Source organism: Helicoverpa zea, chromosome 22, assembly GCF_022581195.2.
Source record: "Helicoverpa zea isolate HzStark_Cry1AcR chromosome 22, ilHelZeax1.1, whole genome shotgun sequence".
NCBI classification, from domain to species: domain Eukaryota; kingdom Metazoa; phylum Arthropoda; class Insecta; order Lepidoptera; family Noctuidae; genus Helicoverpa; species Helicoverpa zea.
The window spans coordinates 2,616,591-3,573,391 of NC_061473.1; the positions used below are offsets into that span (position 1 = coordinate 2,616,591).

Below are 956,801 nucleotides of genomic sequence, written 5' to 3' on the forward strand. Positions count from 1 at the left end.
CTTTTTACCTTCTTCATATTAAATCTTTTTTATCGTCTGAATCTGAAATATATCGTTAGTCAGTATGTACCTATTTCGTTAGCCAGCATGCATGCTTAATATAAAATTATTTAAAAATAAAACTTATTTGATGGAACTCGAAGTTAATAATATTGAATACTGGTTTATTACAAAATATCTAAAAGTAGGTGTATAAAAAAAATATTATATAGAAAAAATACTTCCGTAAACAAGCTAAAGGTGCTGTTAGAGGTCAAGAACAAATAGTTTCGAACAGGCTGTCGTATGATAAATAGGTGTACCTAAACATTTTTAATTGTTAATTTTAATCAACCAGATGAACCAGATAACCGCATATATATCAGAAAAGCAACCTAAATTCTTGTTTATCTATCATTTTTACCTTTTTACCTGTAAGGATTTACAACGAAAGCATTTTTGAGCTTGCAATCTTTCCCCAATGTCAAATAGACGTCTGTCATGTCACTGGTCACGCCTGCTCGAGTCTGTCACTGTCAAATTTTAAACGTCAACCAAACGGCAGTGTCGTGGGACGCCTTTATTTTTTTAGTTTTATTAATCACATTTAGACCGAAAATGTATTACGTGAAGTGCAAATATTTAATTTGTAATAATTAGTTACCATTTATTTAATATTTCTGTAGTGTAGATTAAGTGTAAACAGTGAAAATGTTGAATTACAAGTACCTAAGTCGCGAGCACCTCGAAGGGTTCGATAATTATAAGGTAATGGGTGTTCCTTTATTGAATTAGTATTGTAGTCTATAAATAGTGGTTTTGCATGTAACAGACATATGATAGTTGGTTCAGAAGTGCAGTAATGCTGTGATATAACCTAAAATGATATCGATTTCTTATGCGGCGCATAAACTAGGAAGTAGGCAGTTATTGCCGCATTATGATGATAGCTCTAACATAAATTAAGTCGTAGTAATTTTTTTTAATGTTTTTTTTTATTATGACTGGCATAACTATGTTAGCTACGAAACTTTTTTGATCATGCGTGACGCGAACTACTGAATGTAATTTATTACGAAATGCGTTCCACTTTTGTGTGCAGTTTTCCTGAAATAAATGCACGAAACGAAAACAATGTCGGTTATATTGATCAATATAAATAGGTCCATATTACAACACAGTAAGGTTTATTTATAGCCAGTAATTTGCATTTTAATGTTTGTCTGGGGACATTAAAACTAAGTTGGAATTAAAATAATAAATTAGTTTCCTATAAGAACATAAACAACATTTTCATTCTTCATTAATTGAGGAAGAAGAGTTAACTAAGTTTGTAATTATTTTTAATAACATACTATGTTAGTATTTATGAAATAATTAAATTGTTTTATAATGCACACACAGTTATTTTAAAAAGTCAAGTAAATTCTCTTACAGAAACAAACTCAAAATGACAGCAGAATTGATAATCCATACAGGAAATATCATCACTCAATATTTTTTATCAAAAAATAAGGTACATGAATGTTTTTTTTTTTCAGTACATGGCCATAGACACCAGTCCGCTGAGTGTGTATGTTATGCATCCTTTTTGGAACAAAGTTGTTGAGGTGAGTATCACACTGAAAAATATGAATATTTTATTTAACACTAGCTGTATTCCTGCCGTTTTACCTGCATTCTATGGTAACTACTGCGCATACAGGGATGAAATGTAGCCTATGGTACTAGGGAAGAGTGTATCTTTGCAATAGTGAAATAATTTTTTAAATTGATTAGGTAAGCTTTTAGGTTAAAAACAAAAAAAAATCCTCTTTATTATACTTATTATTGTACATGACATCATTCATTTGTTATGGTCTCTCTGGACTAAATACTGGCAATAATGATGATTACTATAAAATACTGTTACAACTAATAATAATGTACATACCTAAGGGAAGTAAAACAACATATTATTACGTTCAAGGATAGACAATATGAATAAACAATTCTCGTAACATTATAAATAATTTATTTTTATGAAGCTTGTAGTTGGAAAATAATGTTAAAATAATGAATTTATAATCTTGCCATCTTGCAAGTTATTTGCATACAGTTGTCTTATCTTAACTGCTAGATTAAACTAGTACACAACATTTTATCGAAAACTATTTTTTTTACATGACTAACTTCCGCGCGCGGTTTCACCCGAGTCCCGAGATAACTGCTTCCCGTAGCCGGATGGTATCAAAAACTATCCTGTGTCCTTCTGTTGGGTCTAAGCTACCCCACCTCTAATTTTCAGCTTAATCGCTACAGCCGTTCACGTGTTATGGCGTGACCAAGTGATATAGGGATCCATTTTTATATATCTTCTTTTTCCTACCTTGTTCCCAATTTTATTTGAGGTTGGCGCAATATGTCTTACATTTCCATTCCTCCCTGTCACTCGTCATACTGACACTCACTCCCTTCTTATTGATGAGGTCTTATTGATAATAGTATGATTTTCTATTAGCTTTTTTGGAGAAAATAATAATACTGTAGTCCTAGCAGGTACACCTTGTTTGTGTTGTACAGCTACAACATAACCATCTGCGCATGTGGGTGGGCACGCCGATTTTATGCTTATGTTAAAAATACATTTTTATTTCAGTAACAGGAGGCTTTAGATACAGTTAATAGACTATAGGTAATGCTTGAGTGCTTAGTATTTATGGGTGTAAATCTGTGTGCTAGCCTACTTGTGTTAAGTTTGTATTGTTTTTTCTTTCCTAATTTTATATAATGGTTATCATGTGATAATGATATTTTTATTTGACTTGTTTTGTATACATTCTGGTTCTTCAAACCTTACAGACAGACATGTGTTGCTGGGGAGTTTGTTGCGCCACTTCTTCTTCCCAGCAAAAACACATAGAAAGTGGTGAAGGGCGGGCGTTTTGGGGGCTGTCTTTTGTTTTTGACGTTCGAAAAGTGCTGATTTATCAGCCTAATTTGAATAAACGATTTTGAGTTTGAGTTTGAGTTTCAGGCAATCCAACTATCTTTACTTAAGTCTTTCTCTCCTTCTCTATCTATTTACGTAGATTTAAAAATGGAACTACATACAATGTTTGAATATTATGTGCCAGTATGAAAACTGCCAAATAGAATGATGTGGCATGATACTGCAGGACCAGCTTTTGAATTCTGCTTAGTAATCATTTCATTCTGTTACACAATACTGCAGATTAGTTACAGTTTTATTATACTTAGAATTTAATTGCCACACCTAGTTAACAATATGATAATAAAAACAGATATTAAACTATGCATGTGTGTCCTCAATTAATAAATGAAATTATAATTAGGTACATAAAACTAAATTGCAGAAATGTGTGCAATTAAGTTATATGTTAATTGCACTCATTTCTGCAATTTAGTTTTTATTCACTTTATAGAGATTTTTTAAAATAAAAAATCCTATAAATAGCACCTCTTATATAACTAAATTAATTGTGCGTAATTTTATTCAAATGTCGCATTGACATTCAAGATAGACAGAATTAAGGCATCTTCAAGGCCATAAACAGGTTATGCTAAAAGACTAACAACGAGTATCTAAGGAGAAATTCAAACCCAGTAAAATTTTATTCATACTAATATTAGGAAAAATTTAAATAAAACTACTTTTCTGGATTTTATTGCTGTCATATTAATATTATTTAGTCACGACGTTTCGGATCCTTTACAGCATCCATGGTGACCATATCTATGTATGATAATATATTTAACCGCGATAAAATCGAAGAGTAGTTTTTTTTAAATAAATGTCTATTATTTGCGTACATGTCAGAAATAACAATGTTGTTTGTTTGTCTGTGATAGATGTATTTTTTTTGGTAAACGTAAAAAGTTGTAATGTAATGTAGGAAGTAAATAAAGGCTATTTTTTTTTAATAGATATATTAAAAAACTACTGGACCAATTTTAAAATTCTCTCACAGTTTGAAAGGTACGCTTTTCCTAACATAAGCTATATTTTATCCCGGTAAGGGCAGTAATTCCCACGGGGCGCGGGAAAACGGCTAGTGATAAATATAGAAAAATATCGACAAAATGAAACGTCTGTCAGTACAATATCCGCTTTTCCAATACATACAATAAACACTTATAAAGCAATAAAATTCACTTTCCAGTCATAAAACTGGGAAATAAATGATAATATACTCTTTCATATTTGCTAATACTGAACAATGAGGAATATCGTACGATTCTTTATCAAAACATCTTAAGGTTATCAGTAAAATTCACTTTTAATGCAATTTTCAACCTTAAGCCTTAACTTTAAGTTCTATTTTACTACGGCATGCAAATAAAATGTATATTGTTAAACAAAATATTATTATCAATACCTCTTGTTTATTTTATCATGTGGGACACTGTTGATAATTGTCTATTGTCTTAATATTTTAGTGTCATGACATGGTCTTGGCCTTGGTAACTTATCAGGCTTATTAATAACTTGTAATTATAATCATTCGATTATGATTTTCTAATATTGCTTATCTTTACGGCCTGTACTGATTTATTTCCTAGTCTATAATTATTATCGTTATAAAATTATTTATTTTGTCTACATAATAATATCAAGAACGGTTAAATTAGTGAATTATTTAGATACTGAGTAGCTGCTCCCGGCGAGGTTGCCAGAATCCTATAGAAACTAATTCGCGCATTTGGATGAAAAGTTGTCTACAGCTTGTTATGTTTAAAGAACAACTTTATTTCTCATAAAGAATTTTACATAATTCACTTACTGAGAAACAATTTTCTAAAATCCCATTGGGTTTTAGAAACTTTCACAAAGCTGCCTGTAGTCTGGAAGTTGGTGATTCATTCACCCGTGCATCGGAGAGCACGTTAATGTCGGTCTTGCACCTGATATGTCTCCGGTCGTGTCGCATCCCGTCCCATCGGACTATGAGAGTGAGAGAATAGCTAGTGCACCTGTGTCTGCGCAGCTGGCTTATCTCCTTATATGAGAACAGCCGCCGTGACCAAAATCGGCCTTGGACGCCATTATTATTATAATTAAATAAAAATCTTTTGTGTTTTTGCAGTTTGTACCAAAATGGGTGGCTCCCAACGTGTTGACATTCGGTGGTTTTCTTCTCATCGTGTTGAACTTTTTACTCCTGTCGTATTACGACTACGACTACTACGCGGCCAGTACGCCTTTGTACAACGAAACTGTGGGGGAATCCCCCCTTAATGGACATATGGAGGTCATACCGCAAACTCTATGGTATTTCATCGGGATCTTCTTGTTTTTGGCTTATACTTTAGGTAAGTTTTTTATTGAAATCTTTTTTTTATCATTAGTTTTGATAGCTTAGATATTATCCCAGTTATACCTCTCGCCAAACTTCAAGGCGGCTTGGAAAATCGCGTAAGTCTTCTGCGCAGAAACCAGTCTTATGTAGCAATGGGTCGGGATGAGTGTCAATAGTATGGTACCTACAACATGCGTAGTGACGTGGTGTGCCTATGCTCGGAAGTTAGCTGCGAGCCGTCATTGAGTTTGGCGAAAGCTATAAAATACATGACGTATACATAGGATTTAGGATAGATCAATACAATGGCATGCACCAGATTTAGGTCAGGAAAAAAACTGCCGTACACATGAAAGTTTATCTTTCATAAATAAATAGGCATTTTAACATTTCAAATGTGTATTTAATATTTATATTGTGATAATCGTAACCTACTTCATTCAGTAGTTATTAAGATTGTACCTGAATTCAAAATATTTATATTAACTTGTCATAATATGTCGTAATATTGAAGATAGTAAGACTTGTAACTGACCTCAGATTGATTTATTTATTGTGTCAATGTATCAAAATGTGAACATACAAACTACCTTGTCATCTTCAGTGAGATAGTGAAATAGACTTTTTTTCATAATTTTGGAACCAGATAACACCCTGTTTTCATACCTTACTAGCAGCGTTTGTTAATGATATTTATAATATCGTCTAAAGTATATAATAGCCTCTTCCCTTATACATAGAAAAAACATAAGTAACCCAATAAAATCAACTGTCGAAGCTGGTAAATTTTGTATAGGTATGTGTTTACTTCGAAAAATTACTTTTTTATTTTTCCTGAATTTAAAACGCTCGTAAAGCTTTCCACGGTTGTGAGACATTGTGATCTATTGACTCTAGCCAACAGTTACAAATTGCAAGCGATAATTTTTAGAATGAACCTGCTACAACCTTTGTGCACTAACGATTTTGGTGGGATCTGAGATTAACATTAAAACAACATGTCTTTAAATTAACAAAAATGGCCCTAACATAAGTTCTTTTCTTCTAGATGGCATAGACGGCAAGCAAGCGCGGCGAACACAAACTTCAGGACCTTTGGGAGAACTATTCGACCACGGGTTGGATTCTTACACGGTGTTCTTTATACCAGCCTGTCTGTATTCTATATTTGGACGACTGGATTACTCTATACCGCCTATAAGGTATGTCATCTACCTAGGTCGACTTTTCCCAAATATGTAGGGTTCGACTTCCAGTCTAATGGACAAGTCAGATGCTAAAACTGGACCTCTAAAGTGGTCGGCTTCCAGTCTTACTAGATGCTAAAATTGGATCTTCAAGTTCCTACAATTTTAGTCAACAAACGCCGCTTTTTTGCCCATTACTCCATCATTTGCCAGCCGATTTGAACAGTTTTTTTTTTATTATTTTGAAAGTGGACTTCCCAAATTTTCCCATTGTCCTGGATCTGATGATGGAAACCCTTAGAAATCGAGGGCAACTCTTTGTAGGCACGCTTTAGGCAAAAACGAGGATCGATCAATTACCAGATCAATTGTGCAATATGTGCCAAATTGCAAAATTGACAGTGAAATTAATATTGAAGATTGCACAATTATTTTAAGCGAATATAATTTTTATTGTAATATTACACAATATTATTGTAGGGACCGCCTATAACGACCGTCAATTGTTTCAGAATATATTATGTAATGTGGAATCTACTGCTGAATTTCTACATCAGCCATTGGGAGAAATACAATACCGGTGTATTATTTCTACCTTGGGGATATGATTTCAGTATGTGGGTAAGTAAAAGTATACATTTTTTCATGTTTGCAAGTGAAATAAAATGATATGAAATAATTTTTATGGCAATAATGTGGTCTCTTGTAAATAAAAAAAACTAACCGTCTTACCACAAAAACTTTTAAACGTCAGTTTATGCCTTGTCTAAAAAAATGTCAAATTATGACGTTGACATATGGTTCATTTTGCAACCACATTTTTTTTAGACAAGTGTAAAACAGGCGTTTAAGTTTTTGTAGTAAGGCCATTAGTGTTTGAGAAGTCTTTTGAGAAATGACTGATACTACTTTTTACCAGGTTGCGGGATATTGTTGTCCCGGGATCTGGGTCAAATCGTGATCAACATTTAAACTCTTGAAACTTATAACTGTTGCTTCAAATGATGATTCAATTAATAAAGTAATGATTATTATTAAGTATTTACATTATTTTCAAACCTACTTTTTAAATAAAATGTCATATCAAAATGGTTTATCTTCAGTTAAGTGCCTTCCCAAATGGAGTATATTTAGAAATAGACTAAAGTTTGATCTAAAAAATAATATTATTTATTTTGCAGGCATCCACAGCATTTTTCCTATGGACGGGTGTAAAAGGCACGAGTTTCTACAAGAAGTATATATTCGCTGGATACACATTAGCCAACCTGTTTGAAGTGCTCATATACGCTACGGGAGTCGTCACTAACTTGCCTGTCGCGCTTTATAATATTCATCAGTAAGTAAAGTTTACTTTCTAACGGCCAGTTTCTTCATCAAAAGTAAAAGTCAAAGTAATGTCTAAAGTAAAAGTAACGGTCAAATTCGTTTTTTCAAGGCTAAAGTGACAGCAAAACTAATAGAAAAAATGAATTTGACCGTTACTTTTACTTTAGACATTACTTTGACTTTTACTTTTGACTTTTACTTTGGCTTTTACTTTTGATGAAGAAACTGGCTGTAAGTGTATCTTGGACGCTTTAGGTGAAGGTTATTATGGTATGGTACAAGGTGGACAGACGACCTTATAAATTTCGCCGGAAGACGCTGGATGCAGGTCGCCTCCAAAAGGTATCTGTGGAGATCTAGGGGAGGCCTATGTTCAGCAGTGGACGTCCTATGGTTGAGATGATGATGATGAAACATTACCTACTTTCTTACAATCGGTTTTTTTTTTCAGATCGTACAAACTACGCACAGGCAAGATGCGGTCCCCTAGCGAAGCGCTGCGGCCGCTGTGGTCGTTCCTCACAGTGTTCGCAGTGTGCTCGGTGTGGGTGCACAAGTCCCCGCGCCTGCCCGACACAGACCTGCGCCCGCTGTTCCTGCTCATTGGCACTCTCTTCAGTAATGTCGCTGTGAGTCCACTCGTTTATAATCTAGCTGATTTTTGACAAGGTTAAGCTGTGTTAGTCGCGGTTAATTTATAGATGGGTGACCATTTTTTTGACACATCAGCACACCTACACCAACAGTGGAAAATGCTCCTATGCATTTTTCGTCACTGCCATGCAATTTTCGTCACTATCCTCATTTAAATAAATTTAAATAGAGTGTAAAGTCCCGTGAGCATGCTTGAAGTGGGCACCAGGCAAGATGCGGTCGATTGCGGTTTTCTTTGTCGGCGTTGTCTTTTGTCTTTAGTAACAGTGGATGTTCAAGGGATTGTCGAATAGGCATGATGACAGTAATCAAAAATCATTAAAATAATATATTTATTAAATTAAACTTGAAGCTTGGAATATAAAACGCGCATTGTTTTCTTTATTCATAATGTGATTAATATGTATTTTTATCAAATAAAATTACGAAATAAGGCAATCCGCCATGATATCTTGAACACCAATCAGAGCTCGTGACGTCATCTCTCAAAACAACTCGCGCGAAAGCGCGCGAACGTCACATTTCGTTATTGTGAACTTCCACTGCGATCTTTGTTTTTAATTAATTAATTGTTTATAACACGAGTTATGGAGCCCGGATTTATCAAGGCAAACAGCGCTAATTTGCCTAGAATTGATATCATAATGCTGGGAAAGTTTTTGGCATCAAATAAAGATTTTTGTTCAGCTGAATTTAGAAATCTTAAAACTTCCATGTAAGTATACTAGTTTAATTAAAAAACAATGAGAGATGAAACCTAACCTCGAAATAGTTATTTACATTATAAACTATGCTCGAATCTAGAGAACTATGTAATAACTTACATCAAAGTGATCTTCACAAAAATAAAGTTGTGCCCTGGGCAATATTGCTTTTGAATCTCGCCTTGCAAGTTTAAGCCACTTGTTTCGTATTTTTTTATTGTGAGGAACGTACACAAATAACTTATCAGGAATTGTTTTGGATGTGTTCTTACACTGGGGGACCCCACAACACCTATGCCCTTTCGAATTCATATTTAATAACACAAAAAACTTAATTATTGCACGAGCGTTGTTTACTTGCGTCTTGTAATTTCAGTCGTGACGTCACAAGTGACGACATGACACTGACAAGCGTTTTCGCGCCGGATTCAAAGGGGACAGAGAAAAATGCAATTATTTGATAAAAAAACTTCGCATTTTCTTAAAATTAATAATTTTTCATATAAAATAGACGTATACCTACATCATACAAAGGAATTTAAAAATTTGTCATCATGCCTATTCTATTTTACGTTATGGTGTCACTTTTCCATCGTGCCCCCTATGTTTCCAGCATCGACTTTTAAACCATCGATAACTTCGGGCGCTTCGGGAACTACGAGATAGTTGCCTTTTATGCAATGACTATGACACTGTGTTCTTATACCAACTAAATCTACAGGAAAGGGATTAGAAAAAGATTTTTTTATTAGGTTTTTGGAAACTTCAGCATTTTTTTATTTTATTTTTGATTGCTTTTTGTCACCAGTGTCGTCTAATAGTGAGTCCGATGAGCAACCAGCGCTGCGACGCCGTCAACTGGTTGCTGTGGCCGCTGACTGCAGCCGCTTCTATCTCGCTGCTGTTGCAGATGAGATACTCGCCTTCTATGTTGTTATACCAAATCTAGGGTAAACGCGATGTGAAATGTCTTTCTAGGTTTTTGGGAGGAGAATCCGCCATTTTTGTCACACGAAACGTCATTTATGCTAAGATTTATCAATTGCAGCGTTCCGCCATTATGACGTCACATGTCGATCTTGCCCTCTCTCTCTTTCATCGACTTTTAAAACGGTCATAACTTCGGCAGTTTTGAAGATATTTTATTTATTCTTACACCATTGTTTATGGCTATAATTACTGTCGGATTTCTATAGAAAAAAATCTCCTTTTTGTCACCAGTGTCGTCTAATAGTGAGTCAGATGAGCAACCAGCGCTGCGACGCCGTCAACTGGTTGCTGTGGCCGCTGACTGCAGCCGCTTCCGTCTCGCTGCTGTTGCCGCACTATGAGATTGTCGCCTTCTATGCCATGACGATACTGACTGTGCTGGCTCATATACATTATGGGACTTGTGTTGTGAGTATACTTCTCAATTATTTTTTAACAAATTTCTGCCCTCGGCTTTACCGGATTTTAAGGGTATAAAATAAGCTACCTCTCCACCAATTTTTTGACATATCGGTTCAGCCGTGCTTCAGTAATGTAACCACTAGTAATTCTGAAACAGTTTTTTTTTTTTTTTTCAAATTTCGTTTTTCCGACCTTCCAAATCTTTTAGTGATTTTAAGTAACCCAAAAATGAAAAAGTTGCTCAGAATTTCATCAGAACTTGTGACTTACCCCAATCCATTTAGAATATAGCGTATGTTTTACCTAGTGTAGCTTTCAAAAATTTAATGAAACTCAAATCGGTACAGCAGTTTCGGAATCAATAGGGCACAAACAGAACACAAAAATCCTCAGTATAATATTTATCTAAGTTCTGATAATATGTTTTCACAACAGGTACGTCAAATGTGCGACCACTTCAGAATAAGCTGTTTCTACATAAAGCAGAGGTCAGATTGACTCTTAGATGACAATGCGTGTTAGTAACATAACACCCTGTATGTAATTACAGGTTCTAAATAAACAACATCATGTACATGCAGCCGTTGATGAAACATATCCATCTTTTGTTTGTGGTACTAGATTATTTAAAAACAAATTGTGTCATAGGAAAGTCACATTATAAAGCCTGCCTAGCCTTTTCCCAACTATGTTAGGGTCGTCTTCCAGTCTAACCGGAGGCAGCTGAGTACCAGTGTTTTACAAGGAGCCACTGCCTATATACTCTCAACCCAGTTACCCGGGCAACCCAATACCCCTTGGTAAAACTGGTTGTCAGACTGACTGGATTCTGACTACCCGTAACGACTGCCAAAGATGTTCAAACGACAGAAGATGAATGATGTTAATGGGAAAATGGTTTATTTAAAATAATCTAGTGCCTTAATATTTCACATACATAAAGGGTGTTTATTTCATAGTAAAAATGCAATTTAATTTCATTACTTACCAGTGATTATGAAAATTAACCACTATTAATTTGATTTCTATGAAAAATATTTTTTACTATGAAATAAACAATAAAATAAAAATACAGCTTACTAGACAGAAGTACACCGTTCCTTAAATAGAATAAAAAACTAGATTTAATACGAAACAGAAAGTACATTTTGTTGTTATTATTTTTAAATGTTATGTTATATTTTATAAAGATTGTACACACAGCAGAAGATATATTTTCTGAAATATGCAATTTTGAATTTCGAAATAGTTAAGGGTTTTGTCATAGTTACGACGTTCTTTTTTTATTTTATTTTTTTATCTACATACACACATATACATCATGTTAAACCTTTTTAGCAAATCTTTTTTGATTTTTTTTTAAATTATTTTTATTTTGTATTTCTACTGTGTACGTCTTTATTTCGAGGGTTCATAATACGCATTGTCTAAATCCAGTACCAATCGAAAAGGTATTTATTAATTTTTAAGTGTATTTTTTACAAAATGATTTCGCAAATATTAAGATTAGCCGAATTATCTGAGTTTCGATATAAAGTCTACTTAATATTTGCTGTTTTAGCCGGTTATTCTTGATAAAAAGTTAATTGCTTTTGGCTAATTTAATTTTCTGCAAATTGAGGAATCTATCTTTGATATACAGGTGGTTGTTTTGTAGACTTTTTTTGTTAGGTTATAATCTCTATAGATCTGTAGATTTTAACCTCTTAACTTATTTTTTAGTTAATAGAGAATAAAAGTTATTATAGCTCGTCATTTTTTATCGTAAAACGATAATGTTTATCATATAACGGTAAAATTTTATTTATTTTAGTTTTTTTTACTGTATTAAGTTTGGTTGTGACAACATTACGAGATTGTGAAAAGTTTTAAATTCCTCAATTTGTATTTTCTTTTTAATCATTTGATATTAATTTTAATCAAATTATTATTTTAAATATTTTTATTCAAATCGAAGATAAATAATATTTAAAATAATAATTTTGGAAGCCTTAGTTTTAAGTTTAAAATGAGATTTAATTCAAAATTTCGCTTGTAATCGCAATTATTTTTAAGCACTGTCTATGTATAATTGGTGTCTATGACAGTCTGTATATTTCGTGTTCTAGCCCGCCTAAAATAATTAAACAAATAAAAAGAAGATTACTAACATTTAATTATATTATTTTAGACAACAGAATGCTTCATTGACCAAAAAACTTTTACTTTCCAAAAATAATGACGTTTTATATAGAAAAAATCGTTTTGGCAAAAAAATAATTGTTAGCTAAGACACTATACTACTAACAGTATAATTTTACTCTAAAATAAATACTAACAAAATATGCTGGTTCGCCTCAGTATTATTTGCGTGAAATGTGAACCCACCTTTATTTCAGCATGTTTTTTAACATTTTTATTTTGTATACCCTTATCAATCACTTGATCGTTTTTTTACTACATTTTATTTTTTTACCTTTATGTCAAATTAATCGCAATAAATAAATACTGCTGGATAGTACTCGATTTTTTTTTCTTTGCGATCTATTTTGATGGACGCTCGGCATCAGATTGACTGGTGTAAAACATTTTTAATATTGTAAAATGGGGTCATATTTGAGTACTATTCAGCCGTATTGAAATATGATAATTATAACGCATTACAAAATAAAAGTGCCTCATGTTAGTAAAAAAAATAGTATTCCATAGATCGCTATGTAACATTTAAGCTCTGATATAATAACTTAATATTCATTTGTTTTGAAAAAAAAATGTACCACTAAAATCTCCTTTATTTAAAGCAAAATTTCATGTTCTGGATCTTAGACTATTCCATTTTGTGTAATTTTCGAAAATTCGCTTTATGTATCTGTACTGCTTGAAATTAATTTGTATTTTGAGGATTTATCCTAAATTAGAGTATTCGAAGACCTAGGTTAAATACTGTTGTATGATGACCGTCATATAATGTTATTTCGGGTGTAGTTTGTGGCAAACTTAATGACGGCTCGGAACTTAATGCGATTTGCTGCGCAGAAACCCATTTTTCGGTATAGCCCACGGAGTAAAAAAAATGAGCGGAGATGCCATAAATTTGTCTTCTTCTAGGGCAAATACGGACGGGGTGGGCGTGATTAAAACGCTCAGTTAAGAGTGAACTAACAAGGCGTTCGGGGACACATGTCGACGATTCTCGTTTTTACAAAAAAAAAAATGTTCCAAAGTGCTATTTTCTTATGAGGTTTTCGTTATGCCACCTCCGCTCATCATTGTTTTCTCTATGTCATGGCCACATGCGCATACCTGTTCTCTGAAGTTAGTTGCGAACCACCATTAAGTTTACCGACAACAATATCGCTCTGCGTTATATAACTGATAATTCGGACTGAAGTGTAAGTCAGGGTAACCCTAACATTGATGGAAATAAAACTGCGTACATTTGAGCATAATAAATATCGTATTGTGTATAATTAAATATAAAATTAAACTTTAATGTATAAATTTCAAGAGAGATTGTAAGGGACCGTTGTAAGAAGGCATATCGTGAGACTTAAAGTTTATGCAAAAAAATCATGATAATATTTTTGGTCTAGTTTAATATTATGCTTGGATTGTCGAACTACGACAGTTCTCTATTTTTTGTTTCCAGTGCATATTAATATTTATTTATGTGATAACTGAAAATCCAAAAAAGTCGTCTCATACTGGATTCTGCATCCCTTTTAAGATGTCTGACCAACAAATATACAAAAATGCTGATGAAAACGTATTTATTACAATTATGTATTGTACTGACTGGTATGTATTATGGTCTAGAAAAAGTATGTAAAAACAGCGACCACGACTCGGCAATCAAAGTTCGTACCTATTTAGTACCATTTCTTATCACCAGAGGGCACCATAAAGGAGGCCAGAAAGGGATAGTCTTATATAACCTGCATAAGTCCAATTAATTCGAACTTTTTAGTACTCGGTGGTACTGTTTTTTTTTTTTTAAATATAAATAGATGAGTAAGAAAAGCTGTGTAAATATATTTCTTTTGTACAGATGCACGCAGTTAGATAAATACCTAGCCTGTTCCTCTGGCTGCCTAGATATGTCAGTAACTTAGTTCAGATGATTATACAATATTATTTGTAAACTAATGAATGACAGAAGAAATGTCTACATAGTGTTGAGAATTAACAACTCCATTTATAATTTAATCTGTGTCATTGAACTCGTCATGCAACCACAAAATACCATGAAGTCTGCTTAAAACGAGTTCTTATTAGCTTGAAATTAAGGAAAAGTAAATGGCTTTTACTGTAGTGTGATAATAGAATGAAAAGGTTTATATAGTTCCTTTTACGCATTGACGTGTCCAGGTGACAAATGTCGAGATTCTTCATATAAGGATACCGAATGTTCTGTGCAGTTGACAGCTGTCAGTTTTCAAGGGAAAATACCATTGTTTGTACGGATAGCAACAGTGAATTGCACTTAAAAACGGTCAGATCACTCCATTTACTCCTAATCCATGACGCATAATTATCTGAACTAAGTTTTAACTATGAATAATGAACAAGTTCTTCCTTGCTGCCTTGCCGGTGCCGGTCTAAAGTCTAGTACGATATATTTGTAGCTAGCTAGTGGCTTTTTACACTATGACACACAGTCATTGCTTCTCCACTGTTGTATGTGTCACAATAAAATGTTTCGATGATATTTTGTGGTTTTATTTTTGAGAATTCTTCATTTTAGTGCAATTTACTTAAAATTTCTCATGCTTTCAGAAAATCAGGTTTAAACAAGCAGTTTTTCGACAAGTATACACAGATGAATAAAAAGAATATATTCCAAGGAATATACTCTGGTAAACGTGAAGACAATAAGAATGCGTGTAACCACTCTTGTGGTAAAACTCATCACATAAATTCAACTTAGGTAAAGTTAATTTAGTAAAAATATAATTTACTACTACATGATATTCACACTTCAGTTTTTATAAAATAAAACAAAAGTTAAACTGTGTCTGTAAAATATATTACTTCTCATTATTTTACACCTGATTCAGGTTGTATAGTATTATAATTAACAAGTAAAAGAAAAACTCTTTCTTAGCATTTGGAAGAACTTCGTTACAAATGCAGAAAAAGAAAAATGAAAGAAAACCTATTTCTGTCAACATTATTGAATGTGTTATCGCCATTTTCTGTACTGGTCAATTCTATTGTATTTTGAAGCTGGTAACACGGTTAACTGTCATTTTTCATGAAGGAGTTTCTTATTCTTAAATACTTGATACCTGCTTTAAAAAATGCTTTACCTGGCCTAGCAGTATTATAGTTCGGCCATTCAGAGAATGCGTTCCTGACACGTCGCGATTGAACTGACGACGTAACTACATTCATTGATTATTGATATAATAATGTTGTTTTAATGCTCCTCAATTGTTAAAACGGTAAACAACCAGCAAAAATATTTTTATCGTAACTGCAACGCCATTGCAAAGTTACGTCGTCAGTTCAATCGCGACGTGTCAGGAACGCATTCTCTGAATGGCCGAACTATAACAACTATGGTTGGTTACAAGAATAAAATGCAAAGTTGTCAAGCATTATAAAATAACCATGGAGTTGTATTGCTGGCTCTTCTCCATGAGATCAACTTTTTGGAACCCTGCGAGTAGAGTGATGTTTCATAAGAGCCTGTAAAGGCATATTTGAAATAAAAACATTTGAACATTTCAATTGGTTGTTATAACTATCTTGTTATAGTATCTTAATTTTTAAACTTCATGGTCGATTAGAATTCAATTCAGAATATCAGTGACTTTCTTTGTATTACTATTTACACGATCTTGGCTAGCCTGTTTAACTTTTTATTAAAATTGAAATAAATACTAATTATTTTTAACAGATTGGAAATACTGGTCCTTTATTTTTGCTCTGTCTTCCACTTCTGGTAAGTAGGGGTACAATCCTTTAGCTTTTCTGTCCTTATATACTTTGCCCTGTAAAACAAGTAAACAACAATTCTATTATAAAGTTATTGCAAATGACAAGTTCAAAATATTCATAACTATTATTTCTATCATGTTGAATACAAGTTAAAAAATGCTGAACTAATAGGGATGAAATTAGGCATGGATATAGGTGATACCTGACAGACTAATATTAGTACACAGTATAAATCACTTTTATATGAATTTTCTCAATAAATTAACCCCAAATCAGATCAGTTGTTATTCTTACCCAAAACTTTTTGCAAGTGTTGTAGTTGTCAAAATAGGCTTCGCATTTCGATTGATCAAATCCATTCTTGTTCAAACATTGGTAAGACATTTCTTGTTCCTAAAAAACACTTGTTATATAATGTAAATATTAAAAACGTTACAATTTTACGGAGAAAATATTATACAGCCGGTACCTTAAGACAAGGATTTAAGCGTTCCGCATCTTTGTTATTAAGTTTAGTCATCTTATTTCTTAATGAAATGAAATTGCTTGGCTTTTTTATTATATTTTCTTGTTTTTCGTAAATTTTTTGGATGTTTTTATTTTTTGAGTGGATTGCCAGAAGGCATTATCTCATTGACAGATTACAGCTAGCTGGATTGACAGTTGAGTTGTTTAGAGATTTACATTCGGTTTAGTTTTCAGCATGTTTTCAGCAATTACGAACTTGAATATTTACAGTATATTTACAACCTTAAACTAATTTACTAAATAAAAATAGTATATACAATACTAAAAATAAAATACTATATACAAAACATGAAGACATATACAAAAGAACATTGATTAGGAGTCGAACATCACTGTCCTCCGAAAACGTGCCCAGAAGACTAGCTGCATTGTCACGTTGAATCATCTTCAAAAAATGTTGAATAGCAATGCAAATTTTTTGTCCTAAGCATAAGCTAGCCCTCTGATCACGCGAAGCGTCGGCAAGCCTTTTCGCGATGTCCTTGTAAAGCAACCGTGAATTCGGGCCCCATGGTCCGAGCGTTTCGACCCAAAAGTTTCGTTTCGAGAAACTCCGATGTTACTGGAGACAACATTTATATGAGCTCCCTTGTCGATCTTTTATTTTTTAATCGAAAATTAAAACAGAAACTGGCCATTAGTTGGTTGAGAAACAGATCGAACAAGTACGAAATTTTGTAAGCCCACGCAGGAGATATATACATGTATGATCAAAAACGAATGCGTGAGGCGACAAAAGTCTAACTTACTAAAATTCTCTAAAATAATCACAGAGATTTGGCGCTGAACGGGAACTGAACAAATTTCTTTCTGAAAATTATTATTTTTGATTATTTTTGCGGGGAGAAATTTATTAGTAAAAGAACACCAATAGGTTCTGTGTACAAGTTATAAAAAATAGGAGGATGTAAGAAAAATATGTTAATTTTAACGTTTTATCACTACTCAGATTATTTCCATCCTGAGAGTCTACTGCGTGAAAAGAATTCTATTGACAACTGTCGTTATCCGTTTTATACCTGTCTAATATAGTGGCCAATCATAATTCACTGCTTTAAATTATGCGTTTTAAAACACGCCTGTCATTGGCCAAATATGTGTCAGGTATTACTAATGCATGAAAAATGTGGTAAATGAGAACAGCCTCACTGAAATCTGCTATGTTCTCTTAGAACATTGCAGGCTGCTTGAAACTTTTGTACGGAAACTAACTCCATCTATCCCTCATAGTGAAAACTATTTACTCGTTTTACCCGTTGGGTTACCACTTTATAACAGTGATATGATTTAATCAAAAATAATAATATTATGTAGATAAATATTTATATTGCTAAATAGTATTTATTTAATTTACACTAGTCTAATGCAGTAGATAGAAAAAATAAAATAACGAATTCAATCAACAATCCAAAAATCGTTTTTTGTCCTAATATGGTTACACCAAGTAGGTAAATGACGTAAGACGTCACCCAAAAAATGCGTTACTTTGATTTCGAGTTTCAGGTGGAATTGGTTGTTTGAAACACTTTGTTTGAAACACTTTTTGCCCTGGATTTCGACTTCGAGTTGAGCTGATGCTCCTCCGTTTACGCGTGACGATTTCACAGTCGAGTGCTCTTGTTTTGTGAGATAGGACTCTGTGTGAGAAATTGACTCTTGTTTGGTTTGAGACAGGACTCGTAGTTAGTGATAAGTGTGGGAGAAATTGACTCTTGTTTGAGATAGGACTCATTGTTAGTGTTGTGAGAAATTGACTCTTCTGGTGTTCAACTTAACACATACAATGTCTTTCATGTCTTGTTGTGTTCCTGGCTGTACGATCACTACAGAAGACGGTTGGTATACATCATATTACATATATTATTTTGTTGCTTGTTATTTTACATGAATTAAGCTCAGTCAAAACAATATTCCAGGTGTGCTGCATAAATTTCCAAACCCAAATATTGAAAGAGAACGCTTCAAGAGATGGGTTCAAGCTGTTGGAGATACCGTCAAAGAGTTTGATGAAATCTTCATTTATAACAACCGAAGAGTATGCCGAAGACATTTTGCTCCGGTCTTCCACTACCCTAAGAACAGATTAAGTAAATTAGCAATACCCACATTGTTCATTGAAGGTAATTAATACATTTGCTTGCACACTATACATGGTCAATTTTCCAACCGGACATAGCTATATTTGAAACTATGAAAAATATCAAAACATACTGAATGGAATTACTTATTTCATGATAGTTTAAATCAATATACTGAATGGAGTCTCATTCGAGGCTCATTTTGACAAAAACTATAACTGAGACAACGGTTCAAAATCATTGATCCTGTCCAGGAATCGTACCTGTTTTTATATATTGGATTACATTTTGGAAAGTAATAATAAACTTAAGATAAATGTAAAATAATTAATTTCCTTTTCAGGTGGGCACTTGAATAAAGAAGCACCTGTTCAAATGTTAAGAGATGAGCATTCAACAACTTCAGCTCTATTAGACATAACTAACATCAGCCTATCAGGTATGTTGAATTTCATTTTGCTTACCGTAATGGACCCTGTTAAGCAGAAAAGATCCAACCAACACTTTTTCTAAAATCATCAAGTTTCATATATGCACGAAAAATCCAGACATTTTGACCACATAAACCTAACAAAAGTTAAACTGTGTCAAAGATACCATCTCCTAATCATGAAAATGTTGAAATAAAACGAACTAATATAATTAATTGAGCTTATAATTAATACTTGGATACAGCAAGAGAAACGAGCGCGAACAGAGTGAACGAGAATAGTTTTGCAAGTTAATTTGTAGTATGAAGGCGGGAAATTTAAATACTTTTGACACACCCACCAAATTAAAGCCTTCTCATTACTAACATACAAATGTAGAAATACAGAAATTATGAGAAATCACACAGATGGTTAATAATAGTATGCTGATATGTTATCCAATTATATTGATAAAAAGAACTATTTATTTAAAGTTATACCAATTTTATCTCTAAGATATTGAAATCTCACTCGAGCAAGAGCTTTTGTAAACATGTCAGCACACTGTTCTGTAGTACATAAGTAAAAAAAAAAGGTTTTTATTGTGGGCTTTTTGTGTTCCCGAATCAAACTAAAAATCGCGTTCTTATATTAGTACATATTAATTTCCTTCTTCTAAAAGGAACCACACATTAAACCGATACTTATATGTATTGTATTTTATGGCACAATATTTGTTTGATTTTCTAGGTTCTAGAATGAAGATTAATATTATTGATGAGAAACCATCCACTTCAAGGTCATCCAAAGAAAACATGGAAATTGTCCCTTCAGAACCAACAATGCCTTTGGATAATCCTAAGAAAATCCTGAAAAAGCAAGGTACTTACTTGAATCAGTTTGCCATCGTATTATTTATAATTATACTCTGCACTGTAGCATGGTGCAGGTGACAGTTTCAGCACACTGTTCTGTAGTACATAAGTAAAAAAAAAGGTTTTTATTGTGGGCTATTTGTGTTCCCGAATCAAACTAAAAATCGCGTTCTTATATTAGTACATATTAATTTCCTTCTTCTTCTAAAAGGAACCACACATTAAACCGATACTTATATGTATTGTATTTTATGGCACAATATTTGTTTGATTTTCTAGGTTCTGGAATGAAGATTAATATTACTGATGAGAAACCATCCACTTCAAGGTCATCCAAAGAAAACATGGAAATTGACCCCCCAGAACCAACAATGCCTTTGGATAATCCTAACAAAATCCTGAAAAAGCAAGGTACCTACTTACTTGAATCAGTTTTTCATTGTATTATTTATAATATACTCCGTGCACTATAGAATGCTGCGGGTGACAGTTTCAGTGACATTTTGTTTCACTCTTGAAAGGAGATTGTCCTTTGCCGCGATTTACAAATGTAATTATGATTAAGTATTTCACCTGTACCAACCACATTCTTCTTAATATAATAAATTAAAGTAAATCATTAATAACTGCAAAAAAATAAATTGAACTCAACCAGAATATTCTAGTCTAAAAATAAAATCAAATTGAATAAAAAAATTAAGGAAGTGTTATCTGTAGATCACTGCAGTAGATCACAAAAGAGGGCACGGAGGACTTTTTGTAGCATGGGGAATCATCTGATTGTTTTATTTTGCTCAAAGACATTATAAAAGTACTACAGATATACACAAATATACCGTCAATTACCCCTCAAAAATATAATGTTTGTAGGGATACAAGCTTATATTTTTTCAACTTCACTTTAAAAATAAACGGAGGACTGTAAAATCTTATTTAATGATTTAAAAAATCAGAATAATTACGCTCTTTTAATCTATATAGGTCAGCATGCTGTTCAAATTACTAACCCAAGCATTAGTATGCTATACATTTGGTGACTGTCTCCTTTGCTTTCTTGCTTTTTGTATCTGTTTGTCTGCTAAGTTCTAAGCAATAGATTTTAATGAGGTTTTTACCATCTTTGGAGAATTTGTTAATAGAGGTTTAGGAATAGAGGTTTTAGGAATATTTAAATTGTCCCAAAGAGTGTTTATTACTTTGATTAAATAGCTTTAATAATTTTTTTCAGAAAACGAACATTTGTTATCTTTAAAGATACGTGCCAGAAAGGAAATGGATTTAAGAAAAACAGTACTCCAATTAAAATCAAATTTAAGAAAAGCCAAAGTACAAAAACTTGTCTTCAAAGAGAGGCTGTCAATAGCAACAAAAACAGTCAATACAAAGGCATTTGAGGTCCTTACCCGAAATATGTCCAAAGCCACCAAAACTTTTTTAAATATGCAGGTTACCCAACTCGGTAAAAAACTAAAGGGAAGACGTTTCACTTTTGATCAAAAAGTTTTGGCTCTGTCTTTGTTTAAAGCCAGTCCAAAGGCATATAGATATTTAAGTGAGCTCTTCATTTTACCCAAAAGAAAAACCATACAAGGTGTGCTTCAAAATTTAACACTGCAACCTGGAATAAATCCAGTTATGATGAAGCAGTTGAAAAAAAGGGTGCTAAAGATGCCGAAAAGACACAAATTCTGCACTATAATTTTTGATGAGATGGCAATTGCTCCCAGCTTGAAATACGATGTGAAAAACGACGAAATTATTGGTTTTGTGAATGATGGACACAAAAAAACTGCTGAATTTGCAGACCATGTTTTAGTTTTTATGGTGAGAGGAGTGGTAAAAAAATATAAACAGCCAATAGCTTATAGCTTCTGTGCCGGGTCCACAAAAACGTCGGATTTAAAAAGATTGATCAAAACTGTGGTTCAAGCTGTGGAGGAAACAACCCTGCAAGTTGTGGCAACTATATGTGACCAAGGCGCTACAAATGTGGCTGCAATAAACGCCTTATTAAGGGAAACTAAAGAAAAATATCTTAAGAGGAATGAAGAATGGCGAGGGGGGTTTTTTGAAATAAATAACACAAGCATTATTCCACTGTATGACCCCCCACATTTGCTGAAAGGTGTAAGGAATAATTTACTTACAAAAAAACTACACTACAAATATGAGGGCAAGCAGTGTGTGGCGAAATGGGACGACATAGTAAATTTGTACCAACGTGCTTCAGGCTTCATGGGAGTGACTACAGTTCCCAAATTAACCTTACTACATGTGATACCAAGCATGATACCCAAGATGAGAGTAAAACACTGCACTCAAGTTTTTAGCAGTACTGTCGCTGTTGCGATGGGATTGAGGGCAGGTAATTTTGACGACAATAGTTTATTATGAAACTATTTTGCTATGAAATAGAAATCATTTATTTGCTAAAATGTATGTTAGATATTTGGTGATATATAAATTTATATTGTCTGAATACATTTCGCCTTACGGCATGCAAAGTATAGTATTTTGTACTTGTTGATGACAACTACATTCTTCCTTATTTTTTTTTTAAATAGCGGTTTTATCACAACTATCTAAAATTTATCAGGGTACACACCTGCGCTAATACAAGTATTAAGTATATTACTTAAGGGTTTGGCCAAAATATCAGAAACATACTTTATTACGACTGTATGAATACCGTCATAGCCATAACTATTTTTATTTTTTAAGTTTTTAATCACTCGTATAATATATAGGTCTATTACCGGACGCATAAATAAAGACTGTATTATTAGGAATATCGCATTTAATTTCTGAATCATAACTAGGGATATCTTGCACTTGGTCTATGAAATAGTTGTTAAATGATTCGGCAAACTGTTTAGGATTACTGATTAATTCATCCCCCTTACTGCTTTGTAGTATTGGTTCAATTAGTCTATTTTTATTAGCATTAATTATTTGCCATGAAGCTTTGTTTTTTAATGAAGTATTTTGTATTTAATTTCAGAAGAAGGTAAACTGGAACCCACGGCGAAAGAAACTGCCACAATTCTTATGATTTTCGACAGATTATTTGACTCTGTCAATGGAAGCTTTAATGAAATAAATAACGGGAAGATATACAGAGCAGCTGTAACGCCAAGATCGCCACATCATAAGTTATGGAATGATAGCCTACCAATTCTTAAATCCATGAAATTTTTCAAAAATGATGGAAAATCGGCAATAGTTCCCTCCCTCTCCAGTTGGGTAAAAACAATAGAAGGTTTTCAGAAAATTGTTAAAACAATGAGCACTAAGGGTGTGAATTCACTACTATTAAGAAATTTCAATCAAGACCCCTTAGAAAACTTTTTTGGGGCCATTCGAGCACACGGAGCTAGCAATATTATGCCAACCGCTGTAGGCTTTCAAGCAGCATATAAAACTCTAATAGTAAATAATCTGACGTCGGCTCACTCAGTTGGTTCCAATTGCGAAAAAGACGAAAATACATGTCTAAATTCATTAAAAAATTTGTTTAAAAAAAACCACACTGAGGAGCCGCGACATGAAAATATAGAAATTGCTGAGGAGCATTTATTTATGCAACTGAAGGACATAAACAAAATAATCGTCAGTAAATCCCCAGTGGATCGGGAGAAATGTGCAGCAATTGGCTATTGCAGCGGCTGGCTGATAAAAATGGCGAAAAAGAATATATGTAAATCGTGTGCAAATTGTAAACACAACTTGGAGAGTGACGAAACAGAGGATTTTCACAAATTTATTAAAGCCAAGGAATATGAAAATAAGCGTTGGTTGTGCTATCCCAAACGGGAATTATTTGAAAATTTTGCCCACATCGAATTCATAACTTATGAAATATTAAAAAAAAGTAAGAAAAATACAAGAATATTAGAATATATAAAAACAATTGTTAGTATTCATATACAGTGGGACTTTATATCATGCCAAACCCACAAAGAAAAACTTATAGAATATTTATTAAATAAAAATGTTTTATTTTGTATAAATAACTGGTGCAAAGAGGTAAATGAAATATTGTGTGGAAAGGCACCATTATGTGATCCAACAGATCTTATAAAAGTTCAGGCCTGGAACCATCATCAAAAATATAAATTGAGGAAGAGAATGAGGCAAACTGGTATAGAGATAAATGTTTGAAGTGTACACGGAGGACTAAAGACTAGCGGAGGTGCCCTAACGTAAAATCTCCTAACAAAGCAGCGCGCCAAAATTCGGGTGAGCGGGGGACGAGGAACGTTACTGTCTCCACCCGTGCTCCACCCTTATACGCCTTTTATGGGAAGCCGCCCATTTTTTGTAAATCCATCTAGCGTGGAATAGGATAATTAAAATCTAACCCTAAACTAACATCGACCACTAGTGACATACTATATAAAAAGTAAAGTAAATACTCAAACTTATTAATTCTTTAAAAATAGTAATTGAATTGGAAAGTTTGAACAAGCATTCATTTGAAATGAACGAAGAAAAAGAGAGAGATAAAAAAGATAGAAAAATTGTACTTATATAAGTATTATTTTTCGAAAAAATTGCCCCACAACAATTTCTTTACACCCTCAAAAATGAAATAGGTAGGTATAATTCTACTAGGAATCAATAAATGGAGACTCGATTAAAAATCATTTTTATTCACCACCGGTCTAAAATACCCCCATTGTGTAATTTAAGTATCAACTTATGTCATTGTGTTAGTTCGTCTACTAGCCACTACGGCGTCACAAGCACGAAAATTTGTTCTATTTGTTCTAGAACCGTGCTGATGATGACTGTTGTTATTTTCAATGTTGCCATGTTATGAAATTCACCAAGAAAAATGGGAATTAAAATTATAGGGTCAGTGTTTATCAGAGTTTTCACAACTATATAATAACGGCGCATCCACTAAATAGCAGACTTTATGTGTGTAGTATGTTGCTCTGAGTAAAGGTACATTCAAAAAGTATGTACGGGAAGAGAGATATACCTATGTAAAACATTGCTGATGATGAATATAAATAAATCTACACCAATTTTCGTCTCATCTTATATAACACAGTACCTACCTATAATTTTTAACTGAAAAATATTCCTTCTACATAGACAGGAAAATCCTTGTTCATCCACCCTAACATAGAAATTCATATTCACATATATCGAGAAATCTTCTTACAAAAGTACTTTTTACCTTTATGTTTTTTTTTAGATAAAACAAAAAAAATACATAGAGGTATGATTTTAAATACGACCTTTTAAAAGAATGGGTGAGTGAATTTTCTATGCCTGGTAGCATTTAATTTTGTAACGGGTCTCTTTGTCTTGATGAACACAATTTTACTTCAAATACTAAGTCGACTACTTACCGAAAGATGGTGTTTTTATAATTTTAAATTTTCATGGTATCATATATTTTGGTTTGTAAATAAAAAAGCTTGTACGATGCAAGGAAAAATTAAGCTATTTTTAAGGCAAAAAATTGATACCAATAATATACATTGATAAAAGATTGATACGAAAATAATACAAATTCACTTAGAAGTTCTAGAAATGCAGCTATTCGACGACAGATGTCTCTAGCAAAAAATATGTTTTAAAGCTAAAATATTACCTACACGTGAAATATTATCCTATCGGTATGATTGACTTTGGATCCTGAGCAATTTCTACAATTAATGATAGCGCATTTAATCGTTTTAATCGAGTAACAAATAAAATCTGTTGAAATTGTTGTAATAATACAACTATGACAAGATGTCAGTTTGATGTGAAGGACGGTATATGGGCGGTGTCCAGCCACGCCTGCCGTGACGTAGTCGTGACGTATTTGACCTACCTGAAGGCGCGTGACCTACCTGCTTTAGGGCATCTCCGCTAGTCTTTAGTCCTCCGTGGAAGTGTAATTGTAGTTTGCCAGTGTGCGTCAGAATGGCTGGTTGTCTGTGGCTTTGGTCTTTGAGAGTTGATTCGAAAATTGCTACATTATTGCTTATATTTGCTATATTCCATTTACAATAACATTAGAAATTTAAATAATCCATTTTTACTGTCCGTTCAACCGATTTTGACTTCTATTGCGTTAGTAGTATGATTAATGGCGGCTGCAGTAAATACTTGGTGTTGTAACCACTATTTTGCTTTCAATTCCGTTCTTTTGTCTACGGAATAGAAGTCAAAATCGGTTGAACAAACAGTAAAAAAGGTTTACTTAAATTTCTAATGTTATTTTAAATGGAGTATACATATAATAAATAATTGCTACATAGGATATATATTTAGAAATGAAATATTTTTTTCGACCAGCTACCACTACTACCAGCTACACTACCACTTCAAACATATGTTAAATAAAGGATGTAGCAATTATTTAAATTATCCCAAAGAAAAGTAGCTGATAAAATATACATGCCTTATTTAACATATGTTTGAAGTGGCAGTGTAGCTGGTAGTAGTGGTAGCTGGTCGAAAAAAATATTTCATTTCTAAATATATATCCTATGTAGCAATTATTTATTATATGTAGCAAGTATAAGCAATAATGTAGCAATTTTCGAATCAACTCTCAAAGACCAACGCTACAGACAACCAGCCATTCTGACGCACACGTTTGCCAACATATGCCAACATACTAAATCCAAACAGCAAAAAGTTTACATAACATTCAAAATGAAAAATTCTTATGGCCTTACTACAAAAACTTTAACACCTGTTTTACACTTGTCTAAAAAATTTGTGGTTGCAAAATGAACCATATGTAAACGTCATAATTTGACATTTTTTTAGACAAGTCTTAAACTGACGTTTAAAAGTTTTTGTGGTAAGACGGTTTATGTTCAAAAAATGATCTAAATAGTATTTTCGATGCTTTCCCGTGGATTTTAGCTGTTTTTTTTTGCGTAGTAGAAATGTTTTTAACATATTATGTTTTCAATAAAATAATTTTGGGTACTAATTAAACTGAGTTCTTTTTAATAGCTTTTTTGCCTCTGAAAATGTAAGTTGCCTTCTAAATTACTAAGTTAGCCATAATCAACGCGCCTCTGAATAATATTATAAAATATTAGCCAATAGTAATCTTCAATGTAAGCCACTTCAAATATATAACTTAGCATGGTGATAAATTTCAGACATAGGTACAGTATTATTTATGCATGATAAGTTATAATACTTATAATGTATTTAATACATAGTACAGTTAATACATTTAATACATAGTATTGTAATGTATTAAATACATTATAAGTATTATAACTTAGCATTTATGATGTGGTCTACTGAAGCAGACAATAATGTACTTTCAACTTGTGAGAATAATAAAAGTTATTTTATGTTTTTGTATTTGGCCCAGGCCTGCAAAATTAAGGATATTATTAGGATTAATTGAATACCTAGCTACGACTTATGTATTGAATTAGACAATTCATTGTAAACTTATTGTTATCTATATTCGAAAATAAACATAAGTGTGTAAGTAATTTTCGTTTTTTATTATATACATTTGAATCGTCTTTTTCCAAGTCAAAATCAGCAACCATAGCTATATGTATACGTAGCTAGTTATGGATTTAGTTTAACACCACCGCGGATAGATGGCACTGCTTGTATGATGACGGAATCACGGTCGAGAGTACCGTCTATCTCTAAGTGTATATTGTAGTCTTTGACTGAAATTACGACGCGAGTGGAATGGACACCGTCATATCAATAATTTAATAAAACTTTTGATATTTTACAATGTTGTGTTTGAAATTAAGTGCCTAAATGTTTTGAGAATAGTTTTATAGTGTTAGTGCTTTATATTAAATGCTTTAGAGATGTCGAAGAACAAAATAGCTGCTCGTGTTGACAGTCAAACTGTGGAAGTCAAAACTAAAGTAAGTGTGAAGGAATTTCTAATTTCTTGACCACACTTGAGGAGGTAGGGTAACTTTCGCACGTATTACGAGATGTCAGATTATTGTAGATTAATTTGTGATATTATTTCATTAGATTTCTCAGGAGAATTCTCCTAAGAGGCTACAGTCATGCCATGTTGAGTTCGTCGAAAAAAAATACTCGCCCCAGAACTATTATCTAAAAGGAAGCAATAGCTCAGAAAGTGTTATTACAATGTTTTCCATTTAAGTTTTAACTGGTTGACAGATTAATTGTGGAACTTCCTCACTTAAATTCAAACCTTGGAATGAAGCAATTAAATAATTGTAACACCCACAAATTAATAGATTGTAGTAATAGTAAATAAAATGTTTTGAGCAGATATGTTAAATAGAATTCAGTTTTGAGCCAATCACAAATTAAAATCAACATTTTACTCTCATTTATAAACATTTTATGTAATCATGCATACCTTAATACTACTCTGGTAAACATTTTAGTTAAGTATTCATACATGAATTTTACATTATTTTTAAGTGTCATTAAAAGTTATAAGTAATAAAATGGCTAACAAGGCTATTTGATGCAATCTGTCTGAATTTACCAATACCTAATACTTTATTTCATTCCCTAATGTAGAGTAGGTAAAGCAGTTGGTATGTTTAAAAAAATAATAAAAACAATCATAGACCCTGTCACGCACAGCAAAGTTACTTTGAGTCGTACATAGAATACCTTCATAAAGTTTAAGAAACACAGTTTGACAATAAAGTTCACTTTTATTAAACATCTTGACCAAAGTTGCCCTACTAGGCGTTATAAAAAAATGCAAGTTTAAAAATTCTGCATATTAATTCAGTAACTTAGGACCAATTCAGTCAATCGGCACTCTACTGTATTTAAAATATTGTATTTAATGATTGTCATTGTATTCAACAATTGCTATTTCATAAATTGGATTGGTAACGTTATTATCAGCCCAAATTTTTTTTTCTTGACTCTGACGTGGAAAGCCATATAAAAATATAAATAAAAGCCAATCAATTTTCTTCTATTCCAGTTTGATGCAGAATTCCGAAGATTTTCGCTCAGTCGTACTGAGAAGCTCAAGTATGAAGACTTCAAGGCGCTGATAGAGAAACTGCACAGGCTTCATGATGTGGCCTTCCTCATATCTTATACGGACCCTAGAGACGGAGACCTGTTGCCGATCAATAATGATGATAACTTGGCCAGAGCGCTGCTCACCGCACGGCCGTTACTCAGGGTTATTATACAGAGGAAAGGTAAGCATAGAAATATAATAACAAATATGCCACTGTATTTAAAACGCTGATATCCATCTGTGTCTGGTTGGATTGGAATCCAACTGCAATATTCAGGAAACAATGATGCAGATAAACAAGTCACCATTGACTCAGAAATTTAATGTATCACAAAAAATATTTTTGTGGCCTAATTTTTACTTAGTTGATGGTTGGAAGAATTTTCATCAGAGGGGTCAAAAGAACTTAACGACATTTGCAGGCAAATATTACTTTGAACATGTTGACTACCAACCCAAGTGTCTGACAAACAATCGTTATTCTATTGTGATAGCAGTTAAAGGCCTATTAAATGATGCAAGCCAATAAAATGAGCTAGGTGACCACCCACTTACAAACAGATACTGGCAAAAGTAGCTTTACCTTCAATATTCCTTAGCTATGAGGCTGCGTTCAAACCGTCAGCTGCCGAATGTCAGTTTCTATGCATATTATGAATAACGTATCTTTGGCTAGATGTGAACGAAAAACTGAATATTTATGGAATACAATAAACTGCATAACGTTTGCTCACATTCGGTGGCTGACAGTCAGTTTGGTTTGAACGCAGCCTTATGTAGCCACTTGCACCAAGTTTAACTCTAACCATTAATTATGAAAACTCATCAGATTTACCATGACCTCTATAGAAAGACTTACAAAGTACCAACACCCATTGTGCTGATAAAAGACAGCTAATTAGCATATAATGTGACACTATGGCCATGCACTCCCATGGCACAACAGTACTTAACCCAAGGCCGTAAGGTTCACAATTGTACAACGCACATTGTTTGTACATAGCTTTTAGGGCTCCATAATGCGTCATGGTGTTCTTATTTACTTTTGTCATGTATTGTGTACATAACCAAATTAGTACTGAGAATGTTTGATTATATTTAAGCCATAATTTGGTGTGGCATACCCATAATGGTGTAGCAAATAGATATGTTAGCAGGTTAGATAATAAGATAATAAACGGGCTAAAAAGGTTAGATAAAGGTATACATTTTATTGAGTCACCATAATTTCGCCAATTATGTTTCCTAGTGATTTTAGCGGCGTCTGTCATTTTTCAAAAACAAACAAATAAAATCCAAGATTAGCTTCCAATGGTTTGATCAGCTGTTTATCACAGTCTTGCTTACATTCTAAAGCAATTATTCCAAGCACATCCAGCTAGGGTAACATTCGTCTTTCATCAATTTCATCAGACATCATCCAAACCAGAGTTCATCTAAATCAGTACAGCGGTTAACCCTCAATCCGCTTAACCCTATCCATAGAGACTCATAGCTATTAGGTACATAGATATGGCGGTAATACTTCCGTGTACGAACCCTTTCAAGGAGCCCTAGGAACTATTATGGCTTCTTCGTAAAGCCTGCACTAGTCTAGACTTTTATGGTCTTACTACAAAAACTTTAAACCCTGTTTTACAGTTGTCTAATAAAATTTTGGCTGCAAAATGAACCATATGTCAACGTCATAATTTGACATTTTTTTAGACAAGGCATAAACTGACGTTTAAAAGTTTTTGTGGTAAGACGGTTATGGTATAATTATGCAGCTATTTTACCATCGTTTTTACAATAATATTGGATTACTCACTTTGACTGGAGGCGTTCGCTTTTTACAAACCGTAGCATAACCTTCGCTTTCTATACATAAATGAATGAACAGCATCATCCTCCTGCCCATATCCCGATTTTGTTTGGGGTTGGCGCAACATATTTTCACTTTCATAAGTGCTTGTAAAGGCCTAATTTAATGAAATAAATGATTTGACTTGGACATGTTTTCTCTATCTATACTCTTCTTATCTGCAATTATCTCACATGAAACATTTTTACAGCCATATAGTAGGCTGAAAAACAGCACTTTTCGAACGTGAAGATTACGAGGCAGCCCCCAAAACGCCCGCCCTCCACCACTTCCTATGTGTTATTACTGGGAAGAAGAAATGGCGCAACAAACTCCCCAGCAACACATGCCTCTCTTTCTCATAAAAGAAAATCTTAGTGATAATTTCAATACTATTTTTATGCGTATGTGATACTTTGAATTATATTATATCGCTCGCAATGTTCTGATCCACCATAAACATTGTCGAGTATCATCTCCTCTTTTACACAGTCTGGAAGTCTAACCAGCATTTTATAACTAAAAATAGATATAAATAGCCAGTTTATTAATGAAGTCGCAGTCACGGTGCAACGCATACAGTAAGATGGTCACCGGTGCGTGACTGCCCGCGGTTTTAACGCTAATTGAAGACAGAATTATCTCGTTATGTTTCACACTTTGTATCTAACCAGCTCTATAGAATCTTGGCTAGACTTGTATAGGTGTATTTTGATGAAATTTAGTCGCATTAGCTGTTTAAAATGCATCAAAATGTATGAAAGTCGGGTGTAAATTTTTACCCGACTGCCAAAAAAGGTTTTTTGTTTGCCAATGGGTCATTATTGGCTGTATTTAGCAATGTCGGATAAGCCGGGAAAGTATTTAGCAGTAATCATTTTAGTAATAAGAATTGAGAAGTGTTAGGTAACTGATTTTACCAGAGTCGGAAGAAAGGATAGGATCGGAATCGAAATAAAATAATTTTCTAATCCAAAAACTGCTTCTTGTTTTTTGACAAAAATCGTCCCCGTAAATAGGACCTTCTTTGCTCCCAATCAGCAATACCGTTGACAATCTTAGCAGTAAAGGCAATTCTAAATATGCCGACCAAAATTTTCTCACACTGACTCATCAAACAACACAATCTAACACAGAACATTCGCTCAGTTCCGTCCAACCTAACCTGTCGTATTCCGACATTTCCGCTGTTTACAAAGCAACCGGCAACATTGTGACGATTCACAATACGACCCATGACCGTGACACGTTACTGCGGAAAGGAAAACCGGTTCAAATGTCATCTTTCAAGCGGATTTTTAAACATCGGCGATTTTTACCGACGTGCGCTTTTGGGGGGTTAGTTTCTATTGTCATTTTTCGCACAATACTTGGGATGTATTGTCCTGTTAAGATGGTCTTCCGTGTTCGAGACAGGACTTTTTGATCGGCTCACGGCTGTCAAATGATTGACATAGATTTCAAGTTCTCATACTCGTAGTTGAAGATCTTTGTTTAAAAATGTTTCTAGGAGAGGACCGGTTTTAAATATGGCATCTTAAAATTCTTCTGTATTATGTATTTGCAGCAGATGTATTTATGCTAATATTCTCATAGATCATAGTTGCTCTTCTTCGCTTGAATTCCTCTCGCGAGTTCTATAGTCGAAATCTGGCCGGGTGCACTAAATACTGTGATAGTTAGGTACAGATTACTCAGCTTCCTTCGAATTCTAATCGGACTAGCAAGCGTAGGTCATCCACCAACAAGGTGGACAGACGACCTTATAACGGTCGCCGGAAGACGCTGGATGCAGGTCGCTTCCAACAGGTATCTGTGGAGATCTAAGCGGGAGGCCTATGTTCAGCAGTGGACGTCCTATGGCTGAGATGATGATGATGATTCTAATTTACTGCATAGTCGGCCCTTAGAAGAAAAAGTATGCCTGAGACCATGCCACACACTTCTTTGTTAAGGACATCATTAAATGAACTCTCCTGCTGTGGTAGCAACATGAGGAAGAATCAGACTCTAACAACTCTACTTCCTAAAACCCACCATGTTCCTTCTGAAGCCCTTTATGTACCGTGCCGCAGTAACTCTGTCTCACAATCCCGCAGCCCCGGCCACACGCTCTCCGCTTGAAACTTGGCGTGTAGGTAGTCACGCGCGCACTGATGCATCGCGCGCGGATTTGTGGCAATGATCTCGTTAGAATAAATATGTTCTACATTATTTATGTTGTTATATTGTATGAGCCTTGTTCAGTGCGTTATTTATAGAAAAAGTAGGAACTGTATTTTTAATACGTATCTGCCGACGCTAAAAGAGGGGTGTTATCAAGACTTCTATGTGTTGGTTTGTGACATTGCAGCTTTTGAAACATATTTGAATGAGGTTATTTTAGGACCATATTTCGGACCTCATGATGTCTTGTGATTTTGACAGTAGTCTTATATTTCTTCTTGGATGTACCCAAAGCGCAGGCACCTACGAAATTTATTTTTATAACTAAGTTTGTCCCCTACAACAACTTTGTCCTCTAATCTTCAAAGTATCAAACCATTTAGTTCAATTCTCCAGTCACAAAACTTAACCCCGTTCCAAAAATAGTCATAACTCCAATACCTATGAGCATGAGTAAGTTAACTATTTCATTGTCTGCACGCCTGGTACTTCTTATTAGGAAACTTGCAAACATACCAACAGACACGCGATCGTGGAGAATAAAATTACTAGCAGAGATGCTAATAACGGAAAATCGCCTAAGAACGTAGCGCCAAAATGCGAGTGAGCCCGAGGAACGTTACTATTTTAGTCTTTAGACACGACATTTTTTTATACCAAAAACCCGTTTGTTGCCCGTGGTACTACCAATAGTACTACCAGTAGTACCACGGGCAAATTTTTCTTCCCGTAGTACTACGAAGCGGTCTGGTAGTACCACGGGCAAGAAAAAACTACCCGTGGTACTACTGTCAATATTTTAGTTTTTTTTCAACCCTTTTGTTGTCACAGTTGATATTGACATCCTAGAAAGAGAATTGAAATATATATTTTTTTAATGTGGATATATTTTGGTACTATTTCGTAAATAGATCTGGTAGTTGTGAAATTTTTCATTGCTCAAAATCGACAAGAGTCAAAAACACTTAGTTTTTTTTTTCACAAATCAGAATTAAAATCTACTTACGTTTTTCGTTTTATTTATATTAAGTAGATAAGTATTATATTAAGTAGGTAATGTTATTCATTAAAATTATCGACCGCATTGAGTAGGTATTGATATGAACATGTAAGTTATGCTGTCCTAGTACTTTATTTTTTTGGTTCGGCCGTCTTCTGTAAATTATAAAATTTAAAACGTACTTTGCGTTCAGCGCAGATAGTGTAGCTTCCTAACAGTGAAAGAATCATAGGGTTTGACGCATTAGGTGCACTTCTCAAATTATACATCATGCTCAAATGGTGCACTTCGCAACTGGTGCTCTTCTCAAATAAATTTCTTTGTTATAATTTATTTTGGAGTAGGTGACTCTTTCTTACATATTTTTTTTTTTGTTATTTTTGTATGACTTTTTATATTACTTTTAAAATTTTTCGATTTTTTAATTTTGAAAAATCATGAGCCTAAAATAAATATTTGTATGGGATAAGGGCAGGGGGATGATGATGTATATAAAAATATTTGAAATAAGTTCGGACTTTGACTGTTTGCCTACTCGCTACAGCAGCGTAGCGAGTGTTTCAAAACTTAGAATCCTGAGCGATAGCGAAAGAATCAAAAGAGCACAAGGTGAAAAATCTTTGCACTCGAGTGCAACACGTAACTTTTTATCAATCACCGGAGTTAAAAAGTAAACCTACCAATCTCGGAATTTCGATGCAACTGCTCTCCCCGTGTACCAAGACAGCATAACTTACCTGAGTATTCCAATGTCCAGACGGAAATGCTGACCAAGTACCAGGATAGCATAAAATACATCAAGTAAATCCCACGAGATCAAGGTATTCAATTCTGATTTGTGAAAAAAAAAACTAAGTGTTTTTGACTCTTGTCGATTTTGAGCAATGAAAAATTTCACAACTACCAGATCTATTTACGAAATAGTACCAAAATATATCCACATTAAAAAAATATATATTTCAATTCTCTTTCTAGGATGACAATATCAACTGTGACAACAAAAGGGTTGAAAAAAACCTAAAATATTGACAGTAGTACCACGGGTAGTTTTTTCTTGCCCGTGGTACTACCAGACCGCTTGGTAGTACTACGGGAAGAAAAATTTGCCCGTGGTACTACTGGTAGTACTATTGGTAGTACCACGGGCAACAAACGCAAAAACCATTGACAGATGTCTCAAAGAACCGTCTCTAAGATCGTTTTGGTCATGCCCACAGTACGAATTTGACCCAAAAGAAGGCGCCTGACCTACCTGCATTATGATATCTCCGCTCATCTTACTCCGTACACACGATCGTGAGATAAATATGACATTTGATTGAGTAACAAATTGTATGTGTATGTTTGTTTACGTTTTTATTGTAGCCTATTATGATTATTATGAATTCTCTAAGATATGTATCATACGAAAGTGTCAATAGCTAGCTAGTCTTCACATAATCGATCGATACGTTACAGGAAGACGTCGCCTCTGACAGACGGTCGAATCTAATAGACTTTCTGTATCATGGTAGGGAACTCCAAAATCTTTGTTGAGAATGGCCTAAAGACTAATTTGGTGGACATGAGCGACTATGGCAGTTATTCTATCGGTCGTGGAGATTGTGCAAACCTGATTGAAGTAGTTTGGGTCTTTCAAAACGACTTAAAATAGTGAATAGTGGTTACGCCCGTGATCCCGCCCATGATACATCTTCAGTCAGTGTTATTTCAAATCCGTCTGACAGCCTCTGACGTGGGATTCTAACAACGACTGTCATTGAGTAGCATTCGAATACGTTTTATGTTTTTATTCGAATACGGTTTACGTGCCCTCCTAATCGCAGAGGTGTAACACTCCCATCTTCCAGACTCTTTGTAAAACTTCTAAAACCCACAAAGCATTGCATAAAGTTATTAATTAAATGTTGTTCGTTTGTTTCAGGAGACAGTTTGGAAGAACTAAACGGGTATGGTACGATGCGGCCTAGGAACATAATCTCCTCAATACTGAGTGGAACGCCTGCTAAGAACAAGGGACTCGCTATATCGAACCCACATGATTTTAGAATGGTGAGTTTTTATCGTCAATCCTTCTTTCCTTGGTGTTTGTAGAATTAAGATCGACTGGGCTGAGTGGGTTAGCGTTTTAGTATGGTAGTGGTAATTAAAACGTATGGAAAATTATCTGTTTGCCGTGAGTTAAAATGTTTATGTGTGCAATAAAGAATAGTGATAAAAAAGTACTAGGTCCATCTACGTTCATGCCCTCACCGCCTAAATCCAAACGGTTTATATTGCGGCCCGGCACGGTTCGATCGTTCTGAATCATACTCAGGCCCCTCTTCTCCACTGGGCACTATGGGCAAGTGCCCAGGGCCCCGCGATCGAATGGGGCCCCCTAGTTCCTGCCAGATTACCAAATGATAACCGATATTTAGGTATTACCGAAAAACATTAATTTTGAGAAATCTGATGATAATGACCAATTAAAAGAATACTTTAAAAATGTTCAAGCGCCTAACAGTGTACAGGAACTATATAATCTATTAAAAAAAAAACAAAATTGAAGACACATTTCCTAACGTAGAAATTGCATTGAGAATATTTTTAAGCATGATGATAACTAACTGCAGCGGAAAACGCTCAAGTTTCTTAGCATTTCTCCAAAATTCAAATTTAGAATACACTCTCACGCATGCTTGGCTAACTCTTTTGATGCTAGTAACATACTACAGTCATTAAAACCCTTTGAAATACACGTGAAGTCCTTAAAACCAAGATTTCGAGTAGGCGCCCGCTTTTTTTGCAAAAGAGTGTAGTTAGCAACTAAATAAAAATAAATTTAGAACCTTGTTTGTCTACTTTCTTTATATATTATAACTAAATAGTGTTTTCTCAAGGTCACAGGAGCCCCATGATCCTAATGTGCCCAGGGCCTCAAATAGTTTAAAGACGGCCCTGATCATACTTTGAAATTCCCACGACAAATATGAAAGCCGTTGTGAAGGTTAGGTTACATATACTTTTTTACTAAAACTCTTTGTAAAATTTTCAGGTATCGGCAATCATAGATGTAGATATAGTTCCAGAAACGTGCAGAAGGGTTAAACTGCTGAAGCACGGGTCGGATCGACCGCTAGGATTCTTCATCAGGTAAGGAATTCACCATTTTCTCATACATTACACTAATGTTATAAAAGCAAAAGATTGTTCATATTGCGCCGACCCCAAATTAAATTGGGAACAGGGCAGGAGGAAGAAAAAGACCGCATGTACCGCCTCCCAACTGTCATCTGTTTTGTATAAATCTGTGCTCACTCTCTACTTCCTGGAATATAACGATATCGTGCTTCAAATTTTAATAAGTATAATAAAATAAAATACAAGAACATCAATATCCCAATATGTTTATTGGATCATCTTTCACACAAACAATTTAATAATATATTAAATTGTTGTTTTCTCATCAAATTGGACCATTGTAACGCCTTTCATACCATGTTTTTGTTCAAATAAATATTCTTATTCTTTATTTTCCCAGGGACGGCACCTCAGTCCGGGTAACACCGAACGGCGTAGAACGTTCTCCGGGTATCTTCATATCGCGTCTCGTGCCCGGAGGGTTGGCGGAGTCTACTGGACTCCTGGGTGTTAACGACGAGGTGTTAGAAGTTAACGGCATTGATGTGTCTAATAAGACGCTAGATCAGGTAAGATTAGTGAACATTTAAATGCCAGAATATAAATATTTTTGCACAGGAACTACATTCGAATTAAAAGCGCAATAAACTATCGAATGTGCGTATCGTTCCACTGCTGAGCACAGGCCTTACACAAAGAAGGATTGAACTATAATCACCTCGGTTGCTCACTGCGGGCTGGTGATTTTTGCTTGACCTGGAACTTGAATCCGCACACTTACACTTGAGATGCTTTAACCTGACCAACTAGGCCAACATGACTAGCTGCTTACCATTTAAGGAAAATCTAAATAAAATACTAAAGAATTTATAACTGTTTTTTAATTCGTGACTTATAATCCCCAGGTGACGGACATGATGGTGGCGAACTCGTCGAACCTGATCATCACGGTCCGCCCCGCCAACCAGCGAGCCGGGCCGCCGCCCGCAGAGACCGCCTCCAGGCACTCGCAGCCCAACAGCGAACCTGATGAAGATAGGTATACTACTCACCTATAGTCTGTTTTTTAATCTCGTAGACTAAATTGACACTTGCAAAATGTCAAACTTACAAATAATGTTGCTAGCTTTTTTGTACAGTGTTGTACTTACGATACCGGTTTGTTGAATCGTAACTTTTTATCTATAATAGACGAATTTAAGACTCATTCAAAGTTTTATATTTACAATTCACGTACGTTACACGGCTGCACGACGTGCTACAAACTGCCAGGGATATCTGACCACGCAACGCCATGCGTAATCATGAATAATTATTTCAGGCCCATTATTTCAGGATGGCTTATTGTAAAAAAACGATACTTGATTAGTGCCACATCACTATTTAAGAATTTGCAATAGACTGACAACACTCGTAATGTCAGTTTAGTCTACGAGATTAAAAAAAACAGACTATAAGTGTTATACCGTTAGGAATCCGAATTTGCAAAATGTTAATACTTTAATCGATATCCGTATCGATACCATAATAGTATGACATCAGAAGTTTCGATATCATAAAAGTATCTCCAGAAAGTCTGACGGCCAGTCTTAGCAGGAACTGGGTGAAGGAGGTCAGATAGGCACTCTGTCCATGAAAACACTGGTGCCTCCTTCAGTAAATGGGTTAACTTACACAAAGATTTTTTCAAATCGGACCAGTGATTCCTGAGCGCGGTCAAGCAAACAAACCTTTTGACTTTATATCAATATATACAATTATATCAGTATATATTTCTATGTCAGCAAAATGTGTTACTATCATTCCAATAAAAATATCTAAATACAGTTGCTTTTTTCATTTTCGACACTAAACATAAAATTTCCTTCCAGATTCGACCAAGACGAACAAGATGAAATAGTGGACCTTACCGCAGTGACACTGGAAGAGTCAGAACCTCCCTTCCCCCTCACGTCCAAGGACGACGGACAAGTGTTGCACCTCTAGTACATACTAGAGCGGTACCGCTGCGCTAGAGGACGTTATACTTGAGTGATATGGTGCGAATAGTGAGAAGGTGCTGGTTGGATAGTGGTGTGCCGCTGTTAAATATCGATATGTCGATAAAAGTGTTCTTGTTAAGTGAAGATCGTGATAGGACTCAAAAATAAAAAGGTAACGCTTATCAAATATCGATATAATATTTGAGATTTAAATGCTGATTATACTGCAACAAATTAATTATAAAAATTACAAACAGAAGTGCTTACTCTAAATCGTAAATTAATATTCAATTTTATCGATTTGGCATAGGAAAACATCGATTTAAGTAAAAGCCTTTAAAATTCGAATAAGATCTATTATAGTACACCACATCACACCAACCAACACGACATAAAAGGCTCGAACATTAGTACTTACATATAAACATTCCATTATATGCCTTATATATTCTGCAATAAGTGTCAAAATAACTAAATTAGGCGTCACAATAGTTTAGGAAGTACCTAGTAGTGTATAAAAAATACATATCGCGATTTATTCTCAAGTATTTAAATGTCTTTTATATGCAAAATATACTTCTTACTTTTCTCGTCACATAAATTTGCTGCTCTGAAGTTCGAAAATTACACCTCTACGCATGCGCGGGTCATTAGGCTAACTTCAGATATATTTTTATTCATTTCCATCAGAAATGGGATAAATTCATATTTTTATCCCATGATTTTAACCTGAAAAGTTAAAGTAGATATATTTTGCATATGAAAACATTAACTAGTAAAAATACTTAATTATTGTGCCTAAATATAATTATGTCTATAGTATTTTTTACGTATTCCAAATCTTGATAAAAAAATAAAATCATTCCATTTAGACTAATTCTAAACTAAATCTTTTGAATATATTATCAACTTCCTCGATGTTAGCTCAATTTTTCATATCAAAAGTTCTTCAAAACATCAGAAAATCATTCACTCATTCCTTCAGTTCACTCTTTAGATAGTTTATCAGTCTCAATCAATTCTACCTAAGTTAATTTATAACCATCACATTTCCCAAAATAATTAATATTTCTTCAACAATTGCAAGTTGTCAGTAAATATATTTTGAATAAAAAGGTAAACAATAAAAGTAGGCATTATAAATCATTTGTAAAATTGTTACTTTATCGACAATAAATAAAATTAGTTGTAAAATATTGTAAGTGTCAAAATCCATCCATTTTTGTTTCATAGTGTTAAAGATGACATACATTTACAATTTCAAAATTATATCTATCATCGTTTAGTTTAAAAAAGCTTGTTTTTTCTATGAATTATGGTATTATTATTCAATATAATCATGTATTCCATTTGTATTATTAATAATGCGAAATTGTGTTAACATATTGCCCAGCTGTCATTTGAACATAGGCAGTCGTATGGGTAGTCGGAAGCCAGAAATTCTCACCTAGGGGTATTGGTTGCCCGGGTAACTGGTTAGACTGGAAACCAACCTCATCATAGTTGGGAAATGGCTCGGGAGATGATGATGATGAATACATTGATTGGTCCGCATACTTTAATTCACAATAAAATATATGTCGTCTCTAACACAGTGTAGTATGAAATATCTTAATCAACTTAGATAGTTTATCTCACTTCCTATGGAAGGTGCTATAAAATCAAAAAAATCACGTTTACATTGTTATTCAAAAACGTTAGATATTATAAAATTGTCAATTTTTTATGAATTATTTTTAGATTAGTTAGGTGGAGCCGGTAATAGCAATTCATTTGTTTCACGTAGTTTCTATAACCGCCGCCGTATTAATAATGGCGCTAGTGGATTCGATCCAATGAGGTTTTAAACTAAAAAGGTTTCCTAACAATAGTGAAAATTAAAGTTCTAGAGATGTAATCCTAATCTTGGCGTATGCTTATGAAATAATTGAGAGCATTTTAGAATATTTTTATTAGCAGAGTTTTGCAATAGGCTATATAATGACCAATCGCTATATTATGTACTTAATCGTAAAATCATATACTTAAATTAATGCATGCATTCCACAATTTTCAACTTACACTATGATTGTTAAAACATTCCATTTTTTAAAAGACAACGTGCCTTGAATCTCTTGTAGCTTAATTTTAATTTAAAATTGACAAGCAAGCTATTAAAAACTCCTTTGAAATTTACCAGCTTAAAAAATCGTTCGCTTGAAATTAACTGGGATGTAACAATATTTTATGAAGTTAAAGAAAAATAAATGCCTTTTGAATGTTGTCAAGGTTCACCAATAGCTTGAAATTCGATAAACAGTTCATAATGTAATCAAAAACTTTTTGGACTTATTGCTTTTTTGGTAGCAAACGGTAGTGTGGCAACACTATGTGATTCAGTATACTTAATAAAAATAAGGCCTAAAATCGTGCCTTGAGCGCATTTTTATATCGCTTATTTCAGTCTACAGTAAATAATAATTATAAATGCTGGCTGTTTGAATGTTTATGTATGTTTTCTTAAATTCGATTTTTGAATGAAATTAATAATGAGATAAATCGTTAAATTAAATGGTGTTGTGTTGATGTCATAGATATAGAAAATGGATTTATTAACATCATGAAATATTATTAGCTTTTTAGAAAGAGGTTAACCACCCTTTGACCATTTCAATTTGTCTATAGGACAGTAAAGAATACCAAAATTTCTAGAAAAAAAAAAACATATCGAAATTGAGATCCTCCTCCTTTTTTGGGAAGTAGGTTGAAAAACGACATTGTACGACCGTTTTCTCTTAATATAAATGTATTTTTAATTCATTTTCTATGTCTAAGGCAAAACAAACACAAATGAGCTTATTATGTTAGAAAATGTTTTAGATACAAAATTTAATTCATAGTTTTTTTTTTATATGGGGTAAGTGCGTTATATGAATGACGTTGATATGAAATTATGTCGAGCAAAGTTATTGGTCCATCGCTATGAGACGTCTTGATCAAAAATCATATTATATTAAGTTGCAAAGACTTTTGTAATTAATCGATAAATATGTGAACGCAGTTTCTAATCAGTATGAAGTTTAACTAAAATAATTTTAGGTTATATCCAATATTTAATGTATTATTTAGATATAGATTTTTTTTTAATTATTAAGTTTTCTTTTTCATGATTTGTAAAGCCTTTTTTTATGTTTTTCAATATTTTGTCTGCCACTTACATTGTTACAGGAAAGCGCTACTTATTGTTTTTTTTTATTGTCCTTAAAACATTCCTTTAGAATTTCTTTATGAAAATTTTGTCCATTTCTTATGATTTTGCTTTGCAAAGGCCGAATCTAAGTATCCTTTGATTTTTAAGTTTAAACTATAAATAAATGGCATTTTCATTCCATTAGTATTTAAAAAATGTATTTATGAACAGTATTCTTTTATCTATTGACTTTTTTGTACAACCTGTGATCACTGAATCAGTTTAAATGTACTTAAAATACCGTATAAAGTATCAAGATTTTTATAAAATTGAAGATGACAACCTTTTTCCAATAATTTTGCTGATTGGCTCAAAACTATGTCCAAAATGTTATAGTCAAGCGATTATACATAGTTGATATTTACACATGTAAGCTAGTATACTTGTGTTATTATAAAATATATTATATTTAATTTACACTTTTAGTTTTTTTTTTTTTACCTACAAGTATCTTACACCAATCCTGATATAAAAGCTAATGTTAGTTAACGCGTTAAGGTACGTTTTGAAAGCCAGCTGAAGACTGCACGTGCTGCAACTGCGATACTGGTTTTTCAGTAGGTATTAATATGAAACCGTATATGAGCCTTTGGGAAAAGGCTCGGAGGATGATTAATATGAAACCGTTTGTAATCGAAGCGGCAGCAGCACGTGTAGTCGCCCTTAGAAATCGACCGATTCATGACGGTGCTGCAAGCGCGGTTGGCAGCCAGATTTCAAAACGCACCTTTACACGAGTTCGGGATGAAGTTTCCTTAAAGTCAGGGGTCAGTCTAAAGTAAATCTATACTAATATTATAAAGCTGAAGAGTTTGTTTGTTTGTTTGAACGCGCTAATCTCAGGAACTACTGGTCCGATTTGAAAATTTCTTTCAGTGTTAGATAGCCCATTTATCGAGGAAGGTTATAGGCTACTTTTTATCCCGGTACGGGAAGTAGTTCCCACGGGATGCGGGTGAAACCGCTGGCAGAAGCTAGTAAATACATACAACATTTCAAAGTCAAATCATTTATTTCATTTAGGCCTTTACAAGCAAATTTTATGAATGTCAAAAATATAACTAAGTTTGATTCTATATAGTTGCCCATTCCAAAAGTAGCTTCATGGAGAAGAACGGGCAAGAAACTCCATCGTTACTCTTTTTGAAAATAGTATGGTAGTAAAGTTTGTATGTATTGATACATACCTACAACAAACATTATTAGTATCATCTTGATATTTTATCATCTCTATATTAAACAATTACATCTCCCTCAAGATACAACACGATTTTGTCATCACGACTAATATACTAATACAAAGTGCCGTCGTAAATCAACGATACTATGTTTTGACAACTAAATAAATTGGCCGAAAACAACTGCGTCTTAAGTTGTTAAAAAGCTGTCGTAAAAGCACAAAAAAATAGAACACACTGAAAGGAGCAAAATAAAACTTCTGACTCTCGGTGTCTGAAAAATGTATTTGACGGCGCCACCGTTGACGTGTCAGCGGTGGACCTTATGCAGGGCGCGCGCACTTATATACTGCCTTATGTACTCCCTTATATACTGCCTTATGTACTCTCTTATGTACACCTTTATGTACTCTCTTATGTACACCCTTATGTACTCCCTTACGTACTCCCTCATGTTCACCCTTATATACACCCTTATGTTCACCCTTTTGTACTCTCTTATGAATACCCTTATATACTCCCTTATGTACTCCCTTATGTTCACCCTTATATACACCCTTATGTACTCTCTTATGTACACCCTTATGTAACCCCTTATGTAGGTACTCCCGTAGGTACTCCCTTATGTACTCCCGTATGTACTTCCTTATGTACACCCTTATGTACCTACTCCCTTATGTACACCCTTATGTACTCTCTTATGTTCACCCTTATGTACTCCCTTATGTACACCCTTATGTACTCCCTTATGTACTCCCTTATGTACTCCCTTATGTACACCCTTATGTACACCCTTATGTACTCCCTTATGTACACCCTTATGTACTCCAGTTGTTTATAATCATGTGTTCAAGTATCGGTCACTAATTACCAGTCACTCTGGTTGAAAAGATATTTAGCCCTCGCTCAACAAGAAGTAGATTATACTTACGTTGAATCTTTCATTCATCACTTCCATATATTTTTGTTTAGATATTGTACATGTTGGTTTAGTGTCATTGTACTTATCAACTAGACATTGTGGGTGTTTGGAATGAGTTAGGTACGTTTCGGTCATGAACGTGTGAAAACTACGATATTTGAGTTCGAAGAAAGAAAGGCAATTGAACTTGGTTATAAAAGCGATAACTGGAGCGTTGAGCTATGAAAGGGGAAAAGTAGAAAACAAAAAGAAAATAAAACTTTGACAAGGCTCTAGAAGTCGGTGGCAGAATAAGCTTTTATATTTTTAACGACGTCAAAAATCATCAAATAACCCCTCCCGCTGTGGGTTAGTAGCGGTAAGGGAGTGTCAGACACTTACTGACTAAAAACCGTCGTGTTCTGTCGTACTTAGGCCTTTTATGTACCAGGGCCGCGGTAACTCTTTCGAACTATCCCGCAACCCCGACCGGGATGGCAGAATAAGCTCAGTCTGACTTGCAGACACTGACTTTGAAAAATTTATGATCTGTGAAAAACTGCAGGCCGAACGAAAATATTATTAAAACCGTGGCGTAGATTGGTACCGGTTTGCCCCGGGTTGTAGAGGTCATATTGGCAGTCATTACTCATAAAACTATTGCTGCATCCGCATAGGCTAAAAGCCGACCCCAACATAGTTGGGAAAAGGTTAGACAGACGACGATCATTTTCGATATTCTTAGACAGATTCGAAATTCGAAGAACTAAAAGCATAAATTCAACTTTCGAACAATCTTTCGCTTGTTTGACTAATCTTATAATCTCGCTGTAAGAATTACGTCATGAGAAAGTGTCAGGAATATTAATAAACGCCTACACTGTAATCTTGTACATTATCAAAAGTGTTTCAAGTTCGACGCGGACTGAAAACTCTAAATCTAATTTTGTTCACGATTGCGTCAGGTACAAAACATATAGGCCATCCCTGTGTATATAGAAATTCAACCTTATGTCTAACGGTTTAAAGTTGAAAATCGGTTGTCAAATTTTTGTCACGTCTTACTTCCTAGTGTCTTTAGCGTTTGTACAAGCAATAATTTCTTCAATAGCCTTGATTTTTACAGAAAAATAATTATTAGGAAATTCTAGTTACCCGTGCTCTTCTACAATATTAGATTCTGTTAATTCTTGTTTTTTTCCAGCCATTTCAGCCCCAAAAATGTAAATGATAAATCAAGTAGGACCTACCTACCTCATCATCTGCCTAGCCTTTTCTCAGCTCTGGTCGGCTTCTAGTTAGACTAGACCGCATGCAGCTGAGTACCAGTTTACAAGCAGCGACTGCCTATCTTACCTCCTCAACCCAGTAACCCGGGCAACCCAATACCACTTGGTAAGGCTGGTTGGCAGACTGACTAGCTTCTGACTACCTGTAACGACTGCGAAAGATGTTCAAATGACAGCCGGGACCTGCAGTTTATCATGGTTTCCAAAACACAGACGATAAATCAAGTGGTATCCATATTTATCATCATTCATCATAATTTAGGACCGCCAAGAACTTTTGAATGAAAACGGAACCTGGTTAGTCAAAATAAAGTCAAGGCTTCATGACCGCGTCTCCTTCAGTGACAGCCAATTTCGAAATCAACTGGACCAAAATAATTATGACCTGGAATGGTGGCAATTGCCAGATGATTGCTGTGATCTTAGTTTTATTCCAAAATGATGTATTAATCTCAAATGTGAGTCGAAAATATAATATTAAATGCGAGAATAACTCTCTTTAACGTTTAGGCGGAACCACTGAGAAGTGGATTAGGCAAGTTACATTATTTTGAAAATATGTATAAGAAATCCAACGCTCGCTGGGTATAGTTTTGAGCATCTTTGGCAGTCGTAACGGGCAGTCGGAATCCAGGAAAGGGCTCGGGAGATGATGATGATGATGTTCATAACACGGGAAAATCATAGGTTAGTAAATAGCTAACCGTATCAGCGGGCTACGGTAACTAGGAACTAGGAAGTCCCCATCAATTGCAGGCTCTGGTTACGACACCAGTTGCCCGCAGTGCCCAGTAGAAAAAGGGATAGATGGAAGCCTGGAAACCCCATTATATATTATAGAATTTATTCGGATGCAACCCCTAGAAAACATTTATTTATACTTTTGTTTTTCTTTCAACAAACATTAGCGTAGCAATAAAAACACCAAATTAATATAATTTATTATCACTTTTGGCACAAGTTGTCACCAAACGTCAACATGTCTGCCAGTTTGAAGACACTCCTTGAACTACCAAGGGTTCAACGATCATACAGGCCTAATCATTGTCTTTACAACCTAAAATCATCCCTAAATTTAATACCTTAAAGTCTAAATTCCCCTGAACAGCAGGCATGATTTTTTCTCCCAATATTTTTAAGGGATTTCCAACATTATGTGCAACGAGTAGAGTTGGTAATTGATTGGCTTTAGTTTCTTATTTCTAAGTATGACAGATTGACACTTGCATTGGTATCCATATTCGGATTTCGATCTATTTGGCGTGGATCAGTCTTAGTTTTGATAGCGTGATAATAGCAAGACCTAGTATAATGTAAGTGCTGTTTTTAATTATTTATTTAATGAATGTACTAAGTGCTTGACTTTATGTGAGTTCCACCCAATAAATCTGTAGAAGACTCAAGGCCCGACGGCCCAATGATAATATGCAACTTTGTACCAATCAGGTGAAGGTTTATGTCTTTTAGTATCTAAACTCCCAAAAATAAAACGTCAAGTTTGCAATAACGTTATTCTAATGCAAAACAAATCTCAAAGTTCCTATGAAATTCAGACTTTTTGGGAAATCGTCAACTGAGCTTTCCATTGTGACTGTAGCGTAAAGGAATATCAGACACTCAAGTACCTATTGACTTTTGAGCATTATACTCCTGTCCTTACCTAGGTACCTCTATTTATTTTTTGCAGTGGGCCCAGCATGCCCTCTCCTTCCATGCCTTCCTATCTGACATCTTTTCGTTAGTCTTTTGGCAGTCATGTCGTCTTCTACAGAATCCAACAATCATTTCTGTGGTCGTCCTCTTCTCAACACCTTCTTCACAATAGGGGCTGCGCAAACAACTTTCGCAAAAGTACCTAGGTAGGCACAAGTCACTAAATTGGCAAAAGCTAAATCGAGTGAACGTCTCGCTTGACTGATAATGATGCTTTATCCACAAATAAATAGTTTATGACAGTATCAACATTCAACGTTTTACGCTCCCATAGATAATTTGTTATAGTCTGTAAACAATTCCAATATAAGATCCGTGTTTACAGAATCTTTACGTCATCTACAACAATAATATCTAACCACGTCAGAAGTAAATAAAATGACATTTGCAAATTGCACGCGGCTAATGTTCGAACGATCTTTCATCAACGGAAAACTTAACCTCAAACATTAAAATCATCTATTTTTAATGTCTATTGTGACGAAACAAGGTTGAGAATCGTGAAAAATAAATTCAACGCTAGAAATTGATCGTTGTAAACATAAGACTCCAGAAATAAATGTTACATCCTCTCCAGTGAGCTAGTGCCAACTTTTCCCGCCCTTTCTAGTCAGTTAATACGCAAAAACCGCGCTAGATGGTCAACCGGAAAAATAAAACTGGTTGAAAATTTTATCTGTGCCTTCAAAAAATAAATAAAAAGTTATTTGATTTACATTTTCGCGCTAAATAAACTTTTTTTTTCGTGCAGTGACAACAAAAACAGCCATGGGTGACGATTACGAGTACCAAGTTATATCGAGGATAGAAAATATCACGGAACAAGACGACAAAAACTTGGCGGGAGCCACGAAGGAAATAAGGAATGAACTAACAGTTATTATACCAGAAAACCCGTTCCCGGACATCGAAGTTGATGCTTACCCACCTTTAAAATTCTCTTGGGTGATTCCCAAAAAAATTGCAGCTATGGCTTTTCCTAGGAATAAAGAGAATTTGAAATTCTTAGTAAATCAAGGTATCACGCACCTGGTAACACTGACAGCCGGTAAGAAACCTCCTGTGGACGATATTGCGAGGTTGAGATGGACAGAAATACCCGTAGAAGAATTTGAAGCACCCAACGTAGAACAAATTAAGAAGTTTATAGAAGTGTGTAAGAGAGCTGACAAAAATGGCGAGGTGAGTGTTACAAACATTTCTATCATCACAATAAATAAATGCCAGGAGTATATAGTCATCTTCATCTGCCTAGTCTTTTCCCAAACACTATTTGGGCTCTGCTTTACATGGAGCGACTACCTTTGTGAAACCCTAAACCCGGACAACTGGTTGTAAAACTTCCTGGCTTTTGACTACCCACTCGTATCGACCGACAAAGATGTTCAAATGATAACCTACCCGTTTAACGTGCCCTCAAATCGATTAAGATCTCAATTACTATTATACTTAGGTAGGCCACATACAAAATTAAATATATAGTCTGAACTTTCTGTCATAGATACACCTACTATTAATCAAACATAAAATTATCATATCATTTCGTTATTAATTCGCCACACCTGTTTGGCTGGGCAAAGATGCTCACTTTGCTAAAATAAAGATCGGACAGTCACCCCATTCATCATAGCCGAAATTCTAATTTTAAATTAGTGAAATGTCAAACTACCGGTATAAAGTTTTTCTTGCCACGCTGAAAGATGTTGCATGCAAATGAGAAGTTTCGGCTTAAATACTTAGGTACCTAACTAGCATGTATATTCAATCGAATCGAATTCGATCGAATGCCCAAAAGCCTATGTGTCTCCATTGTTTATTCACTAAGCCCTTCGTGTTGGTGAGTCTGGTCTATTGGTATGACGATGATGTCTTCCAATCGTGGTGCCACCCTGGCATATTTCGTAAGCTTGATTTCGCTCTTGTTGGCTGGTATCTACTAGGATGTATGCGACAATGTCCTCCTAACTGTTTTTTTTTATTTTGAACACAAAATTATTTAATGAAAAATTGCGAGACGCCTCTTAACAAAAACTCAAAAAGTCTTTTCTCTGTAGTTAAAGAGTGAGGTAATTAACGATCAACAACTAATAAATAAATACATCTTATAAGCAACTGAAAATGCTATAAAATCAACCTCAATTACGGTCAAACATAAATAAACAAAGTCTATTTTAGACTTTCTACGAATTCGTATTTACCTGAGTGAGTAAATCTTGAGTGAGCCAAATGAACAGCAGGGGTCATTAAAATTGTGGCTCAATGCCATGGTTTTAGTGCTGGACATATGAAGACGTTTGTCATAGTCTGACTTCATCCTGGATATAATCCTACGTAAAGTGAGGTCGGAAAGACCGCCAATAGGATCGTTAACGCATCATTATACAGCTTCCATAATGTAGATCAGTGGTTCCCAAACTTATTTTGTCTAATGCCCACTTTGAGAATAAATATTTTTTTAGCGCCCCCATTTTTTAGGGTTCCTTATCCAAGGAGTAAAACGGGACCCTATTGTTTTCGCTCCTCTGTCCCTCCGTGCGTCCGTCCGTCTGTCACCAGGCGGTATCTCAGGAACCGTGGTAGTTAGAGAGTTGAAATTTTCACAGATGATGGATTCAGTGCCTTTTTTAACTCTACCAGCGCCCTGGGCAAGATTTCTATGGCGCCCTCTAACTGCAATTCAAACCCATACGAAAAACAGACACATTATGTAGTTACCGAAAGCGCGAGCGAAGCGAGCGCAATTTTTTTTTTTATAGATAACAAGTCTTAAAAAATTACGTAAAATGTAGCTCAATCGTACATAAGTTATTGCTGGTTGGTGAATGCAAAAACACGGGAACATAGCTTCTGATAGCGCGAGCGAAGCGAGCGTGAAATTTTTTGTTATATTTTAGAATTCAAAACCAAAATTAATTAAAATGTAGCCCAAACGTACATAACTCTTTGTTGGTGTTGGCTCCTATGTATTCAAATTTTGGGACTTAATAGTACCGTTTTGGGACTAAGTTCATATGGAAACTAGAAGTTACTTTCTTATTAATAAAAGGACTTAAAAACGACGCTACCTTTTTGCTAAAATTTAAAAAAATAAAAACAACTGTAAAGTGAAGCAAAACCCGAAAATTTTTGAGTTTTGTATCACTAAAAGTCCTAAACATATAAAATAAAAGGTATTTGTGAAATGAAGAAGCCGCGAGCGAAGGGAGCGCGAATTTTTTAGTTTTGGGACATAAAAGTAGTGTTTGTTCGAGAATTTCTCAAATTTAACGCGGAATTAAACACAAATTAAAAGAAACCCTGACGGGATCGACAGTTAGCTGTATGTCTTTGTTTCTTCGGCGCTCCAATTTTCCGAGTTTGAGCAATCTTTGAATTCATATTAGTTGATGTTCACAAGTTGTTGTTGAGAGTAAATAAAATTACAAATGACCCGCCAGGCCGCTACACAACGCCCCCATTTTCTTTCTGGGTCTCTTACCCCCTTGAGACCTGCAGCGCCCACAAGGGGGCGTTATCGCCCACTTTGGGAAAGACTGATGTAGATGCTCAACTTTTTGATGAGTATTAGTCAATCTCGAAACAGACTGTATTCTCTTAATGTCTTCAGGGCCCGATGAGAATATTAGTACCTATTCGAAAGAAAACAGTAACGTGCATATCAACCAGTTACCATTACGTTAAATTATAGGCCCCGCTTGGTCATCTTTGGTGTTTCTTATGGCTAATAAATTCATGTAGTTTCGAGAAGTTCTGACACAGGTCAACAGCGGGGAACAGCTATGTTATTCTGCTACGGGAAATATTTCCCACGGGACGGTACAGTACACGTAGGTCCAGTCACACAGTCAATTCAAACGACTGATGACCAAAGAAAGATTGTACAAGGAAAAGGAACTAGGTATACCTAACTGGATCAATTTCCTTCCAAATCTAATCATTGAATTTCTTTCTCCGCAGGTGATGGGCATCCACTGCCGTCAGGGTCGGAGTAGATCCGGCGTGATGCTGGCGTGCTACCTCATACACTTCCACAGGTTCGGGCCCGACCAGGCCATGAACTCCATCAGGATGATCAGGCCAGGTAGGCACGGCATATAGCAAGGATTAACTTCAAATAACCACTAAATAAATCACCAACCCGCATTGAACAAGTGTGGTGATTAACGCTCCGTGTGTTATTTTTTTCTTTATGCTAATCGACGTATTTAATTTAATGTGAATAGGTACGACACACTCTGTATACAAATGTTAAATTTACTTACCTACTAGTCAGGAGAAACGGCGGAAAATAAAACTTTTATATCTTCATCAATGTGTAGTTTTTATAAAAATAAAAAATAAAACTGTAGGTAGATTAAAAATATAAGTAAATATCACAATAATAGGTATCATTTGGCAATTTAACAGAAAAGAGAGTGTCTGCTAGTGTAACAACCTGTCTAAAGAAATTGATATACCTAATCATAATATAACAATTTTTCAAGAATAACATTGACTTCCGGTCTTATTTACGTCACGGACGCAACATTGTGTAAATTATTACTGGAGCGCAACGTGACGAAGATTTTGTGTTTATCTGTTTCCCGAGAACGGTCCATTTTGAATTCAATATCCATTCGAAGTGGTGAAAAAATGATTTATACTTATGTTTATTCTCGTCTGTACTTTTAAATTCTATCCGACTCAGGGGCGGATCTAGCCCTTACATAAGATATGCGCGATCATAAATCATCATCCTCCGAGCCTTTTTCCCAAATTATGTTGGGGTCGGCTTCCAGTCTAACCGGATTCAGCTGAGTACCAGTGCTTTACAAGAAGCGACTACCTATCTGACCTATGCGCGATCATAAATAACCCTCTAATATGGATGATTTGATCTGAGTGGATGATACCTATAAAAAAAAATATTCCTCTTTATCACACCTAGAAGATTAAATTATATTATTAGAAGATATAAAAAAATAATCGAAAATTCATTCTTTTACAGGCTCATTAGACGCGGAGGAACACGAAGAGGCAGTGGGGAGGTACTTCGAATACCTCACGGAGGACAATCCCCTCAAGTTTGGAGTAAGCGGAGACGCTATGGAGGAGTTCGTACAAACCGCCAAGGAGTTCACGAAGAAAGTGCTGGATTGAAAACTGTGATCTGTTATATTGTGTACCTGATATTAAATGTAATTTGTTTTGTTTTTTATGGCGTTGTTTTATTTATTTTTTTGGTGGAGTGTGGGAGAGAGAGAATGAGAGAGTGATTTTGAGACACAAAAAACGAGTTTGAAGTCAAAATGAAAACAATTTTTTGAAATATATCACGATAGGCTAATTAAATTTCACGTCAATAATTACAAAAAATTAAAATAATTGAAACAGAAAGATAACTAGAGTGAGAGGGCAAAAATGAGTTTGAGAGGGTGCTTTTGAGTGAGAGATATAGAGAGAAAAGATGGAACAAAGCAAGAGGTAAAAGAGAGGAAGACATGGTAGATACGATCATCGGTCGGTAGATATTCGTCTGATGACCTTTAAGAATTCTATTTAGTTATCAGTGGTGTCAAAATGTATCTCGATCAATACATATTGTAGACAGGACAGGATTCATAATTGATATGATTGGTGAAGTGGCATGTGTCCCCTAGTCTTATAAAAGCCATTGTCCAGTATGAAGTTGATCACAATTTACTGCATCTAAATTAAGCCTAATTATTTCTAATTGACATTTCACTATAAATATACGTAACATTAGCAAATCTATTCGTGCCAATCTGGCTGCCAATACCCTCTGGCTTCTTACCAAGTGCGGCGTTCGCTGGTAAAAATAAACTTTTACCAAATCCTTTAGTTTGTGAAGTTCGTAAAGTTAGTGTGAAATGAGTAGAGTGCCTAACCGACCCAACGTGAAGTTGGCTAAACTTTGGTACAAATACAGGACGGAACCTAAAGAGAAAGTTGAGGAAAAACCTGAAGAAGAGGTTCCTCAAGAAACAAAGGAATATGAATCGTATCCTCCATACAATTTCTCGTGGTTCATTGAAAACAAGATCGCGGCTATGGGTTTCCCCCAAACGGTGGAAAATCTGAACTATCTCGCGGACGTAGGAGTCAATCACCTGATCACGCTGTCACCAGAGAGAATCCCGCCAATTCTGGAGTGCGAGAAAAAAATGAAATGGTCAGAGATTAGGATAAAGGAGTTCGGTGTTCCAAGTTTGAAGCAGATTCTGAAATTTATTGAAATATGCGAACGAGCTGAAATGAGGGGAGAGGTCAGTTTTTTACTTTTATTATCATTAATTTCTATTAAAACAATATTAAACTGATAAACAAGGCTATTTCCTAATTTCCACTGCGTTACATACATTTAAAGGTACCTACAGAGAACTATGTACAATAATAATTTCACTAAATGTTCATGATTAATGTCAGTGTCGACAACTAGATGGCGTTAGTTGGCACACTAGTTTATTTTGGTTTATCCCCGCAAACTTCAGTGTTTACCTGGGATAATTTATGAACCGTAACATTGGTTTGCGTCATCAGAATACAGCTGACCGTTTCATTAATAATTATAGTAACGTTTATTATGCGTAAAGTCGTCACTTCTCACCTTGCCTTGATTAAACAAATGATTAATGATCCTACCTTCTCGTCGATGCAAACAAGGGCTTTTCGTTGGGGTTATCATGAAATATGATTTTTTAGCTTATCAAATCAAACCCTAGTCGAGTCTGCCTGGTAGGTTAGTGATAATCAGGCACCCACCGTTAGACTTTTTCTAAAGCCACAGGAAATACTATACATAACTATTATAACACTGAGTTATAATTACATATAAAACAACTTAAATAGGTAAAACTAATGCACACGAAGTGCGCCCTCTGTGCTTTATCACCCCAACTACATTCTAATGTTCATTTCTTTAAAATATTAGTCTTTAGGTGCAATTTATAACTTCCATACAGGGGCCCGATTCTCCTAAGTTAATAATGTCAAAATCGAGTAGAAATCGAATCGCAATATAATCGCAATAGCAGTTTTAACCATATCGGGCATTCTGCTACTAATAAAAGACCAATCGTATTCGATTGACATTTGATTTTGGTGTGCGATTGGTCTGCTATTTTGGTGATTTTGGTCCATACGGTAGTTTGCTGTACAATCATTTTGCAATCGTAAATCATTTGCAGACAAAATGATTCATTATTGAATAACAGAAAAGGATAAAAACGTTTATTTCAAAGAAAAAATAGCGGAATGCCACATACCCTTCAATCGTAATCGAGTCGGGATCGGATCTCAGTCGAATCGAGTCGAACGTGAATCGTATGACGCTTAAGTAAAATTAGGAGAATCGCGGCCCAGTTTGACCTGACTGTTACAGGTAATAGGCGTCCATTGCCGCCAGGGGCGAGGACGTACGGGCACCATGCTGGCCTGCTATCTGGTGCACTTCAAGGGAATGGCTCCGGAGAGAGCTGTGCTTACCGTCAGGGTGCAGAGACCAGGTTTGTAATACAGACTAGTCGGCTTAGAGGACATTATAGGGTTCCAAGTGTAAAACGATAGTCTAATAGTAAAATTTTACTGTCCGTCTGTCACCTGGCGGTATATCATCAACAGTGATAGTTCGAAGCGCGTATAATAGCGTATGATCCGAAATATAAAGGTACGTTTTGGAAGTTGCACGAGCAGTCGCAGTCAGATCAAAGGAGTTTATGCAGTCGCTGCACGTGCTGTCGGCAGTTGCAGTCTGCAGCTCGCTTCCAAAACGTACCTTTACTCGGCGTACTGGCCAGTAGGTACTCGTGACGTCATTAATCAACGCCTACCTACTGTCGATATACTACGAAATATACTGGCTAAGGCATAATCACAGATAGCGATTGTATAAACAGTCTAAAATGGTGATATAGGTGATACTTGTATAGAAATATTGGTAATATATACTATAATTATTTTTTCAGGATCCTGCGAAACCTACGAGCAAGAAAAAGTAGTATGCCACTACCACGACTGCCTTCGAGGAACCATAGACAAACCCGACTACAGACTAGTAGACGACAAAGTTTACTTCAATTTCTCTATGAAATACTTATACACCGACGAAGATTTTCGTAAGAAAAAAGAAGAAATGGAGACGCCAGAAAATGATGAAGAAGCTGGTGACCTTAAAATTGTCAAACTCGGAGACCCTAAAGAAGAGAAACACGTTAAAATAAAAATTCCACGAAAAAAAACAAATGCAATGGTGATCAATCATAAGATTTATTTTTGAATTTTAGTATTTACAATTTTTTTTCGTAATTAAAATATATTGCAGGTTTTTGTTTGGTTCACATGTATATTTTTGTAAAAAGTGGATATTAAAATTATGTTTCGCAATTGATTTTTCCAATGAAAAGAGTCCTACTTCCAGACGTGTTCTGAGTATTTCGTGAACCTAATTGTGAAATGCTTATGTACCTTATATTCCAAAAAGTCGTTCTCGTCAAATTCAATAATGATATACTCTCTGCAAATTCACTATCTGCGAATCTTATCGCCATGAAGTTTGTCAAAAACGGAATTTATACTGCTATAGTATATAATAGAAATTATGGTGTTATACCAAGCTACACAGTTATTATGCGTATTTAAAAGAAGTTAATAAATAACATAAATTGTTCTCCAATAAAACAAATATATAATAATGAAAACTGTATTTCTTGATTAGTTGGTGCAGCATCAGCCAGTAAGCGTATGATACGATTCTACACCAATTAGGTACTTTTATGCTCCATAGAAATAAAAACATATACCACATTATTATAAAACTTGGTTTTAAAAAGTACCCGCTTTAGTAACAGGTTTAGTCCACTAATTTTGTTCGGGACGGTAGTTTAAAGGTGGTACAAAAGCTGGTACGTTTTTAAAACCACATTTTATGCGTGGTTAATGTTTCTAAACATTGATATCGCACCAACTAATTACCTAACAAGGTCTTATTTTCAACAATTTTTCTTGCTCCCATAAAACTAAATTCACTCTCCAAATAAATGTACCAATTTACGATTTTCTCTGTATATGGCAACCCAAAAGTCCCGGTTGTTGCCATGGCCGGGGCAAAACTGTCAAATTGTATACGTTATTGCCTCTTTTCACTTTGATATTCACTCTTTGTCCAACAGAGTGAGCCACAATGTTATTAATTTGAGTCATATCTTGAAAGTTTTGGTGGTTTACTGAACCAAATTGGAGAATTTCATCATGTTCTTGTAGACCCTGAAAAAGATGGTAAACATAATTATTATCATAAGCAATATGTATCTTAAAGAAAAAAAAATTGCTTGTTGGCTTGCTTGTAAAAGTTCCGAAACTACTGGGCCAATTTGAAAAATTATCTCTGCTGGGAAGCTTCACTATTCTCAAGTAACATAGGCTATGTTTTTTATTCAGGTATGGGAAAGAGTTGACCCGGGACCCAGTGAAACCAGCTAGTTATTAATATGTTGACTTAATTTAGGATGTTCACATTTACTTGAACAGTTTTTGAATAAATGAGGTCATTGTTGTAACTAGTGACTCATCTTTGGGGTCTTTTCCCACATTGTATACTCAGAAACAAAATAATTCAACATTGTCTATTTATTATTAAAAATAAAAAAGATCAAATTGAATCCAAAATCATACTCACAGCTATATCAGCAGGTGATCCGTCATGAACAAAACCAACAACGGCGAAGACTTTATCATCCTCAACAGCTGCGGCAGCTGCTGCAGCCGTATCTCCACTGCTTGTACCGTTACCATGGCCGTTGCTTGAAGACGCACCGTTCACTGCCCGACCCTCACCGTTGGAACCAAGCAGATCTTTGTGCACTTCTGCTAAACCTTTTTCTATTAACTTCATCAGGCTTTTGTGGTCATTTTGTAGGCCTGTAGAAATGTCATGGAATTTATATAGTTGATGCTGTTTCTAAGTAGATTTTGGCTTAAGTTTGTTTTCTATCATTTATTTAAAGGTTCTAAGGTTCTAAAGTAGAGTCTATGCAGAAGAGATGACTATTATGAGTTTGGTCTAAATCTAAGTGGTCATACTTAAACATGACTTGGATTTTAGTAAAGTGAACAACTTTTATTGGTACAGACATGGTAAATATAAATATAAAGGGTGGTAAACAATGTAAAAGTAAACTAGGGCCTGTTCAGGTTGACTTTTTGGATTCTGACTGAATAGCTTTAGAACCAGAAAATTATCACTTGTTCAAAATTGCTTAGTCACTCCATGTGTGATCTGATAAATGATTTATATGAAGAAGAGCCGCATAACATAACGTACTTACAAATGATGCGGTGTCTTGCATGTCGGACTTTATAAACATCTATATCATTGCGAGGAAATCCTTCAGAGTCCACCAATGGGTCATCCATACCAACATTGTTAGTCTCCAATACCGCAGTGTGTTCCCTTATTTCACTTTCTATTTTATCTTTATCTTCTATTAATTTCATCACTCTATCCCTAGCGGGGCCGTTCATGTTTATTCCGACCATAATATTACAATTTGTTGTAAGTTTTTTTGTTGTTTATTTTGCAGTAATCACAAAATTGTTTTCGATTTTTGATGACAATTGGATGACAGATATTATTTTTTTGACGATGGGATAGAATGTTGCCAACATAAAATATGAGACAGTTTTGTAACGGGTTACGTTAACGTTAAACCGTTTTTTGTAACCGTTAACGCTAACGTTAAACCGTTATTTTATCAATAACAAAATGTTACAGGTTTTGTGAACCTGGTTTTTACCTTATCTAAATACATATTATTTACATTTTAAATAATAAATAATAAAAAAAAACATTTAAAAATATAAAAAATAGGTGATCACTGATATTGGGCACCAGGGTCCAAGGTACCGTGTAAACCTTGGACCTGGTTATTTCATTAAGGGCCTTCAGATTTTGGACCTCATGCTGCTTATGACTCAAGAGCTGGTATTTTTGAGTAGATTATTTAAATACACTAATCACCGGACCAAACTTGTCCTAGATCTCGATTATTTATTTATTTATTTAATGCTTCTGCACATTTTGTACAAGGGCGGACTTAACGCCTTAGGCGTTTTCTACCAGTCTACCTTTGGGTGGTGGAGAAATAGCAGTGGTAGGTGCAAAGGTTATATTATGATATTTAGTGTAAAATAAAATAAAATACTAATATATATTATAAATAAACATACTATACATACATACTTAATACATACATATTACAATTGCCAGGAGAGACAAGATAATTAAAAAAGAAAAATAATAATCTACGGTAGCGACTCTGCCAATTTCCTGTGGATGTGGTCGCGTAATTTATTTTTGAATGTATAACGACTGTTAACCATCCTGATCTCAAGAGGTAACTCATTCCAGAGAAGAATAGATTTCACAAAGAAGGAAGAGTGAACAATATCTGAACGGTGAGCAGGGCAATGAAGAAGACGATTATTAGAGGAGCGGAGATTTTTGTTGTGCTGTGAACACACATACTGAAAGTGGGAGGTTAAGTATGAAGGTGAAGACGGGGTATATAGTATAGATAAAAGAGTAGTTAATGCCCTCATCACACGTCGTTGTCTTATCGGTAGCCATTTAAGTTGCGCTCGATAGGCTAACACATGATCGTACTTGCGGAGATTAAAAACGAATCGAATGCAATTGTTGAGAAGCCGGTCAAGTTTATTGAGCAGATCTGCATTCAGGCCCGCCGTAAGCGGGCGTGCAGCGCGTGCACAGCACGCGGGCGGCACGTCCTAGGGGGCGGCAAATCTAGCGAGTTATCACGTAATATTTAAAAAATACAATATCTTTTTACTAATGATTTGATTTCAATATTTCCGAACACAGCAATAGCGCTAAGAATATTACTTACATTGCCGGTTTCAGTTAGGTACATCTGTTGAAAGGACATTTTCAAAATTAAAGGTTCTTAAAAACGATTTAAGATCAACCAGTGGCGTAGCGTGGAGCAAATGCTATTTAGGGGGCGGCAAAATTAAACCAATAAAATTTCAGAAAAAGCCGCCCTAGCTTTGGTCGTCTCCTATTAATTTTGACTGTTTCACCCTTTGCATCCCCAAAAAAATTCGCGCTCGCTGCGCTCGCGGCTCCATGTCAGATGTCGCATTTTATCTTTGTTTAATTGTTGAGGCATTCAATTCCGGAAAAAACATTTTTCGCGCACGTCCGTTATGGCTTTTTATGATAATATGTTTACTTCATGAAAACTCTAAGGAAAAAAAATCGCGCTCGCTTCGCTCGCGGCTTTTGCACTTCACTTCCGTGCATATCTTACTTTTTGACTTTGCTTTGTTAATTTAAAGTGGTTTTTATTTGTTTTGTGTCCTTAGACTAAAAAATTTTCGCGCTCGCTCCGCTCGCGCTTCCTTACATATGACATGTGCCTTATAAGTTTTCAACGGGAAACCCACCAAATAACATATTTTACTGACTTTAAACATTGTTATAGATATTTAAGTGCGTTAGTTTAAGTTAATCACAATCCTTCAATACATAGGGGCCACTTGGGTAATGATTGCACTGCATTGATGCCCTAAGCAATTGCTTAGTTTGCTTATGGGCTAACCCAGGACTGCTTAGGTTACTCTGAACATTTCAAGTAAATAAAAAGTTATGTGTAATGTATGTTATGTATTGCAATAGTTATTTATCCAAAAGTAGGTGGGTTTTCTGCAACCAGAGCGGTGCATGTACATATTTTTTTCTGTTGGACAAGTAAAATGGATATGAATGGGCGGGGGGGTCCGGACCCCCTGGATCCCCCCCCCCCCCCTTATATATTTTTTGTCAAAACGTATGTAGTCGTAGGGCGGCATAATCAGTTTTGCACGCGGGCGAACAAACAGCTAGCGGCGGGCCTGTCTGCATTCAGGTCATAGTAGCAAACATCACCATAGTCGATTATGGGAAAGATTAAGGTTTGCATAAGCGTCGCCTTCACGTTAACCGGGAGAAAATTTTTCAAGCGATAGAGGAACCGCAACGTACCGGTCACTTTCTGACTGACAGCTGCAACCTGTGATTGCCAATTCAGCGTGGAGTCAAGGTGTAGGCCAAGATTTTTCACAGTGCAGCTGTACGGAATGTTGATACCATTAAAAACTAACGGTGGTAAGACAAGACCATCAACTTTGCTCATAGCTCTCGAGCCTCCGATGATAATGGATTATATTTTGTTAGTAAAACTGAGTCTCAAACTGCTGTTTATTTGATAATTTAAAAAAAAACCTCTACTCGTTACGTTCTAACTTTGTACTCCCCTTATATACTGTCTACGTATTCCCGCTATGTACTTCTTTATGTTCTCTCTTATATACTCCCACTAAGTCACCAAGTACTCCGTTATTTAAAATCCCTCCATGCTCTCTTTTATACTACCGCTACGTGTTTGAGGGTTAGATCGGCCCCTAGATGGCATGACTCACCTCTTTTTTTTCTAGAGCAAGAGAAATATAGTAGAACGACGTGATTTTTACAACCAACTTTGTCTGTATAATAATATTATGGTAGATTAAGAGACGTGGGATTAGGAGTCAGAAAATTAAAAACATTTCATAATTGTTACTTTTCATTTATTTGATAGGTATTTTGTTATGAGATTTTAAACAGTTGTAATGCAACGATATCCTTTTATACAAAAAATATCATAAGCCTTTTAGTAGATTTGCCACGATTTTACATAACAAATATAACAATGATTTAAATAAAAATGACCAGATTAATAATTTTTCGTAATAATAATAATTAAGCTTAATAACAGGGACAGATTTATATTAAAAACTTACAAATAAATGGTGAGCGATGGTTAACATTTTGAAAGAGGTTACATTTTAAAGCATTATTTCAATAAATATCAAAATATTCTTAGCGCTTTAATAAACAACGTCTTTTACGACACTGTACTTGATTTACTTATAAATATTTCGGTCATCATGATCAGATTTTTGATTCCTTTATAAACACGTAGGACACTCCCGACCCTGGCGAAAGCCAGGAGTACTGTTTTATCAAACGAAATATCTGTTTCTTTTCTCGATTTGAGATTGTGATAAATACATAAATTATATACAGAAAGTGTATAAAACAGAAGAATAATTATCAAATCAAAAATCAGGTCTTATGACAAATAAGACTTAAAAATATGAAGGGAAACACATAATTGTGCATTACAAAAGAAAAAGTATTCTATTATCACCTTAACAGATTGCGGATGATAGCTTTGAAACCATCTGTCTGAACGCATATCTGGCGAAATACGCGCAAGAGTGCGACAGTCTCAAAGCCATAGTCAACAATCACCTATCTTCATTAATCCGTTAAACCAAATGGTCCCTAAAGAAAACAATATTAAAATCGTCATCACACTTTACCAGCCTCTGTATAGAGACATTAATACGCATTTTACATACAAAAACATAGGTACACTAACAATTATGGCAACGTTGACAATAAATAAGAGAAAGTATTTTATTCACATCGACTCATGAACAAACATGTCCTGTAAATCTCGACAGCACAAATAAATAAAACAAGAAATTACGAAGTGCAAAAACTGGCGCGGATTTTAGAAAAAAATACAAGGCAACAAGTGCAGACTTTAAGTTTTACTAATACCATTATCTATAAATTGTTCTCACTTAAATTAAAAGCCATATTGGCGTATTTTTTTATTAAGCTTGGCTTAATTCGCGCGTTGGTTAATTTATGTTAGTTATTAAATGTTATGTCGGCACTTGCCCACGTCCATGCGAGCCGCTCTCTCGTGGTAAAAATTTTAAAGGTGGGGTATATAATAATTTTGGCAATTGATTAAACATGATTTTAAATTGAATAGCTTAACGTCAGAGCGACTTGCATAGCGTAGGTGATATCCCCAACTTCATAATTTTGATAAGTTCACAATTACAAAGTGTGTGGGGTTGGCGTTATTTTTATCGTCTAAAGTCGGAATGGTTCGCGTTTCTCCGTAGTTCGAGATGATGCAGGAGTACCGCGTCGTGAGGCAGGCGTGGTAGGCGTGCCCGCGTCGGACGAGTCTGACGGCTTCCTCATCAGCCGAGTCACCGCGGTCTGCTGACCTGATCGCACTGGCGTTGTGCTCCCAGAGGGCGTCCTTTGCCTGTTATCAAATGACATAAATTAGTTACATTCCCTCTAAATACCCTGAACATGCAAAGCTCTAAACAACTCTAAATAAAAATAGGAAAAAAGAAACTAAAACCCATGTATACCGCCAATTGTTCTACATTCAACAAATACCTAAAATAATTTTGACAACGAAGAAAAAAAAACAAAATTAAAAGCACACTACATAAGTTTAGTAGTTACCTATTCGTATTACTGTTAGTATGGTGATCCTTTAGTACTGGGATGCGACTTCGGCCGGGCGTTTGTCCTTCAGTAGAGGCAAACGACCCACTCCTACGTTGATGTTAGCGAGCACACAGACAGACATACAGAAGATTAGTCAGGACAACAGAAAAGAAAACTTGTTAGTGTCTCTGCACATGTATTTCGACATTAGCCTTTAAAATTAAGAAGTTTTTTTATTGTATGTTTCAATACATGTGCAAAGACGAAAAAAAGAAATAGAACATAAGATACGATATAAATAGATCGTAATTATATAAATATCAATAAGGTAGTGTTAAAATATTGCAATACGTTAGAACAAAACTTAAAACAACACTCAATAAAATGGTAAATTCGTTAAAATCGTTCATTTTGAAATCAATTTAACGTTATTGCAATATTCGTATGTTTAAGACATGACAACATGAAGGCAAATTGCACAGAGTGCAAATATTTACATAGAAGCATGTCAAATGTTTACTGGGATGGTGTGCGATAAAGATTCCAAATCAGTCGATAGCAAGTGTCGACTTCTCCGGTCCCTTCATAAGTGCAAAGCTATCGTTAACCGTTATGTGCTTCAGGCAATGTTAGTATTGTTTGATGCAAAGAGTGATATTATCAACAGGTGACGTGTTTATAGTGCGAAACGATCTGAGATGAGCGGATTCAAGATTCGCCAAGCGGATGATCTGACAGATGTGAGCATGAAATTTTGTGACGATGACAAGTACGAATGAAAACATAAATTCCAAAATTCAAAGAGCATCAATCAAAATAATCGGGCAAAAACCGAAGCTAGCATTCTACAAGCTTGTACCCTTTAACGTCGCGCTGGGTCGGCTTAGACGCTTCGCCGCTCGACTCGCTTATATTACTCTCATATTCATTGTCGCTCGTCATTCCCGATATGCTGAATAGTGAGGAGTCGTCTTCGGGACTTCTCTGCTCTGACTTCCTCGAGGGGCCTTGGGAAGTGGGACTGGGTTCTTGGGAAGTTTCTCGAGAGTGAGATTTTCTGGATATTTTCAATCGCCTCTCAACGGACGGGGAGCGGTGAGAGCGGTTGCCAACGTAAACTGGAATTTTTGTGGAACCTTGTGTTTGGAATGCTGGATGAGTATGGGATAAGGATTTGGGATGTTCGGACGCCATTGAGGATGGCTGGGAATGTGTCGAGCTGTTTTATTGGTTTTCCATTTTCGTAATTGCATGCGGGAAGGAAAAAAATAATAACAATTTAGTTTAACGCTCTTGATAATTCTGTCGTTTTTGTTAGTAAAACCACACCGTGTGAAGCTTTAGCTGCCTACTTAACATGCATTTTGAACTTCTTCGATGCCAAACCTTTAATGGAGTTTTCCCACCACCTTCTTTACATACTCTTACATACATATTTCATAGAGACATAACAATGAACAATTTTGTGATCTGGCCCAATACAGGTGCACCCAACATGTCTAGACGTACCCTTGACATCACTACACCTAAAAACCCTCAATAAGCTGTACGTGCTCAACACTCGTGTATCTTTGACAAACTCTCTTCGAACTCAATCTGATCTTAAATTGTTAATTTACAACAAAACCTGATTACAAAAAGGTCTAGTAGAATGTCACCAATTAAAAATGTTATTTTAATTATAAATGTTACTAATGTCCTAATGAGGGACAAGAACCAGTGAATATAAGAAGGACTATAGAAATATTGATAAAATTGCGTCCGAAAACCAAGATACACGTTGGACAAACAAGTCAAGGGCGAACTCTGAGTGTGTACCTCACTAACGCCGGCACCGGTGACAGTGTCGGTATACTTGACGTGCGGTACATCCCGCCGGTAGCATACCTGTCCGTGCGTATCAATACACCGGTTATTTTACAATCTGTTGGCTACATGTTGGTAGAAAATGTCTGATTTTGGGGACAAGTTATTGTGTAGATCTTGATACCTACTTTAGAGGGGATTCAAGTGTGGAGTAAGATGTTGTGTTCGAGTTCATCCTTCATTCCTTCAATAAAAATGGATGTAACTAGCTGTAGTAAATCTACATGTTTCTTATGGTTGTCTAAAATGTCGACACCGTTTGCAATAAAAAACGGTTTTTCTGAACTCCAATATCTACAAACACGAGAACAGTAATTTTTAATCAAGTAGTTAAGCTACACACCTTCCGCTAGCTGGGGTCAGGAAGCCGGTTGGTGTGCGCGGTCGAGATCCTCCATTGGGTGTCGTGACGCCAAGCTTGCTGGCGTTGGCGGCCGCGCGAGCTATCGACGTCTTGGTATTCGTCACCCTACGCATCGGGATGCGAGATGGTGTCGATACGTCATCTGCAAATATTTAAAATTAAAACATGTTATATATTGCTTGGAAATTAATTAAAAACTGTTTATTACATTTGTAAAGCATTAATATCTGTTGAACTGACCTGTACTATCTAGAGAGAGATTTGATCCGTGCCTTGAAGGTGGTTTTGATCCGGCTCGTGAACCTGGTCTTGAGCCTGGTCGAGATCCTCCGGGCGTTAATGTTGACCTGTTATAATTAAATTTAAATAAATATAAACAGCTTAGTAATTATATAAACACAACTTCTTTAAGGTACATTTAAGTCATAATTATTTCATTTTAATTAAGATGATTTTCTGTACTATGTATTTTCAATCAATAGCTCACCTTGGCACGCTGGGTTTCCTGTACCTCGCTCCAAGTCCACTTGCTGCTTCATTGTCACTCAAGGAGTCAGGTGTACCAGCGCTCAGGGAAGACCTCGACGCTCTGCCAGCCACTACTCCCGCGGACATTGGTACGGAACGAGCAGTACGCTCCCTTACCTATATTAAATACTTTACTGTTAATCTGCACTATACATCAAGATAATCAAGTCTTCAAAAAACGCTGAGCAATACTACTTCATAATATTTCGTGTTCATGGAAAAGTGACTATTCAAAGCAAACATGATAATCATATAGATACACAATTAACTATAACCATGCCACTCTAGCGGACTTGACGGTGTCTACATTACGAACATTTGCGATGGGACTTCCACAATGGACAAATAATAAAATAAAACCTTAAATGATTCGAGAGTGCAATAACCGCGCCACTTTCACACTGCCTATATAGCATTACCCAATGATATCCTGGAGAGGGCTGGTAGCCATGGTGGTGGCTATAATGATGCGCGCCCGGCGTGGTGGAACCTTGAGATCTTGAGTGGCCGTATATGAACGCCTGCTTAGTGCCATGTGTTGAACCGACGTGCAGAGGATAGGAACACGGAAGCTCCTCGCGCTGCCGTAGAGCCTCAAATATAGGCCTCAGCTGCTCCATAAACTCCTCAGCTAAACGTACCAATACAAAACCGGGGGGCTTATTAAGGAAGGAACCGTTAACGATTTATTCGTTTCTGTCTTCATAGTGCCAATCGTTTTTTTTTCCGGATCGCGTTTGTTTACGACGAATTTTCACGTTGTTACTATTAGTCCACACGTTTAGTCGAACGCGAGTGAATTTTGCTGATGCGGGTATGATTGGGGACGAGCGGGATGGGTGAACGAAAATACATTACCAAAACATCCATAGGCGTAGACGTGCCACCTCTCCAATGCAGTGGATCCAATGAAATACACTAACAAACAACGCCAAAACACTACACGAGCCTGTGCGTCAATGCATAGCTTGAACACTAATGCAGTAAGACCAATCTCTACGAGCTCAATACATGCTGCACTCACGACACTGCACCTTGCATATGGATGTACACCAATCCATGTGCAAAGTTCAATAAGAAAAACAAAGCAAAATTGAGTCCCAAACCGATTGCTCCCTCCAACAACTACTGTGCGCTTTTTTACTTGTGCGAAATTAAAACTAAGTTCTATCCTGTAGGAGAGAAGACATATTTACGTATAGCGGTTTGAGTACTTACCTTTGTAATAGGTCCAGTGGACGGTGGCGTGTTTGTGTTAGAGCGAGGCGTACGCGGCCTAAACGCTGCCATGCTCTGTGATACTCCATCGGCCAGAATGAATTGCTCTCGCAGTTCGATGTTGGTGCGTCCCTTGGCTGCATGCGGGCGGCGTCCGGTGCGCGGGATCACAAACGGAACGGGAGAGGACAGGGCCAAAGAAAACCGTTTGGTAAAAGGTAAGGTGGAAAAAAAATAACACCAAAGTGTTTTTAAAAAAACGGGACAGCGTGCATTGGAAGTGAGGAAAAGAAAAAAAAAACAACAAACAAATCAGAACATGTCAAACATAAACAAACAAAACAGTCGTAAAAAAATTAAAGGGATTTTTGTAATTTTGTGCAGTTAGGAATAGGAATAGTAAAATACGATTAGTATATTCTCTCACCAAATGTTATGCAAATGTATAAGCCAAGGGCAAGATTAATTCAATTTATATTGTAATATCATGTAATTTAAAATCTATTTGATAATTATAAAAAATGTGATATGTAATTAACTATATCTAAAATGAAGTCACGAAATATATTTACACTGGCGAGTGACTAGCATTTTATTAAATGACCGCCTAATCTTGCACTTGATTTACACCCAAATAATAACTAACTACTAAATAAAATAAATTCCATAATAAAAATACTTAATGCAAATAAAGAACCAGTTTCATGCCATTACGTATATTAAGCAATATTTCATTAATATTCACCACATATAACCACTACATCATAGTTAATTATTTAATAAAAACACCCAAACTACTGTAGCATTTTACACATTTGATGGATAGAAGCTGGATAACAATAAAAGCACCAAACGTGTATAATGTATTTATAGAGCCAAATAATTCTACAACATTGCAAAAATTATAATTGAAGCCACACCAACTAGCCGGACTTGCGATGGAACCGAATTTATTTTACAATTATTGTGATGTAAATAAAAAGCCAAAAAGTGGTTGAAAAAATTTTGAAAGGTTCCAAGGCATGTCTAAAAATCTTACCGAGCGGGCAACAAGCTTCATGCTGCTCCGGCTTGCTCGGATCAGGCAGCGGTAGCACTAATGATACTACTTATGTAAAGGGATTCATAGGGATTCAAAACAAAATATAAAAAAAGTAAAAAAAAAACATTTTTATTCAGGACCACGGGAGGTGGATTGGGCAAAGCGAATACGAATTAGTAAATTAGTAGCAACATCAAAATTGTATGTGGACATATTTAATGCTTACTTTAGCAATAAAACATTTGCTGATACTAGTTAGCTCATTGTTGATAAATGCTTCACAATGGGAGTGAAGTGAATATGTTTGCGGTGTAAGGACTCATTTACAACTTAATTTAAATTATCGAAAATATAATATTCGAAATTTTTCAATTGTTTATATTTTAATTAATTCGTATATTAAACGTTAAACAATTTTGGCGTTAATATTTATAACCGTTATTGTATAGTTACGTTATTTTGTTAAACGTTATTTAGCGTTACGCGTTTCGTTCGCTGGCAACATCGGTACTGCGCATGTCAAATACATCGCGTCGAAAAAGAAAACAAGAACAATGGAAATTACCACCGGTCGATTTTAACTCGCAACTAGCGTTGAATCAGTTTATATCCGTGGATTATATGTGTAAAACATGACGGGGACTATAATTGAAAACTTAAGTGGGCGTAAACTCGCCATTTTAGTGAGTTTTCTTTTGTTTTGTCAAGTAACATGTTTCTTAATCGGTGGGTTGGTCGCACCCATGCCCGCAAACACTCAAAATATACTTGGAACCGTGTGCCGTGATATGTCCATTGTGAAAAATGACACGACTAAGTGGTATTACAACCGTGGGAAGGGCTCTTGCAAGACCGTCGACCTTGGTGAAACGCATCACGATTTATCGGAGACCGACATAGTTTTCGCTTTTCAAATGCCGGTTCCCCGAGAGAGCAAGATTCTAGACTATTCGCGGTGGCAACAAAACCTGATCGGAGTGCTGCAGGTGGATATAAAGTACCACTCGCAGATCGAGGTGCAGCCACGCAGCACGATTACAATCGACGCCCGCTTGGCGTACCGAAATAAAGGCGACCCCGAAGATCAATGGAAGTTGTACACACAATCTGTCGAAAAGCGTCATTTGGACTGTGATATTGATGTGAAAAGTGAGGAATATCTGTACAACTGCTCGGCAATACCATTGTTTGAGTTAGGTTCTTTGTTCCATGACTATTATCTGCTCAATGTTAGACTGCCTGTGGAGACGCCGACAATGAACTCGCATATAGGGCACATACAAGACATGTGGTTGACTGTGATCAACCAAAACGGGGGTTTTACTAAAGTATGGCTGTCTTTAAAAACTGTATTTTTCCCTTGCATCATAGGTATACTTGTATGGTTCTGGAGGCGCATTCATATGCTGCAACGGAAGCCTGTGTTATTGGAGAAAATGCTGCTAGCTTTGGGATTAGCTCTCTGTCTTCTAAACATGCCTATTGAGTACCTGACTCTGCATTTTGACTTGCCATTTATGTTATTGTTAGGAGATATCCGTCAAGGGTTGTTCTATGCTACACTATTTTCATTCTGGCTCATATTTGCTGGGGAGCATATGTTGATTCAAGATGCCTCAGCACAAAGCTCTGTGAAGCAGTACTGGAGGCATCTGAGTGCTGTCGCTATGGGATGCATCTCTCTATTCATATTTGACATGTGCGAGAGAGGTGTACAACTCCGTAACCCATTCTATTCTATCTGGGTGACAGATATAGGCACTAATCTGGCTCTGACTTTCATTATACTGGCTGGAATATCAACTGGAGTCTATTTTCTATTCCTATGCTACATGATCTGGCAGGTGTTTATAAACATTTCGCAGAAGAGGCAGTCTTTGCCTACAATGTGCTCAGTCCGTCGCCTACACTATGAGGGAATCATCTATCGCTTCAAGTTTCTCATGTTGGCTACCCTGCTCTGTGCTGCATTGACTGTAATTGGTTTCATACTCGGACAAGTTGCTGAAGGCCAGTGGAAGTGGGATGAGAACATTGAGCTTGAATACACTTCAGCATTCTTCACTGGAGTGTATGGTATGTGGAATATCTACATCTTTGCACTTTTGGTGCTGTATGCCCCGAGTCACAAACGTTGGCCAGTCGTTGAGAACACTTCGGACACACAGAATTTGAGCGAGGAGATGGAATTCAGCCCTCTTCCTAGCGAGAGGGGAAGTAGTGAGATTTCTTCTCTTACATCCTTCATTAGGAAGACTACCATTGACTAAATGTGCCAATTCTTAATTAACATGACATAGTTTTAAGGTCTGTTCTTCCATCTTTTTGATGAATTTTAGATTCCATGTGTTGGAAATAAAACTTGGCCCAATCTTGGCCATAAACTGTTCTAAATCTTGCCTAAACTTTTATATTTGGGCCAAATGTTTGCCCCAAGAGATTAGAAGGCTCGCAAGACGCGGTTACGTAATCGCTCGTTGAAGTTGGCTTATAAAATACAGATTTACGATAATTATGGTCATAAATTGTCATATTAGTCAGTCCGGCGATCGTAAAATGGGCAGTCAGGTTTCCCGTAGGCGTTAATTAGACATAGGTTGAGAGATCCTCTCAATATAGGCAACAGACATACTTATGGACCGGGCTTAGTCTCGCCGAACAATTTTTTACTCGAATATTTAACCGGAAGTGTAGTCGGTATTTATTTAGTCTTATCGCTCGCACGTAGGCGTCTAGTTGAGCAGTAACCATTAGAATTAAGAAATATTTAAAGACTTAATACTTGTTCTCACTGATATTTTTAGTTTTAAGATGAATTTACTTATTTTTGAATTTTTGCATGAATTTTTTTGAACTGATTATATTATTTTTCTTCTACATTCTTTCAAATTGTAACGATATGTATGAGTTATGTGTTTCTTAGAATCTACTAAGGCAGCTTAAGATTGTATCGAGTCACTCTAAAAATATATTTTTTGACCATAAAACAGGTAGTTTGACCTTGATTCTTTCCTGTTTCATTTTGACCTTCCAAAAAGTATTTTTTAGTATGTAACTTAAATTCTGTGATTTTTATTTTGCATTTTAAAACAGTATTGCTAGTTTATAATAGTTTTTTAACGATATTGCCAGCTACTTAATAATTTAATCTAATGTAAGTGTTAATGTGAAATCAATTTTGTAATCTGTAGTTAATATTTGTACCCGTATAATAAATTGTATTAAAAATATGTGTTATTTTGTTATTTTAAACACACTATTGAACAAATATTTCCTTTAAACCCATAAGTATTAGGCCGAAATATTTTTATGGTGTCTTTTATAACCAAAAAGGTTGTACAATTACAAAGATGTATCTTTCCTTAGAAATAAGAAAAAATACACCATTCTATTCGAGACAAAGACATCTTAAAAATATTTTTGCCTTGTACGAAAGGACCAAAAAATACTTGTCCACAAAGTTAGGACGTCACATATTAGTCAATATATTATCCCTTATTGGGGTGTTAACACATTATCTAAACGAAGAACCGACACGTTTGATTGACACTTTGAATAATACCATACCTAATTAATACATAATATAAAAATATATTCGACTAAAATGCACGAGACACCACATTTTTAACCGACTTCAAAAAAGGATGAGGTTCTCAATTCGTCGGAATCTTACCTCATTGAAATTCCAAAATATGACATCATAGTTTTAAGTGGTGTGATAGTGCATAATAATCGGGCCAACTCTTACAGTGCTTTCTTATTAAAACTTTAAAAGCATTGTAGAAGTTGTAAAATCATTACCTAGTCAGTTTATGAAGCCATAAATATTGATAATAATATGTAGTTATTTTGGTCTTTGAAAAACAGGCTGTAAATTGGCTTCATAATATAAAAATGCAATGTGCGTTTAGTATCAATTTAATTCGAACAACATAATCTTTAGTTTTCCAAAGTATCTGAGGTACCTTTTCCTAATTGGTAATTAAGCCCACACACATTACATTTTGGATAAAATTACACAGTTCAGTACTTAAAACATCATTTTTGTAATTCAGGACAACAAGTTATTTTATATTAGAGTAAAATGATGTTTTATTGAGAGTTTTCAGTGAAAACACAAAATAGAGAAAAGCAAGATTAAAAGTATATGAAGAATTCGAGTAATATTAGTTCTCACTTCACGTTTGTGTATTTCATAGAAAAATCTCGACGATGTTCGTTCTTACTGCACTTCATTTTATAGATAACTTTGTCTACAGAATTTTTAAGTGTAGGAATAATTTATTTCAGAAACGGACCATAAAAAAAATTGATCCTTCTGTACGGAATTGGTCCTTTTTCAATACTTAAAGATTATTTTTGCAGTAAGATCGATTTCTTAAGAACACGTTTAGATTACCGTGGGAATTCAAATAGAACACATTTGAAAATGAGAAAGATTAAAAAAAAATCGTTGTTTTAAATGTAAGAAAACTAAATTGATAAAAACAAAAAAATCTACATAACATATAAGAAGTACCTAATGTTCTTTCTTTAAAATGTAAATGTTCTATTCTTTAAAATAACAAGGGTGGTCCCCTATACACACAAAAAACCTGACATTCCCTCCGGTAATCTAACAATTAATTTTTTACCCTAAACTCAATACGCCACTTTTGTCACACCTTCAATGCGCTTCAAAAGACGTTGAAAGGACTAAAAGTGATTTATTGACCGTGTTAAAATTGGCTTTACATTTCAATACTGTGACAAAAGAAGTATCATGTTTTTATCTTGAATAGGTGGTAGTCGGTCAAGCCCACTTGCTACTCTGCGCACCCAGATGAAAAATTGCCTTTTTACCATAGAGCTTGAGCTCTAGACTAACTGTCTTTGTACGCTCTCGGGGTCTAGACTAGCAGGGTATCAATATTCATTTGAATCAGTTCGGTAGTTTTGGTGTGAAAGCTGGACAAACAGATTTAGTTTCGGATTTAGAGTATTAGTATCTTTAACTAGGTACCAGATAAAAAAAACCTCATCCTTCAACTTTCTCCTGTTACTAAATCTCCTAAATGCACTATACCCCAGACCCAACATCTCTAAATGTTATTAAAACCTCCCGAACAAGACAAAACTAAACATTTTTCCATTCCTATCAACCCAAATGACAAACAGAAATATAATTAGATACTATTAGAAATATAATTTAGAACCTTCTTTTAAGAAAGCCTTCATCATCCTATCACATTCCCGCCAACTTCAAAAAAACCTGATACATCCCTATCACAGTATTGACCGTAAAGCCCTCCCTTCATCCCCTATCCTTAGCAAAAGGGTACATACCTCTGCAGGGATCGTTCTTGACCAAGAACTCGTCGAGGGCGACCCAACCGCCTCCGACTCGGACCATGACGGTCGACCGGAGGATTCGGACCAGGCGAAGTTTTTGCGAATCACCGAACTGTGAAAGAATAGCTGGATAGTTCTGGGGTCTGATATTGGGAGCTATGTTTTTGTGGAACCTATTATAAGGCTCAGGGAAACTGGTGACTAAGTGATCTATTATTACAAGGCGAGTGAAGCTAAAATATTCTGTAGTCCTAAAGATTGACTTAAGGTGTTGTAAAAATAGAGTATATCTATAACCCGTGCCGATAAAGAATGGGATTAGAAATCGCGACAGCTGTATTCAACTCTCGCTCATGTGCTATAGTGTATGAGCGAGAGGTAAATACAGCTGTCGCGATTTCCAATCCCATTCTTTATCGGCACGGGTTATACTGTACTTGAGTTCTAGTAATATTGTTGGATACAAAATTTTCTTTAGGACTGTGGACTTTTTTTTATAGAGGTAATTATCTCATCATTATGAATTTTATGAAAAACAAGAATGTCCCGATCAAATTGTGATTTTAAGCGGTTAACTCTAAAATCGGTAATTAATGACAAAAATACTGAAAACCTAAGCAATAAATTGCCTCTTTGAATAGACCCTGTAAACATTTAAGAACAACTAATCAAACACCTAACCAACTGCGTACATCCTGGAATACAGCAAAAAACTTCACAACAGTACAATACTCACCCTGTATTTGCCCTCTCCGACTTGGAACACCCTGAACTTCTGCCGGCAAGTGCAGAGCATGACGAGGCGTTTCACTTCATCGTGGATCTTATCCGCGTCGGTCGGAGGACCACGGCGTTCAACCTAATGACAATTGTGAACATTATAATTTGTAACAAAGGGTATGTTAGTATATCTATTGAATGGTATAGTTTTAATAATTTTGTAGCCTGTAGAAAGAAGTAAATAAGTTATAACTTTTAGGTACTACTCGCGTCCAGTTGGACCTACGTCCCACACAGGATAAAATAATAGTCTATGTCATAGATAGAGTAGCATCGCAATAGTGAAAGAATCTTTTGAATCCAATCTGAAGTTTCGGAGCCTTAGATACTACTCAAACAAACAATAATTTCGTTGTTTCAAATAAAGATTATTTATGTATAACATTTTCATTACCACTGCACCTACACTTTATGAAACAAACTTGGAAAGGTGGCCGAAACTGGTTGATATTAAGAGGCCAGGAAAATGATATATCTTGCAAAAAAACACTTGCCTTACAAAGTCGTTCAATACTATTTGTTAGCTATACAAAATAACTGCGCTCACTAACAGCACTTTCTCCATTCCATGTAAAATGTCATATCATCTTGTATCGATAAGATAATCTGTGCATTGTCGATATGAGATGACATGACACAGATATGCAAACAACGCATTACTAAGGTACCTAAATTACAATTTAGTTATTTGGGAGCTATTGTGGCCTAAATTACAATGAAGGCGCGGATAATTTCATCTGAAGATTGTAAGATAGGTATAACATAAGCTACGGATGTCTTCACTTATGTTTTTGAACTCATAGAGGCCAAACAACACTTATTTTCATAGACTAGCTTCCGCCAGCAGTTTCAGGAGCCTCCCATAAGACCTTGCACGATAAAAAGTAGCCTATAACCTTCTTTGATAAATGGGCTATCTAACACTGAAAAGAATTTCGCCAAATCGGACTAGTATTTCCTAAAAATACACTACTCTTCCTTCAGCAAAATATTAGTATAGATTTTCGCTAAAACAAAGATCTTACCCAGTCAGGTCTGAGCGCTGCGATAAACTCTTCCCAGTCGATGAGGCCGCCACCGTTCCTGTCGAACAGGTCGGCAACGGCGCCCATCTCCAAGCGGGATGTGTCGAATTCTGATAAAAGAAATAAGGTTTTAGTCAAACAGTAAAGGAAAGGGAATTATGACGATGATGATGTTTTTTCAGGTAGAAAATAGAAGCCATGGTACACACAAAAGGGCTTCAAAAGAAACATAATATGTAGGTGTTGGATTCCTACGCCAGGCAAGTAATAATGTAAATTTTCTAAGTCATTATGTTATGTACTTTCTAGGTAGGTATATCTTGACAGGCTAAAGGTGAAGGAAAACATCTTAAAGAAGCCTGGAATTTTAATTCTGAAATTGCCCATCCAAGAACAAGCGTGATGATTATCGCTCATATTTTCTTCTCTGTAAACACATGCATAAGAAGTGAAGGATGGTGTCTTGGGACCTGCCTTTTATAAGTGCCGTTTTGTAGCCAATTTTGAATAAATGAGTTTTGACCTGAGTTTGTATGAGAATGAGTCTGTGCCCTGCAGTGCACAATATAAAGGCAGATACTCACTGGTGTTGATAATTCCGTCGATGAACTCGTGTCGCGGTATGAGACCGTTGTTGTCCTTGTCCATCTTGCGGAACAGGTCCGTCAGACGGGACTTCTTGTGGTTCATGAACTTCAGGAACTAGACAATGATAGAAATATGTTAGTTGATCTGTTTATGAAAACCTTTACATCGAAGTTGTAGGGCTACTTTTTGAAAGTTCCAAAAAATTGTCCTTTTTTCCTTTAGCCCTTAAAAGGACTGCTCGACAGATTTGAATTCTATATTTTATTTATTATACTTTTTGCACACATTTTACAAAAATAAAAACAATGTACAAAGGCGGACTTAACTTAGGCGTTCTACCAGTCAACCACAGGTGCAGGTGCACTAAATGAATATCTGACATTAATTCAGAAACAAGTAATCTCAGCTATGAAGTTAATGACCAATTCTCATCCGGGACATTTTGGAAGCGATTCCCATTCTCCTATTTAATTACTTCTTCTTTCCGAGGTTTTCTCTCTAAGAATTCGAGACTAGCCACTTACCCTCTTCCTCCAGTCATCCCAACTGAAGTTAGACACTCGCTGCAGCTCCTTCAGATGCATGAGACGTTCATGCAGCCTCCTCTGTCTCTCCCACGCGAGAAGCCACACAGTACGCCACTTGTCCCATAGTTGCTTGACGCGAGGAGACCTGAACTCAGGCTCGGCGCCTTTGCTGCTGCGAGAAATGAGGTTGTGTCATTGAGGAGTGAAAAAGGAGGTTCGTATATGGATAATTTTATAAAAAAAGTATTTTTAAAATTGGAATTAATTTGAAAAACAATGCAAAAAAATGTATTAAGAATATTAACTGGAATTGACTTAAAAAAGAGAAGCTTTCTTTATTTACTACATTTATTTACTGAAAGTTGTTTTTGTTTATGAATACGAAATGGAATTATAAAAATAGATAACTTGCAATAGGTGATTTCAAAAAAAGGGAAGGTTTTTCTTTACTAAAAGCATCTTTACTTCTACGAGTATATGATTCTGAATATTTATAACTGAACTACCTTGACCTATATTACAGGATATTTAATATTTATAGACTACATAAATAAACATTTGCATGCCAGATACAAGACATGCTGAAATCTAAACCTAAGCAAATAAAAACATAGCAAGGGCTGTCACACACAAAACCCAGCAAAAATTAAAATATTTTTTAGCAAAAAAATCCGAAGCAATATTGAAAAACACCCTCTACCAATGATTGACATGATTCAAGTGAATGATTCATGAAAACCTTTGTAAGCAATCCATGTTTTTTTTTATTACCTAAAATTCTGTAATTTGCTCCTTTGAGCACTTAACGCGGAATTCAATAACTTATCTATCCTGTAATTATCTTACTAGAGATTAAATGTTGACAGCAGATACATATAAGGACTGTCAACCGCCTATCTCTAGTAGGTAAATAAACAAATAGATAGGATATTGAAATCCACTCAATTTTTTTTTATATGTTTAAAGACTTTTTTTGCAAACGACCGTAGCTTTATGGTATTTACGGTCGTGTAATTTTATTTTTATATTTTGAATTTAGAACCTTCATAGACGCGTTCCATTCACCTACCGTGACATTAAAAAGTTCGAAGTCGTTTCTAACGCGGTCATTTCTGGAATATTCGATAGCCTTACCTTCCCTTAGCCGGGAACCTGGGGCCGTAGTGCGGTAGGTTTCGATCAGGCGTCTCTCGTCCAGGGCTCACGCGACTAAAGCACACGCAACATTATAGTCACAGGTAGACACACTCACACCGTTAGTACCTACGTACCTTTGTGATGTTAGTATAATCACCCGACAACCCTGTTAATTGGTGCAGCGAACAAATGTGAACCTTATTTCTAAGGTGGTTAAGTGCGTTTTTGATAAACTGGTGCAGGTTTTTTTGAATTTTGTGCTTTTTGGTAAGAGGTATATGGCCTTACTACAAAAACTTTAGCAACTGTTTTACACTTGTCTAAAAAAAATGTGGCTCCAAAATGAACCATATGTCAACGTCATAATTTGACATTTTTTTAGACAAGTCTTAAACTGACGTTAAAAGTTTTTGTGGTAAGACGGATAGAGTTTATTTTTGTTTGTAAACCTATCCGTATGTTTCGAGTCTGAATGATTTTGTTTAGTCTGTTTTAGATCTGGTTAATGTAATGTGCTAGACAACCCTAGGTCATGCTACTGTTAAATATCTTCAAACAAGCAAAAGTACAAATATAACTATTGCAAAAGAAATATATATATATACTTTTGCTTATAAAATGAAGAACAAAAAACTACAAATCCATACGCATGCAATCTACAAAGTATATATATCTAACGCCAAAGAAATAACAAAATTACACGGTAGTCATAAGACTGAAATTTCATTAATTTTGGCGTCAGATATTTCTCGTTTTCTACGGTAGGTAACTATATACAAAATGTACCATTGTTTACCTAAAGTAAATTCCGAACCGACTGCGTTCCAAGGATGCAAGTAACATTAAATACATTTAAACATTCATTTTACATTCCATGCGTGAATAGAGAAAATGTGTTTCTAGTAAATTGGGGGAAATAGGACCAAAAAAATTGGTCCTTTTATATTCAGACTACAGTAGTGCAAAAGTCGTGGTGGCCTAGTGGGTAAAGGACCAACCTCTCAAGTATGAGGGCGCGGGTTCGATCCCAGGTCAGGCAAGTACCAATGCAACTTTTCTAAGTTTGTATGTACTTTCTAAGTATATCTTAGACACCACTGACTGTGTTTCGGATGGCACGTTAAACTGTAGGTCCCGGCTTTCATTGAATATCCTTGGTAGTCGTTACGGGTAGTCAGAAGCCAGTAAGTCTGACACCAGTCTAACCAAGGGGTATCGGGTTGCCCGGGTAACTGGGTTGAGGAGGTCAGATAGGCAGTCGCTTCTTGTAAAGCACTGGTACTCGGCTGAATCCGGTTAGACTGGAAACCGACCCCAACATGATTGGGAAAAAGGCTCGGAGGATGAGTAGTGCAAAATTCTAAGATAATTTATGATAACTGTATATACCATTATTATATTTAGAAAAAACTTAATAAACATTCATGCCTATTAAGTGCCTAAAAATTCAATAAAAAAAAGTCGAAGATGCAGATGAGAGGACCAAAAATGGAATCATCATAATATCTTGACACTTGGACACACAAAAAGGTATTCGTTCAAATTTCGAGCATTAAAATCTGGCCAGTAACTACACGAAAAATTTATAAAGTATAAAAAAAATCCACACAAAACAAAACTACTTGTAAAAAACATTTACAGGCACTAATCTACTACACATATTTAAATAAATGATAGTCTTTCAAACCTTCCTCTCCTATATCGAGTGTGAATCCGGGACCTGCCGTGTCGAAGCGTGCCAGAGCGAGACGGAAAGCAACGTTTACAATGTGTTAGAGCGGGACGAAGCAAGTGTATGGTGTTTTGACAGAAAATTATAATTTTAAGGTTTTTACAGGGGGTTTAAATAATATTAATTTTGAGTGTTATTCTTAATATAAAACGCTTTTTTAACAAGATGCATATTTGAGGCCAAAATTAAATTGCCTACCTACCTAAAAGGTTTTGCTAAAACTAAACCAATATAAAATTTCTTTCTTCTTTTCAGGAATTTATTCTACATATGACTCTAAAATGAAATGAGTATTTTCTGACAAAACGCCATACAATCACAAATGACAAAGACATTAAGCACATGAAAGTAAGTAATAACCACCATTTTGAACAATCTTTATAGGGCCCAATCTTAGTATTGTGAACTTTATTCCTAGATCGATAAGGTTTTATTTTGATTATTTATTATTTAAAATATTTCTTTCAAAGAACTTGAACGTTAAACAGTTTACAAAATTGCATATTCAGTATCTTTTTTACATTTTAATATGGGCCTTATAAAGATTTATATAAACGTGACTTAGATTTTTATTTGTATATTGAGTTGTGTCACATTTATATACATTTGGGATAAGTTATGTTTAAATAAATTGTTCTTAATAAGAGTATTTTAGCCATGTTTGTGCACTTGTAATTTGCAAAAATCTAGAATAATCTTAGCTTAGTAACTTAAAAGAGGTTTTATACATTGACATCAGATTTTTACTATATCCTTTTTTCAAACACGGCTAAAACACTCTTATCAACCATTATAACAATTTCAAAAAAGAAAAAACATTAAACAAAAAGTTTTTAACATAAAACGAAACACACCTGAACCGCCTAGATCCGTAATAATCAGGCGAAACCGATCTCTCCCTATTGAGGTCGTGCTGAGAACCGCGACTATATTTTTTGTGTTGGCAACACATTTCAAGCAGGCAACACCATGCAATGACATCACAAGATGGCGGCGACGTGTCGACGTGCATGATCGTGAAGGGGAGAGACAAACAAACGAACATAAAATAAAAGTATGGAAAATGGGCACAAAACATAAAGTTACAAAAAAACTTTTGTGATTGAAAATTAAGAACAATATTGGCCAGTTTCACTAGTTACTCATTTATCTGACAAATAAACTGTAACAGAGTTACTATAAACACTTAAACATCTGTTGAAAAGTTGTCTAAAAAAATGTGGCTGCAAAACGACATAATTTTAACGTCATAATCTGTCATTTTTTTAGACAAGTGTTCAAAAGAAGTTTAAAAGTTTTTGTGGTACGACGCCGGTTACTTTCTGTACCAAATGTGGATAACAATATCTGACAGAAATTATTAGCAGAATTTATCTGGCAGATACCATTACAATCAGATAACTAACTGACACTTTATCAGTAACCAGTGAAACCGGGCCTTCAGATTTTTTTGCAAATTAAAAGAAAAGGCTAAGAAATGATTTACAGGGACAACACAAAAGTGGGAATGACAACAAAACGGATAAAAATAGTTTGTATATAAATTGTTACGTACCCAGGTGCTCCCTTAGTGGCGGTCTTGGCGGAAACCTTCCTTGGTGTGCTCTCCCGACCTTGGCTTTGACTCTTGACCTGGAAAGATAGTTTTTTTAAGAACCCACGGATTTAAAGTTCTGAATTCCTGTAAATATTGCTGCATTGAGGTCAGGTCAGTGACTGCCTTCACTCCATGTAAAACACTGGTGCTCAACTGCCTTTGGTGAGACTGGAAGCCGACCCCAACATGGCTTTTGAAAAGGCTCGGCAGATGATATTAATATAATACAAGTATTCTCCATTAGTTTACATCTACATTACTTTTTATTATTTCTTGGAAAGTAATAATAATTTAATTAATTAAAGCAAGTAATGCAAACATAATCTATTGAGAACATATGTATTTAGAAATGGCAATATTTTCATTTGTTTTTAGGTAAAGAAGTTCTATATTTTACTTAAAAACTCCTGTCATCATACCTGGTAAGCCTTGCAGACTCGGTCTACCTCGTTCTGTCTCTTCTGTGTATGCTCCATCAGTTCCTTGTGGTCCTCAATGAGACCTTCGAGTAGCTCAATCGATTCCGGTAACGGTTCCGATTCGAGTGCTAAATGTATTGAGAAATAATCGATTAATTTTTATTTCAATGTAAAGTCGAAGAAAGAATTATAAAACTTGTACTTCTGGTATCGATAAAATTAAATCAAGGTCTTGCAAAAATGATTGATTATATTATTATCCTGCACTTAATCAGCTGAATACATTCATTTACCAACAATGGACAACTTGATACTAAGACTGATTTTAGTCTAATATGACATAACAATACATTTTATCACAATAAAGGTAAAGTTAACAATTATTTAACGCCATTGTGCCTATATTTCCCAACGTACATGTATAATTCTATTACCCAACTTCCAAAAAAAGAAGGACGTTCTCAATACGAACACGTATATATTTTTTACATTTTTTTTTTATAAATATGTTTTATAGGAGGCATCTCTATTGCTTTCTATCATACTCACACCCTGATACCCATACTATCAAAGTTTAAATAAATAATCTACTTGTACTTACATAGCAGTGTGTTCTCCAACCCGATGAGCCATTGCAGCAGTTCTTCGAGCACCAGGTCCAAGTCCTTCAGGCTCTGCATGTGCGTCTCCAACTTGCTGCCACGCTGCATCGCCCATTGCCATACCTGGGACAATGATATTTAGATATAGTACAAGGTAAGCAATAGCACAATGATATGCGTAAGATACAGGGTAAAGTATCAAGATTTTTGGACGGGAATATAGTGTAGTGCTTTTGGATATAAATAAAATATCCAAAAGCACTACACACAAAGCACACACACGAAAAATCTACTTGTGGACGGTCTGTTTTGGATTGATAAATATGTGTTGTGATGTGTTGAAGGTATGCAATAAGTGAAATGATTATTTCTTAAGATTATTTAAAAGTAGACACACGTTTATTTATTTATCTTTATAAGCACACCAACGGTGAAAATCTAAAAAAAAAAAATAATAACAAATGGTGGTTTCATAAATGGCAATCTTAAGACTGATTTAAATTAAGTATTCTTATTTGATTCAGAAACTGATTCGAGGTTCCACATATAGCCATTTTAAAGCCATTAACATATTCATAAAACATTTTTTTAATATAGAAGAAATGAATATAAATGAATACCTGTCCCGGAGTAACTTTCCTAAATATCTGTATCACAGGCAACATGGTTGCCACTAAATGTCTCTTATCCTTACTCATAACAATCACAAACCACTCAAGTGTATAAAAACCAAAATTCTTTCAAAAAAATCGCAAAAACGCTACAAATTTTCACACTTTAAACGCAAAAACATTGCAAGGACATTATGTAACTGATTAAAAGTATAATAATTTGCGTGTTTTATTAAAAAAATATTTTTTAATCATGTTTATCGATTTTATTTGATAAGGTTATTGATTATTTTGGTTAACGCTACTTGTTTTTAAAAGGTGCAATCTGATTGGTGCAATGTCATATGTGGGAAAAGATATGCTATCTTTGCATATCTATAATTTGGCTTATTTTGCTTATCTTTTAGACATGTGGGCATTTCCTGTGTTCTTATTAGTGTTCATTTCCATGTTTTATAACTATGATGATACATCGATTACCATCACATAAAAATACAATTATCTCTGTATTTTTGATTGATAGATTTATAGTTTATAGCTGAACAAAATAGGTAAGGCTGAATTTCAGATTGATACTCATATAGTAAAAATTAAATTAAATCCTATTTTTTGTGTTAATCAAGTTTTTTGTGTTAGGCCTACTTTGCGTGGTAACTGGGTTGAGGATGTCAGATAGGCAGTCGCTCCATGTAAAACACTTGTATAAATACACATCTGCATCCGTTTAGACTGGAAGCCAACTCCAATATAATTGGGAAAAGGTCCAACAGATGAAATGCAACACCACACAAGAAAAAAAGATTTTTATATAAAGTAAAATAAAAAAAAATCTTACCTCATCCCACCGACTCTGAATAATAGTAATCCAGTGTTTGATCACAGTAACAGCATCTGGGTGTGCCTTACTCAAGATAGAGTGAGCAAGAGTGATAGTATCATCCTTGTCTCTCTGCTTTTCGTTAAGTTCGCGAACGAATCGTTCGTGTTCGCGGATCTGTTGTTGGGTTTCCTGGTCGCCTTCGGGTAGCTGGCCGGAGAATCGAAGCTTGGTTTCGGCGTCGGAGAGCCATTCGAGAAGCATGTTCACTGAACGGTGAAGTTTTTCGGCCTGGATGAAAAAGAGGGGGTTAGAATGTGGTGGGGAGTTTTAGGGTGAAATAATTGTACATACCTCCTAAAACTGGCTTTAGATTTTATTGGCTTTTATTGTGAAAATTCACAGATTAATTTGTACTTTGAAAATCTAACTTAGCCATTACCTTCTTTAATTCAATGAGAAATGCATGTAAAAAAAATATTTTGAGAGACTAGAAACAATTTCATCTGGGTTTTATCTGAATTATAATTGACGCAAAATTAATAATACTAATGAGGTCACTTTGGTTCCCCAGCATTTTACAAATCACAACCTAAAATTCTTATTTTAATAGGTTTCTCAGTTTAGAACTCTCTTAGTTAAGAAACCCGATAAATAGATTAAACATTTATATAATTATTCTTACCTCTTTAAGCGCAGTCTCAAGCTTATGAGCCTTCTTCTCGCTGAGAGACTGAACAGCCTCCCAAGCGGTCTTCAGCTCACTGCACTGTTGCCGAATACTTGCTGCGTCTTCACGAGGCACCTGTGGGGGAATATCAACCTTAATGTTATATCTATAGAGTTTAATATTGATTGGAGGACATTAGATAAACAAATGATATCACGTGTTTATAATGGAATGTCAACCTTATTGTTATAAGTCTAGAGTTGAAATTTGACCTATATCATGTTCCTTTTAATAAATACTGCACTCCATACGTCGCGTTTTGTAATGTCAAGAAGTGCGAATATCAGTATGGAGCTTAGAAATAGAATGAATTTAAAGAAAGCTTAAAATTGTTTGAATTTTCTTTTGTTTGATAGATAAAGATAATAAACCTGATGTGTATAGTGCTAAGGTATAAAATTATTGAATACGTACCGTTGCTTCTAGATCTTTACCGGTCTTCATGACGGAATGCATTTGTTGTTCGCGTGAGTGAAGATCCTCCTCGAATTGCTGTAAAACAAATATTTATTTAGTATATGTATGGTTTTCATAATTTATTTCTTCAAAAAAACCTGCAAATCGGATACTTGTATGTAAATTTTGAAATTAAGGCAACAAAAACATGTTCTTGGTATAAAAATGCATTGTTCAGCCACTCCAGTTCATCAACATACTTCAGTCTGTCGAGAAAACTCGCTAGAGCTTATGTAAAGTAGACTCTAGGCCATTAGAATAAGACCTAATTTCCTACCTCATATCCTTTACCAACCAGTGAAGATGACCCAAAAGTGTTCAGTGCAAAAAAGACCTAAAAGTTACAGTAAGGTCTAATTTCCTACCTTATGCTGTTCAATAAGAGCCATCACGGTATCTAGATCACCATGAACTGGTGAGTCATGACCCAGTTCCTTCTGTTGTTTCTTCAACCAGTCCAGCGGAGCATACATGGCGTCCAAAGTAGACTTAATGGCTATCATAATAAGAGCTAATTTCCTACCGAATATCCTTTAACAGCCCGTGAAGATGACACGAAACTTGAGACGAACTGTTCGGTGTAAAATAGACCTTATATCAATAAGAATAGGGTTTAATTTCCTACCTTATGCTGCTCAATAAGTGCCATTACTGTATCCAGATCACCATGTACAGGTGAATCCTGACCCAGTTCTTTCTGTTGTTTCTTCAACCAGTCCAGCAGAGCCGACATGGCGTCTTTGAACTGTCCTGAGTAGAGTAACGCTTCTTCTAGCTTGCGTTGTCTGTGAGAGAAGAAAGAGGTATTTGTATTATTTTTGAAGATACTGAATTATTATTAGTTTTTTTTCTGAAGTATAAATTATGCTTTAAAAGTCGATAGTTTTGCATAAGATGTGTCACAAAAGTATTTTTTTCATATACAAACTTTTTTTATTGCGAGGTGTATTTTTTTGACAAAGTAGGTAAATGTGTACTTGTTTTTACTACGTAAGAAGTAAGGCACATTGATACCCAAACTATAGATAAATTCGTGGACATCGCCCACCTCTAGAGCCTTATCTACTCCTAGTAACATCATTTTGGCTGTTACAGTACCTCAATGCATACGTACTTAATAATTAGTGGAAAAACAGATCTAATTCTCTTTAAAATAAGACACTTGAGCACCTTCAAAATCTTTTACCTGATATGAAAAAAATTACCTTATTTCTATAGAGATAAGACTCTTTATCGAACGTACCTGTCAACAGCCTTCGAGCAGACAGTAGTCCTTAGGTGCCTTATCCTTCAATTGTTTACCGGGAAAGCTACTAAAGCTTTCTAAAATCGACCTTATTTCTATAGAGCTAAGACTTATAATCGAACAAACCTGTTAACAACCTTGGAGCAGACGGTTGTGCACATCTAAAAATCAACCTTATTTCTATAGGAATAAGACTCATTTTCGAACATACCTGTCAACAGCCTTGGAGCAGACAGTAGTCCACTTGGTCTTCATATCAGACATCATGGTCTTCAGAGTATTCTCGTCGCCCTTAGGAGCTTTGTCCTTCAGCTGTTTACCAGTCTTCATTGTCTGGTCGTAGACTGGCTGTTTGGCGGCTAGAGCCTTTTGGAACTCGCGGTGTTTTGTTAACCTATGGGGAAAATTATAATAATTTGTTTTTTAAAGGGCTTGCAAAAAATAAGGTTTTAAAAAGGTAAATGTAAAGGTATTTCTTTTTGGAAGGTGTTAATCATTTTTAAAGGAGACATCTAAAGTTTGGGATGCTGTTCTCACTGAAATCTTTGATCGTACAAAGCTTGGGGTTAAATTACATATTCTTGTGCAAAGATTTTTAGTTACAGTTCGACTTAGACACATAAATGACTTTTTACTCGTCGTTTAAGTAATAAAATAGGACTTCCTTTTAGGTTATTCGCAACTTTTACCCTCCAATTTCACCAAATTTTTAAGTCAGTACTGAAAATGCACAATCTTTAGACAAAATAAATTATCTTTATTTTTGATAAAGGAAGTCTAGATATTACCTCTGTTTGATCTTCTCCGGGTCGTTGACAGTGGCCTCAGCATTGAACGTATCCAGTTGTTGTTCTGTGTCGTTCAACCAGTTCATAAGGTTGTGCCTAATGGAAGAAACACAAATTTATTAACAAAATGCACTATTAAGTATATAATGTTAAATAAAAAGTCGTGATTTTTAGTGTATTTTAGATTTGAGGAACTAAAATAATAAAATTTGTTGCATGCACTTAAAAATTATAATCAATTTGCAGATCCCGACTTCCGATGATCTATACTATCTATACCTGCTAATACATAAAGAGGAAAGGTTTGATTCTATGTAAAGAAACTAAAAAAAACGAAACTAGTTATTAGGGTAAAAGTTTTACAAACAAAAAATAACTGCGTCAAATTTTTTACTACAGAACTTTGACAGTACTTTTTTTCTTTTTCCTAAAAAACACAAATTGCCTAGAAAAATATTTTTTTTCTGCTCTCTCTACTCACCACATATCATTATACTCCTTAGCTTCCTTAAACCCATGATCCAAAGCCCTGGTTCTCTCCGCGGCTTTAGACACGACTCTCTCCCAGCGATGCTGTACGGAAACCAGCAAGTTCTTGATCAGTATGACATCTTGCTTCTGACTGAAGTACTTGAGATGAGTTCCCTTCTTGTCGAGGTGTAGCATGGTCTCGCGGTGGGTAGCTACTTCCTTTTGGAAGGATTTGTGCTCTTCGATTTGGGCTGTGGGGAGAAAGAAGATTTAGTTTGTCGCAGTGGTTACAACTATTGATAGAAAGTAAAGTTTGTTCAAATGAACTTTTAATTTATTTATTTAACAGAGTGTTTAACTGGTGGCAAAAGTATTTTCCATATGAAAGAATAATTTTAATGATTACGGAATAACTGCATTTTTCTTCTATTTAAAACATCTCTCTCTCTCTCTTCATTTTGTCTCGTGATGTTTAAATACGATGTCGGTACATTGGTAAAGTCAAGTATTATGAGGCTAAGCAATTCCATATAGACAACCTAGTTATTTTTTCAATTCAAGAATTCTAGCTTTATAGTCCATGTGAAAAAATACCCTATTTCAGAGGAAAGAGGAAAGTCCACAAAAAATTGCTCAAATGCTGGGAAAAATGATCTAAAAGTTTTTTCATTTGATATATGAACAATATAACACTAAATACTTACTAAGCAGCGTCTCCATGACTCTAGACACGGGTTTGGCAGATGTCAAAGTCTTCTCAGCGCTGGTGAGCCAGTCCACGAAGGCTTGCAGCGCGTCGTGGAACTCTGTCGCTTCCTTCAGAGCTATCTCTAGCTTTATCTTCTTGTCTGACGCCCTGGGGAGAGAGGTGAAGATTTATTAATTACTTATGGTGATTTTTTTAAAGGCAAGTACTTTGGAAAGAGGGAAAATATGAAAATAAAGTTACACGTGAGGATAATGAAGATTTGTTGGTTAAAAGTAGATGGACACATCTGCATACTTGTGTCGGAATTAAATTGAAACTGCTATTGAGAGTTTTGCGAGACCTAAACTGATTTTAGAATGGCGCTATGAAAAACATTTTATTTAGAATGAAAATAGCTCTAAGACTATAATTTGGAATTTATATGGATAACGACTTTATCTTTTTAATGCATTACGACTTTCCAACGCAAATATCTTTAGTTTCCTTTTCTGATTTTTCCACTGTTTTTTTTAGATAACTATCAGCTAAGATAGATTTTCATGACTTTATAGACTTATTCTAGAAAGTAGACAATACTTTCATAAATACTTTTAAAAGTGTATCCTTACCTAGCAGTAACATTATCCCATCGTGACTTCAAGTTCTTGAGGTTATGATGCAGCTGCGAGGTGGGGTTGGGGCGCTCCTGCTTCTTGAGGTACTCCTGTCCTTGCTGCAGGACTGCCTCCACCTTCGGGCGGTTCGCTTCGATCTCGTTGTATACCTCCTGTGATGGTAGAAGAATTGTTTAGTAAGTTTTATAGTTTATTGTAGGTATTTTTTAAATTAAGAGAACTGGAGAAGTTTTATTTATTTATTTATCACAAAATACAACTATCATTACAGGAGAACCTAATGCAATAGTGTATTGACAATTTTACAGATACTAAACTACTCTACACACTTAAAATTAAACATTAATTACATTAAAGCACTTATATTAGTGCAGGTTGTTTTAAAACTCATGTTGAGTGTGTGTGTCTATATTTTAAGGGTCGTCGAATTTTGGATATTTAAAAGTATGTGATACTACACTAATATTATAAAAGCTAAAGTTAAGTGTGTGTATATTTATCACTTCTTCAAGCCCCAAAGACAGAATGGATTTCGAAGAAACTTAGTAGTAATAAAGAATATACACCTGCTATTATTATCAATTCGGCGGTATTACACATATTGGTATGTACGAGTATATCCCGATTATATCAACTTCATATTAGAATGACTCGATTCACAACCTCCAATAAACCTGCTCAATTACGGATAGGGATGTATATAAACATTTTTAATCGATATTTAAACAAAACAGTGATCTTACCATGAACCGCTCGAGTTGTTCAGAGGCAGTCTCGGGCAGGCCGCCGACGGGCTTAGAAGCGGCGATCACGCTGTCCACTTCAGATAACCAGCTAAGCAGGTCTCCGATTTCCGCGTTGAAGCTAGGGGGAATAATGTATTGTTACGGCAGTTCATTTAGAGAAAATATTGACTTTAAATTGTATTAGTTTTTGAATGTTTTCGATGATAAAAAATATACGTGGTCAATTTCGATTTCCTTGGAAAGACGGTTTTGTTTATTTTTGTTCTTATTGATACATTATGTATCTCCAGTACGTAACAGGCTCCTTTTTTGGGAGTGATTACATAATTAGGAATAAATAATAATTTATAGTTATCTAATTAAGTTACACTTGTGGTTCATTATTTTATTATCATGAAAATGATGTTACTTTTAAGTTACCTACGCAAAAAGTCAGACATTGTTATTTGATTCATAAAAAAAATATTATTCAACCACTAATTCTAAACACAAAACAATCCTACCGTGGATTATAATTTGCGAAATGTTATTATTTATTGTGTCAAATGTTATAATAAAATACCAGACAACATTCTGGAATTGAATGACTTGCGGTTTAAAACTCATATAAAAGCCACACTTTGTAAGCAAGCATATTATAAATTAGAAGATTACATTCAAGATAAAAATGCTTGGAAACATGCTGGTCCTGCTCCATAGGACATACTGACAATATCTAATTAATTAACAAATTAAAACTACACCAGCAAATAAAATTGTATTCATCTTTTGATTATTAAAATTTGTTTGTAACTTTGTACCAAAATATAAACCAATTTGTAAATGTGAACACCATGTAGCATTTTAATTGTCACTTTATCCTCATTTGTCTTTGCGATTCTACATGATCTTCGCATGCTTTTACTGTATGTATCAATACATACAAACTGTAATACTATATTATTTTTAAAAAGAGTAACCATGGAGTTTCTTGCCCGTTCTTCTCCATAGGAAGCTACTTTTGGAATGGGCAACTAGAATCAAACTTAGTTATAATTTTGACGTTCATAAGTGCTTGTAAAGGCCTAAATGAAATAAATGATTTGACTTTGACTTTGCGAAGAAAAAACTCGCATTTTCCATTGCCTCAACTTCAAGATCCAACCTAAAACAATATCTAGATCTAACACAATAAAATGCATTTTCAAACAGCACTCACCTCTGAGCCTCTCTAAGCGCATCTTCAAGCTCAGTCTGCCTATCTCTGGCCTTCTGTTGTAATTCGCGCCATTTTCTGTTGAGTGTTGCAAGCTTCTCAGCGGTCTCGCCAGCCTCGTCCGTACCTATTGTTTGTGGTAGAATTAGAGCATGCGATTTGGTTGTTTTTGAAAAAATAATGGGTGTTTTGAATTCTTATTTTCGAAATTGCAAGTGAATTTTTAACTACATACAATTTATACATGTTTCTGAATGAGATAAAACAAGATTGATGATTTTGGTAGTATTTTTAGTATCAAATCCTTGATACTATATAAATAGGACGGCTAGGTTTTGTATGTAATATTTTGAATCCATGCAATTTATTCAGAGTCAAAGAGATTTCATAAATTACTTTGATTTATAAAACTCGCTCGGGTAACTGGGTTGAGGAGGTCAGATAGGCAGTCGCTTCTTGTAAAGCACTGGTACTCAGCTGAATCCGGTTAGACTGGAAGCCGACCCCAACATAGTTTGGGAAAAGGCTCGGAGGATGACTTTGATTTATAAAAGTAACATGCTTCTGACAAAGAGTATAATGGATGATTATTTTTATTCAATCTAGTTTTATTATTAATACTTAGTTAATAACACAGTTGACGTTCACATTTAAAGCTTAAAGCATTAGTGCTTTTTGCACGATTTTGGTTCATTATATAGAAATGTAAATGTTTTTGTATTAGTTAAGAAAAATCAATTAACTTTGATAAAAACATTCTATTTATAATTAACTAGGACTTGATGCTGTTAGTTATCTGTGACTAGGGGTAGTTATATTTTTATCGACATTTAGGAATTATTTAATTGTTAAATGTTAAACTCATTGAAAAAATATTTCTTAAGGTTCAATTCAGTACTGTTAAAATATTCAAATGTTACAATTATTATTGGACTTTTACATGCGATTCATAAATCATAGGCGATAGTCAGGATACATTACAAAAAAACACAAAAGTAAAAGTTTACCATTGCGACATCTTTAGTTTTTTACCACGGCCCTGGTACACTATTAAAGGATCCAAAAGGAACATGATGTTTTAGTCTGTAAGAGTCTGACACTACCTCACGCTGCACTCACAGCGGAAAGCGCCATTTTATGAATTATCCACCATAAACGTGTTTAAAAATAATACTTCCTATGACTGACATATCATAAAAAAAAACTACAGATTATCCTGACTAACACCTTAAAATGGACATAAAAAATGGACAGTTAAACAACAAAAGCGTAAGCGCCGGCACATACCCGTACCCTGCTGCACGATCTGTGCGCCGGCGTCGTTCAGCGTGTCCACGCTCGCTTGGTGGGCCGCGATGTCGTTTACTAGCACTTTGAGTTTGGCTAGCTCCACTTCGAGGATTTGTGGGTCGCCGGCAACCTGGTGGAAAAAGTGTCTTGGATGAATAAGACGGTAAAATAAGTAGTAAATTAAGGGTATCTTTTGTGCTTAGATGGTTTTTAGACTTTAATAATTAGAAGGGAAGTTACAATGATCTGCTTATACAAGTGTCCAAGTTTAAAGAGGCAGATTTTGATTGACTTAAAAAGTATTTTATTGATACTTATATTAATCTACACCAATATTTTTTTTTTGTTTGAAAGAGCAAAATATAGAAACTGCAGATCCAATTTGAAAAAGATCTTTCATAGCTAGGAAGACTATTTATCGAACTATCCCTATATAGCTACTATATCTATAGGCTATTTTTTATTATCCAAGTGCGCCAAGTACTTCCCACAGGACACGGTGGAAACCACTAACAAAAGTTATATACTAACTACATTTTAAACCTTGATTTGCACAATTTACATACCGGTTTCAAAGTATCCAACGTAGCCGAAGTATTCTCAATCCAGGACAACAACTCTTGCAAGGCATGTTGTAACTGCCCAAGTCTCAGTAAGGCTCGTTCTAACTGCTGCTGCCTCTCCACCATGCCTCGGAGCAAGGCCGACCAGCGAGAGTTGACCTCGGTTAGAGGCGCCTTGATCGCGGCGGCTTGTTCGGAAGATGTTCGTTCAGTGAGCTCTTGTGCTTGCCTGTGGTGAGGGTAGGTTTAGTAATGGGTTGGTTGTGGGGTGAATCAATAGTGGCATTTGGAGACTTTTGGAGTTTTTTGTAGGTTTTACAAAAGTTGAAGGATGATATTGCTGCGTATAAGATAGTTTTTTCTATCAATTATAGTGTGAATCTTGAATTGCTCAATAATTATTATAAGAATGAAAATTGCTCACGTTGTGACAAACGTATGACCCATTTATGTATTAATGATGTTAGTGTTATTTACTAACAACACTAAACCATTGCTTATTTTGATATTTTAACAATTCATTATAAAAACTTGTTTTAAGAAAACTGACATGTATGTTGTCGGTGAAGTTGGACCTTAACAAAATATCTAAAGTAAATCTGGTACTGTAAATTATTACTTAATTCTTTTTTTCGGAATTTTACGTATGTATATTATGGAGTTTTTAAAGCCACTATTGATTCTATAAAATAACATAAAAAAATCCACATTGCATACAAAACAGACAGCTGGAAAATTTTAGTAACGAAAGAGACAGGACAACACACTCTTCTAGAAGACATGTAGACAGACAAACAGACAAACAAGAAGAATATGAAGTTGCTTCTGTTGTAACAAATTATATGGTGTATGCAAAATACATATGCAACGTGTATTAATTTTGCCCCTTTTAGCCTAAGATATATACATAAAAAGAAACTTTGCTTTTGCCAAAATAATTTACATGAATATTAAGATATATAAAAAATATTATTTAAAGTTTTATCCATCATCATTAATATTATTTTTTTGGATATTGCAGCATGCTTAAATGAGATTATTATTATTAAATTAGGCTTCAGGACAATCTCATTAAAGTTAATACAACTTTCTAAAAAGCTTCTTTCACACTTTTAACAAAAAATAAATATATAAAAGCAGTACAGACACACGACAAACGAAGGGACTAAACTACGTTGCAGGATACAAAACAGAAGCGCACACAAGATTAATCGTTATTTCTTGCCTCATAAGACTCCTTTTTCAATGTCGGGTCAATCCGGGGAACGCATAGAAAAATTATCACGATTAGTATTATTGGAAAATATACGCTAGGGTGTAGTGTGGTAAGGTAATAAGTGGGGATGAAAATTTACTTTCTATTAGGTAGTTGATGTTCTACTAAGAAAGCTTGGGGTATCTTTGAAAAGGGTGCTAAACGGTGATTTAGATAGATAAGATAAAAAGTGTGGGGTGGAAAAACTAAAACTATTCTAAGTTTTGTGTTTCTATTTACTTTAGATTTAAGAAGATGATTGAGTTCTGATGTTATTATAACAAAATGTGACAAAATAGAGTATAAGGATGACATTTATGAAAAAGAAACTAGAGGAGGTAAAGTATAGTTATGTCACTAAGACCATCACCAATTTAAAGAGAAAAAGAAATTAAAAAATTGAAACAATCCCTATTTTGACATCTTCAAGCGGTCATCTTGAAACAATGCTTGTGAAAATCATTTCATTCACTTATAATGCTTTATTATGTTTTTTTTTCTTTCCTGAACCCTGAACAATCATGCAAACCTCAAAATTAACACAACCCAAAAATAATGAAATTTTCAAACCCAGTTCCAAATAGTGAAGTCCCATTTCAATAAACAAAATTTCGTTGGAAACCAATTATTCTTTTCAAAATTACATTCTTTTGAAAATTCCTAAGGTTTATTAATCGATAAGTAAAGTACTTGATATGGCCGTACCTATTAAGTGCCTCAACCTTCACCATATGAGGGTCGACTTCCTGCTTGAAGGAGGCTAGTTGTGCGATCTGACGCTTGACGGCATCGATGTCTGAGCCGAGGGGTCCCATGCGGGAGAACTTGTCTTCCGCAGAGTCGAGGAACTCTTGGAGATTCTGTGGGGGAAAATTAGGGTAAGTAATGGGTAGATATTCTTTACTATGTACACCAATTTACATTACAGTAATATTAAAAAGTTTTGGTTAGGCAGTCTTAACTGTAAAAGCGATCTCTCACAGACCACCTCACAAAAGCAATATTCAAATGATATTGGTTGGAAAGGTTCTATATATCGAATTTAGGTTCGAAGACCAGTTTGAATCTTTTAAAATATATTTCACAAATGTTTTTAACATATTTGAGCAAAAGTTGTGCCTTCTCTCTATAAACCTTTACCTATTTTAAAATAAGCACATTTTTTTTATAATCACTTTCAAATTTGGAAAAAAGCTACCTAAATATCACCATACTAATCGATATTTAAAGATTCATTGACAGGCGTTAAACACATCGCTCGATATATTTTCTTACAGCCACTATTTTTACAAACCTGTAGCGTATCATGGAACTCCATAGCCTTCTCCATAGCATCGATAAGGTTCTCCTCCCTCCTCGCATACAGCGCGGTGATGTTATCCCACGCGCTGTCCAGGTCTTCCATATGTTTCTTCACTTCTGGCTTGTCCGGTTCTCCGCAGAGAGACATGAGAGTTGATCCGGTCTTGCGGACTTTCTCAACCTGGGGGGGTAAGAGAATATTGAGTGAGGAAATATTGGCAGATCTGATATGGGAAGCTGCTTTTTTTGAAGTCGGTTGAAAAGGGTAGATATGATTTGAATTTTCTGTTTTTGATGTTTGAAGTTAACTGACCATGAGCTAGGAGAGGGTGCATAGTTGCTTAAATTGTAATAAAAACTTTGAACTAACTAACTTTTTCATGTTAGGGATACTATTATATTTTAATAAACAACTATGATGTATTTGATGATGAGAAATAAATAATAACTGATTGATTGATTAGATAGGATCTCAGAAGGACAACCTTTCTCTAAAGGTACTAAGAATAAGTTCAAATTGGTCACAGTCTTGTCATTTGATAAAGCTTTCTAAAAATCATTTAAATTAATGAATAAGTGAAAAAAACAAACATACCTCAGGCTTAGTATGATCAATTTCGTGCCTAATCTCCTGCAAGGCAACTTGCTGCGCCTGAATAGCCCGCGGCTGCGCGGCGGGCGGCGCTTGCGCACACAGCGTGTCTTCCAGCTCGCCGAGCTGCGCCATGACGGCGTGTAGAGCCGCCCAGAAGCGACGGGACACCTCTAGTGTGGCGTCTAACGAGTTGCCTCGTTCCGAACTGGCTTTTTGTACGTCGCCCCATAGTCTGAGTGGGAGAGTTAGTCGTTTAGGTGTTTGTATTAAAAATTATAGTAATTTTTTAATACATTTCTATTTTGAAGACTATGATAATGCTATTTTGATTCTTGATTGAGTTAATAACGGGTTTGAAGAGAGCACCACTGGGCATTATTATTTATACCCGTACGTTTGGGCACATGTACAAAATCAGCTAAAAATTAAAGATAGGTGTAACTGTATTTCATAGTGGCGAACGTTTTAACACAATTTTTTAAATGAATCTATGAAAATAATTGTCCGTCGCATTTTATGGCCAAATATCTTCGCATGATGTGTTCGAAAAGCCTAAGTTTCACCAATACTACTAATACTATAAACGGGAAATTTCATTTCGCAATAAATAATACAAAAAAAAATGTAATTATAACTTACTTATTAAGCTTATCAAGCTTATTCCTAATATCCCTCACAGCTGGATCGCTCTTGTTGGCCTTGCTGATGACGTCAGACGCCGCGCGTTGTACCGCGTTGTAAGCTTCCGTTCTCTTCTCTAGATCTTCTACTAGAGCGTTGTTCTCATCGATTTGGTCTCTGTGAGGGGAAAGGGGGTTAGTTTTAAATTGAAGATGACATACAATGATTGAGATACAATGGGTTGAGAAATTACGATATTCATATATACTTTCTGTCCTCCATTCTAGAAAAAAAATATGATGTGTCTTAGGTAAAAAAACAGTGGATTTAGATGATTACACTCTTAGATGTGGTGAAAAACTTAAAATATAAATTTAAATGTTTTAAGTAGTTGTTCAAAAATGTAAATTTAAAAAATTTGCATGGAAAGTTTGTTGACTTTATAAATGACTACACCAATAGTAAAAAGAGGATTTTCTCCAAATTAGGAACTTCTCGGGACACTGTCGGGAAACTTAACTATTCCTAGATAATTTGCGGTATTTTGACCAGAGACGGAAAGCAGTTTCCACACACCTGTATGTTAACATGTGTACATATATCTATTTTTTTGTGATCGATTTATTGCAAAACATAACCAATGAACTATTCAACAGTATCTTGTTTCAACGAACGTTTTATTTTGTTCATACGAAGGTCTTTACACCTTCGTATGAACAAAATAAAACAAGTTACTCACTCAATCTTGGGCGGGTGTGCGGACACGGGCTCGGCGCGGTGCAGCTGGTCCGCGGCGCCCGACAGAGCGCGTAACATGCCTTCCAGCTTGTCAGAGAACTGAGACGATTCTTGTAATGCCTGGGGGAGATTGTGTTTTATTAGCATAGGGATAAGGTTGGTTTTTGTTTGTGGGACGATTCCGGCAGCGTCTGCGGGATATTGTGTCTTATTAACATGGGGTTAAGGTTGGATTTTGTTTGGAGCTTAAGATAATCAGAAGTTTCTTTATAGACGGACAGCGCGCGTAACATGCCTTCTAGCTTGTCAGAGAACTGAGACGACTCTTGTAGCGCCTGGGGGAAGATTGTGTCTTATTAGTATGGGGTTAAGGTTGGGTTTGTTTGCATAATTGATATAAATACATGGTGTACTTAAACAGGAAATTCATAAGTACTTTTCTAAATTAGACAAAGACTGTTGTCACCATATTTATACCTTTAAAAAAAATCCAAATGCAAAGCAAATATGTTTTCCTTGTCGCAACTAAGCAGTAGAAAACGTCGTATAAATAACTGAGAATATAATTGAATCCACGAATCTATAAAAAAAAAATCCTCATGAACTAAGAGTCCTGAGTATTACTGTCGACGATGTCCTATATTCGTCATCCCCGCAGAGCTTCGGCAGCGCTTCGCCCGTCTTCACCAGTTTGTATATAACCAACCTGCTCGAGTTCCTGTTGCCTCTGCCTGAGTTCGGCTCTAAGCGCGTTGTATCTCTCGCAGTCGCCGTCGACGATGTCCTGTACTTTAGCGGCGTCGTCGTCTCCGCAGAGCTTCGACAGCGCTTCGCCCGTCTTCACCAGTTTGTCTACTAGTGGTTTGTGGTTGTTGATCGATTGTTGCAGCATCTGGGAAGAAACAGTAAGTTTTAGTATTGATGGGACTGATAGATTTTGCTGACTTAAGTGCAAAAAAAAATCTAATCGTACATTAACAATTCAATTTATTTATATCCAACACTTCTATTTCTATAAATATCTCATAGCATTTTAGCCTGCGAAAAATTGATAACCTAGATACAGCCTTGCCTATTTTGGGGCTAATTATTAATCTTCAAGTACATTTGGAAAATATACGATTTAAATTATGTTGCTTTTAGTATCAGGCACTCTGTCTGTCGGTCTGACTGTTTTTAATGGTCTTTATATTTACAACAGAGTAATAAACAATAGTTTACTATCTTAACATTATAATGATAATACTCACTTCATTCTTGTCTTGCTGCTGAACGATTTGTTCGGGTCGAAGCGCCGGCATCGCCAGCATCTGAATCTGTTTCTCCATGTCGTCCAGCCATGATGACAAACTGAGGGGGGAAATATTATATTGTAGACAATTGCTAAAGGGTTACAAAGTAGGGTGATGGTGATAAGGGGTAAAAATTTGATAATTTACTACAGTTCGGACACATACGTCCAAGTCGCGTATATAAAACAAAACATTGTGTTTTACAGCTAGGAAATGAATATTCTTATACATAGAAAATGAGTTTTGAATAAGGTGGGTTACGCTAGTTTGAACAAGGTATTTCGAACAATCTAAACTTAAAACCTTTCAAAGGAGTTTGATGCACAATACTGCATCTACACTATAGTTCGGCCATTCAGAGAATGCGTTCCTGACACGTCGCGATTGAACTGACGACGTAACTTTGCAATGGCGTTGCAGTTACGATAAAAATATTTTTGCTGGTTGTTTACCGTTTTAACAATTGAGGAGCATTAAAACAACATTATTATATCAATAATCAATGAATGTTATAATTTTGTGCCAAACTGAGTGTCAAATAACTTGGTAAACAATATTTTTCTAAATCTATACTGCGCTATTACAAGGTTATGGTTTATATTTTGTAGTGCTGTGCTAAAAATAACAGGCAAGTATCGTAATCTGTTCTTATACAGTTATAATATAAAATAATACGTTTTGATTTTCTTTTTAAGAATTGGAAAATAATGGACTATAAGACTTAATTATAACGTTTATGAAATATAAAAATAAAACTATGACCAAACCGCATTTTTATACTTAGATTAAAAATGGTAACCCCAAATGGCGTTATGGGCCGCCATTTTGTGACGCTAAAACAGTCGTCCGTTGTCGTTTCGTGCGCATAGACCACGTTTTTCAAGTGTTTTCGATCTGTTTTTATTTGATTACCCGGCTTTTGTTAGACCGAGATATCAGGATTGATTCTGTTATTGATAATAATATAATTATACATGTAGGCGAAGATGATGATGAAGACACCACCTCCTCAAGCAAATCGGAGTCTGATTAATATTCTGTTCGCACATTCAATTCAATGTACTTGTAACAAAGAATAAATAAAACAATTTTATTATATGAATATTACCTTTTTTTGGTTTCCACTTAAATAACTAAAATATAAAACAAATGATTCCGCCAATTTAAAACGAAAATAATCTTAAAATAATGCGGCGGTTCATTTTGAAGGAACGGTAACGAACTCAGTGTTATGTTGTGCCCATCACTAGTCGTGACTAACTGATAGGTGTCAGGAACGCATTCTCTGAACGGCCGAAGTATAAATAGTATAAAACAAAGTCGCTTTTTCTGTCCCTATGTCCCTTTGTACGCTTAAATCTTAAAAACTACGCACCCGATTTTCATGCGGTTTTTTTTTATAGATAGAGTGATTAAAGAGGAAGGTTTATATGTATAATAACATACATTAAATAGTAGGGAAATATTGTTATCCCGTGCGAAGCCGGAGCGGGTCGCTAGTAAAACATAAAGGGCATTTCAATCGTATCAAATTCAATAATATCTTATAACCTAATCTGTTGACAGATTTCCACCTTTTAAGTATTTATGCATTTTAGCATGTATGCTTACCCATGATGTGTATCAGCGAAGTGCTCAGCAAGCGGCAACGCTTGCTCAAGCGCGGCGAGTCGCTCCGCGCTGAGATGCCCCACTTCCTCCATCATCTCCTTTAGCTCCTCGCTGCGGTCGCGGATGACGGCTGTCTCTTCTGATGACTGACATTCGCGGAGGACCTGAGAAGAACGACATAGGAGATGAAAGACTGTCATTTTTGAACTTGAAAATCGCGAATAAAGTGTGATTTTCGCTTTTTTTAAATTATTTATACGAAAACTGGTAGTTTGAAAAATTAAGAAGTTATAAATGTAGTCACTAAAATGTCATACTACAGGTCCAAAAATTTTCTTAGACCAGGATATTTGGTTGATTATTATTAATAAACCAGTTCAATTTTTGATGTTACACAGTGATCTTATAAATCAGATTCTTACTTGCAAATACACATTTTACATTTTGTTTATAGAATTCTTAGAACAAACAAACCCTATCAAATTATTTCTACTTATACATATATCCTACCTTTTTTTACATTTGAATATCAAATTAAGTCATGGTTGTATGATATATCTTGCTTTTTTACATTTGCCTTCAGAAAGCTCATAAAAAATATCCAAATCTTAATATTTATGGTATCCTTACCTTCTTAGCCTGACTAAGCAGGTCCCTGACCCTAACTCTCTGCGCCGCTACGTCATCACTCAACGGCCTCTGTTCCTTGAGCTGAGCGCGAACTGTCGGCGCGTCGCAGGACGGCGGCTCGGCGGCTCGTAGCGCGGAGTCTACGCCGCGTAGCCATTCTAGGACTTCTTCCATGTCGCCTACCACTTCCAGGGAACGCTGCGGGGAGAAAAAATACATTGTGAATCACGTAACATAGTTTATTCACGATGGTCTTTAAAAAAAATGTTGTGTCTGCTTAGTAAGTAGCTGAAATTAGAAATACGCCTGAAATCTGACTTTTGCTTACTTTTGAGTCTTTGATGATTATTCATAGCGAGTGTATTTTAAGCCATGGATCAGACTTGTTGACACTTTAGTGATGTGTCTCACCACGGTGTTTTTAAGAAATATTTATATTTATTTAGGAAAAGCTTTCCAAAATGGCTTTTTTAGCACTAATCTTGGAATAATATATGCTCCAAAAAACATATAACATCTACTTTCCTTCTTATTTTGAATAGTTGAAAATGTTCTGTTGTCCCTTCTAAAAACTGGTAATTATTTAGTTAAGTTAATAATTCCCTAAAAGAAGCTAGTATAATGCATTACCTTCTTGCTAAGCAACAGTCTCTCAGCCTTGCGCTGCACTTGTTCTGCGATGGCGTCGAAGCGTCGGTTGTCGCGCGTCACTATGCTCTCAATGTGTGTCGCGCCTTCTCCGGGGGAAATCTGTGCAGAAAACAATAGTTTTTGAATAAGAAAATATACAAACATGCGAATTGGGAACCATCTCCTTTTGGGAAGTTGGTTAAAAAAATGGATACATATTATATAAGGCGGTTTTTATTATCTTTGCATATTTTGAAAAGGAGAGAACTTTTCAAGAATTAAAATGGAATACTTTAAATTATGTTCTCGGTTTTGGAATTCTACATTTTTTTTGGATTTTGCAAAAGCATGCTGATTTTATATTGTATTTTAAATATTTTAAACACAATGTATTGCAAAGAATTGATAATCTTGTCTTGCAACCTTATTCCTTTAAACATTGTTTGTAATAATAATAATGCCTAACTTTTCTAAAACTTTGACTTCTTACCTGGCACAGCTGTGGCCCAATCTGGTTGATGTTCTCCAACACGGGTCTGTACTCTTGCAGCTCAGCTTCAAGGCGGAGAATATCTTCCTCACGAGGCTCCACTGATTGTAGGCACGATTCCGCTCCAGCCATCCAGTCGGTTAGTCTATGGGGAGAAATTGTGGTATGAGAAAATGTTTTTCTGATTCTTGCAGAAATCATTTTTTTTTCTAACATAACTGATAAGTAAAACTTATTTCTTCAGTGATGTACTTTTAGAATAATAATTCCAAAATGTGTTTTTGTTTGATATAAAATATATTTCAGGGCTTTCTAGCAGGGTTTATAGACAGTTAACTGCGTTTTACATATTTTCGCAGTTTCTTTTGAGCATTGTTTTTCTAAAGTTTTATTGTTTCAGTCAGTCAGAAAATACTACACATAAAAACAGCTACTACATGTTTTAAATGCTTAAAAAAACTACTAGGTATATTAATATGCATCATCATCATCATCATCAGCCTATCGCAGTCCACTGCTGGACATAGGCCTCTCCAAGTGCACGCCACTGAAATCGATTTTCGGCTTCTATTAATATGCATAGATTTAACTAAATCGACTCAGATGAATTCTATCAAATTTTATCAGCTCTTACACCAAAAAAGAGACAAGACCTATTTCCCAAATTAACAGTCAAAAACCCTTCGTCAACTAACCTGCCATGACTATTATAAAGCTGCTGCACCAGCGGCAAGGTTTCCGAAGCCACCCTCAACAACTCAGCGCCCCGGCTAGTCAGATCGTTGTATCTCCTCTGTAGAGCATCCAGCTTGTCTTTCAGCTGTAGAGCCTCGTCACCAGATATGTGCTTCATGAGTTCCAGGCCGGATTCCACTGTGCTGTCTACCGCTTCTTGTTTGGATGCTATCTCTTCGGTTTTTTCCTGTTAGAGAAGGAAATTTTAGAATTTATTTTTCATATATTTCAGGTCAAAATAATAGTTTCAGGTTAGGTTAGGTATTGTAATGTAGAATTTATTTTCTACAGATGTCCTCAAAAATCTTTAGAATTGTTGAGTACATATTTTAGATACAAAATAAGTATAGGGGACAAAATAGTTTTGTTGTTTGCTTGTAGTTTTTAGGATATAGCACATGAACCCAAAATCTTATATTTAAATGTATTTGTTTGAATGTACATACTACAAAAGTTTTCAAACAAAAATTATTTCTATGAATTTTCCCATTTCAGAAAATGTTTCATTCACTTCCATACATACATATTCCTCTCACAAAACATTCAATTTCCAACCTTATACCCAAACAATAAAGTTCAAAATATACACACAGCGAGCTCATCCATTTGCCTCAACAGTTTCTCCATATGGACGGGCAGAATCTTCCTCTTAGCCAGGTATTGTTCCATAGAGTCCATCCAGGCAGACAAGTCCTGGTAGGTCAGCACTAGGTGACGGAGACCCTTGCGGGATGCTTCCAGAAGGTCCCCGATGTTGAGACTGTGGTCTACTAGGGCTTGGTATCTGTGGGATGAAAATGGGTGGTGAAAATATTGATCAATAATATATTTTGAACGGAAAAGTAAGTAAAGTTCAGTGCATTAAATTCTGGTCACATTCACATTTAATTTGGACAGATGTTACTTTATTTAGTTTTAAATAATATGTTATGACAGCTTCACAGGAATTGAGATGGATCTTCCATTAAATACCATATCTACCTTAGCATCATTTTATATCAACGAACAATTATCGAGAAATTTTAATCGATTCTCACAATCGATCAACATTAAAGTAAAATTCAAATGATGTCAAAAATATAAATATGGTTGATATTATGTAGTTGCTCATTCTAAAAGTAGCTTCCTACGGAAAGAACATTCAAGCCATTTCATAGATTTGATTTTTTGGTCATAAAGGAAATACCGTCTTTATCTCTTTTTTTAATGAAAACGTGTAAAAGTGTTATTTTCAACCTATGTATTTGCAAAATCATCTAGCTTAGCTTCTCACCTGTCAGTAGCGGCTTGCAGCCTGTCAGCCAAGGCTGTGGCTTCATCGTCACCGACCAGTCCCATCAGAGTGGAGGCAGTTTCCGTTAGTTGCTTGAACGCGGGCTGCTTCGAGATTATGTCCTCGTGTAAGTTCTGCAAAATGAAGGGTAAGGTTAACACAAGAAATAGGTAAAAATGGTCTGGTAATCCTAATGAAGTATCAGCGGTTTCACCCACGTCCCGAGTGAATTACTTGACGCAGATGGATAAAAAGTAGCTTATATTCTAATATGACACAATATGTATAAGCTACTGCCGAACTCCATCAAAATCGATTTTCCATCCTCGATTACTTTTAGCGTAGGAGTATAAAAAGAGAATAATCATAACCAGATCCATACAAACATTCCAACGAACTTTCTCTTCTATCTTAACCTATACTATATGTACTAATCCTACTAATATTATAAACGCGAAAGTTTGTATGTATGGATGTATGGATGTTTGTTACTCTTTCACGCAAAAACTACTGAATGGATTTTAATGAAACTTTACAATAATATAGCTTATACATCAGAATAACACATAGGCTACAATTTGTAAACATATTGTTCGAAATACTAAACCTGCGCAGACGAAGTCGCGGGCACCAGCTAGTAAAATCATATTTTGTCTGTTTGTGTGCCGTAAAGACTTCGAAAGTTCTGAATCGAAAATAATGTTAGGAATCTATGATCCCTACGAAAATATGCTATAGTATACCCAATTACGGGAAAAATCCGCGGGAAAAAGTTACTTTATAATATAGTTAGGATTACAATACCTTATGCTCCCTGATCTTATGCTGTATCTTCTCCTCGTCAGTGGGCACGAGTTGCAGCGACTTCACCTTGCGTTCTGTAGTGCCGAGCCATTCTACCAGCGGCTGCAGTTCTTCCTGGAATTGCTTCGCGACCTGGAGGGGGAAGAAGGGGTAAAATTTGAGTTAAAAGATAAAGAAATAAAAGAAAGGGTAGTAGAGAAATTATGCTCGTCAAAGTGAAGAAGTACGTGAATCAAGTAATATTAGTTCAATTACATGCTTCGAAATACGTATTCGTTATTTCTGTAGATACAAACACAAGGTTTCGTATAATTTTTTACGTATACGACGTCTGATGATGATTTTCATAGCAAGATTTATAAAAGTTTGAAGGCTCATTTTTTTTAAAATGTCTGTTATATCTTTTCTTTTTATATAATAATAATCTTGTTCTTCTTGCACAAAAGTATTTCATTATAACCTTAAAGTGAGACCAAGGAAAACAAACGTAATTCATTCTATTGTTTTTTTTATTCTAAACAAGAGTAATTTGAGTCAATTTGAAACAAAAGAGTAAGTTGAAGACTCAATTTTATTTTTAAACGTATCTCAAATTCCAAATCCAATAAGTCCAAACTTACCATCATAGCCTGCTCAAGATCCAGCATCCTCTGCTGAGCACCATTAGTGAGAGCATCGAACCTCTGCATCAGGCCCTTCAGTTGTTTCTCTATGGCCTTACGTTCGGCAGCCTCGCAGCCGCCCGCCACCTCGTTACCCATCGCGAATAGCGAGGACATCGAGTTCTGACGGTCCATTAGCATTTTCTTGAGGAACTGGTGGACAAAAATACATGGGAATTAGAATTAAATTTAAAATAGGTAATTTTTTTACGGTCACAGAAAGAGAAATGTAGTAGAAGTCTGAATGTGACATCGTAGGTAATTCAAATCGAACAAAAATGAAATAAATAAAAGTCAATATTTTTCAGACATCAATATAAATAAAAGTTACGTTTTACGATCTTTTACGATCGTATCGAAGTGGACACAAAAGACTTGTCAAAAATATATTGATGGTTTTATTATATATCTGCTACAAAATTGTATCGACTCACAAATCTTAAGTATCGACAAAAAATATAGTAGCTTTGTGCCCCACACTCTTGTATCAGCAAAACAGTGACAGTAAAACATAGAGGAATGAAAAAAATAGTTCCCATTTTCGACAATATCCTAACCAACTCCATATCATGAAATAAATGATTTGATGTGATTTGACTAAAACCAGCCTTAACCCCCTTAACATAAAGTTCAACTCACCTTCTGTTCCTGCAGCTGAGCTTTAACCACCTTATAATCAGCGGAGGGTGGTTTCTGGTTGTTCACCATATCTTCGGTATCAGCGAGCCATTTCTCTAAGCCAGCGAGAGCTTCGGCGAACTTGCCCGATTGTAGGAGACCTACGTCGAGGCGACGTTCGCGCTCGTTCATCTGTGGGTTTTAGAAGACGGTGTGAATAAAATATACCTATTTTTTGTGGAAATGTTTCAACTTTGTGGTAAAGAAGAAGTCTAACAGGTGGTACGAAAGAATCATAAAAATATATATTTTTTTTATAATTTAAAGAGATAAAGATAGTACCCGATATTAACTAAAATTGCAAATTCTTATTTTTGTTGTAAATACTAAAGAAGCATTATTTTTTAACTTATCTAAATGGCGATAAAAAATTTCAAATATTCTTATTCCAAACATAATTACAGCGAGAGATTAAAAAAGAAACTCGTGAATTGAGAACCTCCTTCTTTTTCTTGGAAATCAGTAAAAAATGTGTAATCAACAAAAACTGAAACCCACCTTCTCCTTCAAAGCGTTCCACTTGTCATTCATTTTCTCCAGATCCTTCTCTAGCACCTGGGTATTAACTCCCTGCAAAGCCGACCGGACCAACCCCTGGCCGATCTTGTTGCAATGAGCCACGTTCTGACCGAGAGGCTCCAGGGTTCGGCGCTTCAGTTCTGCGAAGTCTTTCTGTTGGGATCTGATCTGTTCGACTTCTGAGGAGACAGGTTTGAGGCTTCTGACTTGTTCTGCGGCCTGGAGGGAGGAAAATTAGTTAGAAAATACAACTTAAATAGATAGTCTAGTGAGTCCTACAGCCAGTTTCTTCATCAAAAGTAAAAGCCAAAGTAAAAGTCAAAGTAATGTCTAAAGTAAAAGTTACGGTCAAATTCGTTTTTTCTATTAGTTTTGCTGTCACTTTAGCCTTGAAAAAATAAATTCGACCGTTACTTTTACTTTAGACATTACTTTGACTTTTACTTTTGATGAAGAAACTGGCCGTAAGTAAGAAAAATAAATCTTTCAATTGAAAAGCTGCAATATTTTTCTCAGATTAGATACTACTTTAGACATAACATTTCGTTGTGTTACTTCAGTAATATACCTTGAATTTACCACCAACAATCTTATCTAATTTCAATCTTATCTTCTGAGACATAACGTTTAATGTCGTCCAACTATTTCTTCAGCAGCTACTATTATTTTATTCAGCTATGGATTGTGTACTTTATCTTAACAAGAATAAGGTTTAAAATTGTACAACTACTCTGGCACTTACCTCGCTAACATCATCCATGACGGAATCGTAAGCTTTGTAGAATGCCTCCAGTTTGCTGAGCGTATCGTCCAGATCTTGTTCCTTGGAGCGAGCGCGTTCGTCCAACTTCGCTAGCTGTTTGCGAAGTCCTTCCACCTGGAGAATGAAAATAAATTAGTATTTAATCCTAAAATATTGGTTTAAATAGTATATAATTCAGTGTAGAGGTTTAAAATGGTGGAATACATTCTTAGTCGTTACAATGATTTTTACATAGAATCAAAATGCAAGAAAATAAAACCTTAAAATATACTCTATTGAATAACACCAACAACGTTCAGAAAACAAGAAAAGAATATACATACTTTTTGCTTTCGGTAAAATATTTAGAACTTAAGAATCACTCGACCTCTTTAGGATCGATACTCGATGAAGATCAGTTTGTACCTATCTACTCTCAATATACATAAAACAGAAATAGTTCATATAAGCCAAAAAATCTTTTTTCAACATACCTGATCCCTAGTCTTAGCACTATCAACAGTGTACCCACTGTCGACCAACGTCTCGGCCGCGCGTTCAGTATCTCCGACGAGGTCATCGGCCTTCTCCAATCGCTTGTAGAATCGACCGATGTCGTCCAACTGTTGGCGGACGGTCTTTATGTCTCGTCCGGGGGGCTTCATGCCGTCTAGTTCCTTTTCTAAGTCCGATAGGTCGTGGGAGAGGTTCTTTACTTTGTCCTGTAAAAAAGGTTTGGTTTTAGTGGTGATTTTTGCATTGTTGGGTGTAGTTTTTGAGTACGTTTTAGTTGCAAAACAATCCAGAAGAGAATTTGTTTGTGGAAATATATTGTAATTGCAATAAAAGTGAGTAATGACATCTTAAAGATTCTTCATATTTTGTTTAAAATCTTCTATTTCCGAAATAAGTGTTCCCAAAGGCAGTCTCAAGTCACATGCAACAATTATGATTATAACATTTATTTTCTCTTGTGACTTTTTTTTCCAGCTAACACAAATTGAAGTTGTCTTTTGAAAAATTTGACGTCCAAAAAGTGCTGTTTTGCAGCCAAGTTAAAAAAAATAATTCGAGTTTTTACTGCTATATTAAGGTCTGTATTCTTAACACAAGTTTCCTACGCAACAAAATCGATTTCTTCTCAATAATCCTCACCTGGAAAAGCGTCATAGCAGCAGCAGCACCAGCCATCTTGCCCTTAGCATCTCCAGCCCTAGCTTCCAGGTCTTCCAGCCTATCAGCCAGAGCCTGAGCCTGTTCTTCCAGCACTTCCCGAGCGCGGGACGCCGCATCACGGCCGGAACATTCCAGAGCTAGGGACACTATGTCGTCCGCTGCTGAGTTGATGCTCTGTGAAAGAATTGAAAATTATTTATTTGTCAGAAATAATTATGGTAGGTGCAGTTTTGGCGGTGAGCCTCAAATAAGGTTTTGGAGATAATTTGGCTGTGTAAAAAGTAAGAAATGGGTTTCCTGTGTTTCAGAGGGCACGATAAACTATAAGACTCGTTTGTCATTGAACATCTTTGGCAGTGGTTATGGCTAGTCAGAAGCCAGTAGGTCCGACAACCAGTCTCAATTGGGGTATTGGGTTGCCCGGGGTTGAGGAGATTAGATAGGCAGTCGCTACTTTGGTACTCAGCTGCATCTGCTAGACTGGAAGCCGTCCCCAACATAGTTGAGGAAAGGCTCGGAAGATGAAGATCAAGTTAAGTTAAGGACAAGTTTATGCAAGATTTGCTCGTGCCTATGCACCATGCCTTTTTCCTTTTGCCTTTTTCTTGCTTTTTATGATATACAATACCTGTAGTGGCGCTCTAAGCGCATGTATCTGGTCGGCGAGCCTGGCGACGGCCTCGGCGGCCTGCGCGGGCGGCGCGGCGAGAGCCTCCTGCAGTCGCTCCTCGCAGCGCTGCAGCGGAGTGTCGACCGCTCGGACGCGTTCGGCGAACTCGCCGAGCTTGCGAGCTGTTGTTTCTAGGAATTCTACTTGTTGAAGCACTTCTGTTGAGGGAAAAGAAGGTTTTTATTAAGTATGGTGACGAAAGTTCAAACAGAGGTGAAAATTGTCGTTTCGATGTAAAATACAGGCTTGGTAATTAATCAAAATTAAATTATATAAACCTCAAAACTAAAATCCAATTATTCTTAAACAGAATTTGGGGGTCTAAAACAAACTTTAAATAAAAAAGGAATTATATCATTTAAAGCATTACAACCAGACACTGACACAAACTTGTGTCGTGTTAAGTTATATTTCAATTATATACCACTGTAATGATAAATACCAAGTAAAACTTCTGTAAGCCTTCTTTAAAATGTAATAAATAAACGTACAAATAAAACTCACCGTTGTTAATCCTATCCCATCTCTCCTTCATGCTATCCAACAGCTTCCTGACCACATCCTGATCTACATCGCACGCCGAGATGAACGTCTCACCAAGCGTCTTGTTGTTCTCATATTCACCAGACCTATAGTAAACATACAAATAAGTTTTATTTAAAAATAAAAATGACTAAATCTTCTCCTAATGCTGACAAATACTATACTGAACACTTTAAAAGAGTGTCTATGGAGTCTTGCCGGCTCTTCTCCATGAGACCAACTTTTTGAAACCGTGCAAGTAGTATGACGTTACACGACATAGGAGCCTGCAAAGGCCTGTTTGAAATAAAAAAGGTGTTTTTTTTTTTACTGAAAACCGCACCAAAATCGATTCTGTCAAACGTAAGATAATCGCGCACAATCATATACACTGGTCAAACTGAGAATCTCCTTTTTTGTCGGTTTACAATCAATTTTTCGTTTTTTAACTGTATATACGAAGGTAACGATAAGCAACCGTTTCTAAATATCTATATTAGATACTTTAGAACCAAAGTATTAATAAGTTTTTTTACTTAATATGCCAAGTTGCTTGATTTTTTGAGTTATCCTTTTTCTTACACCACGCGAAGCACCGTTTACATTTAAACGTTAAAATTGGCATGACTGATGTACAAAGTTCGAAGAAGGAATGTTTATTTTATATAATTTTAACTTTATCTTGTGTATTCATCATCTTATCGATTTGATAACGTCAATCATCTAGATCAGTAAGCCGGAAGCTATTTAAGAATTTAATACTACATAAATAGGTATTTACTAAAGCAAAAATCTTACTTCTACTCTGAGATAATACAAGGAAACATTTACTTATTTCTTTGTACCTATACTTTTTCAGTAAATAAATATTTTTTCATTTTCACCTAAATGGTTTCGGAACTGTATTATCCTTGAGTAACATAGGCTATATTTGAATACGGTCGGGCAGTAGTTGCCACGGGACGTATTTGAAATAGCATCGTATTTGATTATCACGTTAATGTTGGTCCTGCTTGTGATCTCTCTCTGGTGGTGTCAGATTGTCGTGTCATCGGGTTATGAGAGTGAAGGAATAGTGAGTGCACCTGTGTCTGCGCAAATGCTCGTGCACTATAATATGTCCTGCACAGTTGGCTAATCTCCTTACATGAGAATAGCCGCCGTAGCCGATAATCGGCTAGGGGGACATCATCATTTGAAATTGCAGGTTATATGTAACTTAAGATTTTATTTGCTGGAACGCGTCCATCTCGGGAACCACTGGTCCAATTTACAAAATTCTTTCAGTGATAGATAGCCTATTTATCAGAGAAGGCTATTGATTATTTGGGTACCTGAAGAAGTCTTCTGACGGCAAATTAATACGGCTGGGAAAATGGCTAAGAAAAAGATTATTTTCTAACTCACCTCTTCCAGATATCATTTCTGATCTGCTGCAGTTCTCGCAGCTGCTTTTCAACCTCCTTCTTCGTGAAAGCGGTGGCTGGCAGCTTAGCGAGCCTGTCTTCCAGGTCTGAGAGCCAGGGTACGAAGGATTCTTGTGCCTTGTGGAATTTGCGGCAGTGCTCCTGTGGGGGAAAAAGGGGGATTAAGTATATTTTCAGGGTTTTATATTTAGTATATTAAGGTGATACATTATATAGGTTTTATATTAAGCATATTTGTTTTTCAAACTTTTCAGGTTTTATCTAAATTGAAAACTTGAAACTCAACATTGGAGATCTTTAGTCGATCATTTGCTGTTTTATTTTTTAATATGTAGTTATATTGATCTTTTCTGAATACGCAGATTTTACGTTTTAGAGAACACATTTGAGTTACTTTAAATGATATGAAGACAAGGTTTGAAATTGGCTTAAGGTATAATAAAAATAAAGTTGTCCACATAGACAGCAAGAGAGGATTTCATCAGATTCTGACATTATCTAAAAAGTGTCTAACTTCTATACGATACACCTATTGTTACCAGTTCAAATCCAATAAGGTATTACATCGCAAAATGATCTATAACAGTCTACACATAAAGTTCAAATTCAAATGTATACTAATATCATTACTTACCATAGCAGTCTGCAACCTAGTGTGTCTATCGACAGTCTCGCGTTTGAGTTTGTCCCATTGCGTCTGAATCCTGTCGAGATCCTTGCGCAAGTTCTGATGCGCTGGCTTCTTCTCCATCTCGCGGCCTGGGGAAAATATTCAATCATCAGTTTATGACATTTTATATAGGCATGAGAATTAAATACATCAAACTCTACCAAAAAGGGCGGAGAGGAGAAGTTTTTAAAGAAAATTACTCCGCTCAGTGATACACATAATTAATTCAGAAGATCATAGAATAAAAACGTGGCATTACCAATAGAATATTGCAAAATTATTATTATGTCATTCTTAGGCAAAGATAGCTTTTACTAATTTTCTGAGGGAAATTCTGTCATGGATTTGGTAATTCATTGAAATATATTAAAGCTCAAATAAACCATTAACTAAGAAGAACATTGATGACAAGCTGTGCCATTATATCGACAATAACAATAGGCAAAATGTGTTTTATACCTTAGTTCATAAGGTCCATTTTAAATTAATTTTCTCTCACCTTTATCCAACAACATAATAAGCTCATGTTCCCTCTGAGTCAGCTCTCTATATAACGGCTCATGTCGTTCCAATTGCTGCTGCAGCTTAGTGGCATCGGCTGATACTTGCAGCCGCGAGGGTAGGGAGTTCAGCTCCGATTGCAGCCAGCCTAGGGTGCGGGCTACGTTCTCTTCTAGGTTGCGGCCGTCCCTGGGAGAAATAGGTTTTCGTTAAAAGTGGGGTTGTTTTTGTTTTGAGAAATGTGCATTTTTTAGTGTAATTGGGACACGTGGAAACCCAAATAACAGGGCATTTAACAGGGTTTACATTCTTGCTGAGATCTCATTTTTTTTTTTGTAAAATTACGCGTTTCTCAACCATTTCATTCATTTAACCTTTTGCATATAAAAAAGATATACTTATTTATCCTCTACTAGGAGATCAAAATTGTGGTACAAAATATGGCATATTTCGAGAGAATGTGAATGCTAATAATACATTTTATTTTATTTTATTTTTCAACCAACCTAAGCGATACGTCACTAATCCTGACCGTCTTTTTAATCAGAACCAACGTTTTTTTTAGACGTCGCCACCGCATACCTATTATAAAAAATCACATGAACATCACACACAATACATAAACAACGACAAAACCCAACTCACTTCAAAGCAGCCTCTATTTCCGCCTTCCTATGGTCCAGTTTCCTCTGCAGGTTATCATACTGTCTGGCCACAGCTGCCAACTTGCTCTGTATGTCCTGCCTGGAGGACGGGTCGGAGAGCACTTGAGCTAGCGCTGCTCCGGCGCCTTCGAGGTCTGCGAGGAGAGGTCGCTGACCTTCTAGTTGGCGTTCTAGGTTCTGTGGGTAAAGGTAAGTATTAAAATATGAATTTGAAAGGACCAATATAAAAGTTATGTTATAAAAACGGGACAAGAGTTTATTTTTTTATGTTGTTTTTAAAAATAAAACATTTTATATCATATGTTTTGCGCAAAATGTCGCTTTCTTTGCGCATTTGTGTCATTAGTTGCGTTTATATTGCTCAAGTTATGCGCAAAACATTAAAGATTAATTTCTTTAAAATAAACGTTTATTGAACACGTTATAATTTCAAGGAATATAATTCCTTTTTTCTTCATCCAGACATTGCTATTTAGCTTTTAGCGATAAGACCGCCTATGTGTAAACTTTTCTGACAATTTTGTAATGCAATGGCATACATAGTAGAGAACATATATTTCTATCTATTTATAGGGTAAGTACTCAAGTAACATTTATGTAGGTAAAAATACATAGTTTTTTACACATTAAATATTGTATCAATTGATATATTACCTCAATCTTCCTCAACAGTTCATCAGGCTCAGTCTCAGTGGCCGTGTCGTCGAGTTTGTCGGCGATGGCATGCAGAGCGTCGCGTAAACGCGCGAGTCCCGCGTCGAATTCGCGCGACGTGTCCGCCATCGCGCCCAGACTGTCTGCGCGTTGTTCCAGTCTATAGGATGAAAAAATAATTTGTAGGTGGTTTGTGATATAGGAAATGTATTAAAATAATGTATAGAAGTTCTAATAGTCAAGGCAAAACCGAAGAATGTCCTCAAATCCACTGTTTTTTAAAGAGGTGTTATTTAATTTGCATTGAATGTTTGTCAAATCTGCAGATCGAAAGAGTTAAATCGTATATTTTGTATATACATTATGCTGCTTATCTATAGTATATCATATATTAAATTGGCCTGTTGATTTATGTCCAAAAATTACTTCATAGACTTTAATTACAAATTAAGATATATTGCAACACATCCTGTAAAAATCAGCTATTCAACCTCGCAATAAGAAAGAGAAAATAGTGGCAAATATGTTAGGTTAGTGTTTTATATGCATATTGATACTTATTACCATAAATGATTAACTTTCTGCAAAAACATTTTAAAATTCTCGCAAAAAATGAGTACTCACTTGTTCAACAAATCGTTCCACCTATCCTGAACATCAGTGACCTTCTGCCTCAGCTTGTTGGCGTCGGGAGACGAGGGTTCGAGGCGGTCCAGTACCGCAGCACCCACTTCCTCGAGATGAGCCAGCTGCGGCTGCTGGCCACGGAACTCTTCGCGGAGGACTTGCACCTGAGGAAGAAAAGGATGTTTAAGTAGATGCTACAATATGTCTAATAACCTTTCTTGGCATTATCGAAAGGACCATTCGATCGGTGGATAATATCATTTTTATAGCAGTTTCCATTTTTTTGGATTTTAGGTTATACATATTATTATGTACATAGATCCGAACCTCTAGTTATTTTGCACAAGCAATCATACTGGCTGTATTAACATTGATCAAACTTTCTGGTCTAATCTCAATTCTAGGAAAAGTGTGATCACGAAAATGTAAGTCTATAGTCAATAAAAATATATTATCATTAGACATCTGTAAAATAAAAAGCTCTAAAAAAATATGCCAAATTGATGTAAAATATGAAAAAAAAAATGAACTGTCTGTACAATTCGATAGGTTGCTGTGAAGCTTGAGTGTCGTGGAAGTCCTTCATCTCTTCCATCAGGCGGATCCTGACAGACAAGTGTTGGAACACCTACCTGCTGCACTTGCGTCTGCACCATCCTGGAGTCTGAGGAGATGGGCCCGAGCGCGGCCATCATGCGGTCCTTAGCCAGCAGCCACTGCGACAGGTTGCTGTGAGTGTCGTGGAAGTCCTTCATCTCTTCCATCAGGCGGATCCTGGGGGAATAAGAGTAGTAATGTATCGATACCGAGTCGAAGGAAGTTGTATCGATGTTTAAAATCGATTTTATCGTCTCTATGGTGGTGCTATTGCCGCGCAATGGGCCATTTTCCTAATAAAAGCATGAACATTTATCTCGCTGCTATAAAAACAGGTCAGTTATTTTTCATTGGTTTTGATACCATACATTGACATGCATATTAAATCTTCTGAATCGATTTCCAGTTTTTTCAACCTTGAGTGAAACACCAAAGTTATACTCAGGCGACTCATCAACCTAAAGATATTGCATGTCAAACCAATTTCTATATAATATTTCACCATGACCAATCTAAAGAGCACTTTCCTCAAAAATAAAATTTAATCGACGTTCAACAACTGGTCTATATAAAAAATACTTACTTGTCCTTAAAGGCGTCGTGCAGCGCCTTCCATCTGGACGCGACATCTTCCATCTCGTCGTGCAGTCTGTCAGCGCCCAGTACGCTTTGTTTGCGCTTAAGAAGCTCGCGAACCTGTGGCAATAATGTGGATTGTTCATATTATATTTTTAGAGCTGGAAATGTCTTTTTAACTTGGTTTGTCAGTTTCACAGATATGTGTGTTCGATAAGACCGAACATTTGTACACAGTTCATCGGAGACTATTACAAGTTACGGTGTAATAAGAATAGGAAAGAAAGAAAAACTATTCAGTAACGCAAAATGATGAGGCATCAAAGCACTTTGTATTAATCCGGAATTTATCAAGTACATTTGCGTACCTACATATATGTGAAGGACTTATCATGTTAGAGACATGTAATTTTAACAAAGATACATAAATTGAAGATATCAAAATATGAACATCAATACATTTGGCATAACCTATGACAGTTGTCATCCACAAAACCAATATTGAAATTGCAACCAGATTATTAAAAATATTATCATTATAATGTGAACCTTACCTGAGTCTTAGTAGAGTCGAGAATGCTTTGCTTCTCGTACATCTCTTCGAGCACGGCGCGAGCTTGCTTAATGGTCTTATCGGCTTCCTCCTTCGTGTTGGGAACAGACTCCTTGGGCAGCTGGCGTTGAACCTTTATAAACAGACAATGGTTAGCTTAGATTTTGCATTATATATCTTATATGTATAGGGGAAAAAAGTAAATTTTCAAATGACGAAAGGTTTTTCACTGGATATAAAACTTTAAAGCGGTAAGAAAAAACAAAATTGTATGTTTTAGCGGAAACAAACTGATGCTTAGAATGCACGCATTTCATATAGGGCAAGTTTTATTCAGAAAATACATCATCACTGGTTCAATTCCTGTTGTTTCTTTTATCTATATCTCACCTTCAATAGGTAGCAGAAAATTTTCCCCTAGTTCAACAAGTTCTAAAGTTCTTTTAGGTCTTTAAAAAAGAGTTGCATAGTTAAGAAAACTGGCCTTACCTTGTCTAAGAAAGTGTTAAGCGCCCTCAGACTGTCGAGATGCTTTCTGAGCTCTTCTCTCACGGCGTCCAGCTCAGCAGTCCTGTCTGAAAGCTTGGTGCCGAGCAGACTGTAGCGGTTGTTGATCTCCGATAGTTGCTGCTGGACTGGGGATAGCTCTGTGGGGAGAAATTATTGTTTAACTACTTTTACCCACTAAAGCAACCCCTTAGTGGGTAAAAGTGGTAATTAAATTGATGGGGTAAAAACTGTATTTTATATCGATGAATTTGTTGTTGGACTTTTAAGTGGCAAGAAAATGTTGCGCTTTGGAAAAAAATATCGATATTTTTTGTTCATGATTTTGTCGTATATGATTTGAATTATGTTTTTTTGCGCTAAGGGACTGGTGGCTTCAATCCACATAAATAATTATATTAGTTTTGAAATCACGCATATCGTGTGTAAGCAATATTGCAGCAAATCTTACAAGAAAACAAAGGCCCAGTTTAATTACTCAGGCTAATTAAGTGTGTTATTCACCATATATTACAATATTATTTATTACAAAAATATATAATTTTTCTCACCTTCAAGATGGAATCCATCCTGGCTGGAGCGTCTTGAAGAGAATCCGCTAGACGTAGAGTGTGTGGAGCCAGGACTGACAAGACCGTGGCCCTTGCTGGGTGATGGGGAACGACCGTCCAATGTGCGGCCTGCAAATATTAAAGTAAATTAATATCTATGTATAATACTATTGTAGCGTTTATATTCTCAAATGGGCTATATGTAATGTTTACTGTTTGCAGACAATTAAGGATCTAGTCTTTGTGTATAGCATATCTTTTTAGTCTTTGATAAATAGTATTTTAATTTCTTGTCAAATAATTTATGCCTTATGTACTATCAACTGATGACATGTATGACATTATTTAAATCTGTTTGAAACTGCCAAAACCACAAGAATACTCCTTTACAGTGTCTTTCTTTACATTGTCTCTACGATAACTTGTATAAAGAGGATCACGTCATGTTGGGTCAGAGTACCAAAGCTTACGAAACAAATCATACATTTAGTCAGAACATCCTACACAATATATAGTGTACTTACTAGGCGTCTGTCGTTTAGTAGGGCTGTAGATCTGTCGCTTTCTATGCGGACTGTCCGCGCGGTCGCCGCGGGTCAACGCCTCGTAAACCGCACCGGCTTCATTCACCTGATAGACAAACATACATTAGTACTTTTACAAGAGTTAGAAGTAATAGGGATGGCGTCCATATTTATTAAGCTTTTCATTTTGATACCGCAAATAAAATCAGTTTTTCAAGTTTTCAGTTTGGAGGGGATGCGCGTACGTATTTTATCTACTCGTATGTAGATGTATGAATGCTTTTAGTAAATCATAGGTAACTTAATAGTCAATCTACACTAAACTATAAAGAAGAAAGATTTGATTGTCTCTTTGACATAAATAGGCTCCGAAACTACTAGACCGATTTAAAAAATTCTTTCACGGTTGGAATGCCACGTTATCCCCGGTAAACATAGGCTTTTATCTGAGCGCGGGAATTTCAGGAAGAGTTCCAATCGGAAAATGGCTAGTAAATAATAAAAAAACTTAACTTGAAAATTAATAAAGCTTTTCCTGGACAGGTTTAATTAATTCTTCATCGATATAAATAGTGTTGTTACCTTATCGATAGTAATAGAGAAGTCCCTGTACTCCTTAGCCAGGGGTCTGAGCTCGTCCTGCTGTTGTTTGATAACGTCGAGGTCCACTGCTACCGGTTGTAACCGGGTTACCCGGTTCTCCATGGATTGCAGCCAGTCTAGGACCTGGGGAGAGGAAGGTTAAGTTAATATCAGATACATTATAAATATAGAGAGAAAGAAAGTTTTATAACTTTAAAACAGCAGCACCGATGATGATGAGCGATATCTAAGAACGCACAAGCTTTCATCTTAAAAAATCGCATCCAAATAGATTTCGTTGTTTAAGAGATTCAGTACCACAGACAAACAAACACATAGCTTAATAATGGTGTAATTAAACCACAATTACAGCACTATATTTTTACGATAAGTTTCACATTAATATTAATTTTATTTTAAAAAGAGTTAATCAGTAATCAGAAATTTTATTTGCTACGTACTTTATAAAACTTTAGACAGTCAGCTAAATATGACACACAAAAAAATATTTAGAACATTTCACAGTCGATTAAGACACAACTAATATTCTATATAAACTTACTTGTATCTTAAGGCTCTCGTACTGGTTGAGTTGGTCGGCTCTCTGCTTGGACAGCTTCTGTTTCTCTTCTAGAGTAGCGTTGAAATCACGCCACTGGTTCTCTAGAGCCTGGATAAATTATAAACATTATTATATACAAGTTTGTATTAAAATGCAGTTTCAAACGACAGGCAATTAACTTACTATAAAAAAAAAGATTCCTACAAATTGAGCACCTACTTCTTCTAAGGAATTTGGTTAAAATTGAGGTAATATTTTTTATACTCAAAATCGATTTTTTTAGTTGCAAGATTTCAACATCATTCTTATAATTTTTTGAGCTAACATTTTGAAGAACCATTTTGTATATTGATTCGTGAATACACTGCATAATACCAATATTGTTAGTGGAATATTATAACGTTACAGTGGGTTTTACACAGACAAATTCTCTAATACGAGTATCTTACCTTCATCCTATCACGGATGACATGTGTGTCGGTAACATCCTTCTTAGAGATGAGTTGTTTGCCGTTGCGTAGGCATTCCTCCAATAGTGGCATTTGTTTGTCCCTGTTACATATAAAACAATTATTTAAGTTAAAAATAACCCTCACATTAGCTAAAAAACTTTGTCAAACTAAATATAAAAGTTAAAGCAACTTGATAATTATTATAGAGAGTAAATGCGATATAATTAAAAGCAATTTGTAATCGACTTTTTTCATAACCATCATCATGTAAAAATATAATAGTTAGTAGCATTTATCGATAATATTTTTAATGAATTATGTAAGAGATGATTGGTCTCATACAACTCTGGTCAACTGAACATGACATTTATGTCGTGCCACTAGACGTTTATAATGTGCAACAAGAACCTACAAAGGCCTATTTGGAATAAAAACCTTTGAAATTGAACTTTATTTTCATATTGCTTTTTATCGACTATAAAACTCTTCACACTCTCACCTGAACTGAGCCAACTGCGTCAACCTGCCCCCTATCTCCTCAGCAGGCATCCTAGCCAGCTCCCTGGTATCAGCTTGTTCGATCAGCTGGGAGTACGCAGCGTCGAGCGTCGAGGCCTGAGCGGTGAACTGGGCCAACTCTGATGATACTTCTTCGAGGAACTCGCCGCGTTTGCTCGAACGTTCCAGTAGTTTCTCGTATCTGTGAAGAGGATAGTGTTAAATATCTTGCAGAAATGTTGGTTTAAACTTTTTTTGTGACTATAACAATTGTGAATCAAGGAGAAACTTGTAGGTATAGTATACTAGTAATTAATGGTGGTTAAAAAAAATTGGTTTGTCTCTTTTATATAAACAAACCAACATAAGATTTTGCATGACATGCTATGTTTTCATTTTAATTTTTCTTTGATAAAAAAGGCCTATTTTCATCGACAACATAAAAGTCAGCTTTTCATAAAAAATGTTTCTTTGAAAATTTAATGTGCAAATTCATAGCAAAAATTTGTCTTAAGAAACCCGACAAAGTTGTCGATGAAATACGGCTTAAGTATTCTAGTTTAGCGTCTAGACAAAAAACATTTTTGATCCTGAATTTAAACTAATATCTAAACTTACCTTGCATAAATATCATCAGCTCTCTGCTCTAATTTCTTAGCGATTCTCGCGTTTGAAGGCGTGAGCGCAGCTTGGCGGGCGCTGGCCAACAGTTTGGCCAACGTTGGCCGTCTGGCTTCCAACTCGCCAATGGCGATGCGTTGTTCGCGCATCTGTTCGTCTAGGCGTTCCCGGATAAGGGAGGCTGGTTTTTGTTGGCTCCTGGAGAACAAAAATTATCAAATTATATCATACATACTAAAAATTAAATTCAACGAGTAATACACATACAACAATAACTTTTATTTATTTTAGTCTGAGGCAATCAGCCTTACATAAAATATAGGGCTACAATGTCCGAAATCGAATTATGTGTTTCGATAAAAATATGAACAAAACTGATGCTATCAAGCATTATTGAACCTTAAATGTGGCAAACTTTACTATCCGACTTGTGTCCAATGTCCAATCATTTTCAAAATGTCAGATCTAACCAAAATCTACCCTTTTAATACCAGTTATCCACAATGTCCTGTAAGGTCTACTCACTTGAACAAGCTCTCAGCCTGTCCGACCCAGTGTGCCTGAGTCTCTGCAGCATCCTGCAGACCCTGGCACTGCAGTAAGGCAGCTTCAAGCTCCGAGCACCGTGACCCTATACCCTCGACTATGTCCTTGTAACGGGCAGTCAGGTCTAGAACGGGCACTTCGAGTTGGCGGATCTCAGATGGGGTGAGATTGCCTTCTAGGGATTTTACTAGGTTCTCGCAAGCCTGGAAGAGATGGGGGAAATTAGAAAACGGTTTAGAACAGTTCCATTTGAAAAGTGATCGAGAGGTATCTCGAGTAAGGGCCTTATTCCTCTGCTTAAATTCAGACGTCCTAAATGATTGATCTAGGACTAATTTTGCCATTTGAAATAGCAGTAAGATTAAATTCTAGTTAGAATCCTAGAACAGAAGTTTTATCTTCTGACTGACAAAATACTAATTAGAAAGCGATTTAGGCAGGGTAAGTGGATTAGCGCCTTCAAAAAGAGAAATTAATTATACTTGCTAGAATATAGGAACTTTGCCCTCAAAGAGTCGCTATTATAGCGACTACTCATGTCATTTTAAAGTCGTATTTGCAAAAATAAAACTTATACATACTCCTTTTGGAATTATATTTACAAGTAAACGAACTATGTTCCTTTTCTATACTTACATCCTTAGCATTATCAATGAGCCGTCCCTGCGAGATGATCTCGTTGTGCAAAGCTTTGGCCTTCGACAGTTGCGACTCCACCGCTCGCGGCTCTCCGCCCACTGGCTCGGATAGCGCTGAGTTCACTTGTGGTTCCACCTGGAGGAGAAATACATGAGATTTAGTAAATTATTGTAAGTGGTGTGTAGTGAATATGGAATGCTACACAATTTGAAGAGTTCTATTAAACAAATCGCGAAATGGACCACATATTATTTCGAAGTTCAAAACTGACGTCGAAGTATATATCTGACATATGTAAGGTGTGTATGTATTTGCTTTCAGTTAAATTAATCCTATAAAGGTTACACTGCAAATAAAACGCGATAAAAACATTCCGCCTTTATGATGCATGAATAGACATAACGTTGTCACCATAATAGGTCGGAATTTAGAAGAGTTATTTACGAACTTGCATCTCCCTGAGATTTTTAATATTTAGTACCATTTATTTATTGGCAAGTGCCAAAATTTATTTTCTCTTTTCACACATACAAGCTGACCTGAGCGAACTTCAAATGAGGAATTTTTATCCGATAACCATTAACACTTACCTCACTAATCCACCTGCCAGCCCTCTGCAGAGCATCATGATAATGTCGGGTAACATCAGCGGCTCCTCTCAGCCTGTCCTGCAGCCTCTGCGCCCGCGCACACAGGTCCGCGTGTCGGCGCCGCGCCGAGCCCGCGCCCTCCCGCACCGCGCTGTCGCCGCGCGGAGCGATGTGGGAGAGGCGGGAGGGAAGGGACGTGCGGTACTCGTTGAGGATTGAGAGGAATTCCTGAGGGAGAAAATGTGTGTATTAGAAAATTATTTTAAAAATATAATTGAGGAGAAATTGGGGAATTTATAAAGTTTTTTATATAGTGTCCGTTATAGTAATGGCTTAATTATACTGAAAGCTAAAATTAAGTTGTCAAAAATTTATGAAAGTGTATTAAGCAAAATGATGCCCCAAATGCATCTACAACTTGAAATTCTTTTAGATATTAAACGAACATTTTATCAGCACTATTGTGCGTGTATATGTATGCTGTGGTTAAACCTAATAAATAAATACAAATATTCTTTATTGTGTATTAATAATTGTCTAGTTACCACATTAAATTACGATTTCTACTTCTCAATCTTGAAAACCAGTCTCAAAAAGACTCGTCACTTTATTGGAAAGTCAAAGTTTTACCTACTAAAAATGTTATATATAGAACCAATTTTCTTCCTAAAAAAATCAAACCAGAATAAGTTAACCCACCTTGCTCTCATCGACGAACTTCTGCGCCGACATAGTAATGAACCTCAAATCAGCCTGATGCGCGATGACATCCGACACGAACTCGCGCACATCCTCGCTCTGGTCGGGGAGGCTGTTGAGCTTGGAGAGAGCTGCCTCTTTGTCTTCTAGAGTACGGTACGCGCTCTCCATCCAGGTGTTGAAGGCATTTAGTTCGTTGCTGCGGAGGATGTTTTAAAGTTAGATGTGGTTGTGTGTGGCTGAGATGATAGATAGTATAGCTAGAGGAACATAGACCAAAAACAAAGCACTGTTCGAATGAATGAATGCATAACTTTGCTTATCTGAAGTTAGTCATTTGACGCTTCTGCATGGGTAGTCGTGTTTTGTTTATATTTTTTGACTGGATGTGCATTATGCTCAAGGAGTTAAATAGGAACACAAAGTTATTTGACGCTCGATCTTTAATCCCGAGGTTATTACTTTTAAAACAAAAAATGTTGTGTAGTTATGTTATGATTTAAGCCCATGTTCTCAAAACAATACTTAAAAGAGACTAGAAATAAAAGAGCTGATAAAGCTGTTCAAGTAGCTTCTACTATGGGTACTACAATGGGCAGTATCACTTTTAATATTTTTTAATGTGTCTTCTATATAAAAATACAATACCAACCTGAATTTGCCCAGCTCGTCCCTAGCTGCGGCCAAACGGCGCAGCATCTTGTCACATTTATCTGTGCACTTGTCACAACGCTGCTTCAGCTGTCTCACGCCACGCTCCAGTGCTGCCACCTGTGACCAAGGTAAATAAGTAAAACAATGTAGCTATATGCAGGTGTATCTATTAGGTTGTGAGGCAATGTAACTAGTTGCAGGTGAATTTGTTTGTGGGACAATAATACAACCTGTCCGGAATTTGTTTAGTGGAGTGTGAAGTTAAGACAATAGGTGTACTAGCATCATCTCGAAAATCAATCTGGCAAGACGGTTACGCTCAATTGACACTAGGGTGAACATTGTAATGTGGCATGTATTTTAAAGTGTCATATTAATCTTAAATAGTACTTTCTACGTATATCTTTGACACCAATGTATGATTAAATGTGAATGAAAATATCTGGAAGAAATCATAAAGTCCGAGATCACACATGGAGCAAGAATGCTGATTAACGCTCATTCCTTCTCTGTATGAGACGAGACCTGTGCCCAGCAGTGGGACGATAAAAGGAGATTTACCATTTAATATTTTATTTCTTTTGCACACACACGCACTTATTTAATAAATATTCTTCTGCTCAGCCTACTCCAAACATCCAGTCTCAGTACCTCACACTAAAGACCAAAAGGCTGTTAACAATAAATTCCAAAGTATACCTCATGAGGAGCCAGCACGTCGCCTCCGGAGACGAGCAGCTGCTTGGCCTGGTCTGCGCAGGCTGACACCTGGCGCTGGTGGCTCTCCAGGTCGTCCTTGATCAGCTGGAAACAGGATTCATCATTATTGCAAGTGATATAGATTACTGGTATATTTCGTCTCGTTGCTTTATATTGGCGATTGTTTTGCTGCCAAAAAAATCTACTATATTAGTAGTATAGTTTTGATGTGGTTAGCCAGTAGGCACTCTTGTCTAAAGACCCATTTGCACCTACTACATAAAAGTCTGTTTTTCTTAAAACATCTATTTATTTACAGTGACTATTGAACGTTAAAATTCATAGTGAATAGTTGTTTTAAAGAAAGTGACATTCATGTTGTCGGTTTAGTAGGGTCTTAAGAGTTAGGCTGAGGTTTACATTAACATTTCTATCAGTTGAAGTCATTCTAACGTTCGCCTCAGTCTAAAACTTTAAATGAATCATACATATAAAAACTGAACCCACCTTAAGAATATTAATTTGATTCCTCAGTTCATCCATATCTTCCTTAACGGCCTCCTGGTTAGCCAGTCTCTCTTCCACCACAGCGATCCATTCCAGTAACTTAGACAAGGTCTCATCGCAAAGCCTGTATTTCTCCTCAACTGCTTGCTATACACAAAACACACACATCAGTATATGTTTGGAAATAACACGCACACATATGTACATTGCTCTCAGAGCGTAATAGTGCATCTCTATACTACAGCGGTTGTACAATGCGTCTATCTACTCTGTGACGTCACAAACAAGTGACGATTGTAAATAGCTCAGAAACTGTACATATATATTTTCTTGTGTACTTTTTTTACTGTGAACGTTTTGCAATATTGTGACAAACTAACCAATTAGAATTACTATTAATTTTTGCATTAAACATACGACTAAGTAATGAATAGCTGCAGTAATTGTCGTATATTTAATGAAAAATTATCAAATCATTTAATAATAATAATTTTGATAATTGCAAAACGTCAAAAACATGCCCCATGAGATAAAATAGCTCATGCAGCCATATTTGAACCTGAAAAAGAAGCAAGATTGAACAATATCTACGCAGACAGAAAGCGAAGTCGAGAAATATCTTCGATCGAGACGACAACAGACAGAACAGAGTATGAGAATGACAATTATTCACAAAAACCGAAGTTTGCGAACGAAGACACAGGCAAAGCTTAGCATGCAAGCAGTGGAAACATTGTTGCTAGTATCAAAAATACTTTTAAAGTGGCAACACTAAATAAAAAAAAAAAATGAAAAAAATGTTGCCACAAAAAATATTTCTGATAAAAACGCCTTATGGTATCAACATCTTCCGACATTATCTTAAAATTAATGTTTGTATTAGAGTTATTTGTTAAAATAGGAATAAAATAATATAAGTTAAAGAATACCTTCTTGGAAATCTGAAACTTTGAAAGAGTATTTTTGAACAGTAAAAGTAAGAAAAAAATTAAAATTATAAAAGTATTGTGTAAAGTTAACGAAGTATAAAAGTCGAAGAATTTACACGTTATACGTCGAACATTTTTACATTAAAATAAAATAAAAAATATGTGATTTCATTTTGTTTAACCTTTCAAATATCAGTGCATTGAAAATGTACTTACTTTTACAAAGGCTTCTAACCACAATATTTACAGAAACCGCATTTGTAAAAGTGTACTACGAAAACACCGACTATTAAAGGGTCAAACATTAATTGTTTCAAATAATTGAAATGAAGTCACATTGAAGCCATCAACAGTCTAGCTTACGTTAAACAAAGTATAGACATGCCAACCACATGACTGTCAGTTGTTAAACATTTCATATTAAAAAACACTCCGAAAGCACTACACTCACATAGCAGGAATGCACCTATTTCATGTGAAAAATGTATTGCTAAAGTCTAGCAACATAAAACATTCGACAACTAACGACACTGGACTAGCACGTCACATACATCGGGTAACGTAAGCTAAGTACATCACTGGCTTAGAATCTCTCAAATAAAGACGATAATGAATAAATACTACCTTCCGTGTTTGTGTGTTGAAAATGTTTTACCATTTCGATAGTTTTGTGAATGTTTGCGATAATCCGCCTTATATCAACGTCACAAGAGCATAGCTTTGTTCATGCATTCCAAAACGTGAGCACGGGTCCAAGGAATGAGTATATCGTTCGGAATCGAACTTTAGGAAAATCTAAAACGGAACGGACCAGCAGTCATAGTACACTGGTTTTTAATGGAAGCGAACATAATAAAGCTGATTGGTCGAATGGGCCCCTCGAACCCACCATCGCGACCTCAAATTCTTAGCACAATGTGAATGGGAGGTTAGGTATTTGGCGAAACGGTGATGGTTCTTTATATCGTCGTTAATATGATCCCTCACAGGCAAGCATTCACGATTTAGCTCAAAAGGGTTCTTTAGCATCGCAGGCAACGGCTGGAAATAAAAAACAACATACATCGAGCCTTAGTACAATGGGTGGTAAGCACACATCGCAATCGCTAGTTCTTCAGAGAAAAACCAGCGATTGACGAGCGCTCTAACCTAATATAAGCGTTTAAGGACAACACAAGGCACTGAAGTTTTACACTACGTCTTAAGCTGAATTTCTCGTCTAAGAAGTGGAAAGCTAACCTTACTGGAATCAAAAATGTAAGTGAATAATATAGTATGTATAAGTGCTGTCACTACTCTCAAAGAAAAATATCTATTTATTTAAACATCTATCATGTTGTCTGTTTGACAATATGTGTGGGCCACAATATACATAAAAACTGTGACTAGTTTTGCTCAACAACCCCGAAAGTCGACACTAAAAGTCCGGTGGTCGTGCCATGCCATGGTTTAAGCCAAACGCTTAGATAGAGATCACCTTCTAAGAATGGAAATAGGAAGATGTAAAGCAACACCTCTGCTCGATAGAAGCACAAAGACAAAAGCGAAATGAAAGTAACTCACCCTTGTTTCTGCTGGCAGCAAGTAGCCCTTCTTCAGAGCTTTGACTAAGTCCAGACTGATAGATTTAACTGGATCTATGGTGAGCCTGCCTTCGACGGGATCAACTAGTTTCTGTTCCATCGCCTGTACCAATGGCATTATCTTTCCTGTCTCGGGTTCTTTAACGACAGTGCTTGACGGGTCTACGATTCCTTGAGCGATCGCTTCGCCTAAGTTCAACCTCTTCCTGTCCATCACGCTGGTCGTAATGAATGGATCATTGAGAGCTCCGGTGGTAGGATTGTATATACCGAAGTTCAAGGTTTCAATTAAGCTGAAGCTCTTCTTAGGAGTCATGAGGAGCCCACTTTCAATGGCGGCCGTTAAGGTGTTCAGTTTAGAGGTCTCTGTGTCTAGTATGTTGCCCTTTTCGGCGTCCATAAGGCCTTTACGGAATGCCTCAGGGAGTTTGACTAGCCTTTTCTTGAGATTATCTTTTATGAGCGCTGTGTCTGGGTCTATGTAGCCTAAAGCGGCCGCGTCTCGAATTGTAAGCACTTCGTTGGAATGTGGATCCGTAAAGCGAGCGGTAGCGATGTTCAAGTGACCTTCTTCGATCGCTTGCTCAAACGTTAGAGGTTCGCGGACGTACACAATCAAACCGTTTTCAAAGACGAAACAAAGTGTACGGGACCTATTCTGTGTATCGAATGAGCCCTTCGCGTTTTTATCGATAATGCCCTCAGTGATGCCTAATTTTAATGGAATGTATTTATTCTTATGAGGGTCTTTAATGACAGCTGTTTCGGGATCGATAAATTCGTATTTTATAGCTTCGTCTAATGTGAATTCTCTAAGAGTCGGCTCTTTAGAGGCTAACGACTCTGTGACATGTTTCTTAGCTGTCTGAGACGTGATAGGTTGGATAACGGTCACGAGAAGACCTTTGTCAAAAGCGATATCTAAACTATACGTTTTCTTCGCCTTTGTATCAATAACTCTGCCCTTACTGACGTCTACATCGCCTTGTTGAATGGCATTTGGAAGGGGCTTGAATTTGTTGGTGAAGTTATCTTTAACTACGGTAAGATCAGGGTTGAGTAGGTTAATTTCAATAGCTTTGTTTATATCGATAAATTCGTTGGTGCTAGGATCAACAATCTTACCGTTATCAGCTCTGAAGAGACCGTTTCTAATAATCTCTTCGAGGCTCAGATTCTTCTTAGTTGTTACTATCAGGCCGCGATGCTTAGCGTCAAGAAGATTAATTTGATTGCCGTTTGGTAAGATATAAATGCTGTTCTCGTCATCAATAATGCCACTTTCAATAGCTTCGGTTAGTTTGATATATTTACTGCTTGGAATATGTTTTACAAGTGAGGTCTCAGGGTTAATGAGTTCCTCAGCTATAGCCGTCTTAAGAGTGATTGGTCTTTCGGAAACGGGATGTATAAATGCAAGTTCGTTGATACTGTACATATTCATAGCTAAAGCTTCATATAGAGTGAATCCTGCGCTTTCAATATCTACAATAAGACCTAAGCTCATTGCTTCAGACAGTGAGATGGCGACATCGGAACCTGGCTCATGGAATTTGCCACTTCTCCTGTCGATTATCTCGCTGCGACAACAATCACCTAGCGACAAAGGTTTTTCAGATTTCTTGTCGAAATAGCAAAGATATTTTGGACTGATGATAGATCTCCTAATAGCCTCATGCAAGGTAATCTTACGATTCGTTGCGGGATCGATGATTTTACCGGTACTGTCATCGTAAAGGCCTTGGTGTAAGGCACGTTGAAGACTGATAGGCGCCTTGCTATCTACTAACAAACCTATTTCGAATGCTTTACGGAGACTGATCTCTTCGTTGTCGCTGTTAATATTTCTAATCTTACCAGTCTGATCATCAATAACCCCGGTTTCTAAAGATTCTGGTAAAGTAATCTTATCCCATTTGCCTAGCCTGTTGTCTAAGATGTGAACAGAATGAGCATCGACTAAGCCCATTTTGATGGCTTCCACTAAAGTATATTTTTTGCCACTCTGCGGGTCCATGAAAAGTCCGGTAATTTCATTGTAAACACCCTTTTCAAGTGCTTCTATGAGAGACATTGGTTTGCGTACCTCAACAAGTATTCCCCTTTCGAAGGCTTCGCGGAAATCAATATTCTCGTCACCTAACCTGATGGTGCCGGTCCTACTATCAACGATACCTCTATCCACTGCAAATTCGAATGGAATTACTTTACCAGCAGCGTGAACTAATGTAGACTGCGGATCAATCAAACGTTTCTTAATAGCCCTATCGGTAGGTATTTTTTCTTTGCTTAGAGGGTTCGAGAATTTGCCGGTTTTAGGATCGTAAAAGCCTTTAAAGACTGCTTCTGGTAAGCTAAGTTTACGTTTAGCAGGCACAATCAAACCTCGCTCTGAAGCGTCCGTGAGGGAAATCTTGTCACCGTAAATGGGATCTCTAACTTTACCTTCTTTAGAGTCAACAATACCTACTTTAATGGCATCCGCTAATGATATAATTTCTCCAGTAACAGAGTTCCTTACAGTCAGAGCTTCGGGGTTGATGTTACCAATCTTAATTGCGTCTTCAAGAGTCATGGTAACGTCATTTATAGTGAGAAGACCTGTTTCTGGGTCGTAGAAGCCTTGCACAAGACCTTCTTGTAGTGACCAAGGCTTTTTGTCACTGAGCAAGTATCCTTTATCGCAAGCATCTTTGAGATTACATAGTGGGGAAGTAATAACACCCTTTTCTAAATCAATAAGACCCGACTTGACTGCTTTATCAAATGGCACAACTGCTTCAGATTTATCATCTTTGATCTTAACCTCAGAAGGATCTACAAGTTTATCTTGTATGGCGTCCTTCAATGTAATAAATTGGCCAGTTCTAGGGTTCATAACTTTTCCGGTTTCGGGTGAATAATATCCTAATTCTATAATATCAAACAGAGAGAAGGTCACCGCTTTGGTGGCAACTAATCCCTTCTTTAATGCATCGTCTAATGGAATGTCTTTACCAGTCTTTTTGTCCTTGATTTTGCCTGTTTCAGGATCAATTAATTTAGTATCAAGAGCTTCAGAAAGAGGAACGAATTTCTCTAAAGCAGTATCTTTAATTTCTGAAATGGTTGGATGTACGATATTCCTATCTACTGCATCCCCGACACTAACTAATTGTTCAGTTACTTTGTCCTTAATTTTACCTGTTTTAGGTTCATACATATCATTCTCAATGACCGCTTCGATGGAAATGGGTCTACGAATAACAGTGATAAAACCGCGCTGTATAGCAACAGATATTTCGATAATTTCACGTGTTTCCACGATGGTTATAACACCCTCGTGAATTTCAATGATGTTACGTTCAATAGCGTCTGACAGAGAAATTATTTCATTAGTACGGGGTACCTTAATGAGTAGAGATTCCTGGTCGACTAATCCCTTTTCAATGGCTTGTCCTATCGGCACTAATGCTCCGGTATTGACGTCCTTAATCTCACCCGTTTTCGCGTTGTACAGACCTTGTTCTAATGCTGATTCAATGGTAACCTGTTCTGGAATAGAGACGTCCTCTGGTTTTTCAACTATCCACCCTAATTGTACGCATTCTAGGAAAGGTACGCGTTTACCAGTCTTAGGATTAACCATATGCCCTGTTGTTTTATCGATAATGGGTCTAGCAATAGCTTCATCAAAGGAGATGTAATCGTCAGATTTAGAACCTAAATCTTTTACTAAGAGAGTTTCTGGGTCGAAAATCTGTAAACCGTAAACAAGTTCTTCGAAAGTAATTTTAGCACCAGTTTCTGGATTCAAGAATACCTGTTTTTCTATGTCATATACTCCCATTTCAGACAGCTCTTCCGGAGTCAGTCTTTGAGAAATAGCTACAGAGTAACTAGGTTTAAGCTCTTTGACTACTACGCAGTTTTTAGATATTACATCAACTGGAGCGAACCTACTAATTTGTTCCTGTTCTAAAGAGTCCTGTACTGTGAGTGGCGACTCAACACCGTTAATGATAATTCTGCAAACTTTAGGTTCAATTTTACCTTGTGCAATAGCGTCAATTAGTTGTATGTTTTCGTAAAGGGGTTTGATAGGTTCAGATTTTTCTTTTGTTACATTTTGTTCCGTGATCTCTTCAATTACTCTCAGAGGCTGTCGTTCAGCATCGATAAGCATAGCAGAAACAGATTTACCATCATTAACAGTAATGATTGGTGTTGTTTTACCTACTCCAATCATTTTCTGTTCAGGGACGGTAGAAGTTGTAATTTCAGAGATGACTGTTGTGGGAGACTCAGTTGTTTGACTGCTAAGTTCTTGAATAGTATGTGTCGTGGTGACAGTACCATGTTGAATGATAGTCTCTGTGTAAGTAACTTCTGTTGGCCCTTGAGTAGTAGTCACATCATAGCTTACAGTTGTTATTTCTTCAGGAGTAGTTGTCTTGATCAATTGCTCATACTTCTTATAAGTATCAGGATCGACAAGACCTTTCTCACGTGCTTCATCTAATGGAAGCTTTTCGCCTGTTTTAGGATCAACTACGACAGCGTTCTTTACTACTTGGACTACTTTAGCAGCAGCTAATATAGGTGCACCGACTACGGCTATCAAACCTATCTTAGCTGCATCGCCAATACTAATCTTTTTACCAGATTTATCTTTAATCTCTCCGGTTTTGCTGTCAACAACACCCTTTTTAATAGCTTCTTTTAAAGTAATTTCTTTACCCGTCTTTGGTTCAACAACCTTAACAGTATCTGCGGGTACTATTCCCTTATTTACAGCTTCCAGTAAATTATCAGCGACCCCTTCCTTGGCAGAAATAACAACTGAAGTGTTGGGGTCGTAAATTACACCCGGAGCGACTTCTACAGGCTTCTCAGGTTCAAGATCTTTCTGTATCTTAGCAGGTTTTTCTTTAGGTTCTGTAACTTCTTTGACTTTGTCAGTTGGTAATACACCTTTGGGAAGTGCACTGTCTTTGTCAGTTCCTTCCTCTTTTTCACTAGGTGGTGACACTTTGTATTGTCTTGTTGCTTGAACATCATCAGGTTCATCTGGCGCTTCCGTGACCTGATATTCTTGTATAACGGTTTCTGTGTAGTCCTGAGGTCCACTTGTTTCTTCAGTAACTACTTGGTATGAAGATGATTCATTTTGTGTTATTTCGACGGTGGTAAATGTGGAGGATGAGGAAGTTATCACAGTACTACTATGTTCAGTAATAAACTCAGTAGGCTCTGACTTGGATACCGTTGTTTTAACTATTCTGGTAATTTCTTTTCCATCGGGAGTTACCTCATGGATTTCTTCGATGGTCGGGCCATCATCGAATTTCGTAAAGCTGTAACCAGGCTTTGAACTCAAGTCTTCTGGTCGTTGTGATGGTAATATTTGTGTATCGGCGGGTTTAACTGTAGTTTGCTCAGGAGCGCTAGTCACAACAGTGGTCTTTTCTTGGACAACAGTTTTACTTTCACTAGTTGGTGTTCTTTCTTTGCCTGGCTGAGGCAAGCTGGTAGGTGATTGATCTTGCTTATCACTTGGTACAGCTTCTTCTGCTGTATCATAAATGGTTTTAGTTACAGTAGTTTTTGTCACAGTAACTACTTCTTCACCTTCAGCAGTGCGTTCTGTGAATTCTTGAATCACTGGTTTCTCTTCAAACACTACGTGTTCCATATCCACTGTCGGACTAGGCTTTTCAGCAATATGTTTACCCTTCGTAGTATCGACATCTTTAGGAACGAGTTCTTTAGGTTTTTTAAGAACCTCAGTTACAGTTGTCTGCTCGGTGACAAGATCGGTGCTCGGCTGGTCGGGTTTAGCTTCTTTAATCGATTTTGGTTTTTGTTTCAAGCGTTCATCTTCAGGCTTTTCATCTTTACTGGTAACAATGGTAGTTTTTTCGATAACCACATTTTCAGTTACGGTAGTATCCTGACTTGCAACTAATTCTTCTTGAATGTCGTATGCATCAGGTTTTTTTGTGACAGTTACAGTCTTACTAACAGTTATCGGTGTTTGTTCTGCTGCTGTTGGTGTTTGTGGTGATGATTTTTGTGGTTTATCATCCACTTTTCCAGGTTTGTGAACATCAGAAACAATTGGTCTCTTATCCTTATCCGATGATTTCTTGTCTTTGTCATGTCCAACTGGTTCATATACTGTGGTCTTTTCTGAGGTAACAATACGACTGGAAGACTCAACAGCTTGTTCTTGTTTAGGCTGCATTATCTTGCTGGTAACTGACTTAGCTCCTTGTACAACAGCCATTCCAGCTAATACTGGAGCCGCGACAACAGCAATTAATCCCATCTTTGCAGCGTTTTTAATATCAAGGGACTTGCCTGTTTTAGGTTCTTTCAATTTTCCTGTCTTCTTGTCAATTAATCCCGAATTAAGCGCTTCTTTCAAAGTTACTGGCTTTCCAGCTTCAACATTGTAAATAACAGAATCAGGGTTAATAATTTTCTTGTCAAGTGCTTCTTTAAATGTGAGCACTTTGTTTGGTGACTTTGGATCTCTAAACTTCTGCGTTTTCTCATCAAAGAGGAGCTCAAATGCCTCATTTAGGTCCAACATTTCTAAAACTTGCTTCTTTGGACTTGATTTTCCTGATTCTGATGGAACTTCAGTATTTAATAGCCCAGTGGTAACGGCTTCAGAAATCGTTACCGTTTCACCAGTCTTAGGGTGTGTAAATGTACCTGTTTCGATGTTAATGTATCCGAGATTAAGTGCATCTTCAAAACTGAAGTTCGTATCATTAGTCGTAAATTGTTCCTTGCTTGTTTGTTCATCTCGAATAATACCTTGGCGGCGAGCCTCATCAATAGATATTATTTCTCCAGTCTTGGTATTTTGAACCTCGTTTGAGCTCACGAGAACGTAATCAGCAAGAAGTTCGATCATTTTAGTCGTGACTGTGTGCTGAGACGTAAACGTTTCAGTAGTAGTGGTTATAATACCAGTTGCTTGCATATCTGTCATAGGTTTGACAGCTAGAAGACCTTTTTCTAAAGCCTTATCCAATGGAATGACTTCTTTAGACTTGGGATCAGTAAATGTAGCTTGTTTGAGGTTTACAGCTCCTTTATCAAGAGCTTCCTCCAGCGTTATGGTCTCTGATGTTTGAGGGTAAGGAATGGCCATGATCAGGTCTTTCTTAACAGCATCGCCCACAGGCGTCATTTCTCCTGTTAGAGGATGTTTCATCTCTCCTGTATGTGGATTTATAAGGTTCTTCTTGATCGCAATATTTAGTGTCATGGCTGCTGGCGGAATATCAATGATGGGCTTGATTTCAGAATCAGAGAACACCTGCGCGTTTACTGCTGATACGAAATCGAGTGGTCCATCACTTGTTTTAACGACATTCTTGTCATTATCTATAATATTCCTTTCAACGGCTTCCGCCAATGTGATCTTCTTTCCAGGCGCAAGAGTAATGCTAGATAAAGGATCTACAATGTCGCAAATGATAGCTTCCCTTAAAGTTAAGAGGCTTCCAGTTTCAGGATGAACTATTTTGCCCGTTACTGGATCAAGAAGTCCCTGCTCCAGAACTTCTGGAATAGTTAGACTCCTAGCTAACGGGATCAATACTTCATCCTGACCCTCAATATCCAAAATACCTCTCTTTATGGCCTCCTTTATGGTAAGAACATCACCTCGAACTGGATCCACAATTTTGCCTTTGTTTTCATCAATAATACCTTTCTCTATTGCTATTTCAAGTGTAATAGGTGAACCACTTTCATCCTTGTACACTCTTACAGATTCTAGAATTTTAGCTGTTTCTTTATCTACCAATCCCTGTTCGACAGCCTCGAGAGGAGTAACGACATGTTTCCTAAGTTTTTGTAACACTACTGGTTTTTCTAAGACCTGAGCTTCAGGCGTTTGCTCCCTGCCAATGTTAACTTTATACTTAGGCTTAGTACTAATTGTAGACTTGATGATTTGGACCACATCAGTTGGTTTTGTTTTCGTTTTATCAGTGGTTGTAGGAGATTCAATAACTCTTCTATTATCTGCAGAAAGACTATTTTGAATTGATTCCACAGTAATGAATCCCTCAGAAACTGCCGCACCGACGGATACGGGCTTGCTTACTTGAGAGATTGTAACTGTGCTTGTACCCGGAACAGTTTTACCTGTTACAGGTTGGACTTCTTGCTGTTTAATAGCAACAGCATCTTGGTATATTTTGTATGTAATAGGATCTAGAATTCCCTTTTCATATGCAACTTCAATAGGAAGCTGCTCACCCGTTTTGGGGTCAACAACCATAGTGACCATTTTGTCTGGGGTAGTAACACTGGATACTTGTGTGAACGTAACGCCACTAGAGCTTGGTGAACTAATTAATCTTTGTTCAAAATCAGGAGATTTTTCTTTTATCGACAGTTCATATTTTTTGTATGATACTGGGTCAATGAGGCCTCTTTCGTACGCTACGTCAATGGGTAGCTTCTCCCCAGTTTTTGGATCTACTACAACTGTTATGGTAGTTTCAGATGGTAATGTTTTTGTCGTGGTAACTTGTGAATAGGTCACAATACTGGTACTAGAAGTCTTAACTTCTTCAGTTACCTCCATGTCAGGAGTTCTATCCCTAATTGATTCCTCGTATTTTTTGTATGTTATTGGATCTACTAAACCTCTTTCATAAGCGACTTCCATTGGCAGATTTTCACCTGTTTGAGGGTCCACAACCATCGTACTTTTAACCACTTGAATAACTTTAGATGCTGCAACTAAAGGTGCTCCAACCACAGCTACCAGACCTATTTTAGCTGCATCAACTAGAGTTATTCTCTTCCCTGTCTTGTCCGTATATTCACCTGTTTTTGGATTGACAATACCTTTATCAACGGCTTGTTTTAGTGATATTGGCCTACCCGATTGAGGTTCAATTACTTTGACACTATTTGCTGGCAGTATTCCGCGGTCTACTGCTTCTAAAACGTTTTCAGATACACCTGACGAGGTGGAAATAACTAAAGCAGTGGCGGGATCAAAGATGACTCCAGGTGTAACCTGAACAGGTTCTAAGGCAGATTGATCTTCGGAAATAGTTTCATGAGACGGAGTATCATACATTTCAGATATTTCCATCTTGTCAGGCATGCCCGCTACTGACGTTATAGTAATAACTTTTTGTGAATGTGTTGTTGAAGTTAATTGAATGAAAGTAATGAACCTACGTTCGATTGCCTCTTTCATTGTGATAATTTCAGTTTTATGTTTGTAATGACCTGTACTATCGATTATACGTGACTCTAAAGCTCGGTAAAGTGGAACTTCTTTTCTAGATTTGGGATCTACTACATTTGCAGAGTCACCGTTGACAATATTAATCTTAATAGCCTCCTCCAGATCTAAAACTCTGTCTGTGCCAGGAATAATAAACATACCGGTAGTTGGGTCAAACAGATTTTGTTGAATAGCTTCCTTTAATGTCCAACCACCGCGTGGTAACTCTATTGTGTTCTTTTTAATAGTCATAGAAGTAACCGTAGGTTCACTAACGACCGATTTTGAAGTAACTGTCCTAATTTCTTGTACCATACCCTCGCGCGGTTGCATTTCGTGAATGGCAAAGTCAGGGCTTTTAACAGTTTCTGGCCTACTACTATCTCTTTGCACTTTACCTTCAGGACTTGGTGGTAAATCTTTGATATACGACTTTTTCGTAATTTTAAGTTCGACTACTTGGCCGGGTACCAAATCCTTCTTGCTAACACGATCAGATATATGGACAACGCGTGGTTCGTTCTTTTCGACTCCTAGCAAGCCTTCGTCTAAGGCTTGTTGTATTGGGAACACTGTTCCAGTGGTAGGATCAGTAAAGGTTTGTGTATTTTCATCAATAAGTCCACGTCTTATCGCCTCTGCGAACGTGATTATTGTTTCAGATCTCTGCGTAGCACTTGTATTAGTTACTGTTACATAGCGCTTAACTGTCTTGGTAACAGTTTGTAAAGTAAGTGTAATATTAAGAAGCGAATTTAGTAAAGCCGCGCCTTCGGGAGTAATCATATTTATTTCTACAGCTTTGTTGAAAGGAATAGGCCTTTTGGTTGTTGAGTCTAACAAATGACCAGTCTTTGGATCTAGAACATTTTTGAAAACTGCATCTAAAACTGACAATTCCTTACCATTCTCATACACGCCTATCTTACGATTAAACATTTCTAAAACTTCAGCCCTAACTAAAGACACCTTAGTGCAGTCTTCTAAGAATACCCAGTCTCCAGTTTCAGATTTAAGGAAAGTCTCACCGTTTACGTATTTGAGATTGCCTTTGCTTAGAGCAATGTTGAAGGATACGAATTCTCCTGTTTTTGGATCTTTGAAACCGTCTATATCGAAAATGGATCTTTGAGAAACAGAAGTTATGAGCCCACGGTCTACTGCCTCAGGAATAGTACATATTTCTCCTGTAAGGTTATCGCGGAATTTATTGTCATGTAAAATTATTTTTGCGCCTAAAGCCTCCGACAGCGTTAAGAGACCGCCTGTCGTTGTATTTGTGATGCATTTTACGTTATCGCTATCTAGAACGCCTGCTGAAATAGCTTCAAGGATGTTCAAAGGAGCCCGATTAGCAGGAGATAGAATCTTACCATCGTTGGTCATAAGATTGTTGTCACAGACGTCTTTGAGTGTCATGGGTTTGCAAATATACCGCTTGATTGCCGCGTCTTTGAAAGTAAGTTTTTCTTTAGTTACTGTATGAATGTATTTAGAATGTTTAGTATTGATAATATTCTTCTCTATCGCTTCAGCAAGCGTTACTTTAGTATCATTTTTAGGATCAACTACTTCCCTAATATTAGGATTAATAAGTTCATTTTGAATAGCAATGTCAATTTGGTATCTATCGCCCGAATTCCTATCCAAAATCCAACCGCTATTATCAACTAAATCTTGACTAATTGCGTCAGACAGACACAAAGCACTCGATTTTATTTTGATAATCTCGTTATAAATGAGGTATCCTCTTTGATAGGCTTCGGCAATAGTTATGTAGCTTCCATTTGGTAGTCTGTATAGACCTCTTTGTAAATCAACTTGTCCTCGATTCAATGCATCCGAGATACTCATTCCTTGTGATGACTGTTCGCCTTCAACAGTTACCTTGATTCTCTTCTCTGCAGGATCTGATAGTCCTTGTTCCGCATCATATAATTCTCTCTGTATAGCTTCTAATAATGTGACTTCGTTTCCGTCTTCTGTCATACCGCACGGTCCTGTTAACCGTGCAGCCAGTTTAGGGTCTATGAGACCTTCTTGGGCTGCTTGTTCAATAGTCATTGTCTGTCTTGTGTCGGGGGCTGATAGCAATCTTCCCGTTCGAACATCAAGTATTCTCATACTGATTGCTTGACCGACTGTGAGTATTTCTCTAGTCTCGGGATGCAATATACCTTTAGATTCAATAATGTTTGGTCCTTCATACATTCTGTGGACTCGTTTTAGTTTTCTTACGTCAGGTCTGTCATCTTCTGTTATGATTGTTTTCGTTGTGTAATTAGGTGAATTTAATTTGCCATTGGTCATGGATTTTATAACTGGTTGACCGTCTAGCTCGGTTGAGTGTGACGTTCTGACGTATCTGGTTTTAGGAGGAAAGCTTGATTAGTCTTTATTATTACTAATTAATACATCTTGTCATCTCAATGACGTTTATCTAACGAAAAAATAAATGTTTTGAACAGGAAATGCTAACTAACAGTATCTTATCAAATTGTGCTAATTTATAGCAATAAATGTCACATAATATCTACCAATTTATTGCTGCATTCAAAAATTCGAAAAATCTACCGTTAGTTATAAACTGAATCACATACGAACTAGTTATATACATAGATTACTTACTTTTCTGTGGTATAATGCGAAGTATAAGTATGTTCAGTGGTCAAGTCTTGCATATTGAACTCCTGGCGGAATGACCGCGCCGATCGAGGCGCCATCGCCTCAACGAGACGCTGAAAATTAAAAAATTAAACGTCAAATTAACTGTCAAACGTCAAATGTATATCTATAGGTTTGTAGTTATTTCTTCATGACCTAAGATAATAATGGTGATTTTATAATGACAAATGAACATAAACTTTATTTTATATTTGCACATAAAATATTAATGACTGATATTTGTTTGAAACGATCTATCGTATAACAGATCTATTCACATAACAATAGACGATTAGTCTTATAAATAAGCAAGCGGTTTTGTCATTTAAGTCGTTCATAATTTTACACTTGTCATAACTCATAATAAAATTAGTTTAACATGACAAATAGACAAAAACACTACTCTTGCGAGAGATATTTAGTCGAAAAAAAATTGATGATATCTAAACGATGACAGATAAACCAATTGGCCGTTCATAATGAGAATTGATAATGTCTCATTCAGTTTATTAATATATTTTCTCGATCTAATGATTACGTTTATGTAAACTGTTATAAAAATAACATTGCTTTATTATTTCTTATACTTTATTTAGTCCTTTATGACGTCTATTTGAAAGTGGTCCTTTGATCCGAAAAAGGAAAACTTTTGTCTTAAGTAGGATTAAGATTTACGAAAGATATATAGAGATTACTAAATTATACATATAGCTTCGAATTATTGTAATCTTTACAAAATAAATGATAAATAGTATCGATGCATTTAAACAATTTTATTCTATAGTCACTGAAATAGAGCCGGCGAGACATTTTGCTGCAAAAACTGGCTGCGAAACACCGATGGTTCGACCGGGGTCATTGACCTCACAAAAGTAAGTTAGTGTTGCAAAACATCGAGTTTTTCATATAAGGCATCGACGATTTAACTGGTATTATTTGTAGGACGGGCCAATACAGTCGAAAAATTCTGTCGAAAAGACCAAAATTATTGGTGAATGTGTAAAATGTAGCGACCCACTTTTTCACCAGTTTAATTGGCTGATAAATGGTTTTACCGTTTCAGAATGTATTGGCAACTTGTTTTAATTTGCGACTCATATGTTGTTGATTTTTCAGCTATTAGTTGTGCTGTTATGTCAAAAGTATCAAGGCAGGTCAGTCATACATGTTTGTATAAGTATTCGAAGATGCGCAGTCACGTGCGTTTAATGCATTGTCCGCATTGGATCAAACATTGGTCCAAATCACAAATATTCGACGCAATAAACCAACATAGTAGGATACCAACCCGGCACTCGTACGCGAAGTCATACTCGTAGTCCTCCTCCATTTTAACACAATTTACAACACAACACTATAGTATATTATTTATAAGGTTCACTTAGCACATACATGTCTTACAATGTACACTGCACTTCATATTATAACATTTACATAAACTATTATCATGACTAACGAAATTAACCTACAATATACCTAAAGAAAATAGCACAAGTTTTATAAACAATATTTCTGTTTCAACAACAAAAGAGTTTTTATAATTTAACAATCGCAAGCCAATTTAAAAATACAGCTATCCGCGAACCCGGCTGGCTGGAAACTGAATGAAAGCCAAGAAAACCGTAAATTGAAAAAAAATATCGCCGAATTCTAAATTTGAACCATTTCGTAATGGCATCCGAAGCGTCTAGACGTCCCGTGTGATTGTCCGTGCGGTAATTTTCATTAATTACGTGTGTTGTTTCATAAGGAATTACGAAACAGCTGTTTGGGTCGATTTTGAGGTTAGGAAAAGTGACTGGACGATTCAATACTACGGAGGAAAATTTGAGGTCGATGCGCGCGCAGCCGACCGCGCCGGTGCGACGCCCGGGTAATCTTGACACTATGACACGTATTTTGGAAACAATGTGGTGTATTTAGTAATTGTTACTGATATTACATTGTCTGTTTACGTTAACAGCTAATATTTATTGGCATTATGTCAGCGATAATGTGTATATATTTGTATCTATTTAACATCAAATGGATCACAACATATTACGCCGATTCGGGTCATGCTCCGTTTCAAGGAGACAAAATTTCGTCCCCTCTCAAGCGTAGTGTACACGGTTGCTTCCCGTAGTACAGTAAACTGCACATTAGTTGTAACTGTCATGTACCTTAACTCAATAGTAATAAGTACGATTTTCCTATAAAACTGTTACCACTGACCTGAAGTTGACTGTACAAATTGTGCACATATGTACGTACATAAACAGTACATACTGACCGGATTATGTATGCGATAGTAAATAAAATACTGCAGTCTTGTTTAATAGTGCATAACGCATACCAACACTTTCGCGTTGCAGCGTGTGAACAGATGTTTCTTCGAGGAAACAACTAAATACATACGGATTACATGAAAACGTATATCTACAATATCGTTTCAGTAGAAGAATAACTTGATCTTTTTTGAAAATAATTAAACATTTATACATTTAATTACAAATTCAGTTCTACATAAATAAATGCAATGTAATGATGACAGTTAAGTATCTTATCAAGCCTCCAAAGTAATAAAGATGAAATCATCGATATAGAACAAGAAACAACCAGTGTCAGTAAAGAAAATGATCAGGACGAGACTATTCCACATAGAAGTGCAAGAAAGAGATAATACCATACATTCAGTATAACTCCATCTCTGTCTCACGATCGAAACTGAATCACTTGAACACTTCATAATACAACTACAGGATTTGAAAAGCGATGTAACAGAGGTACTGAGTGTAGGCGACGTTGAACATAATAAAGATTTAAAACTACGTGGTATTGTAGTTTGTTCACCCACACACGATGGCAAAATGTCGATACAATACGATATAAAAGCTATAGATACTCGTATAAAAACAAGTCTAGCTAGGGATTGTGTAGACGTCTACATCAATGGTTTTCATGTGTGTGAGTTATGTATCAGTCCTAATACACCACGGAACATTTATCGATAGTTTTCAGGTGGGATGTCTCTAGTCCTAACATACTACGGACATAAAGAACAGCTGTGAGTCATTTTGGATGTCAAGTTCAGTTATTATTTGCTAATTGAACTGTCATGTAAATGTCAATCTTTGGAACAATGGTACCTAATGGCTATTATTATGAAAGTTGAAGAATCTTTCTTTGTAAGGATTTGGATGAAACCTTGCATGTGAATACAGTATTAACAGGATTAATAAGTTAATTGAGATTTTTTTTACTAACACAAAATTCAATATCCTCCTTTTAAGTAAAATCTTCTTGTTCCCGATGAACTATTTACTAGAATTGCATAAATTCAATATGTAGGAAGTTCATAATCTACAAAGGAAGTCTCTGAAGTAATTTTAGTTTTCACATTAGGGCCAACTGGACCAGGTAAAGTTACGGAAGATCCTGTTAGGAGAGATTGCAAGAATTTAAAACTAGATGAACTTCTACAGTGTTGCAATCTACGCGTACTCAACTTCATAGACATGTCTGACTTTATATCGAGTATTTGAACTTCAGAATGAAATAAAGAATGACGCGATTCAAATCCAAATATGAATAGGCATATATTTCCAGAAAAATCTACAAAAACCATTTTCAATTTTGGCAGCTATCCACAATAAGAGATCATCAATCAAAGCTGACTAAAACGTTATAAAAAAAAAGATTACTAAAAATCCATCATCTTACACAGCATATAAACATATTGATAGTTTATTTTAACTCATAGATTAGTACTAAAGTAAATATTTATTGAGACGAGCGGTATCCACTTTAGTAAGTTCTATATTTATAGTTGCATGAGTATATGACTGAGGTGTATCGTAAGAAGTAAAAATAAACTGGTGTTAAGTAATGACACATTACACTGTTCTGATGAACGGCGTTAGGAAAGAGAGGACAATGCCAAGACTACTTCTTTACGAAGAACATAAGAAGTATTTATAAACTAAGATCTCAACATGGACGGTACCATAAAAATAATGTCTATTCCAAAGAGAATCGACTATGAAATACACTAAGAGACGTATAGCAGTTCGCAAAAGGTGTATCATAACTTTAAATGACCAAATTAACATTGCAAAACTTTGCTTATAAATCTGATCAAACTAAAATAAGAACTCCAAAACGATTAAAACCAAAAGTATCAAAACTATTCAATCCGGCTGTCGAAATACACGACGACAGTAATAAAATATTCTGACACATGATTGACAGCTCATTCGTCAAAGTTGGTTCAGTAAGTATGACGTATACCATACTCGTACTGGTAATAAAAAGTAAGACTAGAAATGCATCACCCACGGCTATTCCCATTTGCTATCTAGAGATAGAATTTTGACATTGACCCTTTACAAGCAACGTCAAGTTCCTAACTCTAGTAGCCCAAACAGTAGATAGATTGAATATTGGAAACAGCCGTGAAGGAGTAATAAAGATCAGTGGAAAGTACGGACGTTATGAGGAGCGGAAGCAATGTATCTATTTTGAGACCTATAGTTGGACATAACAAAACATGGAGGATTACATGTGGGCAGTAGTGATAAAGGACATTGCACTTTGAAACGTCTTAATCTTTATTATGAATAGCAATTTCAGGATTACAAATGATTATCTAACATACGTTAATGATGATGTTATAGAAGATAATCGCATATGTAGAATACCGTAAATAACATTTTGAAAGGTTAAAGAAGTCAGTTCAGGATTGACCTTTTGGGGCCTTGTATGACGGATAAAAATATACATACATACATACAAAAAACGTACGACTCCAAAAAGAGAGATCTTTCATACAACAACGCAAATTCGTAGAGAAATTGGTAAAACTTATGTAAACGCGACTTTGGAAGAAAATCCAAGCAACAGTGGTTTGAGATTTCGCATTTCTATAAATATTTCGCGTATCGATCGGGATACACTTCGTCTATTTATATTATCCGTTCTGTTTGAATGAATGGACAGTGTATTCTGTGTTTACGTTAGTTTTAATCAATGGCAGTGGAACATCAGTATTCTGCTACAGATCCTAGTGCATTGATAATTTTAGATACTTCGTTTCTATAGTTATTTTCCTCGAATCGATCAGGTACATTGATTAATTTCATGCTTATATACGAACTTGCTAAACCAGATTTTCTTTTAAAATTTATTGCTTTAATTAAAATTAACTCTGGCCAAGATACACGTCATTCGAGTATTAATTAGTGAATAATGATTATTATTGAGGAGTAAATTGGTTATCGTGATAATCAAGTTCCTGACAATAACAGCTTAATTACTAACTGTTGAACCAGCCATTACAATAATTATTTGTCTTGCATACTGACAGGTGCGTATAAAGTACTTCCTTCCTTCCCTTCCATTATAAATATTAATAAGTTCGTGTCGAAGTTTCCAAAACACTGCTCATTTTCTCAACTTAATCACTATTGATCCAGAAATCAATTGATGTATAAAATTGTGTATAAAAATAAACATTTTCTTCGTAAACAGAGCGTGAAGAAGAAAGCGCTATCTGTTTATTAGATTCTTACACGTAAACATTGTTAAGATAGGCCGATGTATACTTAATGACACAACTAACGCTTCTACACTTTATAATTTACTACATATTTCCAGAATGTGAAAGAAATAACAAAAAAAAATACTCGTAGAAGAATCAATCGCATTTTCGAAAATACCTATTTAGTGGCCCCAAAATAGCGCCTTGCGGAATTCTATCCTACATGTTAACCAAATCTATCGACATGTTAAAAAAACACACTAAATATTTGCTAGCAATAAATCACATAATACCACACTACTAACATAATTAGCGCTTCCCAACTAAAAAATGATGTTTACCTTGTCAGGAGATTAGCAACACAATCGAACGCCTACCTTAGTTCAACAGTTTTTATTTTAAACTTTAACACGTTGGTACAAGTGCGATTTTAGAATAGACAGCAGAATCCTAACGTCTGTTTGAGACAAATATGTTACATCAGTAACATTGATTTGTTACCCATTCATGTTGTTGCAGATTTTAAGAGGATGTTACTGACAACATCTTAATAATTCATGTGAAAAAGCTACTCGTGTTCTGTAACAGTTGAGTGTCAAAATTAGAACATCATGTAGTATTTGGTGAGACATTTGAACTGATCTTCATTATTAAGCTTGACTATGAATTCCAAAATGCATTTAACGAAACCAAAGTTTTGGTACAACAAGATTAACATTTTACCAACAGCATGGCGGGACGTAGTAAAGAGGATAGATGTGCCTTAGCTTCATGATCAATAAACTCGAAATACCACTAAATCAAACAATATTAATTAAAAGAAAGTAAACTAAATACTGGAACAGTTACTCACTGAATTACTCATAATTCATTTCGGTTGTAATTTAAAAGTTGCGTGTACTAAACGTAATGAAGCTTCAAATTTTATGTACTCAGCTAGCCCAGTTCATTGACCTATATTAGTTTGAAGAGCAGCTATAAATTCAAATGTTTCTACAAACAATAAATATAAATCTTCCATTATATCGTTACTTTACGCAATAACGGTTGAAAAGTCAGAATTTCGCGTGGGAGTAGAAAAATTGTATTCAATTTTTATTGAGCAGACGAAGTTATTGTAGTGAAATATTTAGAGTATTTGTGTAAATATATACTTGCAATCATAGACCACCCATTTATTGTACTTATTAATATTATGTTCCGATATGTTACAGAAATATTTTCAGACGTCCCAAAAATACATATAGCTACAACAATGTCCACAGGTGAATCGATTATTCCATCAGACAGTGTTTGACCATTAAAATAAAAAACTAGTCTAGCAATAATATCACAGGTACTCACAACAATTGAAACAATAACACGCGACAACCTTGGGGAACCAGAAAATAATTTCAGTACTAGCAATAGAAATGCCCAAACTAACCTTGAATTCGAAACGGTCCGTTAACGATTATACATGTTACATGCATTTGTATTGAAAGGTGATGATGGAATGGAGATTAGTCATAATAATTATGGGGTCGACCTTGCGGATTAAAGAATTAAGGTTAAAAATTTCGATGTTTCTCTCACAGTAAATTAATTACTATAATAGTAAGTCTATCGCATTGATCTTGACTGTGTTATATTGAAGTTCAGAAAAAATAATCAACAATAAATAAAAACATACACAATCATAAAGGACGATAAAGATAACGCTGTAAGCAAAACTATCACAGAATTCAAAGCACGCGTGAAACCCATTAAGAAAGCTGAGAGGCGTCAACAAAATAGTATAAGACACAAACTTCGCCAACATCTCAACATCAAGTACACAGATAATAAACAAACAAATAACAAAACTCACATAGAAGAAGCAAAAATAATCCATATTTCACAAGCAGAAACGACGATAGTCGCGCGAATACTATCTGAGCAACAAACTGGATTTACAGATAAGAAAATAATTATCAATTTATCGAAGAGCGAATATCATTTAAATGGTTTTGGAGCGACAAATGTCGTAGTGTAAAAATAGTGGTTTTGGCACGTGTTCTGAACCAAATCCGTTTGCGAGGTGGGTGCCAAATGGCATCATGAATGACTTTCGAAGTACGGGCGAGCAGGCATTGTCATATGCAACAGGGATTAGTTTGGGAATTATTTTGGGGGAACTGTATAATGGGGTCAGGGTTTCCGCGTTGTCATCTGTTGAAAGAGACAGTATTTACAAACAGAGAGAACTTGTAGTATAGAATACGAATAGTATTTAGATAATACTACTGCTGGACTTGAAGACTAGTAAGGATTTTTTATTAATCATACTCTAAGCTGACTAATGTCTCACTATAAGTTGACTGTTATATTCCAAGTTACCATATAAATTATTTTTGCTGCACTACTGACTTTAATACTAAGAATTGTCCTGTTTAGCACGTACTAAAGCGATTTATTCACCGCATAATAGTCGGCCCCCTTCAGTGCTTATTGTGTCACCTTCATTAATTCAATGACCTACCTCTTGAACGCTGAGGCAACTCCATTTGGATACAAATAAACACTAGCTATGTTAGTATATTTATAGGTCTTTTTCCTTAAAAGTGGTTCAATAAAAACTAGTTCAACGCAGTCTGCATTTGTAACAATCAACGGGAAAATTTAACTACCATTAACGATTATTCGATTTTATACATTGTGCGTGCCGCGTATTACAATAACTCCGGGAGCAATTCTAAGAGTTGATGATGCGATAATCGAACTCCATAATCGATTGAATAAAATCGATCTTCAACATAAAGATACGACTAAATTGCTTAAAGAAATCGACGAGTAGAATGTAAAAGATGTTAATACTGAACGGTCACATCACAACAATTGAGGAAACAAACCCGTAATTGACCAAACACGTTTAGCAGATGGAAAAAAGGACAACAAAACTATAAATAACATTACGAATAAGGACAAGGGGACAATGACGTAATGATTCAACTACTATTCCAATAGATAAATGTACAAGGTGAACTGATTGCAAATTGTTTTGCATATTAATGAAGTTCAGTGAGATAATGATGAGAGAATAAGAAATAACTAAAAATAGGCAGGTCAAAAAGGAGAAAGAGGTATCGGGTTGCTTTAGTAACTTGGTTGAGGAGGTCAAATAAGCTGTCGCTCCTTTTAAAACACTGGTATTGAGTTGCATCTGGGTAGACTGGAAGCCAACCCCAACATAGTTGAGAAAACGCTGAGCAGATGAGGTTGATTTATTTGTATGTGGATCCAATAGTAGATATAGACCTCTGAGTTCTGGTTTTTAAGTCTCAAACAACAATTCCAAAAGAAAATATTGCAAAAATATAGGGGCATCCCCGGAAGATACATTAAGATAAGACATATTCTAGAATAACACTTGTAAGATAATGACATCAAAGAAAATTACTAACGACGATCAAAAGGGGACCCTTGTACACAGTCTTACGTATGTTAGCAATAAATGTCAAGGCATTGGCGCCTATGAGTAAGCTGTCCTTTGACATTGAATATAAATGCTTATATAGTTACGTTAGAATGTTTTGGAGGCTACAAAGTTTTATACTGATGGTGATGGAGTGTTTTGAAAATTGGTGAGGAGGTCAAATAGGCAGTCGTTTTCTCAACGAGGGTGGGAAAAGTCTAGGCACATAATGATGTTGTATGTATACGGAACATTTTCTATTAGGTTAGAGATCTTATTATCCCTTGGCATAGTCACCATATTTGTCATTTTATGACAATACTTCTACCTAATATGTTAGTTCAATTGAACAATAAAATATTTCTTACTAAACAAATTGTTCGTTCACTAAAAAAGTGTCCTTAATTCAACATTGAAGCTCAAAAATATTGTACACGAAGTAATAAATTTTGACAAAGACTTGATAGATATAAAAGAAACCTAAAACGTAGCATGTCTAGACCAATTTATAGAAAAAATAAAATTGATACAAATATGGTGAACTGTTATAAATTATTTAAAACGATGTCTGTAACAAATTTATTTAAAGTTTTGTTAATTTTATATTCTGAATGCATTTTCCTTAACGAATTTTGGATATAAACAAATGTAGAAGATGCAAAATAAACTAGATTTACACAGGAAGCTATTGATAAATTAGATTGGTATATATACATCTTTTTGTATATAAATTAGTAATAATTTCCCGAAAGATGTCAATTTATAATTTACGAGCTGAATTTTAAATGTGTTAATTTTGTTTTTAAAGAACCAGTTTACATTTTTAATCGATATTGATGAATCCAATTGCAAGAAATAAACAAGTATTGATAATACCAAGTGCATTATCTTAATTTCAGTATTACATACTTCTGATATGTTTGATAGTACTATCTTTGTATTATGTCCATGTTATGTGGGATTTTATGCACTATAAAGTAAAGAATAAGCATGTTTTCAGTTACCGAATCTGTTTTCATATTTGTTTATTATAATTCGATTTTTCCCTTACTACCCGTTGCTGAAAATACGACAGAGCATTCTGGTATAGTGTAACTACTAAAATATTGTTATTAGGTACAAACAAAGTTACAAAATGTATAGCAAAAGAGATCGTTAAAATTCCTGAATTCGATACTGAGTAATTCAAATGTCGAATTCATTCGAGTTGTCGAGTGCAAAGAACAGCTGTTTATCTTTATATAAAAAAATCAATAGGCCAGTCACTTTTCCCTATACTATTCCACGAAATATTTGCTCTTAAAACCTATTTAGCAACTAGGGACGGCCGTTTGAACGTTGGAACTATGAAAGCGTTGCGTTTTTCGTTTACAAAAGGAAACCCAAAACAAACGAAAAAACAGTTTTTTGTTTCAGACAACCTTGAGTACCTGGCTTGTAAACAAAACAAAAATACTCTATGACTTGTAGCAGTAATTACACGACTACATTTTTATTCCATTTCATGAAGTTTTTCCAATATGTCAACGCAACTAGTAAGGCTATGCTTTCGAACTGGTTTCTGTAATTTTTTCTCGTTTACATTAATCATAAAAAGTCGGTTAAGGGCGTCTGTTAACTCCTTAACTTCCATTCTTAGTGCGAATATCTCGACTAGTAATCTTAGTTGTAAATGTTTCATAATCTGTAAACATAAATACAGATAAGGCTAAACCGGCGTTGTAAAATGGCAGATAAAGTTGGAAAGCGATATTTTTAAAGAAAAATTATAAAACCCATAAAAACTCTTTACACAATAAAAAAAACACAAGCACAAACTTTTCACAGTTCAAACACTGGCACACAATAATCGCACTCCGAATTTAAAATTCGAAACTGAAAAATCGTATTCCAAAATTCGTTCGGTTTAATTGAGCGCGGCGTGCGTCGATCGCCGGTCGTCGTTCGCGCGCTACTAAAAAACGGACGTTGTACAGTCATCGTATCAAATTATTGTTATCACGAATAGGTATTCGTTGCAACGTTCCGACTGACAGCACATCTGTACGATCACTTTGTATTTTTGCTAAGGTTTCATCCGATCAAGGAGGTGTAGACAGTCTAATCCTATCATTGTTGAAGTTAAGCATTTACATAGCAATAAGTTACAGGTTACAGTTCATTGCTTTCTAACAAAATAATTTAATAAGGAAATAACTTATACACAGTCTAGACTACAAAATTACGTTACTTTTTGACTATGAATACATTTCAAAATCAATAACCTATCTTCAGTTTTGGGTAGCGACATTATTTAAAGAATCGTCTATACCTATATCGGACTACAATGACCTATTGCCAATTCTAGAAACTTTCTTATCACCATTAACATTGCAGGCAAGCAGTTTGTTTTCAAACGTTATCGTTCTAATGAAATCGACCTTGGGGTTTATTGCGGCGACCTCTATAAACCCAACCCTGGTTAAAATATTAAGTCGCGGATCTGAGGAATCAATAGGTTTTGTTTCGTTGTAATTCAAAGTGATAAACTTTTATGGATCAAATAGGGGCTTGAGCACGATTCGTGTACGAGGTGAATATTGATTTCGCATTAAAAGTTGGTAATAGAATTTAGTTATAAAAGTCTTATAAAACTTCACTTAAATATGTGGACATAATAAAGAGGAAACATTTTTTTGTTTGTACCCTAAAAGCTGCAAAACTACTCAACCGATTAAAAATTATTTCACTGATGGAAAGCAACACTTTTCCTGAATAACGTAGGCTATATTTTGTCCCAGTAAGAAGTTTTCCCTACGGGACGCGGGCGAATCCGAGAAAAAACGGCTAGTGAGTAATAAAAATCATGTCTGAAAACTTGTAGTTTTCTATGAAAAATATTGTTCACAATTTTCATTTTTTTTCTGGACTTTAAAAAATTATATCCAACGTGTGACAAATCTCCATAAAACTGCATGCTACCTATTAAAAACAAAAAGATAAATAAAATCGCCAGACCTTGACACTGTGACTTTACTGAGCACATTACGTCACCCAGATGTAATAATTATGAATTCCTCACGCGACCAGGCTTTGATAACACTAAATATATTTTTATAGTTTACATTAAACACATATGTGCTTGGTAGGCCGTTTAAACCCGAACAATATGTTAAGTGAAATTACCAGAATCCATTTGAATGGGTTCCTATTGTAATGGAGTACAAATATGCGCTTTGATTTTGGTTCTATGAAACTGGGAGAGCAAGAAATGTTATACAAATATTATAAAGCTGGAGAGTCTGCTTAAAAGCGTCAATCTCGGTAACTAAGTCCCGATTTGAAAACATCTTTCAGAGTTAGATAGCATAACCTATTTATCGAAGTAGGCTGTCAAGACGCGTGTGAAACTACTGCAGAAGCTAGTCATTTATTATAATCATTTTTACATCATAATTTAGCTCTAACTAATCTTCAGACCAAAGGACCAATATTCAAACACCTAACTTTCGCACACGCGTATCACCCAATGTATATCCCAGCCAAAAAGCCGTTGCATTCGTCCAGCAAAGCCTTAGCCACGTGGGTGGCTACATGCAATAAGTGGCTAACGGTCTTGGCACACCATGTTGGTACCGCTAAGAGCCTTACCCCGTGCGAAGCGTGGGCGCACATCGTTAACTTGACGAGAAAGCATTGGGGACTATTTATCATTGATAGTGCAGCATTAATTATTGTAGATATTAGATAACGTTAAAGAAAATAAGTTAAATGTTGGTATTATCTATTTAAGAGATGTATTTGATGGAAGCTTTTTATTTGGCGTGGTGAAGACGCCATTTCTTTGTGACAAAATACAAGAACGCGAACTAGCTTTTGAATCTTTGTGGACTGCAGAATATTCGTTGTACTAAAAGTAATTCAACAAAAAAATACTATATCCATATACTATGTGCTAAAATAATTAAAAAACAGGCAAATAAGAATTCAGAGATTTCCCAGTTCTTAGTAAACAGCATTAATTGCTGAGCATTACATCATCGCTATAAGAATTATAAGAACATTCTATAATTAACGGCTTAAAGAAAGGTGATTCAGAACAAATTGTTGGATTGTTCAGAAGCAAATCCTTTGTCTGTATTTAGTTTTTTTTTGTGTGACCCTACAGATAGGTTTCATAGGTAAAACTTTCTTTTATACCTACTACTACCTTATAAAGGTCGTCGGAAAACGCTGCATGCACGTCGCCTCCAACAGGTATCTGTGGAGATCTAAGGGGGAGGTCTATGTTCAGCAGTGGACGTCCTATGGCTGAGATGATGACGATGATGATGATACCTACTAAGCTGCAAGGAACAGTTTCCATGACCATCATTACCATTTTAAGACTGCTCAAGTGTGAAACGCATACATTTTGAATTTAATGTTCAGCTACATTTTCTTTTCGAAATCGTTAACCACAGATTAATTCATTGCATTAAAAAGTTCTAACAAATATTAGCATCAGTGCTTACGTGAGCGATTCAACGTAACTTTTTTGCATATTAGTCTGTGAGTAACTACTGACGTCATTTGCAAATTAGATTTTTCATTTTAATATTAGTACAATGATGTTTGTAACAATATGTTTATTATTGGAAATACATATTCGGTCTGCCAGAAGTAAAAATTTAAAATTTTTATGGAACATTAGGACCATTAATTTTAATTTTTGGATTGGAGAAAGAAGTACTATGTATCCCGAAAAATATAAGACCTATAATGTCCTCATCACACCTAGAAATACAAGCTATATCCTCCCCCGGTACTAGTGGTAAGCGGTTTAATAAATTCCGTAACAGCTATAAATAGCAGTTATCGCTCCAACGTACGCAGGAGTTTATTGTAACGTCAACTTGGTCTGATTGCGGTGATAGCCTAAAGAAGTGCAGGATATACGCTAATGAATGTCGAAAACTTGTCGTAGTAAGGTTACAGTTGGTTTTATAATAAGACTACCAACCTGCCTGTACGAGAGGAGGTACATATAAACTGAATAAATACTTTTTTCCTAAACCTCTCTTCTATATTTGAGAAAACCGCTAGATAATCCGTTTTATTGAAATATTCTGTTTAAAATACGAGTAAGTAGTCTCATCATCTGCCTAGGCAAAATAGGTAGGTAGTAGGTATAATAATATATTTTGAGACGCTATTGTTGTTTTCTCGGAAATTCGGTTAACGCAAATCTTCGGCTGCATTTGGAGGTCCAAACTGAACTGATTTAATATCTAGGTTTTCCTTAACTGCAAATAAATATGATATGATTGTTAACACGTTTCTCATTTTTATATTCTTATATTGTAGGTATCGAATCGTACCTAAATAAGCGAATTTCTTCTTAAATTTTTTCCTCAATAACTTCACGTAGACTGCAGAATCTGCGACATCATAGTCTCAAGTTTGTAAACAAGGCAGAAAAAACAGTGTTTTTGTTCAAAAATTACGTCACGCTGCCTATTTTTATTAACAAAAACCCTATGACTAAAAGCATGGCATTACCATTTTTGTTTAGTGTTTGGACAAAATGTATAAAATATTTGCAATATTTTAGTCATCCATTTAATCTTTAATTTGTTTTTATATCGATGTTATCGCTAAAGGGCATCCCGTCGAAGTTAGTCATAAGCTGTGTACTGATTTATGTCATTTTAGCCTAGAAACATCTACTGCTGGGCTGCTGCCTACCCCAAGCTAGAGAGATTTGCTCATACTCATCGCGCTGGGCATGCACGTTGATTGCAATATGGTATATTTTAGGGTTCCGTACCTCGAAAGGAAAAAACGGAACCCTTATAGGATCACTTTGTTGTCCGTCTGTCTGTCTGTCTGTCTGTCTGTCTGTCTGTCTGTCTGTCTGTCAAGACCCTTTATCTTAAGAACGCGTGGACGTATCAAGCTGAAATTCACATGAAATACTCGGGTCTATTGTCCCTTTAGGCTGTGAAAATATCAAGCTTCTAAGCCAAGCCAATCAAAAGATACAACCGATTATGTCGATATTTTCAACAAATTCTCGACACTCGCAAAGGAATCAAAACCTACAGGGTACTTCCCGTAAACTCAGAATCTTGAAATTTGGCATGAAGCATTGTTATATAATGCAAATATAGGAAAAATTGCGAAAATCTCATTTTTTTTGTTATATAATATAATAAAAATATTTTAATAAAATGAAACTTACTACCTTATTTCTCACGAACGAATAAAGGTACCAAATTGAAATTTATACCAAATACCTAGGTCTATTGTCTCTTTAAGCAATGAAAAAATCAAACTTCTAAGTTAACGCGATCAAAAGATACAGCAGTTTTACCGACACCTTAGACGAATTTCCGTCACACGCTAGGGAATCAAAACCTACAAGGTACTTCCCGTGAACTCAGAATCTTAAAATTCGGCACGAAGCAACGTTATATAGTACAGATAAAGGAAAAATTGCGAAAATGATAAATTTGAAGTTACATAAAATATAAAAATATTATTTTTGCTTACATGACATAAAATATTTTTTTAATAATTATAAACTTACTACCTACCCTTTTTCACATGAACGCGTAGAGATATTAAAGTTTTGAATAAAAAGTGAAATTCATATCAAACACTTCTTAAATATAATGGCCTCTAAACTGTGAAAAATTTTAAATCATTCAAAGGTCATTGGGCACCTTAGTATGAAAACCATACCCACGGTGGATACGAACGAAATATAGCACAGTATAATGATAAAGGCTCTGATTTACTATGGCATTATATAGTCGCATCAATGTGAACCATGGGAATCTAGAGAAAATCAGGTGTAAACATCAAATATTTTCCTCATTTCAATGGGGAATTTAAACGACCAAGTTTGACGGATTTGAGAAATCATTTCTTTGTAGTGAAAGAGTATACTCACCGTTTATTTCCATTGTCATCAGGTCAGGATCTGATGATGGAAATCCTGAGAAATCGAGGGCAACTATCAGAAATTGAAGGCATGCACAGGATTAAAACTTGATTCTCAGATGTATGTCTGGTGATACTATCAAACAGTGAAGGTTTAGAGCTTATCTGATGATGGAGACGTGAGAAAGTCGAGAGAACTCGGTATGTTTTAGTTACGTCGTGTTTGGGCTTATATTATTCGTATTGACGAGAACTTTTCACAAAAGTTAAAAATAAAAACTTTTTACAAAAAAAAAAAACTACTTCTAAAACAACAAGAAAACTGTTTATATGCATCGGTCTAGATCTCGGTGGTAAAATAAATATAGATGCATCCTCTAGACACCGACTTCTAGACCGATGCACCTAACATCTTTTTAATTTCTTTCTTGCTTTTGTTTTCTTGTTGCTTTTTTATGTTTGAAGTTGGATTTGTTTGTAAAATGCTACAAAATAAAATAATGCCGACTTTATAAAACAAAGAAAGGGACAGAATTACACTTTTGTCAAGGCTCTATATAGAAACGTAAAGCCAGCAGCCCCGAATCCTACTCTCTAGAAGTCGTTGTTACAATTCGACAGCTACAAGTCGTCAGGCGGTTTCGAAAAAAACCTGAAACTGGGGCTCTTTGGGTGATTAATCCCTCAAAAATAAAAGATCCCATTCCTGCAATGGCTGCTTTAACCCAAGTTAGTAGTGAATTCTCATCACCTAAAATAAAATAAGTTCCAACACAAGGTTACGTTATAAATTGTAAAGGAGTTCCCATAACTATATCTGATCTTAGCTGTCGATCCCACAATGGCAGTCAAACCTATCTTTGTGGAAAGTCTTCGCCAATACGAATAAAATAAGCCCAAACACGTGGTAGTTGCAACATACCGTTCGGGAGTTCCCTTGACTCTCTGTAGTTTCCATAATCAAATCAGCTCCAAACCTTCACTGTTTACCAGTACCCTCAAAAATACACTCACATGTCTGGTTATGACTCGATGCGTGCCTACAATATTCAAGAGTTGCCCTCGATTTCTCAGGGTTTCTAGATCCTCATCAGATCCTGGTCATCCGGATTGGCACCTTCCTTCTTTATGAAATGTCTTTAACAATAAAAACTAGCATTGCAACCTGTACAATCCTCTGAAACTGCTTGTCTTTTATATTTTTCAAACGATCCTGGACATTCGTCTCCATGGAATTTTAATAAAATATTTATATTCAAAGAAACGTCATACCATTCTCCACGATTTAAAACTACTTTGATTCATGTCCGCCACTTTTTACAAAGCGGGTCAGATATGCCCCATGACCTTTAAGACATAATTAGTTATTTTCAATCAGATTTCTGAATGATGACTATAAAATGTTGTATATAAATAACTTCAATAAAATAACTTTTACAAGGTACTGGCCTACTATTTTAGTTATATTATAAAATAAAAAATATTAACTATTTTGACTCTCACGAAATTGCCATAACTATGATTGTTCTAAACTGAACGGTTGGCGCGAAACTCACTTTTTATCTATACAGCATTTGTACGGAACCCTCGGTGCGCGAGTCCGACTCGCACTTGGCCGGTTTATTTTTATCTTTATCGCTTATACTTCCAGGAAGATTTATATATTTAGTATTAATAATACCCCCGAAGCCACGGACAAGGCTGGTCTCCGACCCCATTGTGTAACAGCCACGGGTAGCGATGTATGCATCTGTTTTTTGCGAAACTTTGGGTTCAACGAACTACGGTTTAACTGGATGGTTTTATTGCTGGTTTTTTACGGTTTGTACAAAGTTTGTTGCCAAACTTTTTGATGGAATACTTCGTGATAGCAAGATTTATGTGATAGTGCTGAATTTTTAAAAGTTAGCGTAGATTAGGACCATAATGTCTTCTAGTGGATAATACCTACTACAAAAAAAAATTACGGACTTTTAAGGGTGAAAAGTTTGTTTGCTGGCTTGCTTGAACTACAAGCTTGATTTGAAAAAATATTTCAGTGTTAGATGGGCCATTTAATGAGGAATGCTGAAGGTCCCTTTTTATCCTGGTGCACGAAGAAGTTTTTACGAGCGACGGGTTTCTGGCGCCCTGTTGGATGCTAGTATTTAGTGTATAATATACTAAAGCTTAGTATTTCAAAGCATCCGTATTTGTCTTCGAATAGTGGGTATAGCTTTAACTAGCTAAGTCGCGCTGCACTTTCTTCCTCCCACATTTCCCGAACAATATTTAAGATACTTGTACGATAGTGGGCGAAACCTGTAAGCGGATTTATCTCCGTGTATCGGAAAGCTTCAAACGAAAGCTATAACTAAGGACTTTCTAACTGAAAACACCAATTACACTTTGCCCGACCCGAGAATCGAACCTCAAGACCTCTGAAGCGATAACGTCTTGTTAAATGACTTTAGGTTAATGAAGTTTGAGAAGTAATCAACAGTTTCCATTTCTAAAGGAATCTATTTGAGGATAATCTTTTAATTAAAGCTTCGCGAAAGTTACACCTATTTGATGCCACGATGTAAGCAAAATGATGATGATGATGTCCTCCTAGCCGATTATCGGCTACGGCGGCTGTTCTCATATAAGGAGATTAGCCAATTGCGCACTATTCCTTCATTCTCATAGCCCGATGGGACAGCAATGCGACTCGATCTGAGAGAGATCAGGCGCAGGACCGACATTTACGTGCTTTCCGATGCGAGTAAAATAAATTGGTTTTGTATAACTTTTTTTAAATACTCTACTATAAACAAACCATATAAACCACTGACCATGACTACAATCCGATATAAAACATGCCTACAATGAAATCATCGTAATAAAGTCTAGGACCAATCAAGCTATTTCCATTTAAGACTGATCCTTAAGCCCACACATTGTACATATAAGAGCGTATAGTGGGCAGATAATAAATGGTACTCCGCTAATTATATTAAATGCAATTCGAAGATATACGCAATTGTTTTGGCAATATTTGGCCATGTGGGTGTGCCGGAAGCGGGAATATAAAAATATTTGTCAAGGTAAATTCTTGAGGTTAATTTATTTAATATAATTGAATAATTTATTGGATATCAGAGTCATGATTTGGAAGCAATTAGTCATTCAAACAAGCTAGATCTGAGATGAGAATTCAGACCAAATATGTATTTATTTAATTAATTCATTAAACATCCTGTTTACATAGAATTTGTTGTAATTTTTACGTAAAATCGGCAAATTCTTTTACGGTTACAAATAGCTCTATTTTTGACATTAAACCTTCTTATTTCCCTTAAAAAATTTAACGGTTCCCAGAACCATAGAGTTTAACAGAAAAAACAAATACGTTAAAATTCAATTTAAGAATCCTAAACGTCAAAATTTAAATAGTGAACGGCCTTGAGCGTCGATGACCTAAAGGTGACATCACTACGCATAAGTGAATTAGGTAAACGTTTGATGCCAATGCTTGGTTTTCCAACTACGTTACACGGGTACACCGTGTCTTGAATATGTATAGATGATAGAAAGCGCCGGCGCTTGGTAGAATGAATATATACGTTAATGTGTTTTGTTGTGTTATTTTTAGATCGAAAGATCGAGAAGCTTTGGTAGAAAGGGTTTGGTAGAAAAGGACCAAGATTTTTTATGTAGATTAATTATTTCGTTCTTTAGTAAAGTAGCCAGAACATTATTTAGATCATAATTAAATCAATATAGGCAGTTAAGGCCAAAAATGTTGTCAAAAAAAGTAAATAATGTTGTTTTCCTCAATTTTCAAGAGGCCAAATGAAAACAGCAAACAGAAACCTCAAAGTTATGACCATAACTCAAGTGTGAAGCAATTTGTGTTTTTTCCATCTAATGACATGTCTATGAGGTCAAACTCTATGACTGACATTGCTCAGAAAACATTAGAAGGACACGTTTATGTAACAAGCTAGTTTTGTGCCATTTTTATTAGAACGAACCCGCGAATACGCGTTATTATTAAAGAGTTGGTTTAAAAAAAATGTGATATACCTTATGGTATACACATGTTTAGATTTTACATGTTGGATATTCGTTACCATGCCTCCTTTGAACATTTTAATACGACCATAAGTTACCTATAGGAAAACCGTCTTTGGAACCAAAAGAAACAAATAAAAATTATATCTGGTCACAAATTGTGTTATAGTTGTATTTTTTATCAACCTAATAGGTACCTATTACGTTTTACTATCTACCTACTAAGTAACTATATAATATACTATATAAACTGTAATATACCTACTATGACACGTGACAACGTTCGTAATTTAAAATGCATTATGGACCATTCTCATTACCAGAGTCATCAGAGTTTGTATTAATTCTGCTAATAAACCTCTTTGGCACGTTCAATTGGTTTATTTTTCATCTTTTGTTGTTGTGATTTTATGCGCAATTCTGAATTATATGTTTATGAAGTCATACTTATAATTTATGTTCAAATGCCAATTTGTAATAAATCTATGGTGTCATTACTGCATGCTCTATGACATAATTTGGTAGACTATAAAATAAATCATATCATCATTGGGCTTGGGTTACACTAAGAGGATTATTAGATCATATTATTAGAAATGTTAATAAACTTTCAAAAATATTCTTGAGTTCTTCCCAATAGCTAAAGATTTCCATTATACAAGGTGTTGATTTGCATTTGTGCCATAGTTCAGGAGGAGGACATACAATACGTAAATAATCGATTGGAATTACAGTAGATTGGAAATAACTAATATGCACTGCTTTTTTATGTCATTGTAATGTCGTGGTATTTCCGAAGTAATCCAATTTTATGAATGAAATTTATGAGTGATCGTTGCGTATGCTTTGTGTTTGCGTTTGTGTGAGGGTGCAGCACGGTTTTAACGCCAGTAACATACGCGCCAAGTTTAAATAAGGCTGGATGACATTTACGGAATTCCGAAAAAAAATTGAAAGAAAAAAAATTACGTACCAATTTTTTTATTGATTTGGGTCGAGAATCATTAGCATAATTACCTCCTTGAATATGGCACGGATGCAAATCAACAGCTTGTATAAAGCCGAAAATCGATCTCAGTGACGGGCACTTGGAGAGGCCTATGTCCAGCAGTGGACTGCGATAGGCTGATGATGATGAAAGATTTCCATTATATTGGACTGATTGAGGGGAAAATAGAGAAAACCTAGAGTCTTCTTTAGTTTCCTTTTTGAAGAGTTCCAATAAAATTCAGTCGCGTGGTTTTCATATATTTCACCATGTTTTAATCCTACAAGTCTAACCCAAGTAACTATAACAAGAAAATTCTCAAACTCCACTTACCAAAGTGACGATGTCTCCCGGATTAGCGGCGGCGATCCTTCGAAGCCTCTCATACAGCATATCCATGAGTCTCTGGTAGTTCGCGTTCAGATCATCCAGTTCCCTCGCCACAGCCTCGGATCCACTCGGGATCCGTTCGGGATCACTTCGGCCCCTCGCTCGGAAGCGCTCGGCCAGCTCGATGTCGGCTTGACGACGAAGTTGGCGCATGTCGAGGGATGGGTGGACCTCATCGCATAGCCATTCGGCGTATCGTTGGCAGCGGGACGAGTAAATCTATGTGGGGTTAGGGTCAAGCGGGTTATAGGGGGCTGTTAGTTTTATTAGCAGACTGCTTTTTCTTTACACCTTTAAGCTTCAGATAAAAAAAATCGCGGTTGAAATGAGAATCTCCTTAATTTTGGGGAGGAAAAAGTTTACTCCGTGGGTGTGAAAAAAACAATCTGCCATCTTTAAATAAAGCATTCATTAGAATTTAATTTGTATCCTTTCATAGTAGCTTACACACTTGAACATAATTCAATGGTACTTATAAAATATGTGAGATTCACAATCATAACATCACATTCATAGATCATCGACTAGAAAGACCAGTAAATAGTATCTTAAAAAAAAACCTATTTCAATACAATTACTAAAAACAAATATTGATCCAGTTACTGATCTTAACCATCCATACAGCCTTTCATAATATTTTTTCACTGGCAACACTAGTCCAGCTCACAGCGGGATGATCATGCTGGATGGAACAGATAGGCCTGTACAGTAAACAGGTATTTTTGAAGCGTGCAACACCAAAAGTGCGGTCACACTAGACTAGTACCCAAGTCGTGCACATTTAAGCAAAAGAAACTGTGTATGTATATTGAAAAAAAAGAAACCCACAAAAAGTGTTGCTAGTTTACTGGAAAAAATGGTAGATATATTGGTCTGGCAACATTGAGACACCATAAACAATGCATGCAAAGCCACATTTGAAAAAAGAACAACGAAGTCATTTGTTTTCGGAAGCTATTTACAAGAAATTAATTTGAATTTCAAATTCGCGTTCTAAATATGATCTCATAGGTTTGAATTCCACCGAAACGGAAACATTTTTTTGACCATTCTATTTTTACTATATGAAGAAGAATTGTAAGAAATTGGGTGCCGAATGTTTTGTGCCGTTGACGACTGACAGTTTTGAAAGGAAAATAGCGTTGTTTGTACTTACTGGCTATGCACCAAAAAACGGTAAATATAGGCACACATAGATGACCGAAAGTATAGGATTTTTTTATGGCTGACGAATGACGTGACATACAAAAGCACGCACAAAATGGACCCTTATAGAGTCCACTAAACATTTAGTCACACAACAATGCAGTATCGAGCAGTAATAAATTGCTTTTCACATTTTAGTCGATCACACACACATCTCGCATTCACATGATTACGATTAGTCGAAAGCAATCAATTCAAATCGATTAGAATTAAATCGCAAAGCTTTGTTTAGTGAAATCGGCAAGCGTTATGTTTTAAGGGCGAAAGCTTTCGTGCGTTTGTGTCGAGTTTGCGCCAAAATCACCTCTGATATACGAAGAGTCTTGAAAGAAGAGAACGAAGCAGAACATAGCAGGAACGAAACGCTGGACCGAACTCACATCACTCAGAACCTCTCATCAAAATAATCCTGAACATTTTTATACGTATTTTTGTGGAATTTTCTAGAAGAAAACTGGCTAAAACAATCGACTATCGATGTGAAATGGTTCCATTGCGTATAGAATTACTTAAAAAATCCCAATGAAACCAGTCCAAATCGAGATTAAACAAAACACAATCTAGAATTCTAGAAAGTTCCACATAACGCCACAGCCTGATCGAAAGTCTAACAGCCGAACACTGAAACGGCACTTAACTTTAAGAACTGCTCACACTGTTCCGTCAAAACTTACATAAAATTTTGCGACAAAAGTTGAGTAACGTTTCAGCATTTGGAGGTAAGACTTTAGTGTTTTTATATTTACCTTAGCCTCCCTTATGTATCTGCCACCATCAACGTTAACCTTTTCAATCTTAGGTGTCCTCTCCACGACGGTAGTAAGTAGATTCTGTGAATAACCACGTAACACCCGGTAACATTAGAATTAGTTCAGTGCAATGAATATATTGGAGTGACATTAAATTTTTTCGTTAGTCCAAAATATTATTTTTAATTTAAATAAATGAGTAACATAATATAGTGCGAAAATCCGTCTTCCTTTTATGGTGACATAAATTCTTATAACAATAATAATTAACGGTATTCCCAAAAATAATCATAGTAACATGCTTTCTTAAATTACAAAATTCGTCCCAAAAGACCAATATCCAGAAACCGTCTTATCATTAAGTTTAACGTTAATAAATTACATGCAATCATGTAATATTATACAGTGTAATTGAGACCAAATTAGTTACTCTTTCCACATGAGGTTATAAACCTTTAAACTGAGATTAATGGTCTCTGCACACAGCGGGCGCGGCGCGGCGGGACGGGACGGCGACGCGACACAATGTACCAGATCGTCCGGTCACGTCGCGTCGAGCGGGACGGCTCTGTGTGGCGTCATCCGTAATATCTAGTACATTACAATTGCTCAGTGTCGCGTCGCCGTCCCGTCCCGCCGCGCCGCGCCCGCTGTGTGCAGAGACCTTAAAACTCTTAAGTTAACCGACAACCCATTGACAAGTCAACCCGATTCCTGATGAATCTTAACTTTAGGACTGTCTGTTGTCAAAATCCTGGTACGATCCAACTTCTATCTCGGTAAAAAGTAAATCCTTCTGACAGGGCTTATATGGCTGGATGTTCTAAAATTCTTTGATGAATAAAAAGTATAAAAAACAATCGTTGAAAAGTTATCCAGAGTGTCTACTGTGAGTTTTGCAAGCTTAAGTTCTCGATAAGTAATCATAATTCGGCGAATTAAGCGTGTGTTTACATCACATGATTTAAATATTACCCTGTCATTCATTTTGCCGGTTAATATCTCCTGAGTAACCACATTTATAACACGAACGAAAAGCCGATGACAGATTTATTAACTACCAGCTCAAAAAGTAAAATCTACGTACGATTGTATAAGGGTACCGAATGCTTTTTTTCAATGGAAATTACCCTTGTTTGTACTTTCAGACTCCATGTTAATTTACGTATCGTGAACATTAACTTGCAAAACCTTTATACAGGCATTCTAGAGTTAACTAATACTAGTATTCTCACCCTGGTTGGTTCGAAGTGTTCCCTGGGCTTGACTTCGATGGGAGGCTGAGCCTGCAACTTGCTGTATGCATCGTCGATCCATTCAGCCTCTTTCTCTAGGCCGGCGCTGTAGTTGCGCAGGAGTTGGTAGGCCGCTTCGCAGCTACGGAGTCTGTGGAGAAAAAATCTGTGGTTATAATGCAAGTAGATTTTAAGCTTTAATATGTAGTAATTCTATCCAAGCATTGAGCTGTCTGACTGTGTGGAAAACTGACTCGAAAATGTCAAAATTAAACTCAAAATCTTTTGTTCTAACTCAGCTGCAAAACAGCACTTTTTGAACACCAATCTTGAATAAAAAATAGTTTTCTTTTCTCTGCTGCTAGAAACACGAATTATTTAGAAATCGAAATAAAAATTTTGACTTTCTCGTGATGTAACTTAGGCAAAACTGTACAAACTGCAAACATGGACAAAGCTGGACTGTAAAGTATCTTAAATAGAACTCGATCATTCATAACACCCGTTAAATAACCAAAACTCACCTCTCAGCCAACTGACTGCACACATTATTCCACCTATTATTCAGCTGAGAGACTTCCTTATCCAGTCTCTCCAGGTCGATGTGTTTCCCTGCTCTCGGCAGTGAGGAGTGCGGGAGACCAGCTCGAGAGGTTTCTACCAGACGGCGGCAGTTCTCCGCGTCATCATTCATTTGGTCTACTTGGATCTGTTGCTTGCTTACTGCTACTTGCATGCGGAGAAGATCTTCGTGCATCTGGTGAGGGAAATAAAAGTTAGGAGAGGAGTAAATTATATTGGAAACATTATAAATGTAATCCGGCTTTTGAAGTGTGTACTACGTTTAATGGTCCTATTGTATAAGAAGGACCAAAATGCTTTGCTCATCCTTTCTAATATTATAAACGCTGAAGCTTGTATTTATAGATAAGTTTGTGGGTATGGATGTTTGTTCCTCTTTTGCACAAAAAACACAAAATTGATTTTGAATGAAACTTGGAAGTAGGTAATGTAACTTAGAATTAATTTAAAGACTGCTGTTAATCCTACTGTTGGAAGCAGTTCTAAACTTGATTTGATGAATTTCTCATCCAAGTAAAATTTTAATATAAATGATGTAATAAGGTCTTGGTTCTATTTTAGCATGTTAATGGCAAGTAACAAGTACTTACATCCTTCAACAGTTCAACATCATTCGGCAGGTCGTTGAACTGAGCGAGTTTGATCTCGAACTCTGATATCGTCTGGTGATTCTCCTCCATGCTGTTCACTACGATCTCCACGAACTTCAGCCTGGAACACAAATATTATGTCATAAATCATAGGTACATGAAGCCGACCCCAACGTATTTGGGAAAAGGTTCGGGAGATGAAATCATAGGTAAATCATATTTTTTTTTATGTTCTTAGATTTACAAGAACACCTTATCACGTTAATAAATATTTATACCATTAAAAGTGTCTCAAAAGGGCTTCAGCGTATTGGTTTTAGCCCTACGTTAGACTTCCAAATATCTGAGACTTAATAGTCCCGAGAAACGCGTCTCAAAGGACCCAACATTGTCAATGACCTTAAATTACTTCACTCCACATATCAGAAGATAATACAAATAGATCAAAACACTATAATATATGGACTGTTAATAATAACATTGTTTGTTTACCTTTCGACAAAGAGTTGGCTCTTGGTCTGCATGTCGTTCCACTTGCCCATCACCTTGTCGAGGCTCTTCTTCATAGCGGGAGTCTTGAGAGCAATGCCTGTCAAACGAAAACAATTTTATAATTATTACTACTAATAACAAGCTTAAATACTGAATGAATTCTATCTGATATTTGATCAATCTTTATACAACTTAGAGTTAGAAAAAGTACATAGTTAGGTAGGTACTGCCAAATGAACTAACAATATAAAAATATGTAGTTACAATATTCAAAAAGATTTAAGTATTTGTAAAACACTCAAAAAGTAAACAGTATCACCAGACCCCAATAAATGGTCCGTTACTAATTGAGAAAAATGCATCATTTATGTATATGTTTCATTTTACATAAGAGCCTCCAGAGCCATATTTACATTTACCCTTCGAGTACTGGTGCTGGAATATAAGTACCCACCACCCAAGTATACACCTTGATCATTTAATAAATCTTAAAAACACCCCTCACCTCTAAACGTAGCCTGTACTTCCTCCACATCGCTGTTCAGCGCATGTACACTGGTCTCCCAATCCTTATGCTGCAGCACCAGGTGTTCCAACGTGTCGAGATCGCGAGGGATGTGGCTCGCGATCCTCTCGTGCAGCTGTCGTTCCAGCACATCCAGGCGTTCTAGAAGGTTCGATGACTGCTCTGTGAATATGCGGGCGGCGTTCTTCGATTCCTCTGTGAAAGACGATTTTTTTTGTTAATAAGCGGAAACATATTTTATGAGACTAAGGTCAGTGTCTTTACGATTGATAATAAGATAATAGCAAGAAGAAGTCTTATGAAAGTTGTATGTAATCGAACCTGATTAGCATGCAACTAAGAGAAGAATTGTAAGGTACAGACATACTTAAAAATGCTTTGTACTGGGGCCCAGAATCAGTGTACAATGCAGAATTCTAAAATCAATTAAAATAATCACATCATTCTCTTTTCGTAATATCTTTAAAAAGACCAGAAGACTAAACGATGACCGAGATAATTCACTATGCAAACCTTTATATTACAGTAATTCTTTCACTATAGTTCGGCCATTCAGAGAATGCGTTCCTGACACGTCGCGATTGAACTGACGACGTAACTTTGCAATGGCGTTGCAGTTACGATAAAAATATTTTTGCTGGTTGTTTACCGTTTTAACAATTGAGGAGCATTAAAACAACATTATTATATCAATAATCAATGAATGTAGTTACGTCGTCAGTTCAATCGCGACGTGTCAGGAACGCATTCTCTGAATGGCCGAACTATAATTGAATGTAAACAAGTCTACAGTTGTTTCTAAGATCAAATCGCTATTTACAGACTATCATTAGATGTAGTTATGAACTGACATTGTTTCTTGACCTATCCATAATGTACAATTAATGAAATGAAGTTTGTCGTTGTAGAAATAATCATTAATAAAAAGTACCTAAAGATATCTCCCAAACAATCCACCTAAATCTTAAGGTTTCGCTATTTTGTAATTATCTCCAAAACAGCATAATTATAAACTACTCATAGTTTTATAACCTAAGAGACAAGAGATTAGGCTTGTAATTTCACAGATTGCACTTATTATTTCAACAAAACAATTTTTAAACAACGCAACAGCGTAACCGATATAAAAATCTCGCGAAGCTCCATTGCGAAACACTATTGCAAGAACAGACGAACAAAAAACAACCGTTCTGATTTTAAACTGTATACAAACACCATAAACAAAGTCTATGACTTTCCGAACCTTACTAACTTCATGCTTAACCTCTGAAGTAAGCATGGCGCACTTAACAACACCACACTGATTCACAAAATCACGCCCCATTCCAATTCGTATGAAAAAAACAATTTTACGCTTCACTAGGCACCTGGTTCCCGCCGCCTCCGCTCCACTCGTTCCACGGTCCTCTCAACATACACAATATAGATCCTCAAATACATTTAACTAATATTAAAAGTACAGAAAATATTGAATAGTTGGCCGCGATCGCGTTACTGAAACTTGGTGAGCTAGACTGACGGTGTGACACAATACGGTATGACCGAAACGGCGCGACGACAGATTTCAGACCAAAATTACGCAGAGAACTAAGATTCGAAAACGCTTTGTCTATACTCGTGGGCTATTATTATAGAAGTGAAACTAGAAGTTTAGCTCAGACTGTAATAATCATATAATCTTGTAATCTAATTATTTCTTCTAGCAGAGGGAAAAGTGTAAGACGCATTGAGTTTTTTGCACGGCGAGCTCCACCGATGAATCACTAGTTGTTCAGAATAACGGCTTAATGAAATCAATAGGTTTCTATCGACACGTATAAATAGAGCGTCTATCTAGTCTAGAATTTACGAAAAACTGATACATGACTACGAGAATTCAAGTACTCCTATTAAATGCCTTTTAAAACGTGTGAGACTGACCACATTGATCGAATTATGTAAGTACGAAATACTATATTGGAAGTTAAGAATTTCTATCTCAACCATTGACAATAGCATTCAATAGTAACTGAACCTACTGTCACGTTGTAAACTGTACATTGTACATACGTCCCACTCTATTGAGAATTGCATAGATAACTGTCACAACCTGTATTTCAGCACGCGAGGTCAATCAAATTGAACGGAGTGTTCAAAAATATGACATCAGACACCAGAACAGTAGAACTAATTGCCGACACTTTTGTGGTTCCTAGTTTGTGATGATTTGAAGGTCAGGGGGTCAAAGCATGTGACTTCAATCGGGCTAATTTCTTTGAAATCATTCTAACGTTGCCTGGAGCGTCGAGCTTTGAAATTAAAAGCGCGTGTGAATCATTTGGTAAGAAAAAGATTTCTGAGAATAGCTTTGTGGATTACTCAACCATTTTGCTAAATCATTAAGGTGGCTATATTGAATATCTCAAACATATTCAGTTCTAACTTCTGACCAATATAGTGCAGGTTAAAAATAATTCTCCAAAACACTTAAGGTACCTAAATGGCTCAAATCAGAGCAAAGCCCACTACGCTAAATAGGCCTAAACAGCCGGCAATAACGCCCATCATTACACAAGTAAGTACATCAATTTAAAACAAATGACATCAGACCACAATGGGCCTTTTAAAAACAAAACATGGTCGTTACTCCTAGAATTATAAAAAGTGGGTGTTCTTTGATTCGTTTGTGAAATATCTCATAGACAAGGTCGACACCTCACGTTTACAATTGGTTGGTAAGTATAGCGTGAGTGATATCATCATAAATTGGGAGTAGGCGAAATGCCGACCTGTCGGTGTGGGTATTTTTGACAGGATGTGTCAAGGGACTTATGGGAGTTGGTCCTTTGAGACGATTGTTATTTTTAGAATGATCCCATTCAATGTTTGTTCCAAGGATTCGTGGCCTGAAACTATTCTAAACAAAAATCGTAGTTTTTGTATTGAATATAGCTAAGGAGTTAAGTTAAAAATTAGATAACATATATGTCGATTTATAACAGACTATTTATGTCAGGAATCAAGTTTTTAATCTTAAAATAATTAACTTATAATTTATATACTTTACCTCCTTTCCCGAAGGAGAATATTCGCTTGATTCTCTTCATTGTTAACAAAACACTAAAATTGTCACTCAAATCACCTCACTAAAGTTATAAGATACAACATTTTCACTTGCATATATCTTAGTCTATAAACAATGAAACTGTGTATAAATATCACCCAAACATTGAACTAAAACAAAACACTCCCACGTATTAAATAAATATTGGTCCTTTTTACGCTCATAAGGACAAAAATATTATCAACAGAAGTAGGCCGAAAACCTTAAGACCAACTTCAAAATCTAACAAAGTCTATGAGAAACAAATAATACACTTATATGTAACATTAACATCAAAAGTGAACGTTACGCACCAAGGATGAATCGCATATGATTTGCGTATGAAAAAACTGAACTAATTATAGAATTTGATATCATATAATTTGGGCAATTAACGACAGTCTGTTCATTGTAATAGTTATTTGAATAATTAAAATAATGGGGACAATTTAGGCAAAAAAATATTATGTGTATTTTGGGACACTGGTGAAAGAAAGACTATCAGTAAAGACAGATCGATAGGCATTATCGATCGAAAATGAAATCTTCGCCAAAATCAATAAAATGCGCGCCAAATAATGCCAGCTACAATTAGAATATCTGAAGTACTTAGCTACTTTTATTTTTATATGCTAATTTTATACATAATTTATTTCTTATTAAAACTACAGTAATATATGTATTTGTGAGAGTAAACTGGTCCTTTTAATAAAATATCGTATCGAAGGACCAATTTTTAAGATAATTAAAAAAAAAGTTGTTCTGCTTTATACCAAAACTTCATGTACTCTTACGGCCAGTTTCTTTATCAAAAGTTAAAGTAATGTCTAAAGTAAAAGTAACGGTCAAATACGTTTTTTTCAAGGCTAAAGTGACAGCAAAACTAATAGAAAAATTGAATTTGACCGTTACTTTTACTTTAGACATTACTTTGACTTTTACTTTGGCTTTAACTTTTGATGAAGAAACTGGCTGTAAAACATCAAAACAGCACTGAAATGATTATCGTAAACATTGCAGAACTGTACTACATTATATCAGGTTAAGCTAACATAAGCATTGCTTTACTTGCAGAGATAAGGCAAGATGCACTAATTTTTTTATAAGATTAGGACCAAGACTAAAGTGCCGAATGAGTTCAACTTGCGTTTCAGATGAAAAAGGAACTTTAAGAAATTGGTGCTGCAAGTGAAAAGTTTTGAAAAAACTGAAATTGCCAAATCGATAGCACAACTAACTTCATGGACATGCGGGTACTGTTTTTGCATTTTTTGACAATGAAGTATCTATTTAAATTAAGAGAAAAATTTTCAGGTGAAATAAATAACAAGTCCACACTGATGAGACTATTTTGAGCTACAGGGGCAATATATTTTAATTTATAAATTAACGACTTCACTACTCATGAGACAACAACAAATAAATATCGATAAATTACTATGTATCATCACCACTTAGGTGCAACATAAATGCAAATACCCATTCAAAATAAAAATATACCAAAAACATCACACTAAAACAAATAGTAAACTCATATTATATTAACAAATCTAATAAAAAACAACCCTTAAAATGTCATCACAAAGTATCGATATTTAAAACAAAATCACCACACTACATGTTCACTCGTTACTTAGTAGAAACAATGATGACTACAGAGGCGTACGATTCACTAATTGCGACTGACTAGAGCCCGTAGGACCGGCACGATTCGTCCTTTGTCGTGAGACGTCGAAGTTTATTGAAGTGTAGTGCGAACGACAGTTTTGATACTTTGAATATATTTGTAAAATCTTTGTTTTGGGACTATATACTTTAATATCATAAAATAACTGGGGCGATTATCAAAGTACCCCAGTAAGCTAATAAAAAAATTTATTCAAAATCCGATTCCAAAATATCGATATTTAAAACGAAATCACAACACTACATATTCACTCGGTACTTAGTACAAACAATGATGATCACCACAGAGGCGTACGATTCACTAATTGCGACTGACTAGAGCCCGTAGGACCGGCACGATTCGTCCTTTGTCGTGAGACGTCGAAGTTTATTGAAGTGTAGTGCGAACGACAGTTTTGATACTTTGGAAGAAGTTTTATGATGTTTTATTTTGGGACTACACAATATGTACAGAATATTTATTCTAAAAGCCCCTTAAATATATTATAATGACTGATTTTCTATTTTTGATCTATTCTAATACAGAGGAAACATTTTTTTTGTTTGTGCCCCTAAAAGCTCCGACTTCGAAAGTACTGACACAATTTGAAAAATTATTTTATTGTTGGAAAGCTAAACTATCCCCGGATGCTGCAGCCTATATTTTATATGATACGGGAAGTAGTTTCCAAGGGAGGCGGGAAACAGTGAATTTCAAAATATTTTGAATAGTTGTAATAAAAAGTATCAAAATCACCACCACAGTATAATGTCAAGGTGCAAATAAATTACTCTAGTTATCGCAATGTTAGCGAGAGTTACTTACTATCACTTATTATAGATATAGTAAATGTCCTCTTATTCATTAAGTAAAGTACTATTTATAGATGCTCGCGTAATTGTGATAAGCAATATGTTAAAGAACTTAGTGCATTAATGACAACTATGTGTGTATATGTAGTTTTATCTTTTCTAAACATAACGATCCACTGCCCATACTTATACTTTTCTTAAACTTAATTATTAATTTAAGACAAAAATGAAATATTATTTTTGTACTACAGACTTCAGCTTCATTTTCAATTTTTCAGCTCAATCTTAAGCAATCAATTTTTTAGCTTCAGCCAAAGCTAAAAAAATTTGCTTTTATAAAAAATTTACACCTAAAAAGATAAAGAAACAAAAAAAATATGACCAAAGTATCAAGACTGTTCGTTCACTAATAGTCAAGGTGCAAGTACGGTATAAATTACGTTATCTGCGGCACTCGGGCCATCGAGCCACCGTTTAGTAGCCACGCGACTATTGTAAACAACCTGGATACATACTAGGTTTGACTACTGACTATGTTCAGAAAAAACATTTTTTTTTTATAATTGGTGTTTTCTGGAAATGTTTCCCCTTTTTTATATTATTGAAATAAAGAGGAAATATTTTTGTAGGTCCCCTAAACGATTCGAAACTAATGGACTAAATTTTAAACGTTTACAGGCAGATGTTCCCACGGTAAGCGGGTAAAACCACGGGTAATCGTTAGTAAGAATTAATCTCTTTCTGCTCCAGATAAGTCTACTTTCATTCATTTGAATTAAAATAATACATATTAAACTGCTTAATCTATTGGAAACCATACTTTAACCCTTAACTATCCAGAATGCTTTTGTGACGTAACTGACCTGTAGTGTCCAACAGACACTTTATAAATGTAGGTACAGGCCCGCCGTAAGCGGGCGTGCAGCGCGTGCACAGCACGCGGGCGGCACGTCCTAGGGGGCGGCAAATCTAGCGAGTTATCACGTAATATTTAAAAAATACAATATCTTTTTACTAATGATTTGATTTCAATATTTCCGAACACAGCAATAGCGCTAAGAATATTACTTACACTGCCGGTTTCAGTTAGGTACATCTGTTGAAAGGACATTTTCAAAATTAAAGATTCTTAAAAACGATTTAAGATCAACCAGTGGCGTAACGTGGGGCAAATGCTATTTAGGGGGCGGCAAAACTAAACCAATAAAATTTCGGAAAAAGCCGCCCTAGCTTTGGTCGTCTCCTATCAATTTTGACTGTTTCACCCTTTGCATCCCCAAAAAAATTCGCGCTCGCTGCGCTCGCGGCTCCATGTCAGATATCGCATTTTATCTTTGTTTAATAAAATTGTTGAGGCATTCAATTCCGAATAAACATTTTTCGCGCACGTCCGTTATGGCTTGGCTTTTTATGATATGTTCACTTCATGAAAACTCTGGAAAAAATCGCGCTCGCTTCGCTCGCGGCTTTTGCACTTCACTTCTGTGCATATCTTACTTTTTGACTTTGCTTTGTTAATTTACAGTGATTTTTATTTGTTTTGTGTCCTTTAAAAATAAAAATTTCGCGCTCGCTCCGCTCGCGCTTGCTTACATATGGAAAGTGTCTTATAATTTTTCAACGGGAAACCCACCAAATAACGTATTTTACTGACTTTAAACATTGTTATAGATATTTAAGTGCGTTAGTTTAAGTTAATCACAATCTTTCAATACATAGGGGCCACTTGGGTAATGATTGCACTGCATTGATGCCCTAAGCAATTGCTTAGTTTGCTTATGGGCTAACCTAGGACTGCTTAGGGCTTAGGTTACTCTGAACATTTCAAGTAAATAAAAAGTTATGTGTAATGTATGTTATGTATTGCAATAGTTATTTATCCAAAAGTAGGTGGGTTTTCTGCAATCAGAGCGGTGCATGTACATATTTTTTTCTGTTGGACAAGTAAGATGGATATGAATGGGCGGGGGGGGTCCGGACCACCTGGATTCGCCCCCCCCCCCTTATATATTTTTTGACAAAACGTATGTAGTCGTAGGGCGGCATAATCAGTTTTGCACGCGGGCGAACAAACAGCTAGCGGCGGGCCTGTGTAGGTAAGGTATGACAAAGCAAACGAAAGTTATTTTGAATTAAAAAGACAGTATAATGTATTTCAGTAATGTTTTGTTACACTTATTCATTTACAGATATTTCAATATTTTTTTTTCTAAATTTTCAGAGCAGACATTGTGATTGCATTTATCACAACAATGTTTAGAAGCCCCTTGATAATTTCGAAGGGCAAATATAACACGCTTCTTTCTTTTCGCAGCAGGTTCAGATGATTGAGTAGCCTCCCGATTTTACCCTGCCACATCTTGCATGGCACTCGACACCATAAGATTATTATAAGTAAATGTAAATAAAACACAATCTACCTTCACACTCGAATAAAACAAAATATTACTGTGTCTGTTGGACACTTGTGGGTTGATGAAGTACTATTTTCGTTTATTAACCAAAAATAATAAACTATTCATTTTACAAATATTTTCATTACACATTTAGATTCGTTACACATTGGAGATAAATTAGATAAACGGCCGATTCGTAAAAATAAATACTTTCGTTTTTATGAAAACATAAACGCAAAAATGTGTCCGCGAGACACTTGTGGGTTGTTGAGGGTTAAGTAAGGTATGCTTAAGATAATGATAGAGCTACCCAACCCCCACGTCAAATATGACATAAGCCGTCTATTTTAAGGTCACCCTAACCTCATAGACTGATAACAAACTAAAATATCGTTACGATATAAATCTCAATTCCCACGGCTAGTGTTCCGAACTACCATTATTCAATTAGACCAATAAAAATAAGTTTTTTTCCTAACTGATTAATTGCGTTACCGTTAACGTTTACGCTGTGCAATATTATAGTATTTTCCGAATGCATAAAACGATAAATATCAATTGAATTGTTCTCAAGGCCTGTGACAGAAGATTGTAGTAATAATAATATGTTTGCACGACCTATTTCGTTTCTGATGTGTATGAGAGTGACAATTTATTGAGAAACCTAAAGAGAGAAATAAAGGAGCTGATATTTTTGGGATATCCAAAACAGTTGTAAACAAAATCGATCTCAGTGGCGTGCACTTGGAGAGGCCTATGTCCGGCAGTGGACTGCGATAGGCTGATGATGATGATGATGATGAAACAGTTATAGATTTTTGTGACCCTTACCATATCAACGAACAGATATAGAAAATTTCGGAGGAATTATTTCCAGAATTCGGAAGTCGATAATATGCGAAAACTAGAAATTTTCTTAGCATATCATGTTAGAATGATTCTAAATACCACTGGACTACAAACACCAAGATTCCTGTATACACCAAGTAAACTGGTATTCCATTAGCCTAGACAAGAGCACCTATATCCAAAATAAATCCAGATGGATGACACAAATCGTAATTTCCGAATCCATTACGACAAAGTCGTATTAATGTCAATTTATTGTCATATTAGCTAATTGGAAGACCGCGTAAGTTACTGCCTACATATTTATCTAACTAAATAAATAATTTAGGTAATAAGGGAAATACCATACCATTTAGGGTATTTATATTTAGGGCATGTAGCAAAAAGAGCATACCCTTAATTATTTACCATATATAAAAAAAAAAACCTATATTATTTGTACATACCTTCAGCCCTAGCCCTTCGCTCGAACTCGTCGAACAGTCGGTTGACGTCATCGATCTCTCGGCGCAGTCTCCTCAGCTGAGGGTCAGCAGGGTCACCTTCCGCGAGGAGTTTCTCTGCATCCTCGTTCAGCGCGCGTCTGATGGCTTGGCGTTGTTCCGCGCCCATGGCTACGAACTGGGGAGTGAAGGGATTTATTTAATATTGCAGATCTTCATATGAAGTTAAGAGTAACTTAGTTTTCTTGATCACTTTTTTTAAATTCCTAATGTTATCTACCTATGATTATTTATCAATTATTGAAGATCGTTAATGTTATAAATCATAAAATAATGTCCTACATGGTTACATATTTATTATCAGGAACATAAGCTTTTCCATGTATGAGTTTCCTGCGATTTCGCTAGCTTTTCGATAAAAAGTACCTATTCTTTTCCCAGGACCCACATTCATGGAGAAAATCATTACAATTTATAAAACCGTTTAGTCATTTTGTAATAGCCAATGTTTTCAAAATGGACAAAAACCTACTTATGGAATTACTAGCACCATCATATTTGAACAATGACTTTTGTTTTTCGAAAAAGATCAATCAAGCATCAATAATATAATCAGGTTCAGGTAAAATTTTCCACTATTTCAACACTACTATGTACTTTAAATCCACTTACTTGTGGGAAATCCCATCCTTTCACCACCTTGATGGTAGCAAAGATCATGTTCTGACGCATCCTCAGCTGTTTCCTCTGCCATAGTTGAATTACCTTCACAAACACATACAAAACTATTACACACACACCGTAAACCAAATACTGTAACACATTTATAAAAGGCATCACAGTTTTATTAAGATTTATATTTCTAACTAGTTATACCACACTTTTAATTATTAAAATTTAAATTGACTAATTTTAATGTCTTAAAACACAGCTATGCTTGAGTTTACGAATAAGGAATGTATATTTATATACATATGTATAATCAGTTGTTGATCATTCATTAACCGTAATAGTACTGATTGGTTGGTTCACAGATAAAGTGAGTGTCACATTGGTGTTTTGTTTTTGTTTATTTATGTAGTGGTTGTGTCACTGTCTTTAAATATATTGTTGCGTTAATATTATGCAGTTTCCTGATAATATGGAGAGCAAAATTATACTAGAGATTATAAAAAAATTGATTTGATAATAAATAATTTTTGTGAATTACAATTTTTGTGTATCACCCTCACTATGTAGTCTGCATATTAGTGGCATTTAAATTAAAGTAACATCGAAAAAACTCATTTTCTGTGTATGTACATACTTACATATATGGTTATTTTTGTAGCCTGTACCACATTTGTGTATTTTTTAAATAGTACCTGTACCACAAAATTACTTTACCTGTACCATAAAATTGCTTTATCTGTACCACAAAATTGCTTTACCTGTACCAGAAAAATTGCTCTATTTATTTACTGCCCCAGTTGTGTAACACTTACTTCTGTCATTGAACATCCTTGGCAGTCATTACGGGTAGTCAGAAGCCAGTAGGTCTGACACCAGTCTAACCAAGGGGTATTGGGTTGCCCGGGTAACTGGGTTAAAGGGGTCAGATAGGGCAGTCGCTCCTTGTAACGCACTGGCACTCAGCTACATTCGGTTAGACTGGAAGCCAACCCCAAGATAGTTGGGGAAAAGGCTCGAAGGATGATTGTGTAAGACTTACCCTATCGTAAGCGCTGCGCAGCCTGGCGGCGGCGTCGACGGCGTCGTGGCAGGGTGGCGGCAGTGCCAGCACGGCGCCCGGCAGCTGCACGTCGGTGCCGGCTCCGCCTAGCCGCACGCGCCATCTACTGCGGCCACTGTTGTCCACTACTGTCACTGCTGAGCCTTTCTCGATACTCATCTATGAAGTAAATAGAATAATAAATAAAAAAATTACGTCATAAATAATGAAAAATAAAATGTTATATTTTTTTAGGTGGCAACATTAACTATAATTTAAATTCTGGCAATATTCGAATACGACAAGTAAAATTCTGATCTATTTAAGCCACGTTAAAGAAAGAATATACCCAAGAAAAATGTTATAATGCATAAAGAATAGCATCAACTTCGACTAAATGTAATAATAACTAAACCATCACATTAAATCAAATGGCAAACCCACTATCAATTAAAAATAACCCTAAAGTTATACACGTACAACTAAAACTCCAAACTACCATACTCACATTAGCATGCTTATAAGCGCAAACAGTTTCGGCCCTAATAGGCCTCGTAATAGGGGCCCTCCTCTGCTTCACAGGGCGGATCTCCTGCGCGTCCTCTACGAGGCGCGACACGAGGCCTCCGTGAGAGTTCAGCTCCTCGCGAAGTTCCTGCATGCCTTTGAGAAGTCGTTCACCTTGGTCCAGGGTGAATTCGGACTGCGAGAATGTTGTGTTTAGGGCTTCTTCGCGTCTGTAAAGAAATGTTTATTAGTAATGTAATTAATGTTTACTATGATGAGCAATCTGATGAAATTAGGTGGTATGATTAAAGCGGTTTCTTTGCGAAATCTTCTGCGCAAACTCTGCGCAATCTTATGCGCTAACTTTGCGCAATGGTCGTTTTATTCTATACTAATCCCAGTCAATGTTTAGAAGGCTTAAAGCTAGTTATACTGGGTGTAAAAGTTGGGCAAAATGTGTACACGTATAATTTTATGTTTTGAACCTTATTTCAAAAACTTTAAAGTTTAAATTACTTACTTCTGTATCCATTTCTCGGCCTCCTTGACCTCTTCGAAGAAGTTGTGGTACTGTGTGGTATGCTTGAGATGCGTCTCAAGACATAAAGTCAGTTGTAGCACCCACGCCCATTGCGACTGCATCACCTAGGAGAAGAAAATAAATATTAGAAAAGAATTATGAAGTATTTTCTATAGTTACCCGGCAAATGGGATTTCGAAAATAGTTTAAGTTAAAGTTATCGAATTACTCTTTAAAGCTTTTAGATCAAAACTCATTTCATGTCTAAAAATTACTACATGTTGTACTACACATTATATATACAGTTTGTATTCATGATAATTATGAGAATGCTGACAATTACTGTATGTATATGAAGCCATATATGTATATTGAGCCGTTCATTTTGTCCTGAAGAGAAAACTTGATCGATGTCAAAATTGTCCTATAACACATTCAAAAAGAAAACAAATTTGAACCATACGGCTATACATTTAAGGTACAATTTCCAACAAACCTGCAGATGAGACTCGATAGTTTTGGTAGCGGGGTGGTGTTGAGCGATGAGCGCTTCTCCACGGTCGATGACGTTGCTGAACTGTAGTTCTCGCTTCTCTAGCGATGACATCAGTTGCTGGGGGAAAATGAGTTTTATTAGTTAGGATATAAAGACTATTTTTCATTAATAAAGATTGACTCTGAAGGATTAAAGCTCGGTGATACTTTGTGAATGTTTTTATATTTTTTGGAAAAAAAATGAATGAAAATGACTGTTTGACTCGTGTGACCTACTCAATCAGTACAATAAAAAACACTTTAGTTTAACAAATAAAAGGTTCTAGTTATCGATGTTTGAAACTCAATGACTCAGTATAATAATTGAGCCTTCTCCATACGAGAAGGCATTCTCTTAATGGAGAAAGCAAGGTAACCAAGGTGATGGGTTTGCAAGAATACAACCTACTTAGAATCTAAACAGCAAACATGCACTTATCTTAACAAAAAGCACATTGAAAACTAAAAATCGCAACAAAAACGAAATTAATATTTTTTAACTTAAACGTGTAAAACCAACCTCTCTATCGTCCCCAAACGAATGCTTGTAAACAAACAAATTGTGTAAATAATTGTAAAAACAACGGTTTATGGTACGTGACAATGGCGGCTCAAGGGTGGAGGTGAAAAGGTAATTTAAAAGTGTATGATGATCTTTAAGGAAAAAATATGTACAGGATTTTTCGGAGGACTTTTTTACAGTCGATAGAGTTGATTTAGGTATCGATAAAATCATTTTAGTCGATTAAAATTATGTGATGATTTGGTAATTAAATTGTGATTGACGAGTATATTTAACAGGAATTTACAGTTTACAGTCTGAATCATTATTCAATGTAAAAATTATTTGCAGTTGTAGAACAACTCAATTTCATATCTCGATATAGGGATGGGATTACAATATATCGATACTTTAGGACGCGCTATAACTTTTAAGCATCATACAGCCTCAGTTGTCATCATAATAAAACTATACAAGTACTCACAACATTTATATATGTATAAATAACAATACATAAACTATATACTCCTTACCTCATAATAATGTTGTACAGCAGGCAGATTAATGTGTGGGTCTGCCCAATCGCGTGAGAGTTCCACTTGCTCCTTCTCGTTCAACCAGTTGAGTTCAGCTGTCGCTGATTGTAAGAAGTCTTGGAGAGCGTCTAGGTCTGACATGCTGTGGGGGGAAGTTACTTCATTAATACTAAGTTTTGTCGCAAATTAAATTATTTTGGAGAGAAGATGAAGGTTGTATAATAAAGGTAAACGAAAACAAAATGAAATGTTTTCAGTTAAAATATGTAAACTGCATATACAACACACGTAATAAAAATACTTTATAAGTTTATCAAACTGAAACAAAGTAATCATTTCACCCCTTATAGGGGGTAGCAAATTTACAATTATTGACTAGACTACAATAACGAGTAGCTGTGTCAATTTTTTTTTTTGTATAATATTATGAAATTGAAAAAGGGTTTTTAAATAAGGTACTGGCACAAAGTCACTTGATTTATCGCTTCTGTATCGCAAAAGAAAATTGTGTAAAGTGTCCAAAATGAATGCAACCTTATGTCTATCAAAATAAAGTTCAAATTCACAAAGTTACCGTTTAGTACTGGTAGACAGCAGTTCAGCATACAACTTCTGCAGCTGACTGAGATGTTGATTGTACAAGTTCAGCTCTTCTCCGCTGAAGTTCGAGCGGTTGTGCACGCATTGTTCCACCTGAAAGAATAAAGGAACTTCAACCTTACGCCAATAGAAATAGAGCTTCTATTACTAGCACACGTCAGTGGCTACTACCCACGGAAGAAAACATGAGCGGAGATGCCATAAGGCAGTTAGGTCAGGCGCCTTCTTGTAGGTCAATGTGATGTACGTTAGGCGTGATCATAATGCTCAGTACTATTATCGAGGTGTTCGGGGTCCCTGTCAAAAAATAATCCGTCAAAGATTGGTCTTAAATGAATGGATTTTTTTTCAAGAAGATTTATGAGGGCGGAGCTAGTAACGTTCCTCGTCCCCCGAAACGCATTTTGGAGCGCTACTTTCTTAGAAGATTTTGCGTTATAACATCTCCATTAGTCATTTTGTTCTCCATGTTACTACCACTTTGACATATAATTTTGAATCTTATGTCGAAAGCAATAAGGTTGTAATCTGAACGTACCTTAGAATGGAACTGGTCGATCTGTTTGTGCTCTCTCTGATGTTTGTCCAGCTCGTGCTGAACTGACGGCAAATCAGAACCGTAGTCCGATTCGTGGAGTTTTTTCTGTGAAAGAAAAGAGTATTATTAGGTGTAGTTTCTACATAAAAGCCTCTAACACTGGAACTGACATTTTGCTTAGAACTTATACCTTATATGGTTTCTAGAGATCGGAAGAAAATCTAATCCTTTGTCATTTTGAATGAACATTATTGCAAATTGTTGCGCAAAGTACAAACCTTTGAGCAAAGTACAAATTTTTGCGCAAAGTACAAATGTTTTGCGCAAATCAAACATTTAATTGTTGTCCTATAGGTAAAAGGTTGACCATAGCTAAAATATAGAAGATTTATTATTTAACCTCATATTCTACTTTTTATTATATCCAATTTTAGTAGGTTTCCATTACTTACCAATCTCTCCTTACACCATCTCGTAGCCTCACTGAGCTGCTGGAACTTCGGGTCAGCGTCATGGACTCTGGTCTCCAACACGGTGCGGGTCTCACGGCGGACCGTGGTCTGTTGGACCGGCATGCGCACGGATGAGAGGCGCGGGACCAGACGCCCGGTGAAGGATTGGCGGGCGTTCAGCCAACGATCGTGGACTTGTTGGACGCTGGAAGGATCAAAATACATTTTAGATTACATAAGCATGAATAAACTATGTTTTTTTTTTGTGACGAATGGTAGAATTTAAGTGGATGACTAGATTTTTCCACCAGTTCATTATTAAAAGTTTACCTATTTACGATATTTTTTAGCAATGTCTAAAAATACCATAGGAACTTTTGAAGATCTTCCTCACTTCGATTGATTTTATTGACTAGTCGATTCCCGCTCTTTCACAATTCCAAACACTTTATCTGTCTCCAGGGTTAATTATCTCCGTACAAAAAATTTACCTCAACCGGTTCAGACATTCCATTTAACAAACAAACAAATCTTTACAATTTTAATACCACGCAAATATTTCCATCCAACTCACCGTCGATGCAAATCAGCAGCTTGAGGATATCTCCCGTCCCTCAAGGCATGGGAGTCCTGGAACATTTCCTGTATAGTATGCTCCATAGCTCTGAGTTCTTGTTCGATTTGTTCGGCAGCGAGCTTCGCGTCCGCGGGGTGAACGCCGCGCTCTACGCGTCGGATCTCGCTCTCGATGTGGCGTTCTACGCTGTCAAGACCGCCTTCGGTTTGTTTTATGTCCCTGTTGAGAAGATTTTGTGATTAGATTTAGAAATTAGTGTTTAGAGTTTTTCTTTGAGGGAGAGATTTTAATAAGAATAAAAAGAAGACTTGGCTACACACTTAAATTTAACCTGGAAATTGTTATTTAAATAAAACCACTTTTACGGATTTTATCGCGGTTATATTAATATGATTTAATCCCGACGTTTCGGATCTTTTACACCGTCTATGGCCACAGGCAGACTAAACTTTAAATTGGTAGTTAGAAGATCATTCATCATCAATTACATAAGACTGAAACACAGGGGAGTTACATAAGAGAGTAAATAAACGGAGGAAATAAGGTAGTATATAAGAGAAGTATGAAAGAGTACATACGGCACGCTTATGAGGGGTACTCCCTTATATATTTCCTTATATACACTGACTGAAGGGGGGACAAAGGCTTCCCCCAAGCTGATCATATGTCTAACGTAGATAGCTGATCTCCTTATATGAGAACCACCTTCGCCGACAATCGGCTAGGATCATCACATTACCTGTGCAATTTCTCAGCAAGTCGCTGCAGCCGCTCGAGGCGTCGGATCTCGTCAGTGAGGTCTCGCTCCCTCTCTTGCTGCGCCATGAGGAGACGTGACCACGCCTGCTCTAACGCGTCGGGTCGCAGCGTCGGCTCGATGTCGCACTCGCCTACTGATTCGAAGTATTTCTGGAGACAGATAGAAGATCAATTAAGTACAAAAAATGCTTATGATGTTGCGAAAGAAATCTACTTATAATATTTGTAACTAGTTATTAAGTAGAGTAAGTGGTTTCCTAATTGGGGGAACACAGTAATCAGTTTCTATGTATTTTGTGTTTAATGTAAGTGATCTGTGTATCCCCTGTTGAAAATCCAAATCCGAATAAATAAATACAGCGAAACTGATATTTCTGACTACATAAAACAACGTTTAAGAAAGAATATGAATAATAAAAGGTGCAGTTCTTAATCAGTCATAGGGGTTAAAAAGGAAAAGGATGAAGGGCGTCTAGAGAATGCAAATTCCATTTAAGAAAAACTGGGCTTTTCATTTTATTCATAACCCCTTTGACCCAAAAGAGACCACATGATTCAGGGTGGTATATGTCACCTTTTACCAAAGAACCTGCTATATTAATCCAGAAGTAATGTCCCTCACCTCTAATTCCCTGTAGTGATGGAAGAGCTTTTGTTTCTCGCGCTGCCTGAGCGGCACCTCTTCTTGGCGGAACCGCGTGCTCTCGCTGAGCAGCTTCTTCATTTCGATCAAAGTTGACGGGAAAGCACGGTCCTGGAAGAGAAAGCAAGGGTTATAATATTTGGAAAAAATACATGCTTTCGTATGTTGTTAAACAGTAGTGAAACTTTAATGGCCTTACTACAAAAACTTTAAGCCCTGTTTTACACTTGTCTAATAAAATTTTGGCTGCAAAATGAACCATATGTCAACGTCATAATTTGACATTTTTTTAGACAAGGCATAAACTAACGTTTAAAAGTTTTTGTGGTAAGACGGTAACAGGTTATGCAGCAGTTTTCATCATCATTTACCAAGCCTTTTCTCTAACTATGTTGAGATCGGATTGTAGTTTAACCAGACGCATCTGAGGACCAGTATTTTACATGGAGCGACCGCCTATCTGATACCCAATATCCCTGAGTAACCGTTGTCAGACTTTGTTATAACAACTGCCAAAGATGTTCAAATGACAGTCGCAATTTTTTAGCTAGTGCCTTTCCCACCGGTGGCTCTGGGAACGTCTCGTACAGGGACGAGACGTACGTGATCAGAGACTCCTCACCTGCATAAGTGCGCACTTCTCGTGCAACCAGGCGCGATGCTGTGCGGCCTGCTCGGTGTAGGCGGCGGCGCGCCGCTGCGACTCCGCGTCGAACAGCGGGTGAACCGCGGGCGGCTCCGGGAACGTCTCGTACAGGGACGAGATGTACGTGATCAGAGACTTCTCGTCGGGCTCGTGGGTGTCCACATCTGAGGAGAAATGTGTTAGTTTTAACGACATTTGTTCTAAAAAATTACAAAGCTATTTGTTCTTCTAAAGTCATCATCGTTACAGCCTAAATACATCCAGTGATGGATGAAGGTCTCTCCCAAATTGAGGGGATCTGATTAGTAAGCGCCATGTGGGATGTATTTAGCTTCGAAAGTATCGACCATAAGATACATACAAATGTGCAGACCTGGTCTAAAAAATGATGAATGGGCTGTTGTTTAACAGATTGCCGTTTAACGTTGGACGAATACAACTAAAACAATTCATTTGCTTGCAATTGGCTATCATGATTATATTGGTATTGGTTGTATTGACCACTGGTCCCGAAAACATAAACTTACCTACTAACAATCACGTTCTTAATAAAACTCAACTAAACACACAAATAAATAGTTTTACAAAATTAAACAAAATGATAGCAATTAGTCGCCAAACGACGCGACAATCGCGCAATAAAATCGCACAGTCGAGGTTGCACCGATTATTCACGCCAAGTTGCACCGACTTTGAAATGTAATTATTCTTTTGTTTGTCTCTGTTTTACTTCAGAAGTACGTTCGTTATTATTGTTGTTATTAAAATGATATTTCTCCACAATCAGTTGAGATAATAAGCAGAACGGCCTAGGCCTCGTGTGGTACATGCGATTGACTCATATGTAACGAGCGGTATAGTTGAAAATGCATTTTTATATCGAATCTTAAAATAATACCTACTGATTATACTAAAACTGGAGCTGCTTTTTATTGTTTCGTATAAGGCCCAGACTCGTACAAGTAAAGCAAAGTGGAGAAGTTTTTAACAATCTTATTTGGGATTTGTTTATTAAGATATCTAAGACTAAAATTCTAACGATTGTTTAAAAATTTCTACTACTGTCCGCTTCATAACTTAACGTTATTTTCTTTTATCTATTTACTTACATAAAAATATACTTACGTTTTATGAAAACTGTAATAAGTCTAACAAATCGTGTTTGACCTTATAAACAGAACTTCACTCGCACACCTTTAAAAAAATCATTAACCATTTTCCACACGATCTTTAACCATCTGTAAAGCCATACACACACTTGACTACAAAAGTCACTGCTCACCTACACTTGTCCAGCCAAATCGTTAACAATACATCGTAAACCATGAATCAACTACGACCACAGAGTGGAGAAAGAGCGGAGATGCCATAATACAGGTAGGTCAGGCGTCTACTTCTATGTCAAATTCGTACGGTGGACCAAAAGCATCAGTTACGAGTGAATGAACGAGGCGTTCGGGTTCTTTGAGACATCTGTCAACGATTTTTGGTATCACAAAGGTCCAAAAACGGCGTACAAGAACGAAAACAGTAACGTATCTCGTCCCCCGCTCACCCGCATTTTGGCGCGCTAGTTTCTTAGGCGATTTTCCGTCATGACACCTCCGCTAGTCCTTTTGTTCTCCATGAACTACGACCGACCAATTGTGTGTATCAGCCAATAATTTAATATTGTCTAGACTCGTTCAATTCGTGAATACAATCTATTTGGAACAATCAGCTTTAAATAATAGGAAGAAAAATGTTACAATTGAATAATGAATTCAAATTAATGGGCTCGTGATTTTAGAAGATTATATTGGTGCTTTTTTGCATTGTCATTGTAAATCAGTATTAGGGAGGTAGGTCTATACCTTTTCTTAGTTACAACCGACATTATAAAATCGTGGTAAATACCGTTTAAAAAATAAGCTCAACTGAATACAGTGCATGCATACTTATCTACATTATAAAGCCGAAGAATTTGTTTCTTTATTTGACTGCTTGAACTTACTAATCCTAGGAACTACGAGACCGATTTCAAAAAATATTTCAGTGTGAAATAGCCCATTTATCAAGGAAGACTAGGATATTTCTTTACCGGGTAAGCTTAGTAGTTCTTACAGGACACGGGTGAAAACGCTGTCAAAAGCTACTGATCTATAAAAATCAACAAAAAACTACTGATGTAGTTCACAATTTCTTCTTGTTGATAATCCCCATCATAAATCCAAACAAGAAAACCGTAACACATCAGGAAGATTACACCTACATATCCACCACGCCAGTCTACCAGTCAGTCACGCCGTATAAAGTAGCCAGCTTCGTATCGTTACGCATTGGCGCGAACCATTCGATCTACAAACATTATAGAAATTTATTAGCCGTGACCGCACTTTGCATGAGATGGCGACGCGTAAAAAATGAGCCAAGTTTGTGAGCAAAGGGTCTGGTTTTCCCATAAGATTTTATCGAGAATTTTAATTATAAAACTTCTTTGTCATCATCAACGGAGAAGTTACTGAATGTAGGATTCTCCTATTGATTTTCAAAAGGATACCTTGGGATCAGCAGCCTTTATTCAAGGCGTTTATAAAACGTGTGTTGAGGAAAATTGTTTTGGAGTCAATATTTGAATGAACAATTAAATCTAAACTATTAATTTATATTGATGAAACTACATCACAAAAACATAATTGCTGATTGGAAGAACTTAGTTTTATTCAATAGTTTTACAAAATGATCTTATTATAGGGAAACTAAGTATCAAAATATTCATCCGCATCGCTGTCAGCTGGGATCGTGCCCAAAAGGCTGGCTGCATTGCCACGCTGGATGGCAATGCATATCCTTTGACCGAAGTATAGGCCAGCCCTTTGGTCACGATCATTGCTGATTGATTTTTATTATTAATGTTTTTGTGATCATCTACCCGAATGTCTCTCTAGCTCTAGTTCATTCTTTCCTCTTTATTCTAAAATAAGTCTGAAATCAGCTGAGCTTACCCTAAAGGTACAACTTAATTTACCTGTCACAGACAATTATTTAATTGACCCCACAATGACAATTAAATTATCTTATACATGGATCGGATTACGTCGTTTCAATACTGTAACACTTACCGTAAATAATTATATCATTCTTAGAGTCATAATTATGACACTATTGAGTCTGAATACGTCAGAAACCTTCTGATTAATGAACTATTCTTCTTTGTAAGGCAATCAGATTACATTAGAAATAGTTTATAGGCTATTATATTTTTTATTGTATGATTGACACTGACCTTCGGGGTCCAGTAACCTGGTTACTCCGTACTCCTTCTCGACCACATGGAAGGCTGTCTCCAAGCGCTCACGGACTTGTCTTGATCTGCGAAAGAATATGTTATTTAGTCAATTAATGTGTAAATATATATTTTAAATTAAATGATGCTTTGTCTGAAAAAAATAGTCAATTTGAAAACAATTTTTCGACTACATGTTGCAACACAAGGAAAATTAAGTTGAATTAATGCAGCTACTAGACTACTGCTCTAAATGCATGCGAACATTGAATAAAATACTGACTACATAACTATGTTTTAATAGTAATGAAGTCTAATTTCAAAATAAAATAATAGTTATTTAGCACATAAAAACGCACTCTCTGATCTACAAAATAAAGTCGCCAATTACCTGATATTACGCCAGTCTATCAGATCAGGGCGGTTCCTGTGTATGAGCGCGTTGAAGGCCAGTCCATCTCGCCATGATGACGTGAAGTCTGCTACCCTCACGCCAGGGTACTTGGCAGTGGAGCGCCGAGCCCAGCTCAGCAGTGCTTCGCGGGCTGTCACGTTCGCTTCCTGACCGATTACGATGTCGGATATCTGGGGAAGAAGAAAAAAACTATAAGTATAATAGAAGAAAAAAAACGTAGGATTCAAAACCGCTTTCTATTTTGAAACACACCAAAAATATAAATTGAATAATTAGAAAATCATTGAACTTGGCCAGATTTTTTGTGTTGGTAAAGGCTAGTTTGATTTGCAACAAGCTTTGTAACTAAGGCACGTTTTTAATTAACAATTTCTGTGTAATTTTATTTCGATTAATTAGAGTTGTAGAAAATAATCGTACATTTCGATATCAATAACGGCGCTTTCAGATTTCGGAAACTTATTTACTCCTTTCAACGCAACGCTTTCATTAAAGGTATTAAAAATATATAATTTGACATATAAAAAGCCCTGATATCTGTCTACAGGAATGTAGGTATAAGTTAAATTATGAAAGACCATAAAACAACAGAAACTATCTACATCGATGATATCGCGAAAATTTTACAAGACGTGAGAATAAACCCAATTAATCCATTACCAACAATGGCCAGTTCCAACTGAAACATTTCCAATATAATTTCAGTCTTATTAGAAAGAGATAGAGTCTATAATTGATCGGTAGAATATAGAACTATGATAGAACAGTCGATGTTTCAAGATCATTATCTAGATAAAGATTTAAATATTGTGTTGTTGTCCATCTTGTAGATTGAAAATAAGTTAGCTTTCATACGAAGTCTGAATAGAGAAATTATATTCAACGTTACATTATCTGTAGCGGAATTTCTCTTCTCAGTTTTTAATTAAAAGCGACTGCTAAGATCATCAATTGTTAGGAATGACAACCTATCTGTAGGAACTTTCAAACGACACGACGATACATTTCATAAAATTGTAGAAGCAAATAAACCAATAGAAGATGATAAAACTGCAATACAATTTTTGCTAAAACAAGTCTTAATTTCTATAGAAGAAGATTGCGTTACATTAGCTCAAACACCACATGAAAACATTTTAAACAATCCTGCACAAGATCACATTACGGTTACAATGAACAAATTAACACAGAGAACTAAACACCTCTTCGTAAACATGATAATCGCAAAGATATAGAGTTTCAGTGAAAGTTAGACCAGTTCAACGCTCAGTCTGGCTCACATCCAGGCCCAATAATAGACTGGAACTATGAGGAAATGTGTCTAGCGGTGTATTAGTGTCACTATGTTTATTGATGACTGGACCAGTTAATAACGTACTGAGTAATATGTTTAATGAAGATTTTAAAATTAGATGTTTCCTGCAATTTCTAGATAAACCAGTAAAAGGAAGAGAGTCAATCTATCTTGGTGCTAACAATCCCAATAGGTTCAGGTAAACTGTAAATGAAATTACGGAAAGAAGTTAAGGATCCCAAGCATATTGCTTTCGTGAAACTCCCCCTTTCAAAATTATTTCATCAATCCGAGTTCTTATTTAACGAAGTGTCTAAAGATATCGTCAAACTGAAACACATTTAACAGTAATTTGTTTCAAGTAAAAAACTACAATTTGCACCAGAATTGAGCGGTGAGCCGATTCATAAGTCAGCGTAAGAAACTTGCGATATAATTTCATTTAGATCAAAAATTGCCGTTATTTAGAAAACTTTATTCAAAGACTAAAACAGAAATACAGAAGGTCTATAAGCTACAAGCATAGCTGCATTTATACATTCAAAAAGAAAACAAAAGTCAATACAATTCTTAAATTGTTTGTGTTTAAAATAATGTAAGGCACTGAACAAAACATTATTGAAATATGAAAACTTTTAGAATATTGCAAATTCTGCAATAACTATGATCATGGTTAACTGACTACTAAGCCTTCTGCCAATAAACTTAGAAGTCAATATCAATACTGCAGGTTCAACGACCCGTTTGACGTCGAAACGATTCGATGACCAACTGAATGCAACTGTGACGGAATGGGACCAAACGGCCTTATTTCAGACAATCAGCTATTAATAATGGGAACTAATCGGTAATGCGAAGCGACCATACAATCGTGTTCATTAGGAAGGAGCGGAAAATGTTGCTGAAGAAAGAGTTAGTCATTGTAGTTTTGCAAAGGAAAAAACATGCAATGCAACCTTCTTCTTCGAAATTGATGAAGATACTTTGATAGTCAAGAAAGAAATAAAAACAAATAATTATGATGCTGACGAGTGTAAAAAGCAGGAATCTCATGCATAAATCGGCACTAATATAAGATTAAAAATTCAATATCATGCACGTCATTTTATACCGTAAGACAATGGATGCCATAAACCCATTCCAATAGTTCAAACATCAAACAACGAATAGAAGCAACAAACATGGGAATAAAAAATATTGTTTTTGTAAACGTAGCTGTGAATAAAAGAAAACTTTTTTGTGTACGTGACAAAATTCGCGACGGTCACCATTGTGTGGCTGTGAATGGGAGTCCATGAGCATTTAAATTCACGATCTATCATAACAACAATAATATCGGTTTGTTGTGAAAATATGGCCAATAGGGCTGTTGAAACTAAAACAGATGATGTTTATCTAAGGAATAATGAAGAGAATACCAACGACTCTACGCATGGTGACTGCCGACATTTTATGAGATTACTAAATATACATGTCGCAAAACATGATTGCCATAGCAAATTGAAAGCACCATTTTAGTAGAATTTCAGACAGCATTCCAAAAAAGGCAATTGACATTTTCACTAATAACCATATAAGGTTTAATTAGAGATTTAAGTCTAGCCAGGTAAATAACTATGATTGGCGTTTTCCTAGAACCTAGGAATTTGTAGGAGTTGATAACCATATAAAAACAAGTAACATGCCAGCAGTTGGTTTGTGCATTCACAGTGCCAATTATGTGTGAAGACAAGATGTTAATTTATTTCTTCCTCACAAAAAATGTTGCGACGCCTATTGCGTGAGAATAGTAAATAAGTGATGGACACATTGAGATTTCTTTACGTGATGCTATGATCAAAGCAAACAGTATGAAGATACAACACAGTAGCTTAATTTGGATATCGAACATTTTATAAAAAAAATAATATTTAGTTTAGTTTAGAGACTTGGATTGATTCTTTCAATCTATGAATCTTCTAACGACTGCAGTCTTAAGTCGATCAAATGCCACTAATATTGCAAGTAATGATGGCAAGTCAGGTTCCCATGAACGAAATGAGATGCCAGCACCGCCTCATGACCTTGTGCATCATATTGAACGTGATGGAACAAGTTTTATACATTAACCTGACCTTGCGTGACATGCTCCATATTTCGTACCACATGGAGAGAATAATTATACTCCAAGAATGTTTAATAAGAAATATTGGAACAAGTATAATTTTTACCAAGTAATTTGATGAGTCTGTGATATCTTAGGTTTATTTCTTTGCTTCAAATAACTGCTCGGGCGTAGTTAGTAACTGAGGTAGTTTGAACTCGACAACCTCAAGGGAAACTTTGAATTTATAGGAAGATGGTATCGAAGGGTGAGATAAGAACTTTGATAGTAATTAAGGGTCACGTTAAGTTAGTGAGGGACTTGACGGTGTTGAAAATATTGTTAACAGTAGAGGTGAAAGAATTAGTGATTCAAAACCAATGCATATAAAATGCATCAATGTAAAACAAGTAGCAAAGTAAAAATTAGTAAAGTCAAGAAAGTACAATCAACGTGTTCATTGGCTTGGCCCACGGGAATCAGTCCATGAAAGCACAGCTATGCATGTTGGTACAACTTTCGCTCATGCTAATCGTACGTGTAAACACTGTACTAGAGATATTGATTGGAATAATCCAACCTAATTAGAATTTTACAATCTAATTAATGCTCTAGGCAAGGTAAATAAGGATCAAAGTAAAATTAGCAAAATCCAGAATGACATAGCTGCAAATCGTTAATAAGTAAAAGAAACAAAAATTCGTAACTCATTGCTCTCTCAAGATCAATGTAATGCTTAAGTTACATAAACAACGGTAACCAAAATTGTATCTTTATCTACCTCTCTCAATTGCCAAACGATTTCTAACTTTATTGCTCTCAAATTAAGGACTGGTATAAAACCGTTGGATTGTACGGTTAAGTTTGTAAGGCGTGGGCGGTTGGCCGAGGCTGTGGAATCCATGATGTCATACAGACGGTGTCAGGGTCTTTACTTAGTGTACACTTATTTTAATAGCTAGTCGTATACTTAATGGATTTGTGTTTAAGTCGGAAGCATTTAAGTGTGATTAAATTCAATTCTAAAAGGTGTAAGATTTATTCCAATGATGACAGAAAAAGAAACTGTATTTCATGTTGTGTCAGGAGAAAGCAGTATCAATAAAACAAGTCTATAAACAGGAGGCCTAGAACAAGTCTTTTTCTGACTCCAAAAAGTGCTGAGGAAGATAGTCAAAGCCGTTGCAAAATCTACTACTTAACTGTTACTATCAAGTCTTGAATGTAGAACATCGAACTACACAAAGCATCTTATAAGATAGGTCCATGATAGAAATGGTAAAAATAACATCAGTAACCAAAACAAAGTAGTCATTCCAAAAATTGGAGAAATAAAAATGGTCCATATCTACATAGAAGGAACAGTTAAAATAAGTAGCATCTACGAAATACAAAATGTTTCAACTCTCCCAAATTAAAATGAAAATCAATTCAACCGTCCCACTTTCCAGCTACGTACTCGAACATATCATCATCGCAAATTGATTCCACAGCTTTTACTATAAAATTCAATAACGCGGCATAATGTACGTAAGTTATGTAAATGGCTTGTAAGATCTTGCAAAGCTGTTTACACGTATGATTACTTACAATAAGTGAGAGTTTATTTATCGACTCTTTACGGTGTATTTTATGTGGGGTTGTTTTGTTTCAACTGTAGCCTTTGCTTCTTTGGGAAGACGGATGATTTAAAACTTGTCTGTGGATGATATGATTGGTTCTGATGGGGTGATTTCCTTAATGACATTAACATTATAAGTAAGGAGTGCATCATATCATTCATTGGGACTTCAATAAATTTGAGTTTCCTAGCTACCAATGAGGTTATTAGCACTGTCTAAGCAACAATAAAAATTATAGCAAGATGTATTCCAATAAATCACAGTGATGAGTAACCTCAAGTTCGAAGGAATACCATCCTTTGTTCTGAATTTAGCAGTCATGTTACTTCTGATGGTATCAGTATTCAAAACGTAGTGTTGGAGAAACGATGATTTCATGGTCGAAAAAAGTGGTGAAGATGACCTAAGCGAAACGAGAATCGAGAAACGTGAAAAAAACTAAGGATTCGCGTGGAATATTTAGTACGACATCCTTGATTCTGCATTAGTTTATTTGGGATATAAAGATTTACAAGTTTTGTTATTTCATACTATTGCAAGTAGAATAGGGTCATATGAATCAAAAGCTTTACTTGACTCGTTAAATACTTGGCATTTAATAACTGACAATCAAATTTTAACAGCAATACCAATAGAATTATAATTTGCAAAAAATATTGTAACTTTAGCGTGTTTTGCGTTTCCTACTTCTTAGAAGTAAATAACGTTATTTATTATATCAATCAAATTCAATGTTTTAAAATCTAAATCAATTTATTTGTCAATGTTAAGGAGGATCAATTTCCTGTCTACACTAAAAATATCAGGATTTAAAACTTCATTAATTGGTCTGCAGGATACATTAAATAATTTAGATCAATTTACTGTATCAATTTAAAGAACAGTTACCTTTTTTTTCAATTACCTAATCAGCTTTACGTGGATGACAATTTATTCAACCATTAATTAAAAGCTTTCAAAAACATTAATGTTGTATCTAATTTAACTATCGCTATAACATCGATTAACAACTCTCTCGATAGAATCATGATCCGTACATCAATTAATTCGTGTAAAACAAGTACCGTGAGTATCAGCTACAATATTAATGATATTCGTAATTAGAGCTGTATCTTAATCCATATCGATGACTGTAACGGCCATTCCCTATATTTTATCTATCGATTACCAGTGATAGGAATTTGACATTATTTGTACGGGGCAAATATCAAAAGCCCTATCTCTAGTAAGCTAATCAATCGATAGATAGAATATTGGGAACGGACGTAAGTGTATCAAGAGCAGCCTCTATTGGACGTCTAAACTTAATGAAACTGTACGGTCACGGTCTATGAAATAACCAAGATACATTTGCGGCTCCCGAAATATCTTTCTTAGATATTTCTGAAGAAAAAACTCGGAAAGTAGTAGTGAATGTGACGGTAAAGTTAACTTTGTCAGCGGTCTGCGGTTTGCTTACAAAAATGAATAGCGCAAATGGTCTTTCTGTGAATTATGGGAAGGAGTTTTTATTTTATGATTTACTGATAGTAGAAGAATTTAGAATAGTGTTTAACTGTTTAACGTTAACATTTTTTGCTTTAAACTAAAGCATCTTCAACAAAGATATGAAAATCGTTCAGACTGTTTCGCTTGTTTTTACAAAACTAGTGTGATTGTGATCTTCATTCAAAACCAAAATTTATCACGACGCAAAGTTATTTGCAAAAATACGCAAATATTTACATCCTCAAAATTTTGGTCTTCCGCCCGCCAAAATATATTTAACCAGAACCAAAATCGCTTTGGAAGTTTTGCCTCTTTCTTGAAACCGAGGTCTATTTATTTCCACATTTTAAATTCATGACACAAAAACGTCTGGTCGAATTTCTGAGAACAGAATTATCGCAATACAACGTACCAAAAAAGGTTGGTCGCCCAGAAATCCTATCACACTATTTAGAACGGTATTTGGGGCTTTAGTGCCTCCAATCTCGTCGGTAAAATATCATCAGCTATTTCAATTTGTTCTGAAGATTTTCTTGCTATGATTAAGTCGGTTAAAGATCGCTTTGAACTGTACAATTTTTGGTACAAAATATTAATTTCAATCTTCAACTATAAAATCTATATACACCAAAACATCGCACTCTCTTCATTGTGTCAACTTAAAATTTCTTATCAAAGACATGTGCGAAAACTTCACTCAAATTGTTCAAACTGTTACAAACATACTTTTTATTTCCCACGTCCGATAAAATCTCAACCTCAACCAGACCACCAAAATATGAAGACAAAGAAAGTGAATGCAACCAACAGATATGCAGACTCGTCAAATTTATATTTGGGTATGATTGATCCGATCGAATTTATTTCGGTTCAGCATTGAACTTCAACTCAAGTATTGAGGGCAACGAACCTATTGAATTGTTTTCATCCATCAATTACGCTATGGGCAGCATTGAATAAAGGTTTCAATAGATGCAGAACTAATTTTAGTGTATTTTTTATAAGAGTAACTGTCAATATTGGAAGACGTAAGTAAACGATACCGCTAAAACAGTTAAATGTAAATTGGAACACTTACAACTTGGAATAGGTTGACTGTCGTGCCTCAGACATGTATGCTAGCTTAGACTGAGAAGCAATTAACGCAAGCCTGACTTAAATTACTCAATGTTCCCGTAGGTGAGAAATTGATTGGCAAGTGGTAGAACAGGCTGTCTTTCTCGTATGCACTTTAGCAATATGTAGTAACTGTTCCACCTACGCAAGTACCAGGAGTGCATAATCAACAAGATGTCAGAGCTAACCAGTATAGGGGACTTCGTGACACGCGCTAAGAGCTTGTCTAGACGAAGGCGTTGAGTTAATCAACTTATCGGGAAGAGATACACTTGATGAAACGTGTGAACAATTTAGATTGGGAATTAATTAAATGCAAAATACTGTTATTGCACTGGTTTTATCAGAAAAGCTAGGAAAATACATCCTAGTTACATGTGTATAAGGTAAAGATTACAGGATTCTTTAGGTTACATATCGTTTCCTAAGAAGCTCAATTCAACATAGGCTTTTGCCTCAGGTTGCCTTACCCTCGATATACTGTTATCCAGCAGTGAATAATTAATCCACTGAATGCCTGATTTGATTTTCCTCATCAAGCATAAAAGGAAATATTAACCACATCTGAATCTAGACCACCCTTTTTCGTAAAGTAAAGCAATTTATTAGAACCAGTTAGGTGACAGGTTTAAGTAAATAATAGACTTCAGATACACCTCTAACATCGTTAAGACATGACGAACAAACAAACTTTCTTAAGAACGCTACAATTCCGTTAGTACCAGGGCACCATAATCAACTAGGCTGCTCCAAATAAATATCAGTGGCGTGGATTTGGTTCGTGAGGCGCGCTCGTGATCGACCGATAAGTATCTGCCCACGAATAGAACGTCACTACTACAGAGGAAATACTTAGTAGCGGGAGTGACATGCGAACTGAAAGTTAATAGAAATTATAATATCAAACACGAAAACGATCCATCTAAAATAATGAAGGAGTAAGGTCCCGTTCACATGGGTATCCATTTTCAAAAGAAGAAGTAAACAAAACAGAATGAACCTCTGTTAGGTTATGAGAAACTGTTATGTCCAGAATTTGATATATCCCTCAAGGTATCCCTCCCGTTATTTTGCAATTACAATAAAGCTATGTTGCATTTCGTATCTGACAGTTTTAACTGCCTTAGCCAGTTCATTATCCTTGATGAAATTACCATAATTATGTTTGTCCATACCTTCATTAATCTTTGACATTAGTGTCACTTGAGTTACTATATCAAGTACGTCTAAGTACTTCGAACTGCAACTAAAAATTACCATCCACGCAAAATGTGGCAATATCCTTTGGGGCCAAGGTTTGCCTAGACTCAAAAACTTCTAGGCGTGCCAAACGTGACCGTTTTAGATAAGTTCACACTGACCTCTGTTTGTACTTTAAATGTACCGACAGTTACTATAAATTGTTTAAAGGGTAATAAAATGCTTTATAGAAATAATGTAGAGACTTAAAGTTGGCTTGATGACCTTACTGAAGATGAATTGTTAACAATGGAAACTGAGAGATTGATTTTAAAGTAGAAGGATGAAAGTAAAACTTTCATAACTTGCTCTTGTGCCATGGTAACATCAGCAAATAAACATTTCAAATAATCCTTAAGAAAATTTTCAGACTCCAAAAAATTAACATTCAAATCAAGGTGCTCTCTTTTCCCCTAAACTAGAAATTAAGAATCCTAAAGAACCCAAACAGTATTGTATCAAAGATCTAATGGTTTTCCTTCTTCACACGCCACTTATGGTAATGGGTTTACAGACCATAAACTGTTGTACACACAGCCTAACGATGCGAAAATAGTCGACTAGGCATCAGGTACAAAGGATTGTTCTGCTTTTAATTAAAGTTCAGAATAAATTAGAATATTAATTGAAGTTTGATGGTGAAGATGAAGATAATTAAACCATTTCACGCATTAACTAAACAGATCACAAAAATCAAACACAAAATATAGAAAATATTGCAATTGACTCAAAATCATTGCAGCCATAAAACATTGACGATACAAAAGAAATATAACCGAAAACAATCTTCATCAAAATAATAAACGACAGAACATTTGAAATCGCACCTAAAACAATTGACCAATTACTTGACACGTCTGTGAAAGACCGTCCCCGGCAGACGGCTGATTGTCGGCCGATATACTGGGAACCCTCCATTGTACCGGCTGAAGAATCGGCCGATTGTTAGCCTTATCTAAGTGCGTGTATTAAATGCTGTGAGCTGCAGTTTAAGTTTTAAATGATGGTTTGGTTACATCTTGATGAAAGGTATGTTATAGGTAGGCTTTCGCATTTCTATTGTGCCGTAATTTTCTGTACGTGACATATTCTGGAGATAAAATTATAAATCTGAGCATATGGAAAGTTATTTAAATCTTGCAGGATTTGAACATGGCAAAAAGTTACTGCAAGTGATAAAATAAAACATTGATCAAAACATGGCGATTAACCTTGCGATAGAAAAACTAAAGGATATCTGAATTCAAAACAACAAAAACTATGCATTAATTACCTAGCGGCAAACCATTTAAGTCAGAATCAAGTTATTGACGACTGTATAAACAATATTGAGATCAGTCCATAAAATGGCACATAAAACAAAACACTACATATAATCGACAGTACTGACGGCTGAGATCATATCTAAGTTGACATCATACCCATATATGGAAAACAGTACAATCGTATGAACAAAAACTTAAAAGAAATACATGTAGGAGTTAACATATTAATAGCTATGATAAATGGATATGAAGATTTTGCTGTAAAAACAATGGTAGGTTTAATTGTAAGGTATGAAGATTCAATCTGGGAAATGAATGTCTCTCGTGCACATTCAAGATAATAAAGAGATTTAGTATCCAATTTGAAGCTTGGAACTTGAGAATATTTTCCGCTCGCGGCTATTCACACGCAATAAAAAAATCTTCAGTGTTGTGGAAACTGAAGAAATAGTATGTCTTTTAAATTAATTTGCAGCCGATCAGCACACAGGTGATAGTATAAACTTTGTAGTAAAAAGTATTGCAGTCTTTAAAGTTATTGTTATGTCCATTAATTTGGACAAGAACGGGTTCTGTTGCAGCTGCTTGCATTCATCAATTGCTTCCAGAAACCTGTTAATTTTCACATCTTTCTTGTAATTGCCATTTTTATATGAAGCCTTTATTTGGAACTATAATAAGAACTGCATAGTTCATACAGTACAAATATTCAATATTCACTTGGATTCTGTCCAAACGAAATGGGGATTTTGACCTATTTACATTCAAATAGCAAAATTATTATGCAAAACCTCACGTTCATAACAATTCAAATATAACATATAAAGAAAACATTTATTTGATTTAAAATGATGAAAAATTTGGATCGCCAAATATGACAATAAATTGGAATCATAAAACTTGTTCGAACGACAAAGACATTCTAAAATACAGTTAGCATGAGATCATATGGACCTGAATCTCACCAGACAATACTATATAAGGATTTCAAGTCAACAGCATTAACTGTTCATATGCTCACATGTCGAGATTTACTCTCTGAAGATTAACAGGCTCTTGAAGACCTTTGAAATGAGGATAAAGATACAACTAAAGAAGAATAAAATAACTGCAGCGGATATAGGTTGTTAAGTGCAACGTAGTCCATCAAAGACATATGGAGGTCATATTTAATGGATCTGCATAAATGCTCTTTTTTACCTATAAAGCATAATTTGAATAGCATGTTTTTATAGATCATCAATATTGAGAGCACTAATTAGAATTTATTTTTCAATATGCTTAATAAAATTGAAATTCAATTGCCAACTATGAATTGAGGGAACGTTGCATCTGACCACAATATTTTTAAAGTAGAACACAGCAAAATAAGAGATCATATACTTCCAAGTTATGTAAATATTATCATTATAACAGTAGTGAACTTAATTGAGATCTCAAAAATTCAGAAAGTTTTTATCTTAATCATTATACATTCATAGATTTACTGCTTTAAACTCAAAACTGTTCTATTTAATTAAATAAAATACTAGAACTACCTAATCTAAATCCTACGAATAATAATAAAAACAAGTTATGTGACAATATAAATAAAGTTACTGAGATCATTAACGAGATTAAAACGGAAAACAAAATTAACGGTGCACCAATAAATATAACTAGTGATGTCATGGCAACGGAAATTGTACTAGCTAGGCTAGAATTTGCATATTTTGCGAATATTTCAAACAGTATAAAACTAAGGTAGTAAGAAATTTTCAAAGTAGTACTGCTAACAACATGTCAAGAATAAATAAAATACATTGATAGATAGTTTAGGAACAGGACAGCCAAATCTTACTTAGGAGACATTTATAAACAGAACGATTTAGTTCGATTTGAACTATTATTTCTTCTACATCTCTTTTGTGTCAATGAATTTGTTCAACTGCAATAAAATTTACATAAATACCTATATCACTCTTATTCAAAGCAAGACAACCATATTCTTAGATCTTTTTAAAAGTTACTAAATATTAATTGCCTTCCTTAACGCCAGCATTAGCTATAACCTTCTTATCATTATCAAATCAAGTATCACCTGCACTTCTGTTCACACATTTCACAAGTACTTCATATGACTCAAACGACATGATAGCTGCAATTTCTCAGAACCTGCAAACTGGTAGCATTTAATCGCTACTCCAAGATATAAAGTCGCAAAAATGTGGCGAACGTGCAGAATGCTTTGATCAAAGATTAGGTTTTTGAGCACAGTTACAGACTACTGTTGGTCTTGTTAAAATGTTTTGACGGAGCAATGATATAGTTAACGTGGGAATTGTAGACATAGCCAAGATATTATAGATGTCGGGTAAAATTATTTTGAACTTTGAAGTATGTATAGTGACTGTACTTCTATATCAAGGAGTTCTATATCGCATTCTCTCTTATATGAAGGAGAAAAGCTCCTACTCTGGAAAAAAGCCACTTCCGAGAGACACCAAGAACTATTTCCTTAACCTCTACCTCAACCACGTCAGTCATAGTACCCCTAACTTAAATTGCATCTGTAAACCATAGAATACTCTCTTCATATAACCACAAAATTAATCACAAACAAGTCCAAACATCTAAATTTAAATCCGCATTCACACGGCTATAGTGTCGCATATTTATCGCGTTCTCACTTTCCCAATTAGTGTGAGGCAGCCCTTTGCTTTCTAGCGGCGCCGGCGCAGCGGGGTTATTAGCGCGGAACCACCACTTTCGATGTTACGTGTTACTCTGTCCTAGGATTAGGTTCAGATTACCCATGTTATATGAAACGTGGGTTTTACGACTGGACGTATGTATGGAAAGTTGCTGTCGTCATATTTGGTTATGTTACTCGAAAGGAGCTTAAACAGCTCCTCTAATGATTTCATTACTCTTGGATTATGTTCAGTGCAGCATTGAGCACATAAAAGTATTTACCAAATAAAGGAACAGTCCAGGAGCTTATTGGTAAAGGTATAGAAAGACTTAAGAAGTCCACTAAACAACGAAGAACAAAGTTAAGTATAATTAGACCTCCCATCATCAAATTCCATAAAACACACAGCGACAGAATGTCATCGTCCACCGCACCCCTCTAACTTGAAGCCCGTCCATACGGCACGCCGTCAAGTTCACGTTAACGCTTCGCCGCGCATGCGCGTGTCATGTGCGCGGGCGCAGCGCACCTGTACGTGCTTCCTGTCCGCCATCTTGCGCCGGTTATATGCCGCGAACCCTAGTGTTGAATGTCCGCGAAATAAAATTGCTAGAAGTTTAGCATCATCCAAAGAGATTTTATTGGTTATATGCCTATATGTCTTATTTTAGCTTGAGAGCAATTATCAGGAAGGTATCTTAGATGCTACGTGATGATACTGGAAGGCTTATACAGGAGCATATTTTGGTATTTATTATTACGGTTAGCTTCCGGATACTTCGTCATATATTCACAGTCTGTTGTTCGTTAGGAATAGGGGGGCCTATGGAAATCCCTATGGAAATGCTGGCCTGATATTTCTCGCCTATTGATGGGGGACAGGCTTTAATTTTACGAAGCCTTATAACGACGATCTCGAATACTCGCTTTTGACATCTACACAGCTGTTTTGAGGTTTCTTCAACTATGTTTTATGTATCTTTCAATATAGGACTTTGTAGGAACGAATATGTATCTGAAATCCACGACTAAATTCATACGTCATGTTGTTAGGCGGCATCTCATACTTCGTGTAATGCTTGTATTATATAGCCAACTTCTGCATTTCGATACAAAGTTAACACTATGCAACTTATAACAGAGTTTACTTTACAATTAACAAAATTAGAAAAATATTCGGCCAAACGCCCGCATAACGTCAAAGACCTGAAAGTCACAGTAGGCAGAATTAATATTATATAACCCGTACGTTATGGTCGAGATACGGCGAGCGAGCAAGTCACCGTTAACCCTGCAGCTACCGTTTACGACACGGGTTAATATACAGTTCAAGAAATACCACAATTAATTGTAAAGTTTAAGACTGGGCAGCCATCTTGGATTTTTTGCGAACCGCCGTGTGTGGCAGAACTGGCGATTGGAATTTAATCGCGTGTTTTTTAAAGTAGGAATTACGGCAAAATATTTTTAACATGAATTGGGTATTACGAACATAACAATACATATTATAAACAAAACCGATTTCCTTACAGTCTAGTTTTCATATAAACATCGATGCATCAAGCATACCGGATTTCTAAATGATCAACAAGACCCTTGGCATCCAACTGTACATCTTCGATGAATACTTAATTTCTACCCTTAATATCAGTTTTAACCCTATCCAGGCTATTCTGAACTCACAAAGACGGATGTTACTTCCATCCAAAAACCAGTAAAGTAATAAAAATCCTCATTGTTACTCAAACCCTATGCTACATCGTTTCGACAGCACGGTCAGCGAGGCGTAACCGCGTGCGGTGCGCCCGCGCCGTTCGTCGCGAAACTATGACTAATCTTAGAAATCTCTGCAGCAGACGACTCACGCTTCTGTGATTAGTATATTCATTGGTTATTAGCTGGACTGAGCTATTAGCTGATCATTGGCTGGACATTGCTGGACAATTACAATATCATCATCTTCTTAAGAGCCTTTTCTCAACTATGTTGGGGTCGGCTTGAAGTGTAAACTCGATGCAGCTGAGTGCCAGTGTTCTACAAGGAGCGACTGTTATACAAATATTTTGGTTAAATTAACTTCAGTACTTAGAAACCCAAAATAATACGGCTTCAGGAACTATTTAAGAGTGTCTAAGCTAATTCATAATTTTGAAAGATAAGTTGTTTTTTTGCCCTCAAAATGAACGCCAAGCGATGGTTGCAATAAGTACCTACGTAAAAATTTCAAACTACAGCCGCATTAAACAGCTAGTATACATTTAACTAAACAAATTATAATGAGGCACGTGTGAACTATGGATAGTAAGAAGTAATACCTAAACACGTGTTTGGTACCTGAGTCTAATCTGCAGTCACGAACAAGTTATCTTATTGTCTTACGTATTGTTATAAAGCTGGACAAGGATTTTGTGCTGCATCATTTGAGTAAGATCGAACAAACAATAAATATTTGGAAGTAGAATTAAAACATATTCATAGCTGTTTTCAGCTTCCCTTCCTAAGGAATCCTCCCTTCCTAACATCCTGCAGCCGTATAAAAAACTCCTGTATGGTATTCTATGTCAACCTATTTACGTCAATATGGTACCACCCCGCCGTTCGTGAAAGACTAACAAGCAAACCAACTAGTTTTTGCATTAACAATACTAGGAATGCTAGAAACAATAAGGGATTTAATAAAGCAATACAGCTGGTAAAACCCTTAATAGTTCGTTCATCCATAACAAGATTTTTACATGAATTTATAGGCTAACCGAAGAAAGTAAAATACGCCTCTAAGCAAATTACATTAGGTTGCACAAAAAACGGTCATCACATTGGCGTCGCTCCGCTTAACTTTCTTCGTCGAAGAAGTAACAAAAACTCCTTCCTGATTATCATGGTAATCATGTATGCAAGTGTACAGCGTGGTACAAAAATAATTGCAATTTTTAAGTTTATATCAGCAGAAACCAAAAAGTGAAGTTAGGTTACTTTTATTTTGAGTCCCTGACAGTACACGGTGCACGGCGCAGTAACGTATATAATAGAAGGTAAACAATGATCATATTCACTATAACATTAAGTAGTATAGAGTACATAAAAACTAAGCATACTTATTATAAAAATAACAATACTGACAGTAACTCATGGAAAAAGAAGCTACAAACAGACATTCCTGAACCTAAAACAGCATCTAATATCAGTATGTATTGGACTACAGTCACTTAACTAATGCTAAACCATTAACAAAACGCGCCTAGCAACAAATGCATTACGGATCTCGCGTGAGACCACATCGGAGACGCTCGCGAGACAATCTTCACACACACCATTGTGCACCATTATCAGTTTTGTATTCAACTGTACAATCATGGGTACAGTCGACAAATGCGCTTGATTTTTAGACAAGATAATTGCGAGAAGGCGGCAATATTAATTAATTATTATTGCAGAATAAATTCCTATTATTATCAGATCATCAATGTATGTAAAAAATGTGGTGTGTATTCTCTCCTTGACTGTACAAACGGATGATGTCAATTTATAAATCAAGTTCCGATTCGATGATCCCACGTTCCCTCGGAACTAAAACCATTGAATAGTGAAATTGGTTGTCTGACCAGTTTTTATGCAAGGATGTGTAAAGCGGAAAGTCGAACACTCCCCTAAATTAACATGAATTATGTTAACTGGCTGTTTAAAGAGGAAAAGTATAAACAACACGCTGTACGAATGATGGGGAAGATAAAAAAATAGATAGAATTTAGAAGCCATAAGTAATATGGCAGTTTCAAAAACGAGGGGAAAAAGCTATGACTAAGCCCTTAAGAACCATGACATAATCTTTCACAATAAAACAGCAGACAAAAGGAAATCCTCAATAAATAACGCTGATAATTATCTAATTATCGTTTTTTCTTCCCTACAATCGTGAAGGCATCAGGCCGTGAGATCAGACACGCCACTGAAAGTGTACAATTTGCATGCCACTCTAATCAACTGTTTGGAAGATTAACTATTATTACTCTTAATCATCACAAAGAAGCTGATAATGAGGTAGAAGCAGCAGCTTGTCAGCAAATGGTTGGCAAAACTGATCCTGTAGAATTCAAACACACTAACGCTCAAATCACGGCACTAATATGTATGTACGAACTATATGATATATTGGGGCTCATGTAGGATAGGTAGGATCGATGGGATTCCGCCCAAAGACGAGCGATCAGAATTAATTGACTTCGATCGATTCGAAAATTGAGCGAGTCATCTAATAATGTACAAAGAGGGACTCAATTAGTACCATTAGCCATAAGGTACATTTGAGACCAGAGGACACGGTAATTACTGCTAAAATTGTCTACTTAAGAAACATTAAAATTTTCTTAAACAATGAACATGTTAATGACTTCTTATTTAACAATCTTGAACTGAGTGGACCTTTGGCCGACTGTGGAATATAAATAGGTGCTGTATTTACATCATAATTGCTTATAAATTGCTGTTGTTAAGTAAGATAATGCCGAACAATGTTATAGAACATTGAATCAAAGCGAAACTAAACTTAGAAATAAGGACATTTTGAGGCAAAGACAGGAAGTGTGTAAATAAGAGAAAGTAAATATGACACAGAATGACTTGAATGACAGCACTGATGTGTGAGTAATCGGCATCACAATAGCAAAAGAAGATAATATAGAAAACCATAACAAATGTATAAGAAAAACTAAATTACTGAAAAGAGAATCAAGATTACACAGTAGGTCACAAAAATTTCAGCACACTGCGCGAGTCTATTGAAAACAAATAACAATATTAAACTAACAATATTGGGCCTGTCCACATATCTTGCATGCATTCCGTTTCTGTCAGTTTAGCAATTTGAAAGACGCCATCATCTTTTACAACTTCAGGTTGTATATTGTTAAATAAAACTACAATATTAGTATGCTAATATGTACTTATGTAGCTTGAGGTTCTGTACGTCTCAAATTACACTTGATCTATCTGCTATTGGAACTTGGCATAATGATACCTCTTACTATTCATTCATCCTACCTCCTTTCTAAATTCAATAGCCACATCATTTCTCAATTCATCCTCAGCCCATCCACTCAGTGCACTTTATCCCCATTCCTTCACAATACTTTATCACTTGAGGCAATACGTTCCCTTCACATAAATACTTCCGAACCTGAACAATGTACGCAAGAGGTTGTTAATCTTCAACCCGACATCGCATTCTGCATGCATGTGATCATATACTGTCAAAAGTAGGTTACTGAAATACCAGAAACTAACATCCGAATACCATCTTTATTTCAAGAGGTATAAAGCTGGTATTTCCATGAGGGGTCGGCTCCATCGTGACATTACTGAGTTTATTTCAAGAGTTGAACTTTACAGTACAATTGACTTTATCAGATACTTTCTATCAGCTGCAAGAAGGGCTTTGGCACAGGTCGGACATCTAAACACAATACCATTGTTTGTTTCGCTTATTTGTTCGTTGATAGATAGAGCTAAATTAGAGGTTTGGATTCTTCACAAATTATAGAGATATATCACATTGTAGCTTTCAATAGTGGAGCAAATGAAACTAAAACAAAGCATATTTCTTAGTTATTAATGAGATCATTATCATGCACGATGAATGCAAACTTGTAAGCAATCAAATCCTTAATCTATTAAGATTGATAATGAAGGAAAAATATTTCTTAAATAGCTTACACATAAACTCACTCCTACGATGTGAAGCGAGCAAGCGATGAACTAACATCATGAGTCAATTTCAAAAATAATTAATCAATAAGAGGCTATTGCACAACTGAAAATCAAACATTGACCTTAGTCAAGAAGCTTTAACTCAAATGAAATATAAATATTCATGCGAATTTGATAATGATCAATCAATTTGTCAGTCTGGCAAGGATTTCTGCTTCGATGACTTCAGAGGGAGAATATGAAAGGATTTTTAAAGGATTGTATGGTCAGTGAACATCATTAAGATTTATGGGTGATAAGGTCTTAACACAGTAGAGCACGAAAAACTCACTACTGACACTAACACACAGAAGGCATTGGTTATCGAAAAGATGCTATGGATTTAAAAACATTCCATAGTCCCTATAACCTAGAATCTCAAAACTAAGGGTTAGTCGCTACAATAATTATTATGTACCTCTCGATATAAAGAGACTTTACCGCAACGATTAATATGCAATAAGCATAGTTGCCAAGCGCCGCCTCAGGTCGCCAAAGGCGTCTTCATAGTTTATCCATTTGGGTAGATAGCGAACTATTGTTGTTCATAAAATTATTACATAGTCTAAGCATCCACTTTGAATTGAACATACTATTGAAGAGTTGTTACAATGGTCAACCCTTTTGGTACTCAAGATATCGTTGGTAGAATCCAGCAAATCCTAGATTCGTCAACAAGTAAGGTAAACATCTTTGCAAGTAAGGAAAACCTCTGATAGCAAAAACACAAATTAACTCACAAACCGGATAATTAAATTACCTTCAACTACAAACAACACAGTTCGAAAAACATTTATGAATAAGTCCATAGCGAGCCAAAATCCTATGTAGTAAGGTTATCGATAAAATCGACGCTGACGTCACCCTGGCTGTATGGGTCACTCGTGCGCACTTCGTTATTGTCATTTGCATAGCAAAATGGACGACGATTAGCCTGCCCGAGCGCAGGTTACTCGACGATTTAGAATTACTCAACTGTATTATTCTTTATGAATTACTACTTCAATAAATCACGACCGATTTGAGGTAAGCATTTGATCAATTTGAGCATGTCCTTTGAGTAAGTATACGAGCGAAACTAACAGAGTTATGAAACAACAGGTCAAAACTATAAAAATAAAGATAAAGCCAGCGTAAATAGGTTATCTTGAAGCGCAAATTAATAAAATAGACAAACTCGTTTATTGATGTTGGTAAACAATACGAAGCCAATGCAGAAGTTAATGCAAAAGTTCAATAAGATGCGGCAAGATATGCCGTACAGATATTAACAGCCAGCCACATGAAAGTGACAGGGATGTCAAAAATGGAAGTCCTAAGCATGTTTGACATACATCTAAAGTCAACGGTTTAACCTACTCGACAACAAAGGCTTGCCATATGGCGAAACAGTCCTTACAAAATCACGATTGGAATGAAGCTCTCTCCTTTCAATTGAGAAGATTAATGTAACAAACGAACCAACACTTGGATTGCATTCAAGTGATTCTAAAGAGCATAATTAAACATTTGATGTTTTATTTTTGGCTTTGAATTTGAGAGTCAAAAGTGGTTTATTTAAATTAGGAGTAGCTCTTAGCCTTCTCTTAGAACAATCTGTTGTTAAGACTCTTGTTTGAGAGTTTAAAGAAGCTCATTAATATCTGTATCATGAAGAGCTTCTTATTTCCAGACAAGAAGAGCAATTTGTTTATTTGTAATCAAGTGTCTTATTTTGATATTATCATCAGCACTAATGATAACTTTCACAAAAACAATATCGCCGGTAATGAATACCTACAAAAGTGATATGAATCTATTTCAAAAATATCTAGGCTACGAATGTACATATATCTCCCAAAAAATCAGCCATTTGTAAACTGTCTTCAGTAATTACACTAACGGGTATCTTTTTTACTTTGTAATTTTATACTGAATTGAGACTATCAATTTGTCAGGCGCCATCATTTATGGTCTGTGATAGGATATTATTATCGCTCGAAACTAATTGTATGGTTTCAGTTCTCACAGCTGTATTAAGAAAGAAATGTCTAATATTAAGATTTGGAATACTGTTCTATCAATTAGTCTCGCTTTTTGTGATATTTTGAACATGAACTGTTCTCAATTTTGATTTATCTTCCATGACGGTTTAAACTATTAAATAAATACTACAGTACTCATCAGATACATACATACTAAGTACATATTCAAGCGAATAGATTTTGTGTCCTTCACATAAGCAAGATCACTAATTATACATTTACGTATTCAATTAATCATTAGCTCATAAGAACTGTATGACGTTACAACAAATACCTTGACTTTTCTAGGAAGCGATGACTCCATTTCCACGTGTCTGTAATGTTCAGCAGATCTGTGAACTGATCCTCCTCTTACGTCTTCTGCTGAAGCCTTCTCTTCACCTCGAGTCAAGGTGGTGACCTTCCTCACAATCCTCGTAGTGATCCTACGTTGACCACTAACATCGTCTTTCTTCGAGATTTTAGTCGACTCTAACGAAGAGCCTAGAACCTCGGTCGACATTCTTTTGTTCGTGTGAATCGCCTGCAACTCTGACATGCCTAAGCCACCGGCTGACGTTGGCACGGCTAGCGCGCTCTCTCCATCGTACTCGAAGTGAGTCTGATTCCCATCGTGTACGATTCTACCATTGTAGCTCTCCTCTCGGTAAGACCCAGATCGATAACTCGATGATCGCTCCATTCCTGGGTAGTTTCCATCGTACACTGTCTCATGTCTCGTCAGCCCCTCTCTCAAACTTCTGGGCACAGAAGCCAAGTTTAAACTTGTTGTGATGGGAGACCCAACAGGCGATGGAGAGGACTTCTTCAAGCTTGATTTCAGGGGTTTCGTGTCATCGCTTTCTAGCGTCCCCTGAACAAACAGACGCTTGCTGCTTCCGCCTTCTTTCACAAATCGATACATCGACATCTTCGCTCCGCTTAGGCCTTAAGGCCGTCGTAACACATAATACTGTTCTCTGCAATGGAGTTCCCTCTTATTACGGATTCGATACGCGTCGCGTTTACCTATTCATGTACCGGTGACAACTTATGGTGTGAATTCTTAAGACATTAAGGAAAGGTATGCTAAGCTATTCTTTTCTTGTAATCTTTTGTCCTAATGTATTGTATTACAGATCCAGTAACTAAAATGTCGTTCAAACGGTTAATATAATTTAACTGCTTTCTACAAAATGTTTCGTTTGATATAAAATTTTACGCGTCGAATATTTTATTACATTCTAGGTCGCTACGCAAATCAATATCGATGGTATTGAAAATTTTTGCACGGACGTTAGGAAAACTTTAATATATACGCAAGACAAAAAATCAAGAAAGTAAACTGATGGGTGTTGAAACTAAAAGTGGTTGTATGTTAAGTGAGCGACGGATTAGGCGCGAAGCCGGGCCATGTTTGGCACGCACGAACCACAAATATGGCGGGACCCTTCCGGCGGACGCAAGCAGGAAACTTAAGGACAAGATTTTAAATTTCAACGAGAATATCCGTACTTAAGAAACAGTTTCTATGTTAATTGATCGCTGAATAAACATCGTTTTAGTTCAATAAACTCGAAAGAAGAAACTAAAGGGTACTTGTTTGATAGACGATAAAATGATAAATCTAAATTCCATTCACAAATCGTGTTTTTAAACATAAAGTTTTATCCGAAATCTCTTTTATACTTAATCGAAGAAAGAATTTTAAAATGCTTAACAAAGATGAATATATCGAATGCAATACTGATTAAGAAAATGACATAACCACTATTAATTACATAAACGAAATAAAGAATGTCATTGCCAAAGTCAGAGCTAAACTTGACCCAAATGTTAAAGCAAACATTTTTACATAAGTTACTGACACTGGTTAAGTAACACGAACTCGTGAACTATTCATATATGTATTTTATACTAATAACGAAATATGTGAAACATCTACTCCATATTTAAATAATATTTTTTCAAATGTTGATACACAAGCATTATGAGTTCTAATTGAATCATTACAAAAAGATTTCCCTAAAACTGAAGCTAAAAATATATTACTTGAAGTGCTCAGAATCTCTGCTAGTCTTCTATTTCAATTACGTACACATCATCCCACAATTTTATCTCCACGTCCATCGGGATATTTCTTTGAATAAGATTTATAGAACGTCTGTAATGCACTCGACCAATTGCACCAATCAAATAATTGCTCTATTAAATAAATCGTGCTAAGTGCTTTTAGATTAAGATAAATAGACATTGAAAAATACTTCCAGGAACTATATGAATATGAAATAACGGATATGCAGTTAAAGGTCAGTGCTTTAGTCTTTCATGTAGGAAATGGTTATGAGCAAGCTTACTCATGCGCAATAACTCATGTAAAAACTGTTTCCTTAAAAATATATTTTCATAGTGGAAACTGGGAAAGGATCATAAAGTTACTGATAAATAAGATAACAATCGAAAGGAACATAACAATATGAAGAACGCTATTCTAAACTTAAAAACATGTCCCCATTTCAGATCTCTTAAACATGAGTTATAATAGAATCTAAATATTATTAATAAAGAAGAAACAGAAGCTAAACAATATTAGTAAACAGCTCTTTAGAAGCTTATTGAATAAACATAAATATAACAAGATGAACAATTTACTGTTAAACCAGAGGCTATTGACGGCAAAGACACGGAGTTTATAGTAAACTAAAGTCAGTAAATAAAATATTTGCGCGATGACCACACATTGTTGGCTAACTGGCCAGGGCAGGTAAATGTGCTAATACGGTAGTTTCCAACGAGTCAAATTCATTACTTTTATTTAACTGTCAAAAACTGTCACTTTCTTTGCAATATGTATGTAAGCGCAACTTATGACGTCACAGATTTTTCACATCAAACTGGATTCTTTTTTAGCTTATATTATCAATAAAAAAATTTAATCAATTATTCCATCAAAACGATAAATGGAAGTGACATTATTTTTAGATGCTTCACTAAATGAATATGACAACGTAATTTATTTTTGACCTAGTCATCCACCCAATTACTATTGTTTATGTCGAGGCCCCTTCAAATATGCCACTTGCTATTGTGCAATACGTGCTTTGAATATTGGTTGAGCTTAGCAAGCGCATCGATGGTGGTACTATGGTAAATGCAATAGAAACTAATGATTCTGCAACAAATAAAGAACCTATACAAGACTAAATTTTAATAGAAATAAAATCAACTTAGATCAATCAAGGAAGGGAGATAAAAAAGGACGTAAACTTAAAGAAATTTATAAAACCCATCATTGCAATAAACATGCAAAAATAGGACATTATCAATTGCAAGTTGACATTGCAACTCTATCGATGGATCAATCAATTTTATCGTAATTCCTGTACATTATCTTAAATACTTTCGATATGACATAAGATCTAGCTGTCATCATGAACCTCATTGGCACTTGTTATTGCATCCGGTAGCGTAAATAAAACATCGATTTTATCGCAATGCGAGTTTGACATGAATTCTTTCACTTCAAATTCTTGCTTAGCTGTACATTTTACGTGTGTTTGTTCAAGTTTATTATCTTTATTTACTATTTCAACTTCTGCTTTATTAATAAAATTATCTAGTTCATCATACAAATCCTCGATTTTGTCATTAGCATTTTGACCAGCTTCGCAATAAAAGTGTATAGCTGTTTTTTATTCCACTTGTTTGTTTCAATATAAATCACGTTCAGTCTATATTCAACAATATCCTGTGTGGGTGACAGGTAAAATAGTTTTTTACGGAGGTGTTAGAATTCAATGGTGACACCCACATAAGTGGACCTTGGCTAACTTTATATGGGATCGACATTTTATAGCATAATTGTCGGTTACAATTTAATTGGGCGTTGGAATTCTTGCATAATGCATTTTTTATAATGAATTTAATGTGTCTTTGTGTTTTCACATCTGTGACTCCACCCTGGTGAAATGAAGACCAGTGAAGATGTTCACAAAACAATTATTAAAGAGGTTGAAGATAGAAACGAAAGACTGACAAACTTCATGAATTCATTGGACAAACGAAGGAAATGCATAATTGTATCGCATACTTGTAGACATTCAGCAATTGCTTTCGTTACATGCAATCTACCTAGAACACCTTTTGATATATTAATAAGTGAACCCATTATATCAATGATACTATTTGAGGTATGTTCTACAATATTATTGCTAGCTAGTTTAGCATCTTCTTTGTTAATTCTCAAATATTTAAATACACCGGAATAAAGATGCATTCTATTTCCATATACTTCACTAAACAATGGACGACATACCAATAAGATTCTTTTGTTTTTGTTTACATAAACACGTTTAAATCTGCGTCAAGATTTTTATTGTGCTCAATTTGCATAGTTGTCACCATTGGTTAGAAGTTTATAGAATTTAAGTTTATTTTAGAGGATATAATATTATTATGATTATCATGGATTGGTGCTACACCGTTATGCGAATAAATATAAGTGATAATTTGAACTGAAATGAAACTAGGTGATGTTATGTATGAGCTGCAGAATTAAAGGTCTCTGAAGGTTGATTTCAAAACTGTTCCAATAAGGTTTGATTGCGAAATAGCGTGGGATGCGCCCTTAGGCTCTATATTCGAATTAATGCAGTGACGTCACTCCATCTAACAAATCAATGTACGTTAAAAAAACAATGCTAAGTATAACGAAATTAGTGTTGAACGAGCATAACACAAGGGTCCTTGTAACTAATAGAGCAATATGCACTAATTAACAGATATTTCAGAATCGGAGCATCTTCATTGAACTCCATTGATAACTACAATGCTGCTACAAAACCGTTAGTTGTCACCGGTATCGGTAAACGTCGAAAAATCGTATCGAATCCTAATTTCACATCACTACACAAAAAAAAAACACTACACACCCACTAGTTCGATTTTCAAAACACTGTTAGTTGATTAGTCGTATTAATTTTCGAATTCGTGTTCGGAGTCGATTTTTTAATGTTTGTTTTTGGAACGCGGTGCGCGCGCGTCTACGCCGGTAGCATGCAGGTGACTGGCTGCGCGGGCGCAAATGTACGGTAAGCTACCCATGACGGGTTGTGTCGGTGAAAAAAATAAAGTATTTCGTACGTGGGATTATGAGTTTTAATAAGGTTGCATTGAATTATAATGTGTTTGTTATCGATAATTTTATTATGTAATTTTCGATTAGATCTTTATGTTATAGATAATTTTCTTGATTGTAATATGGAGAGCATCGAGCCTACTCAGATTTATTGAAAATTAGTACATAAGATAAAGCGAAATATATTTATCTATGCAAGATTTATGTAATTAATACTTTCTTGTCGTCGATAACATTGAGTATTAGATCATATTACTTCAATACATTTGAAGTGGCTGTACTCGTGTTATGGAAAACTCCACTTAATGATCCTATGTGTGACAATGATAACTACACTAATAATCATTATGTTATTTTCGTAATTATGTAAGAAACTAACTTGCTTATATGGCACTTGCTTTTCAGATTAATAAGTAGGTACAGACGCCAGTAGGTCAACATACACGAATGTGTGAAAATTTACCAATTGATCATTAACCTTCACCTATTTTGATAAGCTTGAAAACCTACTGAATTGAAATTTGACAGATTGAGGTAGCTTGATGTATTATCGTTTGTGCGAGTCCTTTAGGAAATATGACCCCAAATATATTTGTACAGTTTATTGCAAGTTACTTGACGCAGTCAAGTGCAAATTAGAAAATAACAGCCTTACTTATAAAGGTGAATTAAATATAAGTAATACTTAAGGGCTGCTTAAGGAAATTCTTACTTATAAACGTTGCTTAAGCATGTCTTAACGAACATTTAATCAATGCTTAAGACTTTAAGTAGTGATAAGTTAAAACGTTGCTTAGAAGGTGATTAGAGATTTTATAAGGGGGTAAATTATTAATTTAGATATGTATCTTTTAATTTCTTAATGTCAAAAATAATGGTCTTATATTTAATTATTTAACTCTTCCGTATAATCACATAGTATAATCTACCATAATATATGCACCTAAGATTGCTGAACCCTATCCGCGTAGCACTGCGTAGCTCGTAGCCACCGTAGGCCGTCTACGGAGATATAGCAACCTCTTCGATCAGCTGTCCCCTTGTCAATCACATGTGATTGATATCAGCCGTGAAGTGTTGTTTATGATTGCTTATATAGACTGTCGTATTAGTTATAAGGGCAGCATATTTTTTAGGTCGTTGAAAAGTAAAATATTTTAACTTTATTGGTTATTTTTGATTATAGGGCTTATTACATTTGACTAAATTCTTATATAATATTGCCTTATATAATATTAAATTCTAATATAATGTTGCCCGGGTAACTGGGTTGAGGAGGTCAGGCAGGGCAGTCGCTCCTTGTAAAGCACTAGTACTCAGCTACATCCGGTTAGACTGGAAGCCGACCCCAACATAGTTTGGGAAAAAGGCTCGGAGGATGATGATACATTTGACTAAATTCAGTCGTCTAACTAGGTTTTTCTAATTAGGTTTCTAAATGATTTAATGAAACCAACCTTCCTAAATGCGATTACATTTGACTGAATTTAGTGACTGAATCATTTAGACGACTTAATTTAGTCAAGTGTAATAAGCCCTTTAGATAACATATATTATGTAATATTTTTGTATATTATAAAAAACTATACTAACTTCGGTTGGAAGGCTACATTATCCCCGAGTGACATTCGCTATATTTTATCCGAGTAAGGGCAGTAGTACCACGGGATGCGATTGAAACCGAAGGCAAACAGCTTTTATTATTTATATTACTTACGACACCATAATTTCAACATTCACATTCACATTTAACACTAGTCAACAGCATTTTTGGTGCAAGGGTGAATCATTTCTTATAGATTATTTGATACGTAATCGAAGTTCAGAACATAAAGTTGCACTAGCACGTAGGGATTTAGCGATATACCCCTCCTAAAGTACCAAAAACGCGCTTTTTTAACGATATTTGACGATTTATTTGAAGGACAGCAAAATTGTTTTTTATTTTCTATCTATAGCATTATATAGTACTACTCTTCCCGATTTAAGTTCATTTTTATTTCGAACGCTAAGAGTTTAAATTTTCATGAAATATGTATACAGCTACGATAGTTCGATCTTCCCTATATTTTATTTGGCCTGTTAGTATGAAAAAACTCCACTTTAGATATAAAATGGTATATATTGAGAAAGAAAACTTGCAAAAATATAAATTAAAATGGGGTTAATGCGGGGAAAGTAGTACTACTTAATGCTTTAGTTAGAAATTACTAGACAATTCTGCTGTCCCCAAAACATTACATCAAATTTCATAAAAAAACGCGTTTTTGGTACTTTAGGAGGGGTATATCTCTAAATCCCTACGTTCTAGTGCAATTTTATGTTCTGGACTTCGATTACGTATCAAATATTCTACAAGAAATTGTATATTTCACCTTTGCACCAAAAAAAATAATAATTTGTTGACCATTGTAATATTTTTGTATGTCACGATTCATATTTAATTATCTTGTCAAACAAACTGAATATATTTGGTGGGGGCCTGTAACTACCCACCTGTAACTTCATACCACTAGCTTTTGTTTTAAAGGCTAATGTATACAGCATGGCATACAATTATGCAAAGAGATCGCAGCCATTTATAGTTAATCCTGTTTATATAATATAGATAAGCATAACAAGTAAATATCGTTTACATAATAATACTTGGTTAACATAAAAAGCATTGTAAGTACATAATATACCATAGTATCTACAATACATAGATATGGATAATATAATTCCAAATTCATATAAAATATCTACATAAAATACGTATAACAATATACATAAAACATTTAACTACATAATAAAAGCTTCAATACAGTATATAATAACCAGTTAACATTACATTGCGACTACTAACGCCATCTCTCGAGGCGTGTAGTAAATACCAAGCAACTTGAGTACGAACCTCCTTCGCGCCGCACCATTCAGCGCCATCTATCGGACAATTACATCAACAAGCGAGCAAGCTTTTTTTTTATTTTTGGCGCCTTTTTGTTTTCGCTCTGACAACTTACCATAATGGTCTGGCCAGAGGTTCGCATGTACAAATAAAGTGTGTGAGTATTAAATAATAAGTAGTGTATATTATTAGCTTATATACCAATTAATTAATAAGAGGCTAGTTTTTTTTAAGGTACGCCTCCCTTCACACACAAGACTTTTTCATACAATTATCGTCAATAATATGTGGGTTTACTTCCTACAAAAATATAATAATGACAATTTAATTTGTCACTACATATATTTTGTTTCTTATGAATACTAGGAAGCGTTTGAAGTTTCCGCTCAACAGAAACAATATTATCCCATAACCTATTGATAGATTTGACATCACCAATAACAATTGATTAACTGATGATCGGTAAAGATCAATATATTGATCTATCAAACATTATTCCTGGCTATTAACTATCGAGAATAAGACGCAAAAATGTATTATTTTACTTGAAAAATGAAGATGATAAGTAATTATCATAAATCTAAGAACGATCTTAGAAGCAGCCGCATACTGATCAAAGGACACCCGATCGATTGATTCGAAGCACGTATCATTGCAACAAAAAATGTAAACACAATGTACATAAGTTATATGAGTATTAAATCAGAGGCTAGCCGTAAATGGTAGAGTTCCATTAAATAGCATGTAGGTTCTCATAATAATATTCATAGAATCTAATTGAATATAATCTAAATTGGCTTGTAAAGTTGTTACGCTAAACAACAATAAAGACAGAGATGACTACGACAACACATTTAAATAAAGAACATAATGAGATGGCGAATAAGATAAAAAGAATGACACCTATTAATATAAAAATGAGGTTTTCAATTAGCTATAGTTATTATGACTGTAGCAAAAGAATTACAAATGAACGCACTCAGATAATCAGTTAGATTTGAGATTGAGAATCTGCATCTCTTCGATGTTCAATCAAACCTGATGCTTTCAAATCGGCCCGCAAGGTTGCAAGAATTAGACATGAAAATACACCCTTAACTATCCAGAATGCTTTTGTGACGTAACTGACCAGTAGTGTCCAACAGACACATTCTAAATGTAGGTAAGGTATGACAAAGCAAAAAAAAATATTTCGAATCAAAAAGACAGTATAATGTATTTCAGTAATATTTTTTTACACTTATTCATTTACAGATATTACAAATAATTATTTTTTTCAGAATTTTCAGAGCTGACATTGCGATTGCATTTATCACAACACTGTTTAGAAGCCCTTGATAATTTCGTAGGGCAAATATAACAACACTTCTTCCTTTGCGCTGCAGGTTCTGATGATTGAGTAGTTTCCCGATTTGACCCCGCCACATTTTGCATGGCGCCCGACACCATAAGATTACATAAGTAAATGTAAATAAAAAAACAATCTACCTTCACACTCGAATCAAACAAAATGTTACTGTGTCTGTTGGACACTTATGGGTTAATGAAGTGCTATTTTCGTTTATTAACCAAAAATAATAAACTATTCATATTACAAATATTTTCATTGCACATTTAGATTCGTAAAACATTGGTGATAAATTAGATAAAAGGCCGATTCATAAAAAGAAATATTTTCGTTTTTATGAAAACATAAACGCAAAAATGTGTCCGCAAGACACTTGTGGGTTGTTAAGGGTTAATAACCTTACAAAATACCACTAAATCATTTTAAAGACAGGACACGAGAAAAATATGAAGAAACTGTTACACAAGAGGGCGCGAGGGCGTACTGTAGGCGTCAACATCTGGTGCTCAGCCTTCGAACCGACCTACATAGTCCCTACGGCCTATAGGTCACCCTGAACTGAGGTACTTGATACCGAACCGGAAGGCGGGACTGATAAGTATGCAAATTATCTGCCTACTGGTGGAGAAGGAATGTGAGGCATTGTCTTGAAGTTCACTTGGTATTTTTAGGATTTAGATGGTATCGCTGTTGTAAAAGAAATGGTGAATAGGGTATGTTAAAGTACAGCTGAAAGGTGTTTAAATAAAAAATCCCTTCTGGTTACATAGGGAGGCCAGAAAAAGAAAGATGCATGAATATGTATAATTAAAATGAAACAAAGACGAAAATGGTACTGTTCTACTCATAAGGTGAATATGATAATGAAAGTAATGTTGTTGAAACTTCAAATAAAAAAAAAAAGACCGCACATTAATCATAAAAATCGTTATTCTAACGACAACCGTAACAAAAAGTAATAACTTCTCGCTTTTTGTCAGAGATGGCGCTGTCGATCAAAAATAATTCAAAACACGAAAAGCATCAGTCAAGTTATTGTGCTCTCGTATCAAACTAAATAAGAATTTCACGACTTTGAACTTAAAGTAAACAAAAAAAAACATGACATATCATTGTGAGTAAAAGTGCAAGGTTAACATTTGAACTTTCAAAGAAATCAATTCACTTTATTATGACATCGCATTGTATTTATATTAATTTTCAAAATCTTTATTTTTACTATTAATTTTTCAATCATCTTTCTTATGAAAGTACACTCGCAAACAAAAAACTTAATACGTTTAGCGTTTACGCGTACAAAAACTAGATGGCGCTAGTAGCGGTGCGCGGCAAAGACCTTGAACAAACAAGGACAATGTCAAATCAATGTGACGTCATCACAATACAGCCGTGTTTATTTTTAAACCTGTGTATTGTTTTACCTGAAATATGATTTTACGAGCAGGATAATTTTATCAATTTGGCTTGTATGCAACTGAATATTTGAATTTTCCACTATGAGTATGAAGTTCACGTAAATCTCAATATCAATTCAGGTAATGAATGTCAGATGAATATAGATTTGGGGACATTGATTGCTAGAAAGATTTGACAAGCAATTTCATAAAACGAACATCAAACACGATTCTTTTTACACGCTTTTTATTAGCTTCACCTGTATGTTTGTAGGTTTGTAACCGACTTCTTTGGGCGCGATTTTGACCCACTTTAAACGGCCAGATTTCGTTCAAACTTTGTAGATTTATTGAGGACCGATGACAATACACTAATTTGATAAAATTATTCAATTTTTAACCGACTTCCCAAAAAGGAGGAGGTTACACATACACATCGATTACTCCGAGGTTTATAGACCGATCTACGTGATTCTTTTTTTGTTCGACTCGGAATAGCTGCCAGTTGGTCCCATAGTCATCAAGTCAGGATCTGATGATGGAAACCCTGAGAAATCGAGGGCAACCTTCGAAAGTTGTAGGCATACATAGGGTAAAAACTTGACACTCAGGTGTACGCCTAAAAGCACTATTCAACTGTGAAGATTTGGAGCTGACCTGATGATGGAGACCAGAGAGGGTCCAGGGAACTCGACAACTGAATATGTAAACTACCTCGTGTTTGGGCTTAAATTATTTGTATTGACAAGACCTTTGCAACAGTGAAGGTTTGGAGCTGACCTGATGATGGAGACCAGAGAAAGTCGAGGGAACTCGACAACTGAATATGTAAACCTCGTGTTTGGGCTTAAATTATTTGTATTGACAAAACCTATGCAACAGTGAAGGTTGGGAGCTGACCTGATGATGGAGACCAGAGAAAGTCGAGGGAACTCGACAACTGAGTAAATAAACAAATAAACTGAATATGTAAAATACCTCGTTTGGACTTATATTCTTTGTATTGATGAGAACTTCCCACTTGTATGGATAGTGACAACTATTCGTAATATCACCCGTGTCGTCACGTTACGCACCAAATCCTCAACCATCAAGAGACCAACATCCAAAATATGTATTTTACCCGCAGTTGAATAAGCTTTATGTTTTACGCATGTTATTTTAGAAGAAATTTACACTTTACATATGTTTAAAATCAAGTAAGTATACAACAAATATTTACTACTTTACTTTTAGATCAAATGTACAAAATCACAATATTGTTAAATTGTCTTTCCATATCTATGTTAATTATTTTAAGATAATATTGTTATTCATATTTAAACTTTGTTAGTATAAGGTTAAATTGTTATATTTATTATGTATATATTCATTGTATATGAGTCATAATGTGTAAATTTTGTTCGAATTTAATGTATACAGTACAAGTGCAAATTATGTAGTTCAAATGTTTTTAAGTATAGTTCATCCTTAGTTCATTTTCGCCCACCAAGGACGTTCCTTCAGTAACGTCCTTGGTGGGCGGTATGTTTGCGACTGACATTTGAATGCTTCCTACTCGCTCGATAGATGGCGTTGTCGCGTTTAAATGCGCGCTATGGTTTCGTTACAAGCGATACTCTAAGACAAAATGTTTTTTTTGTAAGACTTTAATATACCAGCTTAGAACAGTGCACAGAGGAGGTTTTATTTATCATCACCCCATCTTGTGTACTAGTAGGTCAGCAGATCTAGTAGCTTAGCTAGGAAACAACAGTCGATAAGGCAGGACTCGTTGTTAATTTTTATTTCCAATAATTATCTTTAGCCGTTTTCTCTAATATTGTAAAATTTTTGTATACTAAAGAGAATTTTAATTCTACAAAACAAATAATAGTTTAAAAAAAAACTAAATCTACTTTAAAAAAACAAAACAAACTAAAAAACAGAAAATGCTAAATATCTTGATTCCTTTAACTAACAAGGCTATAATACTAAAAATAGTTGCCAAAATAAGGCGAAAAATTTTTTTCGATCGTAAAGCACTCTCTGATGCTTCGCATCACGAGCCGTGCAATAGTTTAAAATTAAAAAGCTATTATAAATAATCCAAACTAAAAAGTAGAAAATAAATAATAGTTTAAAAAAAACTAAAAAACACGCTTTTTATAGAAAACCGAACTAAAAAATAGCAAATAAATTTTAATGAATTTAAATTAAGAAAATAGTGTTCAAAATTTCAATGAATATAAATTAATAATAGTGTGAATACAAAAAAAATATTTAAAAAAGCGTGGGGTGCATGGTGTCAATAGTTATAAATATTTTATTGACAGATATGAGTAGAGTGATTTTCATTTCGATATGACCTTAAAAAGCACCCCACGCTTTTTTAAATATTTTTTTTGTATTCACACTATTATTAATTTATATTCATTGAAATTTTGAACACTATTTTCTTAATTTAAATTCATTAAAATTTATTTCAATCAGGAAATCGAATTTCTTCGAAATCGTTTTTATGGCTGCAAAATTTGAGTCACCTACAGGCTAGGAGTAAAAAGGCGTACACGCGTGTCTACTAGCCGGTCAGTGACCCCCGACCCGCGTAACTGTTCGTGCTCTTGAGCACACAACGCGGCAACTTGGGAATACTTCGGATTTAGCAGTTCCGGCTTTCTGCGTAGACCGCGAGTTATCGTGAAAAGCTTAAGGTGGACTTTATGACAACCGAAATAGCTTTAAACCTTATTGGAGACGCTGATGGGGATTTATTTTGAATTTAGAATTAGGAATGGTGAGTTTGAATTTGCATCTATGTGATTGGCTGATAAAATAAGGCCCGAATTTCGACTGAAAAAGTTAGAAATAGCACAACTTTCTTATTTCAGTTTACATAATAAAATCAAATATGGAAGAGCGAAAACGGTTCAAAACTGAGATTACATTACATACAGCATGTTTGTATTTTAATCACCAAACCGTAACGGATTTTTTTAAATACCGAATCTTGTAATGACGTCAGTTTATGATACCGCGCAAGATCATTTAACATTTTTTTTTATAAAACCTGAATTTATTATTAATAAAAAAAGTATTTTTAACATTTATAAATAAAACAGATGGTTAAGCCATTTGACCTCAACACGAGTACATACATTGATTATTGGAAATAAAACGAGGCTCTCGATGCAATAAAGAAAGATCTTTCAATAAAAAAGTTCAACAGAAATTGAGTCATCAATTCGCCAATATGAGTATTAATATTTTGTCTTATTTGACTTCAACATGTCATTATATAATCGCATGCAATAAAGTGTGTACGAAGTATGAATGTAAATGGATGGAGAGGGAAAGGAAGACCTAAGAAAAGATGGATGGATTGCCTGAAAGATGACATGAATAAGAAGGCAGTAAGTGTCAGTATGACGAGTGACAGGGACCCTAAATAAAATTGGTAACAGGGCGGGAAGAAGAAAACATTATATTAGTCAGGAAATTCGATGCTTGCCTTGTAAAATAATTTGAAAATGCTGGTAATCAGCTGCATCTGGTTAGACGTTTAGGGTTGGTTAACAGTCTAACCATCATAGTTGGGAAAAGGAGAGGCAGATGATGATGATTTAAAACCGATATACCTAAAAAAACACCAATAGACCCGTTGAAGATAATAACCTTTAAAATAAACATAGACGCGCCTAGTAAACACGACTAATTGATTGGACAAGTAGACACACGTGTTATTTCTAACGAACAATGTATCGGTTTTATATTTATAGCGTAGTGATGTCATATTGAAGAAATGTTAGAAAATTTGCATTAATCTCTTGTAAAATCTAAGGTATTCTTATGTGAAACACATGTACTACTGGCAAAAATGGGGGAAAATGTCGTTCCAATTATTTGTAACCCATTGAAATAAGGGAAAACTCAGTATTTCTCTTTGCCCTTTCTATATATATCAATGAAAGTTCTTGACAAACAAGAATATTGATTTGAAGAATTCAGTGGTTTTCAAAATAATAATCTATGCCTGACCCTAAGGTTACAAATAATTGACCCTAAGGTCAGGCATAGATTATTATTTTGTGGTTAGCCACAAATCACACTAATAGTATTATAAAAGCGAAAGTTTGTGAGTGTGTATGTATAGCACTAACGGCCGAACCTATGTACATGAAACTTAGCAGTAACATGTATAAGCTCATGCAGCAGAATAACGTACAGGCTGCTTTTTATTCAGCTACTGGAAGTAGTTCCCTCAGGAGACGGTTTAAACTACTGGCACAGGCTAGTTTTACTATTAGCAAACAAACAAGGCATATCTGCCAGTCTGCTGCTGCATAACCCTCATTTCCCATTTATCGCAATTTGTATGGTAATATCACTAATACATTAAATATACAACACACTATGTAATGCAAACGACTTGTATGAACAAACAGATCTGTTATTATTTTATATTTAAAATGACATCACCTTATAAGGAGCGAGAGGCTGCGGATACAGGGTGATTCATTTCGGATTTTGGGAAAATAATAAATTTTATTGAATTAAGATGATGCAAATGCGTGGGTGTTATAATATGGATTTGTAATGTGTGATTCATAATAAATAATATAGGTACAAATTATTTCTTGCAGTAACTGTATGATTGAGGTAAATAATAATATAATCCATGAAATAAAGTAACAACATAAAGGATCGACAAAAAAACAAACACAAACCATAGAATTATTACCATAGCATTATCTATCTAAACGTATTTGTTTTTAAATCCTTTAAGTTACAATAAAATCGAAAAAACTTCACAAAAATTGTACCTACTGCAATATAATTAAGCCAATTAAATCGCGCAATCCAACCTCAACCAATCATTAATCACGCCACATTCAAAAAAGGAACGTTGAAAAAAAAGAAAAAAAAACATTCAAAGTTGGAACAGCCGCTATAGAAGCGCCGCACCATATAAGGGTAGGCCAGTAAGTGTGTCAGCTACTTCCCACTCGACTGTACATAAGATGATCCTCATTACGATATTTTTTATTAATATTGAGCCTACATACATGTACAGCGAAACACTTTCGCTTCTGACTGTACTGAAAATGAGGTCGAGTTTTTTTGCGTTTTTTTTTTTATTTATGGCCAGAATATTTGTTAAATCTAAGTTTTGGTAGTAAGTTTATTTCAATGCTTGACGTGAGATTTTTCTCTGTATTTCAAGCATCGGATCCTGAAAAAAGGCATTCTAGCATCGTATTGCGAAGTTCCCCAATTCAGGATAATTTGTCTTTTGATTTATTCTGATTAATAAACTATTGCTAAAACATATCTTAATCCAACAAAAAAATACATTGTTTGACTTTACATCAAAACAAACATCAATAACACGAAAAAACAAACAACATATAGAAATAATTGAAGATCATCATTGAACTGACTCGACATTCATACTTTTTACCATATAAGGCAAAAACTACGAAGGTTAGGAGCGTGATCTCATAACTTATAAAATTACTACAAATACATACAACTTATATCTATGTATATATTGACAACTAGCTGTTTTCCCGTGGTTTCACCCGCTTCCCGTGGCAACTACTGCCCTTACCGGGATAAAATATAGCCCATGTTACTTAAGAAGAGTGTAGCTTTCGAACAGCGAAAGAGTTTTCCAAATTGGTTCAGTAGTTTCGGAGCTTTTAGGGTACAAACAAACACAAAGATATATTTTCTTAATTATATTAGTTTAGACAAGTATTTTATGGTGCAAAAAAAAATCGAGATGAGATCAAAAGGCTTCATATAAATATTAATTTGAAGGCAATCTACTAATTACAGGCTGTCATTTTGTATGCAAAATGAGTGATTATCCAAGCTAATGTTTATGACTATAATTTGAAGTGATAACTTCATTTGACTCTTTGCTTATTTTAATCGCATGACGTGATCATAACATAATATGATTAGTAGCGTCATACTTAGCACAATTTAATAGAATTATTGACTTGACAAAGAACTGAACCTAGTTACGTCTAGACGAGTAACTCAACTACAGTTACATGCGATGGTTCGTCGTTTCAGCCATATGTAATGACATGCCATGGCCAACTGAACGTAGGCCTCCTCGCGCATTGCTTTTCAAAAGGACCCGTTGGATGCGGCCAGCATCCAGCGCTTTCCCACTACCTTTGCGAGATCCTTAGTTAGGCACTTTATAAGAATTTAACATATGTATCTGTAAATAACTGTAACCGATTTGGCTGAAAATTGGTAGCTTAGACCCCGAAAAAGGACAGGATTTTTTTTAATCCGCCATCAGGGAATGCGAAGTAGTTCTCTCAGTACGCTGGTAAAACCGTAGACGGAAGCTAGTAAACAATATATTCCGTCATGCAATCTTTACAAAGTCGACCTCGCGAATCGTATAGCACAACAATATACCTCTATATAATATGCAGCGAAAGTGAAACGATTATTCGGGCGCTCTCAAACAATGCAGTTGCATCACCGTTGACTCAGATATAGTAGTGATCGGTACCGGGTTTGCTTGTCAACTTTATAACAATTGAATAGAGAAATTGTTGGGATTGCTGTGACAGATAAGTTTTAATGTCATATTTGTGAAACGGTTTGAAGGTATTTGCTGTTCTCGTGGGTTTACTTACGTCCCCAGGGCACTACCTTTCCATTCTGAAGAAAAGCCTGTGTGTTATTCTATAGTTTTAGTTAATATTACTAAACTAGTTCCAAAAAAATCCGTTTGGTAGTTTTTGCGTGCAAAATTAACAAAAGTTATAATCTAACCTACGCTGTTATGTACTTGGAAATACCGATTCCCGATATGCTAATATGGAAATACCCTATACCAATTTGGCTGACCCAGGAGTCAATCAAATCGGGACATATTGCTCAATAGTCGCTACTTATTGCGATCATAAGCCAAGAAGGAGAAACAATTTCACACTTTAACTTAAACCTACAAACCGAACCTCAGTGTGTGGTCAAAACTCATATTTATAACGCATCTAATAAAAACAATAGCTGCATCAATGCATTTCCGATTTCCATCACAAATTCGTGACATCCTGATTGCATGAGAAAGACAGCGATACAGGATGTGTCTTATGCAATAAGAGTGAAAGAGAAAGCTATCAATCAGCTTTGAAGACTGACATGTAAGGCTGCGGGCAATCTACAGACTAAACAATCGGCCGACTGTCGGTCCCGTTGGTAGGTAAAAAATACTTTTCTTAGAAAATCGTGAATTCGATCAAAATTTTTTGTCAATCTGATACCGGAAAAATACCCGATCGTTGTTACATGTGGACTTCCATTCATCTTCATACTGATATATGAGCCCAAATAACTATCGGACGACTAAAAGTTTGTAATGTGAGCGCACTCTAAAGGTTTTATATAACTTAACATTTCAGAAGTTCAAAGCTTTCTGATGGGGAAGTGATTGGAGCTTAAAGTCTAGTGTTTATTGTTATTACATGACAAATTGATGTTTTATTTGACATAAAATGCATTAAGATGCTTCCTGTCTCTATTGAATAGATAGCATGTAATTACGAGTACTTTAATTTTGCTAAGTACGTTATGTAATTTTAAGTAGGTAGCTTCTTTATTCCTCGTAACTGACATAACTATGTGCTAAGTGAATTAGCCTTCGTTCCATATCTGTGTGTTAACTTTCCGAAGAATTCTGGCTAATCTAAGCTTCATGCACACTTTTGCATATCGCATCACCATTTCTTAGAGGCGTGACTTTAACATATACAAAATATTACATATCTATGTATGTATGAATATTCTATAGCTATACATAATATAAAAAATAAAGATTGTGACTTTGCAGGATGAAATCCGAATTACTGGACCGACCATGACCATTCTTGTACAATTTGCCAGTAAGTTACTGATACTGATACTACTATTACCAAGGGGTGTTAGGTTGCCCCCGTAACTGAGTTGAGGAGGTCAGATAAGCAGTCAGTCGCTCCATGTAAAAAACTGGTACTCAGCTGCATCCGGTCAGACTGGAAGCCTACCCCAACATAGTTGGGAGATGGCTTGGTAGATGTTGATGATGAAAATTATTGTGACCAATATAAAGCAATATCAAATTGACTATTATGTATTTTACCCGATTGACAGCGGTAGTTCCTTCGGAATGTGGAAGAAACAGCAAAAGTATTAATACATGGATGTCCCCAAAGGTAGGTGAACAAAGTTCATTGATATCGAAGGCCTAATGAGCTAAGGATTAATCCGTAAGTAGGAAGCCTTGTGGCGGCATGCCAGGGCTCTTGGCACATCGCCTGAAACCTTTCTATCGCCTACTTCTATTTCAATTTCCACTTTATTCTCAAGGACATTGGGTATATATTCCATTGTTATTTGTTTGTACTTCTAATTGTTTACTTCGTTAATATTACCTAATCGTTTATTATCTAAACCTCACACCACAAACACCAGGTTTTCAGGATTTTTCCTACACCGCAAATTGTTGGTGCGTATGTTTTCAATGTGTCATAAACATAATATTCAATAAATGTACGAGGTAAGGTAAAGCCCACTGTAGTAAAAAGGTCGTGGTTTATGTATGTTTTGTAAGAATTATCACAATGTTAAGCTAGTTGAGGTAGCTTCTTACTATTACATTTAATGAGGTCATGACGATCATGATTATCACCCCAACTACCACGCCAGAAGCTGCTATGCAGATTTGAGGAAACTTTGACGCTAGGGCTTGTTAGGTGTTAAACTTGTAGCTTACTCGATAAGAAGAAGAACTCCTAACTAATTCAAATACAATATTTAGCTCTATCTGAAGACCCTATAATTATCGTTAATTGTCCCAAATATCTCCACAATGAAGTCACAAGCAAGTATTTGAACATTAGTCCAACCAACGTGCTAAAACCAATAGCCATACATTTGAATTTGAAAGACGCTAATGCAAATATTTATGGATGTGACATCATTGGATCTGGTTTGTGCGACAGATAAGCGGGACGTCCTCTTTAATCTTTCGTACGAAGTGCAAAACGATGCAGTGTAAGGAGTACGTTATAATGAAGATAATATGCAAGTATGAAAATATATGAGAATCTTTGAGGACCCTATAATCCATGTATTCATTAAGATATCACGGAATACAGTTTCCCACATTTCTTTGACAAACTATGGCTTCTCAATGATCACTTATACAGCTTAATACAGTCTCAGGCGATCCTCCATATCATTTTCATATCTGTCAATTAAATAATCTGTCTGTGTTACATCTTTAAAAACTTTACAAATCTTTTCGAAAATATTTATCTCATCTCTTTCTTTTGTTTTAAAATGAGTGTGATCTATATCACCCACTTCATGATGAACTAATAGCATTAACGACCAATTATCAAACTTCTTCCATAGTTTAAATACCACAATGATAAAGAATCCATCTGATAACTATTTAGTTGTTGGTGATTTCAACCTGAGTGGAATTCTGTGGCAGTTACATAATGACGTATTTTTACCCACGAATATTTGTAGTGGCGATGAGTATTCGCTCACAGATGAGTTACGTGTTTTAGGGTTAAATCAATATAATGGGATTTTAAATGGGTATGGAAAGATTCTGGATTTAGTCTTATGCAATGAACCTGTATCGGTGCGTGAGTGTTCGATGCCTTTAACACCCGTTGACAAATATCATCCGGCCCTCTGTATAGATGTTAACTTCTTTAAGTACACCTATTTAACCGCCGCTCCATTTACTAGTTACATCTACGGTAAAGCTGACTTCGCGGCCATTAACAGAGAAATAGCAGCCATAGACTGGATAAATATATTTTTGGGCATGTCGCTTGATGAAGCTGTAAATTATTTTTATGCCACCGTAAAGGATATTCAAGATAGGTTTGTTCCTTCTAAGACGGTTCTTCCCAGTTCATACCCTGTTTGGTACTCTCCAGCACTCAAACGCTTGATTAAAGAGAAGTTTAAATATTTCCGTAAATTTAAGGTATATGGTAGACTTTCAGACGAGGCGACCTTCAAACATCTGCGTGAACGGGTTAATAAGCTTGAGGCGGATTGCTACACCATCTACCTAGCTGAAACAGAGGCCTCTATTGAAACTAATCCTAAGCGTTTTTGGAGCTTTGTGAAGCAGCGATATAGGTCCAATACAATGCCCAGCTTCCTTAAATATGGGGAAGAAATGATTTCATCTCCTGAGTCTATCTGTAACGCATTTTCCTCCCACTTCTATTCTACTTTTCTTGATCCCACTAACGATATACCTTCTAGTCATTGTTCTCCACAAACTGCTACGAATCCCAATATAATATCAGATATTTACTCAATTGAAATTGACATTAATGTTCTAGGTAAGCTAATTAGTGAACTTGATCCTTCGAAATCTGCTGGTCCAGACCACTTATCACCCAAATTTCTGATTGGTTGTGCTAAAACCATTTCCCTACCAGTATCACTACTATTTAAAAAATCACTCGCTTCATGTTCAGTTCCCCAAATCTGGAAGTCTGCCTTTATCACTCCTGTTCATAAAAAAGGGCCCAAAAACGAAATAGTTAACTATAGACCAATTTCAAAATTATGCGTATTAGCAAAAGTCTTTGAGAGAATTGTATACAACCAAGTTTACGCAGCGCTGAACCAGTCATTTAGCCCTTCCCAACACGGATTTCTCAAGGGTCGATCTACAGTATCTAATCTGGCTTTGCTCAATGATTTCCTTACGGACAAAATGGACAGTGGGGCACAGGTAGATGTAGTCTACACAGACTACAGTAAAGCTTTTGACAGAATTGATCATAATATTCTGAAAACAAAGCTTTTTAACATCGGTATTAGAGGAGATCTTCTTCGTTGGTTCACTTCTTACCTTGAGAATAGGACTCAAGCTGTCGTTGTCAGTAATTACATTTCCAGCTGGGTTTCTATCCCTAGTGGTGTTCCCCAAGGTTCCTTAATGGGTCCCTTACTTTTTATAATTTACGTCAGCGACATCGACTCGTGTTTCCACCATTCTAATCTACTTTGTTTTGCTGATGATATGAAGATATTCTCTGCAATTTCATCAGAGGATGATATGGTGGCTCTCCAAAGTGACCTGGCACGATTAGATGATTATTGTCTGACTAATAAATTAGACTTGAACCCTGTCAAATGCTCAGTAGTTTCTTTTAGCAGAAAACGTGTCCCTCGCCCTACAACTTATAAACTTAAAGGTCAGCAACTGCAGAGATCGCATGGTGTGCGTGACCTAGGCGTGTTTCATGATTCAAAACTTCTGTTTAATACCCACATTGAACAAATAGTGGCAAAAGCCTCGAGGTCGCTTGGTTTTATAATGCGAGTCGCAGGGTGTTTTAAAAATGCCAAAACTCTCAAGATCCTCTATTGTTCTTTTGTAAGAAGTCACCTAGAATATGCGTCACAAATTTGGAACCCTCGTTATGGCAAATACATTGATTGTATTGAGAATGTTCAGAAGAGATTTACTCGTTTTCTTTGTTTTCGGCTGCGTATACCGTACCATTCTGATAATTACATAAATATTTGCAAGAAGTTTCACTTACAACCACTTATAAATCGTCGTCGATTAGCAGATTGCACTTTCCTACTAAAAATTATTTCTAATGAGATTGACTGTCCTGATCTCCTGCATAAACTATGCTTTAATGTTCCCCAGAGATCGGTTAGATTTAATCCGCCTATCTCCATTCCTTATTCCTCTTCTAACTATAGGCAAAACTCATACATGGTGCGAGCGAGTAAAGACTTTAATGTTCTTTGTAAGGACTTCTCATTTGACCCATTTACCACTAAAACTTATACTGCGCGCACTCAGCTGAATGCGGACTTTTTCAAGAGTGAAGCCAAGTGATATTTTGTTATAATCTTATTATTTTTTTTTTTTTTTTTTACCGTGCTTGTTAGTGATCCTAAGTTGTCTGTTACTTTTTCAGTTTCTACCCGTGAGAATCTATAATTGGCTTACTATATCATATAGAATTGTTATCCCTTTGTTACAGCTGTTGATTCTCCTTCTAGTAAATAAATAAATAAATAAATAAATTAAATAAGTATTCAGATCAGTTGGTTCATAAATGTTTGGTAACACGTTACTGTGATATCATCAGCTTCGAGGATTTTATCTAGTTTATCCTTATTTGTTGTCACAGTAGGTACTGCTGGGTCTTTTGGTGATGTGAAATCTGTGTGTAGCATTCGTCATTGAGTCTTTATTATTTAGGTTATACGATCCAATAGTTTTAGTTATATGTGTCAATATCACTGTCATTGGAATTTGTATCCTCTTTTTCATCATCTCTATGTACATACAATTTCTACGTGTTTCAGATGAAAATGTTGATCCACAAATTGATGATGTAACTTATTTTGTAAATCATTATAACGTTTATAAGAATTACAACTTATTTCATTACGTATTCTCTTTAAAAGTTAAGATAATTACAACGTACATAAAAATAAGAGGAAGACTTTAATTGCCTGAAATGTGAGACTTCCGTATCCGACGTCTTTATAGCGAAACATTATGAAATTACTAAATTAGAATGTCATTTACGAGTTTCTTGGTCTAGATTCACATAATAATTTGATAATGCCACTAATAAGCAAACTAAATTAAAGCATTATGTAATAAATACTGTTAAAAATTGCGCTGAGATGTTTGCTTTTGCGCGTTTAAAACCAAAATGTTGATGAAATAAAGAGGATAACTAAAGAAGAAGAGATAGAAATATGTATGTTTACATACAACTAAAAGCTCCCAGTGTTACTCACAATGATGTACCTAAAACAAAAAATCAGCCTAAGAGAGTAAAGAGATTGATAAACATATTACGCCATACAACGTCATAGAACCTTATGACAATGATATCTAATTTTATTCGTACTATAATCCGATTTAGATTCAAATGCTAAGCTATGTTGTACAGCTATTTGCGTAATGTCATTGTTATTAAATATTATCAGTTCTAGATTGTAGTCACGAGTTTATTTGCAAAGGGATAGTTATTGACCTTCTGATTTAGGATTGTAGAACTAAACTTGCTTACTGCACAAATGATCACTACTATCATTACGGTAGTAAGTCAATCATAAGCAATCTTTAAGTCCAACATGATAATCAGTCAATACCAGATATACATTTGGTTGGTATGTTGTTACTACTGCAGCTGTTAATACTACAACATGAAAAAGCAGCTTATACTAATCACACAAACACGAGAATTCACAAGATAAAATTGCAAATCCCTTTCAATAGAAAACCAATAAATCCAATAGGACACCAGTCTTGCTAATTATCGATACTGCTTATTTAATCACTCGATAGAAATGTCGATCAATTAATACTCGATTAGCAGTCGTTCGATCTATTTGTAAAGATACGAGTATACGTTACGATGTTGTGGCAATCCTTGGCAAGTAAACCTGCCAAGTCCGGCTGAACTGTGTCAGAAATGCTGACTTCTGGTCGGAAGCCAGTTTTCAAGTGCGAGATTCGATCGGAAGTGCACGAAATGGGTTTCGACGTGAAATATTTGAGGGATCGAGTTTGTCGACAATTTTATTTGAAAGGTTTTAGGACTTTTGGATTCAATCCAAAATGTTGTGGTGATCTACATATTATTATCTTCGTAAACGATAATTTCTACAATGCAGCTTTGACAAATATGAGGATAAGCTCATCTTGTATCCATGTATCCTACTTAATAGTGTGTGTGTTAACCTATTCGTTATCTAATTCCGGTAAATCATCTCATGTGTCATCACTAGCTTCGCTGACGCAAACATGCGTCATAGATCTTCCATCACATCACTAGATCACGTCAAAAATTAACAAAAGTAAGCCTTAATCTATTCGTTGGAAATTCATTTGCAAAAGAATACCGGATCTACACTTATAGAGACACAAACGTGACGTTTTAATTATTAATTAGAAGTCCAGTCATCGATGCTAATGAGCTTACGCTGTTGGAATTTTAAGTAGAACCTAAGCTTGACAATGTATACTTGGAAAAGATTGGGCCACGTGTTTTAAAACTCCCATCACTCTTTTTTCGTAATTCTACAGAAGCCACTTTCGAATTAAGAACATCATGATTAACACTGCTAATGTTCTCAAGAATTCAAAATTCTAGAAATCCGAAAGGCTATATAAGCTTCATCAGTTCCACACATGTTTTAGAACCCTACAAAACTCTTTTTTCGTAATCCTACAGCAGCCACTTTGAAATTTATCAATGATGACATTAAAGATCTCAATCACATCGAAAATTCTGAAAAGGCACATCATAATATTAGCTTCGTCGATATCAGCGTCGTGTTGACAGCTCCTAGGTCTATGACTAACCTGGAAGTGCAAGATGATGGTCCATATCAGGCCGAGGGTCAGCTTGGGGTTGCCATCGACGATGTCCTCAGCCCTGATGTTGACGAGCTTGATCTTCTTGTAGCGGAGGAAGTCGAGAGCCATTTGGACGTTCTGCAGCATGTGGAACCGCATGCGGCCTCTTTCGCGCGGCTGGAAGGTTAAGGATTGTAATAAGTGACATGTTCAAGTTTCAAGTTTAAGATTTTGAAATGAGCTTGAGTTCAAGGGTTAAATACAAAAGGTAATCATGATTTACTGTCGGGAGTAGATAGCATAGGATCCTCCCCTCGTCGTAAAGAACAAAGGACTGTAAATGAGTATTTAGGATTGTTTTATATATTTTTTAATCTTTTCTTACAATTTCAGGGTACTTTATGTGTGCTCTTTACTGGATTTAATTTCCTCTATAACCATGTAAGTGTATGTAGAAAAACTGATATTGTAACGATCCCTGTCAATACATTAATCAATCATACTAATCTGAAACATCGATAGAACTAGGGTGAGGTAGTATCGTTTACCTGGCCGCGCCCGCTATCGGCCTGATTAATTCCTGCAGATCTAGATAACCCCTTTGGGTTACTGCTTCCCCTTTCTGGGTTAATCGTTGATCGATTAGAAGTTTTATGGGGAGTTAGGTTAATTTTCTAAAGTTGGGAACATTTAAAAGCATAACCTTTGAACTATGTAGCATTATTTGGTCTTCAATAAAAAGGTTACCTCAACTTCTACAACTCAAACCAAAATTAACTCCATATGGGCATAACAGACCCATAAAAGTGTATGTTTACGGAAACCAACCTCTAATAACGACTGTTAATAACTTTATTTGTTACCATAGCACACGAATCTGACTTGTAGCACGCGAATACATCGTTATTCCAAATTAATTCCGTTACAGAGTATCATATGGGTATCATACAGTTCACACCCTTGTTCTAATGAAGGTTAACATTAAAAAAGTTAATAGGGTTAACGGAACATCATAGGGAATGGTTTAACCTTGTAATACTGCTGACTCAGCAAGGATATCCGTGTTATTAGCATGCGATTAGCAAACACATGTGGATTATAATTAGTGTTAGGACCACCTAGTTGTGCATGTATTAGTTGAACTATAAATAACTGATTTGTAATAAGGTAGAAAGGCTGAAGGTAGTGACGATGTATTACTGACTGATTAAGAAGGTTTTAGGAAAAATAATGTATAATATACCAACAGTCTTTATAAAGCTTGTTCCATAAGTAGTGTTCCTTAGCATAGAAGGGTAGAAAATAAGAAGATAGTAGTATACTTACGAGGTGTTCGCCAGAAAGCACCTCCAGCAGCGAAATGAGGTTGAGTCCATCGCGCAGGTCTTCGAATAGATCGTTCACGTGACGGTTCACCTGGACAAACAAATACATATTAGATTTTGAGAGCAAAATAAGTATTGTAAGGGTATCTTCATTCAAGTTTCTGAAAATGTACAATCTATCAGATCTATTCAAAAAAGTTGAATGAAATCCACTCTATACATAACCAATAGTAGTCAAAACTTGTAAATTATGCAGGTAATAGCCATTTTCAAATCTCTTACTGCGACTACATTAGGTGAAAAAAATACAAACCTGTAAACACATCTCTAAGATAACAAAGCTTACTCAATTAATTATTTTAATGTTAATAAAAAAACGACAACAGCCAAACACTGATTAGTGAAGCCTAAAAGATAAATCAAACAAAAAACTGTGAGAAGTCACCTAGATGACCTACAAGCAAATAATAAAACAAAAGCAGACTACGAAAAAAAAACAATACGACAATCGCAGAACCAAAATCTGAGATTGAAATTTGATAAGCTGCATGCCTTGATTAAACAGACGCTTCTAAAACTGTTTAAAAACCTTCAAATAAACAAAAAACTAAATGAACAACTGAGGGGAAGGCAAATACAAAATATTGATACAACCCCATTATTGAACCGATTTGCTATAAAGCAAACATGACATTAGAAGATAGTCCAGTGCTTAATTATTAAAGAAATCAATACAGCCTGGCAGCTGGCCCGACAGAACAATACTGGCCTAGATCTAGGAAATACAGACTGTAACTAGGTTAAGTCCGATTTCAGTGTTTTGGAAAAATTCCAAGTAAAAAATTTGGAGTGACGCTTGTCATCAGTTTCCTTTTATGTAATGTAGAAAAAAATTGTTTGCCCATTGATGATGGGTTGAAAGATCCGAGAATCTCACAGCAAATATTTTAAAATAACCATTGATTTTATTGTGATAATTATACATATGTATTCCACTCTTTCAATGCCTTCCCCAAACTGAAAAGAACACAACATCGACAATTTTACAAAACAACAGCAAGCCACAACGAACTTACTTGCTGCGGCGGACAACATGGTTGGTTGTTGATCACCTCGCACACGTGCAGTCTTGTGTAGGTCTGTCCGAGCAGCGTGGGGCAAAGTAACGTTAACACCTGGATGAGAACACGGATGAACATAGGTCTAACACTAGATAAAGACAATATGATAAAAGTTTACTTTTATGATGCTAAGAAAGTGAGAAATATGGACATCCCAATCTGAGTCAAATTCGACAGTACTAATGTGGTAGGCAGTAAAGTAAAACATGAAATCGATCACACTACCAAGTAGGATGAATTGATACTTGTGAGAACAAATCCTTGTAGTTCAAATAAGGTAACAAGGAAAAAGGATTAAATGATATGCAATTAACAGATGATAATATCAGAGTATCACCTCTTTACTTGTATACTGTGCTATAATTAACTATTACTCAGTCAATCAATCTAGCTTTCATTGTTTTCATCGCAAACAGGATTGTAATAAGTACTACTAATAAAGATAAGATGATGATGATGTCCTCCTAGCCGATTATCGGCTACGGCGGCTGTCCTCATGTAAGGAGATTAGCCAACTACGCAGGACATATTATAGTGCACGAGCATTTGCACATTTTGCAGGTGCACTCACTATTCCTAACTCTCATAGCCCGATGGGACGGTAATCCGACACGACCGGAGAGAGATCAGGCGCAGGACCGACATTTACGTGCTCTCCGATGCACGGGTGTATCAATCACCAGCTTCCAGGCTCCGGGCTGCTTTGTAAAAGTTTCCTAAAACCCACAAAGCGATTTCGACCCGACTCGGGAATCGAACCCGAGACCTCGTGCTCAGCAGCCGCACTTGCGACAGCTAGACCAACGAGGCACTAATAAAACTAGAACAGGAACTGAAGTACATTTTATCACATTGTTACAGTCCAATTATAACTTTGAAACGTAAGAATCATTGAATTAACAATAACTTACCTGTTAACAAACTAACACAACCGAACAAAATTGCTAATAGAAGTAATGCCAAAAATATAGCTTAAGACGACATTAGTGTGTAAATGTGTGAAAACTGAAACAACAAAAACAAACTAAGAACAGAATAAAGGCGAAGAGCATGCAAACAAAAAATATAACGATGGTATTCTCGACAATGATTCTGTCGGTACTAGTCCACCAACTCTTGACTCAAGCAAATAACCCAATTCGACGATTGAAGTTTTCGAGCAAACATATAATTACTTCAAAATCTATTTTGCTTGATCTTAAGTCAGATGATTTTGACTCGGCAAATATTACTTTCGAAACCATATAAAGTTAGAATAACATGAATCTATAACTAAAATCTTTTTTTGACTAATAAAACATTAAGAAAGAAGCTAACTTAAATGGTTTAACATTAACAAATACAGCTCTCATTTATCAAACGTTTTTATGGTCGTCGAGTTCTTTGACACGAACCACATTGTAAATATAACTGTACTGAGTTGATAGACTGGACGACATAGTGTTAAGCCGTGTAAATTACTATCATAGACATACTGCCATATTCCATTACGTGTTCATTTCTAACATTATAGCTGCACTTTAAGTTAATGAGGCTATGGAGATGGAACATGGCAATACTCTACAGGAGCCTAAGCAAAAAGACGGACTAACATTAGCTGTGTATACTACAGACCTTGAGATATTTCCAGTGCTGCTCCGTATCCAAATGACAAGCGATGAAAAATCAAACATATAGACTTTTATATTAGTGAAAATTTTTGGTATTGACGAAATAATTGCAAATTATTTTGCCAAGTGTAAAGTTGCTGTCACAATTTGCTTAGAACGTAAAACTGTTAGCGTAGAATGCTCGTAAAAATTACACGGTCATCGACACTTGATAGATTGCATCAATTGCATGAGGTAACACAATAGGAAAATGTTGAGGCATATTGAATGGGCGTTACATTGTCTCTATTTATAGTCGTATCTAAATTAATATCTGTAAAAGTAAGTACGTAGACATTTTATTCATCACTGCGTCTTCCTTTAACGGTGTTGTAGTAATTTCATTTTGTATTTTATGCGATGCGAAGTCAAACTTGCCATATTCTACAATTGACGTTGACTGTTTTATTAACTTACTGCGGTTTGATAAGCTAAGTCATTCGCTAACTATTTCAAAGCTGCCTTTGTTCCTTCTATTTCAAGTCCAATAATAACTAAGCATCTATTTCTGAGTATCTGTTCATTATGACTGGCGAGTCTAATTAATAAATTAACATCGATCATATTAATAGCCACTTCCTTTTAGCCGATTACAGTCATGATTCAATCCGACAGATGCTCCAACACTCGTTGCATCTTTGTAGTAGCACTTAGGGGCATTAATTGAATTCCTAGATCGCTATCTGGCTTAGTATCGAATTACTAGATAAACAATCTGTGCAGGATTGAATTAGCTACCGCAAATTGATGTTCGACGAACGAGAATCTTACTAGTTTGACCTAATGACATCAAAAGGAAAAATAGACTACGTTAGGCTGTGATAAGACGTCTTAATCAAGCTGTAAATCGATATTAGAATATCGATATCAATAGCCAAATAATATTAATCTTAACTAAAGATTAGATCACGATTAGATCGATAGTAGACTGTGATAGATTATAATTGAATTGCCCAACTGTTGATACTGATAATAATAAACATTATCTTATGAGCTCTGTCAACATTTTTAACTTGATTCTTTTCCATACCAATCAATTTTGAATCATCTACTTTTGCAGCTTTCATATCAGTATCGACACGTCATATTTCTTCTCAAACTGGTCTTACAGTTTTAAATTGAATTCTCCATCCACATTAGGTTAGAGTGGTCCCATACTGTTTATTGACTGGACATAAAACAAATGTTCCTAAAAGGAATGCACTGTTGAGTCATTACCCATGATTAATACTTCCATTAGGCTGTTACCATTTGTGTAGTATGATGTTTGAGATTGGTAGCTGTGTTCATGATTAATCATTTTCAATTAATCGTTGAGATTATGTACTTTAGGAATATGGATGGAGAAAGATGAGTACCATCTTTGATGTTGAGGTAGGTACAAGGAACAGCCATTTTGGTGTATCAGCAAAACTCTCCGAAATATTAATAGCTTAGTATGGAAATACATCAGTGGATAGCAAATATATGTATTTATTCTTCTTGGAACGGTTTTTAATTCTAGATGACGAATTGCTTACATTGCTGATTTCAAAAATCTTTAAAGACTTCGTATATTTTGGGAATAAGATGAGACATAAGACTTTCTTCTGTATTTGTTGATACATCTTTATCGGGTCCTGTATTGTATATTTAATTACAAAAGCATACTCCAAGTGAGTTCTTTCGTTTTACTTCTCTATGTGTCTGTGTGATATTCCTCTGTCTGATACAATCAGCTACTCATAATATTTCCACTGGTTATCTCCCGATAACCTTATTTCAAACGATGGCCTTGAAAGTTGCCGATTTGTGTAGCAAGGGTATTGAACTTAGGTTTTTTGTGGTTCTCACTCACCATATTAGGTTCTTTGATGTTTGAACTGCTGGTATGCTTTTATTTCTATTTATTCTCTTATGTATGACAAAGTGTGAAAAGAAGGAGGCGTTTGTATGCACATTTTCAAGTAATACATCATGGATCGTTTTAGCACTGATGTTAAACTATGCTTTAATTTTAAATTCATTCTCTTATGGAACCTCCTACAGAAGAAATACACCAAAATAGGGTCAGGAGAAAACAAAAGACATTACGAAATTTTCAAAAATAACGTTTAAGGCTTACGAGTTTATCAGATTTTAATGTGGGTAGACATTGGCAAACATAGTAGGCGTTCTCACAGGGATCCTACCCGATATGGTTTTAGGTCAAATATGACTGGTCAGCGATCATAAATTTAAATTTCAACACCCACAAAACGAAAGATTATGTCACCGTTCGCCATTTCTGTGATTTCACGATATTTTTTTCATGTGGGATGTTGGCTAGCCTTAAAAGGCTGAATTTCAAATTTTAAATATAGAACGGCTATTGTTTCTTTTTTTTATTGGTGTTAAATTAAATTATAATGCCTCCATTAGTGCCCGCTTCAATACTTAAGGAGTATTGGGTTGCCCGGGTAACTGGATTGAAGAGGTCAGATAGGCAGTCGATCCTTGTAAAACACTGGTATTCAGCTGCATCTGATTAGACTGGAAGCCGATCCCAACATAGAGGGGAAAAGACTCGGGAGACAGTGAAACAAAAGAACACACAAATACTTTGTTCTACTAAAGAGTACAAAGTAAAAAGTTTTGCAAGCTTGATAGCGCATACAAGTGCTGTATTCATATCCAAACTGGAGATTATTGAACTAGGTTCACTGGATCTTCTTATCTCCTTATCACTAAGCAGGTACCTTCGCACCAGGTCAGCCGGTCAGTTGCAACATAGCAGCTCAATGAGTCAGAGATAACGAGGTTTGTTATGGGGAACTTAACTCTATGGTATGTCAACATGTTCGTTGTATAAACATGTGACAAAAGGCTATTATTCTGATTTGTTGATATAGGGTTCTACGAGTTGAGTAATTGCTGTGGTTTGTGATTAATCTACGTACTATATTTTACTTTTAAACATCGGAATCGTGAGAACCAAGACGTTTTTGGAAGAATGTAGCACCATTCGTTTGTACAGAGACACGGTTGGTCACATTAGCGGGAGAGCAATCAGAAGTATGGGTCGTGCACGTTAATGTGTGATTAGAAACAGGAAACCTATGATAGTGTCGTTACCTATGGGCCACAAAAAGCCCAAGACCTATTCTTCACCCATTAATTGAAGAACAAACAAGTTAATCAGAAATTAATGTTTAAAAAAAACTGGCATAAGTAGCATAAAAAACATGATCACCAAGTCTTCCACACATACTACAGGGTGTTTGGCGCATGGACCGACAAAAATTTTTGGGGGATTCGTGAGGCCATGTACTAGTTTTCACTCATAGACCCAATGTCCTATATGTCACTGTATTCGAGATACGATTTTTTTTGTTTGTTTTTAAAAATAACCGGAACTATCACCTTTAAAACGCTATAACTTTTCAGTCTGTTGTCGAATTTACACCAAATCACTTTCATTGCGTTCTCTGATGTATTATTATTCCAAATAAAACATAAATTCATAGCACTAGATGGAAAAAAAATACTTGTTGAGCTTCCAAACTCTTAAAAATGAAAAAACGTATGAAAAATGTCAAATTCAAAATTAATTATAAAAAAAAGTAAAAGCTTTTATGAACTTCGTTTAATAAAAAAAAATTGCCTACTTAATACCCTTTCCAACGATATGCCACATGGGTGTGAAATCATTAATAATGTCGTCAAAATCAGAGCAGGAACGAACACGCACTCTAACGTCTCTAACAACGAACCCGTTTGATAGAACAATGGTAAGCAGGTAATTGGCAGGTAAACTGCCTGTCTCTTTCTTACGCATGAAAAATATCTCTTGTCTTTGTCTATCATTGGGTTGGAGTTTGTTATGTGATCCTTGTTTAGTCGAGATTTGACTATCTCTGCTATCGGAAGTGTCCGTGTATTTCACGTTTTCCTATTTCGTTGTTTTTTGTTAAAGTTTGTTTTTGTTAAGTTTTGTTTGTTGAACTTTTCTGTTAAACTGTTGGTGTATTCACCGTGCTTGTTACAATGCCTAACTTCAGCAACGAAGAGTATGCTGACATGTTGTTGGCATATGGCAGCGCTAATTGTAACGCTCGTGAAGCGCGTAGAATTTACCAGCAGCGTTATCCTAACCGGCGTATACCACACCACGAGACGTTTGCTACAACCTATCGACGTCTGAGGGAGACTGGAAACATAAATTTCCAAGAGCCTCGCGTTAATGTGAGGCAACATAATGTTGTAATTGATGAAAGCATTTTGCAAGCTTTTGATGAGGATCCAACGACAAGTATTCGAGTTGTAGCTGAAAGACTTCACTTGTCGGTTTGGAAAGTTTGGTCAGTTCTTCGGGAAAATGGAAAGCATGCGTATCACTACACTTCTGTTCAAGGTACGTTAAGTACTTTATTTATTTTATCAGGCGAAATCGTAAAACTAAATTTTGAACCAGTTATCTTCGACCTTATTGTGCTGAAATTTTGCACCCAAAAAACTTGTATTTTAAAATGGTTTTAACCATACACTTATTTTAAACGTTTACAAATATCCTTGTAGCTTTACTGGTTCGTTTTTCAAATAAATACCTAGTAACTTTTATTTTTTCTAATTTTATCTTTTAAATTTATGTTAGTTTTTGCCATTCAAAAAGTGAATTTTTACCAGTCTTTAATGGATTGTTCTAGGTCTCATAGATGATGATCACAGGAGACGGCTCGATTTTTGCCGATTTATGATGCATACGGACGTAGATGATACAAATTTTTTAAAAAGAATTTTGTGGACTGATGAATCCAATTTTAATCACGAGGGAATTGTGAATCTCCACAACCTTCACCATTGGGCGCAAAAAAGACAAAATCCCCGCAAGAAAAGACAAAGTTCCTTTCAAACTAAGTTTAGTGTAAACGTTTGGGCGGGGGTTATTGGAAGACACCTGATCGGTCCACATTTCTTACCAGAGCGCCTGACCGGAGAAAATTATTTGAATTTTTTACTCGAAGATTTACCTGAATTGGTATTACCAGTATTAGATGGAGAACCAATTATTTTCCAAAATGATGGCTGTCCAGCACATTACCAGCGAGACGTGCGAGAACATTTGGACAACTGTTTTCCAAATTCATGGATCGGAAGAGGCGGCCCAATTCCTTGGCCTGCACGTTCACCAGACCTGACGCCCTTGGATTTTTATGTCTGGGGCCGTGCAAAAGAAATTGTGTATGCGACTGAAGTACCCACAAGAGAAATTTTAATCGAAAGAATAAATTGCGCCTTTGAAATTATGAAAGCAGAAATGCGACTGAGGACGACGACTGTAGAAATTAGAAAAAGATGCCGTGCATGCATTCGCAACAGAGGCAGTCATTTTGAACATAATTTATAACTTAAATTTAATTAAAACATTTTAAAACATTTTTGTGTTTTCATTACCCTGGCACTGGTTAATGTGTACCTTTAGGTTTGTGACGACATTATTAATGATTTCACACCCATGTGGCATATCGTTGGAAAGGGTATTAAGTAGGCATTTTTTTTTTATTAAATGAAGTTCATAAAAGCTTTTACTTTTTTTTATAATTAATTTTGAATTTGACATTTTTCATACGTTTTTTCATTTTTAAGACTTTGGAAGCTCAACAAGTATTTTTTTTCCATCTAGTGCTATGAATTTATGTTTTATTTGGAATAATAATACATCAGAGAACGCAATGAAAGTGATTTGGTGTAAATTCGACAACAGACTGAAAAGTTATAGCGTTTTAAAGGTGATAGTTCCGGTAATTTTTAAAAACAAACAAAAAAAATCGTATCTCGAATACAGTGACATATAGGACATTGGGTCTATGAGTGAAAACTAGTACATGGCCTCACGAATCCCCCAAAAAATTGTGTCGGTCCATGCGCCAAACACCCTGTATATCAACAACACATTTTTTTTAAATAACCTCAATGCCTTTCAGAACGTCCTGACCCACAAGCTCTATACTTTCATCGAACAAGGCATCGTTCAGATCAAAAATATTCATTACATCAATGTATAAAGTTTTTGTAGCACTTTCTGTCTGAGTCATAAGAACAAGAAATCTTTGTTCAGCTATCAACGGTTCAAATTGCTGATGTTATCGCGAAGGCAGATAAATAAATAGGGCCAAGTTGGTACGAATTAATTATGATAATAAACGGGAGTTAAATGAAGCTGGTTGATGTTAAGTTTGGGGATGACGAAATTGGTATGGGTGGGAATGTGAAGGATCACACACATGATTAAGTTCATCAAACTGAGGCTGCATATGGACTTATTAGGTAACTACCTATGGTAGAACTATCTATGGTAGGTTGGTAGGTGATACTCAATCCGGAACTAAAACTCCAAACTAGGGGTTAACTTAATTTGATGGGCAGTCATACAATTTTAATTTGTCTGTAGCACAAACACCACATAAGTACTGACTCCATAGGAACAATATAAATACCAGTAGTTATATACCTACTACATATACATCAATAACTTTAATACATGTATACGTTTCTATGTAATGATCTTGTTCTATGGGTCAGGTCTGCGTTTGCGCATTGCCTTATAGGGCATGTGCAAATGTCCGGCGTGCCCCTTCACTTCAGCAGTCGGATTAGACGCCGCACACACTTGCGATTGCTAAATCTTTGCAAATAATATGAATACGTTCGTGTGAAACGTTCTTTGAAATTCATATTGGAATTTGTCTTTGAAAGTTATAGCTTTGGTTAAGGTTTTACTCAGATTCGAAATGGTTTTCTTTAGCGGTACAAACTTATGTACCTAGAAGTGAATAGGGTGTATATGTATAGCCGTTACATTTCAGCTTTCGACTAACTAGATAGACTAAGTCATTTTATAGAGAAAGTGCCACTAGCAGACACATATAAAGTTTTACATACAAGAGAGCACTTCTCTCATACTTTCATAAAATCCAACTATGTATGAACCCTGGATTATAAAGACTGAAATCACCAACAAGAATTGAGCAAGCGTGGTGATTAACGAGCAATCCTTCTCTGTGTGAGAAGGCATGTGGTCAGAAGTGGAACAGTAAAAAAAGGCTGATAATGATGATGAACTAATATATGTTTTGGTAATGTATGTTTTAGTTTTGGGCAAACTAGCGGCTACGTTTGATCTGTTCTTGCATCTTTTATTCCTTATACAAACTAAAGCTAGCTTCTCAAATCTGACTCAACCAAATCCAAAATCCGATTTCCCTTTGAAGTTCCTCAAAAGCACCACAAATATGTTTATTGAATAAAGGAACATTGCCAATAACATCCTGCGTGTATTTTCTGACGGACAAAATGGTCAGACTTACAAAGGACTGCAATATTTGATCTGTACCTCTTTTGTTCTGCAGGTTAACGACCAAGGATTGTTTGAGGATGCATGCGAAAAAGATTTTTTTTGTTATGGTATTGTGTTTTTTTGAGTGGTTTTGAATATGTCTCCGTGTGTTTTGTGCCGACTTGAAGGGTAACAGTGCAATGATAATAATGGCAAATTGAAAGAGTTTTTATGGTGAAAAATAAAATGGAGAAACATAGCTGTCACTTTGATTCTACTACAATGCAATAATAATTAAAATTTGACAGGTACGACTTGTGTCAATTTAAGTGTTAAACACGAGTAGAAGTAGTTAGTTTAATTTTATTTTATTACGTAGCGTAGTGGAGGACGCGCTTTAGCGATTTGGTTTTACACTACCTTGGTATGTGTGTAATTAATTTTACTCTTATATGGGCAAGAAAATACGATTAACAAATACTCACGCTCACACACTTTTTAGTTAGGTACTGTTTGAAATAATAAAACATCTTGAGATGTCAACCATTTCTTCTTTCAACTGTTTTTTTTTTGCAATTTACCTGACTTTACTTCGAGGAATTCAAACATCTTCCGCCAGAAACTATTCTAAATTCCTCACAAAGCGAACACAGACGTGGTCGTCGAAACAGTGAATGGCAATGCAATATTGAAAGTGCAAGCTGCAAATGATTGACGTACATTGCGTGTTCTGGATGCAGAAGATAGAGAAATTACATGACGTAAGCTGCTATGTATGTCTAGACTTGTGATAGGTGATGATTGATTGATAGACTGCCGTGATGCATTTTTATCATGTCGATATCAGTTCATGTTATTTCATTGTAGGTGCCTAAATATAGGAAACGTTTTTATGTCTTTACTACGAAGAGATGGGGCGTAAAGTATGTAGCCAGGATTCATAGTCTTTGGGATACGTCAGTTAGGTTTCAATGATAACTTTGGTATTTATTACGTTGTCAGTTGATCATAGAAACTCATGAAGTAATTCCGATCCGAAATTATCGATTCTCTGACCACTACGACTGTTTTTGCCGTCTAATGTAACAACCACCTAATCCTCAGTATATTAGAGCAGCTTCAGTCAAAAAACTTCCCTTAACTAAAGTTAAGTCATTATTTCGACTCTCACATAACTACGCGTTATGCTTTGTGCATACATTGTGACCATCACGGAATCTCTAGTGGCCAAGAACCACGAGATCTATATAAAGTCACTAGTAGCCAAGAACTACACCTTTATTTGTTTCTAAACGCTACGTTTTCTGAACTGCAATACACACGCCTTAACACCACAAATCATTACAAGTAAGTCAAGTGCGCATACGACTTACATCATTATACGTCGGAACGTTTATGCGCGTCTCACGACCACTCAATGAATATTGACGCGTATCGTCCGCCAAAGTGACAATTTATAGCACACGATGTAGGTACTAAGTAAACGGTTTTACACGTTTGTTTTTTTGAAGTTATAATTTTGGTTGACAGAACATCAAAAAATATACATAATTCGATAAGAAAAATTTAAATCTTAGAACCTCGTGAGTGTGATTATCAAAAGGAACAACCTTTTCTTTCAGTATTTGTTTTGCTAAGAATGTTACAGATTGATTTTTTTTTCTTAATACTTTGTTGTATGGACCATTTTGTACTGAGATTTTAATAACTCAGTACTTTTGGTCGTATTCCTGACTTAAAACCTAACCTAAACAAAGTCCATTTTAATATAGCTCTAGGCTTATTAATTCAATTTCTAACGAGCTCAGTTTTATCAAACGATATTAACAGATTTATGTCAATTAAATCTAATTTCATTACAAAATTAATTAACACTCAAAATGATTTCAAGGAGTATTATCGGATATCATTAAATTAAAATTAATTAGTCAAGCCTAATTTACGGAATCAATTACTTACTATTTTATCTTGCAACAAAGTTTCGTAACAGACAACTGATTCATAAGCAAATTGTGACAGTTTGTAATAATAAAAAGATAAAGATATGTATAACAAAAGAAACATTATCTTTACCTTTTTGAGATGTTTGTTGACCCACTTAGTGAACGTCTTCTTTTGTATGGCATCACGTTCATCTGGAAAAAGAAATTAATATTTTGAGTAAATAAAACGGTCATTACGAGGAACAAGCATTAATCATAGAACTAAGAAAATATCAGATTACTAATCACTTAAAAAGTGGTACAAAATAACGTTAAATTCAACACGAATTTGAATTAAGAAAAAAAAATTAGCAGTTTTTATGAGAAAATTGAACAATAAAGATTAACGACTAGCCTGCATTCGAAAATTAAAACAAAAGAACATAACTGTTCCAAATTCAAAATGCTACAATCCATGGAACACTTTCCGAAACATTTGAATAAAGAACGGCTTGATTGGCTGTATAAAAATTATAGTATCATCATCACCATTTAAAAATTGCACAATTTATTATTCTCCCAGTATAACGCGGCCGAATTACACAGCTGTTGCGGGTCAACGAACTTGGGCTGGATAGATAACATTCTTATTTGGTCTATTAATACTTGGACTATTTTGGCGCGCACGGCTGGTTGCCAAATTATTTCTAGATCGGAAGTACTGATGTATGGGAACTGTCTACAGTTTTTTACAACGATCGGTTATTGAATACGGATTTTTTGCGAGAGGTTTTTATGTTCGTAACAAAATCTTATTAGATTCAATATTTTTCTTGGAAGCAAAATCTTGTTATTTCAATGTATTGATATCGACAGATTAATTTTATGAGTCCGCATTCAATATAAAGCGTTCTTATAAAGTACAGTTAAGCAATTTTAAAGGCGAAAACTCAATCATATTTTGACAAGATCAATACAAAATGAATATAACACTAAAAGTTATCTAGTTCAGCATTTAATAAGTAGTAAATTGTAGATCTAGTCCAACATTAAGCCTAGATATAAACAGGAAATGATCTGGACATACCAGGAGCGAATGAGACGCAGGAGGTTGGCTATATCTTAATTAAGCGTGGCGATGGTTCATTAAAATGTTTAGCGTACCAGGCTGTCAGGGACGGCCAAGTATGGCGGTCTATGAGTTAGTTGAGAGTAGATTTAGAAAGATTGATTGCAGATATTATCTGTTTTATGTTTAGAAGCAGGAAATTCTAAGTTGTTTGTACATTTCTACCTTCTAAGTGTTATCATGTTTCGAGATAGGGACACTACTGCTTCTCAAAATTCAAGAGAAAATAAGAAGCTTATCACAAAAAAATTAAACCTAATAGGTACTTCCTCCTAATTCTAACAAATACTATCCTGAAAACCGCAACTTAATCAGTTCAGCCAAAAATGAGATAATCGCGCACAGACATACATACATACAGGTCAAGTTGAGAACCTTTCTTTTTTAAGTAGGTTAAAAATGGCGACAAATCAACTCTTCGAACTTCAACCCAGAACTAGCACTGAAGTTCTTTATACATACTTTGACATTCAAACTATCGTCTTTAATAGCCGATAACTATCGACATTTGTGTTCAATCGCTAACCACGCTTATTGCCTGACAATTTGACGTGGAAGCGGTTCAATTACTATGCGTATGTCACTTCCAATTGACAGCACATCTAATGATGTGTGGCCCTTTGGCAAACAACTGTATTTAAATTAAGACGTTATTTTTATTGAAGTGTTAAAAGGTGGTGTGAATTTTAAAAACAGCTAAGAATATACTAAAACCGCACATTGTCCCCGGCCCTGAGGCCTCTGCCACTATTACAAGAGAAATAAACAAGTTTTTAACATTCTCACAGACATGTTAATGTCCTATCATTTGACAGCCTTTAATACTTTGGATAACTATGCAAATCCTTTAAAGTAAACAGGTGATCATCAAATGTAACAAATACTAGGCAAACATGCAACGGCAGGAGGTAGCTACAACCATCTAACTAATCTAAGCTTGAACTCAAAACATATATTACCTGTACGACCGATCGGCGATCCCAATATTTTATTAGCTGTTGCTTTGTTTACTAGATATAGGAATTAGACATTACTCGTATGGGGTGAATGTCAAAATTGTATCTCCAGTTACCAAAACAATAGATAGATACAATATTGGACCCGTTATCCGACACAAGAATGTTTCTTATCTCCAAAGACTGACCAGGGCAGCAGAAGTACCGAGAGATTCTCACACTCATACTCAAGAGCTTGTACAGTCAACTTCAAGTCAGTGGTAACAGTTTTATAGGAAAATCGTACTTATTACTATTGAGTTAAGGTGCATGACAGTTACCACTGATGTGCGGTTTAACGTACGTCGGTATCGAGTGCCTGTTTGCAGTTTTAGAGCACTGACATAATAATCAAATTGAGAACGCAATATGTTACGAGTGCTGCCAATTTCAAAGAGGCGGCATTCAAGTGATTCGAAGATTTTTATTTCGTCACTACACTTGTAAATGGTGATAGTAAGATGAGATGTTCTGTATGGGAAATCCCACTGATACTTAGTCAGAATAGCTTATACTTAAAAGTCGCACTCAATAACACACACACACACACACACATACACAGTTAAAGTCGCAGGTTTTCTAGTTCAACATTTACAACTCCAAGTTTTACTAAGATATCTTGGTTGCTACTTTTGATTATTTTCTGAACAATTAGAACCATGACACTGGCTTTCGGCGTATAATTGGTTCTAAAGACCGAATCAATTATTTAATTGAAGAAGTGTCCTATAAGATCACTCAGTCGTTATACCGATTGCAAAATTGTATTTCGTTTTTGGTTTCTCGACTTGACTTATATTGAGTACTCGTTCTTGATCTGTATTTAAACTATGAGTTATCTATATGTATATATGTAGGCATTATATTGTTTAGGGATCTTCTTCTTCTTTCTCCTGCCCTGTTCCCAATTTCACTTGGGGTCGGCGCAATATGTCATTTTCTTCCATTTTCCCCAGTCACTCGTCATACTGACACTCACTCCCTTCCTATTCATGTCATCTTTCAGGCAATCCATCTATCTTTTCTTAGGTCTTCCTCTTCCTCTCCATCCATCTACATTCATACTTAGCACACACTTTGTTAGGCATAAATCGACTTCAATCTCTTCATAATCTTCTAATTCTTCAATAACACGTCACACACACACACCCTCAGATTGCTAAAAACACAGATTTTCGGAAACTCCCTGGCAATATAATACCTTCCTAACATCCTTCGATACAGCCTTCAAAGATTCTCAAAGACAATCATACCAACCTTGTCCACAATTGGGGTTCAAATTACAATAGGATACACCACAGCTGGCTCATTGCCCACACGACTAATGACCCATTTCCCTCGGTCACTCCTACACTATGCATTAGATGGGCTGCTGATGCACTCACACCTATTATTATTGCATTTGTGAGCGTGATATTGAGCAATTTATCGTCTAGTGCCTCAGCTTTGTCCGTTTCAGTAATAGATGTGATTGGATTTTCCGTCTGACCTTTCTGTTCCTCTTGCGGAACCTACAAATCAGCCTTAGGTTCTGATTCATAGATACGGAATTCGGTTTTTTGCAGATCATCACTAACTTACTACATAAATTAGGTTTTATTAAAGAAATCAGACATCATCATCATCCCCTAGGTATTCTATTTTTTGTGGATGGCCCAGTATGTTTTTTTCTTCAGTACGTGTACGTTTTCTTTCTTTCTAACATTATCGCACAAGCGACATTCCTTTTGATTTGATTAAATCAGTAGCTAACGTAAGGATACAGTCAACTCTTAAGGAACAACCACCGTTAAACTAACAGAAGACAAGAAAGCATCAATTGCCAACCAACATTTGCTCAAACACACAGCCAATAAAAACCAACACGATTTGATGAGCAAAACCGCCGTCAAACATTGCATCAACGCAAGTGCATCACGCTGATCGTGTATATTGAATTGTCCATGCTTCACGACAGCGAATTAGCTGGGCGTTCACACCGCGTTACGCTGCGTTACGTCACTGCGTCATCAGAATATTGCACGAAATGCGTATCAGTTTTTAGTGTAAGTGATAGAATTCCATTGTTTTTAGTGTAAGTGTACATTAGTAGTGAATAGAGAGTGCAACAATGTATGTAAATGGTAATGGCGTTGCGATGTTTTCTGCGTAGTTGGAGAGTTTATGAAGATAATACTGGGGATATTCTCACTAACGTCGAAGGTCTGTCTATAAAATAAGCATACATAGCATTTCAGAATTAAAACCCAATTTTGGAAATGTATCAAGCGAAGCAAAAAATCTATGGTATAGTTTTAACGTTACAGTTGCAACTATCTTCCAAATTACCCTGTAACCTGCTTGACTGTTCAGTCCTAGATTTTATATATAACATAAGTTATCATTTATATACATTTTTACTTATGTGGTTATCAGCATGCGTTTTGACGCTAAAATGTCTACCTGTTACAATGCACGTGCATTCACCGTTACAATCAGTAAATGCAGCAATGGCTGGTTATCTCTGTTGATAAACGCTATCGCGTCATTCTTTATATCTTTTTTCGCGTCATCGGTATTGTTACTATATCTTTTTAAAAATACCTTTCTTATATACCAACTCTAACTCAAATAGTATTTTTTTTTATCAACAATCCTATTATGTACGGCCCATTATCCAATTAAGTTACTATATTCGAATCTACCATGAAAAGGGTAAAAGATAACAAAAGCGAACCAACAAAATTCAACGATCACTGAACTCAAAAGGCAACAAAAAATGTATAATTTCAAAGGCTCATTACCAGGTTATCAGAAACAAGATAACTATAGAAGTACCAGGATAGCATGATAACTAGGACGTCAACTTACGCAAAGTCAGTGGGAGTCCTTTCAAAAGACTAGCTTAGGTGGGCGGACAATTACATAGAACGAAAACTCTCTATCACCTTGAGAAATGCAAATTGTACTGCATTGACCTACTTGCTAATCTGCTAGTTACAATAATATTATTTGTTAAGTATGATTGTTTTAAAAATAAACATGATTAATTCGGTCGTGCTAATTAAGGAATGCAAGCGTAATTGCGCATTATTTATTTATTTATTTATTTATTTAAAATACTTTATGCACATTGTACAACGGCGGACTTAACGCCTTAGGCGTTCTCTGCCAGTCTACCTTAGGGTGGTGGTGAAACAGAAGTGGTAGGTGCAACACAGTTTGAGCATAAGTGCAAGAAAATAAAAATAAATATATTTATGTATATATAAATATAATAAAAATATATATATATATATTACTGAATCCAAGAGAAGAAAGTGAAGAAAATGAACTAGTGTAATGATTCCGCCAACTTGCCATGGATGTGATTACGCAGTTTAATTTTAAACGTGTGTCGACTATTTACCATCCTGACCTCCAAGGGTAGCTCATTCCAGAGAAGGATAGATTTAACAAAGAAGGAAGAGTGAATAATATCTGAACGGTGAGCAGGGCAATGAAGAAGACGATTATTAGAGGAGCGGAGATTTTTATTGTGCTGTGAACACACATACTGAAAGTGAGAGGTTAAGTATGCAGGTGAAGACGGGGTATATAGTATAGAAAAAAGAGTAGTTAATGCCCTCATCACACGTCGCTGTCTTATCGGTAGCCATTTAAGTTGCGCTCGATACGCTGACACATGATCGTACTTGCGAAGATTAAAGACGAATCGAATGCAATTATTGAGAAGCCGGTCTAGTTTATTGAGCAGATCTGCATTCAGGTCATAGTAGCAAACATCACCATAGTCGATTATAGGAAAGATTAAGGTTTGCATAAGCATTGCCTTTACATGGACAGGTAGCAAGTTTTTAAAGCGATAGAGAAACCGCAGCGTATTCGTGATTTTTTGACTGACAGCTGCGACTTGTGCTTGCCAATTGAGTGAGGAGTCAAGTTGTAGGCCCAAATTCTTCACAGAGCAGCTGTACGGTATAGCTATCCCGTCAAATACCAAAGTTGGCAACCCAAGGGCGTCTACTTTTCCTAAAACTCTTGAGCTACCAATGATAATGGCTTGGCATTTGACAGGATTAACTGCCACTCCGAACCTGTCAGACCAACTCTTGACTACCTCCAAGTCCTTGTTCATTTTAACAAGCGTAGCTGCCAACTCATTCACTTTTGTGTGACGATACAACTGCAAGTCATCGGCATAGAGATGATACGAACACTGAAGTTCAGGAGTAAGGAAATTTATAAATATAGAGAATAACAGAGGTGAGAGTATGCCGCCTTGAGGAACGCCAGCATTCAAAGTACACCAGGTAGATGAATCCTCATCCACCCGAACCGACTGCTGGCGATCATGAAGATAAGAAGAAAACCAGTCTAACGCCTTAGAAGAGACCATAAGATTGGATAGAATAGATAAAAGGATATCATGACTGACGGTATTGAACGCATTTGAAAAATCCACGAGTACCAACACTGTGAGATTAGCGTCTTCCATAGCAAATCTAATATCGCCAGTCACTTTGAGGAGGGCAGAAGAAGTGCTGTGGCCCGGCCTAAATCCGGATTGGAAAGGGCTCAGTAGCTTATTGCCGTAGATGAAACGAGCAAATTGCTTATGAGCACAAGCCTCAAGCACTTTGGCCTCAAGCACTTTTTTTCATTATCAGTTTCTTGAATGAAGATGTGACAATTCATTAACTTTTAATTGACATTATTTATATCCTCGATGATATCATTTTCTAAGTAAATCAGTTTTGATTTTCTTCTGACGCTGTGTCTAGTGAAATGGCTAATATTCTTAGTGCCACAAATGTAAGGACGAATACTAGTGCATTCTTTGATCATTATCAAACAGAAGAAGTGTAGCTTTACAGAATAGAAAAAGTTGGTTGTGAGATGATGTCGAAGTATTGAAGAAGACCACGAGTAAACTTTGGGTTAAGTGCAGATACAAGACGATGACAGGATATCAACAATCGAAGAGCATAAGAAGTGAGGTGAGAAGGAACTTTCATTTAAACAGAAAAGAAAGATCCTTAAGAAAAACGCACTCTCAATTTTCTCTGCGGTCTATTATTCCCTCTAGCAAAGAAAACTAGTTATTTCAAGACTTCTATAAAACACCTAGTCTAACACTAAACTTGCAACATTGTAACAAATAGACGCCCAATAAATCGTGCAGACAACTGCTACTTACATGGCAACAGCCTGAATAATCACATTTATCAGATCAAGCATACATTGTAACTACTGAACTACTAATGTCTGCCTTTAAAACTATCTGTAGAGCGATAGCATATCTTAGGGAATGTAGGAAACTTGTGAAGGATTCGAATTTTAAAAGATTGCAAGCTTGATAGAGTTCCTTTCTACGTGGTTGGCAATTAATCTCTTTACAATTCTGAACTCCTGGTACTTTTCGCCTGAGTGATTTGAAAAAGCTTTTTTGGAAAAAAATGTTGATAGGAGTTATAGACCGGATTCATAATATTTATGGCCCGATAAACAACAGAATACCTCTTATATGGCAATTTTGAATACTTAAGATAAATGTAGGCGTAAAATGTTTATTCTTAAGCATCTTTAGTAATTACACCACATCACCATTTGTGACTTCTATTGGAATTCGAAATAGACGGAAATATCTACTAAAATCTCCTTTAATGGTAGCGTCCCACACGAATCATAAAATTCTACCAAAGAGTGGTTATAACCACAGTTTTATGACATATCAGGTAATGAGTTAACACATTAATGTGTTTGACTACAACAATAGCTAAAAGGATCTTAAAATCATTGCTTTAGTAGTACGAGCAGTTATCTACAGCCACTTTAACCATTATGGTTTGGTTACTGTTGAATTCAAGAAGACAAGAAGAGTGTGAAATGAATACCGCCGTATGACCGAGAGGGAAGATTCATAAAAATCGACAAAAGTGCAATTATGAAAGACAGATCTAAACCACAGTTTAGATAATATTCTGTACCTAAGCTACAATAAAATAAACGAGCAACAAACTAAGGCGGATGTGGTAAAACAAATGCTCGCTAATTAATCACAGAAAGGAATTCCAAACCATTTCACAAACATAAGGAATGTACACGACATGTTTCTATTTAAATCCTAGCCCGAGGTACGAGCGTTTGTGACATTTGTATAACGAATTGGTACTTCGGAAGGGAGTATTGAGAATAGCGCTGACTGAATAATCACCTTCATATACTCTTGGTTCCTGATGGCACTCCGAAAGAAGGAATTGAAGTTAAGAAGAAGTACATAGAAGCAAGCACCATTTTTGACAAAGAATCTAAAATTGCAGAAGCTAAATTAACACATTCTTAAAAGTTGTCAGACTTTTGGGATTCAGGCCACTTGGACCATCTAGAATCGAAGACAATTTTGGATTTTCTATAAGGGACGCGATAGTATCAATGTCAATCAAGAGGGATCAGTTTCATCCGTAGAAGCATTGATTGAAATTGCCCTCACCGTTACATCTTTAGACACAATTCCAGCACCAACTGCGTTAGATACAGGAGAATGCGCACCATTTGATAAGCGCTATATCAATTGGCACTTGATTGCACTAATTAACCGATTCGTTCCGATGTCTTGGGGTCAATACAATCAAGTTTTGAGGCCGGTGGAAGGCCTTTCAGATGCTATCGTGGCGTCAATCATCGTTGCTGCATTTGTATGCATCATGAAGATTTAATTGATGATGATAATTTATGAGGTGATAGAATTTGAGATTGTTGACTATCATGATTTCGTATTCGGCCTTGTATGTTTTGTTATGTCTCTCAGAAAGTGGATAGTTTAAGCGATATATCCTCAACTTAGACATAGGGCTACCTGGCATATGGTATCACTTATAATGATGTCCATTTAAAGAATAAACGTAGGAGAGTATACATACTTTAGGTCAGGTAGAATTGTATATACTTCGCTTTTGTCCGAAATGGTTGACCATATTTCTAATTTTAGTATCAGGGGCTGTCTTATTAAAACTGACTTGAATAACCAGTTGGCGCCGCCTAAATTGCCTTATTTATGCATCTTTAGCAATAAATACAGTCATTGTGTCATCCATTGCAGAAGTTTGCCGAGGCGAGGGTCAGCTTGCATTCCTAGTACCAGGTTATCATAAGTGCATAAGACTAGTTTGTATCGATAAAGTTATCTTATTCCTTACCTGATCTACCTATGTTTTAATTTTCCATACATGTAGATACAGTTTGCTTTGTACCTTTAACGTAAGCCGGTACTTACATATTTATAACGTTGTGTTTAAATAAAACTACTTTTACGGATTTTATCGCGTTATATTAATATTATTTAATCCCGACGTTTCGGATCCTTTACAGCATCCATGGTCACGGGCAGACTAAGGTGTTGGTCGTCTTGATATATTAGTTACAAACAGCTACCCTACATTTTGTTGATTATTATTGACAATCCGATTCACGCAAAACGAGCTCACTGTATCCATAGGTCGAGCAGTTGTAGGCTTGGATTTTGATTTAATACTTTCTATGATGGGATTCCAAGCAGGTGGTATGCACCAGCCATCTTCTCTATTGAAATTTGGATGTTTTTTAATTTAAATAGCCTCGCGAATCATCCTAGGTAGGAATCGGTTTTCTCTTGCAAGGACTTGTGGTTTATCAAATCTGATGTAATGCTGGGCCTTGTCTAGTGTGTGTTCACAAACTGCTGACTGTCTGGAACGGCGGTGTTTGACATCGGCGATGTGTTCTTTTACGCGGGTCCCTATGCTTCTTTTAGTTTGGCCTATGTAAGAGAGACCACAATCAATATCACAATCAACTGCAGCTCATGCAAATAAGTTTCTTGATCCATTGACCAACATTTTCCATTCTTCACCATACAGATTATGGTATGTAAATGAACTGGTAAATAACCAGTTAACAATAATATACGTTACGTCTGTTCTTTGTTCAGTACACATGGCGATAGAAAGATAAGATAGCGAGATAGAATTAACGTTATCATCCCATACCTGATATAGCGGCGCTGATATTTTGACAATAAATATAGTTTTTATTGTTGTGATCCTATAGTTTAAAGTTTTATAGATTAATGCTCAATCCTTTCCCATGTGAGAGGAGGCCTGTGCCCAGCAGCGGGACTATAAAAAGGTTGTAACAGTAACAGTATAGTTTAAAGTGGGAGACATTTTGGGTGATGCACTTATGGACATAGATGTAACACCAATATGCTATTGAACTGGAGAATCTAAACATGAAGAGGATCGATGAACAGTTGCCAATTTCCTATTTAAAGAAATCGATCGGTTTGATGAAGATCAATCAACAGAAGGACAATAAAAAATTTGTGTTAATACCAATTTCTGAATTGAACTAAACCTACTTTATAAAGAAAGAGCTTTACAGTCTGGTACTAGAAGTTGGATAAACTTTCTCATTTATAGTTTTCTACAGGTTTAATCACCTAACAAGAGTTTCCCAAATCCGCCTGAGGGCCTCTGACGTGGAGTTGTAACAACGACTGCTACTGAGTAGCATTCGGGACATTTATATTAACCTAAGGATAGAAAGGATTCGAATTTAAACTTTCAAATCTTAAGCCTAAACGAGTCAGTATTTTAGGAAATACTAGTGGGAGTAAAGAATGTTACATTCACCAAGTATTACGTACCCACTTAACTAAATGTTTTTATGAATTATGTCGAAGTAAGAGTATTTTGAAAGTGAATGTTGATTTTTGTACTGTAAATATTATTTTTATTGCAACGTCTGCTGAAGATAGTTTTGGTCAAAATATTGACAAGCAATGACGATGTTGTATGTAGTAGAAATCCTAAAGATAATCTATGATGCAATTTTAAATTGAAAGACAGTTGTTGATCAAATAAATCTTCAGTCATAAATATCAAGGAAATCTTAATTCTATAACAAATCGATATTTTAGTAACAAACAACTCAAATAAAATCAAATCTAATTTTGGACATTAATTGCGATTTACGAACACTCATGCCAAAACAACACAATTTTAATAAGATTAGTAAAAAAACGTTACAATTTAAATCATAAATCTAAAAAGTCGTTAATGGTTTGAATTTAAATTAAGAAGGCACCACAACAACGAATAAAAAAATCTTAACAAGTTTTTGTGAACTTGAAACTGGCAGACTGGCTGCTGAGAATTATAATCAAGCAACAGCTGACTTCTAAAGTTTGAAATTGGAACTTGTTTCAATTTGGAATAAGAAAGAAGAAACATACATGACATAATCAAAGACATGCTAACCTAAAAGTTAATTCTCGCTAAGAGCAGTATCAAATCGAACAGTGAATAAACATCCACAGGAAGATTATATTACCTACGTTTAATTTAATTAATAAACAAAATACATCCATTCGCCAACCTGACCTCGACAGGAAGTGCAGTATGATATAAGCGGATGGATGGCAACCCTGACCGGGAAAACAGAGTGCTTGGAGAATTTAAAAACACTGCCGGTGCATCAAAACAATTGGATGTTTTTAAAACAAATGCAGCACGCACACTAGTAAACATTGGGTCTAGAAGGGCTATTTCATCTGAATTAGGAAGGATTATTAGGAACGTCTTTATATCATGGCTTCGCTAAAGACTTAATAATGTCTAGAAGAGATCAGTTACTGTTTATGATACTGTTTATAAAAATGGTAATGAAAAATGCAAATGATGAAGTACCAACTGCAATTATTAAAAGTGAGATCAATGTGCAATCTTTTGAACAGAGAGATTGAATCCAGAAAACATGGTTAGGTTATCAACAATGGTGATGAAGAGATAAAGTACAGGAAGGACGCTTAGTAGACAACGGGCATGATTAAATACCTATCTACTGAGTGTTAACTCAAATGGATAAAGGCATGTTTAGTAGAACGAACTTTACATTCTAAGGTTCGTGTTAAGGTATATTATTTTTAGTAGTCACGACATTTCAAATCCAAACATCAGTTCAGACACTATAGCCTTCCAAAAAAATTGTTACTACATCGACTGCACCACAAACGCACGCGCATTCTCTATAATCCCACCACCACGAACCTGACTGTTGAATAAAGAATCCCCAACAAGTTGTACCTTTGAATTTGGTCAAGTTCTCCTCGTAAACCTGATCATGGGTGTCAGCAGATTCACCCCTGTGCCGTTTCGAAGGATGGGGACCTTCGTAGTACGCGCCGCCGTTCACCCCATCCTGCATCACCTCTTGAGGGTCGAAACCCAGTCGCTCCTTGTAGTACGCTTGTGTCGACATTTTCACGCACACACACTTTTCATAGTTATCAACTTCACTTTAATTTTTTGGGTTAGCACTTTTTTTTGTGAGCACTTTTTTTTGGGTCCACTGACGCTTAACAAGTTATTATGAAAGGATTCGCCAAAATCCATCCACAATAAGCCCGTGTAAGGTAAGAGGTCGTATATAAACGATTCACCACTATTTTATCACGATCGATGTCATCCAGTCAACTTGTTCTACAAAAGGAAAGTTGCAGAAACCCCTTGACACACACTTTATTGATCTTGACACGATTTTTTTTTCTGTTATTACTCACGTAAATGTCTGCCTTATTGAGTATTAAAAAAGCTTGTTAATGTTAATATGGCAACACTAAATTAAACGTTAGTTTTTTTTTTTTTCAATTTGGAATGCTTGGTTACTTTTTAAATATTTAAAATCCGTTCGGATATGCTGTCAGTAAAGTATGATTCACTTCGGTTTTTTCACATAAAGCTTCGTACACATTTGTGTAAATACGACTGGAAACGGCCTGTGGAAACAAAAGGAACGGATGATTTACATTCGTTTCACGAGGTCTGTGTTACCACACACAAATAATGACTCACACGATCTTTAGGAGGTTGTTCTGTAATGATACTATTTACCGTGAAAACGAGGATTTTGGTAATTTAGCCGACCTTGAATAATAAAGCAATAACGTTTGTATGTAACAAAGTTAATATTAAAAACTTTTTGGTGAATAACCTCATTCGCAAAGTTAATTGTGTCTATGCTCCGACCGCTCTAGATAAAGACTATTTGGTTCTCACTAGATACAAAATGTCTGTCTGTTCATTAAATTCTAATAACTTAAATTAATGACGCTATTAAGAAAATGTCGCAAAATTCTTGCAAGTAAAATGCTTTTAATTAACAGCTTAAAAATATTAAGGGAATCATTAAGATTCGAATAACTTATAATTTACAAGCCATCTAGCATGTCAGTGAACCTGGCAGATCATTGTCTAGCAGATCAACTTTTTTTTTGAGTTCTTATCGCATGCAGATGAGTTCTATAGTTCCTGATAGTTTTCAGGAATAGTTCTACCATTTTCAGCTGAAAAACGATAGTTCACAAAATGATCTGCTAACTTCCGGTAGCAGAGCATTTCTCAGAAAATAAAAAAAAAACTGAGATATTGTCACATAAAGATGAGTTCCATAGTTCCTCATACTTTTCAGGAATAGTTCTGGCGTATTTCAGCTGAAAAATATTTTTTTTCCCAATTCACGTTTGAGTGTTAAAAGAGCATGAATAAAGATTAAAGTGTTATTTTCAAAGTTCAATCCAGATAAAAGGGCGAAAACTCATTTGTTTTCGATAGATGCTTCATGAAACTGTAATCTAGACTTCAATTCAAATCTAGAACTATCATTAAAGTATCAGCAGAGTATGGCTGAAAGTAAGAAACTGTGAAATTTCACATTTTAATATGAAAAAATATACAAAAAAATATTTTCGCGGTTCCAATTACTCTAGGAGGCGGGAACTATCGCGTTTCTGATAGAAGAATACCAGCACCATTATATAGAAGCAGATTCAAACCCAGAACTCTCACTAAAGTATCAGCAGAGCATGGTTGAAAGTAAGAAACTGTGAAATTTTACATTTTAATATGAAAAAAATTTTTTCGCGATTCCAATTACTCAAGGAGGCGGGAACTATCGCGTTTCTGATAGAAGAATACCAGCACCATTATATAACAGTAGATTCAAACCCAGAACTCTCACTAAAGTATCAGCAGAGCATGGTTGAAAGTAAGAAACTGTGAAATAACACATTTTAATATGAAAAAATATTCAAAAAAATATTTTCGCGACTTCAATTACTCTAGGAGACGGGAACTATCGCGTTTCTGATAGAAGAATACCACCACCATAATATAACAGCAGATTCAAACCCAGAACTCTCACTAAAGTATCAGCAGAGCATGGTTGAAAGTAAGAAACTGTGAAATTTCACATTATAATATGAAAAAAATTTTTTCACGGTTCCAATTACTCAAGGAGGCGGGAACTATCGCGTTTATGATAGAAGAATACCAGCACCATAATATAACAGCAGATTCAAACCCAGAACTCTCACTAAAGTATCAGCAGAGCATGGTTGAAAGTAAGAAACTGTGAAATAACACATTTTAATATGAAAAAATATTCAAAAAAATATTTTCGTGGTTCCAATTACTCTAGGAGGCGGGAACTATCGCGTTTCTGACAGAAGAATACCAGCACCATAATAAAACAGCAGATTCAAACCCAGAACTCTCACTAAAGTATCAGCAGAGCATGCTTGAATGTAAGAATCTATGAAATTTTACACTTTAATATAAAAAAAAATATTTTCGCGATTCCAATTACTCTAGGAGGCGGGAACTATCGCGTTTCTGATAGAAGAATACCAGCACCATTATATAGAAGCAGATTCAAACCCAGAACTCTCACTAAAGTATCAGCAGAGCATGGTTGAAAGTAAGAAACTGTGAAATAACACATTTTAATATGAAAAAATATTCAAAAAAATATTTTCGCGGTTCCAATTACTCTAGGAGGCGGGAACTATCGCGTTTCTGATAGAAGAATACCAGCACCATAACATAACAGCAGATTCAAACCCAGAACTCTCACTAAAGTATCAGCAGAGCATGCTTGAATGTAAGAATCTATGAAATTTTACACTTTAATATAAAAAAAAATATTTTCGCGACTTCAATTACTCTAGGAGACGGGAACTATCGCGTTTCTGATAGAAGAATACCACCACCATAATATAACAGCAGATTCAAACCCAGAACTCTCACTAAAGTATCAGCAGAGCATGCTTGAATGTAAGAATCTATGAAATTTTACACTTTAATATAAAAAAAAATATTTTCGCGATTCCAATTACTCTAGGAGGCGGGAACTATCGCGTTTCTGATAGAAGAATACATGCACCATTATATAGAAGCAGATTCAAACCCAGAACTCTCACTAAAGTATCAGCAGAGCATGGTTGAAAGTAAGAAACTGTGAAATAACACATTTTAATATGAAAAAATATTCAAAAAAATATTTTCGCGGTTCCAATTACTCTAGGAGGCGGGAACTATCGCGTTTCTGATAGAAGAATACCAGCACCATAATATAACAGCAGATTCAAACCCAGAACTCTCACTAAAGTATCAGCAGAGCATGGTTGAAAGTAAGAAACTGTGAAATTTCACATTTTAATATGCAAAAAATTTTTTCGAGGTTCCAATTACTCTAGGAGGCGGGAACTATCGCGTTTCTGATAGAAGAATACCAGCACCATAATATAACAGCAGATTCAAACCCAGAACTCTCACTAAAGTATCAGCAGAGCATGGTTGAAAGTAAGAAACTGTGAAATTTCACATTATAATATGAAAAAAATTTTTTCGCGGTTCCAATTACTCTAGGAGGCGGGAACTATCGCGTTTCTGATAGAAGAATACATGCACCATTATATAGAAGCAGATTCAAACCCAGAACTCTCACTAAAGTATCAGCAGAGCATGGTTGAAAGTAAGAAACTGTGAAATAACACATTTTAATATGAAAAAGTATTCAAAAAAATATTTTCGCGGTTCCAATTACTCTAGGAGGCGGGAACTATCGCGTTTCTGATAGAAGAATACCAGCACCATAATATAACTGTAGATTCAAACCCAGAACTCTCACTAAAGTATCAGCAGAGCATGGTTGAAAGTAAGAAACTGTGAAATAACACATTTTAATATGAAAAAATATTCAAAAAAATATTTTCGCGGTTCCAATTACTCAAGGAGGCGGGAACTATCGCGTTTCTGATAGAAGAATACCAGCACCATAACATAACAGCAGATTCAAACCCAGAACTCTCACTAAAGTATCAGCAGAGCATGGTTGAAAGTAAGAAACTGTAAAATTTCACGTCTTAATGTGAAAAAATATTCAGAAAAATATTTTCGCGGTTCCAATTACCAAAGGAGGCGGGAGCTATCGCGTTTCTGACAGAAGAATACCAGCACCATAATAGAACAGCAGATTCAAACCCAGAACTCTCACTAAAGTACTAGCAGAGCATGCTTGAATGTAAGAATCTATGAAATTTTAAACTTTAATATAAAAAAAAATATTTTCGCGATTCCAATTACTCTAGGAGGCGGGAACTATCGCGTTTCTGATAGAAGAATACCAGCACCATAATATAACAGCAGATTCAAACCCAGAACTCTCACTAAAGTATCAGCAGAGCATGGTTGAAAGTAAGAAACTGTGAAATAACACATTTTAATATGAAAAAATATTCAAAAAAATATTTTCGCGGTTTCAATTACTCTAGGAGGCGGGAACTATCGCGTTTCTGATAGAAGAATACCAGCACCATAATATAACAGCAGATTCAAACCCAGAACTCTCACTAAAGTATCAGCAGAGCATGGTTGAAAGTAAGAAACTGTGAAATTTCACGTCTTAATGTGAAAAAATATTCAGAAAAATATTTTCGCGGTTCCGATTACTCAAGGAGGCAGAAACTATCACGTTTCTGATAGAAGAATACCAGCACCATAATATAACAGCAGATTCAAACCCAGAACTCTCACTAAAGTATCAGCAGAGCATGGTTGAAAGTAAGAAACTGTGAAATTTCATGTCTTAATGTGAAAAAATATTCAGAAAAATATTTTTGCGGTTCCAATTACCAAAGGAGGCGGGAACTATCGCGTTTCTGATAGAAGAATACCAGCACCATAATATAACAGCAGATTCAAACCCAGAACTCTCACTAAAGTATCAGCAGAGCATGGTAAAAGTAAGAAACTGTGAAATAACACATTTTAATATGAAAAAATATTCAAAAAAATATTTTCGTGGTTCCAATTACTCTAGGAGGCGGGAACTATCGCGTTTCTGATAGAATAATACTAGCACCATTACATTGATCCAGATTCAAACCCAGAACTCTCACTAAAGTATCAGCAGAGCATGGTTGAATGTAAGAATCTATGAAATTCCCGCCTCCTATGGTAATTGGAACCGCGAAAATATTTTTTTGAATATTTTTTCATATTAAAACGTGAAATTTCACAGTTTCTTACGTTCACCCATGCTCTGCTGATACTTTAGTGAGAGTTCTGGGTTTGAATCTACTGTTATATTATGGTGCTGGTATTCTTCTATCAGAAACGCGATAGTTCCCGCCTCCTTTGGTAATTGGAACCGCGAAAATATTTTTTTGAATATTTTTTCATATTAAAATGTGTTATTTCACAGTTTCTTACTTTCAACCATGCTCTGCTGATACTTTAGTGAGAGTTCTGGGTTTGAATCTGCTGTTATATTATGGTGCTGGTATTCTTCTATCAGAAACGCGATAGTTCCCGCCTCCTAGAGTAATTAGAACCGCGAAAATATTTTTTTGAATATTTTTTCATATTAAAATGTGTTATTTCACAGTTTCTTACTTTCAACCATGCTCTGCTGATACTTTAGTGAGAGTTCTGGGTTTGAATCTGCTGTTATATAATGGTGCTGGTATTCTTCTATCAGAAACGCGATAGTTCCCGCCTCCTTGAGTAATTGGAACCGCGAAAAAATTTTTTTCATATTAAAATGTGAAATTTCACAGTTTCTTACTTTCAACCATGCTCTGCTGATACTTTAGTGAGAGTTCTGGGTTTGAATCTGCTGTTATATTATGGTGCTGGTATTCTTCTATCAGAAACGCGATAGTTCCCGCCTCCTTTGGTAATTGGAACCGCGAAAATATTTTTCTGAATATTTTTTCACATTAAGACGTGAAATTTTACAGTTTCTTACTTTCAACCATGCTCTGCTGATACTTTAGTGAGAGTTCTGGGTTTGAATCTGCTGTTATATTATGGTGCTGGTATTCTTCTATCAGAAACGCGATAGATCCCGCCTCCTAGAGTAATTGGAACCGCGAAAAAATTTTTTTCATATTAAAATGTGAAATTTTACAGTTTCTTACTTTCAACCATGCTCTGCTGATACTTTAGTGAGAGTTCTGGGTTTGAATCTGCTGTTATATTATGGTGGTGGTATTCTTCTATCAGAAACGCTATAGTTCCCGCCTCCTAGAGTAATTGAAATCGCGAAAATATTTTTTTTTTATATTAAAGTGTAAAATTTCATAGATTCTTACATTCAAGCATGCTCTGCTGATACTTTAGTGAGAGTTCTGGGTTTGAATCTGCTGTTATGTTATGGTGCTGGTATTCTTCTATCAGAAACGCGATAGTTCCCGCCTCCTAGAGTAATTGGAACCGCGAAAATATTTTTAGGGTTCCGTACCTCGAAACGAAAAAACGGAACCCTTATAGGATCACTTTGTTGTCCGTCTGTCTGTCTGTCTGTCTGTCTGTCTGTCTGTCTGTCAAGACCCTTTATCTTAAGAACGCGTGGACGTATCAAGCTGAAATTCACATGAAATACTCGAGTCTATTGCCCCTTTAAGCTGTGAAAATATCAAACTTCTAAGCCAAGCCAATCAAAAGATACAACCGATTATGTCGATATTTTCAACAAATTCTCGACACTCGCAAAGGAATCAAAACCTACAGGGTACTTCCCGTAAACTCAGAATCTTGAAATTTGGCATGAAGCATTGTCATATCATGCAAATATAGGAAAAATTGCGAAAATCAAATTTTTTTAGTTATATAATATAATAAAAATATTTTAATAAAATGAAACTTACTACCTTATTTCTCACGAACGAATAAAGGTACCAAATTGAAATTTATACCAAATACCTAGGTCTATTGTCCCTTTAAGCAATGAAAAAATCAAACTTCTAAGTTAAAGCGATCAAAAGATACAGCAGTTTTACCGAAACCTTGGACGAATTTCCGTCACACGCTAGGGAATCAAAACCTACAAGGTACTTCCCGTGAACTCAGAATCTTGAAATTCGGCACGAAGCAACGTTATGTAGTACAGATAAAGGAAAAATTGCGAATATGATAAATTTGAAGTTACATAAAATATAAAAATATTATTTTTGCTTACATGACATAAAATATATTTTTTTTAATAATTATAAAGTTGAAATTCATATCAAACACTTCTTAAATAATTGCCTCTAAACTGTGAAAAATTTTAAATCATTCAAAGGTCATTGGGCACCTTAGTATGGAAACCATACCCACGGCGGATACGAACGAAATATAGCACAGTATAATGATAAAGGCTCTGATTTACTATGGCATTAGTCGCATCTATGTGAACCATGGGATTCTAGAGAAAATCAGGTGTAAACATCAAATATTTTCCTCATTTCAATGGGGAATTTAAACGACCAAGTTTGACGGATTTGAGAAATCATTTCTTTGTAGTGAAAGAGTATACTCGCCGTTTATTTCCATTGTCATCAGGTCAGGATCTGATGATGGAAATCCTGAGAAATCGAGGGCAACTATCAGAAATTGTAGGCATGCATAGGATTAAAACTTGATTCTCAGATGTATGTCTGGTGATACTATCAAACAGTGAAAGTTTAGAGCTTACCTGATGATGGAGACGTGAGAAAGTCGAGAGAACTCTATGTATGTTTAAAAAAATAAAAGATCCCATTAGTAGTGAATTCTCATCACCTAAAATAAAATAAGCTCCAACACAAGGTTACGTTATAAATTGTAAAGGAGTTCCCATAACTATATCTGATCTTTGCTATCGATGCCACAATGGCAGTTAAACCTATCTATGTGGAAAGTCTTCGCCAATACGAATAAAATAAGCCCAAACACGTGGTAGTGCAACATACCGTTCAGAAGTTCCCTCGACTCTCTGTAGTCTCCATAATCAAATCAGCTCCAAACCTTCACTGTTTACAAGTACCCTCAAAAATACACTCACATGTCTGGTTTTGACTCGATGCGTGACTACAATATTCAAGAGTTGCCATCGATTTCTCAGGGTTTCCAGATCCTCATCAGAACCTGGTCATCCGAATTGGCATGTTCTTCCTTTATGAAAAGTCTTTAACAATAAAAACTAGCATTGCAACCTGTACAATCCTCTGAAACTGCTTGTCTTTTATATTTTTCAAACGATCCTGGACATTCGTCTCCATGGAATTTTAATAAAATATTTATATTCAAAGAAACGTCATACCATTCTCCACGATTTAAAACTACTTTGATTCATGTCCGCCACTTTTTACAAAGCGGGTCAGATATGCCCAATGACCTTTAAGACATAATTAGTTATTTTCAATCAGATTTCTGAATGATGACTATAAAATGTTGTATATAAATAACTTTAATAAAATAACTTTTACAAAGTACTGGCCTACTATTTTAGTTATATTATAAAATAAAAAATATTAGCTATTTTGACTCTCACGAAATTACCATAACTATGATTGTTCTAAACTGAACGGTTGGCGCGAGACTCACTTTTTATCTATACAGGATTTGTACGGAACCCTCGGTGCGCGAGTCCGACTCGCACTTGGCCGGTTTATTTTGAATATTTTTTCATATTAAAATGTGTTATTTCACAGTTTCTTACTTTCAACCATGCTCTGCTGATATTTTAGTGAGAGTTCTGGGTTTGAATCTGCTGTTAAATTATGGTGCTGGTATTCTTCTATCAGAAACGCGATAGTTCCCGCCTCCTAGAGTAATTGGAATCGCGAAAATATTTTTTTTTATATTAAAGTGTAAAATTTCATAGATTCTTACATTCAAGCATGCTCTGCTAATACTTTAGTGAGAGTTCTGGGTTTGAGTCTGCTGTTATATTATGGTGCTGGTATTCTTCTATCAGAAACGCGATAGTTCCCGCCTCCTTTGGTAATTGGAACCGCGAAAATATTTTTCTGAATATTTTTTCACATTAAGACGTGAAATTTCACAGTGTCTTACTTTCAACCATGCTCTGCTGATACTTTAGTGAGAGTTCTGGGTTTGAATCTGCTGTTATATTATGGTGCTGGTATTCTTCTATTAGAAACGTGATAGTTCCCGCCTCCTTGAGTAATTGGAACCGCGAAAAAATTTTTTTCATATTAAAATGTGAAATTTCACAGTTTCTTACTTTCAACCATGCTCTGCTGATACTTTTGTGAGAGTTCTGGGTTTGAATCTGCTGTTTTATTATGGTGCTGGTATTCTTCTGTCAGAAACGCGATAGTTCCCGCCTCCTTTGGTAATTGGAACCGCGAAAATATTTTTCTGAATATTTTTTCACATTAAGACGTGAAATTTCACAGTTTCTTACTTTCAACCATGCTCTGCTGATACTTTAGTGAGAGTTCTGGATTTGAATCTGCTGTTATATTATGGTGCTGGTATTCTTCTATCAGAAACGCGATAGTTCCCGCCTCCTTTGGTAATTGGAAACGCGAAAATATTTTTTTGAATATTTTTTCATATTAAAATGTGTTATTTCACAGTTTCTTACTTTCAACCATGCTCTGCTGATACTTTAGTGAGAGTTCTGGGTTTGAATCTGCTGTTATATTATGGTGCTGGTATTCTTCTATCAGAAACGCGATAGTTCCCGCCTCCTAGAGTAATTGGAACCGCGAAAATATTTTTTTGAATATTTTTTCATATTAAAATGTGTTATTTCACAGTTTCTTACTTTCAACCATGCTCTGCTGATACTTTAGTGAGAGTTCTGGGTTTGAATCTGCTGTTATATTATGGTGCTGGTATTCTTCTATCAGAAACGCGATAGTTCCCGCCTCCTAGAGTAATTGGAATCGCGAAAATATTTTTTTTTATATTAAAGTGTAAAATTTCATAGATTCTTACATTCAAGCATGCTCTGCTAATACTTTAGTGAGAGTTCTGGGTTTGAGTCTGCTGTTATATTATGGTGCTGGTATTCTTCTATCAGAAACGCGATAGTTCCCGCCTCCTTTGGTAATTAGAACCGCGAAAATATTTTTCTGAATATTTTTTCACATTAAGACGTGAAATTTCACAGTGTCTTACTTTCAACCATGCTCTGCTGATACTTTAGTGAGAGTTCTGGGTTTGAATCTGCTGTTATATTATGGTGCTGGTATTCTTCTATTAGAAACGTGATAGTTCCCGCCTCCTTGAGTAATTGGAACCGCGAAAAAATTTTTTTCATATTAAAATGTGAAATTTCACAGTTTCTTACTTTCAACCATGCTCTGCTGATACTTTTGTGAGAGTTCTGGGTTTGAATCTGCTGTTTTATTATGGTGCTGGTATTCTTCTGTCAGAAACGCGATAGTTCCCGCCTCCTTTGGTAATTGGAACCGCGAAAATATTTTTCTGAATATTTTTTCACATTAAGACGTGAAATTTCACAGTTTCTTACTTTCAACCATGCTCTGCTGATACTTTAGTGAGAGTTCTGGATTTGAATCTGCTGTTATATTATGGTGCTGGTATTCTTCTATCAGAAACGCGATAGTTCCCGCCTCCTTTGGTAATTAGAACCGCGAAAATATTTTTTTGAATATTTTTTCATATTAAAATGTGTTATTTCACAGTTTCTTACTTTCAACCATGCTCTGCTGATACTTTAGTGAGAGTTCTGGGTTTGAATCTGCTGTTATATTATGGTGCTGGTATTCTTCTATCAGAAACGCGATAGTTCCCGCCTCCTAGAGTAATTGGAACCGCGAAAATATTTTTTTGAATATTTTTTCATATTAAAATGTGTTATTTCACAGTTTCTTACTTTCAACCATGCTCTGCTGATACTTTAGTGAGAGTTCTGGGTTTGAATCTACTGTTATATAATGGTGCTGGTATTCTTCTATCAGAAACGCGATAGTTCCCGCCTCCTTGAGTAATTGGAATCGCGAAAAAATTTTTTTCATATTAAAATGTAAAATTTCACAGTTTCTTACTTTCAACCATGCTCTGCTGATACTTTAGTGAGAGTTCTGGGTTTGAATCTGCTTCTATATAATGGTGCTGGTATTCTTCTATCAGAAACGCGATAGTTCCCGCCTCCTAGAGTAATTGGAACCGCGAAAATATTTTTTTGTATATTTTTTCATATTAAAATGTGAAATTTCACAGTTTCTTACTTTCAGCCATACTCTGCTGATACTTTAATGATAGTTCTAGATTTGAATTGAAGTCTAGATTACAGTTTCATGAAGCATCTATCGAAAACAAATGAGTTTTCGCCCTTTTATCTGGATTGAACTTTGAAAATAACACTTTAATCTTTATTCATGCTCTTTTAACACTCAAACGTGAATTGGGAAAAAAAATATTTTTCAGCTGAAATACGCCAGAACTATTCCTGAAAAGTATGAGGAACTATGGAACTCATCTTTATGTGACAATATCTCAGTTTTTTTTTTATTTTCTGAGAAATGCTCTGCTACCGGAAGTTAGCAGATCATTTTGTGAACTATCGTTTTTCAGCTGAAAATGGTAGAACTATCCTGAAAACTATCAGGAACTATAGAACTCATCTGCATGCGATAAGAACTCAAAAAAAAAGTTGATCTGCTAGACAATGATCTGCCAGGTTCACTGACATCCATCTAGCAAGGATTATGCGAAAATGTTGAGTAATAAAATTGAGCATAATTTGTTAATTAGTTAAGATTTATTATTTCACTTGAATCGATCAGGGTCATTGTCGTAAATAATAAAATATTAAACACTCATTTAACTCGACTAAACCGAGAATCGAACCTAAGACTCGATACTGAACGAAGGCGCTTGCGCTTAAGCAATAGCTTCCTCATTGCAATGATTAATTAATTTAATAAAATGAAGATCGTAGCCTCTATCGAATTATTATCGATTCTCAAACGACCTTTAGAACTCGTGAATTTGTCATCTCCCCACCGTAAATCATTTACACATAGCACTGCGCAGAAAAACTCAACTCAATACAAATATTTACGATATCAAGGGAAAACTTGTTTTGGTACTGGTAAAAAATACGCAATATTTAACGATGACCTATCAACAAATTGACGCCTGGTTAAATTGTACGAAAATTACATCGATACATCGTTATTGTCATCGTATACTACTTTTATTGATGAAACTGACTCGAATAATCGAAAAGTTGTTATAAATAAGGTAACCGATATGTTTATTATCATGTGTTAAACGTTCACTGCAATTTCGAGTCGTATTTTATGTAGTTTCGATTTTTTATCGATTTAAAGCAGTCAAATCGAATCGATTGTTTAACTTTTGCACTTATTGGAAGACGACATTTTCTTTTTCGAATCGCGACTACAATCGTTAGGTTATCGACCTGGCAAGCCGACCTTGTAATATAACTCGATACCTAGAAATGCTATTTAATCTCGTACAATTTCACAGTCTACATCTCTATAAATAGTACGATTAATATCGGCACGTGCACAGCTCTATGAAGACTTATCATTTACGAAAATAATATTATGTAGCCTTTATTTTGTTAATTTTTATAATTGCATTGCCTAACACTGAGAAGAATTGACTGACTGAATTTTAAATCCACTGTAATCGTAACAATCTTACATTAAAAGAATGAAGGAAAAGCTTATTAAATTACATAATTTATTTGGCTAGACAGTAATCATAATATTTCGCAATTCACAATAAAATCTGGGACGTAACAACAATTTCACGGACAGACTCGCGCGCAATCTCTAGCGTAACAATAGCTATTCTAATCTAGATTTTTTGCAAACCTCGCTCCATTAGACGGTAGAACTAGTTGTGCGGAATAAAAATGGCTGATTATAGTGAAATATTTCGTTCTAAGTTTGTTCGCAACTATGGCTATAACACCACGTGCCAAGAATAAATTTTAAAGAGGAGCATTGCTTAAGACCTACATACCTACACAGCTCGTATTTCTAAGAAGCTAGACGCCAGTCTAAGTAACTTTGTTTAAATCTAACATTAATTTCAGTGTCTTTCAAGACAGCGAACAAAAACGAACAAAATAAGTCAAATTATTTTGCACTTAATGTTCTAAAACTCAAGGACAAGCATTAAGTTACATATGTAAATAAAACATAATAGTACAAAACGAATTTCCTTGCAATCAAGTTTCACACGCTAGCTAGACGACAAACAGGTTTTTCAACAATACAAGTAAGTACCCCAAATCGCACAGTGGGCTACATCCCGAGTGCAGACAAAAATCCAAGGTCAGTCGACCTTCGTCCGTGCTGACCAATTCAGTCGTGGGAAACCGGTGAACAATCGTAAAGTTGGGGTGCCTATTGCAGCGGGGAATTCGCAACCTGGATGGTATTTTTTAAATGGGTCAGATATTATGTTGATTCATTTTATTTATTTATATGAAAACAGTAGACTAATACGAAATAGTTAAATGATGAGTCAGAAAACTATCTTATTTGCTAGCCATTGGCAAAATGACACTCACGCAAAACGCGAGTAATTTCAAGAATTTACAGCGCGTAAAGCCGAATCATCAGTAATAGTAAATCCGATTCATTCATCTAGAATGCGGTAAAATCCAGTAGTAACCAGAAATAATTGGTCCATAACTTTACAAACTACGTAATTCGCAATCACAAAGTCGTCTGTTCCTGGCTAATTGCCAATACAGCTGTTACTATTAAAATTATTCAGAATGGTAAATTATTAATGAATGGAATATTTTGTTCGGTATCTAATAAATCTACAGGTAATATAATATCAGCGTGTTATCAAGTAATATTATCTGACAGATACACAAAACAATGATCATAAATATGACTATTTTTAACGTAAATATCGATAGAGAATATACCTGTCTTTTTTAAATAAAAAAAACGGAATTCATTAGGTATCGAATGGACAAGGAAAATAATCCCCATCTTTAGCTATTCTATATTTATTAGAGCAAAAAAAACAATTTTATCAGCTTAAAAAACCCGAACGAAATCATAATTCGACAAAAAAATAACAAAATAAATATTTATACACATTCGTCGCTGTCAGTGAGACCCCGTCCCTATGTAAGGTCGCAGACAATGACATGATAGGGTCCGTTCTGATACATTGTTCGTTTTTCAAATTCCAACTTAAAGTGAAGCTGGTTTGGAAATACGCGAAATAGAGGTACTTATTATTAAGAAGTAAGAGTAAGGTTCTGATTGAAATCTTAAGATTGATAAAATCGTGTTTTTTAGAATAGGAAATCAATTTTTTGGTTTCGAAAAAAATCCTCCTGTAATAGGATCGCATGTCTACTAATCAACAACACCTATTGTGTATTTAACGAATTATTTATAACAATTATTCTGTATCTAAATTAATGAATCCGTTTTATAATTCGGCTTTGTATTTATTACTGTATTAAATAAAGTCATCTCAGCCTTTACCCTATGTAAGGGTCGGCTTCCAGTCTACCTGTTTTTCACTTCCAGTTTAAAACGAAGTGACTGCCCATCTGACCTCCTCAACCCAGTTAACCTAATCTCACCAACAAACTACAAAACGATTACCAACTAGACAGTCTTATTGTTCTTCAAATTCCCAGTAACCAGCCTCCTTTGCAGTATTGCGTAAACGTAAAACTGAATGTAATTTGTAAAAGATTGACCATTGCGTAATATTGTATGTATGAACATAATTATTGTCACGTTATTATGTAAGAGAAAATATACTAACAATTATAACACGGCCTTTCGACATGTATTTCAAAAACTTACATAGATCATGTCATATGTTGTTGATAATAGAAAAAAATAGATTATTATAGGAATGTTAGATAATATGGAAAATGGTGAAGTAATTTATGTCATGTCATCATTTTTTTCTAATGACGCCGAAGTAATTAACTAACATTAATGTTTTTCGTTAATAATTAATTTAAAAATAAATTACGAATTGAGAATCTTCTCTTTTTTGTTCGGTTGATTAACCTGTTGTATGTCGGAGCGCAGACATACGCGAGACATAATTGATTTTCTATTGTTTTATAATTAGCAACATACAGAGGTTGATTATTACAAGATACACCATATAACAAAGATCCCAATAATTGCAATACAAGCTTATTAATCGTCGGCCGGCAATACTGACCAGTTCAGTGTGGCTGTGGGCCTGCACCAAGGGTCGGCTTTAAGTCCTTACCTCTTCCTGCTTATTATGGACGCCTTGACGGCGGACATACAGGAGGAGGCACCCTGGTGCATGCTGTTTGCCGACGACATCGTCCTGGTTAGTGAAGACGGACCTGAGATCCAGAGCAGATTGGGGAGTTGGCAACAGAGACTGGAGAATGTTGGCTTAAAAATCAGCAGAACCAAGACCGAATACATGTTCTGCGATTTCGGCGGTCTCTCCAGTCCTGAAGCCATAGCGCTGGATAACGCACTTCTTCCAGTCTGCTCCGATTTCCGGTATCTCGGTTCGCTTATTCAGGGCGATGGCGAAATAGATCGGACAGTTACGCACAGAATTAACGCAGGATGGATGAAATGGCGGCAGGTAACGGGAACAACTTGTGACCCTCGTATTCCCCTTAAACTTAAGGGGAAAATTTACAAGAGCATGGTCAGGCCTGCTGTCTTGTATGGATCAGAGTGCTGGCCCACAAAAGCGACGAATGAAAGACAATTGCATGCGGCAGAGATGAGAATGTTAAGAGGTATGTGTGGAGTTACGCGAATGGATAGAGTGAGGAATGAGTATATAAGAGGAAGTTTGAAAGTAGCGCCGGTATCAGAAAAACTGCGTGGAAACCGGCTGTCGTGGTATGGGCATGTGATGCGGAGGAATGAGAGTCATGTTGTGAGGAAGGTGATGAGTATGAACGTGGACGGATATAGTGGAAGAGGAAGACCAAAGAAACGATGGATGGATTGTGTGAAAGTAGATATGGTAAGAAAGAATGTTACTTGTGAGATGACGGCAGATAGAAGAGTATGGAAGAAGAAAACATGCTGCGCCGACCCCAAATAAAATTGGGATAAGGGCAGGAGGATGATGATGAAGCTTATTAATACTTCTGAACACAAGAAAACTGCGCAGTCTGTACCGACCTCCACAAAAGTTGACCAACACATGTTTTTGAACAAAGCAAGGCTTTACCGTACCGAATTATCCCAAACAATACAATTCTCTCCGAAATGCGTCATTACATAGATTATATTATCATTCAGCTTCTGATATTTAATTACCATTTGAATCAACAAGAGAATATGGCTCAAATGGATTGAATATGGCTAATTAAAAGAAGGGATATAAATCAAAACTACATTTAAAAAGCATGTGTTCGTTCTTAACCTATTTTAAGCTAGACATGCTGAAATGAAGGCATCACCCTTACGAGGAATATCGGAAAGAAAACATTTTTATTGCAATTTGCTAACTTTTAGTCGGCAGTTTTTTGTTTCATAAAATGTGGGAATAAATCATCATCATCATCATCATCAGCCTATAGCAGTCCACTGCTGGACATAGGCCTCTCCAAGTGCACGCCACTGACATCGATTTTCGGCTGCTCGCATCCAGCTCCTGCCAGCCGTCTTGCGCAAGTCATCACTCCACCGTGCCTGAGGACGTCCTACACTACGTTTGCCGAGTGGGAATAAATAAAATTGACAAAAACGTAGCTTTTGTAGCGCCAAATAAATGCAATTTTCAATAACATGTACAGTATGAAAAATAAACTGAAACTGTATAAATTATAGAACGTAAATACTATTTGAATAAAACACAAAACACCCTCTCTACATAGTGAACTGGAAAATTGTCGAAGAGAAAATATTCAATTTAAATTCAGCAATGGTTACCTAATTTATTCGTTTACATTTTATGTAAATATTATTTTCTTATTGTCTCACAGACGTTATTGGTAAAACCTTCAGAATTTATGACTCTTTTATTTTTTTAAACGTAAGATATTGAACAGTTGTATGAAGACATTAAAGAGTTTTATGAGATCGATAATTTGGTTATTGGACCTTATTCTTATGATATAATTTTATTTATAGCTTTATTTACATAATACATATATTTATTATGTTGTGTCTTTCTCGAAGGACCACATATGTCTAAAATATGTTTCTACATTTACCAACTTTGAAATTTTACTCAAAAAGTAGCCTTTACGACTATAGATCATCCACAATTATCTTATAAAATTATGACTGTTTTACGAAACGCGGATTTTTGCACTCGAATAATGTCAAGTTAGCGTCCACGTAAATCTCACTACCCACGCCATTTATACACTACAGTTTGTTTAAGAAAGTAGCACTATACCGCAACACAGCAGTTTTGATAGTACACATACATACAAAAATATCGCCAAATCAAACAAAGATGGCGCATACGGGTATGTATCTAATAATTTAAAGAGTCTAAAGACAAATAGTCAAGTTTACGACTTCTGGGCTAAAGTCGTAAAGTCGGCGACTTTTGGACGTGACTGTTCGTAATTGAATTTTTATTTATGAGGCTTTTGATGGGTTATCATCATGTTATATGCATAGGTACTGAACACTGTAATTAAATCTTCGTACCATAACATTCAATGCCTTCAATGAAAAAAAATTGCAAAATTTGTTTCACTGTAATGTTCACACAGGAATTTAGATTGGTGACCCAACCCATCTAATAATCTAAATAGCTCCAAAATTACTTTCAAAGAAATAACTCATCCCACTCAACCTATTGAAGACAATTCCTAAAAAGAAACTACACGCGCGTATCAATTAAAAGCACAGAAACATTTAAAAATCATTGCCGCAATACCCAGTGGTCAATTAATTGGGTTACACCGACAATTGTCGGCCAATGTTGTCGGCCAAAGTCGGTGCTAATTGAAAAATTGTGTTCGATTCAGTAAACTGGTCGGCGAAATTAGTCGCCGACATTCTACCGCCCACTGTCGTCCTGGTAGATTCAAGAGAATAGAGTGGACTGTTACATTGAAAAACTGCACACAGTTTACCATTTGACGGTTAGAGTACACCTTGTGTAACTCCTGCTAGATAAAGCACCCACCTACAGGCTGCATGAGAGGATGCCTGTGCCCAGCAGTGGGACGATAAAAATGCTGATGATAACAACGAAAAGAATGAAGGAATTCGTCATTTAAGTACTTAGCAATTCAATCCATGACGACAGCTCGAAGTGAGAGTTCATTAATCGCAAATTTAACTTTATCCATTACATCCTCCCACAGATGTTTATCCTAAACACATCGAGGATGTGATACCAGCTCGCAGACTAACGGAAACAGATATAACCTTCGGCTAAAGAGCGTTACATTTTACATTGGCAGTCTAGCGCCTTTCCGTGGTCTTACATTCACTAACCTCGGAGCTATCCGTTTTGTTAAACGATTGCTCGGAGATAAATGGTGTTTATCGCTGAAGATTTAGGGATTTTGAGACTTATAAACAACGATTTTTTTACTGAGTTGTATGTAAATAAAGTTATCTGGGCACAGTTGACCTCTCATTGCCAAAACTTAAAGTCTGCCTTTCGGCTTATTATCTGAGTTCACCAGAGAAAACCAAATTAAAGAAGGGAGATTCTTTAATTTGGTTTTATTTTTGAATTCTATTTTTATCAAGCCTTCTTCCAACATAGGGTTACATACCAGTGTTTCAATAAAGCCACATCTAAGTCTAGTATTTCCAAGAATTACAGAGTATAGACTCAGTGCAGTTACAGCTGCAATTACAACAATTAAAGTTTTAAACGTTGTTGTAATGACAGCTCCTGTCACCACTTGAGTATCATTAAGTTAGAAACTAGCTATCTTTATGCGCTGCTTAACTTCAGCAGGGTTCACTGTTATTGAGAAAATCTTTTGTGATGTAAGAATTATTTTGGAAGGTAAGTTATGGATCTTCTACTTCGGGGTAAATATTTTTTTGGAAATAGGCCTTCAAATATACTATTTTGCTGCGTCAATGTCTGCCTTAGAGCCTTTCCCAGATCCATACTTAACTTCGCATGAAGTACTCAGAGGAGACTCGTAAAGGATATTTATAGTATCCAAGGCACTTAAAAATATGTACAAACAAAATATTATGACATACGTACTTTTAACAACCGACAGGATATTACCATATTTAGATAACACAAATGGCATAATTGTTTACGAAGAAGGCCAACATAATCTTGATATCCTCGATAAATAAATAAAATTCTACATTTATACTATTACATCACGTTTCTTTATTTCATTGATAACTTGCGGTGTCGTTTCGATAATTGTCCGAGTAATTATATTAAGCCGAAAATAGTAAGACCTGTTTCCAAAATGTACTTGACACAATGGAATTCCGATTTGGCTCATTGGTATTAATAACGAAGAATGTTACTTATAGGGAATATCATTAAAAGGCGACACTTGAAAGTGAGACGGCGAATTACAAAGCGAATTGGGTAACGAAGATAATTATAAAACTCTGTTTTAAGGAAGTCTTTATATTCCCAATGCAGTAGGCAAATCTAGAAAATCCTCTTGATTACTCAATCAATTGGTATGTAAGATGCAATGAAATTGCACACATTTTTGAGCTAATTCTGCATAAACCATTTCTACATGATCATCAAACACAGGTTGATAAATCCGTAAACTAACGAAAATCATCTACCGTGCATTCAAATATCATGCATGTTGATGTAAGTACAAGATTTGATGTAAATGTATTTGACCAACATATTAACTCAATATTTGACAACATAGATGCTACTGCAAACATAGAAGTCAAATTTGAGGTAGGTCATATCAAGAATGCGTGACGATACATAAATTATAGCTATTTCAAGGAAGATAATGCAATAATCAAACAATTTTTGGAAAGATTATGATGGTAAACCATAGTTTAGTAAAATAGAATGACAAAATAATGAATTTGATGAGAATCTAATGGCAAGCAATACAGTAACCAATATTTGTCTTCAAAGATTTTGAAAGGATCACTGAACATAATGACAAAGAAGAAAATACTGTGACAAATAAACTTGGCAAAGCCACCTTATTAAATCATCCACATATTCAGTGACAATGGTGCATATCTTTAACAATTAGACGTACTTGTGTACATTACAATGCCATAACTTATGAATGACAAATTACGTAGCGCCTACAACTTGTAAGATGTTTTCCTTGGCTTACTAACACAGTTGTTATAGTATTTAATGATTTTAAGAATATCAAAGTAGATCTTGTCTAAGTAAGTCATAAACTAGTTGAAAAAGACAAAGATGAATTACCTCGTATTAATGCAAGTCTTGAAAATAAAGTTGAGTCTGCTGATAGTATTCGTTTTAACCCTAATGCTGTCCTCGGTGTAACGTCTGACTGACTTTTAGCGGTAGCATCATAATAAACCACATGTTTATTTGTTAACACGTCGATAATTCACTCTAATCGCGATGCCAACTATTAAATACTGCTACTTATGTCATATTTCCTCAAAATACCAGACAGACGAATTTTCAAGAACAGAAAATATGATATGAAATAACTGACTCAATATTTAGGCTGATTTCTTAGAGGATGAATACAATGAGTTTTCTCAAAAAGAAAGGGTCAGACAGTGATCGATACTTGTACCTAATACATGACATCAAGACCAATGTCCTCTTAATAATAAAACCAGTTTCCTGAGGATCATGATGCCAAAGGCACCGTCAAATGTATCGGATTACGTGGTTAAAATTAAGCTACCAACGACCTTACTTGGTAGGGAATAAGGTTTAAAATTGACGTGAGCGATTGTCGATGTGTAAGAGTATATGCGGGATCCTTTAGTAATGAGTAACATTAAGATGTTGGTGATCGCAATAGAGGTATTAAAATTCCCCCTAAGGCCTTTAGGCCTTAAAAGGCCTTTGCTGGCGTTAAAAATGTTATTGACCGCAATGGTATAAACAAAATCGGATAAAACAAGCACAAAGAAAACTTGTGTGATATACTAATTTTGATGTTTCTAAATTTTTTGCCGTCAAAGAGAATGGTCCGCCGAAAGAGACTTTAGTCTACAGTGAATGCTAAATACTCTAAAACCAAGACAATCAGACACAAAATGCAAAACCAAATCCCCCAAATCATAGGAAAACGGTAACAAAAACTTGTGGAGTCTCGTGCGAACTAATTAAATTTCTCAAGACGAATCACCTATTGTGCGTGTTAGAGGAGCGTTTGTTCCAACGAGATGTATTCCGTGACCATTGACCGCACCACACCGTTACATGACATAGCCGTGAAATCACTTATATGCAGAACAGTACAACTAACATTTTTGAATATTGAGAGCTGCAAAAACGACCAATTTAAAAACATCTCGTCCAAATGTATTTTGTTTATATCAGCTGTAGCTTCTTAATTGGACATCTTGTAGGAATAGCGGTTTACCGTAGATATCTTCATCTTGTAGAATTAATGCAAATACCGATATGTGCTAGATGCATCGCATAATATCTTAATTAGAAGATTCTTCTGAGATTGCAACGACCTACAATTCATCATTATAGTAATCATAAGGTCGTTGGCCATCTTGAGCTGTGTGGACTCAATAAACTTGAAGCCTAAACAAAGACATAGTCCCCTTACAAGGAGTCAGAATCACCGTATTAAAATTAACTGCTCTCAGTTCAAATCAATTGTCTGCTGCATTCAAATTCGGACCCTCTCATTGTGTCAACAACCTAACCGCAAGACTAATGAGACCCCATTATATTTCAAAGCGCGAAACAGCGTCTTTATCTTTGCAAATGCAGTTTCTAAAACTACTTAGGCATGCAACTGGGATTACATCTTCAGATTATCGTGATTCTAAACACATAGTCTGAGAACTTCGAATACCGGTTTAAGACTGGCTTTTTCTTAAGCGAAATTGCATAAGATATGAGTAATACAATCGTCATTGTTGCTGTGAATCATGCTTTAGATGGGGGTAAAAGTTTTTCAGTTGCAGGATGCGTCAGAGGTCAGTCGTTTCGAAATGTACAAAGAAAGGACTGAAGCTGAGGCATAAGGACCGGTCCTTCAAGCATAACGCAATATTATAAATAACGAAAAAATACATCAAATCTGAGCTTCACTTTGCGTAGGGGTTTTGCCCATATTTAGAGCTAACGAGTAGTAATGACTTGCTCTATTCGAACCTGTCACGACGGCAAACAGAAAACCGCATGTACCACATTGGAGGTAATGACTTACAATGCCTTACTATGAGCATCAGCAACCTTAGAAAGCAAAACAAAGAAGAAGCTTAAAGAAAAAATGGAACTAATAATATGTGAAGTTCTGCAACAACAGTAGCTCTGATTAGTACTTCTCAATTTGGATTGGTTTTGAGCTCGCTTATCATTAACTCTCCTACAATCGCGTTCAAAGCGAAAATTACATATGAAGGTACCAGGAGAACAAAGACGTATTGGAGAACTAAAATCAGTCTCGTATTCGTCAAAACAATGTGGGGAACGCACGGCATTCCGAGACCGGTTCGCTAACGGGATTGCAGAGAGCCGGGATGCACGAAACGAGCGTTTGATACGGTAGTTGTAGATGTTGCGATCACGTATTGCTGTAGGCTGTGGTGTAGGTTTTAGAATCGTTAAGGTCTAGGCCTTTACAAAGCTTCTCAACTAAATCCTCACCAAGAAAACTGTGAATTGCTAGTGGGAAATTAAGACTTATTGTTTTGTTATCTTCACTAATTCTAACCTTCCCAAAATTGAAACAAAAATGCGATTCATCACCGTTATTAACCAGAGCATGATAAAGACTATCATTACCTTTATTACGACCATTAAAATCAATCGACGCACCAAATTGGTTCAGTCATCCATCATTAAGCCAAGCATTTCTTACTTCATAATTCTTAGTGCAATGCAATTAGAGACTTTTACATGCACCTTTCACCTTTCTGTAAGTATCTCTCATTACGATCACCAATGCGGAGCATATGGCTTCGGGGCATGAAAGTATCAAAACAAAATGCGACTTGGACGCCTTACATGTCGATATAATCGTATGCCGACCTCGATTCTGGATACTTTAACAACGCTTCGTTATCTGGAAGTGGTTTCTTTAAATGGATTGAATTGTTAGAAGTGGTTTAAAGCAAATATTGTACCGATGATTACTTTAATGGACTCAGTTTTGGAATATATTATTATATTAAATTGTATCAAAGAGATTTGAAGCTAAAGCTATAACTAGTCCACCTAGATCAAAAAGCTTTCAGCTAATAATAGTAACAGGAAAATCGGCACTCAAATATAGCCAAACAAAGAGGCACCTTGATAACTTTATCCTAAAAAGGCAAGGGAAATCGAATCCATTTGCAAAATTAGCATAATTATAACATGACCTGATAATAAAAGTAAATTATTACGTGATGTAGTATTCACTTGACATTGTCGATGACATCTCGAGGGAAGCCGGTCTTGGGCCGTGCCAAGTTGGCGGTCGTTCGGATGCACTTACAAGCGCAGGATGAATATCTATATGAACACCATTTCCAAGTACATTACATAAAAGCTTATTTTCAACGCAATGCGATAGTTAATAAATAATCTTCTTCATTATTCTTTGAAACTTAAACAACGTTTTGTGAACCTAGTGTAACAATTTATGCATAACTGCATTCTGCAACATAAACAAACCTCAAATTGGTACAATTTCAAGCTCTATTTCTCCAACGAGAGAAAACGATTTAAAAGTCCACGTACCATTTCTGAATACATTGATTGAATCTTAAGTCTGATCCTGCAACGATAACCATGTTGGTTTTAATTAACACATCGATTTTAATAATCAATGACGTACTTCAATCAATAATAGCAACGTTATAATCAATGCACCGACTTGCAAGCACACGTCAAAGACAGATTGTCGAGATAGATACTATAATTGGCAACATTAATCCTATGAATGATAAGAGGCTTAACACAAAAACAGTTGCAGTACATATTTTTATCATCATTATCATCAACGAGGCAATTCATGAGTGCAAAAAGCAGTCCATAGTAACAATGGTATAGTTTAGGTTTCTTTTAATGCAAACATCGGTATTTCCCTAACCAAATCCTCTAATTCTAGCTTAGCTTCAGCTAAATAAAACACTATATCACTAATCTATCACGTGTTTGAGTATCAAGAAGCCTTCCAAGTCTAAGCTAGTATACTGTTCTCTTTATTACCTAACTTTCTTTTTTATAACTCGAGTATCGCACGTGGGAAGTTTTCCATAGTTCTGCCATACTTTCCTACGTCGAGATGGGAGACTGACATGCGAAAACTGATTAACGTATCATTATGGTGTTCAAAAGGGTCACACTACGTTGGTTATGCTGTATCTTTATTGCTTATCTATTTCGTTGCGTCTTTTAAAGCTTCTATTGGAGATTCACGTGTGTTAGTAAGGCATTTTAAAGCCAATTTATATGAAACGTTATGGAACGCTTGGGATACTATCAATGAATAAGACGATGTTATATTAATTACAAATGATGAACAAGTTTTAATATTTGGACTCTTTATTCATCTGCGTTATTCATATCTATAAAACTAAAACTTCAGCAAGCATTGTTGGTGAAATCTAAAACTGATTTTAGATCCGACATTCAAACTGTTGGTCAAAGCCCTCAGGTAATATATTCAGAGTGAGAGGATGTAGCAAATATGGTTGTCACTGAAGCTAACTAGCAAATTAATTAAATAAATATAGAAATAAAAGATGAACCAATATAAGTAGGCGTTGGTGACGTCTTAATTCAAATAATGCTCAATGTTACATTTAATTGAGTTAGATTGAAGCTTCATACTAATGCATTTTAAATTAAGACGGTCATTTGTGAATGTCGTTTACATTACATCACATTGTGAAATGCATAGAGCATAATTAGTAGACCAATTATATTAAAATTGCAAGTCTTGACTTGTCTTTGCGATTAATCTTATCTTTTTGTACCAAAAGTACTCCCGATTTAATATTCTCTAGGGGTATAATCTTTTGCATGACATCCTAAATTTTTTCACATTTACCATCATCATCAGTTGTTCTAGGAACATTTGTATTAAACTATATATCCTTACATTTAGTGACTACCAGCCCTACTAAATGACAAGCGCCAACATATTCCATTGTGACACCTCTACGGTTGTCACGTTTGAAATTATTATACCTGTGGCTAATTGTATTTCAATATTTCAACCGGTACACATTTTTTCATGGTCTCAACTTTCTTATTCGCTTCTTCTTTTCTTTGTAATAGGTATTAATACTTATCTGTGTGACCTAAAAATAAAGTATGATACAGAATCTGAATCTTATCACTTGCAATAAAATTCAGCCAGTCGGTTGTCGAGAATCAGTCGTAATATTTGTTCAGACGGAAGAGATCTAGAACTCGCTTAATAATATGCATTGATTACAAATACTTATGAAAACATCAAATATAACGCCACCGTCCTTGGACGTCCACAAACTTGACATCATTAAATAAACTTAGTGGTCATGTTTTGAAATTATAAATAAAGTCGTTGGTATCGTCTGTATTACGTCAAATCAGTTCCGCCTCGATATATCTGAGTTGTATCTTATCTAATGATAGCTTTTCGTGTTGTGCATGTTTCGTGAATACACTGATGGCTTTATTTATTTGTTTGTCAAGTGATTTAAGAATGCACTTGATTGAATTTTCATCGTGTATTTCATATTTCAGAAGACGATTAGCTTTTTCATCTTTATTACGAGCTATATTTACAAAAATCTTGTCCGTTTAATCTGTTTTACCTGTCTCGCCAGACCGTGGGTCGAAAACCAGATAATTCTATTTTATCACTACGAAAGGCGAATGAAGTGAGTGGTAGACATAAATAAACGTTATTTCAAACTGGCGAAACAGGTCTCGCCAAATTGAACTGGATTAGCCAATCGGAAATTATCTCTGTAACGATCTAAGGGAACGCTTAGATTGGACCACTTATAAGTTTAATGGCAGTAAATAGAACACTTTAGTGAAATGTTCCTAGGAGTAACCTCGTCGTTCTTTCTTCTTCTTTTATGGCAACAACGAGAGATTATTCAAGTATGTAACTTCATCTTAATAAACATTTTTTGATCAAGAGGGATTCAGTGTTTAAATTATCTGTTATTTAAATTGTATGTTTTAACTACCTATACTCCATTTACTATAGCATTAGACAGAAGTAAAAAAAGGCTCTTTTAGGAGTACAGTTTGCAATAAAAATGCAATAAACACTATTACAGTCAAGATTGATGAGGAGTTAAATAAAACCATTTTAAATAACAGCTGTCACACTTAATTGTACTTATTTAAGCCATTTACGTTCTTAAATTACAAGTCCTTCATTTAATATTATTTATTTTTTAAATAAAATAATGTCGTGTCTATGTTTAAAATCTAAAAGAAGCAGGGGCAGATAGTGCTCGGAACGTTTTTTCATGTAACTATAACTCAACCAAATCTAAAATGTTACCTTGTCCCTTCCTAAATTGCGGCAGCACGTGTTTTTTAATTTTGTTGGTTTATAATGTCATCTATCTGCGACTGTCAATTTGACATATTGTTATTCACTTGTGGATACTTGTGAATGCTACGCCTTGTTTCGTTGTTATTGTTGAGTTTTCGTGGTTTAGTTGTTATTTGTTACTGTTTTTCTGTTTGTTATTGTTACTATATTAGTGTTACGTAATTTTGTGTTGTTCATACAAAGCAGTACATTTTGTTGAACTATGAACACGGACGATCTCGGTGCAGGCCCGAGTGGCTTGCAAGCGCAACATGTACGTACTGAAACTGCTAGTGACGCTGAGCAACGTCAACAGCCAAAACGACGTGGCCCCAAAATTGAACACGACGTTAAAATATTGTCTCCCAAGAAAAAGCGATCAAAGCAAACACCTCTTCATTCTGCAGAAAAAACAACAGTTTTAAATATTTATAAAGACATCAAGGGGTCCCAGTCAGAAAGTACTCCTGCTTATATGACGCAGTTAGTTAATAAAACTGCAGAAATTGCAGGTAAAGATCATACCCAATGCAGAAATTGCAGGGATTTTATTATAATAAATAAATGTATTTGAAAATAGCATGCTTTGTGAGGATGAATAACATACACTATTAATCGTTTTACAGGCATATCTCGTGCAACAGTGTATAATATCCTCAAAGAGTACAATACAGAAGGTCGCCTGCAATCACCTCCTCCTCGCCAACGGAAATATTCAAAATCGGATGAATATGATGATATAATATTAAGTGGAATACGAAGGAAAATTCATTCTTTTTTCTTTGATAATGAATTACCAACATTGGATAAGATTCTGGAAGCCGTGAATAGTGATGAGTCTCTACCCGATTTTAAAAGAAGCACTTTATATAATTTAATTAAAAACAAATTAAAATTTACATATATTAAAAGAAGTAGAAGAAGTGCCCTAATTGACAGACAGGAGATTGTATTATGGAGGGTGAAATATCTCCATGAAATTAAGAGACTAAGGAATGAAGGAAAAAAAATATATTATTTAGATGAGACTTGGCTAAATGAAGGTATAGTGCTGCTAATATTTGTGAAGTCTGGAAGAAGGGGGTTTTACATAACTCGGTAAATAGCTAACCAAGTTATATAAAACCTCCTTTATGCTAAACAATATAGTGAAATATTATTAGTTCAACATACGTTGAATTAATATTATGTTTACATCTACAATTTTAAACCTCCAGGACACACAACAAGGAAAGTATGGCAAGACAGTACTGTTAAGTCTTCAAAGGAAGCACACCGAGCAGGCTTATCAACTGGTTTAAAGAACCCAACTGGAAAAGGAAAACGGCTTATCATTGGCCATATTGGTAAAACTTTTTTTATTATTAATTTATTAACAAAGCATTTTAATAAAATGAGCACTCCATTTTCGGTCACTAAAAACTGGTTAAGTCTTAATACTTTCCCTAGGAGTAAGATCTTTATGCTTTTAGAATCATCTGTTCAAGTACATTAATGCTGCAATTAATTTCGGTGGTTATTTAAAGGTTAAAATCTATTTCCAGCGATCAAGTATTCTATGCCACCAGTACTTAATTATTGATTTGTTTTTATTTTATTTCACAGGATCAACAGATGGGTTTTTAATGAATGGTGAATTAATATTTGAAGCCAAAAAGGGAGATGGAGACTACCATTCTGAAATGGATGCACACAATTTTGAAAAGTGGTTCAGTTTAATATTATCCAAAATCGAGAGTGGTTCAGTTATTGTTATGGATAATGCGCCTTATCATTCAAGAAAAGTGGAGAAGCTGCCAACTACAGCCACACGAAAGGCAGATATTCAGGAATGGCTGAAAAACAAAAATATTCCTTTTGAGGAAAAAGACCTTAGGGCCACTTTATTAGAGAAAGTGAAACATGTAAAACATATGTACCAAAAGTTTGTTGTAGATGACATGGCTAAAGAAAAGAACGTATTAGTGTTGCGCCTTCCACCTTACCACTGCGAGCTCAACCCAATCGAACTAATATGGGCTCAAATGAAGGGATATGTAGCACAAAACAATAAAAGTTTTAAATTAAAGGAAGTGCAGCAGTTGCTCCCTCAAGCACTCGCAAATATAACTGCAGAAAAATGGCAATCTTGCATTGCCCATACAATTAAGGAAGAGGAAAGATTTTGCCAACTTGATGGTATAATGGATGAAGTTGTAGAAAGGTTTATTATTAACGTTGGTGAATCTTCATCATCATCGGAGGATGATGAATAAAGAGTTCATATTTATATCTATCACATCGATTATATCATTAGGGTGGCAAAACCTTTTCTCTTATTTAATACCTTGCAATAAATCTCACACTTTTGTCTTTGGAAAATGTTATAATAGTTGGTATTTAACTTGCTAAACGATTATAGATAAAATTATTACTTTTGTTACCGCCTATGTCAGCATACATAAATTAACTGATGGTAGCAGTGACTAAATTGTTAAGTATGTTTTGTGTCTTATTTTCTTGGTTTGTTTTAATCATAATAGGTATGGATTATGATGAAGTTGTTTTTAATAAACTGATTGCAACAATTTTTTTTTTTTATTTCATGTGTCTATCCAAGCATCGTAACGAGTAGATAGATAGATAGAATGCACTTTGCCGTACATAGAAGTCATACACTGGCACTAAAATCACACACATTATCTGTTAAAATTGTTCGAAATTGACTTCAAAATAAAAGGTTTCGTACTCCTGCTTCTGCGAGCCTCTTTTTTCTAATGTTATAATAAATGGACTATAAGTGATTGCATTATAATAAAGGTTTAATACTGATATATTACAAGTAGCCAAGTTTATTTGCCTATTTTAACGAGTTTTCCTTGACATTGTTTTCGTTATATTTTCCTTTATTTTATTTTGGTTGTTGCTGTAAACATGAGCCATTGCAAATGCACTTGCTATTATTGTTGGTGTATCTACAGTTATATGATCTAGATGGAAATATATACATGTAAGGAGTATCACAGCCTTTCCTATCCCTTCCAGGAAATCAGGCTTAACCTTATCTATGTTTACAATAGTTCGAGTCTGCACAAAACTTATCTCATCTTCGTATTCACACGCTAAGTGATCTATAACCGTATCAAAACTTTGTATTACATTACAATAGTATTGACTTACAATTTTAACATGAATAAAACCTTATTTACTCTCATTTTCTGTATTTATTCTTACAGTTTCAGACATAAGGTTCAAAATCCTTTGTACGTTGAACAACGTAAGAGTTTTGTCGTCTTTATGACATGCTTATGACGTTATCATTGAGTCAGGTGTATAAAAAAGATATAAGGATCCTCATATGTATCTAAAAAGAAGTAAAGAATGTGGCTTAAGATTTTTGGAACTATGACATCACTTAACACGAAGTTCACCTTTGCAAGGACTTCTGAGGGCCAGTTCTAAATGCGTAGTCGTCTTTTGTTTTTTTTTTAATTAAAAAAAAGGAGGTAAACAATCGTCTTTTGCGTCTTTAAATTATTGTTAAATATCATGTTTACTTTTAGAATCGACAGTTAAAATTTTAAATGCCATATCAAATGTTTTTTCATCGTCAGCTAGCTAGTAAAAATATGATTCATCTTAGCCGAAAATAATAGTTGAAGCAAAAACTTCCGACAGACAAAGAAACATATTTTTTTCGGAATCATTTGTCTTGAGTTACGAAGTCTGATAGAAAACGTCTAACATGAATGAAAATGAAGGTAGGTAGTTTGGAACAAAAGATTGATGAAGTAATTCTTAGTGAAGGTACCTTACATAGTAGTGTTAGAAATTACGTTAGTACTATTGTTTTGTGTTTGTTTACATTTTTATCTTGATTGAAGTGTTTATCTACACACATGTTATAAATTTCGTATTTTTGTTTGTTTATTGGATAAACTCAATCTATTGGATTTTAACTAATAACAGGCTAACGCATAAATACAGTTCCTACCTAAGTAGCAATAAAAAAATATTTAGGACTTGTAACTTTTATTTAAAAATAATTTCTTATATATTCGTAAATTACCTAAGTATTTTTGTAGTTTTACATACTTTACGTCTTTACCAACTTTGATATTTTTTTCCTTTTAATATCGCAGTGTTATTGTGACTATACTAATGACATCATTTTATTGTATTGTTGAACTTAATAATAATTATTACTGCAAATAAATAATGACGGAAATGCATCAACACCTTTGGGTGTAACAAGGAATGATGATTATTATTTATTTTTAAAAATAATAATGACATCATAATATTATACGAAATGTAGTTGGTTACCTAGTTTTAAGTCAAGAATGTTTAGTTGACAAGATAAATAAAATGTGTTTTCGTGCAAAAGTTATACAATACTTATAAATAAATAAAACCTATTTTATTTTTTGAGAAAACAAATTCGAACAGTAAACAATGTGCGTTAAAGTCTTAACCGTAACCTACATTTTAGCGGGAAGTCCCCAAAAATATGAGGTATGAACTATTTAGAACAGTCGGAGCATAGACAAACCTGGACAAATCCACGGTAAATACCGTAATCAACATCTTAGTAGGTACTTACAATACTATACAAAATCGATTTCCCGATAATTATTTTGCAATTTGCATAACACCGGTCCATGCCACGTTAAAAAAAAACTTTATGGTGAATACCCAAATCCTCGTTGTTACTGGCTGTATCCGAAACAAATTCGAAATTCAAAACCTCCACAAGAACGGTTACACACACTTACACAGTTGACACGTTTAGTTTATTTTTATTAAAAAAATAGCCCGCGTTTCGTAAATTCAAGATGGCGGCGGTGAACGATCGTGCCGCGACGCCGAGCATCGGCCAACTGATGCGGCCGCCGCGAACTGTCAAACTCGCTCCGTTTATCTGTGTGTGTGTGCATGTATTTGTGCGCTTGTGTGCGTAGAAGGCTTGAATGGATAAAGGCTCAATACAAACTTGGTAGCGGCCGACCATTGCTTGCAGTGTGTTGCTACAACAGTTTCCACCGAATCTCACTATTTATAGGTTACGTGTTTATATTGAAGTTTCGGGCATCATTTGGGAAGGATTCCGAAAACGTTGAGCCGTTTGAAGTCCATAAATTATGTTTTACGGTATAAATTGGGAGTATCTGAGTCTTATTTATGGGCATGAAAATAAAATCTGAGGGAATAGTTTTTTTACAAGTACCAGGTTCTAATTTACAGGAACCGAAATTAATTTGTTATATATCACTTACATACGCCATATTTCATTACGATTCAATGATAATTTGCAATCTACTGCATAATTCATCAGAAACTAATAAATCAATAATGTTATGCGTAAATTATAAATCCAAGTCTAATTTATAAGAACGGAATCCGGAAACAAAGACTTGCAAATTCAAGGAACTATAGTGCTTAAAAAACAAACAAATGTCAAAGCAGACAAACTGAATTAATCTATTTTAAGAACAAAAAGGAAGCTTATCTTCTACACAACTCTGCTGGGATAATGAAAGGGTAGGTCTATCGACAGACGTATCATCATCTGCCTAGCCTTTTCTCAACTATGTTAGGGTCGGCAATCAATAGGCAGATAGGTAACTTATAGAAATCCGTGGATAAGCTACAACTCCATCAAAATCTTAAGAAGCAGATTTGGTACCTATGTCAAAGTGAGAACCCAAAATCAATTTCAGTTTTAGCACGTGCAAAATTTAAATTCGCACCTAGCAACCCAGCCCATGACTCACAGTCGTAGGTTGATAAAAACTCGTAATTATTCCTCATAGGTTTTACATTGACAGTTTCAACTGCAGCAGTAAAGTCAAGGTCAACTCTTTCTCTGTCACGTTTAACCTCAATCTTAGCAAATTCTGCCCACGCTGCAATAATTTGTGTTTTGCTTGGGATATTATGTAATGGTGTGCCATTGTTTGTGATTGTGTCATCTGATGAATGGGGGTCTCGACTTGATTTTTTGAAAGTTTCTTGTTTGACTGAATGTTAAAACACTGTCATTTGATCAATAATGTGAGTGTGGAGGGAGTTTTGCCTTCGACTTGCCACTAACAAGAATATTGTCAAAACTAAACTTTAGGAATAAGATTGTAGAAAAAGAGTTAAAAGAGAATGCTCAATTAAATTGGAATGTATTCAAGCCTAAGTTTACCAATAAAACGTTGAGCTCAATTATTAGGCAAACGTCCAAGAAAATAAAGCTGAATAACTTAGTTCCCAAGACAATTGGCAAGGAAGATAATGTATGCCAACTAAGTAATAAAACAAAAGATGTCTCATTGTAAACACGGCTTGCATCTCACAAAACACAAGAAAAAGAAGATTTAAATATTTACAACTTTCTCCTGAAGAAAGCAGCAGGATGTGTTCCAATTAATAACATCGATGAGTCAAAGGTAAAAAATGTATGACTCGTTATAATATTGAAAAAACACGCAGATGTTCACATACATTAGATAGGCAGCACCTGGGAAGAAGAATAAATGTTACGAAGCTTAGAATACCTATAAGATGAAATCTATTAATAAGGCTATTTATAGTTGGGATATTAAACATATGTGCTCTACTCTTAATGATTTAAGTGTAATCAGCAAAAGTTGGAATAATGGTATGCCTATTGTAAGTCATATGGCTTCCGAATCAAGTACTAAGTAGTACAATATTAACAGAACTACATATTTGAAAGAAGCACATGAAGCATCCCATATCACGAATTCTGGCAAAGAATTTATATGTAATGCGACTGATCCTTCAATAAATCTAGAAGACGAAATAAAAGACAACAATGACCTTGATAAGACCTTTGCTTGTCAGCTAATACATAATTACATGATCAGCTTAGATTCCCATGAACAAAAAATTAATACCAAGAAACCCCATGTAATAAATACTGTTTAACGGACGAAAAAATAAATTAAAACCTCGCATGCCTCAGCTAAAAACGGATTCCAGGTAATCCTTTAGGTATTTGGGATATCTTCATGGTTTTTTATTTACTTTAGGATTGGAATGTGGTTTACAATCATAAGATTTGAGGTCTGAATCAAGTGGGTCCTGTGGTATATCCAGTGACGAATGAAGATAATTTGATTAATTTTTGCCATATTAAAGTTCTATTCAAGGAAATAAAGCATTTTGATTGAGTTTTGTCATTCTCTTCATCTGATTGTTCACTTTTCTCATAACGTACAAACCTGTCGTTGCTCTTAAACCTATGGGTTTCAAGTCGCGGAATTTCCGTGATGTAATTATTATCTCATGTTTACCTGTAACAAAAGAAAGATGAAGATTAGTATCAAAATTAGTTCAGAATTCGTCCTTCTCTCTCCAACAAGTCAAAAAATGTAAGACCATTCTGATCTTAACTAACGTATATCTTTAACTGCTCGTATTGTGCTCATTATAAAACAATAGAAAATCAAGTGTGTCTCGCCTATATCTGTGCTCCAACGTACAACGGGTTAAATTACATAATGCATACAAAAAAGAAAACGACAATTCAAAAAGGTTCAATACTAGGTCTACTAAAGGCAAATCAAGCAGGCCTAATTAAGATCTCACGGCAAGCACCATTAGAGTATTACCTTAACAAGAATGCATAAGCGCTGATCATGACTGACATATGACAAGAGACAGAATAATAAGATTTTCCTTGACCACTACTAATTTATGTAGGAGAACAAATAGCAACGCATGTTGGTATTTTTATTGCCTATATTGTAAATCAGTGCATGTTTGTAATAAATTGCAGATATAGATTTAGATATGTATAAAAAGTCTAGACTATCGTTTACATTTTAATATGTTTGGCTTTTTATTTATATCGTCTTCAGAACACTTACGCTTTGGTGTTTTTATTAAATGTTCAATAAACTATGTTTCGCATTTTAATCTTGAATTTAATGATAAAATTCGGAAATGACCCAGATCCATTACTCCTAAGCAAATCCTACTTCATCTTTTTCCTTAATCACTTCGTCGAAGACCGCGCCTATTTTAAATTTTCCAACAAATATCTCGTAACCTAATTAAATACTAGGAATGCCACATTATCCTGCAACAATAACTTCAATATGACCTAAATAAAATCTAGGACAAGTTTATTTTCCTTTACAATTATTTCCAATTCAAGTCACAGTCGGAACGTGATTCGCGAATGATGTCACAGTTCTATGGAAGGCCAGATGTCAGGCTGTTCTGAGTCAGACACAAATAAGTTTATTAATGTTACCAATAAGTGGATTGGTTACATCCAACACTTTGGCTGATGGCGCTAGAATGGTAATGGCTAGATCGTTGCGGTTAGTTCATTGAGTCTTATAAATAGGAATGGAAGTATTTTTCAATATGACAGTCAGAAAAAAAGGTGGCGCCAAAGATGAGGACTGAAATATAAAAGAAGAATAAGTCTCAATAATTCGAGAGTGAAAAGGTAACAAGCCATTTTAAAAAGTGAAGCTTTATTATACCAAAATCACTAAGCATTAAGAATTCCAGAAACGTCTTTTACAGTGTTGGTAGTCTGTCATAAACTCTTTCTATCACGCTTTATAGGTAAAACTATCGAGGTCACAATACAGATTTATATCCAGTAGACGCTAATTATTTCAAAACAAGGCCGGATAGACCACATAACAGGCTGAATAAAGAAAAAAAACAAGTTAAAAAAAGCTACAGAGACAAAAATGGACGGAGTTAATGAAGTGATTAATGATTATGACCACGTACTATGTTTGCATGGTTGATTTCTTAGATCTAAGAAATCAGATGAATATGTTTTGATTGCAAATTGAAACGGAAACTGCATCTATTACTACTAATATTATTAAGCAGAAGAGTATCTTTGTTTCATTGTATGCAATAATGTCAGGCAATACTTGACATATTTGAAAAATATTTCAGTGTAGCAGTAGGTTTAACATAATTGGTTTTTATTCACAAAATATTTACATTAATTGAAAAAAAATTCAGTGTTAAATAGCCCATTTATCAAGGAAGAATATAGGGTACTTTTTATCCGGATCCACGGATGGAAACTGCAGAATAGGTTAGGGAATAAAATAACAGATACTTAATACAATAATAACAGAAACTTAAAGAACCAAACTTGACCGAAGTGACACTAAAATTACTTTTTAGGCAAAGACAGTATGTTAAATATTGAGAAAGAGCGCTGTCTCCACATCTTCGTATTCCATGGCGAGAGTTTCCCTTGCCTATTCAAATATGGTGCAAGTATGCAGCCCAGAATGTCACGCAATGCTAAGTGTTGCTATGGTAATGCTTACTTATCCGTGTGGGCCGTGAATAGATGACCTGACCACTAAGTAGGAAGGAAGGAATTGTTGTGGGTAACTTTTACTTTTAAAGTATTTGGACTTTTTTTTATCAGAACCTGTAACGTCTAATTTTGCCTACATATTTTGATAAACCAAGATGAAAGAAAAAATATTTACAAATCCTGATAACAGCCAAACAACAACTTTTTCCGCAGTCTTTAATCATAGGCAGTTTGCAGATCGTTATCATCAAAATCAGCTCAGTATTTCGCCACAACCCAAGCTACAGGTACCAGGCGCCCAGAACCACGCAGTAGGTACTAACAAAGTTGTAACGCCCTCAGAGTTACGCCACAGGGCTGACTGGCTAAAGCAAATCTATGAGCAACACTTGCAATAATTAGCGCATGCGTGGGAGCTGTTAGTCAGATTATGACGCAGAGCCGTTAAGATTGGTAATAGATTCGGCTGAGCCTTGGCGAACGAGCCTCTTTCTCTTTGAGCTAGGAAGTGTTATAGGGCTGGCAGGAGAGAAAATTGAAAAACAAATAAACCTCAACTTGAACAAAAAAGTAATTGACTTCCTTAGGATACTAAGGGCTTAAACAGAAGGTATCGATGCATCAAATTAAAGGAACACTGAAAGAGACTCCAAAAATGACAAGAACATATATTATTATCTTTCAACAATATTTCCGAAGGCCTGGATGAATGAATTAAAATTATGTTAACTCATCCTCATAAACCTTGCAATATTGAACAAGATTCATCTGTGCAAACAATTCGTCATCTGAAATATGTTTTTCAATAACATTAAGTACAAATGAATAATAAATATTAATAAGAACTCCAACAATACAGTGTCATTCATCGTACAAAAACAGAATTTTAAGAGAAAAATTTGCTGTGCTTGCGGTTACAATTGTTTACAATAATAACCTTATAACGAGGATCTGTTCTTAGAAGTGGAAGTATCATTTTGCTGAATGAGTTAAATGCAACAAGTAATCATTCATACAAATGCTTGCGTCACCTTCATAACCTTTAAGCTCTTACAAATCTACATTTGAATCGCACAATACATTTTCGACAGCCCTATTAATCGGTATAAGTGTAGGCGACTCAAAAAGCGGTCTGCCTCGACAACTGTGACATTATACGAAATAATCTAGACAGATAATATAATAAACATACCATTTAGTCTAGAATCTTGTCTGGTATCATGTCTGAAATGTAGACAGCCTCAACTTTAACTGACAATGATAATATGTAAAACAATGTCAAAAATGTCAAAACAAAAGAATGCATGGCCATTTTAAAAACGTAATCTGCATGACTGTATTTATCTAGGTTGAGTTCTAGATAATCCAGTGTCCAGTAAGAAGGACCTTGAGACGTTTGATAATAATAATGCCAAGGAGTATTGAAAATTAAGTAGGATAGCAATTCCTGGGTATCAATATAGCATAGAAACTTATGGATGGTAAGGATCTCCTATTACAACGGCAGGCATGTTAAGGCAATAAGAATATGAATAACTTTTTATGTCTATACCTAAAGCACAAAGGCTCCTTGATGATCTTTCTATTCTTAATCATTAACATCTATTTATAAGCCGTCATAGTTTTGCAGTTTATTTCAGTAGCAAATGCTAACCAGCCTGTCAAAATTGCAATATGACATGAGTCAACAATCCTGTGCCCATTAGTTCAAATGTAGGTGTCTATGTTAAACAGTGCAGTGGGTGCAAGCCATTGAATCGTATGTCGAAATTAGAGGGTGGTGAGAATTGAAGACCGTAGAAATATGTTAAGGAAATCCCGTGACCAAAGATTTCGATACAAATAAATATCATCTAGCTAAACCTTCCCAAACGTTAGGGTGGGATTCCAGTCTTACCGTATGCAGCTGAGCATCAGTATTTTACATAGAGCGACTGCCATCTGCCCTCCCCAACCCAGTTTAAGCTGGGCAACCTGGTACCCTATGTTTAGACTGGTTATCGCTGTCATTTAGCACTCACAAACGAAAAAACATGATCAATTCAAGCGTAAGAAAGTGTTTCATGAGATCATTGCAAAATGTTAAATGTTTAGTACAAGTATCGTGACTTCTTACCTTCCTTCAATCAGCCTTGCTTCACCTGTATTCCCAGCCCACGTTATCAATATTATTAATCAAACACAACTAAGTACACAGCAAGTCTAGATCATAAATCTTGCATTAGCATAGACATCGAACCTGCAACAAACCGGTGCACTTTCGCTAGCCACGCCTGTCGCAACTGAGCCGCTGTTTATAAATTAATAACTTGGGCCTGTTTTTGTTTGGTACGCACTTTCCTTGATGAAATGAAATGGCACAAGCCCACACTGGGCAAGGTACTTTGTATATAAGAAGTCTAAGTACAGTCCCAGTCTTTGCAGAAATATATACATATAATAATTATATAGGGATTCTTTATAAGGAAGTATTACTATTACCCCAATTTTACATATCCATCCTTTGTTCAGTTCTGAGAGGAAAAAAGAATAACTAGCCAGAAAAGAAATTGGCTTCAATAATGTCTTTTCTTCTTTACAGGCTAACGCCAGTTGATTGACACATTATAAGAGCCATTAAAAATTCACAGAGGAACAAGCGACGAGTTACGATACTAAATAAAACCTAGGTCAATGATGTCTTAAACTGCTTTCTTGTAACTTTATGATTTGCGAACTGTACATATCCTAATATTTGATAACCAGTTAAACAATAACATAAACATACACAATGCTCTAAAATATTGCATATAAAGGTCACCACACATCTGGTACAGAATCCAATCAACATTAGAGTTCATTCACTCGATTTTCTATTTGCAAATGTTAGCACTTCTAGTGTTTTATGATTCCTGTAAACTGAACACGGAGGTAAACCATACATTGAAGATGGAATTTATAATTTTGAACCTTATGGCGTTGTGATAGAGGCTGTTTTGCATGTAATGTTTGGTAGTTTATTACAAAGGAAGGTTAGGTTTATATAGGGTTCGATTCTGTTTCCTGCATTTGTAGGAAATGCAATGAATGTTACCGGTCAAGGCAGTCACGGATTTCAATGGAGAGTAAAACATTAGAGCGGGTTGTAAATAACATAATTAATGGCTGATGGCATAAATCAGTGCATAACACATAAAACCTTTGTATTATAACTAAGCATGGGTATAGATAACATAACTGGGTAGGAAGCAAAAGACAAACATTTTAACAATTTTTATAACAATGTAACCGACCAATTATGGTCATCGAGGAAGCCCTGATTTCAGTAATTAATCATACAGATTTAGCCAAAAATTTTATCTTTATTAGTATCATAAATTACTAATCCACTAAATTCGTTTACACAGAACACGTGTGTCCTTCAAATCAAATCAAAAGTACCCTCGAAAATGGCGAGAACCCATCAATCACCAACATTATAGTCTACCCACAATACAATAAAACTGTGACATCTTGCTCTATTAAAGGCAAAACAATTGATTTAAACACAAGTTGAAATGTAAATCAGATCATCTGCCTACGTATGTCATAAAGTCTAGTTTATTTATGGAAGTTCGATTAATGAATTTATAGCATTTAGGTACAAGAAAGATCGTTCACGCTCTGTACGAGAAGAAGCCTATACTCTGTAGTGGGACATCATAACAACGATTCAGGAAAGTAAGGTGGCGTTCCTGTGGTACTACAACTCATCCCGTGTTAGTTCCTGTGTGAAAATAACACCCTTTTCATTTTATAAATAGGTTTATTAACGCAAAACAGCGATAACTGTCTTAATCCAGCTTACACCCTTTGTTTACCAGAAGTCTGTAGAAACATAGCAGTATTAAACTAAAAAGTACTTACTAAAAAACTAGTAAGGCTTTGTCCAACAGTGTCCCTTACAGCAAAGTAACCACGCTTTTTCCAATCACTGAAGGCAATTCCGCCTACCCACCCTCACTTCCCATTTCCTAAACGCCTCATACGGCAGAAAAACCGAACCAAGGTCTGACAAAATGCTAATGAGGTGTATTAGGCCTATCCATGGAGAACGAAATGACTAGCGGAGGTGACATAACAGAAAATCGCCTCAGAAAGTAGCGCGCCAAAATTCGGATGTGCGGGGTACAAGTCACGTTACTATTTTCTCCCTTATACACATTTGGACCTGACGCTTTCTTGTAATACCAAAAATCGTTGACAGATGACTCAAAGACTGCGGGTTGTTCGAAAGAGACCGCGGCCCTGGCACATAAAAGGCCTACGACGGAACACGACGGTTTTTAGTCAGAAAGAGTCTGACACTCCCTCGCCGCTGCTAACCCACAGCGGGAGGAGTCATTTGATGATTTTTGACGTCGTTAAAAAAAAGACTTAAAGAACTTAATTCACTCGTAACTGAGCGTTTTGGTCATGCCTACTGCACGAATTTGACCTAGAAGAAGGCGCCTGACCTACCTGCATTATATTTCCTTACTCCGTGGGCCTATCTGTCACTAAGCAGCAGAGAGGAATGTCGCTGAGTGTTCGCTTATGGAGTGCGTAGGCTAACCGTAGGCGCGACCGACAATGATCCGCCGATACCGAATAAGGTGCAGTTTTCTTTAATGAGTTTGTTTGTCACATTGAGGAGAACAGAAGTTCTATTATAAAAAAGCTTAGTTAAGCATCGGTAACTAACTTAACCACGCAAATTGGCATCACAGATTTGAGGTATTAGGTAGTAGGTTTTTAGATATTTTGAAATTCCCTCTTATGTGGAGAGTCTTCCTTATGTAAAACCTACTTATGTATAAGCCCGGATAATTAGAATCCATTCATAGATCTCAACTTGGGATTAGGTTATGGAAGTCAAATAGACTGTGGCTTTTATTGAAGGGTCATAAAGGTATATCAAAATGTAGCAAGATTCATTAGCAAAGAAAGAATGACTTCTGAAGATACCTGCACGATGCACTTATCAAGTGTTGAATAATTTCCACACATGTCCTTATAAAGGTAGCGTGGTTTATTGATAGTTTGCATGTAATTTGACATTTATATGGGCACTTCAAAATGAAGATATAATCATAAATGTCGCGGTTTCGCGATCAATTAGAAGGACATGGCTATAAGCATATTAAACTCCTTTTGAGGAACATCTAAAGGGGAGAATTGAATGAGCCATTAGCAATAATATGTAAGTACAAACTAAGCAAGCGAGGGAAGATGAAGTAATATAAGTACGATCGTCAGGCCCTAAAATCAAGATAGACCTAAGCCCTTCTGACAAAGACATCATCAATGCAGTTCCTATGATTCATTTCCCAGTTCCATTAATTCACAAAGTCCCAGCTGTCTAAGATAAATGCTGACAATCAGTCAAGCTAGGCGATCATCCTACACAATCGCCTAGATTTCGCTAACTTGAATGTAACAAAGGGTGTTGCAACCACTTGACGGCAGGCGTGATTTAAGAGGACGAATTGGAATTTTTGGCGCCAAGGATGTCAATTTTTCTCAGTAAATACAAAACGGATCAAAATACAACTTGGTTACCTGAAAGTTCATGATATAAGCCTTATTTTGTTAGTTGTAGAAACATGATTAGGTAACTTTTATAACAGAGAAAAATATATCAAACATACCTCTTTTTAAAAAGAGATTCACATATTATGGGCAAACGGGACCGATTTAAGCCTCTTAACTTTTTTAGTAGTTGAGTATATACATACTCTTTAAAATGGTAGTAGGAATTTTTATTAAATTATCATTTCTAAATATTAAAATTACAAAACCATTTTGTCGCTTACGACTTTTAGTTATAAGCTAGCGCGCGTATTGTTATCCTCGCCCCGCTCAGACGCTCCGACCCCTTTTGGCGCCTTAGATGCGCGTGCCGGTTATGGAATTATTGTTGACCACTTCCTCGCCTTAATGAGGAGTACTGTTGATCATACAAGTGGATTAGTAAGGATTTTTTTCAAATCACTTTTGATTACGGATACATACTGATTATGGAAAACAAAAGACAAATAGTCTATAAATTGTTAGCCAAAACACGGGACAAAAGAGCAAACCTATCAGGTTTAAACGAATACAAGAGCATTATCGCAGAATGGATTAATGAATATTAACGGATAAGCTAGATTTTTTTTACCAACATCGGAAAAGGTTACTTACTCAGCTACAAGCCCAGAACCACTAATACCGGAATAAGATTTAAGACCAGTCCACAATACTATATGAAAGGTGGAATACACATTATACCGGAATAAGAATTATATTAGTCTACACATACACTACATAAAAGGAGAAAGACAACGTAACACAACATACGCGTGTTAACATTGATAGTATCTTCAAACAGCTGTCCACTACTCGCAAACGTTTAGTAGGGGAGAAAAAAGCAGGTGCAAAGCTGCCCTATATACGTGCTTAAATTAAGACCTTTAGCATAAGGTCAATTGTGCGCTTAATTATTTATAGTTTTCTAGGAATATTTTTGATATGGAACCGAGTGGTTTAGTAATAAAGGGTATGGGACTAGCGGCATTTTGTTAATTTGTAGGTCGAGATAGAAGGAGCGGTTTTTATTAGTGGATTTTTAAATCGATATTGATTATCTTGTACGCACTACAATGGACGTATGTATACCCGTGTTTTGATACAAATCAATTCTCTTTAGAATATTTTTTCGGTGTAAAAACCACACTAATACTCAGCCACAACCGGTTAGACTGGAAGTTGACCTTAACATAGTCGGAAAAGGGCTAGGCAGATGATGATGATTATTTCGGCAAAACAAGGGTGCTGGAAGTAGATCCCTTAGCATGCAGATGAATCCGCGAATGAAAACTAATTGGATATAAAACATAAGCTTTAACTTTTATTCCCGACTGTACAAGTTTAATTATTCCAAACTGCATGTGCATAAAGTGTGATTGTGCATATATTTTACAACGCGATCAGAATATCTAGTTTTATTGTAAGCAGATAACGCGATTACTAACTCGTATAGTTAAACGGCGAACGTGTTAGTTGCCCCATAAACTTTATTGTTAGGAATAAGACCGGAATTCAATCTACATAGGTAGAAATCCGGTAGAAAGTTTTGAACTATTATACCTACTCTCATTTACTGATACATAATTATATATTACTTTCATTCAGTAAATAGGCGTAGAAAACATTTGAATTAATTGCAGAAGTGTAAAGATCTGTAGCTTCTTTCTACTTGATCTAGCTGTATTGCATACAAACTAAGTTAAGTAACTTCCAAGCACGAAGGAATAATCAAGATTTCCATCAGTGAAAGGATTTTTGGGACAAGTCCAGCTGTTCCGGACATTATCATTTGCATACAGAGAGAAACAACTACATATTTGTCTCTCATGCCAGGCATGATCCCACCAAGGTAGTTTGTCACCGTACCCATGTTATCATCTCCCGAGCCCGACCTTTTCCCAACTATGTAAGGGGCGGCTTTCAGTCTAACTGGATACAGCTGAGTAAAAGAGTTTTACAAGGAACGACTGCCTATCTGACCTCCTCAATCCAGTTACCCGGGCAACCTAATACCCCTAGTTAAGACTAGCTTCTGAATACCCGTAACGACTCTATACTTACTGTCACCTTACCCACGTGCCCAATATAATTCAATGAGCTCGAAAGTGACAGTGAATAGAGAGATACTAACTAAAAAACTATTTAACTACCGTTATTCAATTACGCATCTAATTACTCATTTGCATTCAGGGTTGTCCGGAGTAGTAAACACTAAAATCTGATGCCGCTCTAAAAATACCATTACCATTTACCTACTGACTACATATCAAACTTGTTTTCTAACACACATTAGAGGTGATACTTCATTATATCCCTGTATAGCAAAAATAATACAGACTTTCAGCTTCTCTACCCAGGTACGCGAAATCCCCTTTGGATTTGTTAGAGAGGCTTATTGCTCAGAACTTCTTGTTCTCAATTAGGTACCTACCTATTTATCGTCATCCATACTCTGCCTCTGCCGATTGCCAGATCTCTCATAATATTGTCGTCCTAAAAATTAAACCGACTTCCCGAGACACTAAAAAGCAAAAAAAAAAAACTATTTTTAGGTGCATCGGCCTAGAAGTCGGTGTCTTATGGATGTTACTAAGTTAATTTTGCCACCGACTTCTAGGCCGATGCACCTAAAAATAGTTTTTTTTTTTTTGCTTTTTAGTGTCTCGGGAAGTCGGTTTAATTTTTTTGTAAAAAAGTTTTTTATTTAAAGCTTTTCAGTGATACGAATAGTTGTCACTATCCATACAAGTGGGAAGTTCTCATCAATACAAAGAATATAAGTCCAAATACGAGGTATTTTACATATTCAGTTGTCGAGTTCCCTCCACCCTCTCTGGTTTCCATCATCAGATCAGCTCCAAATCTTCACTGTTGAATAGTGCTTTTAGGCGTACACCTGAGTGTCAAGTTTTTACCCTATGTATGCCTACAACTTTCGAAGGTTGCCCTCGATTTCTCAGGGTTTCCATCATCAGATCCTGACCTGATGACTATGGGACCAACTGGCAGCTATTCCGAGTCGAACAAAAAAAGAATCACGTAAATCGGTCTATAAACCTCGGAGTAATCGATGTACATACATAGAAAAAAAAAATATATATATATATACCGGCCGAATTGATAACCTCCTCCTTTTTGGGAAGTCGGTTAAAAAGGTCGTGAATGTACTTTTTGCTAGTGTTTTTATTGCATTCTCTGACTCGGAAAGGAAACTTTCAAAATAGATCTGAGTTTCCTGAAAAGTTAAGATTTTTACAGCCACAATGTTTTCACTTTAAGCACGCGGCGCACACGATATGTACTTACATAGGATGTATTAAGATACATATTGCAAATGTTATGCGCATACTCAAAGGGTGACCGCCGGCGCCACTTTACACCTTGAGAATAACCTAACTGACCAGCGTGATTTAAATATTCATGATAGGCCTCCGACATGTGTAATAGGATGCTGAGAGGAATCTTCGTATATTTACATGAATATCTATTTATAACTTACATTATGACTTGTGTTCTGACTGTCCAAAAAATATGTGATGAGGCCAAAGGAATAAGACTCGCCTGGTGGTAAGCAAATATCGTTACTTCTTCTTCTTCCTCCTGTCCTGTTCCCAATTTAATTTGGGGTCGGCGCAATATGTCATTCTCTTCCATTTTCCCCTGTCACTCGTCATACTGACACTCAATCCCTTCCTATTCATGTCATTTCGTTACGATTGGACAAATATACACCCACAATGACAGAAGTGTCACAAATGCCTTTAAAACTTACATACATAACTGAACCGGTACAATTGCAACAAATATTAATAATTTTGAAAACTTCGCCACCCCTAAATACAATAATCAGGTTTCCCACCACACAGTACGAACCAATACCCACAAAAACATGACGGGTCGTCTATATATATTTTTTCGTCACCAACTCACTGGTGGCCTTAAATGGTGAGGAGATTAGCGCGGCAAAAACTATAAGCTCTTGAATGAGAAGTAACGGTGAGTCGGTCTTATGGTAACTGCTTATTGAATGGTGCTGTTGTAGATTTGATGACGTTCATGTGTTTATGTAGGGCAGAAAAAAGTGGTACTGTTTTTGGTGATGGGCAAAAAGAATATGGGTTAAAATCTCTGGTGGTAAAATGACACCCAGTCATTATTTTTTATTTTTATTTAAGAATTGAACTAACACAAAAATCCACCATTCTAGCCTCGTTGGGAAATACCAAGTTCGACGTACCAAAACCTGAAATTATATGAATGATATCAAACCCAGGATCTAATGACTACTAAGCTATTATTGCAGACTAATCCTTTTTGCCTTTGGGGTCAATGATTTGTAAACTAGAATCACTCAATTCCTATCCTCTGATCTAAAAATTCCTTTTAAAGAAAACGCAACTCCTATGTACTCCAAACCTTTTTCACACAACCGAAAAAAATATATTTACCAACGACAATAAATGACACAATAATGAGCTCATTTATATCGACAGCGGATGACATCAGCCGGGCATCAAACCTGCATATTTGGTATTCGCCCCCACTGCGCCCACGGTAAGCAAATAGCTTCACGGCTGGTGGTTAAGGGCATGAGCAGAGGACGGATTGTAGGTAAACATGTTATGTCACTTACGTACTTGGAACTGATAAATCATACTTACATGAATAATAAGTATTATGCAATAATATGTGTGTTTGGTTTCGGTGATCAATATCTAGGGTTTTTTTGGTTGACTGCGGGATTGTTCAAGTTAGTAAAGTTACAGCGCCCCTTTTAACATAAAGGGCTTTTTTTTAACGACGTCAAAAATTATCAAATGATTTTTGATCCCGCTGGCTTACTCGCACTCCCTCACGCTGCACCCACAGCGCGGTCATTTGATGATTTGCCATCAATAAAAAAGGTATTTATGTGGGGTAGGGGATATTTGGGCCGAATTAAACACCTGATTCTTGAAATAAACTGTAGTTTTAATTTTCTTTTCAACCTCAACGTCTTAGCTCTTAGCTCGTTTTCCATACGTCCTTCCGTTCTCTCGTCCTTGTTCCCAATCCTTTCATCCTACAATCTTTATCATTACACTCTTGTCCCTTTCACACCCAATACGTCATCCCTTTCACTCTTACATTATCATGCTTCACATCTATCATTCATCATTACACATTCCGTTTCACTCATCTTCCTATTACGTTCCTACATTTATATACGAGACTGATAATAAATTAATATACTAGGTGCAAACCTTGCCAACGTTATAAGTGCAAAGTAAGTATGTCGAATTAAACGCTAAAACATCGGCTGTACAGGCTGCTACTCGCAGAGACCGCAATATGGCGTTGAGCAAAATTTGCGCAGAACTGGAGCAGCATTCTGATAGGTTTCAAACCAAAGATCTCCATGATAAGGTGCGACTGATAACTCGCCAATTTAAACCTAAGACTTGGGCAATTGAAAACGCGCGTGGTGTAACAGTTACTGAGATCAAGGACATTGCTAATGTTTGGAGGGAATATTGCAGATCTCTGTTCGCAAATAACTCGAAGACAACTTACCAATGTCCTCAGTACTACAGTGGAGACAGGGAGCCCAGTATCTTGCGGGATGAAGTACGAGCGGCAATACAACATTTAAAAAGCAATAAAGCAGTGGGCGTAGATGAGATCCCAATCGAAATATTTAAGGCAATGGGAGAAACGGGAGTGGATTTTTTACATACCATCTGTTGCAAAACATGGCAGACAGGCATCTGGCCGGAGGACTGGTCTCGGTCAGTATTTATTCCCTTGCACAAAAAAGGTTCCACCAAAAACTGCAACAACTACAGACTCATCTCGCTTATATCACATGCCAGTAAGGTATTGCTTCATATCGTCAATACACGGCTTCAAGCATATCTATCGAGCCAAATCGCATCAGAACAAGCTGGATTCGTGAAGGGGAGAGGAACGCGAGAACAGATACTTGTACTACGGCAAATAATTGAGAAAGCCAGAGAATTTAACACACCACTTTTTGTATGCTTTGTTGACTTCCGTAAGGCTTTCGACACCGTCATATGGGAGTGTCTCTGGAATGTTTTAGCACAAATGGGAGTACCGGATCATCTCATATTTCTGTTAAAGAGGCTTTATGAAGACGGTACAGCAGCAGTACGTGTAGATGACGTACTTTCGGACACTTTCAAGACAGAATCTGGTGTTCGCCAGGGGTGTATACTGTCGCCACTACTTTTCAACATATACACTGAGTATATCATGCGCATTGTCTTGGATGGATGGGATAAAGGTGTGTCAGTGGGGGGTCGAGTGATAAATAACTTACGATACGCTGACGATACTACGCTTCTTGCCAAATCTAAAGAAGATCTAGAAGAACTCCTTAATCGTCTAGAAACTACTAGCCTCCGATTTGGGCTTGCGCTAAATAGAGACAAAACGAAGGTAATGATAGTGGACCGAGCTGGACAGGAAAATATAGATGTAGCAAATATAGCCAACTGCAAGGTTGTGGACCGATATATTTACCTTGGTTCCACTATCACAAATGCTGGAGGTTGCGAAGAAGAGATCAAGCGTAGATGCACCATCACTAGATCTGCAGTGGAGCGGCTTGGGAAGATTTGGAACGACAGGAGAATCACAAAGACCACAAAGGTTCGGCTGATGAAATGTCTAGTTTTTCCGATCTTTCTTTACGGAGCTGAAACTTGGTCTTTGAGAAAGCAGGACCGCCAGAAAATCGATGCCCTAGAGATGTGGTGCTGGAGACGATTATTAAAAATACCCTGGACAGCATTCCGCACCAATAACTCCATCCTCAAGGAGCTTCGCATTCGTGACAGGTTGTCGTCGATAGTACAGTTGCGAATTTTGAAGTTCTTTGGGCACATTTCTCGAAATGAGAACTCAATGGAGAGGCTTGTAGTGCAAGGCCGTATAGAAGGCACAAGACTGAGGGGTCGATCTCCAACCCGCTGGATCGACCTCATTAAAGCTACAACAGAAGCGACTGCGGTACAATGTGTTCGCGATGCCGAAAACCGGCAAAAATGGAGGGGCATCGTGCGACGTGCAGTGGCCCTAAAGGCTCCCGACGATAGTGCGCCGCAACCCTGCCCATCAACAGCCACGACCACTCTGTCAAGAGTGCCCGACTGAGAAGAAGAAGTATGTCGATATATGCCTGTCTTTATGTTACTTTCACACCAAAAATACCGAACCGATTAAGGCAAAACCGTCATACAAAAACTCATACAAAAAATCAACAAGAAGTGAAAATAGGAGCAAGACATGATTTACAGTTAAATAAGTAGTCAATTAACTATGTAGTTAACAACATGTACTTAAAAAAAACTCCACGCAAATAAATATCATTTCTAATTCGCCATTTCCGAATCTTATCAAATCATCATGGTGTCATTATAAAAAACCTGTCCTGTATCAAAAATAATTTGTCCAAACTGGTCTCTGGTTGTTTAAAATTGGGTTCCGTACCCGTATTCTGTTGTACGAACTTTCCAGTGACACTATAGTTCGGCCATTCAGAGAATGCGTTCCTGACACGTCGCGATTGAACTGACGACGTAACTTTGCAATGGCGTTGCAGTTACGATAAAAATATTTTTGCTGGTTGTTTACCGTTTTAACAATTGAGGAGCATTAAAACAACATTATTATATCAATAATCAATGAATGTTATAATTTTGTGCCAAACTGAGTGTCAAATAACTTGGTAAACAATATTTTTCTAAATCTATACTGCGCTATTACAAGGTTATGTCAGCGGTTTATATTTTGTAGTGCTGTGCTAAAAATAACAGGCAAGTATCGTAATCTGTTCTTATACAGTTATAATATAAAATAATACGTTTTGATTTTCTTTTTAAGAATTGGAAAATAATGGACTATAAGACTTAATTATAACGTTTATGAAATATAAAAATAAAACTATGACCAAACCGCATTTTTATACTTAGATTAAAAATGGTAACCCCAAATGGCGTTATGGGCCGCCATTTTGTGACGCTAAAACAGTCGTCCGTTGTCGTTTCGTGCGCATAGACCACGTTTTTCAAGTGTTTTCGATCTGTTTTTATTTGATTACCCGGCTTTTGTTAGACCGAGATATCAGGATTGATTCTGTTATTGATAATAATATAATTATACATGTAGGCGAAGATGATGATGAAGACACCACCTCCTCAAGCAAATCGGAGTCTGATTAATATTCTGTTCGCACATTCAATTCAATGTACTTGTAACAAAGAATAAATAAAACAATTTTATTATATGAATATTACCTTTTTTTGGTTTCCACTTAAATAACTAAAATATAAAACAAATGATTCCGCCAATTTAAAACGAAAATAATCTTAAAATAATGCGGCGGTTCATTTTGAAGGAACGGTAACGAACTCAGTGTTATGTTGTGCCCATCACTAGTCGTGACTAACTGATAGGTGTCAGGAACGCATTCTCTGAACGGCCGAAGTTTAAGAAATGATACTCCGGTCGTGTCGGATTGCCATCCCATCGCGCTATGAGAGTGAAGGAATAGTGAGTGCACCTGTGTCTCCGCAAATGTTCTTGCATTATAATTATGTCCTGTGCTGTTGGCTGGCAGACGTAGTACATTTTTTTATGTCTTCATTTAGCCCCTAGATTAAGTAGAAAAAAGTATTTATTACTTTTGATGATATATTTGTAGTATTCCTACAGAACCCTAAAATACTCTGCTAAACTAGTCTGCCATCATCAATTTGTATGTAAACTAGTTTTGAGAGTAATTTCGCGAATGGCGAGCGATACAAATATGGTCTCTGATGAAGCTGGTGCTATTAACCTTGATACAAAGTCGGATACCTCTTGATTTTAGGGTATTTGTCTAATAAATCCTGTACCTAATACCTGTAGTCTGTCACTGTACTTATTAAATAAATAAATAAATAAATATGGTAGAAGGTACTTTTGTTGCCATGCACACTTTTAATAGAGCAATTTTCAGATCATTTTAAAATCAACAAAAATGAATTTGGAAAAAATTGTCTGGGTTGCTAAGCTGTAACGTTTCTAGAAAAGATACAGAAAAGTACGTGTTCATTGCTTGAATCCGAAATATTATTTGAAAATAAAAAATATGTAGCTTTCTATCTTTATACAATGACAACAGAAGTAACGATTCTTTCATAATACTTAACTTATCCGTAGGCAACCTTTGACTTATATCCTAATGTTATGGTAATAGAATACATTTGTACATCGTTAAAACTCCAAAAGCCTTGACATTGACACCAATAGTCTCAAATATACAACAACATAAAACAGACATAATTTAAAATTACATAACTAAAAACTATTTATATTATTCGCAAAAAAAAAGTTACACTGGTACTTAGCTACAACCGCTTAGACTGGAAGCCGGCCCCAACATAGTTGGGAAAAGCCTCGGGAGATGATGGCGATGATGCAAAGAAAAGTCTATAAAACGATATTCTCAACCCGGAGGCACGGCAGTGCGCGCCAAGTTCGCATTCCAAAACCTCACAGTATGTTTAAACTTCAAAGGGCGCAGATCTCAATAAAATCAATCAGCTGGCAACATTTATGTCGTCATATTTCGCCGGGAGAACGCAATGGCGAATAAAACGCACTCGACGAGACATATGGAGTTGGCAACACTAATTTATTGAAGGAATTTGAGTGTCACTGCTGCGATTTGAGTGTCGTTAGTTCAGATTTAATGTGAATTGGCTGTTAAATTGATTACTTTGTGTCTTACAATGAGGTTAAGAAAAGTATACATATTCAAAAATATTATCATTTTATTACATCGGGTTTAAAACGAAAAAGTTTTGTAACTAAAAGCAAACATTCACAACTACATGCCTTTGCTTTAGAAAAAAGAAAATCAAATTGTCAGATCTGTCAAAACGAAAGATCAAAGTCAAAATAATTTATAACAGAAAGTTTTCGAATAATTTAATTTTATATTCTATTTCTATTTTTGCATCAAATAACTAGATTTTTAAAACTAGACTAGAGAAATGGCAAGATATGACAGAGCCATAACAGTATTTTCTCCTGACGGTCAGCTTCTTCAAGTACAGTATGCCCAAGAGGCAGTCAGGAAAGGGTCCCCGGTAGTGGGCATAAGAGGACCCAACGTCATAGTCTTAGCTGTCGAGAGGAAGTCAGTGGAGAAGTTGCAGGATGAGAGAACGGAGAAGAAGATAGTACCGCTGGATGACCATGTTTTGTTGGGTTTTGCTGGGTTGAGGGCTGATGCAAGGGTGCTAATTACTAGGTAGGCACTAGTTTATTTAACACGTTGAAAGCTAAGTGTCCAGCAAACAATAGTTTTTTTTAATGAAATGATATAGAGAAAGGCATCCAAAGCCTTAAAGTTAGTCTAACTGACCGTTGCTGGCCTATGGCGTCCAACTAAAAATACCTAAAGCATTATTGGTCAAAGTTACCACCGAGGACACCACCATTTCTTGGTGAAAACCAACTTTTTGTTACAAATTCTATAGATGAGTTGTATCCTAAATTACTAAAAATAAACTTTCCTAAGTTGCTTATCAACCATTTTGCTTCCAGAGCTCAAATAGAATGTCAATCGCACCGCTTAACGGTAGAAGACCCAGTTTCCATAGAGTACATAACGCGGTACATAGCTGAGATGAAACAGAACTACACGCAGAGCAATGGCAGAAGACCGTTCGGTATCTCCTGCTTGATTGGGGGCTTTGATTACGATGGGAACCCTCACCTGTTCCAGACTGAACCATCTGGGATTTATTATGAGTGGAAGGTTAGTAGGAATTTCAGAGTAACGTTTCATAATGGCAGGGCTTTTGACTGTTTCAGTTTAACGAAACTGGTCTTTTATAAGGCTAGGTGCTAGCCCTTTTTTGAGGCATAAATTCCAAAATTGATGTACCATCCGGGTTCAAAAATAAGTTCAAGCATACATCGCTTTTTAGACTTAGTTGGTTGTAGTTAAACAAAGTAATGCTAACTATTATGGTAATCTATGGTAACGCTGTCTTTGGCTAGAAATTGATACAACTAAAGCCACTATTCTTCTATCACAAGAGTAATACATAATTATTTTCACAGGCGACATCAACAGGCAAATACGACAAGACAGCTCGAGAGTTTCTAGAAAAATACTACAACCCTGAAATCGTGAGCACAGATAAAGGAGCCACAAAGCTGGCCATCAGAACCATACTAGAGGTCGTGCAGTCTGGACAGAGGAATTTGGACGTACGTACTCTCTACCCAAGTCTTTTCAGTCGTGGGATATCAATTTAGCTCATATAATACCTAGTATAGGAAATTCTGAAACAAATAAAATAAATCGGACCTCCTTAACCGAGGCCATCTAATACCCCTTTCCTTGATGGCTACCAAACATGTTCAAATAACCAGCAAAATCATAGAACCGAGACGAAATAAAGCTTTCTAACCGATTCCAACTTACTGCAACTACTCATTTGCAACCAAAACCACTCATACTTGAATATTCTCAGCCATCGCCAACACAGCAGGACCAAAACATTACCTGACCTCACCCCAATAAAAAGCCATTTCTAATGCATTATAAACCTCGTTAAACCGATCGTTAATTCTATAGCGAGAACATAACTGCCGATTAGTGGTATAGCAATTAAATTAGCTTCATAATAAATTCTATGCACGCCGCTTTTCACTTTGCAATGGTCTCCGTTCAAAGCTGAATGTGGTGTGACTCTGGTCACGGGTTAAGGGTTTTTAAGGTCATCCTTGTCAGAGGAATAAATGTTATTGATGTTAATTTTAATCTTGTGATTATCAAGTTCAATGCAGTAATCTTGAAGACTGGACTTGGACACGGGTGAAACCGTGAGGTGTCATTTTAACCGACTGTGGCACGCAAAGGATCGTAATGTTTTTATCATAATGATTGGTATATGTTTTCAGGTAGCAGTATTAAAAAGAGGCCAACCAGTCACGATGTTAGACCAGACAACAATCAAATGTTTTATTTCTGAAATCGATAAGGAAAAGGAAGAGGCCGATAAAAAACGTTAGTTCTTATTAAGCAGGTTCTACTGTAAACTTCAAACCTTGATTCAGATCTCTTGGTGTAGTGAAACTATTTCCAAAAACGAAGAGACAAGTGAGTATACATTAACTTTTTCTGAAAAGCCCTCGTTCTACAGAAGTCAAAAAAAAAAAAAAACAGTCACAGTTTTTTGAAGTATTCAAGATATTGTTGTCCTGTATGTACTTATGTAGTGATCCTGGGTATCAATTGTCTCTTTATTCAAACTGTCCAAAGAAATTATTTGTCCTGTATGTATACCACTTATGTAGTCATCCTGGATATCAATTATCTCTGTATAATTAAGTATTTTGATGTTAACTTGAATGATGTGACTGTTGTCAATTGATGAATTTTGGAATATAGTTTACGTTCATTATTATTATTTTGTAGTTTTCCTTAACTTAGACTGTTTTGTTTGATTTGCGTGTGTATTCGCAATATGCCTTAAGAACTTAAATTTCGATTTCCACAAAGCTACCAGACAATCAACACAATAATTACAGCGTATGTGCCTTATCTATATATACCAGTATTGTAAAGCTGATGAGTGTTTGTTTGATGGTGCTCATCTCAGGAACCAATAAGGACCGATGGTTGTTGTTGCCACGGTACGCGGATGGAAACTACAGTTTTTTTACAGGTCTCGAAGACCTGTAAATACATTATGACTTACTGAATTGAATCTTCTTCGGTTAGATAAAATTGTTTTCTCGAATGGGCGCCTATTAAAATTCAAACATTTAAATCAATAAATTATAAGAATAAGTGCCTACTTAACGTTAAATAAAACGAATGCTCAGTTATTGCCCATGTACGTATGTACATGGTGGTCCTGTCTACCTGGTTATTATGATCATCATATGACCTTATGGCCTACGTGACTACTTCAATAAAAGGATGATACAGCTATTTTTAATCTTTTATAGGTACCTACACACATTGATATTTTACCAAGAAATTGATAATACCCGTGAAATCCTTAATCAATTCACCCGCTTTACGATATCGATTAAATATATCATGAATAAATGAATAAATTAATTTTGAGAAATCATGATCATCAAAGCTGTGATAAGACATTTTTAGACCTTCAAAAGTTTTTAAATAAAATAATTAGGTAGGTACTTAATAAGTTCCAATAAAAATATATCATGATTACTTACAGATCTATTAACAAAGTTACTCCTTCGATTTTTTTTCTCTATATTTTTTAACATCATGACGCGGTCTTCCTTACCTGAAAAAAATACAAAAAGAAAAATTAGACACAGTAAAATTTAAATTTGAATACAACGCCATCTGTTATTCAAGCGTGAAACTACAGGAGCGTGGTGTACCGTTTATTGTTCCACTTCACGCTCATTGCGCGCTAAGTGCGTGATTAATACAGCACTCGGTAGATGGCGACACGGGTCTTTTTAACACTTTGTACTCTTAATATATGAATGAATGAGATATAATAATGAGTTAATAATTACCTCTTTTTTCTACAAAGTTAGTATGAAGAGTAAATATAAAAACAGTGCACTATAAATCATGAATGGCCCTGAACCCTTGACAGTAAGATGGCTACCTTCCGCAGGTATAAATCCAGAAATAGATCACGTAAAAGTACGCGAAGGTAGGTACGATGGGAGGTTTTAGTGCTGTAGGATTCATCGTGATACCAATAAAGTTGACTTTTCAGAAAACCTTTCGACAGCACTAACCTTAAAAGTACTTCAATACGAATACGATATACCTGGTTTACAACACAAGCTTGCTTGGGTTATAGTGCTTACTACCTCTATTTTCATATAAATAAACCGTAAATAAACTCCAAGATCTGGCCTAATTAATTCTAGTATTTAATTTATTTCTACACACTTAACGTGTAACGTGGCCACATAAAAACACAAATAAATTACTCAAAACTGCAGTAGCGGGTTAAAGTTATAAAAAATCTCCATCTTGGCGTTAAACCCTGACCTACAAAATGGCGATTAGTATTCCACCTGCTCCGTGTGAAGTGCTCAGGTTAGTCAAAACATACGCAGCGGAACTTGAGCATCGCCTGCGCTCATTATGTGCGGCTATGAAGTTAGCGGGCTCAGGCGAGAAAGCGAATAATCTTAACGCGGGCAGAAGCAGTAATCTTAATAATTCTGTTAACCCTATTAGTCATGTCTGATACCCGTCCCATCAGGTAGAACATGAAGGAATATAGATATTCTATAAAATTTCCTGCATAGCTGACTGATCTCCTTAGCCGACTTAGTAAATTAGATTAGGGTAATAAAAGACCTGAGACATATTAAAATTTTTAAACACTTTAAATAAATAACACGCTATCTAAACTCTCATTTTCCCATGGAGTTAGCAGATCATTGATGAAAGATTCTAGTATATAAAAGTATTTAAGTAAAGCATAATAATATAATCATAATTTTCAGAATAGTACGGTCAAATTCCATGTTTTATACCAAGCTCCTAATCCGCTGTACCTTAATGTTTCATAGCCACACAAAACAAACTGACCGCTTACATAATGCACATATTTGGTTCATTGTTCACGTGCAGTAATAAAACATTAGTTACAGTAATATTTCGTTTATATACGACCTCTTGGCCAAACCTCGGTTGGTTAACCTCGGGGTAACTGAATTTGGCTATTATGTAGAATATTGTACTGCGCTGGTTATACTGCATTCTTAATAGGAAATTGGTTGGACAATAGAAATGGGAAAGGGGCTCCTGGCTCGGTAATTAGGTATTGCAAGAGACCATTAAACAAGGTGCGGTTCCTTTTTTCGCTTGATTCTTGAAAAGGCTTTTTACATTTACAAATTACCTTCATCACACTGATAATCTTAAGAATACCGTTGAAACACTTATTTATCAGCAACACTATCGAATCGATTCGCTATAAGTACATTTCCATCCACTTTCCCATTCATGATTTTCTTAGGGTCCTATAAGATCAATCGAACAAAGAAGTCGAAGAAGAAGAAGAGTATCCTTTTGCAGCATTTCAGAATATTTCCTCCTCAACAGACACAGAGCAAGCTTTAGTTGAAAGGCGGGAATTAAATGAGTATTCACGCGTTTGGGTTTAAAGCATCCTTAGTACAGGCCTGCCGGGGCTTCGGGATTGTTCGAAAGAGTTACCGCGGCCCTGGTACACAAAAGGCCTACGACGGAACACGATGGATTTTTAGTCAGTAAAAGTCTGACACTCCCTCACCGCTGCTGACCCACAGCGGGAGATGACCCTTTAGTACAAAGTATGACGTTTGAGGATTATAATTCCAAGATTACTACCGATAACCCACTTTACTACAACTTATGAATGAACGTCTATCGTCAAACAATAGGACGTTTGATTACACCATTGTGGTAACTGATTGTCAACTGGTTATGCCGATTGTGACAATTATATTTCTTTCTTAGTATTACTTTTTACTGACGCTTGTCGCGTGTTCATTGTTTGAAATGATAATGTAATTAATCGTGAGATTCGTTTCAAGATCAACTGGTTTGTAGATTTATTTATGATGAATGGTCCATGCGTATTTTTTTTTCTTTAAATTTTTTTCGGAATTCCGTCAATGTCATCTAGCCGTATTTAAACTTGGCGCGTGGATTACTGGCCTTAAAACCGTGCTGCGCCCTCACACAAACGCAAACACAAAGCATACGCAACGATTATTCATAAATTTCATTCATAAAATTGGATTACTTCTGAAATACTACGACATTACAATGCCAAAAAAAGCAGTGCATACCTATTAGCCAGTTCCCGTCCACTGTAATTCCAATCGATTATTTACGTATTTTATGTCCTCCTCCTGAAGTATGGCACAAATGCAAATCAACACCTTGCATAGGCCAAAGAAAATAAAACCACAGTTTATGTCATAATCATATTTTGCGTAGAGGCCCAAGATATGGATCGAAAGTTAAGAGGCAACAGCAAAAGTGAATTTACTTTTGCTACTTTATAATGTGAACCATTCTGAAACTGCAAAACTAATTGCAAAAGTAACATATTTAACTCGTTGTTAATCGAATCGTTATAATAATGATAAAGCCATCACGCATGTCAAGGCAGAAGCAATTAGATTGACCAAATAAACATGTTTGGAAGCTCCAATTGATGAGGTATTCAAAATCTAATCATAATTACTATTATGTATTTAAATTAGCTCAGCCATTCACGAGATAAACACATTTAAACGACCTGACAGAAACCATGATTTATAATGTCAGAGCGAACATTAATCATTAAGCCTATTTAATATTAATTTAATTAAAGTAATCAACGCTTAACAATTTGGGTAATCGAAATAATATTACAAAAATATGTTTTGCCGTTCATCTTATTTATTTGATCGTTTTCCGGAACTTTGAAGGCTGTTTTGAAACCTTTTACATTTCTAATTGATATTTGACTATGAAGTTGATTTCATGATTCGCAAGCTTGAGGCAACCGAATCTAGGTAAATGTTGAGTTCCGGCATGATGGTGACGATCAAGCATGCAAAACCTGGACGTGTCAAGAAGAAGGAGCACATTAGTTAGAAAGAAAAGGCGTTTTATGTGGCAAATCATCAGATGACCATTTGGCATTAAGGCCGCAGTAATTCTTTCAAACAATCCTGAAGCCCCGGTCGGTGCAGGCCTACGTTCGGCTTCTAACGAATACTAGATATGTTGAGAAGTGTGGATAATCCCTTCCAGCTTATTTCTTCGATGCAATAGAACAAAACGAAGACAAATCATAAAACAGAACTACGAACATTTAAGCGACAAAAACCAAAAAAGAAGCAACATTTGCTTTGACATTAACTGAGCAGGAAGCGAGTCCGCAAATAGTTATAGTTAGCGCTAACTGGACGGTAAACATTCGCACGGCGGGTTGTTTAGCGGTGGCCTGTCAAATATGCGCAAACGCAGATGATTGGAACTTTGTTTTGGGGAATTTGTAGTGTTACGTAGTTTGGCCTTGACTTTTGAAGATCTAGTTATATTGTAGTCTGTACAAACTTGTATCAACGGTCTTATAAATTAAATTCAGTTGAAGGTGTCTTCCGAACGAGGATATAAATCATAGACTACTTCGTTTTGCTGGACTTGCTCAAAAACATTTGTTGCAAATATGTTCCTTACATATGAATGCCACTTATCTGAAATAAAAACAATTTTAATTTTTTAATTTAATATTTACGAAGAACTAAAAGACTCTACAAGTATGTCTAGCTAGAGCAAAGGTTACCTTCTCTTCTTCCAAATCAAGATCGATTTGACTCCATTCCCTTAAATAGATCTTCAGTTCATCACACGATCCTATTCTAAGTCTCTTCTACACTCTTTGATTATGAAATTATTCAATTAACTTAACCATACCCCAAAGTTATCACATGACGAAATAAACCCATGGGCACACCGGACCGTCAGAGGATGGCAGCAATTTTCTGTCAACGGTCAGGTAGGAACAAACGGAACGACCAAATTACTTCTAACGATAGAACTATGACTGTAGTTATGTTGTACGAATAAGTGCTAGGGAGTACATACCATGTAGATTGTGCATTGTGACATACATCAGGACTTCCTGATCTTAGCTTGTCTTGTCGTATGGTAAACGGTTTTGATCAAGCGGTCGCTTTGTTATTTGATTAGAAGAAGAAAAGTTCATCACACCGTTTTATTATCCTTTTGATGCAACCAGGAGTAGCTAGCAGGCTCGGGAATGCTTTGGGAAAGTTTCTAAAACCCACGCAGCGATTTCGGCCCGAAGCAGGAATCGATCCCGAGACCTCGTCCACAGCAGTCGCGCTATGCGACAACTAGATCGCCTAGGTGGTTTTTGTCTTAATTTAATTTGTAACATTAATTTGATACGATATAAGACCAAAAATCTAATGAAACATACTGCCTGCTTCATATAGCATTTCATGCAAAAATATCGCTTAACCACCAGTGTAACAACAGCCTAGTTTGTCATACCATGGTGACAGATAGCAAACGGACTGACAAAAGAAACAATTGACGAATTTATGACCAACGAGTTTCTAAATTAAACGTACTTGTAGGAGGGGGAAATAATGAAATTAAGGCAGTTTCGGGTACGGATGTAATACGCTGTGTTTTCCTGTAGATGTACAGAGAGATCCGGGATTTAACGAGTATGATCCCGGAATTTGGGAGCTATTATTAATTTAGCTTGATTCAGATTTAAGAGGTCTTTTTCTTGATGTCGACGAAACAACTGCAATAAACACTGGACTTGGAGATAATTGATCAAAATACGGGTTTACTTCATGAATAGTAAAAAATAAACTACATATGTAATAATATATCATTCTTTCCATAATTTTCTTACAGCAGTAACTGAAAATAAACTGAAATAACCTCTTATCAGTCATTCAAAATCTATGTAAAATCAACATTTTTAAATATTAAAATCATCCTTTGTCCTACAAAGATAAGGCACCTAGTTAACAAAATAAAGTTATCTACTTGGAACTACTTATACCAAGAGATAGTACCAGTTAATTTACATAATGATAACATCTTCTCTGAAACTGTTTACAAGAGGATTCTCTATTCTATGAATACATAAGGTACTGCGTGAACCTACAAACTAACTGTTTATTGCATAAACTGAATTATCATTCGTTTTCCCTACAAGTATTATATCTAATGGCTCTGACAATAAGTCCTTGGATGCACAATATTTAATTCTGATTATGTTTTTTATATAGATTGTATTATTTGTTATTATTTTATATAATTTGTGTAAACCGTTACGAGGCTGGCATAACGCAGTAGCGTTAAAGCCTCATACAAATAAATGATTACAAAAAAGTAAGTATAATATCGAAACACGACGACTTAAGGCATGACCACTTTTCAGTTTCAGCCATTGGTAAAAGACACATATTTCGCTAGAGATCGCACTTAAGACGTAGTATCTACTGAGTCATCTGTATTAGAGGTATATTTGAACCCAATGAGAGAATGCTCATTCTATCCCTATCTATCAAAAGCTTCTAGAGTCTAACGAAAGATTTCTGCTAAAGAATACTCTATCTAATCCTAGTAAATGTACCCTTACAAGGGTGAAGTCGACACAACACTTTGAAAGCGACGTGAACGCTTAAAATCTGAAGCTTACCTTCACACACACAGAAAGTCTTTTAGGTAAAGTAGTACTTAACGATAAGTAACGTTTGCCTATTCGACTGTAAAAAGCCTACCCGGACAGAGCTAAAGTGGTATTTTTATTTTGGCTTGGTGACTTCTTCTTCTACTGTTCTTAATTTTATTTGGAGTCGGCGCTTCATCATAGATTAAGCTCATTAGAAACGATGTGAATAATATCTTATCTGATTTAAAAGTTTGGCGTAGGTCTCAAGAAGATGAGGGTGTTACTTACTTAATGCAGATTTCTATAACCTTTTTAATCGTTATTTTTCGAATAAATTTCTAATCTTTAATTACCGGTTAGACAAATAAATGAAAAAAAAAATGCAGACGTTTCATTTATTTTTCGGTTTCACCGGTTTCTGCGGATTGTGCTGATTTTTTTGGTTATAAAAATAGCTAATAACATAATTTTAATACAGTCCTTCCTGACATTGAACTACATAATAAAACATTTATCTAAATAATATTTCCTGTTCGTACGATAACGAGTGATGAAGTCATAAATAAATTAGTAATTGCATACATGATCATTACACATAATACGATCTAACGGATGTATGTATTAATGGATTTAACTAATGATCTGCAAATCATTAACTTCTAATCAACAGCATTATTTGAAGTCACGATTATCTTTGAGCAATTAAAATAGGTTTTGAAATTCCTGAGCTAAACACAGAGGTAACGATTCTCGCAATGATTAAATTCATCATCATCAATAATCATCATCCTTCTGCCCATAACCCAATTTTATTCGTGGTCGGCGCAGCATCTTTTATTCTTCCATACTTTATTTTCCATCTTATCATAAGTTACATTCTTTCTAGCCATATCCTACAAAAGCCACAACATGCTAAAATCCGCGTCCCATGTGAAAAACTACCCGTAACGAGATAAAATAAAGCCTATATTACTCGGGAAGAGCATAGCCACGGTAGTTTTACAACGGGGAAAGAACTTTTCAAAACTGTTCAGTAGTTTCGAAGCCAAAAAATGGGTTCTCTTTACTATACATATAAGTCTAGATAGCTTTTTATTCCGCGATCTACCACAATAGTTTTCACTTCGCTCGCAGTAAACAGTGAAAACACTAGCATGCAAAAAAAACGGGTGCCACTATATTCCGTCTGGTAAGCTCGTTCATAACACACGATGTTGTGTTGATGTCAAGTTCATCAAACCGGGAAGAGCTATTTTAATCCTCGTATACTGAGCGCGGTTTATTATAGCTGCTGGGGTGACCACGTGTTTTGTTTGAAGTGGGATAGTGTTTTTATTGGGATTATTACGTGGTTATGTGGTTTGTGCGTTTTTTAAGCGAAGAATTTTAAGAGTGAAAAGGAGTGTTTAAGTGGAAATGATAGAGGCAATTTTGATTCATAGATATTTATCAGTTAGATACCCACGATATGAGCAGTGAATAGCAATCGATAAATGTGTCACATGAGTCATCAATACACGTACGATTCTAAATAGCAACCAAATATTCTGGTCGTAAGAAAATCCAGACTCAAAAATTCAAAAAGCTCCAAGAATTTCAAGTACATGAATAAATCTTCAAAACGACCAAACTATGTCAACACATCGACTCTTGTAACTTATTTAATCCTGAAATAAATCCTTGAATTGGTGTCCCTACCTCGACTGCATCGTTTGAAGTTCAGCCAAGTAATGCCAAACGTTTAACACCTCACGGCGCAATAAATTTTATGTGTTCACTCATTATAAAATATGTTGCGTTACGTAAAGTCACATTCCAGGCTGTTGTGTGCACCATGAAATGTGGAACTATTCACGAGCTATTTTGCGAAACTATTTATTTATCAACTTTAGCGAAAGGCACACTTCAAGTGATGTTTTATTGTTTCTAAGTGATACATAATTAGTTTTTCTACATTATTGAAAGCTAAACTGTCCTCTGCGGTTTTACGCGCGCGGATAAAAGTAGCCTAAGTGCTTCTGTGATCTCCATCCAAGCTAATATATCTCTGAATTTTCATGCTAATCCGTTCGGAAGGTTTTTCATGATGAAGTTACTAACATACTCACAAACTTTCGCCTTTATAATTCTAGTGTGGTATGTTACTATAATTATATACCTACCTGTAATTTCAATTGAATTAATTTAACACCTCTTCTTGCTTTCTCAAATATCTTCGTCCAAAATCCAGCAAATAATTAACGCTGAATATATTCCAATGTCCTAAAACATATTACCATTCTATGGCGACCTTACACCCATGCTATACATAGTTATAAAGCAAGTGAGGTTGAACTCGGGGCGCCGTAATTCTTTTGAAGTGTAGGCCAATTTTAACACCCTGTTATGATAAGTTTAATGAGTGCACTCTAAGATATGATATTTGATGTCATGTTCAATCAACATGTATGCTTGGCCATCACGATAATGTTCAAATGACAATGTTCATGCCGGGACGGCTGTCATTTGAACATCTTTGGCAGTTGGAACGAGTAGTCAGAAGCCAGACAGTCTCACAACTAGCAACAGTCTTACTAGCAGGTATATACGATTGCCTGGGTAACTGACTTGAGGAGATCGGACAGGCAGTCGCTCCATATGGCACACTGGTACACAGCTGCTTCCAATTAGACCGGAACCTGACCCCAACATTAGTTGAGAAATAGGCTAGGTGGATGATGATATTCGTGCTCTTCGCTCTTCAAAAATCAAGTATGTATACCTAAATAAATATGTACTTTCGACCCATTTATAAGACGGATTTAGACAAATTGCGTATTGTGAACTCGGACTAAACGTGCCTGATATCGATAATCCTTTATCATCAATTTCACGATTCATGTAAACATAGCCTTCAATTATACACAGCTTATAAGATTACAAACTGGATCCAATTATTATTCGAAAAGGCAAAGTTTGTTTAGGTGACCGTCGTCGTCTTCCATATGAAGCAAAGCGAAATAGTTTTATTTTATTTTGTCATCATCATCATATTAGCCAATTGCCGTCCACTGATGAACGTAAGCCTCCCATGGAATGAACATTTATTTTGTGTTACAAAGAAATTACATTTAAATATTTACGACGAGTCCTCAACAGCAGTTTCACCCGCGTCCCATGACAACTAAGTCGCGCATACGGATAAAGAGCTGCCTATAACCTTCCTCGATAAATAAACTATCAAACACTAAAAGAATTTGTCAAATCAGGAAGCTGGTTCAAACAAACCAACTTCAGATTCCAAAATGATGTTTGATCTTGTTCAGATGATATAAAATGATGATATGTACTCAAGGCATATAACAATGCGTTTGATTCAAGTTCATAAAAGTGCATCACTGCAGTATCGTAACAACGATATAGCGTGGCACATAACACTATGTAATCTCTGTGTAAATCTTATTCAATGGCAGTTTGTTCTGATTTTATAGAGCGTAGATTTGCTATATATGTTGACGTATATGACGGTTGATAAAAATAAATGGGTTTCTGAATAAAATAAAAAATATAGAAAAAAAAGTGTTCAAGATTTCAAATTCGTGGTTCTCTAGGCAACTTTTATGCCCTTAGCGAATTTATAAATTAGGTACGTGACGCAGGATTACCTCAACCACGTATAACCAATCAAAATATAGTTTAAATCGGTAGGTATATCAGACAGAGCTATGACCAGCAAACACTTTCACCTTTTTCAGGTCGGATAAAATCATATCTTTGCTTTTTGGCCTTCTGACATTTTAAAATTTTTCTAAAGTCGTTTAAAGCAATTTCCTTGTTGTATGGGAATCAGTTCGGAAGAAATCTATATCCCAACTAAGCATATAGGTACTAAAATTGGCATCTGACAATATCAGCCAGGTCCCAGTACATGATACCAATGTAAGAACTGATTGCAATGACATCACCGCTTGCGACGAGGTTACGGGTCAAACCAATGCGTCTATTGTCAGTCTTTGATTATTATTATTCTCAGCATGTAGCTGTTGTAAAATTGACCCCGTGACGGAGATAATTTGTATATTAAATGGTAATTTAATCTGCAATGCAAATAAGAAATATTGTAAATTCAGCTTTAGTTTTTGCGATCTTAGAATTGTTAGGTTAGGTTAGGTTAGAAAATTAGAGGTATATAAACCCTAAGACGAATTATTAAAGCACAATCACGATACTGGTCTCGTTAGTTGTAACTGCTAAAAGGAAGAGATAGTATATGATTTTAATGGGTTCCGTCTATCTGGCAGAATTTTATTTGGCCGAATTTTATTTGGCATAACACACTTGGCATAATTTTTTTTTCAACGAATGTTTTTAAGGCATAAAAAATATTTAGCATAATTATTGTTTCACCGAATATTTATATGCCCGAACTTACAGTTGCATACTTTTAAGATGGCAGAATTTTATTTCGCATAATTGCTTTTGGCATAGTTAGAGTTTCGCATTATTTCGTTTAGCATAATGTATATTTTGAGAAACTATTATTTGGTATAATCTCATTTGGCGTACTATGAAGATGGAAGAATTTAATTTAGATTCAATTTATTTCGCAAATTGCCATTTATAACCTTCAATTAAAAAACATTGTATCAAAAATTTAAGCTAGTAACGAAAACTAATCGCTGCAAAACCGACTCCACATAGTCTTGTCTGCCCTACCCCTAGAGTGCAATTCAAAACCGCGTAGGCGCGGAGGGGCGAGGCGGCCTGCGAGCTGAGGTGCAGGTAGTTTTAACGCTTGCCGACGCGGTTGAGGCTGGCCGGCAGACCCGGCCAGTAAGCCGAAGCTGCGGTGGTGAGCGTGAAAACCATCTGCGACGATAAGCTCGCATGGGACCGCCGGAGCCCCGCAGCGCCGGAGCCGTGACAAAAGCCATGCTTGCTCCATGTTGCATGCTTGCCAAAAGAAAAGAAACGAACAAACGAAATGTATACCAAAAGGAAATTCTAACTGGCAACTTTCTGCGAAATGATGTTTCTACTATTTAAGTATTATGAATATGAAAGGACATTGTTCCGGCTCCATACATGTTCTGCCTAAGAACCGTTCGAATGGAAAGTGACTTCTATAAACTCTTAAAATTATATGGAATCCTATGAAATAAGTTTTCACGAACGGACACTTCAGGAAACTAAAATAATTACGAAAAAAGTTAATATTTTGAGGTTATAAATAAAAAATAACCAAGCTTGCGTGAAATATCAGAGTAGTATTATCAAACTACACTATACAAAAAATCAACAATACTATGTACAGCTCTATATGTTCTCTTCTAGATCTAGGAAAAGACTACTCTACTAGATACTAGGAAAAGAGATAGTAAATAGTCAAGTTTAAGATAATTCTTTGACAATGATCATTTTATAAAGTTGCATTTTCTGTCTGTCCCTTTGAATGCTTTAGATCTTTAAAACTACGCAATGGATTTGGGTGCGATTTTTTTTTAATAGATAGAGTAGGTCAAGAGGAAGGTTTACACCAAGGTTTTACATTGCCACCGTGCGAAGACGGGGCGTGTGACTAGTTTTCATAAATGCTTAGAATTTTTATGAAAAACAACTACCTAAACGCTTTTGCTTTCAACGTTACGTTTCTTAATATATAGTGAATCCACTTTGGATTTGTGATAAAACGCATACCTAAGTTTCCAAAATGGAAGAGTTCCATTCACCACAATTCATAAAATATCGATATTATTACGATGGAGAATTATTTATTTAAATGATTGTTACTACTTTTATATTAGACAGTTACCTAGCTATCTACATGCCATAAGGCGGGAATCGAACCCGCGGTCTATTACCAAGAAGGCACAGACCATACTAAAAATGTCATTACCACACAAAATAATTTAACAGTTAAAGTAAGGTTTACCAATAACAATGAAAGAGGTTTTCGAGGATGTGCAATAAAAACAATATTTATATTCAATTAAAGGTTTTTAATCATCAATATTTCTCAATAATATATCTAAGAACTGAGCTTTGGTATCTCGCCCAGCTTAAATACCAGATAATAGTCATTATGTGGGCACAACAGCCCACTGTTCTACGCCCAACGATACAATTGCAACAGTATGCCTGATGGTAGGAGCTTCTCACAAAGTACACAATTGCGTCCAACAGTGCATTGCATCTTATTATGCTCGACTGCTTCAGACCAACACGTCGTACATATAAGGTCATGAGCTTCAACCTGTAATAATAAATACAAAAAATCATTAGTAAATATCAAGTAACTTGCAATTGTGGCAATTGATTTGAAAACCGAGAAATTGTGTGCTTATGAAAACATAAGTAGGTAGTAACATTCTTATCAAAATTAGAAAAACACTTTCGTAGACCACTTACCATACGGGGAACAGTCCATTGTTGTATGCAACGAAGTATATCTTCGTTTTCTAATACCAAAGAACCTCCAGCAGATCCACAATTTATACAATATACTATATTCTGCATCCATTGTTGTAATTATAATATAACTAAATTCGATCACAGACAGAGCAATATCCGAAAATGCTAGTAAAATCCAGTTCTTTACACAAAGCCGAGTCTACCAAGTACGCAATCTAATCGGAGTCCGTAATCAAGCCAAAGTTGTTAGAATAAAACCATGAAACGCATAGAAAATCACAAAAGAAACGATAGTCGCAAAGCAATCAAACCAATCAAACTGACTTCTAGCAAACTGACTGAAGTACACCAGTGTTGCCAATTACGAAAACTATAATCCTACTCGAATGCCAAGCTAGAAATTCGCGATTCGCTCAAAACCATCTTAAAACATTATACAGAATACTAGCTTTTTTCTAGCTAGTCAGTTTAGGTATTTAAATGAATAAAGTGTTACCAACTAATTTTAATAACCGACTTCGGAAAGTAGGTTCTCAATTCGATCCGTATTTACCGAAATCCCGAAAACTTCCGAAACTGGCAGCACTGGCTGACGGAAACATTTTATAAGGCATCAATAATTGTGACCCTACTTTTTATTTGGAATTTATTTATTTGAAGTGTCCGTGGAATACTAAAATATGTTTCAAACAATATAAAAATAAATAAAAATTATAGTATAATTTATATTCACATCGGTTCTTAGGCCAAAATTGAACAATGTCCTTTATGCCTAAAGATGATTCTGCTTGCCAAAATTATGCGTTTTTAAATTATGCAAAATGAGTGTATGCCACACGATTTTCTGCGAAATGAAGATTATGCCAACTGTTGGTATGCAAAATAAGATTATGCCATAAAAAGTTCTGCCATAAAGGGGGATCCGATTTTAATATGTAAATAGTACAGGAGCTGATCCCACGGTACTCCCTGATGCTCTTGCAAGATATTTGTAAGCTGGTGGAGTGGTATGGTCATTAATACCTGAATCGAGATATCTCTGTACATTAGGATTAAAAATTAATATTGTTATGACCTTCTTGACATATCATTTGCGTTTATAATAAGCCTCTTCCTTCACAATATCAATTTTAATCTATCAAGTTCTAAGAACTTAGCAATGTTTAATCAAAATACTAATAATATCTCATTCGTGGAACTAATGGTTCATAGATTATTCTATGTTTTATTATCTTTTGATTACCTTTACCACGCCTAGAAATAAGTAGGCGAATATCTATTTCTGTGGCCCAGGGACAGAATAGCTAGATATTGTGTTTGATTAGAAAAAACTTGAATCACGAATTCGTGACATTATTTTTAAAATAGAATAATGCATAAGCTGTTCACTGATATTAGTTTGTAATAACAATAAGTAGTTTTTTAGAGGTGATAATGATACAACTATTATTTACGAATGTATTATCATCATCATCAATTTTCCCAAAGAGCCTTTTCCCAACTATGTTGAGGTCAGCTTTTAATAAAATAGAAATGGGTCATATTTTATTGAAAATACAATTTCTACAATATTGTATTAAAAATAGTCCTAGTCCTAATTGCTAATGAGTGACCGGTCAAAGATCATGCGCGTGATTTTAAAATTTATAAGACGTGTGATTTAGTAATGTATGTATTGAAGAAACTGTTAGGCAAGGAATATAAAAAGTTCCAGAACGACTTAATTTTAAAATTCCATTATCTGAAGTTCCTCTAAGGACCAGCCTCCATGAAACTCTTCATAATGCTAACAACAATACTACAATATAAAGAAAATTAATTTAAACTAATAAATCCGTACTTCCCCAACGCATAGTCAAAATATTCAGCGATAACATTTGTCACACATCACCCAATAATCAAGTCATCCATGTAAAATTGACGTGATATCAAAAATATTTTATTTCACACCAACAAATCGCTTGAACTTAGGATTCTTGCGAAGATAACACGGATTTACAATGAAAATACCACTTAAGTGATACCGATAGCGATCGATGCGTTTTGTCGCAAGAATTTAGTATGTTCTAGATAAGATTGCAGATATGACAAACGTTTTATTGCTTGGTTTGAGGCTAAATAACCTTAACAGTTGTTGAGGTTGTAAAAAAATCGGAATAATGGGTTCCGATTATAACATTGAACATCCTAGGCAGTCGTTACAGGTAGTCAGAAGCCAGTCTAACCAAGGGGTATCAGGTTGCCCGGGTAACTGGGTTGAGGAGGTCAGATAGGCAGTCGCTTCTTGTAAAGCACTGGCACTACTCAGCTGAATCCGGATAGACTGAAAGCCGACCTCAACATAGTTGGAAAAAGGCTCGGAGGATGATGATGATTATACATTTGCCCAAACACATTATATTCTTTTAGTCCATTTGTGACCTAAATATATGTACATATTGTTTAAATATTAAGACATTTATTGTAACCCCCAAAGGCAAATTAGAAAACCTAGAATTTTTTGTCTTCAATAAATCTTATCAGCCTAAAGTAAACCATTAGCTTTTATGTAAAAAAAATCCTGGGAAACCAATATAAAAACTCAAAATTCATTAAATATTCTATGTAGAATAGACAGCACCTAATATTTTTCAGAGCCAACAGGTGAACGGAATATTTTCAGTTCAGTGACTTTTCAAATAAACTTGTAACATTGTATTTGTTGGTTTTAGTTAATTATTTGCTTATACTATAGAGAATTAAGTGCTCCGCCTACAGTTCTGTGGCTGATGCCATTAGGAATGACGTGGGTGAAAACAGAAAGTCAGGGGCTGGAAAATTATTCTATGTTTATTTAGGTATTGATGTTATTGGCATATATGAAAATACACTGAAAGGTCAGCCGTCAGTCAAAGCCTGAAAAAGTGAACAAGAAATTATAGGTAGAATTTCTAAGTGTTGGCAATATTTGGAGCCCTGCTTGATTATGTGGTTCATGGTGCTTTGGACTGTCATTGAACATCCTTGGCAGTCGTTACGGGTAGTCAGAAGCCAGTAAGTCTGACACCAGTCTAACCAAGGGGTATCGGGTTGCCCGGGTAACTGGGTTGAGGAGGTCAGATAGGCAGTCGCTTCTTGTAAAGCACTGGTACTCAGCTGAATCCGGTTAGACTGGATGCCGACCCCAACATGATTGGGAAAAGGCTCGGAGGATGATGGTGCTTTGCTAACTCATCCTCAGCCTAGCGTTTTCCTGCTTTGCTAGAGCAAAGAAACTGCGGTAAATATATCTGGGAATTTTCATTTGAATAAAGACTGCTTTAAAGGTTCCGACTATAGGAGTACACAGTACATTTAGGTGAAGGATAACAGAAACGGAGCGTGAAACGATACGTCAAAGAAAAGATATTTCTATATTGAATACTAGCCGTTTTCCCGCAGTTTCACCCTCGTCCCGTGGGAGCTTCTGCCCGCACCGGGATAAAATATAGCCTATGTTACTCGCAGATAATATAGCTTTCTAATGGTGAAAGAATCGGTCCAGTAGTTTTTGAGTTTATCCATTACAACCAAACAAACAAACAAACAAAGTTTTCCTCTTTATAATATTAGTATAGATTCACGAATACATAACCCTTAGTTCTGTGAATTCGCCTCTACCAACTCTGCAATAATTTACAGACGGGATGATACGTTTATAGGATCTGATTTAGATAACATTAGGCACGGCACCTGTTGCTCAAACAGGGGAGGAATCCCTTTGGAATTTCCTTAAGGTAGTTCCCCTCTCCCTAATTTCGCAATGTCACAAGATTCCAGGCTTTCAATTAGCCAATTCACACAGTATACTAATTGAATTAATTTCGTTTGAAGATTTACATACTCGATTTATATCACATTAAATTAAATACGTTAATATATTTCGATTAGCACAAAGAAAAAAAATAAAATACGTAAAAACAAAAAAATGTTTTTTACAATTTGCCATAGAATATAATAAAGTATATGTAATAGGATTTAATGTGATTAGGTACGACACACCCGATACATGTTGACGGTGACGAAGATAATTTTAATAGCAGTCTTTAAAACAATCATCCCTTAAAAAGCTCACAAAGAACTCAAAACAGAAATAAATTACATACCTACTTAGATAATCTAATTAGTGAACCAATTACATTCAATTACTATAGATAGGACAATAACAATTACATTTGTTTAAGGCTAGATTACAACAATTATGTATGTGTATAATGTTGTAATGTTATTATTGCGTCGGGTTTTCCGAGGCTGACGTCAGCATTGCATGCGATGCACTATTGATCGAGAAACGAATGGCTAGTAAAAGTGGTATGTCTTAGTTTTAGTGAGTTTTTTGTTACTTCTTTCATTCAGTGTAGGCTCGGCTTGATGATTGAAAACCAAGTCGTATATCACGACTGCTATGTTTAAATTGCGTGATTTTGTTATACATAGATAAATCATTTCAATACTTCGGAGAGCAATATCGATTGTCGTACACATCTATGATTGACGTGTGATTGAGTTGATATTTAAGTATATAATGAGCGTATTAACTGACATTTAAATGATTTTACAAATAGTTATGCCACTTAAATGTAATGCAAGCCATATGTAGTCAGCACAATACCTCTACTTCTTCTTCCCAGCGAAAACACATAGGAAGTGGTGAAGTGCGGGCGTTTTGGGGGTTGTCTTTTGTAAAGACGTTCAAAAAGTGCTGATCTTCAGCCTACTTTGAATAAATGACTTTTGATTTTGATACTTGGTTACCAACGCGAAAATGCTTAAAAGGACCTTTGAAAGTCTAAAGACGTTTTTCAAATACATTAGTTAGAAGATACTTCATTTCACCAACAAAGGCGCAATTTACTTCAATAGAAGCTCAATAGCTGAATACAGGAGATATTTCCCCTAAAGGAATTCCTGAGCAGTCCCTCGTCCCTGAAATTCCAGCTGAGATACCTAGCAATCGGGAGAGCTTCACGAATCAATACATAGCGAACCTCTCGATATTATTGGAACTAGGTTAAATACTACATATGCTTTATGCTTACTGTTTATAGATAGCTAGCTATATACCTACCTAGTTATATTCGGCTATAAGTTTTACATTTACAACAAAATTTTATACTACAAAAAAGCGTCAAAAAATCCATCTCATTGGTGTCGACTGGGGCGCGTGCCCCAGTCAATGCTTATCCAAGGTTTTCAATTACACGAAGCGTCGACAGGCCTTTTTGAAGACCTACCTATTTACCTAAAATTTTTCACGTTCAGTTTTGTTTTGATAAAGTGAACAAAATTCTGTGAATGTTTAATGAAAATAGTAGGGATTCTATCACACGGATGGACTGTGTGAAAGACGATATGGCTGGAAAGAATTTCACTCGTGATATGGCGTCAAACAAAGACGTAAGTAAGTGTGTAGAACAAACGGAATTGAAGGGTTAGGGCGTTTTCAACTTATGCGTTTCTTGATGGTGATTGGTGCTTTTTGTATGACAAAAGAGGATCTTCCGTACGCTGTACGTCTTACGCACCGCTTCGGCACCGCAGCCGGCCGCCAAGAAACGCATAAGTTTAAAGCGCGCTTAGGAGACAACATTGGCTCAAACATTGGCCCCAATTCCAATATCGACAAAGTCTTTTGCAAAAACACAGTTGTGACTCGATAAAGCCGGTGCATCGATACAAATGGTCACAGGGATCAATTGATACCGCCCGATTGAGAGGTTATAGCCTACAGTAACAGCCTAAGTTATAAGCAATAGCGGTAATGAAATTAACTTAGGAAAAACCAAAATAATGAGGTGAATGCTCTTAGAATTTATTGGAGTCTCTTTAATCGATTGTAATTCAGGTACGCTGTGTAAAGCATACGCGAAAGCGAAAATTTGTAACGCGGTTCACGTAAAAAAGAGGATATATTTTTTTGTTTTTCATAAAAAATGTAACGAAGGTACTAATCTCCTTTGAAAATTTTAACTAGTGAAACTCATGGCTACAGGTGAGGCTACAGAGAAATTAAATCTCATACTGCAGACTAAGAGGGATTTCAGTCTGTTCAAAAATTTTGTTGAGCCTAAAAATAAACAGCATTATACTACAACTTTTTGGGGTGAGCAAATCATTCTTAAACAATAATCGCTAATTCTTAAGCCGTGTACCTTCCAGATCAGTGCCCTAATATCGTGTCGTGGGCGGCGCCGGTTACAAACAATATGTAACGGGGTTTTTTTGCCGTCTACCGTGGCATTGTTGGTATTACTACTCGTACTATTAAAGGTATCAGATTTCATTGAGATTATGGCTTGATAGTGACATCGAAAAAATCAATTAGGTACTTACTAAGCCAATGGCAATGTCATTCATAAAATTCGATGACTGTCTAAGATTAGTGTAAATGCGTTATTTCTTAAACTACTGTGATTGGTGTCTATTCGTCTTCCTTTTATCATTGTAAATCGCTAGTAGCTGAAGATATTTATTTTACAGCCACTCAATTAACTCTAAAAGTATCCTGAAGTATCGTATATTGTTGATTGGTTAGTCTGTCATTGATTACTACACTGTATATATGTTTACTACTTATAAATATTATGTCAGTGGCAGCAGCAGAAATAATAACATTATCATTCCATCAATCATTATAACATTTAACATCTATGACGTCAGGTGTTTGTCCACTGCCCTTTGATACTTATCTTATCTCAAGGTTTTCTATTGCTGACAAATTCTACTTAAAACCAAGGATTATTATGTCATTCGTCCAAAATGCCGTCTTGGTCACCTTGTTTGGTAGCGGAAGATTTTAGCGTCAATGCATGAATGAGATTACATCTTTATTATTATTTTTGGGAAACTATTTGTCTCCCGTGGCTTTATCTGTGCCCCAATGGAAACTGCTTCCTGTACCCGCAATAAAATATAGCCTATGTCGACTGTGGATCGTGTAGCTTCCATACAGTGAATTAATTTTTCAAATCGCTTCAATAGTTTCGGATACAAACAAACCTTCTACTGGTATAGATTGCCCTTCCCATTCTTAGAATTTCAACAATGAAGAGAGCATGATCGCAGAAGACCGCAGCAATTTGTATGTTCTATAAAGTTTTTTGTATTGAATTTTATATAACTTATTCGCTGTCATAGCGAGAAGCATCGCAGTAAGTATATGTAATAAATAACATACTCAAGAAAAATACGATGCTATTCCAAAAAAGTACCAGGGCAGTATAAGTTACACGGCGGTTCTGTCGTTTATCATTGTGTAGTACTGAGGCCCTTTGTGCTAAATCTAAGCACAGGCAGGTATTGTTTATTGTTGTAAGGTTGTTGAGCCCAATTATAGTCGTAGGTGGCAACTCTTGACAAAAATCACAATTCCCACCTAGTGGTATTGGACAACTTTAAATAAACACCAATGGGATTAGTAACTAGTGTCTTACTTAAGTAAAAATAAATCTAAACTGTTAAAGGAGATGTCTAAACGAATGAACAAATTGAAAGTGAAATTGAAATGGCAACAAAAAGCAGAAAATCTTAAACATTTATTATCAAGACATGCAATTATGAAAACCCCACACAAATTAACGTAGTTATTAACAAAGAGTCGAGCAACATTACTCAGGATAGTAGACCACATTACGGAGATAGCAGCCACACAAAAACTTAATCACTGGCAGCCCTAAGAGAATCATGCATTCACATTTCGCAAGAATAATTCGCTGTCCGCCATTTCCCAGAAGCGCTTGAATGAGACCAGTCTGCACAGTTACTTGGCACTACAAAAACAATAGCTGTGAGACGGACGCTGCATTCAGATAGTATTGTAATTTTGTTAAATTATGACTTTTTGACTGACAAGCGTACCTAATTTAATTGTGTAGATACAGCTATGTTCGGTAAAGAAATGTTAGGTAAGTAGTGGACAAGTTTTTATGATAGAGACTCTTCTATACTACCACATACAAAAAAGACCATTCATGACTTAATAATGTTTTAAACATTAAGATAAAATCTATACAAACAAACAGATTTAAAACAATTAAACGATCATGTCCTGATGGAGATAACGCCATTGTTAAACGTTTTAATTAATGATATACCTTACAAATCGTACAAAAAGTGCTCAATCTAATTTGCTGTGCGAAATACGCCATAAAAACTACTGGTCATATTTATCGATTCACGATCTTATCGATTTTAATGGAGTTTCTCAATCCATGTGTTATGGTGTATTAAGTAATAAGCGAAACATTGTGTTTCTGTTAAAATTATCATATCACGCGTTTTTTAAACTTATCCTTGCAAATACTGCGGTAGCCTCTCTCTTACTTAGTTTCTCTTATATGGTAATCCCACCAAAAACATTAAATGTAAAAAAAAGCCAATCCTCTACGCAATTCCTCCACCGTAAAAAGTTTTGAGATCGCATAGAAGCCAAGTCCTGTTCAACTTTATTTGTAATAATAAATCAATATTTTGTGACTATATCAATAGTTTTGTTCACATTACAATAATATTGACTTGGCCATGAGCACAATAAACTACAAATATAATACAGCATATCTTGGAGAGGGGAAAGTCAAACATGAAGTTTAATATTACAGAATTAAATACTTTTAGTTTATTTAATTGTTATTAAATGACCGTCAGCCAGTATCATCCAACATCAATGAACTGCACATGTACTATGGCGCATGTTTAGTCCATGGTGATCTCAAATTCCAATCAGTCCATAATCAGTCCAATCGTAAAATCATGTCCATATAGAATTTATCAATTCAATGGTATTTACACATTATTTCAAGGAGCGACTTTTAACTTGTGCTCACGGCCAAGACATTATTATTGTAATGTGAACAAAACTATTGATATAGTCACAAAATATTGATTTATTATTACAAATAAAGTTGAACAGGACTTGGCTTCTATGCGATCTCAAAACTTTTTACGGTGGAGGAATTGCGTAGAGGATTGGCTTTTTTTTACATTTAATGTTTTTGGTGGGATCTAATTTATTTTTTGTAGGTCTCTTTCTTCTCTAAGTATAGGTATAACAAATTAAATTAACTTACATGCAACTAACTAAATATGTACACAACATTTTTTTTAAATAAACTAAAAAATTTCAAAATTGTCGAATTTTTGAATCGAAATCTTTAAGAATGAAAGAGATTTATTTCAGAGGTAGATGGCGCTATCACATGAAATTTGTTTTTTTTTAGTACTACTTATACTAAGCTATATAACGAAACCATAGCGCGATTTAGACCAGGACAACGCCATCTATCGTGCGAGCATGCAGTATTTGTCGCACTGCATTAATATGAAAGATTTTATCATTATTCATTTCATTTTAACCTAGCTTAAACATAATAACAATACACCACACTACGTAACAATAAAACAAATAGTAACATTTTGTACATAAATAAATAACAAAGTTATCAATGCAGTCAAAATTCATACACAATGTTCTTGAAAAAAACGCAAATATAAATTTGTTTCCTATTTTTTTATTAAGTTTTAAGGTTTTTATAATTTTCCCTTTACATGTAGCTAATAACCTATCTTGGTGCCAAATTTGAAGGTTCTAAGTTTGCTAGAAGTACCTTAGACTTTTGATGATCGGTCAGTGAGTCAGTGACAAAATGGTGTAACTTTGATCGCTCATAGCTCGTAAACTATTTATTCAAATGTCTTGTAATTTTGAGACTGAGCTTGTTCTAATACTTACTCTTGGTCATCGAAAACCTAAACTCCTAGCTTTGTTCACATGGAAGATACAGGGGGCTGAAATAGCCGCGAAACGCTTCGAGAAAAGATGGTACGGCCGTGCCCGCTTTGCTCGAGTCTTGGCTGGGGCACTGCCGTGCCCTCAGATAATATGGGCGACTATCAAGAATATTGGAGGGTTCAAAGTTACATGACTGTCAAATCAACTCAAACAACCATTGAGAATTAAAAAGATACAACGTGCCCAAAAGAGGTCAGTGATTCTCCTCCCCAGCTACCGCTTATGACTTAGCCCATACAACAATATTACAAAAAGTCGCTTAATCCGTCGTACCGTGACGACCACTTTCTCAGATACGCCTCTACGCATAAATGTATCTATTTACTATGTATGTATACAAATGTTCTGTCATTTAGTATGTAACTATGTTATTTACTTATTGCTTAATAACTTGGGACATACAATTGTATAGAATTTGTTTGAAAGTAAACGTTTTGCTGTTAAAATTAAGCGTGTAAACTAGGTTAGGTATGAATGAAGTATTTCCTCTGTAATATTTCCCAATTTTCGCTGCTAAGCTTTTTAAAGAAACAAACATACCATCGCACCCAGAGACATATAATGATTACTTAAGTCACTCCTTAGGGACAAATTCTCATAGAAATTCTGCACTAAGGAACGGCTGAAGTAACAATTAAATGTCTCTGAGTGTGTCCATTAGTCATTTAATTTGATGTTGATCATCATTTATTTTGTGTATTATACCTTCTTATGGAGTACTAGCTGCCATCTGCGTCCCGTGGAAACTACTCTGCGCATCCGGGTAAATCATACAGCTTTCAGAACTTTTTTCAGCTTTCAGAGATTAACGCTTTTGTTAAAGCTAACAAAAAACTCTGCAGCCTTACAATATTAGCAAGATACTTCGAGATTATTTGTAAGACTTCAAATCTGCCTGACCTTTACAAATATAGTCAGAATATAAAGTAGTTCTTTTAAAGTAAGTACTATTATACTCGTAAGGCTAGGCTAGATACCATAGTTAGCCTATCGCAATAGTACCAGTTTCCGATATTGCAATCTGAGTAAATATCAGGTAATAACAAGTTGCATGTTGGCCATAAAGAAACATATTCTCTTACGTTTCCTAGTTATTTTGTTGCATATCTAGACATCGACATAAGTTTTTGTAAGGAAAATTTTAACACTACCTAGTCTTAGTGGTGTTACAGAATGATATTAAAGCAACTTTGTTTTAAACATAAATGGAAGCATCTGATTAGAAAACCAAAATCATTTAATCAAACTAGGTTGAAAATCAGAATTTTTGGACGTCAAAAAAGCCAAAGACAGTCCCCAAACCGCCCGAACTCCACCACTTCCTATGTGTTATTGCTGGGAAGAAGTGGCGCAACAAATTCCCCAGTAACACATGTCTGTCTGTTAGATATTTGTAACTTCAAATAGTGCTTCATTTGTTTCATTCATTTTACTTACATTCCATAACACACGCCTTAGATTTATATCTACTTACTTGCTTAAGAGTAAGCATATTCAGAAGAAAGTTAAACACTATTCAATTTCACAACTTAGATAACTTTGTGCGGATTGTTAGCCTATATCTAACCTCGAAATTATATGTCCCAACCAACACAAAAGGTACCGAATAAATAAGATAACAATTTACGTCTAATTAGCATAATCTCATCAATTTAACTACCCGTTTATTGTGCTCAGTCCAACTCGTGACTAGAAATCACAAGCCTTGCTATTGTCAGTATTGTCAAGCGCCTAGCCGTTTTATCAATGGATATCATCGGTACCACAATGGGTTTAAGTGAATGTATCAATCAAATGTGTTACTGGTACGGACCTACGACAAAATGTAGGTGTGGTGATTACAGATTAGTTGTTGGGACAGAGGTGACTGTTGATGTAATTCAATAAAGTTTAACCTCCCCATTCTGGTTACTTAAGCCATTCCTTAGTGAAGGATTTGTATGACATTCCGTCACTAAGGAGTGACTTAAGTAATCATTAAATGTCTCTGAGTGGGGAGGTAAGTACCTAACAGGCTTATTTTGTCACAAAGGGATGAATTTAAGATACATGATTTGGTAACTTAAAACTCGAAAAATATAGAAGTTATGGGGAGAAAGACAGAATAATTGGAAGGTAAAAAAATAAATACAACCAGAGGTAGTATAACATGGTCACAATGAAAGAAGAGAAAGATAATCGAGAATCTAGAGACTGATCAGGAATCTAGAATGTCCAAAACAGTACCTAGCCTAGAATATTGCCTACACCTGACAATACCGAGACAGGTAAGCTATTTACGAGAATAACCTAAAACGAGGAATCTAGGTTACAGCCCAAATACAGAGCAAAGGTTCCAAATATAATCTACTTCGGGAATATCGATTGGGCAAAGGCTGAAAATACCTACTACGGACAGGTAGGCATAATATCCTGATTTAACTGTCCCGTCTGGTACTGGTCTAATCTTGTTGAGGTAGGTCAGGCACTCCTTAGAACATGTGGGCGTTAGATATTAGTTTTTGCCATACTGCCTATACGGTTAACCGATTTGACATAACGATCAATTTATTTATCAGTGCGAAGGTGAATGACCTGTCTACGTAATTTGCATTCATGTTTCAATGGTGATTTATTGAGAGTGTAAGTTTCAATAATGGTTATTATCTTACTTTGCAGATACCTAAAAGGCTGTAAAAAATGTATGGGCGAAGAGATGAATGCCCACATCTCTTTAATTCTTCAGGATCCATTGAGATATCATTTCCTATGATTGAGTATATTTTACCTTACAAAAAACTATGGGCACCATACAAGAATACTCAGTTACCACATATCAAACCTTCTTGGAAACTTCTCGAAACCAGTACAGCATCATACCTACAACAAAAAGAAGTACATTAGAACCAGTTTGTCTTCACCCGGGAATGCAACCCACGTGCGGATTCCGTTAACACTTAAACCATGGGATCGTGGTCAGAATAGTAATACGTTCGCTTTAGTTTAAAACCGTTGGATGTTTGTATGTATTCATGTATATGTTCCTCACGTTTTCATTATCATGCAGATTTTGAGATTTTGTATAGTTTTCCTTCTAGCAGAATCGCTTTGGGAACTGTAATTTGGTATCCTTGTTCGGATTATAATTTAAGCTGTTTTTATATAGGATCGGCCAGCTGCGCAGGACATAAATTAGTGCACAAGCATTTGGACAGAAACTGGTGCTCTCCTTATTGCTTCACTCCCATAGCCCGATGGGACGGCAATCCGACACGACCGCAGAGAGATCAGGCGCATTAACTACATTAATGTGCTCTTCGATGCACGCAGACAGTACAAGTATATATGTACAAGCATGACAATCACCATGTCATAGTAAATAGGGCAGACAGCTTAAAGTTTTTGCTGATACAGACGACATTTTCTCTCATTTTCTGACACAGTTGATTTTCGTATCTGCCTCTTCGAGAAAAATTGCTCTCTACTACATCGTTGTCACCTACACCTGTCACAACAATACCACATAAGGTGTACAGTTGTGTACACTTGTACCTCCACGGTTGATCGGCAACAAAGGTGTGACGTCATTCGTCATGAGCAGAACACCTCACCTGTTTCTACCCAGTCATGCGTGACCAATGGGCGCACGACTCTTCTTGACTGTATTCAGATGTCTTTGAAGATCATCAATGATTTAAATAACGGTTTGCCCTATTTCACCGACGGAGGGTTACGTAATCGGTCGGTTTACATAGGTATCGTTTTTGACTTCCAACCTTGAATTTTCATGAATCCTACCCCTCAGGCATCCAATCCTGATATTCTAATCGACCAATGTGATATGTTTGTATACCATCGACTTCTGAAGGTATTGATGACAAACCGGGAAAATCAGACTGTAGCTGACCTGGACTGGTCTAATATGATGTCGTCTTCTCAACCAAATTTGTATTAAACATAGCTACAAAACGAGAAAGTAATTGATATCTTAATGCCTGTAGCACACCTCCGCTGCGAAACCCAAAGGGCGAAACCGCCATAGTTTCGCTGTGAGTTGTTGGGCGGCGAAACAATAGCGAAATTCCCTGCTCTAACGTACAAAACTGACTATGACGTTGTCTCTTTCTAACATGATTTCGCTCATTTGCTTAGGCGCCGTCTACATCTCCGCTCGTTGTCCGCCAGTTGTCCGCCAGGGCGGAGATGTAGACGGCGCCTAAGCAAATGAGCGAAATCATGTTAGAAAGAGACAACGTCATAGTCAGTTTTGTACGTTAGAGCAGGGAATTTCGCTATTGTTTCGCCGCCCAACAACTCACAACTCACAGCGAAACTATGGCGGTTTCGCCCTTTGGGTTTCGCAGCGGAGGTGTGCTACAGGCATAAGAAATTATAGACTTCTGCGAGTAAATCTAAGATCAGCTACCGTTACCTAGATCGTCTAGCATTTTCCGCTAATAAATAATATGACACATTGACATTCCAGCTTCGTATTACACATTAAAGATCGATCATCACTCAATGGCATGTCTGAAGAGTCGTTGATCTGCTTATCAATGAGGTTTTTCTTCATCTCCTATTATCTGTGGTTTTTGCCGCGTGCCAGCCTCATTATTAGGCGTATTAAATTGTTAATTAGTTCTAAGACGTGAGTGGTTTATTGATTTTGTTAATTCAATAACGTGATTGCAATGGACGAGTTGGTTTGCGCGCTTTTTTAGATTGAACGTTTAGAATAGTAATGATTTTTACACGTGAGAGATTGTTTGTGGCCTTTGTAATGTCTAAACAATAAGAGGAGACAGTTTTCAACATTTTTATAGCCTGTATAATTAAATGTTTTAAATTACTTTCATCAAAACTCTCCTTATATGACAATGATTCTTTATAAAAACTTCCCGACTATTTAAAAGAGATCCATCTAAGGTCCATTATTTATCAATGCCTGCCTTTCCGATGTTCTACATAGGCATAAGTTAAAACCTCACCTCTCTGTCCCAATAACTTAAAGTACAAACAAGTACTTAATCAGTGGACCAAATAGCAGAAAGTTGATACATACCATTCACTAACAAGCCAGCACATAATAATATCGTATTACAGAAACGATCGTAAACTGACAGTAGTAGGAACTAAATTAAACGTAATGATGGTTTGATGAACTGGCCAATTTGATTTAAACAGGCCTAAGTCTGGTGTGATGTCAGCGTACTAAGTGATAGACGACATGTTGCATTTCTATGGTCTAGCATCAGCATCATTAACAGCATGAGTTTTAGGCCCATTTTCAATGACAGTCAAAAGTCCGTTTTTCTTAATGCTGACTTTGAAAATTGAACATAAAATTTATAGTAAACAGTTGTTTTGTTGCTTTTGTGAGAAAACTGACGTTTATGTTGTCTGTTGTATGGGACTGCAGAAAACTCAGGAATTTTACGTAACTATGTGCTTCAGCTACCTTTGCAATATTCTGTAAGTGAAAAAGCTGGCCTGCAGGCATATGGAGGCTTTGCAAAAAAACACTTTAAATCATTACACACTACTAAACTATCGTATATTTCGCATATTATTAAAAAAATGTTACGTATAAGATACTGCGTATAATAACCATATACTTATGTATTATTGCAATACTCTTAAAATCTCAATATCGCCAAAATGCATTTGTGAACGAACATAAATAAATGATCGCAATCAAGACATCGGAACGGCACGGCATTCATTTGTCAAGGTTTTAAGGACAACACAATAAGCAAAAAAACTTCATCAGAGATATTAAAGTGACAAAGAAATATATTGCACATGCACAAAAACATGCAGTTGGCAAAGAAGGAAATTATACAAAAATATATTAGTCCGATTTTCCCGTCTTGGTAGGTACCTGATATTCTGTGTGGCTTTGATATTTCAAAAATTATCATATTTAGGTACAATATTTTTATATTTTATGACATATAGAAAGCCAAATCGAGAAATGATTTTACTTCTTCCGTCTCGGTTCAAGGCAGAAATTATTTACTTAACATTACCTAAATAGTTACTCATCATCATTATGTTTAAGTTCAAACGATATTTGACACCCCGCTCAATTTCCTGGAGACACCGAACACCTGGTTTGCTTGTGTTTCCTACACAAACAAAGATTTCCTAATATAGGATATCGTTATTGTAAATCTAGGTAGCATAGGTCAGTCGGGCTTTATAACTAAACTTCTAAGAATCAGCAACATTGGTCTATTGTGGTCGGTATTAGGTAGGTACTTAGGGTTTTTCTGATTTGAATTTCTCATAAGGAGTTAGGTTTCCGTATTGGCTACTCAGAAATCCGGAATCATGATGGAATACACTTGATTGGTTCTCTCTACAAATTCCATGTATCAATGTATCACGGATCACATGAAAGTTCTGATAAGCCCATAGTGTTTTTCTTAGAAACTGAAACGAAGTAAACCTACAGAAGATTATTTTACGCATTTATCACATGGGAGACATTTTAATTACTTTTTGATATTTTCGAGATAAATAAATCTAGATTGATACTTTATCTAAAAATAGCCCAACTTATGCCAAGTTAATAAACCGCATGAATCTTCACCATTTAGTACCAGGCGCTCATAAATCGCAAGAGATAAACGAGACACTATAACAAGCCCTTGCAATTACGCCCTATGCTTGTTAGCAGTTTATTGGGTAACTAGTCTTACCTGACAGTTTTGTAGTTTCGAAAATAGATCCTATGAATTAATTAACTAAAACAAATTAGTTGGGTGACTGTAAGGCGAACTGAAGCTGGAACTTAGGGGTCTTAGTACAAAAATGCTTGAATAGCCAATAGGAAACCTACATAATATGTTCGGTCTGCCTATCTCTGCAGAAAAACCAAAGAACCTTTTTTGATGTATATTTGTAGCCGTTTCTTCGACTAAAATGGTAAGATCCAGTTTTTATTTCAGCAAAAGTTATAACCGCGATTATGTAACAAAAAATCTTAGTAAAAACTCAGCGGAACCCTTACTGGGAAAGTCCGACTCGAACACTGTCAAGTTTCATAATATTTTATCATTGTATCAACGACAGTGAGAAATTAGTTAACTAGAAGGGACACTTTACTTGAATCAATCAATTTAATCGATCTTGCCACATCCATCAATCAATAATTGACATCCATGTATGGGAGCATCGCCATTTTTCTCTTTAAAAGATTAACTATTAGCCATCTCTGTAGTGAAGAATTTATTACTAAATTGCTTAGCGATAAAGAGGGATTGTAAGTAATTATTTCATAGGAATCAGTTATCCAATCTGGTTCATATAGGTATACATATCTGACTTTGAAAGGTAGCTTTGATACAATTTTTAGTTGTTTATTTTATTGTATTTACCAATCGAATGTTTTCATTAACCTGTACAAATATAATAAAGAGAAAAAATGTTGGTTGTATGATTGTTTGACACTAAAGGCTCCGAAACTACTGAGACGACTTGAAAATTTCTTTTTTCTTCGCTTTCTTCACCTTTGAAAAGCTAGACTTATTTGGTCACTCCTTTTTATTCTTTTCAATTCCTCGTAGAGTCTCTAATTATCTTACCTCACATTACATTAAATCAGCGGTTCCCGAATTCTTTTGGCTTCGGAACCCTTTTCGTTTCACCATTTTTCGGCGGAACCCTATCTTAAGTAAGAAGTAAAGTAAAGACGTAAATACACTTAGGTACGGCACTTGGCGTGTGGTAGCGCACCAAATGGTTATATGGTTAGAGACATATTCATTATACTCCGGCGTAGCATGGCTATCTGTCACACGGGCCAGAAAACAATTTAGCCGCCCTTGACTTTGTGTATTATGTGAATAGTTTTCAATAGTTTTCAGTTTGAAGACTGACAAAGTAAACGCAAAAAGAAATAGATTGGGTTTGTACAGGTGCGAGGCGAGCGAGCGCGATTTTTTTTAACTAAAAGAAGAAGTTCCAAGCACCCGCTAGCATTGAAAGACATTCAGTGGCAGCCGGTATCGCGAGCGAAGCGAACGCGAATTTTTTTTAGTTTAAGTACCTGCACAAAATAAACAAAACCACTGTAAATTAATAAGGTCCCAAAAAGTACAATATCCACACAAAAAGCAAATGCAAATGAATAAGCAGCTAGCGAAGAAAGCGCTATTGCTTTTTCTGAACTGTCAAATGTTTGAAAACGTATAATCCTGGCGATGAAATAAGCCCAAAAAATGCGGTGATTTTTGGCGGACTCGCTACCTACTTTTTCCGATTGCCGAAGACCTGGAGATATTAAGTTAATCTACAATTTGTAAAAAACGGAATAAAATTATCTGCTGCCGTGGCCTTCCCCCGCCACTTGTCGCGAAAGTACGAGACTTACACTCCCGAGTGGTACCCACCTACATGGTGCCTAAATGGAATTTTGGAATGCAATATTTAAAACCATTTTAATTGAAAATGAATAATAATTAAATTTTGTCAAAAGTGAAACGATTTACCATATTATGGAAATTTTGAATTTTCCACGGAACCCCTGAGGGCCTGTCACGGAACCTCATGGTTCCGCGGAACCCCATTTGGGAACCGCTGCATTAAATGACATAAGCACTCCACTAACGAACTCACAGGAAGCCATTAGCTCACCAAAAAAAATATGTTTTATTTTAATACCTTGCCTATTTCATAAAATATTTCACACATTACCACTTTACAGTATAATAATGTAGATAAATAGTTGCCTAGCATTACTAGGTACACACGAGAGACATTAGTAGGCTCATTTGTGTATTTACCATCAATTACCTGAATTAGACCATTGTGGGCGACAGACGGGCGACTTTTAGTCGTAACATCAAACGACTTTAATGGCGGAACAAGTTTATGAGTTTTTTAATTGGATCTAATAAGAGTAGGCTTATTTTTGTGTCGCTGTGTCTTTATGGCAACCACAGATTAAGAAAGAAAAAACTTAAGTAATATTTTGGTCTTTAAAAGAGAGCTTGCCTGGTGACGAAATTCAATTTTACCGAATTATTTTGAAATATCCTACTTTTTGCGTAGAAGTACGTGATACCATTAAAGCGAGGCTAAAATAATTCAAGCACTGATCGTAATATTAATTACAAGTAAAGAAATAACACTACAATGTTTAACGGGCAATATAAAATAAACACGTGCTCGAGTATTAACAAAAGACACAAATCTCTGTCACACAATACAACAGAAGAGTGCCGCCCATCAGCACTTGAACAGGGCTGTCATACATTCTCATTTTGAACCGACTTCCGAAAATGGAGGAATTCTCAATTCGTCGGGATTTTTGTCGATAATATTGAAATAACTACAAAAGGGATTCAAACTTTGAGAAATGATTTTTACTTTTGATTTATCTGAGAACAAACGGAAACAAGAACAAATATAACACATAGTATAGTATAACTTGGAACAGAGCTTTTGTATTTTTATACTTACTTGTTCCATAGAAATAAGACAATCTTTTGTGCAGCAAAATATTAAAACAAGGGCTAAAGATGTCTTATGAAAAACATTTTTTTTTATCTGATCCTGTCACAGATATGAATAAGCAGACCTTCGAAATCGTATAAAAAATATCTTCAGTAAACAAAGAAAACAGCCACTAATAAACGGGCAACCCTGATTGAAAGACGACTTTGACTAATTCGATCGGACGCACTCATCATACATTGTGCACGGTGATCAACCCATTTGTGGGTTTGTTCACAAAACGATACCAGATTGAAGATCACGATGTGCCGACACATTAATTAGTGTGGGAATCTTGTACATACTGTAACAATAACATTTTGTATGAAGTTGAAGATGACTGAATATTAGACGGGAGCAATTTAAATTCGGGTCTAAGCGCTAATGTGTGGAGGTTGATCTGGATGAGTTTAAATAGTGCAATCTTTTCTTATTAAAAGGTAAAACAATGTGTAAGAAAGTTGCAATAATGTATTGTTAAGATATCTGCAGGCTGAAGAATACCAGAGCACGCACAAAAGCCTAGTGACAATATGGGCTTAACACTTAAAATGAGATGATAGATAACATTCGTAAAGTGGTCCCGGAAGACACTAACTTCGGTCAACCTAGTTTAATTAATTTAAGCCGTGTTACAAAGAGACAAAGAAACGTTTTCAAACATGAGAAATACACGCGTGAATTGAAATATGTAGTTACATACATGTGGACCAACGAATTTGTGCTGTGTAATATACTCAGTTGTAAGTATTTCTTCATTTAATTTAAATACGTTATGTATTCTTTATATTACTGTACAATTTTACTAAATCAAGGCCCCCATTTGAACAAAACCTATTTTTGAATTGACAGCAACATTATTGCGACTATTTTGCTCCTAAAAGTCTCTCGTCTGCAACGTTTCGACCTACCTGTTTAATATATTATGACAGGTGGCGCACAAGTGGGCCGCGCCCGGTGACATCATTATAGTGTCACTGGAGCTTCATAGACCCATCGGCCATTGTGCTTGAACTTCTCCAATTGATGGCTGAAGGACGATTGACGTATTCACGGGCGAAGAGTTACTGGGTATAGAGTCGTTTCTAATCAATCGGGTTCCTGGTTGATTTATACTCATGCATGCAATTGATGCAATATAAGGATTATTACATGCAATAATAAGGTCCAAATTCAATTGCACTGTCAAGAATTATTGAACTAATCAATCCTAATGGAGCTCTTCGTCTGTTTCCAAATTTATAAGTTTTTGGGCTCCTATGGATGCTGTGGCTTTTATTTTCTAAATAATAATAAACCTCTATGCTCAAGCAAGACTCAAAAAGTGTCAGTAACAATGTTCTTTATCCTATCTTAGTATTCCTATTCTAAGTACTAACCTATGTACATATATGTGAATCACCATCATATAAAATGATGATAATATCCTAAAATATATTCGAACACTAATAAGTGAACGGTAGTAAGACTATTGTATGTGTTATTATTTGTACCAAGACATAGTTGCCATCATAAACACCAAGACAAAATTAAGTAACTTGTTCACTACTATTATTATATAAAATTGAGACATAAAATTGCTGAATATATTTCCTAGGTCCACCTGCTCCTATCACCTTAATAAACTAGCTAAGGGACATTTAGTAAAGGTCATAAACGTTGGCCTAAGCAGCTGCAATAGCAATTTTAATATGCTTAAGTAAATTTACATATGCAAGTGGCGTATAAATGTGTCTCGTGGCAAAAACATGTGTTTGAATACTAACATTATAAAGCTGAAGACTTTGCAGTTTGGTTGAACTCGTACAAATCCAATTTGAAATTATTTCACTGTTAGATAGCCCATTAATCGATTAAGGCAATATTTAGCTGGGTGCGCAAAATAAGTATTTCGCACAAGACGGAGTCGAAACCGCGGGCTGAAGTTAGTGATTGAATCAAAGTACAAATATTAAAGGAAGGATTTCCCGAAAACAATGCTCATTTAGGCAAATATCCTAAGGAACTTGATCGAAAGCCTAGCACTGATCAACAATATTTTTGAACGAAATATGAATAGACCATCATAAAGAACAATCCTGATTGATAAATTAAGTATTTCAGGATTTAAGTAAACCCGATATAAAAAAACCTTTAATGATTCCAATATCTCTATTTCAAAGGCCATCAGACTCCATTCTTAGAAATTAAGCTTATAACGATATCGAATCGACGGATAAGCCATTTTCTTAGTACTGAATAAACTTCTTTCACGGTCAGACCTCGTTATACTAATACGATTATTGAACGTACCCGCACTCTGCCGACTAAACAGTTGGCCGACAGTTGACCCGATGGTTGGCAATTTTTTTAAAAGACAGTCTTGGTTCTATTCAATGTTTTCGGTCGAACTGATACCGGCTACATATTTGAGATTCTCCTCAATTTACTTAAGCGACATACGATTCACATTCGACTGAGATCCAATCCCGACTCAATTACGATTAAAGCGTATGTGGCATTCTGCTATTTTTTGCTTTGAAATAAACGTTTTTATCCTTTTCTGTCATTCAATAATGAATCATTTAGTCTGCAAATGATTTACGATTGCAATATATGATTGTAGATCAAACTACCGTATATACCAAAATCACCAAAATAGCAGACCAATCGCAAACCAATCGAATATCGTTGGAATACGATTGGTCTTATATTAGTAGCAGAATGCCCGATATGGTTTAAACTGCTATTGCGATCATATTGCGATTCAATTCCTATTAGATTTTGACATTAACTAAGGAGAATCGGTCCCCTGATCTTTGTAATGTGCGCACTACCATTCATCTTCATACTGATTTTTGAGCCCAAACAAACTATCGGCCGACTAAAAGTGTGCAGTGTGCTGTAGCTCTTAGGATTACGTATCATAAGCTTATTTTTATAACATCAGTATTTACTTAGAATAAGAAATACAGCTTAACTAACTAGCCCGACTGCATTTTTAAGCTAATGTCAGGGCCAAAATAAAATTGTGAATTGAATTTGATATGATAACATTTAGAGCAATATTTTAACTTAATCGTGGTTTTATGGTAATGTTATGGGCCATGTCTGTTCTGTATGGTAGGAAAGGTCAGAAAATCAATGGCTTGAAGGCATAAAAGCTTGTTGGTTTACAGATCAATTTCCTTTCGTGTTTTAGGGCCGCGGTGAGTAAACTATTTTACGAACATCTATGTACATAAGCCAAGAAAAGTGCGTACCTTAGGTACAAATATGAATATTTTCTTAAGGTTTCACTCTCATCCCGTGGATACTACTTTTAGCACCCGGATAAAATATAGCCTATGTCATACGGGGATAATGTAGCTCCTCAACTATGAAAGAATTTCTCAAATCAGTTCAGTAATTTCGAAGACTTCAGGGTACAAAAATCAGGTGACATGTTATGTCAACAACAGTTCTAGCTGGAATCAGAATTACTTGAATGTGAACCTTCTGATTCCATACAACTATTTTATCGCGTAAACGACAGCATTAAGATTATGACGTGAACACCATGATGGATGACGTAAATAAATCGTTCGCAGTAACTACAATGATAAAGGTTTATCAAGATTATCGCGTTTCCTCTTCTTAAAATTACACGTTTTACTAACTTGAACGTTTTCAAGGTGGAATTGTACCTACTTACGTGGAATTTTTATCAATGGCTTAATTGTAGTGAATGATAATTTAATTTATTAGAAGTCTAAGATTTGGTCCTATTCACATATAAAACCGGTCTTTTTTGTGGGAAATCATCAAATGAGTCCACCAGTAGTGGGTGCAGCGTGAGGAAATATACTCTTATAGTTCGGCCATTCAGAGAATGCGTTCCTGACACGTCGCGATTGAACTGACGACGTAATAACATTCATTGATTATTGATATAATAATGTTGTTTTAATGCTCCTCAATTGTTAAAACGGTAAACAACCAGCAAAAATATTTTTATCGTAACTGCAACGCCATTGCAAAGTTACGTCGTCAGTTCAATCGCGACGTGTCAGGAACGCATTCTCTGAATGGCCGAACTATAGTGACTAAAAGCCACCATTCTCCTTCTTAAGTCTTGTCTGAGCCGCGGAACTCTGAATCTCCAATAATACCATATCATATCATATCGTTTATTGCGTTCCATAATGTTCATTAGACGGAAAATATAAAATGATAGTCACAATTATGGACACTGATGGGCACAGAAAAATAATTAGAAGAGAGGAAGGCGTTTAATAATTTGCTTAATCCCGCAGGCTTTGGCTCTGATGGGCCCCTACCACTACAAACAGGTAAACAATTGTTCAGTGAAGTTCTTATATTTAATTAGTAGGTAATAAACCTTGAATTCTTCCATAATTCATGTAATTAAGCAGAGCCTACACGTAATTGTGGAAAACATAACTTTGTCAGAATGACATTGAAATATTTCCCGTATTAGGGTTTATTACCTCAAATGAGGTTGTTTGAATATTGTTGTTCTAATTAATTTGAAGATCTTTTAATCAACAAAATATTATAGTAAGGTCACTTTGTTAATTAATTTCTACATATGATCTACTTAATTTAAAAATATAATATCTCAATAATCGACCGCCCTCCTTAATAAGAAAAAATATCAAAAAACTAAATAAATAAGACGCAGATTAAAAAATAAACCAAGAAAAAACAACGTGGAGCGGTGACAAGGTACCAGGCGCCCAAGAATACAGGAGTCAGGCCTAATTACTGAGCAGTTCAAAGTCATAGAAACGTAGTTACGTACAGCTGCCTACAATAAACACAATGAAAAGAAAGCCGCAGTAAATAATAAAAAAAAATGGTTTCTCTTTATTAGATATATAGTATAGATAAACAGTACAAAAGAGTAACTAAATATGGCACAGAATCAAAAATAAACCAAGAAGAAAACAACGTGGAGCTATCATAAGGTACCAGGCGCTCATAGAATACAGAAGTCAGCACTAATTACTGAGCAGTTCAAAGATAAAGATAAAGATAAAGATAAAGATTCATTTATTGCATAACTGTGTACATATTGATGTTCATTAAATACAATAAATTAGATCAACAGTTTATCCAAGTCGGACATGCAATATTAAAATAAAGTAGAGAAAAAAAAAGAAAAAAAGATAAAAAGATTCACTGACAATACAAAAGTGACACTTCTAAATTACTTTTCCAAAATATTCATTTAAATTATAAAAAACATTATCAATTAAAAATTTCTTTAACTTTGCTTTAAACATATTTCCATTTAATTGCTTAATTGCTGATGGCAGTTTGTTGTATACACGAATAGCAGTAATATATGTACTTTTATAATAAATCATATTGTTTATACAAGGCAAATTAATATTATACTTATATTGTGTACGAACATTTTTAATGGAGTCACTTTTAAAATTAAAATATTGCATATTATTTTTAACAAACAAACACAGTTCCAGTATATAGATTCCAGTCAGTGTTAGGAAACCCTTTGTCTTAAATGTATCTCTTAAAGATTCAGTACTATACATGTTATATATTGTCTTTATACATTTTTTTTGGAGAATGAAAGTAGATTGTACATTTGTCGAGTTCCCCCAGTAAATAATACCATACGTTAAAATGGGATAAACATGTCCATAGTAGGCATTTCTAGTGATGTCCACATTTGTAGTTTCTGACAAGATGGATAATGCATAACAAGCACTAGATATTTTTTTATTTATTTTCGCGATATGCTCTTTCCAATTCAAATGTTGATCTATCGTCACACCAAGAAAATTAATATGATTTACTTCTTCAATAGTTCTGTTGGCCACGTTTACATTTAGTTTCATAGGTTTACTCTTGTAATTTCTTAGTTGGACTAATTTGGTTTTTGAGAGATTTACTTTTAAATTTAGTGACTGCAACCAATCAGTTATTGTCGTTAATGTTAGTAACAAAGTCATAGAAACAGGCGTAGTTACGTACAGCTGCCTATAATAAACACAATGAAAAGAAAGCCACGGTCATTAACTCCAATTACTAAGAAGAACGTGTTCATACTTGAGTGTAGGGGTAATTAATTAGAATTTACATGGAACTTACGATTAGATGAATGTAAGTATATATGTATATTACACGAGTATATTCATTATTATTAGCAACTAGACAAGGTTCTCTGTGTTCAGAATTTTCGGTCTAGACAAATTTACTGGATATCTTACCTGATTTGCTTAAGAGCTTACGATACGGCCATGTTGAGAAAAGCTAAAGGGTAATATTATGGGAAATATAATTAACCCTGAAAGATTGCATAGATAACTACTTATGTCGGTCGAAATGAGCACTATGCTTTGACAGATGTCCAAATTTCAAGAAAAACAATAATGAAAGTCGTTCCATCCACACTTGTAAACAAACAAAACCTGAATATTTTATATGGTTGTTATTTCAACAATTTCCACCACAGATTCAGATGTCACTTAACAGCGGGAACACTGGTTTGAGAACCGGCCCCTTAAATCTTTATGAACACCTCACTGGATTAAGTTGTTATAAATGTCAGAAAAAACAAACCGCAAAACTTCAAAGTTGTCATTCTTGGAAACCACCGGTTTCGTAGCCAGTTTTGAGGGACTATAAAAACAATAAAAGTTCTATTCTGTAAAGATCTTGATAATGATGTCCCGTAAGAACTTCATTCGGGAACTGTATTCAGTTCGCGTCAAATAACTTTATTCCTCCGAAGTTGGCTACTAGTGCCTGCGCAACAGAAATTAATGTTTGAACAAACCAAATAGGCATGCACGGGGCGGCTACTCACTACAAAAGGCAAAAAAATTGTTTTTTATAGTCATGCTTCATGTCTTAACCACCAACATCTTAGATATTTTTGCCGTCATCTTCGGCAATCACAAAAACCCTGTTACAAAAGAATTGACCCACAAAATACCTAATGACAAACAGGAAAGTCGTAACAGCCGTCGATGGAGCAACGGTCTCTTCTCAATAGGCATGACAGCATGAGTCATGTGAACTCGCCCTAACTGCTGTGAACTGGAAGATGGTTGGTCTAGTTGTCGCGATGAATAACAAATGAGAAAACTGACTTAAATGATTGTTATTAGAGTTTACTAGGCATTTTTGTGGGCTATTGTTTACTCAAATAGCTGGGCCATGGTACAGAGTCGAACTGAATCTAAGCCTCTCATTAAAAAAACACAAACAGTGGCTCATTGCAGAACAAAATAACGTGGTCCTACTAATATTAGCAGTTCTTTTTTCATAATCGACTGTAATAAAAGCCTTGATGGAATTAATAGGAATAAAAATATTAAATTTTTCAACAAAGATAGTGTTTTGTTTTCTGTAATTTTCCTTCCAAAGACTAAGTACATAATTATAGTGTCAGAATTGAAAAAAACTAAAACAAACGAAAAATAAAGCCAATGCCGTCGATAAAAACATTTTTAACTCAGTTCAAAACCAGTACTCATTGATAGATAGCCTGGTTTATCAAAACCTATTTATCATTTACCGCAGAAATGGGACTAACATTATATTAATGGCAATACCTTACAGCTTGATAGTCTTTCAGGTGTTGCCAGCGTATAATTCATCTGTTAAACCCGTTAGCGTGTGTTCTTTTTCTGTCTCGATATTTAATCGATTAAATGGTGACATGAACTAAAAGAGAATAAATCAAAATTATTCTATATTAATGAAGTAATTCATCGTCATGAAATGCTGTCTTTGCCAAAAAAACAAATTCGCTTATTTTTGTTAAAACCGACGTTTTTGTGAACGTGAGATGAAGCCAGATAAGGAAATTGAGACATTACTTTTTGAAAATAAAGATAAAAGTAAAAAAGTATCGGTAACACTTTAATAGCCTAAACCATTGCCATAAAAATAAAATGAACCCCAGTATCACTGACCAAAGAAATCCAAATACAGACTAAACAAATCAAATTATCAAACAATGGCGCCATATTAAATTCGCTATAAAAAATAATAGACAAGTTCCGCAAATTCAAATTTTAAAATTCGAACCACGCTTTCCCGCGCTATTCGGCGCATGCGCGTAATCCACTAATCTTGCCCTGCGATCGCGGGTCATCGGCCGCTACGGAACAACTGACCGATGTCCGGACACGGTCCCGTCTTGACATTGCATGTTCCTTTTATGAAATGTCAGTTGGCGTTTTGTTTTTTTTTTTTCAATCGATATTATTGGAATCGATTAAAGAGGTTTAATTTATTTGGTGCATCGAAAAACATCTATATGTACGCATTAAAACGTCAGTCATTTACTTACATGATTTTATTAAGTGTGTTTTTATTTACTTACTCAACGTCTATCTGTATGCGACTAAATATGTAATCCAAGGATCGTACTGTCATGAAATTGGTAGCCGTATGTAGTATAAACTGATCTGATGATGAAGCCGGAAGATATGAACTGTAACTTGTTAGAAGTTTTGTAAAATGAACTTTGCTCACATTTGTACGCGCATTTATAAAAGCGTGTAATTCTAGTGTTTTTTTTTAATAGACAGTGTCTTCTAAGAGACAACTTTGATTTATTTGGCGTATCCTAAAAAGAAGACGTTAATTGACATAAAGCCATATTTTTAACATGAATGACAGTTAACTAGTCAGCACCAACAAATGATTATAAATAACAGCCACGCGATGTTCCAGTAATTTCAGATATCAATTGATTTATTATCATTGCATTTATTTATCAATGCGACTTACGCATAATAATGTAATCAATGTTTGTTCTATTTATATGCACTTAATCATTGCATTGACCTCGTTTGTGACAATTCTATAAGATAATTCTGTAAGAAGAGTATTTAGTTAAGAAAATTGGAAGGTCATTCGCAATAATAAAGAAAAATAAAATATGGTGCAACATACATATTAGTTAGGTCAGTTTATTGAATAGAATTGAAAGACCATTTCCTATTTTTTTGAACTGTTCTTCAACAGTATCTGAAATGCACTTAAAAGTGCATTTTTTTTTTCATTTTCATTAATCTGACTAAGATTTTAAGCAGAAAGATAATAAAAAAAATGATTTTGTTGGCTGTAAGCTCATTTTAAAAACTTTCTGTCACTTTTCACAGCCACAAACATACACACAAACAACTTACATGTAATCTGAACCTACATATTACTTATCACTCAACGAGTTTTGATTAATAACATTCGTCACGCATCACCGTTTACTAGATGGAAACAACACACCTACATAATTTGGTGGACCAGCTAATGTGCCAGAAAATAGGGTCTATCTAATTGAACTGGTAAGAAATGCCACCAAAATGATCTTTTCCGTGCTTTCTTATTATGTTGACAGAGACGATAAACCCACATCCAGTTAGTAAAGTTTGCCCCTCTATGGTCTTTTGATGTCTCAGCATGCGTAGTAGACTTTTATTCGTGTTTAGAAGCTACTAATTTATTTGACAAGAACTATAGTAGCAAGAGAGAGAGACCTTTTTCTGGCAGAAATATACCAACTAAGAGCTCCCACACACTGCAAACTTTTAGCCAGCCGATAGTTTGCTTGGACACATATTAGTCAGTATGAAGATGAATGGTATGCACATTACAAAGAGCAGGTATTTAACCGGTCTCAGATCACCTGAAAACTTTGGTTGGAATCAAGATGTCCTTTTTGCAGTGTGCGGGTAGGTACTCTTAAACGTTATTCTCTTATAGTGGTCCAGATCCGCGAAAACTGGTGCATCATATTTAAGGACCTGTGGATTTGAGTGAAAAAGATCCTCCTCATACTATGTTTTACATACTTCATTTTATCTTGTGTTTTGTCCCACCCACAGCACACACATAAAATGCTCAACACACATGATCTCTATAACACGCCAGCTTCACACAGTCTGATTCCAAGTCGAACAAACTTAGAAAGTGTTACGCTCGACATCCCCTATATTCGTGATATAAAGTCATTAATACACTCATGTAAATAACGTTTATGTATTGACAGGGCGTTATTTATTAAGTACGAGTTTTCGCGCGATCGAAAGCGACAGGCCGACGACTTTGTATTTATGAATATTTATATTTTTATGAAATAAGAAGATAAGAATGTGATTATGTAAGTTTTATTAGTTTTTTTTTATCAACTTTAGTGTTTGTGATTTAAATTAAGATCACGGGTAATACACAGATTACTAATCGTTGTGCAATTCAATAATGAGTGTTTCCGACACGTAAACACTCATTGTGTCCCATCGGGCTATGAGAGTGAAGGAATAGTGAGTGCACCTGTGTCTGCGCAAATGCTCGTGCACTATAATATGTCCTGCGTAGTTGGCTAATCTACATACATGAGAACAGCCGCCGTAGCCGATAATGGGCTAGGAGGACATCATTATCAATGAGTGTTTATTTATCTGAAGAGTACCACTACATAAGCTAGTGTTTACTTACAGTTCCCAGCCCCAGTTACTGAAGTAATTTTATTTACTGAATATCACAAAGCTGAACAGTTTGTTTGTTTGAGTGCTAATCTCAGGAAATACAGTACCGATTCTTACATTGTCAGATAGCCCATTTATCGAGAGACTCAATACGCTACTTTTTAGTTTCCCTAAGACCCGGTAGCAAAATCAAGTAGCAGAATAAACATGAATCTAGCACATACGTAACAAAAGTGATTTCGCACGCCAAGATAAAATATCACTTGCCAGTGGCAATTCAAATAACATCGCTCCAAGTGCTCAAAAACTGGACAGCTATCGACGGAGTAATAAAATAATAATCACAGGATACAGTATTACGGAAGTAAAGTATAAAACAATCGTACATAAAAGTTCCTCGTGGAATTACAACAGGATTGTCGGTAGCTCTATTGAATAAAACGTAATTAGGAAAAGAGCCCGACTGCAATCGGCGAAGAAGGTAGTCCCACCAGTTATGACTAGAAGCCTCTGCGAGACTTAATATCGCTAGGCATATCGGAAATGGAGCGTAAAGGGGAATGAATTTCTTCATGATGTCAATATTAGGATAAGGGGACTACTGGATCAACTTGAAATCATTATTTCTAACATCTAACATTGGCCCAATTATTGAGGAAGACTATAGAGTAGTTTTTTACCAGGGTGCGTGGAGTAATTCCCACTAGACGTGCTGGTGCAAGCTAGTATTCGGATATGACCTAGTGGTATACCGTACCAACTTAATTGGCCATCTGTAACTACATCTTATTCACGTAAAAACCCATTTTCGTGTAGCGCTAATCAATAATAATAATCAATAACAATAATAATCAATAGCGCTAATCAATAACCTTGACCTTTACAAAATCTTTCGTCAATAAACCATTATCAATGGCTACTCAAATATTACATAAAGCTTCTTCTAATGAAAGATTCAATTCATGTGCTTTTCTTTGACGGCGTGAGTCACTATTAATTCGGTTGGTATTTCTTTAGATCTCCATGGAAGAACACTATAATTAATACTATGTAATATTATAAAGATTTTTTATTTGTACCCAAAGGCTCCGAAACATCTAAACCGATGTGAAAAACTATTTCACTGTTGGAAAGCCACACTCTTCCCGAATAATATGCTATATTTTATCCCAGTACGGGCGATATCACGGGACGCGGATGAAACCGCGAGAAACCGGCTAGTGTTACATAAAGTTTCTTCTAATAAAATATTCAATTCATGTGCTTTTCTTTGACGGCGTGAGTCACTATGTGTTAATTCGGTTGGTATTTATTTACCTCTCCATGGAAGAACACTCTATTACTCTACGTAGGTATATGCAAAGTCTTTCAGTCAGTGACCTTTAGGATATCTCACGTCATAGGGTTTGACGTCATCAAAGGCGTCTAGGAGACTAGCCGTTGTTACAGAATTGACGTGTCATTTGCGTTATGAGATGAAATCTAGATTCATATTATTATTTCATATCCATGATACTTGGCAGTTTTTTGTGAGATAAGTAGGTAATTATGTTTATAGTTTATCAAACGTGTCTCTAAAATTAGGTTTTGTTTTACAGTGTTATCATTCCGGCAACGGTATCGAACGCAATTTTGGGCCAAAAACGAGCACGTTCAAAATAATCTTCAAACTTAAATACATAGGCTATAAAGCGTACTATTTTAATGGTGAAAAATAAATAAGAAAATAACAGTATTTCCCGTAACAGATAAAAATATAAAACCAATACGTGTCGCCCTTATTCTAGAAACTCATCTACGGTTTGTAGTCATCAATGGATGTATTCACGCTACAGTAGTCTTTATTTTAATGAGGAACGCGACGAATGTCAATTAGTGCATTGAATTACTTTCAACATAAATAAAATATTTTTTTAGTAAGCTGATGCTGTCTAACCGCTGGGCATAGGCCTCCCCCATACTTGTCCCTCCCTCCCTGTAAGAAGCGTGCTATGACCAATTGAGGATAATGTCCAGGCCTGTAGTCAGTAAGAGTCTGACACTCCCTCACCGCTGCTAACCCACATCGGGAGGGTCATTTGATGATTTTTGACGTCGTTATAAAAAAAAAGGATAATGTCCAGATCGTCTCGCCAGCGCTTTCTTCATTTAACTCTAAGTCGCCTTCCATCCTCAGTGACCCATATAAAATAAAAAACGAAACATTCTTAATTTTGCCTACCCCGAAATTTCATCATGAGCAATTAACAAAATCAAATCCTGATTGAACATTATTGTCCATCTGATTGAACGGCTATTTTTTAAGACCCAGTTTTTCTCCCAAGACGTGCGTGGCAAAATCATATATCAGTAGCTCAATTATTCTGACATGAAACTGCAATGATATTCATAAGCAAATGTATGCAAGTTTTTCTCCCGAGGTGAACAAAAAGAAAGTGCGTCTGTGGTCACGCTTCAGTGTGATATATACCTACGTAATGCGATTTTCTATGTAGCTTCTGTTATTGTGGAATGGCTGACATGATTCTGTTATTGGTACTTTCTTTGGTTAGCGGTTTTGTTGGTTCAATGAAAAGCGTGTTGGGAAAATGTTATGTTATAAGTAAGAATACAGCGTAGTTTCAAACTGATTGTGGTAAAATTCGTTTGTTATCAGGCTTTGTAGTATTTTTCTGAAACCTAAATTGAGTAATAAATATTTTGAATTCTTCATTATTTAATTATTAATGAGTGCGGTTTAGGAGTGTCTACGCTATTTAAATCTCGCAAGGATCTATCTCCGTAATTCGCCCAACTAAAACTTTTCTCATAACATAAAACTGTCAGATCTTGGAATGAGACGGCTGCAGCTCCTTAGACTTAAGACACCATTCGTTAAAAATACTTAAGTAGATAATTTAATTTAAAAATAAACCGGCCAAGTGCGAGTCGGACTCGCGCACCGAGGGTTCCGTACAAATGCTGTATAGATAAAAAGTGAGTTTCGCGCCAACCGTTCAGTTTAGAACAATCATAGTTATGGTAATTTCGTGAGAGTCAAAGTAGTTAATATTTTTTATTTTATAATATAACTAAAATAGTAGGCCAGTACCTTGTAAAAGTTATTTTATTGAAGTTATTTATATACAACATTTTATAGTCATCATTCAGAAATCTGATTGAAAATAACTAATTATGTCTTAAAGGTCATGGGGCATATCTGACCCGCTTTTTAAAAAGTGGCGGACATGAATCAAAGTAGTTTTAAATCGTGGAGAATGGTATGACGTTTCTTTGAATATAAATATTTTATTAAAATTCCATGGAGACGAATGTCCAGGATCGTTTGAAAAATATAAAAGACAAGCAGTTTCAGAGGATTGTACAGGTTGCAATGCTAGTTTTTATTGTTAAAGACATTTCATAAAGAAGGAAGGTGCCAATCCGGATGACCAGGATCTGATGAGGATCTGGAAACCCTGAGAAATCGAGGGCAACTCTTGAATATTGTAGGCACGCATCGAGTCATAACCAGACATGTGAGTGTATTTTTGAGGGTATTGGTAAACAGTGAAGGTTTGGAGCTGATTTGATTATGGAGACTACAGAGAGTCAAGGGAACTCCCGAACGGTATGTTGCAACTACCACGTGTTTAGGCTTATTTTATTCGTATTGGCGAAGACTTTCCACAAAGATAGGTTTGACTGCCATTGTGGGATCGACAGCTAAGATCAGATATAGTTATGGGAACTCCTTTACAATTTATAACGTAACCTTGTGTTGGAGCTTATTTTATTTTAGGTGATGAGAATTCACTACTAACTTGGGTTAAAGCAGCCATTTCAGGAATGGGATCTTTTATTTTTGAGGGATTAATCACCTAAAGAGCCCCAGTTTCAGGTTTTTTTCGAAACCGCCTGACGACTTGTAGCTGTCGAATTGTAACAACGACTTCTAGAGAGTAGGATTCGGCGCTGCTGGCTTTACGTTTCTAGAGCCCTGACAAAAGTGTAATTCTGTCCCTTTCTTTGTTTTATAAAGTCGGCATTATTTTATTTTGTAGCATTTTACAAACAAATCCAACTTCAAACATATAAAAAAGCAACAAGAAAACAAAAGCAAGAAAGAAATTAAAAAGATGTTAGGTGCATCGGTCTAGAAGTCGGTGTCTAGAGGATGCATCTATATTTATTTAACCACCGAGATCTAGACCGATGCATATAAACAGTTTTCTTGTTGTTTTAGAAGTTGTTTTTTTTTTTTGGAAAAAGTTTTTATTTTTAACTTTTGTGAAAAGTTCTCGTCAATACGAATAATATAAGCCCAAACACGACGTAACTAAAACATACCGAGTTCTCTCGACTTTCTCACGTCTCGTCCTTTCTGATAGTTGCCCTCGATTTCTCAGGATTTCCATCATCAGATCCTGACCTGATGACAATGGAAATAAACGGCGAGTATACTCTTTCACTACAAAGAAATGATTTCTCAAATCCGTCAAACTTGGTCGTTTAAATTCCCCATTGAAATGAGGAAAATATTTGATGTTTACACCTGATTTTCTCTAGATTCCCATGGTTCACATTGATGCGACTAATGCCATAGTAAATCAGAGCCTTTATCATTATACTGTGCTATATTTCGTTCGTATCCGCCGTGGGTATGGTTTTCATACTAAGGTGCCCAATGACCTTTGAATGATTTAAAATTTTTCACAGTTTAGAGGCCATTATATTTAAGAAGTGTTTGATATGAATTTCACTTTTTATTCAAAACTTTAATATCTCTACGCGTTCATGTGAAAAAGGGTAGGTAGTAAGTTTATAATTATGAAAAAAAATATTTTATGTCATGTAAGCAAAAATAATATTTTAATATTTTATGTAACTTCAAATTTATCATTTTCGCAATTTTTCCTTTATCTGTACTATATAACGTTGCTTCGTGCCGAATTTTAAGATTCTGAGTTCACGGGAAGTACCTTGTAGGTTTTGATTCCCTAGCGTGTGACGGAAATTCGTCTAAGGTGTCGGTAAAACTGCTGTATCTTTTGATCGCGTTAACTTAGAAGTTAGATTTTTTCATTGCTTAAAGGGACAATAGACCTAGGCATTTGGTATAAATTTCAATTTGGTACCTTTATTCGTTCGTGAGAAATAAGGTAGTAAGTTTTATTTTAGTAAAATATTTTTATTATATTATTAACAAAAAAAATGAGATTTTCGCAATTTTTCCTATATTTGCATTATATAACAATGCTTCATGCCAAATTTCAAGATTCTGAGTTTACGGGAAGTACCCTGTAGGTTTTGATTCCTTTGCGAGTGTCGAGAATTTGTTGAAAATATCGACATAATCGGTTGTATCTTTTGATTGGCTTGGCTTAGAAGCTTGATATTTTCACAGCCTAAAGGGACAATAAACCCGAGTATTTCATGTGAATTTCAGCTTGATACGTCCACGCGTTCTTAAGATAAAGGGTCTTGACAGACAGACAGACAGACAGACAGACAGACAGACGGACAACAAAGTGATCCTATAAGGGTTCCGTTTTTTCCTTTCGAGGTACGGAACCCTAACAAGCTCATTTAGTTCGCAACAGCATCTGAGGACCCCACAATGATGACCGGTCTTTCGGCATACCTGTCATTGTCCAATCAGACCACTTTTTGCGTCCATCACCGTATCCGGTTAAACACACAAACTCGTATTAAATGCAGTAAAAGTAAGCGTGTAAAAATAATACAAAATATACACGGCGTGTTACTCGAGCGTGTCCAACGAGCGTATTACAAAAAGCGAAAAAAGCGAAATTATTTTTTATTTCATCATAATAAACTTCCACGTCTTATTATTAGGTATCTATGTTTATTATTTATCTCATTAACGCATCCCGACTTGTTTTATTTGAAGCGTGTTAAAGTAAATTAAAGGGTTACTTTCTAATCAAAGATCATGTCTCTCAAAATAGGGAGAGCGACAAAAGCGGTATTTAAATAACAATGAGAAGAATACAATGTTTTAAAACGGAATCAGACAAGAATAGACGCGTTGAGAAAATTCTCATGATAAGCAAATGTTTTCTTATAATTAATATAATTTATCTTATCAGTCTACGTTTATAACAGGATCATTTACGTCCTTGCGAGCATAAGACTCGATGACTGATAAGTGAAATTGCAGACAGTATGACATGATTATGCAGTCTTTTAAGAATATCGGAAAAGCGATGTCATTTTACCTATAGAAATCTTCTATAGTTTGGTGGATTAAAAGATGATCAAAACAGATTCAAGTAAAATACCTTTACATGTCCCTAGTATAGAAATTTCTACGGAGTCAGGCAAATGTGTACTTATGTGGTTCAGTTCGTTAGGACAAATCTGATATAGCAACTGCTCCCTATCATCAGCTCCGTGAGTCACAGTAGTCGCAAGCAAAACTGCCGTGCAAGAAGTCTTGGTTACACCCCCGTGCTTGGGAGGACCTGTAAACCCGTCTCAGAATGCTATTCAGAAGCAGTCATTGCAATTCCTCGTCAGCGACCGACAGGCGGATTTCAGAAAACTCTTATACCTACTTATTAGGTGATTAAACCTTGCAGCCCACTTGATAAGAAGAAGAAGAAGGCTTTTCAAATTACAATATTACAATCTAGATACTATACCGTATAGGTTCAAAGGCCTGATTGAATCAACCTCGCTCTATTTAACGTTCAGGCTTGTTATAAAAGGTTGCAATGCAGTGCAATGTAATAATGGTCTTGGTGTGAGTGAGACACACATTGCTTACTCTCTCTATCTGTCATGGCGTTTTGGTTGCGTGTTGCTCATGTGTTGCTAAAAGTTAATAAATGTGTTTTCTGAAGTTTAAGCCCATTTTTCATTTATACTTTATCTGGTTATGGGCCCAGATAATAAACTAAAACAGAACATTATAAAAGTTTAAAAGGAAAGTAAATACTGTAGTGTAAAAGTACAAAAACCGGCGAGCGTCGGCGGAAAAAATTTTGAGGTTACGTCGGGAAGGAAATTACTTGATTGAAAAAGTTCAACAAGGCAGGAGAGTCTACAGGAAGGAAGAAAATGGAGCCCATGCAGCACAATCATTTTACTATAAAACTGGAAGGTGCCAAAAATTGGAACATATGGAAATTCCAAACGTCCGTATTACTGCGTGGTCAAGGCGTCTACAATATAGTGGATGGAACTTCGGTTAAACCTGAGGATGAAGCACAACGAAATCGTTGGATAGCTCAGGATGCGAAAGCTCAAACGTTGTTGGTCACAAGAATGTCGGAAGAAGTCATGTTACATATCATTTCGTGTGAGACCTCAGCTAGTATGTGGCAGAAACTACTGAGTGTCTATGAACAGAAGTCTGAAACCAGCATCCACATACTACAACAACGTTTCTTTCAATTCAAATACGATGAAAATTCAGATATGTCCGTATTTTTATCGAAGATACAGGAGATGCAAAACCACTTGAAACAGCTCGGCGAAGCAATATCCGATAAGTTTGTTATAACGAAGATTTTGATGTCGTTACCGGAAGATTATAAGCATTTTGTCTCGGCATGGGAATCCGCTCCAGATGATAAGCAAACCTACGATAATCTAGTCGCTAGGTTGTTAATAGAAGAAGAGAGAATTAAAGAAAAAGGCGGAAGCTCGCAATCATCGGCAGCGTTTGTGGCTAAAAGAAACAACAGAAAAACTGCAAAGTGTTTTAAATGTAATAAACTAGGACATTATACAAGTGAGTGCCGATTTAATAAGACTGATGACTTTCGTAATTCCAAGAATCATCATTTGGAAGTGAGATGTTACTATTGTAATAAGCCAGGACATTTAAAAAATCAGTGCCGTTTTAGAAAGGACAAGGAAAGGAAAGGTAATGCATTCGTGGTCATGAACAAAATTAGTGAATCTGGTGCATATTTTAATAAAACAAAATGGCTGGTGGACTCGGGTGCAAGCGAACATATGTGTTGTGATTACGAACTATTTCATTCGTATTGTTCCGTAAAAGGTAAATCGGTAATTGTGGGAAACGGAACGCAAATTAGTGTCAAAGGCAGCGGACAAGTGGCTGTACAGGTATGGAACGGGAACGAATGGATCGACACTACCATAGACAACGTATTACATGTTCCCGAACTGTCAACCAATTTGTTCTCTGTGAACCGCGCAACAAGTAAAGGTTACGTTATTGTAACCGGTGAAAATGAATGCAAGTTTTATAAAAATAATATGGTGATGGCAATTGCTGAGCGTAATGGAAGCATGTACTATTTGAACTTTCGTTATCAAAATACGTCCGAAGCCAACGTTGCGGAAACAAAGCGTTCAGGTTTGCACGAATGGCACGAGAAAATGGCGCATCAAAACATGACTTATGTGAAAGAAGTGTTGAAGAATAATAAAGTTGATGTTAATAGTCAATTGTCCGACTCGGCGACATGCGAAAGTTGCATGAAGGGTAAAATTCACCGTCTGCCTTACCCTAGAAGTGAAAATGTTAGCTCCAGGACATGTGAAATAATTCATGCAGATACATGCGGACCGATGGAAGTGAGTTCTATTGGGGGTTCGAGATATTTCGTCGTGTTCAAAGATGATTTTTCAAAATACAGGGAAGTGTGTTTTGTTAAAGGAAAACATGAAATTAAACTGTGTATTAGAAATTTTATTGCTCGGGCTGAAAATGAGACTGGAAATCGAATTAAGATTTTTCGTACTGACAACGGAACTGAATTCGTAAATAACGAGGTGCGAGAAATGTTTCAGGCAAGAGGAATAGTACACCAAACATCAGTGACCTTTACTCCAGAACAAAATGGTCGAGCTGAACGTGAAAATCGTATTTTAGTAGAAGCGGCCCGTTCAATGTTATTTGCAAAAAATTTATCTACCAATCTTTGGGCAGAGGCTATAAATACAGCTGCATATGTAATTAATAGAACTGGAAAAAGCTCAGTTGATGGAAAAACTCCATATGAATTATGGTCAAACAAAACATTTGATATCAACAACCTTAAAGTGTTTGGCACTCCCGTATATGTCCATATACCAAAAGAAAAGAGGCGTAAGTGGGACCCTAAAGGTGAAAAAGGTATTTTAGTTGGTTATGGAGAGACAACTAAAGGATACAGGGTATTTTTCCCACACATGAATACTGTAGAAACAAAAAGGGATATTATTTTTGTGAAAGAAAATAAAGAACAAAAAACAGAGGCGACAATGGTGCCATGTGTATACAACCAAATAGAGGAGTCCAACCCGAATGATGCTGAGAAGGAGGATGCTGAAGTTCAAGAGCAAGTTGTTGAAGAAGGTGATAACACAGTGAATACCTTACAGAGTGATTCTGAGGGCAGCTTATATGAACCAACTGATAGTAGTGAAGGTGAACATTCTGATAATCCACCCATAAACCATGAAAACAAGCGTGTCAGAAAGCAGACTCAATTCTTTAACTGTAATAATGTTTTGGTAGAAGACTGTGAGCCTAAATCCTATGAGGAGGCTATGAGGAGTCCAGAGGCATCTGAGTGGAAGAAAGCAATCCAGAGGGAACTACAGACATTAAAAGAAAATAATACATGGACAGTGAGTGAACTACCAGGTAATCAGAAAGCAATTAGTACTAAATGGGTATTTAAAATAAAACAAAACAACAATGTCATTCAATATAAAGCTAGGTTGGTAGCACGAGGCTTTGAGCAAGAAAATGTATTAAGTTATAGTGAAATATATGCCCCCGTGGCTAAGTTGGCTACTTTTAGACTGTTTATAGCTATTGCAACAAAATTCAACTTACCTGTTTATCAAATGGACGTTACGGGTGCATTTTTGTATGGGGAAATAAATGAAAGTGTATACATCAGATTACCTGATGGAGCTTATGAAAATAACAATTGTATTGTAAAGCTAAATAAAGCCTTGTACGGTTTAAAGAAGTCTCCAAAGTACTGGAATGATAAATTAAACTCTGTGTTAATTAGAGAAGATTTTAAAAGATCTGAATGCGATCCTTGCTTGTACTCTAAGTGTAATGAAAATGAAAAGATTTATGTACTTGTTTATGTTGACGACTTGTTGATTTTTGGTAGCAATGAAAATTCTGTGTCACTTTTAAAGTCAGTATTAAAAAAGGAGTTTAAAATGAAAGATTTGGGACTGGTCTCTGATTTTTTAGGAATTAATGTAAAGCAAAATTTAGAAACTCATGTTACAGTATTATGTCAAAGAAATTATTTGGAAAATGTACTTAAGAGATTCAATATGTCTGAATGTAAACAAATTAGCACACCTATGGACCAGAATTTTAATGTAAAAGAACTTGAAAATACTAAGTGTACAACAGAAACTGAAAATGTGTGTAGACAAATAATTGGATGTTTGATGTATGCAGCTTGTGGTACCAGACCAGACATTTGTGCTACAATATCAATCTTAAGTCGATTTCAAGATAAGGCTAGTAACACGTTATTAGTAGCTTTGAAAAGAGTTCTGCGTTACATCAAACACACATTAGACTATAAATTGATTTATAAATGTAATGATGATGAGTTGGTGGGATTTTGTGATGCTGATTGGGGAGGAGACCTCACAGATAGAAAATCTACCACAGGCTACTGCTTCAAGTATGCAAACTGCTTAATTTCTTGGTGCTCAAAGAAGCAAAGCACAGTTAGTATTTCATCCACCGAGGCTGAGTATGTAGCAATGAGTATGGCAGGAGCTGAGGCATGTTGGCTGAGCAATATGTTGTGTGATTTTAATATTAAAAATGTAACTCCAGCTATCTTATTCTGTGACAATCAGTCTGCCATGGTTATTGCTAATACCAACACTGTAAAGAGATTAAAACACATAGATATTAAACATCATTTTATTAGGGAACTTATTGAGAAACAAAAAGTATGTATTAAATATGTGAAAACTGAGGAGCAAATTGCTGATATGTTGACTAAAGCTTTGAAAAATAATACACTGTTAAAATTTGTTGATATGTGTGGTTTAAAGTAACTCAAGTGCATATAATCTTGTTAGATACCTACCTATTGTTATAGTAGTTGCAAAATTTCTTTTCTCAGTAGATAATTAAGTTTAAGTTAATAGTAGATATGTATCCAGTTTATTACATTGAGAGGGGGTGTTATAAAAGGTTGCAATGCAGTGCAATGTAATAATGGTCTTGGTGTGAGTGAGACACACATTGCTTACTCTCTCTATCTGTCATGGCGTTTTGGTTGCGTGTTGCTCATGTGTTGCTAAAAGTTAATAAATGTGTTTTCTGAAGTTTAAGCCCATTTTTCATTTATACTTTATCTAGGCTCTCTTTGCCGGTTCACCGGCCTCGTACCATTCACGTACTTTCTCCGTTAATGATTTTAATAAGGTATTGTGTTTATACTTTCCGAAGAAACTGTTTGTGGTTCATTTTGTTTCGTTTTGTTGCGATTTCGCATTGCATATTGTAGATTCATCTACCTAGAGGTACATACCAACATCAGTATAGAATATTCTTGGGTTACTTCTCTACCAGAAATAGTGTATCCTATAACTTACAGGTTAAGGTACTTAATGGATTTCTTAGAATACTTCTCACTTTATGAACAAAAGATATTTCATTCGCACTATGTCGAAAGGCCTGTCGCACCTTGTCACACCTTATTGCATCAAAGTAATAAACTAAACAAATAGCATGACATTAGAATTCAATTTTACGATCCATTTCATAACATCCAATATTCCTTAGCTCTAAGTTTTGACTCGAGCAATCGATAGGCACCGTAATCGAATCGATATAAAATCTAGCTGCACTGCTAGTACCTATTGGCAATATTGTTGTAATACCTAGACTAGAGGTATATAAAAGTAATAAAAATAAAATACCAAGTGTTTCTCGCATATAATTATTTTGTTGAAAATACTAAATAAATACTACATTAAATCCGCATTACATAAGTCCTGAGCAGTCAGCTTGGTACCAGGCCAGCATAGATAAAAGCTGGCTAGATACTAGATAAGTGCAGTCCGCCCTACATTGGCTGGAGACGACCAGTCGAGACACACGGCGCCCGTGACGTCACAGAGTCTATAATAAATAAATACTGAAGGCTGAGGACAGACTTGAATTGAATGGCGAATAATTGATGAAGGTCCCAAGTTTGTGGGTGTTGGAGATTATTTCTCCTATGTCACGTAATACTCTTAGGGCCAATGTCACCTACTCAGTGATAAAAACTAAACAAAATCAATGTTCGAAAAAAAACAAAGCATCCGATGAGAACCTCTTCTTTTTTGGAAAGTCGGTAGCTTGTTCAAGAGATTATCTACAAATAATTTTCGTAAGCTTCAAGGATGTTAATGTAAATAAGCTGTCACAGATTGTTGCTATTTCCAAGACTTTGTATTACCCCGTTCTCATTCGCTCGTATTGCACGTGGGAATTGAAAAGTGTCCACTTAATGGGGTAGGCACTGTCCCATCAACACACGAGCATGCAACTGTACGTTGATAACATCACTTCTAAGAAAATTTAATTTCTCGCCGTCTCGTACAAAACTAGAAGCTCAGCTCAAGTGTAGAAAGATTGCAGATTGAGGTATCTGTAGGCAAGAAGATATTAACTAAACGGGTTGTAATAAACGCCCAGTCTGTACACAGATCTCGTTTTATTTCAATCTGCAAAAGGATCTGAAAATCAAAATCATCCTTTATTTGAAACTTCCAATTAATACTATAGACACAATCTATAAGATGGCCGCAAAACATCCTTGTTACTTGAAAGGCCATTTATAAAGCAATTTATTGAAATAAAATGCTTTGAGTTTTGAATGCGAAATGTTCGCAATTACTCGGGCAGACAGACAGTATCGTAAACTGATCTTGTTCGTCAAACAGTAATGACGGAAACAAAATTAAGGTTACATTGATGTATTTATCGATTCCAAGTTTGCTGAGGATATTGACTTCAAATATGATGGAATATATACCTTTAAAGAAGTTGAACATGGAAATGTTAACGAATGGTTTTGGCGAATAGAGTTTGAGTATGAATGTGTTGGAACTCTGTGGCAATCGATGGCTGGTATGCTACGAGACAGTGAAATAGACATAGAACTTTAAAACAAATCTGTACGAAGATGTTAATCATGAGACGCCTTGAAAATGATAGACAACGTATTGCATTTAAATCAATATTTATTATGCTATTATACGGTTGGCATCATAGTCATGTCATTGAACTTATAAATGTCTAATAACCATTTACCAAAACTGAAGAAGCCACGTCAGAAACGAGCGTGCAAGCAAAATCAATAAGTCTGAATTCATCGTGTCATAACTAAGCAGATTAGATTTGGAGCTATATAATACATATCTTCAATATGAGAACTAGTTTTCTGTGCTTATATTATTAAGTTGAAGTATGTGTTTGATTGAACATGTTAAATAGATGATCGAGGAAAGGTACAAGCAAAGTATCTTGGCGAGCGATGTAGTTCTTTCGGGACTGAATCCACTGGCTAGTTACAGCCTCTTTATCGTCCCATTGCTGGGCACAGGCCTGCTCTCACACGGAGAAGGATTGAGCATTGATCCACTGGCGCAAGACATATTTGATTAAAACTAACAACTCACGCTAAAACATAAAACAGTCCAAAAAAAACTAGATTTAAAGTGTTAACATTTTTCATTAGTCAAAGGTTAGTCAAACATGCAGGGTACATGTTAAACACACATTCTGAAGCTCATTATGTAAATAGGTTAACTGGGTATTATCATTTAAACTATTTTCAGATACTTTTGTACTACTTACAACCTTGGTGAAAATATCTTTTGGTTCCCAACAAATGTAGATAGTTATTCGTTTGCTTAAATTTAACGATAACTTCTTCCTTATTATGATAGAAACAACAGTGTTACGTTTCTTCAGGTAGGTAATTTTTAGAACCTCAGGGAGCTAAAGATATATTTTTTCATTCAAGTTGAAGCCTACGTTCGTAGGTTTTCTCCATCGAACACTCTGTATTTCAAAACGTATCGTAAACTAATCTTGCAGTTATAGAGATTGAATCCTGAGAGAAGACCCGTAGGAAGTCGTTCCTCTAATCCATATTTAATACACAAACAATAGGCCACCAGGTTTGTTTCAGTTTGTAGGTACTTAAAAAAGGCCTGTCCCCTATTGGGCACTGTTCCAATTCAGGACTGTAAGTTGCGTGTTTTCAACAGGAAACATACAAGTTTTCCGCATTAATACAAACAATAATGATAGTTCCATATGTTGTGCCAACAAAGATCGTAAAAGATAACAAAGGAAAAGTTTAATATGATTCATACGTGATGAGTAACTTTATCAGTACCTATTCAAATATAATAGAAATAATTAAGTAAAAGGTACCTACTATTGTATGACGTGTCAAAGAAGTATAGTCACGATTTTTTTACTATTTCCTCCTGGCCGCAAATTGGTTTCATGAAGCAGCATTAAAAAATGCAGTAATTACTCACTTTGTTCTTCATTCACACATTAGTTGTACAGAAAATACTTTTTTAGTGACGACAGGTAACGTAAAATTGAGCTCGCTCGTTGACATATTAGCCAATCGGGAAGAGAAAGGCTCAATCGAATGTCCCCAAGATCATTTTATGGGTTTTATGATGCCGTAAGCACTTTACAAATGCCTTTCCAAATAGTCACAAGAGACTTTTTTATTGTTGTAAGTACAACAGCAAGAATATGACCTCACTAAATCCTGATTCAAACAAAGCCACTACTATAAAATTCCAGACCACATTACCCGCAGAACTGGTGCATTGCAGGCGAAATCGGGAGCGAGCATTGTATCGCACGGGCCTTGAACCTGTGACCGCTAGAATGTTTACCTCACTGACTCATGACTCCTACGCATGCTAAGATTTTCAAACTTACATGATGCATATACAATCAAGTTGTTGATAGACGAGTTAGGTAGGAGATTTTTTGCAGTCTGCAGATGAACATTTTATCGGATCAATAAAATTTGGAGGATCATCAATATCAGGTATTATAGTTGGTGCTAATATATATCGATTTAGCCTAACTGTTTGCAAATACTTCCTCTATTGAAGAAGGTTCTAAGAGAATACAACTCTTACATCCGCAAAGCAAGAATTTTCGGAAAACAACTCAATAAGCAGTGAAAAGGCAACTCAATAAAATATCTCACACATAAACAAATGTTCTTTTCTAAACATCTGTCGAATTAATTCACAGATGTTTGCCCACTAGTAAAAATTAATTGGCAATAAAGAAATAAACACTAAGTTTTTAAGTGGATTATTTAAACATTATGTTTTCTAGGAAACCCGGAATCCAGGTTTTCATTTGAGATACTATCTCCCACTTAATTAGCTGAACGCGTGGATGCAAATGACCATGATGGCTGACTTAGGGAGTTTTACGTTCAGCAGTTCTTCATGACTATTTTTACAGCGCATTCCCCTCCTTTCTTCTACTAACAGAAACCTCGCTACAATCCTTGTATGTATTACAAGTATACTTACATCCAACATATTTAGCCCAAGCATATCCTATTACAAAATTTTCGAAGCTTAAACCGAAACCACAAAAGCTACCGCGATCGCTAGCGCAGGCATATTGATTTTAACTACAGATAGTCTGCTTAGTGACTGGGACAACACGCCTTACTGTTTATTGATTCGGAGCCAAAAATACGGGGCTGGCTTCACTGAACCGTCTGGATTAAAAGGTTATGTCTGCATAGACTAAGTTATTTAGGAGTCTAAAGTTAGGGAATCCTCGTCAACCGTGGAAAAAGTGGAATCTCTTTTGTAACTGGTCTGAAATGTAAAATGCTGATAAAGTGAGGAGCAATCTCGAATGTTCCAGACACCAAAGAGTAAAACGAAAGAATTGGTTGGTAAACCTTTGTACTCTAACTATCTATCCCTTTCGGTAATTGAAAAAAGGGGAGCCGAAGTCTGAAAGAAAGCGTAAGCGTTGCCAAAAATACGTTTGATGTATCTGCAAACTAAATCGCCTAACAAGAAGTATTGTAAAAACATTTTCATATTTATTATGGAACAAACCGTCTCGTTATGTAAACATCCAGACATGTAGATGAAACTGTATGTATTTGAATTTCAAACTTCCATATATTCATGTGGCTATTGAATTGCTAAAGTCGCGACAGCTAATGTAGTGTCCAAAACTTTATTTCATGGTAAACAATTTTTGTCTACGCTAAAATCACTTTTAGAATCTACCTCTATAATGAGAGAGACTCGATCTTTTTATTCCTTAGCTAGAGAAGCCGAAGTTTAATGACTACCACCTATTTTTCTAAGCTTAGTTTATTTAATCAATTAGTCAGCACTCCCACATAATCCGAGGGAGACAAAGCGCAAGGGCTGTATATCGTACTTTGAGAGTAATGAGAAGACGAGTCCCGATGTTTCTTTATATTATTAACCTTATCAAGGAACACTACTTTTCTCTGAAAGAAAGCTTTAAAATGTTCAGTCTCATTCGTAAATTATATTTGTCCACAAAACTAAATTGTCTACTGCCACTACAATCGATTTCAGCAACCTACTACAAAAATGTAACTTTAACTACCAGTTTCTTTGACCTCTACTCAAAGGGTAAGTTAACGTCTACGTCCACCATTTCTCCTTTCAGTTCAAATAACAAGTTATTCAGCTTCACTCTCCGTGAAATAAAAGAAAACATCTGCACTGGATGTTTTCATTTATTGAGCTCAGAATAGGGTTGTGTTTTATGGCTCGTCTTTTTCACACTTTGTGACTTTCTTTTTTTGTGATTTTTGCAATTAACAAAATACTTTCAAATATACCAATAGTCTTACCTCCATAAATAAACAATACATAGGAGTCACCACTTTTGGATGCCTATATATATATTTTCACTAAGCCAACCCTAGTGCTTCAGAGTGCAACCAAGACGGCAGTACAACAGTACAATGGGTTTACAGGAAATTCCCAGCCCATGAGTCAGGTGCAAACACCTGAACAAAGGCAGCTGAGTTTACATATTTATTTAACACTACAGTCTTAAGACGATGAATAGCACAAACTTGTGAGGAAAGTAATGAAAGATCATTTGAAGGTGTTTGCTTTCTTGCTAAGTAAGGAACGGATGGGGATTGTGTGGGAACAATGGATCTTAATAATTTAAAATAGAGGCTAAACTGAAAGGCTTAAAGAATTCTGAAATTGAAAGAATAAACTCGGCAGATGCTATCGACAATCAGTATCTTCAAGGCGTGAAGTCCTTTTAAAGATTTAATAGTAAGTATTAGATTCGTAACTCGAGACCTACTTATAAAAGCATTAGAATAAGAATAATATGAGTCAACTGAGGAATAGAAAGTTCTAGAGCTATTATACAAAGGGCTTCATGACTAGCACAGTTTTGCTAAGCTTCAATGCTTACGCACAGTATCGACTCAATTGCTTTTCAAGAGGTTTTGCGTCATTGCAATAAGAAGCAATTTACTTCATCGTCTTCAAGTGGCTTACATAAAAAAATATTATAAACATACTTCATTCGTTCTACAGTAAGCTCTTAGACTTAGGGTCAATTCCCACTGAAAGAGCAGCGGCCGGCAGCGGCCGGCAGCGGCCGTAATTGCAAGGGATTGAGCGCGAGCGCGGCGGGCCGCGCGGCGCCGCGCGGCGCCGCACCGCGCCGCGCTCTTACATTTTCCGTGCTCTTACGGCCGCTGCCGGCCGCTGCTCTTTCAGTGGGAATTGACCCTTAGACTCTTGCTAGAATCGCGTGCAAAAATCTACATACGCTCAGTTACATTCAATGAAGATTTTCTTGAAAAATAATTCTTTGAAATTATTTCGCATTGAGTGTAAAAACTCATCTAGATTTCATATATGCAACACATGCCAAGAATTTGTATGCCTGAAGTAAATAAGTCCCATAAGAAGCTACTGACTATTCGAATTTTCACCTAGAACTGTATAACGTTAACATAACAAAACCACTAAAAGGAGAAAACAGCATGTATTATCGTACCTGCCCTACATAAAAACAATGCCCAAAAACACAAGAAAAGTACAAATGTATGTTCATGCAAATTGAAACCCAAGTTAAAGTATTCCATCTGCATAGGCCGGTGGAATGTTAAGGAGTTCATTGTCCTCCAAAATTGGTACCATTAGTGGCATCCTCTTCATTCTGGTTGTAAAACCTGCGTAAATAAGAGACATGTCACCGTTGTTTTACGGAGTTCGGTTAATTTATTGGCCGGGCTGAAGTTGTGGGTGGTGCGAGACGCGTCAATGCGAACGGTAGTCGTCATGTGGTGCTGAATTTTTCATCTGGATGTTACGAGCTTTTTGTAGGTGAGGATGAAGGGTTTACTTCGGCAATTCGTAGAATTGCAATATTCTCTCTGTCCCTCTGTAAAAGCTGTTCGATGAATTTTTTTTTTGGGTATCCTCAAAAAGTCCGAAGTTTATTCTACCTGCCATAACCTTTCCTTTATCCTCTCATAATAATTCACCAAAACATAAAAATGCCCTTTACGACGTTTACAACTATATAACAAGAAAACATAAACAACTGATATCATAACACTCATCCATCGACAAAGAAAACAGAGATAACCCGCGCACTACATCAAAGTAGGTTGTAATCTATTATAACCTACTTAATTATTTATGGTTGCCCTTAGATGTAATCTGTGGATAGCGCCGCAACGCCATGATTGATCTATCCGAACAGTAATTGATAAAATTAATTAAATACTTGGTATTTATTCTAATGCCTTCTTAATCTAGTGTTAGCAATTAAGTCGGAGTTAGTATTCATACTTACCAATCTGTCAAAGATTAGTCTTTCCACAGGTCATTTTGTTCTCCATGGAAATCAATCGTCATAAGCATTTGATGTCTTTAATACTTAAGTGAACAGCTTTAAAGCGCTTTTACTGTATCGTAAAGTTAAATCTGGACTTACTTTTGATGCTCGATACTCGATTATGAAGTTATACAGTAGGACGTCCACCAACGAGGTGGACAGACGACCTTATAAAGGTCGCCGGAAGACGCTGGATGCAGGTCGCTTCCAACAGGTATCTGTGGAGATCAAAGGGGGAGGCCTATGTTCAGCAGTGGACGTCCTATGGCTGAGATGATGATGATGACTTGATTATGGCAATAAGGTTGGTACCTTTTTGGTTAATAATGACGTTTGAAGTTTGGATCAATCGATTCCACTTATCGATAACGATTATTTTTATCTCAATGATACCGATGTAATCGGCAGTAAGAATCGAAATGTTAAACCGATTGTACTTAGTTAAAACGTCGAAATTTATTAATTTAAGTTACCAAGTTAACCGTTAACCGGTAGTTTGTCTCCTGAATACGTTATCTTAATATCGCTGATGTTAATCAGAGATTTATTGCTTCAAAGAAACGAGCGATTCAAATCTGCATGAATGGCGAACTTTTAAGAGTATTCAGGTGGACATGATTGATCGGTACTAGATATACTTACTTAAGCGGAGTCAATTGAATTAAACACTGCTATAATTTATTGAGATCAAGTTATGTTTATAAAAACTATTTGAAAAGGAGTCATGTATTTATTATGGGTACTGACTGAACACGCATGCTCAGAGCGGTGTTCGTGGGCAATTTCCCCCAGCTTGGAGCAGCTTGGAGGAGGTCTTTACCCAGCAGTGGATTTAATTCTAATTTTTCTTCTCAACTTCGCTCTATCTGTGAAATTACTGTCGGACGACTGGACTTCTAAATTGTGATTAATATGAAACCCTATTTGCAAAGGTACTAACCCACATTTACACTGGCGTGCAAACATATTTGCCGTCTCACGGTCGCTAGGGAAATCGGTGGCGCTCTAGGCTTCTCCGAGTGATTAATTTGTGCTGCATTGCATATGTCTACAGTGTAATTTAAATTATTTGTCCCAGTTTAGGTTATCCTGTCTTTTATTTATCGTTATAATTGATATGAGTCCTTATTTTCTCATTTGACGACCTCTATGGCGCAATGGTCACCAAGCCGGACTGCCGAATCTGAGGTCCCGGGTTCGATTCCCGGTTCGGTCGACATTCGTGTGATGAGCATGCTTGTTGGCCGAGGTCTGGGTGTTACAATATGTATTTATAAATATGTATATGTGTAGCTATATGTAGTTTATCAGTTGTGTTAGCACCCATAACACAAGTTAATTAATAACTTACCATGGGGCTAACCAACCGTGTGTGAAAAGGTGTCCCGAAATTATTTAAAAAAAAAATTTGCAAGTTTCTAGTAAGGATTTAAAAGTATCCTTAAAAAAAAAGTTAAAATCATTGTGATTGTTATTTCAAATTGTTTGTTCCAAAAGGTTTTTATGTAAGTAATCCAGAAGAATCATTTAAAAATCACCAACTAATGTTTAAAAGTAAAAATTGTAACAAATTCTATCTATGCGAGAAATAAAAGGCTTTTTATTTTTATTTATTTATTATTTGTAATCCAGAAGAGAAATCTTGTATTTGCCCTAGGATATGGCAGAGTTCAGTACTCAAGTGAGGATTTTTACTAGCCCCTTAAGAAGCAATGGTCTACTACAGCGACCTAGGTTGTATTTCATAACGTTATTTGCCTGAAGAGCAAATAAAAAACGCTTACTTTACAGGCAACCTAATCAACATTCTAAAACCTGCTAATTGCTTTGCAAAATTGAATATTCAAAAGTTGGCTGACATTCACTATGAAGTGACTGATAAATATTGACATCACGCAATCAATTATAAAATTAGCCATTACACAATCTTCGATCAGACGGTTTTTTTTGTCCTCGAGTGTAATTTAAGAATAAATTAACGGTACCATCTAAGTATTCATAAAAAGTGATTGATTATTTGAAGGCTCGCGGTTTTACAGTAAAATTGTAAATTAACAAAGAAATAACTACTTATCTAAGTGTTCGAACTATTTTTCATAAAATACGATCATGAAATAAGACAGTAAGTAGTAGCAAAGAAACTTTGGAACCACGATTCTAACTAGCAGGTAGTCCACTCAGTGAAAAACTAAAAATATTAATGATCTCTTTTGTTCATGTCAACGAAACATTATCCGTTCATCGACTTACCTCATATTTAAATAATTTATCATCTAAATTATCTGCACAAACATCGAAATAGTTCAACATACCTATTTGTGCAAAACAACCAGTTTTGTGTGTAAATTAATTAATTTGGTAAATTGCGACAGTTCTGCGCAACCAGTTAAAAACCTGTATGTGCTCTACTATTTAAATATTAATTAAACGACTTTCTCACGTAAGGCTAGGAAGTTAGAATTAATTGTCGCTAAGTATTATTTAATTTTACGATGAACTTATTAGATAAACCAACGAGTTTGCTTAGGATTTTATTACAAACTAGACAGATATTTAAACGTCAGATATGTTATGGGTGCTTCGTAAAAAAACATTATGAAATATTATTTTAATATCTGTAGTTCCTTGCTATTGATATTATCTTCTCGCTTCATAATAAGTTGGAATTTTATTATTTTATTTAACACTTCTTGCACATGATGTACAGTGGCGGACTAAACGCTTGAGGCGTTCTCTACCAGTCTGCTTCTCCTGTTTGACAATATTTTTTAAAGTAAATAATATTGTAATCTATTAAACAAATAATAATATCGTAGGTTCAATATTATTCTTACAAACATCGCCACATTCTATCCCTAAAATCACACAGCGCATTCCGAGAAATATATTTATTTCTACCAAATTCCCATTACAGTACCAATCTAGCAATATTTCATTTTGCTTCCAGCCTCTGCTTTCCTAGGAAATATATTTTTCAGTGCAATCCCAGAGATAAAATTTATTTCAGCCGAGAAGAGGCACGAAGTGGGCTTATTACGTGAACTCGGATTCATTCAGGTTTTTAATTGGCATCTGTGAAATTCAGGCTGAATTTTGTTACGCCCGTTGGTCAAATGTTTCATTCAAAAATTAAAAAAAAAAACTGACTTCAACTATGAACTAAGAAGCCAAACGTGAGATAATCGCGCTCAAACAAACAGGTCAAACTGAGAACCTCCTTTTTTGAAGTCGTTTAGAAAAAGATGAATGGTTTGTATGCTACTGGCTCCCTACTGCTTGCGACCTTATAAGGGGTAGATAAGCAAACATCTAGCACTAATAAGCCATTATCTTATTAGCTGCGTAGTCGTTGACACTTTAGTCGAGTAACTTCAATGGCAATCGATATCTCGAATGAGATAACTCTAATGGAACTAATACTCCATTATAAAGACTCAACAACAGTTATAACGCCGTGAATTTGTTAAATGTAATGTAGTATCGATTTGATAAATCGATTCGATTTAGCGAATCTAATCGAGTCACGATTAAGCTAAGCTGCTCGAAGATGGTACTTTTGTAAAAGCAATGAAATAACAGAAGTGGAATCTTAAACACCAGTAGCGTGGACATCGAAAGTATTTCGGCATGGAGCGTGTCAAAAATAATGGCTACCGTGTTGCAAACAGAAAAAACAACAAGATTCATGAATAATTTCCGTAATAAAAGTTACTGTAATCCGCTTAAGTAATATCCGATGAAAGTCTCATTTAGTACTTCCGAAAGTAGGTTTATTTAGCCAATAGCTCTTTGCGAACCAACCTCTCTCTTTCTTTCATAATTTCATAAACGTTGAGTATTATATTTTATAGGCGAATAAAACCGATTAATGATTGCATCGGTCTTCATAATTAAAAGTAAATAAAAACGCTTCGTACAAGAAAATTAAAACCAATAGCAATCTGAATAAGATCTTCAGATGGACAAACTGGCCATTACTTATTGGACCTTGATGGAACCGATTGTCAACAACTTAATGAAATATCGACTACAATGGAGAAAGCCGGATATCGGCTTTAAAAATAAAAACATAAGTTCAAATTACTGCAACACCCAAGTAAGTTCTCGAATTAAACATCGATTGTTTTTTTTCGAGTCGTTAATCGATTCAAATTCGATTTGGGGTCTTAGATAAACAAAAGTTAGGAAGCGTTTTAGCACCTCTTTGTTTTGTGTTAGTTTTCGAAGAACTAAAACAAAAGCGAGTTTCGGGCGTTTAGTGAAGATAATTTTGTTTTAAATGAAACCGAAGGCCGTTTACGTTATCAGTAAAGGTGTTAAGTATGATTTAGTTTAATTACGGAACTCTTTTTGAAAGGACCTGTTTTTAGCGAATTTTTGTTTTGTGATGAGGGAAGACAAAGTGACTCCTTACTTTGTATCGTGATGAAGGATAGTTGAGGATTTTAGAAAGATCAGTGAAACTAATTTGTCCCATTTAACGAAATGACGACCAACTGTCTGGCATCAGCAAACTGACACACAAAACAAACTAATATAGTAACCTTTGCGACTCATTTCGGAAATTTAAATTTAGAACGATGTTCACGCCGGTAACAATCGTCAGTTGTTCGCGAGAAAAGGAACGACAGCCGGAGTTTTAATGGGCAAAATGAAACAGTATAACCAGGTATGCGGAAAAGGGAACAGGGGAACTTATAGGGCACAGTTATTATTCTTCTATCGCGAACAAACACCTGCCTGCAATGCTATTAAGTAACGGTTTAATAGTCGCTTCGTTCATATTGATAACGTGGCTATGCAATAAATTTCGTGCTGGTATTAAAGTAGGAGCTGGCTGACAGGTACACGCCGGATGCCATCGTTAATTAAGCAGCTGATGAGATAGGGTACGTGTGCTGAAGCTAGAGCAGGACCTCCTTAATAGTTTGATTGAATATGAAGGTGATTAGGTAGGTAATAGGTATCTGACTGAACGGCCCACTATGCTATGGTAAATTTGCAAGGTTTTACTCCTAATTTTGCACGTGTAAATAAGGGGATACCACGCTACTGGCCTTTTGACTATTAGGTACATGTAAAATGTGCAGATAGATTTATCTATTTTTTTATGAAATTCGAATGGGTAGGTTATTATGGGCGGGGGGGCTAAGGACCACCATGGCTGAGGACTTCTGGAACTTTTATATTTAGTACGTAATTTTGATCAGTTTAATTCTAAGCAACGGAAACAGAAGTAGTTGTTACAAGTTAAGTAAAAAAAAAGCCAGTCAGTGTCACAGTGACTGCTCAATGGTGCGTCAGTACAAAAGCATCGTCACTCGAAGAGTTTCTTTTGATCTATCCCAGAAACAATGAAAAACACCACATGTTACTTTGTACATAAGTTATAGAATAAACGCTTTGTTTTAAATAGTAATGCGATTGTCTTTTGTTTAACGTTGTTGGTTTTGCCTACCTACTTTTGTGTATTATATTTTTTTTAGATGGAGTTACTTATAAGAGAGGATTTAAAAATCTTGGTAGGTTCTAGGTAGGTACAAAGGCACCTGCATTAAAGCCATAATAAATAAGTAGAGGACTACAAGTACATGCGTCCGTAGATAATTTTGAAGAACCTAGGTATTAAGTTAATCAGGTAAGTGGTCCTAATAATCAGGTTTTTATCAACTTTACCTACAGTACAATAAGTACTACGTACTACTAAGTACATTTTTAAGTACTGGAAGTATTTGAGTATCTATAACATACCTACGTAGGTACCTACAGGATAAGAATGAATAAGCCTACTAGACTACAGGACTTCCCAGGCGTGATTTAAGCGGGGACTGCACGCACTGCCTCACAAAAACATTGAATTCAATTGTGACAAAATATCATGCTGTGTGAACTAGGCATTACAAGACCGACACGATCCCGCGCTAGACTATACCTATCGGTTAGTGTCCCCTTTCTATTTCCTGGTGTGACACAGATGCGTCAAACATACCTAGGTATGTAAATAAATGATAAAGTGCCAAAAGATATCCACTATCGAAAGTACCTATGTACCTATTTATAACAAAGTACCCACGTTGACAAAAGAAAAAAAAACATGGGAATCTTTGCATGCTGGTAAAGCCGGTGGCAGAATAAAAATAATACCATAACTTTATGAAGTAGGTACCGCCATGGGAAAGTCGCATGAAAGGGGATTCTCCGATGTACGTAGCTATACATTTAACGCTAGACAAAAACCGGTGCGATAACGATGTTTGTACCTACAATGAAAAATAAAATACTAACACTAAAAACATACTACATTCAGACGAAAGTGAAAACCTAGGTATGCGAGGCCGTTCAGAGCCGTGATCACGCGAAAAAAAAACTAAGTTAAGCTAGGCGATCTGAAACATTGACGCGAAAGTAAACAGATAATGTAATAAGAGGTAACTCCACATTTTATCGAGTTCACACTGCAAACATTAATCTTAGCTGTCGTTATTATCGCACTCCACGATAACGTGACCCGATTATGCGTAAAATAATGATTAAAAAAGCATTCATTAGCACCGGAATGTACGTCCCGTATGTTATCCCGAGAAGGGGGAGGTGACCAACCTGCTATCCTTAGAACTGCACGGTCGGCCGGGTCCAACTGCAGAATGGACAAAGGTTTGTCCTTCGCCCATTCCTTCAAGCTGAAATCGTTCTCAAATTCCATTTTTCTGTCATCCAAAACACAAAGTCTCGCGCGAACTCTCGCACATACTTGAATCGATCACAATTCACAACACTATCGTCGAATTATGCACATAACGAACATGATATACACTTTAATACGAGCAAATAACAAGTAAACAAAACGTTACGTTCATTGTAAAATGAAAATCGATAAACGCTAGCAAGGATAAGGCAGCAAGTGCGTATCCGTCGGCCGAAAGATACACTGGTATTATTCACTGTTATGCAACACTTAAACAATAATAACTAAGCAGTTACTAAAACAAATGCAAAATCGATTATAAAGGAACTCCGGTTCTAAGGACGGAGTAACAACAAACTGTTTAGAGGTTATCAAAGCCGCCAAAGCATCATACACCGAACCGGCGGGCAGACATGATGCGACTGCCTAGTTCTTTCAACCGCCGCTTCAAGGCGTTGATATCGCTCAGCTGTTTTCACGCATGCTCACACTGTATATAACGCGACTAAATTAAAGATACTATTTATCTCTGCTTCTTTTGCATCACATGCGACTTTTGCATTTAATAGTATTCACATTGTTTACAATATTATCAGTGCCATCTATTCATGACATTTGAAACTGCGGTTTGGAATAGTGTCCAATAGATGGCTGAAAACATTACCTTTTCTGCTTTTCAGTGTTTCTTCAATATACTGATGTTGCCAACAAATTATTTTATCAACGGTGGGTATAATTATACGAAAGCCGCGCAGCCATAATTTATAAATATAGGATTCGGAAAAATACAATAATAAACTGAGATTGTAAACATAGCACTTCGTAAGTCAATTAAGGGCCGATTTTTCAATAGTCAGATAAAGGGAAAGATAAGGTTTATTCCACAGATAGCGTTAATCTCAATTTTTCAATTGACAGATAGGCCTTAACGGTCAGGTAACCTCTCTATCCAGTCGATAAATGTATCTGGCCCTTTACGGACCCGGTAGCACGCTAACGGTCAGTTAACTCAGATATTTTGACATTTCTGCAATCACGCGCGTTTGTTTTTGTAGGTTATATTTGTGTTTTTGCTTCCTAAATTATAAAATAATGGATAATGTTTGATTCTATCGACGACGAAACAATTGAGGAATATGGTGCTAAATTATTTAGAGTCAGACAGAAGAGAAAGAGTTATTAGAGAGAGACCTGATAATATGTCTCTATGGGATGATAAGAAATTTCATAGGAGATTTCGCCTCGAAAAAAGTACTGTGCAGTTTTATTGCTGCTTATTGCTGCAATGCTTATTTTCAATTATAGTACGGTGTTTTGCCACCAATTCAGTCAATAATCTTATTTCGCTTTTGTTAAAATTCGTGGAACGTTCACGTTTTACGATATTTTCCATGATTACAACCAACACACACATAAACAGCAAACAAGAAATTCGAACGGAAACAAAATATTAACACTAAGACGAGTCGTCAAAGTTTAAGGTTAAGATTCCCTCTAAAATGTGACAACCGCTGTCATTAAGTTGAAAGTTGTCTGTCTCTTTCTTAGATCTGTAAATGTTCATAAGCGCGTCTCGCTCACACAGATGTAGTGTGAAGCTAGTCACAAAAAATGATCAGGTAGTAAACTGAATGGTAACTATACTTTGAAAAATTTAAACTCTTTATTGGTTAGTTAAAGAATCAGATAAAGATATTGATCTGTTAGCTACTTGACGCTTTATCTGACTATTGAAAAATCGGCGTTTAATGAAAGAATATAACGTATACTACGTAGGTGCATAATTATTTATTTTACCTAATTTTACTTTACGAACAGGAAACTATAAATAATTAAAATGAGTTTTCTTAAAGCCGTGGAAGAAAAAGTTGCTATTTCAAACAGTTTCAATCAAAACACAATTACGGCTTTTACTTCTAATCATGTAGGAAACAAAACTTCAAGAAAAAAGCGTACTCGTTTTCAAAAGCAATGCACTTGCTTCTCAACTTATTTGAATTGATTATTAATGTGATTTTCTTGTTTGTTTTTTTTTTTTTTTTTTTTTGTATAAAATGTTGTTTTACTGTCATATTTATTTAAATGTAATTACACTGTAAATGAAATTCAATTATTACAATTTTTTCTTGTATTTAATTAATGTTGTTCGCCGATATAATGCATGTGGTGTTAGCCTGTAAGTAATTGTTGCACTTATATAATTTATTGTTCGTAATTGTTATGTAATCAATTGTTGGCTAACCTCAATAAATAAATAAACTCCGGTGGTGTTAAGAGGGATGCTGAATTAATTATTGGTGCTGATATTTGCTTGGCGTCAGGCAATCTGTCTACTAGGTTTCAAAAGCATATTGTCATTCTTTGTAAGAAATGCTTAGGTACTCTACTAGAGAGATACTTGACTGTGTAAATAGACGTAAATATCGATAAACAAGGAACAGTTACTTACTGTTACTGAATATGACTTAAAATTTTCTTCCAAATAAATAATGAACTCAAACTTAGGTATTTGTAAACTACGGTTAAGGCTTGTAAATTGTAATATGGCAAAAAACTTTCAACCTAAATAGTTTGTTTTTAATAGGAGTTTGTTGTTCATAAAGTAAATATTGTAAAGCAACGCTTTAAAAAAAAGGAAAATACAAAGGAAGAAAATAAAAGAGCTTAGAAGTAACCGTGCGATAGTACATTTTTTAATTTTAGGCTGGTAGCACTGCTATCTCCATGACGACAAGCTGTCAAACTGGCGCGGTGTTTACGTTTTTGAATTAAAAGTAAATCTTCTTTATTCTATCCAGATTTAAAGAATTTAAACTATAAAAAAATAATTAGCATCGACAAGGAATATATTGAATGCGCAACTAAGATTTAACAGACCCTTGTCGCAATAATGCCTCGCGGAAGATCGAAGGAAGTTTGCGAAAAAGTTGTGCAAAGTTTTATCAATAAATGGAAGAAAATTGCTCAATTTTGTCCAGAATTTTATTGAATTGCTCCAGTGACCTACTTATGAACCTTCCCTTTGTTTCATAATCATTCTGTGTAAATATAATTATTTTACAGAGGTTTAACCTAGGCTGAAGCATCTATCTTTCGTCTTTTTATATTTTTGTAAAAAAGAAGTGAAAATGGCTAAGATGCAAGACTGTCTCGTGAAAAGTTGACGATGGATGAGGATATAGCAAAGGTACAGAAGCTAGACTTCTTTATTTATTTTCATTTATTACCATCATCAGAAAGCCAAAAGAGTTAATTTCCTTTTAAGTTCTAAATATGACTGTTTAATGTAATTAGGTATAATAAAATAAGTAAATGGTCAGTGGGTATTAGATTTATAACTTCATTCATTCATTCTAAATAAGTGCTGATATATGATAGTTTGTAGTAAATAAATAAATTTTTAACTGATTCAATATTTTTTACAGCCCACAAACTATGGCAGGGTATCCAAGAAGTACTCCAGCACATCATCACCAAAGAAGCTAACATTCTCCGGAAACTTCACGGAGAAGCACAAAGTGTTTGACATATCTGCACCGCTGCGGAGAGCAAGCATGCGTCAGGACATATTGGACCTTGTTGCTAGGAAGACAGAGTCTAGAATTGAGGAAGCTAAAGGGTTGTCTGATGATAATCCAATGTATGAGGATCCTAGAGATGTGATTGGTATGGGTTTATATATATATTTTTATCTATGTAACTTGTTTGTATTTTTGTGTCTACTTAGAAGTGTTAGTTGTTATGAATCAATAAGACTGAATTCATTCTTACTCAAACACCACTGACAAATATAATAATCGTGTATATGTTTGTAAAGCCATAGACTATTTACCAATCATCCTTACCAATTTGTCTAAAATCATAGTTTCAACATTACTTTGTGTTGATTACCACTTATGCTGCTGTTTTAGCTCTATCACTATTTCTTTTTAGCAGTCCAAAAGCTGAATTAATCCTACTTATATTATAAATGTGAAAGTTTGTGAGAATGTATGGATGTATGTTTGTTATTCAATCACGCAAAAACGGCTGGACCGATTTGATTGAAATTTGGTATGTAGATAGGTGATACCCTGGATTAACACATAGGCTACTTTTTATCATCACACCACGCGGGCGAAGCCGCTGGCGGAAGCTAGTATTTTATAACTGCTTCACATGTAAAAAAATGTCCTCTGCAATATTCCAGGCGAAAAGCCCACCAAGCCGCCCAGAAAGAGGACCATCCAAGGCATAGCGGTGGCCTCACCTCGCTCCACAAAAGAAGGAAGGTCACTCCTCAAAGAGCAGAAGAGGAAGCTCACTAAGAAGTATGAACAACTCATCTCTTCATTGATGGAGAGGTGTGAAGAGAATGTGGTTCAGGTAATTTTGGGAATCATTTGTTTTTGCATCAAATACAATGCAACTGCAATTTACACTTGGAAACGTACATGTGTGAGGCGCCACTCAGAATTCCTTATATTGATTAAAAATTGATGAGAATGAGAATTATGTACAATCACACAATAAACAAAAGTCACAAAAAAAATATATCTGATTCTTAACTTTGTTAGCCTTACCGCAACATAAAAAATTTTAAAACTTTTCTGTAAAGAGGAGTTTGCTTGTGTGAATAAACTTATCTCAGTAACCACTACGCAGCTTTGATTCAGGGTTATATAGTCCACGTACCTAAGCAACAAGGATAGGCACGTATTTTCTTCAGGGAGTGCAAAGTAGATTTTCGATTCATAATTATGTGTTTTAATTTCTATGTTAATATAAATAAATGAACTCCACTTCCAGCTATCAGAAAAAGACTCCCAAATTGCCAAATTGAAAGAGAAACTAAAGTCCGTGCTAGAATACAACAAATTGTTTGCCGAAGAGAATGATCAGTTACGCACACAGTATGACGCTCTAGTCAAATATGCAGAAGGGTGTAAGAAGGTCATTAAGGAAGAGAGGGAGAGGAACAGAGTTTTGGATACGAGAGCTAAAGAGTTGCAGGAGAAGGTTAAGAAGTTTGAATTGCCTGATAGAGGTAATATGTTTTTACTTTAATACTTTCTGGCACTGTGATAACAGCTAGCTAGACAGACTTTATCTAGCAAACTCCTGTATTTTGTAAACATAAACATGAGAATCAGAGGCACTTTATATGGAGGGGGCATTTCTTCCTACATCAAAAAAAAATGCATAGGAAAATACATATTTTTTTATGTAGAAAGAATACATATACGTGATGGTAAAGAGATGGCATTTCTGTAGCCATATTATGATGTTATCAGTGAAAGAGTTTCAGTAAGAATGGTAACAGAGCAATCATATGTAACACATTGTGTGCTAACATTAGTTAAATCATTTATTGTACACCTTTTAATGAATTTAAACAATTCTTCAGATCACGAGCCTTCAACAGCGATACCTTTAGTAGAAGTATGTATGAGCTGCAGCAGCCGTCAGATTATACTGAACCAGGCGAGGGAACATAATACCCGATTACAGAAAGACATGCAGGCGCTTAAAGATGTTTTGTACAGGTAATTTGCTATTTATCATCTTCTTATACTGTTTCTTACATGTTGTGGTTGACTTCCATTATAAACGGATGGATTTGCGTACTGGTGTTTTACATAGAGCAACTGCTTGTCTGACGGTTTCCACACAGTAAACTCATTTTGTGGTCAGCTTCCATTGTAAACTGATAGAACTGAGTACTAGTGTTTTATATGGAGCTGCTGCCTCCTCCTCCTCCTCAACCCCGATATGTTGCTTAACCTTATCAATATGAGCGGTTGACCTGTGCGGATGTCACTTAGCTAGGAACTGCTCTCATCAGGTAATAGGAAATAATTAGAAAACCTATGGAAGTTGGTGCCTTGCGGCTCAGATAGAAGAAGTAATGTAGTTATTATAGAGTAGAGATACCAAGTTACTTGCAACCCAGGGGTTCTATCCTTATATATTCTATCTGAAGAGATGATGACTATGATTTTAGAATGAAAACATGGCATTGTCATAAAAAGTATTTAGGTATACAAATTATATTTTTTTTGGAATTTATATAACACTATATTAATTTATTTATTTCAGATTAAACGTGCAACTGTCCCGCTACCAAGAGCGGCTTCGCAGCAACATACAGAAGATGGCGGAAGAGAAGCCTGAGGTCGCATTCAAGCCGGGAGACAGATATGATGCGTTAGATTCGTTGCTCACTGCCAGTTTGGGGTATAAAGGTACTTACTATATTATATGATGGCAAAAAAGTTAACCGACTTCAAAAAATAGTGCTTCTCATTTTGATCTGTATGTATGTATGCTTGTGCGTGATTGTCTCCCGTTTGGCTGAACCGATTTTAATGCGGTTAGTATTTGTCAGACCTAGGAGAAGGTTTTAGGTATATTAAATCATGTTTGTTTCCTTAAAAATAATACAGTTCTGGTTGAGTAGCTTTTCTTGACTGATGATAGCTGTTAGTAATAGAGTCAAAATCTATACATATAATAAAATGATAGGAAAGTCAAAACTGTATATTGAATATTTTTTTTAAAAGAATACTTGGGGGGTGATCCATAATCGATTCTGAACTCAAATATGTAGTTTTTAGAATTTTTGTCTGTATGTCTGTTTATCTGTTTGTCTGTATGTTTGTCCCGGATAAACTCAAAAAGTACTGCATGGATTTAAATCAAATTTTGCATGACTATTACCTGGGGGCTGGTTCAACATATAGGCTATATATTATCACGCTATCACCTACGGGGGTTGAGCAATGAATGATTAAATAAACGAAATTGGAAATTCTATATTGTTCACGCAGACGAAGTCGCGGGCAACAGCTAGTGTATGAATAAAACAAAACTGAGTATATTATATACTCAGTACTGAACATATGCAAGGCACCAAAAGGCTGCCTGATAAGGAGGATAATTTTTAAAGGAGCTGTAGTTTTTTTCATTCAAGAACTCTTGCTATCAATTTCTTCAAGATTAAAGATATATGTTCATTTTATTTTTATCTTTACATAAAGCATTTTATATTTTCTTTTACGTAACTTTTTTCAGAAACATTGAACACAGACGAGGGACAGTCCAGGGTTGGTGCGGAAGAAACACCTTACACTGGCAGAACGGTTGACTTGTCTGGTCTACTCAGCGCACAGGCTTTAGGTATTTATCATTAAATAAATATTTAAAAAAATGCAATGTTCGTATATTTTCCACTGCTGGAAGCCTCTCCGAGTGTTGTTTAGCTTGATTTCATTGTATTTTCTTGTTCTGGCTTTTTTTATTGTTATCAAGTATATTTATTTGATTTGCAAATTTAGAGTTAAACAAAAATATTAACTTTGTAGTTAGCAGTTTTAACTGAAATTACTCATTAAAGTTTTTGGTTCAACTAGCCATCCAAATTATAGGAAATATGTTTACCTATTCCTCTGAAAAAGACGATTGAAACACTTAAATAATATTTAAAAAGGACATATTATGTCCTTCAAAATTGTTAACCAAATACATTTTTTTACACCCCCAGCGCCCCTTTTCGATGCATATCAAGAAAACTTACAAGAAAAGGACACCCTAATACTAGACTATGAAAAACAATTTGAAGCCATAAACAAAAAGTCTAAAGCCATAGTTTCTGAGAACAAAACTTTGACAGACAAACTGAAGAGCTTAGAGACAGAATTGGGAGGAATGAGACAGGGATATAAGAAGTTGGTAGTAGAGAAAGAGACGGCTGATATTGAGAAAGCTACGTTTGTTGAGAGAGCAGAGAGGGCGGAGTCTAAATTGAAGGAGGTTTATGAGCTGTATGAAGATAAAAGTGAGTGGGGTTTTATTTTTACCTTTTTAATGAAATATTTTGATTTTGTTTGTCAGTTAAAAGGAAATTAAAAGGTTTACCTACGTACGATTACCCCACCTTCGGACCAAGCTGTCCCTAACAAATTAGCTAAATTACATGTCAATTTAAAAATTAGGCACGTGTCTGGTATATCGCTTAACTGAAAAACAGAGCCTATTTGGTATACACATGCCTTTTTTAAAGTTAAAAGTACTTTAAAAAATTTAATGTGTATTTGCCCTGTATGTTGCTGGGGAGTTTGTTGCGCCACTTTTTCCCAGCAGAAACACAAAGGCAGTGGTGAAGGGTGGGCGTTTTGGGGGCTCTCTTTTGTAAATTTCTGACCTTCAATAAGTTTTGTATTGCAGCCAAGTTTGAATAAACGATTTCTTCTCACGCGAGTCTCTGGCAGAAATTGCCGTTAATTGCGGCAGATTGCCATAAAAATAAATAAGAAAATAAACTATTTCTGATTTTAATATGTTGTAGTTGGCTTCGCGCAGATTTATTTTTTAGTGCACTTATTTTCCTCTATTTTTGTTTATTTTGAGTGCTACTAATTTTTCTTTCTCAATCCTAGTGTCAGCAATGATGCGTGACTACGAGACAGTTCACCGCGAGTACTTCGCCGTGAAGAATTCTCTAGAGATGGCGGAGAATAAGCTCGCACAGTTAGACGTATTGCGGTCAAGAACTGTGCCCGCTGACATGCATGAACGGAGGCTCGAGCATTGTAAGAGGTGAGGAACTATATTTTTTATATGAATTCTGATGTTGACCTAACTGATTTATGCAAAAACTTACTTTATGTTTTATTATACAGGATTTTGGCTTTTTCTCATAGATTGTTTTTTCGTCGATTTGTATATATTTTTTCTAACCATTGCCATTACATACAATAAGTTAATTAGAATTGAATTATATTCTGGTGACCGCATGAAATAAAACATATGTTGTTGATGTCCTCCTAAGCGATTATCGGCCAAGGCTGTTCTCACATAAGGAGATCAGCCAGCTGCGCAGGACATATTATAGTGCACGAGCATTTGCTTGGACACAGGTGCACTCACTATTCCTTGACTCTCATGGCCCGATGTGACGGCAATCCGACACGACCGGAGAGAGATCACAAGCAGGACCGACATTTATGTGCATGAAGAGGTACATGTAAACTATCCGATAGCTGTATGCTAGTAGATTAAATTCCTACATTTTGTTACGAAATTAAAAATAGAAAAGCTGAAAGTAGTCCGTGGATACAAAAAAAAAACAAACAAAACAAAAATTACTCTCCATTATATTTCTAACCACCTCCAGATTACTAGAAGAACTGAAACACCAGTACAGCATGGAGTCAGAACGCAAAACTGACCAGTTGACCAAGACTCAGGAGCAAATGAAGATAGTAGAAGACAAGTGCTCTAAGTTAACTCAGGAGAATGAGAACTTGATGGAGGAATTGGAAAAGGCGTTGAAGAATGTCAGGTATGTGTTGGTTGTTGCCAAAGTTTATGGCGTCTCGGAAAATTGTGGGGGTCATATGTCTAGGCTTTGTTCAACTATTTTGGGGTCGGTTTTCAGATTAAGTGGATATAGCTGTTTGTGTACTAGTGTTTTATATGTGGCTGCCTATTTGATCTCTTCAACCCAGGTACTTTGGTAACACATTTTGGTAAGACTAGTTGTCAGATTTAATGCTTTTGACCTTACCCTTAACGACTGCCAAAGACGTTTCTTATTCTTATTCTTTATTGCACACTTAACAATAAATACATAAAAAGAATACAGACAGTTTATGTACAATGGCGAGCTTAACCCAGAATTGGGTTCTCTTACAGCCAACCTTAAAGCCATAGAGAGATTCGATAGTGGTAGGGTAGATTAAAAAAAAGTGCACAACAAACATTAATAACCAAACAAAAAAAAATATAAAATAACAATATACTAAACATATATATGTAGTAAAACTACACAATACATAAACATAATACATATAAAATATATATTATATATACGAATCATATATATATCAATATATATATCATTCATGTCGATAAATAGTATTCCTTTACTCGTCTCTTGAATACACCCAACGATGGGCTTTCGCGTATCGAGTGTGGAAGGGAATTCCACAGTCTCACAGCACGAACAGTGAACGATCCATCATAGCGGCTCGTAGTGTGGGAAGGGACACGAAGAAGGAGAGATGAGGAAGTGCGACAAGGTTTGACGTTCAAATGACAGTCGGGATTCAATTTAACGTGCCTTCCGAAACATGAAGAAACTTATTTTTATTACAAGTCTTTGACTTGATAAGTCAAAGATTATTATTGAAACACCAGTGTACCTGTTAATTAGCCTCGATCATCTCCCTATATTTAAACGTACCAATATCCCCCCAGGTTATACCGCAAAGCAGCAGTAATATTCCGTCAGCGCTTAAAGTCAGCATCAGCCCGAGTCACTCGCGCCCGCACTAGCGCGAGACGGAACAAGAATAATTCTGAACCACTGCGACAAGCTATGACTGCGCTCGATAGAATTAAACATGAGATTAAGGTATTTGTTCTAAACATAGAGACATTACTAAATTAGTTTTAAAAAATCTTCTTCTGACATTCATTAAAGCAACGAAACAATATCCGTATGTAAGGCAGAACTTATCTTTCCTCCTCCGAGCCTTTTTCCCAACTATGTTGGGGTCGGCTTCCAGTCTAACCGGATGTAGCTGAGTACCAGTGCTTTACAAGGAGCGACTGCGCTATCTGACCTCCTCAACCCAGCAACTCATACCCATTGGTTAGACTGGTGTCAGAGTCACTGGCTTCTAACTACCCGCAACGACTGCCAATGACAGCCGAGATCTACAGTTTGACGTGCCATCCGAAACACAGTTATTGGTGTTCAAGATATACTTAGAAGGCTTGCCGGGGCTGCGGGGCTTGCCGGGGCTGCGGGTTGTTCGAAAGAGATACCGCGGCCCTGGTACATAAAAGGACTACGACGGAACACGACGGTTTTTAGTCAGTAAGAGTCTGACACTCCCTCACCGCTGCTAACCCACAGCGGGAGGAGTCATTTGATGATTTTTAACGTCGGAAAAAAAAAGATATACTTAGAAAGTACATACAAACTAAGAAAAGTTGCATTGGTACTTGCCTGACCTGGGATCGAACCCACACCCTCATACTCGAGAGGTTGGCTCTTTACCCACTAGGCCACTACGACTACGTCAGAAAACCTACCACATATTTTTCGTTGCACAAAGTTCTATATTTTATAATCTTTACATTCTTCTAGGCAGTAAAATCCCGAGCGTACACCTCTCTAGAGGAGCTAGAACGTCGCATCGTAGAACAGGAGCGTCGTGCTGCGCTCGCACAGTCAGAGTACCGGCGGGAACTGGACAGAGCCGAGCTAGCTCTGCAGCACAAGGAGGCCATTATACGCAGTCTTATTGATAAAGTCGCTGATGTTGAAGAAGTTAGGTATGTGTAGTAATAATAATAATGTCAATTATTTAAAAATCTCGCCCCTACTCTTCACTAGAAAACCTAGAACACGAAGTAAGGAAAGATGAACGGAGATGCTATAATGCAGGTAGGTCAGGGGACTTCTTCTAGGTCTAATAGGTACGGTGGGCATGACCAATACGATCAGTTACAGTGAGCTAACGAGGCGTTCGGGTTCTTTGAGACATCTGTCATATGTCACATGCGGAATACCGGCGGGAGAGTCTTATAGATTAAGTAGCTGATGTCGAGGAGATCAGGGAAGATAAACAAGCACTAGTAAAAAAACTCATTTATTCCCCATAAATGTGAGATTTTTTAGATATGTTTAGAAGTCGTGACAAAAAGTTTTGTTCGCGACGCATTTCATGACTTTCGGCGGTATTCCTCGCATCACCAGTCCATGTTATTTTTTTGTCGAAATCGCCTAATGTTGGGTTACTCTTGAACAAGCATTCTAAATATGTAATTAAGATAAGAGCAAATAGGTAGCGTCGCATTTAGGCCATTAGGTCGCATCGCGCCATCGTACGATCGCTCCCAATTAGGACGACGCCTTAATCTGCTTTATAAATGTAACAGTTTGAAAGGCAAAGGGTTAAACCGCAAAACACCAAAAAATATTGCTTTTTATGTTAAACATGCTGGAGCAAAAATTCTGAGTCCTGTTTTGATACTTATAACTCGTGTGGAAATACATTATGTAAGAAGCATCCAAACATTTCCAATATCATTTAACATAATATACCTTTTTTCCCTACAGACTAAGCCAAACCAACACTCATCGTCTTCAAGGCATAGTATCGGACTCCTCACCCGAGAGGTCCCCTGAACCGTCCACTAAGAAGGAGACCAAACCCTCAGTCAAGCTGGTGCCGGGTCACGGAGGGTATTTCCAGGAGAAAGAAGCCAAAAGAAAGGGGAAATGAACTTCTAGGGCATTCTAGCTAGATAATACGGTTTCGACGAGTCAAATTCGTTATTGAACTGTCAAAAACGGTATCTCTCTGTCTATGCAATATGTATGAAAAGGTAAACTATGACATCACAAACATCAAACTGTATATTCAAAATGATGAACGTAAGTAGCATTATTTTAAGATGCGTTATGAAAATGACGCTGGATGCAGGTCTCCTCCAACAGATATCTGTGGAGCTCTAAGGGGGAGGCCTATGTTCAGCAGTGGACGTCCTATGGCTGAGATGATGATGAATATGACAACCTAATTTATTTTTGTTCTAGTCAACTACCCAATTGTAGAACTGTATTGAACAATTCTATATCATCCTTGAACAAATCTTATGAACGATCTAGTCAAAATATGGGTTCCTTCAGTATTAACATATTGCAATGAATTAAAAATGAAAATACTTATGAGAATATAATTATATGAGGCACGTTTTAGCGTAGACCAGATATTTTTACACATTTATAAATTCATATTATACCAGCAAATATATCTTTATATATATGTACACTAGCTTCCGGCAGCCGGGGACTCTGGGAACTACTTCGCACATCCGAATAAAATCCTGTAGCCTTCTTTGATAAATGGGCTATCTACCACTGAAAGGTTTTTTTCAATTAGGTCCAGTAGTTCCAGAGTGCACTTAAATGAACCAATGTACTAACTGTTCAGCTTTATAATATGATTAAAGATATTATACGCTTTATTTATTTAGGATCTCCAACAAAAGATGTACACATAACATGACATAAGTAGTATAAAAAACAATGGGAATAGTGTCGGTGTACTCCTTCACTTAAAGGAGACCACAGCATGCACAATTGCACTTCACTAGCTAACTAAATTACAAAAATATCAAAAAATAAAATACAGTTACAAACTAAACACTTATAAACAAAATATACATATACAAACAATTTATATTGGCAAGGTTTTTAGGCAAGGTTTTATGATAAAACAGTCGTAATCGTAAAACTGCCGTACTTATTTTCATGATATTCAGTACGCATAAAGCTTGTGGCACATTATAGCAGCACCGCAACAGCACGGCTGCAGCACGGCGTCGCCTCGAATTAAGACTACGGCTAGCTGCCAGCGCGCCAACCACGCGCTGTCCGCTCGCCGTCGCGGTCGGCGCGCCGGCCGCGAGGTGTAAGCTTGCCGTCACCGCAAACTCAATATTATTTTAAGACGATTATGATTGATGTTATGATTGAACACGACGTAATGACGTTGTTTCGCTGCCGGCTCGGAGTCGGCGCGCAATTAGCACGCCGTCGGCGCGCTGTACGCATGAGGACCGCTCGCTTGCAGCACGCGGTCACGCGGCGAGTCGAGTTGTGTGGAAGCGGCAAGCACGCTGACTGCTCGCCGTTGGCTTTTTCATATTGACATTACGAAATATATTATAATATACACGATTTAATGCTCTACATTGAATGACAACTTAAATGCTGGTGTGGAGCCGTGCTGTTGCGGTGCCGCTATAATGTGCCATAACCTTAAAAAGAATGCGGCTTAGAATTTTAAAATTATAATTAGGTCTTAATCTGCCTATAGATTTTTTATTATATTGTAAATATGTTATTCGTCGTTATTATAATATTTTTTTGTACCCGAAAAGTATAGGATATTGTAATTTTATAACGATGATAAAGTACCTACTTTCTTTATTGATCTTTAGTAAATTAATGGAGACTGCAGTTTCATTTTACTAAAAACAAAAGTAATTATGAAAAAAATAGTGTCTAAAACTGCAGTTACATTACAAAGTAATAATAATAGTATTTTGTGACACATTAATAATTTACTGTTTCACGTGTACTCAAAAGATAAAGATCTAAAACTTTGTAAGCGACCACAAAGAAGTCGCGAAGGATAGTTTCAGCCAGCGGTTTCACCCCGTCCCGTGAGAACTACTCCGGGCACCCTATCTCGGTGTTAAGTAATACTTCTTCCTGTAAATGGGCTATCCAGACATGTATCATCTGCCCGATCTGATCACCGCGGTATCTGCGTATTGTAACTAGCCCCGTATCAAGTTGTGGACGCCTTGTATTTATTGCTCCATATCCGTATCTTCACAATAGTCATGTGAACCTTCACCTTTCACCTTCACCTTCACCTTCACCTTTGATGATCGGACAAAAACCGACACAACCTGGGACGGGCTGTATTATAACGGCGTATCGAAATCGCGTATCCTGATACGCGTATCATTACCCGTCCACATATGCGATCATGATACGCGTCGACGATACAGATACGGTGATCGGATCGGGCAGATGATATGTGTCTTAACACCCGGCTTAACACTGAAATCATTTTTGAAGTTCCTGAGTTTTACACGTTTATACTCTTCAGCTTTATAATACTAGTATGCATAGATGTAGAATGGAATACGATCAATGATTAATGTAGAAAATGACCAGTATTCTTATTCTTAGTGAGTCCTGTGCAAACGGAGAAATGAGATATTGTGTACTTATTAAAATTGATATTATTTTGTTAATTTACTGTAATATAATGTTGTAAGTAGTGTAGAGAATTATGTTTATAATAATTTAATAATTATTGAAAAATAAACGTGTTCAATACTTTAGACATTGTTTTTTTTTTAATTCTAACCTAGAATCTAAAGGGCGACGGGATTGTTCTTGCGAGTTACCGCGGCCCTGGTACACAAAGGGCTCTAGAAGGAACATGATGGGTTTTAGTCAGTAAGAGTCTGACACTCCCTCACGCTGCACCCACAGCGAGAGGGATCATTTGATGATTTCCCAAATAAAAAAGTGACCTAAAAAGCTTAGGTATGTTAATCTGTCATGTCGAACAAAATATTTACTCATATATTGAACATCTGTTCAAACACAGACATCACAGGTGTATTACTTTATACCTATCCAAAAAGTCAAAAATGCTTATTATACATATCTATAGGTATACTAGGATAAAGTAAACTATTGATTAGCTTATGTTGTAGGTGTTAACACAACTGATAAACTACGTAGGTATAGGTTATTTACAAACAAACATTTTCGTCATACAAATGTTGACCACACCGGAAATTGAACCCGGGTGAAATACTACAGGTAAGTACTATTTCCGTTGACTGATGCCTCGATTTTCCTATTTCCTTAACTATAAAACTGAAAGTCACCAGGAAATGCCTTCAGTCTACCTGAAAATTAGGCAAAACTTCACAAGGTCCCATAAATAATTTGGTCAAGGGAAATCCAAAATCTTTGGAAAACACACGGCGCGATGTGCGCACGCATTCATTTGTTTTTACTCTTATCATCAAGGTTTCTGATATGTGGAGTACCTACTGAATTAATTGAGCTGAGATGAGAATCCTTGCTAGTATAATAATTGCGAAAGTGTTTGTATGTTTGTCTGTCACGCACGATAAAATGTAACAATTTACCTAAATGGGTACAGAAATAGATTTACTAAAAAAATGTTTTGTGACATAAAATGTGTACGGTTTAAAATGATTTTTTCCTATTTACAATAAAGTAAAAAAAAACACTTAAAACTGAAAAGCATCAAAAAATTCATACCACTCTGTCTACTGGGAGCTTGTCCAAGAGGCTGACAGCATTACCTCGTTGGATCGCCATGCTGATCCTTTGTCCGAGGTACTTAATAGCCAGCCTGGTTTAAATTGATAACACGAATAAAAATCACTCGTTTATGTACCTATATAGTTAGGAAATATGGATATAAATAAAATAACGATGGAGGATGAGCAATGGATTGTGATCTCGTTTTAGCTAGTTTAAGCAGATTGTAGCTGATGCAATTTTAAAGTAAGTAAGTTGTAAGTATTCCTAATATACGTCTTCCACCTGAAAATTGACAAGACCGAAGGCAGCTTATGCCAATTTACGAGGCCTCCGTCCCAGTTCTGGCTTATTAGCCTATAACTCTAAAATTAGATAATTCATTAAAATTCTAATTAAAAAAACCAACATAAACCTAAATAATCTTCATAACAAACATAAAAAAAAACCTGCATTATTTGAATAGTTGTATAAATATATCGTTATCACCTGAAACCTTCAGGCCGGATCGTGTCTCCTTATCAGCCTTCAGTTTACTGCCCATTTACATATGTGCATCAGTATGGACAGATTCATTTAAAACTATATCTTACTTTAGACGTAAACAAACGTCTTCGAAAATAACTGAAAAACAAAAAAAAAAAATTGACTGAAAAAAGATTTTGAAAAAAGAAAAATAAATATGAATTGTGTTTTTTAGTGAAATGTGATAAAGGGAATTAGATTTAAATTATTTATTTACTTAATTTATTAATTGCATTAATATACATTAAGACAATAATCATGTATACTGAATTTACTGCAGGTATGTATTTTTATTCTATTTATTTTACGATCGCATTTTGAAAGAAAGATAGGGGTCTCAAACAGTCAAGCAAGCCTTTTGGATTAATGATTTTATGCAAAAAAGCTCGAAAGCGAAAAAGAGCTAAGACTATAACAAAAAGAATAGTCTATGACGTCTATTTTGATGACCTCTATGGCGCAATGGTCACCAAGCCGGACTGCTGAATCTGAGGTCCCGGGTTCGATTCCCGGTTCGGTCGACATTTGTGTGATGAGCATGCTTGTTGGCCGTGGTCTGGGTGTTAAAATATGTATTTATAAATATGTATATGTGTAGCTATATGTAGTTTATCAGTTGTGTTAGCACCCATAACACAAGTTAATTAATAACTTACCATGGGGCTAACCAACCGTGTGTGAAAAGGTGTCCCGACATTATTATTATTATTTGTCTGCTCATGATAAACTCAGAAATTGGTACCGACTTTACATTTTTTCAATATCTGTATAAGATAAGTATCTGGTTTGAAGAGTAATCATTTGTCAGTATTGGTGGTCATAATTACTGCATAGTTTTCAACTTCGATGGCTTTTCTCTTATTACGAGTAACGACTGAATACTGTAGGAAACGATTCGAGTAATTTTAAGTATTACTACGAAACGTAGTAGAGGTCTGTAAAAATGAAAAACGCTACGACACATAGCAGATTTGCTACGGACTACGCAAAAATATCGTAGTTTTCGTCTTTTCCATCTATTTCCAGCAGAAGTTGAAAACAAATCTCTTGATTTTTTATTATTAATTGTCAATTTGTGTTATCAATTGATCCAGAACAATTTTAGAACTAATTAAGTACTGTTTTTGTAAGATATAAAATCCTTTTCAAAACTGTTTTTAAGCTATATACTGTTTATTTTCATTTCCGACGACTCGGCACACCGTAGTTATGACCATTTATTTCATCATTAATTATGCCAAAAACAAAAGAACAAAAATATGACTTAATATTAATAACACCTGATATGAGTCAAGTGTTTTAGTTTGCAACGACCTCTGTGGCGCAAAGGTCACCAAGCCGGACTGCCGAACCTGAGGTCCCGGGTTCGATTCCCGGTTCGGTCGATATTTGTGTGATGAGCATGCTTGTTGGCCGTGGTCTGGGTGTTACTATATGTATTTATAAATATGTATATATGTAGCTATATGTAGTTTATCAGTTGTGTTAGCACCCATAACACAAGTTAATAAAATAACTTACCATGGGGCTAACCGACCGTGTGTGAAAAGGTGTCGCGACATTATCGGGCATTTTCCTTAATTAACGGAATAGGACTAAAGTGTTTGCCGGTTTTGCCTCCACAGATTTTTTAATTGATAACTACTTATTTATGAGGCAGGTACTATTTGTAGGTAATATATTTCGTAGGTAGTATTTCTTTACATTTGACTAGCCGTTGTCACGCTGATTCACCCGCGTTCCATGGAAACTATTGCCCGCCCTGGGATAAAATGTATCTCGTTACTCGGAAAGCGTCTAGCTTTTCAACAGTTAAATAATTTTTCAAATCGGATTAGTCGTCTCGAAGGGTACAAGAAAACAAAGGTGCAGATACTAATTTGAATCTATATCTACTAATATTATAAAGCTGAGGAGTTTGTTTGTTTGTTTGAACGCGCTAATCTCAGGAACTACTGGTCCGATTTGAAAATTTCTCAGTGTTAGATAGCTCATTTATCGAGGAAGGCTATAGGCTACTTTTTATCCCGGTACGGGAAGTAGTTCCCACGGGATGCGGGTGAAACCGCTGGCAGAAGCTAGTATCTAATAAAGAATTAGATATTCAAATTAAGATGTTAAGTACTCGGCCGCTGCTGTAGCTCAAATCCATTGTTCTAGCCCGCTCACTAGACAATATTAATAACTAATGTCGGGACAAACAAATAGATTACAATATTAATAATTCGCTGAGATAGGACCATCATTAAGGTCAAGATACTAGATCAACTGATTAGATAAGGTATACAGGTTGTTTCATATTATGTCCACCTGCCTTTTCGGCTGTAGTCGAGTGATTTCAGTTTCCCGCTTCGTATACTTAAGTATCATCATCATCATCTCAGCCATAGGACGTCCACTGCTGGACATAGGCTAACTTAGATCTCCACAGATACCTGTTGGAGGCGACAGTTATCTAGTATATAGGTTGATAATCTAAATTAATAATATAGGCTAAATTTTCCGAAACCACACTGAATTTGAAACATTCTTTCACTGTTGGAAAGGTCACTACTGGAAGAATGACTCTAGCGAGTAACATAGAATATATTTAAAATAAACAAAATAATACCTATTTAAAAAAAAAATTAGGGGTACAGGAAGAGATCCTGTGGGGTGCCGGTGAAATCACGGGAAAACAGCTAATATAGTATTAAAAACTTTTAGAATATATGTATGTCACAAGTTGCCGTTCGTAAGAAAAACAAATACTTTCATGTATATTGTAACTGGGAACATGAAACTGAATGGAATGCTTTTATGAAGGAATCATTGACCTTTCAAATAAAACAGTACGTCTTTTTTCATGAAAACATTTGCTATTTCGTAGAAAATACTACCAAGTTACCGTATTTAGTTAACATTTTTGGATAACGTCATACGTATGTGTTTGTGGAGTGTTTCCACAGGTGTCCGTATGTTACGGAAAACACAAAAATCAATTCGATTCGAGTCGAAAATTGGTATTTTGGTAATCGATATAAATGAGGAAAATAGCTTATTTATTTCAGGAATTATTGTTTAATGGTCAAAGGCTGTTTGTAGGGTATAAATATGGATCTCACTTCATGTTAATAAACACGTTTTTATAGGACATGATTTCATCATTGTTTTATTTGAACTTTGTACGAGCCTATTTGTTTCACCTATCTATATTACAGAGCTCCTGAAACATTCAGATATATAGGTACTTAGGTTGCAAGTATTTGGCCTTGATTAGGTCTATTTGGGCGAAAACCTCTGGAACAATCTGGTCAATCAGCCCAAGCCTAATCGCTTCAGGTTATATGCTGTAAATGTGAAGATTACCTCCACAGTTCTTAGACATATGATTTGCTTTTTCGTCTTCTATATACCACGCTGTATAAAAAATCCTATAAAAACGAAATGCCTAATCAAAGTTATCAATAGAATAACATTATTTTTATCAAAAGCGATTATCATTCTGTTTGCTATAACTAGCTCTAGAAGCAAGCCGACATTATAGTTCCCGATCTTTGGTTACAGACAAACACTCGGATAAATAGGTAGGTACGAGCATTGTTTTACAGTTTTATCTCTCATAAATCTTCGATAATAATCTGCTATTAAAAATGTTTAGGTAAGTTTGAGCATCGGTTTTCCCAATAATTTTCACAGAGCCTTTTGTCAAAATTTGTTTCAAGAGGTGGTCTTTATCCTATATTTCCTTCGCATACTATTGCCTATGATGCATGGCTGAAATTTGCTATGTTAGATGATTTCTTGCTGTTAATGGGGAAAAGCAGTAGTTGTCTTTATACATCTCCGTTTTTTGCATCCACTGCTGTACACCTATGTATATAAATGAATTTCTTTTCCAAATAGCGCTAATCATCCCGGTCTTGGGCTGTTCCGTATTCGGAAACAATATGATCTTAAAATACTTAGATAAATATGCATCTGTGCGAACATTCATGACTTCTCATGAGCGTAAGACGCACAAACCAGCATGGACGCAAGCAAATAACATGTATTATTTCTATATATACGAGACAATATTATAATGACAATTTGTTCAGTTGTTATACAGCACAATTAATATGCTAATTCCGAAATAATAATGATATTAATAAGAGAAAAGCCAGGGTAATGTAAGTCATGAATTGTGAGACATTGAATTAGTTGGACACTACCGGTGGCTAAAATAGGCAGTGCCATGATATTAGGTCTGTATTAATTATTTTGATATTGTTTATTTGGTCATTTATTCATTAATAATGCAACAACATTAAGGATTAGGTATATTATTATTTTTGAAGATTTTTTAAAATCTCTCGGCCTTTTCAGGCAGTATAATTTTTACAGAGTTTAGTGATCAACATTGTAGCAAAATTACCTATAATTATACATTTAGGCTTTAAGGCTACTGAAGAATTGTATAATGAAATTAACAATGTATAAAGTGTAGATATTGGAGTGTTAAATATGAGGTGAAGGGGTTTCGTTAATTATATAATTGAGTATGGGATGTATTTTTTTTACTTTCAGTGATGAATTTCAAATTATTTCTATTGCTATGGTTAGTGAACTACTCATCGGCTCAAGATGCGAATTGTGACTTCTATCAACAAGTAAGAGTGCATTTTGAAGAGTTTTTAGAGCTATTTAAAAAAAGGTTTACAGAGCTTTTATACACTAGCGGATTTTCCGCGCGTTTTCCGAGTGGATCGTACGGGCAGTGATAATTATTGATAACTGATACCGCGCAATAGATTATCTCATAAAAAAGAATCGAGCGGAAAATTGGCTTGTGTGAAAGCGCTGTTACAGTCCTCCTACGCTTATCTCTTTGAAAGAGATAAAATAAAAACTATTGCTATTTTTAGGGTTCCGTACCTCGAAAGGAAAAAACGGAACCCTTATAGGATCACTTTGTTGTCCGTCTGTCTGTCTGTCTGTCTGTCTGTCTGTCTGTCAAGACCCTTTATCTTAAGAACACGTGGACGTATCAAGCTGAAATTCACGTGAAATACTCGGGTCTATTGTCCCTTTAGGCTGTGAAAATATCAAGCTTCTAAGCCAAGCCAATCAAAAGATACAACCGATTATGTCGATATTTTCAACAAATTCTCGACACTCGCAAAGGAATCAAAACCTACAGGGTACTTCCCGTAAACTCAGAATCTTGAAATTTGGCATGAAGCATTGTTATATAATGCAAATATAGGAAAAATTGCGAAAATCTCATTTTTTTTGTTATATAATATAATAAACATATTTTAATAAAATGAAACTTACTACCTTATTTCTCACGAACGAATAAAGGTACCAAATTGAAATTTATACCAAATACCTAGGTCTATTGTCCCTTTAAGCAATGAAAAAATCAAACTTCTAAGTTAACGCGATCAAAAGATACAGCAGTTTTACCGACACCTTAGACGAATTTCCGTCACACGCTAGGGAATCAAAACCTACAAGGTACTTTCCGTGAACTCAGAATCTTAAAATTCGGCACGAAGCAACATTATATAGTACAGATAAAGAAAAAATTGCGAAAATGATAAATTTGAAGTTACATAAAATATTAAAATATTATTTTTGCTTACATGACATAAAATATTTTTTTTAATAATTATAAACTTACTACCTACCCTTTTTCACATGAACGCGTAGAGATATTAAAGTTTTGAATAAAAAGTGAAATTCATATCAAACACTTCTTAAATATAATGGCCTCTAAACTGTGAAAAATTTTAAATCATTCAAAGGTCATTGGGCACCTTAGTATGAAAACCATACCCACGGCGGATACGAACGAAATATAGCACAGTATAATGATAAAGGCTCTGATTTACTATGGCATTAGTCGCATCAATGTGAACCATGGGAATCTAGAGAAAATCAGGTGTAAACATCAAATATTTTCCTCATTTCAATGGGGAATTTAAACGACCAAGTTTGACGGATTTGAGAAATCATTTCTTTGTAGTGAAAGAGTATACTCGCCGTTTATTTCCATTGTCATCAGGTCAGGATCTGATGATGGAAATCCTGAGAAATCGAGGGCAACTATCAGAAATTGTAGGCATGCATAAGATTAAAACTTGATTATCAGATGTATGTCTGGTGATACTATCAAACAGTGAAGGTTTAGAGCTTATCTGATGATGGAGACGTGAGAAAGTCGAGAGAACTCGGTATGTTTTAGTTACGTCGTGTTTGGGCTTATATTATTCGTATTGACGAGAACTTTTCACAAAAGTTAAAAATAAAAACTTTTTACAAAAAAAAAACAACTTCTAAAACAACAAGAAAACTGTTTATATGCATCGGTCTAGATCTCGGTGGTTAAATAAATATAGATGCATCCTCTAGACACCGACTTCTAGACCGATGCACCTAACATCTTTTTAATTTCTTTCTTGCTTTTGTTTTCTTGTTGCTTTTTTATATGTTTGAAGTTGGATTTGTTTGTAAAATGCTACAAAATAAAATAATGCCGACTTTATAAAACAAAGAAAGGGACAGAATTACACTTTTGTCAAGGCTCTAGAAACGTAAAGCCAGCAGTCCCGAATCCTACTCTCTAGAAGTCGTTGTTACAATTCGACAGCTACAAGTCGTCAGGCGGTTTCGAAAAAAACCTGAAACTGGGGTGTCTTTTTAGGTGATTAATCCCTCAAAAATAAAAGATCCCATTCCTGCAATGGCTGCTTTAACCCAAGTTAGTAGTGAATTCTCATCACCTAAAATAAAATAAGCTCCAACACAAGGTTACGTTATAAATTGTAAAGGAGTTCCCATAACTACATCTGATCTTAGCTGTCGATTCCACAATGGCAGTCAAACCTATCTTTGTGGAAAGTCTTCGCCAATACGAATAAAATAAGCCCAAACACGTGGTAGTTGCAACATACCGTTCGGGAGTTCCCTTGACTCTCTGTAGTCTCCATAATCAAATCAGCTCCAAACCTTCACTGTTTACCAGTACCCTCAAAAATACACTCACATGTCTGGTTATGACTCGATGCGTGCCTACAATATTCAAGAGTTGCCCTCGATTTCTCAGGGTTTCCAGATCCTCATCAGATCCTGGTCATCCGGATTGGCACCTTCCTTCTTTATAAAATGTCTTTAACAATAAAAACTAGCATTGCAACCTGTACAATCCTCTGAAACTGCTTGTCTTTTATATTTTTCAAACGATCCTGGACATTCGTCGCCATGGAATTTTAATAAAATATTTATATTCAAAGAAACGTCATACCATTCTCCACTATTTAAAACTACTTTGATTCATGTCCGCCACTTTTTACAAAGCGGGTCAGATATGCCCCATGACCTTTAAGACATAATTAGTTATTTTCAATCAGATTTCTGAAGGATGACTATAAAATGTTGTATATAAATAACTTCAATAAAATAACTTTTACAAGGTACTGGCCTACTATTTTAGTTATATTATAAAATAAAAAATATTAACTATTTTGACTCTCACGAAATTACCATAACTATGATTGTTCTAAACTAAACGGTTGGCGCGAAACTCACTTTTTATCTATACAGCATTTGTACGGAACCCTCGGTGCGCGAGTCCGACTCGCACTTGGCCGGTTTATTTCAATATGAATTCAAGCCTGATTTATTAATAATTCATATACATAAATATACGCACCTACAATTGAATATTTTCTGCGGTTTCAGTGGTAGGTAGTTTCAAGTAGCTCCTAGTTTGATATGATTTTGTTTTCAGGTAAATGTGGGTACAGTCTACTATGTGGTTAGTCCCAACTACCCAGGGTTCTACACTCCGGGACAGCAATGTAGGTGGATAGCCACCTGCCCTCAAGGGTACAATTGTAGGCTGGAGTGTCCGGCTATTGAATTACCTCAGGTAACATAATCTTATTATTATCGTATCTATTTTCATTTTCATTACATTACATTACTTTTTGGCATTTTCGACTGAGTAGTTGTGGAAAGAACCAATAGAAACATTCCTGCCTACGATTTTTCTATTAAGTAATTTCCTATGACCATTGTGACTCGTTGATTTGAAACTTCATTTCCATATTTTTTTAAAGTTTACTGTACGAACTTTTACGTTTCAAAGCGCTCGCGCTGTTAGGACAAACTATTCATAAAAAAATGATTTTCATAACAGCTTTTATGCTATAGGCGATTTTCCCCCCGGGTTTTCTAACAACTACCTTTTCAAAAGATGATAATTTAAAACTTAGATGATAACGGTTATTCTATTGGACCGCGTGATAGGTTTAGAATGGAATATATCGAATCGGTGAGTAAAAACCCGAGTCCGAGTGGAAAATACCTACATGATTTCTCAGCCATCGTTGAGGCTACGAAAATTCCTTGCCAAACATAATTCCTTTCCACGCCGTTTCGTCTTCTTTCATTCAAGCAGTCTAGCGGATATATCACTAGGGTATGGTTATATTCCAGTCGCCATCATGTTCGGTGGATCGTCTGCTGGTATCACGCTCGGGAGACCCTCAGCTCAACGCAGCCGACACTTACTGCGGCAGAGGGTCACTGACCGCCATCTCTACTGGACAAACGATCAGTATTGGTGAGTTAGTACGGTTTTATAAGGCCCAAGTTTATAATAAATGTCCGCTTTACTTTAAACAATTCTGTAAGTCCTTTAAGTTTGAGCACGAGAATTCATTTTAAGCAGTTGTTTAAGAACACTGACGCTTATATTGTTTGGTTAACTTTGGGTCTAAATTCTTTTAAATCACTTTGAATGTAGGATAAGTATTGCAATTGAACGCGGCGCACCAAAGCCACCCTCTTGGGTACGTTCGTTATCGAGAGCGATGGGGAGGAAAATTTTGACGATTTTTAGTACTAAAGTTATTAACTTTGCACATTTTTAACAATTTTAGTAAACCCTTAAGTCACTGTTCCAACCTGTGAATAATTTTGGCATAGTTTAGAATAGTTTTGGCGGCCTCATAATATGGACTTTGACCGTTGCACTTTTTTACGTAATCTATTTTGAAATCTGATTTACTTTACCGTTGAGCACGGATTTCTATGTTTCCACAATGTTCCAGGTCTGATTACAAACAGGTCGAGTTCGGGAGGTAGATTCAGATGCCAGTTGACTGCACAAGCAGCAACTACCCCGAATACTTGCAGCTGCGGAGTGCGGAGACAGGTGACAATCTTATAGTGCTGGTGCTAAGGTGTTAAGGCTTTGTATGGGATTTATCTAGTCTATATTTTGATGGTTAAATATGTAGATATTTTAATGAATGCTTGGTGTGAAGTTTCAGTGAACGTCAAAAATATGCAGCAAAGTACAGTCAGCAATAATAGTTCGTTACACTATCAAAATATCGAAATACTTGAACACGTTACACTATCAAAATAACGAAATACTTGAACACAAGAATCTCAAATACTAAAGTTTTATTTAGCAAATTTTGCAAGTATCCAGGTTATTTTGTTCCATGTACATAGCATCAATAGCGGATTTGTATCCTTGGAGTACTTAAAAAATAACGTCGTCGTGCGGAAGATCCGGCGGAAAGGCGCCGTAAAGTCGTATATTTTTTTTTTTACATATGTCACATTTTAGTTTTCAATTTTGATTGTGTTCATGGATTTTTGTTACTGACTGAACATTAACCTCTATGCTTAAGGGTAATATAGTGTTTGTGAAAGTACCTTTTTAATATGGTAATCATCCTGCAGAGGCATCGCTTTTGGCGCTTTTCACCCCTCGCTCACGCTTTAGCTAGCACAGAGAACGGGACGCTTGAATTCTCGCCTACAGAAGTTGCAAAACTAGAAAAAAAATCGATGATCAACGAACTAGAGAAAGCAAGAAAACATAAAGTGAGCAACACGCTATTTTATTTATTTATTTGTTTGTTTGTACATTAACATCATCTATACTAATATTATAAAGCTGAAGAGTTTGTTTGTTTGTTTGAGCGCGCTAATCTCAGGAACTACTGGTCCGATTTGAAAATTTCTTTCAGTGTTAGATAGCCCATTTATCGAGGAAGGCTATAGGCTACTTTTAATCCCGGTACGGGAAGTAGTTCCCACGGGATGCGGGTGAAACCGCTGGCAGAAGCTAGTGCATTAATATAAGGGCCGAAAATACTAGATACATGAAGTATATTCTGATAATATAAGTATTTATACATACATATTTTATATGCCTATTACGGACATTCACATGCTGTTTATTAGACAAAAATAATGAATATAATTTATCATAACAAAGTACATCCTTACTAATATTATAAATGCAGCACTAAATCGATTTCTAGATCGATCTATAGAATTATACTTTATACTTATTTCTGGCTTGTGACTGGCTTTGCTTGCACCATAAAAACAATCTCATTAAAGACTTCAACATCAACTTTTTACTGCCCCACTGCAGGGCACAGGCCTCTTCTCATACCACATAGAATGATCGAGTATTAATCACCACGACTTCTCAGCACTGAGCGATACATAACTTTAAAGTCCACGTTTGCTCAAGATGCTTTCCTTCACCTTTTTCATTCACTAAGGCGTTTTGGTGATTCCAAACCTTAATGAGACCAGGTTTCCTCAAGATTTTTTCTTTCACATTTTAGTTTCTCAGTCATTATTACGAAACATACTTTTAAATTACATTGCTCGTTGCCTGATCGGAAATCGAACCCACACTAGAACTTAAGAGGCTGGTGCTTCAACCATCATGACTTTCATTGTATGTACTGACGACTCTTTACTTTCTTCAAACGTATTTACTTTATCTTCTTTCACACCCAGCTCCGTATAGTAGGAGGTAACGAGACAGGCGTGAACGAGTATCCAATGATGGTTGCTATCGCTGACGTGAGGATCTCGGAGATTAAGTGCGGCGGAGTCATCATATCTGACAGATACGTCCTTTCTGCTGCACATTGTATCAACGGCCAGTCTGTGTCCAACTTCGCTTTAGTCGTGGGAGAGCATGATGTTACAATAGGTAGGTAGCACATACATTGTTATTGATTTTTTTTTATTTTTTTAGAATAATATAGGAAAAAATATCAATTAGGTATCTACCTTAATTTTTTCCTAACAGCCTTTTTTTTTTTTAACGACGTCAAAAATCATCAAATGACCCCTTCCGCTGTGGGTTAGCAGCGGAGAGGGAGTGTCAGACTCTTACTGACTAAAAACCGTCGTGTTCCGTCATGGGCCTTTTATGTACCAGGGCCGCGGTATCTCTTTCGAACAACCCGCAGCCCCGGCAGGCCTTGGCCCTGCTGGGCCCCGCTGGGGTTGCTGACATCTCTTTGAGGAGCGCGTGGAACAACGCGCGCCGTCGACACGGGTCTGTCGTCTAAGTAGACAGAGGGACGATGAGCCACCCGAACTCACCGCCCACAGACCCACAGCCTGTTGCCGTCTTCTTTTGAACGTAGGCCTACTATACGTAATTGTAAAAATCGATAAATAAAATGACGAATGTACGAATGATAATTTCCTTTTGGGGAAATAAAATCTAAACAAAGTGTAGGTATATGTGAATAACTTCTCGTCATGAATGAACTCAACTGTCTTCTAAGTAAAGGGATTTCAATATAATTCGCCGCTGTGTCCATCAAAAAATCTGTCACGTACCTACGTGTTCTAATACACTATTTCTTTTATTACAGGCGACTCTTCAGCCACCAGAGCATATCGTATAGAGCAGTTCCTTATACATCCTCAGTTTACAGAGTAAGTCGTAGAATACACCTTATCGCGTCGTAAAATACCCTGCAATGGGTATTTTACACTTCGGAGGCAAGATAACTAGCGTCAAAAAAGTATTTGAGATATATAACGATAACCATCTACATATCTAATCCCAATTAAGGCCTAGTAAAACGAGTTTGAATATATTTAATCAGCCATCTTCATAAATAAAAATGTATTTCACAATGTTTTTCAATTTTCAGCTCATATCCTACCTAATTTTCTATTATTCTAGATTATTAACTACAAGATAGTTACGATTACCTAAATCATGATTAATATTTTATCTTTTACAGGTCCAACTACGATTATGACATCGCCATATTGAGATCAGCGAGTAGGATCGAGTTTAGCGAGTATGTTGGGCCAGCGTGCCTACCCTTCAAGTTTAATACTGACTTCGCTGGACGAAAAGTCACTATTCTGGGTAATTAATATTTACTACAAACTGTTATACTTGTGTCTTGGAAATTGTCCACTTCCACTTATCTTAGACGAGGAATTTTATTTTCCCCCTATATCTCTCCATATACGCTATTCTATTCGGTTCCATTTAGCAGACAGCAGAGCGCTACATTTGTTAGTCTAGTTTATTTCTAAGGGATTCCACCGGTGTGCCGTGTAAGCACACAATTAATTCTACTGTGGATTCACGCTGACCGATGTGTACCGTCTTTTGTTTACAAAATTGTGGGTCGAGTCTTACTACCCTTGTATTACCCTCAGGAACTCCCATTACCAATTACCTACTCCCAGCACCAGTACGTAGGTAGTCTAGAGTTACAACATCTTTGCACATTCCAGGTTGGGGCACGAAATTCTTCGGCGGGCCGAAGTCCAATGTGTTGCTGAAGGCAGACGTTGACGTCATCAGCCAGAGCGTCTGCAGGAACCAGATCCAAGTCACAGACAGACAGATGTGCACATACACGCCCGGGAAAGACGCGTGCCAGGTAAGGAAATATTCAACAGGGTTTGGACATGTGGAATTTATCATTGTTAGCAGTTAATCGGAAGATGTAAAATAAGTGGTTACGACTAAAAAAGGGTTGGTAGAAAAGGATAAATGATATAAAAAAAAAGATGATACTGGGGCTATAGAAGCACACATTATAAATGGTTAGCGTCCACCAACGGTTTCACCCGCTTACTGAGTAAATTACTTCACGCACTCGAATAAGCACTATTATTCTGATGTGTAAAATACTTACATTATTGCCAAGTTTCATCACAATCCTTTCATCACCCGTTTGCAACATACTCGAAAACTCTCGCCTTTATAATATTAGCGTGATAATTAACGTGCCTTTACTTTTCACCCTTCAGGACGACTCCGGTGGTCCCGTGCTCTACACAGACCCGGCTACCGGTCTACTCTTCAACGTGGGCATCATCAGCTTCGGCAGTTCCTGTGCATCAGGTCCAGGAGTCAACACCAGGGTCACAGCACTACTCAACTGGATCTTATCCAATACACCTGAGGTCTCCTACTGTAGGAAATGATTGAGGGAACAACGGATGTTATGAGGCTCCCAAAATTTATAAAAGAACATGCCACTTTTTTTTATATGTAATTTATCATACTTTTGGGCATTTGTACCATTGTGCAATTTTCAAGTTTGTCCAAGTTTGCTTTAAAACTCAGCATACGTTGCATGTTGATCCAATTTTGAAAGTTCAAAATAATCATTTTCAGGACCAATGTATGTCTAGAGACAAACAAGACAGTAAATAGGTAACTATATGTAGATACAATAGTTCCATCCTTTGAATTGTTATACCTAAACGAGTGTGACTGATCTTAGTGTAACTAGGACAGGGCCCCGATTCTCCTAATTTTACTTAAGCGTCATACGATTCACGTTCGATTCGATTCGACTGAGATCCGATCCCGACTCGATTACGATTGAAGCGTATGTGGCATTCCGCTATTTTTTCTTTGAAATAAACGTTTTTATCCTTTTCTGTCATTCAATAATTAATCATTTTGTCTGCAAATGATTTACGATTGCAAAATGATTGTACAGCAAACTACCGTATGGACCAAAATCACCAAAATAGCAGACCAATCGCACACCAATCAAATGTCAATCGAATACGATTGGTCTTTTATTAGTAGCAGAATGCCCGATATGGTTAAAACTGCTATTGCGATCATATTGCGATTCGATTTCTACTCGATTTTGACATTATTAACTTAGGAGAATCGGGCCCCAGGACTTTTCCTTAACGTAAGTAAATTGTGCCAAAGTTATAAGTATCAAGTACAAACAAACATTGTCAGTTATCAAAATGTTGTTATTTATTAAAGAGTGGTATATTTTCAATGTTTTTTTGTGTATTTATTTTTACCCATGTCATAATCATCTCAGTCTTTATCATTTGGATTCATAAATTTTGGACACATTGAAAAATTTTAGTTGTTCCACACCCGAGTACCTTCTGGAGTCCTTTACATTTATAAACCACGGAAACCCTTTCAGAAGATTCCAGTACAGGTGCTTAAATGGTTATCAGTATCAGTGTTAAAACAAAATGTGATCTTAATTTCACCTTCGCCTGACCTGCTCAGAGTTTTAACCTTGAAAGAAGTCCTTCTCTAAAAAGGTTCCAACTTCAAAACCAACTCATCAAAGTATCAACTCCTGCAACAAATCGAAGAACTGACCATCCCAAACAAAAGTTTAACAAAAACATTACCTAAAACTCGGCCAACAGATGGCAGCACCATCATTGCAGCGTGCGCGGACCTCGCAAACCGAAGTCGGCCGCGCCAATATTGATTAATTTACAGTCGCCGATCTCCTGACAACTTCACTCCGCATCACTATTATTCTTTACCCAATCTCCGCTGTTAACTCACATAAACCGTATTTATTTACTTATAGCATGTAAATTCTTTGCCAGAAACAACAAAAACATGATAAAAACAAAGGAAACGCGCAACAAAATGATTTGACAGTGTTTTTTTTAAGTAATATCAGAAATTCGTAGCAATGGAAGTAAATATTGGTACGGTTTTTAATATAAAGAGGTAGTGGTTCTGATTGTTCATTTAAAATGCCGAAGAGGATTCCGTTTCATGTGGTTTATGCTACAAGTAAGTATTTTTATATTGTACCTATTTAAATTTAAGTAGGGTGTACGTTAATTGATCGGAATTTAACAATTAAACTTACATTAATAACTAGCTTTTGCCCGCGGCTTCGCTCCCGTCAACTGACTTCTCTACTTTACCCTATTTTTTTTTCATAAGAACCTTCTCCTGATTATAACAAACACAACAAAAAAAGAATTAGCCAAATTGGTCCAGGCGTTGTTGAGTTATGCGCTTACCAACACATTTTGCGATTCATTTTTATATTATAGATTATCCTGCGGACTGTTTCTAGAAGATACTTAGTGCGAATCTCTCTCTGTGTTAGCTGTTAATCTTGATTTTAAATAGAACGGTCCATGAATACAATATTTTCTTTGGTACTTACTTTAAGGTCGTCTCTATCTGTCTGTCCTTAAAGGCCGGTGATTTCGAACGATTCTTGCCTTTAGATTTAAATCAACCAATCAAGGTGCAGATCTATATAATTTACAACGGAACGTCATTTGCTATCCATCTCTTTACTAATGCATTTCCAAATGAGCTGACACCGGCACTCTTCAAACCACTTCGGAAGATAAATTGCTAGAAGTGTCCAAATGTTTTTACAAGAAGGAGAAATTGATGATTTCATTTTGACAGACATATAGCTGGTATAAATGTGTGTCTATGATAAGGAGAATATCTATTGAGTGCAGGATAATTAGAACATTCAAAGATATCTGTGAGATATTACGAAAAAATCCTAAATTGTTATATTCGTCCCTGCAATGGTCTCTCTTACCTTCTTTTTCTTCTCTGCTTCCCTTTGGAATATAGAAATTTGTTTCTGTACGCTTTTGACCCAGATATTTCAAGGACTTAGCTCAGCATTGATTCTTTGTCCCTGGATCTAGGTATAATTTTAGATCTGCAACTCTGAATATTCTAGTTTTGCGTGGGTTTTGTGAGAGATTGAAGGTCGAAGGGGCTTCAGGACAAATTGATCTTGTCTGTGACTTTAAATAGAGACTACTAGTTATAATGTAGTCGTCAAATATCACTGTATTACAGAAGCTTTATCTTGGGATTACTGGAAATTAACTAAGAGACCGCAGAACCTAAAACCCGAATTCCGAAAAGGAAATAGCTCAAATTTTAACTTTGAACATATCACAACTATTTTACCAGACGTCATAATTTCATCAACTAAGTATAGCTTCCGATACTTAATTAGATTTATAATAAGGATTCTCATAAGTATATTATGATTCTCATTTCATATGAAAGTTAAACAGCAAAGTCAAAAAAAATACAACTAACGAACTACAAACCAAAAAAAGCACCTATCAAAGTAAACTCAACCTTAACCCAACGAAATAAAGTATAAAATTCTCTTTTAACAACAGATACAGCAATTAGCGAAGTCTATAGAAGAATTTATTCAGGGGCTAAGTACGGCTTGTCACTGGCCAGTGGCTATTACACTAATGGAAGTAGTTTCCTATCAATTACTGAGCTCTGTTTGATGGGGAAAGTGGAAAACTATTGCTGTGTCCACATGTGGTGTTTGCTAGATTAATGGTGTATATTTATGTGTATCTATTACCCAAAACTACCACAGGTACACCTATGGACATTCTCTTGCCGTTTTATGACAGTTGTTTACATCTTTAACTAGCTTCCCTGGGGTTTCACCCGTATCCCGAGAGAAGCACTTTTCGCAACTGAGCAAATATCCTTTCTCAGACTGTAGATCAAACATTAAAATCGGTTTAGTTTTTTGGCGTTAAGGCTTGACAGACAGAGAGAGAGTTACTTTCGCATTTAGAATATTCGTATAGATGAGACCAATTGACATTTCGAGACCCCTTCGTAGTATGAAGAGCCCTTTCCAGTGCTTAACAACTCTGTGTCAATTGGTAACGCTTTTGCGTCCTGAGGGAAGTACATTTACAGATGCCACGTAGCTGCCCATCGTGTCTGCAACCAATATAAAAAATATAATAACCAGTATACAGTCCATATTCATTCCATTTGCATCGGAGAGCACGTAAATGTCGGTCCTGCGCCTGATCTCTCGGCCTTCGGTCGTGTCGGATTGCCGTCCCATCGGGCTATGAGAGTTAAGGAATAGTGAGTGCACCTGTGTCTGCGCAAATGCTCGTGCACTATAATATGTCCTGCGTAGTTGGCTAATCTCCTTACATGAGAACAGCCGCCGTAGCCGATAATCGGCTAGGAGGACATCATCATCATCATCATTCCATTTATGTATCTTAGATAAAATAAAATATACGCTGAAGCATATAGGTAGGTACACCTATAGGTACACCTGTAGCTTTTCTTAGGTGTTTGTAATTTAATTATGGGGTCGGAAGTCAACATTTTTATCAGCGTAAAAATATACAAACTATAGAAGAGGGGAATGAAAAAAACTGCCAGACCTTTTGTGGCATTTTAAATTCATATAAGGTACTTAGTTTAAGGCGATTATCACACGCATCACCTACCTATGATGCTCAGTCTTATGAACTATATAAATCGGCTAAACTCAATTATGATGGCATTTGAAGCCAGTTGATATCACGGCCATCCAACTCGGTCTTCCTAGGTTTTTCCCTACTATGTCGGATTGGGTTCCAGTCTAACCGCATGCAGCTGAGTACCAGTGTTTTACAAAGAGTGACTGCCCTATCTGACCTCCTCAACCCAGTTACCAGGCAACCCAGCACCTCTTGGTTTAGACGTGTGTCAGACTTACTGGCTTCTGACTACCCGTAACGAATGCCAAGGATTTTCAATAACAACGAGCTACTGCCAATTGATACTAGCGTGTTTCGTTTCGATGAGTGAGTAACGCCATTAAATATGTAAAGCTTAAGCTAGGATCGATATAATGTTTCTATAGTTTTGTTTCCATTGTTTGCGCAGTTCGATACCCTAGATTTATTTATTTGGAACGTGTATAGGGATCGGATGCTTTTACTTACATGGTTCAGCACTTGAGTGTGACATGGACTGACATATGTACATATATTTAGAGACGTGTATCTAAGAGACGAAGCTAACCCGGAAATGATAATAAGTAAACGAATTATGCAAATAGGTGATGAAAACGGAGCCTTGTATGTAAAATGTAGTCAAGCTGCGGGAAGCCAGCGATTTCACCCGCATCCTACAGGAACTACTTTCGTGTATTCGGATAAAGAGTAGCTTGTCCCGAACGATTCAATCTGATAAAGATTTCCTGAGATTAGTGGTTTCAAATCTAACTCTTCGATTTTTAATACAAAGATTATATCATGCTAAGTTTTATAATAATTTGTGAGAATGCATTACAGCTACGATGAAATTTTGACGTTTTTCCATGTAAACGTAGCTGCACACAGTTATAATTTAATTGGAACTACATTCCAGGAATGCTATGCTCGACATTCTCGACATTCTCGTTTTAATTAAAATGTTTAAGTACTACGAAGCTTATTGCTTTTACATTAATTGTATAACATCATGCTTTTATTCGTCAAGAGACCTGATATGTACTAAATAAGTTAATCGTTATTGTCATTTTGTACGTAATATTTACCGACAACTTCGGCAGTTCTGTCTGAGGATAGTCAGAAGTTGTCGAGTAAAGTTGAGTTCTGGTTGAGTATGTCAGATGTGTAGACGCTCCGTGCAGAACGCTGGTTAATCTCGAAGCAGACAATTTTCGTCAAATCCGACTCGCACTAAGCCGATTTTTTTTTGATGAAATATAAATCAGTTCTTGTATCTCTCTTGTCCCCAGGCGAGGACAGCTCGTACCCAGCATGCGAGCTGAACGCGCAGGGCCCGGCGGCGCGCGGCTGGCGCAGCGAGGGCGGGCCCCCGCACGAGCTGCTGCTGCGGCTGGCGAGGGTCACCTCCGTGCACAAGCTGCAGCTGCTGGCTCATCATCAGCTCATACGTATGTACTAGTGATATGAGGACAGCTCGTACCCAGCATGCGAGCTGAACGCGCAGGGACCGGCGGCATCATCAGCTCTACGTCTACCTACTAGTGATATGATAAGATGCTATATATACCCCAAGAGCTAGTTGTAACTTGAAACGTGATGTGAGCGAGGTTTAAAATGTCATCTTCCCTCATTAATACTCGTATCTGTAGTGTCTATCAGCGTCTCGTTGAACTGAAATAAGTTCATAAATATTAAGAGGCAAGAAGTACTCAGGTATAGGTTTAAATTAATTTGTATGAACATCTACTGCGCACTCTATCGAAGCTTCTAGAACCACTTTGTGACAGCCATAATGCTGCCTGTTTAGTGTCATCAATGCACTGCTAAGAGAATGTTATTAGTGCTGTCATACTGCAGCTTTCTCTGTGGTCGCATTTGCGAGCACAAAACTTTACAATATCCTTCCCTATATTTTTCCTCATAACAGCGGCATGCGTGGAAGTGCTAGTCTCAGGCGGGCTGGTCTCCGAAGGTGCGGCCACTCCTTGCGGCGCCACCTACACCAGCGTCGGCAGGGTCACGCTCGCCCGACCAGCGCAGCAGGCCAGGACTAGAGAACTCAGGTGCGGAGGATATTGAGCTTTGTTTTAAAGTGATAGAGTTGATTTTATTTTGTGAATCGTTAGGTTCGTGCTAGACATCATGTGAGAACTTACCATTTCTTTTTCAAATCGAGATTATGCCATCATGGCTTTAATTAAGTCCACCAAGCAATGTAAAGCTATAGTAGATAATGAAATGTCTTGTGTCTTCAACTTACAGATCAGCTGCACTGCCAGAGCCAACAATAGCCCGCTTCGTAAAACTCAAACTGTCTGGACCACACCCACCAGCAAAAGAAGATGATCAGGTTTGTTGTATGAAAAATTTATATTATGGCGAGATTCTTCCATCAAAATAGTTCGCGTACATTGGATCGGGAACAAATAATGCATTCGGCGCCGTTCACAAAGGTTCTCACAAAGGTTACAATTTGGCGGGTAATTTAAAATTGTTCGCATCCAAATTATAAAATTTTGTTAGAACGTGTGCATCACGGTGCCACACACCGATGTAATCTCGCCTATACGACATCAACACTAAGATCCCAGAAAAACACCATTTGACCTCTTACTTTATTTATTACCTGAGGTTTCCAATTCTCCAGGTAGCACTAATGGCAGTAAACGTCCTGGGCGAAGAAGTGGAGGAAACAGAGAGTTCTCCCGTACAGCCTGTCAGCAAGGAGCCGGCCTACTCGCCGTATGATGACCTGGCCTTCATCATGTATGTGGACAACGATATAGCTGATCTGGTGAGGAGCTTGGATGAGAAAAAGAAGGCTGCTGTTGGAGGTGAGTAGGCATTTTTGAGGAATAAAGTTTTACGAGGAATTTCAAGTTCAGTCAGGAATGACAGAACATCCAAGCAAAGAAACGAAGAGGTGTCTAGGACAAAAAACATTGCATATATATAATGTGCAGTATTTTTTTTAAGTTCTAAGATAAATCTTCTTCTTAGATCTTTTGAGATAAGCTGTGCCCTTGTACAATTTTTTTCTATCATATATTCTTGTTTGTGTTTTTATGTGTACATAAACTGTTAAATAAATAAAAAATAAAACCAGAATTGCTTACCTCATTCCTCATTTTTGACAAGTCAGTTTAATTAGAAAATTATATCAAACGGGTCTATATTCAACGTCTCTAATATCGATGGACGGTACTATAATTTGGTTAAAGACATATATTTTTTTGTACAGCGGAATATTTCCGCAAGTATATGTAAATAAGTAATATTATTTCAATAAAAAGGACTATTTCTTATTCCCAGAGGAACGCTTCGAATACGCTCGTCGCTTGAAGTCAGCGGGCGCAGCGCTCGCGTCCGCCGGTATCCGTATTGGTCGATGGAGACTACGCAAACGCACGGCAGCGGCGAGGGACGACTTCGAGCTGGCGAGGAGGATGAGGGACAGGATCGCTGATGCCCTGTGTGGGGTGAAGGAGGATCCTCAGCTGTGTCGGTTGTTTGAAGAAGATGGGGTAAGGGATAAAGAATTTTACTTAAAAATTAAAGGAGAGAATTACACACGTTTCATAATATATTTGGTAACGCGAAGAAAACCAATAAACAACAGATTCTTGCGTGATTGCTCGGTGATTGACCTCTTAAATGTTGATTTATCTTATCCGTAATATGTCTTGCCATACCTTCTACCCACATAACAAAACTTTTTCTGCATTACTAAAAACGTATAAGCCCTAGAAGGTATGCTTTTCCTAATTGATGGAAACCCTTAGCTCAATGGTTTATCAATAACTCCAAAAAGCCAACCGTATTGCTAGTCTACGAAATCATGATGTTTCCTTTCAGCCGGACCGCCGCAACGACTCCTCAATGCCTCAAGAGTACGACTTCTCCCATTATCTCTCGCCATCAGTAGCAGCCGGGTCTCTCAGCCTGGACATACCCTCGCCTGTGCCTCCTATAGAGCCAGAACCTGAGCTGCAGGACCCGGAGTACGTTAATGGAGAAGAGGAAGATGTTCAGGATATGCAACCGGTGAGGAATCAGAAATGATTAAGCTATTTTTAATAGATGGCTGTATGCAAGGACATGATTTCATGATGACCTTAAAGTTATTGTGAATGTCGTTTAGAAATCTGCTAAGGAACTGTTATGACTGTCTTCAGATCGAAAGTCACACAGTCAGTCAGTGCACATTTACCAGTTTTTAATAAACAATTTTTACGAAAAACTAATTTTGAGTATAGACATTTTCCCAATATAAAGTAAGTATAAGATCAGAGTGCTGATTCCGAGTTTTGTAACTTTACGCGCTCGATACGTAATTATAACTTGGCTGAAGTAAAGATTCGTATGCTACATGACATGATTAGAATATAGCACGTTCATTCATTTTTCCAGATAATGACGTTTACTATTTCGCAAGTGAGCGCGTTTATAATACTTGAACCAAGTGTCGATGACAGCTTTCATAAAATAAACAGTTCTAAAATTAATGCTAGGTCATTAAGTTGTATGATAATTTACGCATCGTGAAAGTTAACTTGCAAAACTCGCACTAGGCACTCTCATTAAGAAAAAAACAACTTTGTACGAGAGAGCTTAAGGTTATGGCACATTATAGCGGCACCGCAACAGCACGGCTACACACCAGCATTTAAGTTGTCATTCAATTTAGAGCATTAAATCGTGTATATTATAATATATTTCGTAATGTCAATATGAAAAAGCCAACGGCGAGCAGTCAGCGTGCTTGCCGCTTCCACACAACTCGCCGCCCGCGTGCTGCAAGCGAGCGGTCCTCATGCGTACAGCGCGCTGACGGCGTGCTAATTGCGCGCCGACTCCGAGCCGGCAGCGAAACAACGTCATTACGTCGTGTTCAATCATAACATCAATCATAATCGTCTTAAAATAATATTGAGTTTGCGGTGACAGCAAGCTTACACCTCGCGGCCGGCGCGCCGACGGCGAGCGGACAGCGCGTGGTTGGCGCGCTGGCAGCTAGCCGTAGTCTTAATTCGAGGCAACGCCGTGCTGCAGCCGTGCTGTTGCGGTGCTGCTATAATGTGCCACAAGCTCAACTAAGTAACGAATTAAAATTCCAGTCACCAGAACCTACTTTACAAGAAGAAGTTCCACCTACACTCCCCGAGCCAGTGCAACCACAACCCGTCCAATTGATTCAAGAAGAGAAAGAAGTACAGAAGAAGATAGAAGAAGATGAACTGAGGAAAGAGACTGACAGTCCTAGAAGGAGTATCACGCCCAATGCTGCTAACGGTATGTTCATTATAATTACTAAATCCTGATTTTTGCCTCTATACATATCAAGTGGGAAAAGATTAAACACATATACCAAAGAAAGCCAATTAATCATGAAACGATTAATTGTAAAGAAGCTACAGTAGTAATTAAAATTGCCAGTAAATATATCTACTTTATTATAAACTTTTACAGGCTCACTGGTACGACGTAGGAACAAGAGCGCAGGTCCAAGATCCACTTTTGAAGCGTATGAAGAGAGATTGTTACCTGCATTAAGGCAGTAAGTAATATATATTATAGACATAGGCCGTTTCTTGGAAGACACAAAGGTAATCCAAAGTCAAGAAAGGCACAGATGCTGGTGGCACTAGCCTAAATAAAATATGTATGATTACGGTCTACTAGGGACAGGGTCCTACAAAGGTTTTTGAACATCACTATTCTGCTAGTCTGCCAATTCGGAGAGATTTTAAGTAAGATCAACTCGATATACTTACTTAACATTATAATTTTCTGTGACACACACACAGCACGAATCACACGAATCTAACAGGACTGGGGACCATTTCTATCAAAACAAACCAAAGTCAAAGTCAAATCGTTTTATTTCATTTAGGTCTTTATTAACGTCAAAAATAAATAACGTTGATTCTAGCTGCCCATTCCAAAAGTAGATTCCTTCCTATAGAGAAGAAAGGGCAAAAATTCCATGGTTTTTCGCACATTCTAGTTCCCACACGAACGAGTACCTGCGCGAGAGTCGCGAGGAGGAGTGCAGTGGCGGCAGCGCGGCGACATCACACTCGCGCTCTACGCAGCCGCACAAGCTGAACGAGAGGGAGAGGAAGCATGCTGCCTTGCCTATACTGATCTTTGGTTATCCGCTGGTAAGGAGTTGGAGATTTTTTTCCTATCCATATTTTCTGTCGATGATGGATAGTCGTGACCACGACCACGACCACTATCCATATATAACAGCTCTAAATTATTATCAACATGTTAATTTTGTGGTAGTTATTGCAATAGTCTTAGTCTTGAGGGTCAACAAGTGAAAGATGCTTATAAGATTTCAAATTATGCTAGCATTAGTCATTAGCATGTTTCCAACATGGAATTTTACTCCATTGTATATTTCAATACTACGTAGAGAAACTTTGAACATGATAAGACCAATGTGGTGAGATGGAGCCATACTTATTGAAAATACCAAATAGTGAAGGTTTAGGTACTACCTGCATAGCATTTAATTCGTTGTCGTAAAAACTTTAAGACCATGTTTTTTTGCAGGTCGAAAAATTCTACTCCAAAAATTACTTAGACAAGGAAGAAGGCCTCTCCCGTCTCCGAGCAGAACTGACATCACCATCCAATGGCAGTACCAAAACGTCTCCCAACAAGACAGCCAGGGCCGCCGCCATCTTGTTGCAGAGGGCTCTGAGAGACAAGGTGTTCTCTGTCTACAGTCAAGCTAATGAGGTCGTGAAGGTGCTGTTCAAGGAGTTCGTGCCGGACAGGTGAATTGAATTTTGGATCTTATTTTGAGTGATTTAAGGTCGAAACTTCGTCGATGAAAGAAGACTAGCAATTCAAAGTATCGAATAGCATGTATACTTAGAGCTTTCCATGGAGGTAAAATTTTGCGTTAATACAAAAATAGAAAAGCTTCGAATGGCTCTAAAAGTCTGCGAGCACTACTACTACACAGGTACTTTTTCTTGAATTCCAATGTATTCTTGAATCTAAAAGGCAACACCCATCATGTTCCTTCTTAAGCCCTTCATGCACTAGGGCAGCGGTAATTCTTTCGAAAAATCCCGCAGCCCCGACAGGCTTTGCCCTGGTAGTGCCCACTGGGATCTAAAAGACCTTGACTTTTCATTCATGTGATGTACTTATTAAAATAGTGGATGTCACACATATAAAATTGCACACATGGTTATATAATCTTTGGAAAATTCTATTCAGGGAAACCAGCAAAGCTTCAAATTGCAGGGTGTGCGCGGCCGAGGTGGGTCGGTGCCTGGAGAAGTTGTTACCGGAGCTACTCCGTGCATGCGGGGACCCGGCTCCCAGGGTGCACTCTACTGCACAGCATACCGTGCTCACTGTTGCTGATTGTCCTCAAGTTAGGTGAGATGGTACAACTATTTTGTTTCCTGTTACTTCCTCACCTAGACGTACACGTATGACGAAGAAACAGGATGTGTTTACCATATGTATTTTTCGTAGAAACTCAATTTCTTAGGTTTTCGCTGTATGGATATCCAACTAGTTCTTTGACAGGGAAGTTCTTCACGTATCGGATAAATCCTGTTTTTTGGTCTGAAGCTGTTGTTAGGTTTTGATCTTCAACGCATTTCTTATCGCTACTGAATTAATATACATATTATAAGTATTATATATTTTTGTTCATAGCCGTTGACAATGAAAAGAAGACATTATAAGATGTATTTTAAGAAAAGACACTTTACAATACCTAAAAACTAACGATATTAAATAACCATTCCAGAGCCCTCCACCTGATCCCGCAGCAGCTGGTGAGGCCGGTGGCAGCGTCCATGCATCCCCGACTGGCGCTATCCCGCCTGCAGATGCTGGAGCAGCTCATACTTAGCCACGGCATCTCCACTGATAAGAACAGGTACTATATTCTGAACTAGATTCTGCCAGTTTCAACCGTGTTCCGTATGACTACTCTCTTACTACTCTTACTACTACTCTTACTGAAAAACTGAAAATTAGAAAAAGCCTTCCTCAATAAATAAGCTAGATAGCCCATTTATTACATACACCATACTTTTCAAATTGGTCCAGTGTTCTAGTTAACAAACAAAATATTCAGCCTCTAATCATTGTATCATGTTTAGGCATAGTCAAAGTCTCACAAGCAGTTTAAAGTTGACCAAAGTTAAAATAAAAAAGCATCCATTTGAAATAAATAAATCTTTATTGATATAAAGAAGAACAGATTGTAGCATAATGATACAAACATCATCGTCATTTAATTTTAATCCCTGTCAGAATTACAAATATAATGAGAATTCGACGTTGGACAGAGAACGGAAGTTTATTGATTTTCATCAAGAGATCTTCCGTCTAAGCAAATTGCTGATCAAAAAAATTATTTACATTTTCTTTTCAAAAAGAATTTAGGGGACACCCGGACTTGAACCGGGGACCTATCGATCTGCAGTCGATTGCTCTACCACTGAGCTATATCCCCGACGAGAATCTAGCTCAAATTAGGTATTATATTCCGAAGACCGCGTCTTTTGTTTTATTTTCGGTCGAACGCTTTTGGCAGTTGTAGGCGGAACGGAAAGGTCATAGCATGAAGGTTGTATATCCTTATATGAGATGTTTAGAAATGTGTTCAATAATAAATTATTTTTGTTTTGGTTCTCTGCATAGTAACGTCCGATTATTTTATGATGATGTAGCAATACATTATGTTGCAAGAGTGCATTTCATATGTATATATCATAATTTTGTACCTACGGCCTATGTACCTCCCAATCGTAATTTTAAATGCAGAATAAGAAAAAGTTAAACAAGAAAGAAGGTAAGAAATAATTAAACATTACAATTTTAGTACTTAGTTTTGGGGTACCAGACCAAACATTTGGTTTTGGGGGCTGTTTTTTGTAAATTGACCTTCAAAAAGTGCTCATTTTCAGCCTACTTTTAATAAATGACTATCATTACGACATCATCACCCTATTGTACTCCCAATGAATCTAACGTCTTCCCAATATTTCTATAGGAACCTACTACTCTCTATCCTTTATACTTCCACATTTACTATCCTTTGCAACCACTTTAATATCTAATCTCCTTCCAGCGGCCTAACAGTCCGTCGTCTAGCAGAATGCGGGGCTGCCGGTGCTCAACACGCCGCTGGCTCCGTCCGTGCTGCAGCAGAACGCATACTCCTGGCTGCGTACGCCAGGTCTCCAAGAGTGGTGCGAGCTCAACTGCCTCCGGATGACGCGGTGACTAGGAGGAATCTGATATATAGGCACCTGTTCCAGCAGTTTGATAGGATTGATATGCAGGTTTGTAGAAGTTAATGTAGAAAACTTTATTACGGATGGTTTTTGCTAGTTTTTTTTTGTTTGCATTAAATTACAGATATTTATATTCGATGTAACTAGAGGGAGACATAATCTACATAAACCTGAAATAAAACTTATTTAGTTCTATAAACAATAATAACAATTACAAAATCGCATCAAAGAACACCTCCTCATCGCTGCCCACCGGGAGTGTACCCCAGAGGCTGGCAGCATTGCAGCCACGTTGGATGGCAATTTTGTTAGGTTAACCATCTATGTATCAAATAAGTTCAGTAAGAATGGGAATTTCATATATTTTCAAAGAAAGATAACCACATGAGCTTCGCAAAGACAAAGAAGAAATGTGTCTAATGTTAATCTTCCTATTTTTTGAACACAGAAAATGCTGAACCAAGCACCAACAGAAGAGCAACTCCTGAACGGTGCAGACCAGTCAATGGCCGACTCCACCATGGAAACTGCTAGCGTCACCCAATCCACCAGGAGTGGTACCACCGTCAGTGGAATGACAGCTTCTTTTGGCATGACGTCATCAATCGGAGCCACGTCATCATACAGCCTGAAGTCCATGACGTCAAGTGTGAGCGGTGCCACTCTAGCCCCTTCAAGTCTTAGTGGAAGCTATACCACTTCGAAAACAAAGAGTAGTCTGAAGAAGTCACCAACTAAGAGGTATACTCCGAGGAGTGTTACGAAGGACTTCTCAAATTATCCGGGTTATAATAAGCTGAGGTTGGACAGTGCTGTCAGCCCGAAGCACTCGCCTAGGTCAGCTGCTTCCAGTGGAAATGAGAAGGTAAGCCAATGTCACCTTTCCTCTCAGTAGAAAGAAAGAAACATTTGTTTGCATAGAACATATGTACATACAACATATGTGGTACCAGTTTTTACAGAGGCTGATAGTTCTAGCTATATTCTGCCTAACATGGCATGCAAATATTTACTTACATTAGTAGATCAGTTCTAGTGAAGTTGTAGTCTTTTGTTTTCCTACCCTTAACTTGCAGTGACTTGTTTCTTGTAACCATTTGCAACAAAGCTTACCTAACCTTGAGCTTCACATCCTCCCCAGGTACACTTCCAAGAAGGTCACAGCCAAAGCCAGTCCCAGTCCGAACAAGTCGTCTACCGGCGCACGAACCGAAATACCGAGAACCGCCACTCCATGATCCATTACGACCACGAACCTTCGAAGCCACAACTCAAAGAAAGACCCGTAACAGTCTACGAGCCCCTGCATTTGGATTATCGAGACTCCCCAACTTTAGGGTCTCCTAAAACTTCGAAAAATGATCTGCGAAGTATGGACTCTTTACCTATGGACTCCCCGCAGATGTCCAGAAATGAGTTAAGGTGTGATTCGGACTGCAGAAGCCTGGACTCCCCCAAAGTGAAGGCTGATTACTTCAGGGAAGGGGTTTTGGAGTCTCCCAAACTTGTGGCTGGGTTGAGGAATCTTCATCTTGATGAGCATAGCCAGATGGATGAGAGCGGCTATTATAGTCCAGGTAAGTTTCATAATTTTTTTTGAAGACCTTTTGAGGATGAAGAAGTTTATAATTCTCTTTGATTTTGTCGTACATATTTTCATATACTCTGTCAGTAGAATAGATAGTTTTCTAATACATAATAATAATTCAATATGGTTGTGTCTGCAGGCAGAAGACATCAGGTCACGAGCAGCGAACACCATTACGAGCCATATGACGTTGGTAACGCAGATGTAGCTGAAAATATTCCTGATACTATCAGCTTGCAGTAAGTTCTACTACCAACCCGTTTCATCTAGTTCCAAAAATAGTCATTTATTTGGCAAAACTTTACATGTCATACGTCGCTGTCTATAGTTGATCATATTTTATGTATACCAGGATAACAATAGATTCAACATTCAAGCCTAAGCCTAAGCTTGATCTAAATGTGATGCCTACTTTATCGCCGACTTAAGTAAGCTCGGGACCTATAGCAAGAATAAGGTGTTTCCCTTCACAAGTCAATTTGGTTTCGCAGCCACTCTCAAAACCTGGGTGTAGGGCTCTTAAATTAATAGCAATTGCTAGTCTTGCTATTGATTAATTTGGCACCGGCCTTTATTCATTCCTCCCTGAGTCTATTCACTATTTTATCTTCCCCAGCACAACATGCACGTGGTGCGGTCGGCGGGTCCGCGCGGACGCGCTGGAGGCGCATTACTGGCGGCGCTGCGTGCTGCTGGCGCGCTGCCCGCACTGCCGCGTCGCGCTCGAAGCTAGGATGTTGCACGCGCATTTGTTAGGTAGGTACTGCTTCAGCACGACGTGCACGTGGTGCGGTCGGCGGGTCCGCGCGGACGCGCTGGAGGCGCACTACTGGCGGCGCTGCGTGCTGCTGGCGCGCTGCCCGCACTGCCGCGTCGCGCTCGAGGCTAGGATGTTGCACGCGCATTTGTTGGGTACGGTTTGAGAGTTTGATGAAACTATTTACATCCAGTCTTCACTTCTTCGTGGCGAGTCTATGGCAATAGAGCTTGCACATTACATTGAGTGGCACAGAAGGTTATCGTCGCTCGAAACTGCTATCACAACTTGGATATAAGACGAGTGTGGTATATAGATCAAATGGTCACGCTTTCTGTGTAGGTACATGAGAAGATGCGTTTGCCTTTAAGTGGGACAATAAGAAGCAATGAGACTGGGTTTCTTTTCCCAATAAAAATTAAAATAAAAGTTAAATTAGAACACGTTGAACTGGGCAAACGGACGATGATGATTTGGTTATGTAGGGAATTTTTTCCTGCCCTTTCCAATATTTTATTTAATTTAATACTTTTCTCAAATTGCAGAAGAATGCACGATGAGTGAGGGCAGCTGGAAGGCGTGTCACAAATGCGGAGCAGCTCTTAGAACTGATGACTCTGATTATCACGCCAACTGTATACGTGAGTATACTGTTAAAGTTTCAATTATTACTACTTGTCGGCCTACTGGCCTATAAACCAATTTGAATTTGGAGTACTTAAAAAGAATATAAAAATGGGTTGTCTGTGATGTGTCATGTCATTGTGCTTTCATGAAAATGTATTTATAATTTTCTCCTAAATAAATATTATTGTGGATTCTATTGTGTGTTACTCTCTGGGGTGGGAAGAAGCTCCCACCAATAGGTTATGGCCCAGACGACGTTTACATCGAAAATTGAGAATTTAAATGGTACAAATTATGAAACCTGGAAGGTTCAGGTGCAGGCGTTGCTCACGAGAAATCAGGTATGGAAATACGTAAATGGAACTATACCTAAGCCGGACTCAGAAGTGGAGTCGTGCGCATGGTCTGATAAAGACGATATGGCAAAGGCTGATTTGATAATGGCAATGTGTCCAAGTGAGCTTAAACACGTAAGAGGGTGTGAAACGTCGCACGAGATATGGAGAAAATTGGAGAAAACGTATGCATCTAAAGGTCCCGTAAGAAAGGCAAGTCTGTTAAAGAAGTTAACGTTGAGCCGCATGAAGGAAGGAGATGACGTACAGAGTCACCTGAATAATTTCTTCGAAGCTGCGAATATGTTAAGTGATATGGGTGTAGAAATACACGAAGACTTGATGTCTATCTTATTACTGTATAGCTTGCCAGAGAGTTACGAAAATTTTAGATGTTCTATGGAGAGCAGAGACGAACTACCAAACATAGAGGTACTAAAGATTAAGATCTTGGAGAAGGCAAATAGCTCGACTTGTACTGAAATGAAAAGTATTGAAGGAGCCATGTATGCGAAGAATAAAGGATTTAAAAAGAACTCGAACCGTAAAGAACAAAATACAAAGAGTAAATTTATATATAAATGTTATAAGTGTCATGGAGTTGGACATAAATATTCAGAATGTAAAATGAATCAAAAGAATGATGACGCGAGATGTGCAACAGAATACAACAAGGAGGACAGTATTTTTGATATTCTTTTTAATTGTACGAACTTTTCTAATAATTTACAAATTAAAAGGAATGACTGGATCCTTGATAGTGGCTGTACATCGCATTTATGTAACGATTTATATAAATTTACAGATAATTTTTGTATTTTACAGGATAAACTGAACTTAGCATCAAATCTGTCGACGGATGTAAAGGGCAAAGGTGACGTAAGGTTGTCAGCATCAGGCAGGAGGCTTATTTTGAAGAATACCCTGTATGTACCAGATCTTCGTAGTAATTTATTATCTGTAGCGAGGATTGCAGACAATGGGTATGAAGTTCAATTTCATAAAGATAGGGCCTGTATTAATTCGTCAAACGGAAATACTGTAATGACAGCCGAACGTGTAGGAAATCTTTACGTTTTTAAGAGATTGGATGAACAAGCACATTTTATTGCTGATCCAATCGACATAGTAGAGTGGCATAGTCGCATAGGTCACTTAAATGGTAAAGATCTCTTAAAGTTGTTGAACCATTGCGGATATAATACTAAGGAGGCAGATTTACGTAAAATATCGAATTGTGATGTTTGTGCTAAGGGAAAAATGAGTTCGTTACCTTTTTCGAGATCGGGTGGTCCATGTAATGAATTATTACGTATTGTTCATTCCGATATAGTAGGTCCTTTAAAAACACAGTCAATTGGCGGAGCGAAATATTTTGTAACTTTTATTGACGACAGTACCCGTTGGTGTGAAGTATATTTACTTGGAAAGAAGAGTGCAGTGTTTAGCGCATTTAAGCTATACAAAAGTCATGCTGAAAGACTCACAGGAAAGAAAATTAAATTCCTTCAATCTGACAACGGTGGTGAATACTGCAGTCGTGAATTTGATGAATTTTTAAATCAAGAAGGCATTCAAAGAAGGCTGAGTATTTCGCGATCACCTCAAATGAACGGAGTCAGTGAACGAATGAACAGAACTTTACTTGAAATGGCTAGATGCATGTTATTATCTTCTGGTTTGTCCGTAGGATTTTGGGCGGATGCTGTTGTGACTGCGTGCTACATACGCAATCGTTGTCCAACGAGTAGTCTAAATGGTGGTATTCCATTTGAAAAATGGACTGGAACTAAAGTCGACTTATCCAACATAAGAAGTTTTGGAGCAAAAGCCTATATTTTAGACAAGACACCAACGAAAGACAAATTCGATGCTCGTGCTAAGGAGGGAGTTTTTGTCGGGTATCCGAGATGTACGAAAGGATACCGAATTTGGATACCAGGTGAACATAAAGTCGTTGAAGCTCGTGATGTTATATTTGTTCCCAAAGAGGAACCAAAACAGTTTCATCAGAAGGTTGAACTGGAAGTTGAAGATACACATTCAAATGCGAAAAGTCCAGTTACTACTGAATTCTATACTTATTTACCTGCCACGCATGAGACATTGACAGGCGCTGGTGATCAATCCAATGAAAGAATTCATACGGATGTTGTACGTTGTGCCCCTGAGATTGATTGTCACGGCAATGGAGATAGTTGTCCTGGTGATGTACATTCAGAGGTCGAGCCAGCTAATGAGGGAAATAATACACAACAAGTTATCCTGAAAAGAGCCGCTGGAAGACCGAAACTTGTAAAGGGAGAACGTGGTCGCCCAAGAAAAGTATATAATATGGTAGAAGTTCAAGAACAAGAAACTGAACAGCATGAAGAAATGCACCCGGACTCAATGGAACCTGAAGAAGGTATACAGGGTGATATTAATCAAAATGTAGATGATGAAGAGTTTTTCTCAGCGATGGCTGAAATATCACTTGAACAGGCTTTATCAAGCGATGAGAGTGAAAAATGGCAAGAAGCAATTTTATCTGAGATCAAAAGTTTAGTGAAGAACGAAACCTGGGATATTGTTAAGAAACCAAAAGATCGAGAGATTGTGGGCTGTCGCTATATCTTGACAACTAAACTGAATGTCGATATGACAACAAAGAAGAAAGCTCGTCTAGTAGCAAGGGGTTATAGTCAACGTTATGGTGTAGATTATCACCAAACTTATGCCCCAGTAGCGAGACTTGAAACTATCAGACTTTTAATGGCACTAGCGGTAGAATTGAATTTAGAAGTCCATCAACTAGATATCAATACTGCTTATTTAAACGGCAAAATCGACGAAAAGGTATATATGCAGATACCAAAGATGTTAGAAGAAAACCTTCATACGCTGATCCAGAGAGAGGGAGAGGGCTCAGAAATTGGAAAGCGTGCTAATAAAATGTTAGTGGATCTTCAAGCTGGAGGAGATGCCTGTCTCGTAAAGCGTTCATTGTATGGTTTAAAGCAAGCGGGACGACAGTGGTACATTAGATTAGATGAAACACTTCGTCGAATGAATCTGAAACCAAGCAAAAATGAACCGTGTCTATATTATCAGCGGAGGAAGGATGGAACAGTTTTGATAGTTGTTATATATGTTGATGACATTTTAGTTGCTTGTGATGATCTTACTTTGATACAAGAATTTAAGAAGAAATTAGCTGATGATTTTGAGTTAAAGGATTTTGGACCAGCCAAATATTGTTTGGGTATAGAGATAGTGAAGGAAGACGGTGTAATAAGTCTATCACAGCGTAAATATATCCAAGACACATTAAAGAAGTTTGGAATGACGGACTGCAAAACCGTATCGACACCTTTTGAGGTGGGACTAAATTTTGCAGCTCCAAAGCGTCACGAAGAATACAAGGAAAAGGAACCGTGGCCATATCGCGAACTTTTAGGAACATTGATGTATTTGAGTGTTGCCACAAGGCCTGACATTGCTAATACAGTTTCAAAGTTAGCTCAATTTGCAACTTGTCCAAATCATATTCATTGGATTTCCGCTAAACGAGTTCTTCGATATCTAAGGAAGACTATTGACTACCGATTAACGTTTAGAAAAACAGGAAAGTCGTTAACGGGTTACTCAGACGCTGATTGGGGTAACTCATTAATTGATCGGAAATCATACTCTGGGTACGCTTTTATATTAGGAGGAGCTACAATTTCATGGCGATCGCAAAAGCAAAGATCAGTGGCTACATCCTCAACCGAGGCTGAGTATATAAGTCTTAGCGAAGGTATGAAAGAGGCTCTTTACCTCAGTAGTTTGTTGAAAGAAATGGGTCTGTTAAACTTATCAAAAACTACGATGTATGCTGACAACCAGGGGGCGATATATATTGCAAACGATACCGGCTACCATGCCCGTAGCAAACATATAGATATAAGGTATCATTTTATTAGGGATGTATTGAAGGGTGATGTTGTAGAGTTGAAGCATCTGCCGACAGATTTGATGTTAGCCGATGTATTAACTAAAGCTTTACCCGCGATTAAACACTATAAGTGTACTTCAGGCTTGGGGCTAGTATAGTAAAATTGAGGGGGCGTGTTAAAGTTTCAATTATTACTACTTGTCGGCCTACTGGCCTATAAACCAATTTGAATTTGGAGTACTTAAAAAGAATATAAAAATGGGTTGTCTGTGATGTGTCATGTCATTGTGCTTTCATGAAAATGTATTTATAATTTTCTCCTAAATAAATATTATTGTGGATTCTATTGTGTGTTACTCTCTGGGGTGGGAAGAAGCTCCCACCAATATATACTAGGCTACTTATTAATTACAAATAGTTTTATTCAACCAGATCTTTACCTAGCTAATAAGGACACATCATTATCTCATTTTCAATTAGTAGATAAAAAGCTGGTATCTAACCTAACCCAGTAGTGAATCCTCGCAGTCAATTGAACATCTTTGGCAATAGCAATCAAAATTGTTCGATACCACACTGGAACTCCACTGCATCATCAGCATCTGATTAGACTGAAAGTAGACCATAATATAGTTACAATAAGGCTGATCACACATCACGCATAATTTTGCATAACTAAGGGGTCTTATGACATTTGAATGTTCTAAGCGACTTCTTTCTTTTTCATCACATATGTATCTATTCACAGAAGTTTAAGTTCTAAACTTTACTTCCAGCTCTCGGCATGGACGAGTGGAAGTGCCCCTACTGCTTCACCAACGTGCTGGCACGTGACCTACCCTGGCAGAGGCACCTAATGCAGTGTCCTCGCAACCCCAGGACCACGCAGTCTTCATAGTCAAGCCTTTCAAGTTCTGTTCTATTTTGAGTTCTGGTTGGCATTTGTTCGAGCCAAAGTTAATGGCGGTTCGGAACTACGGCTGGTTGGCTGTGCAGAAATAGGGTTCAGGGATTGGCTGGTGGTTGAGATGCGTTCGCGAAGTACTACGAGTACATGCGTGCTCGGAAATTAGTAGCGAGCCGCCAATAAGTTTGGCGTGAACTATAGTTAGAAGACTGGTTCTTGCTGGTAAGCTCCTTAATGAAGGTTTATTTGTTTCATAAATAATACTTATAATATTTATAACTTTAGATTTTGGAGTTCTGCAGTAACTTTTCCACATGATATTCTTTACCTGTCGTGGATTTTTCTACCAATCAATTTGAACTGGTTTAAAGGCAGTTTTGTTTATACTGAATATTGCTTGTTACTCTTAAAGAGTTCAAGTTTGTATAGCATTTTAAGAAATTAATTTTCTGATCTTCTTTACTAATATCTACTTTCGAAGATATGGAAAGAACAAAAAGAAAGTGGTTATATGATTTAGTATTTATAATTGAGAAGAACGGCTTTTGGTAAGCCAATCACGGAATATACAAAAGTAATGAACGATTTGAACAAATTCAACCCTAGTAAAACTAAATAATGCATATTTTATAAAAGTTTTATTATGAAGCTTGCTAAAACTAAAAATACCAAAAGTATTACAAAAATTATTGGCTAATAAAACCCGCTCAACAATAGCATTTTATTTTTTGATGATTTTAATATGGATGAAATTGGCTCAACTCATTATCTATTAAAATTAACTTTTCGCTTGCTGAAAGAAAATAATGTTAAACTGATCATCGTATAAGCACTTTCTTGGATAAATCACATTTTCACTTAATATTATCAAGATCATAAAAACATTTATTCGACTATTCGAATAAAAATAACTTTTAAAATTCTTATCCATTATTTTAGATTTATATTTCTACTGCTTAGCAGTACCTTTTACATAGATCTCAGACAATTTAGATAAAGTAGTTAGTATTATTATTTATTAAAAACATGATTTATTTAGTCTTCTATTGAGTTACCAATTGTATTTTTTAAATTATTTTTAATAGTTTTTAATACTCAAAAGTAAACTAAAGCTACAAAAATAATTATCAGTAACATTTAAACATTATAGTATTTGGTTTAACTATGTAGGTAGTACAGTCTGTCCGTCAATTCACTTGATCTATCCACTAATGTTAAGACTAAAGCACTGCTTCGTAGTCCATTACTACCGTCCAAAGATATGAATTCCGTCTTAGATTGCTCATTTATTTCACTATGGAACAGTTCCAGTCTTTGCTGATTACATGATATATTCGTTAGTTTTATGTACAAATTCAAACACAAAAAAACAGCACCTTCCGAACGTCAAAAACTAAAGACAGCCTCCAAAACGCCCATGCTCCACAACTTCTAAATGCGTTTGTGCTGGAAGGAAGAAGTGCAGCAACAAACTCCACAGCAAGCTTTTGCTACTATTATAATTCGTTTCGTCTACGCTGAAACGATGCCTACTACTTATCTACCGTATTTTAATAGTAGGTAGTTGGTGGACCTTAGAAGTATGTATATCAATCAATCATTTATTTTATTTCTCATCATCAAAGTACAAGAATTTAAACATAGAGACTGGTGTCTGATGTAGGTAATTAGTATGTCAGATTCATTATCCAACAATTTGATATTTTTCGGGGTGTGTCTTTTAGCATCAAATATAAAAAATAGCTTTTGCTAATCGTTAAATGTATTTTATGTCTTTCATCAGCAATTTCGTAATTTGCAATAACTAAGAAAAAAATACTCCAACTTTGTCTTTAACGTCTGTATGTAAAGTATTGGAACTGTTCCTATCTATATTATGTACACCGTTTTGATGTGATGTTTCGTCTCGTTTAATGCAATTTGCACCAGATTATGTTAGTCTTGTATGGTAATCGGGTTGGGGTTTTTGTCATGGGTATGTGCAGTATATTTTTTCAGCATTTTAAAAATATATACCTACTTCTCATCTTGTGTTTTGCAATACTATGTATAAATCAATATGATGTTTGTTTAACCTCTCTCAAAATAGCTTTGCCTGTTCATGTAAAACAATTTTGTTAGTAAATTGAGAGCTATTTTGGATAACTTATTTTATTTTATTTTCTTAAGTGTCATTATCGTGGTTAATAGATATACTAGATCTAGAACCTCATTCATTACAAAGTATTGCTTTTGATAGTCGTTCGGTAATTTGATCTAGTACAAAGTGTATCATGTGGTCAAATGGATGAACATAGAAATTACTTTTACCTAATTTCATCAGTAGACTTAAGTTTAGTTAAGTAGCGTTAATTGTAGTTAGCGTAGGATATACCTACATACGTAAGGAATTAGATTATTGTTTAAGGATTTATTCTTGAATGCTCTACTATTTCTTCTTTATCTACGTTCTTCTGTATCTTCCTTCTTGAATCTAGAATTATTCTGACAAGAACCTATCGCTTCTCTGGAAGTTATTTCAAATGTTCTGGGAAAATGTATATGAAATGCATATTTTTTGTGTCCAACCATGAGAGACCTTGCTAATATTGCGTCCTTCAAATCAAATTAAAGTAATAAATAAATTCCTATAAATTATTAATCAACTGAATGCTGTACTGTCTGTCCTTTATCTATCTTTCTTCCTACTTCCAGTACAGATGCCAGTAGGTCACTACCTCAATCTGTCTGCAATCGATTTTCAACTTTATCACAATAGTGGAAGGTTAATGTTCGATTTGTAAGACAGATTCGGGTAGGTTGACCTGTCATCTGTACTTCTATTTCCTCAGCTAAACCTATTAGCCTATCAATATCTGCGTTCCTATTTCCTACGTTAGAATTAAAACCTAGCTTATAACTAGCTTTAGCTTCAAACCACATCACCCACTGTGATAAAGGAGCGAGGTATATTGAAATTGGACTAAATAAGTGTGGGTTCCCAGTCGTTGGTATAGATGTAATTTTAATTATAAGAAGCCTTTGGCTGTGTTTTGGTTGATATTCATACATTGTTCTTGTGAATTGTGTGGTTGGTTAATCATTAATTTCGACCTTTCAATAGTTTGTGTCATGTTAATATTTCTTCTTCTGCCTGTCCTGTTCCTTGAGAACTTTGGGGTCGGCGCAATATGTTATTTGCATCCATTTCCCTCTGTCAGACGTTATCATCAACATCCATTCCCTTCTTATTCACGTCCTCATTCACGCAGTGAATCCATCATGTTCCTATTTACTCTTTAAATATTCTTCTTCGGTTGTCTTTCTAGATTCTCTGTAAAAATATTTTTACAATTCTACTTATATAATATTAGCAAAGCAGCTATAGTGTTATATTATTAATCACTTTACGTGAGCAGTTTGAATGTGTGGTCCTAGCTATCATCCATTGAGGCGTAAATATGTACCTTGCTAAATGTTTCAATGTATGAGTATCGATCAAAACGTATTACAAGTAATGCGATTAATTTTAAGTATCACCATTCACACGATTATTTGCTGCTACATCATCGTTTTTCTAATCTTGGTTTTTAACGCTCTATTTGATTTTGTAGTTACAACTTTGTCGTCTGATACGACGCCCAAAACATTATCGGTCAAGTTAACATTGCCTAACATTTTAATGACAGTGATAAAGAAAGTTCGGTATACAATTGAATTGTCGAAGTACAACTATGCGTGTAACACTATATCAAATGAAATCCAAAAATCCATTAGGTTAGGCACCTGACATTATCCTTTTTCCAGATTTATATAGAGGTAATGGTTTACTATTTTTTTTCGTTTTCTGATGATTTTATGCAGTGTAGATAAGCTATTGACATTCTAGTGGAAATAATGTGATCGGAAGAAATTCATCGATCACTTTTTAATAATTAATTAAGATTACTAACTTAGCACCTCTTGTGGATACCTACTAATTATTTTCACTAGGATGTCTATTTAATAATTAAGCTAACATTTAGGTATTTAAAATAACTGTTTATTTACATGTTTTAGTTACTTTACCAAAGTATAAACTACAGGGAGAATAAGTACCTTATTATGTTGTTCCTATCTTTCAAGTTATATCATGACTTTATATTTCTATACATCCATTTGACTGACAATGATACTCTTTGGAAGCCATTTTACTGATACACCAATAAAAACTAATAATATTCATAGACAAGTTACCAATAATCAACAGTTTTTTTAGTTGATTTCTCTTTGCTGGTTCTTAAATTTGTTTTTTTTTTTTTATTCGGCAGTTCCTTATTCGAATGATAATTATGCGAACTTCTTTTATTCGAAGTAACATTATACAACAAAAAAGCTTCTAAATAGGTAGGATATTAAATCAATTCTTATGGTAGTAGACGATACTCAATCTTATAACTAAGTAGATGGAATAGTAGAAATTATTGTAAAGGACTAAATAGTTTTATTTTCGTTATTTTGTTTTCGTCCAAAGTGCCATATTTTAGCGGAAATAGTACTGCTTTAAAAATCTTACCTATACCTACTGTAGTAGAAAATACCTACATACAATAAATTATATAGGTACCTAACTACCTACTCATAACGTCCTAGGAAAATGGTTTTTGCACATTTCCAATTATTTAACCATTGATTAACTTTTAACCAGTAATAATTTATTGAAAAACTTTACACATACGTACAGTCAACTTCAGGTCAGTGGTACCTGTCATGCACCTTAACTCAATAGTAATAAGTACGATTTTCCTATAAAACTGTTACCACTGACCTGAAGTTGACTGTACCTACTATTTATACAGGCTCCTTGTAATATTTTAATGTTTTTCTTTTTTGTTGAGAATGAAGAAACCGAATGTTACTAACTATACGATGGAAAACGCCCAGTAAAATATTTATAGCGCTTAAATAATCAGGCTTTTAAGATTTACGCACATTTTAAAAATTATGAACTTTGCCAATGTTCTGAAAAAGGTATTTAAAAATTAAGTATTATTGTAAAACGATTGGACTGATTCTAAAATTGATTGAAATAATGCTTTCTAAATGAAATTCAAAAACGCAAGATATTTTTGTCTGCGATTAAAAGTAGGTCGAAATATATTTCAAAGATTAAAATTAAATGCTCAGCTACACTATTCGAGTGTTAAAAAATTATGTCGCAAAGTTTGGCATGTAGGGCAGTCCCCTTTTCTCATTGTAATCAGGACCCCTGAAGCTTACCTAATTATCAATACCTATACATTACTAAATATGTAACAATTGCGACCTGGATAAAACATTATTTAAACATTTTGTCATTTGAATGAGATTGATAGTTTGTAGGTCTAGCACGAATTAGATTAAAATTAGAGTAAAATTGAATGTGAAAATCGATCATAAGATCGATCCTCCTCCTCCTCCGAGCCTTTTTCCCAACTATGTTGGGGTCGGCTTCCAGTCTAACCGGATGTAGCTGAGTAACAGTGATTTACAAGGAGCGACTGCCCTATCTGAACCCCTCAACCCAGTTACCTGGGCAACCCAATACCCCTTGGTTAGACTGGTGTCAGACAAGATCGATATTTTAAACGTGTTTAATACAATTAATTATCCTACCCAAAGTGTATGTTCCTTTTCTAAATCAATAAATAAAAAAGATTGCTACAGTTGGATACTTCGTACGTCTATTGGCCTATACATTTTAATGACCATTTTAGACAAATCATCATCATCATCATCATCATCATCAGTCTATCGCAGTCCACTGCTGGACATAGGCCTCTCCAAGTGCACGCCACTGAGATCGATTTTCGGCTTCTCGCATCCAGCTCCTGCCATTAATTTTAGGTTTAGAAAATGTGAGACCTAAAATTAATTTCTTGATTTATTTTCCAATGTTACCATTAAAATTGTTCGTGCTAGACCATGTTTAGGGATGGAAGAGTTAATTGGAAAAGAATGTATAAGCATGAAAGTCTAATCAATACTTGTATGTATCATCACAGTCATACAGTCATAATAGAATCATCTATAGATGATATTTGTTCTGTATCTACATACATAAATTGCAGTATCAACGGGGCACGAATTTGAACCATTTGTAGTGCAACAACCCAGAATTTTTATCAGATGAGGCATTCTCATGGCATGTTCGATAAATGGTCACTTATAAACAAAAAACCACAGTCGAATTGAGAACCTTTTTTTGAAGTCCGTTAAAAATCTCATATGTGATCTCTAAACCGCATCCGCGCTTCCAGCGCCTCTCCTGGAATTAAGTGTAGGTACCTCTTTTACCATATAAAATTTTCATGAAATAACCGCGTTTCAGTTTTTCATATACAGAAACGATCTCAATTTTTTTTTATGTCGCCGACAGTGATCGCCGATTTCATGAAATGCAATTTAAATCAGTTTCTGTTCGTGTCCTGTTGTTACTCTCATATTATGATGTATTCTATTGTAATATATTAATTTACTTAAATAATATTAAGTATATTAAATACTCGTGTGCAATAGCGACTCCACAATTTGTTATTCTTTGTTGATTTTGTTAAACGATGGTATGTCAACCCAAATGTGTCACACAATAGTGGGCTTTAAGCTAAGGTAGGAAGGTTTGTTATCGCGTGAAAGCGAATGAAACGAATGCGAAAGAAAGGAATAAAGGGTTTCTAAACATTGTTTGTGTATTTATTTTACTCTACAGTCCAGTTTTTTTTTTTCCTTTCACAGGACTTTCGCAAAATCCCTCTTTAACCCATGTCTTCACTCTATGAAGAACCTACCTCCCTTCAAAGTTTGTAGGAGTTTATGGTTTCTGAGATTATGTAATTAATCAGTGCGTAGTACATATTACGCTTCTTTATAGGGAGTACATAAAACCCTTACGTACTCCACTTATGTTCTCCCTAATATACTTCCTTATATATTCCCCTTATGTACTTCCTTTTATACTCAACTTATGTACTTCCTTATATAATTCCTTATGCACTCCCCTTATTTTATTTATTTAATACTTCTGCACATTTTGTACAAGGGCGGACTTAACGCCTTAGGCGTTTTCTACCAGTCTACCTTTGGGTGGTGGAGAAATAGCAGTGGTAGGTGTAAAGGTTATATATGATATTTGGTGTAAAAAAAATAATAAAATACATAAACATACTATACATACATACATATTACAATTGCCAGAAGAGACAAAAAAAAATCTACGGTAGCGATTCTGCCAATTTCATATGGATGTGGTCGCATATTTCATTTTGAATGTATAACGCCTGTTAACCATCCTGATCTCAAGAGATAACTCATTCCAGAGAAGAATAGATTTCACAAAGAAGGAAGAGTGAACAATATCTGAACGGTGAGCATTCATTCATTTCCCTACAACAGCTCCTCTAGGAGCGGAGATTTTTGTTGTGCTGTGAACACACATAATTACTTGGACTTTTATTACTGAGACTAACGTAATGCTGACAGCGAATAAAAAAAACCAACGAAATAGTCAAAGATAATTTTAATTCCAATATATAAAATATAATACAAATACAATATAACTTAATCTAACAGCCCTATTCACTATGAAGCAGACTGTTCTGTCATCTGTACGTCACCATTAGTGTCGCTACTCGCCGCCGTGGCGCTAGTGGACTGTACATCTGCGCCATTAGTGTCGCTACTCGCCGCTGCGGCGCTAGTGGACTCGCCGTCAGCGACTTCGCTCACGTCGCCGGAGTCGGCTTCGGTTTCGCCATCGGCTTCCGGAACGTCGGAGGCTTTCTTGAACTTGTTTATGTCTGTGAAGGTCGATTTTTTATTAATATTACGCAATCTTCAAATGGTATATGCAAATATACCTAGTTATATTTTTGTGAGGATTTTTTGAGCTAAGCTTTTCGACAAACTTTCGACTTTTTCTTGAATTTTCGACGACTTTCTTAACACTTTCGCGGACAGAACGAGATTAAACGTCATCGTTCCAAATTTTGATATGGCACAACGTACAATGACGTACCAAATAACTTTTTGACTTTACAACAGAACGTTCATTTCTGATGAACGTTCAAGTTAAAATCCTATTGAATGTATCTTGTGTCACAACATGTAAAATACCCGAAGCTGTACTGTCACGTAGAGTAAGTTTTAAACTATTTCAAATAAGTTCCGATGACAGTGGGCGGTAACGGTACTCACGCACGCACAACGCGCTACGTGTATACACGTCCCGCACGCATACCGCGCTCGGTTGTGTCATGATGTCTTGGGACGATACGCTACGATGGGACGCTACGTACATAGGTACACGTCGTATAATTTGTATGGACATTTACTGTGTCATTTTGGTACACAATCTCAAGTTGCAGCGTCCGCGAACGTGTCAAAGTCACTCAAAACACAAATATATAACCACAACATCAAGCAAGTCGCAAAAGTTGTTTTTTTACACAAATACATAATAATCAATTAACTTGAAAACAAAGATAGCCAGTCTTACTAAGAGGGTTGCCAGGGTAACTGGGTTGAGAAAATCAGATAGGCAATCGCTCCTTGTAAAACACTGGTACCCAGCTGCATCCGGTAAGACTGGAAGCGACCCTCCTTAGTTGGGAAATGGCTGGGCAGATTACAGATAAAGCTCACCATATTTAGTATAATCAGCGCCGAGCAGTCTCAGATAATGCACGGTGTCGGCAGTCGCCGTGTACGCGCGGAGAGAGTGGACGCCGCGCCAACCCACTAGTGTTAGCTGCAGAGACGAGTCGCCTTCTTCTTTGTATTCTAGTACGCAGCTGCCGGTAGCTGTAATAATGAAAGAAAATTTCTTATTTTTATAATTTAATATTTAACAATGTAAATAATATGTTGTGAAATTAAATAAAACTTAAAAATAAAATTAAATAATACACCAAAAACCTTCTTCTTTATGTGTAAGTCGATACTATGTCGAAAAACGCGTCATAATCGGCTCAGCTTTCTTACCACATGAATAGACAAATACTACAAACTGAAACTTTTTGAAGTTGGTTAAAACAGTTTTAAGTCAATTTCATGAGAGAAGCTTGTGGCCAAGTAAATGTAAGTCGCAGCAAGCAATGCTTGGCGCGGTCATTTTGTGGATGGGTGAACATCTTGTCATGAAGAGTTCCTCTGTTTAGGAAAGCACGATAAATTACGTGTAGACAGAAGCCAGAATACTTGGTAACCAGTCTGTCTACTAATGAGGATCGGGTTGCCCGCGTAACTGGGTAAAGGAGGTCTAGAAAACTCTGATACTAATACCAAATTATTTCCCTGTTGGGAAGACTATCCCTGCGTAACATAGGCTGCATATTTCTGGCTACAGGAAGTATATCCCACAGTGATCAAGGACAGCACAGTACTATAGTTCGGCCATTCAGAGAATGCGTTCCTGACACGTCGCGATTGAACTGACGACGTAACTTTGCAATGGCGTTGCAGTTACGATAAAAATATTTTTGCTGGTTGTTTACCGTTTTAACAATTGAGGAGCATTAAAACAACATTATTATATCAATAATCAATGAATGTAGTTACGTCGTCAGTTCAATCGCGACGTGTCAGGAACGCATTCTCTGAATGGCCGAACTATAACAATAAATAAAATCTTACCAAACCCCTTAACCAGCTCCTGCGTGGACTCCGAGAACAGTTTAACATCGGGCGGCTTGCTGGGGTTGTCGCTCTGCAGCACGAGGATCAGATCCTCCCTGGTGATGCGCAGACGACGAGCCGGGCCTATGAACTGCGCTATGCTTTGTAGACCTTCTTGAGATAGTCTGGAATGGAAGATGTGTGTTTTCCACAACTTTTACATTTAGGCAAACTAGGCAAGTCCTGATTGATTATTAAATAATGGGCATTTAGAGCATCAATAGCCGGTATAACGTGTGAAAGGTAAATGGGTATTGAGACAGTGTAACATTTTAGGGAATTGAGAACAAAAGTTGCAAATTGTAATGACATATCAATGTGAAGTATCAAGATTCTTCAACTTTTTGGTAAACTGAGATGGCTTTCCAATGGTTTATCTATGTAAAAAACAAGAAAAAAAAAACCAAAGGTACCGGATAACTTAGCATCTAAATGAATTTAATGAAGTTCTCGATTGATGATTATTCTGTACTCAAAAGTAGTATAAATAACAATATACCTATTGGTCTGTTTACACTTTATACTGTGATATAACTAATCTATTTTAATACATTCTTAAAGAAATAAAGTTACAGCTGAAAAAGTACATGATACTATTTACCTGTAAAACCCAATGGAAGACATAAATAAAGATATAAAGAAGTCATTCAAGTACTCACCTAAACGGACAAACCATATTCTTATTATCACACCGTACAAAAGTCTTGACACCAGTATTAATAATCTTGATACTCGACTCATTCTTCGCCACAACGTCCTTAACTATTGGAGAAACTAAGTATATGTTCTTCTTCTTCCCCACGAAGCATCGCGTGAGAAGGCAGGTCGGGTCGAAGTCCGAGTTGAGATTGTAGAATTCTTTTATTGAGGGGAATACGTCTTCTTTTTCGCCTGAAAAAATATACATAAGTTGAAAGAATAGTACCTATAGAGGCAGCGGTGTATACGTTAGAAGAGCTTTTATCATTTTAAAATCTTAGATTTTTTTCATTTCATGACGACTGCGTATATAGATTTGAAAATAAAATGAAATAGGAAAAAGTTATTTTTAACGTTTTCCGTAATGTACCTATTAGATTTTGATTAAAATGTTTATAGATTTTGGTAATTGCGTAAGGAATCTAATGATTCCTCAATTTTAACTGCGTGCTATTGGTGGAAGGAAAAACCAAAACAGCACCACTCCACAAAAAAACCCGAATCATCATACATTTAAGACTGTGTCACAGACATACACACAATATTTTATTGCCGTAATTTTAGTTCAAAGGTTAACAATAAATATAAACAAATCTTCAATCGTTATTACCTGAGAAGAACACAAAAGGATCTTCCCTATAGCCCCCCATTCTCCTCTTCTTCTTAGGCGGTTCCTTCTTCTCTTCTTCTTTGACTTCTGAAGGCTCTGCGGGCGTGATGTCCTTCTCCCACGGAAGGGGGGTGAGTTTCTCGAAGACTGCTACGAAGAAACCACCAGTGTCTTGGTGGTGGGGGAGAATTCTTACGCTGGGGAGAAAAGAAAGGGTTATTTTTTAAATGCTATTAAAGTACGATCCAGGGTTTGCATTGAGGCGTTCTTTTTTTCACTGTTTAAAATTCATAAGACCTTTGCATTAATTTATCATTTAATACAGAAGCAACTTGCAAGTGTAAAATCGGGATAAAACATATAATAAATAATAGTTTAAAAAAAACTAAAAAACACGCTTTTTATAGAAAACCGAACTAAAAAATAGCAAATAAATTTTAATGAATTTAAATTAAGAAAATAGTGTTCAAAATTTCAATGAATATAAATTAATAATAGTGTGAATACAAAAAAAATATTTAAAAAAGCGTGGGGTGCTTTTTAAGGTCATATCGAAATGAAAATCACTCTACTCATATCTGTCAATAAAATATTTATAACTATTGACACCATGCACCCCACGCTTTTTAAAATATTTTTTTTGTATTCACACTATTATTAATTTATATTCATTGAAATTTTGAACACTATTTTCTTAATTTAAATTCATTAAAATTTATTTGCTATTTTTTAGTTCGGTTTTCTATAAAAAGCGTGTTTTTTAGTTTTTTTTAAACTATTATTTATTTTCTACTTTTTAGTTTGGATTATTTATAATAGCTTTTTAATTTTAAACTATTGCACGACTCGTGATGCGAAGCATCAGAGAGTGCTTTACGATCGAAAAAAATTTTTCGCTTTATTTTGGCAACAATTTTTAGTATTATAGCCTTGTTAGTTAAAGGAATCAAGATATTTTGCATTTTCTGTTTTTTAGTTTGTTTTGTTTTTTTAAAGTAGATTTAGTTTTTTTTAAAACTATTATTTGTTTTGTAGAATTAAAATTCTCTTTAGTATACAAAAATTTGACAATGTTAGAGAAAACGGCTAAAGATAATTATTGGAAATAAAAATTAACAACGAGTCCTGCCTTATCGACTGTTGTTTCCTAGCTAAGCTACTAGGTGATCTGCTGACCTACTAGTACACAAGATGGGGTGATGATAAATAAAACCGCCTCTGTGCACTGTTCTAAGCTGGTATATTAAAGTCTTACAAAAAAAACATTTTGTCTTGCTTGTAACGAAACCATAGCGCGCATTTAAACGCGACAACGCCATCTATCGAGCGAGTAGGAAGCATTCAAATGTTAGTCGCAAACATACCGCCCACCAAGGACGTTACTGAAGGAACGTCCTTGGTGGGCGAAAATGAACTAAGGATGAACTATACTTAAAAACATTTGAACTACATAATTTGCACTTGTACTGTATACATTAAATTCGAACAAAATTTACACATTATGACTCATATACAATGAATATATACATAATAAATATAACAATTTGACCTTATACTAACAAAGTTTAAATATGAATAACAATATTATCTTAAAATAATTAACATAGATATGGAAAGACAATTTAACAATATTGTGATTTTGTACATTTGATCTAAAAGTAAAGTAGTAAATATTTGTTGTATACTTACTTGATTTTAAACATATGTAAAGTGTAAATTTCTTCTAAAATAACATGCGTAAAACATAAAGCTTATTCAACTACGGGTAAAATACATATTTTGGATGTTGGTCTTTTGATGGTTGAGGATTTGGTGCGTAACGTGACGACACGGGTGATATTACGAATAGTTGTCACTATCCATACAAGTGGGAAGTTCTCATCAATACAAAGAATATAAGTCCAAACGAGGTATTTTACATATTCAGTTTATTTGTTTATTTACTCAGTTGTCGAGTTCCCTCGACTTTCTCTGGTCTCCATCATCAGGTCAGCTCCCAACCTTCACTGTTGTATAGGTTTTGTCAATACAAATAATTTAAGCCCAAACACGAGGTTTACATATTCAGTTGTCGAGTTCCCTCGACTTTCTCTGGTCTCCATCATCAGGTCAGCTCCAAACCTTCACTGTTGCAAAGGTCTTGTCAATACAAATAATTTAAGCCCAAACACGAGGTAGTTAACATATTCAGTTGTCGAGTTCCCTGGACCCTCTCTGGTCTCCATCATCAGGTCAGCTCCAAATCTTCACAGTTGAATAGTGCTTTTAGGCGTACACCTGAGTGTCAAGTTTTTACCCTATGCATGCCTACAACTTTCGAAGGTTGCCCTCGATTTCTCAGGGTTTCCATCATCAGATCCTGACCTGATGACTATGGGACCAACTGGCAGCTATTCCGAGTCGAACAAAAAAAGAATCACGTAGATCGGTCTATAAACCTCGGAGTAATCGATGTGTATGTGTAACCTCCTCCTTTTTGGGAAGTCGGTTAAAAATGGAATAATTTTATCAAATTAGTGTATTGTCATCGGTCCTCAATAAATCTACAAAGTTTGAACGAAATCTGGCCGTTTAAAGTGGGTCAAAATCGCGCCCAAAGAAGTCGGTTACAAACATACAAACATACAGGTGAAGCTAATAAAAAGCGTGTAAAAAGCCATCAAATTTTCGTTTCAATAGAAACTATGCAAATAACAGCATTGTATCAGTATTAATTTATGAGTAAGAAGAAAAAATGGTCCGGTCAAATAGTTTTCATAATCGATTTTATTAAAATCTAAATATCTACAGTTTAGCTATACAACGTAAAATTAATGTTGCCTTGTTCAATTTTCTTCTCAATCAATCCAGTTTTCAAGCGACCCTACTCAAATTTAAATTCTTTATAAAATACTAGATACATGTTTCAAAACTCACCATCTATCCAAATTATATTTATCCAAATCCTCAGGTTTAGGCGGGAACATCTGCGGTCTGACCACGGTCTGCCACTTCTCCGGCACATCCTCGTATTTCTCGTAGAACACCATGTCTTTGGATGCCGGGCGCCAGTATGTCATGCCTAGCATTAAAAATAAATTGTATAAGAATAATAATATTTTACTGAGAAACTTTTAATGGTTTACAATTTTGGTGGCCAAGAGAAAAGGAAACAGGTAATCAAGGAGTTTTTCTAAGGTACAGTGATCGCAAATGCACATGCTTTGAAGGTTTTAAAATGTTAGAAATAAGGCTGAGGTGTACATCATTTTATGATAACTTTTTGGTCAGTAACGTAGTTTTTTGGAGAACTGCTTTATTCTGTAAGGGCCTGATCAACAAACTTCAATACCAGACAAAATATCCCTAGTTGGAGACCAGAAAATTCTAGAAGGATGCTAGTAGACTTACCCTTGTGGAACTTCAAGCCTGGCAGCATATCAGCGACATTGACGAGGGCTACAGACCCTGCGGTCTCTTGGAGTACTCTGTGGACTACTGCCTCGTTCTCCACTGGGTTGAATGAGCATGTGGAGTAGACCAAACGTCCTCCTACTTCGAGGAGCTCGCAGCCGCGTTTGAGGACCCGGTATTGGATGCTAGAGAATGAAAAAATCATGTATCCTAGAGTTTTGCTTCTTTTGAAAAAGTACCGTTTGAATTCATGTGTCATAGAAAATTTTATCCCGAAAATAGTGACATGGCCACTTAGAAATGGCAAATTCAAGTTTTAAAATGTTACAAAAACAGTTTTGAGTTTATCGACGCGTATGTTTAACTTTTTTTTTTGTAGAGTTGGTTATACAATTGGGCATTTGACATGTAATCATATTAAAAGTAAAAATAAATTTCAGTAAAACAACTTCTGAAGTATATTTCTCAAATGTACAGCTTTTGATACTTTCTACAGTTTTTAAAACGTTTCCAAGTTTTGAGCAACAAAAGATATTCAAGTTATTTAGTATTCTTACCCATGAAGATTATTCCCATTGCCAGTAGACCATTTGAGCCATATGTCAGGGTTCTTCCTGAGCGTGGCGTCTCCAGAACACGGTACGTCACAGAGAATGCGGTCGAACTTCAGTGGTTTTGTTGCACCGGGATTCTATAGAAAGAAAACAAGAACGTTAATGACTAATAGTATGTATGTATTCAAAGTATGTAGCGGTAATCTTCAGTAGTAGTTTAATGAGAAAAAAGTTCTGGTCAAAATAAAGCAAACTGGTAGGTTTAGGTCTCTAAACAGACGTCACGCACATGCATCATGTAGTCATTAAATAGTCTTGGTTTTTAGCCTTTGAGTAAGTATTCAAACCACAAATAATACCAATATTTGAACTTAACAAACAGGTTGAACAATAGGATTTGGGGGACACTTGCTTGTCTAGCTTGGACACGGATGTCCCCTAACTGTGATAGTTCAACTTTTTCTGCCTTTTCAGTTCATAAATTGAGATTTTCAATGTGAGAATATTTTTTGAATATTAAAAATAACTTCTCTTTTTCTTAAATTTTTTACCGACTGTTAAATTAACTTTCAAATTGTCACAATAAACTTCACCTACCTTAACATCAGTAACAACTAGAGACGGCATGACAGCGGAGTCGTGGTTCGTGATCAGTATACAGGGGGAGTTCAATCTCTTGGCCTGGTGTACCAGCATGTAGCATCTGTTGTTGTCCACATCATTAGCCATCCATCCTCCGAGCCTTTTTCCCAACTATGTTGGGGTCGGCTTCCAGTATAACCGGATGTAGCTGAGTGCAGGCGCTTTACAAGGAGTGACTGCCCTATCTGACCTTCTCAACCCAGTTACCCGGGCAACCTGATACCCCTTGGTTAGACTGGTGTCAGACTTACTGGCTTCTGACTACCCGTAACGACTGCCAAGGATGTTCAAGGGAACAAATATAATGACCACCATAAAATGCTTTGATACCCTTAGTTTTGTAACCAGAAATATCTACTGAACACCAGAAAAATAAAGTCTAAAAATGTAATAGTACCAGCTATTTTAGTCAGGACTTCACTTTAAATTGTATTCGACCACCAAATTTAGTAAATGATCACCAACTCTTGACGACCAAATTAATGTTTTTTTTTTGCCTAAATAAGTCACTGTGATTGCCATAAAATGTAGGCTTATTACCAAATAAAGTATTATGATGCCACATTAAGTTATGTGTCCGGCTTGCAATGCATGCGTGAGTGTCAGTATGACGAGTGACAGGGGAAAATGGAAGAAAATGACATATTGCGCCGACCCCAAGTAAAATTGGGAACAGGGCAGGAGAAAGAAGAAGAAGAATGTGTTTCTCAATACACTCCCTCGAAAATACACTCTTTTCGCACTGTTTAGAGGCATGCAATAGACAATTTTCCACCCTAGTGCAGGAAAAGGGTCCAAATATTGTTATTACATTTATTGTATCAGGCCGAACTTATTTTTTTGGAGTCAGTTTACTTAAACAGGATAGCAAGATGTAAAAACTTTGATTATCATTTTATATTAAAACACTGGTATAATTTTGATGATCATTTACTACTTTTGGTGATCATTTACTACTTTTGGGATAACAATGATTTATTTGGACTCATTTTGCTTAAATAGGATAGCAGAATTTAAAAACTTTGGTTATAATCTTACTTTAAAATGGTGGTTTAATTTTGGTGATCATTTACTATTTTTGGCTTACGCATGATTTATTTTGGAGTAATTTCACTTAAATAGGATAGCAAAGTGGTAAAACTTTGGTTATAGTTTTACATTAAAATGCGAGTTTCATTTTGGTGATCATTTACTATTTTTCTCTGCTATTTGTTACTATATCTGGTGATCAGTTAAACATAAGCCGATGTTCAATGACAGCCGGGACCTACAGTTTAACGTGCCATCGAAAACACAGTAATTTGTCTACATCTTTAGGCGATGCTTATTAAAATGGTGCTTACCTTATCATCAGTAACAACAAGAGACGGCATGACAGCGGAGTCGTGGTTCGTGATCAGTATGCAGGGGGAGTTCAATCTCTTAGCCTGGTGTACCAACATGTAGCATCTGTTGTTATCCACGTCGTTTGCCATTACGAAACCTGAGGAATAATTAAATAGGCTCATAAAGTTCTGAAAATAGGTTAGAAATAGGGATACAAATAAAAGGACCGATTTTTTTGCAGTTATACTAGGTGCCATTATGTGTATTAAGCAATGTGCATTTTGATGTAAACCTTTCATATGAGTATTTTGGTGTGAATTTAGAGCTTGAGAAGAAATATACAATGTGAATTGAAAATTTTATTTCATACAGTTTACCTGTAGGCATTTTGTCTTCATCAGCATGTAGGAATTCAATCAACTGCGCCGTTTTAGATCCAGGTGCTGCACACATGTCCAATACCTGAGAGAAAAGTTGAATAATATTATTTATAATTGTGAAAGTATGGTAGTTGGATGAACGGATTTTAGTTCTTTACTCACGTAAAAAAGTCGTGGTGGCCTAGTGGGTAAAGAACCATCCTCTCGAGTAAGAGGGCGCGGGTTCGATTCCAGGTCAGGCAAGTACCAATGCAACTTTTCTAAGTTTGTATGTACTTTCTAAGTATATCTTGGACACCAATGGCTGATAAAAAGGTGAAGGAAAACATCTTGAGGAAACTTGGACTGTAAAGTCTGAAATCACCAACCCGCATTGAGCAAGCGTGGTGATTAATGCTCAATCCTTCTCCGTGTGAGAGGAGGCCTGTGCCCAGCAGTGGGACGATAAAAAAAAAAAAAGGCTGTAACATAACTCACTTAAAACAACTGGGTGGATTGTAAAGAAACTTATATTATAGCTTACAACATAAGTTTATATAATTTAGCTTCATTTCTTGTTATCTGCTTATTTCTTAATCTGAAGTAATGGACGCGGTTGAAACCACAGGCAGAAGCTAGTCATTCATAACACTCACAAAATTGTATGATGGATTGAATGATCAGTAGGAAAACCGCCACAAATATTTATTTACCTTATGATGAGGTTGTACATCAAGAACGACAGGCGGTATCATAGACACAGTCTCCTGTCTAGACACGCCACCCGCAGCTGTCTCAGCTACTAGGAAGTTGTGTAGTTTGTACAGAGCCTCATTACGTCTGATGTCTGTGCGGGATAGACGGAGCTGCCATGCATAACCTCCTGGGTACCTGAAGAATTATGATTATGATGAGTTACACTTACTAACATGCATGCGTGACATGGTGAGTATGGGCAAGCCCCCCAGCTTGGGGAGGCCGTTCTGCTGTGGTCGTAATCAAGCTGAGACAATTATAGTGCATAATAAATAAATGTTATGTGAGCTAAATTATGATGGAAATTAAATAGAAAACTTCTAAGTGTTTCTCTGTGTTTTCCATGTGTTTGTTTTTTTGTTATTTGTCAGTTTCTCTTGTTGGTTTAAAGAAGTTTATAAATTGAATGATGACAATGAACTTTTCAAAATCTGCTATTTTTGGTTAATGATATTTTCAATAAAGTCAATACAGTCAAGTCTATTAGACCAAAATATTAACATACCAAGGCAAATTAATAGGCTTAATCTCCTCCCCTTCTCCATCATCACCCTCAGCGTGCAGCTTCATGTTCAGGATCTCGGAGAAGTACTGGCTCTTCACTAGCTTCATGAGTGCAGCTGCCTCACACTTGGAACCTGTGATACGGAAGGCAGTCGGCAAGTTCTCTTTGAGGGTCTTCATGAATGTGTCCCATTCTTCTTCCGGGCATACTTTCTGGCCCTGGGAAATAAGAAATCATATTTTTTAAGAACATATAGGTACAGTAAACGGTTGAGGTGATTCAGGCAATAAAGAAAGAATTATTGTTTGGAATTATTGTTTGGACAGTATATTCACAAATAGCCTATTTATTCATGATAATCCGACATAGATATAGGTGAAGGCATATAAATCAATATTTTTTGCAATGCAAAGGAAATAAAAATTTGATAGAGTTTTGAAAGTACTTTAAAAATTGGTTTGAGAAAATTTTTATTGTATTAAAAAGATAATTAAGTTTTAGATGGCTATCTGGGGATGGAATGAAATTGCGGATTGCCAAATATTGTCATACTACTACTGATCCTGAAAAGATCAGGGTAGAACTTCTGTTTAGGAGATCAATTCAATGTAAATTAATTTCTTACCTTATAATACTCTTCAAACGCAGCATTCTCCCTAACAATATCATCGTAATGCTTCCTATTGTCAGCAGCTGGTTTCTCCTGAGGATTCTTCTCCTAAAAACATGAAAACAATAAACGTAAATACTTGCTGAAGTTAGACAAAGGTTATAAACTAACACATTTTTACTTTTTACCTGCTCTTTGCGTTCCCGCTTTCGCTGAGCGAATTTATTATACTGGCGGTTTTTTCTACCCATCCTTTTTAAGTAACTACCGAGTGATACAAATCTTATTTGTAAGAAATTCGACAAAACCATTCAATAAACAGCGGGGCTGTCTGCTTTTTATTGACGTCAAGAAATTGAGGTTATGTTTATGGTGCGTTCAGAAACTCATACGTTACGATACGTTTCAAATGTGTACAAAAAATCTAAATAATGAACAAAGCTTACAGCCTACCTACTACGTAATAGGTATTATTCGCTTTATATTATATTTTTTCAAATAATTATAGTTGTATACATGCAAATTATATCCGTACAAACAGCATATTTTTGACAAACAAATTATATTCTTGAAATGATCGACACAGAGCTCAATTTGCTTTATTTCAGTGAACACAAAATCATCAGCTGTCAATGGTCGCGTTCAAGGCTACATTGTGAAGAAGTAGCTATTTGCTAATTTAAGAGTTAGAGTAGGACAAGACAACCTGTATTGGTTCTAAATTCATTTGAGTAAAAGAAACAAATATACACCGATAAGAAAATTGATAACTTTGGTATTGTTGTTTCATTTTCTTTCATTCAATTTCCATTCCTCACTGCGTGTTGACATGCTGTAAAGTTGAGAAGATTTTACGTAAATTATATCTAATTCAGTTTCAAGAGATTTCATAAAAGGTAAGTTCAGAAAGTACAAGAATTTGTTTGCTATTTACTTCGCCAGTAGTAGGTAGGTAGGTCTAATTTTCAATTGGCTTTAAAATTAGAGAAACGGCATTAATTTTGCTTGAAGGTACTAATTAATCCTAATTCTAATTGCCTAATGATAAGACTAACATTAGCATTTCATCTTTTGATGATCTTCATAAGTAGGTAAATATCATCGTGATTTTTTTGCAGATCATCATTGTTTATTAAATAAAAAAACTAGGTAAAGGCACCTTGTCCTTGGAATAGAGATAAAAAAATGTGCTAATTTTAGATTTTGATAGTTACCTAATTTAATATTGTGTAATAGAAAATATTTACCTACGTATTTTATTTACCAAAAAATTTAGTAAATTTTTTTAACACACTTATTTAGTTTATATTTTTTACGTAGTGCAAACATTTAGTGAAGTCTTTAGATAGGGAATCATGATGCATAAGAAATTAAAATAACGTCTCCACACAAACCTGCGAAAGAAAAATTTTAATTCCTTTATTAAACAAAAAATCTTATAAAAATTGAATATAATTTCCCTCTTAAAGTCAACCTTATGTAATATTGATTTTCTTGCAAACTAATGTTTGATAACAGACAGACAAACATCTAGCCAAATAGTGCAGTCATTCTTCTCTATGTGATATTGAAATCTCAACCTTATCTGTTTCCGATATGGTTGATTTTTCAATGTAAAGTTTCTTTATGCTTTTACTTATTGAAATTTCAACCTTATACATTTTCAATATGGTTGATTTTACAATGTAGTGAAATACAGATGTCTTTAAGACAATATCTATTTCATCTGTTATCTGACAAGTTAATGTCTAGATGAGACTAAAGTTAGTGAGTGTAATGTTCTTTTGTAATAAATTTCCTGTTTTAATTATTTGCTTAAGCCAATATTCTATTATATTAGCCACTTCGCTGTCCAAAATTTAGACACAATAGGTGTGTATCACATATGATTCATGGATCAGGGAATTTATTAAGAAAAAAAGTCAAAATTAATTATTAGAACTCGACCAAATAAATTAGCTTATTTAACTTTTTTTAACTTAACTTTTTTTATATTTGACTACTTATGGGGACAACACTTATTTAAAAATTAAGTTATTGAGTAGGTACTTAGTTTAGTACCTATATATCTAGTCAGTTAGCATAACTAAATGAAAATAAGATGTTTTCAAACTGATAATATATTAAAGTGCTTATTATAGCTATATTTACTTTTTTTGTCTAAAAGAAAATTGATGAAACCAAGCGGTCATGTGAGGTAGACTGTCTTGGCTATGACTGTCTTTCATTAAAATCTTCTTTTCCTATGATTACTGTGAATAATAATGGAATGGTATAGGTATGAAATATTGAAGAAAGGAAGATGTAATAAGTTTATACCTACATTACCTACATGTAAATTAATAATATGTATGATTGGAAAATCCTATGATACATTACAAAACCTAGTAGGTCCTAGGAAAATTACACTAGTCAACAGCATTTTCGTATCCAAGGTGAAACATATAATTTTTTGCAGATTATCTATCACAGAACCGAAGTCTAAAACACCGGACTGCTCTAGCACGTCTAGTTTTGGAGAAAAACCAATCTGAAAATGCCTAAAAAACGCTTTTTTAACGATATTTAAAGCCATTTTTCTGCAGACACTATTTTTTTTTCGTATTTTCTAACTAAAGAATCATTTAGTACTGCTCTTCTCAATTCAAATCCAGTTACTTTACATCATTACGAGTTTTCTTTATACAATAAAAAAGGAAAATTTTGTTGACTAGTGTTATTGTTTTTAATAACTTACCTACATAGTATAACAGGTCTAAGGAAAATGATATGTTTTCTGTAATTCATTTGCATAGGAAACTGTATTATATTATTAATACTCTAGCATAAGTACAGGGTAATTTTAATTTTTTTTTTTTTTTTTTTTTTTTTTTTTTTTTTTTTGTTTATATGATGTGACCTCATACGGTAACATCATAAAAAAATACAATCTAGCTTTAATGCTAATAAGTAATTCAATTCTGTCTTAATTTGCTAGGAAAGTCTTAATTTGCTAGGAAAGTTCCTAGTAATTTTAAATGACGAAAACTTCATTAACTTCATAGCCACCTACATACCAGTTGCTTCATACCAGTCTACAAAATTAAATAAAGTTATGCAAAAACAAAATATCCAAATTAAGAACATAAAAGTCTTGTTTTCTTCTAAAAAACTGATCAACACCATATAGCATTTATTTTCTATTCTTGTTTTCCTAATCATTTGTGTCAATTATTTATCACTTTACTATCTCTCTTTTCAGCCATCACCATGTCCCCCCCTGGCTTCCAATTTGCCATTGACCGTGGCGGTACATTCACAGACGTGTATGCTCGCTGTCCTAACGGCAAAGTGAGGGTTATGAAGCTGCTGTCAGTAGACCCGCAGAACTATGATGATGCTCCCAGAGAGGCTATTCGGAGAATACTGCAGGAGGTATGTGGTTTTACCAATCGAATATAAGACTTACACTATTGTGATAAGGTTGAAAATCTATTGAACGTTTGACAAATGAGGATGAAAGTCTATGGGAGGTTGTATTGGAGATATTTAAATATAAATATTTGGGTAAAATGATAAAGTGGACCCAGAGAACTATGATGATGCTCCCAGAGAAGCTATTCGAAGGATACCTACTGCAGGAGGTATATGATTTGATACAGATGCCAGCGGATCAACCTACCTTAACCTGTCAAATGTTACCAATCGAACATTAACTTTCCTCTATCTATCGTGATAAATTTTAAATTTATACTATTTCTGGGCATTACAATGCAAAAAAATGTGATAAGATATCTAGATATAGAATACCTATTTCACCGCCATTGTCTAATCTCGAGTAGAGATTTATCTTAAACATAGGTATGACATTATGCCTTGCCTAAACACCTGGGCAAAGAAAAATGATTTGTATTATTTGTAAAGTCATCCTTTCATACTTCTTTGTCTGATCGACGGTGAAGGTTTAGACAGGTTTCTGAAAATCAAAATAGACAAGTCTAGTTACTCCTAGCCCGGCAAATATATTTCCCAAGGCCCATTCTCTGAGCACACCTCATGACATTTTCTATATAGAGATATAAAAAGAAAATATTTTACTGTTTGCATTGAATACACTCTGATACTATTGAACCGATTTTAGTTATTTCACTGCGGAGCAACTTAAAAGATATTGTTACCGCGAAGTTCTCCTGGTACGCAGGAGAAACCGTAAGAAACACCTACTCCCAAATAAACCAAATTACACCTCATTACAGGAAACCGGCAACGCTTTAGCAGCAGACGGCAAAGTGAACTCCTCACTCATAGAGTCAATCAGGATGGGTACCACCGTCGCTACTAACGCGTTACTCGAGAGGAAGGGAGCTAAAATGGCGCTGGTGATCAACAAGGGGTTCAAGGATCTGATGTACATTGGGAACCAGGCTAGGCCGAATATATTTCAATTGGTAAGTCATTATCATCATTTGAACACACTGATGAAAATAGGTCTCATCCATTGATTATTCAAAAGGTCAGGTATAAAGCTAATATATTTTAATTTGAAAGAAGAATAAGGGTCTGAAAAGAAAGGTCCATTATCAAGCTATATGAAGCATTTGTAATTAAATCAAAAGTCATTTATTCAAAGTAGGCGGAAATCAGCACTTTTGGAAGGTTAATCTTACAAAAGACAGCTCTCAAAAACGCCCTCCCTTCACAACATCCTATGCGCTTTTGCTGGGAAGAAGAAATGGTGGTATAAACTCCCCATCAATAAGTTTATTACACGCTAGAGCGCTAGAAAAGTAGTATTCAAAATAAAAGCAAATTACTTGCTCCTTCTTGGAAAGTCATAAAAAAATACCAACAAGAAGACCTTTCGCCCCCTATCCAAAACAAATAAATTCTTCTTCATCTTCCAGGACATAAAACGCCCAGGAGTTCTCTACACCGATGTAGTAGAAGTAGACTGTCGGGTCATCCCAGCCTTAGAAGACAGGTGTCAGATGCACAAACCTACCACCTGGCAATCCGTCACAGGAACCACTGGAGAGAAGATGCTGGTCATCAAAGACTTGGAAGAAGAAGAAGTAAGAAGGGATCTTCTTGCGTTGAAGAAGAAAGGGATTGAGAGTGTGGCAGTAGTGTTAGCTCATAGTTATACTTATCATGATCATGAGGTCAGGATTGGAAAGATTGCTGAGGAAATAGGTGAGAAAATTAATACCTGATTTATTTTTGAATGTTAGAAAAATTATTTTATTTTTGACTTATTTAGGTGTACCTATTTGGCGTAACACGCCACAATTTTATGATGTTTTTTTCGTGCACGGTGATGGTGGTAGAAGTCAAAAGTGATATTTTTTTGGCGCATTTGTCTTATTACTTCTCTCAAGATAACGTTAGCATTACCTAAGTGTTTTTAAATGTGTGAAAACCGTATAGATGCATACTTCTCATTAAGAAGAAAATATATATTAAAGTTGTAGGTGTACCTTTGATTCACCCATAATTCCTTTAAAATGTCTTTAGCTAATTGACGCAATAATTATAATGCGTCCATAACACCTTTTAAAATCATTTAATCAATTGACGCAAATAAAGTCTACTTTAACCTGTACAGGAATGAATTTTAAGCAGTACGCAAAAAAAAACTGGTGGTCCAGAATCGTTAACAGAACATATCTGCATCATCAGTAAAAAAAAAAATTTCATTCTTTTGTCCGCCCTAAAATCAGCAAAATATGGATACCAACTATTCTTTCGCGCGCCGAGCGGAGCTCCGTCAGTAAACCGGTTTCGCGTTGCCGCCGTGCATACTATGACGACTGTGACCGTACTATCGGTTACAAAATAAACATCTTTCGATATCAATAACTTTTCTTTTTTGTACTAAAACACTATAAAATAAAAATATACGTATCTATAAAACTTATTTAACTATAAGTTGACAAAGTTTGCGCACTGGATAAAATTCATTCCTGTATTGTCATAAACACTTTTCTACTTCTTCCAAATTCCAGGGTTCAAGCAAGTATCCCTCTCTCACGCCATAACATCCATGGTCCGCATGGTGCCGCGCGGCTTCACGGCGTCAGCTGACGCGTACCTTACGCCCCACATTAGGGAGTACGTCAGGGGGTTCGCTGACGGCTTCTCCGGGGGTCTGAAGGGGTCTAACGTGCTGTTCATGCAGTCGGATGGGGGTCTTACGCCTATGAATATGTAAGTATGAAGTTATGGAGTTGTTTTAACTTAAAATTAAGATGTACAAATAGTTTGACAGTAAATAGACCATGAATCAATTTCTTTTGTACGCTTATTCTTCTGGATTTAGAAATAATGTTAAGAAACTTGTGTATATGGGTGCTAGCATATGATTGGATTAAAAAAGAAAAAGTGATCTATTTATTGCCATTAGTCAGTAGACAGACACAGAATAATAACATAAACATAAGTATCTTGTATGTCTCTTCCAGACCTCGGGACTATAGAGTCCCGGATTTTTGGGAGGCGAACGTGGGGCCGAAGCCAACACGCTGAAGCCCTTTTGAGACAACTTTAATGAAATGGTGACACAAAACCGACGATTATCCCTGTATACACTATAGAAATGTACCCAAGGACAATCCCCGGTTCTGTGCTAAACTATTGCTAACTATGGATGAAAACTACTTGGGCTATTGTGATGGGATGCTAGTGGACTAGGAATGGGGAAACTACGGGAACTATGGCACCTGCCGATAACAATGTAATAAATACACGTAAAAATGGCAGGTGGAGACTCGCCAACTCACTTACTGGGCCCCCGGGAATCAGTCGCTAAATCGCAACAAGGGGGCAACAGGTACATGAGCGGCTGAAGGGTGAGGATACCTCGGCGGACTTTAAACGCAGATCACGCGCTCCCTGTGGGTCCAGCATCACCGGCCCACTCGCCACTTACCACGAGGCACCTACCCTCCGAGTGGGCTGCTAACCCTGCTCTAGCGACTCCACTCTGACCGGCCGATGAAGGCAAGCCAAGAGGCGGGAGACCTATCCCCCGTCATGCTTCACTCCGGCAAGCCGGAGGTGGGGGACAGTATACTCTCCCTGGAGCACTCGGATATATAGCCCCGCGGGGTCGCTACTCCCCGTCATCCGCCTCAGATTATTATTATGCAGGCGGCATAAAAAGTTCGTTGTTTCAATGTATGGTTAAAAACTTGGTTGTTCTATGGTAATACTATGTGATCAGGTTCAACGGTTCCCGAGCAATTCTCTCCGGTCCGGCCGGAGGAGTCGTGGGCTACGCTATGACAGCTTACCAGAAGGAAACTGGTCTTCCAGTTATTGGTATGTTTATTTATGATAGCTTGGTGCAGGCTAACTACCTACGGAAAATAATGTAAGATGAGATAACTGTAGATAATACTAAGTTTTAAATAAAACTTAGATCTGAAGTAAAAAGGTAAAATAAGTGGATCAAAGTTATTCAGTCTTGAAATTGGCAAAACTGACTTGAAAAAAATGTTAAATCCATGACTTCACATAATTGTTTTCTTTTGATTTTACTAGACACATTTCTTATGTATGGGTTTTGAAATCGTATCTGATGTTTTTGCAATTCGATGTATTGTTTCTAGGTTTCGACATGGGAGGTACTTCGACGGACGTGTCTCGCTACGCAGGGTCATTAGAACACGTACACGAAGCTACTACTGCTGGAGTCACTATACAAGCTCCTCAACTTGGTAAGATTATATTTCTGTTACATTGGGACCGTTGCGATTTTGAACTTAATGTCTATTACGTTAAGGATGATAGTGTGTACTTTAGCATTGATAGCCGTTTTGGGGATTTTCTGAGGAATATTGTGTCATGGATATCAGACTGGACTACAAATCCTTGTGGTGGTGGTATTGAAAAAAAGTTAGACAGACCTTAGACACGTGTTTTAAGAAAATTCGCCTACACGTGTCAATTATATGAATTAAATTAATTGTAACAACACTTTTAGTGTTTAAGGTTATTTTGTCTCGTTGTTGCTATTCGCAAAAAAATCCCTCATTTATTTCATTTTACAGAAAGCCTACAGACTAATAACACAATTAAATAATATATTTAAAACAGTAAAAATTGCTAATAATATAGCTAACAAGCTTCCACATATTATATTTAGCAAACTTGTGACGGGCACTGAAATCAATATATTCATTATTTTCATTATTTATTTTCAGATATAAACACAGTAGCGGCCGGCGGTGGTTCCATGCTGATGTTCAGGTCGGGGCTGCTAGTAGCCGGCCCCGAGTCTGCGGGGGCGGAGCCCGGGCCCGCGTGCTATAGAAAAGGAGGACCTCTTACTGTTACTGACGCTAATTTGCTGTTAGGTGAGTATTGTGCTGTTTTACGAAAAAATTACGATTGTAGCGGTTTTGTCTTGCTAGAAGTAACAACACTTTGGAAAAAGTGCTTTGTAATAACCGTTGTTCTTCTGGCCAAGTTGTATTAGGACCGTGCAATGCGTTTTCCGCTTCCATTTCTCTAGCCGTTATGCTAACATTTAGGTACTCCCTTAATATTTGTATCATTTGCTGTGGTTTATTTTTTTATTTATTTATTTATTTATCACCTCTAGTAATATTTATTACCTCTATCCCCATAAATCTGCATTCATACCATTAGCAATTGCTTCAACACCTCACCACAAGACTCAAATCAATTTAGGTAGTTATGGATTCTGGAAATTGATGGACCCATAGGTAGTTGATAGGAGCAAGAGGCTCCTGCGGTGTCCTGAGGCTTTAAAATATGTACGCTAATTCAAAAAATTACGTGTATCTTTGACCAGGTCGTTTGTTACCCGAGTACTTCCCGAAGATCTTCGGTCGCAATGAGAACGAGCCGCTAGACAGAGATGCAACTGTTGTCGCCTTCAAGAAGATGACCGATGATATCAATAGCTTTTTGAGGCAGGACGGTGGTAAAGAGGTACGATTTTTTTTTGCATTTGCATTATTAGGAAGTTTATTTAGGAATCCGGTTAGACTGGAAGCCAACCCCAACATAGTTGGGAAAAAGGATGATGATTAGGAAGTTTATTCTAACAGACTTTTTGAAAAGGAGGATATTATCAATTTGGATGTTTTTTTTTCAAATTTAAACTCCTGAGTTTAAATTTGAAAAAAAAACATTCATTTCACAAACATTTCAGCTAGAATCTCTAATGTAATTGAAACCACATAATTATGTATTTTTAAATGATTTTTTTAAATTCGTATTTTTTTTGTTTTTTTATTTTTATAGATGACCATGGAAGAAGTGGCGATGGGCTTCATAAATGTTGCCAACGAAGCTATGTGTAGACCGATCAGGTAAAATATTGATGTAACTAAAAAACCGCGAAACGTTGACTGAAATCAGATTTTTGACAGCTCATATGCAACTAGCTTAACTTTACTTAAAAAAACCTGAATTAGGTCTATTTGAAGTGTGACACTCCTCATATATTCCCTCGAAAAAAATAAAAAGAGTTGCTATCTAGTTGCTACCTGTTGTCATTAATACCATTTGCTACCCTCGTTATTTTCATGATAAAAGGTGACTGCGATGCTGATGTCAGAATCACTGTCAGTTTTTCCAATGTGAAGAAACTGCGCATAAGTATTGAGTTTTTTTCACTAAGAATTGCTACCTAATTTGCTATGAGTGACAGGGTTTCTGATGCATTGTGCATTTATTTTTTTTATGGAAATAAAAAAGTCTTAAAAATGTTTTTTCTTCAGAGCGTTAACTACAGCGCGTGGTCACGACGCGTCCCAACATGCGCTGGCTTGCTTCGGCGGCGCGGGCGGGCAACACGCCTGCAGTGTGGCCCGGCAGCTGGGCATATCCACTGTGCTCATACATAAGTATGCTGGTGAGTCAAAGGGTGTTTTTGGTATTGCTCTATACGGACATCAAGGCCCATAAGAACACCTACTAAATTGTGTATATTAATGGTAAACCTACTAAACTGTGTATAAAATAGACCTTTTAATACGACGAACTGTCGGCGTCGTCTTACGCCGAATGGTATCATTTAGCCGGCTTTGGCATTCTGCAGAATTATATTTGTTGAAGGGACCTCAGTTTAATTAAAGTCCCACGTAGTAATTCTGATCAATCGTCATGACCTCTTCAAGAGAAACTTTTACCCAACCACTGCTTATATTTTTTCTTAGACCATTTTTTCCGTGTACTAAAGATCAATTTGTCTACATAAATGTCATGTCTTTCCAGGTATTCTCTCAGCATACGGCATGGCCCTAGCCCACATAGTGCAGGAGGAACAGTCCCCCTCCGCCGCCGTGTACTGCCCCGATCACTTCCAACAGCTGGACGATCAGCTCGACTTGCTGGCTGCCCTCGCTAGAGACAAGCTGATCAGACAGGTCAGTAGTACGGCATGTTACTGTTACAGCCTTTATATCGTCCCACTGCTGGGCTGCGGCCTCCTCTCACACAGAGAAAGATTGAGCGTTAATCACCACGCTTGCTCAATGCGGGTTGGTGATTTCAGACTTCATAGTCCAGGTTTCCTCAAGATGTTTTCCTCCACCTTTTGTCAAATATAGCTGAGAATTTTCCTGGCTATGAGACACCGATAGTATGATCGGATTCGGATCAGTAGGGACATGAATGGTACAATTGTTCAGATATGAAACCGACTAAAAAGTTTGGCTACATTCATGATTCAACTATCAACCAACCGTTACTATCGGCCGACAGTTTAGTCTGCAAAGTGAGATGTTGCTAAAGTTTAGAACAAAAAAAAAACAATGTAATTAGGCCATCACTTTCTCAGCACTCGTAAAACTTATGACCCCCTCTTTTGTCTTCGAGGTCAAAACCAATAATTCCTCTTTTGAAACCAAACTTATTGCACAGTTCTTCTGAAGACAACTCCTCAAAATTTCTACCATTTTTCAGGGCATACCAGCATCCCAAATAAAGACGGAACCATACCTGCACTTGCGTTACGCGGGCACGGACTGCGCTCTGATGGTGTCGCCTGTACCCGGGGATTCCCCCACCGCGTGTAGACACGGGGACTTTTATACTGCTTTTGTTAATAGGTAAGTTAGAAAAATAAATGGGAAATGGATAAACATTGTGTAAATGGGAGGGAAGTGTAGTAATTAAGGGATGGCGGGATATATTTGCTGTCAAAAAGCGCATTGGATTGGAAGTGTCAGACTCTTGCTGGTAGGTAGCGTTGTTAGGTAGCAAGGTCACTGTCACCCCGTAGTTGGGTTTTATACCTTGTAAAATGCTTTATATCAGGTACTATTTAAGGATAAAATTCAAATGGTAAGCTAAAACTGCGGCTCCACTGAGGCGGAGACGAGCGGAACGGAGAGGAGACGTGTGGGGATCGACCAATCACATTACATGAAATCCACATCTCGTCTCCGCTCCGCTTCAATGCCGATGGAAATAGTCAAGCGCTCCGCTCGTCTCCGTCTCAGTGGAATCACGTACCTCTTTTCACAGCTCTGCTCCTCTCAGCTCCGCTCGTCTCCGCCTCAGTGGAGCCGCAGCCTAACACTGGATTGAAGCTGCGCCGTCCCGTGTCATTCATGTGTGTTACAACCTTAAGAGTTTTTTTTTTACTTATCTGTTTTCTTCTCTTACAGATACAAGAGCGAGTTCGGCTTCACGCTGTCAGGACGTGACGTCATAGTGGATGACGTGAGAGTCCGCGGTGTCGGCATGAGCACGGTGCCCGACGAGACAGCGCCGCCCGGCGGGAAGGGAACCACTCCTGTACCTGAGAAGGTAAGTTTATATACATTTGTTTATCCCCTATTTACTTCCTTGTTACTGTTACAGCCTTTTTATCGTCCCACTGCTGGGCTCAGGCCTCCTCTCACACGGAGAAGGATTGAGCATTAATCACCACGCTTTCTCAATGCGGGTTGGTGATTTCAGTACTTAAAAAGTATACAAACTTAGAAAAGTTGCATTGGTACTTCCCTGAACTGGAATCAAACCCATACCCTCATACTCGAGAGGTTGGTTCTTTACCCACTAGGCCACCACGACTACTACTTACTACTTTACTTCCTTATGTCTCCCCTTCATATTCTAACATCCCCTACTACTCCCTTATCCATTCAACCAATACAACTGTTTTATGTAGGTACTCTCCCTGTACAGCCCTGTAATAAATGCTCCCATCTTTATGTATAATGCCTTATGTCATCCTCCGAGCCTTTTTCCCAATCATGTTGGGGTCGGCTTCCAGTCTAACCGGATTCAGCTGAGTACCAGTGCTTTACAAGAAGCGACTGCCTATCTGACCTCCTCAACCCAGTTACCCGGGCAACCCGATACCCCTTGGTTAGACTGGTGTCAGACTTACTGGCTTCTGACTACCCGTAACGACTGCCAAGGATGTTCAATGACAGCCGGGACCTACAGTTTAACGTGCCATCCGAAACACAGCCAATGGTGTCTAAGATATACTTAGAAAGTACATACAGACTTAGAAAAGTTGCATTGGTACATGCCTGACCTGGGATCGAACCCGCGCCCTCATACTTGAGAGATTGGTCCTTTACCCACTAGGCCACCACGACTTTTGCCTTAATGCCTTATGTACTCTCGCTATATTCCCCCATGTGCTCCCTCGTGTACCTGATTTTATTGAATATGAATTTTTCACAACCTTTGTAAAGGGCTATTTAGATCCAGAAATATTATCTACAAAAAAAAACATACCGGCTGAATTGAGAACCTCCTCCGTTTTGGGAGGTCGATTAAAAATTATCAAAAAACCAGTGCATTTTTAACAAAATACTACATTAGCTAGCTAATTCTTACAATGTCCACAGACAACAAAGGTGTATTTCGAAGGAGGTTACAAAGACACATCGATCTACTTGCTGGAGAAGTTGAAGCCGGAGCAAGTGGTGCCAGGACCCGCCATCATTATGGACAGTCTGTCTACTATACTTGTTGAACCAGGTATGTTTTATTTTTTATAAATTTTAAACAAATAGCGACCGATAGAGAAAGATGGAAGACCATGGGAAAGGCCTTTGCCCAGCAGTGGGATAACATAGACTACTTAAAAAAAGACTTACATACGTTTATGTTGATGACACGATGTAAGGCTATCGAAGTACATAATTGATAGAAGTCTGATGAACCTGCAAATGATCATAACAGTATGTAGTGTAAAATTAGGCATCACATCGCCCACGCTTTGGCCACTAGCCACGTCACTAGTCTCTCATGAAATTTGTGTATGTCTTGTTGCCATAACTAAAATTAACTTCAAGCAGTTTACTCCTTAAAATCAGTCTATCACTTCTTAGCAATGGTCCAAATTTTGACACATTTTGACATCTTCCTCATATTGGTCGGCCAATATATTTGCACGAATTATGTTATGCATCTTTTTGTATAGATTGCCGCGCCGAAATCACAGTTCACGGCGACATCCGAATCGTAATCGGCAGCGGCAAGCCGAAGCGCATCACTACTGACTTGGACTCCATACAGCTGAGCATCTTCAGCCATCGCTTCATGTCTATTGCTGAGCAGATGGGCAGGTCAGATATAGTATACTATACTATCATAGGGTTAAGCATAGCTTGGCACGGTTGGTTAGTGGATGGGTGACCATCTTGTTATGGCGAGTTCTTCCATATCATTTAACTTTGGCAGTGGTTCCAGATATTCAGAAGCTTGAAAGTCTGATAATTAAACCAATCTTATCCAAGGGGTATAAGGTGGCCCGGGTTGGGTTGAGGAGGTTGAGATGTAAAGCACTGGTACTCACCTGCAACCAGTTACACTGAAAGCCGACCCCAACATAGTCGGGAAAAGGCTAGGCAGATGCTGTGCGCACCCTAAAGGCTGCAAAACGAACAAACTGATATAAAAAAAAATTTCATTGTTAGGAAACTTAACTACTTATCCTTAGTAACATCCATATTTTTCCCTGGTACGGGAAGAAATTCCCCCAGGATAATGTTAAAACTGCGAACGAAACCTAGTTTTATATAAAACTTCTCGCTAATAATACACTGTCCCCCCCACAGAGTACTCCAACGCACGTCAATCTCAGTGAACATAAAGGAGCGACTAGACTTCTCGTGCGCGTTGTTCGGCGCGGACGGCGGGCTCGTGTCCAATGCTCCGCATATACCTGTGCATTTGGGGGCCATGCAGGAAACTGTGCAGTATCAGGTAACCTTAGAATTTTAATTGCGTTTTACTCAGTATCAGTACCTGGTTAAAAAATCTATAAATCTTCTCTAAGTCATAATCTACATAATATGTCTTTATCTAATTTATGAACTCTTTTTAATTGATAATAAATATAATGCATAAAAGTGAGCTTAACCCAGTAATAGATTCTCTTACAGCAGCGAACCTTAGAGTGATACAGAGATCGTTTCAATTAAATAAACTTGTATAATTTGGACTGTATATATGCATGTTACTAATATTGTTAAACCACCATTCCTTAATTATGTATAACTAAGAAAAAACCGACACTTTATTTCAACCATACTTAATATTATATTTGGGTCTGTCTGTATAGATGAAAGTCCGTGGAGACTCACTGAAGCCAGGAGACGTACTTCTAGCCAATCACCCGAAAGCTGGAGGCTCACATCTACCAGATTTGACTGTCATTACTCCTGTATTCCATGAGTAAGTATTTAGTGTCTATTCGCAACTGAAAAGAGTGGAGAGAAGAGAATGAGTAAGAGAGAGAAAAAATTAAGCATCGTTATTGTCAAAAGCGTGTTATTGTCAAAAATTACTTTCAATGATTATTTACAGGTAAGCCTAAAATTTTGTACAAGTAACCTAAATTGTAATTTAAGTTTTTCCATGCCTTGCAGTAGGATATGTTCAATGGACATTTTGTTATATAATAAAGCTATAAGATGTCCATGTACTCTAATTCACAAAAAAATAATTAATTTGAATTAGAGCTCGAATATAGAAGAAGAAACAGAGATAGAGTGACAGAATTTTAGGGGAATATACGAGACGATACAGGGATAGAAATAGATTTAGTTTGCTTAGAAGAGAAAGAGGGTGCAAAAGAGAAATAGTACTTTTAGGTTGATGACATATTTATAGGGGGAAAGAAGTCTAAAAACAAAGCTTATGGACTATATACTTCCATCTGTCGAATATTTTACATTACCTTCCTAGTTTTCTAACTACTTTTAGGTAGATGACGTACCTATTTATAGGGGAAGAGAAGCCGAATGACAATGCTTTTGACCATATACTTCTATCCGGCGTATATTCCAAGTATTTAAGAGAAATAGTACATTTAGGTTGATGACATATTTATAGGGAAATGAAGTCTAAAGACAAAGCTTTTGGACTATATACTTCCATCTGGAGTATATTTCAAGTATTTTCTTCGTCACATTTCCTTGCTAGTTCGCACAAACGCCCGATATTCTTCGTGGCGTCCCGCGGGCACCACGCGGACATCGGCGGGCTCACGCCCGGCTCCATGCCGCCGCACTCCGTCACGCTGCTGCAGGAGGGAGCTGCCTTCAAGTCTATGCTGTTGGTGGATGCTGGGAAGTTCAATGAGGAACTGCTTACTCAAGGTTAGTGTCACAAAAGGAGTAGCTCCCCACTTTTGAATTGTGAAACTGATAGGCATTGCTGATTTTATCGTACTTGTACCTGATTGGTCCATGTGCAATACGTGAAGTCTTCATTTTGTGACAAGTCACATTCTGTGTAGAAACTGGACTTTCATTTAACCTTCACTTTTTTATGTTTGTACACACACCCCCTTTCCGCATCTCCGCAACCCGCTGGCTCCTAACCTATTCCTTGAAGACAATCCGTCTTACTACAAAAACTTTTTAACGTCAGTTTATGACTTGTCTAAAAAAATGTCACCTATTCCTTGAAGACAAAAAGTTTGGCGAGAACCATGCTTGTAATAAGATTACCTTTTCCCGTGCATCGGAGAGCACGTAAATGTCGGTCCTGCTTGTGATCTCTCTCCGGTCGTGTCGGATTGCCGTCCCATCGGGCTATGAGAGTGAAGGAATAGGGAGTGCACCTGTGTCCAAGCAAATGCTAGTGCACTATAATATGTCCTACGCAGTTGGCTAATCTCGTTACATGAGAACAGCCGCCGTATCCGATAATCGGCTAGGAGGACATCAAGATTACCTTTATAAATTACTAACCAAAATGTTCGCGGATGACTAACTTATTATTTCCTCTTCAGAACTTATGAAACCAGGCAAGGAGCCAGGGTGTTCTGGCACGAGGAACTTGGCTGACAACCTGTCAGATTTGAAGGCACAAGTCGCTGCTAACCAGAGGGTAAAATATCAATTATTTAACAGCTAAGACAACAGAAGTTATTTTCTATAAAAAAAATGTATTGCTTAATAATGAATTGCTGTTCTTTAGTCTGACTAAAACTTGAGAATGGCTGTACCGATTTGCCTTTTTTGGTTTTTAAATGTTTGTAGTGGTCCGGGGAATTAGCTAGTTTGTATTATTTTATATAACTTTCCAGGGTATTCAACTGGTAGGTGAGCTGATAAACGAGTATGGCTTGGACGTGGTTCAGGCGTACATGACGCATATACAAGCCAACGCCGAGCTCGCTGTCAGGGATATGCTCAAGGTAGTTTTAACTTAATGTTTGTTTACATAGACATTATTTTATGTTTAAATAGTATGTCCTCAGCGACAAATAAACACTTTCTTTGGTGCAGATTTTCTTTAAGACAGATCTTTTTGTCGCTGAAAGATAGCTAAATAAAATGACAGGAGTAGGAAATTGGTATTAAAGAGGGCAGTAAAAAAGTTTCAAGTATGTAATTGCGCGTTTAGTAAAAGATTTAAAAATTACGAAATCACTGTAATTGCGTGCTGAAGAAGATATTCAAACACATTTTTTAGAGACAGATTGGACACTTGGACAGTTTTCATTTCATTACTGGTTTTATTTACATTATAGATACTTATTATCATTGTATATCTGACTTAACTTTATTTTCTAGGAAATAGCCCGGAACGCCCTCGCAAAGACCGGCTCCACTGTTCTCAAAGCTACGGAGTACATGGACAACGGCACTCCTATAGTCCTCACTGTCACACTAGATAAAGATCTTGGCAGCGCTGTCTGTGATTTTACGTGAGTATTCATGTTATCCCTACTAATATTATAAATGCGAAAGTAACTCTGTCTGTTACGCTTTCACGTCTAAACCACTGCACTGATTTTAATAAAATTTGGTACAGAGATAGTTGACCTTGAGAAAGAACATAGGATTTTTATCCCGGACTTTTGAAGAGTTTTCTTCGAAATGCGATATAACCGGACTCAACGCAGGCGAAGTCGCGGGCGGAACCTAGTTGAAAATAAAATTATTTATTCATTTTTGAAAATGAATATAGGGGTGGGGGCAAAAGATAAAGGTGATATGAAAACAATATGAAACACGAGTACATAAGGGATTACATAAGGGAGTGCATAAGGGAGTATATAAGGGAGTACTTAAGGGAGTACATAAAAGTGTACATAAGGGAGTACATAAGGGTGTACATAAGAGAGTGTATAAGGGTGTACATAAGGGAGTATATAAGGGAGTACATAACGGAGTATATAAGAGAGTACATAAGGGAGTACATAAGGGTGTACATAAAGGTGTACATAAGGGAGTATATAAGGGAGTACATAAGGGAGTATATAAGAGAGTACATATGGGTGTACATAAGGGAGTACATAAGGGTGTACATAAGGGAGTACATAAAAGTGTACATAAGGGAGTACATAAGGGAGTATATAAAAGTGTACATAAGGGAGTACATAAGGGTGTACATAAAGGTGTACATAAGGGAGTATATAAGGGAGTACATAAGGGAGTATATAAGAGAGTATATAAGAGAGTACATATGGGTGTACATAAGGGAGTATATAAGGGTGTATATAAGGGAGTACATAAAAGTGTACATAAGGGAGTACATAAGAGAGTACATAAAAGTGTCCATAAGGGAGTACATAAGGGAGTATATAAAAGTGTACATAAGGGAGTACATAAGGGAGTATATAAGGGAGTACATAAGGGAGTACATAAAAGTGTACATAAGGGAGTGCATAAGGGAGTATATAAGGGAGTACATAAGGGAGTACATAAGGGAGTATATAAGGGAGTACATAAAAGTGTACATAAGGGAGTATATAAGGGAGTACATAAGGGAGTATATAAGAGAGTACATAAGGGTGTACATAAAGGTGTACATAAGGGAGTATATAAGGGAGTACATAAGGGAGTATATAAGGTGTAAAAAAATTAACCTTATGAAATTACAGGAAATATTCGGAGTAACAAATAAAAAATGACTGTATATTCAGTGTTTCTAAATAACAATCCGTTTCCAAGATATTCAATACTTTAAACTACGCGAAAAATATTGAATATGCGCGCTGTACATTGTGTCGGGCGCCGCTCGCGCCGCCCGCTTTGTAGGCATGAACGAGAGTAGTGGCGCGGCCGCGCGCACTGTTCATTCACCCCTGCGATACCGCCGTTTTGTTAACAGCTGATTCAATTTTTCTGCCTGACTGTTTATTGGATTTAATTGCAATTGTTTATTTTAATACTCGTATTGATAAATAATTATTAATTGTTTAAATTAAGTTTACGGTACGGTCAAAAGTGAATTATTCAATTTACAATTATTTTTAAACCATTTCATAGAAGTAGGTATAAATTCTTACCTTATTTACAAAAGATGCTGGAAGTGTCCACCATTTTGACCAATGCACAAGTGGGCACGACGTATCACATTGTTTTTTACCGCGATTAATGTGTCTCTGTCACTTTTAACCACGTTAAATGCACTCACTATGCGGGTTTTTAATTCGTCCACATTTCGAATATTGTTACCACTGTGTCCATACACTAAGTCTTTTACACGGCCCCAGAGATAGAAATCTAGGGGTGTAAGGTCGGGCGATCGAGGAGGCCAAGCAATAGGTCCTCCACGGCCTATCCAGTGGTTAGGATAGGTAGCGTCGAGGTACGAACGAACTGCTCGGTGATAATGTGCAGGAGCTCCGTCTTGCTGGAAAAAATGGTGCCTTGTTTCGGCAAGAGACACATCTTCCAACATGTCTTGCACAGACTGAAGCAATCCTAAATATGTTTCACCGTTTAGGCGTTCTAGGAAGATAGGTCCGAGTACCGTCTCCCCTATGATTCCAGCCCATACATTCACTGAGAACCGGTGCTGAAAATGGTCTGGAACCACAGCGTGCGGGTTTTCGTACGACCACCAGTGAGCATTGTGGATGTTGAATAAGCCCACTCTACTAAACGTGGACTCGTCCGTCCATAAAATGTTCCTGCTAGGTTCTTCCACCAACCACCTACAAAATGCCAGCCTCGGTTCAAAATCTGTAGGTATCAGTTCCTGTATTCTTAAGAAGTGGTATGGATGTTGGCCTTCTTCACGTAAAATGTGCCAGGCAGTAGTGTGACTTATGCCTAAGTCCCGACCTGCATCACGTGTGCTCGCGTGTGGGTTGTCACTGAAGTAGTCCAGTACTCGTTCTTCAAGGTCACTAGCGATGCGTGGCCTCCCGGTATCGGCTTGATGAGGTCGAAACTGTCCGTTGTCGAGTAAGCGCTGGTACACTCCCAGGATTGTTTGAATCGCAGGCACTCGTCGCTGGTTACCGTACAATTCACGGTACCGGTTACGTGCTGCGGTCAAACTTTCACCGGTCACAACATAGCACACTATCATATCTAAATACTCGCGATTTGAGTACGTAAACGGCATTTTAGATATTTTACACGGAATTGCGTGAGCGCGAGAGTAACGGCACAACACACCCTTCTAGCGCGACCGATAACGGACGACTGCGGAGGGCGTGCGGGCGGCCGGCGCAGCGGCAACTTTAGGTAGACAGCGCGGCGCCGATCCGCGAGCGCAGCCCTGAGTACAGCGCGCATACAAAAATTACCCTACATTATTTTTTTTCTGTAAAAAAACAAAAGTGCTCCGATTCTCAAATTTTTTTTACTATATTAGTTTTTTGATTACGAATACGTAAATAATAATTTGAACATTACTTTTTTACACCTTATATAAGGGAGTACATAAGGGAGTACATAAGGGAGTATATAAGAGAGTACATAAGGGAGTACATAAGGGTGTACATAAAGGTGTACATAAGGGAGTATATGAGGGAGTACATAAGGGAGTATATAAGAGAGTACATAAGAGAGTACATAAGGGAGTACATAAGGGTGTACATAAGGGAGTACATAAGGGTGTACATAAGGGAGTACATAAAAGTGTACATAAGGGAGTACATAAGGGAGTATATAAGGGTGTACATAAGGGAGTACATAAAAGTGTACATAAGGGAGTACATAAGGGAGTATATAAAGGAGTATATAAAGGAGTACATAAGGGAGTATATAAGAGTGTACATAAGGGAGTACATAACGGAGTATATAAGAGAGTACATAAGAGGCAAAAGATAAAGGTGATATGAAAACAATATGAAACACGAGTACATAAGGGATTACATAAGGGAGTGCATAAGGGAGTATATAAGGGAGTACATAAGGGAGTACATAAAAGTGTACATATGGGAGTACATAAGGGTGTACATAAGGAGTATATAAAGGAGTACATAAGGGAGTATATAAGAGTGTACATAAGGGAGTATATAACGGAGTATATAAGAGAGTACATAAGAGGCAAAAGATAAAGGTGATATGAAAACAATATGAAACACGAGTACATAAGGGAGTATATAAGGGAGTACATCAGGGAGTACATAAAAGTGTACATAAGGGAGTACATAAGGAGTACATAAGGGAGTACATAAAAGTGTACATATGGGAGTACATAAGGGTGTACATAAGGGAGTATATAAAGGGAGTACATAAGGGAGTACATAAAAGTGTACATAAGAGGAGTACATAAGGGTGTACATAAGAGTGTATAAGGGTGTACATAAGGGTGTACATAAAGGTGTACATAAGGGAGTATATAAGGGAGTACATAAGGGAAGTATATATGAGAGTACATATGGGTGTACATAAGGGAGTACATAAGGGTGTACATAAGGGAGTACATAAAAGTGTACATAAGGGAGTACATAAGGGAGTATATAAGGGTGTACATAAGGGAGTACATAAAAGTGTACATAAGGAGTACATAAGGGAGTACATAAAGTGTACATAAGGGAGTACATAAGGGAGTATATAAGGGAGTACATAAAAGTGTACATAAGGGAGTGCATAAGGGAGTATATAAGGGAGTACATAAGGGAGTATATAAGGGAGTATATAAGGGAGTACATAAAAGTGTACATAAGGGAGTATATAAGGGAGTATATAAGGGTGTACATAAGGGAGTACATAAGGGAGTATATAAAGGAGTATATAAAGGAGTACATAAGGGAGTATATAAGAGTGTACATAAGGGAGTATATTACGGAGTATATAAGAGAGTACATAAGAGGCAAAAGATAAAGGTGATATGAAAACAATATGAAACACGAGTACATAAGGGATTACATAAGGGAGTGCATAAGGGAGTATATAAGGGAGTACATAAGGGAGTACATAAAAGTGTACATATGAGTACATAAGGGGAGTATATAAGGGAGTATATAAGGGAGTACATAAGGGAGTACATAAAAGTGTACATATGGGAGTACATAAGGGTGTACATAAGGGAGTATATAAGGGAGTACATAAGGGAGTACATAAAAGTGTACATAAGGGAGTACATAAGGGTGTACATAAGAGAGTATATAAGGGAGTATATAAGGGAGTACATAAAAGTGTACATAAGGGAGTATATAAGGGAGTATATAAGGGTGTACATAAGGGGAGTACATAAGGGAGTATATAAAGGAGTATATAAAGGAGTACATAAGGGAGTATATAAGAGTGTACATAAGGGAGTATATAACGGAGTATATAAGAGAGTACATAAGAGGCAAAAGATAAAGGTGATATGAAAACAATATGAAACACGAGTACATAAGGGAGTATATAAGGGAGTACATAAGGGAGTACATAAAAGTGTACATAAGGGAGTACATAAGGGTGTACATAAGAGAGTATATAAGGGTGTACATAAGGGAGTATATAAGGGAGTACATAAGGGAGTATATAAGTGTACATAAGGGAGTACATAACGGAGTATATAAGAGAGTACATAAGGGAGTACATAAGGGTGTACATAAGAGAGTACATAAGGGTGTACATAAGGGTGTACATAAGGGAGTATATAAGAGTGTATATAAGGGTATACATAAGGGAGTACATAAGGGAGTACATAAAGGTGTACATAAGGGAGTATATAAGGGAGTATATAAGAGAGTACATATGGGTGTACATAAGGGAGTATATAAAGGAGTACATAAGGGAGTACATAAAGGTGTACATAAGGGAGTACATAAAAGTGTACATGAGGGAGTACATAAGGGAGTATATAAGGGAGTATATAAAGGTGTACATAAGGGCGTATATAAGGGAGTACATAAATGTGTACATATGGGAGTACATAAGGGTGTACATAAGGGAGTACATAAGGGCGTACATAAGGGAGTACATAAGGGAGTATATAAGGGTGTACATAAGGGAGTACATAAAAGTGTACATAAGGGAGTACATAAGGGAGTATATAAGGGAGTATATAAGGGTGTACATAAGGGAGTACATAAAGGTGTACATAAGGGAGTATATAAGGGTGTACATAAGGGAGTACATAAAGGTGTACATAAGGGCGTACATAAAGGTGTACATAAGGGAGTACATAAGGGAGTACATAAGGGAGTATATAAGGGAGTATATAAGGGTGTACATAAGGGAGTACATAAAGGTGTACATAAGGGAGTATATAAGGGGTGTACATAAGGGAGTACATAAAGGTGTACATAAGGGCGTACATAAAGGTGTACATAAGGGAGTACATAAAAGTGTACATAAGGGAGTATATAAGGGTGTACATAAGGGAGTACATAAAGTGTACATAAGGGAGTATATAAGGGTGTACATAAGGGAGTACATAAAGGTGTACATAAGGGCGTACATAAAGGTGTACATAAGGGAGTACATAAAAGTGTACATAAGGGAGTACATAAAGGTGTACATAAGGGAGTACATAAAAGTGTACATAAGGGAGTACATAAGGGCGTATATATGGGAGTACATAAAGGTGTACATAAGGGAGTATATAAGGGAGTACATAAGGGAGTACATAAAAGTGTACATAAGGGAGTACATAAGGGAGTATACAGGAATGAATTTTATCCAGTGCGCAAACTTTGTCAACTTATAGTTAAATAAGTTTTATAGATACGAATATTTTTATTTTGTCGTGGTTTAGTACAAAAAAGAAAAGTTATTGATATCGAAAGATGTTTATTTTGTAACCGATAGTACGGTCACAGTCGTCATAGTAGGCACGGCGGCAACGCGAAACCGGTTTACTGACGCGAGCGCTGCTCCAAGCGCGTAAGAATAGATGGTATCCATATTTTGCTGATTTTAGGGCGGACAAAAGAATGAAAAATTTTACTGATGATGCAGATATGTTCTGTTAATGATTCTGGACCACCAGTTTTTATTTTGTGCACTGCTTAAAATTCATTCCTGTATAAGGGTGTACATAAGGGAGTATATAAGGGAGTACATAAGGGAGTACATAAAAGTGTACATATGGGAGTACATAAGGGAGTACATAAAAGTGTACACAAGGAAGTATATAAGGGTGTACATAAGAGAGTATATAAGGGTGTACATAAGAGAGTATATAAGGGTGTACATAAGGGAGTACATAAAGGAGTACATAAGGGAGTACATAAAGGTGTACATAAGGGAGTACATAAAAGTGTACATGAGGGAGTACATAAGGGAGTATATAAGGGAGTATATAAAGGTGTACATAAGGGCGTATATAAGGGAGTACATAAATGTGTACATATGGGAGTACATAAGGGTGTACATAAGGGAGTACATAAGGGCGTACATAAGGGAGTACATAAGGGAGTATATAAGGGTGTACATAAGGGAGTACATAAAAGTGTACATAAGGGAGTACATAAGGGAGTATATAAGGGAGTATATAAGGGTGTACATAAGGGAGTACATAAAGGTGTACATAAGGGAGTATATAAGGGTGTACATAAGGGAGTACATAAAGGTGTACATAAGGGCGTACATAAAGGTGTACATAAGGGAGTACATAAGGGAGTACATAAGGGAGTATATAAGGGAGTATATAAGGGTGTACATAAGGGAGTACATAAAGGTGTACATAAGGGAGTATATAAGGGTGTACATAAGGGAGTACATAAAGGTGTACATAAGGGCGTACATAAAGGTGTACATAAGGGAGAACATAAAAGTGTACATAAGGGAGTATATAAGGGTGTACATAAAAGTGTACACAAGGAAGTATATAAGGGTGTACATAAGAGAGTATATAAGGGTGTACATAAGAGAGTATATAAGGGTGTACATAAGGGAGTACATAAAGGAGTACATAAGGGAGTACATAAAGGTGTACATAAGGGAGTACATAAAAGTGTACATGAGGGAGTACATAAGGGAGTATATAAGGGAGTATATAAAGGTGTACATAAGGGCGTATATAAGGGAGTACATAAATGTGTACATATGGGAGTACATAAGGGTGTACATAAGGGAGTACATAAGGGCGTACATAAGGGAGTACATAAGGGAGTATATAAGGGTGTACATAAGGGAGTACATAAAAGTGTACATAAGGGAGTACATAAGGGAGTATATAAGGGAGTATATAAGGGTGTACATAAGGGAGTACATAAAGGTGTACATAAGGGAGTATATAAGGGTGTACATAAGGGAGTACATAAAGGTGTACATAAGGGCGTACATAAAGGTGTACATAAGGGAGTACATAAGGGAGTACATAAGGGAGTATATAAGGGAGTATATAAGGGTGTACATAAGGGAGTACATAAAGGTGTACATAAGGGAGTATATAAGGGTGTACATAAGGGAGTACATAAAGGTGTACATAAGGGCGTACATAAAGGTGTACATAAGGGAGTACATAAAAGTGTACATAAGGGAGTATATAAGGGTGTACATAAGGGAGTACATAAAGGTGTACATAAGGGAGTATATAAGGGGTGTACATAAGGGAGTACATAAAGGTGTACATAAGGGCGTACATAAAGGTGTACATAAGGGAGTACATAAAAGTGTACATAAGGGAGTACATAAAGGTGTACATAAGGGAGTACATAAAAGTGTACATAAGGGAGTACATAAGGGCGTATATATGGGAGTACATAAAGGTGTACATAAGGGAGTATATAAGGGAGTACATAAGGGAGTACATAAAAGTGTACATAAGGGAGTACATAAGGGAGTATACAGGAATGAATTTTATCCAGTGCGCAAACTTTGTGAACTTATAGTTAAATAAGTTTTATAGATACGTATATTTTTATTTTGTAGTGTTTTAGTACAAAAAAGAAAAGTTATGGATATCGAAAGATGTTTATTTTGTAACCGATAGTACGGTCACAGTCGTCATAGTATGCACGGCGGCAACGCGAAACCGGTTTACCGACGCGAGCTCCGCTCGGCGCGCGTAATATTAGTTAGTATCCATGTTTTGCTGATTTTAGGGCGGACAAAAGAATGAAAAAAAAAAATTTACTGATGATGCAGATATGTTCTGTTAACGATTCTGGACCACCAGTTTTTTTTTGCGCACTGCTTAAAATTCATTCCTGTATAAGGGAGTATACCTGCGGAATACTTCCCGTATCAAAGTCTATATCACTCGGAGATATTGCTTTCCAACACTGAAATAATACTTACGACTTACGACCAACAAAACTACCTGTTTAGAATAAGTATTCCTATAATAATCGGCACGGATATCGAGCCATGACCTTCACCTGCGCAGAAGCGATTTATTGGTTTATTGCCTTACGTGTACAGTGCGCAAAGCGATCCCCACTCGTCCATCGAGAGCTCATTACCCGTGCCGATAACTATACAAACATTATTTTGAGCCCAGACTAGACTATCGGAAGTCGAAATTAAAATTCCTGGTGTGCTTTTAAAAGCTTTCTTTAACTAAACTATATACTTTTTTGTCATTTATCATTCCTGAATTTTGCTACTATTGTTACCAAAATTTGCACAAGTTTAACATAAAGTCTTACATTTCTAGTGGCACAGGTGTAGAGGTATGGGGCAACCTGAACGCTCCTCGCGCCATCACGCTGTCAGCGCTCATATACTGTCTGCGCTGCATGGTGGGTCATGATGTGCCTTTGAACCAGGTAATAATAATACTGATACGTTTTATTCTACAGTAATTTTTATATTAAAATATAATAAACGTCAAAGTTTGTGTGTATGTGGATGTTTGCTCTTCTTTCACGCTAAGATTACTGGATGGATTTTGATGAAACTTGGCAAAATCTAATTCCATCGGGAAATCATTTAATTTGCTTTGTTATCACTTGCGTGTCACATTTTTTATTTATAAGTAAGACTAGCTCTTCCTTGTGGTTTCACCCGAGCCCTTTACGAATTTATGCCCGCAGCCGGATAAAAAAGGCCTAGGTCCTTTTTCAGACTCTAGACTGTGTGTGCTGCAAATATTTAAATCTACTGACTTAAGACTGAAGTAAATAGTTTTTGCGTGAAAGCGCAACAGACAAAGTTAATTTGGCATTTATAATATTATGTATTAAGCAGGTAGCAATGTGATTTAGAACCAAAATATTATAAAGTACCTGATCCTTATGGTACAATTGCGATTACTTAAAGATTTGTGGCTATAACTCATCATTATTTTCTCACACCATTTACAGACATTTCCAAATACGCAATGTTTTAATAACATTCTTATATTAATTCTAGGGCTGCCTCAATCCAGTGAAAGTGATAATTCCACCACAATCGATCCTGGACCCGTCGGAGAACGCCGCAGTTGTGGGCGGAAATGTGCTTACTTCACAGAGAATTGTTGATGTCGTGTTAAAGGCTTTCCAGGTAATTTACGATATTTAATTAACTTTTTGCAGGCAAAATATTGACAATGTTATAGAGGGATTCCACCAAAATCAAGTTTTCAGTATTTTTGCTATTTTAGCGGCAACATATATATGCCCTCGGTGAAAATTTCAACGGTCTAGCTATTATAGTGCTTGAAATACTGCCGGGTGCCTAGGTTCCTATTTTGCCCTTTCGTACGGAACCCTAAAAACAAATAACATACAAGTTTGATGAGATGAAATTAAAATACTAAAATAACTCCAAATTAATACTAGTGAAAAAGAAGAATGTAATTAAAATATTGACATAATATTGCAGGTGTGTGCAGCATCGCAGGGCTGTATGAACAACTTGACGTTAGGTGAAGAGGACTGGGGGTACTATGAAACTGTCGCCGGCGGCAGTGGCGCTGTAAGTATATAATTTTTCTACAAGAACAGTATTCGTGGACTTATTCAACTGATATATCTGAAATATGAAAAGCTAAATGTTTTGAAAGGTCTGCTATTTTCCATGCAATAGGGTAATTTAAGAGTATTATTGTTTTTAACTGACAGTAGTGGCGCTAACCGTTGACCGTTGGCTTTGGCGACTGTTGTGTGTAATCGAAGTCGAAGATACTTTTCTAGATCTTTCTACATATTGTTGTGTATGTGTTCGTGTGTCTGCGCTTTACCTACGAAATAAAGCAGTGCGTCTCTAGCTTCCGGGCGTTTCACTTGTCCTTCCACATAGCGACACAAAGTATAGGACGTCCTGTTGCATGGACCAACGATTGCTGCAAGTTTACCTTTTGCCCATAACAATTCTTCATCTACCCTCAGGGTCCAGGCTGGCACGGTAGCGGCGGCGTTCACACTCACATGACGAACACCCGCATCACGGACGTGGAGATAGTTGAGAGAAGATACCCCATGCTTGTCACCAAGTTCTCTCTAAGACCGCAGTCGGGTGGCAGAGGTATGTATGTTCAGTCTTTTGACAATTAACACCGAATTGCACGATTTAACTATAACTATAAAACCATAACTAGCCGTATACTTGCCGTCCATTGGTCAATTCGATAATTTGACAACTGAAAATCATCATCATCTCCTGAGCCTTTTCCCAACTATGTTGGGGTCGGCTTCCAGGCTAACTGGATACAGCTGAGTACAAGTCTTTTACAAGGAGCGACTGCCTACCTGACCTCCTCAACCCAGTTATCCGGGCAATACGATCATCATCCTCCGAGCCTTTTCCCAATCACGTTGGGGTCGGCTTCCGGGCAATACGATACTCCTTGGTAAAACTGGTTGACAGACTTTCTGCCTCCTGACTGCCAAACATGTTGAAATGTCAGTCAGAACATGGTCAGGATCCGCCAATGTAACGTGTATTTCGAAGCACGGAGGAACTCGTCATGACATAGATGATCTCCCATCCTTTGACCGACAGCATCAAGCATTGCTTAACCTTCATGATCGATTTATCGACACTAGTGTTACTTAGCCAAATGTTTTAGTATTGTTATAATAATTTATATATTTCTAGGTCGTTGGAATGGCGGAGATGGAGTAACTCGTGAGCTGGTGTTCCGTCGTAGCGTGCAGCTGTCGGTCCTCACTGAGCGAAGGTCATTCCAGCCTTATGGCATGAATGGTATGTTAACGATACATGGAGTAAAGTTATATGAACTGTAGTTTATAACAAGCCTAGCTTCAGCCAGCAGATTAATATGGCAACTTCTTCCGCAGAAGTAACAAACATACACACGCTTTCACGAACTTTCAGCTTTATTTTACTGGATGGTAAAATATAATTTCATTTAAAAACGTTTTTTAAATGCTGGATACTATTTTATTTGTGTGTAGACTTATGTGTTTGTTTTCCTTGCTCTTAATTTGTAACAGTGTTGCATTTACAACTTCTGAGCGAAATTTAATTTTAAAAAATTAAATGATAATATGTTTGCAGGTGGTGAGTCAGGAGAGCGTGGTTTGAACTTGTTGCAGCGTGTGGATGGACGACTCATCAACTTAGGAGGAAAGGCTTCCATTCAAGCCTTCCCAGGGGTGAGAACTATCCCCCTTACTTATAAAATCTCTAATCACCTTCTAAGCAACATTTTAACTAATCACTACTTAAAGTCTTAAGTAGTGATTAATTGTTAGTTAAGACATGTTTAAGCAACGTTTATAAGTAAGAATTTTCTTAAACAGCCCTTAAGTACTACTTATATTTAATTCACGTTTATAAGTAAGGCTGCAAAATTTATAATAACATTATTTTTACACTTAAATAAAGTATAAAAGGAAATATGTATTTGTATTGGTTATAAAAAACTACAGGACTTTTTTTATCTCCTCTATCATGACGGTGATGGTGGTGGTTTGTACGGCTCTGAGTAAAACATTGAAGATCTACCTACTTATAACATCTCACGCTGCTGTAATTTGATCTATGTTTACAAATAAAGCATTATGATTCTGAATTATACTAAAACTGTTCCATTATTTCAAACTGAAGTTTATAACCCCAGCTCTTTGACTACATAACTTTTACTATGCTTGGAGCATGTTACAGTAAATTCCAATTTTACGAAAATGAAAAAATGAAATTAAACCATTTGTACAATTTCTTCTAATTTTTATTAATCTAACTTAACCCTTCTAATTTCCAGGACAAGTACATAATGAATTCCCCCGGCGGCGGCGGCTACGGTCCTGCATCGGACACGCAGACAGACGAGCAGACACACAAACAAACTAGCGCCTTCCTAGAGAGGGGCAGCGTCTTCGAGTACAGGAGTGCGCAGGAGTCTGTGTGATGTAGGGGGAATACAGTTTATTTTGAAGGCATTTTATGTAGTAGAAGATGTTTTTCAATAAATGTACCATTTTGCCAAGTTATTTAAACACATGAAATCAGCACAAAAATAACGCAATATGAGAATAGCCATAGTTACAGTTGAAATGGAACAGTTTATGCTGGATATAAAGCATTCTTTTTAATAGACCTAAAAAAAAATTAACCGACTTCCTAAAAAGCAGGAGGTTCCCAATTCGGATGTTTAAGTATTGTTATCAGGTTAATATAATAGATTTTTTCAATACAGTGTGTGATAAGATAATGTTAAAGTGCATTTAAGTTTGCATAATATGATTATTCACAATATTCAGTGTTGCTTTGTTAAATATTACAAGCATTTATTTTATAGAGAGTTAAACTTTTATGAAGGATTTATAAATCAAACCAAATAAATACAATATTATTTTATAAGAAACATTTTATTATTTTATAATTGTTATTCAAATCAACAATAATTTAATTTGCGTAATAGTAAGCTTTAATGTCAATAAGTACAATAAAAAGAAAATCGCAATGTATAGATATATGATATTTATATTTACAAGTTATCAATTGTTATTTTATATACACATTGTTTTTATATTATATATTTCAAGTTATTATAATTATTCTTTCAGAATTCATCGTGTTTTATTGAAAACTTTCTCAAGTTCAACATTTTAAAATATCTGGATTTAGGAACATTCAACATTATTTGCAACATTTCATTTTAATTAATTTATTCAAATCTCAGAACTAAACTATATTGTATACAAAAGTGTTCATACACCCAGTCACAATTTCCTACAATTTTCACTTCTCAACAGTATTATTCACACAAAAATAAATTAATAGTTTAGAAAAACAAGCTTTTATAAATGCACGTAAAACTGGAAAAAGTTCAATTTAAAACTTTTCTAACAAGTCTAAACACAGCTTTGATACGATATTCCATCATGAAGTTCCAGTTCATATCTTCAGTCTCCATCATCAGACCAGTACGACAGTACCATATAGTATTGTCATCAGAACTACATACGAATGATAATTTTCAAGTCACTACGCTCCTTGGAAGGTGGTTGGTGAAGCCAAAAATGAAATACACCAGTTGAATGACTTTTTCATGAATGAGTAACATATGTGCTGCTTCCCTGAACTTATAAATCTGTATTTATATTTGTTCAAATTGGCGTTTGATACCAGGCCTCTTGATATAAACTTATCTGTCATATATTGCCTTTAAGCATTTTAAACACACAGTTCTTCAGCCATCCCTAAGCAGGGTCGGTCGTCAGGCATGGTCCCCGGCGGCAGCCAGTGCCTCCCTGTTCTCGTAAGCCCAGAAGCCGTGCAGCTCCAGCAGGATGGACACAGCGGTGTGTCCATGCCCACTCCTCACCAGGTCTGCCAGCGTGATGCGGGACGGCTCTGAAGGTCGGATCATGTCGAAGATCTCGTCTTTCACGTCGTCGAAGTTCACTGGTTCCGCGCCGTGGGCTATCATTTGCTCTTGTATTGCCTGTGAAAAAAAAAGTTACGAGTTACAAGAAACATAAAGGTATTGGATGTTCTGCCCTACAACTAAGCTGGTAAATAATCATAAATGAAATCTGACATGCTTAAGAGAATTCTCAAAATGTTATAGGTTATTTCTATGACCTTTCAAAGGCATTTGATTGCGTAGACCATGCTTCGATTACTTGTTCATAATATGTCTAGATATTTTGGAATGGCTAGTAATAAAAGCTCCGACAAAAAAATAAGAATTGCCCTTACTCAAAATACTAAAGCTGCTGACTAAAATACTGACTTTCCGACTACTTTTCTCCGAATAAAAATTACGAAACGACCGAATGAGATACTAAAGTCTTCGAAAAATAAACATCACTGTTTGTTGCTGTAATAATTTTCTACCAGTATAAATTACGTTCTACTGAAAACTATGCTTTGCTACCAACAATAGAAATTATAACAGTTCATGCAAGTTGTAAAAATATGATTATGTTGTCAAAACCTCTGTTGTCGGTAACTTAGTAATTTTGTCGGAAGTTCAGTATTCTAGTCGGAACTTTAGTTTTATTACTCGAAGATCGATTTTTTTTTTTAGGAGAAAAAGTTATTTGAACCTGCTCATATTTGTAGTTAAATTGATATTTTTTGTCGTTTATGTTTTGGATTTTTTGTCGGTAATTCATTATAACGCTGGTAAATAAGAATAATAGTCGGCTACAGATCGCTGGAGATTAATTTGTTTTTCGGAACCATTATTATTATCCTTTTGGAATTCCTAGTAAAGCAAGTAATTAATATGTAATTTATCAAATATGTAACAAACAAAAAGTAGACATTTCCATCACAACATCTTCAAGGACAGCTGTTAAAAAAGGCGTTCCCCAGGGCTCAATTTTGAGTCCAATTCTGTTTTCAAACCCAACAATAGTTTAGTCTTCTATCATATCGTCTATGTAATCAATTTGTTAGGCCTAATATCGTGCCTATTGGAACTATTTATCCCATACAAATGATAAACTTACCTTAAAGAAATAATTCAGCGTGAATGCATCAAGGTAGCCCACACAGTTAATATCCAACACTCTGAACAGATACGCCAGTGCTGCCGGCTGCTTCCTATTCTCTAACGCTAGCACTAAGTCTAGGTATGTCTTGTAATCCATCTCGCCGTCGTAGGTGAGGCACTGTTGGAAGACACGTTGGAGAAATGCACGGGTTAACGTGCCTGAGCCGTAGCTGAAATAAAATGACAATTATTTATTTCTTCAAATGTTTGTTACATAATTTGTTTGACGGTTTCCTGTGGTGATTTATATTCAAAAGATAGGTATTAAAATACTTATTCAAATGTATTTTTACTAAAGGTCTAGGACCGTATTTAATACGGTCGGTCAAAAACGTGGCAGGATATAGTGCGAACGAAAGATTTGCTTGCACTATCCTTTAGGTACATGAAATCTTTGAATACGATTTGAACATTTGAACGCCATCAATATTTTGGTAGAACTTCGTCAAAAAACAATATTTTGTGATAAGCTTTCACGAGCTGTTGTCATGGTACGGGCATGTATAACTTGTATCAGGAAGGGATGAAAACATGCGATAATGAGTTTGTTAATTATGAAAAGATGCATAGATTGCCCGAAAGATGACATGAATATTGGAGTGAATTTCAGTATGACGACTGACGGGGAGGAATGCAAGGGGAAAACATATTGCTCCGATCTCAAATAAAATTGGGAATAAGGCAGAGAGAAGTGATTTCACGATGATATATGTACATAATATATGGATAATCGTCTAATTCGTCTATTGAACATTAGAAGTCACACCTAGCCAACTCATTAATGCTGAGCATGCCATTATGGTCTCTGTCCAGGTTGAGGTACTGTCCATACACACGCAGAGCTGACGCCGCGCTGAACCAGTTCTGTTCCTGAAGTTCCATTGGCAAGTCTTCTTCTCTTAGCTGAGGAATAATGAGGAATTGCTTATGAATACTTCTTTGTTTTATTTAAGCCCGGTTTCACTAGTTACCGATAAACTGTCAGTTAGTTATTTGATAGTTTATATTGGATTAACTATCTGCCAGATAAAGACTGCTTATAATTTTGTCAGATATTACTATCAGTAACCGATAAAACTGGCCATTAAACTTATTTTTCCAGTTAATTTTTCAACCAACTATGAAGAGCCTACATTAGACACTTTTAATATGTGAAATTCTGTCATATTTCGACATACAAGTTAGTATGTATTTGAGTTTCAAAACAAGCAGTCCTGTATAATCATATGATAGAATTTAATTACCAAATGCTGTTTCACAGGATAGGACTACGATTTTTAGCTGCCCTCCTTCATTATTCAATAAAAAGTAGAATATTAATAATTTTCTTACATCTTTAACCCGCCAACACAAAACATATACACCTTACCTCTAACAAATCATCAAGAAACGAACAGGACAACACATCTCGTATCCTGACCCTCCCCACTCTCAGAGGATCGAGGAAGAACAGGAACTTCCTCGCAGCTGTGCACACGTAGAACGAACTGAATGACGAGTCTAGACCGTCTAGAGCTGCGAGCGACGGTACTAGCTCGGCTATGTAGCTTTCTAGATCCTGTGAATGAAAATATGGGATTATTAACTTGAACTACTGTGGGAAAAGTAGATGGGATTAATAAAGGCTCCTTACACGGTTTCGAATATAACCATCCCTAATCCCTACCTGGTTCCTGTTCCAGGTTTCAATCTTTTTCTCTTAATCTAATTACATAAAATACCATACTGGTATGTACCATAAATCATATAAAATATCACAAAGTAGCCATAATTTTCTTTCATCTTATTCATTTGGTAATGCATCTTATTGACTATGTTTATTTACAGTATAGACAAAAACTAAGTAAGTATACAACTTGCTGAGAAAAACATAGGTAGTAAATGGTGTGAGGTCATAGTTTGCATTTTCATACAAATTGCTCAGAAAGTATCTGATTTTGACAGCTCCATAAAAGCAGGTATTATATTTGACTAGTTGTCGACAAACAACTGTACCAGAAAAAATAATTTCCATGCTTCCTTCAAATACTTCTCAACTAAAACTGTAAACTAAACAACTCACATGCTCAGTCAAATATCCCTGTCCGGTGACATCATACAGAGACAGTCCGATCCTGGTCTGCTGCAGCCACACTCTCCTCATGACGTAATTGAACAGCGAGACTGCTCGGACTCGCCCCACTCCACCTTCAGCCGCTTGGAGGCGACCGAACACTTCTGCTGTGAAATATGGCCTGTGGATGGTGGAAGGTATACAGTAATATACAGAAAATATATAAACATCACGCCTAATTAACAACTTTCAAAACCAATCTGCCTAGCTTCTTCTGTGAGCTCAGGCAAGGTACTGAAATCTAAAATGTGTGTATATTGTGTATGACAATAGGAAAAAGGTTGAACAACATATTAAAATAGCCATGTCACAATTGAAAACTTACTGATAAATTGCTAAAGAAGCATGAACTTAAATTTTAATGACACAAGTCTGCATTTTCCATATTGAACAGTGCAGTTTAATAGTTTTCCTATAAATGTTCAAGATTCTTCATATTGCCTCTGTAATATTTTATACTCAGTTAAGTGTACTTTAAAGAAAGAAGCAGCTATTTCTTCTCAGTACATTCGTTTTACATATATCTTTAAACTTCTTTAAAAAATATAATTTATTCCCAAAGATCTAATGAAAAAAACTCACTTATACTTAGGCCCCGCTTCGTCTCTAATCTTCTTAAACTGAAAGTAATCAATAATGAGCTCATCATTATTGGTCACGGTACTATTCCCATTACTCTTCTCCAACAAACTCCAAAGATGTTTCAATTCACTGTTATCAAGCAATTCTTTGCTTTTCTTCTGTAAGAACTGAGCTCTTGTCTCTTCTCGTAACTTCTGGGCCAGTGTGTCATCAGGGCGTGGTAGCTTGAAGTAGAATTTTGGTATGTTTTTGTATGATTGCTCGTTACCAGCTAGTTTGGGCTTGTAAAGCTGCTTGAATGTGTCCACTTCTAGCTTTATGCTTTCTTCTTTTGTTATGCTTGTGCCTGTTTCTGTAAGATTTTGGCGATTTGCAAATCAATAAGAATGCAAGGAGTATTGCTGAACATAATATTAGAGTAGTTCGGACATTGGAATATCTATAAAACATGTTATTCTCCTTCACAATCTTTTTTAGGCTTATGCTTTCTTGATACGTGGCACTAATTAATAATTGCGCTAATTTTCTGATTCTAAAAGGTGCACCAGTATTTAAGAATCTTGCTACTAAGTAAGTTGGACTTTTTGAAACAAAACGGGGATAGAGTCCCTGTCTCAATAAGAACTGTTTACATTATAAAATCTATCTCAAAAACGTACTGCATAAAATTAGTAAGTAAACAGAAATATGGCTTTAAAAATCTATGCTGAACACAAATTCTGTACTTGAGTAAAGTTCTTTAATACATAAAAACATTCTCAAGGTTCTTACCATCCAACTTTTTGATATATTTCCTGAGTTTGTCTTTTAGTTTGTTATTAAGTTTTATTTGTTTGTCATCGACTGGTTTTTGTTCCGTACTTGTATTATTGTTAGCAGTATCTTCTTTATTGGTTTCTGTTTTAGTTTCAGACATTATTTTAAGTAATAACTCTGCAATGTTATCTTAGAATCAATTAAAATTTATTTTTATTTACGCGATTTTTAGCCAGAGCCGTGTTGTCATGGAGACTCAATGACAGTTGCAATGTTTTTCATTCTACGCTCGCTGATATGAACAGTGTTTGATAAATATCGCAAAGTAAAGTAAAACTGCAAATAATTGGAGTTTTACATAAAACAAGCAAAATTAATAAATACATAGACCGATTTACATGAACACATTGGTATAAAATACAGCTTGAACTGTACGTTACTATTTGAGGAATTTTATTTACATTACAAAGCGTGTAAAGAAACGTAGCACAGTTGTGACTATTCGACACTAGATGGCAGTGTAAAAGTTTACGCTATTTGCCGCTAGGGGAGCTGCTTAGACTTCAAGCTCGTTGATGTCTTTTGTATGAAGTAAAATAAATTCATAGTTGTAACTCCATTTTCTTGCCGGGCCCATTTTTCTACCTTATTTTTTGGGCACTTCATATGCAGGGGATCTGTGCTACCTCTGTGAAGGGATGGAATTAATCACCATTAATATCGCAGTCTCTACATTTAATCACCATGCTTGATTCTCGCCACAGAGTGTTTTTGGTTAGCACGTGTGTCTAGAGTTTTTGTTTATTTTCAGTGAATTGGTGACTTTTTGTGACTTGTTTTTGTTGCTGTGTGTTGTCCTTGTGTGCGTTATTGTGTGTGTACGTTTTTTCGTCTAGTAGTGTAAGTTTTATTAGTAAATATGGACCGAAACAAACCTCCGGATCCAGATCCTCCTGACATCTCCTCGTACGCTCTTTTATCCCCTAACTTTCCACTTTCCCACTTCGCCGATGTTGCTTGCAGCATCGCGGAGTCCCAATCTCCATCCCTTCCCGAATCTCAGAACCCTACCAATCAGATCGCTAGGAAACGCTCTGCAGATGCCGAAAATAGTCGCATACCACCAAAACAGCAGAGAAACCAAGTAGGTCGCAGCAGATACTCTGCAACAGATAAAGCTCCCTTTATTGTACATGTGTCGCGTTTGGAGCCTCAGCCTAATACTGGTACTACACTGCACCCGGTGACCTTTGGCATGTTTTTGCTCAAGAACAACATAGCTAATATTGTTCGGGACGGTGTTAAGAAAGTCGGCCGCAATAGAGTTTCTGTTGAGTTTTCATCCCCCCAGGATGCAAACTCATTTATAATTAATGCCATCCTTTCTAAAAACAGCTATGTGGCATCAATCCCCACTTTTAATGTTACACGTATGGGTGTTGTTAGTGGCGTCCCCACCGACTTAAGTGAAGAGGAAGCTAAAACTTACCTTACAGTGCCCTCAGGATGTGGACAAATCCTTAAAGTCCGTCGCATCAGCCGTAAATTCTTCAATGATGGCATCGCAGAGTTTAAACCGACAGAGACCTGTGTTATCACATTTGATGGCCAGGTTTTACCTAATAGAGTTTATTGCTGCTACACCTCCCTACCAGTTGTTCAATATGTTTACCCCACCATCCAGTGCCGCAAGTGCTGCAGGTTTGGTCATGTGGAGTCTGTATGTCGCTCAAAACCACGTTGTTGTAAATGTGGCCACGATCACCCCGGTGATGGTTGCAACATTTCAGAAGATGAGGCGTTCTGTGTGTTATGCTCTGGTAATCACTTTGCTAACAGCAAGTCATGCCCGGAGCATGGCAGACAGAAAGCCATAAAAACTATTATGGCTGAGAAGTCCTTATCCTATGCTGAGGTCAGCAAAACAGTTCCACCTGCTTCCCGCAATTATGCGAATGCTGTTAAATCAACAGCAAATCAACCTCAGTCATATCGCAAAACAGTATTTTTAAAGCCAAAGACCCATGCTCCCCTCTCACCTTCTTATGACAAAGCTGCTCATCAGCGTATTGTTAACTCTCCCTCACTTTCACAGCCAGATGGCTGCGCTCTTAATAACCCTTATGCTGATTCTAACAATACATCCTCTTTAATAGAAATCTTAATTAAAGTTCTGTCATCTATAATGACTAATAATTCCCAAATACCGTCCAACGTCGCCCATCAACTTGTTAATCTGTTACTAAATGTTAAAAATGGCACCTCATCAGGTGTTCTTACAATGGAATGTGAGGAGCGTGTTTCATAAGAAGCACGACCTCATATTTCTACTTAATAAATACAAGCCCTTGGCTTGTTCTATTGCTGAGACTTGGCTTACACCAAGTCTTAGCTTTCGCATGCCACATTTTAATATTTTGAGATGTGATAGGTCTGATGGATATGGAGGGTCGGCTCTTTTCCTTAATAATAGAGTCCCATTCTCGACCCTGTCTCTTCCTGCTCTGGATGGTGACATTAATGTAGTTGCAGCAAAATTCGAAGGCATTACTGTACTTTCCATTTATATCTCCCACCCACACCGAAACTTTTTAGGCTCCCTTAGAAACGTTTTTAACAATATAGATGGGCCTATGTTAGTTATGGGAGATTTTAATTGTCACCATTTTAGATGGGGCTCCAACCGTTGTGATGCGTTTGGGGAAGGTTTAGTAGAAATCCTCGATGACCTTAACCTTTGCATCTTAAATGATGGTTGTCCTACCCGCAGACCCCTTCCCGGACAGCAGAAGAGTTGTGTAGATCTTACTTTCTGTTCTGTAGAGTTGGCGGCATCGTTTCATTGGCAATGCACCCCTCTGACGCATGGCAGCGATCACTATCCTATTGTTGTAACATTATTAAACAAAACTTATTTAGAGAAAACTTCCCCTCCACTTCTGAAGTACAACTTATCGAAACCGGACTGGTCAAGGTTTGCTTCACTATTGGAGGAGAAAATCAGTGAACTTCCAAATTTAACTTCTTCTTTCCCGCAAATTCCTGATCACTGCCATGCTAAGAGTTGTTATGACGGCTTTGTTTCGGCCATTTCCCTTAGTGCTGATTCCACCTTTCCTCTGCGCAATTGCGCTAAGAACAAAATCCCATCACCCCCGTGGTGGGACCAAGATTGCACATCATCAATACGTGAAAGAAAGGTAGCTGAAGAAAAGTTCAATGAAGCGATGAACATCGACAACCTTCTACAGTACAAACGAGTGTATGCCCAATCCCAACGGCTTCTTCGTAAGAAGAAACGTCGTGGTTGGGTAAAGTTTTGCACCTCTCTTTCTCCCTCAACTCCAGTGTCAGCAGTATGGAAGAGTATAAACCGCTTCAGACGTGGGTGCTCTCCATCTGTCTCGTCCCCTATAACCAGAAATACTGCTGAATTATTCTTCGATAAAATTGCTCCAGCCTATGTTCCGTTACTTTCAGAATTAGATCACTCGCCTGTGGGTACCGTGGGTGACCCTTTGGACGATCCATTTACAATGGAAGAATTGAATGCGGTGTTGCGTCACGTTCGAGATTCTGCCCCGGGCATTGATGGCATTCCATATTCATTTATAACCCATGCCAGCATAAATGCTAAAAATTACCTACTAAATATTTTTAATTATTGTTATTATTTTGGTTGGGTTCCTGACCAATGGAAACTTCAGATCATTATCCCTCTTTTGAAACCCGGCAAAAATGCTGATGATCCGAATGGCCTTAGACCAATTGCTCTATCCTCCGTTCTGGCTAAACTTTTGGAACACCTCATTAAAAATAGGCTTGAGTGGTTGGTCGAATCTAAGGGTTTGCTACCGAGCCACCAATTTGGGTTCAGAAAGGGTCTAGGCACAATGGACAGTGTGGCAACATTTGTTACTGATGTTCGTACAGCCTTTTCTAAAAATGAAACTGCTGTAGCCGCCTTCCTAGATGTTTCTTCCGCATATGATAGCGTCCTCCTTCCCATACTCAGGCAGAAATTGCAACAGCTGAGTCTCCCTGTAAGGATGATTCAATGCATATGTGGACTACTTACGTCTCGATCCTTGGTGCTGAGAGTGCAGGGTGAGGTATTTGAGGAAAGAATTACATGGAAGGGCCTTCCCCAAGGCTCTGTCCTTAGCCCGTTGCTCTATAACCTATACACATTCGACATTGGTTCCTGCCTAAACAACGACTGCCGCATTCTGCAATATGCCGACGATCTGGCACTCTACGTAACCAATGCCTCGATTGTTGATGCTGCTAAATCCCTCTGCCTTTCTTTGGACTCTCTGCACCAATGGCTTCTTGACCACGGCCTCTCTCTGTCTGCTCCTAAAAGTTCGGTAGTCATCTTCTCGCGGAAACGCTCAATCCCTCAGGTATCTATTAAAATCCAGGGTCAAGGGATCCCTGTTGTTAAAAAGGCAAAATTTTTAGGGGTCTATTTGGATGCAAAATTAACTGGTGTCGACCACTTTTGCTATTTGGTTAAAAGGTGCGAAAGGGTGATTTCAATTCTTAAAGTTCTTTCTGGTGTATGGTGGGGGGCCCATCCTTACACCATGAAACTTGTTTATAACGCTTTAGTTCGTAGTATACTAGATTATGGTTCATTCGTTTTGATTCCTTGCAACAGGGGTGCCTTGGCGGGATTAGATAGGATTCAGTCTCAATGCCTTCGGATCATCTCAGGTTGCATGAAGTCCTCTCCCATTAACGCGTTACAGGTTGAATGTGCCGAACCTCCTTTGGCCTTGAGGAGGCAATATCTAGCTTCCCGCTTCCTATCAAGGGTTGTTCCTAAAACCTCCCACCCCCTAATCCCTAAACTTGTAGATCTAGATGCTTTATGTAAAACATCAAAATACTGGGAGCATAAAGAAATTCCTCTCATTTTAAAAGCATTCCGTTTTGTCTTAAATCTAAATTGTCCTATTGCCCAGTATCCTAGATTACCTATTTTCAACTTTTCTTATGAAGTCCTTTGCTTTATTCCAAAAATATACTATGATATTGGTATCTTCAAGAAATCCCCGTCGGCGAATTCGACCTTTAATGCGGTGGTGGGAGAGCGATGGAATGGGTTCCATAGATTTTTCACCGACGCTTCCAAATTATCGTCAAGCAGCAACACTGGTGCTGCTGTTTATTACCAGAACTCAAAAATTGTTTTAAAATTTAAATGTCCAAAGGAGTCGTCCGTATTTACAGGCGAGTGTGTGGCATTATTGGAAGCTTGCCTTTTCATAGAGTCTCATGAAATCAGTTTAAGTGTTATCTTTACAGATTCATTAAGCTGTCTTCAAGCCCTATCCCAAAATCCCTTCAAAAGTAAACTCCACAGTCCTATAATCCTAAATATTAAAAAGTCCCTATTATCTTGTGCACATCAGCAAAAAGTAGTTCACCTTGTATGGATACCCAGTCATTGCGGTATCAAGGGGAATGAATGTGTAGATGCAATGGCCAAAGATGCTTGCACGTCAGCCTCAGCCGATCCTACATACTTCTCCCTTCAAGGGTATGACCTGCTAAACCTTCCAAAAGCGCACCTTGAGACTTCATGGCAGGAATGTTGGAATTTGTCCAGTAGGAAAAAGGGTACTTCCTATTATGCTATCCAACCCCTCATACAACCTAAACCTTGGTTTTTCCATTACAAAAAGTTCCCCAAGTCTGTCATATCTGTCCTATGCAGAATACGTATAGGCCACTGCTGTACTCCTGTTTTCCTGCGAAAAATCCATGTACAGGACTCATCTCTTTGTGAGTGCGGATTGGATGAAGGTAGCCTGGAGCACATATTCTTCAGCTGCCCCATCAACTCCTCATCCTTTGACTTATATAGCCGTCTCCCAAAATTAAAGATTCCTGTACCAATTAACTTCCCTTCCCTCTTAACATATTCCTCCCCAGAACTTCTCCAAGTCCTCATGATTGCTATCCTTCGCAATAATATTAAATTATAGACCGTGGCCTACTTTTGGTCACCGTTTAGATAAATGTGGTATTTTAATTCCCCCCCCCCCCCTTTTTTGTATATATATTTTATAATATTTCAATGTTCTAACCTTTTATATTTGTTATTTATATATGTATATTTTTGTTTCAGTGCCGTCCTACTAACCCAACAAGATCTACAATCAGTTAAATTATTATTCTTTCTCAAAGTTGTTTGTTTGGCATCACGACGTGCTTATCATTTCACTCGTCAGTGGCAGAATCGTTGATATCGACATCGACAATTTGCCATAACAAAAAATAGAATAGAATCACCATGCTTTTCCTGTTCTCGATACAACTTTGTAAATTCATATAGAAACTTGTCTAGATTTTTAATTTTCACATATTCGTAATAAAATATAATATACCATGATTATTCCATGAACCATATATATGAGTATATTTCAGTAGGTAATCAATATTGTCACATCAGCCACAAATTGTGGTTGATTTTCCAATTTGCAGCGCAATATCACACCGTGATGCACTTGTATGTGAAACCTATATATTGACGGAAACACTGATATAGAGTTTTATGGAACTGACTGACAAAAGTGAAGTACTATACTTAACTGTATTGGGCACCTATCTTTGGCTTTTGATCTGCGTTTTCTGGGTACCTGCAACAGGAAACATCCCGAAATAGAATTGAATGTACATATCTTATTCTCACATCACTGTCTAACAGTTAGAATAATTGTTTCTAAAAAATAATATGATGATATTATTTTATTAAAATAATATAATAGTGACCAAAATCCGTTTATCAGATCTTATTTACATAACAATATTTACGTTTCAGTGTATCTTCTAAGTTACCACTTCTATTACAATTAAACCAATGTACCTAATTGATAATTTAACTCTTCTAGAGTATGAACTTTATATCTATGTTTTATGAAGGCGTTTGTAAAAGCCAGTGGTTTAATATCGAACACTTTCGTTAGCGCATGCGCGGGTTTCACTTACTGGCGTTACTTACCTCCTTCAGTTGATGGAGTATCTTTATAATTCTAATTTAACCCATTTTTAATATTCGGCGGTTTCGTTATTTTGAAGGCAATCAAACTTTTTGGCACAACTTTTACTTTGAAAATTAACGTGAAAATTCATAGTAAAGAGTTAAGAAAACTAAAGTTTATGTTGTCGGTCTGATACATGATCGTCGTAATATGATGCCTAACACAATTAAATAATTAAATTAGAAATATAAAGATTTTTGTATCTGGTTTAGAACTTTTAATGCAGAAACACCGTGGCATTATATACATATAATAGTCGTCTTTTCAAAAATATTTATTCACCCCAGCTTTTACATATAAAACCTGCCCCGTAACAGAAGCACTAAATAACCAGCTTATTAAGTTATCAACATTACTCACTTTTCACTCAACACAAGCGTAAGAAAACATAATAATGATGATATAACTCACACACTCACTTAGAGCAAACAACTAACAAGAACCGCCATCAGCACAAATCTGTATGTGAAAAAGTCTGTCCAACCTAGAAGGGGTCGAGATAACGTAACAGGAGTGATATAGGGTTTTAAACATACATTCATACACAATTAGGAATCAATCGCGATTAACCTATATGTGTTACTGTAAAGGTAAGATATCTTTTTCTTCGCCGAAATTTCGTTCGAATTGCAACTGTAGCCACGAAAATGACACGAAACGTGACACGACACTCATACATTTCAGATCACATCGTTACGCACAAAATTGTCAAACAAAGTCTGGCATGTTTAGTTGAGGCTAGAGTTGATGACTTCTATGCCATTATACGCAAGAGATGTGCGTCCATGATGAGACGCTTCAGGGATAGTCCCAACAGTATCCTTGCTACACTGGCAGACAAAATTGAAGGACCGTTTATAAGACACTGGGCAAGTAGACATGTGCGTCCTGACGTCCATGTCAATAATTAATACATTTATAATTTGTGTTGTTTTTCTACTAACATTAGGATAAGGAATTACTAACACTTGTATGGATCTCTGATCATCCTCCGAGCCTTTTCCCAAACTATGTTGGGGTCGGCTTCCAGTCTAACCGGATTCAGCTGAGTACCAGTGCTTTACAAGAAGCGACTGCCTATCTGACCTCCTCAACCCAGTTACCCGGGCAACCCGATACCCCTTGGTTAGACTGGTGTCAGACTTACTGGCTTCTGACTACCCGTAACGACTGCCAAGGATGTTCAATGACAGCCGGGACCTACAGTTTAACGTGCCATCCGAAACACAGTCATTGGTGTCTAAGATATACTTAGAAAGTACATACAAACTTAGAAAAGTTGCATTGGTACTTGCCTGACCTGGAATCGAACCCGCGCCCTCATACTCGAGAGGTTGGTTCTTTGCCCACTAGGCCACCACGACTGTATGTTGTATGGATCTCTGATCTGAAATAAATAATTTATTATTATTATAAACACAACAACAATTGACACACACATTTACACTATGACTATGAGCTGCTATGAGTTCACGCACTTTTTGGCAAAGGGGAAAGCAAGGCATCTCCAGTTGGTAAGATTGTCTAAGCACTTATCACACAGTTCTGGTTTTTCATGAATATTCTTCATAATTTCACGTTATTTAACTAGTTACATATCGCACTGTATATAACGGTTATGTAACGTTGCGATGTTTTACGTTTTTTTTTATTATAGTGAAGTATTCGTGTGAGTAGTGATACTATGTGTACGAATTAAAGGGGATTAGTCTTACCTATTTATTTTAATATTTTATTTAATCAATTTTAATACATAAAATTTGGTTAAAAATATTTATTTTTTTACAGAAATGGGGGCAGTCTTTTTTGAAAATTTTTAAAAATTGGCTGAAATTCTGCAGTTTTTGAACGTTATAAAAGAGATGAACATGCCTTAAAACTACACTAGCTTAGACTTAGATGGAGTAGGATCCTAACCAATAAAGAACTTAACATGTAAGCAGTATCTCCCTTAATCTTCAAAATAAGACTTACTAGAAATTTCTGAAAAAATACAATTCCTCTAAACACGCCAACCCATGGCACCACTACACACACGTTACAGAAATACGTTCAACCCGTGCCGAGTCTGCGGGCTTTTATTGTATAACAACGTTAATGACTAAATAGAAAGCAACGCTCTGCTTTGTTTTTAAAAACATTATTAGTAAAACACACATTATAATTATCTGCGAGGCGCTAAACACTTAATTTTGCTTGTAAAGAAAGAAAGAATATACTGCGAAAGTGAATTGGTTTGCTTACGGCAAAATAGTTGAACCAATTTGAATTTAGTTTCTTACCAGTTTCATCTCCTTGAAAAGTTACTTTTCTAATGGTAGATTATATTCATAATTATTTAATGAATTCTATTATTTTTGGCCTCAGTGAAATAAATCATATGATTTTGATAAAAGGCTTTAAGATACGTCAAACTTTTTGTAGAAGGTGCGTTTTTACCACGGTTCTTGAAATAGTTTCTTCAGGAAAGGATAAACTTATTTGATTTTCACAATTCTGCTTATTTATTATTTTATTTCATACTTACTAAAACTATATTCAACTCAGTAGACGGATGAATGACCATGTTGATAATATAAGTACCTATAGAGATCTGTTCCATGCGCTAAGCAGCACGTGTTACCGTCAAGCCTGATTACACCCGGTGGTGTCGAATTCCTGACTTGTTTATATGTACTTAATCTGTTTATAAGTATGTAGAGAGGGACACAACAGTAGAGACTTGAGGGTGCCTCTCTAGGATATGTCCTACGTGCTACGAACGAAGAAAGCCAGGCTCTACTTATATGAAGAGTGACTTCTATATCAATTAATATAAGGGCCTTAAGTACGTATATATAGTCCAATTACCACCTTAATATACGTAGTAAGATATCCTAGACTCACTTAAGTTAACCTAACTACTATGTATCTAGTATTCCAGTTAAAGTCCTTTTAACTTAGCAGAATAATCGGCCAGTGTTAATTGACTATTAAACAACATAATAAATCCCTTGCTATAAGCAATTATGTCGGACTAATGCCAGTTCTACTAGCCCGTCTAAACGACCAAGGACAATAATAGCTAGTGACCCTAAACTGGTGACAACTGAAGGAAGAAACTTTTACTTATATTGAACGTTCTTATAGAGGGCAATAGTACTAGTTTATGTGAAGAAAATATAATAGGAGATACTGATTATGGCAAAATATAACTTACATAATTTTATTTATCCGATAGCAATTTATTCATATGACAAAAGGCTAGGTAACGAAACGCAAGCGTAAACCGGACCATCCGCTGGGTGCGCGGCCTGCGCGGGAGCATACTCGCCGAACAAGTTTCCGCTCTCAAGCCACCAGTTATGCGTGAGACGCCGCGGGGTGAGGACGTACCGTCCGTTTAAGTACCACTTAATATCGCCGTGCGTTCGGAAACAGTGTTACACAATTGTGCCCAACGTTTTTTTGGCGTGAATTTGTAAAAAGGTTTTAATTGATAGCGCAGTGCCTCATGTTTCTCGTTGGATAAATGCACGGACCTCGCAGCGCTGATTTTCTAAAGGTAAGCGATTGTTACACGGCCGAGTTGAGAAGGGCTCTATTACTATAAGCTATTTTAGCGGTTCAAGTTCTTTTCGAAAGGGTTAGTCGGGTTTTGCAAGGCGGATCGCATTCTGCGACTAGGGACCATTTGTCAACAATTATTGAGCAATGTGAATTTGAATTTTGATAGAATTGTGACGCTAGTTTTGTAATTCTATTATGTGTAGTTCAGGCAATCTCTCCGGCCTTGGCGAGGAATGTTGGCTTCATTTATGTGAATGTACTGTAAGTGGAGCTACTTCATCAGTTCAATTGGGTTTTATTTTGTGCTCAGGCGCAGCTTTCTTCGTACTTGTGCAATTCTCGTGAAGTTGCGATTTTTGTTCGTGAATTAATGTAGCTTGGTTGCTCACACGTCTGCAGCTCAGCGATTAAGCGACACTATTAAGTGAATTGCGATGCTAAGATTGTTAAGTCACTCATTATGTAAAGAGGTTTATTATGCTCGGTTTATAAGTCTGTAGTATTCCGCCTGGATGGTGACAGGACACGATATATTTAGACCAGAAGTTGAGGCAGCTTTTATTTACGTAATGCTTGAATACTTGAAACTTTTAGGTCAATGTTATTCTCAAGATGTTGTGAACAATTAATTGTTGATAATTGCATGCAAAGTAAGTTCGGTCACGGAATTGTTATAGCATCAAAACAATTATGAAAATATTATTATTTTTTGTTCCTATGTTTTTTGGTCCAAATGACTGGTAGAGCTGATTTAACGTTATTCTGAGCTGTGAGTAACGTTATAGATTTAATAGAGTTAGCTGTGAGTGTTAAGTAGATAATAAAAGTTTTACAAAGCTGTTAGAGACCAATATACCTATAGTAAATACAAAAAAATATGTATAGATCTATTAAATGACTCTACGTTGGATGCGGAAAAATGTACCTAGTTAGATAGATCTATTAACTAGTTGAAATAACATAGTGGAATGACGTTTTTATATGTCAATGTATATTAACTGTAGAATAAGGTTAATGAATATTTAACATTAATTTCCTCTCACTAGAATCTTCTTAAAATGATTTATGAATTTAAAAAAATATTTGGCTTCATGCCAATCTTTATTTTTTCGTCGGAAATTGCATTGATAAAGTTACCGGTACCACGAAACCACTCTATTGATCTTAAAACGAGGTCTCATTATTCGATAGTTAAATTCACAAACCAGATTATGTTATTTCGACTCCACAAAGATACACAGTTCTTAAATCTGTTTCTGAATAAACAACTCTAAATCATTGAGAATAAAGTTCAAGTGAACATGAAAATTTCGTTTCATAACATTTAGGACTGTTAAGAAAAATATGCTTTTATAACAACTTCATTTTTGCAAATTGATATTACGTGCTTGACCAAATGCGAAAATGAAGTAACAAAAACATGTAATGCTTGTAAGAAATGAATTTATACTTCTGTCTTTAAACAAAAATGGTCAAGTGTTCCAATATTGAAAGAATTTTGTTAATGAATAAACAATGTTTTGTTTCTGTTAATTGGTAATACTGAATTAGATTAGGTATAGCAGAACGATGTGTCACTAGAGTTACAACTATCATCTTACTACGTCTAATTCCTAAGATACAGACCAGATAATAGACATACAGATAGACAGACATGAAACTCTCAAAAAGTGTGTATGTATTTATGTATGTATGAATGTATCTATGTATGCAGTAACAAATTGTTTCCTAATACACGAACAGCTGGAAGTGAACTCATACACAAATGTATGAACACAATCATGACTAGCTAAATATTCAGCTATCGAGCACGCTATGTGTTAACGCTATGCTTTAATCGCGTGCATCAAGGACAGACGGACAAACAAGACTCAGAACACAGAATCAAGAGCTTTGAATTTGACTTTGACTAACTTAAGTTAGCTATATTGAATTGGGTGGTAAGGTTTGATAGTAATATTTCTGCGACATCATCTCCCGAGCCTTTTTCCAAACTATGTTGGGGTCGGCTTCCAGTCTAACTGGATACAGCTGAGTACCAGTGTTTAACATTAAGCGACTGCCTATTAGACCTCCTCAACCCAGTTACTCGGGAAACCCCTTGGTAATATTGGTTGTCAGAATTACTGACTTTCAAAGGATTCAGGGCATAGTTTTACAAAATCTCGGACCAGCAAGACACAAGTGACGTTATGCAAAAAGCCTTTAGGAAAAAATTAGATGGGTCAATCTGTTACCAAGTGATATTTGTTATCCATGTTGAGAGAGGTCTATGTATAGGGCTTTTACTGAATAGGCATTAACTGCTTTTATTTAAAAGGAACGTTAAGCGTCATTTTTTCTCGTCTGCAGTCTTTTTTATTCCACTAAAAAGTAGGTATAAAATCGTAAGTCTGCCTCTTAACCGATTTTCTAATAACAAATACCTAATTGTGTGCATAACTTAAATTCAGTTAATAGAAATTAGTCGCTCTGCCACTCTTAACGATTGCATTGATTCACGACATTACCAATTCTTGTTATTGGTCAATCAAACAAGATAATTTCGCGTACATATGTAACGTTTAATAATTTCTTAGTAGTAATTAGTCATATAAGACACGCGACCACGCCTAGCATACTTTTAAATTCATTCATTCATAAATACTGCATTTTCTAGGAATTTGGTCGGTAACATTGAATTGCAAATGTACTAGGGCGTCATAAAATTGGAGGATATTGTCGTAACATAATTCAATTTGATTTTCAAGGAATTGATTTTAGTTACTAGGTATTTGTAACCTAATTTGTTCTGGTTTGTTCTCAGAAGAACTGATTATAGGTAAAATTAGTGTTTGGAAAAATAAAAGGCGCTGGGAGGAACACTATATTAGGTCTTGAGTTTCGATCATTAATCAAAGTGCATCCTATTTCTTGAGGCAGAATTAAGTGGCAGATGCATTGTAAAAATACTTTTTTAATATTTCTTAAGGTTAACTAACTATTCCTTTTGTGAACTTTCTGCTCTATGAGATTTTTCTCCAATAACTATTTGATACTTAAAGACAAAATAAAAGGTTTCGATGAATTAAGAGCCTCCTCCTTTTTGGGAAGTGGGTTAAAACCACAACATTTATCGTTCATGTACTATTTTGATGATTAATATGAAGCAAGGAGCCTTCATTGTAGTTTATTTATAAGTTCCGCGTGGTATTTTTATACTTATAACACATTTAATGTTGTAATTCAATGACGTCACACTTCTGGTAGCCATTTGCAGTATTTTCCCACAGTTAGAGACATTATCTCCACGGTCATTCTTTGAGGAAAAATCTACGGAATGACCGACGTGTTTATCATTCATTTCGATTTTGGTTGGTTTTCAAAAGTATTTTTATACAGTTAATAATTTTAAATATCTGGAGTGTATCAGACTGAAATTATTGTTTAAATTATTTTCCTATCATTTGGATGATTATTGAAGGAAGAGATTTATTAATCAGTAAACAGTTCTTTTATAGACTTCAATAGTTTTGGAACCTAAATACCTGTCAATAAATTAACGATTTTCCACATTAAATAGTACCTACATAAATGATAATACCAACCCAAATTATCATACATTTCTACAAAATAACGACCAAATAAATAACATGTCTGAATATTTACACCAAATATCTTCATCTAAAACATTACTGGCACAATTACACAGAAAAAAAATAGTCGTAACTCAACGAGCGGCATAATTGTATCAGCCCGACTAAGTCTTCCTTCTAAAAAACGAGCGAAGCATTAAGAAATATCGTGTGAAATAACATTACGTTTTCAATATTGCATGCTTTCCTGTAAGCAGTAAATCAATGTATTAGAGTACTCGCAAACTGCAAACTTTTAGTCGGCCGATAGTTTATTTGGGCTCGTAAATTGGTATGTAGATGAATAGTACGCACATTAAAAAGTTCAGGTGTTTAGCCGGTATCAGACCGACTGTCATTGAACATCTTTGGCAGTCGTTACGGGTCAGTCAGAAGCCAGTAAGTCTGACAACCAGTCTTATTAAGGGTATTGGGTTGCCCGGGTAACTAGGTTGAGGAGGTCAGATAGGCAGTCGCTCCTTGTAAAACACTGGTACCTACTCAGCTGCATCTGGTTAGACTGGACGCCTTAACATATATGGTAAAAGGCTAGGGAGATGAGACCGACTGAAAACTTCGATTGGACTCAAGATTGTCCTTAAAAAAAAATGCAGTTGACCAAATAACTGTCGGCCGACTGTGTGTGCTCTAAATCAAATGTATTAAAGCGACCTCGATGCATCCTGTTACGTGCAATCGTTTCTAGGTTAGAAACGCCTAGAAATTGTTTGGCGCTTACAACTTTTTATAAAAGTTTGAAATATTAAAAAAAATGGTGTATATAGTTTTGAAATATTGTTGTTAATTATTCATTTGATTGTTGTATTCTGTGTTAGTGTTGTTTGTTTTTTATTCAAGTGGAGGATTGGTGAGATTTTTATGGATTAAGAAAGTAATGAACGTGATCGAGAACTGATGTGGATGTTGGTCAAATATGTTTCTGCAAAATCATGTTAAACATAAATAAATGTAAAATTAATAAAGTAAACAAAAACAGTCATATGTTGTAACGATGCTAATAAAATTGCCGATAAACTCGAATCTACATAACATCATAACGTAAGCATAAGAAATTATGCAATTCCAGTATTCGTGATATCATTCAAACTAGCTTACATTCAGTTTCGTGCATGTCTGTTTGTTTTGCTGTAAGAAACTGCTGGAGCGTTTGTGATGCAACTTTGGTAATAAAAAACGTGTTATGTTCTCCTTTATCGATTTACTTCAGTTAGTTCTAAGGCAAGGAATTTTGTTCGATACGCACGTCTGGCAATTATTGGGGATTCCCAATATGATTTTTGGTGAAGGAAACATGCTTGGTTTTTGGCTATTCACCTTTTGGCGATAAGTTTGACCACCTATTGAAACCGGAGGGAGCATCGGAGAGCACGTAAATGTCGTTCCTGCGCCTGATCTCTCTCCGGTCGTGTTGGATTGCCGTCCCATCGGGCTATATTATAAGGAATAGTGAGTGCACCTGTGTCTGCGCAAATGCTTGTGCACTATAATACATATGTCCTGCGCAGTTGGCTAATCTTCTTATATGAGAATAGCTGCCGTGGCTGACAGTCGGCTAGGAGGATATCATCATCATCATCATCATTATAGAAACGTGAAAAAGGTGTGAAAAATAAATAAAATTAAATATCTGTTCGTAACAAGTCTAACATCAATATAGAACTAGTTTTGTCTAAAAATATTAGCCAAATAAAAGATGTTGCAATATTATACAACGTCATTTGTTTTATTGACAGCAAAAATCGTGAAATTCCGGTTTTTTTCTTCTATTCGTATCGAGGTCAGTGAACTCTGCTAGTTGTTAATGAACTGTTTAGTTTTTTGTAATTAGGTAATCTAGTGGATAGTTAAAACATTGTTTGAGTTAAGTAGTTATGTTAATTGGTTTAACTAATAGTTTGTTAAGAAGGTCTTGTGTCAAATTATCCTTTTGTCAGGGTTTTTCTAATATATGTTAGTTATGGGCCAATGGTTGTATGTTTTTCTGTAGATGTACCAACATAGTTACTTGTGAGACCAAAACTCACTCAAAAGGAGTCTAGGAAATTCCCTTTATTTTATTAAATTATTTTTCAATTATTTATTAGTTTTTTGTGTAGATTGTATATATGTATGTATATATATATTTTAGGCACACGGTTAATGAAGCTCTTGGACCCAACGGCCTTATCATTAAACCTACTGATAGGGCAGTTGAGATTTAATTTGGCACTATTAAGGTGTTTTTTTTTTGAAAATCATCAAAAGACCACTCCTGCTGTGGGTGCAGCGTGAAGGACACATCGTGTTCCTTCTTAAGCCCTTTATGTACCAACTCCTTCGAACAATCCCACAGCCCAGGCTACCTCTAGCTGGCCTTTGGTGGGCGTTACAGCATTCATAATATAACGCTCAACACTTTAGTCTACCAAGAAAACCTACTTACTATAACCGAGCATAGAAAACGGTTCTGAAAATTATGTTCTGTCATCAATATTGACGGTAACTGTGTTTCATAGCTTTGAAACTAAGTTTATGACTTCAAGTCGCAAGTTATACTTGGGTTTTATTGCTGAACAAATATGTGCTGGCAGAAGGTTTACTATGTAACAGAATCTAGATTATAATATTGCCAAGAATTGGATCAGTTAAAATGAACCATGTAGGCTTGGAAATTGCAGGAGAGCCATAGTGTTAGAATACTTGCAGACAAATTATAAATAGTCGGTCGGCAGTTGATTCGAAAGTAGGCATTTTTTTTTAAAGAAAATTGTATCTCCAAACAAAGATCAGTCCATCTGATACCGTCTTAATACCTGATACCTGATCTGTAATGTGCTTACTTCCTGTCATCTTCATACTGATTTATGAGCCCAAACAATCAGCCGACTTTTTTGCAGTGTGCGAGTAATCTCAGAGTGACACATGGGAAGTCTTCTACTTATGCATATTTCGAGGAGTGTAGAGTTTTGGTTCTACTGTAATCTGCCTATTCTGTACAAAAACACTTAGGCACAATGGAAATAAACGGATTTCCAGTAGAGCCGAGTGTGGCGGAGATCTGTGCCAATGTTGTCTCGAGGTCACTGTAACAGGGTTGCAGAATGTTTGTATGTTTGTGTGTCTGTTTGTAGTGAAGTAACAACATGTTTAATCTGAACTAGAATACTTAAAGAGGATTATTTTTCGTTGCAAAAAGACTCGGAAACCACTGAACCGGTTTCAAATATTATCCTATCCATCATCATCCTCCGAGCCTTTTTCCCAACTATTTTGGGGTCGGCTTCCAGTCTACATATATGCTATCCATGTATGAATATTTATGAAATTATAACCAAGAAAATAAAAATCATATTAAGAGAGATCTCGATGCGATAGAAATTATGAGAAATGTTGATTTTACACAGCAGGAAACCAGTTTTAAGGCGTCAATGAATCGCTATATAAAGACAATCACATTTCCATACCTGTCAACTTTACAGTTAAAGTACCTGATTTATTATTATTATACCTATCTGATCGTCACGCTACTAAAACCCAAATCAAAACATAAAAGCTTATGTAAATAATATTGATGGTGTTTTCACGGGGATTTTATACCTCTATACTCATTCTAATATCGTTTTCGTTCGATATCGATTTTTGATTCCATATAAAAATATTGTACTATCGGTTGAGTTGCAGTCTTCATTACAAAAAACTCAGGTCCCAGAAATTTCTTAAACCCGCTTGACACCATTGGACATGGAATAATATTGCTTTACACAAATATTCTATCAATATTATCATCTTACTTTACAAAGTCTCAATCCAAAAGCATTCTTCAATACATACTTCCAATTATAGGTCCAATACACTGTGTGTCAAAAAAAAGGAACAAAAAAGTAAATAAACAAAGATTGCAAAACGCCGCGTACCTATAAAAGCAATTAAAGAACCCCAACGTTACGATATCAGGGGACTTGATAAATCTATCTTAAACAGCATCCTTGCAGACCTTATTAAATATAAATTATCTCTGTTTTAATATCAAAGAGCCCACGCGAACATTGAGCCAATCTATTGACTTTTTATTGTTGCCAGTTTCAATGTTGCCAGCGCTCGGAAATAAAACTACATGTATTTTAATCGTTTGTGCTAACAGATGCGTTTTAATTCGTTTTCTATGCTAATTTTCGAGCTAATATGAAGATGGGATGAGATTGTGTACGTTGATATAGAAGTGGAGTGAACTTTGAGAGATAAAGTTTGATTTTCAATATACTTTTAAAAATACTATGTAAAAATTTCTAATTTCGCATATTTTGTTAAGTAACATAATTAGCAGAATATTACACAATATTTATCAATAATTTTATTTCGATACATTTACATTTCGTAACGAGCCGATATTTTTGAAAGTGAGTGTAACGAATTCCGCGAATTAAATTGACAAATACGTCGCAAGAAGTTTATGCTGAGTTATAATTTTATGACATAGTCTTCATAAAAAAAATGTTTGCTATTTTCTATAGAAATAAATGGGTACCTTTATATGTTTTATTTTCTGTTCTGTTGGTCTATCGTGTGTCAAAAAATTCATAAATAAGGGTCATAGTAATGCAAACACCTCAAAGCCTGTCATAAAATCCGGCCAATTTACTAGTAATAAAATCATCATTAAATTGTTTCCTATCATATCCATCTCTTATCAGCCAACCACTGCCAACAACCCACTAAGTACTAAGAAAACATAAAACTCTAAGAGCTATTCTAAACCAGCAAAGTAAATAAGTCTTTAAAGAAAATAAAAACAGAATCTCCTTACACCATCTACGTTCTCTGCTACCCTAGTACTCTTAATTTATTCCCGACGGTCGCTTGTTTGAGAATGACATTATAATTTCTTTTTCCATTTATCTCATAACGTTTGGTGTTCATGCAAAGAGCTGGCTGTTCTTTTGTTTTTATTTTATTGCTGAAGAAGGCTCTGCATACATGCTAAGTTGTCCCTAGGTTATTATGGAAACTCGAAGGGGTTTGAAAAATGATAATTGGCAGTGAGTTTATTTTGGTTGCGTTTGAGGGACACAAAGCAGTAGGTAAATAGTTTTATTTTTCTTAGAAGTATAGATAGAGTAAGACTAAGCCAATTTTCAGACACAACACAGGTCAACTTTTCTAAATACAGTCACATCAGGAATACACTATGTATAAATAAAAAGTACTCAAGTATCAACAGTACAACAATTATAATTATTATGCAATGTCTAACAAAACATACCATACAATTAATTTTAAAACAAGCATACAAACAGACCTTCTTACAAACCAGCCCAATAATAAAGACAAGAACCCAAGAATACAAACACTACATTTAAAAAACCAACAGCTCACTTTATCTCGATTCTCGATCGTTTGTACCGAAATTATCTCGATTTGCAATCGAGAACTCGTAGTAGGGCAATTTATTTTGCAGTAATTTAAAAAATCGATGTGTGGTTCGAGAGATAATTTTATGAGTACCCAATAAGATAATGTTTCAAAGTATCGAAATATCAGATCAACGTTTAATATCGGTTGATGCTAATAATATTGTAGTTTGTCCGCTACTTTAATGAGAGTAAAATTGTGGGCATTTGTGGGAGTATCTTATTAGTGATAGTAATTTTGAGCTACGTAGGTGCTTATGCATTTTGACGAACTACTTTGGACATTATTCATGAAAAAATAAATATTTTGATAAGTGAAGTCTTATGTTTATTTAATTCGTGTTTTCTGATTGTCAATTATCTAATTGAAAATAATGAAAAAAAAAACAATTTACTATTCTCCCAGTTTTTATACTCCCTTTTTTAAAGAATTTAGCAGAATTCGAAAGCCTGTCACGGTTCAGCGTTTATTCACATTTTGACACCCCCACCAGCACAATCTCTTACATTGTTGTTAACATAACCTATTGCCAATACTCACTAAACAAAACAATTGCTAACAAGCCGATCCTTTCAAATAAAATTCCAAAATTCCTACTACTACTACTATCAGGACCAAAAACAAAAAACGATCTCTTTCTCGAATACAAATCCTAGAACCAACCCGAAACAAAAGACGATCTCTTTGAAAAAAATCCCCATACTTACATGCCAATAGAAACAGCACGTCGAACGATTTCATGAGCATATACTTATGTGTCGTCTATTTTTCGAAGGCATCCATTAACGCAAAACGTTACGGCGTGTGTTGTGGTAATGTGCGCTTGAGGCGGTGTGACATTCCGGACCTAGCAGATGTTGTGCGCCACTAGGGAACGAGGTAAGAAGGCTCAGAGATCTGGAAAACTGGTGAAATTACGTGTAAAGGCTCGTTAAATGTAGTTTGTTTTATAAGACTTGTAAAAAAATTCTATCGCAAGTGTGTAAAACAAATCGTTTCTTGCCTTTATAAACTATAACTTTTATGTATTATTTGAAGATTCTTTTCTCATTGCGCCATTTAGAAACTACTTCGCACAACCCGGTTAAAAGTAGCTTATAGCTTTCCTTGATAAATGGGCTATCTCAGGCCCCTTACTATCTACCGACATTGGAGAGGTGGTCACGCTGGCGAAACAACTTAGCAACACTGAAATACTACTTTTTCAAATTAGACCTGTAGTTCCTGACTTTACCGTGTTCAAACAAACCAACTCTTCACTATTTATAATATTTAGTGTGAGGGAGTGTCAGACTAAAATCATCATGTTCCTTCTTAAGCCCTTTATGTACCAGGGATTTTTTTTTTAACGGCGTCAAAAATCATCAAATGACCCCTCCCGCTGTGGGTTAGCAGCGGTGAGGGAGTGTCAGACTCTTACTGACTAAAAACCGTCGTGTTCCGTCATAGGCCTTTTATGTACCAGGGCCGCGGTATCTCTTTCGAACAACCCGCAGCCCTTATGTACCAGGGCTGCGGTAACTCTTTCGAACAACCCCGCAGCCCATGTCTTCTGCACCCTTCCTACACATTGTTCACATGCGCGCGCGCCACTCGTCCTCGATCCAGAGTTTTTGCTCGCTAAACGGATAGCGTTTTGTTTGCTAAGGACCGTGTTTGTGCGATTGTATGGCCGCTATCTGAAGGAGGCTTCAGTGGAATCTCAGTTATTAAGATCTCTTTATTACTGGGATAATGCAAGGGGGATAATGCAAATAGTGTTAAAATTGGATCTACATCGTTTGCACCACATTTAATCTATTTTATAGCTATATCAACAAGGTGGACAGACGACCTTATAAAGGTTGCTGGAAGACGCTGGATGCAGGTCGCCTCCAATCCAACAGGTACCTATCTGTGAAGATCTAAGGGGGAGGCCTATTTACAGCAGTGGACGTCCTATGGCTGAGATGATGATGACTACATCGTATAATTATGATGTCATTTCGTTTTTAATATTCTTCTTTTTGGTAAACGATTTCCCATAAAAGCAGGTTCTTAATTCGACAGCATATGTATTTTTCTTAATTTGTGAGGACTTGGATGACCAAAAGCCAACGTTAAGCAACCAATAACTAGTTTAGTCTTCGGCATCTAAATTATTATTAATAAGACTTGCTGTTTCATAAGTCGATTGGTACTTAACTGGAGTTTTGTATTTACCCCGATTGTGCAATATTATTGGGTTTTCCACGTGGAAGGAAGCTATCGGAGTTTTTATTGGTTTCTGGTTTGTAGCCGTAATTCAGACTTTCTATTACATGGTTCATACTGGCTGATCAGATATGGATAAGTTTACTAAATATGTACTTTTTTGAAGATGGGAAATTATCATATGACTTTAACGAGATTACCAAACTGCACAGGACTTGTTATAGTGCACAAGCATTTGCGTAGACACAGGTCTCAGGCACTCTCTCTCTCTAATATTATTCTCTCTCATAGCCAAATGGGACGGTACTTTGATACGACCAGAGAGAGATCGGATGACAATTACTTTATTGCGAAAGTAACTCTGTCTCTCCATTTATGTGTGGCACTTTAAATAGAAAATTACATACAGAACTAATAAAATGTTTGGTCCCTCCCGCTGTGGGTTAGCAGCGAGAGGGAGTGTCAGTCTCATACTGACTAAAACCCACCATGTTCCTTCTTAAGCTTTTTATGTACCAGGGCCGCGGTAACTCTTTCGAACAAGCTAGCAGCTATTAATCACCTGGATTTCTACTTACCCCCTCATACTCGCACAAGCGTTACATTTCTAGCACGTGTAACCATGTGTATGGCACTCATTAGATATTAAACACTTTCTCTGAAGCGCCGCCATATTGTTCGCTGAGCGCTTGCGCGTCACTCTGCTAATGAGGCTTCATTTGCATTAAGTTTTGTATTAGTTACTAAATTAGACTGCTGTCTTGTCACTGGTGTGAATGATATATTCCGATTTGATATAGATCTATACTTATTAATATAGCTGAAGAATTTGCTTCTTTGCTTAAACTCACTAATTTCAGGAATTGTGAATCCGATTTGAAAACATCCAGTGTTATATATGGCAAGGTAATCTGCAGAATTTATAAAAAAATATGCAAAATTCAATATTTTTGGGTACATAAATTCTCCTGGTAAGGAAAACCGTCCCCTCGAGGTCCCACTAAAACCGCGTGCAACAACTAGTAATAAAACAAACCAATCAGCAGCTCGATCATCAAGCTACACAGATAACATCAGCTAACACTCTGCTGCCCTATTTAAACTAATCTGAATGAAATAAATCGCTCTTCTAATTAACCCGTAATGCGAGACATTGCGCGAGCCAGCGATGGCGATACACATCAGTGCAGAATAAAGTATACACTTTATACACGCGAGCACGCAACGATACAATAAGTTCTGTTGGTGTAATTTTATGGGACTATGTGGAAAATAAAAAAGAGTGAGAAAAAGAGGGTCTATATTTAAGGTGAAAGTATATTTTGATCATACAGTTTTATATGAGAGAATAGAGGTATTTAGAGGGGTTAAAATCTGCCGGAGATGTGGGATCGTTCGAAAGAGTTATATGGACTTAGGGATTCAAAGGGCTGCAGAAGGAATGTGGTCGGTTTTAGCCAATAAATGAGTAACACTCCCTTCTGCTGCACAGGCAGTGGGAACAGCCGCCATGGCCGATAATCGGCTAGGAAGACATGATTAGTAAGCTGATGTTTCATTATAGACTTTTTTGATTAAATGTGATAAACTTAGGTACTGATCTAATTTAAAAAGTAGTCAGATAGTCTACGAGAAGTAGTCCGCGGTCAAAACTATTGACATAGCGACAAAACCAACCCCAGAAAATCACATGATGACATGCCAACAATTTCAAATGCACCGGAAATTAAAACTTGTTATTTTAATTTGATAAATCCACATCTGCTTGCATAATAGCTTGAGACATTTCTTCTTTATTACCTCCTGCTTTGTGAAATATTATGAAATTGACTTCATTCGAATGATTCGGTAATAAACGCGATTTGATTTTGAAAAGCAGAAGCCAGAATGATGACGAATTTTTTATTCTTTTAGCATTGAGTGCTAAGTGATTTTGCTAAGTGCGCTAAGTGAGCTAGTGCTAAGTGTTCAACAGATGTTTAAGTTTTTGTAGTAAGGCCAATAATTTCTTGTTTGAAGAATATTTGACACTAAATCGAAGTCTAGAACAAAGAGCCCTAGCTCATGGAGATTTCAACAGTTGAACCATTCTTAAAAATCTTCTTTTTTAAGTCAACAAATCATAGAACTTTATGTATTACAACGTTTTTTAATTATTATTTTTTACGGAAATGAATCTATATATAAATAAGTAGGTATACCATTACATTGCCACAAGAGTTTAAACATTCCGGCATTTTGTTAGGTAATTAATTTAAACAACTTCTCTTCTGTTTATCAATCCATTATCATAATATCTATCTCGAGGACTGTATAGTGCCCAGAGACCACACTTTAAACATAAATTAAGCATCGTCCTTTCAAAAGGACAAAAAGAGAATCTAAGCGGATTCCAAAGCGTAATATGTTATTAAAAATACATCAATTAGACATTAGCAAACCATCGGTCTGTTCGCGAATTTAAACGCTCGTTTGCTTTAACTGCGGTTAAACGAAGATTAATGATAACACTGTAATATATGCAGATTAGCTAATGTGCTGGAGGTAAATTAGCACTAGGAGAGAATAATATTTTATTTAAAAATTATAGACCAATATAAAAATGGGTTTGTGGAAAAATAATATTTTTTAGCAAAGACAAAAGTGAATCGCGCTTCACATAACATTATTATTATAAACGATAAAATTGGTATAGGCATTTATACTTACACATAGTTAAACATAATAATATACATAGGTCCTTATATACCTATAACTACACATAGGTACTTGAAACTTTGTTACTTTTTCATGCGAAAATTACTAAACAGATTTTGATGAAACTGTAGGTAGTCTACTCTATCCGGGTGCAGGAAGTAGGTAGTTCCCCGGAAAGCGTGTAAAACCAAAAGCAACAGCAACTTTAAGCATCAAGTTATATTTAGAAATATTTTATTAAATGAACGACGCACGTGTATCAATATCATAGACAGCGTTACACCTTAAAAAAAAAGCCTTTTGTAATGTGTTCATGCATTGTGCCCATCGTATTTTTCTAAGCAATATTGGCACGTGCTGTGTCAAAGCATCTGCCTGCAACATTTTACCATCCAATTTCAACCTTTCACCCTTAACATAAAGTTGAATTTTCACTGAACCATTTTTGCAGATGGGTCGAATCAGCTGGTGACGAAAGGTATTGTAATTTGAGCTTAATTGTGATTGCAATAAGGGTGGTTTTTAGGGTTCCGTAGCCAAAATGGCAAAAACGGAACCCTTATAGTTTCGTCATGTCCGTCTGTCCGTCTGTCCGTCTGTCCGTCTGTCACAGCCGATTTACTCGGAAACTATAAGTACTACAGTGATGAAATTTGATGGGAATATGTGTTGTATGAACCGCTACAAAAATATGACACTAAATAGTAAAAAAAAGAATTGGGGGTGGGGCCCCCCATACATGTAACTGAGGGATGAAATTTTTTTTTTCGATGTACATACCCGTGTGGGGTATCAATGGAAAGGTCTTTTAAAATGATATAAAGTTTTCTAAAAAACATTTTTCTTAAAGTGAACGGTTTTTGAGATATCAGCTCTCAAAGTCGTAAAAAGTATGTCCCCCCCCCTCTATTTTTATAACTACGGGGTATAAAATTCTAAAAAAAATAGAGGTGATGCATGCTAATTAACTCTTTCAACGATTTTTGGTTTGATCAAAGTATCTCTTATAGTTTTTGAGATAGGTTGATTTAACTGTAATTTACGGAACCCTTCGTGCACGAGTCCGACTCGCACTTGGCCGGTTTTGTAATGAATGTGTTACAATACGGTATGTTACGTTTATTGTGAGCTTTGAACATCTGCGTTGACCTTTGGGCCAGATGGCAAATTTTTTTCAGGTAATATTTGAGCACGTGGTGTTCATCTATTGCATTTTGGGGATATATGATTTTCAAATTAAGTAATTTATGCAAAACATACTTAGGAACGTAAACTATCAAATGGAGCAAGAAATAATAATTTGCACAACACTTACTGCATTCATAGACTTTGGTTATAAAAGCTTTTGATAAAATTTATGAAACAGCAAGTCAATTCAAATTACATACTTTATTTTTAAATTAAATACATCTGTTAACCAGTTACCTATACGATCTGTATTTTTTGTAATTTAAGTAGAGCCCTCAGATGATAAGATCGCAACTACGATACCAAAAAGAAAATACACCTTTCACCCAGCAAAAACAGTTTTTTCTATCTAACAAATCTTTTGTAAAACAAAGAGGCGGCATAGTAAAAGTAAATAGTAAATGAACAGTTTTATGTGATACCGTGAAACGACGCGTGCGCAGTGTGTGAGTGGCGGCGCTTTTGATCGCTTCATCAAAAGAGTTAGGGGTCTGTGGTGTAGCGGGAACGCTTTTTCAGTGTGTGTATGGTTGGATATAATTTTCTTTTGTTTTATGATAGGCTTCTGATGGCAAATAAATAAGGGTACCACGTCGAGTAATTGAGTATATATGGGTATTATATGGTACAGGGGCAGATCAAAAAATCATTAAAAAATAGAATACCTTATCTATTGAATAGTCTGCCGGCAGACATAAGGAGTGAAACTAATACAAAAAGATTCAAGCGTAAATTAAAATTATATTATTTAGAAATTATTTAAGTTTTATATATGTAATTGCAAGTTAAATTATCTATATAGTATTTAGTTTTAAGTAAATTTAATTGTTATTAAAGATACTCACTGACCCCACAGTCAAACCATTACAACGGTTTTGTGGGGCTTAGCATATAAGATGGCTACCTTTGTGATATAAGATAAATAAATAAAATAAAAATAAAAGATTTTGAGAAAAAAAAAAACATATAAAATAGGTATGTGTCACCCGTTCCCCGAACAGATTGGAAACAAGGCAACTAGAAGTACCAATATTTTTCGACTAAGTCTAAAAACCTAATTGTTATTTTGTCTACTGTAATAGTTAATTTTAGCGGCTCTACATTTCCTTGAATATATTCACACATGATGTTAAATATACGGAACCATGATTTCCCACACTAGGTTAAAATTCAAGTATGTTATCGTAAATTCGTGCGAACGTCGTCACGCTCTATTTGAGCCGATCGAAATTTGGATGCGTGCGCGCTTGTGCCACAGTCAATATTTGTGTAATATCGAATATTTCATCAATTGCACCTTTACTGTTGATAAAAATCGATTGTTTGTGGTTTGAGGCAGCTGTATAAGTGTGTTAGTTTTTGATACATTGAATAATTTTGTGGTAATGTGGCACTTCATAGAAATAGTGTGGACTTGAGATGAGGTGCAACTGAATTTCCTTGTAGATTTTGATCACTCTTTACATGACGAGTAGGCTTTTTCTGCCTACGTAAATGTCGAAAAATTTTAAGTTACTTATTTATTTTCACTGTTATACAAACATAACTTGCATCACACTAGACTGAGGAGGCTCACTTACTTAAGCCGTGTTTCCTCAAATTCAGCATTGTGAATCATTTCGTCATTGTTTCAAAAATAACGACAAAACGCATAAAAAGCGGAAAACTATTGGACAATGGTGTCAAAGTCAGAGGTGCCGAATCTTGCGCAACTTCAGGTGTCAAAAACTTTTTTCTGAATGACATTCCCATTGAAAACTATTCATCGAATCGTCACGTGCGTAAATGTTATGGTAAATAGGTGGTACAAATTTATTTTTTGCCGTCAAAGAAACAGCAAACGATTTTTTTTGAACCTTAACACTTAAGAAATAGGTGCTTAAATGAGTTCAATTTCGTGTGCCCACCGCAAACGTGTCTTTGGTAAGACGTTGACTTACAAAGTTGTGTTTGCCGTTTGTAGGACCTTATGTAGTTGATGTAGAAGTGGTTTTCGTTCAGCTTGGAATGGTTAGTGGTAAGTTCAATGAACCGAATCACGGCTAAGTAAATAAATAGGTGGCAGCACGTTTTAGATGCAAGTGTGAAAAAAACGCGATCTGTTTGCGGTACTCGGCTAGAGTTAGATAATTTAACTGTTAAAGGAGGAATGGGATGAAACTGCTGTTACATTGTAAGACTACAAAGAAACTGTTAGTAAAGAAAATTGGAAATAATGGATCTAGGTTTTTACAAAGATTGTACAAAGAAGGCTTTTATTAACACTGATCTAGATAAAAAAAAATCGAGGAGCCATTGGTTCAGTTAAATATTTTATAACACTTACAGCCAGTTTCTTCATCAAAAGTTAAAACCAAAGTAAAAGTCAAAGTAATGTCTAAAGTAAAAGTAACGGTCAAATTCAATTTTTCTATTAGTTTTACTGTCACTTTAGCCTTGAAAAAACGTATTTGACCGTTACTTTTACTTTAGACATTACTTTAACTTTAACTTTTGATGAAGAAACTGGCCGTTAAACAATCAAAATACCATGTAACTATTTCTCAAAATACTAATCATAGCTTTACAAGAAGAAAGCTTGTATTTCGAGGTGCTTTTCCCAAACAGACAAAATATCCAAAAGTAAAATTAGTTAGTAAAATTAGGAACTATATGTGTCGATCTATCATGGGGTCAAGCAATGCTTGAAACGATTAGTTCGTGGATGGGTGACCATTTATATCATGAAGAGTTCCTCTATGTTTCGGTAGGCGCGGTTTTGAACATCTTTGGCAGTTGTTGACAGAAGCCAGAAAGTCTGACAACCAGTCTTTGGCTTGCCCATGTAACTTGGTTTAGATAGGTACTAACTCCATATTAAAAACTGGTACTGGCGGATCCTATTAGTCTTCAATCCGATCCCAACATAATTCAAAAAAGGCTAGGAACATGACCTCTAAGAATACAGTAACATCTTCAAATACAAGAAACCGTTGCAAAATCATTATCTTCGAGTTTCGATAACATACTTCGCATTGTGACTTAGCTTCATAACAAGATATGCTCGTGTCTACACTGACCTCTATGGTCGAGTCTGTAACATGATTGCGAGAAATTGCTGTACTTATAGTGTTTTTTTTTTATTATGTTGTAAGTATGTTCTCTATTGGTGTACGGTTATAATGTTGGCACTTCCTTTCTGTTTGAACTTCGAAATTAGAGGTTAGGTATTGTTTTACGTAATTTTTGGGAGCTTCTTAGATAATTCAATTGTATGTTTTGATGCGTGGGAAGTACCTTGACCTGTCCTTGTTTTTGGGGATAGCCCATTTTATCCTCAGATTCTTAGAAATTATTTCAACCTGTTCATTCTGGGATACCTATAATTATGTGAATGTTGTAGGTTTAGAGAGAGACAAAACATATTGCATCTCAACAACTTAAATATAAATACTTGTATCTCAGAAGAAAAAATTAAAAGGTGGTCAAAATGCGGGCAGAAAAAGTACAATTTTCGTCAAATATCTTTGCCACTCAAGTCGGCCATTTGACGCCTCACGTATATGCAGAAGTGTTTTCATTCTGTTTGACTCGCGAAGACACTAGTACTTTGGTATTACTAAAATCCGCTATAGCAGGAGTGATTACATGTGAAATGATCAGTGGGAGGCGCCTGACAATAGATTGCAAACGACTGCGGGTCATCTTAATGCCAATAGTGATTGTAATCAAGACGTTATTGTTTTATTTATGTAACTAAAAACATTTCGTTAGTGCACTGATGGTTTAAAAGACTGTCAGGATTTAATTTAAAGTAAAGAAGCAGAGTCTTTAAAATAAAAAAGACTTTTCTACACTTTCATAACCTTACTTTGTCCATTGTCGATTAAGATCTTAATAGTTTCCTCGGAAGGCAAACAAAGTCATGAGCAAAATCCGATGCGTCAATATTTTCCTTTTGAAATTGATATCTCAATCTCAACTGTCAATTTTCTGTGTACTCTGGTCATGCGCGCGCGCTCTTTACGAATACCAAGCATGACCTTTGTGACGTCACCAGTAAGGTCAATGACATGAAGTTTAGTATAAATAGCACATACTTAGTATGTTTTATGTATGATCACCCTAGCATAGCCGAATACTAATAATAACTTATATCTTGGTTTAGATTGATATCTGTTCTACATATTTTCGAAGAACATCATGCAAAAAATATTGTAAGTAATTTTTGATGAAACTTAAGTCTTAGTAGAGCAATCCTCACTTACATAAAAATATTGTAAGAAAGCTCTACATAGGTAGATTTATTGTACAAGTGTTAAGTGTAAAACTGTGAATAGTAACCGTCTTACCACAAAAACTTTTAACGTCAGTTTAAGACTTGTCTAAAAAAATGTCAAATTATGACGTTGAATTATGGTTCATTTTGGAGCCACATTTTTTTTAGACAAGTGTAAAACAGTTGCTAAAGTTTTTGTAGTAAGGCCATAAATGTCTATACCAGTGAATATAATATTTATCTGACTAAATAATTATTTCCTTACACAGAATAAAACAATAAAAAAATATCTCATAAATAAGTAATTCCCAAGAATGCAAGCATGAGCTAAAAACGTAGTCATAAAATACAACCGATTTTATACCTATTACAAAATATTACGGTCAATCCGCGATAATAACATGGCCACCACACTAAAACGCAGTAAAATACGATACGACCCGATTCTCAGTTGACTGACATTTGTGTCCTACGTTATGCCAGGATGTGACGTCAATATAGCTGTATTATTTGTATATTGGAAGTTCATGATTAGGTTTTAAATGTGACAGTTGTTGACATACTTTCTTCGTAGTCTTCATGGCTTGCGAAAGAAGATGGATCCGTCCAGACCGCTTGTAGGCCATACTGGCTAAAGGAAGATCAGTCAGCTGCGCAGGACATGTTATAATGCACAAGCATTTGCGCAGACAGAGGTGCACATTCTAATTCTGTAATCCTTCACTCTCATACCAATAAGAACGGCAATTTGACACATTTGCGTCTTCTCTGATGCACGGGTGTATCAATCACCGACTCTGAGTTGTCACCAACGGACTCTTATGCGGAAGCTTTGTGAAACCCACAAAGCTATTTCACTCCGACCCGGGAATTCAATGCTACTGCTAAACCAACGAGGATTCCATTGCATATAGGTAAACGAGAAATACAAAAATCGATATATCAATATATTATTCTGGTCTTTATGTTCTTAAAATAATACTTGTATTGAGGAAACCGTCGTCACATTAATTTTATTCCTATTCAGTTTCTCAAAGGTGTACCTGTATTGCACCCACATTTCGCGATTTGCTTATGTTTAAGCCTATAAAACAGGCGCGCCCGCGCCGGCCAATTGATACTATACTCCAGTTTTATCGATTATGTTGAAAATACTATCATTATTTGTTTTATTGACCTATAAACTATCCCACTTGCTTGAAACTGGCACAATAACTCAGCTGTGTTTTGCAATATGAAACAATTTCAGCAGGGTACGCGTGGCATAAGATATGTATGTTTTCATTCTTCTTTGCATGTTATTTGAAACTAGCCGTTTTCCCGCGGTTTCACCCGCGTCCCATGGTGGAGGAGGTAGTTCCCTAGTGGCAGAGAGGAATTTGCACGGACAGCAAGTCCAATATAAGTAACTATATAGGAGAAGTTCTTCCAATATTTGGATTAAATATAGCCTATGTTACTCGGGAAGAGTGTAGCTTTTCAACAGTGATAGAATTTATCAAATCAGTCTGGTAGTATCAGAGCCTTTAGCGCACAAATAAACAAACAAAAAATTGTTTCCTCTTTATTATATTTATAAGAGAATCAAGATATCGAGCACTTTATTTAGAGTAAACTTGTTTAACCCCAAACTGGTACACCTGAGTCACGATGGAAAATATTTCAAATTGTTTTTTTATTTAAGGTTTGGTATCTTTACTGCGCAGTTTTTTTCGAGAGAGGAGTTCTGGCTCCGTAATATTGGTACTTATTTGCTACTGTTTTGTCGAGACAATCTGTTAGAATTATTTACACTTTTAAAAATATGTTATGTAATGTTTTTTTTTTTTAATTGTCTAATCACATAAAAGGTGAAGGAAAACATGTCGAGGAAGCCTGGACAAGGCAATTGGTGATATCAGACTTATAAAATCCTGTGCCCAGTGGAGGCCCGTGCGTAACAGTGCGACGATAAAAGAGGCTTATGATATAAGGTATGGTATCCCCGGGGTACACTGCTTGTTCATATTATATCTATCATTATATATTGTGCCTGAAGTTTTCGCGTTTTTTTTGCACAAAACACACAAGAAAGTAATAAACTACAAATAGGGTTACGCAACCGTGATATACTTAGCGTAAACATTAAACACCGCATAACAAGGCATCACTTTCGCGGCAGTTGAGCAATACCGTGGTAATCGTGGCAGCATTGTATGAGCTACTGGTATGAGTACGATGCTTAGGAGCATTGTACCAACAGGAGACGCCATTGCCGTACCCTTCTTTCTGCCAAAGGTACAAGAGGTCCGCTTATGTGCATGACAATTTTGTCGGTCACGGGTGCATGTGTAAGGCATCTTTCCACAAATCCAGACACGTTATTCTGCAGTAAAAAATTACGGTTAATTCACTGAACATAGGCATGGTGCTAAGTTTTTTATGGTTACGATATAATGAACGTATTGTGAACTAAGCATCGCTGTTTTTAACGGGACGACAGATGTCAAAAAAAACCTGCCGTGTAAAAGAGCTCTCATGATGTGATTGAAAATGTTTGAATGGGTCAACATTCTTATGAGTATTAGTTACGTTGTCTCTCCCTCATTTTAAGACGTTTTCGCATAAAGATTTGTACTCATAGCGTCTCCAGTAGGTTATTTGATCTAAGTTAAGTTACCAGCATTGTTTAAGCATGGTTACCTTTGTGCTAAGTATTTATAAACTCTTTGTTTTTGTTTTGTGACCTCAATTTAGAGGTGAGGAATTTTTAAGTTAGATTTTTGAGATAGGTATCACACATTTTCGAGGTCAGTTACAAGATCCCCCCGAAATACAATTGGATTCAAAGACAGAGATAGAGCGAATTTTGATAGAGGTACCTACGGGTTTTTTCTGTTATATTTTGAATAGAAATCGCGATTTCATAATGCTACCAAGCTAACAAAGATATAAGCTCCCTATGATCTACGATATTTCTAATTCTTCACACCATCTTCACTTTCAAACATTTTAGTAGTGTTTTACAAGCCTAGAGAAGCAAGAGTTACGAATATACCACCATATTCTTCAGTCTTCTTTATGAAGTTTTCATCATGAAGGTCCGAAGTTTCGTCTGCAGTTATGTGATTACTGTAAGAAGTTACCAGTGTGTCGAAAGCTCTATAATTTTCATTCACACAGCAAAAACAAAACAAATATGTTAACGGACTTGCGTCAAAAAACTAATGTTCTTACGTCTGCTAAATTTTCGGATTGTTGACTTTACCTATTAGCTTCTTGGCGTTATGTTTGTCGTAACTATTAACATGACCCTCAAATATTTGCTTTTTTTATAACCAACTGTGGGTGCAAGTTCACGGATCTGAACATTGAATAGCCTAGAAAATTGGTGTTAATTATTTATGAGTATAGTATACTGTTACATAATAGAAAATCTAACATAACAATACTATTAATGGGAGAGTAAGGTTTTGGGTCATCATCATCATCAGCCTTTTTACCGTCCCACTGCTGGGCTGCGGCCCCCTCTCACACGGAGAAGGACTGAGCATTAATCACCACGCTTGCTCAATGCGGGTTGGTGATTACAGACTTTATAGTCCAGGTTTCCTCGAGATGTTTTCCTTCACCTTTAATTTTGCAATAGTTACAATAAAATACACGCAGTTGCACTCACCTTCTGAGGTTGTTTAATTACATTAAGTAATTCCCTCAGGACAGAGGCCAAACACCACAAAAAAAAAAATCCCATAGAACAAACGAACTAGTACCTTTTCCAACTGCTCCAATTACTGACGTAAGACCAGGAAACACGTTGATTACGACAGAAAAACTTAATAGGCCTACGCATCCACTCTCGTCTTCATCAGGTGTTAAGCAAAAACTTCTTACAAAGGGGTCGTGAGAGCAAAGAGGTATACCAGGGCAGTTCTCATGATGCAAGAGTCTCTATTATCTATGCTATTTAAATTGGCAGTTTATAATTGGATCGATGGGCGAGGTTGCTTGATTTTTCTCACGATGTTTGTAATGTTTAAGTTGTGCAGATGCGCTTTTGTTTATTGTATTTTTGTATTGAGTGATGATAATGTGGTGTTGGGGAAAGATTGCATCCATACTAATATTATAAAGAGGTAAACTTTGTTTGCTTGTAATGGATAAACTCAAAAACTACTGGATGGGTTTTAAATATTCTTTCACCATTAGAAAGCTGTATTATCTGCGAGTAACATAGGCTATATTTTATCCCGGTGCGGGCAGTAGCTCCCACGGGACGCTGGAACCGCGGGAAAACGGCTAGTCGTGTATAAAATGGATAGTTGAAGTGTATGCCAGTTATTATTCACTAGCTTCTGCCAGCGGTTTCACCCGCATCCCGTGGAAACTACTTGCGTACCGGGATAAAAAGTAGCCTATAGCCTTCCTCGATAAATGGGCTATCTAACACTGAAAGAAATTTTCAAATCGGACCAGTAGTTTCTGAGATTAGCGCGTTCAAACAAACAAACAAACAAACTCTTCAGCTTTATAATATTAGTATAGATTTAAATATTTAAAGCTGTTGCTCGGAGTATTAACCAAGTCCTTAGGGGCCTAATACATAATACCTTCATGGAACGGACGATGTTTTCTTAACATAATGTATACTTACCCTATCAACTCTAAGGTGTTTTTAAATCAGACTAGGAATACCTAATATGAACGTATTCAGCTTAATAAAACATTTTATTTTAGTTTCTGTTTCGTCATGATCGATTCATCTTTAGGATAATTTTGCTTTCAAATGAATTGCATGAAGGTACATATTACTTATTCTTTTCTTCCAGCTTCCTATCTTTTATCGTAGATGCAAAAACGTTTAATCTGATGTCTAATTAAGATGTTTATTAGCGTTAATAAGCGGCATTAATTATTCTGACAAACAGCCTTACCAAGGAGTATTGAGTTACCTAGCACATAAGCATTGGAGGTCAAATAGGCAGTCGCTTCATATAGCGGTGATATGCACCTACATACTTTAGACTGGAATTTAGACACCTACCAAAAAGGCTAGACAGATAATGAGATTTTTTGTAAAACTTCTCGTCTGTTCTTTAAATTCGTGTGATGTTTTTTGCCCATACATTGACCACCAGTGACCTACACTGCCCAATTACTGGGTAATACCAGCTACCTCAGGTTATATGAGATGTAACAAAAGTCTTCACCTACACAGCTTAAAATATGTGTAAGTAAATGTTTCTTTTTTGTGTGAAATTGTTGAAAACCTTAATTGTTGTTTTTTATTTGTGTACCTCTAATATTAAAGTGTTCCTATAGGTTGCTTAGATAACTAGGTTTAAGAGGCCACATAGGCACTCACTCCTTGTGAAACTGGAAGCCGACCCCAACATGGCTGGAAAAGGCTCGGGAGATGGATGATATAATAGATCTTTTGTATCAACCTGTATATATTGTTCTATAAAGACATTTCGTACAAACAGTTATATTGTTATATTGACCGCGGTTCGTGGTATATTTGAAAACAATTGATTACAGTATTCAATTGTTTTCTTTGACACTATTGCAACATATTCTTGTGTCACGTTTGGTAAAATATTTTGAGGTTACAATATTTTTTTGTTATTGTAATATTTTTATGATGTATTTTTTCACGCAGTAAAAGATTTATTAAGTAGAGGCCATTTTTTTCGTCTTTCTTGTTGGTTGTTGGTGCTGTCAATCTTTTTCAGTACCTATACAAATTAGGTAATCACTCATACCTCCCCACTCAGAGACATTTAATGATTACTTAAGTCACTCCATAGTGACGGTATGTCATACAAATCCTTCACTAAGGAATGGCTTAAGTAACCATTAAATATCTCTGAGTGGGGAGGATAGAGGTAATTTCAGGTAACTTGAATGCCTTAGTAACCTTCTACATTAAAAAAAAAAAACAAAAAATCTGAATTTGATGAAGGAAAACTAGAACACCACTTTATTTTATCATATTAGTACTTTATTCACCCTCGCAGCTTGACAAAACCTATGACGTCACCAATTACTTAATAAACAAAACATTTTGTCTGATTCAACGTTCAATAACCTATAAAAAAACAACTGAACATCAAATTTTGTATTGTTTCGTGAATATCACAATATCATGAGGTCATTTCACTTACAAGGTGTTTTTCACCCTCATAAAATCGTATGAACACATTTTATAGGTTATGTTCCACCAATTGACGTTTTAAAGGTGGTGTTCGTTGTAATCATGGAGAAAGGATAGATAGCGGAGATGCCACAAGAGGTCAGTGGCGCCTCCTTGTCAAATGAAAACCAATCGGTCAACCATTGGTCTTCATTGATTGATATTTGGAGAACAAAATGACTATTCATAATGACAAAATTTAAGAAAGTAGCGACACCAAAATGCGGGTGTTCGTGGGACGAGGAACGTTACTGTTTTCGCATTTATATGCCTTTCTTTGGGATCCACCCTTTTTTAAAAACCAAATCACCCATCAATTGAGACTTGGACAGACGTCTTAAGAAACCCGAACGATTCTAAAGCTACTAGTAACTGATTGTTTTGGTCGTACGTTATTTGACCTACAAGAAGGCGCCTGACCTCCCTAAATTATGACAACTCCGCTCATCTTTCCTTCCTCCGTGTTTATAATTTTGTGTGGGTTGTTTTCGATGGAAGCGAGTGTAATCGTACGTTGTTAAACATGGCGTTTATGTCAGAAACCGCTATGACAATTGATATTGCTACAGAATTATGACATCGTTTGGATTAGAGTAACTATTGACCTATCTTAATATTAGTAATACTGTTAATCATAATATTACTATATCTTAATTATACTGTTTCTCTTTTCAAAATTATAACTTAGTTTTTTTTTTTTAAGAAATTCTATTTTTATTCAGACGACCTTATAAAGGTCGCAGGAAGACGCTGGATGCAGGTCGCCTCCAACAAGTATCTGTGGAGATCTAAGGGGGAGGCCTATGTTCAGCAGTGGACGTCCTATGGCTGAGATGATGATGATGATGATGAAGAAATTCTGTTATTATATTTATACAATAACCTAATAGAATAAAGAGGAAATATGTTGTTTGTTTGTAACCCTAAAGGCTCCGAAAATACTGAAGCGATTTGAAAAATTATTTTTCTTTCAAAGACGGGACACTATTCCTGAGTAACATAGGCTATATTTAAACCAAATATTGGAAAAATCCCCCCACATCCCCCACCCGTAGCTTAAGGTTATACTTTTATAATATGATTTCAATAATCGTTATCGTGATATTTTCCTAAAATCTTCCTAAAGACATTGTATTTCATCCTTTATTCCTAAAGACACTAACAATATGTCTAACTAGCAATAATTCATGGGCACGCTCTATCTGCCCACGTGGTTGTAAAAGTTCAGGCAAATGGGCTAACGGTGATGTAGGCCAGCGGTTCCCGAATTCTTTTGGCTTCGGAACCCTTTTCGTTTCACCATTTTTCGGCGGAACCTTACAGTAAACTAAAGAAGTAAATACACTTAGGTACGGCTCGTAGCGTATGGTAGCGCACCAAATGGTTATATGGTTAGAGGCATATTCAGTATACTCAGGCGTAGCATGGCTATCTGCCACACGGGCCAGAAAACAATTTAGCCGCCCTTGACTTTGTGTATTATGTGAATAGTTTTCAGTTTGAAGACAGACAAAGTAAACGCAAAAAGAAATAGATTGGGTTTGTACAGGTGCGAGGCGAGCGAGCGCGATTTTTTTTTTACTAAAAGAAGAAGTTCCAAGCTCCCGCTAGCATTGAAAGACATTCAGTGGTAGCCGGTACCGCGAGCGAAGCGAGTGCGATTTTTTTTTAGTTTAATTACCTACACAAAATAAACAAAACCACTGTAAATTAATAAGGTCTCAAAAAGTACAATATTCACACAAAAAAGCAAATGCAAATGAGTAAGAAGCAGCTAGCGAAGAAAGCGCCATTGCTTTTTTTGAATCAGAGGGATAAAAAATAAACATCAAAGTAAACCTTGACGGAAGCAAAATTTTTTCGGTGTTGGATACCAATTAAACGAACATAAAAGCATCACACGTAACATGCAGTCGCGAGCGAAGCGAGCGCGAAATTTTCGGATTCATGGAGGTGCAAAAATTGGAAATAATGTCGCACTTTGATTCATGGTAAAAATAGACACTGAAAATACTCGTATGCCGTGTCATTTCACGTCCTAACAAATGTATGAAAACGTATAATCCTGGCGATGAAATAAGCCCAAAAAATGTGGTGATTTTTGACCTACTTTGCCGATTTCCAAAGACCGGGAGGTATTAAGTTAATCTACAATTTGTAAAAAACGGAATTAAATTATCTGCTGCCGTGGCCACCTACATGGTGCCTAAATGGAATTTTGGAATCCAATATTTAAACAATTTAATTGAAAATAAATAATAATTTAATATTGTCAAAAGTGAAACGATTTACCATATGGAAATCTTGAATTTTCCACGGAACCCCTGAGGGCCTGTCACGGAACCTCAGGGTTCCGCGGAACCCCATTTGGGAACCGTTGATGTAGGCGATCGATTATAGAGAGATCCTGGTCTAGAGGATGGAAACAAACCTGGTGATTTGTGAAGTGAATTCGGGTTTTACCTTTTAGGACTATGGAAGGAATAAAGAGTTAGGAATAGTAATTATTGTGACACGTAAAGCTATTATAACTTATAACTCGGCTATAAATATCGAAAAGTGTCGTAATAAGTTTTACTTACCCCGGGTCACTGGGTTGCGGAGGTAAAGCACTGGTAAACGCTTCTTGTAAAGCACTGGTACTCGGCTGAATCCGGTTAGACTGGAAGCCGACCCTAACATGGTTGGGAAAAGGCTCGGAGGATGATGATGATTAATATTTAAGTTGTATATTATATTTCCTTACAATTAAAAAAAGGTAAATTTAACACAAGAGTCCTACACTAACTAGGTTTATTCTAGATTATTGTCTTTAGAATATTGGATAGAACTTCTTCCTGATATCATCTTCTACTACATAATATTATATTTTATTCTTCCAGAACTAACCACCAGTGACCAATTCAAAAATCTGCTCGTACCTGGATAAAATATAACATATTAGATGTATTTAGTATATATTAATCGTAATAAAATACATTCTAAAGTCATAATGATCTGGTGATGAACGCTCAATCCTTCTCCGTGTGAGAGGAGGCCTGTGCCTAGCAGTGGGACGATAAAAAGGCTGTAACGTAATGATCTGAATTATGCGTCATTGAGCTACAATGTACTGAAGTAAGCGCCAGTTTCAGGATAATGCCTGACGCTCGCTATGAGAGGAATGCTAGTCTGATGGCTATGACTTTTGTCGTTTCATGGATAAAAAAAATTGTTAATATTTTGAGTGTATATTAAATGTTTTTTTTTAGTAGTTCTTTATATACATATAAAAAAAACTATCCTAGTAAAACAATAAAAAAACACTTTATCTAAAACGCGTTGATATAATTAAATAAATTAATTGAAATCAAAATATAATTAAATAGTTGATTACATAAATGAGTTTTAAAGGATTCTTTTCAGACCTTGATTAATGCAAGTTTTGACAGTTTTTTTTTGAAATTGATTAATAAAACGAACAGAAAAATCGAAGTTTGGAATGATTAGACTTTACTTTTTATTGAAAGTACAGGATGTAGAAGTGACCTCAAAAGCTGCAAGCAACATGGCTGTTTGAGTTTGAGTTTGAGTTTGAAAACTGATATTAATTTGTAGCCCATCTTTCGACTTACATCTGTCACCGAGTCAACTCATTGAAGAAACATTTCAATTTATGCATCTAAACAGTGTTGAAAAGAACAATGGTTTGGCCATTGTGCATTCAACAGCAAACAATAATGATTGCAATTAAACTTGTTTTGTGAATCAGTCCCGCATAATCAAAACAAATGGACTCCCTATTCGCTTGGCAACGAGGAAGTCGGGGCGCGTAACCCGATAGGTGTAAAGATCTACAATAATCTTGCATTCACAATCACCCTTAACACAAACAAATAAGCTACACATTTGCTTACACTGACTGCAAATTTATCCTTGTCCAATTCCTTGAGCTGAGATATAAAAGCGGTTGAGATAGTTCTTATTGTAAGGTGTTAGAGGTGATATTGGTTTGATCTAGTGGTGAAGTTAATGTGGTTGTTAGGGCACGCGCTAAGCCATGATGCGACCTCGGGCACACGCCTGGACCTAGATTGGGATTACGCTGATATTACGAAGTATGGAAGGTAATTCAGAAGGTCTAGTAATCTCTTCTAATCTATGCTAATATTATAAAGAGGTTAAGATTGTGAATCCTGAGTTTGTGAAGAGAAGTGTTAGATCTAATGAATCGATTTAAAAAATTATTTTACCAATAGAAAGCTACTTTATTTGGGAGTGTCTATAAGCTATATTTTTACCTGGTGCGAGAAAAATAGAATACATTCCAAGAGTAACGGACAAAACCGCGAGAATCAGCTAGTTGTTGGTCAATCAAACTTCACTGGTTACCAATAAAGTGTCATTTAGTTATCTGATAGTTAATGCTATCTGCCAGATAAACACTACAAAAAAATCCTGCCAGATATTGCTGTGAAACCAAAAGTTGTAGTTTTTTCTCAGGTAAGTTCCTGATAGGCTATCAGAGACTTTGTCAGTAAGCGGTGTAACTGGTAAACACGGGATAAAACCTATAACTATTACTTACTTTGGCATATTATTTACTATCAAAGCACCTACATATTTCCTATGAGCCTTCTGAGCACACTATACTCGAGATATTGATATTACAAAACAAGCTTTGCATGTGGGTTCATACGTATTGTCGTGTGCGTTAAGCGGGTTCACTCTTGACTTGAAACTCGGCTCGGTTGAGGTAACATGGTGGATTTTTGGCATTCTTTAGCCTGCTGAAATGAGGTCGGTTTGTAAGAGTGAGTTTTTCAGAAGTGATATTGGTATTCTTAAGTAATAAATAACATAGAAATTATGTAGAGATGTGAATGTCAATATCAGAAAAAGACTGATCTAATGTTTATCATTATTTATTACTAGTCGACAATACAGGAGCTTTGTTTTTTAAAGGTGTTCAGAGCAAAATAGATATTATATTTCTACTATACTACTAATATTAAGCGTGAGTTTTTATGTATGTATATTATATTTCTCTTTTACATTAAAAAAACCAAATGGATCTAGGTGAAACTTGGCAGTAATTTCGCTTGAATAACATGGCTACTTTTGACTCAGGTGCCGTAACTAGTTCTCTCGAGAGGGATGAAACCGCTGGCTGAAGCTAGTTTATAATATGACGGTGTTTCATGGAGAGATACCATAATATAATGATGGCATCATCACCTTTGGATTAAGACATCGCCTTGTAATGGATGTGCATGAAAAACATCAGCGTTGCCCAATAGGAAATGAGTATGAAGATATCAACGTTAATCTGCTATTAACATGGTAAACTGCGTGCTCAACAGCCCATAGTGTTTAGGTCATTATCCATATGCTACTTGGAAAAGGTCATATTTTGATTAGCTTTTGCCCACGGTTTTTTTGGGGAGCTACTTCATACACTCAGCTAAATATATTTTTTAGCTCTTTCTCGATAAATGGGTTATATAAATCATTGAAATTAATCACTGAAAATTAGCGCGTTCAACGTATGTTTAACAAACAAACTCTTCAGCATCGAGAATTCTTCATTCATTTCATAAATATGACAGTATTTTTGACGGTATTCATTTGATTTTTTACTCAGTAAAATAGTCTGTGTTTATGTACTAAGAAGCTGAGCTACACCGACCCTAAATGAAGATAAGTGCCGAAGTATGATGATAATGATTCAATTCTCAGCTTCTACAATCTATGTCACCCTTTTTTTTTTTTTTTGTTGTCGCTGGGCTAAAAATGCTATTACGCATCCCCTTCCCGTCGGGGGACGGGAGAGGGGTATGTGGGACTCCCCGGTAAAATCGTTTCCGGTATACCCACTAAAAAGGCCCAGCGGCACTCCGACCTCGCCTGAGTGGAGGGGGTCTGGGAATCTATGGCGTCCAGTCCCCCACCGGCGATTGCCCGCCTTACGGCAGGCCCCTCATACCTCCCCCTAGTGGAGAAGGGTCCTTATAATGGCCGGAGCGCAGGGGTTGATCCTTGTGATGCAGGCGGTGGCGCCCCCGCGCCTGTCGCCTGCTGATCGCCCCCCGGGGCGGATGGGGACGGACGTCGTGTTTGTCGTCTTCTGCCCCTTCTTCGTCTGCGGAGCGGCACCGCGAGAGGGTCGTTCTCCCGCATGCGCTCCGCCGCTTCCTTCTGTGACATGGTGTCCTCACAGAAGGAGGCTACTGCTTCCCATGCCTCCTCACTTCCCAGCATGGCGGCAATCACGCTGGGAAGCGAGAGGTCGTTCCCGACCACTGCCATCAGGGCGCGGCGGGGTTCAGCCCACGATGAGCACACCTGAAGTGTGTGCTCTGCCGTATCCACCGTGGCTTCGCAGTGGTGACACTGTGGATTCTCCTCCCTCCCAATCCGGTGCAGGTACGATCCGAAGCAGCCATGCCCGGACAGCACCTGCACCAGACGCATCGAAAGGCACCCGTGCCGCCGATCGAGCCATCCCTTCAGGACAGGCCCGACGGCATCCAGCGTCCAGCGCCCGTACGTTGCCGAGGCAAGGTCTTCGGCCCAGTGCAGTGTTATTGCCTCCCTTGCCTCCTCACGCACCTCTTCCTTTTCTATCGGGTCTGGGCGCCGGTTTAGCGCCTTCTGCGCCACCGTCCAGTCGTACACTCTGGCGAGCACCCATGCCTCGAGCTCCCAGGGAGGGGTTCCTGCCAGAACGCACAACTCACCGTGCGATACGCCCTCGCCACCCGCTGTGCAATGACCCTTTGTGGCCTGCGGATGGCAGCGGCGTTCACCCGACTGGACAATGAGTCTGCCCAGATTGGGGCCCCGTACAGTGCCATACTTTTGAGTATGCCGGCGTATAGACGCCGGCATTGGTCGCCGGGCCTCCCGATGTTTGGGAGGAGCTATGAGAGGGCGCCCGCGGTCCTCATCAGGCGCGTCGACAAGCCGCTGAAGTGTGCTCTGAAGCGCCACTTACTGTCAAGGACTATGCCCAGATATTTCATCTGGGGCTGCACCTCAATGCGGACACCCTCCACATGGATATGGGCGTCGGGCGGTTGGTGCTGCCGAGACCCATGGAAGAACACGGCCTCGGTCTTGTGCAGCGCCACCGTCAGCCCTAGGCGGGAGATTCTGTCCACCACTTGAGAACCGCCCGCCGAGGCCAAGCTGGCCGCCTCTCCAAAATTTCTCCCCCGGGCAGTCAGAAGGGTGTCGTCTGCATAGCAGATGACAGAAGTGCCACGGGGGAGGTTGCCTCTCAAAAGCCAGTCGAATCCGATATTCCACAGGAGTGGCCCTAGAACAGAACCCTGCGGGACACCGGACTCGACGACGTAACGTCGGAGCTGGCCCGACTTGTCCACAAGGATGACTGTACGGTCCCTTAAGTAGTCAGCCAAAAGTCTCCGCAGATACGGGGGCACCCCATGGAAGCGGAGGGCCTCCAGTATAGTGGAGTGAGGAATTGAGTTGAAGGCGTTGGCTATGTCGAATGACACAGCCAGCAGTCCATCTCCCGCATCCATCGCCTCCCTCACCTGGCCCTTGAGTCGGGACAGGGCATCAACTGTCGAACGCTCAGCTCGAAAACCAAACTGAGCGTCCGCTAGATCTGGGCCAGTTGTGCTCAGATGCCTGGTGATACGGGCAGCGAGGATCCTCTCGAACATTTTACCGACCTCATCCAGTAAAACGATGGGTCGGTATGCCGATGGAGAGTCCACCGGCCGCCCTTCCTTCCGAAGAAGGCACAATTGGCCCTCCTTCCACGGCTTTGGGAACCTCTCACACGTCAGGCACGCACTGAAGAGGTCCCGAAACCTATCTCCCATCTGGGAGGCGGTGATGGCCACCACCTTTGCGGGAACGCCGTCTGGACCTGGGGCCGTCTTTTTCCCCCTGAGGCAGAAGACTGCCTTCTCCACCTCGTCCTCCGTAACCGGCGGGACCTCCTCGGCCGATGGAGCCGCACCTTGCGGGGCGCTCATCATGGGTGGAGTGAAGTTGTCCCTGCGCGGAAACAGGGACTGAACAACCCCATCCAGTAACGACGGTTCGAGGGTCTCGGCAACTGGGGGACCGTACGGGCGCAGTTTGTTGCGTGCCGCCTTGTAGGGCCTCCCAAAGGGATCCATGTCCAGACCCTCAAGCATCTCCGCCCTCGCGCGATCCTGGGCTGTGCCCATTTGAGCCGTCAATGTTGACTTGGCCTCTATGTAGGCTGCATAGAGGCGGTCCTCGTTGTCGAGGTCGCGAAGGCGCCGCCGCCGGCTTCTTGTGTAGGCCCGCCTGGCCGCCACACAGGCGGCCCGAAGATCCCCCAACTCCTCCGACCACCAATAGACGGCGCGCCTAGGAGGCGGACGATGAGACAGAGGCATGCTAGAGTTGCACACCTCGGTCAGGGAGACCCTTAAATGGGCCGCTGTGGCGTCCACATCCCGGACTACTACAGGAGGGGACAGCCAGTCCTGGACGAAAGCCGCCTCCGTAGCGGCCTCCCGGTCTAGGCGGGAGAGCGCCCACCGTGGGAAGTGCGACCGACCCTCCCGGGCCCCCTGAAAGCCCGGGATGGAAACATCAAACCGCACGTATCGGTGGTCTGACAGCGTCTCCACCAGCTCCACCCGCCAGTCCACTACACAGGCCGCCAAAGAAGGGGAGGCAAAGGCGAGGTCCACGATGGAGCCCCCCTGCTGCCGCACGCAGGTGTGAACTGTTCCCCTATTCAGGAGGGACAGACCGGAAGACACGGCCCAGGCTTCCACCTCTCGTCCTCGGGCATTTGTGGCTGGGTTACCCCATATCAAAGATTTTGCATTGAAGTCGCCCAAGACCAACACCCGGTGCTGCACCACTCCACTTGCCACCCTGGCGAGGACCTCTAGAAAGTCCTCGAAGTCCGTGAGAGGGCGGTTTGGGGAGAAATACACACCTATAAGGGCTATGTCACCCCACGAGGCGGCCACGTATCCCGGTCCCCTCTCTAAGAGCGAGAGGGGAGGGGAATCCGTAGAAGACCGCGCCACCAATGCAACCGAGCCGTTGTCGTCTCCCAGCCAGCTGCCAGGGACAGAGTACGGCTCAGCGACAACCGCCACATCCACCAACCACTCCGCAAAGGTTTGGACCAGCAGGCTCTGGGCTGCTCTGCAGTGGTTGATGTTGGCTTGAAGAACACGTCGTCGATGCCCAGCCATCAGTCGGTGTTCATCGCGCTTCCCTCGGTGGCCGGCACTGGAACTGGAGTTTCAGTGGCGGCGGCAGCGGCAGGCCGCACCGGTGCCTGCGGTTTGCCCTTTTTTTGTGACGGTCGGCATTCCCTGCCCGCCATCACGTGGTTAGCTGGACGACCACTGGCAGCGCATACTGCGCAATGCGTGTTGGCAGCCTCGCAGGTGGCCAACCTGTGCCCCTCTTTTCCGCAGCGGAAGCATAATTCCCCACGCTCGGCAGTGGACGGGCAGAGAGGCCGGGTGTGCCCGATGCCGAGGCACTTGAAACAGCGCATCGGCGCATCCTCGAGCACTCGGACCCCACCCGAGCTAAGCCCGACTGGGAGGCGACCCTTAGCCAGAACCGCCTTGGCAACTACGACCGGGCACTCTAATCTCATAGTGCCCATGCCCCTACGGCCAGGTCTAATGGCTCGGCCCTTGACGGATGCGACAGGGCAGCCCCCCGCTGCCGCAACTGCTGCCACCACCTCCTCTTGAGTGACCGAGTCGTCGAGGTCGGTCACCTCAAGGGTCACACATTTGACGGCTCTCACGACCTTGGCCGTATCCGAGATAGCCTCTCGGAGCTTCGTCGCGAAGAGGTCCGCCTTGGTGCCGCGTTGGGCCCCCGAGAACTCGAAGATTCGGGCCCCTGTTTGGGTTTTCCGGCACGTGACCCTGCCAGCTCCGAGTTCCGCAGGGTCGACGTTTGCACGAGCCCGCCGCAGCACGGACTCATATGTCTCCCCTCGTTCCGCTGCCTCTGGTGTCAATGTCACTAACACGGCTGCAGTTCTTGGAGGAGGAGCGAGCTTCCTCCTCTTGTCCGCTGAAACTGCAGGCTTGGCTGCAGGGGGCTCAGGAGCCGACTTTTTCCCTTTCTGCTTCCTTGGTACCACCTTAATCCAAGGCTGGTTGGAAGGGGTGGTGGAGGGCAGCATTGGGTCTTCCCTCACTGGTTCCGGAGGGACCGTCGGAGCAGTCGGGGCCGGTGACGTCTTCTTGCCCTTTCCTTTGCCCTTGGTGGTCTTTAGCACCTGGGGCATAGCTTGGGCTGGGGCCGTTGAGGGCCCCGGTGCGATGGGCATCCGTCCGGGTGCCTTATCTGCCGCGAGTGGAGGGCGTAGTCGCTACTCCGGTAGGAGCCGGTCCTCGATGCCGGCGAGACAGGCCCTGGTGAAGGCCCTCTCCTCCATGACTACCTTGCGGATAATATACTCAAGGTTGGAGGAGGGAGGCATAGGTCCTGGACCTTCCGACATCCCCTCGGGCCGAGACGTGGGCTCGGCAACGCGCGCGTGCAGCGCGGACACCTCTTTCTGCAGGCGATCCACCTTCGCCTGCAGTTGCCGCGTCTCCTCGGAGGTGGTGCGCTGCGCCAATTCCTTAACAATGCCGAGCAAGCTCGCTGCCCGGCATTTCAGGGCCTTCTGTAAGGTCCCCTTCAAGTTGGAGGCCTTGGAGGCTACCTCGTAGATCTCCATCTGATCTTCCAGAGCCATGAGCTCCATTTCCTCCACTGTGTGGTCCGCGTAGAGGACACTGGAGGCGCCGTGGCTGGCCTTGGCTCTGCATCTTCGCGCTGGCTGTTCCAAGTCGGCTTGTAAAACCGCCCGCTTCGCCGGATTCTCAGCTGCGTCTGATGAGCCTTCGGAGCCGCGCTTGAAGAAGGCCCTCTTCCTCGTCTGGCGGGTTGTAACGCCGCTCGTTTCACTCATTTGTGACTCCGTGTCGGACAAATCGGTCGACACGATGTCACTATCCCTCAAGAGACTGGCCGCGGATGGTGCGCGGCTGCTCTCTGATGCCGAAACATCTCGAGCCATGGTTTGGCCCTGAAAAGGGCCTTTGGGTTGGCCCTGAGAAGGGCCTTTGGGGAGACAGCGCCCGGAGGCGGCCCTCGAATGGCGTGGCATTGCCACCGACAATATCGAAACACAGGACTTTACCGTTTCGACGCACAGCGTTCGTTAGCCGCCGGCCTGCCACTCCGTTACGGTGGTCAGGCGCGGCGTTGCCCAGGGGTCACTACGTGGAAGTCAACGCTGTGGGGGGACCCCCAATCTATGTCACCCTGGTACATCTATAAACGTTTAGAATATACTGTAACGAACAGAATATTCATATGAAATGAATGGGAAATCAGCACAATAGTTGCCAATGTTATTAATTACCCCATCCATCTCATACTTATGATTGATTGATAGAACTCGCAATTTATCTTCTAGCCACAATTGTTGATTCAGATTCAATCAATGTTCTTTTGCGTGTATTCGTTTATTTTGGTTCGAGTACCGTTTTGATAGTGAAAAGATGTTTCTTAGACAGTATTTTTAGATTCTTTGATGCAGTTGATTTTATTTTAAATTGATGGGTAAAATAAAGTGTGGAATGACGAGGAAAGTATAAAATGGTAACATACCTTGCGCTATACCTGAATCTTAGCTCGAGAGTAGTCATAGACATTTTTTAATTAAATAATCGAGGCAAGTCCTATACTTTACCTAAAACCCTAAAGGCTTCGAAACAACTGAACTGATTTGGAAAATAAAACACTTGGAAAGCTACTCTATTCCCGAGTGACATCTACAGGCTATATTTTATCCGTTTAAAGCTAAGCGTCCACTTGTCGGTATCGTACGCAACGGACGCAACGCACGCAACGGATCGTAGTATTATTTATATAGAAACTCAAACAAGATGTGCGATGCGTACGATGCGGACAGGTGGACGCACTTGTTTGAGTTTCTATATAAATAATACTACGATCCGTTGCGTGCGATACGTCCGTTGCGTACGATACCGACAAGTGGACGCTTAGCTTAAGAAAGAACTTCCTTGGGGATGTGGTGTAGAGGAAAAAGATGGTTGTTTTAAAAAAAGGCAGGGGTCATTGGCACACCTGGACAACGAATGCTTATTAAGTTAACAAAATAAATGAGCCAGATCACACCTCAAGCTTAACAAACAACAATCATAGAACATTACAGAAAACCGAAAATCATCTTTTATCGTTACTTCAGTTCCTATTTCACAACTGTCCAATTGTTTAGTCAATAGAACAATAAACAATTATGTGCTCTATCCAGTTCCCATAGAGTTTTAATTGTTTCAACAGCCTTGGGTTGCTTATAACGTTTTTGATACCAATCTAAAGGTTGCGTACGTATGTCTGTAATGTGTATCTTTGTCAACTTAAGCATTGTTTTTTTTTTTAAGTTTTTACCCACGGTGGTAATTGAATGAATTGAGTTTGGTAAACTCGAGTATTTGGTACTAAGTAATGATTACATAAAGCTTGATTGTAATGTGTGTCGAATTGCTAAAGTTGATGCTTTGAAGTTTTATTGCTTTTTATTGTGGTAAATTGGGACATGGTTATCAGCAGCTTTTTCTAAGATGTTGTGAAAAAAAGCCTGCATAACTATTCATCATCTTTATATCTGCCGTGCCCTACCGTAACCGTACTGTGTCAATTTTATAAAATGTACCACCTTTGTAGCACAAGTCTGGAATGCTAACAAACACTTGAGTATTGAAAACATTTTGTCCTTGCAAATTATACCTAGTGGTTTTGCGTGATCCTCTTTCAGTATAATACGGACTAGGCATATATTTTGTCTTATAGTAGGTTACACGTAGATTAATTATAAATGGCTTTAAAATAACTAATGGAGTGTGAATATGCCACAGGGCGACATCCCTGCCTGTATAAAAAGTCCAAGATATTTTCTAACTAAAATATGTTACCACGACTTGTCACAGTCTACCCACTATGTCATTGACACGTGAATAGAAAATAGCAGTGTGTCAATAGCTCGTCTTCCATAATTCTTTGCCAACTGGCTGAACTCGTTCATCTAGATTCTAGTCTGTGACTTGAAGTCCTATCATCATTTTCCCGCTACTAACACTTTTGCTGTCTTTACTTTTGTGGTTTAATAACTCTTGAGAAATATTTCAAACTGTAATTTTAGAATTATCTAGTTGTTAGTTAGGTTGTTAAATTAGAGTCATTTTGTGAGAAAAAAATATTCGTAAAACGGCCGGATACTTGTCATTTGAAAGAGGAGTTACATATTTTTTCGCACCAGACTAGCTTAAAATTAGAAAAATAATAAGCAACTTAGATATAGCTAACTAACTAACTAAATCCATATTAAACTTGTATGCTAAACAATCAAAATACTGGATACAAGTTACACTGTTTCCCCGATAAATATGTACTTACTGGTTTAAGCTCGGTCTATAGTCGCCCTTTTTATAAGGAAATCTATCATGTCAAGGCAAAAACATTACTCAACAAAATTGCCCTTACGACTTACGACTTCTCTATTCAATATATATTCTATCTATTTCATCACAAAATTATACCTTATACACAAATACTTAGTTATTTGTTACAATGTCATATTTCACATGAAACTTGGTAAGTATTGTATGTCAGCCCTTTGAAGTCTCGACGTTTTGGTTACTGCGAGTGAGTGGCCTCCTCGACCTTAATGTTATGGTGTGTGCAAGAGACAGGCGGTAGCGACAGCGATTTTGTACAAATAACAATACAATTTTTTGTGAAATGTGTGTGTTCATGTCTAAAGGATGTGACGGGTTGGAAGAGAAGCCAAATCTTTATAAGGATTCACAAACATTTTTTAATTTAGGCTGCAATTAAAACAAAAGCACCTGAAATTAATATTCGTAGCTATTAGACTGAAATAGCTCCATCTTTTGCTTACAGTGGAAAGCGAATGTTTGTATCTAAAATTGTAAAGTAAGTACCTACAGAAAAAAAAATAAAAGTAAAATTAAAAAGATTTTTTAAATGTCGCCATTCTTTCCTTGACCTCAGTAGAAAAAAAAAACAAATAAACATCCGAATAGGGTTGTTTCCAATTTTCGGAAATCTATTTAGATAGCTTCTAAATAATTTTAAGATCACCCTCTCTTTCATTTTTCTTCTCAAATCTTTTTATTTTTTATGTATTACATGTTTTTCTATTTGTCTTAAAATATTGCTCAGAAAACGCTAGATCACGTGACTGTGACGTCAACGTTCTCTGTTCATTCCTTTACATTTTAAAGCACATCTAACGAGAAAAAACTAACATACCAACTAATGGATTTCTTAATTTTAATAATGTATTTTTATAAAATAGCTACAAAAACTATAATATTTTATACATATAGATTATTTTTATACATTTGAACAAAAATAAAATACCTCAAATGTTTTGAGTTGTGTATGCGGAAAAATGAAATGGTGCAAAGAAACGTAAAGTTTGTGTTTATTTATATTGAGGTTATGTTTGTGTCCGCGTTCGAAAAGATTTGATGCTTTTTCAAAAAACTTAAATTAAATGAATGTCTACAAGGTTTGTGTTGTGCGAGACTGTGGAAATACGACCATTAGTGCTCTAAATAAACTGTTCATCCACGTACCGCTGAATAAAAATCTTGGTTATTGATTGGCAAAGAATTGAGCGACCATAAAAGAGTCTACTCTTGGCAGATTGGAACTATCAGCTTTCATAAATCGTTTCTCCGTAATTTTTTAGCAGTTGTATCACTTAAATGCAATTAACACACAGAACTTCACAGAAGCAAATAAACAAAACATTAATTCTGAGGTTATTTCGATATATCTGTCACTGTCAAATACTTGTCATTGTCAAATATAGAAAGGATGACGTCATCGGTCTCTTCTCGTCGTTTTTAATGGCGTGACGTCACAGGCTCTAAATTAAAATTTCATAAATTAATTAAAAATATATGGTCAGTTATAAATAATATAATATAGCTTATCGTGTTTCTAGTTTTGTGAACTTTCGGTGCATTTATTTAATTTTAACTAAATGAATACAAGGAAACAACCCTATTGACAACGTCCTCCTTTGTAAGAAGGCGTTGTGTGTATTCTTTCGATATTACATTTACCTCTTATAACTTGTACCATCCCCTACAAGCCTGCTGACCTCAGTTATCCATATACGTATTGATGACACTCGTGCGCAGGCAAGAATCATAATGTTATATTAAGTAGACCACTTGTTCTGGCGTGCTAATTTTAATACAACAAAGTTATGTTTGTACAAGGAAAATAAATTCTTATGTTAGCTTGAGTGCCGGAATAAATACAGGGTATATTTTTACGTAGATTCAATAAAAATTATAAACTTTTATAGAAAAAAACCTAAAACTAAAAAGCGTCAAAAAATTCGTCCCCATCGCTGTCGATTGGGAGCGTGCCCAAGAGGCTGGCAGCATTACCCCGTTGGATGGCCATGCTGATCCTTTGTCCGAGGTAATAGCCAGCCTTTTGGTCACGAGAAGTGTCAACCAGCCACCTAGATACAAAGATTGAGATTCAAGATTTATATTACGAAATTATTTCATTACTTTATAGTAGTAGAAATCTGTTGATTTTCTGTTCAAAAGTCTACGTAGCTCAAGGGACGATTTCCCATGGTTTCACACACATTAAGTGGAAACTACTTCCCTTAAGATAAAATACTGCCTTCATCCCGCGGGGATGATGTAGCTTCCATCCATCCTCATTATAACATTAATTAGTGTAAATAGTAAAAGTTAATAATAAACAGGAACATTAAATTAATATTATGATCACGTAATTAGAGAGTCTGGGTTGAGGAGGTCAGATAGGCAGTCGCTCCTTGTAAAACACTGGTACTCAGCTACATCCGGTGAGACTGGAAGCCGACCCCAACATAGTTGGAAAAGGCTTGGCAGATGATGGTCACGTAAATAGAAAAGATTTGATCAAATCTAGATATGGAAGACACGCATCATAGTGTCAATCAATTAAACGTTACGTTTCTAATTAATATTAATTATGATATGTACCAATATTCTGACTTTATATGTATTTGTTGCAGGTAATTTCAAGGGACCTGTCAATTTGATGCTACAAGGAGATGGTAGAAGGTCGGATCCAGTAAGGAGATGTGATTGTTATGCATATTCATGACATCTATATAAATAAAAATGAATTGTTGTTCGTTAGTCTGATTAAAACTCGAGAACGGCTGGGCCGATTGAGCTGATTTTGGTTTTAAAATGTTTGTCGTAGTCCAGGGTAGGTCTAAACGGTGAGCAAATAAGGAAAAAAATAAAAAAGTATTGTGTCGTGTGTTTGTGACTTACTAAATATGCCTCCAATAATTAGGCGGTACGAAGTTCGCCGGGTCAGCTAGTATGTAATAGAATTGACAAAGATTCATGTCAGGGAAAAGGTGGGTTTATACTTAGTTGCAGTTTTGTTGGATGTTTGGATTCTCTCTCTTGCAAGCCTTGGTTACGTGTTGTGTTATTTTTCCATATTGAACGGATTCTAAAATACATATAATACACGGTTAGTCACTGGATGTCATTGACCCTGGGTGATGCATTTAATTTTAATAACTTCTAATTAAGTTTACAAGTCGGAGTTGAGTACCTATCTTGTCCATTTGAAAAGAATGTTTAATTCAGAACTATTGAAACAATTTAAAAAAGAAAGTATCCTCACCATAAACTCCCATACTATTTTATCCTTCATATATGAATCATCATAACAACCCAACCTACATAGACAACATTTTTAGAAATTCCAAAATTCTAGATTATTCACACATTTTCCTGGTTCATCTTGTCCAGTTAGTTTTTGTGTCCCACGTGAAGGTTCGTAAGTTTTTTGACCAGCTCTTCAAGGTCACTCGTTGTCGCGTCAGTACCGTTAGCGAAACGAGTAGCAATAAAGTTACTACATAGAAAATATTTTTATTGTTCTTGTTTATGGGAGAAACGTGCATTTTACTGAAATAGGAGTTATTTGTGTGCGAAGTAATGTAGTGTTGAGAATTTTTGCGTAATTTATTAAGAAAAAATCTGTGTTTAGTTTATTAATTTGGTGCAAGGATAACTTGTAAATAAAATAAATTATGTTAAAAAAACGTGTGGAAATGAAGCGAATAATCGAATGAAGAATACATTAATTTTAAACTTTTAGTTTTATTTCTTTCATTAAAATGTTATTCTATTTTCACAATATATAAAAACTTAAGTTACTAAAGCAAATAAATGTAAAAAGACGTCTCAAATATCAAAATACTTTTAGTTTATTTACTGACTCTACAAATATAAAATATGTCTATAAATATAAAATATAAAATGTGTGCCTAAAATACGAATGAGGTGACAATATATTTTTCTTGCATACAAATTCCACATCCTTTGAGGATATTCCGAAGTTTTTGGTTTTATTCGTCTGGTCATTCTTTGGTATGAGTCATTGAGTATAACTAAATAAAAGACGATAGAAAATATGGTAATTAAAAAGTCGTCTATTTCATTGACTATACTATATATATATTGATCCTGGCCGATTTCGGCCACAGCGACTTGGATCTGAGCTTAATTTTGAGAGCTTCGCTGGTGTGCTCTCCAGTGACTGACAAAGCCAATTTTTGCAGTGAATGTTCGTCCACATTCACTGCAAGTCAGCAGTCCTCCGATATAGGTGTATTGGATGGCCGCGGGTGGTCGGGCCTTCAGCTCATCTCGCTTAGCGTCGAGCTGTTCTCTCCGCCGGCTCTCAAACTCGCACACCTTGTCCTTACACTACACTATACTATAGTACTTGTATAGTAGTTGACTATACTATAGTAATGACAAATCAATATACTAAAGAAGATTTATTTTGTTTTTACCATAGAAGTTCCGAAACTCCTGAATCAATTTGAAAAATTCTTTCACTGTTGGCAAGCCTATCAAGTAATATAGGTTTATATTTTATCCGGGTACGGGTATTACTTCCCATGGGACACGAGTGAAACCGCGAGTGATAAAGCGAACAATTCAAGTTCTTCAGTGTTTTGTCTCCATGTAAATAAAGCATTATTCATTTGTCTAAAATATATAATTAATTATGTTCACACCTAGATAGAAGAATAACCAAATAATTAATAGGAGTTATCTTTTAGCTAATTAACTTTATTTGATTGATGCTTTAATAAATAGTCTTCAAAAACTTTGTATGATAGCAAAAAGGTTGAAATCCAATTTCAGGTCCGAAGTTTGAGTTCAGACGGGTACAAATTAGATCCGCTTCGGGAATTCCTAGAATCTATTTTTAATTTTACATAGAGCTTAAGGTAGTAATTATGTCTTAGATCTAGTATTCAGAGTTCTGAACTAAAGAAGTATCATGAAAAGAAGGCCTTAAAATTGCCAATTTACCTTGGGCAGACATAAGAGGACATAGAAGTCTTTTTTTGCATAATAATAATTATCTGCCTAAACCCATTTCGCCTAGTATATAGACGTTGGCTACCAGTCTTACAGGATGCAGCTGACTCATTTACATTGACTGTTAATCTGACCTCCTCAACCCATTTACCTGGGCTACACGATACTCCTTGCTAACACTGGTTGTCAGACTTACTGGCTTCCTACTAACCCGTAACGACTGCCCAAGATGGTCAATGACAGACGGGATCTACCCATTTAACGTGTCTTTCCAAACACAGAACATAATATTATTTTGTGCTCGACCATGAACGAAACACTCAAAAGGAGTTGATACATTTTTTTCTTGAATATTTATCCTATTACCTATTTTTTCTTAAGTATTATATCTATCATGTTATTATGTTAAACTAATTTCAGAGTGTGTATCTTTATAAAAACGTTTATGAATTAAATGATACAAAACTTTGAACCTACAAAAAAACGAAACAAAAAAGTTTCAATGTCAACCGAGGCTTGCTTTGCATTGCTTAATTCATTGAACCTTGCGATCATTATTCAGATGATGGTTAAACTGATGTTCAACATACGTTAAGTTACTTAGTATGATTTTATATTTAGTGATACTCAAACGTTCAATACTTCTCTGTGTGAGAGGAGACCTGTGCCCAGCAGTGAGACGATAAAAACGCTGATGATGTTGACTAAAATCTTTCAGTATTATTGGCATGTATAATCTATACCTATACTAATATTATAAAATTGAAGTTTGTTTCTTGAACTTCAGAGTAGCTAAGCTATTTGGCAAGATTTGTAGTCTTTTGTTCGAACATTTTATCATGAAGGATACTATTAATTAGAAGCTACTAGCGAACTTCAGAGGTGCAAGGTTATAGAGGTCTGTAATTAATGATCTTCTAGTCCTTGTATTCTAATAAGGAAATATTAAGCCTTATCATTACGGTGAAATAGAATCGGATTGGCGTACTGTAACTATGTATGCGAATATAACAAAAGATGATCAAGGCTTTGAACTTGACAGCCTACTATTGTACGTCGAGATTTAATTACCTCTCGATAATGGAGAATATTGCATTTAAATCATCAATTTTGAGCTGAATGACGTAAATATGGGGATTAAGAATCTGTTGGTATCTTGTCTTCTTGGGAACTAATCTAAAATTCGAATGTTAACATTCATTGGGCGGATTCATTGCTACAGTTAGCAAAATAAATTATATTTATTTATTTATCCTTCTTAGTTCTCGTTTAGGTATTTTTAATACAAATAAACCTTTATAATTTTTACTGATGATCTTACAACTCGCTTTTATTTTAAGACTTAATTTGAATTTTGATCTTAAGATCACCATATTTGTCTTAAAAGCGTTACATACTAATTGCATTATAACTTAATTGATGATTATTTTTAAGTAGAAAAAAATAAAGTCAAATGCATTCAGTCGGGCTATGTGAACGAACTTGGATTTTACAAAAATAGTATGTCCAAATTGGGAAACTTGGCCTGTTAAGAATTCGCTCGGTTCACGACAAGCCTCGGTCATCAATGGCGTCACGATTTTGATAGGAATTCAAAAAGTTATGCCAGCTTTATTTTGGGTAGCACGTGGGTTTTGAATTTGCTGTATTTTGTTTATAAAACTTTATTAAATTATCTGTAGGTGGACTTGCTAGCAGACAGAAATTAGATAATGGTTATCTGATTATTTAATTGTCTACTTACTTCGGCCAACGGTTTTATCGAAAAAGCGGCAATCTTATTCTGAAAGAATTTTTCAAAAATGTATTTTTGAGATTAGCGCGTTGAAGCAAACAAACAACCCGTGTCAGTTTTATGATTTTAGTATTGATGAATATTGGTCTCAACCAAAATCGTGTTTGTCAATTATAACGTTTCTAAGTTTGATATTCCCGGTACCTATTATTATGTTTACTTTCCCTTCAAAATCATCGTAAACTATAAATTATGGTAATTCATCAAAAGAAGGAAGTTCACCCCATCTCATCAAACAATACTGACATACAAATCTGAACACGTGGCTTCAAGTCATACAAAACCTCTTTTTACTCGACCGCTTCAAACAAAAAACTTGCTCCAAAAAACCAGACTAAGCGTTTGATTGACATTATAATCCTAATATATAAGACTATATCTTATAGTCTAGGATTCAAATAAACTCATGTGTTGCTTCTGAAAACAAAGTTTTATTTTGTTATAATCACTTAACAAAGAAAACATCTTATTTTATGCACTATTGTAAAATCCTCACCTGAAAACAAAGAAACGACATTCAAAGTTTATTTTTCCACCAATTCCAATCGTTTTATCACAAAATATATCTCACATAAAGTTTTCTTCTCGTAACACCACATGCCAATTTTCATAACCTATAAAACCAACTATAGACAAAAACTTTGACTTTTTACCATAGATCGCGCGAAGCGCGCCAAATTCAAAATTAAAGAAATATATTTTCTTTACATCTTCCCTCCCGAGGAAGAAAATTCACCTGAGAATTTTCTCTCAGGCTCTCGATTAGTTCTTCTTTCATCTATCATCACTTGTTTCCTCGTCATCTTCATCTTTTGTTATATGTACTGGAATTAATTTAGAAATGTGAAATAGGTTTGACTCTGTTTTCCTGTGTCCTGTATCTATCTCATAAATGGTATTTGATTTTTTTTCTACTATTTTATATGGTCCAATTCTCAGTTCATCTAGCTTTTTACGATTAAGTTTATTCCCATTTTCTACATATACCATATCTCCAACTTTAAGTTCTGTATTTTTTCTTTTTCTGTCATAGAGCTTTTTATTATAGTAGTGTGATTTTAAAGTATTATTAAGCGCTTTTTCCTTATCTTTGATCCAGTCACTATGTATGCATTCTTGGCGTAGCTCATTTGGTAATAGTGTAGCATCTGTCCCATATAACAAATAGCATGGTGCGTAGCCAGTTATCGAATGATTAGTCTGATTATATTTTTCTACACATTCATGTGCAATAGTAGTCCAAGCCTTTTTTCCTCCACTTCCATTTATTCTGCACCTTATCTTGTTTACTAATGTTTGATTGAGTCTTTCATTTAGGCCATTTGAAAAAGGCGCGTTCACCGCTGTAAATATCATTGTTATTTGCTTGTCACTAAGAACTTTCTTGAATTCTTTTGAATTTATTCCCGGGTATTGGTCGGTGAGAAGCATTTCAATTTCTTCTGTTTCGGTAACTTTATTTATTAGCTTTATAAAATCATGTGCACTCTGGGTCTTTGATGTTACAATAAATGCGTACCTAGTGAAGTGGTCTACTAGAAGATGTAAGTATTTCTTGGTTGATCTCGAACCACCAAATCCTCCAATTGTGTCTATTGATACTATTTCAAGAGGTCTTGTCGCCGGACCTAAATGTGACATCAATCCGTATTTGTCCTGTCCTCTTGTTTTGTTTTTTATGCAGATTTCACAGTTTCTACAGAGATTTTTTATATTCTTTGTTAAATTCTTTGCTACATACAATGAACTTACAGTCCTTAGCATTTGTCCAACTCCAATGTGACACAAATCCTCGTGTATTTTTTTTATAAGTCTAATACTGAGTTCTTCTGTTATAATTATTTTTTCTTTGTTTCTTATTTTTTTGTAGTATACATTATGTTTTTCAATTATTTTGTTTTTGTTTCTCTGTATTTCTTCATTTTTATTCTGATCTATCATAATATCTTCCAAAGTAATCAAGTTAACTATTTTCAATTGATCTTCTATATTTTCTTCTGGTTCCAACACAGGATTTCGACTTAAACAGTCTGCTTCTAAATTTTCTCTTCCTGGGGAATATTTTATTTTAAAGTCGTATTGTGAGAGGTAATAAGTGAGATCTCCTAGCTCGTCATCTGTTCTTGCTTTAAAGTTTAAATTCTCCAATGGTTTGTGGTCTGAGTAAACTGTAAATGATTTCCCAATTAACCAGTACTGCCAATATCTCAGGGCTTCTTTGATGGCCAAACATTCTAAATATATAGCTTTTTTCTTCTTTTGAGCTCCAGTTAGTTTTTTTGAAAAGTAGGCTACTGGTCTTTCTCTACCATCTTTTTGTACCTGTTTTAAAATTGCTCCAACGCCCTTCAGTGATCCATCGGTATAGATATTAATTGGTAGATCTTGATCAAATATTTCTAGTATTGGTTGCGAACATAAGAGACTCTTTATCTTCTCAAATGCTTTTTGGCATTCTTCAGACCAAAAAAAATTCTGATTTTTTCTAAGTAAGTTATGTAGTGGGTCTAGTATGATAGCGCTTCTTGGTATATATTCATGGTAGAAATTTATTTTTCCTAAAAATTGTCTGACATTCTTTTGTGTTTTTGGTACTGGGAAATCCCTTATTGAAATTAGGTTGTCCTTCACCGGTTTTATCGAATTTTTTTGAATAATATGTCCCAGGTATTTGATTGAATCTGATGCAAATGTACATTTTGTAAATTTTAATCGGAATCCTTCTGTTTGAATTGCTTCTAGCAGCTTTTTCAGGTGTTTTATGTGATCTTCAAATGATTTTGAGAATACCAGGATATCGTCGATATAATTCACAGCAAAATCAGTAAGTTTATATTTTCTAAGTATGTTACTCAATATCCTTTGAAATATTGCTGGTGCTGTCTTCAGTCCGAACGGAAGACACGTCCATTGGAAGTGTCCTTCTTGTGTTACAAATCCTGTTTTCTTCCGGTCTTCTACTCTTAGAGGTATAGACCAAAAAGCTGAGTTTATGTCTAAACTTGTAAAATAGTTACAATTCCTAGTCTTTATCATTAGGTCTTCAATTAATGGGAAGGGTTGAGCCTGTGGCACTACTATTTTATTTAAATCTCTAAAGTCTATACATAGTCTCGACTTTTTATTTTCTTCCTTCTTAAATGCCAAAGTTACCGGTGCTGCAAATGGACTGTAAGACTCTTCTATAAGCTCATTATCCAATAATTTTACTATCTGTACTGCTATCTCTTCTTTGTCTTTTAAAGTACATCTATATGGTCTTTTGCTGCAGTATTTATCCACTAATAAATCTATTCTTGCTTCATATCCTCGAACTGTTCCTACATCATACTTGTCCTTGGCAAAAACCGATTTATATTGTTGTATTAGTTTATAAATTTCTTCCCTTTTATCTTCTTCTAAATGATTTACTTTTATTTCAAACTCCTTTTCTTTAATATGTTCATTAAAATTTATCTCATATTCCTTTTCATATTCTTTACTTTCATTTTTTTCCTTGTATATCTCTTCCTCTTTTTTTTATGTTTTCTTGATGTAAGTATTGTTTTTGAGTTATTTTTAACTCCTCATTTTGTATCAACTCGTATGTCTTTATCATGTCTAATCCTATTAAAAAATCATATTTGAAATTTGGTTCATCAATGACGTAAACATTCACATTTTCTTCTTTTTCGAAAATTTTTATTTTTAGATTTGTCAAACCGCTGGTCTTCTTCACACCATTAATTGTAATTAAATTTTCTTCATTTGCATTATTTTTCTTGGTTTTTAATTTTAATAATTTGGAGTTAATGAGAGAAACATTCGAACCTGAATCATATACTCCATATATTTCTAATTTATCATTTATTAGTAGTTTGACTCTTATTAATGGTGTTACTATTAGTTTTTTTGTTCGGTTTCATTTAACTCTGTTTCAATCACTGAATTATTTACATGCCTTATAGATCTTCTATCGAATTTATCATCATCTTTAATCTTAAACCAGCATGCAGCTTCGGGGTGGTAACGAGTACCTTTATTTAGCCTTTCGCATGTTTTGCATGGAGCACGTTCCTCAATTTTGTTATTTATCTTTTGATTTTCGAATTTTCTGTAGGCCCCCTTCCTATTTTTATTTACCAAATGTTCATACTTTCTCACTTCATTGAATAAGTCTACTGTATCCTTCATTGCTTCTCTATTTATCTTCTCAAGTACAAATCCAGGCAAACCTGCAGCAATTAGATCCACCAGAGTACCTGTATCTATTGATCGCCTCATGTCCAGTATAAGTTTTTCCTTTTTTATAGCATAGTCCACCAATGAACCATCCTTGTATTTAAATAATAGGGCATAAGTCACTTGGTTCCAGCCTTGATTCGCAAATGATTCACAGAACTTATTTTTCCATATCTGCCAGTCAGAGTTTAGTGTTAATTTTATAATCATAGAACTGTACCAATCAACACAACTTTTATCCATGAATAGTCTTAATATTTCAATTTTTTTCTCATCTTCCAAAATATCAAAACGTAAACATTCCTTTTCAAAAGTATCAATCCACTGGTTTGGGTTTGTATTTTTACTTGTAAATTTTTCAATCACAAACTTCTCTGCAATATATTTTAGATTCTGTTTTTTTAGATCTTGCGTGTTCTCAATCAATTTTGCAAATAATTTTTCCAATGAATCTGTATTTTTTTCTAATCCTCCAGATGCTTGCTTTTGTTCAATTTCTTCTAGATACTGCTCTCCAAATTGTACATTACCATCTTCATCTATGTACACTTTTCTTAGTTCATCTGTCATTGTTATCCAAACTTTTCTTGTCTGATGTCTTTTCTTTAAACTATTTTTCACTTTAGTGAACGCAGCTGTCTGTATTAACTCTTTATGAAGACTAGCAGGCTGTAATTCTTCTGGTATAACAAACACTTTTTCATCTTTTGTTGTTATTGAGGTTACACAACAGACATTTGATTTCCCATCCTTAGCTGGTAATATAGCAAATTCGAAACGTAGCTGATCCATCGTTTTTTCCATTTAGGTATTTCAATAAACGAAAATGTCGTTTTATAAGACTATATCTTATAGTCTAGGATTCAAATAAACTCATGTGTTGCTTCTGAAAACAAAGTTTTATTTTGTTATAATCACTTAACAAAGAAAACATCTTATTTTATGCACTATTGTAAAATCCTCACCTGAAAACAAAGAAACGACATTCAAAGTTTATTTTTCCACCAATTCCAATCGTTTTATCACAAAATATATCTCACATAAAGTTTTCTTCTCGTAACACCACATGCCAATTTTCATAACCTATAAAACCAACTATAGACAAAAACTTTGACTTTTTACCATAGATCGCGCGAAGCGCGCCAAATTCAAAATTAAAGAAATATATTTTCTTTAAAAAAAAAAAAACCCTTTAAAAAAAATTTATAAAAAGCCTATTATACAAATAGGACAATAAGGTCACAGACCTGCAGATTGCGTCATATGATCATTTATATTCAACAAGAAACGTTTGAGTGGCACATATTATGCAGTGGTTATGAAAAGACCTACCACAAACAAAGGAGTGCCACAAGGAATAGTTCTTGGACCCGCATTATTTCGTAGAAAGAAAATATATCAAATGGCTTGGTTTTATAGCTAGTAAAATAACTAGATCCATTTTATAGATTAAAGGAGAAACTTTCTCTACAGTAATATATTTATGGACTGAATTCAAAATAAAAAAAATTGAGTTTTAGACGAGACAAAATTACATCACTGAACTAATTGATTTTGGTTTTATTAATGTTAAATAGATCGTGCCTCTTATTTCATCGTGAGAATTAGAGATATATTTATCTTCTCATATACCGTACTCTTTTATGTTTTCCGTGTACACCTGGGGACTTATTATGGTTATGTAAATTAGTCTTAAAATTCGTTGTTTGTTGAACGAGTTTAGAAGTACTCTTATAAAGGCTTTGCATTTTATTGGTTTTGAAAAGAAAAGTAGTGTTGATTGACACAGGGGAAAAAATTCAAGATACTTATGGATAAAGTTAGTAGAACTCATCGGAAGCTGTAATATACGTACTCATACAAGAATAAATTTCACCATTTTTCGTTTCATCTGGATTTCCTCTAATCTAATCAAGTCTTCTTAGAAGAGATTTTCTCATTATACATATCTTAAGAATTCTGCATTACACAGCAGTGAAAACCACTTATCCTACAATCCAGTTTTCTCCATATATCTGAGATTTTTATCTACATTCTCCACTTATGATAACGGGGCTGCATCCTGTTTCCACTGAGGAAATTACGAAATTATTCTCCTGTTAATGAATGGGCGAAGTGTGTGTGCTTTAATAGAAAATGTATAGACATGTATATGAGTTAGAAGCTCCATATGTGTTATGACAGTTAATAATTCATCAGATAATTCTTTTTTGGGATGAGCAAGTTCGTATTTGGTCATTCTGTACATTTTGTATGTCACACTGCGAACTTTAAGTCGCCCGATAATTTGCTTGGGGTCATAAGTCAGTATGAAGCTAGTGATGAATGGTAAAAGTGCTGAAAAGTTATTATTTCTTAGCCTATTGTATTGCTGATTTTAAGTACTGAAAATGTCATACTCAAATATTTCACATTGTTCAATTTCCTCCACCAAGGAAGCTTTTAAATGCCTCACTAAACAATAATAATAGTAACTACTCTATGGTAAGTTTAGAACATAAAACTAATGAACAAACGATTATTTCTCTATTCCATCCATTGTCTGAAGTGAATCTTCTGTAAAAGCAATTTGCTTGGCTGTCAGAAATTTTACGAGTTTCCGCGGTCCGAGTAATATTTAAAATGATTTTTCATTAACATCCTTGCTTGCTCCTGCAATTTCTGGTTTCCTGGTACACAGCGTGGATAATTTGCTTTCATATAAGGCGAAATTATTATTTCATATGGGTTTTACGAGTTTTGTATGAAAAGAATTGTCAACGATTAATGTTTCATGAGGAAGTTTCATAACTGTTGGTTTTATTATCCTGTGCCTCACACTTTAGACCAGCTGTTCCCCGTGGGAAATATTTGCCGCACCCGGATAAAACATAGCCTACGTTCTTTCTCAGGCTTTAGAACAGTGGTTCTTAACCGGTGGTCCGCGGACCACTGGTGGTCCCTGGAGGCATTCCAAGTGGTCCGCGAAGCTGAGCTTCGCGACGTTGCTATACGTTATCAAACTTATTTTTTATCGACTTATAATTGCGAGCGGGGGTTTTCGCATGGACGTATATCGGGTGTGTCGTACCTAGTCCCCCCCATTCATGAAAATGTATGTTTGGGCTACATTTTACGTAATTTTGGTTTTGAGTCTTAAAAAATAATTAAAATTTCGCGCTCGCTCCGCTCGCGTATTCAGAAACTGTATGACCTTATTTTTGCATTTGTCAACAAACAAAAAGTTAAGTACGTTTGGGCTACATTTTACGTAGTATTTGGTTGAAGTCCGATAAAAATTTCGCGCTCGCTTCGCTCGCCTATTCAGAAACTGTATTATGCCATTATTTTGGCATTTGTCAACAAACAAAAAGTTAAGTACGTTTGGGCTACATTTTACGTATTTTTTGGTTTAAGTCCGATAAAAATTTCGCGCTCGCTTCGCTCGCGTATTCAGAAACTATATGCCCTTATTTTTGAATTTGTCAACAAACAAAAAGTTAAGTACGTTTGGGCTACATTTTACGTAGTATTTGGTTTAAGTCCGATAAAAATTTCGCGCTCGCTTCGCTCGCGCATTTGGAAACTACATAGGCAAGTTTTTCTTTATTTGCATTTGCTTACCTACACAACTGCCGACATGCGTTTAGCTTTGAGTAGAACTGACCCAAAAATTCAGTTTTTTTTTTGGTAAATAATAAAGAAATGAGTACTAATTTAGGTAAACCGATGAGGTGGTCCCCGGCAAGACAACTTTGGTCAAAGTGGTCCCTCATGTCAAAAAGGTTAAGAACCACTGCTTTAGAATATCTGTGTCCCCTTTTAAATCTTCATCAGTTTTGGCGTGATAGCCAGACAGATAGTTAGACATTATTTTCACATTTATGAATAGGTACAATGTCGGTAATGAATCACCATTTTCGCTATTTCTATTTGAAGCAGAATCAGAAGCAGCTGAGATTTTTTTCACAAACAATACCTACTCGAGCTTTAAAAACATGATGACCAAGCTAATACAAAAATACTGTACGAATATTTAATTCAAGATCAGCTTCGAAATAATTCTCACACAAAAAACTTCACGGCCAATAATAAAGATACCGTGAGTCAGAATATAAACTCATGCGCACCAAGGTGTCTTACAAACAGTAGCCATTTTATTCATGAAACTATATCCGTCCTTTACTAACCTATAGTTAAAGTGTACTTTAAAAAGGGACGGAGGGATTATGCACACCTATTTCGCGTTGCAATTAACATTTTTATTTAATGGAGTCACTTTAAAATGTCAATGAGTTGTCGGAAAAATGGGCTGGTATGTTTTCCGTGGAAGGCATTAAATTGTCATTCTTTGATGGACAATGGTAGGCTTTGACTGCATAACATCACGCCCTTTTTGTAGGTTTGGCAATGTTAAAATAGAGCTTAATTTTGCAACCTTACAGGCTAAAGAATTATACCATAGAAAATTCTTTTATATCTATGAATTAAAGCCATATTCGGAAAAAAATATGTTTTTCCTCATGGAAAGTGCAAACTTTTTTGCTTGTTTGTTTATTTAATATTTGTGATCACGAAAACCGGTTTTTTCGAGCCATGTATATTGTTTTGTTGCTTTAATTTATCTCACGTGAAAATTCCATACCGATAACCAGATGGCATAGCTGTACATACTCTTAAATCCGTATTAGATAACGCTAGAATTATCTGATCGTAAATTAATTACTTTTGAACAATACAAAAAACTATTGTTACATCAACGTTTAAGCAAAAAAAATTGGAGCAAACCACTACCAAAAAAAAGTTCGATCGAAAATCGACAAAGTTATTAATGCAGTCAAAAAACTTGAATGGCTACTTAAGAATTCATTATTTGAAAGGGCATTGCGACTTAAGTCGTATTGAAATTGATTTTGACAGCTGTATTTGTAAATTGGTCATGTTTGTAAGTCGGGTCGATGTACCGTTGTGGTACGAACGATATTGAACCTTATACCTTCCTAATAAGTTTTATATTCGTATACAGTGACCTAGTAATTTATAATATTAACAGGTGGTTTAGTTGTTCATCGAATTTTGATTAGTGAGGGGACATCGACTTATTTTTTTACCCAAACTTTATATCGATGTTTTTGATTGAGATGTGGACTGTAGTTTTTATAACTATAGTAGTAGGTGTTTATGTAACTTTTGATAATTAAGAATCATTGCTGCAACCTTGGACTTGAAATTAAAATGTCGTAAGCTTCAAAAAAGTTATTGGATCAGTGTTGGAATATTCATAAAACTGGTGCCATTTTATGTTGATCAGTAATAAGATCCGTATAGATACGAGATCCGCAGATCTCTCATAAAAATATGTTGTTATAAATAATAGAAAACTACCATACCGTCATTTTATAATAAGCCTTTAGGTAGGTTGCTAATTATGAAGTAAATGACTGAAGATAATTGTAGAAAGATCAGTAATAAACCTCTTGTATATCGCGAATTATAAAACAATAGAAAATCAATTGTGTCTTGCTTATATCTGTGCTCTGACATACAAAAGTATATATTCAAAAGTATGACATAAATATGACATGGGTTAATCATATATTCAATGCCGATAAAAAAGTAGAGATAAAACGATAAAAAACAGACAAATAGATATTCCGCTAACACATCTACAGAGCTACCGTAAACTCAGTTAAACGATAAATACCCATATTAAAACCGTTATCTAATACCAAATAGCTTTGCCATAAAACGTTGAAGACACCACATTTCTGACGCAATCGGTAAAAGTCGAGTAAACCCACGGTATAACGAGTTATAGCAGTAATTAGTACCAGATTACTAGACTTATAAAAGTTAAGTAAGACTAATGTAAGGTAAATGTTTCCCATCGTTAAGATAATTTATTAGTTAGGCGTGTTTATTTATGTTTATTTGCCAGGACTGATAGTGTTAGGAATTATTGATAGGTACTTTAATACTAGCTGTTTTATGTGGTAGGTAATATCCGCGTACATAGGAAATATTATTACTAGTCTACAAATCTGTCAAATTCTATCGACTGATCGTGGAAAGTAAATTTCCCATGCCTAATTCTGTACCCGAAATCTCAGTTTTATGAAATGAGTTAGAGGTAAATAGGTTTAGTTGTCGTGTAGGTAAATCTTAAATTTTTATAGGTAATATTTTTGGGAATCCTATTAAAAAGTTTATATCATTAATATTATAAAGAAGTTAACTAGACATCTCAATTAATGCTTCACCACTTAATAAATCTGCAAAAAAACGTCCACGAATTTGATCATAACTACGCTCTTAAGCAATCAACACTTACGTTAACTAATTACTGATAAACGTCTACAGTTAGTGGCTTATCCCAGTTAACGCGATGATTAACTGCTAGACGTCAAATATTGTCAGTTAACTCGGCTGTTAGTTAAATATTATTTACTATTACTGCGTTAAACTACGTGGGAACAAGCATGTGACTATCATGTATTGCAAGCGGCAATCTTAGTGATGAATTTGTTGAAAATTAACAACTGACTGATGCAAATGGGTATGAAATTATGAAGATTAAGAAGTGCCTATGTGAATTTGTGAAGGCTAAAGTCTAAGTTAATATCACTTTAGGAGATTCACTTCCAGATTTCAGGAGTGATGTTGTGGGTCTAAAATTATGAAAGCAAAAGTGTAGAAGGAAGATTGAAGAAATGGTGTAGGTAGAGGAGATATAAAGATCAAAAGTCAAGGGCCAGACGAATTTGAGAAAACACTAGGACTCGTTAATAATAACAATAAATTTCTATAGGTATAGGTAATGGCTATCAAAATAAACCGATTTATTTATAGGGCTTGATTCAATAAATAATGTGAATCATAGATCACGTCACGAAAATCAAGGCCATCAAAACATTTTTTTTTTTAATATTAATGACTGAATATATTTTCTATAGGTATGTTCCAAACTACCTATTGTTCCGTATAAGACTTACGATATTGCACCCAGTCCTTAACTAAAGTCTGGTACGGTAGAAAAAACCACCGTGAGACTCGGTCGGACGTACGGTGCGTTTGTATACCATTGTTTGAATTCTATCGGCCAATCACTTTAGTGTAAATCAATTGTTTTGCAACCAACAATATTATGTTTTGCTGTGCCTGAAAATTTTTGTATTTCGTGTGGTGAAGTTGTGGTGGTGAAAATGGGACAGTAATTTTTGAGTGCTTTTTTTGTAAATTTGTTGAAAATGAGTGTTGTTAGTAAGTTTGTTTTCGTGTACAACCAAGGTCTTGGAAATGAGTAAGTGATGATATTTTAATATGAAAAATTCTACGGTAGAAAAAACAATTATTATATTTGTATTTAAAAAAAATCTATACATTCCTACTTACGTTCAAAACCTACAATTGTTTTGCGAGATTTTCTTGTAAGATGCGTCGTGTCGTGAATCGCAAAAAGTAAGCCTAAAGCAACCACGATAAAAAATAATTACGCCTATTTGTCATCAGAAGCTAAATAAAGTAAAAAATAAACCTACTAATGCGTGTGTGAACATCCATACAAATGACTTTTATCTAATAAACAAATTGTCGCTACAAAATTGTCCTCAACATCGCATGCGTGTAGATAAATAAATGTTCGGAACTTATCGTCAAGGAATCTGTGCGTACGTATTTATGCAAGATGGTGTAATAAATCTATGTGAGGATGGGTTCAGATGTAATGCGCATTTTTACGTTCTTTGAAGTTATTTATTTACTTAAATTGTTTACCGTAATTTGGTAATTTTGTTATCCAATTCCTGGACACCTATTTTTTTTATCGCTTTTCTGTCTGTGTGTTATGTACTGAAGAAATATTTTTTTGCAAAGCTATCGAAAAATAAACTTGTATATAGTAACTGCAAAAAAATCAAATATTGCCGAAAAAACTAGAAAATAAAAAAATAAATACTTACCTGTCAACCTACGTAGGTGGTCCCGGTCATATTAGACTAAAATAAAAACGTGGGGCCCATTAACTATTGCTGTAGTACCTCTTCTAGAGGTATAATAGGTGTGGATTGCATCGACTTACTATAATCGTAACTGGAGATTTTGACAATCAATAATCAGCCGTAGCTCATGATCTACCAAAGTATAAAGATATGCTTTGCCATAGATAGGATTTCACAGGGGCCCACGTTTTTATTTTAGTCTAATATGACCGGGACCACCTACGTAGGTTGACAGGTAAGTATTTATTTTTTTATTTTCTAGTTTTCAGTGCACATAAGATAAAACCGTTTAACTTAAAAGTTTTTTTACCGATTTTTTATTTTCTAGTTTTTAGTATTTAATGAAAATGCCTACCGAATATTCCTCATTCTATCTAATTCATTTAGTGCATCATTATTACACGGTCTCTTACCTGACAATTTATTACAATCTAATTCCTCAATACATAGCCCTTCCAGATACTTTTTTTTTAACGACCCCAAAAATCATCACATAACCTCTCCTGCTGTGGGTCAGCAGCGGTGAGGGAGTGCCAGACTCTTGACTAAGAACCGTTTTGTTCCGTCGTAGGCCTTTTATGTACCAGGGCCGCGGTAACTCTTTCGAACAATCTCGCAGCCCAGGCAGGCCTTGGCCCTGTTGGGCCCCGCTGGAGTTACTGACAGTTTTCTACTTGTGAAGCCCTTTCATTTGATACCCATATTGTTGGGATTGATAAAAAATTGTTATCAGCCATTTGGTAGCGGCGGCCATCTTAGATTTCAATTTTGCATAGTAAATTGTATTCTACTTGTTGAGACCCATCAACATGGGTATCAAATGAACCTAAGTTATCCGCCATTTTGTAGAGGCCGCCATCTTGGATTTTAATTTTATATAGTACATTGTATTCTACTGGTTGAGAACTTTCATTTGATATCCATATTGATGGGATTGATAAAACCTACGTTATCCGCCATTTTGTAGCGGCCGCCATCTTGGATTTCAATTTTTTATAGTACATTGTATTCTGCTTGTTGAGCCCTTTCATTTGATACCCATATTGATGGGATTGATAAAACCTACGTTATCCGCCATCTTAGATTTCAATTTTGCATAGTAAATTGTATTCTACTTGTTGAGACCTTTCATTTGATACCCATGTTGATGGGATTTATAAAACCTAAGTTATCCGCCATTTTGTAGAGGCCGCTATCTTGGATTTTAATTTTATATAGTACATTGTATTCTACTGGTTGAGAACTTTCATTTGATACCCATATTAATGGGATTGATAAAACCTACGTTATCCGCCATTTTGTAGCGGCCGCCATCTTGGATTTCAATTTTTTATAGTATATTGTATTCTGCTTGTTGAGCCCTTTCATTTGATACCCATATTGATGGCATTGATAAAATCTGCGTTATCCGCCATTTTGTGCCGGCGGCCATATTGGATTTACAATGTCATTGATATTACTATATTGTATTGTCATCGGAATTGAAGGTGTGTACCAAATTTCAGATCAATCTGACAACAGGAAGATACTTAAATTTGAATTACTAAATTTGACCCAAGAAAGAATAAAACAAACAGGGTGAGCTAAATAAAACCGTTTAAAAAATAAATATAAACCACGAGCGTGGCAAATAGTTATTACAAGAGGCACATAAATACACTTTGCTGATATTTAGACAGCTGTATATACTTACAAATTAAGTATTTTTTCTATTAGTTGTAGTTTAAAACATCTTACTTTTTCGTCACCAAACACCATTAACAACCTATCAACAACAGCAAAGATACGTTTGTCAAGCTCTGTCTTCAACTACTATCAGTGTGTGAACATCATGTTATACAATCCTACCCTGCAATGGAACGCCTAGTTAGGCCAGTGGGAACTGCCACTTGTATGGAGATTTGCTAAGAAAATTGTTAGTTTACGGTCCAACAGCGGATATTTTGCAATAATTAAATGTGTGAGGAAAATTGTGTGGTTGGAAAAACTGAGAATTCAATAGATCTAGGGAAGATGGTGTTTTTTTATGCTATTACTAGCTTTCGCCCGCGGTTTCACCCGCGTCCCGAAGCCGGATGGTGGCAAAAACTATAAAAAAAACTATCCTAAAACCTTCTCCCGGGTCTAAGTTACCTCCCCTCTAATTTTCAGCCAAATCGGTCAAGCCATTTTCATGTTATGTCGTGACAACGGAAAACGGGTTTCATTTTTATATGTATAGATTATATTATTTATTAAGCCAACGGTGTCACCCACATCCTGTGAACCCGGATAAAAGTAGTATCTAACACTGAAATAATTTTTCAAATCGGACCATTACTTCCTGAGATTAGCGCGTTCAAACCAACAAACTCTTCAGCTTTATAATATTGGTAGATAAATAATAGATTCCAAATGAGAAAAAAATAATAAACTAAGTACGGAGGTAAAAGGTGACTGAATTGAAGAGCCTGAATGATAAGGGAGCTTCATAATAGTATTTGATGACATACTTGGAAATATAATGGGGATTTATGAAAGAAAGACATTACTATACGAAGATTTTTTTTGTGGTTACACTAAGTGCTCGCTTAAATTGAAATCCTATGCCGAGTCGCGCTTAAATATGGTAGGGGCGCGTCATTTCAGCTTATACATAACTTTACTTGTTTCTAATAGGCCTTTTAAATCAAAATATTAACTGCCTATAAAATTGAGACATTAGAACTGTAAGGATACACCTCTGCTTAACCTCTTAGAAAACACTCATGATGTAATACCAATTAATCATTAAATCAAACATTGCATTAACCAAACCAATAAACATACATACGTAACTATTTCGATATTTTCAAATTAGTTCTCTTAGTTGACTTAATGGCCATATAACCAGCCACAGATGATGTAAAACTTGTAACTCGGTCTAACGTGGTCAATTCATTAATATTTATGTTTTAAATGCCTCGTTAGTACTGTGTTGGGTTATAGGCCCAAGTAGAACTGACGTTAGTTCAATAGTTGAAGTGATCTTTGCTTGAGATGTATTAATTACGCTTCTTGACGGAGTTTTTAGACCTTATCTATGAGCCATTTATTGAGAAGGCTCATTGACAGGTACCTAATTACCAGGTCCGCCGCTAGCTGTTTGTTCGCCCGCGTGCAAAACTGATTATGCCGCCCTACGACTACATATTATTATACTGGGTTTTAAAAAAAAGATAAAATCGTTAAGATTATAAAATATGTATTTTAATTAGGTTATATTTGTTTACTGAAGTGTAAAACTAAGCCATATAATCATAAGGCAATTTTGTCGCCCCCAAGTTTAGGTATTATGTATTAGCACATGCAGCCCATAAAAGGTTGTGGAAATCTGGTCTTCAAGTTAACAAGTGTCATTACCAATACCACAACAACCGATGAACTGAATAGATTTTGGTTGCAAGAAGAGAGAAGCTATCGTAAATAAGCGCGAGCGAAGCGAGCGCGAAATTTTTATAGTTTATAATCTGAAAAAGTAACTGGAGCCTAAGGCGTCTCTAGCTAATGTCCGTAAATGAACTTGTGTGGCGCCCTTGTGCAATCATTAGCCAAGTGGCCCCTATGTTTTGAAAGATTGTGATTAATGGGTAACAACATGTGTATATCAAAGTACTTAGAACAGTTTATTATATAACCCAAACTAAAGAACTTAAATATCTATAGCAATGTTTAGTAAAGATTCATTCAGTAAAAGATTTTGATAGCGTCAACTTTTTTGGTGGGTTTCTCGTTGAAAAAGTCACCGCACAAGACACATTCCATATGAAAAAAACCGTTTAAAAAGAGCGAGCGGAGCGAGCGCGAATTTTTTGGGGATGCAAAGGGTGAACCCATCAAAATTGACAGGACACGACCAAAGCGAGGGCGGCTTTTTCTGAAATTTTATTGCTTGTCTACTTATCTATTTATAGTAAAATATTTTTATTTCATAATTCAGTACCTAATCAGTAATTATGGTTCAATTTTGCCGCCACCTAAATCGTGCCGCCATTTGTCCTCCCCACGCTACGCTACGCTACTGCCGTGATTGAAACTATAGCCAAATTACTTAGTCTCTGCTGGAGCATTGTTGATCTTAGTTTTTAATACTTTTGAATTTTGAAAATGATCTTTCAACAGACGCTACTGAAACCGGCAGTGTAAGTAATATTCTTAGCGCTATCGCTGTGTTTGGAAATATTGAAATCAAATAATTGGTAAAAAGATATTGTATTTTTTTTTATACTACGTGATAAGTCGCTCGATTTGCCGCCCCCTAGGACGTGCCGCCCGCGTGCGGTGCACGCCTTGCACGCCCGCTTACGGCGGGCCTGCTAATTACTCATTTAAAGCTCAGAAATTTTAGCATTTTACCTCTCGAACTTATAGGTATACTTCTTGGTCTCGACATGTTTGCGTTCCCTTCATAAGCCTGAAGAGATGTAATGTGTCCTTCTTGAGATAATCGATTAAGAATCTAAAAAATGTAAAAAAAATCCGTACTGATCACGAGGAACCTTCAAACTAACGAGTGTCCCTTGTTCCAGGTGGCGGGAGCATCATCAATGGCCTGACACCATGTTCAGAACGGCGTCAGTCGAGGGCTCCGGGCCGAGGACGCCGCCGGCCTACGCCCCCCATCCCCCGTACGTCCCACCCCGCTTCTTTCCCCCTCGGATCCGGCCTCCACCGCCCCAATACTGCTTTGACGCAGCGCGCTTCGCCTGTGATGCTTCAAAACCCCGATACTTAGACGTAGAACGAGAAAGGCTAGTCACAAGATGGTTAGCCGAAGCCAACGAGGCTTTGGTCAGGAGGGACCGGCCTCCTCGGTACAAGCCACGGAGCAGCGAGCGGAGACCAGACTTCTTGGAAAGGAGACCAAACGCTCCGGAGTGGGCGGACAATTTTTTGCTAGGTCGCCGCAACGGGTCTGTGGAACCCGAAGACGATACAAGTGAAGTGATGACATTGAAGGAGTTTGTGGATAAGTTCTCGTTGCCTCGTGTGGTGAAGTTTGAGGGGGAGGATAGGCCAGTGCTGTTGTATAGAGTGTTGGAGGCGCATAGGCGGGTGGAGGCAGTCCCGCTGTCCGGGAAAAAGGGCAAACTCGTTGGAAAGCCTTTGTATATTCCGGACTCTTATGATGGTGAGTTTTTGTCTAACATTACCTTTCTTTTTAATACAGGAGTCTATCTACGTTTTATAATATTTAATTAACTTGTAATCGTTAAGAAATTGATAACAATCTTTATTGGAATGTATATTCAACACATTTCACACAATAAGTTAGGTACCAAACCAGTTTAATCTTCCGCTATTTCGTAATCTGTTAAATTCCTAATAACAGCATAGAAATCCTGACAAGTATCTAATTTCAGAGCGGCAGAGATATTTGGCGAGCACTCAAGTGATTGAGTGATTCTTAAGTTTATTAGATGCGAGGAAATATCCTGTTCCACCATTTCCTAATACAGAAACCTATATGGGTACTATAACCTTAAACGCATCTCAATTAAACTATAATATTAATTAAATTAGCATTTACCAATTCAATTTTAATTGAAAACTAAGCTTACGCGGCCCGCAGGGCATCTGAGGCGGATGTCGGGGAGTAGCGACCCCGCGGGGCTATATATCCGAGTGCTCCAGGGAGAGTTTACTGTCCCCATTCTCCGGCCTGCCGGAGTGAAGCATGACGGGGGATAGGTCTCCCGCCTCTTGGCTTGCCTTCATCGGCCGGTCAGAGTGGAGTCGCTAGAGCAGGGTTAGCAGCCCACTCGGAGGGTAGGTGCCTCGTGGTAAGTGGCGAGTGGGCCGGTGATGCTGGACCCACAGGGAGCGCGTGATCTGCGTTTAAAGTCCGCCGAGGTATCCTCACCCTTCAGCCGCTCATGTACTTGTTGCCCTCTTGTTGCTATTCAGTGACTGATTCCCGGGGGCCCAGTAAGTGAGTTGGCGAGTGTCTACCTGCCATTTTTACGTGTGCAAACATTGTTATCGGCAGGTGCCATAGTTCCCATAGTCTTCCCATTCCTAGTCCACTAACATCCCATCGCAATAACCCAAGTAGTTTTCCTCCATAGTTAGCAATAGTTTAGCACAGAACCGGGGATTGTCCCTGGGTACATTTCTATAGTGTATACGGGGATAATCGTCGGTTTTGTGTCGCCATTTCATTAAAGTTGTCTCAAAAGGGCTTCAGCGTGTTGGCTTCGGCCCCACGTTCGCCTCCCAAAAATCCGGGACTCTATAGTCCCGAGGTCTGGTAGAGACATATAAAACAATAATATAACATGGAAGTATTTCAATTTGAAAAACATAGGTTATCAGAGTATAGAGGTCAAATGGACGTAGTTATGCAGAAACGTTCCAACCCACTGTACGCGTAAATGCTTATATCTCAAATTAAACTTGAATTTGAGATATAAGCATTTACGCGTTTCAGTTGTATTCTTTTTTATTCTAACAAGTAAAGGTACTAGAGGTTTTATTGTTGAATTATATTGAGTTTAGATAACCATATGCTAAATTTTAGGCTGTTCAATCACAATAACTCGATTTCGGGTGACTTGTGGGTTGGAACGTTTCTGCATAACTACGTCCAAATATGTAGTTATGATCCATTTCATTTTAATTGTAAGTCAATATTATGATAGACGTTTGTTTTTTGGACTGAATTAATTGAAACATGTATGTACACCTACGTCTTTTAGTTCTCACATATATTAATTAGGAACATTTTATAGTAATTATTTGAGCTTTTATTTGATTAACGTCTATTACACAGTATTTATTTACGCTTACATAACTTATGAACACTTAAAAATTTAATCTTAATTAATTTTGTTTGAATGAATAGTCACAAAAATCCCCCCCCCCTGCTTTCTAGTAGGCTATCAATCTTAATATGATCTTTTTATTTAACTTGTTTTACTATATTTATAATAGCTTCGTAAAACGTCTTCTTTACCTCTTCAACTTTGACATGACAGCCCACAAAATAAAGTTCTAACATTACCAACTTAACCCTACGGCTGCCGCGTATAGGCGCGGACTACGGGAGCAACGGCCCATTAGCGTGAGCATGCGACAGGTCGCGCCCTGCCCCGATATGTGCATGCTGGCCATGTTACCTGCTGTCTGGATGTCTAATTGTGTAGGTATATTGTTTGGTGGAGTCGTCATTGCAAAAATTATTCGGGATGATAAAAAATTATATTAGGTATTGGCCTACAATGTCCCACTGCTGGGCAAAGGCATCCCATCTCGCTTCCACACTTCCCGATCTTTCGACCGTGTCCACCAGTCACAACAATAAACATCATACAGTACAGGAGATATCAGGAAAGATATTGCCTCCTCCCTTTTTAATTCGGTAAAAGTACGAGCAATGTGTCCGACTATAAAGTTTAATTTATTAGTATCTAGTCAGTCGACAAGCAAATGAACAAAGCCTTTAGAATGATATCTTTAATCGTCTCAACGTTAGATTCATGGCCCCACAAATTCTCTAAGTAATAACTATAAAATTAATCATTATAAACAGACTTCAATTAAAATGCTCACATCAAACAATACTACATGAATCAAGCTACCCACTTATTTTTAATTTATCGCTACCCACAGTTTAAGCGAGCCGCTCCGAGATCCGTGCATCTTAAGGCCATAACCTTGTCCATATGGTGCCATATATGGCCTACGGTTAATAGGCCTGGTCTCCCACGCGCCCGGAAGGTTGGCCCAAGGCCTGATTCAATAGGCCTCCAGAATACAGTAGCAATTAAGGCCATTTAGGATGCAATGCATGCGGAATGCTTGAGGATAAGTCGTAATTATTGAGCGACTGCATTTTAGGGTTAAGTGGGAAAGCTGTTTGCAATTTGCGTTGTGTATGCAGATTTGCATTGCTTACTGTATTTGTTTTGTAATTAGGTAAATACGGTAGTTATTTATCTTAATTACTGACTACATTTTGCAGCTTAGCACATTATTTCATTTATACTTAGAGTATTTCAAACAAGGGGATTCTACCGAAAAACTGCCTCCCGAAAACTTAAAAAACACTGCTAATCATAGCTGTTTAGCGGTCTCAAGTTCTTTGCCTCAATAATATGCTTTTATTTACGAGAATTACGATAACAATCAGCATGTCGATTCTATAAAATATCATAACTCACTTCGACATCACTCTCACTTCGACTTCGATCTAAAGGTAGAATTCCGTGGACGCGACAATAGTCAACCTATGAAAATGTATGGCACCGTTGCCGAGGCCCGTGACAGTCGCGCGCGGCCGACGAATTTCGTAAGCTGCTCGTGGCATTGTCAACAATTTAATTCTGGTTTTACTAAAATTCTATAGATGTTATTAAGCGCTAGACCATGTTGAGAAGCGTACGGCCGCCAGCGGCTTACGAAATTCGTCGTCCGCGCGCGACTGTCGCGGCCCTCGACAGCGGTGCCATACATTTTCATAGGTTGACTTTTGTCGCGCGCGGCTGCGACAATCGCGACCCACGGAATTCTACCTTAAAGTTTCGTGATTGACATTGTCAAACTACACTAGCGCTTCACTATCGAGCGTGTTGACAAGTTGAACTAAATTAAAGTCGAGATTTTGACAGATCTGCCAAAATCTGTCTATCTATAGGGGAGGTAGGGGAGAGATGGGCAGTTGGGAGACATGATCAAATCAGATTAAAGGGGGGGGGGGGGTCCTTTTATTCTGATTTGATCATAGTTTTTTTTTTATTGGGTAGTTTACGTTACCGACTGGTAACGGTGTTCATCCATAGACTATCTGTCATTTCTGTGAGTTGTCAAGAACAAACACTCGTAAAAGTACTTAAATATTTTGTTGCGGTTTCGGATCGTTATAAAGAGAAAACTAATGAAAGGTATGTGTATTTTCTATTATTAATGATTGATTGTCAAAATCTCCAGTTACGATTATAGTAAGTCGATGCAATCCACACCTATTATACCTCTAGAAGAGGTACTACAGCAATAGTTTATGGGCCCCACGTTTTTATTTTAGTCTAATATGACCGGGACTAACCACCTACGTAGGTTGACAGGTAAGTAACTATTTTTTATTTTCTAGTTTTCAGTGCACATAAGATAAAACCGTTTTACTTAAGTTTTTTTACCGATTTTTTTTTTATAAACTAAGTCAAAAGTGTCCAATGCTCCCTATGGTAGGGAGGCTTGGACATACCATGTAATGTATAATTTGTAAATTTTTGTTCTTCTTCTTCAGTGAAAATTTGTGAGGTTATAAATCTGCGCTAAAAATCCTTTATAGAATCTTGTTTCAGGTACCGTTGCCAACTTGATCTAGGGACTCCATATTTATCAGCTGTTAATTTTATTTTTTAACCTTTTGATACCTCTTGTATTGCTCGTTATATTAAATCTTTAGGAATTTCCCGTCGCAAACCATTCTTTTTAACCCCCGACGCAAAAACGACGGGGTGTTGTATATCAAGGTCATCAGCTCGTTTGTTAGGTGTGATAGGAATGTTACACGCTCAGTTTACTTGCAAGCATATGTGGGATCTAAAATTTGAAATACTAATGTCTTCTGGAACCACTGAGCTGGTCTGCTGTTAGGACACGAAGATAGGTAACCCTGAACTGCCTTTTAGTAAACCCATCGAGTTTGGGCTCGTTTAATTTGTCTTGACTAGTTTTCTTCATGTTTCTAATTGACGAGAACCTAATTCTGGAAATGGGATGTGGCGGATGAAACCCTAGAATGATATATAACCCTGGATCAACAAAGGTCCATCTTTATTGTTTCTCAATCTGTGCAATTCTCCCAGAGCCAGTTTGTCATGAGGATTGTTAAACAGCTTCCTTTGGCTGAGATCGCATTAGCGAACCCATCATAAAAAGAAGGAAACATTAAGGAGCTCCTTTAAAAAACCATGAAATAAAATAAAATTATAAATTAAAAAAAACCCCCGACCCAAAAAAGTACGCAATTATTATGACAAAATGTTATAAACGATAAACCCTATAAAAAGCAAAAAGTAACTTTAAACACTACGTAAGTACCAACTAAAGCATGTCAGACTAAAGAAAATTTTGACGTGTCGCCGGTTTTATTTAAACCGTTTAAATATCTCGTAATGTTGAAACTGATTGTAATTTTTAGGATAGCTCTTTGATTTTATCTAGCCAAACATAAGAAATGGCAATAAAAGTTGATTATCTGTAAAATCTGATTTTTTATGCAATAAATGTGAAAAAGTGCCCATCGCTCCCCTACCTCCCCTAAAGTATGAAATGACATTACGAATCGAAGTGAAATGCGAGTTGTTGATCGAGTTTTATAGAATCCCAATACAGGTTTTCCTTTAACCACGAATTCACATAATCAAAAACAATATCCCGTCCCGTAATCCGCAATCTTTCAAATCAAATTGCAATTTACATATTAAGATAACTATCTAAATGACTTTACTTCACTATTATTCATTTTGTACGCTATTACTGGACTTTGAATTTTCACTGCACAACCTGGGAATTGAACCTGCGACCCCTGTATCGGTAACCGACCGTTAGGTACGTTGTACTATGGTAATATCAGTATTTCGGTATACTGTTGATATTTTAGGTTTTATCGATACAGGCTATTGGTTTTCGATCGATTGTTTTATAATGCTGTAATGTTATATAACATTGTTCAGTATTTTAGGAGGTTGGTATTTAAATGGTGGTTGTTTGAGAATGTGGAGAATAATATTTTAAATATTTCACACTAGCTGGTGCCCGCGACTTCGTCTGCGTAGGTTTAGTATTTCGAACAATATGTTTACAAATTGTAGCCTATGTGTTATTCTGATGTATAAGCTATATTATTGTAAAGTTTCATTAAAATCCATTCAGTAGTTTTTGCGTGAAAGAGTAACAAACATCCATACATCCATACATACAAACTTTCGCGTTTATAATATTAATAGGATGTAAGCTTCGTGTCAGAGTTATAACAAGAATTTAAGTACGTAATAATGATTCACCTTGGGTATATTTTTTATACCTACGTATGTTAAATACATACATTTGAGTTACATGACATTGTTAGGTACTTTTCCTCCTTTCTAATAATTTCCCATTTATTCGGCATCTAAGAATGCCAGATCTACAATTTAGTTGACTATTTTATTAGCAATACCGACTTTTTTCCCAAGAAGTGTCAGGCCCACATTCGGGAAACCTCAAAATACATGAAGGTATTATTTTGGATGTTCCTAAATTTAGTTTATGTCAAAATTCAATCTCCAATGAACGGATAGTTTGCTTATAGAAACCCACCGTTACCCAACAACAACTAATCTCTTTGTCTTACCGCCTATCTATCTAGTCATACAATCGCTATGATTAACCGGCGAGTAGTTAAAACTATTCCGCGCATGCGCAGTAGGCGTCGATTGTTTCTCAAACAATTCGTATGCATGCGAAACTGTGCAGTGGCTGTAGGTATGCGAAATCGGATGTTTGGTGAAATAACTATAGATTTTGAGATGAATTTGAAATGAGTCTGGGTGATTTCAATATACCTATATAGTATACAATATACATATTTTATATAAATAGAGGGTACCTATTGTGATGACTGGTTAGTATTTTTTTTTATTATTATATTTTTTAATTTAGGAGTCAATTCGTAATCTCTGATTAAAATGGCAGATTCGAGTTATGCAAAATTAATGAAGAATTCTGTTATTGGATAACTTTGTCAACTAAGGGGAAAAGATTTGTTAAGATTTTTTTTAGAAACAACAACAAAAAGAAATATTTTCTCATAATATTGTAGAAATAATAACAGCCAGTCTTTTACTTAAAAAACTGAAGTTGCATTATACCTTAGTTCAAACTATCCTATACTCTATCCATGGAAGCAAGAGCTAAAAGGTAAACAAAGAATGACACTTTTTCAAGATGGCGGTATAACCCGACCGATGACAAAACGTCACATTTTTGTGTAAAATGTTCGCAGTATCTGTGATTTTGTCATCGGTCGGGTTATACCGCCATCTTGAAAAAGTGTCATTCTTTGTTTACCTTTTAGCTCTTGCTTCCGTGGATAGAGTATAGTAACTATATCTACTATAATGCCTGGTATCATTGTCTCAACTTAGACTGTGATGTGAATCGATACAAAGCCGGTCTTTTTATTATACGTTTATATAAATAACTAAACTCGCATACTAACTACTACATTATGTTAAGTTCGATACTTATTATTAACTTGTTTGAGTTATTTTTCTTTGATGTCGCCCTACGATAATGCATCATAGGTTTTATAGGTTTATTGAGAAAAAGGGTTCCTTTGTATTACTAATAGTTTTTTCTCGTTGTTAATTTATTTTGATCTTGAATAGTGGTGCTTATTAATTGTCAAATCTTTCATTGGTGTATTAGTACACATCGCTTGTAGTTAGGGTCTCGCGTTTGCACTCTAAACTACTCTTTTAGGCATTCTAGTAAAATAGTTACTTTTTTTAAGTAAATATGTTTTTCTTTAGGTTTCATTTCAAATCCATATCGAATTCTTTCCGAGGCTTAAATGGTCAGAAACATGGATTTAGGCTCAATAAAAATACGCAAAGCAGATTCTATATTCGATTGCTACTTCACAATCAACCGTCTATCGACGATAGCATAATATCTTCAACAACATGTACTCCACACGTTCAACACAATAAATATTGAATAACGCCTTTTTATAAAGAAAAGCGATATCTCAATCAAAAGGCAGAACGCATTTCTTCGTCACTTCCAAGAGTTGACGGCAGATCAAACGCCAGCAATCAGCGTGGTGGCATCCGTCTCTTCTCATTAACTGGTGGGTGCACGTGACTCGGAGACTAATGGCTGAAGGTGCACTTCTTAGAACAGGCCTGGTGGCATTGTATCAGGTTGAAGAATGTTTAAGGAACATAAGGTTATGATGTTCTTTGCGTGGTGGAGTTTTGAATGATAAATTATAGTATTTTTAGGTGAACTTTGCTTAGTGATTCTAATATACATACATGTTCAATGACCTGACATGTAATGTCGGGAATTTACATAAGACAGCCCTTAAAACGCCACCCTTCACCACTTCCTATGTGTTTTTGCTGGGAAGAAGAAGTAGCGCAACAAACTCCCCAGCAACACATGTCTGTCTCTAGGTTAGAAGAACTTTAAACAACCTTAAATATTTTATATATAAAGTAAACAATGTAATTTGAAACCTTATGTAGTTTCATTATGTCTATCTGTCTGCTTGTCTGTCTGACTGTCTGCTTGTCTGTCTGAAGTTTTGCTACGAGACTTATTCAAAGACGCGGTTGATGGGCTCTTCTTAGAACAGAGCTGGAGGTATCAGGTTGACGAACGTTCAAGTAATTGGTGATCAAGTGATGACTTTGCGAAAGAGAGATTTTGAATTAAGAATATATATAGAGCAATCTGGCGGTCTCCATTTTTATACTCAACTTTTCTGGCTCTTAATGCCTCTTCTTGGTGACTTCCCCGCAGAGTATAGGTATTTGTACAGACAAGGCAAGGTTATAAAGTTTTCTATAGTTTAATATGACGAAAACATAAGAAATATCTAACCAATCAGCACTTTTTCCTCACAGTAACTTAGAGCAACGGTTCCCAAATGGGGTTCCGCGGAACCCTGAGGTTCCGTGACAGGCCCTCAGGGGTTCCGTGGAAAATTCAAGATTTCCATATGGTAAATCGTTTCACTTTTGACAATATTAAATTATTATTTATTTTCAATTAAATTGTTTAAATATTGGATTCCAAAATTCCATTTAGGCACCATGTAGGTGGCCACGGCAGCAGATAATTTAATTCCGTTTTTTACAAATTGTAGATTAACTTAATACCTCCCGGTCTTTGGAAATCGGCAAAGTAGGTCAAAAATCACCACATTTTTTGGGCTTATTTCATCGCCAGGATTATACGTTTTCATACATTTGTTAGGACGTGAAATGACACGGCATACGAGTATTTTCAGTGTCTATTTTTACCATGAATCAAAGTGCGACATTATTTCCAATTTTTGCACCTCCATGAATCCGAAAATTTCGCGCTCGCTTCGCTCGCGACTGCATGTTACGTGTGATGCTTTTATGTTCGTTTAATTGGTATCCAACACCGAAAAAATTTTGCTTCCGTCAAGGTTTACTTTGATGTTTATTTTTTATCCCTCTGATTCAAAAAAAGCAATGGCGCTTTCTTCGCTAGCTGCTTCTTACTCATTTGCATTTGCTTTTTTGTGTGAATATTGTACTTTTTGAGACCTTATTAATTTACAGTGGTTTTGTTTATTTTGTGTAGGTAATTAAACTAAAAAAAAATCGCACTCGCTTCGCTCGCGGTACCGGCTACCACTGAATGTCTTTCAATGCTAGCGGGAGCTTGGAACTTCTTCTTTTAGTAAAAAAAAAATCGCGCTCGCTCGCCTCGCACCTGTACAAACCCAATCTATTTCTTTTTGCGTTTACTTTGTCTGTCTTCAAACTGAAAACTATTCACATAATACACAAAGTCAAGGGCGGCTAAATTGTTTTCTGGCCCGTGTGGCAGATAGCCATGCTACGCCTGAGTATACTGAATATGCCTCTAACCATATAACCATTTGGTGCGCTACCATACGCTACGAGCCGTACCTAAGTGTATTTACTTCTTTAGTTTACTGTAAGGTTCCGCCGAAAAATGGTGAAACGAAAAGGGTTCCGAAGCCAAAAGAATTCGGGAACCGCTGACTTAGAGGATTCAACTAATACAGAATTATTTTTTAAATGTTAAAGGTTAAAACAATAATGAATGATCGTATCTGCCCTTATTAAAAGGAAAGTTCTTAAGTGCATTATGAAACTAGGTACATAACTAATTTAATCTTGTCAGTCAAATGTTAAAATTGTTATCTAACCGTACTTGAGTTATACTGTCATCAATAGATCATAACGTACATGCTGTGATTTGTCCTAATTTATGGAGATAGAATTATATTCATACATGTATTTTATTAAGTAATTTTATTAGATGACACGAACTATGTATGTTCGAACGTATGTACGAACGTGTGTGTGAACTATCTGTGTAAACTATATAGCATTTTATCAACATGGTCTTTAGAAAAGACACAGATTCAGGGTGAAAAAATATCGCATTACCTAAATATTAATCAAGATAATCCTTTCAGCGGTTTTGAAGTGAAAAATGTAAAAAAACCGGTCAAGTGCAAGTCGGACTCGCACATAAAGGGTTCCGTACCATTATTTAAAATTACGAGTTTTGTATGGGAGCCCCCCAAAATATTTATTTGATTCTAGTTTTCAGTATTTTATGTTATAGCGGGAACAGAAATGCATCATCTGTGAAAATTTCAACTCTCTAACTATCACGGTTCATGGGATACAGCCTGGTGACAGACGGACGGACAGAAGAGCGAAAACAATAGGACCCTAAAAACGCCAATAAACTTCTTTTTACTTTATTATTTTGATCTAGGACATCTTTCAATAATTCATCTTTGTAGTTCCTATTTCCAAAATGTGCAAACAATATACTACTGTGTATGCGCAAAGCTTCAAGCATCTAACTTCAAAGAGTCAAAGTAATATAACAAGAACTGTCAACACAGTTATTCTAAGAAACCCAATAACTCACCATAATATTAATTCGATGTTTCACAAGAACTCGACAGCCCTAAGAACAATGACATTCCCTGGCCTATCGCTAGACGATCTCAATCACGTGTGTATGAACGCCCTTACAAACAACATTAACAATACAACTGTGCCAAACCAATTTCAACCATAACTCTTTACGCATAAGCACTGTATCATTCGCAAAAATAAAATTGCTGATATCTCAGTTAGCAAAGTTGACGGTGCAGATATGTCAAGCTATTATAGACTCTAGGCTATTGACATAAGGTGTATAGGTTGACTTTAAAAGTGCTAATTAACTTTGTAGACGTGGAGTTGTCACGTAAAGGCGTCGTAGCGATCTAGGGGTGTGCGCCTGAGTTTATAAAAAAGTGAAGCTTAGTTCGTGTTATGTGGTTCCGTTAGTGAGTATTGAAGTTTTTTGAAGGAATATGTGTAAAGGATAGCTGTTGGAGCTGAATGAGTTAAATATATAAAGGCTAACTATAGCTGGAAATACGTAGTTTTTTGACGTGCAATCGTTCTTTTAATTCTTTGAAACAATGAAGTACCTTAACATCCACAGAGCTGTTTGGTCGTAATTGCCTAGTAGTTAAAACACCAAGCTTTCAAGTACGAGTGTGTGGGTTCGATTCCAGGATAGGGAAGTGTCAGTGTAATTCTTCTAAGCTGTAAAGTAGTTAGACCTTGGACACCGAGGACTAATAAGTAAAGGTGAAGAAAAACATGTTGAGGAAACCTGGACTGTACTTTACAATCTGAAATCGACAAACCACCTTGAGCTAATATGGTGATTAACGCTCATGTCTTCTCTGTATAAGCTGAACCTGATATAATTAAAAAACAATTACTCACTCAACTTTATAAACTAGCAAAATAATCGTAGCATACCTGTGTCTATTTAATTTATTTTTATTTACCATACACTATCACTATCAACGATGTTTATCATTTTCCCAGCCAATTGTATATAACGGTATACCCAGTGCTCATTAACAATATAGCCGACGAGATAATAAAATAAACAAATAAAAGTTAAAGGTAAAGAAATTATTGGAGCAGGTGGACAGGCGGGGCCATGTTGCTGATATACAGGACGAGTTCTATTGTATTTACAGGGTGTTGTATAAAGTTTATAGTGTTTTGTTTTGTAATTGGTCTAATTTGGATGATATTTATCCTCGAAATTAGATTTGATCATAGGAAACGATGGAAATTTTGAATTGAGTGCGTGAATTTCGGAAACTGTGTAGGAATTCAGAATAAACTTCAGTATAACACCGCAAAAGCCTTCCATTCTGAGACTGTTTCTAATATTAAAATACTCTTCTTTGTAGTATGTGCTTTGCTCTGGCTATAAAGAATCAATGTCTATATACTTATAGAAACAGAAACTGAGATCAAGCTTGAAAAAGGAACGTAAATTTAAATTTTAAAACTATCGAGCAAATCCAGATATGTTCTGCTGTCTATCACAATCTCGCTGTATAATCTGTGAACGGAAAAAATATACTTTAAAGGCGTCTTGCCGCCAAGAATGGAATCTTGAATATTTCAAAAATAGAACACGTTTTTTATATAAATTCTATTTTTATCCCTGTTCGATTATTAAGAGATAGGTATCAGTCTTGAAATAAAACATGATATATGACTGAAAATCCAAAATATGAGTTTTATTGGAAAACGAATTAGTGAACAAAATCACCAAAATAAGTACGCAGAATTGGCTTTATCAGAATTCCCCTAAATGCTGTTAGCAGGAGCCCAGAACTCGAAGGCGATTGAAATCAAAATCAAAATCAAAACTCATTTATTCAAACTTGGCTGCAAAACAGCACTTTTCGAACGACAAAAAGGAAATTACAAAAGACAGCCCCCAAAACGCCCACCCTTCACCACTTCCTATGTGTTTTTGCTGGGAAGAAGAAGTGGCGCAACAAACTCCCCAAATCTCTTTCATAGACTAATAGGAGTAACATGACAATGACATAAATTTTAAGAAGTTAACAGGACGTATTTATCCTAATAAGATCACTTTCAACGTAAAACACAGCTCAATTAATAGCAATCTCAAGAACAAAACAGATTTTTTTCCCGATTAGATCATTTTCAGCGTAACAAAAATACAGCTCTAATGATACATAATTATTTCAGCAAACTATTTACCAAAGTAAAAACAAATACATACATCAGTGTCGGTTGGTTCAGCTGTCAAAAGGATATGCGCTTATTATAGTTCGGCCATTCAGAGAATGCGTTCCTGACACGTCGCGATTGAACTGACGACGTAACTTTGCAATGGCGTTGCAGTTACGATAAAAATATTTTTGCTGGTTGTTTACCGTTTTAACAATTGAGGAGCATTAAAACAACATTATTATATCAATAATCAATGAATGTAGTTACGTCGTCAGTTCAATCGCGACGTGTCAGGAACGCATTCTCTGAATGGCCGAACTATAATGTTAAGGCTGTTAGAATGTAAACAATAATCGTCTGAATGAAGCCGTGCTTCCTAGACTAACAGACGTTTCCAGTGTTGCCAAACTTCCGGCACCGGTAGTGCTGAACGACTAGTAAAGAGGTTTTATGTTTAGTTCGTTATACAATAGCAATTATAATAAGTAAACATTTGAGCATAATCTGACCTGATGTAGTTAAACAACAAAAATACTAAAATCCTTTACATTTTTTTCAGAAGGTATAGCTATGTGAAAACAAGAAAAAATATACGTAAAATATGACATTGGAAGTAATAGAATAAATATTCTAAATAAAATGATCGCTTTTAGCGACGTATAGAAGAAAACGATATACTTATATGCAAAAAACAAAGTATTTTTTATTAACTTTTCCGCCCTATCTTTTTTATTTCTCTACTCAGCCATTTGTTATATTTCTCCTCTTATTTAATTTTTCCCTCGACAAAATCGATTATAAAAGAAAGTCATGTTAGTTACACATGTTATAAAGAATCAAGAATGGCTGAACTGTTTAAGCTGAAAATAAGAGGGGAGGTAGCTTAGACCCGGGAAAAGGATGTAGGTATTTTTGTCACAATCCGGGACGCGGGTGAAACCGCGGGCAGAAGCTAGTGAAAACTACAAATTAACAATACATCCGTATTTTTACAATACATGCATAACAGACACAGACAGACATACAGAATAACCTCCACCCAAACCGAACACAGATCAAAAGTACCAGGGCGACATAAACGTTAAGGAGTATGCACCGTAAATCGCAATTACGTCACGACTCATCTCAGGGTTGTCCGTGGTCAGTAATAAGTAATGGTATAGTGTGTGATAGAGCAAATAACCGAGACTGCTTACAGTTATAGATGTGTGGCCACGAAGAAAGCGGAGATATAAGCCTTGAGAAATTTCTTATGTTAAACGTAAACATAGTTCGATTTGAGGTTTTTCATGATAAAATAAGAATTTTACAATACTATAAATCTTGGTAAACACTGTAAACTCAGCTGTAACCAGTTAGACTCGAAGCCGACCCCAACATAGTCGGGAAAAGGCTCGGGAGATGATGATAAATCTTGGTGCTTCTTTTTGACTGAATACACCAAGAATTCGTGTTTTTACTGAATCATTAAACATAAATTAAAACACTGATTGTAGTGAACATACAACCCCAAAGATTTTCGTTTTTAGATTACGTAAATTGTATCAAAAGAAGCTGTCAATAGAGAAAAAGTTACCACAAAACTTTCCTCACTTTCAATTCACTGTTTTCGTAGCCACACAAAACTTGTGCACATTTAATGATTGTCATATTACTCGGTATAGAACCCGCCTAATAATAATGACGTAAGCTAGATAATGTACTATTCGTGAACTTTTCATTTTAAACGATTCACTAAGAGTAAAAACACACTTCAGACTAAATAGTTGGCCGACAGTTGACCCGATGATTAGCAAATATTTTTTTTTAAAGACAATCTTGATTTCAATCTAAGTTTTCAATCGTCTGATACCGGCTAAATACCTGATCTTTGTAATGTGCGTACTACCATTCATCCTATACTGATTACCCTTTATCATAAGTGCGCAATAATTCAGTGTGAAATACCTACATGAAATAAATTTTCTTTGCGGATGTTGGTTCAGTGATTATTTATTTCTTGAAAATTAGAATATATCAAATGCATTTTATTTAATATTCATAAAAGAAAAAATATTTTAAAAGGAGGACGTACATCGCCCATAAGCCCAAACAATCGGCCGACTAAAAGTTTGCAGTGTGCATTGTACTATTATTGTTTGTACTCTTAAACGATTCACTAAAAGAAAGTTATTATTAAATATTTTCTACGAATCATTATGGTTATATCATTTGGCATTTAATGGTATTTAGGGTATGAGAGCATGACAAACATTATATTATGTAAGTAGGCAAATATATCGTAGGCAGATGAGTGTAAAGTCATTGATGAAGTTAAGCTACTTGCCGCGGTCAATTCACAGCTGGGTTACATTCCGTAGCGTTGTTTGACTAATATTTGACAGCAGTGTATTGCAAGTATTATATAGCAATTGGTGATTATATAGTTCGGCCATTCAGAGAATGCGTTCCTGACACGTCGCGATTGAACTGACGACGTAATAACATTCATTGATTATTGATATAATAATGTTGTTTTAATGCTCCTCAATTGTTAAAACGGTAAACAACCAGCAAAAATATTTTTATCGTAACTGCAACGCCATTGCAAAGTTACGTCGTCAGTTCAATCGCGACGTGTCAGGAACGCATTCTCTGAATGGCCGAACTATAGTAATGGATATCGTCACTGACAGGGATCATGATTGTATCTAAAAATCTGTAAGTAGATATTGTATAACTCAGGTAAGTGATATATAGTAGGTAGTAGGCAGTTCAAATCAAGTAATGGGGGTCATTTTGGGTCACTTTTTCGGTAGTAGGTAAATATATGTTATGGACCAAGTGATAAATTGGGCATTATACATAATGCCCGGTCATTATGAAAAATGCCCAATATGAGAGTGCAATTTGATAATAATTATTCAAATAATCAAATTGACCGGGCACTATACATATTGCCCGTGACCTTTTGGGCAAAGTAATACAAACATATTTAATTTCATTTTTTTAACATAAAACATCCCATATTAATTGACCCAGCATGGAAGTATATTAAAACACGTTTGTTTTCCGCAATAGACTAACTTTAATTTTTTAATTCACATAGAGAATGAGACACACGTAGATGGCGCCACTAACCTAGGAACCACAGATACTTAACGCATAGGAACTTATTTTGTTACACATACAAACTTATTTTAACACCCCTACTTAACAAAATAAATGTAATTCTAAACAGATTACAAAGTTTTTTTATTTAGCTTTAATTCCCAGCATGTGCATGAACTTATAATGTTTAGTTGACATGAGACCCTTTGTTAACAAGTCAGCAGGCATTTCTTGAGTAGAAATATATTCAATATTAATTAATTTATTTTCAACTGCATCTCTAACATAATGGAAACGAACATCAATATGTTTAGATCGAGTATGTGACTGATGACTTGTTGCTAATTTTAATGCACTTTGATTATCACACTTCAATTTAATTACACATTTTTGACCAGTAAGCTCATACATAAGATTACCTAAGTATACAGCTTCTCTAGACGCCTCTGAAAGGGCAACATATTCTGCCTCAGTACTGGACAAGGAGACAGTCTTTTGTTTTTTACTTTGCCAGGAAATTACAGAGCCACTCATTACAAAACAAAATCCAGTATAAGATTTACGATCTAGACTATCACTAGCCCAGTCTGCATCAACAAAACCAGTCAGCTCTACATTATCCTTATGATACATTAGACAATAATGTTTTGTTTTTTGTAAATATTTCAATATTCGTTTTGCATAATTGAAATGAGTCTCATTATAGCAGTTATTGAACTGGCTGAGGTAACTAAGAGAATATGACAAGTCTGGTCTAGTTAAAACTGCCAGGTACATAAGGCTTCCAATAAGCTTTTGATATGGAATGTTTGCTACAATATTTTCAGCCTTTTCTATGTTTAACTTACTCTCTATGGGTGTATCTACAGTTTTACAATTTGACATATTAAATTTTAACAACAATTGTTCTATATATTCCTGTTGATCTACAGTTATAGTTTTACATTCTTTGTTCACATGAATTCTCATACCTAAATAGCGTCTGACAGGACCTAAATCTTTCAGCTTAAATTCAGAACTTAATACCTTTTTTAATTTATCAGTTTCTGACACACTATTAGAAAAAATCAAAAAATCATCAACATATACAGCAACAATAACTTTAACATTCCCATAAAAATATGTAAACAAGCATGGTTCAAATTTACTTATTTTAAAACCAAAATTTAACAAACAATCTTTCACCTTCTCATACCATATTAAAGAGGATTGTTTCAGCCCATATATGGCTCTTTTTAATTTCAATACCTTTCCAACCTGCTTATTTACAAAACCTTCTGGAATACACATGTAAATATTTTCTTTCAAATGACCATTTAAGAAAGCTGTTGTGACATCTAGATGTGATATATCCATATCCCACTGTACACTCAAAGCAAATAACAGTCTCAATGTGGAATGTTTTACAACAGGGGAAAAAGTGTTCTCATAATCTATACCACGCCGTTGGGTAAAACCTTTAGCCACGAGTCTGGCACGATACCGCACTTTATCACTCACATCTAGTTTTTTATTTAGCACCCACTTGTTTTGCACTATTGATCCACTGCTTGGCATATCAACAATTTCCCACGCATTGTTGTCCTTGAACGACTGTAGCTCCTCCCGCATGGCCTCTCTCCACTGCTCAGCCTCTGGTCCATTCATTGCTTCTGAGAAGTCTACTTGTTCAACATCTGGGCTAGAATTAGAAATACAGATATTACCAAACCCATAACGTTCTGGAGGTCTTCGAGTTCTCTTACTTTGTTCTGATTCTGGAACTGGTTGTAACTCATTTGTTGAGATATCTGCCTCCGTGCTTGTGGTGGTTGTATCATCATTGTTAACACTAGATGGATCAGTGTACATGGATGTATCTGAATCTGAGTCATGGAGAGATTCATTCACTGAAGACTCCCCTACTGAATCTCTGCCATCTTCATTTGTTGCCGGAGATTCCTGCTCTTCAACAACATCCTGAATCCATTCTCCTAAGTCATCCTTAACAATTTCCGGTGATACTGTTTTTTCTTCCATTACTATAATATCTCTCTTTATAGTTACAATATTTTTAATTGGATCATATACACGATATCCCTTTACTGTCTCTGAAAAACCTACTAAAATGTGCATGGTAGCCTTCTTGTCCCATTTCAATCTTCTTTCCTTGGGAACGTGTACCATTACAGGGCTCCCAAACAGACGTATATGACTGAGATCTGGTTTCTTATTATACCACGCTTCATAGGGTGTTTTATTTCCTAAACTTGAAGTTACAGATCTATTTTTTAAATATACCGCTGTATGAGCCGCTTCAGCCCAAAACTTCTTTTCTAAATTGGCATCAAATAGTAAACATCGTGCTTTCTCTACAATGGTTCGGTTGGCCCGTTCACAGACCCCATTTTGTTCTGGCGTGTACGCGTTTGTCTTTTGGTGGATGATACCTTCTTTCAGTAAGTAATTCTCCATCTCACCACTACAAAACTCACCACCATTATCAGTACGCAATGTCTTTATCTTCTTTTTCTGTTGATTCTCAACCATTGCTTTAAAGTCCCTGAATATCTTGAAAACTTCATTCTTATGCTTGTGGAAGTATATGAAAGTCATACGACTGTGATCATCTATGAATAAGACAAAATATTGAGCACCACCTATGGATTTTGTTTCCATTGGACCACATACGTCAGCATGTATTATCTGTAGGGTTTCTGTGCTTATTTGTCCAACATGAGTAAATGGTAGCCTTTTCTGTTTACCTTCGCAACAGGTCACACATTTAGACATTGTCATATCACTAGTATCCGGGTAAGACAATCCATCCACAATACCGTGCTTCATTTTATTTAAATCAGTGCTGTTAATATGTGCTAACCGCCTGTGCCAGAGCTCTGCACTTGCAACAGCTGGTGCAGCCACTGCTGCCAGCATACAATCTGCTATTGTAATGTCTAGCTTGTACACACCATTTGTTGACATTGCTGTAGCCACCAATACATTCTTATTGTTGCGAATATAGCATTTATTTTCTTCAAAAACAACTTTGTTTCCGTTTTTGATTAACTCACTCACTGATAAGAGGTTCGTTGTTAAGCTTGGCACGCATAACACATCTTTAACCATGATGTCGTAGTTATAATTTGTTGTTATCTGTACGTCTCCCGAACATAATACTGGCACTTTCATATTATTAGCAACAGTTATCTCAGGTAAATACGGTGTAAAATTCGCATTCTTTATCCACTCTTTGTTGACCGTCATATGAGCACTAGCGCCGCTGTCCACGTACCATTCGTTTGAACTATATTTTCCATTCAAAAATACAACACTAAATGCATTTGATTGTTTCTGTTTTTGTAATAATGGACACTGGTTTCTGTAATGACCCGTTTGTTTGCACTTATAGCAAGTAATGGTCTTGTCACCTGTCACTGTCACTTTAGAGTTTGTCGATGACGAATTCCCGCCATTTTTCTGCTTGTAATGATGCTTTTTGTTTGCAGCGAATGCGGCGCCGGTGTTATCCACATCATTCTTAGAAACCTCCATATCAATCAATTTCGATTTTATTGCATCTGTTGTTATCTGCATACCAGAATGCTCTATAGCCATAATCATGGGCGAGAATCTTTCAGGCAAACCGGCTAATAACAAAGATCCGACCCACTCTTCTGTGATTGTAAATCCTGTGCCTTTTAATCTTTGAGCAGTTTCGACCAATTGCGTTACGTATGAAGTCATTGACTCGCAATTATCTAGTCGTAACGAGATTAAATGTCTTATTAGGGTTATTTTACGGGAAAAACCTGAGTCATCAAACATAGCCCTCAGTTTCGTCCATAACTCCAAAGATGTTTTTGTTTCTTTAATATGCACGTACAATCCCGGGTCAATTGTTAGCACTAACTTCGCCTTGGCTTTTGCGTCATCTGATGTTTTTTTCTCGAAACCGGCATCTGGCTCCGTTTTGATGTAATTCACGAGATTGTCCAGCACCAACAGATTTTCGACGGCAAAACACCACTCATCGTAATTTTCTCGTCCCTTCAATTTTGGAATGCTTTGAATATAGTTCACAGCCATATTTCCACGAAAAACAACTACTTTCGACTGTTTTATACTAAAACTCAGTAAAAAACCGAAAAATTATGGATATTTGCCCATAACCTATTAAAACACGTTTGTTTTCCGCAATAGACTAACTTTAATTTTTTAATTCACATAGAGAATGAGACACACGTAGATGGCGCCACTAACCTAGGAACCACAGATACTTAACGCATAGGAACTTATTTTGTTACACATACAAACTTATTTTAACAAAGTAAGCATGCAACATGCAGCAAGCATCGCTTCTGTCACGGCTCCGGCGCTGCGGGGCTCCGGCGGTCCCATGCGAGCTTATCGTCGCAGCTGGTTTTCACGCTCACCACCGCAGCTTCGGCTTGCTGGCCGGCAGCACCGGCCAGCCTCAGCCGCGGCGGCGAGCGTTTCAACTACCTGCGCCTAAGCTCGCAGGCCGCCTCGCCCCTCCGCGCCTACGCGGTTTTGAATTGCACTCTAGGGGTATTGCAGACAAGACTACGTGGAGTCGGTTTTGCAGCGATTCGTTTTCGTCACTAAGTTCAATTTTTAATACAATGTTTTGAATCCAAATTAAATTCTACCATAAAAAAACCGAGCCAAGAAGAATGAGATCAAGAAAAACGAGGCCGAGTTAGTAAATCAGATGACAATTGTCCAATTAATAATTTTGTGGCTAGACTTGTAATTTTCCATAAAAATAGAACATATAATTTAAAACAATAATCATAAAATATGTAGCAAGTAACAGGATTTATTTATTATAACAACTGCCACCCTCGCACCACATAAAATATAGCTTTATTATCAAATTGCCCAACTATCATGTAGCAATATAATAATGCCCGTACAATGTGATAAATAATGAAGTTATGATAGTTATTAATCACTTGGCCCGATAAAGCTAGACATTATTCATAATGCTCGGGCATTATAAATAATGCCCGAATTAATCACATGGTCCATAACATATATATAGGTACACCACACTTGGTTGTCTTATTGAACAAGTTCTTCGTAATGAATGATACAGAACATTCAAGAATTTTTGTACTTACTGCTCTTTAAAATAACTTTACTTTTGCTCTAATGGAAGCCTGAAAATATGCGCATCTTTCTCATGTTGCGTAGTCTCTAGCAGCCAACTTCAGATCGTTAATATTATATATTGTGAACAGCTGCGTAATACCATTTTTATTTCGAAGAGTGCCTAAAAGGTTCTTTCGTGAGTCTTCCTTCTCGACTACCTAATAAAACTGTCAACAAACCTTTCACATATAAAACCCAAAAAGTATTAAAGTACCATTACCCCACAAAATAATAATGAAAACTGATAACAATTACCATTGAAGACCATAAGATTACCACGGTTTATGTAATAAGGACATTACCATAGACACAAATTATCATCCACCATTGTTGTGTGGCGTAACACGGGCGCTTGTCCCATAGACTAGCATTGTCTGTGGTTTCGCAACCTTGCTGCCACTGGATAATTAACTTGCTGGGTTTTTGGGGTTCCGTTAGTTGAATATGGCCCTTTGAATTTTATTGTTGTAGTGGTTTTCCTTAAAAAATCTTTTAACTTTCTAACTTCTTAATTTTTCTTGCTTACATAAAGTAAAGCTATTAGGGTCCTTAATTTATATAAATATGGGTTTAGGTATGGAAAGTCATTTATTTTTAAACTTAGTGGGAAAGCTCACCAGTAAAACCTAAATCATTTTGAAATTACATGTAAATCTTAACGAAAGACGCTAAGTTTTCAGTACAGAACTCAGGGAATTATTGGATTGATACTGCTGAAAGCTTCAAGACAGTCTAGGGTTTTCTTGTTTGAAGTCAACTGTAAAACCGAATAAACTTTGAATGCATGTTATATTTTTTACAACATTTCGAAGACGCACAGAAAATATGGCATGCACCAACTCTTTAGCTAATGTCAGAACGTTTTTGCCTTAGATATCTTGCACTACTCAACTAATTTCAATAGACGTTGAATAGGTACTTTGATAGTATTCACGTATTAGTTCCAATTACACCATTTAACTATGAGGGTACCCCCCCGGGTTTGAAAGTAGCGCCGGTATCAGAAAAACTGCGTGGAAACCGGCTGTCGTGGTATGGGCATGTGATGCGGAGGGATGAGAGTCATGTTGTGAGGAAGGTGATGAGTATGACCGTGGACGGATATAGTGGAAGAGGAAGACCAAAGAAACGATGGATGGATTGTGTGAAAGTAGATATGGTAAGAAAGAATGTTACTTGTGAGATGACGGCAGATAGAAGAGTATGGAAGAAGAAAACATGCTGCGCCGACCCCAAATAAAATTGGGATAAGGGCAGGAGGATGATGAACTATGAGGGTACCCAAACCATAACCATCTATATAGGCATATGTATACTTGCCGCCCATTGGTCAAATCAGCGATTCGACAACTGAAAATCTTTCGGTTATCGTTATAGTTAAATGGAACTCACTAAAGACTTATCAATCGAACTTCATTTGTTTACATACTTACCTACTCCATTTCCAAGCCCAAAACAAAAAGTATAACTCTAAGATAGACCATCACATTAATTAGTGCAGATAACGATCCGACTAGGCCAAGTGAAATCGTGCTTAGAGGTCGTCGTCACGGACACTTGAACACGGTTTACACGTTAATACGCTAATGTGGTGTACAACCTTCGGTTACTTGAAAACCTTCTTGGTTCTAGAAAAAATTGGTTGGAAAAACTTAAGAAAATACAATAAAGAGATAAGGTGTGATTTGAACGTGCGTGTGGGCGAGAAGACCAAAACTTTAAAAAGTACCTAGGTGCATATATAAATAAAAAGTGCACTATTGATGAAAATGGTTGGCATATAAGTTATAAAACCTTACTAATATAATAAATGCAAAAGTAGCTCTGTCTTGTCAAAAATCAAAATCAAAATTCGTTTATTCAAACTTGGCTGCAAAACAGCACTTTTCGTACGTCAGAGCTTGAAATTGTCTTGGCTCAAGACAACTAAGGAATCTATTTAAAGAAAGTACACAGTTAGTCGGAAGACACAGGCTACTACGGGGTTTAGGTTTAGGATTCTCCTGTAACTCCGAAATTTCGGGAAACTTTTAGTTAATTTATATTTACACAAAGTGTCTGAAGCACCTACTTGCCGCTGTTTGAATAGTAAGAGCATATAAAATAATGATAATTAACGAGGTTACTACAGTAGCTTGATGAGCCCTTAAACACTAATGATTTCCTAACAATCATAAACGAAGTAGGTACGGTAATTATAAACATTAATTAGACCCCATTTGCACTAAGAGAATTGCAAATTAGAATGTACGGTCAGCAAATTAGATGCGGGAAAAAGTAAATATCAGAAGAAAGAAAGAAAATTTATTTACACAAATCACTATCTTTACCTTTAAAATAATGATATGAATTGATAAATTCTACACTTACACTTAGGTACCTTATTTTACAATGCTAAAGAGTTTGTTCGATCTAATCTTAGGGATTAAAAGCCCGACTAGAAAAAATCTTTCAGTCTTACATAGCCCTTTCATCGAATGAGGATATAGGATTCGACATATCTGGGTGTGGGGAGAGATTCCCGCGGGATGCTAAAACTGCTGTTGACAGATAAATTTCAAAACGGTGCTTTAACTCTTGGCATACACCTCTAAAAGATCGTGAATTGACGCTACAAGAATATAAAGACATACACATATTTCTAAAGCCCATAATAAACAACACTTTTGTTCCCAGTATCTACAGATGATAATTACAATGATTACTTTCCATTTCTGCGTGCGCGCAGCCGAGCGCGAACTCTGCGCGTTCTAACCACTGATAATGGTGTGCCATGGTCTTTAACTGCTAGATATTTTATTAATTGAATTTTAATTAGTGTTTTTTTATGGGAATTCATCAAAAGAGTCTAACACACACGCTGCACCTACAGCGGGAGGGCGCTGTAGGTGCAGCGTGTGTGTTAGACTCTTACGGACTGAAACCCGCCATGTTCCTTCTGAAGCTCTTTCTGTACCAGGGCCGCGGTAAATCTTTCGAACAATCCGGCAGTTTTAGAAGGAATCAAGTCTTAATTATTACTGGAAAAAACTGGAAAACTCCATTAAAATAAGATAACAGCGTAAAAACGTACATAGACACATGCAGGTCAAACTGAGACCCTTCCTTTTTTAAGGCCGATTGAAAATGGACGCGACGATGATGATGACGATTGATAATGTAAATGAAATCACAATGGTAGTATAATCTTGGTGATTAATTATAATCATTTGATAATAACTTAATTTGATTTAAAAGGGAAACTCTAATTTGCGAGAAATCTGTAGGTGTGTGAATTAATTTGATAGCCAGATAAGGTTAGATTTTTTGCATAAATTATTGGTTTTGTTCACAATAAATCATTGTAATAGGCTATTATTTAGTAAATCGAAATAATTATGAGTTTCAACTTTGTACTGTAACCAGTTAAAAGGTAGAATTCCGTGGATCGCGACTGTCGCAGCCGCGCGCGGCCTACGACAGTCGTCAACCTATAAAAATGTATGGCACCGCTGCCGAGGCCCGCGACAGTCGCGCGCGGCCGACGAATTTCGTAAGCCGCGCGCGGCATTGTCTTGAAATTAGTAGATTTTGTTCGTCCGTTCCCTCTAGTAGAAGTGCTAATTGATATCCTTGAAGAGGAGGAGGATGACGTGCTGCTGTGGCTGTATAATGAAAATAGATTACCAATCGACGCTATTATATCTTTAAAAAGTAGAAATGAAGACGGATACTACCAAATACTGATTCAAAAGCATTTGTATTGTAATGAAAACAAAAGGAAGTTTTGCCGACTAAATAAAAAACAATTCAATTCTGGTTTTACTAAGATTCTATAGATGTTTTTAGGCGAATAAAAAATTACTGTTTTCCAAAAAGGACTGTAATTATCCTAATTAATAGACAATGTTTTTAAAAATCTTACTAACTACGCATTAAATGTACCAGGCGTCCATAAATTGGAGGCGTTGAAACCAATATGGCTATTTCCGAAGCAATCGTCACGGTCCGTTACCACGTGTCACCTCATTCAACACACAACGCTTTAACGTAACACTACCAAAAAAATTGGCAACGCACTACTTTCGCAAACTGGTCTTTTGGACCAATACAAGTAATACAGGATATTTTTTCAAGCACTACTTAAAAAAATGTCATCATCTCCCCAGCTTTTTCCTAACAATGTTTGGGTCGGCTTCCAGTCAAACAGGCAGAGGCAGCTGAGTACCAGTGTTTTACAAGGAGCGACTGCCTATCTGACCATCTCTACCCAGTTACCCGGGCAAACCACTACCCCTTGGTAATACTGGTTATCAAACTTATTTTATCGATTTTAAGGAAAACATATTTCGGTATCAATAACTTTTTTGGACCGAAACATTAAAGTAAAAATACTTATACGTATCTATAAAACTTGTTTAACTTATTTGACAAAGTTTGCGCAGTGGTAAAAAAATAAACCAGTATATACCTGATGTCCCAACAATTACAGAGAGTTACAGGTTAAATCCGATGGCCCAACAGGTCCGTAGGTCAAGCAAAGGGTTTTGTCACGTTTGCGAAAGATAAAATGATTTGTAATTGTGGCTTAAAGGCTGTGCTCTGCTTTTGTAAAGCGCTTTTCATTTGTTTTGTTTGGTGTTTGATGCTTCTTGCTTTCCTGTGCTCCTAGTATCTTGTCAATGTTTGTGCAAAATACCAGACAGTGTAGAACAATCATGGATAATAACGAATAGAGATATAAAAAAAGAAATGAGATCAATAAAAAATTGCCTTGTAATGTTTTTTGGTCTTTAGAGTCCAAGCTTCTTTAGAGAGGGTTTCTGGTTTTTGGGCGGTTCATTCTTGACTTACACCCGCATATCGGGGCTACCCTCATGTGGATTATCATGATAACTGGGCAACCCTCATGTGGATTATCAAATATTCTTTTCCACGCAATTATTTTGAAAGATTGGCCATATAAGCCGTTTGCTCGTCGGCACCACGCATGCTTATGCCATACCAAAAAAAAAGTCAATTTCATCAGGTACTAGGTCGCTTGCGAAAACTCCCGGCATGCTTTTCATCGACATATAAAACTTTCAATCTAGCAAGGTACTTTTCCAAAAGTTTTCCATTTTCCTAAGTTTTGTTAAATTCGACAATGATTTCCAGCTAAAACAACACTTTTCGAAGTACCTACCAAAGTAAAATTCGCACTCCGCGTAAACTTTCTTCGTACACTAACCAGGCGGTTGGCAGTACAAATATGCCTGCCGTGAATTTATTGCGGCCTACCATGGTAGCCCAGTTTGTTATCACTCGGTGTTAGTTAACCGAACGGACCGTTACTCGAAACTCGAGGAACTGGGACGGAGTGATGTGAGAAGGGAATTGGATGAGGTAACTGGTTTTCAGGGTCGAAAACTAATGGACTAAGTATTTGTGGTAAGGGCTGTGAAGGAAAATATAAATCGAGTCATATTTTGAAATGTAGTTTTATTCATTTGTGACTATGGTGTTAAGTTACTTATAGTTATATAATTCAGTAAACGAGGAAGTAAATGATTTAAAGTTACATTAAGGAGGAAAATTAAAACTGAAAATATTCACAAAAACATAATTATTAGATCAAATCAGTGTGATTTTTATATTGAAGTCTGCAAAAGCTCATTTGAAATAAATCGATTTAGTTTGACTTTGAATAATTCGCCTTCGATCAATCTTACTCGTCAATACAAAACTACCTTATCCACAGGTACAAAAATCTTCCTACCTCCCCGTCCTTTTCACATCGAGCACAGATAGTAAACAGGTTCCATTCCGATGAGACTTTATTATTTGATTTTACCAGCATTACGCAATGGTGGAAACTACTTGATATCGACTTACATCGACATAAGCTTGTGTTGCTTCTAATAGATACAGCTTAGAAGACCCCTTAACCTAAGGCGTGGTATACTTAGAATACGCGTAAACTGTCGACTAAAAAGTTGGCCGACTGTTAGCCAGGAGCTTGAAAAAATATATTATTTTGAATTCAATCAGCTTTTACTTGGTCTGACATCGGGCAAAGCTGGGCCGGCCCTGATACATAAAAGGCTTTTGAAGGAACATGATGGGTTTAAGTCAGTAAGAGTCTGACACTCCCTCACGCCGCTAACCCACAGAGGTATGAGTTATTTAATGAATTTCCATCAAATAAAAATATCTGACAAATGCCTAATCGTTGTTACCTGTCTACTTCCATTCATCTTCATACTGATTTATGAGCCTAAACCAACTATCGGCCGACTAAAAGTTTGTAAGCAGTGTGAGCGTACTGCAAACTGTAAAATTAAAATTGCAGCGGCATTTTAGCGCTCGCATTTCACACTGTGGTGTCGTTGCAGCATTTTAGACGCACCCAGTTTTGTGAGGACATTTTAGTGGTCTTGCGTATTATGTGTTGATGGTAAAATGGATTTGCAAATCTATCTGTGCGAAAATAATACATCTATACATATAATAAATCTGTAGAAAAGTAATTTTTGTACATTGAAGAAATTGACAAAAAAAATAGCCAGCATGTTAAAGGATAACTAACAGAACCCATTTCCATCATTTTTGTCATTTTTGTCTGTTTGTCTGTTTATCTGTTTGTTTGTTCGGGATTCACGTAAAATCTACGAATTAAATGCAGACAATGCTTATATACAAAAATTCTACGTAACTTGGGGTATTACTTAGTTTTTGTTTCATCGAAATCGATTCACTCTATCAAAAGATATGATTAATTTTGTGAATTCAAGATGTAAAATATTACGACACGCAATCTATTTGTCAAAACTGTACATTTGAATGTTGTACTTATATTAGTTGATCGGCCTATTATTAATCTTTACACAGAAAATCACACCTTTATAAGTAACTTCGGAAGAAAAAAAAATGAAAATTTTGTTTAGCCAAGGTTAAAGTAGCTCCATCTGTGGTAAATAAAATACATCATCAATTTGTCAAAGGAGCGTGGTGGTAAATGACAATATTACCATACATTCTTTATAGAGGATTATTATTTCAACAGATGGAGTTGTGTATTTTCCGTAATTCACAATATTTTAACACGAAGTGTAATTTTTCGATAGACATTTCAATTGTGTTTGTCAGTTTGCCGTGCCACATCAAAATCCAACTATAATTATTACCTTGATGAAAGGAAAATTAATAGTTCTCGGCCAAATTTAAAACGGTGCCATCTAAATTATTTTTTGAACATTATGTCAAAAATGATGACTTTAGTGGAACAATTACTTATCATTTAAAGTTACAGATGGAGTTCATATCAGGATTTTTTCATAAACATAGTTTAGCTTATCTTCCACTAATGTGGTGGCCTTAAAACAAATTACTTTGAGTGAGTAGTATTAAGTAGACCTTAATTATTTTTTCTGATGCAAAATATGTAAAATTAATCCTAGAAGAAATGAGGATCTATCTCTCGCAGGCGCTGCTAAGCTTGAGGTAGGTAATGTAGGATTCTGTAGCTTTAAAAACAAGCCCAGATACAAAGTGCAGATAAGAAATGGGAGCTTTCTCGATTTAATACCATACACACGTAAAATGCTTTATGCGTCTGAAAACGTACAAATTACGCGCCGCATACCAGAGACAAGTTTACTTTCAACTTCTAATCGCAAATACACTGTTCACGATTACGAACAGTCTCAGTAAGACCCGAGCCAAGTCTAAAAAAACACCTTTTATATAAAACTACGTTTGATGTCATTTAATCACAAAGACATAATTGTTCTCTGTTGCAAATCCTATCCACCTATATTCTATCCTAATCCAGAATGCATTGCAGGTGTGCATTGCACAAAAACCAATGGTATCCTATTCGAGAAGTCAAAAGACTTGACCTGCTAACGTCAGCTTCTGCGCTAAGCAAGTGTTCTTAATAGTACCATCAGAATTACATTCATCGTTGAATGAGGTGATTAAATTTTCAGAAACCACAATAACAGTAGGAGCCAAAGCGTATGATCGCTTCATAGAGCTCTGATTGGCCCCAGGTGACCAAGTCAGGTCTGATTTGTTTGTTCATCAGATCTTTGACAGTGTTTCGGTGGATACTTACTGTCGTCCTGTTTACGTGTGACACAAAATATGGTATATAAACGTCCTCCGCAATAGCGAAATTTTCCCGGTGTGCGGTAGTGACGCACAGTATACAACACTTATGTTTCTTTTGATTTGCTGGCTCCACCAAGAAATGGCATATTGCGAGCGTACATTTTGAAAATCTTGGTAAAACTGCAGGTTTCAAGTACGAACACATGAAGTGGACTCGCACAGATACGTACATTTTGCCTATTCGTGAACTAATGCAAACATTTCGGTGGAGTCCCGGCTTAGGCCACCACATTAGGCGTGCGCGATCCTCAGGCGTGTGAGTAGCGCGGGCGCCGCGCGTGCGTCGCGAGCGCGCTGCGTGAGCGTCGCGTTTTGCTGCCCTGCGGCATTTGCAGCGCGCTCGCGGCTTGCACGCGCCGCTCTCCTTGACGTTTAACTGTTAAGGCGTTTAGCGGGCGGCGGGGATAGCGGGCGAAGGGGTAAGAACGCAACTCGAGCGCCGCGTGCTCGCCGCGAGCGCGTCGCTTGCACTCTTCACACATGCCGCAGGGCAGCAAAACGCGACGTTCACGCAGCGCGCTCGCGAGGCCCGCGCTACTCACACGCCCGAGGATCACGCACGCCTAATGTGGGGTCAGCCTTATCATAGTGAGTAAGTGCACAGAAAATCCCCGTCATACAAGTGTTTCTCCCCAGTAGTGAAACTATCCTACCCCATGCGCCTGCTGATGATGATGACTCATTTTATCATCCATCCAGCTATTCCCCAACTATGTTGGTGTTGGCTTCCAGTCACCGAATCTGTTTGAGTACCAATATTTTGCTTGGAGCGACTACCTATCTACCTATCTTCAATCCAGTCAACTACACAAGACGATATCCATGGTAAGACTGACAGACTTTCTGGCTTCTGATTAGTCGCAGCAGCTGCAGAAAATGTACAAATAACAGCTTTGTCAGACTCAAAGCATATAGACATAGATTATAGCTGTTTCCTGTGAAAATTACTTACGCACCATACGTAATAATTTTCCAAATTGGCTGACTAGATCCAGAGATATTCACAACGTCACAAACTTTACTTCTTTTGTTTAGATAAATGGTCACATCCACAACACAACCTTGATCAATGAATCTATGCGACTGCTAAGTGCTAATCCTAATTATACTGTCACGTGAAAGAATGCACCTACGGGATAAGTAGTATTTTGACTATTCTATATTGCCCACGCAGACGAAGTTGCGGGCAACAGCTAGTATATAATAAAGACGAAACTTTTTTTATTTTAAAAATTATTTCATTGTTGGAAAGCCACACTTTTCCCGAGTAATATATTGTAGGTAATACATACTTTCTCGTTGTAGGTTTATCAGTTTCTTGTTACTTACCTGTAAAGGACTTTGAACTCTAAAGAGCAATAATGGTGCCCTGACAATCTTCCAGCCAACATTATCACACCAAAGACAACACATAACAATCAATTCAATATATCAATCAAAAGAAAACCTCAAAAGCTCTTCAAACTGTGATCAACTAACTAACAAACCAAGATCATTCCTTAGAAAATATCTACAAACCAGCTTTTATAATAGAGATATTTCAAAGAACCTGTCGGCTGGCTTAGTTAGCCGTTCAGCACAAAGGCTAGCCATTTCATTGTTCAGTTCTAACATTTAGTTACAATAGCGACCCCCCAGATTTCGTCCTCATTCCTATGACAAGGCCCTTACATGATGATTTAATACTTGGGGCCCGTGACCCTGTCAAAAGTACTAGGATAGCATAAGTCTTGGCTGGTGTGGGGTATGGAATATTGTTCGTTTGTAAGGTGAATCTGACATATTAAGTTGTACCTCTCATAGCTAGGGGGATACCTGATATGAACCGATTTATATGTTTTTGGTTTCGTTGGATTTATTTATATCCTGAGTGCCTAGAGCGAGTTTTGCAAGTTAACTTTCTCGATGCGTAAATTATCATACAACTTAATGACGTAGCATTAATTTTAGAACTGTTTATTTAATAAAAGCTGTCATCGACACTTGGTTGTATTATAAACGCGTTCACTTGCGAAATAGTAAACGTCATTATCCGGAAAAATGAATGAACGTGTCTGTCAAAAGTACTAGGCTAGCATAAGTCTTGGGTGGTGTGTGGTATTATATTAAGTTGCAAGCTATGGCAGGTCCACATACAGACTAAGTTTATAGAAATATCTGTACCTACAACATAGTCTGTGTAAAAATCTAACATCTGTGTAAAAATCTGAAGTCTGAGTGAAAATATGATGACAAAGTGTTTGTGCAGACTTATCATTGCTTCAGACTTTTGTATGCAGCGATTTGTTGCGCACACAAATTCTATAAAAGTCAGTGTGAAGTTGAGAGATGTGAACATTGAAAGATTTTACAAATTGGACCAGTAACTCCTGAGATTAGCGCATTCAATCAAATATACCAATAAAATTTTCAGCTATAAAGCTGAATATTGAATGATGCTGAAACTTGAATATTAATATTGAGAGCAAACGTGGGATTTGCTTATTTTTAATACTTTCAGGAGTTGATCTCTATATTTTTTTACTGACATCCCAAAAAGGCGGAGGTTCTCAATTTACCGAAATATTTTATTTTAAGACTAATAAAATTAACCATCCGAGAAAACCCATAGCTAGTCTCAAGATAAACCTACACGCACACATTTTCAAAGTGTGCGTGTAGGTTTATCTTGAGACTACACGCACACATTCAAATGGACGTAGTTATGCAGAAACGTTCCAACCCACTGTACGCGTAAATGCTTATATCTCAAATTAAACTTGAATTTGAGATATAAGCATTTACGCGTTTCAGTTGTATTCTTTTTTATTCTAACTAGTAAAGGTACTAGAGGTTTTATTGTTGAATTATATTGAGTTTAGATAACCATATGCTAAATTTTAGGCTGTTCAATCACAATAACTCGATTTCGGGTGACTTGTGGGTTGGAACGTTTCTGCATAACTACGTCCAAATTCTCTGCATCCACATGTCAAAGAAAATCGCATGCGCACACAACCTTGGATTAGTTACAGCGAATTTAAGTGTCATGGCAATTACATGGTGTTTTGTAGCAAACCTGTTAGATAAAGCCCAAGTTCATCGACAAACATAAACGTCAGTTTTCTTAAAATGACTGTTTCACTATGAATTTTTATGACCAATTTTCAAAATTGACCAAAAGGCTTTTTATGGGAAATCATCAAATGAGCTCCCGCAGTGGGTTGGCAGCGTGAGGGAGTGTCAGACTCTTGATGTCCGTCCTCCTCCTAGCCGATTATCGGCTACGGCGGCTGTTCTCATGTAAGGAGATTAGCCAACTACGCAGGACATATTATAGTGCACGAGCATTTGCGCAGACACAGGTGCACTCACTATTCCTTAACTCTCATAGCCCGATGGGACGGTAATCCGACACGACCGGAGAGAGATCAGGCGCAGGACCGACATTTACGTGCTCTCCGATGCACGGGTGTATCAATCACCAGCTTCCAGGCTCCGGGCTGCTTTGTGAAAGTCTTCTAAAACCCACAAAGCGATTTCGGCCCGACTCGGGAATCGAACCCGAGACCTCGTGCTTACCAGCCGCACTAGCGACAGCTAGACCAACGAGGCTACAGCAGCTACAACGAGGAGCAGACTCTTACTGACTAAAACCCATCATGTTTCTTCTTAAGCCCTTTATGTACCAGAACCGCAGTAACTCACTTGACCAAAAGGCTAGCTACTTTATTTACCTTGGACAAAGGATAAGTATTGCCATCCAGCGTGGCAGCCTTTTGGGCATGCTTCTAGTCGACAGCGATGAGGAGGATTTTTTTGATGCGTTTTAGTTATAATGTTAATATCTCTTTTATATATTGATTTTTTAAGTGTAATTTTGAGTTATTTACTAGAGTGCATTTTTATTGTGAAATAAGTTGGTAAACTACAAAAATTACTCCATAATTTTCAAAGTAAACAGTAATTTTTAAGATAAACTGTCGTTTATATTGGCAGTGAACTTGATCCTTGATTGGTTTTAGACGTGTCGTTTCACGGATTTATTATTTATTTAACCCGGAACTTGATGATTATAGTCTGCATAGTTAGAGGTCGTGGACCTATTGAGATGTGTCTAAATTTTGATATGGTGTCGGTTGAGGTTATTGAAAAAAGTAAAGTGTGTGTAAATGGGTGACGGATAAGTAAATAATATGTTATTCGGTGTAAACTTTCACTAAGTTAATATTTTGCAGTTTAATCAGTTTGTTTTACTTTACATTATTATTTTTAAGAGATTATGACTTTCATCATCGTCATCATCATCATCTCAGCCATAGGACGTCCACTGTTTAACATAGGCCTCCCCCTTAGATCTCCACAGATACCTGACAAACTTTATCATTTTATTTTTTCATCGACTTAGTTTGAAAATTCGTAGCTTCGTTACCTAGGTACCTATTTATTGAAATCGGTTTTATTTTCAGTAAGCGTAGACATTCCCTCAAGAAAAGGACTATCTGAAAATGTTTTTTTTTTCAGTTTCAGAGATAATTAAATGAAACTAAAAAACAAACTCCAGCTTCTTACAAACTAAAGCCAACTCAACCTTTTAGATCTGAATAACATGTAGACAGATTCTAATCCCGTTGCCGTAGTTCCTTCAGGACACGAGGAACAGTTAAGTTCATCAAAATACCCACATTCCTGATCCCCAATTAAGTACATACATTAAGCAATAGAAACCGTCTGACATGCGCCCGCATTGAATTATGAAACACTACGAATGTTCTTATAGAAAGCCGTCGCTATTCTATGCTAATAGTTAATTGTGGACTTGTCAACTGACTTATTAGTCGTATATTTGTCTTGTTGCCACCTGAAGTCTAAGTTTGAATGGGTAACGTTATGCTGTATGGGATTTCGGGTTTGGTTACTTGGTTAAAGTGGTTGACGAAAATTGGGAGTCGTCGTGGTGGGTTTTGTCCAACTCGACAGTAAATACTTGTCTTTTGAATAAAAAGGAACCTTTAATTATCATATATTATGTGCGTTTTAGAAAAAAAGTCAGGATATTATGTCTGAAAAACAACCGACAGAATCGCTGTGGTTAATGAACATGCCTCCCTAAAATCTTCTCCTAAGTCTAACAAACCAATTTCTATGCTGAAAACCGTATCAAAATCAGTTGAACTGACCTTTAGATGGTCGCGCATAAATTAAAGGCGGCAAAAAATAGTTTCTGGGGGATACAGGTGAAATGCAGGCGAAGTGCAATCCCATTAGCATGATCAATATATGTATAACTAAATAATAATGTAAAACTTAATAATAATTTATCCTTTTGTTTCAGGTACGTAACAGACACGCAAATAACTTAAAGCGAATCCTTCAAACAGTAAGTTAATAATCGTATGAATATTTTAACCTAAATAACCAGTGACCACATCTCCTTGTGTGTTAGACGTTAATATTTGGCAAGTTTACACACAATTTTAGTAAGAGTTCCGTAGTATAAAAATATTGCCGTCCCATCGGGCTATGAGAGTGAAGGAATAGGGGGTGCATCTGTGTCTGCGCAAATGCTAGTGCACTATAATATGTCCTGCGCAGTTGGCTGAACTCCTTACATGAGGACAGCCGCCGTAGCCGATAATCAGCTAGGAGGTTATACCTTAACTGAAATCATCCATAATTAATTAACTATAACGATAAACAAATCATAACCAGCCCTATACTTGCCGCCCATTGGTTAAATCGGCGATTTGACAGCTGAAAATGGTACGGTCATCGTTTTAGTAAGATAACAACTATCAAAATAAAATAAAAAAAAACACATTTTGATAAATAAAATGTTTATAAACCTATCTAACATAAAATAATTGGACCGAAAATAATTTTCACTGTTAGTACTTCCGTTCCTTGTTATTTTACAAAGCAATAAATTAACAATTAACTAAGTCGTAAATCAATAAGTAGGTAAGTACGTTTATTATAACCACATGTAAGAAATATGTACCTGCAGAATTAATTAATGTAAGTAAATAATAATAAACAGACTACATAAACGTCACTTTTCTTTAAAAGAACTTCTTAATGAATTTATACGTTAAATTTTCAAAATAAACACACATTTGATTAGTCAGACATTTTAGTAGTCCGTAAACTTGGCATTTAGTATAGCCAAGACGTTTTAAAATATATCAAAATTATACAAGGAACCCTAAAAACGTTCTCCACGATTTGGAAATCAGGAAATTGAGGAGGTTCATATAGCATTATTATCTACACATCTGTTTCCTTCATTTATATCTAACTCGCAAACTTTTAATGCAGCTACTAGTGTTTCTTGATATACGAAACACAACTTTAATACAATAGCAATAAGGGCTACAAAATAAAAAAAAATTAATTCTACAACTGCACAATTTACGCTGTCTTAATTTAGTTACGCTATTAGAAATCTTAGTACAGTTTCGCCCACATTATAACGATTGTTACACACGCAATTTAGATTATAATCACAAGGCATTACAGTCTAAAATTGATTGATAGACTCACACATGATGTGTTACGTCCGTAGGTATGAAGTGATCGATTAATTTCTTTACAATTTATGATTGCCTGGTAGCTGCTCGCGTAATTTTGCCAACTTATGTAAAAGGGTAGTTTGTTACATGTGTATTGTCATGTAAAAACAGTAACATTAATCAGTATTAAACTGCATTAATTAAAAACAGGTTTAATGAATCAAGTTACGAAATAGTGGCTTACTTTTATTTATTTACGAAAAAAAAAACCTGGTAAATGCGATTCTGACTGACTCGTCAATGGTTCCATACCACGTGTACAAAATACTCCTCTGACGAAAAGATAAGAGACAAACTTGATATGTAAATGGTAGTTACTTACTTTATAATAAACTAGACGGAAATTCCTCCCGCACCCGGATAAAATATATAGGTATAGTCTATGTCACTCGAGGATAGCGTAGCTTCCCAACAGTGAAAGAATTTTTCGGTTCAGTAGCTTCTGAGCTTTGACAAACAATTAAAATGTTTCCTCTATTATATACATATAACGGGTGTGTCGTCCACAATCACATTAAATCCTATCGCATATACTTTATGATATTCTATGGCGAATTGTAAAAAAATAACCTAATCCATTCAGTGGTTTAACCACAGGATTCATTTTTCGTTTTTATAATTTACAACATCATGTGTAAAGCAGAGATAAAGTTAGGAGAATCGTTTTGGTCAGTTGACAGCTGTCAGTTTTCAAGGGAGAATTTCAGTTGTTTGTAGTGACTGACTTTTATATGGTGTTCTAATTTTCGCACATTTTTATTGTATTTACTTTGTTTGAAAAATTCATTTTTTTATTTTTACGTATTTTTCTTTTTTCTTTGTGTTAATCGTCATATTTTAACCAGTACATTAACGCTTTTAATTTAATGTGATTGTGAACGACACACCCGATATAAGTAGAGATTAGAGCCATCACACACATTCCAATCACTCGCAAAATCAAAACCGTCACACTGACCACTAATCGCCTAAAAATCGATTCAAAAACCCGCGATAATCGAATAAGATTCCCGCCATTGGGCGTAAAATGACACCCATTACTGGTCATTGTGTCGAGAGGGTATTTTCCAAAAGTGTGACGTCATGGAGTCAAACCGTGACGGTTTCGCTCTGGTTGCTGCGACTTTGAGACCGTAGTGTCACTGTCTTGGTGGTTTGTAGCTGTTTTTCTGGTACTGTAAGTATGTGTTAAGAAGAAATTAAAAAAAAAATGATAGTTTTTTTTGGGAAATTCTTTCTCTCCTTGAAACACTCTTTCTATTGGTGGAAACTGCATGGAAATCCTTGTAGTCTTTTTTGAGAGTTTTGTGAAACAGCCTCGGCGCAACGGAAGACTTTTTAAAATGTTTTTTTTTTATGTATTTTATATCTAGACATAATTATATTAAAAACGTATAAATCCAAGTTTGATATATGTGATTGATGTATGTGATGTAAAACTTTTTTATAAAGCAGAATCGCAACCAGAAATAACCAGTAAAAATAATGCGCCCAACAACACTAGAGTTCCAAAAATAAACTCAATCAAAATTAATTTATTCAAAATAATTTACCATCGGTCAAGGCAAAAACCTAATTGGATCAGACGGAAACTTGCGTATGTTAGCAAAAAAATAGGTGTAAAACTATCCGTTTGTCACTTTGTCCGTCATGCAATCTGCAAACCTATACTTAGACCTAACGGGCCCAAAATCTTAACAAGAACTTTAATACACAAAGTTACCAGCAAAAAAATTATCGCTAACAAAATCTACAATTAAACCACATTGTACAAGAAAATACTTAGAAAAAAACCCAGGTCAGATAAGTTGCAACGACTGGGCATCGAACTCGCGTCCGCTACATCTCCAACGAGATAAGGAACAATTGAATCAAAAGCTACATAGAGATTTTTATCTTGTAGATACAGAGTGTATGGAAGTGCTCTGTGAATTTATGACGCCCTGGTACCAGCAGGTGTTTTTGATACAGTTTGACGACCCTGGTTTGTTTGTGTGACTTTGTTTCTTACTTACTTACACAAGGAAAATATGAACTTTTTCCTTGTTGCGAAAATATAAAGGAAATAATAGTTTCAGTAATTCTTTCATTCGTAAAAAACTGAAACACCAAAAAGGCTGCAGTTAGAAATGTTCTAAGTAAGGGCTGCCTGACTGCCGAAGTGATAGGTAATTGGGACTGGATAGAAAAGAAGAATCCATTCATCTTTTTAGTACCTATTTATTGCATTATTTTGAACTTAGATTTATATGGCCTTACTACAAAAACTTTAACCACTGTTTTACACTTGTCTAAAAAAAATGTGGCTCCAAAATGAACCATATGTCAACGTCATAATTTGACATTTTTTTAGACAAGTCTTAAACTGACGTTAAAAAGTTTTTGTGGTAAGACGGATAATGTTTAATATCATTTGTTTATTCCTTCAAAGATTTTCTTCAAACAGATAGGTTGTAACATGGTTGTAACTGACTAAAGGGCCGCAAAAGCCAATCTTCGACAAACTGTGACTAAAACGAACATTGAGCCAAAACCGCTGCCTCATCTTGAAGCATTTTAAGCAAGCACGATCGCCGAATCATCGACCCCGATATTGATTATTACTCCCGATAGTTTCTGAGATTCTGTCGAAACATGTTGAGACAATAATGTTTAGTTAACGGGCCACCTAAATAACCGTATGCCCTTAGTTCTACCGGTCTAACTAGTACTACGGATGACAGAGCGATTTCTTTTAGTAAACCGTTAAAACTGACGGGTACCCACGGAAACAGACCGGTCTTGCCAGTGTTTTATATTTCCATGCGATCTGGGAAGTAGGAACATGTTTATGGAACTGTAAATGCCGTCATAGTTGAAATATTTTTGTTGGAAGGAGCTCCGGTCAATTCCAGGAATACTTTTGTCAAAGTGCTGATAGAATCAGCAGAGGCAACATGACATGTGCTGAATTTTTTAGCAGGGTCCTAAGATACAGGTTCTTAAAAAGTTACTTAAAAACAAATATTAGCTACTTCCTTCTTCAAAATTTGTCATACTAGCAAATTACAAAGTGTATAAATAAATGTTTTTTTATTAGCTAGCGCACTAAAAAAACTAGACCAAATCCATTTCGAAGTACTAGGCTCGCATAAAAACAGTGGACTAGTTAGATAAAACACTATCTACGGCATCCGGGTGTTTTCACCCGACGGGGAACTGCGGCAACAATTGCCTATCACGTGTGAACGTCCCACTGTTATGCTTTCCTGGTAATACGCGAACACTTTCTATGGTGGGTGTTGACTTTCCCTGGTGGATAACTTGGTAATGTGACGTATATGATGAAATCAGCTGCTAATTAACTGAAAACTTGCCAAACAGCCATGGAAAAATTTAAATACATATTGTAGTTGAAATAAGCATGTACTATCTTTATCCAGTCAGTTTCACTACAAATGTAACCAAAATCCAACTACTAAATACATATTCGGTAAACTTATAGCAAAAGTAATTGAATGTCAATCAAAATAGTCAAAAATGTAATAACTATTGCCACAGTAGCTCATGCAGTTTGACGTGCCGTTTAAAATAATTCTTTGGTATGAGATTGATGGCCAAAGAAACGAATGTGTGATCAATGGTCATGCATTATTGTCCCTGTTCAAATGCGTAGTTTGGCGTTTATAGAATATACCTACTAATATTTCGTACTTATAATAGAATACACATTTTTTCAATAGCTATTGAGAAGCTACAACGGTAAACGAACAATTTTCATTTGTAAAATCGCCGATTTGTCCGATGTTCACGGCTGGTTATGGTTTAGCTATCGTTATAGTTAAATGGTGCCTACTCACCTTTAAAAACATAATTCTAAGAGCGAAAGGACCACTTTACAAAAAAGTAACAAGGCCTAAGATACCAATTAATAAATCAATTTGTAAAGAAAACTCTTTAGTGTAAGTTAAAAAAACACGTAAAAGTTATTGTTACGAAATGTATCCTACACAAGTAAGTACACATATGACGAACTGGGTTAAAAGCAAAACAATGACTTATATGGCAAGGTAACTTTTGTGACCAATTGTTTTGTGACATACAAATAAATGTAGGTCTTGTAGGCCGGAACTGACGCATCATATTTCATTTGCAGAGAAGGAACGGGATCATGTTTTTTGTTAAAATTCTATCCAGAATCTTGATCTGTCATATCTGGGCATTTGTATTTCCGTAGCCAGATTTTGAAAACTCTTTTTTGTCTTGTCAATAGAAAATCTTTAATATCACTGTGTGTGAAAATGGAGCAATTCGTGTTCCCTGGCTGCTGTAACTATTTGTGTAATAATCCCGAAGCTTCAAAACCCGAAAATGTGTTTTCCCCATTTTTCGAGTCCAATATGTAAAGTACAACAACACCTAAACGCTCGGACTCTGAAAAGTATTTTTTCTTTTTCAACCGACTGCCCCAAAAAGGTGGAGGGATTTAATTCCACTGTCCTTACAATTCTATTATTTTTAACACAGATTTAGTATTCAAACTGAAAAACCATTTAATTTTATCCGTGAAATTCATTCAAGGACCTTAACAATCTGACCATATATATTACCTAGATACTTCGTCGAAGTACCAGGCAATCATGTCTATATAGAATGTCGCGTGGTCACGCCTAACATGGTGCACTGGTCATCCGGTGCGGTTGGGCAGCTGACGATGTGGTTATGGTCAAGGGGTTTATTTTTAACTTTTTTAGCACGTTACTTTTGATGAATCGGAGTTCTTTATGGAGTACGATATTGTGCAATGGGGTAATACAGAGATACTGTGAAAATGAGTTTTCTCTGATTTTTCTCACCAAAACTGCCATTTGGCACTTTTGTTGGTATTCTAATATAGAATCTGATTTAAATATCGATCTCTGTTTCCATCAGTGAAAAATTATAATAAGCTAATTATAATAACCTACTCTTCCTGAGTAACAGAGGCTATATTTTGTCCCGGTACGGGCAGTAGTTTCCACGGGACGAGGGTGAAATCGCGGGAAAACGACTGGTTGTAAATAAGGTAAACCACGTGTCAGAAATATGTTAACTGTTTCGATACTAACCTTTCCACGTTATGTTAACGTGAAAAAAGAAGAAAAGGAAGTAATACAAGCGCGAAATAACAATACCTACATATTTTTTTGGAAAAACCATATACCATTCTTCTCGAAGCCATATTCAACAATCTTACTACTTATCTTGTGTATAATAATTATGACGTAAACATAACATAGACAACCAGATCTAAATACTGACACAGATCCATTTAGAAAGTACCTACACATTTTGTAACATCAATCTATATGGTACTTGAGCATATAAATATATCACTTTAATTATAAAACTCAGCACAATAGTTGGGAAAGAATTAACGATCAATCATTGAGTATAATCTGTATTAAGTATAGTCTAAGAGCCTGCGGTGATCATCGTTGCGTTATAAGACAATTAATCGATTTTGTGTTTTTTGTAAAACATTGATATATTTTTTGATGTAGATATGGACTGATATTTATGTATTTTGAAATTGCGTAAACTATGTATATTTATAGCTACGTCAAATATATTTTAATTTGAACTAGATCAAGCTTTGAATTTCTCTTGCATGTCTGACACACTACCGGGGCTATGGGATTGTTAAAAAAAGCTTAGGCGGCTCTGGTGCATAAAGGGTTTAAGAAGGAACATGGTGGGTTTTAGTCAATCAGTCTGACATTCACTCACGCTGTACCCACACGCGGGATTTCATCATTTGATGGTTTCCCATGAAAAATATATGTCTTGAACTGCACTTTCTCAATAAATTTTCTTCATAAAATTCTTTAAAAATATTATCCACTATTTTATAAAATAAACCTAAGAAAACAAAACACTTCTTTCACCCTCCACCGAGTATCTAACCTGAGACATTTAATTCACTTTTACTTGCTTCATTAGTATGCACCCCACACGTCTTGCAGATCAGTTTTATCTCAAGCCAACTGGCTTCGTGTCACTATCTCTTAGCGTTCCTACAAACTGCAGACTAAACAGTCGGCCGACAGTTGACCCGATAGTTGGCATTTGGGCTGCGAGATTGTTCGAAAGAGTTACCGCGGCTCTGGCACATAAAGAGCTACGAAGGAACATGATGGGATTTAGTCAGTAAGAGTCTGACACTTCGTCACGCTGCTAATCCACAGTGGGTGGGGTCATTTGATGATTTCCCATTTGGCTTTTTTTGTTAAGGTTTTAATACACCAATCAAAGTTTTCACGCGGTCTGATACCGACTAAATACCCGATCTTTGTAAAGTACGTACTATAGTTCGGCCATTCAGAGAATGCGTTCCTGACACGTCGCGATTGAACTGACGACGTAATAACATTCATTGATTATTGATATAATAATGTTGTTTTAATGCTCCTCAATTGTTAAAACGGTAAACAACCAGCAAAAATATTTTTATCGTAACTGCAACGCCATTGCAAAGTTACGTCGTCAGTTCAATCGCGACGTGTCAGGAACGCATTCTCTGAATGGCCGAACTATACCATTCATCTTCATACTGCTCCATGAGCTCAAACAAACTATCGGCCGACTAAAAGTTTGCAGTGTGGATCTCAGACTATAATGCCCAGGCATAAGATATTCAAAACACATAGTGAAAGGCGCACAAAACAGTTCAAGGTAGATAAGTCAAGTTTGAACAGACAAACATACATAACAGTTAGAATGTTGAGTGAAATATCCGCGTGAATTCTTCCGACTTTGAGTAACGAGTAAGTAGTTTCTGATTGGTTTCTTACATCTGCGGAAAACGGTAGTGCTGCTTAAATTATTAATTTATATATTGCTCGAACATATGGAAGGTTTTTTTCAATTGCTTGATTGGGTTTCCCCAATAAGGTCTTCATAGACCTTGTAAGATAAGTATGAAAGAAAATACTAAAATAAAATTGGTAGGGATTGACAATGGTAATTAGTAGACATCGGATTATATGCATTTGCATGTTTGCATATGCAAATGCATATTATGCTATTATTTTAGCGTTATTGCATATTTTGGTACTTTTTCATTGATAGTGCTTATTTCAGTCAGTTTGACAGTTCAGAAGCCATTGCAATTAATTCAAGCCAGCAGGCATTTGAGGATTCTTCAATTAAACAAAATATTGCTCTTATTGCAACACACTTCAGCAATATACCCGATGCCAATGAGAGACTAGAAACTAAAAACCTTCCTCTGTGCCTTGGAAATATTAGACAAAATGATTGAACAGAGTAACGCCCTTCCGAATTCACTTTCAGAAAATGTTCGTGGCTAATTAAATGCTGTTTTGTATAAAAACCCGAGTCTCGAAGCAATAAAAAAAGTTAACGCATTTATCAATGGCAGCGGACAAACTCTATACCTGAAGAGGTCTCGGCAGAAATGGCGCCAAATTTCAAGTTCTGTCATTTTCAGCCTATAAATTAATTTTAAGTGACAAACGTCTCAAAGCGGCAGAAAACCTTGAAAAATATGTAATTGTATATTGTCACAAGAATTACAACTAATAGTACCTCTATGTATATTTAAATATATGTTGTGAAAATAAAAGTTAATTCTATTAGTGGTTTTTTAAAAGTGCATATTTTGTGCATATTTCTCTCTTTTTTAGTGCATATTTGCATGCATATTTTGGCATTTTGATAGTGCATATAATCCGATGTCTAGTAATTAGGTATGTTTTGGTAGGAAATTGAAGGAAGTGTAATGAAATTAATCATAGTGAGTATAGAGGTTGGTAATTTTATACACTCTAAAGCTGATGACCAAAATTCTAACATTAGATTTTTAGGCCTAACTTAGACATTATATGCCCATGCACCGGTACTGTGATGATAAATAAATAATTGATGAACAAGCATTAAACTTTTAATTATGTAATTTAATTCAGTGCGAATGAAGATCTTAGACAATATATTACGTTAGGTATTAGTTTTAGTAATAAATAAAAGTAATTCCCGTTAGTAAAGTTATAAACAGTTTACTAAAAGCTTTAACGACTTAGCTGTCTAACATTTTATATTGACGGACTATTCTGCAGAAAACGGCACTTATTTCTATTGGTTATGAGCAATTTTCTAAAGTCATTGTGACTTCTTGAGGAAAATGAATGAAGAAGAAAATTTGAATTGGTAGTAAAACTGAGAAATGATGAAGTTTTGAGTTTTTATATTACGTGAAGATGCAAGCAACCACACACAGTTCATAATATTCAAATGCAATTGGGCATACAAACTATGTTATTGTTCTATACGGTGAATATAAGTTACGTTTTATAAAAGGAAAAAAAAATCGAAAGCATAAGCTGGTTAGTATTCTTCAAATATCAATGGGTTTTTTGAACCCCTCAAAAACCGGCACTTACCTTTCCCAACAAAAAAAAAAGTCAAAATCTTACACGCACATGTAACATAAGTACCAGGCTTCCATAAGCACTTAGGATTGTCGAGAGTTACACCATTTAGCAATTAGCTTTGAGAGTGTCTCAAGAGCTGGGAGCCTGGTAACCTCGCGTTAATTACTAGGCTAGCAGAGGTCACTAAGAATGTGTGTTATGAGCAGGAAAGTTTGCTTTGTCTTAAATTACTTTCCTTGAATAACGTGAACGTCAATAAAACTTCTCGATAAGGAAAATGAGTTTTTTGAATAATAGTACTTTTTGAACATGTTTAACACTTTTGTAAGATCAACCTTAAACAATGTTTTCATATGGATATCGAACCTAAAATCCGCAGCAGAAAACATGATCAATCGCCCTGTACTATTGTTTAACACTATCAACCGAAACCAGTGGGAACTCCAATTACACTTACATTATTTTCGTACCTAAAATAACAGTATTCCACTTACACATACATTGTTCACCTCTCAATGCTTACCATCACTTTCACACGATTACTGCTCATATTTTCCGTAAGATATCGATCGCAGTCAAACAATGGTTTCGACGCGTGGGCGTGGCTTTGCAACACGTTATAATAATTTTAGTGTTATGTAACCAGGATGTACTTGCTGTAGACTTATGAGCGCCTAGTACTTGATACTGATTGAGATAGTTTTGGTTGGATATTTTTTTGACATAGTGACTTATGGAGGTTAAGATTACCTAGTTTGTCAAGGGAGATTGTTAAACGTGTATTAGATTAAACTAATTTCAATTTTTTGCAGTAGGTACAGTCTACTGTAAACTCTCTTCAGTGAAATGAGCATTTTTTTTAAATGTCCTATTCTTCGGTCTTACCTAGATTCCTTACTATAGAATTATTTCAAGAAAAACCACTGGTCCTAAAGTTACGGATGCTGATATGAGAGCAATGCCCGATACAAAACACTCTTTTATTTATACATATGCAAACAAAACATAACCAAAACCTATCATCAACACTTAAACATATTAGTTTGAAGAACCTTACAATCTACTTGAGACTATTTACTATAAGACAATCATATCATTAAGTAAAGTTGCTTATATGTCTATCGTATGTAAAACCGAAAGTATTCACCATACGCCAAGTGCACCCGCGGGCAAACATAAAGCTTACGTCACACAAATAACATATCAACATATATTATAGCTGTCGAATAACTTAAATTATACACGCCAATATATCTTGCCTAAATTATGTCACATACTTAAACGTTTTGTAACGATCTTGTAGACCGTACCTAAAATATTTTACATGTCTTATTATGATAGTTGCAACATACTGCCATTATTAATTTTAAGATAGGTGCACACTATGTAGTAAATATGTGAATTGGGTCCCAGTCATTTGAACATTTTACGCAGTCCTTAAGGCTAGTCAGAGGTCAAAAAGTCTGACAACCAGTCTTTCAAGAAGTGTCGTTCGGGTTGCCCGGTTAGATAGGTTGAGGTCGGACAGGCAGTCACTCCATGCAAAACTGATATTCCTCAGACTATATTGGAGTCGGCTTACAGTTTACCCGGATGCAGCTGAGTATCAGTGTTTCACCAGGAGCGGCTGCCCATCTGATCTCCGCAACCCAGTTACCCGGGTAACCCCTCGGTAAGACTGGTCAGACTTACTGGCTTCTCACTACTCGTAAGAACTGCCAAAAATGTTAATTGACAGCCGGGACCTAGAGTTTAAATTGTCTTCCGAAACACGGTTATTGGGTATATCCAAATCTCAATACATAACCAACAATATTCAATACAAAACACAATATTCCCGATCACACCACAAACCAAGAACAGTAAACATTACAAGTTACAATCGCTGCTCACGCGCAGTGCTCAATATTTCGCAATCCCGCGCACGCGTCCCATCGAGCGATTCGACGCGCCCATACCGACTGACAGATACATTTTATTGTTTAGATATGGCTTTGTGTGTGTGTGTGTGTGTGTATGATGTTGGTTTGTGTTTTTTTAATGAGGAATGAATACGTGATAATGAGGTCTAAGACGTATGAAGTGTAGAATGATTGGCTTAGATTGAAAATTGTTAAAGTATGTATATTAAGGTACACAGAAAAGCTCTACTATTCGAGCTAAAAAATTGAGTATTTCTGAACTTCAGTTAGCTATTTGACGTTAGTTCTACGCGTGCACAAAAGAGTTTTGTTAGCAATTTTTTGACTATACCTAGTGAAATCAGTAGTCAGAAATGCAAAGTTTTTCGACAAATTGTGAGATTATTTATGGCTCGCTTCAGAAATTCAATGTTAATAATAATTGACCTAAACTGAACATAGAAGACATATGTACAATTGTACATATACTTTATCCTCAACGATTGATATCAACTGTGAAGTTACCTCTCATAGAAAAATAAATAAATAAATGATTGACAGGATACATCGTACAACTTTATTATTTACCTTTACATCTTATCTTCGAGGTGAAAAAAAAAAGATAAATTATATTGACACAGTCCTGTTGACCAATGTAAATCATTGATAGATAGTTAGTGTAAACACGAGTCAAATAAAAAACATTTATTATAAGAGAATTTAAATACTACCACCCGTGATATTTCCCCATCCGTATTTCGGATCCACCCGTGTCCCAAATAACCTATTTCCCGCACGCGGTTAAAAATTAGCCTTTGTGTTTTCCTAGGCTCTAAACACAGGCCTATAGTATCTACCAACTGTCCACAAGTAGGACAAAACTGCATCAACTATAAAGAAAAGGACTCAGACCAATCTCGTGTGTACCGCCTGTCCAGAATTGGGACAAACTATGACAACTGTGTACAAAAGACGACATAAAACGCACCGAACATTAGTAATAGGTACTAAAAGATCATTAGTAAGACAATAAACGCGAACACAAAAACCAGTAGATCGTTGAAACAATGCGCAATGACATGAACATTATTTGTATTATAATGTTACATCAGTATAGATCATTTATCAAGAACTATTGATCCATAAGAACGTATTTGTGGACATAGATTAAGTATGTTGTGTAGAGTGGGCATTTTTGGAAGTGTTTTCTGCCTAATGATTAATTGTCTTCATGTTTGTTAAATTCTTGGCTGGGCTTGGCTGGGCTGGTAGTGAAAATGTAGTAATCTAGGGTCTAGGTCTATATCTCAATTTATCACTTAGCTCATTTCAGTACATTACCTACATTTATTCAGAACATACATAGGTATGTACGAATAGAACAATTGTAGCACAAGGTGTCAAAATATATGTGTAACTGTATTATTTTCATCATAAAGAGGCGTTTTTTATACATACATATATTATAAACCGACCTTACATTCATTGCATAGGTTTACTGTCATAAAAATAACACTTTCCAAACTCTCCATCAGAGAAAATCTTGTTTATTAATTTAAATATACAACGTCCGAAGCATGTTCGCTGTTTATTTACTACTTATAAATATATTACAACCTCCATCCTGAGTCCAGAAGGCCGATCATATTTAATGTGACAATTAAGACCCGCACTTATCAGACTAAACAGTTGGTCGACAGTTGATCCAATGGTTGGCCAAACTCTTGATTCCAATCAAAGTTTTCAGTCGGTCTGCTATACCTGATTGTTGTTATGTGCGTAGCATTAATTTTCAAACTGATTTATAAGCCCGAACTAACTTGTCGGCCGACTATAAGTTGTCAGTGTGTGTTTACTCTTAATGTGACGATTAACTTGATAGCAATAACACTCGTAACTCGAAACTGATCTTTAGTTTCACATTACAGCATCTTATATCGACATACCTATCTGCGTTTTATAGTCTTTGGCGTAAAACCAGCGGAGCGTGATCTAAGCTATTGTTTACATCTTACAACGTGCGTAACACAGATGGGCAGGGCTTACATCAGTCATAATCTGTGCTTACATGCATTTGTCTTGTCTCATCATCTTTCTTTAGTCTTTGACGTTTTTAGCGGTGTGTGTGTGTGTGTGTGTGTAGGTACCTGATTGCTTTTTGTTTTTGATAAGGCCATCTGTCTACCATTGTACAATAGATGACTAGATTATGATCACTGTAGTTGATAAAATGTTCTACACGCACGAGTTTCTTAACTCTACTTTTTTACATCCGACATTATTCCCATCTCTTAGGAACCAAAATTCAGGAAATAATGCGGAATTTGAAAAGGCATTTTGGAGTTGTAGAATATTTCAGAATAAATTTTATAAGCTTCATTTACAATTCCCCTTCTAGCGCACTCTCTATTTCTTTAGACGCGGATAAGCCAGCATGTAAAAAATATAAGCTCCCTAATTTAACTTGTTCCAATATTAGTAATTCAGCACCTGGTATCTTCAAAATACTTCAATATACACGTAAGGTTCTCCCCACCGAATCCGGCTGAAAAAGTGCTTCCAAACCACTTGGCGGGCCCGTTCTTTGAAGAATTCGTTAGTTTACAGTCGGCTTGGAAGCTTAAAATCCGGCCCTGCGTATATAGTACAATCTTACAACTGACTAGCCAAGCGTGAACGTGCCCTATTGTATACAACGTGATTAGATGAACATTACCATAAGTGGGTGCGTCTCATATTCCTCATTAATTAATATGTCCAAGCTTGATTTCGTTTTGTTTACTTTTTAACCGACTTCGCAAAAGGAGGTTCTCAATTCGGATGTTTGTATTTTTTGTTGACATTAGTTTAAGATAGAAACTGAGAATGGGCAGTTGACATAGACAAGCAGTATTCAAAAATTCTTGTTTTTTCGAGACTTAGAAAACAAAACCAATCTTCTCCTTTATAATATTATGTATGGTAAGCTAGATATTTACATACTTGTTTTAACAACTTTCGTAGATCTCAAGTACTCTTAAGAAAAGATTTAATATACCCAGACTCTGATCTCCATATAATGCCAGCAGAATGCCAAAGTTCGTTGTCTCTGCTTTCCCGTCAAAAGGATTAATTAGTATGCTGTGCCCGTCCATAGCAGACAGATTTACCTTTTACCTTCCACGTTCACTTTCCAAGAAAATAGGAACAAAGTAAATGTCGTATTTTTACGGGTCGTAGAAAGGATTTTAAAAAGAAGTTTGAGGTTGCTAAAAATAAACGAGATTTCAATATGGCGATTGACAGCTGTCAAATATGACGTTTCATTTCAATATGGTGGACAAAATGAAATTTTAAGCTATCTCTTTCATGAATTATGGATGATTACTTGATTGTTTTTTCTATTTATTTATTGCCATGAGTTTGTTGATGTTAATAATTAGGTGCTATGCCTACAACCACAATAAGTATGCGAAACAAAGCCAAATATTGAAAGGTGTAAGCGATTCTTAAGTTTAAAAAAACATTGACGAATTGCTAATAACTGTAATTTACTTGTCTTAACAAATGAAGCAATGAACGTAAATGCACGGAAGCCTATAATTAGTTCAATCAACCAATTAGAGTACATGCAACGTCATTAAGTACTTTTGACAATTCAAATGACAGTTTTGCAACATCGTGCAATCGGTTTAGATTGCAAATGGCGTGATTAGATCGGGATCGAAACGAATCAGTAATGAGAATGATTTTTCTTCAAATTGATATTTTGTTGATTATTAGGTGGTAATAATGGAATGTAGGTCGTGGCTATGAATGAATTGGTATCATCAGCAATAGCACCCTTATTACGAAAATTGATATTTATTGCTGATATTTATAAAGTTTTATATCCATTCTGTTTTTATCATCATCTGCCTAGCCTTTATCCCAAATATGTTGGGGTCGGCTTCCAGTCTAACCGCATGCAGCTTGGTACCAGTGTTTTACAAGGAGCGACTGCCTATCTGACCTCCTCAACCCAGTTACCCGGTCAACCCAATACCCCTAGGTAAGACTGGTTGTCAGACTTATTGGCTTATAACGACTGCTAAAGATGTAAATGACAACCGAGACCTACAATTTATCGTGCTCTACGAAACACTGTCATATGTGACAAAAATATATAAATCGTATTTTCTTCAAATTCACGAACTTACTTTTCTCTTTATCATTGGTTAGCTGTATAAAGAAATAATTCTCCACTATATTGAGTCCATGTTTGCCAAACGATTGATCTAGAACGTTCGATATCGAAACCTACGTTATCAACAGGCTGATTTGAATGGAAACTAGGCTAATAAGATACCTTCATTTTCTGTAATTAGGTTTCGGTTCTGATATAAATTCGCGTCTGATATTGATAAGGCAGTAACAATTTAATGACCCTATAATTTTAGCTTAGAATTTGAACTGTATGTCTTTATCAATAAGGTTCAAAATTAGACTTTAAATCTCTTATTGTTGTGGTTTGGATTCGAGTAAAGATTTTGAGTTTTTAGATGTCTCTTATTTAAAATATCATGAAGATGGCATTGCAGAAATTCGTTAAATGTGTGATTTGAAATTTTCCATTCAAACTTGAATTTTAGGGATTCTGCATCAAACCTGTTTTTCTGAAAAATGTTATTTTTTTCAATAAAACCCCGAGCATGAAATCAGTTGTCAGTATTATTAGGTATTGTACGAAAAACAGACCACTCAAAAACATTATATCATCGAAGCAAGCCGAAGCGCCTTATCTACCTAGGCCGATATTTAGGCGTTCTGCCTACAACAGGCTGCATTATATTCCATTTTCTAAGAAATATACGTTCAAATATACTTGACAGTTCCAAGGGAATTCGAATGTTAGTGCTATAAAAATAGAGTTGAGTTTTCTTTGTGGAGCTTAGAGAAAGCTCTGATGTACGTTTGTTCTATTGATAACCATGCTTCCCGGTTGCCGAGATGCAAATTATTATCACTAAAGTTCGGCCATTCAGAGAATGCGTTCCTGACACGTCGCGATTGAACTGACGACGTAACTTTGCAATGGCGTTGCAGTTACGATAAAAATATTTTTGCTGGTTGTTTACCGTTTTAACAATTGAGGAGCATTAAAACAACATTATTATATCAATAATCAATGAATGTTATAATTTTGTGCCAAACTGAGTGTCAAATAACTTGGTAAACAATATTTTTCTAAATCTATACTGCGCTATTACAAGGTTATGTCAGCGGTTTATATTTTGTAGTGCTGTGCTAAAAATAACAGGCAAGTATCGTAATCTGTTCTTATACAGTTATAATATAAAATAATACGTTTTGATTTTCTTTTTAAGAATTGGAAAATAATGGACTATAAGACTTAATTATAACTTTTATGAAATATAAAAATAAAACTATGACCAAACCGCATTTTTATACTTAGATTAAAAATGGTAACCCCAAATGGCGTTATGGGCCGCCATTTTGTGACGCTAAAACAGTCGTCCGTTGTCGTTTCGTGCGCATAGACCACGTTTTTCAAGTGTTTTCGATCTGTTTTTATTTGATTACCCGGCTTTTGTTAGACCGAGATATCAGGATTGATTCTGTTATTGATAATAATATAATTATACATGTAGGCGAAGATGATGATGAAGACACCACCTCCTCAAGCAAATCGGAGTCTGATTAATATTCTGTTCGCACATTCAATTCAATGTACTTGTAACAAAGAATAAATAAAACAATTTTATTATATGAATATTACCTTTTTTTGGTTTCCACTTAAATAACTAAAATATAAAACAAATGATTCCGCCAATTTAAAACGAAAATAATCTTAAAATAATGCGGCGGTTCATTTTGAAGGAACGGTAACGAACTCAGTGTTATGTTGTGCCCATCACTAGTCGTGACTAACTGATAGGTGTCAGGAACGCATTCTCTGAACGGCCGAAGTATACGGTGACCCGGCTTCGTCCGTGGGCGTTCCGTTGTGTAATACTTTATTTATTGTCGTCATATTTGTGTCGGGAACATGAAATTGTAGCTGTTAGGTACGGACGAATGTTGGCTTGTACGTGCCTTTGGTTCGGTTCTGGTTTGTAAGCTCTTGACAGATCTGGCGCCCTGGTACTTTTGTTGGATTGGAGATGGAAGAAAATTCATGAAAATTGGTTATAAAGATTATTTTTTATCACTTTTATGAAGTTATCTTCGTTTTTTGATTTTCCAAAGATGAAGAATTTCATTAAAACCTTAGCTTTTACAACTTTTTCAAAATTAATGGCCATTTTCACCAATGTTACTAATAAAATCCAAATACATAGGTACTGACAGAAGTTATAAGCAGCCTTTATCTTGTGGATAGCATTAACTATTGGTTAACTAATTGACACTTAATCGGTAACCAGTAAAACCGGGCCTGAATTGGTCATCTTTAGCCTATGTGAACTCCAATGCCTCTTAAATATCTTCGAAACCGGTAGCAATCAATTAAACAACACAATGTACATAGTGTGCATTCTTTTGTCAACAATCGCCCGATCAATGTACACAAAACTTCAGTAAATATTCCACAGAATCTGGGTACGATTTCACAATCGACCAGTATCGCATCGATTCTATTTCGAATCGATATACAATATTAGTATCGATATAAAACTATAGAGTATTTATCTAAAAAGCTTACCTGCATAATTTAATTCCTCTTCTTTAAAAAAAAATAACACGGGTTAGGTATTTTTGGGGGCTGTCTCTGTCTCATGTAAAAGTGCTGATTTGTCAGCCTACTTTGAATAAACGCGTATTGATTTTGAATTAAGAACATGGACGCCATAAAGTCTGGCATTACTAACTTACAAATATCGAGTACCTATCTCAAATATAAAGTATAAATTTCTAAGGATCAAATCAAAATGGCACTCATATTTTTAAATCGATACCTCTAAAGATATCGATAACATTTATCCGATACGTGAAACTCATAGATACTCATGAGCAAACTGCGAGTGCACTCAAGTGTTTAAGCTGTGTGCATGTGCATACGATCTGTCTCTTAATACAAACCTTCTATAATTTCTTCATACATACATGTTTATGTGAAAATATACGTGGGACTGTTGTGCGCGCGATCGCAGCGGGAGTTTTGACTTCTGATGATTTTTGTGTGCTTGCTTTTGGTTATACATTTACACCAGTTATATCCAATTATCCATCCTAAAATATTGCTGGTTCATAGCTCTTCTGAAATATCTAGATTCTATAGATCCAAACTTTACAGGTTACTTTACACACACACATTTTGAAGTATTAGACCAACAATATGGCTGTTTTTTTTTCAGAATTGTTTTATTAACAATAAAGAAGTCATTTAGCCTTTTGAAACTCCATGAAAAAGTACTACTTTACCTACTTATTTAATTTAGTATGACTACAATAACTCTTTCATAAATTCTAGTACTTTTGTGTGGGAACAAATATACATATGGCCCAACTCCTTATATTAAAATACGCAAGATATACCACATTTGCGCAACATAAGTGCTAAAACGATAAAGATCTAAGAATCTATCGTACGGAATAAAGTTCTTAACAGACAGAACTATTTAAATGTTCTCAATAGTTCAAGTATATTACAGAGCATAGCCTACTGGACGTTTTATAACCCACATTGCTTAGATCTGAGCTCTAATGACTCCCAATAAATGCTGGAACGGAGTCGAATGGACACATTAAGTCTTTATGACTCATGCTCTACCAGTTAACGAGTTCATCGTTAAATAGTTTAGATTATCTTATCTGAGTAGTTCATTACTGAACGTTGATCTTTAAGAAAAGCTGATATTTATGTTTTTAAAATAATTTTTCTTGTTTTTTTAAACAATAGGCACCTGTTTTTTTTCTATGAACAATTACGAGGTAAAAACGAAAGTTTTGTGAAAAATCGACGATGATGAGGTAAAAATGTACTTTTGCGATAATTTTGTGGTACATATCTATTTCAAAATGAACTGCTTTTGTGTTGCGAATAGACTTCATGACAGGGTTAAAAATATTATTCAAAAGTAATTTTTAGTACATAAAAAAAGCGCATGTTTTCGTAATTATAATTCACAGATTCACAACAAATATAAATTGAAGAAAAAGACAATATCTCCCATAAAAAAAACGCAGCGTATCCAACCACTATGCCTCCCCGTATGTTTCCATTAATCTTAAGTAAACATCGCACCGATATTACTCAATTTCCATGTTTGTTGGCAGAAGCATTTTATGTTGGACATAGTGTGGGCGACCGGACTCATCACAACTCTTCTTATGTTATGCAACCCTGGTACCCGTTGTGACGAAGAAGGTATACATACATGTATTTCCAAAATGAAAAGAAAGATTTTGGCGGACTTTAGTTATGTTTTACGTATTTCCAAAATGAAGAAGATGGAAGAAAACATTTTGGTGGACTTTAGATATTTGCCTTTTTTATACACAGGATTTCATCTGCCTAGCCTTTTCCCAACTATGTATGTTTGGGGTCGGCTCTCAGTCTAACTGGATGCAGCTGAGCACCAGTTTTTAACAAGGAGCGACTCCCTATCTGACCTCCTAAACCCAGTTATCGAAAATTAAGATCTATTGAAACCAACATTAGTAAGTCCATTTTAAATATCAATTCATTAGTATAAAATGGATGCCCAAAATTGTCTTAACGCGTCTTATGCCATAGAAGGATAAATAGATTGTTTTATCTAAACTTGTTCAGCTATTTTAGAGATAGACTGTTATATAAATGTGAACAAATTATTTTGTAACTCACTCTTTTTGACTATGTAATTTATCCAAATAGGTATATTTTTCAGATTAACTATGCTATATAAGCCTATTGCTGGAAATAGGTTTCTTTTCTACGTATAACGTTGGACTCATTACATTTTTCGACAAGTATCTTTGTTTGAAGTTGGCTTTTAAATAAAACTACTTTTACGGATTTTATCGCGGTTATAATAATATTATTTAATCCCGACGTTTCGGATCCTTTACAGCATCCATGGTCACGGGCAAACTAAGGTGTTGGTCGTCTTGATATTTTAGTTAGAACAGCTTCTAGGTCGTCAAAATATATGTATGATCAAAATACTACTTTGCTTCGGAGAAGCAAAGTTATTTGACGTGGACTAAAATAGTTTAAGAAATTGATATTTTCATCGAAAACCAATCCAAACTAGACTACAAAACACTAACTATTTTGTATATAAAATAACCCAACGAAATCAAAGCTAAACTTATCTACTCAGTGGATCAACAGAATTCCTCTGGCCGTCATGTCGCCTAGATCCACTCGGCCGACGATAAGCGCGCGCGCACTATCCGCGCCGATCTTTTGTACGAAAGCAGGGCATTCAACCCAGAACCGGATATCGATGGAATTTCGACACTGATAAGGGTTTCAAGCTATTTATTTTAGTTGTATTGTTTTATCTACTGTAGACTGCAAACTTTTAGTCGGCCGATAGTTTGTTTGGGCTCATAAATTAGGGGCTCAATTTTATTCTGCTAATTTAATGTGTCATTTGGATATCAATTTATTATCTATTTCTACAATGTACACACTATACATATATACAAACTTAAACTACTTATTTTTATACAAAACTAAAAATAAAGTACAAAATATATAATATATATCAATATCAATCAATTGAATTGAATTGATATCAATTGAATCTCGAAAGCAGTTTTAACCTTAGCGGGAATTCTGCTACTAATAATATAAGACCAATCGTTTTCCAATGACATTCCATTGGTTAGCCATTGGTCGTTTGCTCAAAAATCGTATTACAATCTTCAATCAATACAAAACCACATGCTTCAATTGGAATTAAGTCGTGATTGAATTACAGTTGGATATCAATCGAATGGCGAGTTAAGTCAAATTGAGAGCAGAATTGAGCCAATGTGCGAAGATGAATGGTAGTATGCACATTACAATGATCAGGTATTTAGCCGGTATCAGAACGACTGATGACTTTGGTTGGGATCAAGTGTAGTCTCAATATATGACATGTCATCGATACGAAAGAAGAAGAAGCAGACATACTTTAAAAAAAAAATGACAACCATCGGTCAACTGTCGGCCGACTAAAAGTTTGCAGTGTACGGGTACTCTTGCTGTTACTATTGCAGTTTAATTAAGGCCGATTTGAGACAAAGATATCAGTTTAGGAAGGGTGCAAGTGGTTAAGAACTCTTTGATAAGGATACAGGAATTTTACTGTGAATACTGGCTTTAAGAATGGGTAGGCTTGTTATATTTTTTTATTGTCTAGCTTGACTATGATGTCACCTTGTCCTGGACTTTAACCCCTCTGCTCGACAAGATTTTGACATATGACTTTACCGTTGATTCGGCGGGATATTTTGAATCGCGACATGGAAGTCAAAAATTTGTACTAACTTTCAACACATGAATTCTAAGTCCGTAATGCCTGATCAGAAGTATTTTAACTATAACTTTAGAGCTCACTTATTTGACAACAACGTGCAAAGGTCAAATGGGGTCAGTTAATTCAGAAAAAGATAATAATTACGGTGTTTTTAAGTCTATCGAAAAGTTAGGCATTTCAAATTTGGTGAAAACTTACCAATAAGTAATCGCATCACTTTCTCAAACACAACACAAACGTCATATTTATAACATTTTCAATCCGTTGCAATACATTTCGTGCACTTATTTATGTTCAATAACTAAAAAATCAGCACATAAAATACACAATAAAAATGAACAATTTACAAGATCAGTCAAGTCACAGACAAGTAGAGTTTGGAATGGAGTTTTTTTTTTTTCAATCAGCGGTGTGCATTCGATACCTAAATCGGAAATTTATTATAAATAATCGAATACCAATTTTATATATACCTATTTTTTAATAGCAACTTATTTCAATTTTATTTATTAATTTTAAATTATAGGTTCAATTTGTTTTTGTTGTTAAGAAAAAAGATATTTAAGTATTTAGCATTAAATTTTTATATGTATTATTTATTTTGGTGTTGCGTCATTCGTAATAATTTTTAACTTTAATTGAATTTTTATTACCTATTACGGAATTTTAATTTATTCTTATATTATTTCTCAACAATTCTAACATTTTTGTTTCGGCGGAGGGTATGCGGGTGTTCTGAAATATAATGCAATTTGTAACTACCAAAGGTATGTACTTATTTGATGATGAGAAACAATAATAATAATTGATTGATTTGCCCCGCAGGGCATCTGAGGCGGATGACGGGGAGTAGCGACCCCGCGGGGCTATATATCCGAGTGCTCCAGGGAGAGTATACTGTCCCCCATCTCCGGCTTGTTGAGTGAAGCATGACGGGGGAGAGGTCTCCCGCCTCTTGGCTTGCCTTCACCGGCCGGTCAGAGTGCAGTCGCTAGAGTAGGGTTAGCAGCCCGCTCGGAGGGTAGGTGCCTCGTGGTAAGTGGCGAGTGGGCCGGTGATGCTGGACCCACAGGGAGCGCGTGATCTGCGTTTAAAGTCCGCCGAGGTATCCTCACCCTTCAGCCGCTCATGTACCTGTTGCCCTCTTGTTGCGATTTAGCGACTGATTCCCGGGGGCCCAGTAAGTGAGTTGGCGAGTCTCCACCTGCCATTTTTACGTGTATTTATTACATTGTTATCGGCAGGTGCCATAGTTCCCTTAGTTTCCCCATTCCTAGTCCACTAGCATCCCATCACAATAACCCAAGTAGTTTTCATCCATAGTTAGCAATAGTTTAGCACAGAACCGAGCATTGTCCTTGGGTACATTTCTATAGTGTATACAGGGATAATCGTCGGTTTTGTGTCACCATTTCATTAAAGTTGTCTCAAAAGGGCTTCAGCGTGTTGGCTTCGGCCCCACGTTCGCCTTCCAAAAATCCGGGACTCTGTAGTCCCGTGGTCGGTTAGAGACATAATAATTGATTGATTTTAAAGTCACCAAATATTTTTAACCGAATCCCAAAAAGGAGGTGGTTCTCAATTTGGATGTTTGTTTTTGGTCGAAAGGGTATATTCCCCATATTTGTTATTAGGTCCAGGATCTGATGATGGAAACCTTGAGAAATCGAGGGCAGCTCTCGAAAATTGTAAGCATAGATAAGGTTATAACTTGACACTCAGATGTATATCAGGGCCCCGATTCTCCTAATTTTACTTAAGCGTCATACGATTCACGTTCGACTCGGTTCGACTGAGATCCAATCCCGACTCGATTACGATTGAAGCGTATGTGGCATTCCGCTATTTTTTCTCTGAAATAAACGTTTTTATCCTTTTCTGTCATTCAATAATGAATCATTTTGTCTGCAAATGATTTACGATTGCAAAATGATTGTACAGCAAACTACCGTATAGACCAAAATCACCAAAATAGCATACCAATCGCACACCAATCAAATGTCAATCGAATACGATTAGTCTTTTATTAGTAGCAGAATGCCCGATATGGTTAAAACTGCTATTGCGATCATATTGCGATTCGATTTCTATTCGATTTTGTCATTATTAACTTAGGAGAATCGGGCCCCTGATAACACTATGAGACAGTAAAGGTTTGGAGCTGACCTGATGATGGAGACCAGAGAAGGTCGAGGGAACTCGACAACCGTACTTCTCTCGTCTCCATCTCCTTCACTGTTGCAGAGGCCTCGTAAATACGAATAATATAAGCACAAACACAAGAAAGTTTAAATATTCAGTTGTCGAGTTCCCTCGACCTTCACTGGTCTCCATCATCAGGTCAGCTCAAAGCCTTCACTGTTGAATAGTGCTACCAGGCAAACACCTGAGTGATAAGATTTCAACCTATGTATTTCTGCAACTTTCGAAAGTCGCCCTCGATTTCTCAAGGTTCCATCATCAGATCCTGACCTAATGATAATGGGACCACCTCGGAAGTACACGCTATCAAACAAAAAAAGAATCATCAAAATCGAGAAATAAATGGCTGAGTAATCGCGTAACAAACATGCAAAAAAAAACGGTCGAATTGAGAACCTCCGCTTTTTGGGAAGTCGGTTAAAAATAAGTCGGCGGCGGCCATCTTTCCATCTTGGACCAGCTTTCGATGAACAGCGAACTATTTGCCCCTTCAAACAATAAAATCGTCATAAAATTTTGCGATAACTACACCTAACTACGGCTCTCGTCAAATAGCTTTGCCGCTCAGTTAAAAAGTTGGAAGTGACGAATCGCCATTAAGTTTGGCAGATCTACAGGAATCCTGCACATAAAACACCCGAAGAATAAGTCTTCATTTGCCGTCTTCAGAAACCCTAAAAACCGAAGATTTTTTTTTATTCCGGCTACAACGTATTTTCTACCACTGATTTTCTAGCATTTTTTTCAAAATAAATTAAGTCATTTTACTTTTCCTAATTTATTTTCAGATTATGGTAAGTATACAAAAGTGCAATTTAGTAATATTATAATATCAAATAATATAAAATTATTAAATCGATTCTTTATTTTAACGAATCGGATCATTCGATGCAAAACTTCTATCACCGTCGCCATCTTGTCTATGCGTCTTCAAATTTAAAAAAACAACTAATGTAAACAAACATGGCGAGTTCGATCAGAATTCCCGGTAATTACGATTGGATTTTAAAAAGGTATATTTCTAACGGGATGCTAAATATGAAAGGTTTGAATGCGTAATAATAATTTAAATTTATTTAGTTATTTTATTTAGTACTCACAAATGTGGTTTGATTGGAAAGAAAATAAATATGAGCGTAAATAATTAGGAAAGTGTATGACTGATTCGCAGACCCCAATTGGGGTCTAAACCGAGCTTACGGTGACATTGATGTTCAGACCCCGATTGGGGTCCGCTACGGATTTGACGGTTAAGGTCTGCCTTTAAAACACGAATGTGTATTTTTTTGTAGGATACCTCACTTGGTTTGAATTTACATTTATGTAACTTTTAGTCATGCTGTCGTGGTTTACCTAAGTATTTTAAGTTTGATTTTTATATTAGACGACTCAATTATCGAGGAAGGCCATGGGACTTCCGGCTACAACATCAAATCTTACCATATTATTTTACCGTCATAGGTACTGCATGCATTTTCATGACGTTACGATCCTTGGAAGATGCGTGCTTAAGTATGTTAAACTTAGATCCACTTAATAAAAGCGTGTTAAAAGGAAATATTGCTACATCAAATGTAGCTCCATCCTTCTCACACTAGGATCGAAACCACGACATCATAAAGCTTTAATTTGGTCTATTGCGCATTTCCAAAACATATCTATTCTGTTTTTGCAATGAAAGAGTGGAATTTGACTTATGTCAAATGGCGCTAATGCTCCACACAAACAATCTCTCATCGAAAAACAATGGATAGAGAAGTTATAGAAATCCACAGACAGTTATGTGAAGATATCAATATAAAATTGCTCAGCATGCGTTGCATAAAATGTTACCACTCATCAAAGTATGGAGCAATTGCTTTCAGTCTCAAGTGAATGCCAGATCACTAGTTTATTACTTTAACTGTTGCAAAGATTTATTTCTAACTAATAGAATTGCGGATTAAAACTGTTGATCATGCTTTGGATTACCATAATTTTTATATTACACATTATTATGTTCAGTCATGTTGTACTATGTGTATTTTGTGGCCGCCCTCTTGATACTATGTAGCCCTAGTACAATTTCTCGGATCTGGCAAAGATTTCTAGTTAAATATTGCCTAATAAAAAGATTTCATTAATCTCAAAATAATTACTCTTGAGACTTTTAATAATAAAAAATATTTATTTTCTAGCCTCTAAAATAAATATAAAACATTCTACAACAAACGCAACGAAAAACCTTAACCCTTCATACGTCAACGAACGTAAAACCCACACAAACAAAACTCCCTCACGATCTCACGCACACAAACAAACAGACTTTCTATCCGTGTAAGACAATACATTTCACAATTTCTTGACACCACCTTTTAGTTGGTTCGAAGTAGTCGACCTTGGTAGAAGGACGGCCCAACGCCCTATACTTTTTTCCCCATAAAAATTGCTCATAAAACGGTGACCGATCCTTGCAGACCAATGAAAGTTTAGAGGCGCCTTCACTATAAATTTTTATGCACTGTAAATTATGTTGTAAAATATGGGGGCAATGATTTTAAGGTTTATTCGAATTATTTCGTAATGAAACCTCGTGTTTATGTTTATAGGATTTTTATTGAGTTCTGCTTGTAAGTTGATCTGTTAACGAACTGTTTTGCGCTTGCAATGGCTTATTTGTTTTGTTATTCATCTTTTAGCAATCATCATTTATCAATGCGTTTATTAACATCTATTAAGTATGACAAGACACATGGAACAATAATACTAGTTAATTCAAAAAGGCATTTAGAACCCTGTCTTTTGTAAATTTTTGACATTCAGAAAGTGTTGTTTTGCATCTAAGTTTCAACAAATTATTTTTAATTTGAATAAAAATAGTTAATATGTTTAAATATGATTAGAAACAAACAGCATTATGTACTTTTAAAATTCCGTCTAAATTCCGTTACCTTAGATATTTTTACAAATATGTATTCCTTAAAGACCGCTCTATACCTATATAACTCTACACAAGTGAGAGTGGTTCTCATGTCAGGGCGTTTTTGTATCGTCGCGGCAAACAACCGCATTATGTGCGCCCGCGCTTATCGCGAGCGGTCGTCGACGGGAGGGCCTGTTGAATCACGGGACTGTTGGTACGGTAGACTGCACATCAGTGGTTACTGTCATACACCTTAACTCAATAGTAATAAGTACGATTTTCCTATAAAACTGTTACCACTGACCTGAAGTTGACTGTACAAGGTTAATAATAGTCTATATTAATATAATAAAGAGGATTTTTTAAAATTTGTTTTTAATGCGTAAATTCAAAAACTATTGGATAAGCTAAAACATCGATTTTAAAGCTACTTTATCTGCGAGTAACAAAGGCTATATTTTATCTCGGTACGGGCAGTAGTTCCCACAGGACACAGGTGAAACCGAGGGAAAACGTTTAGTATTATGTAATTTTTTTAAATTGACATTTAGGAACCTCTAAGAAATTACAGGTTGGTAAAAAATGCAAAATTCCCTGTAAGTTAAACTTTCACAAACATAAATTCTAGTTCAAACTTTCAACCCTTTTAATAGACTTACTCAAAAAAACCGCCCAGTTCTACAAAAACCGGAGCTGTAAAGGGTTAAAACGCGACCTTTAATTACATCAGAGCATTACCAGGGTTACGTGGTAATGACTTCGCGTGACATTTCACTATTTTTACTTTTTCATCGCTCGGTTTAATGGCAGAGGCGTCATGGCCTGTAGTGGAAGTATAGGGCTGGCTACATTACCTACGTAACTGGGAAATGTAAATATTAATTACTGATTTCCTAGGTGACAAAATAACTGTAGATTATTTAAATAAAGGTTAATTAAGTGTAGTTATTGTGATTTACTTATAAATTTAACATAAGGAATTTTGAGTCGTGGTGTCTGAAAGTAAAATGTTTTTAATTTTATTTTTTAGTAAAGTCATATTGTTACTGCTATTATACGGATTTGTAAAATTTATGTTTACAATTTCTTTTAAAATCCCTAACTTTGTGATTAGCAAGAATTGCAGTAGAGTTAGTCAAATATCACGTAAGAATCGTAGTTTTAACTTTCATGGTAGCAACAATCGGTGTTCTCTTTTACAAGAATAATTAAGGTTCAATTACAACTTATCTTATAATAAGACCATAGATAAGACATCTACCCAACTATTTGCCCTAAAGACTGCTTTCTAACACAAAAAGTTTGGTATCAACCCTACCACAGACTATATGGTCGTAAAACTGTTTTACTTTTTCTTCATACTCGTCTGCACATAAAAGAATGTATAGAGCAAAGTCTTACATCTGCCTTCATTTTGCGTAATTTGTTAAAGGTAATTACGCTTCAACGTCCATCGCTCCTTTTATATAAAAAAGAGTTTCCAATTGACTGTCTATCAATGGGTTAACGCCAGCATAGGCAATTGTTTGAATGTTGCGAAAGAAAATATATTCGGTTTTTCTTAGTACCATCACTTGCCTAGTCCTATTCCCAACTATGTTGGGGTCGGCTTCCAGTCTAACGGGGTGTAGCTGAGTACCAGTGTTTTACAAGGAGCGACTGCCTATCTGACCTCCTCAACCCAGTTACCCGGGCAACACAATAGCCGAAGCAAGACTTATTGGCTTTTGATTACCCGCAACGACTCTTTTCTTTGAAATAATAATGGGTGTGAAGGAACTAAAAGTTTGTACGACACGTAAAATTGCAAAATATTTGTGCTTTGTTTATGGTCAATTAACATCAACGGCAACTTTGATCAAATTGAAAAACATACGGGTTTTCAATGATCCAAAATTTCTTTACAATAAGATACGTATGTCAAAAATCTCTTGCCAGTATGTGGAAACGGCTATGCAAGGAACATGGATGGAGTTTTCTTAAATCTGTTAATGTGATCTAGCACTGCCAATAATAGGATCATTATTTCTTATTTTATAAGTGTATTAGAATCCATGTTTACTTACTTACTAGGTACTTATTGTAGTCAATTTCTTATCATAGTAGATTAAGTACTGCAAATCAACACAGACATTTAAACTACAGTTTGTATGTAACTAAGTAGCCATTTCTATTTACAGGTTGGTTCTCAGCATGCGGCTGTCGGGGCGGAGCGCTAGCGGCGCCGCGGGGCTCCATCGCGGCCCTGCTGCGGGCGCGGGCCTTCGCCCTCGTGTCTCCGCGCGCCATCTCGGCGTACCGGGCGAGGCCGGCCTCCGGTCAGTTACCAGTTAACTGTTAAAGCTTTGATCTATTGAGTCTGTCGCTGTTTTGATGTTTGTTCTTTGTGTGGAGTCCTTTTAGAGGTGGTAAACAAGCCGACTGTGTGGTCTACTTAACTTTAATAAAAAGACTCTGAAGTTGAAGAAAGTCTCTCAAGTTTCCTATTTCTTAATGTAATTATTACATTGTCTTAACACATTTTATATACCTATGAGCATCGACAATATAGCTATAAAATGTTTGGCTTGTTATAGCCTAGCCAAAAACATGTACTATTTTTGAACCCCAAGTTTACCTAATATTCTCATTATAAGTATATTGTTTTCCCAAAAGTGGCAATTACTTGTTTATGTTGAATTAAAGTAAGAGAAATCTATGCACAGAGCTCCTAACTAATCAAATAAGAATTAATAAGAAAGAAGAAGAAAGACTTAATAGATACTACAGCACATAAACCCCTGGTCCCACAGAGAGCGGGCGCGTAGGAGCGCAGTACGAGCGAGCGGCGGCGCGGCCCGGCACGCCACTGAGGTTGGCTGGCGTGTTCGCCGACGGCAGCAAGGCGAAAGCACCGAAATACGCACAATTGATCGATCCGCAGGGGAACGTAAGTAGTATTGTTGTTTTAGTTGTGTAACTGTAGGACCTAGCCTTATATCTGTTGTAGTGTGTAGTGACGCCCAAACTGTGTTCAAGAAGAAAATATCTATTTTAGGGAAAGGGAATTATCTGGAATAAAATTAGTACCTATCTTCAAAAACATAGCTCTTTTTGAAACACCTAACTTTTATCCCTTTAACCCGATCGTTGATTAGACACCTACCTTTGTACCATTTTTTGTACATGGAGGGTTAAATAAATAAACAAACTGAAATAGATAGGCATTTAAAAATCGCTAATGTTCTTTTTTAAAATACGTCCTGGAATAAATCTTTCCCCAAGTCCCATCTTTGCAAGACTTCTGTAGTAGTTTAATAGCGTTCATTCCAGCCATATTTCGATTCAAATCCTGCTGGAGCCTGTCACGTCACGACTTTTACTCCTGATATTTATGCTATCCTGGTACTTTGAGTCCTAAGGTCTAGACTTTACTGAAAGCGAAATAAATTGTTTTAAGTTTTTTTTATTATTCCCAAGCATTTGCTAATTTCGACTAAAATCAAAATAAGGAAGAATTTTGGAAAAGGGATTCTATTTTATTTGTTTCAATGATATCATGTTTGAAATTGACTTTATCGTTAATTGTTTTTTTTAGTATTACAAAGGCAACTAAAATCGTATGGTGAGGCATCTACTGACAAACAATATAAGGGATTGCAACTGAATCGCAGAATCCATTTCATATAATTATAACAATAATACTCGAAGCAACCCAATTCTATATCATTATCGTAAATTAGCTAACTCGTTACCCTCAAATGATCCAGTACAATAAAGATTATTAACCCTAATGCCATCTAGCGACATAAAAGATAAACAATTGAACATTGATTCGATAAAATTTAAATCACAAGCTGGAGTTACGACTACAGAGTCCCATATTTATGAAGATTTATGCACCAATTGAATTTGTGACAAAATATAATTAACACACAATAGAGTAATAGGTAACTGTGGCTTTAAAGCTGTCTTCTTAAAACGAACAGACGGACGGGAGCTCCATCGATTTTATAGTCCAGCGCAGTAATGAATCTTGTGGAGTGAGCGATGAGCGGGGAGCGATTTGACCGTAAGTTAATAGTAAAATCGGTCTGCGCTCGCTAGCTTTCTTTTTGACGAGCCTATGTTTTTACAATAAGGTGACGCGAAAAAATATTTATGCTCTTAAATGCTTTTTCTGTGGACTGTGTAGACGTTCCGGAAAGCTAAAATCCCTAGTACTTATATTTTTGTAGGTCAGTAGTCTTATTTATGTGACTGTAGGCTTCCAATAACAAATTCTTAAATGTACACTTCTCCTCACTTAACTTCGCCTCTATAAAGTTAGCCATGCCATGTCATGCCTTGCTTATGCGCATTAGTGTTTTCCTCATACATTTTCACCATTGAGTTTTTTTTTTGTATATCAATGATTGTGGAGTCATCAATTATTCTAGAAAGGTATTTGTTTACTTTCTTATCTACCTTCGTAACGTATTGCCGAGAACTTTATAAAAAGACGAAACTCCTATAACTTAAACCGCATTCACCACGCGTTATCCATAACAACATACTAGGACTTTATAAGTGTACTAATATCTATTAATCAAGCCTATCAGGTACGTTCGATAAAAAGAAAGCCTGGACTGTCACCGAAGCAAAAAGGACGTATCACGGAGTAAGCAAAGATGAGCAGAGATTCCATAATGAAGCTGGGTCAGGCGCCTTCTTCTAGGTCATATATACGTAGGGTGGGCATGACCAAAATGATCAGTTACGAGTGAAATAACGAGGCGTTCGGGTTCTTTGAGACGATTTTTGGTATTACTTAAAATTATCGGGTCCTTAGAAGGCGTGTAAGGGCGAAGACAGTGACGTTCCTCGTCCTCTGCACACCCGCATTTTGGCGCGCTACTTTCTTAGGAGATTTTCGGTTTTGTCACCTCTGGTAGTCATTTTGTTCTCCATGGGTATCTACATTCAAATTAAACAGCACATACGTCCTTTTTATTCTGATGGTGATCTAAGGGCCCTCGACAAGTTAACGATTAATAGTTCAATGTAGATTGATGGGATATATTGTCGTTTGTAATTATGTTCGCGATTATTTTTCTGTGATGGACTTAAGGAGTAATGTATTGGACTTTATAGGGCTATAATCAACTAGATTAGAATTGATTTTCTGAAGTAGTCAACTAGACGTAAGGTACAGTTTAATTAAAGTATATTCTTTGACTTTGATAAGTCGGCCAAGATTTGCTTTTAATGTAATTTTAACCGACTTGATAGAAAGGTACTTTTTCGTGATTCTGATGTGGCCATTTTAGTAGGTAATGTAAGTTTTTTAAGTACCTAAATAAAAAAATAAGAACCAAGTTTTCGTAAGTTATGTACTTGCTAACCTACCCTTTAAAATAATCCTGAACATAGGGTCCTGTTAAATTATTTGTTTAGTTTTTGTAGGCACAGACTTACCGCCTTCTGTTAAAATTATTTGATTGCTATATAATTATTACGAATTTTGTAGTTTATTTCTGTCATAAATCACCAATTCATTCCAAGCTCAACTTTTATCCGAACACCAAGAAAACTTTTTCTCAAGCCGGAAACAGTTACATATATAAAAATAAATCAAATTCAAAAACATGGACGCGCCACCATGACGCTTTATTAATATTTAATTCATTTATTTATTATTCTAGTCGCCAAGTAAGCTTTGACAGCGGGCCTGAACATTACCTGAACATATTCTATGGTTACAAGTTTTTCAGCTACACACACGTCTGAAGAGAAAATATAGGCAGTGGTTATGCATTATGGTTTTTATTTTATACGTGATTTCTTATATTAGATGTATATTATGTTGTAGTCGATATTGCAAATTGGTCTTTGTTATAATCAGTTTCCTCCAGCGGTCAAATTAGTTTATATCGAAATACCTCTATTTGCAGCATCACCGTCGATGTTTCAGAATGTAGATAATATTTTAGTTCTAAAACTATGAAAAGGTAATAATATAGGTGCTTTATTGCTGTGTAACAAGAGCGTGAGTCTCATATAATTAAAAAAAAATCACGAGACATTACGTCTTTCTTATCAAGAATAAGGTATCAAAACACCCTATGTAGTTATAATAAATTATTGTTTCATGCAAAAACTTCTTATCGTATTTAGAGGTTGCACCTCACAGATTTATTTTTATTTTTATTTTATTTATTTTATTTATTGGGGACAAAAAACAGTTATATGTTAAAATTTAAACTATAAGTTTGACAATATAAATAGGTGAACATATAACCCACACCATTGTCCACGGGTTAATAAGTGGATAACTAAGAAACAAAGACGTGTTTTACATCAGTAATTCAATCAAGTAAATTTATATCAGGAATTTAATGTAGATAGACTGTGTTTCAAACTACATACATAAGAAACATTTACAAAAAATAAAAATCTTTAAGAGTTCCATCCATTAATGCGAAATCCATTATAACATATTTCTATCACCATCACAGTTGTTCACAGCTTCATAAAATGATTTTACCCTGTCTGCACCTGTTATCCCCATAGTGTAGCCGATCCCGCCCACTCGAACACTACACTTGACGATACAACAGGCCAATAAGGCCTTACTATTATAAGGCCTAGGCCATTTAGCCGCCATTTCAATTCCTTATTGAAGGGAATGAAAGGAACCTACATGTAACGCTATAATGTTAATGGACGCTATCCTTGTTACAACTCGCCCGTGGTCCAACTCGCCCGTGTAACAACTCGCCCTTGTTACAACTGACCCGTTAATGGGTATGACTGTACCTGCTTTATGGTGGGGCTTTTAGTTTGTTGTGAAGTTTAGCTATGGGTGACCATTTATGTACCTACTTGCGGCGGTTACACTCGACGGCGGCGATAACTCACGAAACACTGAGTGGACTGTATGGATTAGAGTTATACGCGAATGTATTGCCACAGGGATTTGTTCAAATAATAAACGAATGCGACACTTTTACACGACTTTTATTTATCACCACAGTTGTTATCACTGATTTACATTAAGTTTACTTTTTGGTTTACACGACTTTATTATATTACACACGATTGTAAACACTACGAGATTTATCACAGCAAAGTTATAACGATTTAAAACACAATAGTTTGAACACAATAGAGTTTAGCACAATAGAGATTTAATAACACAATGAAGTTAGAGTTTAAAACACAAAGAAGTTAGGGTATAAGTTTTAACACTAAGTTAGGTCACAAGTTTTAACACTATAAGTTTACACAGTTTTATAATACAGTTTACACAGTTTTTATAACACAATTTACACGATTTTATAGAACACAATTATTAGCACATAGATTTAGAACAATTTTAAGGGTTTTAGGGCATAGGTTTTACCCTAGTACTTTCACTATTTTCACTGAGCACTGGTTATAACGAGCATTACTTGCTTACTGTGGGTCGACTACAATTTCTTTGAAAAATGACTCTATCTTTATACAATATTCTAAGGTCTCAAGTCGTAGGGGTACCGGACGGGTTGCAATTTACGTTGACCAATTAGCTATAATTTTACGACTTACGCCTGACCTTTTTTAGTCCCGCTACTCGACACGAGGGGGCTCTTTGATTAAACTAAGCATGCTCATTGGTGAAAGTTATGGAAAAATACTGATGACAGTTATCTTTTTACGCACACATGTAAACTTTCTTATCTATTGCGCAATGATTAAAGCTATTGCATCAGCCAGATATTATTACTAAAAACCGTTACATTCAAAATCTTATTACGTAACAATCAAGTTAGTCACAATCATAAACACATATTAAACAAAGCTTATCTGGCTATCAGTAGTATTAGTAATAGCATGTTTCAGCATGCATGTTATGCAGATTCATTTGGTTTAACAACAATCGATTACCTCATAACATTCTTAAATTAAGTACACATATTATATACATGTTAGCCTATATCTACTGCAGGCTCGGCGTCCGCAACAGCTCTCCCCCCGGCGCAGCACGCGTAGCCTCCTCCTTCACGAGGACGACGAGCTTGCTGACTGGGCGCCGGAAGACTCCCGTTCGTGTCCGCACCTCGGCGACTCTGATGCCGCCGTCAGGTCCAGGATGTGTGCGCTCGACGATCCCCATCGGCCAGACGTTACGCGGCAGCGTCCCGTCGGCGATGAGAACCACGTCGCCGGTCTGCAGTGGTCGCTCGTTGTTCTGGGGCTCGCCTCGGGGCGCGAGCAAGGGTAGATACTCGCGCACCCAGCGCGCCCAGAACCGGTCAGCGAGCGCTTGAGCGGCCCGCCAGGTTCTGCGGTCCGCCTCGTCGCATGGGCCCGTAGTAGGCAGGCCCGTTGATGAGCCCAACAGGAAGTGGTTGGGGGTGAGCGCCTCGGGTTCGAGGGGATTCACGCTCACGTGAGTCAGGGGGCGCGCGTTGACTGCGAACTCTGCCTCAGTCAGCAGGGTCAGCAGGACTTCTTCGGAGGGCGCCCTCTCGTGGAGCGTGGTGCCGAGAGCCGACTTGACGGTTCGCACCATCCTCTCCCAGGCGCCTCCCTGGTTCGGCGCGCCAGGCGGTATGAACCGCCACTCCATCTTGGCCGCCAGCCCTATTTCTTTCAGGGCCGGCAACCACTCGTTGTATGCTGCTCGAAGCTCGGCGTCGGCACCTCTGAAGTTGGTGCCGTTGTCGGAATACATGATGCTCGGCCATCCCCTGCGCGCAGCCATGCGGCGCAGCGCCATGATGGCAGAGTCCGTTGACAGGGAAGCCACCAGCTCAAGGTGGACAGCGCGACACGTCAGACACGTGAAGAGCGCGCCCCACCTCTTCTCTCGGCGACGGCCCACCTTGACGTTCATGGGCCCGAAGTAGTCCACCCCGCAGTTGGTGAACGGGCGGTGGAACGGGTCCAGGCGGGCTCGGGGCAGGTCGCCTGTAGCTGGCGGCCGGGGCACGGCGCGTCTGCGCCGGCAGAAGGCGCAGCTGGCCTCGACGGCGCGCACGGTAGGGCGCAGTCGCAGCACCCAGTAGCGCTGCCGCAGGTCGTTGGTCACGCGTTCCCTGTTGGCGTGACCCGCAGCACAATGTTCCTTCTGTACTAAAAGCTTAGTTAGTGGGTGGCGGCCGTCCAGTATGACTGGCCGTTTGGTTTCAGCTGGTGCAGTAGCCGCCTCGATGCGGCCTCGCACCCGGAGTAGCCCGTCCTCCATGACGGGATCCAGCTTGTACAGCCGGCTCGTCCGTGGCAGGGGACGCGCCGACTGCATGCGCGCCATCTCGTCTGCGAAGCTCTCTTCCTGGGAGCGTCGCAGCAGCTCCTTCTCCGCCCGTTCAATGTGGCGGAGCTCGAGCGTGGTGGCGGCGCGCCGACACTTGTCAACGAACAAGAGCGCCCTCGCCGTGGCCCTCACCAGCACGTTGTAGCGGGAGAAGCGGGCTGGGTTAGGCAGCCAACTTGCAGGGGCCTCGGCGACGTGCAGCGTCTCGTGCTCGTCGTCATCTTCGGGGCTGGCTCGGCAAGGCCAGCAGTGCTCGCCGCTCTGGAGGAAACTCGGACCCTGAAACCATCTATCACTCGCACCTATGGGTGCGTCAGTTAAACGTGTGGCGTCATCCGCCACGTTAAGTTGCGTTGGAAGCCAACGCCATTCTTCCTTTGAAGTTAGCTCGGCGATCTCGCCGAGGCGATGCGCGACGAAGGGCGTGTATCGCCGCGCGTCGTGCTGTATCCAGTGCACGACTGTGGTTGAGTCCGTCCAGTAGACGGTTCTTGTTATGTTAAGCCGATGCTCTTTTCTTATAGCTTCGGCTAGCCTGGCCCCTATGACCGCGGCTTGCAGCTCCAAGCGCGGTATAGTCTGCGCCTTCCGCGGCGCCACCTTGGCCTTGGCAGCGACCAGCACGACGTCTGCGGCGCCGTCCTTGTTCGGCATCCGCCAGTACGCCACAGCAGCGTATGCCTGCTCGCTGGCGTCGCACAGCACATGCAGTTCACGCTCTTCATGGTGGGTTATCTCGTAGCACCTGGGCAGCTTTAAATCGGTTAGGTTTGACAGTTGCGACAACCATTCCGAGAACTGTTCATTGTCCTCTTGTGGAATGAAGTCGTCCCAAGACATTTGGAGCCTCCATAGGTTTTGAAGGATAATCTTCGCCCTTACTGTGTAGTGACTTAGAAGCCCAAGCGGGTCATATATTGACATGACTGCGCTCAAAGCCTCTCTCTTCGTTGGTGCGCGCTTTCGGTTGCGCACCTCGGCTGGCACGCGGTTCATCGCGGTGTTGAACCCGAGCTCGTCACGTTCAGCGCTCCAGTATAGGCCTAATATCTTGCTGGCAGGCAACTCACCACCCAGTTGTGTAGGTGCAGTAGTGTGCAGCTCTGAAGGCACGCTGCGCAGAACTCCTGGATCGTTGGAGCTCCATCCTCGCAGCGTGAACCCGGCGACGGCGTGTACTTTCTGTAACTCTTGTACTGCAGTGTGTGCCTCGTCGGCGTTATCATAACTTACCACCAAATCGTCCATGTAATGATGGCGTGTGATGGCGTCCAGTGCCAGCGGGCACTCCTCGCCATGCAGCTCAGCGTTGTGGTTGCGCACATAATGCGCCATGAATGGAGAGCTCGCCGCGCCGAATATCATACTTGTCATCTTGTATTCTCGAGGCGGGTTGCTTCTGTCCTTTCCTCTCCAGAGGAACTGCTGAGCTGGCTGATCTTCGGGGCGTATTTTTATACGCAAGAACATTTCTTGGATATCAGCTGTGATGGCTACAGCCTTTTCTCGAAACCTAAATATAATGCCTGGGAGGGAGAGCAGTAAATCGGGGCCTTCCAGGAGTGCGTCGTTAAGACACACACCATTGCTTCGGGCTGCTGCATCAAACACAAGTCTTTGCTTACCTGGCTTGTTTGGGTTCTGCACCGCGAAGTGTGGAAGGTACCAGCACTTGGGGCTGGCCTTCTCCGTCCCATCGCATGGTACTGCATAACCTTTATCCAATAGGTTATCTATTTGCGATGTATATTGCACCGCGAATTCAGGCGCGGCGTCCATCTTCTGTTCAATCTTGATCAGTCTTCGTAGTGCCGCCTTATAGCTAGGCGGCATGGACACTGCGTCTTCTCGCCACGGCAGCCCCACTTGGTAGCCGCCCTCGATGGCTGTGGTTGTGGCCTCCACGATGGCCTGTGCTCGACGGTCCGCGTCGCTCACTCTTGGCTTGTGAGTGACACCTAGGGCCTCGATCTTGAAATGCGCTTCCACAAGTTCATGAAGTTGATTATCACCTTTCATGTCTCGTTCATGAATATGTAGTACTCCACCTTCAGTGGCCACGAGCGTCCGAGGTGCTGTTCCATGCACCACCCAACCCAGCTGTGTTCTTGATGCAGCAGGTTGGTTCGGACCTCCGACCCGGAGTTCTCGCGAGACAATGTGTTCCCAGTGATCCGTTCCAATCAATACTCCTGGGCGTGTAGGCGCGTAACAAACCTCATTTGCCGGCAGGTCCCGCAGGTGCTTATAACCAAGCAGCGACGCCGGCACTGTTTGCTGATGCAGCTTCAGATCTTTAATTGTCCTTGCTTGAAGCTGGTGGGGTGAGCACTCCTTGCCCACCCCTCTTATCTTAATGGTGACCACCTGGCTGTCCTCCTCCTGCGAGGACATGTTGACGCCGCAGATGTGCAGTGGCCGCACGGTGCCTTCTGCGCCAATACTTTCTGCCAGGCTGCTGTCAATTAATGTGATAGTTGCTCCTTCATCGAGGAGCGCGTGGGTCCTTACCTCCCCCCGTGGTCCTCCTATGACCACGGGGCACATCTTCAACAGGACGGCCCTATTGTCGGCGGCGGCTTGGTTGGCTACCGACATTACTGCTTCCTCCGCCTGTGTCTTGGGTGTGACTGTTTCCTCCTTCTTGGCAGGAGGATCGGAATGTAAGGTCACGTGATGCGGCCGGCGGCACTCGTTCTGGCCGCACGGCTTTGCCCGGCATAAGACGCGCCGATGTTTCTTCACGGCGCATTTAAAGCAAATGCCGTTTTCTTTTACAAACTCCCAGCGCTGGCCCACATCCATGGCCTTATATTTAGGGCATTGTGTCAGCGCGTGGTTTTCTTTACATAGGAAACATTGGTCGGCCGCTGTCTCAATAGCGGCATATACTGCACCTTGCTTTTTCTTGCCGGCGACCGGGAACTTAGATGCTGCAGGCCGGACCTCCCGCTTTTGACCGGCAGTCGAGGCGCTCGCTACTGTTGAGTAAGTATATCTCAGCGCCCTGTCCGCCTCGCGCATCAAAAAACGTGCTAGGCTACATATCTCTGGCTCCGCAGTACCCTCGTTATCGCAGGCGAAGTCACACCATCTCGATCTCAGGTGTGGTGACAGCTTCTCCAAAATTTCCCTTGTAAGTAACGGATTATATAGATATCCGCGACGATCAATGGCTTTGAGTGTGCATATTGTATTTTGTACCTTAACTGCAAAGCTATTTAACTCTGCCGCCGAAGATCCGGGCCGCGGCACGCGTTTCAACTCGTCCAGCGCCTTGTCGATAATCATTTCCGGCCGACCAAAACACTGTTCCAGCGTCCTCATTATTACAGCTGGATAAGTTGCTGTATGCAGCAGTGCTGCTACCGCCTCCCGTGCCTCGCCCTTGAGGCACGTCCTGAGCCGCTGAAGGTTCTCAGCCGTGGACACTGTATACATATTGGTAGTATCATTGAAGGCTGCCTTGAATGCAAGCCACTCACTCACCGTTCCGGAGAACGCCGGCAGGTCCGTATGCCTCAGCCGCGGGCGCGCCATCTTCTCCATTGTTACAGCAAGTTGATCTATACTATTTCTATTTCTAGACGGCGACCTCTCCCGCGGCCGTTCATCTCGCGCTGGTCTGTGTTCTTCCGCAGTATGTGCGGCCCCCTCCCCCCGTGCAGCGGGGGTATGGGTATTCAGCCACTGGCTTACCTTATTGTGCTGGTGCTGGTGATCATCGTGCAGGGCCTCGTCCTGCACGCTCTCCTGATCGTCCTGAATTACAGATACTTCAGCGGCAAGCCGCTTTTTCACCAGCTCAGCTTCCATTTCCAGCTCTCGGCGGGTGAGAGCAGCCAGCTTTTCAGCTGCTTCCAACTCGGCAAGCCTTAAGCGCGTGGTCGCGCTGGTAGTCGACCTTACTGACCTAGATGAAGGTCCAGCGACAGCATGCTCAGTGGCTAATAAAGTGGATTGTTCTACCTGCGGTGATGCCGGCGGGTCCATGGAGAGGCGACGCATCCGCTCCCTAGCTATCCTCTCCGCTTCCCGACGCTGCAGCGATGCGAGCAGGCCCGGGTCTCGTCGTTCAGAGGCCCGCCTCTGCTCCTCCAACTCCGTCAAGTCGCTTTGGCTACGTGTGATAACCATCGCGATCGGTAGACGGCACACACGTAATCACTTCACTCAACGTTCACTGCACTATCGGTTCGGATTTACACTAGCTGGTCACGACCTCGAGATCCGGCTCGAAGGACCAAAACTGCGGCGGTTACACTCGACGGCGGCGATAACTCACGAAACACTGAGTGGACTGTATGGATTAGAGTTATACGCGAATGTATTGCCACAGGGATTTGTTCAAATAATAAACGAATGCGACACTTTTACACGACTTTTATTTATCACCACAGTTGTTATCACTGATTTACATTAAGTTTACTTTTTGGTTTACACGACTTTATTATATTACACACGATTGTAAACACTATAGTTCGGCCATTCAGAGAATGCGTTCCTGACACGTCGCGATTGAACTGACGAAGTAACTTTGCAATGGCGTTGCAGTTACGATAAAAATATTTTTGCTGGTTGTTTACCGTTTTAACAATTGAGAAGCATTAAAACAACATTATTATATCAATAATCAATGAATGTTATTACGTCGTCAGTTCAATCGCGACGTGTCAGGAACGCATTCTCTGAATGGCCGAACTATACGAGATTTATCACAGCAAAGTTATAACGATTTAAAACACAATAGTTTGAACACAATAGAGTTTAGCACAATAGAGATTTAATAACACAATGAAGTTAGAGTTTAAAACACAAAGAAGTTAGGGTATAAGTTTTAACACTAAGTTAGGTCACAAGTTTTAACACTATAAGTTTACACAGTTTTATAATACAGTTTACACAGTTTTTATAACACAATTTACACGATTTTATAGAACACAATTATTAGCACATAGATTTAGAACAATTTTAAGGGTTTTAGGGCATAGGTTTTACCCTAGTACTTTCACTATTTTCACTGAGCACTGGTTATAACGAGCATTACTTGCTTACTGTGGGTCGACTACAATTTCTTTGAAAAATGACTCTATCTTTATACAATATTCTAAGGTCTCAAGTCGTAGGGGTACCGGACGGGTTGCAATTTACGTTGACCAATTAGCTATAATTTTACGACTTACGCCTGACCTTTTTTAGTCCCGCTACTCGACACGAGGGGGCTCTTTGATTAAACTAAGCATGCTCATTGGTGAAAGTTATGGAAAAATACTGATGACAGTTATCTTTTTACGCACACATGTAAACTTTCTTATCTATTGCGCAATGATTAAAGCTATTGCATCAGCCAGATATTATTACTAAAAACCGTTACATTCAAAATCTTATTACGTAACAATCAAGTTAGTCACAATCATAAACACATATTAAACAAAGCTTATCTGGCTATCAGTAGTATTAGTAATAGCATGTTTCAGCATGCATGTTATGCAGATTCATTTGGTTTAACAACAATCGATTACCTCATAACATTCTTAAATTAAGTACACATATTATATACATGTTAGCCTATATCTACTGCAGGCTCGGCGTCCGCAACACTACTATAAAAAAAAATATAGTTAATCATAGCTTGATAAGTTTTAATTTTTAGTCAACTGTACCTATTTTCAGTTTTTTTTAAAAAAGTCTCGCCACAATTTGTCTTGTCTATAGTAATGATCAGGTAATATAAAAGTAAAAAGAAAGAAAATAAGAAAGCATACTCAACATAATTGGCAATTCAGAATAAAGTACCAGGTGCTCAGAAACAGCAAGAGCTTTTAAGGTAAAAAGCACCTACTTATTACCGTTAAAAATTACTAATCCCCCTGATTGTATTCAAGCTGAAATTATATTCCAATCGCGAACACTACGATTATACACGAAAAAATAAGAAAAAGAATAGAAAAGCCTTCTTTACACTCGAAAGAACATTAAATTCTTTGTCTATTTTTGTTCGACAACCCATAGTAACACGCCACAGGATCTTGACAGTAAAGATCTGACATTAACCTGTTGGAAACAAGCGAAAATCCACCTTAACTCTTAACAAACAGAGTTGAGAATAGCCGTGATGTTACTAAATGGAATGCATAGTTCCCACAAAGTTATTCGACAAGTTTTATTGAACGAAATTGGTGCTTATGCCGTTGTGTTAAGGTGGTAGTTGTAAGCAAAGTTACGTTTGTTCGTTTTAGCGTCTTGGGGCAGTGTCCTCTGTGAACCATGTTGCTAGGACGTTGGTATAGGGCTGTCACGATTTCGAAATGAAAATCTTTTGTTTTCTTTAGTTTTTATTGGCGGACTTAAATTATTGTTTGCCGTCCACTGCAGGACTCGCTTTTGATATTATTTGAAATATTGGCTTTTATGATGACTAAATAAGTTTTGAATTTTATTTGAAAAGGGATTTATTATACGCGATCGGTTTCGCGTGTGTGTGCATTATTTATTGCATGTGGTGTTACTGCTATTATAGCTTTTGTAGTTTTTTTTTTTTAATAATAGTGTTTTTGAGAATGTATAATGAAACTATATATATTTTTTTCAAAATCAGTATCTCATCTTTTTTGTAATTTACACCTTAGTATATTATTTTTTTTTTCTAATGAACAAAAATGTTTTTAATTTATTTTTTATATACCTGAGTGTAAAAAATGTGATTTAATACGTGCAACCACAAAATATATTCCACCTACTTATTGTTATTAATGTTAATAAACTTTAATTAACTAAATCAAATAATCGTCAATTCTAAAATCTAATGGCAACCCTATTAGAATATGGCGAAAAATGACGCAGCCGCAAGTTTTGTTTATGTGTATAATGAGAAACTTAATTACGTGCTGGACGAGCTACACAACGCCGGACGGACGGACAGACGGACAACGTGTCCGGGATAATACAGGTACAGGTAGATAATAGATTGCTAACGCTTTGAGAAAATTGTGAAGAGTTTGCGTTTTGAATTATTTTACAGAGGTACTTGGGACACCTCATTTTGTTAGGACTTAGGGTTTTTGTATCTTGGTAAGTTCAACATTTTCAAGCTTGTAATTTTATTTCTTGACGGGTGTTCCCATCTAACTCCACATGGATGTTTTTAAATTATTCCTTCTATACAAACTTTTTCCTAAAAGTAAAGATCATTAATTTTAACGTCATACGAGTATCAGAAAAAATGGATCTTACCTATGTTTTATCGCTTCGAACATTTAGCTAGAGGACTTAATTTACCTATTTAGATTATAAAATTGATAATATCATTTTTATTTACCTCAAAATCATTGATTATAAAATATTTTGAACTATTTACTTTTAGTGTTCATAGCTATATAACAATACTTAAGATTCATCAGATCTCCGCCTAGATGTTCACAAATACCTAACATTTTAAGCACTTACTGTACGAACAGCGAAGTTTCTCAGTCTGATAGTGATCAACAAATAACGGGTACTACTTAAATCTTCACTTGAAAGCTATGTGTTACGTAAATTAGGTGTTTTTGATACTAGTGTTAGACGCGGCTTCGGCTGTGTAGACGCGTCTTTGGAATGTTGGCGACTTTGTAAACAGCCTGACCACTCGACATTTTTAGTATTTTTGAAAAAAATCTAGATACATAGGTAGTTTTGGTATCAAAGAAATAAAAAATCAGAAAAATATGAAATCAGAGTAATCAGAGATCAGACAACAGAAATCAGATCAGAAATATTTATTTGTGAAGCATAGGTACAGTGGTTGGTCATATTACTCATAGTTTGGAGATACGAGTGTGCTATGATCATCCATCTGGATTTTTTTCAAACCTAAATATAGCTGTTAGAGTTTCAGGTTTGCTCTTTGTTATCGCGATTGAAGGCATCCAAAGAAGGATAAATAATAGTTTTTATAAACACACAGAGAAGCATCCATCTCCATGTGAAAGGAGGCCTGTGCCCAGCAGTGGGACGATATAAAAGCTGTAACAAAACGTAACTGAAAAGCATATGCATAATTTCTTACGAGCTCTAAAGTTAGTTTTACACAGAGTAATAAATATCATAGATAATTTGCAATTAACAATATCTAGAACAAACGGTTTCAATCTAAACATTTAGACACGTTTGAAAAATAGTTCTATCTTCAGGAAACTGATGTTCGCTAAGAGACCCCTTGCGGCGCAAGATGGATGACTCGTATACGCACTTAATAGGAAAGTTTTAATTATTACGGGAAATAAATTAAGTACCTTACATCTATAGAATCCTTATATCTATAGAAGAGTTCGTGTTTTATTTTGCTGTAAAAGCCATTTATTTTAAAGTCTACGCTATTTAGAATGATCGATCGTAAATCGCTGACTGATTTAGTGTCCACCTTGTCGTTTAGACTTGATTTTTATCCTACATCCTTTAGCTAATTATTTAAAAGATTCCCTCACAAATTCAATTAAAACACCAGTGAAAAAAAAACATAAAAAAGGCCAAAGTGCAGTAAAACTAAATTTAGTATCGCTTCTCACCGCTAGATGGCGTTAAACAGTACTCCATTACCGCCAACAGATGGCGCTGCACTAAGTTGACATAAAGACTAGAATTTAAATAACAAGGCGATTACCATGAAAATTTATAGTTATTCCCATGAGAACACTATAATAAGTTACTAGGAACGTTAGGGGAATTAACATTTGTGTTTCTTGCATGCAAAGTGTGGACGAACGGACAAATGGCTGCTTCTAATGGGTGCTGTACCTTAATAATGTAGGTAAAAGTGTGTGTTAACTTTATAGTAAAAGTGAGATATTATTGTTGAGAATTTTACAGCGTGATTTGTTATTTAGTGGACGTTTTGCTTGTGTATGTGTTTTGTATGCAGTTTTATATTTCTGCACCGACAATAAGGGTCAATCAACACTGAAAGAGCAGCGGCCGGCAGCGGCCGGCAGCGGCCGTAAATGCAAGTGATTGAGCGCGAGCGCGGCGGGCCGCGCGGCGCCTCGCTGCGCTCTTACATTGTCCGTGCTCTTACGGCCGCTGCTCTTTCAGTGGGAATTGACCCTAACAGCATTTTCGCACTACCGGATTTTTGTCTACGAATCGATCGATGTTGCTCGGAAAAACCGAACTGAAAATCAGCTGATGTGAAAGCACTGTAACTTTGAGACGTAAAGGCACGTTTTAAATGCTAGCTGCAATGCAGTCGCTGCAAGTGCTGTCGGTAGATAGCTTTTAAAACGCACCTTTACGTGACAAAGTATTAAAGAAGATACTAGAAACTACACCACGAAGGCCAATATCAGTAGTTTTCATTCATCTTCACCCAACCTCATAATAACGTCCTACTTAAATAAACCCCAACAAACAACAAAATACCAATTTACGCCTTTCCCATACTTATGGCACAATCAAACGAACTTTCGTTGGAAATCACGATTTTTCTCACCAAATAATATGTTTGCAATGATTGTTTTGAAATTTTATAATATTTCTCTGCTGTATCAAGGTTTCTCTGTTTATCTTAAGCGTACTTATTTTATTATGTACTCTTGTTTCTGTTTTCTCGCTACCATGTAAAATCAGATCATCATAGAATCAGAATTTGGTAGTCTTCCAAAGAAAAATACTTAAACCACATCCTACTAATCATACTTAATACCTATTTATTATAAACGCGAAAGTTTGTAGGTATGTGCCTCTAGAAGCTAGAACTGCTGGATGGACTTTGGTAAAACTTTGCAGCAGTAATACCTATAGCTTATACAGGAATGAATTTTATCCAGTGCGCAAACTTTGTCAACTTATAGTTAAATAAGTTTTATAGATACGTATATTTTTATTTTGTAGTGTTTTAGTACAAAAAAGAAAAGTTATTGATATCGAAAGATGTTTATTTTGTAACCGATAGTACGGTCACAGTCGTCATAGTATGCACGGCGGCAACGCGAAACCGGTTTACCGACGCGAGCTCCGCTCGGCGCGCGTACGAATAGTTGGTATCCATATTTTGCTGATTTTAGGGCGGACAAAAGAATGAAAAAAAAATTTTTACTGATGATGCAGATATGTTCTGTTAACGATTCTGGACCCCCAGTTTTTTTTTTGCGCACTGCTTAAAATTCATTCCTGTATAGATAGCATATATCAGAATAATATATATGCTACTAGCTTCCGCTCGCGACTTCGCCCGCGTGGCTTGTTGATAAAAAATAGCCTATATGTTAATTCAGGGTATCACCTATCTACATAAAAAATTTCAACTAAATCGGTCCAGCCATTTTTGCGGGAAAGAATAACAAACATACATCCATAAAATCTCACAAACTTTCAAATGTATAATATTAGTAGGAAGTAGGATATTAGTAGGATTATGTAGGTATTTATCCATGCATGGGAAATTGTGAGCGAAAGCTAGTTAAGAATAAAAATGTAAATAAAAAAAAGACTTAAAAAAACAGAAATAACTTGATTACTTTTAATAACACACAGGCGACTTCAATAATACTGTTTGAGAGATGGAACAAAATGTTTTGGATCATAATCATCACCTGTCTATTAGGATTCGTCAAGGAAATTTCAACATTATACGAACACAATAGAGTTTACTTTGCATTGAAAAATATACTTAATTCATTTGTATTCCATCAAAGTTTTTATAGTCACGTTTTGATTACAACTCGTCGTTGACTGGCATAGTTTATTTTGTATTCCCTATGCATTGAACGAACTAACTCTACAAACTTAAATCTGCATCCATCAAACTAAACTACATTCCAATTTGAATTTTAATCCATTGCAATAAGAACTAGACACAAATCATAGCACCGCATAAGAACGTGCAAATTTGAATCCTGTTCGACATAATTAATATTGCGTTCTGCAAAAAATTTCGAATGAATTAGGACTTAATGCCAAGGGAATACGGGTTGTTTATAAGTTTCTCCGGTGCATATTTAAATAGGTTTCGATTCAATGCTGTTGTGTCGCTCAACTTTGAACCATAAAAGGAAGGCAGACACATACATAAAACTTGTGTCACTTGACCGTTATAATGGAAACTAAAATTTACTTGTTCCGTGAAATATGCAATAATGAACCCTATCCTTTAAAAAATTGAACTGATTTCAGGTTGAAAGTATCCTATTTTTAAACTATTATACAAGTCTGCCTGGTATTTGATTGCTCACCTAATTCACGTTAGTATGCTCATAAAAAATAAGGGGTTAATTGTTGTTATCAATTACTTCACTCAAAACCTATTTGCAACTTTCTTAATAGCAAACAACCTCTTTGATACAAAAAAAAAAAAAACAATCCGTAATGTGACAGTTGACACCTGTCACAATAACACTAAAAGTTACTGTATTATTTTCTTATTTGTTCCACAAAAATGGATAAGAATAGGGAAAAGAAAACCAAACAAGAGCCAAGTATCTATTTCACACCTTTCAACTGGTTAAAAGACGCGAAAATTTACAACCACAAGTACGAGAGAGTCACTAGCGCTTGGATGACGGACAATGTTGATTGTATCATTCTATACTTCTCCATGCGAAACGTCGACAGACCTGATGATATCATGTACCAATTCTACGAGTGGTATGAAAACGCCAGATATATAAACCTTCCCATTGAAGTCATCAACGTCCCCATGGATGAGACCAAAGAGAATATGTGCCATGGATACGACGAACAAGCCAACTGGTTCACTCTCATGTATAATGACCCCCTTATCCTCACTCTTCAGTACATCTACGCAATATGCTCCGTACCTCACCTCGTAATCATCAGAACTGACTGCTCCGTCGTCTCCCAACACGGGATTTTAGACCTTGATAAGTACGGAATAAATGCGTTTATTACTTGGATGTCAACCTCAGCTGCTGCGTGCACTCCTAAGAGACTTAGCAAGGAATTAAAAATGTATGGTCCTAAGTGGAAGTATTTGACCGCTGGCGTCGGAAAGACTGATAAGCCTGATTACACAAGAAAGTTCAGTATAATGCAAAAGCCCGATGAGACGACGTCAATTGGAATGTCAATAAGAACTTCGGATCTTAGTGACAAGTTGCCTCTGAATCAACCTTAGTTCTTTTGTTTTCTGTGCTCCTAGTACTCTCAGAAAGTCTTTTGAGTCTTGGCTCCTATAATAATGATGTATTAATTCTCTTCATGAACTACTTATTCTTTCTTGTCTTCTTAATTTGTATACCATCGTATATATTTAATTAGTTATTAAAATAATCTTTCCAAAAATGTCATTTTCCTTTCATTGTCGTCTTTCACTCACTGCAATCTCCGGTAAAAACATGTGAAAAGTACCTACTTGCAGAAGCAGAATTTTCAAAGACACGTTGACAACACAATTCACTTCATCAGGAAATCTACACAACCCATCATGTATGCACGTATGCATTTACCACTGCACTTAATGAAGGCATGCTCGTGATGTCTCAGGGTCTAACTAAAGCATCCATGATATGCAACACAAAGCACCTGTTGCTAATTACATTGCTATTCCCAAAGCATACGGCGTCATGATTGGAATAACCTATGAGTACGCTACCGGAGATCAATATTAATTGCGTTATTGTCACCTTTGTCGCTTCACGCTTTCCTGGTAGGTTGGGAGCTGTGTTTTGTTTTCTTTTTGCCGTTTATATCATTCGTCAGGGAAAGGGCTACCTTTCCCTTATGTATGCTGATTGCAATTTCATTAGGTACCTAATTAGTTTTTAACTTTAACTTTATCTTATGTCCGACTAATAATTTCACAAATGTTTTATAAAGACTGGGGGTACGTAAGCTTACGTACAGTTTGCTATAGATGGCCTATAATTGTTGGCTTATTTTTATTTGCAAAATAAGGCTTATTAGTGAAAACTGAATCTATTCCTAAACAAAGTTCTTCTGTCCTACAAATGGTATGTAATTTTCGAGATTCGATGTTGGAATAACGATGTTTTCCAAAAAAATGTTGGTCAAGTTGTGCCTTAACCAATTTGTGTGATTCCATCCTTGTCAAGGGGAGTGCTAACCGTCTCTCCTTTCAATAGACACGACATACAATATACCAATTTTAACACATACAATAATCTCTTAGTAAATATTGCTTGTGCGATGTAGCATTTATATTAATACTGAAGAAACTATAATTCATGTTAGGAGCAAACATTCACAAAACTATGTTTTATTTTACATTAAATAAGAACTAATTAATATTATCCAAAGTTAATTTAAATAACACTATAAATTAGCACATGAACACATTTTAAATCGCACAAAGTAAAACAACGCCATCTATCGACAGATTCGAGAAACTATTCAATTACAAAATCAATTGAGCGTCTTTTATTTGTAACTAGCTTTGAAAACAAGTTAGTTATCTCAGTCAAAACAAGTGACAGCTAGCGTAAAAAGCGACCAATGATTAGCATAAATATTGTAACACTTTTTGTAATATTATGATACCTACAAAACTTGTTCTTAGCTTCGAGTTCTATATCGGCCGAAGATATTCTATATTGACAAGTCATTACTTCATAGTGAAGTCATTAATATTATTTATTGTTGGAGTTGAATTAAGTTTCGAGTTATTAGATAACTTTTTGTTCGTCTATGGGTATATTGATGAACCTTTGAGTGTTGAATTGAATGTTACCTGCATCGATAAAATAAATCGTAGTTTTAATAAAATTAAAAAAGGGTTGTAGGTGCAGTTAGTGTCCTATTTACCCGGGTTTTGTAATACCGAAATAGTAGAAGGATGGCGTTGTTAAAAAAAAACATCGAATTGAGAACGTCCTGTTTGGAAAGTCGGTTGAAAAATATGAATTAAAATACGTAAATTACTTGTGTATCAATAAAAATCTCTTGCGTTCTAAATTCAAAACGACACAGGCAGTACCATAAAGACAAGAGCTAAACTTTTTTACCACACAATAGGCACTGACACCAAACATTCAACCAACGATTAAGTATAAACCTGTATTTAAAATCTAGATAGACTTAAAATTGCACCATTGTGTGGATGAAGCCTGCTTTTAATTTTGACTTTATAATCTTACTTGCAATACAGGTCTTGAGACATCGTTTATCACAATGGGTAAAACAGGTACCTAGGTACGTAATACATTGGTCTGGCTGTTGAGTTAGACAAGAAAAAGTAATTAGTTAAGTATCTACGTATTACTCAACTTGGTAAGTATGTTAAAATTCTGATTGCGATCGTCATTAGCAGCTATATGCTACATGCTATTATATACTATGTTCATTCTAATCTTCTTATAATTAATTAATAATATGCCAATATGAAAGCATGTGAATTTATGGAGTAAATTTTGACGGTGACGCCATCTGTTGTCTAGTAGCAGTAAATCAATTTAGTAGACTTTATTTCATCCAGTATTAAAACGTCAAACTCTTCGTAATATTCATAGTGTCGGTTTCAGAATTTTGTTCAGGTATTAATAGAAGATATATAATATATATCCTATCGAAATGATCCGGAACATGTCATGTTCTGTTCTATACCTTTTGCCATGTAATATTCCATGCTATTGTTGAAAAGCTGTTTGCGATTTATTACAAGATTTAGCACCCATTCAAGTTTGTTCAGTTCCTAGAATATAATACTTGCAATTTATAGGAAACATCAAAGTCTTTGAATTAAGTTTCATCCAATGAAAAATTCTCTCATTTACCGTAATCTATTGATTTAAAAAAAAATATTAACCTGTATTACATACCTACCTACTGGACTCAATAAAATATTTTTAAATTCATACCTAATAATAACGATTTTTAAAGTCTAATACCAGACTTGCAAGCAAACAAAAATTTAAAAACGCCACCAAGCACGCTAGTGTCATGTTCCGCCATATTGGAATGTGCAAAAGCATAAACAATAACGCTTGCCGTGACAGAGAATACATTAAAATAAATGGACACGAATAAAATACGCAGACAATACGCTGGTTGCTTTACAAGGAACGATATTGCCAGACTCAATAATACTGGAATGTTCGCTGTCGTTATTTTTTTAGTTTATGGGCTTGCTTCGAAATGGCTGCGAGTTGAATAGGTTTGCACTTTCGTTAGCACGTGATATTTATAGATTTTGCAGTGAAAAAAATTAATTACTTCATCAAAATGGGCACGGTACTTTCACAGTTTCAAACCCTGACCAATTCATCACCAATTAGGTACATTCAGCCTGAAAACCCTCAAAAACTTGATTGATGCGTGTCCATATATTATTATAGTAATCTTGCATCGTTTACCTATACAATTATGTAGTATTTTCCCTTCTTCCTTTTTCGGGTTATCTTCAATATTGACTTACCAGACGCCCTTACTTTTACAGGAGCTCTTCGTGCCTATCAACACTAAAGGGGAACTGTACGAGGTATGCCCGGAGGAGCTGTCGCCGGCGGAGTGGGAGCCCGCGGGGGAGGGGCGAGGGGGCGTGGCTCCCGACGTGGCTGCGCGGGCGCACCGCCTGCCGCACTTGCTCAGCATATGGCGGCTGCCGACCAGGGTGCGCCTGTTGGCAGGGACCGTGCCGATAGAAATGGCACATGATGTTGGAGGTAAGACTGAACATAATCAAAATACACAACATACAATCTATGGTATGGCTAAAGACATTGAACTTAATGGTTTGCTTTTTAACGTTTCAGATGACCTTCTACTGCGGGCGGCAGTAACAGAACCAGTTCTCGTGATGTGCACCCTCCCCGAGTACGGGTCGATGCCCTCGAGCCCGAGCAAGCAGGTGGACCCTCGCTACCACGCCAAGGAGACGCTACAGCTGCTCCCTCTTAACAGCGCCATCAAAGTGAGGCGCACTCAGCTCGGCTTCGAGAACGAGAAGCGCATGTTCCTCTCCGCACGCCTACAAAAAGCTCTAACCTTCTGTCAACTCAATGTTGACAACTGGATCAGGCAGATTTCCTACGCCAACTCAACCGTGGTCGGCAAAGCGAAAACAGCTGAAGACCTTATAAAGGAAGACCACGAACCTGTCAAGTTTGAAAAGGAAAGAAAGTTCACCTTACAAGGTCTTAAGATTGACACATCTAGGTTATTTGGTAAAAGTGAAAAGGTATTGAAAGATATTCCGGACGAGACCGAGGGCTCTATTATATTTTTAAGTAAAAACGAACTCGAGCACATGAACTACGACGTTTATAGCGACGACGAGGGTAAGGAAGACAAACCGGAGGAGAAGATCGAACAGGAACAGTTTTCGAGCGACAAGATGCAAGTATTTCGAGAAGATTCCGGCCATAAAAAGAACAAATGGTTTAAAAACTTGAAACTCTTAAAAAGCACAGAGAAGCTTACAGAAGAAAAGATAACAGCTATTGAGAATAGTGAGAAATCACGAGATGTCAAAGACCCCTTCGACCCTCTTGGCGAAAAGCATAGCTCCATAGAACGGTACCAGGATATGGCTAAACTAATTGAAGACAGATTTGGCTGCACGAGGAAGAATGACGGTACAGCTGAAAAGAGTCACTCCTATAAGAGTCTGACTACATCTTCATCAGACATGGGAACGAGTCAGTGCAGCTCCAATCACAAAAAGCCAATATTGACGAAGTCAGTCTCTGTACAAACAGGAATGCCTGACAATTCCTATACGGAAGATGACAGCAGTATCAACATGAAGCATGGTCGCAAAAATCTTAGTGTAGATCAAATAAACTACTGCGGTTCTATGGAAAGCGATGCCAGCTCGGGAAGAAAACTCAAGAGCTTGGACGAAAATATGCTCAAAAAATCATCAGCTACTAAATCATCTACTAATCTTGAAAGGAGGCAGAGGATACAGCCCGACCTGATACCAGAAAAAGCCATGGTGAAGTCCGAATCTTACAACCAAATACAAAGTTGCGAAGAAATAAACATGTTTGGAGTCGGATCTCTGTATAATGACAGCGATTTCGAAATCAACTACAAACAACACTCTTTCATAACTGAAAAGCTATGTTCAGAATTTCACGTTAAAACTAAGAGAGTGCTAAGCAAATCCACATCGAATCTTCTTCATCCTAAAAAGTCTACTGATAAGAAAGAAGGTAGCAACAGCAATAGCATGCCAACCAAAACAGAGCGGTCTGCAGATAATGAGAAAATAGTAAACTTTAGAAAGAAAATTGATAAACCAAGAGCTCCTACTCCTAAGTCTGAAATAGAAGAAGATTTCACAACTGTGGACATTTCCGAAGAGGAGCCGCAAACTCAAGTGAAAATCCGCAGATCTATATCATCTATACAAAAGAGAAAGCTGCCAGTCATTGAAGATTTACCATACGGGCAAGTAGCAGACGCCGTTCACGTTGAAGAAGAAAAAGTTGAATCAGACGCCAGCTCTGACAATATCTACGCAGAGATTTGTACCCCTAACGGTCACAAAACTAGCGATGAAGAAAATTACGATAACAACATCGATATTCTAGCTACAGACCCAGTCATCTGCAACGTCAAGAAAGAAGTGATAATCAGAAACGATGAGCGAGCGCGGCAGATGATAGAAAATCAAGAAAATCCATTCAGACATATAGAAGTTGTTGTTATTGAAAAGACAACGGACTTTGATTTGGATAATTCCAGTGTTACGTCAAGTGATATTGATGATATGGGAAGCAAGAATGACGTCTCTATCGTAGACTCCTGGGAACGCGATAAAGATAAAACGGAGAACAAAATGCACGCAATCAGGTTAGAAATAACGAGCAACATTGACGATTATCCAAATGAAAACGATAATAATATAGAAAAAACTGAAATCTGTTTAAGTAAAGATAATTCTTTAAGTTTTAGTAACAGCATACATTTGAATGGTACATATCCCAACGAAGCCATCTATGATACTTTAAAATAGTTTTAAGTTTAGCGTAGTTACACCGGCGGCCACAAATAGTGTCTTGTAGTCATATTTTTGATGTACCAATAAAAATATAATCTGCAGTTCCCGCTTAGAAAAGTCACGTAGATGTGATGTTTTTTTTAGTTTAGCTTTTTCAGTGTATAAATGCTTTATATTATCCGTACTTAAGTCATTATAATATATCAATATTAAGTATGTGATTATTACAACCAGTGAAGATGTGGCATATGATAGATATAATATTTTTGGCCTCATATCACCATTAATATAGTCAAGTAAAATGTATTCTGATTAATTCTTGTACGTTGAAAACCTGATCGGATGCCATTTGCAAACTTTACCAGAAATGTGCCAGAAATTTTAAAACTAAGTTGGGCTGTCAATTAGTAGTTATTTTCCGCAAAAATCGTGGCTGTTTTGCTGAATCAGGTCTTGTGCAATAATTTCAAAAACATTTGAAGTGGTTATCAAAAAGCTAACACTAAAAAAATATTTTCAAAATGATCGAAAAACGTTGTATTTTTTTGTACCACGAGTAAAAATATGGTGATAAAAATGTAAAAAAAATCTATTTATAATTTATCTTTTAAAAAGTGTATACTTATTATTGACACGAAGTGTACCACTTAATGTAAAAATGCACTATTTAGTTACGTGATTTCTTATTTTTTGGCACCTATTAATTTGTCACTATATTTTATGGTAAAAGGCAATAATTTGTAACATTTTGAGCGATATGAGTTTTTGATTGCCATCTTAAATAAAGGGGAAACAAATAATTGTCCTTGTCACAGGCTTTAAATTGTGCATCTGCAATATACTGCTACTCGCCGCTAATAACGGCGTGGCGTTAGTGTGCAACCGAAAACTCGTATCGTGAAAATTGAAAATCCACATAAAATAGACTGTACTACTTACTACACAAAAAATCATCACAATCGGTGCTATAGGGTGCTCAATGTAGTCAGATAGATTTCACCACTACCAGAAAGTAACGATCTAAAAATAGAAAAAAGCAGTCTACTAAGAAGAATCTTTTTTACCTTACACAATTATTTTAATTTGCTCCTATTTGATTTAAAAGCATAGTGCATGATTTGATCTAAAATATTGTAACACACATTACACTTTAGTTCCGCTATTCGCCGCTGGCAGCGTGTGGCGCTAGTGGTAGTGGTGTTATCGATCTTTAAATAAGATTTAGTAGGTACCACGACATGACATACCTAGGTAATTGTAAAAAGCGTTTGTATTATATAGTTTTAACATTGTATTATAATATCGAAATGTGCTCTCGATGAAAATGTAAAATTGAAAAATGTTTTGCGAAATTATACAAATTATTGAAATAAATCTGTTGTTTTTTTTCACGAACTTTATTGACGTCAATATCGCACTTGAGAAAATGTCTGCTGATAAGCTGCCTACGAGGCTAACCCACGTGGAACTATTTAATGCTTAATCTGTACCCACGTGGTAACGTGTCATGATATGCGATTACGTAGGTTAACTTGAGATATGTTACGTAGATAAACCGAATCTGATTGCCTTGTTCAAGTCTACTAACACGCGTCAAAGCTGAATATTTCAGAGCTGGGGCCCGATTCTCCTATTTTTACTTAAGCGACATACCTACGATTCACATTCGACTGCGATCCAATCACGACTCGATAACGATTGAAGCGTATGTGGCATTCCGCAATTTTTTCTTTGAAATAAACGTTTTTATACTTTTCTGTCATTCAATAATGAATCATTTTGTCTGCAAATGATTTACGGTTGCAATATGATTGTAGAGCAAATTACTATATAGACCAAAATCACCAAAATAGCAGACCAATCGCAAACGATTGGTCTTATATTAATAGCAGAATGCCCGATATGGTCAAAACTACTATTGCGATTCAATTTCTATTCGATTTTGACATTATTAACTTGGGAGAATCGGGCCCCAGGTAATTGAAGTTAAAAATTATTTGCCATTTTGTTAGTAGAGTGGTAAGTATCTCGAACACAAAATTAAATAGCAGATAAGTATTATAAATATTGTCGTCTTTGGATTCGTTACCATTATTTAGTAACTGGCTGATGCCCGCGGCTTCGCCCGCGTGGTTGATAAAAAAGTAGTCCATGGGATAGGAAGGTAAGGTATCTATCACCTATATAGGTACACTAGCCGTTTTCCTGCGGTTTCACCAGCGTCCCGTGGTAACTACTGCCCGTACCGGGATAAAACATAGCCTATGTTACTCATGGATAATGTAGCTTTCGAATGGTGAAAGAATTTTTAAAAACGGTCTAGTAGTTTTTGAGCCTATTCATTACAACCAAACAAACAAACAAAGTTTTCCTCTATATAATATTAGTATAGATAAGTTTCAAAACATAACAACGCAGCTTTCACAATCTCTGTAGAATGTCTGCTATCCAGAGGCCTGATTCTCCTAAGTTAATCATGTCAAAATTGAATAGAAATTGAATCGCAATAGCAGTTTTAACCATATCGGGCATTCTGTTACTGATACGGCAGTTTGCTCTGCAATCATAATGCAATCGTAAATCATCCTATGTCCTTCTCCCTGGTCTAAGCTAATCCCCTCCCCTCTAATTTTCAGCTTCAACGGTTCAGCCATTCTTGAGTTATAAAATGTGTAACTAACACGCGACTTTATTTATTTATTGCAAAAATGTATACAGATATAACTTTATATAAACGTATATATTTAAAATCGTAAAATAAAAATGATTTCGGGAGATGACTTAGAATAGTCATAAGCAGGAAATTTATATCCTTAAGGTAGCAATTATAAATAATTACAATTAAACAACAGTTAATATGACAAATATACTGTTTTTAATCAAATAAATTACATTTAAAATTAAAAATAGTACCGACAAATAATTTCGTTAGCGTGGCGCGGATATAAAATAATTTCATTCATATTTTTACAATAAAAATTCAACTAAAATCGAATACAAAAAAATTAAAAACCGCGATTCATTTGCGCTAAACCGCGTGTTGTGCGTCTACACTTATTGGTCTCAAATAAAACTTAAAGGAATGAATTTCAACAACATTTATCTAAATGCTCTCGATTTTTATCTTCACCTTAACATTAATTCATTTTTTACAATATACAAGAATATAGTACGTACAATTATGTTTTTTTTTTTTCTTGAGATTATATTGTTTTTAAAACCTGCGCTTATGAATAACTAAACATAAAGTAATGCAACTTTGAAAGCTACATAGATAGTTGCGCAGTCATTGTTCACAGTGGGAGCAGAACTCCTAATGTGGACAATATTTATAAAATTTATTGTAATTTACTACTGGATTTCGTGGCTTGAAAAGTTTCATATAACATGATCTTGCAAGAAGGACGAAAATACACACATTTTGATTATTTTCTACTACATAGTATTTTAAACTATACTAAATAATATAACCAAATTAGCATGTTTTAACTAAGCGGTTATTTTGCAAAGTTATTGAAGATATTTAATTCCATCCGTTCAAAAAAGTACTAGGCTAACAGAAGTGAGTAGGAAACAGTTCAAGCCACAATGGTAAGGTATTCAGTCAAGGGTGGGAATCACAAGAGAGGGGACCTAGGCAAGTCTTATGGATTGGATTATTTGGAACACTGCTGAACCGCAAACTACGAAGATGAAGAGAGCCAGCAACCAGGGCGCGACGGGGTATTGGTCGTCCTTTTCCTGAAAGAAAGTGAACAATATAAATATTTTTAGAATTAAATTGATGTGTGTGGAAGCCCTGATTATCTATCTATATCTTCCGAGGCAGACGGGTAAAAATGCTATTGCTATTTTGTACCATAAATTGTTGATAACCACTGCAATTTTCTAATTAACTATAACTAAGCAGTTTCTTAGACTTCATTATTTACCTAGCTTTTTTCCGGAAACGGAAAACCTCCTAAGAAAGTCATCATCATCCTCCGCGCCTTTTTCCCAACTATGTTGGTGTCGGCTTCCAGTCTAAACAAATGCAGCTGAGTACCAGTGTTTTACATAGAGCGACTACCTATTCAACCTCCTCAACTCAGTTATTCCTTGACAAAAATCGAACAGACTTTATCATTTTGAAATGATCTCAATTAAGTGCATATTTATATTTTTTAAATAATCTTATTAAGCCAATGTTATCAGCGGCCACGGTGAAACAGTTTCAATATCACCATGAAAAATAATTACTTAGCTAAGATTAAAATATTCAACATGAACGCAGTGCAACTAATCAATTCCATGCATTTTTGTATAGTGTCGCATTGTAGGCATGTTTGCACCTGCTATATGCGCAATTTATGTTTGTTATTTAAACTTATAACATTAGTATTCTATACTATGAATAGGATTCCTTTTTTTAAAATTCTTTCACTGTTGGAAGCTAACCTATCCTCAAGTGATATGGGCTGGGCTATAATTGTCCAGGTACGGGAAGAAGTTCCCCAGGTATGCGGGTGAACCTCGAATAAACAGCTGGTTTATGATAAAACTCTATGGTTTGCATACTGGTACTCAGCCGCATCTGGCATAAATATGTGTGTCAATTTGCCTAAAATCTAAAAATTACACCCGCCTTACTGACACACACGGATAAACTTGGATGCCGACCGATGTTTATCCAACGAAAATAACATTTGAAGTTTCAAAGAAAGTGTTTCAAAACAAATTCACAATTCAATTCAATTTTGTTAACTTTCACTAAAACTTGAGCAGTATTGGTCACTTTTCCTTTCTATTAATTACTCAAGCATGAAGCATCGTTAGATAATCACTTTTAAAGTTAAAAGGTTATCTATATAATATTAGTAATGTGTTAAATTGACAATTCTGTAATATGCAGCTTAACTAGCCCTCGGTCAGCAAATAAACACACAACACACACACATAGATAATATTCAAAGAGTAAGAAAGCCACACGTGGAACAATCAGAAAAGATAGGACAATCTCTTTAAAGTTATGATATCCTGGTAGCTGAATGGCAAAATATGATTGAGTAGTATTGGGAAAATCGCTTTTTAATTATAATGATTTCATTCAAAACATTAGACAAATAATGGATATTTTGATGATTTTTTCAAAATATAATATTTTGGCATCCAAATGTGTTATTTAAGTATGATGATATATCTCTATGATAATTTATTCTGAAATTACATAACTCATTCAAAACAATCTTATTTAAAGGTCAAAATTTACATATTATGTTTTCATTAAGCAGTCAATTTTATTTGAACAAAAAACTGGAAACTCTGTAATCTTTAAACAGTTAACTGCTCCTCGGATAAGTAAAAGCCAAATTACATAATCGTTCTACAAAATTAGCAAAAACGTTCTTACAAAAAAATTAAACCAACTTCAATAGTAAAACTAAGCCAGACATATTGTGCTGAAAACTGCATTAAAATCGGTGTAGGGCAACGTGAGATAATTGCTGACACAAACGTATACATAAAATGAGAACCTTCTTTTTTGAAGTTGGATAGAAGTCAAATAACCATCAATTTGTCTAATATTTTGAATGAATTCTAAAAAAAGTTTGTTAGTACAAAGTTAAGAACTTACGTGCTAAGGAAAAAAAGAAAAAAAACTCAAATTGGTAATACGTACTACCTTGGTAGACTTTGGCACATTGCCTCTCATGGTAATGTTTTTGCTGGCAATTTCGTTGGCGATACGCATCCTCTGTTTCGGTGCCATTTTCAACGATTAGCAGGTATATTTGTCCTGGAAATGTGTTAAGATAGGTGGTTAATACGGTGTCTAACTTTATAGGCCATGGCGGTTACTCTATCTGAGAAGATCAGACAGCTGCACAGGACATTTTAAAGTGCACAAACATTTGTGCAGACACAGGTGCACTCCAAAACAACAAGTAAATAAGTTCTGTCAGTTTTTGCTATGATCTGCCTCATGTTTAATGCTTCTGTCTGCATTGCAGGCAGTATTAATATACAACATAGCTAGTTTAAAATTTTCATGCTGCAAAATCCAGTAAAAATACTGTTTAACAATATAATTTACAGATTGGCAAACTGGTATTTTCAGAGGGAGAAAATAACTATTCATAAATTGCAGACAACAGAATAAAATGCTCAAAACTGTGAATATTATTTAAAAATATTTCATATTTTACTATTCTCAACAAAACATTTCTTTGTCTACTGACTGATTAAGTGAGTTAAATGATTCTCAGAATACACAAAAATATATGTTTTTCATTAGTCCTTTAAAACTTAAAAATAGGTCTGTAACAAAAGTAATTGGTTTGTTTACAGAAATAAATATGATAACTTAAGCTCATTTTCTACCTTTTATCCAACTTTAAAAGAATTATAATGTGCACAAATCCTAGGTATATTGTAATAAGTATTGATTTTAGAATAAAAAATGTAACACATATGAAAAATTGAAGTTGCAGGCACTTTTCCTTGCAAACATATGGATAGTTTAGTTTACCATACATTGTCTTTAATTGTCCTTATTTTTATATTTGTGTATTTCTGAAAAGAGAAATGTGTAATGGACACATTTCTCTTTTCAGAAATACACAAATATAAAAATAAGGACAATTAAAACACATTCTACCTTTTACTAGAAAACTGTTGATAGTTCAAGTAGTTCACCTGTAATATGTGTCAACAGACCTAACTGTTATTTCACTTTTAAAGTGGCACACTTTGTATGTCTAACTGTAGTTTTACAAATCAAAATACGTCTGTACGAAAACCCGCGCGACACGTTACTGGAATAACCAGAAATATTTGCGTACCACGTTAGTATACGTGTCTATTGAAATATTGTCATTATCTACCAATAACAATGTCTTAATCACCAGCTTAATGATAAATACTCAATTTAAACTGCAAAACGAAGGCCAGCACGGTAATCAGCATTAATCTATAAAGTTTCACCTTTTATTTACGTCGTAAGTATCTTAATTTTCCTCGAAACAGACGGTTTTATGACGAAAAACACAAATTACTGTTGGCACAGCTGGACGGAAAGTTAAGTGCTCCCGTACCGTTTTGGAGACAAAATAATTACAACAAATACGTAGTTTATAAAGTAATGAGCTTTGGACGCGGTTTTAACTCGAATTACACACCAAATCAAGCGTTGTTATCGAGAAAAATGTTATTACATACACGTAATGAAATTGAAGTGTAAACAGGCCCACTCTACTTACGAGTTAAACGGGAGTTTTTATATGAAAAATGACACACAAATCACCCGCAACAGCCACACAACTATATTAAATGAGAATAAGAACAAAAATATAATTCTACTCACAATTATTTCCTAAAATTAAGGGCCGCTAAAGCCAAACGCGCAAGTTCGCTTGACACGTATGTAAAAAGTGAAATGACAGAAGTGTCAAACGCGTCATTTGAAAGCAAGTTTGTATTGCGCATGTACCAGACACGCGTCAATTAATGTTACACTAACAAAAAAAACAACAACATTTTGTTACGGGTATAAAATAATTTTACATATTGATTGAGTAAAATTTTAATAAAACAAAATATAATAAAAAGCTATTTTTCTCAACTGTAATGTTTTTATTTTCGGAAATGTTTTAACTAAATAGTTGTAGTCTTTCAAATCTCTAAGCGACATCTAGCGGTGAGTAGCGGTACTATGTAGTTTCTATTCGGTGTAACTACTTTCTGTACTAGATGGCGCTATTCGTTTTATTTCTTTTTCCAGCAGATGTCGCTTTGGTATTGTTACTTATCGTAGCCGCTAGAGGGCCAGAGCAATTTTTATCTCGTAGCACAATCGTAGCGTGTAGCAGTTTCGGAAGCATATATTTTCTATTTTGATTCTGTTCAATACTTTTATTTAGGTAGGTACAATATATTTGTATGTAAACTCATAATATTAAGGCATCAAAAGTTTCTAGTTTACCTATTTTTGTATCTAATTATGAGCAATAGTAAGCAATACCTACTTTAATAACATCGCCATCGAAATACGTATTTATTCAATTCAAATTCATGCCAAATAGATATTAACTACAATAAAATAGGCCGCTCGTTCGTTTCGTACAACAAAACAAGGACGTAGGCTCAACAATGATGACTATAAAAGAGAAAGAGAAAACCAACAAAGGATCGTCAGGACATCACTATCAGGTGTCAACTAATCGACCAATCACGTTACAGCAGTATCCTTGGAGGGTGATCCTGACGCTCTGATTGGTCGCTTTAGACAACGCCTCAAAACGCTACGCCTACGGATAGATAGAATCCATTTGAATTTGAATGTCGAAGGGAGAACGTCAATAAATTGTAGGCGAAACGTTCCATCCTTTGTTTGTTCCTTTTTTGAAAAGTTTAAAATGTACGTCGGCTGCCAAATTATTTTTTCTTTTGATATTTTTAACATGTTCTGTCTGATTACGTTTTAAGGTTTAGTTTAATTATCTATAAATAAAATAAAATACCTATATGTGATGCTGTTATCTCTGAAACTACCTTCTTTAGTACCCATTGGATCAATTCTGAAAATGATACTACTTAGTTCCTACTTATTTTTAACGCTAGAACGCTGTAGCGACCTACACAGGTAGGTAGGTACCTACTTACCTACTTACAGCACCATCATTTCCCGCTATCAGCCTAAGTAGGTATAGGTAGGTATTAGCTGTTCTCTCTGGTTCCGCCTGTGTCCCGAGGCAACTACACCAACTAGGCTTGTCGCACCCGAATATGCCCTAAGTACCTAGGTGTGTCTTTTTGTAGATTTCCTATCTGTGCAGGTAGGTCCTACTTAGTAAAGTTAGTTTATTTTTCCTTTCATTTAAATTGGTTTAGTGTTAGCAGTTTACTTAGCGTGAAACCTTGACAGACTGAGTTAATTTTACATTACCCAAGTATAGTAAGAGAAGGTAAGGATTACCAACCCAAACTAGCAAGACGCAGCACTCGATAAAGGACAAGGAAACTTTGCACGATTTACCCAATTCGAGGTTCTCGCTGAATAAAATAAACATACCTAATACTTACATTAGCTCAACTAATCATTGTAAAACGATAAAGAAACAAGAAATAAATGGCTTATTTATAGGTATATTTTTATTTATTTAAGAATTATAATCATCGGCAAGGATATTGAGCCCTGACCTTCACCTGCGCAGAAGCGCCTGCGGTTTATTGCCCTAAGTGTACAGTGCGCAAAGCGATCCCCACTCTTCCGCCGAGAGCTCATTATCCGTGCCGATAACTAAGTATACTACCTATACCAAAACCATACTTAGGTAATGTTCAGATAACAAAAGCCACTCCTACAAGCCCGACAGTGACGTAAGGTAGGTGAGTACCTCCACGCATATCATTACCTACGCCTAATTAAGTGGGTAAGCAGCAGTAATTAATTAATATTATCACAATGCAGTGTCAGGTGACTGCCTAATGGTAATTAGGTGATTAGTGTACCTACTCGTAGGCTAGGTTGTGATAGGAACGCCTAGTTTAGATACCTCATTAGTGAATGGACCTTTAGGTATATATTTTTTATGCTTTTTGACGTGCAGACTTTGTAGGAAACTGTCGTAGGGTCAGGTATATACAGTCACCTGCACAATACCTATTTACCAACTTGGAAAAGAGCTATTCCCTAATGAGGAAAAGTTTGCGTATCCTGGAAAATACTATGCAACAACAATACCTACCTACCTAACTACGTTTGTGGTTTTACCTAGAATTCATGAAAGTACACCTAAGCACTTATCTCTTGCCAGGGTTGTTGATCTTAAAATCTGGCTTAAAATTTAGCGTAAGTAGGTACCTCATCGCAAAACACATCTAAAATACAAATTGTTAAATAGTGACTTACCTACCTCAAAGATCTTAAATAATTCAAACTCTCCAATATGTTATCTTAGGATGAGAAAAAAGAAAAACTATTTGCAGTGTGGCGCCGCACCGCTCCTAATCCGCGCACAGTCGGACAAAAAACAATGCAGCTTCATTTACTTGCTCACTAAGCAAAATAATTACTGATTTATATCTTTGACTTACCTACATTTTTCTTCAGGCACAGAAAAAACATTTTAGTTGCTTTAAAGCACAACAAACATCTTTATTTAGATATACCTAATTAAGTGGATTAAAAAAAAAACGCGGATTAACGCTGTGTACGATGATTCCAATTTTTTTTTTCTTATTTTTATAAGTACCTACTTACCTAGTGAGTGACGTTATGAGAGATTATTCATTTAATATATTTTTCATGTACCTACCAAAACTAAAGGCTGATTTACATTGAGTCAGTAACTGACGTCAGTGTAGGCGCCGAAAACTGACGCGTGCTATTTACACGAAGTCAGTGTAGTGTCAGTGTTTCGTCAGTAGTACTGTACTGACTTCAAATCAATTTACACGATGGCAGTGCCGGGTCAGCACTGACTTGTCAGTGGACTGACGTCAGTTACTGACTCAATGTAAATCAGCCATCACTAAAATAGTTTGTAGGTACATATTTACCTAAGTAAGTACTTACATTTTTATTTTTTATTTACCGAAGTTTTTTGCATCTTCCTTATCCGACGGCATCTCAAAGCGGCGGTATGAAACTCGGTACACTTTTAAACCAATTTCGCGCATCTCTGCTGATACCCTGGTACACAACAAACATTATGGGGATGACAATGGGGCAGTTTTCGCTTTTATTCATCCCCTATCCGCTTAGGGGATGAAAGAAATGAAGACAATAGATTGTCACTAGATTTTTATCTCAATATTTTCACAATACTTTCTTAATACTACATGGCTCATTACTGTCTCTATATTATTACTTTATCTTTTTTTTTTATTTTATTGTCTATTTATTTATTTCTAATAACTTTGGTATTTAAGTGCACCTTAAACTGCCCGTTACCAATACTTAGGTACTTATCTTTTCAAGTAAACTCAATCCAACGGTTGTCTGGAAGAAATTGCTTTTTAGCGATAAGTAGGTAAGACCGCCATATTTTGTATCTTTGTATTTGAGATATTCTATGACTTATTTTCGTAACCAGCGTTTTTTTGAAAATTACTTTAAAAAATATTTTCAACTAATCATTCGGTCTTGTTCTGTTACACCTAAAAGTTAAAGTCGAGATATTTCTGATCTTGGAACAGCTTTTTTTCATAATAATTTATAAATAAATTTTATTTATTACCTAAACGAATTACTTGATGCTTTTATCACACCATACAAAATGTGAAAGGTAACTACGCCACAGAAAGCTTTTCCACACCTTTCAACAAGGTGTTCTCAAGTACCTACCTATCTCTTAAATAAATAAATTGATAACACCTTTACATCCCCAAAAAAAAAAAACAAACCCACTAATAGAACAGAACACCCACAAACATCAGTGTTGCCATCTAAATTGCGTAAATAAACTACCAAGAACTTTCAATAACTTCACACACACATGACTTGATAACAATGAACCACCATAAAATTGGATTTTGGTTAATATAATATAATAACCCGGGTCTGTGTGGTCGCTGTGTTGCCAGCTCCTTGCATTACGTCAAACCTCATCAGGGAACCGATCAGCCGGAATGCACGTTGCCGTGGTCGATTAAAAAATAAAATTAAAAAGTTGGGCGTTTTTTTTTTGCGCTGGCAATTTTATGTTTTCATTGAAAGTTGTTATTCTGATTTTTTATTAATTTGTGGGTCATTTTATTTTATAGTTGATTCCAGAATTTCCGGATAAGCGGGAAGATAGGTACCTAGGTTTGCTTACCCCAGATTTCCCGGTAAAAAACATTTAAGTTCATGTTATACCTAAAGTTGTAGAGTTTGTCTTGTTGAATGTCCTGATCTTGGAACCAATGATACCTATGATTTGAAGAAATATATTTCAGCTCTTTTGTAGGAAGAACATTTTTAGCCGGGTGCGCGAATTCGTTTCCTAATGATTCCGACACAGCACAGGCAACTCTCTCTTCTGAATAAGTCTAAAGTTCTAACTATGGAATACATATTTATCATACACTGAAATTAATATAATATTCATTAGGGGTTGGTATCATAATTTAATTAACATAATACGCCTAATTGTAGTTTTGTTAGATAATTCAGTAATTAAGGTATGCGCGCCTAATTAATGATAATTAAGCGTTTATCGTAGAATATAATTAAAGATGTTCATGCATACTTCAAATTGGTCTGGATTTAAATATAGGTAAGTTCCTCGTAGCTAATTGGTAAGTACATATTATTATCAAGTACAGTCAACGAAAAAAAATAATTAGAAGTAACTAGCTGAAATTAATTTCAAATATAATATGAAAAATTGATCATCAGTTCATTCTGATACAGAAATGCTTCATCTAAATTTAAACATATTTGTATCATAGTCATCACATACCCAGTTAAAAATATCTGACATTAAAGGACTAGCTTCGTATTTTCGCTATTAGAAACAGTACCTACCTACTTAGTGCAGATGTGTGAAAACAAAAATTGTAAGTTGGTATGATAAAAGGACTTTAACTTCAACTTTCCTAATTTCCAAAGAGACCTTAAAAAACGCGGGTAGGTACCTAACCAGTTTAGACGTATTATGGTACCTACTTTCATCGGAATACTACCTATATTACACTACAAACATAGCCAAACTTAACCAACTTTCAAAAAAAGGTTACACTCTCTAACTATCTCACGATACCATAAACAAATACTATGCCAGACTTAAAAAAAAAAGTTTGCACATTTTGGCGCCATTTCCCTCGGCGTCCTTGCGCACGAGTAGACAAGGAGATTATAGTAAAAAGTATTTATGTTATTATTTAACCGAAAGTATTAACTTGAGTAGTTATTGTTATTGCTCGAATATGTTTTACGGTTATTTTGCTATAATTTGTGACAGGTTTGCGATAAACATTCGCCCGATGGCGCCATGTTGAAATTGTTTTTGGGAAGCGGGAAATTGCTTTTTTTTTGGTTTTACGGGATTGCGTAGTGACCGCAATTATTTTGAGAGATTACCTAAGTACTTGCTTATTTGACTATTTTTATAAGAGGTACCGAATTTAATTGGGAATGTGGGCGCATTTAGGTCCTAAGTAGAGCTTATTAGGGTAAGTAGCATCTTTACCAATGTATTTCTAGCATCGTACCTATGCCACTTCATAATTTAGGCAACTATTGTAAGTTCTTGAAGAGTCGTTTTTCATCATTTTTCTTCGTCATATGATGCAGATACGGTAGATAGTCAAATCAAACTCTTAACGACCAAAATTAATTATGATAGAACTTCAAGCAATTTTCAAAATTTACAGATCCAACCTACCAACCGTTATATAAAGCCACAATTCCTGCTCAAAACCAACACAGCATCCCGCATTTCATCCGCGTTTCAAAATGATCTAAACCGTCAGACAGCCAGGAGAGCAAGGGCAGTAGGAGTAACTCGATAGCCACCACCCCTCCCCCCGCGCCGCGCCGCGCACCCCCGACGCGCAACGTATGTCGCTCGATACTCGATAGATAGCGGATGGTGCTATGTGAAATGGTGAAAGTTTCTTGAGTAGGAAAATCTAGTATGAAATATTAGATAATGTTGTGTTTTTCGGATATAACTATTCATTAAAAATGTTTTCAGTATCAATTAAATAAATGCTAAGCTTTCTAAGCACTCATGAACAGACGACGGACTTTAGGGATATTTTTGTATAATGCAGATGGCCATTTTCATCACATTCCCGTACCAGCTATCTGCCAAATAATGTTCATGTTTTTTACCATTTAATCGGGATAAGTCCTAGCCAGAAGTTTATAGTAAGTACAATACAGCTTTGTCATAATACAAACAATAGAATAAATTCGAATAAAAATCTCACGCTAAAACTAAAAGCCGATATCCACTAAGACAACGTTCACAATACAAAATTCAAAAAAAGAACATCCGAAAAACAAAATGGCGCGAGTTGCGTTCCGTTCCTTCTAACATAACCCTCACGCAACAAGGTGCAGATCCCGAGCTCTAACAATCACTTACGCAATTGTTTAAACAATGCGCACTAATAAAATATCGTATTACACGAGAATTTGGGACATACGGAAAACTTTTTGTCGGCTGATAGTTTTTTAGGGCTCATAAACCAGTATGAAGATGATGTAAGGTAAACGTACCAATACTCGTCGGATTTCGGAAATCGCCGACTTTGAAGCGCTACTGTGTGTTAAATATTCAATAGAAAATGAAAATTTTTGCATGACGTGATAGAGTATTTATTCGTTATTCTAAGTAACTAATGTTTTTTAAATCATTTTCATGGCTTTATGTAGTTATTAAGGCAAAAGTAAAAAAAGGGCGATTTGTACCAATAGTCGTCTGATTTGTACGGATACTCGTCAAATATTCCCAGTACTCGTCAACTTTTAATGCGAATGTAAACTCTCTGCTCTTGAACATAAAGTTCAAGTTATGTACATTTTTTTTGTGCTTGAATTTGTTAAGCATACTTATACCTTTGAAACATTACATTATGGCATGGTAAGGTACGGTATTCAATAAAACAGATACATAGTTGCATTTTAATTTATATTCCTATCTATCAGACGCTTGGAATCACAAAATCAGTCTATAAAATATATTTCGTAATCAATCATATAAACATGCAGTCATGTGCACATGTAGCACGAGTAAAATTGTTACTATTAAAATTGTAAAATAAAATAATTAGTTTTCACAAAAAATAAAAGCCTCAAAAAAAAAAAAAACATTTATATAGCTTTCCGCGAAATAATTACTAACATTCATAAATATGTAGGTAAGGTTGTCATTCATCAAAACTTATGAATTGCTTAGCGCATGCTAAGTACGATTTGAAAAAATCTCTATAGACAGTTCAAAAAAAATTGTTTTAAAGGTATGAAACAAAATTCTGATTACAACTAAGCGTTCAAACCCAATAATAATAATATCTAATAAGCCCCGCAGGGCATCTGACTCGGATGACGGGGAGTAGCGACCCCGCGGGGCTATATATACCGAGTGCTCCAGGGAGAGTATACTGTCCCCCCCCTCCGGCAGGCCGGAGTGAAGCATGACGGGGGATAGGTCTCCCGCCTCTTGGCTTGCCTTCGTTGGTCGACCAGAGTGGAGTCGCTAGAGCAGGGTTAGCAGCCCTGCTCGGAGGGTAGGTGCCTCGTGGTAAGTGGCGAGTGGGCCGGTGATGCTGGACCCACAGGTAGCGCGTGATCTGCGTTTAAAGTCCGCCGAGGTATCCTCACCCTTCAGCCGCTCATGTACCTGTTGCCCTCTTGTTGCGATTTAGCGACTGATTCCCGGGGGCCCAGTAAGTGTGGTGGCCAGTCTCCCCCTGCCTTTTTACATGTATTTAATACATTGTCATCGGCAGGTGCCATAGTTCCCGTAGTTTCCCCATTCCTTGTCCATTAGCATCCCATCAAAATAAAGGGCTTAAGCGTGTTGGCTTCGACCCCACGTTCGCCTACCAAAAATCCGGGACTCTGTAGTCCCGAGGTCTGGAAGAGATATCTAATAATAATCTTAATTAGCCCCGCAGGACATCTGAGGCGGATGACGGGGAGTAGCGACCCCGCGGGGCTATATATACCGAGTACTCCAGAGAGAGTATACTGTCCCTGTCCTGCTTCACTCCTGCTGGCCGGAGTGATGCATGACGGGGGATAGGTCTCCCGCCTCTGGCTTGCCTTCATTGGCCGTCCAGAGTGGAGTCGCTAGAGCAGGGTTAGTAACCTGGCTCGGAGGGTAGGTGCCTCGTGGTAAGTGACGATTGGGCCGGTGATGCTGGACACACAGGGAGCGCGTGATCTGCGTTTAAAGTCCGCCGAGGTATCCTCACCCTTCAGCCGCTCATGTATTGCCCTCTTGTTGCTATTCAGTGACTGATTCCCGGGGGCCTAGTAAGTGAGCTGGCGAGCCTCCACTTGCCTTTTAACAATTATTTTATACATTGTCATCGGCAGGTGCCATAGTTCCTATAGTTTTCTATATCCTAATCCACTAACATCCCAACGCAATAGCCCAAGTATTTTTCCTCCATAGTTAGCAATAGTTTAGCACAGAACCGGGGATTGTCCTTGGGTTCATTTCTATAGTTTACTATAGCTTTCCGCCCGCGGTTTCACCCGCGTCCCGAGATAACTGCTTCCCGTAGCCGGATGGTGACAAAAACAATCCTATGTCCTTCCTCCTGGCTCTAAACTACCTCCTGGCTCCTTGCCAATTTTCAGCTAAATCGGTTCAGCCGTTCTTGAGTTATAAGTGGAGTAACTAACACGACTTTATTTTATATATATAGATGTATACAGGGATAATCGTCGGTTTTGTGTCACTATTTCATTAAAGTTGTCTCAAAAGGGCGTTTTAAATTTTCTTGCTGCATCTGATGTTGTGGCCCCTTGATTTACTGCTTCTATGACTTATAAAAGGCCCTCTTGCTTCTAGTGTCTTTCAGTCATGATCTGCTATTAAAATTACGACCATGCAATCACTAGGTACATACAATTTTAAATAAAAAATCTTACTTAAGATTACTCTTTACCCATCGATATCGAATACGACAAGCAAAGAAGTGACAGGGATGGAAGCTATGTCATCTTAGTTTTAAAACTGATTTTAATATTTTTTGCGTAAAGACTAGTTGAATGACATAATTTTTATACCGGCGCTATTAAGGCACGTTAGGGAGACGCGGTACAATACGCGTGACGACATGCAGTTCTTTCAAACATTTTACATTCAAACATAGTGTAAGAACAGTCAATTTTTGCTTGCCACAATTTGAAATCTTGTATTTCAGTAGTAGAAACAAAGGCTAGTGGAAGTTGTACCCAAAGCGGTAGATATGTACCTATTTCGTGTCCTTAATCGAATGGCGGAGGCCTACAGCGGCCAATATTTACCTAAAAAAATCACTTGTAGAAAGTGCATACTCATAGAAAACAGGGGATTTAGCCATTAAGAAACATATTAATTGAATCGAATAACATGACTGTGTACGTGCATCTAGAACCAGCAGAGTAAAATTTACCCCTAAGAAAAAGCTTAAAAGAAACGCAGTTTTATCAACACATATGTAGTCTAAACCTTAAATATATTTGTTCTAGAGAGTTAACAATTTTGTAAAAGTCCCGATATTAGCTATTTATTCGCATTTTGTACTGTAAAACACAAAATATCCTCATTGTGACGACTTTAGGTGCAACTTTTAAGCATGTCCCAGTAGTCGGCAAAATAATTCTAAAATTGACGGGTTTTGGGTCAAATGGGAGTTTTAAAGTACCAATACATGTCACATTAAAAAAATATATCTTCTATGTTAAAAGTATTCCAAATTGCATATTACATCCATAGCAAATAAACTTAACTATCTAATTAAACAAAGAAACATACCACAGACCCCACTGGAGTTATGTAAATCAAAAGACAAAACCACGTGCTGAGTTTCACTTTTGACAGCTGAACTCCACGAAAAAACTTTTTTGTTAGGGCACACACGTTTCGAATAACATATCTTAGACGCCATGACTGTTAAAACCCCGTATAGTCATTTCAATTGTGCAATATATTATCAACAATATGTCGACATATAAACCGGCCCATTTTAAGTTCAGTAGAAATAATAAATAAAAGTTTTTAGATTAATTGACGACTATTGGGGCATGACGACTTCACCCGCGTTTACCTTAGTACGCACATTACAATGATTGGGTATCAGGTAGACCGACTGAAAACTTCGATTGGAATCAAGATTTTCTTTAAAAATATATTTTGGGCAACTGAAAGTCAAATTATTTTATTTCATGTACCTACGCTTTTACAAGCACTTATGAACGCTAAAAATATGAATAAGGTTGATTCTAGTTGCCCATTCCAAAAGTGGCTTCCTATGGAGAAGAACGGGCAAGAAACTCCACGGTTGGCCGATTGTCGCCCGACTATTTAGTATGCAGTGTGCTCTTAATGTGAGCACCACCCGGGCAATATGCCTGAATTATAATATAGGGGTAGATTGTACCCCGCGTTGCGTTTTTTGATGCGCATTTCCAGTAATGACATTAGGGGGGTTGGAGTCAATTATTTTCGAAAAGGGGGCGTTTTAATGTTTTTATTTTGGATGATCTCGTTTCGTGGTCTTATGAGATCAGTCTCGTGGGATGATGAAATTAAGTGGGTGTTATGTGGAAGATAATATTTCGCGTTTCGGTAATTTTCCTCCATATACTTAGGCTGAATTATTAAGGGAATTTAAAAATTGCGGTAGCTTCTGTACCTACGCGTCTTCGTGCGCTCGTCTCGTAAGTAAAATACCTAGAAATAAATTTCATACCTATTGCTTAGTCTTTGCCTGAGCGATAAAACATTCATGATTTATTGGATAGGAATATTTAAACACTACGATTTTGGTTCATTTGGCAAATCAAAATCGTCGTGGGAAGGTAGTTAAGTGTAATTCATTTACCCAATACAATATACCGGCAATTTACAATGCAACTATCAATTAGCCGATTTAGCTACTAGAGGTACCTTTGGACATAAATTCAATACAAAATAATGTAGTTAACTAAGCACCTAAGTATATAAATAATATTTCTAGTAGATATATCCACGATTTATGAAAACACCCGAAAACATAATCTTCTTCACCGCATCTTGTCTGTAACTAACAAACCATATTAAGACTTCATAGTTAAAGTTCTCTATAATCAAATAGAACCCACACAGCTACCAATAAAGTTAATTTATAGCAATCAGCCGTACGGTGCTTCACATATCCGATATCCTATGGTAAACTATCGACTATCGAAAATTATATCGATAAACTTATGATCGTTATGTTAAGACTTGCGCCCGACGTCCATGATTGTTGCTACCTACTGGCAAGAAGGTTTGATGACAATTATTATTATAAATAATTGTGTAAGTATACACTTAATGTAAAGCCAGTGGAAGTCATCGGTAAAGCTTTTGCGCCTCCCTAGCAGACGTTGTTGCAATTCAAAGACATTAAAGATATACCCACCTACTATCTCTTTAATGCAATGCCACGTCAAATACCACTAGGGCACATGCAAGGGCTTTTTGGGCTTGTCAGATGAAACGTACTTACAGCTCACGCTTTAAGAAAAACTGTTAGTTGCTATTACGCTATTAGCCACTTTGTCTTAAGAAAAGAAAAGTTCTTGAAAGTTACTGAAATTCAGTTGCTTCTAAGCTTAGGCGCTTACTACTTAGGTTCTTTATGGACTGGGCAAACAATGCTATTATACTAGGCTTTTGGACACTGTAGTCATAACAATCAGTAAAAAGATTTGCACAAAAAAGGTTCTCAGTGCAAATCTGCTTCAAACTTTGTCAACCTTATAATTTGCATTCAAGAACAAACAAATAGGTCTTAATCTGTACTCCAAATTCAAAAAGTGAAACACAAATGAAATCGAAAAGGACATTTTACGAATGTAATGTAGCAGAAATTTGAAAAAAGAACATTATTGTAAGCAGACAAGCGCAAGTGACGCAAGGATTTGGCGCCAACGACAATGGACGGCCATATTGGAATGCGTTTAGTTGGTGCAATTATTGTGTATCGCGGCCGAGTGATTCCTTGTGCTCCTGTCTTGTATCAGGTGTCGTACGAAAGTGCTTGAGTTACACTTTCTTCTTCAAAAATGCATACAAGAGAGTATTGTTAGAATTAAGTGATACGAGTGCACTATCTATTCTTGCTTTCCTTTAGATTGGTGACGTAGATTAGATTATATAAGCAGACCATTCCTTCAACTAAGCATTTCGTGATCCGAGTAAGCAAAAGTGGAGTTATTATAAATTATTTGATATAGCATTAGGAAAACACTAATTTGTTTTACTGGTCAGTAGTTCTGCTTGATTGTAGGTATGTTTCATTTAATTGCGGAACTATTGTGAAGGCATTAGGTATCATAAACAAATGCAATCTATTATTGTCATAAAACATTGTCCGTTGCTTGATCTTCTAATAATCTTAGCTCCTGTTTATAATTCACCTTTAATTCATGCTTACACCGTGTTCAATGTTTAGACTAATTGTTTTCGTTTGGCGCCAACAATTCGGCGCCATGTTGGAATGCGTTTAGTTGCTGCAATTATTGTTTATTTGCGGGCGAGTGCACCTTTGTGTCCGTGTATCGGGTGACACTTGGGTACCAATTGAGAGTCCTTGAATTACACTTTTCTCTGAAGATGTGACTTTGGAAGCTGTAATTGTGTGTTTAATGGGGGTGCTTTTATTTAATGGGACTGAATTACTCGATGTAAACCTTAGAAAAAGGAGAGAAAAAATAGACTCTTTAAACATACAAAAATATCGCTACATTAATCTAACTTTTATTATCCAACAACTTCCCAACTTTCCACGAAGAAAAAAAGCCTTACAAAAAAAAAGTTCGACTGAAATTCAAACCTCCACGGAAAACCAGAATAAAAAAGAATAAAAATTACACCATTGTTTACTAAAATAAAGGGCGAACCACACTTGGTCGGCTTCCCAACCCTTCCGCCGGGGTGGGCAGGGGAAAAGTTAAAAACAAACGGAAAATGTACACCAACACGGAAACCTTTTAGGAAGCACCTCCCCCTATTTTTGTGGAGCAAATAAAAAGCTTAAAATAATTTCACTGTCTTTTGTTTTATTTTTTTGTTCCGATATAAAGTTTTTTTGCTCTTGTCTATGCCTTTTTTATAGGTGTCCCGCCTATTTTGAATTATATGTAAACAGAATAAGTGATGGGTAAGTAAATTAAAAACAAGGATGCCTAAAAAGCGCTGTAGGTGAATATTATTTTAATTAAGATTGTAATGAATTCTAAAATATTTTTTTTTAATCTACTAAAAGCGAAAGTAATTTTGTTTATTCGTTACGATTTCAGGCTTACACGGCTGAATCAATTGAGCTGAGATTTGACATGGAGATAGGTGTTACTCTGAATACGGAAAGAGGCATGTCGCGAACTAAATCTAACTTCGTCACGTCATAATAAATACCAGGAACACATAAGTACTGAAGAGCCAACAGTAATGTTATGTGCACGGTTCACTACCACTTGAGACAACAATGCGTTTGACAAATATCATCGGTTTGGACGCAGCCGACAAACAAAACATACACTACATGTACTTCAGATGAATATTGGGCTTTTTTGGGGGACTGCTAAAATGCTGCTGAGGAATTGCAAGAAGTCAAAATCATTTCTCAGGGAAAAAATATGATTGTAGGCGAGTTTCTATTATAACACGGTACTACAATTGACCTACAATTTCATAGAACGGTACGATAGACAGTTTCAATTTAGCTTGAATTTAATACAAAATCCTCCAAAAATGGATGAATCGAGTATCAGGATTCAGAAATGCTTCTGCTCATGCTTTAAATGTGTAGGTATCTTACTTATGTATCTCTTCGAATTTGGCCTGATTGTGAATAAGTACGAACACTAGGTACCTTTTATCGACACGCAATGTTTGGCTCACTTTACTTTGGGTGTCGAATGGCTAACTTTGCATTGGCGAGCAAAAGTCAGTGGCAAACATTTTTGTAAGCAGCAAAACCGCTCGTGGACCTACGGAAGAAGATATTCCAAAAATGTCTTCAACCTTTTTAATACTTGAAGCGCCATATTAAGCGTCCAAAAACCGGTAACACTCGTAATCAAAGACACAAAGCTAAGTCGATCGCGTTAATATTGACCGACCCGGGCTCGAACGGCGACCGCAAACACCCGAACAAACAGATTAACGTTAGAACAATGCCGTCGAACAGTTTGGCTAAAGATATAATAATATTGGATTTTGGAACTACCTCGACGCTCATGTGTGCCTGGTACTTGTTTTAGATTTGTTGATTAGCTGTTTTAGATAAAGTGTGATGGAGATACGTATTTTTTGAAGAATTTCTTTTCTATCTTTTGGCTTTTTAACCAACTGCCCAAAAAGGAGGTTTTCAAGTCTCTCAGGTATTACCTATTTCGCTTTTTTAAGTATTGCCTTCAAAAACATCATCCTCCTACGATTATCCCAATTTTTTTTAGGATCGGCGCTGTATATTTTCTCCTTTCTCCATACTCTTCTCATATTTTCAAAATCGACTTCTTTTCTCTTTAAAATCAAACTGTCTATCTACTTCAAGGATAATGATTTTAGACTTGATGGTGCTGATAACACTATAAAATATCTCACATTTCAAAAAGTTGATAAATGAATTTTGCATTTTCCTTGAGCTTAATTTTATATCCCATTGTGTCACCGACTTCAAAATTTTTGTTTGTTCTTGTTGATTGTTAATTGGTGTGCATAATAAAGAATATATCTATCTATCTATATCTTCGTAACAAAATCGCAAAACTTAATTTCCGAGTGAAATTCAACTAGATACAGATAGAACAGTAGCACCAACTTCATCTCACCTAGTATTGTTACTCACGATTCACAATGCAAAACACATAATCTATCAAGTTACAGTCGGTAACTGATACCTCTCGGTACCTACTACCAGCTACGTGACGTTATCATTCACGTTTAGATATGTAGTTTTTTCTTGTTATTTGTTGTCCATACATAGAGGTACAAGACAGTTGTTTAGGTACGTTATCGAGGTTTTTTTAGGATCCTGTACGTCGATTCTATAAAATCTCACAACTCACTTCGACATCACTCTCACTTCGCATTCGTTCTAAAGGTAGAATTCCGTGGACGCGACAATAGTCAACCTATGAAAATGTATGGCACCGTTGCCGAGGCCCGTGACAGTCGCGCGCGGCCGACGAATTTCGTAAGCTGCTCGCGGCATTGTCAACTATTTAATTCTGGTTTTACTAAAATTCTATAGATGTTATTAAGCGCTAGACCATGTTGAGAAGCGTACGGCCGCGAGCGGCCGCGCGCTCGGCTGCGGTGCCATACATTTTCATAGGTTGACTATTGTCGCGCGCGGCTGCGACAATCGCGACCCACGGAATTCTACCTTAAAGTTTCGAGATTGACATTGTCAAACTACACTAGCGCTACTCTTTCGAGCGTGTTGACAAGTTGAACTAAATTAAATTCGAGATTTTGACAGATCTGTCAAAATCTGTCTATCTATAGGGGAGGTAGGGGAGAGATGGGCAGTTGGGAGACATGATCAAATCAGAATAAAAAGGGGGTACTTCTACTACCTTTTATTCTGATTTGATCATAGTTTTGTTTTTGTTTTTATTGGGTAGTTTACGTTACCGACTGGTAACGGTGTTCATCCATAGACTATCTGTCATTTCTGTGAGTTGTCAAGAACAAACACTCGTAAAAGTACTTAAATATTTTGTTGCGGTTTCGGATCGTTATAAAGAGAAAACTAATGAAAGGTATGTGTATTTTCTATTATTAATGATTGATTGTCAAAATCTCCAGTTACGATTATAGTAAGTCGATGCAATCCACACCTATTATACCTCTAGAAGAGGTACTACAGCAATAGTTTATGGGCCCCACGTTTTTATTTTAGTCTAATATGACCGGGACCACCTACGTAGGTTGACAGGTAAGTAACTATTTTTTATTTTCTAGTTTTCAGTGCACATAAGATAAAACCGTTTTACTTAAAAGTTTTTTTACCGATTTTTTTTTTATAAACTAAGTCAAAAGTGTCCAATGCTCCCTATGGTAGGGAGGCTTGGACATACCATGTAATGTATAATTTGTAAATTTTTGTTCTTCTTCGTCAGTGAAAATTTGTGAGGTTATAAATCTGCGCTAAAAATCCTTTATAGAATCTTGTTTCAACTTGATCTAGGGACTCCATATTTATCAGCTGTTAATTTTATTTTTTAACCTTTTGATACCTCTTGTATTGCTCGTTATATTAAATCTTTAGGAATTTCCCGTCGCAAACCATTCTTTTTAACCCCCGACGCAAAAACGACGGGGTGTTATAAGTTTGACGTGTCTGTGTGTGTGTGTGTGTGTGTGTGTGTGTATGTGGCATCGTAGCTCCCAAACGGATGATCCGATTGTAATGCGTTTTTTTTTGTTTAAAAGGAATGTCATTCGGGAGTGTTCTTAGCTATGTTTGGTGGAAATCGGTTCAGGTCTTCAAGGTCATCAGCTCGTTTGTTAGGTGTGATAGGAATGTTACACGCTCAGTTTACTTGCAAGCATATGTGGGATCTAGAAATACTAATGTCTTCTGGAACCACTGAGCTGGTCTGCTGTTAGGACACGAAGATAGGAGACGTAACCCTGAACTGCCTTTTAGTAAACCCATCGAGTTTGGGCTCGTTTAATTTGTCTTGACTAGTTTTCTTCATGTTTCTAATTGACGAGAACCTAATGCTGGAAATGGGATGTGGCGGATGAAACCCTAGAATGGTATATAACCCTGGATCAACAAAGGTCAATCTTTATTGTTTCTCAATCTGTGCAATTCTCCCAGAGCCAGTTTGTCATGAGGATTGTTAAATAGCTTCCTTTGGCTGAGATCGCATATAGCGGACCCATCATAAAAAGAAGGAAAAATTAAGGAGCTCCTTTAAAAAACCATGAAATAAAATAAAATTATAAATTTAAAAAAACCCCCGACCCAAAAAAGTACGCAATTATTATGACAAAATGTTATAAACGATAAACCCTATAAAAAGCAAAAAATTACTTTAAACACTACGTAAGTACCAACTAAAGCATGTCAGACTAAACAAAATTTTGACGTGTCGACGGTTTTATTTAAACCGTTTAAATATCTCGTAATGTTGAAACTGATTGTAATTTTTAGGATAGCTCTTTGATTTTATCTAGCCAAACATAAGAAATGGCAATAACCGGTTGAATAAAAGTTGATTATCTGTAAAATCTGATTTTTTATGCAATAAATGTGAAAAAGTGCCCATCCCTCCCCTACCTCCCCTAAAGTATGAAATGACATTTCGAATCGAAGTGAAATGCGAGTTGTTGTTCGAATTTTATAGAATCACAGGACTGAAGTTGGTATATTTGTCAGGGAATTTGTAAATTTTACGAGGCTGAGTAACAATGTGTACCGGTTCCTTCCTGGTCTAAAATTAAGAAATTTTTAAGAAGAGCACAATTTGGCACGTTTTTTTTACCTACACTGTACAGAATTTAATTTCATCTGTGCTTTACTTGACGTGTTGAGTTTCATCGTCTGCAGATCATTTAATTTGGGCCAATCATACAAAAATGGCTTAATTAATTAGGTATTGAACTAAACTTAATCAATTTCAGATAAGCTAACCTGGCTACCCTTGGTAGATGCCTATGTTATACCAAGAATATCGTAAAGACATTTCTATCGCAAAAGCTGTAGGCAGCCGTGAACCCTCTTAGCAATTCCTGAACTCCTTGTACCAACTCCTTTGTCATTACCCAACTCGTCAAATATTGCCCGATGGCAAGTATTAGCGGCAAATATTTGCCCATCCACCGGGCAATTGGCGGTGGCAAGCGCTAATTATACCTAAGGATTTATTTAAGACCTGTCCTACTGTCAATATTTGGGCTTCGAAGAAAATGGCGACGTGATTTTTAAAGCTATAGGTACTACAACATGAGATTTTTTGTTAAAGATACTTTGCCCGTGTTGTCTCCCCTCAAAAACCTCTCGATATCATAATCTTTATTACACTAACGACATAATTTTTGCCATGAATAATAAACTTTTGCCATAATAATGAGTTTAGTCACGTGCCTCTCGACACATCTCCATTGTTGCCCCCAAACAATACACACCCATTTTCACATTACCCTTCTACAGAGTCACTGAACTGCTAAAATCAACCTTAAGCGATATTAATAAGGTTTGAAATTGGACCAGCAAACGCAGATCGAGTGCGTAATTTTTAGACGTCATGCAGTTAGGAAGCCTAATCACCTGTCAAGGATTTAATGAGAAGGTCACGCGACCGGTCCTGTGGGATCGAGGAGAATTCTTTGCAACTTATGTCGCCCTAGTACTTTCGGGTTGGATATTCAAGTGTGTAATGGTGGCTTCGATGTCTTCGATCGTCCGGTATGCATTCTTGGCATTTAATAAATGGAAAAAGAAATTAATGAAATAAAACAAAAGCAACTTTAGTGTACTTTTTCGCAATTTATCCGTCTCTTCGAAGAATTTAGCCCATCAACAGAACTGGTAGGTACAAATGGCACCTCTATGCATCTTCCATAAAAGTGAACCTACGTTGTTTACATTGTAGCACCGAATGACAACTCCATCTCGCGTGGGTGCCAAACTGGCGACATGGCATAAACTTTACGATTATTTCAACAACAATGTCACAGTTTATGACCAGGGCTGCAGAATTGACGAGAGTGTTATATGGAAAGACGTTAAATTCAACTGGAATGACTTTAATGTGCAGGATAATTAAGAAGGTTGGGGAATTTTTCCTTTTTTTATTCACCCGTGGAAACACGACGATGAGGCGGAGTTTAATATATGTTTCAGACTGATTCAGGGACTCAATTTTAGGATAGAACTTTGATTTCAGCAGTCACGATTCACTATTCCGATTTCAAAAAAGATATAAAAGTCAATTAGTAGATTTCGTGAGCCTGAAATAATCATTGACACGATTTTGTCACAATTAAAGCTCAAGAGGTAAAAAGTAAATGTTACCAGGGCACAACAAGTACATTGGTACCTACTGTAACAACAAAAGCATCTACCAGGCTTTCATATACTCGAAGAAGTGTACCAAACTTCCAATACAATTTCCTTTATAATCGTGCTTTTTCGCCAGACAGCCAGATGTACGGTAACTTGATATACAGCGTGTTGTTTTTTTGACGGCACAAGCTTTCCGCTCCCGGCCGGGGATGAAAGAGGCTTTGAACTGTTGGTACGTTTTTTTTGTGTTTTCTCAAGACAAGCAATCACGTCTTAGTTATTTTTGTTTTAATAGACAAGAGTCCTTTTATGTTAAAAGATTTTTTTGTTAAATACTTACGTGTATTGTTTTTAGGAGCTGTCAATTACAAACAGATATGTTGACAACATGTCTTAAATTTTTTTTTAAAGCCATGTCTAATTTGAGTAGGTAGGTACCTATAGATTTTCTTAATCGCCATGATCATGTAATACCTACTCACATAATCAGACATAATTATGTATTTCTATTTATTCAGCATACTTTAGATATAGTTCTATGGTTTACAGAGAGGCTGTCAAGCTGCGCAGTCTAAAACAAAGTAGGTATATGTATGTATATGTGAATAAGTACATAACTCTCATATTATATACTCACACGGATGTCAACCGGGTGTGGTCAGACAGCCTAGTGGCCACGTCCCGTGACCGTCCGTTATACTCCGACTGTCATGCTCTACCTACCGTGGGGTGAGCACAGAAAAATATATTACGCATACCTATGTACTGTTTCTGTAGTCAAGCTTAATTAATTTTATTGGTAGGGTTGCCCCTGTATGGTATATAGACAGTTTCCATTCTGTATATTTACTTTAAGATTTTTGTTCAATCTTCCCCAGGAATAAGCAGTTAACACTGTGCTAACTATTCTTATTTCTTTTCCTGCCTTTGGGCACTAACCAACCAATTTTGTCAAATTAAATAAATAAATACATTATTATTAATCTTAGACTCAAAATGACAAGGAATTTGCAAGCCTTTTGCGGGACTTAAATGGCCGGTTTCAGAGATCCAAATAAAGTTTATCTATTTGTTTTCCCTTAATAATCCTTAAAAATCAGCGATAAAGTCGATCAGTGAATAATTTAACCCACAGTCAGCAGTTTCAGAAAAGCGTCTGTCACATACGATGAAGCTCACAAATCTCTTATTAATGAATCACTTTTTATCATCAACACAAAAAAACAGTGTATCCATCCAATACACGCCTGTGCACCCTACGCAGTGAGCGTGTGACGGAGCGCTGCGGTGACCGCGACAACGCCTTGCGGTCGCCGGACCGCGTGAAACTTAGAACTCACTCACCGTTGTATACAATGTACAGTACCTACTAGGTATACATAGTGGGGAGTATCTATGTAGATGTATAGGTTTAATATTTAAGCGACTTCAAAAAAGAAGGTTCTCAGTTTAGCCCATATGTATGTAATGTAAGGTAAAAGATTAAGTTTGTTGCTGAAAGCATGAAACTATATCTAGAAGATTTAGAGATATACATATGTGAATTTTTATATTACGGATAAGTGTGTGCTCTCAAAGAAGGGATATTTGAAAATTCAAGGGCACTGGAGAAGCAGCTGATTTTCGATTATCAAGAATAAGCAATATGAGACAAAGGCGCCATTATCATGTTTCACAACGTGTTAAGATTTTCTTATCTGGATTATTACGTTGTTCTTTAATTAAATTTTTTTAATCAGTATTTTTAGCAAATTAAATGTCAGTTTACCTACCCTGGATATATAGGTATATTGTAACATATTATTCTAGTGTAAATAATTTATTTACAGAGTTGGTAAAGCGGACGATAAGTAGATTTAATTATGAAAAGAATATGACCATTTCTTTATAAATATTTGCCAACAAAGCTCTACCGAGACATTACAGGCATTTCTAATAGCAAAAATTAATACCAGCTTTCAGAGCCTGCCCAAACTAACCTACGCGTATCATTAATACTCGAAGCGTGCCCCTAATACGTCTAACAATTACTGCCATCTACCGGCACGCGCCGGCAAATGGAATTAATTATTCCAATCCCGAACCCCCTGTATTGTTAACAACATAATTTGACGTCCTGATGTTTCTGGGCGCCTGGTAATCTTTTGTTGTGAGCTGATATTTTTTAATTGGATAGTTTGGAGGAAAAATAATAATTTTAACTGTATTAATTTGATAGAGATTGAAAATATAGGAAAGTCCATCCTGTCCATCATATTTATTTGGCCACATTTTGATGGCAAGCTATTCTATAATTTCTAAGGTGAATTAAATGGCCATTCTGCAAAATCGAATTCTTCTCTCCGACTAGAACGGCTTACACAGTAGCTCTACATACTTCCAAATTATTTTTCTTCACATTAATTTAACTTCAATAACGAGTGATATTAAAAGCGGTCACCCCACTACGCTTGCCTCACATTCAACCCTCGAGTAGTGTCCAAACAGAGGGAATCTCGGAAATTTGTTTGTTTCCATTGCCCCTTTTAATAGAACAAACATTTTAATGGCCTCGCCGACCGCGTTTTAGCGTTGATCGATACGCCGAAATTATTGGCCAAATATACATGCCTAATGAATCATTTGTGTCGTCCTGAGCTATAGAATAAATTGATGACAAAACTACTGAAAATATATGCGGATATTACGAGAACTCGTAGTCCGAAGTATAAAAAAAAATTCGGAGTTGTATACTTTACATTTAAGAAACGAAAGAAACTTACTTATGTTTTACCATACCCATGTGCTTGATATGGCCATTTCCTCAGTATGGGAGGAAAACGAGAGAATAACATCGTTTTGTAGTTTATTTGAATTAAGTCTATTAAAAAGTGCTGGAGTGGAGACCACAGACTAGCAAGCCCAGCGTAGGACATCCACCAACGAGGTGGACAGACGACCTTATAAAGGTCGCCGGAAGACGCTGGTTGCAGGTCGCTTCCAACAGGTATCTGTGGAGATCAAAGGTGGAGGCCTATGTTCAGCAGTGGACGTCCTATGGCTGAGATGATGATGATGAAGTCTAGAAAACTGTTCAAAAACTTTATAAACCACAATTTCGCTGGCTCAATTTATTATATCTATTTTATTTCTGGTACTCGTCGTTTCTCAATATTTTTTGCAACGTATATTTGCGCTCATCCCCTAAAGTACTAGGGCGGCATGGCCGGCGGAGTGGTGAGCAAACATCGGGCGCCGCCGCGTCGCCCAACCACCTGCCTGCAGGCTCTGTGTACTTATCTGAGAGGACTTCTTGCTGTATTGTATTTAAATACTATAGGTTCTATTTACTAGATATATTCTACTTATTCGAATCGTCTTTCTTTCATGAAGTATTTCTTGGGTCTCAAACACGTCAGAAAATACTGAAAAGTTAAGCTTACGACTGTGAGAGCACGTGGTAAGTTTTTTTTTCTGAATGTGAAGCAAATTAATCGTTCTGAATAATTTATTTATGAAAATTATATTTTCAGCAGATGTCTTTCAGTTATAATATGTACAAAGCATCTTGCGGACTAAGAGAGGAGTTGAAATGGTTTTTGGCTATATTTTCAGCATAATTAATTTAAAACTTCACAATCCCGACTAAGGTTTCTTTTCCTATGTGAATTCCGACGATAAAGTCCAAAAAAATATTTCTTAGAAAGTAATTTCAGATAATAATGTTGTCTAGTTCTAGATTCAGAGAAAATTATAATAACTTAGTTTTTTTTATCCGAAACAATCCTATCAGATCCTATCCTGTCAGATATGTTCCTGATAGGCTAACAGACACTTTATCAGTCACCACTTAACTATATAACGAAGTATCTAAATTGTTTCCCTTTCTTTTCAAATATAAAAAAGATTTTGCAAAGCAAGATGCTGCTGCAAGAAAAGAAATAATAAGCAATTTGCAAACGTCTTGCAAAATACCAGGAGCGCATATAATCCAAGCGATGTTGACTAAACACTCCGCTGTGTATGCACAGTCGCGCGCTTCTGTATCCTATGGTGGTCCAAGTGCCATAGATCCATGGGTATCTGGGTACAGATGGAACTATGCACATTATAAATATTTATATTATATACAGGATATATAAGAAATCTGGTATGTGAAACGAATTATCCAAGTTACGTAAGTACTTTTTTTATAAGTGTAGTCTAAGAGTTAACCCTTTCAAAAACTATAGAGGTACAAATTACAAATAATAATTTGCCCCAATTCCAAAACTCATGGGAATTCATTTTTTTTTGTTTGATTCCAGAATTCAGTTTTTTTTTCTTTTCTAACATTATAACTTAAACCCTTTATGCTTTTAAAACTTTCTAAGGGTCAAATTTTTTACAATCATGACCTTCGCTATTTAATTTGTGAACTTTGACATTTTGAGAAAAAAATCTTAGAAATGGGGTCAACAATTTGGGCTCGTTAGCAGTTTTGATATAATGCAGGTAAAAAGTTGAGGTCACACATAATATTGCTAAGATGAAAGCAATGGAATTTACAAAAAAAAAAGATATTTAGAAGAAAGTTTTTTATTGAGTTTCTATTGCTCTTAAATTATTTATTTAACCCTTTTAATCCTTTCGTTTCTAAAAAAAAGCAAATTCCTTAGGGAAAGTAAACGTTAACATTTTTTTGTCACCCAAAAAAAAAAACATCTTTTACCAGATTTATGTTACGTCTTAAAAACGATATTTTAACACATATATGTCTAGTTTTGGAACAATCGTTGCAATTTTTAAACCATATGAATTTTACCTGTGCTTTATTTTCATACAGTTTCAGTGCGAGTATGAGTACATTATTGATCTAGTCCAGACTATGCTTTTTTCTGTTGCAAAATAATTGAAAACAGCCTTTATCTGACTTTAAAAATAAAACAGTCACTTCTTTTTGTGAATGATGAACTCCATCATAACCCATCGATGATCGAAGTCATAACCCAAAGAAATATTACACATAAGTACAAGATACTTGTATTTTATGAAAACCAACCGATATTCGTGAGACTGAGCGCGTGCGGTGTGCCGCGACCGCGTAGTTATAGTAAAAATATGATTTTATAGGCCCAGCCCGCGTTGACTTGCGGTCAACGATAAATTATACCCAATTGATACTCGACCGTTTTGATGATTTACGCGCCATTTTAAATGACAGTGACAGACGTCAGTGATTGAACGTCAAATTGGACGTGATTTGTATTTAGAACTGCTTTCTTAGAAGTTCTTAAAATAACGTTGAGTTAATTGAACTATTTTTAGCTGCTCTCATTAACACACACAGTTTGACAAATACAGAATAATTTTAACCCGTTGACAGTCACCTCTCAACATTTTCCTTGACATCACAATTAACAAGTTACACTAAATACCAAATAATAACATTCATCGCATTCTTAAAACATTTTAAAACTGACGGACAGACAGGAAAGCATTTTTCAGTATTAAAAAAACACGACAAATCCCAGTACATTACATTTAGCAGTACCAGGAGTGCATAGGAAGGCGGGACATCGTTGACAGGTGATTGACATCTCACTCGCGTTTGGCCCGCCATGTTTATCTCATTGCTTTCGACAACTTTCCACGATACCTTCACAAAAAATCGTTACATCCTTATTGTAAAGTCATTAAGAGTGATTTTCTAATAAGTTTAGTACGGTCTGGTGGTAAAATAAAGGTTGTAAAACCTCACTATATAATGTAATGAATGACTAACAAGACGAAACTAAACTAAATAGTGACTAGAAGCGGGCCAGCTGTGTCCGGTGACGGATTGCTTTAGTTTTAATTCTAAATGGGTACTAATTGAAAACTGTCCACAAGCGTGAGTAAGGTGTTGTTCAATTAAGATTAAAAAAATACAGGACGCCATTTAAAAAAAAAGGTTAACAGAGATAGTAGGTTATAATACCTATATCATAGTAACGAGACGAGGAATAGAAAATCATGCACCGTATTTAAGAAAGTTTTCAAAATCTGCTAGAATATCTTTTGCAATAATAAAAAATACGAAAACTTACAATTTTATTCTTCAAAAGTATCGACTGCTCAATCACTCAAGCAATTGTTAAAAGTCAATGAAAAGGGTTTGCTACTCTACTCTACTCATACAAATAAACGTTTAGAAGTATTATTTTCTTTAGAATTCCTTTTTTTATACAAGTAAGCACCTAATTGCAAGCAAAAGGTCAAATTGACAATCAATAAAAAACTACTTTTCAAAATAATTCCCAAGGGGTCAATCATTGAAAGGGTTAACAAAAGGGTTTAATTTTACAACAATTCCCGAAAAAAGTTGACCCTTCCTACAATCGATTGTCCATATTTCAAGTGAAAAGGTGGCAGGTAATAAAAAATATTATTTTTTGTCCATTCGTACGTAACTTAAAACCACAATGCACATGCGTGGATGATTTGTAAGAAAAATAAAAAAAGTTATGTTTTTTTTTAACAATATTCCCTTATTCCGTGCGAAAATATCGAGTTTCGTCTATTTCGGGGATTCGTTGTTCGATTTTCGGAGTTTTCGGTCGCTGAATTCGATTTCGGACATGTGTTACTGATGTAGGTATGTTCGACCGAATTATTTTGGGAAAACAAAAGGAAACGTCAATCTTTGTTTATTTTTGAACCGTGTAACGGATATTTTTTGAAAGTTTTTTGTCTATCAGATGTTCCGTGACGACATTTTGTAACGCTATCCTATACCTAACTACGTTGTTTCAGCAGGAATGTTGTATCAAAGCGTATTTGCGAGTTTCGCTCTACGTTTTCAGATGATCCAAACGGTATTTGGATACAAAGGATTTTGACGTGATAACGTCCTATATTTCTCGGAGTCATTCACGAAAATTCTGTGACGGGAACGGCACGGTGTGTGCGCAGCATTCGAAGCACGCTTGAAGGCGCGTACGCACGTACGAACACGAACATAGCGAACACAAACACCAGACCCGAACATTTGGTTCGTACGTATGGACGGCATATTCGAGCACGAACGCAAACCTAGTTCGAGTCGAGTTCGCGAACAACAGTCGTGAACTCTATCTTAGTAGCCATGACGGCGCCGTTGGAAGTGGTCGATTGTGAAGTTATTAAAGCGCTTCGAACACCGTCCATACAGAACACACTACAAGGATCGCCGCGAACATGTTTGACGAACAGAGTGTTCGATGTTCGATAGTGGTACGCACGTGCGAACCAAGTTGTTGCATATCATGTAACGCAACAAATTTGTTCGTACGTGCGTACGCGGCTTTTCATGAGACTCATCAGACAACATTCTATTATGAAAAATACGTTATCACGTAAAAACTTCGTTCGTATACTGACTTTGACTTAGCACTAACTTTCAACGGGTAGGTACTGGTCAGGGGGCAAATAAAATAAAATATGTTCATTGTGAACATAAATAACATTGAAGCTAGTATACAGAAGATGATTTCAGACCTGCCTTTTACCCATGTAATAATTAAATTGCAAATTCAAATAATTATTATATAAAAAATATCATTCTCTTACTCTACCGTACAAAAAGTGAGGCACACTAATTTAGTTACAAGTTAAAACCAAGTTATTCTCAACATTGTTTATCTTCGGCGTTGGGTGTTATGTTCCAAAATATTGTTAATGTCACTTAAAGGGTTAGTTTTAACTGACAGACAGATAAACACTAACGAGTTTCTACGTATGGTCTTCGAGGAAATGTCGGGTTAAAGATGTTGATTGCTGCGCAATAGCATTTTTTCGTATTGGATAAGAAAAGCCATTAGGCTAGCTACCGCTTTTAAAAATTGCTATTTCTCTATACAAGATCCACCTGTAAAGGTGTCTACACGCACAAGACGCACGTAGTTGGTAATTGATTGTTAGATAATTAAGATTTTGATCATCCATTGTGGACCTGCATAAGATAGCTATGGTTTTCACCTCCATAAATTATATGTAAAAATGTCTGAAGTTCAGTTAATTGGGGCGCTTTTGCAAGTAGATAGGTTCAAAACGATAGAATCATCAAAACGCGGCATTATTTAAATTTTTGGCATTCTGGTAATAGGCTCGCTGGAGGACTCTGACTAGCGTGAGCCAAAAAACACTAACGGGCGGCAGATAAATTGCCGGAAAAGCTCCTTTGTGGGTACTTGAAAGAAAATATAGAGATACGTGCGTGAGAAACAAGTTTTAGACTTAGACTAAACAGAATAATTTCCTCTACCAAATCTTAACTTATCACCTAACAAAGCTACTCCACCCTCTATTCATAAACTAGTCTTCTATACCTATTCCGTACAGTAGGCTATTTATCAAACATACTCGCGTTATCTTCGCATCACAGCCGTACGTCCGTCACCGAGCAGATCACACACGATACAATAAGTGCCTCCGAGAAACAAAAGTTTAACTCGAACGGTTGTTGTGGAGAAGTGGGTAGCTGAGTTTTTGTAGCTTACACGTATGTTCTATTTAAAGTAAATAAGTATATTAAGTACGGGATAGTTAGCTGGAAAGAGAGAGAAGTATGCAACAAACTGCATAGAGCAACAGTTTTTGACAATTAGGTAAATAGAAGTATTGAATTGCTCTTTTCAGTTTTTTTATTGTCTTTTCAGTAAATCTGAAATAAGTACATTTCATTAGTTTTTTTATGAAAAAACTAATCTTAATTAACAAAAAGCATATTTGCGTGGCAACTTGCGTTTTTTATTTTCTTTTGACAGTCCTTTTCAATCTGGATTTTTTATAGGTACTTCATTTAAAGACGCTAAGTTTATATATCATGACATGAATGCAAGTTACCTGCCATTGCAGCATCACCGCTCCGACTCTCTAGATAAAATAAAAAAAAGAAGAATTAAAAAGTAAACTTAAGGTCGCGCCATACTGTCTGCTATCCGGTTTCCCCGATATTAAGTTACGTTAGCTCGAACGATGGGCTTTATAAAAAATATATAATTTTCTTTATTGAAATATCTTGTTAGTGGCCACAGTTAATGGTTTGTTTTATTATAAAAATAATATTTCATATTTACGATATATTTTTTTTTGGGGAATTCGTGTAATCGTTGGGGCTTTTGACAGAAATCTGAAGTTACGTTTAATTGGTGAAGATAAAGTAATGTGAAAATACATACAGTTCTTGCATATTAAGATTACAATAAAGTTCACAGTTCATGAACCAATTAGGCATATCAGTGCCAAAAGAAATAATAAACAATTAATTGATGTTCTTTCTCCGCAGTAGAAAAAAAAAGTAAGAGCACGCAAAAAACAATTCTAAAAAGTACCAGGCGCCTATAAGTTAGTAGTAATGTTTCCGCTAATTTGACTCAGCGTTGTAGTTGTGTCGATGCCAGCGGCGCCTACCCGCCGCCGCGGTCTCAGCAGTATCAGCTAACGCCCTTTGTATTTATGCAACCCTAGTACATTATTATTCGGTTATATTATTTAATAATTATTCGGGTTATCCTGGTACTGCGAATTGTTTATTTATTGGGCAAAGCTGAGTTGCTACTAAGCGACAATCAAGATGAAGTTTATTGTAGGTCTGCTTTATTAGTCAGATAATACGACTATTATTAATAGTTATGAGATTAGTATGACTCCTAGTTGTGAGTCAGTGCCTCTTAAAATTGCTCTAGACTCAGATCCAGGAAGTGATTTCTGCTTTGGTCCATAACAAAGTACCAAAATTGATCAATTGTATGACGTTCTCAATTATATTTTAAACGTTTATTATAATCTGTCATTTGTACAAATTATGTCGTCAAACTAATATGTATGACTTCGCAAAAATATAATGAACAATGCGTTCTTCATGAATTATTATGCAAAAAAGTAAAATATGCAAAAAACTGTTTATCATTCCATACGAACTGAAATACAATACTCAGTAGTATTCCTAGAATAGAATTGTTTATCATAATTACAAAGACTTAGGGCCGACTGTAACCCAGTTTTGCAATAGTTTACATACAAGTAACGTGTTTTTAAAATGTTAACCTTGACAATGGCGCGGGTGACACATAGACTAAGGAAAAACAGAATGGACTTTAGTTAGCCGTAATTAACGTAATTGAGAAGAGTCTGATTTTTCCCATATGAAACTCGAAGAGTAAAGGAAGATTATGTAGGTAATTATGCTTCAGCTAATTGCATTTGGCATGGAAAATAATGAAAAAATATTTTTGGTACATAGCGTATCACTCGCCAACTCAATACAATTTATCACATTAGCAACTTGAGCCTAAAAACAAAAATATAAAATCTTATACATACTCATTTCAAGAATGGTAGTGTTCTATTTCCTGGCGTTATCGTGAAAAATCATACGATCCAGGTGACTATAGTTCGGCCATTCAGAGAATGCGTTCCTGACACGTCGCGATTGAACTGACGACGTAACTTTGCAATGGCGTTGCAGTTACGATAAAAATATTTTTGCTGGTTGTTTACCGTTTTAACAATTGAGGAGCATTAAAACAACATTATTATATCAATAATCAATGAATGTTATAATTTTGTGCCAAACTGAGTGTCAAATAACTTGGTAAACAATATTTTTCTAAATCTATACTGCGCTATTACAAGGTTATGTCAGCGGTTTATATTTTGTAGTGCTGTGCTAAAAATAACAGGCAAGTATCGTAATCTGTTCTTATACAGTTATAATATAAAATAATACGTTTTGATTTTCTTTTTAAGAATTGGAAAATAATGGACTATAAGACTTAATTATAACGTTTATGAAATATAAAAATAAAACTATGACCAAACCGCATTTTTATACTTAGATTAAAAATGGTAACCCCAAATGGCGTTATGGGCCGCCATTTTGTGACGCTAAAACAGTCGTCCGTTGTCGTTTCGTGCGCATAGACCACGTTTTTCAAGTGTTTTCGATCTGTTTTTATTTGATTACCCGGCTTTTGTTAGACCGAGATATCAGGATTGATTCTGTTATTGATAATAATATAATTATACATGTAGGCGAAGATGATGATGAAGACACCACCTCCTCAAGCAAATCGGAGTCTGATTAATATTCTGTTCGCACATTCAATTCAATGTACTTGTAACAAAGAATAAATAAAACAATTTTATTATATGAATATTACCTTTTTTTGGTTTCCACTTAAATAACTAAAATATAAAACAAATGATTCCGCCAATTTAAAACGAAAATAATCTTAAAATAATGCGGCGGTTCATTTTGAAGGAACGGTAACGAACTCAGTGTTATGTTGTGCCCATCACTAGTCGTGACTAACTGATAGGTGTCAGGAACGCATTCTCTGAACGGCCGAAGTATAGGTACTCACAACATACAATATTATACCTATTTACGTCACTATACTTCCATAATCTTTGTCACAAGACCTGCGCATTGCTTCCGTAGCGATAATCTCGTAGAGTCAGCATTTACCGTGGGAACGAGTCGACGCTGTCACGCCTTCCTTGTAACTAGGCATTTTATTTACATACATAACACATTTTTACAATAAGAAATGCTAAATGCTAGGCATAATCTCTATAAATTATTTCTTCTATCCTGTTTCAAAACTATGTATAATCCTTGCTAGTAAATACGCAAAAGTAATAACTCTGGCGACGTCATAAGTACCGAGCCGATTCAAATGAAATGTACTCAGATAACCTAGCTAGAGTCTGACATAGGGCATAGGCTATTGTTTATACAGGTGTACAGAGTAGTTCCGACGGGACGCGGAGGTTAACAAAAACTAGTATTTTTACATTATATCGATCGTCTTCACCGCTAGAGACCCGCACATACTAGCTAGGAGCCCATATCTATCCTGTTTGGTGATACCATAGAAAGTCTCAGAGTGATCCATTGCGGTGAGATGCAACCTGACAGGCTCTGTCAGGATACTGCTCAATGAACCTGAGGTGGATTAAGGATCGACGTTCAATGTTATTGAGGGGTTTTTGAGTACCTACTTTAGGAGTTACTCTCGATTACAAGCGCCTTCCATTATTGGGTAAAAAGTACAATTCTTGTCAAATTGGAGTTGACTAATAATGTGACTACTTAATACAATTATTATAGTCAGTAGTCGATCAAAATAAAATCGATACTATATACTAGTTTTAGTTAGACTAATAACAAAATGTTTTACTAGCTTCCGCCCGCGGTTTTGCCCTCTTGCCCTGATGGATAAAAATCTTCTGGGGAGAATTCGCGAGTATGTCATGTATATGTTTGATTCTTATCCATGTACACGAAGTAATTATTTTTTAAGAAAGCGAGTGAAGCCACTGGCCGAAGCTAGCACCTAATGAATCATTGAATTAATAAACATGTGTTAAAAAAATTGGATTCATTCACTTTGGAATTACCAATTGATATTGTGCTGATGAGTAATATTAAAAGCCAATAGCTCATTACAGTTATCAGAGAGCCATGTGTTCATGACGTCAGTTATCACAATCATGATGACATATTTGAAACACCAGCATTAACATGTATCCGATTTCAGGCAATGTGATTTATGAAAATACCTATGGCTTTTGGCACTTACATTTCTGTTAACCCATTTTTATCTGCCTAGTTATCTCAACTAAGTATGTTGACTTCCAGTCTCATCGGATGCAGTTGAGTACCAGTGATTTACAAAGAGTGATTGCCTATCTGACCTCCTCAACCCAGTTACCCGGTCAACCCTGCCGTTCTGTAAGATCGGTTTTCAGAATTTCTTGCTTTTGAATACCTAGAACCACTGCCAAAGATGTTCAAATGAATGCCCGGACTCTCCAATATATCGTGCCTTCTGCAACCCAAAGAACTCATTAAGGGACCGACCGGATTAAACGTTGCTTAACTTTATGATCGATTGACCTGTGAGGCTGGCTGTTACTTACTCAGCCACGGGCCAAAATTTTTAATCAGACATACCTAAATCATGATCATACCTCTTCACTGAAATTCCCTCAAATGACGTCATTACAAGCCGAAAAACTCCTGAGTCCAGACCACCCTCAATACCACATGAAAGTTTATCACACACTAGATGCGTATCTCGTACAGCAATATAAATACTGGCGCCACCACCAGCGAGGCGATAAAACTCGAAGCGATATAATTTATTCACGTGGGCCACGGTGTGAGGTTACACCCGCTTCAAATTGATATTAATGTGGATGTTGTGGTGGAATGTAGTACGGACTTTTTGGTCTTTAAATTGTAGGATTTTCCTTAATGGTTCATCATCATCCTCCGAGCCTTTTCCAAACTATATTGGGGTCGGCTTCCAGTCTAACCGGATTCAGCTGAGTACCAGTGCTTAACAAGAAGCGACTGCCTATCTGACCTCCTCAACTCAGTTACCCGGGCAACCCGATACCCCTTGGTTAGACTGGTGTCAGACTTACTGCCTTCTGACTACCCGTAACGACTGCCAAGGATGTTCAATGACAGCCGGTCTTTTCCTTAATGGTTAAGACCTGTAATTACCTGAAAACATACAGAATTGTAAAAAACATCGCGAGGAAACCTGGACTATATAGTCTGAAATCACCAACCCGCATTGAGCAAGCGTGGTGATTAATGCTCAATCCTTCTCCGTGTGAGAGGAGGCCGCAGCCCAGCAGTGGGACGATATAAAGGCTGTAACAGTATACAGAATTGAAATCATCATTCGTCACACCATTACAAAAGTAAATGATGAGTAACAAATACTCTTTCAGCTAAATAGGTACCTACTTATTATTGAAGTCATTTTGTTAACTTGTGTATTGTATTGTGGTCCTAATTTTCGTGAACGCCTCGTAGGTAGATATTAATTACGAATAAATTCCATAATGATAATGATTTATTCATTCGTAGATTTTTGTGTAATTTTGCGCTTGAATCCATTTGTGTGTATTTATTATTATTATTTGTATGTATTTGTTTCATGCTAATGCAACTATATACAAGTAATTTCATTTTTTCCCCAGAATTTCAGCTGGTTTGTGTAGGAATTATTATAAAAAACGATTCACCTAAAAACCATTAGCGATTCCTTCCAGAATAAAAACAGACAAAAATCTAACTTACAGATTTTACTATTATTAATGTATTTTAGTGCACATTTTTTCTAACATATCACGCCGTATTAAAATTGATAATACCAGGAGATCATAAAGCTGGTGGTGATTTAATTTATTCCCACATGAGCGGTGTCGGTTTACACGATGTGTAAAACTGATTAGCGCTGACAAATCCGCCGGTGTGAACCGTCCCTCGGGTAGCGGGGTGAGTAGTTATAAGATTATGGATGTAAAATTGTTTTAGACAATTGCAATCTTAATATGTTAACGAAAGTTGGTTTGTTTATTTCTGTGTTTATATATAACAGATTATAAATAAATAGGTGTCATCTCTGACTCCTGACTACCCGTAACTACTGCCAAAGATGTTCAAATGACAGCCGAAACCCGCCATTTTATCGTGCCTTCCGGATCAAGGAAGAACTAGTTATAACAAGCTGGTCACCCATCCACAGACCGACCGGGCCAAGCGTTGCTTAACCTTATGATCACGAGCTCTTCCAACTTCCATGTTTACAATATTACTTAGTGCTCAAGTTACGTAGTAACTATTATAGTAATCTGTGGCTCAAGTGTTAAATTTCTTTATTAGGCATGAATTTTTATTATATTCCAACCCTCGGCCCAATCTTTCATCACCCCAGTCTCAAGCGGCCGATAGCATCGGCGGAGGGTGATAAAGTGCCTTGATATGCTCATCATCACCTAACGTGTCCTTATCGCTTGTAGAACTAATTGGCCAATTGTGTGGGTTATGCTTAGAGCGTTTAACTAACTGGAAACGCCATCGGCAAGTCTTACACCCTGCGGAAGATACGGGAATGTGTTTCGCATGTGTTCGTCAAGATTATGCTTGTGTTTGACAATTTTGTCGTTTAACACGCACAGTGTTACAGCTTTTTCACACTGGCAGATTGAGCAATATACATATTTATAGCTAGCTCGCGCGTTAATTGGCAGAGTTTTTCTCATAGACATTTATGCTTCGGCTCCAGTTGGTTAGGTGGTCTAAACTGTAATGTCATCATCACACCCCCATTTTGTCATAACGCCATGTCGCCATATGGTGATTATGAACAATACGTTGCAGAAATAATGACTAATGATTTTGGTGCACTTGTCCGCAAAGATTATGGGATTAATGGTTTGGTATTAATTCTGATTTAATTTATATGTGTTATGTACGTTACTAGTTGCCAGTGAGATGACGGCAGATAGACGAGTATGGAAGGAGAAAAAATGCTGAGCCAATCTCAAAAATAGGTTCTCAATTCGGCCGGTATGTTTTTTTTTTTTCTATGTATGTACATCGATTACTCCGAGGTTTATAGACCGATTTACGTGATTCTTTTTTGTTCGACGCGGAATGGCTGCCAGTTGGTCCCATAGTCATCAGGTCAGGATCTGATGATGGAAACCCTGAGAAATCGAGGGCAACCTTCGAAAGTTGTAGGGATACATAGGGTAAAAACTTGACACTCAGGTGTATGCCTGAAAGCACTATTCAGCAGTGAAGGTTTGGAGCTGACCTGATGATGGAGACCAGAGAGGGTTGAGGGAACTCGACAACTGAATATGTAAACTACCTCGTGTTTGGGCTTATATTATTTGTATTGACGAGACGTTTGCAACAGTGAAGGTTTGGAGCTGACCTGATGAAGGAGACGAGAGAAGGTCGAGGGAACTCGACAACTGAATATGTAAAATACCTCGTATTTGGGCTTATATTCTTTGTATTGATGAGAATTTTCCTCTTATATGGATAGTGACAACTATTCGTATCACTGAAAAGCTGTAAATAAAAAACTTTTTTACAAAAAAATTTAACCGACTTCCAAAAACACTAAAAAACAAAAAAAAAAAAAACAAACTAATTTTAGGTGCATCGGCCTAGAAGTCGGTGGCAAAATTAACTTAGTAACATCCATTAGACACTGACTTCTAGGCCGATGCACCTAAAATTAGTTTGTTGTTTTTTTTTTTGTTTTTTAGTGTTTTTGGAAGTCGGTTTAATTTTTTTGTAAAAAAGTTTTTTATTAAGTTTTAAGGTTACAATGACCCGTGAGAGGGAGTTGGTACCCTATTGGCGGCACAACTTACAAGGAGATGATTATATGTATAGACTAAAAACACGACATATTTTATGACGACAAGCATTTTTATACTTTGTTTTACATTATTTTTGATATATTTAGGTATCTCCTTAATATAAAAACAAATTAAGATTCGAAGATTTTCTTACATACATAGTAACAAGTGAAGCTAATACAAGCATGTTAAAAAGTGAAATTCAACCAATTATTGTTCTTTTATTTGAGTATATTGCTTTCTTCGTCTGAAGGACTCCTTTTCCCCTGAAAACAAAATAATCGATCAAGTAATCTTTTAAAGCTTTTCTTTTCGAGAATTGTAAAAAAATGTCTAGAAACGAGTTCTTGGAAAGTGTTTTTTTAGGCGTCTCAACTGATCACATATGTCATTCTGTTCTCCTTTTATTTATTCAACTACATATTTATTATGATTTTTCAAATTTTCGATAACATGTCCGTTTCGATATGCGACTACAAAATTATGACGTGCAGCAGCTGGGAAATGAATGAAAATAAAAAAATCCATCATAGTGTTTTGGAGATATTTTTCCAAAGTTCATATTAACAAAATGTCTCACCGTAGGACTCACCTTTATGATTTAGAAAATATCATTGTATATCGTAATCATAATAATCATAGTCATTTGTGTTTCTATTTTTGAAATAGACATAACGGTTTATGGCATATCGACTCGGCATCATATAGAATACCCCTGGAAAAGGATACGTGAAATAAAAAAACCGGCCAAGTGCGAGTCGGAATCACGCACGAAGGGTTTCGTACAATTGTTTAGAAAATGAGTTTGTTGTATTTATTCTAGTTTTCAGTATTTGTTGTTATAGCGGCAACAGAAATACATCATCTGTAAAAATTTCAACTCACTAACTATTACGGTTCATGAGATACAGCCTGGTGACAGACGGACGGACGGACAGAGGAGCGACAAAAATGGGGTCCCGTTTTACCCTCTGGGTACGGAACCCTAAAAATTTTCTCACTGCTGGGCTTACTACTACAAAACTTACTACGGTATGGATCCAATATCTTAAATAGACCAGTTGCGAGGTCAGACACACAGAAAATCACCAAAAAAATATATAAAAACTTCATGATTGCAATCGCGACTGCCTGTATTGCTAATAAAATGAGGTGTGACTTAAATTGAATTATTATCCGTATAGTTTATTACCCGTGTTATTAGGTATATTATTTGGAACAATTTATCCTTGAATTGTTTTTGGGTCACATCACGCCACAATTCTCAATAATAGACATTATGTAGGTAGATAGGTACCAAAATATTTTATTGAACTCAGCAGTTTCTTCTATATCATGTAGTGTTTTGTCCAAATAAGGGATCAGCAGACAAGTTTGAGTGCCTATTCCGAGTTTTGTTAACGTTCTCGATATTAATATTAACATACAACTTAATTACGTAGATAAGATTTACTTTTAGAACTGTTTATTTGATCTTGGTCGTATTATAAACTCGGTCACAGGTGAAATAGTAAGTGTTATTAACTAATAGGTACGAATGAAAGGATTCAAACCATGTGACGTAATATACGACTCTTTATTTCAGCGAAGTTATAACAAACATCCTTCTCTTTTGGGAAGTCGGTTAAAAACTCGAACACGGTACTCTGAAACTTTTCGAAGACGAATACCTACAGGTATGAATTGGTAACTTGAAATCAATCGATTATTTCCACGAATATCTTTCATAAACGCTACTCCCACCTCTTTACCAAGTCTGACAGCCTTGTCAAAGTTCCAATGAAAGTAATAAACTTGACTGGAGGTACTTTATGCCTCGATTCCGTATAATTTGATAGACAAGTGTATCCCCCCGGCCTCTGGGGGTTCTCGGTTACCGTAATATAGGGTGACTTGCTATAGGATTAAGAATACACACAGTGCTGACTAAACTGTCGGCTGATAGTTGGCACAACTTTTTTTTTGTAATAAAATCTTGATTCCAATTAAATCTGTCGGTATGATACGGGCTAAATACCTACCTGATCTTTGTAATGTGCGTACTACCGTTCATCTTCATACTGATTTAAGACCTAAAACAAACTATCGGTCGACTAAAAGTTTTCAGTGTATGTACTCAAAAGTGTGATGATTTCATTATTTTTGGGAATTTATGTTGATGTTGTGGCAGATAAAGAAGTTATTGAATTTTCATAACGCGAATTTTATTATAATGTTAAAAGATACCAGGATACCAGGACCTAATAGGTATGCAGTGGTAGGTACTAGGATAGCATATGCGAGCAGAAGGTGAAGTGAAGTCCGGCTAAGTTTTTCTTATTGTCAAAGCTTCGTCATCGTCATCCAGTCATCGTTTGCCTGATAGGGAGAAACTTTTTCATGAATTTCACTATGTACCTACCTGTATGAATCCTTTTTTGCGAACCATTTTTTCGTGCAAGATGGTAGATTGCAAGTACTTATCATAAAAGATTGATGATTCTGTCAAATTCCTTAAAAGAAATGCTAATCCTTAAAAAAAAAAAACTGTAATGAAAGTGTTATAATCTTAAAAAAAAAACTTTTTACAAAAAAATAAAACCGACTCCCAAAAACACTGAAAAGCAAAAAAAACTATTCTTAGGTGCATCAGCCTAGAAGTCAGTGTCTAATGGATGTTCCTGAGTTTATACGCCACCGACTTCTAGGCTGATGCATGTTGATGTTTTTTATTTTTGGCTTTTCAGTGACAAGCATAGTTGTCACTATCCGCATTTGTGGAAAGTTCTCATCAATACGAATAATATAAGCCCAAACACGAGGTAGTTTACATATTCAGTTATCGAGTTCCCTCGACCTTCTCCGGTCTCCATCATCAGGTCAGCTCCAAACCTTCACAGTTGCAAAGGTCTCGTCAATACAAATAATATGTATAAGCCCAAACACGAGGTAGTTTACATATTCTGTTGTCGAGTTCCCTCGACCCTCTCTTGTCTCCATCATCAGGTCAGCTCCGAACCTTCACTGTTGTGTAGTGTTATCAGACGTACACCTCATTGTCAAGTTTTTAATCTATGCACGCCTACAATTTTTGAAACCTGCCCTCCATTTCTCAGGGTTTCCATCATCAGATCTTGACCTGGTGATTATGGGCCCACCTGGAAGGTATACACTATCAAACAAAAAAAAATTGCAAATCGGTCCAGGCGTCTTCGAGTAATCGGTGAACATACATAAAAAGAAAAAGATCCCGACGAATTGAGAACCTCCTCCTTTTTGGGAAGTCGGTTAACAAGTTAACTTTACTGTAGCAAAAAACAGTTTGAATTAGAAAACCAACACTGTCTAGGGCTGTCACTTATCTAAACATAAAACGAGTTATTATTAAAGTTGACTTTACCGAGCAAATTGGCGGAGGAAGTGGAAATAGGATTAATTTTATGCTACCCGCCTTCCGATAGTCAGAGCGTAGTGTAGGAGTCAGACATCGTTTTGTTAGATCATGTCTGTGTCAAATAGGACAGGAAGATGACTCGATTTTAAAAGGAAATTCTGCATTTGGAGTAAAAGCAAGAATAAAGCACTGAGATAATTACGTAAAAAACTAAGAAATACATATCTACACTTTTTTATTAAAAAGTTAAAAACACGTTCCAGTGTCATTTTACGGACTGAAATCTGAATTAAATATTTTCGCAATACAAAAAGATATTTACATAACCATTTCTCGCTCAACTTTCCGAATAAAAAAGCTGTACAATCACTCACAAAATGATATATTAAAAATAAAACTAATCCACGAATATGATTCAAACATTCTAAATTCGAATGTCCGCTACGAATGACAGCTGTCAAAGCGGTGTCATGGCGGCGCAAGATGGCGTCCGGTTACCGTCGATCTGGAGCGCAAACCGTGACCGCTCCGGACACACACAAAATGACTATTAAATCATTTCCGATCTTTAAAATAGCAAATAGAATGTGTCATCTAGTTTCTGTATGAATTATGATTTAAAAAGCAGACGAAGCTCAAATGGATCGCTGCCACCATCAGAAGTAATTTATCATTTTGGCAGTTTAATTCTAATTAGCCAAAGTGGATGTTTTTTGATATGAGAAATGTTGTCACAACAGTTTTAAATAACAGATCATGAAAGAAATGGAAAAAGTTTTACCAACACAAGAGACAAATGCTAAAAATGCAATTTAAAAAATCATATCCCCGAAAGAGCTGGTGGGAAGACATGGACTGCCATTGGTGGGTAGAACACTCGAAAGATCGGAAGGTATGGAGACGAAATGGGGAAGCCTTTGCCCAACACTGGGACGTTTCAGGCTAGAAAAAAAACCGAAGCCTAATTTAAAACTAGGTAGTTCAAACCGACAAAACCTTTACAATTCCTAACCTAGCTCAGATATAACAGGTGCAAACTAAAACCTCTACTTTTCTAAAAATAAAAAAATACTATTACGGAATACCATTCACCATTATTCAGAAACAAAGCCTAATTGTTGCGAAAGCCGAGTAACTTAATACATTGAAGTTTTAGAAACTTGCCAGACATAATCAAAGGATTCCAACCATGACGGTAATGGATACCAGGGCGACATAACTATTGTGACGGCTTGTCTGTGACTAAAGAGGTTTTTAATTTGAGTTTTAATATTTGTGGGTCTTTGAAGAAGTTTGGTCTGTGGTTCTGATGTTGGAGATTGTAAACTTAATTTATTTAAATTATAATTGAATTAAATAACTTTAATAACCAAGTGTAACAATCTTCTGAAATTACGTGAAAATGTCTGTCTTCCTGCGAATTTCACTTTTTATCGAAAACAAATTTTGCATACAAAGAAGTAATGTGGCCAATTAGACCAACGGCTTACATTATAATTAAAGATCCAAAAATAAACTCCTAAACATTGCACTAATTTACACCATATTAATACCAAGAAAAGCAAAAAGAACAAAAAAATCTTACTACAACATGCCAATGCTTTGATTAAGAATGCGTGCCTAAAAATTATATAGCGTTTACAAACATACGCATTTAGCTACCTTAGGCTTCCGTTTATAACTTGCTCGACTGCAAAAAGAGAAGTGCTGTGTTGTGCTCGCAGTTAATTTGTTGATTTAACGAGTAATTGGCCGACAATGTTAATTAGGGTTGCCAGTACTGGTGAAGTTCTGTGTTCATTTATTTTGATGTTTGTTTCAGAATAGATGGAACTTGTACGAGTTACATATTATGTTAGCATGTAAAGATATATAATTATTTAATCTAAGGACGTGTATATTTGAGAATATGTATTTATGGATCGATGGCTTATTCGAAAATGGAACGTCTCATGTATGGCTATAAATAAAACTGAATACGTGATAGATGTAGTTAAACAAGAAAAAAATCTATAGAACTAACGTCAGGACGATTTAAGGATTGTGCCGTAGGACAGGGATATTCTAGTTAGATTTAAACCTATTTAAAAGGTAATACAATTAATTTAGGCAGAAAAAAACTTTCATTTCATGTTAAGCTTTGCAAATAGTTTAAAAAGGTCTGCACGGCGAGAGTTGAGCCACATATTCTGAATACTCATATGGGCTTATCAGAGACTGGTACCTATCTTCAGAGACAGGTCTTCTTTCTCATACCTATTATTTTGTAAGTCTACCAGACCTCGGTACTATAGAGTCCCGGGTTTTGGGAGGCGAACGTGGGGCCAAAGCCAACACGCTGAATCCGTTTTGAGACAACTTGAAGGAAGTGGTGGCACAAAATCGGCGATTATCCCTGTATCACTATAGTAATGTACCCAAGGACTATAACTATTGCTAACTATGGAGGAAAACTACTTGGGCTATTGTGATGGGATGTTAGTGGACTAGGAATGGAAAGACTATGGGAACTATGGCACCTGCCGATAACAATGTTTGCACACGTAAAAATGGCAGGTGGAGACTCGCCAACTCACTTACTGGGCCCTCGGGAATCAGTCACTGAAAAGCAACAAGAGGGCAACAGGTTTATTTTCATTATTGTTATATTAATAACATTTTTGTTTACCGCCAACCCTGACGTGCACTAAATGTTATGTGTTAATACCGATATTTTTAGTAGTTAGACACAATAAGCCGGTCGGTGCATACGCCTACTGTTCAAGTATTCTTTATTGGTTTAATTAGCTGGCTTGTTAACACTTCTCATTACTATCAATAGTACGTTTATTAAAAGCCGCAGTGCAAAGTCCTTTGGTAGAAAAACTTTGAGCCCAAGTCCACTGACAAAGTAAACGTCGTTTTTCTTAGCAACTGTTGTTGTACGTGAAAATTAAAAGAAACCAGTTGTTGTAAGAAAACTGAAGTTTATTTTGTGGGTTTTGGTCTTAACGGTTTTTGACACATTGGCGAAAATTAAGATATGATCATATGATCCAGTTATCGTACATGTTCATGGTTACAAGAGTTAAATTTTTTAACAATCAGAGTTTTCCTTAATGCACCTGAAAACACAAGTTTTACACCAGCATGTCGATTCTATAAAATATCACAACTCACTTCGACATCACTCTCACTTCGACTTCGTTCTAAAGGTAGAATTCCGTGGACGCGACAATAGTCAACCTATGAAAATGTATGGCACCGTTGCCGAGGCCCGTGACAGTCGCGCGCGGCCGACGAATTTCGTAAGCTGCTCGCGGCATTGTCAACAATTTAATTCTGGTTTTACTAAAATTCTATAGATGTTATTAAGCGCTAGACCATGTTGAGAAGCGTACGGCCGCGAGCGGCTCACGAAATTCGTCGTCCGCGCGCGACTGTCGCGGCCCTCGGCAGCGGTGCCATACATTTTCATAGGTTGACTTTTGTCGCGCGCGGCTGCGACAATCGCGACCCACGGAATTCTACCTTAAAGTTTCGTGATTGACATTGTCAAACTACACTAGCGCTACACTATCGAGCGTGTTGACAAGTTGAACTAAATTAAACTCGAGATTTTGACAGATCTGCCAAAATCTGTCTATCTATAGGGGAGGTAGGGGAGAGATGGGCAGTTGGGAGACATGATCAAATCAGAATAAAAGGGGGGTCCTTTTATTCTGATTTGATCATAGTTTTTTTTTTTATTGGGTAGTTTACGTTACCGACTGGTAACGGTGTTCATCCATAGACTATCTGTCATTTCTGTGAGTTGTCAAGAACAAACACTCGTAAAAGTACTTAAATATTTTGTTGCGGTTTCGGATCGTTATAAAGAGAAAACTAATGAAAGGTATGTGTATTTTCTATTATTAATGATTGATTGTCAAAATCTCCAGTTACGATTATAGTAAGTCGATGCAATCCACACCTATTATACCTCTAGAAGAGGTACTACAGCAATAGTTTATGGGCCCCACGTTTTTATTTTAGTCTAATATGACCGGGACCACCTACGTAGGTTGACAGGTAAGTAACTATTTTTTATTTTCTAGTTTTCAGTGCACATAAGATAAAACCGTTTTACTTAAGTTTTTTTACCGATTTTTTTTGAGTTTAGTTTAAGTCAAAAGTGTCCAATGCTCCCTATGGTAGGGAGGCTTGGACATACCATGTAATGTATAATTTGTAAATTTTTGTTCTTCTTCTTCAGTGAAAATTTGTGAGGTTATAAATCTGCGCTAAAAATCCTTTATAGAATCTTGTTTCAGGTACCGTTGCCAACTTGATCTAGGGACTCCATATTTATCAGCTGTTAATTTTATTTTTTAACCTTTTGATACCTCTTGTATTGCTCGTTATATTAAATCTTTAGGAATTTCCCGTCGCAAACCATTCTTTTTAACCCCCGACGCAAAAACGACGTGGTGTTATAAGTTTGACGTGTCTGTGTGTGTGTGTGTGTGTATGTGGCATCGTAGCTCCCAAACGGATGATCCGATTGTAATGCGGTTTTTTTTTGTTTAAAAGGAATGTCATTCGGGAGTGTTCTTACCTATGTTTGGTGGAAATCGGTTCAGGTCTTCAAGGTCATCAGCTCGTTTGTTAGGTGTGATAGGAATGTTACACGCTCAGTTTACTTGCAAGCATATGTGGGATCTAAAATTTGAAATACTAATGTCTTCTGGAACCACTGAGCTGGTCTGCTGTTAGGACACGAAGATAGGAGACGTAACCCTAAACTGCCTTTTAGTAAACCCATCGAGTTTGGGCTCGTTTAATTTGTCTTGACTTGTTTTCTTCATGTTTCTAATTGACGAGAACCTAATGCTGGAAATGGGATGTGGCGGATGAAACCCTAGAATGGTATATAACCCTGGATCAACAAAGGTCCATCTTTATTGTTTCTCAATCTGTGCAATTCTCCCAGAGCCAGTTTGTCATGAGGATTGTTAAACAGCTTCCTTTGGCTGAGATCGCATATAGCGAACCCATCATAAAAAGAAGGAAAAATTAAGGAGCTCCTTTAAAAAACCATGAAATAAAATAAAATTATAAATTTAAAAAAACCCCCGACCCAAAAAAGTACGCAATTATTATGACAAAATGTTATAAACGATAAACCCTATAAAAAGCAAAAAGTAACTTTAAACACTACGTAAGTACCAACTAAAGCACCCGTGTCGACGGCGCGCGTTGTTCCACGCGCTCCTCAAAGAGATGTCAGCAACCCCAGCGGGGCCCAGCAGGGCCAAGGCCTGCCGGGGCTGCGGGTTGTTCGAAAGAGATACCGCGGCCCTGGTACATAAAAGGCCTATGACGGAACACGACGATTTTAGTCAGTAAAAGTCTGACACTCCCTCACCGCTGCTAACCCACAGCGGGAGGGGTCATTTGATGATTTTACGTCGCTAAAAAAAAAAAAAAAAAGTACCAACTAAAGCATGTCAGACTAAACAAAATTTTGACCAGTCGACGGTTTTATTTAAACCGTTTAAATATCTCGTAATGTTGAAACTGATTGTAATTTTTAGGATAGCTCTTTGATTTTATCTAGCCAAACATAAGAAATGGCAATAAAAGTTGATTATCTGTAAAATCTGATTTTTTATGCAATAAATGTGAAAAAGTGCCCATCCCTCCCCTACCTCCCCTAAAGTATGAAATGACATTACGAATCGAAGTGAAATGCGAGTTGTTGATCGAATTTTATAGAATCGCAGGAACTGCATAAGTATTTACTTAGGTGCAAGCCTGATTAATATAGAGAAAAAAAAAATAGTATATTGAGTTTCTTTAGTATTTTATTATTCACTTTGATGAGCTCAAAACGAATTTAATTATGTCGAAATCAGATAAATTATTTGTAACGAGCGGTCTTTTCTAATTGATTGACCTTGTAAGTTGATTGTAAACAATTCAATTGTTTTGTTTATTTATGACACAGAGTTCAACCTTCGGTTCATTCAAATGATTTTAAACTCTAAAACTGTCAAAGTAAGTATTTTAGACAAACGTCTTGGTCTTCTAGAAGAAGCTGCTTTGGCAGAGAGATGGGTATGGAAACAAGCAGAACATCTTATTTCATAAATCCAAATATGATTGCTGCTCAGAGTTACTAGGGAGACAGAAGAGTGTAGAAGATTAAAATATGCTGCACCGACCCCAAATTAAATTGGGATAAGGGCGGGGGGATGATGATGATGACAATGTTTAAAACATAGGAGCTTGAATTTAATATTAATTTCCAGCATAAATATCAAAGTAAACAGTTGTTTTAAGAAAAACAGACTTTTATATTCTCAGTGAACTAGACTTACAGAAAGTTTCTTCATCAAAAGTAAAAGTCAAAGTAATGTCATAACGTAAAAGTAACGGCCAAATTCGTTTTTTCAAGGCTAAAGTAACAGCAAAACTAATAGATAAAACGAATTTGCCCTTTACTTTTACTGTATGACATTACTTTGGCTTTTACTTTTGATGAAGAAACTGGCTGTTAGAGTTTACATTTCGATGGAGAGATTTTTTTGGAAATTGTATCATCGACCAGGGCACCATAGAACATGCAGATCTAGATACAATGTGATGACAGCATCAGCGCTGCGTTTAATATCAATTAGTACTGCAATAACGCGTCGCGATGCACCGCCGCGCCACCAAATTAATTTATTAAGCGACAATTTATGACAGGCGCGCGCGCACCGCGTGCTCTGTCTGATCCTATCGTTTGCATGTCATTGTGACACTTGGGAAAAATTCGACAAAAATAAACTGGAGTTGGTTTGGTGTAAAACTGATTGGATCGCTAGAAAATTGTATCGTTGACATTGAAATAAAAATGAAATGAGCGATGAGGAGTTTTTTGATGCCATTTTATAATTGTTTTTAGTGTATATAAGTTAGTTTTATGTTGTATTTATATTTATTATTAAGATAAGATATTGTAAAATCAAATTAGTTTTTCTCGTTTTTTACTTAGCAAGGTTCCTGAACATAGTTTTTGGTGCATTACGGAAAAATAGGTATCGATCGCAACCTAATGACGCAATGGAGTAGGATCACGCTGCATTCTCATGACCAAAGGACAAGAATGACGAAAGCAATGAATATCCCATAAATCTTTAGGTCCTGATCTAGCTCATAGTCGAGTCTCATCATCTGATGAGCTCACGCCAATATTCGTCATCACCAAATGAAGAACCATTATTAAGTATCGTATGTAGATATATCTGCAGTACCAGGAGAACAGAACGCAAGAGGAAGCGTAAATAGGTGTGAGACTCAGACCATCCGGCCCGTCGCGCTAATGGCTGGCGTATGCCACAAGTTATATGAAGACGTAGGTAATTGATTTATTGGTCTAACTTCTAAGTACTTGATGGGTCATAAGTGGAAATACTGTGACTGTGACAAATTGGAGCAATTTTGTATAGAACTGGTTGGTATTATTCCAAGTCATTTTTCCATGCCGTCCTTTTTTCCCTCCACTCACCAAAAGACGTTCATTCTTATATTTACAAATCAGTTAAGAGAATCCAGTCTTTAAAATACTATATTACGATTAGTAGGTAATTACACTACCAAGCTTACCTAAAGATCAAAAGGATGCTCCCCGTTATGACTCCGTCTTTTGAAAACCGCTACCTCTTATGTGTCAGACTACAATTTTGCCCAAATTAATCGCTCAGTCCAGCTTGATGAGGCGACTAGACGCTGTAACAGACGATCACGTGCGATGCAAATGGAAACGGCCTTTACCGTTTTAATTTAAACTAATGTTTAGCTAGTTTAGTAGAATTTACAGAGCGTGCTAGCGTTGGATGCGTTTATAAAACTTCGTTGTATATGCAATTGTTTGTTGAGCGTATGGATGACCAATTGTTTTGCTATCTCGAGGCTTGATTAGGCAGGCATCTTATAAACAATCTTGCCAGAATAGTTGGTTGACCATACAAACACGAGATCTTCTGGAACACGATAAATGAACTTTTCGTCCTCAGCGGACTAGTGTAAATAAAAAACAGTTTTTAACTTTTGCGTACTCAGACTATAGCTTTAGAATTTAGATGCTGAATATACTGAAATGGAAAATTCACAATCCAAGTACAGTGAGATTGTTACTTTTACTTACCCCTTTCACAATTTTCCCAAAAAGGTAAAACAGTAAATACTTTTTACCAAACTACCAGGCAGACACGAATCAGCGGGAGATCGATAGAACACCTGTGCGTTGCCATAGCTACGCCGAGGGCGCCACCCGATACCGGCGCGTAATTTGAAATCCGAAACTCGGCGATAATGTCTGGGTTGCGCGCGTGCCACTATTTCGGACCAAATTACTCATAATTTCGGATGGGGATGGGTGTCTTCTCGTATAATTAAGGGTGTATCCTGTCTGTTTTAGAAGATGGTGGTAAAAGTAGACAGAATGATATAAAACATGTTGCTGATCATTTTTCATTGAGTACGAAAACATCTCGTTAAAATTACTGTTACAATCTCGCGTACAATTTTACCTTCCCTCTACTTCGTTGTTTATGAACCTTCCAAGCTTTTCTGCGATCCTGGTATGAAGCTCTAGGTTAAACAAGTTGTGATTAGGTTTTGTTCACACTGAATTGAGGCCATTACAATAAAGTATCCTTCATTACTGGTATCTATGACAGTTTTGAAATTTCATGCAGTAACATCAGCCAAACGTTATATCAAATTCAACTAAACTGGCAGACGCACTAATAATATAAAGTAAACCCTAAACCGCAAGCATTGAAACCTAGGAATAGCCCAATACATACTAGGTACGTTACGAGAAGGTGAAGACAAAAGAAACTCTTAACATTCATTTAGTCCTAGTATTTTAGGTCTTAGATATTCACCTGTCTTGGGTATAAAGACCCAGCTAATACTAATCTAAGTTGAAACATATGGGACCGTTCTTCTGTACTTCTTTTTCTTTTTTGCAGGACTTGTGTGACTTGGCATAATAGAACTTTGGTCGCACTTACTGCAATTAATAATTAACATCATATCAATTTGATTTCCACTTAGTAAGTAACTCCTGTGAATCGATCAAAAAGTGGTCAGTAAAATGGCTTTCAGAAGATATCTGGAATAGCCGTACAATTCAGTACTATCTAAGGTTTAAATCTGTTGACAATTTACAAGCAACATTGTAAACTAAACATCTTGATAATTTTAACAATGTAAAACTTAATTTCTGCATACCCCAGGCGTGAACCAGTCTGCCAATTTAATAGCCAGAGGAGGCATGTTAATAAAAATTAGCCCACTCATTTTGCAGGCCAGTTAATTGATGCATTGGTGCATGGAAGCTGGCATTAATTCTTCACTCTATGATATATGACACGTAAAAATAGACATCTGTTAATTCGAGCTCTGACATGAATTATGACTGGTAGGTGCGATATGCAAATACGGTTGTGGCTGTGAAGAGCGATTTTGTTTTATGAGAGCCTAGTACTTTTGGAGATGTAGTGGCTAGGTCATTAATTATCAACCTTACCGTCCAAAGATTTATTTAATTCGTTTGATAAATAATAAACATTGGAACTCAATTTTAACAATATTGGAAAACCCTCCACTTACCTATTTACTTGATTTGTGTTAGTGAGTCTCGCCAATTCTCTGACTTGTTAGAAAAGTTTCGTAGGCGACTTTCATATTCATATTACTTTTGTTATCAAAGAAATGCACATAGGTATCAATTCAATTTCTTTCTTAGTTCGTTTGTGTCACATCAAGAAAGAATTAAGTATGCCAACGAAGCGTGTAGGTAAGTAAATCCCAGGACTTTCATTATAGTTCACGAAACGTAATATACTGACAAAGAACCTTACCAAGAAGATACGTTATCTTCTTGGTAAAAATAGTAATTTTCGGTAAAATAGAAGATTCTATGCATTTTGTATAACAACACTGAATGACAGCAAATTGTGTCAATATGTCAATGACTTTATCACATGTCAAAGTTCAGCACTAAGATTAAAACATTCAAGTGATTCTCGCCACAGAGTGTCTTTGGTTAGCACGTGTGCCTAGAATTTTCAGCCGTTTTAAGTGTTTTGGTGAACTTTTGTGACTTAGTTTTGTGTTTGTGTGTTGTCCTTGTGTTTGTCTCCAGTGGTGTACTGTTATTTCGGTAACTTACTAGTTGTTTATAAGCATAATGGATCAAAATAAACCTCCCGATCCCGATCCTCCCGACATCTCTGCATATGCTCCTCTTTCCCCCAACTATCCGCTATCCCAACTCGCTGATGTTGCTTGCAGCATCGCGGACTCCCAGACCCCATCAACCTCGTATACCAGGAAACGCTCCGGAGATGATGCTAACATTAGCGTGTCAACCCCGCCATCCAAACAACAAAGGAACCTAGTTGGCCGCAGCAGGTACTCAGCTACTGATAAGGCACCTTTTATCGTTCATGTCTCTCGATTGGAGCCCCAGCCTAACGCCGGTACCTCTCTACACCCTGTTACTTTCGGAATATTCCTACAAAAACATAATATTACTAACGTTGTCCGTGATGGTGTTAAAAAAGTTGGTAGGAACCGTGTGTCTGTAGAGTTTAAATCCCCTCAGGATGCAAACTCATTTATTATCAACAGCATTTTACATAAGAACTGCTATGTTGCCTCAATCCCCACTTTTAATATAACTAGGATGGGAGTTGTGACTGGTGTTCCCACAGATTTAAATGAAGAGGAAGCCCAAAAATACTTACAGGTCCCTTCAGGTTGTGGTGAAATCCTGAAAGTTCGTCGCATAAGCAGGAAAGTAGTTATAGATGGAGTAACTGAATTCAAGGCAACAGAGACATGTGTACTTACCTTTGATGGCCAAGTATTGCCTCAAAGAGTTTTTTGCTGTTACACTTCCCTTCCAGTTCAGCAATATGTTTATCCCACCATCCAGTGCCGTAAGTGCTGCAGGTTTGGTCATGTGGAACTAGTGTGTCGGTCCAAGCCTCGCTGCAGTAAGTGCGGCCATGATCACCCTGGTGATGGTTGCAGCACTTCTGAGGCGGAGGCATTCTGTGTGCTCTGCTCAGGGAATCATTTTGCAAATAGCAAGTCATGCCCGGAGTTGGGTAGACAGAAGGCCATTAAGACGGTTATGGCTGAGAAGTCCCTTTCATATGCTGAAGCTAGCAAATCTGTCCCACTTGCTTCTCGCAATTATGCGAATGCTGCAAAAGCAGTTCCCGCCCCCACTCAGTCATACCGCAAAACTGTTTTCCTTAAGCCAAGGACCCATGCCCCTCTATCTCCCTCTTATGATAAAGCTGCCCATCAGCAGATTATTAACTCCCCTGCACCTTCACAGCCTGATGGCTGCGCTCTGAATAACCCATTCATTGATAGTAATGTTTCCTCAATAATAGATATACTTATTAAACTTCTATCTACAATCCTATCCACCAATAATACCCAATTACCGTCCAACGTTGCCTACCAATTAACTAACCTTTTATCAAATATTAGAAATGGCGCCTCGCCAAGTATTCCTTCAATGGAATGTGAGGAGCGTGTGGCATAAAAAGCACGACCTCATATTCCTCCTCAACAAATTCAAGCCTCTGGCTTGCTCTGTAGCTGAGACTTGGCTCACCCCGAGTCTCAGTTTTAATATACCACTATTTAATATTCTCAGATGTGACAGATCTGATGGCTATGGAGGGTCGGCTCTCCTTGTTAATAATCGTGTCCCCCTCTCCACCTTGTCCCTTCCGGTTCTGGATGGTGATATGAATATAGTTGCGTGTAGAATTGAGGGTATCACTGTTTTATCGGTGTATATTTCCCATCCTCAGCGTAGGTTTTTAACCACCATTAGGGACATTTTGAATAGCATAGTAGGACCTGTGCTCGTCATGGGTGACTTCAACTGTCACCACTTTAGATGGGGCTCCAATCGTTGTGATTCGTTTGGGGAAGGTTTAGTAGAAATCTTGGATGATTTAGACCTTTGCATCTTAAATGATGGTAGCCCTACTCGTAGATCCCTTCCAGGACAGCAAAAGAGTTGTGTAGACCTCACATTCTGTTCAGTTGAGTTGGCGGCATCAATTCATTGGGAATGTACTACTCTGACGCATGGTAGCGACCATTTCCCCATTGTTGTAACTTTAATTAATAAAACTTATTTAGAGAAAACTTCTCCTCCACTATTGAAGTACAACTTGTCCAAACCTGATTGGTCGAAGTTTGCATCTTTACTGGAGGGGAAAATTAGTACGCTTCCAAATTTAAATTCAAGTTTCCAAGATTCTTCTGGTCACTGCCATGCTAAGAGCTGCTACGATGGCTTTATCTCGGCCATTACCTCAAGCGCAGACTCTACCTTTCCGTTGCGCAACTGTGCCAGAAATAAAATCCCGTCACCCCCGTGGTGGGATCAAGAATGCACATCGGTTATTAAAGAAAGAAAAGAGGCCGAAAAACAGTACAATGATGCGATGAATAGCGTCAATCTTATACGGTACAGACGAGTGTTAGCTCAATCTCGACGGCTTCTTCGCAAGAAGAAACGTCGCGGTTGGGTTAAGTTTTGCACTTCTCTATCCCCTTCCACTCCTATTTCAGCAGTTTGGAAGAGCATTAATCGTTTCAGGCGAGGCTGCTCCCCATCTATCTCTTCCCCTATCTCGAGACAAACTGCTGAATCCTTTTTCGACAAAATTGCTCCAGCCTATGTTCCTTCTTCCTCAGAACTTCTGCTCCCGTCTGTAAATATTTTGGACGATCCTATGAATGAACCATTTTCGTTGGAGGAACTTGATGCGGTGTTACGTCATGTTAGGGATTCCGCCCCAGGCATAGACGGCATACCGTACTCATTTGCAGTTCATTTTGGTTTTGAAGCAAAAAAGTATTTTTTAGGAATATTAAATTATTGTTATCAATTTGGTTGGGTTCCCGAACAGTGGAAAGCTCAGATAGTAATTCCCCTTTTGAAGCCCGGCAAGACTGCTGATGATCCGAATGGCCTTAGACCAATTGCTTTGTCCTCAGTGTTGGCCAAGATATTGGAACATTTAATTAAAAATAGACTTGAGTGGTTGGTGGAGTCTAGGGATTTACTGCCGAGCCATCAGTTTGGCTTTAGAAAGGGGCTTAGCACCATGGACAGTGTGGCAATTTTGGTTACTGATATCCGTACAGCCTTTTCCAAAAATGAATCTGCTGTAGCCACTTTCCTTGACATCTCTTCCGCATACGACAGCGTCCTTCTTCCAGTTCTCAGGCAAAAATTGCAACAGCTGAGGATTCCGGGTAAGATGGTACAATGTATATGCGCACTCCTCATGTCTCGCTCTTTGATGCTCAGAGTGCAGGGGGAGGTATTTGAGGTGAGACAGACGTGGAAGGGCCTTCCCCAAGGCTCAGTTCTGAGCCCACTACTATACAACCTGTATACAGCAGACATTGGCTCCTGCCTTAATTGTGACTGCCACCTTCTACAATACGCGGACGACCTAGTGTTGTATGTAGTAAATTCATCTATTGCGGACGCTGCCTCATCTCTCTGTCTCTCCCTGGACTCTCTGCACACATGGCTTTTGAACCATGGTCTCACGTTATCCGCCCCAAAAAGCTCGGTAGTGATTTTTTCCCGAAAACTACTGATCCCTCAGGTCTCAGTTAACATTCAAGGACAAGATATTCCCATAAATAATAAAACAAAATTTTTAGGCGTTTTCTTAGATTCAAAATTATCCGGGATTCACCACTTTAACTATTTGATCCAAAGATGCGAAAGAGCAATCTCCATCTTAAAAGCTCTCGCTGGTGTCTGGTGGGGGGCCCATCCCTTCACTATGAAACTGGTCTACAATGCCTTAGTCCGCAGTATCCTGGACTATGGGTCACACTTGGTGATTCCAAGCAACAAAGGTACCTTGGCCGGTTTAGATAGGATTCAATCTCAATGCCTTCGAATCATCTCAGGTTGCATGAAGTCGTCGCCTATTAACGCCTTGCAGGTCGAATGCGCGGAACCTCCTCTAGCCCTGAGACGTCAGTACCTTGCTTCCCGTTTCCTATCCAGGGTTATTCCCAAGTCGTCCCACCCCCTCATCCCAAAACTCAGAGAGCTTGACACTCTTTGTCACAGCTCCAAATATTGGGAACACAAAGAAATCCCCCTATTCCTAAAAGCATACCGGTTTTTTCAAAATTTAGAATCCCCCATTGCTCCATATCCCAGACTTCCTCTATTTAATTACCCCTATGAAGTACTTTGCTTCACCCCTAAAATATTCTATAACATTGGCATATCCAAAAACTCCCCATCGGCAAATTCGGCCTTTAATGCGGTTTTGGGTGAACGATGGATTGGGTTTCAAAAGTTCTTCACGGATGCTTCCAAATCAAATGGTGGCTGTACTGGAGCCGCGGTTTACTATCAGAACTCTAAAATAATTTTGAAATTCAAATGTCCGAAGGAGTCTTCTGTATTTACAGGCGAGTGTGTGGCACTATTGGAAGCTTGTCGTTTTATAGAGTCCCATGAGATTAGCTATGGAGTTATCTTTACTGACTCCCTTAGCTGTCTCCAAGCCCTATCCCAGAATCCCTTTAGAACTAAACTCCATTTTCCTATTGTCCTGGATATTAAAAAGTCCCTTTTCTCCTGCACTAGGCAAGAGAAAGAAGTTCACTTAGTCTGGATTCCTAGCCATTGCGGTATAGCGGGCAATGAATGTGCCGATGCATTGGCCAAAGATGCGTGTTCATCTGAGTCTGCTGACCTTGTACACTTCTCCCTTCAAGGGCATGACCTGCTAAACCTCCCTAAATTGAGTCTTGAGACCTCGTGGCAGGAATGCTGGAACATCTCCAGCAAAAAGAAGGGTAGCTCTTATTTCGCCATTCAACCGGTTGTAAAACCAAAACCGTGGTTTTCAAAATTTAAAAAATACCCTAAAAGGGTAATTTCAGTCCTGTGCAGAATACGGTTAGGTCACTGTTGTACACCGGTCTTTCTGCGCAAAATTCGGGTGCAGGATTCATCCCTCTGCGAGTGTGGACTGGATGAGGGTACCCTGGACCATATATTTTTTGACTGTCCTAACAACTCATCCTTTGATTTATATGGTCGTCTCCAAAAACTTAAAATTCCTCTCCCTACTAATTTCCGTTCCCTCTTATCCCACTCCTGTCCAGAACTGCTCCAGATGCTGTTGATGTTTATACATCAAAACAATATTAAATTATAAACTGTGGCCTATATTTAGGCCTCAGTTTGTATGGTTGTGGTATATGTATGTTATGTGTTACTAACATTTTCTTGTTATTTTTATATATGTAAATGTATTTCTGTTTGTTTCAGTGCCGTCCTACTAACACATTAAGTTACACAAGATCGGCCACAGCTCCGTCTTAAATCAATATATAATTATTATTTTTATTTTTTTTTCATTAAAAGCACTACTTGCTTGTCATCCCACTTGTCATTGGCAGAATCGTCGAATTGACATCGACACGGATTGCCATATCCAAAAATAGAATAGAATAGAACATTCAAGTGCAGATGAGACATTACTAGAGACATTACTAGTATACTACTAGCCTTTGCCTAACTATGTTGAAGTCGGCTTCGAGTCTACTGCCTTTCTGACCTCCTCAACCCAGTTGTCCGCACAACTGCGGAAGACTTGACAGCCAAAGATGTTCAAATGACAGCCGGTACCCACCAGTTTTACCGTGCCTTTCGAATCACTGAAGAACTTATGGTCACCCATCCACGGACCGACCGCACCAAGCGTTGCTTTACCTTAGGATCGATCTCATGAGCTCAAGGCAGATACGGAGTGAACATTATTTTAAATTTGCTTATAACTAAAATGATGTAAAATGGGTTAATTATAAACCCGTTATCGTAATTGTACTATAAACATGATGAAGATAATCTATCAGTGCTTATCTGTTGCGGCTAGGCATATGGTCATAAAAATAAGAATGCGATAAAAAACATTGATTAGAGTTGGTAATTTATAAAAATCAGATGGGTTATTTAATTGGATTTGAAATTAATTCCAAACCTTTTTCGGTAAAGAAAAAGCAGAGTTTAGTTTTTTAAGTAATCAATATGTTATTTGAAAGTTTACACCGAAAAATATAAATAAGTAAGTAGCGGTTTTCCTGCTAATTCATCCACGTTCCGGGAGAATTTCTGCAAGTAGTACTTAGTAAGATAAAATATACTTAGCCTACGTTACTCGGGGATGATGTAGCTTTCAAACAATGAAATAATTTTCCAATCGAATCAGTTTTGTAGCCTTTAGAGAATATAAACAAACAATAAAATGTTTCCTCATTTGTATAGAAAATACTTATTTAGATACACAAAAACAATTGTTATTGTATTTTTTTACAGTAAAGCTTGTTAAGTATTCCTTTTGTAAAGAGCAAAAAAAAACAAGATTTCCCACCAAGACAATAGGCAACCAAAAAATCAAACGATTATGACTTCTTCATAATAAAATAAATATTCTAATCTTTGGCCAGCCGTCAGCCGATTACTATACCAAACATATTTTATAACTCTTATACGGAGATATGCGAGTATCGTACAAATTAATATATACTTAGGTATTAATATACATTATACGTAGAGTTACAATATATTATCAGTGTCCGTAATAGTTATCAGCTACCATGGTTTCTCTGCAGTTTTAATTCAGAACCGAATAAACAATAATGTGTGAAGTGGACTGAAAATAGTGAATTGTTGTTGAACTTGGAATTTACAGGTAAATTATATTAACTTCATTACATAGACCTATATATTTCGTAACCTTAACTGCCATTCAATGTATGCAATGTGGTCTCGTTGGGGAGGCCTACGTTCAACAGTGGACAGTTATTGGCTGATATGCTTTGAAGTTCCATTTAAGAAGGATTGTACTCTGCGAACAGCTGGTCTCCTGGTAGCAATCGTTATAATTCCTTCATGGCCTGGAAGCCAGAAGTGACTTTCTGGCTTCTGACCCTGTATGAGATTAGAAAAAGATTCGGAAGGTCAGGCTAAACCACTAAACTGCTTGCTATGAAGCTGGTAGCTGGTTTTGAGCAAATGTAAAAACATTAAACAAGTTATTGACCATGAATTGCTAACAAAGAACTACCATTCGCAATAAAATGAATAGTTTATTTTTATAGACACTGGTCATAAATGATTGAAATATCATAATTCCCCTCTTCAAGTAGTAGTAGTCAAAACAATTAAATCACTAATTACTCCATACTTACATGACATTATTTTTAGTTTTATGTAAATACATTATGTATAGATAGGGCTGCCATCTCGAATTTCACCAAACCCTGACCAACATTAAAAAAACCCGGACATTTGGCGTTAATCGCACTTTTTCCCCGAACGAGTACGATTTTTTTTTAACAAAATAGTACCTTATTTGTAATCCATTTACTATTAACATATAATTAAATTCAATGAGGTGCTTCCTTACATGAAAGTGTCCGGGTTTTCCCCGGACACTTCTTGAAACCCCGCCCGGACGGCCCCCGGACGGCCTCCAAACGAGGACAAATCCGGGGAAACCCGGACGGATGGCAGCCCTATGTATAGAGGTACATTTGTGTATCTTCAAAGTAATTCATCTCTTAAATTAGAATATTTAAAACCGCTAACAATGCGAAATAAATTACTAGTTTGTATATAAATAATTTGACTTCCGTGTAGGCCTAGCCAAACACGTAAATAAATATTATTTATGTATTCATTGTATGGCCATTTCAGTCATAGGCAGTCGTTTTTACATTTAATTTTATTGTTCTCAGAAATAATTAGTGGTCAAAATGTTCGAGTATACATATTTGACGAAGGAACATCTGAAGGGGTTCAATAAATATAAGGTAAGATAGCAATCCCTACTTTCCTACTAATATTATAAATGCGAAAGTAACTCTATCTGTCTGTTACGCTTTCACGTCTAAACCACTGAACTGATTTTAATAAAATTTGGTACAGAGATAGAGTTGACCTTGAGAAAGAACACAGAATAACACGTTTCTCTTGGAAACGCGATATAACCGAACTCTACGCGGGCGTAGCTAGTAATTATATAAAAACAGCATTAATATTTTTTGTTTCTTGTTATGTTGTGATATTATTTATTAGCCCAATAGAATAACGTTATATCTACGAGTATGAGAATAATACGTCATTATTCGCGCTCGAAAACTAAGTACTCCCAGTAACAATAAAACATGGCCTATGACGCTCAAAAGTATTGTAGCTTTCTAATGATTTGTATCTTTTTGCAGTACAGTGCCATAGACACCAGTCCACTCAGTAAATATGTGATGCATCCAACATGGAATACCATAGTCAAAGTAAGTTGAATTCGAAGTGCTTATCAACAGACCAACCACATTTCCATAGGTAGGTATATAACGGCATTTAACCTGATTATCGGCCATGGAGGCTGTTCTCATATACAACATGTAACGTAATTAACGCAACCCTCAAACACCCCAATTAGAATATTATGTTATTATCATAATACATACACTGAATTTTTCATTTAACATGTATATGCATTGTTATTTACTAAATTAGTTATACCAATTCTTGGAGAACTTTTTGGTCATACTACTACGCATGCAAATATCGCGCCGCGCACCGCTCGACTCGACACAACATAACGAAACTACGGAAAAAGCCGACAATACACGAAGTCTTATTACTTTGAGTTACGGTCTATTTGAATTTGTTTTGACTGTACAGGGTTAATATGACAATAATTTCCGTAGTTTTAATTATTTTTGGGATAAAAAATTACCTATATTAAAAATTATATAAATCGATTCAGTAAACGATTCTGAACAAACTAATTTCAGGATGTGCGTTAATTAAGTTACATGTAGAAGAGATCAGCCAGGTGCGCAGAAACAGGTGCTCTTATTATTCCTTCACTCTCATAGCCCGATGGGACGGATATCCGACACGACCGGAGAGAGATCAGGCGCAGGACCGACATATACGTGCTCTCCGATGAACGGAAGTATGGGTACCTATATGTATTAAAAAGTCTACTCCGTAAAATTTACAAACATGTATTCCAGAACTTTATCAAATTCACTTATCAAAGGAATCACAAAAAAAAAATACAAAATAAGGTACTTTTTTTCAAGTCAGACATTCAAGGAGTTATTTTAAAAATATTTTATATCTAATTTCAGGTAATACCAAAATCAATAGCACCCAATTTAATAACTTTTGCCGGTTTCCTATGCATGGTTGTAGCAGTATTAACGCTGACTGCGTATGATTATGACTTCTATGCAGCTGGTGGACGACCAGGACTCATGGGGTACCCGTGCGAGATCCCCAAGTGGGTGTTCACCTTTTGTGGGGTCCTGATCTTCATGGCTTATCATTTAGGTAGGTTATTTGTAGGTTAACTTTCTAGGTTGAGATGTAGATGGATATAGGGGAAGGGGACCAAAGAAACGATGGATGGATTGTGTGAAAGTCGACATGGCTAGAAAGAATGTTATTTGTGACGATGATGGCAGACAGATAAGTATGAAAGAAGAAAATGTGCTGCATTAATTTCAAATTAAAAAAATGGACTATATAATGCATGAAAAAATGGATGTTTACTATCTAGGTTTAGAATGGTATGAGTATTTGTGTTACTATGCTGATCTTATCATAGTGACTAATCATAATCGGATAGCGAATAGTCATTGTCGTTTGTAATTTTGCAAAAAAAATATTTATTCATACATTTATCTTCAAATGCTTTATCTATCAAATTCTCTTTAAGAGGACAACAAAAAATGTCTCTACATTGAAATAATGTATTAAGACCAATGTGCTAAAACTGAATTATGTTTCTAGAAAGTAATTTTGGAAATTAATAGTCTTATTGTAGCTCAAGATTTTTATTCGTGTGCTCTAAAGATATTCATTCTTGTTTTGCCATTTTCCCATATCCAGGATTCTATTCACTAATACCTAAGTACTAGGCCTTCATAATTTGCAGACGGTATTGATGGAAAGCAAGCGCGTCGGATCGGCGTGTCTGGACCTCTGGGCGAGCTGTTCGACCACGGACTCGATTCCTTCATCGTCTTTCTGATACCCTATTCCTTAATATCTGTGTATGGACGGGATCCGGTGTTCTCTGTTAGTTGTTTCAGGTAATTTTTCTTTAATTACAAAAAGTGGTATAATGATTATTTTTATCCAAATGCAGCTAAAGAGTGTGTCTTGCCCAAAAATACATAACGATTTCAAAATTGATTCATTTTGTGGCTTCTTTAGGTTCTTTACCTATTTATCAAACAGCCATGACAATGATTGTGCACCTTCAAAAATATCTGAATTATTAATAAGTATCAGCGATATTTTGAGACACATAGACAGTGCAAATCTTTGCTTAGTCTTGATGACTAAACTAATTGTGAACTAGAACTATTACTAATCTGCTAGAGTCTAGAGTAAAGTTTTTGTTAATTGTGTTTATGATTATTTTCTAAAGTAGTCTTCATCATGTACTTTTACTGTTTGCAGTGGTAATGAGAATTTTTGCCCTGAAGATACCTACATATTTTTAATAGCCGTTTGAATTTTCAGGGGTTTCCTGATCGTCTTAAGCGTAGTAATGAATTTCTACGTGAGTCACTGTGAGAAGTACAACACGGGAACTCTGTATTTACCATGGAGCTATGATTTGAGCATGTGGGTCAGTATTTTAGCAAGATTTCTATGTTATTTGTACGATTTAATATGAGGATTATGATGATTCTTTTCAACCTAACGACTCGTGTCTAATACATCGAAATAAATTTAAATGCAAATGATTATCTGCAAGCCTTCACAATTCATATGGACATAAATCATTTTAATTCGATCTGTACCTATTTACGATTTTTACTACAGCACCATTCATTTTATTCCGTACTAGCTGATCCCGCGAACTTCGTATCGTTCAAACCTTCCCTTGACCTCTACAAACATTTTAAAACCAAAATCAGCTCAATCGGCCCAGCCGTACTCGAGTTTTAATCAGACTAACGAACAACAATTCATTTTTATTTATATAGATATTAGGCATCATTGTTCTGGCCAAAATTAATGACATCCTGCTAGTACTTTCAGCTATAAATTTCGCCAAAATTAATGAAATACGACATACGAAACAGGTATACGCATATGACACTAACCTTCTGATAACTTAAATGGTGTTTTATGAACTTTACACGAATTACAAGAGGATGTAAGCTTGAACAAACTCGAGACAAGAACCTAACAATAAACGTCCTTTGCAGGTGAGTTCATCCCTGTTCCTAATAGAAGGGCTCTACGGCCCCGGCTTCTACAAGCACTACATGTTCCGTGATGTCACGTTCGTACAGGCTCTGGAGGTGCTCATCCATGTCATGGGGATGATCACCACATATCCTGTCGCTGTTTATAATGTTTATTTGTGAGTATTAGTTTATAACCTACACTAATTGTGAGATGATGGCAGATAGAATAAATAGTATGGAAAGAGAAAAGATGGTGCGCCGACCCTAAATAAAATTGGGATAAGGGCAGGAGAATGATGATGACGATTGTTTATTGCCTAGGTCCTGAATTTTATATTAAAATTGGTGAACCTCTGTTATTTGATAAAGGTTGTAGGGATCAGTAAGTTGGTCTAACGTCAATTTTTTCTCAGTCTTAAATTTTCTTGGACATAAAATTCATCGAATTTTGGGATATCATCACAGTTACCTTAATTCGCAACAAATAGGTAATTGTTTTTTTTTTTTGAGATGTTAAGTTAAGAATTCGTAAATGCTAATATAACTGATTGATATATCTTATTCTCAGTCTTTATGTAATAGAAGCTTCTTATCAATGAAGTAAAGGTTTTTCGTTGATCAACGTTTAACCTATTTACGAAAAAAATAAGCTAGTTAATAAATGCCTATTATTTCAGGTCATACAAAAACCGCACAGGCCACAGATACACGATACTAGAAGCGGCCCGACCCATCTGGTCCATGCTGGTCATGACGTTACTCGTCACACTGTGGGCTCTGAAGTCTGATAACAACGTGATAGAGCAGTACCCGAGGTCTTTTATACTCATGTATGGAGCGCTGTTTAGTAATATTGCGGTGAGTTTTGTTAAGACTTTTACAATATATTTCATCATCTTTTTTATTGTCCGACAAGCCGTTTTCCCGCATTTCACTCGCGTCCCGTGATGGTAACTACTGACTGCACCGGGATAAAATACAGCCTGTCACTTGGGAAGAGTGTAGCTCTCCAATGATGAAAGAATTTTTCAACTTGGTTCAGTTGTTTTGGAGCCTTTAGGGTACGAACAAAAAAACAAACAAAATATATTTCCATAAAATATAGGCTACATGGACAAACTTTTCTCATGACAGATCGAAAAAAACTCCGTATTTCGGAAGGCACGATAAATTGTGATTCTCAATCGTCATTTGTACATCCATAGCAGATTACGTTACCGATAGTTTTAAATGCGGATAAGGTGGGTAACGTACATTTTAACATGTTTTCTTCTTAAACACTATCTAGTACCTGCTTATATTACAAACGGTACTTTTACACCCAAATATTGTGAAAAAAGGCTAACACTATCTTCAATATAACGTGTTACAAATATAGTCGACTCTGTTACTGAAAAGTGATCTCCTCTGAAAGTGCCAATGTCACACAACTATTCTTTGGCCGTGTTACAAAAATGAGATATAAAACAATACACGTCTCGTTTTCTAATATTTTTGCCAACTTGAAATTACGTGATCTGTTTACAGTAGACATTCATCTTGTTACGAAAGTAATTTTTGAAAATTAAAAAATAATCTTGCATGAAATGCGTGGCTCAAAATATCATTCGGTAATATTATATTTAGGGCCTAACGCACAATCCTGTAGCATCCTTCACTTTAACACTACCATAGTACTCGCCAAACTTTTTGTCGTCACTAAACATAGCCACGAACTTGGGCTTAGACTTTAGTAGAGGAACGACATAGAGTTTTGCGAAAACAAACTTACAGACGTACAGATTTCGTCAAATAACGTTTCACTCCGTAGTTGGATAAAAGTGACTGCGAAACAATCATCTGGGTAAACATTATTTCGCATCAAACGGCGAATTTCAGAGCATTGAAACATTTTGACAATAGCTGTCAAATTCAAAATTCAAAGACACATAATTCTAGAAGATGCGTTCTAACTCAACCACGCTCTATTCCTACAGTGTCGTCTGATCATCGCGGAGATGACCCACAGACGTTGCGAGCTCCTCTCCTGGATGACGTGGCCACTTCTAGCGGGGGTGGTTACATCTTTGTATCTGCCTCAATTGGAAGCAGTGGTGGTGCATTCGCTATTGATACTGTTCTTATTTTCGCATGTACATTATGGTGTTTGTGTGGTAAGTTTTATTCCATAATTATTTAGTGACTTTAACATTAAAGATATTTTTTGTTTTTGTTCGTTCGTTCGTTGTGATAGTTTTTGTTCGCTTATCACTATACTCAGGGGTCCTATGACCGAGTCAAATTTTGTCTCGATCGGTTCATCCTTGTTTGCTTGAAATCATAACAAGGAAATACTTAAATGTACCTAGTATCAGTGAGGAAGTAAGTTTTATTTTAAGATGGTTTTCTAAGTTGGCTACTAGTTTTCGCCACAAATAAAAAGTAAGTAGAAAGATACGAACAAAACATTGCATCAAATGGCTGACTTTGGGCGGCAATTTTATTCGTTAAGAATTTTCAATGGATTGATTAGGACCTCTGGAACAAATGGGCTTCTTCTAAAAAAAACTATGCTTACGTAGTTATACGAAAAAGCTTTATAGACATGCTAAAACGTAAAGAGACGCAATAGAAATAATATGCTGCCGACGCAGCGTTGCAAAAAAAAAGTGTCCAATTATTACGTTAATTATAAAAGTATGAAAAATTAGAAAGCGTTCGGTAACACAAATAATATGTTGGGAAATTAGATCGAAGTTAAGTTGCTGTTAAACTTGTTTCTAAGCTTTTAGTGACAGCTTACGAAGACGCTATCAAAGAATATAGCAAAATATGAAAAGTTAACGTGATAAAGGCCGTCATTCATTATTGAATTAAATATATTACATAGTAGGTACCTATATAATTTATAGATATATTTTTTTATTTCAGGTAAAACAAATCTGCAATCATTTAAAAATAAGCTGTTTCACCGTCCCTAAGGAGAAGAGAAAATAGACAATAACGTAACTTAAAATAATTGCCAAAATAGTAGATATAAGTATGTATAAAATGTATTTTTTCAATTACATTAGTTCTAAGAATAAAGTTTAATTTGTTAAAAATAATGATTTAAAGATATGAAAGGTTATACCAACCTGCTTCCCGATCCATCTTAAAGTACCAGGTAGGTTGAAAATATGACACCTCGACACAATCTAATTCACAAAATAATACGTAATTCTACACTGGATAGCAAAAAAAATGAGCAATCCGACTTCTCTGTGCGAAAAGCTGCGCAACTACCTCCGTATGTTAGAAAGAGATAGCGATACACAGTCGATCGTTCACGCAACTCCGTCTTTAAATTATACGTTCTCATAGCCTTGTAGTGTGTTGAGAGAGTGCGCAAACGACGGATAATGGACAACCTGCTGATGGATTCTCGACTTTATGTAAAAGAAGGGTGGGTATATTTTGGTTTGGTGAGAGTTTTCAGTTGTGACGTTTCAAATTCGATACGAAATTTAGTAATGGGGGGTGCGCGACATGGACACCGAAGTCAGGGTTTAGAATTTCAGTACAGCTTCGGATAGCCGCGAAGCGCTGCTTTGTTAGATCTCCAATTGTTTACAGATCCGATTTTTTTTAATATCCCCCGCGACTATTATCGCTTATATGAAATATACGAACCGGATTTATTAAAGAAACCAGATTCTTAGTTAGAAACTTTTACAAAAGCGCACTAAACGACGCAACAGTATTGTATTACAGAGTAAAAAATAAAAAAAAAGTAGTGACTTGTGAACTTTTTAGTGTTTTGAGTGAGTGTTATAAATTAAAAATTTAAAATAACTGTGAAATGAACGAAGATATTTAAAAATTATATTAGGTAAGTGTTGTGTTTGGTAAAGCGAAATTAACAGAATATAATAAAATCTTGTGGTGGTGTGGTAAATTGGCATGATATTTTTTTAATAAAAATAAAACAAATACGCATGCTGGATGATGTTTTGAGTACAGGACATAGATTTTGAACAAAACCGAATGTTTTTAACGCAGGAGACATGTTGCAAATTGACGAGGTAAATATTTTCTGAAAACTTTATGCAAAGTCCTACTTTTTCAATGCGTAGTTACCTGTTCTACTTGATTTTAGTCCACAGGTTATATATAAAAATTAAACCAATGATTATGTTAGGTAAACATTACTTAGTTTAGTGATTATGACGAAATTAATTGTTTGGGTGTATTTTTTGACGACGGTACCACATTTTTTTGAAAGATAGTTTAATGTTAACCGCATATTTTCTAAAATCTGATAAATAAATATCTCTTTAGTTAACTCAGTGATAAACATAATTAAAAACACAGTATTTTATAAACAAAAATAATATTCACATAATTAGATGAAATGACTGATTTCAAACATACTTCAAGTGAAACAGATATAAAAATTAAATTATGTTAAGATATTTTAACTCCAGAATCTGGTCACAAAAAATGAAAAATAAATGCTCCGACGCATCTTGAATAAATATAAAAATGTGACCATAACCAGATAGGTATGAAGTTAGCGGGTATTATAAAAATCCAGTTTTCAGATTAGATCTTAATAGATAATTAAAATTAGTTAGTAATATTTAGCGTCATTTGGGTTGAGGAGCAATTAATTTTAATGCATCTGCTATGAATGGAATAGTTTCAATAGATTTATTATTTTTTAATTCAGTGAATTACCAAAAAGTATGCTACGTTGAGTACCTAATCATCATTGATGAATTTTTGAAAATAAAACTTTTCGGAGAGCATTTTTTTATAAGAATGTTCTAATAAGAATGTGCGCTAAAAGCAGATTAAAAATATTAGGAGGTTAAATAAATCATATCAAGATTCTTTGTCTTTATCATAAATAGACAAAATAGAATACAAAAAGTGTTATAAGTAGTCACTATTAATTTTGATATTTGCTTAAATTACTTACTGAAGGATTAACCCTTACTTTCTAGTTACTCTGTCTGTCTAATATTTGGTAAATATACAGACAGTCTAATAAGGCCTAAGAATAGTCAAGCTTGTGAAAAGACATTCCACGAAACATAGGTGGAACCGCAGGAAACAGCCAGTTTTATATATTTCTTACTTTGTACCATAATCTAGGCCCGCTTCTACCTTCTTACATTATCAGCTCTATAAATCCTTAATGGCCAGTACTCCTTCAGTTCATAATAAAAACTTTTTAGCTCCGACGCCAGTTATGACTTTCCCAAGGCTCGTAGTTAAAAACTTTTAGGGAGAGCGCAAACATGGCTACTTTGAGTCGCTTGTCAAATGTAAGCTACAGATGAATATTTGGTTTCTATAGAACACAGAACTAGTATAAAATTATCCACTCTCAGCGCAAACTTTGTATTTGTCCAGTTCCTTTGGCTTAACACATAGGTACTTTTTATCGATGAAAAAGTGTTCAGTGTCGGGGAAATCTATGCACAAATCGTGAGATGAAGATTTTATTTTAATTGTTATTGGAAGAAAACATTAATTCCGGTAACATGATGCATAGAGAACATAAAAGCAAAATTCAGAAGAAAAAGATAGGAACAAGTAGATAATAAGAAAGACAATGATTTGACATAAAGACAAGAAATAAGGGAAAACACAAAGTTGCAACACAGCAACTACAGTTCCCTGCGGGGTGAAGTAGTAGAGCCGTATTGTCAACAAAAAGTGTCGACGTTTGCGCTGAACCTTAGATTCCCTTTTTATCCATATCAGGACGGACATCGTAGTATTATCAGAAGGATTGATCTCAAAACGATGACAGTTTCAAGCAAAAATATTGTTATTGGAATTAAAATCGTTAAAACCAAATATAGGCAGTTATTTTTCTTGTAATTTGTCATTTAAAAGTACTCCATAACAGCAGCATTTCAAGCAGTTATCACGATTCACGAGATAAGTACAGCCTGGTGACAAACAGCCAGCGAAATAGTAAGTAGTAGAGACCCGTTTTACCCTTTGGATAAAAAACCCTTAAGATGCAAGTTAAATTAGACAGGCTTATTACCCAAAACACCTTTTATTATGGGTATTAATAATAAACCCAAACCAATGAAAACACAAATAAATTCAATCGTCAAAATGATCGTGTAGGCAACGATTGTACCGTCGGATCTTTATTACTCATTTCCTTTGACGAATGATTTGTGTTCTGATTAATCTTTAGGACTGTTGTAAACAAATTAGTGTTTTTATTGTCATTTGTATTGGTTAATTTGTTATTCTGTATTAACCGACTTACAAAAAAGAGGTTATCAATCCGACCCTATTTATTTAACTGTTTGTAAGCCGATTTTGGAAGACGCCTGGATCGACTCGTTTTTTCAAAAACAAAAGCTTGTAATTATACAAATTGTCTAAAGTATTATTTATATCAACCCGCAATGAGCAAGCGTGATGATTAACGCTCAATCCTTCACTGTGTGAGAGGAGGCCTGTGCCCAGCAATGGGACGATAAAAAGCCTGATGATGATGATTACTTTATTCGAACCAGATATTTTAAATTATTTCTTTCAAACCGAGGTTTCTTGCATCATAATTTAGAAAAACTTGAAAAGCCGCTATTGTGAAGCGTTGCAAAAAAAATCCTGGGAAGAGTTACTGTCTACTCATAAAATAGTCATCCTTAACAGATGTCTGATCTATTGATTCCTCATAAACTAAGCAGCTTCCTACCAGGAAGACATACGTCTTGAGATCTTACCGGGAATATAACGGTATGTCTTGTATGATAAAGTCTATTGACTACAACGTTTGCATAATTAACTATGATAGATTAAACGCTACTGTAACTGTAGTATTATCTAGTAATGCATAAAATTAGCAAGATCTCTATTCGATAGATACGAAATAAAATCTTCCACAAACTTTCTACCACATCTTTCGACCCCAGTAACAATTGCCTATTTTCAAAATCGAATAATTTCAATTATTGGTGCACCGTTCAAAAAGTTAGTCTCATGTAGAAGAACTGGCAAGAATTTTCAAGGTACATTCATACTCTTTCATTTGTCTTATGTATTTTAAAAGTGATATCAAAAGATCACATCTTGGTGAAACAATATGTATATTTGTCTTGATCACTTGTAATAAAATACTAACTGCAAGACTAGGGACTAAAATAAATATCAAAAGATGAAGCTTACATACTAAGAATGATAAATTACATAAATTCTTGAAATACCAAATCCTAGAACTACACCGACAATAAGAACTACTACTACAATAATGGACATAGCAAAAAATAATCTCTTAAATATTGTCACGGTATATGTTTATGAAATACCAACGCATGTATTTTGGAAACGGCCCGTAGTTAGTGTAAAAACTAAAGCAATCACGATTGATAAACACGACTTCGTACAGTTTACGTTCAAGCCATTGGGAATTAATTAGTCCACTAACATTTGTGAGAATCGACATTTACAATATTATGAAGAAGTAGGACCGTGAATTAATCTTGACTCTTCAAACGTAGGGTCAGATTCAGAGATCGGAACTTTGTTACACCGTGTGTGTCAATTCAAAACTTCTTATTTTGTTTGTAAAGTTTCGCCCAAATTCTATTCTAACTTATCCAAGAGTCAAGAAAGTTTTCAATGATATCAAAGTTTTGTAACTTTCATATTTAAGATACATTGTAGCAGAAGCAGATGCACATGTAGAAAAAGGTGAGATAGTAATTTAACAGTCAAATCAAAACAGGGCTCATTCTAAAGCACATCAGAAAGCTACGAGATTTGTAACCTATTGTATGTATGTCGGAGCGCAAATATATGCAAAACTCAATTGATTTTCTATTGTTTTAAAATTAGCGACTTACAAGCAGTTAAAGATAGTATCCCACAGTTAGCATGTATACCTACAGTACAGGCAACGCTAGAAGCTATAATATGAAGTGCAAATAAAGCAGTTGTTGGTTCTATCCGTGGGGCTAGGTGCGTCTTAGGGATTATTTCAGGTAAAGTGAAGTAGATAACATCACAGTGATCGCTTTAAAGATAAGCAGCAGATGCAAAATAACAGAAAAATGGAATTCGTAGTTTGACTGAAAGTAGTAAAAATGAATACTGTAGTAAGCTGTAAAAGTAGTCGAAAAAGTACCTTGTCTTAACATCTTTATTTGCGGTTGGGCATTAATTAAAATAACAAAAGAACTGCAGTATGTTTTATTGCAAAACACAAAAGCGAATAGAATCATCAGCCTGTGTTAACTAACATTTACTTCTGCAAAAGCAACTTCTTCAACTCTCCTGTTATTCCTATCCATCCGTTGCCGCCGCCGCTATCGCTTCAATTTAAAACAAAGGTACATTTTAATGTATTTTATAATGCTATCAAATTATAAGCTGTCAATGTAATCCACTTCTTCCATTCCTAATACCTAGTAGAGTTCAATTAATAGCTAAAATATTTTATTAGTAAAGAAGATAATGTGACCAAGTATGATCAATGATCAAGTAAAATTGCTTCTGTCAATCTTCATTATCTTTTTGTGCAAACGTGTGGCATAATAGCCGTAAATTCAGTGATTTTAATACAATTAATATTAAAATATGAAAACAAAGGGTTGCTAAGTGGTCCGGCGATGCGTGCCGGTGGCTGTGGTTCCTCGAATCTTATAGCTTTGCCTCGCAAAGTCGGGATTATTTAGCTTAGTCAAGCATGTTGTAGGGATGGCCAGTTATTTTATCGATACTTTGAAAATACGTATTACCGAAACTACCAAAAACATTATAGGTACTGTACTGTAACTGTCGAATGAAGATTAGTTTCCTTTGTGTTGTGAGTGTCATTGTTGAATTGAAATTGAAAAGGATAGTGAGTTTGTATCTCTTGCTCAAGTTCTAATAAGATTAGAAACTGCAAAATTGACAGTCACTGAATCTCCTTCGGTGTTAATTTTGGAATTTCTCATTCACACAGAGAATGCTGTCAAAAATTCTCAAGGAAAGAGGCTGTCTAGCCTATTGTTCAAATATACTAGCCATTAAATTGTCAACTGCAAGGAAAATAATCATAAAAGTTATCAATTCATTTCATCGGGCCTTTATAGTGATTTTTTATAACAGTCTAGACTCAAAAATATTGGTATGACATTATGTATTTTTAATATTGGTATCTAAATATTTATATAGAGAACTCAGACATACTTTATAGGCAGACAAATAAATCAAGTTTTAATGACAGACATCTTATCAAATAAAATAAGAATGTATACGATATTAGTAAGGGTTACAGTTAAAAATACGTATTAATTTCTTTAAATTTTAACGACTACCGGACGACATCAAAACTGTTAATTAAAAGATTTAATAACCATTTCACATTTGCTGTAATTTGCCAAGCAAACAATTTTATTGCTGTACTAAAATGTTATTTTTGAGACACACATACATTTTTTCGAATCCCAAATCATCGACAACGTGCTTTCATATTATCGATAAGTGGGTTCTCTGTGCACGTCCCATCACTAATGTCTCGTGCCGTAAAAAGAGGACAGTGCACACTTCATTAATAAAAGGTTAAATAATGTGGAGGACGTCGTTTTGGCGTGCACATCGCCTCGGCTTGGCGATGGTGTCTGGTTACATGATGGGGAGGTTCGCCACTCTTGCTTAAGAGGACAGCTGAGGAGGTAATGCACGACAATTGCTGGAACACTTGCAGACTTGAGAAGCTACGAAGGAGTACTCAATAATGGTGCAAAAATATTTTTACACTTTTATTTGTAAGGTGTGACTTCAATATAAAGTTCAAAGTACACAGATTATTATAGTTCATCTGTGAGTTCCTATGTTCAGTCGGGAGTACTTGTAGGTACTGGTAGCTACTACTTAACTAATAGTTGAGTCTTTGTTCGAACAGTTCTCTACTACAACGGCAATGGGTTTTCAATAACTTTGTCGACTATAAGACTCCTTTGCATATGGTAGCAGAAGCAAAAACTTTTTGCATAGAAATACGGCGCTCTTTGTGATCTTCCCAAAACTTTAGCTAATAGAATCATCATGACCCTAACACAATAAGAAATAATCAACAAGCCACTATCCAAACATTAGAAATTAAACCGAAAAGCGATTTAGCAAACGCTCGGCCGCGTTCGTTCCAACGCTTTTTTTTTCAATTCGGAATTCGTGCTCACAACACCCGCATTGTATGCCCGTACGGCCCTGGCACTTCCAAGAATGATTTCGTTGGGAGAAAGAGACACAAGTACAAAAACAACACCACCAAGAAAGGGACAGGATATATTAATTTTATTTTTCTTTTGGTTAATCTCCAGGCCACATGTGGCGATTGTTCTTGGACCTTATGGTCATTCTTTCTGATGGCCCGTCTCTTTTATTTTGTCGTACGTTAAAGGATATGGTTACTGAACTTTCTGGGGTGTTATTTTAATTAATATGTTGTACCTCACTTGTTTATGTTAAGGTTAGATGTTATTTGTCTCCCAATATTCTGATGGTGAAGATATGGGATGGTTTATGGGCGACTTTTATGGTTTTTATCCAACACCAAGTACGGCAGGTGAAGCAATTAGCCAGAACCGAGATGTCACATTCATTGAAAATATTAATACGGAGTTAGCGCCTTTAGACGTGTTTGGGATTGCGTTGCTAGTTTTGAAGTCATAAGCTCTATTAATTTTATCTCATCTAGCTGCCTTGCAACGAGTTCTATTTTCATATCTGTCAACAATAACCCGCTTTATTTTCTTGATGATCAACGTTAGAAACTGCAGTGAACTCTGCATAGCCAAGTATGTTTACTTGAATCACTACTGGTGCATAATGAACTTGTAAATTCTTAATTGAAATGAATGGCATGCATGCCAAAAAGGAAATACAATGTTAATCTGCCATTATTTTTACTGCTAGTAAACCCATTTCAGTCCACAATTTCATACAAGGAGTCTGTGTTTCTTTGTGAAGAAATTCTTTAGCAGATTTTTTTTCTTTTCATCTATCCCAACGAATCAGTTGTAGGTTAAATTAACCACTCTGCAACAATTTGTGGCATCTAATATTGGTCTTCTTTTCATCATTTTTGAACATGGAGGTGGTCTAAGAAGTCATTTTGAATTAGAAATCAATTTATTGCTGACATCATCGTTAGTTCAAGCCAAACCAAATATTTTAACTACTAACACGAACATACTGTTGTCACTAACTGACCGTTACCGCATAACTGTTTAACTATGAATTATTACTCGTTTAAAATGGACGGATGTTGTTACTCTTCGGCATTTTACTTGACAACATCAGGCTTATTTCGTGATTAATCATTATTACAACGTTTTTAATTAATTACTACGTTCCGGTCAGGGGATTTGAATTTTGAGTTCTAGGGGTCCTAAAATTGTCCCTTGTCCTTTCCTATTCCAATAATTAATCAAAGTTTTATGTGGTAATATTCTCACGTTGAACAATTCTTGTTGCTTCCCCTTCATTTCATCCTTCTTATCAATCACGCTTTAAAACAAAACAGGTTACTATTAGATGTTCTCAACAGTACAAAACAAGCTATATTTATGATCCTTTCAAATCGCTACACAAAAACCATGTTTCTTTTTTTTCTACCACCCATTTGTCCCATACGTTCAACTATACAAATTATAAATTCATACAATGTACTAGGCTCCCAAAAATGTGTAAGAGGTCGAGTCTTCAACAGTGATAAAGATCTGGGTCCCTTTCAACATGGCTAGTTATCGTCGCATCTGATTCATAGCGTAGAAACTTTTTTGTAGACATGCCTTTTATATCTTGATCTATTTCATAAGCAAGTTCGAATTAGAATAGGATTAGTGTAAAATTAGCTACATGTATTCAAACTATTTTAGTAATATCGGTTTATTTGATGACAGTTTTATCGTTAGTTTTAACATAGCCTTTGTAGTGACTTTAAATGCTCAATCGTTTGAGTACACAACAAAGATTTAAATTGACTTGATTTAACGCAATCACAAATCACACAATAGAGTTTCACGTGGGAGGTTGAAAATCATGCAATAGCTATGATTCAGAATAATTCAAGAATAAAGTGATTGTTCTAATCCTGTGCTTATATTATTCAGGAACAATATTACTTACTTCATATTGCGTGGGGCATTCAAACCCTGCGGATATGCCCATGTATTTCTTTACTTCTTTCGGATCTGTAAATTATTACAAGTCCAAGTTCCTCTTAAAATTAAAACAATAGTCACGTAGACCTATATATTATTGTAGGTATGTAACACTACCCAAAATATGTACAAGGGGATCACGTATCATAGAGAGCCGCCCATAACTTTGTGAGTCAAACCCCACAAATCGTACTAGGAGGTATTTACTTCGTTGCAAAATAGTGACATCATCACGATCGGCGTTTCGCGACCACCAGGCGAGCATAAGTTGTAAGCGTTAGGTGTCTTGCTTGATATGGGCTCGGTAATGTAAACATTTCGTGCAACGCCTAGCAGGTTGTGATTGCCTAGTACTTCGTTCCAGAGGTAGTGCAACGAGTAAGCAAAAAAATTGTAAACGTAGTAAATATTCTTCAAATTGATTACCATTTTGATAAATGTACACCCAGACCTTAGGCCCTTGCAATATTGGGCTGACAAAGTGTAGTCTCACTATAAGACATGTCATCGACACGAAAGAAGAAGAAGAAGGTCCTTGCAAAAGCGTGCTTATTTGCTATCAACCAGGAACAACCAAATCTTACATATGAACCTTAAAATAAAAAAGTATGTATGAAATAAGTATAAAAACACCTAAGTTAATCAAGAGTATAAGGTACCTAGATTTTTGATGTCACTCGACTCAACAATGATTAATCCAACGTAGAGAGAGAAAATATCTAGCTTGCAAAAGCCCTAGAGTGAGTAAATACATAAACGCAGAAACCAGTTGTCGACAGAAACTTATTCCAACATACAGCAATAACTTTAACAATTTCGCATAATCCAAGTGTTCCCACTAAAGTTATAGTGAAGCAACTTAGTTAAGTTGCAAATCTGTATTTCAATTGAAAGCAGACTTTAGATTGAGGCGCAGATAACGACATTGTTGCCTAGAAATATGTACAAAACGCTATTATTTTGAGCTGAATTTTAAAATAAAACATAGGTACGTTTATTTTATGCTGTCGTGAATTTGTATTCAAATCTCGAGCTCTAATGCTCAAATAGTTGTTTGTTACAATTCAACTAGCACCCTGAGCAAATTACGCCATGCGCGGACTAAGAATGATCGGAATGATCCTATACTAAAATTCTTGTGTCAACTTTCTTGCTGTCTCCATGAGAAATGTTATGACGATCGATTCAGCTTATTATCTTTGTTTTAATGAAGACCAAAATCGTCTAAAATTATGGAGAACTAGGTAGTTTCGTCGCCGTCGTCTCCCACTGCAATTTTTTGGGGTTATGGACTTCTACATCATTTATTTTGTTGTCCATTCTTCTTAAAAGATACTGCTTGAATTGTAGATTGAAGTTGATTAGTTACAAAATTGGTAGAACACTCTTATTCATCATCATCATCATCATCGTCTACATACTCATGAAATAAAAGATACCTATAGTATAACGTGTTCCTTGATGGTCTGTAATAGTTACTCTACAATTTGCGTTGATTCGATTTATGATCTCTATTTTTATGATCAACTTCAGTACCTTAAAAATCCCTATTTCATAATGTAACTACGGCAAATTGTGGACGTAATATTGTATAGTTTCCTACCCCATTGATAAACTCCGCAGCCTAATCCTTCGGGAAAAGCGAGCGATAAGTACATTATTTCACTCCATTGATTGTGACACTATATAGACGCCTACATTCCACAGTAATATTAATCCTCTACCAACCTATGGCGCCCTAGTCCATTTCGGGAGACAACAGTCTAGGACAGGCAAACTCGAATGGCTTTCCTACACGATTACTGAGCAAATCGATACAGAATATCAATATCGATAAATCAATCGAGCCTTATAAGATTTAGTTCTATTTATTGTTACGGTTTTGAATGTCAGAAATAATAATGGAAATGGAACATTGCTGGCGCCGCCATGATTGTTTTGTGTTGGCTTGCAAATGCTGATCTCTGGGTTCATGTTTATTTAATTTTAGATTGATGGTGCACTTGGTTTGGTTGAGAATGGGTCAGAAATCATTATAAAAAATATACGATTGCGTCGCTGTCGTCGGTCTTACCAACCAGGTTTGATTTGGCAAGAGTGAGGCTACTGAGTAAAAACTATTCAATTGCCAAAACTTTTGCCATAACGTAATCCAAATTCAGTGCTTTCGGGTTCCCAAAAAATCGTTCATACAATTTTATTCTTGTGATTAGAGAATTATTTTGAAAAACTCGTAAAGTTCGAACGATCCGTCGTGTAGCAATTATTTTTTGACTACTTACCACGAGACCCACGTTAGACCGATTTATTTATTTAAAACTGCTGGCTTTGCGGTCTTAGACAAAGCGCGTCCCATTTCTGGGCTTCTGCAGGCTATTTTTGCGTGACGCGCACTAATATAATACATTTTATTTTTCTTAGCCTGAATTTTTCCATTGCTAGGCAAAGGCCTCCCCATTTTGTCTTCACCAATCAGGGTTGTAGGCGTCTAGGTCATCCCGCCATCTCTTCCGAGGCCTATCCGGTATTAAAAGATTGCAAAGGACAATGCCTAAAAACGTCCCCACCCACCAACAGACTTGAAAGTAGTGTCATTAGATGCGCCTCATTTAGTAGATCATTTCTTACTATGGAGACATATTCCAAAAGTATGGGGTTTAGGAACTATAAGACAATTTAGTATCCTTAAAAATCAATTAACTTCAAGTTTGTTAGCCAATTACTCAGAGTTGGGTGGACCGATTTTGATTTTTTTATTTTTATTTTAAAAAATCTATCTCAAAGTTAGTCTAATTTAATTTTCATCAAGATCTTTTAAGCAGTTTTTGAGTTATCATCAGTTTCAATGATCGGTTTGAAGAGACAGTGTAGTACTTCGTAAGGACACCTTAACCACCTCCAACAGAGTTCAACTAGGTGTCATTGGATGCGCCTCATTTAGTAGATCATTTCTTATTATGGAGACATATTCCAAAAATATGGGGTTTAGGAACTATAAGACAATTCAGTATCCTTAATAATCAATTAACTTCAAGTTTGTGAACCAATTACTCGGAGTTGCGTGGACCGATTTTGAAATCTATTTTTTGTATGTAGAGAAACTATCTCAAAGCTAGTCCGATTTTATTTTCATCAAGATCTTTTAAGCAATTTTTGAGTTATCATCAGTTAAAATAATTGGTTTGAAGAGGCAATGTAGGATGTCATAAGGACACCTTCACCACCACCAACAGACTTGAAACTAGTGTCATCGAAAGCGCATCCTTTGATGGATTATGATTATCATAACGATTTACTCCAAATGTATGGGGTTTTGGAAATATACGACATTTTATTATCCTTAATAATCAATTTACTTCAAGTTTGTTAACCAATTGCTCGAAGTTGCGTTTACCGATTTTGAAATATATTTATTTTATCTAGACAAACTATCTCAAAGCTAGTCCCATTTTATTTTCCAGTTAAAATAATCGGTTTGAAGAGGCAATGTAGGATGTCGTAAGGAAACCTTCATCACCTCCAACAGAGTTGAACCTGGTGTCATCAGAAGCGCCTCATTTGACAGATCATTTCTTACTATGGTGACGTTCTCCGAATGTATGGGTATTAGGAACTATAAGACATTTCATTCCATACATAATCGAATCCGTTCGGGTTTTTCACCGACTACCTACCTAGATTTGAGTAGACAATGCTGATTATTTTTTTTTACACAACGAAAGATTACTTCAAGGATGGTGTTACACAACTTGAATCGAGAACTGACCAGCAGTTTTTGAGTTTGTTTCTTTGACTTTCGATTTCTTTAATCATTCTGTTAAACTCAACCGGTATAAAATAAAGTTATTGGATTGATGACTAAAAATTATCAGATGCTTCTTATTGTTATACAATTGTCATTTTATGCATAATATGGACTTTTATTTTCGAAATGCTTCGTCATAAAACTCAAGTGACACAGACATTATTAGTTTCTTAAAGTTATAATATTTTTTACTATTTGTTTACCACTTGCCCAGCCTTTATCCAATTATATTGGAGTTAGCTTCCAGCCCAACAGGATGCCACCTAATACCAATGTTTTAAGAGAGCGATTGTCAGTTGGGTAGCTTAACCATTCAGCTATTCCTTAACCGTTTAGTTTTTTTTTTTTTGGATTTATATATTTCTGAGATCATATAAAATATGGGTTTGTTTTAAAATATTTTATTTATTTATTTCAATAAGTTAGTTATGGTCGTAACTAAACTATTAACTAAGTATCAAACTGGGTTAGGTTTACCACAGTTTTCCCGTATCCTCAAAAAATTATTAGTCAGTTCTGGATGAAACTTTAATGGGACACACTTGAGGTAGTTTCTGTCCAACAAAAAATGATAATCAGAATCGGCTTAGTCTTGAGTAATTGCTTTATACACCTAGTAACCTAGCCTAACGTTACGTTAATTGTGGATACTAAAATGTCGAATATATCTTAAACCCTAAACATTTGGAGTATGTCGTCATAGTAAAAAAATATCTATCAGAAAAGGCGCTTCTGATGACACTAGGTTCAACTCTGTTGGAGTCAGTAAAGGTCCATACAAAATCATTAAACCAATTATCATTCGAACCGGTGATAACTCAAAAGTTGCTAAAAAGATCCCGTTGAAAATTATATCGAACTAACGTTGAAGCACGTTCTTTGCATTAAAACAAAAATAATCAAAATCGGTCCACGCAACTCCGAGTAATTGGTTAACAAACTTGAAGTTAATTGATTATTACGGACACTAAAATGTCGTGTATTTCCAAAACCCCATACATTTGGAGTAAATCGTTTTGATAATCATGATCTATCGAAGGATGCGCTTCCGATGACACTAGTTTCAAGTCTGTTGGTGGGTGGGGACAGGGTCCATACAAAATCCGGCATTGTCCTTTAAAAATAATGTACTAAACCAGTTTAATTTAGCAGCTTGCAATTATTTTACATACAGACAAAAAAAAATGAGCAAAAAAACATCCGGATATCATCCCAAACAACAAATATGCACATGATAAAAAGGTACACCCTCCATTCTGTACCATCCAAAGGTTCCCTTCTACCCAATTCTATTGTTCCATTACCAGATATTCCATTCTGGTACGGAAGGGGCGTGTCCGGGGGGCGGGGCGATCGACCGAGACAGAAAGATGAACCAGCTGTCAAATTGTTAGGGAATATTAACGGATCCACCGAGATAGAATGGGAAGGAGATATCGTTGGCATTTCGTTGGGAAAAGAATTTTCGTGTACGTTGCCAATGTATGCCGTATTTTTATTATGTTTTTTTTAGGTATGTAGTTCTAATGTAAAGATTTTATTTAGATTTGATAATTGATGTGTATTTTTATCATGGAAGAACGAAGCTTTGAGGGCTTTTTAACGGTCACCAATTTAGTTAAATAATATTCGGCCCAAAATACAATTTTAACTAAATTATAATTCGGTAGTCTAGTACCTAATTGAATTTTAAAAGATAGTTACGATAGGTAACATAATGTAAGGCGCAATATAAAAAAAAGCATAATTAAAATATACCTAAATTGCTCAACATGAATCACATGAGCATAAATAAATTTAATTTATCTAAACGATTATTTTACACGTACTTATTGAATTAACTACTAGGGCGACATAAACACGCAGAGCTTTAATATCCTGAGCAATAATAAAGAGGTTGTTACAACATTTTCGAGATACACATCGCATCATAAAAAAAGAAAATAGGTACCTACCTACCATAACCTATTCCCGTACTTTGCCAAAGCAATAAAAATATAATTTTAACTCTACTTTTATTACGTCTATACAGAATAATTTATTTTAAGATATTATTATAAGCATTTATTGAAGTGTAAATAATAAATGAGTCGAAATAATGTCTATGATAACATGTTATGAAATAAAATATAATATTATTTTTTCTGTTAGATTATGCCTATTTGGGTAAATAGTAGTCATTTTTAATATCAGTTGTCATCAATAGGGAGTATTATATTGCTTTTATTAATGTTTTTTTTTTCATAATCCGATTATTTTAGAGATACTTTCAGTACAATTTAGTGCCAAGAAGAGAAGTCTTTTTTAATATATCTGGGTATTCTTTTTACATGTAATAACCGCGTTAAGAGTAGCTATGTAAAAACAGGTACCTACTAGTGTTTATTTTAATCCAGTATGACTTTTATGAGATAGGTGTAAAATCGTGTATGTGGTTAGAATATGACCGCTTTTGACAGTCTTGAAACCCTTAGTACCTTACCTGGTACCTTAATTTGTAACAACTTTGATACTTACACCATTTTCGTAATTAGATAGGTATGTCTAATACGCGGAAAAGTTACAAGCAACGACTACTTATTTAAAAAAAAAAAATTAAAGGGATTATGAAAAACTTGTACAAATGCGTACTTACATAAGTTTTACACGACAACAAAAAAATGTGCTTTACAAGTAAACACAACGTAGGGTACACACAAGGACAAGGTACCTACGTCATTACAACAAAATTCATTCAACAAAAATGTATTTATAATAGCGCTGACACAGCGAATAAAAAACCTCTTCGCTGCCATGTGACCTTGGTACTTGAATTTGACATCCAAGTATCAGTAGCCAATCACTGATCAATTCAATCGGAAAATTGACCACAAATGACTATTATCTGTCAATCTTCCCATGCATGTCTATTTTGACCAAAATCTGACCGCAATATGAATGTTTCATTAGGGTTCCGTATCCACGGGACCCTATTGTTTTCGCTCCTCTGTCCGTCCGTCCGTCTGTTAACAGACTGTATCTCATGAACCGTGATAGTTTAGAGCAGCGGTTCCCGAATTCTTTTGGCTTCGGAACCCTTTTCGTTTCACCATTTTTCGGCGGAACCTTACCTTAAGTAAGAAGTAAACTAAAAACGTAAATACACTTAGGTACGGCTCGTGGCGTGTGGTAGCGCACCAAATGGTTATATGGTTAGAGACATATTCATTATACTCAGGCGTAGCATGGCTACCTATCTGCCACAAGGGCCAGAAAACAATTTAGCCGCCCTTGACTTTGTGTATTATGTGAATAGTTTTCAGTTTGAAGACTGACAAAGTAAACGCAAAAAGAAATAGATTGGGTTTGTACAGGTGCGAGGCAAGCGAGCGCGATTTTTTTTAACTAAAAGAAGAAGTTCCAAGCACCCGCTAGCATTGAAAGACATTCAGTGGTAGCCGGTATCGCGAGCGAAGCGAGCGCGAATTTTTTTTAGTTTAAGTACCTACACAAAATAAACAAAACCACTGTAAATTAATAAGGTCTCAAAAAGTACAATCCACAAAAAAAGCAAATGCAAATGAATAAGCAGCTAGCGAAGAAAGCGCTATTGCTTTTTCTGAACCAGAGGAATAATAAATAAACATCAAAGGAAAACTCGACGCAAGAGCGCGAAATTTTTTCGGTGTTGGATACTTGAGCAATGAAACGAACCTAAAAGCATCACACGTAACATGGAGTCGCGAGCGAAGCGAGCGCGAAATTTTCGGATTCGCGGAGGTGCAAAAATTGGAAATAATGTCACACTTTGATTCATGGTAAAAATAGCCACTGGAAATACTCGTATGCCGTTTCATTTCACGTCCTGTCAAATGTATGAAAACGTATAATCCTGGCGATGAAATAAGCCTCGCTACCTACTTTTGCCGATTGCCGAAGACCTGGAGGTATCAAGTTAATCTACAATTTGTTAAAAAACGGAATTTAATTATCTGCTGCCGTGGCCTTCCCCCGCCACTTGTCGGGAAAGTACGAGACTTACACTCCCGATTGGTACCAACCTACATGGTGCCAAAATGGAATTTTGGAATGCAATATTTAAAACAATTTTATTGAAAATGAATAATAATATAATATAATAATATAATATAATATAATATTGTCAAAAGTGAAAAGATTTACCATATGGAAATCTTGAATTTTCCACGGAACCCCTGAGGGCCTGTCACGGAACCTCAGGGTTCCGCGGAACCCCATTTGGGAACGGCTGGTTTAGAGAGCTGAAATTTTCACAGATGATGTATTTCTGTTGCCGCTATAACAACAAATACTGAAAACTAAATATTTTGGGGGGCTCTCATATAACAAATGTGATTTTTTTGCCCATTTTCTAAATAATGGTACGGAACCTTTCGTGCGCGATTTCGACTCGCACTTGGCCGGTTTTTATTCACAAGCTATATTAACGGCAGCCATATTGGATGCAAAAAGGCTAGATTATTCGCACGCTGATTTTAATAATCATAAAGTTAGATACATTCGATTAATTAGAATCAGAATCTGGTTGAAAAAATATCCGTGGGATTGACCTCGGTTTATTTAGGCTGTAAAATGTAAATACAGTTTAAACTTGATAAAAATAATGTCTAAGGATAGAATATTAAACCGTGAGAATATTTACAAACATTTATATAATGTGGAAGTTACTTAAAATGCAGACTATTAAATTAATCGATTGAACTATTGATTTAAAAAACGCATTTTTTTCCGCAACAAGGAAGTTACGATAGTATAATCCTTACAGTAGATAACTGAAACATTGTCAAATCTCCTTCAATCTTATACAGAAATAAAATTATATTTGTACAGACCCCCCCGAAATTTCGCCCATATCCCGTAAGGATTACATACGAAAGGTGTCTATCGCTCTATTCTGTCCTTTTTTTTCAGTTATGTATATCGTAATTAAAGATTTTAATCAAACAGCCAAACAACATTTTTATAATATTGCTATTCTTGTAGGTTTTTTCTACTTATTTCCAAATACGCAACGATTTACAGTTCATAAAAAAACAGTTTGTGACGCACAAATTGTTGTGGCCATCGTTTGTCTGAATGCACCGTTGCATATTTATTTTTATTTATTTATTTAACATACGTGCATCCACCTGACCCAGCAAGCGATTACGTAGGAAATCTCTGACGAAGGTATGGTAGTATGTACTAAGATTTGCTTTGCAGTAGGTAATCAGCGTCTACAAAGAATGCTTAAGTATCTGACGTAACGTGTAGGTAACTTATTGTTTGGCTATCATTGAACATCCTTGGCAGTCGTTACGGGTAGTCAGAAGCCAGTAAGTCAGAAACCAGTCTAACCAAGGGGTATTGGGTTGCCCGGGTAACTGGGTTGAGGGGGTCAAATAGGGCAGTCGCTCCTTGTAAAGCACTGGTACCCAGCTACATCCGGTTAGACTGCAAGCCGACCCCAACATAGTTGGGAAAAAGGCTCGGAGGATGATTTTCAATCGTGCTAAGGAATACTAAACTACCTAATAACTCGAGCTTTGTTGCTGAAACAATTTTGAGCTCAAATCAATTATTTGAATTTTAACCAAATAATCCCGAAAAAAATTTCATAACTTACCTTTAAGACCTTTAATTATGACAATATGCATTACATTCCGACCTCTCACTAATTATTTGTTACCAACTTCAAAATGAGAATCTCGGATTGACCCGGTACTAAAGACAAACATAACACATACAAATTATGGTTATCAGTACAAAACTCCTGTTTATCGAAATAAAAAATAACGAGGCGTATCATTATTGCTTTCAATTGGTGATTTCAGATCCAAAATTATAATATGGAAATGAAGTTTGTCAAGTTGTAAGTACGAAGGAATATTGCCAATAATCATATTGTTTGGTAAATAATGATCATTGGTATCACTGATTAAATGAGTGTAGTAGAAATCGGGATGTTCTTTTTTTTAATTGTATCTTTACAAAAATTATGATATGGTAACTTTACAAGGTAAAACGCAGTTTCAAACATAGTACATACCGTCTTATATTTTGACGTGCTACTTAACTGGGATTTTCAGGTTTTTTTAAACACTAGGATTACTTACCTACCAATAAAAAAAGAACAGCTAAGGTGTAAACATTATTATCATAAAGGCTTTCAATTGTCTACTTGCAGGGCAAAGGCCTCTTCTCATATTGGAACTCAAAAGATTTCGAAGTATGTATAAGGGAAGAAAATTCATTCATCACGTTACATAATCATTGTAGTTATTTTTAATATCCTAGTAAACAATAACATTAAAATCTAGAAGTTACCTACTTCTCATATAACAAAGAACGTCAAATAATGTACCTGCTGAATCAGCAAATTTTCTTCAATCAATTAATTTTAAGCAACGTCATTACTATGAAAATACAGAAATAAGTAGGAACTTAGACATGACTTCTCGCACTCACACTTACACATTATTACTAGCTTCTGTTTCCTCGCGGTTTCACCAGGCAGCGTCCCGGGGGAACTACTGCCCGTACCGGGATAAAATATAGCCTATTAGCTTCCGCCCGCGGCTTCGCCCGCGTGGATTCCGGTTATATCGCGTTTCCAAGAGAACTCTTCAAAAGTCCGGGATAAAAACTATCCTATGTTCTTTCTCAAGGTCAACTCTATCTCTTTACCAAATTTTATTAAAATCAGTTCAGTGAAAGCCTAACAGATAGAGTTACTTTCGCATTTATAATATTAGTAGGGATGTTACTCGGGAATAATGTAGCTTCCCAGCAGTGAAATAATTTTCGAATGGTTGAAATAGTTTCAGAGCTTTTAGAATACAAACAAATCTCTTTATTATATAATTATTAGTTGGTAATAATTTCGCGGGAAGAATTCTCGGACATTATTCCAAATTACTAAAAATCCCTTTGCCTCAACGTAGTCGATTATAATCGATTAATTTATGCCTAATATTCAAGTTGTCGATGTTATCGAGTCGGACCGGTCGGGCCGATCTTTAGGGCTTGGTACTTGTCATATAGAAACATGTTGTATGCTTGTTATATTTATGTTTACATGCTACGAACAACAATAATGTGTGTTCTCGTATAAAAATGTCGTTTTTAAAGATAGCAGAATTGTTTGTAGTTGGATAGACAGTGATGGTAATTTGTATGTTAAAATTAGGGCTGCCATCTCGAATTTCGCCAAACCCGGACAAACATTTAAAAAACCCGGACATTTGGCGTAAATCGCATTTTTCCCCCGAACCTAATTTGTAATCCCTTTACTATTAACATATACTCAAATTCAATGATATGCTTCCTTACATGAAACGTGTCCGGGTTTTCCCCGGACACTTCTTGAAACCCCGCCCGGACGGCCCCCGGACGGCCTCCAAACAAGGACAAATCCGGGGAAACCCGGACGGATGGCAGCCCTAGTTAAAATGATACCTAGTCAAATACTTCCTTATTTACTTTATTTAATAGGAGTTAATGTTTAATTCGATAAATATTGACTGTAGCCCTAATTCGTTAGTTGGTAGGATTTAATGTTTTATTATTAACGGCTTCTAGGCATTTAAGTAATTGTAGTCTTCGAAATACTTTATCTTATATGCATTTTGGACCCTCGTTGATTTGGAATTTTGATATTCACTTATACTGGTTTCACAGGAATATTTCCATACAAAACCAGCACATAAACTAACAAACAATAATTCAACATTCATTGTTTTAAATATTCAAATAATCAACCGATTCTCGATTAGGGCAAATCGATTCTAATCTCACTAAATCTGCCTAAACGGGACTTCATTCCGTGGTTGCGATACAAGCAATTGATTTTAATTCGACCGTAAACAGCTTCACATAATCGATTCGAGTGCTCGCTCTGACAGAGCACGACCGTCAGTGTGTTCTTGCCAGTTTTATTCGATACATGAATATTCATAAACTTTTTTATAGTTGTTTGAATATTCGAATCGAATAGACAGTGTTTTGTTGATCCGTTGACGTGGTTGTTGATGAATTGTTATTCCTAATTTGAACTGGGTAACACATTACATTTTCAATATTTGAAGATGTGTTTGTTTGAAATTGGAACCGTATGCTTATTCTTAGGTTTGAAGCATTGATTTGAAGTAAGATGAAAGCTCGAAGTAGGTATATTGTCTCTGGAATGTTAACAACCTCTTTGATTAGATCATCTTTCTCGTACGTAGGCGTAGGTACATTTACAATGCATAATTTTAATTCATTTCTATATTTTCTACAACTGTCATTTGTCTAGCGTCAAGCAAGGGTCTTCTCCGTGAAATAAAAAAATTAACATTCTTGAGAATTTGAATTGTTGTTCATAGCTAAAGTTTTTTATCAGTACCTAGATACCTATGTTATAATTTATACCCACCCAAAACAAAAATGTGAAAGGTTAAAGGTTAAAGGGAACAAAAAAGTTCGATAATATGGAAATCCTTCGCCTATAAAAGAAGTGAGATCTGAATAAGTACCAAGTTCCATACACATACCTCAGTTAAAAATAGTTACTTTTTAATGATGTTACTTGGCATATTATGTTCGTGGATCAAAGTTACACATTCGTTATTTTCGAAAGTGACTCACACTTGGCCGTTTTCAGATTTTTACTTTGACTAAATACAAACCTTTGTAACGAATTTCAGATCGGTACGACCATTCGAAGATATATTATAAAAATATAGATAAATTTAGTTCGTTTTAGTTCCTTAGGGGTATAAATTTACACTGGGTATTTTACACCTTCATTATTTTGAAACCGACTCACACTTGGCCATTTTCAGATTTTTCCCTCTACCTTGACATAAAGACCTACCTCCATGCCAAATTTCAAGTCAATACGACCATTGGAAGTGGTCTAGGTTTTTGATGAGTGAGTCAGTGAATCAGTGAGTCAGTCAGTGAGTGTATAGTAAAAATAGCGATTTTCTGACGTCAATATCTCAAGACCTACAATAGGTATATTAATGAAATTTTATATTTTAGATAAGTGAGGGGGTCTCAACAGATACTAGAAATTTTACTTTGAAATGTGTAAATAAAATAGATTTTGAATTATAGGGGGGTCGAATTTGGCCCGAAATGGTTCGTGTAATATAACCCACGGCCGGTGTGTCGCTTTTTTTGCTCGAACTTGGCGGACACACTGCCGTGTGTCTAGATACCCCGCTACCGTTCCCTACCCCATACAGATTATAGCGCGAAGGAATTGTCTATGCTTCCAATTAAATTCTCCTTGGGTCATTGTCAAGAATAAAAACTATTTTAATCGCCAATAAAAATATTCTCTTCCATATTTAAATCTAATTGATGTATTCCATATCTGTTTGCTGCTATGAAACAGATTCTCATTTCAATTTCGTCTTTAAGTCCTTACAGTAAGGATCACGGCTCATTTTTCCGAATGTCAAAGTTTAAAATTGTCACAAAGTTAGTAAAAGCTTGTCATCAATCCAATTTGAACTCTATTCTGCAGTAACAAAGACTAGATAAGATGCAGAATATAACTTTGTAAGCAATGGAAATACAGTTTGACGGTTCCGTGGAAGCGTTTACCCCCCGTAGCGAAGAGGCAAAGGCCACAAGTGGGCAGGCCATGGTGTCCATTAAATTTAGGACATTACGACTATTTAGGCTGTTAGAACGTATTTAATAATCAATTAAATCAATAACATAAATATTGGTATTAAAATACACGGGGATCGGCTGTCAACGATGGTGGGTAATGATAAGTATGACACATGATAGATATTTATTAAGATAGAAACAACACTGTTTTTTTAAATAAAATGATTGTAGGGAATAAATGTTCATGGCAATGATTTCAACACCAACATATTTCCATGTAGTTATTAGGTACTAGCCGTTTTCCCGCGGTTTCACCCGCGTCCCGTGGTAACTACTGCCCGTACCGGGATAAAATATAGCCCATGTTACTCGTGGATAATGTAGCTTTCGAATGGTGAAAGAATTTTTAAAAACTGTCCAGTAGTTTTTGAGCCTATTCATTACAACCAAACAAACAAAGTTTTCCTCTTTATAATATTAGTATAGATGTATGTAGGTTTTACGAGACCTATTTTTCATACTTGTGAGTTTCAAACAAGCTCTTCCATTAAGAAATAAAAGCCACTTTCAATCTAAGCTTTCCTAAAACTACTAAAGAAAAATACTCACTCATTAAAACCTTAACCAATGCTTAACATGTAAAGGCTATCAAAAGAAAAACAGAAGCAATTTGAATTCAAATGAGGAATTTCGAAGGACCTTCCTTCTATATTTTATGATGACGTTGGCCACCCTGGCGTTTCGTTTCACGCAGTGAGGTTACGCTACTGTTCAGCCCCCTGGTGATAGGAACACACTTGACTCATAATATTTTATTTTTACGCTAATGACCGCCCGCGACTTTGCTTGAGATGAAAATTTTATTTACCTAATGATTCTGTGTGGTTTTGATGAAAATTAGGATTAAACTGTTTTCATTTGTACTTGTATGTAATTATGTCGGAATAAGGAAGGTATTTAATGATTTGCAGTAGATACAAAGTAATCACTGTCATATTTATTTAAAGGGGAGGACACTGGACTTAAACCAGGAAAAAGTTGAATTAGGGAAATGAAATGTTAAGACGAGTTACCAAGATCCGAGAAGAGCCGAGGTTCTTTTTAAAACTATAATAGATACATATTCCAGAAGTATTGGGGTTCTCTATTAACCATTATCATCTAAAATAGGCTACAGACTGAAGACCCAATTAAAGATCGATTGGGGCTGATCTGGTGACAGTAGTGATTGATTACCGATTTCGGACTTTATTTTGATATTGTGATATTTTCCTTAATTTAGCAACTAATACCGCGCGCGCAAGGTAAATGGAGATGCACATAATTGTAGGTATATAAGGAGAGTCGCTCTAGCTCTTAACAGATCATTTGTAGGTAGTAAAGTTCAGTTCAACCCAATGTAGTTTTTCATACTTCAGCTGCAAAGGTTATGTTTAGACATTCTTAACGGATACTAAATACCTGTTGATACAAAAACTATTGGTAGGTATTCTAAAGTATCTATTCACATGCCCAGAAGCCACAGATTATCAACATACAGATGAGGTTCTACAAAAAAGGTTCGTTCACAATTATGTCAAACTCAATTTGACAACTTGATGAACATGGCCGTTCAGCGTTTGACATTACCTCGTGGGTGGTCCGTCCGGCATGCGTGTAATTTTTTTTATTTTTTGTTTTTCAATATATTTTTATTTCGACCACCGTAGGGCGATGACTAAGTGGCTTTCGATAACTAGCTACCGACGAAGCGTTATAATTGGTTATGACTTTTTGGCGTGTGGCCTTCACATGATGGGGACTACCTAACGTTTTTGTATTGTTTGGGAAACATCACACACACAACTTAAGTTAAAAGATTTTATAAAATAATGATTTCAAATTCAAGTAGAATGTGTTTCTAGAGATTTACTATGATTTTCTTCCCTAGGTTATCAAAGCTATGGATTGTGAAAAACTAATCAAAATCAAACAGCCTACCAAAGACAAAGTGTACCATTCAAAAACAGAACCGTAAGCGCAAAATGACAGCACAAAAACTATTTACCCCCAAAAGAACTGTCAAAGTGACATTGTGTGTGACATTACCGCGAGGGTAAATAATGGTGACCCTGATGCCGTGTAGCTACCTCGGAGGGGGTGCCTCCCCACGCTGCAGCTTGGACCACGCAGAGCCAAAGGTCAGATGCATTCTGATAACCAAACGTACGACCTGTGAGGATTTCCATTTCCGCATAATAGTTGCCGCCATTTTGACCTGAGATCCTGATAACCAAAGAGTTTGGTTACAAACTTTCGGACAGAAAAAAAAACAATATTTGAAAATTATTTTTGGAAATCCTCACTGTAAATAGATACTTCAGTAGAAAATATAGTTCTTTAAAGTTCGTACGATTTGAAAAATATTGTATACTTATCACGAAATGCACTCTGTATAAATGCACAACAATGCACTGCACAATATATTAGTTTGTTTTATTTAGTTTTAGCTTGCTAACTCAGTATGTTTGCACGGAATGGCCTCCTAATATGACGCTTGCATGAAATTCTTTTGCCTTGAAACCTTCAAACTGAAACTTGTTCTGCTGACAAAAGAAGATCCCAAAAGATATGTGAAAACAGATTTACCTTTTCCCAATCTATGTCACAACATGAGATTAAAACAATCCATGTGACACGACGAACTTTATGGCACAAGCCGCCATGATGGATATACTCGCCGCGTTATCTGTCCAGCGTAACTAAAACCAAATTTTATTGTGCTCATTGTACAAAACTGTTTATGTTTTCCAAGTGGTATAGCATGGTGAGGCGTCAGATCTCATGTTACCCATTCATGGGGACCATTAAAAAGTCGTAACGTACCTACGGGACAGAGGATCGTTAGCCACCTGATACCAGGCTCTCATAACTTGGAGGCGGTATTGGCTTACATGATGGTTGATCGTTTAATTTTGGTATGCGATGAAGATTAGCGCGTAACAATGCCTTATTGCTTGATGATTAGGCTACGGACGAGCGGAATGATTTCGCGGTACTGTCTGGGAAGTTTTAATAAGTCTATTAAAGACTCGTGTTACAAGTAGATACTCCGTTTTGTTGCTTCGAAGCAAGCTGGGTGGTATTTCTCGAAAGTCATTCGAATGGCTGTAGTCGAAATTCAAATTAGTAAAACGTCAAGTTTCGAATAGAGAACATTAATAGTTGTGAACTGTTCTTAAAACAAAATCTTCGATGGCTGTTCGAAACAAAAATGAATCGACTCAGAAATAATAGAGATATTATTAATTCAATGGGCATTTTTTTAACCTATAACACGTTCACATAAAATACTATAACAAAGAAACAAATAGAAGGCAAAGGCAAGGAAAACTAAAGCCACCCAGAGATAACAGCAATAAAAACAAATTTGTCCAAGTTGATAGCCGAACATGGCGCGATTTATCGACCGAGATGTCTTTCTCGATACAACTTGTAAGTTCCCGCGCTTTATATCGATTGGGCTTAACTCCATTTTGTTTATTTAATCGAATTCGGACTTACTTTGAGATGTGAGATATTCGTGGAATTTTTGGGAATGAGGAAGATTGCATTTTTACTTGAATACGTGGATTAAATTGTTACGTAATTAGTTTGGATTAGTATCAACTTATCTCTAGTTTTGACTCGCTCGATTTGTATATTTACACTGTAATTTATAAGTCACACATAGTTTTTTTACATACTGCAAGTACCAAGCAGTTGCAATCAATGAGCGTAGAAAGGAGCGGGTGAGTTAAGACCAAGGGTGAGTTGAAACTAAACTATTTATTTAACCGTTAATCTTTTTATAATAGTCACAATCTCTTAGATAACATCAACCATGAATTATTAAAAAAAATATTATATATGTATAATATGACAGCAACAGCAAAATTATTGATTCGTGATTTAATGATAACAATGGCGAATATAACTATTAAAGTGCGCATATTGGGTACCCTACAACATTTTACATACAATTGCAATAAATAAAAATACAAAATTAATGATACAATAAAGAAATATTAATCATCACATCGTTCCTATTCAAAGCTCAACCATTAAACATAAAACAAATGACGATAACCAAACAATAAACAATGCGGGAACTTAAAAAATAAATCACTATTAAAAATTGACAGTTCACGCGACAACTCGGAAAAAAACCGGCCATGTGCGAGTCGGACCCGCGCACGAAAGGTTCCGTACCATTATTTAGATAATGAGCAAAAAATCACGTTTGTTGTATGGGAGCCCCCAAAATATTTATTTTATTCTAGTTTTCAGTATTTGTTGTTATAGCGGCAACAAAAATACATTATCTGTGAAAATTTCAGCTCTCTAACTATCACGGTTTACGAGATAGCTGTATCTCGTAAACCGTGATAGTTAGAGAGCTGAAATTTTCTGGTTACACACGGACGGACGGACAGAGGAGCGAAAACAATAGGGTCCCGTTTACCCTTTGTGTACGGAACCCTAAAAATCATCGTCATCTTATTAATAATCGGCAATATCGGTTGTTATCGGAGATAAAACGTAAAATTGGTTGGCCGATAAATTTTATAATTTATAGGTTACGGTGCGGGAGCGAGGCGAGTCGTGGCCGCTCGTAAATATGCATACAGATAAAACAATAAACGAATTACGTTTAAATAAAGAAGCGTTTTGTCCTGATCCTTGTTTAGGATACAGCGTGTTGCTTTTTTTGGCTGCGTGTCATTCGGGACGTGTCATTTGGGGGTTTTTACACACCAAAATTAAAGTCCTTAGATATTTAGTGGTAGGTACTTGTATTAGTTTATGATGGGACTGCCATGTTTTTATTCTGACTAAAAGCCCCTAAAATTACAGATTAAAATACGTACTTACCTCCCCACTCAGAGACATTTAATGATTACTTAAGTCACACCTTAGTGACGGAATGTCATACAAATCCTTCACTAAGGAATGGCTTAAGTAACCATTAAATGTCTCTGAGTGGGGACGTTAATGTATAAAAAAAAACAAATATAAAATTATATTTAACTATTTTTTTTCTACTTCATAAAACTTCTATATATAGATGAATAAGTTGATAGTCACAAGATATTTGATAGAGTACATAGGTTAACTCATAAATAAGAATTACCATAAATAATGTTAATGTTTCGCACTATCACGAACACGATCTTATAGTTATCGTACTTACTGATTTGATTGATGACATTTTATGTTATTAGCTGCGCCTTTAAATACTGCTTATTTACTAGAATAGTAATTACAATAATAGGTGCATTTAACGTTTCTTTGTTAACACAGAAGCTACCTACATATACATATAATTGCATAGTTTTTAAACTCTACCATATTTTCAGCATTGAAAATTCAACCAACGTTTTCGAAAATGGCCCAAAGGCATCCTTAAAAAATGCAAACATCTGAATTGATAACCTCCTTTTTGAGAATACGGCAAAAAATTATTTCTTGAAAAAAATCTGTCATACTTAATGAAAACTACAATTTACACAACTTACACGAAATTAACACACAAAAATAAATTCTAAATCCAAACTGACTCAGCCTGTACCAGACCATCGGTTCAGGCGCGTTGTCGCCGCGTAAAACGTATAAATTAGCCCGAGTTATCGGGAGATCGGGCGGCCTCACACCTCGAGAGGAATGCGCCCGCTGATTTACGCCCTTTCTCACACGATACCTCCTTCCAGGGCTGTGGTCCTGGTAGCTTGAGGGATTGCCCAGTCATTAGGTTTTGTATGAGGTTTAATTATTTGGAGTAGGAGTTTTCAAAAAAAAAAATTTACCTTTAAATCTCTATTCTCTACCTATACAAAGTATTTTGCAAAAGTTCATGATTAAAATGATGAGTGACCTTAGCGATTCTTCTTTCGGAGCACTGAAGTCCTGGTAGTTTGAGGGATTGCCCAGTTATTAGGGTATTGTAAAGGTATAATTATTTGGAGTAGGACTTTTTAAAAATTATTACATGTTTTCAGATAGAATTTTAACACTAACCCCATACAGGCAATGTCAAATACCTATCTCTAGTAAGCAAAACTACAGATAGATAAAATATTGGGAATAGCCATGGAACATGGATCAATAACACGAACATTTTCAGCGGCAGTCTTTAGGTAATTACGATCACGAAAAAGTTTTCCGTTCCTATTTTCCTTAGGTATCAAAATCTTTTTACATGTTACCTTTAACATTTTTTTCTAAATCTTAGTCCAACTTCATAAAAGACACAAGGACAAAACAAAACAACAAACAGTAAAGAATTTGTACTTGTTTAATGAGGCAATTAATTAAAATTAAGTACCCAAGCAGTACGTTTTGTACTAAAACTACCAAGCGATCATGAGGCTATAAGAGATACGCGAAGGGACTTCAATTGTCACCATCTATTAGAGTACGACAAAAACCGTGTATCATTTAGACAATATGGCGCCCGAGTCTCGAGTAGGGTGAAACATACGATTACCTTTTAAGATTATTATTATATCCCATCCTGCTTATGTTGCTAACTTAACCAGTTTGAACCGTTATTGTTAAATGTTAGATATTAATTTTATGACAATTTATGTAACAAGCTGCTTGTTAGGAAATTATTGCAAAATGGTGAACAAAGCAATCAAGATTTCTTAATTACTAAAAATTAATGCATCTAATTTATATGAGTCTATAATAAAGGCAAAAAAATGCGAATTTACTAAGAGAAGTTAAAAATTGGAAATTCACTAAATATAAATTATGGAATCAGGCGTTTCTTTGTGGAAATCCACGACAAAATATGTTAGGATTAGCAAAAATGTGTAGCTTTAATTCTGCGAGACAATAAATCGACGCTTGAATTCATGTTGTTCTACTCTCATGCATGTGCACATACCTACAGCAAAGGTATCATGCATATACACAAGAGACAGTTTTGCCATGCAACATGCATGCACGTAACATGCTTAAATTTTTTATTTTTACATACAATTTAAATAAATAAGTCTTAAATAACTACGTAAGCAAGTATTTTGTAGAACAGGCTTCTCACGATAATTGCTGCTGTCACCCGAAAATTCGGTTCAGTTTTTATTAATGTTGTTAACTTAATCTTGATCTAACAAGGCGACATTTAAGAGGTTTATTATTTATAACTCGAGGTATATCTCGAATCTCGGTTAGTTAAAGTTATTCACCGTTAGGTTAACCATTACATCGGTTCTTAGCTGTGTTACGGATAGTAACTGATTTTATGATATTTTTTGAATTTTGGAATGAATGTCAACTAACGTAGATTGACGTGTAATGCCTTTGGTAAGAATAATATGTGAAAAGTCAATCCAAACTTTGGATATTTTTCTTATTCATCATATTATTCTTACGACATACATGAACAGTAAAATATATATAATATCCTTCAAAGTAGACATGGGCGCCGCGCCGGCGTCGCCACGCCGCGACACGCCCGCGCGCCGCCGCCGCCGCCGACATTAGCTGCGCGGCGTGAGTTAGGTTAAGACGTGCCATTTTGTTCGCAATTATTTAGGCAATACTCTTCTTCCTCCGAGCCTTTTTCCCAACCATGTTGGGGTCGGTTTCTAGTCTAACCGGATTCAGCTGAGTACCAGTGCTTTACAAGGAGCGACTGCCTATCTGAACGAAATGGACACTTCAGTTTCTTTAAATATCAGTAGTTTTCATCAATTTTGAGTAAACTATCCAAAAAACATAGTGCTGTTGGTCATGGAATCGAAGATGATCCATTAGATCAAGAATGTTGGCAATATCTTGCTTCTGCTATTGGGGATCGACCCATTTCCAAAATGCGGACCTTCCATCATTTTGGAATGAGAAGAAGACAGAATTTCCATGGCTGTCTACATTTGCAAGGGCTCTGCTGTGTATACCCGCTACAAGTACTCCGAGTCATCATCATCTTCCTGCCCTGTTCCCAAGTCATTTGGAGTCGGTGCAACATGTCTTTTTCTTCCATTCCTCTCTGTCAGACATACTTACATCCACTCCCTTCTGCTTCACGTCCTCTTTCAGTCATCAATCAATCCATCTTTTCCTCGGTCTACTTAGCACACTCTTTGTGACATGCGTTTCACACCGTCTCATCACATGCCCATACCACGACAAACTCTTCAAGGCTTCCTCTGATATACTCATTCCTGACTTTGTCCATTCTGTTAACCCCACACCTCTGTCTCAACATTCTCATCTTTGCTACATGCACTCTATTCTCATCCTTCTTTTTCAATGCCCAACACTCTGATCCATACAGGACGACAGGTCTTATTACGGATTTGTAAATTTTGCCCTTCAGTTTGAGGGGCATCCGGTGGGTCACAAATAGTGCTAGTTACCTGTCGCCACTGCATCCATCCAGAATTGATCTGATGCGTAACATCCCTGTCCACCTCATCGTCACTTTGGACGAGTGAACCAAGGTACCGGAAGTCGGAGCAGACTGGTAGGGGCATGCCGGCTAGGGTTATGGTCATGGGTCTTGATATACCGCCAAAATCGCAATGTAGGTACTCGGTTTTGCTCTTGCTGACCTTTAAATCTACCGTCTTCAGTCTTAGCCGCCATGCCTCCAATCTGCTCTGGACCTCTGGCCCACTCTCCCCCACCAGAACAATCATTGGCGAAAAGCATACACCAGGAAACCTCCTCCTGTATGTCCGCTGTAAGGGCGTCCATTAACAACAGGAAGAGGTAAGGACTGAGCGCCGACCCCTGATGTAAGCCAACCCCTACACTGAAACTGGCGGTAGTGCCGGCTGTAGACCGGACTTGTGTACTGCATCTGCCGTACATCGCTCGAATCAACTGCACATGAAGTATGTGCAGTTGATTCGAGCCTGGCATACCTTTCTCCTTAAGGGCCCACCACAAAACCTCACGAGGTACCCAGTCATATGCCTTTTCAAGGTCAACGAACACCTTATGTAAGCTATATGTCGACAGGGTGAAGCCCTGTTGCTACCGGCTACTGCGTTTGATCTGGCAGTGGTCAACACGTGGTTCCAGAAGAACTCGGAGCACAGGATCACCTATAAAAGCGGTCCACGTGCCACACAAATTTATTACTTTTTGGTTAGACGCAGTAATTTGAAGAACATAAAAGATTGTAAGGTTATACCGGGTGAAAGTGTAGTCTCGCAACACAGACCCCTTGTTATGGAAGTGGCGTTTACAATAAAGTCAATAAAGGGCAAAGAAAAGTTACCTCCAAACATAAAATGGCACAGGTTGGAAAGGGCCGATTTGGCGGAGCAATTTAGAAATGCGGTGGTAGATTAGATGATTGAAATGGGAGATATGAATGAAAGGAGTATGAGTGTTGGAGGGAAATGGCAATGACTATAAGGATGACAGCAAGAATAATTTTATTAGAATCGAAAGGAATTGCAAATCTATTAACATGTATATCATCCACGCCGCCGGCGTCACGCCGCCGCTGTGTAAAATTCATCAGCGCGCCGCCGCCGCAAAATTCTGGGGCGGCGCCCATGTCTACTTCAAAGCAATCGATACGTGCTTGATTTATTAGAACTCAAGATAACGGCTTTAAATCGTTTCCAAAATAAACCGTTTAAAAATAGGCCTGTAGGAACAGGTTTAAAAATATGTTAAATATGTAAGTATATGTGTTAGATAGATAAGATCTCTTCGCGTATCTGGTGCAATATTTGATTAGGAAATCATCGCTCAGAATTTTTCGCGTTCTACTCTTTCAAAATTCACCAATCGTTGCAGTCTTGCGTAGTTTCTAGAATGATTTAAAATGGCAGAGATTCTTCTAGACTCCTAGCTCCAGGCTATTCTTAAGCCTTAACTCTGGTTTTATTAAGTCTCCTGGTGTAAGTCGAGGCCTGGCATTAGCCATAAATGGAGTGATACCTGGTACAAGGGAGTCTATAACTCTGAGCTGCTATTGAAAAAATACGTTTAACACCTTTTGGCAACCCGAACATCTCAGAAACAGTTTGCAAAATAATAATATCGTTTCTGAAGTTGGCTTCACTGAGCAACAGCCAAAATTTATAAATCTGTACGACACCACATCTCTCGTCAAAGTGGTATTTAGATCAACTATTTAATGCGTCGCGGTATGACACAAATGTAACATATTGATAACTTATTAAAAATCATGCCGTGTGAAAAGTATGGAAGTTAATCCTGGCCAAGTTTAGCCTAAGGCTGGACACAGATTTCACTAAATTACAAAGTCACATGATTTAACGTGTCTTAATTAATAAATTATTTTATAGTATTATCAAATCTTCATATTAGATGTTATCAGTGCAAATGTCAATGACAGATTTTGAAGATAAGACTAGGAATGCATAAAAGTAGCGGCGGCTGGCAGTAGGTCAATCAAGTTGTATTAGCATAAATTATAGATCACTCACTGCATTAAAAAAAAATGCCTTAATTTAACATTTACGTAACTTTTAAATGTGTTTGTTAATTACTTAGTAATTTTTTGACAGAAAAGCAACAGTATGAAAACTTATGATAAATAATAACTGTCAAAATAAAGCTGTCGGTCATATGATGTAAAATATCTCCAATAGATGTAAGGAAATGAGTAGGTATAGTAAGGATTTTCTAAAAGTCAGTTGTTTATATTTTTGATTTATTTTTGTTTTTTATCCTTGGTCTTTCTCTAATGGACTATTAATTAAAAATTACAATAATAAATTATTTTCTTCCGTTATACTAGTGAATATTTGGCTTTTTAATTTACCCATTGACGTAGTTATAATAAGTTATTCCATATTGAAGAAATACTTCTGTGATTATGCCTAATTTGTTGCTGACTTCAAGATCTTTATCTGTATTTTAAATCTATATTCTTCCTTATTTTTTTACTTATTTAAAAATTAATAAACAGTTGTCTTTGGTTTTGTAGCGGTATTCGACATACGTCATTTCAAATCAAATTGATTATTTATTAATTAGAAGCTACCTGTTTTTTGATTAGCATCGAAGATTTAGAAATGATTTACTACTGAATACTAGGTCAAAAAATTGAGCAAGTCATCTATTACTAAACCCAAGAAAAAATCCAAATTAAATATTTCGTTCCATCCAAATTCAAAATATTCGCTCCAGATTTTCTGTCATGTGTCAAAATGACACTTAACTTTTTTACACTCAACATTTTTGTAAACAGCCTGAATGTATGTGTCTTTTAAGCCAGTACCTACCTAATCTCAGATTGCGTATTTTTTTTTTAACTATTTGCCCTGATTATTTGAACATCCGCTATTCTTAAAACAACTGTTTACTTTCAAAATGGAACGTCAAAAATCATAGTGAATAGCCGTTTTAAGAAAACTGATATTCTCGGTTCTCGGAGATTTAGGACCCTACTGTAACGTACAAAATTAATATTGTACTACAGTATAAATGGAGGTAAATAAAAGACATTAAAGGCAGTCTAAATTGGTTCAACATCCCCGTGACACACATACAACAACACTGGCCATTCTTCATCGGTTTACACACAACGTAGTTCCGAGAAGGGCGAGAGATGTTTGTGAAAAATGTCGCAGTAAATACTATTGTTGAGTGAATTAAATTCAATTAATGGACAGCTTAAGAACCTTTGGAGATTAAAGCAATGGAATATGGCAATTTTGATGAGGATTTCAGTGTCATAATCATCAGTCTTTTGATCCGCGTTTCGTAATGCACGATAAACTGTAGGTCCTGGCTGTAATTTCAACACCTTTGGCAGGCATTACGGGTAATAAGCCAGTAAGTCTGACAACCAGTCGCACCCTGGGTTGCAGTCGCTCCTTGTGTCTGTCCGGTTGCCTAGGCCAACCCGAACATAGTTGGGAAAAGGCTCGGCAGATGATTGCTATCCGAGACCTGTAAAACCATGAGTTATAGTTTATCTGCTAGATAAATTCTCCTAATTCTGCCTAAAGCCTGATAGGCTTATAGGACCTACAACCAGTAGATGAAAGGTAGCTCAGAGTAAAATATATTGATCCAGATCTAATATCAAATCTAATAAATCGACTGATCCTAAAGATAATATCGATATTAACGATATAAGCCGTATTATCGTGAATAAAATCTATGATTTTGTCATTGATAAAATTAATTTGAGAGTTTATGGCAATTCTGTTAAAGGTTTGCTCGAAATAGAAGATCAGATAAGAAATGATCCTAAAATAAATGAGTTTAAATCATCTTTATTATACTTTTGAATGATTCATTCAAAGTTAAAATTGATTAATAGTTTATAGACTTAGGTATATGGAATGTTTTTTTCTGTTTAAATTTAAAGTTATGGTGGTTTTCTTCCGAGAGAAGCCGTAAGATACTTATATACCACAACATATTTTTTTAAATTATGACAATTTAATGAAATATTTTAACATTAAAATGACATTGATTACATCAAAGAAAATATTACCGAATCTTTTTCACAAAAACCTGAATACCGCATTGACAGTTGAAAATGGCTCTGCCATTAGTGTGATGTAGATAGAATTGGCATTTGTTTCTTAATTATAACATTATACGTATTCGTGCTATACCTAACTAAATCAAAAATCCGCGCAACCTTTCCTCCTCTGGGGAGAAACATGCGGTATTTATAATAAGGAAAAACTAAAAAATTTAAAGCCTAGGTTCCTGAGGACATTATATTCAATTTCTTTACCCTTATTGCTTCTCACACTGCTAAGTACTTCTAGTATCCTGCATGATAATCGCTTATCACTCTGTTTGTAACATTCTAGATATGTACTGAGGATAATTCTGTATTGTTACAGGCAAAAAGACCAAGACCTGACACAGGCACCGATGTATCAGATCGGTAAGTAAATATATTAGTTATTATTACATACCTACTACTATAAATGTACGTATTATTATAAATGCGAAAGTTTGTATATACTTAACTATAGGATTTTGTGAAAGTTGTTCCTCTTTCAGGAAAAATAATGAAAGAATGGGGGGCAAAATTAGATGATTTTAACGAATCGATATTTTATTATATGTATTGTCGCCCCATGGTATTAAAATTGATATGATCGGTTAATTAATTGTTCTCCGCCTCTAAATAGTTTGGGAGTAAACAGGGGTCGTTTCACTTTCAAAACATCCCGTTAGCCTTTTCAATCATTCATCCAAGTTGCTAGCGATGACTTTCCAAATATCTTTATAGAATCTGGCTTTTTCCAAGAAGCTATATTAAAAATTGTCTATCTGTCCTTTGTCCTCGTACGATATATTTACAGTCACCTTGCTCTATTATTGTCACTTAACTACACTATGTAATGCAACTATTTGCTCAAAATTTCCGTTTAATCAAACATATCCGAACACCCGAAACATCAAGAGGCACTCGATTCCACTCGCTCGCAAATTAAAGTTTACACCAAAATACTGCACACCCGTCGGTCCTTCAAAAACACAATAGCAAGGGTCCTTGATCCCTCTATAATCCCTATATTGTGAGTACACAATTGCCGTGAAAAGAGCTACTTAATAAAAGTAGTGTACACGCCCCCAGTCCGCATTATCACGCGATGATCAAAGGAAATGATGAACACAATGAGGTTTTATGTTACGTGACGATTTGGGACCTTTTTGGAGGCTTGCAATCTCTTTGGTGATCTACTTTTTTTTTCGAGTGCAGGTTTGGATTGTGTTCTAGTTTTAAATTTAAATAGAATGAGAATGTGCTCTGATAGGTTCAGTTTTAAATGATGGAATCAGGCGTTACTTTACGTAAATCCATGACATTAAATGATAGGAAAGTCTCGCGGAATTAACACTAAATATTTTTCCTAGCATTTAATTTACATTCAGTTTTGTATCTTTCATTTTTTTATATACATTTCTTTAACTTTTACCGGTTGTTTAAAAAATATCTTTGTTAGATGAAATGTTTCCTGTTTTCACAATGAAAATTATTTATGCATATTCCTAAAGTCATTAGATGTAATCTCCCAAAGAATTAGAGTTGCATGTTTATTTAGATAACGCCTACATTTTTTTCCATTGACAAAACAATATTAATCACTTCAAAACACGAAATACAATAAATACCTCAGCTTCGCGAACAAAATAAAAAAGCCCAACCATGTTTGGCATCTAACGAACGCATTCCGTTTTAGGCATCATATTAGTTAGGTTAATTAGTAGTTAACATGACATTCCTGACTTTTTAAACGTTGTTCGACATTTTTCGTTCAAAATAATGAATGGGCGAAACTTTAAAAATGTTTTGAGCGATATAAATCAATTTTTTGACGCGATTCCGTTCCGTTATACGGTATATTTTTTACTTGCGTCAAGCAGGATCTGAAGTATCGTATGTCCGTTGATGTTTTGTTGTTATTTTTTTATTTATATCCTCTTGTACTTGGCGTAGGTTAAATATGAATGGAACTCATTCTATGTCTTCGAAAGGCAAGTGGAGTTTTTCTTGTGTATTTTTTTGTTTTGTATGGATCACCTTTTTCGCTTTCTTCATTGCTTAGAGGAAGTTATTATGCAATGCAGGTATAACTTTTCTTATATGGCAATAATGTATAGGTATTGCAGGTACTCTGGTAGGTACATTCGTAATGCATTCTAAAATGAGTAGAAAAGAGGGAGCAGAGAATCTATTAAATACATAGGTATTTTCAAAGCAAGATTTGCAATGCAACTAATTTTTTTCAATGTAATTTATAATATCTATCTTTCTGTGTTTTGTTTTGTTTACTAGGATAGTTTTTTTATATGTATTGTAAATATGTAATTATCTATATAAATAAATAAATAACATTTCCCCATCTAAAATATCGTAAGTACAAACTAAACACAAGTACTAAATCTACTCAAACCTGATTTCAAGCAACATAATAAATTACAAGTTTATTTTTAACCCTTACATTACTCATTCGTACTGCCATCTGTTAATTTTTACGACCACAGAAATTTTGGCAGTTGACAAAAAATGCAATTAATAGATTTTTAACGCAAAGCTGACACGTGGCGGCCAAATGGGGAGAGCCGCCGATTTCGGGATGCTTAGGTACTTAATATTTTTGTTGATTTGTTTTCTTTCGATTAACACACTATGGTTAAGTGTTATAAGGGGAAATAATAGTGTGCAGAAGTAATGATCAGATTACTCGTCAACAGTTTTTTTTAATAATATTTTTTTAAAGAGGACTTTCTAAGAACCGTGTAATTTCTGAAGATATTTGTTCATTTTTGATAATTCTTTCACTGGCTGCAAGTGATCTAGGTTGTGGCAAATCACGTAAGTTTTACATAAGTTTAGATCTTGTACCTACCTAGGCTAGGCCTAACCTGAATTATAATATAGAACTGTTTTTTTTCATTGAGTGGGTATTTCTACGAAGCTATACAAAAAAAATACTTAGGTATGATCAAAAGGTTCCGGTCAGGAAATCTTAGATCCAACTAAATTTGTACCTTCTAAACTGCACTTACATGTCCAAAACAGCTGACACCACTCTAAACTAATTTATTTCACTACCGATTGACATAACTAATAACTTAACAGCCAAATCCCTTAACCAAAGCCCTAACAAAGAGTTCCTTCATGATTGCCTCGTATATCCCGCTTGTCAAAGTCCACTGAAGGTTTATTGTTCAGCTTAACTTTAACTTGACTGTACGATCACTTGTTAATGTAAATAAGCACGTGCCTTGATAATGTATTGAAGTGTAAGGGGTATTTGTTTTGGGTCTCTTTCTAAAGTCTTAGTCGGCCGATAGTTTGTTTGGGCTCATAAATTAGTATGGAGATGTACGCTCATAACCAAGGTTGCCGGTATCAGACCGACTGAAAACTTTGATTGGTATCAAGATTTTCTATAAAAAAAAAAATCTTAGCCAATCATCGGGTTAACTGTCGGCGACTGTTAAGTATGCAGTGTGCTAAGTAATTAATGATGATTTGAGTGCTAAGTGTGCGATGTATGTATGATGTAACGCACTTATTGATTTCAAAAAATAACCACTGTTTCTCTATTACACATACAACACACTCCTGCCCTTATCCGAATTATAATTAATCTTCTACCCGCCGTCATTAGTCCTACTGCAAAAATGACAACATAAATACAAATTATCATAACGACTTCCAAAATCAGCATAGAAACTATAAACATAATTAACTAAAGACCTCTCCGAGCATATTTCAGACGCCAATTCACCCGGAACATAAAACTAAAAATGTGACAACTATCTTCGCGCCATATGGAATGTCAAGCATGGCGGACTATTAAACCGTTTGAAGTCTTTTGTTAGACGAAATTAACGACATCTTATACGATGACTACCGCGAGTAAAAAGTCAAAAGGAATCCATTGAAAAAAAGCCGAAAACATTAAAAAAAGCTTTCAATTAAAAAGATAGTGACAATGCTAGCATTAACTGTAAAATTCCGGCGTTTGATATATGATAGTGTTGTTCCAATGGCCGGAGTGAAGCAAAGTGACACTTGAAAAAGGCGCGAACTAATATAAACATCGGCCATTTTTTAGACAAAGGCATCGGTGTACAGCCTCTCGATTTTATATTATTGTATTATTTACGTTTGCTGTTAATTATTGCTGGGCGCGTTTTATTTATGTTATAGAAATAAATCAGTCGGAAAAAACTTTGATGTAACAGGACTCTCGTTTTGAAGTGCATTCGATAAAAGTTTTGTGTAATCTAAAACGTTGAATACAAAAGTTTAAGTATCAGTAGCAAACATAGCACAAAAAGTGTAATTTAATTAGTATTAAAATAAAAGCACGAACACTGATAGCTAACGTATAAAATAATAAACTATGCGCTCATTAAAAGTAAAATTGTTCCCGCATTACATAAAAGTTTAATTACTGTTCAGGAGCCATTAAAACGATATCTAATTGTGTGTATATTGCTATAAATACTGCTAAAAGTCTAGCGAACACGCGTGGTAATCATACCAATTAAAAAGCAATGTTTTTTTTTCAACGCAAGCTAAATGCACGAGCCCTTTAAGAGTCCTTTCTTTGACATTGTATTGCCAGTAAGAAAAAACTTGACTTTGCTAAATGAATATCACAAATTAATGAATCATAGATATAATTTGTGTTAGATATGCAAAAACTTATTCATATAGAAATTAAACAGGTGTTATGCTAAAATGTGCTATTAACATAGATTTGACTTTAATTATGTATTTTATTGCGCAAAATAATATAATAATGTGCTGGGTGGGGTTTTAGTACTGTGACTCGCTGTTTCTTTTTTTGATTTATTATCTTTTAATATCAGGGCTTGGCTGAAGATTTTCCAAAGAGCTATATATAAATTTCACTATTTTATCTCCTCTAGGTTACCTAAGCTTACCCACTCATTTTCATCACCCTCCTGCTCTTATCTTAATTTGTATCTTATTTTTTTTTGGGGTTGTCTCAGCACATTTTCTCCTTCCATACTCGTCTATCTGCCATCATATATCATAAGTAACATCCTTTCTACCCATATCGACTTTTATACAATCAATCCATCGTTTCCTTGGTCTTCCTCTTCCACGACACCTTCCTAACAGCATGAAGCGTACTCTTTTCATAATGTAGGTATATAAAAATGTTTACTTACCTATATGTAATAAGGCATTTTCAGTGGCCCTAAGCAGCATCAGTAAGCAACGTATACCTACTTAGTTTGCAGAAGTGCATTATAGGTACTTAATTTTAAATCACTGTTAAAAGCAGAAAATAATGAAAAAAAAAAATAACATTAGCACCTTAATTACAAGGATAGTACCTACCTTGATGTTAATGATTCTGTTCGGTAGGTAACAGTGGCCGTGCCTTTTACTACAACATCTTTTTTGTTCAAAAGATTTATGATAAACTTAAAAAATATTGAAATTAGCTAATTATAATAACTTTAATTAATCGTCTTTATAATAGTCGAACCATAAAATAAACAAGCTTTTATGACAATCAGAAACAATATCATTTTATTAATAAATATTTATTAACAGATTCTTGTTTTATTCAAATCATGATGTCTAGTCCGGCGCGAAAATTATGTATAAAAAAAATAAAAATGTCATTGACGTCACGGCTGTCACGCTGACAGCGCGGGAATTGATTAAATAATGGCGGACGGAAGGGCTGCGTTCACGAACGTTGATAAGGGACTTAATTAATCGGAACACGTGTAAACATTTTGTTTGATAAATCCCTCGTCCCTGGAGATAGGGGCCCGCGCCTGTGGCATCTGCTATACGATTCTGGTGATTTGTTTTAATGATACTAATTTAGTATAAACAGCGTGTGATTTCGTTTGTTTAACGCGCTCTTAATTGGGGCAATATGTTCTGTTGGTTGATGTGTCATGTTATGATTATTTTGTATGCTGTCATGCTGTGATAGGGAACACCAATCAGTTCATTGAAAAATATGTTGTCCTACTTTTATTTTTAAACGTAAAACTGTTCTATCGTATTCTAAAAATTCTTACCCGCAAAAGCTCATGTTGTGAGCTTAAGACGTTCCGAATTAAACGCACAATAGATCTAAAAAACAGACGACTACCCAGAAGCCTAACCACAAGAAAGACTTAAAAGAAACTTCTTTACTGCCCAATTTCCACGAGAGATGTGCATTTCAAAAGATTTCAGCGAAACGATTATAAAGTTCTTAATTTAAATCCGATAGTAGGTAATTTAAGGATTTTTATGAAAACAAAATAAGAACCTATTTGAATTCGGAACATGTTTTTATTTTTTTAAGTTTTCTAGTGTCATCGTAAAAGTCTAGTTATGCACAGAGGTTTTATAGGAAGCATAAAAAATTTGGTATGCATGTTTCCGCCACAATTAAGGATACAATAATAGCATTTAAATTGATCGTTTCTTTATCGTCCTTAAATTAAGACATCGCCGATGTTTACAAAGGGCCAAGAGGAAGGAGTTTTTACGGTTTTTTTCAAACCTCTGTTTAGATAACCGGCGGCTGTTTTGTTAGAGCCGTTTAAAAAGCTGTTACTTTGTAAACAAGAGCGTTTTTATCTGTCTGTCTTTTACTGCTTAATTGCTAAACAAACTAAGAAGACCGTGGAGATTTTCGCATTTTTAGATCCTTTATTTTTAAGTTAAGGGGTCGTTAGTCTACTTCCGAACTTGAATGAATTACTTTGTATGTTGCAGTCTGCGATAGTTTGGTTGACACAATCAATACCCATAACTTAATACACCTATATTGGAGGAGTGATACGATGCGGGACAATGCTAAAATTGGCTTTGTCCGGCACTGGAGAGCCCCTCATCAAAGCCCTCAAAATTAAGCGCAGTTCCAAGTCGCTGTGACCGAAATCGGCCAGGATCAATATAAACCCATTTATTTAAAGTCATCCGCTTTCTTTTTCCAGATTATCAGGCGAAGTCAACACAAGCCCCTGCGAATCAGAATCAACATCGAACTCCCCGCCATCACTCCTGCAGGATGCGACGTTGCCAGCTCTCCTAGTCTCCGGATCATCCACACTGTTCCAGAACACGACGACGACTACCAACACAGCGCTCAGTCTGTCAGCTGTTGACAGCTTATGCTTGCCTGGTACTTCAGAAGTGGAGAGCTGTAGTTTAGCGAACGGATGCGCTACGAGCTCGTCGCTGGGACTGGCTTTGCCGTTGACGTCGACTGGGGGACTTTGTTCGACCTCCTCGTCGGCTGCGGTAGCCTGGTTGATGAATGAGGATAGTGCCGGTAGGTATTATTCGGGACGAGTTTAGTTTCCATTACAACGTAACTTGAAATTACTAAGGCTAATCTCATGATCTTATTATCGGAAGTGCCAGCAAGTACCTCCTCAAATGCCCAACCTATACTTAGACACATTCTTAAAACAAATACACATTACGGTAACATTATTTCTCCTTCCGTGATAACCGTTCGTCCGCATCTCCTTAACTTCTTTTCGACCTATTTTCGTGAAGCTTATGACCCCCTACGCTCCTCATAACGGGTGTGTCGTTCACAATCACATTAAATCCTATCGCGTATACTTTATGATATTCTATGGCGAATTGTAAAAAAAATAACCTAATCCATTCAGTGGTTTAACCACAGGCTTCATTTTTCGTTTTTATAATTTACAACATCATGTGTAAAGCAGAGATAAAGTTAAGAGTATCGAATGTTTTGATCAGTTGACAGCTGTCAGTTTTCAAGGGAGAATTTCAGTTGTTTGTAGTGACTGACTTTTATATGGTGTTCTAATTTTCATACATTTTTATTGTATTTACTTTGTTTGAAAAATTCAATTTTTTTATTTTTACGTATTTTTCTTTTTTATTTGTGTTAATCGCCATATTTTAACCAGTACATTAACGCATTTAATTTAATGTGATTATGAACGACACACCCGATATATCAAGCATAAAAAGAGGCCTTAAATGATACATTAGTTAATTTTATATCTATTTGTCCATCAGGCGGTGTAAAGAGTGAGGTCCGTAGCCCGGGCCTGTGCGAAGCCGACGTGGCGCTGTACGGCGAAACGCTGCCGTACGACCAGTCTGCCCTGCCCTACCAGTATTATAATAGGTAATATACTTTATTTACTGCACTTACGGTTGGATGGGACACCGTTAAACTTGTTCCAGGGGTCTAGATTATCTTGAAATCAAAGACAGAATGTTTTATACCTTAAGCAGGGACATCTTCGCACTGCCACATTGGCTTTGGAAAAGGGTCTGTGGGCGATGTCAACTATCGACAGCCCAGTGGAACCAAATTATAGGAATTGAGTAAAGAGCATTCCTGATCCCCATCCACAAACTCTAGTGTAAGAGTTTTCTCAAATCGACCTCTGACGCGGAATTGTAACAACGACTGCTACTGAGTAGCATTCTGCGACGTTTACTTTACATGCCCTCCCAGATACGGAGCATTCCTGCTCAATCGTATTTTTAGGGCCTCCCAACATTCACATTTTAAAATCGTCAACATAAAATGCTTCAAAATACAGTAGTATTCGTGATTAATTCAGAATAACGCTTTTCCACAGCCTGTTTATTCCGCTCGGTCAAACCTAACTTAGAGAAAATCCGTTGGTGTGTTCTCATCTGCACTGGCACGTGTATAATTGCAAGACACCATCTACCTTCAAATATACCTTATATCCCATAACATAGGTCTACGAACTCTAAGGATTTTATGAAACCTCCCAAGTGACTGAAATTCATAAAGTTCTTGCGTAAGCGTCTAAGCGGCCGTTGACGTGCCCCCGCGCGTAAATCTACCTATAATCTTATTTTATTAATCAACTTGTACAAAGCAATAATAGATTAGATATGCTTTAATGGACTTTTACGCTGCGTGGTTTTATTGGGCAGAGTTGGTAACTGGATACAACATTTTGTAAGAAATACTTTCTTAAGAGTTCTGGGCTTCAGTTCTACTAAGTTTGGATCCTGAAAACGCAGACAGATGTTGTTTCCAAACCTAGACCGAATCTGATAAAAACAACTTACATGTTAAAATTCGAAGTACTGTAAGTTACTCCGAAAAAAAGCTCTCCATGAATTGACTCTCCCTGCTAAAACCAACTCATTCTAAAGTTCAACACAAAACTGCTCCATGAAAGATCGAAAGATACGCTGAGTACTGACATCTTTTGGCCAGTAGTTAAACTAAGGACATACCATCCTTTGAACGCGCCAACCGCCCTTAGAGATTTAGTTCTGCTATGAACCAATAGATGGCACTGTTATACAGTGTCCGCCAACCACCAACAGATGGCTCTACTACGTCTTTTGAAGTTATACCGTATATTATTTGTAATTGTTTTTTTTTCACGTATTAAGATTAATGTTTTGTTCACAGTATGCAGCAATATGGTAGCGGCAGCGCAGCTTCGTCGTACGTCAGCTCATCGCTGTACAACCAGCCGTACGGGGCGTACCCGCCACAGCATAACACTACCAATCGGTAAGCAATGAGATGATAAATACGCTGGTAATATCATTAAAGCCTAGTATAAACAGAAGAGAGTTATAGAAAAGTTATGTACAAACAAAGGAGAAAATATATGTAGGTATACGAGTAGTAATAAACATTGGGACACAACCGTTGAGCCACTAACTAATGGCATATGGGTCTTATAAATAACATAATATTATGGTTACAGGCGTAGATGTGTAGATTAGTGCTCATGTGCCCATGCTATAAAAATATAATTAACGTGACTTTTCCACCACCAGATCGTCATGCAAAGCGACGCCGACGTACCTAAGCGCTTATGGAGTGAGTGGAGTAAGCGGCGTGCCCAGCACGGGCTTCGGTACCCAGCCCTCGCCTTATGCCTACTCTTCGTACAACGGAGGACTGGCGCAGTCGTTTCCTACTGCACAACAGGTAAGGATGACTGACCTATTTATCCAAACTAATATTATAAATGCGAAAGTAACTCTGTCTGTCTGTCTGTCTGTCTTTTCTTCACGCCTAAACTACTGAACCGATTTGTGTGAAATTTGGTACAGACATAGTTTGAAACTTGAGAAAGGACATAGGATAGTTTTTATTACAAAAAAAAATATAATTATTCCGGACATATAGCGCCATCTATTGGTCAAATCAAAAATCTGCTGGTAGTCACTATTCCACGCGAACGAAGTTGCGGGCAAAAGCTAGTATACTAAATAACGCGTTATTGATTCTAGTACCTACTACTACCATACTACTATTAGAAATTTTGGCTTTGACAAAGTAAACCTCCTAATGTTAGAAAACATCTTTACAAAAAAAAACGATTACAATAATATACCTAACACCTCCTCCTAAGTCTGATAAACTGTACCGAAAAAAAAATGGTTTCTGCCTAATATAGTAAAAGTTAAGAAGTCGGTTAAAAGTATTGAAGTAGGTAAGTACAAAAATTTTCGTGGTATTGTAGGTTTTCTAATTATTTGAGCCGCATAATCGCCTATAACTATAACTACTCAATTTTGACGTCGTATACTAACAAAACATTCAAATATCCAGGACTACAGCAGCTATGCGGCCGGATACGCGGACCACAACGTGGCCCAATACAGCGGGTACTACGCCGCGCCTAGTTACTCGCCCTACGTCAGCTCGCCGAGTAGCAGCGGCAGTGCGGGACACACTTCATATCATTTAGGGGGTGCATTATCAGGTAAGATACAAAAACTTAAATAATTTCAAGGCGATTATCACACTGCCCCGCATGATGCAGCGTAGTGCGTGGATGCGTTTTTTTTCCGTTGTATGGAAATATCTCCGTTTGTATGGAAAACACGCATAGTCCAACACACTAAAAATGCATCCACGCGCGTTCATGCGGATCACGCACATACATGCGGAGAAACACGCACCCCCGCGCGTAGGTGCGGGGCGAGACGCAAGGTATGGCACACTGAATCCCGCAATGCCGCGCGTGATTTTGAATGGGCGTGACGTGTATATTTGAAAATGGAACTCGCTGTGCGTGAATTTACAAAACGCACCTAAAAACCCGCACGATGATGCAGATCTGCACTCCCGCAGGAACGCGCGTAGGTGCGTCGACACGCAAGATGCAGCGTGATGCGGGGCAGTGTGAAGATCACCTAAACCAGAAGTTAATTTAAGAATTATTTTTTTAATTTTGTTAATGAAAACTCATTATTTGCCTTAGAAAACAAACTGATATGTAATGTTGTCGCATGAAAACTGTGTCTCTGAAAAAGGGTTTCATTTTCATTCAATAAATAGATTTATTTTTAACGACTGAAAAGCCCCGAGGTTAAGGATGTTTTAAGTTACGGAGCTTGCAACCCTATTTCAGAACGTCAAATGAATTTGACTTTGACATCTTCTATCATGTCAAACACTAACGTCAAAATCTCATGAATAAATATTACGATACTTGTTGCGTTTATAATGTTTACAAAGTAGTATTTTAAAACAAATGCCTTAAATTATAACAAAGTAGAATAAACAATCTCATGTGTTCACATTAATCCGTCGATTACAAAGACTGAAGTACCATTCCGTAAAGAGTTATAAGTTTTATAGTGTTCTTACAATGAATAAAGAAAATGAGAATTATCATCAGAATAAGCGATTAAAATTAGACGAAGAGGCTTCGGAAACTCGATATGATGACTCTGATTACTGGCCGGACACGGATAGTGAAGATGGTATGAGATTTAGTGGATTTTCCACTTTTAAACTTCGAAATAGTGCAAAAGCAAAAAGTTTTTGAACCTAGTCCACCGATAGGCATTAAAGTGCTTCCTTCGTCGTGACATTGAGTATAATTTAGAACATTAAGGTCAAAACGTGATGGATTGGTTGTGGCTTGTGTATTAGTCATGATCAGTTTCTATCTGCTATATTAGTTTATGTATTGTTTAAACAATGTATATCTTGTCTCACCATTAATTTAATTAGGAACACTTATGACTGAAAACATGAATAATCCTTTTTCGAAGAAGTACAACATGTTACATATTTATATTAAAGTATAATTGTTTACAAATACAAAAATCTGCCTGCCTTTTAAATAGCTATACCACTGATATGGTTAAAACCAACTTCTGAGATAGTTTTTTTTAAGTTTAATGCATAGGATAGTTTTCTGACAGAAATCACGTATTGTGTGTCCAAGATATGAGTATCCCACAGTCAATTTCAAATAAAAATATTTTTATTGCAGAATCTCCATCATCAATGCTGCCGTCAATAAATGACACAAGTCCACTCTCCCCCATCAAAACAGAAGTACACGCGGCCAGTCGGAGATGTCGAGAGAACTCAGGGTAAGGATTATTTAAACAACATTGGAAACAATCTTTATGCAGACTTTCCCATTATGCAGGCTATAAACGACCGCATACCCAAAGTCTTTATATTCGATAAGAAATACAGGATCCAACTTTTTGAGGATCATCGTTACGAGGGACATAATCCCAAAGAACTAAGAATTTTCACCGACGGATCCAAAACAAGCACCGGCACAGGTTCAGGCATCTTCTCAGAAGACCTAAACATACACATATTCACACCCCTAGGAGTACATAATACAGTATTCCAAGCTGAATGTATAGGCATCTCCCTAGCGGCCGAAGCAGTCATAAAGCGGGAAGTAACCGGTCACTCTATCCGAATACTCTCAGATAGCATGGCAGTAATACAGGCCCTAAGCAAACACTGCGCAAACTCCGGCCTTATACACGAGTGCCACCAACGGTTAAACAAGGTAGGCAGTTTAAATAACATAACCATTCAATGGATAAAAGGACACAGTGGCTCCCGAGGCAACGATGCAGCGGATGAGCTGGCGAGAAGGGGATCAGACCAAACAGCAGTAGGACCAGAACCCATACTGCCACTCCCCTTCGGCCACCTACGAACACTGGTAAGACAGCGTACTAGGCACAAACACAACCACCTCTGGACTAACCACAGCGCGTGCAGGCAGGCGAAGATGGCCCTCCCGACCATCAACGATCGCCTCACTAAACAGCTGATGGGCCTATCAAAGCAGAATTTACGTAAGTTTACGGCAGTTCTAACTGGACACGGCTCCTTCAATAAACACCTCTATGTTATAGGAGTTACAGACAGTCCCTTATGCAGAGCCTGCATGGGGGAAGAAGAAACAGCGGCACACGTGCTACTAGACTGCCCTGAAACCGCCATATACAGGGCTAAGTACTTCGGTAACCCAGGTACTATCCAAGAGATAGTCAGCAGAATTAAACCTCTGCTGGCTTTTCTCGAGGAGTTGGGGTGGATCGAGTGAATAAACACCCATTATCACCCTCACACGCAAAATACGCGCTTTGTCGTGGAGTTGCGGAAACCAGCCCGAGTAATCTAATCTAATCTAATCTAAAGGATTATTTAATTCTCTACAATAATAATTATAACGTACTAAAATAAGCATTATGTCAGTGGAACCTCAATAATATTAAGGAAAACTCAAACGAATGGTGCAATACCACCTGCATGTGGCTCTATGCTGTACTGTTAAACACACAAGTGTCTTCTGCTCTACCCGCTAGTAATCAGCAAAAATATTTTTAAAAAACATCCACAAAATTTAAACCTTTTCGTGGCCAATAAGTGGGATCTTATCCTTGCCCAGTCAGACATTTTTGTCCTCATCTGACCAAAAACTTTAATTCTCGAAATTACTCCTACATAGCTTGACTAGCTTCTGCCAGCGGTTTCACCCGCATCCCGTGGGAACTACTTCCTGTACCGGGATAAAAAGTAGCCTATAGCCTTCCTCGATAAATGGGCTATCTAACACTGAAAGAAATTTTCAAATGGGACCAGTAGTTCCTGAGATTAGCGCGTTCAAACAAACAAACAAACTCTTCAGCTTTATAATATTAGTATAGATAATATAAGGATCTACAAAATTAACATTTCCTCTCAATTTCTCCAGAGAAAGCACAGCCTCACGATCACGGGGCCGCGGCCGTCGCAACACATCGTCGTCTCCCGCACAACACGTGCCCGAGCCGGCTACAGACAGAGTGTTTATCTGGGACCTGGACGAGACCATCATCATCTTCCACTCGCTGCTCACTGGGACTTACGCTACTAAGTACAATAAGGTATGTTGTTGTTCAGTTTATGATGTTAAGAAATACAGGAATGAATTTTAAGCAGTGCGCAAAAAAAAACTGGTGGTCCAGAATCGTTAACAGAACATATCTGCATCATCAGTAAAAAAAATTTTTCATTCTTTTGTCCGCCCTAAAATCAGTAAAATATGGATACCAACTATTCTTACGCGCGCCGAGCGGAGCTCCGTCAGTAAACCGGTTTCGCGTTGCCGCCGTGCATACTTGACGACTGTGACCGTACTATCGGTTACAAAATAAACATCTTTCGATATCAATAACTTTTTTGTACTAAAACACTACAAAATAAAAATATACGTATCTATAAAACTTATTTAACTATAAGGTGACAAAGTTTGCGCACTTGATAAAATTCATTCCTGTATATTGCAAAAAAAATCTCCTCACAGGACATTGCACAATCCATTGTGCACAGAAACTATTTGTTCATAACTTAATCGTGCTCTAAATTTTGTTCCGCACTACCATCGAGTTCTGTGATAAGTTCAAGTTATCTGAGTGCTTAGGAAAATAGTATCAGCAATGTTCACTGACTTCTGGTCATTCAAGTTTTTCAAAAAGCAGTTCAATACTAAATACCATAATAATTTGCTATATATCTTTTACAGGACACACAGCAAATAGTTCAATTGGGTTTTAGAATGGAAGAGATGATATTCAGCTTAGCCGACACGCATTTCTTCTTCAATGATGTTGAGGTAAGTTAGTTTGCCTTATTATTACCACTTACAGATGGAAATAGTTCCTTCCATATAAATTATACAAAACTAGTTTATCTTATCTTTTGAAGTTGGTAAAAGTTAGACGTTTTGGGGGACTGTGGGACTGGAGACTGGAGTCTGGGGGACTGTCTTATCTGAAATTGTTGCGATCACTCCTTATTGTGCATTGTAATATGTCTACAGCCTTAAAAATTTAAGAGTTAAAGAGAAAAGAAATATGGCTAGAACCCTTATTTTTTTACCATTGGTCCCGTATTATTATTAACAACCTATTCAAAAATCACAATCTAACAAAAAACCTCTCCACCTCCCAGGATTGTGACCAGGAGCACATAGACGCAGTAGCGGCCGACGACAACGGACAAGACCTATCTGCCTACAATTTCACAGCAGACGGGTTCCACGCGGGAGCCGCACCTAACACCGGGTTATGTGCGCCTGGTGTCAGAGGCGGGGTTGACTGGATGAGAAAACTGGCTTTCAGATACAGGAAGATCAAGGATACGTACAATAATTATAGGAATAGGTGAGTTTTGATCTCAAGATACAGACTATGTATTAGTAGACTAGGTATATAGTATTACCATCTAGTGTAAGTGTAAAGTTGTCTTTGAGCATCCTTCATAATTTTGTGTTAATTGAAAGCATCTTCTTATATATGAAAGTAAGAGCCTTTCATAGTGTGAAAAAGGTCCGATACAGCTCTTCTATGGATCCTACTCATAACGAAACTCTAACGTTTCTGACTAGCTTTGTAGGTTTTTAAAAAACTTTCTCGAAGCAGCCCAGAGTCTGCAAGTTGGTGGGTGATACACCTGTGAAGCGGAGACCCCGTTAATATTGGTACTGTGTCTGATCTCTCTCCTCAGCCAAACTTGTAACTTGGCCGCTTTCATGAGAAAAAATCATCTAATTCAACAAATAAATCAATACGTAATATTTTTATTGCAGTGTGGGCGGTCTCCTAGGCCCAGCTAAGAGAGAACAGTGGCTGCAACTGAGAGCTGAACTCGAACAGGCGACGGACAACTGGCTCACTCTCGCCTGCAAGTGTCTCAATATGATCAACTCTAGGTATGCCATTTTTAAAGACCATATTTTTAAAAATAGGGATTGAATGAATTGGCAATAGCCAATCACGTTTGTTTATACTAATGAGTTTCTTTTTTTGGCTCTTATTTCATGAATAAGTAGATCGACTTGAGAAATTCTTACTGTGTTACACAACTTTTGGAGCAAGAAAGGCTCCTTTTTATTCTAGCGCATGAAGTAGTTCCTGCAGGTGGAGAATAAAACTGCTTGCAGAAGTTGGTCCAATATACAGATCTCGATAAATGGGCTATGTAACACAGAATTTTTTTTTAATTGGTCCAGTAGTTCCCGAAAAGAAGTCAAACAAACACTTAAGCTTCATACTATTATTTTAGTAGCGATACACAGCAACAGTAGTAAAAAATATCCTCCAAAAGGACTCCTAGAAAAGGTCCCATCATTATATTTTCACAAATATAATATTTTTTATTGTTTATTTTCACAGAGAGAACTGTGTAAACGTGTTGGTGACGACAACGCAGCTGGTGCCCGCTTTAGCTAAAGTACTGTTGTTTGGGCTCGGCGGAGTGTTTCCTATCGAGAATATATACTCCGCCACTAAGACCGGTATGTACTTATTTATACCTTTGTACTTATGCAACAGTAAACTAGAGCTGGATGCCCTTACTAATCTTATAAATGCCAAAGTATCTCTGTCCAAAACTTTTAAATCAATTTAAATGTTTGATACAAAGGTAGTCTAGACTCAGCATAAGTGACGCAGCTATTCATGAACATTTTATCCGGGAATAGCTATAGAATAAGTCGTTTCGGGACAAGGAACCGTAGAACCGTGTGGGACAATAAGTTAAAAATACTTTGTTGTTATGAAAATAGAACTGTTTCCATTTAGTAACCTAATGTTTCTGCACTGCATTAATCTATATCACAAGATAGGCAGTAAATATTTTTGTCAACCAAACACGCATTGAATTTAGACTGTAGAACTAAGCAATATTGCAGGTTATCTTACTGTCTCTTAGGAAAAACAAATCGGAATGGGTGTTTTTCAGAAAAGAATACCCTGTGACGCACAGGAAATATTTTTTTTTTATTTCGTGAATTCTATTATATTTACTCTAATATTATAGTTCGGCCATTCAGAGAATGCGTTCCTGACACGTCGCGATTGAACTGACGACGTAACTTTGCAATGGCGTTGCAGTTACGATAAAAATATTTTTGCTGGTTGTTTACCGTTTTAACAATTGAGGAGCATTAAAACAACATTATTATATCAATAATCAATGAATGTTATTACGTCGTCAGTTCAATCGCGACGTGTCAGGAACGCATTCTCTGAATGGCCGAACTATAAAGAATATGTTGTTAACTAGCTAAATCTGCATTTTAAATTAAAATTATAAGATGATTTTAAGAAATATTAAAGTTTTTCTGTCAGCGTATGATGCATAGTATTCCTGAACGCCACAAAATATAATTAATTAGAAATAAAACAAACAAGTATTAAAACGAAATCAACTTATGGTAGCATAAAGATATACTTAAAATCTTTTAAAAACAAACAAAACGATAGCATAATTCTATAAGATTATTAAATAATCAGCTAAATAATTTCACTTTCGTCACTTCTTGGACACATCTCACTAGAAAAGTTGTTATTACTAATGATATCCGCTACAATTTCCAAAATCAAGCCTAGTGAGAAATTTTAGATACTAACAAAATACTATGATGCCAAAATAAACGCTATAAAATGAAAAATATATGTTTTAAAACCATTTTTGTAACATCCAGAATATGGGACAGTGACTATTATGAAAATTTCGTGATGGATAAGAATATTTTGAGCAATGTCCACACTGCTGTTTTCAAAACACAATTACAAAGAATAAAGTATTAACTCACAAATTTTTTAGATATAAACCTTTACACACACATATATAAACAAAACCGATTAAATGTAAGCCTTTTCGTTTGATACCTACCACACGCGCGGACAGGACGCTCCCATAAATTATTTAATTGTACACTAAGCTTTACAATTCAAGATCGTTACGATTTTGTTCCGGTAGTATGTAACGTGACGCACAGGAGGTGACGTTTTCATCTCACGAGACTTTTAAAATTGAAAATAACTAATATTTATTTTAACTACCTTGTTTTTAGCCTTACTAATCTAATAATGATGAGTTGTTTATGTTATATACAGTGTTATAGAGTTAAAAAAACAATTTATTAACCTTTTAAATACTGCCACTATCCGGACCAAAAATTTTGCGCGCCGATGACACCAACATTGTCGTCACAGTTTTCGCCTTAACTGACTTTAAAACGGCAATGGCGGAATCCTAATACGATAATAAAGTTGCCAAGAAGATAGAAAAAACACAAATTAGTAGATTTTGTCTTCAGTACGATATCAAATTCACCGTGACGAAACCGGATTTTCCGGAACAATGATTTTCGTAGGACAACATTAAAATAATGATATTTCTTAAAATAACAATAAATTTATAGCATAAAAATTAAAAATACGTTTTTAGAAATACAGAGACTAAGTTCAAAAACTTAAACATACCTAAAAACGAATATTTTAGAAGTAAGATGTATTTGAAATCTCCAAGAGCGCCATGGGACACACGATATTTATACGTCCTCTTCAGGTTTATTTTAAATATAAAAATAACTATCCACTTTTAATGCTACATATCGATTTAATTGTACATTAAAATATATACCTAAATTAATCAAAAACTCACTTTCACACGTGCCATATAAAAAAATCAAAATAAAAATGTTTGAATGTGTGGGACAGGCCCATTTTGCTAGGGTCAAGTTTTCTGAAAAACACCCGAATAATGAATTGAAAAATTAATAAGATTAACATTCTAATCTAATTCCATTTTCCAGGTAAAGAAACATGCTTCGAAAAAATAAAGCAGCGCTTCGGCGAGCGATGTACATACGTCGTCATAGGCGACGGACAAGACGAAGAAGCGGCGGCCAAAGCGAAGAACTATCCCTTCTGGAGAATATCCAGCCATTCTGACATCGCCGCCCTTTACAACGCACTGGATATGGGCTTCTTATGATCTACTGGTACCCTGGTACTTGAATGCACGAGATATTGTTTTAAATTCAACAGCATTAGGAAGGAAATACTGGAATTTAGTTTGATGTGCTATCGAGTCTCCTATGATCTACTGGTACCTTAGTACTTCATAATCACGCGGGGATTTAAAGCATTTGATAAGATATCTTGATTTGTTGGGTACCCTAGTACTTGTGGACCACATGAGAAATAATAGCGTTTCAAATTGGAAAGTTAATAACTGAAAATTGACAAAGCAGTCGTTTTAAGTTCTAAGAGCTTCTGATGTCCTGGTTTTGTGGGAAGAAGATGACTATTAAAAATTCGTCTTTCGCTACTGTCGAAAGGATAAATAAAAGACAAAAATCTCCTGATTTTTAAATATGAACAAGACCAAAACATGGTAAAATCTCTTATACTTTCTGAGAGGAGGTTCATTAAAATAAATATCTAAAATACCTATTAGATGGTCAATGACACACACACACTACTTCGTCTAATTTCAGAGCTTCCTATAACCAAAGCCAAAATTTTTGATACATTTACGAAACTACATTATGTGAAAACTATTTTCACATATCCTTACTGAGACAATGCCTAGAAGCGGCCAAAAGATTTTCCAAAAATCTTCTAGAACATTTTTCTAAAGATTTAAGATGACTTTAAGAGGTATCTTGATCATAAAATACAGTAGTTAGAAGAATTAACATAGCTTATGAAACAAACTATTTTTTATTTATTATACAGGTTGATAATTTTATTTTTTTAGCTCGCTACAGTTGTAGATAAATATATGAAACGGATTCGAGTTCAGTATGTTGGTAAAACGGCCTGTGGTTCATGTCTAAGAATAAGTAATGAATGCAGAATCATTTAATAAATTTTTCACGTTTAATTCGCAAATGTGCAATCATTTTTCATACTAAAATAAAAAATCTCTAAAAACACTGAAATAGTACTGAACACCCATTAATTCTAATATTTTCAATGGCAGTTTATTTTAAGTATGAAATACTGTTCTATTTAAATAAAAATATGTACGTACACCATACATACATATTTGAAACTACTTTACTTTTTTGTGGTGATTTTTATTAATTATTAACATTAATTATTTTTACAATTAAAATTAAAAAAACTTTACTAAAAATAAAATACTAGATACAAAAATAATACAGGAATACTTCGACGCCGAATCAGTGTTCTTATATATAAAAGTATGAAATTCTTATTCTAATTGTTTGGATCCAGGTTACACTCTCATATTGTTTTCGAATCCATGTACTAGGCTAACATATTGTCGCGAAAGTACGAATGTTCTTAAATATCGAGGAAAGGACTTTAGAACTCGCGACAACTATCTTAGCCCATATTACCTTCACGGCTCCATAAAAGTACATTTTTTCATAAAAAACATTAGTTTCGGGGCCTCAGCTATTTAAATATATTAATTATTTTAGTTTATAAAAGCTCAAAGTCAGCTCAAAATCTAATACGAAAACTAAAATGGATAAAAGATATGATTTTTTGTAAATATTTATTGAAAATAGTAGCGACGTAGTGTTTTGTAAGTCCATTCCTACAATAAGTTTTATATAATCTTTACTGTAATTATTAGGACAATGTATAGCAAATAAATGAGTCTTCTAGTTTTTCTATTTGTTTTCGGGATGGTCTTAAAGTATCGATATTTTGTTAGGGTACAGTCTACTAAAAAAAGACTCGAAACATGATGTTTTAGTGGACTGTACCCAAATAGTAAAATCCACACGAGTTTGGCATATGTAATTGTAATATTATACCTATGTAAAACAAAAAATTGTTCCTGTTACTCTAAGCACAAGCGTTTTTGATATCTTCCAATATGGACACGAAATATTTCTTTGTATATCTTTCAGAAACTGTACAACTACTCAAGACTTTTCATTTCACGAAACGTAGCAATATTTTTAAATGTTATTAAAAATAGAAAAAAAATTGTAAATAAAAATCTAAATTTTAGATTAGATATAGCTTATTAATCTAGTTCGAAAGTTATTATTATTCGATTTGTAAATAAAATTATATTATTTGACAATTTATTTTGTTGTTTTACTTTTCCTCATGCTAACAATAGTTAATTAATAATAATGTTTAAACCATTATAAAATTAGTATGGACAAAGGCAGGTAATTTATTCTTTCTATATGGGAAAAAAGATAGAAGACAGAAAAAAGTCTAGGTTTTATAATAGTTACAAATAGGTCACTGAAAAAGTATTTAAATCAAACGCTATAAACTCTTTCATCATCAGCCTATCGCAGTCCACTGCTGGACATAGGCCTATCCAAGTGCACGCCACTGAGATCGATTTTCAGCTTCTCGCATCCAGCTCCTGCCAGCTGTCTTGCGCAAGTAAACTCTAAACTCTTTATAGTTCTGAGATAATTATGACAACGGCAACCCTGCTAAGCCGTCACTCCGTTGCTAAGCAACGATCAACAAACGGTGTAAACAAAACAAAACGTGAGAGTCAGCATAAAATAAAGTTATCAAACAAAATGAAGGCAGTAGATACGATATTATTCGACGTGTCCAAGAATGAGCTGTTTAAGATCAACGAGAATTACAAGATGCTGCATCGGAAGCTCAAGACTACTTGGAAAGTTTTGATGTGGGTTTGTTTCTGGCATTATTTTACTGCAAACAGTCTTTACATGCTTCCTCCTCCGAGCTAAACAGTTCAATCTGTCTTCTAGATTATTCCAGGGTTCACTTTCGTCCCGTGGGAACTACTTGGAGCATTCGGATAAAAAGTAGCCTTCCTCTATTGATAGACTCTTATACTGAAATATTACTTCAAATCGGTGCATTAAGGCTGGAAACAGTGCTCGGCCGACGGTCAGTGCTGACTGTACGTCCAGACCGAATCACATACAAAATCACGCACGTACCGTTAGCATAGCTGTGTGAGCGGTCATAGACTTGCACAGATCTAGCATTGTTTCCAGCCATCAGCGCATTCAAGCAAACAAGCTTTAGATTCACACAAAGTCTGTAATGTTTTTACGTAGAGGACAGTGGAAGCCAGTAAATAGTTGTAATTGTTAGGTACCTACAATCGTACATTACATACCTCCACATTGGTCATTGAACTTGAGCTTAAGTTTTTGTTTCCACATATCCTAAAGTCACTCTCTCCCTACAGAAACCGCGAAGAAATATCCTCGAACGTTCTAGAAGACGTAAAGATCCTTATAGTGGCTGGACCTCAAAACGCCTTCACGGATGACGAGCTCGCGTCTCTCAAGCACATGGTGGAACGAGGGGATTCAGTCCTGGTGGCCATGTCTGATGGTGGGGAGGAGAGGACGAATACTAATATCAACTTCTTTTTAGAAGAGTTTGGGATTGTTGTGAATAATGGTGAGGAATATGATTGGAGTCTTTGATTTTTCGTTTGAAAGTAACGGATTTAGTGATCCAGGCTTGAAAATACATAATGTAAAAAGTTAGTAATAAAGTACGACATAATTTTTAACCGACTTCAAAAAAGGAGGGTCTTGATTTGACCTGTATGCACAAAAGTATGTTTGCTCCTGGGCGATTAGCTCACGTTTGTCGGAACCGATTTGATGCGGTTTTCAGCATACCTATTATTAGCCAGACTTAGAAGAAGGTTTCAGGTAAAGTATTGAAGTTGGTTTAAAAAACAAAGATTTTATATTTTAGAATTCTATCGCGAATTTAACCTAAGTTGCTATTGGTGAATAATTTTTCCTAAGTTCTGAAATAGTAAGAGTAATGATGAGGTTACTTATCTAAACCTCATTCCAGATTGCGTGGTCCGTGCGAACTACCACAAGTTCTACCATCCGAAGGAGTGCCACGTGTCCAACGGTATTCTGAACCGAGCCATCACCAAGTACCTGATGAAGATGCCCAACTACTCCAGCGAGTCGGATGACTTTCTGTAACTTTCTATGCGTTTTGTTAAATGTAGGATTAAGTACATTTAAAAATTATGCGATAAAGCCAAAATTAAGCCGCGATTATGATTGCCCCACGTCAAGAATTTCCCTATCTAATTCTCACTAAGAATGGAATCTTATCTTAAGACCCAAGTGGAAACCTGGACTACTAAGTATGAAAATTATGAAATCACCAACCCGCATTGAGCAAGCGTGGTGATTAACGCTCAATCCTTCTCTATGTGAGAGGAGGCCTGTGCTTAGTAGTGGGACGATAAAAAGCTGATGATAAATTCTGACTTAAAGGCAAAATCTGATAAATTATGAGTAATTCAGACATAGCAAGATATCTCCAGTCTATATTTATTTCTATTGCTCCCTTTCAGCGAAGACCCAGCGACTCCCAACTTCGTGTACCCGTACGGGGCCACACTGACAGTCAAGAAGCCGGCGGCTGCTATACTGTCCAGCAGTGATGTTTGCTACCCTGTCAAAAGACCCGTTGCAGCTCTGTATACTTCGGAGAAGAGCGGAGGTAACATACTTACTTTTTTATGTTATCCTGGTATCAACTCAAGTGTGGGCGGGATAGTCAAGCGACCCGGTGCAGCTTTATACGTCTGCGAAGAATTTACGTCTGCGAAAGTTGTTTTAGGTACCTACTCCTACTCTTCTGTTTTATGTTACCCTTGTAACAGTTCAAGGCGCCGTGGAGACTCACTAATCATGATAGTGTACACTAATGATTTGGTTCCGCTTTAATCAAAACATGTTTTACTATACAACTTATTTTGCAATGCTATAGATACCCAACAAAATTATTATATCGGAACAACCTATTAGAATCCGCTGTTGGCTGTCTACAAGGTGATCCACTCGGGCCTGTGATTTTTAGTTTGGCGATTAACCCAATTATTCGGCAGCTAAATTCTGAATTTAACGTGTGGTATCTCGACGACGGGACCCTGGGAGGCAACAGAGATACTGTTCTTAATGACTTAGTTTTCCTAAAAGATAAATTCCACGACATTGGCCTCGACCTCAACCTTTCTAAATGTGAACTTTTTATACCCGACTCGACTAACAGACAGACTATTCTTCAAAATTTCCTCTCAATAGGCTCCTGAAATTAAACCGATAGACCAAAGTTCTCTTTGCCTCCTTGGATCGCCTATACTGGAAGATTCATTTTCGGATTTTATTGAGAAGAAAATTCAAAATTTTAATAATGTTTCGGAAAGGCTACTCAAAATTAATATGCATGCAGCCATCACCATCATACGGTACTGCTGTTTTGGACCAAAATTTACGTATAACTTGCGTGCTTCCCATTTATGGAAGCACACCAGCCTTTTGGACAAAATCGACGAAATTATACGACATACACTATCATCCATTTTAAATGTGGCCTTGGACGACAGAGCTTGGTCTCAAGCGACTCTTCCCATCCGTATGGGAGGACTTGGCGTCCGTAAAATTTCCAGTGTAAGTTTACCAGCCTTTATTTCCTCGGTCCATGGCACTGAGAAATTGATCAGGAAAATATTACCCACCACACTGGTCAATTTTGAGGTGCCAAGCCTGACTGAGGCTTTAAATGCTTGGAAAGTCGCATGTCCGAACACCGACTTACCCGCCAACCTGTCCTCCCAGAGACAGTGGGATGAGCCGCTCTGCAGAGTAATACGGAAAAGTTTAATCGATACGTCAATTACTTCTGCAGAGCGAGCGCGCCTACTGGCTGTGGGTGAATGGGAGTCGGGTCTATGGCTTCTTGCACTTCCGTCCTCAAACACAGGCACCATGTTTGATGGCACCACCTTCAGACTCGCCGTTTGCCTCCGACTAGGTGCTCCATGCTGCTCTCCTCATCGCTGCCACTGCGGGGAAGCTGTCAACAGCCTCGGTCACCACGGCCTGTCGTGCAGCCGGAGTGCCGGCCGCATACCACGACATGCCAACATAAACGACGTGATCCGTCGCGCTCTTGTTGCCGTCGGCGTGCCAGCCGTACTCGAACCAAATGGCTTGGCACGCGACGATGGCAAGAGACCAGACGGCATGTCGCTATTTCCGTGGAAGGTGGGTAGGACTTTAGTGTGGGACGCGACATGCGTCGACACTCTTGCGCCATCTCACCTTCCCGGAACTGCATGTTGTGCTGGCTCCGCCGCTGCACAAGCAGAGAACCTCAAGCGGCGCAAATATAGTAACCTTATAGGCAATTACATGTTTGAGCCGTTTGGGGTTGAAACTCTAGGGCCGTGGGGTCCGAGGGTGCACCTTCTTGCCAGGGATATTTCCCAGCGCCTGGTTGACACTTCCCGGGACCCAAAGGCTGGCTTTTATTTCGCACAGAGGTTGAGCATTGCCATCCAACGTGGCAATGCTGCCAGTCTTTTGAGTACATTACCCAGTGACAGCGATGAGGAGCAATTTTTGATGCACTGTATTAGTTTTAAGTTGTATATATATATATAAGTTTATTTTATTTTATTTTCAATTAATGTAAATATATTGTGAACTTATTTTGTTTAGTAGAAATAAAACAGGTGTAAAAATATGTACCTTGAGTAAAACCCCTATCAATAGAACATTCTTCTGGCAAAGGCAAATCTTACATCGCCTCTAGTGGTAACTTACGGACTTAATGCCATACAAAAAAAATATACCTATTATTTCACGTATAATATCGACACGAGTATCGACAAATTCTGTTACTTTAAACTCATGGTAGAGGTACTGTATGTCTGCCGGGGCTGCGGGTTGTTCGAAAGAGATACCGCGGCCCTGGTACATAAAAGGCCTATGACGGAACACGACGGTTTTTAGTCAGTAAGAGTCTGACACTCCCTCACCGCTGCTAACGGGGTCATTTGATGATTTTTAACGTCGGAAAAAAAAAGAGGTACTGTATGTATATCTTTCTGCTTTCCGTCCCCAGGTAAACTATTCGTCATAGGCTCTGGTCACTTCTTCGCGGACCAGTACTTAGAGAGCGAGTGCAATGACCTCATCAGGGAGATGGTGTTCAACTATCTCGGCGGCATCACCGACCTGCATCTCAACCCCGTCGATGTTGAGGATCCTGATGTAAATACCTATTATTATTTACTTATATTTAGAAATAAATTAAAAACATTTAAAAATATCTTAAAATAGGTAGCCACTAATATCGCGAGTCTAAGGTGTCCCATATTATATTTTATAGCAATATTTTTTCTAAACCTCAGAATCTTAGTGGCCAAGTTTTTAAACAACCATCAGTATTTGGTTGTTCAATCAAACGTCTCGTCTTAGACCACTCAGTGATATGAGAGAAGAAGATAAATTCTATTCGTGGCCTTAAAACTTAAAAATAAAAAATAAATAAAAAAAATAAAACTTCTGCGCTCCGCTTTGGTAGATCTTGGGCAAATCCCAAGCGAAATCACAAGGTCCTTGTAACTTCATAATGTCCTCTTTAAATATGGTATGATCTGTATATGCTGTATGGTGCTGCATATGATCATCGTATTTGGTAATTAGCAGGTATCCCCAAAATGATGTTCTAAATAGCCTTATTTACTTCCAGATAAACGAGTACCGCACACTAGGCGACATGCTGTGGCTGAGCAGCCTCCCCCTCCCCGAGCCTGCTACAGCCCCACCCCCGCGCCTCACGCCGCTACATCCTCACGCTCTGTTCACTTGGAGACTGTTCTCCTTGAACCTGGCGCAGTGTGAGTATTCCTGATGACCTGTCTATCTCTAGTACCGCACACTAGGCGACATGCTGTGGCTGAGCAGCCTCCCCCTCCCCGAGCCTGCCACAGCCCCCCCGCCGCGCCTCACGCCGCTACATCCTCACGCTCTGTTCACTTGGAGACTGTTCTCGTTGAACCTGGCGCAGTGTGAGTATTCCTGATGACCTGTCTATCTCTAGTACCGCACACTAGGCGACATGCTGTGGCTGAGCAGCCTCCCCTTCCCCAAGCCTGCCACAGCCCCCCCGCCGCGCCTCACGCCGCTACATCCTCACGCTCTGTTCACTTGGAGACTGTTCTCGTTGAACCTGGCGCAGTGTGAGTATTGATACTGCTCCATTTTTTGGTTCCAATGTTGGTTCCAATACTGTTCTCTCGTCATGCCCAATTGGATCCAATATTTGCACCAATGTCGGAACTTTGCTGGTTGTTTCAAGGGGCTGTCATAGTCCAAATTTTGCAAAGAATCGTAGTACTGATGTGATGTCTTGTGGCCTATATTATGACTATATCATGAGTCTTCAAATGGAACATATCGTTACCAGAATGTGATTATCTTGGCTGGACTACAGTACAGTATAATCAAAATTACTTAAATGATTGCAGAAATGTTATTTCATTTCAGTGCCAGAAGTACTAGGACTTTACGATGCATTGGGAGTGAAGCATGAACCTCTGCGTTTGATCGCGCCACAATTCGAAACGCCCTTTCCACCTTTACAACTGGCGGTAAGTATGTTTTATAGTATGTAGAAATAATCTTTAAAACTTTGCTCATTTACTATACTTTAAAGGCGTCGTTGGTTCCTTAATATTAATTATACGCCACTATCTATAGAACAACAGGGCCTTCATGGATAAGATTTTTCAAAAAGTGACTCCAGAAATCTCCTGGCGGTTTCACCTAGGTCCCGAGGAATCGACTTCGCACACTCGGACAAACTGCTCTATATACTCAAGTATACATTTGCTATCTAACACTGTAAGCTTTTATTAAATCGGACCAGCTTCTGAGATTAGCCCATTCAAAAAACCAACTCTCCAGCATTATAATATTAGCATAGATTCTTATATCTACTTATCTACATTCCAGGTGTTCCCACCAACATTCAGAGAGCCTCCGCCCCCGCCGCTGGAGCTGTTCGACCTGGACGAGGCGTTCAGTTCCGAGAGGTCACAACTCGCGAGGCTAGCTAATAAGTGTCTGCAGCCAGCCTCATCTAGACTTGCACAGGGTAAGTTGTGTCAGAGTTTCCAAGAAAAGGATGACTTTCTGTGTATTTACATATCTTTTTCTTCTATGTATGTACATGAAAGAAAGTCGTGTTAGTAACACATTTTATAAACTGAAATATGGCTGAACCGTTTAAGCTAAAAATAAGAGGGGAGGTAGCTTGGACCCGGGAGAAGGACAAAGGATAGTTTTAGTCACCATACGGGACGCGGGTGACACAGCGGGCAGAAGCCAGTTATTTAAGGCAACGGTTATTTAAATATAGTATTGCCATTGGAGCTCGGTACGATAGATCATAAGGTAAAGCAATCTTGTCATGACGAGTTCCTCCGTGTTTTAGAAAGCACGCTAAATTGGCCCTGGCTGCCATTTGAGCATCTTCGTAATCGTTAAGGGTAGTCAAAAGCTTGAAAATCTGACAACCTGTCTTATAAAGGGATAACGGTTAATAGACAGTCGCTCCATGTAAGACTCTGTTACTCAGCTGGATCCAGTTAGACTGGAAGCCGGACCCAACAAAGTAGGAAAAACGCGAGTATGAAAGGTTCAGATGAAAACAAACAGCCGTACACAAATCTATGGGTGCGTCCACATCTGGCGAATGCGCCGCGAATGCGCAGCACGCGAGCCGATCGCGAGCTGCCCGCGAGCTGCGCGCGTGCATTTTTGTTCGTGCGCCGCTTCTGCGCCGCCCGCGCGCAGCTCGCGCGCGACCTAAGCGCCGCACGCGAGCGGCGCGCAGGCGGCGCGCGACGTCTGCCATCTTCGATAGTACTGAGCCAATATACGGAACGGTAAGGGCGAGAACTGATTGCGCGCAGATCGCGCGCCGCTCGCGCGCTCTATACGAGCCTTGCGTGAGTTGCGCTAAAGAGGCGCACCGAACTATTGCAGTGACTGCACGCGCGCAGCTCGCGGACAGCTCGCGATCGGCTCGCGTGCTGCGCATTCGCGGCGCATTCGCCAGATGTGGACGCACCCTAAGAATTCACGAATCAATTCCGCGACTTACCCATATTTAAATAATAAACAAAAACGGCCAGTACCCGGTCAAATTTGTTTTGAAAAACACAGACCACACACCAAGTACCTACATAAGTATAAAAGACTGTTCTTTCCCCAGGAGACGGTCGTCAACTAGAGAACGAACTAGAATACTTCGTGCGCGAGTGCGGGCGCGTGGTGCGACTGTCTCGCGCCATGCCGACCGACTCCGCGCCTGCTGGGAAGCATATCCTGCACCAGTTGGCTTTGCAGCTCGCTACTTATAAGAAAATCGCTCCACGAGACTAGATAGCAAAATTTTGTATGTTTTATTTTGAAATCAGATTCTGAAATCGTTAAATCTTCTGAAATCAGCAGATCCACCTGACTTCTAAAGGAACTACTGTCTGCATCATGTCGACATGTCAAACGGACTCCGCTCCTGCTTTACAACTCGCTACTTATAAGAAAATGGCTCCACGAGACTAAAGAGATCTACTCTTAGAAGATCAGGTCCTGAAACCATAACATCTTCTGAACTTAGCAGTTCCACCTGCTTCCTGAAGGAACTCAAATTCAAAAACATCTATTCAAATTAGACTGTTAAATCAGCACTTTTCGAACGTCAAGAACAAAAGACCCCTTTACCACTTCCTATGTGTTTTTGCTGGGAAGAAGAAGTTTCACAACCCCAGCAACATACCTACTACACCCGAACTACTTTCACAGTTGAATGACAGAATGACGAACACTGTATTCTTACGAAACACAGATATAAATACATACTACATATAAGTCATAGTTGAATAACAATAATATTATCCTTGATAATGGTGGTATAAAATATGTTTCCTAAAAACTAGTGATAAGTTTCATGTTATTACGTGTTGTTATAAAATAAACAATCGCAAGATCAAACTGTATTATTTATTTCCATTAAAGTCCACCACAATCGAGTAGGTACAAAAACTATAACTTAACAACATAGAATATATGTATTTTAAAAATCAATAAATGTTACAATCGTAAACTTGTAATGCAATTTCACAACGTCTCTCTGAAATGATAAAAATACAATAAAATATAACTCTAACGTTGATTTGCTTCGCGCTGAAGCGCCCGAAGACATGAAGACACTGTTAGTAATATTTGTATTATGTATTAATTACGTCCTATGTGAAAAATTTGCCGTAAAAAGCTTTCCAAAGAAAGTAAGGCCATACGGCAACGGAAAGATCTTAATAAACTCCGCCAAATATGACTTCAAATCAAGACATAATAGGCCGGAACCAAGACCATTTAAAGGACCGAAGACATACACTGTGTTCCAAGTAGTTGGCATACCAAAGACGGTCCAAGGTGTTCCCGAAAGCCCTTACTTTCCCATAGATCAGGGTTACGACCACAAAACCCGGGTCAAGAAAGTTTTACCTGACTATGCTTGGACGTCACATCGAATTAAGAGATCTGCCGCAGTTAATGAAACCGACAAAAAAGATGATAAGGTGAAAACAGCTGCTCAAGCAAAAACGGCGCCTAATTTACCGAAGGGAAATCCAAAAAGTGAAGTCACAACAACTAAGGAGGATGTGACCAAAACAGCAACAAAAAAAGCCGTTTCCGCGAATAAGGAAGCTGATAAGAAAGTCGAACCAAAAATAGTGAAGTTGACCGGTGGTAATAAAAATCCACAACAAAGATCCGATGCAAAACTCGATGTAGAATCTACCAAGACAAAACCTATAACACAATCCGGGTCTAAAGGAAAGGCTAAAAGACAAACAGACCAAAATGCAAAGCCAAAAGCCAAATCAAAACATCCGGCAGCCGCTAGAGCGAAAGCTAAAGGAAAGAAAAAAACCACTGTTGCTGACGTAGGGGCTAAAAAAGAATCCGCTACGAATGTAAAAGCTAAAAAGAACGCTACAATCACCAGAGCAAAGACAGGCGGCTCGAGAAAGAAAGCAAAGAAACGCACTGGAAAAGCAGCCCCAAAGAGAAACGATAAAGCAGCACCAAAGAAGGACAACAAACCAGCACCCCAGAGAGCCAAGAGTCGTAGAGGAGCAAAGAACGCTGCAAAAAAGAAGCCAGCTAACGAAACACGTGCGGGAAAGACGGAGAAGAAACCAAAAGGTAAAAAGATTCAGAATAGGAAAAGATCCAGAAAGAATAATCATTAAAGAATAAAATGGTCAATAAAGCAATTTACCGTTTTTAATTTGACTTGAACCCTTCCCTTCTTAGTTGAGCGGCGGCTGATCTCGGCCAGAGAGGCCCTCATTGAAGACTATCCTTACGTGGTCTCCATTCAGAAGGATGATCAGCACTGGTGCTCCGGGGCACTGCTGAACCCTCGCCTGGTGATAACCACGGCCAATTGTCTTTGGAAGTGAGTAGTAACCATGTCTAATTCCTATTGTGTTTGGTAAGACCAGTACTTTTTCTATACACTTGTATATTTTGAAATCGACCTACAAGTTTTCTTAGAATAGAGAAACTACTTGACTATTATTATTCCTTGTTAAAATCTTGAGGAAATCTGGCCCCTGAAATCGCCAATCCGCCTTAAGCAAGCGTGATGATAAAGGCTCATACTTTCTTTGTATGAGAAAAGTCCGCAGCTTAGCAGTGCAATATTAAAAAGGCTGATGATGATGATAAAGATTGGCAGGTAATTTTGACGCCCAGAGCACTGTTCTACTAAATCTAACAAGTTCATTCCTTCTAGAGCCAATCGCGTATCCCGGATGGAGGTGAGGGCAGGATCCCGTCACATAGACCGCGACGGTCAGGTGGCTGGCATTCAGGAGGTCATGAAGCACCCCAACTGGGGCCTGCGCAAGAACCCTGATAATGATGTCGCCCTAATACTTCTGGATAGGAACATCAGGTAAGTCATATGCCCGCCCATATTTAGTTGGTAAGTTTAGCTTTTCCCTTCGTCGAGCAAATGTAGCTGTCTGCCAGCAGGAATGTAGCTGTCTGCTAGAATGTACTAATTGGAATAGTTTAATTAAATGGATCCAGCAGTTGCAGATACTTACAAAATTGCAAGACTAACACTAAGTTTTGGCTTTATAAGGCGAACCCTAATCTAATCATGACTAATTTATATTAAGAGTATGCAATTGATGCAGGTTTTCACATGACGTGCACGGTGTTGACATACCGAACAAAGTCATGATGCCAGCCTTCGACGATGCTTGGGTCACCAGTTGGGGCGCTGAAAGAGTGAGTTTCAACACCATTTCTTTGATTTTGTTAAATCTGCCTAAGCATTGTGTTGGGCTCCCCTTCTAGTATTAACGGTGGCAGCTAAAATTACATCCAGCCGAATGCTCTAGATCTAGCCCTTTACCAAATACTAACGATGACAGAAAATTCAGAATCTGTTTTTCGGCCCGACAATCGGTTTTTTTCCTTATGTAAAAGAGGTAATATAAGGTATACTCAAGTAAAGGAGGGCGCAGGTTGACTCCATAAGAGAACTAGTTCTAGACCTAGTAGACACAAACATAAGGAATATTAATAGAAGGGGTAGTAAATAAGGCAGTACATAAGAGGACTTATTAGAGTACTATCTAGCTAGCAACTCCTACATACTCCGCACAAAAGTGCATCGATTTTTTTTCTACTAACTTGCATTCATAATGTTCTGGTATCCACCACAGCGAGATGGAGTATACGACACGGATTCCACGTCACTGCAAGTATACCACACGCGGCTGATGGACCGGGAGAAGTGCAACAACATTACGATGCGGTTCAGCGTCATCGTCTCTGAGAACTTCATCTGTTTGTCGCAGAGTGGGAAGGCTGCGCCTTGCACTGTGAGTTACATGAACTATTGTATAATAACTAATAATCAATGTCACATCATTACCATCCTCCTGTTTATTGTTTCGCTGAAGAGCACGTGCCTCTTCTCTCCATGACTACCCGAGGTGGATTTGCGATTTCAGATTCTTATGTCCAGGTTCACTCGAAATATTTCCTTCACCTTTAATCCCTTCTATGCGCCGCACAGTAGATCGACGCCATACAAGCGTTGGGACATAGGATATTTAAATATCCAAATGTCAATTTTTGAAAAACGAGTTATGCCATCGTATTTGTCTTCTTATTAGCTGTTAAAAATGTTACTAGCATTTTCTGATTGGACTCTTACATCGAGAGCTATAGCGCAAAATGTGATTTAAATGTATGGGAAGTGACTTAAAAACTGATGTATCTCGAGATTCCCTTCGCCTTTCGACTTGATTTTTTTATATGGTAATAAGACATATATTTGGCACATTTTCTTCAAACAAACATGGTGCGATAAATGTGCCCGTTTTAAGATACAAGTATAGACCGATTTTTGCAATATCATCTACATATTTATTTATAAGTTTCACATATTTTATCTCTGAATCTCACTTCAGTGGTGACTCACTGATATGGTCAGGCCATAACTCATTGGTGCACCGATAATATAATCTCTGGAAATAATTATATACTACTAATGAGATAATTTGTTAATTTTTGGTAATTTGTTATTACCTAAATTTTAATGAGGTGATTAGCTATTTTTTTGAAAAATTAGCTAATTACTTATAAAAGACCTTTTTATTGTTTACAATAAGAACTCGAATCGATTTTTAACATACCTACCCTCATTAGTGCCAATTTTGGAAACCATATAAATAGGTGCATTACTTGAAGAGCATTAGTTGTAATTTCATCCTCATCCGAGTGTTGTCATTATGTCTTTCCGGTTTCGGTACTTACCTCGACCTTTACATTTCTCTACGTGAAGGTGGTGATATTCGGGACTATAATCAATTATTTACGTCTCTGAAAACCAATAGTGATTTTCAGTTAAGAGACGCAGTTGAAAAAGAACTTAAAGAATGGTGTCGTAGATTTTGTTATCGGATCTATGCTAAATGGATGAAATCTTCAAGAAATCAAGAAGCATTTATGCGGAAGTATTCCTCCTGGTTGCAAGCAGATATCAAATGGCCAGAAAATTGGAAAGAGAATGTTATTATACCCGAAGAAGAAATAGACGAGGCATCTGAAGAACCAACAGCGACAACATCCGATTCTTTCACAAATGTTGTGATGAATCCGGAATGTCGGGTTTCCGACGCATCTACATCTACTTCGATAGAAAGCCGCAAACCTTTTGAAGAATTATCGAACAAACAAAAAAGAAGACGCACAGAATCGAGTTGCAGCTCCTATAGCACGGAAGAAATCGTCTTCTCTGCTCAAACGAGCCTCAAATCATCTGGAAAAAAAGATGTGGCTGAAATCCTGCAGTACCTTTTAGAAAATCCAGAGCAAGTCTCTAAAGTAAAGCAGTTTATTCAATTTGGAGAAATGAAAGAAATATCATCCCAAAAAGCTTTGGCATTATATGTCACTTTAAGACTATCAAAGTTTCGATACATAACACTAAGAGATTTCAGTGAAAAGGAAGGAATTTGTAAATACCCTAGTTATTATAAACTTCAAGAAGAGAAGAAAAAGTGCTACCCTGACAACAGTGCTGTAACAATAACAGAAACTTCTGTTAAGATTAAACTTCAAGCTCTGTTAGATTTAACTGTAAATAGACTTATTCAGTGTTTGGACATAAGTCTTGACAAAGATGAACTCCTGCTAATAAGCAAATGGGGGTTTGATGGAGCCTCAAATCAAAGTGTACATCAACAAAAGTCGGATTGTTCAAATCAAGAACTACAAAGCGTGTTCATGGCGAGTCTTGTGCCATTGAAGCTCACAACTCAAGATGGATGTATTATTTGGCAAAACCAACGGCCTTCATCAACGTCTTTCTGCCGACCCATTATGTGGAAGTTCATGAAAGAAACGGAGTTTAATGTTAAAAACGAAATGACTAATATAGAAACAGAAATAGAAAGTTTAAATCCAACGAAATGTGAAAATGCAACTATCAAGCATAAATTGCTCTTGACAATGATAGATGGAAAAGTGGCATCCTATATCTCTGGCACTTCTACAGCAGTTTGCGATTTGTGTAAGGCGCGTCCGAAGGAAATGAACAATATAGAATTGGTTCAGAAAAAACCAGTGGACGAAGATATGTATAAATATGGATTAAGCAGTCTTCATGCATGGATCCGTGCCATGGAATGTTTGCTTCATATAGCATATAGATTAGACATTAAATCTTGGCAATCAAGAGGAGACGATGCCAAAAAATCTGTAGATGAAAGAAAAAAGAACATTCAAGACAGATTCAGAAAAGAAACTGGTTTATTATTAGACGTTGTAAAACAAGGCAGTGGGACGACAAACAACGGAAACTCAGCTAGAAGGTTCTTTCAAGATCCAGCCAAAACTGCTGATATAACTGGACTAGACGTTGCTTTAGTGCAAAGACTTGGTGTGATCCTACAATGTATTTCTTCTGGTGAAAAAATTATTGTAAACAAATTTAATGAATTCTGTATAGATACTGCAAAAATGTTTACCAATCTTTATCCATGGTATTATATGCCTGTGAGTATTCATAAGTTGCTTATTCATGGAGCTCATATAATTGAGCATTTGTCTATAGTGCCAATCGGTTTTTTGTCAGAAGAAGCATCTGAAGCGAGAAACAAAGATTTTCGTAAATTTAGAGAGTCTCACTCGAGAAAAAGTAGTAGTATTAATTGTAATGAAGATGTACTTCATAACCTGCTTCTCACTTCAGATCCTTTTTTGACAACCATACGACCAAAATTGGATCGTAACGTAAAGAGAAATATGTTTAAAGAAGTTTATGAAATGATAGTCACAGAAGAAAATCAAGTAGAATTTTGTGACGTTATGAATTTAATATCTGATAGCGATTCTGAAGAATCTGAAATAGAATCTGATGATGATATTTTCTGTGACTAACACTTTCTTTTAGACTATTGATTTTTATGATGCTTTATGATGCTGTTCTTCGTTTTGTTTGTTATATTGAATATTTGTTTTTACTGTTTTTATCATGTCTAAATATTAGTGTCAACCAATTTAAAATTTTGTCCTTACTTTATCATTATGAAATTAGTTATTAGTAAATTGTAGTTAAGTACTTCAATAAATATCTTAGTAATAGAATTGTAGGTATATTTTGATGTTTTTACATATTTTATTATTTGTAATTTATTATTTTTTTAGTAACTAAGCGTGACAATAAAATATTTTTTTGTTTTTCATAAAAAACGACTGCTTTTATTTAATTTAATTTCAGTCAACCATGCGCCTATTTATATGGTTTCCAAAATTGGCACTTATGAGGGTAGGTATGTTAAAAATCGATTCGAGTTCTTATTGTAAACAATAAAAAGGTCTTTTATAAGTAATTAGCTAATTTTCCAAAAAAATAGCTAATCACCTCATTAAAATTTAGGTAATAACAAATTACCAAAAATTAACAAATTACCTCATTAGTAGTATATAATTATTTCCAGAGATTATATTATCGGTGCACCAATGAGTTATGGCCTGACCATATCAGTGAGTCACCACTGAAGTGAGATTCAGAGATAAAATATGTGAAACTTATAAATAAATATGTAGATGATATTGCAAAAATCGGTCTATACTTGTATCTTAAAACGGGCACATTTATCGCACCATGTTTGTTTGAAGAAAATGTGCCACGCGAGACACAATGGATTTATTATTGTTATCTAATTAGCTACTTTCAAAAGGTTAATCAGTCATTGGTGTCCAAGATAAACACAGAAAGCAAATAAAACTCAGAAAGTTATAGTTGAGAGGCAAGTGCTTTAACAACCAAGCCGTTTCTAGGAGATTAAGCGAATTTATAATATGATTGCTATACTATTTTCAGCGAGATACCGGTGCCCCAGCTGTGAGTGATGGCATCCTTTGGGGTCTAGCGTCATGGGGGATTAGGAAATTGTGAGTAATATCTACTACTTTCCCCTTTTGAAGATCATATGAACATAATCCGGTATCGGGGCTAATTAAGATAAGATTTAAAGACTTTTTGAGAACTTTTAACATTAGTGTCAGCTCTATGCAGCTACTGCTAAAATACTCTTAGTTATTCGTAATTTTCCACATATCATCTCCCAAACCCTTTCCCAACTATGTTGGGGTCGGCTTCCAGTCTAACCGGATTCAGCTGACTACCAGTGCTTTACAAGAAGCGACTGCCTAATTTCCACGCATCTTGCAATAACTTTCTTACGTCCTTTGATTGAAAAAGCTTTGCTTAAGTCTTGCAGATGCCTTTATATCTAAGGAATATACAAATGCCTATTCTTCCCAGATGCGGCACCGAGCGGTTCCCAGCGATGTTCTCGTACCTAGCCTCGCACTCCAACCTGGATTTCATCACGAATGCTACCCATTTTCTGATGTCTGACCAGAGGCACTACCCTTACGGAGACCGCTACCCCAGTGGATTACCTCAGGCACCTAAGGTAGAAAGTAGTAAGAAGAAATCGCAATCATAAGGGATGGTTTTGAACGTTTTTCGGCTGTTCCCGGATTTTTAGTTAGGATATATAAGTATGTTATAAAAGTATATAAATATGTGATGGCAGTTGTAAGGTTTTGTTTTTTTTACTTCTATATTATGATACTATAGATGTTTTAATTGCAAAAGAGAGTGAGCCACACTTGTGTGCGTAACATATGGTGTTTGTAATTTTATATGACTCGGCGACTTGGCCGCTACTGAACGCTCCCGAGCTTAGGCCGTACCTATGCAGAAAGAAAGCTGGAAGACGCTGGTTATAAGCGCTTATCGGCGCTTGTCAGCGCTGGTAACCTGCGCAGGAAAATATATGGACACGCGCCGATAAGCGCTTATAAGTTTCCAGCTTTTGTCGGCGCCGGTCAGCGCATTAGCTTAATTACGTCATTGAATTTGACACGGATGCAAATCAACATTATTTACGGTCTAAGTTCTGTTCAAGTGATTTTGGATCAATAGGGATGAAATGAAACATTTTTCTTCAGTATATGAGCATATTTAATATTTTCTTTTTCAAAATTGTAAAACTCACATTTTGAAATTGCAAAATTATAACTAAATTCTCATATCGTTAATAGTAACAATCGCCATTTTGTCGTTTTTTTTTCACCATTTTGTATTTCTCTCGAACTAATAGATAATAATAATTGTAAACCATTTATACATCTCTAATAATAATATATTTTAATGTCTAACAAATTCATGTTCTCAACGTATTACCACCATTTTCGTTTTTTATCGTTATCCCAACATCAACTTTCACGTATTTCTAATCAACTTTTTTTATAATTCTAAACATACTTTTTACATTTTTTTTCTCATATACAATGACTACTAGCTTCCCTTCGCACCGAGTGTCCATTTTAGAAAAATATTGGAATGACTTTTCAAAAACAAAAAAATAATAACTAACCCTAAATTAACCTTAACTTCAAAAGTATTACAATTATAATAAGTAAATTAATCAGCAATTCCACATACCATACATAATTCAATTACGAAAAATCAATTCGTTTCTTTGGCAATTTTTGTATTCAAAAGTGAATTTACAATTTTATTTTAAAACTGGCGTTAAGCTTTTAACACTATTGAGAAAAACTGGCAAAGTTGAGAAAATATTATACATTATTTGCAGATTTCAAATGTTGCTACCATTGTAGACGAGGTCTATTCCCTGATTGGACGATGAGTGATGACGTCACAAAACTCTGAGTCGCAATTGGTCAACTGATCCTTCAAGGATCGTTCTACAGTGGTCGAAACATTTGAAGTTATGAAATCAGTAGCAACATAATAAGCGTTTATGTGACTTTAATTATTCTATTGTATTATTTTGTTTAACCTTATCATCGAAATTATATTATAGATTACAAAAATTGAATAAAACTGGCCAGAAGTTAAACTAAACTACAGTTAACAACAGAAATAACATTTACGAGGTATTACCCAAATCCACTTTTTGCTCAACGAAATTACTTTAGGCCAAAATTTACAGAAACTTTAATTGAAAAATAGGTTTTACAGTTTTTTTTAAAGAAGTGGAATATTTTGTACACCGTAAGCAAGTATCTTATTTAACACCTTACATACAGTACTTGGCCATACATCTATGGTAACAAACAGATACAGTCAAAAATCTTTCCATTGTACTGAGCAAAGCGAATAATGAATAAAAAACTAAAACTATTTAGAAAAAACTAAGCAAAAATGATTTTGGATGGAGCCGATCACGATATACATAAAGACTTATAGAATCTTTTAAATAATGAAAATGTTTAAAATTATAAATATATTAATCATTGTAAAGCTAGAGCGCTATTATACAAAACAACAAATAAATTCGTGCCTTCTTACTACTAAAATGCCGCTTCAACCTAAGTGTTAACTTTAGGTTGACTTCGAAGTCGTCAGGGACATTAAAATGCCGCTACACAAAAAGTAGTTCAAAACCTTCGAGACCGATCTCAATGTGTCCGAGTTTCGAAGTCACCCAATCAAGAAAAGATGTATTTCGTACTCCAAATATTTAATAGCCGCCTTTTTCAAGCAATTTTCGATGAGATAATCGATATACTATACTATAAACCGCACCAGGCAAGAAATCGTTTTTTTTTATTAACCTAACGCTAGAGACTCCCTGATTTTTTTCTCTTATAATCTAAATATACACAAAAATAATTTTGTACTCTCCCAACGAGTTTCAAATGGCAACATTTAGATTTTTTACAATAATTATGGCAGCTTTGTACGATCGCCGAAGTAGACTTCTAAGTTTGCGACTTTGTCGACTTTGACAAAACAAAATGCGATTTTGACCGATTCATTTTGTGAACGCCGAAAGAGTCGTTCTAAGAGTGCGCACACGCTTGCCGACATACCCAGTAGACAAGCGGACGTACCGAGAAACAATTAAATATGTAAACAACTAGGATTACGTCCTCAGTCGACAAGTGTGAGCACATTCTTAGACACATGTATTATCAGTGAATAGACTCGTAATTCTACTTAATAATTTGGACAAATGTAGTTTACTGGCAACACTACCAATTGGAACAACAATCTTTTATATCACGCAATAAATAATGTTGTCAGCATACAGTTCCTTTTTAACATAATCTATGTTTGTGTATTCTACTTATTTCGGGTAAATGTAAGCGATGTGTGAAATGTCTATTGAAAAAATTTAATTAATCTATGGTGAGATGAAATGTCCAGTTACTAGTATGGCAACACTTATTCGTCACATTTTTGTACTGGCAACTGTCCACCTCAACCCAGCAATTGTAACTATTGACAAATCGGATAACTATTGATTTAAATGTAATATGTAGAAACAATTAAAAGTGTTGTAATTGTTAGTAAAATTGGCATAATTCAGTCAGAAATTTTCAACATTTTTGAAGGTTGGCAATTTGCTAACCAGTTAGTCCGTTCAAAGATCCCGAAATCCAGAAATTTCTGTGCTTAACACTTAATTTGATTTAATATAACCCCCGAAACAGTTTGCAGCACTTGAATTTTGTCACTCACGAGCACAGATTTTTAGAAATATCCAAATTTGAACCCGAATACGTCTGTTAGGGGTTTAGCCGTATCCTAGGGTTGGTTGAGGAGTAGTGCTTCGAGCTCGTCGGCCGATCGGAGGAGGAATGCGGCTGACTCGCGGTAGCCGGTGATCAGCTGCCGAACTGCACCTACCTCGGCGCCAGACAGCTTATGTGAGAGAAGCTGTGGCTTGGTCTGGCTGGCCGTCGTGGATGCAAGAGATGATGCTGTGGAGGTCCCGTGCAGGGATGTCGGCGTTGAGCTCTTGAGTGACAGATCTGTTGGTGCTGGAAGTTAGATTTGATTCATAAATATTTTTGTAAACACCGTCACATTTAATCGAAAATTCAACTCTTTATTTTATTAAGAGCACAAATAAAAACAAGCCATATCAAGCATTTGGGAGAATGCACCACATACGCTTTTGATATTCAAACAATGTTATTTTTTATTTCTGACGTGTGTCTCTAGATACATAAAAAATGTTCTGTGCAAACAACGTTTTATCCCCATTCCTATATATTATTTCTTCAAAGTACTTCCAAAAATTACCCTTTACATCTATTTAATTTTCTTCAAAATATAATTCTGAGTAGTTTAGGTTTCAATGTATCTATCACACTAATAAATATAACTTACCAGAGAGACTGGTGGGGAACGTATGCGTGTGCGCAGCCATGGCGGACAGCAGCGCGCTCTGGTAGGCCGCCATCGCTGCGTTCACGCCTGCTCCTACAACAATACAGCGATATCAATACCGTTTCACAGCTATTTGAAGTCAATGGTTTGTTGATTGTACAAAGAATAGAAGAGTAAAATAAGAGCATTGTGTGTAGACGTCACGAAGTCACAAAGTGGAGTCTTAAAGGATCTTTTAGTAAGGAGTCACATAAGAGAGGAAGTCCAAATAAGGGAGATGAAGAGTCGTGGTAAATGCTAAGTTCAGTGAGTAGATAGATTTTAATAAGGGTGATCAAAATGTAGGCAGCAGATTACGTCAACAATTGTAAGCATGCACCTCCAGATATCATAAATGCATCTTATTGTAATTGATAATCCTAAACATTTACAAATAACAATCACTCACCGGTAGGGGGCAGAGCAGTAAGTGTGGACAGTAGAGCGCTACTGGTCAGCGCTGATGATGCAGGGTTCGGGTTTGAACTGAAACGTAAATGGCATAAGTCAGTTAACGTATGTCGACGACTTTGTCTCAAGCAAGTGAAGAGATGTTATGTGCATTATGCATAAGGTTGAAGTCAAAAGGTAGTAGTACATTATTGTGGCTCATGTTTTTTTTTTCGGCAAAATAAGTGAATTTAGTTTTTGGAGTCAAGTTTATTTTTTATATGTAAAAAAATCTTACTTTTGTCGTCCAAAAGTCTGCGGAGTGCCAAACGTGTTTGGGAATGACGGTCTGAACAGAGGTGCTGGCGATGACGCAGGGCTGAAAATATAATAAACTCTTATTAGGATTCATTCGCAAAAATCATTCCATTCACTTCAAATAGGTATGTATTATCACTTACGTTGGTTTATTAAAAACCAAGAAGAAACTAAGATCTCAAGTACATCTCAAGCATCAGATACCAGGCAATCATAACTCACCTAGCAGTCTTACTCCCAGCGTTCCCATTAGCGTTATCCAGCTTCAGATTATTGTTGTTCAGCAACGGGTTGTCCATAGTGGGGCTTGCTGATGGCCTGGTAGTGTCGGCCGCAGCCTTGCTGTGCCCAGCAGTGGGCAACGAGTTGGTTGAAGTGGTTGTAGCTGGGGTTGATGCTGGGCTACTGATAGCTCCACTGTATAGACTGAGGAATGATGAAGCTACTGCTGATGTTGCTGTGGTGTCAATTGCCTGTGGAGTGGAGGTAGAATATTGGTTTTAGTTCAGTAGATAATCATTGATGCTAAGAGTTATCTGGCTGAAATATCCATGAAAGACTGTCTGTTTACTTGGGTAGAATTATGTAGTAACCATATACTGTTTGTTAAAAAACGCGTTGTAAGAAAGGCATTTTGAATGAAACCATGAAGTATTAATTTTCGCAACCATTTCGCCCTAGTTCAAAAGTTGGTTGAAATGTTATGACGGAATGAAAACTTCGCAGACGTTTCACGGGTTTTTCCTGGTTATATTTTAAGATCAGTTAGAGGAAAAAAGAAGAAAACGTGCTGCGCCAATCTCAAATAACATTATTTGGATCATCACATGCTAAAACACGTTACGTAAGATTACATACGTAATCTAATATTTCTATTCCTTTCTTTTATGTCAGTTTATATGGTCACTTCTATTAAGTGCGTACCCAATGCCATCAATTACAAGTTATGTTACAGCCTTTTTTTTTTTATCGTCCCACTGCTGGGCACAGGCCTCCTCTCACACGGAGAAGGATTGAGCATTAATCACCACGCTTGCTCAATGCGGGTTGGTGATTTCAGACTTTACAGTCCAGTATCAGTCACAATTACAAGTCAGTCAGAATTACAAGTATTTTTTAGAAATTGCTTATGATCCGCATGTTTGCCCCTATATTTCTACCAAAACCCTGTTTACAATTTATTGTCTAACTCACCATAGGAGTGGGCACAGTCGGCATGGGCTGGCTCACAGGATCGAGTCCAAGACGCATGCGCTTAGCGTTCAGGCTCTCATTCTCGCACGCCTGCGCCAGAATGTGTTCCGCTTGCACTGATGTCAGGTGCGCAGGAGTTGGCCGCACCTGTGTAGTAGGAGATTTATTAGTGGCCATTTTTTTTCTTTTAAGGTTTAAGAGACCTGAGAAGATGTGAAGATCTTTTACTTTGTAACTTTATATCAACGAGGCTCCAAAAATCCCCTTCAAAAATGTGCGCAGTAAATCGCATTTTAATACGGATATTAAAAAAAAAGTAAGAACTTTGCTATTTATTATAATCTATCAAGTTATGTAGTTTGTTGTATAACTGTCGAACTACCTACCCTTATGAAAGGTTAATTAAAAGTACCAGGGTAACATAATAAAAGAGGAGATCGGACCCTCACCGCAGTATCCCAGGCATTGCCCGAGCCAGGCGTACTTCCTCCATTGCCAGCCGTCGGTATCTCTCCTCGAACCTTTTTATTCCGCCTGCAGCTCTTCAAATAAGTACGAATCCTCTTTCGTGCACGTTCGGCAAACTCCGGAAACTGTCGGGTGCAAGAGTCGATGATAGCCTGGATCTTCTCTTTAGGCTGCTTTGAAATTGGAACTATCCTGTCCAAGTTTTCGTCTACGAAGAGGCGAACGAACATCTGTGGAGGTAAGTTTTTATATTTTAAAAAGATCTAGAAACCTCTGTTTGGTCTTGCCTGAGTAGATACTGCAAAAAAACTAAATGGGAGTATACAGGTTGACTTATGTAAAGAAGAAGATATAGGAAAATTAGCTGATTAATAATGGGATAACTTTTGATTTCGATTGTGTTAGGTATCTATTTCATCGCAACTTCCAATCGTATGAAGCAATGTTTATTAAAAAGGTAGAAGGGAATGTTAATCAGTACCTAATTCTACCCATTCTTTTGATCCCATTGCCATACTTTCCCGAAGTTTTTACCATCATCCTACCATGAGTGTTGGTGTCAGTTTCCAGTCTAACTAACTAGATGACCGAAGTATTTCGCACAGACCTGCCCGCAATCCAATTACTAGCCGATGTCGATATCCGATAGTTAGCCCGTTGCTAATTCGCTTTGGTTTTGCATTATACGTAAAAATAGGAAATGAAAAGGTAACCGAGTTTTATAGGTTAGGTACAAGCCATTCGAAAGGTTTATTTAACATTTTATTGCAGTTGGCAATATTCGCTTAATCTAGCAGTTAGAAGTAGGTCTTAAGATTATACATAGACATGGGTAATTCGGTAATTCAAACCATATTAGTCAAGTTTCTATGATAAGTTTGATTGTATGCTCAAAACTAAAGATGCATATAACAATTTAACATCAATGCCACGTCATTCAAAACAGTTGAAGACCCGATTTCTTAATTCAAACCTTATCTATTTTGTAACAGGGTTATTGTGTATTACTTACATTAAATGCCTTCAGCCGCTCAGGGTCATGATGTTGCGGATCAACTCTATCATCAGAGTCATCATCTGATGCTCCACCGTCATCATCATCTTTAGTCCGATCTGATGATGAAGTCTCGTCGTGTGTAGACGCTGGTTCGGCGCCGGGAGTCACTGAGCCCACGTGGATTGGACTCTGTTGGGTAAAAAATAGTTAGTTGTATGGTCTTTTGATACGGGGCTTTGAGTACAGATGAAATTTTTTTTGGCAAGGCATTTCTGTAATTTAGTGGGGAAAGAAAGTAGTCTTCTTAATTTCTTAGCCTTAAAAGGGTCCTGATTGCAGCATTAAGGGTTAAGACCTCTTTATGTGTGGTTGGTGTTTGACTAGGAATACATATAGATATAGAAGTTCAAATTTTTTCATCGCATATACCTCGGGATTTTCCATTCTGGTCTATTTGATTAAATATGGTAGTTTGTATTAAAATGACTTATTTCTATAATAATAGAAGAAACGTAGCTCAACCTTAAAACTCACCGAGTGGCCAGTGGCCAATGGCGTAGGGGGTTTCGGCGGCTTGCTGCCGAGCCCCAAAGCGCTATGGTATGATGCCCATAGGTCCGCCATGCTATCTCCTCCCGTCTCCGTTATGTCGCCGTTGCGGCCTGAAAGTACCAGGAGAGCATATTGTAACAGGAGGTTGAGTACATATTCTAGAAGTACCTAGTAGTATGTACTTAATGTACAGGAACACCAATCTCTATTTGCCAACTTCTTCAAAACAAGTGAGTGTGTTTATAAGTGGCATTAACAATTCCCTAAGATTTAGTGGACAATTGTCAAATGTCTTGCACGAACACTTTTAATTTTACATTCCAGTCAAAAACTGTGCATTGCTATTATAGTTTTGATAGCTACTTTAATGCACTCAAGTCGATGTTTTTAAAAAAAGGTTAACACCCGTTGCAATCCCGTGCAACGTTTACCGTATACAGTTACCAGGCACGCAGAACGCAGTAGCAGCTAATTAATATTCCGTACAAGTCTTTTTTTGTACATCCCACAACAAAACTTATGTAGAAATGATACTCTAGAAAGAAATAAAATACATTCCTTGCACATTTTTATAAGTAAATATTTATCTCGCCTTTGATATAAAGCTGAGTCTATCTACTGAGTTTTTTTATCGATCTATGGTTGGTCAAAGAGAAGCAGTTTTGAAAAATGTAGAAGGAATGGGTTTTTTTATCATTAACATCAAGATGCAAAGCGATATCGAGGACCAAAAAGTTGGTCCTTTGATCCAATCCCTATTTTCGAGCCCGATTCACTAAAAACTGAAATTATATCAGCGACGGACAAAGACTAACAGTGTATATTAGATTCTTGTCCCACTATTCAAATTCCTAGAAATGACGATGGGATAATCCTTTTCATAATTCTAGGTTTATAGTTTCCAATATTACCCAAGCGTCCGAAGCGTGGTTCATGTATCTCACCTGTATTTTGGCTTGTAAGACGCCTCTGTTACTAGGAAATCATGTTAAGACGTCGGTCCGTAGATCTTTGGCAGTTAATACTAGAAGGCCGAAAATCTGAGAACCAGGCTCACCAAAGGTTATTGTGTTAACTGGTAACTAGATGTTGGTTTGGCAGTTCCTAGACGGATATCCTACTATACTAGAAGGCATGGCAAACAGTTATGTAAGAAAAGACTAGGCAGATGATGTGTTTCTCGAAGAAACATGTTACTGAAGAATGTATTTTTTTTAAGCTTTTCAAAACTATGATTTCAAGTGTTACGTCTCTGCTAAGACATAGTTAAACTTAACGTTTGAAACTTTGGGTGCATTTTCGTAAATAAGTTTGATACTCTTCAAACAAGCAAACAAACTCATATTTTTAACCGTGTTTTCCAAAAGGAAAATGAATGTTCTCAATTCAAATATTTGCATGTTTTCGATTTTGGATTACATAAGATCAATATCATAAAAACATATTTTTCTTCAAATCTGTGCTTGAAACCGATTTCTAAGAGCATCTCCTTTAAAAGTACCTTAATCTGTTGATTGGTAATTGCCGTCTACCCAATAGAAAAACTTGTGTGGTAGTGTTTTGTGTGAAGTTACCGTAAATACTTTAGGAGTAGCTATGCAGACTTAAAATTACGTCAGTGTGAGTGAGTTTAGCATAAAACTTAAGTTTTTATATGCGCCGAGGTGGCCAGACCACTTATAGGACATAAATTATGTATAAAAGAAGTTAGCTACACGCCTAGCCTCGCTAAATTATCTGTCATCATGATGAATGCACGCCATTCGACAGGTCACACCTAACGTGACAGCCTGACAGGTGCTCGCACCTACCCCATTCTCATGGGAAATGTCGCCATAGAAAGAATAACAAGTAAATTGTCAACAAAGACAGCCTGCTGCTCATTTACGACCAAAACTATCCGCTAAATAGCCATCTTTGATTCAAATAAAACTACACTTTTTATACTTCAGACCACCTCAACAACTCATTCCTACGTACACAAACAGGACGATAATTTCGCTATGTTATTTAGTATTCGCACAGTTAGTTACCAAGGCGGCAGAAATTAATGAGGGCTTACAGAACGCAAGGGACCGGTGCATCTGCCTCTAAATGTCAACCCGAACAAGCCCCCTTGCCTATAAATAATTTGAGAAGGTGCCTGCATCGGCTGCGCCCCTAGTACTCTCGATATGGCTTCGCGTAATAAAAATAGCCGATGCGTTCCAGTCGACGTGAAAATTATGCAGTCAATAAAGTATTGGGATGACAAGAAAAGTGGCTTTGAAGACTTAAAGCAGCAAGTAAAGGTTTAATGTCAAATATTTATGAGTGACACTTTATACTTAGTGGATACATACAAGTGCATTGGACCTCGGGATTAAACAGGCCAACGGTACTTGCTGGGGGACCCGTAAGAATGTCTGCAAAAACTATAAATAGGACGGACTGGAGAGACTTCATAGCTGTTTCGAAATCTTGCTTACATGGTGCATTCATTGCCAAAGCAAAAATACATTCTTATGTACTCTTATAAGTATAGACTATATTTTTGACAGATAATTCAGGTATACATATATAACATCGTAGCTTGCAACTTAGATTTCAGTGTTCTTACATTATAATCCTTCGGCGTTAATCATTTATCGATCCGTACCTATTACAAATTAGCAAGGGACTTGCTCAGCCAGAGATTTTTCTTGGTATTAAAACAATACAGCGATCGATTCAGTTTACTTTACTTTTACCGTATAATTAAACAGAACAGAAGAATAAATTCATGTTTGCTGTGACATATTTCTCTTCTTCAGTGTTGACTCTAGGTATTTGTATATCACATCACACTACTACTGTAAATAATATATGAATTTTAATGAATAAAACGAAAAATTATAAGCAATGCAAACACCAATCGAAAATGATCCAAATTGATCGTTACTATCACTAGGTATCGTAACGTACCTCGCTATCACTATCCCAATACTAAAATTCAAATAATTTCAATCATGAATACCATGCCGACCAAACTATATTAAAATTTGAGCATCATAGGTTTTCTCTAACCATGTGATGGCAATACAGAAATGCATAGGGTGCGTGTATGTGCCTTCATTGGCCAGAAGGTAGGTAGATAAGCAATTGATAAATTCAACGTGGATATTACATAATTAAGATCCTCTCTTGGCCTAGTAGGCCTACCACGGAACGACAGCTGATCATGACAATCTGGTTTGGATTTACTAGTAAAACAAAAATATATCTGAAACTTGATTTCGCCCGCGACTTCTTCTGCCTCGGGAACTATGGTCCCGCATCCAAGTTAAAAGTAGTCTATCTCCCTACCTATATTTTTTAATCTCTATTACTACAGGCTTCCTGTAACATAGGTTACAGCCCACCTAGTCTTACTAACCGATCGCTTTTTGTTATTGGTCATCTAGGTAGTCAAGCCACTTTGTCTAACCTATCTACCTCATTTGCCTAAAATTGACCAGAATAGGTCAAAGCAAAAGTCAAAAGTTCTTATTTCCATACAGAAAACTGACAAGACAAGGAAATTCTTTTCAAAAATAACAATTTTAAACCAAACCAAAAAGCACTTGAGCACTATTTTTCTGACAACTGCCCAGTTATGGATTTGTCTTTGTGTGGTTGAGAGATTTTCTGGCTTCTAACTCTACATAACTTCTGCCGATGTACGAATGATACCTGAAACCGCCTCACCTATCCTACATAGATATTCATAACAATATTCAATATACTATCTACGCCTTACATAGATGTAACTCTAATATAGATGACACGACGAAATTGATCCCTTCATATCACAATTAATCAGTAGTATGTAAACTGCGGCATATATTAGTAAATACATAGGTATATACCCACTTGGTTACACCTGAAACTGTATTGTAATTTAGACATAAGTAGCTGTTTTCAGAGCGGTTTCACCAAAGTTCTTGAGGAACCACTTTCCGCAATAGGGTAACAAATAGGGTAACCTTTGTCCTTTCTCAGCCTCTAGACGATCTGTGTACGAAAACATTAAATCGGTTTAGGCCTAAGTTAACGGCAATTGGCTGATATGATGATGTAGGCCCAAGTTTACAGAAACCGGTCATAGTTTTGGTGTGAAAGTGCGACAATTGACGGAGTTACTTTCGCATTTCTTTACTTTCAATATTGTTTAATGATGCGATTTACTGAGTGCCTGATTGGTAACTGTTTCTTTATTTATTTGAGTAGTTGTTATGTTACAGAGTCGTATAAAATCCTGTAAATAAACAAAACAAATGTTTACCTTGTGCCTGGCTGTGGTAATTCCATGCTAGCAACATCATTTTCAACTTCTCAGCATCTTTGGCGAGGGCCTGACCTGCATCAGATCACATAGCCAATCAATTCTCAAAATTTTGATCATTTTTCACACATTTCGGTTCAAAAATAGCCAATTCGGGAGCATTTTAAGCGTATTTTCATATTTTTTGGTGAATTTTCGCCTAAAATGCCATAGTTTTTGAGTTGATTTGATGCAAGTGGCTTGTGGATTGAATCAAGCGTGGTTTTGATCCTGTTAATGGTGGTACTTACTAGAAAAATTGTCGTCATCATTCATGTCCGCTGGCTCGGGTGTTAAGTTATCCTGTAACAAAAAGAGAATGGGTTTGTTAAATACGTAGTCTTTGTATAGTGGTTATAAGTTAGAACAGAGTTTTCATGGCCACCAAGGATGGTATCTAAAGAACTGTGGGTATATAATCGGGTGATGCTATAATCGCGACTCTTTTCAATTCAGGTTTGAGATTGCATTACTGACAATAATGGTTTGGGATGGGCGAAATATCGCTGGCCTATAGTTAAAATATTAAATCGCAGTAACTGTTGACGTGTAATGTAGCTACATATACATACACATACACATGCATATTTGTAATGAACACAGACGGGGATGATTTTCCCCCCCATTTTCCGCGAAACGGGGAGCAGGCTCACGCATGCCCGCTACCAGGACATCATACGCGTTCGTAAGTTTAAATAATTAATAAATTAGCGAAACGGCCGGCGGCTGTGCAGTGCTGGGCGGGTCAACGCTCTGAACCGCGGACGCAAATCGATAGTGCTTCAAATGGACAAGCCACTAAATATAGCTGGATGTACCTCCATATGTGTGATGGGTCCCTGGTACCTTGCCCATGCGGGTTTCCGAAGCAGTTGCCCCGGCTAGGAGTTAGCGGCGGACGGACAAATACAAACTTTCGGAAGCCGAGTTTCTGATCTAGCAGTTGGAGTGCTTTAATTGAACGTTAAACATAATAGCTTAATAAAGTTTAGCGTTAAACTTGAACTTACCTCTGGACTCTCAAGACCGTGCAACCTAGTTTCATTATTAAATAGAGTACATTAGTTACCATACGTAACAATAACCAAATACAGAACAATAATGTCATAAACAGAAAGCCATTTTACCTATAAAATAAACTCTATGGTATGCACTTGTTATTCTCAACCCTATAATGTCCAGGTGCTAGGCTTAATTATAGGTTTCCTCCAACGCAACACTAGAAAAAAGTTGCTTCGCAGAAAACGTTACTTATACGCATATTTACATAGTTTTCCTATTAACGTTAGAACTAGAATGATTTACTACCGTTCCTAATATTGTATCTTTATTTTTTTGCTTACTAAAGATAGGAATTTGTCACTTGTATGGAGCAACATTACATCTTTAGTAACCAAATCAACAAATACTTACATAGAATATTGGGAACTGACATAGTGTACCTTGGTAAGTATAAAAAGACTTATGTGAAGATTTAGAATAAGTATTATTTATACGAAGACAGAAATGTTAACATTTAGTTTATGAATGGTGACAAAATACCGTGCGCCGAAACGTTTGTACGGTCCTAACGTTCTAACGCACACATTCAAATGGCTAGCTGGCCGCTAAAATGTTGCTGAGCGCTTAGAAAGGGTTAGTATTTTGAAGTTAGATAAAACAAAATTATGTGATATATATTTTTACATATTACTAGTTGATCAGTGGTTTTGTATGAATGCTTAAATAAAGTAATAAGTGATAATATACTTCATAATCAGAAGTAATAAGATACTTCATAATCATAAAAGTTGCAAGTCATGATTTCAAATACAATGCCCAGCAAAATAGTTCTACATATACTATAAAGATATTCGTTGCAATTTTCAGGACGAAAGAACATCATTTCCCCAAAAAAACATCAGTATCAATAAAAGCCAACGTGAAAACAAATAACTTAAAAAGTCAAGACCACTTTGCGAACTCGAATAAAAACTTCACAAAAAATCCTTTTGAATTCCGCAGCGGCATTTTTCCGCTTTCATAACAGCTGACGTCGGCGTAAACTTACGAAAACACACGAAGATTTTCATTCAACAAGTGGTAGCTATCCCATGCAAAACGTCATCAATTTACAGCCGCACTTACACTAAGTTTCTGCGGAAAAGTTTACTTGAAAATATCGAAGTTTGCTTGCAAATTGTACGCTGTCGGATTGTTTGTCAAACAGTTTTATTGATGTATCGCACACTACAAGGATTAGCGATGTTTTAATTTCCCATTACAGTTCCCTTGATTGGTTATTGATGTAATTTTGAATTGCGAATCAAACTTGATTGTTGTTTATTTTATACTTAGTATGCGTGCCGTGGAATTCGCACAATTGGACTGCTTATAACATAATTTATGCAAATCATAAATCGCTAACCCACATTTAAGTATTTGATTGTCTACTTCAAGTGACACTGAATATAATTAAACTTAATTGTGTCTTGAATTGCACCGCGGGTTTTAAGTCAGAAATTAATTATTCAAAGACAAATATAGCGCGGTAGCCACAACTACAGCTAGTACTTAAGTCGTCTAAGTACCAGGTGTACATAGGCAGTTTGGAGTTAGGTGGGGTGACAAGCTAGATATCGACCGTCTTCAGGGCGGTGGCCAAGGACCGCATCTGCTATGCGGACACTAAATATCCGTTGACCCTTCGCGTTATGTGCGCCTAGTATAGTTAGGTTGATACCATTGCAATTTAGTCTGTAATTAATTACACCTCAATGACAGATAAGGTGCAGTGGTGCGTACATACATATCTAACTAAGTATACTTACATAGTTAGTGCAAACATGTCATTAAGCTAAAGGTTAACTTGTGTAGTTAGATCATTTAACGAGCATCCTAACTGATTCTTAATGGCGTCTTTGTTAGGCATCCAAGGAATACGTTTATTTACCTTTTGAGGAGCACTGCATGCAGGAGTACGCTACGCGTGCTTAATTTATTTAACTCGGCCATTAAGTTGGATAGCGATTAACTTTTCTGGCGCATTTTCAAAAGAAAAGTAAGCCAAAGTATTTTGAAGAGAAAATTGTTTTATAAAATAAAAAAATGCGTGATGTTTTTGCGGGGAAAATTATTTTAAACCACAAAGCTGGCTTTATTATGGCATCAAATATACTGCGGAGGCTGGTCCGGTCATCTGCCGATAGACGAATAAATCGCGGAATAACCTAGTTTTCCATACAAAATAACTGCAAAATTTCGGGAATCCACCAGCGGTTATGTGCTGAGGGCCTGGTATGTACTGATACATGGGCTATGTACTGCGGTATCCCCCCCCGGCCCGGGCCCCTCCCCCCTCCGGCACTCCGCGTGTTACCGTGTAGTGCTTGCCACCCCGCGAGTGATCGCGCTGCGACATTGCTGTGACACAGCCGCGGTTATCGATACTCGATACAAACTATCATAGAACATTATTTTGTACGAAGGGGATTTTTACTCGAAAAGTCTCTTTGTGGATGATAGAGTGCGCCTATGACATAAAACTGTTTAACATTTACTAAAAGAAGATTGAACTATGTGCCTCATAGTTACACTATGTTCATTCTCAGAATCCTATCACTGTCTTTGTGCACCTTTGGGCACTGAGGACCTAAACAGCAATATGTATGAGCGTGAGCAAGAGTAGGTATTTCTAGGTTGTAGGATTTCTAGAGCCTAGTTCAGGGGAATCTCGAGTGAGAGTTGCGGTGTCGAGACAGAATTGATAATGGTACATTTTCTTAACGGAATATTTTGTTATGATAACCCCTAAAGTGCAATCCATTACTTCTTTTTGACTTGTTTTACGATCAAAATCAGGCACAAGTTGAGAGCAACGGCAATCAATTCATCGATAACAAGTAATCATCGATAGCGCGTCAGAGTGCCAGCAATCAGGTGGCAGTCAGCGTATAATCATTAAATACCCACGCGAAGGGGGCCGATGACGCCCGCGGCGCCACCTCGCACCCCTCCCCCCACCCGCCCAATTATGAAAATACGAACAAAATACAAATTTCGAGCTTTTCGAACGTCAAAGGCCGTTAAACACGATGCTGTGATTATCGATAATGAGGCGACCACATCCTTACTGTGGCTCCACTAACACATTTTTGTTGGACGTGTATTGATTGTGATTTAGGTAAGTTATGACTGATTTGACCAATGGCACGGTCTCGGATAATAAAGTTTGTTATTAGGTCGGAACTCCACAGCTGGGGTGCTCAAACGAAAATGGTGCGACAAATGTTGGAACAAAAATGTTCCTCAGCATCTACAGAAAGCAAAGTTTATCAATTCTGCAGATTTACTTAATTCAGGATTAACTTTCACACAGCAAGCACTCCCTTAAGCAGCCGGTTTCATGAGTCAAAAACATTTTGCAAGCGCAGCTTAGCTACAACGAGGGTCCGCATTTTTTTATTCGCCTTACAAGTTTTACCCGTCTCTACCAGGAGCGCAGAGGCGAGTTGAAAGTCTTCGCTCTTTCAAAATAAACGGCTTCCTTTAGCATTCTGCTTGCTCGGTAGTTTCGCCCGCCGCTTGCGCCCCAGTATTTTTAAAGCGGACAGCGCCCCCTGCGGCACTCGCGGGCTCGCGCACCCCCTGTCACCCCCCCTAGACCCCCGCCCACACACAGTAATACCATAACGGGTGCGAGCTATGACGAGATTATCTACGTACACGCGTATCCACTATACCAATACATACGTTGCCTATATACCAGGAATACATAAGCACATAAGCGATGACTGTTGTACATAACGGGCATTGATTTACCGGGCCGGACGCTACCTGTCATCGAACACAATGACGATTACATGGGCGGTGGCAAAAATTCAGGTGAACAACGAACTGGACTGTCTGCCCAAAACAATGGTGGGACACATTATAGGTAATTGCACAAGAACTGTGACAGCCATTTGAGTTCCCAACAATTATCATTTATCATCATGACAGAGTTCGGTGCGATCAGTGTTTGGGTCCATCAGTTGAACCGACCATTGTTATATGTTCGCAACTTTTAACTCGAAACTTCTGAAAGTTGGCGAAATTTTTCGCACCCTACTGTTGCTATTCGTCGCGGAGTAAGTAAACGACAAGTGATCATGCACTCTTATATAAACAGTACCTACTTAAACAGGAAAACAGAGGGTTTTCCGTTCAAACCTCGTGCTGATTAGCCATAGTTTCATAAACCAACACAGAATCAAAAGTATGCATTGATTGAAGCATGAGAACATTAATCAAGAATCACTCCAAAAGTATGTGCCAATAATAATCAATATTAACATTCGGCTATCGTAGAAATGCAGGCTCAAATATACACACAGAATAATAAATAGGTACATACATGCCCCAATTTACAAATTTCGCCGAATCCCAAATTAAAATTATACATTACTCCTTAAATGAGTTTTAAATACGGACTGATTTTCAGAGAAAATTACTTTTAACATACAGACCGACACCGCACTCATGTATCTTATTCAGAAAATTCGAAATTAATATAATATGTAATATTCCGCATAATTATGTATTTTTATAAGTACTTACATATGACTATGATCGCAGATTGAAAAAGTATGGAAGAAGAAAACATGCTGCGCCGACCCCAAATAAAATTGGGATAAGGTCAAGAGGATGGTGATAACCTATAGTTTCAGATTCAGGTGTTCAGGTGTCCAAGCTATGTAGCTATATGTACATACAAACATATATGAAGATAGATATACAATGGCTTAAAGCTTGTCCAGATGAAGGGATTTACGTCTAGATCTAGGTGAAGATTTATTGGTCCTGTATATGACCTGCTTAATTTCAAGCCAACACCCATGTGTATTGCCGAAATATTTAGACAATTATTAAAGAATACTATCTATTTTGCTGGTTTTACATCTCTACTATACTATTAAAAAACTATCTTATCTTACTATCTTAGAGACAGTAAACAACCGGGTATAAATTAGCGTACAGCCTTCCTCGATACATGGGCTATCTAGCACTGCAATATTCCTGAGATCTAAGTGTTCAAACAAACCAAGAAACTCTTAATACATTTAGTATCACCCTTAAGATAAAAAGAACCATACATATATATGTCTGTATAAGCTGCCTTGATACAAAATTTCACATAAGTAAGTATATAATAAACAAAGAATTTTAGGATTCATAACATCAAAACGGACGGTCGAAGTTTGCAGTCTATCTCTTAAATACGAAACTGTGCATATCCTTCATACGAAATCAATCAACCGCCCAAAAGTTGCATGTTTTTATGCACCTTTGATTCTCAAAGGATGACTCCCTAAAAGTCAGAAATAGAACTAATATCAGATATCAGAACGGAACAATATGCTTTTACTCTTCAATTTTAACCATATACTCATATGAGATAGTGTATACCGACACATTGCAAAGTTGTAGTCGGTCGATAGTTCATTTGGGCTCACAAAATCAGTATGAAGATCTACCATTCATCTTCATACTGATTTTGTGAGCCCACGCATTACAAATACCAGGTTTAGCCGGTATCAGACCGACAGAAAACTTTTATTGGAATCAAGATTTTCTTTAAAAAATATTTTTGACAAGCATAGGATTAACAGTCGGCCGACTATTTAGTATAGCAGTGTGCAGTAGTCTAACATAAGCATTGTTACGCATCGCTCAAGAAAGTTTTATAGGAATATTGGACAAAGAAACGCAAGCGAAGCGATATTACACTACACCTAAGTATGATGATTCTTTGTAGTAGATTCGAACTTGTAGTCATGCGAATTCTTTTGTTTTCAATTAGGTTGATAAAACTGTTAACTGTATGTAGAATATTTCATCATCATCAGCCCTTAGATGGTCACACTACACAGCACAACCCTCTCATACTTACAGATGGAAAATAAGTTAATACAAACATAATCAAAATGCTTGCACGAGGGGGATTGGCGATTTCAGATTTAGTCCAGATTTATTCAACATGGTTTTGTTCACTTTTACTAAGTCTTTAGTGTCATACTTAGAAATTACAGAAAAGTTACATTTTGTTTTTTGTCTAGTATCCAACCCGCACCGTCGTATTTGACAGGCTGCTGCTATAACCACAATACCTCCACGGCTTTCTTTCTTCTTGTAGAACACATAGAAAAATCAATGTGCCTCAAAGGACCAAAAAAAATCTGAAACATTTTTGTGCTACTGTTAGCCTACTGTTGACACAACTTTGGACAGGCAGCTAACAAGATAGAAGGATTGACTGATGACAAAGCCCTATGACATACGAAAAGACACGAGGACAGACAGACAGACATAAAAAACAAAGCCTTCTTGCTATTTGGCAGTTGTGTCTAAAATTTTTCGAAGACCAATTTCGGACACGGCGAAAAATCGTAGTAATTGTAAGTCATAAAATAAAAGGAGAATTATATTTTACTAGGTATCAAAAGACGTATGAACTCCTTTGTACCCATGACACCCTGATACCTACAAAAAAAACTCTGCAGGTAATTCGCAATTGTCGTATGACTTCTTTTAATTGTTTTTCAGCAGCATAAAACGCCTTTTACATTACAGCATGAAAAAGATAGGTCGAGCAAACAAATTATTTTTGTACGAGTGCAGTTCGCAAAAAAAAATACTAAAGCAATTTTGAAGGAAACTTTACGTTTACAGTTTGACGCTACAGCACATAGGGGTGAGAATTGCCAGAGAGGATTTTCGATGCGTGTACCCGCGGGCCATACCAATTCTCTGTACTGGTTATATCGCATAAAAGTCACTCAATGTAACACTACTCAGCTGCATTCAATTAGACTGATAGATGAACATTAAATGAAAATGCTAGTGTAAGTAAAAACTGCTAACGACAATAAAACTTCATAATGGAATCAAAGTTTCAAATCACAATTATGTTCCATTAAAACAACAGGCAATAAATGATTTATCATCAAATTCCACGATGACTAACAAGCAACCTACTAAGTACACTGGCAGTAAGTACACATCAAAATAACATTGCCACACGCTAATGCGATTAAAACTAAAATGGGGGAAACTGGCACGTGAAAAATCCTCTAACAGATTGAATAAATAATTAAACACCCACATTCACTCGGAGTTTAGTGAGAAACTAGGTGCAGAAACCGCGTAGTTACCGCGTGATAAGTACCAGAGTAGCAAAGGCGATGTGGAGGTAGACGCAGATACTCGCATTATGTGAGGGGGAAGCGGGCCGACCTCGAAAAACCGAATGGGGGTCGCGTCTCCGTCGAAAAGCATCGCGAATTTCACAAAGCGGCTTCCTAGTTACAGGGGTATCGCTGGGGAGACGCGGTTACAAGTCGACGCTTACCCGTGCTCTTTGAAGTGTGATAAACTGAGCGAGCGAAGGCACTAAATATGGATACCTACGTAGGAGTGCGTGCCGCCGACGCTGCTCCCCTAGTATACGAGATTTATAAACGCGGTTAAATTTACTGTTATATCTTGCTATAATGCAAATAGCTGTTTTGGTTACATCTCAACATATGTCTGAGATAATGATCATGATCAGAGATTACGTTAACTGATCAACAATCCATTTGCATCGCATTTTCATAAATTTATATATCCTTAGTGAGAAACTAAGCATTCAGGCAAGCCTCTTCAAATAAGAAAACATTTATCGCACCGAAGGACCACCGAATACATTAATCGAATTGAAAAGATGTTCAATAACTTTTATACAATTTAACTAAGAAACGACTGATTCTGTTACCAAACACATAAAACTTTTGTCACGCATCCCAAGTTATAAGCGTAGCGGTTTTATGTAACAAATTATTCTCTTGTTTTAGGTAAATTCGCAGATCAGAGATATGCGATGTGCAGCAGCAGTTCCGAAGCTAAAATATCCCTGTAATGCTATATGCTATAATATGGGATGTTTTATATATGGTATGCACCCAGCTCAGTGAGTATGAGCCAATCGCCCCAGCTTAGGGAAGCCTTTGTCCAGCAAAAGGACGTTTTTCGGCTGTGACGGAGAATCGCAGACTATAAAATCGAGATTTTAAAATCTGTTCTATAGTTTATCTATAACAAGATGATCAAATACCTACGGGAAAACTGTCATCTACCGTCTTGTTTATATTCGATAGCTAAATAGCAGTAAGGACAGATTCACAAATAAATAGGAGTTTTCATTGAACTATGAAAACAGGTGGGTTTTTCACAATAACGTGACCTTTCACATAATCCCTTGAAATCGGGACGTATTGTGATATTTTTATCTCAAGTATCTATGGTATTGAATTCTATGTGCCCACGGCGCAGTTCGGTTTTGGGGACCAACTGCCTTGTTGATTTACCAAAACCTTTTTTATTAGCAAAGTAGCCATTATAAAGATAAGTCAGATTTGATAGGCCTACATGGTTCGACTTTACACTGAAACAAATCAATCGATTCTATAGCATTATTGAATTAAAATCAATCGTCATACTAACTTCTCAGCCCCCTTTTTAACATTGTTATATTATTAGCTGGTCCTTCGATACGCATGTACATTAATTCAAAATACTTAAAGTATATAAACACCTACCAAATCCATTCTAATTCTGGCTTACAGTTTAACATAACTCTATCTAAATATCCCCCCCTAGTGATAAAGTAACAACAGAACCAAGCATTTTAGAAGCCACTATGGACCGTGTCAAGGAAATGCTCAATACGCCCCAAGAATACAAACGGTATATTAGCTTAAGATATTCTCATCTTAGACTAGGCTTTTGATTCAAGTTAACCACATAGTAACCTTGCTGGAAACCTCTACTTCGGTATCTAAGGTTCTACTTAATATGTTAAGCAAGTTATTTTTAGGATCCCTATCTAGTATTTGGTCCTTTGAGCCGTCACAAAAAGTCAATGTCTTTGTAGTCAAAATACTCAATTGTTGATGCGTCCTTTTGGTTATCCAATATTTAGATTAAGATTCAACTCACGTTTTCTAACAATAGATTGTGAGATGTATCATCCATCTTTATGGGTTGTATGCAATCATCATCAGATGCAGTTAAGCGCCATTAAATTGTCACCTACAAATCTCTTAATCCAATCAGAATTAAAAATGCGAAAACACAACTCCTTAAATTTATATCAGCCTGGTACATTCACGCGCATATCCAGTGCATAGTTCGTTCGTTCCACTGGTTCTGCTAAATCAATATAACGTTATATGTAAAAAGTACAAGCAAAAAATACACAAAGATCCCCTAGTCAGCCATACATAGCGGATTAAGAAAAATTCCCGGCGTCACCTACAAAAAGAGGCAGCTTGCGGGCAAACCTCCGCAGCTTCGCAGTAATTCCACCCCCACGGACCGTCTCGTAGCGTCTGGCTGCTCAAGTAATTACGCCCCCTTACACCCCACCCCTCCCTTTGGGGATAAGTAAAAACAATATTTTTACGCGCGCAGTCCACGGTACCAAAAGTGACAGATATAAATTGAGGGTGAAAATGAAATTAGTGGCGGCTTCCTTGATGTCTGACGCGACTTTTTATTGTTAGTGTGATCTGTTCCGGAGTTGTCTTGATGCTTTTTTGAGAATTGGGAAATTAGCCAAAAATCTCGAATTTTCATTAAATTATCGTTAATTAACGAACTAATCTCAGAAATTTAAAATAATGACTGTATGCAAGTAACTACCATTTCAGTACACTTTTGAACTCCGAAATACGCCTTTATTAAATCTCATCATTTGAATACAAGTTACCAACATAAGTATCAACGAATAAAATCTCAAAATATCATCATCAAAACTATTCAATACCAATCCATTTACCAATATTATTAATTAGAACCGTCCTTAAGTCCGTCGGTCCTAACCGTATTTAATTACTTTATTTTAATTTCATAAGGCAAGCATCAATTAATTTAGTGATTTCTCTCTTTCACGAGTTCATCATCACGGTGATTAGTGACTTTATCGAGAGTACTCGAAAGTCCAAGCGAACTAGGATTAAAGTATCAAGTTTATTAAGATGTAAATGCTGTGATAATTATGATAGTGATAAAAATCCTAAGGACCATTAAATCAAGCATGATTATTTTCATCCAGTAATTTTCAAATTATCTGGGGTGCCACAGTCCTTTTTGGTGATTTTCGCCCTTAGAATTAAACCTGCCTTGCTCTCGACTATATGTATTATTTCATCAACATAAAGTTCCCTACGTTGTTGATGAAATATAAACTACAAAAATATCAAAAAAAAACAGAGCAAAAGGCTATAACATATGTAGATGTACAAAGTAGCAAAAGAGAAGACAAAATTACAAACAATTAAATGAATGTCGATGCAATTGCAAATCGGCATGATCGCGTTACAAATAAAATGCTAATACAACAATCACCTAAATACCAAGTCGGTTACCGAGTAATTTGATGAGTTTTCAATATGTACACAGAAAAACAAACGTATGTACAAAGAATATTGTCAACAAGTACTAAGTTCCTAATAATGACGCAAAGATTTTAAATCAAAACTAGGGTACGTAAAATATTGAATAATTTCAGGTAAAAATTGTTTTGAAACTCTCGATAATTCATGCTATCCTCTATGCGTACATTTGGGTCTACCCATCGCCTAACTAAATGATGGATTGAGAAAAAATACCAATAAAGACCAATTTTCTATTCTTTCGTTTACTGATATATCCCAGGTTTATCATTCTGCAGTTTTCATTCTAATTCAATTAACAAAGCAGAGATTTTTATGTGACAATATAATCTTTAATTTCTAGTCAGCAACTATTACTCGACCTGTTTTCCTTAGCAAGTTCCGTACAAGCAACATTATCATTGGCAACCCGATAGCCGACTGTTAGTCGCACTTACATTACGATAAAGTGCCACAAACGGCATGCAACACCATGTTTACCTTACTTATCAATTAAATTATGCGTCGTATACCTACAAAGTATACTACTATGTCCGGTTATTCTTGAATTCATGTGCAAAGTTTAGGCAGCAAGTCTTGCATGGATATCAGGTGGACATGCAAACAATGCGGGCTATACGGAATGCAGGCGAACGCGGGAGCGCGCGTTGAATAATGTACGCGCCGTCTCAACGGACAGCGCCTCGGTCTTATGACGCCTTGGTACGGCGAGGTCTTAAAGGAGTTTAAATATTTAAGAAAGGCCATCTTTTAATTGGTTTTGCGGGATCCTTGGGCCCGTAAAATAAAGGATCCGTGAAATTTATAAGGGTAGGACAAGCTACTCTATAAAATAAAGAAGGATTCTTCCCCGTCTTTTTTTAATATGGAAGGTTGCAGGTGTTTTGTTAAAAGCATTAAAAGGAGAGTTTAATAAAGTGGAATATCGAGTCATAACATTCTAAACCAATTTATTTATCATGTAAGTGAGTATATCAAAAGAAAATTACTGAAATATAAGGTGCTGGCAACTCATTTCAAAATGACCACAATACTGCAATTCAGTAATTTCGAATATCGCAAGATGCAGTTTGCGTAATTGGATAAACAAAACAATTGTGCGTTGACTGTCAATTTCCAACTGGACATTACAATAACCAGTTTCCCTGAATAGTCTAAAACTGCATAGTTTTCGTATCAAAGCTACTGTTTTGCGCAGTGTTGTTCGCAAGACATCTTGACAGGTATATAATAGTCTAATCCTAGGATCTTGGCTGATGGAGTAAGGGGCCCAGAGGGGCTTGCCAAGTTCCATTGATTTTCTCCCATTTCAGAAAATGGTCCTCAAGGCTTTAGTTCCAAAGTGATTGTAAGCATTCGAGTATATAGATCTAGGAGATTGATGAAGCCTACTCGTTTCGTTTTTAGTGATATTAATGAGTTTCTAGCAGAATATGATGTGACAAGCAATCAATTAATCTTTGTATGAATTAATGTTTAGATCTTTTGGATAGACATAATTATGAACGGTTATGTAGCTGTAATAAATGTGCAGGCTTATGCCATCAATTTGGTGCTATCTTCAAATATCCTATGCGAGGTATTTTGCTGTGCCATCAATCGAACATATCGAATATAATAATTCAGTTGCTGTACATATCTAAAGGTACAATTTTAATGTAACTTCTAGTACTTCTTATTTTTATTTATTTATTTATTCTTAGAGAAGGCTTACGGACTAATCACAATATTATAAGTAACATATTATATAACTAAATTGCCAACAACAAGCCTCCACAGATAATTTCAATCTATCGATATTTACAACAATATGTTACAGTCTTTATAACATAATTTAACATATTAACAATTTAACATAATGTTACAGTCTTTATACCTTCAGTTTGATTACAATTGCTAGCCAGTTACATTATTTACAATTTTATTTAAAATCATTCGCAAAAGAACAGTTTTGCCCAACGTCGCCTTACTACGTTAGACTTTGTGCAAAAAAGGTCTATGTCGAAATCCCGGGGTAGTGAATTAAAACTACGTGCACTACGTGAGAAGAACGCGTTACGTCTATACTTCGTGGAAGCAAAAGGTACGTGAAGCAGCGGTCGCTGTCGGAAACCAATGTGATTGGTACGCAGTTGTACTTTTCCTAGTAGTTCAGGACAGTCGACCGCTCCATTCGCGATATTTATCAATAAACATACGTCATTGATTTCACGCCTTTTTTCCAGGGGTAAAAAGTGGTACCTCTTACAACGATGAACATAATCATCCGACCATTGCTGTGCCTTGTAATCTAAATATCTTAGAAATTTACGCTGAACCCCTTCAATGCGTGTCTTATATATTGCATATTGTGGGTTCCAAACCTGGGACGCATACTCCAAGTGACTGCGTACGAATGAGCAGTATAATATCTTATATAATAGGCTTTAATGATCGAAAACAGGCTGTAGTTCTGATTATGAATCCAAGGGCTCTGAATGCTTTATTCACAATAATATCAATATGTTGGTCATATAGTAACTTACTATACTAATTCTAATTACTACTTATTTTTATACGTTCGCTGCATTTGGGGAAAAAGCAAGCCTTAGCTATAAATTCTGATCGTGACTCTTATAAGGACGATAATATTTTCTAAACTACACACATACATTAAAGAGGCATCCTAATTTATGGAGCAGAAGTAATATACTCTTAGTATGCACTGGCAGTTTTTGAAGCCAAGGCTTGCTAAATGTAGAGTATTGACCTTACGATGAACATCCAATGATTACATGTAATATGCGAACAAGTGCATCTCCATACTCAAGAACCCGATCAAAATATCGGCCGACTAACAGTTTGCAGTGTTTGAGGTTTTTCAAAAGCGCAGAATTTAGCTCAAAAATTGGCCTTCCGGAGTAGATGTCAAGATATTAAATTTTCGTAGTTCTTTTGTATTGTTTACATAAGATGTAGTTTCTTTCATTTATCTATTAACATGATATGCAAAAGGCTGCAATCATAAGTTGAGGACCGGCGGATTAGGGAACATCTAAAACTAGCTATAAACGAATATAATTATGAAGTATTACCACGCTACTCTGAGAGTTTTTATATCGTCAAACAGATCAATTAACTGCCATGTGGTCGTGGTGGCCTAGTGGGTAAAGGACCGACCTCTCGAGTATGAGGGTGTGGGTTCGATTCCAGGTCAGGCAAGTACCAATGCAACTTTTCTAAGTTTGTATGTACTTTCTTAGTATATCTTGGACACCAATGGCTGATAAAAAAGGTGTAGGAAAACATCTTGAGGAAACCTGGACTATATAGTCTGAAATCACCAACCCGCATTGAGCAAGCGTGTTGATTAATGCTCAATCCTTCTCCGTGTGAGAGGAGGCCTGTGCCCAGCAGTGGGACGATAAAAAACAAAAAAAAGGCTGTAACAGGACCATGTGGTAATATCAACTCCTTGGAAGAACAGCTGTTAATTTTTTCTTTTATGAATTTTGGTTTTAAGAAAAGTCAAAATCTTTATGTTAATGAGAAAAATGTAATTGAGTTGAGAAAACTGACATATTTCTACTTTCAAGATCAGTAAGGTCACAGTCCTAGGTCAATAACTGTCGCTACCAATACACTATCTGTTGAATTGCTTATATAATTGAAAGAATATTAGAAACGACCGTAATACCACAAAGGTATCTGTAAAATAATAGGCGATCAGCAAGATCGGACCATGACATCCAAAAATTACTTCTAAGATCATACCTTATAGGTTGACAAGTAAGTACATGAACTAAGTCCGATCTAGCTATAGTAGCTATGTAGCGGGGTGGGCCGATACGGGCAGCATGCAAGGTCGCCCGGCGCCTCGATCATCACAGACATCTTAGCACGGACCTGTCTAATGCTTTGGTATTTTCTAATATTATTTTGTAGGTAAAATGGATGATTAGATATTGTTGTAATATGGTGATATTTGATTAGTGGGGTTTTGAAGATGTGGTCTTAAACGTCATGTTAGTTTTCACTTTTTGAGTATCGGAAATTAATGATGATGGTAATTGTGGTATTACGGGGTGTAATGTTAGTAAGACAGCTGAATATACAGTACGTGTACTTTTTTACTAGTGGTAATATGCAGTAATGTAACTAGATTAGATTTTTATGTCTTTTTGTGTATTAATATGAAAGTTCTGCGTATTATGCATAAAGGAAGCAAGTTTTAACTAAACTAATTGAATTACGTAAAAACAATAAAATGTTATGAAGAAGCAATATTGTTTGTAATGTAATTAGTGCTTAATTACTCGAACAGCATAATACCGATCTATTTTCCAAGAAAAAATAGATGCAACTCGAGTGTTTATTAGTTTTAAATGTTAATAGAAACGGCTAGTAACTGGGCATGTCCATTCTAATACCATCAACGCCTGCCGCGTGTCACTTGAAACTCCGCCATTTTGCAAGGCGAACCGCCCGCGGCGGGAAAACTGACTTTGGCGCCAATTTCGATGCGGCCACGTCTGCTATTCGACCGCATCCGGATGATCAGCCACTCAAGAGAAGCCCTCGCGAGCCGCACACACCGCAAATCGGCCGGTTAACATCACCACGGGTATCATTATAAATTCCTTTAATTATACCATTTTTACTGCGCTTTATAGTAGCCTGCCTGATGGCGGGAACTCGGTTCATAAGTGCCATCGCGCTATTCTCAGGCCTTGGCATGTTTATCTTGACCGTTTCGAATAGACCTCGTGCCCTTTACATATATTACGAGAAAAAGGTTCTTCTTAAAACGGCTGCTGCAAGGGATCGTATTAAAATAATTAAAAAGTTACCTTTGGCAGGACATGTTGCAGGAGTGCTCCAGCTTTCCTTTTGGCAGCCATCTTGTATTTTTGGCGGGAACGCACAGCACTTTTGTCTTTGGTTTCGTTTTAATATCTCTTCTGATAATCAGTTCATGGACTCCATCTCAATTTGACTAAAAACAAAATTTTGGAATGCTTCGAATGTGTTTCTTCTCACATTTGATTAAAAGTTGCAATCAGACGTACTTTAGCTGACGCATTTACTCTACCGGGGCTGCGTGATTGTTCGAAAGAGTTACCGCGGCCCTGGTACATAAAAGGCTTAAGAAGGAACTTGATGGGTTTTAGTCAGTAAGAATCTGACCCTCCCTCACGCTGTAACCCACAGCGGAAGGGGTCATTAGATGATTTCCCATTAAAAAAGAAAAAAAGCTGAAATACCTAAATTCGTTTTTATTAAAGGTTACCTTTCTAGTTAACCGTTTAAGAATATCAAAGGACCAAACAGTTCAAAGTTGCAATTATCTGCAACTGACGTAGAAGAAGAAGGACAATCGTTAGTTCACATTGCAATCGATATAATTACGGCTAGATGTTACAAATGGGACTGTTTTGAAATAAATTACCGTGAACAGCTGGTACAGTAATACTGAATAACGAAGCATCAAAGTCAAAGTATTTTCTTTTTAAATAGGTCTATAAGAACTCTTTCTAAAAGTCAAGCTAGTCGCATAGTTCCAAAGAGTGAGTCTCATAGAGAAAAATCAATAAGAAAGTCCGTGGACCCAAATCTTTTTTAAAAAAAAAAACGACTGTTGTTTACGGTAGTTTTCAAGCATCATTATACAAACGGCTACTATTGATAAACCAAATAATACACGAACATACAAAGAAGGATTCACAATATGCCCTAATCAAAAATGTAATGTTAATGCAAACCTGTTTGGAGTACGAGAAAGAACGGGAACTAGAGATACGTACACACACATTGAGTAAGGTCAGTTACATTTGAAACAGGCATTTTGGAAAAGAGGCATTTTTTTGCTGAGGGAGCCGCCCTCCCCTATTTGCGCAATACTTTAACAATGAACTCTCATTGTTTGCTGCTCCTAGCTGTCAGTATTTTGTTCGAATAGAAATAAGGGTGAACAAATGCTTTTGAAATGACCATTACTTTTTGAAATGAAACCAGTTTCATTACGGCCCTATTGGTGGTTAGTTTTGTATAAATGGGATAGATAATTAAAAGTTCTTAAAGGGTTTCGTGGGCTTGCATCTCTAACCCCCAAATAAATTGTAATTTCTCCTTCATTACCGCCGATTGATAAACAAATCTTCTTCTTCTTTAATATAAGCGAACTATTTATATTCTATCTTCAAAATAACCTCGTAAAAACTACATTTTGGTACCGCACGAGGTGTCAGTCTCTAAGTGCACTACCCTATCCGTCGGCGACACCATACGCAAATTGGATAGGCCAACGCGCTTAGTCTGGCTTTTCTATTCAAATCCACGACAAGGTTAACCGTAAAGAGTATACATGGGTTTTCTGTTGTCTATTCCATTTGCAAAAAGAGTATAAGCAAACTCAAAATGCGTCAAATCTAGGAGTATAACCTACATGTTTAGAACAACATGATGTTTTCTTTAAGCATTTGCAATTAATAGCGCCGAATCATGTTTTGCGATAAAAGGTGCTTAGTCGGCCCTAAGAAATTCTTTCAATGTAGGTTAGAGCATTTATTGAAGAAGGCTGTAGAGTGTGTAGTGCAGCGAGTGTGTAGTAATATTCGGTGATATTCAAATCCATGAGAAATATCAGACGTTATTCAGATGTATCAGATCACTGAAGACAGAGAAGCAAAGCTGATTCGCAGATCGTTTAGAAATTGATGCAATTGCAGAACTTATGAATAAGTTCCTTTACATAGGTTGTCTGTTTATTAAATTAATCCTTTGATAATTATTACTTTCTACTAAGAACCGAAGGACCAACAGTTACTTTACGTACTAACAAACATTTGATAAACTTTCCTTTAACTGGTAATTATGTAGAAAATACTGTAATACAGTTGCATGTCAATACAGCAGTTGTTTATTTTCTCATATCTACATTTTATAAAAGTGTAACTCCAAAGTTTTTAAGTACTTACCTAACGAAACTGAACTAGCCGCTTTAATTCTTAGAACTAAGTTTGTCACATTTTCTTCTTCAGTATTGCCATAGAAAAGTGTAAAATCTTCTTGTAAAAGATTTAAAACTGTCTGCAGTAATATGTAAGAAAAATATCAACTGTTGCCTGAATGACATTCGACTTTGTTTCATTTTAAGTATCGTAAACATTTACATGTTTGCTTCACTTCCCCTGGGAACTACTCTGCATCCCCAGATAAAAAGTAAATTACAACCTTCCTCAAAAAATGGTCTATCTAACATTGAAATCTTTTTAAATCAGTCCAGTAAGTCCTGAGATTAGCGCGATCAAGCAAACTAACTCATATTTATTTAATTTCAGAATAATTTTACCCAGTATATCTTTGAATCTTCATATATTCTCTACTTCTAGGTAAAAGTCTCTAGTCTTGGTTAAACTAGGAGCTGCCCAGGATTTTATTTGGCTCTGAATTAAAAACAGACAAAGATTGGACTGGACTTTTACGTTGGCTAGATTTATAGCGAAATAAATTATTTCTGAAAGAAGAGGATGTATCTCGCTGTGATCTCTCTTCATCTGGTTTCACTAAGAAATCTGTGGAAAAATTGCTCTATGATATGCAAGAAAGATAGGTTGCTAAATTAGTAGAAAGAATCAAAGATAATTTAATTTCTGCTAAGTCCAACCGATTGGACAAGTACAAAAGCAAATTAATTAATTAACAACAAAAAAGTTGAATGCACAAACAAAATTCGCAGAAAAAAAGTACTAGGAGCATAGAGCTACTGAAGAGCTTTGAGCAGATTAAATCGCAAAGGGGTCTCATTCTCATGCTGAGCGCGATAACGTAGGCCATTTTCCATCTGCAGACACGGTTCTACGTGCTTTATGCACCGATCCATATCTCAGGATGAAATTCTTCAACCTGACGTTTAATCCGCATCGAGTAATATTTCAATCGATTTAGTTTACCGATTAATCGGTTAGTCGTGACAATTACTGTGTTTGCGTCTGCTAGATCGATTGTGTTTATCGATGTTACTGTATTTTTTTATCTGAATCAGTTTTTGATCAATGTTTTCAATATTATCCTTACAAGGCATCGGTTTAAGTCATTATATGAGCAATTTTCTTCGAATCAAACCCACGGTTTAAACTGTACCTATAATTTTTCGCCAAATAAGGTAATTTAGTCATAATCAATCGAAAAAAGTTTACCTAAATTGGATAAAATTTAATGATTTAATGATCCTTACCTTGATCTATCTCTATTGATTATCTCTTGATTTTCTTTATTTTTAGGTGACTTTTAATTATCTGGTCGTGTAATGAATAGTATCTATCAATTAACGTCTATCTGCTCACAACAGAATGTAACTGATACTAATTATCACCAGCAGAGTGACATTAAACTTTATTTAATCGGAATGAACATCTTCAAAAAAGGACCAATACGCATATCAGTACCAAGCTCTCATATAGCGTAGGAGTTAACTTTTAAAAATCGAAAAAGGTGTGAGTAAAAATTCACACCAATCCGCAACATTGGTGCACGGTGCGACACAGAACTGTAGATGGAAAGCGCACGCCATACGCCTTTATACGCGGTCAGTGCACTGGCAGCTATTTTCTTTTTAGCGATAACGACAAGGCCACTTTAATAGCTTTGGGTACGGTAGTCCGTGACGTTTTTTTATTAACTGCCTAGTTTGCGAATTAGGTTCCACGATCACAACAACGTGTAACTTTGATTGGAAATGAAACAATATGCTGTGATGTTTCATCCTTGAAAGTTGTAGTTGTTTAAAGCCAATATAATATGATAAACCAACTAAGATATCGTTTGAGGTACATTACAACCCCGAAAACCTACGATCTGCGAATTGTATCAAAGAACCAATAAGTTATGTACTCAAATATAAAACTACGTAATTCCATTTTATTCAAGGACCAAATCTATAAAATACTTTACGCTGTACACATAATAACCGGATATAACCGGATACGCGTGTCATCAAATTACTGAAAACATGTACTTTTTATAACCTTACAGCTACAGGTGCGAGGGTTTAAATGTCAAACAGTAACGGCGATCCAACTTGATCATATCTCCTTAACATAAGGCAGAATCAACGAAGATTATGTAAGTTTACAGTTATAAACTGCAGTTATTTAAAAGGTGTGTCCAAAGAAGAGGAATAAATAAGAATGATTTTATGATCGAAAAATAAAATATAAAACTTTTATATCGAGTTGCAATTCTGAAACTTGTTCAGTGCCAATCGATCGAGATAAAACAATATATTTTGTGTGACACAGAGACCGATTTTGATTACTTGAGAGATTACGCGTCGGTGTGAGAGACGGCCGACCGGCCCTTACACGTTATCCCAGCTAGTCGAATGTAAGGGGCTTATTACCCGAGTAACGGTCCCCAAGCATTGTCCCATCGGTTCGTTCCTTTTTTCATAAATATACTAATTACAGGACCAGGTTTGCGGTATAAAGGGTACACGGGAAGAGATGATGGCTGTATTTACGCTAGTTTACGCTATTTTACCCGTGAGGTAGGGCTTAATAGGCATTGTGCTTAGCAATGCGGTGCGTAGCCGTGGAATGCGAACCTCTGTTCCTTTGATACGGCGGTTATGAAAAATGTGATTGTTGTTTCCTTCATTCATTTACGGGGCATACTGTTCTTCAGTTATGAGCCCCAACAAACACTTGATAACTTCTATAAGTATACAACAACAACGTGGTTGTAAAATTGAAATCAATTTAGTAAAATATTCGACTGTATCGATGCGAAATAGAATCGATCTCTTATGAAATCTATGTAAAAAGCGAAACCTGAAAAATAGGCGTACTCTTTGGTGAAAACTCCATTGTTTTTCCCAAGTCAAGTAAGAAAATATTACCAAAAGGCTATAAAAAAGTTGCACAGTTACTAGAGCAACATAACACGCTGGTAGTGTTATCAGCGAAGTAAGAACCGTGAACGATTTGATTAGTTCGACGCGCGCTTGCACTCCAAAATTACTTTCAAACTTCGCTGCGTTCTACACATTGAGAACTTCTGTACAAGTCTGCAAGCCTGGTATCGTTAGGTAAAATTATATGAGATTGGATAACCCAGTACGTAATAGAGAGAATACATACATAATACAAGTCGAGTATAAAACTTAGTTCATAAATGTACTTGAGGTGCAGCGGAGAATATTCAAACTGAGTACTCTTCATAAAGTTGATGAAACAGAAATCTTGTCTTATATCACTAAAACATAATATCCATACTAGATAAAGATAATAAATCTAACTAGCCGCGAGGAATGTAAAAACCTACAGTAGGAAATTACTAAGAACAATCTAAGAATCGGTACATAAGTGTCAGTTAGGCTAATAAATTCACTAAAACAATGCCTTGTCTTTTCAAACTGGCGTGACAAAGGAAACTTAGCGACACGAACGAACGATGGACTAATTGCATTTTTTGCAGTCACCATGTACTAATGCCAAGGCTTACTTACTCATCAAGTTCCTATGTCCATTCCTGACGGTCTATGCAAACCTGCATTCGAGCAAAAACTAGTATGTCAAGATGATAAAACTTCGCGCGCTGAACGTCTGATTGCAACTTTTTTTATGGAAAAATTGTAACGCAAAGGAAGCACAGGGGGTTACCAACCTATTTGAAGCACGGGAGTATTTTTTTTTGTTTTTTGAATGTGTTGTATTAGAGAGTTCGAGTTCGTGTTTCGCGAGTAAGTTGTGTGCGGGCGCGGCGCACGTGTTCGCCCCTCGGAGGTACAACGCACACTGGTCCGCCAGCTCGCGGACGCGGTGCGTTCGCTCGGTGTCCGGCCGGCCCCCATCGCCCCCTGTCCCCCATACCGAAATGCATCAATGACACTCGAAACACACGCACATTCTGAACGCAGTGGGGACAATCGATAGGTAAAAAATGTTTGTCAATTTATTAGGTGCCCTAAGGCCTAGTGACTGTCACAGACACAAAGTCTATATGTTTTTTGAACTTTGTTACAAAAAACGACTACATACATATTTTTTTTCAAAGCAAATATAATTAAACAAATGTAATATAACAAAAGCCAAACCAAATTATTACCTTCATCTTTCTCTTTCGTCTAAAACCGCTTAGATAAATAAAACTTTGGTCCTAAGTTACGCGACGCTAATATAGAGCCAAATCTGTATCTCGTATCGACAAAGTGTATAAACAAGCCTTATAGTACTATAAACAATAAAGTAGATCTCCCGAACATAGAATCACTTACTAAGAACTTGTTAGAACAACATCCTCTCGATCTTGTTTGATCATAACCTCAAGCTTCATCTTAATTAGGGAAATCAATTTAACCAATGTTGCATGACTATAAACTGATAATGATGATGTAATTATACAATCAATTCGCACACATACGCAATGAATGTCATTCGCGTATATACTACAGAATCGATTATATACATACATGCAAATAAAGGTTGTATGTGTGTAGTATATCGTATATATGGAATGAGGGACCAGGCACTCATGAAACATGAGGCGGTAGGTATATATGTTATAATACGAGCGTTAAACCGGCGGAAAAGGATTGCAGAATTTGCAGAATACTGACCCAGTGTTCAGCACTAAGTGGATGCACTTCATAAGGGGATTTAATCGTTGCAATCAGTACTTTTACTCCTTCTTAATTTAGCTAGCTTCGTTTATTGAATTCTGAACTATATACCTACCACAACCTACGCGTTCTTTTAAATCGCTTTGAAACTGATCAATGTATTTTTCAGTCTTCTTTTGAAGGCCAAATGTTTCAGTCTAGAAATAAGTCGCTATATTAAAAGATGTTGCGGAGATTCATTACTTTTCTAGAAGGTAGAAGGACCATTTTAGAACTGGTGGATCATGTATTTTGGTGCTTTGGGACATGGAGCAATAAAATGAGTAATAGTATGACCCGGGCCAGTCGGTGTGTAGGGCAAGACGTCGCATCCTGTATTCACGTATGTTGAGCACAGCTGTATACAGTCGCAGATATATAAGGGAATTTCGGCAATCTGGAAAATAACTAGAGCTTGAGATAGCGCGCCATTTTTGTTTAAGTTACAGTCATTGTAAGTTTGAAGTACTTTTAATTGGTCTGTGTATTCTTTATGCAATCACTTACACAGATTTTTCATCAATAAATATATTTGAGCACAATGCACAATATTGGAGGATAGACAAGCAGTTGCATTGTTTTTATTTTAGATGTGAGAGCTGTAAAGCGCCATTATAATTGTGTATTTGATGTTTTAACGGCCTAAAACAGAACCCAAACTGGAAGATTACATCACAAAAAATGCAGAAAAAAGCAACTGCTACTCAGACCAAAAACTTTATTTTAAGGATCATAAAACCAAACACTGAAATGAAAATCAGTATTTATAAGTCCTCAACAAAGAAAAAATACTTCTAATTCCAAGCTATATGAACACAAAGGAATCGAAAGGGTCAGTTAAAATCTGTAATTCATGCAGAGTGTTGACGCTCGTAAAATTTCATCCCACACTATACCTCTCTAAACTGGGAGCTTACTATACAGTAAACCTAATATTCAAACTATCCGTTGTTTGCCTAACTAGAGATAGAATTAATAGGAAGCTACTTTTGGAATTGGCAACTAGAATCAAAACTATTTATATTTTTGACGTTCATAAGTGCTTGTAAAGCGTAAATAAAATAAACGATTTTACTTTAAATTTTGACACTACCCCTTACAAGTTATGTCAAAGTCCTATCTCTAGTCACCAAAATAAAAGATAGATGGAATATTGCAATCGGTCATTAGAGCTTCGGTTAAAGTATTATCGTAGTTATATTGAGAAGTGCAAAGTTTTGTTTTTGTCCAAAAGGACCAGTTTGTGTTCTGGTCTTTTGGTACAGATGATGATGATGTAGGTGAAATTTAAATTTTGTGACTTGGAAATTGCTTGAATGTATGAGAAGAAGCCTTTGCAGTGGAACAATAGAAAGAGGGATGATGATGATCTTCGAAATTATAAGTTTTCCTGTCTTTTTGCAATGCATTTCAGTGACTGATTATAAAGGTGATAAGTTATTTACTATTTGAAGATTTTAGAGTGGCAGATCAAGCGGGGCGTCAGAAAAATGTACGAAAAGATTTCTTGTTATTCCCCAGTGCAAATTGTGATAAAGGAACATTTTAAACTAGGACATTTTTAGGAAATAAAAAACTTCAGTGGCGGAGAAAGTTTACTTTCTTATTTGGTAATTAGAGACGATAATACACATTTTCAGCTTTCTTAAATTGAACATACAAATCATATATTTTTGGCCAGATAACTTAAAATATTATACGAAACGAAAGAAAATATTGTTCTATATTCTCTTTTATCGTTACTCGACCATACCAGCTACAAACCTAAATCACCACTTAACCGTTGCCATGACAACGAAGCTTAGTATGTCTTGTCTAAATTCGGGAGGCTACTGCCTGCGACACGATCTCAAGTGTAATTCAGGTATAGACGTTTCTCTGTTAGCTAAGATGTATAGCTTTTGGCCTATACAGGTATATGTATGTGAGTGACTATGTAAGGTCGTTTTTGGTTATGAAGTCCTGGTACATTGTGAAGGAATTGTGAAAATTTGAGTTGATTTTAAGTTTTTTTGGAAATTCTGTTATCCCGATGTGTTAAAGACGCGCTTATTCTTTAATGTTTCAAAGATTTACTGATTGTGAATGCTTAATTTTTTTTTCGTTTCATATGGAATAATTTTCTAAGAATGTTAGTTGTAGGATGACTGCAGATAGAAAAGTATGGAAGAAGAAACCATGCTGCTCCGACCCCAAATAACATTGGGATAAGAACAGGAGGATAACGATGACTTTTCGAAACATAGCAATGCTCAACTTCTGTAACATTATTATCTTACTCAACTGCATGGCATGTAGTTTCCTAATTTTTGGATTTGAAAATAGTTCCAGTAATGCAGAGCCAACATTATACATTTTGCAAGTGACCTAATTTGCAGTTTACCCACAACGCACACATAACTAACCGATCATAATAATTAACTACTAAACAGGTACATATAAGGACTGCTAAGGTTTGCGCTGTCCAACCTATTATGCACCTTAAGTGTTAACATTAAAATCTAATTTCGAGTGACGTTTATTATGCCTTAGTAGCGATTAGGCATAGCGGTACGGAGACATGCGAATGTATGAAGGTCTCGAGTCATTTGCCCTGGTGGCCACGGCTTTGTAACTGCCCATAGAATGTTATCATCATCATCAGCTTTTCTCCAAATACAGTTTAGACCTCCATTTGCTTATGCGCGCCTAGTAACCCTTTCCTTGGTTTATTAGGCTTTGAATTCTACCATAGACTTAACAATGTGGTTTCGACACATTTCAAGTAGAGCCGCTTATTTTGTATAGTCTTAATTTTTTAGATCTCCATGACATTTCTGTTTTTCTAATAGAAGCCGTGTATTTCCAGACTTTAGTGTGAAGGTGACCAAGCTATTTTGAGACAAAGGATAGATACAAGAATCGTCTGTCAAAATATAACAATCCGCCAGACTAACCGTCGAGAGTACTTAGTCATAATTAAATATTGTTGAAATGTACAACTGACAGATATTTTGATACCTAATTTCATATTTTACGTAATTTTGCCTACTTGCGACGTGCTTGAATATTAATTTCAGCAGACGGATGGTGGACTTATTGTTAAAATGTACTGAGAGGCTCTGCCTTCACTGCAGTTAACCTGCAGAAAAGCAACTGGCCAAATTTCATCCATTAGGCAGAACGCTCTGTAAGTTGGGGCAGGCGCCAAGATAAAACATAAATAAATATAAATCCAAGAGAAAACATACAACTGCAGATATCGTTCTAGGAATCGAAAGAATGGAATGTCTTTCATAAGGAATAACAACATTATTAAACAATATTTCAAAGGCGAGAGTGTTCGTTGAAATGTAAACATATTTAGCGAAGACCCTTCCCTGGCTCAACATTATTGTTATACTCGATTTTATATATGGAAAGGTCAAGCTGTCAACCTCCAGACAAAAAAATTGAACACCGCCCTACAAACAGGGGTACTAGGGTGACATAACCGCTGTGGCAGTTAATTAGTACCGGAGGGCGCGGCGCGACAGGCGCGGGCGCGGGCGCGGCGCGTTTAGAGGAAATTGTCGTTTTTATACGGCTTCCACCCCCTCACCCCGCCACCCGGGCCCTCCAACATTCGAATAATGAAACAACATAGTTACCTTCATCTTATAAGCACATGTCGCCCCGGTAATAAAGAGAAATTAATATCTTGAGGCTAGCATCTCGGCCCCGCGTTTCGGTCCGACGACAGCCGGACAAAGCAGGGTTTGCAACTATGAACACTAAGCGACGGCGGCCTGGATGTGTCATTTACACCGGATAGAATAACGGACGCTCTCTCATCTAGACATGCAATGGATTGGGACATATCTAGTACATCCAGAATCATTCATTACTTCTCGTTTTGGAATTAACCTTTTCCATAATGACGATTACATATAAAAAAAACAATTGAAAATCATTTTGGATGTGACATACAGGTTGTTGTCAAAGTTCATTCACGTTTGTAAGTTTGGAGGAATTAATAAATCAAATAAATGAAAAGTATTTGATAGAGGAGCGTTTTATTTTTTGTTTAAGTATTAGGTACTGACGTTAAACTGGAATGAGAACAAATTAGTTCTATCCCGTGATAATAAACAAGGCAACAAATGTAACAAAAAGCTTACATTTCCTGCGCGTTTTTTTCTCGGCTAATTTCCGTTTATTACTGAGGGCCTTCAACGTTTTATTGACCGTTCGAAACGCCAGACTAATAAATGAACGAAGCCATCGTCTAAACATTGTATATAAGTACCAGGGCACCATAGCCACATCAGAGATAGTCTCGTTCCGTCGGCATAATGCGACCGCCGCCGCCGGCCCCGCTCGTAACACTCCAGCACAGCTAAAACCGGGCGATTCGGTTTTATACACACCCCCTATAAAAGCAAAAGGACCGGGTATGGTCCCGGGATAAGTGGGGGGCCTGTATCTTTATATCTGCCCCCCTAAGCCCCCACTAGGGCATTATGACCGGGGGGTTCTTTGGACAGCTAAAAGAAATATCCGGTGGCCTTACCCGGCCAGTGGCGAGCAGCCGGTAATTCTTCTTGCAGTATTACTTTGCTTATTTACGAAGTAGTTAATCGCACCTCCCGCGGGTCGAAGCATGTTACCTCAAGATATTCAGATCAAGTAAACAAAGGGAAATTAAGTGCGGACATAAAAGGAAAACTTTATATTTGTTTGGGCACGGATCTATGTTTGTGAGAATATTTATCGGTCCTGAGGTCCGCTTAGATTGTAGTGTCAATAAAATTTCCGAATCAGTTTTATAACAAGATTTTTCATATTTTTAACCGACTTCAAAAAAGGTGGTTCTCTGTTTAACCTGTGTAGTACACTCGTTTGTATATATGTGTGTACTCATGTATGTTATGTACGCGATTATCTCAAATTTAGCTGTACCGATTTTGAAGCGGTTTTCAACACAGTATTTGTAAGAATGAAAAGAAAGTTTTAGAAGTCGAAATGTTTTTTTTAACTAAAACTTCAATAATCCATAATTAAAATTACCGATATTCATTAAGTGTAAAGCCTTAAGCTCGGGGGCTCGTAAACTGAAGATAGCTTTGCTTTCGCCCCCGGCGGAGGGCATTTCCAAAATAATAAAAAAACCCTTTTCCCTTTCATCTGGCATTTACGTCCGACCATAAAACTCCTTTTAATATCTCATTATAAATTATGTAAAGTATTCTAGTATTCAGTAAAAGTCGTGGTGGTCTAGTGGGTAAAGGACCAACCTCTCAAGTATGAGGGCGCGGGTTCGATCCCAGGTCAGGCAAGTACCAATGCAACTTTTCTAAGTTTGTATGTACTTTCTAAGTATATCTTAGACACCATGGACTGTGTTTCGGATGGCACGTTAAACTGTAGGTCCCGGCTGTCATTGAACATCCTTGGCAGTCGTTACGGGTAGTCAGAAGCCAGTAAGTCTGACACCAGTCTAACCAAGGGGTATCGGGTTGCCCGGGTAACTGGGTTGAGGAGGTCAGATAGGCAGTCGCTTCTTGTAAAGCACTGGTACTCAGCTGAATCCGGTTAGACTGGAAGCCGACCCCAACATGATTGGGAAAAGGCTCGGAGGAGGAGGATTCTAGTATTCAGTACTAAAAACCTCGACTCTTAACCGGGTTTAAGTTTTGGTATTTAATAAAAATGAGCGTCTTTGGGGAATCTATCTATATCTACCATTTAGATATATATAAATATATAACTAATATAAAAATGAAAAAAAAAAAATGTTTTTGTGTGGCTTCAAAACTACTGAACCGATTTACACGTTTGGAAAGCTACACTATCTATAGTCATAGACTATAATTCATTACGAGAAATAGTTTCTAAGCGACGCGAGTGAAACTGCGGGGCACAGCTTATCTTAAATATATAAAAACTGTACACTAGGCATATGTGTATATAAAGGTCGCCGGAAGACGCTGGATGCAGGTCGCCTCCAACAGGTATCTGTAGAGATCTAAGGGGGAGGCCTATGTTCAGCAGTGGACGTCCTATGGCTGAGATGATGATGATGAAGCATATTGTGTTGCCGCTGAGGAATATCTACATATTTATTTATTTGTTAAATAAGGTACATCCACAATATACATAAAAAATACTTTTTTTATGGCCGAGACAGAGAACTTGTATGTATGTATATCAATTAACATTTGCCTGTAAGGACTGAAGTTCGCTTCTGTTGTCTTGCATCAATTTATTTGACTTAGCGATCATAGTTTAATTAATTTTATTTGTATAAACACAAAAGTGCACCGATGATACAATAGCAGCGTTTTACCTGAAATAAAACGCATATTAAATACTTACCTTATTTGAAGCTTACTAGTTTGAGATAGGCACCTACGTGTTTTCCGCTTTTATCTCCGTCCTTTTCTACCCCATATCTTGCATCTCTCTCGCACACCGACCAGTTTCACTCCCCACCAGGCAGGAGGCGACGAGTGTTCTCGGCGGCCACAGTTCGTCATTGAGTCGAAAACACCAGGCAGAAATTAAAATGTAAGCTTCAAATAAGGTAAGTATTTAATATGCGTTTTATTTCAGGTAAAACGCTGCTATTAAATTCTTGACCGTTATTTGAAGCTTACTAGTTTGAGACGTGTTTGTTATCGCCTGGTGGAAGTGGACGCCAATGTGAGCAAAAGCACAATGAAATTGTGTATGTAAATAGGTACTTAGGTACACGAGTAATCACATGTAAGTATGTGTATTGCGTCCTGGAATACTAATGTAATCAAAGTTAACTGGTACTGGTACTCAGCTACATCCTGTTAGACTGGAAGCCGACCCCAACATAGTTGGGAAATGGGCTCGAAGGATGAGTAATAAAAATTAAAAGAGAGATGCAAGAACAAAAGCAAAATTGATTTCATTTTCTAATAGTAATTAACAAAAACATTGCGATACTTCTTAATAACAATAGTAACAAAAATATAGACATTAATCAGCTGGATTAATTAAATAATCGAGATAACTTGCTACTTCTATTTAGTGGGTATCTTTCCCTTCTGTAAAAATGGGCAAATGTATTGCCTGATCGCCAATTACCCTTTGCTAATATATCGTCCAAAAGTATATTGTCAACACAGATTTTGACGCTACCGCCGAGTGGAAGCTTCCTGGGGTTGTAGTTATTCCTGCCTCTTTTAACAATGTCTTAATCCACCCGCATCATCGTTCGGGTGCCTGCCTTTGGTTGGCCTCTAACGGATATAAATAAATTTAAGGAATTAGCCGATGTCCGTCTATCTTCTAACAAGGCTTTAGTCTTTCTGACCCAATACACTGGACTTAGATTTATATTTTCCTGATTATCCATCAAACAACAACCCGACTGCCTATGACTAGAACTGTCGGTCTTAGAGCCAAAGACTGGCCATAAGATTAAATTATCTTTGTTGTTTTTGAAATGTTCTGGGTCTATTGCAAGCAAGGAAAGATCATGGACTCGCCTTTCCGAAACAAGCTAGCAAAAGAAAGAGCAGCAGTGTGCCTGGAAGTTGCAAATGGATTATTCTCGTCTACGTTTACTGCACTTAAGTAGGTTACCAATTGGTCATTATTCCAGATGGACGGCTCCCCGGGGAACAGGTTTGCTCAGCGCTATTGATTTTAAATTGTGTCCGACTAGAACGTGTGAACCTAGCTCTCCAGTGGTTTCTGCATTGCATAGTGTAGCTATAACTGACTTGTGTAATAAAATAGTATTGTATGTTAGTTTATTTACTATGTGTAAGTCTGCTAAAAATTGGGTAAGTATAGGTCCAAATAGGGATTCAAGGATTCATAGGATCCAATTTCATACTTTTCGCCCCAATTTAACCATCGACTCCAAGCTGATTGATAAGTGTTGCGTGTGGATTGAAGAAGACTTCAGTCGGAGAGACTCCTTGTCCCTCCCCCCCCCCCATTTCCCTGACCTTGGCAGGGGGTATCCCCGTTGCTGTGTCTATCGGTTTCTGCTCGAGGTTCATCAGTGTGTAGGGTACTGCTAATGATCGGGACTTCAAATCTGCTCGCCAAAATACCTGGTGCCACCGAAGGAACTACTATGAGATTAACTCCCGTTCCTGAATTGAGATGACTGAGGACCTACGGTATAAGGTAAGGTGGCGGTAATACCCATGCTAGCGGGTAAGTCAAAACTTGAGAAAAAGGTATCGTGGAACCCCGCTTTCGGGTCCTTCAGATCTAGGGGCACGTAGTACACAACTATGTGTCCCTGGGCTCGCTTCGAGGCAAGTAGGTCCACTGCTGATACAAGATGCCACTCCGGTGGAGGTTTGTGTCGGGAGAGATGGTCTGCCTGACTGTTGAATAGGGCTGGTATATGATTCACGACGTGATAGATTTGATACAGCTCAAGATAACTGAATACTCTGTACGTCAAGTTCGGTAGGCTCCTTGATCGGGTGCCACCTTGATTTCTTAGATATGACACCACAGTCCCATTTTTGCATTGAAAAATGGCTGTTGATCTCTTTAGCAACTTGCCGTGATTTTCCAGTTAATACTGCAAGCATCTCTTTCAGATCGCAGTGAAAGCCTTTTTCTCTCTCGTTCCATGAACCCATTACGGGAGTTCCGTTCAGTTGTGCCCCCATCCTACATCGGAGGCGTCCGTGGTTATAAGGTGACAGGGAAGTGGCGAATGAATATCCAAGGTTTGGTGGCAGCTGACCAGCCACCACTTTAGATCTGCTAAGGCATCTGCTGGTAGGTTCAACATTGCTATACTCCATTCACCGAGCCGTGAGCCCACAATGTAACCAAAGAATGACACTTTTTCAAAATGGTGGGTATAACCCGACCGATGACAAAAACGTCACATTTTTATGTAAAATGTTCTTAGTATCGTGGTCTTCAATTAAGTAGGGTTCTATGTATGACAGTCAAGACTTCTAGGTTCATTTTACATGTAAACGATTTACTACATATTTCATTAAAATTAAGAAAATAATTTACGGCCTTTATTATACATATTTGATTTCAAATAAGTTTGAAAAGATTGCATAAGTTCCACAGACATCGTTCTAAAATATCATTTCTAATGTTGTCAGTATATTACTTTCGTAGTTATTTTTATAAAATATGATCATTACTTCAATCGTGACTTATAAGAACCCTTTTTATGGTTTGTTCACCGTTTGGCTCACGGTTCCATGAATAGGGTAGGTATAGATTGCTGTTCAACACTGCATTGAGGAAAGTGAGGAGAGCCCGGTAATGCAGTCTGCCGTATGGAACAACGAAAACTTGCGAAGTTTAAAAGTCCTATCAAGCTATGCAGGTCTTCTAAGTTTGTCGTGCTGTTTGTCACGTAGTGCGTTTTGTCATTATCTTGTTGATAATGCTTGCGATTTATTCACTTGCCATCCAAAACGTGGTGCAAATGATCCCAAAGTAGGCAAATATATCTTGGTGAGCCACCAGAAAATCGAGATACACAATTATAAGTAACCCTTGAGTTTTCAAAGTTTGAGCCACCCAAATTGGTCACTGTGGCGAAGGTCTTGGGTGCCGTGCTTAAGCCAAATGGTAGGCACGTAATCTGAAGCAGTCTTCTTCTGTATACTAGTCGAAGAACATGTCTGTGACCTCCGGCTACCGGAAGGTAGAAGTAAGCCTGGGCGAGATCCACTTGCACAGCCATTCGTCTTTCTGAAGAAACTCTAGCACCCGAAAAACATTTATTAAACTGAAGGGTTCCGTAATTATGAACTTGTTGAGAACCTTGAGATTGAGTATTGGACGGTTCTTTCCGTCGCCTTTTGGGCACAAGAAACATATTGGAAAGAAAGCTGGCAGAATTTGCAGCTATCAATAGAACTTTTTGTTTTATCATTTGGGATATGACGACATCCATCTCTTTGGACTCTCTGGTCAAATCTGGCATTATCTATCAAAGGTGGCTCTTGGCCAATGGTATGCGATACCCAGTTATTATTTTTGACAAGAAAGGCGGAGCTCCCATTTCTTTCCATTGGTCTTGATATAATGTTAGGCAACCCGCCTGGAAAGTCATAACTTACGTGCCTTGTTGGACGCATCAAAGTCCGCCTGCGGTCCTGGACGCTTTCTGTTTCCTCTGTTGGACATGGTTCCTATTGTAATTTACTCGTGATATCCCAAGGGAGCTTTTAGAGTTTTGCGTCACACGCCATTCAGCGTGAGTGTGATTACCATTTCCCTTCGAGGGAAGGTTATAATGGCGACTCTTCGAAAGTCGATCCAAAAAGCCACCCTGCGAGGGTAGATTGCAATGATGGTACGACCCGCAACATGCATGATTGGTACCCTGCGAGGGTCCGTGATAATGAGCCGACCCCTGCGGGGGGTGGCTAGTATACTTACTGGTCCCTGCTTTGTAATGATGCTGCGACTCGCAAAATGCAAGATTGGTACCCTGCGCGGGTCCGTGATAATGAAACGACCCCTGTGGGGGGTGGCTAGTATACTTACTGGTCCCCACTTTGTAATGATGCTGCGTCTCGCAACATGCAAGATTGGTACCCTGCGCGGGTCCGTGAAAATGAGCCAACCCCTGTGGGGGGTGGCTAACATACTTACTGGCAGTCCTAGGCGGAGCGTACCAAGTCTTTCAAGGCCGAAAAGCATCACACGCCGAGATAATGAGCCGACCCCTACGGGGGGTGGCTAACAGACTTACTGGCAGTCCGAGGGGAGCGTACCAAGTCTTTCAAGGCCGAAAAGCATCACACGCCGAGATAATGAGCCGACCCCTACGGGGGGTGGCTAACAGACTTACTGGCAGTCCGAGGGGAGCGTACCAAGTCTTTCAAGGCCGAAAACCATCACACGCCGTGATAATGAGCCGACCCCCATGGGAGGTGGCTAACAGACTTACTGGTAGTCCGAGGGGAGCGTACCAAGTCTTTCAAGGCCGAAAAGCTTTCTTGACACCATCAGCCCTCTTCAAGTGCGGTAGTGATCAGTCCGAACTAAGGAGATGCTGGTTGGACCGCACCTCACACCATTCTTTTTTGTCAAACCGTTGAACGCCTTGCAGGATTGAACTAGGGCCACAGGTGCCTTAGGAACTTCGGGCTTGCTTTCTTTTCCATAGTCACGTGCACGGGCTGTGGTAGCTTTATTATTTACCGCATCTGTATTTGCTTTATAAGTCACTCATTCTGAAAACAAATTACTGAAAAAAAAGTACACGGAAGAAACTCGTGACAAAAAAGGGGTAGATGTACAAAATATTAACACTTGATTTCGCAAAATCGAATATCGAACGGTAAAACCGTTAACAAATTGTATAAAATATTATAAACTCACCTGTGTTCTGCGAGAGCACTGAGTTTATTTTTCAACGAAATACTACAGCGGTTGGTTAGACAACCTTCTCGGGCGGAAAACAAGACGCCAATGACGAACTGTGGCCGCCGAGAACACTCGTCGCCTCCTGCCTGGTGGGGAGTGAAACTGGTCGGTGTGCGAGAGAGATGCAAGATATGGGGTAGAAAAGGACGGAGATAAAAGCGGAAAACACGTAGGTGCCTATCTCAAACTAGTAAGCTTCAAATAACGGTCAAGAATTTAATATTCAATTAATTAGTAAAGTAAATGAATATGAACATTGAAACATATATTTTTAATAATAATGTAATCTTGGCACATGTTAAAACTCTGAATACTTGAACAAACTATTACTAACTTATTAAAAATAAAAAGTCGTAAGGAATTTAAAAAGTAAAATTAAAAAAATTCGTCAGACTGTATATAATAAATATTTCTTTAAAACATGACATTTGATAGTATTCGTCCTCCTTTCACAATTAATAACCATACTGAACTAAAATATACATATTTTTATCCGTTCTAATCTTATGCACTTGTTACTGCAATTAAAGAGTGAATTCAATTAATATTTTACAAAAAAAACTACGGAATGAATCTAGATTACAATCACATAACATCAACTAACATATCTTTTTATTCTGTACAATTATCTTTATAAAGAAACATAAGGCTAATTGAGATAAGGCTTTTCTATATAAATTTATAAGCTTTAAAATAAATTGCAAATTGTAATGCCATAACTCGATTATAAGTAATATCTATTTTGATAAAATTTTAATATAAGTAATAAAAATTAAATAAATAATAACGACTTCATCATATCCTAAAATCATATACCTAAAAGTCTCAAAAATGCTAAAATCCGCATCAAAATCGGTTCAGCCAAACGTGAGATAATTGAGCACAAACATACATGTTAAACTAAGTACCTATACTTTTTTTAAGTAAGTTAAAAAAAAAAAACTTTAAAGTGTTTCATTCAGGTGTTATAATTCTATTCGAAATGTTATGTATATCAGTGCTAATAATCTCTATGAAACAGTGCTAAAACATTCAGTAAAGTAAATTACCGAAGGAGCCCTTAAGAGTACCTGTACATTGCAGACTAAACAGTCGGCCAACAGTTGGCTCGATGTTTAAAAAATCGTTTTTATTTTTAAGAAAATCATGGGGATTTATATTTTGACGCTTTTTAGTTAGTGTTTTTTTTTACTAGGATAGTTTTTAAAAAGAACTAATCATGAGAGAAATTACCGAAAGAAAATCATAAATTCAATATAATTTCGTTATTTTTCATATTAATTTATATAGTCACAATATATTAAGTCTACATATTTACAACAACAAAAAAAGTGCAAATACATCTGTTATAACATTTTTTTATAAAAACTTGTAAATAACTCTATACGTATTTTATTATCGTAAATAAACTTAATCAAAGTTTTTAGTCAGTCTGATACCTGATCGTTATAATTTGCACACATACCGTGCTTATAAATCGCCCGATCAAAATGTCGGCAGTTTACTAGTACCCTAAAACAATACCGCGCCTACTGAAAATCACGGCCAGAAATAAACGTTACGCCTAGTACCCGCCGATCACGCAATACTATCCTTGTTTATACCTCCAACAGTTTCTGCTACCCTGGTAATTCCGTGGCCCTTACGCCTGGTACTTTGCGTACAGCCTTGCGCCTGGTTAATTATACCTCCTCGTAGCTATGCGCTCCTAGTACAGGGAATTGAAAATAACTCCTGGTATTCTCCTGGTATGTTAGTTAATTCATCTATCTGTTGATTTGCTGTTAGGAATTATCATAAGTTTTATGAGGCTATTCTGTCAAATTTCTAGTAAGAAAATTAACACATAGATACGTTATTGAAATCTGTCGTCAATCTTGATTATTGAAACGCTTTCATATAAGTGGTATTGTTAAACTCGATAAAACATTTAAAATAAATTCATTTCATTAATTATTTTTGAGTTCCTAAAAAGCACATATTTCGTAAAATGCTTTAAGTAGCTTACCCCAAAGCCAAAGGACAATGCTATTCTTTGTATGGAAGTTGGGCTCAAGAGTTGCCCACAGTAACTGCATAGTGTATTATGTTCCATAGGCTTATAACAGGTCCCAGACCGAAATATTTCGAAATCTATCCCAGGAGTCCTGAGAAAAACTGGTTTGACTCTTATTCAATATTACGAAAAATATGCTTACGAACTCTTAACTATTCCACTTTTGTACCTTAATTGAAATGCATTATAATATTAATCGACAAATACGAGGTATTGAACGAGAATTTTTTTACCGACTTCAAAAAATGGAGGAGTTTCTCAGTTCGTTTGTATTCTTTTTAAGTAAGTACGTGCATAACTCCGTCGTTTACCAACCGATTTAAACAATCATTTTATTGTTTGAAAGGATTTAGTTTCCAAATGGTTCCTTTGTTATTCGGTCCAGGGTCTGGTGGTAGAAACCTTAAAACAATAGGAAACTCTCGGAAATTGTAAGCACATATCGAACAAAAACTTGTCATTCGGTTATATGTCTCCGACACCACAAAACTGTGGAGGTTAAGACCTGACCTGACGATGAAGACGACAGTGAGACGAGGGAACTCCTCAACGGTATCTATTTACTACCTCGTGTTCGAGCTTATTTTATTCGTCTTGATAACATTTTTTCATTGCCATTATGGATATTAATTGCATGACTCTACACGAACTTAGGACTGATTGTGGTAGATAGAGACTGAAAAGGAAGAGAAACAACAATTACCTTTAAACGTCTATTTCTGTTTTTTTTATCCTGTTAACAGTGAAACCACTAACTATCTGAATGTTATTTCAAGAAAAGAGGTTGTTAGGTTTGTGGCTGCTTAAAATGGCTTGCTAACAATGGCTGGCTAACATTAGAACCGGTTTTTCTCGGGACCTCTGGGACCGATTTCTAAAATATTTGGATTTCGTATTAACAGTGAAGTAAAGAACCTATTCTAACCATTCCCTCTACTGGGCAAATGGCTTGGGCTTTATAAAGTGACTGTTCAAGTTTAACATTAGAACCGGTTTTTCTCGAGACCTCTGGGACCGATTTCCAAAATATTTAGATTTCGTGTTAACAGTGCAGTAAAGAACCTATTTCGACCACTTTCAGTACTGGGCAAATGGCTTAGGCTTTGTTAAGTGACTATCTATGGAGAACATTTGAACCGGTTTTTCTCGGGACCTCTGGGACCGATTTCAAAAATATTTGGATTCCGTGTTAAGATTGAAGTAAAGAACCTATTCTAACCATTCCCACTTCTGGGCAAATGGTTTGGGCTTCATAAAGTGACTGTTCAAGTTTAACATTAGAACCGGTTTTTCTCGGGACCTCTGGGACCGATTTCCAAAATATTTGGATTTCGTGTTAACAGTGCAGTAAAGAACCTATTTCGACCACTTTCAGTACTGGGCAAATGGCTCAGGATTTGTTAAGTGAGTATCTATGGAGAACATTTGAACCGGTTTTTTTCGGGACCTCTGGGACCGATTTCAAAAATATTTGGATTTCGTGTTCTGAGTGCACTATGGAACCAGCTGGAACTACTCCCACTGCTGGGCAAACTTTGAGCCCAGACCCTGGCATTGTCCTTTCTAATTGAATTTTTTAATTGTAATCAAGTGAACGCAGTCGAGTGACAGACGAAGATAAAACTTTTTCAAATTTTTAACTCCCTTCTAACTTCCAGATCTCAAAAATTAACACCAAAATACAGAAAGTCATTACACATTATTACATATGGTTTATTAAAATTACAGGTAACCCACATTATAATAAATAATTTGTACTATACAAAGGTTAAAATAAAATTTTAAAATACATATAAACATAATCTTTTTATAGCCGGCGCACGTTGATGTCTTTTATTTGACACTTGAGAAAAGTCGTCTTTATTATTCAAGTTCTGGTTGCGGTTCCCGTATTCTTGAAGGGAATTTGAATGACAACTTTGTATTTTGTAACTTAAAAACGGTTTTATAAAGTGAGGCGTAGTTTTCGAAAACGTGTTGAAATTGGTATTAAACTGTGTAGATATTTGTGTACTTTAAAATTAAAAAAAGTGGACTTATCCGTCATTAAATAAATGTAAACAAAAAATGCAAGTTATCGTCATAAAGGTAACTTAGCTGGACTTGGAAAATGGGGAAATAGTGTGCGAAGTGATGAAAAATATTTACTTGCAGTAGTCACGTACAAAATTATCAGAAATCAGCTCACCGCCCTAGTAAAACCTAATCTACCCGCATCTGCAAAAATATACCAAAAAACAAGCCGCCTAACGTACCAGGAGACCAGAAAATTTCAAAGATATCGCCAACTCGTAATCGGGGACGTGGGCCAACTTGAATTTTGGGGTTTTCCCGCTAAAGTTCGGCTCAAAGACGTCCTCAAAGCCCCGATGTGGGTGGGCCGGGTACTAGGGTGGCAGAAACGGGTGGAGGTTTTGGGGTATCAAAGTTTACCCCCGTGGCGCGGAGGCTATACTTCGTGGAGGGAACTGCCTCTGCTACTTTGTTCGCCTTTTGGCTCGTGACAGTGGCACTTAAGGGAGGTACACACGGTCGCAGCGCTATATTAAAGTAGTATAATCCTTAGTAAGTTGGTGGCGCTTACTGACTTGGCAAACTTCGTTTGTAATCTCAGAGCCGAATGTCAGATGTAGATATTATCTGAAGTCTGAATTAAATCGATCCTGCTGTGTCTGGTATATGAGAAAATTTGGCGAAAGATACCCAGGAGATATACTTACAGTTGGTAACAAAAAATATATAAAAAAATAAAATTTTTCAAGAAACACAAGAAAAAAGTTTAAAAACAAGAGAAATTATTTACATTTACACGTTTAAGTTGGTCCTATATCATCAACTCTCGAATCAAACCACCTAAAAATATTTTCAAAATTATATTTTAAGTTCAACATACTGTAACTTCAAGTGCACAAAATGAAAATGTTACAAAAGTTAGTAGCTAGCTTCAACCCTAACATGTTAAACTTTATGCTTACTTGTCTTCTCGAGTTAACAAATTTTCAAGCGTTAATCCACTTTTCTTAAAGGAACCGCGTCCTTATTCTGTAACGCCTGGAATTTCTATCGCTTTCATTTTGAAAATATTTTTATAACATCGAGATTCCAACTGTTGATTTCTATTTGATTGAAAGCATGATTTTTTAAATAAGCTAAAAAGTTTTAATAGAAATGAATTTGAAAAAATCATATATCCATATTCAAAATCCAAAATTACATCGATAAACTCTGAATATATTTCGAAACAGCACTCTAGAGTAATCATTTCCAAAATTGAGTGAACCAATTTTCACGAAAAACTGATTGACATAAAAAAATCTTGTCAAAATTATTGTTTAGCATATGACAATCCAAAGCTGGCTAAAGCTTCGACATACTGACTACAAATCATTAGTGTTGTAAAATAAATATCGATACATTATTAGGGTGTCGACAATTACGATGAAATCAGAGCATAAAAAGCAATGAGAGCGTGGGGTGATACTGCCCTTTGTTTATTTTGTTTTGACGAACCTGTTACTTTATGGTGCCCTGGTGTTTTAAGCAAGTTTTTTTTTCTAATATTAGCAGATAAATGACTTTTCAACTCTTAGAAAGAAACTAACCAATAATGATTTCATCATTAAATCTTTTTCCCAAAAAACACATCTTTAATAATATATCTGAAACTTAAAAATACTATGCTGAAATCGGGTCAGCCAAACGTGAGATAATAGCGCACAAACGTGCATACACGTCAAACTAAGAACCTCTCTTTTTATGTCGGTTAAAAAAACAATCAATATATTTAATTGTGAACATCACAACAATACTTTTAAGGTAATTTAATTTACAAATCCTCTAAAAAATATCTGCAGCACAAGATCCGAACCTCCATACGCACAGTGCGAAGTCGGCAATCTACCACTGCACCCTCACGGCTTAAGATCCAATGACACGTCACAATTCACATCAATGGAGCGAGAAGCCGTTCGCTTGTCAAACTGCCGAAGGAATTATTAAGCAGCGATCATACCGCCTTGCGATTCTAAGCGCCTGGTAATGCTAGGTGAATATGAAATCTTTAAATGTATGGAACCCACTGGTTTTTCTAATCATAGAAAAGATTTTTGAGTATACAGTGTTAAAAAAATATATGTATACTGGCAGAATTGAGAACCTCCTCCTTTTTGGGAAGTCGGTAGAAGAATTATTAAGTGCTTATAAATATCTCTAAGTGACGAATAAGTTTATGCGATAAAGTGTTTTGTAACGTAAAGGGAATATAAATAAGAAATCAAGTCTAAATTGTTTTAAAAAACATATCGTTTATAAAACAATGTCAAGATATGAAAATATGTATTTTTGCGAGACTAATTTTGATCAATGCAATGTGAATTGAACTTTGTGTAAAATTAGAGAACTCTAGTTACTTAATGAATCTGACTTTAGCTTTGGGAGCGATTTCAAATACCCTACCGCCATAATAGTACATAGTTATAGATGAAAATTCACGTGACAGTAAACCCAGCATCCCTCGCTAAGAGAAATCTGAAACTTTTATATAATAACGACGAAACAACGCGGCCTAAACCTACAAAGGTCAACAAGGGCCTGAAAAGGGAATATGTAGGTCCCTAACTCGTGAGAAAGGCCTCAAAGGGTCTGACCGACCCTAAAAAAGTATATAACCCGAGCGGTAGGTACCAGGGTTCCATATAAGCGAGGCATCTTCCTTCTGTGCCTCCGAGCCAGGGAAATGTTAAGAAGGGTCCGGGAGGGACAGGAAGCCCCCTCCCCATCCGGTGGGGTGGGGGGTGCGTTGGGGAAAAAATTCTGTCGAGAGGACCGTGTACCCTTGGCTCGACCCGGCGCCGCCGTCTGCGCCCGTAATTAGTGATGCGGCGTGAGTCGGGCTGCTGCCGTGTCGATAATATCGAGTCGATGTTTTTTGTCAATGTATCTGAGTTTTGATATAAGTTGTTATTTTGGTAGGGAAAAAGACAAATTTGAGCTTTGCTCCCTTTGCATTGTGACATAAGAAACTGTTTACATATTAAATAATGTATTAAACTGTGGTAGAAAGTGTTCTTAAAATTATAAAAAATACGTAAGAATAGTTATCACATAACTCAATAAAAGTAGTTTTAAAAATAAATAGTTTTTTACTTATCATATATACCATTTGCATACATAAAATTGATATTTTATAGGTTCCTCGCAAACCAACGTAGATTAGGTCCAAAAGAAAAGTTTTTTTTAACCTTTATAATATGACCAATAAATGAAAATGGCCTTAAAATATTTCTTACACGTTATTTATTCTTCAACTCCGTGCCCTTAATTTCCATATCAACAACGAAACATTTTCAAAGTAAACTTCCACACCAAAAACCACTTTATCGACAATCGACAACATTATCGAGCAACATCCCCATCACTAAAAGATTATGACAAGATACAGAGCGCAGGGCTGCTAACGACGACCGGCGAGCTGTCAAAAGAACCTACATTAATGTTATTATAACTTTTTCCCGACACTCTGTATATACGTAGAACGCATCCTGTACACGCCTTAGCGCTTGTGTGAACACTGCTCATAGTTTTTTCTTAGGCGTTGCAGTTTTTTCTGAGTGTACGTACAATTTTGAACTTAATTGTATTCGAATTGATAGATGCGTAAGGTCCTATCTGTTATGTGATCCTGGTACATTATTCTAAAGATTCTTATTGAAAATAGTGAAAATTCAATATTTTAATTAATAATTGGTGATTTTGTAAATTGAAGTTTTCTTTTGAAAACCTGGTCTTAAATGATTACATGTTTAAAATAAATAGCGTTGGTATTTATTTATTATAACTCTCTAAAAAGTATAGTACCGAATCGAGAGAAAAGTTGACAAGACCATATTTTTCCACTTACCTTTCAGTAGTTGCATCGTATCTTTTGTTCAATGGTGATTTTCCTTACCTGAAAAAAGACAAAAAATATTTTTATTATGAAATAATACATAGAAGGCGCAGACCAATGTATGTATGTTCTTCACTTAGAAAAAGGGGTAAAATATTTAATTTCAAGATCAATCCTTTTAAATAAAACAACGGAATTTAATTACTAAGTCAAGATTAAGAAACGATATTTCGGCTTGAATAGATTTTATTTAGTCAAGTTCCTTAAGAGAAAGTTATTTAATCGTTGATTTTGGGTAAGTAGGAAATCGTTACTTTATACTTAATATTCGACTGATAATATTATAAGAAGGTAACTCTATTGAAATACACCTAGACCCGATTTCATTGGTTACCGAAAAAGTGTCAGTTAGTTATCTGATAGTTAATGCTATCTGACAGACAAAGGCTGCTTATATTTCTGTCAGATATGGCTATCCTGTAGACCTGTGAACCAAAAGTTATAGTTTATCTGTCAGATAAGCTTCTGATGGGTTATCAGAGACTTTATCAGTAACCCTTGAAACTGGCCAAATATTATAATTGCTTTGATCAATTAAGTTTTGGGTGGTTTCAATTTTTTTACAGACATTATTTATGAATACACAGCAGCTTACACAGCATCACAGCACATATTAATGTGGTAAGATTTCAAGATTTTGAATTAACTTCTTATTGGTTCAGATTAACTCCTTAATGCGAACACTAAACACGCGGTTTAAAAGTTACTTGCATAACATTAGTTTAATTTCCTTTTCATGAATACATTTGAATATTTCATCTGTCTTTACGTCTACCTGTTGCTAGACTTTCAAGACAATAGATATATATAGCTACAACAAAATTGTTGATGTTGGTAAAAACAGGGGTAACATTTTGCTGGTCAGTGAAAAACCAGCAACCAAGAAACACCAAAACAAATCAAACTTATCAATCAAGTTACTGAAAAGGTCACAATCAAATTGCAAAAAGACGTAACGTACAACGAATTGGTGAGATTGTGTCGTGATTGCGGTCCAGCGACTGACAACCACTTACATAATATCCCATCGGTTAGGCAACAAACTTGTATGTTTACGCTCACAGCTACCTCCAGCCCCCAGGGTGCGCGGGGCGGGCCATTGGACATTTTGTATAAGTGTAGGGCCGAATGCCTCGATCCCAAGGCAAATCCCTTTCGGTGGGTTCGCTGGACCCTTTTCGATAAGGTCTAGCGACCGTGCCCGAGCCCCGAATTTGCGGATTTTTAAGGTAAAATTTATATAGGGGTGGCGGCCGTATGAAATGTGGACGGTGCCAGCATTATATTTTTAAGTTTAAGCGCTGGTTGGCCAATTGAACTGTGATCTTCATACGTTTTGGGCGTAATGAAGTCTTCAGTGATTTTGCTAGTAAACGAGGGCAGTCATTTTTGTGTGTTAATTAAATGAATAAATTCTGCTTTATACTTAGAAATAAGTCAGCTGTCACGAGAAGTTACAAAGGTTTATTTTATAATTGGTTTTATTTTCACTGAAACATATTAGAAAAAATATGAACTTTATTGTCGGAAGCGGTTTCAAACACACATAAAAATGCGTCCTGTTTTGTACGAGGCTACCGCTTTTATAGGTCACAGGCAATGAGATATTTTTATTTTCCTTCGGCGAAAACAGGATGTCCCGCAAATAGGCAACAAAAGAAAATTATTAATTGAAGAGTAAATATGAAAGAAAAGATACCATTACCGGGATCACATAAGCCCTAATTGGTTTCAGCGTGCGAGAACACAATCCCTCACTAGCATTGCGTATCGCGAGCGTTTATAAATAGTGTTGGCGGGTGTGGGGCAGGCAGCACGCGAGCCTCCTACCTACCTATGCGGTCCTGGTACTTAGTCCCGGACCCTTCGGACCCTCGTCGACCCGGGCTAACTAGATAACGACGATATCGGGTGAAACGAAACTAAAGGAAAAGTATTTGTAGCTCTGCTAGTGTGGAAACTACTACGGAATTAGGATGGGGGAATTGGGTCGCGTTATCCAGTGGTAAATTAACATGTTTGCGCGCTGACTGGGCCCTTTCAAACTTATAGTGAGCTTTATAAGCATTTTAGTTCACAGACCCTAGCGGTTTGTTTGATAATCACGAAAGTGACAAATTAGGAATGTTTGATGCCGACCGACAAACATTTTATTTAATTTTTCTTTACAAAGCTAGAACTCTCCCAACTTTTTAGAAAAATATTATTTTCAGAAAAGCTACTTAAGTTAAATACGAATTAATCTAACTTATATTATAAACGTGAAACTGGATGTTCCTCTATTACAAAAAAACCTTCGAAACAGCTTTTAATGAAACTTAACATTAAAATATAGCTTATCCTTACATCAGAATAAAAAACAGGATACTTGTTATCCGTAAAGTATGTGGGTAGAATATCCTCCGGCACGTGGGCAAAACCACGTCGAAAACCTAGTACAGAACATATTCAAAATAAAGGTTAAGAGACCTTTGAACGCCTACTATAAAAAACCCTTTTTCATTCATTCATGAAAGGATGCCACCTCACCCACTTTTTCATTCATCAGTTTTCCCGATTAAATTAAAAAGCGATTTCATTAGACAGTTGAAAAAAAATCCATAATATATATAGTGTAGTTCATAGATTACAACAGAAATGATATCTACGCATAATTTAATAAACAAAAAGCACAAGAAAAATAACACAAGTCATTTGATGTTACTAAACGTCCGACAAAGCTTTTTTCTTAATTAATTAAGTCGCAAATTGATTACTTTCGACGGGCAGGAAGGTATAAAAAGCAGGGTGTAGGTACCAGGAGCACAGCGGGCGGTGGGGGTGTACCGTACCCCGCCTTACGTTGCGAGTGGGAAATGTGAAAGCAGACACACGAACCCCGCTGCTGCCCCGGTACTGAGTGCAGAAAAAAACCTTAGACGTTTTTATTTAAATTAATTATTTTATTTTTAACTGTACCAAAAGATCGAAACTGAATACATATTTAGAAAAGTCTGGTACTACTTCTGTGTCGACTTTGAAGTTTCAACGCTTCATTAGATAACATACGGTAATAGTGAAAAGCAAAGAGCATTACATTCGCACTATTATGCACTTTTACTCAATAACAAGTAAACAAATGAAAAAGCGAGATATAAAAATTGTGTATGGAGGACTATTCAATTCTGTTTTTACGCTCTGGGGCCATAACGTCTTCTCCCATAATTATACTACCTCTATACCCAACAAAAAACACAATTAATTATTCTAATCTCTCTAAAAAATAATAATGCCTCTAACTAAAATAACCGCAAAATGAAAAAAAAATCTAAACAAAAAAAACACTAAACACAAGCCTTTTCTGCATCCAGTACATTAGACGGCCGTGCCCGTACTACTAGTTATTATTTACCGGCTTTATCATTTCGAAAATTTCATATTCCCCGCACTTGGACGCTTGAGGTTTAAAAGCGTGAGCGGCCGGGGGGGTTGAGGGTAGCTCTACTTTTTGCCTACAAACAGCCCGCTTAGTACTCAGCTAGCTACCAGGGGGACATAGGGTGTGCAGAGCTAAGAAATAATAACGGTGGAGCATGCAAGAGGGGCGACTGGACATAGTTTTTGTGACTGATGTGATCCTAATTACTTGCTGTGTTTATTTTTACTTTGGTTTTAGTTTTGGTGTGTTTGTGGAGGTGTGTGTGATGTGATTATAATATAGTTAAAGATATAAATTGTGTGTAATAAATTACCTCTATATAGAAAGGTTTTTCGTAAGAACAAATTTTCGGTCCCATTTTCAAAACTGTTGACAGCATTTACATTTGCATTTATTTCTAAGTGCGAATAATAAATTAATCTTAGGGTGCAGACTCGATAAAGCTTTACTAAAATATTCCTCTGTTATTATAGCGAATTAATTTAAACCAACTAAAACCGGTGACGTCATAACTCATAAATAATACGGGAGCGTACACATGGGCGTACTACGCCGTAGCAGCGCGCCCTCCGCAGAACTTGCTACGCCGTAGCAATAATCAACTAATCATCTCTCGTAGCAACACAAAGAAACTTAGAAACGCACAAACATACCTACTTTACAGTCATGCGATTCTTAATAACGCTCTCCCCTGCCCACTGAGGGTAATAAGAAAAAATAAATAAATAAACCCCTGTTCAGATGTGCATTTGCAAAAAAAAGTAAAACTAGCTTTTTTCTTTTTAAGTCTTCTTTGCAAATATGTGAAAGGCAAAAATAGAAAGATCTCGAAATTCATTTTAGTTGTACGTGTTCAGCTAAACCGCAGACGGCGCCACGGGGCGGCACATAGTCGGCACGAGTCTGCCAGCTAACCCATCAGGGTCCCAGTATTTTTAATGAAAGCTGCGGCGTCGGGCGGTCGTACTGTACCGTATTAATCTTGGCGGACGGTAACCTCCTGCGCGCCCCTGCTTGCCTAGTAGGTGGTGCCCAAGGAACCCGGCGAGGGGGCGAAAATTTTCCCCGATTTTTCTCTATTTTCCCTACTTTTTCGCTGCATGCATTATGCAGGGTGGTACCCGGTACGAAAATTTATCGATGCCAAAATAAAAGTAATGTGCTCGTACTCTATGCGAGACTCTCTGAGAAATTCCTTCAGGAACATGCATTGGGTTTAATTGCTAAAGCGAATTATATGGGATTTGAAGAATGAAAAACTTTGTTTAAAATTAACTGTGTTTTTATCTTGTGAATAGAGGTGCTATTATTAAAACATTTATTTACACAAACAATATTAAATGACCTTTGAAATACGTCATATTTTTAATTGTCAATTAAATATGAGTAACATCATTTTGGTGTGTCCAAAAATTCAAACTATAACCACTTTTAGATCTGTCACAATTTAACTGGAGAGAAACAGACGGACAATCACACCAACTACAGTCATTGTTATGCACCTACTTTGTTTGCGATTCCGATCACTTTCACTTCGACAGTTCTGAATTTTCAAACAGTTGTGATGTCTTCATCATTGCTACCTGTTGATTAAAATTACTCGGTTTTTCTATCGAACATATAACACAAAATTCGAACACAATAAAATAGCAGCACCTCAGCGAAGCTCGAATGAAAAGTTCTGTAAACTTAACTTGCAACTATTCCGTGAACATTGCAGTGAACAAGACAGATTGTCCAACACATTTCGCAGTAGCAAGCAAACACAGCTTCAACAAACCACACGACCTCAAAAATCACGCATCAATACAAAAAAGTCCTGACCGTTTATTTTTCATTTCGGCGGGAAACGAGGAAATTACAAGCGAGTAAAAAATACGTCTCGATCTTCGACGGCGAAAAAAAATCCACCGAAAAGGAAGCAAGCGACCATTAGGGTATTATCGGGCAAAAAGGGAGGGGAAAAAATCAGAAAAAAATTGCTAGAACCACCCCTTTCCTTTTCGTGAGCGTCGCCTGTGCCCCCCCTGGTCTACATTAGACTCCCCGCGGCCAGGGGGCGCATGTATGGGGTGAATTACATAAACGCCAGGTGAATTTGGAAAATTAAAGTTCCTATTAGGTGGTAGCACTTAGGTGGACCGAGGCTCGCCTTAATTGTGGATGCCACACGACAACCACTTTTGTATACAATTAAGATAGACTCCAATTTATTGGCGTGTTACAGGGCGAACTTTGGTCACGGAAAATTTACTATAAAAACTGTTTGAATATACGGTCTGATTATTCCTATTACGTGGCCAAGAATTTTCATAGAACCAAAGAACTTCATTAAACAAAAAACTAAGTTACAATAATTACAGTTTTTGAGTAATTTTCTGTATCAACAATCAACAGATCCAACTTTTATACATAGTAGTTTTCTACACGATACTTCAAGGGGTGGTAGGACTAATATTAGTGACATTTCAATTCCAAAGTGGAAAAATACCCAAGTAATTTAGGAAAAACTACGATTTTTTTTTCATGAAAACACGTCGAAACACCTCTAAACTCATTTACTAAAAAGATTCTTGAAACAAAAATCAGTGCGAATTCCCCGAGCTACCAGGGTAGCAGAGCATTCGTGGAGCTAGCGCGCCATTTCAAAAGAAACCCGAAGGGACGCTAACGAGGAGGTCGAGACACGCGTCAATATCAAAATAATTCATATGTGACAATAATTAAGAGGTTTCGTCCCTCCCACTCCCTTCTGGGGCCAGGAGGCATGGGGCGACGGGGGTGCGGAACCCCGTATGACTCGATAGGTACCCGACCCTACCCGGTATCCGAAGTGGCGGATTGGATTCCGTATTAAGATTATTTTCAGTAAAAACCCTCGAATTTCTAACGTTAAACGTAAGCGTTGTCAAAGATCAGAATGGGTTTCTAGATAAAAATTCTATTCAAAAGATAACTTTTGTAAGGTCAGCTTCACTGGATGGCACGATTTACTTGAGCGCTTTGGATATCTCTTGTCAGAAAGCATCTTATTAAAAAACTATCTATCTATGTACTCGGCGTTGATATAAACTATTAAAAAATCGTTAAAAAATGAAGGTTCTCTATCCTTTATTCGGTTTTATCCTTTGTTCGGTAGTAAAAAATATTACACGGAAAACACTGCCGTTCCCAATTCGGCTAAGCGTATATTCAGCAATTTGACCTTCATAGCTACCCCAGCTACTAGGCTCGCATAAAACATGAGAAGTACTAATTCGCAGAGTTAATAGCGGCGCACCTACGCGACGGGGTCCGAAATGATTATTTAATAGAAAGCCCCCACTACGGTCCAGGGGGGACGAGACCCTAGAAAAAGTTTTGCTGCCACGTCTATCAAACTGAGGGAACGGATACAGAAAACTGTGGAGATGCTGCTCAAATAATTTTTGTCTCAGTCCAAAATGAGAGGATGGGTATTGTATCGACTTACAATATGTAGTCAAATAGGTTTTCTTCAACTAAATATGAAATAACAAAAAATACTACATATAATAATCTGAACCCAACATGGAAATTGAAAATCAAGTTTGTGGCACAGGACACACCAATATGACAACACATGGCATCCAAATTAATATATAAAAACTACGAGAAACATTCATTAAAATTAAATTAATCTTTTTTAACGTTATGAAGTCTCCTCTAAACGAAAATATTACACTAAAAATATTTTAATCGAAGTCGTCTCCACGCCTATCACTGTCCACAATTTCTATGAGCCCAAAACTAATAGGAGTCGTATGCGGTTTATTATAACAAGTTAGAACAAACGATTATGTGAATTTGAGGTGCTGGCCATACCTCACCTACATTATGATGTTATGTAAAGTGAAGCTTGTAAAACTTTGTGTTAAATATCACAAATATGACGTAACTACAGAAATTTTGGTATAAAAGAAAAATTATGACAAAGAAAATGGAATAATGTGTTAGGACTTTGGTAGTCGCACGTTCGATTTCCGTGTTAAGTTAAGATGACCGACTTATCAGTGTTATCGACAAGATATGATGAGAAAATACCAACATTTGACAAAAGACGCAGATAAGAAAATATTTCTCAAAACAGGATAACGAAAATAACTAAAAAATCTTAATTAATTTGTAAAACACTTAACTTGTAAAGAAAGTTGAAAGGTCTTAAGAAAAGTACAGAGAAAAAATAATTACTCCCAAATAAGTACCAGGAAATCATAAAACACAAGAAGATAATGTATCTACCTATATCACTAAAAGGGAGACGCTGTCATGCAGATAGATATAGGTTGTAGGGTACATAGGGCTCGCAAGGGCTCCCGAGGGTTCCGATGCCCTGGGCTTGGCACACAACGATACCAGGATGTCATAAATTACATGAAGGTTACTTATAATGTTCCTCTAACTTCATATTTATATCAACACAACTAACTGCGGTTTTCAATAACTGAGGATTAAATTTTAACATTAGATGGATCAGTTATTGAAACACGCAGTAAATGTGTATTTTCATGTTCTTCCACGAAAAACTTTGATTTTGTTTATCGAATGAAAAAGTATAAATAGCATTACTTTAGTCCGCGAAAGTAGCTGAAAATGTATTAAACTTAGTCGAACCAGTTTTGTTAGAAATAGAACAACAATTTGTGTAACTTTCAGTCAATAGGCTTCATGATGAAAACTAGTAGATTTCTCTCCCACCACACAGACTTTTTTAAACATTGTTTAGAACTGCTTATAACAGTTCTAAAAATACAACAATAATTCAAATGTTCGACATAACTTATTCAGTTTATTAAAATAAAATTTGATCAAAACCACCATATCCATTTCTTCGAATATCCCGAAAGTCCTTTGCGTATCCCGGTAGCGGATTCAGTAATGATTTACGCACCCTTTAAACATTTATTGGGACTCCCGGATAACTTATGCAACCCTAGTTTTTTAGTCCACCCGTTTGCTAAATAAATAAAACGCTACAACTACTGCATTGATCTTGAGAATTATTTAATTTTGCTAAAAGTCTGCATACTGCAGTCTAAACAGTCTATACTCGACATTAAAATTTTAAAGAAAATCTTGATTCCTATCAAAATTTTCAGTCGGTCCGATACCGGCTAAATACCTGATCTTTGCAATGTGCGTACTACCATTCATCTTCATACTGATTTATGAGCACAAACAAACTATCGGCCGACTAAAAGTTTGCTGTGTGTTCTAAATGTACATACTTTGTATATAGAATAGAATATAAGCCACTTATATGAGCTGCGAAATATCGTAGTAAAATACATACAGCGTATTAAGTTTACATAGTATGTGTGAAGAGAATGTAAGTCGCTACCAGTTTAATAATTTTCCATTTTCGACGAATAAGCTTATAAGTAGGTACTATGGTGTTAAACCTTCTGACTATTTTCAGAAATTACTAAATCCTGCACCTACATAAAAAGTAGAATCAAAGTTATTCTGATGTATAAACTAAACTATTCTTACTGTATAGTTTCATAACTTTCATAGAAATCAGATAAGTACTTTAGACTTAAAAGAGTAACAAACATGCATTCATCCAAACTTTCTCGTTTAGTATCAAGTGCGATTGAAAAGAATTTGCGAAAATGGCATAACCATAAATGTTTATCTACTCAATATAATCTTTACAGCGATCTATCTAGTATCAGAACCAAACTATCAAAGCTCAGTTTTAAAGAAAACACGGGGTAAACTGCTCGCTTCAATGAAAACTCACTCACAACTCAACGTGGAAAAGTTTTTTCAGGGAAGCCAAAGCTCAGAAACCTAATAGTCAGACAGTCTGTCAATCTGTACGCGCTATGTAGGTTAATAAACAGAGTTAAAAATTATTTTCCTTCGGTTAATGTTTTTGCGGCATTGCGTGTAGACACCTCGTGCCTGCGAGTTACTAGGCGCTAAGCTAGGCGTGGAGGTGGGTGGGACTCCTACCCTTCGCCTTACTAGGTACATGTGTGAATTTACTACGGCGCCCTGCAGGCGGCAAGCAGCCTCGCGACTAATTCCGTTAAAATTCTCCGTTGGTGTTATGCTCGCCTGGTAGCTACAGTAAGTAGGGTAAATGACAACGGGGTGGTTGCCAGTTGGCTGGCACCCGCCCCCGTGGCGCAAGGGCTTTAGCTCGCGTTTATTTGCGACTAGCTCTTCAACCCGACTTGGCACGGTGTGAGGGTAAATTCAACTTGGTTGATTTAAACGTGCTGCCAGAATAACAGTAAATCCCGCTTTTTACTTACTACTGCGGCGGTATAAAAAGGAAGGTAATGCATTTTTTTCTTTTTACACATTTCATGTTTAGCTCGTAAACGTTGGCTATGGTTTGCCTGACTGACCTACTAACTAACACACGTCACAATCTCAGTGCTTGCAGCACGCGTACAAAACAAAGCAATTCGAGATCGAAATCGCTAAACGAGGATGTGGGATCAAACTAATATAGGCTATATTTACATTCGAATAAATATTAAAATGTGTTGCACGCGTTGGGTTTTTACGTCATTCTATATAAATAAAAGCAACCCTACAGATGCGGTCGGGTGTCTAGCGGACCCTCATGGTAATGAAACGTAGAATCGATCGCTGGGGGACCAAACTTAATTATGTCACCGCTCAAGGTCGCGATGCATTCGCACATAAATTCACTTTTAGATGAATTGCTTTTGAATAAGTTCGTAATTGCAATCTTGAGGAGTTTTGAAAGCAATTTAATATTGCGTCAATGCGATTACACTAGTATAATGAGTGTAATTACAAATGTGTTGTAATTGCGTCATAGTTTTGATAATGTTTAAGGATATAATTAACGTTATTTTAACTAATCACATTCCCATGATATTTTAACTGGAACAAAACAGCAGTCGGTAAGTTTGTACATACAATAACCCAAAGTGAATTGTTTGCTACGGAATCTAAAGTAAATTAACAATTTGGACGCAAACATTGCCCGGGGATATCTAAGGACAGCAACATTATTTTAATGTACCGGTTTCATGATATTCTTGATGTATAAAAAGATAATGTTTATTGAAAATTGAATTGGTCTATAAATTTTTCTTAAGTTTGATGCAGTACCTAATTTATAAGTGAAGTACGTATTTAGTTAAGTTCTGACAAAAAAAAATGATTCGCTTGCAATATCACCTATGAGTACAACCAATTAAATTGTCAGTGGCACCTCAGTAGATAATAGAAAGTATAACATAGTGTAAATTAGAATAACTTTTGACTGTGCCTAGGCTTACGCTCATAACGGGTTCCTTTTCTATTGATAATAATTACATATAGAAACTACAAACAATAAGATTACGTATCGCGCTAAACCTACTTGATAGAAAGCCAAATCACAAAGTTACCAATCGTTTCAAATTCAAAATAGCTTTAATAATTTTAATATTTAAAGATAGTTTTCAGTTTGTATTATAGTGTCTAGATGCGTTACAAGTGTCTTATCAAAATATTCGTTAATACTTCAACATGTAAAATGATAGATTGTTGATAATTTTCTAAACTGCAACTTAATCCATGATACTACTACCCTAACATTACTCAAATTAATAAACCCAAAAAAATCATTCACACGCCACATACGAAACAGAACAACAATAACATGGTCATAGCTAAACAAAGTCCTAATCTCTGACATCAAAGGAGGCGCACGCCGCAAGTGACGGTAGACGAATAAAATAGCCCGTTGTGTTATTAACAGTAGCCCAAGAAAAACGGGAGGTTCTGTGTTTGATGCTGGATGAGACAGTATGAGAGTTTTTTTGTAAGGCGGTAATATTGAAATAGAGAGTGGACATTTATTTAGAACTTAATAAAGTTAGTTATGTGATTTGATTTTTGAAGGGGTTTGAATTGGTGACATGTTTTGGGTATTATTTCTGTATTTATGTTAGAGATAAAATAATATTTCTCTGACCTTTACATAGCAATAAATTAAGTAAATTTTTGACGTGTAAAAAGTTTATCGAATAATTTTCATAGATGGAAAATTGGAAATACAATAAATTGAATTGGGTGAAGAAAAATGGAAACTTAACATTACTACTAGTACTACTACTTATTTCAACGTGTAGATTTATTGTTATAAGAAAATGACAATTCAAGAAAAACTTCTATACTGCGAAACAATGAGAAGCTCCCGAAAAAAAACACTTTAACGCCCTAATACCTTAAGAAGGCGTCCATCTAAAACAGAACCGTTCCATATAATCTATATCCCTGTCGCAAGTACCCGAGAAAAAAGGGGGGGAGGGTCGAATATCCCACAAGGGTGGTTGGCAATGGACTGAAGGAGCCCCAATCAATCTTACAAGTCGCAGTGCGATGCGGGGGCCAGGGGGGGTATAAGGCACTTTTGGGAGGTCGAAGGGACGATACCCTCTTATGGACGGGCTCGACTGACCCTTCGGGAGGCCCCACACGAAAAAGGTCTGACATAAACTTTTTGTTAGTAGGATATTTTCTGCGTTAGGTCCCATCATATTACAAGCTTTCGGCGTTTATTGCAATTAATGGAGGCTGTGTTGGTTTGTATGTTTTTTTGTGTACATTTGTATTGTAATTCAAAATAAATTGTGCACTCATCCCCCATTTTATGGCATATGATCAACCTATAGTTACTTCTCATTAGTAAACCGAATGAAGTGTCAAAACCTTGCAAATGTTATTGTTGAAACTATCTAAAGGGATGTAAATACCTATGCAAACTTATTCAACCAAACATAGTCCCAAGAACCTAATATTACCAATATTACGCAAAAAATAATATAACATACCTGCTATACTAGTAAATATAACCGTCATCAGAAAGCTTACTAGCCCACTTCTCCGTCGGGCATCGTTTTTGTGTCTTGTCTAATACCGTGACGCTCCCTCAGGCTGATGAAACCTCGTGCCGCCACCCACCCCCCTCACCCGCGCCCCAAGCGAGAAAAATGAGTTAGAAAAGATGCGGCGCCCGATTATAGCGTGACGCCCCGTGGTCCTTTGTGAGGGACATTCGTCTGAATCAATCGCGGCTCGTGTGGACGCCGCGAGCATTACAGGGTTGGAGGTACGCGGTAACGCCTAAAAATTCTGTTTGCCTGGTACTTTGAAATGTAAAAAAGTAAAAAACATGTCATAAAAATAAGCCCTGTGTGTTCTTTGTAATAAAAATAATATAAAAGGTACATAGGAGTACATTACATTGAATTATCTGAGGGGTCCCTGCCCGTTGGACCCATGTCTCCTTGTAAGCTCACAAAAGTCCGGCTTTTCCTTGCGTAGGATGAGAAACAACATATGGGCGTCTGATTAACTTCACATCTACAAGAGAATTACAACATGTTACATCTTGCATTATTCTTAAAAAACAATAGAAATAAAATATAATTTTTAATAAAAAACAATAGAAAAATTTAGTTTCACAGCTATACAAACTCTAAGAACTTATTTTTTACTTTCAGAAAATTGCAGCGTCAATATTAAAATTATATCAAACTTTTTAGGTAAAATGATTAAAATTGTTAATGCGAAACTAAGTTTTTTCAGTACCTATATAGGCATCACCTATAAACCTATGCCATGCTATATATATATGTATGTATATCACACGTTTTTAGGAAATATACTGCTAAACCAAATCTACAATAACCATACCTACTACTTGTTCGCAAACTTTGAAAAAAAAATGCCGGTACAAACCCCTCCAATAATTTTAACTTAAACGTCGGATAGCAGTCTTCAAAATCATAACAAGGGTTATAAAGGATCCTATACAAAGGTTTGCGGGTCCGACCGACCGCCACCGCTTTCCCAGTTTGTTGGCAGAAGTTTAAAGCCAGGGTTAAACGCGGACCGGCCCGCAAAATCATATGTTTATTTTACATTGTAAATTTGTTTGGACAAAAATTATGTTATCAGGTTTTGGTGTGGTTTCATGCTTTGTATTTGAGAATGAGGAATTTAAAATATGGGAGAACCCTAATCCGCAAACAGGGTCCTGTTTTTACACCCCGAATAATTTAGTAACTCATTACGTCATTGCTGACAGCTAAAAAGACATGCATCATCTTGACTCACCTTATTCTCTGAATCCCTGCGGTCCTGGTACGCCATACTCCTCATGTGCTTCAGATACGCAGTCGTAATGGGCACGTTGTAGTCCATCTCCTCTCCGCCATAATACGCCCCACCATCAGGTCTCCAAGGCTTCGGAAACCTCCCAAAGGAGTTGGACGAATATTCAATACTCGAAGGTAACAACTTCTTTCTAGGCGGAGACCGTGACTTCGGTGGGTCTTTAGACGTTAAATTAGCTACATCGAGTGGATTATATTTCTTCTCTTTTTTGGGTTCAGTCTTATCATTAGATACTTTGCTATCCACAGGTTTAGTACTTTCGCCTTCTGACTGCCTCGTGTCTTCATCTTTCTGCGGTCTTAGTAGTGGTGCTGGACTGTCAGTTACAACATCTTCAACGTCTATTAGACTGTTATCGTCTTTGTCTATTTCAGGGTCTGTTCTGACCGGTTCCTCTTCTTGAAACGCGGGTTCGACTGGAGAAGTTCTACTTAAAAGTGGTGCAGCTTCAAACCCGTTAACCTTCTTCGATGTTAACTCAATATACGTGGGTTCAGGATCCTCAACGTCAGTCGGTTTGGGGCTCTCAACTTTCTTGAGCGGCTGAAGTTCCGTGTACTCGAATTTCGGTTCGTAGTAATTAGAATGTGCGGCGTCTATCTCAGACTCCCAGTTGCGCGTGTAATCAGGCGCGCAGTGGGGCAGGAAGGGGAGGTAGGTGGGGTGTCGGGTGGGGGAGGGGGAAGGTGTCGGCAGGGGTGGGGGGGAAGCGCTGCGCGGGCGCCGCGCGCACTCCGCGCATCCGGTGAGGAAACGCGTGACGGCCTCCCGCGGCAGGAACGCGTACGTCTCCGTAATCTGTTGGCGAAAACATCCGTGATTAAGGGAAAGGAGAGAATATATTCTTTTGTGATGTTTTGTGTTCCACTGATAACATTACGAGTGGACGCGTCGGGTTGTTAGGAAACAAATGGAAATAACGCTCTCGAAGGTTTTGGACATAAAACGAGGATCTAAGTGCTATTTTTTCCAAATGTTGATCATGTTCGACCTGTTATCGGTAGGGAGATGGCAGTTGTACTTTAAAAAAATAATTTTAACAACTAAAACCACAAATCGGATTGCTCATTATGTACTTAGCTAAGTAGGAATATAAGTAGGTACCTACATAGTAGAATGGAAATTTGGAAAAGTAACTTAAATTTTGACAAAAATGGGAAAAACATTGAAGCAAATGTTAAGACGAAAATAGTGTAATAAGGAAAACAGTGAGAAAACAGTCTCATTCAATAAAACAATAATTATTTGAACGGGGGCCACCTTAAATTATAACTATGAATCGCTTCTTCGAACAAACTCCTCGATACCATCCAAATGCAGAAAGAATCTTGTCAACAGTGGCGGATTTACCAATAGGCCAAGTAGGCCAGTGCCTAGGGCGGCAGATTTAGAGGGGCGGCAAATTTAGCAATTTTTTTTACAGGTTTTTTTTTTTTATAATTGAGTATATGAGTACACAATCCATATATAAATAAACGATTAATAAACGCAAAATTAATAAACTGTAATATATACTTAGGTACTTACGTGATCATGAATTTTAAAATATTCTAATAGCGTTTCAATAAAAATAAAATAAAAAATCCGCTAGCTTCGCTTGCGGTTTTTTCATCATTCCTGGTTTGTTCTGCGCTCTTTGAGTCCTCAATCTAACAAAAAGTTAAAGCACCGAAGTAGCAAAAACAACTGACGATTTCTAAGCTGTTTATGAGGTGGAGGACTTTTGTGTCCCAAAACTCGAAAAATTTCGCGCTCGCTGCGCTCTCAGCTTTTTCACTTTACACTGGTTTTTTTTTCAAACTTGTTTGAGTATTTTTGTGTTCCAAGACTCAAAAAATTTCACGCTCGCTGCGCTCGCGCCTTTCACTTGACAGTGACTGTTTTCTGATTTCTTTAAGTGTTATTGCGTCCCAAACATCAAAAATTTCGCGCTCGCTATGCTCGCGGCTTCTTCTCTTTGCAGTGCTTTTTTTCCACTCTTGTTTGGGTAGGTATTTTTGTGTCCCAAAACTAAAAACTTTTTCACTTTACGGCGGTTTTTTTTTACTCGTTTTGGTACAAAATTATTGAGTTTTGGAACAGAAAAGTTTTTATATTTGTCGTTTTTTTTTGGGGGGTGCTCAATAGGTAGTCCGCCCCGGGTGCCACCCGATGCTACGCCGCCACTGAATCATAGCACCCGAACTAATGAACCGATTTCAATTTAGTTTTTTTTTTTTGTACTACAGGTGTTTTACGAGCGAGTGTTCTTAGACATGTTTGATGAAAATCGATTGAGCCGTTTAAAAGTTACAGAGGTTTTACGCTTCAAAGTCGCTGTCATATAAACTTGTTAACATTAAACTCTTCGGTACATAGAGGCTTGCAAAAATAATCTAGTAACTGACAGAAATATCATTAAGTTCACAATCATTAGAGGCGGCAAAAATTGAATGGCCTACTAGCGGCATGTTTGTAAATCCGCCACTGCTTGTCAATAGTTATGTTTGTCAATAGAATATCTACATTCAATACATTCCTTCAAACCATGAGACACCAACAGTCTTACTTATAAACGTGAATTAAATAATAAGTTATACTTAAGGGGTGTTTAAGAAAAAAACTTGCTTATAAACGAGGCTTAACTAAATCATTTTCTTAGCAATGTCTTAAATGAGCTGTCAAATTAAGTAGTCTCACACCCTTGTTTAACCCGCTAATTAGCAAAATGGCTGGATTCCCACCAGCTGATTTTTCATTTCCGGTTTATTGACAGCTCAAGTTTTTAATTTTATATTTTACGGATGCCATTGTTGCCATTACACAACGTTTTGATGACAAATATTTTTTTAAGCTACCAACATTCCGGTAGTGTTGAGAAATTAGTATGTTTTTATGTCATTATCTGTTCATTACTTAAGACATGCTTATGCAACGTTTATAGGTCAAAATAATTTAATCACTACTTAAGGCTTTAAGTAGTAATTAGTTAAAACAATGCTTAGAAGATGATTAGTTGATTTTTATAAGTAAGGCTGCAAATCTTTATAAAACCGGTGGCTAGCGCCATCTATTGGCTAAGCGCAGTAGCAAAGACAAACTTATAAAGCTCGAACGTTGCGTCAACCCTCTGTTCTCTACTACTCTTAGTGGTTCGAAAGAGTACCACTAGGTGGCGCTTTCCTACAAAATTTACATAACATAAATATAATGATAACATTTTCTACTTTACAAAGAACAATGTCAGACGTCTATAGTAACTTAGGCTCAATAAAAATATTTCATGTACAGTGAAAATTCTTACAGTTTTTTGTGTAGTTTAATGTCAGAAGCTTTTCTATGTTTTCCACTTTTGCATTGAACTTCTCAAAACCAAATTATTCCAAATTATTAAAACGAAAAACCTGAACTCGATAAACAAAATAATATGATTTATTTTTTTTTTGAAAAGTTCTAGATAACAATTTAATATTTTATAAGAAGTTAGTATTTTATATTTAAATTTTTGTAGTAAAGAACTTTGTGTCCGTGAGAATTTAGTTTTAAAAGTTGATTGGGTGGGCCGAAACCTGACATTGTTCTTTACAATGCTAAAAAAATAAGTACACCATATTTAATATTAGAATAATTTTGACATAGTAATAAATTAATATTTAACCAATACTCACTGTTCTATAAGTTCTTTTTTGGCCCGCATGCTTTCCAGGTCTTCCTTCTAATTCTACGTGAACCGTATAGATGATATCGAAGAAATTTTCCACAACGGCCACTTTTCTATAGACTGGTTCTTGATTTGGTGCATTCTGAAACAAGAAAAATGTGATTTTATTAAATTACATATTTTTCTGAAAGCGCCATCTAGCAAAAACAGGTCAGTACTAATGCATGTATGAGTTTCGTTCAGAAGCCGCTAGATGGCGTTACACGTTTGATTTAAAAGTTCATATGGCATTTTGTTTTCGGCGCGCTTTATTGGTGAAAATTCCCGCCAGTAGTGTATTTTATAGTATTTATTTCTACTAACTGTTACGCTTATAAAAAATCTAAGGACTTTAATTTCACCATAAAGTTAAATACACTATGTTATGAAAAGTTTAAAAAAATCATGACGATTATCTCAGTTGACAAACACAGGGCTGTCCAAAGCGGGTATATCATGTAATTTGTTTCATAAATTACCCGCGGAGGGCAATTAGTCCCGCGATCGCAGGTCGGCCGTAATTAGCCCGCTCCGGGCGCACGGGACTGCCGTAATTAGCCGGACGACGGGCCCCGGGACTGCCATAATTACCGGGATCTGTTGCGAGGCGCCGCACTATGTTTGCGGAATCCAACTTGGCTAAATAAATAGCATGTTGCATCCTCGTTTGTGATATTTATGTGAACATTGCCGTATTTACTGGGTAATTTTTCACGAGTAGGATTCCGGGAGCGTGCATATTTCTGTGTGGCATTACTTTAAATCGTCTTGTGCTGCTCATAAGTATTATGACGTATATACATATTACTATGACGTATATACATATATTTTTACATAACTTATACTGAGATATACATTAGTACTTAGCTCTTTTTTGTACCTAAAAAGTAGCTACCTAGTTACTTTTTAGCTTGCAAAAATCTGTTCCTTTTGAACGATTTTGATACGTCATCCAAAATTTAACTTTTTGCGACATTACTTCCAAACATACTCCTTAACCTGTACTGTTAATTTTAGTATCCCAAAAAACCGCTTCAAAACTCCCACCTCCTTTATATATCTTCGGTGGAAAAAACAAACACTTTATTTCACGGGCGCGGGCGACGAAACAGCCGTATCATCGGAGATGCTTATCCGGCGCGGTCTGGAAGTGGCCGCCGCCAGGACTAATGCCCACGGCAATTACAAGCGAAGCCGCCGCTTCTAGTGTGGGGGCCAGGTTTTTTGCCGATTTATATTAAAGGTAGGTATTAGGTAGGTGCCAAGGAAATATATTTTTGGAAATGGTAACTTTGTTTATTTTAAATCCAAATGTGTGGTAGGGTGAGAACATAATGACTCAGGTAAGTATGTTTCGCAAAATAACTGGAACGTAGCTGAAGATATTTTGTCAAAGACGTTGTTCGTACTTAGCGGGAATTAGTCCGTTTCAGTTTTGACAAATTCATATTTAAAAATAACTTTGTGCTAATAAGATACGAGAAATCATTCTTGAACCTCAAACTTAACTTTAGAATAAAATACCTACTTAAAAAATCTCCCAAAAAAAATTAAGCAAGACTAAAAAAACTAAAAACAAAACGGGTTATAAAGACAAAGTCGCATCACTATGCCTCGAGCGCGCCAATTAGCAGAGAGCCACCCGCGCCATTCGCGCCGAGACAATTCTCCCGCCAAATAAAAATAAATTGTACGAAATATCCGCGCCACCCGCCCGCCCGCTTTGTAAAATGCTCAACTTCGACCAAATTGTATCTGTTGTCGAATAGAAATGTTCGTGAATATAATATTACAGGTTTGAAGATGTTTCTATCATGTTTCTTGAGATGTCGACGATATTTGGTTACCTTTTGTACTTTTGTTAACAGCAGACTTCGAGTAAGACAACGAAGTTTGGAAGACTATTGCTGGAAGTCTGATCATGATTATGGTAACTAACTACTCACTTAGGTATGCAGATGTATTTACTTAAAAAGTTTATATGTATGCGAAACTATTTCACTGTAGCCTCCAAGACTTTGCATAAGTACCCCCATCTTATTTCGCAAAATAAATTAAAAATTGCAGCAAGTCAATTAAAATAGAGAGAAAACTGTAACCGCATCCAGTAAAACTACTACAAGTCTGAAAAAGTACGTAACAAACTAAATAAATAACCTGTAACCGAGTCCTGTAAAAGAATCCTCTCAAACACAAGAAACAAATAAATTCTGTGCACTGCGAGTACCAGGCAAGCAGCAACAGGTGGTGGTGTGAGCAATGCCTCATTGCGATTACACCTGCGCGTTCGATACCACTTTGAGTCCGATCCAAGTTTCTTCGCACACAAAAAAGCGCAGAAGGCGCAATGGGAAAATACAGTAGAATTCTAAGTGGTTACTTGGCAAGTCGCCTTAGCTATGATCCGCAGTAATATTTTAGTTCACACCAAACCAAGAATGGAGGACTAGGTATGTACTTTAATACATAAAGATTATGGAATCCTTACCTATGTAAACTAATTTATAGGATCTAGGTATCCTATAGCGCGCTCAGCGACAGACTCAACAATAGGAGCAAAAAGAAGCCCCGTTCTTGAATATTAAGTAGATACTCTATCCCTATTATATTCTATCTAATCCACATCGATTCTTTTCACTTCCAGGTTTCTTATTATGCGCCGACTAGACTTTCTGAAGTTCTTGCATATTTGTTGATAGCTACGGCGCCATGCGGGTAACTTTTCTTTAAAGTTGCTACTTCAGAAATGTGCAGTATTATACCTACTTATGATTTGTGGAAAAACTGATATAACGTTAATAAAAAATGTTCATTGAATGTCCTACGTGTCTTCATAAGTAAATAAAATACAATATATCGGGTGTGTCGTTCACAATCACATTAAATGAAATGTGTTCATATACTCGTTAATATATTATGTCGATTAACACAAAGAAAAAAGAAAAATACGTAAATATAAAAAAAATGAAATTTTCAAACAAAGTAAATAGAATAAAAATGTGCGAAAATTAGAACACCATATAAAGTCATTTATTACAAACAACTGAAATTCTCCCTTGTAAACTGACAGCTGTCAACTGAGTGCTTAGTGCGAGTTTTCGTGAATTTTTTTACGGACTCACATGAGAGCGCGTATACTAAGATTTGTATGCAGTGTTGCCAACTTAGTGGATTTTCCACTAATACTGGTGGTTTAAGTCCCCTATTTAGTGGCGAAATGTTGAAAGTACTGCGGGTCAAGTAGCGAAATGTAAGTTTTGTGGTACAACTTTAAGGAGTTACTATGGAGATTTGAAGTCTCACGGAATGTCAAAAAAGCATCTACAAAACAAAAAGGTGAACGACTACTATATAATTATATTAAGTACTCATTCATTGGTCAAATGCGTAACTAAACAATTTGTGAAACTACTACGCCGATTATAATTTGTGAAGGATTCGGATCGGGTCGGATGAATTGCTAAACAGATGTAATGCTTTGTCTGTTTTAATTTTCTATCGTTGCCGAGTTACATCTTTGGATGATTAAATTGTTTTAGGTTACAATAAAATATTTAAAGGGTCATTCTAAGTTAAGAAGTACTTTCGACGGCAACAACAAAAAAATACATTTTTTTTCAATAAACTTTACAAATAACCTATTTATCACTTAAAACTAAATGTTTCCTATGTGGTCACTCAAATTTATTGTAGAAATGTACGTAATTAAGTCACAATAAGCTCTAATATAAGAAAAATGTCTCTCCCCTGGTCTGTCCCCCAACCGACTTTATTTGTAAATCAGTAATTATGAATGTATTAAAATTCAATAATTATTTTAAACTCTTTAATTTTATAGGTACAGTAAACTTAGTAATAGTATCTTACAAGTAAAAGTGCTTTTATTCCAATTCTTTAAAAAAAATATGAACACCGAAATTTGTCCAACGAGTTTCGTGTCTCGTCCCCTGGTCTTTTGTTTTCGTTCAAAAATCAGTTTTGCTCTCCTAGTCTGTAGAAGTTGTGACCTTGAATGCATAGTGTGTAACGTGAAGTTAGCAGCAAACGGCGCATAAGCAACTGAACCGCCTTTATTGTCGGCCATTTCGATCACGCTACTCGCTGGGTGCAGAAGAGTTATGTGAATGCAGTCTTTCCTCTGGTAAGTTTTACATTGCAATTTTTTGTTAAAATACTAACATATACTTCAATATTTACTATGAATAGTGTGTACATTGTTATGTTTGTGTGTGAATGACGTGCGCGAAATACTTTTACGGCTATTTTAGATTTCTATCGAAAATGTATCTCCCCTGGCGTATTTCCCCTGGCTCTTTTGATGGCAGGGGAGATACTTAATGTCCAGGGGAGATACATTTTTACGCGTTTCCGTTAATACTTCTAGTTTTCTCTAATCCTTTACTTGGCGTTATGCTTATTTTAGCTTTACAATACAATATTACGTTTTATTTACAGAAAAATGGCTTGAAAAATGGAAAAGAAGAGGATAGCAAACGATTACGATATCAAAGAATTAAAAATGACCCGGATAAGTATTTCATCGTTGTACTTGTTTTTTTTTGTAGCGTTGGACTGCACAGATTTAAGTGGATCTATTTTTCCGCTTGTTTTTTTATTTTCAGGTTTCTTGCTTTTCTTGCTCGAGTGGACTTTTGCTGCACGATCTCCCGCGAAGCAGCTAGCCTACTGCCGGACTGCCACCGTGGGATCTGGAGGCGAGAGTCTTCTTGCGCCTGTACTACTGGCGCGAGGAGGCTCAGGGCCGGGAGGGAACTCCGTTGCCGCGGCAAGTTGTCGAGCAGCGGGCGGAGCTCCGGCGCGATCTCATGGTGGCCTGGAGGGAACGACTGTCGTAACCCAGTGCAGGGCACGCCACCATAGTGGCGGTAAGTCCCCTCTTTGAGGAGTGGCTCGGGAGGAGTCACGGCGCCCTCACGTACCGCATGACGCAGGTCCTCACCAGACACGGTTGTTTCGAGAGGTACCTGCATCGAATCGGTCGTGAGGAGGCGCCTGGGTGTCACCACAGTGCGGACAGCCCCGAGGACACGGTGGACCATACAGTCCAGGAGTGCCCTGCGTGGGAAGGGCACCGCCGGGTCCTCGTCGAGGCTTTAGGCGGCGGCGACATCTCGCGTCCGGCCCTGGTTCAGACCATGGTCCGGGGCGAGAGGGAATGGGATGCCGTCGCCTCCTTCTCGAGCATGACTGCTTCGCACCTTTCATCCCGGCCGCCGCGCTGGAGCAGGTAGACACCACGGGCGCCAAGTGTCGCGAGACGACTCCCGGCCACCGTAGGCGTAGGTCTGTGAGCGGTGAGTTCGGGTGGCTCATCGCTCATGTCTATTTTTAGACAACAGACCCGTGTCGGCGGCGCGCGTTGTTCCACGCGCTCCTCAAAGAGATGTCAGCATCCCCAGCGGGGCCCAGTAGGGCCAAGGCCTGCCAGGGCTGCGGGTTGTTCAAAAGAGATACCGCGGCCCTGGCACATAAAAGGCCTGCGACTTTTGATGATTTTTGACGTCGGTAAAAAAAAGTTGACTTTTGCTGTGCTGCCTGCGTTCGCCTGTTTATATTTTGAGGAGGCGGTGGGCCTTCATTATCTGAACATGGTGGTGTTACAAAAGCATTACTTATATCTTGGAGTGCTAAACGTCTTCTACGAATTTTTGCTTTTTCTCTCCATATTTCAAGTTACTGTTATTCAAAAGAGAATTTTTTGTTTTTGTTTCTTTTTATTATTGTTTTTCATGTTTTGTACCTAGCACATAAGACTGCTAAGAAATGAAAAGTCTGATTATAAATAATTCATAATTAAAATATATAAAGATGATTCTTAAAATTAACCTTGTTATATTTTTTATCTCTTCCCTGTTCATGAAGTATCTTCCCCTGTACACCTTGTCTCTCCCCTGTATTGCGTATTTCCCCTGGTCACTTATAAAACGAGATAAACCCAAAAAATTGACTGGCCCTTTTGTAAACGTTTTCAACGTAGCCGTTTACATTTAAAAATGTATACTTAAGTAAAAATATATAAAAAAAAACTCGTGCCGCCATTTCATACAACGAATTACCTCTTAACTTAGAATGACCCATAAACAATATTTTTTTAGTGGTGAATTTGGTGATTTTAAGTGTGGGATAAATTTTTGTTAGTGGTTTTCTGGTGGTTTTAAAAAAGTCGTGGTGGCCTAGTGGGCAAAGAACCAACCTCTCGAGTATGAGGGCGCGGGTTCGATTCCAGGTCAGGCAAGTACCAATGCAACTTTTCTAAGTTTGTATGTACTTTCTAAGTATATCTTAGACACCAATGACTGTGTTTCGGATGGCACGTTAAACTGTAGGTCCCGGCTGTCATTGAACATCCTTGGCAGTCGTTACGGGTAGTCAGAAGCCAGTAAGTCTGACACCAGTCTAACCAAGGGGTATCGGGTTGCCCGGGTAACTGGGTTGAGGAGGTCAGATAGGCAGTCGCTTCTTGTAAAGCACTGGTACTCAGCTGAATCCGGTTAGACTGGAAGCCGACCCCAACATAGTTTGGGAAAAAGGCTCGGAGGATGATGGTTTTCTGGTGGTTTTAAAAGTTGACTCTGGTGGTAAGCTTCTACAACTGTTGGCAACACTGTTTGTATGGAACAAAAACAGGTTCCAATTTTTGACACTAGGTGGAGCTGTTTTTGTTCCATACAAATCTTAGTATACGCGCTCTCATGTGAGTCCGTAAAAAAATTCACGAAAACTCGCACTAAGCACTCAGAGTGCTTAGTGCGAGCTTTCTGATCAAAACATTCGATACTCCTAACTTTATCTCTGCTTTACACATGATGTTGTAAATTATAAAAACAAAAAAATACTCCTGCGGTTAAACCACTGATTGGATTAGCTTATTTTTTTTACAATTAGCCATAGAATATCATAAATAAAGTATATGCGATAGGATTTAATGTGATTACGAACAACACACCCTGTATATAGGTTGTAATGTCATAAAAATAGATGAGATAATTTCACAAACTAACAAAAACAAATGAAAAGCAAAACGTCACAACATTTCTTTTCTTGCAACGCAGAATTCATAAAATAAGGAGCTTGTCAAAATAAATAATGTAATGAATCGCCAACAATTTAAAACAGGCTCCAACTCCCTTATGTAATATGGTCTCCTGGTACTCTCTGGGGTGGCGATGGCGGCCGGATGAACAGACAGAGGGGGATATCCGGCCCTGCCAGTTGAACCGGTAACCGAATGTGACGCTCACGACTTCATAATGGAAGGAATTGTATACTATTGACTTTCATTTTGTAAAAAGAATGGACTAAAGATGACAATACTTTGGGTTTGAGACATACCTACAATTAATAAATTAACACAATAAAAAATGATGGTGGAAAAACATTGCAAGAAAAGTTGGACTCGAAGTCTGGTATAATGATGATCTTGAAAAGCTTGCCAATGACGAGACAAATATACACTATTTATTGGCTTTCAAAAGAACGTCAATACATCCTTGACGAAGACGAAGATAGCTGAAACGGATTAAAACCTAGATGCCTAGATTTTACATGGCGAAAACAAAGTTTTACATCAAAGTGAGGTTTACACGAGCAACGCAGTCCATTACACAGAGAGTGGCCATCGGAAGCCGGTCCATTTTGAGGCTAAAACCAGGGCTGTTAGGCTAAGTTTAGACTAACGGACAGACAGAAATGACGCGACTTTTTTAGGACCAAATGACTCCCTGTGATATGTGCGAAGTTGGTGGGGGATTTTCAGAATCAGAATGACTGAAACCCGTCCATATTGTGGACTGTTACCCTTTGTGACTCAACGCAGTGATAACTCTTTCGAACAATCCCGTGGATGTCAAATGTCTATGCTCATCAAAGTTCAAGTTTGTTTGTGTTACCGCTGTTGCGACGCTTCCCCGTTTCACACAGAAATTCGTTGCATATGTGATTTGATTCTCTAGATCATGACATTCCTAGACGTATCATCATGACCTTACCAGGTCGAAATTAAGTTTGTTTATATCACTTTCACGCTAAAACTAGGAAATGAGTGGAAGAAGACCTATAGTCAACCGGGCAAAATGTAACTCTCTCAGGATGATGCCGGTGAAACCTCGTTTAAAATCGACGATTGTTCTGTTATTTGAATTCAGAATAACTTCAAACAGCCATAAATCATTTGACGTACGGTGTACCGCTTGACGGTGTAACCTCACCTTACGGGAGTCTCCACTAGGAGCTAACGACTTGGGTTTGCAGAAGCACGCCACAGCGCGCACGCTCAGGTGAGGATGCAAGTCAGTCAGGGAGACAAGGGCATTCTGGTAAGATGATGTTTAGAATTGAAGCATCATTTGAAGAAGCCAGGCTAAGATCAATTTATTAGAAAGTAAATGTTACTAATTCGTTTTATAAAAGCAATATTTGGACAGAAATGATCTGTGCCCTTCCTTCGAATTTGAAGAGGAGATATGACATAAATGGGATTGAATTATGCAAAGGGTTACTGTATTATCATAAAGATATAGTTACAAATGCATTAGTATGTATATTACTGCATTGTAAGTGTGTAACATTTAACTTAACAATATTATAATTCTCACGCTATAAACACGAGCTGACCAACCCAACCCTGTCACCGCTAGCGTTAAAAAACTACAGTCACCTACAGTACCGTTCGCCAAAACCGTGCCGTCCGCCAAAATCGGCACGTGAGTGATTAAGCAGCGGTGAGACAGTGGTGTGGTCGCGTCGCGTCGGACGGCAATTGATCTACGATCGTTAGTCGCGGCGGCCCCGGTCGCTGCGACCCGCTACATTCCTGATACGGTAGGGATGGTACTGGCGAAATTATAATGGAGTTTAGGAAATAGTGCATTTTAACAGCAAGATTGTTTTGGTAAAAATTTAATAATTAATCACACACAAGTAGGTTGGCAGATTTTTTCTTTATAAAATGATCTTACTGGAAAGTCATGAGGTGTCGAGCCCCTTAGGTCTGGCATAACGCTGGATCTGCCAAAGATTCAATTCGACGTCCCTTTCCCAGAAACACGGTAGAAATCGAAACGGCATGATAGTCATCCGTTCTCGAACGAACAGATTGCGGCAAACGTTGCAAAAGCGGTCGACTCATGCCTCTATCAGCCTCACACAGTTACCCACGCGACGGCCACGACCACAAAAAAATACAAAACTTAAATACAATAACATTGACAGCCCTACCAACCCTAAGATGCCCGACACTTGATCCGCGATCCCAACCGTGCCAGCCCGACGTCGACGCCAAAACACTATACACCCCTACACCTACATATACAGGATGATCGACGATCCGGCTCGCCGCCCCAAGTGGGGCGCGCTTCGGCAAAATCGACGATGCGGCTTCGCCCCGCGCGGGGCGCGCTTCGGCAAATAGCCCGCCAGCACACGAATAGTAATTACGAATTGGAGCCGTGTCGACGTAAGCCGGATATAGGGTTACAAGTAATTTTTTTATAAAAGATGCTGTTTCTGTTGAATTTTCGAATCCAGTGGACCTAAGACTTTCAGACTCGTTTAATATGATAACTATCGCCCTGGTTTCACATGGATATGAATGATGATCTTTTCTCATGAATCCAACTATTTATTGCTTGAAATATTAGATTCAGATGTATTTTTTTAAGTTTTGCGAAAAAACAGACGGAGCTCAGGGCAACTTCTATGTAAAATGACTAAACAGTTACTCCGTAAGTAATATTCCAGGATAAAGCACTCAAAATATATTAGTCAGTGTAGTGTACCATATGGTTAAGAGCCATACAAGTTTCAATATTCGATCGACGACCAATGCTAGGGGGTGTCAAAATTAAATAAAACTCTTACAGATTGCCTTCACTCGATCATAACAGACATTTGCTATTGTATTAAGTCGTGGGGGAAGAGGCATGGTTTTATCCCCCTTGTTATAAATAATGTCTGTCTGTATCTACAGGAAGATATTTGGCTTTCCAAATATCTTCTATCGTCCTGATTTTGAAGGAAGTTATTATTTGTAAGCGTGTGAAATGATGGAATTTTGGAAATTGAAGGAAAATGCTCCTTAGAAGTTGATTTCCAAATTGCACCGAAATAAATATAAAACTACAACGGCAAATACCGCAGTGTTAACTTCCTAATTTTTATATAAGCAATTTAAAATATGTAAGTATATCTCTTTCTTAATTTTATTTATCGATCCTTTATGTTAATTTGGACTGAAATAACTGATTAAAACTGAACATTTTAATGTCCATACCATGTATTCCTCACACACGCTTGCTACATCAGTCTTAATCATTTTTTCTCCCATATATACTATAATACCCCAGTAACTCCAAAAAGAAAATACCAACTACAGAAGTATCATATACCTACACATTATATACTCCTACGTTCTAAAACAAGGTCTTTCAGTCCTGTCGAGTGTTAGCGACCCGCAGCTTCTCGCCCCCAGTGCTGTTTGCTCCGGGACACTTTCATCTAGTTTGCGGACAAAAGGGCGACCATGATGGGTGAGAAATTGTTGGATTTTTGGAGGATGAAATTATGTGGGGTTAAAGTGTACTGTGGAGGTATAATGTACTGCATAGTAAAGAAAGTAATTGTTTTTTGATTCTTTGATTGAAATATTTAAGTAACTAAGAGGTTACTAAACAAAAATCTCCTTTGTCAACATAACGCTATATGAAGTTTAATGCTAGCTTAATACATACGTGCATTGCGCCAACTTTGCTCGATTCTGGCGCCTTAAAACAATACATTTTTTTTCTCTTTTCTAAACAACTTATCCGCTTTATTAACACTACACTAGTAAGTAACAGTACCAAGTATTTCCAAACGCACAGTCACCCTACAGCCACCATGTTCAATAGCCTGCTTTTTGCCCGGCGTCTCTACGGAATGTTTTGTAGACACCGCTCAAATGGCTTTGTGACGATTCCGCTCAAGACGACTGCCATCCCATGATTAGTTTGCATAGATGCTGCTCTCTGCAGATGCGCAGAGAGGGAAAAAGGATCAGAAATATACGGCTATGTATAGGGGTAATTGTGTTTTTTTTTTCAGAAAAGTTCTTGTGTCTTTATGTATTAAGAACGTGCTAATGCAGAGATATAACCAAACAAAGTTTGAAAAAAAAACTTATAAACGAAAACCGCCCCAAAATAAACCGCATTTAATTTACGTCTACTATCCAATCCTCCACCGCAAAACTTACAAACACCGAACAAAACCTTTAAATAAAACCTAATTAAAAAAACATTATTCCGCAGCCAACTTCATGCACATTTCCGACAAACGTAGCACGGGATCGGGCTCAAAATAGTCACATCACTAACGCCCCATTAAAATCAGGACACCACTATTTGCGGCGGGCCGTCCCAACCCCTCGGACGTCGGCCGTTTGCATATGTGCCGTGCCGTAACTGCCGTCTGTGGCGTTCGTGCCGAAAATGTCCACTCTGCCGTGGAGAACAAAATTACTAGTGGAGCTGCTATAGCGAAAAATGTCCTAAGAAAGTAGCGCGCCAAAATACGGGGATGCGGAGGATGGGGAACGCCCATATACGACTTTTTTGGAACCGATCATTTTTTGTATTATCAAAAATCGATGTCAGATGTCTTAAAGAGCCACAACACCTCGTTTGTTCTGTCGTAACTGATCGTTTTAGTCACGAATTTGACCTAGAAGATGGCGCCTGACCTATGCATTATGGCATCTCCGCTCATCTTTTACTCCGTGCCCGTGTGCCCGTGAAACGAACAACGGATGGTCGCATTGACGCAAAGTACGCTTGGCAGAATTAGTAGTTTGATTAACTACCGACACGCTTAATGGATTGGACGCCGGTCAGTGATGTTCGAGGTGCTTAGGCCTATGTTAATGTTATTAAGAGGTTTGTCCGTGTGTGGGAGGTAGATATTGAATTAAGTGAAGGGGGATTTGAATATCAACAACACTACCGTGAGCTGGGTTGACTTTTGATAGGTGACGAAAGAAAAATAGTTATTCAAGAAGATGATTAAAGATGAGATTATAAAGATGACGGTCACTTCGAATTGTGATATATAAAACGACCGATAATAAACCGATACGTGATTTTCAATATAACCAACAACTCTGAACCCAATGAGGGGTAAAAATACAAATCCCTATTATCGGGCCGCCGCTGTATTTTACGACCGCCAACATAAGTGATGGGGAGGGAATATCCGTAACCGGGACCACACATCTCCGTTCCTACACGTCTGCCCGACGCCCGACGCTATTGTGTCCGACAGACCGACACTCCTCGCAAGAATTCCCGAACTGAGATATTAAAACTCGCACGGCTTTAGCAAATTGTTCGTGCGAGCTTGCTGATGAAATGTAATGTAAGCTTAAAAATTGTTGCGAAATGTTGCTGGGATTTTGTAGACAATGTGAAGAAGTGATTACAATTGGATTGTTTGCAGATACAAATACAGTCTTCTTTTGTTTTGTTTAACTATCATACCTATCTTTCGAACTATGATTTCGCTGATTGCAGGAGTCCTACGGTTTACATACAAGGTTTGATGACCGATACAAAGCTTTCTCCAGCTCCATAAAAATCTCAACGCAAAAATCGCGAACAGAAGTCCTCAGCCAGCCATTCATAAAATATTCAAAAGTGAAGTCACATTCAGAATCTTCGGGTGCACCGAAACCCGGCCGAAAGCTCTCGTAAGTAACCCTCATAAAGTATCGGGTCCCTTCCATTGTTGAGGGACGATTTTTACCTGTCAAGTGTCTCTGTGACCCGGATTAGCAGCGGAGGGTTGAATGAGTGCGACCCAGCTTGAGAACTTGATGCCTAGATACGGTTAAATTATAAATCTTTTTGGGTTTTTGTCTGAGATGGTGGCGAGAATAACAAAGTGAATGTTTGGATGTAAAAACATTTTGTAAGTATCAAAATAAAATTGTATGACGTACAATCCCAGTAAACAGCTACGGTAATACCAGGCAAGCATAAGTTATTTGCACATTTCAACTAGAAAATCTCATGCCTCTCCCCTAATAATAATACGCATGGGTACCAGGGCTTCATACAAAGGCAGGCGTTTACCTACAATTCCACAGGATCCAGCTCCCGCATCGTACAGACCACATGCCCGAGGCAAGTTCGCAGTAAAAATATAACCGACATATTGTGGCCTGTGGGATATATTGCGGTTACATTTATGCGTTCCTAGTATTTCTGCATTTCGTGCTTTGTATTTTTATGGGAAATTAGAGGTCACCTTTGAAACAAAAATTAGAGTCCATTAAAAGAAAAAGCATTCTGATAAACTCATACTTTGACGTATTTTTTGTACTACAGTTCATTTAAATAAATCATTATGGTATTTTTGCTGGAACTGTTTTCATGGACGCAGATCATATTTAAGTTACGCAACGAATGAATCAAAATATTCGTGTTTCATCAATATTTATTTTAAGTGCATATTCATTTCTCTCTGTGTAGCAAAATGCGTAGTGAGGCATTAAAAGAATGCAAATACAAAGTAACACATTTTTGGCAGTTGCAAATTCAGTATCGATATCAGAATTAAAGGGGTGGTCAAAGTTAATGTAAGACAAGACTTAAATTATGTGACTATCAAACCACGACGAGTAACAACGACAGAAAATGCTGTATAACAATTTTCCTGGAAATAAAAAGAACCCCCACTATAACCGAGAAGGGAAAACACTAAAGACGAAGACAGCCACAATTAACAAAGACGGGAAAACTGGTAAGCGGGAGCAAACGAGAACGTGACGTAATAAAAGAACATAAAAACTACCAGGGGACCAGAGACGGGAGGGGTAGGACGCTCTGGGCGTAAATAGCCGGGACCATCCGGCGAGCGAAGCACCCCGCAGGGTTGACACGCTTGACACAAGCAGATACGGGCGAAAAGTTTGAAGCCAACTAGTTCGCGTAACACCCAAGGGATAATAGGGTGATAATGTGAATTAAAAACTGTCTGTGAGTTTTAACGACATACTAGAACTAGACACGAGCTGAGGCGAACGGTTTAAAGCACAGTGCGACAAACTAGGAGCGACATTTTCTCTGCCGTATTTTATCGTTATACGACCCACGAATGGGAAAGTCCAACTTTGCAGAATACATATGTAAATTCCTCTTCAATTCGCTGCGTACATAAGACCTTTGCAATATATGTACCTATGTCTGACACAGTAAATAAAATTCAATTTCGAGAAAGAAAATGCAGTATTTTTTTCGTTTCTGCCAGCCCTGTCCGGGCGAATGACAATAGTCCGGCGTGTCGATACTGTGACGTTTAACAGCGCGGCAAAACGTCAGATATACACACTCCAGTAGGTTTAACGGTTTATATTCTCTCTGCACTGAAACTAAAGCATTTTTAATGGCTTGCCATCGCCATTAGCTGATTGATAAACTGATCTATCCGTTGTTTTGGATTAGAGATTTTTGACATTAGCTCCATGATATAAAGTCATACAATCTCAAAGGACGGATATTGAAAGCTGCACCTTTCAATATATAATTAATGTACAACAACAATATTGAAGATTCTAGGAGCTTGTCGACGCTTTCAAACTAAAGTTTTCATGAAAATCTCTAAGTACTATGTTTTTTTAGGTTTCTGTTATGCCATACGATGTCGATAGATACCCGGTTGCGTATGGAATGCTCACTCTCCAAAAACCAGTATGGCTTCGTACCAGGCATTTCAACCATTGACCCAACGTTTGCAATGACCATGATCGCAGAAGAATACAGAGCAAAGATTCAGCCCCTATATATCGCATTTCTTGACATGGAAAAGGCTTTTGATCATGTGCCTCGAAGTACCATTTGGTGGAGTCTCAGGAGACGAAATGTCCCAGAAGCATACTTCTCAGTAATTGCCGACATGTACAGGAATGTTCGTTCGTTCATAAGAACTAATGTAGAGTGACAAAATCCATCCCTGTCACAGAAGGGGTTCATCAAGGTTCGGTTTTGAGCCCATTCTTATTCAGCCTCGTGCTGGACACGCTCACCGAGGATGCTCAACAGAAAGCATCGTGGACTTTTGTGTACGCGGATGATGTAGCAATCTGCACAACGACTCGTGAGGCTCTGGAAGACGCTCTGGAGGCATGGAAGAGACAGTTGCAGGCAGGTGGACTAGTTCTGAGCGTTTCGAAGACCCAGTATATGGAGTGCAACGTGCCTATCCCCCGTACTGACCCGATAGTGGTTGATGGACAAGTAGTTCAACAGTGCGAAGAGTATAAATACCTGGGTAGCATAATTGCCAAATCCGGAAGCCTGGAAAATAACATTCAGAACCGAATATCAGCCGCCTGGCTTAAGTGGCGCGAGCTTACAGGAGTTACCTGCGACAGTCGAATGCCCATTAAACTGAAAGGGATTATTTACAAGTCAGTCATAAAACCAGTTCTCATTTATGGAAGCGAGATGTGGGCCGTAACAAAAAAGCATGTCAGTACCATCCAAGTTGCCGAGATGAAGTTGTTGCGGTGGATGTGCGGAGTAACGAGGCTCGATAAGATCCGTAACGAGTACGTACGCGGTAGCCTTGGAGTACGCGATGTCGCCGAAAAACTTCAAGAAAAACGGCTGCGATGGTACGGACATATTAAAAGGAAACCACCTGAGTACATCGGCAATGCGACACTCAATCTCGATATACCCGGTCAAAGTAAGTAAGTTGAGTGTCGTATGTAAAGATATGATAAGCTGCGAACTCGAAGAGGAAGATGTCCAGAATAGAGCGAAGTGGAAGAAGAAGATACGGAAAGCGGACCCCGTCACAAGACGGGATAAACGCTAAGAAGAAGAAGAAGTTATGCCATACGACGTTATAACAATTTTGGCGAAGGCAAAAGTGTTCTTACATTACTTAGTAGAATAGAAAAAAAATAAAACTTAGGCATCGTTCAGACCAAACGTATTGTCGGCCGCTGACTGTGAGCGCGCGTTACGCAATTTATTGCTTTTCCATATATATTGAAATTGTCGTTCACACCGAACCGACTATACGCTATTACGTCGTCTGTTGTCGCTGACTCTCAGTGGCCGATTATTTTACTACGCGACTATGCACGGCGGACGCGGATTGGCTACGCGGACGCAGTTGCCGAATAGCGCCGCTCCGCCGCGCCCGCACCGCCGCGCGCCTCGGCCGCAATACACGTGACACCTCGCGATGTTCGACACCGAAAAGTTTATTGCAGAAGTACATTCTAGAGAATGTATTTGGAATGCGAATTCAGAAGAATTTAGTGATAGAAACTTACGAAGATGCGCTTGGGAAGACATAGCATCTGTTATGTATGAAGATTGGGGGGTTCAAATACTGAGCTCTTTTATGTGTAGAATAGTCAGCCGCTCAGCGTACGCATCTAGTGTGAACCTACACGAGCCTATTCTTTTGTTCACACATGAAGCGCATCGTACGCTATAGCTTATTGTCGGCTTGGTGAGTACGGGTACTGCAGATTGAGTCGACGTTCACACTGGGGCAGACAGTGAGTATACTCACAGTCAGCGGCGGACAATACGTTTGGTGTGAACAATCCCTTAGTACAGTATCGTAGTGAAATTGAAGGACAAAAATCATCTTGCGCAATCTAACGTCACTATAAAATACAGTTTCTAATCTAAAGTACTAGGCGCGCATAACGATATAAGGATTATTCGTATTAGGAAAAACGATAGAGTGCAGTTAATCATCTGCCTAGCCTTTACCCAACAATTTTGGGGTCTTCTAATCTAACGGATGGAGCGGAGTACCAATGTTTTATAAGAATCGACTGCCTATCTGACCTCCTCAACACAGTTACCCAGGTAACCCAACACCCCTTGGTAAGACTGGTTGTCAGACTTACTGGCTGGCTTATGCATTATGCATATAATTTGTTCAAGTTTATGTTGTTGTTTTTTCAGGAATCTAAGTAAAAAACTTATCAACCCGAGCACGCAGCACTAATCATCTCTAATAGGGTTGAAAGCAGTGTTGTGCCACGGAACACGTATCGATAGGAATCGATAAGACACGTCCCGCGCTGCTCATAGACAATTGAATTAGTGTTCCGGGACTCACGTTTATTATCTACGGTGTCTGAAGAAAACATAGACAATTTAATTATTTTTGCTTCTGTGGCTTTATAGTAAGTATGAATGAAGCTGGTTATGATCGTTTGATAAATGATTAAATTTTGAGGCTATTTATAGTTTTTATTCGTTATTTTTTTACTGTAATAGACTGCATACATATCGCATGTATTCAAGTGTATAAGAAATTGTATTGGTTCTGGGAATATAGGTATTACCAATCAATTCACGAAATAAATGTAATTTTTGTGGTATTACACAATTTGTTGATTGGTTTTCTTAAGCAAATATTATTAAGTCATACAACTTATTCAAACAAATATTATTAAACGGTTTTATTTAGCTTACCCCGTTTGTTTTATTTATTATTTATTCATTCTTGGGTCAAATTTAGTAATTCAAATTTCACCCTCTTCCTGTCAACCGATTAATCTGAAATTTTGTATACACCTTTAATTCCGATGACAATACAATATAGTAATATCAATAACATTGTAAATCCAATATGGCCGCCGGCACAAAATGGCGGATAACGTAGATTTTATCAATCCCATCAATATGGGTATCAAATGAAAGGGCTCAACAAGCAGAATACAATATACTATAAAAAATTGAAATCCAAGATGGCGGCCGCTACAAAATGGCGGATAACGTAGGTTTTATCAATCCCATCAATATGGGTATCAAATGAAAGTTCTCAACCAGTAGAATACAATGTACTATATAAAATTAAAATCCAAGATGGCGGCCTCTACAAAATGGCGGATAACTTAGGTTTTATAAATCCCATCAACATGGGTATCAAATGAAAGGACTCAACAAGTAGAATACAATTTACTATAAAAAATGAAATCCAAGATGGCGGCCGCTACAAAATGGCGGATAACGTAGGTTTTATCAATCCCATCAATATGGGTATCAAATGAAAGTTCTCAACCAGTAGAATACAATGTACTATATAAAATTAAAATCCAAGATGGCGGCCTCTACAAAATGGCGGATAACTTAAGTTTTATAAATCCCATCAACATGGGTATCAAATGAAAGGTCTCAACAAGTAGAATACAATTTACTATGCAAAATTGAAATCTAAGATGGCGGATAACGTAGGTTTTATCAATCCCATCAATATGGGTATCAAATGAAAGGGCTCAACAAACAGAATACAATATACTATAAAAAATTAAATCCAAGATGGCGGCCGCTATAAAATGGCGGATAACGTAGGTTTTATCAATCCCATCAACATGGGTATCAAATGAAAGGTCTCAACAAGTAGAATACAATTTACTATGCAAAATTGAAATCTAAGATGGCCGCCGCTACCAAATGGCTGATAACAATTTTTTATCAATCCCACCAATACGGGTATCAAATGAAAGGGCTTCACAAGTAGAAAACTGTCAGTAACTCCAGCTCTCAACAGCTGTCAGCTCCCAACAGGGCCAAGGCCTGCCTGGGCTGCGAGATTGTTCGAAAGAGTTACCGCGGCCCTGGTACATAAAAGGCCTACGACGGAACAAAACGGTTTCTAGTCAAGAGTCTGACACTCCCTCACCGCTGCTGACCCACAGCAGGAGAGGTCATGTGATGATTTTTGGGGTTGTTAAAAAAAAAGTATCTGGAAGGGCTATGTATTGAGGAATTAGATTGTAATAAATTGTCAGGTAAGAGACCGTGTAATAATGATACACTAAATGAATTAGATAGAATGAGGAATATTCGGTACGCATTTTCATTAAATACTAAAAACTAGAAAATAAAAAATCGGTAAAAAAACTTTTAAGTTAAACGGTTTTATCTTATGTGCACTGAAAACTAGAAAATAAAAAAATAGTTACTTACCTGTCAACCTACGTAGGTGGTCCCGGTCATATTAAACTAAAATAAAAACGTGGGGCCCCTGTGAAATCCTACCTATAAATAAATAAATAATAAATAATGTCGGGACACCTTTTCACACACGGTCGGTTAGCCCCACGCTAAGTTATTAATTAACTTGTGTTATGGGTGCTAACACAACTGATAAACTACATATAGCTACATATATACATATTTATAAATACATATTGTAACACCCAGACCACGACCAACAAGCATGCTCATCACACAAATGTCGATCGAACCGGGAATCGAACCCGGGACCTCAGATTCGGCAGTCCGGCTTGGTGACCTTTGCGCCACAGAGAAAAGTACCTATGGCAAAGCATATCTTTATACTTTGGTAGATCATGAGCTCGGCGTTCGCTGGTGAAGCCGCTACGGCTGATTATTGATTGTCAAAATCTCCAGTTACGATTATAGTAAGTCGATGCAATCCACACCTATTATACCTCTAGAAGAAAGTACTACAGCAATAGTTAATGGGCCCCACGTTTTTATTTTAGTTTAATATGACCGGGACCACCTACGTAGGTTGACAGGTAAGTAACTATTTTTTTATTTTCTAGTTTTCAGTGCACATAAGATAAAACCGTTTAACTTAAAAGTTTTTTTACCGATTTTTTATTTTTAATGCTAAATAGACAACATATTAAAACTTCGTGGTAAAACGATTCGATTAGCAAGAAATTTACAGTATCTGCCGGGGCTGCGGGATTGTTTGGAAGAGTTGGTACATAATGGACTTCAGAAGGAACATGATGGGTTTCAGTCAGTAAGAATCTGACACTCCCCTCACGCTGCTTACCCACATTGATGACTCCTCATCAAAAAAATCTGAAGAGATACCTTGCCTAGGTATCTCTTCAGATTTTTTCTGAATCCTACGAATCTTATCCTACGAATATTAAATTATGGGCTGCTTTTTACCCCGATTCCGGAAAGAAATTACCAAAAACATGGATAAAACCAAGAGATACAGCAAGTTGCTGATTAAAACTTAACCTATATAAATACAAAAAACAACACAAATAAGTTTTTTTACTTTCATAATTGCGTTCAAAAACGGCTTCAAGTAGCCGAGCATCGAGAATGACCTCAATTTATTCGCAAGGTCCGTTCGATAGTAGTTTTAATTTTCAAAATTGTACTAGGAGCGCAAGCAGGCAAAGAGCGTGCTTTTCGAAAACGCGAACCGCTTTTTTTTGAGAAACAGATACGAGGCTAGTTATCATAATGTTCCTATTGAACATTAATAGCATGTCAACTTTTTGCTAATTGGTTTATTTTTCCTTATCGCGTTCCGTTTAGTTAGGTCATAGTTGAAATGTTCGCATAGTCTGTTATCGGAAATGATTTAGATAAATACATTATTAGAAAATTAAAATCTCTAACAGCCGTACCTTATATTCTATCTATGTACATATCTGTGGATTTGCTAGAGATAGAATTTGAATGACGTTAGCCCCATACGAGTATTGTCAAATTCCTATTTCTAGTAAGCTTGAAAATATGTATATGCATAGAATATTGACATCGGCCGTAAATGTCTAAATATTCGTTAAGTGACTCGAAAGTAAGTTTTGTGTCTAGCACTGACCAGAAAGATTTTGAAAACGACATTTACTACACAACTTTAACGCAATCTTTACTAAAATTTTTGATGCCAAATGGTTAAAACCGACTGACCCTTAATGACCTGACTGCGCTCATGAGTCCTTCTTTGAACATTAACTTCTATTCAATTAACAGGTCAACGCTATATTTGAATCATAAGCAACTAGTCATATTGTTATACTAGACCAGAAGAGAAAAATGTAGTAGATACGTATTTCAAACCTACAACGACATTTGATATTATCATAGTGAAGGTGACAAAGTCATCTCTTGCCAATCTAACACCAATATACAATACAGTTTCTAATCTCAAGTACCAGGCGCGCATAACGATAAAAGGGTTATTCGTATTAGGAAAAACTAAGGCGGCGTGTAGGTAATAAGATGACGTAAGCTAAGTGACGCGGCGTGTACACATGTGCTTCGGGCATCAGTCACCTCGAGTTGCGTCCCCGCGTGGTTTGCCCCCGGGCTAATAGGGCTGTGCAGGAAATATGTCGATAAGTGTTGGAGTATTTATTGAATTACTAATTTTTTTTCTAAAATCCAAATAAATCAATTGATGCAGTTTATTTGCGACGTCTTTGTTGGCGGTCAACCTTAATGTGACCTTTATTTTAGATTTAGATCAATCAGGTTAATATACGAACTCGTTTTTTTAATATGATGAAGATATTCATGATATTTAGGTATTACTACAATTAAGGAAGCGGAAAGCAGTTCAAGCTCTCACCGACTAAAATTATTCAAAGTTGCCAAGTTGCCTATACTTTGATTGTCCTTATCTTGGTTTTGTCGTGTCTTCAAACAATGCATAGAAAACAAGAAGTCAACCTGGGCACCGCCGATATATCCTTTACGTTCCATCTTCCAATGAATAGTATCCCATCTGGCCGCATTACCAAAAATCACTCCAAGAAAATAAATCATAAATATCTACGACCAGGTTCGCGGCAACCCTAGCCAGCACGGGAGCAACAGCGCCAGGAGGCGGGGGGTTGGCGACGTGAAGGGCGGGGGGGGGGCGGAAGTGTCGTGCGTGCGATTTAATTCCATCGCCGCCGCGCGCCCGGGACGCAAGCCCGAGCACACTTGAGCCGAGGGATGGGACGGTAATTATGTAGAGTATCGACTGTCGATAGTTACGTAATGTCATGGTTGCAGTTTTTGAGGGGGGTAGCAGAGTTGTGTTGCTAACTTAATGTTTTCATTTTACTGTTTTCATCTTGCTGTGGTGCACAAGGTCATGTTAACAAACTTTTATATCTCTTTATACACTGACTTCAATAAAATTAGATTTTAGTATCGGATATTTCAAAAAATATTGGGTGTGTAGAAAAATCCCTTTTCAGTATTCACGCCTCGTATTTCCCTCACACCCAGTTTGTCACTCAATATCAAAAGTCAACACACATTTACACCTATAAACAGATACAAAATACTCCGGATATCGATAAGTTAGTCCCATCCCTGTGCTCGTGAAAGGCGGTGGAAGCGGCGGGCTGGTCGTAAAATTGCGAGACCAGGTGATTCTGTCGGCGGCGTTACACCTACATACAGACACTATGAACTTAGCACAGGGCTGGCGCTTTTCAGTGTTATTAGTATATTTTGTAATTTTGTTTTTGATTTGAGTTTGTTACGTGAAACTGGTTTTGTGTCTTATTGGTGGCACTGATGTGGCCGATAGTCTTTTGTTATGATATCTATTCATGAGGATAAGGTCGAATTTAGGTCTTTGGGATCGTTAGTTTGGAGCTTTAAAACTATTTTCAAGTGGTAAATTCGATCTTTAACTTAAACTTGATACTGACTTATTTGAATAACTATGTATTTTTTTTTATCATGAGCTGTCGCCCTCATAACTTATGTCGGGCTATGTAATGTACCGACATATCCTTATACAATATTATGTGTATTTAAATGATTTATCAATAATTAATTACATTATCGCTTAATTCAGACAATTTATTAAAAAACGCACCAAATCACTACTTCCTCATTTTACCCTACTTCTATATACCTACATATTCTGTATAGTAGGTAAACATATAACTTCACTATGATCTACAAGCAAACGTTAGACGAAATAACAAGTCTGTTATTGAAAACCTTGGTCAGATGATGTTGTGCTATGTTTGCTCGAGTTTACAGTGGCGGTTCGTGAAATTGAGAGAACAGGTGATTATGTCGGCAGCGTCACACTCACCTATGTGCATGTATGGTACGCTATGTGCCGGATTTTAGGGCTGCTACTCGTGAACAAATAATTTTAATATTTTTTATTGTTTTTTAAGGTTGGTCTATGTGTAAATAATATCATTGTGAACGGAACAGAAAGGAGTCCCTTTTTTGGTTTTAGATCTAGCTTTTTAGGTGTATGTTTATTAAAAACACTAACAATCTTGTTGATTAAAATTTAGATTGATAGACTAAGATTTTATTAAAAGGCTTATATAAAAAAGACCAGGATTTGGCTACTTTAGGGAATTGGCTATCTCAATAATGATGATGAAAATGAGCTCCGTACATACATGTGTGTGGCTAAAAATAGTAAGTCTTGTTTTAAAAATAATACCTACAGTAACATTGCTAAATGATGAGGAAGTAAAGCGACAATAACAATCAGGGGCTAAGACAGACGGCCAAGAGGTCGAGAGTCCGAATTCCACCTGTTGCCGTAATGCGATGAACCGATCTCTGACACAACATACTTAGCGAGGCTAGGGGATTTGTAGAAATACATTATTTTTTAAATTCAAAACGTCAGTGAATTTTGAAGTATTGTTATACGTTTTAGAATCATTCTGATGAGACGGTTGCCTTATTGGTCAAATCAAAAAGACTTTTAATATCCTCGTTTTATTTCACCAGTTTTGATACTACTCATCGTTAACTAGAGCAATACTGACAGGTGCCGTTTTCTTTATTCTTATAAGTATTAAAGTTTACATGTAAAAGTATACAAGGTGTTGATTTGCATTTGTGCCATACGTCAGGAGGAGGACATAAAATACGTAAATAATCGATTTGAATTACAGTAGACGGGAAATGGCTAATATGCACTGCTTTTTTTGTCATTGTAATGTCGTAGTATTTCAGAAGTAATCCAATTTTATGAATGAAATTTATGAATAATCGTTGCGTATGCTTTGTGTTTGCGTTTGTGTGAGGGCGCAGCACGGTTTTAAGGCCAGTAACACACGCGCCAAGTTTAAATACGGCTAGATGACATTGATGGAATTCCGAAAAAAAAGATTAAAAAAAAAATTACGTACCAATTTTTTTGTTGATTTGGGTCGAGAATCATTAGCATAATTACGTCCTTGAATATGGCACGGATGCAAATCAACAGCTTGTATATTGCACTTGTTTTTGAAATCTTACATGTACAACAACTATCCTCATCAAGAAAACATCTTATTTTTGCAGTTTACCTTTGACTACGATGCTAAAGAAAACAAAAACACACCTTACACATTAATTACATCAGCAGCAGCCCTACGAGCGAACACAGTATCCCGTCCCGTACTTACGTGTAGTACGTGCGACGTTCAAACTTGTGTTGTACCAGATATTTAATATTACATCAACTATATACAGCTGCTACATGTACCCGTGTATATACAAACTGACATTATATACGTGTGTACAACATAGCGTTGCTGACGACCTCTAATGAGGTAAGAATCTTCGCAGTTAGTCGGTAAACTAACGTTCGAGATTTGAGCTTGATTTGTTTTGTTTTACCTAAGTCTGATGATTCAATCGAATCGAATAATTGTGTAATAATGTCACGACTATTTTCCAAGAGTTTGGCAGCGACTTCAAACACTTATCACACGATTTTTAGCTAATAAGCTGGCTTGACTACAGCCATAACTAATTTAAAAACCATCATTCGGTAGACCACCTTCATTCTGTAGACCCATAACACTTATAACATTTATCGTTGTATCCTTATATAGCATTCTTGTACCTATATGTCGAATAAATATTTGCATTAAAAGTATACCTAATTGATCTGCATCCAAAATGTAGATACGCCATTTTGAACATTCAAAAGTCGTAAAACGATACCCTTAATTTACTTTTCTGCAACTGCAAACAAGAATTTTTATATTGGCCAGTTCCTGGAAACGCTCTATTGAATTCTGGCTGTAAAATGCTACGATATTCACAAACAACAGTTAGATTTGAATACCGGTTTCAATTCCGTCACTACAGAGGCGAATTTTAATAAAATACCTCAAAATAACTCACTAGACAATATCACTACTACATTTCTATCTCAACATATTCATACTGGCAGTTTTACTACTAAACATATTCATAAGAAAAAAGAATGTCGTTTTAACTGTCACAGTCCATATCAGAAATTGGCTCAAAATAAACAACAACGTCGCACTATTTACACAACAACAGCAGTTAGACCATTAATTACCTAAACCTATACAAAGGGCTAAACACTACAATGTATGAAGATCTACACATCACAACGGTCCCTGAGGGTTTCCAAATGTCAGTCTGAAGCATTCGCAAGGTCTCCGTCCGCATAACACGACATATCTCATCGGAGAAGCTTTGTTGATTGTGACACTGAAAATCCCCTTGAAATCCTCCCTGGAGTTGTATCATGGAGAACAAAATTACTAGCGGAGGTGCCATAACGAAACATAGCGTAAGAAAATAGCGCGCCAAAATGCGGGGGACGACTGTGTACACCCTTTTATGCCTTCTTTGGAGCCCATTTTTTGTAATACCAAAATTCGTTGACAGATGACTGAACAAGAACCCGAACGCCTCGTTAGTTCACTCGTAACTTGCTTGAAGTACGTAATTGACGTAGAAGAAGGCGCCTGACCTACCTGCATTATAACATATCCGCTCATCTTTCCTTACTCCATGAGTTGTATGCATAATACGTTCACAGTTCGCCGATATCTGTCCTTGTTCTCCTCTTTGGAGTTTTGTGTACGTACACCGTGAAAAGTTTGATAAAACAAATTTTGTGACACTTAAGTCAAAGTCTGTATGTGGAACACAAATCGGAGTTCTTACTTGTTACAAGAGTGACAAGCATCGATGTATGAGTTTAAAGAGGGGACAATCACGTTATTGAAATAAATAAGTTTTTTCGCTTCTCTAGAAACTGAAGCTTAACTTTTACCTCTCAGGTCTTCCTATAATATTGTAAAGATTCGAAAGAAATGTAATTTTATAATAGTTATTCTCGTTAATCAACATTATCTTTAAGTTCAAATAATAAGACTTCTTTACAAACTTAATTCTACCTCAATCCTATTTACTCTAATCTCCATTACCAACAAAACTAAAATAATTCTCGATATCGATAACAAACCACACAGGCACATCCCTATCGCATGCCGAGGGCGATTTACGGGCGCGCGACAAGTCGCAAACTGGCGCAAACTCAGGTGACCGCGCGACCGTACCTACCTACCGGCCGGTACCTACCGCACGGGACACTTTGTCATTGCTATGTAGTTACAGAAGTATTACTTGTAACCAATTATTGAAAAAATATTATTTTCTATTACAATGATGATGATGTTCTCCTAGCCGATTATCGGCTACGGCGGCTGTTCTCATGTAAGGAGATTAGCCAACTGCGCAGGACATATTATAGTGCACGAGCATTTGCGCAGACACAGGTGCACTCACTATTCCTTAACTCTCATAGCCCGATGGGACGGCAATCCGACACGACCGGAAAGAGATCAGGCGCAGGACCGACATTTACGTGCTCTCCGATGCACGGGTGTATCAATCACCACCTTCCAGGCTCCGGGCTGCTATGTGAAAGTCTTCTAAAACCCACAAAGCGATTTCGGCCCGACTCGGGAATCGAACCCGAGACCTCGTGTTCAGCAGCCGCACTTGCGACAGCTAGACCAACGAGGCAGTTAAATTGTAGGTAAAACGAAAGGGGATTATTTTACCCTGAAAGATACTTACCGCGTCTGTCCTGTACCAGCCAGTGCTTAAATAACAAAGGTATTCGAAATTCGAACTTATTGTATGAGTATGATTATGAATGAAGGTTTTAGCATGGTGACTGCTTCTCAACTTCTGCTATCCAGGTTATTTTGTGCGAATCTGTAGTGATATAATAAATAATGAAGATTTTTTTTTGTTCGTAAAAGGCTTCAATCGATTTGAAAAATTCTTTTACAATTTTGAAAGCTTACACTTTTCCCGAGTAACACAGGTTATATTTTATCCGGATACGGGCAGAAGTTCCCCAGAGACGCAGGTAAAACCGCGGGAAAACAGCTACCATTTCATAACATTACAATGACAAAACCCCGCAAGTGCAGCTATTATACATTTGGCCAGCCCGTTACAGGCAATATAATGTATGCACACTACTGACATCTAGTGAACAGGTGATGTGTGAGGACAATGCCTATTACAATAAGAAGTATCCAACAGGTATCTGTGGAGATCTAAGGGGGAGGCCTATGTTCAGCAATGGACGTCCTATGCCTGAGATGATGATGATGATGATGATGACAATAAGAGGGATGGTTGGCGCTTATCAAGGGAGGGCTTTAGTTCGGCAATGGACGGCAATTGGCTGATTTGATGATGATGACACGTAATTATTTTGCTCTAGTGGTCGCAGTGATCGAGCTCTCAGGTTCGATCCCCGGCTTTCGCCAAAATCGCATTGTGGGTTTAAGAAACTTTCACAAAACAGCCCGTAGTCCGGAAGATGGTGATTGATACACGACACGGTAACGATACTGTATTGGGATTTGTTTTGATGAATGACTGTCTACCCATTGTCGATATAAAAGTTAGTTACGCATTCCAATGATGTTTGTAGTTAGCTTATATTTGTTACAGATTACAGACTGAATGAACGTTGGTCAATATTTTATATGATACTTCTGCATTATATTCTTTTGCTAGTGACCCCACAAACGCGGCCCGCATCGACGGCTACGTGTGATACATGTTGTGGAGACATGCATGCATGCATACACACAAACATGCATGCATACACACGCAAACATGCATGTGTGGCCGCAAATACATTGTCCTCACACATCACCTGTTCACTAGATGTCAGTAGTGTGCATACATTATATTGCCTGTAACGGGCTGGCCAAATGTATAATAGCTGCACTTGCGGGGTTTTGTCATTGTAATGTTATGAAATGGTAGCTGTTTTCCCGCGGTTTTACCTGCGTCTCTGGGGAACTTCTGCCCGTATCCGGATAAAATATAACCTGTGTTACTCGGGAAAAGTGTAAGCTTTCAAAATTGTAAAAGAATTTTTCAAATCGATTGAAGCCTTTTACGAACAAAAAAAAATCTTCATTATTTATTATATCACTACAGATTCGCACAAAATAACCTGGATAGCAGAAGTTGAGAAGCAGTCACCATGCTAAAACCTTCATTCATAATCATACTCATACAATAAGTTCGAATTTCGAATACCTTTGTTATTTAAGCACTGGCTGGTACAGGACAGACGCGGTAAGTATCTTTCAGGGTAAAATAATCCCCTTTCGTTTTACCTACAATTTACTTTGTATGATACGGTACGAGCATGTTCGAAGCCAGACAATGTTTATACATTTATGTATGTATTTACACTAAATGTGTTCGGTAACTGAATGCCCGCCGCCATGCCAGTTGCAACGTCAAAACTTAGTTACAAAGCGAAGGTCCGAACAATTTTGGTAATTGGCAGTTTTGTGTTGCGAAAAAAGTAGGTGTTTGTAACTAGGAACTAGTTTGATGCGGGTTTAGGAGTAAAAGCGAAACAGTATTGGACCTCACTCGACGAAATAATTTTGGAATTTTCGCAGGTCTCTAGCACTTAGCAGTTAAATAAAGCTGCGAGCTGTGGTCTAACCACCATGAAGCACACTTATCATTCTAGGGCTCTAAATCCGAATTCATAATGTCATTTTAATTATGTACGTGTCAGTGCTGGCTAGTCTATAATAGTAGTTGTATGTTTGTAAGCTTATGCATGATAAGCACGGCATCCCCAACCCCACACAACTATGAAAATTCCATCGCACCCGTACCCTTCGTTGCTCATTAAAATGACGTGAAGATATCCCACTATATTAATTGATAATTAGTGGCGGATACCAAGCGTACATAGCCTGCAGGAGGTAGGTATATAACTCCCGATAAATTTCATCGGCGCGCCTGGCAGGCGTCGCGTTACAAGTAGCACTCGACGCTAATGACGCACTTGTTCCCGCCCGCTGCCGCCCGCGTACTCCGTGCTCGCCCCAGCTCGTCAGCCCGTTGCCCGCGCTTTCTCGCAATTGCCCGCCACCGGTGTTCGTGGCTGCAATTTCGCTAGAAGCGCGTGGCGTGTTTTGGGGCAAATTCAATTTAGTACATTGCATAACCGACGCGGCGTGCGCGCCTAATAACCCCAGGAGATTGTCAGAGGTGCTACCGAGTGCCTCGACACACGATACACACATACACAACACAATGTAGATGTACGCACGCAACTGATTCCCCACGAGTGAACGGGCTGAAAAATTTGCTGTTCGGAGCGTAGCGTGGCGAAAACGTTCACCTGCCTGTCTCTTTTAATCAATTTTGATGGCAAAAGCTTAGGTACCTACTTAGTATTTCAAGCTCGAGTAATGGCAGTCGCATCGCGGTTATTAATGTTCGTATGATGATAAGTAGATGTAACTACGAACGAAACAGAGGAATTTGTGTTGCGCCATATGGGCGGCCGACGCAGCCTGACCATCCAATGTTGCTTAGCGAACAATAACTCCATCAATTTATGAGCCCTGCAGATGATGTGTTTTTGTTTAACGTCTAGTTGTTTTACATAAAATTATAAATCTTACCGTTGAACACATAAAATGCAGGAATAATAGTCCTTTCTCAACGTTGCATGCAGTTTACAAACAGTGTAAGATGGGTGCGGACAGGCGCGCTGTTGAACAAATAAATTGAAATAACGCGGCATAATTTACGCCGTTCATAATCAGTTGAAGAAATCTTGTACTGGCAGCAGAATTGCGAAACTGTTTCCATATTCGTACACAGTGATTCAAATGAAATTGCGAATCTTGCATGAAAATGAATTAAACACTTCAAAACGACGATCTCTCAAAAGCATTCCATTTTTCCGGGACTCCAAAATACTTTTCTCACAGTTTAATACAATTAAGCAACAATACCTTTTATATAAGTACCGTAAATAACAGAATAGCTAGTGTTATAAGAGCTTATTCACAATATAATGTAGCTCCTTGCATTGCGGTCACATCCAGCCGCCTCCCGTGCTCGCCTCGGCGCCACAAGAACAATGCGTCTGTCGCCAGAACACCCGTAGTCTTCATTTTTATTTATTTTTCACCAACGATGCTTTATTTAATTCCTGCTGTATTTATTACACTAGCTTTTGTTTCTATAGTTTCTACTTGTGGCACCTCGTCACGTTTTTGATCGGTCAATTCAAGCAAGGATCAAGACAGATTGATGATTTTTATTTCGAATGTTTGGATGCTCAGATTATGAATTTCTTATAGCGCATATTGGGTGCCTTTATAAGGACAGAAACGCAAAAATAAAGCCGTATTTATGCTCAGCTAGATGATGATTTGATGGACATATGTGTCCAACCCATAAAGTAATCAGTAGCGGGAAAAGGCGCACGTGTCCCGCAGTCATAAAAAAGAACTAGAATTTTTACTGTACTGCCTCAAAACAGCTGCGGTTTATCGCACAGCTCTTAGAGTTCTGTACGAAATAGTTTACAGATTTTGGTCTAATGTTGTTCAGCTATTTTAGTTTTTGTCTGTATTTCTATGTACGGAAGCCATTTAATTAATTTCCTGATAGATCACGAAGAATTCATTAAGAAATTCTATTGAGTGAAAACAAAAGGTCCAGTCGAACTATGACCCAATGAGATGACCAGAGGGGAGAAGGATAAATAAACTTTTATAGGCAGCTAGACTTTTTAAATTGACTACGGAACCCCAGACAGCGTATGGGTCGGCACGAACACTGCCGGTTTTCACATAAAAAGTTAATCTAATCGAGAAAAACATTTTCCTGCATAAAAAAACTGACCACTCCGACCGGTGACGACATTTACCGGCGCGGCGCTACCAGGCTATCATAAATTACAAGCTAGCGGCATTGCACTAGCGGGCGGTAATTACGATTCTGCAAACTTATGTAACAGTTGAGCGCGGTAAATTGAACTTTATTGCTGTGTTCCTAAGGGTGTTAGTAGCAGCAAAGTTACGTGTCAAAGACTACGGGCCAGTCTCGGTCGCCGCATGCAGGCGCGGCGACACTGATGACGCGTAATTAGAACACGGCACGGTGGGATTCTGAAACTATCGAATTTCGGAATCGAGTGGAGTCGGTACACATTGAATCAGATTTCGATTGTCTTGAAAAGTGCTCCTTTTAGCGTTAGTTTCTCATGATAGGACTTGATCCCTTTTTAAGTACCTTGAGATTTACTTCAAACTAAAAGTTTATCGAGATGTTCATAATTTTTCAGGTAATCACAGTGTGAGAGATGCATTGCAGCATTCGCGAAAACATAATTTGGTTCCTACACAGTTCTGCAGCCTTAGTACTCCACGGCCTATATCAGTAGCTTCATCCCGCGTTGTTTTGTACATTAATTACATTACGAAGTCGATGTGTTTGCCAGCTAACGACGGGCGCCTAAAATCTCGCCCACACACATTATCCGGGCCGCCCGCGCCCCATCGCGCCTTAATTATTATCAACTTGCCTCTAATTATAGCGAGCGATCCTCTACCATACCTCGCCTCGGGGCCCATCTTGCCTCGCTTCGTAAATTCCTTCCAAACGTCAGTTCAACCCTTTAAAAAATAACAGCAACATTTGGGGTAAGTTGGGACCAAGATTGTACGAAAAAACTAAAAAAGCCATACAGAGAGTACAAAATGCTTGCGTCCGATTCTGTTATCCGGTTCCCAAGCGCGGTCACGTTACGCCATTTCTTAACAGTTCAGACACCTTAAAAATGGAAGCTCGTCGAAAAATACATCTCGCGTGCCTGGTACACAAAGTAATCTTTAAAAAGAAGCCAACATACTTGTACGACAAGCTGGACTGGGTTAGAGACGTGCAGCAGAGATATACACGTAGGAGAGAGGCAAATAAGCTAGTGATACCTGTTCACAGAACGGCTCAGTATAAGGGGGGGTTTAAATACTCTGCTACGAAAATATGGAACGACCTACCCCCTCCTTTACGTAGTAACATGTCCCAGGTAACATTAAAAAAATATCTGACAATATTATTTCTTAATAAACAAAAGTTAGAGTAGCAACCACCTAATATAGTGTCAGTCACACTACCTACCTCTAACAGCGTTCATTGTTCATTGTTCTTGATGTGTGTGTAGTGTTATTTGTGTAGTGTAACTTGGTTTGGATATGTTAACTTTTTTCTACCTACCTAAGCTCTCTAACAAACTGTTTTTTTAAGTTAATTTTGTTTTTAATTGTTTTAAAATTTCGTGTGCGTGTAAATTGTACCGTTTTAATTTCACTGATGGTCAGGGGATATCTGAAAATCAGGGCTGTGCGCAGCACAGCTTATACTGAGATATACCCCTTGCCACACTGGTTCTTTTTTTTTTTTCTTGTATACTTTTTGTTATTTTTCAATGACTGTATGTGTGGCTAAATAAATGGTTTAAATGGTTTAAAATGGTAAAAGTCAGCGTGAAATTCCATCCATTTGGCATTGAAAAGCAGCATTTCAGTGCGCCCGTGTTAAGTCACAAAAGACACAACAATAAATTACTTCTTTCGTCCCTTATCATTTACGAAAACATTATCATAAAATTGTCGGACCAATAACGGCATACTTTAACAGCACCATAAGATAAAACCATGGCGTTTGCAGACCACGGTATCAGCCATAAAGCCGTAACAATTCACCATCGTAAACCAACCACATCACCAGACCGCCATACTCGTAAATAACACGCGTAAAGATGTTTTCAACAGATGGATTTTTGGGGCGTTCGTAAACAAAACTCGTTTTTTTTTGCATTTTAAACGAAAAATATAGTTTTAGGAAGGTCAGATAAGGTTTTATCTATGCACACACTTTCAAATGTGGATTGATAAAGAATGGATAAAGTGGGGAAACGATTTTTAACTTTATACCGGTACGTACCGATAAATGTAATGAACATTTTCACACGTTCCGCGACTGCTAGTCATAATGTAAGGATTAACTGAATGTGCAATAAACCCTGCTGAGTAAATAATTGACCTGTTTTGAACAAAACGGAAAACAGGTCAACAGAGAATGATTAACTTTGTAAATTGTCATTGATTACAATTTTGAAAGAATTTTATTGAATGAGGTTGTACAATCGAAGATATAATTTTGGCAGGGATTATGTACCTACTTATTTTTGTTTCTATACGTTTCTGTCAATTTTTTGAAGATACAAATCCTAGAATATATGCGAATATTGATTGCCACTATAATTAAGATCCCCTTATCAATCCCAGTATCCGGGAAACTCCGGGCAACGTCACACATCGAACTCCAAATGACTAGGGTCGCAGAGTTGATAACAAGCTAAACTGAACACTTATCGTTACGGGCCGTGCGAATGAATCAATCAATCAACGCGGAGGGAAAGTGGCGCGCGTAATGAGAGGGGCGAGACGAGAGATGGCGTACGTTGAGCGCCATTATGGCGTAAGGTTGGTAACATTGATTAGCGTAGCGGGTAGCGAGAATGGTCACGAAGTTTTGTAGCCATTTTGTAAATAAAGATTACGTAGGAAGATTCTAAACTGAACTTCGTTGTGCAAGAAACTGTCTAAAATCTATTGTCAGAGAAGAGTTATGGGGTTAGTGGGAAATTAGGTAGGAGAATTAGGGAGGAATTCGGTAAAATAAATGTAAGTAAATAGATATAGGAAACTTTAGCTATGTATTTATGTATCTATGTAGGATGTGTTTAAATGGACGCTTCATGTGTATGTACCTTACCTATATCAAGGCTTACCCTACAAAAGGCATAACTAAAACTATTTTTTTTTAAGATAGCCAGTAAGTCAACTCGCTCTCGCCCTCGCTCCGCTCTTAACAGTGTTCTTACCCAGTCGACAGCCGGACGAAAACGCGGAAATCCGCCGAGTGTCTCAACAATAAGGCTAGCCGTAATAATTTGCTCCCCTGCTCACCTCACGCCAGTAAACAGCGTGAAATTTTTCAAAATATTACGCACCGTCGCGTCTTGCATGCCGTATTATATTATTTTATGATGATAAGTCTATTTTGTTAGGTTTTTCTTAGTTCATTTAATTATGGATCTTACTATTATCTACTTAGTGTATCACGGAAAGAGCAATATTTAACATCTTTACACACATTCCTTTTCCAATGCACCGAAGTCACCCTACAAAAAAGTAACTCCACATGTTATAAAGCGTTTGACTTTGAAGTTTTCTGTCTGTATCACTAATGGAACTTTACGGAACAACTACCCATAAAAACAAGTTAATCCCCCGACTTCCCTTTACTGCGCTCTGAGCTCGAAATATTTAAGTACACATAGTACCAAAAATAAAAGTACCTAAGTCATGTTGAGTGTCCGTTCACTGAGGGATGAACAGGGGGACCAAGAGCCCGGAAAAATACGAAGGGGAGGTATCACGGAGCGATGTCGGCGATTAAACTGTTTAGGAGTACCTACCACTTGTTATGTCCCAGTTCCCCGCTACAATCGATAAAGTTTCACTCGATTTTCTGACTCGCTACGACATCGACAGTATGTTGGGACTTAGAACGTGGAACATCACTATTTTATTTCTCATTTAGTAGAATGCAGTTTTTGAATATGGAATGAAATATTCATATTTAATTCGGGAATGTTCTTTTATATCGCATATTATTTCGCTAGCTACAGAAATTTCCGACAAAAGCTTACGCTGTTCGGATCAATCAATTTGAACTGGCTGTCAAGTAATTATTATTCCGCTTACCAAGTTCGCGTGGCACCGCGGTTGATTGCCGCCTCACCCGAGGCGTCCGCGCCTACATTATTGCAGAACTTGCTCCGCGCATTTTTACCGAAAGCCGTGACTTTGTCACGCCGGGTGTCGTGGCGTGATCATCTGACAGATGTCTACTTAAGCACGTCTGTACGAGACGCTGGATATTTCGAAAGCTTTTTTCTTAGTAAATTGCGGGGGAGATAAGAACGGCCTGTTCTGGTGCGGAGGTTGGATGCTTATCGGCATAATCTTGAGGTGGAAAAGGAAGAGCAATGTAAACCTGAATTAAAACAACTTAACAGTTATTCATTTTAACTCGTAGGCGACAAGAACAAAAAAAAACATGTTTTCCTGAAAAATCGTTGAACCTAAAGCCACACCTTCCATGATCATAACGCAATCGACACCCAAACAACCTACATGCCTAACCAAAGTACGTTTATTAATATATATGTATTTGATCGTAACGTACATATAGTTACTAGGTATGTAGCAACGTGCCGAAGTTATATCGCGCGGATTCACAGGAGCCGCGACGCGACGCCGACGTAGTAGTCGGCACCTAATGGCCCGGGAGGTAACGACGAGCCGTCATTATAACTAAATTATGTAGGTGCCGCCTTGCTAATGCGACACAGCTCGGCGCGCCGGCCACCGCTCTTTGTTTCTGTGCCCCTGGTATTTCAGTCACATTCGGAATGGAGGTTACTTTGCCCCGTTGCACTATTATTTGTGGAATTTTGTCGGTACGTTTCATTATCTGTATACATACACCTACCCATTTAACCACGTTCATTAATTAAGATCACTTAACTAATAGCCGGGTTTTATTTAATTAACCTCGCCTTTTTTGTTTCTTATTAAAAATATTTTTTTACTTTTTTTTATCTTACAAATAATTATTTTTTGACTTACGTCTTTTTACACTAGTAATTTACAACAAATACTAGGGCGACATACTTGGTAGGCGTCATTGGAGTGTCATCGTCATCATCGCGCCACGACGTGCTTGCTGATGTGCGGTTTCCACTGTTGGCGCGGAATTTTGGTTACAGTTCGTACCTACTTTATTTATTGGAAACAAAACCACCTTGTTATAGGTACTGTTAACAAAATCAACCGCAATCATTTAGAGCTTTCTTTAAGATTTGTTTCACAACGTTAAAGAAAGAGAATTTTAGAACCAAACAAAGACTTATAAAATCCAGGTTTTTATTTACACACGCCTTTACCCACTCTGCCTCTCCCTAATATTGCATGCGACAGCTAGATAAGTCTTACACGGTAAATTTACAACAAGTACCAGGATATCAGAGCTTGGAGGTTGTTAGGTTCGTGCTCTCGGCAATATCCGCGAATCAAATCCGCCGGCAGGTTTGGCGCCGAAGATATATGAGATTTATCGTGCGCGAGCGAACGCTCTCAGACGCTCGTAGATTGACTCGACTCGACTCGGGGTTTTTTGTCACCTCTAGTAATCGCTAGGGTGGCTCCTTGTGAAGATTAATCGTAATCGAATCGGTCACGGTCACGCAACACACATTATGACATTGAGGGGTGGTGCAATGCAAGCCGAGCACACGGATCAATATTTTCATAGAAACAACACCCTTGTATTGCATGGAGGCCTAGTACACCTAAAATAATACAACCAGAATTTCGCAAGTTATCTTTGTTTATAAACGATTGATAAACGGAAAATTATTTTACGCTGTTTGTGGTTTATAGTTTTGGCAATGGCCGTCAAACAAAAGCCTACTTTCGTCAGAATAGCTCCCATAATCTCCTAAACTGGTAGAAACTCATTTGCACATAGTATTCTATTGGGTAAGTTCTTTTCTCGCATGCAATAGTATCGGAAACCTATTAGCTTACGAGGTAGACTGCATACTGCATCCAACTTGCATCGCCACGCGTAAGTATTTAGTGTTCGTCGTAGATTTAATTATCACTGGAAGCGAAAAGCTAAATACCTATATGAAAATGTATGAAAAACTCTCTGTTTCGTGCTCTACACGGCCGCGTCCAGAGGAAACTGCTCTCCGACCCGGTATGATATGGTAAAAGAATTTCCAATATCAGTTCAGTAGGTCCAGAGGTTACTCCTTTCAACGTCAGTAACACACCTCATTGTAATATTATTAGATAAACTTTTAAAACCAAAATCCATAAGTACCTGCCTTCCCCTGCACTTTCTGACTACTAAAGACATTTTATTCTTTGCTAAGTATATTTAAAACATCCGTCTCTTTCCGCCATTGGCACTTGACAATGACAGAACGATATTTTAATCGTATTTAGTGAGCAACGCTGCATAAAGGCCTAACTTCTGAATACTTACATTTAACCAAAGTCCCAATAAGGAGGAGGTCTCTCAACGCGGAAGTTTGTATTTTTTTAAAGAATCGTTGCAAATGGTGTTGACTGGGCAAAACTAGGCACCATTATTGACAAGAGACATTTCGTATCCTGATATTAAACTATCCAAGGATTTTCTGATCCGAACTACTGCGAACTGACCAGACAAAAGCTTTATGCATCGTTTACCTATACTAACACGGATTAGACAGCAGGAAAGTTAAGGAAAGCTTCTGAACTTTCAATAATAGCCGTGAAAAAGCTGAGCTAAGCTGAATCTGAGTTAATGTTCTCATAACATTATTTTCTTACGGGTATTTCGATTTCAGCTCGTAAAAGTAAACGTAACAGTGTTTTTGAAAATGACGACACTTTTCAATAATGTTCTAAACTAAACGAATCGATCACCAATAAGTACTGCATAATGTACGATTAATAAAGAAACCTTTGATTTATTGTAAACTTAATAGCAAAGCTTTCCTCTTTGCCAGCTCACGTATGTTTTAGTATAGGCCTTATACATAAATATGTATCTGTGTGTGTGTATGTTTTGATCAGACACGCCAACACGACAAAACATAAGTCTCCGTCACACAGCCAATATTTTTCCTTCACCAATCATTGGCCGCCGACAGTTTGATCAAACGTTGGCGCCACGCCAGCGAGCGTGACACGGGATCACTTCGACTACGGGCCGTACTGCGAATGACCGCACTTGATACTTTGGGAATTTTATATCGCGTTTCAAGTGAATTTGAGATGGTTTTATTAGTTGTGAGATAGTGGTGGTGAAATGAGATGGTATAAATGAAATTAGATGCGGAGAAATAAAAAATGAATTGTAATACCGAAGCGATATAAAGGCTGCACGAAATTACGATTTATTTCCTCTAATTAGGCTTATAAGAGTCCTCTTAGAAATGTATTGGTGTTTGTACGCAAGAAAGGACGATTAACGCTACTTTTTTATTTTAAAACTTTTTGAGGGTCGTTATCGATTGATAGTTACATATCATAAAGAGGGTAAAATATATGCATTATACGTATAAACAATGCAAATGAATATCAAATACATTTTAAATAAACACTGTTTTAAGTTTTAATGCGTGCCATTAAAAGCAAATACGATTATATATTTCACAGGATTCAGGAGACTTCAAACATTAAAATACATATGTAATAATTTGCGAATGTAAAATATAAAAGTGTGATATTCACTGCAGCGGATTCGATTCGTCGCGCTTTTGGGCCGGCCCACCGCGCTGCGTAACGAGTGACGATATATCATACTACATCACTGTATTATCATGTAAAGGTTGCTGCATCTGTCTGTTTGTTCAAAAATACTGACCAGAGTTTTTAGTCATAAGTAAATTCGTGAGAAGGGTTTAGATTAATAATGCTCAGATGTCGTTGCGTAGAACGCAACAAAGTACACATTTCACAGTCTACGTTTGGATCTTTCGATCTATACAACGGAGACTTGGCTTTCACCTATAGTTAGGAATTCAAGAGTAATACTCGTATATGCTAACATCCCTATATAACTTATGAAATTCAGAAATAACGAGGCCTTTTTTTATGAGAAAGAAAGCCTTTTTAAAGATTCACCCTGGATCACCTCACAACAACGTCCGTATAATATAAGTATAGATGGATAATACAGTAGAACACACCCGCACAAAGCCAGACCCGATCGCTAGTTCAAAAAACCCCCGTACAGACCCGGGGCGGGAGGCAAGCGAAGTATAAGTTATCATCAGTATGCACGGGCCGCGGCCCGAGTAGACACATATATTTATTGGGTAAATATTCAGCTTTGGAGCAGTAGCTATTGTCAATATTTGCAGTCAGGCACTGCTCACAGACTTTATACCGGTGGGTATTGTATTACACACACAAAGTGAATGTGTGGATGACGATGCTTCTGTCATGTGTAATCTTGGTAATAAGACTGGTTGGGTGAGAACTGGTCATAAAGGTTCTAGGTATATCTATGTGTGGGTAAATATCGATTTTAGGTAGGTACCTATATGTTTTCACTGAAACGCGTCAACTGTCAATGAATGTTTGCTACATTGAAAAAAAAGTTGAAATAAAACCATGTTGATTTTTATTTCAGACTTTTATTATTGGATTGTTCTGTGCAGTAAGAGTACAGCAGTTAGGACTGAATTTTTCAATAATAAAAAACAATGGAAAACTTTAAAAAAAATTAATCGAATTTATTGCAGATTTGATCGAATCGGAATGATTAGAGAGTAAAGTTATTCTGCGTGATTTAATCAAAAAGGCTGAATACCAAAAGTATGATCAGTGTAGGGAGCACCTAGAGAAAGAGAAAGAAGAAGAGAGAAAAATCTAGAATATTCATGTGTTAATGAAATATCTTGTTACGGAGTAGCGTATACAAAATAGATATGAACAGGATCAATAAGCCAAGAGGCGATTTGAATCGAAGAAGATCTTAGTTCAGCACACAATATGACCACAGAACTTCCACCCACCATTTTACGGGCAAACCCATGTGCAAAGCTGGTGTTAACTGTAAGTAATATAACGAAGTCTTGTCACCAGACAGAAGCAATCATTTTAGCGGCAGTGATCAGTAGCAGGCGCGCAAATGCGGCTCTATTTCGGCCCGGGGCGTTTGAGTAGTGCTGACAACATGTCTCGATACTTGATGAATAATAATATATTTTAAGTATCATTTTAGGCCTGTTTTTTATTCTGGATTATCAGTTCTTTCCTATATGTAGGTTAATATTCTATTCATTAGTCTGTTATCTGAGTGATAAAACTTCAATTACGTTGATATTTCACACTCCACTTTAAATACTTTTTGTAAAGAATCGATTTCCCTAAAGATTATTTATGAATAAAGCAACGCATTGGACCTTAGTCAAGCAATTCGATACTTTAAAGCTTATCAAAATATCATTCAAAGTCAACAACAATACACAGAAGGTGTAATACAGACAGTATCAACCCAAATAATATTCTCACAGTTACGATCAAATAATAGTTTATAATTAACGACGGTATTCAATCAATTAGCGTACATATAAATTAAGGTCCAAATATTTCAGATACATAATATGTAGATCAATTACTAGTCAACGAACAGTTACATTTCATTCATAAAAATTCTACATAACTTAAGTGTTTTATATTGTATTACTTACGTTATAACCTAATACGTTATTCGCTGATATTTTTATGCAGCGTCTGAAATGACAAGCAGTAAACTTGAAACTAGATTATTTTCTGCTAGTCGCACTCACGTCCCACGGTGTTCACCTCTCAAAGCACTCTTAACGTCTGGATCTTTTATAAAAGTAGCGTCAAACGTGACGTTGAATCGCAATCGCTTCATTTTATACGTTATACGTCATATAAATAATGTTCCTCCCAGTAATAACGCCTCCTGTAATATACAGTGACGTATGTTTGTATTATTAAAGCTCAGAGACCCTAGGGAGCGTCTGATAAAGCTTGTTAGAAGTGCTATAATAAATGTGGTGTAAGTGCCCGGTCTGGAGATGGCAAGTGCCATCCGCGGGTGTAAGGAGAAAGGAATTTGAAGATATTTTCGCCACCTCAGTTTATTGTGGGCTCATTATGAACATTCGCCTCTTCACTAAATTGTTACCTTCTATATTTGATGGTATGGCTGTGCAGGTTATTCACAAGTACACAAAGAAAAATCCGGCAGCAGCTTAAGTTGCCAGCTCATAATCTGACTAAGCTGTCAAAGAGGTGCTAAATTAAATCTTTTTAATTATACCTCGCGATTTGTCATCGTCGCAACTCGTAAACACGAGAACAACGAGAATATAAAACTCGCAGGTACAATAAAGGCGAAGCGTAGCCAGCCGTGCGGTAATCCACCGAAAGTACCAGGCATCCATAACACGTATAGATACTCAAATATTGAACGAGGCAGGCGGGCGAGCATCACGACCAGGGTTGCCAAGATTCCACGACATGGAAACTTATCGATATTACCCACCGCGTACTCCCCCTGTGAGCCTGTCGAATTCATAAATGGAATATTTTATGAAATTAAGTATGAATCTGGAATATATGGAGAAAGGTCCGCATTTTCTGTTTATTTGTACGAGATTCTTCTTTGCGGTCTAAAGGAAAGTTGCTTTCTTCAGATTACTAAACCTCATAATCAGATTTTAGCTTTTCATACAAAAATCAACGTTCACTACCTACGTATACTACACTTCCAAGTCGCCATACACTCACAAACTCACAACTAACACAAACTCTCAATTTAAGCCACTACAAGTAACCAATAAAACTCGCAGTAGGAGCAATAAAATTGCCAATAAGAGGTTTCTTTCACCCGACGGCAGCCCTACGCGGCACGACACAGGATACGGGCCGCGTTATCGCGCCCCCGCGGCGGCCGCACGTCACCTTGTCACCGAGCCGGTTTAATGGGCTGCCGTGTACGCCGCCTGCTCCAGCTTGATGCTTTGATTTATGAGCCCCTAGTACCTATACGTATACGTGCCGTGATAAATGTGTTTATTAGTTCCTAATTATTTATTAGAAACTTCCAAAAAGGAGGCAAATGTTTTGTGCTCCTGTTTAGAAATTATAACAATGGAAATCATTCATTTCGCCATTCCAGTTCTAAATAATGCAGTATGTTCTAGCGAATCCTTTGTTGGCAAAATATTAACATGAGCTTTATTACTGATTGCAATACTCGTGGTAGCTAGTCTATCACGAAATTATCCACAGGAAGCTCAAAAGCATGCGTATAAAATGGAGCATCGTTTTAAAACAGTTAAAATATAATTCTTCAAAGCGTGAAATGCATGTTCTGTAGGAGCGGTGTACGTGGGTAGCATAGCAACGTACAGTTAAGCCTGTGGCCGGCGGCGAGCGCACGCCGCGTCGTCGGCACAGTGGGCCGCACCCACTGTGGCCACCGCGTCGACCCGACACGGCTTCCATACGGACGGGGTGTGCGAGCGACACTCTTTGTTTTTTAGGCCACTTGTACCACGCAAGACGATAACTTATGCTTGCAGTTCTTTTTTATTCCTTGGAAATACAAAGAGCGATGTTTAAAATACGGGTAAGGCACCCACAGAAGAAACTCAACTTGAATCCTGTAAATTTTAGATGAATTAGGTTTCGTTGAATCTAATTTCGATATACGTATAGTAACTCAATCAGACTGTTAGAAGCACTCTGGTAATTTGATATAAGTCACTTGAACTCATTTGCGCATTAATGAAACTGATGACTAGAGTAGACCACCCATCATACCACTAATTAGACACGACGCTGTATTATAACTTGCTAATGTATTCGAGCATTAACTCCCAAGGTGGCGAATATATGTATTTCGCTTTATAGACTACGTATTCCCACAATCAACGCCTTCTGAAGTCTGAAGAGAACCTTACTTTTGACAAAAGACGATCAGTCATTTCCATACGTGTCTTTGGATGATAAAGTAATTTCTTCTTGATGCGAAATTCTATCCGTTTCTCTATTTGAGAGAATATATTGTCTGTATCTTTGCAATGTTTCTCCAATATGCCCATTTCGGTAACATCTAACACCGGCGCCGACGCCACCTTAATGGTATTTGATCGTCATGTCCAAACATAGCACATTTTTTGCATTCTCGGTATCCGTGTTTGCTTGTCCATAGCCACAAAAACTCGTACCGAAGAGGTATGGCGCTCGAATGGTTATTTAAATCTTGCATCTATATCAGTTGGCGGCAACATGTTCGTGTCGAAAAAAACGTTGGCGTTGTGGATTGCATAAAAAATGTCTGGCTGGCGGCGAGCGTCGGCGCGGGTCGCTAACGCCGCCTCTAATGACGGCGCGCCCGGCTCGCTCACTTTGTCGCTAGGGCTGCGGGACTCCTTTATTAAATGCATTATTATGTCGCTTGAAATATTTTTTTTGTAATCCCAGTTCTGAGGGTAAGTTTTGCCCAGGGTGGTGTCTTGTGCCACTGGAAAACATTACTTTTGATGTGCATGTTTATTTGTAAGCGCATAATAGGTTCATCAACACTTTATCCGGTCTATGTGTTTTATTTGCATTTTTGGGAGCATAATCCTAGTATTTTAATAAATATTTTTGTTGTGTGTCGTATAGGAGTTCATTGTTTGATGTTCTCATTGTAATATGTAGTAGTGAATTCAAATAAATTCTTTGTTTTGCACATATTCAGTCATTCCTGTTAATTCATTATTTACTCTCACATTTGTCTATCATGTTTTATTCGCAGAAACTTCCGATGGGTATTGTACTATTTTATGAACATCGCAGGAAATAAAACTGAAACACTGTAAACTTTGCCATCGTTCATAAACAGGCTCTCAACTAACGAAATTATATTTCAAAAAGAATTTCCACAAACGCTCATAAATAAGTTATAAACGTGCACAAATTAAAAACGAGTCGTCGGCAGCCCTGGGAGCGTGGGTGCGAGTTGCCTCCTACATATTTAATTTGCCCGGACTGGTTTCTGTCCGAGCCGCCGCTACGCTTTGTGTTTCGTTATGGCTCTATCGCTCCCACTGTAGGGCTGCCTGATGAGGAATCGCTACTTTATTGGCGAGTACCCACTCTGAATACGGAGCCCGGAATTTATGTTTTAGCGAATAGTTCCCGGCGTTTTGTCGACGCCAATAAAATACTCAAACGTTGCGCTGTTCTCTGTTTATTAAATACAATATTACGACTGAAAAATATACGCGTTCAAAAACTCATTTTCAAACACAAATACCTAAGCGAGTTTTTTAGCTTGTCGGTCTTATCTTGAGATATTGTGAAGGCTGACGAGAACGTAAGCCGAAAAATGTAATCCCGGTCACGAACTTCGAGGAACTTACCAAAGAAAATTCGTGGAAAACGAAACAATAGTAAAGTTTGTCATCTCATTTAACATTTAAACTATTGAAGGGTCAAATGTTTCGTAAGTTTTTTAACCTACTGTAGCCTGAAACTTGAAGTTATAAGAGAAGCAGAACGAGAGGCTTTCAGGATATTGTTAAAAGTTGCAATAGTTATATAAAAAGAACCTATATAACTGTAGAAGACAAGATATTCCCTCGAAATACAACATATCATATACCAACATATATCGGCGTATCACCAAAACGCCTAATGAGTCAACAAAGACTTTCTTTAACATAAATTTACGCGTTTCATCACACTTTTTAACGTTAAGTACAAAACACTTTACCATCGCGTAACGTGTAAAGCAAACTGTCATAACAGCAAACTTTGTAAGCGAAACGTCTCTTCCGCAGACCTTCTAAGAAAAGCGTAAAACGCCTGCTTAAAGCGAACTAGCTCATATCTTAATTCATAATTCAATATTCACTCCGCTCCACTTTCTGTGGCAAAGTGCAAGCGCGCGGGAAAAAAGCCAGCAGGGCAAACGAGGGGGGGTGGCGAAGTTAGGGCGGGTAGGGGGGTGTTGGCAAGGGGGAGCCGTAATCCCTTATCGCGGACGCCGACCGCGCATCGACAATTATTATAAAGAGCCCGATGTAAACTAGTGTAAGTACGTACGGTGTGAGTCGTGAATACGAGGGTCTGATTTATTAAGTGTGTTAGCCATTTGTGACAGTTGTTAAATATTTCCTTTAGTGATGTTTTCTTAGGTAATGTTAGTCGGAGCTTTTGTACCGACGCCGACGGGAGATATGGAATGCTATAAGTATAATACAAAGTGTATTCTTTATTTTATACAATGTACACACTATACATATAAATATATACAAACTTAAACTACTTATATTTATACAAGTACCTAATATGTATACAAAAGCTTAGCACTGAAAAACAGTGCTTCGTCTGACTGAGTTGTAACCAAGCAATGTTAGACAATGTTATATGTTTTCAAAATAACTCAATAAACGATTTAGGAATTATAGAGAACCCTACAGAACTTTATCAATTTTTACGACTGAACTGACAAAATAATTAAGTAAGCCTTAAAATGCATGTAAGTAAATAATTTGTTTCATATTCTTAACACAGTTCATAAATCGCCTGAAACCAAACACAGCTTCTAGTTCAAGTTTCTACACAAAAAACAATATACAAATATCAAGACCATTGGCACTTAATTTTCGACACCGCGGTCGTAAGCTACCGGCCACCGCACGGGCCGACGGACACGGGTCCCACAATACTATCGCTTTCTCCCTCTCGCTCGCACTTCTCGCTCCCTCACTAGGGAAGGAACACGAAGGAATCACGCCTTGCCGAAAACTTCGGCGAAATAATCGGATTTGTTTTAGCCGAGGACGAGGCTGAGGTCGCGTGTTTGGGCTTGTAATGTTGGCGGTTACGATCCTGTGGTGGGGATAGGCTAGTTACGTGCAGCTGTGATGTGGGATGCACTATGTTTGTGAGATATATTGGGACTACTAAAAGAAGTAGATACCTCTTACTCTACTTTTAAAATATCCTCAATGTACCTATCCTCAAAAACTTTTTTGTTCTACATTATTATAGAACTATATTTGGTTGAAAGTTGATCAAACTTATGTTCACGATAATGGTCCAAAAAGCTCAATTTTTTTTTTAAATTGTTTGTTTTCATTACGAGGAAATTTCATTACAAAACGCCACTCAAATTCACAAATAAAAACTTACTTTCAAGATAAACAAATACGGTTACAGCCTTTTTATCGTCCCACTGCTGGGCACAAGCGTCCTCTCCCACGGAGAAGGATTGAGCGTTAATCGATCAAATAATATAATCAATTTACCTTCTTCTAATTTTCATTAGCTTAATACTCCTCTCGACTTTAAAACTTTACCGAATATCAGACCACTCTCTGGTACACAGAACCAAGTACAACACAGGGTGTGTCGAAGTCGCAATAAGAATTTAATAAACACCGCGTATACCGTATCTTTGACGCCTTGCCTGTCGCCATCTCATCTAAGAAATTACAAGCGTTGGTCAAATAAAACGCGACTTAATGAAAGCACTTTGGAAAAAGAAAGATGTCTGCGTAATATTGCAAATATATATAGGTACGTATAATATAAGATAAGGTGTTCCCCCGGGTTTACCGCATCCAGACAGAACTACTTCCAGCATACGGATAAAGAGAAGCTAACCTGTCCTTTTGAAAATTCTTTATTTTCCCAAGAAACCTACTTTAGTTGTGAGGAGTGTAGATCGTCCTTTTTTAGTTATGATAATATTTTTTCCGGATACGGGAAATAGTAATTATCCTGAGGACGCGGGTGAAACAGAGGGGAACGGCTTGAAAACTATAAGTATGTAGTAGTTTTATCAAAATAAGTTTAAGTAGTCGTTCTTTCATGAAACACAAGGTGTAGTTGCAAACTAGCATTAAAAAGAAACAAGTAACTACCTCTATCTTAATATCAAACAATTGGTTATTTCCTATAACTTCAATTCCCATAATATGTAATGCCACTTAAAATATATCCTCTAAGTGAGTGATTCAAACTGCTTTTGAAGGCAGGAGGGCGGTGACATTGCCTCATTGGGAGGCACTTGAGGAATTTCAATATTCGACTTTGGTTGCATTGCCGCGACGTACATGGCAATAGTGATGCAGTAGTTACCTACTTATGTATATGCAATCATGTAGGTACCTCTATAAGTAGACTGGCTTCAGCCAGCGGTTTCACACACGTAACGTAGGAAATACTACCCGCAATTGGATAAAAAGCATATTCCTACATAAATCCTAGGTAAATAAGGCTATCTAACGCTGAAAGATTTTTTCCTTTTTTTTTGTCCAATCGAAAATAAGTTAGGTATACTTCTACTACACAATATACTATAAAAAGACTGTCAAATTTTATCCTATATAAGTTAATGATTTCTTTTTTAGCGTTTACATCCAGAGAAAATAAAATGTTGACTTTGACTTTGAAAAAACTAACATAAAACATCACGCACCTACTTTTTCATCATCTAATTTAGAACGCCTCAAAACGTTCCACTTTTAAAAGCTGCACAATAAAGCTACGTCTACACGGCCGACACAAACACAGCTTTACAAAAGCTACGTAAAGCTACTATTCGGCACGACACACCACCCTGTTGGGCGCATTATCATAATAACGCGCTCACGCGGCGTCGATCGCGCCGAATAATAATAAACGCTAATGGGCCGAGACGCGAATGCAATCTGTGTGTGCTACCCCTTACACTCGAATCCCTATGGAGTGGAATTATTGAGTGCGATCATTTTGATACTCGATTTTAGGATTATTTTTTTACAACTTATCTCTACTTCTATACAATAAAAAGGTTTTTTGTAAAAGGTTGTTTGTACCCGAAAGCCGAAAGTCTCTGATACTGCTAATCCCCGAATAACATAGGCTGTACTTTTTTATGTCCGGGTCCAGAAAGTAGTTCCCTTGAGACACGGGTGAAACAGCGGGAAACAGCTGCTAGTCTTCCACATTCTATGACTTCAACACAGATAAGTGATAATTTGAGGAAACTTCTACATATCCGTCCACTTCATTTTCATCGTGCATAATAAATAGGAAGCCACTTTGGTCATTCATACATAATTTACAGTTCGAAAGAAATACTTAGGTATGTTGCCGAATCAATATTTCACGGTTTTGACCAATGCATGAACTATTTGACATTGAGTTAAAAAGTCACTTTATCAACTGCGTAGCTTTTTCCTTACTATGTCGGGGTCGGCTTCCAGTTTATCCTGATGCAGCTAAGACCCAATGGTTACATGGACCGACTGCCTATTTGACCTCCACAACCTAGTTACCCGGGCAATCCGATAGCCTTTGGTGAGACTGGTCGACAGACTTACTGACTTCTGACTTCTAAAGAGGTTCAAATGACCAACAAGTCACTTCATAAAGATTTTTAACATAAACTTATCCTTCTAAATAAGATTCAATACTTACTTTGAATAAATTAGAAGCTATGTATTTTGTAAACCAGCTCAACTCTCAAAGCAAGCGGCCATTCGTATTGTATTTCAAAAGCCTTCGTTTTGTAAATTCAACGAGTTTGCGTCATTCACTATTTTCCCGCGATCACTCGGCGCCATTTTGAAACTTTCGCGCCGTTTTTGGCTGTCAAATGACGCGCGCTGTCAAACGCAAAGTCGAGCGAACGAGACGCGAATTTGGTTTAGAATAGCAGAGAATTAATTCAGGGAATAATGATTGAGCTTTTGCAGTCTGCGTATACATATTTATGATGTTTATATGGATGTTTAAGTAATGTATAAGCACTCGTACTCATATTTCTTCCTAAAACAGTAGTTGTAAATCCGAATCGTGATCATAATGACCTTTGATGATAGGAAACTTACTAAAGCTTTAACTTATTTTAAGATATTGAACCTAAAATAAATGCATCCTAGTCTGCATAAGAGCATTCCCTTTAATTACATAAACCGTCCTAAAGAATAACCAAGCCTACAAAAAATATATAGTCAGGTGAGAATTCTTGATACTTTTTTTATCAACAAACGCTCATTACCGCGTTGACGGGTGGCACTGGCAGGCTAGTGGCAGTGCTTGGCATGCCAAACCAACTGGCAATCAATAACTACTGTCGACGGGATTACGCGGGAATTAATACTGGCAGCATGGGCGGCTCAATCTTTATTTATTTAAATACTCTTCATTCGAATTTGGAATTGAATGTTTGATGCTAGTTGTCAATTTTTGAATTTTGTTGCTCTCTTTTGTTAAAGTTAGAAGGATCAATGTTTTTACACGCTTTTTATTAGCTTCACCTGTATGTTTGTATGTTTGTAGGTTTGTAACCGACTTCTTTGGGCGCGATTTTGACCCACTTTAAACGGCCAGATTTCGTTCAAACTTTGTAGATTTATTGAGGACCGATGACAATACACTAATTTGATAAAATTATTCCATTTTTAACCGACTTCCCAAAAAGGAGGAGGTTACACATACACATCGATTACTCCGAGGTTTATAGACCGATTTACGTGATTCTTTTTTTGTTCGACTCGGAATAGCTGCCAGTTGGTCCCATAGTCATCAGATCAGGATCTGATGATGGAAACCCTGAGAAATCGAGGGCAACCTTCGAAAGTTGTAGGCATACATAGGATAAAAACTTGACACTCAGGTGTACGCCTAAAAGCACTATTCAACTGTGAAGATTTGGAGCTGACCTGATGATGGAGACCAGAGAGGGTCGAGGGAACTCGACAACTGAATATGTAAACTACCTCGTGTTTGGGCTTAAATTATTTGTATTGACAAGACCTTTGCAACAGTGAAGGTTTGGAGCTGACCTGATGATGGAGACCAGAGAAAGTCGAGGGAACTCGACAACTGAATATGGAAACTACCTCGTGTTTGGGCTCAAATTATTTGTATTGACAAGACCTATGCAACAGTGAAGGTTGGGAGCTGACCTGATGATGGAGACCAGAGAAAGTCGAGGGAACTCGACAACTGAATATGTAAAATACCTCGTTTGGACTTATATTCTTTGTATTGATGAGAACTTCCCACTTGTATGGATAGTGACAACTATTCGTATCACTGAAAAGCTTTAAATAAAAAACTTTTTTACAAAAAAATTAAACCGGCTTCCCAAAACACTAAAAAGCAAAAAAAATACTAATTTTAGGTACATCGGCCTAGATGTCGGTGGCAAAATTAACTTAGTAACATCCATTAGACACCGACTTGTAGGCTTTTCAATTTGCAAAATATGATTTTTGCTAATTTATATAATTTTTATCTATAAGGTAAGAAAATTAATTAAAATTTTCTATAATTTTTCTCTACAGTCGATAAGGCAGGACTCGATGTTAATTTTTATTTCCAATAATTATCTTTAGCCGTTTTCTCTAATATTGACAAATTTTATACTAAAGAGAATTTTAATTCTACAAAACAAATAATAGTTTTAAAACAAACTAAAAACTAGAAAATAAATAATAGTTTAAAAAAACTAAAAAACACGCTTTTTATAGAAAACCGAACTAAAAAATAGAAAATAAATTTTAATGAATTTAAATTAAGAAAATAGTGTTAAAAATTTCAATGAATATAGGTAAATTAATAATAGAGTGAATACAAAAAAAAATATTTAAAAAAAGCGTGGGGTGCTTTTTAAGGTATTATCGAAATGAAAATCACTCTACTCATATCTGTCAATAAAATATTTATAACTATTGACACCATGCACCCCACGCTTTTTTTAAATATTTTTTTTTTGTATTCACACTATTATTAATTTATATTCATTGAAATTTTTAACACTATTTTCTTAATTTAAATTCATTAAAATTTATTTTCTATTTTTTAGTTCGGTTTTCTATAAAAAGCGTGTTTTTTAGTTTTTTTAAACTATTATTTTTTGATACTTTATACTCTTGCTAATATATTTTTTTGCACAAATGTGTACACCATTACCTAAGAAGAATATGGAAATGAAACTTAAGCGTATTATGACATTTATAAAATATTTATTTCTCAATAAATCACAATCTGTATACAATCTAATTGTGGCACATAGAACAACAGATAATATATAATATTCCAAATTATGATTCGTACTAACATGTACTGACACTATTTGAGGTATTCAATTTCATATTATCATGAAATGCTTACTGCAATTATTCTAGGGATGTATTCATCACCAGTACCTGAATAACCCAGGTAATTTGGACAATAACTGCGTACCAAGAGATGGTTAACCTTTCTCTATGTCTCTGAAATTGCCCGGGTAATTCTTGCAGTGGACGAGGAACCCCAAGTTATCTATATTAATCACATTTATAACACAGATATCTACTTTTTTTTGTAAACCTATCACAATTAAAATAAATTCGTATTGTTGGCAACTTTATCAATTCGAGAGTTGCTTGCTATTAACTCAAAAAAGTGAATACTAAACTATGGTAACATTTTTTTTTTGTTATAAAAATAAAATAACACAGCCGAAACATCGAGATCTACATTACACCGAAATACCAATGACTAGTTTTTGAAAAATACTACTTTAGATTTTTCCCCATTTATAAAATTTTCGTATTTTTTTACTACAAGTAAATCGACCACATCAATATCCCATCTAAAACACATACATATAAATATGACAATTATTATTTAACCTGAATCACCAGATCAGGATCAAGGTGACTCCATTGTGCGTCGTACGCTTTACAAAGGTATATAATGAGCAAAATTCTCAAATTTATCTCAACAGAGAATTATGAGGTACTTATAGGTTGTCTGAGCAAAAACAGGTTTCAAACGGCCCCTGGAATCTTAATCTTCGGCTTCGGAACCTAAAGAATATTCAATAGTCTTTAAGTCCCTGTTCATTTCATCAGGAGAGTCATTTTCCAAGCTCAGAGCTCGCGATGTGAAAGAGCTTTGAGTCGCCATGCCCGCCAGAATCCCGTTTGACAAAGCCTGTACCGACAAGGCCTCCTGTGACGGGCCCGCATAACTGTACTGCTGATAAACAGCTTGTATCCTTGCCGCATTTACTAACGTCTGTATTTTTAACTGCGTGTCCAGTGCCAAGCTCAGAGGCAGTTTCCGCAACTGGCTCGCAATTAACTTCCCAAACATCTCAAACTCGTTCTCATTACCATTCTCGGAATGTTGACTCAGATCTTGCGGCAAGTCCGTGTGATCGCCGCTGTCTGAATTACTTTTCTTTTGTTTTGTAGGCACCGGGTAGATAGTTGCGAGCGAGGTAGTCAGCGGCGTGGCGATCCCGACGGGGGGATTGAGAAAAGGCGCGGACGTAACCGGCGGGAGGATGCCAAACGTCCCCTGACTTAAGCCGAACGGAGTGCCGGGCCGAGGGGACGGCGTGTTCAACACGTACGGTGTCGACGAGCGCGTCGAACTGCGACGCTTTCGCGGACTTTTCTTTTCCGGAGATTTCCGCTCGCTGAGGTCCTGCACCACGTCGCTGTCGTCGCTCGCCGGGATCTCCACCAAACTGTTGTCCACCTATCAACAAACATACAACCGCTTAGCGTCAGAGCGCATGTGTAAACATGACGTCGTAAACAACAAAAAAAATAGACTCACAGAGCTCGGTGTGACGATCGCCCGCAGAAACCTGTCTGCATGTTCGAACCACGTGACGCTCGGCCTGTACGCATGCGCGCCAGCCTTCCTCGCCGCGCGAATCTTCTTCAACTCGACGCTGTACGACGATCGTATGTTTTTTATTTTATTTTTCAATTCTTTAACTGTGACATCGACCAAATTCAGTGCATTTATTATCTCTATGTATCCTTGCTCCCTTATTTTCTTATTCTTGTAGTGTTCCGAGACAGGGTTCCAAAGGTATTCGCGCTTCTCGTATTCGATAATCATCTGGATGGTGAGATCCTCGCTCCACTTGGGGTTGGCCAGGATAGCGACCATTTTGTTTTAAAGCATGCTATTTTGAACACAGTTTAATATTTTTTATTTAGTGATTTGTTATTTATTTAATTCGCGAGTTTAGCGTTGTTAGTACCAGGAGCGCAGAAGGGTGCGGGCGGTTCGCATGCGCGCAGCATACTAAAAGCACGTCGATGGGCCGGCACCCCGCGCGGGGGGTCTATTTCGGGAGTAGCCGGCATCACGCAGTCGCGTGCTTTGGAGCGTGCTGTTTCCTCTTCTCACCGCTCGGAGGCTGGGCAACGAGTGAAACGGAAGATTTGTGGCCGCCGGACGGCCGACTGTTCGTACTTACAGCGGCGACCGCCCGCCAATTGTCATATTTCAATCGGAGCACTTAGGACCTTTGGTGATATTGAATTGTGGATTTTCTTTCGCGGTTAAGATTTATAGTGCTTATCGAATTATGTCTGCATATATGCGACTTTTCGTTTTGATATGCGAATTCTGTTTGCCAAGATTACTTTTTGTTTAAAGTTATGTAAAGTTAAACTTTTTCTGTCATCTTTATCGATTACGCATAGTTTGTAAGTGAATTATTCACGCATAATGCCTTATATTTCTACAAGTTTAAACACTCGAATTATATATATATAATTAAATTACATAATCATGTCATAAGCCTTAAGTTGCGAATATAAAAAAAATATTCAAGCCCAACATAAACATGACCTTTATTTCAATCTTTTCATAATATTTTCTCTGTCCATCAATCAATAATGCAGTCTACATCACAGTCAAGTATCAAGTCTATTTAAAAATTCGAAACATTCGAATATCGAATACGCTTAGTACGAACAGCACTCGTGTAGTCGTCTGTGACCGTTCAGTGCACCATCGCTTTGGAACTTGTCGCGAGGTGCCGAGCGGGCCATTTGCTCGCGCCGTTTGCCGTCGCCCGCCCGTCGCCCTAACGTCTGCACATGTTTGCCCACCAGCCGATAACCTCGTAGTGACCCTGCGCATAATTGTCGACGCAATTTGCAAAATTGGGTACAATTTTTCGATGCGAAATAGATACGGCCTTAATTGGACTTTCTCTTGTTACCGTACCTAACTAACTTACAAGGTGTACCTTTAAATAAACAATGGTTATTTTTTTCATACGAAAAAAACTGTTGGTTTTTTCTTTTCTTTCAGTTCACTTAACTTATTCGATTACAAAAAGATTAAATTGTACTTTTGTATGTTAAAAATATTTTTTTTATTTTCCTGGAAAATTATTTATTTCATGTTCAGTGACTCGAATGTAACTTTCGACAAAGTTACGAATTTATTCCTTCGGCCACGCTTCTGTTAAGCGATAAGGAATTTTGAGACGACGTGAAATATAGTAAATTGTGATGATTTTCCTTGTAATTGTATTAATTGAGCAGTTAGGGGCACGGGTCACGTAGCAGAAATGTCGATTAATAGTGAAATAGCACCTCATGCAGATAACGAGACTGGAGTCAAAGCAATTTGAATGCAAGTGCAGTTGAAGAGATAAAACATTACTTTGAACAGTTTGTGTCACCGTTTCCTTATATAATAACTATAATATTGATTAAGTAAAAATTCTTTAAACATAAGTTCATATTCGCTACTAGGTATTTGATGGATTTACTAAAAACAATTCGCATTAGCAAACATCAAATCAAAGAAGACAGCAAGCCCAACAAGCAATATTAATTTGAACAAATATATCTCAAGAATCTTGATACTCTGTTTAATTTAATTTAAATAAAATATTAATAATGTTGGGCTTACTCCGTATTAATAAATAATTCTGCTCAATTAGCATTCCTTCTCGTCACTTCTGAATTGCGAAGGTTTCGGAGCGGAATCACATTCCTTCCATGGGGTTCGTATCATATTTGTTCGCACAACACCGAGATATTTTGCTCCTTGTAATAATATTTGAGGTGGTGGCGTTTAATGCGGTATTTACGTTATTTTTAGCATAAAATTTTAGAACGGGATATCATTTTTATGCTCATGTTTAATGATTCTACAAAGCAACGTGCACCAATCAGCCTAAAACACATTTCAAGCCGTATCCGTATTTTAATTAAGTAAAACTATTACTAAAACAATTGCTTCGCTATAATAAAACCAAAGTGGCAATATTCGTACGTCGTCGCATCTGACAGCGCACGTCACGGGATGGGAACGACATAGCCTCTCAGATAAGATGCCGGGCGAGACGGGACCGGAAAATCTCGGCGGTACCAACTGAGCCCGTGAAATATGTCCGGGAAATGTGTGCCGCACTACGCTTAAATATTGCTCCGGGTTCCGCGTTATGAGATCAGAAGTGGAGGATTGTTGTCATATTGCAGTGTTGTCTGTTCTTGTTTTAGATCGTTTTAAATTCATTTCAGTTTTGTTCGCAGCAAGATTTGCTTGATAATATTTTAATAGTAAACATAATGCACTGTATAACGATTCTAGAGTCATACATTCTATTGTTTCTGCTCATTGAATGTGCAAAGACAGATTAGCACCACCAAGTAACAAATGAAAGATGACACTAACAATTCCTATCTGAGATCTAACCTCTGTCCCAGTATAAAGGCCAAGTGACTGCTAAATGTAAGTGAGTATACCACACACATTCAGCACGCATAATACACAAAACATCATTATATATAGATGTCAAGCAGTCCCGCGTTGCGTCACTGCACGCGAGCACATCTATCTACGGTGCTATAGTTCCACATACTTGTACAAGCGATCCTGCTGATGGAAAATGATCTTTAAGTCGAGTGGATAAAGGTGTTGGTGATAGTAAATCAGTGTGTGCGCCACTCGAGTTGATAGGTGCCGGTGCCGGCGAGGCCAAGAGACAGATAAATATCGCTTTATACTCATCGCATCGCTTTGAAGCCGTGCGGTCAGTAATTTTCTCGCTCTCACTGCCGTGGCGTTAGCAGTCTCGTGTATATTTATCACAGTGATATACTAACGCGTTCTGGCGACGGCTTTTACGATTATTGTTCTTGCTTTTGTTTGTAGGCTCGTATTAAGCATATGGAAGTTTTTCTCGTTCGTTTAAGCGAGAACTTACACGCTTTTATGTGGCTGTTAGTTCCACAAAATGTGCAGAAAACATAGCTTTGAGTTGCTCCGAAGATATTACATTTGGTTTTAGCCAACGCCGTGAAAAAGCTAAAGCTAAAATGTAATACTGAGATGCTACATTTTATCAATGAATTAATTACATATAATATAGTTCCAATAGAATCATAGTCTTAGCTAACAAGGTAACGTCAATATTGAAAGACTTATTTATCAGCGACAAGAGAGCAAACACTAGCCGACATTTCAGTAACTGTATCCGAGACCGGAGACGATTCACCGTCCATGTGTATATTGGTTTTACGACACGTCCAAAGAACGACAAATACTTCTAGACTTAGAAAGGTGTTCTACAATACTGAAAAGATTCCAGATAGACAAAATAAGTTATCTCTCACGTTATTCCTATTCATACGCTTAATCGTGGAAATAAAAGCCAAATTGTTATTAACGTACACAATAGGTTAAACGCTCGTTGCTTCGCATCGTGTAATAGGACTAATTACCTCGGATTCAGAGAGAACTAAAGTTGTAATAACTATATAACAAGCACCAGCTTTACCTGGAGTTACACTTAGCAAATAGAGAAATAAGGTTAACAAATAACGACGTATACTGGAGAAAATGCTGCGGAGTAATTTCAGGTCTGCAGCAGTTAATGCCCCACGGGAATAAAGGCAAGAAGCTAAGAAATCACTACCATTAACCGTTCCACCCGCAGCCAGTTGACCAACACGAAAAAGCAACTTCTATTGACGATAGGCGCTCTATAATTTTCCAATGTTACGTAAAACGTAACGCTACAAATGAACACTGTTGTAAATTGACAAGTCTGCGACGCATTACCACGGGGCAAAGCGCTATTTTGCAAAATGTATCCTCACGCGGTAACATAATGAGGGTGACAGGCGCGTGGGAGGGTAACCGGCTGCGAGGCGAGCCCCCTGGCCCTTTGACGAGCCACCGCCGCGCGGAATGGGCTGGTCGTTAGCGGCACGGTGAAATATTTCTTCGTACTTTTTGTTGAGTGCAGATACGGAACGAAATGTTGATGAATAAGGCATAATGTGCATAATTTGGTGAGAGTTCATGGTGCTTTTTATTGGAGACTGTAAATTCGTGAGTTGATTAAGTAAATAAATATGAAGCATACCTATTTCTTATCTACCGATAGTGAGAAAACTTCTATCTTTGGTCCATAGGAAGGCGTAAATACATGTTTCTTAATTGCAATATTTATTTAGATTTGTACCCAGCCGAAGGCACATAAAAATTCTAAATTAAAATTGTTCAATACATGTCCAATAACTTCTCTCCAAGGCAATATTCCCATATCAAAACTTAAACAAAACCGCACAAAAAAAAATCCATAAACAAGTAAAACTAAAATATTCAAGTATCAAGATCGTTTGAGCCGCGTAAAGCCCGTCAGCCGGCAGTCGACAGAGCGAGGCGCGGCCCGGGGCGCGGAGCTACACCTACCGTGTCATGCTAGTGCCGTACCTATGTCGATAATATACCGTACTAGCGACCCGCCCCGGCTTCGTCATAGCAGTATTTCCCCACTATTTAATTTACATTATTATACATACAAACCTTCCTCTTTAATCACTCTCAAATCAAATCAATCAAATCAAATCATTTACTTCATTTAGGCCTTTACAAGCACTTATGAACGTCAAAAATTATAAATAAGGTTGATTCTAGTTGCCCATTCCAAAAGTAGCTTCCTATGGAGAAGAACGGGCAAGAAACTCCATGGTTACATAGAACTCTATCTATTAAAAAAATAGCAGGAAAATCAGTTTCGTAGTTTTGAAGATTTAAGCGTACAAAGGGACACGAGGACGGAAAAAGCTATTTTGTTTTATACTATGTAGTGATAATGTACCGTACTGTACCGAGTGACACGGAATTGCGTAAGAACATTTTTAAAGTTGTAACTCGTGTTTTGACTGTGATTGATTCGGTAATGGTTTTGTGTCGATAGATTGAGCTTGTAACTAATTTATTACAACTCTAAAAGGTGTTTTGGTGTAAAGCTTGTGTGGCACAACATCTACTTACTTGCGTTATGGGGTGATGAGGTCAGATAGTCAGTCGCTCCTTGTAAAACACTGACTAGAAGCCGACCCCAACATAGTTGATGATGATGGGAGATGATGGTAGAGACAGCGCAGCGCAGCAAATAGTCGACAATCATACCAAACACAGCATGATCTGCATTTATACATAAATGTAGGTACATATTTATAATTTCTCCTTGTTGTAGTATCATCGGCATTCTCAAGGCTACTGTAATTTTATTTTGACTGCGGGAGGGCCCTGGTGACCTGTAATACAGGCGGTGCTGTTGCACAAACCTACGTCAAGCACCAGTCTCTCACAAAGTTAACAATATCAATTCATTGTTTTTCTGGCATATTCATAAGACTCGTACTTGTTATAATTTGTTACTTTTGTGGAGAGAAAATAAAATTTATTTATTATTTATTTAAGTCAAGTTAATTTCTATTAATTAACCACATAGATAATATTTCCGTAATGAGCCCTAGTCCTGTTATTTAATATCTAATTGAATTTTCTTCACTTACGGCCAGTTACGCGAGCCTATCTGAGTTTTACAGTGTAATACCATCAGCCTTTGATGTGTGTGCGATGCCGCCTGTTTACGAGTGTTCGCAAGGGTTGGCCAATTCTATCGATACTATTTTGCTTCAAAAGTTTTAAGTTTATCGATATTTTTTTTTGGAAATTGCCCAATGCTGGACAGCCCAAAAAAGACACAGTTACCCAGGAAGTCTTGATTTCCTGCCTAACTTTAGTTCTACTGGGGTCCTAGATACCAAATGGCAGTCGAAAAATGGTCTCCTTAACCTACAAGCTTGGAACACTTTGTAAGCACTGATTATGTAAATAAACCGAGAGGATTAGTAACTAATCTGTTTGTTTTAATGCTAACCGCATGAAACTTGTCGCTAATACTGCTTTAGAATTTTGGTTCTAAGTTCCGAAGCCTAGTTAATCGAACATTTAGAAGTTACGAAGAGAATATATAGCTCTTTTAGCAAAAAAAACAGTTTCTTCGGCTTTCAGGTCGAAAAAAACAGCAAAAAGCTCACAAGACTGAAAATAATAAGTGCCCGTGTACAAAAAACTGCGAAGAAAAAAAAATCTCGCTCGAGGAGCAGAGGCTAACGAGCGGTAGGTACCAGGGAGGCATGACATTATAGAGGCACGCGCCATTAGACGAACGCCGGGCGGTGGCGGAACGGGCCCTATTTCCGGAAGGAAGCGCGCCCGGAAGCCGCGCCGCGTCCGCCTCGCCTGTCACTAAGTTACTTCGCCTACTACTGAGTTATAGTCGCCTGGTGTCTGCACTAGATTTTGATACGATGCTAGCCTAGTCTCGGCATCATTTAAAGTAAAAACTTGTGTTATATTTTCGAGTTTACTTACGTCACGTAAGTGGACGTTGCACGGGAAGTGTGAAATTGAAGCTTACCTGCAAATAAAATAAAAACCGTTAGTAACTTATTCAAAACTGAAAACAGCCATCAAAGTATAAGTGCAGTCAAGGCATTATCTTCACACACCACGCTTGCTCAATTAATCGGTTTTAACTCCAGATTATCTCACACTATCTTCCTTCGTAATAGAGGTAATTCAGTGCAGATCTTAACAAATTAAACTAGGAATTTTTTATATCAGACTCCCGAACTTCCAAAAACCATACTAAAAATCCAAAACTCATTCGTGCAAAAATACAGAACACACGGGCTTGTCACACGCACGGCCAGTGTAATTTAGTATTAGGGCTGCGCACACAGTTCCCGGGATCCCGGGACACCGCGGTCAGAGATGGCATTAATCAAAATTAAAAGTGGATTACGACAGGGTTGGCGCGGCCCCGCTCGTAAATGAGCGACCAGCTCAGTTTTCTGTCATAATTTAAAACGAGACTGATTTTTGAGGCTTTATTTTTACTTGTTTTAACGGATGCTGCATGTGTTATTAACGTCTGTGTTGTCTTTGGATAATTATGTGGTACAGAACACACAAGAACTGTGTTGGTGATTTTATGTTTGTTTTAATTTCCTCTTCATAGCATTAGTAAAAAGATTTTAGTTACGAATAAATATAGGTAATCAGTAATTTTATATAATTCTAAACTTCATTTAAATGGTATGCGACATTTTCACTTCTACAGGCAGTACCATAATCAAGACATGCATTTAAGTACCTATGTCTTGTCTTGGTTCTTCCAGTCTATATCATCGAGTAGGTACCAACGACTGTAAGTAGTACTAATGCAGTCACCATCTATGTCTTACTTCATACATAGCCATTATTTACGTAGCAACAATTGCGAACGTAAGTCGGTCTGTCTGTCCAGCTTTCACGTCAAAACTACTGAACCGATGAGAAAGGCCGTCGAGTACTTTTAATCTCCCTCCTCACGCGGGGGACAGTTAGTATTAGATGTATAAATAACAGGCCGCCAATCTAACACTCTGCACTGCGCAAATTAAAATTCCAAACCAACACTCACACCAAATAAATAAGATCGCTTAATTTAAGATACGAACACATATACATCGATAAAACACTAAGGATGGGCCCGCCCGAAACCCAAACCCGACATATGGCGGCGCAGAGCAATTGATAACTTGATAACCGGGATCCCACAATCCCGTGACCCGGGAACCCGCAATCCTGGCCCCGAGCTTATCCGGGGAAGAAACAGATATGCTTTTTAGTGAGACTTGGTTTGTTATTTTTATGCAAATTGTAATTCGTCTGGATGGAATGATAACATGAATGCGGCTTTTTTACTTTAGTATTTGGCTTATCATAACTGAGGTAGAATGTGTCATGTCATACCTGTAGGTATGTATATCATATGTGTGTGACCAAATCTTGATTTCTGTCTCGTCTTTTGGAAATTGGTGCAAATCACTACATGGCCACTGGTTTGAGACTGCTACTAATTAATTGATTTGGTATATTTTGTTAGTCTTGTAATTATTTTGATAAACAACAAAATGGCTTAACAAAAAATATTTATTTCTTATCTTTTTTCGATTTCAGTGCAAAATGATAGTCTATGTAAGTTTTTGTCACTTAAACTGAAACTTTCTGGAGCATACACATAACATTCCTTTGCCAATTTGTATGATTTTCACATAAATAGGTATGTGGTCCAACAAAGTAGTATGTTCCTAAAGTGAAATACTGAAATTAGGTCTCTGAAAAAGTGAGAGCAAAAAACTTCTCTTTACAATAAAGTTGTCAGTTCAACAGTTAGCTAAGTGGTTTCCGACAACTTTTTTAGGCAATTTCTTCTCATTTTTATCTTAAGTGGTTCATATTTAAGTATGTAATGATATCGATAATTGATACTTTTGTATGTCGACTAAAATGCTAGAAGAACGATCTAGGCTCTAAATCTATCAGCCCGAATAAACAATTTTTCTTTATTATTCCGTAAAAATCTTCTATAATATCTCTTTTGTAATCAAGTTTATTAGACATTGGTATACCTAAGATAATTATGCCCTTTGAAATACTTAAATAAAACTCGTTTTGCCTATCTCTACTACTGCTACATAGTCTGAAATCTCCTGAAAACATCTCTAAATCCTATTGATTTGTTCAACTAATTGTACCAGGAGACCAGATCAGGTGAGGACATAATTTTACAGCTGTAATATCTCATTAAGCTGGCGGCGACCCGGGAAAGGGGATCGGGAATGGAATTAAATGCCGCCGGGACCGCCCGCCCGGGGAATAGGCGCCCCGGGATTGTTAGATACGTTGCGTAGAGTCGCTGGATGTGACATTTAAGATATTGTTCCTTGGAGCTAATATTCGCCTTGTCTAATTTAGAGATTTTGTATAGAGTCAAAACATTTATGTAAATAGCTACTATTTGTTTTAACTTTGACTTTCACTTAATATTAGCAGGAATATCTCAAGGTTACAAGTCAAGGACAAAATTGAAAATGAACTTTTATGGTGTCCTTGTGATTTTCATTTTTTTTTTCTTTTCTACCGCTCACCCAAAAATTCTAGAAGCACAGACTTGAAACCTACAGGTCTAAGCTTACAGGTTTCACAAGTAAAAAGGCCTTAAAACCTCAAAACGAGGCTACGCAACTGTGCCTGAAAGTGCTGTTACACAGTTAAGTACGTTCGCAACGGATCCCGACGCAGCGAGATCGACTCGTGCGCACGATGTCTCAACTTATGTTTGAGAGACAACAATAGGTCGTTTGCCACCTTCACGGGAAAGGTTCGACGGTATTATTACTTTTCCGTTGAATTTTAGGTAGGTTCTCGTGAAATAATGTGAAAATAAATTACCTATGTATCTTTTTCTTTAGTTTTCATTGTTTTCTAGGCACTGAAGAAAAGGATATACGACCAGAAACTACTAGATTTTGGTCTTAATATACGTCTCTTATTCGCAATGATGTCCTCCTAGCCGATTATCGGCTACGGCAGCTGTTCTCATGTAAGGAGATTAGCCAACTGCGCAGGACATATTATAGTGCACAAGCATTTGCGCAGACACAGGTGCACTCACTATTCCTTCACTCTCATAGCCCGACCCGATTATTCGCAACACCACGCTCACCATTCAAAAAAAATCTTCAACAAAATAAAGGCCATTACCAGCGGCTACCCTACATCTAGGGTCCAAGGGTCCAAGCGTAGCCTGCTCGCAAGTTCGATCAGACACTAATTGGGGTGTGAATTTGCCTGCGGGCCCCTCCGTCACGTCTCGGTCGGAGGGATCTCTAAAAGTTGCATGATTTAGTGTTGTACCTATTGCGTCTTCAAAAGGGAATTCGAAGGGAGCGTTCGAAGTTTGAAATTTTAAAATGTCATTGGCGCGTGTTTTGTTTTTTAAAGATGGCGTTAGAGTTTAGGGGATTGGTTTTTGTTTTTGATGTTAGATGCCGTTTAAGAAGACATATGCACGTATTAACAGGAACTTTAATATGAAGAAATACGAGATTTTTGGCAATCCATATGTTCATCATGTAAATAGATTTGCTGAAAACGAACGTAAGGCATCGAAGGCAGTAAAATTGTTGTATAGTTATTGTTAGTAACCTTATGCCTAATTTCTCCATAATCCTAAAATAATAATATTTATTCCTTCAACGAAAACCAAAATACCTAGGTATCAATTCCGATCTCAAACAAAAAAAAAAGAATATCGCATCAATTTTCAAACATTCTTCCAGTTCCAACTTCAAATTCAAATATAGAACGTGTGCGGGCCGGTTGGCGGCACGTTCGCCATTTTACGTAGCGTTTTTACGATGTACCCGATAACGTTTACGAGTCGCGCTGAGTGGCGTCGCCGCGGCTCGCCCCGACTGATTGCATGCAGGCATCGAGACCTAGGCTTGTGCCAAGTTAGGTATTCTAATATCGATAACTAAGTTTAGAGAGTATGTGGAGGTTTTTTTTTTATTGTTGGGGACGTTCGACTGTGATTAATGGTGATGATTTATATATTTTTTTATTCTTTAGGTACTCTAAGAGTGGTGTGATGCCCCAGAGAAACGAAGCTACGACCTGAAGACTGAGTCTCTATGCAGTATCAAAATCCAGTATTTTTTATTACTTATAAAAAATATTTAGGTTCACTCGTATATTTTATTAGATTAACACTACCAGTCACGTTACATCACTAACATCTTAACGAAAAAATCCCAAAAAAAAATCTAAGTCTATCGATATCGGCGTTCTAAAAGCCACACCACATCCCTACTCGGGTCGTGTATCCGTGACACATCGGTGTAGTGTAGCCGACGACATCGCGCGGCGTATTTTATGCGCCCCGCCGCGCCACGAACGCTCCCGACAACACCCGAGCGATCCCGAAGGGCTACCAACTATAGAGTTAATATATTTTAGAATATCTAACGTATATCTATGTATACTGCTATACTATCTAACCTAATATGATAAAGAGGAAACATTTTTTTTGTTTGTTTGTGTAAAGGTTCAGAAACTATTAGAAACGATCGGAAAAATTCTTTCACTGTTTGTGATCGTCAAAATCGCTGTCACTGCTCATGTATTCCCCTTGAAATAAATATAGAGAGTTGCTACCTAATTCCTACCCTCGTGGTTTTGAAGATTACGGGAAGAATTTCTTTAGGATGCATGTGAAACCGCAAGAAAACAGCAAGTAACGCATATTTATACAACTTTTTGTGCACATTGTTTTGTTTTACTAAGCAGAAAGTGTTTAGAAATTCATAGAAATGATCGGTGTTGTCATAGAGTGACGTATTTATGGTATAGAGTCTAATTTATGTGCTTCGTCGCGCTTTAACGCGCTGGTAGGTTAGGTTGAGTTGGGGAACAATTTATTAGACTGCACTTTGCTGTAAGTACATTTTTTTTTATTGCTTATGGTTGTTCCTTGTATAATCTACAAAAAATACAGGTGTACCTTAGGAAATAATTTTGCAGCAATATTTTTGGGTATGTTTTCAAAAAAATTGGTAGGTACAGTAACCACAATGCAATCAATGAATCTGTATTGTGGTAAACATTTACATAATAAGTTAATGTCAGTTGCATGTGCACAACGGGCTGAAGATCATACATAAAGGGCTTAAGAAGGAACATTATGGATTTAAGTCTGACACTAACTCGCTTCTAACCCACAGCAGGAGGGGTCATTTGAAGTTGAAGATTTTCCATAAAAAAAAGTTGCATAATACTACATGATAGACTGGATGGGCCTGCACTGGATAGGTTTATCAGGCTGCATGTTTTACATGCAACTTGAGAACCCTTCCAGTGAATCAGGCGGTGTATTTTTTCTATTATTATTATTTTATAGATTGTAATTATCTAACATAGGTTAAGTTGTTTTTTGTTACTAACATTTTATGGGCCTTGGCGCCTGAATATAAAAGATTTTTATTTTTTATTTTATTTTTTTATTTTATAATGCATAAAATGTTGTGTTCACCTGAAAATGAACTAAGTAAAGATTTTACCCAAATGCACACTAACTGTGACATTATATAAAAATATTTTTAACATGTAATTTGCAGCAGACAACCCTATTTTAAGTACGCCCTGCCTGCGAGGCGAGTGCGCGCCACGGCGACTAATGACCGAAAAGGGCCTGCCCTAGGAATTACATAAGAACGAAGGTTTTGTTCAACAAACTGCTAATTGATGATCAAGTGAAGGAGACTAGTTAAGACAACTTAAAGGTAACTAGGGTCAACTGGTCAAGACTACAAAATACACTCAGAATAAATTTTATTAGTTGACAACGAAATCGGCTCTATGGTTTTCGATATTCTCATAAATCTTAATAATATGTAAGAAACTGTACCAACATTATTTGAATTGTTTTCTGAGGTTGAAAATATCATCTAATCTAACTAAATATTTTCTCGATGTTCGTCACTTATGTATGCAGTATGCACCTTGCCATTCTGCTTGCAGCGTTGCAGCCTTATATTATATCGAATATTTAGACGACTACATGAACGTATCTAAGTTCCCATTCCTTTGACGATAGATTCATCTATGTAGTTCTACCGATCCATAGTTAGCCAAGTCACAAATGAACAGAAGATAGCATCTACCTGCCTATCAGTATTTTTGTGTCTTCTTCTTCTTATCGAGTGAGCTGCAGGTTTCATCACCTAGCAAGCCTTGGAGTTTTCTCAAATCCGTCTGACGGCCTCTGACGTGGAATTGTAACGAATACTACTGAGTAGCATTCGGGGACGCCGGCGTGCCCTCCCAGGCACGGGGGTATAACACTGCTAACTTCCAAATTTCTGGCTGCTTTTTGAAAGTTTCTAAAACCCACAAAGCGATTTCGGCCCGTCACGGGAATGGAACCCAAGAAATCGTGCACAGCAGTCGCACTACGCGTCAACTACACCCACGAGGCAGTTTTATGTCAAAAGAACCATCGTACTCACGACTCGGACCAAAACTAAACGCCAAAGTAAGCCAGAAGTTTCACTGCTAGCTAAAGGTCGGCTAAAGGCTAAAAGCCAGCGAATTACCAACAAAAACTGAATAACCACTCCAGGAAAAAGCGCTTTATATTTTTCTTCCGCTTGATTTAAGCTCACTATAACTTGTATACCTTTGATGGTAGCATTAAAAAACCGGCAAAGTACGAGTCGGACTCGCCCACGAAAGGTTCCGTATCATTATTTATAAAAGGTTCATCATCATCATCATCAGCCTATCGCAGTCCACTGCTGGACATAGGCCTCTCCAAGTGCACGCCACTGAGATCGATTTTCAGCTTCTCGCATCCAGCTCCTGCCAGCCGTCTTGCGCAAGTCATCACTCCACCGTGCCTGAGGACGTCCTACACTACGTTTGCCGAGGCGTGGTCTCCACTCTAGAACTCGTTTACCCCAACGGTTATCGGTTCTTCGGCTAATATGGCCAGCCCACTGCCACTTCAGCTTGCTGATTCGGTGGGCTATGTCGATGACCTTGGTTCTCTGACGGATTACCTCATTTCTGATGCAGAGATTTTATAAAAGGTTGCATAAGTATAATACATTCCATATTCTGTGAGTATTTCAAGCATCTACTTGTTGCCGCTATCGATATCGAGCAAAAAAAACGGCCAAGTGCGAGTCGGACTCGCGCAGGAAGGGTTCCGAACTATTTATTTATAAAACCAGGCAAAATATTTATTTTTTTATACTAGTTTTCAGTATTTGTTGTTACAGCGGCAATAGAAATACTGTGAAATAGTAAATCTGTGAAAATTTCAACTCTCTACCACGGTTCATGAGATACAGCCTGGTGACAGACGGACGAATGGACAGCGAAAACAATAGGGTCCCATTTTACCCTTTGGGTACGGAACCCTAAAAACTAAGGTGCGGTGTGCACATAATGTTCTGATTTACGACACCATAACATGGTTTATGTTTATACGTAGCCACCACGGCTTCCCATAGTTAATGGTCAGCTGGTTACGGGATGAATATAGTAGTTACTTCATAATTTGCATCATGATAAAGTTTCAGTTAATCATTTCGCGTAAAGATGTTTATAATCGGCAGTCTCTATTTTTAAGGCTTCTTCCAATTTAGTAGCTACTATTTCTTCGCCCTTAAGGGTCCAAAGTGTGCACACATAACAATTTTCATCCTATAAATATCTGTACATGTTTTCACCAACCCAGTATTTGATACATCAATGATACATCTTGAAAGACTGTACCAACTCTTCCAGAACCACTCCACATCTAAAATGTAATAGGATAGGATAGATCTATTCTGAACAGGGGGAACCAGGAAATGGCATCATCTTCACTAATTTCAGCGCGCCAGTCGACGTGGCAAGTCTGAGATTTATGGAAATCTCAGCAACGGTAAATCTGTCAGTACCAACGAGGTACACTCTCATATGGGACTGAATGCGTTTCCGTAACTAGATGGAGACATACCTTTGTTATTCCACATTGTAAAATATAATCATTAATGGCAGACCCCAAAAACACGCCTGTGATGACAGTATCCATGTAATTTTAATTAATACAAGCAATGTTGTAGTAAAAATGAATATGCGTCGTCCAGATTTTACAATGGACACACTCAGAGACATTTAATGGTTACTTAAGCCTAATTTCTGAGAATCTGTCACTAATGAGTGACTTCAGTATTCATTAAATGTCTCTGAGTGCGGGGGTAAGACCTCGAAAGCCTAGATTGACTAACTTTTGACACGAAATATGTACCAAGTCTGCGCTAAATCTAAACGAGACGCTATTCTGAACTATGATCTAATTCTCAGCCGTGCAGATTGAAATCCTAGTAGTCTTAATTAATCCCGTCACAGGTGGTTACCCTACCTCCTAAATCTAAAATTTAATATTAGTAACGATAAGCAGCTGATACTTCCTCCTTATTCTCTTAATCCCGTATTATCTTGCGAGCGTGTTAAAGATTAGCTAAAAGATTAAACTTTATTCAGTCGGATGGGAGTCGAAAAGTTTTCAACTACTTAAGATACTGTTTTCAGTTGCTCCCCCCTTTATTTCGTGTCGTAGTTCTCGGCCCGAGGTTGATGGGTAATATTTGTACCATATTTTGAAGACATAATGGGTTTCCTCATAATAATTATCTGCATTTTCGTAGTAGCCAGCGTTAATTCAGTTTAAAACTCCTTCCGAAACTCGGAAGCTCTAAATTCAATCGTATCAAACGGTTTCGGGTGCTAAGATCCCGAACTCCGATACCACATTTACGTCAATGTCACTCAATATTCACGTTATACCTCAATCGTAATAAAATATACGACGTGGGAACCTCTAACAGTGTAATAAAGGGAACTTCGGCGCAAAACGTTAACTTTTCAGTGGAGAGAGTAGGTGCCGACATAGCACTCGATAGCTAGAGTACTAGGTATGCATGTTTTGTGCGGAGGTGTGCGCGCTCGTGGCGGGCGGTAGCGCCGTCGGTCGGATGTATAAAGTGGCGCGCCGGTGGCCACATGACATACCTATAACTCGGCGGTAGCATGACAAACAGCCGCCCGGAGTGCTATGGAGTCGACAAGTTTTCCTACTTACGGGAATATTTCTTTTGTTAGCGGAACATTTCTTGTCGTGAGATTTTTGTTGTATTACTTTTTATGCTGATTTGAGAATTATGTACCGCATATATTTGGTAATTTTTGTAACAAAATCCTAAACTTTTAGAGGACATGGATCCACGACTGATCAACGAATTTTAGCTTATCCAAAATTTTCACCATATATAAATATGGTCAACGAGGAAGGTTAACTTAAATTTTTTGACTAGATAAATGACTAGTGACATTGTTTCAAGATCGAGCCTTTAAATCGCTGAAAGGCCGGAATTCTAAACAACAAAAATATAGCCCTATCTATCGATGAAGTACCACAGAAATTCTGTTTAACAAACGCCCGTTATTATCCTCATGAAACAGAAGACATAACATCCATCCTAATTTGAAAAATATCTTATAACCAGAACGGGCATACAAAAAAATAAAAAGACCAAAAAATCTAGAGCTAACACGACTCCACGGGCGCAGAATGCGCGCCCGACACCGGAGGGCGCCCGTCGCTAAAGCGCGATACTACGGGCTCGCCTCGGGCGGCGCGAACCAATTACCCGCCGCCGCCGCGCGGGCATTTACCCCCTCCCTCCGACCGCCCGCCCGGCCCCCGACCGAGCACAGAATTACTTATCTCCTCGCGCCGCTGCGATCCTGGTACTCTGCCGCCAGACGTACGCCCGCAATGCGAATGCGTCGCAACTTTTTGTCGCACGTCATGCCGCATGCGTGTCCCTTTTGCATTTCCCGGAACAAAAAAATATGTCACGCGAGTGTTGCGTGCGTTCTGATACAGTACTGAATTATCATGGAGTCGCCGTTTGAATAATTAAAAGGATATTTTCACGATATCTGTTTGTTTGTCGTTAATAAACGCTGTGCTCATTTACATAGGCCAATTTACACGTTTCTATCACAAGTGCTATTTATTTACAATTAGAACACTGCAATGAATCAATTCAAACTTTATTTTATTGCGAAAATAGGAGAAATCATCGATATCGATATGACGCCACAACAATGTTACAACCTTACTTACAAGTTATCTACAATGAAGATAGGCGAAAATGCGATCTATTTCTATTTTACAACTAGGTAACTGAACATTCATTAATATTCTGAAGCGATAGATACTTAAGGTACTTAGATAAATTAGTTGCAGTATTGTTAAGTGCGATATGATCATATGATAAAGTGCAGTCACTAACCTATCTCAAGAATTTAATTTTACGATAGGCATAAAATAAGACGAATGAATGAAGACGTTGAAAAGTGTAATGTCAAACAGTAACTTATAATGGTCAGTCATCCAACCAGCTAATTAATTTAAAAACATATAATATCTTAATACAATCGTCATAGTATCTCGAAACTTCTCACATAGCATATTCTTCATTTTCAATACATTTGAACCCCTTACATCCCCCACCTGTAGAACACTTTGAAGTTTTTATCCGATACGAAAGTTATCCCTTGCACGTAAGTACAAAACAACTGTTACTGGGTACAGGATCATAGATAAACGTCTTTTGAATTTGGTAGGAAAATTATATCCTATCGAACTAATATTATAAACACGAAAGTACCGTATGGATTTTGATAACATACAAGCTTCTGCCCGCGGTTTCACCCGCATCCCGTGGGAACTTCTGCATGAATCCGGATAAAAAGTAGCCTCTACCCTTCCTCGATAAATGAGCTATCTACACTGAACGAGTTTTTTCAAATCGGACCCTGAGTTCCTGAGATTAGTGCAAACAAACAAACTCGTCAGCTTTATTATATGAAGTAATGGATAGGCTACTTTTATCCACGTGCGGGGAGTAGTTCCCTTGGGACGGAGGTGAAACCGCGGGCTAGTTAGGAATACTTACATATTTAGAGTTTTTTAAAGAAATCTTTTTAAAATCTGTCTACCTTTTCCTCAATAATGCTGGGCTCTACCAGTCTAATAGGATGCAGCTACCTTTATGCAGAATATCTGTATGTTCGTACTCCATGGAGCGACTGCCTATCTGACCTCCATAACCCAATTACTGAGTAAGACGACACTCTCCGATAAGGCTTCTATCTAACAGTAAGGAATTACAGATCTTAAATGACAGACGAATGCTTTCTGAAGAACAGACGAATCTTTGGCCGAAAATATTAAAAAGAGTTTGTTTCTTTGCCTGCTTGAAAGCGCCAATCTCAGGAAATACTGACTTAAACATCTTAGTTCGTTTTTCAAGGAAAGTTATTGACTGCTTTGTTCAAGGAGGAAGGGATTTTGTTCTGCATACTTAATATGTTTTTTCCGGGTCGGCAAAGTAGTACCTTCTAGACACGGGTGAAAATGCAATCGCTGGTAGAAGCTAGTCTTGATATAAAGTCCATAGGTCCACTAGCTTATTAACGGAAGACAATGTAAATAATTGAAGTCCCAATCAACTATTCATTGTCACTTCACAGTGCACATAAACCTACCGTAGGCTAAACTATTGTATTTAGAAATGAGTGAATGAATGATTGAACGAAATGGTCTCGTTAATCATTCACTGTGTTTATTTGCATTCACTTAGATTTCATCTGATGATGGAAATCTGAAATGTGGTTTTAGCTTAATTTTGAACTAAAAATAGTGCCTATTTGACATTACGAAGGTTTACACTGAAAATTAAAGAAAAGGTAGGTATAGTTTTAGTCTGTAAATACATGACAAATACATTTTTCAGGATCGAAAATTAAAAACTATGGAATTTCTTTCCAAGAAGCTGCCTTGTGAACGGTGAAACAGTAAACAAAATTAACTGAATGGAAACCGAACCCCTTGTAACAAAGGCAAGGTGAATTAGTCTAGACTTTTATCATGACTTTTTGTCCTACGTACTCTAACTTCCTGAGGGAACTACCTCCCACCCGCACCCAAATAAAATTAGTATATATGATATTCTGATGCTAATTACTGCTAAGTTAAGCTATATTACTGCGAAGTTTCATCAAAATGCATTCACTAATTCTAGGGTGAAATAGTAACAAACATCAATAAAATATTACTAGGATCTACCTACCACCACATCTGTGCTCAACATATAGGTACCAGGACCACAGAACTATATAGGTAGCTATATGATATTTTCGGCGCGCCTCTGTGAAGTCGCTCCCGACCTCGCGCCTTGGCATAGGGCTGCTACATCCGAGTTCCGACAAATTGATTTATTTGAGGCTCGTATTTTAGAGGTAACAATATATTTGGATTACGGAAGGTCCCGGGAAGTGTCAACCGGGTTTGTGGCGCCTTGTGAGATTAGTAACGTGATGGACAGATATAATGGTATTACATAGTTGTGTTGTGAGAAGTGGTTTGACAACAAGTATGATATATGGTATGAAATTGACGAAAAAGTATTTTTTGCAGGGTCTTGTTAAACTTTTAATTACTTAACTATACTGTTTTGAGCTTAACTTTTTGATTTAAAAAAAATCTACGCTATCTATCATCAAAATGCAACAAAGACAAAAAACCGCATCAAAATTAATTCTAACCTTCAAATTCTCGATCTAGGCAGAAAACGGTACAAAAAAGGCCACAGTAGCCGCTACACTGTCGGGCAGAAAACCCGGGCGCACGAGCCAGCCCTGTGGATAATTTACGAGGCGAGTCGCGGCGGGCCCGTCGACGGCACTGGCTCGATGTGCCCGATTTATGGTGTAATTTTTACAATGGCCCGACTCGAGCGGGAGTATACAGTTCTTGGGGTTTGACCACCGGTTCGTAAGTAAAGGTTTTGGTGGGTTTGATGCTACTGAATTGGTCCAGTGAGGCACATTGTATGGCCGAAGTCATGGTTTAAAGAGCAGTTTTTATGGGAAATGTCTTGAAAGTTAATTTAATTCTGCAAACTTGACATTGTTACGAATCTAAAACACTACTTTCTTCATATCCAATAATAATGCTGAATGCTTTTATAACAACTGTGCTATACAAAATTATGTAGTGATATGTTTTATACATCATCATCATCATCTGCCTAGCGTTTTCCCAACTATGTTGGGGTCGGCTTCCAGTCTAACCGGATGCAGCTGAGTACCAGTGTTTTACAAGGAGCGACTGCCTATCTGACCTCCAGACCTCCTCAAGGCAGTTACCCTACGTTACATACAAAATAAAACTACAATTTAAAAGTTCGTAGGCGTAGCAAAGCTAGCTACGGTGTAGCCAGATGCGTAGCATAGACAAGCTAATCGAATGTAAAGAATATGCCAATAGGTAAAAAGTTATTTATTTCAGTTATACAGGCAGTTAGAACGTCAATTTTTCAATAACTTTAATTTGTTTTGTTAAAATGAATAAGGTTATGTAAAAGTTTTACCTTTAAGAGTATGTTCATACATTTTAAGTGATACAAAATGAATGATATGATACGATGATCAAATACGGTCTTGAAATTGCCTAATATCCTATGATGAACTATTTTGTTAGTTAACGAAATTACTGTAATTTTACGAAGTTTACTTTTAGCATGTTCAAAAACTACGCATAATATACTTATGCTATCTTTTAGTTATTTATTAAATCTTCTACTATAGGTTACTTACTACGTATTCTACAGAGCCATATCCAAAACAGAAGGGCAACTTCAAACATATTTGACACAATCTAAAAACTTATACACACCCGTTCAGCCAATTAACGCGTTAATTGCAGTATCAGACACATCCTGTGTTCTCTGGTGCCCTGGTCACTTGCAGTACTGTTGGTCAGATGTTCACCAAGTTTATACAAAACAAAACTAGTTTAAATAATTTTTTTGGCTTACTGCAGGATTTTAGAATATTTAGATTAGCAGCACACTGCAAACTTTTAGTCGGCCGATAGTTTTGGTGCTTGATGGGTTTATACATCAGTATGAATGGTAGTACTTACGGATATTACAAAGATCAGGTATTCAACCGGTATCAGACCGACTGAAAACTTTAATTGGAATCAAGATTTTCCTTTAAATTTGCTAACCATCGGGTCAACTGTCGGTCGACTGTTTAGTCTTCAGTTTGCGGGTACTGTGAATTTCCTATAATGTACTCAAAGGAGTACAGTCTATGTAAGGAGATGGTAACGTGGTAACAGTCTCGTTCCCAAATGAGTACGTGGCTGTGGTGAGATGGCATTTGTTCCGAAAAGCTGAGTTGCATCGCTCGCTAGATATGTTTTGTACTTGTGTTTTTGAATTTGGAATATTTCAAATTCAGTAGAATTCATGTTTGTTCTATAAGCAAAAGACAAAAGTGCGTCTACTTACTACAAAAAAAATATTTCCTGATGAGTTTTTCTTTATAAAAAACTCCGCCCCTAAGACGACCCACTGACCCTAGCCTTTCCCCGTGGTTGCATCCGAGTACCGTGAGAACTACTGCCCGTAGCAGAAAAAAATGTAGCCTATGTTGCTTGGGAAGAGTGTAAGTTTTCCAACAGTGAAAGAATTTTTCAAATCGGTTCGAAAGTTTCGGAGCCTTTAGAGCACAAACAAAGAAACAAAAAAATGCTCTTACCATACACATTAGCATTGAAGACTTCACTGAACATTCACCTTTTTATCAGCATATCCTTAACTTAAAAGCCCGCCATTACCAAACTATGCACACGAGCTTTCAAATCTGACATTCGACCAAAGACTCATCCGACGTTCTGTTTTTTTTTTTTTTGTAATGCAAAGGTAAGCGTTTCGCAGCATGTGCCAGCCTAACCCCCGGTCGCGTCGGGTGTGATGATGCGGAATAATTTAATTGCTCCACACCACGACTCCGGCCGTCATTGCTTGACGCGAGATTTTTTACCGACATCACGGCACGTGGAGAGAAGAGAGATATTTCGAAATGAAAAATCTCAGATTTATATTTTAGAAATATTTTCTAGATATTCATGAAGGTATGCAAAATAAAGCAAAAACCGCAGAGATACAAGCTTAACCTTATTAGCAAAAGGATTAGGAAAGCCATAAATTATAGGAATTTAAAAGGTCCCCATTCCTGCTTACTAATAAGCGTTTAATTCCGCGCAGGTAAAAACGAGGTGAGCCCAGGGTTGGTCCAGCTAGCATTCATTTTAATCAAGTGTGTCAAACCATTGCCTGATGAATTATATGAACAGACCTGCTTTGTTTTATTAAGCCTGGCAATACGTAGCTTCCATTTTCAAATTTTCAGAAAAAAAAAAACAACGTTCTTTCGGCATTCGAATTTTGAATTGGCAGAATGCGCTTTCCTTGCAAAGAAAAATTCTTTTCCGCCATTATTGTCGTTTCTAGAAGAAAATGCCCGCTAAATGCTATCTGCACTGTTTTCAGTTTTTCAGAGCAAACGAAGTTAAGTAAGTACGTACTTACGGTACTTACCTACTTATTGTGTTTTGGAGACAACAAAAGTTTGTAATCTGCAAAACTCAGTGAACACTGATATTTTATAAATTGAAAATGAAATGATACACTTTTGCGAGCAAAGAGCAATGCTTACTCGTGTATTCTGGCAGGCTTTTTAATTTGCACTGTGTGTAAGTATCAATTGCAGTGCATTGCTAACAGGGCTTAAAACCTGTTTTTATTTACACATTTTGTGTCGAAATATAATTTTATGTTTCCAAATATTTTTGAACTTGTACATTACCTAAAAATTGTAAGCATTTTGGACAGTCCTTCGAATGAACAAAAACAAAAAATATATCGATAAAAGACGCTGGGACACGACATCAAAGAGATGTCACCGTGGCAATCGCAACAATTCATCGATTCATTCGATACGAATGATCAAGGCGACATAACGTGACAGGAGGTTCATGCGATCAAGTCGAACAAGCAGAAATGAATCGATCGCTGTTATCGCCACATATCGGCCGGTGCCTGCTATGTGTGGTCGGCCACAGGCATTGTTCTCCGCGTTTTTGCTAAACCATGCGCCCGAAGCGCCTGGCGAATATAAATTGAATGCGAACGTTTGTTTAATATTTCACACCGCGTCCACATTGTCATGCGCGCATAGATATCGGCGAAATGTCCCACAAGCCGCCGGTTTTGCATAGGCTCCTATTGAAACTGTGCACACAGAGAGAAAATGCCTCGTAAAACTTGATACGTAATGCCTAAGTTCATCAGCCGCCTTATAATTTTAATTGCGTTCCGTGAGTAGTTTCCAGACTTAGTTTTAACTCGTAATAACAAGATATTCGAAGGAAATATTAATAATAAGCGGATCTGTGGGCCGCAGTGAGTTCAGGTGAGACCAGGCTCGCGGGATAGCTGACTCTTTAATAAACATGAGGCGCAGGCTGGGCCGCTAATAATAAATGAGCGAGCGCGGCCCGCCCGGCACGTCTGAACACCCGGCGCGCAAGGGAAACTAGGAGTTGCGTATAACTGTGCTATAACTACAACTTATAACTAATGTACTTGTTATTTGATGAAATCCTGGTGTATGCAGTCAGGGTAGACTTGTTTGAATGAAAGAATGATTGACGCTCTTTGTTTGTTAACAAAGTTGGTGAACAATATTAATTTTCTAGTATCATCTCCTAGATATTGACGCTGAAGTTTCACTATACCAATCCCGTCAACCATCATCATCACCTGACGCATCATTTTCGCTTGTCATTCTTCCAAAAAGGGAAGGGGCTGCCCTTACTTTCATATGCAAAAAAATATAAGTAAATAAGGTTTGTTTGTCGTTTGAAATTAACTGATTTAGCACGTGTAAGTTTGTATGTAATTTTGACGACCTCTGTGGCGCAAAGGTCACCAAGCCGGACTGCCGAACCTGAGGTCCCGGGTTCGATCCCCGGTTCGGTCGACATTTGTGTGATGAGCATGCTTGTTGGCCGTGGTCTGGGTGTTACAATATGTATTTATAAATATGTATATATGTAGCTATATGTAGTTTATCAGTTGTGTTAGCACCCATAACACAAGTTAATTAATAACTTACCATGGGGCTAACCGACCGTGTGTGAAAAGGTGTCCCGCCATTATAAAATTAATTTCCGAGTTCTCTTGTAAGTTATTCACATCTAATCGGTTACTTCGCAAAATTCGTCCGTGTTTCTTTCAGACTTAATAATTACTCGAACCAACCAGTTAGGCGCGGTTATCGCAAGCTCACCGCAGGCTGTGCACGGGTCCCGTCCCGGGTTCGAGTCTTAGGTCGGGCCGAAATCGGTTTGTGGTAGAAACTTTATAAAGTAGCCTGGAGTCTGCAAGTAGTTACATAGTCGTACTTGGGAGGGTACATAAATTCGGCTTTCCCCAAATGCTACTCAGTAGGAGTCCTGATTACAATTCCACGTCATAAGCCGTCAGGCAGAGTTCATCATCACCATCCTCCTGCCCTTATCCCAATTTTATTTGGGGTCGGCGCAGCATGATTTCTCCTTCCATACTTTTCTATCTGTCGTCTTCTCACAAGTAACATTCTTTCTTACCATATCTACTTTCACACAATCTATTCATCGTTTCTTTGGTCTTCCTCTTCCCCTTTATCCGTCCACATTCATTCATACTCATCATCTTCCTCACAACATGATTTGCCGTCAGGCAGAGTTATAAAACTGAAACTGCTTTTTTCGAAAATCTTATTTTACGTTGTTGTTTTTACTTACACCATACGTACAAGTAAAGTTCATTTAAAGCAGTTCCATTGTACACGAGTTCGTTTATGATAAGCAGAAATTGATTGGGTTCTTGATTAAGAATGTCAGTGTTAATTATTGAGTCACATAGCTATGGTCGTAGTTTAATAACTTGGGGTTTTTTTTTCATTTCTTGTTGTGACAGTCCCATAGGTTATGAAAAGCGTTATACCTGCATGGGTACACTACCCTTCCTATTTCTCAATTAGTATTATATTTCCCACAATTTCAGAAGCATAATTTTAAAGTTGAATCATCATCATCATAATTTATTGGTATATTATACGTATATATGTATTTATTGTTATTTGTATTAATATTGATGTATTTAATTTGTATTTAGTGTTTTATTCATTATTAATTTTTCTCTGCATCAACCTAAGGTTGACTGGAAAGAATGCCTATGGCATTAAGTCCGCCTATGTAATATTTTTGTTGCATAAAGTTTAAATAAATAAATAATTAACAAAAATTGCTGAAATGGTCAAAGATTCGAACCCCCGGGCATTTATCAATGTAAGTAACGATGCTATGACTTTTGTTAAGAAAAGTTACCTGTTAATTGTAATGTTTCAGGTTTTTACACCTAACTCTAGTTTCTAAAGTTTCTTAAACCCGAACTCTATGTTTAAGTTTCATCTTAATCTAACAAACACACACACACACACAATCTTTCGCCTTTGTAATAGTGTGTGATGCGCTTAAGCCAAGGACCAAGTCTGGTTCGAAAGTCCCAAAAATATGACAAAGTGATTGACAGCCCCCCATTGCGGGGTTGAAAGAACTCTTTCTTCCCGTGGCCTAGGATCTAAGAACATTCGGAGAAAAACAAATTGATTTTACTCGGTGAAAGATTTAAATGGAAATGTATACTACTTACTCCCTCACTCGGAGCGATAGGATGGAGATTTTCCCCATATTATATATGTATTAATATATGTATCGGCAAAAATGTATGATCCTTAGGTACTTGGCCACCCATCTACTGATATACCGCGGCAATGCAACAGTGATCGATCTTTCAATACGTTAACAGTCACGTGACAAACTTCTTAAACTTTTAAGAAGCGAAGAATTCAGTTAGTAATGTTAGTATGCAATCTTTGTCTCATTTTATGTATTTTCTGTGTGGTGACATCAATATCTTCCTAACTATGTGGACGGCAAACTATCACCTGTTTTATTAACTGCATCAAAGAAATCAACGCGTCTTGTCTAGTCTCGCCTCAATAATGAATGAGTAGTGCATTACTCCGCAATAAAACCTCTTACAAACTTATGCGAACCTAGTACAGAGGTAGCACAAATCACCTGTTCTTTGATCTTGCTTGTTCTACTTTTCCTTCAGCATCCGATGATCCTCGTCTTCTCTTATCATGAATGGTGATGGGGTTAATGACTGAAGTTTATTTATAATATAGAATTACAAGATTAGATAATAAAAGAAGAGCATCGCCATTATCAAACTTATTTCGTTTGAGTGCAAAAAAATGTACTACCAATACCGCGCGCGCGGCTCAACTGTAAGATAAAGTTGCTGGTAACTTATGTTTCCTTAGTACATTAGAAGCGAAAATCACCTGTTCTTGGTGTTATGAATCAACAATCATCAGGTGGGGAAGTCGGTTTATTGTGGAAATTGCGGTGCTATTTGTTATTGTTAGTATAAATAATTGAAACGAATTCGAACGAATTGAAGAATTCTCGCAAAACCTAGCGCCAGCAGTCTTATTCTGTAACTTAGTTGAAATAAATAAGCACAACAAGCACGTAACGGTACTGATTAAGATACTTATTATCAGTGTGAAACATAGGTAGCTAGCTATAAATAGTTTCAGCATATAAATAGCAGACGTGTTGACCCTAAAATGAATGTGATGTCTCTTACCTTAACTGGTGGGGTCGGTATATACAGCGGTGGGTCGTTCTGTGAGCCGCTGAACACATCCTGCCCCTCGACGCCGCCGGCGCATCTCTCCGCGTCCAGCACGCTATATCTGCACACGATGCCGTCGGCAGGCTTCGCGTCATACCCAGGCGGCTTGCCCACGTGGAAACCCTTCGCCTTTACCCAGAAACGGAACTTAGAACTATCGGAACTGTTGCATTCCTCCCCCCGCAACGTACGCAGAATCCGTCCGTACTTCTTCAAAGTAATCGTCTTAGTTTTAGCTAAATCCCCGTACGTCTGTATAACCCACGGCTGATACGTGGAGAACAGGTCTAATTTCGGATCTCCTGTGTGCACTTTCGCTCTCTTGTTATTGTTTTGCTCGTTTTTCTTATCGGCCTTCGAGCTACTCGCGGTCGATTTACGCTTTGAAGGTTTTCGCGGAGTTTTCTCCGGAATCGCCTCCTGCGTCAACTTTTTACGAAGTCCTCGATCACTTATCATTGCTGCTGCCATATTGGATCAGTTCTAATTAACACTACACTATAAAGTTCATGTTGTTCATTGTTTTAATCACAGTTTATTTTATCTTAGATCGTTACACACGTTGTTACAAATTATCGTCTTTTTATGCTGTACCTTTTTCCATTAGGACAGAACGCAAGTTAAAACGTTTCCAGAAACAGTTGGGGAATTGTTTTCATGGAGAGTTGTACAACTGAAAAGTTCCCGAGACTCGTGCGTATAACTTTGCGAACGCGAACTTTTGACTGCGAAGTTTGCATCGACCTATAAGGACTTTGTATAGAGGAAAAGTTTTCCCGACGGGCGGCGATCGGACCGCGGAAGGATGTCGCTCGCCTTTTACTATCGCTGATTACAACGGTGTCGACTTTCGTTGATTGCTGTTCAGGAAGATATGACGACGTTATCCTGCTATTATATGCATAGCTTTGTTATTTTTTATTTATCCCTGAATGGGGTGAAATAAATTTTCAAAGTTCAAAATTGTCTATTGATATTATTATTTGTTAACAATTCTAAGTCCATGCAACAGGTGTCAGTCCAGAAGTTGCAAGGAAAAAAATTGGGGATCGAAAAAAGTATCGTTTGCGTGCCGTCGGGCAAGCGTCCCCGTGCGTAGTTCGCGGCGTGCAGAGAGGCGAGCGACACGGAGCCACAGTGGCGGCCGCTCGCGGACAGCGCGCGCGGAGTACTGGCGCGGGCCGGGCCGGGAGCGGCACGTGCGGGACGAACGGCCCGACGCTAATTGCCCGCAAAACAATCGGGCCGATCGTCGGCCGCAGGGCGCCCGCGGTAATGCTCGCACTTGGCCGTCCTTCGCGAGATAACGCGGCGCGGCTATTGTTCGATAGATAACTTGTACTCTTCAACGCGATAAAACGGCCCGTCGCGCTCTCTACTACGTACCTACGTAGATATAGCGTGGGTTGTGTCGGTTGTATGCAGTCGCATCTCGCACAGTTTATTGTTTGGCGCGACACAATATGATTACAGCGAGTTCCTGTAAATTGGTAAATGCACTAATAGGGAAGTGATGCTGAATACGCGATGTATGTACAATGCTAACAGGAGCCATCGACCTCTGCAGAATAGTACGAATAATAAATAGACTTAGTTGACCTACACATAAAATTATACACGACTAGTTTGGTAATCAGCTTGATAATATTAAGTAGCTATGGATTATTTTATAGAATACTAGCTTCCGCCATCGGCTTCGCCCGCGTGGTGTGTTGATAAAAAGTAGCCTATGTGTTAATCCAGGGTATCACCGATGTACATACCAAATTTCAACCAAATCGGTCCAACCGTTTTTGCGTGATTGAATAACAAACATACATCTATACATTCTCACAAACTTTCACATTTATAAGTAGGATTTAGTTGAAATAATAAGTCTTCTTGAGAATAAAAGAAGAATCTTCAAATAAATTCTTTTACTTATTTGTGATCAACCCGATTGAAATTCTTTATTTATCCGGAAGTCTTGAAATGGGGACTTGGAACAAAAAGTCTCATGTCTCCAATATGGCTGCGAGTGTACAGGACAACTAGGATGGAGGCTTTATAAATATGTAGTTAATTGTAACAAGAACCTACCTATATCAGTTACCCAACCTAACCCGTACATACCCATGTAGCATTCCTACTTATTTATTTACTTACGTAAAGTGCTATGTGTAAGTAAAAAAAATATCCATGTAAATAAAGATTACTGATGGATGAGTTATGACTGTGTTAATTATTTTTAATTAGTCTTTTAAATTCGGTTCGCTTATTCAGGGCGATGGCGAAATAGATCGGACAGTTACGCACAGAATTAACGCAGGATGGATGAAATGGCGGCAGGTAACGGGAACAACTTGTGACCCTCGTATTCCCCTTAAACTTAAGGGGAAAATTTACAAGAGTATTGTCAGACCTGCTTTCTTGTATGGATCAGAGTGCTGGCCCACAAAAGCGACGAATGAAAGACAATTGCATGCGGCAGAGATGAGAATGTTAAGAGGTATGTGTGGAGTTACGCGAATGGATAGAGTGAGGAATCTATACTAATATATAAAGCTGAAGAGTTTGTTTGTTTATTTGAACGCGCTAATCTCAGGAACTACTGGTCCGATTTGAAAATTTCTTTCAGTGTTAGATAGCCCATTTATCGAGGAAGGCTATAGGCTACTTTTTATCCCGGTACGGGAAGTAGTTCCCACGGGATGCGGGTGAAACCGCTGGAAGAAGCTAGTGAGTTGAAGAGGAAGTTTGAAAGTGGCGCCGGTGTCAGAAAAACTGCGTGGAAACCGGCTGTCGTGGTATGGGTATATGATGCGGAGGAATGAGAGTCATGTTGTGAAGAAGGTGATGAGTATGAACGTGGACGGATATAGCGGAAGAGGAAGACCAAAAAAACGATGGATGGATTGTGTGAAAGTAGATATGGTAAGAAAGAATGTTACTTGTGAGATGACGGCAGATAGAAGAGTATGGAAGAAGAAAACATGCTGCGCCGACCCCAAATGAAATTGAGATAAGGGCAGGAGGATGATGATGATGATAGTCTTTTAAATTAAGTTATTTTCAAGTCAATAAATAGTCCGCCATCAGAAACACCTATTTAGTGCATCATAAAAACTAATTGAAGTCGTCAGTTGTCACGTCAAACGCTGTCCTCCAGCCTGACACCCGCGAGTTCGAAAGAACACGCCCGCCGACTGAGCAAGCGCAAGCCCGACCAAGCGCACGCGCATGGATAGCACAACCAAACACTGATAATAAACATTTCTTACACCAAACACTCGTACGAATTTCAACCTTACCATCATAAAAATACAGCTCAATGTTTTATAACCCCAACTAAGACTTACAATTCTCTAAAAAGCACGCCCGCCCCCGGTTGCGCGCGCATCGCGCACAAATCCGGTGCGCACGAGTCCGTACTCTTGCGCGAAATGTGCGCATGTTACTAGGCGAGCATGAAGTAAAAAGAGTTGTGAGGCGGCGAGCCCACCAGCTGCGCGCGCGGCGATCGACGACGGTAGCGAGGTGAGGGCACAACGTCATTTTCCTAAACTCAAATAACGCTGCAAACAAAAGAGAACCTTAAGACTTAAGAGCTACGTTCCATAATTGAATGAGATGCTCCCTCATTGCCAAAATTCTTTACGCCGCTTTGGGCTCAAGAAAAATTCTTTGATTCTATGCTGCCCTGTGAACTTGATGAACACGTTAGCCATGATTTTTGATCATTATTTTTTTATTATCGAATTAGAATCGGCTGATCAGTCGATTGTTAGTTATTAGTTCGCTATTCGATACGTGCGATTTAGGTGCGCTTACTTTACCTAGTAAGTAATTCTAATTATAATAATATTTTTATCTTGTAAATACCGATTTATGTATCACTGTTTCAGTTTTTGTGTTTTCAAAACGGCCTTTAATTAATTGAATAGGTAAAAATTGCGCACGCCTAAATTCGAATTAAAATCATATTGATCACCTCGATTGAGTAAGAATCGATGTTGCTTCATTGAACGAATTTATACCAGGATACCATGAAACGATGGAATTAGTTTGAAATATTTTTTAAAACTTACAATAGGTGGCGAGATCTATAGTGGGAGTCGATAGATCAAACTGGCATCACTGTAGTTCATGCATAGAGTAATAGATGGCGTTAAAAGTAGAAAATAACAAGATTTCTAATTTAAGTTTATCCTCCAGAAAAGTGGAATTGTTTTTAACGACATTGTAAATTGTAATCAAAAAGCTTAAATGTTTCTAGTAAACAACGAATACTATATAGCCGATCACAACAGACCAGTGGCGGATTTACCAATAGGCCAAGTAGGCCAGTGCCTAGGGCGGCAGATTTAGAGGGGCGGCAAATTTTGCTATTTTTTTTTTACAGATTTTTTTAAATAATTATACGAGTACACAATCCATATATAAATAAACGATTAATAAACGCACTGTAGTATATACTTACTATGTGTTGAACACACATACTTAGGAAAGGCCTAGGCAGATGAATAAAATGTCGAATACCAATTCATTGTCAAATACGGTTTACGGGTTTTACATTTATTTGGTGACGACAGCTGAATGGACTTAGCTGGTTTTGATTTTACTTCTTTTAATTTTTACTAGGAAACCATGATCAATAAGAGCAATACATAAATTATACCTACCCGAAGAAACACTTGCAATATTTTTTTTTAGAATCCATTTTGTAGGCTTGTATTCATTCGAAGACGCCTCAATGAGAGTTACGCGGTTTTGATTTTACTTCGTTGAATGGGTACCAGGCAAACATAATGAAGGAAGAGGTGTAAGCATTTTTTCCTGCGCGTGCTCAGCCGCTTGGCGCGCATGACTTTTGTTTACAGTACACTGCAGTCTATGATATCCTAGTACAACTGTTCCTAAAGAAACTCGAAAACGCGTATGCGCGTTTCCATGAAATACAAAGCTTTCTTGCAAACACCACCACCACCAAATGACGCTTCATCTTTGCTGAATTCTGATTCTATCACATACTCTGTCCTTTTTTAATACCGTTGAAAAAACAGAGTAAGGAGTACGTTCAAAACTAGGAAATTGCCTCTCTCAGTTTCGGTGACATATTGCGAGTTGTTTAGTAGCCCGATTTACTAGGACAACATATTCTAAAAGAAGAAATTTTAAATGGATACATCTCCTTTATGAAGCTGCTGATATAATGAGGTGAAATTGTACTAGATACACATAGAAGAAGGAAGCTATGCAATGGATTTATTTCTGTCATAAAAATTTGCAAACGAAAAAAAATGAAAAATGAAAATGAAAAATGAAAAACCTACTATTTACTTACAATAGCGATAATCGTTAAGTTCTTACTTGGAATGTATTTCCATATAATTTAGGAATTATTTCCGCTACAAATGTAAAATCGTGGTAATTCAGAATGCTGTGTATTTTCAACATTTTCACTATGACGATTTTCTTATTGCATCAATGCCAATGGTACGTCACTGCGGTGAAGCATTTCATGCTTTTCCTAATAGATGGCGCTACCGCTCGTAGCTAAAAGAATTTATTTTGATTCCCTTTTAATTTCATGTTATCCTGGTACACGGGCGATGCAACAATTGCAGAACAAAGTAACTGGAATAAAATTATTGGGCGTCCGTCCGCCTTCTTGCTTGCTGAAAAAAATACTAATGTTATTATGACCGACGATTAATGAAGGTATTTTCAAACTATCTCTGCTATTTATTATAGCATTTTTAACAACGAGGAAACGTTTTTTCCTATTGTAGAGGCTACGAAATTACTGGACCGATTTGGAAAAATATTTAAGTAGTTGTTTTGCAAAGCTACACTAATATCCCTGCTGGTGGTGGGTGGCATAAGGAAACACTAGCTTTTTATTGAGTTATTATACCCGTTCATGAAATAAAATAGTCCTTCCTTGAATAAGAAGTATTATAATAGTCGCAGTTTTTTAGGGTTCCGTGCCCAAAGGGTAAAACGGGACCCAACTTTTAAGATTTTGCTGTCAATTTGTTAGTCGATCAGTCACCAGCTGTATCACTAGAACCGTGATAGGTAGACATTTGAAATGAATAGGCAAAATATTCGCATTATTTCTATCCCCGCAACAGAACAAATAAAAAAAATTTGGGGCCATACAAAAACATATGTTTTCTCGATTATTATGTGCCGACAGCTTCGGAAGACACTATGATTTGTAGGTCTCGGCTGTCATTTGAACATCTTTGTCAGTCGTTATGGGTGGGTAGTCAGAAGCCACTAGCCAGTAGGTCTCACAACCAGTCTTACCTAGGGTTATTGGGTGGCCCAGGTAGCTGGGTTGAGGAGATCAGATAGACAGTCGCTCCTTGTAAAACACTGGTACTCAGTTGCATGCGGTTAAACTGGAAGTTAGCCAACATAGTTGAGAAAAGGCTAAGCAGATGATTCTGCCTATGTTTACTAGCTGTCGCAAGCGCGACTGCTGAGCATGCGGTCTCGTGTTCGATTCGGGCCGAAATCGCTTTGTGGGTTTTAGAAACTTTCACAAAGAAACCCGAAGCCTTGAAGTTGATAATTGATTGATACACCATATAACCATACATGTATTGGATAGCATGTAAATGTCGGTCCTGCTTCTGATCTCCCTCCGGTCGTGGCGGATTGCCGTCCCATCAGGCTCTGAGAGTGAATGCACCTGTGTCTGTGCAAATGCTTGTGCTTGGCTAATGTCCTTACATAAGAACAACTGCCGTAGCCGATAATCTGCTACGAGGTCATCATCATCATACTTTGTCATCAGAATTCGCAATTTTCTGACTGTATGTGCCGACAGACAGACACGCACGGTGACTGATATCACATTTAGAACCAGGGCCACAGGACGCAGATGGTGTAGATCATGTAGATACAATCGGCATGTTGCTAACGCGGCCTTTCGTAGTGCCGCGCCCGCCTCGCATCGTTGCGCAGACAACACCTAGGGATGGGCTTGTGTCGATATAAGTATATTATTTTTTGTAATATTAATGGGATTTACCCTGAATATAAAAAAAAAACGGTAAAGGGCTACCCTTAATTTGGCAAGCATAATCTTTATCAAATTTTATTAAAAAAATACTGTAGTTTAATTATTTGAGGTATAAGGAAATAGAGAAAAATATTCAAAAAAATTTTTTCAGTAATTGCGCTGAAATAATATGTATCTTATTTTACACATTGCCAAATACGGAGGAAGGTATAGTTTTTCGGTAATGTATCCAATAGGATCCAATAGGATACATTACCAAATCGGAATTATAAAATAAAATAGTTAATTGGCAAGAAAATCTATTTTTTTACATGAAAATTGTAAAAACAGTTCCGTTGTGTAGTTAGACATAATCTCACATTACATTTTATTCGAATCCAGTGAAGGTGTTGAGGAACTACTATAAGAATCATGTTGTATTCCATAAACTGGCAAAGATGTGTTATCTTCCTCATTGTCTGTTGTGTCACTGTCATCCGATCGTGCATTTCCTGCAGGAATCAACGCTAGAATGCGTTTTGATCTTGCTCGTTGTAATACCTACGAACAAAAAAATTGCACATGCAACCAAACCAAACCCAAGCAAACTGAACACTGAACTGTTTATATGAAATTATGTCAAAAATTATACAAAAAAAAAATCTAATTAAAAATAATTTTATCCTACGGAACCTTGCATGCTGTAGGGTCTCACATGCGTGTAGTTAATATTTTTTTATGTAAACATTACGAGAAATTAAACGTGCGATAGTAGGTTAACTTTTGGCAATGTGTCTTTAAAGATACAATGTCGTATAGTCGACATTTGAGCAAAGTATCTTTAAAGATACATTGAGGTTTGACAACGTGTCATGGCCCGATAAATACATTTCTATGCCATAATTTCAGCTAAATCGTTAGTATATTACGTTACACACATAAAATAGTAAGAACCTGACATCATCACATATAAAAAATAATAAAAATCAATAAAACTTACAGCTTTGTTGCTCTTCGTGTCCGTCATTTTTTCAGGTAGACGTAAATAGGGATGTCCAGTTGTTGAAAATGCAATAGACTTACTTTTCCTAGTGATGTCATGAGTCAAACATTATAATTAAATCGATCGATTCAAAAAAATACAATTATTTAATGTTACAGATTTTTTAAAGTTGTTGTATCTTTAAAGATACATTTTCAAATTAAGGGTTAAGATGCTTTAGTCTCCATTCCATATTATAAAGTATGATTGCCCTGTTCAGTGAGCTACGACCATCGAGTTACGTTAGAAAAAGCAAGGTTAAATAAAGCAGACGAGCATTATTTACTTTTTGTGTTGTAATGTTACTAAGCATAGTTACACTTTACATACGAAAAAAAACTATTAACGAATAACTCAGCAGCCGACAAAGAGGTACAAACCGTATCTTGTCGGTATCACATCAACACAGAAGATTTTTCTTCCAAAATTAGGACTATCGATAACAGCAATATATCCTAAAAGCGCCCCGTCCCTTCCGACACCTACTTAACTGGCCGAGCCAGGCAGTGCCGCGGTTTGATCGCTACTCCCCCCCCTTCCACCGGCCTCCCACAACCCACCCCCACATGCCCGCGGCTTATCTGACGCGGAAGCCCGACGACCAGATATATTTCATCTCGCCACTCGACAGTTTTTCTGTGCTCACCGAGTTCAGTACTCCCAGCTCTGAGCCCAGTCTGGTTGCCTGGTATTTGATCATAATTTTGTTAAGTAACTTGGTTGCATCTCAAATTAACTATGTCTTTTTTTTGGCGGGGAGACCCGCATTTGCATATTGTTGTGTAAATAGATGAAATATTTTTAGGACTGAACTTCGTGGCTTTATTTAAACTAGAAGTTAGTAAGAAAGCTGCTCGTAGTTTGTATAAATTATATCTTTACCCAGTATGGCGGTCAAGTGTGATACTTTATTACCATAACGTAATATGTATTTGCAAACTAATTTAAGGACTCATTCCCAAAATACACGCTTCGACTTATTTAAAAACTACGCAGGTATAATTATACCTACCTGCATATAAACGTCCATAATAATACGGGATATGATATAAACATAACGCTCAGAGTGCGATAAAAATGATTCCGTCCGACATCCTTTGACCTAACTCCCGCCCACACCCTGCGGCTTGCTATACGCGTTTAATTAAAAAATTCACGCCTACAAACTCACCTAATTAGTGTCTGCGGGACTTAGCTTTGACTCTGTATTTTTATGATGTCTTAGTAAGTTGGGTAAGACGGCTTACGTAGGTAGAAAGACAGTTTCAAGTTTTTAAGCACTGTGTCTATTGAGAATTCTAGCACAGCACATGTATTAAAAAATTGGTAGCAAAAATTAACGGTTTCAATAAGTGATTAATTTATTTTAATTACTAGAAAAATGTTTCTTCTACTATGACTATTTTATAAATAGAACGGAACCCTTCGCGCGCGATCGCCAATCGCACGGTAATTTTTTATCCTTATAATTATTTATTCTTTTAAAAAAGTTTGTTTATCCGTCTTTAATATTTATTTGTAGCTAGCTAACCACAAGGCTTATATGACACTATCTTACAACAAGAATAACATCACAATATCGCTGAAATTCAGAAAACGATATCGACGACCATTATTAGGAGAAAAATGCGAATTGGATACGACTTGCAGCAGTTTGACATACCTACATACATGTGAAAATATTCGGGCACACTTACGTCTGTTTATTTTTGAAGGGAAAATAAATAAAATTATATTATGTAATGATACCATTACGTATAAGAATTGGCATCGCAGATCACAATATACAATTCAATAGATATAATGCCCGTTTTACCGGTTACTGATAAAGTCTTTGATAGCCTATCAGGAACTTATCTGACAAAGATACAATAACTTTTGGTTTCACATGTCTCGGGTTGCAGATATCCTACAAAAATAAAAAAGCAGAATTTATCTGGCAGATAGCAATAACTATCAGATAACTAACTGACACTTTATCGGTAACCAGCGAAACCGGGCATATGATGTGTGAAAATCATTCATCCGATTGTCGAAAGGGTAGACTTGGCATGATAATTTACGGGAGTTTTCAAGTCTTGTTCATGTCCAACAAAGTTGTCAAATATTCTTCTTATCAATTCTGTTCTCCTGGTACATAGTCGAAGACGAACCGAAATTTTCCGTGGAAAAAAGACGCAACTGCGCTTGGCCTTCATCGGCGTCTGAGTCGATCGAGTACTGATTCGACTCTTCTCTTTTATGACGCCTTGGTAATACAAAGGAGGCAGGTCGACATTTTCCGTGTAAAACGATACAACTGCGAATGGGGGGCACTACGTGCGAGATAGCCATATTTGTTATTCGAATGTCGAACGATATATTGTGTGGGTGGGTTTTGGCGAAATTAAATATACCAAGTTCGATAAAGATTGTCTGAGAAGCGCAAACGTCATTTAGGTCATAAATTAATTAATAAGTAGTCCAAAAAATCTAAGAATGTTTAATCCAACGCCATCTAGCCGAACAGACCGTATATGTAGATGACGCAAATGATTTAACGTAAATAGCAAATCAAGGGAGTACCAAATGAAATTGGGAATAGTGCACGACTGACTGCAGAAGAGATGACTGCATTTTATATATTTTGTAGAAAAACCCCTAGAAAAACCGCTAAGATTTTAACAGATTCAAAACCTAGGCCAGGGTCCGCCAGGGATCTAAAAACCCCATCCGACGAAGTTAGAAGAACTTTCGACAGAAACACGCAAGGTTTTCCCGCAGCGAATGCAAGAAAGCGAGCGCTGTCGTGTCGCGTGTACTAGGGTGGCAGAACGCGGCAGGAGTAAATTAGGCGGCGGACACTCGGCTCGGCGCGAGTCGACGCGCGCACTCAGCGATATTGTTATCGGCCCGCGCCCGCCCCGGTTGCGGTAGGGCTGGCGAACGTGTTTTTTAAATATTTATTTATTCTTTCGTGGACATTTTTTTTATTTTTGGTACATACGTTTATGTTATGTAGGTAGGTATAATGATGTACTGATACCACTAAACTTTTCGAACTTTTTTTAAATAGAAGTCAAATATTCCACGTTTTTTTATTACGTATTTTTAGGTACTCTTGATTTCAATTGCGCATTTACAGGCTTGTGACATCTCTTTAATTTTAGGATTAAATAATGAATACACTCTTTATTTATTTTCTTGCTTGAAAGGATTCCTTAATTGATATATAATCTTTTAGCTCGCTTGCTCAGAGCAAGTGGGCACATATTGCATGAATAAGTTTTTTTTTTTTATTCTTTATTGCTATTCTTTATTACTTTATATTGTTTAAGATCATTTGGTTTAAATAAATAGATAGCAAGTTTTCTAGCTGCAAAATCTTTGATATCAAGGGTTTAACCAACTTGTCTGTATCTTCTATAGCTTCTTTCTGACCTGATTTTTAACACGCTTATCTATATTAGTTTCACTTGTAACTATGTATGTAAGAAAATCTTATAATCTTAATTTAACCCACTTCCCGATCTTCGATTAGGATGAAATTTTGTACACGCACCGAGTTCTGATGACAATACATGACAAGCGTGTTTTTTAGTTTTTTAAACAATATTTTTTTTACTTATAATAATTTTATTTGAATAAATAATCATTGTTTCAGCTGGCAGCCCTGTGATGTCGGCGTAGCGGGGCGGAGCGCGGCGCATCCCGGGAACAAAGCAGCGCCAGCGCCACTCGCCGCGAGCGTAGCAACCGACACGTCTTGATACTTTGTGTTTATAATATAAATAGTTAGTGTGTGAGGTGGCAGCCCTGTGATGTCGGCGTAGCGGGGCGGAGCGCGGCGCAGCCCGGGAACAAAGCAGCGCCAGCGCCACTCGCCGCGAGCGTAGCAACCGACACGTCTTGATACTTTGTGTTTATAATATAAATAGTTAGTGTGTGAGGTGGCAGCCCTGTGATGTCGGCGTAGCGGGGCGGAGCGCGGCGCAGCCCGGGAACAAAGCAGCGCCAACGCCACTCGCCGCGAGCGTAGCAACCGACACGTCTTGATACTTTGTATATAGTGTGACTGTAAATTAGTGAGTGATACTTAAAAACGTGAATGTGCTCATGATTAAAAACAACTTAAGCTTTTTTATACTCATTACATTAATTAGAATTTTATTTCTAACTTCGCCCGAATATTGAAACTGCTATTTTTCTAAGTGTGTTAGACTTAGGTACAATAACACGTAGCAATCAAAAAATTGATGCTGAAAATTATTCATCACACTTCTTCAATACTAACGATCAATTTACACAATATGTAATGTTGCGCAATTTAAATGATCGTCTCATAATTTTAATCAGCCGGGCAGTAGTTCCTTCGGGCAGAAGCTGCGGCTGGAGACTAGTACGACATTAAACTTATCGGGACAAAACCTGATAGTGATCGTATTTGATAACGTATCTACTTACCGTAGTCAATAACAGAAGTATAGTACACATACATATACGTGATATACGTACAGTTTACATGCGATACGGAGCGCGGCCTGCCCGGGAACAAAGCAGTCGAGCGCTTGTGCCACTCACCTTGTGTGAACTACGACTGTGTCTACTTGATACTTTTGTAAGATTTTCTTATATTCCATTTTCAGCAACGATGAACGTCTTGTAAACTAGTATTCCTATTAAAAAATAAACAAATAACTGTAACAATTCCAGTGATTACTTACTTACTACAAATACTCTAGGTATACCTTAGGGCGATCTTAAAGGACAATGGGCGATTCCGGTCCAAATGTCCACCACGAACGAGACCTATATGGCTAGATAGCCCGTTAAATATAGAACATTTTTTGTTATGAAAGTAAAAAAAAATATGATGCCAGAAAAAAGTTATAGCAAAATCAAATAAAACATTTTATAGATTTTTTCAATTACCTGCATTTCGTAATGTTCGGTTTTCGTACTTTCTTTACTTCCTTACTTTCTTAGTAAAAGTTACTCTAAATTAAGTGGACTATTTAATTATATAGGTCTCGTTCGTGGTGGACATTTTGACCAAACTTCATACATTCTTGCCCAATCTCCTTTATAAATTTGACTTTCGTAATAAACTTCGTAAGACGCTTACAATTTCTTTAGAACTTCATATAACTTACGGAAATTACTTACGTAATTTTTACCGAAGTAACTTACAAGTGTAGAGTTAGGGTGCGTAGGGTAAAAATGCGTCAATTTTATCAACAACTCATCACCTATTTGCTTCCAATTTCAACGATCAAGACGATTCGTTCGCAGTATCGGTACATTACCCAATGATTCACCGGAGGCGCGGCGGCGGGCCCGCCACTGCGCGCTTCGACAACGTCCCGTCTATCGTACTTACCTACCTAACTCTATGTACGTAACTATCTATGTATTTGTGCCCCATCGCACCCACACATGTTAACAACTCTTTCATGCAAAAAATAGGTATGTATTGCAGTAGGTATGTATGTGTCACCTGTGAACGAAATGTAAATAAGCGTTGATTGCGTGTTGTTTGGGTACCTATATGATCTGAATAGCCGTTTCTTGCTTGCTCGAATTCTAATTTTAACGAGAAGGAGCTGTCACAGTCCTCAAGTATCTGCCTATTTTCATAATTTACTAAGCGATCGAAACGGAATTTTATCCCAACTGATTAAATGATTCACCTAATGTCCCTTGTAGGTTCACAATGGCCCATGCGGGCCCACTACAGGCCATCGCCATAGTGTACAGGGGGTAATGATATATGTTGGCAGACAATTGTCAATCGTGGCGTAGCGTGGCCTGTGGTGTTTACACAATTGGCCATTGTATATGTTGCGGACGCCGAGCCTGCAGTAGATATAGGCTAACATGTATATAATATGTGTACTTAATTTAAGAATGTTATGAGGTAATCGATTGTTGTTAAACCAAATGAATCTGCATAACATGCATGCTGAAACATGCTATTACTAATACTACTGATAGCCAGATAAGCTTTGTTTAATATGTGTTTATGATTGTGACTAACTTGATTGTTACGTAATAAGATTTTGAATGTAACGGTTTTTAGTAATAATATCTGGCTGATGCAATAGCTTTAATCATTGCGCAATAGATAAGAAAGTTTACATGTGTGCGTAAAAAGATAACTTCAGTATTTTTCCATAACTTTCACCAATGAGCATGCTTAGTTTAATCAAAGAGCCCCCTCGTGTCGAGTAGCGGGACTAAAAAAGGTCAGGCGTAAGTCGTAAAATTATAGCTAATTGGTCAACGTAAATTGCAACCCGTCCGGTACCCCTACGACTTGAGACCTTAGAATATTGTATAAAGATAGAGTCATTTTTCAAAGAAATTGTAGTCGACCCACAGTAAGCAAGTAATGCTCGTTATAACCAGTGCTCAGTGAAAATAGTGAAAGTACTAGGGTAAAACCTATGCCCTAAAACCCTTAAAATTGTTCTAAATCTATGTGCTAATAATTGTGTTCTATAAAATCGTGTAAATTGTGTTATAAAAACTGTGTAAACTGTATTATAAAACTGTGTAAACTTATAGTGTTA

General features: G+C 36.8%; 26 protein-coding genes, 2 long non-coding RNA genes and 2 other non-coding genes across 78 annotated transcripts; 20 read left to right on the forward strand and 10 right to left on the reverse strand.

Moving 5' to 3' along the window:
- Positions 1 to 529: 529 nt before the first annotated feature.
- LOC124641581 (ethanolaminephosphotransferase 1-like) lies at positions 530 to 15,232 on the forward strand. Its single transcript, XM_047179719.1, has 9 exons — positions 530 to 747; positions 1,521 to 1,589; positions 5,067 to 5,292; positions 6,328 to 6,481; positions 6,979 to 7,087; positions 7,648 to 7,805; positions 8,247 to 8,424; positions 10,375 to 10,551; positions 10,981 to 15,232. Exons 1-9 carry the CDS (start codon positions 691 to 693, stop codon positions 11,041 to 11,043), a joined length of 1,191 nt encoding a protein of 396 aa, XP_047035675.1. The 5' UTR covers positions 530 to 690; the 3' UTR covers positions 11,044 to 15,232.
- A 296-nt stretch (positions 15,233 to 15,528) lies between these two features.
- On the reverse strand, positions 15,529 to 17,127 carry LOC124641591 (coiled-coil-helix-coiled-coil-helix domain-containing protein 7). Its single transcript, XM_047179732.1, has 4 exons — positions 16,937 to 17,127; positions 16,762 to 16,860; positions 16,079 to 16,520; positions 15,529 to 15,849 (listed from the first exon to the last, which is right to left on the reverse strand). Exons 1-3 carry the CDS (start codon positions 16,985 to 16,987, stop codon positions 16,410 to 16,412), a joined length of 261 nt encoding a protein of 86 aa, XP_047035688.1. The 5' UTR covers positions 16,988 to 17,127; the 3' UTR covers positions 15,529 to 15,849; positions 16,079 to 16,409.
- Positions 17,128 to 18,700: 1,573 nt separating this feature from the next.
- LOC124641571 lies at positions 18,701 to 27,830 on the forward strand. 2 transcript variants are annotated; one of them, XM_047179707.1, is made up of 8 exons: positions 18,701 to 18,830; positions 18,912 to 19,115; positions 19,417 to 19,512; positions 20,234 to 20,365; positions 20,638 to 20,769; positions 21,587 to 22,723; positions 23,360 to 24,520; positions 26,253 to 27,830. In XM_047179707.1, exons 1-7 carry the CDS (start codon positions 18,779 to 18,781, stop codon positions 24,517 to 24,519), a joined length of 2,913 nt encoding a protein of 970 aa, XP_047035663.1. In that variant the 5' UTR covers positions 18,701 to 18,778; the 3' UTR covers position 24,520; positions 26,253 to 27,830. The 2 variants fall into 2 exon arrangements, with proteins under 2 accessions (XP_047035663.1, XP_047035664.1); XM_047179708.1 differs by lacking the exon at positions 20,638 to 20,769.
- Positions 27,831 to 28,023: 193 nt separating this feature from the next.
- LOC124641584 (partitioning defective protein 6) lies at positions 28,024 to 43,095 on the forward strand. Its single transcript, XM_047179722.1, has 7 exons — positions 28,024 to 28,229; positions 29,291 to 29,516; positions 36,269 to 36,396; positions 37,382 to 37,479; positions 37,868 to 38,036; positions 38,373 to 38,506; positions 39,339 to 43,095. The coding sequence occupies exons 1-7, from the start codon at positions 28,170 to 28,172 to the stop codon at positions 39,451 to 39,453; spliced, it is 930 nt and encodes a 309-aa protein (XP_047035678.1). The 5' UTR covers positions 28,024 to 28,169; the 3' UTR covers positions 39,454 to 43,095.
- A 4,178-nt stretch (positions 43,096 to 47,273) lies between these two features.
- LOC124641587 (dual specificity protein phosphatase 23-like) lies at positions 47,274 to 52,956 on the forward strand. Of its 3 annotated transcripts, none has more exons than XM_047179728.1 (4): positions 47,274 to 47,359; positions 48,511 to 48,941; positions 51,717 to 51,840; positions 52,747 to 52,956. In XM_047179728.1, the coding sequence occupies exons 2-4, from the start codon at positions 48,528 to 48,530 to the stop codon at positions 52,896 to 52,898; spliced, it is 690 nt and encodes a 229-aa protein (XP_047035684.1). In that variant the 5' UTR covers positions 47,274 to 47,359; positions 48,511 to 48,527; the 3' UTR covers positions 52,899 to 52,956. The 3 variants fall into 3 exon arrangements, with proteins under 3 accessions (XP_047035684.1, XP_047035683.1, XP_047035682.1); XM_047179727.1 differs by lacking the exon at positions 47,274 to 47,359 and adding an exon at positions 48,213 to 48,249; XM_047179726.1 differs by lacking the exon at positions 47,274 to 47,359 and adding an exon at positions 48,340 to 48,421.
- Positions 52,957 to 53,510: 554 nt separating this feature from the next.
- LOC124641585 (dual specificity protein phosphatase 23-like) lies at positions 53,511 to 56,455 on the forward strand. Its single transcript, XM_047179723.1, has 3 exons — positions 53,511 to 54,025; positions 55,141 to 55,264; positions 55,724 to 56,455. The coding sequence occupies exons 1-3, from the start codon at positions 53,630 to 53,632 to the stop codon at positions 56,032 to 56,034; spliced, it is 831 nt and encodes a 276-aa protein (XP_047035679.1). The 5' UTR covers positions 53,511 to 53,629; the 3' UTR covers positions 56,035 to 56,455.
- Positions 56,444 to 58,399, reverse strand: LOC124641589 (26S proteasome non-ATPase regulatory subunit 9). The gene is made up of 3 exons (XM_047179730.1): positions 58,082 to 58,399; positions 57,433 to 57,674; positions 56,444 to 57,020 (listed from the first exon to the last, which is right to left on the reverse strand). Exons 1-3 carry the CDS (start codon positions 58,290 to 58,292, stop codon positions 56,805 to 56,807), a joined length of 669 nt encoding a protein of 222 aa, XP_047035686.1. The 5' UTR covers positions 58,293 to 58,399; the 3' UTR covers positions 56,444 to 56,804.
- Positions 56,943 to 57,313, forward strand: LOC124641592. Its single transcript, XR_006985690.1, has 2 exons — positions 56,943 to 57,032; positions 57,195 to 57,313. It is a non-coding gene; the product is annotated as an uncharacterized LOC124641592 (long non-coding RNA).
- A 2,966-nt stretch (positions 58,400 to 61,365) lies between the features above and the next one.
- Positions 61,366 to 380,544, reverse strand: LOC124641568 (microtubule-actin cross-linking factor 1). Of its 35 annotated transcripts, XM_047179684.1 has the most exons (109): positions 289,090 to 289,216; positions 257,668 to 258,395; positions 245,628 to 245,689; positions 233,492 to 233,581; positions 232,172 to 232,342; positions 186,473 to 186,666; positions 186,082 to 186,167; positions 182,793 to 182,980; positions 182,150 to 182,281; positions 181,508 to 181,677; positions 180,766 to 180,987; positions 180,192 to 180,396; positions 179,740 to 179,844; positions 179,176 to 179,294; positions 178,599 to 178,743; positions 177,526 to 177,642; positions 177,030 to 177,154; positions 176,511 to 176,739; positions 176,003 to 176,182; positions 174,964 to 175,056; positions 174,295 to 174,469; positions 165,023 to 165,238; positions 164,518 to 164,614; positions 164,026 to 164,146; positions 163,378 to 163,610; positions 162,854 to 163,004; positions 161,616 to 161,699; positions 159,607 to 159,882; positions 138,355 to 138,464; positions 126,454 to 138,091; positions 123,962 to 124,108; positions 123,455 to 123,559; positions 122,754 to 122,872; positions 122,102 to 122,300; positions 121,403 to 121,630; positions 120,810 to 120,947; positions 120,153 to 120,376; positions 119,625 to 119,825; positions 119,008 to 119,208; positions 118,506 to 118,608; positions 118,057 to 118,164; positions 117,495 to 117,638; positions 116,913 to 117,018; positions 116,389 to 116,517; positions 115,820 to 115,977; positions 115,332 to 115,463; positions 114,785 to 114,897; positions 114,237 to 114,378; positions 113,602 to 113,768; positions 112,978 to 113,137; positions 112,304 to 112,500; positions 111,657 to 111,847; positions 111,122 to 111,246; positions 110,468 to 110,628; positions 109,043 to 109,167; positions 108,497 to 108,696; positions 107,848 to 108,042; positions 107,187 to 107,414; positions 106,693 to 106,827; positions 105,930 to 106,169; positions 105,393 to 105,563; positions 104,712 to 104,906; positions 104,092 to 104,223; positions 103,288 to 103,421; positions 102,606 to 102,798; positions 101,975 to 102,201; positions 101,280 to 101,424; positions 100,790 to 100,909; positions 100,160 to 100,357; positions 99,530 to 99,693; positions 97,877 to 97,976; positions 97,333 to 97,518; positions 96,628 to 96,746; positions 95,907 to 96,065; positions 95,268 to 95,499; positions 94,665 to 94,853; positions 94,076 to 94,230; positions 93,341 to 93,352; positions 92,119 to 92,344; positions 91,550 to 91,682; positions 90,266 to 90,389; positions 89,065 to 89,185; positions 88,316 to 88,473; positions 87,703 to 87,854; positions 87,009 to 87,249; positions 86,528 to 86,623; positions 85,951 to 86,133; positions 85,119 to 85,278; positions 84,452 to 84,529; positions 83,993 to 84,112; positions 83,326 to 83,598; positions 81,879 to 82,002; positions 81,278 to 81,405; positions 80,817 to 80,893; positions 80,116 to 80,187; positions 77,527 to 77,601; positions 76,390 to 76,564; positions 75,862 to 75,979; positions 75,278 to 75,387; positions 74,209 to 74,331; positions 73,467 to 73,584; positions 66,301 to 66,512; positions 65,841 to 65,998; positions 65,594 to 65,700; positions 65,333 to 65,495; positions 64,942 to 65,010; positions 63,983 to 64,342; positions 63,139 to 63,231; positions 61,366 to 62,929 (listed from the first exon to the last, which is right to left on the reverse strand). In XM_047179684.1, exons 2-109 carry the CDS (start codon positions 257,876 to 257,878, stop codon positions 62,749 to 62,751), a joined length of 28,125 nt encoding a protein of 9,374 aa, XP_047035640.1. In that variant the 5' UTR covers positions 257,879 to 258,395; positions 289,090 to 289,216; the 3' UTR covers positions 61,366 to 62,748. The 35 variants fall into 35 exon arrangements, with proteins under 35 accessions (XP_047035640.1, XP_047035647.1, XP_047035644.1 ...); XM_047179691.1 differs by lacking the exons at positions 257,668 to 258,395; positions 289,090 to 289,216 and adding an exon at positions 380,049 to 380,544; XM_047179688.1 differs by lacking the exon at positions 289,090 to 289,216 and having other exon boundaries at positions 257,704 to 258,395.
- Positions 68,646 to 71,371, forward strand: LOC124641576 (protein wntless). Its single transcript, XM_047179713.1, has one exon. The coding sequence runs from the start codon at positions 68,774 to 68,776 to the stop codon at positions 70,409 to 70,411; it is 1,638 nt and encodes a 545-aa protein (XP_047035669.1). The 5' UTR covers positions 68,646 to 68,773; the 3' UTR covers positions 70,412 to 71,371.
- Positions 283,979 to 286,903, forward strand: LOC124641578. The gene is made up of 4 exons (XM_047179716.1): positions 283,979 to 284,847; positions 284,962 to 285,378; positions 285,553 to 285,681; positions 285,941 to 286,903. Exons 1-4 carry the CDS (start codon positions 284,559 to 284,561, stop codon positions 286,588 to 286,590), a joined length of 1,485 nt encoding a protein of 494 aa, XP_047035672.1. The 5' UTR covers positions 283,979 to 284,558; the 3' UTR covers positions 286,591 to 286,903.
- On the forward strand, positions 309,248 to 311,282 carry LOC124641588 (proteasome subunit alpha type-7-1-like). Its single transcript, XM_047179729.1, has 4 exons — positions 309,248 to 309,507; positions 309,804 to 310,017; positions 310,326 to 310,475; positions 311,172 to 311,282. Exons 1-4 carry the CDS (start codon positions 309,248 to 309,250, stop codon positions 311,280 to 311,282), a joined length of 735 nt encoding a protein of 244 aa, XP_047035685.1.
- Positions 380,545 to 382,754: 2,210 nt separating the features above from the next.
- Positions 382,755 to 393,533, forward strand: LOC124641636 (protein Cep89 homolog). The gene is made up of 13 exons (XM_047179795.1): positions 382,755 to 383,320; positions 383,559 to 383,799; positions 384,323 to 384,498; positions 384,922 to 385,159; positions 385,520 to 385,658; positions 386,212 to 386,357; positions 387,187 to 387,291; positions 387,656 to 387,949; positions 388,551 to 388,710; positions 389,288 to 389,455; positions 390,373 to 390,529; positions 391,271 to 391,458; positions 392,246 to 393,533. Exons 1-13 carry the CDS (start codon positions 383,300 to 383,302, stop codon positions 392,409 to 392,411), a joined length of 2,199 nt encoding a protein of 732 aa, XP_047035751.1. The 5' UTR covers positions 382,755 to 383,299; the 3' UTR covers positions 392,412 to 393,533.
- A 3,019-nt stretch (positions 393,534 to 396,552) lies between these two features.
- On the forward strand, positions 396,553 to 410,635 carry LOC124641602 (venom serine protease 34-like). Of its 5 annotated transcripts, none has more exons than XR_006985691.1 (11): positions 396,553 to 396,821; positions 401,090 to 401,172; positions 404,298 to 404,438; positions 405,008 to 405,134; positions 405,625 to 405,728; positions 407,348 to 407,546; positions 408,223 to 408,286; positions 408,601 to 408,731; positions 409,109 to 409,257; positions 409,631 to 410,123; positions 410,522 to 410,635. XR_006985691.1 is itself a non-coding variant. In XM_047179744.1 (11 exons), exons 1-11 carry the CDS (start codon positions 396,800 to 396,802, stop codon positions 409,805 to 409,807), a joined length of 1,341 nt encoding a protein of 446 aa, XP_047035700.1. In that variant the 5' UTR covers positions 396,553 to 396,799; the 3' UTR covers positions 409,808 to 410,245. The 5 variants fall into 5 exon arrangements, 3 of the variants coding, with proteins under 3 accessions (XP_047035700.1, XP_047035703.1, XP_047035702.1); XM_047179744.1 differs by lacking the exon at positions 410,522 to 410,635 and adding an exon at positions 406,268 to 406,411 and having other exon boundaries at positions 409,631 to 410,245; XR_006985692.1 differs by lacking the exon at positions 396,553 to 396,821 and adding an exon at positions 400,634 to 400,767.
- A 513-nt stretch (positions 410,636 to 411,148) lies between these two features.
- LOC124641604 (centrosomal protein of 104 kDa) lies at positions 411,149 to 436,015 on the forward strand. The gene is made up of 20 exons (XM_047179751.1): positions 411,149 to 411,404; positions 415,174 to 415,332; positions 415,812 to 415,947; positions 416,147 to 416,234; positions 416,532 to 416,718; positions 417,197 to 417,408; positions 417,740 to 417,928; positions 419,002 to 419,176; positions 419,354 to 419,441; positions 419,892 to 420,048; positions 420,449 to 420,675; positions 421,154 to 421,291; positions 421,671 to 421,802; positions 423,003 to 423,216; positions 423,617 to 424,033; positions 424,310 to 424,745; positions 424,896 to 424,995; positions 425,373 to 425,512; positions 426,059 to 426,154; positions 431,171 to 436,015. Exons 1-20 carry the CDS (start codon positions 411,365 to 411,367, stop codon positions 431,290 to 431,292), a joined length of 3,453 nt encoding a protein of 1,150 aa, XP_047035707.1. The 5' UTR covers positions 411,149 to 411,364; the 3' UTR covers positions 431,293 to 436,015.
- On the reverse strand, positions 422,313 to 422,384 carry Trnac-gca. Its single transcript has one exon. It is a non-coding gene; the product is annotated as a tRNA-Cys (tRNA).
- A 2,784-nt stretch (positions 436,016 to 438,799) lies between the features above and the next one.
- LOC124641506 (tRNA (cytosine(34)-C(5))-methyltransferase) lies at positions 438,800 to 450,799 on the reverse strand. The gene is made up of 14 exons (XM_047179596.1): positions 450,613 to 450,799; positions 450,440 to 450,532; positions 449,815 to 450,032; positions 449,267 to 449,444; positions 448,572 to 448,656; positions 448,212 to 448,351; positions 446,230 to 446,363; positions 445,670 to 445,857; positions 445,196 to 445,340; positions 442,280 to 442,476; positions 441,630 to 441,861; positions 440,929 to 441,095; positions 439,939 to 440,097; positions 438,800 to 439,094 (listed from the first exon to the last, which is right to left on the reverse strand). The coding sequence occupies exons 1-14, from the start codon at positions 450,733 to 450,735 to the stop codon at positions 438,877 to 438,879; spliced, it is 2,277 nt and encodes a 758-aa protein (XP_047035552.1). The 5' UTR covers positions 450,736 to 450,799; the 3' UTR covers positions 438,800 to 438,876.
- A 351-nt stretch (positions 450,800 to 451,150) lies between these two features.
- LOC124641317 (5-oxoprolinase) lies at positions 451,151 to 480,384 on the forward strand. Its single transcript, XM_047179377.1, has 29 exons — positions 451,151 to 451,320; positions 453,666 to 453,838; positions 454,660 to 454,851; positions 455,308 to 455,596; positions 456,409 to 456,610; positions 457,626 to 457,723; positions 458,014 to 458,121; positions 458,608 to 458,760; positions 459,222 to 459,361; positions 459,677 to 459,744; positions 460,156 to 460,289; positions 460,652 to 460,803; positions 461,342 to 461,487; positions 462,049 to 462,190; positions 463,249 to 463,381; positions 463,827 to 463,971; positions 464,464 to 464,611; positions 464,970 to 465,082; positions 465,833 to 466,008; positions 466,647 to 466,744; positions 466,944 to 467,054; positions 467,434 to 467,567; positions 476,645 to 476,756; positions 477,343 to 477,474; positions 477,796 to 477,888; positions 478,302 to 478,437; positions 479,011 to 479,118; positions 479,434 to 479,531; positions 480,140 to 480,384. Exons 2-29 carry the CDS (start codon positions 453,674 to 453,676, stop codon positions 480,284 to 480,286), a joined length of 3,873 nt encoding a protein of 1,290 aa, XP_047035333.1. The 5' UTR covers positions 451,151 to 451,320; positions 453,666 to 453,673; the 3' UTR covers positions 480,287 to 480,384.
- A 336-nt stretch (positions 480,385 to 480,720) lies between these two features.
- LOC124641318 (serine/threonine-protein phosphatase 2A regulatory subunit B'' subunit gamma-like) lies at positions 480,721 to 486,608 on the reverse strand. Its single transcript, XM_047179378.1, has 7 exons — positions 486,351 to 486,608; positions 485,580 to 485,931; positions 484,947 to 485,118; positions 484,254 to 484,442; positions 483,651 to 483,787; positions 482,841 to 483,054; positions 480,721 to 481,825 (listed from the first exon to the last, which is right to left on the reverse strand). Exons 1-7 carry the CDS (start codon positions 486,493 to 486,495, stop codon positions 481,598 to 481,600), a joined length of 1,437 nt encoding a protein of 478 aa, XP_047035334.1. The 5' UTR covers positions 486,496 to 486,608; the 3' UTR covers positions 480,721 to 481,597.
- Positions 486,609 to 496,736: 10,128 nt separating this feature from the next.
- Positions 496,737 to 650,057, forward strand: LOC124641397. The gene is made up of 6 exons (XM_047179472.1): positions 496,737 to 496,931; positions 559,474 to 560,075; positions 623,709 to 623,846; positions 624,321 to 624,457; positions 646,173 to 646,398; positions 646,489 to 650,057. Exons 2-6 carry the CDS (start codon positions 559,505 to 559,507, stop codon positions 648,696 to 648,698), a joined length of 3,282 nt encoding a protein of 1,093 aa, XP_047035428.1. The 5' UTR covers positions 496,737 to 496,931; positions 559,474 to 559,504; the 3' UTR covers positions 648,699 to 650,057.
- LOC124641399 lies at positions 642,126 to 643,063 on the forward strand. The gene has a single exon (XM_047179473.1). It carries the CDS (start codon positions 642,198 to 642,200, stop codon positions 642,894 to 642,896), a length of 699 nt encoding a protein of 232 aa, XP_047035429.1. The 5' UTR covers positions 642,126 to 642,197; the 3' UTR covers positions 642,897 to 643,063.
- Positions 643,776 to 643,867, reverse strand: LOC124641666. The gene has a single exon (XR_006985699.1). It is a non-coding gene; the product is annotated as a U6atac minor spliceosomal RNA (small nuclear RNA).
- Positions 650,058 to 651,535: 1,478 nt separating the features above from the next.
- Positions 651,536 to 656,161, reverse strand: LOC124641380 (stress-associated endoplasmic reticulum protein 2). 6 transcript variants are annotated; one of them, XR_006985675.1, is made up of 3 exons: positions 656,026 to 656,145; positions 654,343 to 654,459; positions 651,536 to 652,424 (listed from the first exon to the last, which is right to left on the reverse strand). XR_006985675.1 is itself a non-coding variant. In XM_047179448.1 (3 exons), exons 2-3 carry the CDS (start codon positions 654,430 to 654,432, stop codon positions 652,317 to 652,319), a joined length of 195 nt encoding a protein of 64 aa, XP_047035404.1. In that variant the 5' UTR covers positions 654,433 to 654,459; positions 656,026 to 656,161; the 3' UTR covers positions 651,536 to 652,316. The 6 variants fall into 6 exon arrangements, 3 of the variants coding, with proteins under 3 accessions (XP_047035404.1, XP_047035406.1, XP_047035405.1); XM_047179448.1 differs by having other exon boundaries at positions 654,346 to 654,459; positions 656,026 to 656,161; XM_047179450.1 differs by having other exon boundaries at positions 654,346 to 654,459; positions 655,922 to 656,064.
- A 55,340-nt stretch (positions 656,162 to 711,501) lies between these two features.
- On the forward strand, positions 711,502 to 719,315 carry LOC124641289 (ethanolaminephosphotransferase 1-like). Its single transcript, XM_047179336.1, has 10 exons — positions 711,502 to 711,701; positions 712,750 to 712,824; positions 713,236 to 713,304; positions 714,154 to 714,355; positions 714,963 to 715,119; positions 715,556 to 715,664; positions 716,251 to 716,408; positions 716,910 to 717,090; positions 718,209 to 718,385; positions 719,143 to 719,315. Exons 2-10 carry the CDS (start codon positions 712,768 to 712,770, stop codon positions 719,206 to 719,208), a joined length of 1,176 nt encoding a protein of 391 aa, XP_047035292.1. The 5' UTR covers positions 711,502 to 711,701; positions 712,750 to 712,767; the 3' UTR covers positions 719,209 to 719,315.
- A 126-nt stretch (positions 719,316 to 719,441) lies between these two features.
- LOC124641288 (eyes absent homolog 2) lies at positions 719,442 to 775,413 on the forward strand. Its single transcript, XM_047179335.1, has 15 exons — positions 719,442 to 720,082; positions 743,723 to 743,972; positions 754,617 to 754,660; positions 761,227 to 761,564; positions 762,293 to 762,404; positions 763,686 to 763,790; positions 764,063 to 764,216; positions 764,844 to 764,997; positions 766,522 to 766,624; positions 768,262 to 768,433; positions 769,072 to 769,161; positions 769,500 to 769,711; positions 770,137 to 770,259; positions 770,723 to 770,844; positions 773,152 to 775,413. The coding sequence occupies exons 2-15, from the start codon at positions 743,895 to 743,897 to the stop codon at positions 773,331 to 773,333; spliced, it is 1,989 nt and encodes a 662-aa protein (XP_047035291.1). The 5' UTR covers positions 719,442 to 720,082; positions 743,723 to 743,894; the 3' UTR covers positions 773,334 to 775,413.
- A 453-nt stretch (positions 775,414 to 775,866) lies between these two features.
- LOC124641509 (intraflagellar transport protein 52 homolog) lies at positions 775,867 to 784,147 on the forward strand. The gene is made up of 9 exons (XM_047179600.1): positions 775,867 to 775,985; positions 776,520 to 776,737; positions 777,149 to 777,284; positions 777,669 to 777,817; positions 780,227 to 780,375; positions 780,857 to 781,004; positions 781,654 to 781,757; positions 782,122 to 782,263; positions 783,386 to 784,147. Exons 1-9 carry the CDS (start codon positions 775,873 to 775,875, stop codon positions 783,553 to 783,555), a joined length of 1,329 nt encoding a protein of 442 aa, XP_047035556.1. The 5' UTR covers positions 775,867 to 775,872; the 3' UTR covers positions 783,556 to 784,147.
- Positions 784,148 to 785,996: 1,849 nt separating this feature from the next.
- LOC124641608 (trypsin delta-like) lies at positions 785,997 to 791,795 on the forward strand. Its single transcript, XM_047179754.1, has 5 exons — positions 785,997 to 786,139; positions 786,387 to 786,480; positions 786,921 to 787,079; positions 791,093 to 791,163; positions 791,537 to 791,795. The coding sequence occupies exons 1-5, from the start codon at positions 785,997 to 785,999 to the stop codon at positions 791,721 to 791,723; spliced, it is 654 nt and encodes a 217-aa protein (XP_047035710.1). The 3' UTR covers positions 791,724 to 791,795.
- A 431-nt stretch (positions 791,796 to 792,226) lies between these two features.
- LOC124641293 (nucleolar protein 4) lies at positions 792,227 to 943,321 on the reverse strand. Of its 3 annotated transcripts, none has more exons than XM_047179340.1 (14): positions 942,167 to 943,321; positions 863,421 to 863,555; positions 859,714 to 860,571; positions 803,961 to 804,012; positions 803,671 to 803,745; positions 799,371 to 799,498; positions 798,852 to 799,025; positions 797,821 to 798,069; positions 797,372 to 797,518; positions 796,400 to 796,650; positions 796,158 to 796,238; positions 795,879 to 795,955; positions 795,431 to 795,517; positions 792,227 to 795,078 (listed from the first exon to the last, which is right to left on the reverse strand). In XM_047179340.1, the coding sequence occupies exons 1-14, from the start codon at positions 942,683 to 942,685 to the stop codon at positions 794,843 to 794,845; spliced, it is 3,069 nt and encodes a 1,022-aa protein (XP_047035296.1). In that variant the 5' UTR covers positions 942,686 to 943,321; the 3' UTR covers positions 792,227 to 794,842. The 3 variants fall into 3 exon arrangements, with proteins under 3 accessions (XP_047035296.1, XP_047035295.1, XP_047035297.1); XM_047179339.1 differs by having other exon boundaries at positions 795,431 to 795,523; positions 942,167 to 943,317; XM_047179341.1 differs by lacking the exon at positions 803,671 to 803,745 and having other exon boundaries at positions 795,431 to 795,523; positions 942,167 to 943,315.
- Positions 913,981 to 916,449, reverse strand: LOC124641294. The gene is made up of 2 exons (XM_047179342.1): positions 915,591 to 916,449; positions 913,981 to 915,509 (listed from the first exon to the last, which is right to left on the reverse strand). The coding sequence occupies exons 1-2, from the start codon at positions 915,930 to 915,932 to the stop codon at positions 914,811 to 914,813; spliced, it is 1,041 nt and encodes a 346-aa protein (XP_047035298.1). The 5' UTR covers positions 915,933 to 916,449; the 3' UTR covers positions 913,981 to 914,810.
- Positions 943,322 to 945,979: 2,658 nt separating the features above from the next.
- LOC124641415 lies at positions 945,980 to 954,388 on the forward strand. The gene is made up of 2 exons (XR_006985686.1): positions 945,980 to 946,032; positions 953,894 to 954,388. It is a non-coding gene; the product is annotated as an uncharacterized LOC124641415 (long non-coding RNA).
- The last annotated feature ends 2,413 nt before the right edge of the window (positions 954,389 to 956,801 follow it).

Excerpts from the sequence above, each read along its gene's own strand:
- LOC124641581 (XM_047179719.1), top strand. The coding sequence starts at position 691 with ATGTTGAATTACAAGTACCTAAGTCGCGAGCACCTCGAAGGGTTCGAT. Across the intron at positions 7,088-7,647 it reads GATATGATTTCAGTATGTGG|GCATCCACAGCATTTTTCCT; the intron begins GTAAGTAAAAGT and ends TTTATTTTGCAG. Across the intron at positions 10,552-10,980 it reads TACATTATGGGACTTGTGTT|GTACGTCAAATGTGCGACCA; the intron begins GTGAGTATACTT and ends TTTTCACAACAG.
- LOC124641591 (XM_047179732.1), bottom strand. The coding sequence starts at position 16,987 with ATGACTAAACTTAATAACAAAGATGCGGAACGCTTAAATCCTTGTCTT. Across the intron at positions 16,861-16,936 it reads GCTTAAATCCTTGTCTTAAG|GAACAAGAAATGTCTTACCA; the intron begins GTACCGGCTGTA and ends AGTGTTTTTTAG. Across the intron at positions 16,521-16,761 it reads ACACTTGCAAAAAGTTTTGG|GGCAAAGTATATAAGGACAG; the intron begins GTAAGAATAACA and ends CTTGTTTTACAG.
- LOC124641571 (XM_047179707.1), top strand. The coding sequence starts at position 18,779 with ATGTCTTTCATGTCTTGTTGTGTTCCTGGCTGTACGATCACTACAGAA. Across the intron at positions 19,513-20,233 it reads AACTAACATCAGCCTATCAG|GTTCTAGAATGAAGATTAAT; the intron begins GTATGTTGAATT and ends TTGATTTTCTAG. Across the intron at positions 20,366-20,637 it reads GAAAATCCTGAAAAAGCAAG|GTTCTGGAATGAAGATTAAT; the intron begins GTACTTACTTGA and ends TTGATTTTCTAG.
- LOC124641584 (XM_047179722.1), top strand. The coding sequence starts at position 28,170 with ATGTCGAAGAACAAAATAGCTGCTCGTGTTGACAGTCAAACTGTGGAA. Across the intron at positions 29,517-36,268 it reads GGTTATTATACAGAGGAAAG|GAGACAGTTTGGAAGAACTA; the intron begins GTAAGCATAGAA and ends CGTTTGTTTCAG. Across the intron at positions 38,507-39,338 it reads AGCGAACCTGATGAAGATAG|ATTCGACCAAGACGAACAAG; the intron begins GTATACTACTCA and ends ATTTCCTTCCAG.
- LOC124641587 (XM_047179726.1), top strand. The coding sequence starts at position 48,397 with ATGGTCAACCGGAAAAATAAAACTG. Across the intron at positions 48,422-48,510 it reads CAACCGGAAAAATAAAACTG|TGACAACAAAAACAGCCATG; the intron begins GTTGAAAATTTT and ends TTTTTCGTGCAG. Across the intron at positions 51,841-52,746 it reads CATCAGGATGATCAGGCCAG|GCTCATTAGACGCGGAGGAA; the intron begins GTAGGCACGGCA and ends ATTCTTTTACAG.
- LOC124641585 (XM_047179723.1), top strand. The coding sequence starts at position 53,630 with ATGAGTAGAGTGCCTAACCGACCCAACGTGAAGTTGGCTAAACTTTGG. Across the intron at positions 54,026-55,140 it reads GAGCTGAAATGAGGGGAGAG|GTAATAGGCGTCCATTGCCG; the intron begins GTCAGTTTTTTA and ends TGACTGTTACAG. Across the intron at positions 55,265-55,723 it reads CGTCAGGGTGCAGAGACCAG|GATCCTGCGAAACCTACGAG; the intron begins GTTTGTAATACA and ends TTATTTTTTCAG.
- LOC124641589 (XM_047179730.1), bottom strand. The coding sequence starts at position 58,292 with ATGGTCGGAATAAACATGAACGGCCCCGCTAGGGATAGAGTGATGAAA. Across the intron at positions 57,675-58,081 it reads TGCAAGACACCGCATCATTT|GCCTACAAAATGACCACAAA; the intron begins GTAAGTACGTTA and ends ACATTTCTACAG. Across the intron at positions 57,021-57,432 it reads GATCACCTGCTGATATAGCT|GGTCTACAAGAACATGATGA; the intron begins GTGAGTATGATT and ends CATCTTTTTCAG.
- LOC124641576 (XM_047179713.1), top strand. The coding sequence starts at position 68,774 with ATGACGGGGACTATAATTGAAAACTTAAGTGGGCGTAAACTCGCCATT.
- LOC124641568 (XM_047179670.1), bottom strand. The coding sequence starts at position 207,953 with ATGTCGATGTATCGATTTGTGAAAGAAGGCGGAAGCAGCAAGCGTCTG. Across the intron at positions 178,744-179,175 it reads CTGTCTACCAGTACTAAACG|CATGTCAGACCTAGACGCTC; the intron begins GTAACTTTGTGA and ends TTCCCCCCACAG. Across the intron at positions 64,343-64,941 it reads CCGGTGCCGGCGTTAGTGAG|CTCGACACATTCCCAGCCAT; the intron begins GTACACACTCAG and ends CCAATAAAACAG.
- LOC124641578 (XM_047179716.1), top strand. The coding sequence starts at position 284,559 with ATGAACACGGACGATCTCGGTGCAGGCCCGAGTGGCTTGCAAGCGCAA. Across the intron at positions 284,848-284,961 it reads TAAAACTGCAGAAATTGCAG|GCATATCTCGTGCAACAGTG; the intron begins GTAAAGATCATA and ends ATCGTTTTACAG. Across the intron at positions 285,682-285,940 it reads GCTTATCATTGGCCATATTG|GATCAACAGATGGGTTTTTA; the intron begins GTAAAACTTTTT and ends TTTATTTCACAG.
- LOC124641588 (XM_047179729.1), top strand. The coding sequence starts at position 309,248 with ATGGCAAGATATGACAGAGCCATAACAGTATTTTCTCCTGACGGTCAG. Across the intron at positions 309,508-309,803 it reads GCAAGGGTGCTAATTACTAG|AGCTCAAATAGAATGTCAAT; the intron begins GTAGGCACTAGT and ends TTTTGCTTCCAG. Across the intron at positions 310,476-311,171 it reads CTGGACAGAGGAATTTGGAC|GTAGCAGTATTAAAAAGAGG; the intron begins GTACGTACTCTC and ends ATATGTTTTCAG.
- LOC124641636 (XM_047179795.1), top strand. The coding sequence starts at position 383,300 with ATGGATGAGGATATAGCAAAG. Across the intron at positions 386,358-387,186 it reads TGCCAGTTTGGGGTATAAAG|AAACATTGAACACAGACGAG; the intron begins GTACTTACTATA and ends AACTTTTTTCAG. Across the intron at positions 390,530-391,270 it reads GAATTAAACATGAGATTAAG|GCAGTAAAATCCCGAGCGTA; the intron begins GTATTTGTTCTA and ends ACATTCTTCTAG.
- LOC124641602 (XM_047179744.1), top strand. The coding sequence starts at position 396,800 with ATGTATACTGAATTTACTGCAG. Across the intron at positions 396,822-401,089 it reads GTATACTGAATTTACTGCAG|TGATGAATTTCAAATTATTT; the intron begins GTATGTATTTTT and ends TTTTACTTTCAG. Across the intron at positions 405,135-405,624 it reads TGGACAAACGATCAGTATTG|GTCTGATTACAAACAGGTCG; the intron begins GTGAGTTAGTAC and ends ACAATGTTCCAG.
- LOC124641604 (XM_047179751.1), top strand. The coding sequence starts at position 411,365 with ATGCCGAAGAGGATTCCGTTTCATGTGGTTTATGCTACAA. Across the intron at positions 423,217-423,616 it reads TTGATAGGATTGATATGCAG|AAAATGCTGAACCAAGCACC; the intron begins GTTTGTAGAAGT and ends TTTTGAACACAG. Across the intron at positions 424,996-425,372 it reads CCTGATACTATCAGCTTGCA|CACAACATGCACGTGGTGCG; the intron begins GTAAGTTCTACT and ends TATCTTCCCCAG.
- LOC124641506 (XM_047179596.1), bottom strand. The coding sequence starts at position 450,735 with ATGGTTTTGTCGAATTTCTTACAAATAAGATTTGTATCACTCGGTAGT. Across the intron at positions 450,033-450,439 it reads CGTTTGAAGAGTATTATAAG|GGCCAGAAAGTATGCCCGGA; the intron begins GTAAGAAATTAA and ends CTTATTTCCCAG. Across the intron at positions 439,095-439,938 it reads CGCTGATTATACTAAATATG|ACATAAACAAGTTCAAGAAA; the intron begins GTGAGCTTTATC and ends CGACCTTCACAG.
- LOC124641317 (XM_047179377.1), top strand. The coding sequence starts at position 453,674 with ATGTCCCCCCCTGGCTTCCAATTTGCCATTGACCGTGGCGGTACATTC. Across the intron at positions 458,761-459,221 it reads TGACGCTAATTTGCTGTTAG|GTCGTTTGTTACCCGAGTAC; the intron begins GTGAGTATTGTG and ends ATCTTTGACCAG. Across the intron at positions 461,488-462,048 it reads TATACTGCTTTTGTTAATAG|ATACAAGAGCGAGTTCGGCT; the intron begins GTAAGTTAGAAA and ends CTTCTCTTACAG.
- LOC124641318 (XM_047179378.1), bottom strand. The coding sequence starts at position 486,495 with ATGTCTGAAACTAAAACAGAAACCAATAAAGAAGATACTGCTAACAAT. Across the intron at positions 484,443-484,946 it reads AGGGATATTTGACTGAGCAT|GATCTAGAAAGCTACATAGC; the intron begins GTGAGTTGTTTA and ends TTTCATTCACAG. Across the intron at positions 483,788-484,253 it reads TTCTTGATGATTTGTTAGAG|CTAAGAGAAGAAGACTTGCC; the intron begins GTAAGGTGTATA and ends ATTATTCCTCAG.
- LOC124641397 (XM_047179472.1), top strand. The coding sequence starts at position 559,505 with ATGTTCAGAACGGCGTCAGTCGAGGGCTCCGGGCCGAGGACGCCGCCG. Across the intron at positions 560,076-623,708 it reads TATTCCGGACTCTTATGATG|GTTGGTTCTCAGCATGCGGC; the intron begins GTGAGTTTTTGT and ends TTCTATTTACAG. Across the intron at positions 624,458-646,172 it reads TGATCGATCCGCAGGGGAAC|GAGCTCTTCGTGCCTATCAA; the intron begins GTAAGTAGTATT and ends TTACTTTTACAG.
- LOC124641399 (XM_047179473.1), top strand. The coding sequence starts at position 642,198 with ATGGATAAGAATAGGGAAAAGAAAACCAAACAAGAGCCAAGTATCTAT.
- LOC124641380 (XM_047179448.1), bottom strand. The coding sequence starts at position 654,432 with ATGGCACCGAAACAGAGGATGCGTATCGCCAACGAAATTGCCAGCAAA. Across the intron at positions 652,425-654,345 it reads ATGTGCCAAAGTCTACCAAG|GAAAAGGACGACCAATACCC; the intron begins GTAGTACGTATT and ends ACTTTCTTTCAG.
- LOC124641289 (XM_047179336.1), top strand. The coding sequence starts at position 712,768 with ATGTTCGAGTATACATATTTGACGAAGGAACATCTGAAGGGGTTCAAT. Across the intron at positions 713,305-714,153 it reads CATGGAATACCATAGTCAAA|GTAATACCAAAATCAATAGC; the intron begins GTAAGTTGAATT and ends ATCTAATTTCAG. Across the intron at positions 715,120-715,555 it reads TTCTCTGTTAGTTGTTTCAG|GGGTTTCCTGATCGTCTTAA; the intron begins GTAATTTTTCTT and ends TTGAATTTTCAG.
- LOC124641288 (XM_047179335.1), top strand. The coding sequence starts at position 743,895 with ATGGTGACCCTGATGCCGTGTAGCTACCTCGGAGGGGGTGCCTCCCCA. Across the intron at positions 764,217-764,843 it reads CGTTTCCTACTGCACAACAG|GACTACAGCAGCTATGCGGC; the intron begins GTAAGGATGACT and ends TCAAATATCCAG. Across the intron at positions 770,845-773,151 it reads ATACTCCGCCACTAAGACCG|GTAAAGAAACATGCTTCGAA; the intron begins GTATGTACTTAT and ends TCCATTTTCCAG.
- LOC124641509 (XM_047179600.1), top strand. The coding sequence starts at position 775,873 with ATGAAGGCAGTAGATACGATATTATTCGACGTGTCCAAGAATGAGCTG. Across the intron at positions 777,818-780,226 it reads TACTTCGGAGAAGAGCGGAG|GTAAACTATTCGTCATAGGC; the intron begins GTAACATACTTA and ends TTCCGTCCCCAG. Across the intron at positions 780,376-780,856 it reads TCGATGTTGAGGATCCTGAT|ATAAACGAGTACCGCACACT; the intron begins GTAAATACCTAT and ends ATTTACTTCCAG.
- LOC124641608 (XM_047179754.1), top strand. The coding sequence starts at position 785,997 with ATGGAGGTGAGGGCAGGATCCCGTCACATAGACCGCGACGGTCAGGTG. Across the intron at positions 786,481-786,920 it reads CCAGTTGGGGCGCTGAAAGA|CGAGATGGAGTATACGACAC; the intron begins GTGAGTTTCAAC and ends TATCCACCACAG. Across the intron at positions 791,164-791,536 it reads TCATGGGGGATTAGGAAATT|ATGCGGCACCGAGCGGTTCC; the intron begins GTGAGTAATATC and ends TATTCTTCCCAG.
- LOC124641294 (XM_047179342.1), bottom strand. The coding sequence starts at position 915,932 with ATGGTCGCTATCCTGGCCAACCCCAAGTGGAGCGAGGATCTCACCATC. Across the intron at positions 915,510-915,590 it reads CGATCGTCACACCGAGCTCT|GTGGACAACAGTTTGGTGGA; the intron begins GTGAGTCTATTT and ends GTTTGTTGATAG.
- LOC124641293 (XM_047179339.1), bottom strand. The coding sequence starts at position 942,685 with ATGGCAGCAGCAATGATAAGTGATCGAGGACTTCGTAAAAAGTTGACG. Across the intron at positions 803,746-803,960 it reads TGATGACGACAATTTTTCTA|GTCAGGCCCTCGCCAAAGAT; the intron begins GTAAGTACCACC and ends GATCTGATGCAG. Across the intron at positions 799,026-799,370 it reads CATTGGCCACTGGCCACTCG|AGTCCAATCCACGTGGGCTC; the intron begins GTGAGTTTTAAG and ends TTTACCCAACAG.